Source organism: Phyllopteryx taeniolatus, chromosome 19, assembly GCF_024500385.1.
Source record: "Phyllopteryx taeniolatus isolate TA_2022b chromosome 19, UOR_Ptae_1.2, whole genome shotgun sequence".
In the NCBI taxonomy this organism is placed as follows: Eukaryota; Metazoa; Chordata; class Actinopteri; order Syngnathiformes; family Syngnathidae; genus Phyllopteryx; species Phyllopteryx taeniolatus.
Genome location: NC_084520.1, coordinates 4,133,625 through 5,287,057, shown reverse-complemented (window position 1 = coordinate 5,287,057; position 1,153,433 = coordinate 4,133,625). Strand labels below are relative to the sequence as shown.

Below are 1,153,433 nucleotides of genomic sequence, written 5' to 3'. Positions count from 1 at the left end.
TTCAATTCCTGGTTCAACCACCAGAGGTCGCCAAACCAAATTTAGATCATGAAGTATGAGTCGCCAGGTCAAGCATAAGTCTTCTTAATATCTTAATACTATTATACCCCCTATCATAGTAAACAAACATATACTGAAGTCAACCACTTATAACCATTTATTTGATTTTATATCCTTGAGATGATTTTGATGTTCTCTTTGATGTTATAACTCAGATGTTCTTATGGAAATCATTGATAAAAAGTACATCAAGCCTAGTAAGGCTGTTATACATTATTCCTACTTTTGTATTACTATGCTTTGGAACAGCTGTTATGCAAAGAACTGTAACCTGTGTCAGAGTGTCTCTCTCAGGCAACGCAGCACACGATGTACTACAAAGAAAGAACGTACCTGTTGAATGCATGAGAGAATTGTATTCACATGAATGTATATACATTTATTTGGACATTTAACATATACGCATGTATTGCAGATTGCTTAGAGATTGGCATGGTGTGATGACATGTATTGGTTGAGTTCAAGACATACGAAATGTGCTTGAATGTATTTACTGAGAACCTACAAGACATATGAAATGTGCTTGTAGTTGAATGTATTTACTAAGAAGCCTATTTGGGTGAGCAAATAAGAGGTCATGTCAGGATAACGCTGAAAATGAAAGTGAAAGATATTCCTACTCAGGTCACGTTAGGACACTCTGAAGTGGAAACAGGTGCTTCCCACTCAGGTCAAGCCAGGACACTCTGGAGTGGTAATAAAAATTAATAGCGAGGGGCGCGTGTCAGAATATGCAAACAAAAGGATTAGTTTTAGAAAAGGGAGTTTCTGAAAACCAGGTGCTTCCCACTCAGGTCAAGTCAGGACACTCTGGAGTGGTAATAAAAAGATAATAGCGAGGAGCGCGTGTGGTAATAAAAAAGTAATAGCGAGAAGCGCGTGTCAGAATATGGAAACAAAAAGATTAGTTTTAGAAAAGGGAATTTCTGAAAACCAGGTGCTTCCCACTCAGGTCAAGTCAGGACACTCTGGAGTGGTAATAAAAAGATAATAGCGAGGAGCGCGTGTGGTAATAAAAAAGTAATAGCGAGAAGCGCGTGTCAGAATATGGAAACAAAAAGATTAGTTTTAGAAAAGGGAATTTCTGAAAACCAGGTGCTTCCCACTCAGGTCAAGTCAGGACACTCTGGAGTGGTAATAAAAAGATAATAGCGAGGAGCGCGTCTGGTAATAAAAAAGTAATAGCGAGAAGCGCGTGTCAGAATATGTAAACAAAGGATTATTTTAGAAAAGGGAGTTTCTGAAAACCCAGGTTATAAAAGCCTCACACGCTGATAAACGGGGCTTCCTTATTCTGTCAGGGATAAGGGAGACAGATGCTTTTTTCCTCTAGCAATGATCAGGGACTGGCTGGCAGGAGGGATTCCAAAGGCTACTTGGATAGTACTTCATTGTGAATTTCCTCTTTAATTGGGTAAGACTAAAAGAATATTATAATAAGGTAACTAATAGAACCGCTATTGACATTGCTTGGATAGGGAAAAGGGCTAGTCAGCTGTCCAGGGATTCTTATATTCCAAATTATCTTATTATTAATTGGCATCACAGCTCCGTAGGACTTGATCACTCCTTAAGGCTCACTCAAAAGGTAATACTTGTTTTATGATTTATTACTTTTAAAATACTTCTACTTCTTTTCATTTTTTGTTATTATTATTATTGTTTATTTTATATTATAAACCCTTTCTGTCATATTATCATTTTAACCTTAAGTAATCACTGAAATAAATACCTTGCTTTAATTCTATTCTATCTTTGTCATTCTTATAATGAGAAGTTGTCTCATTTTTATCACTCAACCTCTTATAAGTGATTGAACGTCGACGATACCAATAACACCGGGTCGTAACACCATCCCAAAAGTAACTCATATATATCTCTTGGGCTTAATACAAAAACAAATCCGTACGGTCCTAACAAGGACTGTTAAATTATACTAAGTCTATAACAAGTGCAAACGATTTTTAAGAGATGAAGCTGCTGTAAAAATGGAGCACTCACAATATTACCCTTTCACTCAGTGCGGTTACTCATCAAGGGGTGATAAGTGAGGGGAGATCGGATTGGCTCCGTAAAACTAAAGGCAGTTAGCACACCTAGGCGAATTCATCTCGACACCGGCTTAACAGCTCCTCGTCTCCTTGCGCGTACGGTGTTGGTGCCGGTAAGGGAAAAGGGGGGAGCTTGACCCTTTAAACGGAGAGTCGGTCAGGACATTTCTCCCGATTAGTCCTGCGGATAAGCGAAATCTGACACTGGGAACCAGTGTAAAGACTTTAGAATTGGAGTAATATGCTCTGACCTCTTTGTTCTGGTCAGAACCCGAGCTGCAGCATTCTGAATGAGATGCAGCTGTTTTAATGCTCTTTTTGGGGAGTTTAGTCAGTAGACCATTACAATAGTCTAGTCTACTTGAGATTAAAGCATGGATGAGCTTCTCCTTGTCTGACAAATGCAAGCCTTCACTCTGGATATGTTCTACAGATGGTAAAAAGCAGTTTTAGTAATTGATTTTATAAGACCGTTGAAAGTCAGGTCGGAATTTATCAGAACACCAAGGTTTCGGACTTGGTCTTTGGTTTTTAAAGATAGTGACTCCAGGTATTTACTAACACCAATCTGCCTTTCTTTATTGCGAAAAACAATTATCTCAGTTTTGTTGTGGTTTCATTAAAGAAAATTTTGGCTCATCCAGTTATCTGTTTTAGACAGTAACATACCACCTCAATTGGACTGTTGTCATCTGGAGACAATGCTAGATATAACTGTGTGTCATCTGGATAGCTATCATAGTCAAAATTAAAGTTCTGACATTTCTGCCGGGCCAATTATACATGACTCGTGCACTCACTGTAGAGGTCTGGCCACTGCATTATTGCATATGTTGTTGACCGATACTGGCCACTAATGTGCTTGAGAAGTATCTGCACCGTTGGCACAATTGACATTGTCCCAGATTATCGCACTACTAGTCACTTTAAACTGCATACATTTCTTGAAGTCTCTGTGCCATTTGCACAATGTTCACTGCACCAGACTACTGTTCTATTATCCATCCATTTTCTGAGCCGCTTCTCCTCACTAGGGTCGCAGGCGTGCTGGAGCCTATCCCAGCTATCATCGGGCAGGAGGCGGGGTTCACCCTGAACTGGTTGCCAGCCAATCGCAGGGCACATACAAACAAACAATCATTCACACTCACATTCACACCTACGGGCAATTTAGAGTCTCCAATTAATGCATGTTTTTGGGATGTGGGAGGAAACCGGAGTGCACGGAGAAACCCACGCAGGCACGGGGAGAACATGCAAACTCCACACAGGCGGGGCCGGGGATTGAATCCCGGTCCTCAGAACTGTGAGGCTGATGCTCTAACCAGTCGTCCACCGTGCCGCCAGTTCTATTTTCCTTATTAAAAAACATTTTACACATTTTGTGTGTGTGTTTTTGGTGAAGGTTGGAATGGATTCATGGTGTTTCCATTAACTCCAGTGGGGCATTTCAGATACGAGTGTTTTGAATTACAGGCATGGTCTCCGAACGAACTCAAGTTGTACCTCAAGTCATCACTGCAAAAGTAAAAATATACAGACTGTACTTGAGTACAAAATTAACAAAAAAAAAAAAAACTTTGGTTATCTTAACCTCTGTTTTTTTTATGTTGCCCATTGTCATCCATAGAAGTGGAAAAAAGTAATCACCCTATTTTGACAAAGTAAAGAGTATAACATTTTCAAATTAGGAAGTAAAAGTAAAAAGTCAGAAAAAAAACACTCAAGTACATTTCCTTATGGTGGCCTGGAAGTGCAAAACAATATAACAAATTGTGAAACACTTCAACATTACAGAAAACACAAAAACAAAACAAAACACTTTAACATTTCAGAAAACACAAAAACACAAAAACAAAACACCATGATGACTCAGACTACCAGAAGGATTCCATCCATCCATCCATCCATTTTCTGAGCCGCTTCTCCTCACAAGGGTCGCGGGCATGCTGGAGCCTATCCCAACTATCATCGGGCAGGAGGTGGGGTACACCCTGAACTGGTCCCCAGCCAATCACAGGGAACATACAAATAAACAACCATTCACACTCACATTCACACCTACAGGCAATTTAGAGTAGTCAATTTACCCAGCCTGCATGTCTTTGGGATGTGCGAGCAAACCGCAGTGCCCGGAGAAAACCTACGCAGGTACGGGGAAAACGTGCAAACTCCACACAGGCGGGGCCGGGATTTAAACCCCTGTCCTCAGAACTGTGAGGTTGATGTGCTAACCAGATGTGCTATCGAGTCATCCATGGTGCTGCCACTGGTAGTCCAACTGGTGCTAATTGGTACCAATTAGCACCATCTGTCACCAGCTATAAAAGCTCCCCATGTCAGGTTTCTGCATAACTCTCACTGAAACAATGGCTGCTGTATGGGTCTTTGTTGTGCTGGTCCATGCTGTCTTCACAGACAAAGGTGATTATTATTATTATTATTATTATTATTTTATTTCGTTAAGATCTATACACTTTTTCTGGAACCGAGTTTGTGTTAAAATGACAATATTTGTCTTGAAATACTGAGATGAGTTTGTGTCTCTGCAGGCCTTTGTTTTCCAGGTGGAGCAAAACAAGCGGTGTCCAATGCTGTGCTGAAAAAAGGTATGCGATGTGAGAAGATTGATGAATTAAATGTTCGTAATGTTAACACTTTGTTCTTATTTGCCACAGCTGTGTCTCCTGATGATGTTTCACTTGAGAGAGTTGCTGAACTTCTTGACTCTTTGGATAATGTGTTGAAGCTACATACTCCAGGTGAGAAAATTGGGGTGACATGTTTTCTCGTTCCAGGTTTACTAACATTTTACTGAGCCAAGCCACACTTTAATTAAGTAGAGCTGGAATTAATGTTTGTCCCAAAGTATACACATTTACTTGGTGTGAAATTTGGGCTTAAGTGAAATTTGAAACTGCATTGTTGGTTACTTAAATAATTTTAAAATTCAGGATGGTACATTTTAAGTCCAGTTGACTTGCATGTACCTTAAGTGCAATAGTTAAAATTAATCTTTTTGAACTGCAGGTTTTCAAAGATAAAGTTAAAATTTAATAGTTTTTATGGATGTGTTCAAATATTGCTTATTTTAGTAGTATGCAATATTGTTAATTTGGGTGGGGGCGGGGGCTTCTGCCTTGTCTTTGGGCTACTGTTGTTGGTCATGTTTGTTAGAGCAGTTGATTTTTATTTTTTTCCTTTTGAGTTTGTACTTGATAAAGCTCAAGAAGCACTGCTTTAGAATGACCTGAATCAGTGTATGACTGTCAACTCTTAATTGTCCAACAATGCAGTAAGGAAAATTCAGTCACAATTGTTCTTAAATGAACTGTTTCTGCTTAAATCCGCACTGATTTGAAGTTCTTGTGGGCTGTAATGTTGACGTTCATCGGCTGACCGTACATGACAAAGCTGTTTTTGTCTAACATGAACAGGTGGCTGGTTACACAGGTAATTGTACAGTATGCATAGATTTATCAAAGATGGCGCAGTGGTCTGTTATAGCTATTCTAGTCCCCCTTTTCATAATTCAGTTCAATGGCAACTAATGTAACTATTTGTTGTCAAGCCCAACCTGCAAGCAAAGGGGTATTGAGAGACGAAGCGAGAAACAACCAGACGAGCAGCAAGGGCCACCAGAACGTCTCCTTCAGCCATGACCTGCAGAGCTACAACATGAGCAAGGGTCAGCATATTGACTTATTTCAAAAAGTCCAGCAGAGTGTCACCCAGAATGACAGAATGGACGATGACTCTACAGATGAGGGGTTGCTTGTGAATGTTTGATTTGTATGGCATGGAAGAGCTATGTTTTCTGTAATGCCTGTCTGATTAGAATTAAAATCCTTACATTCACCACTTTGACTGTTTTTGAAACCATTCAAGTTGTACACTCTAGTCAACCAGGTGCATCAATTTTAGAATATTGGCAGTAGAAAACTTTCAGTCAAGAGTGAAACTGTTTTGTTCAGTGGTCCTAAAACTTTGCAGCGTACCGGCATGAACTACACAGTAGGGGTAAGTGTTCATCAGTGGTGGGTAGAGTAGCCAAATATTGTACTCAACAGTACTATTTGACTCAAAGTAGTAATCCAAATATTTAAGTATTAAAGAACTTTTTTAAATTATTTTTAAATCAGAACATGCATGGGAGTCGACACACCCCTGCCACATGACCATTTTTAAGTGCCCAAAAATCAACCCATGCATTGGGCCCTACAGAAAGCCAAATATTGTACTGTTTGACTCAAAAAGTAGTCATCCAAATATTTAAGTATTTAATGAGAGAACCAAACTTGACACTTTTTTAAATGAGAGCATGAACATAAATTAATGAACTTTAATTTGGACTATCATAGCTATGCAGATGACACAGTTACAGTACATCAAGCAGTGTTTCTTGATGACTACGAATGAAACGGTGATAAGTTGCCAACAGAAGTGATGGAGTCCAGGTTAACTTTTTTTTCTTATCCCTTTTAGAGCATTTCCACTTTTCAATATTTCTTGCACTGTATGCTGTTTTAATTGTATTTTTTTACTCTTTGTTCTCAATGTTCATCAGTTTTTTTTTTTTTCATTTTTTAATCATGGTAAACATTCATTTACCTTGGGCTAAACAGACAGAGCTAGACAATACTTTTCTGAAATCATCAGTAAGAACTCCAATAAGACTGACTGCTGTGGTTGAGAAGCCCACAATCCCCTCGCCCGAATCAGAGCGCTCCAGAACTCCTAACAGTCGACAAATGCAATTAATTACCTTTTTTAGTGGAAAAAAAATACAATCAGGTAAAATATCAGCACAAATCAGCAAAATGATACTTTTTCAACTGTAATTCTAAATTTTGAGATTATAGTGTTAACTTTTTGTCATGGAAAAAAACATATCACCAACTGCCGATGTGCAGCACCTGGCGCCAAGATTTGAGCTTTTTGACTCCTTGCAGGTAAACCATGGATAAATCTAAGTAAAAAGAATTCTGAAGAAATTAAAATGTGGAATGCTACGTGCGACACAAACTATATTAAAAACAAACATCGCTCAAACCTCAGCTTATAATTGTGTGTAAAAGCTAAGGTGATGTTTCCAGCACTGACGCTGTACGCTGAGGTTCAGAAGCAAAAATAACTACTTGGTCAAATAAATATTAGTTGGCTATTGTTTTGCAAGTATATATTTTATGGGCGGCACGGGTGGAAATGGTTAACACATCTGCCTCACAGTTCTGAGGACCGGGATTCAAATCCTGGACCCGCCTGTGTGGAGTTTGCATGTTTTCCCCGTGCCTGCGTGGGTTTTCTCTGGACACTCCGGTTTCCTCCCATATCCCAAAAACATCCGTGGTTGGTTGATTGGACACTCTAAATTGCCCTTAGATGTGAATGTGAGTGTGAATGGTTGTTTGTTTATATGTGCCCTGTGATTGGCTGGCAACCAGTTCAGAGTGTAGCCCGCCTCTTGTCCGAAGATAGCTGGGATAAAGCAAAGCAAAGCAAATGTATCATGCCTAAGGTAACTCAATGTGCTTTACATGATTAAAAACAAAGAAAAAAAACAGCTTATAAACATTTAAAACAGAGGGAAAAAAATAAAATAAAAGTACAATTAAAACAGCGTATTGAAGGTGATTTAGAGTTTTACGGCGTAACTGGTCTGGGGGGTAAACAAGGGTGTTTATTGCAGTATAGCATATAATGTAAATCAGATAAGGGTGTGGGAGTGTGTTGCAAGAAGGCTCCCAGCAGGGTGCCGTCTGGAGCCAGCGGCAAATGGCCATCATTCTGCAGAGCAATGATGACGTCAGATGGGACCATGGACCAATCAGATGACCGCGATTCCATACTTCCTCTTTCAAACATTGTATAAGTCGGGGTCAAGAACAGATAGCTTTGCTCAGTCTGTGCTGTCTCTGCTGAGGCTAGGATAAGCATAGCTGCTGACCCAGAGCTCTGTAAAATGTATAGACTCCTCTGTCAGGAATAAATTGGTTGATTATTAACACGTTATTATAATTGTAGTTCTTCCACGAAAATGAACACGCATGGAACCTCGAGAGTAATAGGTGATTATAAAATTAAGGTTCCTTCAAATGGAAAAAGGAATGTAAGTTGTTTCACATAGTAGATGAGTTTCAGAAGTAAGAAAGAGAGGTTATTCTGAAAGGAAAAAAAGATGAAGGAAAAGTTGGATGCTGCAGGGTGGATAGAGAAAAGAGATTTGAATAAGAAAATAGAAGAGAATGAAAAATTGAGGAGAAAAATTCATGAGATTTGTCTGGTGTCCACTGCCATGGCAGCTGTTCGGCGGAAAACAAAAACAAAAAACAAAAAAAAAGAGCGACAAATTCCCCCACTAAATCCAATTGCGGACCTTCCCGAAAGCGGCCCCCAGTGACTTCCCTTTATCCGGCTTTGCCGGTCAAGGGAGCTGCTCAAATGACAGACCAATTGTAGAGGGGAAATAAAACTCCCATCAATTCCGCACGAGCCCGCATTCAAAAAGGTGGGTTCATATACCAAAAATTGTCTTTAAAAGATTTTGAGTTTTTACAGAAACGGCTGCCCGGACTGGCTGCTGGTGGTGAAATTTGGATCCAGGGGCTGAAAAAGTTGACGGACAGCATGAGCCTGGCGTGTGCTGACGTATGTTTGCGGTCACCCGTGACATCTTCCCGCTCTCCGAGCCGACGGTGACGAGGCACCCGGACTACAAACCTCATGGATCCCAGTTCTCACTTCGAAAAGTGCATAAGTATTTGGACTGATAAGACAAGGTCACATCCCTCCCATTTAGGAGGCAAATGTTATTTATAGAATTGCTTGACACCTTGCCAGCTGAAGTTAGGACTGAACTTATAAAAGACCCTGACCTCATGAAAGGGGGAGATAGCTACTTTACTGGTCATGTGTTTCACCATTTGAAACTTTTTGTCGACAGACAACACAAATCATCAGACGAGGTAAAGGACATGCAGGAACATCTTTTGAAGTTACAATTGGCCCAGGCCCGTAAATTGGCCATTGAAAAAAAAAAAAAAAAAGGAAGCAGAAAAGCAGATGTGGATGGCGCAGGGGTCAACGAGGGGACGAGGCGGGAGTCGTGACAGGGGATACACCAATGGGGGCAGGGGAAGCGCTCGCCGACCTCCACCGGACCAAGCGTGCTTCAATTGTGGTCAGTATGGACACTGGTAGCGTCAATGTAATGCAACAGAGACCTCCAGTGGGACCTGGAGAGGCCCCAACTCAAAGAGGAGGCTACAGAGCTTCACGCGGCAGAGGTGGACGCAGCCCGGCACCCTGGCAACAGCGCCCACAGCAGGCTCCACAGCAACAACAGCCATCTAGCCAGTACAACTGCAATGAGGACTGGTCCGAATGCCCAATGAGCCCAGAGCCAGGGGACGGAGGAATGGCAGAGCCTCTTATCCCTGCTAAGGGAAGACGACCACCTGAATGAGCTTTGCAGGAGTGCCCATGAGTCTGCCGATTACGACACCATTAAAGACTGAAATTGCTTGACAGACACATGAACATCAGTTTCTCCTGATAAAATGGGGGGTGGGGGGGGGCCTCCAGTGAATCTGATGAGCAGATATCTGCTTATCAAAACCAGGGCTACCATCCTTTGTAGCCCGGACGGACTGACGATACGGTTGCCCGATGGGACCGTGATGAACTGAGAGTGGAAAATTGTCCGCCGCATGGAACATGTTCTAACATCAAATTCCGGAAGGGACTGCTGACATATATTGGGCCCGACTTAAACCAGAAACAAAGGCAGGAGCCGGCGTCTACTCGGCCTTCCTGCGGTGGAAGCGACTCTCTTGCCTCCTACAGCCCTGCGATCGATCCCCTCCATCTCACACTGTACTAGGATAAAAATGACGATTACAGATTACAGAGAAGCCTTTGAGTCAATACAGGATGAAAACTGGATGCTCAATAGTACAGGTATTTACATAGGGAAGCAAGGTGTGGCAGCTGCCACCACCTTGACGCCAGAGCAGAGTGAGTGGTTTATGATGAGTTCGACATCTTTTCCACACATTTCACTTGCACTTGCACGAGGTCATAAAGCCTTGGAAATGGGACCCATGGTAGGAAAAGGCCATTTGGCAAATGATTGGCAACAAGGTCAAATACAATGTGTTGTACTCTCCTAGTACTGAATGTTTTTGTATTCAGGGTGCCACGGTAGACGGGGAATGTTGGAACATGTGACTTTGGCGCGATTCCATGGCAGATAGTTCTCGGACCATGAGGACGCCGCAAAGCTGTTAAAATTCGCTGCCGGACTCACTGTGGTCCGAGGTGACCAATACTGGCCACTTATGTGCTTGAGAAGTGTCTGAACCTTTGGCACAATTGACATTGTCCCAGATTATCACACAACTAGTCACTTTAAACTGCATAATTCAGCCCTATGGGGGGCACAAGCCAGTGCAAACTGTATGCCGGTCCCAAGCCCGGATAAATGCAGAGGGTTACGTCAGGATGAACATCCGGCTTAAAACTTTGGCAAACAAATATGAGCGGTCATCCAAAGAATTCCATACTGAATCGGTCGTGGCCCGGGTTAACAACTTTGCAAAAAGGATGCAAATGGCTGCAGTTATCACTTTTTTTCCAGAAGAGGCAGGAACATAGGGTGACCTACAAGAGCGGTGGTTCAAGCATGCAGGTGGATCACATCTTGTGCAGACGATATAGTCTGAAGGAGGTTACCGACTGTAAGGTAGTTGTAGGGGAGAGTGTGGCTTGACAGCACAGGATGGTGGTGTGTAAGATGACTATGGTGGTGGGGAGGAAGGTTAGGAAGACAAAGGCAGAGCAGAGAACCATGTGGTGGAAGCTGAGACAAGGACGAGTGTTGTGCAGCTTTTTCGGGAAGAGGTGAGACAGGCTCTCGGTGGACAGGAGGAGCTTCCAGAAGACTGGACCGCAGCATCCAAGGTGATCAGAGAGGCAGGCAGGAGAGTACTTGGTGTATCTTCTGGCAGTAAAGGAGTGAGGGAGACCTGGTGGTGGAACCTCACAGTACAGGAAATAATACAAGGAAAAAGGTTAGCTAAGAAGAAGTGGGACACTGAGAGGACCGAGGAGAGCCGAAAGGAATATATTGAGATGCGACATAGGGCAAAGGTAGAGGTGGCAAAGGCCAAACAAGAGGCATATGATGATATGCATGCCAGGTTATACACTAAAGAAGGAGAAAAGGATCTTTACAGGTTGGCCAGACAGAGGGATAGCGATGGGAAGGATGTGCAGCAGGTTAGGGTGATTAAGGATAGAGATGGAAATATGTTGACTGGTGCCAGTAGTGTGCTAGATAGATGGAAAGAATACTTCGAAGTGTTGATGAATGAGGGAAATGAGAAAGAAGGGACAGTAGAAGAGGCTAGTGTGGTGGACCAGGTAGTGGCAATGATCAGTAAGGGGGAAGTGAGAAAGGCCTTAAAGTGGATGAAAAATGGAAAGGCAGTTGGTCCTGATGACATTCCTGTGGAGGTATGGCAGCATCTAGGAGAGGTGGCTGGGGACTTTTTGACCAGCTTGTTCAATAGAATTCTAGCGCGTGAGAAGATGCCTGAGGAATAGAGGAAAAGTGTGCTGGTGCCCATTTTTAAGAACAAGGGTGATGTGCAGAGCTGTGGGAACTATAGAGGAATAAAGTTGATTAGCCGCACAATGAAGTTATGGGAAACAGTAGTGGAGGCTAAACTCAGGACAGAAGTGAGTATTTGCGAGCAACAGTATGGTTTCATGCCTAGAAAGAGTACCACAGATGCATTATTTGCCTTGAGGATGTTGATGGAAAAGTACAGAGAAGGTCAGAAGGAGCTACATTGTGTCTTTGTAGATCTAGAGAAAGCCTATGACAGAGTACCCACAGAGGAACTGTGGTACTGCATGCGGAGGTCTGGATTGGCAGAGAAATATGTTAGAATAATACACGACATGTACGAGGGCAGCAGAACAGCGGTGAGGTGTGCTGTAGGTGTGACAGACGAATTTAAGGTGGAGGTGGGACTGCATCAGGGATCAGCCCTGAGCCCCTTCCTGTTTGCAGTGGTGATGGATAGGCTGACAAACGAGGTTAGACTGTAATCCCCGTGGACCATGATGTTTGCAGATGACATTGTGATCTGCAGTGAAAGCAGGGAACAGGTGAAGGAACAGTTCGAAAGATGGAGGTATGCGCTGGAAAGCAGAGGAATGAAGATTAGCTGAGGTAAAACAGAATATATGTGCATGAATGAGATGGGTGGTGGGGGAAGAGTGAGGCTACAGGGAGAAGAGATAGCGAGGGTGGAGGACTTTAAATACTTGGGGTCAACCGTCCAGAGGAATGGTGAGTGTGGTCAGGAAGTGAAGAAACGGGTCCAAGCAGGTTGGAACGGGTGGAGGAAGGTGTCAGGTGTGTTACGTGACAGAAGAGTCTCTGCTAGGGTGAATGGCAAAGTTTATAAAACAGTGGTGAGGCCAGCCATGATGTACGGATTAGAGACCGTGGCACTGAAGAGACAACAGGAAGCAGAGCTGGAGGTGGCGGAAATGAAGATGTCGAGGTTCGCTCTCGGAGTGACCATGTTGGATAAAATTAGAAATGAGCTCATCAGAGGGACAGCCAAGGTTCGATGTTTTGGAGACAAAGTTAGAGAGAGCAGAATTCGATGGTTTGGACACGTCCAGAGGAGTAATAGTGAGTGTATTGGTAGAAGGATGATGAGGATGGAGCTGCCAGGCAAGAGAGCTAGAGGAAGACCAAAGACAAGGTTGATGGATGGTTGAGGGAAGACATGAGGGCAGTTGGTGTTCGAGAGGAGGATGCAGGAGATTGGCTTACATGGAAAAGGACGAGGCGCTGTGGCGACCCCTAAAGGGACAAGCTGAAAGGAAAAGAAGAAGAAGTCACTTTAAACTGCATACATTTCTTGAAGTCTCTGTGCCATTTGCACAATGTTCACTGCACCAAACTATTGTTCTATTAGTCATTTCAAAATGCTCTAATTGCTAGAGGACTGGGCATCATTTTGCACAATTGTCAAAAAAAATAAAAATAAAAATTGAACTGGCATTACCACATTACTGGAAACCTTTTATTGCTCAGTGACTGTGTTTTTATGTCTCAAAAGTATTCTCTGTCAATTGACTGCCTGTTGTCGTACTCCAACTACCGGAGACAAATTCCTTGTGTGTTTTTGACATACTTTGGAAATAAAGATGATTCTGATTCTATATGACTTAAAAATGTACAATATTATAGAGTGCTATTTTCCTTATTAAAAAACACATTATAAATTATTTTTGTGTGTTTTTAGTGTAGGTTGGAATGGATTCATGGTATTTCCATTAACTCCAGTGGGGAAAAAAATTATTTCAGAAACGAGTGTTTTGAATTACGGGCATGGTCACCGAACGAACTCAAGTTGTACCTCAAGTCACCACTGCAAATGTACAGACTTTGTACTTGAGTTCAAAATTAACACACAAAAAAAAACTGTGGTTATCTTAACCTCTCATTTTTTTTATGTTGCCCAATGTCATCCATAGAAGTTGAAAAAAGTTAAGTTTAAGTACAAAATAAAAAAAAAATTAAACAAAAACTGCGATTGACTTGACCTGTCTGCGTTTTATGTTTCCCATTGTCATCCATAGAAGTTGAAAAAAGTAATGACCCTATTTTGACTAAGTAAAGAGTATACCATTTTCAAATTAGGAAGTAAAGGTAAAAAGTCAGAATAAAAACACTCAAGTTCATTTGCTTTCGGTGGCCTGGAAGTGCAAAACAATATAACAAATTATGAAACACTTCAACATTTCAGAAACCAAAAACAAAACAAAACACTTTAACATTTCAGAAAACACAAAGACACCCTGAACTGGTCGCCAGCCAATCGCAGGGCACATACAAATAAACAACCATTCGCACCTACAGGCAATTTAGTGTAGTCAATTAACCTATCCTGCATGTCTTTGGGATGTGGGAGGAAACCAGCTTGCCCGGAGAAAACCCACACAGGTACGGGGCAAACATGCAAACCCCACACAGGCGGGGCCGGGATTTGAACCCCGGTCCTCAGAACTGAGAGCTTGATGTGCTAACCAGTCGTCCATGTTGCTGCCACTGGTAGTCCAACTGGTGCTAATTGGAGTCAATTGGAGTCAATTAGCACCAGCTGTGGTTGCTTGTCACCTGCTATAAAAGCTCGCCTGGTCAGTCTTCTGCACAACTGTCACTGAGACAATGGCTGCTGTATGGGTCTTTGTTGTGCTGGTCCTTGCTGTCTTCACAGACAATGGTGTTTTTCTTATTTTTTTTTTTTATTATTAAAGATTGGAGGAGCCTGTGTTTAAAATCTCCTATTACTCCCGTGGTTCCAAGCGTGCTCGTTTTCGTGAAAGAACTACGTTCACAACAATGTATAAAAACCAACCAATTTATTCCTGACAGAGAAGTCTATACATTTGCAGAGCTCTGGGTTCGTAACTACCCTATCTTATCCTTAGCAAATAAAGTAGTCGAACTAAAACTATCTGATTCTACCCCAGACTTATACACTGTTTCACACGGGCCAGTATGGAATCGCTGTCGTCTGATTGGTCCATGGTCTAATCTGACGTCATCGTTGTTCTGCAGAATGATGACCATCTGATCTGGTTCCAAATGTCGCCTCCTGACTCCGGCCCACATTCCTGCATTCAATGTTTATAGTGGCTCCCCGCAGATCTTTTTTCTTTGACATCTGTTTCAAATACCCCCTGATGGGGGGGGGGGGGGGTTTCCTGCAATAAAACTCCTACCCCCTTATCTGATTATACTGTAATACACATCCTCTTCCAAACTAGTTAGACCCTGAAACTCTATATTATATTATATTACATATAGAATTACATATTAGAATATAAAGCATTCTATATTCCCTTCAAGATAAAATAACACTTTTTCTGGAAATGAATTTGTGTTAAAATGACAATATTTGTCTTGAAATATTGAGATGAGTTTGTGTCTGCAGGCCTTTGTTTTACAGGTGGAGCTAAACAAGCGGTGTCCAAAGCTGTGTTTAAAAAAAGGTGTGCCAGGTGAGAACATTGATGAATTTAAATGTTTGTGATGTTAACACTTTGTTTTTATTTGATACAGATATGTCTCCTGATGATGTTTCACTTGAGAGAGTTGCTGAACTTCTTGACTCTTTGGATAATGTGTTGAAGCTACATAGGTCCAGTATTTTCATCAGTCTCCTGATCTTATCTTGAGTCCCCACGTAGCCAGCCTGAATGCATTTTAAATGGATCCATCCATTTTCTGTACCGCTTCTCCTCACGAAGGTCTGGGATGAGAAAAAAAAGTTTTTAACCTGGACTTACGAAAATTAACATTTAGTGCTGACGTCACTTCTGTTGGCAACTTATCACTGTTTCATTCGTAGTCACCTGGAAACACTGCTAGATGTACTGCAACTGTGTGTCATCTGCATAGCTATGATAGACAAAATTAAAGTTCTGAAGAATTTGACCCAAGGGTAGCATATACAGGCTCAACAGGAGGGGTTCAAGAACTGACCCTTGAGGGACACCATACGTGATTGCCATTCGAATAGTTTGAACACTTCCAATGCTTACAAAATAACTCCTTTCCTCCAGGAAAGGACCTGAACCATTGAAGGACTTCCATTTAGTCCTAACCACATTTCCAACCTGTTCAGCAGTATATTATGATCCACCGTATCAAAAGCCGCACTGAGATCCAACACGACCAGAATTGACACCTTTCCCGAGTCAGTATTCAACCTTATATCATTTAGCACTTTGAAAAGAGCAGATTCTGTGTTGTGATGAGTTCGGAAACCTGATTGAAATTTGTCAAAAAGTCAATTTAAGTGCAAGAAATTGCTGAGTTGATTAAAAATAACTTTCTCAACAATGTTGGCTATGAAAGGGAGATTTGAAATGGGTCTATAGCTTGCTAACATTAAAGCGTCCAGTGTTCTATTTTTTAGAAGAGGCTTAATGGCAGCTACTTTAAGAGCTTTAGGATAGGATCCAGCACGCCCACGACCCTAGTGAGAAGCGGTACGGACAATGGATGGATGGATATATATTTTACAATAAGTGAAATAGTCCTAATTCAAGGTGTGTTTGCATGCTTCATATACGAGAAAATTACAGAACGGGAATTTTGGTTTGCATTGTTGATTGCAGGTGGAGTTAATTTTTGTTTTGTTTTCTGTTTAAACTGTACTTCATGTTTGTGGGTTTGATACGCTTTACAAATAAAATCTGACGATGAACAGAGGTGGGTAGTAACGCGGTACGTTTGCTCCGTTACATTTACTCAACATTTTCGATGAACTGTCAGATTACTTTAAATGCACTGTACCTTTTGAGTATTTATGTGAAGCATTATCAATGCTTTTACTCCGTTACAATGATCGACATGCCGTTTGCTACTTTTATCCATTCATCCGTGTGGGTGTCTATTTTTAGATTCCATCTTTGACTTCCGCATAGGGTGGCCATTGCGCCAATCAAACGAAGTAATTTGACTCCAATTCACCACTCTGACAAGGCTGTCACATGATCACATACATAACCTTCACGAGCCAATCAAAATGACTCATTTTGGGAAAGGAAAAAAGGAGAAAAAAATAAACCCAAAAAACAGCTGTTTCATGCTTCGCTTAAATTGTGACTACCCAAACTTGGATATTTCAGCCAACTTCTGTGTGAAAACACCTTGCAGTGATTTGCAAATGTTTCTATTGTTTTGGTAGTGGATATGGCAACATTAGCACTGTCCCTATGGTGACGCAGACACGCAATCACCAAGTTCGGACCGCAAACAGCTTGTTCATTAAGTCATTCAAGTGAATAAAGCAAATCATATTTCTGGAGGGCCCAATACATGAGTTGGATTTTGGAGACTTAAAAATTGTCATGCGACAGGTGTGTTGACTCCCATATATTTATGTTAATGCTCTGATTTCACACGAGAAAAAAAAAAAAAAAAAAAAAAAAAAAAAAAAAACTTAGTGTTCATTTAATACTTAAATATTTGGATGACCACTTTTTGAGTACAATATTTGGCTCCTCTACCCACCGCTGATGAACACTTATCCCTACTGTTTAGTTCATGCCGGTACTTTGTGCAAAGTTTTAGGACCACTGAACAAAAAGTTTCACGCTTCACTGAAGGTTTTCTACTCCCAGTATTCTAAAATTGATGCACCTGGTTGTCTTGTATGCACAACTTGAATGATTTCAAAAACAGTCGAAGTGGTGAAGGTAATGATTTTAATTATAATCAGATAGGCGTTACAGAAAACAGAGCTCTTCCATGCCATACAAATCAAACATTCACAAGCAACCCCTCATCTGTCACGTTAGTCATAGTCATCGTCCAGTCTGTCATTCTGGGTGACACTCTGCTGGTCTTTTGGAAATAAGTCATTATGCTGACCCTTGCTCATGTTGTAGCTCTGCCGGTCATGGCTGAAGGAGACGTTCTGGTGGCCCTTGCTGCTCATGTAGCTCTTTTGGTCATTTCTCACATCGTGGCTTGCTTCGTCACTCATTACCCCTTTGCTTAGAGGTTGGGCTTGACAACAAATAGTCACATTAGTTGCCATTGAACTGAATTATGAAAAGGGGGACTAAAATAGTTATAACAGACCACTGCGCCATCTTTGTTAAATTGATGCATAATGTACAATTATCTGTGTAACCAGCCACCTGTTCATGTTAGACAAAAAACAGCTTTGTCATGTACTGTCAGCCTATTGTCAACATTACAGTCCACACGAACTTCAAACCAGTGCAGTTTTACACAGAAACAGTTCATTTAAGAACCATTGTGATTAAATTTTCCTTACTGGATTGTTGGGCAATAAAGATTTGACATTCATACACTGATTCAGGTCATTCTAAAGCAGTGGTTCTTGAACTTTACCAAGTACAAACTCAAAAACTGCTCTAACACAAGCATGACCAACAACAGTAGCGTAGTAGTCCAAAGACAAGGCAGAACTAACAATATTGCATATTACTAAAATACGCAATATTTGAACACAACCCCAAGAGGGGGAAAAACAGTTTATGAAATTTTAACTTCATCTTTGAAAACCTGCAGTTCAAAAAGATTAAATGCAACTATTGCACTTAAAGTACATGCAAGTCAACTGGACCTAAAATGTACCATCCTGAATTTTAAAATTAAGTCACCAACAATGTAGTTTTGAAGTTTTAACTCACTTATTAGGCCCAAATTTCACACCAAATAGGTGTATACATTGGGACAAGAATTAATTCCATCTATACTCAAGTAAAGTGTGGCTTGGCTCAGTAAAATGTTAGTAAATCTGGAGCTCGAAAACATGTCAACCCAATTTTCTCACCTCTCTTCAGCACATTATCCAGAGAGTCAAGAAGTTCAGCAACTCTCTCAAGTAAAACATCATCTGGAGCAAATAAAAACAAAGTGTTAACATCAGATTTAATTCATCAATGTTCTCACCTGGCATACCTTTTTTAAGCACAGCATTGGACACGGCTTGTTTAGCTCCACCTGGAAAACAAAGGCCTGCAGAGACACAAACTCATCTCAGTATTTTAAGACAAATAGTCATTTTAACACAAATTCACTTCCAGAAAAAGTATAAATATCTTAATAATAATATCATCTTAATAATAATGATGATGATGATAATAATAATAAAAAAAATCACTTTTGTCTGTGAAGACAGCATGGACCAGCACAGCAAAGAGCCATACAGCAGCCATTGTTTCAGTGACAGTTGTGCAGAAGACTGCACCAGGCGAGCTTTTATAGCAGGTGACAAGCAACCACACCTGGTGCTAATTGGCTCCAATTAGCACCAGTTTGACTACCAGTGGCGGCACCATGGACGACTGGTTAGCACATCTGGTTATCACATCAACCTCACAGTTCTGAGGACCGGGGTTGAAATCCCGGCCCCGCCGGTGTGGAGTTTGCATGTTTTCCCCGTACCTGCGTGGGTTTTCTCCGGGCACTCCGGTTTCCTCCCACATCCCAGACATGCAGGGTAGGTTAATTGACTACTCTCAATGGCCTGTCGGTGCGAATGTGAGTGTGAATGGTTGTGTGTTTGTATGTGCCCTGCGATTGGCTGACGACCAGTTCAGGGTGTACCGTGCCTTGTTTCATACTTGGTTTTTGTATTTCCTGAAATGTTAAAGGCGGGGCCGGGGATTGAACCCCGGTCCTCAGAACTGTGAGGCTGACGATCTAACCAGTCGGCCACCAAGTGTTTTTTTTTTTTTTTTTGTGTTTGTGTTTTCTGAAATGTTGAAGTGTTTCACAATTTGTGATATTGTTTTGCACTTCCAGGCCACAGTAAGTAAATGTACTTGAGTGTTTTTTTTTCTGACTTTTTACTTTTACTTCCTAATTTGAAAATGTTATACTCTTTACTTTGGCAAAATAGGGTCATTACTTTTTTCAACTTCTATGGATGACAATGGGAAATATAAAACGCAGACAGGTCAAGTCAACCGCAATTTATTTTTATGTTTTTAATTTTGTACCTCAACTTAACTTTTTTCAACTTCTATGGATGACAATGAGCAACCTGGAAAAAAAGAGAGGTTAAGATAACCACAGTTTTTTTTTGTTAATTTTGTACTCAAGTACAAAGACTGTACATTTTTACTTTTGCAGTGATGACTTGAGGTACAACTTGAGTTTGTTCGGTGACCATGCTCGTAATTCAAAACACTCGTATCTGAAATCCTTTTTTCCCCCACTGGAGTTAATGGAAATACCATGAAAAAACACACACACAAAATGTGTAATGTGTTTTTTTAATAAGGAAAATAGCACTCTATAAATTTTTAAGTCATATAGAATCAGAATCATCTTTATTTGCAAAGTATGTCAAAAACACACAAGGAATTTGTCTCCGGTAGTTGGAGCCGTACGACCACAGGCAGTCAATTGACAGAGAATACTTTTGCGACATAAAAACACAGTCACTGAGCAATAAAAGGTTACCAGTAATGAGGTAATGCCAATTCAATTTTTATTTTTTTTGACAACTGTGCAAAATGATGCCCAGTCCTCTAGCAATAAGAGCATTTTGAAATGACTAATAGAACAATAGTCTGGTGCAGTGAACATTGTGCAAATGGCACAGAGACTTCAAGAAATGTATGCAGTTTAAAGTGACTAGTAGTGCGATAATCTGGGACAATCTCAATTGTGCCAATGGTGCAGATACTTCTCAAGCACATGAGTGGCCAGTATTGGTCAGCAACATATGCAATAGTGCAGAGTGGCCATACTTCTACAGTGAGTGCACGAGTTATGTATAATTGGCCCGACAGAGATGTCAGAACTTTAATTTTGACTATCATAGCTGTCCAGATGACACACAGTTATATCTACCAGTGTCTCCAGATGACAACAGTTCAATTGAGGTGGTGTGTTACTGTATAAAACAGATAAGTAGCTGGATGAGCCAAAATTTTCTTCACTTAAACCACAACAAAACTGATGTAGCGTTTGGGATTGGTAAGAATTTTGCTTAAATTTGAAGGAAATGATGAGTTGGAAGCGGCGCCTGCGTCACTTCCGGGTTAGCGTAATTTTAAATTACAGCGTTATAAATCAAGATATTTGATAGATATGAGGGGCACCACGTCATATTTTTACAAGTTTAACTTGAGGCGAAATGACGACAAACCTTTATAATCAATCTCTTATCAGAAGGTGGCTACATTTTAGGAACTTTGAGTTCTAGACTTTCTACATTTCATTCTGATCCCAAACACACACATAATCAATGCAAGTGGTGAATTTTATGGAAAATAATAATAAAAAGGGGTTTCTACAGGATAAAACGCAGACAAAGACAAAACAAACAAGGTATGTACGAACATTGGCAAAGGAAGGGATTTGTGACGTGAGATGAGCAGAATCGGCGTGTAGTGAATGCATATAGCTGAGGACTCCTGGTCTCATTAATATATACCAAATATGCACTAATCCGTACTTTTAGTAGACCGCAATGTTGGACTTGCGTGTCTGGAAGACATTTGAGGCAGGCGAGTCAGGCTCCCGAATATTCAGCCGGCCCGGTCCACACCGGGAACAGGTGGATTCGACGGGGGAAGAGGGAAAAAAAAAAAGGGAGGAGAAGCAGGAGGCCAACGAGTTCTCAGGCAGGACATCTCTCGGGTGATATTCGGAGTTGGCGCATTGCGTCCTGCCTGGCCCGGTCGTCGGCGAGTTGGTCGGGCTGACCGGAGGAAGACTTCTCCACCAAGACTCCAAAAACTTCTCAACTCTTCAACTTCTCAGCTCCGGCCCCTTTTATGGCCGGAGCGGGTCAAAAAGGGGGGTTTTACCACCTTCGTGAACACCGAGGGGCTGGACTGCCTTTTAGCGTTATTTCTCCATTCAAGGGTTATTTTGTGGTTTAAAACCAGTGGAATAAAAATATTAATTATTGGATTTAAGATAACGAGACCATTTCCTCACCCTGCATTGGTCCACGCTCATCCTCTTTCATACCTGTAATGAATGTTTCAAATGTTGTGTGGTGTGAAGTACATTAGTATTTTCATGTGACATTTGTGGTGTGGGGTGAAACATTTCATCAGGTTCAGTTAACAACAGATTTGACGTTAGACATTCAAGTTTGTAACAATACAGTCACTAATGGCGTTCATGTAAAGTTCTGAAAATATTAACTCCCAGTCGAGTCACAGACTGTCTTATGAAGCCATGTCTTTAGTGTCGTTCTGTCGCCCGTGGGTGTCGCTGTTGCCTGTTCCAACTCCCAAGTGGCAGTAGTCAACAGGTTGGAGGTGCCTTTGTGGGTGCTATCCTTCGACTGGCGGGGAGTTAATTAACCTAGCGTCCGGGGGCGAACCCGGCATCCTTGGGTCTCCACTTTGAAGTGCCAGGCAGCCGTGATTCACTTTGCGTTGGCATGGCAAAGCAAATATCTGTGTCTTGTTGAAGATAGTTTATTGTGTTGATCCGTTTAGAGTCTGCGTGTGACTCTGGAGTTAACATCTACCTCAGCGGGGAGTGGCGGTATTGCGAGGCTGGGGTCTTTTGTGAGTGGTGTCGAAAGCGACATGGTGGATAGCGTTGCGAGACCACGTGGGTCCTGCGTAGCTGGTTTTGGTGGACGTCCAAATGTGTTTCAAATACACTTCCCGTGGTTTGAGGCGGCTGATCACTTTTTGGGTGTGCGTTCGACAGTTGGTGATAAGCAGCCCCGATTGGTCTTTCAGGGCGATCCCGGAGGTGGGCCCTGGCCAAATCATTTCAGGCTGTGCAGTGATGGGGAGCAGGTACAGTGCGAGTCTCAGCAGCAGCATCATTTTTCCCTGGCAACGACAGGAGAACAGGTAGGTGACGAGACTGGCATGGGTTGGTCTGGTGCTGAGACTCACTGGTTCCAAACCTTGAGATTGAACCTCCAAGGACTGCCAGTGTTAAGTCCAACCCCGGTGGGGAACTCGGTGGTTCCTCAATGGCAATCCTGGGACAGTGGTATCTCTTTATTTGATTACGATGAACCTACTTTAACAGCGTGCCTTCACGGCCTTGGGTCATTTTAATTTGGTACGCGACCGGAGAGCGTTTGTCCACAATCTCATAGGGTCCTGTCCAACGGGAAGGAAATTACGAGATATTGGGCAAAGGGTTTTCTGGTTAGTGTTGCCTGGTTGTGCAAACAGGTAGTACCACACCTTTTCCCCTATTTGGAGTTCGTCCTGTGAGGTTTTCTGGTCATAATACGCCTTCTGGCCTTCCGCACTTCTCCCCAGATGTCGCTGGTCAAAGTTTGGCCTTTAAATGACCGTGTAGGTCGGTCATGTATTGGTGAGTCGTATAGGCGGTGGCTATGTTGGCCTCACCAGGTTGGTATAGCAAGTGCAGAGGCAGTGTCATGCGCCTTCCGGTCATCATTTTGAAATGGGACACTCCTGTGGACTCGTGTGGGGTGGCCCTGATCGCTATCAATATTAACATGAGTTTCATGTCCCAGTCTCTGTGATTTGAGGTTACAAATTTTTTTAAGAGACTCACCACTGTGTGGTTAGCGCTCTCGATCTGCCCCGATGACATTGGGTGGTAGCTGATGTCCAACTGGGACCACAGTTCTTGTACCACCTCGCTGGTGATGTGGGTTCCCCTGTCTGAGTTGATCTGAGATGGCAACCCATATCTGGAGAATACGTAGCTCATCATTAGGTAGGCAGTAGTTTGTGCCATGTCGTTTGGTGCGGGCATGCATTCTATCCATTTGGTGAATGCGCATGTGACTGTGAGGAAGTATTTATTTCCTCGTGTGGACTTGACCATTGGTCCCACCCAGTCAATCTGTAGGTCAGACCACAGGAATGCAACTCTTCTTTGTTGGAGAGGTGCTCTGTGGTTGGGGTTCGTTGGGTGAAATTGGCAGCATACCAGGCAACCTTTGATGTAGGCTGCTACATCAGGTGTTGGTCTGTAGCCAGGTCAAGTCTGATGATGTCATCACCCTCAGTAGGTCCCACTGGAATGAGAGCAATGTGTCGCAAAGTAACAGTGAGCTGTACTCCACCAGAGCTAGGCAATGGGAAGAGGTCTAGTGGAAGGTGACCAATCACAGGGACCGTGAGATTGAAGTCGTGGAAGTCAGAGCAGATCAAGAGGCCAAGCCTAGTGGATCTGGGGATGTGAATGTCGTTCCTTGTGTGGTTGTGAATCAGCAGCACGGTTGTTCGGGAACCGTCTAGGAGGGGTGTGGCACACAGCGACAAACCCAAGTCATCAAAGTCCGGCGAAGGCTGAATGAACGCATGTGGACCAGTTACGGCTTGGTTAGCGCGCGCGACCAGTCGAATAGGGAAGTTGATAGTTGACGCTTTTACTATAACTTCGTCTTCGCTCAAAACTTCGCAAGCGTCGGGGATGGTTTGCCCCGACTTAAGGTTTAACAGTTGGACAACGCGGTTGGCGGTGCCGCCATTAGTGTGCGACCACAAAACATTGCTAATAGTGCCAACTTGAACGGCCAGTCGGACAAGTACATCCGCGGCAACATAAGCTTTATGCGGCAAATTGGGGAAGCAGTGAGTTAACGAGCGATGGTTCCATTGCAGGTTTAGGGCGCATATGCCCACTGAAGTGACAGCAGACGGTGGAACGGTGTTAACGGGAAAGCGAAATGTTTTCAGCGTTAACTGAAGGTCAGGATGCTTAAGTCGAATGTTGTCAAACTGCCCGAGAGATTGCCGATTTGTCAGCCCACAAGGCCAGGATGATGTCGTCTTTTGGGCAGTGATGCAACTTAATTCCACCAGCAACATTGGGGCCGTAGCGCTCTTCGTGCGGTGGTTGGACAAGATGGCAGAGAAACGTGTCAAGTTCTCTAAGTCGGTTCAGCGGTGGCGAGGTGGCTACAGGGGACTCGGTGATGCCGTCAATGGGGGTGTCGTTACTTGTAGTGCGGCCTGACAGGTCGCCATCCTCCGAGTGGTCCCACCCCAGGCACCGGCCTGAGGACAGTTCCCGAGTTGGTGGTGGTAATGCCTGTTCCACCTGCGCCCACAGCTGAAGATTTTTCTAATCCGTTAGTGGCTCGAACCGGCAGAGCAGGTCTTGGCCGATGAGCAGGGGCACGGTTTCAATTGGAGACACGTACACCGGGTGGACTTATGTCATGGGACCAATTCTCAAGTGGAGCATAGTTACGGTGTTTAGCTCGATATTAGTCACTGAAAATGGATGGATAGTTAGTGCGCAGCGTTGCAGTTGAAGGCCACGGCCACTGGCTTGTAGCAATGTCAGAAGTTGATTGAACACAGCATGTGACATAACAGTGATGTCTGCTGTGGGGTCAATCAGAGGTTCTTGGACAAGTTCATGCTCCAGCGTAACTGATAAATAGAACTTTCGGGATGTACCTTTAGAGGTTACTTCACCCAGAAGCTGTCGAAATGGCAGAACGTTATTTAGTAGAGTGATGTCACGCGAGTCAGGGGCCTCGCCTGGGTCTAGTTGGACGATTAGGACGGCACGAGAGAGGTTTAGGGATTGGTCGTCACAAAGTGGTCCGTTCAGGTTATAGCGTGGTGAGGTTGTCGAGGAGTCAGGCGGGGTCACGGGGGCACTTGGCCCGGGTCACGGGGGCACTTGACAGGTCATTTGGGGAACAACGGAGGCTACCTGGTTGACCTATTGCGTCCTCTGTGGCCCTTTTCGACTCAGCCACGCCTAGTCATAATGATGGGTCCCGCTTTTTGTCTTTGGACAGGCAAGGCTCTCGGTTAGACGAGTCAGATTTAGACTGGTCGTTACGTGTACCCTGTTTTAACATGTAAGTTTGGCGCGAATTAGAGCTGCGGTCATTCCATGATTTTGATTTGTCATTTAATTGGCGTTGTTGGTTACTAGGACCATTGCGGGCCGAGATTGGTTGTATGGGTTAAACGACTTCTTTTGATGGTCGGGTTCAACATTGCCAGAACGTGGTGTGTCAGTCACACGCGTGTTGTACGTAGCTCCCTCTACTTCCATCTGTGGTGGTGCGTTTGTAAAGAAGACAGCTGAGTCTTGTGCTTTAGAGGGAGGGTGTTGAAATTTTTGTCCTCCTCCATCTTCGGGCTCATTTAAATTTCCAAAGTACGCGTTACGGCCTCTGGGTCATAAAATTATTGAGACAATGCTTGGCAGAGAGCCGGGTAATCGGCCAGCACATGAGCCGGTTGTCGTTCAATCAAGCTGCTGACTTCTTGGCTCGATGTAACTTTGATAAGGTACAATCTGCCGTCCGTAGTAGCAGAAGGGAATCGTTTAAGATCAAATTTGAGGTCTCTAAGGTACGCGGCTTTGTCGTGTGACCTGTTGGACTTAGGTTCAAACCTCGGAATGTTGCACACCACTTTGTCTAAGTCTCTTAGAGTCATACCTGGAGCAGCGCTGGGTGGAGGGAGAGTCGGGGGTGAGTCGAAAAGGTGACCTGCGACTGGTGGGGGCTGCCACCCGTGAGGAGGCTGCACGGCGCCCCCTCAAGGTGGTTTCTGGCCCAAAGGTTGGAGCTGTTTTGTAGGGCTCTGGGACACTTTTGGTGAGGCAGGGCCCCACGCTGTCTGCAGCAGGGGGCGGTGCACTGGGAAAAACACCTGAAGGACTCCAAGATGGTGAGAAATAAGAGTCTTTGGTCTGATGAGACCAAGATAAAAATTGTTGGCCTTAATTCTAAGTAGCATGTGTGGAGAAAACCTGGCACTGCTCATCACCTGTTCAATACAGTCCCAACAGTGAAGCATGGTGGTGGCAGCATCATGCTGTGGGTGTGTTTTTGAGCTGCTGAGACAGGGAAACTGGTTGCAATTGAAGAAAAGATGAATGCGGCTAAGTACAGGGATATCCTGGAAGAAAACCTTCTCTGGAATGCGCAGAACCTCAGACTGGGCCAAAGGTTCACCTTCAAAAAAAAAACAATGACCCTAAGCACACAGCTAAAATACAGAAGGAGTGGCTTCAGAACAACTCTGTGTCTGTTTTCAAATGGCCCAGCCAGACACCTGACTTAAACCCAATTGAGCATCTCTGGAGAGACCTGAAAATGGCTGTCCACCAACGTTCATCATCCAACCTAACAGAACTGGAGAGGATCTGCAAGGAGGAATGGCAGAGGATCCCCAAATCCAGGTGTGAAAAACTTGTTCCATCATTCCCCAAAAGACTTATAGCTGTATTAGCTTAAAATGGTGCTTCTACTAAATACTTAGCAAAGGGTCTGAATACTTATGACTGTGTGATAGTTTTTCTTTTTTAATAAATCTGCAAAAATTTCAAAGATTGAGTTTTTTTTCTGTCACTATGGGGTGCTGTGTGTACATTAATGAGGAAAAAAATGAAAATTGATTTTAGCAAATGGCTGCAATATAACAAAGAGTGGAAAATTTAAGGTGGACGGAATACTTTCTGTACCCACTGTATACATCCATCCATTCATTTTCTGAGCCTCTTCTCCTCACTAGGGTCGCGGGCGTGCTGGAGCCTATCCCAGCTATCATCGGACAGGAGGTGGGGTACACCATGAACTGGTTGCCAGCCAATCGCAGGGCACATACAACCATCCACACTCACATTCACACCTACGGGCAATTTAGAGTCTTCAATTAACCTACCATGCATGTTTTTGGGATGTGGAAGGAAACCGGAGTGCCCGGAGAAAACCCACACAGGCACGGGGAGAACATGCAAACTCAACACAGGCAGGGACGGGGATGGAACCCCAGTCCTCAGAACTGTGAGGCAGAGGCTCTAACCAGTCGTCCACCGTGCCGCAAGTTGATGAACATTGTAATGTAATCTTTAGCAATTTTCACTTTAGATATTTAAGCACAACATTAGTGTTCAAACTGTAAATGTTAGCAGACTGCAAATTTTATAAGACCTCTGCCTGTTTTTATTATGAACACTAACCTAATACACTACTGTATATGAAGTTCCCATTACTGTAGTACTTGGAGAGCCAACTATATTTTGGGGTGCGACTTATTTGTAAAACTGATAGTTTCACTTTTGACTTCAACAATACTAAAAGATTTCCAAAATATTCCCATGTAGCTTGTAGGCTTGTCATCTTTATTATAATACACACTGGAATCAAAAAACAAGTGAAGGTAAAACATTTTAATTGTCAGACAGATGTTACATGAAACTGAGTTCAATGCCTTCAATCATACTGCAGCCATCAAGACAACCGTACACTTCAAACATTCACAGTGAACACACTATCTGTTGCGTCATCATCCATTCTGTCATTCTGCTGGTCATGGCTCAAGGAGTCGTTCTGGTGGCCCTAGAGGCTCATGTTGCCCTTCTTGTAACTAAAGGCATCGTTCTGGTCATCTGTGTCATCATGGTGGCTCTTGCTGCTCATGGCAGGAGGAGTAATTTTGATGGCCCTTGATGCTCATGTCATCATTGTGACTAAAGGAATCCTTCTGGTCGGCACGGTGGACGACTGGTTAGAGCGTCAGCCTCACAGTTCTGAGGACCTGGGTTCAATCCCCGGCCCCACCTGTGTGGAGTTTGCATGTTCTCCCCGTGCCTGCGTGGGTTTTCTCCGGGCACTCCGGTTTCCTCCCACATCCTAAAAACATGCATTAATTGAAGACTCTAAATTGCCTGTAGGTGTGACTGTGAGTGCGAATGGTTGTTTGTTTGTTTGTGCCCTGCGATTGGCTGGCAACCAGTTCAGGGTGTACCCCGCCTCCTGCCCGATGATAGCTGGGATAGGCTCCAGCATGCCCGCGACCCTTGTGAGGAGAAGCGGCTCAGAAAATGGATGGATGGATGGAAGGAATCCTTCTGGTAGTCTGAGTCATCATGGTGACCCTTGCTGCTCATGTAGCTCATCTGACCGTGGCTGACAGTCACTTTGGTGCCCGTTACTCACATTATTGCTTGAGTCACTCTTGGTTGTAGCTCACATTGCGGCGGGCTTTGTCATCTAGCGCCATTTCTTTGGTTGCCAGTTGTCCTTCATTCCCCCCAAACCCAAAAAAATAAAATAAAATCAAAAATGTGTTGCCATTCAAAAGTAATTGTATGACAAAATTAAGGGTACCTGCCATCTGCAAGCTATAGGCAGAACAATTAAATTCACTTCCACTTGATGGTAGAAGCCACAATAACATGTAATGTTACTTTTACTGCACTTTGTATAAAATTGTCAGAGCAGTTTTAATGCATGCTACTTTTAACTTGGCTTCACAAATTTGTTTTGGTTGAGAGACTTAGATGCTGCCACAATTGTTTCCCCAGGCCAATGTTACCACCAGCAACATATGACTGCATTTCAATCTAACAGAGCCAAGCAGTCACATGGCCACACATGGGGAATAATGGAAGAACATTAAATTGGATCAGACATTTTTTGTTGATTCATTAGGCACTCTACTGCTTATAAGGTGGAAGATAAAATACCTCACCAGGGAGGCGTCCGGCAGGCATCCGAATCAGATGCCCCAGCCACCTCATCTGGCTCCTCTCGTACTTGGAGGAGCAGCTGCTCTACTCTGAGATCCTCCCGGATGACCGAGCTTCTCACCCCATCTCTAAGGGAGAGCCCAGGCACCCTGCAGAGGAAACTAATTTCGGCCGCTTGTATGCGGGATCTTGTTCTTTCGGTCACGACCCACAGGTCGTAAACATAGGTGAGGATAGGAACATAGATCGACCAGTAAATTGAGAGCTTCGCCTTTCAGCTTAGCTCCTTCTTTACCACAACGGACCGATACAAAGTCCGCATCACTGCAGACGCACTGCCAGATGCACCAATCCGTCTGTCGATCTCCCGTTCCATTCTTCACAAGACCCCAAGATACTTGAACTCCTCCACTTGGGGCAGGATCTCATCCCCGACCCGGAGAGGGCACGCCACCCTTTTCTGACTGAGGACCATGGTCTCAGATTTGGAGGGGCTGATTCTCCTCTCAGCCGCTTCACACTGCTCCAGTGAGAATTGGAGATCACGGCTTGATGAATCCAATACAACCACATCATCTGCAAAAAAGAAGAGATGCAATACTGAGGCCAGCAAACCGGACCCCCTCTAAGACTTGGCTGTGGCTAGACATTCTGTCCATAAAAGTTATGAACAGAATCGGGGACAAAGGGCAGCCTTGGCGGAGTGCAACCCTCACCGGAACGAGTCCGACTTACTGCCGGAAATGCGGACCAAACTTTGACTCCGGTCGTACAGGGATCGAACAGCCTGTATCAGAGGGTTCGGTACCCCATACTCCCGAAGCACCCCCCCACAGGACCCCCGGAGGGACACGGTCAAACGCCTTCTCCAAGTCCACAAAACACATGTAGACTGGTTGGGCGAACTAGCATGCACCCTCGACGACCCTGCCAAGAGTGTAGAGCTGGTCCACTGTTGCACGGCCAGGACGAAAACCACACTGCTCCTCCTGAATCTGAGATTCGACTTCCCCACGGACCCTCCTCTCCAGCACCCCTGAATAGACCTTACCAGGGAGGCTGAGGAGTGTGATCCCCCTGTAGTTGGAACACACCCTCCAGTCCCCCTTCTGAAAAAGGGGGACCACCACCCAAGTCTGGCAACCCAGAGGCACTGTCCCTGATGTCCACACGATCTTGCAGAGGCGTGTCAACCAGGACAGCCCCACAACATCCAGAGCCTTTAGGAACTCTGGGCGAATCTCATCCACCCCCTGGGGCCTTGCCAACGAGGAGCTTTTTAAGCACCTCGGTGACCTCAACCCCAGAGATAGGAGAGCCTGCCTCAGAGAAGCCAGACTCTGCTTCCTCATGGGAAGGTGTGTCAGTGGAATTGAGGAGGTCTTCGAAGTATTCTTCCCACCGACATCCTGAGTCGAGGTCAGCAGCGCCCCATCCCCACTATACACAGTGTTGATGGTGCACTGCTTCCCCCTCCTGAGACGCCGGATGGTGGACCAGAATTTCCTCAAAGCCGTCCAGAAGTCTTTCTCCATGGCCTCACCGAACTCCTCCCAAACCCGAGTTTTTGCTTCAGTGACCACCAAAGCTGCATTCCGCTTGGCCATCAGCTGCCTCAGGAATCCCATAGGCCTAAAAGGCCCGATAGGACTCCTTCTTCAGCTTGACGGCATCCTTCACCATTGGTGTCCACCAACAGGTTCGGGGATTGCCGCCACGACAGGCACCGACCACCTTATGACCACAGTTTCGGTCGGCCGCTTCAGCAATGGAGGCGCAGAACATGGTCCACTCGGATTCGATGTCCCCCGCCTCCTCCGGAACATGAGCAAAGTTCTGTCGGAGGTGGGTGTTGAAACTCCTTCTGACAGGGGATTCTGTATCCCTCCCAAAAAAAAAATAAAAAAACATACAAGATTCCGATATGCGTCGTCGGGCCAAATCGTTGGTCATGGATTATGTCACACAATACGTTTTGTCGTTACCGACAAAATATGTCAGGGCTGATCTAGGAAATTGACTGCGATAGCCAATCAGGCCAATATCGGGGCTAACATCCTGATCCTGACTTCTGCCTCAGGCACTGTCAAATGACCATCTCACCAATAGTGATGTGACTACATTTCAACTCAAACTGAGCCAACTGTTCCATGGCCACACATCTATGTGACACCACAGAGAAGCAACTTTTTTCAAATGACTCATTTGCAGGAAGCATGACAGAGAGGTCATGAGACACACCAAAAAAAAGGCACATTCACATTCAATCTACATTCATTTTTAAAAAGAACAGCCTTGTCATCTGCCTAAAAAGAACAAGTTGTGCCGTTTTAAGTGTAAACAAAAAGGTTCATTTAAGACCATTGCAGCTGAATTTGTCTTACTGTTACATTGTTGGGCAATCTGAATTTGAAGTTTGCAATTTTTATTTTTAATTTTTGTTTTAAATGTCTTTGACATTAATGCTCCAATTTAAAAAATAACTCAACTAGTTAGTATTGACACACAAACTCATTTCAGGACACAAATATTGTTTTTAACAGTCAGTTACAGTAAAAGTAGTGATGGGCAAACGATACCAAGGCTTTGGCGTTTGTGTCAGTCTTCCTGAAGTGGAGTGATTCCAAACGCTGTTTAGGAGCTTGTATATTAACACCAGTGTCACGTGACAGATGACAGTCGAAGCTTCATTCTGTGCCAATGATAGGTTTGACAGATTAGAGTGGTTTGGCACCATACTAGCTATATATGATGCATCATTATGCTTCAAAATGGGGTTGTGAGGAGATAGAGATTTGGAGTGAGAGTAAAAACCTTAACCCACATTTAACCCTAATATAATTTGCATTTATTCTTTGGGTTAATCTGGAATGTTTTTGAGTATGGGGGAGAGAATCTGCATACTTTATTATACTGACGATATTTGGCGTGAATGAACAAAACACTTGAATGACCATACAAACCTATATTACCGTCATGGGAAACAGTGCCAGTGCTTCAGTCGTGCTCTTTAGAGGTTGCTATGGCTTCAGTTTTCCACATCACTGAAGTCTATAAATTGAGGTAGCTTGTGTATTAAATGCACTATATAAATTTGCTTTTACCATTCTGTCATTGTAGTGGAACTTCGACTTTTACTACCAGGACAAAAAGTCAATCCAACATTTTTTAAAAAAGTACACAATCCAGATAATGTTTTTATGTAATAAAAAAACTGGAATTTAAACTCTTTGATCTTTCCTAACCACACCCAATGTTTATTCTACAAAATGAGTTCACTTAAATTGAACCAAGTTTTCCCCAGTTACAATTTTGATACACCTGTACATTACATTTCTGCACAACACTTGAGCCAAAAAAACCAAAAAAGTATCAAGGTAAGAGTTTTATTAATTACATGAACATTTTGGAGCTCTTCAGTAACGCTGCAATGAAACCACCGCATACTTCAAACAACCTTCAACACACCATCTGTCGAATCATGGCCCAGTTGGTCGGGTAGTTTTTTGCTCAGATTGAGACAAGTCCATCTGGTGGCCATCGCCCATGTAGTCGTGGCTCATATCATTCTGGTGGTGAAAGGAGTCGTTCTGGTGGCCCTTGCTGCTCATGTAGTCATTCTTGTGACTAAAGGCATCGTTCTGGTAGCCCTTGCTGCTTATGTTGGGGCGCTGCTGGTCGTGGCTGAAGGAGTCATCCTGGTGGCCCTTTCTGCTCATGTTTTGGCTCCAGGCATTCTGGTCGTCATTGTAGCTGGAGTGACTCTTTGAGCTCACATTTTCCTGGTGCTGGCTGTTGCTCACGTTCTCATTTTCCAGTTGGCCTTCACACCACAAATATACTTGTACATTAGTTTCCATTCAAGAAAACTACAACTAGCATGATTGGCTGCTTTACAAAGTGTACAAGAGCAGTGACTTCCAACCACTGCCATCTTTGTTAAATCTCTCAAGCAGTGAAAGGCAGAATTAAAGCCAACATTACACAGCAGAAGATGCAACCAGTGTATCCACCAGTTGCCATTAATAGAAGTTGCTAGTAACTATTTACTGAATTAATCTACTCAACTTTTGGCACATAATTGTTAGTCGCTTTATTGCAATATTTTCATTTTATTTGATTCTTTGCCAAGAAGAAATGTTAACTTTTACTGTTTGATTATGTAGCCTACTTAATTACCCATTGCTTGGGCACATTTGTTTTTTGTTTGGAGATTTCTGCCTCTGGCACTGTCAAATGACTCCATCTCACCAAGTGACATTTGACTATTTCAAATCAAACTGAGCCAAGCTGCTACATGGCCACACAAAGTAGCAACATTTTCCAAAATGACACATGACAAAGGTCATGAGACTCAAAAAAAAATAAATCAGAACACCGCAGGTTTCACATTCAATCTACATTCATTTTATAAAACTATGAAAATGAGCCTTATCATCTGCCTAAAAGACCACTAAGTTGGGCCGCTTTAAGTTTAAACAAAAAAGTTAACATTACAGCTGATTTTGTCATTTTTAATAAGATTTAATTTGTTATATTTTTAGGCAATCTGGTCTATTTTTTAATGTCATGCTCCAATTTAAAAAAGAAAAAGAAATAACACTAGTTAGTACTTTAAGTTATCCCCCGAGTCTTGCTTTTTAACCATAATCTAAAGTAACAGTACTAGAGTAGTTTCTGCCCATAAAGAGGTTTGCATTTAACGGGCGCAGATTTCACAAACACAAAGATAATTCAGAATTACAGCGTGCACACACACACAGTGGGCTGCAGGGAGTTTTAAAAAAAAAAAAAAAAAAGACTCACCTTTAGCATGTAGTTTAAACAGATATTCTAAAGTGTGGAGAAGTTCAAAAGCCCCCTTAAGTGAAACATCATCAGGGGAGACACCTATAGCAAATGAAAAGTCTTAATATAAACAGACTTAAAACACTAATATTCTCAACTGACACACCTTTTGTAGGCCCAGCATTAGAGTCATCTTGTTCAGCACCAGCTGGAACACAAAAGCCTGCAGACACACAAACTCATTTCAGAACACAAATATTCTTGTTTTTAAACACAAAGTCAGTTACAGAAAAGGTTAATAACCACCTTTGCCCATTAGGCCAGCATGCAGCAGCACAACCACAAACAAAACAGCAGCCATCATGTCAGTGACACCTGTGAAATGAAAAGACCACAAAAGCTTTTATAGCAGGTGACGAGCGACCACAGCTGGTGCTAATTGGCTCTAATTGGCAACAGCTGTGCCACTCGTGCAACATAATTGCATTGAAAAAAAATTCAAAAAAGAAAATAAAAACTGCAAGAAAACTGGAAAAAGTTGAGTCTTTTTGATTGATTCATTGTCATCATGGCAGTGCAGTGATCACAGCGTCTGCCTCGCAGTCTCGAGGTTGGGTTCGTTTTAGGGCACATCTCTGTGTGGAGTTGCATGTTCTCAGCAAAATGGTTTTTCTCCAGTGGTGGGTTGTAAACAAAGGCACAAATATTTTCTTACTATACTTCGGTAGATTTTTCAGGTATTTGTACTTTACTGGCCTATTTGTTTTTCTGACAACCTTCTACTTTTACTCCTTACATTTGAAAACTTTGGATTTCTTAACTGTCAAAATATGGTCACTACTTTTTGGAACCTCTGATGATGAGGCAACTACAAAAAGTACATTGAGTGAAGCAAAGTCAACTGCATTTGAGGTTTTGATTGATTGAGATCTCATTGGGCCCAGTATTTCAAAACATTTAATTTGAATCAGATTGGTCTGGATAGGATTACATCTCAAAACAGAGTATTTCAAACCAGGATGTGTGCTATTTCAAACCAGGATATGTGATCTGATCGTGGTAAAATTGGGATATGCATATGATAATCCAGTTTTACCCAGACTCTTCATCAAATCCTGTTGGGTACTTTAAAATTTCAAGGTGGAGATGAGGATAGTTTTGATGCTAACGATCGTAATCATCCTGATCCTACTGGAAAGGTTGGCAAGAAAGGTGGCTAATGATACAACACACAATGCATATGGTGCACTAACACTGACTGTCAGGCTAGAAGGATAGCTACAGCTAAATTTCAATTTTGATCTCCTCCATTTCTGTTGTGTCATTTTAAGTGTAAACAAAAAGGTTAATTTAAGACCATTGCAGCTGAATTTGTCTTCATGTTATATTGTTGGGCAATCTGAATTTGAAGTTTGCAATTTTCTTTTTTTTTTTTTTTAAATGTCTTTGACATACATGCTCCAATTTAAAAATAACTCAACTTGTTAGTACTTTAGCCCCCCCCCCTTTAGTCTTGCTCAAAGTTATTTGGAGGACTACTTTTTAAACATAGTCTAAAGTAACTACGAGGAGTTTCTTCTCTCCTCTTCACCTCTGTTCATACAAAACAGCTTTGCATTTAACAGGCCCAAATTTCGCAAGTAAATAAATTGGCAAGTACATGGAGACAAGATAATTATGAATTCAGCGCACGCACACGGTGGGATGCAGTGAGATTTTTTTTATATACTCGTAAAATGTGCCTTTGCTTCAGTAAAGGTTGTGAAACACTGGACTAGAAAACTATTGTCCCCCCCAAATTTCTCTCCTTTAGCATGTAGCTTAAACAGATATTCCAAAGTCTGGAAAAGTTAAAAAGCCCCCTCAAGTGAAACATCATCAGGAGACAGACCTGTAGCAAATGAAACAAGGCTTAACATAAACAGAATTAATTCATCACAAAAGTTCTCAACTGGCAGACATTTTTCAGGCCCAGCACTGGATTCATCTTGTTCAGCACTCATTTCAGGACACAAATATTCTTGTCTTTAACACAAAGTCAGTTACAGAAAAAGTAGCGATGGGAAAACGATACCAAGGCTTTGGCCCTTGTGTCAGTCTTCCTGAAGCGCAGTGATTCCAAACGCTGTGTCTCAGCTTGTATATAAACACCAGTGTCACGTGACCGATGCCGTTCAAAGCTTCGAACGTCATCGTTGTTTCGCTTCGCGCTTCATTCCTTCAAAATGTTTAGAAGCTTTTCATTGGCTCATGGCGTTTCAACACATTCTGTGCCAATGATAGGTTTGACAGATTAGTGTGGTTTGGCACCATACTAGCTATATAAAATGTATCATTACGCTTCAAAATGGGGTTGTGAGGAGATAGAGATTTGGAGAGTGAGCGAAAAAAAACAAAACCTTAACCCACATTTAACCCTTAACATAATTTGCATTTATTCTTTGGGTTAATCTGGAATGTGTTTTAGAGTATGGGGGAGAGAATCTGCATATTTTATTGGACTGACGATATCATTTGGTATGAATGAACAAAACACTTGAATGACCATACAAACCTTTATTACAGTCATGGGAAACAGTGCCAGTGCTTCAGTCTTGCTCTTTAGAGGTTGCTACGGCTTCAGTTAATGTCACTAAATTCTATAAATCACAAAATAGCTTAGTTCTTGAATATAGAAAAAATGCTCACGGAAAATAAACACAGTACAGCTGAGATCAACAGACTCAGGTCAAATAGTGGAACAGTCCAAAGCAAACAGTGAAGCAGCATTTAGCTGTTATGTTGCACACAAATGGAATAATCATCCCCAAGTGGCAATGTTTTTAAGTTCAGGTTAAAAACTGATGCTTTTAGAGCATTTACACTTTTAAATATTTCTTGTACTGTACAGTTTTGTCCTCCCGCCACTTCGTTTTAAATGTTTATAAGCCAGGTCTTGTTTTTAAATGCTTATCTAAAACACATTGCGGCATCGTGTATGAAATGCACTATATAAATTAGCTTTTGTTTTGTTAGTGGTACTTTGAATTTGTAAAAAGTTGCAATCACTTGGATACAGAATTCACTCATTAGCTTCAACTATTCCAAGTTACATTAATTAATCCAGTGCCCTTTCAGATTTCTTGAACTACCTGGACAAAAGAACAATCCAGGTAACTTTATCAAAATAACAAACTGGAATTTAATCTCCTTGATCTTTCCTGACCACACCCAATGTTTATTCTACAAAATGAGTTCACTTAAATTGAGCCAAGTTTTCACCAGTTACAATTTTGATGCACCTGTAGATTACATTTCTGCACAACACTTGAGCCAAAAAACAAAACAAAGGTAAGAGTTTTATTAATTACATGAACATTTTGGAGCTCTTCAGTAACGCTGCAATGAAACCACCGCATACTTCAAACAACCTTCAAGACACCATCTGTCGAATCATGGCCCAGTTGGTCAGGTAGTTTTTTGCTCAGATACAGACAAGTCCATCTGGTGGCCATCGCCCATGTCGTCATGGCTCATGTCACTCATGTAGTCGTGGCTCATATCATTCTGGTGGTGAAAGGAGTCGTTCTGGTGGCCCTTGCTGCTCATGTAGTCATTCTTGTGACTAAAGGCATCGTTCTGGTAGCCCTTGCTGCTTATGTTGGGGCGCTGCTGGTCGTGGCTGAAGGAGTCATCCTGGTGGCCCTTTCTGCTCATGTTTTGGCTCCAGGCATTCTGGTCGTCATTGTAGCTGGAGTGACTCTTTGAGCTCACATTTTCCTGGTGCTGGCTGTTGCTCACGTTCTCATTTTCCAGTTGGCCTTCACACCACAAATATACTTGTACATTAGTTTCCATTCAAGAAAACTACAACTAGCATGATTGGCTGCTTTACAAAGTGTACAAGAGCAGTGACTTCCAACCACTGCCATCTTTGTTAAATCTCTCAAGCAGTGAAAGGCAGAATTAAAGCCAACATTACACAGCAGAAGATGCAACCAGTGTATCCACCAGTTGCCATTAATAGAAGTTGCTAGTAACTATTTACTGAATTAATCTACTCAACTTTTGGCACATAATTGTTAGTCGCTTTATTGCAATATTTTCATTTTATTTGATTCTTTGCCAAGAAGAAATGTTAACTTTTACTGTTTGATTATGTAGCCTACTTAATTACCCATTGCTTGGGCACATTTGTTTTTTGTTTGGAGATTTCTGCCTCTGGCACTGTCAAATGACTCCATCTCACCAAGTGACATTTGACTATTTCAAATCAAACTGAGCCAAGCTGCTACATGGCCACACAAAGTAGCAACATTTTCCAAAATGACACATGACAAAGGTCATGAGACTCAAAAAAAAATAAATCAGAACACCGCAGGTTTCACATTCAATCTACATTCATTTTATAAAACTATGAAAATGAGCCTTATCATCTGCCTAAAAGACCACTAAGTTGGGCCGCTTTAAGTTTAAACAAAAAAGTTAACATTACAGCTGATTTTGTCATTTTTAATAAGATTTAATTTGTTATATTTTTAGGCAATCTGGTCTATTTTTTAATGTCATGCTCCAATTTAAAAAAGAAAAATAAATAACACTAGTTAGTACTTTAAGTTATCCCCAGAGTCTTGCTTTTTAACCATAATCTAAAGTAACAGTACTAGAATAGTTTCTGCCCATAAAGAGGTTTGCATTTAACGGGCGCAGATTTCACAAACACAAAGATAATTCAGAATTACAGCGTGCACACACACACACACAGTGGGCTGCAGGGAGTTTAAAAAAAAAAAAAAAAAAAAGACTCACCTTTAGCATGTAGTTTAAACAGATATTCTAAAGTGTGGAGAAGTTCAAAAGCCCCCTTAAGTGAAACATCATCAGGGGAGACACCTATAGCAAATGAAAAGGCTTAATATAAACAGACTTAAAACACTAATATTCTCAACTGACACACCTTTTGTAGGCCCAGCATTAGAGTCATCTTGTTCAGCACCAGCTGGAACACAAAAGCCTGCAGACACACAAACTCATTTCAGAACACAAATATTCTTGTTTTTAAACACAAAGTCAGTTACAGAAAAGGTTAATAACCACCTTTGCCCATTAGGCCAGCATGCAGCAGCACAACCACAAACAAAACAGCAGCCATCATGTCAGTGACACCTGTGAAATGAAAAGACCACAAAAGCTTTTATAGCAGGTGACGAGCGACCACAGCTGGTGCTAATTGGCTCTAATTGGCAACAGCTGTGCCACTCGTGCAACATAATTGCATTGAAAAAAAATTCAAAAAAGAAAATTAAAAACTGCAAGAAAACTGGAAAAAGTCTTTTTGATTGATTCATTGTCATCATGGCAGTGCAGTGATCACAGCGTCTGCCTCGCAGTCTCGAGGTTGGGTTCGTTTTAGGGCACATCTCTGTGTGGAGTTGCATGTTCTCAGCAAAATGGTTTTTCTCCAGTGGTGGGTTGTAAACAAAGCACAAATATTTTCTTACTATACTTCGGTAGATTTTTCAGGTATTTGTACTTTACTGGCCTATTTGTTTTTCTGACAACCTTCTACTTTTACTCCTTACATTTGAAAACTTTGGATTTCTTAACTGTCAAAATATGGTCACTACTTTTTGGAACCTCTGATGATGAGGCAACTACAAAAAGTACATTGAGTGAAGCAAAGTCAACTGCATTTGAGGTTTTGATTGATTGAGATCTCATTGGGCCCAGTATTTCAAAACATTTAATTTGAATCAGATTGGTCTGGATAGGATTACATCTCAAAACAGAGTATTTCAAACCAGGATGTGTGCTATTTCAAACCAGGATATGTGATCTGATCGTGGTAAAATTGGGATATGCATATGGTAATCCAGTTTTACCCAGACTCTTCATCAAATCCTGTTGGGTACTTTAAAATTTCAAGGTGGAGATGAGGATAGTTTTGATGCTAACGATCGTAATCATCCTGATCCTACTGGAAAGGTTGGGAAGAAAGGTGGCTAATGATACAACACACAATGCATATGGTGCACTAACACTGACTGTCAGGCTAGAAGGATAGCTACAGCTACATTTCAATTTTGGTCTCCTCCATTTCTGTTGTGTCATTTTAAGTGTAAACAAAAAGGTTAATTTAAGACCATTGCAGCTGAATTTGTCTTCATGTTATATTGTTGGGCAATCTGAATTTGAAGTTTGCAATTTTCTTTTTTTTTTAAATGTCTTTGACATACATGCTCCAATTAAAAAATAACTCAACTTGTTAGTACTTTAGCCCCCACCTCCCCACCCCCTTTAGTCTTGCTCAAAGTTATTTGGAGGACTACTTTTTAAACATAGTCTAAAGTAACTACGAGGAGTTTCTTCTCTCCTCTTCACCTCTGTTCATACAGAACAGCTTTGCATTTAACAGGCCCAAATTTCGCAAGTAAATAAATTGGCAAGTACATGGAGACAAGATAATTATGAATTCAGCGCACGCACACGGTGGGATGCAGTGAGATTTTTTTTATATACTAGTAAAATGTGCCTTTGCTTCAGTAAAGGTTGTGAAACACTGGACTAGAAAACTATTGTCCCCCTCAAATTTCTCTCCTTTAGCATGTAGCTTAAACAGATATTCCAAAGTCTGGAAAAGTTAAAAAGCCCCCTCAAGTGAAACATCATCAGGAGACAGACCTGTAGCAAATGAAACAAGGCTTAACATAAACAGAATTAATTCATCAAAAAAGTTCTCAACTGGCAGACATTTTTCAGGCCCAGCACTGGATTCATCTTGTTCAGCACTCATTTCAGGACACAAATATTCTTGTCTTTAACACAAAGTCAGTTACAGAAAAAGTAGCGATGGGAAAACGATACCAAGGCTTTGGCCCTTGTGTCAGTCTTCCTGAAGCGCAGTGATTCCAAACGCTGTGTCTCAGCTTGTATATAAACACCAGTGTCACGTGACCGATGCCGTTCAAAGCTTCGAACGTCATCGTTGTTTCGCTTCGCGCTTCATTCCTTCAAAATGTTTAGAAGCTTTTCATTGGCTCATGGCGTTTCAACACATTCTGTGCCAATGATAGGTTTGACAGATTAGTGTGGTTTGGCACCATACTAGCTATATAAAATGTATCATTACGCTTCAAAATGGGGTTGTGAGGAGATAGAGATTTGGAGAGTGAGCGAAAAAAAAAAAACCTTAACCCACATTTAACCCTTAACATAATTTGCATTTATTCTTTGGGTTAATCTGGAATGTGTTTTAGAGTATGGGGGAGAGAATCTGCATATTTTATTGGACTGACGATATCATTTGGTATGAATGAACAAAACACTTGAATGACCATACAAACCTTTATTACAGTCATGGGAAACAGTGCCAGTGCTTCAGTCATGCTCTTTAGAGGTTGCTACGGCTTCAGTTGTTAATGTCACTGAATTCTATAAATCACAAAATGGTTAAGTTCTTTAATATAGGAAAGAAATGCTCATGGAAAATAAACCCAGTACGGCTCTGAGATCAACAGACTCAGGTCAAATAGTGGAACAGTCCAAAGCAAACATTGAAGCAGCATTTAGCCGTTGTTGCACACAAATGGAATAATCATCCCCAAGTGGCAATGTTTTTAAGTCCAGGTTAAAAACTGATGCTTTTAGAGCATTTACACTTAAATATTTCTTGTACTGTACAGTTTTGTCCTCCCGCCACTTTGTTTTAAATGTTTATAAGCCAGGTCTTGTTTTTAAATGCTTATGTAAAACACATTGCGGCATAGTGTATGAAATGCACTATATAAATTAGCTTTTACTGTTTTGTTAGTGGTACTTTGAATTTGTAAAAAGTTGCAATCACTTGGCTACAGAATTCACTCATTATCTTCAACTATTCCAAGTTACATTAATTAATCCAGTGCCCTTTCAGATTTCTTGAACTACCTGGACAAAAGAACAATCCAAGTCTTTAAATAAAGTACACAATCCAGGTACCTTTATCAAAATAACAAAAACTGGAATTTAATCTCCTTGATCTTTCCTGACCACACCCAATGTTCTACAAAATGAGTTCACTTAAATTGAGCCAAGTTTTCACCAGTTACAATTTTGATGCACCTGTAGATTACATTTCTGCACAACACTTGAGCCAAAAAACAAAACATAAAGGTAAGAGTTTTATTAATTATATGAACATTTTGGAGCTCTTCAGTAACGCTGCAATGAAACCGCCGCATACTTCAAACAACCTTCAAGACACCATCTGTCGAATCATGGCCCAGTTGGTCAGGTAGTTTTTTGCTCAGATACAGACAAGTCCATCTGGTGGCCATCGCCCATGTCGTCATGGCTCATGTCACTCATGTAGTCGTGGCTCATTCTGCTGGTGAAAGGAGTCGTTCTGGTGGCCCTTGCTGCTCATGTAGTCATTCTTGTGACTAAAGGCATCGTTCTGGTAGCCCTTGCTGCTTATGTTGGGGCGCTGCTGGTCGTGGCTGAAGGAGTCATCCTGGTGGCCCTTTCTGCTCATGTTTTGGCTCCAGGCATTCTGGTCGTCATTGTAGCTGGAGTGACTCTTTGAGCTCACATTTTCCTGGTGCTGGCTGTTGCTCACGTTCTCATTTTCCAGTTGGCCTTCACACCACAAATATACTTGTACATTAGTTTCCATTCAAGAAAACTACAACTAGCATGATGGCTGCTTTACAAAGTGTACAAGAGCAGTGACTTCCAACCACTGCCATCTTTGTTAAATCTCTCAAGCAGTGAAAGGCAGAATTAAAGCCAACATTACACAGCAGAAGATGCAACCAGTGTATCCACCAGTTGCCATTAATAGAAGTTGCTAGTAACTATTTACTGAATCTACTCAACTTTTGGCACATAATTGTAAGTCGCTTTATTGCAATATTTTCATTTTGTTTGATTCTTTGCCAAGAAGAAATGTTAACTTTTACTGTTTGATTATGTAGCCTACTTAATTACCCATTGCTTGGGCACATTTGTTTTTTGTTTGGAGATTTCTGCCTCTGGCACTGTCAAATGACTCCATCTCACCAAGTGACATTTGACTATTTCAAATCAAACTGAGCCAAGCTGCTACATAGCCACACAAAGTAGCAACATTTTCCAAAATGACATGACAAAGGTCATGAGACTCAAAAAAAAAATAAAATCAGAACACGGCAGGTTTCACATTCAATCTACATTCATTTTATAAAACTATGAAAATGAGCCTCATCATCTGCCTAAAAGACCACTAAATTGGGCCAATTTAAGTTTCAACAAAAAAGTTAACATTACAGCTGACTTTGTCATTAACAACAATTAGTTATTTTTAGGCAATCTGAATTTGATGTTTTGAATGGTCTATTTTTTAATGTCATGCTCCAATTTAAAAAAGAAAAATAAACAACACTAGTTAGTACTTTAAGTTATCCCCCAAGTCTTGCTTTTTAACCATAATCTAAAGTAACAGTACTAGAGTAGTTTCTGCCCATAAAGAGGTTTGCATTTAACGGGCGCAGATTTCACAAATACATAAAGATAATTCAGAATTACAGCGTGCACACACACACAGTGGGCTGCAGTGAGTTTTAAAAAATAAATAAAAATACTCACCTTTAGCATGTAGTTTAAACAGATATTCTAAAGTGTGGAGAAGTTCAAAAGCCCCCTTAAGTGAAACATCATCAGGGGAGACACCTATAGCAAATGAAAAGTCTTAATATAAACAGACTTAAAACACTAATATTCTCAACTGACACACCTTTTGTAGGCCCAGCATTAGAGTCATCTTGTTCAGCACCAGCTGGAACACAAAAGCCTGCAGACACACAAACTCATTTCAGAACACAAATATTCTTGTTTTTAAACACAAAGTCAGTTACAGAAAAGGTTAATAACCACCTTTGCCCATTAGGCCAGCATGCAGCAGCACAACCACAAACAAAACAGCAGCCATCATGTCAGTGACACCTGTGAAATGAAAAGACCACAAAAGCTTTTATAGCAGGTGACGAGCGACCACAGCTGGTGCTAATTGGCTCTAATTGGCAACAGCTGTGCCACTCGTGCAACATAATTGCATTGAAAAAAATGTCAAAAAAGAAAATAAAAACTGCAAGAAAACTGCAAAAAGTTGAGTCTTTTTGATTGATTCATTGTCATCATGGCAGTGCAGTGATCACAGCGTCTGCCTCGCAGTCTCGAGGTTGGGTTCGTTTTAGGGCACATCTCTGTGTGGAGTTGCATGTTCTCAGCAAAATGGTTTTTCTCCAGTGGTGGGTTGTAAACAAAAGGCACAAATATTTTCTTACTATACTTCGGTAGATTTTTCAGGTATTTGTACTTTACTGGCCTATTTGTTTTTCTGACAACCTTCTACTTTTACTCCTTACATTTGAAAACTTTGGATTTCTTAACTGTCAAAATATGGTTACTACTTTTTGGAACCTCTGATGATGAGGCAACTACAAAAAGTACATTGAGTGAAGCAAAGTCAACTGCATTTGAGGTTTTGATTGATTGAGATCTCATTGGGCCCAGTATTTCAAAACATTTAATTTGAATCAGATTGGTCTGGATAGGATTACATCTCAAAACAGAGTATTTCAAACCAGGATGTGTGCTATTTCAAACCAGGATATGTGATCTGATCGTGGTAAAATTGGGATATGCATATGGTAATCCAGTTTTACCCAGACTCTTCATCAAATCCTGTTGGGTACTTTAAAATTTCAAGGTGGAGATGAGGATAGTTTTGATGCTAACGATCGTAATCATCCTGATCCTACTGGAAAGGTTGGGAAGAAAGGTGGCTAATGATACAACACACAATGCATATGGTGCACTAACACTGACTGTCAGGCTAGAAGGATAGCTACAGCTACATTTCAATTTTGATCTCCTCCATTTCTGTTGTGTCATTTTAAGTGTAAACAAAAAGGTTAATTTAAGACCATTGCAGCTGAATTTGTCTTCATGTTATATTGTTGGGCAATCTGAATTTGAAGTTTGCAATTTTCTTTTTTTTTTTTTTAAATGTCTTTGACATACATGCTCCAATTTAAAAATAACTCAACTTGTTAGTACTTTAGCCCCCCCCCCACCCCCCCTTTAGTCTTGCTCAAAGTTATTTGGAGGACTACTTTTTAAACATAGTCTAAAGTAACTACGAGGAGTTTCTTCTCTCCTCTTCACCTCTGTTCATACAAAACAGCTTTGCATTTAACAGGCCCAGATTTCGCAAGTAAATAAATTGGCAACTACATGGAGACAAGATAATTATGAATTCAGCGGACGCACACGGTGGGATGCAGTGAGATTTTTTTTATATACTAGTAAAATGTGCCTTTGCTTCAGTAAAGGTTGTGAAACACTGGACTAGAAAACTATTGTCCCCCTCAAATTTCTCTCCTTTAGCATGTAGCTTAAACAGATATTCCAAAGTCTGGAAAAGTTAAAAAGCCCCCTCAAGTGAAACATCATCAGGAGACAGACCTGTAGCAAATGAAACAAGGCTTAACATAAACAGAATTAATTCATCAAAAAAGTTCTCAACTGGCAGACATTTTTCAGGCCCAGCACTGGATTCATCTTGTTCAGCACTCATTTCAGGACACAAATATTCTTGTCTTTAACACAAAGTCAGTTACAGAAAAAGTAGCGATGGGAAAACGATACCAAGGCTTTGGCCCTTGTGTCAGTCTTCCTGAAGCGCAGTGATTCCAAACGCTGTGTCTCAGCTTGTATATAAACATCAGTGTCACGTGACCGATGCCGTTCAAAGCTTCGAACGTCATCGTTGTTTCGCTTCGCGCTTCATTCCTTCAAAATGTTTAGCTTTTCATTGGCTCATGGCGTTTCAACACATTCTGTGCCAATGATAGGTTTGACAGATTAGTGTGGTTTGGCACCATACTAGCTATATAAGATGTATCATTACGCTTCAAAATGGGGTTGTGAGGAGATAGAGATTTGGTGGGTGAGAGGAAGAAAAAGAAAAACCTTAACCCACATTTAACCCTTAAATGTGGGTTAAACCCTTAATTTGCATTTATTCTTTGGGTTAATCTGGAATGTGTTTTAGAGTATGGGGGAGAGAATCTGCACATTTTATTGTACTGACGATATTTGGTATGAATGAACAAAACACTTGAATGACCATACAAACCTTTATTACAGTCATGGGAAACAGTGCCAGTGCTTCAGTCGTGCTCTTTAGAGGTTGCTACGGCTTCAGTTAATGTCACTAAATTCTATAAATCACAAAATAGCTTAGTTCTTGAATATAGAAAAAATGCTCACGGAAAATAAACAGTACGGCTGAGATCAACAGACTCAGGTCAAATAGTGGAACAGTCCAAAGCAAACAGTGAAGCAGCATTTAGCCGTTATGTTGCACACAAATGGAATAATCATCCCCAAGTGGCAATGTTTTTAAGTCCAGGTTAAAAACTGATGCTTTTAGAGCATCTACACTTAAATATTTCTTGTACTGTACAGTTTTGTCCTCCCACCACTTTGTTTTAAATGTTTATAAGCCAGGTCTTGTTTTTAAATGCTTATGTAAAACACATTGCGGCATCGTGTATGAAATGCACTATATAAATTAGCTTTTGTTTTGTTAGTGGTACTTTGAATTTGTAAAAAGTTGCAATCACTTGGCTACAGAATTCACTCATTATCTTCAACTATTCCAAGTTACATTAATTAATCCAGTGCCCTTTCAGATTTCTTGAACTACCTGGACAAAAGAACAATCCAGGTAACTTTATCAAAATAACAAAAACTGGAATTTAATCTCCTTGATCTTTCCTGACCACACCCAATGTTTATTCTACAAAATGAGTTCACTTAAATTGAGCCAAGTTTTCACCAGTTACAATTTTGATGCACCTGTAGATTACATTTCTGCACAACACTTGAGCCAAAAAACAAAACATAAAGGTAAGAGTTTTATTAATTACATGAACATTTTGGAGCTCTTCAGTAACGCTGCAATGAAACCACCGCATACTTCAAACAACCTTCAAGACACCATCTGTCGAATCATGGCCCAGTTGGTCAGGTAGTTTTTTGCTCAGATACAGACAAGTCCATCTGGTGGCCATCGCCCATGTCGTCATGGCTCATGTCACTCATATCATTCTGGTGGTGAAAGGAGTCGTTCTGGTAGCCCTTGCTGCTTATGTTGGGGCTCTGCTGGTCGCGGCTGAAGGAGTCATCCTGGTGGCCCTTTCTGCTCATGTTTTGGCTCCAGGCATTCTGGTCGTCATTGTAGCTGGAGTGACTCTTTGAGCTCACATTTTCCTGGTGCTGGCTGTTGCTCACGTTCTCATTTTCCAGTTGGCCTTCACACCACAAATATACTTGTACATTAGTTTCCATTCAAGAAAACTACAACTAGCATGATTGGCTGCTTTACAAAGTGTACAAGAGCAGTGACTTCCAACCACTGCCATCTTTGTTAAATCTCTCAAGCAGTGAAAGGCAGAATTAAAGCCAACATTACACAGCAGAAGATGCAACCAGTGTATCCACCAGTTGCCATTAATAGAAGTTGCTAGTAACTATTTACTGAATTAATCTACTCAACTTTTGGCACATAATTGTTAGTCGCTTTATTGCAATATTTTCATTTTATTTGATTCTTTGCCAAGAAGAAATGTTAACTTTTACTGTTTGATTATGTAGCCTACTTAATTACCCATTGCTTGGGCACATTTGTTTTTTGTTTGGAGATTTCTGCCTCTGGCACTGTCAAATGACTCCATCTCACCAAGTGACATTTGACTATTTCAAATCAAACTGAGCCAAGCTGCTACATGGCCACACAAAGTAGCAACATTTTCCAAAATGACACATGACAAAGGTCATGAGACTCAAAAAAAAAAAAAATCAGAACACCGCAGGTTTCACATTCAATCTACATTAATTTTATAAAACTATGAAAATGAACCTTATCATCTGCCTAAAAGACCACTAAGTTGGGCCGCTTTAAGTTTAAACAAAAAAGTTACCATTACAGCTGATTTTGTCATTTTTAATAAGATTTAATTTGTTATATTTTTAGGCAATCTGAATTTGATGTTTTGAATGGTCTATTTTTTAATGTCATGCTCCAATTTAAAAAAGAAAAATAAATAACATTAGTTAGTACTTTAAGTTATCCCCCGAGTCTTGCTTTTTAACCATAATCTAAAGTAACAGTACTAGAGTAGTTTCTGCCCATAAAGAGGTTTGCATTTAACGGGCGCAGATTTCACAAATACATAAAGATAATTCAGAATTACAGCGTGCACACACACACAGTGGGCTGCAGGGAGTTTTAAAAAATAAATAAAAATACTCACCTTTAGCATGTAGTTTAAACAGATATTCTAAAGTGTGGAGAAGTTCAAAAGCCCCCTTAAGTGAAACATCAGGGGAGACACCTATAGCAAATGAAAAGTCTTAATATAAACAGACTTAAAACACTAATCTCAAATGACACACCTTTTGTAGGCCCAGCATTAGAGTCATCTTGTTCAGCACCAGCTGGAACACAAAAGCCTGCAGACACACAAACTCATTTCAGAACACAAATATTCTTGTTTTTAAACACAAAGTCAGTTACAGAAAAGGTTAATAACCACCTTTGCCCATTAGGCCAGCATGCAGCAGCACAACCACAAAAAAACCAGCAGCCATCATGTCAGTGACACCTGTGAAATGAAAAGACCACAAAAGCTTTTATAGCAGGTGACGAGCGACCACAGCTGGTGCTAATTGGCTCTAATTGGCAACAGCTGTGCCACTCGTGCAACATAATTGCATTGAAAAAAATGTCAAAAAAGAAAATAAAAACTGCAAGAAAACTGCAAAAAGTTGAGTCTTTTTGATTGATTCATTGTCATCATGGCAGTGCAGTGATCACAGCGTCTGCCTCGCAGTCTCGAGGTTGGGTTCGTTTTAGGGCACATCTCTGTGTGGAGTTGCATGTTCTCAGCAAAATGGTTTTTCTCCAGTGGTGGGTTGCAAACAAAGGCACAAATATTTTCTTACTATACTTCGGTAGATTTTTCAGGTATTTGTACTTTACTGGCCTATTTGTTTTTCTGACAACCTTCTACTTTTACTCCTTACATTTGAAAACTTTGGATTTCTTAACTGTCAAAATATGGTCACTACTTTTTGGAACCTCTGATGATGAGGCAACTACAAAAAGTACATTGAGTGAAGCAAAGTCAACTGCATTTGAGGTTTTGATTGATTGAGATCTCATTGGGCCCAGTATTTCAAAACATTTAATTTGAATCAGATTGGTCTGGATAGGATTACATCTCAAAACAGAGTATTTCAAACCAGGATGTGTGCTATTTCAAACCAGTATATGTGATCTGATCGTGGTAAATTTGGGATATGCAGATGGTAATCCAGTTTTACCCAGACTCTTCATCAAATCCTGTTGGGTACTTTAAAATTTCAAGGTGGAGATGAGGATAGTTTTGATGCTAACGATCGTAATCATCCTGATCCTACTGGAAAGGTTGGCAAGAAAGGTGGCTAATGATACAACACACAATGCATATGGTGCACTAACACTGACTGTCAGGCTAGAAGGATAGCTACAGCTACATTTCAATTTTGGTCTCCTCCATTTCTGTTGTGTCATTTTAAGTGTAAACAAAAAGGTTAATTTAAGACCATTGCAGCTGAATTTGTCTTCATGTTATATTGTTGGGCAATCTGAATTTGAAGTTTGCAATTTTCTTTTTTTTTTTTTTTTTAAATGTCTTTGACATACATGCTCCAATTAAAAAATAACTCAACTTGTTAGTACTTTAGCCCCCCCCCCCCTTTAGTCTTGCTCAAAGTTATTTGGAGGACTACTTTTTAAACATAGTCTAAAGTAACTACGAGGAGTTTCTTCTCTCCTCTTCACCTCTGTTCATACAAAACAGCTTTGCATTTAACAGGCCCAGATTTCGCAAGTAAATAAATTGGCAACTACATGGAGACAAGATAATTATGAATTCAGCGGACGCACACGGTGGGATGCAGTGAGATTTTTTTTATATACTAGTAAAATGTGCCTTTGCTTCAGTAAAGGTTGTGAAACACTGGACTAGAAAACTATTGTCCCCCCCAAATTTCTCTCCTTTAAAATAAACCCAGTACAGCTCTGAGCTCTACAGACTCAGGTCAAACAGTGAAGCGGCATTTAGCTATTATGTTGCATGCAAATGGGATAAGTTGCCAACAGAAATAACATCACCCCCAAGTGGCAATGTTTTTAAGTACAGGTTAAAAACTCAGAGCATTTCCACTTTTAAATATTTCTTGTACTGTACACCGTTTTGTCCCCCCCTTTGTTTTAAATGTTTGTAAGCAGGTTTTTTTTTTTTTTTTTTTTTTTTTAAATGCTTAGCATGTAAGGGACATTGAGGTATTAAATTCACTTTTACTCTTTTGTCATTGTAGTGGTACTTTGAATTTTTAAGTGTAAAAAGTTAACACTGGGCTACAGAATTCACTAATTATCTTCAACTATTCCAAGTTACACAAATTAAGTTGAGTTTCTGTAAAATTGACCCAAGTACTCCCAAGTTACAATTTTGATACACCTGTGTATTACATTGCTGCACAGTACTTGAGCCAAAAAATACAAAGTATCAAGTTAAGAGTTTTATTGATTACATGAATATTTTGGAGCTCTTCAGTAATGCTGCAATGAAACAGTCGCATACTTCAAACAACCTTCAACACCATCTGTCAAATCATGGCCCAGTTGGTCGGGTAGTTTTTTGCTCAGACAGACAAGTCCATCTGGTGGCCATCGCCCATGTCATCATGGCTCATCTCACTCATGTAGTCGTTATGGTGGCCGTGGCTCATGTAGTCGTGGCTCACATTCTGGTGGTGAAAGGAGTCGTTCTGGTGCCCCTTGCTGCTCATGTAGTCATTCTTGTGACTAAAGTCATCGTTCTGGTAGCCCTTGCTGCTTATGTTGGGTCTCTGCTGGTCGCGGCTGAAGGAGTCATCCTGGTGGCCCTTTCTGCTCAGGTTTTGGCTCAAGGCATTCTGGAGGTAGTCATTGTAGCTGGAGTGACTCTTTGAGCTCACATTTTCCTGGCTGTTGGTCACGTTCTGATTTTCCAGTTGGCCTTCACCCCATAAATATAATTGTACATTAGTTTCCATTCAAGAAAACGTCACCAAGCATGATGGCTGCTTTACGTGTACTAGAGCAGTGACTTCCAACCACTGCCATCTTTGTTAAATCTCTAGAGCAGTGAAAGGCAGAATTAAAGCAAACTCACTACACAGCAGAAGATACAATAACCAGTGCATCCACCAGTTGCCATTAACAGAAGTTTAATTATAGTAACCATTTACTGAATTAATCGACTCAACTTTTGGTACATAATTGTCAGTCGCTTTATTGCAATACTTTCATTTTATTTGATTCTTTGCCAAGAAGAAATGTTAATTTTACTGTTTGATTATGTAGCCTACTTAATTATCCATTGCTTGGGCACATTTATTTTAGTTTGAACATTTCTGCCTCTGGCACTGTCAAATGACTCCATCGCACCAAGTGACTTGACCATTTCAAATCAAACTGAGCCAAGCTGCTAAATGGCCACACAAAGTAGCAACATTTTCCAAAATGACATTTACAGGACACATGACAAAGGTCATGAGACTCAAAAGTCAGAACACCCCAGGCTTCACATTCAATCTACATTCATTTTATAAAACTAGGAAAATTAGCCTTATTATCTGCCTAAAAGACCACTAAGTTTAAACAAAAAAAGTTAACATTGCAGCTGACTTTGTCATTTTTAATAAGATTTAATTAGTTATATTTTTAGGGAATTTGAAGGTGATGTTTTCAATAGCCTATTTTTTAATGTCTTTGAGATGCATGCGCCAATTTAAAAAAGAAAAAAATAACTCACTAGTTAGTACTTCAGGTTAGCCCCCCAGTCTTGCATTGGAGGTCTTTTTAACCGTAATCTAAAGTAACAGTACTCTTGAGTAGTTTCTGCCCATAAACAGGTTTGCATTTAACAAATACATAATGATTCAGAATTACAGCATGCACACAGTGGGCTGCATTTTTTTACTGTACGTTTGCTTCAGTAAAGGTTATGAAACAAGAACAAAAGTGATGCCGCCCACACAAAAAAAAAAAAAAAAAAAAAAAAAAAAAAAAAAAAACTCACCTTTAGCATGTACCTTAAACAGATATTCTAAAGTGTGAGAAGTTCAAAAGCCCCCTTAAGTGAAACATCATCAGGAGAGACACCTATAGCAAATGAAACAAGTCTTAATATAAACAGACTTAAATCAATAATATTCTCAACTGGCACACCTTTTGTAGGTCCAGCATTAGAGTCATTTTGTTCAGCACCAGCTGGAACACAAAAGCCTGCAGACACACCAAGTCATTTCAGAACACAAATATTCTTGTTTTTAAACACAAAGTCAGTTACAGAAAAGGTTATTAACCACCTTTGCCCATTAGGCCAGCATGCAGCAGCACAAGCACAAACCAACCAGCAGCCATCATGACAGTGACACCTGTGAAACGGACAGACCACAAACGCTTTTATAGCAGGTGACGAGTGACCGCAGCTGGTGCTAATTGGCTCTAATTGGTAACAGCTGTGTCACTAGTGCAACGTAACTGCATTGAAAAAATGTCACACAAAAAAAACTGGAAGAAAACTGGAAAAAGTTTAATCTTTTTGATTGATTCATTGTCATCACAGCAGCGCAGTGATCACAGCGTCTGCCTCGCAGTCTAGAGGTTGGGATCGTTTTAGGCCACATCTCTGTGTGGAGTTGCATGTTCTCCCCAATTTTCTTTTTTTAATGTCTTTGACATTCATGCTCCAATATAAAAATAACTCAACTATTTAGTACTTTACACCAGTGTCACGTGACCGATGACGTTCGACGCTTCGAATGTCATCGCTTTTTCGCTTCGCGCTTCATTCCTTCAAATTGTTTCGAAGCTTTTCATTGGCTAATGGCGTTTCAACACATTCTGTGCCAATGACAGGTTTGACAGATTAGTGTGGTTTGGAACCATACTAGCTATATAAGATACATCATTATGCTTCAAAATGGGGTTGTGAGGAGAAAAAAAAATCTTAACCCACATTTAAGCCTTAATATAATTTGCATGTATTTTTAGGGTTAATCTGGAATGTGTTTTAGAGTATGGGGGAGAGAATCTGCATATTTTATTGTCCTGACGATATTTGGTATGAATGAACAAAACACTTGAATGACCATACAAACTTTTATTGCCGTCATGGGAAACAGTGCCAGTGCTTCAGTCGTGCTCTTTAGAGGTTGCTACGGCTTCAGTTGTCACTGAAGTCTATAAATCACAAAATGGCTTAGGTCTTGAATATAGGAAAGAAATGCTCATGGAAAATAAACACAGTACGGCTCTGAGCTCAACAGACTCAGGTCAAACAGTGGAGCAGTCCAAAGCAAACAGTGAAGCAGCATTTATCCATTATGTTGCACACAAATGGAATAAGTTGCCAACAGAAGTGACATCATCCCCAAGTGCCAATGTTTTTAAGTCCAGGTTAAAAACTCGTGCTTTTTATAGCATTTTCACTTTTAAATATTTCTTGTACTGTACAGTTTTGTCCTCCTGCCCCTTTGTTTTAAATGTTTATAAGCCAGGTTTTGTTTTTAAATGCTTATGTAAAACACATTGCGGCATCTTGCGTATGAAATGCACAATATAAATTAGCTTTTGTTTTGTTAGTGGTACTTTTTAAGTGTAAAAAGTTACAATCACTTGGCTACAGAATTCACTAATTATCTTCAACTATTCCAAGTTACATTAATTCATTGCCCTTTCAGATTCCTTGAACTACCTGGACAAAAGATCAATCCAAGTTTTTTTTTTTTTAAAAGTACACAATCCAGAACTACAAAAACATTTTTTTTTTTTTAAACTGGACTTTAAAGTTCTTGATCTTTCCTACCACACCCAATGTTTATGCTACAAAATGAGTTCTTAAATTGAGCCAAGTTTTCCCCAGTTACAATTAGGATGCACCTGTACATTACATTTCTGCACAACACTTGAGCCAAAAAAACAAAACAAAAAGTATCAAGGTAGCAAGGTTTTATTACAATAAACATTTTGGAGCTCTTCAGTAACGCTGCAATGAAACAGTCACATACTTCTAACAACCTTCAACACACCATCTGTCGAGTCATGGCCCAGTTGGTCAGATAGTTCTTTTGCTCAGATTGAGACAAGTCCATCTGGTGGCCATCGCCCATGTCGGAATGGTTTCATGAATTAACCCAATTCAAATAAAGCCCATTTTGAAGTTCCTTGAAATACCAAGACAAACCAAGTGAATTGGACTTAAAGTACAGAGATTACCTTTTTTTTTTAATATAAATACCTGGAATATAACAAATTCCTTGATCTTTTCTCAACAAACCCAATTATTCTGCAAAAGAGTTCTTTCATTGAACCAAGTTCCCCCCCACATCCCCCAACATTACAATATTGATGTACCCATTAAATTTCTGCACAGCACTTTAGCAAAAAAGCATGTTAAACAAGTCTCAAGGTAAAGAGTTTTATTTAGTAAATACATGAACATTTTAGAGCACTTCTATGCCTTCAATAATGCAATGAAACCACATACAAATAACCTATACACCATCTGTCAAGTCATCATGGCCCATTCAGGTAGTTGGTCCCTCTAGTGGCCCTTACTGCTCATGTTATCATTCTTGTGAATAAAGTCATCGTTCTGGTAGTTCTTGCTGCTCATGTTGTGGCTAAAGGAGTCATCCTGGTGACCCTTGCTCATGTTTTGGCTCATCTGGTCGTGGCTCAAGGGATAGTCCTGGTGGCACCTTGTGCTCATGGCATCATTCTGGTAGTCTGAGTCATCCTGGTAGCCCTTGCTGCGGCTAAAGGAGTCATCCTGGTGACCCTTGCTCATGTTTTGGCTCATCTGGTCGTGGCTCAAGGGATAGGCCTGGTGGCACCTTGTGCTCATGGCATCATTCTGGTAGTCTGAGTCATCCTGGTAGCCCTTGCTGTGGCTAAAGGAGTCATCCTGGTGACCCTTGCTCATGTTTTGGCTCAAGGCATAGTCCTGGTGGCCCTTGCTGCTCATGTTATCATTCTTGTGACTATAGGCATCGTTCTGGTAGTTCTTGCTGCTCATGTTGTGGCTAAAGGAGTCATCCTGGTGACCCTTGCTCATGTTTTGGCTCATCTGGTCGTGGCTCAAGGCATAGTCCTGGTGGCCCTTGCTGCTAAGGTTGTGGCTAAAAGTGTCATCCTGGTGACCCTTGCTCAGGTTTTGGCTCATCTGATCGTGGCTCAAGGCATAGTCCTGGTGGCCCTTGCTGCTCATGTTATCATTCTTGTGACTAACGGCATCGTTCTGGTAGTCCGAGTCATCCTGGTAGCCCTTGCTGCTCATGTTGTGGCTAAAAGAGTCATCCTGGTGGCCCTTGCTGCTCATGTTTTTGCTCAAGGTATAGTCCTGGTGGCCATGACTCACCTTGTCACTCGAGTCACTCTTTTGGTTGTAGCTCATGTTTTCCTGCTGATGGCTGTTGCTCACATTGTGATCCACATTATGGTCATTTCTCATATCATGCTGGAGATTCTTCGTCACATTGTGAGGACTGCCCAACTTTGTTTGGAGCCCGTCGAGTTTGTCCAGTGAAACCTTTCCCACGCCAACAGCAATTTCCACTTCTTTTGCTGCCAGGAGACCTTCACCCCAAAAACAAAAATTTAAAGCATGACTGAAAATTGACTTCAAGTGATCAACTGCTGTGCCACAGCACCTGAGTGTTCCATGTAATAAATCTTACTCAAAAATGAACATTGGTTCAAATCAAATGCTCGTGATAGCGGCAGGCAGAATAAAATGCAGTTCCACTCAGTGGCACACAACCCGTGCATAAACCTGTTGCCATTCCTACAATGATAGCTTTGTTTAACTCAACAGGCCTCTATTTCACAGTAAATTGGGATAAGATTATTCAGTGGCTATACACACACTTGTGACATTTGTTTGGTGGTGTACAGTGATACACACACCCCAACTTGGTTCAATGAAAAAGGTCAAACACTGGGGTAGAGAACTGAAAGCAGCCCAAACTTACTCACCTTCTTTGGCATGTAGCACCAACACAGAATCCAAAGACTGGAGAAGTTCTAAAACACTCTTAAGTGAAAGATCTTCAGGAGACACATCTATACCAAATGGAAACAAAGTCTTAACATGTCAAACAGATTTAATCCACCAATGTTCTCACCTGGCATTTTCATCAGCTCAGTATCAGATTGAGCTTGTGTAGAGCCAGCTGGAAAAGAAAACCCTGCAGACACAAACTCATTTCAGGACACAAACCTTCTTTGAACAGAACTTCAGCTACAGTGGCTAAAAAAAAGTAATCATCACCTTCATCAATCAAGACAGCATGTGCCAGTACAACCACAAGCCAAAAGGTAGCCATTGCTTGAGGAACAGTTGTCAAAACAGTGAGACTTGATGAGTTTTTATAACAGGTTAGAAGTGACCACAGCTGGTGCTAATTGGCTCTAATTAGCACCAGTTGTACCACCTTTGCAACATAGCTACAAAATAAAATAAAATAAACTGTTAACCCCCATTGTCTTGGATCTAAATTTATGTTGAGCTCCTTCTGGTCATTGTATGTAACTTGTATTATTATTATTATTATTATTATTATTTACTGTCTAGGTTTTTTTAAAGACCTTGAATTTAAAGATTGTCACACCTTGGATTCTGCATTTGATAAAAACTGGAAGAAAACTGAATACAGTTGGAGTTTGCAGTTACTACCCTAGCTTACATGTGCTTTCTCAAGTGGTGCTAAAAAGTAACAAAGAAATTATACTTTGTAAATGTACTTAAGATTTTTTGGTTGTATATAATTTACTCGAGTATTCATTTCTCTGACAACTTTTAACTTTCACTCCCTACATTGACAAATGAGGGACATTATCATCATCATCGACAACGGGAAATATAAAAGTAAGACATTAACTCCATGGCTTTGTGATAATCCATCCATCCATTTTCTGAGCCGCTTCTCCTCACTTGGGTCGTGGGCGTGCTGGAGCCTATCCCAGCTATCATCGGGCAGGAGGCGGGGTACACCCTGAACTGGTTGCCAGCCAATCGTAGGGCACATACAAACAAACAACATTCGCACTCACATTCACACCTACGGGCAATTTAGAGTCCCCAATTAATGCATGTTTTTGGGATGTGGGAGGAAACCGGAGTGCCCGGAGAAAACCCACGCAGGCACGGGGAGAACATGCAAACTCCACACAGGCGGGACCGGGGATTGAACGCCGCTCCTCAGAACTGTGAGGCTGACGCTCTAACCAGTCGTCCACCGTGCCGCCCTTTGTGATAATTGTTATTAAAAATTGGTATTGTATATAATTGAGAATAAAAAAATATTATTGCTTTTCTACTTTAGTACATTTCAGAGTCTGTGCTTTTTACTTTTTTTTTGTCAGCTATATGTGGGATACAGTGACACGCGGTGAGGTTTCTGATTGGTGAGGCACTGACTACGTCACGTGACTGAAGCTCAACACAACACTGCCACATGCTGGATGTGCCACCGTACATACCAGACTCCACTGTGCACTTTTCATGGCTTTTCTGGTTGATAAGAAAGACCAAATGTCACACACTTTTCATTAAAAGTCACACTGCTCTCACTGGAGCAGTTCGCAGGCGAGTGTGAAGCGGCTGGAATGAGAATCAGCACCTCCAAATCTGAGACCATGGTCCTCAGTCGGAAAAGGGTGGCGTGACCTCTCTAGGTTGGGGATGAGATCCTGCCCCAATTGGAGGAGTTCAAGTATCTTGGGGTCTTGTTCACGAGTGAGGGAAGAATGGAACGGGAGATTGACAGGGGGATCGGTACAGCGTCTGCAGTGATGCAGACTTATCTGTTTAGACTTTACCGTTGTGGTAAAGAATGAGGTAGGCCGAAAGGCGAAGCTCTCAATTTACCGGTCGATCGACGTTTATACCCTCACCTATGGTCATGAGCTGTGGGTCGTGACCGAAAGAACAAGATCCTGGATACAAGCGGCCGAAATGAGTTTCCTCCGCAGGGTGTCCGGGCTCTCCCTTAGAGATAGGGTGAGAAGCTCGGTCATCCGGGAGGATCTCAGAGTAGAGCCGCTGCTCCTCCACATCGAGAGGAGCCAAATGAGGTGGCTGGGGAATCTGATTCGGTTGCCTCCCGGGTGAGGTTTTCCGGGCACATCCCACCGGAAGGAGACCCCGGGGACTACCCACGACACGCTGGACAGACTCCATCCTTCCACTGGCTTGGGAACACCTTGGGATCCCCCCCGGAAGAGCTGGATTTAGTGGGTGGGGAGAGGGAAGTCTGGGCATCCCTGCTAAAGCTACCGCAACCCCAGATAAACAGTTTTTATAAAAAAATAAAATAAAATAAAAATTTGATGCATGCAATACATTGTAATAAAACCACAGGCCTCTTGCACTATTATGTGATTGTACATTTAAAAAGGTGTAAAATATTACCACTGCGCTAAAGAAAGCATTCTGGTCAATAATCAATGGACAAGTTTCATGAATTAACCCAACTCAGATAAAAAAAACTAATTTGGAAGTTCCTTGAAATACCAAGACAAACCAATTAAATTGTACTTAAAGTACAATTGAGATTACTTTTTGGTTTTTTTAAATACCAGACCCTGGAATATAACAAACTCCTTTATCTTTTCTAAACAAACCCAATGCTTATTCTGCAAAAGAGTTTTCATTGAACCAAGTTTCCCCCCCCAACATTACAATTTTGATGTTCCCATTACATTTCTAGACAGCACTTGAACAAAAAAACAGTACAAGTTTCAAGGTAAAGGGTTTTATTTAGTAAATCCATGAACATTTTAGAGCGCTTCTATGCCTTTAATAATTCAATGAAACCACATACAACCTATACACAATCTGTCAAGTCATCATGGCCCATTCAGGTAGTTGGTCCCTCTTGTGGCTGGTGCTCATTTAGTCACCCTGGTGGCCCTTACTGCTCATGTAATCATTCTTGTAACTAAAGGCATCATTCTGGTAGTCTGAGTCATCCTGGTAGCCCTTGCTGCTTATGTTGTGGCTAAAGGCATCATCCTGGTGACCCTTGCTCATGTTTTGACTCATCTGGTCATGGCTCAAGGCATAGTCCTGGTGGCCCTTGCTGCTCATGTTATTCTTGTAACTAAAGGCATCGTTCTGGTAGTCCGAGTCATCTTGGTAGCCCTTGCTGCTCATTTTGTGGCTAAAGGAGTCATCCTGGTGACCCTTGCTCATGTATTGGCTCACCTGATCATGGCTCAAGGCATAGTCCTGTTGGCCCTTGCTCATGTTTTGGCTCGTCTGGTCGTGGCTCAAGGCATAGTCCTGGTGGCCCTTGGTGCTCATGTTATCATTCTTTTGACTTAAGGCATCGGTCTGGTCGTCTGAGTCATCCTGGTAGCCCTTGGTGCTCATGTTGTGGCTAAAGGCATCATCCTGGTGACCCTTGCTCATGTTTTGACTCATCTGGTCATGGCTCAAGGCATAGTCCTGGTGGCCCTTGCTGCTCATGTTATTCTTGTAACTAAAGGCATCGTTCTGGTAGTCCGAGTCATCTTGGTAGCCCTTGCTGCTCATTTTGTGGCTAAAGGAGTCATCCTGGTGACCCTTGCTCATGTATTGGCTCACCTGATCATGGCTCAAGGCATAGTCCTGTTGGCCCTTGCTCATGTTTTGGCTCGTCTGGTCGTGGCTCAAGGCATAGTCCTGGTGGCCCTTGGTGCTCATGTTATCATTCTTTTGACTTAAGGCATCGGTCTGGTCGTCTGAGTCATCCTGGTAGCCCTTGGTGCTCATGTTGTGGCTAAAGGCATCATCCTGGTGACCCTTGCTCATGTTTTGACTCATCTGGTCATGGCTCAAGGCATAGTCCTGGTGGCCCTTGCTGCTCATGTTATTCTTGTGACTAAAGGCATCGTTCTGGTAGTCCGAGTCATCCTGGTAGCCCTTGCTGCTCATTTTGTGGCTAAAGGAGTCATCCTGGTGACCCTTGCTCATGTTTTCACTCATGGCATAGTCCTGGTGGCCCTTGCTGCTCATGTTGTGGCTAAAAGAGTCATCCTGGTGACCCTTGCTCATGTTTTGGCTCAAGGCATAGTCCTGCTGCCCCTTGCTGCTCATGTTTTGGCTCAAGGTGTAGTCCTGGTGGCCATGACTCACCTTGTCACTCAAGTCACTCTTTTGGTTGTAGCTCACGTTTTCCTGCCAATGGCTGTTGCTCACGTTGTGATCCACATTATGGTCATTTCTCATATGCTGGAGGTTTTTCCTCACTTTGTGATGACTGCCCAACTTTGTTTGGAGCCCTTCGGGTTTGTCCAGTGAAACCTTTCCCACGCCAACAGCCGCAGCAATTTCAACGTCTTCTGCTGCCAGGAGACCTTCACCCCAAAAACACAAATTTAAAGCGTGACTGAAAACTGACTAGAAGTGATCAACTGCTGTGTCACAGCACCTGAGTGTTTCATTTAATACATTTTACTCAAAAATGAACATCTGTTCAAATCAAATGCTAGTGATAGCAGCAGGCAGAATAAAATGCAGTTCCACTCAGTGGCACAGAACCCGTGCATAAACCTGTTGCCATTCCTACAATGACAGCTTTGTTTAACTCAATAGGACTCCATTTCATACGAAATTGAGATAAGATTATTCAGTGTCTATACACACACACTTGTGACATTTGTTTGGTGGTGTACAGTGATACACACACACCCCAACTTGGTTCATTGAAAAAGGTCAAACACTGGGGTAGAGAACTGAAAGCAGCCCAAACTTACTCACCTTCTTTGGCATGTAGCACCAACACAGAATCCAAAGACTGGAGAAGTTCTAAAACACTCTTAAGTGAAAGATCTTCAGGAGACACATCTATACCAAATGGAAACAAAGTCTTAACATGTCAAACAGATTTAATCCACCAATGTTCTCACCTGGCATTTTCATCAGCTCAGTATCAGATTGAGCTTGTGTAGAGCCAGCTGGAAAAGAAAACCCTGCAGACACAAACTCATTTCAGGACACAAACCTTCTTTGAACAGAACTTCAGCTACAGTGGCTATACAAAAAAGTAATCATCACCTTCATCAATCAAGACAGCATGTGCCAGCACAACCACAAGCCAAAAGGTAGCCATTGTTTCAGGAACAGTGAGACTTGATGAGCTTTTATAACAGGTTAGAAGTGACCACAGCTGGTGCTAATTGGCTCTAATTAGCACCAGTTGTACCACCTTTCCAACATAGTTACAAAATAAAATAAAATAAACTGTCAACCCCCATTGTCTTGGATTTAAATTTATGTTGAGCTCCTTCTGGTCATTGTATGTAACATTTATTATTATTATTATTATTATTATTATTATAATTATTATTTACTGTCTAGGTTTTTTTAAAAGAAATTGAATTTAAAGATTGTCACACCTTGGATTCTGCATTTAATAAAAACTGGAAGAAAATTGAATACAGTTTGCAGTTACTCCCCCAGCTTACATGTGCTTTCTCAAGTGGTGCTTGACTTTGTAAATGTACTTAAGATTTTTTGGTTGTATGTAATTTCCTCGAGTATTCATTTCTCTGACAACTTTTAACTTTCACTCCCTACATTGACAAATGAGGGTCATTATCATCATCATCGACAACGGGAAATATAAATGTAAGACATTAACTGGGGACCATCAACGACGATGACGGAACAAACTTGGAAAAGCAGAATATTCCCCATCCATGCCTTTATGATAATTGTTATTAAAAATTGGTATTGTATATAATTGAGAATAACAATGTATAATTGCTTTTCTACTTAAGTACATTTCAGAGTCTGTGCTTTTTACTTTTGTATTTTTTTTTTGTCAGCTGTATGTGGGATACAGTGGAGTGCGGTGAGGTTCCTGATTGGTGAGGCATTGACTACGTCACGTGACTGATGCTCAACCCAATACTGCCACATGCTGGATGTGGCACCGTACATACCAGACTCCACTGCACTTTTAGTGGCTTTTCTGGTCGATAAGAAGACTAAATGTCACACACTTTCATTAAACATATTAGACAGTCTGTTAAACGTCAGTAAGTGCAGTACATGTGTGATAAAACGTATATTATTGGCGATGTAATGAGGAAACACCAATGCACTTGTGTGAAGCCACAGACCAACCATATCCCGCCTGAATGGATGTGTGCGTGGTTTCCTGAAGCATCATGCGAGCGATGACTCAACGTCACTCGTAACTGCGCTTGCTCTGCATTTGAACAGGAAATATGAAAATTCAGCTATTTTAATGATGAAATCATTGAAATTATTGGATTGAAAGAGAAAATAAATGTAAAGGACGGACCATATAACTGAAATGGAACAATTTAATGTAATCATGAGGTTGTTTTTGTTTTTTTACTATTCACATGCAGTGGAAATGTATGACCACCAGGGGGCAGTGCGGCTCTGCCTCACTTCTCTACCCTGACCGCACGTCAGTGGTGGGATAAAATATTCTCTTAAGTGATAAAAACACAAATGAGTATAGAGTATATTATTTTTTCCTCAGTGAACACAATCATTTTATTTTTGAATTGTAATGGTTACAATGGTTGAGTGGCTTATTACTTTATTTTTTTAAACAATATTTATGGGTGGAAAAAAAACTGGAAGGTAAAACAAATCATGAAAACAACATGTACAGTCATTAAACAGAGACAGTGATATGACATTGTTAGTTGTACCACAAAGATGCAGAGGCGTATTATATTAACCACGATTAAGGCATTTTTAAAAAATCTTATTCCTCATTTTATTCTCAAACACAACCCCAAAACACATAAAAAAAAGAGATAAGTGGTGTGACTATCAAACATTTCTCAGCATTTCAACATGTGCGTATGCTTGTCTTCTTTGTCAATTTGAAATATTTGACTCGACTGCTCATCAGTATATGCCATAGGTTTGCTCCTTTCCATCTCTGTATCTGTCCAGGTAGCGTAGGGGTTGTCCGTGGGGGTATTTCACTTGTGGTGGATGGTAAACTGGAAGACGGATAAATTCAAACACTGGCTCTCGCGTGTCTGCAGGTGAAGATATTCATCATTAGATATCAGTGTTAAGTAATGATACACTCACAAGACTTGTTTTGGATGCTGCGGTTTAGTGTTACTAACGGAGGGTGTTGTGAAAGGTGCTGGTGACAGACTCAGATTGAGACTGGAAGAATGTGAAGTGACTTCAACAATGTGAAGTTTACCAGTACCATTGGCTGTAAAGCAGCCCCACACCATTATGTTCCCACCTCTGAACTTCGCAGTTGGTATGGTGTTTTTAGGGTGATGCACATTGCCATTTCTCCTCCAAACGCGGTGTGCATTATGGCATCCAAACAGTTAAATTTTGCTCTCATCCGACTAGACTATATTCTCCCAGTATTTAACTGGCTTGTCCAAATGTTGTTCAGCAAACTTTAAACACGCTTTGACATGCTTTTTTTCAGCAATGGGGTCTTGCGCGGGGAGCGTGCATACACGCCAGGGCAGCGGAGTACATTACTCACGGTGTTCCTTGTGACAACAGTACCTACTAATTCCAGGTCTTGGTTGAAGCTCTCCACAGGTGGTCCTTGGCTCTTGGACAATTCTTCTGATTATTCTTTGCACTCTTCTGTCAGAAATCTTGCAAGGAGCATCTGATCGAGGCAAATTTATGGTGGTATGATCAGCTTTAAAAAGTTAAAGACAATATAATACAAATAAAATTTGCAAAAGTTAAAAAATGTAATATATGCATGAAACGAAACAGTAGAATACAGCTTGAAGCTATGCATACATCCCTTTTTAGACTTATTTCTAATTCTTTACTTTTCAAGTACAGTATATTTTAAATACAGTTCTGTTGTCCATCCATCCATCCATCCATTTTATGAGCCGCTTATACTCACAAGGGTCGCGGGAGTGCTGGAGGCTATCCCAGCTATCTTTGGGCAGGAGGCGGGGTACACCCTGAACTGTTGCGAGCCAATCGCAAGGCACACAAAAAACCATTCACACTCACATTCGCACCTACGGGCAATTTAGAGTCTTCAATCAATCTACCATGCATGTTTTTGAGATGTGGGAGAAAACCCACGCAGGCACGGGGAGAACATGCAAACTCCACACAGGCGAGGCCGGGATCTGAACCCCGGTCCTCAGAACTGTGATGCAGACGCTCTAACCAGTCGGACACCGTGCCCAGTTCTGTTGTATTGAACATAAGTACAGCACAGTATAAAACTGTTTGCTTTCAAACATGATTCATTATTAAAGTAGGCGGCACGGTGGGCCTACTGGTTAGAGCGTCAGCCTCACAGCTCTGAGGTGCGGGGTTCAATCCCCGTCCCCGCCTGTGTGGAGTTTGCATGTTCTCCCCGTGCCTGCGTGGGTTTTCTCCGGGCACTCCGGTTTCCTCCCACATCCCAAAAACATGCATTAATTGGAGACTCTAAATTGCCCGTAGGCATGACTGTGAGTGTGAATGGTTGTTTGTTTCTATGTGCCCTGCGATTGGCTGGCAACCAGTTCAGGGCGTACCCCGCCTCCTGCCCGATGACAGCTGGGATAGGCTCCAGCACGCCCGCGACCCTAGTGAGGAGAAGCGGCTCAGATAATGGATGGATGGATGGATTATTAAATTACACTTTTTTTTCTCTTCCTTTATTGATACCAAGATGGCGCCGACCAGTGTGGTCGCCTCGGTTACGCGCTCTCTTGTATTGTTTTTGTTTTTGTGTTTTTCGTCTTTGGAGACGTTACACAACTCACTTACACAAGGGGAGACTTGCTAACCATCAAGGAGGCTACTCCGGACTTTCTTTCACCAAACTTTCGGCTCAGTTTTTTCCCCGAGATACTCACCGGAGTGGCATCTGCGGTTTTTGGGCGCATGGAAACGGAGGCGACACCACAGAGGGAAGCGAGTAGGCATCCAAGTGAAACTCCGCAAGAGAGGATACAGATTGGCGTTCCTGTCGATCCACCTCGCGAATGTATGCTCCCTACCCAACAAAACTTCTTCTCCTGATAAAGACCAGTAAAGACTTCGGAAATTCCGCTGCCATGTGCTTTACGGAAACCTGGCTCTGCGACGCTGTACCCGATGGCGCCGTCATGCTTCCATATTCACCGAGCAGACCGCGTCAAGGAATCATCGGGGAAAACAAAAGGCGGCGGGATATGCTTCTATATCAACGAAAAATGGTGTACGGACGTCACGGAGCTCAGCACACACTGCAGCCCGCATTTGGAGTGGCTGTTTTTGAACTGTAAGCCATTGTACTCGCCGCGTGAGTTCGCATCATTCATCCTCGCTGGAGCGTACATCCCGCCTCAAGCTAACACGAACGCCGCACTGCTAACGCTTGCCGAACAAATCAATGAAATTGAAAAAAAACACCCAGACTCACCCCTCATTATTCTCGGGGACTTTAACAAAGCTAAACTCAACCACGAACTCCCCAAATACAAGCAGCACATCGACTGTCCTACCAGGGAAAATAACATTTTAGACCACTGCTATACTACGCTAAAAAACGCATACCGTGCTATACCTCGTGCCGCCCTGGGCTCGTCTAATCATTGCTTAATTCACTTAATACCGAGATACAGGCAAGAACTTAAATGCGCGAAGCCTACAGTGAAAACAGTGAAAAAGTGGCCCAATGAAGCAAAGATGGAACTTCAAAGCTGTTTAGACTGCACAGACTGGAGTGTCTTTGAAAATTCAGCTGGCAGCCTGGATGAAAAAACGAACACTGTCACATCCTATATCAGTTTCTGTGAAGAGGTTTGTGTACCAACAAAGTAATTTCGCACATTCAACAACAACAAGCCGTGGTTCACTACCAAACTTAAGCAGCTTCGCCAAGCTAAGGAGGTCGCATATCAGAGCTGGGACAGGGCCCTGTATAATCGAGCTAGAAACCAGCTGACTAAAGAAATTAACATTGCAAAGAGGATCTATGCAGCAAAGTTGGAAAATAAGTTTAGCGCAAACGACTCTAAATCAGTCTGGCATGCATTCCAATCGCTGACTAATTACAAGCGACGATTCCCCCAAGCTGAGAACAATAGCACACTAGCCAACGACTTGAATACTTTCTACTGCAGATTTGAAAAGGACACTTTCACACCCCACACCCCGCACCACCGACCACAATCACACCTCTGACTTTACCATCTACGAACAGGATGTGAGATTCATCTTCAAACAACAAAAGATTAACAAAGTGGCAGGCCCAGACCTTGTGTCCCCATCCTGCCTCAAAGTCTGTGCGGACCAGCTCGTGCCAGTCTTCACTCAGATCTCTGGAACTGTGCGAAGTACCATCCTGTTTCAAACGCTCCACCATCATTCCAGTCCCCAAGAAACCTACAATCTCGGGTCTAAATGACTACAGGCCTGTCGCCTTGACATCTGTGGTTATAAAGTCCTTTGAACGTCTCGTGCTGGACCACCTCAGGAGCGTCGCAGGTCCCCTACTGGACCCCTGCAGTTTGCCTACCGAGCGAACAGGTCTGCGGATGATGCAGTCAACATGGGACTGCACTTCATCCTAAAACACCTCGACAGTGCAGGGACCTACACGAAGATCCTGTTCGTGGACTTCAACTCAGCTTTCAACACCATCATCCCTGAACTCCTTTCATCCAAGCTTCTCCAGCTCAGCGTCTCACCTGCCATCTGCCAGTGGATTTACAGCTTCCTGACGGGCAGGACACAGCAGGTGAGGCTGGGAGAGACCACCTCATCCACACGCAGCATCAGCACTGGGGCGCCCCAAGGTTGTGTCCTCTCTCCGCTGCTCTTCTCTCTCTACACGAACGCCTGCACCTCAGCGCACCCGGCTGTCAAACTCCTGAAGTTTGCAGATAACACCACTGTCATCGGGCTCATCAAGGACGGTGACGAGTCTGCATATCGACAGGATGTGGAGCGGCTGGAGCTGTGGTGCGGCCGACACAACCTGGAGCTGAACACGCTCAAGACTGTAGAGATGATCGTGGACTTCAGGAGGCATCCTTCGCCACAGCTGCCCCTCACGTTGTCCAGCTGCCTTGTGTCAACGGTCGAGACCTACAAGTTCCTGGGAATTACAGTCTCTCAGGACCAACATCAACTCCGTCTTCAAAAAGGCCCAGCAGAGGATCTACTTCCTACGGCTTCCGTAAAAGCACGGCCTGCCACAGGAGCTGCTGAGGCAGTTCTACACAGCGGTCATCGAATCAGTCCTGTGTTCTTCCATCACAGTCTGGTTTGGTGCTGCTACAAAAAAGGACAAACTCCGACTGCAACAGACAATCAAAACTGCTGAAAGGATTGTCGGTACCCCCCTACCCACCCTTGAGGACTTGCACGCTGCCAGAACTAAGACAAGGGCATGCAAAATCCTCTCGGACCCTCCCCACCCCGGTCACCAGCTCTTCCAGCTCCTTCCCTCAGGTAGGTGCTACCGATCAATGCAAACTAGAACTAGTAGACATTCCAACAGCTTCTTCCCTCTTGCGATCAACTTCTTAAACACCTAACCTATAATTCAATTACAACATGCTGGCAATTTTTTGACTTGAGTTCGTTGTCACATTTCTGTGGGGCCAATTATATATTACTTGTGCACTCACTGTAGTAGTCTCGCCACGCTGCACTATTTGCATATCTGTTGTTGAACAATACTGGCCACTCATGCCAGAGTAGCATCTGCTCCATTTGCACACTGATTGAGGAGTATCTGCAACATTTGCACAATTGAGATTGTCCCAGATTATCGCACTACTCGTCACTTTAAACTGCATACACTCCTTGAAGTCTTGGCGCCCTTTGCACAATGGTCATTGCACCGGACTTGCAATATTAGTCTTTCGAACTGCTCTAAGTGATAGAGGACTCTGTATCTTTTGCACGATTGTCAAAAAAAATTAAAAAAAATAAAAATAAAAATGTACATTACCAGAAAACTAGCAACCCTTTATTGCTCAGTGACTGTTTTTTTTTTTTGTCAATGTCTTTATGTCACAAAAGTGTTCTCTGTCAATTGACTGTCTGTTGTCGTACTCGAGCGGCTCCAACTACCGGAGACAAATTCCTTGTGTGTTTCTTGGACATACTTGGCAAATAAAGATGATTCTGATTCTGAAATGCAGTGTTCATGTTAAAACTGTGCATAATTTTACAAAAGTAAAACCTCCTCCCTCAAAAACAACCTTGCTGTTCTCTTTCATAATGCTCTTCGTCAAGGTGCAATCTGCCAATCAGAAAATCCTTTAGAAAGGTTTTGCATTTTGGCCGTTAATGTACTTTTTAGGAATAAAACCTCTACATTTTTGAAGAATACTTAGGCCTACAATGCTATTGTTGGACATTTACGGCAGGACTTTATTGAGTTGGTACTTAGTGTGAAAAGTTTGAAGCAGGCACATCGTCAGTTGTGACATCATAAATGAATAATGACTCGCTCACAGACATATTTTAGGAACTAGGCAGATAACAGCTTGAAAATATTTTCTTGGGTGTTTATGTTGACATCTGATACGTGGGAAGGCACTCCATAGAATCAACTAATTGTAGACAAAAGAAAAAAATTTACATAATGTATCCACTTCAAGACCTGTGATTAGTAAAACCATGAATTTCCTGTCTCCTTCACTCCAGACAGGTGCTCCCTGACATGTGACCCCAGCACAGCCAATGGCAATTTGGTTTTGTCCCAAGAGAACCGCAGAGTGCAGCACCTGACTTCGGGTCTGCGTCCAGTGGTAGAACACGAATCCCGCTTTGATTAGACCTGGCAAGTGCTATGCAGCCAGGGCTTCAAACACAGCCAGCACTACTGGGAGATGGAGGTCTCCAAACCTTGGGCCTACGTGCTGCCTTTCCATATTTCAAATATATGGTTATCTGATGGACATCTGATTCGGATGTCTCCCAGACGCCTCCCTGGTGAGGTGTTCCGGTCACGTCCCACCGGGAGAAGACCTCGGGGACGACCCAGGACACGCTGGAGAGACGCCGTCCTTCGGCTGGTCTGGGAACGCCTTGGGATCCCCACTGGAAGAGCTGGATGAAGTGGGTGGGGAGAGGGAAGTCTCGGCGTCCCTGCTAAAGCTACTGCCCCCACGACCCGACCTCAGGCAAGTTTCATGAATTAACCCAACTCAAATAAAGCCCATTTTTAAGTTGCTTGAAATACCAAGACAAACCAATTAAATTGGACTTAAAGTACAATGGAGATTTTTTTTTATTTATATATATATATATATATAAATACCAGACCCTGGAATATAAGAAACTTCTCTTGTCTAAACAAACCCAATGCTTATTCTGCAAGAGTTCTTTAGTTGAACCAGTTTTCCCCCTCAACATTACAATTTTGATGTACATTTCTAGACAGCACTTGAGCAAAAAACAGTACAAGTTTCAAGGTAAAGAGTTTTATTTAGTAAATCCATGAACATTTTAGAGCGCTTCTGTGCCTTCAATAATGCAATGAAACCACATACATACAACCTATACACAATCTGTCAAGTCATCATGGCCCATTCAGGTAGTTGGTCCTTCTTGTGGCTGCTGCTCATTTAGTCACCCTGGTGGCCCTTACTGCTCATGTAATCACTCTTGTGACGAAAGGCATCGTTCTGGTAGTCTGAGTCATCCTGGTAGCCCTTGCTGCTAATGTTTTGGCTAAAGGAATCATCCTGGTGACCCTTGCTCATGTTTTGGCTCATCTGATCGCGGCTCAAGGCATAGTCCTGGTGGCCCTTGCTCATGTTTTGGCTCAAGGCATAGTCCTGGTGGCCCTTGCTGCTCATGTTATCATTCTTGTGACTAAAGGCATCATTCTGGTAGTCCGAGTCATCCTGGTAGCCCTTGGGAGTCATGTTTTGGCTCATATGGTCGTGGCTAAAGGAGTCATCCTGGTGTCCCTTGCTCATGTTTTGGCTCATCTGGTCACGGCTCAAGGCATAGTCCTGGTGGCCCTTGCTCATGTTTTGGCTCAAGGCATAGTCCTGGTGGCCCTTGCTGCTCATGTTATCATTCTTGTGACTAAAGGCATCATTCTGGTAGTCCGAGTCATCCTGGTAGCCCTTGGGAGTCATGTTTTGGCTCATATGGTCGTGGCTAAAGGAGTCATCCTGGTGTCCCTTGCTCATGTTTTGGCTCATCTGGTCGTGGCTCAAGGCATAGTCCTGGTGGCCCTTGCTCCTGCTGATGTTGTGGCTAAAAGAGTCATCCTGGTGACCCTTGCTCATGTTTTGGCTCATCTGATTGTGGCTCAAGGCATAGTCCTGGTGGCCGTTGCTGCTTATGTTATCATTCTTGTGACTAAAGGCATCGTTCTGGTAGTCTGAGTCATCCTGGTAGCCCTTGGGGGTCATGTGGTCATGGCTAAAAGAGTCATCCTGGTAGCCCTTGCTCATGTTTTGGCTCATCTGGTCGTGGCTCAAGGCATAGTCCTGGTGGCCCTTGCTGCTGATGTTGTGGCTAAAAGAGTCATCCTGGTGACCCTTGCTGCTCAGGTTTTGGCTCAAGGCGTAGTCTTGGTGGCCATGACTCACCTTGTCACTCGAGTCACTCTTTTGGTTGTAGCTCAAGTTTTCCTGCTGATGGCTGTTGCTCACATTGTGATCCACATTATGGTCATTTCTCATATCATGCTGGAGGTTTTTCCTCACATTGTGATGACTGCCCGACTTTGTTTTGAGCCCTTCAGGTTTGTCCAGTGAAACCTTTCCCACGCCAACAGCAATTTCCACTTCTTTTGCTGCCAGGAGACCTTCACCCCAAAAACAAAAATTTAAAGCATGACTGAAAATTGACTTCAAGTGATCAACTGCCACAGCACCCAAGTGTTCCATGTAATACATTTTACTCAAAAATGAACATCTGTTCAAATCAAATGCTAGTGATAGCGGCAGGCAGAATAAAATGCAGTTCCACTCAGTGGCACAAAACCCGTGCATAAACCTGTTGCCATTCCTACAATGACAGCTTTGTTTAACTCAACATGCCTCTATTTCATAGTAAATTGAGATAAGATAAGTGTATATACACTTGTGACATTTGTTTGGTGGTGTACAGTGATACACACACCCCAACTTGGTTCAATGAAAAAAGGTCAAACACTGGAGTCGAGAATTGAAATCAGCCCAAACTTTCTCACCTTCTTTGGCATGTAGCGCAAACACAGAATCCAAAGACTGGAGAAGTTCAAAAGCCCTCTTAAGTGAAACATCTTCAGGTGACACATCTGTACCAAATGAAAACATAGTCTTTACATGTCAAACAGATTCACCAATAATGTTCTCACCTAGCGTTTCCATCCACTCAGTATCAGACTCAGCTTGTGTAGTGCCAGCTTGAAGAGAAAACCCTGCAGACACAAACTCATTTGAGAGCACAAACCTTCCTTTAACAGAACTTCAGATACAGGGGGGGAGTAATCATTCACCTTCAGCAATCAAGACAGCAAACGCCAGCACAAGCCAAAAGGCAGCCATTGCTTCAGGAACAGTTGTCGAGCAGCTGGACTTGATTAGCTTTTATAAGAGGTGACTACAGCTGGTGCTAATAGGCTCTAATTAGCACCAGTTGCACCACCTTTGCAACATACCTACAAAAAATAAAACAACATTTCAGCCTCCATTGTCTTGGATTTAAATTTATGTTGGGCTCATTCTGGTTATTGTATGTAATTATTGTTATCCATCCATCCATTTTCTGAGCCGCTTCTCCTCACGAGGGTCGCGGGAGTGCTGGAGCCTATCCCAGTGATCTTCGGGCAGGAGGAGGGGTACACCCTGAACGGGTTGCCAGCCAATCGCAGGGCATACATAAACAAACATCCATTTGCACTCACATTCACACCTACGGGCAATTTAGTTGCCAATTAACCTACCACGCATGTTTTTGGGATGTGGGAGGAAACCGGAGTGCTCGGAGAAAACCCACGCAGGCACGGGTAGAACATGGAAACTCCACACAGGCGGGTTCGGGGATTGAACCCCAGTCCTCAGAACTGTGAGGCAGACGCTCTAACCATTATTGTTATTATTATTTTTTTTACTGTCTAGATTTTTTTTAAAGACCTTGAATTTAAGAAATTGTTACACCTTGGATTCTGCATTTGATAAAAATTGGTAGAAAACTGAATAAAGTTGGAGTTTGCAGTTTCTCCCCCTGCTGACATGGTTTCTCAGGTGGTGACAAAAAGTAACAAAGAAATTATACTTTGTAAGTGTACTTAAGATTTTTTCAGCTATATGTAATTTATTTCTCTGACGACGTTTTTTTTCTTTTCTTCCCTGTCCTGTTCAGCTGTTAGGTTACAGAATGGAAAATCTGTATCCCTTTTATGCCGGAACAGTTTTACTGTGTCACAGCGGAGTTTTTAAGCTTCCGCTTCGTTTTTTTTGTATTATAATTGAGGTTTATTGAGAATCAGACGTGATCAGTCGAACAGAACAAAGTTTCTAGAGGGGAGAGAGGAACAAAGACAAAAGGCAAAGCACTAATTGTAAACAGGATGAAAGAAGTAAATCATTACATTTTCTACAACAATGAAACATTAAATATGAGTGTGGCATGGGGCTGCCATGCTATACCCTGTGAGGGAAGGACAGGACAAGATAGAACAGGACAAGGACAGGAGAAGAAGTATCCAGGACAAGGGTCGTGAACCCGGCTGTGCAACTGAAGTGTGGTGGGATTAATTATGTAAATTATAAAAGGCTACAGGATGAGAGTATAAGTGAGGGGCTAAACAAGCGATTTGCATATTCATGAGTTATTTGTCGCAGTAAGTGCGTGACCCCACACCCAGTGAAAGAGTCTTAGGGGTGTGTGCCTGCGGTTACATGCAAGTGAATTGACACCGTTTTACATGCACAAAGACTGACAGAAGTGTCCTGTAATTGCTGTGGCCCCACCCAATCAATTGCAGGGCGGGATCAGGCCCACCTGAAAGCAGCCCGGTGGACGGGACACGTCCCACACCGAGGGACCCAGGGCGGTCCGCCGGCCCCACCGAGGCGCCTCGACAACTGGCCACCCACTGGGGGCCGCGGGTACCCAATGCCACCCCCACAGACAAGCCCCCGACCCACTGCCCCACACGCCCTGCCACCCCACCCAGGAGAGCCAGACGCCCCCCCCCAACCCGCAGGGCCCGCAATGCAACCAGTCCTCTGACAACTTTTAACTTTTACTCCCTACATTGACAAATGAGGTTCATTACATTTTTCAACCTCAACGGATGACAACGGGAAATATAAAAGTAAAACATTAACTGGGGAGCATCAACGACCATGATGCAACAAATTTGGAAATGCAGGATATTCCCCATCCATGGCTTTATTTATTTATTTAGTTCTTTATTTATTGTTATTACAAAAATGGGTATTGTACAACCCCAATTTCAATGAAGTTGGGACTTTGGGTTAAACATAAATAAAAACAGAATACAATGATTTGCAAATCATGTTCAACCTATATTTAATTGAATACACTACAAAGACAAGATATTTAATGTTCAAACTGATGAACTTTGTTGTTTTTAGAAAATAATCATTAACTTAGAATTGTATGTCTGCAACACGTTCCAAAAAAGCTGGGATAGGGTCATGTTTACCACTGTGTTACATCACCTTTTCTTTTAACAACATTCAATAAATGTTTGGGAACTGAGGACGCTAATTGTTGAAGCTTTGTCGGTGGAATTCTTTCCCATTCTTGCTTGATGTACAGCTTCAGCTGTTCAACGTATTTTACGTTTCATAATGCGCCACACATTTTCAATGGGAGACAGGTCTGGACAGGTGGCAGGTCAGTCCAGTACCCACACTCTTTTACTACGAAGCCACGCTGTTGTAACACGTGCAGAATGTGGTTTGGCATTGTCTTGCTGAAACAAGCAGGGGCGTCCATGAAAAAGACGTTGCTTGGATGGCAGTATATGTTTCTCCAAAACCTGTATGTACCTTTCAGCATTAATGGTGCCTTCACAGATGTGTTAGTTACCCATGCCTTTGGCACTAACAGAGCCCCATACCATCACAAATGCTGGCTTTTGAACTTTGCGTCCATAACAGTCCGGATGGTTCTTTTCCTCTGGCCCGGAGGACACGACGACCACAATTTCCAAAAACAATTTGAAATGTGGATTCGTCGGACCACAGAACACTTTTCCACTTTGCATTAAGTACATCTTAGATGAGCTCGGGCCCAGAGAAGCCGTTGGCATTTCTGGGTGTTGTTGATAAATTGCTTTTGCTTTGCATTGTAGAGTTTCAAGTTGCACTTACGGATGTCGCACCGAACTGTATTTACTGACATTGGTTTTCTGAAGTACTCCTGAGCCCATGTGGTGATATCCTTTACACATTGATGTCGGGTTTTGATGCAGTGCCGCCTGAGGGATCGAAGGTCACGGGCATTCAATGTTGGTTTTCGGCCTTGCCGCTTACATGCAGATTTCTCCAGATTCTCTGACCCTTTTGATGATATTATGGACCATAGATGATGAAATGGTGGAACGGTGGCCGACTGGTTAGAGCGTCAGCCTCACAGTTCTGAGGACCCGGGTTCAATCCCCGGCCCCGCCTGTGTGGAGTTTGCATGTTCTCCCCGTGCCTGCGTGGATTTTCTCTGGGCACTCCGGTTTCCTCCCACATCCCAAAAACATGCATTAATTGAAGACTCTAAATTGCCCGTAGGTGTGACTGTGAGTGCGAATGGTTGTTTGTTTGTTTGTGCCCTGCAATTGGCTGGCAACCAGTTCAGGGTGTACCCCGCCTCCTGCCCGATGATAGCTGGGATGGGCTCCAGCACGCCCTAAATTCCTTGCAATTGTACGTTGAGGAACATTGTCCTTCAACTGTTTCCTCATGCACTTATTCACAAAGAGGTGAACCTCGCCCCATCTCTGTTAATGATTATTTGGTAAAAACAACAAAGTTTATCAGTTTGAACATTAAATATCTTGTCTTTGTAGTGTATTCAATTAAATATAGGTTGAACTTGATTTGCAAATCATTGTATTCTGTGTTTATTTATGTTTAACACAACATCCCAACTTCATTGGAATTGGGGTTATATATAATTGATAAAACTTCATTATGGCTTTTCTACTTAAGTACATTTAAGTCTGTGCTTTTTACTTTGCTTAAGTACAGAAATGTAATCACGACTTCTTCATTCTTTTGTTTCCTGCTTTAAGTAGAGTGTGAGTGGGCTACCTGTGGTTTTTCTCAGGCCACTCCAGCTTCTTCCCACATTCTAAAAACATGTATGTTAGGTTAATTTAGGACGGTAATTTGTCCATAAGCGTGTTAGTGTGAATGGTTGTTTGTCTATGTGTGCCCCGTGATTGGCTGGCAACCAGTCCAGGGTGGACCTCACCTGTCGCTCAAAGCCAGCTGGGATAGGCTCCAGCTCTACTGTGACCCTGCAGACAAGCTCTGTAGAAAATTGGTAATCAATTTTACACAAATAAAATTGTAATCAAGGTTTTTCTTTTCCTGTTTTCATATGATTGTCAGCTATGTGTAGGATAAAATATACTCTTAAGTGATTCAAATATAAATGTTTTTTTTTTTCTGTGAAATTTTTTTTTTTTTTTTTTTATTGTCATGATTACAATTTGAACATCCAATTTTCCTTTGTAATCTGTGGGTTTTTGTTTCATTAGTGTGGTAGTTTTTGTAAAGTTCACTGAATTTGTTAGAAAATTATATTTTGTGTGCGCTCATTACAAATATTTGCAGTCTATGGACCACATTTGTAGGAATCTTGTACAATATGGCATAGGTAAGATTAATTGTGAAAGGAAACATTTTATTACCAATCAAATCCGCACTCATTTATTTTGTGGTTATGAATTTTTTCAATACACGTGGAAGCAGTATTCTTTTACAGGGTCAACGAATCTTTCGTTCTCCCATCTGAGCTACTTTGGAAAACAAGGAGTCATATTTCTGCAGCCAGTCTCCATATGAGTTTGAGTGGCTTATTGCTTTATTCTTTTTAAACATTTACGGGTGAAAAAAACAAAACTGAAAGGTAAAACTAATCATTAATACAAGATGTACAGTAATAAAACAGTGATAATGATGACATTGTTAGTTGTACCACAAAGATGCAGAGGCATATTATATTAACCATGATAAAGAAATTTTTATTAAAATCTTATTCCTCATTTTATTCTCAAACGGAACCCCAAAACACATAAAAAAGGAGATAAGTGGTGTGACCACCAGACATTTCTCAGCATTTCAACATGTACGTATGCTCATCAGTATATGCCATAGGTTTGCTCCTTTCCATCTCTGTATCTGTCCAGGTAGCGCAGGGGTTGTCCGTGGGGGTATTTCACTTGCGGTGGATGGTAAACTGGAGGACGGATGAATTCAAACACTGGCTCTCGCATGTCTGCAGGTGAAGATATCCATAATTAGACATCAGTGATAAGTAATGATACACTCACAAGACTTGTTTTGGATACTGCGGTTTAGTGTTACGAACTGAGGGTGTTGTCAAAGGTGCTGGTGACAGATTCATCCCATTGGCACTGGAAGAACGCCAGACCAGCTGGTGTCATGCTGTCCTGGTGTTTTCTGTAGAAATCCACTGTTTAGAATGTACGGTCTACCAGTGAATGACTACAAAAAAGAGGCAAAAATTGCTCTTGTGATTTGTTATGTATGGGAAAAAATGTCACTTCGTTGTGAGATCTCAATGTCCACCCACGTGATGGGAGGCAAAGGTCGTGCAGTTGCTCACCATGGCGACGGCCTCAAATCCTCCTGGAAGCGTATGGGCCCCTCCTGCTGGAAAAGGATGTAAATGTAGCGGTGGAAGCCCGTTCCTCTTGCAGGAAAAGGAGGCAGATAGTGACATAGTTCTTCTCCAGCCTGCACTGCTCCGCCTGGTATGTTCCCACTGTGGAAACACGAGTCAGTCATCGTCCCACGTTATCACGCATAGTTGCTGTCGAATCAAAAGCATGTACAGTGCGACGCCGCTACATTGCGGGTCTAATTACAAAAACATTCTGTGTTCCCCACACAATGACGAACAGATGCTATCACTGAAATAGTTGAAAACGTTTTAAATATTAATGCATACTGAGCTATTTGTTCAGATAAAACTTATTCCATGTTGGGAAATACACATTTCATGTTATAATATGCAATTCAGTCAAAATTACAGTGAATACTCGCCCAGTCACAGTTCACCATTTGCAAATTCAACTACTGTATTTCAGTCCCCCCGTCCCCTAAATTTATTAGCTTTTCTGAAGCTCAGTTTTCTTTTACGTAATATTTAGACTTTACGCCAATCTGATCTGCGTTATCGGTATCGGCCGATAATTAGCATTTTATGCTGATCGGCTTTCATGTCATAAGTCGCCGATCCGATCAATGACGTCATCGATCGGCTCCGCACAAGACATTTAACTCCGTGTCTTCGTCGCGTATGAATCCAAAAGCTAGTTTATTTTTAGCCTTGTCACGTGTCTTGTTGCGCAGTTCTGTAACTATCTGACGGCCCATAAAGTTTTTTCAATCTTGTCACTGAGAAACTATTTTGCGGTGTCTCAGAAAAACAACACGTAAGTTATTTGCAGTCTGTGCACAACTGAAGTAGGCTGTGGTGAATGTCATCTAAATGCTTCAGCACAAATTTGATTATGGTCTTGGTCTCAGAGTTCCTGTCTCAGGCAAGTCTTGGTCTTGGATAGTGTGTTCTTGACTACAACACTAAATATAGGCCTACCAACCCAACAAATTCCCAGTTATAAGATTTAACTCGAAATTATTTCCCTAAAGGTAATTTTAAACATCACCATCCCACACAATAGATTACATCAATGTTTTGCAAACTGGTGTATGGTTACCTCTACTGGTCCACAAAAGAATCACTGCCAAAATAGAGTTCTGTTATTTAACCTGTTAAAATCAATACATTTGAATTTAATCTTTAAAACATCTCTGTAAATATTTAGGTACAAGTTTCATTTAACTTTTGTGCAATACATTCTCCCCTCCTTGAGCCGTCACCTTATCGTGATGGAGGGGTTTGTGTGTCCCAATGATCCGAGGAGCTAAGTTGTCTGGGGCTTTATGCCGCTGGCAGGGTCACCCATGGCAAACAGGTCCTAGGTGAGGGACCAGACAAAGCACGGCTCAAAGACACCTTATGATGACGACAAACAATTGACTCAGGTTTCCCTTGCCCAGACGCGGGTCACCGGGGCCCCCCTCTGGAACCAGGCCTGGAGGTGGGGCTCGAAGGTGAGTGCCTGGTTGCCGGGCCTGCACCCACGGGGCTCGGCAGGGCACAGCCCAAAAGGGTAACGTGGGTCCCCCTTCCCATGAGCTCACCACCTGTGGGAGGGGCCTTTGGGGTCAGGTGCAGTGTGAGCTGGGCGGTGGACGGGGGCAGGATCCGATCCCCAGCTACAGATGCTGGCTCTCGGGATGTGGAATGTCACCTCTCTGGCAGGGAAGGAGACCGAGCTGGTGTGTGAGGTCGAGAAGTTCCAACTAGACTGGTTCCAACTAGTTGTACTCGACTCCACACACAGCTTGGGCTCTGGATCCAGGCCTCTCGAGAGGGGATGGACTTTCTTCCACTCTGGAGTTGTCCACGGTGAGAGGCGCCGAGCAGGTGTGGGTATACGTATTGCCCCCCGGCTCGGCGCCTGTACGTTGGGGTTCACCCCGGTGGACGAGAGGGTAGCCTCCCTCCGCCTTCGGTTGGGGGGACGGTTCCTGACTGTTGTTTGTGCCTATGCACCAAACAGCAGTTCAGAGAACCCACCCTTTTTGTCCTTGGAGGGGGTGCTGGAGAGCGCTCCCGCTGGCGACTCCATCGTTCTGCTGGGGGACTTCAATGCTCACGTGGGCAATGATAGGAAAGGCGTGATTGAGAGAAACGGCCCGCCCGATCAGAATCTGAGCGGTGTTCTGTTATTGGACTTCTGTGCTCATCACGGATTGTCCATAACGAACACCATGTTCAAGCATAAGGGTGTCCACACGTGCACTTGGCACCAGGACACTCTAGGTCGCAGTTCAATGATCGACTTTGTGGTCGTGTCATCGGACTTGCGGCCGCATGCCTTGGACACTCGGGTGAAGAGAGGGGCGGAGCTGTCAACTGATCACCACCTGGTGGTCTGCTGGGAACCTCTGGCAGAATCCCCTGTCAGAAGGAGTTTCAACTCCCACCTCCGACAGAACTTAGCTCATGTTCCGAGTGGACCATGTTCTGCGCCTCCATTGCTGAAGCGGCCGACCGGAGCTGTGGCCATAAGTTGGTCGGTGCCTGTCGTGGCGGCAATCCCCGAACCCGTTGGTGGACACCAATGGTGAGGGATGCCGTCAAGCTGAAGGAGGAGTCCTATCGGGCCTTTTTGGCATGTGGGACTCCTGAGGCAGCTGATGGGTACCGGCTGGCCAAGCGGAATGCAGCTTTGGTGGTCGCTGAAGCAAAAACTTGGGCATGGGAGGAGTTCGGTGAGGCCATGGAGAAAGACTTTCGGACAGCTTCGAGGAAATTCTGGTCCACCATCCGGCATCTCAGGAGGGGGAAGCAGTGCACCATCAACACTGTGTATAGTGGGGATGGGGTTCTGCTGACCTCGACTCGGGACGTTGTGAGCCGCTTGGCAGAATACTTCAAAGACCTCCTCAATTGCACTGACACGCCTTCCCACGAGGGAGCAGAGTCTGGGTTCTCTGAGGTGGTCTCTCCTATCTCTGGGGTTGAGGTCACCGAGGTTGTTAAAAAGCTCCTCGGTGGAAGAGCCCCGGGAGTGGATGAGATTTTCCCGGAGTTCCTAAAGGATTGTTGTAGGGCTGTCCTGGTTGACACGCCTCTGCAACTTCGCGTGAACATCAGGGACAGTGCCTCTGGATTGTCAGACTGGGGTGGTGGTCCGCCTTTTGGAGTTCACCCAACCAGTCTACATGTGTTTTGTGGACTTGGATAAGGTGTTCGACCGTTTCCCTCCGTGGGGGGTGCTTTGGGATTATGGGGTACCGAAGCCCCTGATACGGGCTGTTCGATCCTTGTACGACCAGAGTCAGAGTTTGGTCCGCATATCCGGCAGTAAGTCAGACTCGTTCCCAGTGAGGGTTGGACTCCGCCAAGGCTGCCCTTTGATTCTGTTCATAACTTTTATGGACAGAATTTCAAAGCGCAGCCAAGGCGTAGAGGGGATCCAGTTTGGTGGCCTCAGTATTGCATCTCTGCTTTTTGCAGATGATGTGGTTGTGTTGGCTTCATCAAGCCGTGACCTCCAGCTCTCACTGGAGCAGTTCGCAGGTGAGTGTGAAGCGGCTTGGATGAGAATCAGCACCTCCAAATCTGAGACCATGGTCCTCAGGCAGAAAAGGGTGGCGTGCCCTCTCTAGGTCGGGGTTGAGATCCCGCCCCAAGTGGAGGAGTTCAAGTATCTTGGGGTCTTGTTCACGAGTGAGGGAAGAATGGAACGGGAGATCGACAGGCGGATCGGTGCAGTGTCTGCAGTGACGCAGACTTTGTATCGATGCATTGCGGTAAAGAAGGAGCTAAGCCGAAAGGCGAAGCTCTTGATTTACCGGTCGATCGATGTTCCTACCCTCACCTATGGTCACGAGCTGTGGGTCATGACCGAAAGAAAAAGATCCAGGATACAAGCGGCCGAAATGAGTTTCCTCCGCAGGGTGTCCGGGCTCTCCCTTAGAGATAGGGTGAGAAGCTCGGACATCCGGGAGGATCTCAGAGTTGAGCCGCTGCTCCTCCACATTGAGAGGAGCCATATGAGGTGGCTGGGGCATCTGATTCGGATGTCTCCCAGACACCTCCCTGGTGAGTTGTTCCGGGCACGTCCCACCGGGAGGAGACCCCCGGGATGACCCAGGACACGCTGGAGAGACTCCGTCCTTCGGCTGGCCTGGGAACATCTGGGGATCCCCACTGGAAGAGCTGGATGAAGTGGGTGGGGAGAGGGAAGTCTTGGCATCCCTGCTAAAGCTACTGCCCCCACGACCCGACCTCAGACAAGTGGTAGAAAAAAGGATGGATGGATGAAATACATTCTAATTTAACCATTAAGTTTTGCAGTTCTCTGCATTCAAGAGCAGTGCCAATGTTCAAACTACATCACATTGTGGCTTCCGGTAAGGTTAAATGAACTTTTTTGAATAAAAACAAATTTTCTTCATGAGCACAGGCCTCTTACACGATATGATTGTACATTTAATTTTTAAGTGGTGTAAAATGTTACCACTGCGCGACAGAAATCATTGTGGTCAATAATCAAAGGACACTGCAAGTTTCATGAATTAACCCAACTCAGATAAAGCCCATTTTGAAGTTGCTTGAAATACCAACACAAACCATCAATTAAATTGGACTTAAAGTACAATGGAGATTCCTGTTTTGTTTTTGTTTGTTTTTTTTTAAATACCAGACCCTAGAATATCAGAAACTCCTTTAGCTTTTCTAAACAAACCCAATGCTTATTCTGCAAGAGTTCTTTAATTGAACCAGTTTTCCCCCTCAACATTACAATTTTGATGTACATTTCTAGACAGCACTTGAGCAAAAAACAGTACAAGTTTTAAGTTAAAGGGTTTTATTTAGTAAATCCATGAACATTTTAGAGCGCTTCCATGCCTTCAACAATGTAATGAAACCACATGCATACAACCTATACACAATCTGTCAAGTCATGGCCCATTCAGGTAGTTGGTCCCTCTTGTGGCTGGTGTTCATTTAGTCACCCTGGTGGCCCTTACTGCTCATGTAATCATTCTTGTGACGAAAGGCATCGTTCTGGTAGTCTGAGTCATCCTGGTATCCCTTGCTGCTCATGTTTTGGCTAAAGGAGTCATCCTGGTGACCCTTGCTCATGTTTTGGCTCATCTGATCGTGGCTGAAGGCATAGTCCTGGTGGCCCTTGCTCATGTTTTGGCTCAAGGCATAGTCCTGGTGGCCCTTGCTGCTCATGTTATCATTCTTGTGACTAAAGTCATCGTTCTGGTAGTCTGAGTCATCCTGGTAGCCCTTGGGGGTCATGTTTTGGCTCAAGGAGTCATCCTGGTTGCCCTTGCTGCTCATGTTGAGGCTAGAGTCATCCTGGTGACCCTTGCTCATATTTTGGCTCATCTGGTCGTGGCTCAAGGCATAGTCCTGGTGGCCCTTGCTCATGTTTTGGCTCAAGGCATAGTCCTGGTGGCCCTTGCTGCTCATGTTATCATTCTTGTGACTAAAGGCATCGTTCTGGTAGTCTGAGTCATCCTGGTAGCCCTTGGGGGTCATGTTTTGGCTCATATGGTCGTGGCTAAAGGAGTCATCCTGGTTGCCCTTGCTGCTCATGTTGAGGCTAGAGTCATCCTGGTGACCCTTGCTCATATTTTGGCTCATCTGGTCGTGGCTCAAGGCATAGTCCTGGTGGCCCTTGCTGCTCATGTTATCATTCTTGTGACTAAAGGCATCGTTCTGGTAGTCTGAGTCATCCTGGTAGCCCTTGGGGGTAATGTTTTGGCTCAAGGAGTCATCCTGGTAGCCCTTGCTCATGTTTTGGCTCATCTGGTCGTGGCTCAAGGCATAGTCCTGGTGGCCCTTGCTGCTGATGTTGTGGTTAAAAGAGTCATCCTGGTGACCCTTGCTGCTCATGTTTTGGCTCAAGGCGTAGTCTTGGTGGCCATAACTCACCTTGTCACTCTTTTGGTTGTAGCTCATGTTTTCCTGCTGATGACTGTTGCTCACATTGTGATCCACATTATGGTCATTTCTCATATCATGCTGGAGGTTTTTCCTCACATTGTGATGACTGCCCGACTTTGTTTGGAGCCCTTCGGGTTTGTCCAGTGAAACCTTTCCCACGCCAACAGCAATTTCCACTTCTTTTGCTGCCAGGAGACCTTCACCCCAAAAACAAAAATTTAAAGCATGACTGAAAAGTGACTTAAAGTGATCAACTGCTGTGCCACAGCACTAAAGTGTTCCATGTAATAAATTTTACTCAAAAACGAACATCTGTTCAAATCAAATGCTAGTGATAGCGGCAGGCAGAATAAAATGCAGTTCCACTCAGTGGCACACAAACCTGTTGCCATTCCTACAATGACAGCTTTGTTTAACTCAACAGGCCTCTATGTCATAGTAAATTGAGATAAGATAATTTAGTGTATATACACTTGTGACATTTGTTTGGTGGTGTACAATGATACACACACCTCAACTTGGTTTAATGAAAAAAGGTCAAACACTGGAGTCGAGAACTGAAATCAGCCCAAACTTTCTCACCTTCTTTGGCATGTAGTGCAAACACAGAATCCAAAGACTGGAGAAGTTCAAAAGCCCTCTTAAGTGAAACATCTTCAGGTGACACATCTGTACCAAATGAAAACAAAGTCTTTACATGTCAAACAGATTCACCAATAATGTTCCCACCTAGCGTTTTCATCCACTCAGTATCAGACTCAGCTTGTGTAGAGCCAGCTTGAAGAGAAAACCCTGCAGACACAAACTCATTTGAGAACACAAACCTTCTTTTAACAGAACTTCAGATACAGGGGTGGAGTAATCATCACCTTCAGCAATCAAGACAGCAAACGCCAGCACAAGCCAAAAGGCAGCCATTGCTTCAGGAACAGTTGTGGAGCACCTGGACTTGATGAGCTTTTATAAGAGGTGACTATAGGTGGTGCTAATTGGCTGTAATTAGCACTAGTTGCACCACCTTTGCAACATACCAACAAAAAATAAAACAAAATGTCAGCCTCCATTGTCTTGGATTTAAATTTATGTTGGGCTCATTCTGGCTATTGTATGTAATTATTGTTATCCATCCATCCATCCATCCATTTTCTGAGCCGCTTCTCCTCACTCGGGTCGCGGGAGTGCTGGAGCCTATCCCAGCTATCTTCGGGCAGGAGGCGGGGTACACCCTGAATGGGTTGCCAGCCAATCGCAGGCAACACATAAACAAAAATCCATTTGCACTCACATTCACACCTACGGGCAATTTAGTTGCCAATTAACCTACCACGCATGTTTTTGGGATGTGTCCATAACAGTCCGGATGGTTCTTTTCCTCTTTGGCCCAAAGGACACGACGACCACAATTTCCAAAAACAATTTGAAATGTGGATTCGTCGGACCACAGAACACTTTTCCACTTTGCATCAGTACATCTTAGATGAGCTCGGGCCCAGAGAAGCCGGTGGCATTTCTGGGTGTTGTTGATAAATTGCTTTTGCTTTGCATTGTAGAGTTTCAAGTTGCACTTATGGATGTCGTACCCAACTGTATTTACTGACACTGGTTTTCTGAAATACTCCTGAGCCCATGTGGTGATATCCTTTACACATTGATGTCGGATTTTGATGCAGTCCCACCTGAGGGATCGAAGGTCACGGGCCACGGGTCAATGTTGGTTTTCGGCCTTGCCGCTTACATGCAGTGATTTCTCCAGATTCTCTGACCCTTTTGATGATATTATGGACCACAGATGATAAAATGGTGGCACGGTGGCCGACTGGTTAGAGCGTCAGCCTCACAGTTCTGAGGACCCGGGTTCAATCCCCGGCCCCGCCTGTGTGGAGTTTGCATGTTCTCCCCGTGCCTGCGTGAGCTTTCTCCGGGCACTCCGGTTTCCTCTCACATCCCAAAAACATGCATTAATTGAAGACTCTAAATTGCCCTTAGGTGTGACTGTGAGTCTGAATGGTTGTTTGTTTGTTTGTGCACTGTGATTGGCTGGCAACCAGTTCAGGGTGTACTCCACCTCCTGCCCGATGATAGGCTTCAGCACACCCTAAATTCCTTGCAATTGTACGTTGAGGAACATTGTCCTTAAACTGTGAGACTATTTCCTCAAGCACTTGTTCACAAAGAGGTGAACCTCACTCCATCTCTGCTTGTGAATGACTGAGTCATTCAGGGAAGCTCCTTTTATACCCAATCATGGCACCCACCTGTTCCCAATTAGCCTGTTCACCTGTGGGATGTTCCAAACAGGTGTTTGATGAGCATTCCTCAACTTTCTCAGTCTTTTTTGCCACCTGTCCCAGCTTTTTCGGAACGTGTTGCAGCTATAAAATTCTAAGTTAATGATTATTTGCTAAAAACAATAAAGTTTATCAGTTTGAACATTAAATATCTTGTCTTTGTCGTGTATTCAATTAAATATAGGTTGAACTTGATTTGCAAATCGTTCTGTTTTTATTTATGTTTAACACAACATCCCAACTTCATTGGAATTGGGGTTATATATAATTGATAAAACTTCATTATGGCTTTTCTACTTAAGTACTTTTAAGTCTGTGCTTTTTTCTTTTTTTGTGTGCTCTAGAAAATAGGTAATCAATTTTACACAAAATTGTAATCAAGTTTTTTTTTTTCCTGTTTTCTTATGATTGTCAGCTATGTGTAGGATAAAATATACTCTAAAGTGATTTAAAAAAAAATTCTCATCGCAATGGTTACAATTTGAACATCCAATTTTCCTTTGTAATCTGTGGGTTTTTGTTTCATTAGTGTGGTAGTTTTTGCAACGTTCACTGAATTTGTTAGAAAATTCCATTTTGTGTGCTCAAAAATATCTTGTACAATATGTCATAGGTAAGATCAATTTTGAAAGGAAACTTTTTCTCAATCAAATCTGCACTCATTTTGTGGTTATGTGTTCAATACACATGGAAACAGTATTCTTTTACAGGGTCAACAAATCTTTGTGCTCCCATCTGAGCTACTCTGTAAAACAAGGAGTCATGTTTCTGCAGCATTTCCATGAGTTTGAGTGGCTTATTGCTTTAAACATTTACAGGTGAAAAAAAACATGAAAGGTAAAACAAGATGTACAGTAATTAAACTGACATTGTTAGTTGTACCACAAAGATGCAGAGGTATATTTACCATGACTATTAAAATCTTATTTTATTCTTAAACAGATCCCCAAAACCCACAAAAAAAGAGGTTATCCAGACATTTCAACATGTAAATAAGCACGTCTTTGGGAATTTGAAACTCCTCCTCCAAATTACATTAATCAAACTCAGAAAGCCCTTTGGAAGTTCCTTGAAATACCAAGACAAACGCTCAATTGTCTTGGACTAAGTACAAAACATTACTTTTCATTTTAAATACCAGACCCTGGAATGTAACAAATTCCTTGATCTTTTCTAACGTTTATTGTGCAAAAGTGTTCACTTTAAGTACCCCCCCTAATCCCAAGATTACAATTTTGATGCACCCATTACATTTCTGCACAGCATGAGCTTTTTTAAAAAAAAAAAAAAAGTACAAGTATCAAGGGAAAGCGTTTTATTGAGTAATTAATTACATGAACAGTTGAGCTCTTCAATGCCTTCACTAATGCAATGAAACCACCTACATCAAACAAACTTCACACCATCTGTCAAGTCATCAAGGCTCAGTCGGGTAGCTGTTGGTCCCACTAGTGGCTGTTGCTCATGTAGTCATGGCTCATGGAGTCATGCTGGTAGCCCTTGCTGCTCATCTGGTCGTGGCTCAAGGAATCATCCTGGTAGTCTGCATCATCCTGGTGGCTCTTGCTGCTCATGTTTTGGCTCAAGGCGTAGTCCTGGTGGCCATGACTCACCTTGTCACTTGAGTCACTCTTTTGGTTGTAGTGCATTTTTTCCTGTTGATGGCTGTTGCTCACGTTGTGATGCACATGGTCATTTCTCATATTGTAGCTTGCGTCGCTCAGGTCATGCTGGAGGTTTTTGCTCACATTGTGATGACTGCCCGATTTTGTTTGGAGCCCTTTGGGTTTGTGCAGTAAAACATTTCCCAGGCCAAGAGCTGCATCAATTTCCACTTCTTTCGCTGCCAGGTGACCTTCAACCAAAAAAAAATAATGACATTTCAAATAAATTTAAAGCATGACTGAAAATAGACTAAGGGATAATCAACTGCTGTGCCACAGCACTTCAGTGTTCATTTAATCATAATCAGAAAGTTTACTCCAAAATGAACAATCAAATGCTAGGGACAACAGCAGGCAGAATAAAACGCAGTTCCGCTCAGTGGCATACAACCTGTGCATAAACCTGTTGACATTCATACAATGACAACTTTGTTTAACTCAACAGGCCTCTATTTCATAGTAAATTGAGAGAAGATAATTCAGTGTATATCCACTTGTGACCTTTGTTTGGTGGTGTACAGTGATAGACACAACCAAACTTGGTTCATTGAAAAAGGTCAAACACTGGAGTAGAGAACTGAAAGCAGCCCAAACTTTCTCACCTTCTTTGGCATGTAGCGCCAACACAGAATCCAAAGACTGGAGAAGTTCAAAAGCACTCTTAAGTGAAACATCTTCAGGAGACACATCTGTACCAAATGAAAACAAAGTCTTAACATGTCAAACAGATTTAATTCACCAATAATGCTCTCACCTGGCATTTTCTTCAGCTCAGTATCAGACTCAGCTTGTGTAGAGCCAGCGGGAAAAGAAAACCCTGCAGACACAAACTCATTTCAGGACACAAACCTTCTTTTAACAGAACTTCAGATACAGGGGGGGGGGGGGGGTTATCATCACCTTCAGCAATCAAGACAGCAAGCGCCAGCACAACCAAAAGCCAAAAGGCAGCCATTGCTTCAGGACCAGTTGTCAAGCAGCTAGACTTGATGAGCTTTTATAAGAGGTGACCACAGCTAGTGCTAATTGGCTCTAATTAGCACCAGTTGTACCACCTGTGCAACATAGCGACAAAAAAATAAAACAAAATGTCAACCTCCATTGTCTTGGATTTAAATTTATGTTGGGCTCCTTCTGGTTATTGTATGTCATTATTATTATTATTTTTTTTTTTATTATTGTCTAGATTTTTTTTTAAAAGACTGAATTTCAGAAATTCTCACACCTTGGATTCTGCATTTGATAAAAATTGGTAGAAAACTGAATAAAGTTGGAGTTTGCAGTTACTCCCCCTGCTGACGTGGTTTCTCATGTGGTGACAAAAAGTAACAAAAAAATTATACTTTGGAAGTGTACTTAAGATTTTTCAGCTTTATATAATTTACTTCTCTGACAACTTTTTTTTCCTGTCCTGTTCGGCTGTTAGGTCAAGCAGAATGGAAAATCTGTAGCCCTTTTATGCTGGAACAGTTTTACTGGGTCACAGTGGTGTTTTAACAATGAAACATTAAATATGAGTGTGGCATGGGGCTGCCGTGCTACACCCTGTGACGGAAGGACAGGACAAGATAGAACAGGACAAGGACAGAAGAAGAAGCATGCAGGACAAGGGTCGTGAACCCGGCTGTACAACTGAAGTGTGGTGGGATTAATTATCCATCCATCCATTTTCTGAGCCGCTTCTCCTCACTAGGGTCGCGGGCATGCTGCAGCCTATCCCAGCTATCATCGGGCAGGAGGCGGGGTACACCCTGAACTGGTTGCCAGCCAATCGCAGGGCACATATAAACAAATAACCATTCACACTCACATTCACACCTACGGGCAATTTAGAGTCTCCAATTCATGCATGTTTTTGGGATGTGGGAGGAAACCGGAGCGCCCGGAGAAAACCCACGCAGGCACGGGGAGAACATGCAAACTCCACACAGGCGGGGTCAGGGATTGAACCCCGGACCTCAGAACTTTGAGGCAGACGCTCTAACCTGTCGAACACCGTGCCACCGGGATTAATTATGTAAATGATAAAAGTCTACAGGACGAGAGTATAAGTGAGGGGATGCACAAGCGATTTGCGATTTGTCGCAGAAAGTGCGTGACCCCACACCCAATGAAAGAGTCCTAGGGGTGTGTGCCTGCGGATACATGCAAGTGAATTGACACCGTTTTACATGCAGAAAGACTGACAGAAGTGTCCTGTAATTGCTGTGGCCCCACCCAATCAATTGAGGGGCGGGGTCAGGCCCAGGGGTCCAGCCAAAAGCAGCCCGGTGGACGGGACACGTCCCACACCGAGGGACCCAGGGCGCTTCGCCGGCCCCACCGAGGTGCCCCGACAACTGGCCACCCAGCGAGGGCCGCGGGGACCCAATGCCACCCCCCCCTGCAGCCAGTCCCCGTCCAACTCTGACAACTTTTATTCCCTATATTGACAAATGGGGTTCATTACTATTACATTTTTCAACCTCAACGGATGACAACGGGAAATATAAAAGTAAAACATTAACTGCAACACATTTGGAAATGTAGGATATTCCCCATCCATGGCTTTATTTATTTATTTAGTTATTTATTGTTATTTAAAAAATGGGTATTGTATCTATCCATTTTCTGACCCGCTTCTCCTCACTAGGGTCGCGGGCGTGCTGGAGCCGATCCCAGCTGTCATCGGGCAGGAGGCGGGGTACACCCTGAACTGGTTGCCAACCAATCACAGGACACATACAAACAAATAACCATTCGCACTCACATTCACACCTACGGGTAATTTAGAGTCTCCAATTCATGCATGTTTTTGGGATGTGGGAGGAAACCCGAGTGCCCGGAGAAAACCCACGCAGGCACGGGGAGAACATGCAAACTCCACTCAGAAGGGGCCGGGGATTGAACCCAGGTCCTCAGAACTGTGAGGCTGACGCTCTAACCAGTCGGCCGCCTGGGTATTGTATATAATTGATAAAAAGTCATTATGGCTTTTCTACTTAAGTACATTAAGTGCTTTTTACTTTGCTTAAGTACAGGAATGGAATCACGACTTCTTTTTTTTCCTGCTTTAAGTAGGGTGTGAGTAGGCTACCTCTGGTTTTTCATCCTTCTCATGAGGGAGCAGAGTCTGGGTTCTCTGAGGTGGGCTCTCCTATATCTGGGGTTGAGGTCACCGAGGTGGTTAAAAAGCTCCTCGGTGGAAGGGCCCCGGGAGTGGATGAGATTTTCCCGGAGTTCCTAAAGGCTTGTTGCTGCAACATCGCGTGAACATCAGGGACAGTGCCTCTGGATTGGCAGACTGGGGTGGTGGTCCCCCTTTTTAAGAAGGGGGACCAGAAGGTGTGTTCCAACTACAGGGGGATCACACTCCTCAGCCTATTCAGGGGTGCTGGAGAGGAGGGTCCATCGGGAGGTTGAATCTCAGATTCAGGAGGACCAGTGTGGTTTTCGTCCTGGCCGTGGAACAGTGGACCAGCTCTACACCCTCGGCAGGGTCCTCGAGGGTGCATGGGAGTTCACCCAACCAGTCTACATGTGTTTTGTGGACTTGGAGAAGGCGTTCGACCATTTCCCTCTGGGGGTCCTGTGGGGGGTGCTTCGGGAGTATGGGGTACCGAACCCCCTGTTACGGGCTGTTCGATCCTTGTATGACCGGAGTCAGAGTTTGGTCCGCATATCCGGCAGTAAGTCAGACTCGTTCCCAGTGAGGGTTGGACTCCGCCAAGGCTGCCCTTTGATCCTGTTCATAACTTTTATGGACAGAATTTCAAGGCGCAGCCGAGGCGTAGAGGGGATCCAGTTTGGTGGCCTCAGTATTGCATATCTGCTTTTTGCAGATGATGTGGTTGTGTTGGCTTCATCAAGCCGTGACCTCCAGCTCTCACTGGAGCAGTTCGCAGGTGAGTGTGAAGCGGCTTGGATGAGAATCAGCACCTCCGAATCTGAGACCATGGTCCTCAGTCGGAAAAGGGTGGCGTGCCCTCTCTAGGTCAGGGATGAGATCCTGCCCCAAGTGGAGGGGTTCAAGTATCTTGGGGTCTTGTTCACGAGTGAGGGAAGAATGGAACGGGAGATCAAAAGGCGGATCGGTGCAGCGTCTGCAGTGACGCAGACTTTGTATCGATGCGTTGGGGTAAAGAAGGAGCTAAGCCGAAAGGCGAAGCTCTTGATTTACCGGTCGATCGATGTTCCTACCCTCACCTATGGTCACGAGCTGTGGGTCATGACAGAAAGAAAAAGATCCAGGATACAAGCGGCCGAAATGAGTTTCCTCCGCAGGGTGTCCGGGCTCTCCCTTCGAGATAGGGTGAGAAGCTCAGTCATCCGGGAGGATCTCAGAGTAGAGCCGCTGCTCCTCCACATCCAGAGGAGCCAGATGAGGTGGCTGGGGCATCTGATTCGAATGTCTCCCAGACGCCTCCCTGGTGAGGTGTTCCGGGAGGAGACCCCGGGGACGACCCAGGACACGCTGGAGAGACTCCTTCCTTCGGCTGGCCTGGGAACGCCTTGGGATCCCCACTGGAAGAGCTGGATGAAGTGGGTGGGGAGAGGGAAGTCTTGGCATCCCTGCTAAAGCTACTGCCCCCACGACCCGACCTCAGACAAGTGGTAGAAAAAAGGATGGATGGATGAAATACATTCTAATTTAACCATTAAGTTTTGCAGTTCTCTGCATTCAAGAGCAGTGCCAATGTTCAAACTACATCACATTGTGGCTTCCGGTAAGGTTAAATGAACTTTTTTGAATAAAAACAAATTTTCTTCATGAGCACAGGCCTCTTACACGATATGATTGTACATTTAATTTTTAAGTGGTGTAAAATGTTACCACTGCGCGACAGAAATCATTGTGGTCAATAATCAAAGGACACTGCAAGTTTCATGAATTAACCCAACTCAGATAAAGCCCATTTTGAAGTTGCTTGAAATACCAACACAAACCATCAATTAAATTGGACTTAAAGTACAATGGAGATTCCTGTTTTTTTTTTTTTTTTTTTTTTTTTAAATACCAGACCCTAGAATATCAGAAACTCCTTTAGCTTTTCTAAACAAACCCAATGCTTATTCTGCAAGAGTTCTTTAATTGAACCAGCTTTCCCCCTCAACATTACAATTTTGATGTACATTTCTAGACAGCACTTGAGCAAAAAACAGTACAAGTTTTAAGTTAAAGGGTTTTATTTAGTAAATCCATGAACATTTTAGAGCGCTTCCATGCCTTCAATAATGCAATGAAACATACAACCTATACACAACCTGTCAAGTCATCATGGCCCATTCAGGTAGTTGGTCCCTCTTGTGGCTGATGCTCATTTATTCACCCTGGTGGCCCTTACTGCTCATGTAATCATTCTTGTGACTAAAGGCATCGTCCTGGTTGTCTGAGTCATCCTCGGAGACCTTGCTGCTCATGTTTTGGCCAAAGGAGTCATCCTGGTGACCCTTGCTCATGTTTTGGCTCATCTGGTCATGGCTCAAGGCATAGTCCTGGTGGCCCTTGCTCATGTTTTGGCTCATCTGATCGTGGCTCAAGGCATCGTCCTGGTGGCCCTTGCTGCTCATGTTATCATTCTTGTGACTAAAGGCATCGTTCTGGTAGTCTGAGTCATCCTGGTAGCCCTTGGGGGTCATGTTTTGGCTCAAGGAGTCATCCTGGTAGCCCTTGCTCATGTTTTGGCTCATCTGGTCATGGCTCAAGGCATAGTCCTGGTGGCCCTTGCTGCTGATGTTGTGGTTAAAAGAGTCATCCTGGTGACCCTTGCTGCTCATGTTTTGGCTCAAGGCGTAGTCTTGGTGGCCATAACTCACCTTGTCACTCTTTTGGTTGTAGCTCATGTTTTCCTGCTGATGACTGTTGCTCACATTGTGATCCACATTATGGTCATTTCTCATATCATGCTGGAGGTTTTTCCTCACATTGTGATGACTGCCCGACTTTGTTTGGAGCCCTTCGGGTTTGTCCAGTGAAACCTTTCCCACGCCAACAGCAATTTCCACTTCTTTTGCTGCCAGGAGACCTTCACCCCAAAAACAAAAATTTAAAGCATGACTGAAAAGTGACTTAAAGTGATCAACTGCTGTGCCACAGCACTAAAGTGTTCCATGTAATAAATTTTACTCAAAAACGAACATCTGCTCAAATCAAATGCTAGTGATAGCGGCAGGCAGAATAAAATGCAGTTCCACTCAGTGGCACACAAACCTGTTGCCATTCCTACAATGACAGCTTTGTTTAACTCAACAGGCCTCTATGTCATAGTAAATTGAGATAAGATAATTTAGTGTATATACACTTGTGACATTTGTTTGGTGGTGTACAATGATACACACACCTCAACTTGGTTTAATGAAAAAAGGTCAAACACTGGAGTCGAGAACTGAAATCAGCCCAAACTTTCTCACCTTCTTTGGCATGTAGTGCAAACACAGAATCCAAAGACTGGAGAAGTTCAAAAGCCCTCTTAAGTGAAACATCTTCAGGTGACACATCTGTACCAAATGAAAACATAGTCTTTACATGTCAAACAGATTCACCAATAATGTTCTCACCTAGCGTTTTCATCCACTCAGTATCAGACTCAGCTTGTGTAGAGTCAGCGGGAAAAGAAAACCCTACAGACACAAACTCATTTGAGAACACAAACCTTCTTTTAACAGAACTTCAGATACAGGGGTGGAGTAATCATCACCTTCAGCAATCAAGACAGCAAACGCCAGTACAAGCCAAAAGGCAGCCATTGCTTCAGGAACAGTTGTCAAGTAGTTGGACTTGATGAGCTTTTATAAGAGGTGACTACAGCTGGTGCTAATTGGCTCTAATTAGCACCAGTTGCACCACCTTTGCAACATACCTACAAAAATAAAACAAAATGTCAGCCTCCATTGTCTTGGATTTAAATTTATGTTGGGCTCACTCTGGCTATTGTATGTAATTATTGTTATCCATCCATCCATCCATTTTCTGAGCCGCTTCTCCTCACTTGGGTTGCGGGAGTGCTGGAGCCTATCCCAGCTATCTTCGGGCAGGAGGAGGGGTACACCCTGAATGGGTTGCCAGCCAATTGCAGGGCATACATAAACAAACATCCATTTGCACTCACATTCACACCTACGGTTACAATTAACCTATCACGCATGTTTTTGGGATGTGGGAGGAAACCGGAGTGCCTGGAGAAAACCCACGGAGGCACGGGTAGAACATGGAAACTCCACACAGGCGGGGTCGGGGATTGAACCCCAGTCCTCAGAACTGTGAGGCAGACGCTCTAACCATTATTGTTATTATCCATCCATCCATCCATCCATTTTCTGAGCCGCTTCTCCTCACTAGGGTCGCGGGCATGCTGGAGCCTATCTCAGCTGTCATCGGGCAGGAGGCGGGGTACACCCTGAACTGGTTGCCAGCCAATCGCAGGGCACATATAAACACATTACCATTCGCACTCACATTCACACCTATGGGCAATTTAGAGTCTCCAATTCATGCATGTTTTTGGGATGTGGGAGGAAACCGGAGCGCCCGGAGAAAACCCACGCAGGCACGGGGAGAACATGCAAACTCCACACAGGCGGGGCCGGGGATTGAACCCGGGTCCTCAGAACTGTGAGGCTGACGCTGTAACCAGTTGGCCGCCTGGGTATTGTATATAATTGATAAAAAATCATTATGGCTTTTCTACTTCAGTACATCAAGTGCTTTTTACTTTGCTTAAGTACAGGAATGGAATCACGACTTCTTTTTTTTCCCTGCTTTAAGTAGGGTGTGAGTCGGCTACCTCTGGTTTTCTCCAGTCACTCCAGCTTCTTCCAACATTCTAAAAACATGCGTTAGGTTAATTTAAGACGGTAATTTGTCCATCAGTGTGTTAGTGTGAATGGTTGGTTGTCTATGTGTGCCCCGTGATTGGCTGGCAACCAGTCCAGGGTGGACCTCACCTGTCGCTCTAAGCCAGCTGGGATAGGCTCCAGCTCTACTGTGACCCTGCGGACAAGCTCTGTAGAAAATAGGTAATCAATTTTGCACAAATAAAATTGTAATCAAGGTTTTTCTTTTCCTGTTTTCACATGATTGTCAGCTATGTGTAGGATAAAATATACTCTTAAGTGATTTAAACATGTTTTTTTCTGTGGAAATAATTTTTTTTTTTTAATTGTAATGATTACAATTTAAACATCCAATTTTCCTTTGTAATCTGTGGTTTTTGTTTCATTAGTGTGGTAGTTTTTGTAACGTTCACTGAATTTGTTAGAAAATTACAGTTTGTGTGCGCTCATTAAAAATATCATTTGCAGTCTATGGACCACATTTGTAGGAATCTTGTACAATATGGCATAGGTAAGATTAATTGTGAAAGGAAACATTTTTTTGCCAATCAAATTCACACTCATTTATTTTGTGGTTATGAATGTTTTCAATACACGTGGAAACAGTATTCTTTTACAGGGTCAACGAATCTTTTGTTCTCCCATCTGAGCTACTTTGGAAAACAAGGAGTCATATTTCTGCAGCCAGTCTCCATATGAGTTTGAGTGGCTTATTGCTTTATTCTTTTTAAACATTTACGGGTGAAAAAAACACAACTGAAAGGTAAAACTAATCATTAAAACAAGATGTACAGTAATTAAACAGTGACAGTGATGACATTGTTAGTTGTACCACAAAGATGCAGAGGCCTATTATATTAACCATGATAAAGGCATTTTTATTAAAATCTTATTCCTCATTTTATTCTCAAACGGAACCCCAAAACACATAAAAAAGGAGATAAGTGGTGTGACCACCAGACATTTCTCAGCATTTCAACATGTACGTATGCTCATCAGTATATGCCATAGGTTTGCTCCTTTCCATCTCTGTATCTGTCCAGGTAGCGCAGGGGTTGTCCGTGGGGGTATTTCACTTGCGGTGGATGGTAAACTGGAGGACGGATGAATTCAAACACTGGCTCTCGCATGTCTGCAGGTGAAGATATCCATAATTAGACATCAGTGATAAGTAATGATACACTCACAAGACTTGTTTTGGATGCTGCGGTTTAGGTTTAGTGTTACGAACTGAGGGTGTTGTCAAAGGTGCTGGTGACAGATTCATCCCATTGGCACTGGAAGAACGCCAGACCAGCTGGTGTCATGCTGTCCTGGTGTTTTCTGTAGAAATCCACTGTTTTGAATGTACGGTCTACCAGTGAATGACTACAAAAAAGAGGCAAACATTGCTATTGTTATTTGTTATGTATGGGAAAAAATGTCACTTCGTTGTGAGATCTCAATGTCCACCCACGTGATGGGAGGCAAAGGTCGTGCAGTTGCTCACCATGGCGACGGCCTCAAATCCTCCTGGAAGCGTATGGGCCCCTCCTGCTGGAAAAGGATGTAAATGTAGCGGTGGAAGCCCGTTCCTCTTGCAGGAAAAGGAGGCAGATAGTGACATAGTTCTTCTCCAGCCTGCACTGCTCCGCCTGGTATGTTCCCACTGTGGAAACACGAGTCAGTCATCGTCCCACGTTATCACGCATAGTTGCTGTCGAATCAAAAGCATGTACAGTGCGACGCCGCTACATTGCGGGTCTAATTACAAAAACATTCTGTGTTCCCCACACAATGACGAACAGATGCTATCACTGAAATAGTTGAAAACGTTTTAAATATTAATGCATACTGAGCTATTTGTTCAGATAAAACTTATTCCATGTTGGGAAATACACATTTCATGTTATAATATGCAATTCAGTCAAAATTACAGTGAATACTCGCCCAGTCACAATTCACCATTTGCAAATTCAACTACTGTATTTCAGTCCCCCCGTCCCCTCAATTTATTAGCTTTTCTGAAGCTCAGTTTTTTTTAACGTAATATTTAGACTTTACACCAATCTGATCTGCGTTATCGGTATCGGCCGATAATTAGCATTTTATGCTGATCGGCTTTCATGTCATAAGTCGCCGATCCGATCAATGACGTCATCGATCGGCTCCGCACAAGACATTTAACTCCGTGTCTTCGTCGCGTATGAATCCAAAAGCTAGTTTATTTTTAGCCTTGTCACGTGTCTTGTTGCGCAGTTCTGTAACTATCTGACGGCCCATAAAGTTTTTTCAATCTTGTCACTGAGAAACTATTTTGCGGTGTCTCAGAAAAACAACACGTAAGTTATTTGCAGTCTGTGCACAACTGAAGTACGTCGTGGGGAACGTCATCTAAATGCTTCAGCACAAATTTGATCGCGCACCTGAAGAATGTACACGAGGAGGAGCATGCCGCGTTCAAGCAACGCAGCGTGGGGGAGAGAAAAGTGTCAAACGGACACTCTGGACAACACCCGTCCATATAGCCGGGACAGTGAGAAAGTTAGAGTAACCATGTCATTAACAGTATTTATTTAAGTAATTCAATTGCAATAAAGTAATTTAATTACAGTAAGTAAGCACCCATTATTTCTGTAAATTGTAATGTTGATTTAACCTAAACTTATGTCAGTGGCCAATCCTTGAATGCCCCCTAGAGGTCATTGGTGTTTTAAATTTTGTCTAAAATGCTAGAGAATAATTTGAGCTGGGACGGGCGGCTCCAGCACGCCCGCAACCCTTGTGAGGATAAGCTGTCCAGAAAATGGATGGATACAGTATACAGTACACAAATATATACAATAAATGAACAAGTCATGTAAACAGACACATTGCTCCATCTTGTGATCGGATCGGTTATCGTTTTTTTTTACTTGCATATCGGTGATCGGCCCCAAAAATCCTGATCGTGTAAAGTCTAGTAATATTGTAAGATGATGTTTATTTATTTATTGGGGTGGTTGTGGTGGTAGTGGGGGGGTCAATACCTGTAGTCGGTCTTGGTACCTAATCGTCTGTGCAGGTTCACAGTCTTCAACCTGCATTGTAAATGACATTTGCAAACATCCATCCATCCATCCATTTACTGAGCCGCTTCTCCTCACTAGGGTCGCGGGCGTGCTGGAGCCTATCCCAGCTGTCATCGGGCAGGAGGCGGGGTACACCCTGAACTGGTTGCCAGCCAGTCGCAGGGCACATACAAACAAACAACCATTCGCACTCACATTCATACCTACGGGCAATTTAGAGTCTTCAATTAACCTACCATGCATGTTTTTGGGATGTGGGAGTGCCCGGAGAAATCCCACGCAGGCATGGGGAGAACATGCAAACTCCACACAGGTGGGGTCGGGGATTGAACCCCAGTCCTCAGAACTGTGAGGCAGACGCTCTAACCAGGCGCCCACCGTGCCGCCGATAAATAAGCAATCATTGATAAATAAAAGTAGCAAGCGACATTTAGATCATTGTAATGGAGTAAAAGTAGCGTTACTTCTTAACAGCAGAAGCGGCAGAAGTGTTTTTTTCTGGTCTCGTCAACTCCTGTGACAGGCGGAACCTCAAGCCAATGCGCTCCCATATTTTTCCGCCACGGAGTAATATTCACAATTACATCCGTGTGTGGATGGTGGATGTGTGGAATGGCTCTAGCTGCAAGTGTTCAAAGAGTACGAAACAGTCTATGATGACTCATCTAATCTATACGTGTCAAGTAAATGGCCTATTTTGAGTTCAAAACGGCGAATTCTGCCGAAAGGCAACTGATTTGCATGTATGCGATTTCTGATTACTGTGTTTTGGAGCAAGCCTTTCTGCAAGTATGCCCCATTTTTACATAACAGTGGGGCTAATATACTTAATAACTGCCCGCATGCCATGTTTCTACATCCATTACATGATCAGCTCAGCAGTTTTTAACTTTTCCACACTTCAACACTGAAGTATGCTTACACAAAAGCATTTGATGGTTGTAAAATGAAATCAAAATATCACTCAAATGACTTACACAAGCCAGTGCAGGTATTCAGCTTCATTATCGAGAAGATGCTCATCTGAAAAACACAAAAACATGTTTGATATGGAACAATAATAGTTCCATGTATTGGTAGACTGTAGCTGCATTATATTGAAACGTGCAGCCTGACCTGGTGAGGTGAGCAAGAGGGTCCAAAGCGAACCCTCATCGGCATTAAAGCTGACCACAGGAGCAGATGCCGCCTGGGTGAGAAAGTCAAACAAGTGGAAAGAAAATGTATTAAGGCCAAAGAAGACATTGCAAGAATCCATTTTTATACTGCTCATACTTCTGTCGGTGTCAGAGGATTCCCATAATGCACTTGACCACTCGTTCCCTGGCTATAGCAGATCCGTAGAGGTATTTGAGGCAGGAAATACGCCATAGGGAAAAGATCCCTGAAGACCCCATAGTGGTCTGCCAGTCTTCTTATATGAAAGGGACCACTGCTCTTCTCCCATATTTCCTGCACTCGATCCACAGATATCTTGACTGAGCGAGAAAAAGAGATCATTAAATTACAAACATTGTTCACAGTTGTCCATCCATTCATCTTCTATACCACTTATCCTCACGCAATACACTGGATAGCTCTATTCTGCTCCGTATGACACTAGCATTTAAAAGAGAGATTCTTCCATCCCATATTAAAAAGAATAAACACTTGTGTGATAAGAATATAAATGAGTTCATGAGGCCATTAAATTTACCAACATTGAGAAACTTAAAAAAAAAAAGAAAAAAAAAAAGGATGACAGTTGAATGAAAACATTGAAAACAAAACAAAATTGAATTGAAAACATTTCCTGTAAAGTTTACAGTTTGAAACAAACCATGCATGTTCCAATTAGTTATTTTGGTAGAATTAAAAAAATAAAGAAAGAAAGAAAAATCACAAGAAATTCAGTACCATCGTGATTGAACCTACATGTGCGCAAACGACTGGCCCTCTCCAGTTCGATATTATTCTTGTTCTCCTTCATCACCTGCCTCCTCTCCCTCAGTTCGTCGGTTCTAGAGTGTCGATACCGAGGTAGTCCGATATTCACCTGTGCTGCACCTGACAAAACACACAGGTCACAAAAATATGAAGGCTTAAGCAGGGGTACACACATACTGACTTTTAAAATCTTAACGATAATTGGACTAAATTTGAGCATTTTTCCCCCCCTTCCAATTCAAGTCAGCAAATGTATGACTGTCATTATGGCTCAAAACTAATTTCCTGACCAAATAATCTTGTCGCTCTCATCGTCACGATAACCAATTAGGTAGCGACTTGAATCTCGCACTGTTGCCGCACACCAATGGAGGAGCGACTGGTGGTGTTGAGTGTTTGTACATCTCCCAAGTCAGTTAAAATGTTAACTGTACTATCCCCCACTTTACAAGTGTAATATGGCGGCATCCTTTCTTGTTTCTCACCATGTTCCGGATCCTCTTTCTCCATATAGCCGTGATAGGTCTTCCACCAGACCAGCTTGTTCTTCGCGTCTTCAGCCTGTCTGAAGTAACGGTTGTAGCTGCGATATTTCTCTATTGTGTCAATGTTTTGAACATCAATGTCTTCATTCGGCATCGGGCCCAAGGGAGGTCTCCGTCGATAGAGGAACGCTGTTATGTGGAAACCCACAAATACTGTAGTTAGTTTCCTGTACACCTTGGAAAAGCAAGCTTTCTGAGATTACATTGCTCTTTCAACTATTGATTTGTGCACATTTGTATCGATTTATATGAGCTTTATCTAGAGCTCAGTGTAAATCAAGCTGAATTAAATGACTGTTTTTAATGGAGAAGCGTGAAAGGTTTCCACACTCCATTAAACAGCACTATTCAATCAAGACAAGCGTTGAAACTAAAACCCATAGTAGGTCACAGCTCATTCTTGTTTTGGCGTTAATTTCAATGACCATGAAACGACATTTCACTTAATAAACTACCGAAAATGGAATTATTTCACTTCTTGAATTTGACTAAAAGTCGGTTTTAAAATACCGGACGAGCGAATGTAACCGCAGGATTTGACTCCAAGCAGTATGCACACGCTGCACTACATAAGTGCACGCACCAAGAGGTATATTTTGAAAATAACATAACATTTAAAAAAACAGGCAAAAAACTGCCTAAGTGTCAGTATTTGTACCTGTTGTGACAAAAGTCCTTGCATTGTTGACCCTTAAATAAAAACAATTCCGAAGCACACCAGCAGACACTGTGCGCAGCGCCATCTTGGATGGCGCTACGGTGGCCGAGAAAAAATAAGTTCATGATCACTCGTTTTTAGTAGGTGTACACTGGAAGGACCACTTTCTAATACCGCATTTCGGCGCACACGATTATGACATTACATATACTACTACTACTACTACTAATAATAATAATAATAATAATAATAACAACAATAATATTACAATATGCGTGATCAATGCTAATGTAATATAAAATTAATAATAATGGTATGTAAAAGCAATTAAAATACATATACAGTACATAGAAAATCCGATTTTCAATTTTTCTCACAGTACTTGAGGGTATCATCTTGTCGTCACTAGGGAAGGATCAGGTGACGCTGCATCTTGACGCGGTGTGAATTTTGGTAATGATTTCGTTCGTTTATGTTAAACCCATTGAATGAATTAGAATATCCGCTTTTTACTACATTTCAGTATGGTTGTGTTGTTGTGAAGCGCCTCGGCTAAGGCTAAATGTAGCTTCTCATTCCACATTGCTACGTTAGTGTGTGTTTAGCTAACTGCGCGGCGCTTTATGAACTGCTTGCTGCCTGTGCTCTTTGTTGTCGAATCATAAGATAACAGAATGAGCGATTTTGGAAGTGGGATCTAGTATCCATGCTGCTTTTAATTGTTATGGTAATTTCCTGCCAAATGCACTACAGGTAAGATAACATTTACGACATCCTGACCAACCTTTTGTTTATTTTTGTCTCACACATTGTTTGTTTGTTGTTGTTTTCTTCCAGTGATGGATTCTCAGAGCTCAAACCTGACCTGTGTCATATGTCTAGAGCACTTTCAAATTCCTGTCACCATCCTGTGTGGGCACTCATTCTGTCACAAGTGCATCACTGCCCATTGGGACACAAAACTCATTTCTGGTATTGGACCTTATTGTCCCATCTGCAATGAGAAGTTTGCCACCAGGCCCATCCTCAAGCGTAATGTGTCCTTGTCGCTCCTGATCGAATCTGCGAACAGCAACACCGGCCCGTCCTGCAAAGACTGCGGCAGGGAGGAAGGTGGATCAATGCTTTGTGCTCATCATCATAAGCCTTTAGTTTATTACTGCAAGCGGGATAACATGTCAGTGTGCTGCGAGTGTGCCATCAGAGAGTGCAAGAACCACGACAAGGACTTGTTGGAGACAGAAAAGAAAAAACAAAAGGTACACACTTAACATTTTCCAGTCCACCCATGTGTCATAGTGCTGAACACAATTGTCTCACAGTTGAGTGTTTTTTCTTCCTCCCATGTTTCAAAATCATGCTATTATTACTATCCATCCATTTTCTATACTGCTCATCCTCATTAGGTTTGCAGTTAGCTGGAGCCTAACTTTGGGCGAGAGGCTGCGTAAACCCTGCACTGGTCGCCAGCCAATTGCAGGGCACATGTAGCCCAATAACCATTTGCACCTATGGACAGTTTAGCGTCTTTAATTACCCTAAAATGCATGTTTTTGCAAGGTGGGAGGAAACTGGAGTAACCCGAAGAAACAGGGAGCACGTGCAAAGTCCACACAGGAAGGCTGGAGCCGAGATTCGAACCTAAAAACTCTTGAGGCAGATACGCTAACCAGGTCACCGCGCGGCCCTAAAAACATGCATGTTCGGTTAACTGAAGACTCCAAATTGTCCATTGGTGTGACGGGTCTATGCAATCTGCAATCGGCTACCCACCTTTTCATCAAGTGAGATGGCAAATAAGTTATCCACTGGAGTGATTGTTACAATGTACCTAATGTATTGAGTAATCCAGTGCTTTCTGCGGCATTGCAGCAAAGGTTTTACTTACTATTACTCGTGCACTCACTGTAGTAGTCTCGCCACGCTGTACTATTTGCATATCTGTTGTTGTTGACCAATACTGGCCACTCATGCCAGAGTCGCATCTGCTCCACTTGCACACTGACTGAGGAGTATCTGCAACATTTGCACAATCAGCAATGTACCAGATTATCGCACTACTAGTCACTTTAAACTGCATACATTCCTTGAAGTCAAGGCGCCCTTTGCACAATGATCATTGCACCAGACTATTGCTATATTAGTCATTCAAACTGCTCTAAGTGCTAGAGGACTCTGCATCTTTTTGCACAATTGTCCACAAAAAAAAAATAAATATATATATATATATATATATTTGTACTGGCATTACCAGATAACTAGGAAACCTTTATTGCTCAGTGACTGTTTTTGTCAATGTCTTTATGTCTCAAATGTGTTCTCTGTCAATTGACTGTCTGTTGTCGTACTAGAGCGGCTCCAACTACCGGAGACAAATTCCTTGTGTGTTTTTTGGACATACTGGGCAAATAAAGATGATTCTGATTCTTTCTCGGCATTCACTCATTTCTGGGGGAATAAGTAGCTATGCACAAGAAATATTGTAACTCACTTTGTTGTGTTTTTTTTTGGCACAGCTTTTACTGGAGAAGAAGAATGAGGAGGTGGCGAAACTCAATGAAGAAACCAAGCAAAGTATTTACCACCTAACTGAAAATATCAGCCAAGCTAAGGTAATTACTTACTTTCTATCCTCAGTTTCTTCATAATAGCTCATCCTACATTTTAGTAGCATTACACATCATTTTAATTAGGCATATGGGGAAAAAAATGTGTCGATCACAAATGTTAGCAAAAATCATGATTAACTGCACAACTTGGGAATTTATAATTGGCATATTAAACCATCAATTTAATGCAAGGAATTTCACTTGAATGAATCATACAGTAAATATTAGGGGGAACCCGATTTAAAAAAAAAAAAACAACAACTCATTAATTAGAGGCTTGCTTTGTAATTAAATAGTCATTTTTATTGATTAGAAATGTTTGACACAAGAAACAATGTTTTTTGACTCGGATACATTTTGGAACTTAAAGGAGAAATGATTTTTTTTTTAACAATAGCACAGAGAGAGAGTGGAAACTTTGTAGTGGAGAAGTAGAGATGCAAACTTGATGCGAACTTCTCTCCTGTGAGGCAGATGTACTAACCACTATACCCACAGTGAAGCTTTATGTAATCCTATATCATTTTGTGGTTTGTGAACGTCCATAACATTCCATCATATTGGCAAAATCACAAGAAATGCGTCACTGTGAAAATACGTTTGGTACTCGTGTGAAGCTGTCAATCTTCAAAGCTCTATAAATGAAGCACATCAACTGGTCTTTTATAATGTTTGTGTTGTTTTTCAATAACCAGGAGACGATGCAGCAGACATCCAGTCGGGTCACAGCCAAGTTTTCCACCCTGTTAAAAGTACTGGCTGAGCGGCAGGAGGCCACCGAGCGCTTCATGGAGCAGCAGAAAGAGGCGGCCATCTCTGAGGCAACGGCGCGTCTCTCTGAGCTGGAGGAGAGCGCCAAGAAGCTGCGAGCGAGCCAGGATAAGATAGCAGCTCTTCACGACCTCTCAGATACAGACCTCATCAAGGTTTGGAATGGCCTCACTTTTCACTGCCATTTGTTGGGGTGCTTGAATGTCGCTTTACTGCGTTTTTTGGTCTCTTGTTCATCACAGGCAGAACTCTCTTAATTGATGTACCGCACTGTAGATTCATTCACTCCATAATGGCGTGCCACAGATGCAAAACTTCTGCACTCTTTGATCATATCTAAAAGTTTCACTTTTTCGCTGATTGGTCATCATCTTCTTCTTCCTCTTGGGCGCCCCGGAGGAAGCTTTCGGAGGGGCACAGCTATTAGGCGGCATTGTAAGGGCTTAACTAATCAAAAAAAGTTATCACGAACACAACACTAAGATACAGTATGCGAGACAGTCAACAGCGTGGACGAGACTGGCGAGACACAACAAGGGAAGATGCTGGGTGAGGCTAGCGATGATGCTCAGCTAATCAGCTCATGGGATAAATCCACTCGTGTTCTCATTAGTCGATGCCGTGCCGGGAACCAATCACGTGCCTTGTATGAGTGCCCGTGGTATGTACAGTACAGTACAGGCATGTATGTACAAAGCCTCTCAGTCAACTCATCTGTTTGTATGGCATGCATGGAAACCTTCTCTCTCGTGCATCAACATGAAACAACGCGTCTTTCCGCAATATGGCTGCTGATATGGCTGTATTTTTTCATTTTTTGATGAATTATTTTTTTTTTTATGAATATTTTGGAAAAACCCGCAAAGCACTGAAGCCACAAAACATGAAGCGCGAAGTGGCGAGGGAACACTGTCTATAGAAATTTGAAATGAGAAAATAACCAAGACTAATCACTTATTTTTCCTATTGGGAGAAATCATGGCGTTCTAATAGTGTGGGGTCCATTTTGAACATAACAACGACAAATATGGTCCCTGTTCTGATAAACAACACAAAAACGGGTTTGTTGTGCTCGACTCATCATATTTTGGACCATCTCAGCTGACTTCAGGTAATAAGCTGTGTACAACCTGAATTGGTCATCAGTTACACCGGTCCACAAATTTAGAGACTTCATTAAACCTGACATGAATGTTCTGACACTGGGGGAGTACCCTCGTAAGCACAAAGAAAACATGGAAACTCCACACAGAAAGCCGATCAAATCGGCATTCGTTGAGCATTAAATAACCTTTAGATTATCCATCCATCCATTTTCTGTACCGCTTTATCGTCACAAGGGTCGTGGGCGTGCTGGAGCCTATCCCAGCTATCTTTGGGCGAGAGGGGGGTACACCCTGAACTGGTCGCTAGCCAATCGCAGGGTACACATTCACACCTAAGGGCAATTTAGAGTCTTCAATCAATCTACCATGCATGTTTTTGGGATGTGGGAGGAAACCGGAGTGCCTGGAGGGGAGAACATGCAAACTCCACACAGGCGGGGCCGGGATTTGAACCCCGGTTCTCAGAACTGTGAGGCAGATGTGCTAACCAGTCGTCCAGCGTGCCGCCACCTTTAGACTAAATTGTCAATAATATTAATAGTGTTGAATGAGTTGCATTTCTGTTTTAAACGTCACATACTTGTAATGAAGTCATCAAACACCAAAGAATAAACTCTCTTTATATTCTTCTCTTCTGATAGGAATCAATGCTCATAGAAGTTCCACGCCTGAAGAAAATTCCCTCGGACTTGACGCCCCACCTGCAGGATCGATTAAGTGGCATCACAGAAGTCCTGACCCGAATATCCAAGCTGGTGGTTGAGGACCTCGAAAGAGCTGTCTGCACCGTTGTGGGTCAGGACATCGAAGGTAAGCCCCGAGTATTCGACCTCCCCCCTTCTTCTCTCCTCTGTCTTGTTGTCTGTGTGTTCTCATGGCTCTCGTCATTTTCCGCTAGGTTCTCCTCAGGAGAAGAGACCCATTCTGGCTGTGGTTCCCAGTTCAGCTGCTCCGTGCTACCCTGGCGGGAAGGAGGGCCTCAGTGCTTGTAAGTCTTTTCTTGAATTTCTACTTATGAGTGAAACAATTATTTTGTTAAATGCAGTGAAAATAATAAGAAGCATATCAACTCTAATACAATGGAAGCACAACAATGGGACATACCTGAGCCACGTATAATTCAGAATTCGGCCAAAGTTTTCGGGAAAATCCTTCTTTGAAGTCAAACTAACTCTGACTTTTACCCGCTTACCTCTTTACTTTAGCTTACCTCATGAGACGTCAGGTTAGCGAGCATCAATTGGATTAACCCTGTTTTGTTTTTTCTGGCCAGAAGTCACTTTATTGAGCAACCTTTACGGCCCCTCTAGCCACTATCTTTCAAAACAATGACTAGCAACAAACCTAGTAGCCTAGTTTTGTGGTATTATTCCAGACGTCTGGAGAGTATATCCTCCAGAGTAAAAGATCATACAATGCAAATAAAATTTGCAACAGTTAAAACATGCAATACATGCATAAAATGAAACATAGTAGAATGTAGCTTGTAGCTATGCATACATCCTGTTTAGGCTTATTTCTAATTATTTTACTTTTCAAGTACAGTAAATTTTTTAAGTACAATTCCGTTGTATTGAACAATAAAAAACTGTTTTGTTTTCAATCATTTATTTAAGTATGTTTTATTTAACTATTATAATTGATTCATTATTGAAATTTTTGGTTTGGTTTGGTTTTTCCTTTTTTGCCTTTATTTAAGCGCAGTGTTCAAACTGCAACATTTTACAATGGTTTGATAGCTGAAATGAAATAAAGCTGAAAAAAAAAAATAATCTTGTTGTTCTCTTTCATAACGCTATTTGTCAAAATCCGATCCGCCAATCAGAAAATCCTGCAGAAAGGTTTTGCATTTTGGCTCTTAATGTATTTTTTAGGCATAAAACCTCTGCCTCATTTTTGAAGAACACTTAGGCCTACTACGCTACTGTTGGCCATTAGGGTGGTACTTTATTGAGGTGGTACTTAGCTTAAAAAGTTTGAAGCAGGCACATCATCAGTTGTGACATCATAATTGAATGATGGCTCGCTCACAGACATTTTAGGACATAGGCAGATAACAGCTTGAAAATATTTTCTTGGTTGTTAATGTTGACATCTGATACGGGGGAAGGCACTCCATAGAATCAACTAATTGTAGACAATTTTTTTTAAATGTACATAATGTATCCCCTTCAAGACCTGTGATGAGTAAAACCATGAATTTCCTGTTTCCTTCGCTCCAGACAGTTGCTCCCTGACATTTGACCCCAGCACAGCCAATGGCAATTTGGTTTTGTCCCAAGAGAACCGGAGAGCGCAGCACCTGACTTCGGGTCTGCGGCCAGTGGAAGAACACGAATCCCGCTTTGATTACACCTGGCAGGTGCTATGCAGCCAGGGCTTCAAACAAGGCCAGCACTACTGGGAGATGGAGGTCTCCAAGCCTTGGGTCTATCTGGGGGTATGTGCTGCCTTTCCATATTTCATGGTGATCAGACATACATACATAAATGCCTATGATTTGAGATGGGGGCAGCATAGTAATGCACTGTTAAGCACATCTGCTTCACAGTTGAGAGGTCTTGGGTTTGAATCTCAGCCCTGGTTTGTATTTTCTCACTGTACTTGCGTGGGTACTCCAGCTTCCTCCGACATTCATCCAAAAATGGCAAAGTTAGTTTAATGAAGACTGAATTGTCCGATAGTGTGAATGGTTGTTGTTTTTTTTATGTGCCATGCAATTGGCTGGTGACCAGTCCAGGTATACCTTATATTTATTTTTTTTCTTTGTTTTCCAGTGTACCTACACTGATGGATTTTAGCGTGAAATAAAGGTTACAAATGTCAAAGTGGCCTTTGAAGCCTTCAGTTTTTCTGCATGTGCCCCGTGGGGAGGTGGGGATTAGAACACCTTTTACATAAAACCTTACCATTTATATTACGTTATTTAAGTAATGCTAACATGAGCAACCTAGCATTGTGACAAAAGTAATGGTGAGAACATGTGACCAGGCCACAGGCCAAATCCTTCTATTTGTCAAAAGTTGATGCAGTTCTTGGAGGTGTCTCCAAAGTTGTCGCCTCCATTGATTACAAAGGCCAAAAGGAGCACCTCCTCAATTGGGACACTCAGCATGTCCGGACGACAACTGGTTAGCTGAGCAGACATTCTTCTCCTGTCCTCCTCAGGTCACCTACAACACCATCCCCAGGAAAGAGAAGGGTCGGAAGTCCATACTGGGTATGAACGAACTGTCCTGGAGCTTGCAGCTGGACGAGAAGCAGCTCAACGCCTGGCACAACGGCCGCAAGGAGACCCTGGTCGGATCTTCTCAGCACGGCCGCATCGGCGTTCTGCTGGACTACGAGGCGGGAACGCTCACCTTCTACGGAGATGGACACGTCAGGCTGCATGCCTTCCACTGTGCCTTCACCCAGGAGCTCTTCCCTGCTTGCTGGATAGGAGAGGGTGTCAGCATCACACTATGCTCCACATGAGTGTGCAGAACCTCATCGTTCTGCTTTTTATTTAAACTGAGACATTTATTACAAATGTCTTAAATTGTAGACGAAAAACAGTGGGGGAATTGATTGATCAGTCAAAAATGTGTAAAAATACACTGCTATTTATAAAAATGATCAAATTTACATTTTATTGAGTAAAATAAGTACATTTTATCCCCAAGGAAAACACAAGTTAGTATCTGTTTGCATCTTGATTTTGGCCCACTCCTCTTTACAGAAGCTCTCTGAACTAAATCCTTCACTTGTTTGTCAGGTTTGAAAAGTGACGAGGTCACTCCATGACCTTAAAATTATAATTCTTGAGTTGATCTACTTCTTTGTTGCCCTGGCAGTATGTTTTAGATGCTGGAAGATCCATGAGTACGCCTCCATTTATTGGTCCCTCAATGCGGTGAAGTCGCCCTGTATGACAAGTTGAGAGGATGAGTATTTGTAATTGTTAATTGTGCAAAACTAGTGGCACATTAACACTAGCCTGTCCATCTGTGGGAATGTGAGAAATCTGGCTCAGTGTTAGGGTATCAAATACTCAATTCAATTTCTTGAGGCGTGTCCACATGAATTTTAACTTTTTTTTTTCTTCCAATTTAAGCGTAACTCCTTTTTAAACTTTTTAAAAAATATGCAAAGTAAGCGCTGTTACACACTCATTTGACTGCTTTTTTACTTTCAAGCCATCCGATGTGGAGATTCACAGGAACCCAAAATCACATTCCACTGTGTCACTTTTTACAAATTATTTTGTGTTTGCGGCAGTAATCCTTTGATTCACCTGTACATTCAGGGACATCTGGCTGTAATTGGTTTATGAAAGAAGCATTATGTAATGTATATACATCACTCCTTGTGAAGTGTAACATGACTTGGAATGTTTTTTTTTGTTTTTTTTTTCAGGCTTGCATCTTTAAATTGTCATTCGGTATTTGGTGAATTTACAGGTACATCTCAATAAATTAGATGTGTCGAAAACCTTAATTAGGTAGTTCAATTGAAAAAGTGAAACTCAAAGAGATACATGACAGATATTTCATGATTTATAAATAATTATATGTATAATTTTGATGATTATAGGTTACAGCAAACAAAACCCCAGAATTCACCATCTATAAAAACTATTATGTAACAATCAAGAAACAATGACAATAATTCTTAATTTAGAAATTAAGCAGGAATTTGCCTTCTGAAAAGTACTTTCCAAAGTGTTGAATGATTAACAATGACAATCTTTTATTTAGAAATTAGGCAGAAATTTGCATTTGAAAAGTATTTCCCCAAGTGTTTAATGACTATATAATAATAAATTAACTTCTCTACCATATTCTAATTTATTGAGATGCACCATTATATATATATGTGTGTGTGACAGAAGAGAACAGCACAGTGTGTGTGTGTGTGTGTGTGTGTGAGAGACAGAAGAGAACAGCACAGTATTCAAAGCTTTGGCCAAACTGAAGCACAACCATCCCTGCTATTGTGTTTCAGTCATGGGAGGACTTCTGTGCAGTTTGTAAATCAACATCCATCATGTGAGACAAAATTAAAAACAAATTTGTTTACACATGAAACAAGATCCTTTTAATAAATGCCTATTGGTTGCATTAGCCGTTGTTAATAAATATAAAGCTTCATCATACTTTCAGCCATGCCTGAGCAAGCAAGAGCCCCAGGCTCAGCGCCAAAAAAAAATATAATAACAACCGGCCACACCTATCATACAGTACATAGTTACTTTAGTAGGAAGTACAGGAGATCTCAAACAAAAGACTTAAAATCTGACTTGAGACTTTTCTATCATGGTTATGTCTAACATGCAGTGAGTCTACAGGCCTGTGTTTTGTCAACTGTCAAAAAACTGGTGACTTTTGCGCGACATAACACAATCCATTCTGTCTGTGTAAACTGCTCTGACCCACCTTTTACTGTCTGATCTTAATCCTGGATCAGGGACTCACTGCTGGACTCTAATCTATGCAGTCCTCTCATCCAGCGCAATGTGTCAAAGCAGACGGGATGCCTTGTACACCCTGCTAAGTGTGACAAGCTATATATTATCTCCAAAATATATACAGTGAAATGGTAGAAAAATAAATTACTTCATTTAGCTCACTGGATAGATTCACAGAGCAATGTGTAACATAAGCTCAAGTCATAGCTGAATGTTAGTTGTACTGTACAGTACAACATTACATAAATCACAGCAAAGCTAAATAAAGCATAGAGGGAATCTTGCAACACTCTCAAGACATTAATAATATGAAATAATACCCTCTCTCATTGATTGCTCTTTTGAGCCAGTATTAATTTAGTGAAAATTTCATCCAAAGGGTATGTGATGTCATGTTATGCATGTCGTGGAATGAGTAGTTGAGAATGTGTTTCAGAAGACAAAAAAAGAGGGAATGATAATAAATTACAATGGATGTCATGGTGGTCCATGTAGAAGAGGTTCACGGAGGGGAAGGAAATAAAGCAGGCCTACTGGTTCTTCTTGTCTTCTGGAGGAGAGTAGGGGGGAGGCTTGTCCTACACACACAGACAGACAGACACACAAAAATACATAATTACAAATACTGTATGAAGCAGGAGATCAGAGATACAGTGATATCCCAATTTTCTCATTAAAAGGGGTAATATTAGAGAAAAGTTACTTTTAAATTGCTAGTTAACATATAGTTGGGTATCTGGAGGGCCTATACTACCAAGTAAATCCTTTGTTTTCTGGACATTTCTGAGTATGTGTCTGAGCGAGCCATTCTGAATTTTGCTGAATTGTGATGTCACAATTAGACTAATTCATATAAGAACTTTGTTAAACTTCGTTTCTTTGCCCATGACATGACATGGACAAAGATCCAGAGCCACTTTCATAAGGTAAGCAGAGCTTCATTGTTTTCTTGAATGCACAGAATAGCATTAGCTAACAGCGTTAGCTTCTGATAAGCGGCACATACTCGTTTACTAGATGTTTTTGATGCAGTGGGGCTGGTGTGGTATTTATTTGTTCAGTGATGTGTCCTTGTGCCACACACAGTTGAGTAAGTGCTGGCTCCATGAGTAAACATGCTTGTATTGTCTTTATGAGAGTAAATATTACTAGGGACCAAATGATTACTCGGTCGGCTGATTTTATCAGCCTCTTTCAAACTAATCATAATCGGCCGGAGTTTTGCCGAAATATACTTACTTCCCCATGAAACAATAAACGCTGTTCAGCGTTAGTCTCACTCATAATTATGTCCTTGCCTCGTTTGTCCACTCGATGGAGCTCTGACTCCATTTAATGCAATAAGCATCTTTCCTAAAACAATGACGTGTTGTCCCAGTTATCGCATGGCCATCCGACAACTTGGCCATTATTTACAACAGCAATGGCGGAATACCAGGTTACAATTCCTGCTTGTCACTGTCAGCAACAAGTGGAAATGGACAAAAGTATATAACACGTTCTTAAATCCACTGCATATAACAGGAGAAAGTTTCAGTGTTTGCATGACTGTGAACACACATTTCTTCACGGGAAACTTTTTTTTAAACGAATGAGAAAAGGATTGGCTTCTTTTTCAGTTTAACTCTCTCTTTGTACATCATATATTTAAAATGCATGTTTTGACATCTGAGAAAGTCATCACTCCATGGCAAAGAAAAAACAATGGGTTAGAAGAAATGTGATATAACATGACAGGGCATCCTTCATAAATCCTGTTTCGCCAGTAACTGCATTCATTATGTTGCTTATATACTGTACAGTATACTTTTATAGCCCAAATCTAAACATAAATTCATCACTTAATGCATATTTGCATGTTTCTGTACCTGAAAAATCATCTGTTGTAAAGTTAACCAAATACTTAAGAATACAGTATTGTAAAACAGTCAAATGTTCTGCCTGTCATTCCTGTCTTTTTTGTTCATTGAAATGGGGAAAGATGATCTGAGATAAAGTGCTTTCCGTTAGGAGCATAAATTCATAAATTTAACTCTCTTAAGGCACTTCTGTATAATATACTCTAGTTCCTTAAAGAACTAACGGGGTCCCTATTTTTCCAACTCCAGAAAGTACCCAGCGATGCCTTGAGGTAAGGACGCCACTATTTGGGGAAATATGGAGTGCTCAAACATCAGCGAGGAGTTTCACTGTTATGAGAGATTTACCTCTGGCAGGTACACATGTGTAGGCGGCAGCGTGGAACAGTTAGCAGCACTGGCTGCTGCTTCAGCTGCTTTCGCCTCAGCTGGAAACAGAAGGAAAAAGTAGCACCAGTGAAATTGAATGCCACTTGGTGTACAGCACAGTAGTGCCAGGCACTCACCTGCAGCTGAAGAGGCGACTTCAGGGTCACGTGGGGGCTGCCTGGGCTGCTGACCCAGAGCAGATGAATACGGAGGTGGAGCCATGTAGGCTGCAGCGCTATCAAATGCTGGAGGGTTGGGGTAGAAGCCGTCTTCATGGTGTCGTAAATAGGTGGTTAGCGAGAAATCACTCAGATACTCCGTTTTTTTTCCTTTATTTTCTCAGAGAAGCTACCTACCTGGAGCAGGCGCGTTGGGGTAGCCGTAGCCAGGTGGGGGTCCGGCGGGATATGCCCCATTAGAAGGGGGAGGCGGGTAAGCATAGGCCCCGTTAGCCATGAAAGGGCATTCACCAAACCCTGGAGTGACAGGTTGACCTCTGGAAACTGAAGGACACAAAGCATGATCGAGGTCTATATTATGTCTTTTATTCTGGCTCGATTCCAGTTTTTAAATGTAAACAAGCCAAAAGGAAGAGTGTACACGCTATGGTTAGTATTTGGTCAAGTTGGCAGAAGAAAGGGAAAACACAGCATTTCCTCAACTAGTAGCCCCGCTCTAATAGAGGCCCTGTTTCAATGAATTGCCAGGTGAGTTGTTTATAAACAACAAGGTACAGTAAACCCTCGTTTATCGCTTTATCAGGGGTGAAGTTCAGGACTACCCTTCCAATAGGTGAAATCAAGGAAGTGGCGACCTTTCTTTTTTTTAAAATATATATTAAAGCAAGTCATTGATGGTGTAGTGGTACACTCGCCTGACTTTGGTGCAGGCAGCGTAGGTTCAGTTCCCACTCAGTGACGTTGTGAATGTGAGTGCGAATGGTTGTCCGTGTCTATATGTGCCCTGCGACTGACTGGCAACCAGTTCAGGGTGTAGTCCGCCTTTCGCCCGAAGTCAGCTGGGATAGGCTCCAGCGTCCCGCGACCCTAACCAGGATACGGGGTGTTGAAAATGGATGGATGGATATATTAAAGCTGGCGGCATGGTGGACGACTGGTTAGAGCGTCAGCCTCACAGTTCTGCGGACCGGGGTTCAATCCCCGGCCCCGCCTGTGTGGAGTTTGCATGTTCTCCCCGTGCCTGCATGGGTTTTCACCAGGCACTCCTGTTTCCTCCCACATCCCAAAAACATGAATGAATTGGAGACTCTAAAATTGCCCGTAGGTGTGAATGTGAGTGCGAATGATTGTTTGTTTCTATGTGCCCTGCGATTGGCTGGCAACCAGTTCAGGGTGTACCCCGCCTCCTGCCCGATGATAGCTGGGATAGGCTCCAGCACGCCCGCGACCCTAGTGAGAAGAAGCGGCTCAGAAAATGGATGGATGAATGGATATTAAAGCTGTATGAATCACCCCAGTCCCACACATATTAAATTTTTCCTTCTCTTTTATTAACCTCTACCACACTCTTCTCAACATTTCCTCCACTTTTCCTCTTTCTCTTAATCACTTTTCATACTCTTAAACATATATAATACTAACAATATATAAACTTCTATAAGGGTACTCACCATTGAAACTGAAGGTGATGCTGATTTTAAATGTACTTCGCAGCCAAGAAAAGGATTACAGCTATTACTCTTATATTATTTCATCCTTTTTTATGTATCGGAACGAACATTCATTTATGCCTTCATGGCTGCCGACAGCTGCAAACCTTTTTTTGTTCTCCCTTCCTTCAACAGGTCGAGAAGTTGCATCGGTTCAGCTAGTTAGCTGCTACCATCTTTCTCTGCCACTAACTGCGTACCTTTAGGAGGCACAGAACGTTTGGGCGACATCGCAGAACTTGAAACAAAGTATTCCAATGATACACGATTAGACGTTAGTCTATTTCTTTCACATTTATTGACAAAGTAAGGAAACGCCGTTATAATAGATGCCAAAATAAAGCAGTCACCTCTCCCGTCCCAGCACGAAGTGATGCGTTCAGTAATTTAATGATTTAGGCTGGAAAATGCTTATTTTCCCACACCAGTTAAAAAATATAAAGAAATCCCATGATGTCGAATTATCAGCAATATAAATATGATTTTGAAAATCTGCGATGCACTGAATCCACAATAGGTGAACTGGGATATAGCGAGAAATTACTGTACCTAATTTCTAATAAACACCTCACAATAGCAGGTAGGGTCCTCTTTTGAGTCCTCTTAAAAATGTTGTTACAATTAAACTTTGCATTCTCACCCTGAGTGGCAACCTGCAACATGTATTGTCCGAACTCAATGGCTCCACCTGCAGTAAAGACAAGCTTAAAGCTTGTGCTGCCTTCCCAGCTACCTAAACAGAAAGAACACCAACACAGAATGAATACAATAATCTTACAACTAATACAACATTTTGCCAGTCACTATAAAACTGACCTCCTGGTTCCGCACTGATGGTTCCCTTGATGTAATTTGCTCCCATTACAGGTTGTTTGACCTCACAACCCTTCATCAAATAGAAAGGCATCATAAAGGACCTGAGTGCATCTCGACCTTTGGCCACAAAGATCACCTGCAATAGAAGAGAGAAAATATTTCCATCAGTTCAACACTATTTAGGATCCACATTGAGTGAAAACCTCCACTGAATTTGTAAGTTTGCTCACTTACAGACATTAACAGTCTCAAATTATTATGGTTGTCAATTATTGTAATGGACATCAGTCAAAAATGCATACAAATCCAATGATGTTATAAAATCTTGTGCAATTCAGTGAGTGAAATACGTATTTTAACAAAACATAAGTTAGTACTTGGTGGAGAAGTCCTTGCTGGCAAGCAGAGCGTCGGGTGAGAGTTTCTTGCAGATGGTCACCCAAAGTCCTTAAATACTTCACTTTTCTTGGCTGCCGTTTGGAAATTCAAAGCTTTAGCTCACTCCACAGGTTCTTTATTGGCTTGAGGTCTGGGGACTTATTAGGCCACTCAGTAACCTAATATGATTCTTCGTGGGCCAATTCTTTGTTGCCCCGGCCAAAGTTGTAACCTCAACCCGTCTTCAATGTTTTTGCTGAGGAGAGGATGTTTCATTCAAGAATTTACAAAACATGGTTCTGTTCATTGGCCCCTGAATGCTCTAAAGTTGTCCCGTACCCTCATATTTTGACCTCCATGCTTGACAGTGGGGATAGTGTTCATTGGTCATGCTCACATTTTCATCCTCCAAACACAGCGGGTCGAGTTCTTGCCACATAGCTCAAATTTGGTTTTATCTCACTGCGGCACTCTGTCCCAAGCCTTCACCGAGTCATTTAGATGTTCACTGGCAAACTTACGGTGGGCCTGTTCATGTGCCTTATTGAGCCGCGGCACCTTGCGAACACTGCAAGATTTTAGCCCATTACGATGTAGTGTGTTACCAACTGTTGACTGAAGTCCCAATTGCCCTAAGAGAAAAGATCCTGCTGTGTACTTTGAGGGTGCTCCCTTATCTTTCGCATGACCATCCTGACGCCACTAAGCAAGATCTTGCGTGGAGCGCCAGACCGAGGACATTTGATGGTCATTTTGTGTCTTCCACTTTCTAATAATGGCGCCAATAGTTGTCCCCTTCTCACCAAGCCTTTTTATAATGTTTTTTCTTGGGGATAGGCGAGTACCAATACCAGCCTTATTACAAGGTATCGGGTACTGGGTGCAAACTGCCAAGACCAGCCACCGATACGTGAGGCAAAAAGAAATATCTGACATCTGACATCGAGTATGTCCTCACCAGTACTTGGCGCTACACTGCGGCAGTTTGACACATTGGTGAATCATCATGTGCATCAGAAAGAAAGAAAGAAAGAAAGGTCTTTGTTTACAGTTAATGTCATTGTGTTAATTGAATTTTATGTATCAAAAATACCAGTTGTATTGGTACTCTGTATCTGTGATTACTCAAGAGTGAATATTCGTACTGGTATTGGTCCAAAAAAATGTGGTATCAAACATCCCTTGGTAACCCATTCCAGCCTTGTGCGAGTCTCTAATTGTGTATATTTTGATAGCTGACTGAGCAAACTTACAAATTTATAGTTTCCCCCCACTGTAATTGATTAATTCAACATACAATGTTCACCGTGGAGGATATGGATAGTGGACTTTACACCAATCTGATCGGCTTGATCGGTATTGGCCGATAATTTGCACTTTATGATGATCGGCTTTAATGTCATAATTCGCCGATCCGATCAATGACGTCATGATCGGCTCCGCAAAAGACATTTACTCCACGTCGCCATCGTGTACAGTATATTTGAATCCAAAAGCTAGTTTATTTTTAGCCATGTCGCATGTCTTTTGACGTAGTACTATAAATATCTGACCGCCAATAAAGTTATTTTTAAAAAAACATGGCGGTGTGGGACAGACAACATGTAATGCCTGGATCAGACTACAAGACAAATTTGGTCTTTCACGATTGCACTGTCAGACTACTACAATAAAATTCCGATACCACCACATCCCATCTTTTATGATCATTGGGCTTTAGCTTGTCAAGTCAAACACGACCAAATACACTAGTTACCATTGCGACGGCATCGCGACGTGTGTATTATAAGAACAAAATGGGGAAAAATGTGTGGTGGTGGTCACCGGTGCTCGGGAGATTACGTTCATTTAAGGACGGCGTGAGCTATGTTCACATACTTTTAATACAATACGGCTCGAAAGCAGGCAACAAAACGTTATGTAGCCTAGCAAGCTAGTGCTAGCACTAACTGTTAACTACGTAAACATGCCGCCGTTATGTCGAATCATGCTCTAAAGTTTCGGTGTCTGTGAAGTAATTTTTTCAGTAATTACAACAAAGTTATTAAATTTCAGTAAGTTAGCACCCATTATTTCTGTCATGCTGTAATGTTGGTTTGACCTGACTGATTAGAATACATGACCTGACAAGAGCAGTGATTTCCAACCTTTATGGAGCAAAGGCACATATTTTACAATTGGAAAATCTCACAGCACACCAACAAACAAAAATGTCACAAAAAGTATATACACAGTAATTACTGTACGTACCTCATAACATCTAATAGAAGTGCATTTATTTGTTCTGTCTGTCACTATGCCTCACTGGCATAAATAGAGGAACAAAGATAAATTATTTCGTTAATGGATAATTTTTTGACCAGTTAAGTAACATTTAATAACTTCCCACAGGTCACTGATGGTGTAGTGGTACACTCGCCTGACTTTGGTGCGGGCAGCGTGGGTTCAGTTCCCACTCAGTGACGGTGTGAATGTGAGTGCGAATGGTCGTCCGTGTCTATATGTGCCCTGCGACTGACTGGCGACCAGTTCAGGGTGTAGTCTGCCTTTCGCCCGAAGTCAGCTGGGATAGGCTCCAGCGTCCCGCGACCCTAACCAGGATAAGCGGTGTTAAAAATGGATGGATGGATGAATTTCCCACAGCACACCTGAAGATCGCTCATGGTACATTAATGTGCCACGGCACACAGGTTGGGAATCACTGGACTAGAGAATACTTTTGAAGATTTGAAGATACTCAGTATACAGTAGACTATACAGTAAATGAACAAGTCATTTAAATAGACACATTGCTCCATCTTGTGATCGGATCGGTGATTGGTTATCGTTTTTTCTAAGTCGTTGATCGGTGAGCAGCCCCAAAAATCTTGATCATGTAAACCCTAATGGATACGATATGGATAAGTGAAACTCTTTAAAAGACCATGTGTAAAACAGTTTGACCACTGCTTTAAACACATTTAAATGTCTTAAAACACATTTTAAACATATTTGAACACGCAAAAAAAAAAACACTAACATAAAATGTATGGAAAACACTGTACGTATTGTAGTGTTAGGTGGGATGGCGTGTGACTTCAGCGAGTTTGCGTGGATGTGTGGGCGTGAACTGTTGCTGACAAAAGCTACCGCATGAGTGTTCTCATTGTTTTTATGATTGGTTGTTTTTTACAGTACATATGAAAAGTGTATAGGCGACTTGGGCTCTCCTTTCCCACGTGGGAGGGCATTACAGTAAGTACACTGTAATAATAGCACATTAAAAAAACGACAAGGGATTTTCACAAGCAACAGTGGATACATGTCACCCCAAAAAAATTTAAATTTGTGATGTAGTGGAAGGGTTGGTGGACGGGTGGGGGGGGCACTGTACATACACATTTCCTCTCACCCTGTACGGAGTCAGGTAGATGCTGCCTTTCTTGCTCCTTCTGAAGGCCTCGGGTAGACCCTCCGTGTCGACGAAGACCAGCTCCACGTTGTCATGGTTCATCAAAACGCTATGACATTAACCCCCGTGAGCACAGCATTATTATTACATCATTGAACTCATACGGAGTTTTATATGCTTTATGTGGCATTACAATTGAGTTAGACTTCTAAAACACAGGTTGGAATTCTGAATTAAAAATGAGATGATATAATAGGGATTGTTGTGCAATTGTCAGCTGACCAAACACTGCCCATCACTTTACTTTTGAGTTCTGTAAAAGGATTTGTTTTACAAGCTATCAGCTAACAGGTCATACTAATCTGATTCCAGAACTGTTAAGGAGCTACTCTGTTGGGTTCTAGAAAAATCGACATTGACTTTATTTGTGCTTTGAAGCCTGCTATTATATTCTGACCCGTTATCACGGGCGTCAATATGCCATTAAGAACTACGTTTGCCTGTCTTCTTCTTAGTCATTGTGGTATCTGTATAGCTAGTCACTAATTTGTTTCTAACGCTTCATTTTGGGTATACAAACAATATAAGCCTAAAAGTACGCTGTTGACGTAAATGGTGCTGTCATGGGAAAACCTAAGCTAGCCGACGCTAAAATGCGTCATTCCAGGTACTGTAGTTCCTTCGAAGACTATTTTACGTGCGTATAATGAAACCGAAGTGTCATTATGGTAATAAAACATGATAGTTAATTGTATTATGTTAGCGGTCTTCGCTTCGCCGTTATACACGCCGTGGCTACCTTTCACTGTTGTTGATAATGACTCCGCCGGACTCCGAATGGTTCTGGTTTAGAGTCATGTCGACCGGCCTCGTCCTCCTCCTCCTCCTCACTCTCCGACAGCAAAGCCCACCAACGGGTGCGTTCCTCCGTCGCAATATTTAGCACAATACAGGCCTGGGTGCAGCCTCGGTACGCTTAAAACTAATGAGAAGCACGATTTTAAAGGTGTTTGAGCTGCTAACTTCGGTGCTGCACCTGCGCGTACGGAAGTCGTCGGAAACGCCGACACGTGACGCCGTAAATACGTCACTTTTTATTTATTTTTTTATTTTATTTTATTATTATTATTATCGTTATTTTTACACGTACCACTGGGGGGGGGGGGACACTTTGCTCTCAAGTACCACCATCATGACCAACATTAAGATACAGTAGTGTAGTAGGCCTAAATGTTAATCATAAACGAGGCAGAGGTTCTAACGCTAAAAAAGTACATTTAATATTATTGTAAGCCGCCTGTACTGTAATTAGAGAACAACTAAATTTAAATAGGCATTCAACCAAAATATGTTTTTCAGGTGCTTCATTATCAAGGTTGTGCCAAACATGTCTAATGAAATGTAATCATAAAGACTGTACTGCTAAAGGTTGAGCTGGACAAATCCAATTCTATGACGGTTTATTACCTATTTATCTTGGTGGGGGGGGAATGGACCTCCTCTCCTCCAGGTTCCGTCAGTTCAGTATGTCTCCTGCCATACGCCAGTGGATTTACAGCTTCCTGACGGACAGGAGACAGCAAGTGAGGCTGTTGGGAAGCCACCTCATCCACTCGTACCATCAGCACCGGGGCCCCCCAAGGATGTGTCCTCTCTCCGCTGCTCTTCTCTCTCTACACAAACGACTGCACCACAACACACCCATCTGTCAAACTCCTGAAGTTTGCAGACGACACCACAGTCATCGGTCTCGTCAACAACGACATATAGGCCAACGACGAGTTTGCATTTGGACGGTAAGTGGAGCAAACACGCTCAAGACTGTAGCGATGATTGTGGACTTCAGTAAACATCCTTCGCCACAGTTGCCGTCACTTGGACTCACCCCACCCTGGTCACCACCTTTTGCAGCTCCAACCCTCAGGTAGGTGCTATCAAAAACAATGCACACTAAGAAAATCAACAGACATTCCAATAGCTTCTTACCCCTTGTTATGAAAACTTATTCACTGCCAGCCTTCCCAGTTAACATGGATATTTGACTTCTAAAGCCGTCAATGGCGCTGAATGTGCATTGCGCAAGACTCTCCACCAGTGGCAGTGAATGTGTTAACACATTCACTTACCTGTTTAATTTTATAGTGACACTTTGCCAATTTTGCACAAATGCACATGTAAAACATTGCATTATATGATTAACTACCAAGATGGCGCCTACCAGTGTGGTCGCCTCGGTAAAGCGCTCTCTAGTATTGTCTTTGTTTTTCGTCCGTCTTTGGAGACCTTACACGACTCACTTACACAAGGGGAGACCTGCTAACCATCAAGGAGTCTACTCTGGACTTTCTGTCACCAACTTTCGAATATCCGCTCAGTTTTTTCCCCGAGTTACTCACCGGAGCGGCACCGCGGTTTTCGGCGCATGGAGACGGAAGCGGCGCCACAGAGGGAAGCGAGCCGGCATTCAGGTGAAACTCCGCAAGAGAGGACACAGATTGGCGTTCCCGTCGATCCACCTCGCGAATGTACGTTCCCTACCCAACAAAATGGACGAGCTTCATCTTCTGTTAAAGACCAGTAAAGACTTCGGACGTTCCGCGGCCATGTGCTTCACGGAGACCTGGCTTTGCGACGCTGTACCCGATGGCGGCGTCATGCTTCCCGGCTTCCACATTCATCGAGCGGACCGCGACTTGGAATCATCGGGGAAAACAAAGGGCGGCGGGATATGCCTCTATATCAACGAAAAATGGTGTACGGACGTCACGGTGCTCAGCACACACTGCAGCCCGCATTTGGAGTCGCTATTCTTAAACTGTAAACCATTCTACTCGCCACGTGAGTTCGCATCATTCATACTGGCTGGAGTCTATATAACGCTTCAAGCTAACACGAACGCCGCATTGCTAACGCTTGCCGATCAAGTCAACGAAATTGAAAAAAAAACACCCCGACTCACCCCTCATTATTCTCGGGGACTTTAACAAAGCTAAACTCAACCACGAACTCCCTAAATACAAGCAGCACATCGACTGTCCTACCAGGGAAAATAATACTTTAGACCACTGCTACACTACGGTAAAAAACGCATACCGTGCTATACCTCGTGCAGCCCTGGGCTCGTCTGATCACTGCTTAATTCACTTAATACCGACGTACAGGCAAGAACTTAAATGTGCGAAGCCTACAGTGAAAACAGTCAAAAAGTGGACAAATGAAGCCAAGATGGAACTTCAAAGCTGTTTAGACTGCACAGACTGTAGTGTCTTTGAAAATTCAGCTGGCAGCCTGGATGAATATACGGACACTGTCACATCCTATATCAGTTTCTGTGAAGAGGTCTGAGTACCAACAAAATCATTTCGCACATTCAACAACAATAAGTCGTGGTTCACTGCTAAACTTAAGCAGCTTCGCCAAGCTAAGGAGGACGCATATCAGAGCGGGGACAGGGCCCTGTATAATCGAGCTAGAAACCAGCTGACCAAAGAAATTAACATTGCAAAGAGGATCTATACAGCAAAGTTGGAAAATAAGTTTAGCGCAAACGACTCTAAATCAGTCTGGCATGCATTCCAATCGCTGACTAATTACAAGCGACGATCCCCCCAAGCTGAGAACAATAGCACACTAGCCAACGACTTGAATACCTTCTACTGCAGATTTGAAAAGGACAGTTTCACACCACACACACACCCGGCCGCACCCGCGACCACAATCACACCTCTGACCTCTGCGTTAACCATCCATGAACAGGATGTGAGACGCATCTTCAAACAACAAAAGATTAACAAAGCGGCAGGCCCGGACCACGTGTCCCCATCCTGCCTCAAAGTCTGCGCGGACCAGCTCGCTCCAGTCTTCACTCAGATGTTCAACAGATCTCTGGAAATGTGCGAAGTTCCATCCTGTTTCAAACGCTCCACCATCATTCCAGTCCCCAAGAAACCTGCAATCTCGGGTCTGAATGACTACAGGCCTGTCGCTTTGACATCTGTGGTCATGAAGTCCTTTGAACGTCTCGTGCTGGACCACCTCAAGAGTGTCACAGGTCCCCTGCTGGACCCCCTGCAGTTTGCCTACCAAGCGAACAGATCTGCAGATGATGCAGTCAACATGGGACTGCACTTCATCCTAGAACACCTCGACAGTGCAGGGACCTACGCGAGGATCCTGTTCGTGGACTTCAGCTCAGCGTTCAACACCATCATCCCTGAACTCCTTTCATCCAAGCTTCTCCAGCTCAGCGTCTCACCTGCCATCTGCCAGTGGATTTACAGCTTTCTGACGGGCAGGACACAGCAGGTCAGGCTGGGGGAGGCCACCTCATCCACACGCAGCATCAGCACTGGGGCGCCCCAAGGTTGTGTCCTCTCTCCGCTGCTCTTCTCTCTCTACACGAACGACTGCACCTCAGCGAACCCGACTGTCAAACTCCTGAAGTTTGCAGATGACACCACTGTCATCGGCCTCATCAAGGACGGTGACTAGTCTGCATATCGACAGGAAGCGGAGCGGCTGGAGCTGTGGTGCGGCCGACACAACCTGGAGCTGAACACGCTCAAGACTGTAGAGATGATCGTGGACTTCAGGAGGCATCCTTCGCCACAGCTGCCCCTCACGTTGTCCAGCTGCCTTGTGTCAACCGTCGAGACCTTCAAGTTCCTGGGAATTACAATCTCCCAGGACCTGAAGTGGGTGACCAACATCAACTCCGTCCTCAAAAAGGCCCAGCAGAGGATGTACTTCCTGCGGCTTCTGAGAAAGCAGGGCCTCCCACCGGAGCTGCTGAGACAGTTCTACACAGCGGTCATCGAATCAGTCCTGTGTTCTTCCATCACAGTCTGGTTTGGTGCTGCTACAAAAAAGGACAAACTCCGACTGCAACGGACAATCAAAACTGCTGAAAGGATTGTCGGTACCCCCCTACCCACCCTTGAGGACTTGCACGCTGCCAGAACTAAGACAAGGGCGTGCAAAATCCTCTCGGACCCTCCTCACCCCGGTCACCAGCTCTTCCAGCTCCTTCCCTCAGGTAGGTGCTACCGATCAATGCAAACTAGAACTAGTAGACATTCCAACAGCTTCTTCCCTCTTGCAATCAACTTCTTAAAGAGCTAACTTATAATTCCATTACAACAAGCTGGCAATTTTTTGACTTGAGTTCGTTGTCACATTTCTGTGGGGCCAATTATGTATTACTCGTGCACTCGCTGTAGTTGTCTCGCCATGCTGCACTATTTGCATATACTGGCCACTCATGCCAGAGTAGCATCTGCTCCGTTTGCACACTGATTGAGGAGTATCTGTAACATTTGCACAACCATTGTCCCAGATTATCGCACTACTTGTCACTTTAAACCGCATACACTCCTTGAAGTGTCAGCGCCCTTTGCACAACGGTCATTGCACCGGACTATTGGGATATTAGTGATTCGAACTGCTCCAAGTGCTAGAGGACTCTGCATCTTTTTGCACAATTGTTTTTTGTCAATGTCTTTATGTCTCCAAAGTGTTCTGTAAATTGACTGTCTGTTGTACTAGAGCGGCTCCAACTACCGGAGACAAATTCCTTGTGTGTTTTGGACATACTTGGCAAATAAAGATGATTCTGATTCTGAAATAAAGATGATTCTGATTAATGGAAATTGTGTTTTGTGTATACTTTGTCAGCTAACTCCTACCTAAATACATAAGGGATTACATGCAGCAAAAATGAGAACTGGTAATGATAATAGTGTGTTTGTATTGAGTGGTAGAAGTTAAGACATGTGCCACATATCCTGGTTCAAGCCATGTACTTACACCATATAACTGGAAGGAAGCATATTGCTCTGTGCATGTAGACCGCACCACTCTGTCTGGAGGAGGGTGGTGGGGGGGGGGGGGATTGTGATGGAGTGGAACAAACCATTTTTGAGGGAATCAGGGGAGCTGTGTTTTTGCTGTAAAATATTACATTTGAACCAAGTACTGTATGGTTTTACACTTTTCTACGTTGTTTAAAAAGGACACACTGTAATGGGCTATAAACGCCTATGAGGAGGCTACTAGAGTGGCTACTAGAGTGGCCCCAACTACCGAAGACAAATTCCTTGTGTGTTTTTAATGTACTTGGCTAAGAAAAATGATTCTGGTAAAACTGTTTGTAGTAACGCTTAATGATTTTGTATATGCACTGTATATATAAAAAAGTATATATATATATATATATATATATATATATATATGTGTGTGTGTGTGTGTGTGTGTGTGTGTGTGTGTGTGTGCGGACTGTTTTATTTTTGCTGTAGAATACAGGAGAGTAGTGAACAAAAAGAGACAGATTCAGGTACAATTTAGGGTAGTATTTATATAGCCAAAAGTCACAGTCATCTGCGCTACCTCATTTTTGCAGGAAGTGGACTTCCTGTGTGACAGTTTCATCAAAGATTCTGCTCGTGCATTGTCACTTGTGCATGCAGGGCCCAGTGGCAGCTCATCAGACAGCAACATGTCAACTCAACGGGAGACCACCAGCTCTGAGGATCATCTACTCAAACCACCTGAACAAGTAAGGACTGTTATATACTTGGGTTGGTCAATAATGCATTAGGCAAAGTCAATGTTTATTCAGTGAACAGGGGCATAGTGATGCCTTTTTATTTCATCAAAGTTCAAAGGCTTTTTTAATCTCATTCATCAACAACAAAAGGTTATTTCTGTACTACAATGCAACACTAGAAAATATATACAAGTACAAAGAGGTGTCTGACCTGTGTGAAAGTGCTGTACAAAGTAAATATACCATTGTAAAAAAAAAGGTTTGACATAATTTGAAATATGAATATCTGGGTTTGTAACTACATATACTATGCCAACAGAATTAAATAAGCTTCTATTTATAATACTATAATTCCTTACAATTTTTAAAAATTCAAATGCAGATGCTTGCAATGGAGTGATGCTATTTTGAGCTGGCGGGACTATGAATCACTATTATTTTAGGATGTGAGCTTGGATCAGATGACACAGAACGGAACCTAAGCAGTTAAAAAAAAACTCTATTTCAATACAAAATAAAATACTAAAAAAGTATGCATTAATTTTCTATACTGCTTGTTCTCATCATCCTATCTCAACTTACTTTGGGTGAGAGGCGGAGTACACCCTGGACTGATGGCCAGACAATTGCAGGCCACATAGAGACAAACTACCATCACACTTACATTCACATTTATTGACAATTTAGAGTCTTAAATTACCCTAACACGCATGTTTTCGGAATGTGGGAGGAAGACAGAAAAAACCCACGCAAGTTTACAACATACAAACTCAACAAGGGAAGAACCTCAGAACTGTGAGGCAGACTTGCTACTGTAACCACAATCCCACTGTGCTGCCCAGAATTTGTATATTTGCTTTTTGTTTTGTTTTTCTAATGTAGAGCCAATTTCCATGTATTTTCCATATGTGACAGCCTAGGCCTCTTACACAACCACGTATATGACAACCAGGCACATCCACAAACATTTTTGGAGGCAGGTGCTCAAGGCAAAAAAAAGGGCACCCATTGCCAAAATTATTCATACAATTAAAAAAAAAAAAAAACAGTACTTTATGTTTGTATGTATTGTATGTATTCATTTCTGTTAACACAGTCAACACAGTCAATAATAAAACTATAAACAAAGGAGGTAAAGGGAAGCTACAGTAGATATCAAATGTTTACACACCCCTCTTCAGATGCCAGGTTTTGTGATCGATTTTGTACAAAAATGAGACCTAGGTAAATTATTCAAAAACCACGATTAGTTAACCTATAACCTGTACAAATCAATTGAAAGAAAAATACAATATTTTAGAGTGGGGAAGTAAAAATAAACAATTGAGATAACGTGGTTGCACAAGTGCACCTTCTTAGACGGGGTGTGTGGCTGTGTTCAGAATTAAGCAAACACATTGAAACTCATGTTAAATGGGAATCAACACATAACTGCCACCATTTAAAATGCCTCTGATTCACCCCAATGGAATCTCAGCTGTTCGGGTAGGCTTTTTCTGACATTTTTGTAGTCACATCTTACATCACAAGCCAAAATCTGCAGCATGAGAGGGGTCTTGTTGTTTAAAAGTATTGGTCAGAGGAAGGGTACAAAAAAAAATTCAAAAGCATCAATGTCATGTATCATATCATATCATTGTGTATAATTCTCTCAAGGACACAAATAAATGCCTGTCATATATATATATATAAAAAACCTATTTTTTTTTAATCTTGACGAATGAAGAAAAATATGGGCTGCAAAATAAAGGGCATGTTTTTCATCCAGGGCAAAGGGGCGGGTGCTTGAACACCACAGGGTGTATGTGTGCACATGCCTGATTTAACAACCATGTATGTATACATGCTGTGCTACTTTCGTGATTTGTTCATTTATACAAAAAAAAACACTTACTTTGGTATGTTTTTTTTTTTTATTGTAAGTGTAGTTTGTAGCGCTGAAGAATGGCACTAACTTGATATGACGAAGGTAACTTTTTCCACTGTTGGGGAATCACAAATGTGTCTCAGACGTATGACACTGACCCTCTCAAGTCCTTGTTAAGTTCGTGGGGGTGTTAAACGTTTGATCTCAGCATCACAAATCTCCACAATAAAGCTTTTTTTTTTTCTGACTGAAAAACTGTGATTGGCTGGCGACCAGTCCAGGGTATAGCCTGCCTCCCGCCCAAAATAAGATCCAGCTCCCCTGCAACCTTAATGAAGATGAGCGGTATAGGAAATGGATGACTGGATGGACTTGAAAAAGTGAGCCATGCCTTTAAGTCACCAAGACTAGACCTGACTAGAGCTTTAACAGGCAAACATAAATGGGACAACATCACACACTGTTTTAACTTTGCACGGAACCCTTTTCTCTCAGTTTTGTGATTAGATTAACACCACTCACGGAGCTGCACTGTTCATACTTCTTTAAATGCTTATTAAGACATTTGACTTAACTTTCTTTCTCTGGGTTGAATATTGTTACCCCGTTGTGGCCTCGCTTTCCATTTCATAATCTGCAATTATAGGAAGTTTGTAACAGATGCTATAATCAAAGGATCAAGGGTCTTCCTTGTTTTTTTGTATATGAACATATTTAAACATGAATGTAATAAGTATGATTTATAAATAAATTATTACTTCCTGCATATGAGTAATGCTATTTATATGAATTTTTCAGACACCTGGTTTACCAAGAGTCAAGCAGGTAAGCTGTGTTACAAAGTATTTGTTGTAATGGCATTGTGCAATTTAGCCAATTTGGCATTGCAGTGCGGTGTCTTATTGTTTTTTCCTTGCTAGTTCTCTCCGGGCCATGTGCGTAAACTGGGGCAGACAAGAAAGATCCGACACAGGAGGGTGAACGCACTTCAATGCTTACATTTTCTATATCTACTATTATCAGCAGCACCTCTGATGTGCTTGTTTCCTTTTAGGATTTTAAAGATGAGGAAAACCCCGACGAGAAAGCATGTCACTTCAAAGAGCTGGAGGTATACCATCACTCACCTAAATGTGCATTGTAATGGTTGGCACTTTACAATAACGTCTTCATTCGCTTCTATTTAAAGCTGAAACCTTTGTATAAGGAGCTGTTGTACACTATTGCACACAAGATGGGAACATCTGCATCAACTGAGGACTTTGCAGATCGCCAACTTCACCAGTACATCAAAGAGGTGATCACCTCCACTTCATATATGGCATTATTACACTACTCCCAAAAACTTGGGGATTTTCGGCTTTCAGTTGAAGTGTCCTGTTGAACCTAAAATGCATGATAACCTTTGCACATGAATCTAATAGAGATACAGAAGAGTCACAGAAGAAAGTGCTTGGAAATGTTTATGGTTTAAATTCCTCTCGAGAATTTGGCCGGTCTGATCCTTGTTAGAGAACAGCAAGTTTTGCACAAAGTACTGAAACACTGAACAGTTGGACACGTGCATCCAAAACTTTAGAGAAGGTCGAATTGAGTTAATTTGTAAAGGTTATAGTGCTTTTCAGGTTCATTCTGAAATTCCACCAGAAATCCAAATATCCCTAACTTTTTGTGAGTAGAGTATGTCGTACGGGGGTGGAAAAAAACAAAAACAAAACAACTTTTCTACCAGGCTCTCACAATGACAGAGTCTGAGCACAACTCTCTGATGGACAAAGTACAAAACGCAGAGGTGAGAAATCCCATAATATCTCAATTATTTGCGAACGATTACATTTTTAGCTATGGTACCATAAAGGAGAACGTCTTGAAGTTCAAGTTTCTAAACAGTTTGAACCTTACAGCCGCCTGTGTACTGCCTGATGGCCACTGTAAAGGAAGCCAAAGGAATCCTGGGAAAAGATGTTAGTGGTGAGTTTGCACAGCATCTTACATTCGTTTGTGGTGGAGAAATTAAAGGCACTTAAGCAAAGGTCAAAGCAAGGACAAACCATTCAGCCATCCGTACGTCACGCTAGTCCTCATTAGGGTCACGGGTGAGCGAGAGCCTACCTCAAATTAATGCATGACACATGTTTGGTGGGATGCCGACTTTTCCTTTAGGAGGGTATTTCAACTTCTGAATGATGTGACTGGCAAGAATTTCATCAATTCTTTGGCAAATAATCGTATTATGTATTATGATGGATTTGGCAAGATAATATCTGGGCTCCCATTAGAAATAGGTGCAGAGACACTCGCTTTCTTAATTATATTTTTCTAAATGTATGACGAACGGAGAGGTCAGATATGACCACTCATTGGATGTATGTTTAGGTAAAATTCAATCCATTAGTATTATAATTAGTAAAATAAATTGAAAAAACATTTATATTTACAAACCGTTTGGTCTGCAACTGATAAAGGACCAGTACTTAAAATACTAAAACATTTCACGGATTCACTAATAACAATTAAAGTGCTCTTGTGTCTCAGTTTTCCCACAGGTTAATTAATGTGTGGTATCACACTGCACAGTGAATTAATGTATAAAAATGTACTTTTAGGAATGTACATAAAGACAATAACGAAAACTTCTTGTTGGCCAGGTTTCAGTGACCCGTATTGCTTGCTGACCATACTGGAGGACGAAGAAGAGAGACGCACACGTCGATCCAGAGCCAAAGCCTCTAAATATGTGGTCAAGGACGCCGTGTCTGATGATGAGATTTATCAGACCGACGTCAAGCAGCAGACGCTCAACCCAATTTGGAACGAAACATTTATACTGTGCGTCTAAATGCATTGCTTATCATGATCAACTTGTTCTTGTGTAATCCTATTTTATCGTTCAGGGAGTTTGACGACATCGTGGGTGCCAGCTTCCACCTTGAGATGTGGTATTGAAAAAAATACATCCCTAGCTCCTCTTTGTCCACTTTAGAAAGTTCAAATCATGCTCATCTCATTGGGATCATTGTTGTGTAGGGATAAAGATGAGGAGGTGTCACTCACTCAGAAACTCGAGGAGTTCACAACCAACTTTTCTAGTTTAAGCAGGTAGGTATGCTACTTGAGTAATCACACCTGAACACTCAATGAAGGGCCAAAACTATTATTTTGCTATTTCAGAATTATTAAGGAGGTCAAAAAGGAGAAAGGGACCGATGACTTTTTGGGGAAAATAGTCATAAAACTGCAGGTAGTTAGTTAATGTTTTCCTTCCCGTTTTTGCAACTACACCGTCTTCTCTCTTCAAAAATACATTTCCATAATCTTATTTCAGGATCTTCACTGCACTGAGGACAACTGGTACATTTTGGAGCCAAGAACGGAGACGTACCCAGACCGTGGCCAGTGTCACCTGAACCTCAAGTTTATGCATAAAACGGTAACAATGCATCTTGGTATAGACTCAGAAAAGAAAAGAAAAAACGTGTTGCGCTGTACCCATTATAATCCCTTTGTGCCCTTGCATTTTGCATTTTACTGCTCAGGAACAATTGTGTACCTTTTTGGTCCTTGGAAGTCAATCTGTTGGAGTTATAATTAGTTCATTAATTGCTCTATAATCATATAAATGTAGATTATGTCCAAATTTCATTTATACCATAAATTAAAGTACATTATTCACATGCATAATTACAAGTCTACAAGTTATTTTAATTGACTTTGGTGCAGGCAGCGTGGGTTCAATTCTCACTCAGTCTGAATGGTTATCTGTAGCTACTGTATCTGTGCCCTGTGACTGACTGGCAACCAAAAAAGATACAGTAAATTCAGTAAAACTTCAGTAACTACATTGCCTCAAAGTAACATTATTAGTTACTGACAGTGATCCTGAGATGATTTTGAGAGACAATATATACTGTGTGACTGGCAGAGAGATGACACACTAAGTCCAGGTCGAAATGCTTACGTCAACTACTGTGGAATCTTGCAACAGTTTGTTCTGTCTTACATTTCCAAGCAAAAGGTAAAGTTCAGTTCTATTTTTAACAACAAATTCTCATACCAGTTCTTACCTATATATGTAGCTACTGTACATCTTTTTGAATTACTCTCAGAGTTCGACTCCATGGAAAGGGGAATTGTGTGGTGAGGCTCAGACTCTCCTGGAGCATTACGCCGCGCAGAATGACCTCTCATCTTTTCTACAAGACCTGGCGTAAGCAACGCTGTAACATTTTGATCGAGCCCGACCGATATGGATTGATTTTTAGGCCGATGCTGCTTCCGATATTTGGCAGAGTAAAATTCCGGTAACCGATGAATTGGCCGATTAATTAAAAAATATATATAATGAATAAAATAACTTATTTTTTGGTCCCTCAATAAAGATATGAATTACAGGCAGAGCATTTGACTGTTTTACAATACATTGTCCTTTAGTATTTGTTGAACTTTACAACAAAGTGACAAATTGGCAAAAAGTGGCTAAAAATCGTCATTTTTTTTTTTACGATTTCTTTATGTTTTCTCTGAATGGTTTCTCATTGTCTCATGTTCTAATGTGGTACTTTGGGGAAAAAAATCAGCAAAAGTTGGATCGATTTTTTGGCCAATTTTTTTTTTTAAGGGCTACTAATATCGGCTGATTAAACTGGCTAGCCGGTCGGGCCCTACATTATAATAAGGATGATTTTCACCCACAACACTACAGAATTACAGACGCATCCATCCATCCATCCATTTTCTTTACCGCTTCTCCTCACTAGGGTCGCGGGCTGCTGGAGCCTATTCCAGCAATCTTTGGGCGGGAGGCGGGGTACACTCTGAACCAGTCGTCAGCCAATCGCAGGGCACTTATAAACAAACAACCATTCGCACTCACATTCACACCTACGGGCAATTTAGAGTCTTCAATCAACCTACCACACATGTTTTTGGGATGTTGGAGGAAACCGGAGTGTCTGGAGAAAACCCACGCAGGCGCGGGGAGAACATGCAAACTCCACACAGGCGGGGCCGGGGATTGAACCCGGGTCCTCAGAACTGTGAGGCAGAAGTGCTAACCAGTCGTCCACCGTGCCAGCAAATTTGTCTTAAAATAACAACACTTAGTCGGCACCGACACACTAAAATGATGAAACGTGTATTTCAAGACAGGATATTGTAGTAACATTTAAAGAGAATCCTACATTTCTCCTTACAGTTACTCTCATTATTTTCGACATTTGGTTAAAGTTGTGTGTCTCCATGACAGTAAGTGGGTGGCTTACAGCAAACTGTGCCAAAGCATAGAGGTGGACTCCTCCTTGCTGTTACAACAGCTCACTTGTGTGGAGTACCACTGGCATCAACATGAGCTGCCACAACAACAGGTAGGAAAAGTGCTAAACAACTGTTCTTGCTCAATAAAAAAAAAAATAATAATAATAATAACATATATTTAGAAAAATATATACAATTAATTTATAATGACTTTATAATATTGAATTGGAAAATAGTTTTACAGCGATAAATAATTGATGTATTATTAACAGAAACAAGAACTTGGTGACTCTCTTCATGGTTTCCTGCATTACGGACTCCATCTCGTGTCAAAATACAGGGACGTCTTCCCTCCAACTCCAAGTGCTACTCCAAAATTACACACGTTGCTCAGGTACAAATTGTGATGAACCTCTTTGCATAATCAGAAATACATGCAATAAATGAAAGTTTGTCATGCCAGAATCTTAGTCCAGATCTGCAAGACGCAGGCGTTTCAGAAAATGAACCCGGCTGATTTTCAAGTGCATGATGAGGTGGCTGATGCAGTACAGGTCTGTACCAAAAAGAATGATGTAATGTACATGTAGAACATCGTTATTATGATTGGACTTTTCTCCCCCCTAACAGACAGGTACACAGGAGTGGTTTACCAACAAAAAAGGTTTGCACCAGCCGATGACCAAGGTGAACACACCACATTGTCTTAGTACGGTATTTGTCATTTAATTGCATTGTATTTTAAACAAGTGTATCCATCCTTGACCTGTGACCTTTGTGGAGTACAGCCGCCTGTATTAGTTGTTATAACCTAATTGCGGTTGCAGTTTGCAGCTATCTAAAGTAACCTAGTTCGTATCGTAGCTATTTGAAGTAACCTTTAACCTTTATACACTACTCGTCCAGTATAATGCAATCCACAACGCTCCACTCACCATTTTAAGCACGTTGTAAAATCACAGCACTCTCAATGTGTCAACCAAATTATGCTTATAAATAAATATATTCACACGGCTTTTGTATTAGATTTCAATAGATTGTGCTGCTGTGTGTGGCTGTGTTGTTGCACTTTACCATCACACAGGAGCCATCAGAGATCATTAGCGCCTTGTCCAGGTTGATTGAGGAAGTACGGGATGACATAAAACTCAACAAGGATGTGTGGAATAGAACATTTGTCAGGTAAGTAAAAATGATTTCGTTTATTAGATGCAAATAAATACATTTTAATAGTCCAATCATGTGTTTCTTTGGCACTTGTCTAGTGCAGTCCAAGTGGACGTGTTCACTGCAGTCTACGAGAAGCTGGACTCTCTGGTAAGTGGGACTGACAGCTGGTCGTTAACTTCATTTCATGTCACCAACGCTGACTGTTCTCTCCTCGTTTCCGTAGCTCGCGACAGAAGTGAGAGAAACCTTATCGCAAATGGAGGGTCACATCGATCAGGGTCTAGCAAACAGCCTTTTTCCTGTTTACCTGAGCCTGCAAGTCATCCGCAAAGACAAAGCCTTCTTGCAGAAAAGGTCAGAGAGACTATGGAATTGCTATTGTTCATGTCATTTCCTTTAATGAATACTATTTTTTTTACCCTGCATCAAGTTTAGCAGTGTGACTTTATTTCGCACGTCATGTCGTGTCATCAGCACGAGCGTCACAAATGGGACAAAAGGTGTGTTTGTATCAAAGGCCATTATCAGTGGACGAGTGGTTCGCGATTCTGAGGTTCAAGTACTGACCGATAAGCACTCACCTGTCACTATTTAAAGCGCCTCTAATTAACGACAAATAAAATTCAGATGTTCTTGTATGCCAGGGGTCGCAACAGAGAGCTATTTCTCGGGTAGCAATTCTGAAATAACAAATTTGCTTTAAGTACCTTTAATTAGTAAAATAAGTTATTTTGAATAATGATTGATATATGTCTAAAGACACTCATCATGTCAGTGATTTTCACACAATATTTATCAACAATGCTTTAACAAGGTGGAAAAAAGATAAAGATCAATATGCAACACTACATTTCTATAATCTCTACAAATGCTTACATTTTCAAATGATCCCTTCTACAATATTCCTAGAAAATGACAGTGTCCTATCACTTGTGAGGTGTTTTTAGAACAGGCCCGCAGGCTACTCATGAGGTCCTTGGCGGGGTGGTGACCCCTGTTGTAGGCTTTTCCTGACATTTATTTATTTTATTGTATTTTTTACTTCTTTTTGCTTTCAAGCCTGAAGGTTTTGTGCTAACGCTGACTGGTATTTGGACATTTTCATAATTCCCTCAACCAAACTCAGGCCCCAGTTCCAATTCAATTCAAGTGTACAGATTATAGGTCACATAAATGATGAAAAACAATTTTCTTCTACTGCAACTGTTACTATTTTGACAATCGGAGCATTTATTCACTATCCTTCTAGTGTGCTGGATAGTTTACAAGTTAATGTTCCATTTTAGGGGTTTACTAAAGCTGACCAACTTTCATGTGAGCTTCAGAGAGGCTCAGCCTTACTGGCTCAACCAGATGTTCAACACCACAATGGACAGAGTGGAGAGGGCCATAAAGGTCGACCAGGTAACCCTTGTGTTCCGTGTGCTTGTGTTTACACTGAGATCAGCATCAGGATACATTTCAAATATGAATCTCAGCTTCAGCCCCTGCACTCTGGTGCAGTGCCCATAAAACACAGCTCCTCAGCAGTGGACCTGGCGGCATGTATCCAGCCTGTGTGCGACCTGTGGGAGCAGATGTCCTGGCCTGACCCTGAGGAGGCGTTCATGCTCATGGTCAAAATCACAGAGGTGTCGTATACTTTTTCAAATATTTCTGATGCATTTAACATTGGTACAATACATTAAAAAGCAACACATTTCCTGCGAAGGGATTTGAAAGATTTTGCTCATTTTCAGCTCTTGTTCTTAGTTGGGGATGTATTGTGTATGTTTTCAAAATGTAAAACAACTCCCGGGTGTCTTGATCACATTTAGTGACACCCTTGAATGGTGGGCAGGTAGCCTAAATACCCAACTATTTATGTACAAGCAATTAAAAAGTACATTTTCCATAATTGGTCTCCTTTAATTTATCAGGATGCTCAAATCAGATACATTCCATTCCACCCCCCCCAAAAAACAGGACATTATTTCAAATTGACAGCGCAGAACATGCACAGACATAAATTGATTACTGATTTGGTCCGTAAGTCCGAAAGTCAGAAAAATGTTGATCATTGTTTTCCAAAGTAAAAACAGATGTTCGCAAATGTCTCATTTTGATTAAACACAAAGATAATCAGTGTGCTTTCATTGAGGACTACAGAAATCAGACAATATTTACTGTTGAGAGGCGGAAATATCTGAGGATTTGGACAATTTTCAGTTAAACAAGGCCTCGAAACAATTAATCAATTATCAAATGAGTTGTCGGTTAATTGAATACTTTTTGCACGTCTACATGAGTCACTAAAGTGCATTCCTTTTATTCCAGGAAACCCTCGTTTGATGGGAGGAAAACTCAAACAAGCAATATCATGCATTGCAAGCTATATTTGACCAGAATTCCTACTTTCACCGAGACTTTGTCATTTAAGAAAATACTTCATCTGAAGTAACGTTTTATGGCTGTAAATTAATGTCTTTATTTTATTAGACTGTACTTATATAAGAATAGAAGTAACGCACTAAACGTCTGGCCGTCTGTCGCTTTGGTTTTGAAGACTTTTTTTTTATGCCGTGTTTTCTTTTTGTGTGTGCAGGATGTGTGTAAGATTGTGGTGACCTATTGTCATAGTTTGAAGGACAGAGTCAGAATGCTCTCAAAGAACTGCGACCACGGAAGCGCCATTAACATGGTGAGCAATGTCTTCAAGAAAAGAAAAACCTCATGTGCTATACGTAGAACGGAAGTCTCAAATCTACTTCTTTCTTCTTCTCCAGCTGTGTGTTGTGGTGAACGACCTGGAATACCTACGCTCTGTCCTGGCACGGCTTCCCACACAGCTGAACTGGGCGGGGCTTCGGGAGCGCACTCAACACGTTATCGGGGAAAGTCAGTTCCACAACACGCTGCCGTTGCAGGTGCAGCAAGCTCAGGGAATTCTCAGACGAGAGATCCGCTCTGCTTTGGAAACGCTTAGCAGAAAGGTGTGCAATACGGGGGTTGCGTCAATATGTCATTTGTTCGTGCCCTTACTTAGTTTTTACACAATCAACCTGAATTTATTTAGGATGTTAGGTCAGCTACATAGGGCCACTGAGTAGTTTTTGGAGGATCGATGCCTTGCTCAAAAGAACCTCAACACTGTGGAGCAAGCAGACTAGCAGCAACAACTAGTCCTGATTTCTCTTTCTGGGTTGTGACAGGATTCAGGTCTTTGACTCTTTGGTCCCAAAACCAAATTCTTCTGGAAAGTCCGCTGGACTAGGAGGCAATGGATGGATGTTCCATTATATATTTTTTTACATTTATCATGTCGTAAAACATTCGCTTCTCTAGTTGGAGATTAATTCTTCTGTCAGAACCATTTTGAATATGTTTATTAATGTGCGTGTAGTGGAAGCCACAGTATACAATACAATAATGGCAAATTATTCAAAGCAGCTTTCAGTATTGTGCAGCGCATCAGTCAAATATACGAACACAATAATAAACATATTTTTGATTTCATAATCCATTCTCTATAGTGCTTGTCCTCATTTGGGTCACGGTTGAGCTGGGAGCCATTTGCAGAGCATATACAAACAACCATTCACACTTATATTCACACCTACTCTATGGACAATTTAGCGTCTTCAATTAACAAAAAACCTTCCTTGTTTTTGGAGTAATCCAAGATGCAAACTCCACTCAGAAAGTCCCAGCCGTGATTAAAATCCAGAATCTCAGACGTGAGGTGGTCAAGTTTAACCACTAAGCCAATGTGCTGCTGAAACTGAACATTATTTCTGTACATATTCTCTCTGCCTGTCTTTTCAGTTGAATACGGACATTGAGACTCATGTCAGAAGAATGTCAACCAGAAAGAGGATTCCCTCCAAATCCACAGAAGACGTAAGTACGAGGGGCAGTCAAAAAGTAATGGGCCCAATTTAATTCAACCTGCTAATAATTGTTTGTTTTTTTCTGAAGTTTTCAAGGTTTGTAGTTTAAATACTTTTTTGAAGGTTAAAAAACGTTTTTCAACCTTCCCTCTGGTAGAAACCTGTTGCACTCAGAAAATGGTTAAAAGCGTAGCCTATAAGTGCCCTTGTTCATGGATGGACAGTCGGTGACAAAAAAAAAAAAAAAAAGGGGAGATTACAATGCAACCTCGATTTGACGGACTAAAAAGGGGGAGGGGTCATCTGTTAAATCCGATTGGCCGTTAAACTGACGGACTTTTTGAGGCCTAAAAACACCAGTACAGAACAAAATTGTTTTCTACTTGTTTTTTCCATGGGCTAAAAACACCTACTACAGTACAGAATTATAGTTTTCTGCTTTTTTTTAATGGCCTGAAACACTCAGTACAGTACAAAATGATTGTAAATAAATTTAAAAAAAAAAAAAAGTATTAAAAGGTTTTAAAAGTTTTGAAGTTGAACCAAACTTACCTCACTGGTGCATTGGAGGGGTGATTTTGAGGTCCAACTGGGCACTAATTATTTGTCCGTTAAATCGAGGTACGGCTGTATATTGAAAAGTAGCGATGAAATCCCCACTTTTTGGGCTTTATTTCTATGTGTCTATTGTTTTTTTTATTGCATATATTTATAACTAAAGCTAGAGGGCAAGTGGCTTCTTACTTTTTGACTGCCCCTCGTCGATATGGCTTTGTTTACCACAATTGCATAAAATACCCTAATTGTTATATGTGCCTCTTCTGATTTAGGCTGCGACCCCTCTCATGCGCTATCTGGAAAAAGAGCTGCATTACATGAACGAAAACTTGGTTCAAGAGAATTTCAACAGGTGATGAAGAGCCTTCTGAGATTGTTGTTAGTGAATCGAACATGAAATTCATCTTGTTATCTCTCACATGCAGTCTCCTCACTCCTTTGTGGAACAACTCAGTGAAGATTCTCCACCAGATGGCCTCTGAGCATTCGCAGCAAGAGGGGCTCATTGTGTTCTGTCACAGGCTACTGTACACACTGCAGGTCAGTACCTACATTTAAAGCACAACATGGACTCAATTGCAATATCTTGTGCCTTTATCCAGATTATCACCAAGCTGTAATAAATGAAAAAGATCATTCAAACAAGAAAAACCATGGCTGTTGATTTAGCTTCTTGTGGTGTCAATTTCAGTGCCTGGAACAGTGTTTCCACGGCGAGGGTAATGGCCTTCCATTGAACGTACTCCACTCTGATGAGTACAAGGTGAGGTGATTTAACTGTAGACTGGGTGATGAAAACACAGTAAAAAAAAAAAAAAATCAAATATCACTTCTTTTGGCCGCAGACTCTCAACGCCTACCTGACTCATCACTCTCTGAGCAGTCGCCATCTTGTGGACAAGTTCCTGGAAGGGAAAATATGGGAGCAGGTGAGATGTCTGCATGCCTACATTTGAAGGGATATTGCGCACGTGTATTCATTCAAACTGCTACTTGTTTTTCTCTTGTATGCCGTAGAGAGTGGTTGCCGGTGAGAAATACGGCGCGGTCACCCTTCTCACCTCCTACAGGAGATCAGACCAAAGGCTCAGAGTTGAAGTGCTGAATGCAGTCAACCTCCTACCAATGGACTCCAATGGTGAAACTGAACAGAAAAGTCACAGCAACAAAAATTTAAAAAGTCAAGGCCATCATTAAATTTGTTGGTTTAGAAACTACCATACAGTATCCCTTATAATCTCAGTCTCTCTTTAGTCAAATAAAAATTGAAAACACACAAAGTGGCCAAGTGACAAATATTGAAAATGATCGAACCTTACATACACGTTGTCACTCACTATGCATACTTTATTTCCTGAAATAGTGGCCTATTAACACTTTTTCCCCGCATACAGTTTTCTACAACGTTGTCGCCATTTGCGGCTTTACCTAATTGGGGAATTATTTTGTATTTTTTTTAACTTCTGTTATTTGCAGAAAAACACATATTTTTTTTTTCTGCTCTTTGAAGGGAGCATGTGGCATTTTGGTGCCAAGGAACTATGTTGATGTGAATTAAGGAGCTTCATTTACAATAATGTGGTGTTTTGCTCCCATCTTATGGCATCTTGGTGCCAAGGAACAATTTTGAAGTAAGTTGAGGGGCTTCATTTAGACAAAGGTAGTGCTTTGCTGCCATCTTGGAACATCTATAAGTAATTATGAAGGTTTTAGACAGCTGTCAATTACTCACAAATCTTTGCTATTTACAACAGGGCTTGCTCTCTATCCCATGCAAATAGCGCTAGAACAACGCAGATGGCATCTGTAAATCTGAAATTTACAGTGGAGTTTAAAATACATTTTTAACAATTTAAAACGGTTCCCAAATGTCTTCAAAACATCTCAAGGGTCAAGAATAATAATTCACTTTCACACTATTTCTTGTCTCGCTGAATTTATCTCATTTTGAGGGGGCTCATGAAAGTTAGCCAGCGCTCATGCTGTGCCAATGGCGATTACAGATTTCTTTACCATGGCGAGTAGGGGTGAAGCTTGGGGTAGCTTCAAGTTGATCTAAAAAAGGCGACTCCAAACTGAGAAGCACGTGAACCCCCAATATGGATTTTATTTTCATTCGTGGAGTCAGCACTTTCTCACCAAAGCACCGAATTGAACTTGTCAGTTCGTGTGCGGATCTATGTATTGGTAGAATAAAATGAATAAAAAAATTGTTTTAATGAATTAATCTTACATTCATTGTTAATGCCTGAGTGTCCTTTTATTCACTTTCTTACAGTTAAGTTACTGCTGTTGAAAAACTCAGAGAAGAAAAGTGGTGGTGTTCGAAATTAGCATCCAACTTACATGCATTTCTGTGGCATCTGTTCTCTATCCCATGCATCCCACAGGTTTAAGTGATCCATATGTGCATTTGTGTTTGGAGCCTTACCACACCTTCCCTCTTGTAGAACCGTGTTGCACTCAGATAAAAAGCTGTGATCTTAATCCTCTGTTCGATGAGGCCTTTGAGTTGTAAGTTCTATGTATTTTTCACTCAAATTCTTTTTACAAGATCTCATACACGTACTGTATACCCTAACTCGCCACCTGTCTCCATTACATGACAGCCTAGTCGGACTGAATCAGTGCCAGGCTCCAGGGGCTTGCCTGGTAGTGACGGTTCTGGACCATGACACTTTGAGAACAGACGACTTTGAAGGTGAAGCCTTCCTGTCCCTCAAAGACATACCCGGAGTAGCAAGAGGAGGGGAAGAAAAAGACGGACTGAGCTTTCATCCAGATGCCCCTCCTGCCCAAATACGTCTCCCCCTGACACATCCAAAACCTAATGGTATGACTATTTAATTCAAAATAAGCTGACAGTTTCCCAACTGGAAACTTTTTGTCAATGATGTCTTCAGATGAAGAGTGGACAATGAGTAGCTTTGGAGCGGGTTTTTGACTATGAGAGCTCAGCTTCAGAGTCAGTGTCAGTGCTAGGGCACACATACTGCTGCTCTATAAATATTTGATAATAATTTTCTGGCGGCACGGTGGACGACTGGTTAGAGCGTCTGCCTCACAGTTCTGAGGACCGGGTTTGAATCCCCGGCCCCGCCTGTGTGGAGTTTGCATCTTCTCCCCGTGCCTGCGTGGGTTTTCTTCGGGCACTCCGGTTTCCTCCCACATCCCAAAAACATGCATGGTAGGTTAATTGACAACTCTAAAATTGCCCATAGGTGTGAATTTGAGTCCGAATGGTTGTTTGTCTGTATGTGCCCTGCGATTGGCTGGCAACGAGTTCAGGGTGTACCCCGCCTCCTGCCCGATGATAGCTGGGATAGGCTCCAGCACGCCCGCGACCCGAGTGAGGAGAAGCGGTTCAGAAAATGGATGGATGGATGAATTTTCTGTCAACAACTTATTCACTAATCCGCCTCTTGCACAAAATCATTAAAATGCACTGAAAAAAAAAATCATGAACATTGGTTGCACATGATTAAAATGTGTTAAACTGATATTATATATAAATTGGGATAGGTCAAAACCTTCTCCTCTCCAGCCCGAATGTATGAGCAATGTATATTATCACTGTATATTATTCTATTATTTTCAAGAAGAGGGGGAAAAATACATCAGCATATCCCCAATAACTTGGAAGACGGCTTATCTTAAAGGTAATGTTGGACCAAGTTCCTTTTCTTTGTAACAAAATGGGTGGAAAAAATACAAAAGTTAAACAATGATGGTGAGCAAAAGCATGGGCATAAACATAGTAGTCAACAAACACTTTTGACAATGGTTGCGTGTAAAAGAACATAGAATTGCTGTGGCAACCACTCATGGGACAAGCCGAAATTAGCGACAGTATTTAGATACCTGCAAAATCAACACACATTAACATCCCACGACCTTTTTTTGGATTTAACTTAAATCCGTGTCGGCAGCCTCATTGATTGGTATATTTATAATGTACTGTACTTTTGCTACTGCTAATAGTAACTGGCTAATTCCCAACATATTTATGACAATTAACAGTATGCATCTGACTTGGTTGCAACCTCTTTACATGCATGTGTGTGTGGATTCGCAGAAAACAAGATCCTTAAGTTGCTGGAGTCCAGGAAAGGCGAGCGGGAAATACAAGCCTTTGTGAAGAAAAGAAGACAAAGAGAGAAACAGTCCAAGGAGCAAAGTCAAGCACAAGGCGCACACTTTTTTTTTCATCCAAAAATATAGAATTTGCTTTAATGAACTAAATCCATTCATAATGAAACACTGGTATAGAATGACAGTCCACCTCCTGATGCTTTGTCTAATCAGTGCAATAAAGTTGGATGTCAATATACAGAACATATTATACTACAATGAAATGTCAACAATGACAAGCTCTCACAGCAAAAAAAAAATGGCAGGTATGAACAAACGTGTATAACAGAGATAAAGTGATTTAAAAGACTACACAAGTTAACTGAGTATATTTAGCTTGATTGTGTTCATATGCATTCCTCTTAGAGAAACCTGAGTGCTTTAACAGAGGCTGCCTGTTGTAGAGGTCATTCTAATTTTTCTTTTATTAAAGATTTTGTTTCTATTTAAAACGTTTCATGTTTCATTATTTTTGCTTTTTAAAAAAAAGTCTGAAAACAAATTCAATACAACATAGACAAGCGCTAACTCATATATTCGTTGATCCCCTTTGGCGGTAGCTATATACTGTACAATTTGTAAGGATGAGATGAAATTTGCCCTTAAGAGTTTATCTCACACTTAGACTGATTTGGTTAACATCTAAAAATGTACGAGTTGGCTTAGTCATCCATCCATCCATTCACACAGTTGGGTAATCATTCTAAAATGACATGATTTGTACAGAAATGATGTCTAAAATGTATAAAAGTCTATGCCATCCATGAGTTAGCATTTATGAAATTTGCTAGCAACTCCAAAAAAAGAAATGCAAATTACTTTTTTGGGGGGCTGAAATACAATAGTATATTTTTAAATCTCTACAGACAACTGATGGATTGACAGCACTGCAGATACAGTCACTTGATTAGGTACACGTGTACAATACAGTGCAATCCGGCTGTATTGTGAACTGTTAATCGTTGCTTGCACGATTCTGAGCAATTCTGCCAACTTCAACCTCTACAATATATTACCCTCTTTGCCAGTGCCAGTCAAGTGAACATTGTTTTCTATTTGTGTAGGATTGTTGATATAAGCCCATGTACTTAAAGTGGCCACATATGCTTTTGAAGCCAAGACTTTAAAACTGATTAAAATATGCGTATTGATGATAATCATCATACATCAAGACTACATACAGTTATGTGTAAAGAACAGTGTTGGTGGTCAAGAAGGATCGCTATTCAAATTTACTGGTTTTCCCATTGGTAATACTGGGAATATGATTCTTTGTAATTCCCCACACTAATGGCTAATTAACCATGAGTACAGTAACCCTCCATATTCACAGTTCAAAATTTGCAAATTTGCCTAGTTTCAGATTTTTGGGGAACCGGTTCTATATTATTCACTGAAAAACTCACCTGTTTGCTGTTTTTATGCTCAGGCCAGAGCCATGTCTAATATAGAAAAATTGCTTTGGCGCCATCTTAGTGCCAAGGAACTGTGAGGGGAGAAGCATCATTTAGTCATGTCATAGCCTTGTCTAATAGGGGGAAAAAAGTCTTGCTTCCATATGGTGGCATCTATAGGCAATTGCAAACCTTTTTCGGTAGACGTCAATAACTCACCGATTTTTGCTATTTATTGCAGGGCTCTTGTAACTATCGCAAGGGTTCACTGTACCCCATGAATTGGTTGTCTGTCAGGAATCATCTGTGCTTGCGTTGAGATAAAAGAGTGAAAAAACAAAAAAGAACCTCGACAGAGTCTGGAATGGTGTCAAAGATCCATCGCTGGTGGTAGTGGAATCAGGACTGAATGATGTGGTGTGTATGGTGGGTCAGCTGGGGTGGGCCCAGGGTTAGGAGAGCTGCTGCTGCTCCAGTGTTTGTTCAGGACAGAGAGGGCACTCTGCGGAGGTGGAGCAGCTCGCACAATGTAGTCCATGGCCACAGGGCAGGGAGACGGAGCCCTGCTCTCCACATGACACACAGCAATGCCTCTGCTTCTTGTACACCACCTTGGGACAACACACATACTCTTTAGCAAAGAATTTGACATAGATTCAAACAAATATCACATGATGCTGACCCTTATTTAGAAAACTAATACAAACTAAATTGCAAGGGAATGCTGAAGAGCTCATGCTGAACTAAAACACTGAATGGGTCAAGAAATGGGGAAGGAGGAGGAAACGCTGAAGTTTACATACACTATAAAAAGACACTGCCCCCCCCCCCCCTTTCTGTCTCACATTAAATCAGACTAAACTTTTCTTGTTTTTGGTAAATTAGGTTGGCCAAAATTATTTCTGTTTTCTAAATAGCAGAAAAATGAGACTCAGTATTACTAAGTGTCTTCAAAGTCAGAAGTTTACATACAGTAAGTTGACTATGCCTTTAAACAATTTGGGAAAACCCAGATGATGATGTTATTTTTTTGGAAGCTTTTCAAAAGCTTTTGGAAGTTTATTGACAACATTTGAGTAGAGACACACCTGTGGATGTATTTGACCTAGGCACACCTGAAACACACCAATTATTTGTGTAACATCATGGGAAAGTCACAACAAATAGGCAAGATATCAGGAAGAGAACTGTGGACTTGCACCAGTCTGGTTCATCCTTGGGTGCAATTTCCAAGTGCCACGTTTATCTGGTCAAACAATTATATGAAAGTAGAAACACCATGGGAATGTCCAGCCATCATGCCGCTGAGGAAGGAGATGGTTTACTATTATGAAAAGCTTGTGGAAGGATATCTAAAATGTTTGACCCAAGTCATACAGATTAAAGTCAATGGTACCAAATACTAATGAAATCTATGTAAACGTCTGACTTAGAAGAAAGTCATGAAAATTGTGTTTTTTTTTAAAACAAACAAAAGAAACCTCTCATTACTCTGGCAATTAGCAAATAGAAATCATTTTGGTAATCCTAATTGACCTAAACCAGGAAAAGTGAAGTCTGATTTAATGTCAGAAATGTGAGGGGGGGGGGGTTACATACACTATATAAAATGGTATATGTAAAATTCTGGTTATCTCGCTTAATTTGTGAATTTTATTATGAAAATTTGGGGAATGTGATAAATTGTTCCCAACAGCTCCTGAATAAACTGAATATTTTGAGGTTGGAATGGTTTGAACTGGTCAAGAAATGTGATGAGTGAGCGGAACAATTTGAGAAACACTGTTCTACGATAGCGGCACGGTGGACGACTGGTTAGAGCGTCAGCCTCACAGTTCTGAGGACCCGGGTTCAATCCCCGGCCCCGCCTGTGTGGAGTTTGCGTGTTCTCCCCGTGCCTGCGTGGGTTTTCTCCGGACACTCCGGTTTCCTCCCACATCCCAAAAACATGCATTAATTGGAGACTCTAAATTACCCGTAGGTGTGACTGTGAGTGCGAATGGTTGTTTGTTTCTATGTGCCCTGCGATTGGCTGGCAACCAGTGAAAGGTGTACCCCGCCTCCTGCCCGATGACAGCTGGGATAGGCTCCAGCACGCTCGCGACCCAAGTGAGGAGAAGCGGCTCAGAAAATGGATGGGATGGATGGATGTGTGTAGTGTGGCTGCAGGGTGTGTAAATGGTGAGGTAGGTATTACCTGTTCCACAGTGTGCAAGCAGCTGCAGAGTTGTGCCTGCAGACTGAGGACGGATTCTAAGGGAAGTCTGTGTAACATCTGGAGCTGGTGTAATGCTAAATGGGGGTTCTCTCCGCTCCTCAGGGTCTCCAGCGCCTCCTCCAAGATAGTGGATTGTCTCCGCGCCTTCTCCTCAGCCTGCCTGGTTCTCTCAGCCTCCACTGCAAACCGCCCCGCGTGGGCACGTGACTCCTCCGCATCTGCTTTCAGTGTGGCCCACGACTGCAAAACAGTATAGGTCAAAGGTAGGGTATTTGTTGTTTTAGTAATTCTGACAAAACGCAGCATGCCACACAACTAATCACCCATGAATGACCACTGAAATGAATGGAAATGCCATGAATCTGTTCCAGTCCCCCCTCCCCCCCCCCAAAAAAAAACATTTTTGTAATGTGCCTTTTAATTAGGAAAATAGTGCTGTATAATATTGTACTTTATGAAAGGATAGAGTAATAACATAATCAAATGAAAATCCAAAGAATTAAACAGTTTGTGCATTATGATTTAATGCTTCAATTTAATTCCTTGTGCTTCTCCTTCTGGTGTGCCCGCCGCCTTTGCCACAAACGAGTACACGACTACACTTAGTGACTCAGTAATGCAATCATGGTTGTTTTTTGCAGAGGATAAAGAATATATTCCTGTGAGTATTGTGATATTTTCTGTCTACATGTATTCCTCAGTTATTTGTGTTCTAATATGTGTTGTTAAAGGCTCGTAACAGTGCGACTATCAATGCAATCCTTTAGCCTGTCAATGGCATTTTCCATTATGTGTTAGCATTAAGCTAACGGGGGCATTCTCAAAGGAAAGTTGTTTGGTTGTTTTAAATACACATGTAATTCTTTTTGTTTTATGTTTAGTCTGTGACAGTAAACTTCAACTGGGAATGGCACTAAACAGCTTATTTTATTTTTTTAAATGTTCACTACTTGTCAAACTGCTGCTTATTGTGAAGTCAGTTGAGCTGAGTCAGTTGAGCTGAGTTCACTATACAGGGCTCCAATCTCAAAGTTTTGCTCCCAATTCAAAGCAAAAAAATTGTCCGAATGACAGCTCTTATCTAAAAAAAAAAAACCTCAAAAGTTGGGTCACTTGTATCTCAAGACACCACTCGTATCTCAAGACACCACTGTATCGATTTGTTTGGCTGTCTATAAATATGTACTGTACTTTTCAAGTGACATATCCGATATGACTGCATTTATACTGACGAAACAACACACACAAAACATGAAACAACTCCACAAGTGTCACTACCGCGGAGCGACACCATGGAAGTAAACGATAGCAAATCTAGCCTTGGAAGCCCTGTGACCTACCTGAGCTGTGTGTCTCCAGCTGTGTCCCCACTGCTTCAGGACCCTGTGAGCCTCCTCAAGCTCCTGTTTGAGCCTGGACGTCTCCGCACAGTGGCCTGAGGGCATCAGGGCTGGGGGTGTGCCGGGGGAGCCCTGGCCTGTGGGGAAGTGCTCCCAGATGTTATTGCTCATACCATTAAGACCTACAAAACAGATGAAATGCAGGCGTGCACATCACATCACTATCTCTCGCGTGAGCAGCGGGGTGAAATTCCACAAACCTAAGGAACTATGGGATGGTCCCAGGAAGGGGCTCTCGTGTTGGCCAGGCTGGGACAGCTGAGTGGAGAAGAATGGGGAGGCACGTGGTCTGATTGGGGGGGACGGCGAAGGAGAGCTAAAAGGAGCAGATGAGCTAAAGGATCCTGGGATGTTGACTGGGGCAGAGCTCTGAAGCCGGCTACCTCCTACAAAAAGCAAGGAAACAGGAGGGAGGTCATATTGTATTCAACCACATGATGCTTTATACTGTATTTCTTTTGTAGATGTTACACAATTACCGAGCCTAACTCCCACCCGAGGCAGACTTGAATTACTCTCCAAGCCTCTTTCCAATGCTGACACACCCAAATCATTCAGGTCAAGATCATCCAGCGCCGACTCTGCAACAAAGACAGCACCAAAGCAGCACAACGATGATTTTAAGGCCTTCATCTGCACACTAATTGACACACAGATCCATAAACAGGTACATCTTGACCTACCTACAACAGACTCCACTGTCTCACTGGTAGGGTAGAAGGGCAAGGCGTTGGCATTCATGCCTGATGCGATGCTGGTCCCCGGGAGTCCTCCTGGCGCAGGGCTGGGTGGGGTTGCGGCCAGACTGGAGGGGATGCTGGAGGACAGACTTAAAGGGCTGCCCACTGGCAGAAACACCAGCAGATCCTGAGGGAGATACAACGTCGTATTTGCAAAAAAATAAATGTATTTTTAATCTTACCTTTACGAAATGTGTGGAACCTTAAACGGGGCATATTATGGAAAATGCTTGAATACAAATGCAGTGGTACTTTGACTTACAAGTTTAATTTGTTCCGTGACCATGCTTGTAACTATTTGTAATGTATATTAGGGTGCGACCAATCTCGGCAGATATTGTCTCTTTTCAAATGAATTCTGCAGAAATTTTTTTTATACATGAACACATTACAACATAAGACAACGATAACGACATTCAAACATTCAAAATGAAAAAAAATAATAATAATCAAGAATCGGCAAACAAATCGTCCAAATTTTCTCTCAGTGGTGAAGTTAAATACGAAAGGATGAAAGTATTGTGAAACAGTCAAATGTTCTGCTATAATTCATATGATTATTGTTGTAAGCATTAAGGGACCAAAAAAAAAAGTTATTTCATGTCAATCGGCCGATTAATCAGTTATCTGAGTTTTACTATGCCAAATATCAGAATCTGTCTCCAAAAAATCCGTATCGGTCGGGCCCTGGTGTATATCAAATCAATTTTCCCCATTGAAACGAACTGAAAGTGGCATGGCACGAGTAGTTGACACCTCCGCCTCACAGCTGTGAGGTTGGAGGTTAAAATCCCGGTTGCAGCCTTCCTGTGTGGAGTTTGCATGTTCTCCCGTTGCGTGTATTAGCTTCCTCCCATATTTCAAAAACATGCATGTTAGGTTAACTGAAGACTATAAATTGTCCATAGGTGTGAATGCTTGTTTTTCTATATGTGCTCTGCAGTTGGCTGCCAACCAGTCCTGGGTGTACTTTGCCTCTCGCCCATACTCAGCTGGGCCTATAAGGGCAAGTGCAATAGAAAATGGAGGGCTAGAATTTTTCTATGGGATAAACTTTGAAATCTAAACATATTGAAAGTCAAGTTGTGTCACCAAATGGATTGCGGTCAGCCTTAGAGGTTCAACTGTGTGCGCCATATTGTAAACACAGAAGCAAGAAATTCTACCTGTTTACTGCTCTGTGCTGATGCCACTTCTCTGCTGCGCTGCTCTAAGGAAAAACTCCTTTGTTTAGCCTTGAAGAACAACAAAAATATGCCATCATTCCACTCAAACATGCCATGACACCCACTTTTTCATTAATCTCACCTGATCCTCTCTCTCAAATCCAGGCGCCCTGCCGTACCCTCCCTCTCCCACCCAAGGAGATAAAGGCTCAACTGCTCCCCTCATGTCCTCACACAGAGTTAGCACACTACCCAGCAGGCCTTGCTCAGGAACACGAGACCCGACAGGAGGCGAGAAGGGGTCAGCGACATGACCGGGCCCCTTATTGTGGCCACTTGTGTCTGCAGCCTCCTCTGCAGAGCCAGGATCTGGGGGACGGAGAAGTGGGGGGGATCTGGGCGAAGAGAATGACTCCTCGAAGACAAATGCTTCTGGAGTGTATTTAAAATGAAAAAGAGATTAGAATGATTTTTGGTACCACTGGGAGATGTGTGGTGGTGACTTACTTTCAACATGAGCAAAAGCACAAAAAGGTCCTCTAGGACAGCTGCCACACTGCTGCATGTCATTACACTTGGTGGACTTGTAAATCTGTGGCAACAAATCAACACCTCTTTCAAATGTTTGGATTTTCCCTGTAGGTAAGGTCTGATTTGTAGACGCACCTCTGGGTGGAACTGTTGCTCTGTTCTCGTGTGACAATACTGACATCCCTCTGCACACTCACATTTGCTCGGATCACCCCACTCCTCGCTCAGTTTTACAGCTGGACAAGGCAAAGCTCTGTGGGCGCAACAGCAAGCACAACCATTTTCACACTGCCAGCTGAGAAAAGTCATCTTTTGGCATTGTATTATAGCGCACCTGTATTTGTGCTTATGTGGGCTGCGCCGCCTATCTTTGCTGTTATGATAATATGGACAGGCGTAACCTTGACGACACAAGCGAGGCGGTTTCTTGCAGAGCTCTGTCTTGTAGTGAGATAACACATAGTTGTTATCTGAGGAGACACGAAATTGGTACAATGAGGCTGGCAGCTTGTGTGTCACATGAACACGCACGTGCGCGCGCACACACACACACACACACACACACAGGCATGGTGTTTTAAAACAAAGACCAGTATATATTCCCCATCTGAGTGTCAAAACAATCTTCATTCACAAATAACAGATATTACAAATCTGTCCACATGAGCTGTCATGGGCAATTCGAGCTAATCAAACCCTTAAAAAGTCCAAGCAAAATGCAGTCAGATATGTGTGTCCATACCGATATTGTTGTTACATGTACCTTGCCAACGTGGTTCCTCACTCAGAATCTTCTCAATGAGGGCTGTACTCGCTGCCTGGCCCGACTGTCCGTCTCCCCCAGCTCCTTCTAAGGGTCCAGAGCCACCTTGACACTCAATGACCTGCATTTCCCTGTGAAAAAATGCAACGTAAAACCCCAATATCTTACTGAGTATGATTACTAATCCTTTGAGGTAATTTTCCGCACCTCACATCATACACAGGGCTGCGCAAGTCATGTGACCCATGCGCAAAAGCACAATGGCAGCCGTTCTTGCTGCAGTGGCCTTTTGTATCCGTTTCATGAATGCACGAGCCCGTCTTATAGTAGCGGAGGTGATATCTTCGTTCCGTGTCCCCAGCTGTCCGATGTAGAAATGCACACCTGGAGGGCCCAAACAAATATCATTCAAAATGTGGCAAATATAATAACGGTACTTTAAAGTCAAAGAGCGAGAGTGACAGCAAGAGATAGAAAAATTACATTTAGGGTAAAACTGCTCATACTAACCCAGCTGATGAAGCATGCAACAACTAAGCTAACTGACATTGTATTGAACAAAATAGTGAACTTGTCACATTGTTATGTGAGATGGTGGATGAATTGAAAGGTAAAGTTGGAATAGTTCGGGTCACACCTCACACTAAAAAAGAGGTTCATTAGCATGTCTTTAACACAATGAAGTTTTCTTTTGCTCTTACATTCTTTTTTTTCCCCCTTTAATCACCATCGTTTCATTGTTCATCCATGTGCGAGAAGGCCGACATTCAGATGGTAATGTTGCGATGACAACACATCATCTAGTATCCTTCTTACAATTGTCCTCAATTTCTACAGTACTTCATATCCTGAATGGCTCACGGACGTATCAGCAGTATAGGTCACTTTTTGACAAAAGGTCCTTTTCAGAGGATACAAATGGTTAAGAAGAAAACAGAAGCAGATGTTTTGCTTTTTTTCCTATAAGGGCCTCCCCTTCAACAAATGTGATGCAATATTGCATTTTGAATCAATTCATGCCAAAAAATATCTAAAAAAAATATATATATATTCCTAGATGACGACAGTTGTCATCCCTTTTAGAAGTTTAAATGTTAATGCACGACTAAACTATACAGACATCTCGCAGTTTGTATGTAAGATGGGATGCACTGTAGTCCATCATTAACCTATGCAAACACAGTAGGGATGTCATATTTGCAGGGAATGTGTCGGAAAAACACTTTAAGGCCATGGAATACATATAAAACAATGAAATGAAAGACGAGCAGGCACCACATCCTAGTCACCACATTTTCCAGCTCCTACCCTCAGGTCGGCACTATTAAACAATGCATACTAAAGCCAGCAGACATTCCAATAGTTTCTTCCCTCTTTCCATCGTCTTAAAACAGTTGACTTATAATTCCAGTGACATTTTGCCAATTTTGCACATCTCTGTTGTGACATTATTGCTGCATTTATTGTAGCTTTGTTACTCTGTGTTATTTGCATAACTGATGTTGATCAGTATTACCATCCTACTGGCCACTTTTAGTGCTTGATGACTCTGCGCCATTTGCACACTTGTCTTATCAGAATTAGCGCACTAATAGACACTTTGAGTCGTTTGACAACTCTCTGCATCATTTGCAGAATTGTCATTGTATCAGCATTAGGACATTACTGGTACCCTTACATTGTTCAGTGAATCTCCGTACTTGTGTTTTAATGTCCTAAATGTATATTGTGTCATAGTGGCTTGTTTGCTGTAGTACTAGAGTGGCTGCAACTACCACAGACAAATTCCCTGTGTGTGTTTAACATACTTGGCCAATAAAGATGATTCTGATTCTGAAAAATGATATATAAGCCAGTAACTTAGGGTGCATTCCTGTGCCACGTGATGATGTATTCTTACCCCACTGTGCAAAACATTCATATTCCTACCCCCACTGTGCAAAACTTTCGTTCGTAACCTCAAAGTGTCGTATCCTGGGACCCCCTGTTTCCAGCCCGGCATTCTACATTATTTATGATGTTACATATAGTATTCTGGCACCTCAAATCACACTGTTTCCTATATTATGTGCGTTGAATCTGTGATAAATCCTTTCTTTCTCCAGTCAGGGATTATGAGACAAAATGTGTTTGTTTTCCCCCTTACTCATCTCCATCAGCACAGGTTCCCGTTCCCTCGTCGTATTTGGTACAGTAAACATCTGGACTGTAGTTGAATGTCCCGTCACGTTTGCGCATAGGCCTGCGGCGCCGCTGGTTCAAGAAGTGCCAGTGGAAACAGGAAAAAGGCCGGTGTTGTGTGCATTTATGCTGTACAAAGAGGGGACACTGCTCCGTTCTGAACTCCTTCAGATATCTGAGAGAGTGAAGCAAACGAGACAGAAATTCGTGGTTAGAAAACTATCATTCATTATCTTAACAGTACAGCTTTTTTCTCTCTCTCTGTCGCCTATTTTCATTTCTTGCCGTAATCTGCAACCTTACAACTTTATGTTGCGTTAAAGTCGAATCAATCATTTACTAACAAATTGTATCATTCAAGTTAACCGTTAATGATAATTATTTGTATACTTATTTTGTAGTCAAAAGAGTACCGTATATGGGAAGAATGTTCCCAAATTAGACCACCTTTTGTTTCGAATGCGAACCCGAGTGCACGTGAGTTTGTGTACATTTTACGTATCTTATCGGCTAATAGGCTAACATTACGTACGTGTAATGCTGAGGTTTTTCGGGCTGCACGTTCAACACGGTTGCGGGAGATGTCGAACCTCCCGCGGAAGAAGTCGACGAGGACGACGAATGACCCCCGGTTGTCGTCCCCGCTGAAGACAACGGGGGCACCTGGTGTGTTCTCGACATTTTAGCCCTCGCTAAAGTCCCAACAACAAGCTTGTTTTTAGCAAAAGAAGCTAGCTCGTCAAGTTAGCATAGAAATCCGCATTCTACAATGATGTGAGTTTGCGCGAGACTGGAGGAAGTAGTACAAATGCCGCGTTCATGTCATGTTGGGATTTTTGAGAACTACATACATTCCCGTGTCTTTCCCATGTCTTTGTTGCGGTGAACCAGAATAGTGTGTCCTGCAGTTAAAGCACAAGCACCTCATTATAATCAAACACGACATTTGAGTAAACACATGAACACAAAAATAAATTCAGTGTGTTGTAGAGCACTGTATTGATTTTTTCGCTGCTTCTTATTGGCTGTACCATGGCCGCGCTCTATAATGTACCAATGAGCGCAAAGTGTTTTTACAATATGACGTCACGCCAGACTATTAATACTTGGCCTCAAGCTTCCATCAAGCATTGATCGTTTTCCGCGGTGACCGTGACCTGCCACCTTACAGAACAACAGCAACGTCACAAAGGTAAATATTTTCATTTTGAGTCGTTTATCTTACGAATATGATTTCATTTCTTTGACAGTGCTGTGTAGGCTATTTGTGTCGCTGTGTTGTTAGACTGACGTACAGAGCGTTATGCTAGCCCTAACAAGGACAATGGGCTCGTTTCGACCGCGTTTTTAAACAAATACGATTACCTCACGTTCGTCTGCCTCGTGTTGCTGGTAAGCTTGGCGTTGTTAGAAATGTGCCACATATTCTGAAAACGGATGCGTGTGACGTTAATTACCGGTAAACTAAACCCGTATAAGATTATTCGCAATGTCGAGTGGGGGTGAAATGAGAGCGAAAATGGCGAAGACGACAAACTGACGCTGAATGGCGGCGGGAGACTACAACCGGCTCCTCTTATTAAAAAAAAAAAAGTGTCCAGATCTCAAATGGTCTACGATGTGACAACTGTGTCGAATGTACAATGATCTCTGTCGTATTTTAAGAGACTGCTAATGTGAGAAGTTGTATTTTAGTTGCGGTGTGCCTACGCTAAATCAGACACACAGTTGTTAGGCGGGAGGGGGATGGGTGCCTTGTTGTGGGCTAGGTTAACATGTTGACACGGCTTGTTCAGTTTCTACATCCCGTGGGCGTATACATATGAGTGTCTCTTAATAATGCGACTTCACTGTTCTCTTGTAGCTAATACGAGATGGCCCGTACCAAGCAGACTGCTCGTAAATCCACCGGAGGAAAGGCACCAAGGAAGCAGCTTGCGACCAAGGCAGCCAGAAAGAGTGCGCCCTCTACAGGAGGAGTGAAGAAGCCCCATCGCTACAGGTGGGTTTCAGACTATGGCCAAAAAAAAAACTATTTTGATCAATATTGTTATACAGAGAGCGATTCCGAAAATCATTCCAAATAATTATCCCATTCAGGAAGCGCCCCAATAGGAGCAGGAAGTATTGTTCGTTAACAAAAAAAAATGTATTGCACTATTTTTCAACAAAATGTGTAAAAATCTCAGTGTAACATGAAATGTAAACACAATGTATTTGAAGAATAATAAAAAAATCCAATAACCGAATGTACCAAGGGCTAACTGAATGTTGATGTAATGAAAGTTTTGTTGAACCTGGCCTGAATCAGAAAAAAGTCCAGACAATGGATGTTTATTGCTTTTGGGGCATGAGCTCCTCCTACCTTCCTCTCATCAGTTCACCAAGTAACTTTAGCCTTGTGCTCACTTGCTAATTTAGGCAGCTGAAGGAAGTCTTAACTATGCGTTCGCCCCCTTGTGGTTGGCTGACGACTGGTTGGCAAAGTGCAGCAGAGCTTGCATTTTAATTGTAAATATCGTAGATGATCAGGTGGTAATATTCTGATCCTGATTGAAATTTGATTTAATTGTGCAGCCCTACACATAATCCAGCGAGTCAGTCACCACAACATGCTTGATTGGTTTTCCTCAGGCCGGGCACTGTGGCTCTGAGGGAGATCCGTCGTTACCAGAAGTCCACTGAGTTGCTCATCCGCAAACTGCCCTTCCAGCGCCTGGTGAGAGAGATTGCTCAAGACTTCAAGACCGATCTCCGCTTCCAAAGTGCTGCTATTGGTGCTCTTCAGGTAAATAAACAAAACCCTGTGTATACTAAAAGTTGGGATTTATTCGGTGCTAATATGATGCCGTTTGACCCATTAGGAGGCCAGCGAAGCATATCTTGTGGGTTTGTTTGAGGACACCAATCTGTGCGCCATCCATGCCAAGCGTGTCACCATCATGCCCAAAGACATCCAGCTGGCCCGCAGGATAAGGGGAGAAAGGGCCTAAGTACCTCTTGACAGTCGCATGTCAAGATAAATATTTATCATAGTTATGATTTTTGTGGACTTTTTTTTTTTTTTATTTCTTGGGTATTCTTTTGAGTTAATGACTTTTGTATTGTATTTTAGACATCAGCCATTCCACATGCTAATGGGTAGTTGTGTAGGAATATTTGCTTGTTATGTGGATTGTTGTGACATTTAAGACATCACTGCCCCTCCGCCAAGTTTTTGTGGATAATGACCTCCATCCACGATGATAGTGTCTCATCATTGACCATTTCTGGAACAAAATGCAGCTTGCCCAACAAATGTCTCCACTACTGTTACAAGTCTTGGTGCAAGGAGCGAGCAGACCTTATTTTTCTGGACTGCTTTTTACATGTTTTCCAACATTGAACAAAATCCTGGCAGCTACATTTTAATAATTGAGAATTGTCACATCTTTCTATTAAAGTTCTTTATGAGTAGATGTCTTGTGTGGTTAACTGACGAAGCAATTTTGAGTTTTGACTGTTTATTTACACATGTACATGTCATACAGACCACTCTGTGTGCTTGAAACCAGTGGCTGCAAGAGAAAGTTTATGCATTTTAGCTTAAGTACTGTGTATGTAAACCAAGCAGGTATTGTTTTACCTGTACGACAAACGATCTCTTCACACTCCTTAATGCTAGCAGCTTTGAGCACCACACAGCTGAAGCGTGTTGTTGGGGTTTCTGGTGGTCTGTTTCTGAGAATGACATCACACTTGTATATAATCTGTTCGTGTTTAGAAGTTTGCTGGATACAATTAGGTAAATGAATCACATGTACACGTTAGGTAGCCCTGCAAAATCTGAAGCTATCAAAGCGCTGTACTGTGCAAACCATCAGGCACTTTCAAAGATACTCAGGTTATCAGGATTTCCTCAAATGAGAAAATTCTGGCAATTACTACCCACACTCCCTTGGTGGACCTCCACAATTACAGATCCAATATAGAGAAAAGTTTTGCAGAGCTATTTTTTTTTTTCTTCTTGCTGTTGTAAAGTCAGCTCTTGTTGGATCAGATTGTGCAAGTGTACCTCATGTGTACAATGATCTCAACCAGGGTGCCGTAGTAGTGTGGAGATGAGAAAGCATCCAATTTCACTTGTCTTAAAATATCTTAGTTCATCTATAAATCAGTGATTTACAGGGACAGGCACAACTATTATGCTTTTCCATTTGGTGGCAGAAGGTACACCCTGGTTTGGAGAAGTTTCATAGCATTCAAAAGTGGACAGTCCACGTCATACTTACACCACACAAAAGCCTAATATCGTGTAATCTGGTTTCGTGTATCTCCCAACACACGATATGTCTGGATAGTGATATTCACACAGCATCTAATGAAATTCAACATGATTTTAGTGATTTTGGGGGGGAAAAAAAAGTTCTCATTCCTTGCAATACATGCAGTGTGAATACCCACCAGTTTACTGCTGCTCTCTGTACACGTTAAGTGTGTTTCCTGCAAATCTAAAAGTACTTCCTGTGGGACAAAGGATAGCGGGTGTGTGTTTGTATTTAAATGGTTAGGAAGAACAGTTGTTAAGGGCCTCAAGCGGGGGAGTGGTGTGATCACCTTGCTCGGCAGGTTTTCCTGTAACACGTGTGAAATTGCGTGTTGCAACACCTCCTTGGTTCCAAACTAAAAACAGAACATACATCATTTGCCACAATTAGCCTTACATACCTTCACGATCATTTGCATAAAATAAAAAAAACATGATTTACCATTCCAATGTTTTTTGCCCCCAAGAACTGGACAATGTACACAATCCTGCCAAGGAGAGGCAGGAATGTGTTTATGTCACGTTTATTTAATGTACAGTACATGTTTTATCATTTAGTTCTTGCAACGACTTGCCTTCCCTCTTTGAGACACTGTGTCGGAGGAGAAGTTCTCTGGTCACTGGGAGCAGGGCCGACTTGCAGCCACGGATTCTCTATCCTCAAAGTCCGCAGCATTTGAATGAGAGGTCGATACACCGTCCCGTCGCGGGCCCGCCAGCGCACAACACGGATAGACAGTGGGCAGCCTTTCAGCCGTGACAGAACCACACCTGCCTACCAACGATAGGAACAAGTTCTGGTGTTTTTCAACATTGGTAAATTGGACTGTGAGACTCGCAACGTTGCTCTTCTGCGGTGCAGGTTTAATGATTAAGGGACTACCTCCTTTCCCTTAATAACTTTGAACTTTATTGGAACCCTGCCTCTCTGTACTCTGAGAAGAACTGGTTTGAGGAGATTGTTTTTGAAACACCCATTCATCTTATGTTTAACTTTCATGAAAAAGCTTTACTTCCACAATAATAAATTAATATGTGCGCAGTAGTTAGTCATCTAGAATTGGACACGTGGCATGTGTGAGGGCTTTTCTACCTGTCCGTTCTTGGAATTTCTCAGAGAGGTGCCATTGATCTCGTCAATGACGTCACCGCGGCAGATAAACTTGTCAACATGCGCCTGGCTGCCAGATATCAAGTCCAGAAGGAAGACGCGCCCACTGAGGTAGCTGACAAACCAATTGGGAGGTAATAAAACACTCTCTGACACATTTAAACAACAGATGCAATCAAAGGCGCTTAAATTAATCACACTAACCTCAGGACCATTCCCACCTGTCGACACGGCACCACTTCATATGTCTCGCACACCTGGCAAACAAATACAAAATCATTAGACTGTTTTGGAATTAAGGTTTAATGAAGAATGAAGTATTAGCGGTAGTATAGTTACCGGTAAAAGCCAGCTTTCATCCAAAAAACTGCAATTCTGTGGAGACACGTTTCTGTGAGGAAGCTGATTCGCAGCTTCATTAAAGTACTATACTGTGGTCAAGTAATAAAACAGCTCTGACCTCCATGTCAAGGTCGAACTCCATGTGAGAGAGAACCAGCAGCAGGGACATGAAAGGTTCTGGAAGCGGCAGACCGTGACGTGTGTTGACATTTGACAATTACCAGACCTATTTACGAAGCTTTGCTGATTGCCTTTTTTAAGAACGACAAATATTGACCTAAAAATTCTTCATTCCTGAGGATTGAGAACGCTGGGCTGTACCACTGAAGGGGGAAAAAAAGTGTATGTTAATAATACCATTGTTTGATTGACCAGGAAGAATGCATAGGGATATAGTAGTAGATGACCACATTGTGTCCCAATCACAAATAAAAATGTTAAATTTGAAACAACTGGGACTTCTTAACAGAAGTTAATGAAGTCAGACCTTAAAAAGTCACGTGAAAAAAAACATGGCTGATGATCAAGAGAAGCTGGTATTTGTTTTGTTTGTGAATAGATCAATTGTTTGTCAGCAGTCCTGACAAAATATTTGTGTAGTCTATTAGTGCATCGTTTTGGGTGCCGCCATTGTTGTGTGTCATCAGACTACTGCATTTAAATTTCCCCTAATTTTGTGAGTAGTAACTGAGTGGCATTCATTGTGGTTTTTTTTTTTCCTCTCCCAGGTACAATTTTCTGGACCACTTGGTGTTCTATATTATGTATATTGGACACAAAGGCAGAGTAAATCTAAATCCACTGTAGTCTGGTGGAATACAGCTATCGCTATGGATTAACAACAGAAAAGAAAGATTTCTGATTTTAATTTCTCGACAACTATTCAAAGAGAATGTATGTGACCTCCAAGACTCTGGGAGTGTGCAGGAGGTGAGTGACGAACTGTGGCAGCAACTTGCGGCTGAGAGCCAATCTGAGGAGGTAACGGCCTCGGCCCTGAGCTGAGAGCAGCTTTCTGCAAGCTTTAGTCTGTTCCACAGCCCACGCCACAGTACACAGCCTACAAAGACAATAGGAAATAGCAAGGATTTAATATGTTGTTTTTTTTTTTTTTTGTCCCTTTATGTTCCACTCCTTCTATCACAAAGGTTATACCTGTCACATGTATCTTGGCGGAGAAGCTGCTCAAAACATTGCCAGTAGTCTCGAGGAACCAGACTGAGGACCGGCTCTGGAAAGAAAGCGCACACACACATTACAGGAATTCTTAATATCTGCTTTAAAAATTCATGTGTAACTTAAACACTCTCAAAGAAATAACAATATGCTTGTTGTTGAATTAATAGTTCTTAAAAATAATAATAATAATCTAAATATTATTGTAAAGTGCATCCAGAAATTATTCACTGCACTTCACTTCATCTAGATTTGATATGTTACAACTTTATTCCAAAATGGAATATATTCACTTTTTTTAAATCACATTTTTTATCCATGTAAAATTTCCTAAAACACTTCATCATAAATAAGTCATAAATACAGCAGATATAAAAAGGTCTACACACCACTACTCAATTACCAGACCAAGATAAATCAATTTCAAAGTTTTCCCACAATATTGTGACCTATAAGTTGTATAACTTATTGATCGTTTTTAATGTCTTTGGGAGGTGAAGTAAAATTAAACAATTGAAATAATCTGGTTGCACAAATGCACAACACCTATTATAACTGGAATGTGGCCAATCACATTCAAACTCATGCTTAATTGAGTCAGCACACAACTGCCGCCATTTTAAATCCCTCTGATTAACCCCAAATACACTGCAGTTGTTCTAGCAGTCTTTTCCTGACATTTTGTTTGCTTTCTAGCAGAAGCATGAAGGTTTTCTGCTCACACTGACTTCTATTTCAAACTGTTCGTGTTTACTAAAGTCTTCAATTAATCTAAGAAACATGTTTTTTTTGGAATGTGGAAGGGAGGAGGAAGAGAAGCAACTGAGCTAACCACCAAAAATAGGCTCCAACTGGAAAGGTTGAAAGTCAATCGAAAATGATTATGTTTTTATAGGAAGAATGTTTGGTACAACTCTTGTACTGTTAGAGATAATCAGATAGTCAGGTGTACCTAATGTTGTGACTTGAGACAAACCCTGCCATCTCTACAGTTAATAATATAGTGATTTACTGACTAATATTAACGTAGCATTTAAAGTTCGAGATAGCACAGGAAAATTGTAGCAGCAAAAAAAATAAAAAATGTAAATTAAAAAAAAAAAAAAAAAAGGATACTAACGTTGGAGTCCTTTCCTGAGGAGCAGCTCAAGAAGCTGGCAGCAAGAAGTGACGTGAGGGTTGCTGTCCGTCACCGTCTGCCCATAATCACACTGCAGATTCAACAAGCACACTGGCAGGTACACACACGCGGGGGGAAGAAAAAAAAAAGACAACATAAGCACCCCAATGTTGTGCGAGAGCGAGTCGTCGTCACCTTTGAGGGCGCTGACAAGTGGATCTCTGGGTGCCATATTGACGAATCAGCTGTGATCGAAGCTTCACTTCCGCGAACCGAGCTTCCTCTCACCTCATTGACGCGAGCTCAAACGCCGTTTGAATACGCCGGTTGTTTCCAAATACGTTCCCCAAAATTGTGAATGACTGACTTTAGAATGGTCGCACCTCGAATTCCAAACTGTTCGTCCGCTGTGGTGGCATCTTGTATTCATCCAACGTGACGACCAGCGTGCTGCGTTCAAAGATTCTCTCTAAATGTACGCGTTTTAGAAAATAACAAAATAATAATAGAAGGTCGAAGGAAATATAACCATTTAGTGCTTATAATAATCCCTTCAAAGACCCGGCGATGTCTATCCATGTGTATAGTTAAATTATAGATATGTAAATAACAAGATGAACACAACACAAATCATTTGACGTTGATTTAATCTGCCCATGAAATGCGTCACTAAAGGCAACACCATTTCTGCTCTTATTTTATTACAGCTGCTAAGAATCCAAATTTGCGGCTGGGCTTGGAGAAGAAGAGAAAACAAAACAAACGAAAACCCCCATAAAATTCCCATTTAAAATAAATAAATGTTAAAAAAAATCGGCGGTTTGTAAAGCAATTGTGCCCCTTAGCGGTTACAATACCAACCTGCATCCCACCCTAAGCAACGCGAAGGATAAAGAGAAAGCGCTCAGCCGCTCCTGTCGCAGTCCAAGCACTCATCGAGTATCAAAAGGATGCGCTAAATCAGTCCCAAATTGGAGAACACACCACCGCGGGCACATTGCAAAGTTGTTACGAACGGATATTTCTCTCTCTCTCTCTCTCTCAAAGGTCAGTGTCTTCAAAATTCAAATATCCTGCATCCATTCACATTGTTGTTAATTCTAGCGACTATTGGACTAAATATCCCGCTGCTCGTGCACTGTTTATGTTCCTTACATTGTATCAATTTGTACATATAAAATACATTTGGACACCTCAGTATTGCATTACTGTATGGGGTGCCTATGAACCTACATATGAGCAATTGTGCATGTTGCCGTGACGTCGTTACTGCTATCGCTGATTTGTAAAGCAGAGATTGTTTGCATACAAAGTCACCAGTAGCCAACCTGCGGCCGTCCATCAACAACACACGAGTGCTAATCCTGGATTTCCTCTAATCTGTCAGATCCTCGCCTGCACAAAACTCCCCTGACACAAATAAACACTCATTTAATGACATTATTTTGTAATGTATATTGTATTTAGGATTTATTGCCTATATATTGTTTCTAATACATGGATTGTTTGTAAATATTATATGTATAATACCAATAATTTAATGATTCAAGGGATTCCTCTTGTTTGTTTATGTATTTAAAAATGTAAGTGCAGTAATACCCTATAATAATCTTGCTTTTAATGCACAAATTGCTTATAATTATGTATAATATACTATACTATTGATTGGATGTAAAATATTTTAATGGTTTAAACCAGTATAACTATTGATGTTATCTATCTATCTATCTATCTATCTATCTATCTATCTATCTATCTATCTATCTATCTATCTATCTATCTATCTATCTATCTACAATTTCAAGGCTATTCATACAATTAAGAAAAAAACTAGTGTATATTTAGCTCATGTATTTATTTCTGCTAACCCAGTCAATAATACAACTATTAACAAGGACAGTGACTATTCACAAAGGTCAGGTTTTTGTGATATACAAAAATTAAACCAAGATAAATCATTTAAAGCTTTTTTTTTCACTATTAGTTAACATATAACCTGTTCAACTCAGTAAAAAATATATATATTTTAGAGTGGGGAAGTAAAAATAAACAACAGATGTGTTCAAAATGGTGGTCAGCACACACCTGCCACTATTTAAAGTGCCTCTGATTGAACCCAAATTAATTAAGGTGGGAGCATATGTACAATTCTCCCAAAGACTCAAACAAATGCCCTTCAAATATCAAAAGACTTTGGGTAAAATTGATGCCAGAGAGGGTGATTTAATGATTATTATTATTTTTTAAATATTGATGAATGATGAAAAATGGGTTGCAGCAAATAGGGCACTTTTTTTTATCCAAGGCAAAATGACAGGTGCTTAAACAACACTTGAGGTGTATGTGTGCACACACCTATTTTTAGTACATTAAGTCTTGAAAGACACCCATTCAAAATCATAATCTTGACGAATCAGCATTTTCTGGCTCCGGTGTAATATTCATGGACAGTATTGGAAGAAATTTAAACCCCCTGAGTAGGGACTGCTGATTCGACAGCTCCCGCAACAGCAGCAACACTCGCTCCTGCATTCATTTTTTTTGTTTGCTTTTTTTTTTTTTTTGATGCCACCCACATGTTATAAAACCATGTTGCAATTTTTTGCTTTGCCCTGCACGTGCGTAGGATAGTGGGTGTCCTCTCCTGTCCTCTCTTCCTCGCCTCATATAACTGATAATGTGCTGAAAGTCCTGCAGTGCTCCACTCACACTCTCTTTCCTCTTATAAATTACATTGCATTGATTTGTGTGGGCGATGTGAGCCGAGTCAGCCTAGTCGCAGGGCGAGTGCCAGTCCCCTCAAGCTTTTTATGATCACTCCACAGGACCTGGACCTCCATTTTAAAGCTGCCAGCATGATGAAGGAATGCCTGCAGTTCCTCATTGAACCGGCCAAAAAGCTCAAGAGCCGATTGAAGGTGCGACGTGGAATTTGTGCTGAATCGGAGCGACAAGTCTTTCCAAAATCCGATTTAATCTGTTCTTTCTTGGCTCCAGCAGTCCCGCAAGCGAGTGAGGCTGGAAAAAAAAGAGCTGCTGGTGGAGAGTCAATTATTCATCATGGAGCTGGCCCGAGAACTCAGCAAAATTTGTCAGGTGACCTCCTCCCGCGTTTCCCAAGCGTACAACTTTGCATTTATAGTATCAATAAATTGCATTCCTAATTATGATTCAATGTTCTGCGCTGCTCTTTTAGAGGTCCACCATTCTCCAACATATATGGGCCGGTGAGGATGTATGGCCAGCCAGCTTGTGTCGGGACTTTATTGCGGAGTGGGCGACTGTGCTGGAGAAGAAAGTGCAGGTACAACTACATCTAACATATTCCACCAAGATACAGTAGATAGTGTCATAAAGTTGAGTATGGACAAAGCAACAAAAGAGGAAAAAACTACTTTCTGGTTTATGGAAAAATATGTTAGATTTTTGGATTAGAGCAACGGGAGTCTACCATTTTCATTTTATATGGGTGGAATAGTTCTGTTGTGAACCCCCCCCCAAAACATCCTCTATTTGCATTTTTGCCATATTTGGACCTAAATTCACTCGTTCTCTTCAGCATCATATACTGTACCATAACCACAAACCCATTTTTAACATCTTAATTGATTTTTTAAATGTGGGGAATCCTCACACATGAGGAAAAAAAAGTGTGTTTACTGCTGTTATGTGGGGTGTACTCGAGATGATCAACAAAGCACACCAAACACAAACAAACACACACACACACACACACACACGCACGGCAACACACACAGTCCATGGCTTGGCCACACTGGGGGTGGTTCGGAGTTGTGATCGTAAATACTGAAAGTTTAACATTTACAAATGTTTTCTGAGCAGATCGAGGAGGAAAAAAATCACTTTTAACACACCCAACACTGTTCAGGATAAACTTTGTCACAGGGAAATCAGGGTCAAATTAGGCTGTACGTTACATTGGGTTGTGGTCCAATAAACTTCACTGTGTGTCTTGTGTAGCCCACAGTCAGCCTGTCAGACTGCCAGTACCACAGGCCGGAGAAGATTGACTGGAGAGGTCACCTCCTTTGCATCCTGGAGGCAGTAGAGGAGTGCGATATGGGGCCTCACAAGAGGGTCATCATGGAGTGGACGCGGAAAATTAAAAGCAGGCCTCAGGTGAGAGTGGTGTTCACTTAGCGATTAAAGTGTGACCTAGTCTGATAAAGATGATTACTATAAACCCTGCCCTTGACAGTCGCCCTCATCATACAAGGCCGTCATCAGAAAGCCTTTAGTGAATGTTCCTATTGTATTCTCGTGTTGTAGCCCACCGTGTGGCCCGGTGAGCCGGTGCTCATGATGCTGGACGACTTGGAGTTTCAGTGGAAGAGGGGTCGTCTGCCCAACCTTCTCCCAGCTGTGGAGCTTGTTATGCTGGTTGTGCTGAACGCAGACAGCCCTGTCAAGGTCCGTGCTCTTTTTGTTGAGAACCTGAGAATTTGGTGCAGACTGGGTGCATATGCAGGCTATGTCCACATTGAAATAATAAAAAAAAAACTTTGTTTGTCAAAGTGCTCAAACAACAGGTGACTCTGTAAACGTTTAAACTGTGAGGCAATTTCAGTCAGTCACAAGCCTAACTAACTAACTAACTAACTAACTAACTAACTAACTAACTAACTAACTAACTAACTAACTAACTAACTAACTAACTAACTACCTGAGGTATGTGAGTACAAGTAACTAATGAACTAAGATACAAAGGTAATAACTATTTAAGGTACGACACTACAAAAATCCCTCCATCCATTTTCCATAACCGCTTATCCTCACGAGGGTTGCGGGCGTGCTGGAGCCTATCCCAGCTATCTTCGGGCGAGAGGTGGGGTACACCCTGAACTGGTCACCAGCCAATCACAGGGCACATATAAACAAACAACCTCTGTGACTCACATTCACACCTACGGGCAATTTAGAGTCCAGAGCACCCGGAGAAAACCAACACAGGCACGAGGAGAACATGCAATCTCCACACAGGCAAGGCCAGATTTGAACGTGGGTCCTCATAACTGTGAGGCAAATGTGCTAACCAGTCATCCATCGTGCCGCCACACTAGAGTGTACAAACAAAAAAGAAAAACAAACTAAGGTTGAAAGAACCTAACTAGCTCAGGTAAAAAGCTCTTCCATTGCGTGTGTTTATAGGAGGACATGACCAAGGAATGGCTGGTCAGAAAGCAGAGAAACCAGAACATGGGTGAGATGTCCTCTTATCAACTACAATACATCAATATCTATTTAAAAAGAAATGCATTGAAGCATGTTGGATTTTTTGGAAGATGGAGGAAATATCATGTTTTTTCCTTGCTTTGCAGATGCTGTCCACTACATACCCCATGGTGGTAAGCAGAAGTGATGGACTACTTTAAAACTAACTAACTAACTAACTAACTAACTAATATCAATTGGTGCTTACTAACTAACTCACTCACTAACTAACTAACGAACTAACTAACTAACTAACTAATGACTACCTGTTAGTACCAACTCACCAACTAACTAACTAACTTAAAAAGGCAGTAACTAACTTGCTAAGGTACACAGTTACTAACTTTCTGACTAAGGTATGAGGGTACAAAAATACCAAAAACTAACAGAAATAAAAAGGTACTAACATAACTGTTGAACAACAGTACAAAGGTAAGCCCAAACATCTAACTATGATGTCATACAAATGTGGCCTATTAACAAAGAACATTTTTCATAATGAAAATATTACAAACACAATTTGTATTTGAATGTACTCCAATGATTAATTGTCTTTAAAAAAAAAGAAAAATTAAGTGAGTGCCCAAAAGTCTTATGTTGCCATACTTAAAAATAAATATTTTTACTAGGTCATAACTTCATGATATTATTTGTCTTTCTTCTATACAGTGTGGAACTGGATCTTTGAGGCCTCAGGTGTGTAAGTCTTCTTGATCAGCAAGTCTCATGTCAGACTTGAGATTCTCTAATATTGAGTTCTGGTCATGTGCCACCACAGAGGACGTGTTGCTGGACCCAGACTCAGCCAACCCAGACCTGTTGATCTCCACTGATGAAAAGAGCATGCGATGCGGCCTGGAGCGCCGCGACGTCCCGTGTTGCAACGGCCGCTTCGACGGCTGGTGGTGCGCCGCGGGTCAGGAGGGCTTCGCCTCCGGACGCCACTACTGGGAAGTGGAAGTGGGCCAACGGGACTGGCGTCTGGGTGTGGCTAAGGCGTCTGCCGTGAGGCGAGGTTTCCGCTCTCTCAACACAGACACGGGCTACCTGACCCTGCGCCTGGAGAGGGGCAAGGATGTGAAGGCCTTGACGGTGCCCGCTACCTCGCTGCCTCGGAGCCTGGCGCCCAGGAAAGTGGGTGTGTACCTGGACTATGAGCAGGGCCAGTTGTCCTTCTATGACGTCGACAAGCGCTCCCACGTGTACACTTTTAATGAAAAGTTCACAGAGAAGCTCGTCCCCATATTCGGGACTGTGGAGGTGCTCAAGGACCTGGTGATCAGGCCAGCAGGGGTCAAACAACGGTGCCTTTGTCCTGGGCCATGCCTCTGGAACTGAACTACACAACATCACACAGCGTTTCTAGGAGGGGCAGTCAAAAAGTAACAAGCCCAATTTAATTCAACCTACTAATAATAGATTTTTACTGTCCAGAAATTTTCACGGTTTGTAGTTTAAATACTTGTTTGAAGGTTTAAATATTTGTTTATGCCTGTCCTCTCCATCCATCCATCCATTTTTTACCGCTTATCCGAGGTCGGGTCGCGGGGGTAGTAGCTTTTATCAGGGACGCCCAGACTTCCCTCTCCCCAGCCACTTCATCCAGCTCTTCCGCGGGGATCCCGAGGTGTTCCCAGGCCAGCCGAAGGACGTAGTCTCTCCAGCGTGTCCTGGGTCGTCCCCGGTGTCTCCTCCCGGTGGGACGTGCCCGGAACACCTCACCAGGGAAGCGTCTGGGAGGCATCCGAATCAGATGCCCCAGCCACCTCATCTGGCTCCTCTTGATGTGGAGGAGCAGCGGCTCTACTCTGAGATCCTCCCGGATGACCGAGCTTCTCACTCTATCTCTAAGGGAGAGCCCGGACACCCTGGGGAGGAAACTCATTTCGGCTACTTGTATCCGGGATCTTGTTCTTTCGGTCACGAACCACAGCTCGTGACCATAGGTGAGGGTAGGAACGTAGATCGACCGGTAAATCGAGAGCTTCGCCTTTCGGCTTAGCTCCTTCTTCACCACAACGGAATGATACAAAGTCACTGCAGATGCTGCACCGATCCGCCTGTCGATCTCCCGTTCCATTCTTCTCTCACTCGTGAACAAGACCCCAAGATACTTGAACTCCTCCACTTGGGGGAGGATCTCATCCCTGACCTGGAGAGGGCCCGCCACCCTTTTCCGACTGAGGACCATGGTCTCAGATTTGGAGGCGATGATTCTCATCCCAGCCGCTTCACACTCAGCTGCGAACTGCTCCAGTGAGAGTTGGAGATCACGGCCTGATGAAGCCAACAGAACCGCATCATCTGCAAAAAGCAGAGATGCAATACTGAGGCCACCAAGGCCACTGCGCCTTGAAATCCTGTCCATAAAAGTTATGAACAGAATCGGTGACAAACGGCAGCCGTGGCGGAGTCCAACCCTCACCGGAAACGAGTCCGACTTACTGCTGGATATGCGGACCAAACTCTCTCTCCGGTCGTACAGGGACCAAACAGCCCGTATCAGGGGGTTCGGTACCCCATACTCATAGGAGCTTTTTAACCACATCGGTGACCTCAACCCCAGAGATAGGAGAGCCCGCCTCAGAGAACCCAGACTCTGCTCCCTCATGGGAAGGCGTGTCGGTGGAATTGAGGAGGTCTTCGAAGTATTCTCCACACCGACTCACAACGTCCCGAGTCGAGGTCAGCAGCGCCCCATCCCCACTCTTGTTGTTATTTAAAAAAAAACAAAAAAACCTGCAAACAAGTATTTCAGCTCCAAACCGTGGAAATTTCTGAAAAAGATTTCAAATATTAGTAGGTTAAATTTAATTAGACTCATTACTTTTAGACTCCATCTCATATTATGGTATGAGAAAGTGGCTGGTCGTGTATTTGTTACCGGGGCCTTTAGTGCGGATTTAAGTAACTTAATCCACTTCTGAATATAAGCACTACCGCAGTTATAGATACCATCAAAAATGCAATACAGTGGAATGTCCAAGCCCTGCCGTGAATAGTGACGGTCTGCAAGTAATTGACGCCCCCCAATAAAGGTTTAGAATTGTCTAAGGATGCCACAAGATGGTGGCAAAGCACTGCGTTTGACTAAATGAAACTCCTCAACTCACTTCAACATAGTTTCTTGGCACCAAGGAGCCACAAGATTGTTTACAAATCACTATTTTTTGCTAAATTAAGCTCCTCGATTCACTTCATCATAGTTCTTTGGCACCAAAATGCCAAAAGTTGGTGGCTAACTTTTGTGTAAATGAAGCTCCCAATTCACATCAAAATACTTCCTTGGCATCGAGATGCCTCAAGATTGCACCAAAGTAATACTTTTATTGCTTTTTAATGAGCACAAAACCAGCAAATAGGTGAGTTTTCAGCAAATAACAGAGGATAAGTAAACAAACAAAAAAAATGATGCAAATAAATAGGTTAATTCACCCTCCTAAAAAAGGTTTATAATTGCCTGTAGCTGCCACATGATGATGACAAAGCACTACTTTTATCTAAATGAATCGCCTCATTTTACTTCAACACAGTTCCAGAGATGCCACAAAATGTGCCAAAGTAATACTTTTATTTTGCAGATAGGTGAGTTTTTCCCAATTGCAATTAATGGAGGATATGTTCCAAGAAAAAAAAAAAAAGATGAATTTGCTGAATAACTGAATGACTGAATAAATAGAATGTCGTCGCCTCACACAGAGGCTGAAATGTGATTGGACAAAAAAAAAAAAGATCCCAATTAACATCCACATGTACTGGAAGCAACCAAGAGAAATGCTACAAAATGAAGAGTATAGAGTGTTGGGAATATTTAGTACAATTTCATGGAACGAATGTTAGGTTGTAAATGTATGTCGGTGTTTAAACCAGCAGAGAAGACGCACCACTGGTATGAGCATATTTTAAGCATAACAAAATCCAATTCACTGGAACCACCAATTTCGAACACAATGCCACACTGGTTCACCTCCATAGGAAATAACGCAATGACAAATAATTAGTCTTTAACTGTTGCCATCATAAAACCTTAATTAACTTTACAGGAAATGTTTTATGTATAGGGGGTTCTCAGTTTATGAAAAAGTTCTATTCCTATGACGGTGACATTAAATGGGAAATTCTTCGACTTCTGTGGTTCCATTGTATCCAAAATGTATATAGAAACACCAATAGCATAGAACGAGCTTAATTCTCCACTGGGTTACATCATGGATCACAGAGTGAAATACAGTATTTGCCTAGTGTACAGTATGTTTTCAGCTTGATTGCTTTTTATACAGTTTAAATGTCTGACAGATTTGTCGTATTTGTAAAGGGCTTTTTTGCAGGGTGGATTTCTTTGTTTTGTTTTGTACATGGGGGTTGATAAAAACATGCTGACTAAAGGCAAAACACAAAAGTGTAATTGTGCTTTTCCCAAAGCTACTTTGGAAGAAAAAGGGCAAGCTAAAGCCGACAACTTGCATGTTCACAGAATTTCATGTAATAAGTTGAATTTTGCTTTGCTTGCTACTTTGCTGAATGTTTTTGCATCACTGCCAATGTTCCCCCCCCCCCCCCCCGAACACTACGTCAATAAATAACCGGAATACAAAAGATAATTTATATCTTTATTAAGTGCAATAGATCTGACATTAAGAAAATACATAGGCAAGTGCATCTCCGTAAAAGTGATACATGTAGATTTTTTTTTAAATCCATCCATTTATCTACGTTAGGTCTAACATATAAAATTTTGTTTTTTAAAAGCAAAAACATAGAATGAAGATGCAGTATAAGTTGACTATATTTGCGCACTAAAGCAAATACAATCTTTATGTCTTATATGCAATTCCTCCAATTGAACAGCTCTTAATCCATTAGCACAATGAGAATGCAGCAGTAGTATAAAGTAAAATTTATCATACATTGAGTATAAAACATCTTATAAAATGTGAAACCAAATACAATTTATGAAATAATTTGTAGATGTGATCAATGTAAATACAGCAGAAGTCCCACAAACTTGCTAAATTTGGCACGTTTGTCTGGATTACTATATTATTATATTGTTCCATTCTATGCACAACACTCCGTTAATGTGCCACAACATTCAAAATAAAACCACTCTAGGCAAATAATGAACCTTCTGAATAAAAGCATCCACAACAAACTTAATTAGTTATTGTGGCTTTCTAAATATGACAAAACAAAACAAAGTTAACAGACCAGGGTTGCAAGGGCGTTGTGTGTAGTGGATTAAACACAGTCAGATTACCTGCCTCCTTTAAATACACTGTGTGTGTGTATGGTTGTGTGTTACTACAAGTAAAGCTGTTTACGACAGAACTTTCGAACTTGAATGAATCATACAGAATAGAAGAGACGTCTCGCGGACCAAGTGGTGAAAGTTTGTAACAGACGCAATGAAATGGCCTTTTCGCCATCTTATTTTTACCATAACAGTGTAAATGTTTTTTTTTTTGTTTTTTTTGGTACCACAATCTCACACATACATCATTATGAATACATACTGTACATCAGGCACATATGAGCTCTCTGACTCTTTTTAAAAGAGAATCTGAAATATTTGGACCATTAGAATGCCAATCGATACAAAATGAAAATGTAAGCATGTTAATTTAGGAGTCGTAGAACATCTTTTTTGTGACGGTGGCCCCACCGACGACGCTCCTCTGGACCACTTCCTTGGTGATTTGGCGGGTCATCATGCCACTGGTTTCTGTGTGCTGCGTGGTCATCATCATTCCATCTGTTAGAGAAGAACAGTGAAAATGAAAGTCAAACATTTAAACATGTTGGGGGATCTGAACAGCTGAAAGGGTTCATGCAGGAGTGAACAAAATTAGAGTAAGATGCCACATAAATACAACATTAAAATCTGAGATTCTAATTGGAAATCAGAAATACGGTATAAATCTCAGAACATCTGTAATGGTACGTTTTTTTTTGTTTTTTTAAAATGTTTAATCTGGATCAGATCTGGATTAAATTTGGTTTGATGTGACAGTTTTTGACCGTGAAAACACAAATGAGTTAACAGAAAAAAAATTTAATTGGTTATTGTACAATAATATATATATATATATATATATATATATATATATATATATATATATATATCATACAATATATAACATTGTATGATATCTTCCGTTCCGCTTATCCTCACTAGGGTCGCGGGCGTGCTGGAGCCCATCCCAGCAATCTTCGGGCGAGAGGCGGGGTACACCCTGAACTGGTCGCCAGCCAATCGCAGGGCACTTATAAACAAACAACCAGTCACGCACACATTCACACCTAAGGCCAATTTAGAGTCCTCAATCAACCTACCATGCATGTTTTTGGGATGTGGGAGGAAACCGGAGTGCCCGGAGAAAACTCACGCAGGCACGGGGAGAACATGCAAACTCCACACAGGCGGGGCTGGGATTTGAATCCCGGACCTCAGAACTGTGAGGCAGATGTGCTAACCAGTCGTCCACCGTGCCGCCAATATATAACATATTTAGTCAAATCAATTATATATTACCTATTTTTTCAAAGTTCACATTCATAAAATCACACAGCAAAAACGTAAAATCTTGCCTAGTGAATTTATTTTATTTCTGGTGAAAAGATCTGTACTTATTTTAAGTTTTAGCTTTTTTTCTAAAAGTTAAGCAAGATGCAAAGACTTGTTTTAAGATACAACATCTTATTTTAAGAATCTTAATTCAATTCATACGAGCTGTATTGGCAGATTTCTTTTCATGTATTTCATGTACAAAATGCTATGTTTTTAATAGTTTTGTTTTGAGAAGATAATTTCTTATTAGTGCAATAATTGGGACAGCCTTAGAAAAATGTCTTCCTCAAATATACTCTCGAACCCGATTGATAGATTTATGCAAATGTGAAACAACACAGTCTGGATGAATGGGTGGATATTGTTACAGTGGTACATACTAAGAGTAAATTATAGCATACAGTAGAGGCCTACTGTAAGTCATATTTGAATAGTTTCTGAAAACAAGATGAAACATTTTCAGCAAGCACATTGTTTTGGTAACAGTAAGTTAAATATGACTTATGCTGGTTGCTATTAGGCTAATGGTATACATTTGCTTCCTAACAGCAATGGGTTACTATTCTGTTAAATCAGTGTACCATCTTAATGAACCATCGCTGAAGGTGTTACTTTAGGCTCAGATTAGAACAAAGTGCTGCTTTCATTTGTACCTGAGAAGTACGGGTCGTTGATCATGGTGTGTGAGATGTTGCTCATGGTGTTGACGTCAGTCGGCATGTTGAAAACTTCCCTCCTTGTCATGGATTGATTATTGAACTGAGACAAAGCCCCTGCAGATGAGAGGAAAAAAATTGCAGACATACCGTATGTATTGTAAATACTACGGTCAAAAGATGGCAGATATATTAAAGGGGCATATTATGGAAAATTGACTATTTTATTGTTTGTATACTAACAAAAACAAACAACGACGTCTTTGGAGTACTTCCCCGCCCTTCAAGTGTGAACTCAAACGACCAAGTCAATCTTTTGTAATCTGTCTGAAAATGCACCCATGAGTGTGCAAGTTCACTTTTCTGTGCAGTACCTCCATCCTGAGACTCGATGGTGATGATGCCCTCCCTCTCGGGGCCGAAGCCCTGAGTGGTCTGAGCCTGAACTTTGAACTTGTAGGGGATGTTCTCAGTCAGGTTCGGGACTGTGAGCCGGGTCTCCGCGCTGTCTCCGCTCACCTGGAAGGAACGTGTGTCACCTGGACGAAAGAAAAGCGAGAGACGTTAACTTCTGGTCGTGGAAAAAAAATACCAACATTGGCTGTTCGTCCCTCTCGTGCAGCCTTGTAGTGGTACTAATGTGTTTGTCTAAACTCTTTAGATATCTGAATGTTTTGTGTGCATTTACCGTAATTTCTCGTGTATAATGCACACCCATTTTCATAACCTCTAGATGGCGGCATGTATAATGCGCACTATTGATTTTTGACATTTTTTTTGGGGGGGGGGGAATGCACATTATACATGAGAAATTAAAATTGGGGAGAGCAGTCCAAGCATGAGCACTCTCCCAGGCTTCCAATGTCATCTGAGGAGCCCTACAAAAAACTTGACTGTAGCTTTAAGAGCAAATGAAGACTGTCGGAAAAGTAATGATATCCTCACCTCCTCCATGCAGTTGCTCGCACGTGACCACATAGCCTAGAATGTCTCCATTTGGCTTCCTAGGCTTCTCCCAGCTGAGCTGCAGAGAATCGGGGCTCAGAGCCGTGAAGACGAGGGGACCCGGCGCACTCGGGGTGCTCAGAGTGAACGGGGAGCCTGGAAGGAAAGGATCGAGAATGATAACAAGACTGTACATGTTAGGTACAAAACAGTGGCCGTTACTAAAGGTCATGACAGGAACCTGGCATGGGACTGAAGGGACTCTTGGGGTCGACGGCGGACTCGATGGTGATGACGCCCTCTCTCTCAGGACCCCAGCCCTCTTGGCTCTGAGCCTTCACCTTAAACAGGTACGAATGGTTTGGCAGGAGGTCCTGGATGAGCACAGAGTTGTCCGCCGGGTTGGTCACATTGATGCGCTTCACTTCACCTAAAAGAGAGCGACAACACAGTTAAGAAAATAAATGGAATGAAATCCATACCAGCATATCATAATCAACAATTAAACCTTCAAGCAGCAGCGATGAATGGGACTCCGCACCCACTTTTTCAACTCAACCCAACTACAGAAGCCCTCCCTCACCTCCATTAAGCGGCTGGTAGAGCACACAGTAACCCAGGATGTCTTTCTCGCAGTGGGGCTCCTGCCAGCTGACCTTCAGTGCAGTGGGACCCAGAGCTGAAAACACCAGTCGACTGGGGGTGTCAGGGACCCCTGGGTTGAGTCTTGCATCTGATGAGAGACGGGGTACACTATGAGATGGGATGTGCATTACGGACGTGTGATTAGGCGCGCATGCAAAATAGAATGAGAGCCAAGTAAACATTCTGCCCTTAGAAGATAACAATGTTCAGTTTGGACTGACTGTTTTCTCTGAGAAGAAATAGTTTCCCAGTAAGTTTTGTAAGTTCAGTAATAATGGAAGCTATTTCGAAAAAATATTTTTAATTCCAGAGGCAAGTCTGCATTAAGGGCAGGAGAGCAGTGTTCCATCAGATGGCACTGTAATCTTCCTTTACATATTTTATGTCAAACAAACCATAGTACCACCCACCCCCCCAAAAAATAACAAAAACAAAAAAATCAACATTTCTTTCTCCTGTCATTTCCAGCCACAACAAACAATTAAATTGAACTAAAATTGTGGCCAAGGTATGAATAATGTTGGTCTCAACTGGGAGTGTGTTTATTTACATAAAGCCAATCAACCATAATAACAAACATAATGTAACATTACAGTACAAATACCTTTCTGACAACATCAATCAAAACTGATCATTGGTTATCTCAGTAAAGGCAGGATTTTTCAAAAAGATCTGTTGGATCTCATCAGTTTGCAAGTGCAAGTGCCTCTTGTCGAGCCCAGTAAGTGTAGACTCCTTAATTGCCAACACACTAAGAGATCTGTGTTGATCCTTGAAGAGGAGAAAAGGGAATAAACGGCAGCCTTCATGCTTTGCATGCGCCATACTCACCCTGGAGCACCCTGTCCAGATTATACAGAGCTTCGTTGACCTCGGAAGACTGAGTCCTGGCCCTCTGACCCTGAGACAGGCTGTAGCTGAACTGGCTCTGAGAGGTACTCTGCGACCCACTGAAGCCGTACACACCTGATGGCACATTGAGCGGAGGAGGCGGAAAAGAAGAGGATGCAGGGGACATGAGAGGTTGAAGGAGGGTTGGAATGTAAATGGAAACAATGGAATGTTAAGACCAGGGGACAGAAAAAGAGAGAGCGATAGTCAGCATAGCTCCTGCAAAGACTGTTTATAAGCACCGACCAACAGCACCAAGCCTGTTACATGCATCCAATTCCAAGACATTGGCTCATGCACTTACACAGTTTTGCCAAGACAACTTTGTCTTCATTCTTCAGACAACGCATTTAAAGATCTACAGTATCAGTCACCCTGTACTTGGAATTCAACCGCTGCTAAAGTTACCTAGATCTGTAAACTTGCCCGACACATCTCCCATAACGATCGAGTCCCGAATGTTTTCTTCTGTGTAACCCCTCTCTGAGCGCTTCCTCATGATGACGTCCGATGTGTGCATTCCACCCACTCCACCCAGTCCACCTATTCCACCCATCATATCGGGTCTACGAGGGCTTCCTGTTGGAAGAGAGGAGAGTTACTACTGGATGAATACAGATCGTGTGTGCTTTAATCAAAAGTATCTATCTTACCAGACATGTAGTTGGTGGTTGTTTCTGTGGTAAATGAGCCGCCCCTGTAGTTAGAGTTCAAAGAGGACATCGGAGAGGACGATGTGGACAAGTTGCGTGTGACAGAACCGCCTGGGAATAGGAAATTCTGGTCCCACTTTCCGTTCATCATGTAATCTGTGAAACAGCAAGACAGGAGCCAGAGTTGTCAGCAGACAGATTGATTGAATGCCAGCTGATCGCCTTCTTCTGCATTCGGATAATGGAACATATTACTCTAAGTAATTCCTTAGCGGAAAGACTAGCAGTTAGCCAAGTTGTGCCGTTCAGTCATTGTAAAGCATTGTTATTGGGCCATCCACAGGCAATGGGTGTTATAAAATCATTTTACTTCACCAGAAAATACTGTAGTATCTTGAGAACTTCCCTTTATGTGCCCTAAAAGAGCTTTTATTCACAGGTCACAAAAGTATGCACACCCGCACAATCTTAGAAGATCTAATACAACATTGTAATTGTAACTTTACAAAGATAACGATGCTTAATTATGACTGACACTGTCAGAGAGGTATTCGTTGAGTAATATGTTGATTATTGTGGTTGTAATGTGCAGTAAATGTGTAAATGTGCAAAACCACAATACATAATACTGAGGTAATGTAATTTTGGCAACATGAGAGGGGGCTAAGCTATGATAATGCAGTTCTACGCCAATGCAAACTACAGCCACAATAGTAAATTAATTGTTCAAGTATATTTTTGTTTCTTTGTTTGGTATATTTTTTGATACATTTCTTGCATTTGATTACATTTTATAATTGATATTCAAATTCTGAGCTATTCCAAATTTTGTTTTTACATAAACGCTACACTGTGCATCCCATGAAGACGAACACCCTGTAAATACCAAAGGTGTACCTCCAAATTTATTGGAATACTGTATTGGTATTAAATTGAATACTGTAGTGTTTCACTACTTAATCATCAATGAATGGGTGGAAAACTCAATTCAGAGAAAGAAATGAAGCTAAGCTATTTAGAACTCAATAGTGACTATTTTTATCTAAGTGACCGAAAAACACATCTTGTGTCATGCGCATGGTGTGTATACGTAAATCTGAATCAGAATCTGAATGTCTACTTTTGTAAATGCTGGTGCTTTGTAGGTTGGCATGAAATGAACAGTTGCTGTTTTTTTGGAAGCATTAAAAACTCCCTTCCATTGAGAAACACATTAAGAGTAGGCAAGCTTCAAAGCAGTTCCATGAGATGTGGATTTAAAAACTGCTAGAAAAAGTGTCACTATGGAAAATGCCCTGTAACGAGGGTAATGGCGTTCTTTAAAATCCAGTCTCCATAACAACCAGCATTTATACACACCTGCAAGCTGCCCCAAGACTACTACCTTCCCACTGGGATGTGAGAGGACAGACAGAGGCAGGTGTTTGAAGAGGGGGTGGGGGTGGGGTGGGGGTAAGCCTGCCTCTGATCATCAACTGGAAGGCGGTGCAGTTGATGCAAGTGCTCCTCTCTCGGCATAAGCCAGGAGGATAGATAGGATAGGTGCCAACTTGAGGACAAAGGGACAAAGGCTGAAGCTTGTAGTAGAAGGACTACGCAAAATTTCAATATTAAGGGTAGAGGGACATTTGGCATGCCGGCTGCCTGTCTGCTTCTCTGATGGAGTGCTCTTCACCTGGCACGGGTGTTTGTGTGAAGCTGGGGTATGGGGCCTCATCTGTGCTCCTCTCTGTGTCTGTGCTGAGCCGACTGTTGGAGATGACTTCCACTCGCTTTTTCCACGACACCTTTCGGAGATCCAGGTTGGACCCGACCAACTTGACATATTTCCAGTCTTGCAAATTGAGGTCATGAGGGAAGGGGGAGAAGCAAGCAAGTGGAGAATGGTAGGCAAAAGTGGTCAATGGTTTGCTTAACAATGAATTTTGTTCAAACAGTCATAACTGACTGATGGGACAACATCATATACTGAATGGCCATTCCATGAGCATTGAGCCGTCACGGCCAGCAAGGCCTTCTCTGCTGGAAAAACTATCAGAAGCACGGACCTGCATGTACAAGCCAATTTCTAATATGTGTTCCATGAAAGTATTCGTGATTCACTTCAATTGCAGATAAGATGATGCATTGGAAAATTTGTAGAAAAGATGAATGGATGGGAAGAGAAGACTTGTTCAGTCCCTATTGTGACAGGGCTATGATACCACAGCACATCTTGTTTACTTGTATTGGGTCCTTATTGGGTTGATAGCCTACATTCCGAGGATGCTGTACTATTCATATAGCTCTTTCACTCACTTCTCATCTCACTATCATAGTGTGTTTCTATGGTAAATGGATTACACTTATATAGCACTTTAACTTACATCATCACAGTGCCCAGAGCGCTTTACAGATGCTCACACATTCACCTATTCACGCACACATTCATAAACCAATGGGTGGATCAATGTATCTATGGGCTGTTTGTGGTTTGGGGTCTAGCTACCCACCATCACCAGAGACGCTGGGTGTCTTGGACCCTGCGGGAGACTTCAGCACCTCATTGCTGTACATCAGATAGCTGTCATACTCATCTCCTGCCTCGGCATCCACAATTGGGACGTCTGGAATGATGGGAACTAGAACAGACAGAAGGGAGTCTACATTTAGCAAGTAAAAAAGGCTCAGGAACTGGTGCGTTGGATGGTGACTCACTGGACAGCGGTCTCGCAGGCTGTGACGCCAAGTTAATGGTAGCGTCTCTGTAAGGGCCCCACCCGACACTGTTCTTGGCACGGACCTTGTACTGATAGGTCTGCGCAGTCACAAGATTCTCAATTAAGAGCATTCGCTTCTTTGGGTTGTCTATCTTCACCTTCTTAGCTGCACCAACTTGCTCTATATACAAGAAGAGACAGAGATACAACATGATGACAAAGAAAATACAAACACACTAAAGTACATGGACAAAGGTACTGGGACATTGGGCCATTACACCTAAAAGAACTGAACATAGGAAAAAGGAGTCGCCCTCCTGTTAGCTTCTCCTATGTTTGTACTGTCTACAAACTTTGGAGTGTGATTATTTTTTGACCAGAAGACCATTTGTGAGGTTAAAACCTGCCTAAAATTCTGTTTACGCTCTTCTGATTCAGTCTGGTGGCACAGTGACCTAGTGGTACAAAAATTGGATGGATTCATTCTGATCAGGGTTCTGAAAATAGCCTATAGTATATACTATTGTCAAAACGACTTAGTGTATTTAAGGATTGGAATTCAAGGCAATCTAGGTCTACTTAGGCTTTCATTCATATCAGACTGACATTGTGTGCTTCAAGAAATACAGTGATTGCCTTACTCAGATCATCGTCGATAGGTGTGTAGATGACCTCGTAAGCAGTGATGTTACCATTAGTTTCTGCAGGCTCAGCCCAACTGACCTGAGTAACTGTTGGGCTGATGACATTGAAGGCAAGTCGGCCTGGTTCACCAGGCACTGCAGGAAAACAAAGCAAGAACATTTCTGAATTAAAACAGATACATAATATTAGAACTCAGCCTCTTCCAATGACTGTTGTTTTCCAATAACGCTGAACACCCAACAAATGAGGGAACGACTCATTTACCATCCTCCATAGTCTGACAGGCAACAATGTCTGTATCATTGCCATCTCCCAATGTGTTGTAGGCAGACACTCTCATCTCATAGTCACAGTAGGGATACAGGTTGGTCAGCTCAGCTTGAGGAGCCTTAACATCTAAGACCTGAGCATCTTTCTCTGGGTCGCCATAGATCCAATACTTGACCTAAAATACAAATGCAAACAGAAGATACAACCTTTGAGAATCACTCTCTATGCAATTGAAGAGATTAGAGCTAAACTTTATTTCATTCACCTTGTATCCCAGGGGGTTACCGGGTGGTGGGTCCCAGTTGAGGCGGATGCTTCTAGGTCCAGTTGCTTTGGCTCTAGGGTTTCCCGGAGCAAGAAGACGACCACCAAGCGATGTGTTTTTGGGAGTTACAAAGCCTTTCTGCTGCATCTGGGCCATCTCAGGTGACCTTGGAGCTACAGGAAGTGAAGGAAAATGAAGCTATTTAAACAATTTATCCTAACTTTGTAATGAAAAACTCCGTAAAACTAGACCACAACAAACCTCCTTCGACAACATTGACAATTGTAGTCTTCCTCTCTCCGACTGTGGCATTACTACTTGGCTCCAACAGTTCCAAATGGAAGGAGTCAGGCTGACCCAGGGCAGAGTGGGATCTTGGATCGATCACTATATTCTTCTCCGTCTCTCCAGGGTTAAACTTCAGAAGGCCGGAGAGGTCGAAGCGTTGGCCCTTCTTTGTGCGCCATTTCACTGTAGCGGGGCTGTCCTGGTTGCGAGTGCGTACCACAGGGATGGTGTAATTTGGGTCAGATGTAGTGAAGTTCTGGGTGCCTCTCTTGAACATCATGACGCCGGGGTCTGATTAATATTTAAACAAGGGAGGAGAGAATGAATGTGTCAGGATTTTACATTGGGCAGTGTTTCCCAACCTTTACTGAGCCAAGGCAAATATTTTACATTGCAAAAATCTCACAGTACATAAAACAAAACTGCCACAAAAAGTTAATTGTAATTCTGCCATATGGAACAGCATTTAATCATTTTACCTGGCACTATATGTTTCTGGCATAGATAGATGAACAAAGATACCTTATTTGCAGTAAATTAAGTAATAATTTTCAGACCAATCAGGTGATATTGGATAATTTCCCACGGCACAATTGATGATCTCTCACTAAGGTGCTGCGGCATAGTGGTTGGGAATCACTCGCTTTGGTGTAAATGTTTCTGGACAATCTATTCCTTCTTACCTGGTAGGTCAGCGATTGTGACAGTAGTTCTAGGGTAACGGCCAAGCTTGGCACCCTGTCGCGGGTTACTGAGGTCCATGACGAACTGTTTGACCTGTTTGTCATCCAGGAGGGCATCTTTCTCACCCAGCTCCAGCAGACGAACCGGAACAGTCTTCTGGGTCTCACCGGGACCGTAAGTGAGGTCTCCATCCACAGTCACGTAATCCTGAAATGACATCACACAACCTTTCTAGTGGAATGCGTATTGAACCACTACTCCAACAGCGTACTGCATTGGTACACTGTGGTCACCTTTTTATCCTTGGCTGTGAGATCTCGTGTACGATAGGAGACTTGTGTGCGTCCGTCCTCAATAATCTCTCTACTAATAGGAATATTGGCCACCCCGTCCTGTCTACTATAGGTGTAGGCTGGCTGGAGGAAGGAGAACACACTGGAAGCTTGGGAGATGAAGTAAATGACTCCATTAGTACAATCCGCATATTATACTGCATCATGACATCATTTTCATTATTTTAATTGACAGCTTTTCTGTTGAGTCACTGAAAGTCTCCTGACCATGTTCTTTGATGATGGTGATGTTCACTAAGCGTTTTCCAATTTGGGCAATGCCCAGCGGCACATCTGTGGCCTCCACCAGCAGCTGCTTCTTGTCATCATCTTCATCCTTGGCAAAGAGTGGCACATGTACATCCAGCGACTCCACACCTTCTTGGAATTCTATAGCTCCTGCAGCCTCTGTGGAGAAACAAGTTAATTAAACTAAAAATCATTGACAATGCAAGTTCAGATCATTAACACCAAGTGAACACCGTGTGAAGTACCAATATTGGTATTCCCCCCCGCCCCATGACTTTCCTAAAGTTCTCAAATATATTTACGACCAAATAGCTGTAAATGTGCACTTGTGAACCAGCTAAGACACAGCCAAAAAAAGCCAAGTCAATGAATATACGTACATGTTTAACATGGTCACAAATTCTTAGTGTAATAACATCATATCTTGACACACACATTGTGTGGATCCAACATGCAAGGTGTCCAGGGCAAACCACCAACGCTTACAATTATTATTAAAGTAGATAAGCCACAGTTACGCAAATCTCCATATTATAAACCCTTATACCATTTTAGAAATGTAATTTCAAGGTAGCATTACTAGCTAATGTAGCTTGAAATAGGGTATACAAAATTTCCATCACACCTCTGTCTGCAGCAACAGTGTAGTAGCCAGGCAACACTTTCAAGTCATGGAAGTGTCCAGATTGGACATTTCTCTCAGTCAGCTTGACAATATCAGGGTAGCTGCTGCGAGGTGCAGACAGGATGGCGTCCATGATGGTGTAGTCCTGCCTGGAGATCACAAGCGGGTCAGGCTTAGATAATTGTGTGCTTTGGGACCACAGAAATATACTGTATATCAGTATGGACGTTACCTTTTCCCTGCATTTCTCTGCGTTCTGCAACAAAAACGGACAAGCAGTTGATTAAAACAGACAGTGCAGAATATGCATGTAAACCGTACGCTCTGTGAAGTAACACCTTACCTAAATGAGGTCTTTTGCATTTTCTGGGCCCCGGGAATTTGCTTGTAGACCTCATTAAGCTGAATGAGAAGACCGCAGTGAGAGGTATGTACACTCATGGACCCCAAACGCACTAAAGACGCCGACTCACATTATCTGCTACTTCTTTACGAAGCTGCTCTGCATCTCTGGAGTCAGGACGAGACAAATTCTCGGAAAACCGCCTGTTAAGCCGCAGGGAGATTGGATACTGAACTGTTAAGGAGGAGAGATGGAATTAGACTATTCAGTCCCTCTTGAAGATACAGCATCTGTAAACATACAGTATGCACTCACTGATTTCTTTGGGGTTGGGCTTGATAAGAGCCTGGGGGTGGTTGGGACTTCGGTGTACATTATCTGTAACCTTCCAGCGAACCACATCGGTCCCTTTGAGAGGGCCTGTCCTCACCATAGGTGTGTCCAGGTGGTCTGAGGCGAGCAGAGAGTGGCGGAGAAGATACTCATCCTCCTTGAATCCAACCATGCGACCTGAAGGAACATGAAAAGACATCAATATGCACCTACGTGGGAGACGAGAGGATTTAGAAATCAATTCCTTGACATCATACCTTTCTTACAGCAAGGCAGCAGGGCAAGGCAGCTCTTTGGAGAGACACAATGAAAAAGTATTAGTTTCAGTGTAACTGTATGACAATGACAAAAGCTTTCTGTTCTATTCTAACTTAAAAATCCTGTGTTCCCTTGCTTCATCTCTGATTTTTAAGCAATCGTTTTTCTGGGTTTTTACAGCATAGAGGCAAGTCCAAATTTAGAGTTGCACGCCTTCAGTGTTGTGCCAAGCTTTGTGGCAACATGCTAGGCAGCACTGAGGTCTACGGGAAGAGATGCACATAATTGTGACCAAAAAGCAGAAAAGGTCCCCAACGGGAGTAGTCTTTGTTCCCACGGAGCAGAGAGAATACTTCAATGGCAATGGGGCGAAACCACCTATGTACAAATTGGGACAATTTAATATTTTTTCACAAATCGATAATTTTGGTCAAGCCCCACGTGCGTATGTTATTAGTACTAATCATTGACCAATATAAAGTGTTGAAAATGTGTTTTATTGTTGTGCCAACTTATCACAATCTGTATTCTATATAATTGATAGTAAACATATATTTTTACGCTTTACTTTTGGATGAAATCAATTTCAGAGTATATACATGTTTAACTTTTACATAAGTAAAGGAGTTGAATCAGTACCGTGTGAGTACTCTGTACACCTCTGTGTAAAAGTGAAGAATTAAGATTTAGGGTGAACTCAGGAGTCCTACCCAACCCTTGATCTATCATTAATGATTTGGGTCTGGCCCAGAACCTTTGTCCATACCGTCTATATTATTTTCTTACCTGGCAGCAGGTTTTGCAGCAGGCGCAGTATTTCCAGCAGCAGAGCAGCAAAAGTGCCAGCAGCAACAAGAGGAACAAGAGGAGGGGGAGCAGCCAGAGGAGACTGGCGGCGGGACAATCTGGAGACATGTCCAAAGAGTAGAAAATATCAGCGATAAGACAATTACAGTATACACAGCGGACAGTGCAAGTGACAAAAGTATCATTCCTCTAACAAAGCTTTATTACCATTATCACTATTTCAATGATGGGACAAAGCAGAACATTTTTAAAAGATCCCCTCGATCACAGGTGTCAAACTCATTTTTGCTCAAATCTGTACCCAAATTCCAAATTGTCATAATAATAAACAATAATGTTGTAGGTATTGCATTTTTCTGTTTCAAAACCCTTCTTTGAAAGTAACTTAAACAATACTTGAACAAACTATTATCCTTGTGTTCCTGATTTCAAAACTAGTTCTCCCTCAATTTGTTGTGTAAGGGTAATATGTTTTGGTGATGATTAAACATTTATATGGTTTCACTGTTCTAATGGCCCTCTGAAGGAAATCATAACTACAACGCAGCCCGAGACAGAAAAAGAGTTTGACACCCCTGCCCTCGATGAATTCTTACACATCAGCAAAAGAATAGTCGCTTTAGCCAAGGTAATGCTATCATTGCATTTTGATTTTTTTTTTTTTAGTGAAATAATTACCTTTCTTCTTGAGCACCTGGACCTCCAAGTCTTTAGATGTCGGAACTTTGGGGTTTTCCACCGTGTAGTGGTATGTGCAGTCATCATCTTCATCACGGAAACTGCACTTTTCAAGCACCTTGTCCGCTGAAAATACACACGTTGTAGTGTTTAGAACTACTGGCATGATTGCAAAATGTAATGGTAATCATGAACTTAACAAAGGTGGGAGTGTGTGTGGAAAACAATTATTTCCAGCACCTTCTTTGAGTTCGTCCACCATGATGACTCTGAAAGGACACTTATCACACTCCTCCTTGTCCTTCTTCTCTCCTGTCTTCCAAGCCTGACACTGAGCACAACTCCGTGTAGCCTCGCACACACCTAGTTGGGCCTGGGCAGACCAGAACTAGAGTTTAAAAACTACAAGCATGTATACATTTGTAAATATGACGAAAAAATTAAATAGAGTACAAATTCTGTTGGAGTTGACATTCACGTGTCTCTTTATGTTGAGAAGCAATTTATCATCTCACAAATGTCAAACAAATGTTGAATAGAATTATACTCACTGACCATAAATTAAGACGCACAAAGATAAAATGCTCCGTTTAGACTATCAGAGACATACTGTAAGACGTTAATAATATGCTTAATATAGCGGTTGGAATATGTAGTGCCTTAGAACTGAACTGCATCATAATGTGAGGTTGATGTATAATTTTATATCTAATGTAGCTTGGTGACTGTCAATGTCTAGTATGAGTACCACGGGTGGTACGCAAAAAATAAATAAAAATAATAATAATAATAATCACTGCCAAGGTACAGTTCAGTTGTATTTAAATTTTGATTTCAATACATTTGCATTTAATCTTAAAGAAATGCTCATTTTAAAACATTTATTCAGGTATAATTTTTTTTATAAAATAATGTGCAAGACATTTTAAATGAATTATTATATCATTTGGCCTGCGATTGGCTAGCGACCAGTTCAGGGTGTACCCCGCCTCTCGCTCGAATATAGCTGGGATAGGCTCCGGCACGCCCGCGACCCTAGTGAGGAGAAGCGGTGCAGAAAATGGATTGATGGATATAATTTCCGGAGAGTTTTTCTCAAGTTTTCTTTCCTATGTTTAAGTACAGTGCAAATATTGACCATGTTACAATAATATTGAATGTACCTTTTCGGAATACAACCTCTGTCTCGTTTATGATTAACACTTGGGCCTACTACACGACGATAATAATGTTAGGCATTATGGAAGTATTTGGAGAGCTATTTTGTTTTAGGTGGTACTTAAAAAAAGGACAATGTTTTAACGATGGAGACGAAAAGTTCACCAAAATGATACTTCATTCACATTCATATCTAATGTTGTGGCTGTTGACTATGCATCATTATTACACATGCATAATCATGTACAGTACGTTCCTGAGCCACAATGTAAATTGCTTTGCATAAAACCACACATACTGTACATTAAAAAAAATAAAAAATAAAAGAAAATACCTGGAAATTTGGCTCACATGTCGAAGAGGTTTCAATACCAGATGATGGACACTCACAGAGGCCGCAAACACATTTACCACGTCCATTGCACACACCCTAAAACAGGTACCAACAGTGAGATATCCATTTCAGACATGCGCGATGACATGATGAAAATAAAAAAAGACAATGGTTCTACTGACCCCATTGCTGTCCAGACAGGTCTGGTTGCTCTTGGGACACTCACAAGCATTTCCCTCCCAACCATCAGAACATACACAGCGACCCATAATGCAGGAGCCCTGGTCTGATTAGGTCAAAGAAGGAAATAATGATGATGCAAACTTGCCATTTAGCATAAAACCTGAAAACTGTATTTTGGTTCATTTCAAATGTTTTAAATGATCAGTTCAGGTGGCAAAGACTGCTGTACCATTGCAGAGGAAGCCTCCGAATCGCTGACACTGAGTTCTATCATACTGGCAGTAGGGCCCTTCAAACTGGTCAGGGTTGTAGCACACACAGGTTCCACACTCCAGGCAATCCCCGCGACCTGAACAAGGTTCTGTCGATCTTGGACCGATACACAGGCTGGTGTCGAGAGCTGAAGCACTAGCTGAACAGTTACAGAATGTACTCAACCTAAACCAAACACCAAGACAGAACAAAGACACATTGAGTAAGTAATTGTTCTTAATCGGGTCCAAAAAATAATTAATTAATGAAATGTATTTATGTGAATCTCACCAGCCATCATAGCACTGACACTTCCCACACACAAGGTCTCCATTGCCATGGCATCTAGGCGCATTAGGGATGGCAGCCTGGAGGACAAAGGACCAGAAGAGACAAGTCTTCATCTGAACCATTTGAGACCTCCTATAGGTTAATGTGCATCTACCTTCTCACAGTCACAAGTTGGACAATGCACTCTGGCATTAACATTCACGGCAGAGTTAAAGGTTGTAGGTTTAACTCTTATAACGCCCTCTTTTTCATCCACACCCATCTTACAGACTGGAGACTCGTCGATCATCCTCTGGGCTTTGAGTTTCATCTTGAATTTGCCCTGAAAGACACAAATCCAAGTGTTACAAAATTGTGCGTGCTTTTTTCCGGATTTGAGTTACTGACAGAAATGTGAAGATAAGTGACAGGCATACATCATATTCATATTCAACAGTATGACGTACATGGTATTCAAAAAATTGTTGATCATTTTGTTGTGTAATATCCTATATATACAGATATACAGGTACAATATTTATCATAGGATCTTAGTAGCAGTTGCAACTAGCTTTCACTTTAATAAATAGTTTTTCTTGGTGTACTGATCGGTGAAAAAAACCTTTTATTGCTATTCCAATATGTTGTGACTGAGAAAAACTGTATGACTTGACTTACTGTATGTCTTGCTTAACTCAAGTCATGACTTGACTTGAAAGTTGAAGGTTAAGATTTACATATGACTTGACTATGTACACTATGTGATTTACTCTGGTCTGTGTGGTGTGCAACACAAATCTACAGCAGCGTGTGTATGAGTTGGATTTCCTTTTGAGGGATTAATGAGTATTATAAAAAAGAAAATCCAGGTTTATAGGAGGTTTCTTAGTTGCTCGCTCAGCCACTTACAATTGCTCCAGGCTTGAAATCAAAGGCTCCATATTCTGCAACCTTCCCACTGGTGGACAGGAACTGTGCCTCAAAAGCTTTGGGTCTGTCCTCTGCACGAATGCTCATCTTGGAACGGATACTCTGAAGGAATACACACATGCACAAGTGACTTGTTTTGCTCACGAGTGACTGACTGGAGTTCTCCTGGGAGGCCAGGAGGAGAAGAAAGAAAAGATACACTTCCACTTTCACCCATTTCAGAAAAAGTAACTTTTTACCTCGAAGGCCATCTCCATGACTTGCAGGATGTTGGATGAATCCTCTTGCAGCAGGCCCACCTCAGCAATGGGGAAATACGTTTGGAGTTTCTGAACAAACACGTGCACATAACTAACTGACTGTAACACATCATTTATTGTGTATACGTACTGTATAATATAAGAAATATGTAAAGTAAAATAGCCACCAACCTTGTAGTATGTGTAGGAGTGGTTGGTGACAGCAAATACGGGAATAATGTTGTGTTTCCCGAGCAGACGGACCAGCGTGGGTATGGAGGGGTAATCTTGGTTGGTATCCTCTGTATATTTGCCTTCGCCGTCCAGGTGGCAGAGCTCGTCGTTGCGTGGCAGGATGCCCGACAGCACGTTGGCGCCGTCAGCCTCGTAGTGGAAGGCAGACTCAGTGGAGAAAACCAGCAGATGTGTGCTGTGTTCACGCCAACCGATCTTATCCTGGGTATGGGGGAAATCGAACAGAAGCAGACAATACGACGGTTAGAACAGAACTCATTACTGAGTCGAAGGAATTAAAATATGAGCAAAAAACATTGAGGACAGTTGTTTGAGCAGATTACCTTATGGCTGACACTTAAAAATACAAAACAAAATATTGGAATCACCGAGTTGTGCATTGTCTTTTCCAAGGTTACCAATGTGCACATGGCATACGAAGTGTGAGATTATTTGTTAAACAGAAAGTCGAAGAAATTCTAGATCTGCATGCGTGTTCTTACCCCGCAGACTGCAGCCTGCAGTATGGCATCAAAGCCTCCTTCAGGAGCGTCCAGATTGCCAGAGATTCTTTCCTTCTGAAGCTCACTGGTAAAGAAGTTCAAGTCACTGGTCAGCTTGATGACGTTTTCAAAGGAGAACGGAGGGTCACTGTTGGGCCATGGTTTAGAAAGTCTGAAGGAGATAGAAGGGAGCGACAAATAAGATGTACTGTCAATATACAGTAGAATACATGCACGGAATGTTCTTGAAGGTGCTACGACCACAGTATTTCTTACTTAGCGGGCCTCATGTCGGTTTGAGGCTCAATAACTTTGTCCACAAACTTTCCAAATCCAATGGTGTAGTCATCTGACAGCTTCTTCACCAGTGAAGCTATCGGAGAAAAACACTGTGTCACAGTATGAATAGAAACGGCAAGCATGGCAAAGCGATTGAGCCGCGATGCTTACCCAGCTCCTGGCCCATCCTCTTCAAGTTGTCCAAATCGTCTTCCATAGAGTTGGAGAAGTCCATAAGAATGTACAGATCCAGCGGGCCTTTGGTCGGAGCAAAGACTTCCACGTCGACCAACTTCTCCTCCCCTGGCAGAAAAGACATGCTCATCTGCTGCGGGGACACCTGCGACTGCGCCAAACGGACGTCGATCTGTTGTTTCTGCGCAGGGATGAAAAGCAAGTAGGATGGAAATTTAGAGGTTCCACCAATTCGGCTTACCATAAATGATAAAAGAGGACTTACTCTTTCAATCTTCATGCTGCTTTTTGCTGTGATAACAGCCGCAGCGCTGCAGCCATGAGCCATAATATTTTCATACAGGTCACAACGAGGTCCATTAAAGGTCTAAACAAGAAAGACAACTCATCAAAGCAACAGCGAGCAAGAATCGTTTTATCTGCTTCAATGATACCCCTGAAGTTGCACCTTTTTGACAGTGCTATATTTGTTAACCACTAATGACATGGCCAGAAGCTATGGAAGTTGAAAGTACTGATTGTACATACTAAACACAACTTAACTTATAACATCATGATTGAAAAAAAAAAAACAATATAATGTTTGGTTGTTTTAGTGAATTTTAAACCAGTATTGAATCATTTTGGATTTGTTTGTTTTTTGTTCCCCCCCCCCACACACACACACACACACATGTTCAATACAATTTAGATCAGGGCTCTTTAGATAAGTCAATGTTTTTGTTTTTAGCCAGTCTTGGGGTGTTTTCAGCTGTGTGTTTTGGGTCTCCAGAGCCATTGCCTGCGGCTTTCTCACACTAGGCAGGACATTTCGCTACAGAATGCCTTGATGGTCTTGAAATTTCCTTGTACCCTGCACAGAGTGCACAGACATCCTGTGCTGGATGAGGAAAAGCCAGAATATAACTGAGCTTCCTCCATGTTTGACAGTACAGTGTTCTATAAAGATAGAGTTGATGCAATGGTCATTATTCTCATCAAGCTTTGTGGATTTTCCGGTCTCATCAGTGTCGGGTTTTAAGTCAATTTAAGTAACCTTTGTGGGTTTTACATTTTTTTATGGAAGGGTAACAACACTTTTGTCTACATGTGTACATGCCTATTGGACAGGGGCTGATTATGTTCAGCTATCATCTATGGCTCGGAATAATGATCACCAAAAAGGGGAAAAAATGAATATTTGTCAGAATGCCAAATCACTAAAGTCTTGGCTAAATGTGAAGTCTGTTCTTTTATGTTCCCGTTTTGTGTTCTGACCTCATCAGGACAGTAGGCGCAGCCTTTCCCCGCCTGCAGGCAATCTGAGCACGTTTTGGACCTGGTGGCAAAGCAATAGTTTGCTGTGGAGGAAATTCAGGAGGGGAGATGGTCAAAACACAGAAAGTGAGAATAAAATGCACCAAACGTTCAATAGTTACACCCACACACACAGAGCATAAAGTCTGATTTCTTGTGAAAGGATTTCTTGTCATGCATCTCACCAGATTTGAGCAACTTGTACACAATAGACACTCATACGAGGAGAATTGTTTGACATAAAAGACTAAAAATCAGAATAAAAAACATGCACAAGAGGCTTGTGGAATAAACACAAGATAGGCACACAACAAAATAACATGAAAATATAAAAGTAATACATTCATCAGAAACAGCTACTAAAGTATTGTTTAGTTTTTTTTAATTCCACCTTTTATGGTGAAGTAGCACTGGGTTTGGAGGTGGGTGGAGTGACACCCATTTCTGTTGCATTTCTGTGAATTTTAAACTCTACAAAGGTCAGTGTGGGCTCAAAAAGGTCAACTACAACATGTAGCTAAAGGTCCCATACTTATATTGCTCTTTAGACCCCCATAGAGTGAGTCTCTAAAATGGACTTAGTATGAATTTAGTGTGAATTTAATTTTTAAAAAACGCCTTTTGTCATACAAGTGTCCAGAAAAGACCGCTTTGACAGCTACTTCTGTTTGACCCAGTGTTGTATCCACTTTCTCCATATTTGGCTAAGACCATCCCCTTTCCTCTGATTGGTTGCCGTGTAGAAGACCCACTTGTGAGAGCACACATATTTGTTATGTTGACAGTGCTGGCTCGGTGTGGAGAGGTAGGCGGTGAGCTTCGCTAGTGACTTAGATAAGCTTGAGAAATTCGAATGACCTGATTTTAGGGTTCTCGGAAGAAAAATCTCTGAAAATCAGGAATGCGTGTATGATTTTAATTCATATTTCACGTGTTTACTGATGCCCCCGAGAGACAATATTACATCCCTAATACCAGAAAAAGTCGATTTGGCAAAATCTGTGTCCTTTAAAAGGTTTGAGGGCCCCACTGCATAAAACAATTTGAGAATAATTTAGTAATTTATAGTGACAGAAGCGCGCAAAAGCCAGAAACAGCACTTTGGCTTTTTTGCACCTTGTCACGGAAGTCACACTGCATACTTTATTGTGTAAGCTTTTCTTTCATAAATAAAAAAAAAACAACATATGTTCAGTACAGGTAAAAATAATTCCAGGCCTCAAGATTTCTAACGCTATGCAGAGGCAACGAAGACATGCAAAAGTTGCTAAAGTGTACAAACTCAACAGACATAATAGGTGCGGTCATCTGTACCTTCAGTGTAAGAGCAGGTCATGAGAAAGAGCAGAAGCCCAAGGCCCACTGAGAGATGTAACGTCCATCTCCCCATCGCCTTCCTGCAACTGAAACACAAACACACACATAGTATAGTATACTAGAAAATATGTAATAGAAAACAAAACGGCTAAAACATGTTCAACAGAGCCTGAAAAGTGAGAAAGGTATCCCTTGACCCACCTGTGCTTTCCCTTGGTCAAGGCCGAGCAAAGGTAAATAGAACCAGATATACACTGGATCTCATTAATATGAGGATTGTGGTAAAGATACTGTATGAAGCACATTTTTTCACCAATAGTAACAAGCCAAGTGGATAATTTTCCAACTAACACGAGACTGGAAACAGTTTTTGTTAGGAACTACATTTAATCGATTATATAGTTCTCAATTTACCCCCCAGCGTTTTGCTCTTCATACCTGCATGTAGGCAGCTAAGTAATGACATGTTTCACGCTGATTCAGTTGGTGTGATATGTTCGACAGGAAGGGGGCAAATACAGGGTGGGGTGTGGAAATACCCCTGCATGCTTTGTTGAGTCCTCACTTCGTAAACACTGACTAAATATATGATGGGATCATGCTTGGAGAAGTGAACAAAGGACAGACAGAGTGTGGCCTGAAATCTCCATAGTCATCTACGTGCCTGGGCAGACATTCCACACCACTAATGACGTGAAATGAAAATTACAGAAAATAAATGAATAAACAAAAGAAAGGGTATTTGTGCAGAGATGATTTACAATTTCAAGGAAGAATTTCTCCTCGAGGTGAGAGAATGACTTGTCCAAGTTGAAAAACGTAGCCTGAAAACACATGGGAAAGGCACCTTAACACCTTCTTGTGAGTGTGAGCTGACCACAGGAGTGTATTGCGTGTGTGTAATGCAAGAAGTGTTGCAAGAGTAACCGTGTGTGTGTGTATATCACATAAATCACTGACCACAATAGGTCTGGGCAGACAAGCCAGCTTCTTTCCTACAAAACATAACCATCAATCACAGAAATATGTGATGAAAAAGCCCTTTTTAAACCAGGCAGGTTGTTTAGTCTGCTGGCTGTAAATTTATACATACAAATTAAAGCTTAGAAGTCATTAACCCACCTGTTAAGGTAAATGGTGTCAATAAGTACAGTATAATTAAATGAATTTTACGCCATCGTCCCCACAGACAAAAACAAGCCTACAGGGTGATCGCACTAACACAAGGGCGGGGTCTGACCCCACCATGACACATCACAAGCATGAGCGAAATCGTCTGAAAACACATGAAAAGATTAGCCTGAAGCTATTGCTGCGTGCCACCTGGGGAAAAAAAACAAAGCAATCTGACACTGCATGCAGGTATATGGGTTCCACAGTATAAACACTTGGCATTTTTTCATCTTTGTTTCACGTGTTCCAGTTTCTTTCACCTGTTTTGAACACAAAAGCGCATTGTTGTAGACTGGCTTGTCATTGGGGTGGTACTCAACCCCACAATTTTTAGGGAACATACCTTTTACATGTTTGGCTCTGGAAAAAGTACCTTGGAATTGAATTATCAGCTTCCAAAATCTACAAGCAGGTTCATAATTTGTCAGCAAACGGATCTTTAATTCATGTCTGTTTTGTTCTTTAACAAATTTGGCTTTGTGGGGGATCCACATTTTCTCGTTGTTCTTCTGAGCTGAAATTTTGGAAAACCCAGATTAGCTTTATGGGATGAATAAATGAAAAGTCTTCAACTTGTGCATGTTACACTGCCTTAAACTTTTTTTTTTTTTTTTTTATTTCAGTAAAGTTCAACTGTATTTCACTGTATGACTTCAAGCATTTGTAGGTATACCTTTAATTGAATTTATATAATATATAACTTATATAAATAAATTATATATATATATATAATTTTCCTATACTTAAGTGCAGTGCTAAATGTTCAAATTGCTCATAATGTTACAGTGGCTTAACATAATTATCAGTATACATTTTAGGAATAAAACTGGTAGATGGTGGAAAAAGTTTGACAATACCGAGTTTGACATCAGAGAAATTACAAAAGATATTCAATACTCAACGGTATGAACATAATATCAGCGATCATTAACCATGCATATGACATAAAGTTGCATAACACACACTTAACTGCCTGTTGGTCACACACAAATATACGTATAATCAGCAGGTGAAGTGCAGTGAAAACAATGTAAACTTGGGATAATTTAGGACTAAGAATGTAAAAAGATTTCAAAGCAAACAAACCTGTTCCTGATCCCACACCAGTCTGAGTTCAAAAGTTAAACAATAATTAAGGGGAAGAAAAAACAACACTAAATCCTGTTTGGCATCTGTGACCCAAGAGTTTGGAAAAAGTGTGTATCCACCTCCAGTGAAAAGTAAAATCTCCAAATGTATATATTAAAATAAAAAAAAAGATTCTTTCCAGAAAGTAAAAACTTGGAGTTCTTTGTTTCTGAACTTTTGCGTCTTCCCTCTTGTACAGTCCAGTCTGGTCAAATATTGACTGAATTGTCCATAAACTCAGAGTGGCAAGCGTGTGTGTGTGTGTGTGTGTGATAGCGAGATTCAGAGCAACTGACTGAATGTGACTTTGTATGCAGGGACTTGTTCCCTCCTTTAACTTCACACACACGCACACGCGATCCAGGTGAGTATAGCAATGACAGAGAGGGTTAACTCCCTTCCTGAACCTCTATCTCTTCCACACCCTGTTAGAAGTTAAAGGCTCCACACCTCTGCCACATTCCATCCCGAGAGTCATTACCTGTGTGGGCTTGAGCGTGGGGGCCAGACCCCTCCTTCCATGGCCTCCTCCCAAAATCTTGGGAGTGGCACATGGAGCAGAACTCTGCCTTCAGGCTACAGGAAACATTGTGTGAATGTTGTGTTCACACAAATGTGCCCTCATCGTGATGGCCATTCCTCTGTTCAAATATTTGAACGACATGCTCATAAACTGGACTTGTTGCACGTGCACAGCAGAGGTGCTGGCATGGCACAGAACGTGACATTCAATCCTCAAGTGGTCCACATTCACAAAGACGATTAAAAAGCTCTGTGTACGGGTTTTGCAAAGGGGAGAACAGGCGGAATAAGACTGTGGCAACCAGAAATAAGAGTTGAAGAGTTTAAACATCGTCTAACAACAGACAACAAGGAGAACAGTGAAGTTGATCAGCTGCACGTTAAATTGGACTAAATGTCCCTAAACTTGTTTGTACACTACTCAGTAAAAGCAATTACCCTTTAATATGATTTCATCTTGTACATGTCTGATCCGCACATAAAAGCTTATAAGCGTGTCTATAGCATCTACAATCCCAACCCCGATTCCAATGAAGTTGGGACGTTGTGTTCAACATCAATAAAAACAGAATACAATAATTTGCAAATCATGTTCAACCGATAATTAATTGAATACACTACAAAGACAAGATATTTAATGTTCAAACTGATCGTTTTTTTTTGTTTTTTTTAGCAAATAATCATTAACTTGGAATTTTATGGCTGCAACAGGTTCCAAAAAAGTTGGGACAGGTGGCAAAAAAGACTGAGAAAGTTGAGGAATGCTCATCAAACACCTGTTTGGAACATCCCACAGGTGAACCCGCTAATTGGGAACAGGTGGGTGCCATGATTGGGTATAAAAGGAGCTTCACAAGCAAAGATGGGGTGAGGTTCACCTCTTTGTGAACAAGTGTGTGAGAAAATCGTCGAACAGTTTAAGAACAATGTTCCTCAACATACAATTGCAAGGAATTTAGAGTTTTCATCATCTACGGTCCATAATATCACCAAAAGGTTCAGAGAACCTGGAGAAATCACTGCATGTAAGCGACAAGGCCGAAAACCAACATTGAATGCCCGTGACCTTCGATCCCTCAGGCGGCACTGCATCAAAAACCGACATCAATGTGTAAAGGATATCACCACATGGGCTCAGGAACACTTCAGAAAACCAATGTCAGTAAATACAGTTTGGCGCTACATCCGTAAGTGCAACTTGAAACTCTACTATGCAAAGCAAAAGCCATTTATCAACAAAACCCAGAAACGCCGCCGGCTTCTCTGGGTCTGAGCTCATCTAAGATGGACCGATGCAAAGTGCAAAAGTGTTCTGTGGTCCGACGAGTCCACATTTCAAATTGTTTTTGGAAATTGTGGAAATCGTGTCCTCCGGGCCAAAGAGGAAAAGAACCATCCGGACTGTTATGGACGCAAAGTTCAAAAGCCAGCATCTGTGATGGTATGGGGCTCTGTTAGTGCCAATGGCATGGGTAACTTACACATCTGTGAAGGCACCATTCATGCTGAAAGGTACATAGAGGTTTTGGAGAAACATAAGCTGCCATCCAAGCAACGCCTTTTTCATGGACGCCCCTGCTTATTTCACCAAAACAATGCCAAACCACATTCTGCACGTGTCACAACAGCGTCGCTTCGTAGTGAAAGAGTGCGGGTACTAGACTGGCCTGCCTGCAGTCCAGACCTGTCTCCCATTGAAAATGTGTGGCGCATTATTAAGCGTAAAATACAACGGAGACCCCAGACTGTTGAACAGGTGAAGCTGTACATCAAGCAAGAATGGGGAAAGAATTCCACGTACAAAGCTTCAACAATTAGTGTCCTCAGTTCCCAAACGTTTATTGAATGTTGTTAAAAGAAAAGGTGATGTAACACAGTGGTAAACATGACCCTGTCCCAGCTTTTTTGGAACGTGTTTCAGCCATACAATTCTAAGATAATGATTATTAGCTAAAAACAATAAAGTTTATCAGTTTGGACATTAAATATCTTGTCTTTGTAGTGTATTCAATTAAATATAGGTTGAACATGATTTGCAAATCATTGTATTCTGTTTTTATTTATGTTTAACACAACGTCCCAACTTCTTTGGAATTGGGGTTGCAGCTATATGGGACTCTCTTTCGCATCTGCACTATAAGCAGGGGCTAGGGCTTTGGGACCCCTGGAAACAATGCAAATATAATTTTCTAGAGGCCTGTCAGTCATAGGGCCTTCCAATTACCAGCATACTATTAATCCATTGAACAAACTTCTTTTTTTAAAGCTGTCAGCAGTATCCTGGTGAGTTCTTGCATCACTTTAGTGCAAAGGTATTCAGTTCAGGCGGTGTGACACACCTTCAAATTATGTGTATGAACAAACACCCAGAAGTGACACAGAAAGCAGTAATCCTTATTGGAGCAATTTGTTCTATTTATCACATTTTATTGAACCAAACTTAAGAGTTATCTGCAAAATGAAGCCATAGTGATGTGAATCATTTGTCGTCTCCTTCTGGCAATAAGCAACCGCTATTGTGAAACCAACTGCATCCATCACACCAAATTAGCGGTTCAACTCACGCGGTTCTTCATTTCTTTAGGACACGAATAGGTAAATATGCTTCTGACACTTGATATTAATGTGTATTCTGGGAGATTTGGACTCAGCTGGACAGTTGAAAGTAGCTACTCTTTATTTGCAACTGTTCCTTTATTGCATGTTGGATGACTCCTCACTTCACCTCCTGTATTTGCAAATACTATACAGTAAGGATGTGCCTGGAAATTGAAACAAGACATGAAAACACTCTATCTCTATATGCTGAGAAAATAGAGATCAATACATCGGTTTGGGACACTTTCCAGTATATACATACTCTACAAATCCACCAAGCTCAAATGAGCCTTTGTGGCCACTGAGCTGCAAACCAACAATGGGTGATGCATTCCAATATACGCTGTCTCTGACCAAGACCAGCACTTTCTTGTTTAAAACCCATCTGTCACGCAACGGAAATGAATCATCAGTGAGTGAGCAAGTTCGCGATTGCAAAATTACATATTTGTATAATTAAGATCACAGACTATTTCATTTTAATCACCTGAAAGGGAGTTCCACAAAAATGGTTGTGTTGTGTACACATTTACACTTGTTGGGAATGCATTGTTATGTGTTCTCACAAGAATTCAGTAGTCAACATTTGATGGTGCTCGAGTTGAAACACAAGATTCAAGGGGGAAAAGAAAAGAAGAAACAAAAATAAAATGAATCGCCGCATATTCTCCGAAACCTACCCAATGCGAACAAGACCTCGGTTTAGTAAGCATCAAAGGATGACTTGTGTTTTTGTGGCTTTTTACAACGCTAATTCCAAAAGACTGCGATCGGTTCTCTCTTGGTCAAAGTCAGCTGGGATAGGCTCCAGCTCACCCTCAACTCTAATGAAGATAAAATGTATAGAAAATTGATGGATGGATGGATGGATGGACGAATGTCCAGACTGCAAACGAATCACGCTTGCGCAAAGCCACTACTGGTTGTCGTCACCATGGCCATTTCGTGACAATGGCGGACCATTTCCCAGGATAGATGCCATATCGTGGGTGAAGAACTATGCGGGGATGGTTATTTGGTAACTTGGTCGAATTGTGACAACACAATTGTCAAAATTCAGAACTCATCAGTGGTCACTCATAATTTCAGAAATAGGCAGCTAAAAAAAACAAACAAAAAAAAAGATTTACTTGGTTGTTTTTTTTCCCACTTCATGGTTGGGCAGGCACTCCGGAGACATAGCTACTTGAATACTGTACGAGCAAATAAAGTCATTTTTCCATCATCCACGGCCTTTAAATGTTAACAATGGATGTTATGTGGGAGGGAGCAACACTTCAGCCCTATATTAGGGTTTCTTCGAATCTAATTATAAACTCTTCGTTTCTGACATTTATTTACAATTGATCAAGTTAATCACATTGAAAGATTGATGTCACATAAGACCATTTTTGGTCTTAAATCCCTCCAAAAGTAACTTTTGTCTTTGTGCAATCAGACATGAAAAGTGTTACAGTGTCATTTGAAAGGAAGTAAGGAATGTTTTCTGAAATGTGGGAAGTAGTGGGTTAAACACAGCTGAGGTGAAAGCAGCTTTTTCTTCTCCCCCTGCACATACCACAATGGCCAGCGTGAACAGTGGCATACAAAGTCCTGCCCCTAGCAACCAGATCGGGTTCACTACAAAAGCGAACTCCCTCTGGGGGAGTAACATTCTGCAGGGTGCTACTCATCTTCCTCCTCCTCCTCCTCCTGTTTTTTAACGGCTGACACTTTGGCAGTGATGCTGGTGAAACAGCACTTTCTCATTAAGGAGGAGCTAAAAGATATAAAATATGTGTAAAAGTCTCATTTTAAATTAAATGGATGTAGTAATCTTGAATGCAATCTCGAACTCAAACATTTGGTTGCTCTTGAATGAATTTTCAATAGCTCATCAGAATTCAAAAGAGATATATTATGCATTTTCACAATTTAAAATAGTTCCCAGCTGTCTTAACATGTCTGTGAGATGCATTCGTTAAAATCTCCCAAGGATAAAAAATTATACCACATTTAAAAAAAGCAAGTGCCAACTGGTAAGCGCACACATGCCCGTGTGAAGACGATAAAAGCATTTTTCTATTTTCACTCATGAAAGTAGCACTTCATCACCAAGCTGCCAAACTACACTTGTGCAGACACATCACCAAACCTCCCACCATGGCCGCATCATCACAGAACAATCAAGTATGTGCCGCTTATCAGAATCTTAACGCTGATAATGCTGTTCGCTACGCTAATCTGGGCTTCCAACACTGCAGCTCCGCTTCGCTTTTGGTTTTAACGTGGTAGTGTCTCCTTGTAGTCTAGCCATTGCTTGAAAATGTCAGATCTTTGCACCACCCAAGCTGCCAAATCACAGGTGAGAAAATGCTGTCGAAAGAATAAGATGAACTATTAGGTCACAATCCGGAGAAATTCACAACTTATTCAAACACCTTTTTGGAAATAGGCATATATATATATATATATATATATATATATATATATATATATATATATATATAAATATATATATATATATATATATAAAATACTTGGTTGTGTCATCTGTAACTGTATTGCTATTTGGAATGCTTGAGGAAGCAGGAGTAACTGGAAAACAGCCCAAAAGCCCAAGGTACGATTCGAACCTGAACCTCTGCTTAGATACTTTTTGACTCACTTTCATAGTACATCATGGATCCTATAGCAGGTAACAAGAAGTAACTTTAAAGAGACTGAGCCATTATTCATTGTCACAAAGTACAAGTTTACAGTAAATTGAACTGCTCACTATTCAACTATTCATTCATGTCATCTTTAGTAAGTACCATCTGAAAACATGTACAATGTGCCTTTACTTACAGTGAACAAGATGTTGTCCGGGTGAAGTGGAAACATGAAGATCCACAGGGCTGCTCGCTTCCAACAAGCTACTGGAAAACTACTGAACTAAAATTTCTTGTTGTTTTGCAGGAAGCAGTTATCTCTCCACTTGCACACTCTTGTCTGACTGAGCCTGGTCTGAGAACTCCTCGCCAATTTACATGACAAAAAACTGCCTGCTTTTGGATCAGTGAGTTCATTCAGGGATGAATACACTCCTCAACTCGTCCACCACAAAATGATTAAATTAGCTGCAGATATTTGGAATTCTGTAGTGACATTACCGTTCAAAACTCTATAAGATGTGTTTTAATCGTAGGCAGCACAGTGGTCTAGCGCAGTGTTTCCCAACCTTTATTCAGCCACGGCACATATTTACATTGGAAAAAAAATCTCATAGCATACCACCAAACAAAAATGTCACAACAAGGGGATATAGGACAAAAATATGCATTTGCTTGATTGAGATATGTGCCTTGCAATTGACTGGGGTTGTGACAGTCAGCAGAACTTCAGATTCTTTGAACCTTTTGATGATATTATGGACTGTAGATGATGAAAACCCTAAATTCCTTGCAATTGTACGTTGAGGAACATTGTTCTTAAACTGTTCGACGATTTTCTCACAGACTTGTTCACAAAGAGGAGAACCTCGCCCCATTTTTGCTTGTGAATGATACAGGGAAGCTCCTTTTATACCCAATCATGGCACCCACCTGTTCCCAATTAGCCTGTTCACCTGTGGGATGTTCCAAACAGGTGTTTGATGAGCATTCCTCAACTTTCTCAGTCTTTTTTGCCACCTGTCCCAACTTTTTTGGAACCTGTTGCAGCCATAAAATTCCAAGTTAATGATTATTTGCTAAAAAAAAACAAAAAAAAAACGATCAGTTTGAACATTAAATATCTTGTCTTTGTAGTGTATTCAATTAATTATCGGTTGAACATGATTTGCAAATCATTGTATTCTGTTTTTATTGATGTTGAACACAATCGGACACGCTTATAAGCTTTTATGTGCGGATCAGACATGTACAAGATGAAATCATATTAAAGGGTAACTTTGCTTTTACTGAGTAGTGAACAAACAAGTTTAGGGACATTTAGTCCAATTTACCGTGCAGCTGATCAACTTCAGAATACACTGTTCTCCTTGTTGTCTGTTGTTAGACGATGTTTAAACTCTTCAACTCTTATTTCTGGTTGCCACAGTCTTATTCCGCCTGCTCTCCCCTTTGCAAAACACGTACACAGAGCTTTTTAATCGTCTTTGTGAATGTGGACCACTTGAGGATTGAATGTCACGTTCTGTGCCATGCCAGCACCTCTGCTGTGCACGTGCAACAAGTCCAGTTATGAGCATGTCGTTCAAATATTTGAACAGAGGAATGGCCATCACGATGAGGGCACATTTGAAGAGGTTTCGTCAGGAGAAGTTACATATTTCTCTCAAAAATGCTGGAGAAGTTAATGTTTTTAAAATGAGCGCAACGTTCTTGAGGTCTTCCAATCTAGTTTCAAAATTCTGAATAGTACAGAATCAGTTTCTTCTGCGATTGGCTGGCAACCAGTTCAGGGTGTACCCCGCCTCCTGCCCGATGACAGCTGGGATAGGCTCCAGCACGCCCGCGACCCTAGTGAGGAGAGGCGGCTCAGAAAATGGATGGATGGATGGATAATTACATCTTTTTAGCCATAGACCGGCAACGGTGTTATCCTCGTGCTTTTAGATTTAATTGCTGCATTCGACACCATGGACCATGACATCATGATCTCCCAGTAGCAGTGGGTGGGCATCAGGGCCAAGGCGTTGGGAGTGGTGCAGGTCATACCTAGCAGAAAGGACCTTTTGTGTCAACCTTGGCAATTCAGTTTCCTCCTCAGTTGCCCTCATGTGGGGTCCCACAGGGCTCAGTTCGAGGTCCCCCTTTTCTTTTTTTATTTGCTCCTATTTGTCTGCTTAATCAGGAATCATGGAATGTCCTTCCACTTTTATGCAGACGACACCCAAACATGTGCCCCTAAAACTCCCCCCCCCCCCCCCTCCCATTGCTCAACTGTCTTCATGATATAAAAGCCTGTCTGGCTTTTTTGTACTTACAATAAAACAGAGCTGAAGATTTTTGCTGTCACCACTAAGAACGCCATGGTGGATCTTGGTTCCTTGGGCATGCTAACCAAGCCTACCATCTGTAATAAAAATGTCAAGATCGATGCTGACCTGAAATTTGACTCCCAGACACCAGACTTATGGCTGTGTGATATTTCACTTTTTCTTTCTTAATAAATCAGCAAAAATGTCAACAATTCAGTTTTTTTCCTGTCAATAAGGGGTGCTGTGTGTACATTAATGAGGAAAAAAATTAACTTAAAATGATTTTAGCATATGGCTAAAATACAAAAGTGAAAAATTTAAAGGGGTCTGAATACCTTCCGTAGACACTGTATTTCCCCATTTTTGTGTTTTATTTTGTGAACCTCTGTCTGTGTTATGTATTCATTGCCTTGTACAGCACTTTGGTGCAATGTGCATGCCTTTAAAGTGCATAACAAGTGCAGTTGGATGTTGACAGATGGACACATTAAAACTACATCAGTGCTAGGCTACAACCCTTGAGGTAGCCTATATGTACAAAAGGTATCCTTGGTGGATGGCTATTGAGCTATAAGGTTTCGAGCTTACGAACGGCAAAAAAATAATGTTTGCACAGGCACAAGAACACTTTGTCCCACACATTGAAGTATGCTCAGTTACCAATGTAGACCTACTTCCAGTTTTTCATTTGCTTTATGGCTTAGAAGTGTTTTTCCTGCAAATATTAACTGTGATTATGACTTGACTACTTGTGCATGTTAGCGTAGGTTTCATGATAGAATACAGCAAGTTACAATTCACGTAAATTCGAATTGCGTCATACAGGAATAAACTCCATTGTAAACCGAGGACGCTCTTTAAAAGGTATACTGTATGCCAAAAAGGTCTTAAAATGAAGAATTTATAGTAAACCTTACCTACCACAGCTCCATGTTTACCAGTGGAAGAGTGCAACGCAGAATGGGACACTGGATTTTTTTCCCCTTAAAGAACAGATTTTACATGTTTACACTTATATTGATAAAAAATTATGGAAATTATGTCCACCATCCCTTATTTGCTATCTAACAGTACAAAAGGTTGCATTATTAAGGGAATATTTGCTGGTAGTAATAATTTCAGGTGATATACACCTCAGGGGCCTCTTCTGAAGTACAGTACAGCGACTTCATTGAGCACAACACTACGAGTCAGAGGCGGTACACGCCACCTAGAATATATTTCCCCGGGGCTCTTCTACATACACTGACCAATTACAACATTATGACAACTTGTACCAACACGATGGAAAAATTCCACCTTTAAAAGTATTGATTTCACACTGTCAGGCAATACATTTAACAATATGTTTAAGGCTGGTGTGTCTGCAGTAGTGAAGAATTGCACTGCAACCTACAGAGCTGCAATATACATAGTATTGTGATAGTCATGGAGCAAAATGAGGTTAACTGAAAGACAGTGGGTACGGAAAGTTTTAAGAAGGTAAAGAAGCATCCAAAGATCACTGTGGCTGAGCTGCAGAGATGCAGTTGGGAGAATGTTCTAGAAAGTCAACCATGACTGCAGCCCTCCACCAGTCGGGGCTTTATGGCAATGGCCTGACGAAAGCCTCTCCTCAATGCAAGACACATGAAAAAAACACCTGAACGACTCCAAGATGGTGAAAAATTTAAGGGGGTCTGAATACTTTCCGTACCCACTGTATATACATTATCTAGAAGAACATTTTCTGATTCCACTGAGCAATATGTATTGAATAGTTATAAAGTTTGTTTAAATGACAAATCACAAGAGGAATTTCACTGAAAAGGCAATATCTGATTATTTATTTACTGTATCAGCAACACAGTATTTACAAATGTTAAAAAAATAAAAAATAAAATCATATGTCCTCAAAATGCCTTTTTGGAACAAGAGCCATAATGCTGCACCAGTAGCTTTCAATCATCTGCACAGGGACCGGTTTCACTGTTTGGCTTTCTTTACGATGGTGCCCACCGCAGAGATGACGGTGGTCTTGGTGCCGCTGGCTGTCGTCGTCACAGACACGACGGACGGCAGGGTGGCCGTGGTGGTGCTGATGAGCGTGGGCTGGGCCAGGGTCACTGGGATGGCAGAGTCCCACTTGCTCTTCCTCTTGTGAGAATCTGCTGAGACAAGTCAAAGTTGGAATATTTCGTTTTTAACAATTCATTAACTAAACAATTGTTATTTCAATGAGACGTGAGAATCTCCCTCTTGAATTTCCTATTTTTAGTAGAATACAGTAAAACTGGCCCTGCCAAGAATAGTGGAAAAACGTGACTAATTGACCACCTTGCAAAACATTTCCCCCCCCCCCCCAACTACCTACAGTGGGTACGGAAAGTTTTCAGACCCCCTTAAATTTTTTACTCTTTGTTATACTGCAGCAATTTGTTGAAATCATTTACGTTTTTTTCCTCATTAATGTACACACAGCACACCATATTGACAGAAAAAAAACTTAATTGTTGAAATTTTTGCTGATTTATTAAAAAAGAAAAACTGAAATATTACACAGCCATAAGTATTCAGAACCTTTGCTGCGTCACACATTTAACTCGGGTGCTGTCCATTTCTTCTGATCATCCTTAAAATGGTTCTACACATTCATTGGAGTCCAGTTGTATTTGTTTGATTATACTGATTGGACTTGATTAGGGAAGCCACACCCCTGTCTATATAAGACCTTACAGCTCACAGTACATGACAGAGCAAATGAGAATCATGAGGTCAAAAGGAACTGCCTGAAGAGTTCAGAGACAGAATTGTGGCAAGGAGCAGATCTGGCCAAGGTTACAAAAAAATCCTGCTGCACTTAAGATTCCTAAAAGCACAGTGGCCTCCATAATCCTGAAATGGAAGACGGTTGGGACGATCAGAACCCTCCCTAGAGCTGGTCGTCCGGCCAAACTGAGCAATTGGGGGAGAAGAGCCTTGGTGAGAGAGGTAAAGAAGAACCCAAAGATCACTGTGGCTGAGCTCCAGAGATGCAGTCGGTCGATGGGAGAAAGTTCTAGAAAGTCAACTATACCGCAGCCCTCCACCAGTCAGGGCTTTATGGCAGAGTGGCCCGACGGAAGCCTCTCTTCAGTGCAAGACAAATGAAAGCCTGCATGGAGTTTGCAAAAAAAAAAAAAAAACCACCACCACCTGAAGGACTCCAAGATGGTGAGAAATAAGAGTCTTTGGTCTGATGAGACCAAGATAAAAATTGCTGGCCTTAATTCTAAGTGGCATGTGTGGAGAAAACCAGGCACTGCCAATCACCTGTCCAATACAGTCCCAACAGTGAAGCATGGTGGTGGCAGCATCATGCTGTGGGGGTGTTTTTCAGCTGCAGGGACAGGGAGACTGGTTGCAATCGAAGGAAAGACGAATGCGGCCAAGTACAGGGATATCCTGGATGAAAACCTTCTCCAGAGTGCTCAGAACCTCAGACTGGGCTGAAGGGTCACCTTCAAAAAAGATAATGACCTTAAGCACACAGCTAAAATACTGAAGAACAACTCCGTGACTGTTTTTGAATGGCCCATCCAGAGCCCTGACTTAAACCCAATTGAGCATCTCTGGAAATACTTGAAAATGGCTGTCCACCAATGTTGACCATCCAACCTGATAGAACTGGAGAGGATCTGCAAGGAGGAATGACATAGGATCCCCAAATCCAGGTGTGAAAAACTGCATCATTCCCAAAAAGACTTATCGCTGTATTAGCTCAAAAGGACGCTTCTATTAAATACTGAGCAAAGGGTCTGAATATTAATGGCTGTGTGATATTTCAGTTTTTCCTTTTTAATAAATCTGCAAAAATTTCAATTCCGTTTTTAGCAAATGGCTGCAATATAAAAAAAGAGTGAAAATTTGAAGGTGGTCTGAATACTTGCCATACCCACTGTATGTTAATCGTTGAAACCTGGTGTGTCCCAATGGTCTCTTCCCAGGGCCGCATACAAAACAACTGAAGGATGATGGGCCACTTTGACATTCTTCGTAACCTTTAATTCATTTACAGTAACACATGCAAACCAATCAATCAGATAACTGACGCTTATTACAATTGCATTGAAATATATTTAAAAAATTAAAAACCACAAACACTCTTGAATAAAGCAGGGATAAACGGCCAATAAGTGATTTCGGGGTTGGCTACCTCCAGAAAACAAACAAACAACAGTAATAATTTTAATTAAAAAAAAGAAAATTCGAAAAAAATCTGCAAATAGGTGAATCTGCGGGTGCCGAATTGCGACTATGCGGGGGTCCACTGTAAATGTTATTTGCATTTATTTATTCATTAAAAAACAGTTAGGTGACAAAGCAAAGTCAAGGACTTTTCAGGATATTGGGGTGGCCAGTGGCCCTGTATTCGACTAGAATAGATCCGCCACTATACTGACCATCGGGAAATTCCACCTCCCTAAATTGACCAGTTTAACTGTTCAGATCAAGTACTTTGTTATATTAATGAAGAATTTTAGAAGATTTAAAATAATTTGAGATTCAAGGAAGAGAATGTAGTAGCTGCAATATAATTGTAATTTTGATTTTGAAATCAATTAATTTTTTTCTTGGGATTAAGTATATCTTTCTATAATTTCTTTGGTAGCAGTGTGTCCTTGGGAGTGTTTTTGTTCACACGAGACAGAAATATAGTGTAGTTCGCACCTTAAAAAAATGTGCATGACTGCAAGTTAGTGCATATTTACCTGTGGCTGTGTTGGTTGTGCTGCTGCTGTTTGTGGTTGAAGCTGATGTGTTGGATGGGTTGGTGCCCTTTTTCGTACCTGTGACAAACTCGATCTGCACAAAAGCACACCCAGCATTAGTACTAGGCTTTAAACGATCAGGATTTTTGGGGCCGATCACCGATCAGCGAGTTTAAAAAAACGATAACCGATCCGATCACAAGATGGAGGAATGTGTTTATTTAAATGACCTGTTCATTTACGGTTTATACTTGTGTACTTAATTACTCAAAAAAATATATTTACAATAAATGTATCTTTGTTCCTCTCTGCCAGTGAGGCATAGTGACAGGCAGAACAAATGAATGGTCTTCTATTAGATGGCAAGAAGTAAATACAGTAATTAATGTACCCACTTTTTTCGACATTTTTGATGGTTGGTGTGTCGTGAGATTTTTTAATTGTAAAATATGTTCCTTTGCTCCATAAAGGTTGGAAATCACTGCTCTAGTCAGATCGTGTATTCTAATCAGTCAGGTCAAACCAACATTACACGACAGAAATAATGGGTCCTAACTTACTGTAATTAAATTACTTTATTTTTAATTAAATTACCTCACCCACACCGAAACTTTAGAGCATGATTCGACAGAACGGCGGCATGTTTGCGTCCAACTGTTCGTGCTACCGCTAGCTTGCTAGGCTACATAACATTTTATTGCCTGATTGCGAGCCATATTGTATTAAAGGTATGTTAACATACCTCAAGCAAGCCTTAAATGAAAATCCTCTCCTGTCCTGAGCACCGGTGACCACCAACACACGTTTCCCCCCCTATTTTGTTTTTATAATACAGTCGACACACTCCACTCTTGCTGTCGAGTGTATCCGGTTACATTTGAGTTGACAAGATAAAGCCCAATGATCGTAAAAAACGGGATGCGGTGTTATCGGAATACAAGATTTTATTGCAGTAGCCTGACAGTGCAATCGAGCAAATTTGTCTAATTGCATTACGTGTTGCCTGTCTCCAACGTGTTGTCTGTTCCACACCGCCAACGTTTTTTTTTTTTTTTTTTTTTTTTTTTTTAAATGACTTCATTGGCCGTCAAATATTTACAGTACTACGTCAAAAGACACGGGACAAGGCTAAAAATAAGCTAGCTTTTGGATTCAAATATACTGTGCACGCGGCGATGCGGAATTAATGTCTTTTGCGGAGCCGATCAATGACGGCGAATTATGACATTAAAGCCGATCAGCATAAAATGCTAAATATCGGGGCCAATACCGATCAGCCCGATCAAAACGGTGTAAAGTCTAATTAGTACATTTGAATTCAATTGACTGGTCATGTTTGATTAGAACCACTGGAATATGAAGCCACTGATTACATGCAATTTATGGGGATCTTGCTTCAGGGCACAATCAGTATTTAACAAACACACTTCAAACTCTTATTTTAACCTGCATGCAACTGAGTACATTTCACAAGACAGAAGAACAGAGCAGCTCATGCAGGGTACTACATGTTCTTTCTAGTCCCCTTTCTGACTAATATGCAGCTGCTGGAATGATGTTGTTGGTACTGATGACAGCGGCATGTGTCAATGTTGCCTCTCCCTGTGCATACTTTATGAAATGCAATAATTAATTTTACAGGTAAAGGGGAAAAAATGTCTGAGCATGAGCAACAGTTAGGAGAGCATAGCATGGCAAAATGGTTTCTAAGCGTTTATGTGTAGACATAAAATAGTGTGTTAACTTGCTTTTAAGTCTAACCTTGGTCCGCTCCTTTTTGGCTTTCTCCAGCTTGTCCATCTCCACTTTTTGTGCTTTAGCTGAAAGAATGAGTTCATAAGAAATTCTTAAAATCATAAGGAGATGCTGAAAGAAAACCACCATACCGAGAGCTTCGTAGTACGAGTCCTCTGACCAGCCGTGAGGATCAAACATATCTTTTGGGTAGTTAGTGCCCAGTTCGTCTATACTGCAGAACTGAATGAGCTTCTCGTAAATACTAGAAAGAAAAAAAAAAAGGAAAAAAAGATCCCTGTAAGATTTTACTAAGAATAGACTATATAATTTATTTAAAGCAACTATAGTTCTGATCTACTGAAATCACACATAACACTTTTGTGTCTGAATATGTGTGAGCTAAGGTCCATACCTTGGATTTCTGAATTCTTTTTTCTTCTGAATGTGGCTGTTAGTGTCGAAATCTCCATGGAGCTTTCTTTCGTACAGCTTGTGGATCTTCTCCTGTTGCGACAACAACATTGAGAGGATGTGAATTGACAGGGTAGATGGGCATCCTGTCTACCAAAAACAAAAGCATCCACTAAACATACGGTCAGACCTGCGAAAAGCAAAGGTAATTGTTAATTGCTGTTCGACAAACAGGAGCCACTGTCAACTGGCCAATGTACAGAGTATCACGAATGATAAATCAGGCCTTCCATAAAAATGAAAACATGAAATAGCGGAATGCTGCTACAACATGAAGAGCGACAACTCCCTCCAGCTTTTCCTTCCATAGACCAGTTTCATAGACCTGTACTATTCTACACTGCATCCAAGGCTGCATGTTACAGATCGGATGTTATTTAATTCATCAAGTTCCTTTCAGGCAACATGGTCTGCCTTACAGTTGAGATGTTCTGGGTTTGAATCTCAAGTCCTCCTGTGTGGAGTTTACATATACTTTTATATAGTATGGATTTTTTCCTCCTTAAGTACTCTGACTTCTCCCACATTTGAAAAACATTCTTCTTAGGTTAATTGAAGACAAACTGTGTGTGAATGTAAATAGTTGTTTGTCAATATGGTCCCTGTGATTAACTGGCTACCAGTCCAGGGTGCACCCTACCTTTTGCCGAAAGTCGCCTGTGATCGGTTCCAGCACACATATGACCCTAAACAGGGTAAGTGGTAGAAAATGGACTGATGGATTTTAGTAGAGAAAATAAACTTTTATTTTCCTTCGTGAGCCTTGACCCAACCTGCACCTCCTCTAAGCCTGCCTCCAATTTGTGAGGTCTTGCAATTGCTTTTTTATTTTTATGATGGCTGTCCGAATGTCACAATTGTCTCTTTTCCAATGATTGTGTTAAACTCATCTCCAGTGGCGCGGTCGGTATTTTCATTTCAAAATAGTCCCACAGGAAACTTTGAAAAACAACGCACTAACCGCATGTCCGAAAAAGATTAAAAAAACAAACAAACAAACAAACAAAAAACAAATAACAATGGAGGAGGATACATTTCCTGGCCACCGCAAACACTCACTGCCAAGTGAGGCGGAAGTGGAAATTGCAAGCCAGAACAAAGCCACAAGTTCCAGCCCACTGCTTGTCATTCTAAGGAAAAAGCTGGGCTTGCCATTGGCCCAGAAATAGGTGGGGCAGGATGAGGATTGGCTGACTGCATAAGACAGTTCCGCCCTTAAAATTAACAGAGTTCACAATGGAAAGAAATATGCTGTAAAATTCTTGATCCTGGGGTATTTTGTCAAAATCATGCCACAAACATGTTATTAAGACAGCTATGAACTGTTAAAGAAAAAGCATAATATGCATCCTTGAGCGACTCTAAAAATACATGTCTAAAAATTCAGAAATACTTTTTGATTAGTAGAGTAGCCATTACAGAAAAGGAGTTGCACAATTTATCATACAGCCAAATTAGCTTGTGTCTTTCTCTCATTTTAGGTCTTTTGGCATTCTCCATCGAGGGGAAAAAGGCACAGCAAGTGAAAACAAGTCCAAAGCTTCTCCAGTCATCTTCACTGCAAGAAAACAATGTTGACAAAACTATCTGTCAAGCAACCAGGAAATAATTTGGTCGCAGATAGGAACCTCAGCATAAAATTCGAAAATTGTCAGAAAAAAACAATTATAAGTGTCACACATCTGTCGAGGATGAGGCATTTCCTAGTTTAATAGTGGCAACGCCATGGAAAAAAGTAGTCTGGTGTTTTTATTTATTTATTTATTTATTTTTAAATCTCATACAGTGCACATCTGAGATCCAGCTAAACTCAAGATCTCAAGATAGCCAGAAACCAAGAATTGTTTTCCAGACATGTTCAGGGCATGATTGGAGAAGATACCTGGGAAGTGTTCAGAGCAGATACATTCTTGCAGTTGTGAAATCGCAAAAAAAACAATCACACTAAGAGAACATGAATGCAGCCTTATGGTGGGCACAAGCCAGTGCAAACAGTAGGCCGGTCCCAAGCCCGGTTAAATGTAGAGGGTTGCGTCAGGAAGGGCATCCGGCTTAAAACTTTGCCAAACAAATATGAGCGTTCATCCAAAGAATTCCATACCGGATTGGTCGTGGCCCAGGTTAACAACGTCCGCCACCGGCGCCGTCAACCTGCAGGGCGCCGGTGGAAATTCAACTACTGTGGGTCGAAGAAGAAGAAGAAGAAGAAGAAGAGGTGGAAAGCGGCTTCTTTGGCAGAAAGAGAAGAGGAAAGCACAGAGCCTAGAACTGAATGTGGGGACTATGACAGGAAAATCTCGGCAGTTGGTTGACATGATGATTAGGAGAGGTTGATATATTGTGTGTCCAGGAGACCAGGTGGAAAGGCAGTAAGGTATAGGGGCAGGGTTTAAATTATTTTACCATGGTGTAGATGGGAAGAGAAATGGAGTCAGGGTTATTTTAAAAGAGTGGGCTAAGAATGTCTTGGAGGTGAAAAGAGTATCAGATCGAGTGATGAGGCTGAAACTTGAAATTGAGGGTGCTATGTATAATGTGATTAGTGGCTATGCCCCACAGGTAGGACGTGACCTAGAGGTGAAAGAGAAATTCTGGAAGGAGCTAGACGAAGTAGTCCTGAGCATCCCAGACAGAGAGAGAGTCGTAATTGGTGCAGATTGTAATGGTCATGTTGGTGAAGGAAATAGGGGTGATGACTTCGCAACAAGGATGCAAATGGCTGTTGTGAACACTTTTTTCCAGAAGAGGCAGGAACATAGGGTGACCTACAAGAGCGGAGGTAGAAGCACGCAGGTGGATTACATCTTGTGCAGACGATGTAATCTGAAGGAGGTTACCGACTGTAAGGTAGTGGTAGGGGAGAGTGTGACTAGACAGCATAGGATGGTGGTGTGCAAGAGGACTCTGGTGGTGGGGAGGAAGATGAGGAAGACAAAGGTAGAGCAGAGAACCATGTGGTGGAAGCTGAGACAGGACGAGTGTTGTGCGGCTTTTCGGGAAGAGGTGAGACAGGCTCTCGGTGGCCAGGAGGAGCTTCCAGAAGACTGGACCACTGCAGCCAAGGTGATCAGAGAGGCAGGCAGGAGAGTACTTGGTGTACCTTATGGCAGGAAAGGAGAGAAGGAGACTTGGTGGTGGAACCTCACAGCACAGGAAATCATACTAAGAAAAAGGTTAGCTCAGAAGAAGTGGGACACTGAGAGGACCGAGGAGAGGCGAAAGGAATACATTGAGATGTGACATAGGGCAAAGGTAGAGGTGGCAAAGGCCAAACATGAGGCATGTGATGACATGTATGCCAGGTTGGACACTAAAGAAGGAGAAAAGGATCTATACAGGTTGGCCAGACAGAAGAATAGAGATGGGAAGGATGTGCAGCAGGTTAGGGTGATTAAGGATAGAGATGGAAATATGTTGACTGGTGCCAATAGTGTGCTAGATAGATGGAAAGAATACTTCGAGGACTTGATGAATGAGGAAAATGAGAGAGAAGAGGCAATTGTGGTGGACCAGGAAGTGGCAATGATTAGTAAGGGGGAAGTTAGAAAGGCATTAAAGAGGATAAAAAATGGAAAGGCAATTGGTCCTGATGACATTCCTGTGGAGGTACGGAAGAATCTAGGAGAGGTGGCTGTGGAGTTTTTGACCAGCTTGTTCAATAGAATTTTAGCGCGTGAGAAGATGCCTGAAGAATGGAGGAAAAGTGTGCTGGTGCCCATTTTTAAGAACAAGGGTGATGTGCAGAGCTGTGGGAACTATTGAGGAATAAAGTTGAGGAGCCACACAATGAAGTTGTCGGAAAGAGTAGTGGAGGCTAGACTCAGGACAGAAGTGAGTATTTGCGAGCAACAGTATGGTTTCATGCCTAGAAAGAGTACCACAGATGCATTATTTGCCTTGAGGATGTTGATGGAAAAGTACAGAGGTCAGAAGGAGCTACATTGTGTCTTTGTAGATCTAGAGAAAGCCTATGCCAGAGTACCCAGAGAGGAACTGTGGTACTGCATGCGGAAGTCTGGAGTGGCAGAGAAGTATGTTAGAATAATGCAGGACATGTACGAGGGCAGCAGAACAGTGGTGAGGTGTGCTGTAGGTGTGACAGACGAATTTAAGGTGGAGGTGGGACTGCATCAGGGATCAGTCCTGAGCCACTTCCTGTTTGCAGTGGTGATGGATAGGCTGACAGATGAGGTTAGACTGGAATCCCCGTGGACCATGATGTTTGCAGATAACATTGTGATCTGTAGTGAAAGCAGGGAGCAGGTGGAGGAACAGTTAGAAAGTTGGAGGCATGTTCTGGAAAGCAGAGGAATAAAGATTAGCTGAAGTAAGACAGAATATATGTGCATGAATGAGAGGGGTGGTGGGGGAAGAGTGAGGCTACAGGAAGAAGAGATAGCAAGGGTGGAGGACTTTAAATACTTGGGGTCAACCGTCCAGAGCAATGGTGAGTGTGGTCAGGAAGTGAAGAAACGGGTCCAAGCAGGTTGGAACGGGTGGAGGAAGGTGTCAGGTGTGTTATGTGACAGAAGAGTCTCTGCTAGGATGAAGGGCAAAGTTTATAAAACAGTGGTGAGGCCAGCCATGATGTACGGATTAGAGACAGAGGAAGCAGAGCTGGAGGTGGCGGAAATGAAGATGTTGAGGTTCGCTCTCGGAGTGACCAGGTTGAATAATATTAGAAATGAGCTCATCAGAGGGACAGCCAAAATTCAATGTTTTGGAGACAAAGTTAGAGAGAGCAGACTTCGATGATTTGGACACGTCCAGAGGAGAAATAGTGAGTATATTGGTAGAAGGATGATGAGGATGGAGCTGCCAGGCAAGAGAGCTAGAGGAAGACCAAAGAGAAGGTTGATGGATGTCGTGAGGGAAGACATGAGGGCAGTTGGTGTTCGAGAGGAGGATGCAGGAGATAGGCTTACATGGAAAATGATGACGTGCTGTGGCGACCCCTAAAGGGACAAACCGAAAGGAAAAGAAGACGACACTAAGAGAAACATGTTAGTGACACTGAAGCACTTTTGGCTATGCGTGTCCTGAGGCCAGGGATACCCAGGCAAGACTGGTGAATGTGAATCATTAGTTCACTACTTAGGTGTGGGAATAGAAGCCTGGCGGGGATAAAGTTGAGCTGTTCACTTACTAAATCCGCCTTGTGTCCTGACCTGCCTCTGCGTCTTACAGAACAAATCTGATTGCAGTCTCTGAATTTATGTAGACACCAGAATTTCACCCGAGGCGAATGAAGGTGGCACAATTATTTACCTGACAAAGGCGACAGTGCTAACACACTGATGACTACTTAAATTGTAAGCCTGACTAATACTGGATTTAGCGCAAAAACTGCTATTTGAAAGGAAACAATTATGCTTTTATAAAGCTTCCTAAAGGTGTAGACGATGGCAGTATGCAATAAATTGCTTACTTGAACTTTGGTGTTGTATGACAACTGAGTGTAGTCAATGCTACTTCTATGATTGATCCTACAGACTGACGGTGGAAGTGATAGAGAGCTATAAATCCTGGATTCAGGAGGTTCATGGACATGTTTTTCAAGGCATTGCCAATTTTCTTTTAATGTCTGTCTTTTACTCGCCTTTCATGGAGCACGCCAATTTGGATGCTGCAGCCCCTCAAATTAGCATTCTTTCCTTGTCAGCTTCAGTGATATGAACACTGATGGGAGGTCAGTAGAGCAGTGCTTTCCAACCTTTATGGAGCCAAGGCACGTATTTTACAATTGAAAAATCTCACGGCACACCAACAAAGCAAAATGTCACAAAAAGTGGATACATTAATTACTGCATGTAGTTCCTGCAATCTAATAAAAAAACATTTATTTGTTCTGTCTGTCACTATGCCTCACTGGCATAAATAGATGAACAAAGATACATTATTCCTTGTAAATAAATAATTTTTTGAGCAATTATGTAAACTTGTATAATTTCCCACGGCACACCTGAAGAGCGCTCACGGCACAATAATGTGGCCCGGCACACTGGTAGAGAATAACTGCAGTAGAGGGAGTCAAGTAGAGTTTGGGCAGTGCTTGCAAAGTTTTTTTTTTTTTGTGTGTGTGTTTAAAATCACTTGCGTCTCAATTCTTCGCACCTTGGTTTTGTGTTTTTATTTTGTACTCCAAACTGTACCTTGCATAAGAGGCATGTATTGACTTCTGCCAAAGCAGCCAGAGCCAAGTATTCAGCTTTGAGCAGGACAATTTTATTACCTCCAACCTGTGAGGTGTGCACATAAAACATGAATACCGGCGAGAGTCTATTCGAGCAGGAGGATGAGCTCAGAATTACACAAGGCCTGATAACATCAACACCAGCCTCTACTCTGGTCTGATCGAAGACAATACCATGTCCTTGATGGCTATGTACTGTATATCAGAAGTTATATTATGTTTGATTAAAGAGAAGAGGGAAGCAATGAGAGCTTATTAATGATCACATAACTGGAGAGCAGTGGCTACCTGAAGTTGGCTGGAGCAGCGTCCCGGGGGCTCGGGTGGAATTCTGATCTCATCAGGTGACATGTTTCTCACCTTCTCTGAGAAGAGAGCTGTGGAGAAGAAAGAAAAATATGAGCCCTTTCAATTCTCCACTTTTGCAGTGTTGTTTTGCACGCCTTCCACTCAAAAGAAGGTTGAACTAACAAAGAAAATGCTATGCAAACTCAGGTAACTGTTTTAATTATTTGACTTAATACACAACTGCTGCAAAGTTTTAAAGATGAAGGGGTCAGAATGTTTGTAACAAGGTCATTCACTAAAGTCCTGTAGAATAAGTTGGTTTTGCAGGACATATTGGAGCTAAAAATGTACATCCCTGACAGGGAGTGGTTGCTGTTGGAGCTTGGAAAGACAAGGGAGGCGCCTTTTCTATCTCCATCATTTCCTCCTCTGAATAGAGGCCAGACGTTCCATCGTTTCACACCACCGCACAGACAAATAGCTGTTTCGCTCATTCAGGTGTCTGTCACACACTGAATGCGTGTTGCAAACTGTGTGTTACGTATGAGTGCAAAAGCAGGAGCTTTTCCCTGCATGTAAGACAAGTTCAAACTTGACTGGAGATTTGAGGATCATTTACCCAGTAGCTGACTTTTAGCTCAGCAAGCTGAAGACGTCTTCTTTTTAAAGCATACTCGGGAATGACCACCATCAATCTTAGCGCAATGAGTACTAGGATGTGACTTCCTTTGTAACATTTTGCTTGATCTTATCAACTACCAGTTGTCCTCTCCAGTTTGACATTTTAAAACATATTTGTAAAGATCCTCAGTTCTTTTTTGAAAACCAGTGCTTTTGGATTAAACAAGACAAAAAGGAAAGTGGGGCCCTCTCAGCCGAATTGAATCTTCTGTGTATAACATTTGTTTTTTGACTAATAGGAATAAAAACAGTTAATTTGGTATCTCACAGCCAATGGCAGAATTGTGTTTGTAATGCTAGTGTAGCAAATGTACTGTATACAACACCACTCCTGTGTCTCGCAATGTTGCATTACAGTGACGTCATCTTTCTGATATCACAAACTGAGAAAGTGGGGAAGTGCTATTTTCTCTTCTGCAGTCTGCAAAGAGAGATGACGGATTTCCACAAAACGTGACAGCAAAAAGTACGGGGCAAGAAAGAACCTCCAAAACATTGTGTATATGCATTCTACTGTTACATCAGGCCTAATTTTGGTATTTGTGAACAGCAACTTTCTGAGATAGCATATGCTAAAAATAAGCGCAAATAATATACAAATTAAGTTTTATTTTTAAACAAATATGTAAGAAACAGAAAGTCATGTGCTCAAGGTGTAGATATGGCCTTTAAAACCAAATGCATTCTACGATGCATTAATTCTTCTTTATAGAATGCGATAATACTGTAAACCTTTTTTTTAAATTTGCTTTTCACTGCATTGCATTCATTAAAGCACACAAGATGCGATAATACTGTAAACCTTTTTTTTAAATTTGCTTTTCACTGCATTGCATTCATTAAAGCACACAAAGAACCCCACTCGTTGTTGATAAAGTAAGGCAGAATGCCTGTTTTACTTATGTTTGGTCGTAAATATCAATGGTCACGACTGAGTTTTTTTGTTGGTGGTGTACCGTGCCAAAGCCTCTGTAGCCTGACGAATGCTTTCCAGCGCCTTTGCCGTTTACCCTGGTTTACTGCTCAAGCATGACTTCTGACTCACACGCATCAGTACAGACTTGCCACAGAGTTCTCCGTGCGTGTCAGCAGAGGAGCAACATCTCCCCTCGAAAGATACACCATTGCTGCTGTCGTGATGGTTAGAGCTCGGCCACTTTTAGGAAGAGAGGTGGGACAGGGCATTGCCTTTGCTTGGTGGATGCACAACTATACTATGCAATGTATGCAAGCTCGTACACATTTTCATGATGAGGAAATATGCAGCAGTTATGTTGAACCTTGTACACGGTCTTTTCAAGAAGAAACAGTAGCCCCTGACAATTTGGGCAAGTCCAATGGGTGGAGATAAACAATCTTGCATACACTGTCACATACAATTTAACATTGTAGCTGCAACAAGGGTTCACCACTGTGGGAGTCAGCTAATCCCAACCCGTCGAAACAAGATTAGCAAAATAATTTTGTAGTTCTATTCGACAAACTAACAAAAACAACTTTCAGAAGTGAGAATCAACCACAAATCTGTGTTTACGGAATAGCCGCACAATCAGGATTGATAGAGAACGACATTGCCAAGTGTGCCGACAGTAGATGATAATCAGTTTCACAACTGCCATCTGTTCTGCTGGAAACAGACAGAAAGTCAAAATCTGTGCCCTTCAGGTCTCTTTGGACAGTGGCACAATGCGTGTCCCTTCACAGAGTAGACAAAGAGTTGTCTTCAGCCTGCTGACAGGAGGCTCACTGTGACATTTACTGTCAGACAACACAGAGGAGCCAAGTGCTGCTTCTGGAATGCCAAGTGTCCAGTTATGAGTCACGCGCAGACCCCCGCATAACACTGATGGCAATAGAGTCGTCTTGAAAACAAAAACGCTGCATTTCCTCTTGTTGATAAACACAACGAGTCTGATAAGACAGTGAAGCGAATGGGCTTGTTGATTCATGGCACAAACGGAGACATTGAACTGCTTAGCCATTATTTTTCTGATTAGATTAGTCAGCTCTTGAGTCTTTCAGCCTACAGTTAAATGAATGGTGCAGTTAATGACACCCAAGCTTGAGGCCAGAATCAACAAATAGCTGAGTGGGAACGCTGTGTGCTCGATGAGCCGCGCATAAAACGCCGCTCCTTGTATCACTCATTTCCTGCCTATCTCTCTCTCTCTCACTCTCACACACACACACCTGCACGGGTCAGTGATTACTCACTTCGCATTGCCAACTCCTCTGTTAGACCTTCATGACCCATCTTTCAAACGGCAGACAAAGAGCCTTTTAGAAGTCATGTGAGTCCAGTTAGTGCTTCACACATTGACTGCACCCAAGTCACTGAAACGATTATGGGCTATTTATTCCCCCCCCCCGACAAATACCACCAATGTTGAATTTTGTATGTGTTGTTTTGAATTGCATTATTGGTTCTTAATATTTTTATACCAACAATGGGAATATTTGGAATAAATACAGAGGGGATCCTTGGTTTACGATGGCATTCTGTTCCTGTGCAAATGCAACTAATTTGTACTAAGATGGCTTGCACATCGCCTATGCTAATGCAGTAGTAAAGCCATCATACTGAAAAACAATTATAGGCCATAAATATAAGACAATCAAATGAAAACCAGACAAACCTTCTTGTGCATTCTTACGTTGCTGCGCTAACTAGCTATTCGTAACCTCGAAACATCCCGAACTGTTGTAAACTGAGGACCCCCTACACCTGTCTCGTGGCCCGGGGGCCAGATCCGGCCCGCCACATCATTTTATGTGGCCCGCAAAAGCAAATCAAAATTGCTCATTGTGTTCTGGTGTAATACCATTGAGATATTTGCAAGCATTTTTTTTGTTACCAATCCCGCTTTGAAAAGAAATGGAATAGTTGAAAAACATCTTTTTATAGGCTTCTGATTTCAAAACTGGTTATCAATGTGTTCCGTATACTGTGTGTAATTATAGTATATGAGGTAATCTTTCATTTATATGGGTTGTGTTGGAAAATTTGTCTGAAAAAGATTTGCCAAAACAGGATTCACAGTCGTAGTGGCCCTCCGAGGGAAGTCATAACGACGATGTGGCCCGTGACAAAAATGAGTTTTGACACCCATGCCCTACACAGTGCAACCTCTGCAGTCCAACCTCCCATTTGTTTATTTAGAAACTTATCCAACTGAAAGTAATACAATCAGAATTGATGAGTTCCATGGATAACTTGTTGCCATCATGTTTTAATTAACACTATCATTTAATTAACATTTTAACATGCTTTTCTTCCATAAGTGTAAAAAGAAGCTACCCATGTATATTTAAAAATACACTACTGTCGCATTGATGACACGTGACTAATGAATAGTCTATCTGAAAGAAAAAGAGGGAGGGTTGCTGTAAAAGAATCAACATCCTCCAATGTGCTTTTTAATATTCTTAACTCTCATGCAGGTGTAGAAAAGTTAACCCCTGTAAAATTGTGTGCTCAGGTGAGTCTTTTCCCCTAAAGACAAAACGCATCTCTGTTTCTGAGTCACTTTCTGTTCTTCTACTATTGATTCAGTCACTTACTCTTTGCCCTGGCTAAGAAAAAAAGAAAAAGCTGTTCTCACTGAGCTGAAGTTTCACAGGATATGTGATATATGTGTGATAATGACATTGTGTGACTTGTGAGGGGTATTTTAGGGGGATAAATGTGCAGGGGTGTTGTTGGCCTTTAGACCTCTCGCTGAAATGCTCACAATAATATATACACAAGTATACATTTGACCTTTCTCTAACTATACAGACGATGCAGATAAATTTGTTCTAGACCAAAACAATATTTTCATTTAACATTGAGTGCAAGATAAATGTTTTTGTGTGTTTACACTTACCAACAAGCTCGTTTGGGTCTTTTGCTTCTACTTCTGATACCTATACACAAAGAAAAAGGGAGACAAACCTTAAAGGCTATCTTAAATTACAGCAAATTACATGAGATTGTCAAAAACAACAAGACAGTTCTTTTAATTGAGCACAGAATAGAAACGAAGATTTTTTTGATTTTTTTTTAAATTAAATCCTAGGTTTGGCAAAAGGTGGGGTCTTTCCTAACCTCTAAAGTATGCCGCATGTTGTGCCAGCATTGACTGCGTAACAGGTTGAGCACAAAGGAACAGTACTGTTATTCACTGGCTCCATGTTATCACTTAGCAACTGCACGGGCACATCAAAGCATTGTCCTGACTCGGGCCAAATCACATGGCCTGACAGGAGGGTGGCAAATAGAAACGTGCAGGCACAGCAAACCTATGGGGATAATAAATTATGTGGCACCTGAGGTTTGACGCTGAAGAATCCTAGGATTTCTATTTCACTAACCCTAATCTGATATTTCTAGTCCTATTTTGTTAGGCTTCACAGGTGGCAGCAAACAGCAGAGCTGGTGTTCGTGTGTATTGAATACAGGGTTCAAACTGCTCTTGAGAGTAAAATTCTAACTCTTTCAAGGTACCGAATTAACAGTACTCAGAGCAAATAAAGTTTATACATTAACTTGGTTTGAATGAGCCGCTGACAACAAAACAAAACTATAAGGGTCGGAGTATTTTCATCTTTATTGCTATCAAAAGATGTTTGATTTATATGACAGAAAGTGTGGGCGAAACGACAAAACAGCAACGCATAAAATTAAAGCTGTTGTATGAGTGCCAGAACAACATGCCGTTTATAACTCAAGAATTGGTGTGGGTAAAATATTGATTAATCCATGCATCGCAATATTCCAACCCCCAATTCAATATAAATTCAGCAACTTTTTTTTTTTTTTTAGGCTCTACTTTTTCAGTTCATTTTTCTGATGTTTTATTGCTCAAAAATATTAGGTAACATCACAAATGTTCACATGGGCATAACAAAAAATATTTCAACATGGTCAACAGGTACTCTAATGATTAGTGTATTTCTACTTTTTAACCATCAAACCATTTAAATCAATATTGAACCGAATCGGAACCTACATAATCAAAATCTAATTGAATAGCAAACAAATCTAATCGAATTGTGAGGTCCTTAACAGTACAATGAATTGTCGTGTAGACCTCAATGCATCCTACAGGGCATTTATTTCAATGATATTGTTGGTCAGCTGTTGAATGTCTTTTGAAAGATGAATACATGAAGGATACATATCTTTAATAGAGTTTAAAAAATTTTTTTTTACCATATTGAGATTAACACGATTACAGTCTCACACTATTTGAATGTGATCCAAATAAGTGTGACCTCTTCAAGTGCATGAAATATGGCGACGAAATGATGGCTACGAAAAGTGGATGTTCAGTAAAAACAGAAAAGGGCTGAGACTGAAACTTACTTGGCCATTTGACATAACAGCTCTAAGGTCCAAGAGCTCTCGAAGTAGCAAATCCATAAATGAGCACACTCCAAAAGATGTAAAAAGTCACTGAGTTGGCATTTAGATTCAAAATTATCCGCAGAAAAACGTTGCTTGGTTTGTCAATGTGCAGATACAATTGTTTTTTCCTAACAAATTGATTTAATGCTGCAAAAATAAGGACTAACGTCAAATGTTTAGTTTGGAAAAAATAAAACATTTGAATTCATATGTATTCAACAACATGCAGGCCTAATCATCATCACGAAAATCCTCGTTTTCACTGAGAAATTGATTAAAAAAATTACTTTTCAAAAGAGGGTGTACTGCGCTATACACATATATTAAGCACTGCAAGAATTTTGGGCTGCTGCTCAACAGAATGTCAATAAATTAGATGTTTGGTTGTATGTTAGATTTTAAAACAAAAAGAACATCTGGGGGAAAGCAGTCAAATCTAAGAAGCCTCAAAAGTACTTATGAGTACAATATTTTGTTAGTTGCACTATGTTCGGCAGAATTGCAAAGTCATGACACAAAAAGTTTGTGATTTAGTTGTGGTTTATGATAAGCTATTTATTACAAGCTAATAAAATCCATTACTGGAATTGGTTGGTGACCATTCCAAAGAGTCCCTGGCTTCTGGCCCAAACTCAGCGGGGATAGGCTCCAGCTCACCTGCAACCCTAATGAGGACAAGCGCTACAGAAACTGGATGGATGGATAGCTCATGCTGTTAAAATGCAGAGATGTTGATCTCATGATTTCCTTAAGCAAGAAACAGACCAAACAATAGCATAATCGGGGTGGCAACATTTGGACCTCACCTATGCTTTGGGTATTACTTCGAAAAGTCAAGCAAATCAGCAAGCGATACTAAAGTATATACTAAAAACTACACACTGGACAATAGTGGGCATTTGCATAAAACAATAAAACATTACTTCAACCAATGACCAATAACTGTTTCCACATTTCCCATTTTTAAAAGACAAATCTGTCATTGCTTGTCAAAAATTACAAACGAGGATGAAAAGGTTTGCAGTTAACCAATAAACCACAATGGAAATTTTAAACGGTTAGCACTACCCTTTCAAATTTTTATATCACAGTACACTACAATATTTAGCCTATGACAGTAAACATTGTGCTCAGTTAGGACAATATTTGCAATAGCATCAGCACATAACAGGAGGAAGGAAGGTGTTACTAATGTGTTGTTTCCAACTTCCCACCATTACCAAAGATTTTGATGGCATATGGCATATGCATATAAACAGATTAGACTGTTGATTCGTCTTGACAACAGGAGGATACACAGGTTTATTGTACCTTCTGCTATCTAATGGAAACACTTTGAATTGTTCTGCCTTTCACTATAAGTCGCTCGCATAGACCAACAAAACAAAGATATATTTGTAATTACAACCCCAATTCCAATGAAGTTGGGACGTTGTGTTAAACATAAATAAAAACAGAATGCAATGATCTGCAAATCATGTTCAACCTATATTTAATTGAATACACTACAAAGACAAGATATTTAATGTTCAAACTGATAAACTATTGTTTTTAGCAAATAATCATTCACTTAGAATTTTATGGCTGCAACACATTCCAAAAAAGCTGGGACAGGTGGCAAAAAAGACTGAGAAAGTTGAAGAATGCTCATCCAACACCTGTTTGGAACATCCCACAGGTGAACAGGCTAATTGGGAACAGGTGGGCGCCATGATTGGGTATAAAAAGGAACTTCCCTGAATTGTTCAGTCATTCACAAGCAAATATGGGGCGAAGCTCACCTCTTTGTGAACAAGTGCGTGAGAAAATAGAAAACAGTTTAAGGACAAAGTTCCTCAACGTACAATTGCAAGGAATTTAGGGATTTCATCATCTACGGTCCATAGTATCATCAGGTTCAGAGAATCTGGAGAAATCACTGCATGTAAGGGGCAAGGCCGAAAACCAACATTGAATGCCCTTGACCTTCGATCCCTCAGGCGGCACTGCATCAAAAACCGACATCAATGTGCAAAGGACATCACCACATGGGCTCAGGAACACTTCAGTTCAACACTTCACTTCAATAAATACTAAATTTCAGACAAATTCCCACAGCACGCTGGTTGGGAATCACTGGAAGTGTATTGAAGTTGTGCTTTTAAAGTGCAATTGTTTATTTGCTGATGCGTCATAGCCTGTTAGATTATCCAGATAATTATAAAAGATATAAACAAACACCAGTTGTGCTACATGCAATGTTTATTTGTTCTGCTTTATTTGCTTATCACTCAATGTTCTTTATAGCAAAACTTGTATACAAGAATCATTCTTGAGAAGCTTGTCACGTGGCTTGTGGTGATGAATTTTTGTTTATATTTGTATTAGGGATACATTAGGGATTTTGGTCATAACAATTATGAACAGGATTTAGCTAAGTGGAGCACAAACACCTCTAAGTGTAATGAGAATAGCCAATTTAAGGCTTCGACAGCGTTTAAACAATGCTCCACTTCTGATGAAATCAACCGCAGTTATTGTTCGTGACCTTCTCCCTTACAGTAGTAAGTCGGAAGAGTAAATAGACCAACAATAATAGGGAAAATATGGTGACATGAGTGGCAAGTCTACAGTTTTAACTTATTAAATTTTTGGATCCTCATCTACAATTATATCCTACATTATGATTGATATTTTGACTTCCCTTCCAAGGGAATGCTGACTCACTTGTCAGCACACGCAATATCGAGAAATCTCATCATGGCACTCAGGGTTGCTGTAATGTAATCAAAGGATGGTTGCAGTCTTTCCTCATATTGTGGCCAAGGGCGTTATTTTACTCGTCTATTAGGGCTGAGTTTATTAGAGGGAGATCTTTATTTCTTCAAAGGCATTTTTCATAACATCAAAATTTTGCACAAATCTGCAAAACAACTTAATGTATATTGTAAAATAATATAGAGAGGTCCTTGGAGTACGATTTAGATCCAATTCAACAGCAACCATAGTCTATGCAGTGGGGCTGGGTGAATATGGAAAAAATAATAATCACAATTATTTTCATTGATATTTAAATCACAATTAACAAACACGATTATTCATTAGATTTCAAAACTTAATATTTATTTACCAAAACACAACCTTACTTATACCTTAAAAAGAACAATCAGAGAATAAATTAGTAACAAGTAAAACAATAATACGTTAAAAAAGCGATTAAAAAAAACAACCTGATGTTCATGCCTGGGCCTATTAGGAGTAGTGTGGTTCAGTGGACACATGGTGATAGACACAGATTAGGAGTAGAAGAGGGAAGAAGAGTAGAAGAGAGAAGAAGTCGAGATTGAATTTTATTAATATAATTTGCTTCTCAAAGATCAGGAAGAATTTATGTCTGTGAGTATTGTTACATCTGTCTGTTTGTGTTCCCACGGCGTTTGTGTGTCAATATACATTATTTGAAGGTAAATCACTCCCATGAGTGACTTTTAATGCTAATTTTTGTTAGCCCATCAATGTGTTTTTTCATTGGGTGCTAGCATTAAAGTGGCAATTTTCAGGAAAAAGGCTAAAATGAAATCTGTTTTAATTCAATATACAATGTGTTTAATTATTTTTGTTTTGTGTTTAGTTTTATAGTAAATTCCAACTGGAGTGTCAAATAAACAGCTTAAACCACACTCAAGGAGAGCAGAATAACATATGTCACATGCTGCTTTTACAACTTGCACACGCTGCCGTTCGGCAACAATAATAATTTTTCTTTGATTATAATGTTTTTATGATCGTGAGAAGCCAAAATTGAAATAGCGACTACAATATGATTACTCGCCCAGCCCTACAAAGCAGAACATTTTATTTAAACCGTATGTCACCTTTACTGATGCCACGTGTGTTGTGGTAATGATGTCGACCACAACACATCAGTCTATGTAAATGTCATAAATGACACCTTTTGGTACCAACTCAACCCACCCCAATCTGGCAAAAATCTAACTAATCAGGCTCACTCTTATCAAAGTCACATGTAAAAACAAGCACCGCAGCACAAACACACAGGGTGAGGCTGGCGCCCTCTAAGGATCAACGTCATCTGTCCACCTCGTTGCACATGTAAACACACGTGAAGATATAAGTAGCTCAAACGAGGGCCCCCGCAGCCGCCCCCACCCCGACTTACTTGAACAGCCATCAGGCATGAAAAGCCCTACAGCGCCATCTAGGGTGCAAGCATATTTATTCATCATGTCAAGTGATCACCACTTTTGGATTAGACATACAGTGGTATGAAAAAAACGTTTGCCCTTGAATCTGGCGTGATCTTTTTTTTTTTTTTTTAATTTGTCCTTTCCACAGCAGGTGGATGCTCAAATACCTCAACATCATCTGCGTCCCTTGCCTCGTCAGACTCGTCATTCGTCATTTCCTATGAAAACAAAAATGCAGGGTGTTAACACTTTAATGATCCAACGGGGAAAGAGAGCAGGAGGAAAACAGAGAACCACACAGAGAACCAGATCACACACATGCAGATATTCAAGAAGTGAAGGGATACCCAAACAGTGCACCACATCCTGAGAGCTGTGGGGGATGTGGCTTGCTCAAGGGCACATTGACAGTAGTCAGAAAGAAGACTAGGCAGACTCTCTCAAACGTATCGATATATAAACACATATATATGCCATTTTTTGTCCACATTGAACAAAACTCAAACTTTGACTCTCCGGGTCTAAGGCCCAAGTCCTTACAGATGAGTTACTGGCGCCCCAATATTTTAGAAAGCAGTAATTATTTGGGATAGGCTATACAATTGTTTAATTGATTTTTAAAAAGAGTTGACAACGTCGATTGTTGTTAAAAGCAACGTGAAGCAACTGAGGCAAAATGAAAAGCACTAAGTGGCTGCAAGAGGCACTGTTTGAAATAGTCTGTTGTCTATTGAACAAAAACAAAAAATTAGGTCAGCTAAGGAAAGTTGAGCTGCATACTTGCAGACTACCGGTATAGCAAAGCGTCAAGACACATTGTTATTCTGCTCAGGAAGGCATCTCTGCCATTTGTAGCCAAAAACCACTTGCATAAAATATGGGTACTCTCCAGTGAGAATAAAAATATTCACAACTGCAGGGTGACATGCTTTCGCACATGTAGACAGACAGAAAGACGTGTTGTGGCTTGAGCTGAATTTATTATTGGGTGAGGGGAGTTGAGACAGAGACAGAGGCAGAGGCAAAGTGAGAGAGAGAGAGGCAGAGAGAGAGACTCACTCACTTACATACAAAAGGCAATTACTGTCAAAATACCAGACCTTTGCAATAGTATTAATATCAATGTGGACTGAAAAACACAAACATATGCCAACGCAAGAGAACAGTTGATATTTGAGCAAAAATTTGAATTCTTGGAAACATTTGCTTCATTCTATAACAACTTTGCCCCACTCCAGAGGCCTCATCTACAAAGACTTGCGTGGACTTCCAACTGAAACATGGTGTACGCTCAAATCCAGAAAACGTAAGCACAAAAATATCCAGATGTATGAATCTGTGCATACGCATGAATCCAAGCACATTTCCTTCGTACATCCCAATCAACGTAGAATTGAGTTCCTCAATGATGTGGGGGTGCGCAAGAAAATCCTCTTTTGGCACGCTGTCATCCGGCGTTAACCACAAGTGAAAGAGGAGTGAATGGGGCAGCGTGTGTGCGGCTGTCAATGCTGTGGAGTCAGAACAGCGCACACATGCTACACAGGAGAGGACACGCAGTCGCAGTCAGGTGCTACATGTTCGGGGATTCGTCCACCGTCCCCGGTGTGTCTCGTGTCACACACACGGAGGATTGCGTCAGCGTCCCTCAATGAAAAGAGAATCGTTAGAATTTCCTTAATTTGAACATGTACATCGGTTGCACATGATTAAAATGTGTTAAAATGACATAATTTACCCCTCTTCTCCTAAAAAATATGTCATTTGAACAGATTTTAAACGTGCAACCGATGTACATGTTCAAATTAAATTCAAAGGATTCTTTTTTCAGTGCTGGCATCAATGATGTCACAGACGCAGAGGATTCGTCCATCGTTCCTGGCGTCTCCTCCGCCAACCCCAGCGTCTCAGACGCAATTACACTCCAACAACCGGCTGCTGCTGCCGGCCTGACTGGCCGTGTCCTCACCCGTGCTGTGCTGGAGTCACAAGAGGAGATTGTGAGGGCAATAGGCAACATAAATGATCGCCTTGATCAATGTATCGGCATCCTCACAAATATCAGTGATTCGTTTAATAAACTGGTTAACAAGTGTATTCCGAGTCCTTTTACATTGTTGAAATCAAATGTTGCCCGGCATTAATTGTTCATCAATGCGAATTGTTCATGTGTCTCTGATGTGCAGATTTATTATAACAGTATCCCAGCATCACCTCAGTGTCGCCAAAGCACCAACAGCTGCAGAAACGTGCGTACGCGAGTCATGAAGTTGGCCTGAGGTACCGCACATTACCAGTCATTTCACTCTTCATACATGTGAACTTTGCCGTGAAAAAGAACGTACGCCATGTTTTTGTGCGTACGCACCTTTTTTACATGAGGGCCCAGGCAAATCATATTTAAATGAACCCTCCACCTGAGATCCCAATCTCTGCATGATCAGGAAAAAAGGACAATGAGCAAGGTAATGAAGAAAAATATTTTTTCTGAATGTGAAGTTGCTCAATGAAGTGGAGGTGCGCAAGAAAATCATCTTTTGGCACGCTGTCCTCTGGCGTTAACAACTCGCGAAAGAGGAGTGATAGCGCGTGTGCGGCTGTCAATGCTGTGGAGTCAGAACAACGCACACACGGTTATGTAAAAAAGAAGTGGTCAAACATTAAGGTGGATTTGAAGCGAAGGACAGCTGCCCACTGCCAAAGTGTGGCCAAAACAGGCGGAGGGCCTCACCCCGTTCGAGGAGAGAGTCTTTGCAATCATGGATGACACGACTCTCTCAGGGTTGCTGGGAGCACGTGGCTGACTGATCACCCCACAAGGTTAATACCATGTATTTTTACAACTCAAAAATGTGTTCATACAGTAACCTACACTCAACCCTGGGAGATAAAGGTTCATGCGTAAATGTATGTATGGTATTTGTAATAAATCTTTTGAATTCAAATAGAAGCACATTAGCATATCAAAGAGGATATCAAAAACTGAGTCCTTTTTGATTACTCAATTTATTATTTTAATACACAGGAGAGGACACGCACACTGAAAGAAAAAAATTATTTTTTTTTATTTTTTTTTTTAGAAGAGGGGTAAATTATCTCATTTCAGCACATTTTAATCATGTGCAACCGATGTACATGTTCAAATTAAGTAAATTCAAATTATTTTCTTTTCTTTTTTTCAGTGCATGTGCTGCAGTCACAAGCAGCAATTGAGAGGGCAATAGGTGGCATAGATGATCACCTTGATCAATTAATAGCTGTCCTCACAAATTTCAGTGATTCATTAATCCAATGGTCAACAAGTGAATTCAGAGTCCTTGCTTCTTTTACATTGTTGAAATCAAATGTTGCCAGGCATGAATTGTTCATGTGTCTCTGATGTGCAGATTTATGATAACAGTTTTGCAGCATCACGTCGAAGTGTCGCCAAAGCACCAACAGCTGCAGAAACGTGCGTACGCCAGCCATAAAGTTGGCGTGAGGCACCGCACATTTCCACGCTCATTTCACTCTTGATACATCTGAACTTTGCCGTGAAAAAGAATGTACGCCACGTTTTTGTGCGTACGCACTTTTTGTACATGAGGCCCCTGGTCTTTTCAACAGCCTTCAATGTGATACCTACACACCTAATTAAAAGACAAGCCTGGATCAAGTGACCCAGGTGACCCAAAACTTTATTATTCTGCAGTCATTATGAGAAATATTCATTTTACCTTATTGCCAAAAAGTACTATTACAGAAACTGTGGTTAAACTAAGGGTTCAGAGCAAAAGTAAAAGCATGCAAAATGCAAAGACAAGTAGTAAATATCTGCAATAGATGTAATCTAACAGCCCAGTACTTCGTGACATATCAGATTTAAACAAGTAGCTGGTATATCGCTGCTGGGCAAAATATCGCTGGGGAGTTCCCCATTGTCCATTCGTTGTCTATACCATTCATTGTCGTTAGGGTCGCGGCTGGGCTGGAGCCTATCGCAGCTGACCTTGGGCGAGAGGTGGGATACACCCTGGACTGGCCGCCAGCCAATCACATGGCACATAAGCAAACAACCACTCACACTCACCTCTATAGAAAATTTGGAGTATTCAATGAACACATGTATGCGTGTTTTTTGTCACTGCGTGTTTTTGTCACGTGGGAGGAAGCCAGAGAAAATACGCGCAAGCATGGGGACAACAAGCAAACCACACACAGGAAGGTTGGAGCAGAGTCGAACCCAGAACCTCAAAGCTGTGAGGCAGTGCTACAGCAACACGTGTGTTTGGCAAGGAATGGTTTTGCATAATAATGGCTTGTTCATCTCATTGAAGACTAAAGGCTTGTTAAAAAGCATAAGATTTTAGCATTTTTATCTTTAGTGAGGTGAACGAATCACAGCCAGGTTAGGTATGGTGAATAAAATCCTCTCTGGATTTCCCAGGGAAGCCAGTTTGTCACATAATTAATTACAGATTTTTTGGCCCCTTCAAAAGTGGTATTTTAGTGAAATTTGTCAGGAAAATATCGAAATACTGTTAAAACCAATATGGCAGCCCTTTTTTTTGTGACATCACACAGACTTGCTGCATCAATTTGCCCAAAGGAATCATCAGCTGGCTCTATTTTGCAAGCAAGACAGTGAATTTAGAATTCAAATACTGACCAAGTTACTTTCTCGGCTGTCTTCATTTTCAGATTCCTTGTCGACGATGCCCTCAGTTCGATTGAGGTCATCCTCGTCGTAGCTGAACACAAGCCCTCCTGCGCCTCCATGTTCCTCCTCTAATGGACAAGAAGAGACACCATAAGAACATCAACAACATTGGAAGAGTAGCTATTAGGTTATGTTTGCCTTCTTTTGCCAAAGTGACCGGAAGAAACCTGTATTTAGCCTTTAAAATGGCGACGACCAATGGCACATACTGTATCTATAAAAACACTGTCTGTGTTCAGAATCATTCACTAAACCATACTACCTATAGTTAGTTTGTTGGTTTTTTTAAATATATAGTGGACTATATAATTCACTGATTCTTCCCTCACTCGTGAACAAGAACCCAAGATACTTTACCGGTCTATCTATGTTCGTACCATCACCTATGGTCACGAGCTGTGGGTCGTGACCGAAAGAACAAGATCCCGGATACAAGCGGGCGAACACCTCCGCAGGGTGTCCGGGCTCTCCTTTAGAGAGAGGGTGAGAAGCTCGGTCATCCGCGAGGATCTCAGAGTAGAGCCGCTGCTCCTCCACATCGAGAGGAGCCAGATGAGGTGGCTGGGGCATCTGATTCAAATGCCTCCCAGACGCCTCCCCGGTGAGGTGTTCCGGGCACGTCCCACTGGGAGGAGACCCCGGGGACGACCCAGGACACACTGGAGAGACCCCGTGACCCAACCTCGGAAAAGCGGTAGAAAATGGATGGATGGATGGAAGGATCGATGGATAATTCACTCTTCAGTCAAATTAATAATAGCTTTCGAACACTACCCAGATGCGAAATTAATTACGTCATGATTGTCGCACATTGTACCGACCGGAACAACGTCAACTGATTCACCTTAACCCTTGTGAGGCATTCGGGTCTGTAGGACCCGTTTTCATTTTTCATCTAAATAAAAATGATACAATAAATTTTTAAGTCAGACTCACTGGCCTTGGCTCATTTTCTGTAAAGAACACATATCAGACTACAATTTTAATGACCACTCGCTGTACTCCCTCTACACATTTCTATTACATACAGTAAGTAGTAAGATGTTCACCTCGAATGAACCTGGGGATAATACAAATTTGGAAACAGATGTTCTGTGTACCTGTGCTCGGTCCTCCTCCTGTCTAGACCTGTGTGCACGTAAGTGTTTATCCTCTTTGAGACTCCTCAGAGATGACAGACGAGCTCGACGGCAGAGAGACAAACTAGCTGCCACCAGGACAGTGTGGGACAAGTGGGTGCACCGCCTCCCCCTGCTGTACAACCCTGGGCCAAATATCACCATTGATGAGCAGGTGATGCCTTTTAGGTGCCGCTGTCCCATTAGGCTGTACAGATCATCTAAATCTGCAAAGTACGGTATAAAGATCTGGGGTGCCTGTGATGCCCCTTCCTCATATCCTTCAACTTACAAGTTGACACAGGGAAACCTGATGGAGGAGCCCCTGAGGAAAATCAAGGAATGACAGTTGTCCAGGACATGTCCCAGGAACTCAGTGAACACAACATCACATACGACAATTTTTTTTACCTCATACAAGATGAGACAGGAGCTCCTAAAGAGGAAGCTGACCATGGTGAGAGCTCCCACCTCAACTGTTGACTACAAAGAACAGGCCTGTCAAGTCTTCCAAGTTTTCGTACACGGCTGACACGTCCCTGGTATCCTATGTGAAAGGCAAAGAATATGGTAGTCATGAGTACACTGCAAAGGGATGGGACAATCTGTGCCCAGGAAAATCCCAAACCAGAAATTATCATGGATTATAATGCCACAAAAGGAGGGGTAGATAACATGGACAAACTGGTGACTGCCTACAGCTGCAAACGGTGGACCCTACGTTGGCCACTGGTGACATTCTTTTGACATATTGGACACCTCAACATACAACCCCTTTGTCATTTGGATGGCCTCAAACCCAGATTGGAACAGTGGACCCTACGTTGGCCACTGGTGATATTCTTTGACATATTGGACACCTCAACATACAACCCCTTTGTCATTTGGATGGCCTCAGTGGAACAGAGTTAAGCTCCAGAACAGACGCCTCTTTCTCGAGCAACTGGGAAAGGAATTCGTGAGACCTCAAACCGAGATAAGACATGTTCCCAGAACCTCTGCAGCCATTGTGAGGAGGAGGACAAATGCTGGTGACCTACCCACTCAACTTACAGATGTTGGTGCCCTATCCACTCAACCTACAGAACCACCATCTGCAGAGTCTGAAGTAAGTGTGTGATGCTGTTGCAGTATATGTCTGGTAAGTGTCCGGACCCAAAATGGATCGAAAAACACATTATACACGCATCAAGTGCAAGAAGTATAAATGTAACACACACACAGTAAAACCCTGCCCCTCATGTCTTGCATAAATTAGCGGCAAAAGGCTATGTGAGCAATGGGGCTGATGTGTTGCCTAGACTAATATTCTTACTGTATGTGTTCAGCTTGTGTTGTGCATATTTCTACGAAGTTCAATGAGATTAGTCAGTAGTTTCTAGGGTTGGGCATCGTTTGAATTTGAGCGATTCCAGTTCCGATTCCTTAGTTTGATTCCGGTTCCAAACAATTCTCGATTCCGATTCTTTTAGGGGGCTGGGTCAAAAAAGTTTGCATGGTTTAAATAAAGGTTGTCCAAATTATGAACATCCATTTTCTGAGCATCCCGCTGCATAGAACATTTGACTCGAGGTTCTGTATAACCAGTATCAATATCAAACCTATGAAAGGCAATGTGTGTGGAACACAATTGACTTAATATTCATTAATTAATGTTTCAGCGAAATAAATACACCATTGTTAAAATAGTTATTTTAACTGTTTTAACTATTTTATTGTATCGTTTCACTCACCCAGTTGACTGAGAGTTGACTTCACTGACAGCATTGTTAAAATGGTTATTTTTACAATGCAATCTGCGCCTGTATTCTGTTTCATCACCTCAAATGGTTTATATGTGCAAGTTTTAACTTTTAAGCTTGTAGCCTTTTATTTTGAAGGGTACGCACCAGAACACAGCATGGCACGAAAAGTAACTTCACACGGCACCGGTGATATGTTTTTGTTGGTTTTTGTTTTTTTTAATGGATGGAACCAAATGCTATATAACGCTGATTCCTTTCCCTACCCAGCGATGAGGCTCAAGGTTAGTGTTTTTGATACTTTGAGACAAGGTTTATGTGAATTTTGTCCCAATTCATTGTGATGTAAAGTTGCTACTGTGAAGTTTTAGCCCAATCATTGGGGCTTACGTTGGTTTAATGTTAAATATATTGTAGAAGTTATCATTTATTTGCTTAGCTTGCATTAGTATTATGGACGATTTTAGATGTCTCGCCTTCAAAAAGATGACTCAGCATCATCCGATGGAAGGGCGCCTGGACCAAGGACGTGATCGGATGTGGTCGGGGACGTGACAGGTGTTGGTCCAATGTTTTGTGTTGTGTCTTATTGCTTAGAACATTATGTCTGGGAAAAACCCTCCTATTTTTAAATATCCTTAGTGTGTTGTGTCTTGTAGCTTAGTACGTTATGTCTTGTAAACTTAGAAACCTCCCTATTTTCAAATAAATGCAGAAGCGACGGGAGAGATTGTTTAGAGCGTGTTGAGAGGCTGTGATCTGAACAATCTCCCATACGCCCTCCTCATGAGAAAACGAAACCAGTGTCCTCATTCCTTTTGTGTCTATTTTTTATAATGTTGGGTAAGATAAATCCAACATTTGAAGACTAAAATAAACGCTAAAAACCATCAGTGCAAAAGTGCAAGCAACCGTTTACCTTGTTAGCTGTCTAAATGTTGGCATAGATGTATTTTATTGTTTCACTCACCCACCTGACTGAGAGTTGACTTCACTGAAGCTCCGTGCGGTGTAAGCTGAGGCTCGGAGCTCGTCAGACGCTACACATCGGGAAAAACTTCTTTGCACAATATAATCTTATTCCAAGTGTTGCACTGAGGTGACTGGTGATTAATTTTAACAAAGTTAAGACACACTTTTGTTTGCTGCCGCTTCCGTTGGGCACAAGCATGTCATCGTGCCCGTTGTTCTTCATTGGTTTATGATTCTTCTTCGTTGCTTTTTGCCATTTCTTCGCAGCTGGAGGACGAGGCATCGAAACTGGGAACCGAAATTTCTAAATTTGAACGGTTCCAGGAGAACCGGAACATTAGTCCTGGTTCCAATCGGTTCTCAATTCTCAATGCCCAACCCTAGTAGTTACGAAAAACCAAGTTCAAAGAAATAAGTCATTAGTTATGAAAAACCTCGCTTTATTTGTAAATTTGTATTCCTAATATCTTGATTTTAATTATTATTTTTTGTTACATTTGAACAAATAAGTTATAAATATGATCTAACAAAGGATAAGGGAAACCATTAACCATATATACTGTTTATACTGCTTTTAATTGCGATGACATCAACATTTGTTGAGTATTTTAACAAAGGTATTTGATTCTGTGAACTTTGTAAAGCATTAAAAATCCCACAATGTAATGGATCCACCAGACCCACAAACACTGGCTGAAAAACAACAAGATGAAAGACTACACAAAAATATAAATATATAGTTAAAACAAAAAAATCATAATAAATGGTTGTTACAGAAAAAAATTGAAATGGCTGTGATGCTGTCGCAATGTGGAATGAGTATTGGTCAGTGATTGTCAAAGTGTGGGTCAAGTACCACTGGTAGTATCCGGGTAGTATAGTGGTACGTGAAATAATCACTGCAGGAGTACAGAAGTATGTAAGTACAGTTCAGTTGTATTTTAAACTAAAAAAATAAACTTTAAAAATTTAAAAATACCTTTGCATTTAATCTTTAAGAACTGTTTGTCTTAAAACATTTATTTAGGTACAAATTGTATTTAACCTTAGTATGCAATACATTTTTACTGAATCATTATTTAAATTCAGTTTTTTTTTTGGCTCCTGCGCACCAGTGACCTTAGTGAGGATAAGCGGTACCAAAAAATGCATGGATTGATATTTGGATGGATTGTTAATGTACAAACTGCAAAATGTTAAAGCGGCTTACAATAATATTATATACTTTTTAGGAGTAAAACGTCTCATTTTTTTTTAACACTTGTGCCAACCTAAGACCCCACTATTTTTTTCATGTTTTACTTCTTCTTTCTCCTTTTTGAATATGGGTCATTTAACTTTATCTTATTTTGTTTGATCATTTCTGTTTTGTTGTTCTTTTTATATCACCTTCACAAATGCTCAAAATGAAAATTTCAATCAATCAATGACAGTCATTATGGTGGTTCAGTACTGTACCTAGAGAGCTAAGATTTTTTTTTAATTTTTTTAGGTGGTACTTCGTGTGAAATGTTTGAGAACAACTGTTACAGGTTATCCATATGTAGTGCCTTCAATTATTGTATCCCACAATGCATCTTGAAAAATGTAGTGAACAACCTTTGGTCACTTGAAAAGCCATATATCCCATGATGCATTGTACCGATACAGGAAAAAAAAAAAAAAAAAACGCAGATGATCAATTATACAAATATTCATAGTGCTTTTTGTGTCAACCTTTTCAAAAGACTAAGTTGAAAACAATACAATGTTATTATAATTTATGTATTTGTTTGTTCAATATTTAATAAAGGTCCACAACTGACATTGATCCGGTACGGTGAATGTACGCAACAGCAATTAGTGATGGGCACGACAGTTCTTTTGAGTGTATTGAATCATTCGAATCAGTTCATTGAAAAGATTTCGTTCACCGAATCATTTAGTTATTTTTCACAAAAACATTCAAGTGTTTCCCTCATTCATTTAATGATCCATCCCTGAGGTTCACGGTCACTCAACACATTCACCGAAGGACTACGCGTTGTTGTTGTCATGTATTCTAAACTAGAAAAGGTGGGGCGATTATTAAAAAAAAAAACAAAAACAGAAAAACTTTGGCTAAATGATCACCTCCCTCTCTCTCTCTCTCTTTCTCTCTCAGCAAGCTCTCGAACACCCGGCTTCGGTTGTGACTCGTGAAAATGCGTGCAGCGGACCCAGCTGCACGCATTTCCGCGGCCCCTGACGTCCAGCTAGGCTCTCGCCAGCCGGCGTGACTTTACTGCATTCCACCGCCGCGGACAGCGTCGCTGACACCAGCTCCCGCCAGCCGGTCTTCCTGCTCACTCACCTTACTGTTATTGTCATCTGATAAGTGGAAAACAGCTTTGAGTGTCTTGAGAAGCGCTATAGAAGTTGAATGTGTTGTTGTTATTAATATTATGAAATAAAAAGCTTTAATAATCGCATTAGAGACACAGAGGGAATTATATGTGTACGTAAAAACATTTATTATTAATTTACATTTATTTTAAAAATGTGTGCTTGTAATCATGTGCTTGACTGACTCAACATCAGCCCTTAGCTTGAAGAAACGGCTGCTAGTGAAAGCTATCCCCGCGAGGACGTCAGGACTTGCGGTTAAAATCACTCATGAGAACACGTTCACTGCGTAGTACTTCACTCATCGTACTAGTACATCGCTCCTTAGCGGATCACAAATGAAGTTCCACGAACAAATCACTCGTGTCTAACGGATCGCGAACGATAAGTTCCACGAACGAATCACTCTTCAGTTCCTCAGTACACCAGCTCAATGAACGAATCACTCAGTTCACTTAAGTTCTTTTCCTGAACGAATCACTCTTCAGTTCCTCAGTACACCAGTTCACTGAACGAATCACTCAGTTCACTTAAATTCTTTTCCTGAACGAATCACTCTTCAGTTCTTCAATCCCTCAGTACACCAGTTCACTGAACGAATCACTCAGTTCACTTAAAACCCTCTCCTGAACGAATCTCTCCTCAGTTCTTCAGTACACCAATTCACTGAACGAATCACTCAGTTCACTTAAGGCCCCGTTTACACGGCGCTGCCTGACGCTGGCTGCTCATTGGTCATTCGCATAAGTGAGTAAAAACCCTGGCGAATCGCAAATCACATGGCAGTACGTCTAATGAAGTCCCGCCCCCGCCTTCACGCTGGCATGCTCATTGGTCATTCGCCGAAGATTAAGAAGTGACTGACAGAACGCTTCAGCAGTTCGGTTTCCGCTCCCAGCCGACTCGCTTCCCTGGCGGCGGGTAGCGGCCAAGATAAAAGAACGAAACAGTTCATAAACTGATTCGGTTCAGTTCGTTCACTAAAAATATTCGTTCTTCTGAACGAAACGTTCGCGAACGAAACAACACCAACAGCAATGACGAATTCAACCGCAAGCCCGAGTGGTCTTCGTTAACTATTTTATATTATTTTCTAACTATTATTGGACTGATGAGTGAACTATATAGTCCACATAATAACAAAATCTGTGCTGTGACAATGCAGTAGAAAATGAGTGAGTAATGATTCCGAACACAGCCATACACCACAACACCTTTTGAACTTCATTGGCGGCTAGCTAGTGCATGCTAATTTTAGCGACCACACGAGCGCTAGATGCACTGTCTTAGCCTTTTGTCTTAAATGAACACTTATCTACCTGTCTCTTCTGGTTCGGGGTCAGAGTAGTCGGGCTCTGAATCGTCTCCATAATCCGCCAAAGACGAAAGAAGTGCACTTTTTTTACCACTGGCCATTGCCTCGTCAATGCACTCTGTGAATGTCGCTTCTCAGCCCGGCGCAGACATAAAACGTCATTTGTATGATAGGACGGGAGTTCTTCTTTGTCTCCATCTGTATTGTTTTATGGCGGTTGGCAACAAATGTTTCGATACATTACCGCCATCTACTGTTTTGGAGTGTATTTCAGGTATGCCCATTACCACAATTAAAGTATATATAAAACAAAACTATCTATGCTGTAATAAAGATGATTATGATTCTGTATATGGGTGTTTATTTGATTACGGGCCTTTTTGTGTCCTTGATGTAAAATTTAAAGAAAAAATATATTTAAATAAATGCTTTTCAATAACCAGCAGTGGGTGTGCCTAATTATAAGTGTTGTCTAAAATTTCATGTTAATATTAGTATATTTAGAAATTTAGGATTTCCTGGATTTGAACCAGTCGGAGCCATCTCATCCGAAAATGTAATTCTAGAGTGACTCAACTCCATTTCAACGCCTATTTTATCATTCTGAATTTATGTATGGGTTTATTTTTATGTATGTTTTTATGTTCATTATTTTGTACTGATTTCACTGCTATTGTACAGTAATGGTGTTATCAAGATTGGAGATAGACACTTTACTGCAAGTTACATAGGGTATGTGCATTTTGCCAAGCAATAAACAGAAAGAAAAAAAAAACACCAATTGATATTGTTTTAATCAGTAGCAGATAGTCAGTTATCCTACAAATCTTACCCATTTGGGTGCTGATCCGAATAAAGGGGTTGATCAATGAATTGTTATAGTCCGCTTCCAACAGGGTCAAGTTGGCCAGTGACCAACCCGATCCAGCAGTTTCAATTGAAAAATGCTTACTGTGTGTGGTATTTGCACATTAATGCCATTTACAGGACTGGAGTGGAACAATATTGATGGCAAGTTCTAATTGTTCAATTAAACAAATCGGATGAACAACTATACATCCATTTTATAGGCTGCTTGTCCTCATTATTACAGGTGGGATGGAGCCTATGTATCTCAGTTGACGGGAAAGAGGCAGGGTACATCCTGGACTACTCGCCAACCAATAGCAGGACACAAAGAGACAAACAACAGTTCACACCTATATATGGACAATTTAGAGGTCTTCAATTAGTAAATTAACATGTATGTTTTTGAGATGAGGGAGGAAGCCACCTGCCTGGGTACCTGGAGAAAACTGGAAAAAGTCACGGGGAGAACAAACTGCAAACCCAACACAGGAAAGCCAAAGCCAGGATTCCAATCCTGAACCTCAGAACTATGATGTGCTGACCATGTTTTATTTCAAATTAATTGCAGTTTGGCAACTTCAATGTAATGTTGGGCCATATGATACATATGGACTGTAAAATTAAAATATTGCTAAACAGAAGTCAAATGTATTCTGTAGGAATTTGTAAAATTACATCTGTTTTGCAGGACTTCCATGAAAAAAAATCCTTGGTCCAGATTCCACCACAAATGTAATATGTCACTCATGTCTAGATGACTCCATATTTCAGCTTTCTCTGCTGCTGCACCTCCTTCATCCTCTTCTTCAGTGTGTCCTCTTGTGGGGCTGGGCTACAGCAACATCCGTACAGCAGAGCAAAGACAACCAGAGATAGTGCTCCCAGCACAAACACCACCACGACCACGAAACCCCCCAGCGCCCATGGCTCTTGATGCAGACGTACCAGGAACCACTCTATCCAGTCGTCGGGTTGCAGCTGCTCTTGCACACTGCGCAAAGTGATAAAGCTTTAGTTGAGAAAGAATCTGGATCTGTTGAGATTAGCACATACTGTAGTCGGAGAGCGTTAGTTCCCACTGATGATAAAATGTTGGCCGTAACAATGAAACATTTGAAAACCGTCATGTTTATAAAGTTGCTGATGCCGAAAACTATTGTCACCCAACACATTCCAGTTCAAAAACTCACCTCTCCACAGCCATGTCCCACTAAATGGTTCTCTCACAGCTCAGTGAGTTTGGACAAAGTGTGACCATAGCTTATGTCAATGGGGAGTTTAGAGCGCGACCCTCTTCATCCAGCAGCAGCTCCCCTAAAACTATTCGACTATAGACAAAATGTTACACTTTCCTGAATCAGCGTGTGAATAGAGAGCAAGTCGAGGCCTCCAGCGTTTCCAACACGCGCTGTTGTGTGAACATGGCGACGCAAAAGCAACAAAGGTTAATGTTTACTCAAAATATTGACTGGTAAAGTCAAAGGAGGAAGCTGATAATTAACCCCACCTATGACCGTGCAGTGTTTTACTGAATCTATGTTGATTATAACCAGCTAGTGGTTAGCAAGTCAGCCTCACAGTTCTGAGTTTCAGGGTTTGAATCTTGGCTTCGGCCTTCCTGTGTGGAGTCTGCATGTTCTCCTAATGGGTTTCTACAGGTATTCTGGCTTGCTCCCACATTAAAAAAAAAGTTAGGTTAATAATTGAAGGCTTTAAATTGCCTATAGAATGTGAGTGTGAATGGTTGTTTGTCAATATGTTCCCCGGGATTAGCTGATGACCCGTCCTTGGTATGCCCTGCCTTTTGCCCAGTCAGTGAGGCTCCACCTCCACCATGACATATGAGGACAAGTAAAAGATGGATGGATGGATGAATGGATAATACATTGAACATTTTGAATGTTTAAATTGTCCAGGTGCTTTTTAAAATCACATTTTGTAAACCCTAAATCCTGCATGTACAATGAGAAATCTAGAGACTTCTCTTAGTCTCAGCACTAAACCAGGAGAGGGCACTGGCGCTTTACTATGCGCCACATTACTGCGATTTATGCTTTAAAATAAATAAATAAAAATGTTTAAAACATCATTTTGTTACAAGTAACACCTTACAGTCAAACTTAATTTGACCAGCATTTGGGCAAACTGACATGATTCATGTGGCTTCTTTTGGTTTGAATAATGGCTTTATTAATAAGTAAATTTACTGTATGATCACTGTGGTTTTTATATAACCTTATGCAATGGCTTAAAAGTAAATTATAATTCACAACTCTCAAAACTGGAAAAAAAAAAAAAAAAGAATTACAGTGGAACCTCTAAAGTTGGTTCAGTTGAACGCTCCAGAGGTCTCAAATTTATTTAGGAAAAATTTGTTGTTCTTTTTCTTTTGATAAATCAGAACAAGCAAGGTCGAGAACAAGCCACGATCCAATCGACGATCGAGCTTCCGCTACATTACTTACTATTTTAAGATATAGGGCTTGCAGCTTTTTTTTGATGCAATAGATTTTCCAAACCTCAGAAGCACTGAGCTTAACAGGGACAAGTTGTGTTGAGTAGAGCAGGCTTGAATTGTAATCTTCTCCATGCAGGTTTATATACAGTAATCTGCAGCTAGTCCACTAGTTTGATCCCATAGCGAATACATGCCAATACTAAAAATATTAGCAATGTGTCTTTTTTTTGTGTGCATATCACTTCCAATGTACTCTTTACAGTCTTTTTGTGTGTCATTGTATGTCTGAATTGTTTCGTATTATAGAGGGCAGCCACAGCTGGAAAATTAGTGATAATAGAGAATAGGAAAATGACGCATGCAATAGTACAATCAAACTGTGATTTTCATCATAGTTTATTCATTAAAAAATAAAGGGAAAGCACTCATAGAGCCTTAAATACTGTAATAGATTTTGAATTTGTGACATCACACATAATGTGTTACTCGATACAATGCACATGTATAACACAGCAGTTTCTGTTAAATCAAAGGTGCATCACCACTTCAGCTATTAGTACTGTTATTTAATGAAGTATGTTTTTTGTATAACACATACAGTATTAAGTGTTATGAATTGGTTTAGTGGCCATTAATGGGCAATGTGATAACCATGCAGAGGGAGTGCTTAGTATTCAATGCAACATTTCTATGTTATGGTCTCCTTTCTTGAAGAAAAATAGTAACCATTTTGGAATGACTCGGGTACTCCTGCTTCCTCTTTTCACCAATGAATTATGACACACAATGTTTCATTGTTTTGGTCGGATTCATATGTATTCACTCTCCAAGTGGCTGTCTGCTGTCTGTGAACATAGTCCTGTATTCAAATGTTGGATTTGTGTCGATTATTTTTGCCGTGATGCATATCTGCTGGTAATCCCACCGAAACTCTGAAAACAAAGGCCTTCAGTATTATTTTCCCATGTCGTTAATGCTTCACTCATTTATTGTTCTTCTGTTCTTTTTTAATCTTCAAATGGGCTGTAGTGGTTCCACTCTGGAGGCCTGATATTTTCCCTCCACACAGCAGCAACATTGGAGGCAAGTAATTGTGAACATGGCAAGGAATGTGGCTGAAAAAAGAGAAAGGCCAGATTTTTCAGTGCAAAGGTAACAGAATTCAGTCACTTTTTTTTTTAAACTTGACTTACCGACAAAAAGGATGATCACACAGAAGGCTCCCAGTTCCAGTGGACCGGCTTGTGGCAGCCCTTCCAGCTTGCTCCACACATTCATTAAACCATACTTCTCAAGCTCCTTATTCACGTCCATGCTGATCCTTGGCTCCACAAAGGCGAAACACTCAAAAGGTCCGTTGGAAATGGGGTAGAGCTCACTTTGCTGGCAAAAGGTAAATATAGAAGAGAGTTTGATAGTTATTGGCTCTGAATGTAAAAAGTTATTTTCATCGACAACTCCACCCTTAACTACTAAGTCTACACAATAATTTTATTCTCCATCCCTGCAATTATCCTCACAGCCTGGGAATAATTTCACCCTTTTACCCTTTTGGTATAGAAACATGTTTTGCTGCTCCTGCTGTATGGTTACATTGCATAGCTCAGACGATATATATATATATATATATTTTTTTTTTTTTTCCTGTATTTTAGACACACAGCGTCCTCAGCCTAGGTGTTTGGTGTGTAACTATTAACAGGACAGTCTATTTCAAGCCTGGTATTTCAAGATGGATGCCTGTCATTATCATTGGAGCCGCAATGTAGTACCAAACTACCCCAAAGGCATATCCATAAGGAAATTACATTTCCCTGCATTCAGGTGCATTTCGAATGACGATTCATATAGTGCTGCTATTATGATTAACAGTTTGTATACTAACCTAAGATAGCAACCTGAGAAAGAGAAAGTGCCAGGGCCAATTGACACAAGTTGCCCTGTATTCAAGTGATATTTTTTATTTTAAATGAGAATTGATGGAATGCTAACAGAAGTTTTGATACTGTTCTGACACCGCACTTTATTAGATGTCCAGAGTAGTGGAGTGGTTACTAACTGCCTCACAATAGTGAGCTTAAGGGTTTCGATCTCGGCTCGGGCTTTCCTGTGTGAAATTTGCATGTTCTCCACATTCTAAAACATGCATGTTAGGGTAATTGAAGACAACTTAGACATAAAATGTCCAAAGGTGTGGATGTGAGTGTGAATAGGTGTGCTGCGATTGACTGGCAACCAGTCAGCTGGGATAGGCTCACCCTCATGAGGACAAGTGGTGCCGAAAATGGATAGATTGTGAAGGTGAATGAAATTATGTGTGTATTCTGTAATACATTAGTGAATTTCAGAGAAAGTTAGGTATAGAACTCAAATAGGAATCCATACTTTGTTTTAATTAGTATCGATTGTATCTATTGATCGACGACCGGGGAAATGTACAATCAATTAATTTATTGTTATTTTTTGGGTGTATTATTTTGCATATAATTTTAGATGACAGAACATACTCATGTTCTTTGGAATGCAAACAAGCCCAGCTCAAGAGTTGCCACTGTTTGCTTGCTCCTTTCACTCTATCCTTGCAAATGCCTGCAAATGTGTTATCTGGTTCTCGGTGTGGTGTTAAGTTGAATTTCCCCTGAGGAATAATAATCCATCCATCCATCCATCCATTTTCTACTGCTTATCCGAGGTCGGGTCGCGGGGGCAGTAGCTTTAGCAGGGATGCCCAGACTTCCCTCTCCCCAGCTACGTCATCCAACTCTTCCAGGGGGATCCCGAGGCGTTCCCAGGCCAGCCGAAGGATGTAGTTTCTCCAGCGTGTTACTGGGTCGTCCCCGGGGTCTCTTCCCGGTGGGACGTGCCCGAAACAGCTCACCGGGGAGGCGTCCGGGAGGCATCCGAATCAGATGCCCCAGCCACCTCATCTGGCTCCTCTCGATGTGGAGGAGCAGCGGCTCTACTCTGAGATCCTCCCGGATGACCGAGCTTCTCACCCTATCTCTAAGGGAGAGCCCGGACACCCTGCGGAGGAAACTCATTTCGGCCGCTTGTATCCGGGATCTTGTTCTTTCGGTCACGACCCACACCTCGTGACCATAGGTAAGGGTAGGAACGTAGATTGACCAGTAAATCGATAGCTTCGCCTTTCGGCTTAGCTCCTTCTTTACCACAACGGATCGATACAAAGTCCGCATCACTGCAGACGCTGCACCAATCCGCCTGTCAATCTCCCGTTCCATTCTTCTCTCACTCGTGAACAAGACCCCAAGATTCTTGAACTCCTCCACTTGGGGCAGGATCTCATCCCCGACCTGGAGAGGGGATGCCCCCCTTTTCCGACTGAGGACCATGGTCTCAGATTTGGAGGTGCTGATTCTCATCCCAGCCGCTTCACACTCGGCTGCGAACTGCTCCAGTGAGAATTGGAGGTCACGGCTTGATGACGCCAACAGAACCACATCGTATGCAAAAAGCAGAACTGGACTGTTGTTGCGATATCTCATAGATTTTTTTAAATGAATTTTTAAAATCTGTGGTTATGACAGTGAAATATGCCAATTTCAGGGGACTTTTATTTTGAAATGCCACATCAGATTTGGATGGGACCGCTTTTGTTGGAAACCAGGGGTGGTGTAGTGTCGCCCAGAACTGGAGTGGTGTTGCGATATCTTATAGATTTTTTTTAATTAATATTTTAAATTAGTGGTAGAAACAGTGAAATATGCCGGGTTGAGGGGACTTTTATTTTGAAATGCCACATCAAGATTTGGGTGAGACCTCTTTTGTTGGAGACCTGGGGTTGTGCAGTGTCCCCCAGAACTGGACCGGAGTTGCAATATCTCATAGATTTCTTTTAGCAGATTTTATCAGTCCTGGGTAATGACAGCAAAATATGCAGTTTTCTGAGACTTTTATTTTGAAATACAATATCAGATCTTCATCAAACCTTTTAGTGGATTCCTTGGTCTGTCTCACAGATCTGGACTTGTTTTACGATACCAAGGGGATTATTTTAGGGTGGCCTTGGCTCAGTAGGTAGAACAGGTTCGAATCCCTGCTACGACTGTCCGTCTACATGTCGAAGTGTCCTTGGGCAAGACACTGAACCCGAATTTGCTCCCAGTGGGCCTGGCAGTGCCTTGCATGGCAGCAGTCGCCCATTGATTTATGAATGTGTGTGTGAGAATGTGAGGCTTTGTAAAGTGCTTTGGGCAGTGTGATGGTGTAGATAAAGCGCTATATAAGTGCAGTCCTGTTACCATTTATTTTTCATAAGATATCAAATAAACTACATTTTTAATGCATCTCAAGATTCAAATTAACCTTGCTGGTGGCATTCCTTAACCGAAGAGCATTGACGTCGGTATTATTGGGAGGCTTTTATTTTGAAGGTGGCTTTCGCCGCGAGTTGGCGATTTATTACCGTAATGCCCAGTATGAACAAAATTAGGGGCGGCTGGCTTGATTGCTACTTTACGAGTGGAGGCTGGTTACACCAACACACCAAGTAGGACCAACCAATGAAAAATTGGTTATTGCGTCATACACATATGTATAAAGTGAGAAGCCAGCAGGGCCAGCGCACTGTAGCAGCCCGGCTAACCGACGTGACGACGGAGCGGCCATGTTGAAGAGGTCAAAGTTCCCATAAAAGGCAATGCATGGACATGGAAATTAAGGCGTAACTTGCTCAAATTTTTAGCCGGTTTTTACGAGATTTATTATTTATTTATTTTTTGTTGACGTCGAAACGTGTGCTATCAATACAGATTATGTTCAAAGTAAAAAAAATAAAATAAACTTATTTAATTCCTATGAAAGGTTATTTCCAATTTCCTTGTTGTGATTGTACAGCGTTGTTTGAAACCGTATGCAGCACAATGTTCTGGCATCCTTGTTTTTTTTTTGGTTTTGTTTTGTTTTCTTGCCGTCCACGTACATTGAATGCGCGGACGACTTTTGACCTCTCTCTCGCTTAGGCACGCCGTAAGCACGCAACTCAAAAAGGAGCGTGTTTCCTCTATCTATTAATATCTGTGGCAATACATTCTAACCTGGAATTCCGTTGGCTGCCCAAGGTGTCAATCAAACACTACTGCGACTATCTCCTTTACAGACTGATAAAAAAAAAATAATCATGCGACTATTTTCGACATTTAAAGTCTTATTACAAGAATAAAGTCCCATATTTTGGAAATTATTTTTAAAACCTATATTAAAGTATAAATTGACGAGATCCCCTACACGGATCCTCTCACCCTTCACTTGCGGTCGTAAAAATGCAACCTTATTGTCGTAATAATACGACTTCAGGCTTGTAATATTCCGACTACAATCTCGAAAACCTTTGATGTTCAAAATATACAATTTCCTGTAATCTTCAAAATAGCCTACTTTTTCTTTAAAAAGAAAAAGAAAAGTTTACTTTGCTAAATGACTTTTTTTTCTTCCTAAATCTCAAAAGTATACATCTTTTAATTTGAAGACATCCAACTTTTTAGACGAAACTACACATCCTTAATATTAAGGCAAAAATAAACAACTTTTAATCTTTTCAGTATGGCCCTAATACTCCTTCGCACTGCCTTAGAGTGCCAATCAATACAGAGTATTATTATTATCACCTGTTTTGGCAGTATTTATAGATAATGGATTCTTCTTGGCAATCTGTCCAGCTAGTTGGGGAAAATGTGAACCACCTGCTAAATTTCGTGAGAAGAATACATGAGCTCTGCACACTATGGACACATTTCTTAAGAGGCTGAATAGGAGATAAGTGTGCCACTTATTGTTAATTAAGGGGGGAAAACATTAGCTTTTTACATGCATATTGACATGTAAACAAAGCCCACTTTCACTATATAATACTTATGGATGCAAATGCATGGATGCAGTACATTTATGTTGATAAGCGGCAGGTTAGGAAGCTCATCCTTACCGGTACCTCTGCAGTAAACTGGTTCCAGTACTCCTAAATGTGGCGCATAAATGTAACCCTCAGTTTTGCAGACCTCCTCTTCAGCGCTTCACCTCCCCCCTCTTCTTTCTCTTTCCATTTGCTTATCAAATTAGCTTGCTTGAATTTAGTTGAAGATTTCTCCTGGATTTCTGCAGTTATTTATTTGAGTCTTTTGAGAAGGTCAGCAGCCTCTTTTCCCTGTATGATTGCATGATCTGTTCGTCCAGTGCTGTGTGTTTACTTTCTCGCACTTTTTGTGCCTCTTCTCTCCTCCTTCTTTCTCTCAAGCCTCACCCCCTTTTACCTCCTCCACTTCTTCTCAAAATGACTCTTTCACTGCTGCTCTCACTCCCCCTCACCGTCTGTGCTATGTGTACATCTGAGTGCTTATTCGCTGTTTTTTTCACCCCTCCCTTTTGGTTCCCAGAGACCAGCTGTGTCAGGGCCTCTTATTTTTGTCTTCAGTCGCTGCGGAGGCGAGGCTCCTTCCAAAACGAGCATTGGGTAGTATACTATATGTCTTTATGTCCATCTGGTGTCTTGACAGCTGATACCTGTATTTATTTAACATTTTCAGACTGAGAGTTTTTCTCATTTATTCTCATATTCATGAGAGTTGGTTAAAAAAAAGAAAAGAAAAAGAAACAATGATCCATTCATGTTGTCTACTCCTTGGGAAAGAGGCCTAAATGCCCAAAAAATACTGGATTATTTCAGCTAACCAAATGCTGGGTTATGTTCTTCCCATGATGTGTTGATTTTGGGTTAATATTGTGCTGGGTGGCGGCATGGTGGACGACTGGTTAGAGCGTCAGCCTCACAGTTCTGAGGACCCGGGTTCAATCCTGTGTGGAGTTTGCATGTTCTCCCCGTGCTTGCGTGGGTTTTCTCCGGGAACTCCGGTTTCCTCCCACATCCCAAAAACATGCATTAATTGAAGACTCAAAATTGCCCGTAGGTGTGACTGTGAGTGCGAATGCTTGTTTGTTTGTTTGTGCCCTGCGATTGGCTGGCAACCAGTTCAGGGTGTACCCCGCCTCCTGCCCGATGATAGCTGGGATAGGCTCCAGCACGCCCGCGACCCTAGTGAGGAGAAGCGGCTCAGAAAATGGATGGATGGATTGTTCTGGGTCAAATCTCTCAATCCAAGATGGGTTGTTTTATCTGCTCAACCGCTTGGTCTGGAAATGTTTTACCCATTATGGATTCATATTTTGACTTTATACCAGAACTTTTCATCCCATCTGACCACATGTCATCACATCACGCTCCCTGTCGGGCCTTTGCCACCTTTCACTTTACCGATATTTTTTTTCTGTCCGCCATATTGGAAAGTGAAGACGCTGGATGTTCTTGGCTTTCACGAAAACTCAAACAAGGTAAGAAGTTAAGGTTTTAAATGTTGATAATATATAAGGTGTGTTTTATGATACGTGGATATGTATGTTTTAAAGGTTGGACAACAAATTTAACTGATTGATGTAACTGAAACGAACTGAAAGATGTAACTGAAAGATGCACCAACACAACGTCAGCGTAACTCCGCATGCGAATCATTTCCACATCACGGAGCCTTTGCTGGGGTTGATGTCCGCCGGCGTTCGGCACCGAATAGCCCACACAGATGAAAAGAAATGGCTGACCTGTGTTCTGTGAGGGGTGATGCAAAACAGGCCTTCTTGTAAGACAAGTGTTTACTAATTTCCTTAAACCTTACCATGGTCGTGTGTCCCAGTGATCCAATGAAATAAGTTGTCGGGGGATTTATGCCCCTGCAAGGGTAACACAGGGCAAACAGGAGGGACCAGACAAAGAACACCCCTAAACCCCCTATGATAAATAAAACAATTGGAACACATTCTCTCACCCAGACACAGTTCACCGTAGCCCGTTCTTGAGGCAGGCATGGAGGTGGGGCTCTATGGCGAGTGTCTGGTGGCCACCCCTGCACCCATGGGGACTGGCAGGGCACCGCCAGAAGAGAGGTGTGGCAGTCGTAGATGGGGACCTCGGTGAGTCGATCCTCATCAAGCCGCGTTTTTCGAGTCTTCCTGAAGTGGTTCGCAGCCAAGTGTGAAGCGGTTGGAATGAGAATCAGCACCTCCAAATCTGAGGCTACGGTCCTCAGTCGGAAAAGGGTGAAGTGCCATCTTCGTGCGGGAATGAGATCTTGCTTCAAGTAGAAGTATCTTGGTGTCCTGTCCATGAATGAAGAATGAAGCAGGAGATCAACATAGATTGGTCATCATGATCATGATCATTACATCATGTTCCAAGCATTTATATTGCATGACATCTTCTTAGAGGACACCTGTGACCCAAGGCACTGAAACTCTAGATAAGTCAAATGATTCAGCTCTTTGTTTGTTGAGTTTTGTGATTATGATATAATATGATTTAAAAGACTATTCCGTAGTGCGTCAACAATTTAGAATACGGGCAGAGACGTCTCAACCTGTTTTCATGAAGGCCATATTTCAGCCTGCAATGTCTAAGCAAGCCATATACCTACTCGATACTGATTTTCCACACATCTTATATTCCCATAAGCCCATTCACAAAGTTTTACCTTTTAAAAAAAGAGGAAACCGATAGAAATATAATTTTAAAAAAACAGTTCATCAGAAAACTATTAGCGATGCTAACATGTACACACCTAATGTGAGCGCTTGTCCCGTTAGGGGTCGCCAAAGCGCGTCATCATTTTTCCATGTAAGTCTACCTACTGCATCCTCCTTTCTAACACCAACTGCCCTAATGTCTCCCCTATGAGTACAACTATCAACCTTCTCTTTGGTCTTCCTCTACTTCTCTTGCCTGGCAGCTCCGTCCTCCTCACCCTTCTACCAATATACTCATGCTCCCTCCTCTGGATGTATCCAAACCATCAAAGTCTGCTCTCTCTAACTTTGTCTCCAAAACACTTAATGTGAGAGCTTGACCATGCAAAATATTTGTTGCTCTGATCCTTTGTTGAAGTGTCCTATGTAATAGGAAAATTAATTTTGTTAGTCTGCTATTTTGGATAAGCAACAGCTGTGGAAATATGTGCAAGCAAGAGTGAGGAGGAAAAGGTGAGAGAGAGTGCACATGTGTGTTTACATCGAGAGTGAGGAGAACAATCTAGGGAGCAGGAACAGGTGGGAAGGAGGGAGGTGATGTGGATCTATGAACGTTTAAGTATCTTAAAAGTATTACTGCATGAAGAGATGAAATGCTGAAGGGGTTCCCACATGACAATAAACTCCGAGCCATCATACGTAAACTTCCCGAAGGCCCCTGACCACCAGCAGGATATTACAATATTAAATCACATTTATTTTCACCACCAAATGAGTGTTGATGCTTTTGTTAGTTTCATTTTATTTCTCCACAATTTACTTCATAGTCAATCGCTTTTGTTTCCAATCAATACATTTGCTGCATTACACAGTCAGCTTCTCTGAACTACTGTCACAGTATGAGTTATGTTGCAATTCAAAAACAAATACTCGGAATAGTTGAGTAATCTTTAAAAGTAAGTACTACAGTACTTTTGCTCGAGTCATATTTTGACATCAGTGACATTTGATTATGAGGTTCTTCACTTTGACTCTATAGCTGTACTATATTTACATGCCATCATTTTATTTTTTCAGAACACAATTTCCTCTCCTTGAGCCGACACTTTATCGTGGTGGAGGGGTTTGTGTGTCCCAATGATCCTAAGAGCTAAGTTGTCTGGGGCTTCACGCCCCTGGTAGGGTCACCCATGGCAAACAGGTCCTAGGTGAGGGACCAGACAAAGCACGGCTCCAAAAACCCTTATGAAGAACAAAATATAGGGATCTAGGTCTCCCTTGCCCAGACACGAGTCACCGGGGCCCCCCTCTGGAGCCAGGCCTGGAGGTGGGGCTCGCATGCTGGTGGCCGGGCCTACACCCATGGGGCCCGGCCGGGCACAGCCCGAAAGGGTAACGTGGGTCCCCCTTCCCATAGGCTCAACACCTGTGGGAGAGGCCATAGGGGTCGGGTGCAGTGTGAGCTGGGCTGTGGCCGAAGGCGAGGACCTTGGCGATCCGATCCCCAGCTACAGAAGCTGGCTCTAGGGACGTGGAATGTCACCTCTCTGGCAGGGAAGGAGCCCGAGCCTGTGTGTGAGGTTGAGAAGCTACGACTAGATATAGTCGGGCTTGACTACACACACGGCTTGGGCTCTGGTGCCAGTCCTCTCGAGAGGGGTTGGACTCTTTTCCACTCTGGAGTTGCCCACGGTGAGAGGCGGTATGGGTAAACTTATTGCTTCCCGCCTCGGCGCCTGTACGTTGGGGTTCACCCCGGTGGACGACAGGGTAGCCTCCCTCCCCCTTCGGGTGGGGGGATAGGTCCTGACTGTTGTTTGTGTCTGTGCACCAAACAGCAGTTCAGAGTACCCACCCTTTTTGGAGTCCTTGGAGGGGGTGCTGGAGAGCGCTCCCGCTGGGGACTCCATCATTCTGCAGGGGGACTTCAATGCTCACGTGGGCAATGACAGTGAGGCCTGGAAGGGCGTGATTGGGAGGAATGGCCCCCCCCGATCAGAACCCGAGTGGTGTTCTGTTATTGGACTTCTGTGCTCACCACGGATTGTCCATAACGAACAGCATGTTCAAGCATAAGGGTGCCCACACGTGCACTTGGCACCAGGATACCCTAGATCGCCGTTCAATGATCGACTTTGTGGTCGTGTCATCGGTGGGGGAAGATGCCAGTCCGACGTGGCAGGCCCAAACGTATTGTGAGGGTCTGCTGGGAACGTCTGGCAGAATCCCCTGTCAGAAGGAGTTTCAACTCCCACCATATTGTACTGAGCAGGCAGGACGGGCAGTACCAGCTTCTTATGCTTTCCTAAATTCCATTCCTGCTTCCATGGCTATAATCACACTTTTCCACTTTGTCATCAGTTTCATCCCTTCTTAGTCAAATTCTTGTGAGATTTGTTGATGTCACCACATGATGATGATGGTTCGGTTTTATCGTATAACTTTCAGAGGCATATGATTGCTGAAGATTTTAATGGAACTCTAAAGTGTACCACTAGCAATCGAATCCAACCATTGCATTCATAATACTGGAATTTAAATTGAAATCTCATTTTGACTGTATGTGATATGATGTGACATCATTGGGCACGTGTGATGGCAGCATGTCGGGAGGTGACGGCATAGGCAATCAATCAAATTTTGACTAAAAGTCTATATTCTATCTCTTCCCAGTCTACCACCCCCACATATGGTCAGTAGCTGTAGTCGTGACTAAAAGAACAAGATCACAAATACAAGCTGCCGAAATGAGTTTCTTTGGGCTGTCCCTTAGCGAGAGCGTGAGAAGCTCAGTCATCCCGGGCGTGCTCAGAGTAGATTTTAAGGTTATACATTTTGACACTAAATTAGAATATTTTTTCCATGCAATTGTATTATTTTATTTGCAACAGTCTATTCTCTTCATTTCACAGTGTATCTTTTGGTGACACTGCTTCCATTACTGTTCCTGTATGTGAATGTTCAATTCCCCGCCCCCCCACCCCACCTCCAATTTCAGCCTCTATGTGCTGCCATGTAAATCTAATCTGCCCAGGCCCTTCAGAATCTGGAGTACTGGCTAATGTTATTTAAACTCTATTAGCAACGGGACTGTATCTTTAGCCAATCAGATCTCAAATGTGTCCTTTGACGAGTCTGACGTCTATGGGGCCAGCCAACTGGAACCTTAATGACATCAGCATTTTTCCCTTCTCTGATTGGTTGGTCAGAGCAAAAATATGCCATCTTCGACTAGCAAAATAAACTAGCAAGCCGTCATCCTATCCCACATACTGCTGGGTCAATGTCCAGTACAGATTTTGTTACCATGACAACTAGGGGCGGCGCTAGGGGTGGCTGCACTTAGCGCCCCGAACCTGAACAAGCAATTGCAAAAGACGATGCACACATGAGCAACAACATAAATTCTATTATCCTTTGTGGAGCTACCATCAAGCCACCAAATTACACTTTGCTAATTCATGTGAGGACCTGCGGCAGTGGACACATCCCCAAACACAAATATGACACCCACACCTACTCGTGGAGAAACACTCACAAAGCGATCAAGTCGTGCCGCTTCTCAGAAGTTAATGCTTTTAGCTAATGTTAATCTGTTAATGCTTTTAGCTAATGTTAATCCCAGTGCAGTTCTGCTTACCTTTAGGCTTTGATGTAGTGTTTCACCACTTTGTGTCCAGACTGCAAATGAAGGGGGCTAGCGCGACACCACTACTGGCTAATTTAGCCGTACTACACTGGCTTCAATTACTGCAGAAGCACTTTTCAGTTGGCCAAATTCAACCAATATCAATATTCCAGGGGTTAGTTTATATGTTAAAGAACCTTTGCACTGATATCACAATGGATGCTCAGAGTAAAAACACCATTTGGTACATCTCTCATGGCTTTTTTTATTTGTACAACACATAACCTCAACACAAATTCTAATAACTGTTCAGACACCTGAGGTATGGTGAGATCAAACACAATAAGTTTTGTTTTAGCCATTTTAGAAGCAATTAAATGAGTGATTTTCTTGTTTTTTTTGTTTAGTTTTTTTCCCCCCCAAGTGCTTGTATCTTATATGAATCCCACCTATCTGTCCATTTTCTGTGGTGTTTATCCTCATTAGGGTGGTGGGTGAACACCCGAGACTGGTCCCCAGCCAATCGTAGTAATATCGATGCAATTTCCCCTAATGCAAGTATGTGATTACCTTTCCTCTAGTTTGCAGGAGCACAAATGTGGTGGTGAAAACTCGTGTTTTCTCCAGTGTTATATTGAGTCTTTGTGTACTTTTTTTTGTCCAAGAACCTCACAATTTCCCAACAACCCTGCAATCAGCCTTGCTTTCATATCACGTGGGAATTTGTGGAATAAAACTTCAAGCCATACTATATAGTAAAACATTGGGAAAGTACTTGTGTCCTTTCCAGCAGAAGAATTTTTATTATCTTTAAAAAAAACAAAAAAATGGGTTCCAGACTTTCTACAAAAGATGTAAAAAGGCCACACATTGTTGTGCACTAGCAGGATGGCTGATCTGTCTTAAAAAAAAATAAAAATTGGAAAGTTTTAAAAAACAAAACATTTCAGCTAATACATATAACTGTTTCAATTCAGTAGTACAGAAGAGCACCAGAGGGATCAAATGCTATATGCAGCGTTGAGTACATTTTCCTAACGGTAACCGATGCGTGCTGCCTAGTGGTTAAAATGATACGTCTGTTTTGAATCACATGCCCGAGCTGGAGCCTTTCTCCCCAGTAGGTCAAAAGAAGACACAGTTGCCAACATTGTCATCTGCCAACATCTGCAAATCATTTTCTGTGTGCATTCCAATTATAGTAAAAGTAAATACTACAGTTGACACGATTCATATCGCATTTTTATTCAGTGTCTTGAGATTTTGTGTTCTTAACATATCCCTGCAACCCCTCCACAGAGACATGTTGTTCAAAATCTCTATTTTCCCTCCTGATCAATTTGTGATCTCGTCATACCTCTTAGGTGACCCACCAATCAGTTCAAGTTTAAATGGCACACAAAAAAGGGTCAGTTACATACCAACTTGTGCATTGCACTTAATATACTATATATATAATATAATTCATGTATTATTGCCATAGCATATTGAAGTCGATACACACAGGAGATAAAGCAATGCTCATTGAGGTTTAGGTTAAATTGTTCAATTTTCTCAGGATATGTTAGAACATGTATTTGGACAATGAATAGCACACTAGTGTAAAACTACAGCTATACACAACATACAAAACAAAACGTTAAGAAAGCAAAACTCAGTAATAATCAGATAACTACATTCAAAAGTCAGGTGAAAACACAGGAAGAATATCACCCAAATTGAAAAGGGGTACACACATACTGATAATCAGGCCTAATCTGAGCATTTTTCCTCTTTTCTGATCAAAGTCAGCGAAGGCCTGATCCTGACCTGAGTGCTCAAAAAGCAGTCGAGATCATCAATGTAAAAACGGTTGCAATATTTACTACTACTGTAGTACTACTAACGTCCTGTGGTGCCATGCTGCCACTTACAGGTCGGTATTGGTACTACGATAGACTTTCGGTTTTGGGAGGGGAAGCGTGATCATCTCGGGTACACCAAACACCACAAGAACAGTAAGCACACACACGATAAGCGCGTACTCCGCTTTAGTATATACCGGTCCTCCATATGCATTGCACTTGTATTTAAGTGTGTATCCAACGCAACAGTAGATATAGCTACACAGCATACATAATAAAACAAACGAAGCAAAACGCAATATTCATAAGATAGTATATTGAAATAAAGGTGAAACGCTGAACTATATGACCCACATTTAGATGGTGCTGGAAAATAAAATTGTGTTTTGAAATAAAACAAATATAGTAATCACATAGTGTAAATATAATAAAATGTTTAAAATGTTGTTATCAGGAAACAATATTATTTTCTCATGAATATGATCTATGATTAATGATGATGATTTATATGATCTATGATTGATGATCAAATTTTAGACTGGCCTTAAATAATTAATATGATTAATTCTGCAAATTCATTAATGAGACTGGTCAAATTAAGGTTTGACTAGAAATTTGAGTTTTGCACAACATTATTCATTAAAAGATCATATTGTTTCTGTATAAACATGATTGTTTTAATCCAAATGTATAAAATCTAGCACTCCTGGTATGTAGTCTAAACTTTGGAAAATGGTTAGAAGTCGTTTGGGTTTTGCGAGACGCACCTGAAGGCATCATGGGCTGCAGCAACAAAAAAACAAAAACAAAAAAACAGTCAGCCTGTAAGAACACTGCCAGATTTAGATTCATACAGTATATTTTACGAGGTGCTATTTGTGTAATAAGCTTCTGACTATAGATCAGAAGATTCTAAGTTGACTCCAGACACTTATTTTCATGCTGTTTGGCTATATGTACACCTGTTTAGCACTTGTGGTCGTGAGTTATGCAGAAAGCCCCTCCTGTTTTGAACTGCAGGATTCTCCAAAACTTTATCTACTTGGTGATCGAAAAGTAATAGACCTCCCAAATAAGCATTCTCAACCAATACTTATAACTCTTGCTATTTCAAAAACAAACAAACAAACAAACAAAAACAATATTGTTAAACTGCAAAGCTATCAATATCAACCAATGGTTAACGATAGAATACATAACACAACAGAAACTCTGGCCTTCCTGTGTGAAGTTTGCAGGTTTTCTCCAGGTTTTCTGTAGGTACTGCTGCCTCCTCCACACAATCCAAAAACATGCACGATATAGTCTAAATTGCACTCTAAATTGCCAAAAGTATTTTCTCAACTGCCTTGATTCACATATGATTTTAAGTGATATTCCATTCTAAATCAATATGGTTTGATATGATGTTGGTCTACCCTTTGCAGCTGAACAGATTGTGCATCAGTACACAAATCAAGGTTCATAAAGACATGAATGGGAGAGTTTGATGTGGATGAGCTTGACTGGCCTCAACCCTATAGAACACTTTTGGATGAATTAGAGCGGAGACTGAGAGCCAGGCCTTCTCATCCAACGTCAGTGTGTAACCTCACAAATGCACATCTGGAAAAATGGTAATAAATTCCCGTATACACACTCCTAAACATTATGGAAAGCCATTCCAGAATATTTTAAACTGCAACCTTGCACTCACTCTCACTCACTCTGCAGAGTGAATACTTCTGGCAATATAGTGTACATAAACCCGCTAAAGCGTACTGTAGTCCAGTGGCGTCACTAGGTCTATTTTAGGCAGAACCCCCCCTAAAACCGATCTCCAGGCCACCTGAAAACATGTTTCATGATGATTATTATTATGTTAATTTTTCTGAGTGAGTGCTGGGGCAATCGCATTTGTTGATATGTCCCAAAGTTGCATGGAAGGCCCCCAACAGTTCAGGCTTATGTCCTTCTGCACGTGTTGTAGGAAATGGTGACGATAAACACAAGGACGAGGAACATAATCACAGAAGCCAAGCCTATCAGCGCCTCCATTTGAGTGTTGCTCTCAGCAGCTAAAAGGACAGGAAAGCATAATGTAAGTACAACAGCAGAAAGACATTTATGTAGAGAGAATAGAGAACACAACCTTTCGCCATGCTGATAAGATATGGCTTTACAGCTGCTATTTCAAGTAATACGCGCTGAGCTGATGACGAGTGCGGCGCTCCAGTGGATTGTGATTGCTTATCTTCGCTGTTCTGTTAAGAAGCACTACGTGATTTCAAATCTAGTCGAAGATTTCATGTTCCAAGTACACTGATGTCAAATCATACTAGATTTATTGTGCATAATGATACCCTTCATGTTACATTTAAACTTAAAAGGTAAAGTCATCTGTAAATGGATACCTATACATTTGCAAGAAATACATTTCAACATAAACTGGTAATAAAATGTGAGCTGACCTTCAAGCCACAGCAATAGACTGTTTCCTTAAACTAATACCACCCAAAGAAATACGTTTCCATGTTTTTATTGAGCATAACATCACAGTGTTGGCTGAAAATGGTGTGCGAAGCCTTTTTGTTGTCCGACCTTCAGGTGACAATAATAGGTGATATTTTTTCGACAGTCTTCATTTCAAAAATACATTTCGGACATGGTAAAATGATGTCTCTAAATACAAATGTCCATGCACAACTGAACGTCTTGAATGGCAATATCTAGTATAACTAAGAAATACTGTATAATAAGCACAGTATCGTCTTTAGGTTTGTCCCCATTGTTGTGTGGCATCAGAATAGCAGATCTCGGTGGCGTTCTCATACATTAATTTGTTTCAAGTAGCAACTTAACTTTCAAGTGGTGCTCCAAATGCAGTATTACTCATAACTTGCCATCATGGTCACTACCTGCATTCTCTTCGTGGAGCAACATGTGTTTGGTTTTGTCCAAGTGTCCATCGTTGCGCTCTGGTTTAATTCCGAGCAGATGGCACATTAGTGGGTACACGTTAACCAGATCAAAGGGATCGACAATCAGGTTTTTCTGGAAATCAGGCCCCACGGCACGGAAGAATGCCTTCATATCCATGGCTTCATTATCAAAGCCATGATCTCCTTTGTTGAATTGCAAAGGTAAAAACTAGAGGGACACAGAAATGCACAGTTTAATTAGAAATAGAATCATGTGCACCTTTACTTGAGCCAGTAAAGCTTAGTCAAGATAAAATCCGTCGTCTGGGAACAACAATGGTTTTGGACGACTTGTCAGGCATCTTACAAATTGTTAATGGCAGCAGTTGTTGTTGTGATTTTTGGCATGACCCATCAGGCGTCTCCACCGTGAGTCACTAGCATGATTTGTTTGGCACAGTTGTAATGCTGGATGCCCTTCCTGACACAAACCCACCCATTTTTTGTTTTTATCCCGGCTGGTGAAACGTAATCTAAAAGACAGAGAATTTTATTTTTGGCTTCAGCCAGCCCTAGTGAGGATAAGCGCTAAAGAAAATGGATGGATGGGTAGATGGTTGGTGTATTTGGACTGTTTAGTTATCAAAAGAATGTGGTTATGTTCATGTTCTTATGTTCATGTTCTTATTCATACAGGTTTCTTGTTTACCGATGCAATCGATTTAGGCCCTAAATCGACTGCATCGTTTTTTTTTAAGTGGCCCTAAATTTTAGGGCCACTTAAAAAAAACTCACTTTGGGCCCCTCCATGTTATTGCTGCAAATGAATTAGAATTTTATATTTCCTAAATCTCCTGTCAGTCATACATAGGCCCTTATTGTCGTGGCCCTTCGTGTCCACCTGACGCAACCATTCCCACTGCAAATCATGACAGGATTGGCATCAATCACCGGTAGTGGGAATGCAAGAATTGAAAGAAAGAATTGTGCACCCACAGTCAAGCATTACCACTGACGCAATTGTCTGTCAAACATATACATTTTTCCTCGTACTAATATTCTTGCGTTTGTTTTTGTTAAACTTATTAATGAAACATTAACTGATCCTGAAATCATGGACAGAAAATAAACAATTCAGTATCTGCTCCCAGCCCGAATGGGAAGTATTTGTATTGTAGTATATTTATTATGTGTTGTGTTGACTCAACCAGTTTCATAGTCATTAATAATTACATTCTGGGATAAAAGTACTACAAGTCAGTGCAGTGTAGATTTGTGAAGAGTAGAAAGTAGGAGCAGAAATATAAAAAAATAAAAGAACTAATCGAATGGCAGCCACTTGCGTCAGAGTGTGATTTCTAGCTTGTGATACAAATTTGTGATGTATGATTGGCTCAGAGTAGAGGATCCTCACATCCAACACGTTGAGAGTTGGTAAGTGAAGATTCACAAATAAAAGATGCTTATATATTCAAATGCACGTACACAGTGCTGTTTCTTACCCCACTTATTACATATCCAGGGTCAGACAAGAGGATGATGGGAAGAAGTCGTGGATGTGAGCTATAATGCAGTCTAGCCGGCACGTCCTCTTTTTTATACACATGAAGGTGAGGGTGGCCTCCCTTTAGAGCCTGGTAGACTGTCTCCAATTTACCTTCTTTGGGAAGCAACATTCCAGCAGCGCCATAGTCCAAAAGTTGGAACTGGATATCCCTGAAGCTAAAACCTGGGATTTTGGACAAGATGATCCTCTGAATGTGTTTATCTGGTAGTATTTTAGCCATCCCGTGGTCTGCGGTGATAATAATGTTGAGTCGGTCAGTGAGACCGTGGTCATGGATCTTGTCCCGGATGTAGCCGACAGTACGATCCACTTGCTCCACCATTTCCCGGAGTTCTGGGGAATCTGGTCCAAATTTGTGTCCAACCAAATCTGGTTCCCCAAAATACAAGGAGACAAAGTCCAGATCCTGTTTGTGGAACCACCCACCAATCACCTTGTCGATGTTCATCCTCCATTCTGTCTCGTTTCCGTGGTCATAGATAGGAGGCTCCACCTGCCTCACATTTACAGTTTCTCCTTTGTATGTTGCAGCTGTGCCAGGGAAATGCAGAGAGCCTGCTTTTAGTCCCTAAAAGAAAATGAAACTTAAGGACACAAAAAATATGTTTACATTTAAATATTTATTCATTAACAGTTATTCATTATGATAAGAAGGAAATATTGATTCTTAATTGGTGATGTCAAATGTGTGGGATCTTACATGCTTGGCTGTCGGATACAATAGGAACAACCCAGTTGTTCAGATATCTTACACACCCATATATATATATATATATATATATATATATATATATATATATATATATATATATATATACACAACCCCAATTCCAATGAAGTTGGGATGTTGTGTTAAGCATAAATAAAAACAGAATACAAACTGATAAACTTGATTGTTTTTAGCAAATGATCATTAACTTAGAATTTTATGGCTGCAACACGTTCCAAAAAAGCTGGGACAGGGTCATGTTTACCACTGTGTTACATCACCTTTTCTTTTAACAACATTCAATAAACGTTTGGGAACTGAGGACAGTAATTGTTGAAACTTTGTAGGTGGAATTATTTCCTATTCTTGCTTGATGTACAGCTTTAGCTGTTCAACAGTCCGGGGTCTCCGTTGTCTATTTCGCCACACATTTTCAATGGGAGACAGGTCTGGACTGCAGGCAGGCCAGTCTTGTACCCGCACTCTTGTACTACGAAGCCACGCTGTTGTAACACGTGCAGAATGTGGTTTGGCATTGTCTTGCTGAAATAAGCAGGGGCGTCCATCAAAAAGACATTGCTTGGATGGCACCATATGTTTCTCCAAACCTGTATGTACCTTTCAGCACGAACGGTGCCTTCACAGATGTGTAAGTTACCCATGCCATTGGCACTAACACAGCCCCATACCATCATAGATGCTGCCTTTTGAACGTTGCGTCCATAACAGTCCGGATGGTTCTTTTCCTCTTTGGCCCGGAGGACACGATGTCCACAATTTCCAAAAACAATTTGAAATGTGAACTCGTCGGACCACAGAACACTTTTCCACTTTGCATCAGTCCATTTTAGATGAGCTCGGGCCCAGAGAAGCCGGCGGCATTTCTGGGTGTTGTTGATAAATGGCTTTTGCTTTGCATAGTAGAGTTTCAAGTTGCACTTATGGATGTAGCGCCGAACTGTATTTACTGACATTGGTTTTCTGAAGTGTTCCTGAGCCCATGTGGTGATATCCTTCACACATTGATGTCGGGTTTTGATGCAGTGCCGCCTGAGGGATCGAAGGTCACAGGCATTCAATATTAGTTTTCGGCCTTGCCGCTTACATGCAGTGACTTCTCCAGATTCTCTGAACCTTTTGATGATATTATGGACCATAGACGATGAAATCCCTAAATTCCTTGCAATTGTATGTTGAGGAACATTGTCCTTAAACTGTTCGACTATTTTCTCACGCACTTGTTCACAAAGAGGTGAACCTCGCCCCATCTTTGCTTGTGAATGATTGAGCGATTCAGGGAAGCTCCTTTTATACCCAATCATGGCACCCACCTGTTCCCAATTAGCCTGTTCACCTATGGGATGTTCCAAACAGGTGTTTGATGAGCATTCCTCAACTTTTTCAGTCTTTTTTGCCACCTGTCCCAGCTTTTTTGGAACGTGTTGCAGCCATAAAATTCTAAGTTAATGATTATTTGCTGATTATAAGACAATTAAGTTTATCAGTTTGAACATTAAATATCTTGTCTTTGTAGTGTATTCAAATTAAATATAGGTTGAACATGATTTGCAAATCATTGTATTCTGTTTTTATTTATGTTTAACACATATCCAACTTCATTGGAATTGGGGTTGTGTACATATATATATATATTGTAGATGAATTAGGATAAGCGGTATGGAAAATGGATGAATTAAATTATAAATTAATATGACAATAAGAGAAAATGAAGGTTTATTTGCTCTGACAGACATTTTTCATGTCAGTAAAAGTACTGAGTACTGTTTTTGTTGTGCAGGTTTACACTACATTGATTTTTTTTAAACAACATTAATAGTTCTGAATGTCTATGCTCTATTTCAGATTTGGGTTTGCTCACAGGCTACATTTTATGGTTAGAGGTGTAAAAAACATGAAAACCATGGAGTTGTTTGTGGAAATCAAGCAATTGTTAAGCTAAAAAGAGGGAATATCAATCATAGCACTGCTTGAAGAGAGGAAGAGGAAAAGCACTTTTTTTTTTTTTACTGCGTGACAGACGTTGAACAGGTAGATCAAAGAGAACAGAAACATCTGATTACCAAAACATTTTGAGAGCTGTCAAAAAAAAGAGTGTCTAAACCAGCTGTTCGCGACATAAGCTGCAACCTTGAAAGGGCAGGAGTGAAGACATCAGTACTGTTTGCAGAAGACTTAATGAAAAAAAGTAAAGAGGCTGATCAGAAAGAGCAATTGGAAGGCAGGCCAGGCTGGAATTTTCCATCTAGTGGGAGTAAGAAGAAATCTTCAGGGTTGTGAACAAACAAAAAGATATCTGAATAAACCTGTCTCTGTGCTGTTATCCAGATAGGTAAGCTGCCATTGTCCCAGTAGGAATCAACAAACTGAGCTGCATGGTACTGCTTCTTCTCCTGAGTAGTTGTGTTGAACCAAATGTTGTGGATTACCCCATGATTCTCTACGTAATTTCCTGGGTAGGGAATGGGAAAGATACACACGAAGCATCATAATGAATGTTAATCCCTTGAGCCATCAATGAAATTTGACCACTTTTTATGTGCAAGGTCACAGCCAAAGCAAACCACAAAAAACATGCACTAAAATGTGTTCAACCACCACTGTAAATGATCTGCAACATTTACAAACTAGTAGTTTGCAAGGATGGCTGACTGGTTAGCACATCTTCCTAACAGTTCTGGGGTTCAAATCCCGGCCCCGCCTGTCTGGAGTTTGCATGTTCTCCCCGTGCCTGGGTGGGTTTTCTCCAGGCACTCCGTATTCCTCCCACATCCCAAAAACATGCGTGGTAGGTTGATTGAAGACTCGAAATTGCCCGTAAGTGTGAAAGTGAGTGCAAATGGTTGTTTGTTTCTATGTGCCCTGCGATTGGCTGGTGACCGGTTCAGGGTGTACCCCGCCTCCCGCCTGAAGATAGCTGAGATAGGCTGCAGCAGCCCGTGACCCTACTGAGGATAAGCGGTAAAGAAAATGGATGGATGGATGGATAGTTTGCAAGGAACTAACAAAACAAAATGAGTTTAAATAGCTCTAAATGTCATAATTCAGTCAATTTTATTGCAATTGGCCATATGTTGGAAGAAATGTAATCTTTCGTAATTTAGAGAGTTTTCCAGAGCATACTATAATATGGTCTAATGGATTATTATGAATAATACCAAAAAATGTCAGATGTTAGAATAGAAATACTACAAGAATGAATCATTAGGTAAAACCAATTAGCTTAATTGTAATGTTTCATTGTTGCTTATTCTTTCTGTGACCCTTACCAGTAAATGAAGTGAACTGCGTATTAAGAGTGCTATGTGGGAAATATGGACTTCCTTGTGACAAATTTGCATTCTTTTTAACCTAAAGAAATGAAAAACTGCTGAAGTACAATGTTATGAGTTAATCTAAAGTCATACTGTATACATAAAACTGTATCTATTGTTAAAAAAGAAATACCTGTAAGAAGTGAGAAGTGAGCAGGGCTTGTGATAGTGAGAAAAGGCGGTGTGACGTAAAGTGCCTTAACACCATCTTCAGCCATTTTATCCAGGTTGGGGGTTTCAATATCCCGGTCATAATCCCAGCGGAAGCCAATCGAAGGAGATGAGCAGCAGTTTGTTCCTCCTGGGAGACCCACTCAAGACAGACTGCTGCCCAGAAACAGAATCCCATGTTGGAGCAGGAGTGCAAGGTGGATAAAAAATGCAGCAAGAAACTAAGCAAAGCGACAGTTTTACTAATCGGTTTGACATTTTTATGCCGGAAATTCTCTGGTTGCGCAAATATTAAATCTCTCACTAAATCAACGATGTTTCACACGTGGATTCAATAAAGACTGGACTTTGTAATCTTAATGAAGGTATAGGAGGGCTGTTTTTGTGTACTTGATAAGGTTTATTGAGGTAGGACATTAGAAGATAAGTGGTATGCAACTCTCGCGAACAAGTCTAAGTTGGAGACATACCAATTATTCGTGACATTCCGGAAAGTGAACAAACAAATCTGCTGTGCATGCAAAAAAAAATTATTAAAAAAAAGGGAAATCAAGTACTTAAGTATCCGCTTTTCATTGAGACATTGCTCCGGAAAATACACGTAACTGATTATATGGTTAGAAAGCCATTTTGCTACTAAGATATGTTAGATATGAAGGTACAACGGTACAGTCGAGGAAGACAATGGTATCTATATGATCCCTCAAAAACTGGTTTGCGTGTTGTGTTCATCTTCATCAGCAGTGTACGTCTGTGAAAGAAGTGAAAACACAGTTGAGAGAGTGACTGTGGGGATGCTGTATTCTGGTTGTTAAATGTCAAGTCATTTGTCGCCATATTTTGTTTGAATTACATTACATATATACTGAATAGACATGAACAACATTTGTGCCCCTATCTGAATGAAAGAAAATCTCACAATGAGCACCAAAATAACTGGAAACTGACAAAATTAAGAAATAAAATGTTCTGAAAATTAAACAATGAAAACTGCGGTTTGTTTTATTTTTGTGATCCAACAGAATTATCTTAAAAAAACAAAGTAATGAAAATGTCCCGGACAGAAATGGCGGCACCTTTAACTTAATATGATATTGGACAACCTTTTGAGTGAATCATTGCAATCAAACGATTTCTGTAACTGAATTATAGCATACTGTATCATCAGGTATTTTTATCCCACTGTAAAGGCGGCTGTGGATTAGTTGGTGCAGCAACTCGTCCAGTAAAAGAAGGATCGGCGCTTTGAATCCCGGCTCCGACTGTCCGCTGTCAAAGATTTCTTGAGCAAGACACTGAACCCTAAATTGCTCCCGGTGGGCCTGGCAATGCCTTGCATGGCTCGCCCATTGCTGTGCGTGAATGGGTGAATGTGAGCCTCTGTAAAGCGTTTTGGGCACCTTAATGGTGTAGACAAAAAGTGCTACATACTGCAAGTGCACTCCATTTACTACTCATGAGCAAAGTGCTCCAACCGTCTCATGGTGTCCAACAGTGTATATGCCTATTCAGTATCAGGACTCTTCAAAGTAGTTTGATGTTTTGTTCTTTGCCATTCTTGTTTTTTTTTTTTTTTTAGTAGCTGTGTGTTTGTGTTTTTGTCCTTTTGGAAGAACTGAAAATGCAACACAGCAGCACATTTCACTGTTTGAACATAACTGAACCCGCTGTTTGTTTCACAGTAGGGACTATGTTCTTTCGTCGTACACACGGCACAGGTAAAATAGATTGAGATTGAGTTTGCAATATAGTGTCATCCATTTATTTAGGATAACAAGTTCCAGTTGGGGCTCTTGGGCAAATCTCCTAGTAGGAGTTTACTATGGACTTGGAATTCTCCCAAAATGGCTGCGTCAAACCCAGATGGCTGACTTCATGTTCAATTCAGACATTGACTGTTTTTGTGCTTCCTGTCATGAAACTGAGGTGAAACTGGTGTCGGGGCCGTAATTTTTCAAACTTTCTGCGAAGCTGTACTGAGTTAGTTTTAGGACGTCATGCTTGGGACCCCTAGAGTACATAAATAGTTACCAGGAAACACATATTAGCAAAGATTTATGAGTTTTTGAAGCCTCCGAAAAGACGATTCATTCCTCAGAAGAAGAAGAATTCCAAGAGGGCACAAAATCAAAAACAAATATTGGATTTCAGATGATTACGGTGTATATCACTCACCTCTTTTTTTGCTGAGTTCCTTTTATACAAGGTGTGGGAAGTAACGGCGACGAACACCAATGCCAGAAACCCAGCTACTGCTGATAAGCCAATGACAATTTGTGACCAAGTGGTCTGTTTTTGACCTGCAGGCAGACAAAAACAACTTTAAGGAGTTTATGAATCATTTTGAAAGTTCCAGATTAGCACACAGTAACACTCCTATCTAAACACACAGGCTTTTTGATAAGAGTTGAGCTGACAACATTTCAACCTCAGTGCCGCTATAATTTTATCAATGTGGAGATACGAGCATTCACAAATATTTTCCATTGTATTTTTCTTCCACTTATTTTAACCGTGCGTCGTCCGAGCACAATTACTAAACAGCTTCAAATCCATTCAACTGACCAGCGTCTTGCATGAAATAATGTGAGCTAAAGCACATCTGCTATTTCTTTGGCATTTTTGTGTTTTTTTGCGACACTTGTTCCTGCACTGGAAGTTAAAGTATGTGACGTCATCACCTTCAAAGCAGTAGACTCCAGAAGTGTCACAATGACAAATCCACATTTTCTCTTTTTACTTCGACTTTTAGTAGGAACTAAAACTTGATCATTGTTGCCTTGAACATGCAATTGAAGTAAGCATAGCAAGTTAAAAAAATATTTAATTAAATTTCTATTTTTTTTTTGCACAATGCTGCGCCTCACTGTACACCATGGGAGGGACACCTTCCACTGAATACTGACTGTATGTCGGATAACTTACTGTTTTTGTTTCCTCCCATGTTTTTCAGCATATGCTTGGTACTGTCTAGGTGTCCATCATTGACCTCTGGAACTATCTCCAGCAGATGACACATCAGTGGGTACACATTGACTGTTTCAAAGGGTCCAACCACCAGGTTTTGCTTGAAGTCAGGCCCAACTGCCCTAAAGAAAGGCTTCATGTCCAACACTTGATTGTCAAAGCCATGCTCTCCTTTGTACCACTGTACAGGAAACAGCTAGATTTTGGGGGAGGGAGGTGGAATTACAATCAATAAATACAAATGAATAAAACTGCACTATTAAGGGTAATACTCTAACATTGATATGTACACGGTATTTCGAAGCAGCATCCCCCCAAAAACATGGAACATTCAAAATGTAGTCGTATTATTGCAGAGGTATAATCAGGACTAATTATGTATGGCACTTTAATGTCTTAGAACAATATTTGCCATTCAAGAGTCATTGTTTGTTCTTCTGATATGGTGCATAGCAATCGTAAGATATAATTTTGAATGCAAATTCAGATGGCACTCAAAACGAAAATGACTCTCACCCCATTGATTACATATCCGGGGTCAGCAAAGAGGATGATGGGAAGAAGTCGAGGGTGGTTACTGTAGTGCAGCCTTTCGGGCATTTCCTCCTTCTTATACACATGAAGACGAGGGTGGCCGCTCTTCAGAGCTTGGTAGACCTTCTCCAGCTTCCCTTCTTTAGGAAGCAGCATTCCAGCAGGGCCATAATCCACAAGATGGAATTTGACATCCCTGAAACTGAAGCCTGGGATCTGTGACAGGATGATCTCCTGAACTTGTTCACCCCGAAAGACTGTCGTCATCCCGTGGTCAGCAGTGATGATGATGTTGAGTCGGTCCGTCAAACCGTGGTAATGGATCTCGTCCCGGATGTAGCCTACAGTTCGATCCACATGCTGGACCATCTCTCGGCGCTCTGGAGAATCTGGATCATATTTATGTCCGACCTTGTCTGGTTCCCCAAAGTACAAGGATACAAAGTCTTGTTGGTGGAACCACTCTCTAATCACCTTGTCGATGTCATGCCTCCATTCTGTCTCGTTTGAATAGTCATAGAAACGAGGTTCCACCTGTTTCACCTTCACAGTTTCTCCTTTGTAGGTGGCAGCGGTGCCAGGAAAATGTAGCAAACCTGCTTTTAGTCCCTAGAGGACAATAAAAGAAAAAAGGTTAGGGTCATGAAAAATAGAGTACAACATTTCATAGATTTGCGACATAAAAGTGAGAAACACATGAATACATTTTATATGGGTTATTCAAGAATTAGAGGACATTCTCACTTCAAATAATCCATACACAAAATACAGAAATGTGAATTTGTTGCGTAAATTAGACAGGAGTTGTCCTGAGACAAAATAAAAATAAAAATCCATCCATCCATTTTCTACCGCTTATTTGGGTCGGGTCGTGGGGGCAGTAGCTTTAGCAGGGACGCCCAGACTTCCTTCTCCCCAGCCACTTCATCCAGCTCTTCCGGGGGGATCCCGAGGCGTTCCCAGGCCAGCCGAAGGACGTAGTCTCTCCAGCGTGTCCTGGGTCGTCCCCGGGGTCTCCTCCCGGTGGGACGTGCCCGGAACACCTTACCAGGGAGGCGTCTGGGGGGCATCCGAATCAGATGCCCCAGCTACTTCATCTGGCTCCTCTCGATGCGGAGGAGCACCAACTCTACACTGAGATCCTCCCGGATGACCAAGCTTCTCACCCTATCTCTAAGGGAGAGCACGGACACCCTGCGGAGGAAACTCATTTCGGCCGCTTGTATCCGGGATCTTGTTCTTTCGGTTACGACCCACAACTCGTGACCATAGGTGAGGGTAGGAACGTAGATCGAACGGTACATTGAGAGCTTCGCCTTTCGGCTGAGCTCCTTCTTTACCACAACGGACCGATACAAAGTCCGCATCACTGCAGACGCTGCACCGATCTGTCTGTCGATCTCCCGTTCCATTCTTCCCTCACTCGTGAACAGGACCCCAAGATACTTGAACTCCTCCACTTGGGGCAGGATTTCATCCCCGACCCGTAGAGGGCACCCCACCCTTTTCCGACTGAGGACCATGGTCTCAGATTTGGAGGTGCTGATTCTCATCCCAGCTGCTTCACACTCGGCTGCGAAGTGCTCCAGTGAGAGTTGGAGGTCACGGCTTGTTAAAGCCAACAGAACCACATTATCTGCAAAAAGCAGAGATGCAATACTGAGGCCACCAAACCGGACCCCCTCTACGCCTCGGCTGCGCCTTGAAATTCTGAACAGAATCGGTGACAAAGGGCAGCCTTGGCGGAGTCCAACCCTCACCGGGAATGAGTCCGACTTACTGCCGGATATGCCGACCAAACTCTGACTCCGGTCGTACAGGGACCGAACAGCACGTATCAGGGGGTTCAGTACCCCATACTCCCGAAGCACCCTCAACAGGACTCCCCATGGGACACGGTCGAACGCCTTCTCCAAGTCCACAAAACTGTCATGTGTGTGTGTGTGTTCCGGGTTTTGTCTTCCCCCCTGTTTCACACACACCTGCTCCTGTGAGCATCTTCACCACCTGTGCCTCGTTCACCCTAATTACCCCTTGTATTTAACCTCGTGTCTCATTCCCTCTTGTTGCCAGTTCGTTGTACCTTGTCGTCACGTTCCAGCATTCCTTGTTTCCACGTCACAGACTCACAGTAAGAGTTGACCCTGTTCCGATTATCGACCTTGCCTCTTTGCCTCATGTTTTTGGATACTGTTGCCTTTCTTGGATTGCCTGCCTGTGTACCGACCTATGCCCGTCTATTAAACCTCTCTTTTTGGAAACTGTCCATTTGTTTTGGAGTCGTACATTTTTGGGTCTGTTCCGTTCATGACAAAAACACATGTAGACTGGTTGGACAAACTCCCATGCACCCTCAAGGACTCTGCCGAGGGTGTAGAGCTGGTCCACTGTTCCACGGCCAGGACGAAAACCACACTGCTCCTCCTGAATCTGAGATTCGACTTCCCGACGGACCCTCCTCTCCAGCACCCCTGAATAGACCTTACCAGGGAGGCTGAGGAGTGTGGTCCACCTGTAGTTGGAACACACCCTGCGGTCCCCTTTCTTAAAAAGGGGGACCACCACCCCAGTCGGCCAATCCAGAGGCACTGTCCCCAATGTCCACGCGATGTTGCAGAGGCGTGCCAACCAGGACAGCCCCACAACATCCAGAGCCTTTAGGAACTCCGGGCGAATCTCATCCACCCCCGGGGCCTTGCCACCGTGGAGCTTTTTAACTACCTCGGTGACCTCAAACCCAGAGATAAGAGAGCCCACCTCAGAGAACCCACACTCTGCTTCCTCCAGGGAAGGCGTGTCGGTGGAATTGAGGAGGTCTTCGAAGTATTCTCCCCACCGACTCACAATGTCCCGAGTCGAGGTCAGCAGCGCCCCATCCCCACTATACACAGTGTTGGTGGTGCACTGCTTTACCCTCCTGAGACGCCGGATGGTGGACCAGAATTTCTTCGAAGCCGTCCGTAAGTCTTTTTCCATAGCCTCACCAAACTCCTCCCATGCCCGAGTTTTTGCTTCAGCGACTACCGAAGCTGCATTCCGCTTGGCCAGCCGGTACCCATCAGCTGCCTCAGGAGTCCCACAGGCCAAAAAGGCCCGAGAGGACTCCTTCAGCTTGACGGCATCCCTTACCGTTGGTGTCCACCAACGGGTTCGGGGATTGCCGCCACGACAGGCACCGACCACCTTATGGCCATAGCTCCGGTCGGCCGCCTCAGCAATGGAGGCGCGGAACATGGTCCCCTCGGACTCGATGTCCCCTGCCTCCCCCGGAACATGAGCAAAGTTCTGTTGGAGGTGGGAGTTGAAACTCCTTCTGACAGGGGATTCTGCCCGACATTCCCTGCAGACCCTCACAATACGTTTGGGCCTGCGACGTCGGACCGGCATCTTCCCCCACCATCGGAGCCAATTCACCACCAGGTGGTGATCAGTTGACAGCTCCACCCCTCTCTTCACCCGAGTGTCCAAGACATGCGGCCGCAAGTCCGATGACACAACCACAAAGTCGATCATAGAACTGTGACCTAGGGTGTCCTGTGTGTGGACACCCTGATGCTTGAACATGGTGTTCGTTATGGACATTCCATAATGAGCACAGAAGTCCAATAACAGAACACCGCTCGGGTTCTGATCGGGGGGGCCGTTCCTCCTAATCATGCCCTTCCAGGTCTCACTGTCATTGCCCACATGAGCAGTGAAGTCCCCCAGCAGAACGATGGAGTCCCCAGCTCGGGCTCCTTCCCTAGAAAGGTGACATTCCACGTCCCCAGAGCCAGCTTCTGTAGCCGGGGATCGGATCGCCAAGGTCCCTGCCTTCAGCCACCGCCCAGCTCACACTGCACCCGACCTCTATGGCCCCTCCCAAAGGTGGTGAGCCCATGGGAAGGGGGACCCACGTTACCCTTTCGGGCTGTGCCCGGCTGGGCCCCATGGGTGCAGGCCCGGCCACCAGGCGCTCGCCTTCGAGCCCCACCACCAGAATAAAAATAAAAATGATTCCTAAAATTACTTTTTTAAAATCTTGTTCCTCTCTTATGATGACCAACTTACATATCAGATATAACAGATTTATAGATAGATATAACAGTTTTTATGTTTTCCTTGAAATTGTTGAAACATTTAGTTTTATCACAGACATTACACCTCTCGCACATGAGCGAAGAATTGTCACTTTTGAGTACCAATGTTGTAGACAAAATAGCAATTTGTTTTATTCCTCAGGAATGTGTAGGAATGTGTGCGACTAAGTTGCACTCAGTTGTGCGTGACAAAAAAATGAAACACGTACATGTCATCTCTTAGGTTCTATAGTTCTTCATGACGTGTTCAGTGTTGCGTACAGTACGTAGCGACTTTTAAGACCGCTCTAAGGACTGTTTTTCAAAGAAGCGACTACTGACAAATCATTGTTACTGGTAACAATGGAATCTCTGAGACTCCCTCCCAGCTGTAGTCAGAGAATGAAATGTTAACCCCTCCGCAAAGCCACCACTCTCTCTGTGTAGAAGTCCAACACCACATTAAAACATTTTGCCTAACTGAGTGTCAATGCACCTGTCTCTGTGCTGTTATCCAGATGGGAAGGCAGCCATTGTCCCAGTAGGAATCAACGAACTGTGTCATGTAGTACTCCTTCTTCTCCTGAGTAGTTGTGTTGAACCACATGTTGTGGATTAGGCCATGATTCTCGATATAACGCCCTGTCGAGAAAAAGAAAGATGCCAACTAAGATTGTACTTGCATACAAATGCAGCCTCCCTATCTTTTGTCAGTGGGGGGGAAACAAAGTGGTGTGGGCATACATTTTAACATGAACAATAAGATGATTAGAAGTCAATATTGACTGCAGCAAGCATGCTGAGTGTGCAGTATGTTTTTGGTCCTGCGCACTGTGCCACTGCTCCTAATTTGCCCCACTGTGGTACATTACAGAACATTATTCATTTAATACTTTTTATGCTTATACTTGTACTATACTACACTTGACTTTTCATGTACTGTTATACGCACTACAAACTACAAATGTGTTTCAAAATGGATATTTTATTTGACTGAAAACAAATATACAACATTTAACATGTTGTACTGACTGCTTCCTGTTTTTAATGGGTCAGCCATTTGCTTATTATTATTGTTAATGTTATTGCTTTTATTTTTAATTGTCCAGTGGGCAAACCTTTCTTGGCAAAGGTGTTTTTGATTCATGTGTGTTGTAATAAATTTGTATCTGTTGTGTTTGCCAACATTGATTTACATTTTTACTGCTAGTCAATGTTATGGCATTACTGTATATAGTGAGGAACACAATTTTGGATTTGGTTCTTCAAAATCTGAAAAGCTTTTGCAAACTCTGCCCTGTCCAGTATAAGTATGTGCATACTTACACGATATACCAAAAATGTGTCCTGTTACATTTTGAAACTGAAATTTATTTTACAGTATTAAACAGTGCCTTTACAGCTATTTAAAGAGGGTGTATACATTCTTGGTGCACCACGTTTGTGAGGAAATTCTGCAATGTTTTATTTTGTACTTTGACTGTCGTGTATTGAAAATCAATACGGTAATGCAAATGAAAATATATTTCATACATACCTGTAAGCAGGGTGAAGTGTGTGGGGCTGGTGATGGTGAGGAAGGGTGGTGTGACATACTCTGCTTTCACGCCATCTTTGGCCATTTTATCCAGATTAGGGGTGTCCACACCTCGGTCAGAATCCCAGCGGAAACCATCGAAAGAGATGAGTAGCAGCTTGTTCCTGCTTGATCCACCGAGGACAGACTGCAGCCCAGAAACAAAACCTCCTAACGGGGCTGCGGCAGAAGGAGTGCTGAGAATCAGTCCAAAGACAACCATGCAGAGCAAATGCATAATGATTTTAGGCCTGCACATTCTATGATGAAACCTGAAAAGTGAAAATCTCAGAGTGGCGGATCATTGATCCATCCCCTGCTTTTATTGTACACATTAAATATATGACACCTTTTACATGATTAGTGAATATAATTCAACCTCACAAAAATTGGCAAAAGAAGAGGCAGATGACATCAGACTAACCTGCATTTACAATCCCTAGAAGATGCATGTCATCTTATCTTATCAACTCATAAAGAGAGTTATTCCTGTATAACCCTGTGTTTTGAAGGTCCAGTATTTCAGTATATGGCAGAGAAGTAAAGCAATGAATCAAGGGTTATCACTGGCACAATCAAATTCTCTCTTGGCCTAAAGCAACATCTTCAATGTGAACAATAGAACAACATGGGGAGACCACTACACTGTTGTTATTATATGTTCTTCAAGTTTTGTACTGTGGAGCAGTTCAATCTATAATTTATTGCAAATATGCTAACTGTAGCACAATATTGGTTGGGGATTTGTATTTAATACCTCTCAAATTTGTTTGATACATTTGTGAAAGACTTCACTGTTGCACAGTAATACAATAGTAAGTCATCCATCCGGTCGGGCCTAATATGATGATGAAATTTTAAAATAACTCCAATTTGAGGACACTTATGAGGTGTTACTTCCAACTGTAAGAAATCTAACATGTACAGTATTAAATAATAATAATCATAGCAATCATAGTAATAATAATAATAATAATAATGGAAAGGTCATAAAAAATAATACATAATAAAATAAATAAATAATAAAATAAGAATATTTGTGTATTTTAACAATGTAAAGCAATTGGAGGGGATATACACTGGATGCGTGAGGTTCGTGGACATATTTAAAGTTGCCAGCGGTTTTCACTTGCTCACGCTGTATTTAGTAAGGGTACCCGCAAACGATCAATGCTCCAGTCACTGTGTCCTCTTCCGCATATAGAGACATTGGGCCGCATTTAAAGGGAATGAGAGGAGCCACTTCGATTGGACAGGATGGAAGTCGGCTGTGAACACGCCAACGCAGACGTCCCTCTTTTAAAAATGCCCTAATGTACTCCAGTCCAAGAAATTACCAACAACGGGTCTAACCCGCCTCCTGCGCAGCGCTGGATTTATGACAGTCAAGAAAGTAAAGCCCGCTATTTCGTATTTTACTGAAATCAGTCCATTTATTGATGGCCGGTCCTGTCTCATATAAGTGACTTAGCCCCCATACCAGCCTGAGCTTGGAGACCAGAAAGACTTCATCTTCCACATTGCTTGGTGCGCTGGATCATGACAGTTTCTTCTATCTGCGGTAGCAGAGCCCAGTCTGAGGAAGAAAAGAAAAAAACGAGCACCCATAAAGACAGTAAAAGCATTTACACTACACTGTGTCTATGTGGCACATGGATCAACCACAAATACCTTCCCTCTCTGCCACCGCCACAACATTAACAACTTCACCGAACAATCAAGTGCATCTTATCAGAAGCTAACATATCTAGCTAACACTAATCTGTGCATCCAACAATATTCAATGCTACTCTGTTAACCTTGCAACTTTGACATAGGACCCGTGGGGGATGTGTGATTCCTCTGCGTGATAGTATTTTAGACAGTGTAGTCCGACAGTTGGAGTCCTGCCATTGCTTGAAAGTGGCTCTGAATCTTGACCCAGACTAGCTGGTCATTGTAAATTAGCACCACTGTTACGTAACAGTGGAAGTGTAGAACAAGCTCACTCAGAGGGGGAGAAAAAATGATGGGAAGATAACAAAAGATTGAGATGGTTGTTTAATTTCGCACATGATGAGTGGATTATCAATCCAGAAATACAACTATTAACTATTAAACTAACTGACTAACTATTAAAAATTAAAGTTTACATCATATTTCCCAATGCACAACAAACAATAGGGTGTTTGAAAAAGCACAGTTAATCACAAAACATGAGTACCTGAAAAAGATGTGCTTTTCATGAATATAATCATTATTATGTACACGAATCCCTGAAGTCATAAGAACAATGATGACAAAACATTGTGTTTTCAGTGTAAACTATTGATTTTTTTAAATCACAGTGTTGCTGCCATTCTTTGTCGTACACATTGCAGAAGGATGTGCACTCACATACTAAAAAAACTGTAAAGCAGTTAAAAAAAATTTAAAAATCTCCCAAGCCAAATCAAATTCGCCTACAGTTTATTTTTATTTTTTTTATGGATCATAGACTGATCTGACTGCCATTGTTTCACAATGAGACTGACTCGTGTGTGACCACACAATTGACTCCATCCAAATCCAAATTCCCATTGAGAACACCATATAAAGATATTGAACCTTAAGCCAAATCAGTAAACAGACCAACAAAAAGGCGAGCCGAAATGAAAGAATTGAGGCAAATTAGAATGACAGTACCATAAATTACCAGCAGGTAGCACTATCATTCCATTGAAGCTATCGCTCGGGATGCCTCAGTGTTATGGATTTATTTTGATGTTGAGAATAAGATCATTATTAGATGACACATGACTGTCAATTTAGAGTAATATGCTTTAAAAAAAAAAAACATGCATAAAAGCCATGTAAAACTTCAGAAACAATAGCAGAACTATGAATGCATTTTCAATTTACATTATAAAGAGTTCCAAAAGATTAAATGCTAATGTATCGAACTTAACTTTAAGTTAAATTAACTTAACAATTAATCACAACGGAACTGTACTTTAGCAGTGATTATTTATTTTTTTTCATGTACCACTACAGGAAGCCCATGTACCACTAGTGGTACACTCTTTGAGAATTATTGCTCTATAAGGTTTAAGTCTGGAGATTGACTTTCTTAGTCAAAAACCTCCCACTTCTTGCCCCTGATGAAATTATACATTTTGCAAGGGTGTACTCGGATGCCCAAAGTCATCAAGGATAAGCTCCAGATCTCCCGTGTGACCCTAGTGAGGATTAACGGGATATGATTTGAACCACCACCGGTGAACACGGGATAAGTGGTATAAAAATGGACAGGTGGATGGCTAGTTGTTATAGTGACTTATACTGAGAGCTGTTTCTGATACTTTGGTTAATTTAGCTACATGAGCGCATCAAAATATTAAGAACGCTCATTATGATGCATCTTTTTAAAAGGTATAAATAATCAATGTTTGCAAGATTCCTTTGTCGTTGGTTACAATTAACCTGTTGAAAATCTAATAGTGGTGTAACTATTTTTTGTTTCAAAATAATATATATATATATTAGGACATTTTGCTGCCTTTTTTTCTTTTAAAATGAATGGAGCAACATGACCCTCAGATGTTTCCTCCCAAAAAGTGGATTATAACCATGGATCATTATTTTGAAATTAACTATATATTGTTCTTTACAAAATAATAAACTGCTTGAAAACATGATGAAATGTAAATACTGTACATCATAAAAATGTTTGTTGCATTAAGTGTGTACAGCATGTGAAAAACCATCATACAATAGCATGTTGACCTGATGACAAATGTGCACAATTTAGACAATATTGCTTTATATGAGAACAAAGATTCATTCATTCATCTTCCGTCCCGCTTCTCCTCACTAGGGTCGCGGGGGTGCCGGAGCCTATCCCAGCTATCTTCGGGTGAGAGGCGGGGTACACCCTGAACTGGTCGCCAGCCAATCGCAGGGCACATAGAAACAAACAACCATTCGCACTCACATTCACACCTACGGGCAATTTAGAGTATTCAATTAATCTACCCTGCATGTTTTTGGGATGTGGGAGGAATACCACCCAGGCGGGGCCGGGATTTGAACCCCAGTCCTCAGAACTGTGAGACAGACGTGCTAACCAGTCGGCCAACGCTGAGAAGAAAGATAACAAAGATATTTGTAAAAATATGTCATGTTTGATACTGCAGCAGAATGGCACATGACCAGAGAGAGCCAATCACAAGCATCGGCTTAAGAAGGACGAAGTGATAGGGGCAAAAAATCTGAGCTTTTGCAACTATTTTTCAAATATAACTAAAATTGTAATCATAGAAAATTCTAAAAGCAAGTGTAATTTAATTACACATTTTCTCCCAGTAATGTAATGGATTGCAATTACATACATTTTGTAATTAAATGACACAATCTAATTACACACATGTAATTAGTTGCTCCCCAGCACTGTAAATAATAGAGGTATAATTATATATAAAACTCTTGAATTGGATTTCATTAGCTTGCGCATCCTTCCATCCATCCACTTTCTATAGCTCTTGTCCTCATCAGGGCTTGGTTGGGAGCCTATCCCATCTGAACGTGGGTGTATGCCTCATTACGTCACGCTTCCTCTGCTGCACATCTATTGTAACAACCTCTCAAACATCCAAGCAGACAATCTGCTGCGATAAGCTGCATTGCTGCTCATTACGGAGAGTTTGTAATGTATGTGCAACAATGTGTGTTTGACATGCATTCCCCAAATCCACAGATTGTTATTTGAGTGAGAAGGCAAACCAGAGAAGTAATGAAGTGACATGTGCCGAGCATCTGTCATTCTTGATGGCCTTTAGCCCTGGAATGGCTCAGGTTTTTTTTTTTTTTTGAAGCAAACTGAAACATATGCTACTGGTACTTCTCCCACTTTGTAATCCATGAGCAGTTTCATTACCAGCAATTAAGAAGCATCTTGTTAGATGAGGAGACACAGTGAGAGTGAGAGGGAGGAGATGAGGAAGAAAATGACAGGAAAAGAGCGTGAGGGAAAAGTCATGGCAGCTGCTGTTGATTCCGCAGTCACACTGCAGCTTCAAAAGAGTCTTCAAAATTTAATTGTTTATGTTTGTGTCACACAAAGAGCCGCGTACACATGTCTTCAAACATGCGATTGAGTTTTTTAAGTGAGGAGAGAGCTATGTGTGAGCGTGCTTGTGATCACAGCACTGTCACCCTCGTCTGTGCGGCCGTGACAGTGATGTATTGGTAATTTAAAAAGTTGTTCTTTTCCGCAGACTGGTCTGCAGGCAGGTCAGCCAACCGCAGCCCATTCCCCCTTCAGCACTGAGAAAACTCATCTACATCTACCACCAGAATGCTTGCACATGCATGCATGTGCAAGCATGCACACACGCACTCCCGCACGCACACACACACCCACACATTCCTAATGCTGTACATCAAATTATTACAGACCTCATTCTTCCTTAAATATGCATATTTTAATCTTCCCTTTCACTGCATTGATTCGACTTTACGTTAGAAAAAGATGGACCCAAAACAATTGATTAGGATCATGGGTAGCTTTACATTCTCCAAATTGGTTGTACATATTTTGCATCTTTGCAAAATTACAGTCATTGATCTTTAGGACACATTTTCTAGAAGGCTACAGACGATCAGTAATTCCTGATACTGCCTGTAATGGATGTGCAATATTTTGTATGTTTAGAATTTTGCCTTGAAACTACAGTTATTTATGTATGGAAACAAAACACTTCCCGAAATCATTCATTGACTTTTACAAACAAATCTGACACTCTATAAATGGTGAAGGACACTCCGGCGAAATGCACTGTAATTAATTGCTGGAATTATCAAATTGTTATGTACCATATTTTTTTCATAGCATATAAAGAAATGAGTTAGGAGAACATCCTACGGTCTACTGTTAGCAACTCTTTCGCTCATAGTTACTGGAAAGAGAAGGCTAATTACCTGAAATATAATGACAGAATGTGGCCAAGATCATCAACTGATGAGCTGCTGCTCATTAGGGTGAATAAAAACTGCATATTTACTAGTTTAAATAAAATGAGCTGTCATATGGCCTCAAACCAAACACAAAAAGCTAGAACTGAAAACACCAATATCTATTAGTGGAGACAGGGTGATATAGAAACTCAACCATTATCTTTAATATATCACCAAATTAATGAGTGGTGGTTGGATAGACTGGGTATGCTGCAAGGAAGGACATGCCACAGAAAAGACATGCAGCTCGTTAAGAGGTCTATTCTGACACATTCTGAATCTTTGCAAACATGTAGTTGCATTAGAGACACGATAGTCTCAAAATATCCCCACAATTTAAAAAAAAAATAAAAATACTAAATATTCCTAATGTTAGGAAAATCCATGTGTTTACGTAGAGCAAGTCAAGTTTTAATGGTATATAGTCAGTCATGACTTTAATTATTGTCAATGTAATTTTCCTTTACTATTAATGTGTGCGGGCGGCACGGTGGACGACTGGTTAGAGCGTCAGCCTCGCAGTTCTGAGGAGCGGGGTTCAATCCCCGGCCCCGCCTGTGTGGAGTTTGCATGTTCTCCCCGTGCCTGTGTGGGTTTTCTCCGGGCACTCCGGTTTCCTCCCACATCCTAAAAAACATGCATGCTAGGTTAATTGACAACTCTAAATTGCCCGTAGGTGTGAATGTGACTGCGAATGGTTGTTTGTTTGTATGTGCCCTGCGATTGGCTGGCAACCAGTTCAGGGTGTACCCCGCCTCCTGTCCGATGATAGCTGGGATAGGCTCCAGTACGCCCGCGACCCTAGTGAGGAGAAGCGGCTCAGAAAATGGATGGATGGATGGATTAATGTGTGCTGTTTTGAATATATAATTGTGCGTGTTTGCGCAATTGGAGCTTTTTCTTGCACCCACACACACACACACATATACACACACACACACTCCTTGGCACGCCACTGGCTATTGGAGAACCTTGACTTCTGTCAAAGTTGGCCAGCCAAACCAGATTAATAAGGGTCCATATATGGTCTCAGTTCATTTATAAACAATGGCTGGCACACACACGTGCACACACAATGGGGAGGAGAGGATTGTGACATGTTGATATCCGTGCTGACATCGGTGAGCCTATGTGTATCAAATAATGAGCGCGAGATGCTGCGAGCGCAAGTGCAACTCTCCCATGACTGGCAAAGTCTGAGAGAACAGTACAGTGAAATCCTCCCGGCGACGGTGCTTGAACGAATAATAGGCTGCTTGACATGGATTGATTACAATCTATTGGCAAGCTTGATCAGAAGGGCTTTACAACCTCCCTCTGAACACAGTTATCCAGAAGGCTGTGGGAAAATCCAAGACTGGTAAGAACTAGAAGGCTTGGTTTTGTCAGTATGTTCACGTCCAGACAACAGAGATCGACACATACACTGAGGAGTGTTTTGGCAATTGTCTTAGATACTTATTCTCACAGCCAATATGCTATATTTTTCCAATGATCAAAGAGTGGAATCTGTTCAGTGATGCTGCCAAGTTATTCTAATTTCCTTTTCTTTCTTTTTTACATGGAAAAAATGTAAATTTGTTGATTCATTCCATTTCTAAATGTCATCGACACGTATGTTTAAAAAAAACAAAAGTTAAAAGTAGAACTAAATGAAACTAAAATAAAGTACCGTAAAAGTATCTTGATGGGAAGTTGTTTACAAAGCGATACTGTCACCTGTTTTATAGTTATTTCTGAATCTAATCTGAATTCAAAGAAATAACATTTTAATGTCTGTGACATGCTTTTGTTGAAATACCACACGAATCAAGAAATATATCTCACACTCATTTTTTTTGTAAAGCTGAAATAAGCCTGCTTCTGTCTCATGCAAGTGAACCACCCCATATACTGCTAGGCCAATGGCGATGTGGATTTTGTTACCAAGACAACCAGGGGCAGAGCAAGGGATGTCTGCTGCATGTTGAAACATGTATCTAAAAAAAAAAAAAAGACTGAACTGTGACACACGTGAGCCCCCACAAAGCATGGGTTTGGTCAGCACTTCCTGACCAAGCTGAATTACACGTCAGTTTAAGTGCAGAACCTTGTATGTGGAACATGCAGAAGACACACTGGCAAAAACAAATACCCCCCCCCCCCCCCCCCCCCCCCGCACACACACACACACACACACACACACACACACACCAATTTCACTTAACAAGTGGGGCTTCATTTACTACCAAACTATTTATTAACTCTACCAGGCAAATGCACAGACATTTTTGGGGGTATTTGCTCAAGCCAAAAAGGGCACCCATTGTCAAAATTATTTGTACAATTAAGTAAAAAGTAAAAAAAAAAAAAAACTTTTCTGTATAGATTTGTTATTTATTTCTGTTAACACAGCGGCACGGTGGTAGACTAGTTAGAGCGCCTGCCTCACAGTTCTGAGGTCCGGGATTCAATCCCCGGCCCCGCCTGTCTGGAGTTTGCATGTTCTCCCCGTGCCTGCGTGGGTTTTCTCCGGGCGCTCCCACATCCCAAAAACATGCATGGTAGGTTCATTGACAACTCTAAATTGCCCGTAGGTGTGAATGTAAGTGCGAATGTTGTTTGTTTGTATGTGCCCTGCGATTGGCTGGCAACCAGTGCAGGGTGTACCCCGCCTCCTGCCCGATGATAGCTGGGATGGGCTCCAGCACGCCCGCGACCCTAGTGAGGAGAAGCGGCTCAGAAAATGGACGGATGGATGAATGAAGAAAATATGTGCCGCACAGAAAGGACACTTTTTTACTGGTCCCTCCCAGATGTACCGTACCATCGCTGTATCTATGACTAACAGATGAGAGATGAGATTATTTTCAAGGTGGCTGAAGGAGAAATGAAACCTGAGACTTGAAGTGTAACCTTATTTCTAATTTTCATACAAGGAACAAAAATAAAGTGATCGATTTTATGTCTGTTTGTCTCTCTGTGGGAATATTAAAACCGCTGGTGAGGTTTCACACATTGTATTCTCTTCACTCTTTTTGATCCCATCTCTTGTACAGATACTTTGCTAAACATATTCTCCTTGACATGTTTAAAGCACTAGAACGCAGACATTTTATTTTCAGTTTGCAAAGTATAATTTATATTTAAACCCATTGTAGGTTGAAGCCAACGGATATGGAACTGGCAAATACATGGTTATGGTTCAGTAGATGATAAAGAAGCTGAATCAATGTACAGGTACAGTACATACAGATACCAGCAGTTTATGCATTCTGGGGCTCTTCTATCCCACACTCACATCACTAATAAAAAACTAATAAGAGATCATTAGCCATATGACTAGTGACCTACACTACCATTTTGGACCCACTTTCCAGTGCTTTTTATCTTCAACTGGAAAAGGTTACACTGCAGGGGGCCATTGTTGTTTGGGCTGTGGGGGTCAAAGTTACATGATTCCAACACTGGTGCTATTAAATGAGGAACTGTCCAAACTACCCAGATAGTGTATTTTTAATGTCCTGTACTACTGCATATTTTTAATGTTTTGTAAATGTCACGATCTGAGTTGGATTGGACCCAAGAGCAGACTGAGGTGGAGGGAGTAGATTAAGAATGTTTACTGCAAGTTAGCACAGGGTAAGGATATCCAAAACAGGATGTGGACCAAGGATTGAGCGGGAGCGGAAGCAGCTGGAGTGAGTGGCTTGTCGGCGAGGCTGGAGCAGGCAGAGAGGCACGGGAGGAATGCTGGAGATGGGAAAGAACACAATCGGGTAAGTCCATAAGTGGGTCATGGGAAAGTTACTGTCATACCACAAGAAACCTGGAAGTAAGAGAGTCGGCCGGTGAGTCACAGACAATTGTCAATTCTCAGGCGAAGGCTTGGTGGTCTTGACAGGCTTGAAATGCAGGTCATAATCAGAGCAACTTGAAGACAGGTGTGCGGCACAGGTGATGCTTATTGCTGGAAGAGAGAGAGGGGGAGAGGTCGCAAAGCACCACCCATGCCCCAAGGAGGAACTGCAGGACATGGGTCAGTACCCCACTCTCAACGGACGCCTCCAGGCATCCCACCAGGCTTCCCAGGGTGAGCGGCACAGAAGTCCCTTATAAGGGAGTCGTCCAAAATCAATTTGCACGAAATCCATGATCGTTCTTCAGGGCAATATCCCTCCCAGTCCACCAAAAATTTAAACCCTCTGCCCCGGGGCACCGTGAAGGCAGGATGGTCATCGATGACACTGGGGGTGGAGGAGCTACGGCCAGAGGGCTAAGAGTGAAGGTGGTCACCGGTTTAAGCAGGTACACGTGGAATGTTGGATGGATATTGAAGGATTGGGGAAATTTTAACTGAACCGAGGTGGGATTAATGAGTTTGGTCACAGTGAATGGACCAATGTAGCAAGCAGTGAGTTTACGGGATTCCGTTTGGAGCGGAAGGTCACGGGAGGAGAGCCAGACCATCTGACCCACATTGTATTCCGGAGTAGGAGATCGATGAAGATCCGCCGGCTGAGTTAACACATCCCTGATGTCCTTCCATACAGACTGGACCCGTCGAAGATGCTCCCTCACCGCGGGAACCGCCACTGTGTGTTCTTGATCTTTGAACAATGGCAGTTGGGAACCGTAACATGCCATAAAAGGAATCATACTTGTGGTGGAGCCGGTGAGGGAGTTGTGAGCATATTCCACTCATGGGAGGAAGGTGCACCATGAGGCAGGGTGCCAAACAGCAACGCAACCAAGAGCGGATTCCAGGTTATGATTTGCCCGCTCTGTCTGGCCATTGGTTTGGGGATGGTAGCCGGAAGAGACAGACTGGCCATTGCGCCCACTGCCTTGCAGAATTCCTTCCAGACCTGGGATGAGAACTGAGGAACCTGGTCGGATACTATGCCAATAGGGATTCCATTAAGTCTGAATACATGGAGGATAAGAAGGTTAACAGTCTCAAAGTCTGAAGGCAATTTGGGAAGAGGTACATAGTGTCCACACTTAGAGAACCGATCAATAATGGTGAGGATGACTGTGTTACCTTCAGATGGGGGTAGGCTGGTGACAAAATCCAGGGAGATGTGGGACCAAGGGCGCCTCGGGGTTGATGTGAAGCCTTACCTCGGAGACAGACGGAGCAGGCTAGGATAAACTAAGGTGTCTTTGACTTGGCTGGGCCACCAGAAGTGTTGCTGGATGAAGTGCATGGTGCGGGTGATGCCAGGTGAGCTTGGAGTTGTGGGCCCACTGAAGGACGTCAGAGTGTGCGGAATCGGGCACTAAAAGTCCGTTAGGAGGACTGGTTTTGGGTTCCGGGTGAATCCTCTGAGCCTCTTAAACCACCTGTTCAATTTTCCATGTGGCTACTCCAAGCACGTGGAGGGGAGGATGGGTTCTGGTTCAGTTGGGCTGGAGGAAGGTGCATACATCCGGGAGAGGGCATCAGGTTTGCCATTGCGTGAACCGGGGCAGAAGGAGAGGCAGAAATTGAACTGGCTAAGAAATAAAAACCAACGGGCTTGCTGGGGATTAATACGCTTGGCTGAACGGAGATAAGCCAGGTTCTTGTGGTCAGTCCATATGAAGGGTTTAACGGTCCCCTCCAACCAGCGCCTACACATGATGGCAAGCAGCTCACGGTTCCCGACATTATAGTTTTGCTCAGATGTGGACAGGCGATGGGAGAAAAAGGCATAAGGATGAAGTTTTTTGGGAGGCAGGGTCCCACTGGGAGAGGACGGCTGCTGCTCCAATGTCAGATGCATCAACCTCCACCACGAACTGGAGGGAGGGGTCAGGGTGTCGTAGGATGGGAGCACTGGTGAACAGTTCCTTGAGGAGTTTGAATGCTTGTGATGCAGCGGGGGTCTAGTGGAAAGGTGAGCTGATAGAGATGAGAGGTACGGCAACCTTGCTGTAGTCACGGATGAAACCTCGATAGAAATTGGCGAAACCAAGAAAACGTTGAAGCTCCTTGCGGGTGGAGGGCCAGTCGATGACTGCTTGAATCTTTGCTGGGTCGGGTTGCAACTGTCTCTTGGCGATGCTGTATCCCAAGAAGTGAATGGAGGTGAGGTGGAATTCACATTTCTCAGGTTTCATGAAAAGACAGTACTCAAGAAGGCGCTGGAGCACTTGACGGACATGCTGGCAGTGTTCTTCGAGGGAACGGGAGAAGATGAGTATATCATCAAGAGAGATCTCGGGGGAGATCGGTGGATGTTACTGGTGGCTGTGGTGTGGTGGAGGACGGGGTGGCCAAAAGGAGACAGTGGGAATGACAAATGACTCCAACCAGTGATAGACAGGTGGGTCCAATCTATGGCAGGGTTGTGTTGTTTGAGCCACGGGATGCCAAGGACAAGTGGTGTCTCCGGGGAAGCAATGACAAATAATTGTAAAGTGTTTCGCGGTGATTTCCAGAAATGAGCAGGTTGATTGGTACAGTTTGGTGGGTTACAGGGGAGATGAGTCGCCCGTCCAGAGCTTGACCTTCTTAGGAGACGGGAGGGGCTCAAGTGGAAGCTGGAGCTGACACGGCAAGCCCTCATGGATGAAGTTGTCATCGCCGCTCGAGTCAATGAGGGCAGAGACTGCTGTATTGTGAACTGGACCAAGAATGCATGTAGGAAGGGTCACATGAGAGGGCGAGCTTTGGGAAGTGTTGATTTGGCTCACCACGACGCTCTCAGGTCACGGTGAGCCCGGTCTTTTGACTTGAGAACGCAGGTGGCAATAAAGTGTCCAGGCTGCCTACAATAGATGTACACTTTCTGAGTTACACGGCGTTGTCGTTCCTGGGGGTCTAACCGGGTCCTACCTAATTGCATTGGCACCTCTGGTCCAGTGGGGGGTGAAGAGGAGGCTGCCAGAGGTTCCGTGTGCAGCGGAGTCATGCGAGGCGCAGCCCCCATGGGAGAAGTGGAACTACGGGTCGTAGTTCCCCGCTCACGAGCTCTCGCAGTTGTCAAGTTTTATCGCTAATGAAACTAAATTCTCGAGGGAGGTGGTCATCCCTGGTCGCGAGCTCATCTTTAAGTTGTTCTGATAACCCCTTGAAAAAAATTCCTCTTAGCACTGCGTCATCCCACCCACATTCACACGCGAGTATCCGGAAATCAATAGCTTAAGATGCCACGAAACTTGAACCTTGGGTGAGACCGAGGAGACGCCGAGTGGCTTCCTTACCCTGAATGGGGTGATTGAAAACCTTCTTGAGTTCGGACATAAATTAATCTAATGAGGTGAGTACCGGGGAGGAATTATGCCAAAGCGCTATGGCCCATTTGGCAGCTCTTCCACGCAGGAGGTTGATTATGTATGCAATTTTGGATCTGTCAGTCAGATAGCTCAGCGGTTGTAAGTCTAGCGTGCAGTTTAACAGAAATTGGCTACATGACCCAATGTTCCCTGAGTAAGGTTCGGGAGGGGGAACGTGAGGCTCTTTGTAAGGGAGGCGGGGTTGATCTTGTAAGGGAGGCTGCGGGCTCGGGAAGAATATTCACAGGTGGATTTCTGGAGTGGGTCTGGGAAGACAGGAGGGATACTTGTTGTGTGAGAGTGTTTAATGAGTCCATGATTTCGCAGAGGGCTTTGTCTTTTCTGCCAATATGGGCGGCCTGGTGGGCGAGTGCTTCCCTCAACACTTGTGTAGTCGCTGGGTCCGTCATGGCCTGAGAATTCTGTCATGATCTGATTGAACCCAAGAGCAGACTGAGGGAGTGGGGAGTCAATTAAGAATGGTTTATTGCAAGTTGGCAGTGGGTAAGGATATCCAAGACAGAATGTAGACTGGCAAGTCAAGGAGCGAGCATGGACTGGGAACGGGAGCAGGTGGAGTGGCTTGGCGGAGAGGCTGGAGCAGGTAGAGAGGCGAGGCAGGCACGGGAGGAACGCTGGAGACAGGAAAGAACACAATCGGGTAAGTAGAGTAGCAGGTCGTGGGAAAGTTACTGTCATACCGCAAGAAACCTGGAAGTACGAGAGTTGGCCAGTGAGTCACAGCCAATTGTCAATTCTCAGGCGAAGGCTTGCTGGGCTTGACAGGCTTTAAATGCAGGTCGTAATCAGAGCAGCTTGAAGACAGGTATGCGGCACAGGTGATGCTGATTGCTGGAAGAGAGAGTGGGGGGAGAGAGAGAAAGAGACAGGGAGCAAAGCGCCGCCCATGCACCAAGGAGGAGCTGCAGGGCATGGGTCATGACACTATACCGTACATTTTATTTACCACTGTGACCTCATTAGGATCACAGGAGAGATGGAGCCTATATCACCCAAGCATCATATATATATATATTTATATATATGGAGACGGGAAAGAACACAATCGGGTAAGTACAGTAGCGTATAAATTTATATATACCCTTATATTGAAATCATTAAATACACTGGCAACAAATTACAAAATGTCAGAATCAGAGTCTGAATCATCTTTATTTGCCAAGTATGTCCAAAAAACACACAAGAAATTTGTCTCTGGTAGTTGGAGCCGCCCAATGGTTAAGATCATCGCCTGCCACCGTGGGGGACCTAGGTTCAAAACCCTGACTGGACCATCTGCCAACATCCCCCGGACTCACGGCTGTGGTGTCCTTGAGCAAGACACTGATACCCTGAAATGCTCCCCGGGCGCTTCAGCTGTCCCCTGCTCCAGTGTGTTCCACTAACATGTGTATGTGTTCACTGTGATGGGTTAAATGCAGAGAACAAATTTCGTGTGCATGCATGCATGTTCATGACAATAAAAGATGATTCTTCTTCTTCTCTAGGATGACAACAGACAGTCAATTGACAGAGAACACTTTTGAGACATAAAGACATTGACAAAAAACAGTCACTGAGCAATAAAGGGTTGCTAGTTATCTGGTAATGCCGGTACATTATTATTATTTTTTTTTTGGGACAATTGTGCAAAAAGATGCAAAGTCCTCTAGCACTGAGAGCAGTTCGAAAGACTAATATTGCAATAGTACGGTGCAATGACCATTGTGCAAAAGGCGCCGAGACTTCAAGTGAGTAGTGCGATAATCTTGGACAATGTTGATTGGGAAAATATTGCAGATACTCCTCAATCAGTGTGCAATTGGAGCAGATGCTACTCTAACACGAGTGGCCAGTATTGGTCAACAACAGATATGCAAATAGTGCAGCGTGGCGAGACTACTACAGTGAGTGCACTAGTAATGTATAATGGCCCCACAGAAATGTGACAACAAACTCAAGTCAAAAAATTGCCAGCATGTTGTAATGGAATTGTAGGTTAGGTGTTTAAGAAGTTTATTGCAAGAGGGAAGAAGTTGTAGGAATGTCTGCTACTTCTAGTTTGCATTGATCGGTAGCGCCTACCTGAGGGAAGGAGCTGGAAGAGCCGATGACCGGGATGTAGAGGGTCCGAGAGGATTTTGCACGCTCTTGTCTTAGTTCTGGCAGCGTGCAAGTCCTCAAGGGTGGATAGGGGGTACCAACAATCCTTTCAGCAGTTTTGATTGTCCGTTGCAATCGGAGTTTGTCCTTTTTTGTAGCAGCACCAAACCACACTGTGATGGACGAACACAGGACTGATTCGATGACCGCTGTGTAGAACTGGCCCCCTTTTCAAATTCTTATATTTTTTCATTGTTTCCCCACTTTGATGCTCAAGACCATCAAACAAATGTAAACATCAAACAAATCTAACCCAAGTGAACTTAAAATGCTGTGTTTAAATAGTTCATTTATTAAGGAAAAGGAAACTATTCAACGTTGCCTGGCCCTGTGTGAAGAAATATTTACCCACCCCTTGTTAAATCGAATTAATTGTGGCTAATCACAATATTTTCTTAATTTTCACTGGTCACACCCAACCCTGCTTACCTCCAGATCTGTTCAATCAAGAAATCTCTTAAGCAGAATCTGTCCCGACAAAATCAAGCTCTAAAAAAGCTCCAACAAAATTACACAATCCAAAGAAATTCCAGAACAGTTGAGAAGAAAAAGTAATAGACATCTATCAGTCTAGAAAGGGCTACAAAAGACATTTCTAAAATTTAGGATTCCAGCGAACCTTAGGGAGAACCATTATCCTCACATGGAACAAACATGGAAACTTTCCCAGAAGTGGCCGGCCTACAAAGATTACCGCAAAAGAAAAGCTATGACTCATCCAGGAGACCACAAAGGAACTCAGGACAACTAAAGAACTGCAGGCCTCCCTTGCATCAGTTAAGGTCAGTGTTCATGACACATCAATAAGGAAGAGACTGGGAAAAAATGCATCCATGGCAGAGTTCCAAGGCGAAGACCACTACTGACCAGAAAGAACATAAAGGCTCTTCTATTTTTGCAAAAAAACATCTGAATGATTCCCATGACTTTTGGGGAGCATAATATATGGACTGATGAGATGAAATTTGAGCTTTTAGGAAGGTGTGTATCTTGTTACATTCTGGCATAAATGTAGCACAGTATTTCAGAAAAAGAATATCAGTCAAACATGGTGGTGGTAGTGTACACCTGTACCAAATACCTCTGCGTTGCAGTTTTTCTCAGTCATTTGCAGCGCAGAGAGGTCATTGTTAGTAATACAGATGTTGCCACTTTTTCATTCAGGTAAAAATAACATTTGTACTCTTCCATTTAAGAGTATATGCATGACAGCACTCTGTTTTGCTAGGCCAAAAAGTACAGCATGAGGTCTAGTTGCAATGGTGAACTCAATATTGACCTCGAGTGCCCTATAAGACATAATCAGGTTCATCTCTTCCTGGCAGCTGATAGGGTGCTGACATGTGTAATTCTCTCTGCCTCTGATCTCTCCCCCAGGACATGACCCAGCTAAAAAATATGAGTGCTCTACCTCAGCACATATTTTAGCATATGATTGACAGACAGTACCACTTGGCTGTGATACACAGTCATCCTACCTTCCGCAATTTATCATGGAAGGCTCGGGTTGAAAATTAATCTTGACCTAAATCTTAATTGATTGGGGTAGAATTTGACGGAAATTGTGTCAGACATTTTTATTTTGGACCTCACGCTTCATGGTAATATAGGACGTTCTTGGAAACTGATGATAATTTAATCAGACCAACACTATCATGCAGAAATAGAGTTTGTATTTTAGGTCATCAGTCTGATGTTTCAGCAGTTACGATTTACTGAAACAATGACCACACACAACATACATTTCAGAAAATATTCATATATTTTATTCATTCCAAATATATACACGTAATCAACTGCAGTAATCATAAGACCAAAATAAAACAAAAATAAAAACAGGAAATAAATTACAATTTGAAATATGCACAAACACACGCATGCATGTACGTGCGTACGCGCATGCACACACGTCACCACAGGCCAGCTCACAATGTCCTAAGCATTTGACATTTTCTGGCCGAGAAGAACATCACCGTACTGAAGCAACCTCCTTACCTACCCGACCTGGCTCCGTGTGCCCTCCTAGGACACAGGAAGCATGTATGAGTCTCAGCTATGCTCCAGCAGTGGAGGTTTGATGGAGTCAGGAGCACATCATGCACAGGCTGCACAAGAAACTTGATCCGCTGGGGTTCAGCACACCACAAATCAGACCAAGATATCCTGCGGTCCAGTGCCTGAACTCGACGTGTCCATGCTATTAGTTTCATTTTTACGAGGATGGTGGGGCGTTCAGCCTCCTCACTTGCTCTCACTTCCTCTTGGACCACCTAATGCCTTGTCCTTCCCCTGCTGCTGTTCATAGTTGGAAGGGTAGGTGGAATACTATAGGTCTGCCTTTTATGAGCCTATGATTCTGCTTTATCTACGGCACTTTAGACATTCCGCTTCCTCCCTGTCCTCACCTCAATTCCAACTCCTGGCACCTTGCAATCTGTGGACAGTTCCTCTCAAGCGCGGGTGACCATGAGCTCCTCCATCACACTGCTGAATGGGAGCGTAACTTTGTATTCCGTCCGTAGAGCGTTATGCTGCTTAAGGCTTCTCGGGAGTCCAATCCACCTGCGGAGGTATCAACTCATTTCTCTTTCTCGGCGCTCGAATGTGGACATAGAAATGTAGAACTTTATGGTGACATAATTCTTCTTGACGACAGCTCACAAGATGTGTGAAATGGTCTTGGACCACCGTTCCAGCAGCAAGCAGCACCTCACAGAAATCTATTTTGAAAACGTTTTTTAAACTCCATGTGTGCTTTCTTTGGGTGATAGCGATTTCCACACCACCTCCCATTTTACTTCCCTTGCCATTCCATTAATCAGCATTAGCAAACAGTGCAATTAGTTCTGAATGAAAGGAGATTAATTTTTCTGTCTAATTTCTGCATCGGATCCCATTGAGGCTGTACGTTTCACGCTGTGAACCACAAGCATGGCTAGAATCTCAATCTACCATTGTGAAAAGGGTCATATTTGAGCACAGACCTAATTTTCTGACTCAGTGCTTCAGCTTCCAGTGGTATAAATGAGGTGGGTGGTAGTGGTATACTGATGAAAGGTGGGACACAGACTATTTATGGGGGCTCACGTAATTTTGAGATGCTGTAACAAAGTGATCTGGTTAAATTTGTGCAGAACCTGTGATGTGAAGACACCGCATTAAATACCTATGTTATGACTTTGCTGAAATCGTAAGTAACTGTCAAAAGCTTATATAAAATCAACCAAAATTAAACATCCATCCATCCATTCATCCATCCATTTTCTGAGCCGCTTATCCTCCCAAGTGTCGCGGGAGTGCTGGAGCCTATCTCAGCCATCATCGGTGTACACCCTGAACTAGTTGCCAGCCAATCGCAGAGCACACATAAACAAACAACCATTCGCACTCACATTCACACCTACGGGCAATCTAGAGTCTTCAATTAACCTACCATGCATGTTTTTTTGGGATGTGGGAGGAAACCGGAGTGCCCGGAGAAAACCCACGCAGGCACGGGGAGAACATGCAAACTCCACAGAGGCAGGGCAGGGGATTGAACCCCGGTCCTCAGAACTGTGAGGCAGAAGCTCTAACCAGTCGTCCACCGTGCCGGCAGCACTTAAACAATGGTGAGTAAAGCTTTCGTTACTGTGACAGCGATTGAATGAGGCAAGTGGCGTATACTTGTGGAAGTTGAGCACTTATTGTGTAAATAGTAGGCACCTGTAAAGAAAATTAACACATTTTCAGCACCGCGGCAGCACTTCATTGCATGCACTTGTCAATTAGTGTGCAGATCCGTGCATGTGGGGCATGCATCGCCAAACACAAACACACAAAAAAAGAAAACAACCCCACCGCACAAACAAGTTTACTGGACAATTCATTACAGTAGATGCGGTCAGTCTGTGCGTCCAACAAGTCCATGCAGCTCTGGGTTTTTATGTGATTTCAGTATTCCAAGGTTGTGAGTTTGAATACTGGCACTGGCTTTCTTGTTTGCATGTTCTACCCATGCTTGGGTGGATTTTTTTTGTGGGTACTCTGGTTTCCTCCTACATTATAAAAACATGCATGCTAGGTTATTCGAAGCATGTCAATTGTCCTTGGGTCTGAATGTTTGTCTATATGTGCCCTGCGATCGGCTGGTGTGAAGTGCAGGGTGTAACCCGTCAGCTGGGATATGCAATGGATGGATGGATGGATGGATGGAGTTCTTTGAAAATGGGAATTAGTTATCTTAATCAGTCAAGTGTTTTTCTACTCCACATGACTTGTGGTTTGACTATACAGTCATTAGTTGTTTTTTTCAGACACTGTTCTTGTGATCCCTGGTTATTAATTATAAAATATTTTTATCATTCCGGCAGCACCACTGATTAGTCATGATCAGTGTGTGTACATGTTCACCATGACAGTCACCATCCGATGCGCATGTCTACCCAATCGGCAGAAGTTCTGCAGCTCCACTTATTAAGTTATACAGAGTTGTTGTTGTTGTTGTTTGGACAAACTATCATGAGTGAGGTTTTTCTTCAACAAAAAAACTCTTGTCTGTTTCAATTTTGGAGAAATTTTATTTTCAATTCTCCAGTTCTGTACCAGACACAAAGAGAGTACGAAAGAACAGTTTGTCTCTGAAATGACCTTTTATGAAAAGATAAAGAATAAAAATGCAACAACAACCTTTATCTTGTACGTCAACCAGCAGTAACTGCTCCTTGTATTTATTGTATCTGGAACCCACCGTTACTTACACACTCTGTGAATCATATTAGCCAGGATAGTTTTTTCAGGCCAATACATGGCCCAGAGCAGGGCATAAGGGACATATTTAATGGTGACACAGCTCATTAGATAACAGGGGTCAGACACCTTACCACCTCATCTTCGTAATGGACACTAGAGTGTTTACAGGGTAGGTGAGGGATCAGGGCTCTTGTTAAATTATGAAGGTAGTGTATAGCTGAAATATGATTCACCTTGAACGGTTGTTGGCATTTTGGGGAGGAAAGAGAGATTAGCATAGAGCACTTCAAGCATCTGCTGCCATAGAGCTCTCTCCTTGTCCCACTCTTGCTGTTCCCCTGATTGATGGCAGAGGCTGTGGGTGTTCAAAAAATCTTGACAAAAACTTTTGCTGACTTCAAGTCAGCTTGTCCACAGCTTAGATAAAAAACACAACCGCTGAACGTTGGTTCAATTAGTATCGTTCAACAGACCGACCGACCGATCGACCGAGCGAGAACATGCTGAATATTGGTCCCTTAATAACCATATTGACACTGTTATGTGTTTGTACCATGACAATATTTATTCACTCATTCATTCATTTTCCGTACCGCTTATCCTCACTAGGGTCGCGGGTGTGCTGGAGCCTATCCCAGCTATCTTTGGGGGAGAAGCGTGGTACACCCTGAAGTGGTCGCCAGCCAATCGCAGGGCACATATAAACAAAAAAACATACGCACTCACATTCACACCTACAGGCAATTCAGAGTTTTCAATTAACCTACCATGTATGGTTTTGGGATGTGGGAGGAAGCCGGAGAAAACCCACCCAGGCACGGGGAGAACATGCAAAATCCACACCGTATTTGAACCAGGGTCCTCAGAACTGTGAGGCAGATGCGCTAACCAGTCGACAACCGTGCTGAAAATATTTATGACAATGAAATTCTTTTCCACCAGATGGTATCAGCTCTGCATGGTGCCACTCCGCATGACTATTTTATCCTTCTGCTATTGATATTGATACCTTTTTTGTGGGGATGAAGGGGGTGAGGGTTTATCTACAGACTGTAATGGTGACAGGAAGAACCATGCCATCCTGTTGAGATAAACAGCCAAATAGAAGTAGTGACCAGACCACCTGGGATGAATTCAATCTTACTCTCTCTTTCCTCTGACCTGCAACAGAGCCCTAGTGTGAGGAAGAGAGCTGCGGCACAACTGAAGGGTTGCTCTCAACTGTGCTTTTAATTCTCCTCCTAAAAGAGAGAAAGTTGTTGGAGCAGGATTGAAGGATCCAGACCAGAACTGTCTGCCTGATTTGAAACACTGGAAGTCCAGATCACCAATACCAGTGAAATCTATTAAATACCCGAGTGGGTGGATTGCCAGACATTTTTGCAATTACAATAGCCTCATTTACAATGAGCAGCATTATTTAAATATTAATCTGAAAACCTGAACAAATATTTCAATGTGAATGACATTTTAATATCTTACACCTTGGTCACATTTTAAGGGGCCCGTTTACAGAAAGTGACTCTTTTTGGAGACTTTTTAGGATTCCCAATAGTGATTCTACATCAGTGCGTAGAACATAATAGTATCCTGCATTTCTTTGTTTCTACAAAACAGGACAACATTGCGTTATTTATTGTGATCATGATCAAAACAAGCAGGCTCCGACTGTTCTGGACCGATTCCGATTTTAGTAGAATAAAATTACGATAACCGATTAATCGGCTGATTAATTTAAAAAATATAAAATGAATGACATAACTTGGGTTTTGGTCTATTAATGCTTACACCAAATAGATTTGAATAACAGGCAGAACATTTGACTGTTTTACAACACTTTGTCCTTTATTATTTGTTTAACTTTACAACAGAAAGAAAAATCGACTGATTTCTTGCCGATTTAATAAAAAAAATATTTGTTTGAATGTCATTATCTTTTATCAGGTTGTAATGTGTTAAAATATAAAAAAAGAAATGAAATAAAACAAAATAAAAACAGAAAAATCAGCCGATTAAATCGGCCAGCCGATTAATTGGTGGGGGCCCTACTTTAAATGTACATTTCAGATAATAAAACATGATTCCTCACTTATTCAACAACATATATTGACATGTAGGCTAAAACTATGTATTGTTCTTGCTGCTTTCTACTGGAACACTTGCACCCTGTGCTCAGCTAACGGAGATTATCACTTTCCTGTCACCATCACCTGACATTGGTATGCATGGATGGCATGTGTATGTGGAGAGCAGGAAAGGTGACATTGCCCAACCATGCTTCTCCATTATCACCCTTTACTTCAGTTAGTGAGTATCAATAACCAGTTAAGACTTTTAGTAGAGATGAAAACAACATGATCTGGGAAAATATTGAATAATCAATAAAAGATAATGCTTTCTGATTACTCGGGTACGTGTGTTGAGAGTCTAAATGGGTGTAAGGCCTTGTAACCCCCCATCCCCTCCCTTTTGCTCTTGCGTCTCTCGCAAGGCAAAAATCCATACCCAGCATATACAATCTAGTTTCTCCCTGCCCTGCCAGTTTAAATAGCCCGCATTAAATTAAGTTGGTTAAAAGAGAAATCGATCTTTTCGTTGGACATCTTACTGCGAGGCCTTTGCACGACTGGGCTTGTAATCACTGTTGATCCTTGATAGAAATTAACCCACATAGAGTGGGGTAATGAGTGTATATAGTAATAGCTGTATGTAAAACAAAAGATAATAAAAGTAATATTTTGTTCTTCATCAGCAATCAAACAGCTCTTTAATATGCGTTAACGCTATGAATTGCTTCATATAATGCTTTCCGTTCCCCGACAGCAAATATGAGCAGATCGAATCAACTTATTCAGTTGGAATTCACTTTGCTCAACTGAAATTCAGTTGAATCCTCTTTGTTCATCATCTCGCTCACTCTTCTCACATGCTGGCAGACTCTCTCTCTCTCTCGCTCTCTCGCACCCTCCCTCTCTGCTCTTTTGCCTCGCCACCATCCTTTCAGACTCATTAACTCTCTACTCTATCTTTTCTCTCCAAACACTGAGTAGTACCACAGATCAATACAAGTTTGTGAAGTTATTCCCTCTTAAAGCACTGTTCTCTCCTTCCCTTACTACTTTCTTTTTAAACCAAAACACAGGAGGCAGAGAATTTTTTTATTATTTTTTTTTAGCTTTCTGCTATGACTCAAGAAATTCTGCTCGCGTTCATCTTTTCGACACAGAGTTATGCATTTGCCCATCTGACATTGGTGCAAACTGATAGTGTTTTTGTGCTACAATGATGTACAGTAATCCAAAGCAAATTAGTCACCAAAATCAATTATAACTAAGTAAGTAGTAAATTAAGAGGGCTGGCAGACTGCCAAGCTCCTCGATGGGCACAGTTGCTGGAACAAACGTGGAACCTCGAAAGTTCAATACAATCCTTTGACGTCAGATGTTTGACTTTTTAAAAAAAGTTACATTCAAATAACCGCTGATGACAGTAACGCATTACTCTAAAATCATGGCTTAAATCATTACTATTCATAGATTGTCATCAGGTTAAAGCTACTTTTTTAATATCATTGTGCATTACTACGTTGTGTAAAGGATGGACTTTAGCTCAGCAAAAGAAATAATTTACTTCAACTTAGGGAATTGCAAACAATTGCCAATAGCCTGCAGTAAAGAGTAACATGAAGCAAGTCAATAAAAAGGACACATCATTCACTGATGGTACGTGTTGTAAGTTTAGACCAACTTTCAGCCTTTGTTTTACTAACAAATAATACAAAAAGGAGTTGGACGAAACACTATTCTTAACCATTCGTAACCAAAAGGGACAGAAAAAACAACAACGATACATTATGGAATAAAGGGGAACAAAGGAGGTTTTCAAGTTGGAACTATTTTGAATTTGTGTATATTGCGTTTCATTGTACACTCTGTGCTGTAGACAAAGTGTTTTATAGCTTCGAAAATACAACTTCAATTTTGAAGAAACATTTGAAGTCGCACGCCGCTCAGGCAGGCTGCTACAGCGCGCTGACGTATTTAGTCTTCTCTTCATAGCTGTTGTCCCACCTGGTTGTGCAAAGCAGAGTGCTTTATATTTTATTTAAAAATATATTTATGTTAAGTGAAGTCTAGAAAGACTCATGAATACATATATACATATATATATATATATATATATATATAGAGAGAGAGAGAGAGAGAGAGAGAGAGAGAGAGAGAGAGAGAGAGAGAGAGAGAGAGAGAAACTAGTATTTAAGTTGAGTCAAAATGATGCTGGACGGGCTCACTGACTCGGACATTAATTAAAAAATAAGAATAATAATAAATAATTGAGAAGAGGGAGTATTTCAGTATATCAATAAGCAACAGAATAATAAAAAAAAATACAAAATAAGCAGAGGGAGTATTTCAAACTCCTCTGTTGCACAGCAAACTTTTTCTAGCACAAAGGCATACAGATCCACCATTCTACAAGGCCATGCAGCTGAACAGGGCAGGTTTAAAAATAATAATAATAATAATGATTTGGCCCCCTGGGTGCGAGTTTGACACCAGTGATTTAATCCACAACTAACTGCTCAGCTTCTTTATTTAAAAGAAGGGTGGCATACCTGTGTTAGGGTGGCATACCTGTAAATCTTGAACCTCAAAAACAGACACATTGTTTCAGCAACAATAATGCAGGATAGAGGAAATACAAAAATAGCATGTATAGAACATGCAACTGTTCCACCATTACGAGGTTGATGCAATAAATATATTAAAATAACACATATTGAAGCCATAATTCATTAATTTATTATAGAGTAATGATTATGATGTGTAATTGAACAGTATGCAGAAGTGTTTTTAACCTTTTACATAATATACTGCAATAACTGTCCCATGATAATGTTCTTGAGATACTTTTAAAAATATGGAAATTCAGACAAATTGTACTAGAAGTGAATTTCTATAGGTTGGCAGCTCTGCAGTCATGCCATAACAACAGGGGTGGAGCTTGGGGATTGCAATGAGACATGCGGCTTCTAGGAGTTTAAAACATGTCAGCTATTAATACAGTAAAAAGAGACATTTCAGTGGCGTCGGTCATATTCTTCACATCACTTTTCAGGAAACCAAAAAACACGGCATGTTTTCAAACATGGGTACTGACCGATAGTATACATTTGTGAAAAATATGAAATTGACAAAACTGGACATAGGTTTCTAATCGACAGTAACGATTTATTTTTTTTGCAAAACATATTTTTTCTTTAATTCAGATTTTTTAAATATTTTAATATGTAATCAGTCACTGATGGTGTAGTGGTACACTCGCCTGACTTTGGTGCAGGCAGCGTGGGTTCAGTTCCCACTCAGTGACGGTGTGAATGTGAGTGCGAATGGTCGTCCGTGTCTATATGTGCCCTGCGACTGACTGGCGACCAGTTCAGGGTGTAGTCCGCCTTTCGCCCGAAGTCAGCTGGGATCGGCTCCAGCGTGCCGCGACCCTAACCAGGATAAGCGGTGTTGAAATGGATGGATGGATATGTAATCAAATATTTTTTTGTTGCCAAAATGTTCTTCCACATCTTAGGAGGTCACTGGAACCATGCTCTTTCTTGTTCCTTACCTAGAACGAATTTGTATTTGGGTGACCCTACCTGGGCCAAAAAGCCCCTAACAATTTAGCGCCTAGGATCACAGGGACACACAAACCCCTCCACCACGATAACACGGCTGTCTGAAACTCTTTTCAAGCACCACAAATTGAAGTCTCTCAAATTACCTATAAATGTATCAATTCAATAAAACTGAGTGGCGTGAATGACCTTTTACTCATGTTCAGGATTACAAATTTCATGTCACCTTTTTCCTACTTTTAAATAACACATTGCTCCCAGCAGCAAAGAAGAAAATTGCATTTATTTGATAAAGCGCACACATTCACTGTGCTTTCATTTGGGAGCTATTGATGCCATGTCAGTTTGCGGGTATGCATTGTGAAGGTAACATTTGGAATCCGAAAAAAAAAGAATCTCAGCACGTAAAAAGTCCTAAGGGGATCAACAATGCAATTAGATTGTACTACAGATATTCCATCCTTGTCACTTCCAGTACCTGTTCAAACTCAGAGCTGGGAGATGATGATGATGATGATGATGGGCTAATTAGCAGTTATAAATGTTTAATTAAAATGTGGTTCTTTAGTAGAATAATCGTGAGAAGGTTTGGGGATTTCTCCACCTCCTCCATCTGACTTCTCAGGTAAATATGAGATTGTAATAGGCGAACACAAAGAGATCACTTTGACAGAAAGCAACTTGGGAAATGCGAGAAAGAGTTTCTGTCTGAACAAATCCCCACTCATGGTGGACAATTAGTGAAGATTTATAAAGCTATTCTCTTCATAAAACATTCATGCATAATTGACTTTAAAACTGAATCACATGACTGTGAGAGCACAAAACGAGGGCGTGAACCATCATAAGACTTTATACAAATGATTACTTTTAACGGGACATATAATAGTAAGTTGACTTTTTAATTGCTTGTATACAAATATTTGGGTCTGTGAAGTGCCTGCCCACCCATCAAGTGTGAAATTAAACAATCAAGTAAATATTTTGGTATCTGCCTATTTCTATTTAAATCTCGGGTCTGAATGACTACATCTAACATCTGTGGTCATGAAGTCCTATAAACGCCTCGTGCTGGACCCCCTCAAGAGCGTCGCAGGTCCCCTGTTGGACCACCTACAGTTTACCTCCCGAGCAAACAGGTCTGTGGATGACACAGTCAACATGGGACTTCACTTCATCCTAGAACACATCAACGGCGTGGGAACCTACGCAAGCATCCTGTTTGTGGACTTCAGCTCTGCGTTCAACACCATCATCCAAACTCTTCTCCTCCAAGCTTCTCCAGCTCCACACGCACCACCAGCACTGGGGAGCCCCAAGCATGTGTCCTCTCGCCGCTGTTCTTCTCACTCTACACGAACGACTGCACCTCAACGCATCCGGCTGTCAAACTCCTGAAGTTTGCAGACGACACCACAGTCATCGGCCTCATCAAAGTCGGTGACGAGTCTACATATCGACAGAAAGTGCTTTGGTGCGGCCAACAAAACCTGGAGCTGACCACACTCAAGACTGTAGATACGATTGTGGACTTCAGGAGGCATCTTTCGCCACAGCTGCTCCTCACGCTGTCCAACTGTCCTGTGTGAACCGTCGAGACCTTCAATTTCCTGGGAATTACAGTCTCTCAGGACCTGAAGTGGGAGACCAACATTCACTGTATCCTCAAAAAAGGCCCAGCAGAGGATGTACTTCTTGCGGCTTGTGAGGAAGCACGGCCTGCCACAGGAGCTGTTGAGGCAGTTCTACACAGCAGTCACTGAATCAGTCCTGTGTTCATCCATCACAGTCTGATTTGATGCTGCTACAAAAAAGGACAAACTCCGACTGCAACGGACAATCAAAACTGCTGAAAAAATTGGCGGTACCCCCCCTACCTACCCTTGAGAACTTGCACGCTGCCAGAATTAAGACAAGAGCATGCAAAAACCTCTTGGACCCTCCACATCCTGGTCACCACCACTTCTAGCTCCTTCCCGCATGTAGATGCTATTGAACAATGCAAACTAAAACGAGTAGACATTCCAACAGCTTCTACCCTCTTGCCATTAACTTCTTGACCAGTTAACTTACAATTTCATTGTAACATGCTGCCAATTTTGTCTTGAGATTGTAGTCACATCTCTACTACCAAGAGGGAAGAGGGATGAGGGAAGAAGAAGATGACAGAAAGAAGAGGAACAGTAATAACATGATGGTTCACATACTTTCCAACCCTTCTGCGCTATGAAACTACGGTAAACAAATATGCCGATGCTGTAATTTGTACAGAATTGGCGATGTGTGTAACAAATTATTTGCAGACTAACCAATAGTCTTTAAAGATAGATCATGCAAAATAACAATTGTAGAAGAACGTAGCAAAGTCAGAATATGTGTGTACTTGTGTACTACTACGTGTGTACCTTTACCAAGCAACAGTCTTGCAGAGTCCGACAATCAGATGAGTAAAAAAAAAATCAGCGCCTGTTGTGATGTATAAAATTGTTCTTGTACATTGACATTGATTTTAATCAAAACAATAAACCTTTTGCTGTTTTTATTCAAGGTTTCCTTCAACACCACAAAAAAAAGAAAAGTTACATTAACTGGGGCCTCTAAATTGGCGATGGGTGTAAATATAAATATGGTTCCAGGTGCCCTTTGATCCCAAATAGTCTCAGACAAGTATTAAAAAATGGATGCAATTTTCTGTCAAAACCAACGCTCTCGCTGCTGTCTCCACAAAGCTGATTGGTCCTGTCATTTTTTTTTTTTTTGGATCAGCCAGGTCTCTTTTTGAAATTTGGCAAGATGAATTTCCTAACTACAGACTTGTACTCTCACAGCTGCCACGCTATTTTTTTAAGGTGAATTCCGAGATAATGTCTATATCCATTTTTTTTTACTATTGATTTACATGTACATTTCAAGTTACACATATTGGTGTTTAATTCATGGAACAAATCACATGCACAGATGCCCACATTGCAAATAAATACTGTAACTACATACATATCAACACACTTCCTTCACAGCAGGTGTGTTTTGATGTCTTAATTTGTGTTGTTTGAGAACATGCAGGCGTGTAGATATCAAGCTTGCATTGACCGCCGTAGTCGAAATCGAAAAAAAAAAAAAAGCCTTAGGGGATTTTTATCCACTTATTGAAAGGGGCCAGATTCCGATCTGGGGAACTTTGATGTGGCGGCATGGTGGTCGACTGGTTAGAGCGTCTGCTTCACAGTTCTGAGGACCTGCGTTCAATCCCCGGCTCCGCCTGTGTGGAGTTTGCATGTTCTCCCCGTGCCTGCGTGGGTTTTCTCCTCCCACATTCCAAAAACATGCATGGTAGGTTAATTGACAACTCTAAATTGCCCGTAGGTGTGAACGTGTGTGTGAATGGTTGTTTGATTGTATGTGCCCTGCGATTGGCTGGCAACCAGTTCAGGGTGTACCCCGCCTCCTGCCCGATGATAGCTGGGATAGGCTCCAGCACGCCCGCGACCCTAGTGAGGAGTAGCGGCTCAGAAAATGGATGGATGGATGGATGGATGGAACTTTGATGTGTTTTTTTAATCGTTACACTGCCATGACACATATCCAAGCTGTGCCACTTGAGAGACAAAAATTGGAATTGCGTCACTCCTACAGTGCTATTCGAGCCTAAAATACAATTTCCAAGTCATAATTGATCCTAATGAATATAATTCAGCTTCACAGTTCCTAAAAAAATATTACAATATGACGCTCTTGGGAGCGGATTTCCTCATCTTGGCCGCTCTGTGTGCTGTTAACTGTTCTGAAAACAACAAGAGAGCTCATTGTTTTATACCAGGGGGACGAAGTGGCAGAGGAACCAGACAGACAGTGGCAGCTGGCCTAACTTTGAGGGCCAGTCTGCGTGAAACTGTGAAGGAAACAGGGACTATTAATATGTCATTTGACTTTGTCTTTGCTCTTGAACGATAAAAAAATAAGTGTCATTTAAACTTGATACATCACAAAGAATAGTGTTGTTGACAATCCTGCTAAATTTGAGTGATTAAAAAAATCACCAAGTATACAAAATAAGGCTTCAAAATCTCTGCTCTCAGATGCTGTGGGCGTATTCACTGAATGCGCTCGCACAAATGTCAATCAAATAGCACTAATATGTTCTGAAAATGGATGCTACTTCATCCAACATCTTTCAAATGCCTACACATACGATAACTACATAAAGCCTCAGGTGGCTGCAATATATCCCAAAGTGTCGATGCGGTGTGAGGCACTCTAAAGTGGCCAGTCAGGCTCCATCTCCCCATTCTTTTCTCCTAATCAGTCAATCAATAATTTTTTCTCCTTCTTTTCCCCTTCTAGCATCTTCACCCTTCTCACCGTGATGTGGGCACACTCAGAGCCGACAACAAGGCGCTTTAAAGCGGCCACGCCACCGCGGAGCCATGGTCCACCCGCTGACTGTCAAGCCTGACTACACCCCCCATTCTTTTCCCCTCATCACTATTCCACCACTATTTCTCTGCGTGACGTCTGCACACACGGCCGACAGCGAGGTACTCTAAAACGGGCATGTCAGCGGATTATCCGAAGGGAAGATGCATTGTCAGAGTGTCGGCACAACTACAGTAGCTATCCGACTGCAAGTCGCAATTGCGCCCGATACCCACAGATACGAAAGAAGGCGGTCTAGTTCTCAAATAGATGGGGAGGAGGTACTCTTGCCAGACTCCAAAGTGTGTCACTGCGCACCGTTTTAGCTATGTCCAGAAACTCAGGAAAACTGAAATGGTGAAAAATAGTTTAATATGACAAATTCAGTGAGAAATTAAAAGTTCTCAGTCTGCACGTTTTCAGCAAATACCTTCAAACATTTATTATATATTTAGAAACAAATCTCTGAATTCACCTCATTGGGCCTTCATGTGTTACAACTTATATATTTTAACAATTCAATAAACATGTTATACTCAAAACAAACTTGTTGCCAAAAACGGCCTGCTATCAACATACACAACATTAATATTTAGACCATAGTAAAGTTATTTCTATATGTAGAGATGAGAGTCCGCAGAAAACCCAAGCAGGCACGGGGAGAACGTGCAAACTCCACACAGGCGGGGTCGGGATTTGAACCCCGGTCCTCAGAACTGTGAGGCTGATGTGCTAACCAGTCATCTACTGTGCCGCCACATCATTACAATCGTGAAAAAAATATTTTATTTCATGTGAAATGGATATTAGGTACCGTGTCTTAACACGCACCAATCAGTTGTTTCCAAAGTCTATTCACGATGGATTCGACCGCTCAGTTTTCCCAGCACTCAAATTGGGGCATGGCTCTTTCAAGTCTTGGTCAAATGTCACACAATTATAAGTTGTAAGAAGGGAAGAAACACATTTAAACTATCGGTACATACAGCTAAAAGATTGTCAGAATCAGAATCAGAATCAGAATTTGTCTCCGGTAGTTGGAGCTGCTCTTGTACGACAACAGACAGTCAATTGACAGAGAACACTTTTGAGACATAAAGACATTGACAACATTTTTTTGGGTAGTATTAAAAACATCCTGAAATAACACTACAAATCTAACATTGGCCTATAACTATCCAAAACATTGAAAAGTAATTTCCCAGTCTTTCTTAGTTGTTTTTTAGATTTCTGCTACGTTCTTTCACATCCTGTGCATCTCATGGGGGCTAGCACCCCCATCCATAAAAACCTAGTGACTGCGCTGCTCAGTAATGTTAGTTTGCCTTTTCCACTAACACTTCCGATTCCATCCCTACAAACTACATTCTGCACTTGCGGTGCTCTCCATAATTTCTTTAGTGAAAACTATCAGAGCTACTGAAAGCCCAAAACCCTCTTTTGAATACGGCTGTGTCGACCGCTTTAACACGTGTTGCCAACAGCGTGCACAATCTGTTGGAGTGAGTGCACAACACACAATTTAGTGCCTGCTCTTTGGGCTCTTACTAAATCAGGCCCATAGTGTCTTAATGTAAATTTCTGTGTGTTGATTTTCATTGGCCAAGTTTGAAAGTGATTGTAATGATCAGTTTTATTTTGACACGGTCTCTGCGTGCAACATGTTTTTCTTTTATTACTAACACAGGACTGGTATTGCATTTACAGACAGAACTGCACATTTCAATTCTCTGTGCTTCTGGTTCTGATGTTTGATGTTTCAGATTATAATTATTACTATTTCAGTTTTGCACTGTCCTAATTTTCTAACATGACACAGCATGGACTTGCCATTTTAAATCAATAGTTATTTTTTTCTTAAAGAATATGGTTAGCCTCCATCAGGCAAAAAGATGGAGGAATAAGAGAAAGAAAGGACTAAGAAGAAGTAATAAATAAGGCAGACCGAATTAAAGCGAGACTGTGACAGAAAGAGGGATGAAGGTATCACCAAAGCACTTTAAACAGCTCTCAGCTTTTTCCCATTTTCACTAATAATAAATGGGGCTTCATTATTGAGTTGTGTATGCTGCAAGTTCCACCGCAACCCCCGTACCTACTTATCAAGATGCTATTCTCCTATTTGCTCATCCAGGAAAGAGAGAGAACCTGTTTGAAGAATGTGTACTTGTTTGTGTGGGGGTATGTACATATCTTGCCAGTGTGTGTATGTGTGTGTGTGTGTTCAAATGTATTGAATGTGTGTGTTTGTATGCCTACTTTGCCAAGGGAGATGTTTATCTATTTACAGCCACCCACAAAATCCCAAGACCCTTTACTGTGGGGGCTGAATGAGCTGGATGAGTGAGCAAGAAACACAGACTAACATATGTCAGTAATATTTCATTAGTATGATCTATTTGTCTTTTGTTCACCGTTAAAAATAAATAAATAAATCACAATCTTTTTGCATCCTTTAAAGTCCATGAACATTTCATAATTACCTGGCACTGGTGCAATCCCACTAGCCTTCATTATACAATTTTACAAATACATTATAACATTTTTAAATCAAACCCTGGTTCAGAAGGCACTTTTTAATCAGTGTGTTAACATAGTAGTAAAGGACACATTGGTCACGCATTACCGACGTACACCGATTAGGTCAGGGAGTAGCCCTTTGCCGCACATTGTCATTTCACTCTATAATTATTATAGTCATATTGATTAGATACATATGCCTCTTTATAGCACTGGCCCCTGCCCTATAATCACCTTTGCAGTCTGACTTTGGAATAGTCCCACACAGAATAGTCATAAATATTCATATACATATGTACAGTAAATTAGGACAGCATATGAACATTATTTTACTTATATGCAGTAGCAGTTCTGGATTGAATGGCAACCTGTGCGATGGCAATAGATGGTCGATCGTCAACGCTCACGGTCATTGTACATCATTACACTGCCAATACAATCGTCGACGGGGCAGAACCCCCCGCCCACACAGCCATACTTCGCACATGCCAATTACCGCCACTGGTTTTATGTTATGTCTTGTTTTCCAAGTGACCCATGCTCATGTTTTCATTAACCTTATTCCTTGTGTCTACCAATCCGCTCCCTCCAGCTACTCGTGTCTTGTCCAGGTGTGCCTCGTTGTCTTGTCAGTTTGCTTGTGTTTAGTTCCATGTTTTCTGTCAGTCTGTGTTGGATCATTGTCATTGTCAGTCACGGTTACCTGGTCATGTCTTGTTTCCTTTTGTGGTGAGTTTTTGTTTGTTTGTTTGTTACTTGAATCTTGTTATTAATATTTTTTTTATTATTCCATGTGCCTTAGTGTTTTTGAAAATGTATTCTTTTTTGCACTACCCACATGCCTCACTACTTCCCTACATTTGGGTCCACCACCTCTTGCCTCCAATGCCACGAAAAGCTCAATCGTGACAGTGTGACTGTTTACAAACCAAGTCTGACACAATCAAACGTTGCTGTCAGCTCGTGGTATTTTACAGGCATGGCTGAAAAGTATTGCACGGCTTTCATAAAGCTTAAGAAAATCCAAAAGACACTTTACAGCACGGTAATACACAGTACCGCGTCAGTTCCTTTTATTTATTCCTCTAATTGGCCCAGTGGAATCTATTATTTGGCCTTGTAAGCTTATCTTGAGGTCTAGAAATTGACACGCACCGTTCCCTATTTCTGACACTGTATGAACTGTATTGGGTAAACCTCCTCCTCCCACCGTGAATGAGAGCATCCCTACTGTAGTTTGCTCACTCAGCCCACACTGAACGCATCCTCACACTCCTGCCTCCACACATTGCTCAGCATCCTTCTCCTCCCTCTAATATCCCCTCCTCCTTCTCCTCCTCCTCCTCCTCCTCTACTGTATGTCCCGCTCTCTCACTCTCTCTCTCTGTCTCCATCTCAGTGTTGCTCAGAGCAGTTGCTCGGCAGAGCGGCATTACATTGCACAGTGTGCATTTGCCGTGGCGTGTATGTGTCCACAGCGGCGATTGTAGTTAACTCACAGAAAGAGACAGATAGTCCGATAGAAAGGCAGCGTGAACAGAAGCGAGAGAGATATTTGTAGAGGCAGGACTGAGCGGACTGAGAGAAAGCAACACTCCTGACCAGTGTAAGTACTCTACTGTGCGTCCATGCATTATTCTCCATTTACTCACTATTGAGGGAGCTGTTTACCAACTAAATGAGCTCCATACTTGAGAACAGTAGAAGTGCATAGGAAGCACGCAGCATCACTTTCAACTTGTTGGCTGGAGTTACTTCGGGTTGCTCCATTGGAAATCATTGGTTGTTCCTTGGGTTTCTTGCGTGGGGTTTGCTTTTAAGTGGGTTATGTGTAATTTATTCAAGGTTACTTGTCTTGCATCTCGTCACTGTACTTTAGTTTTTTGCACTCGTGTCCAGGGGTTAGTGTTCATTTTACTTTTATAATTTTCTTTAGTACTTTAGTAAAGTACTTTAGCTTGGTTCATATGAAACAAAAACGGAATCAATGCTGAACTCATCTTTTACGTACAAGATACGTGTATTCTAGTGTTTCCACTTTTCCACGGAGTGTAATTCATGTGAACGGTGAGAACTGAACTGAATTTTGCTTTTTCTTTCTTTTTCCTTTTTTCCATTTCCTTTTACACTGAATTATTCCATTCTCTAGAGATAACAAATTGCAGCGCTTAAGCATATTATGCCGCTTCGGAAATCAAGTAGAAAAGCTCCTGCTTGAAATGTTATCTAAATGCAGATGTTTTCAAAACATTAAACAGAGACAATACACCGACACCTGCACAACTAAAAGTGTGTTAGTTCCACAAATGTATGTGTGAATGTGTCAAGGAAAGGGCTTCCCTGAGGGATCACAGACATTTTATTTTGGCGGCACTGGGCTCCTTTGTTGGGATTTCCTCTCACACCAAAGATGTAGTGGAAGACACTTGCTGTGCCGACTTCAAAACAGGCTTGTCGGCATGGAGGCTGGAGCAAGTGGCAGAAGTGTTTCGTGGGGCCACATGCTGGGAGATACTTACCCTTTTGATTTAAGAGGCAATGTAACTTTTTCAGGGTGGAGGCAAAATCAGGTCCGGTGTGTTGGATTACTGCTGGGTACTGGCAAATAAATAGAAAATACGAGAAAATATTTTGCCACTTCATGTTAAGTGGATTAGCATTTGTGTGCATTCCTTAGACCTATTTTTAATTTTGATGATGCCTGGATAGTAGTGCTGACACAGAACTTTTCGTGTTGTTAACCATGTGAGACTTTATTTTCATAATTTGAATGACTGAATTCAGGTGTATGGTGGCGCTGGGTGAAGGTACAGAATTTGGTGTTGAAGCTAATTAATATGGTTTGGCATTGTGAGAGGGGCATTCAAGGTGACTCGATGGATGGTCTTGTTAGCGCCAGACTAACTTTTTTTTTTTTTTTTTTTTTACAAGGAGCATAGTGGCCCCTAACTTAAATTTTTAGGGGGACAAATAGAAAATTTAGGTTTGCACACAATAAATCGACTTTCTAAGTAAATAGTCACATTCCCTCTCATTTTGACTATATAAATGATAAATACCATAACAACAAATGTAGATACTGTGTGAAATGTGAAACTATTGGCAGTATTATTAGCTAATTTCATGTTCCCCGCATATTGTGGGTATCGACAACACAAAGTGAATTCCCCACTTGTCACAAAAACAGAATTTCTTGCCTTTTTTTGCCACGACCGTTTCCTCACCAAACGAGTCCAACTCATTATCAGGATTTGTCTCCCCTGGCACACTAAGTTCATTGGGGAGAAAATAAGAACTGATTATCCTCTAAAAGCGTTCATCCTTATTTGTGCATTCTTTCCAACAACTGATATGAAGTGTGGAGTAGATATTTGTCAGCAACATTTTCTAATAATAAAACAAAAAAATCTGCAACTTTATTGGTCGCACATGCGCGAGAAGATGAATAATTTACTCGCGCTGGAGCCCTGCCTTGGAAGAGGCCTGCCCCATCGTTCTCATTCTTGTCTAACGATGTATTCTATTACCCAGAGATAATGCAAAATAGCGACATTAGAGCTAACAAAAGATCCTCCATTAATGCGCCTTTTGCCTTTTACACAGAACCCATCGAATGTGGAATATTGATGCAATGGTGTGTACTTTCACATTGCTGCACACGCCAGAGTGAGACACTTAAGGCTGAGCGATGCGGCTGAACCCGAATGAACTCTTGCGCAGCGTGCGGGGTTCCGCAACTATTTGCTATTTTTTTTTTTTTCCAAAATATGAATCGCTGGTGTTGGGGTCGCAACGTTGCAGATTACATCCAATCAAAATGCACATAAGCTTTCACTCCCGCTAAAAACACTGTACATGTCCGGGTTTTAGGACAGCGAGACACAGAACGGCCGCCATACAAATGCAGTATGTAAAGTATACATATGCTGTGCTTTGTAACAACGCTTAACGATATTTATGATTTATAATGTACCTGTGGATGAAATAGTGAAGCTTGTGGCCAGAATGTACGTGAGCAGTATGTAACGCGCCGGGTTCAAGTTAATGGGCACGGGCAAACCTCTTTTAAAATATCCACACTCTTGCTTTTATTCTCACCCACATCTGCTCTCTTTAGCAACTGGCTTCTTCCTTAACTGTTGTTCTATCTTTTTATGGTTTAATAAAAGTGCATCATTAAAAGCTTGTATAACAGGCTCGCTGTTCAGTGCGTCCATATATCCAATCACTCAATGTGCGGGTGTGAATCGCCAACTGTCATTTTTTCACAATGGTCCGTTTGACAGCATCTCGCAATGTGCGGCAGGGCCTCGATGCATGACAACGTCAGTGCCACCATCTGGTGTGACATAAAATACGTGTTGGACGGCGTCATTGCTTTCCTCATTACAACCAGGGGAAGTGAGTGTGACGTGTGAAAATACACACCCTTGCATTCCTGAATTACTTTTACACAGCTGCCTTACCACCTCTGTCACAGTTAAGAAAACTTCTCCAAGGGCAGAATATTGCCAGAGGGTTTTGTCCCCTCTACCCCATTTGTTTTAGTGCTGTCTATATGAAACAGCAACCCACAAAAAAGCTGAAAAATTACCACTTTAACAGACTGAATTCCAGTGTTTTAAATGGCACCAAGACTCTGCGGCTTGGGTCCCTATCCCAGTCCTAACTGTCTAAGAGCCCCTGTCTGTCAGCTATAGCTTGAGCCCCCAACCACAGTATTCTTCACCCTTGTCTGAACAATTATAAACCCATAACTTAATTGTCACTATTTACAGAAAACGGAGGATTTTTTTAAGACGAACCTCTCATTCTTGGTTTCAAATGTAGATTTCACTTTAAAAGTTGATGTCACAAAGCATCACAAGAGTGTCCCTATAAATCAAACACCAACTCTTTAAATGTCCCCTTTTATCCATCCATCCATCCATTTTCTGAGCCGCTTCTCCTCACTAGGGTCGCGGGCGTGCTGGAGCCTATCCCAGCTGTCATCGGGCAGGAGGCGGGGTACACCCTGAACTGGTTGCCAGCCAATCGCAGGGCACATAGAAACAAACAACCATTCGCACTCACAGTCATGCCTAGGGGCAATTTAGAGTCTCCAATTAATGCATGTTTTTGGGATGTGGGAGGAAATCGGGGTGCCCGGAGAAAACCCACCCAGGCACGGGGAGAACATGCAAACTCCACACAGGCGGGGACGGGGATTGAACCCCGCACCTCAGAACTGTGAGGCTGACGCTCTAACCAGTCGGCCCACCGTGCCGACTCCCCTTTTATCAAAATCCTATTTTTTCTATACTGTTTTATGTATAACAGGTCAAAAAGAGCCAGTGACATGGTTTACGTTTGATATCTATTCAGTTTGCCGATTGAATGCAAAAGATGAAAACGGGCACCAAGCTTGCAAAAGATTTCCGCGTGTGACAGAAACATTTTACTGAGTCATTATCCAAGTACCTGCCCACTTTCTGGTTGCTACAGTCCCACTCATACTGGAAAAACTGTTTGACAATGCAGCTGTGTCATGTGCAAAGTCTTGCATCACCTGCCAAACTCAAAGGATTTGAGGAATAAATGGCTTCAATTTATTTTGGAAGAAATTCCTCATCATTGTGGAACCAGAATGGTGCTGTGTTCGGGCCCATTTTGTGGAGGCTTACTTTGTAAAATAAGTTTTCATACGCCGCTGGAAGTGCATTTCCGGGTTTGGAGTACTTGTGTGTGTGTGTGTGTGTGTGTGTGTGTGTGCGTGTGTCTATATATATATATGTGATGTTGAATCAGGTTGTGTCTATATATATGTGTGTGTGTCTGTGTGTATATATATATATATATATATATATATATATATATATATATATATATATATATACACACACATACACACACACAGTGGGGCAAAAACTTATTTAGTCAGCCACCAATTGTGCAAGTTCTTCCACTTAAAAAGATGAGAGGCCTGTAATTTTCATAATAGGTATGTATACCTCACCTATGAGAGACAAAATGAGAAAAACAAAATCCAGAAAATCACATTGTCTGATTTTTAAAGAATGTTATTTGGTCAATAACAACAAAAGTTAATCTCAATACTTTGTTATATACCCTTTGTTGGCAATGACAGAGGTCAAACGTTTTCTGTAAGTCTGCACTAGGTTATCACACACTGTTGCTGCTATTTTGGTCCATTCGTCCATGCAGATCTCCTCTAGAGCAGTGATCTTTTGGGGCTGTTGCTGTGCAACACAGACTTTCAATTCCATCCAAAGATGTTCTATGGGGTTGAGATCTGGAGACTGGCTAGGCCACTCCAGGACATTGAAATGCTTCTTACGAAGCCACTCCTCCGTTGCCCGGGTGATGTGTTTGGGATCATTGTTATGCTGAAAGACCCAGCCACGTTTCATCTTCATTGACCTTGCTGATGGAAGGAGTTTTTCACTCAAAATCTCACAATACATGGCCCCAGTCATTCTTTCCTTTCCACTTATTAGGTATCCTGGTCCCTTTACAGAAAAACAGCCCCAAAGCATGATGTTTCCACCCCTATGCTTCACAGTAGGTATGGTGTTCTTTGGATGCAATTCAGCCTTCTTTCTCCTCCAAATACGACAAGTTGAGTTTTTACCAAAAAGTTGTATTTTGGTTTCATCTGACCATATGACATTCTCCCAATCCTCTTCGAGATCATCCTAATGCTCTTTAGCAAACTTCAGATGGACCTGGACATGTACTGGCTTAAGCAGTGGGACACGTCTGCCACTGCAGGATTTGAGTCCCTGGCGGTGTAATGTGTTACTGATGGTAGCCTTTGTTACTTTGGTTCCAGCTCTCTGCAGGTCATTCACTAGGTCCCCATGTGGTTCTGGGATTTTTGCTGACCGTTTTTGTGATCATTATGACCCCACAGTGTGAGATCTTGTGTGGAGCCCCAGATCGAGGTAGATTATCAGTGGTCTTGTATGTCTTCCATTTTCTAATATGGCGAAATAAAGATGATTCTGATTCTGATTCTGATTCTAATTCTAATAATTGCTCCCACAGTTGATTTCTTCACACCAAGCTACTTACCTATTGCAGATTCAGTCTACCCAGCCTGGTGCAGGTCGACAACTTTGTTTCTGGTGTCCTTTGACAGCTCTTTGGTCTTGGCCATAGTGGACTTTGGAGTGTGACTGAGGTTGTGGACAGGTGTCTTGTATACTGATAACAAGTTCAAACAGGTGCCATTAATACAGGTAATAAGTGGAGGACAGAGTAGTCTCTTAAAGAAGAAGTTACAGGTCTGTGAGAGCCAGAAATGTTGCTTGTTTGTAGGTGACCAAATACTTGTTTTCCACCATAATTTGCTAATAAATTCTTTTAAAATCAGACAATGTGATTTTCTGGATTTTTTTTTTCTCATTTGGTCAGTGAGAGAACTTGCACAATTGGTGGCTGACTAAATACTTTTTCGCCTCACTGTATATATACAGTATTTATTGAATTCTGCTTCACTACGATAGTAAGACGTCATCGAATGAGTGAACCGCTGAGATATTGCCAACGGCCAATCGTCCAATTAGAGCGAAGCTGCTGTCCATATTTACATTGAGAAGATGAGCAATCCAATGAGAGCAAAGCTTATTTACATGTTGTACTTTATATTAATGAGAAATCTGGCCGCCTCAAATGCCAGGCAAAAGACCAACTAAAAAAGCTTGAAAAAGGATCATTTGGGCATTTTCACTCCAATTGTTTTGCAAACCTGATAAAAAGGACATCAAAAATTATTGTTTTGAAAATGGTGGAAAGGGACCTTTAACTAACAGTAATTTCCCTTAGTGAAGAATAAAGTAACATAGCATTTTATACTCCTCTTTAAATAGATGGTTGTAGTAAACCTCTGTATGAAAGTAAATGTACAGTGTCATAGTGAGGGTTGTGTGTAAGCTCGTGGGGATTGTCTTACATGCTGCAGTGACAGAATAGATATGCTTTTGTTCACACCTGAAGCTTAATCCCTTCTCTACGCAACAATGCAAGATGGATGGAGAACTATTTGAGAGCGAAGAGATATCAACATGTATGGAAAAGTGACAATTCCCTGTGACACCATATGCCATTGTGCGTTTTATGGACAAAGATGCACTAATGTACTCTCTCAGGAAGAACCAAGAACAGGATTTGCATGTGAACAAGGGCTTTATGGGATATGCAAGCTGCTAATACGCCTTCAGAAAGATTTAGTGGCAAACGTTTGAAGCTTTCAGAAACAGGTGTTCTCCAAATCATAGCAAACACATTTTTCTTAACAGCTCTTGCACTCTTTTTATCTTTGGTGTAGCTTTCATTGAGCAGTCGTTCAGGACTGGGAGATGGCAAGAAGAAACTGCAGATAGTTCAATGTCCTTGTGTGTTTAGGGTTTTTTGCCAAAGTGGTTTTACTCAAGTACAGAGTGGCCAAGTGTACGAGCTGTTCCCCTGATAAAGAGAACAGCAAGAACATGGTGGTGAAATGTCAGATAACATTTCAGTCCATTATTAAGTCCATTTACTCAGTGGACATGATTTATAGATTTATACAACTTAGATTTTTTGGGAAGCATGGTGGCATAATGCAGTGGCCCCAAAGCAGATACTGCTCTGATTTACTGTTGGTGAAGTCCATCAAGCTATACACATACTGTACATGGTACGTATGGAGATCTAGCGTCAGTTTGCCCCTTCCAAATACTACCAATACTCCGTTTTAACAATGTTAATAGGTGCTAAAATAAACGAATCTCTGATTAGCCTCGTCTTAAATTGACTTTTCACAGAACACCATTGAAATGCAGACTGGCCAATCACAACTCAGTACAGGACAGAGGTCAAGCACTTTCCTGGTGGTGCACCGCTGAATTTAGTGATACATCTGCGAAATTAAATGGTCCATGGTTTCATATCTATGCAATGCATTTTTATTTACATTGCGCCAAATCCCAACATAAGTTGCCTGAAGGAACAGAAGGTGATCAATGTATTTGCACTATTCAAAATAATAATGGTATGTTACCAACAAGTGGCGTGGCACCATATTATGAGCCCCCATACATCACCTTTAATGAGGGCCCCCGTCAAAAATACTTTGTGAACGGGTTGTTGTTTAATTCCAGAAATTATTAATTATTTGTCAATCTGGGAGGGGGGGGGGGGGGGGTATACACCCACCCCTTTTTGATACTCCTGTTGCCAACATCACCATCAACATGTCATATTTCCACACATACAAAAAAAAATAACTCATCTACAACCATACAGGTTGGCTTTTAAGAGGCATGCTGAGTGACAAAATGACACAGATCATTATGAAAAACACCATGCTTCATCAGCTACTCTTCAATTTCACGGTTTACATTTATCGTACAAGTTATTAACTTCACTAACATGGAAAACCTCACCCCATTAACTTTTCACCAGCCTGTATTTTATTGTAGCTGAATGAATGAATTTTTCATTTCATATTATATAGCAGCCCGTAGGAGGCAAATTGACTAACGACAACCCCACATATAGTAATTACAAAAAAATAAGAATTGACCAAAGTCAAAGAAATTCATGAACTCTCCTCCCTCCGCAGTCTGCTTTTCACCACCAAACTCCCAGCTTGGATTGACAAAGAGACCTAAATTATGTTCATTTTCAATGGCTGGCTTTTTCCTCTCAGCCTTATTTATGTCACCAGACTGCAGCCAGGACACACTCCTATAAATCTGTTTCTACTGCAGACCCCACACCTCTCACACCCACATTTAAGCCTTTCCTATCACCATCCATTTTAAGTTAGCCCTGTGTATTTATTGACTTTGCAGACTGTTCTCAGGCGCACTACAGAGCGATGTACACACTAACTACTTTTGGCCCATCTAAGCAACAAATCCCACCCCCACCCCCCTTTTTTTACTCTCACTCATGTATTGTACACATACACTTAGCTGAAATGTTTTCCTCTGTAGATGCAGCTGCTTGACAGAAATGTAGTACTCAACTGTAAAATATTTTGCCTTGGATGTGTGAAAGGCTCTTCTCCACCACTCCTCACCAAGAAAGGGGGATGTGGAACAGTGTGGCTTTGGGAAATCAAGCAGTCTGAATCATGACGTAAAGTAGGAGAAGAGCAGGAAACATTTCTAGCCCTCCATACAGTACAGTGGGAATCATAATTTTAAACTGTGTCCAACCAGGTAACATTTAAAGTTTTGACCATTTGTCAATTTAGAATGATAATTCTTAAAGACAACATATTATAGAAAATGGACATTAAATACTATTAACTGGGTCTCTGGAGTGTCCGCTCACCCATCAAGTGTGTTAACTAAGTATGTTGTTATCTGCCTATTTTTGAAAATGTGTCGTAGCACGCGTGCGCGTGAGTTTGCGTGTGTGTGTGTGTGTGTGTGTGTTTGCGTTTGGCCATGTGTCCACATGCACAGATCCACAGCTGTGATAGGGACGTTGCCTTGCTCAAGGGCATCTGGTCACCATTTTTACATTTTATGTCAACACTGTACTCGAACCTGTGATCCTTTGGCTCCAAAGCTCAAGTCCTTACAGATGAACTACTGCCACTCCATTGTTTTCTTCTCTTTACACGTGCTTACATTTTTTTTTCCCCGCATACTCTGGGCTCCACTGCCACAAACAGAAGCCACTTGCTTACCTCATTCAATTCCCTAGCACTGTCCCCAGTCATCATGGTAATGAAATCGGTGCTTTCCATTGGCCCAGCTTACAAAAGATCTTTTTCTGTGTCTTGTGAGAGGAAATATTCAAGGCCTTGGATGAATATGTGCACTGTGCTGGACCCTATCTGGCTTCATTACTCAAAATGCGTTTTAAAAACAACAATGACGTCATTTCACTACATCATTTATACAGTAGGGGAGCAGTGTGTGAAGCGAGCAGGAGAGAAGCTGGGGGAATGAGGAAGTATTTGCAAGTCTAAATTTGACATTGTATTTTTTTCTTTATTAGTTTAGATTCTTATTTTTGACACTACTATCAATCCATCCATCCATGTTCTGTAACACTGGGTGTGCTGGAACCTATTCCAGATGATTTCGGACGAGAGGCGGGGTCCACCCTGGACTGGTTGCCAGCCAATCACACGGCATATACTGTATATACAAACATACACTAACAACTTATATAATTCTTGAAACTTAAAGCTCACCTACATTTATCATCAGGATAAAACATTTTTTAGTAAAGCTTTCAATTTATATACAGTTTGTGTACGGTTTTAGCCACTCATTTAGAGACAAATGTCGACACCCAAAGCAGGTTGTACATGAAGAAGAGTATAATTGTTTTGTGCTGTACAAATACATAATGTTTTCCGATATTTTTGCCTGAGTCTTTTTGAAGGAGGCACTACTTTTGTCGTAGCAGGCAATATGTCTTGCTTCAAATTGTCAGGATTGCAAGACAGTGGAGGGAAAAAAGAGATTTTGCATTTTTGATATCATTGGCATGGGGTGGAAATTTTGCCTCTCCAAAAACGAGACTTTTCAGCAAACCAAAAATATGGTGAGCCATTAACATTGTATCATCAGAGAGAGCAAGGCATTCCCAGGCATTTTGAAAACTTTAGACTGGTCAATAATTTGTAAAGATAACAGACCCATGTGGGGACTGACCAATTAGTATTGATTTATGAAAAAATGTGGACATTTGCCCAACAGTGACAAAATACATTTATTTGTCTGTATTTCATTTATATACTTAGTCTATTAATCCGTCATTCTTTCAACATCTTGGCTTATTTCATTTTCTGTTGAATACTCCAGCATGTCTTCATCTTTGTCCTTCTCCTTCCATCACTATTTTTGCATAACTCTTCTTTTATGTCCTCTCACTCCATCATCCACATCCGCAAAACTTAATACCACCACCAACCCCCCAACCCTCTCCCTTCCCAACGGCCCCCCGCTACCCCTCGCCCACAGTTCCAGACTGATTTGCCTCGCTCGATGACGAGGCATTTGACAGGCCTGCTGCAGGAAGATAGCACGATTGAATGCAAGTCCCCAGGGTGGGAGGACGAGTGTAAAAAAAAAAAAAAAAAAAGGGTGAAGTGGTATTAGCTGGTGAAAAGGGGGTTGGCACCAAGAACCAGAGAGAAGATGGTGTGGGTGGGATTTTTAGGAAAGGGAGATCCAGGCATGGAGCTTAGGGTGAGCCAGGCAGACAGTGAGAGGAAGAAAGTGTGAGTTGAAAAGGTTAATACAGCTTGTCAGTTCCAAAAGATCAAGGACAATCATAAAGCATTGTTTTTTGTAATGATTATCACTGAAGTCATTATTTGTGATGAAGTGTTGCATAAGATTGCAAGAAACATCCAGAGATAAATTTTTCTGTGCCCCCTTTTTTTTTTTTTTTTTTAGTATTTAATATAGTGTACAGTCCAAAGGTATTTGGACAATTACAGAGTTTTAATGCTTTTCCCTTTTTACTATACCACAATGGTTCGAAATAAAATAATTAAGGTGTCATTCTTGTTCAATCATTTTGTCTGCTTATAAAAACAAATGTTGACCTGAAAACAACAGGAGGGCTCGTCTGAAGAATTAACATTCAACTTTTTTTTGGATACATTTTACTTTTAACTCTTCTCTCTTTGCCAGTGGGATGTGTCACTTCTCTTGTAGTTTGAAATGAGTGGACTCCATGCCTGTCAATCACGGCACATTGGTCCTGCTGGTAGTATGCTTTGGTGACAGGTTGGAACAAGGACATTTCACTTCTTAAATCCGTAGAGATGAAGAAACTCACCGAACCATTGCACACGCCAGCCGGAAATAAACTACAAGAAAGACTTTAACCCATCACATTGCCATTTCTTCTTTCTCCTCATTGTCCTTCTGTGTAGTTCTTCCACACGTGTAAATGTTTTACATTGTATGGTTTTATTTATTTCTTGACTGTCACTGTCATCCTTTATGCCTCCTTACCTTATTCTCCTTTTATTTTTCCTCCTCCCATCCATCAGCTTATTTCCAATCATCCCTGGTGCACCTGACAGCCAAGCAGGGGAAAGAGAAAGTCATGCGGACGGATATGTGTCTGCATGCATGTGTGTGTGAAGGGGAAGGGTCTTCATATTCTTGTAAAGGGCCTGGACGTTGACAGCTATGGGAAAGGACAGCTGATCCTTCTCATTGTGAGACAGAGGGAGGGGAAGAGTTGACAGGGCTAGATGGAAGAAAGACAAGAGAAGGAATAGGGAGTGTATGAGATACAACTGAGTGCTATTAAAAAGTCAATTCAATTTTACAATTTCAATCCACGTGTCCAGCTAAATTTTCCATGTTTCAGATATTTGAGCTGACACCAAGGTAAAGACGCCCAAATTGTTACAGATGAGATTCCATCCATCCATCCATTCTCTGAACAGTTTATCCTCACTAGGGTTGCCGGCAGATGAGATGCCATTGTTTTTAAAAAAAAATCGGTACCATTTTTAATGCAGTATTTTATTCAAATACAGTATTTAAGAAATTGAATAGAGATGAAGATGAGCAGACCTCTGATATTTTGCAACAACTGTATGAATAGTCACTTTCCCAAAGTCACCAAAGCTTTCTAGGAAAAAATTACCATAGTCTACGTTGTAGCATTTTAGAAAACAGAAAAACAACAACAACAAAACAGCAAAAAAACAGTAACACCAGCTGTGCATGTGCTATTATATGATATAATTCCTCTCGTACCCTAGAGAAATTTTACTTTGTAGATATGTGACAATTTAGTTCATCAAAATAATTCCATACCAGATCGGTCGTGGCCCGGGTTAACAACATCCGCCCCCGGCACCGTTAACCTGGAGGGCACAGGTGGAAATTCAGCTACTGTGGGTCGAAGACGAAGGAGAGGTGGAAAGCGGGTTCTTAGGCAGAAAGAGAAGAGAAAAGCACAGAGCCTAGAATTGAATGTGAGGACTATGAATATTGGGACTATGACAGGAAAATCTCTGGAGTTGGTTGACATGATGATAAGGAGAAAGGTTGATATATTGTGTGTCCAGGAGACCAGGTGGAAAGGAAGTAAGGCTAGAAGTTAAGGGGCAGGCTTTAAATTATTTTACCATGGTGTAGATCGAAAGAGAAATGGAGTAGGGGTTATTTTAAAGGAAGAGTTAGCTAAAAATGTCTTGGAGGTGAAAAGAGTATCAGATCGAGTGATGAGGCTGAAACTTGAAATTGAGGGTGTTATGTATAATGTGATTAGCGGCTATGCCTCACAGGCAGGATGTGACCAAGAGGTGAAAGAAAAATTCTGGAAGGAGCTAGACGAAGTAGTTCTGAGCATTCCAGACAGAGAGAGAGAGTCATGATTGGCCCAGATTGTAATGTGTCCATTGTTGGTGAAGGAAACAGGGTTGGTGAAGTAGTGATCAGGCATCCAGGAAAGGAACTTGGAGGAACAGATTGTGGTAGACTTTTCAAAAAGGTTGCAAATGGCTGTAGTGAACACTTTTTTTCCCAGAAGAGGCACGGACATAGGAACCTATCCTGACTTACAAGAGCGGCAGGAGAACCATGCAGGTAGATTACATTTTCTGCAGATGATGTAATCTGAAGGAGGTTACCGACTGTAAGGTAGTTGAGAGTGTGGCTAGCCAGCATAGTATGGTGGTGTGTAAGATGACTCTGGTGGTGGGGAGGAATATTAAGAAGACAAAGGCAGAGCAGTGAACCATGTGGTAGAAGCTGAGAAAGGAAGAGTGTTGTGCAGATTTACGGGAAGAGGTGAGACAGGCTCTCGGTGGCCAGGAGGAGCTTCCAGAAGACTGGACCACTGCAGCCAAGGTGATCAGAGTGACAGGCAGGAGAGTACTTGTAGTATCTTCTGGCAGGAAAGGAGAGAAGGAGACTTGGTGGTGGAACCTCACAGTACAGGAAATCATACAAGGAAAAAGGTTAGCTAAGAAGAAGTGGGACACTGAGAGGACCGAGGAAAGGCGAAAGGAATACATTGATATACGACGTAGGGCAAAGGTAGAAGTGGCGAAGGCCAAACAAGAGGCATACGTTGACATGTATGCCAGGTTGGACACTAAATAAGGAGAAAATGATCTATACATGTTGGCCAGAGGGATACAGATGGGAAGGATGTGAAGCAGGTTAGGGTGATTAAGGATAGAGATGGAACTGTGTTAACTGGTGCCAGTCGTGTCCTGGACAGATGGAAAGAATACGTTGAAGAGTTGATGAATGAGGAAAATGAGAGCAAAGGAAGAGTAGAAGAGGTAAGTGTGGTGGACCAGGAAGTGGCAATGCTTAGTTAGGGGGAAGTTAGAAAGGCATTAAAGAGGATGAAAAATGGAAATGGAATACATTGATATACGACGTAGGGCAAAGGTAGAAGTGGCGAAGGCCAAACAAGAGGCATACGTTGACATGTATGCCAGGTTGGACACTAAATAAGGAGAAAATGATCTATACATGTTGGCCAGAGGGATACAGATGGGAAGGATGTGAAGCAGGTTAGGGTGATTAAGGATAGAGATGGAACTGTGTTAACTGGTGCCAGTCGTGTGCTGGACAGATGGAAAGAATACGTTGAAGAGTTGATGAATGAGGAAAATGAGAGCGAAGGAAGAGTAGAAGAGGTAAGTGTGGTGGACCAGGAAGTGGCAATGCTTAGTTAGGGGGAAGATAGAAAGGCATTAAAGAGGATGAAAAATGGAAAGGCAGTTGGTCCTGATGACATTCCTGTGGAGTTATGGAAGCATCTTGGAGAGGTGGAACCTCACAGTACAGGAAATCATACAAGGAAAAAGGTTAGCTCACAGTACAGGAAATCATACAAGGAAAAAGGTTAGCTCAGAAAAAGTGGGACACTGAGAGGACCGAGGAGAGGCAAAAGGAATACATTGATATACGACATAGGGCAAAGGTAGAAGTAGCAAAGGCCAAACAAGAGGCATATGTTGACATGTATGCCAGGTTGGACACTAAGGAGAAAGGGATCTATACATGTTGGCCAGAGGGATACAGATGGGAAGGATGTGAAGCAGGTTAGGGTGATTAAGGATAGAGATGGAACTGTGTTAACTGGTGCCAGTCGTGTGCTGGACAGATGGAAAGAATACGTTGAAGAGTTGATGAATGAGGAAAATGAGAGCGAAGGAAGAGTAGAAGAGGTAAGTGTGGTGGACCAGGAAGTGGCAATGCTTAGTTAGGGGGAAGTTAGAAAGGCATTAAAGAGGATGAAAAATGGAAAGGCAGTTGGTCCTGATGACATTCCTGTGGAGGTATGGAAGCATCTTGGAGAGGTGGCTGTGGAGATTTTGACCAGCTTGTTCAACAGAATTCTAGCGTGTGAGACAATGCCTGAGGAATGGAGGAAAAGTGTTCTGGTGCCCATTTTTAAGAACAAGGTTGATGTGCAGAGCTGTGGGAACTATAGAGGAATAAAGTTGATGAGCCACACAATGAAGTTATGGGAAAGAGTAGTGGAGGCTAGACTCAGGACAGAAGTGAGTATTTGCGAGCAACAGTATGGTTTCATCCCTAGGAAGAGTACCACAGATGCATTATTTGCCTTGTGGATGTTGATGGAAAAGTACAGAGAAGGTCAGAAGGAGCTACATTGTGTCTCTGTGGTTCTAGAGAAAGCCTATGACAAAGTACCCAGAGAGGAACTGTGGTACTGCATGCGGAAGTCTGGAGTGGCAGACAAGTATGTTAGAATAATACAGGACATGTACGAGGGCAGCAGAACAGTTGTGAAGTGTGCTGTAGGTGTGACAGACGAATTTAAGGTGGAGGTGGGACTGCATCAGGGATCAGCCCTGAGCCCCTTCCTGTTTGCAGTGATGATGGATAGGCTGACAGATGAGGTTAGACTGGAATCCCCGTGGACCATGATGTTTGCAGATGACATTGTGATCTGCAGTGAAAGCAGGGAGCAATTAGCGGAACAGTTAGAAAGATGGAGGCATGCACTGGAAAGGAGAGAATGAAGATTAGTCGAAGTAAAACAGAATATATGTGCATGAATGAGACCGGTGGAGGAGGATGACTGAGGCTACAGGGAAAAGAGATAGCGAGGGTGGAGGACTTTAAATACTTGGGGTCAACAGTCCAGAGCAATGGTGAGTGTGGTAAAGAAGTGAAGAAACGTGTCCAAGCAGGTTGGAACGGGTGGAGGAAGGTGTCAGGTGTGTTATGTGACAGAAGAGTCTCTGCTAGGATGAAGGGCAAAGTTTATAAGACAGTGGTGAGGCCAGCCATGATGTACGGATTAGAGAGAGTGGAACTGAAGAGACAACAGGAAGCAGAGTTGGAGGGTGGCGGAAATGAAGATGTTGAGGTTCGCCCTAGGAGTGACTAGGTTGGATAAAATTAGAAATGAGCTCGTCAGCGGGACAGCCAAGGTTCGATATTTTGGAGACAAAGTTAGAAAGAGCAGACTTGGATGGTTTGGACACGTCCAGAGGAGAAATAGGGAGCATATTGGTAGAAGGGTGATGAGGATGAAGCTGCCAGACAAGCGAGCTAGTGGAAGACCGAAGAGAAGGTTGATGGATGTCGTGAGGGAAGACATGAGGGCAGTTGGTGTTAGAGAGGAGGATGCAGGAGATACGCTTACATGGAAAAGGATGACACGCTGTGGCGACCCCTAATGGGACAAGCCGGAAGGAAAAGAAGTATAAGAAGAAGAAGATATGTAACAATTTGCTTTGTTGAGTCTTTAAAATCCGATGTTCAGAACCAGAAGATCAGGGCTAATCAATATTGTTTTGGATAAGCTCCAAATTCTACATTGTACAATCCCAATTCCAATGAAGTTGGGACGTTGTGTTAAACATAAATAAAAACAGAATACAATGATTTGCAAATCATGTTCAACCTATATTTAATTGAATACACTACAAAGACAAAATATTTAATGTCCAAACTGATAAACTTTATTGTTTTTACAAATAATCAATAACTTGGAATTTTATGGCTGCAACACGTTCGAAAAAAGCTGGGACAGGGTCATGTTTACCACTTTGTTACATCACCTTTTCTTTTTACAACATTCAATAAACGTTTGGGAACTGAGGACACTAATTGTTGAAGCTTTGTAGGTGGAATTCTTTCCCATTCTTGCTTGATCTACAGCTTCAGCTGTTCAACAGTCAGGCTCTCCATTGTCGTATTTTACGCCACACATTTTCAATGGGAGACAGGTCTGGACTGCAGGCAGGCCAATCTAGTACCCGCACTCTTTTACTACGAAGCCACGCTGTTGTAAGACGTCCAGAATGTGGTTTGGCATTGTCTTGCTGAAATAAGCAGGGACATCCATGTAAAAGATGTTGCTTGTATGTACCTTTCAGCATTAATGGTCCCTTCACAGATGTGTACCGTATTTTCACGACCATAAGGCGCACCGTATTAAAAGGCGCAGTCTCAGTTACGGGGTCTATTTCTATATTTAACACATAAGGCACACCGTATTATTGGGCGCAGGCATGGTAAAACATACGCTAGCTTAAAACATACGGTAGCATGCATGCACGCTAAAACAATGTTTTTAAAAAGGCAGCGGGAGCAAAACTGAGTTTGGTTGTACTTTATTGAAGTATTTAACAACGTACTCACGTTATTTTTTGATCAATCCTCATCCACAAATCCATCAAAGTCCTCATGTTCTGTATCCAAAATGAACAGTTCTCCTTCAAACACGCCAGTTTCCCTCTCGTCATTGTCAGAGTCAGTCTCGTTGCCGTGCGGCTCCTCAGAAATGATGCCGGCTATTACGAAAGCTCGAACAACAGTGCAAGCAGACACGTTAGCCCAAGCATCCACAATCCTTTCACAAATTGTGGCGTAACTCGCCCGGCGCTGCCTCCTAGTCTTAGTAAAGCTGTGATTGCCATCTGTCATCCATCGCTCCCACGCCGCTCGCAACTTCACTTAGAACACCCTGTTTACACTGATGTCCAGCGGTTGGAGTTCATTAATCCATTGCTCAAGTTGGTCTTCCAACTCGGGCCACCTCGTCTTGTTTCCGCGGAAACTCAGCTTCGTCTTCTTGACTTGGAGAAACTCGTTTTCCTGCTTCCTCCACTTGCGAACCATGGATTCGTTGATCTTGAATTATATCGCGGCTGCTCGATTCCCATGTTCCTCCACGTAACTGATAGCTTGCAGTTTAAACTGTGCTTTGTAAGCGTGTCTCTTCGTAGGTGCAGTTTTCAATTGCGGTCAAGCTAGCCTCCACTCGTAAAATAGCAGTCAAGCCAGCTGCCCCTAATTTTGTTCATACTGGGCATTACGGTAATAGGTCGCCAACTCGCGGCAAAAGCCACCTTCAAAATAAAAGCTTCCCAATAATACGGACGTCAGTGCTCTTTGGTTAAGGAATGCAACCAGCAAAGTTAATTTGAATCTTGAGATACATTAAAAAAATTATCTACCATTTCAGAATTACAGATGGGAAATTTTCGGGAGGTCCCAAGTATTTGGACAAAATGACATGACTGTAAATATAAACGTAATTGTTGATATTTCACAAATTTCAGAGTTTCCACACTGGATGTGCTTAGCCAGGCCTTCACTGCAGTCATCATTTGCTGCTTGTTCGTTTTTGTCCATCGCAGATCCAAATCAGGTTACTGATTTATTGGATTGAGGTCAAGTGGCTGACTTGGACATTTCTTTGCCATCACAAGTTTATTTCAAATTCATTCTTTGTGAGAAAAGTGATGCGCAGCTTACGGTAACAACGACAATTCCCCCCCCAAAAAATCATCTTAACAGGGTTACATGATAGCAGCAAGGCTCCAAAGGATTTTTAAAGGAATTAATTTGGAATGTTTCTCTTTGCAGTACATTCAAACAGACAGCATTTGCCGTTCCATTACTGAACTCCTGTCACAAGCACTCAAGGCAAAGGATTTGTAGTATGTTGTTTTTGAGCTCCAGAACCCTGTTTTTCAAATAAGACTAATTAATATCTTCCCCTCAATCCGCCAAAGGTCTGCGGAAAGAAACCCAGGGGAAATGTCCCATACTTTATCTAAATGCTAATGTGGTCATACTATCAATAAAAAAAAGAATAAGCCCTTTTTTCCCCCTTTTTTCTTTTGGGATACATTATATGAATAACCTGCTATTGTATTAACATGACACAAGTTAAAATATATAGAGAAAAAGGGGTAAGACCAGATTTTTTTTTTAATTCTTCCTACTCCTTTTAAACATGTAAACTGTGTTGCACAACGACATGTAGTGATGTTCTTTTCTTTCCTTTTAAAGTTTCCCTTTACTTTCAGTTATAAATAAAATGCCGTGAAAGTGTTTGCCTCCCTCTCAAATTCTTAGATTTTTAGTTTACTTACGTTCCAGCTTTAAAATGATAATTTTATTTATTAAGGTAAAAAAAAAGCAACTACTCAACCCCAGTGGCCTAATGGATAAGGCATTGGCCTCCTAAGCCAGAGATTGTGGGTTCAAATCCCGTCTGGGGTGGTTTGTGATTTTGCAGTCACTTTGCCAGAGTATACATGGGTTTGTTTATGGGTTGTGCTGACCGACTACCTACTGCTCGAAAAAATAAATAAATAAATAAATAAACAGAACACCTAAATAACATATCCTCCTATTAATCAATGAATGAAACATTCCGGTTTAAAATCTTCAAGAACATGCAAAATCTTGGACCCTCCACATCCTGGTCAACACCTCTTCGAGCTCCTTCCCTCTTGTAGGCACAAACTAACATTAACTTAACTTAGTTAACTTCTTAGACAGTTAACTTACAATTCCATTGTAACATGCTGGCAATTTTGTCTTGAGATTGCTCTGACATCTCTGTCTGACCAATTATATATAATTTGTGCACTCACTGTAGTAGTCTTGCCACTCTGCACTATTTGCATATCTGTTGTTGACTAATACTGGCCACTCATGTGCTTGAGAAGTATCTGCACCATTTGCACAATTGACATTGTTCCAGATTATTGGACTGCGAGTGACTTTAAACTGCTTACATTTCTTGAAGTCTCTGGATCATTTGCACAATGGTCACTGTACGAGACTATTGCTCTGTTAGTAATTTCAAACTGCTCTAAATTGCTACTCTGCATCATTTGCACTATGGTGGTGATAGTTATATCTATTCTCTATTGTGCAAAGAGCGCGGCGCAGAGAGCGAGAGCGGCATGGCTGCAGTTTTAACTATAAAGAAAACAAAACGTCTTTGGAGTCTGGAACATGTTAATTTTGGTGCAAGTTTTTTTGTCAAGCTGCTCACCTATAGCAATGTATTTGGAACTAGGAAGCACACACTAATTCCTCGTGGTTCATGAAAGCGACTCGTCTATGATGAGTACTATACGTCAACAATGTCACCATGACCAAGTACAACGGCACACCAAGTTTGGATAAAATGTCAAACGGAAATTGAAAACATTTTCAAGTTTTTTAAAATATTTATTTACAATAACTTTAAAACAATAATTTTGTAGTGTACAATGTATAGGTGTATGGGTGCATAGGGGCTAAAAAAAAGTGCTTCAATGTAACGGGAAATCGGCTGTATTGGATGACCCCTAACCCTAGGACAAGGATGTATAAAAATTCAAATGTGTCATTTTCTTGTGCAGCAAAGTTTGTACCTCACTAACATCTGAACAGTAAGGCTATCATAGTGCTAACAAAGTGCTACAATGTATAAGGGAGTAACTCCCGCTAGAGTCAAGTGGCTAGACTCTAAGCGCAGGGGTAATCAACAAAACTTTTAAAAAGGTCCAAATCGAGAAATCTGTTCAGCAATGATGCCGGCATTTTCCTGCTTCCTCCACTTGCGAGCCATGGATTCGTTGATTTTGAATTCTCTCGCGGCTGCTCAATTCCCATGTTCCTCCTCGTAACTGATAGCTTACAGTTTAAACTGTGCTTCGTAAGCATGTCTCTTCGTAGGTGACATTTTCGGGGGTCCTTAGCCAAACCGATGTTGTTTTGCACAATGAACATACCGGCGCTATATACCTACTGGGGGCGTGCCTTTAGCGTCCTCTTTAACTCGCACCCTTCCCCCTTTAACGTCCGCATGCTGTCCTCAGTCACGTCTGCCTTTCCTCTATATAAGCAGCGTGTCGGCAGGAAATGCTCCCAGTCAGTCAAGCGGAGCGCTCATCAAAGTCACACAACATTTACAGATTTTGGAAGGTTATGTTTGTTCAAAACCTTTGTGTAAATAATGGTGTTTCTCCATCTTTAACCCAACTTCCACGGTGAGTCTCTTTCCCGCACCCCTGTTACATTTCTCCTCATCTCTGTCTGGGCTGGACACAGTCAGTGATTACCACCTGAGATCGGATTTGATTGGCTGAAGGCAGTGGCTAAACTCGCATGTGATTGGACAGTACGGTTTGCCACTACCGCAAAGCCTGGAATGCTGTGCCACTTAAAATAGAAGCGCCCTATATGTCTTGAATTATAACATTTCTTTTTATGGCTACGGTGCAGGTCCGAGCGGGGTTGCTTCTGGGTCTGGACACAGACCGTGGTCCGCCAGTTAGGGACCACTGCTCTAGTGTAACCATACATGCAAGAGTCTTCTTGCTTTGAATCAGAGTACATAACTTCCAGTGTGGTCCAGTATAGAGCTGCAAAAAGACCACAGAAAGCCCACAAAGCATAGGGTGACTTCCTCCTTTGATCCTCTCTGAATTGAGGTTTCGCAATTTCTTCTGAGGTCCTGATGTCCTACCCGCTTCTCTTGAGTACAGGGGCAGACCTATAGTCCACTATAAATCCCTCAAGATATAGTTTATTTATAAATGCATAAATACTTAAATAACATATTCTTTTCTAATTAAATCTACAAGAAGAGCTCCCTTCACATTGGAATTTGGCATACAAGAGGTTTTATAATACTAATAATAACTAGAGCTGCGACCAGCTATAATCGGGCCCTTGCACCGCGGCCATGTACTGGCAGTTTGAGGTCCTGGCAGGTTGGGATATTGGCACGATGAAGGGCCGCAAATTGCCCCCGGGCGGTAGGTTGGACACCACGCTGTAGGACATATAGAAAGTTATGGCCCATATTGAGTAAATGTGGGCCACACAAAAATGGAGTATGACCCCCAAATGGCCCCCAGGCCATAGGTTGACACCACTGCTGCAGGACAAGTGCAAAAGTATGACCAATGCAAATGTTGCAAAAAGGTCCGGCCGTACAAAATGGGAGGACAGGCTGCAAATGACCCCTGGGCCATAGGTTGAACACCACTGCTGTCAGAAGCGCAAAGCCGTGTAACAAGTTATATTGAGAAAATGGAGGCCATACAAAAATGGGGGATGGACCCCAAATGGCCCCCAGGCCATAGGTAGGACACCACTGCTGTTGGACAAGTGCAAAGCCTTTTCAAAGGTTATATTGAGTAAATGCGGGTGTTGAAAGAAGGTAATGAACTCTTAGGCCTACTACACTATTGTATGTATTGTCAGTAATGATGGTCAGACTTTTAACTACTGAGAATGTTACATTTAAAAGGCCGTAGATCATTTTCTGTTGAGTTTAGGACATAGGTTGTAATTACAATTTTGTTCGTGTGGGGGTGCTACACGCGTGTAGGAATCTTCGCAGGCGTAGTAGGTCCAACGTAGCGCAAGAGGTCTGTTTTCGGCGACCTCAGAAAATCTACGGTTGAAGAGCTGCCACCGGCATATAGTAAGTCGGGGGGAAAAAAGCTCATGATAACTTTTAATGTCCCAGGTGTTGAGATGGTACTGACCCAGTTTGAAGTTAATCGGATGAAATCTGTAGGACAAGTTCGCAAAGAAACAATAGAGACCTTGCAGGTCTACCTGCTCGGGCTGTAATAATAATAATAATAGGAAGAAGAAAAAGAAGAAGAAGAATATATTGTGTCAAAAGTCACACACTGATAAACGCATACGCAGGACGTGTGTATGAGTGTGGATTAGAAGAAGGCAAGCCATATTACCTTACCATTTGCTTTAAGGAATCTTTGGTCTCTTAATCCCCAAAACTAATCTAACAGGATTTAAGTCATGAAAAACAAATGTGTGCATAGCTTGTACAAAATATAAGATCATCGCAGTCCCTTTTAGCTGAATATGGGATGTAAGTGACCAGAAATTATTTTATGTAACAACAAAATGAGGAAGATTTGAAATTAAAGTTGAAAATATTATTGTTTTTATGATTGTTAATTATTGCTGATCGACTTTTCTCCAAGGAGACAAAAATGGACAAGAAACATTATACTGTACTAACATTGGCTGAGCAGGTGCTTGAATTTAATTTACATAATAAGTGGTAGATTAATAGAATTAACAGTGCTGCTATGATTGATCTTCTGTGCTTCGGGAGCTAATGGTGCAGGAGACAAGAATATGAAATGAAGACAGAAAAAAAACATTGATCATTATGGCGAGGATGATCATTCAAAACCTCATCAAAACACAGAGATTTGTCAGGAGATTCTCTTGAATGCAAAAATGATGGCCATCCAAATTGTGGTGATTTACCGACTTCTTGGTAAAATAACCCTTAGTCGATATCACACTAACATAGGCCAGGCACGATTGCACAAGCAGATTCACAGGGGCCCAAAATCAAAGTGAGTCAATGCAGTTGTTCCTACCTCAATGTAATGACCGTCAATTTCAAGAATAGAAATAAATAAAGTGTCAAAATAATCCACATGCCCATTATAGGCTTTGTCAAACTAGAGCATGTACGTGAATATTATAGACGTGTAATAAGTCATCGCAGATCCCACAGTTATTGATGATAACTGCTTCCTTGAATAACACTAATACACAGAACAACTGAAAATAAGACACAAATTCATGAAAGTTGCAGAAATAGAACCAGGAATGAATGCAACACAATGTGGGTGTGGGACAGCAGGAGACATAATACACTGTACGAATTGACCCAGTATGAATAACCCATTACAAGATTTCATGTTGGAACGTTTTAAGAGGGACTTTGTGACTCTGGATCACAATCGAAATTTTGCCATAGTGATGGCGCATGTATTCCAAATTTTCCCCCTAATTCATAGTTAAATTTAAACTAATGTGGAGACATTTTCCCCTGAGAATTGTCTTCTACTTTTGCTCCACTTTGCCCCCTAACCCACTGAGATCTATTGTAATATAATATAATATAATATAATATAATATAATATAATATAATATAATATAATATAATATATATATATATATATATATATATATATATATATAATATAATATAATATAATATAATATAATATAATATAATATAGCGGCACGGTGGCCGACTGGTTAGAGCGTCAGCCTCACAGTTCTGAGGACCCGGGTTCAATCCCCGGCCCCGCCTGTGTGGAGTTTGCATGTTCTCCCCGTGCCTGCGTGGGTTTTCTCCGGGCACTCCGGTTTCCTCCCACATCCCAAAAACATGCATTAATTGGAGACTCTAAATTGCCCGTAGGCATGACTGTGAGTGCGAATGGTTGTTTGTTTCTATGTGCCCTGCGATTGGCTGGCAACCAATTCAGGGTGTACCCCGCCTCCTGCCCGATGACAGCTGGGATAGGCTCCAGCACGCCCGCGACCCTAGTGAGGAGAAGCGGCTCAGAAAATGGATGGATGGATAATATAATATAATATAATATAAGTAGGAAAAATGAAGAAAAAACACCAAGCAAAAACTCTCTAACTTCCTTAGAATTTCACTTTTCAGAAAGGAATGATTGATTGTGTATATGTATACAGTATCTAAGATTATTATCTTAAATTAAATTACATATATTGTATATACACACACACAGCGGCTGAAATAAGTATTTAACACGTCACCATATTTCTCACTAAATATATTTCCAAAGGTGCTATTGACATGAAATTGTCATCAGATGTTGAGAACAACCCAAGTAATCCATACATATAAAGAAAGTAGAACAAATAAGATCAGAAATTAAGTTGTATAATAATGTGAAATGACACAGGGAAAAAGTATTGAACACATGAAGAAAGGGAGGTGCAAAAAGGCATGGAAAGCCAACACGACACCTAAAATCTATCAATAATCAAACAGCAATCCAGCCCCTTGTCAGTGCAAATGAATATCAGCTGGTTCAGTCCTAATTGAAGGCCTACAAAAAGGTTTCATTGGCAAGGTGTGAGTCAAGCCACATCTCATGATGGGTAAGAGCAGAGAGCTGTCACAAGACAATCTCAAAATAATTGTTGCAAAACATAACAATGGCAAATGGTTACAGGCGCATATCTAAGCTTCTGAACGTTCCAGGGAGCACGGTTGGGGCCATTATATGTAAGTGGAAAGGCAATCATACCACCATAAATTTGCCTCGATCAGGTGCTCCACGCAAGAAATATGACAGAGGAGTACAAAGAATAATCAGAAGAGTTGTCCAAGAGCCAAGGACCACCTATGGAGGCCTTCAAGAAGACCTGGAATTAGCAGGAAAAAAACAGTGAGTAATGTACTCCGCCGCCATGGCCTGCATGCACGCTAAACATGCAATACCCCATTACTGGAAAAAAAAGCATGTCAAAGCTCGTTTAAAATTTGCTGAACAGTTAAATACTGGAAGAACATAGCCTGGTCGGATGAGAGCAAAATTGAACACTTTCGATGCCATAATGCACACCACGTTTGGAGGAGAAATGGCACTGCACATCCCCCTAAAAACACAATACCAACAGTGAAGTTCGGAGGTGGGAACATGATGGTGTGGGGCTGCTTTTCAGCAAATCATACTGGTAAACTTCACATTATTGAAGGAAGGATGAATGTACCGAGACATTCTTGACAAAAGTCTACTGCCATCTACGAGGATGATGAAAATGAAACGAGGGTGGACATTTCAGCAGGATAATGATCCAAAACTTACTGCCAAGGAAATTCTCAATTGGTTTCAAAGAAAAAAAATACAGCTGTTAGAATGGCCCAGCCAATCACCTGACTTGAATCCAATCGAAAATCTATGAAAAGAATTGAAACTCAAGGTCCATTAAAGAAGCCCATGGAACCTTCAAGATTTGAAAACTGCTTGTGTGGAGGAATGGGCCAAAATCACACCAGAGCAATGCATGTGACTAGTTTTTCCATACAGGAAGCATCCTGAAGCTGTTATTGCAAACAAAGGCTTTTCTATAAAGTATTAAATAAATACCAGTTGCCTTGTTCAATACTTTTTCCCTGTGTCATTTCACATTATTACACACAACTTAATTTCTGATCTTATTTGTTCTACTTTCTTTGTATGTATGGATTACATGGGTTTTTCCCAACATATCAATAGCACCTTTGAAATTATATTTAATGAGAAAAATGGTTACATACATACAAAGAAAGTAGAACAAATAAGATCAGAAATTAAGTTGTGGATAATAAATACTTATGTCAGACCGAAAAATCTTTTATTTCCCTTTATCAGGTTTGCATGATCAATTGGGTTGGAAATGCCCAGGATGCCCTTTTGAGATGACAGAATTATTCATTCATATTCGTTATTGGATCTCTTATTTGAATATGTAAAACAGCTTTGCTGTAATTGGTAACCCTTATAGAAGACAAACAATTAAGCTAAACTGTGGACGACTGGTTAGCACATCTGTCTCACAGTTCTGGGGACCGGGGTTCAAATCCCGGCCCGGCTTGTGTGGAGTTTGCATGTTCTCCCCATGCCTGGGTGGTTTTTCTCCGGGCACGCCGGTTTCCTCCCACGTCCCAAGAACATGCACGGTAGGTTAATTGGAAACTCTAAATTGCCCGTAGGTATTAATGTGAGCGTGAATGATAGTTTGTTTCTATGTGCCCAGCGATTGGCTGGCAACTGGTTCAGGGTGTACCTCGCCTCTCGCCCGTAGATAGCTGGGATAGGCGCCAGCAGCCCGCGACCCTAGTGAGGATCAGCGGTGAGGAAAATGGATGAATGGATATATATATATATATATTATGTATATATGATGACACAACTCTCCAAGTTTTAAAGACAACTTCAATATCAACCCCCTGCTGTCCTCCCCAAAATATACAAAGTCATCCTCCATGAAATGTGTCAGACACAGCACAATTCTAGTCCCAAAATGTTGAGGAATTTCTCCCAAAATAAATAGAAGTCATTTATTCACCTGAGTTTTGCAGGTGATGCACACTAGCTACAAGGTTTAGTATTGGATAAGACGCAGGTGCGCTTTCATTCAGCCATTTTCAAAACTTGAGTTGAATGGGTCGGTGGGTACTAAACACAAACAAGTGGGCAGGTACTTGAGTAATAAGTACCGTGACAATGTAGAACTGAAACAGATTGGCTCATTTTCTGCCTTTTGCGTTTCATTGGTTATTGCATACAATCTACAAACCGCATATATGTCAAACTTAATACCAGGTCTCAGACTCATGACCTTTGTTATACATAAAACATCCATCCATCCATCCATTTCCTGAGCCGCTTCTCCTCATTAGGGTCGCGGGCGTGCTGGAGCCTATCCCAGCTGTCATCGGGCAGGAGGCGGGGTACACCCTGAACTGTTTGCCAGCCAATCGCAGGGCACATACAAACAAACAACCATTCGCACTCACAGTCACACCTACGGGCAATTTAGAGTGTCCAATTCATGCATGTTTTTGGGATGTGGGAGGAAACCGGAGTGCCCGGAGAAAACCCACGCAGGCACCGGGAGAACATGCAAACTCCATACAGGCGGGGCCGGGGATTGAACCCGGGTCCTCAGAACTGTGAGGCTGACACTCTAACCAGTCGTCCACCGTGCCGCCATATATAAAACAGTGGGGGGGGGGAAAAATAGATTTTGCTAGCGTAGGACATTTAAACATTCTAGAACTTAATCTATCTCAGTTTATAAAAAATATTGAAAAAAATGAAAACGGTTGCACAAAGCAGTAATTAAGGTGTGCTGTCTGTTCACTCCAAATGAAAGCAGTTGAGTGATTCATTCATGCCTTCTTCAGCAGATTCCAAAGCAAGATTAAATGTAATAGTCCCCACAAAAATTTAGACAGCAGGTATTAAACATTACTGGTGGATGTCAGAGCTAATTCTTAAATCCCCGTCTAAGTTTAGCATTTTCCATTTCTCGCGTAGCCAAGCAACATGCCTCTGACCTTCAAGTGAACCTAGAGATTGCTGAAATAATCTTTTTGCTGGCAGGATTTGTGTGTGGTTAAAGAACTAAATCATATGTGTGTGTATATATATATATATATATATATATATATGTATATATATATATTTTTTATTTATTTTATTTTATTTTATTTTTAAATCTTTAAATTAAGTCTACTGGGTAACAAAGCCTGGATTGCCTCTGGTCCATCTTTTAGTGAAAAGAGTTGTTAAAAGCAACCTTGACCTGATAGGGTCAAACTCTTTCACAGAGGCAAACATTTTTTTAAACGGTTATTTTGTAATGAGCACCTTTCACACGAAATATTGACTACTTCACTGAAAGGAAAATCACTTTTTTTACCCAGATGAGGTTTTGGCTTTTACCTCAGAAACTCAGTAAATGCATCAGCCCATCACTAAAAGCTATGTTTACGATACGTTGGTGGAGAACGTTTGCATGCACAGGGAGGCGAGTATAAGTTTGTGGACCTCTACTACAATAGGTGGCACTATTCCCCTTTCTCATATTTTAACATTGGCAATTTTTAGGTCGACCTACGAAATTGAATTTCAAGCAGGGATGTCCATATTACTGCTTGAGTGCCAGTTGTTGCCCGTCATCTGTTTTTAGCAGGGTATGTACTAAAATTGAAATTAACATAGTCTCTGTCATTTGCCTACATTGTGCTACTTACTTACTTCTTTCTGGCAAGGCAGGATATGGAGAGAAATACATTCCTTCACTTCCTTGTTTTCCACCAATCACACATCATTTGCTGTGTCTGTAGCGAGAGAGAGAGAGAGAAGAGAGAGAGAGAGAGAGAATGGAAAGTAATTTGCATTGCCTTGCAATTAGCCAATCGATAAATGGTAACTTGTGTTGGGCTTGATTTCCACTGGACACGTGAGGAGCCAGTGGTATTATAAACAGGCTTTATTCCCATCGTTGAGCACATTATCCTTCAGCTACTGAGGTGGGAGGAAAATGTCATGGCGTAGTACTTATGTTTCATGGAGTGTTGGCTTCATGATCAAATTTAGTGCCGTACAGTCTGTTTTAGATTATTGTGTAGGATCATATTTTGGACCCACGACATGGCAGACTGAAAAGAAGAGGGCGTCATCTATTGATATGACAATGTACATGTTGCATTAATATTGGGGTAAGCTGATTTTAGTTCAGATATGGTACACAAAAAACTAGTAAACATTTTTGATGGTAGTTTGATGTTTTTTTTCCAGCATGTGAATTAATAAAGCAATATAAATAATGCATATTCAATGTAATGTCATTTTTAAATGAGGTTTTCATTTCAAACAGTTTGGCAACAAAAAAAAATTGAGGAACCACTCGGGAGCTAAAACTGCCACCTCTTTTTACGAAGCAGAGTCTGAAGAACTGACTCTCGAAAAAGAGCCCAAATTCCCATCACTACAAGAAAGCACTAACAAAGTGCATGCAATAAAATGATATGGGGAGAATACTAAAAAAATATATTATTCTGTAGTCTAGCAAATATGCATAAAATATGCAGCTGTGTGCATTATGCAGAAGTACCCATCTGGGAGCCCTTGACCTTCATTGGCTCCCCGCCTTTCCTCCATGTGGCCTTGAATGGCAGTTGGACCTCAACGGGCTCAGACAACTCGTCCGACCCAACTCGACACCCAGCACCCAATTTTAGGGTCCTCTTCGCATGCTCACCTGACTTCACCTGGATTATTGTGACAGGAAACCGGTCAGAGGTGAGGTTTTGATTGCTGTCTGATGGTTGGTCGCATTTTGCTGGCGTCAGGCAGAATTCTCACATCTCCAAAAGCATCACTTTTCAGAAAACAAACCAAAAAAATGTTTGTTGAGCCATTAACGTTGCATCGTCATAGAGAGCAAGCCATTTTCAATACTTCAGATTGGTCTATAATTTGTCAAAATAACAGAGCCACGTGGTGACTGACCAACAGTATGAATTTGTGAAAAAATATGAAATTGACCAAATTTGGACATGACGGTTTCTGCCTGACGCCAGCGATATGCTTCCTTTGGGGATTATAATTGCATTCAACCTCTAGAAATAGTAGAACTATCAATGGTCAGTGGCACTTCAGAATCACATTACAATATCAATCAAATTTTATTTTCAATATATAGCACTTTTCATACATATTCATACTTTAGGATTGTAGTAGAATTAGCCAGACAGACATCTACTGTATAGGGTTGTTCGACTTTGGCCGTTTTGCACTCTCGAGTGTCAAGTTTTCCTTTGTACCTTCCAATGGTCCAATGTATTAGCTCATAATAACAATAAAGGGGCCAAGTGTTCATCTCTCATTAACCCCCAAGACTTCCGGTTCACCCTACTTTGTATCCCTTTTGGTATTTGGATGGCACTTGCGAAGTGAGAAAGTAATCTCAGTGACAGGTGACGGTAATTGCAGGTGTTTTAATGTCCTCCATTACATGCTGCCACAGGACGAGCACTAGCTTTTAATATCCTGGCTGGCAAGAGAGCATGACATGAAATTAAAGCTGAACTAGGGTCAGCTGTGTGAGATGAGATATAAGGACCCAATCAATTCCAGGCAGTTGACAGGATCTGGTTGAATTAACACTGAATTGAGGAAATCAGATCCTTAAGGAAATCAAATAGCTCTTTAACAGCCAAAAGGTGGGATGAACAAAAAAGTTCTCCATGCAGTCGTATGTTAATAACAATTCAAATATTACTGTATTCAGTAGAGTGCAGACCTCTGCCATGGTTGTACTGTGCTGTTACGCAAAGAAAACAAAAGTGTGAGCAGCCATTTATGCAATCAACAGCGTGAGGTAAAATCTAAAACATGTTCATTTTCAGTTCAAAAAAATCAACATGAACAACGAGCATTGGTAACATAAATCCGGTGGTATGTGGAGGGTGATGTCAAATGACGAGGACTGTAGCATTTATTAGGGCAGGTGGATGCTTCCATTGTGAGTCAAACAACAAAAAAGGAAAATACATTTGCTTACCGGTGGTTTGTTTTGCACACTATGTTTATTAGTAGGCTACATTTTGCGAAATAATGAATTAGTACTATATTAGTAATGAATGGAGTTTAAGCTTTCTGGAAACAGGTTGTGTAGATTTTCAATACAATACCAGAAGTAATTCATAAAACATAATAATAATATTTTTATCTTCAGATTGTAAACTTTGAAATCAATAGAATTCAGGGAAACTGCGAGGGTATTTGGTAACTGGTACTATCTACAGAGTTAAACTATTTAGAAAAAAGAAAAACTTTCAAGTTAGTAAAGAAGCTGAGCCTTGTGACGTATTCAAGTCTCATCCCCTGTGCTCAGAGCCTACATATGTTTGCTGCTTGGATTTTTAGCAATCAAAGTTGTGATTTTCTGGCTGTGCCCCCCCATGACGCCTACCCAGGAATCCTTCATATCTCCATGTGGAGCTGTGAAATCTATTTACAGCGTTTAGAGCAGCTACAGGTCCCCGACACGCTGCCTGAAGCCTCAGGGCTCACACAACCGTATTAATAGCCACACAGTGGAGATTTGGCATTTGGGTATTCTACATGACAAAGTGCCTTTGGTACCTGTTAGTTCCACCATGAAATGAAGAACAAAGTTGAAGTAAAATCCCTGCCAACAACATTCGGGATGAAAAAAAAAGCCTTGTTTCAACATTGTGTTTTGTTGTTGGGCAAATGCGTTTCTTATTAATTTATTTTTTTGGGGGGGGGGGGAGAAACAACCCCCTACTGGTTTGCTTCCACACCTTGTTCAACTACGTTAACAATTTTACCGTCTCTCCTGATGCTTTATCTTCAGTCTCACTACCCCTTTGGGTTAGAGCCTCTCTGGAGTATTGCAACTTTTCACTGCTTTTTGAGAGAATTTTCCCATGAGTAGTTTGCAAGGATGTTACCCTTATATTTTTGTAGGAATCCACATATTCACATGATAAAATATTTACAAACCCTGTCTCTATTAAACCATGTAAATGAATTATTATTATTATTGATTACTTAATTGTACTTGCTGGACATTTTGGACTTTGGACATCACATTGCACTTTGCTATTTTTTGGGCTTGCATATATGACACAAAGAATTACGTAGTTCACATGACAAATGCAGCCAGTGGCATGGCGTAGGAATGGTTAGCATGTCAGCCTCACGGGTGTTTTGGAAACATTATCCTGTCGGAATGCTGTAAATCTTATGAACATCTGATGAACGTAGAGAAGTTTGCAGTCTGCGAGCAGTGGGCCAAAATACCTGTCGGCAGGTGACTCACTGAGGGTTATAGAAATTATTTTGTTCCAGTGATTTCCTCCAAAAGCTTGTGCAACAATATATTACATTTAGTTTATTTTTTTGTCCAGGCCCGTTATATTAGTTTGTTATTTAAAACACCTTTTACCCTGACATTGTTTGGTAACTTCAGGCTAATTCCACTCTCATGTTAATCATCTTGCCTTTCTTTTAGATAGGCTTGCTGGTGTTAACTCACTTTACATTGTATGTTTATGAAAACATATTGTCACAATACATTGTCTTAAATTACTATGGAAAGTTTAACAATTTATCTCAACACGGATAACGAAGCTTGCTTAAGAATCCTTCGATGGGGTAGGTGGGGATTGAACCCCAGGGGCCATTCAGGTTGAGTGAAGACCACTCTGGGGAAAACAGCCACAGCAGCTCCCCGCCCCTCTTTAGGTAGGATCTGTATTTATTTACTTTAATCCAGAACAAAATCTGTATCTGAAATTTTACATTTTTAGCTATTAATAATGCAACTTTGTATGCAGGGCTTGAGAGTAACTCTTTTGGTCACCAACCACTGTGGCTACTTGTTTCCAAGATATACTAGCCACTCAGCATTTTAACCAGCCAGAATTTGTTATCATTTTAATATTTTTCCCAACTGAAATATGTTCTTCAATGGGGAGAAGGGTGCTCATAAAACTTTTTCCCGATCAAAAGGTAACCCGCAAATGTGGATAGTTGGAGTGGCGGTGCCACCCACCACTGATGAAATTTGGTGAGTTGGTGGGTGTTAATGTCAAGCCCTGCTTGTATGGCCTTGGGGTCTTGGCAGCAAATGTTTAAGACCTGACACTTTCAGGTCTTCACTCTCCTAAGGCTTGTGAGTTTTGCCTTCAGATAGACTGACAGAAGAGGTCTTGAGCTGACAGAATACAATAGAAAAACCTTGACTGTCATTACACAGTGTGCACCAACATTGACGAAAGGCTCTCTTAAGATCAGGACATTGAGTTTGCGTGGCAAAACAAAGAGTCACATTTCCTATTAATATCCAAGTAGTGCTTAAAACTCTGTTATTACACATCGCCGATTATCGCAACAGCAACAAAAAGGTGTTTGAGAGTTAGTGCATATTAAAATGTGTTATGGTTATTCAAAAGAAAATGTATTGGTTTCCAATACTGGTTTGTTCTGGTTCTGAAGGATCTGTAGTGCTGGCCAGAGAGCAACAGGTCTAACAGGTGGAAACCATCATATGAGCTGTCTTTGTTAATGTTTTTAGCGATACACGACAGCATTGTTTGTGTCCAAGCTGCCAGAAGACAGCATAATCTTTTCCAAGGTAATGCCTGGTAGTGTGCTCATGGGAGGAGGGCCGACAAAGCTTTGTTTGGGATTTTAATCTCTGTCACAGAGATGCTGCAAATCAAGCAAATCAAGCTTATCTCCAGATAAATGAAATGAGGGATCCCCAGTCAACACTGAGATTATGATACTTATTCTTTTGACACTTTTATCAGCTTAGCAAGTAAAGACTTTACCAGGAGGAGTGGTTTTATACAGAAAGCTATGCTAAAGTTATGTCTTCCCAACGTTCTCATCTTCCTTTGGTGTCATTGGGGAAGAAGAAGCAGAAATATGGAGTAAGTCTGCAGGGGAAGGCCACCAAATTAATAGTTTGCTTGTTTAGTGCTAAGTATTCCTCACTTTCCATCTTTTATTGAGCTACTCTGCTATTGTGTTCATACGACTGAAAAGCACTGTAATTCCTCAATTATTGAGGTCCAACTTGAAAAACCAGCTCTAAACTATGCTGGACTCCAGATAACTGAGAAATAGTACATACTGTATACCTTTTGAAGTTTGTGCCTCTCTACTCTAAATTGCCCATGTGTGAATGTATGTGAATGGTTGTGTATCTCCTGTTTATGTGCCCTGCGATTGAGGAGCAACCAGTCCAGGATGTATTGCGCCTTTCGCCCAACATCAGCTGGGATTGCGCCAGCTCACCCAGTGAAGACAAGCGCTATAGAACATGAATAGATATTGATGTATTTTTATGACTGTCAAAGAAAAATCTTTTTTTGTGCAGCTGTCCTGCTATTAAGTGTTCCAGCCTTAGCAAAGTACTCACCTCATACAGGTTTGAACATAAAATGGTCTCCCTCTCCTGCACATTCTGATTTGACTATAAGTATGATTACCAGCTGTGTCTCTTACATGAAATGCGGTAAGCACATTATCACAACTTTTTTTTTTCATGCCCCACTTGCGAGTAGCTCAGCTTGTTCTAATGCAATAACAAACCCAGTTACCATCTGGCCACATGCTAATGACCGCTGCAGGCCATTAGAGCAGCCTGTGATACAGTACAATACATACTGTACATACATTTGATTTGATACCAGTTTGTAATGGGTTATTTGTGACATTTTTTTAAATGGCTGATTCAAGTAAAGAAGAAATTTCAAATAGCTACATGAATTACTGATGTTGAAACCTATGAAACAACAGGGAAGAACCACTTTGCAACAGAGCTCTGTAAAAAAGCAGAAAGCTTATCCATCCATCCATTTTCTGTACCGTTTGTCCTCATTAGGGTCGCAGGCAAGCTGGAGCCTATCTCAGCTGAGTTTGCGCGAGAGTACATCCTGGACTCTGAGTAAACCTACCAGCTCTTAAAAAATCAAACATTCCTCTCCACCCATCTACAGGTAGCAGAAACACAGCCTGAAAAGCAAAACCAGTAGCCTTTGCCTCTCAGACACACAGATTCCGTTTGTTTAACGGTTAAGAATGCATATTTTTAGGATGCTGGACTTTTTTTCACGCTATAACATGCCGGCACACGATAGTTGATGATAACAGGTGCGCTTGTTGGAAGCCAATGTTTGAACGGGAAGCTTTGTCGCCTGTGTTTTTGATTATTAAGAAGTATTTTGAGTTTGAGAAACTTATGCATGCACGCACACGACATAACACAATCGAACAACCAATCACATGCATATGCACGCACCTAAACGCTGCAGAGTAGACCCGTGGAAGACAAAAAACTGAAGTCGTTTAAAAGTACGTCAAACTAACTTTTTATGTCTATGCGAGCGCATTGACATTGATTCTGATTGAATGCCAAATGTGGATATCGTTGGTATTATTAGTTGGAATGGAAAGGCTACAACAATGGATTAATGTACAAAGTATATCCAGAAAATGTTGAAGTAAATACAGTATTGGCCGACTGGTTAGAGCGTCAGCCTCACAGTTCTGAGGACCCGGGTTCAATCCCCGGCCCCGCCTGTGTGGAGTTTGCATGTTCTCCCCGTGCCTGCGTGGGTTTTCTCCGGGCACTCCGGTTTCCTCCCACATCCCAAAATCATGCATGAATTGGAGACTCTAAATTGCCCGTAGGCATGACTGTGAGTGTGAATGGTTGTTTGTTATCTGTGCCCTGTGATTGGCTGGCAACCAGTTCAGGGTGTACCCCGCCTCCTGCCCGATGACAGCTGGGATAGGCTCCAGCACGCCCGCGACCCTAGTGAGGAGAAGCGGCTCAGAAAATGGATGGATGGATGAATGGAGGTCAATCTAGAGATTTCAATTCCATGGAATTCTGTCCAGAACGTCCAGACTTGTATGCAGAAGACACAACTGTTTGGTAAAACGTGTTCAGTTTTGCCATTATATAAGTACTGTACTTAAAGTGACTGCTTATGTGAACAATATTATATATAACATAAAGTAGTGTATGTGTTTGCAGCAGTGTTTTGAAGGCTGTAGTTGGCCTCTCTTCCCCCAAAAAGCATTGCAAGCGAGAAAGAGAAAATAATACTGTTTGAGACAGAGCTGAGTCGCTGTCTGGATTCTTGCATTGTCACTTTGAACTAGTTTAGCATCTCCCTATGCAGCTCGGCGACTGAACAGGGGACTTTCATGAGTGCGTTTCGCACTCAATAATGGAAATATGAAAACAAAGCCATCTGAATTCTCTCGGTGTAGTGCACCACTTAACTGGGTGTCAGTGCTAAGTAATCTGGTGCTTATTGCGGTAAATGAGTGATGTTGCTGGAAAATCATATTACATAAATGGAGGAATACTTCAAAGTATGTGGTATGAAAGCAACACACTGCGGCAAACCCGTTCATTTAGGTTGTTAGGTTTCTGTCCTGGCAGGGCATCATGAGAACCCTTAGTTCTGTTAAAGTTGAAAGAAAATATAAAGTTATGACATGCCTGTCTTTATTCAGCATCTTGATATCACACTTGACTGGTAACTAACTATCTTACTGTTATAATCCCAAAGTGTTTACTAATATAGTTTTCACAAATTTGTAGACATTGAGTAGCAGCAGAACACAGCCCCTAAAATATTTCGCACACATGCCGTTGTTTCTTCACGCCCATGTTGCCTACACGCCTTCATGATGAAAAGCTTACCTTGTGCGTATGTGTGTTGTTTGTAGCAAGGTTAAACCTGACTGAGCACCCTTGAGCTCAGTGCCAGCTAAGATGCAGCAAGCTAATAACTTCAATTATCTCAGGACTCGCCTGCAGGCCACTGCTGATAGGTGGATGGTGTTGCTTTATCTGCGTGTTGTAGAGACTTGAGGCAAGGAGCTAAAGCCAAACATCTGGCATCAGAGGATACACATCTATGATCGCTTTTACTTTTTACAGCCACAAGCATACACTTGGATAGTCATATTGATTTCCTTACAGAATAAAGCTTCGATATTTCGGCATTTTGGCATTTGTTCATGGCTCTTGATATTCCTCACTCAAATTGGTTTTGTTAGTCATTACTGAATTAGTTGTTTCTAATACAGCAGATTACAGTCGAGGTGGAATCCACAAATGACTGCTATAATGAAATGTGAAACCGCATGAAAAAAAGGAAAACTTTTATTGACATTGCTGTGTATTTCTTAAGACCGAGCCTTTCAAACAGCAAAGATGGAATTTGTTTCTCAATTTGCATCACTAGAAAAAAAATAATAAAATACACACTGAAATCAGACTTCAAACCAGTGTGGCGCATAAAGTCATAAATACCTCAGCATATCAAGTTCCTTTCAGAATAATAGTGGACAAAAAGTGGATTCATTAGTTCCAGGCTCCAACTTCAGCCATCGTAACCTGTACAACAATGTCTCGAGGAACATTTGGACATACTTAGTGGAAGAAGAACCATGTTATAATAATAGGACATTTTTGACACTTTCACTGAAAAAGAATTTGATATTCCATGAGACTGTAGCTCTTCAGAGAGCAGCAATGTAAGCTTCAGTCCAATATCTGTATCTTCATAATATGCTTAGGTATGCAAGTGTGTCACTCCATTTTTAGAGGCACTTTGGAACATATTTAATATTCAGCCTTCAATAAATTTGAAGAGGGATAAAGTGTAAAACAATGCCTTAGGTTAGAAATTTGCATTAGTGGTAATGAAGCAAAAGGGGCAAACACTGTGTGCGAATGTGAAAAAGATTGTTTTGGGGGATAAAATACAAGCAAAACATGTAGTCGGGGGGACATTTTGGGAAAGAAAAATGTTAGATGTTTTGCTATTCTCTCTTGGCGACACAGCGACCAGTGTGTGCCAAAATTAAGGCTTTGTACTTAAAAAGCAGAGAACGATTTGAAGAGCAAGATAGAGAATGAAAACCAGCGAAGCAAAGTGTATGCATCAGAAAAGTGTAACAACATGAGGCAGCCGCCGAGGCACCCTAGAAAACCAATCCGCAGGGTTTTGAAGACGTGGAGGGGAAAAGGTGAAGGAGAACAAAGTTGGATGTGGAGGTGGAAGAGTGGCAGACGGGACATATCAGATGGAAAGAAAGATGGGATGGGAGAGGAAGAGGACTCAGAGGGGCACGCAGAGGACAGCAAATAGAGGTCGAAGACTCTTGCTTTCACTTTCATTTCCCCCTCTTTTGCTTCTAATCTCCTCACCTCCTCCTCCCATCATTGCCACTTCTCCTTGCATGAAATCTGTCTGCATATCCAAAGTCAGACCGCTGTACCATCAGCAGGAGCGGTAATAGAGGCGACCGCCATTCTAATGTTTAATTCATTGGTGTGGCGAGGACAACAGGAAACAAAGAAAAGGAGAAGAAGGGGGAGGAGAGATTACCATTTTTATTTTTTGATTTTTTTTTTTTTTTTTTTTTTTGTGGCTTTGTTTTGAGCCAAGAGTAGATAAAATGCTAGTGTAGGAGGAAAGGGAAAACAAAGAGGATACAAATACATAGAGAAACACCATACGTCATGGTAGAAAAACGAGTGGAACATGTGGTGATTATGGAGGTGTCTGCTGGGTGCCTCTTTGGAGTAATACTGACAGAAAGCTGTGTGTGTGTGTATGTGTGTGTGTGTGTACCCGCAAGCAATAGTCCTGACACTGCCCTGTCGCGCTCCTGTTAATCAGAGCCTGATTAAATATCCTTTTACAAGAGCAGGATTAGGCCAAGTCCTATTAGGCATGTGTGCATGTGGCTTGTTTCAGTCAGAAAGTAGCTATTGTCCCTTCCTTGCTCTCGGACTGAGGACACCTACATACGATGACGCTATTGTGTGGCATTTTCTGCAAATAAGCCAAGGTCACTAAAACAGAGGTTTTGTTTGTTTGTTTATTTTGAAAACGTTATAACAGCCCTCCATTTTCAATGCATGTCCTTACTGCACCCTGGACTGGCCTGTCAATCGCAGGGCACATTTGAACCAATAATCATTCCCACTCAGAGTCACACTTAGGCAGAGGTGGGTAGTAACGCGCTACATTTACTCCATTACATTTACTCAAGTAATATTTTTGATAAACTGTCCTTGTCAGAGTACTTTAAATGCAATGTAGTTTTTACTTTTGAGTATTTATGTGACGAAGTATCGATGTTTTTACTCCGTTACAATGATCGACATGGCGTTCGCTACTTTTATTTCCCCATTCATGCGTGCGCGCGTCTATTTTTAGACTCCATCTTAGACTTCCGCATAAGGTGCCGTTGCACCAATCAAACGTGAACACTAATGTCATTTGACTCCAATTCACCAATCAGACGACACAAGGCAGTCACATGACCGCGCACTTAACCTTCGCGAGCCAATCAAAATGACTAATTTTGGGAAACGAAAACAACCGCGCGAGTGTGTTTGCGCACAAAACACAACAGCTTTGTCATGCAGCTCTTAAATTGTGACGGCCCAAACTTGGATATTTCAGCCTTCTAACTTGAAAAAACACATTGCGGTAAGTTGTAGATGTTTCTATTGTTGTTTTGGCAGTGGATGTGGCAAAATTAGAATGCACGCACGCACGCACTCACACGCACGCACATGCGCGCACCCGCACACGCGCACACTGTTCAGTAAACAGCTTCTTAATTTTAGTGAATAAAGCAAATAATGTTTCTCTAGGGCCCATTGCACGTGTTGCTTGTTTTTGGGGAGTTAAAAATTGAAATGGTGGCAGGTTTGCGTCGACTCCCACATATTATTATTTTTTTATTTGATATGCATGCTATGATTTAAACAAAAAAAATTACAAATAGTTGTAGTTTTTTCATTGTGTACTTTGTTACTCTTAAGTAAATATTTGGATGACTACTTTTTACTTTTACTTGGGTTATATTATTCGAAAGTAACAGTACTCTTACATGAGTACAATATTTGGCTACTTTCGGCTCCTAGTCTTAGTAAAGCTACCTATTGATTTTGAGGTAGACATACTAACCACTAAACCACTCTTGATAATAATAATAAAAAAAGGTTAACGTACTTAAACTAAATTTAAATGGCAGATCCAAGTGTACAATTCTGATTTCATGCCTGTAGTTGATTTAAAAAAAAACACACATTTATCTATTTTATACTGTTGATGTAGACGTGTTCACATTCATGGAATGATGCCCAAAATAACACCACAAATGTTAACACTGGGCACTGACAACATGGTAGTAAACAATCAGACATTTAAAAAAATACCAATATTAAATACAATATCCTGCTTAGTGGACCAAGGCTGACCTGATTTACAGTACCTATTTTACTGCTGGTATTTTTAATGTTTTTGTTTTTTTTATGAGCAGACGCAGGTGTTTTAAACACTGTTCAGTATATTTCTATGTCAAGTTTGCATTGATTGGGTACTGTCTATCTGATCTGTTCGTTTCCGAGGCACTTGCATTGGTACATATCCAATACATATTTGGAAGATGCCTGTTTCACTCGCACGGTTTGCTTGGGACTGGCACTGGCCAAGAATCGAACCCACACTGGCTGCATGAAAGGCAGCATTGTGTACTACTTCACTAACAGATCAGGAATATGAGTCATATTCATATCATTTGATAATAATAGTAAAGACAATCAACTTATTAAAAAAAAAAAAAAAAAAGTTATTGACAATTTAAAATTTTAGGCATTCATAGTAAAGGCAATACTTACTGCCAAAGTAAATGGTGGTGGCCCACTGAAATCCATTTCTTGCGTAACAGTAAAGACATAAACAGCTTCATAATTGTGACCCCTAAGGACGAAACCGATTGGAAGTTGCACGGCCGTGTTTTTAGCTAGAGCCCGTAAAGCATTGACTATGTAGAAAAAGATCGATTTTCAGAGGTGATTCAAACACCAGAAAAATAAGATTACTTCCCAGTTGTCATTGATGTGAATTTCTTACCTTAATACCTAAAAAATGTTTATTGAAAGGGTAGAGTGAAATCTCCATAAGAAAAGTCCGACAGCGATGAGAAATTAACGACGCTAATCGGCCGCTGCCGTGTGCAAAACAAGGAAAACTACATCATGTCTGGTATCAACAGAAAGCTTGGGGTTCTCTCTCTATGCATCATTGGAAAGCATTTTTAATGCCTCTTTTCGGAAAATGTATATAGGTCAAAACACTGCCATGTGACTCCTGGTCTGCTTCATGCTGAAGGGTCACGTATATCGTGTAAGTTGCAAAATTTGCGCATCACCCTTCAAGCTCTGTGGGCTGCTTGCAAGTGCACAAATGATCCTAACTACTCATTAAAACATCCTTACACTCTTGTCTTTATACAATTGTAATAACGGTAAAGAGATGCAGACACTTTCACAAATTCATACATCATATCGCAGAAATAACCATTTTGCTGTCTGCTATTATTTGAATGCAAAATAGCTGCTTCATCCTAGCACTTCAGCTCACAGATCCCTCTGGCATACTGCAACAACATACTGAGGTTCTCTCCGGTGGCATTAACCGTAAAGACAGCTTGAGTGACAAAGGACTGTTTGTAAAAGAACTGCATAGAAGAAGGAACTCTGAAAACACTAAGATGCATTTGATAGTTTTCATGGAAAAGGCATATTAAGCAATAGGAGAAAATTTCTATATATTGTATCCAAAAATTTAATTACCATATGCAGAGAACGTTGAAAATCATCATCATCTTCATTTCGGACACCTAACAGTAAACAATTTTTTTTTTTTTCTGAAAAATTATGACCTTTTGAAGGATATCAACTGCCAATAAATAAAATAGTTATATCTGTAAAATTAATTGATATTCAATCAGAAATTCAGTGGGCAATGATAAAATTATATGAAAATGACCCATGTACGCTTTTTTTATTTGATCATTTTAAATATATTGTACAGTATTTAAATATTCACTAGCATGGAATTTCATTGCTGTTCATTTACATAGCTACTATTGTATGAGAAATATTTTTCTCCTTTCATTTGCACTTTTGCAATACATTTTTATTTGGGCTCTTTGACTTGTTCCTACGAATTGATAGCTTTTGTTCAGTTATTTCTTTGTAATGTAGAGACAAACAAACTAAAACATAACCCCTTCTGTATGTCAGTGAAAAGTATTATGCACCAGATGGTGCTAACAGCTGAAAGAAATCTGAGAGGGGTATCTCTTGAAAAATAGTCTGAATAAGAGGTGGCCATGAATGGCAAGATATTTCCAGTGCATCATGAAGGATAACACTTTTGTCATTGGCCTCTGGGTTCAGATGGTATTTCCTGGGTCAGGTCAGAGCTTTTCCTAAAGCATGAATTAATGTCATTAAGTGACAAGTTTCAGACTAAGTCAGCATTAAATCTAATTAACACAAAGTTGATGCGATGGACTAGATCAGCCCCGTATATGTCAGCCTAATTGTTAGTGGCACTGTTTCTGTGTGTATTGTGCTGAGCTGAGGGAAGTGAAATACAAAGTCCTAGTTACGGTTCGTTGCGGCAAGGACTGATGCAGAGGTTGTTAAGGAATATTTATTTATCCCATGAGGAATGGTAGAGTTGTATCCGTACAGGGTTACGAGATCAGGTACACAGGTGTGAGGTTCTGGCAGGCGAGAGGTGAGGTGAACAAGGCATGAGTACAGGCGAGGGTGCAGGAACTCTGCGAGGAATACAAGTTCAGATCAAGGCAAGAGTGCTCTAGTATGAGCTGGATGCGACCGAATATGACAATTTAAGTCTGCAGCGTGGTGGAGTTTTGGACTTACTTAAAAACTGCAGTCAAACATGACAATGACTGTTTCAGCTGGGTCTCTGCTCCAACACGCCTATCTCCAAACCGGCACACAGACACGCATACAGAAGGGAAGAGGTGGGGCTCAAGGAGGAGAGGCAGCAGATCTGACACTTGTTTTGGGCATAAATATAGCTGCTGCCTTGTGAGACTTTATGAGCTGCGTAGCACTTGCCTGTTTATCTGATCCATTATTGATTGAACTCAAATCAATGTAATTGAAATGGTCTTTTAGAAATTATATTTTTGTACTCATACATGTCTTATGTCTTGACATAAACGTTTTTTGCTCACCAGCCACTATGGCTTGCAGTTTCCCAGAGTTACGAGCCACTCAAGGGGTTATGCGCAACCAGCTTCCATATTCTCTTAAACTGCTCGAATCACTAGTAAACTAAACTAGTAAAGTTATTCTCCTTTCTCATTGTTTCCAGTCAGATAAGTGGGCTGTCTTCACATCGACTGAGTGTGTGGCCAAACACCACTTAAGGCCAACTCAATCGATGCACTTTGACAAATGTGTGGCTTTTCCTCCTTCAATTTTTCCCTTCAATAAACTTCTCTCTTTGTGCATTTTTGTACAGTTGTGTGGGTGCCTGGGTGTATTCGTGGTTTTCTAAAAGAGGACGAAAAAAAAGGACCAATTGGCATGTGCACACTATAGGATAAAAATATACACTTTACAAAACGAATTTATCAAAAATATTTTGAAGTCGAATCTCAGATTCAGGATGAGCAGTGTGGTTTTTTTCGTCCTGGCTGTGGAACAGTGGACCAGCTCTTCACCCTTGGCAGGATCCTCGAGGGTGCATGGGAGTTCACCCAACCAGTCTACATGTGTTTTGTAGACTTGGAGAAGGTGTTTGACCATGTCCCTTGGGGGGTCCTGTGGGGGGTGCTTCGGGAGTATGGGAGCCCGTATCAGGGGGATCGGTACGTTGGGTCCTTGTACGACCGGAGTCAGAGTTTGGTCCGCATATCATAAGTCGGACTCGTTTCCGGTGAGGGTTGGACTCCTCCGAGGCTGCCCTTTGTCACCGATTCTGTTCATAACCTTTATGGACAGAATTTCAAGGCCCAGCCGAGGCGCACAGGGGGTCTGGTTTGGTGGCCTCAGTATTGCATCTCTGCTTTTTGCAGATGATGTGGTTCTGTTGGCTTGATCAGGCCGTGATCTCTAACTCTCACTGAAGTGGTTCGCAGTAGAGTGTGAAGTGGCTGGGATGAGAATCAGCACCTCCAAATCTGAGACCATGGTCCTCAGTTGGAAAAGGGTGGCGTGCCCTCTCCAGGTCGGGGATGAGATCCTGCCCCAAGTGGAGGAGTTCAAGTATCTTGGGGTCTTGTTCGCGAGTGAGGGAAGAATGGAACGGGAGATCGACAGGCGGATTGGTGTAGCGTCTGCAGTGATGCGGACTTTGTATCGGCCGTTGTGGTGTAGAAGGAGCTAAGCCGAAAGGCGAAGCTCTCGATTTACCGGTCAATCTACGTTCCTATACTCACCTATGGTCACGAGCTGTGGGTCGTGACCGAAAGAACAGGATCCCGGATCCAAGCGTCCAAAATGAGTTTTCTCCGCAGGGTGTCTGGGCTCTCCCTTAGAGATAGGGTGAGAAGCTCGGTCATCCGGGAGGATCTCAGAGTAGAGCCGCTGCTCCTCCACATCGAGAGGAGCCAGATGAGGTGGCTGGGGCATCTGATTCGGATGCCTCCTGGACGCCTCCCCGGTGATGTGTTCCGGGCACGTCCCACCGGGAGGAGACCTCGGGGACGACCCAGGACACACTGGAGAGACTGTGTCTTTCGGCTGGCCTGGGAACGCCTTACTGCCAAATGCACTGACATTCAATAGCATATACTGTACCTCCGGCCGAAACAATAAGCTCAGAATCTTGAATGATGTAAATCCACCACTTCCAATTCCATTGGGGGACGAAAGGTGTTTCTAACCTTAATCTGAGACATCTTCCCTCCAGGGTGTCCCAGGTAGGTAGGGTGACCCAGGTAGGTAGGGTGACCTCAACCTAGTTGGGCTTGAATACCATGACCTCAGATTTTGAGGTGTTCATGCTCCTCCCAGACGTTTCACTTAATAATCAAACCGATGCCATCCATGCAGATAGGAAATACCCATCAGCCATGGTGCTGATGAATGGCCATCGGCAAAAAATACAACTCTTGAAAAGTTAGTGTGTAATAAAACGTAGAACAGACCTGAATGGCATTAACTATTTTTTACAAATGAAACACCTTGGCAGCAGAGCAGGTTTATACAAGGTAGTAATAAGTAGTCCAACTGATAAGTGGTTGATTAAATGTGTTGTAGGACATGGATACTGTAGCCATCACACATTTTGAATAAATGGGCCATGGGGGCTGAAATTAAGAGGAGGATGAGTCAAGATGCCAACAGTAAACTGAAAACGTTTATTCAACAGGCAAACTTGCTGCTGGTTCAGAAATTTAACCTCAAATTTAGTCTCAAATGAGAATAATAAAAAAAAAATACAACAAAGAGAAATTTGCATACACATGGGGAAATTGTTTCATTTCATGTTGGCTTTGTTATCTTTGTCTCATGGTAAATAAGAGAGGGGAAGGGGGGAGGCATTCCGAAAACTATTTGCCAACATGTCTGTTTTGCAAAAGACTTAATGTAGTGTGAAATTAAACCCCTCCTTAAAAAGCATCCTGTGCAGCAACAAAACGGCATGGTAGCCGCTTGTGACGTTCAGGCTCGTCCATCCAAAAATTAAAACTATCCATTTTGGATGGTTGGAAGGTGAAAAGTGATTGATAGCGTTTGCATTTTGAAAAGAAATAGTTCTGCTTTTAGTTTCTGTAGTTGTATATTGATTAGTTATGCATGCATTGTTTGATGATAGGACATTCCAGTGTAAGGAAAGTGCTCACATTGTCCTTGACACACTCACTGTGCGATTAACTCCACACATTTTCAGAAAGGTTCTTCATTTACAGAAATAGGAACAGGTTTGTTTGTAAATGTTACAATAAAACGTGAGTTGTTGTAACATTGCTGATGATAAAGTTTTTATTTTTTATTTTTTTTACACCGAGCAATGTAATATCAATTATATAGTTTTTTTTTTCTACATTTAGTTTGAAAGGAAAAATTTGTTTTCAGCATGGGAATGTTTTACCACAGCCTGGAGTCAGACTGTGAGGGAGAATAAAAAAACAAAACACTTAGATACACTTAGAACACAAAAACTTGCACTATTCAAGTTTTGGATTAAACACTCTTAAAAACGAGTGCAAAAACTTTGATTTCAGTTATGATCCAATTACAAATTAAATGATTTTTTTTCTCCAAACAAGTCGTGCAAAATTCTGTATGTTAGCCCTCAAAACATCATATATTCATATATTCCATCCATTATCTATGCTGTTTATAATATTCAATACAATATGTCTTGTGAGACTTTTTACACAATATAGCATTTAAAAATGCTTAAAATTGGAAAGCTGGAACTCTTTGTGCAAGGTGACTTTTTTCAAGCAATAATACTCTCCTTATCATGAAGGTTGAGCTTGAACACATTTTACTGGTCTTACATTTTACGACAACAGTGCTTAAGTTTTTTTTTTTTTTTTTTTAACTTGTATGATAGTAAAGATGGTTGAAATGTTATGAAAATATATTAAAAAAAAAAACCCTCAAATTACATTTTCAAATTTTTAAGAGTAGTTCTGTACCATAAATTGTTTTATCGAGGAATAATTGTAACTACTAATCTTTCTGGTTGATTTGTAATTACGATGTCTACATCCTCAAATTTCCTCCGAGCATCAATTCAAGAGAAAACTGGGAACAAATTTTTCTCACTCGTGATTTCATTCTTAGTTGTTAATATGTTTAGTAACTTTACCAAACTATACAGATCATTTTGATACACTCACTGCAACAAAAATACACCCACACTTAATTGAACAATTCTATAAATGAATTAGCAAAACCTTCCGAACCCCCCTCGTCTGTGTTCCTGAAATTCTGTTGGCAAGAGAAAATTGAGAAAGCTGCCTGTACTGTAAAATCCAGTAGCCCACTGAGCCAAAAACTTAATTCTACTCTCTCTATTTTTGATTGTGTGAGAGTGTCTACTTGTGCTTTGCTCCTACAGGTAGAAGAATTGGTCAACCCCCATGTAGGACACCTCTCAACAGGTCAACAAAATGAGTCTAGATTTGTTGTGACCTCTGGGTTATCAATGTCTCCATAGGGACCCTGCTTCCGTTACTCTGTGCTGGTGAACGGAGAGATGGCACCCAGCACTACTCCTTTAGCATCCTCTTCCTCAATCCGCCCTCGACTCTTTGCTTGCCTCTTACATGCACTGCAATCCCTTCTTCATCCCCTCTCTCCACATTTCCCCTCTCTGCTCCTCGCATTATATACACTCCACTCTAAGCTTCTTTCTGCTTCAAATCCAGCTCTCCACTTCTGATACCCATCTTCACACATGCGCACAAACTGACAGCAGTTGCACAGTGAGCGTTAATGTTAAAGTTCAGCTTCACGTGTCAAGTGGGTCAGAAGTGTGCGAATGTGTGTGTGTGTGTGTTTACATATGTTCCGGCATCCCGAGGGCGTTGGTTAGGTCAGAGGTCAGTCTGTGTATCATTTCACGAGTTGCAGTTGACCACTTCTTCTGTCACTCACCACTGGAGATGAATAAGTGGCCATTGTGACTGAGGGGGGAAAAAAATCATCTGCAGTCAGAGTCTGACTGGGATGTGTGTGTGTGTGTGTGTGTGTGTGTGTGTGTGTGTGTGTGTGTGTGTGTGTCTCGAGGTTAGTGTCTGGGAACAGCTCAGCTTGGCCTTGCGTCAATGCGACTTAAGTGCAGCCATGCATAACCATCTGACAGCTACTCCTCCTCCTCTAGTTCATCCTGCACTCCTCTACTCTCACTTGCCATCTACCCCTCTGTCACATCCCAGTTGCAAACCCACCGACGAGGACATCTACTACCATTATTTATTATTATTGTTATTTTTCGGGCTGTAACAAATGCACCTGTATTTGTGTGCGATCATTTTCTTTGTTAGTTAATGTTAAATTTGGACATAAGTATATTACTGCCTACTTCCCAACTCTGAATTTTAGAGTTAGGGAGCTTCATTCTTTTCAATTTTCAATCAGAGATGCATTTGTTGAAAATGTCTTAGTAAATGGAAGCAATAGTGTTTTCCAGCAATTTCTCCTACAGCTATTTGTTAATCCTAGAAGGGTAATTCTCAGCTCTTCCACAGTCAAAAGTTTGAGGACACTGGTGGACCGATGTTTGGTTTTCCAAACAATTTTTCAACAAAGGAAATATGATAAATGAAAAATAATTTGATCCAAGGTCAATTTGTTGTCAACATGAAACTTATTTGCTATTCAGGCATTTTAAATACCATTTTTAACATTCATAAAGTGTTATGGCTTTGTGGCGATGTTGGAAAAAAAAAAGTGGGGGACCACAGCGCAGGTAAGCAAGGGGGCAACGCAGGAGTGCAGGAGTCTCAAAAATTATTATTTTTTTTTTTCAAAGACAAAAAAAAAACGCTAACAAGAACCATGTAAAAATGTAAATATTAAATTCACAAAGTCACAGAAAATCAAGAATCCAAGTGACAAAGAAATACTAAGAAACAAAACACTTGCCACTACAGAATACATGACAAAATTAGGGATATATGATAAGAGCGCAACAATGGTCCGACAAAGACCGAACAAACCCAGGGAATTAAATACAAACGAATCGACGAGGCAAACCTGGACAAGACACAAGTGACTGGAGGGAGCTGATTGGTTGACACAAGGTAGAGCATGGACAAGAACAGTTGGAGATGGAAACCAAACGAGCAGACAAGACATGAACATGAAACAAACTAAATCTAATCAAAACCAGGTCAACAAAAACACGGATCATGACAAAAGGTGTTGCAGTTGTGCTCACTTTTTAAAAAGAAAAAAATCCCAATTGTCAAGTGGAAAGAAATAGTATCAAGATTGTATGAACTGTCCATCCATCCATTTTCTGAGCCGCTTCTCCTCACTAGGGTCGCGGGCGTGCTGGAGCCTATCCCAGCTGTCATCGGGCAGGAGGCGGGGTACACCCTAAACTGGTTGCCAGCCAATCGCAGGGCACATAGAAACTAACAACCATTCGCACTCACAGTCATGCCTACGGGCAATTTTGAGTCTCCAATTAATGCATGTTTTTGGGATGTGGGAGGAAACCGGAGTGCCCGGAGAAAACCCACGCAGGCACGGGGAGAACATGCAAACTCCACACAGGCGGGGACGGGGATTGAACCCCGCACCTCAGAACTGTGAGGCTGATGCTCTAACCAGTCGTCCACCGTGCCGCCGATTGTATGAACTGATTTTAGAAAAAGGAAACTATAGCTCTGAAACTAAGAAACTAAAGTACCCTCGGGTTCCGCTCCCTGTAAATATTAAAAATGCATTACACTGCCCGGAAATGTTAAAAAAAAAAAAATTAAAATCTGATCACTCGTAAAAAACATTTCTGTACTGGCTGTAATGGACAGTAGAGCTCCAGGACCTGAAGATCTTTAGAGTAACAAATCAGATTTTCCTGCAGTGTGAGCAAAAGCTACCCAGAAGTGCTGCTCAGAAGGGATGAATTAAGAGTGGCCTTGTGGTGAAGCCAAACATCTGTCTAGCATTGATAAGTAGTGCAAAATAACAATTACCATTTAGTCACCTTACTGGTGAGGGTTTACTGAAATATTGTTCAATGATATAACACAGTTCTTCAGGATAGTCCAAGTTAGGGTCTTGCCAGGTGTTGTTCGTCTTAGAACAAAGAGCAATTGACATTTCCAGAAAGACTGTCATTGTGAATGTCAGATGTCAAAAATTGGTCCCTGACAGTGATCTTCGTTGGCCAGGGGTGAAATAGCCATCGGGCAAATGCCCAGTGGGCTGGCAGTCCTCCGTGACCAATGCGATGATGCTGTTGATTCCCCCGCCCCACCCGTCTTCTTTTTTTTTTCTCTCTCTCCAAGAGACCGGCCCACAATTTAGACTATAATATAGACACTAAACTGAACCACTCAAGATATGGTAGGCAACGAAATCTGCCAAGCCCCTTCCCTTCAAGGGGTGTTCACTGTAGTGTATAATACAGAATTAAGGCATCTATTCGGCAAGGAGTATAATTCACCTGAAATCAAGACGGCATCTTCTTTTTTTGGCAGTATTATTAGCCAATTGCCAATTTCAAACTCAGGAGATCATCCTGTATGTCCATGTGCCCACATGGAAAACATTATTTAGTAAATTGCTGCTATGTTCAAGGTAGGTCAGCAGATACAGGAGGTGGCTGGCGCCAGATGTGCTACCGATGCCAGTGTCTGGTTGATTCTGTCAGCAGTAAATGATCCAGGAACAATAGTTGGATAGCATCTAATTCAGAGACAACCTGAGTTGGCGTAATCTTACATTTAAAAAAAAAAAGAAAAAAAAGGTATATTTGTTGTCTTGGTGCTGAGCGAGTGAGTTCTTTTACTTCCTTATTTTTATTTTAGTGGATTCGACAGTTTTAACAGTCCTTTATTAATCATATGGCTTTTGTCACCAGTAAATGCCATCTTTTATTTTAGAAAAGCGTGTCTTGCTCTGTCCATGCACCCCATGCTCTAGGTTTGTGCAATATTAAGGTTATTAGCACTACAATTATTCACCTTGAGATTTAAAAGTGCTTTAAAGCCTTGAGCGGCTTATAAATTATTCTGACATTTCTTTATCGTAGTTTCATAAACATCTGTGCAAGTAAATCGCTTTTTTTTCATACTGTGCGTGGAGTGGAATCTCAACGGCTGCCAATAAATTCTGTGATACCGAATAGGTGTGGACAATTTGTTCACATATTTTCAGTTTGGATTAATTATATTCAGAATGACCTGTTCCAAAGTTAAAACAGTTGCCATCATAAAATCTTTTATCTGTACAAGCAGTGGTTACATTTTAACATTCTTAACAGTAGCACAAGGGTAAGAGGAGAACGGCCGCTAATTGAATGCAGATTGTTACATATTCTGTAGCTGTATGTGCAACATATATGCACATAAAAAAAACTCTACCTTTTGATACCAATTGACAAATTACAGAAAGGCTAACTATTCGGTGGTTAAGTATATAACAGCGCCATTAGCTGATTTAGTAGTCTACCTAATCACTCACTCACTCCTTCTTGTCAAAGAAAAGTCAAAATACACTCAAAGATAATCACCAGGGTTAATATATAAAGGTTGTGACATTTCCTGAAAATTTTGGTCTGACTCCAAATTGTAAAAGCTAAAATGTCTTTGAAAATTGGTTTGACTATATAATGAAAACAGGTTTGTGTTGTTATCAGCACATTTGGTCCCTGAAGAGTCGCAGTTCTGAGTAAAAAAAAAATCACACCGAGAAAATTCCTTCCTGCTCGTCTCAAATAAACTTGTACCATTTGAGAAAATACTCAGAATATCTGTTGCACATTTTAATCTTCTCAAAACAAGCTCTTAGGATTTAGCTTTTTTTGTTATACATATGTTTGTGTCCCAATCATGAGTCAACAAGCATACTGTCAAGCACCAGTTGAAGATATAAATACAAGACAATTTGGGCATAGCCTTAATTTTCATGGAACCACAAAAAAGGGCTATAGTGGCTCTCTTTTTGAAAAGTGAGAGAATTTCAATGTGCTGGGCTTGTTTCCCTGCTGGCTGGTGAGGGGCTCTCACTTTCAATACGGCCCTCTCAAGCTGCACAACACAACAGTAGTTGAAATGGAAGCCAAATTCAAGTCGGCGGCATTCTTTTCATCCCCAAGCTAATTACCTGCAGAGTGGCCGTATGCTTATTAACATTCCCCTTTAAAAAGTTTATTCCAACCTTTAGAAGTCAATCAGAAAGCAAGTGAGCTCAAAGCAGCTAAAAATAACACCCATCTTTTGCCTTTTGGATGTAAAAACCATGGTAATATTCCACAGGGTTTAATGCAAAAGCATGGCAATGTGATAATCTGATGTAGAATTAGCTGGAATTATAAATTCACATATAAACAAGGCAAGGCTTAGATGTGATGATTAGGCTTTACACGATCAGGATTTTTGGGGCCGATCACCGATCAGCGAGTTTAAAAAAAAAACGATAACCGATCTCCAATCAAAAGATGGAGGAATATGTCTATTTAAATGACCTTTTCATTTGCTGTATATACTTGTGTACTTAATTGCAAAAAAATATTAACAATAATGTATCTTTGTTCCTCTATTTATGCCAGTGAGGCATAGTGACAGACAGAACAAATGAATGGTCTTCTATTAGATGGCAAGAAGTAAATACAGTAATTAATGTATCCACTTTTTGTGACTTTTTTGTTTGTTGGTGTGCCGTGAGATTTTTCAATTGTAAAATATGTTCTTTGGCTCCATAAAGGTTGGAAATCACTGCTCTAGTCAGATCGTGTATTCTAATCAGTCAGGTCAAACCAACATTACATGACAGAAATAATGGATGCTAACTTACTGTAATTAAATTACTTTATTTTTAATTAAATTACTTCACCCACACCGAAACTTTAGCGCATGATTCGACAGAACTGCGGCATGTTTACGTCCAAGCGTTCGTGCTACCGCTAGCTTGCAAGGCTACATAACATTTTATTGTCTGGTTGTGAGCCGTATCGTATTAAAAGTATGTGAACATACCTCAAGCAAGCACCTCAATATAGTTGTCGTTGCCACGGTAACGAGTGTATCCGGTCGCATTTGAGTTGACAAGATAAAGCCCAATGATTGTAAAAAACGGGATGTGGTGGTATCGGAATACAAGATTTATTGCAGTAGTCTGACAGTGCAATCGTGAAAGAGCAAATTTGTCTTGTAGTCTGATCCGGGCATTACATGTTGTCTGTCTCAGACGTGTTGTCTGTTCCACACCGCCAACGTTATTTTTTAAAATTTGTATTTATTAATTTATATTTTTTTAATAACTTCTTTGGCCGTCAGATATTTACAGTACTACGTCAAAAGACGCAACAAAAATAAACCAGCTTTTGGATTCAAATATACTGTGCACGCGGCGACGCGGAGTTAATGTCTTTTGTGGAGCCGTTCAATGACGTCATTGATCGGCTCGGCGAATTATGACATTAAAGCCGATCAGCCGATCAGCATAAAATGGTAAATATCGGCCGATACCGATCAGCTCGATCAAATCGGTGTAAAGTCTAGTGATGATGAGGTATTTAACTCTAATGAATACAGTAATTCCATAAACTTTCTCATTCATTCCTACGGCTTGGCAAGAGATGAGACCCTGCCTTCATCGCTGGGCATTGTAATTCTAACGTACTGTCGTCTCCAGACCTTTATCGAGACACATTTTGGCTTTTCTCACAAACACTTTTTCAGAGACAGCTGTGTAAGTTACATACTCTGTTTGCTTGATAAAATTATTCCTGCATAAAATGGCAAATGACATTTAAAGGAAATTCCTGTCCTTCTCCGTGAAGGCCACACACTAAACCTCATGACAAGATTTATTTATCCTAATGAAAAATGTCTCCTCAGGGGACCTTTGAGAATGACCCTCTATCTAACCTTACAAAATGTCCTGACAACAGTGTTAAACATCTTTTTCCGGCCTGTCTATAAAAGAGGAGCACAGAAACTGCATTTTTTTTAAATGAATGTTGTGTAATAGTCATATAGTACTTTGTACCACTGTTAAAATATGTCCCTTGAGTGGCTGCAGCAATTAGAATTAATTCCTTTATTTAATTGTTCCTATATTTTAATGACTGCAGGCAAAATGAGGTAATTTATTTCTTGCTTAGGATGAGAGCTGGTCCCTAGCCAAAGCTGCCAAGGGAGCGGTGGTTAATTGCAGTAGGTTGCCTTATCTTCTTGTAATAATGCCTGTCTCTTTGGAGTTTCTGGCTCCAAATGGTCAATCGATACAATCAGATGACAGACAAGGTAGAGATGTGGGACCCAGACCGGACTTTGAGTCTTTAGAAGTCATTGGCTTCTGACCAGCGATAGGAAGCACTCTTTAAATACAATATGAAAGCTTACTTTGGTTCGGCAGATGATCCTGTATTGCTTATGTGGCTTTAGGTCAATTGTGAGAGTAAGTTAAATTGTTTTTTTTCTTGGTAGTTTTGGACAGTGCATACAGGCTCGATATACAAACCAAAAAATGTCTTTCAGACCTAGAATGTAGTGGCGGATTTAAAATCCTGACACAGACTGGTGGCACGTAAGGAATCTTCCTATGGGCTGAAATATGTGCCAGCAGGAACTGAATTTGAATCATTAATATTTGAATAATTGCATTTACAAACTGAATTTTAAAAACAGAATTTGAATTTGTATTGTTTAATTTGAAGCACCCATCCATCCATCCATTTTCTTAGCCGCTTCTCCTCACTAGGGTCGCGGGCGTGCTGGAGCCTATCCCAGCTATCATCGGGCAGGAGGTGGGGTACACCCTGAACTGGTTGCCAGCCAATTGCAGGGCACATACAAACAAACAACCATTCGCACTCACATTCACACCTACGGGCAATTTAGAGTCTTCAATTAACCTACCATGCATGTTTTTGGGATGTGGGAGGAAACCGGAGTGCCCGGAGAAAACCCACGCAGGCACGGGGAGAACATGCAAACTCCACACAGGCGGGGCCGGGGATTGAACCCCGGTCATCAGAACTGTGAGGCAGAAACTCTAACCAGTCGACCACCGTGCCGCCTTGATTTGAAGCATTGCATTTAAAAACTGAATCTGAATAGTATAATTTGAATTTATTAGTTTGAAATTGAAGTCCAATAAACTTGAAAGTGAATGTAAGAATTTGTATCAGCAATGAAAATTCAAATGATATATTTTCACATTCAGTTTGATCATTTCAGATTCAGATCGACAAATTCAATTCCAAATGAGCTGTGACAGCAATCCGGGAACTGTCAGGAAAAGCAATCAGTCGGCGATACACAGATCTCTTCGGCCAATCAGCGCGTTCATTTTTTAATCACGTGACATAGGGACTCTCCGGAAACTCAGATCTTCTAACCAGCTACAGTATTTTAACCTTTATCATAGCTTTCCCCCTAGGTGTCAGTAAAGCATAAAGCATGGAGATCACATTATGACATTATGTTGGGAAAAAAACGGAAAGACAAATTAGTCACGTCGGTGTGATATGTCCCTTCCTATGTTCGAAAGGAAGCACCATTTTATCTCTTTCTGACCGTATGATGCATTCCACAAAGGTTAGGGAAAGCTGATAATTACACAAAATAACAGTTAATTTGAAATTAAATGTGTCGAACTGAATCTGAAATTATCAAACTGAACGTGAAAATATATAATTTGAATTTTCATTGGGGATAAAAAATTCTGACATTCACTTTCAAGTTTATTGGACTTCAGTTTCAAACTAATAAATTCAATTTCAAATTATACTATTCAGATTCACTTTTTAAATGCAATGTTTCAAATTAAACAATACACATTCAAATTCTGTTTTTAAAATTCAGTTTGTAAATGCAATTATTCAAGTGTAGAAATTCAAATTCAAATATAAATGATTCAAATTCAGTTCATGCTGGCACATATTTCAGCCCATATCTGAGCCCATGTGAGAAAATCCACAAGGTAGTTGATATACAGTAGACAGCGGTGAAAGGTTTGGTTAAGGGACTTATTATAACTGACGTAATGGCCGAAAGTGAATGAAACCATTTCAAAACTGACTACCAGGTGTCTGCATCTGTGTCTATGTGGAGTGCGGAAGAGTATGTTGTAGGCAAGTCACATATGCAGCATGAAAGATTTGCCAAATATAGTTCGAGACATTGACGTTGGAATATGGGTTGAGTTTAGGAATAGAGTCTATCAGAGTTGTAGATGGAATATTGGGAAAGCTAGGGGACAGCAGAGGCTGCGAATGTGGCTGAGTCACAGTTACAGCACAGTGCACTGGTGGGAGGAAGAGCTGGCCTGTGTAGTGGTGCAACATCTTGCTACAACATGGTGCAGAGGAAGGTCAAGAGGTCACTTATTCAGCAAGCGGTGTGGGCATCAGTAGAGGAGGAGTCAGCGGAATGGTTGGGATGTGGCAGAAGAGAGCGACTGACTGGCTTTCAGGGTCATGGAGCATGCAAGCCAACCGTGACAAGGTAGCGTCACAGGGCAGACGTGATAGACTAATAAACTTTATAGTTTATCGTTATACCCGACATATAAAATTAAGAAGAATCAAGTCTGTCAAGTCATCATTTCTAGTCCTGGGCCTTTCCTTTCCTTCGTCCCCTTATTTTTGTTTGGAATACTGTGTTTCCCCACCAGTTTGCTACTCGTGTGACTCAATCAGGCTTCACTAGTATGTAGAGTCAGTGGGAAATGATTACAGTGTAGAGGTCAATATAACGTTGCACAAGCAGGGGCGGTCACATTCTTCTGTCTGACTTGCCTTGGGTGGTCAATGGTGAATAGTGAATGTGTGCATACAGAGGTTTAGTGATGACTGAGTCACAATTTATCTCAATGACAGTGACAAAGTAGTGTGTGGAAAAAGGGAGGAGGAGGATCAATTGCAATGTGGCCTCCTAGTGATATGTAATACTCATTTGAGCCACCTGCCATTTTCTGGAACTTAAAAGTATTACAATAAATGTACTCCATTTTCTGGCAGTTAAAGGCGTTTTTTTTTAGTTTGTCTATTCTCCCTCTCAGTGAACGGAGAAGGAAGCTAACCTGATACTGGTTTCCCAATTATGGAAGTGGGTCACAGGGCTTGTGCTCGTGCTCGTCCACATTAGTTTTCGGAACATGCTGCGGTCTTCATTGACTAGGGTCGGGCATCGAGAACCGATTGGTACTATTGAGATTCAGTTTTTAAATGCAATGCTTCACGAGCGATTGGTACCAGGACTAACATTCCGGTTCTCCCGGAATCATTGAAATTAAAAAAATTCGGTTCCCAGTTTATTTAGTCTTCAAACCAATGTAAGAGCTGATGACAGACAAAAATTTAATATAAATGACCATACTTGAAAGAAAGAAGAAATAGTCGCATTACAAGCATAACATTGAGCTAAAACTTCACTAAAGGTCAAACTATCAACTTTACATCTCAGTGAATTGGGACAAAATTCACAAAAACGTCTCAAAGTATCACAAACACTACCCTTGTGTCTCATTGGTGTGTAGGTAAAGGAATCAACATTTTACAGAGGATTTGGTTTCATTCATTACGCTCTTTCATGCCTTCTCGTTTTACTTTAGTTTTGTTACCGGTGTCATGTGAAGTTATTTTTTGTGCCAAAATGTTGAGTTCCTATGCGTACCTACATGCTTAAAACAGGAAGTCAAGTTAAAACTTGCCTATGGGTCATTCCACAGATGTGGTGAAATCCATCCATCCATCCATTTTCTGAGCCGCTTCTCCTCACTAGGGTCGCGGGCGTGCTGGAGCCTATCCCAGCTGTCATCGGGCAGGAGGCGGGGTACACCCTGAACTGGTTGCCAGCCAATCGCAGGGCACATAGAAACAAACAACCATTCGCACTCACAGTCATGCCTACGGGCAATTTAGAGTTTCCAATTAATGGATGTTTTTGGGATGTGGGAGGAAACCGGAGTGCCCGGAGAAAACCCACGCAGGCACGGGGAGAACATGCAAACTCCACACAGGCGGGGACGGGGATTGAACCCCGCACCTCAGAACTGTGAGGCTGACGCTCTAACCAGTCGTCCACCGTGCCGCCTATGTGGTGAAATGTTACGAGCAATTATTAACGGCAAAACACATTAAAAGGCATCAAATATTAACACACAACAGTATTGTCAGTAATCGAGTATCAACATGTAGATATGAAATAATATCAAGAATTTTCCACCTCCAATTATTTTGCAATAAACCATGTCAAACGCATTTTTGTGGTTATTGACCAGCGCCGAAGTGGGACATTTTAGCAGTCACCAACGGAAATATGCACAGTGTGAAAAAATATTGGCAAAAAATCATGCAACCAATATCTGCTAAAAGGGTGCACGTACCACTCAACAGAAGTTAATGACATTCCACGGCAGGATTTGTTAGAGGCACTTATTAGAAATAGCCATCGTGCTCGTAACTTTGTCGGTCAAACCGCGTTACGAGCAAGCGGCTATTTGCAATTGATGCAATAATCTCCAAAAATAATCATAGAAGGATCAATCAATTGCTTCAGAAGGAGTAGGAGACAATATTGACTTACGTTTTTAAGTGTCGGTCATATTTTCGTTCGAGCAACTTGGACAAAATAACAAACGGTCGACTATTTTGCGACATCTATCACCCAAAACCATTTTCGGCTTACATATGACCAGCATACGGCAGCATTTGAGCTTGATGGGAACATGGAAGGGCCGGTAGAACCTGGTAAGTGTTTTCAAGAAAATGTTACAAGCTTCGATCTCAAACGGTCAAGTTACTAGCAATGATGAAAAGCGAGTTTGTGTAGAATTAGATGGTTTCTTGTTTGATTCGTTGAAGGAGAAATGATTGGTGAATTTCGACCGTTTCCTATCGCTAATGCGCAGGCTGTTTTCTGTGTCTCCTGACTGCACTGCTGACTCGCTGGTAATTTTGACGAGTCACAGCGGTGTTGAGGATGTGGTCATGATTACGCACATACTTTAATCCTTATTATTAAACTTGGATTCGGTTCCGATTATAAAGGCCTCCTGTCAAACGTTTTTAACTATCTTTGATCAAAACTTTTGATTCACTTTGTTCATAAAAATGTCAATGTGTGTGGTGCACTGTGGATTATTACTGGTGCTTGTAACATGACATGGGCACTGGCAAAGACCGCTGGTATCAAAATTACGCACAGGTCTAAATGGTGGTATTATCGTTTACTAACACTGACTTCTGTAGATACATTGTGTTCGGAACTATGCGTTAACGTTTTGAAATCATAGTATTGTTCAGGCAAGGACAGGACAGGTGGGTTTTGACCAGAACAAAGAGATCACAACATATTACTCCAGTTCTCAAGTCTCAATAGTGGCTCCCAGTCAACTATAGAATACATTTTGAAGTTCTGCTACTAGTCTATAAGTCACTAAATGGTTTAGGTCCCAAATACACTAAGAAATGCTCATGCAATATAAACCCAGTCGGTCACTGAGATCTACAGACCTGGGTCAGATAGTGGTGCACAGAATCCAAAGCAAACATGATGAAGCAGCATTGAGTTGTTATGCTGCAAATGGAATAAATTGCCAACAGAAATGAAGTCAGCCCCAAGTCTCAATGTTTTTAAATCCAGATTAAAAACTATTCTTTTTCTCATGCTTATGAGTGAGCATTTTAGAACATGTGTGTTTTTAATTGATCTTTCTTGCACTGTATGTTTTTTATTGATTTATTTTTTTTAAATTCATTTTTAGTCTCTTTTTAAATGCTTTTAAAATGTCTTACTTTTCTGGACTTTGTTTCTTAAATTTATTTTGCTCTTTGTTTTAAAATACTTTTAATCATGTAAAGCACATTGATTTACCTTGTGTATGAAATGCAATATGTAAATACATTTGCCTTCCCTTGCTTTTTAAGTATAAAAGGTGCTATATAAATAAAGGATTGAATTATTGATTGATTGAATTATAAATTTATAGCATTTGAAAACCTGACTGGTTTTTCGGAAAATATTGGCTAGTTGTGACTGGGTTAGTCTCTGAGTTAAGTGAAAAAAAACCCTTTTGATTATCTTCTATTCAGATGTACTGAAAACACGGACAAAAAAGCTCTAGATGAATTTGAAAGGTTGTTGTTTTTTTACATTGAGAACACAGAGACTGATTGATTGAAGATGAGTTTTTGGGACAAATATTCTCATTAATTGTAAAATTTGCAAAAACCACACTGCAAGATCCTACAACGAAGGCTAAGACGCTTAGCTATGGATTGACTGGACTTGTCGTCATTTAGGTTTAGTTGTACTACATCACCCTAGTCGTAAGACAGATGTCAGGATAATAAAAGCCACACTCATATCACTTAAGTTTAGTATCCCATTTACTGTGTTTTTAAATGAAAGCTTGCTTTTTAATTTGTATTTACTTCTCCTAATTCATATAGGTCCACAAACAAGGAGCGATCGTTCATGACAGTAACCCACCAAACGACTCCACCTGCTCACGTTTCCACAATCATCTCTCCTGCAGGTAATTGACTTCCAGTCAGATTTGCTTCACTTTTAACACTTCCATAGCTCCATTCTGAGGATGGAGAGAATGGTCCTTTGAAGTGGCTACCGGTTTGGTTATAAAAGCCCTTGGCATCCCTGCGCTGATTGAGAATCAGGTGGTGTCAGAGTCAAACTGGCAGGTGGAGGCTGGAGTTGCATCAGGATCTGCCTTTATCACTGGGCCCTCTTCAAAGAGAAGATAGGGTTTTGTGATAATGAGAGGGTAGCTTGAAGGAGTGGGGGAAAGAGGAGAGCTTGGGCTGTTGCAGAGCATTGTAATTGTGACAGGAGCAGCTGCCTTCCCTCCCGGGGTTCCGGGACTCTGCAGTGACACCATCCAGCAGACAGTAATTAATCGAACAATTCTCTCTGTCTAAGGTGATACAAAGGGGCTGAAGACAGAGTGAGGGGCAAAAAGGAGAGACAAGGAGAGAGACCAGACATACAATACTTGGCAATAAAAGACCCAGCGGACTGGCCAAAACGTGTTAGATTTTACCGCACAGTCATATAAAATTGCATAAGTGTCTGTACAGCATTTCAGATTTGGTATACCTTGTAAGGCTCAACTCGACTTTAAACGACAGCATTGTGAAGGTACATTGTAAATGTATGCATGAATACCGTATTGCATACATCACACTACACAAACATCACACTACTTGTCAATTAGGGAAAAGCAACAAAGCATCCCTGCGTCGTCAATCATTCAGTTCTAAAGCAATGACCTCTGTAAGCATCAGCATAAGATTCCACAAATAGATCAGGCTTTGGCCTACCTAGGTTAAAACTATTACATCTTTGTGTTTTGTGTCATTGCTCTACCTGATTCCTTTATTTGCAATTAAAATTTCAGCCCAGAATAGCTGTAGTAGTATATACAAGTATATGACTTGGCAGTCTTTAACTTGGCTTTAACTAAATTTCGAGGGGTAAACGTACAAATAAACATTAATATCCCTGCTCATTTAAATTGCTTGAGGTAGTTGAGATTAAAGGTTGTCTCATTAAATTTGTTTTGTGTGAGCAACTTTTATAAATTTTCTTACTGCTTTTACCGATCACTGAGAGGACTGTGTACTAAAAATATTATATGGGCAGTCAAAAAGTAATGACTAATTTAATTTAACCTACTAATAATTGTAACATTTGGATAAATGTTCAGTTTTTAGACACTTGTTTGGAAGTTTATTAAAAACAAAAAAAAGTTTAAGCCTGTCATCTCAGTCAGCAATTTTGGAAATGACATAATTGTTGGATGCTCGTCAGAAGCAGAGAGCTGTAATTGAATTTCTTGCTTTGAAAGGGCAACCACCACTAAACTTTTTCAAAAGGTTGCAAGATGTGTATGGGGAAGCTGCAAAAGGCTACAGCACAGTCAAAAAGTGGGTGTCCAGGCTCAAAGGCTAAGAACAAGAGCCTGCTTTGAGTGACCTCCATGATCTGCAAAGGAGCTCGTGAAATCATCAGTTCCTTTGGCTGGACAACCGGAACCCATCCCCCATACTCACCTGATCTGGCACTATCAAATTATAACTTTTTTTGGACCTTTTTAAAAGAAGTTAGGGGTCAGCACCTTTCTGATGACGAATAAGTTACGCAAGCTGTTAAAAAAAAAAAAAGCGCAACCTACTAAATTTTACAAGGCTGACATAGGTGAACAGTAGGTGTTGAGAAAAAGGGAGATTATATTGAAAACTAGTGATGAAATCTCCACGTTTTAGGCTTTATTTGTCTATTTTTATTTATTGCAACAAATCAAACTAGAGGAAAATTGGGCTCATTACTTTTTGACTGCCCCTCGAAGATGGTGAAACAAAAACTCATATTTAAGCAATATTGTTGCGGTAACAATAAAAGTGCAAGACTAAAATAAATATTCAGTTTACTGTTTTGGCCGGAGGATCTCCGTGCATGTAACTGGACGATTTTGCTATAGATGTTGGTGTAGTTAAGATATCATATAAGCGATAACCAAACCATACCCCATATTTATTTTATGGAGGCAGTAGCAGCACAGTCGAGAGCCTAGGGCCATCACATGTACCTCAGTATTTCAGGTGAGAGTGTAAATCACACAAGTCTGACATTCACTCTGAGTTACTCTTGGGAGCATACAGTAATGCTGTAATCCGCGCGTGTGTGTACAATCCTGGCCCCGGTCATGTGGGTGTATCTGCAGTGCTGGCCTTGTTAAGCGGCGAGCAATAATGGATGTCAACAGGGTGGCCTCTTCTTACCGTGTCAACATTAATCACCAGGCCTGGATTCCGCCATTCCTCACTGTTCCGCTTAACATTCATAACGCTATGCCAGAGTCAGATAGATCTGAGCCATAAACACACACGCACACACCATACACACATTCAAAAACAGACAGTTCGGCGGTTCTCTTAAGTTGGGTCTCATTGATGTTGTTCGTTTGAGGGTTAAATGTATTTGTAGTCCACCATGAGGGAAAACAAAAACAAAAACAACACAAAGTGTCTGCTTTTGAATACCATACAGTCGGTCCATTTTATTACTTCACCGTTACAGTATGTCTATAACAGTACTCAAATCTTGGGCCCAGTTTTATATTGAAATAATGGTTGAGCAGTGGGTGGCAGTATTTTGTTACAAACTGTTTGTTCTGTTGAACAACTTAACATTGATACATTGTCATCATCATTGTACATCATTCTTGGGCAAGTTACATATAAAATGTAAAATGCACTGTAATATGAGTTACAATTTACTGTTTATCTGAAAGTGGCTGCACTGTGGGTAGTGGTTAACATCACAAATCACAGTTGAGATTGTGGGTTTGAATCTTTGCTCATTCCGTTTGTGCTTGTGTTGGTTTTCTCTGGATACTCTGGCTTCCTCCCACATCCCAAAAACATTCATGTTAATGAAGACTAAATTGCCCACAAGTTTGAATCTAAATGTGAATGGTTGTAATGGGTAACTGTCATGAACGGAACAGAGGATAGGACCCAAAAATGCACGACTCCAAAACAAATTGACAGTTTCCAAAAAGAGAGGTTTAATAGACGGGCATAGGTCGGTACACAGGCAGGCAATCCAAGAGAGGCAACAGTATCCAAAAACATGAGGCAAAGAGACAAGGTCGATAATCGGAACAGGGTCAAGTCTTACTGTGAATCTATGACGTGGAAACAAGGAATGCTGGAACGCGACGACAAGGTACAACGAACTGGCAACGAGAGGAAATGAGACACGAGGTTATATACAAGGGGTAATTAGGGTGAACGAGGCACAGGTGATGAAGATGCTCACAGGAGCAGGTGTGTGTGAAACAGGGGGGAAGACAAAACCCGGAACACACACACACATATGACAGTACCCCCCCCCTTAACGGCCGGCCCCAGACGGCCCTGGGGCCCCTGGATGCGCAACGTGGAAGTCCCGAATGAGCGAATCATCCACGATAAACGCAGACGGTACCCAGGAACGCTCCTCAGGCCCATAGCCCTCCCAGTCCACCAGATATTGAAACCCCCTGCCCCTCCGACGAGATGACAACAGCCGCTTCACAGAGAAGACAGGGCCCCCATCCACAAACCGGGGGGGAGGAGGGGGCCTGGAAGGCGGGACCAGAGGGGACTCCCGGGCTGGCTTGAGTAGGCTGACGTGAAAAGTAGGGTGGACCCGCATAGACCTTGGGAGCCTCAGCTTCACGGTGACAGGGTTGATTATTTTTGTGATGGGGAAGGGCCCAACGAACCTGGGAGCGAGCTTCTTGGACTCCACCCGGAGTGGAATATGTTTGGTCGAAAGCCAAACTCGCTGACCCACTTTGTAGTTCGGGGCCGGTGTCCTCCGACGGTCAGCAGCGGCTTTGTAGGACCGTCCCTGGCGCAGCAGCATCTGGCGGGCTCGCTCCCAGGTCCTCCTGCAGCGTCTCACCAAGGTTAATGCCGCTGGAACTGTGGATTCTGGGGCTATGGCAGGAAACAGAGATGGTTGGTAACCATGCACAACGTGAAAAGGCGATAGACCAGTGGATGCAGAGGGGAGGGAATTGTGGGAGAATTCGACCCAAACCAGTTTCTGAGACCAGGATCGCGGCTCCTGTGAAGCGAGACATCGGAGCCCCGTCTCCAGGTCCTGGTTCAGCCTCTCGGTTTGGCCGTTGGTTTCAGGATGAAACCCGGATGACAGACTGACGGTAGCACCTATGAGTTTACAAAACTCCTTCCAAAATTGCGAAATGAATTGGGGACCCCTATCAGACACCACATTCTTGGGGAAACCATGGAACTTAAAAACCTGATTAATCATTAGCTCGGCAGTGTCTTTAGCTGAGGGGAGTTTTGGAAGTGCAATGAAGTGCGCCATCTTAGAGAACCTGTCAACAACTGTAAGAATGGTGGTATTGCCTTTAGAGGCCGGTAATCCTGTAACAAAGTCTACGGAAATGTCTGACCAAGGACGTTGTGGTATTGGCAGGGGTCGCAACTCCCCAGAAGGACGTTGATGAGAGGCCTTGTTAGCAGCACATACCTGGCAAGCATTGACGTAATCGCTAACATCCCTCCTAACATTAGGCCACCAAAAGCGCTGTTCGACCACCGATAGCGTCTTGGCAATGCCTGGGTGACATACCGTTCGGTTCGTGTGAGCCCAGTGGATGACTTTTCCCCTTAAGGTCGGAACCACATAAAGCCTGTTCTCGGGGCAATCTTCAGGGCTAGGAGTGTCTTTCAGAGCCCCTTCAACCGCAGTCTCAATGTCCCAAACAAAAGCGGAAATGAAGCATGACTTAGGCAAAATAGTCTTAGGGTCTGACAAAGAACTCTCCTCGGAGAAAATGCGTGACAAAGCATCTGGCTTACCATTTTTAGAACCCGGTCGGTATGATAACGTAAAATTAAATCTAGAGAAGAAAAGAGCCCATCTAGCCTGCCTCGCATTTAATCTTTTGGCAGTTTTAATATATTCAAGGTTCTTGTGATCTGTCCATACTAAAAACGGAGTATGTGCCCCCTCTAGCCAGTGCCTCCACTCCATCAAAGCCACCTTGACTGCCAACAGTTCACGGTCGCCAATGTCATAATTTTTTTCAGCTGGGGTCAATTTTTTGGAGAGAAACGCACAAGGATGTAACTTCTCATCCTTGAGAGACTTCTGGGAGAGCACTGCTCCTATTCCGGCATCAGACGCATCAACTTCTACCACAAACTGCTGTTTAAGATCTGGCAAAGTAAGGATGGGAGCGGAGGTAAAGCTCGACTTAAGTTTTTGAAAAGCTGCATGACAAAGCGGGTTCCATACAAAAGGTTTGTGTGGCGAGGTAAGATCATGCAAAGGAGAGGCTATAGAACTGAAATTCCTGATGAATTTCCTGTAGAAGTTTGCGAACCCTAAGAACCTTTGTACATCTTTGCGTGACGTGGGAGTAGGCCAATTAATAACGGCATTGACTTTGCAAGGGTCCATCTTGACTTCACCTTGAGCCAGGACGAAACCCAGAAAAGAAACGGACGCCTGGTGGAACTCACATTTCTCAGCCTTGACATAGAGTTGATTCTGCAGTAACTGCTGCAAAACAGAGCGGACATGAATAATGTGAGTCTCCTCATCCGGGGAGAATATCAGAATATCATCTAAATAAACAAAAACATAAACATTCAACATGTCGCGCAGGACATCGTTGACAAGGTTCTGGAAAACAGCTGGAGCGTTAGTAAGCCCAAAAGGCATTACCAAATATTCATAATGTCCTGTTGGTGTGTTGAATGCTGTTTTCCATTCATCCCCCTCCCTTATCCTGACTAGATGATATGCATTTCTTAAGTCCAGTTTTGTGAAAATCTTGGCTCCCTCCAGGAACTCAAAGGCGGTGGAGATGAGAGGAAGAGGGTACCTGTTTTTTACCGTGATCTCATTGAGACCCCGGTAATCGATACAGGGTCGCAGGGTCTTGTCTTTCTTGTCCACGAAGAAAAATCCTGCTCCCGCAGGGGATGAAGATTGGCGAATGATCCCGGCTGCCAGTGATTCTTCTACGTATTCCTTCATGGCCTTGTGTTCCGGCCCTGAAAGAGAGAACAACCTCCCTCGTGGGGGTGAGGTTCCAGGCAGCAAGTCAATAGCACAGTCATAAGGTCTGTGGGGTGGAAGGGATTTGGCCTTGGACTTGGAAAAAACATCTTTAATATCCTGATAACAGGTGGGCACTTGAGATAAATCAGGATCCGCAGATGGGGTCTGTGGAGTGTCCTTAGAAACATGACCCTGAACATCACGTGGCGGCTTGAAACAGTTCCGGGCGCAATTGCTGCCCCATGACATAACCTGCCCAGAGGACCAGTCAATGTGGGGGTTATGTAATTTCAACCATGGGTTCCCTAAGATAACGTCATGATTTATGGCGTCAAAAACATGAAAACTAATACGTTCCGAGTGAGAATCAGGGAATGTCAATGTGAGTGTTTGGGTGCGGTGAGTGATCTTGCCCATAAAACTGCCGTCTGCAGCATAGGTGTTGCGGTGGCGTTTTATTCCAAAGGTTCTAAGGTGCATACGTCTAACAAGGATGGAGTTGAGTAAGTTTGCATCAGAACCAGAGTCAATTAAAACAGGTGTATGAATTTCTTGATCAGGAGAGCATAGTGTCACTTTAGGAAGAACCCGTGTAGGGTCTTCCTTAATGAAATTCAGACTCACCTCTCCCGTGCCCTGGCTACCGGCACCGGCAACTTTGACGTGACAGTTGCTCACGGAATGACCCAACTGACCGCAGTTGGGTCATTCCGTGAGCACCGCCCTTCCCTCAGCCGGCGTTGACGTTCCTCAGGGGAGAGACGGAACCTGCCCAGTTGCATGGGCTCATCCGTGGTGACGCTAGCCAGTGGATTGAGACTGGCAGCAGGGAATCTGCCTTGGTTTGGCTTGTCACCGAGGCTCGTCCTCCAAGTGCGCGGTGATGCATCCCTCCGCCGATCTCCATCCAGCTCGCGATCCAAAAGCCTTCTGTCGATCTTGAGGGCGAGAGCGATGAGAGTGTCCAAGTCAGTTGGCAGGTCTAGCGGGACTAAATGATCCTTGACGGCGGGGGATAGTCCTTGAAAAAAGGCATCGAGTAGCGCCCGATTATTCCAATGAGTCTCAGCTGCTAGAATGCGAAACTCAATCGCGTAATCTGACACCCTGCGCTTGCCTTGTTGTAAGGTGACAAGGGAGCGAGCTGCCTCACGATCAGGAGTGGAAAATTGAAAAATTTGCTCCATAGTCTTGACGAAAAAAGCCCATGAATGACACGCGGCGGAATTGCGGCTCCATTCAGCAGTAGCCCACGCCTCCGCACGACCAGTCAGGTGGGAAATGACGAATGCGATCTTTGCCCGCTCGGTGGGGAAGGCGGCTGCCTGCAGTTCAAAGTGGAGTTCACACTGCGTGATGAACGGCTTAATGTTCCCAGATTCTCCAGAGAACCTCTCCAGTCGAGAGAGCTGTGGGCAGACAGCAGCAGCGGAGGTGGCAGGTGGCTGCATGGTGACTACTTCACACGGAAATTCCGTGGCAGTACTGGGTGTGGTGCCCACTGGTTCCTTCTCTTGAAAAAATTTCAAAAGAAGTTCAAACTGCGAGGCCACCTGCCTCATCATATTGTCCTGATTCCTTGACAGTCCCTCTAGATGAAGGTGGAGGGCGGCAATCTGCTCATCCTGCTTCGCGAGGCGTTGACCCTGCGCTTGAAGGGCTTTGCGCACCGGGTCTGAGTCTGCTGGGTCCATGTTCTGGCCAGTTCGTTCTGTCATGAACGGAACAGAGGATAGGACCCAAAAATGCACGACTCCAAAACAAATTGACAGTTTCCAAAAAGAGAGGTTTAATAGACGGGCATAGGTCGGTACACAGGCAGGCAATCCAAGAGAGGCAACAGTATCCAAAAACATGAGGCAAAGAGACAAGGTCGATAATCGGAACAGGGTCAAGTCTTACTGTGAATCTATGACGTGGAAACAAGGAATGCTGGAACGCGACGACAAGGTACAACGAACTGGCAACGAGAGGAAATGAGACACGAGGTTATATACAAGGGGTAATTAGGGTGAACGAGGCACAGGTGATGAAGATGCTCACAGGAGCAGGTGTGTGTGAAACAGGGGGGAAGACAAAACCCGGAACACACACACACATATGACAGTAACGGTTGCAAATGAGGATAAGGGGTTTATAAAATGGTTGGATGTCATTTCCAAGAAATTATATATCCATCTATTTTCTATGCTGCTTATTCTGTTCAGGCTTGCTTGACATTTTTGGAGATGATCAAAGAAATACTAGCAAAACTATGTGTTGCCTGTCTCTCAGTATCCCTCTCAATCATTTTCTCACCATGTGCATCGAGGCTTGCTGCACAGCTTGTGGAAAAGGCAGGGCGATAATGTCTCCAAGGATGGAGTTGATATGGTCTGTATGTAACCGTTTCACTTGCATACACACACCCACAGCCAATGCTTGTCTGCTTACCCGCTGGGGCGCACACAATTGAATGGCTTGTGTGTGTAAAGTGCTGTGACCTCCAAACCACTGGCCTTACAGTAGTGTCAACTTTTGACAGGCAATAGTGAAGTGCCCTATTTGTTTTGTTGAGATTGTAAGACCCACCAATTATAAATTTATCTCCTGAACAGAATAATTTTATATATATATATATATATATATATATATATATATATATATATATATATATACATATGTGTGTGTGTGTGTATAGAATACTGCAGCTGGCCATTTTGTATAATCAAGTGAATAAAGTATTTTACTATGAGACACTGTAAACTCATAAATACATTGTATTTTTTTTTAAACATTATAATTAGATAATGGCGACCAGTTTAGAGTGTACCCCACCTCTTGCCCAGAGTCAGCTGGGATACGCTGCAGCACGTCCGCAACCCTAGTGAGGATGAGCTTTATGGAAAATGGATTGATGGATGGATAAAGTTGCCATATTAGCATCAAGTCTGACTGCCACTTTGGAATGGAAAACCTGTGCTGTCTTAACCAAACCCATGTTATTGTTATAGTGGCTTTTTTTTAAATTTTTTTGCTGTCCACAGTGGCAGTACCTACCAAAGAAAAATATCTAGTGTGTTTTAACATGCTTGGCCAATAAAGGTGATTCTGATTCTAATAATAGTAATGTTTAAAAACAACTGACCACACCAAGATAATAATAACACTAATGTAATGAGTTGTCTGTCATGGGTATGGTGGGAGGTAAACTGTAAATTACATTTAAAGCAAGGTTCACCAACCTTTTTGAAACTTAGAGCTACTTTTTGGGTACTGATGAATGGGAAGGGCCACCAGTTTTATACACACTTGTGAAATAAATGTACGCAGATTACCTTTGTTATAATGAATACTTAATGATATTCATCGATGTGAAGACACTGATCAACTTGATTTCACACAAAAATATCAACAATGATTTAATGGGGTAGGAAACAGATGAATATCGATATGAAACACTTTCTATTAAAGTATGAATTCAATGCATATACGAACCACTTGTAAGTGTCAGCATTTGTGTTTCCATAACTTCATTTCCATCTCTGCAATCAGAACTTAATTCGTGTGTCCAAAGTAGACATCCGCTATGCGTGACTGTACTACAGATTATGGTTTAACCGGGTAGACATGCAAACTATATGGTGAGCCACGTAATATTGTTTTCTGACAGACAGGGCAGTGAGGCCAAAATCTTAGATTAATCATGCAACATGAGTGAATGTGTCAGTCTACAAAGATCAAATAACTTGAATGTAGAAAGGTGAAATATCAAGGAAGTACCAAAACATTTAGTCCTGCAAGCTTGCCTTTTTGTTTTTATCCCTTAACCTTTATAAACTATTAAATACTCGAAATATATTTTGGAGTTCAATGAATCATGAGGAAAATACAACCATGTAATTGATTTCATATTTTAATTATTCAAAAACATCTACAAACAGTCAGTCAGTCTAACATTGGTCGGGAAAACCCTGTATGAACCATATGAAGGAAACGTCAACATCCCGCAGAGTTTCAAGCAGTCAATTAACGATGACTTTTAGAATACTGTGAAGGCCAGAAAGCGGGAAAATGTGGACAACTCTTGCCAGAGATGAAACCATGACCTGTGTGAACAACTCACACATACTGACACCAGCTGCCTTTCAGGCGGTCAGAGAGCGAAGGTGACTAGAACAAAATGTGTTGTTGCAAACGTGATGATCAGCTCCCTGTGTCCGACCATCTGCAGTATGTAAGACTCAGCAGGAGGACGAGGAAATTAGGTCAGCTCAGCTTTTGAAGCTGGCAAGCTGCAGGCAGACGATGCACCATGCAGGGACTGGAAGCTCACATCAAAGACAATCAACCAAAATAGCCAAATATTATTACGACTGTGCGTGTGTGTGCGTGCGCATGCGCTCGCATTTGGGCATGCATATGCATGTTGCTTAGTCTGGCAATGTAGGAATTCCAACAAACATGAGTCAGTTTGTCCCCAATTTGCTGCTGATGTAATGTGTTAAACGGTTTTAAAATATAAAGACAGTTCAGACCTAGAGGCCTACGCTTTGGTTGAACAGATTTTAAATTGTATAATAATAATAATAATAATAATAATCTGGTAAATATGGGGGGAAAAAAAGTTTTTAAAAGTTTTACAAACACATCCCCATTGACACAGACGGACACAAAACTGTATTTGGTGATGGAGAAACAGTACACTTTTTACAATTTATTTATTACATTTACAGAGAGCGTTAAATATATTATGTTTACAATTGTCAAATGAAAATGGAGGTTCTCCTCTGCTTGAAATGACTGTAATTCATAAATAGTAAGTGGCATATTTTTGTGGTACCTCAAATAAGGCTGATCATCGTAGTTGTTGCGACTTTCAGCTTGTCCCATCAGAGGTCGCCACAGCAAGTCACTCACATATTTTGTTTGGCACAATTTTTGTCAGCTGCCCATCTTGAAACAACCCACCGTTGTTTTTTTTTTTTTTTTTTTTTTTTTTTTAAATCTGTGGTTGGAACCTGCTGTGGCTGGGTCTCGACTGGGTATCGAATCTGCGCTGTCTGCGTGAAAGGCAGCAGCATTTGCCACTACTCTGCCAATGCTAAATAAAGCATGTCCAAGCCATTGTGGTGGTGTATAAAGGCAAAAATCATTAAAAAAAATATATATAAGAACAACTCAGAAGTAACGCCAACACGAAGATGAGTCCAACCACTTTCAGGACTATGGTTCCAGAGTCCATAGAGGGGATCTCACCCCCCATACACACACCCCCCAACCCCCACTCCCGTGTAGTATGTTTGTATGTGTTATACTGCCTCCTGGTGGCCAAGGAGCACACATAGCATAATCTCAATGCCCATTGAATTATGCTGTAATGATACACAAATTGTTTCAGTTTTTACATTATGTCTTAGATCACTGTATTTTACAGTTTAAGACTGTAAAGTTCTATTTTTCTTACACCTTACATTTTTATTGGTGTGTTTTGGGATACCGGAAGAGATAAATGGCTTTTCTGTTCATTTCAATAATGAAAGATGATTTGATACAACTGTTTTGAGTTAAGAGTAGGGTTGGACATCGTTTGAATTTGAGCAATTCCGGAACTCAGCATTTTGGCACGAAAAGTAACTTCACACGACACCGGTGAATTTTGAAAATGAAAGTAATGGAACCAAATGCTATAAAACGTTGATTCCTTTACCTACCCACTTATAAGGCACAAGGTTAGTGTTTGTGATACTGTGAGACAACATTTTTGTGAATTTAGTCCCAATTCGTTGTGATGAAAAGATGCTAGTTTGACCTTTGGTGACGTTTTAGCTCAATGTTAAGCTTGTCATGAGACTGTTTCTTCTTTCTTTCCTTCCTTCCAGTATGGTAAAGTAATTTCTGTTTTCTTTTCGTGGCTGTCAACAGCTCTTATGTTGGTTTGAATACTAAAATAAATGCTAAAAGCCATCAGTGCAAGACTGCAACCCACCGTTTAACTTGTTAGCTGCCTCAATGTTGGCATAGACGTATTTTGTTTCACTCACCCAATTGACTTGACTGAAGCTTCGCACAGTGTCGGCCTCCTTATACTCCTGCGCTCGCGCGGCCGACAACGCCCGCATTGCATCACGTGACCGACGAATTGGCCTGCGCGGCCCCTCTGCGTAGCTTGACGTACACACGGCAAAAATTGTTGCTGTGCGTAGAACGCCGCATAGATCATCTCTCGTGATTGGTCTGTTTTAGTCACATGCTGTGATGACGTACTCAGCATGCCACTTGGTTCTACAAACCATCTACGCCGCCGCCTTCTCGATCGATTTTGCAGCATAATTCAACGTATCTTCTGGTCATCTAGGTCCATTTGTTCTAGCAGAGACAGTTCCACGGTCGCCATTGTTGTTGCTTTGTTCCTTGTTACTGAAAGGAAAGTAAAAACGGCTCCCGGAAATGGGCAAAAGGCAAAAGGAGGAAACTCCACCCTGTGGTGTCCTAGCCAATACCAGCTGTAGCGGCACCCCCGACTTGGAGGTGAACTGCAGTATATTTTCAAAACTGGGCGCGTGGGTTGCGCTCGAGTATAAACGCAAACTACGCGCGGGACAGCCGCAGTGATGTCAGGGTGGTCGTCGTCCACGCGAGTATAAAGAAGCCTTGAGGCTCAGAGCGGCAGGGAGCACGTCAGCGTTCTCCACATCGTGAAAGCCCCCTTTGCACAGGATAATCTTAATACAAGTGTTGCACTGAGGTGACTGGTCATTTATTTTAACATAGTTAACGCTTTTGTTCACCACTGCTGTTGGGCACAACCACGGCTTGGTGCGCGTTCTTCTTCGTTGGTTTTCGCCACTTTCTTATTTGGGGGTCGGCGGACTGTAGGCATCGAAACTGGGAACCAAATATTTTTTATTTGAACGATTCCGGGAGAAGCGGTTCTCGATGCCCAACCCTAGTTTAGAGTGTGGTCATGGAATGAATTAAACTAGTAAATCGATGCACCATTGTAATATAGAATGCTGGTGTAAAATGCAACACTTTATTCTCATGTTTCTCTACAATTATTCCATGCATGGTACTTGGGGAGTGCACACATAGCGATAATAAGGCCTAATTTGAGTGTCCTTGTCTGTGCAAGTGCTACGTCAGCAAATACCTGATTACTGTGGCTCAGAAAGATTATCCTGACCAATTATCTTCTGGTGTGGGGTGTGTTAAAAGTGATTATTTCTACACGTTCTGCTGTGAAAAAGGTCGGGGCCAACAATTGTAAATATTTAACGATTTGTTATATTTACAATCAAAAAGCATATATCTCATGTCATATCATAGCTCATATTATATATCTGTAGTCATTTGCGAGGTCCGACACCGTCAGCCAATTAGGAAGGGACCTGAAGCCCGCTCTGTTCTGGGACTCAAATAGAGGAGGTTGTGTTGAGGGTTTGTTTGTTTTCTCCCAAGACAGGCACTACAATACAAATGACAAGGAGCACAGTTTGCAACCACAATGAAATTACCAGATAAGCTATCACATAGCGTAGCTTAGTCTAGTTCATTTTCTATTACCACTCTTTCTTCTTTCCTTCATTTTACCAGCATAGATTGATGCCTTGTTGCACCATTCTGTGCCATGACAGGTCAGTCTGGTTTGCGAGAGGAGACTGGGGAATTGTCGGTGGAGATATTGTCATGTGTTTGGTGTACTGTTTTGGTTATCTTGAGTACACCACACACACACCGTAACAGCAGTAAGAACACACATACTGATTTTTCTCCCCCCCCTCGTTATGTTTTGGGTCCCACTTATTTAAAAAATCGGGTAAGGCTTGCCGCACACTGCGCGATGCGGTCGTACCCGATTGGACCCGACCATCACTGAAAATGACAGTTGGCAACCGCACAGTGAGCATCTGGGTATACATATGGACACCCAGCAAGCTTGTATGGGCCTTTAATGCTGCACATACTGGATTTTGTACTTTATCACATAAAAAAAAAACAACAAATAGATTAATAGTTGAAGAAGCGAGTTGCTAAAGAGAGAGGACATGGACAAGAATAAAAGTGAGTGTGTGGATATTTTAAGAGGCTTGCTCCCATTCACTTCAATGTACCCAGTGCGCTATGTACCGCTTGCATACATTTTGGTCACAAGCTTCGCTATTTTATCCACAGGAACATTACAAATTATTGTTATAAAAATGTAATTGTTACTTTGTATATTGTATTTGAATGATTTGGGGGCGGTACGGCGGCTGTTCTGTCCCCGTGCACCGGCGGTTAAAATTTTGAATTGTTGCAAAACCAGTAGCCGCTCATGAAAATTGGTGTGGAACCCCACACACTGCTTGAGAGTTCAGTTGAGTTTGGTCATATTGCTTGGACTACAGCCTTAAGATGTTAAAAAGTCGTTATGTGTGGACTGGGCTTTACGTTGTACAAGCACCAGCAAAATGGTGCCCTAGAGTAAGAATGTATTTTTTACTAAGGCATTTATTTCTAAACAAGACAATCTGAGCCATGAGGTGCAACAGTGGAATTACTTTGCTGGCCTCTGTCAAATTTACACCGACTATGATAATTTTTTTTGGGGGGGGGAGGGGATAGAAGCCTGATGTGATACTTCAAGTAAGCCCTTTTACATTAAACGTTTCATCTACCTGTTCTATATTCAGTATGTAAACCTCAGATTATTTCAAAATCTTCAACAATTCTTAGACATAACTATTCAAGAAGTTGCATTTCCACAAATACATGGTGCTGTCTATCTATGCTGATCTTTCGCCCTCTGATAAACGTGACAGCGAGGACAAGCTGTTTCTCCTGCTGAAATATATTCTAACAAGCCATGCCTGACAGGCTGGGTCCAGGCATAAATTGGACAAACTGTGCTTGTGTGCGAATGCGTGTGAGCAAGAGGGAGACAGCCTGGTTGTCTCCATAGAGCCAGCATGGTGTTCTGAATTGGCTTGAGAAGCTCCCTCCGGGAAGAACCCTTATAGGTTTTGTGCAACTAGACCTCTGTTCCTACCCTTCCATCTCTCCTCTCCTCTGTCCCCCAGCCACAGAGACCCCCTTCACCAATACACTGTGCTCCCTGCCTCAGAAGCTCACCCAGAGGAAGGGGAGGAGGAGATGCAGGGCTGGGCATTGCCTTTGAGCAGCATGGGAACGCCGACATCCACAGACTGGCCTCCTTTCATTTGGAACCATCTCGTGACTCTCCACCTTTTCTTCAACCCAGAATATTCTCTAGCTTACTGTCCGAACTATCCATGCAGCCAAAACAGAAAATAGACTGAGATTTGTATGGCACACTCAGATAAAGGAGTTACGTCACTACTTTTTTTTATTGGCCACAAGGGGATTATGTTTTAGTTGCCACCTTTCTTCTTGTTCCCGACTTGTTTTTAGATTTGGGGTGCATTTTGCCTCCCTCTATTTCCCTAGTTTAACTGTTTGTGTTTTTAGCTGCCGGTTGCCCGTTTCTGTACCATAATTATTGCTTTTTAGGTTGTCCTCTTTCAGATAAAAGAGGCTTAAGGCAAAGTGAAAAGCAAAGCCAGAAATAGAGATGTCAAAATGGCCATCTTCGGGAAAAACCTAGGAAAACTATAGTGAGATATATTGTAAAAAAGGGGCACCGGTATAGAAGCTGCACCCGCAAAATAATTGAAAACATACAAATATGAGAGGGGGGAAAAAATCTGTTACTGTAGGAAACAAATACAAGTAACAACACCCCAACTTCACTGATGGTGTAGTGGTACACTCGCCTGACTTTGGTGCAGGCAGCGTGGGTTCAGTTCCCACTCAGTGACGGTGTGAATGTGAGTGCGGATGGTTGTCCGTGTCTATATGTGCCCTGCGACTGACTGGCGACCAGTTCAGGGTGTAGTCCGCCTTTCGCCCGAAGTTAGCTGGGATAGGCTCCAGCGTCCCGCGACCCTAACCAGGATAAGCGGTGTTGAAATGAAATGAACACCCCAACTTGATTTGAGCCACAGCTTGACTGCATCGTAGGCTTTATGTCACATTTTCAGCATGATGATCCCCGTGCTTCAATGTGGATTCGATTTGAAAACATGAACAGTTAAGACTTTAATGTGGAACTCATCGAAAAATGCATCAACAGTAACAGTATGATTTTGGTGAGTCAAAGATAAGTGAAGGATTGACGAGAACATGACATTTGCAATTAAGTTGCATTGTTAAGCCATTGCTAAGAACTTTATGGTAATGTAACTTATAATGTAAAGTGTATTTGTTCCAGGTTCAAACTCTCCACGTGTTAAATAAAAACATATGTGACGTATTTGGAGACTACTGGTGACAGTTATGTATTTGTAGTTAGGTTTCTTCGAGAACAAAGACGGACTCCACGGGTCGCAAAAAGTCAGAAGCACCACCAATTTAGAAAACAAAGGATTCTTCCAGCAATGGTGAAAATGACATTTTGCTTGATACAGAAACAGCAAAAAAATTTAACATGTACTGCATCTCATATATGAGTAGAATAAATATAAAATAATAAGTTCAAATTGTGGTACAGCCATTAGCTCAATTGCATTGGTGCTCTACCCCTGGCAAGGTGAAATTTTGGAGATCTTTCTGCACTGCAAGGATAAGTCAGACCTTTAAAAGTTCATGACCTTAGTCTGTCACACAACTGCAAAAGTACAGAAACTGTGTTGGCAATTGTCACGGATGTTATTACGGTTCACTTGCCTGGCTTACTGTGCAGCACTGATAGGAATTTCAGCTCTTTTTGGTTCGGTGTGCTAAAAAGGGCCATATCTTATGGCTACCAAGTAGCTCCTCACATTTCTTTGTTGCTTATATTAATTTATTACCAAAATATGTGATTTTTGTTTTTTATTTTGGGGGGGGGGGGGTGTTTTCCTGCTTGGAAGTGCATCCATTGGACGAAGGGCTCGAGTGTGAATGGTTGTTTCTTTATATGTGCCCTGCGATTGGGTGGCGACCTGTTCAGGGTGTATCCCGGCTCTCGCCCAAAGATAGCTGGGATAGGCTCCAGTACGCCGGCGACCCTAGTGATGATGAACGGCATGGAAAATGAATGGACGAATGGATGGCATTAGTGTAGCTTCTCAATCCTTTGTCACCCACAACTTAAAATGGATACAAATCTTGCACAATCATTTTAGCCAATTTCTCAGCAACTGCATTCTGTTTTACTGGGGTTATAGTCATATCTTTAGGAAAAACTGGCTCAAATTCTAAAAATAATTTTTTTTTTACGGAATAGAAACCCTTTTTGAATATTAGCATTTTTTTCTATACAACAGCATGGTATACAGTATTTGGTATATGGTATTTCCAATACATTGTATATATTGAATACATTGTTTTTTTTGTCTGAGTTTGCTGTCACATTTCTGGTGGGCCAATTATATATTACTCGTGCACTCACTGTAGTAGTCTCGCCGCGCTGCACTATTTGCATATCTGTTGTTGACCAATACTGGCCACTCATGCCAGAGTAGCATCTGCTCCATTTGCACACTGATTGAGGAGTATCTGCAACATTTGCACAATCAGCATTGTCCCAGATTATCGCACTACTCGCTTGAAGTCTCGGCACCCTTTGCACAATGGTCATTGGACCGGACTATTGCTATATTAGTCATTCGAACTGCTCTAAGTGCTAGAGGACTTTACATCTTTTTGCACAATTGTCCAAAAATAAAAAATAAAAAATTGTATCGGCATTACCAGATAATTAGCAACCCTTTATTGGTCAGTGACTGTTTTTGTCAATGTCTTTATGTTTCAAAAGTGTTCTCTGTTAATTGACTGTTGTTGTACTAGAGCGGCTCCAATTACCGGAGACAAATTCCTTGTGTGTTTTTTGGACATACTTGGCAAATAAAGATGATTCAGATTCTGAAGGCCATTAAGTTTGCATGTCAACATCTGACTTGAACACACACACTTCCTGTAATGGCAGCTCTCGTGAGCACATCCCGATGATGTTTGCTGTTGTGGCAGCATTGTGGTGGCAAATCTGTTGTGTTTGGAGTCATTCATTTAATGATGACTGTTCACACAAAAGGTCAACATATATTCGACAAATAGCTGCTGATTTGCTGTCAGCAGCTCATGCAACGAATGGAATGATGGATCTTGTGCAGGATGTCGTGTTGGTTTGTTGCGATTGTTGACAACTTTAAAATGCTAAATAATGAATGCATACATACGCGTGTTGGTGGCATTCATCAGGGATTTTGGAATGTCAGCTTAGAAGTAACACAATTGTATGCTCTTTTTTACAGATTGTTTGCACGATTCTGTAGAACAGGCAATTTTAGATAAAGTAAAAAAATATAGGAACATTTTTGAATGAGCTAAATATTTTTACGGGGCCTGCCTGACTCCAAAAAAATCATATATAGGCATTAGATCGGCATGGGGCACTTGAACCTACAGCGTGAATCTAGCCTAAAACAGATTTACCTCATCTTTCTTTAGAAATCTATTCTTTCATTAATTTTCCTATCAAATTTACATATCAAAAGCATGTTTTCCTTCCAGTTTTTAGTCTATACTAGTGTATGATGCAATATTTTAGAAGTATTTTTGTATTTTTAAGTGTGCGTGTGTGTGCATACAAGGACCTAAAGCACACGTTCAGACATTTCACTCAGTGGCTTGAAACTGATTGGCCTGCCAAACCGTGACAATTACCACCAAGGCTTGGATAAGCTTTACTTTTCACTCTCCTGGCTATCATTCTATGCAGAAAGTAGTGGTGGGCAGGCAGATTGATACTTGACCCTGGTAATCTATTTCTAGAATAAAAAATATTTTGAGTAATCTGAGGAAGGGGGGATATATATTGTATGGCAAGCCAACACTGTTTAATATGAAACCGGTGGCAGACTCGTTCAGTACCTGTCAGCTGCTTCTGAATTCCCATTCTGCACCTTGACAGCCCCCTTATAAATGGTGTCCAGCGCTTGGGCCTGGCTCCAGATTGAGGCCCTGGTATCACTAGTGGGCGTGTGATATGGTTTCCAAGACGGCGCTTATCTGTGTGGACGTCTCTGTTACGTGCTGCATAGTATTGTCTATGTTTTTGTTTTTCCATAGTCTTTGGAGACATTACACGACTCACTTACACAAGGGAAGACTTACTAAACATCAGGGAGTCCACCCCGGACTTTCTTTCACCAACACCAACAGCTACTGCTAACACTCGCTGAACAAGTAAACGAAATTGAAAAAAACAACGCATAGACTCACCCCTCTTATTCTTGGGGACTTTAACAAAGCTAAGCTCAACCACGAACTCCCTAAATACATTCTGCCAATTTTTTGTCTTGAGTTTGTTGTCACAATTCTGTCGGGCCAATTATACATTACTCGTGCACTCCCTGTAGTAGTCTCGCCACGCTGCAATATTCACTTTCCTTTATTATTAGTCACAAGAATATAAACAAGACGGTTTAGGAGCTAGTGATGAGCGAATAAACCAGTTCAAATAAACACAAAAGGAAGAAATACTGGGATTTATGGAAAACTTTAATTATATGGATAATCTAGCAGAATACAATACACCATCAAATAGGTGAGTGCATTTTAAATGCATGCCTATGACCAGCACATTATCCTCGTGTGTGTGACGAAAATACATGGTGCTATCAGACATCTATGTGCGTGCTAACTGCAAACAAGTTAAGCCAAAGACGTGCCCGGGAAGTCAACTGTCTAATCTGTTTACATGCCACCTGTAGTTATAACACCATAATTAGTTTTGCGGGTTTTGGGAGCGTATCAATGACACCTCGCTTCATCCTGTTAGCTGCCGATGCTTTTCGCTACTACTAGTGCGCACACGCTGCATCACAGAATACAATGAAGAGATTAAGCCATTGTTAAAGAGAATAGGTTCATAGGTGATCAAGGTCACATGGCTTTCACATCACATACCAACTGCTCCAGAGTGCTTTTGAAGCTGTACATCAACCACCTTAAGCAGGAGCACTCAGAGCAGTTGATAAATTTAGTCTGCATCAGCGTTATTTGCTGCATTCACAAGAGCCCAACTGAACCATATCAAGGGGTTAAACGAACTAGAGTGTGATGGGGCTTGTGTGAAAATACGCTTCATCTGTCGTCTGTTTTTGGAATTTTAGAGCAAGCTGGAGTATCCACAGAAAAACCTATGCCAGTCCTGGGAGAACAGGCAAATTGAAGAACCGAGATCCGAAACCTGAACCACACAACTGTGAGGCAGACGCGCTAACTACTTGGTGGTGCCTGTGGTAGGACTCGCTGGAATAATTGTTATCATAATTCATTAGAGGCTTTGAATTTCAACTAATCAGATTTTAATCAAATACAACAATTTGACAGGATTTCTTTGGGGGGGGGGGGGGGGGGGGGGGTGTTATTTAACAAACTGAAAATGTAGCAATGTGTGCTAACAATATTCACAAGGCTCCTAGTTATGATTTCAAGTTGGCTGCATTCAAGCTTTTATGGACGCAAGTCACTGTTTTGATGACTTTATAAAAGCTAAAGCACTTGACTTGGACTTTGGAGTGCCAGAATCTGGACTTGACTTGAGACACAACGAATGGAATGGAATGGCGCTGTTATGATTGGAGAATTAGCCTGTCAATCAGGGAAACCCCTCACTAAGGATGCCTTTGTCATGTCTGGGTGCTGAGAGTTAGTTTTTGGGTGAGAAAAACTGTTTTTGTAAAACGGCGAAGTGCATAATGCAAAATGTGTTCAACGATAACGGAGAGCCAGGCTACAACTTTGAACTCTGTTCATAATCAGAAGCCTGCAGCGTTAACCCTCATGCCCCAGTGAAAATCAATGCCCACAGTATCTGATTGACTACACAATATTTTTTGTATTTGATTTATGTGCATATAAGCATGCATAATTAATGAAGGTTTTGAGCACACCATTATATTTGTCCTCAAGTAAAGAGCAAAAACTATTCTAATTCTGCTAGTTGTTTTGGCAAGGTAACTGTGAAGCTTTTTCTGTTCGACAGACTTTCTTTTTGAGTTTATAGCGGAATGCTCGATTTAATTACACACTTAACACAAAAACTCACTTGTGCACAGCTTGTTTATTTTTGCTCAGCCTGTAATAAAGACTTAAACTGTTTCATTTCCAGACTGAAACCATATGGCATCAACTTCATGTTCTATCTTCAAATTACATCGGATACAGTGTGTCTATATTTAAGGCTGGATTGACCCCACTGTTTGCAATCCATCCGCGTAAGCAAAATGTTTTCCTGTCATCTCCATCCTCACTGATATTAGTAAAACCAGGAGAAAAGTGCGGCTCGTCTTAGTTTGATATTGTCAGAGCATATGATGCTCGAGTGACGGTTACAGACACAAACTGTTGTTGCATTGATGGGCATCTTGATCTTAAAACTCTGGGGTGTAGTGTCTGCATTGGGAGAAAATGGACGCATTACTTTTTACAGAATATTTTGATTTACCTTTTTTAACTAAGATATAATTTAGTTTTAGTCATAATTTTGTCATCTACAACCCCAATTCCAATGAAGTTGGGACGTTGCGTTAAACATACGTGGAATGTGTTACAGCCATAAAATTCCAAGTTCATGATTATTTGCTAAAAACAATCAAGTTTATCAGTTTGACCATTAAATATCTTGTCTTTGTAGTATATGCAATTAAATATAGGTTGAACATGATTTGCAAATCATTGTATTTTGTTTTAATTTATGTTTAACACAACGTCCCTACTTCATTGGAATTGGGGTTGTAAATTGTTTGTTTGTCTAGTTTTACAAACGTAGTTGACTAAATGCCATAAGATTATAGTTGACAAAAAATACACTAGATTTAGTTGACTAAAATAAATAGTGTGTAAAAGATATATCAACTTTCCACTTTACTTTCTGAAAGTTCATCTAGGTCAGTGTGGTAAGTGTGGTACAAGTACCACCAGTGAAATGCGGGCTCCTTCTAATGTTATATGAAAGAATCACTGAATTAAATCTTCAAAATGCATAATGTTACTATCCATCCATCCATTTTTCATACCGCTTATCCTCACTCGGGTCACAGGTGTGCTGGAGCCTATCCCAGCTGACTCTGGGCGAGAGGCAGGGTACAGGGTACCTGAACTGCTCGCTAGCCAGTCGCAGGGCACACAAAGACAAACAACAATTCAAACTCACATTCACACCTCTGGGCAATTTAGAGTCTTCAATTAACCTACCATGCATGTTTTTTGAATGTGGGAGGAAACCGGTGTACCCGGAGAAAACCCATACATGCAAACTTCACACAGGTGAGGCTGGACTTGAACCTGGGTACTCATTCGTGAAATAAATTTCTATTGTATTTCACATGAATCATTTAAGTACAGGCGGGACGGTGGACGACTGGTTAGAGCGTCAGCCTCACAATTCTGAGGACCCGGGTTCAATCCCCGGCCCCGCCTGTGTGGAGTTTGCATGTTCTCCCCGTGCCTGTTTGGGTTTTCTCCGGGCACTCCGGTTTCCTCCCACATCCCAAAAACATGCATTAAGTGGAGACTCTAAATTGCCCGTAGGTGTGACTGTGAGTGCGAATGGTTGTTTGTTTGTATGTGCCCTGCGATTGGCTGGCAACTAGTTCAGGGTGTACCCCGCCTCCTGCCCGATGATAGCTGGGATAGGCTCCAGCACACCCGCGACCCTAGTGAGGAGAAGCGGCTCAGAAAATGGATGGATGGATAATAATAAAGAAAATGTGGTTCAAAAACAACCTTTAAAAACATATCATATTTTTAAAACCAAGTGTACATGTTGAAAGTCCTTTTCAGAGCACCTTAATATGAAAATGACGTACATGACAAAATTGCACTTACAGAAATTAATACAGTAAAATTAATTATAACAATTGCAAAAAATACAGCCACAAATTTCCATTATTTTGGCAATGATCTCTTCCTTTTAGAAAACTGCAACATCAGTATATAGTCTTCTTTTTGGAAATGAAGGATGCAGACAAGTGTCACAATAAGTTTTACAAGTCTATAATGACGCTATAAAAACAAACATTTCTTATGTGATAGACTGTCTAAATGCCGTTGGGAGTTGTTTGCACTGAGCTAGTTTTCTTTCTACAGTGCCTTCCGGAAAGTATTTCACTTTTTCCACATTTTGTTGTGGTACAACCTCATCCCAAAATGGAATAAATTCATTTTTATTCCTCAAAATTCTACACACAACACCCCATGACAACAATGTGATAAAGGTTTTTTGGAAATGTTTGTAAATGTATTAAAAATACAAAACTAAGACACATACCGTAAGTATTCACAGCCTTTGCTCAGTACTTTGTTGATGCACCTTTGACAGTAATTACAGCCTCAAGTATTTTTTAATATGATGCCGCAAACTTGGCACACCTATCTTTGGGCATTTTCCCCCATTCCTCTTTGCAGCACCTCTCAAGCTCCATCAGGTTGGATGGGGCGCGTCGGTACACAGTCATTTTCAGATCTCTCCAGAGATGTTCGATTGGATTCAAGTCTGGGGTCTGGCTGCGCCACTCAAGGACATCCACAGAGTTGTCCTGAAGCCACTCCTTCGTTGTCTTGGCTGTGTGCTTCGGGTCATTGTCCTGTTGGAAGGTAAACCTTCGCCCCAGTCTGATGTCCTCAGCGCTCTGTGGCATGTTGTCATCGAGGATGTCTCTGTACATTGCTGCATTCATCTTTTTCTCAATCCTGTCTAATCTCCCACTTCCCACAGCTGAAAAACATCGCCACAGCATGATTCTGCCACCACCATGCTTCACTGTAGGGATGGTGTTGGTCAGGTGATGAGCAGTGCCTGGTTTCCTCCAAAAATGATGCCTGGCATTTACGCCAAAGAGTTTAATCTTTGTCTCGTCAGACCAGAGCATTTTCGTTCTCATGGTCTGAGAGTTCTTCAGGTGCCTTTTGGAAAGCTCCAGGCTGGCTGCCATGCGCCTTTTACTCAGGAGTGGCTTCCGTCTGGCCACTGTACCATACAGGCCTTATTGGTGGAGCACTGCACAAATGATTGTCCTTCTGGGAGGTTCTCCTCTCTCCACAGAGGACCGCTGGAGCTCTGACAGAGTGACCATCTGGTTCATGGTCAGCTCCCTGACTAAGGCCCTTCGGCCCGATTGCTCAGTTTAGACGCGTGGCCACAGTCAACTCCAGAAGAGTCCTGGTGGGTCGGAATTTCTTCTATTTACAGATGATTTAGGCCACAGTGCTCATTGGAACATTCAAAGCACCAGAAATCTTTCTATACCCTTCCCCAGATTTGTGCCTCGAGAGAATCCTGTCTCAGAGGTCTACAGACAATTCCTTTGACTTCATGCTTGGTTTGTGCTCTGACATGCAGGTCACCTGTGGGACCCTATATAGACAGGTGTGTCCCTTTCCAAATCATCCAATTAACTGAATTTACCAATTAAGCTGTAGGAACCTCTCCGGGATGATCAGGGGAAACTCAATGCACCTGAACTCAATTTTGAGCTTTGTGGCAAAGGCTGTGAATACTTGTGCAGAAGTGATTTGTTATTTTTTTATTTCTAATAAATTTGCTGAAATGTTCACACAAAAAAATCACATCGTCATTATGGGGTGTTTTGTGTAGAAATTTGAGGGTAAAGGGAATGAGGCTGTAACAGAACAAAATGTGAAAAAAGTGGAGGGCTGTGAATACTTTCCGGATGCACTGTATCGGCGCTGATCAAATGAGTTTGACATTGCTCCAAAAGCATATCCCTAGCCATAACAGACGTAGTCCATAGCTTTACTGCACAGTTTGTTTTCGGAGTAGACGGGTGGCTAGAACGTGAAACACTTACACGATTTGTCCTCTACCAAATATAGTATGCTCTGTTGGGGAACTCTGTATGGCATAGAGAGTGAACTGACAGAGAACCAAAACAACGAGTGGAGTGGATCATGACAAATACATTTCTTTGTCTAGGCATATTCTCATTTTGTTAAACTTGGGGGGGATGCATACCAACTGAAATAATAAAATCTGGGACACTTAAAATCCCGGCTCGATGCTTATTGTAGGTCCCAAAAGCTGAAAATATATTTGCAAAAGAGGATACCTGCTACACATGAGGCTACCCCTTTGCTTGCAGTGACGGTCTGTAATCGCATTGTTTTTTGAAAGATTAGCGATGTTTGATGACTTTGATAAAATAGACTGAATGAATTCACATACTTTTGTATCTATCACAAAGATAGGCAGTGATATGTGATCAGAGTAACAAAGGTTCATATTACTTCATCAACATTATCAACACCACCACCATCATCATCATAACTGCCCCAAAATACTTTACTTTTATTATTATTTTTTTTTACAGTCACAGGCCTTGAGAGGATTATTACACGTTTTTATATTAAATGTGTAGATATGCGTCCATCTCGGCATCTATTTTAGACAGAGAGCAACTCTTAAGTTTCAAGTTAAATTGTAAAGATACTTTCTGCAATTCAGCTGTAGGTGTTGCAGAGGATCTTAGGCAAAATACCATTCCTCATGTTTTCGAAACATATTTCCTCAAATGGAGGGCTTCATTCTAATAGACACTGTTTCATTTAATCACCGACTCCACCTCTTGAAACATTTTGGCGCTTCTCCCCGAATAGATGATTCTCCTTTCCCTCTTTGTGGAAAAAAGGAGTGATATTTACATATTTCTATTTAGCTCTGTTCATAGACTTCATATTTTTTTCCAGGGATACATTGTTGTCCAGTTTGTTTATTTTCTAGCTTGGCTTTCTATAAATGTTTGGTTTATGAATCTTTAAGTTGTTTAATTAGCACAGATGCGCTTCTCACCCACAGACATGGAAAGTTATAATATTCAAAATTGTTTTTTGTGAATTATATGACAAGAAGTATGGATGCAGATACTCAATAATGTAAATTTAATCAATACATTTGTCATGACAAAGCAGAACAACATTTAAATTGCAGCTGAGACACTGCTTTATTCAATTGCTCATTACTTTTAGGAGAACTGCATTATTATTGGGAACTCAATCGTGCCTTGGGTTGCATATTAGATAATGTATGTGTATGAAGCTAATAGAAATGGAGTGCCTCAGGATATACTGTAGTGCTGGAGATTGGACAAAACTGTGAAAACAAGTAAACTCTCAACTAGATAGAAGCTGTGAGTTTAAATGTGGACAAGCTGACAGATTTGGGTGTTAAAAAGGGTCACAGATTCTGTTATACAATACTTTGTATCTTTTCATTCCTTTTGTTATCAACCTAGTCCAGCCTAATTTTTCCTACGTGTTTAGAAAAATACTGCACGCAGTTCACAAATATTCCCTTGTCTCGACCACGGGGGTTTTGGGGCATTGAAATAATACGTTCAATTTGTTTTTGGTTAGCATTTAGTGATGACTGCCCAGCTGCTAGAAGTTGTTAGGCGATAGTTTGGACCTCCAGGGGAAGATTCCGAGTTCCAAGCACTAAAGGGGATTTGTGATGATTATATGCCTGACCAGGTGCTCTTTTGTGTAAGGATGCAAGGCAGCAGAGCGGCCCTCAGATCCTGGTCACAGGCACAGTGGCATGCTGAAAGGATAATCTCTAGCAGTTTACCTTCTGTATTGGAACATGCGTGAGCTAGCCTTTACTTGTATCTTTCGGTATGGACTTATGGAAAGCAAAAATCAACATCATCCGTTCTCTCATTAATTCCACACGATCTACATTACCTACCGAAGACTTTTTGGCTCTTTTCTTTTCAAACAATGTGTGTGTTCTCTTGAGAGAATAGTTTTTTTTAATCAATCAAATAAACCACATAGGAGTCACTTCCCCTCCTCCGCCTGTTCAAGAGTGAGCAAGTTACCAGACTTCAATTTCTTCTCCCCCCATTAGACCGTTTACATTTTGTGTGTGTGTGTGTGTGTGTGTGTGTGCATGCGTGTGTGTGTGTGTGCACGCGTGACCACTAAACCTGACATGACTGGTATCTTAAACTTTGACTTGTTTTGGCTCACTGAACTGGACAAATACTAAAATTACATTGGTAGTGGTGTAAGCAGTGTTTTAAGTACTATGTTGGCTCAAATAACAACAGAAATTATTTGACTTGCCGCGGGCGCTGACAAACCATGTTGAGCTGGTCTGATCTGGTGGCACACTGACCGCTATGACCCTATGCAGTCGCTACTTGACTGCTACCACATCTGGAATGTTTCAAATAAGCTACGAGTTTATTTTGGAAAAAAAAAAAAAGTCTGGAACAACAGAAAAGGTTTCAGCCAATAGTGACATTCTTTTTCCAAACATTGTCATACATTCATTTGTATCACTTCTCCATCCCATCGTACTTGGGAGTTTAGCAAACTTAAACCACCACTGAATTGCTGGTACTGCATGTTACTGACACAGCCCTATTAGTCTTGCAGCTTTGAAGACTCACTCCACCTGTTGGGAGAACACACACCCATCTCCCTGACTTCACAATTCAAATGTATGCGCTTACCCTGTCTAAGAAAGTCTCCAGTCTCTGGCTTTTGGATGGAGCTAAACCTCTCTCTTCTCCAGGTGTCCTGGGTACATTCATAAATGGCCGACAGAAACCCAATGGCTCATTTCACACACATAAACACATTTGGCAGAAATAGATCGAAACGCATACAATAGCATCACTTTCCAGCCCAGCAGGAGGGATAGAAGCCAAACAGTGGTGGAATACTAAGTTCCCACTCTGCAAAATAGAAAGCGAGATGAGAGGGAGGATGTTAGGTGAGAAGGTGAACATTTATATTCATTCTCTTTAGTCAAAGCAGTTTGTTTGGTCACGACATATTTTTGTTTAGGTGGTAGCTTGCATATTTGGTCAAGTAATTACTATGATGTATTTTACATGGTTATCCTTTCTACAGGCGGCACGGTGGACGACTGGTTAGAGCGTCTGCCTCACAGTTCTGAGGACTAGGGTTCAATCCCCGGCCCCGCCTGTGTGGAGTTTGCATATTCTCCCCGTGGCTGCCTGGGTTTTCTCCGGGCACTCCGGTTTCCTCCCACATCCCAAAAACATGCATGGTAGGTTAATTGCCCGTAGGTGTGAATGTGAGTGCAAATGGTTGTTTGTTTGTATGTGCCCTGCGATTGGCTGGCAACCAGTTCAGGGTGTACCCCACCTCCTGCCCGATGATAGCTCGGATAGGCTCCGGCACGCCCGCGACCCTAGTTAGGAGAAGCGGCTCAGAAAATGGATGGATGGATCCCTTCTACAATAACTTTCCATCCAGCTATCCCAGCTATCATCGGCCAGGAGGCGGGGTACACCCTGAACTGGTTGCCAGCCAATCGCAGGACACATACAAACAAACAACCATTCGCACTCACATTCACACCTACGGGCAATTTAGAGTCTCCAATTCATGCATGTTTTTGGGATGTGGGAGGAAACCGGAGTGCCCGGAGAAAACCCACGCAGGCACGGGGAGAACATGCAAACTCCACACAGGCGGGGTCGGGGATTGAACCCTGGTCCTCAGAACTGTGAGGCTGACGCTCTAACCAGTCGACCACCGTGCCGCCACAATAACTTTCTGTAAACAAAAATATTGTTGCGTTCTGATATCTGGTTCTCCACCTTATGATGATTTTCACGTTTATTAAACATAATTTCCCTTCATATTCACTTAAAACCCACATTCCTCATCACTGAGGTTAGCAGGTGATGCAAAGTTTAACTTTTGCACAAGATACAGCAGAGTTTTTCCTGAGGTATTTTTCCTGACATGAGTGGGCATGTACCAACCACGAAGTGGGCAGGTACTTGGAGTGTCGTTTCTTGGTCACAACAATGGTGAATTCAAATCCACCCGTTTTGCAAGCGGTTTGGTGTTCAAAGGCAATTGCATTCAGTCGACAAACCGCATAGATGGCAAACTCCAAGTAGGTCACAGACTCATTTTGCATAAAACGGTGGCGGGGGGTGGATTTTGATGGAATGGGACCTTTAATGCATTGGACATTATTTGACTGCACACGTGTATCTACTGACCTGATTGTACTGTATATAAAGCGTCACAACTGTACATTGTAATTAACATCTGTATTAATCAGTTTACTCTGCAGCTTATAATGTAACTGCATCCTTGATGATTGGCGGAACACATCGGGAACAAAAGTAACAAAATATTATATTTATAATCAAGCTTCATCAAACCTGTTAGAATATAATTTTGCATCTGTATTTTCACATACAGCCCTGTAATTGGCTGGAAACCAGTCCAGGGTTTACACTGCCTCTCGTGCAAATTCCGCTGGGATTGGATCCAGCTCACCCTCGACCCTGGTGAGGATAAACGGTACAGAAAAAATGGATGGATGAATGGATTTTCATATACAGCACCTGTTGAGCATCTGCCTCAATCGTAGATACTCTTATGAGAACAGCATTCTTATTGTAAATCACTTCATGCACAGTAGAGGATGACACCCTATGGTTTTTGATTCACAGTCAGATTAGTATCATGATTAAAAAAAAAATGATTCTTGGGGAAAAAAATGAGTTTGGTTCAACATGACCTTACGTGAAACAAAATACACCAGAGATCAGGTTAATGGGGTCATATTTCGTTCTGCCCTTTTCTCGGCTGCCGCCTTCTCCAGAAAAATCAAACTGATGACAGCTTTATTAGTCTCAGGCAGATTTATTATGTGATGCAGGTGATTTTTTTTTTTTTTTTTTTTTTAAAAGGACAGGACTGCAATCACTCTTTTAAATTGTTGCATTGTATTTCCACGCTTCTCGCTCCCACCTCCAACCCTTCCTGTATTTTGATCATAAAGTATTTTTTTCTAAAAAAAGATGGATGGGAGGAATACATTCTTTTTTTCCCCCAGACCTCAAGAGTACTCCATCAAAATTATTATTTTTACCGAGTGTATTGAAATTACACTTGTTTTGACATACTTCCAACATTTTTGGGTTTTATGATAGCCCAAGTTGCATTTCACCAGGAATGGGCATAATAATCAATTACTGGACAGTGAACCCTGGCTGGTGCATCATTCATGAACTCGCCAGTTCTAAACTCACCTACTCACAAATTTTTATGTCGAACTAACAACTATTTGCTGAAAGACACCTGTTTGCGCCTGTTCACATATTTGTGTCCTTTTTCTGTAAGGCTCTAAGATGCCGCCCAAATGGCTAGCTCCGACTGAGGCGCCATGTTAGAAGAGTAGCCTGTGGGTGTGGGTGCAGTGAGGTGGGGGCGGGGAGTATGACGGAGTTTCCTGATGCGAAATTATTCGTCAAAGGGGAGATGCAGGCGTGGAAATTTAGAAATCACTATCTTCACTCACACGGTGACTGACTCACCGTCGCGCACGGCGCTGGTTTGAGGCCAAACCTGAGGCGAACAGCAAAAATTTGCGAGGGTTTAGTGTCGTGAATTGTTACAGATTTGGTCAAATGTATGAGGTTGTTTATTAAAACATGTTTTTTAATGTTTTCAGGCTAAATTGAGTGCACTACTCTGCTGCAATCAGCAGAAGCGCTGTTGATTCAGTCCTAGCTAGTTTGCACTCTACCTGATGTCAGCTAAAATGGAAGTGTAGTTCTTTCCGTCAGACAGCCAGGGGCACCCCAAATGGTCAAGGCCCCTTGACAAGTTTTTCTCCCTGTTCCATGCCCCTACAGGCCATCATAGACAATGTCAACCACTCTTTTCACCTCACCCAAGTGGGGCAGAGCAGCAGTCGCAGCGGGCAGCTCATCTCTGTATTCTCTCGGACTGAGAGCTTACGAGAGATCCTTTGTCCCAACAGCGATTAGACTGTCTAATGCCTCAGTTGAGGGCACTGGCTCAGACCTTGGGCCCATTTATCTACTTCTTTTTCTTATATGGTGTATTGCTATTTATGTATGTATGTATAAGTATTGCAACCTTTACAGACAAGGTAAACAATGACATCATGTTTGTTAAACTTTTAAGTTGAAATGTAGATTCCCTTTTTCTTGGTAGTTCATAGGAAAACAAGCGCAGGGATAGCTCAAGCACTAGCTCAGGACCGAGGTTGTTTTTCTGGGAAAGGGATATTATTGGTACAGTATTATTGTTTAAATATCCTTCACATACATAAAATGCAAAATGTACAGAAAATAACCAATTCTTGCTTTGGCTTTATTTGGAGACCAGCAGTAGAAATTAATGTGGTTCCATCACTAGACTACAGTACTACCGTACTATAGTATATGTACATCACTTTCAAAGATTCTTTGTAGTTTTTTGACAGTGCACAGGTGTGTGTCTCATTGGAACGTGACATTACCGGATGTTTAATGATTGTGAGATGAATTGCGTCAGGTTGAGCCCGCTTTGCCATGCGTGCCTTCAAAAGTTCACCTGCCAGGGCATTGATGAAAGGTAGAGGGAGCAGGCAGTGACGTGGGGTACAAAGAAGCTTCGGATGCGAGGTAAAAGGCATTGCAGAATAAGAAATTAGAATGAGAAGACAAGAAGGAGATGGGTAAGGTACAGCAAACTGATGTAAAAGTGGAGTACGTGTGCAAACATGTTGCCTGTGCAACTATGCATACAGTATATTCATTCAGTATGGTATTTCAATATTAATGTGTGTAATGAATAGAGATGTAGATGACAGCTCTGCATCAATTAGGTGGAAGAATGTGACAATGCTATGATAGCGCACGCACACACACACACACACACACACGTTATGGTAACTTAAGCCTCGTGGGATTCTAAACAGTCCCAGCCCAAACCTCCGTAACAGAAGCTGCATCCACATTGTGTGCCTCTACAATAAATTGTAAACACATTAAAAATTAAATTGCACCTACAGGCTTTGAAGCCATATGTGCATTTGAATTCAAAATCTACACACAACCCCTTGGTACCCCCCCCCAAAAAACCATAAAAATAGAAACTAGCATAGTCTAGCTACTTTTGGACCCAACTATAAATAATCTTCCATGTCAGTGGGTGGCAGTGGTGTGTTCATTATTTTTTTAGTTATTTGTGTGGGAGACAAGACAACAATTAAAATGAAATTTGCAATGTCGCAATTCGGCTTGTAGTTTCATTAAGAAACAAGTCAAACTAACGCAGTGACTACACCAAAACACTTTCGTATGATAACGGATGCAAATAAGGAGATACATCATTCAGTGGAGTGTACTGTCACTCAGAGGAACCAGAGTCATCAATATTGCATCAAAATATCAACCAAACATTATATACAGTATCAGCGTTACAAAAACAGCTCTGTAATCTATCATTTTTTTTCACAGTTTCCCCTATGCATCAAATTCAATAAATGCCTAAACTAAAACAATGTGTAACATCTTCTGTTGTAAACCACTACATAAACAGCTGTCATGTGCTGTTCTTGGCTACCCTAATTGTGTTAGCTGTGGAGACTCGAGAGTGAGTGTGCCGCATGTGCGAACAGTTCACAAAGCTCTTTTGACTGGAAATAGAGTGACAGCTTTTTTTCCATAGGCCCCTCAGAAAGTGCCTCTTGAGTGCTGCTTGTTTTAGTTTCAAGATAATGAGCGAGATAAACCTATGCCGATATATCCGTCTATCATACAGTATATTCAAGTATGCAACTAAGGTCGTTAAAAATACGTTTGTGAAAGAAACCTTTGCGTGTGCCTAAATATACATGATTTACAGTACCGGTACATCGTGAATTCATAAGTGTGTTGATAATCATAATACAATCTCTTCAAAATCCCCAACTCTCATTGGTCAAAACCAACATTTTCTAGTGAATACAGTAGCCCTTTTTTCCCCTTAACAATCAGACCAGCATTATCCATGCCTCCATTTTCTATGGTGCTTGTCCTCATGGCGTCGCAGGTTGGTCTGAACTTGTACAGTGGACCCCCTGAAATTCTTGGTTTGGCATTCGCAAATTCATTTGCAGATTTTGTTTGGAGCCTATCCCCCGTTTATTATTTATTTATGTGATCCCCACTTATTTTGCATTTTATTTTGTTAGTTTTTTGTTTTTTTGGTTTTTTTTTTCCCAAGCGTGTCAATTATTCACAGATCTTTGCTACAGTACGGTTGGGCTCGTTCCCTATCCCACTCGAAAAGTGGCGATCCACTGTATTGGCTGACTTTGGGTAGTAGGCGGGGTACTTCCTGGACAGGTCGCCAGTTAATCGGAGGGCACATAGACAAACAACCATTCACACTCCCGTTGACAGCTATGAACAATTATGAGTCTTGAAATAACATAAGCTAGTTTATTTTTAGCCTTGTCACGTGTCTTGTTGCGCAGTACTGTAACTATCTGACGGCCAATAAAGTTTTTTCAATCTTCTGGGTGAAAAAACACGTCGTCGGTGTGGGACTATTTTGCGGTGTCTCAGACAAACAACACAACAACAAGTTATTTGCAGTCTGTGCACAACTGGAGTACATCGTGGGGTACGTCATCTAAATGCTTCAACACAAATTTGATCGAGCACCTGAAGAATGTACACGAGGAGCAGGCCGCGTTCAAGCAACGCAGCGTGGGGGGGGAAAAAAAAAAAAGTGTCAAACGGACTCAAACTCTGGACTACACCCGTCCATATAGCCGGGACAGTGAGAAAGTTAGAGTAAGCATGTCATTGACAGTATTTATTAAAGTAATTTAATTGCAGTAAAGTAATTTAATTGCAGTAAATTAGCACCCATTATTTCTGTAAGTTGTAATGACCTAAATGTCAGTGGCCGATCCTTGAATGGTCATTGGTGTTTTAACTTTTGTCTAAAATGCTGGAGAATAATTTGAGCTGGGACGGGCGGCTCCAGCACGCCCGCAACCCTTGTGAGGATAAGCTGTACAGAAAATGGATGGATGGATACATTATACAGTACACAAGTATATACAATAAATGAACAAGTCATGTAAATAGACACATCTCCATCTTATCGTTTTTTTAAAACTTGCTTATCGGTGATAGGTGCCAAAAATCCTGATCGTGTAAAGCCTAAGCCTTATTAATACAAACATCACACCCCAGCAATTTACTGATTTCACTCATTAGCTTTCAATAACAGAAGTGTGTCAACAACGGCCACATTTTGAATGAGTTTCTCTCGTGTACACACATTCATGTCCCCGTTAACATTCTTTTTATGCCTTTTTACTCTGTGCAGTTTACACAGAGCAGCAAGGAATAATGGCTAATATGTACTGTATATGGCCTTCGGTATAATCGTGAACGTTGCGTTGATGTGCAATTTTACATTATTAGGTATTCATACTGTCTCTAAAAGAAAACCGAACGGGTGCATGGACGGCATAGGAGGAAGAGCGAAAGAAGTGCATGAAAGTCCGCATTCGCCAAATGAGCGGACATGATTCAATCGTGTGACTCAGTGGCAAGCAAAATAAACTCTACCACTGCATCCCGTTTTTTCCGATCACCGGGCTTCATCTTGTCAACTCAAATGCGACCGGATACACTCGTTATCATGTCAACGACAACAACGATGGATCGTGGCGTGTGTTTGTAAGAATAAAAGGGGGAAAAACGTGTGTTGGTGGTCACCAGACGTTCGTTTAAGGCGTGTTTTGAGGTATGTTCCCGTACTTTTCATACGATACGGCTGACAAGCAGGCAACAAAACATTATGTTGCCTCGCAAGCTAGTGGTAGTTGGACATAAACATGCCGCCGTTCTGTCGAATCATGCTCTAAGGTTTTGGTGTGGGTGAAGTAATTTAATTAAAAATAAAGTAATTTAATTACAGTAAGTTAGCACCCATTATTTCTGTCATGTTGTAATGTTGGTTTGACCTGACTGATTAGAATACCCGATCTGACTAGAGCAGTGATTTCCAACCATGATGGAGCCAAGGAACATATTTTACAATTGAAAAATCTCATGGCACATCAACAAAGAAAAATGTCACAAAAAGTGGATACATTAATCACTGTATTTACTTCCTGCCATCTAATAGAAGACCATTCATTTGTTCTGTCTGTCACTATGCCTCACTGGCATAAATAGAGGAACAAAGATACATAATTTTTTGTAAACAATTTTTTGAGCAATTAAGTACACAATTATATACTGTAAATGAACAGGTCATTTAAATAGATCCATCTTGTGATCAGTTATCGTTTTTTTTAAACTCGCTGATCGGTGATCCATCCATCCATTTTCTGAGCTGCTTCTCCTCACTCGGGTCGTGGGCATGCTGGAGCCTATCCCAGCTATCATCGGGCAGGAGGCGTGGAACACCCTAAACTGATTGCCAGCCAATCGCAGGGCACATACAAACAAACAACCATTCACACTCACATCCACACCTACGGGCAATTTAGAGTCTCCAATTCATGCATATATTTGGGATGTGGGAGGAAACCGGAGTGCCCGGAGAAAACCCACGCAGGCACGGGGAGAACATGCAAACTCCACACAGGCGGGGCCGGGATTTGAACCCTGATCCTCAGAACTGTGAGGCTGACGCTCTAACCAGTCGCCCAACGTGCCACCTGATCGGTGATCGGCCCCAAAAATCCTGATCGTGTAAAGCCTACTTTTAATGTCCCTTACACAAGTTTATAAAGTAAAGGTGAGTTGCCCCTAAATTGCCAAATGCACTTCCTTTTAAGTTAAGAGACGCCTCTTCAGTGGATATATATAAAAACAAAACAGTAAAAACACATTTGTTTCGGCAGGCAATCAGCTGAGACTAAATTGCTTAGTATGATTTATTTTTTCCATTTTTTTTTTTTTTTTTTTCCATCCATCCATCCATCCATCCAGCTACTGCCCCCGCTTATCCGAGGTCGGGTCGCGGGGGCAGTAGCTGTAGCAGGGACGCCCAGACTTCCCTCTCCCCAGCCACTTCATCCATCTCTTCCGGGGGGATCCCGAGGCGTTCCCAGGCCAGCTGAAGGATGTAGTATCTCCAGCGTGTCCTGGGTCGTCCCCGGGGTCTCCTCCCGGTGGGACATGCCCGGAACACCTCACCAGGGAGGCATCCGGGAGGCATCCAAATCAGATGCCCCAGCCACCTCATCTGGCTCCTCTCGATGTGGAGGAGCAGCGGCTCTACTCTGAGATCCTCCCAGATGACCGAGCTTTTCACCCTATCTCTAAAGGAGAGCCCGGACACCCTGCGGAGGAAACTCATTTCGGCCGCTTGTATCCGGGATCTTGTTCTTTCGGTCACGACCCACAGCTCGTGACCATAGGTGCGGGTAGGAACGTAGATTGACCGGTAAATCGAGAGCTTCGCCTTTCGGGTTAGCTCCTTCTCCACAACGGATCGATACAAAGTCCGCATCACTGCAGACGCTGCACAAAACACATGTAGACTGGTTGGGCGAAACCCCATGCACCCCCGAGGACCCTGCCAAGGGTGTAGAGCTGGTCCACTTTTCCACGGCCAGGACGAAAACCACACTGCTCCTCCTGAATCTGAGATTAAACTTCCCGACGGGCCCTCCTCTCCAGCACCCCTGAATAGACCTTACCAGTGAGGCTGAGGAGTGTGATGCCCCTGTAGTTGGAACACACCCTGCGGTCCCCTTTCTAAAAAAGGGCGACCACCACCCCAGTCTGCCAATCCAGAGGCACTGTCCCCGATGTCCACGTGATGTTGCAGAGGCGTGTCAACCACAATGTCCCGAGTCGAGGTCAGCAGCGCCCCATCCCCACTATACACAGTGTTGGTGGTGCACTGCTTTCCTTTCCTGAGACGCCAGATGGTGGACCAGAATTTCCTCGAAGCCGTTCGGAAGTCTTTCTCCATGGCTACACCGAACTCCTCCCATACCAGAGTCTTTGCTTCAGCGACCACCAAAGCTGCATTCCGCTTGGCCAGCCGGTACCCATCAGCTGCCTCAGGAGTCCCACAGGCCAAAAAGGCCCGATAGGACTCCTTGTTCAGCTTGACGGCATCCCTCACCGTTGGTGTCCACCAACGGGTTCGGGGATTGCCGCCACAACACCACAACGCCACCTTATGGCCACCACTCCGGTCGGCTGCCTCAGCAATGGAGGCGCGGAACATGGTCCCCTTGGACTCGATGTCCCCTGCCTCTCCCGGAACATGAGCAAAGTTCTGTCGGGGGTGGGAGTTGAAACTCCTTCTGACAGGAGATTCCGCCAGATGTTCCCAGCAGACTATAAGTAAACAAATATTTAGTTGATTTGATTTATTTTTCCTTGTTTTAACTGTAAAATGTTCCGATTCTGTATTCCAAATACGATATATATTAATGTATTTTAACTATGTGAAGCACTTTGTGAGTCTTCTCTGTCTAGAGTGCTTACATAAAATTTACTTACATACACTTTCTCCCTCAAGTGGGTTGTTTAGATTCAGACTTTATTTGTGTGAGGTTTCTTTACAGGTAGACTCGCAGTGCTGTATATGAGCAGTTCTTGCATAATTAATAATACAGCCAAGAAACTGCAACAAGGCCCCAGGTTGAACATTAACTCGCTGACTCCCTGAAACATACTGACACAGTTTTGCTGACACACTCTGTCCAATGTACAAACTCACACTATTATCATATTCCTAGCTACAACAGATGGTAGGGTGGGCTTCAGGTTCAAACGTGGCCCCCTGACACCTTAAACATCTATTACTAATGCAACATGCTAATTGCAATTAATCCATTTTATCACATGATACATTCACACATTGACATGCATTGTGTATATTATTTTTATAATATCCCGTTATCCTAAAATCAAAAAGTCCTATCTTTCCGCATCTAAAAGGAAATCCGTTGATGTATACTGCACAAAGAAAAGAGCAGTGTGGTGGAAGATTGTCATTATTTGTTTTCCACATGCCTGTAAGTGTCATGCATGTGTGTATCCATCCATCCATCCATCCATTTTCTGAGCCGCTTCTCCTCACTAGGGTCGCGGGCGTGCTGGAGCATATCCCAGCTGTCATCGAGCAGGAGGCAGGGTACACCCTGAACTGGTTGCCAGCCAATCGCAGGGCACATAGAAACAAACAACCATTCGCACTCACAGTCATGCCTACGGGCAATTTAGAGTCTCCAATTAATGCATGTTTTTGGGATGTGGGAGGAAACCGGGGTGCCCGGAGAAAACCCACGTAGGCACGGGGAGAACATGCAAACTCCACACAGGCGGGGACGGGGATTGAACCCGGGTCCTCAGAACTGTGAGGCTGACGCTCTAACCAGTCGTCCACCGTTCCGCCATGTATCCATTGTTAATTATTTTATTAAACAGAGCTGTAAATTAGATTGTTTTGTGCTTTGGGTTAATAAATTATTTAACACGATTGACATTGTGTTCTGACATATCATGGCGTTTGAATCAATAGCTTAATCTTCCTTCTCAGCCCACAATGGATAAGTCCGTCTATCCTGTTTGCCCTGCCCTCTTCCACTGCCGTGTTTGGTGTCTGAAATAGGTCAAGTTTGTTCTCCCCCTTCAAGGATATGCCTATACCACAGATGGATTCACAGACAATATATGATAAGGTGTTAACGTGGGAAACTATGGTTTAAATTGCCTTGTAAAAGGAACCTACCACTGCAAATTACAAATACAGTGATAAGCATGTTAAAATTATACTTCCCTGACAATGTCAGTCAGACCTGAGCGTTGTCATCTTTGTAAAGGCAGAATTTTTGATGCGGCTCATGTACTGGGTCTCATTAGATTGTGCAGGTGTACCACATGGAGTGTCCAATGAGTGGATACAAAATATTCTCTGGAGCCGTTTGTGCTTTGTCTCTCTCTTTGTGTCTGGTCTTTGAAAATGTCATTATAATTAACATGTACAGAGCTCTGCCCTTGGTCTAACTTTCCAGGTTTGAATCAGCATTTCACCTTAGCCAGAGTAAGGTATAAGACAGCATGGTAGAGAGCGAGCTGTCAAACTAAATGACTCACTGCATCACACTGCTAAATTAATAGTTTCCAGTTCTTTTTTTTTTTTTTTTTTTTTTTTTTAAACAAATTTCTGGTCTGTCTTACTCCTACACAGTAATTCTATTGACAATTATTTTTGTTTATTTTTCTTGTGTAAAACCACAAATTTGGAGGCCAAACCTCAGGTCTTAGATGATGTCACCGCCGCAATTTCCACATGGCAAATTCGGAAGGTGTGTTTCACCTTTGGCATTTAGTCACTAAATGTTCTTCCAATACATAACATTTTGTTAATTTTACATTATTTCAAAACAATTTTTACTGTTTTCCGACACTGTTAAAATGAGATGGGGGTCACCTGATCGAAATCCCTTCATCATTTGTCGTTCTAGTTAAGACTGTGGCATTTTTTGGTGGTTTTATTATCCATGGCTAACTTAAGACTATGGCTTTACAGTTAATAAAGGTTTCTTGATGTTGATGACTTAACCCTGGATTGTATTAACTGCATTAATGCCTATTGACTGTAATTGAGAACAAAAAGGAGGTTGATGATTTTAAGCTCAAATATTCAATCAAACAATGTTTGTGTGGTAGGGTTAGTATTACAAGGATATATATATATATATGCAACAGACATCAAGATCCCATAAAAGGCTCCACCTTGGATATGTTGCTTACCGCTGTAAAGTAGAGAAAGTTGCTGCTGAGTTGCATTGTCAAGCATCTCTTTGATAACAAAAGTGTCTAACACTGTTGTGCTGGATAGTTCCTGCTTAATGGTAAAGTAGCTGGTCTTTCTTTGCACATCCTAAAATTCATATTAACATTCACACACTGATGGTAGAGGATGCCATTCAAGGTAACTAACGAGCTCATTCACACAAGATATCGCAACATCAGGAGCAATTAACTGTGCGGCATCTAGCTCAAGGACACTTTGACTCAAGGTCTCTGGTGGAGCGAAGCAGCATCTTTATTTTACTCGACATTTGTCACCACATTATTCAACTTCAATATGGTGTCTCTATAACTCGAACCACTTTAGTTTCTCAACCTTCTCTTCGTATTTTTAAGTTGATTTGAACATATTTTAAATCACGTCTGTTGTTATTTGGTGTTTTTATTTTTAACCAGCTGAGATGCCCTGATGAGCTTCTAGACTTTAGTTAATGTAGTTAATGAATGAGAGAAACCTCCGCGTCACGAAAGCATGGAGGACCAAAAAAAAAAAAAAAGTTGCTGAAAAATGTCAATTTCTTCAACTTCCATAAACTAATTCAAATAGCAGCGCACCAAGATCGAAGAACAGCAGTATACTGCATCATGAAAAAGAATCTGCGATGAATGAAAAATGAAATCTTCTATTCATGCGTTTCTTCGGTCACATTTTTTTTCTGTGCGGTCGTTTCACACGTTGGCATATTAGGACCTGTAGATAAAATGATCCCTGATAAAAGACATACTGTAACTATAGGATTACTCACTGTCAGTTAACAATCGCCTCAGTACCCATCTCATCCTTGCCCCTGGCAGTCTCACACTACATGCCGCATACAACTCATTTATTTTCTTTGATACGGCCGAACAAGCTAATCGTGACGAGATTAGTTTACATTTGTTTGTATCTTTGCCATTGGCACAGAGTAAGCGCCAAAGGCAAATTCATGTAATGCTTTGAAACGCATTGGTGTGTCGTCAACTGATCTTGGGCATAAAATGGAAACTGCTTTGGCTACACACTGCTCTATGTGTATATTTAATATTCATTTTTCAATTAATCCCAATAATCGAAAAGCTTTATGTAAGTGTTAAGTATATGTGACACTACTAGGAATGGAAGGAATATCATATTACGTTTAATGACCTTGTAATCCTTATTGTTTGAAAACTATTTATATTTTCATTTGGGTGGTGGGGTTTTATTGGTGTTTGTTTATGTTATGTTTTAAAACTTCAAGTAGCCAGTTAGCAGACACAATACCGAATATCAACAATTATTTTTTTCCTGGTCACAATGACCACTTGCTGCAGAATTTGAATGAAAGAATTATTTGGGACCCACCTAACACAGTTAAAAAAAAAAAGGCATATCTATGTGATGTTATCAGACAAACAGACTACCTGCCTAGGAACTGAGCGAGCATTAGCAAAAATCAACCCTTTCACAACAGCAATGACCATACCAACAAAAACAAGAGAATTAAATACAATGCTTCTTTGGCAACTAATGTTTTACTCACCTTCAACAATTGTTTTGTACCGTTTCCTGACTGGCCTGCATCTCCACTGGCCTATATGTGCTCACATGTGCCATAACTTCACTGTCAATGCTGAATTACTGCAGCTTTCCTTACTTTGTTAATTTCGACTTCTCCTGTTTATTTTCATTGTACAAGGTGGCAATCATAGTCATGTGCAGGTGTGCGCCTGACCAATCGTGCCAAGCCCTTGACCAACTCTTATGAACGTGACAAAGGGGGGGAAATATACTGAATTCGAGTAGGGATCATACATATCGCATTAGCGAAAGGGACCAATAGAAAAAAGTATCAAGCGTTAATTTTCTTTTTTAAGCCACCGGGCTGTCTGATTAATTTAAGGGGGCCACTGCTGTGTAAATAGCCACCTAGTCAGTGGGTGTTTTGGGGCGCTAAAATTTGTAGCAATTTTTTCAGTCCAAAAAAATTACAGCAGGATTGAATGCACTATTATTGCTCCAGCATTTGGTGTTATGCTAATTGTGATATTGTGTGAATTCTTCAACCCCTCTCACAGCGCATATGTGAAAATGAAACAAATGAAGAGAAGCCATCTAATACAGTAGAAACCTAACCAAAGAGGATAGAGGGGATGTTCACTGATAGTTGCACCAAAATCTCAGATTTACTTACACCCTTGTAGTTTAGTAACCTTGGTTTTTTGGACTGAGGAAGAAACTAAGGACACTGTCTTTTAATTTCTACATACTTTTCTTTAATCCACCCTCCACCATGTTTTCCCCTTCACTGGGTTTCAGTCACAGAGCTGATTGACTTTGAGAGGGCAAGCCAGCACGGAGGGCTCGTTGAATGTCTCGGTGGAGAGCTGGGACACAGATTAGTTCCTTGTCTCTTGTTTTGGGTCCAAGAATTGAAACCCCCTTCATGCAGCCTGGGCTGTCTTTTAGAGCAGCCAGCAGCCTCATTTAGAACACTCAAACAGAGCTTCATGTGTCAACATTGGATCCATGCAGCTGTCAGGCAATTTGGAATCTGTGTGTCTGTTCATGCCCAATGGACCTCATTTACCATACCAACCAGGGAACAGCCGTACGTTACCTTGGATCATCGCTAAATTACAACTACAAGGACTAAAGATTGAGGGACACAACTCTACAAGTGTCAGTGCTAATTGGGAACGTGTCATATAATTATCATGTGATATATCATCGCTGCCAGTCGGGTCATGACAAGGATAGTCTTTCAATCCATGTGAGTTTATTTTTTTGAGTACGACTTCCTGTTTTATTGTCTTGAGATTTTTGTTTTTATAGGGGGCATATTTTGCCAAACCAACTTTTTCTAGTATTTGGGATGTAATAGTGTCTTTATGGTGCCTCAGTAAACATGTGAAATATGAATTAAAGTCGTCCACTCATTCCTAAGTTCTAGAAGTTTTTTTCTGCCGAAAGGACTGAAATCAGGTCATTAGAATTTTTCAACCTTATCTACGTCACTAGGGATGATCTCCGCCTTCCCTTTTTGCCCCTGAGCCCGACTCTTCTCATGGAGAAATCTCCATGAGAAGAGTCGGACATTCATGAGACACTGAGCCGTTGATTTCTCAAGGAAAACCAGGTGATGTCTGGTATCAACGGAAAACTTGGGGTTCTCTGCAGCCGCGGATTCAATTCAAATGTACTGTACGTCATTACACTTATGAACCAACAAGCGGCCGTAGTACAGTCCCACGTGATGTAAGCAAAACATTGTTTCTAGCCTAGCGCTGAAACACGACTTTCAATCTTTAAACAGACATATCCTCACCAAATTTTACCTGATTACCATAATCTATATACATTGGAAAACATTTAAAGAAAATGTATAAAGAATGTAAAAGATCAAAACACCGATTGGTTTTGTGCTGGAAGGTCAAATATGCCAAAATTTGGAGCCGGAGTATTGGAAGCACAGGGGGAACATACAAACTCAACTGGATAGCTAAAACAGGTAAAATGTTCCTATAGTACCGAGGCAACAAAATATAGATGAAAATAAATAAATATATAAAAAGCAGGACAGTGGAGTAGTAATTAGCACTTCTGTGATGGTATCTGTTAGGGGTGCACAATATTTTGTTTGAGCATCGTCATCGCGATGTACGTGTGCACAATAGTCACATCACAGGGTCTGCTGCGATGTTGGTGTTCTGGAGTATAGAGTGAATCAACTGAAATATTAAAAGTAACCAGCAGAGGGACCTGTTTGGACATGCTCATAGAAAGAATGTTTCTAGCACCAAGTTTTTCCTCATGTTTTTGAGATTGTAGGGTGAAAGCTGCAGGTACATATTGAGGAAAAAAAGAACAATAAACTAGTTTGTTTTCGGACTGGTGAACTTGGTTCAAAATGAAGGGTTAGGGTTAACCCAAAATGAACTATGAATGAGAAAAGGAACTTTCCCAACACTGATCCTGTATTATTTCACATGGCTATATATATATATATATATATATATTTTTTTTTTTACAATATCGTGCAGCCCTAGTATCTGTGCATATGTTTGTTGGCATACAGTTGTATGTCTGCTGGCAGCGTGTAGATGCTATGGCAACCTGACAGGAAAAGAGTATGTGTTTGTTCGAGCTAATTTGGCTTCAGCCAGCTTGACATTTTCACACAATATGATAAGGGACAGAGTAGATTGGCAGCCCAGCTGTCAATGTTTTATTAACTGGGAGCAGATAAAACCATTAATTCCTGTTAATTAATGAGCACTTGATCCCAGGGGGGAGGAGGTGAGGGCCAGGAGAAGCAGCAGCATCAGTTGGGACATTGACAAGGAGACGCCATTCATCACCATTAGACACACAAACACTGGTTCCTTCTGTCTTTCCCTTACACATAAATATCGAATTAATCCCTGGACTTGGTGATGTAATTATTGTGAGATGAAATTTCATATGGTAAATCCAGTTTAAAAGAAAAAAAAAAAGTCGATCAGTTTACTTGCGAACATACAATGAAGAGGCATTATGTTGAACCAATATCTATGATTTTTTTTCTCTTAAAATCTGTGTCCTTTCAACCAATACTTCCTACTGACAATAACGGACAACATTTAAAAGTTGACAGGATGTAACTTCCCAGGCCATAGTGTACAGAGGTGTCTCTAACCAAATTAAGACAAATTTTGTATTTGACTGGGTAATTTACCTGAAATAACACCTGACAAAAGTGTTTTTTCAGAAAATCAGATCATACCTACCTACTTACTTACAAACTACAGGCTGACATACGAGTGGATTTTGACTCCCGTTCCCTCCCACTCCCACAGAGATTAATGGGTCACACCATGTCTGCCTTAGTCACTGTAGCATTGAATTACTGGAATGATCAAAAAACAAAACATAGCTTTATTAACAAATGTATCGACATACGTGCTACATGTTAAATGGCACCTATGCACAGACACAAATGTATACAGACTAAAATCACTTTTAAAATTTTGCCACTTTTACTGGAAATAAAACAAGATAGGTCAGTGGAATATATCATCACTGCTGGGCGGAAACCTCCTATTCCAAATTTGATCAATTTAATATTTTTAAAAGAAGTTTACACGGAACTGACCCACCCATGGTTCTGTTATTTGTACAAACTATTAAACAATCTAGAGTGCTGAAAATTGCTTGCTCTCTTTTTTAGGTTTCCTGAAAAGTGATGGTTTTGGATGTGATGATTTTGCCCGATACAGCAATATTACTTGTGAATTCAGTTTTCATTATAAGACAACATAAATGACATATACGTTATGATGTACTGGCAGTTAGTGTAACTGTAGTGACTATGTCCCGGTTGTCATAGCATCCTCCCCGCCAACAACTTGATAAAGTGCATTCTTCCAAGCCCGCCCGCTGTGCAAGATGGCCACAGGGATGACTCATTTATCTCACCCGGACCTTAAACTACTTAACAGTTCCCCGACAAATCTGTGTTCCAATCATCAAAGACCCTTTTAATGTGCAGAACTGATAGCGACCAAAAGGTTGGTAGACCCTCGCTCCACTGGGAACATTGCTGGAAGGCGGAGGACACCCGCTGGTGGTTGAGAGTTACTGCAAACCTGTGGACTCTAATTTGAACTTTTTTTTTTTTTTTTAAACCGAAGATAAATGTATGTTTTCATATTTTATGAATTCTGCAGAAATATTCAAAATGTATGCCTTGGTGTCTGTGTCAGCTTTACAGTTCCAGCTGCGAGACTTTGAGAACGGTTTGTCTTGATTTAAAGCCAAACAGTATGAAATGTTGTATTGAACAATAAGCAGTTGATTTGCCAAGACTATTAAATTCATGCCGATGGGTATGGTCTTCTCCAGTTTCTCCGTCCCTTAGACACACGCCCTGGGTATTTAACCTTTGACTCCCGCCTCTTCTCCGTTCCTCCTGGCTAGCATCTCTCCAGCTACGGGGTGGCTTCAGCCAAGGCCCTCCCCCTTTTCCTTTGTCCTTCGTTGCCACCACGTGCGCGAGCGACCGCCAAAACAAGACGATGGCGCTTTCGATCGAAGAAGCCGGGCATGCGCCTCCGATCGTTTTTCCTAGCTTGATCGGTTGGCAGAGGCTCCAGCACACAATGCCCTACATCGGTACCTGTTACGCCCGCAGTTGAGAGCAAGAGTAGATCCCGCAACAAGGTAAATAGGGAGCAAAATTCTATGAAACCTAAGTTTTAAAGACAACAAAGTAGCAGTGATTGAACACATTTGCATTAAACTTACTGAGATTACTACTGATTTAGTGAAATCACTGGTTCAAGTGACGGCAGACTATCGAGTCAAGTCCAGATAAAAATGTGAGTTAAAAAAGAAAAATAATTCATATAAACAATGAAATACGGTAAAATTTTACCTGAAGATCCTTTCAAAAAACATCTTTAAGACAATGTTGACAGATATATACTGTATTGGTAAATAAGTACCATTCTTTCAGTTAGGGTTTTAGGGCTCACAGACAATCTGCATTTTGTATTATGTCACAGTACAAATTATATTTTGTTTGTTTTATCACCTCCGACAAGTGCATCGTAAGATGTTTTGTTTTCACCTGTCTTTTTATAATCAAAAACAACACTACACTAACAACACAACATTTTTTTTGTTTGTTTTTTGTTTTTAAATAAAACTTTAGAGAGGAGGGGAGCTTTGGCCGAGAACGAACACGCAGACGGAGAGCATACATACCCCATTCTAACTTTTGTCAGGCAACTTTCAGAAGTCAGAATATACCAGATTATTATTTGGGAAATATGCTGTCGCTCATATGAGCGGCAAAAGCACAAAGAGTATGAGCAAGATGGCCTGAGCGTGACAGAAACTAAAAGAGGCTTTTCAAGTGTGCATGAGTTGATAAGACTGCAATCCTGGAACTGGCGTCACGCAATACAGCTGTCCTTCCTTCAATGAAGCATCATTATCCTTGGTTAACCGAAAGAAACTGGGAGAGTTTTTTGTGACTTACTTTTTATTTTACTTTTTTAATGTTAACCGCCAATTTAATTTCTTTCATACTTGCTCAGCAATTGCACATATTTAGTCTTAATACCCACACGTATTGAAACTTTGGTCTTTTGTGCGTGTCATGGTATGTGTACAACTTGTATTTACTAATGTTTGCAATCTTTCTCTGTCAATATATATATATATATATATATATATATATATATATATATATATATATATATATCTGTCAGAGAAGGGTTTTAAATATCTTAACGCCAACTCTTTACTGTATTTTACATGATTTACAGCTGAATAGGACATTCGATAATGAATCTGGAATAAATGTCAATATTACAGTACCGTAATTTCTCGTGTATAATGCGCACCCATGTATAATACGCACCCCCAAAGTTGATCTCAAAATTCTGGAAAACCCTTCTACCTATGTATAATACATTTTTACCATGCATGATTTTGCTTCGACCCATATGATTAAAACGTGAAGTATTATCTGTACTTTGTTAGTTTTTTTCAAAGAATTATTCTGTGGTTCAGCACTTTATTTGAACACGTTATTTTGAAATTCACAGCCCTACTTTTATTTAGTAAATGAGAAGACACACGGTTGTGCTCATATGTTTGATTAACCCGGCAGAATTTATAAGATGGGTACAATTCTTGAAAGAAAACATGAAAAACCAGGAGAAACACGTTTAATTTTATTTTAATGGGATTCAAATTAAACGGTCAAGCATTTCAGAAAAGCATTATCGTTCAGCAAAACATAACCAAAAGAAATTAATGACGGTTGTTGGTCAGTCATCAGTCATATTTAAAAAAACAAAACAAAACAATATTTCACAAATTCTGCCAGGGCATGTAAATTTATGAGCACAACTGTACATAGATGCAGTCATATTGGAATGAAACCCCTGTCATATTGGAATGAAAGTGTAGGCTCCACCTTTGTATAACCACTAGGTGGCGGTGGCATTTTGTAATGAAAGTGTACAGCTTTTTCAGAACCACTCGATGGTGGCATACATTTATAAAATCTATCCATCCATTTTCAACACCGCTTATCCTGGTTAGGGTCGCGGGAGCCTATCCCAGCTGACTTCGGGCGAAAGGCGGACTACACCCTGAACTGGTCGCCAGTCAGTCGCAGGGCACATATAGACACGGACAACCATTCGCACTCACATTCACACCGTCACGGAGTGGGAACTGAACCCACTCTGCCTGGACCAAAGTCAGGCGAGTGTACCACTACACCATCAGTGACTCATTTATAAAATGTGAATGTTTTTTCCATTTGCCCCTATACCTATGTATAATGCGCACGACAATTTTTTTGGGGAAAAAAAAATCTGCATTATACACGAGAAATTACGGTATGTGGCAAATGCTACAATATTGGAATTACTTTAAAAATAGTGTGGACAAGCGTTAGGAAAAAATAGCAATTTCATGATGTAATATATCCTCTCTCACAGTACAGTATCAATACACCAGGATTGAGTATTGATGTTGCCAGTGTTTAATTAAATGCTTTCTCCTCCATACACACAGGCTAAATTGTTGGTGCCGTTGAATTTTAAAGAAAGAGAAACCCACAATGACCACTATAATAACTACAAATGTATTTGAAAATTCACTAATGAAAGTCATGCATTAAATTTTGTGTGGTCCAAATTAAATTAAAACAAAACAAAACAAAAAACAAAATAAAAACCTGGACAAAATGATGGTAACCATCACTTAATGTTCTGTTGCAGGTTTTCAGGCAATCAGTGCAATTCAATTTTTTCTGTAACTTTGTGAGACTTCTGAACCGATTATATTGTTTGGCCTTGTAAGCAAATTGGTCCAGCTGTCTCAGGTTTAAAGAGGGCTTTCTCCAGACTATGTTTCAGCTCCTTCCACATATATTTAATGGGATTTAGATTAAGGCTCATCGAACATCACTTCAGAAAGGTCTCATTTTTTGTTCTTAGCCATTATTTGGTGTGTTTTTTCCCTGTGTGTTAGGGGACGCATAACCTGTGGCTGAGACAAAGCTTTCTGAATTCTTTGATAGTCTTGAGATTTCATTGTACCCTGCATCGATTTAAGACACCATGTGCCGTATGCAGCCTTAGAACATAGGCGAACCCCCTCCATGTTTAAGTTGGTATAGTATTTGTGTGCTTCACTTTTTACATCTGAAAACATGACGATCTGATGTCTTGCCAAAAAGCTTCAGTTTTGTCTCAGCTGTCCAAAGGAGATTCTTCTGCTTTTTAAAATTAAAATTTTTCAACAGTTATTTCTGTGAACATTGTGGGTTTTCCTTTGTTAACAAAAAGGGTAAAAAAGACAACCAAAAATCTGATCAAATGTCTGAACTTTAATGAAACTGACGACGCACTGATGATTGATGCTGCTCTGATCCATTAAACACAATGTGTTTCATCTACACAGGCAATAATTTCATCCAATATTTGTCTTTCATCCCAGCTTACAAATGTCACTTGCCAAAAACTGTAAAGCTTGAGCCATTGCAGTCACGCCTGTAAACTGTCTTGACCTGATTAGTCCTGATCTCCCATTGAGGACATTGATCCCAATTGGCACTTGGCAAATCAGTTCAGTTTGTCATGTTGTTCTGACAATGTCATTGCCTTTTGGCATTTATTTGCATGTTGTTTTGTCTCTCTAAGTGAACTTAAAGTCTCTGACATAAATCATGTGGAGAGGCTTTGGATAGCAGATGTCACAGGAGCTCTTAGGGGATGACAGTGTATCAGCTTGAGTGTCATTTCAGATAGCGTCACACAATGTTATGTTGTTGGGGTAGCATTGATATGCCACTAGCACAGATGAGTAGAGAAAAGCCCTGCATTATGACGTGAAGATGTCGATGTTACCTTCCTCTAAAGCAGCTCCATTAGCTTCTGTGATTGTTTTAACACTGCCATTCAATAAGTCATTTTAAATAATAAAATGTGAGAAGCAATGCAAAGCTCTCAAGAGCTCTGGACAAAAAAAGGAACAATAATTCATGTACTCTACTTACCAGCTGGAGAAAGCAGGATGATGATGATGATTTTCAAGATTAAGCAGAGAAAAGTTTGAAAAATGAGAATACCATAACTAGACTGTATATCGCTGAGTCAAAAATGGAAAAGAAAAATGGCTATTAGGAATGTATTAATGGTGTTTTTAAGGCTTGCGAAGTGACGACATACAGTGGGTACGGAAAGTTTTCAGACCCCCCTAAATTTTTCACTCTTTGTTATATTCCAGCTATTTGTTAAAATCATTTAAGTTCTTTTTTTCCTCAATGTACACACAGCACCCCATATTGACAGAAAAAAAACGTAATTGTTGAAATCTTTGCTTATTTATTAAATAAGAAAAACTGAAATATCACACAGCCATAAGTATTCAGATCCTTTGCTGTGACACTCATATATTTAACTCGGGTGCTGTCCATTTCTTCTGATCAGATGGTTCTACACCTTCATTGGAGTCCAGCTGTGTTTAATTGTACTGATTTGACTTGATTAGGAAAGCCACACACCTGTCTATAGAAGACCTTACAGCTCACAGTGCATGTCAGAGCAAATGAGAATCATGAGGTCAAAGGAACTGCCTGAAGAGCTCAGGGACAGAATTGTGGCAAGGCACAGATTTGGCCAAGGTTACCAAAAAAATTCTGCTGCACTTAAGAGCTGTTCCTAAGAGCACAGTGGCCTCCATAATCCTGAAATGGAAGACGTTTGCGACGACCAGAACCCTTCCTAGAGCTGGGCGTCCAGCCAAACTGAGCAATTGGGGGAGAAGAGCCTTGGTGAGAGAGTTAAATGAAGAACCCAAAGATCACTGTGGCTGAGCTCCAGAGATGCAGTCGGGAGTTGGGAGAAAGTTCTAGAAAGTTAACCATCACTGCAGCCCTCCACCAGTCAGGGCTTTATGGCAGAGTGGCCCGACGGAAGCCTCTCCTCAGTGCAAGGCACATGAAAGCCCGAATGGAGTTTGCTAAAAAACACCTGAAGGACTCCAAGATGGCGAGAAATAAGATTCTCTGGTCTGATGAGACCAAGATAGAAATTGTTGGTGTTAATTCTAAGTGGCATGTGTGGAGAAAACCAGGCACTGCTCATCACCTGTCCAATACAGTCCCAACAGTGAAGCATGGTGGTGGCAGCATGGTGTTTTTTGTTTTTCAGAATCAGAATCAGAATCATCTTTATTTGCCAACTATGTCCAAAAAACACACAAGGAATTTGTCTCCGGGAGTTGGAGCCGCTCTAGTACGACAACAGACAGTCAATTGACAGAGAACACTTTTGAGACATAAAGACATTGACAAAAAACAGTCACTGAGCGGTAAAGGGTTGCTAGTTATCTGGTAATGCCGGTACATTTATTTATTTTTTGACAATTGTGCAAAAAGATGCAGAGTCCTCTTGTACTTAGAGCAGTTTGAAAGACTAATATTGCAATAGTCCGGTGCAATGACCATTGTGGAAAGGGCGCCGAGACTTCAAGCGAGTAGTGCGATAATCTGGGACAATGTTGATTGTGCAAATGTTGCAGATACTCCTCAATCAGTGTGCAAATGGAGCAGATGCTACTCTGGCATGAGTGGCCAGTATTGGTCAACAACAGATATGCAAATAGTGCAGCGTGGCAAGACTACTACAGTGAGTGCACGAGTAATGTATAATTGGCCCCACAGAAATGTGACAACAAACTCAAGTCAAAAAATTGCCAGCATGTTGTAATGGAATTGTAGGTTAGCTGTTTAAGAAGTTGATTGCAAGAGAGAAGAAGCTGTTGGAATGTCTGCTAGTTTTAGTTTGCATTGATCGGTAGCGCCTACCTGAGGGAAGGAGCTGGAAGAGCCGGTGAATGGGATGTAGAGGGTCCAAGAGGATTTTGCACGCTCTTGTCTTAGTTCTGGCAGCGTGCAAGTCCTCAAGGGTCGGTAGGGGAGTACCGATAATCCTTCCAGCAGTTTTGATTGTCCGTTGCAGTCGGAGTTTGTCCTTTTTTGTAGCAGCACCAAATCAGATTGTGATGGAAGCACACAGGACCGATTCGATGACCGCTGTGTAGAACTGCCCCAGCAGCTACTGTGGCAGGCCATGCTTTCTCAGAAGCCACAGGAAGTACATCCTCTGCTGGGCCTTTTTGAGGACGGAGTTGATGTTGGTCACTCACTTCAGGTCCGGAGAGACTGTAATTCCAAGGAAATTGAAGGTCTCGACGGTTGACACAAGGCAGCTGGACAACGTGAGGGGCAGCTGTGGCGAAGGATGCCTCCTGAAGTCCACGATCATCTCTACAGTCTTGAGTGTGTTCAGCTCCAGGTTTGTCTGCCGCACCGCAGCTCCAGCCGCTCCACTTCCTGTCGATATGCAGACTCGTCACCGTCCTTGATGAGGCCGATGACAGTGGTGTGATCTGCAAACTTCAGGAGTTTGACAGCCGGGTGCGCTGAGGTGCAGTCGTTCGTGTAGAGAGAGAAAAGCAGTGGAGAGAAGACACAACCTGAAGTCCAGGAACAGGATCCTCGCGTAGGTCCCTGCACTGTCGAGGTGTTCTAGGATGAAGTGCAGTCCCATGTTGACTGCATCATCCGCAGACCTGTTTGCTCGGTAGGCAAACTGCCGGGGGTTCGGCAGGGGGTTAATCTTTTGTTGTTTGAAGATGCGTCACACATCGTGTTTCCGGATGGTTAACGCAGAAGTCGGTGGAGTGATTGTGGTCGGTGGTGCAGCTGGGTGAAAAGTGTCCTTTTCAAATCTGCAGTAGAAGGTGTTCAAGTCGTTGGCTAGTGTGCTATTGTTCTCAGCTTGGGGGGATCGTTGCTTGTAATTTGTCTGCGATTGTAATGCATGCCAGACTGATTTAGAGTCGTTAGCCCTAAACTGTTTTTCCAACTTTGCTGCATAGTTCCTCTTTGTAATGTTAATTTCCTTAATCAGCTGGTTTCTAGCGCAATTATACAGGGCCCTGTCCCCGTTCTGAAATGTGTCCTCCTTGGCTTGGCGAAGCTGCTTAAGTTTGGCAGTGAACCACCGGTTGTTGTTGTTGAACGTGCGAAATGACTTTGTTGGTACACATACCTCTTCACAGAAACTGATATAGGATGTGACGGTGTCCGTATAGTCATCCAGGCTGCCAGCTGAATTTTCAAAGACACTCCAGTCTGTGCAGTCTAAACACCTTTGAAGTTCCATCTTTGCTTCATTGGTCCACTTTTTCACTGTTTTCACCATAAGCTTCGCGCATTTAAGTTCTTGCCTATATGTTGGTATTAAGTGAATTAAGCAGTGATCAGACGAGCCCAGGGCTGCACAAGGAATAGCACGGTATGCTTTTTTTAGCGTAGTATAGCAGTGGTCTAAAATGTTATTTTCCCTGGTAGGACAGTCGATGTGCTGTTTGTATTTAGGGAGTTTGTGGTTGAGTTTAACTTTGTTAAAGTCCCCGAGAATAATGAGGGGTGAGTCCGGGTGTTTTTTTTCAATTTCGTTCACTTGTTCGGCGAGCATTAGCAGTGCGGCATTCGTGTTAGCTTGAGGCGGAATATAGGCGCCAGCGAGAATGAATGATGCCAACTCACGTCCGTACACCATTTTTCGTTGATATAGAAGCATATCCTGCCGCGTTTTGTTTTCCCCGATAACTCCATGATGAGGTCTGCTCGGTGAAGATGAAAACCCGGAAGCATGACGGCGCCATCGGGTACAGCCTCACAAAGCCAAGTCTCCGTAAAGCACATGGCAGCGGAACGTCCGAAGTCTTTGCCGGTCATTATCAGAAGATGAAGCTCGTCCATTTTGTTGGGTAGGGAGTGTACATTTGCGAGGTAGATGGACGGAAACGCCAATCTGTATCCTCTCTTGCGGAGTTTCACCTGGATGCCGGCTCGCTTCCCTCTGTGGCGTTGCCTCTGTTTCCATGCGCTGAGGACCGCGGTCGCTGCTCCGGTGAGTGACTCCGGGAAAAAACTGAGCGGATTTGCGAAAGTTGGTGAAAGAAAGTCAGGTGTAGCCTCCTTTATGGTTAGCAAGTCTCCCCTTGTGTAAGTGAGTCGTGTAATGTCTCCAAAGATGAACAAAAAACACAAAAACAAAAACAATACTAGAAAGCGCGGAAACGAGGCGATCACACTGGTAGGCGCCATCTTGAAAAAAATAAAAAATAAAAAAAATGTCAATATGGGGTGCTGTGTGTACATTAATTTGGAAAAAAATAACTTTAATGATTTTAGCAAATGGCTGCAATATAAAAAAGGGTGAAAAATTTAATGGGGTCTGAATACTTTCCGTACGCACTGTACATGCTAGCATCCTCACTCTGCATTTTTCAAAATGAAGTCCTCTATCAGCCATTAATTTTTAAGGTCAATATCGTAAAATGAGTTTGAAATGTTGTGAGCACTGCAAACGAACTAGCACTAGAACTTGCAAGGAAACTTAGAAAAGTTGATTTGGTCCTGAATCAACTTTTCTGACTTTCCTTGCAATAGTTTGAACTGGTAGTTGCTGATGTTAACATGTTGCATTTTAATTTCAAAACTGTTCGTTGTAACAGTGATTAACACATCTGCCTCACAGTGTTATAATTCTATAGTTATTAAATCTCGTCTCTGAGCTTCCTGTGTGGAGTTTGCATGTTCTCCTCCGTGGTTGTGTGGGTTTTCTCTAGACTTTACACCGATCTGATCGACCTGATCGGTATCGGGCAGTAATTAGCATTTTATTCTGATCGGCTTTAATGTCATAATTCGCCAATCCGATCAATGACGTCATTGATCCGCTCCGCCAAAGACATTTACTCCGCGTCGCCATCGTGTACAGTATATTTAAATCCGAAAGCTCTTTTTCACCTTGTTGCGTGTCTTTTGACGTAGTACTGTAAATATCTGACCGCCAATAAAGTTATTTTTAAAAAAAAACATCGGCGGTGTAGGACAGACAACATTTAAGGCTTGCTTGAGGTATCGTACTTTTAATACGATACGGCTCGCAAACAGGCAACAAAACGTTATGTAGCCTAGCAAGCTAGTGCTAGCACTAACAGTTGTAAGCGAACATGCCGGCGTTCTCTGGAATCTTGCTCTAAGGTTTTGGTGCGTATGAAGTAATTTAAATACAATAAAGTAATTTAATTACAGTAAGTTAGCACCCATTATTTCTGTCATGTTGTAATGTTGGTTTGACCTGACTGATTAGAATACATGACCTGACTAGAGCAGTGATTTCCAACCTTTATGGAGCCAAGGAACATATTTTACAATAGAAAAATCTCACAGCACACCACCAAACAAAAATTTCACAAAAAGTGGATACATTAATTATTGTATGTACTTCCTGCCATCGAATAGAAGACCATTTATTTGTTCTTTGTCACTATGCCTCACTGGCATAAATAGATGAACAAAGATACATTATTGATTGTAAATATAATTTTTTGAGCAAGTACGTACACAAGTAAATATATTAAATGAAGAAGTCATTAAAATAGACACATTGCTCAATCTTGTGATCGGATCGGTTATCGTTTTTTTAAACTCGCTGATTGGTGATCGGCCTTAAAAATCCTGATCGTGTAAAACCTAGATTTCTCCCACATTCCAAGAACATGCATGTTACGTTTACTGTTGTCCTTAGGTGTGACTGTGAGCATCAACGTTTGTATGTATATCTTTGCCCGGCAACCACTCCAGGGTGTACCCTACCGCTCACCTTCAGTCAGCTGAGATAAGCATCGGCTCACCAGCAAGTCTCAGGCTGAGACTGTAATGAGGACAAGCATTATAGAAAATGGATGGATGGAGGTTGTTCCAGCTGTTAGCCGGATAACGATCGTTATTAGCATTTGTGTGTGGCTCTTTGTTCTCGGTTTAAAACTCGCTAACATTTTTATCTCGAAATATACAGAATTATATTCAGAGATTAACCTTTTGATGTTAACCCAAGGAAACACTGGTAGTTGTGCAGTGGATGAGTTGGTCTTACAACAGACAGACATGTGAGACTGCAAGACAGTATATTCAGTATTTCTCTCAGGGAAAGAACATGCCTCAGGTGTGAGGTGCGTCAGGCAAGCTAAAGCTCTCTTAACCCTGGTCTCTGAGGCATTACCACCCTCTAAATCCACCCACCGCCCCTCAGCAACCCTCCTAAAGCCTCACAGCCACCCGTCTTTTATTCCCTTGAGCAACAACATAGTTGTCTGCTCGGAACGGAGTTCAAGGTGGCGATAACAAGGCTTGTGTGGCATCATCTTGTAGGATCATGTTTGTTTTTTTTCTATGTCACTCTCCGTGCCTTTCTTTGCCACCTCGTCAGTGTGTGCACACACGCGCACAGACACACACACACGGCCCCAGTAAGCCTTCTAGGGCTCCACAGAGGGCTATCGGAGCCTAATTAATGGTGGCTGCAGTTATGTTTTATGATAGAACATAATCAGGCTCTAATTAGTTTGAAATGGGGCCCACAGGTCTGATTTATGACCAGTTAGGGTGATCGCTGGGGAGTGATTTAGGAGCTGACTTTTCCATCTTACACCTTCAAAATGTGAAATTTGTTGTTATTACAGCAGACTGTAACATATTATACTGTATACAGTATTTTGTGTTTTTATTTGTATTTATTTATATTTTACATGGGGTTATTTCTTCATAGTATTGTAAGTATTCATTTGCAATTCTGAGTCAACTGATTATGCTTACTGGTTAGTTCTTTTGAATAGGTGATCCTCAAAAGTTTGAAAAACGTGCTTGTCCCACTACTTAAAACTCGTACAATACAAATAAAATCATTTATCAAAAAATTACTTTCAATTTTGCATATTAAGATTTAATACTATCATTAAAATATCTGACATCCGTCAAAGTGTGTGTGTGTGTGTTGCCCTTTAAATTTTTGTATGAATTAGTTGAAGCAACTGAAGTGAAGGATCTCTCACAGTTATTACCTGCTCAGAATTGATTTTCTTTCCTACACGTTTCAATGGCAAATGTATTCGGATGGATACCACTATAGCAGGTTTAGAAACGCTGTGTCTTGGGTTTTTTATACTCCAATCATAAGCTTAATTAATTCAGGCATATTCAAGAGTAGGGTATTTATTAAAAGTGTACAATGTGATGCTGTTCAGTTTTATTCCATTTAATTAATAAAGCGGAAATTCACGGCAAGTTATTTTAAGGAACTTGGGTAATACAGGCGAGACAAAATGTCCCTCATATCGGTAGATATTTTGCCGTCTGCCTCGGCCGGTTGGGTTGAGACAGAGGATGTGGACAGATTGAGGGATGAGTAAACAATGCACATAACAAAAACTAAATAAATCATTGGACAAACAGTATGACATCAACAAAACCACCGTTAGTATGGCTTTATTGTCTGTAGCGCGAGTAACATAAATTACCTTTAACATAGATGGGGATAAGAAAACATTGCCCCAAAAAAATAGCTGTATGAACAGCAGCAATAATATGTAGAGGTATTTTTTACTTTTTCATTTGTCTGGAAATTCTGAACTTTTTTATTTCAATTTATCATCTTATCCTCTGCTAGTTTCTGCGGGACAGAAACTGCTCCGTGATTATCCTGTGGGTTCTCAAATCCAGATATCAAGCAGTGATGCCCACAGGACAAACAAAACAACAAAAACACATTGTGTAGCATGTGTGAACAGCGGGCATCCTGCACAGAAGCAGGACATTGTGTGTTTGATTTCAGAGGATGAAGGAAGTTTGACAGACCAACATAGACAAATTCTCATATTGTTTATTTTACAGCAAGTTTGTGACTTCACAACTCTTTTGCACTTATTTTGTGTTGGAATTGAATCAATGCTCTGACGTGACATAATTTACTGCCAACAAGCCAGACTTCAACAAGCCAGGTTTCTACAAAAATGTTTCATTCATTGCCGGCACTTTTGGGGGAAAAAAGAGCCCAAAAATTATTTTGTGTGATTGTGATTTGTTGTGATCGTAAGACGTGTGGAACCGTATGCAGCACAATGTGCAGGTATCCTTAATTTAGTTTCCATAAACACAGTCACTTTGGCCCCACTAGCTTAGCTACATTGAAAGTGACTTTACTTTGCCCCTCTAGCTTAGCGTTGCTGCAGGCACGCGGCTCAAATGCGGGTGTCGTATCTCCGATGTCAATGAGGCGCCTGCCTCGCTTACTTCCGGTTTCCGGTTTTTCGGCATTCTGCTTTTTACTTCACTTCATTGCTAACTTTAGGTTTTAAAAGTAACAAGCTCATTTTTAAAATGTAAGTAGTAGAAAGTACAGATATCTGTGTTTAAAAAATGGAAAAAGTAAAAAGTCTCCAAAAAATAAATACTGAAGTACAGATACCACAAAAATCTACTTATGTAGGTAGGAAGTACTTTGTTACTTCTCACCTCTGGAGGAGGTTCATGCAAATTATACAATTCGGATTTCCATACTTGTATTACAAAACTTTGCAGAGGCGTGGCACATGGGCTAAATATTTTAGTACATATCAGCTGATACAGGAATTTACTTTCACCATTTGAAAGCAGTCCCAAGATATTCACTAAGACGCCTTGGTGATTTATTTGTTACTTTGTTATGTCATATACCTCAAAATAATGTTTTCCTGTGAAACTCTTCTTAATCCATCACATAATAATTATTCTCTATCAATACATTTTTGAAACTGCCAGTCCATAGTCTAGAAATTGACTCACCCTGATTTCTTTTAGGAAGGAATACAATGACCTTAGGGTGTTGATCTGCGTAACCATAAGGTGCACTCAGAAAGGAGGAGAAAATCATTGCGGAAGTAAGCAGGATATGTATGTCGCCCAAGAAAAATGTGAGGAGTTATTATTATTTGATTAATCGTATGCACCGTGGAGTTTGTTTAAGCCGTCTGTCTAACAATGTCGGGCAAAATTGAACCTCTTGAAATTGGGGATCACTGAATTCTTGGTGTTCCAATAATGTTGCGTAATTGAATCGCAATCCGTCACAGAGACAGCTGTGAGGCACCAGACGCTCCGAGGCTTGCATTTAAGATTAATTAATGGACGGGTTCATTTCTCTAATTGCGTGTTCCCAGATAACGAGATTAGAGTTGAGACAATTATTTCTTTGCTCTTGAAATCCCATTTCTTTGCAAAGGGTATTTTTAACACCCTCTGCTACATTTCAAGGTCATCTTAGATTTGCAGAGGCTAGATTGCATTGACGACACTGATATGATTCAATTGTGTTAAGACTTAAGGTTTGATGTGGTTATATCATGTGACATCTCCTCCCATTATATTTTTATCAAATTGATTATAATGTTGCTTTCTCATGATCTGTTTCACACAGTTTTCTTGTGCTGGAACTCTTTTTGATGAAACCTTTTCAATACTTGCACATTCCTTGTTTTCCTCTATGATTGACTAGCAGTGGATTTACCGTTTTTTCACGACCATAGGGCGCACCGTATTAAAAGGCGCAGTCTCAGTTACGGGGTCTATTTCTGTATTTAACACATATATATAAGGCGCACCGTATTATTGGGCGCAGGCATGGTAAAACATACGGTAGCATGCATGCACGCTAAAACAGCAGCGGGAGCAAAACTGAGTTCGCTTGTACTTTCTTGAAGTATTTAACAATGTACTCACGTTATTTTTTGATCAATCCTCATCCACAAATCCATCAAAATCCTCATCTTATGTATCCGAAATGAACAGCTGGGCAAGTTCCCAATCAAACACGGCAAGTTTGAGTCAGTCTCGTTGTCGTACGAAAGTTCGAACAACAGTGCAAGCAGACACGTTAGCCCAAGCATCCACAATCCATTCACAAATTGTGGCGTAACTCGCCCGGCGCCGCCTCCTAGTCTTAGTAAAGATGTGTTCGCCATCTATCATCCATGGCTCCCACGCCGCTCACTTCACTTTGAATGCCCTGTTTACACGGATGTTCGTCAAACCTCCCGGAATGATGGCAAGTTATTGCACTCAATCGAATGGTGACTGTAGAGATGCTTCTCCCGCCTGTTCTTTGATCATTAATCCATTGCTCGAGTTGGTCTTCCATATTTCAGGCCACCTCGCCTTGTTTCCGCGTTTTGTTTTTCTTTTTTTTCCGCGGAAACTCGGCTTTGTCTTCTTGACTTGGCGAAGCTCGTTTTCCTGCTTCCTCCACTTGCGAGCCATGGATTCGTTGATCTTGAATTATCTCGCGGCTGCTCGATTCCCATGTTCCTCGGCGTAACTGGTAGCTTGCAGTTTAAACTGTGCTTCGTAAGCGTGTCTCTTCGTAGGTGACATTTTCGGGGGTCCTTAGCCAAACCGATGTTGTTTTGCACAATGCACACCCAGTCAGTCAAGCGGTAAAAAAACAAAAAACACCCCGGCTCTATATACCTACTGGGGCCGTGGCTTTAGCGTCCTACTTCACGCACCCTTCCCCTGTCCTCAGCCACGTCCGCTTTTCCTCTGTGTAAGCAGCGTGTCGGCAGGGAATGCAAAAAAAACCAAAAAACAAAAAAACACGTAGCGCTCATCACACAACAACATTTATAGATGTTGGAACTCGGCGCACACATAAGGTGCGCTGCATTATAAGGCGCCCCGTCCATTTTGGAGAAAATTTAAGACTTTAAAGTGCGCCTTATCGTCGTGAGAATACGGTAGTTGGTGTTCCATAAAAAACAAACCAAAAAAAAACAATATAAAACAATTAAACCTTATGTCGAATTCTAATTTTTTAAATGTAACACATTTACCTGTGGCCATACTCTTTGGATCTGTGCTCTCAATTTGAAATAAGTACTGTATACACATTCAGCATTTTTCCAAAATCGGTGTCATGTTTACCATATTTCTGAAGTGGTTTTGTTTCTCCTACATTGGCTTCTGCATGTGTACTGAACTTCTCTATAAAAGACTAGATTGCATACTTTGTTCTCAAGAATGGCTTAACATTACTTTAACCAATTTATACAAATAATACATTCTTTTAAAACCGTGTTCTAGAGTGTAATATTAAAGCACATATAATAATAATGTATGTTTTTTTAAATTTGTTTATTTGACATACTTATTGAAAAGTGATGGGGAAAAAGCAAGACGAGGTGTTGTCTTCATTGGGGACAGTTGAAAATGAAACTTTTTAATTGGCTTGTTACATACATGCAAATCAGTTGCCTTTCAGCAAAATTCTCTGTTTTGAACCCAAAATAGGCTATTTACATGAATCGCATAGTTCCGATGAGTTTTTCCTGTGTGTGTGTGTGGTGGTGGGGAGGGGGTCGCTGTCTTTATAGGCTATTTCGTACTCCTTGAACGCTGGCAGCTCGATCCCTCCCACACATCCACACACATGTAACTTCTGAATATTACTCCGCGGGGGACTAATATGCGAGCGCATTGGCCTGAAGTTCCGCCTATGCGCTCTGGACCTGCTTTGGATAAGTCACAGGAATTGACAAGACTAGAAAAAAACACTTCCGCCGCTTCTGCTGTTAATAAATAAAGGTACTTTTGCTCCGTTACAAAGATCTAAATGTCGCTCGCTACTTTATCAATTATTGCTTATTTATCAACTATTTAGTGCGCGAGACTACGACTTTGAGTTCCGCATCTGTTTAGTCCAAACCAGGTTAAGCGGTAGTGACGTTTGTCTTGTTGACCAATCAAAGAAAGTCACATGAACTCACAAAACATCTTCTATTGGTCTTCCCGGGCATATTAACACTTGATAAGCCAGCCCGGGTGATTGTCGTGCCTACGTGGCCACCATGTTGGGAAGGTCGTCGTTACCCTGAAAGCAACGGTGCGCTACTCGTTTACATTACGTTACAAAAACAACAGCTTTCATGTATTGTAGTATTTGTCTGGCACTCTCTGCCCAAACGTGGATATTTCAGACCATATATAACTTGAGAAACACCTTGCAGTAAATTGCAGATGTTGTAGTTTTGGCTGCGCATACACACACACACACAGTAATATCAGAATTTACACATTTTATGTTGTTATTTTTATTTTATTGATTATTATTTATTGGTTAAAAAAATCAGAAGACACTCACTATTTACTCAGTACTTGAGTAATTTTACTTTTTACTCTTAGTCAAGTAATTTTATGGAGGACTAGTTTTTACTTTTACTTGAGTCACATTATTGTCAAGTAAGAGTACTCTTACTTGACTTAGTACAATATTTGGGTACTCTACCCACCTCTGGAGCGGACATCCTCTATTGCTACTCTTACGTTTACGCAACATTTTTGCTCATCAGATCAGCCCGTGTCGTATTTGTTGCACTGGTCTTTTGTATTTTCGCGTTGAGGTGCTGCGGGTCGTGGCCCTGGTTGGGGTCCCAGTGGAACCGCGAAGCACACATATCGGCGACAAGCGCTGATCCACTAGTACATCTTGTATTCATTAGGAAAGCGGATACAATTATCTAATTAGTTTACGGATGTTATTGTTAAATGTATTAAGCGACGGAACGATGTTAGGGATTATGTCACAAGACGGAATGAACTAACTTCGAATTCAGAACTGACCAATAAAAACAGAAAAATGTTGTATTTAATATTTTCCTGGAGGATGCATTCAGGATTAGCCTTTGAAGTTAGTAATATTGAAACAGACAGTGATTTTAGTCAATTATTTTCCAGAATGAGAGCGATTAAAGAGGCGCATGCTATTCGTGTGGCTCAGCTTGAAGCAGGCATCAGGTGCAGGTGGCGATGGGCCTGGCTCAAGTTGGTGGCTCGAACAAAAAAGCAAAGAAATGAGGCAAATTTACTTAAATTTGTACCTCAATATGTACTTGAGAGGTGTAAATAAATGTTTTTCTGCGTAAAGAAAATGTATTTTGGCTTATTGTACTCTTCAGTCTTCCAGATTGCTTAATTTCTTAAAATCCAAAACATTCTCTGCGGGGAATGTTTTATTTATTTATTATTTTTTTTGGTCACCTTTTCCAAGCCTTTGGTGTTTGCATGTCTGTTGTTTGGACTTGAAAGCATTAGTTGCTTCGGAGTAGCCTTATGTTTAACATGAGGACAAGAATGAAAGAAAGCAACGGAACTGAAAAGGAACAATTTCAGATCGAATGGAGAGTGAGGAAGGCACAGAAAGAAGTCAGTTAAATCGGTTAAACGGGGAAGCAGCAATCAAACCAAGTTTAGACAACTGTGTTTAATTAATGTGTCTCATGGGGAGTGATTTCGGAGTGCTGTATGTCGGACTGCAGGTGAAATTTTTCGGGCCGCAGTGACACTGAAGTCTGCAGGTTTGCTTGTGGTGTTTTCATGTGTGTATGTGGCCTGGGGCTGATGAAGCCATTAGGGCTTGGTCTCACAGCCAATCAGTCACAATGACAACTCAATAGGGGAGCTGGATGACTTTTCTTCAAAAAGCAGTCAGTCCACCGAAACTACTCCAATAATCTGCACAATCAGTCAGTGAACAGACCTGAACTTCCAACCTCTAGATGACAAAACCCCACTCCAAATCTAATGTTTGCTCTTTCGAGTATAGTTGTTTTATGTTACCTGGATACATATGTCACGGAGAAAACACAAATATATTGTACTTGCCTGTCTCAGTATTTTTCTGTTTGTTGTTTTGTAAATTTAAAGTGAATCTTTCAAATTTGCAAACTCTGGGTTCTTCAACGCAGTATTTTTAAAACACAATTTCAGTTCTAATCACTTCCTCAGCTACAAAATTCAGACAATTATTTCACAATGACTTTATATAACAATTCACTGCTTTTTCAAATAGGAAAAGACACCACACGCTGAATGGTGGAATGGAAAGGCTGAATAGAAATTTGCCATAAGCTGTGGCACATTAGTCTCTTTACATTAAATTGCACGATCAGGCTGCAACAAAGTAATGATACTACATTGGTAACTTAGTAAAGAACTGGCAGAGCTGTTTAAAGAAAACATTTTATTTCTCTAAACCCATGGAGCAGTGATTGTTTTTGCTTCAGGAGGTAAAAATATATTTTCCATAGAGTACTACGTTATTGCCATCTCTTACCTCTTGATTTTGTCTGTCTGACCTACAGTATGTTATCTCCTGTGACAAAATGAATAGGTGGAATTTAAGAGCAGACAACAAATATATTGGCATGGTGATTAGTGGATGATCAGTTTTAATACATGACTGAGGTGAAATTTCAAAGTCAGAGCTAAAATGCTGCCAAATGAGCAAAAGATGACTCCATGACACTCATTTCTAGTTTTGTTGCAGTACTAGAGACAGTTTATTAGAGACTTAGAGACTACAGTATAGATCCCACCACCATCAATAACAGAGCTCGTCCGTGAAGGATAAACTCAGAGGTGGGATGGTGGAGTGTGAAACTCATTAGTGTCAATTTAACAACAAAAGTAATTATGACTTCTTCCATTTTCTAATCCATCCATCCATTTTCTGTACCGCTTTTCCTCACTAGGGTCGCGGGCGTGCTGGAGCCTATCCCAGTTATCTTCGGGCGAGAGGCGGAGTACACCCTGAACTGGTCGCCAGACAATCGCAGGGCATTTTCTAATCCATCACCCCTAAATTGTTTTAATCCTGGCACATGACGATATGCTCCCAGCCTATTTCTATTCTCCCACCTATTGACATCTCACATTGTTGTCTTTAAAATAATCTTACTGCCGGATTTACGTAAGGTTTGAATGTGCAAAAACGGGCGCAATCTTGATTGCTCTCGCAAATAAATGTGGAAGCTTATCTACTAACGAGACAGACCCAGCATCAGTGTTGTACCCGAACAAGTTCAATGAACGAAAGCTCAACTAGTTTATATTTTGTGTGAATCTGGACCGAATTTTAAAACGTTGGGAAAAAAATCCAGATCCAGGCATTCAGCGGGATGACAAATGTAAATAGCATGTTAGTTAGTTTACATGCAATTTAGCATCCGTTATTTGGGATCTCAGCAAAAGATCGCAATCTGATTCAATCACGTACAACACGACCAACAGTGTGCACAGTCTGTTGGACTGAACATGAAATTTAGCGACTACTCTTGTTCAATCCATGCATCGGTCTGTCTTCTTCTTCTTCTTCCCCCGCCAGTTTAATTTCTTTTCTTCGTTGCCAATCACCTCCCTCTATCCTACTTCCTTTTGCAAGTGAAAACCTTTCTAGTCACTTGCCTGTCCTATGATACCGGCATTAAATATTGCCACCCACACACCCTGCTAATTTAGTTATTTTTCCCAACTGTAAAAAGAAAACATCCCTTTTCTTCAATGCCTTGTTTACCTGTGGATTAGCACTGTTAACAAAGAGGAAAAACCAAAACAAAAACAGTGCTATTTCTATCAGTGTAACCATACAGTAGGAGTAGGACGTGGAGGAGGCTGGCAGTTGTGGGCAGCCAGAAGTACACTACAATGAGAACATTAGTAGGAGGGATTCTATTGTTTGTGCAGTCAAACCCTCCAGTTGGTCCGGTGGAGATAGCACCATGGGTAGAATGGTGGATTTGTCGCTATGTAAAGTAGATGGGAACAGAATGAGGGAGTTGGTGGTTATGGTCCTTCCTTCGCACTGTCTTGCACTCAAATTGTTACATGTTGTAATTCAATGCAATATACATTATAATTGACTTATCCTGTGGTCCATATTTAAAGTATTATCACCTTTTACCGTTTCCTCCTTTAAACTCTGTTCAGTTGTTTTTCAATCCCATAGTCTTGCTATCTTGGTTGTCTAACGGTATGTCTGTACAGACTGTGCAGCCATCATGATGGTGAGAGTTGGGTTTGAGAGCGTCAATGACCTGGTCTTTCATATACTGTATGTGGAACATACAAACGAAGTTTCTCAAGGGCCCACAGTCTAAAAACAATACAATACAAAAAAAAATGTAGAACAATAACAATAATACAATAGTTTTTCTCCATTACCACATACTTTGTTGTTTGAAGCAGTTATAGATAAAAGAAGAGCTCTGATGTCTGTTAAGAATTGCCTATATTAATTGTTTACAGGGTTTGTAATTTTTTTTAACAATAATTTTCTTCTTCTCCGAAACCTTCCCCTAATTTCAGTCGGAACACCGCAAATTAATGAGGTGAACGAAGCACCACCACTACAGTATGTCACTTTCTCTATGTACTGTGCTGTTTTTGTTGCTGTCCTGCGGCAGAACAATTGCCCCCCAGGGACAAATGAAATAAAAGTTGAGGGTTGAAGTTGAAAGAATTGCAAATCAGCAGTGATTTGCTGTACACGAACAGTGGGGGAAATAATTATTTGACCCCCTGTTGAATTTACATTTGCTCACTTAAAAAGAAATTAACAGTCTCTGATATTTAATGGTTGTTTGTTCATCATGGTAATAGTAAAACTTTTATCCATCCATCCATCCATCCATCCATTTTCTGAGCCGCTTCTCCTCACTAGGGTCGCGGGCGTGCTGGAGCCTATCCCAGCTGTCATCGGGCAGGAGGCGGGGTACACCCTGAACTGGTTGCCAGGCAATCGCAGGGCACAGAGAAACAAACAACCATTCGCACTCACAGTCATGCCAACGGGCAATTTAGAGTTGTCAATTGACCTACCATGCATGTTTTTGGGATGTGGGAAGAAACCGAAGTACCCACACAGGCACATAGTAAACTTTATTCCAACTATTTCTTTGAAAAGATGTGGGTGATTTGCAATGTAATTGATACATCTGTTATGCTTCTTGCATACTCTATGTTGCTGTACAATATACAGTACATTGCATTTGTTTCATCTTCTCATCCATCCTTCTCTCCTGCTTCATCAGTCTCACTCACGCCTCACTTTTGCTCTCATCTATTCACCATTTTGTTGCCGTTAGAACCACTGCAGCCGGAGTGCCCGGAGAAAACCCACGCAGGCACGGGGAGAACATGCAAACTCCACAGAGGCGGGGCCAGGGATTGAACCCGGGTCCTCAGAACTGTGAGGCTGATGCTCTAACCAGTCGGCCGCCGTAAAACCTTTATGTAAATGTTATTTAGAGAAATACTTATTGGATGCCCAAGCGAACAATAGGTTAGTACGGTACTCGTTGGAGAAACCCTTGTTGGCATGCACAGTGATGAGATGTTTCTTGTAGCTGGTCACCAGGAAAGATTTTTGTCCCACTCCTCTTTACAGAAACACCGCTTAGGAACTGGAAACATCAGCTCCCTCAGCAGGTTTCCTATTGTTTTGAGCTCTTGTGACTGACCACTTCATGTCCTTTATATGCGTCTTCTTGAGCTACTCATTTGTTGCCTCATTTGTTTTGGTCATTATCATGCTGGAAGACGCAACCATGACCCAACTTCAGTTTTCTTGTTGATGAAAAGAGGCTTTCATGCAATATTTTATGTTCATTGCCTCTTCAATATAGTGACGTTGCCCTGTATCCTTTGCAGAATAAAAACCAACATAGGTTTTATTCTCTGCAGTTTTGAATTTGCAAAACATATTTTCTTATTGTAATGATTTAAAAGATATTAAATGGGAGTACTTGTGTGTTTTTCCTGTCAAACACCAAATGGTAGTACAGCTGGAAAGATTTCTTTTGAAATGTTCTACCCCGTCTGCGGCCTGATGCATCTAATTGTCAACTATATTCCCTGTATGCACAGGCTACGGTCTCACACTTACATCCAGGAATAGAAGGGAACAACTACAATCTCCTTTTCTGTCCTGTTCTAATTTATGACAAACATGTATTTGTACACTGCTCTCCAGCATAATCTTGTCTGGGGACACATACTGTATCTCCTCTCCTCCATGTGGTTGGACTCAGGGAGTGTTCCCTCTGTCTTGTTTATCACTTTTCCATTTTTAACTTCCAGGTATGGCGGTGCAGTAAATCAGAGCAGGCCACACCTTGTCATTCTGTGATTACCTGCTGCAAAATAAAGTGACTGGGTGCCTGGCCAAGAAAATGGAAGCAGCTCACACACAGACAGGGACAGATGAGTGTGTGCATGCAGCCATTCTTTAAAACATGAATGATGGCAAACAGCATCTCAGCAATAACCGATTGTGTACGTGTGGAGCTGTGCAATACATTCACATGAAATGGAAAGATGATTATTCTCTCCACCTTGTAACCAAATCTGTTTCTGTGCACTACCTCCCACCTGTGTTGATACTAATCTCAGCTAAACTTGGCTCTCAAGCTGTGCTGATATCAGATGAACCTCTGTGGGTAATCCTTCAGCCTGAAACTAAAGAAACAACAAATCTGCTTCAATGCTATATTGCTAAAGCTTCCGCCTTATACTCCACAATCACAAAACAGAAATGGAAACGGGGTGAAGGAATCCTTCTTGCGCCATGTCCATATGCATGCATTGGAACCAACCTGCAGTATTAGTAGTGGTTTATTTGTATGAGAAAGGTCTGCCCACTCAAAACGGGCCCTAAAAAGAGGGTCTTATATTACTTTTTTAAATTTCTTTTTTTATTGCTGTTTTTCATTTCTTGATTCATATGGTACAAACTAACAACCTTCCTTTAGAGCAAAACTCTTTGTTGTTACCATATGAATAAATCTATCCGCCATCGTATTTTACACAGAAATCTTGCAAAATATCGGATTCAGAGCTGCAACAGAAGGCCCCGCAATAAGCTGCCATTGCCTTTTACACAGATCTCAGTTGTACCCTATTGCTTTAACTATGTGTGCTTTTATATATTGAGTCTGCATCCCAGAATCAGAAAATTAGATGTGAGATGTCAGTTTCAGCGTCTGGTGTGATGTATAAATATATGTGACTGTGTATTTATAGATGCAAAAGCATTTTATAAAGCATACTACAAAGAAAATACCATTGTACCTACTGTGACAAACAATATTTTTTGGGGGGCACTGTCAGGGCAGTTTAAAAAAGAAAAAAGCAAATTGGTAAATGCATGGTGTTTGGACTTCAAAACTGGTAGGAAAAAAATCACGTGACTGTAATTGGTGCATTTCTTGATGCTTATTGATTTAAAAAAAAAACAACATTTATTTATTTGCACGGCTGCCATCATTTGTTGGCGGCTTCCTTAGAGACTATGTGATGTCTCGCCAGAGTGAGTGAGATTCAAGAGCTGTTACTCAGTGACCGTGGGCACAGTGTGTGTACATATACAGTGGGTACGGAAAGTATTCGGACCACCTTTAATTTTTCACTCTGTTATATTGCAGCCAATTGCTAAAATCATTTCATTTATTTTTTTTCTCATTAATGTCCACACAGCACCCCACATTGACAAGAAAAAAAATGGAATTGTTGAAATTTTATTAAAAAAAGAAAAACTGATCACAGGCATAAGTATTCAGACCCTTTGCTGTAACATTCATTTACAGGAAGTCCTTGGTTTACGAACGAGTTCCGTTCCTAAGCCGGTGACGTAACCCGAATTTCCACGTAAGACGGATTTCACCGTTAAAGTCGAAATTTACGTCGAAATACTTCTGTTACGGCTATTTTCCCACGTGATTGTGACAGCAGGCTCAGTGTGTGTGGGCGTGTGCGTTGATGTGTGAGTGAGACGGGACTGTGAAGGAGGAAGGAGTGCGCGCAGGTGCGAGTGTGTACAGTGGCAAGTGTAGCGACGGCGACCGGGGAAGAGTAGCGATTAGCGGAGGACCCGTTGACGTTGAATGTGCAGAGGAGCTAATAAAGCCATTAAAGCAGCAAATCGGTGCTTCGTGCCTTTATTGTTGCCGCCACCCAGCTCAGCTGTGCAACGAGAGAAGGGAGTTAACCCCGAGGAGGACAACCTCGGCACTGGAGAAGGCGTCTCCCCTGCGTCTCCCGACCACGATCAGGTGACCGTAGCAGGAAAGGTTAACACTTCGTATAAAGAAACTAAAATACATTAAAATAAACAAAATAAGATGCTGTACTTACCATTACTGCTGAGAGTGTGAAAAAAGGAGGGCGAAAAAGGCAAAGATACTCCCGGCGCACAAACACAGACAAGCACTATGCACTAGCTAAGCAGAAACACTATGGTGCTGGGGACAAAATGGCGGACGAGGCACAGGCGTCGTAAAGTCGAAACGTCGTAGGTCGAGTACGTCGTAACTCGAGGACTTCCTGTATTTAACTCGGGTGCTGTCCATTTCTTCTGATCACCCTTGAGATGGTTCTACACCTTCATTGGAGTCCAGCTGTTTGATTATACTGATTGGACTTGATTAGGAAAGCCACACACCTGTCTATATAAGCTCTTACAGCTCACAGTGCATGTCAGAGCAGATGAGAATCATGAGGTCAAAGGAACTGCCTGAAGAGACAAAGACAGAATTGTGGCAAGGCACAGATCTGGCTAAGGTTACTAAAAAAATCCTGCTGCACTTAAGGTTCCTAAGAGCACACTGGGCTCCGTAATCCTTAAATGGAAGACGTTTGGGACGACCAGAACCCTTCCTAGAGCTGGCTGGCCGACCAAACTGAGCAATTGGAGGAGAAGAGCCTTGGTGAGAGAGGAAAAGAAGAACCCAAAGATCAATGTAGCTGAGCTCCAGAGATGCAGTGGGGAGATGGGAGAAAGTTCTAGAAAGTCAACCATCACTGCAGCCCTCCACCAGTCGGGCTTTATGGCAGAGTGGCCCGATGGAAGCATCAGTCCAAGACACATGTAAGCCCACATGGAGTTTGCTAAAAAACACCTGAAGGACTCCAAGATGCTGAGAAATAGGATTCTCTGGTCTGATGAGACCAGGATGGAACTTTTTGGCCTTAATTCTAAGCGGTATGTGTGGAGAAAACCAGGCACTGCTCATCACCTGTCCAATACAGTCCCAACCGTGAAGCATGGTGGTGGCAGCATCATGCTGTGGGGGTGTTTTTCCAGCTGCAGCGACAGGATGACTGGTTGCCATCAAAGGAAAGATGAATGCGGCCAAGTACAGGGATATCTTGGACAAAAACCTTCTCCAGAGTGCTCAGTGCAAATGGATGCAAAATAACAGAGTGAAAAAATTAGGGGAGTCTGAATACTTTCTGTACCCTCTGTACATGTACATGCTCGTGTGCATACATACAGTAAATAAGGATCGATATCGAACTGGAATTACATGGTCACTGTATTGATGTCTGTCACTGTCTTGAGTCCAGGTTGAAAACATGCCACACATTTCACATAAACTTGCAGATTTTGACATCTAGATCCAAATCATGCAAGCTGTCTGAGAGTGTGAGACTGCCATTTGTGCTATCAGTTTTGTTCCATAAAGGTTTAAAGGTCATTTTGACTCCTACTCAGAGAAATGTCCAGGAGCCTACACCCACTTGCATCATAGGGCTAAGTCAGTCTGTTTCTCATACCACTTGTGGAGAAACAAAAGCGAGGCTCATACAACACTTCCAGTGGAGAAAGCTCTAGTCTTTACTAGTGGGTTAGGGCGCCCCCTCTAGTTCCTGCTCCAAACCTCATGAATAGTTCACATGCAATAATATTGTACACATCAAACAGTTCAAGGTTTTATTGCAATGCTTCAATATTTAGGCAATATTTTTTGTCATCTTATTCTCTGCCAGTATACACAAATCATTAGATCTGCCAACCCTTGAGCAACCCAACATAGAACAGACCATGAGAAAAACATGGAGAACGCAAATCCAATCCAGCAACTTTCAGAGACTGACCTTGCGACTTGTTGATACTCATTGCAAAACAAATTGATATTGGAAACTGAAGCCTTCTGAATTGAACTGCTAAATCATTATAAAATGGTATTCGGGGTAGAAATACTGTCTCACCTTTAGAAGGACCTGTGATTATAATAGCTTCAAGCATGTTAGGCAACATCTATATACCTAAAACTCAGACTTAGTGTGTCCGTTTTCAGGGAGCTTTCTGGAGCGGGAACGTTTTCGTGCACGTTTTTGCGCGTTCTGACGAACGACGAATATGACAAATTATGTTGTAAAACAAATTGTAACCCTAACTCTACAACTTGTGATTTTGATGAGCGAATAGTTGGTTCCATGGTTAACTGCAGACAAGAGAAGCAAGGAAGTCATTGTCATTTAACAAAAAGGATATGTGGACCTTTATTTGTTAAATTATTTATTCTTATCTATTTATGTAGGTATTATAGCTTGTACTTCTAAATTGTATTTTCTATTTAGTTTTTGTATTTTTTATTTATTTTTTAAAAATGGATTTACCTTTGTCATTTTTTTATTTACTGTGACAGGCAGAGTAATTGAACAAAAAATTAAGTCACGGAAATTGGAATGTAGTAGAGAAGTACAAAAAACAGAAGTTAAACAAAGTCATCAACATAGATATATTAATTTCAAATTTGCAGCACTGCGTGGCCTTTGTGATTTTTCAACTACAGAAACTCCAAAATGCCTCAGTAAGCCCCTAATAACGTTCTTGCAACAGCCTCATTACCTTCCCAAAACACTCCCATGCAGCTCACATACACACTGTCAAACTCTGGTGCCCCCATCTCTGGTTAGCCACATAAATCTGACAGAATGGATTGTCTCAATACCGCAGGGAAAGTGGATCGGAACCGTGGTAAATAAATAACCAATGGCAAGGAAAGAAAATATTAATATCCATAAGAGTTCTGTCACGGTGGTGGTCTGCATGAATTCCCACAGTGTGTTATTCACAGGCAGGAAAAGGCTAGGAATGGGACCCGCGTCATTTGTTAATTTGGTTGGAGTAATATTTCAATAAATCATGCTGTGACAGTGAATGAGTGCATGTGTATGGGCTTCGCCCTCAGGGAATACAGAACACCATATAGCCTGGCTTTGGTTGCTGATGAGCTGCACATTCTTGAAGGTTGTACCTGATTTAGGACCCAATGTGGTTATCATAGCGATCTTAGTCTGCACTCTTTCATCCACATAGTCACAATTAGCTCCTCAAATCTCTGAATGTCAAACCGTTAACTTCAGCAGAGTAGTTCTTGACCTCTTTAGGGTCATACTCAGAAAAGTGTCCAGGTGGATCCAAGAATGGGCGGGCTGCACCACTGTTGGTGTATTTACAGCTGACTTCATTCACTGCCAATCAAAGTAGCTCGGTCCTCCGTTCATTCCCTTTGAATTTGGCGCATTGACAGTCTGGATGGAGACTGTGCGGAAGAGGACAATGTGCGATTGCAGCGATCTGTGCATGAGTGGAGAATGTTCACTTTCTGTCATTGGAGCATGTCCAATGACACACCCTCGCTTCGCCGAACCGCCCGGCCTGGCACAGAATAGGCTGCCAAATTGGCAAACATGTTCAGTGAGCCATGCACTTGCACGAAAATCAGGATATGCCACCATTTGCGCCCTGCCACAAATGCGCAGACTACAAAAATAGAGTCCTATGTGTATGAGGGCAGTCTCATTTGGACTTGACTTTGGTCACTTGGTCATAATGAAAGGTGAAAAAGTGCCGTATCATTGATGACCATTTACATCTGGATTTTTAAAATAGTAAATGGGCTTTCACTTGTATTTTGTACGAGGTACAACACAGTGAACAATACATTGGAGCCAACCACTAACAGGGAATAGGGACCGGGCCGCACTGCTAATAGCATAACATAATTGATGCCCGTTATAATTGCATTGGAATTTCTAGAATAAGCAAGGCTAAACCGCCAATAAACACACCAATACAGAATGATGGGCTCAGTAAGCTCCCAAACCAACCATTGGTCCCCTCGTTTCTGTGGATACTTCAACATTATTACTACAGGCATAAATATATTCCGTAACATATTATTAAAACATGATAACTATTCTTTTCCCCCGATAACAGCTATGGCTGTAATTGCGGTATACTCTGTTCATGTTTTGTACGATTTTGTATCGACAATGGCTGCATCTTTATTGAAACATACTGCTGTGGTTATGTACGCATAAACACCCACCCACGCACACACACGCACTCCCTGCTTTCACATCATGATATCGAAACTAATTCACTATTTATTTTAGTCCAAGCTTTATGGCCCATTCTTTTTTTCAGGGAAGAACTTTTATCGGTGACGTTTTTTAAGATGACAACCAACTGGATGTTCTGCTGAGGGTGGTGACTACTGTTTTCAGTTAGATGGTGCACCGCCACACAGGCATGAGCTTATACGAAACATATGGACTGGCCGTGCTGGACAAGATGATCAGGTGTTCTGGAAGTGGCTCGCGAGGTGATTGGGCTGTGACTTCTTTCTTTGGGGGTATGTGAAGAGTTTACACACTGCCCCTTTCTACAACCCTTGATGAGCTGAAACGTATCACTGAAGCAGTATGCTTGATCACTACTGATATGCTGCAGATAGTCTGGAAAGAGCTATACTTGCCTATCGATGTTTGCCCACTAACCAGAGGAGGCGCACACTCAGTCTTTGTAATGGAACCCGAAGCAACGCCAACTCTATGAAATCAACTGTAGCTGAATGAATATTGCAATAATGTTACGTTATAGCTGTTTATCAGTTTTTTTATTTTTTATTTATTTATTAATTTTTTGCCGAGGACCTGTGTTATAACATTCATATTTGCATTGCAGTTACAGTATGTACTGTATGTATGGCTTGTGTTTGGCATGAAGCATAACAAGACTACATTCTTTATGTTAAGCTGACAGATAATTTTGCCCCTCGACCTCGAGGTCCACTCACAGGCCCCTAATTCCCTCAGTTGATGAGAGAATACAACTAAATTTCACAGTCTGTAATGTCACAATTAGACCATATTTAAGTCTTTGCTTTTGCTGTAATTTAGATTTACAACTTCTGGTTTTAATGTGTTCATTTGTGTTGTTTGGGCAGACATTGTGTAATTATTGTGTAAGTCACCGATCAGCGTACAGTATTTCAATGATGTCAGGCTCACATTGACTGATAGATCTGGTCATTCATTTACACTGCGGTCACATTGCAAATAACTGATTCATATCATATTTTTATCTACATTTGATAGAAAATTTGGTTTTGCTTCTTTACACTGCCATGAGACATAACCAAACTGTGCCACTTTGGAGCAAAAATAAAAATAAATAAATAGTGTCACTTCAACTATGCAGTGTAACTTCAGCCCAAGAGGTGGCAGAGCAACTGTGACTGTCTCAGTAAATCTCCTTTGCATGAATCCATTATGAACTACAGATTTCTGGTCTGCTCTTCCTATGCAAAGTTACTGGACATTGGCAGTCAGTAGAACTGGCTGTCCTATTTATCTGTCCCAAAAATCATTAATGACACCTCATGTGCTGAAAACTATTAAAATGATCAACAAATGCAAGTTTTGTTTCATTTTGTTTATTTGTGCTGCTCAGCATTCATTAGTCCATACAATACACTTTCCTCCTGTTTTAATTATTGTGACCTAAAAGAGCACGATGCTGCATGGTTTGTTGTAACACGTTTTGGTATACTTTTCTGTCATTGCACATACGAATATAGCAAACTGAACCTAAAACCAAAAAACTACATGCAAAAAAGGCAGTTGGTTGCTGATTTTGTATACCTAAATACCTTTTGTTTACCTAAAAAAAAAAAAAAAAAAAAGTCTTAGCAATGGTTCATGATAATACTGATTACCGTGATAATTTTTGTCCCTCTAATAGTCATATTAAAGTTTCAGTTTTAATCCCAAGTTGCAACATGGTGCACTAATGGTAAATGAATGGCAGGATAAAATACAATCTAAAAGTGTTCATATACTATCAAACACACAAATGCTTATTATTAAATGTATATAGCCTTGACTATAATATATAATAATGATAAACAAGCCAAACAAAACTGCACTGTTGGAGGATGCCTCTCCAATTGTAGCTCTAAACTGGATTCAGTTTTTCTCTCCCTGGTTGTGGCCATCATCTCTCCTTTTTTTTATTTTTTTTTTTATTTTTTTTTTTATAACCTTCTTTTACTTTTATACCCGCAACTCCTCCACAGCACATATCACACTCTATCCAGTGCTTTTGATATGAGCACCATGACCTATACGCCCAACTATTGTCCTGTTTTTTATTTTTAACAAATTCTAGGGTGGACACACCCACATCACTACATTAATAGCACAAATGTTCTTGCATTAGGAGTGAATGTTGATACTAGGTAACCACCCTGTATGAAGCCTCCAAAGTTGTAAATATTTTATTGATGGTATTTTTATACCGGGTACTAACATTTTTCAAAATGCCACCCGCATCATTAAATCTAGTATTGGTCCATTTACAGACAATTTCACTTCCACACCCAGAAACTTAGGAGTCATCTTTGATTTGGATCTCACCTTCACAATCCATATCAATAAAGTTGTCCAGACATGTTTCTTTCACATACCATAGCGCCCCAAAAATCAATCAATCAATCAATAATTACTTTAAAAGCACGTATGGGCCGGACTCTGAGCTATATAACAGAGTTTCAGGGTTATAATGACCAAGATGGCGCCTACAAGTGTGGTCGCCTCGGTAGCGAGCTCTCTAGTATTGTTTTTGTTTTTGTGTTTCTCGTTCGTCTTTGGAGACATTACACGACTCACTTACACAAGGGGAGACTTGCTAACCATTAAGGTGGCTACTCCGGACTTTCTTTCACCAACTTTCGCAAATCCGCTCAGTTTTTTCCCCGAGTTACTTACCTGGGCGGCGTCTGCGGTTTTTGGCGCATGGAGGCGGAAACAGCGCCACAGAGGGAAGCGAGCCGGCATTCAGGTGAAACTCCGCAAGAGAGGACACAGATTGGCGTTCCCGTCGATCCACCTCGCGAATGTACATTCCCTACCCAACAAAATGGACGAGCTTCATCTTCTGTTAAAGACAAGTAAAGACTTCGGACGTTCCGCCGCCATGTGCTTTACGGAGACCTGGCTTTGCGACGCTGTACCCGATGGCGCCGTCATGCTTCCCAGCTTCGATATTCATCGAGCAGACCGCGACATGGAATCATCGGGGAAAACAAAGGGCGGCGGCATATGCTTCTATATCAACGGAAAATGGTGTACGGACGTCACGGAGCTCAGCACACACTGCAGCCCGCATTTGGAGTCGCTGTTTTTGATCGTAAGCCATTCTACTCGCTGCGTGAGTTCGCATCATTCATCCTGGCTGGCGTCTACATTCCGCCTCAAGCTAACACGAACGCCGCACTGCTAACGCTCGCCGAACAAGTCAACGAAATTGATAAAAAACACCCGGACTCACCCCTCATTATTCTCGGGGACTTTAACAAAGCTAAACTCAACCACGAACTCCCTAAATACAAGCAGCACATCGACTGTCCTACCAGGGAAAATAACACTTTAGACCACTGCTACACTACGCTAAAAAATAGTTTAGCGCTAACGACTCTAAATCAGTCTGGCATGCATTCCAATTGCTGACTAATTACAAGCGACGATCCCCCCAAGCTGAGAACAATAGCACACTAGCCAACGACTTGAATACCTTCTACTGCAGATTTGAAAAGGACACTTTCACACCCCACACCCACCCGGCCACACCCCCGACCACAATCACACCTCTGACTTCTGTGTTAACATCCATGAACAGAATGTGAGACGCATCTTCAAACAACAAAAGATTAACAAAGCGGAAGGCCCAGACCATGTGTCCCCATCCTGCCTCAAAGTCTGCACGGACGAGCTCGCTCCAGTCTTCATACAGATCTTCAATAGATCTCTGGAACTGTGCGAAGTACCATCCTGTTTCAAACGCTCCACCATCTTTCCAGTCCCCAAGAAACCTTCAATCTCGGGTCTAAATGACTACAGGCCCGTCGCCTTGACATTTGTGGTCATGAAGTCCTTTGAACGTCTCGTGCTGGACCACCTCAAGAGTGTCACAGGTCCCCTGCTGGACCCCCTGCAGTTTGCCTACCAAGCGAACAGGTCTGCGGATGATGCAGTCAACATGGGACTGCACTTAAATCCTAGAACACCTCGACAGTGCAGGGACCTACGGGAGGATCCTGTTCGTGGACTTCAGCTCAGCGTTCAACACCATCATCCCTGAACTCCTTTCATCCAAGCTTCTCCAGCTCAGCGTCTCACCTGCCATCTGCCAGTGGATTTACAGCTTTCTGACGGGCAGGACACAGCAGGTCAGGCTGAGGGAGGCCACCTCATCCACACGCAGCATCAGCACTGGGGCGCTCCAAGGTGGTGTCCTCTCTCCGCTGCTCTTCTCTCTCTACACGAACGACTGCAACTCAGCGCACCCGGCTGTCAAACTCCTGAAGTTTGCAGATGACACCACTGTCATCGGCCTCATCAAGGACGGTGACAAGTCTGCATATCGACAGGATGCGGAGCGGCTGGAGCTGTGGTGCGGCCGACACAACCTGTAGAGATGATCGTGGACTTCAGGAGGCATCCTTTGCCACAGCTGACCCTCACGTTGTTCAGCTACCTTGTGTCAACCGTTGAGACCTTCAAGTTCCTGGGAATTACAGTCTCTCAGGACCTGAAGTGGGCGACCAACATCAACTCCGTCCTCAAAAAGGCCCATTAGAGGATGTACTTCCTGCGGCTTCTGAGAAAGCACGGCCTGCCTCCGGAGCTGCTGAGGCAGTTCTACACAGCGGTCATCGAATCAGTCCTGTGTTCTTCCATTACAGTCTGGTTTGGTGCTGCTACAAAAAAGGACAAACTCCGACTGCAACGGACAATCAAAACTGCTGAAAGGATTGTCGGTACCCCCCCTACCCACCCTTGAGGACTTGCACGCTGCTAGAACTAAGGCAAGAGTGTGCAAAATCCTCTCGGACCCTCCGCATCCCGCATCTTCCAGCTCCTTCCCTCAGGTAGGCGCTACCGATAAATGCAAACTAGAACTAGCAGACATTCCAACAGCTTCTTTCCTCTTGCGATCAACTTCTTAAACACCTAACCTACAATTCCATTACAACATGTTGGCAATTTTTTGACTTGAGTTTGATGTCACATTTCTGTGGGGCCAATTATAGATTACTCGTGCACTCACCGTAGTTGTCTCGCCATGCTTCACTATTTGTATATCTGTTGTTGACCAATACTGGCCACTCATGCCGGAGTAGCATATGCTCCATTTGCACACTGATTGAGGAGTATCTGTAACATTTGCACAACCAACATTGTCCCAGATTATCGCACTACTCGTCACTTTAAACCGCATACACTCCTTGAAGTCTCGGCGCCCTTCGCACAATGGTCATTGCACCGGACTATTGCAATATTAGTCATTCAAACTGCTCTAAGTGCTAGAGGACTCTGCATCTTTTTGTACAATTGTCAAAAAAAAAAAAATGTACCGGCATTACCAGACAACTAGCAACCCTTTACTGCTCAGTGACTGTTTTTTTTTTTTTTTTGTCAATGTCTTTATGTCACAAAAGTGTTCTCTGTCAATTGACTGTCTGTTGTCGTACTGGAGCAGCTCCAACTACCGGAGACAAATTCCTTGTGTGTTTTTTGGACATAATTGGCAAATAAAGATGATTCTGAGTTTTTAACCACGTATGAGCGAGCTCGCGGTCTCAGATCCTTGGGTGAGGGCCTTTTGGTTGTTGCATCAAGGTGCCCTGATGAAAAATACCTTTAGTTCACCTTTAGTTTTAAGCCTTGACTTTGGAACAACCTGCCTGTGGAGCTCAGATGCGCAAAATCAGTGACATCTTTTAAATCACTTCTTAAAACGCAGTTTTACAGACTGGCTTTTATGTGATGGTGATAAATTAATATTAGGAAAAAACTGTATAAACGGTGTCTTCTCCCCCTTGTATTTATTGAGTTTAATATTATTATTAGTAGTAGTATTTTTAATTGGACCTCATTTCATGTTTTGGGCTTTGTGTGTTTTCAAATCTATCTCGTATTTACCCAATTATTTTTATCATCCCACATCAACCCTATTGGTCTCAGTTGAGTTCTTGCATTGCCTGGGGCTTCTGTATTGTTGTTATTGTTTTTATATGATCATGACGTTAGTAATGCGTTGTATTCGATCTGTTAAAGCACTTTGTAAAAGTGTTTTTAAAGGTGCTGTATAAATAGTTATTAACACAATTTAATCGTGGCATTTCTGATGATTGCATCTAGAGTAGCGATTCAACACAATAGTGAGATACAGAAGTGGCAGCAGCACCCTCAACATCTGCATATTGTAAAGTGACTAAATTTAACGTAAACATACTGCAGAGCAAATGCAGAAACCCGTAACTGGTGTGTGGCTGTTTTATGACTGCTAAAAGAAATGAAAGTGGAGGTTCAATTGCATAATGATTGAAAGGGTGATTATGTAAGAATGTGAATGTGCATGAAGAAGAGAAAAATAGAAGGTTGCAGCTGCAAGAACAGCTGTCACAGAAACAATGAAAAAAAATCTCATGCCTACAAACCTTCACTTTCCCACATTAAATATGAGTGTTGGTTGACCAGTGCTGGTTGACAAGTTTGCCCAATTAACGGTACAGTTTGTTTCAAACAAGTTATCAATTGATCAATCCATTCTCTTAACCGCTTATCCTCACTAGGTTTGGTATTAGTAGTTAAAGTTTATCCAGCCATCCGCTTATCCTCCCCCGGGCCGCGGGGGGGGCTGGAGCCTATCCCAGCTATCTTCGGGCGAGAGGCGGGGTACACCCTGAACTGGTCGCCAGCCAATCGCAGGGCACAAATAAACAAGCAACCATTTGCACTCACATTCACACCTACGGGAAATTTAGAGTCTTCAGTTAACCTACCATGCATGCAAAACCCACGAAGGCACGGGGAGAACATGCAAACTCCACACAGGCGGGGCCGGGATTTGAACCCTGGTCCTCAGAACTGTGAGGCAGATGTGCTAACCAGTGCCGCTCGTTAAAGTTTATGATAAATAAATATTAGGAAAAAATATACAAACAGTGTACAGTAGCTTGTCACTAGGTGATACCCTCTTATACTGTAGTCCGGAACAATATTCTGTAGCATGCAATATAATTCTCTCCCAAATAGTCTTTCACCAACTGACTGAAAAAATAAATACAATACAGTAGGGTTGTGAAATGAAATGTGGAAAATGTCTTCATACTGGTTATGTGTGTAAACAGTATTATAATTTAGTGTTGATAGAATCTTACTTTAAAAAGCGTATTTGAATTCATCTCTGTATGGTTTTATTCAGGATCTTTATTTACATACTGTATATACTTGCTGAAAAACTCACATTTGCTGTTTTTGTTACTTTTTGGTTATATATGACATGCTTTGGTGCCATCTTGTGGCATCTTGGTGCCAATCAACTATGTTGATATGATAAGAGGCGCTTCTATTATACAGACCAAAGCCTTGTCTACTGGAAAAGTGGTGCTTTGCCTGCATCTTGTGGCATATATTGGCAATTTCAAACATTTATAGTTGGGCATCAATGAGTCATGTATTTTCACTATTCATAGCATGGCTCGGTCCCCACGAATGGCGAGGGATTACCGGTACTCTACACATGCATCTTGTATCGTCCTCAGATTTATGTAATTTAACAGCATGTGGGACATGCTATCTCACAAGCCAATTATACTCATGAACTCTAGAAAATGTAGATTAACTGAAGTGTCCTGTTCATTGTGATATTCTCTTAATTTATGTACCCAAATGGATATTACGTTGACCTTACAGCAAATGGGAAGTTTGGAGGAGAGTCCATTAAACCTTTTCCCTGATCAGTTTGCTCATTAGCATTTAGAAATGCCTTCCTTTTGAATTATTTCCCGAAAGAAATAGTCCTGACTGCATGAAAGGAGTTTAAAAAAATTATAATCCTACCAGATTTTGCATTAGTTTGTAAATTTATCAGCAAACTACACAGCAGCTTGCTGACAGTCTTAAAGATGAACCTAATGATATGGTCATTGGTTGACAGTCCTTAGAGAACTAACTGAATGTAGTTTCCTATCAATGTACTTGGGGGGAATATATATATATATATATTATATATAATAAAAGCAATGCACTTCACTCGAAATGTATGTATAATATGCTGTATGTAACAGAACAGTGAAAACGTAAAGGTAAAAACATCTGTTGCAACACGCTCGTCAACCTTCAAAAAATATACAGTATCTCAGAAGAAATTGAACAATTGAATGAATAAACAAATTGCAATTTACAGTATGTGAAATCAGGCTCCAAAATGGTCAAGAATTGAGATATCCTTTCAGCTTCCAGACTCTGGGTGTGTCGCTGAATGCTCTGAAAACCCCACCCCTTGGAACTTTCAGTTGTCAATAAAATACATGCCTTCTCTCACGGAACACTCTCATTGCACACGCGCTCACCACTGCATCGTGAGACAACGTGTGTAGGGCCAGATGGCAGAGACACTGTAGCCTAAATGACACACAACACAATACACTTCAGGGAAGATGTTTTTTTTTTTTTTTTTTTTAGCTGTGGGCATAAGTTAATGGCTAACTGCATGCTATACTTGTAGAACTGGTTCAAGTTGTTATAAATAAGGAAATGGCAATTCCACCGAATGGCCGCTGCATGGAATAAGTCAGCTTGGCATTTATATAGTGGGGGTGGGATGACTCATGCTGTTTCAAGGTGACCTCAGCACGTCCCCGTTTTAGCTCCGGGCAAAAAAATCCGGCCAGCTGAGATGGTGAAAGCGTTTTAAGCTAGATCCCAATTATTCAGTACTATATTGTTCTCAGTCCTTGCATGTTTTCAACACTTATTTTCAAACTTATTTAATGTATTCAGAAACAAAACATGATTATACCTTTTGTGGGTCTTTAAGGAAGCAGTGCAATAGGGTAAAAATCTGTTTCCAGTTACTTTACTGGGCCGAGAGCCAACATGATCCAAGGCAAAATATAGTACGATAATAAATGATATAAATGTTCAGCATTCCACGCACAAGATCCCCAAATGATTCCAACAGAAACATTTGAGAACTCTAATGAAGTTTCCACTTTATTAGCAGTACAATCACAATGTACTTGCTCCAGTGTGCTTCCTCCCATCAAGGATCATAAAGACCAGCATGTAGCCAATTCACACCCACCTGCATGGATATGTGCAGTAGTTGCACTGGAACATAACAACAACACAAAAGCCGATAACAGTTGGAGTTTGTTCATTGTATATGGGATCTTGTGGTTTATGGTCTCTTTATTATTTATGTTTGCTTTGTACTCCATTTTCTAATTATTACTGTTCTTCTGATCCTCGGGTCATTGCATTTAACCCGACTTAAATTCCCAAAGACAAACAACCTTAAAGATAGGCACACACAAACTTAGACTAACTTTGTGGAAAAAAAGCTATGCTCAGAGTTGACGCTCCCAAAGGTATTTGTCTGTAGCATCTTGTGTACTTCTCTTAATTTGATTTGTTTTTCACATAGTGTGTGGGAAAGAAGTCAGTTACTAGGGAATACCGTTTTGCATATTATGCTAAACCATAGAGACACATGTAGTGCCCCCTCACAACACAATAATACATCTGCAGTCTCTGTTGATGGGAGCTTGGGTCTGTTTTGCTTACTGGTTAACTATTACAAAGGCTTCTCTGAATGGAGTCATACTCACCATACTCTTTTGGTGGATAACCCTTTCAAATGGAGTCATTCTTCATGAAGCTGGGATAATATCCACACAACTCCATGAAGGATTGAAAGGAAGGTAAATTTGTGGGTTGTTTTCATTCATACACCATTTTTTTGGAAGTCTCTTTCTGACATCACATGATCAACATGTTACTTTTGGTTGACAAAACTGAACTGAACAACCATAATCAAGCCTCTTCCAACCTGTGAACTTTATCAGACTATGTTCATGTTCCTTCACAGGATCTGCCAAACAATCAAAACATCCAAACATAGTATGACCTCCAACATGTTCACACCCTACTGCCTTTTCATAACACTTTGAAATGTGTGTGAGATGGAAATGCAAGGGAAGGCCCACCGGCAGACAAAGACCACTCCAGAGCTCCTGAAAAAGGGAGTCAGTGGCTATGTGTCAAGAGAAAGAACTCCACCTGGGCTTTAAAATGAGTTGATGGCACCGAGGGGGCAAACACAGGATGCATGGATTTACTGCTGAACCCTCTAAAGGAGTTGAGGGCCTAGCAGCGAAACATCGAGGAAGGGGGACACCCACTTGGTAATCCAAAGGATGCCATCCTTCACTTGACCATCCAAGTCTCATTTATACACTGTAGGATATTATCATCTAGTTATACACAACAGACCAGTACAGTGACCGCATCTCAGATGTACTCCAGGAATTAAAACACTATCCCCACACAACTGTACAATCACACGCAAGCTGGTGCACACCACAATTATTGCTGCAATATCCTTTTTCGCCAGAAAGCAGCTCTAGCCAGTTTTTGAATCCCAACTCACAGTTTGATGCAAGTCTGAGGAAAAACTTGACAGTCTGTAATGACAAAGACCTTGCCTAAAAAAAAAAAAAAAATTGCATCTCCTCCCAGGCACTCGATTCTAGTCTAGATATGGCGTCCACGAATTTCTAAGCTTGCTAGCTTCAACTCTTTTTCCACAACCAATCACAGCGCTAATTATATGTTGACGGCAGTTGTTTTGCCATTGAACACCATCATTTTTGGATGAAAATGTTTCTCAAGATCATTGACTACGGATTGCAGTTTAAATACACTGACAAGGATTTGAATTGTTGTTTATAGTGGTATCTAATGGTATTTTGATATATAGTACATCATTTCATATATAGTGCAGAAAAGGTAAATATGTTCCATCCATCCATCCATTTTCTGAGCCGCTTCTCCTCACTAGGGTCGCAGGCGTGCTGGAGCCTATCCCAGCTGTCATCGGGCAGGAGGCGGGATACACCCTGAACTGGTTGCCAGCCAATTGCAGGGCACATCGAAACAAACAACCATTCGCACTCACAGTCATGCCTACGGGCAATTTAGAGTCTCCAATTAATGCATGTTTTTGGGCTGAAAACCCACGCAGGCACGGGGAGAACATGCAAACTCCACACAGGCGGGGCCGGGGATAGAACCCGGGTCCTCAGAACTGTGAGGCTGACGCTCTAACCAGTCGTCCACCGTGCCGCCGGTAAATATGTTGAACAGTAGAAAGTATTGGAATATGCACTACCCTAAAAAATGTGGGAATATTTGGGTTTCAGGGTGATATTTCAGGATGAACTTGAATTGCATGATAACAGGTGAACTTAATTGACCTTCTTTACACTTTTCAATTGACGTGTCTCCAGTGTTTTAGTACTTTTACACAACTTGCTATTCTCTAAAAAAGAGCGCAACAAAATTTTCAACAGGTGTTTGTTCCCTGTATGCATTGGATGCAAGCATTCTTTTGTGAAACTTTTCACAGCATATTTCAGTTGTTGTTTGTATAGAGAGGTTTCTCCCTTCTCTGCATGGTCTTTAGGATTTTAGTCTGGAGATTGAGTAAAACATTAAAAAGTTCCATCCATCCATCCATTTTTCTATGCTGCTTATCCTGTTCAGGGTGGCGGGGTGCTAGAGCCTATCCCAGCTGACTTTATGCGAAAGGTGGGCTACACAATGGAGTGGTCGCCAGTCTAGGAACTGAACCCACGCTGCCTGCACTAAAATCATGCGAATGTACCGCAACACCATCAGTGACTAAAACTCTCCACTTCTTGTAAATTGTTTTTGCACTATTATATCTAGTTATTGTTGGATGCAATACACAGAAAGGACCAATTCATAAACATTCAGCCAAGGGAGGGAATAATCGCGCATTTGTGGTGTGCTCATTACTCAAAGGTACCTTGATGGTTCTCAGGCAGAGCTGCATCTCTGGTTAATAGTTATCACCATCATATCTATTTGGTAGATGAAGGAATAGATTGCTGGATAGCTGACAGTTGACGGCAGAGAGCAAGCAAACATGCAAATGATCAAATTAAAGACCAGCATGTGAGGCAGTGATTAGAATGCTTTACTTAGGATCAGGCAAGCCGAGACAGCTTGTTCTTTGTTCTCATCAGGTTGCTGGGCTTCAAGTGTGGGTAGAGTAGCCAAATATTGTACTCTTACTTGTGTACACTTTAATAATGTGACTCACGTAAAAGTAAAAAGTAGTCATCCAACTATTTACTTGAGTAAGCAAGTACCCAATAAAAAAAAACCTGCTCAAGTAAAGATCAATATGTGAGTAACTTTTTTTTTTTAAATCGGAGCATGAACATCAAATTTTATATATATATATATATATATATATATATATATATATTTATATATATATATTTATATATAGGAGTCGACGCACACCTGCCACCATTTAAATTTTTAACTGCCAAAAAAAAAACCACATGCATTGGGCCCTACAGAAACATTATTTGCTTTATTCACCTAAATGACTTCATGAAGAAGCTGTCTGCTGACCAGACTTAGTGATTGTGTGTGTGTGCATGTGGTCATTTTGCCACATCCACTGCCAAAACAACAGCAAAAACAACTCCAACTTACCTCAAGGTGTTTCTCAAGTTAGAAGTGGGCTGTAATATCCAAGTTTGGGCAGTTACAATTTAAGAGCTGCGTGACAAACCTGTTGTTTTTTTATGTCTGTAAAAACACTTGCGCTCCCCCCCCCCCCCAAATGAGTCATTTTTATTGGCTCCCGAATGCTACGTGCGCGGTCATGTGACTGCCTTGTGTCGTCTGATTGGTGAATTGGAGTCAAATGACATTAGTGTTCACGTTTGGTGGGTGCAACGGGCGTCCTATGCAGAAGTCGAAGATGGAGTCTTAAAATAGATGCGCACACGCATGAATGGATAAATAAAAGTAGCGAACGGCATGTCAATCATTGTAACAGAGTAAAAGTATCGATCCTTCTTCACATAAATACTCAAGTAAAAGTAAAAAGTACAGTGCATTTAAAGTACTCTGACAAGTACAGTTTATCGAAAATGTTACTTGAATAAATGTAACTGAGTAAATGTAGCGCGTTACTACCCACCTCTGGTCAAGAGTGTGTACAATTCAACTAAAACAAACACTAGAATGTATGGAGTACTACTGGAGAAGAGTATTCCCTCACTATATCATGGTTCACCTGTTGTGGATTCAGTGCATTGCAGAATTTTTTTTCATATTCATATTAGGCATAATTCACCATATAGAAGGATTTTCAGTGTATGCTGTAATTTTTTTGTGGAAAAAGTAATTCTTCCTAGCCTAAAACATGAAAACTGTAACAAAGAAGAACATTTCATTAAAACGCATGTTGCAAGGAATAAAATGTACATAGTGTCCAGTGCTACTGTACATTACTGTATGTTTAAGAGTTGAAAAGATGTTTAAGAGTAAAGAAAGTGCAGATAGAGTACGGTAGAGGTTAATACAGTAGGAGTGTGGGGAAGATTTGTAAAAGTCTGGGGAGGTTCATACAGCTTTCAAATATAAGTATTAAAAAGAAGTGTTCGCTTCTTCACAGATTTCACCTATTGCAGGGGTGGTGCGGAACCTCACCCCCGCGACAAATGAGGGATTCCTTTATAATTAAGATTTTGCCTTTGTTTTTTTTTCATAGGTTTTCTTTAAATGAAGACCCATTGATTTCTCCAGATCACTGACATCCTTCAGTAAGTAAATTTTACATTTTACAGTCACTCCATCTTCTTTGAATCATTGTACCCTTCACCACGTTACCCACTCATCACATTATGAATTACATTAAGCAACTGTACCACTGAGCTCTTGAACGTGACTCTTATGGCCTCATTATTATAATTGTGTAGACTTATGAATGGCAAAAAATCCATATCGAACCACAGATTATTTTTCCTACATTTTTTTCACTGCTCTTTGGGACCATAACTGGGCTTGGGGCATGATCTTTCACTGTGCTCTTGCAGCACTTTTACCTTAATCCCATGTTGAATCAGAGACTGTAAATGAAAGTGAAAGCTGGAAGTGGACCATGTGGAGGGTGGCTTGAACACTGTGTATTACCACTGAGGGATCAGCACCTAGCTGCAGTACTGCAGAAGTTAGAATAAGTCTTGTGTTCAGTGTTTTGTTTTCAGTGAACTGTATTTACATTTGCTTTGAATGAAATAACCTTGATATTAGATTAAGGATGCTCAGACACAAAGGGAGTCTGCTTTCATCATCATTAGTCAGATATCCCCGACATGTATTTTTGGTGTGTTTGCCTTTCAATGTAAAATTTTACTTGGAGTCAATAAATCACATTCTGATATAATAATGCACTCTCCATTGTATGTTAAGTGGTTAGTGAGGGGACAACATTAAAATGGACCTACTGTGTATATTCTAGAAGAATATTGAGGATAAGCGGTATGGAAAATGAATGAATTAATGTATCTGGCCTTGACAGCTCTCATTTCTTTTTCGAGAGCAATGTTTTTTTAAAAATCATCTTTTCATTCTCTGACTCACCTTGAAATGAATAGCCATTCTCATTAGCGGGAGTGGAACCGTGGGGTTGTATTGAACATAGCCGTAGGTCACAACTCAGAAAGAAACCAAACCCTATTAATTTCAGGTCTTTGAGCTGGTGCTGTGTAGGGAATTGAGCCACACTTAAAACGAGGCATTTCTCTGCATTTCAAAGAGTTCTTCTGGTGGGGTGTCTGCATAATGTATCGCACAAAAAAAGTCCTAACTCTTAAAATGTTTTGAGCAGCATGTGGTCTTTTATTTTTTCCAGCATGTGATACATTTTGTGGTTCACGGGCTGCTTCAATTTTGCTCATTACCATGATTTGCTCTTTTCGGCGCCTGTGGAGACTAATACAGTGATGTAGCATGGCTGTGTCCCGTGAATACGTGAATTTATAGTCTATTATATCCTAAACATGGTCTTTTTAAAGTACTATTCATGTTTTTTCATTAATGCTTGCGAACCACAAATAAAACATCAAGAATGGGAACAGAAACTATGCCATCAAGCAGTTGCTTTACTGCAATTTTAAAATACAAGATGGCAATATGAAAACACAACTTTGTTCCTTACTTTTGTCTGCTGGAATCACAACTTTTAAAATGACCATCATTGGGTTAAGTAAAGAAAAAAAAACCAACAACATTATTTTTTAAATATTGTCTATTTGGGTTAATGTTGGAAAATGGAAATGCGTTCATAGTAGTTTTTACTCTGGACTTTTTCTTTGTCCTGTCTCAGACTCAGACATCGGGGACTAGACATTCAATCTCAATACTTTTTAAGACTAAAAAAAGAAAGACCAGCACTGCTTCATCTCTGGCAGGGGTGTCAAACTCATTTTTGTCGCGGGCCACATTGTAGTTATGGCTTCCCTCGGAGGGCAGTTATGACTGTGAACCCATATAAAATATTGTCTCATATAATGGCATATACACAACAAATTGATGGATAACTAGTTTTAAAATCAGAAGCCAATAAAAAATATTCAACTATTATTACATTTATTTCAAAAAGGTGATTGGTAACATAAAATGCTTGCAATATCTCAACATTATACAAGTAAAGACACCAATTTTGGTATTTTCACAAGAAACATGAAGTCGACACACATGATTTGCTTTCGCGGGCCACATAAAATGATGTTGCGGGCCAGATCTGGCCCCCAGCGCACCAGTTTGACACCTGTGATCTATGGGATGTATGATGTTTTGGAATATACAGTCAAGTCGAGAAGTATCTGAGCTCTTTATGGTTTGCCTTTTACACACCCGTAATGAATTTGAAATTAAACAATCAAGATTTGTTTGAAGTTCACACTTTCAACTAATGAGAGCTGAAGAGACACCTTCCTAAATATAATTGCAGAGCATTTACAGCAAGATGTATACACAGTTGCATTTTTCAGTAAATAGTTACATTATGTAGTTTGTTGATAAATGTATAATGTATAAATTCCATGTGACTTGTACACTGAAAGTGCACTACTTTTGTTGGCCAAAAACTGACACATTGTGACGTCTGCACAATTAGGCGCTAAAGGAGAGTTTGAAGTAGAGGCATATTCTGATTGTGTATGTTTAATTCAGAGAATCAGTAACGTCGTGTTGTTCATCAGAGAAGATTATTGAGCCATCACAGAAGACATGCAAACCAAAGTTCATGACATTACCTCCACGAGTTTCACAGATGAGCTTGTGTGATTTTGAGCAGATTGCCTCTTTAGCTTTAGCCTTCTCATCACTCAAGTTTAATCTCTTCGTCAGTCCAAAAAAACCTTCTCCGAGAAATATTGAGGCTCGTTTTTGCACCTGTTTTCCTGGCAAATTCAAGCGTTGGCTTCCTCTTTTTCTTGTTAATATGTGGTCATCTTCTGATGTAGCATTTGCACTGTTTTATATGTTCAAGACACCACCCTCCCCCCCCTGCCGTCTGGAGGTAGTTGGTGATGTCATATAGCTGTTTTGGGGTCTCTTTTTTTCAAAGTCTGAATTGTCATCGTTTTTTTTCTTTGGTCAGCACATCTGTTACTTAGTACACCAGTGGTTTCTTCCTAAATGGTTGTACTAATGGTTGCAATTGCTCTGATGGTATGCACTGCAGTACTGTTAACTATTGTATGGTGTGAAAATTAATCTCGGAAACTGTAGTATTTTATCTGACGTAGTTACACAACAATGTGCATCAAGGTAGCTAGTGAGGGCTACAATGTGTATCTTTAAAACCTGAAGTATTGGTAAAACCTGTATCTGTCATTATTTACTGTTTTACTGTCTAAAACAACAAAGCTCTTGGTGGCTAACATTTTACAGTACTGTAAAGTGTGTGTATGTGTTTGTGCGGTCTCAGTAATGGGAGATTAAAATATACTCTAAAGCTGTACCTATCATATGGGTAAATTCTTCACTGGGAAGCAAAATATGGAAGTGAATGCACAGGATTAGTAGATGATAGATACACACAAAGATAATGCTGTTCTTTCGTTGTTCAGATTTATCCAGTTGAGGGGGCAGTGGAGTGAAATGAACTGCAATCTTTCATTAAAAGGCTTACACAAAGAAGTTTCTTGTCATAAAGATTTCAAAAGAAATATGACATACCAGCATTGCATGTATTTCTAATTTGCCGAAACATAAAATGTACTTCACTAGAATAGTGTGCAATCGTTGCAGCATGAAACAGAACCAAGTGGAACTAACAGACAGTTAACCTGTGACACAGAGACAATCAATCAGACACAGATTGAGACATCCATCCATCCATCCATTTTCTGAGCCGCGTATCCTCACAAGGGTCGCGGGAGTGCTGTAGCCTATCTCAGCTATCTTCGGGCAGGAGGCGGGGTACACCCTGAACCGGTTGCCAGCCAACCGCAGGGCACATAGAAACAAACAACCATTCGCACTCACATTCACACCTACGGGCAATTTAGAGTCTTCAATTAACCTCGCATGCATGTGTTTGGGATGTGGGAGGAAACCGGAATGCCCGGAGAAAACCCACCGTGCCGCCCAGATTGAGACAGAAAGTGATAAATCATCCAGGCAAGAAGTCACCAGTGTTGGGTGCATTATATGTTTGTGTGCGAGTGTATGTATGTGTGATGGCGTGTGTGTCTATAACAAGGCCAGATGTACTACCATGCATAACACCAATGTGGAACTCTTATTCGGTGGTCTGATTAAAAGGCAGACTCAAATTGACTTGTGGAGTTTTGAGAAAGATAATCAGAGACAGAAACTACTTCACCTATCTGCTATTTCACAGATTTCCCATTATTAAATGACAACCTGTGTGGTAGGTCTTCTATATGCTCCTCATGCTGCTGTAGACCTAGTTAACAATGTTGTTGCTCCTTGCTAGAAACATGGCGGGTTGATGGTATTTAAGGAGGACAGTCCTCAAGTTGCAGTGAGGAAAAATGTCCTGGTGCCGATAAACACAACACCTGCATGTGCAGTCAAAGTTTGCTTCTGATGTCATGCAGTCATCTGAACTGAGCCTGTGGGGAATATAATATAATATAAGGTAATGTAGTATAGTGTAATATACCATTTTTTTTTTTATACCCGTTGTCCTCATTAGGGTTGCGGTACACAAAATGGTTGGATGGACGGATGGATCTGGTTTTTAGGGGGCACTTACTATCTTCTTGTAAAAGGCTGTGTGTATACGGTATTGGCTGAGTCTACTCCGTCTCAGTTTGAAATCCTTTTGAAAGATTCTCATAGGGCAGCCGACCAAAGCCGTGCAGCCGGAACAGGGAGTGGCACTCAATTTTGCGGCTCCTTCAGCTGCTCTGTCGGAACATGAAATAACTCCTCTGATTCCATCATGAGCCACACAACTGCAAATAAATAACTCATAACCGCTCAGATTTCCCCGGGGGATCTTCTTCAGACTCGTCTATCAGTTGTATGCGTCTGTTAAAGCTACCTGAACAGGTTGAGCCGACGGCACCTGTGGGATTCACGCTGTTGTGAGACATTTGAAATCAAAGAAGGAGACTGATTGAGAATGGGAAATCTCTAGCTGTAGATTTTGGGATACGGAAGGTTCGGTTGTGTTCAGCACAAGCTCCACAGGGAGACAGAGAGGAGGAGACACTTGTAATAAATATATTGCCATAATATTTCAGTCGTTGGCTCATGCGGAGTTTGGAATACTGTACAGTATATCCAGTTTGTTCTTCAGACTGTGAACAGAATTGAAATATAGGGGTGGAAACCTGCCTAAGTAACTGACGTAACAGTATTCTATCCATAAGTTTTCTAATGCTCATCTTGTTTAGGGTCATGTGTGACCTGGAGCCTATCCCAGTTGTCCTGTGACCGAAGGCAGGGTACACCCTGGAATGATCACCAGTCAAAGCGGCTTTAAATGTGGTGCAATGACAATCTCAATGGAGACATTTCTGTGTGGAAGAGGACGATGTGGAGTCGCAGTGATCTTTGGAGTGAGCAGTGAGCATTGTCGCTGCTCTTGGCCGGGATGGCAACAGATAATGTAAGCGGGCTACCCTTATTAAATACAGTCAGCACTTGACTTTCTCAAAATAAAGTAACCATAATCGGCTCCTTTCCTGTGTTGTAACTGTTCCTCTTATTCAAAACAAAATGAACAGTGGAGAAGACAAATATTCAAAAAAAACAACATCAAATAAACTCATAACTGTCCAGTCAGGTGTGGAAGTATTTGGACAGTGACAGGGTTTTGATTGATTATGATATATATACACCACCACAATTTAATTAAAATGCACCAGACAATATGTGATTTGAGTTTAGACTTTTCATCCTTAATTTAATAGGTTTCACAAGACCTAACTCTATTGAAAATCACTAGTCTCAATATTTATTGCTGGTTAACTGATACTGTACTGTGAAAGATAACAAATAACAGGTGACATACAACAAAATGCACAAAAACAAAGGACACACTTCTTGACTTCAACAGATAACACTTACTGTAAATACAGCCGCACACACAGACACGCATAGGGGAGTTGCTTCAGGTGATTTAGAATCTATCATCCCAATGACAGAGGGCGCAGATACACACCTAGAACCTTTTACAATCACACCTACAAATAAAGTATGTGACGTCTCTATTATCCCCATGACTGCCACTCACATGTCCACTTTCAAAGCTTGCTAAAATAATACACCTCCCTCTCTCTTTCCTACTCCACATTTCCGTAAAGCCAACCCAATACACCCATTCGCCCCCCCCCCCCCCCCCCCCCCCCCCCCCCCCCCCCCACACCCAGTCTGATGTCCCCTGCCATCCTTCACATAGAATCCATTATCAGTCCAGTGTGGAGCCTGTGTGTGAGTGGGCACTGCCTGTGATATGATCCAGGCTGTACATCTCTGTAGGTCAGAATCGACACTCAGACAATGTCAGCCTGTTGCTCCTGATGGAAACCATCACTCTTTCACTACCTTCAGCAAAAATCAGTTCTCGGCTCGATGATTCATGGGTCCTTGTCTTGTGTACTGTTGGTCTCAATCAGTAAACACTTTGTAAAGTTTTAGATCTACTTTATGATTGTGTTCTTAACATTTACTTTATTGAAATACTTTTAATAGCTTATGAGAAATACATAACTTTTTCAGGCTTTGTACTTATCCTTATGTACAGGGGTGGATTATAATTTCCTCTGTTACATTCAAGTAACTATTTTGACACATTTTGTCAGAGTAGCTTTAACGCAACATACTTCTATTGTATTACGAAACAATTATTGTATGGATTACGAAAAGGAGAAGCTATGTCAAGCACTGTCATCTGTTTGCCTAAAAATGTCGGCATTTCAGCCTACAAGAACTCTACTTGGAGCTTGAAAAATGCCAAATGTAATGCTTTGTGGAAAGAAAATCAGCAGGTCAACACCAGCGCATGAATGCAAATTGCAGTTCATCTGAGCCTATTAGAGCTCTGTTCCTCGCTGTAGAAATGGTCGTGCACGTGCAAAAGGAGCAGGGGAAAAAACACAATCAGCAATATGCACAGCACTGAATATGAAATGTAAGATGGCAGAACGCTAATTGTTTTTTTTTTTGTTTTTTTTGCATAATGAAACAGATGTCAGTGTTGTTGATGAATGTGGCTGAATCCATTCCAAATCCATTATCAAATTACAAACATAATCATGTATTTAATATTGTTTGCCTGCTGACCCTATAGTGATGTTTCACGTGTACAAAGTTATGACCATTTCTTGTGGCTGAATTTGTGTTAGTTTATATTAAAAAAAAAAAAAAAAAGGTTTTAAAGTTGAGATATTGTATAATATCTTAGTTTGCATACTCCTATTTCATATTTTTGTCCATTTGACCTGAATGCACTATTTTAAAGAAAAATGAATGAATAAATCAGTCAAGTTACTCACAAATTAGTCAGTACTCAAGTAATTATTTTCACTTTATACTTAATGTGCCTCAAGTAATTATTTGGAAGACTACATTTTACTTGAATCATATTCTAAAGCAAAAGTGCTCTTGAGTACCATTTTTTGCTTCTCTACCCACCTCTGGTTGTGGATGCATAAGGATTATTTTTTTTTGAATAGCAAAGCTTTAATTTATCAGGGTTCATCTTGCAACATTTGTGAATGAACTGAAACATTGAATCAGGTGTAGCAGGTTTATTGTGCTTCAGGCAAAGTTTGTGAAAGTAATATCTTTGGGGAACATTACTTTTGTTATTTTAATTACATTTTACACTGCAAAGATTTGGAATATTAAAACAGTAATAGATCATGTAAAATATATATATGAATAAAGAACAAATTCTACATCGCTTTAAGGTTGGCGGGAGAAAAAGTGTGACATTTCAAACCAATGTTCCTCCATTCCGGCATTTACCATTTCCATCTTGTATGTCGGTGCTGTCTAAAAAGCCGCCCAAAGGCGGTGATAGTGTCGTTAATATAGAGCAGCAGGATGGCTGTGCAATAGAGACGAGAGTAAAATTGAATTCCTGTATCATCATCTTTATTCCAAAAAAATGTTTTTCCTTGGTCCATGTGCCACCCCTCCTCAGGGATTTTTTTTTCCAACCCAGTTTACTGGCCACTGTATGTTCTATTTACTACTTTATGGTGTCAATATTAGAGCAATGGAAATAGTCATTAATAATAATATTAATCATTAATGCTAGCTGGCCCATGAATTTAGCAGTTTCGTATACCATTAGTTGTTCTCAGTTGAGACATCAGCATTTGCTGTAAATATGGTTAAAAGTTTCGTGGTAGCATGTTTTTCCAATTCGCCCAGTATCAAGTCATTCTCTCATGGGTTGCGTGGGTTTTCTGCAGGTACTTTCCTTCCACACTTGAAAAATATGCTTCTTAGTAGTGAGTGTGAATGCTTTTTTTAATTTTTATTATTATTATTTTTGTCTGTATCTGCCCTATGGTTGACTCAGGGTGTGTACCCCACTTATTGCCCCAAAGTAAGATTGGCTGCAGCTCATTCACGACCCTAATGAGGATACAGAAAATGGTACAAATACAGAAAATGGATGGATGGAGGTACGTGTGGCTAGAAAGCAAAGCGCAAAGTCTCTGTCCCTGTGGAGTCAGTGAATGGGGCGCTGATCACTCTCCTTATTTTGCATGTTTCCTCTTCTTTGTACCCATTTGCTTCTTCAGTGACAATCGTGCCATGTTTTTGTAATTTGTACTAATACCAAAACTATACTTTTGTTTAGTATAATTAAGCTGTTTAGGGGGAAAACGGCACAGGAAGAGGCTTTTTGGCAGTGCTAAAAGCAAAATTGCAGGGTCAGAATTTCCTGCCTGCCACACACAGGGACCGAACAGCCCGTATCAGGGGGTTCGGTACCCCATACTCCCGAAGCACTCTCCACAGGACTCCCCGAGGGACACGGTCGAACGCCTTCTCCAAGTCCACAAAACACATGTAGACTGGTTGGGCGAACTCCCATGCACCCTCGAGGACCCTGCCGAGGGTGTAGAGCTGGTCCACTGTTCCACGGCCAGGACGAAAACCACACTGCTCCTCCTGAATCTGAGATTCGACTTCCCGACGGACCCTCCTCTCCAGCACCCCTGAATAGACCTTACCAGGGAGGCTGAGCAGTGTGATCCCCCTGTAGTTGGAACACACCCTCCGGTCCCCCTTCTTAAAAAGGGGGACCACCACCCCAGTCTGCCAATCCAGAGGCACTGTCCCCGATGTCCACGCGATGTTGCAGAGGCGTGTCAACCAGGACAGCCCCACAACATCCAGAGCCTTTAGGATCTCCGGGCGAATCTCATCCACCCCCGGGGCCCTGCCACCGAGGAGCTTTTTAACTACCTCGGTGACCTCAAACCCAGAGATAGGAGAGCCCGCCTCAGAGAACCCACACTCTGCTTCCCCATGGGAAGGCGTGTCGGTGGAATTGAGGAGGTCTTCGAAGTATTCTCCCCACCGACTCACAACGTCCCGAGTCGAGGTCAGCAGCGCCCCATCCCCACTATACACAGTGTTGGTGGTGCACTGCTTTCCTCTCCTGAGACGTCGGATGGTGGACCAGAATTTCCTCGAAGCCGTCCGGAAGTCTTTCTCCATGGCCTCACCGAACTCCTCCCATGCCCGGGTTTTTGCTTCAGCGACCACCAGAGCTGCATTCCGCTTGGCCAGCCGGTACCCATCAGCTGCCTCAGGAGTCCCACAGGCCAAAAAGGCCCGATAGGACTCCTTCTTCAGCTTGACGGCATCCCTCACCGTTGGTGTCCACCAACGGGTTCGGGGATTGCCGCCACGACAGGCACCGACCACCTTACGGCCACAGCTCCGGTCGCCCGCCTCAGCAATGGAGGCGCGGAACATGGTCCACTCGGACTCGATGTCCCCCGCCTCCCCCGGAACATGAGCAAAGTTCTGTCGGAGGTGGGAGTTGAAACTCCTTCTGACAGGGGATTCTGCCAGACGTTCCCAGCAGACCCTCACAATACGTTTGGGCCTGCCACGTCGGACCGGCATCTTCCCCCACCATCGGAGCCAACTCACCACCAGGTGGTGATCAGTTGACAGCTCCGCCCCTCTCTTCACCCGAGTGTCCAAGACATGCGGCCGCAAGTCCGATGACACGACCACAAAGTCGATCATCGAACTGCGACCTAGGGTGTCCTGGTGCCAAGTGCACGTGTGGACACCCTTATGCTTGAACATGGTGTTCGTTATGGACAATCCGTGACGAGCACAGAAGTCCAATAACAGAAGACCGCTCGGGTTCTGATCGGGGGGGCCGTTCCTCCCAATCACGCCCTTCCAGGTCTCACTGTCATTGCCCACGTGAGAATTGAAGTCCCCCAACAGAACAATGGAGTCCCCAGCGGGAGCGCTCTCCAGCACCCCCTCCAAGGACTCCAAAAAGGGTGGGTACTCTGAACTGCTGTTTGGTGCATAGGCACAAACAACAGTCAGGACCCGTCCCCCCACCCGAAGGCGGAGGGAGGCTACCCTCTCGTCCACCGGGGTGAACCCCAACGTACAGGCGCCGAGCCGGGGGGCAATAAGTATACCCACACCTGCTTGGCGCCTCTCACCATGGGCAACTCCAGAGTGGAAGAGAGTCCAACCCCTCTCGAGAGGACTGGTACCAGAGCCCAAGGTGTGTATGGAGGCGAGTCCGACTATATCGAGTCGGAACTTCTCGACCTCACACACCAGCTCGGGCTCTTTCCCTGCCAGAGAGGTGACATTCCACGTCCCTAGAGCCAGCTTCTGTAGCCGGGGATCAGATCGCCAAGGTCCCCGCCTTCGGCCACCGCCCAGCTCACACTGCACCCGACCCCTATGGCCCCTCCCACAGGTGGTGAGCCCATGGGAAGGGGGACCCACGTTACCCTTTCGGGCTGTGCCCGGCCGGGCCCCATGGGTGCAGGCCCGGCCACCAGGCGCTCGCCTTCGAGCCCCACACCAGGCCTGGCTCCAGTGGGGGGCCCCGGTGGCCTGCGTCCGGGCAAGGGAAAACGAAGTCCATTGTTTGTCGTCATCATTAGGGGTCTTTGAGCCGTGCTTTGTCTGGTCCCTCACCTAGGACCTGTTTGTCATGGGTGACCCTGCCAGGGGCATAAAGCCCCAGACAACTTAGCTCCCAGGATCACTGGGACACACAAACCCCTCCACCACGACAAGGTGACGGCTCAAGGAGGGGGTTGCGTGAAATGTGAAATTAAATTGACTGCTCAGATTAAATAAGTGTCACATTTTTCTCAGAAAAATAACATTTGTTGAGATGTAATGAATTAACTGTAATATACAGGGCTTAGAGTGACTCTTTTCCAAAGGCAAAACACTTGGGGCCTCATGTACAAAAGGTGCGTATGTACAAAAACGCGGCGTACGTTCTTTTTCACGGCAAAGTTCAGATGCATCAAGAGTGAAAAGAGCGTGGAAATGCGCGGTGCCTCACGCCAACTTCATGGCTGGCGTACGCACGTTTCTGCAGCTGTTGGTGCTTTGCCGACACTTAGGTGATGCTGGGAAACTGTTATCTTAAATTTGCACATCAGAGACAGATGAACAATTAGCACTGATGAACAATTCATGCCCGGCAACATTTGATTTCAACAATGTAAAAGAAGCAAGGACTCTGAATTCACTTGTTGACCAGTGTATTAATAAATCACTGACATTTGTGAGGACAGCTATTAATTGAGCAAGGTGGTCATTTATGCCGCCGATTGCCGTCTCAATCGCTTCTTGTGACTCCAGCGCATGCACTGAAAAAAAGGGTCATTTGAATTTACTTAATTTGAACATGTACATCGGTTGCACATGATTATAATGTGTTGAAATTACATAATTTACCCCTCTTCTCCTAAAAAAAGTAAGATTTTTTTTCAGTGTGCGTTTCCTCTCCTGTGTATTGAAATAATAAATTGAGTAATCAAAAAGGACTCAAAGTTTTTGATATCCTATTTGATATGCTGATGTGCTTCTATTTGAATTCAAAAGATTTATTACAAATACCATACATACATTTACGCATGAACCTTTATCTCCCAGGGTTGAGTGTAGGTTACTGTATGAACACATTTTTGAGTTGTAAAAATACATGGTATTAACCTTGTGGGGTGATCAGTCAGCCACGTGCTCCCAGCAACCCTGAGAGAGTCGTGTCATCCATGATTGCAACGACTCTCTCCTCGAACGGGGTGAGGCCCTCCGCCTGTTTTGGCCACACTTTGGCAGTGGGCAGCTGTCCTTCGCTTCGAATCCACCTTAATGTTTGACCACTTATTTTTTACGTTAGCGTGTGTGCGTTGTTCCGACTCCACAGCATTAACAGCCGCACATGTGCTGTCGCTCCTCTTTCGCAAGTTGTTAACGCCAGAGGACCGCGTGCCAAAAGAGGATTTTCTTGCGCACCTCCACTTCATTGAGCAACTTCACAATCAGAAAAATTATTTTTCTTCATTACCTTGCTCATTGTCCTTTTTTCCTGATCATGCAGAGATTGGGATCTCAGGTGCAGGGCTCATTTAAATATGATTTGCATATTTCAATATGGGCGTGGACAGGGAGAGGTCGGCTACTCCAACGTGCGCTCATTTCAACGTTGATTGGAATGTACGAAGGAAATGTGCTTGGATTCATGCGTACGCACAGATCCATACATCTGGATATTTTTGTGCGTACGTTTTCTGGATTTCAGCGTGCGCCATGTTTCAGTAGGAAATCCACGCAAGTCTTTGTACATGAGGCAAGAAAAGAAGTAGGACTTTTCCTGAGGAGTACTTTGGGGGTAACCTCAATAGAGGTAAGTAGGTGAAGGGAAATGAGCCAGAGCCTAAATAGGTGTGGAAAAAAACACTTCAAACATAGTGGCCTGTTGGTGTAAAAGCACATCCATCCATCCATTTTCTGAGCTGCTTTTCCTCACTAGGGTCGCGGGCGTGCTGGAGCCTATCAAAGCTATCATCGGGCAGGAGGCGGGGTACACCCTGAACTGTTTGCCAGCCAATCGCAGGGCACATACAAACAAAGAACTATTCGCACTCACATTCACACCTACAGGCAATTTAGAGTTGTCAATTAACCAACCATGCATGTTTTTGGGATGTGGGAAGAAACCAAAGTACCCACACAGGCACATAGTAAACTTTATTCCAACTATTTCTTTGAAAAGATGTGGGTGATTTGCAATGTAATTGATACATCTGTTATGCTTCTTGCATACTCTATGTAGCTGTACAATATACAGTACATTGCATTTGTTTCATCTTCTCATCCATCCTTTTCTCCTTCTTCATCAGTCTCACTCACTCCTCACTTTTGCTCTCATCTATTCACCATTTTGTTGCAGTTAGAACCACTGCAGCTAAATTTCTTTATGGTAATGAATCTGAGCCAGTAGTGCCAGTGTTGACGCTGCAGGATACATTTGAAAACACTTAACTCTTCCAGGGGAAGTATGGCATTCTGCACTCAGACTCGCTTTCCCCCCTGCCCCTGCCCAAGCCAATCATCTAAAAACACATTTGGGACATTGGTTGGCTTTAAGACAGACAAGAGGCTGCAAAGTGCTTGGAAATAAGTCTCAGCAATGATCTCATATTTCATAAAAGTGTAAGGTTGTAAAAAATCTCAACATGAAGTGATTCATATGCTCTCATGCCTGCTGGTTGATACTGTTTCTCATCACGGAGAACTGCAAATAGATTTGATGAAATTAATGGTTTGATTAATAGTTCCTTAAAAATACAGTTGCTGTAAGAAACTACATGATTTGTACAGCTTTTTGAGATTTATTGTTTAAAACCATGAGCGTACTCCAGAATTGATTATACATTATTGCTTGATGTGGGTGTGGGCAGCATGGGTTCAGTTCAGTGTGAATGTGCGTGTAAATGTTTGTCTGATTCTATATGTGGCCTGTGATTGACTGGTGACCAGTCCAGGATATACAGTAGTTCACCTTTTGCCTAAAGTCAGCTCCTTAAGCTATTACTTTTATAACCAATAACTCACCAACGACTGTGTGCTAATGAACATTATTGCTTGCCAACTCTGTTGACATGGTACAAATAACACATAAACAATTCACAGTACATTGTGGGCTAATGACTTCTCTAAAAGCTAATTGGATTCAGCCAAGCCAATTAATGTGAGGACATTGGAGATGCTTGTTAAAACTTCCATCCATCCATTTTCTACCGCTTATCCGAGGTCGGGTCGCGGGGGAAGTAGCTTTAGCAGGGACGCCCGACTTCCCTCTCCCCAGCCACTTCATCCAGCTCTTCCGGGAGGATCCCTAGGCCTTCCCAGGCCAGCCGAAATACAAAGTCTCTCCAGCGTGTCCCCGGGGTCTCCTCCCGGTGGGATGTGCCCGGAACACGTCACCAGGGAGGCGTCCGGGAGGCATCCGAAACAGATGCCCCAGCCACCTCATCTGGCTCCTCTTCATGTGGAGGAGCAACGGCTCTAGTCTGAGATCCTCCTGGATGACCGAGCTTCTCACCCTATCTCTAAGGGAGAGCCCGGACACCCTGCGGAGGAAACTCATTTCGGCCGCTTGTATCCGGGATCTTGTTCTTTCGGTCACGACCCATAGCTCGTGACCATAGGTGAGGGTAGGAACGTAGATCAACCAGTAAATTGAGAGCTTCGCCTTTCGGCTTAGGTCCTTCTTTACCACAACGGACCGATACAAAGTCTGCATCACTGCAGACACTGCACCGATCCGCCTGTCGCTCTCCCGTTCCATTCTTCCCTCAATCGTGAACAAGACCCCAAGATACTTGAACTCCTCCACTTGGGGCAGGATCTCATCCCCGACCGGGAAAGGGCACGCCACCATTTTGCGACTGAGGACCATGGTCTCAGATTTGGAGGTGCTGATTCTCATCCCAGCGGCTTCACACTCGGCTGCGAACTGCTCCAATGAGAGTTGGAGCTCATGGCTTGATGAAGCCAACAGAACCACATCATCTGCAAAAAGCAGAGATGCAATACTGAGGCCACCAAACCGGATCCCGTCTACGCCTCGGCTGCGCCTTGAAATTCTGTCCATAAAAGTTATGAACAGAATCAAAGGGCAGCCTTGACGGAGTCCAACCCTCACTGGGAACAAGTCTGACTTACTGCCGGATATGCTGATAACGTCTCAGCCATATTAAAATAATGCCACTTTTGAGTTTTCTATTCTGATGAAGCGTTCCCCGATGTAAATAATGCCTTGCACAAAAGCACTGTCAGAATACCTACAATTAAGAATTAATAACTTGCATGAAGCTGAAAAGGATCACAAAAGTATCTCCAATAGGGTTGGGCATCGAGAATCGAGAACCAATTGGAACCGGGACTAACGTTCCGGTTCTCCTGGAATCATTCAAATTAAAACAATTTGGTTCCCAGTTTCAATACCTAATCCACCACTCCCGAATAAGAAGTGGCAAAAACCAACGAAGAAGCGGCGAAAACCAACGAAGAAGAACCCACACAAAAACATGCTTGTGCCCAATGGCGGCGGAGGCAAACAAAAGTGTGTCTTAACTTTGTTAAAATTGATGACCAGTCACCTCAGTGCAACACTACAATAAAGATTATTTTGTGCAAAGGAGGCTTTCACGATGTGTAGTGTCTGACGCGCTCCGAGCCTCAGCCTACACCATGCGTAGCTTCAGTGAAGTCAACTCTGTCAATTGGGTGAGTGAAACAACAAAATATGTCTATGCCACCATTGAGACAGCTAACAAGGCAAACGGTTAGTTGCACTTTTGCACTGATGGCTTTTAGCGTTTATTTTAGTCTTCAAGCCAACGTAAGAGCCGATGACAGAAAAAAAAAGAGCTTAACATTGAGCTTAAACTTCACCGTATCAGCTTTAAATGACAATGAATTGGGACAAAATCCACATAAATGTCTCACATTATCATAAACACAAACCTTGTGCCTCATCGGTGGGTAAGGAAAGGAATCAGCGTTTTATAGCATTTGGTTCCATGCATTAATAAATAAAAATAAAAAGTGTGAAGTTATTTTTCGTGCCAAAATGCTGAGTTCTGGTGTGTACTTAAAACAACAAGTCAAGTTCAAACTTGCCCATGTAAACCATTTGACATGATAAAACGGTCCCAAATAACAATTTTAACAATGCTATATTTAACTTTAAGATGTAACATTCATCAATGAATATTAAGTCAATTGGGTTAGTTGCACACACATTCCCTTTTAGTTCATAGGTTTGATAGTGATACTGGCTATAAAGAACCCCGAGTCAAATGTTCATTTTAGTCTACGCTGCGGGCTGCTAAGAAAATGGATGTTCATAATTTGGACACCCTTTATTTAAACCATGCAAACTTTTTGACCCAGCCCCCTAAAAGAATCGGAATTGAGAATCGTTTGGAACCGGAATCGAAACAAAGAACCGGAATCGCTTAAATTAAAACGATGCCCAACCCTAATCTCAAAGCCTTGATGTTCATCAGTCCATGGTAAAACAGGTTGTGTTATGCTCAATGAGGTGAAGACTAATCCTGGAGTGTCTGCTAAAGACTTATACAAATCTCTGGCACATGCTATCATCTCTGCAAATAAATCTAAGATAAGAAGAAATAATGGATATCACTGGAGGACACCATGGAGGAAGCCACACACAATTTGTAAATGAGTGCCAAAATTATTGTGTGGACAAATGAAAGTTGAGTTGATTGGAGGGGAAAAAAGGGCATTGCACACATTTTATGACCGATTTATGCAGAAATCCATATAACTTATGTTGTATAGAACTAGAAGACGAACATATAAAATTCTATGTTTAAACTGAACATAACAGGTTTATTATTACAACAAATAAAATGTAATGAAAAAAGAAAAGAAAAATAACTACTGGATGTACAGTGGGTATGGAAAGTATTCAGACACCCTTAAATTTTTCACTCTTTGTTATATTGCAGCCATTTTCTAAAATCATTTAAGTTAATTTTTTCCTCATTAATGTACACACAGCACCCCATATTGACAGAAAAAGAACGGAATTGTTGAAATTTTTGCAGTTTTATTAAAAAAGAAAAACTGAAATATCACAAAGCCATAGGTTTTCAGACCCTTTGCTCAGTGTTTAGTAGAAGCCCCCTTTTGAGCTAATACAGCCATGAGTCTTTTTGGGAATGATGCAACATGTTTTTCACATCTGGATTTGGGGATCCTCGGCCATTTCTCCTTGCAGATCCTCTCCAGTTGTGTCGGGTTGGATGGTGGACGTTGGTGAACAGCCATTTTCAGGTCTCTCCAGAGATGCTCATTTGGGTTTAAGTCAGGGCTCTGACTGGGCCATTCACGAACAGTCACGGCATTGTTCTGAAGCCACTCCTTCAATATTTTAGCTGTGTGCTTAGGGTCATTATCTTGTTGGAAGGTGAACCTTTGGCCCTGTCTGAGGTCCTGAGCACTCTGGAGAAGGTTTTCGTCCAGGATATCCCTGTACTTGGCCGCATTCATCTCTCCTTCAATTGCAACCAGTCGTCCTGTCCATACAGGTGAAAAACACCCCCACAGCATGATGTTGCCACCACCATGCTTCACTGTTGGGACTGTATTGGACAGATGATGAGCAGTACGCCCCCCCCCCCCCCCCCCCCCACACACACACCACAATCTTTACCCCTCTCTAATTGCCAACTCCCTTTTACACAAAGCAAAATCAACAAAGCCATCCTGACACTGTCCAAATTTCAGCTTTGCTATACAGGGACCCAATTTAGGGTGTGAACTTGATTCATGCTTTTTCTGGCATTTCTAATTCAGGGACATGGGAATGGGGGGTTGATATAGACAAGGAATAGCAAGTGGAAGCGTGAGTGAGAAAAGATAAAGATAAAGTGTGAGAAAGGGGTTGATTAAGATTCACAAGAAAACACACTCCCAAAAAATGTACATTACCTTAAGCTGTAGCCTTTCCTCCAGAGAGAGAGGAAGTGAAAAAGATGGCGTGAGTAGAGCCTATAAACAATCCCTCCTCTTCAGGCTTAGAAGTTAAGCACAGTCAGGGAAAATGCCTCTTTTATGCTACAGTAACTTTCACACCATTTATATACAATTTCAGGTTATTGTACTAAATTATAGCAGTTTAGATGCTTTGGGAGTAAAACCCACTGAATTATTATAGTTTCTGAGTAAAAATTAATTGTGGATCATTGTGATCTGTGTTTATCGGACACAACAATAGTCTCCTACAGCATCAAGTATCATGATATTCTTCAATGTGTGTATGTATAATGTGTGGCTAATCGTATTGCTAGCTTAGTAAAGTACAACCGACAGCTGTAAATTTAAATTAAATAAATAAATTATAAATGCAGGGATTTACCATTGAATTTGATTAGGGTCGCTGGTGAGCTGGAGCCTACCCCAGTTGACTCTGGGTGAAATGCACGGTACACTTTCGACTGGTTGCTAGACAGTCACAGGGCACGCACAAACACTCATTCACACTTGCATGCAAACCGACTGAGTGCCGCCTGAGGGATCGAAGGTCACGGGCATTCAATGTTGGTTTTTGGCCTTGCCGCTTACATGCAGTGATTTCTCCAGATTCTCTGAACCTTTTGATGATATTATGGACCGTAGATGATGAAATCCCTAAATTCCTTCCTATTGTACATTGAGGAACATTGTCCTTAAACTGTTTGACTATTTTCTCACGCACTTGTTCACAAAGAGGTGAACCTCACCCCATCTTTGCTTGTGAATGACTGAGCAATTCAGGGAAGCTCCTTTTATACTCAATCATGGCACCCACCTGTTCCCAATTAGCGTGTTCACCTGTGGGATGTATTGAGCATTCCTCAACTTTCTCAGTCTTTTTTGCCACCTGTTCCCTGCTTTTTTGGAACGTGTTGCAGCCATAAAATTCTAAGTTAATGATTATTTCCTCAAAACAAAAAAGTTGATCAGTTTGAACATTAAATATCTTGTCTTTGAAGTGTATTAAATTAAATATAGGTTTAAAATGATTTGCAAATCATTGTATTCTGTGGCGGCACGGTGACCGACTGGTTAGAGCGTCAGCCTCACACTTCTGAGGACCCGGGTTCAATCCCTGGCCCCGCCTCTGTGGAGTTTGCATGTTCTCCCCGTGCCTGCGTGGGTTTTCTCCGGGCACTCCGGTTTCCTCCCACATCCCAAAAACATGCATTAATTGGAGACTCTAAATTGCCCGTAGGCATGACTGTGAGTGCGAATGGTTGTTTGTTTCTATGTGCCCTGCGATTGGCTGGCAACCAGTTCAGGGTGTACCCCGCCTCCTGCCCGATGACAGCTGGGATAGGCTCCAGCACGCCCGCGACCCTAGTGAGGAGAAGCTGCTCAGAAAATGGATGGATTGTATTCTGTTTTTATATATGTTTAACACAATGTCTGAACTTCATTAGAATTGGGGTTGTAGTCTTCGGTTAACCTAACATGTATGTTTTTGGGATGTGGGACAACAGGCTCAAAGAGAAAAGGCAGATGTAAAGGAGCCCGTCAGGAGTGTTTCTTCCACCAAACAGCCGAGCTCGACGATGCCGTTTATCATTTCAATCCTTTCAATCAGATATCCCTTGGCAGTGTTTATGCAAACAAAGGCAGCACATGGCGTTGTTTAATGAAATAATGTCTTGAAGATTGGCGTTGTGCACGATTAGCCTAATGGAAGCTCGTACTCACAGTCATCTTGCTCATTTCCTTGTTTCAATATGAGATAATTATCCCTGATTGCATGATAAGCATGTCGTTTGCTTTGAGCCAATGAAGCTCTCTCCTGCTTGGATTTTATCATCATAAAACCTGTATGCACCACTTTCAGTGGTGATGTAGTTTAGGGGGCAAATCCAATTGTACAACAGCAATAGATGCTGTTATGGTGAGCAGACAGTGGGATACTTATCTATCCATCCATCCATTTTCTGAGCCGCTTCTCCTCACTAGGGTCGCGGGCGTGCTGGAGCCTATCCCAGCTGTCATCGGGCAGGAGGCGGGGTACACCCTGAACTGGTTGCCAGCCAATCGCAGGGCACATAGAAACAAACAATCATTCACACTCACAGTCATGCCTACGGGCAATTTAGAGTCTCCAATTAATGCATGTTTTTTTTGGGATGTGGGAGGAAACCGGAGTGCCCAGAGAAAACCCACGCAGGCACGGGGAGAACATGCAAACTCCACACAGGCGGGGACGGGGATTGAACCCCGCACCTCAGAACTGTGAGGCTGACGCTCTAACCAGTCGGCCACCGTGCCGCCGATACTTATCTAATTATTTGATATTTGAAACAAAGTTGTCATTAAAATGCAAAATGAATGTGTACAAATGAAGTTCTCTAACACCTTATAGTCATGCCTCATAGTAAGAGCTGAACATTTTGGACTCTATTTTCGTGAATGACGTAAATCCTACGTGGCGGGCGGCGCAACTGTACGCCAGAGGCGGATAAGACCGGGGTTAGTTATTTCATAGACCAGCACAGGTCAGTGGATCTGATAGTGGGCAAGCCGTCTTCAGCTGCCACCAGTCAAAGCACCTTCTCTCGTTCCCTTTAAATGCGGCGCAACTGACAATCTCGACAGAGACTGTGTGTGGAAGAGGACGATGCGTAATCACTGCGATCTGTGTGTGAGTTCAGTGTTGTCACTGCTTTGGCCATGGTGTGGCAACAGGCAAATGTGAGTTGGTACCCTAATTAAATACAGAATGAGCTGGAGTTAACCACTGACGTCTTAAATATGTCCGTGTTGCTCAGTATCCGTCTGCCCGAAATTTACCAAAATTGCATTAGACCAGCAGCCTAACTTTCGACAGGATTTAGATTTTGTCTGAGCTAGCTTAAGTTTCGATTGATTTTCTGGCACCAAAGTGTCACTCAGCCATGCAATTCTCAAAGGACACTGGAACACCCAGCTTGCCGCAGACCGGTCAGCCACATTGGGAAACACACACAGTGAGCCTTGCGCTTTCACAAAAATCAGGATCCGTAGGCATTTGTGCCCCACTTCAGATGGAGTGTCTACGAAAATAGAGCCCTTTGGGTGACTTGAGGTTTTCTTTGATTAACAATCCCACCAATAGTTATTTAATTTATAAAAATTAGAACTATTAAAAATTCAATTAGTCTGATGTTGCTGATAAATGTTGTATATTGACAAAAATCTCTTTGACCAACAATTTGTTATTGTTTTATATATTTCATTTCAATTTCATTTACGATAAGCGGAAGAAAATGGATGGATGCTTTTGGTCAAAATAACGTTTTGGCTTTACTTTAGTACCCTTTAAGGCACCCCAGATGTATGCAGTCTGTAATCTCATCATTGCCACAGCACCTGCTTTGTTTCTCAGCAAATCTCCAATGAAAGATGAGAGGCTGCATGATATACCAAGACTGGACAAGAGCCCACATTACAATTCTGTTGTGATGGCATCATGAGGTGGTTGTGGTAGTTGGGTCACTTGCTTTCACCCCATGACACTGTCATATTGTTGTGACTGTATGTGATCATTGTGTTGTTGCAGCAGTGTTGTAAGCTCATAAAGCTTTGAAGCACTCTGCTGCAGGCCTGCTGAGATTAGAAGGTGGCTGTTTGGCGCTTGGCTCCATTATTCATTGGCTGTTCTGCATTTTGTTTTGGAGTGAAACAGACACTGACATCAAAGGTAGAATGGGAGAGGGGAGGAACACGGCCCACTGTCTCAAAAAAGAAATACATGTTGCATTTATGTATTTCATTATCTGGCCCAGTAGCAAGGAGAAGAAAAAGGCAAACTGAGAGAGTGATGGAGAAAGGGATGGGGAGGACTGGGGCTGATTCTGCTATCACAATGTTTACATTAAACCCCAATGGCTGAGAAGTCTGAGATGGATTAGAGCCACTAGAGGGAGGATGTGCATAATGCAGCCCTATGGGGGGCACAAGCCAGTGCAAACTGTAGGCCGGTCCAAAGCCAGGATAAATGCAGAGGGTTGCGTCAGGAAGGGCATCCGGCTTAAAACTTTGCCAAACAAATATGAGCGTTCATCCAAAGAATTCCATACCGGATCGGTCGTGGCCCGTGTTAACAACGTCCGCCACCAGCGCCGTCAACCTACAGGGCGCCGGTGGAAATTCAGCTACTGTGGGTTGAAGTCGAAGAAGAAGAAGAGGTGGAAAATGGGTTCTTCGGCAGATAGAGAAGAGGAAAGCACAGAGCCTAGAACTGAATGTGGGGACTTTGAAAATTGGGACTATGACAGGAAAATCTCGGGAGTTGGTTGACATGATGATTAGGAGAAAGGTTGATATATTGTGTGTCCAGGAAAGGCAGTAAGACTAGAAGTTTAGGGGCAGGGTTTAAATTATTTGACCATGGTGTAGATGGGAAGAGAAATGGAGTCGGGGTTATTTTAAAATAAGAGTTGGCTAAGAATGTCTTGGAGGTGAAAAGAGTATCAGATCGAGTGATGAGGCTGAAACTTAAAATTGAGGGTGTTATGTATAATGTGATTAGTGCCTATGCCCCACAGGTAGGATGTGACCTAGATGTGAAAGAGAAATTCTGGAAGGAGCTCGACGAAGTAGTTCTGAGCATCCCAGACAGAGAGAGAGTCGTGATTGGTGCAGATTGTAATGGACATGTTGGTGAAGGAAACAGGGGTGATAAAGAAGTGATGGGTAAGTACGGCATCCAGGAAAGGAACTTGGAGGGACAGATGGTGGTAGACTTTGCAAAAAGGATGCAAATGGCTGTAGTGAACACTTTTTTCCAGAAGAGGCAGGAACATAGGGTGACCTACAAGAGCGGAGGTGGAAGCACACAGGTGGATTACATCTTGTGCAGACGATGTAATCTGAAGGAGGTTACCGACTGTAAGGTAGTGGTAGGGGAGAGTGTGGCTAGACAGCATAGGATGGTCGTGTGTAAGATGACTGGTGGTGGGGAGGAAGATTAGCAAGACAATGGCAGAGGAGAGAACAATATGGTGGAAGCTGAGACGGGACGAGTATTGTGCAGCTTTTCGGGAAGAGGTGAGACAGGCTCTCAGTGGACAGGAGGAGCTTCCAGAAGACTGGACCACTGCAGCCAAGGTGATCAGAGAGGCAGGCAGGAGTGTACTTGGTGTATCTTCTGGCAGGAAAGGGGAGAAGGAGACTTGGTGGTGGAACCTCACAGTACACGAAATCATACAAGGAGAAAGGTTAGCTAAGAAAAAGTGGGACAATGAGAGGACCGAGGAGAGGCGAAAGGAATACATTGAGATGCGACATAGGGAAAAGGTAGAGGTGGCAAAGGCCAAACAAGAGGCATATGATGACATGTATGCCAAGTTGGACACTAAAGAAGGAGAAAAGGATCTATACAGGGAGGCCAGACAGGGATAGAGATGGGAAGGATGTGCAGCAGGTTAGGGTGATTAAGGATAGAGATGGAAATATGTTAACTGGTGGCAGTAGTGTGCTAGATAAATGGAAAGAATACTTCAAGGAGTTGATGAATGAGGGAAATGAGAGAGAAGGGAGAGTAGAAGAGTGGTAGACTAGGAAGTGGCAGTGATTAGTAAGGGGGAAGTTAGAAAGGCATTAAAGAGGATGAAAATGGAAAGGCAGTTGGTCCTGATGACATTCCTGTGGAGGTACGGAAGAATCTAGGAGAGGTGGCTGTGGAGTTTTTGACCAGCTTGTTCAATACAATTCTAGCGCGTGAGAAGATGCCTGAGGAATGGAGGAAAAGTGTGCTGGTGCCCATTTTTAAGAACAAGGGTGATGTGCAGAGCTGTGGGAACTATTGAGGAATAAAGTTGATGAGGCACACAATGAAGTTATGGGAAAGAGTAGTGGAGGCTAGACTCAGGACAGAAGTGAGTATTTGCGAGCAACAGTATGGTTTCATGCCTAGAAAGACTACCACAGATGCATTATTTGCCTTGAGGATGTTGATGGAAAAGTACAAAGAAGGTCAGAAGGAGCTACATTGTCTTTGTAGATCGAGAGAAAACCTATGACAGCGTATCCAGAGAGGGACTGTGGTACTACATGCAGAAGTATGGAGTGGCAGAGAAGTATGTTAGAATAATACAAGACATGTACGAGGGCAGCAGAGCAGTGGTGAGGTATGCTGTAGGTGTGACAGATGAATTTAAAGTGGAGGTGGGACTGCATCAGGGATCAGCCCTAAGGCCCTTCCTGTTTGCAGTCGTGATGGATAGGCTGACAGATGGGGTTAGACCATGATGTTTGCAGATGACATTGTGATCTGTAGTGAAAGCAGGGAGCAGGTGGAGGAACAGTTAGAAAGATGGAGGCAATCACTGGCAAGGAGAGGAATGAAGATTAGCCGAATTAAGACAGAATATATGTGCATGAATGAGAGGGTTTGGTGGGGGAAGAGTGAGGCTTCAGGGAGAAGAGATGGCAAGAGATGGATACTTGGGGTCAACCGTCCAGAGCAATGGTGAGTGTGGTCAGGAAGTGAAGAAACTGGTCCAAGCAGCTTGGAACGGGTGGAGGAAGGTTTCAGGTGTGTTATGTGACAGAAGAGTCTCTGCTAGGATGAAGGGCAAAGTTTATAAAACAGTGGTGAGGCCAGCCATGATGTACGGATTAGAGACGGTGGCACTGAAGAGACAACAGGAAGCAGAGCTGGAGATGGCGAAAATGAAGATGTTGAGGTTTGCTCTCGGAGTGACCAGGTTGGATAAAATTAGAAATGAGCTCATCAGAGGGACAGCCAAGGTTCGCTGTTTTGGAGAGGATGTGCATGTCTTTTTAGAAGCATAAATGTGGTTGCATAAATCTCGATTTTACCGCAACCTGGTTTATTGTGAAGGTACACCCCCATCTGCATATACAGTTGGTATCTCAAACAACTGTAATGAATCCACGTCTTCACTACTCAAGCCATGTGTTACGAGGACTGGGCCATCGAGGCACGGTGGACCCAAATGAAGAAATGGAGGCAAGGTGTTGCCGGACAAAAAAACTCCAAAGGTTTGTTCTTCCAAAAAGGAACAATTAATCAGGATGCACGCATAATTAGTAGAAAGAGAAAAACTAATCAAACGGCAATGAACCAAAACATAAATTGAAAAAGGAGAACCAAATACATTGAGACTAAGAACAGATAGATGAGCAGAACACAATGGCGGAATGAACTGATTGGATGACATGGGGAGATGTGGTGAAGATGTCAAAACAGACAAAGAGATCTAATCAGACAATTAGGATATTTCACACAATTTTCAGCAACACTTCACATTTTAATTTCTCAATAAATCGTGCATCAACCAAGAGAGAGCGTGGGAGAAAGAATTTTATAACATATATGGCATTTGATAATACCTTCATTATATTTTTGACATGGTATTGAAATGCCACATTCTTCAGTTTAGTTGACCCATTTTTCCTTATTGTCAATCAAGAAAAAATGTATCTAGTCGAATGCCCACCCCTTGTTCCATTTAAGCTCCTGGAGCCTCCCAAGGCATGACAATTTTTTTTAATAGCAGCCAAAGTTGTTTACCAGAGCTAAGGAAGTTATGCCTTATTGTTTATATCTTTTAACAGTATTTACCAACATATTATTCAACCCGTTTCCCCATAATATGGAAACCTCTAAATATTCTTTTCTAGGGACGAGTCAATCATCTGAACTTACAGTAGGAAGTAACCCTTTTGGACCTTGCAGTAATCATTGAAGGCAAATGTCAGAATGCTTGCCATAATTCATTCTCCCTCCTCATCTCCTTCTCCCAGTATTTGCTAGCACTAAATGGGTTGTTAGCAGTGTCTCTACATTCTATTGTGGTAATTAATACATGTCAGCTCTGTACAGACCAACTCCTCACTTCATTTGTCCCAGCACGCCTTTCAATTTAATCAAAACTGCAACACACCCGCATGATGAGGGTTTTCTCTGAGAAATTAATTTGCCAGCTGTTACTTACAATGATTAATAGAGGTTATTTTTCATTTATGTTTGTCCCTTTTTTCTCTAGCTGACCAGCCCATTTTGTAGCATTATATTTCTGTGAAACAAAATGCTTGCCTCTGATCTGCTGCACCAGTGTGTGGTTCCTCTCAGCTGGTAGCTGTTGGTATGAACCTGACTACAAGAATATTGAAGGGGAAGTAAACCCAAGATGTAAAAACTTTATATTATATATATATATATATATATATATTATTATATAATCTTTCACTGCTGTTGTTTACTTAAATATATGTAGTATATTTAAAATTATTTAAAACAGCCCTGCGATTGGCTGGCGACCGGTTCAGGGTGTAACCCGCACACCACCTAAAGACAGGTGGGGTTGGCTCCAGCAGCCCGCGATCTTAGTGAGGATAAGCGGTAAAGAAAATGCATGGATTGGTATTTAAAACACCACAGCTATACTCCTTACGGACGCCGGAATGTTCACGTCTTTTCACACTTGCAATACTGCGAAGTCGCGATAATATGACGTGTGTCAGCCATTTTCTGCCCACTTTATATATATTTTACGCTTATTAAATATTCAGCAACAACAAGCAACACATCGTTGCTGCCGGGCAGAAACCCAGCTAACTTGCCACTCGGCTATTCTCACATTGTTCAAGTTGGTATGCTACCTTAAATTATTCCTTATATATACAGCGGTAACTCACTGGCGTTAGTGGCTAGCAGCTAGTTGCTTACAAGGCGCCATTCACCCAAGACCGGTGTCGTCTTCAAATAAAGGCAGTTCCGTTAATAGACATAAATGAATCTGCACACTTGCCTTTAATGCTGACAGCCTGACACTTGCAATTCCTACTTGCCCATTTTTAACAATCCAGGCTTAAATATTGAAACTTTGAATTGTGAGACACTGCTGACACAGTTCACTTGGAGCGCTTTGTCACGATAGGTCTGCGGCAGAAGATGACTCGATTGATTAATTTTCTTTTTAATTGTTAGTCCACAAATGCAATAATAATCAGAGTAGCGTGTTTTGACTAATGCTAGCACATAGAACGTGTTCTTGCCATGGGGAAAAAAAACATATTTTGTGCTTTAAGGAGGTGTGCGACTATTAAGATAACTATCTGAATGTAAGAGAATCAAATACTGATGGGTTCTTTTCATGACCCCTCAAAATCTAGTCTCTTCGATATCCTTTTGATAGATTTAGTGGGTCAATGTCTGGTACAGGGGAGCAAGGTGTGTTTGTGGTGAACACCTGTCTCACAGTCAAGAGTTCCTGGGTTCGACTCTGGTTGGCTACTGACCAATCTAGGGTGTACCCCAGCTCTCGCCCAAAGTCAGTTGAGATACGCTCCAGCTTATTGATCACACAAATAAGGACAAGCACTAAAGAAAAAGAGATGGGTGGATAGTTTGGCGCACATTCCAATAGGATAGGCTCTAGGTAACACATGGCCCTGAATAGGATAAGCTATAGATGAATCGATGGATGTTCTAATTCGCCTTTTTCTATCGATTAACAAAAGTGGTATACTGTTGGAGCAGAGGATAAACTGATGGTGTAAGGGGAAGAAGAGGTCTTGACTAATGGTCTACTCAGGTGTCAGAAGGGAGTGTGATCTTTTGTCAATACTTGGTCCCCTGTTACTCGCTACAGTGGTACAAGCTTGAATAAATAGAGAGCGCCAGGACTGTTTACTGGTTAGGTTTAGTAGTTGTTTTCGTCTTACACCCTCTCGCCATCATTCCTTATCTGAAAGTGCTGAATAAAAGCAGCATTATGCTTTCTATTGACATTCATTGAGAGACACCTTCAGGGATTTTAAATTACTTTCGCTTTTATGTGGCGACCTTCGAAAGCCTCCCTCCCCATACTTCCTCCCGCTCACTTCATGAATACAGCAACAGAGTAGCAGAGGCAGTTTTAGCAATTCAGCTCTTATTTGCTTGTCCACAGTGGCTTTACCTGCACTATCTCGTAGCCCAGGGGAGGGATTTAAGTCCAGCGTGAGGGGAAAAATAGATATTTTTAAATAGAAATCAGCACATGGCCTCTTCATCTGAAGGTGTTTTTGTCTGTGTACAATCATGCTTCTTTGCACTGCAGATGATGATGCACTGTTCCCTCCTCTCCCATATGGTGGCATATAACAATTGGGTATCAAAAGACTGTGGGCAACCTAAAACACACAGGTGGTTCCGGTTCTGAAATTATTACATTTCTATCAAGCAAAGGTGTGTAGCGTATATTGGTTTTTGGATAACTAACTTGGAAAAAGAATATGTCGGAAAGTAAACGCCTGTAATTCGACGTACAACCCCAATTCCAATGAAGTTGGGATGTTGTGTTAAACATAAATAAAAAGATAATACAATGATTTGCAAATCATGTTCAACCTATATTTAATTGAATACACTACAAAGACAAGATATGTAATGTTCAAACTGATAAACTTTATTGTTTTTAGCAGATAATCATTAACTTAGAATTTTATGGCTGCAACACGTTCCTAAAAACCTGGGGCAGGGTCATGTTTACCACTGTGTTACATCACCTTTTCTTTTAACAACATTCAATAAATGTTTGGGAACTGCGGACACTAATTGTTGAAGCTTTGTAGGTGGAATTCTTTCCCATTCTTGCTTGATGTACAGCTTCAGCTGTTCAACAGTCCGGGGTCTCCGTTGTCGTATTTTACGCTTCACATGACGCCCACAATTTCCAAAAACAATTCAAAATGTGGACTCGTCGGACCACAGAACACTTTTCCACTTTGCATCAGTCCATCTTAGATGAGCTCGGGCCCATAGAAGCTGGCAGCGTTTCTGGCTGTTGTTGATAAATGGCTTTTGCTTTGCATACTAGAGTTTCAAGTTGCACTTACGGATATAGCGCCAAACTGTATTTACTGACATTGGTTTTCTAAAGTGTTCGTGAGCCCATGTGGTGATATCCTTTACACGTTGATGTCGGTTTTTGATGCAGTGCCACCTGAGGGATCGAAGGTCACGGGCATTCAATGTTGGTTTTCGGCCTCGCCGCTTACTTGCAGTGATTTCTCCAGATTCTCTGAACCTTTTGATATTATGGATATTATCCTTGCAATTGTACATTGAGGAATATTGTCCTTAAAGTGTTCGACTGTTTTTGGGGGGCGGCTGGCTCCTTCGTTGGGCCCTGTTGGTGGCTGGGGCCCCCATGGTCTCCGGGGGCGGTGGGGGTGATGGGGCGGGTTAGGGTGGGGTGCACTTGGTTGGGGGTAGGGGGGTAATGGGTGTGAGGGGCGGTGGTCCGGTTTCTGTGCCTCTCCCTTTAGGACTGGCCGAGGCGCTTCGGTTGGGGTGTGGACCTCCTTGGGCCCTGGGGGGGGGGTCGGTGGCGTCCTCCTTGTGGGGACCCCTGCTGGACAGACTCACTGGCTTGGTCCCTTATGGGTGGAAGGGGCCGGGCCCACCCTTCATCAATGTGCTGGCTCAGCAACTCCGTACACCAGTTGACCGACATGCATGTGATATGGTTTTCATTCACTAATAAGTTCGATAGACATGCCATAGCCTTTAATTGTTTGTTTTGGGACCACTAATAACAACACAGGTTCTACTAACATATCAACTCACAGGTTCTTACAGGTTTTTAGACACTAAAAAAGAATCCCACCGCACCACTGGTAAGTAGCACTGCCTTGCTCATTTCCCGCATCCTGTCCTGTCCTTTTCTGTCCTCTCTTAAATTTGTTCTCTTGGTTAGTTATTGCATGTCCTCACTGGGTGTACCCCCCCCATCCACAAATAAGAATACAATTTGACTGTTGTAAAGTTACTTGTGCTCAAATATCTATTGTTCTGCTGTGGTTCGCACCACTATTCCCCTTGTCCACTCTGTCCCTCTGTCTGTCCCCTAAAACCATTTTCTGTCTGGCTGCATTTTCAATAAACATCAGAATAATAATTTTAAAAAATTAATAAGCAGAGGGAGTATTTCAAACTCCCCTGTTGCACAGCAAAACTGTTCCAGCACAAAGGCACACAGATCCACCATTTTGCAAGGCCATGCAGGTGAACAGGACAGGTTAAAAAAAAATAATGTTGCCGGAAGTCGGATGACATTACCATAAAGTCCATCATCGATCAGTGGCCTTTATTCTGGCAAGGGAACATATATACACACTTCTGCTTGAACATGGTGTTTGTGATGGACAAGCCGTGATGAGCAGAGAAGTCCAATAACTAAACACAACTCGGTTCAGGTTGGGGTGCATTTCTACAATCACACCCATCTCGGTATCAGTCATTGCTGGAGCATTGAAGTCTCACAACAGAATGAGGTTGTCACCAGCGGAAGCGCTCTCCAGCACCCCCTCCGAGGATTACGCTGAGCTGCTGCTTGGCGCATAGGCACCCAACAACAGGACCTGCACCAGCCCAAGGCACGACTTCTGGTTGAAGTTTGAAAGTAAAGCGATATACTGATTGAGCTGTTCAATGTTATTCTCTCAGCATATGATCATTCACAAATAATAATACCTTTAATTTTATTAGCTCCTTTGAAGGGGCTCAAAGATCTTTGCAGATCAAAGATCTTTGGTGTGTTATGGCTGTGTTGAAGTATGGTAGCCTACCGTTTTTGTCTGTGTTTTACTGTGCCCATTCCTGCGTCAGTAACCAAGTACTGTACATCCGAATATTAAAAGAACAAATACAGAACTCGGATATTTGGTTCATTTCGACCGGTTATTTCTCAGGTCTCTTCCTGTGGCTATTGTTATGCAATGTTTAATTTGTCTGCACTTTTCTCCTCTACACACTGTGCACAGAGGCGCAATTATATGGGAGGAATAAGAAAAGACTCAATGATTTTACTATGAGTTTTAAAATGCATGATTTATTTGCATTAATTATAGTGAATATAGCTTTCTCCTACTGACTGGTTGTTATTAATTATAGTCAATATAGCTTTCTCCTACTGACTGGTTGTTAGGTGAAGAAGAAAAAAACAGTAAAAGGACTGGGAGGATATACAAGTAAAAATTAGTAAAGATTTGTATGCAAAGATCATATGATCAGAGAACAATACAAAAATAGAATGATACCAGAATATACAACGTTCATGAAGTAGTTTAAATCAATGTCACAAAATAAAATAATCGACACAATATAATTTTTTTCTTTATTATTTTTGTGTGCATGTGGAATTTATTTTTTTCATCTCACATTTATGTTAATTAAGTTGTATTGAGTAGACTGTAGTATAGAGTCTCCACCTTGAAGCAATGGATGCCACCAACATGGGTTGCAATATTCCAGCTTCTTTGCTCCCTTCACGAGCTGCTGAAGCATTGAAACAGGAGTCAATAGGACACACACATTTTGAAGTGCTATTTGCTTCAGCTGTCCTGTAATACAAAGATAAATAATGGCAACAAGGTTTGGTGCGTGACAGCTTTTTTTTTTTTTTTTTTTTTTTTTTTTTATTGTAATCACACCTAAAGTAAAATTTGGATTTGAACAATATTTGGTCATGATGAGTGGTGATATAGCGTATGCTCCCAACCAGGCACATGCACAGAATTGAATTAGCGCCATTCAAGGGGCTCAAATATCTTTGCAGTCTGTTTAGATCTCGCACTTTTACGATCATAACTTCCCTCAGGTCACTGATGGTGTAGTGGTACACTCACCTGACTTTGGTGCGGGCAAGCGTGGGTTCAGTTCCCACTCAGTGACGTGTGAATGTGACTGACTGGCGACCAGTTCAGGGTGTAGTCGGCCTTTCCCCCGAAGTCAGCTGGGTTAGGCTCCAGTGCTCTGCGACCCTAACCAGGATAAGCGTTGTTGAAAATGGAATGGAATGGAACTTTCCTCCGTTCCCTAGATTCAGACGCAAATGAATCAGTTAAGAGATTCCTGTTGTGGTGTGCCTGGGTTGAATGGAAAAAAGAAAAGCTTATTAGCTCGAGGCCACTGACAAAAATAGGACGTAAATAAGCATCTTACATTGACTGTTCCTCTTCACATTCTTCAGATGAAGATACTGCTTACTCATCACTGTCAGTTGATTGTCGAAGATTGTTTTGCTCTGAGAATAGGAGACCCTGCTCTGATCTGCACTGCTTAGCATGGAAGCCTTCTCACGTCTTTCACTGTCCGCCTACCTCTTTCTTCTTGTTTTCATTATTCTCACTGTCTTACTTTTTTTTCTGGAACAAATTGTGCCGATCCTTTCTTCATCTTAATATCTCGCTGACCTGTCCGCCTCTCTGATGTTTGGAAAGCAAGACAATTACCTCCTCCTCTTGGTCTGGAGTTTGACAGGGTTGAGACAGACTCCTCATTAACATCACCTTCCGTTAGTGTCTGCTTTGTGCTTTGTCAGAGCAGGTAAAACCTAACATAGTGAAGTGCCTTACAGTGTAACCATCTGTTGTTTTCACCACTAGAAATTGTAATTTCTTCAGAAATTGTGTGTGAATGCTGAGATTCTCGGTCACAACCTGAAATGCCACCAACTAAAATGAACGAAAGACAATACAATGGTCAATAAAGCACAAGCATATTCAATTCAAATTAGTGCAATTGAATTCTGTTTAAATTGAAACCTATGCAATCTTAGCTAGTTTATTACAGGATGCTGATCAATAGCGCTGATTAGTTTGAGGGGGAAAAAAGGAGATCAGAAATGAGAATAGAAATAATCAGTTTCCATAAAACAATCTTTAAACAGTCCCTTAACTTTCATGACAAATGATGAGGGTGTGAGTGAGTCAAGTCACATACGGATCCTTTCCAAAAAATTGGAATATCATGGAAAAGTTACTTATTTCCATAATTCCATTCAAAAAGTAAAAATTTCATAGATTATAGATTCAGGGCCCACAATTTAAACCATTTCAAGTATTTATTTGTTTTTTTTGTTTAATTTGGGCTTCTAGACCATCATTGATACCCTCCATAGGATGGGTAAGCCACAAAAGTTCATAGCTCAGCAGGCTGGCTGTTCACAGAGTGCTGTGTCCAAGCATATCAATGGAAAGTCTAGTGGAAGGACAACATTTTGCACGAGAAGATGCACCAGCAAAAGAGATGACTGTGGGCTTCAACAGATTATCAAACAGAGAAGATTCAAGAATCTAGCAGCGATCCAGAAAGTTAAAAAACCACCACATTCAGACGCTTCCGGGAGATGGAGTACAACTGTCGGTTCCTCGGGTCAAGCCACTTCTGAGCCAACATGGGAAGCGTTTCAACTGGGCCATGGAGAAGAAGGACTTGGACTGCTGGCCAGTGGTCCAAGGTCCTCTTTTCCGATGAAAGTAAAGTGTGCCTTTCATCATGAATCAAGGTCCAAGGGTATGGAGGAAGACTGGTGAAGAACAGAACCCAAGCTGCTTGAGGTCCTGTGTGAAATATCCACAGGCAGTCATGATTTGAGGTGCAATGCCCAGTGCAGGTGTTGATTTCTTAAATCCAAGGTCACCGCAACAATCTACCAGAATGTTTAAGAGGGCTTCACGATTCCTTCTGCTGAGGAACTGTACGGGGATGCAGATTTCATCTTCCAGCAGGACCTGGCCCTTGCCCAAACCGCCAGAAGCACCAAAACCTGGTTTGATGCCCATGCCATCACAGTGCTTGACAGGCCAGCCAACTCGCCGGATCTAAACCCCATTGAGAATTTATGGGGTATTATCAAGAGGACAATGAGGGGCACCAGACCCAAAAACAAAGAACTGACAGCAAACATCAAGGAAATCTGTGCTTCCATAACTCTCAGGCAATGCCACAGGCTGATTGCCTCAATGCCACGGCGCATCAAGACTGTGATTAAAGCAAAGGGATTCCCAACCAAATATTGAAGAGTAACATCATTTTCAAAATACCATATTTTGATTGATTTAACGTGACCCTAATTTCTTTCTTTTTTTCTACAAAAACTGACAAGTAAATGGTAATTTCTTCACAGTATTCAAATTTTTTTAATTCCTGATTTTGCGGGTTTTATGAGCTGGAAGCCCAAATTGTGAAAATATAAACAAATAAATACTTGAAATTGTTTACATTGTGGGCCCTAAATATATAATCTATGAATATTTAACTTTTTGAATGGAATTAGGGAAATAAATAAACATTTCTATGATATTCAAATTTTTTGGAAAGGGTCTCTATAACTGTTCTCATTTTCAACTGTCAGATTGATACATCCATCTGTTTTCTGTAATACTCGTCCTCGTGCACTCAGCTACATGGGATCGGTTCCAGTTCACCTGTGACCCTAAACAGGAACAGCAATATTGAAAATAGATGGATGGATATATTTTTGACACAAAATAGCATTCACTCCTCATGTGATCATCCACAATGTTAACCAAACAAAAACTGAAACACGTAAAACTGATTGTAAAAAAATAGATACTTTAATTGCCACATCAGTTTTCTTTATTTTCACATAGGACTTAGAAAAAAAGTATCTTTAAATTGAACCTACAGTGGGAAATGACAGAACTGTGACAATAACTGTTCATTTTACATCCTGATTCAGAACTAAAGGCCTATTACCTCAGTTCTTGCATTTGGCCCTGTTAAAGTTTGGTTAGGAAGATGGAAACTCTTGTGGGTGAGATAAAAGCAGCATCGTTTGAACAGGGCAATGAAAGACAATCACCAGACATATCCATTAAAGATAGTTACTGGGGTTAATTGAAGAGTGCACCAATACAAGTATATCAATACAACATTTCCCTGCAAGCAATTGTGGATGCAATCCACTCTGGAGGAGCTTGTTTTAATTGTTAATTGAAAACCTAAATATAGTCTTTACTCGGTCACATGTTTCAGATTAAAGCTGCCTTGACTAACTGTTTTTGTACTTGGGGCTAAATCTGGAAAGTTCCAATACTATTGCTGTAGAAACCCTACCACCTGGTGGTCAGGCCTGCTTACTGCAAATAGGTTGAACTTGGTGCACATTTGGCCACAAAAATAAAAATGTTGGTAATTGGGTGCAATGAGGGAGTATTTTTATACTTACCATACCATATCATACTTACCATACAATTTTAGTTTATTTTGTGATACCCTTTAGATTTTATTGTGTATTTAAAAAAAAATAATAATAAAAAAATTCATGGTATGTTGCTGTGATATACTTCTTGTCCTCATTAGGATTGTGGGTGAACTGGAGTCTTGAGGCTACACCATGGGCACATGTAGAGGAAAAAACAAAAACAAAAAAAACATGCTCACATTCACACCTAAAAGCAATTTAAAGTTTATAATGAACTGACAAGGATTTTAGGATGCGGGAGGGAGTGCCTGGCCAAAACCCATTCTGAGATTCAAACCCTAAACCCCAGAACTGCGAGGTACACCTGCTAACCACTAGAGCCTTGTCCAGCCTATTATTATTATTATTTCAATAATAAACTGGCTAAAATAATTCAGTTTCTTTTCATTATTTGTCATTATTACTCCTCTATTCTAATCATGTGCAGCAATTTTTGTGATTATTCCTATTATGGTGACTATGATGTTTATTTAATATGGTTTGACTTCATTGTCACTCTTCACGGACGGTTCGAATCATCAAGTCATCAAGTCTCACTTTAGGAGCCGTGTGTCAAAGCTGCCAGCAGATGGCAGTGTAAACATTCAGTACAGTTGGCTACTGTACTGCACGAAAGCAGAAAGAGAATACCCGCTCACAAGGACATCAATTAATTTCCCTTTCCCAACGTTAATTTTAAGTATCTTTATTTTAATTGCAGGTTCACACTTTTTGTGATATATTTATTTTATTTTATTATTTTATTTTTGTATTGGGGTCCGTAATGAATGTGTTAAGGTATGGTAGTCTACCGTATTTGTCTGTGTTTTACTGTGCGAATTCCTGTGTCAGTAAGAAACTACTGTACGTCCGCGAATATTAAAAGAACAAATACAGAACTCGGAGGAATGGGAACTAATATTTGGTTCATTTTGACCGGTTATTTCTCAGGAGGTCTCTTCCTGTGGCTAGTGTTATACAATGTTTAATTTGTCTGCACTTTTCTCCTCAGTGGACTGTGCACTGAGGCACTGTTATATGGGAGATTGTAATGTCCCAGTGAGTTTTAAAATGCATGATTTATTTCCATTATTAATTAGTCATTATAGCTTTCTCCTACTGACGGGTTCGGTGAAGAAGGAAAAAACGGTAAAAGGACTCGGAGGAAATACAAGTAAAAAGTAGATGTATGTAAAGATCATATGATCAGAGAACAATACAAAAATAAAATGATACAATAATATACAAGTTTCATAATAAAAAAAAAAAGTTGAACTCAACATCACGAAAAAAAAAATTGACACAAAAGAGCTTTTGCTCTAGATCATTTTGGTGTGTATGTGGAATTAGTTTTTTTTTGCTCTAACATTGACATTAAGTTGTATAGAGTAGACTGTAGTGTAGATTATACATCTTGAAGCAGTGGATGCCACAAACATGGATTTCCATATACCAGCTTCTTTGCTCCCTTCACGGGCTGCTGAAGAACTGAAACAGGAGTCAGTAGGACACACACATTTTGACGTGCTATTTGCTTGAGCTGTACTGTAATACAACGATAAATAATGGCAACAAGCTTTGGTGCATGATGACTTTTTTTTTTTTTTTTTTTTAAAGTATTGTAATCACTCCAAAAGTACAATTTGGATTTGAACAATATTTGGTCATGATGAGTGGTGATATATGCTCCCAACCAGACACATGGACAGACATTTTAGGAAGCAGATGCTCAGGCAAATAAAAGGGCAAACATCACCAAAGTTATTCATAAAATTAAGAAAAGACACAGTGGGATGTATTTAACTTACATATTCATTTTTGTTAACAGTCAACAATGATCAACCGAATGAACTCCAGTTCTCAAATGAATAATTGGGGGGGGGGGGGGTCATGAAAATTTAAACCTAATCTCAACTCTCCTAAACACCCCCAATCCTCACCCTTTTTTTGCATGTGTTTAGGAAAGATCAGACAATTAGCCACATAATAGTTTTTTGTTTTTTTTTAGCAGCGCTACAATGTTAAGTATTGTGGTTTGTACTAAACAATGGCAGGGATTGCACATTTTACATTCCATGTCTGCTTGATGCTGCGGGTCCGAGGAGACCAGCAGGCTGCAACGGGTCGGCCTGGCGGCTTACGCTCAACACTGGATGAGAGCTAAGTGGAGCAGGGTGGTGGTGGTGGTGGCAAGGCGGGGACTTGTGAGCGCCGCAGATCGCGTGAGCCACTGTTCTCATTAGAACTAAAATCAATGCCTGTCAGGTATCAAATCACTTTTGGAGGGAATTGATGGCATAGTGCAGGGATCTTCATTTCAAATTTGCAGAGGTCCGGTTGCACGGGATTTCCCAGGACAAAGGTCCAGAACTCAAAATGTTTCTATTTGTGTAACTGATCTGTCAAACGATATCAAAATTACAAATAATGTTCTATTTTACAAAACAAAACTAATATCTGTCTGTATATCTACCATAAATGAAACTGATTTGCTTCTACTAAAGGAGAATCATGCATGAACATTAATAACTGTATTCCTCAAAACACAGAAATACAAAGTGATTTTTAATCACACATCTAAAACCTTCAAACAGTTCCAATTTAAATACAAAAGATAACCAATAACTTAAATATCCAGTTAACTGGAACAAACACATCAGGCCTACATTTCAGTACAAATTGTATTATGATGATAGTAACTCAAAAAGAAAGGCTGGCAAACATTTTAAATAAAGCAGCACAGGCATCTCAGGCCTGAATTTGAAGAAACGCTGAACATACAAATAAGCCTAACTTTCAACTAAATTAGAACAGGTAGATGCACATTTCAAGTAAAAAAGGGATTTTGTTTACCTTCAGGAAATGTCTCAGCAGCTGCGCTGACATATTTACAACTGAAAGGTTAAATGCTCGTTTACGTTGCCCCAAAATCTACGCTATCCGTAGGCAACATTAATTTCAGCTTTGTTGGGTTGTCAGTCATGTAGGTTCTACTGTACTGGGCTCTCAATTCGGTCCTCTTGCGAGTTGTGGCCTCCAAGTTCCCACTTTTTATTAAAACCACTGTCTCATACATACGAGATACAACGGTTTTGAGCAGGCTTCCAGAAGAAGAGAAAAGTACTGGTTTTTCCATTCATTTTTAAAAACTCAACTTTCCGAACTTTGGAACAAGCCATGCTGCGTCTTCAATCCGGCAAATCTCTTCTGGTAAAAAAAAATGGTTTGATTGGCTCATTACGGTCACGTGATTGCAACAAGGGCTACCATAGTACTGAATATAATTATGTACACAGTCTTTGACAACAGCCTACGCGAGAAGAAAACGGCTGCGTGCCGATGCACATACTGCACTTTATTTAACAGCAATTAACTGTGGGTCCGCATAAGTCCTTAACTTGGTTCGGACCCGGAGCATAGAGGGTCATTTTTTATTTTTCCAGAAGAAACGATGTGATTTTTATCTAAGGTAAAATGGCAGATGTTGATCACCACTAGGGGGGTGATCTGTGCACATGCCTGCTCCCAACAATTCTGCACTTTTTGTCTTTATAAAGATGAGGGAAAAAAATCCCCTTGGTAGCCCCTCCTGTCAGAGGCAGAATCAAAGAATTAACCCTGCATGTGTGTTTTACCTCTTTGTTCAGCTTTTGTGAAAACTTCTTTGAAATGACAACAGTTTGAAGAGAAAATCAATATCCACAGGATCTTACCATGCAGTAAACTTAGTACTTGTAAGCACACAGTAAGTACTTTTGATCAGCATTACCAAGCATTTAAAGTGACAATATAGTCAGAGATGATCGGCGTTGGATGACTGAGCAGAAGGGTTAAAATAAACAATGTTATAAATGTGTTATGTGAGAAAGGTTTTTAACTACGTTAATTCTTAATTTAATTGAATACCTGTGCAAGTCTGGATTTACACCATGTGGTGACACAATTTCAACTTATTTGCGCTCGAGCGGCAAAATACGGATATGCGTCATGTAAGTGTGAAGAGGAAAAAAAAAATACAGCCGAAATTTCCTAAGATTAGAAGCAGGCCTTTTCCAAATGGGGATTAAAATATGCTACATATTGGATATCTGCCAGTGCGAGTGCAGGATAAACACACTGATCGGATAGGCTGGTTTTCCCCTGCATGGTGTAATTTCCACATTTTTTGCTGTCAAGTGGCACAGCAGGGCTCTGCGTCATAGCAGTGTAAAGAGAAAAAAAGCACATGGAATTGAATTTCTGTTTAAATGTGGATAAAAATGCGTTATGTATTGGAAAGGTGCCAGCGCAACTGCGTATTGGATATACGCCAATGCAAGTCATCAAATTACACAGAAATGGCTGATGTAATCGCACCCATGTCTGCCAAAAAACCCAAATTAACAAATTTAAAAAAACTCACTTTTAATCTAATCTACAGTGGAAGCATAAAATATCACAATGGTACATTGTAGATATGTTTTTCATAGGAAAAAGTGGAGTAATATGGAGGCTACACTCATTTAAATTCGATCGAGCACCTGAATAATGTAAGCAACACAGCGTGGAGTCAAACGGACTCGAACTCTGGACAACACCTGTCCATATAGCTGGGACAGTGAGAAAGTTAGAGTAAGCATGTCATTAAAAGTATTTATTAAAGTCATTTAATTGCAATGAAGTAATTCAATTACAGTAAGTTAGCACCCATTATTTCTTTCATGTAATGTTGATTTTACCTAAATTTATGCCAGTGGCCAATCTTTGAATGCCCCCTAGAGGTCATTGGTGTTTTAACTTTTGTCTAAAATGCTAGAGAATAATTTGAGCTGGGACAGACGGCTCCAGCACCACCGCAACCCTTGAGGGGCATAAGCTGTACATAAAATGGATGGATGGATGGATACAGTATACAGTACACAAGTATATACAGTAAATGAACAAGTCATGTAAATAGACAAATTGCTCCATCTTGTGATCGGTTATCGTTGTTTTAAAAATTCCTGATCGTGTAAAGCCTAGTGTAAACTGATTAATGCATCTTATTTTCCACCCCACATCAGTATCACTTTTGGAGGTTTGCTGATTCCAGTGAAATGCTGACACCAATATGTGGTCTGCTCCGGATTCAGGCCAGTGCAAAAACAAAAACTACAAAACATAGTACATTTTTAATGCCCCTAGCGTGTGCTAGGTGGGTTCTTGCAGCAGCACAGAAGTCCAGGCATCAGTTTTTATTTTAACCTCCAGGCAAATATGAAGACATACCCAGTGGGAGATATTTTGTTGCTCTCTGCGCTGCCTCACAGGCCTTGGTTCCATTTGACACTTAATTAAAGCCTTCATTAGTTCCCTGGGAAGTGCAGGTTGGTCCTCTTTTGCTTATTAGCCATTGTCTTTCCTTACACCTCTCATTATGTGATACTGCGTAATTGCACTGTGCCATGTATTATCTGTGGAAGAAGCCTGTTTGCACGCATGCAGAAGTCGAAGTCAGGCATTTCTCTTACTGTTCATATTACATTTCCTTGATTGACTATGGGAAAACTAATGATCGATTAATTGCTTGATAGTTATATTTTTTTACGTGATGGGAAAATCTCTTTCAGTGTTCTGACTTCTATTTCCAGTCATGTATCGTGTTATGTCATAACAGGTCTTAATGGATGTAGCCCATCCAGTGCTTCTGTTCTTGTTCAGTTTTTCTTAATGAACAATTAATTGAGTAAAGTGATTAATACGCCCATTGTTATTTTACAAGATGTACTATTGATGTGTGCCCCAAAGATTGTACAGGAAAAAACAATCAATTATATCTAGTTCTTGACTTAGTAGGAACCTTTTATGGACACTGCTGTTCCCTTTCTATGTTTTCGGCTTTTATTGTGTGTTGGTTCATTGCTGCAGATAAATAGAAACAATGGGGATGCCAGTACCGAACACCAGTCACTGTTTCAAGCAAAAACACGCATATTTAAGGTATAATAAAAGCATTTTAAGTCATGATTAGACAAGGGCGGAAAATAACTGCTTGTTAGACAGAGACAGGAAAAAAAAAACCTTTTCTTGCATGTATTTGTTTGCCGTAAGTTACCAACTACTGTTGTGTGAGCACAACTGCAGGGCCATGTGAGTGTCACCATGCTTATCATCTTCCCACATGTTCATAAAAATTCCCATTATTCCAGCACTTTTTTCAGCCTCCGGGGAGAACAATGGAGTGGGTTTCTCTATTGCAGGCCCTTAAATTAACCCAATGATGTATTTATGACCACCTTGTGTGACATTAACGTTTTGGGAGGGAAAATAATGGTGCATTCGGCTTTGGGGTAAAGGCCCCGTAAATCTGGCAGCGTACACTTAGCATGCTTTATTATGCTGGTTGTCAAGCCTCTCATCACCATCATCTTCGTCCAAGTGCACACACTTTGTCTTTTCCCTCCTCCACTTTAACACGTTCCCTGAACATTCTGCATACTGTGAAACCTTTAAAGACCCTGTAAAGCTAGTTCCTTTTTTTTTTTCTTCTTTTCTCTAGATTACATTAAATCGCCTAAAGGGACATATGGGGGGCGAGAAACGTTTTCATTCAATTGAGAAAGTTTCTCGTTAGAATGAGAAACTTCCTCATTCTAATGAGGAAATTAGAATGAGAAATGTCTACCTGTGAGCGGTAGCTTATTTACCTGCTAGCGGTAGCTTCCTGCGTTGGGGTAGCCGTACAGTAGCTTCCTGCGAATGATAGCTTATTTACAACTTGCTTCCACTGCATGTCAACTGAGAGAATGGCAGCAGTAGAGGACTTGCTCTCTTTCTTCAAAACAAGGAATATACATGGTAGTGTCATCGACCAACTAAAAGAAAAGGTGAGGATAAATGTAAACTTTCATCACATGAATATAGCAGTACAGGCTATAGAATAGCTAAGCCACATTTGCTAGCGTCTACCTTTCTTACTATTGCTTTTGATATAGTAGCCCCTTGCTAGCTGAAAATGCTTCTGACAGTTTTGACGTTTGCCTTTCTTCTTACAGATCGACATTAACGTCATACTGAATGTGTTATGACAGATGAGAAGTTAGGGCAGTATTTCGTAAGATATGGAGACCGACTTGCACTCAGGATTTTGTCGTCGGAGAACCGTGACAAACGAAAACCCCTGGAGGAACTGAGACTGAAGTACACACTCATGCAAAGTATCAGAGAAAGGTTAGGGAAAGAACGGAAAACTACTGCCGACAGAGGCACAGCACGCTGTGTTAGAAATAAAGGTGCCGTCAAAGTCACCCGGCGTGTTAAAATGGGATGGCTCCACTTTCAGAACAGCACGTATCACCAAATCAGAGCAAGAGGTGGAGGTGGAACACGGCATTTGTTGGTTGACAAATCAGTGACTGTGGCTGATCTGCTGGAGAAAGGCAAAGACTTTTTTCCAAATGGACATTTGCCCAAAGGACCAAGTGAAGACTTTGATGTATGTGATTATAGTCATAATTGTCTCGTGAAGTCACAGTGGGTCAGCTATACGAGCAGAGTAAACTAGCGATGCTGCGCAGCTACATAACCTCCAAAGCAAAAGTAATACCGCTATCTGATGTATCGTCGGACTTCGAGGCCACAAACGATCGGCCAATGAAGGTAATATATCTTCTTTTATGTGTGGTTTTAATACATATTAAAATCCTATGGATATCTTTTAAGTTTGAAATCTGGGGCAGGAGTTATAGGTTACAAGTGTTGTAGAATACCATGTTATGTCTTGGCATATTCCAGATTATTGAATAACAAATGCGATGGGGCTCTGAATGTGCATAACACCTGATCTGTATATTTGTATAGTAGAGCACAGAATGTTTGTTTATTTATTTATTTATTTATTCATTCATTTAATCCAATCCAGTTGATCCTGCAATGTAAACCAAGGCACACATAAGATTCCCAGTTGGAGATTGGCTGCCTGGTGGTGCTGCAGCCAGCTCTGGGCAACAAACAAAACTCTTCAGTACTGATGTTTTTGTGAAATCTATTCAGTACTCTTGAACAATAATATTGTAAGATTTATGCATTAATCTCACATGTATCAAATTTGGCTGAGTCACAGTATTTTGAAGGAATTTGTAGTAGATTGTTAGCGATGTCAAATACACAAGCATAAACAGTGCATGAAAGTTGCGCACTTCTGCTAATTAATTACAGTGCACTTCTACTATTTGCTGTGTTCATTAAAGGCCAATCAGTGTTTTTAAGTATGGAACGATGTTATTAAATATGGCATCAAAATGTGGTAGATTGTGGGTAGACCTGTGGTCTTATTCAATGTGTCTATAGTCATCTGCAGGTTTCTGTTGCACAATTTATTTAGATATGTCATCTTAATAAATTAGAATACATATCTTTGAATTTATTGAGATGTACCTACCTGTCCATTCACTGATGTCCTCAGTTGTTTTTGGGGATAAGTCCAATTTAATTGAAGCCTGCCAAAACATCTGCCAAATCAAGGGTTGTGGTTGAGTTGCAATTGCTCAAGATATGTAAACTCACATTCTGAACTCATTTGCACAACTTCTTTAGTATTCAGTATTCAGTATTTAGAAAAAAATGCTTTGAACAACTGGGCAGCATGACTATATAATCCTACAATTTGCTGATCTGCTAACGCCTTTCTTTATTACTGACAATGCAGAGACATTGCGGAGGCAATCTTGGAGACATCAGCACAGGAGGACTAGAAATGATCATCCAGTGGATCTCCTTTGAGCTCCTTTGATTTAGATCCAGCACCCAGTTGCTCAATGGAGGTAAACCATGGAATAGTCTGTAATATACTGAGTATGGAACATGTACGTATTGTAAGAATTCTTGCCAACATGTTTGAACAATACTTTTTAAAACTTAAACAAAAATTAATCGGTCAAATCTTTCAGTTTCCTCTAGTGACATTTAGGTTACATCTACATCACACAGCAAAGTAGAGCCCTTACGATGAAATGGGAGAAAAGAAAAAACTTTGTGTGTCTTTGGAATAAACTTTCAAAGTTTATTGCAACGTTTCCGTGGGAACGTAAAGTATTTTGCGAGAAAAAGGTTTATTTTTCCTTCCATTTCACCTTAAAGGATCTGTAAATAGCTGCTGTCATGATGGTGTAACCTCAAGGCCACTAGAGGAAACTCACATTTGATATTCTTTTAGCTATTTTTCATGTCATCAATAACAGTGAGGAGAACATATTAATCAAGTTCAGCATCTGAGATGACTGACACAGAAGTCCTGTATCCTCCTCCTCTTGATCTTGGACAATCAACAGCCATGCATGGATATGAGAGTGGCCATTTTATCACTTTGTCAAATGAAGATGCTGAACAGGGGTTAGGTGACATTTTGGATCCATCACTTGCCATAGAAGCATCTCCTGAGGATGATGTACACTTTGGAGCGATTACCAGCGATGATGATGTCCCAGACTCCACCCTTCCAGGAAATCCATATGAGTTAAACAATATGCAGATATACTTGTGTAGAATTAAGTTATAACAGTGCTAAAACAACAACAACAAAAATGTCATCTTAAAAAAAAAAAAAGTAAAGTAAAAAAAAAAAAAAAGTATTGGCCCCCTTCTCAAATTCATATATTTTTTCCAAGCTTCTCCACTTTAATCTTTAAGATCATCAAACAAATGTAAATATCAGACAAATATAACCCAAGTGAACTTAAAATGCTGATTTAAAATATTTATTATGGAGAAAATAAATAAATAAATAAATTATATATATATATATATATATATATATATATATATATATATATATATATATATATATATATTATTCAAAGTTACCTGGCCCTGTGTGGAAAAAGTAAACCTAATAACTGTTTGGGCCATCCTCAGCAGAAACAACTGAAATCAAGCATTTTCTATAACTGGCAATGAGTCTTTCACATCTCTCTGGAGATATTTTAGCCCACTCTTTCTTGCAGAATTGTCTTGATTCAGCAAAAAAAGTTTTTCAAGCCTGAACGGCCTTTTTAAGGTCATGCCAATGCATATCAATCAGATTCAAGACAGACTTTGACAAGGCCACTCCAAAACCATTTAGTTTTTTTTAAGCCATACAGAAGTTGAATTTCTAGTGTGTTTTAGATAGTTATCCTGCTGCAGAACCCAAGTGCCTTTTAGCTTGAGGTCACAAACTGATGGCTGAATATTCTCCTTCAGGATTTTCTGTTGAAGAGCAGAATTCATGGTTCCATAAATCACTGCAAGTTGTCCAAGTCCTGAAGGAGCGAGCCAGCCCAAGACCATGACACTTCCACCACCATGTCTGACTGTTGATATGTTCTTTTTCTGACATGCTTTGCAACATTTATGCCAGCTGTAACTAGGCACACACCTTCCAAAAAGTTCAACTTTCATCTCGTCAGTGCATATAATATTCTCTCAAAAGTCTTGATAATCATTCAGATGTTTATTTTTATTTTTTATTCCCCCCCCCCCCCCCCCCCAAAAAAAGTAAGGCGAGCCTTTGTTCTTTTTGGACAGCTGTGTTTTTCACCTTGGAACTCTGCCAAGGATGCCATTTTTGCGCAGTCTCTTCCTTATTGTTGTCATATACACTGACCTTAACTTAGGCAAGGGAGTCCTGCAGTTCTTTAGAAGTTGTGCTGAGTTCCTTTGTGACCTCCTGGATGAGTCATTGCTGTTCTCTTGGGGTAATCTTTGTAGGCCGGCCACTCCTGTGAAGGTTCACCACTGTTGTAAACTATGTAAAAATCTAAGAATTTGAGAAGGGGGCCAATATTTTTTTACGGCACTATAGATAGTGTTTGTCAGAGTTGTTGATTAATATTTTGTTCGCTATTGGATAAAGTGATCAGTATTTTTTTGCTGTTAATATCTTGCAGTACTCTACACCAAATGCTGGGCCTGTGCCATTAAGCAGTGCTGCAGCATCACCAAACCCCACTAAGGAACAGGTCCTTATACAATTAAGACGCATAAACATAGTTGATGAGGTTCTTACTGTCTTCATAGAACCAAAAGTAGTGAATGCTGAATTTAAAATGGAGTTCACAAATGAGAACGCAGTAGACAGTAATGGTGTATCTAGAGAGCCGTACTCTGCATTGGGGAACATTTCTTGGAACGGTGTGAGGGGGAAGATGAACGAGTCCCCAGACTAAGGCTAGACTATTCTCCAAAGAAATGGCAAGCTCTTGGAACAGTCTGGTTGAAAGGATACCGGGACCACAAAATCATACCAATCAGATTATCACCAGCTTTTATTCTTGCCTGTTGTCAACAACTGAGTTCAGTGGATAATGAACTCTTGATGTCATTTGCCAGATTTATTTCAGAGAATGAGCGAGCATCACTTGGAATAGGACTTCAAGGCAACATTGATGAAATTGTTAAGACCTTCTCGCCATCTTCTCAAGAATGGGCTCACACTGCCTGGCCTCTCAAGACAATGTGCGAGCTTCCACTCTAAAAATTGCACACAAAGCGCTTCTTCAAGAGCCGAAGTTCATATTGACAGTTTCCATTCCAGTATTGATAATTCTGTGCCAACACTGATAACCAAAGACAACATAATGGAGTTTTATGAATCCAAGAGGCCAAAAAACAAGAAAGTGGCCCAGATAAAGCCATCAATTGAACGCCTTAATCCACAAGAGCTGACTGCCCTTAACCACCTGCTACGGTATGTGAGAAGCATCGACCAGAGCGCTTCTGCACAGGATCTACTGAGATGTGCAAGGAAATGTGTGTGGTATAAGTTGCTGGCCTGTAGCACACACGTGAATCGGTTCTTGAGGTACCTTGCACCTACAGCTCTTACCCTGAGTTTCGTCAAGAGTTAGACAGTGTCCTCGCTGGTGACTGCTTTACAATGGATATTTTGCAACAAATGCAAGGGATGCATATCATATGAGGTTGTTCTGGCATTTACCCAAAACAAACACGTTTATTTGTTCATTTGTGTGTAACAACAGTTTTTGGTGTTGTTTTGATTTTTTCATTGTTAATTACGTGTGCTGTAGTATGCATCCAGCTCTTCTGGGGGGGATCCCGAGGCGTTCCCAGGCCAGCCGAAAGACATAGTCTCTCGGTCGTCCCCGGGGTCGTGGCTGGATAGAGGGAAGTCTGGGCGTCCCTGCTAAAGCCACTGCCCCCGCGACCCGACCTCGGATAAGCGGTAGAAAATGAATGTAGTATGCATCAACATAATTATTGACAATTTGCTCATGTTCAAAAGACAGTAAAAGCCTTTCAAAAAGTGTTTTTTTCAAGCACCATTTGCACATTTAGCTTGTTTTTTATTGCTCATTTTATGCAACTGTTCACTTGGTTCCAAAAGCAATTAGTTAAAAAAATACAGTAGGTATATTGATGAATGGCATGGTATCTTCTTCCATCTTAATGTCTAGTGCCATGGGTATTGTCCTATTGATGGGAACAAGCTGCGAAGGTGAAACCTCCTTCTCAAATGACTTTAAAAACCAGGAGAAGAAAAGAAAGTAAAAGAGACAGGAGTAGACATTGTCTACTGGGCCTGGATGGAACGTTTCAATTTGACAACTATAATTTCCAGAAATTCTGATGGATTCTACAAATCAAACTGTTGTTTTTCTTCACATCAATATCAATTTGTGTCAGGATATCAGATGGTTTTACTTCTTCAGCAGGGGATTTTCTGTTGCATTTATCTTGTGATCCCGTTATCATTTGTAATGTGCACTTTTGTTTCTGCTGAGCTCCGCTTTCATCTTGCACAACAGTTTAACCCGACATTTTAAGTGTGTGTGTGCATCTGAGCGTGTGTTTACGTGTCAGCCGATGGGATGGTTATGCCAGCAGTCATTTAACTGAAAGGTCAGGATTGCAATTATATCAAAGGGTTGCAAGGTTTTTGTGTGTGGTTCCCTTTGAGGCCTTCACTGTAAAAGAACTCTCATGACCAAGATTAATATGAAATATGGAAGATTTCTCTCAAACACACAAATGCACGAATCCACACACACGGTTTGATGACGCTTTAGTTCAACATTACTGTACTTAATTGAGGCAGACGTGCCAACCACTGGTCCTGTACTGCCCATTGCTATAGTGTTGTTTATTCCCTTCGACCTGTGCTTCCCAACCTTTACTGAGCCAAGACACCACCAAACATTTCACAGAGTATGAATACTGAAAATAATGATCTTGTTTCAATTTACTCACACATTTACTGTACTTACTCAGTGTGAACACAATGCTGTCATACTTGCACAAAGCCATGACTTATTGTGTTGTATGAATTCCTTTGAGAGTCGTGGAATTAATTTAGTTCTGACTTTGGATTAACTACGAGTACCTCTTAACACTCAAAAAAGGCATCTTTTTTCCCCCTACACACGTCAGTCATTGAGTCAACAGAATTGAGACTTGCAAAGGAATTGAAGCTTGGAATGGCTCAAAAATTAAAAAATGCAATGGGATGCAATTTAATTCTTTGTTAAATCCGTTGTCAAGTTTCATGCTGTTATGAGGATGATGTCATTTTATTTTCATAGTTGATATAGCTGTAAACATCCTACCTGTGGTGGAGCCTCCTGAGGGTTTACCAATCCTTTCTGGGCACCCCTGAAGCTCCCTTTGTTGTTGGTATTGTTTTCATGTTTTACTAATTTGGTTCTACAGAGGTGCCACTGCTGGGCATGTACATTTCCAAAGTGAGGGATTATATAGCTACTTCAAATATGCCAACAGTAAAGAAATAATGTTGTTTTTCAGCAATAATAGCCTTTCACAAGGGGTTCTATGGAAGAAAAATGTTACATTGGTGGAGGGAAATGAGGGAGCCAAGGGTACCAAGGCAATAACTTAAATATTTAATCATCTTGAAAACTAAAGAAAAATAACTTATTTTCACCAACAACAACAACAAGAAACCCACTGCTGACTTAATATTAACTTCTCGATTTGGGAGTTTGACCAATGAGTGCATGCTTTAACACCATCGAGTACGAGTGGATTTGAATTCCCTACTAACAGGTCCTAATATTGACATCGAAGACATTGAAGGAATAAAAATACATGATAATTGTGCTTTTTAATCCCCTATCATGAACTAGTATTACTAGAATTAAATAAATAGCATTTGCGGTAGTTCATTGCAATCATATTTAAGTCCTTTTCAACAGAAGGACTTAAATAACAAGAGTGAACTAAGTTGGCTGCTTGTTCTGGTGTTTCTCCCTCCCTCTATCATTTTCAGCACATTAACTATTGATAATCTGTGGAAACGCGTCACATTCAGAAATAAAATCGCTGTCTAAATGTATTCAGAGGCTGCTCATAAAACTGTAATTATACACATTACTTTGAATATGAAATGATGGCTGACAGTTATTGTCAACGGCTAATAAAAGCCATGAATCAGCTGTTGGGTGCAACCAATAGGCCAGCTCTCTCAGTAAGGCTTTTGCTGCTTGTTCACCTCTAAAGTCACCTAACATTGTTTCACAGTGGTTTAATCAGCATTTTCGACTGCTTAGAGTGTAGTAATGGGTCTACTTTTTAACAAGGCCATTTATTTTAATATTTGACCGCAGATCACACTGAATTTGCAAATCCTCATCAGCCTCACAGTTCAGAGGTTGGGGTTTCGAATCTGGTCTGCGGCCTTACTGTATGGAACACATGGATGTTCTCTCTGTGCTTGCGTGGGTTTTTCTGGGTACTCTGGTTTTGTCATACATTCCAAAAACATGCATGTTGTCATTAGGTGTCCGGGAGACATAGTCCTGGGTCGACCGCGTGGCCTCATCCCGGTGGGACGTGCCCGGAACACCTCGCTAGGGAGCCGTTGAGCAGGTGTCCTAATCCGATGACTAAACCACCTCTTCTGGCTCGTCTTGATGCTGAGAACTGGCAGCTCTCCTCTGAGCCAAGCTTCTCACCCTGTCTCTAAGGGAAAGCCCAGACGCTCTGTGGCGGAAACATTTGTGATCTTGTTCTTTCGGCCGTGACTCACAGCTTGTGACCATAGGAGAGTGTGGGAATGTAGATGTAGCAGTCAATCGAGATATTTGCCCATAGGCTCAGCTCTTTCTTCACTACGACAGAGTCTGCATCACTGCAGATGCTACACCAATCCGCCTATTGATCTCCTGCTCCATTCTTCCCTTTTGAGCAAGACCCCAAGAACTCCTCCACTTGGGCCAGCGTGTCATTCTTTTTATGTGGTAGTATAATTTAGATCTATTTTTTAAATTTACAGAATAGCCTTGCACTGTTGAATTTGGACTTATTTTTTGATTTACGTTTGTTTTTGTTTTTTTAAAGTTCATGTTGTAGTCCCTGAAGATTGATGGGCCTACATTGGATTCAAATATGTTTTTAAACACACAACAGTTATGGTCCTCGACCAAGCCCTTCAACCAAAAACCTCAAACATTTTGGATGAAATCTTATATACAATGGCAAGGAAACTAAAGTCAAAACAGTACATACATTTTTCAGCAGTTGTACCAACCATCAGTCAAATTTCTTTAACATTAAAGAGATATTTATGTGTTAATTTGGAGTTTGGTCTGTATTGAATCAGTTTTGTTCACTTAAGGTAAAGGTCTAGACATACAGTACTTTTCAAAATTTTCATTACGCATTGCACTTTGGCACAGCAGAAGCATTCTATTGATTCTGAATTATGAAATCCCAAATTAGGTGGTTGGGGTCTAATAATTAAACATTTAAGGTATGACTGCTCAATGTCAAAGAGAGATGTCCATTGATTTTGACTATCAGTCACGAAACCGCCAAGGCAGCTCAGGTCAAATATCATAGTCAGCACTATCCAGAGATGGGATCAAAGTCCCAAGTGATTTTGTCTTGGGCAAGTCAAATCAAGTCACAGTTTACCAAAAGTCGGGTCCTGTGATAAGTCCCAAGTCATCTTATTAATGCAGTCCTACCTGAAGCAGGCCTATTTGGTCTTCAGAGAAGACCGGTCATGTCAAATAATATCATTGACCATTTTAATCTGTATGCATGAATAACACTGTGCAAGATAATGTACTCCAATTCAACACCACTTCATATCACAACTTCAGTATTCATCATGTAGTTAATCTGTTAATCAATTACTATTATTATTATTATTATTATTATTTTTTTTTTTTTTAAACTTCAGCTTGTTTTTTCCCCCCCAAAATAAAAACGAGATGGAAAGACATTTTGCAGCGAGCAGCCTCACTTCACCTCAGATTGTGCAATCCCTTACTGATGAGGAAATGATTCTCAACCTAGTTAGCTAACCGGATACAGAAGGATTGTAATTAGCAGGTGGCTGTTTCTCTCTTTCTCCACCTCTAGACTATAATGTATTCATTTGTGCGTTAGATATGTTATACATTTAGTTTTGCTGATTGTGTAAAGCTGCAGATAAAAAGAAGAAGAGATGAAGCAGACTACTCTGCTGCACTGAAGGGGGCATATGAGAGTACACAGGTTTACGTCGGTGCTGTTCTTCTACACAGATTTTAAGGCGTAAAGTACACTTACTATGACAGAAGTGGTGCAAAAGCGCTGACCCGCGCATAGGGTAGGGTGTTATCTTCAAAATGTAGTTTTTATTCATTGATTAATTCATCTTTCATATCGCTATTCCTCACTAGAGTCGCTGGTGTGCTGGAGCCTATCCCAACTGACTCTGGGCGAGAGGCGGGGTACACCCTGAATTGGTCGCCAGCCAATCGCAGGGCACGTATAGACAAACAACGATTCGCACCTACGGGCAATTTAGAGTCTTCAATTAACCTACCATACGTGTTTTTGGGATGAGGGAGGAAACCAGAGTACCCGGAGAAAACCCATGCAGGTACTGGGAGAACATGCAAACTCCACACAGGCGAGGCCGGATTAGTCGGCCACCGTGCTGCCTTAGTTATTATTATTATTAATTTAGTTTTATAATACATATATTTTTTGGGACTTCTACTTAAATTTTCTTCATTTGAAAACCACACTCATTCCTTGAACCAATTTTAACTTCAATGTTCTTCATTTTAGAATCATATTTATCCATGTATTATTTTTTAACTTAAATGCCCCATTACAAGCATTTCTACTCTGTTGACTCAGTTGTTAGCGTTCCATTTCCAACCAATATTTAGGTGCAGTTTGAGAGTCCCTGATCTCTGCAACATACTGTACCAAGCTATCTTAGGGAACTACTGACTTGAAGAACAGACGAACAAATAATAATAATAATGTATTTACCAAGCAGAATGTGTCTTCAAATGATGAACAATATTCAATGTTGTAGTCCATCTTTCAATGCATTTTGCAATCCACTCATCGCCGTTTAACATAACACTAACATAACACACAAAGAAATAACTCGGTGCCCCGACGTTACGTGACGATGCGGTCTGATAAGAGAGGGTGTGCTTCTCTGTGGCGAGGAGGCTAATCCTCCAATCATGATAGTGCCATTGCCAGACTGACAGGCTAATCCTCCATTCATGACAGTGATATTCCCAGATGGACAGGCTAATCTCCCATTCATGACAGTGATATTCTCAGAATGATAGGATAATCCTCAATTCACGACAGTACCATTCCCAGTGTGCTCTCTCATACAGACATTAACTAACTTCATATTTCATTTTTAAAATGAACATATAAGGCGGCACGGTGGACGACTGGTTTGAGCGTCTGCCTCACAGTTCTGAGGACCCGGGTTCAATCCCCGGCCCCGCCTGTGTGGAGTTTGCATGTTCTCCCCGTGCCTGCGTGGGTTTTCTCCGGGCACTCCGGTTTCCTCCCACATCCCAAAAACATGCATGGTAGGTTAATTGACGACTCTAAATTGCCCGTAGGTGTGACTGTGAGAGGGAATGGTTGTTTGTTTGTATGTGCCCTGCGATTGGCTGGCAACCAGTTCAGGGTGTACCCCGCCTCCTGCCCGATGATAGCTGGGATAGTCTCTAGCACTCCCGCGACCCTAGTGAGGAGAAGCAGCTCAGAAAATGGATGGATGAACACATAAAATGAACAATATTTGAAGTCAAATCCTGAGTCTTTTACTCCCAAATCCAAGTCAAGTTTCAAGTTTTTTTTTTTTGTTTTTTTTTGTCAAGTCGTAAGTCATCAAAATATTTTGATGCCAAGTCGCAATAACTCGAGTCCCTGTCTTTGGCACTGTCCCAGATGTGTGTGAGATGAGATTAGTGTCCCACAATGGGGAAATTTGCATTGTTTCAGCAGCAACTGGATATAACAAATATAAATAGCATGCAAGAGAAGACATACACAATATACATTACATAAAATAGAAATCAAAACTATTGTCCATAAATTCAATCTACCAGCAATGTTATGTTTTTTTTACAAAATAGTGCTGGGTTTGAATTTGGACCGTTGAGATCTGATTAATCTGCTTTAATAGACTTTTGTTTTGTATTTTTGTTACCAGGTTGAAAACAGAATTGGCAAAGCCAATATAATCCATAGACACAGATATTTTTGATGATGGCACGTCAAAATCCCATATACTGTTACTTTGATTAAGGCTGCAACTGCATCCTCTAGTACAAGGTTGATGTAATAAAACATTAAAATGACAAATATTGAAGCGATAATTTATTAACCACTACGATTATGACTGTCCCACAGTAATGTTCTGGACAACATTTTGAAAATATGGAAATTCAAGACAAATTTGGACAAATTTTCCTGGAAGTAAATTTGTATAGGTTGGCAGCTCTGTAAACTGCTTGTGGCAAGCACACTTTGCTCGTTAACTAGCTGCTAACCTGCATGCAGTAAATTCAGGCTGGGCATAATACGTGCTTAGCTGCAGGTACATCCATTTGCCACGCTCTCAGGGCCAGTTAAATTAAACAAAACATGGCTGTTATGTGGATGCTTGCACTTCCAATTCCACCACTTCAAATTTAAATTTACAATTGCCAGTGTAAAACCATCCTAGTGGCTTAAAGTGCAAAACCCTAATTTAAATAGGGCACTCTCCACCATATTTATACCTGTTGCCAATGGACCCTACAGGTACATCTCAATAAATTAGAACATGGTAGAAAAGTCCATTTAATTCAGTACTCATACATTATAATGATTACATTAAACACTTGGGAAAATAGTTTACAGAGGGCAAATTCCTGCCTAATTTCTACATGAAAACGATTCTTGTATGTTATGTAATATTCTAGTTTCGAGAGATGATGAATTTTGGGTATTTGTTTAGTGTAAGCTATAATCGTCCGAATTATATGTATATGTTTTTTAAAAAATCAATAAATATTGCACTCTGTGTGTGTGTAGTGCATCTCTATCATATGAGTTTCACTTTTTGAATTGAAGCTTTTGACACTATTCTAATTTATTGAGCTGTACCTGTATCCATTCAACACTTCCACGTTTTTGCAAGGTGGCATGATAACTTCCGGTCAGCATGTTAACACATTGTGACAACATGAGAAAACGAGTTAAAACGCAAAACAGACTTGACACTGAACATAACGGCACACTACAATATTAACTGGAGGAGTTATCGCCTCTTCTTTGAGAAGAAAAAAACTTTTACTGCCATTTCGACATTGATACGTACAAACCCCAAACTAATGAATATACCTACGCCAGGTTATCATACGTTTAACGACGGAGACTATTTTTCAGTCAGATGGCGTCCAAGTAGCTTGGAACCTATTGATAGCGGAAAATGTAATGCCAAAAGATTATTTACAGTAGAAAGGTCAGATCCTTTCTACTGTAAATAATTTTGTTGTGCGTAAGGTCCAGTGTGTGCAATCTTAATAGATCACACGCAACGTACTCACCAACAGCGCACGTAATCTGTTAGAGTTAACGTGCAAATTAGCGTCTGCTATTTGGGATCTTCGTAAATCAGGCCCTTTCTGGTTAGTGGTCTTCTTTTAACAGTTTCTCTGCTTCTGATGCTTGAGCCTCTTAAGTGTAAGTGTGCATGTGATTCATCAATCTGCATGTACTGTACAGTGTCATTTGCCTCATGGCTGGCAGCCATTAGAGGCTATAGAATAAAGCTAGCTGGAGCTGGGAGGAGGTAATTGAAAATCAAAGGAGGACTTTGTTAATTTGATTAGGCAGCACTGGATTGTTCCCAATCAAATGAGATTTCATTATGACATACAATTGCATTGAACAAGAGTGAGGTTGGAGGGACTGTGGAGGAATGTTATTAGGTGAAAATGAGAAGAGTATAAATGTAATCGGAAGACTGAAGACGGCAAGATACTGTAGTGAGTGAGTTTGGATTAATAAGCACTGTGCATATTTAAAGAGATCGTAGAGGCTCCACCATAACAATATACACGCTTGTACTTTTACATCCTTTTACTTGTAATCGTTTAGCATTCATTTTGCATCATGCTAACCCATTTTGGATTGTCTGTCTTTGATGGAGAATATAATAATTGTAATGCTGTAAAACTGTAATTGTGTGCGCCAGTGAATCGGCGGCCTGTTTACAACCACTGTTACTTCTTTATTCATTCATTTTCTGTTCCGCTTATCCTCACTATGGTCGCGTGCGTGCTGGACCGTATCCCAGCTATCTTCGGTCGTCAGCCAATCGCAGGGCACATACAAACAAACAACCATTCGCACTCACATTCACATCTACGGACATTTTAAAGTCTTCAATTAACCTACCATACATGTTTTTGGGATGTGGGACGAAACCGGAGGAGCCGGAGAAAACACGCAGGCACGGGGAGAACATGCAAACTCCACACAGGCGGGGCCGGAATTTGAACCCGAGTCCTCAGAACTGTGAGCCATATGCGCTAACCAGTCGATCACCGTGCCGCCCAACTTTAACATTTTCCATTTAAATCAGTTATCCCTTCATGACGGTACAGGAGATGGTTATTTAAATGCATTTGATTAATCTAGGATGGAAAAACAATTATGAGCAATTTATTGAAAGATGTAAATGGAATGCTAGAATCCTTCTTTGACTGTTCTGAACTCCTTTTTGATGCCAGTGTCATACTGAGCTGAATAATGCTGCCCAGAGGAGTTGGCAGAGTGTGGCTGAAGGCCCCAGCTGATGTTCTTTTTTAGACAGCCATCTCCTTCAATCAACAACACTTCTGCTGGTTGCAGTCAAATCAGGAACTCCATTGCTTCAAGACACGATTATCAACAATCAGTAACAAACAATTGGATTTTGAATGATTAATCAACTCTTACCCCTATCCATAGTACAGGTAAAGTTTAACATTTTAAGCAGTATACAGTATAAGCGTGAATGAAAGTTAACCAAAGTTCATAGCAAGTTCTTGAAAAAATAATAGATACCCATATCTTTGATGGCATGTGACAAATATTTTGAACATTCAAAGAAAGGTAGGATTCAAGTCACCTACTGTATAGTGTACATGCAGCTGACTTTGTTGTGTACATTCCATTCTTCTTCTTATTTTCATTATTAATATTATCGACATATGCTTAAAACATAAAATCCATCTAGGGAGTTAATCTCTGAGAAACTCAATAGATGTACTATGGATTCAAGTTTTAGCACAACTTTGGAGAATATTTTTTTTTCTCCAAAATGTATTTCCTGGATTGCGTTTGACTTTTGAGGTTGGCCTGTACCTCAGAGACAGTTTTGATTTTGACAATTCAACTGTATTGCTCTGACATTTTGACACATTCTATTTTCTTTGATAAATGATCCTGTTAACCTAATTAAAACAAAGACCACGAAGGAAATTCAATTGAAAGGAAGCAAAGTATTGCTTCCACATTCCCTGTTTAAAAAAAAAAAAAAAATCAAAAACAAATCAACAACAATTAGGCATTTGTCAACAAGCTTGCTTAATTTTGAAAAGAAAAAAATTGTGACCCAGTGGTTTAAATTAAAGCCTTGCACAGACAGATTAAGCAAATTCGTATGCGTATTCTCAGTTAGAAAACAAGCAGTCCAATAAATATTGCAGGAATGCTAACAGTTGATGTCAAAATTGGGACTGATGCATTAATAAACTCATTATAGGACAGTGGAAGAAACAGAATGGGAAACAGCTGCACAGCCTCTGTAACCATTCTTAATGAATCTCTTCAAAGGATGTGGTATACAAATGCCGTAGATGTGACCAGGCGTATATTTCACAGGTAATATCGTGGTCCCAAATTTACTTTACTGCCCCTGCTTCGGCCACTCAGCCTTTTTCTGACACGTTGAAGGAACGCTGCCTTGCAGCTAAGTAAAAATAACCGTGTAATACAATCAGGAGTGCTGTCCTTTAGTTATGGTAATAGCTCTAATGGAAATTGTTGACTCTTGAATTATTCAGATTGTGCAAGGTTTTTCAGTTCAAATATAAACGGGCTATTGTTGTACTTTAACAATGATATGAACAATGGAAACTTATTAAACAAAGATCCATTTGGTCAATTAATTCTGAAAATACATTAAAAGAATTGAACCCGCTTGTCCTCCATTTTCAGCTGCTGTTGGTCACTGGCTTGCCCGTTTGTTGGCTTGGTGGGACCTTTTGCTGGATCCGTTCCCTTGCTCTCCAGGGGGAGGGTTGGGGGGGTGGTGGTGGTGGTGGGGTGCGCTGGGTGGTTGCTGGTCAGAAAGAAAATGTTTCATACTTATATGCTATATCAAAATATATATATATAAAAAACACCATATCAACCTAAATTTTATCAAAATGTCTTCCTTAAACCTCCAGGTTTTCTCTCACTCTATCTCTCTCTCTCTCTCCCCCCACTCCCTCTCTCTCCCTATCTATTTGAACCTGGAACTGGTTAAGCAGAGGGAAGATGGATACATTTAACAATATTATTGATAGACCAGCCAGGACAGTATTATTGTTACTAACCAACGTTGCCACATGCTAAACGTGACATGATAGCGCAAATATTATATATATCATATTTATTATTATATTTAATTTAGCACATACCGTAGAAAAATAATGCAGCCCTATGGGGGGCACAAGTCAGTGCAAACTGTAGGCCGGTCCCAAGCCCGGATAAATGCAGAGGGTTGCGTCAGGAAGGGCATCCGGCTTAAAACCTTGCCAAACAAATATGAGCGTTCATCCAAAGAATTCCATACCGGATCGGTCGTGGCCCGGGTTAACAACGTCCGCCACCGGCGCCGTCAACCTGCAGGGCGCTGTTGGAAATTCAGCTACTGTGGGTCGAAGTCGAAGTCAAAGAAGAAGAAGAAGAGGTGGAAAGCGGGTTCTTCGGCAGAAAGAGAAGAGGAAAACACAGAGCCTAGAACTGAATGTGGGGACTTTGAATGTTGGGACTATGACAGGAAAATCTTGGGAGTTGGTTGACATGATGATTAGGAGAAAGATATATTGTGTGTCCAGGAGACCAGGTGGAAAGGCAGTAAGGCTAGAAGTTTAGGGGCAGGGTTTAAATTATTTTACCATGGTGTAGATGGGAAGAGAAATGGAGTCGGGGTTATTTTAAAAGAAGAGTTGGCTAAGAATGTCTTGGAGGTGAAAAGAGTATCAGATCGAGTGATGAGGCTGATATTTGAAATTGAGGGTGTTATGTGTAATGTGATTAGTGGCTATGCCCCACAGGTAGGATGTGACCTAGAGGTGAAAGAGAAATTCTGGAAGGAGCTAGATGATGTAGTTCTGAGCATCCCAGACAGAGAGAGAGTCGTAATTGGTGTAGATTGTAATGGACATGTTGGTGAAGGTAATAGGGGTGATGAAGAAGTGAGGGGTAAGTACGGCATCCAGGAAAGGAACTTGGAGGGACAGATGGTGGTAGACTTTGCAACAAGGATGCAAATGGCTGTAGTGAACACTTTTTTCCAGAAGAGGCACGAACATAGGGTGACCTACAAGAGCGGAGGTAGAAGCACACAGGTGGATTACATCTTGTGCAGACGAAGTAATCTGAAGGAGGTTACCAACTGTAAGGTAGTGGTAGGGGAGAGTGTGGCTAGACAGCATAGGATGGTGGTGTGTAAGATGACTCTGGTGGTGGGGAGGAAAATTAGGAAGACAAAGGCAGAGAAGAGAACCATGTGGTGGAAGCTGAGACAGGACGAGTGTTGTGCAGCTTTTCGGGAAGAGGTGACACAGGCTCTCGGTGGACGGGAAGAGCTTCCAGAAGACTGGACCACTGCAGCCAAGGTGATCAGAGAAGCAGGCAGGAGAGTACTTGGTGTATCTTCTGGAAGGAAAGGAGAGAAGGAGACTTGGTGGTGGAACCTCACAGTACAGGAAATCATACAAGGAAAACGGTTAGCTAAGAAGAAGTGGGACACTGAGAGGACCGAGGAGAGGCGAAAGGAATACATTGAGATGCGACACAGGGCAAAGGTAGAGGTGGCAAAGGCAAAACATGAGGCATATGATGACATGTATGGCAGGTTGGACACTAAAGAAAGAGAAAAGGATCTATACAGGCTGGCCAGACAGAGGGATAGAGATGGGAAGGATGTGCAGCAGGTTAGGGTGATTAAGGATAGAGATGGAAATATGTTGACTGGTGCCAGCAGTGTGCTAGGTAGATGGAAAGAATACTTCGAGGAGTTGATGAATGAGGAAAATGATAGAGAAGGGAGAATAGAAGAGGCAAGTGTGGTGGACCAGGAAGTGGCAATGATTAGTAAGGGGGAAGTTAGAAAGGCATTAAAGAGAATGAAAAATGGAAAGGCAGTTGGTCCTGATGACATTCCTGTGGAGGTATGGAAGCATCTAGGAGAGGTGGCTGTGGAGTTTTTGACCAGCTTGTTCAATAGAATTCTAGTGCGTGAGAAGATGCCTGAGGAATGGAGGAAAAGTGTACTGGTGCCCATTTTTAAGAACAAAGGTGATGTGCAGAGCTGTGGCAACTATAGAGGAATAAAGTTGATGAGCCACACAATGAAGTTATGGGAAAGAGTAGTGGAGGCTAGACTCAGGACAGAAGTGAGTATTTGCGAGCAACAGTATGGTTTCATGCCTAGAAAGAGTACCACAGATGCATTATTTGCCTTGAGGATGTTGATGGAAAAGTACAGAGAAGGTCAGAAGGAGCTACATTGTGTCTTTGTAGATCTAGAGAAAGCCTATGACAGAGTACCCAGAGAGGAACTGTGGTACTGCATGGGGAAGTCTGGAGTGGCAGAGAAGTATGTTAGAATAATACAGGACATGTACGAGGGCAGCAGAACAGCGGAGAGGTGTGCTGTCGGTGTGACAGAAGAATTTAAGGTGGACGTGGGACTGCATCAGTGATCAGCCCTGAGCCCCTTCCTTTTTGCAGTGGTGATGGATAGGCTGACAGATGAGGTTAGACTGTGGACCATGATGTTTGCAGATGACATTGTGATCTGCAGTGAAAGCAGGGAGCAGCTGGAGGAACAGTTAGAAAGATGGAGGCATGCACTGGAAAGAAGAGGAATGAAGATTAGCCGAAGTAAAACAGAATATATGTGCATGAATGAGAGGGGTGGTGGGGGAAGAGTGAGGCTACAGGGAGAAGAGATGGCAAGGGTAGAGGACTTTAAATACTTGGGGTCAACCGTCCAGAGCAATGTTGAGTGTGGTCAGGAAGTGAAGAAACGGGTCCAAGCAGGTTGGAACGTGTGGAGGAAGGTGTCAGGTGTGTTATGTGACAGAAGAGTCTCTGCTAGGATGAAGGGCAAAGTTTATAAAACAGTGGTGAGGCCAGCCATGATGTATGGATTAGAGACAGTGGCACTGAAGAGAAAACAGGAAGCAGAGCTGGAGGTGGCGGAAATGAAGATGTTGAGGTTCGCTCTCGGAGTGACCAGGTTGGATAAAATTAGAAATGAGCTCATCAGAGGGACAGCCAAGGTTCGATGTTTTGGAGACAAAGTTAGAGAGAGCAGACTTCAATGGTTTGGACACATCCAGAGGAGAGAGAGTGAGTATATTGGTAGAAGGATGATGAGGATGGAGCTGCCAGGCAAGAGAGCTAGAGGAAGACCAAAGAGAAGGTTGATGGATGTCGTGAGGGAAGACATGATGGCAGTTGGTGTTCGAGAGGAGGATGCAGGAGATAGGCTCTCATGGGAAAGGATGACGCGCTGTGGCGACCCCTAACGGGACAAGCCGAAAGGAAAAGAAGATACCGTAGAAAAATAACCTCATTTGTTTGGAGACTTTTTTTTCTCATGTCATTGTTACGAAAACCATGCACCTTAAAAGACAGAGCAATGTGTTGGCTAAACTGTTTGTTGGATGTCTTCTTGAGTTCCACCGCGGTGCCATTGAGCAAGCAGCACCATCATTGTAACTCTCTCCATTAGCGTTTGTGTGAAAAAACTCACTAAATATTCTGTATAGTGTAATCAAGAGTGTCAAGGAACTTTCCTCTTTTTTTCTTATCCATAAAGCTGGGATCCACAGTTTATTTTTTTGGTTAAAAAAATCACCCTATCCAATACTAGAGATGACAAAATGCTAATTAAGCCTGTCAGCTCCATCTCGCTGTTTTTTCAGTAATTTATAGTTATATTTAGTGAATGCCTGATTCATTTCCTGCGCTGGCCCAGTAGGTGGCACACCAAAAATCATGTAGAAGGAAATGACGGCACAGAAATGAGGCCTCTTGCTGAGCAATGGGAGGAGCATAGTTGTAAAACGCTCACTAAAAATCCTAGTTTTCGTTTCTGTAGTATAAAAGTCATACAATAATTACTGTGAAAACAAAATAATACAAATTGCTGCAAATGAACATTTAACTCTTTTCGAGGAGACGTTGGCTTTCAGGAGCTGTGTGGGGGTGGTGACGTAGTCACGACCTAGCACTCCTTGTCCTTACTGATCTGTTTTTATTGCTTTTGTTGATCTCATTTATTTTCACTTGTGTGTAAGTTAGCTTGCTAGTGACCCAGCGATGTGCTTTTCGAGAACTTTTATCCACTTGATTATAACTTTGCGCGTTGTAACGCTGCTGCACCTGTCATGACGTGGAGAGATTCTCCCAGCCACCTGCCGCGACTTCCTGAATCTCCCTAGGGACGTTGATCGCCGGTGACATACAGTTGAGGTCTGGAAACATGACACAAAGTATAATTGAGGTGGGAAAATAGGAAGAGCAGCACAACAACAGGCAAGACTTGATCACATTTATTAAACCATATGAAGATAAAAAGTTGGAAGAAGCGGGTTGCTACAGAATCTGGACATGGGAGTGATATAGCATTTTAAAAGATGCTCGCCTATTTGAACGACCTGGCCGGGGACATTTTGGCCACAGGCTTTGCTTTGCAGGTACATTATAAATATAGTTAAGTAATATAAAATACCATAATGTTTACTTTCTAATGTACATTATTTGAATGGTTTAGGGGGAACCCAGAAATGTATGTGTGTCTCCACATTAACAGGTACTGTAACACCGCAGTGGTTAGAGAACATATTTGTATGCTGGATATTGAACTATTGACATTTTCTCTCGCCTGTTTTATTTACTTCACGGGTTTCAACAGCTCTATTATACACTAAGTTGGTGTGTATTCACCTAAGTTGGTGTATATTCACCCACGAGGGGTTGGGAGAGGTGGAGATGGGGACAGTTGGACTTGGCACAGCCTCTGTCATATCGAAGCGACGGACCACTTTGTTGTAATGCTGAATTCCAGCAGTAGGTTGCGCCACAAATCACACATTATAGCGTTAACATTTATTTGCCAGTTAACAATGCAGGTTTACATCTGACTATTTACATTTACGTGCCCTGCGGCTGACTGGCGACCAGTTCAGGGTGTACTTCGCCTTTCGCCCTAAGTCAGCTGGGATAGGCTCCAGCGCCCCGCGACCCTAACCAGGATAAGCGGTGTTGAAAATGGAGGGATGGATGGACGGATGGATATTTACATTTACCATAGTGACATCAATGCAAATTACATTTCACAACGGAAGAAAAATAGCTTTACTGGTTTACAAAATAAGCACAGGAAAAGTAAAAAAAAACAGAAAAGGAAGCTAATGTTGTGACAGTGCTTTGTATCAATGTCTCGAGACTTAAATCATTGTCAACTGAATCCCTGATGTCCTGCATTTCCAGCTACTACTTTGCCAGCTCCTGAATAGTGTTGCAAGCTCTGCACAAATTAATATGGCACGGTATTAAAGTTAGCAAACAAGAAAAGGGGGCACAAAGGCGGAGTTAAGCATTTTGCAGAGGATAAATTAATGGAAACATGAGCCTCGAAAGGATATCCATAAGCACAAATGATAAACTGTCTCTATCAAACCGCCATTGTACAGTCCCTTAGCTTTGTTTGTGATATTGGTTTGACTACTAAGTAACATGGGGAGGGACTTTAAGGATGGCTGAGGTTCAATAAGATTTTGGTCTAGAGAGGAAATCATTAATTTAATAGATGAAGAGAGAATTGTTTTATTGTTTTGATGTCTCTGAGACTAAGTTGTGACTGTTTCAATCTGAATGGCCACTTGCTAATAAAGCAGAGTTGGCACACAGCAGATGTTTTTACTTACAGGTACACTATCTATCCATCCAGTCATTAGTGCTAGAAAATGGAATATATCATTGGAAAACCCATGTTCCATCCATCCATCCATTCTCTACCGCTTATCCGGGTCGGGTCGCGGGGGCAGTAGCTTCAGCAGGGACGCCCAGACTACCCTCTCCCCAGGCACTTCATCCAGCTCTTCCGGGGGGATCCCGAGGCGTTCCCAGGCCAGCCGAAGGATGTAGTCTCTCCAGCGTGTCCTGGGTCGTCCCCGGGGTCTCCTCCCGGTGGGACATGCCCGGAACATCTCACCAGGGAGGCGTCCGGGAGGCATCCGAATCAGATGCCCCAGCCACCTCATCTGGCTCCTCTCAATGCGGAGGAGCAGCGGCTCTACTCTGAGATCCTCCCGGATGACCGAGCTTCTCACCCTATCTCTAAGGGAGAGCCCGGACACCCTGCGGAGGAAACTCATTTCGGCCGGGATCTTGTTCTTTCGGTCACGACCCACAGCTCATGACCATAGGTGAGGGTAGGAACGAAGATCGACCGGTAAATTGAGAGCTTCGCCTTTCGGCTTAGCTCTTTCTTTACCACAACGGACCGATACAAAGTCCGCATCACTGCAGACGCTGCACCGATCCGCCTGTCGATCTCCCGTTCCATTCTTCCCTCACTCATGAACAAGACCCCAAGATACTTGAATTCCTCCACTTGGGGCAGGATCTCATCCCCGACCTGGAGATGGCATGCCACCCTTTCCCGACTGAGGACCATGGTCTCAGATTTGGAGGTGCTGATTCTCATCCCAGCCACTTCACACTCGGCTGCGAACTGCTCCAATGAGAGTTGGAGGTCACGGCTTGATGAAGCCAACAGAACCACATCATCTGCAAAAAGCAGAGATGCAATACTGAGGCCACCAAACCGGAACCCCTCTACGCCTCGGCTGCGCCTAGAAATTCTGTCCATAAAAGTTATGAACAGAATCGGCGACAAAGGGCAGCCTTGGCGGAGTCCAACCCTCACCGGGAACGAGTCCGACTTACTGCCGGATATGCGGACCAAACTCTGACTCCGGTCGTACAGGGACCGAACAGCCCGTATCAGGGGGTTCGGTACCCCATACTCCCGAAGCACTCTCCACAGGACTCCCCGAGGGACACGGTCGAACGCCTTCTCCAAGTCCACAAAACACATGTAGACTGGTTGGGCGAACTCCCATGCACCCTCGAGGACCCTGCCGAGGGTGTAGAGCTGGTCCACTGTTCCACGGCCAGGACGAAAACCACACTGCTCCTCCTGAATCTGAGATTCGACTTCCCGACGGACCCTCCTCTCCAGCACCCCTGAATAGACCTTACCAGGGAGGCTGAGCAGTGTGATCCCCCTGTAGTTGGAACACACCCTCCGGTCCCCCTTCTTAAAAAGGGGGACCACCACCCCAGTCTGCCAATCCAGAGGCACTGTCCCCGATGTCCACGCGATGTTGCAGAGGCGTGTCAACCAGGACAGCCCCACAACATCCAGAGCCTTTAGGATCTCCGGGCGAATCTCATCCACCCCCGGGGCCCTGCCACCGAGGAGCTTTTTAACTACCTCGGTGACCTCAAACCCAGAGATAGGAGAGCCCGCCTCAGAGAACCCACACTCTGCTTCCCCATGGGAAGGCGTGTCGGTGGAATTGAGGAGGTCTTCGAAGTATTCTCCCCACCGACTCACAACGTCCCGAGTCGAGGTCAGCAGCGCCCCATCCCCACTATACACAGTGTTGGTGGTGCACTGCTTTCCTCTCCTGAGACGTCGGATGGTGGACCAGAATTTCCTCGAAGCCGTCCGGAAGTCTTTCTCCATGGCCTCACCGAACTCCTCCCATGCCCGGGTTTTTGCTTCAGCGACCACCAGAGCTGCATTCCGCTTGGCCAGCCGGTACCCATCAGCTGCCTCAGGAGTCCCACAGGCCAAAAAGGCCCGATAGGACTCCTTCTTCAGCTTGACGGCATCCCTCACCGTTGGTGTCCACCAACGGGTTCGGGGATTGCCGCCACGACAGGCACCGACCACCTTACGGCCACAGCTCCGGTCGCCCGCCTCAGCAATGGAGGCGCGGAACATGGTCCACTCGGACTCGATGTCCCCCGCCTCCCCCGGAACATGAGCAAAGTTCTGTCGGAGGTGGGAGTTGAAACTCCTTCTGACAGGGGATTCTGCCAGACGTTCCCAGCAGACCCTCACAATACGTTTGGGCCTGCCACGTCGGACCGGCATCTTCCCCCACCATCGGAGCCAACTCACCACCAGGTGGTGATCAGTTGACAGCTCCGCCCCTCTCTTCACCCGAGTGTCCAAGACATGCGGCCGCAAGTCCGATGACACGACCACAAAGTCGATCATCGAACTGCGACCTAGGGTGTCCTGGTGCCAAGTGCACGTGTGGACACCCTTATGCTTGAACATGGTGTTCGTTATGGACAATCCGTGACGAGCACAGAAGTCCAATAACAGAACACCGCTCGGGTTCTGATCGGGGGGAAAAAACCCATGTTATTATGATAATACTGGTTGGGCAATGAGTGCAATTGGGGGTTGAAGGGTACATCCATTCAGCGGTGAAAAGAACACTCAACGCCACAACATTTTTCAGTTTGTATGGAACTTAACTGTGAATTACCCATTGACTAATCACTGATTAGATGGTAGGTGTAAGAGACAATCTAACTCCAGTATATATCGTAAATTGTCTATAGGACAATCATTTTGGGTTTTGATTGATTCAATTGAGGTATTTGCTGGTTTGCAGTGATGTATGACTGCATTGGAAGAGATTTTGACATTTTGCTTCTTTGTTCTATTCTTCCTAAATAAAGCCCTATGGGGGGCACAAGCCACTGCAAACTGTAGGTCGGTCCCAAGCCCGGATAAATGCAGAGGGTTGCGTCAGGAAGGGCATCCGGCTTAAAACTTTGCCAAACAAATATGAGCGTTCATCCAAAGAATTCCATACTGGATCGGTCGTGGCCCAGGTTAACAATGTCCGCCACCGGCGGCGTCAACTTGCAGGGCGCCGTTGGAAATTCAGCTACTGTGGGTCGAAGTCGAAGAAGAAGAAGAGATGGAAAGCAGGTTCTTCGGCAGAAAGAGAAGAGGAAAGCACAGAGCCTAGAACTGAATGTGGGGACTTTTAATGTTGAGACTATGACAGGAAAATCTCGGGAGTTGGTTGACATGATGATTAGGAGAAAGGCTGATATATTGTGTGCCCAGGAGACCAGGTGGAAAGGCAGTGAGGCTAGAAGTTTTGGGTTTAAATTATTTTACCATGGTGTAGATGGGAAGAGAAATGGAGTCGGGGTTATTTTAACAGAAGAGTATTCTGGAAGGACCTAGATGAAGTAGTTCTGAGCATCCCAGACAGAGAGAGAGTCCTGATTGGTGAAGATTGTAATGGACATGTTGGTGAAGGAAATAGGGGTGATGAAGAAGTGATGGGTAAGCACGGCATCCAGGAAAGAAACCTGGAGGGACATATGGTGGTAGACTTTGCAAAAAGGATGCAAATGGCTGTAGTGAACACTTTTTTCCAGAAGAGGCAGGAACATAGGGTGTCCCACCAGAGCAGCAGTAGAAGCACGCAGGTGGATTACATCTTGTGCAGACGATGTAATCTGAAGGAGGTCACCAACTGTAAGGTTGTGGTAGGGGTGAGTGTGGCTAGACAGCATAGGATGGTGGTGTGTAAGATGACTCTGGTGGTGGGGAGGAAGATTAGGAAGACAAAGGTAGAGCAGAGAACCATGTGGTGGAAGCTGAGACAGGACGAGTGTTGTGCAGCTTTTCGGGAAGAGGTGCGACAGGGTCTCGGTGGACAGGAGGAGCTTCCAGAAGACTGGACCACTGCAGCCAAGGTGATCAGAGAGGCAGGCAGGATAGTACTTGGTGTATCTTCTGGCAGTAAAGGAGAGGAGGAGACTTGGTGATGGAACCTCACAGTACAGGAAATCATACAAGGAAAAAGGTTAGCTAAGAAGAAGTGGAACACAGAGAGGACCAAGGAGAGGCGAAAGGAATACATTGAGATGCGACATAGGGCAAAGATAGCGGTGGCAAAGGCCAAACAAGAGGCATATGATAACATGTATGCCAGGTTGGACACTAAAGAAGGAGAAAAGGATCTATACAGGTTGGCCAAAGAGAGGGATAGAGATGGGAAGAATGTGCAGCAGGTTAGGGTGATTAAGGATAGAGATGGAAATATGTTGACTGGTGCCAGCAGTGTGCTAGCTCGATGGAAAGAATACTTCGAGGAGTTGATGAATGAGGAAAATGAGAGACAAGGGAGAGTAGAAGAGGCAAGTGTGGTGGACCAGGAAGTGGCAATAATGATGAAGATGTTGAGGTTCGCTCTCGGAGTGACCAGGTTGGATAAAATTAGAAATGAGCTCATCAGGGGGACAGCCAAGGTTCCATGTTTTGGAGACAAAGTTAGAGCGAGCAGACTTCAATTGTTTGGACACGTCCAGAGGAGAAATAGTGGGTATATTGGTAGAAGGATGATGAGGATGGAGCTGCCAGGCAAGGGAGCTAGAGGAAGACCAAAGAGAAGGTTGATGGATTACGTGAGGGAAGACATGATGGGCAGTTGGTGTTCGAGAGGAGGATGCAGGAGATTACATGGAAAAGGATGAAACGCTGTGGCGACCCCTAAAGGGACAAGCCGAAAGGAAAAGAAGAAGCTCTTCTTCTTCTTCTTCTTTGAAAAAAAAAAAAGAAGAAGCTCTATTTTTCCTAAATTGGGCCACATTCAATTGTACAGATACACATGGAAAACCTAATGACCACCACCATCCCTCCACAAACCCTCACTTCCCCACATAAGTGCAAGCCTCCTTTTTTTTTAACTCACATTATGATCAGCTAACGCTACCCACAGCTGGTTCCTGTGCCCAAGTCTTTGTTATGCATGTTTTCTTTTTGTGTAAAGCTGCTCAGAGAGCGATTTATCACAACCCCACATTGTTTTGGCTGTGTGAATGAGGTTATATTTCATAATGGAATTCAGTAAGACAATGTTCTGGTGGTGCAGGTACTCCATAGATACATGCAGGTAAAGTTGGTTTATTTTTTTTTCCTGCTCATTTCAAACAGTATTTGCATAATTCACTCCTTATGTAGTTACTTTCTATACATGGAGTGGACATTTGCTATACCATATCTTCATTTAATGACGGGTGACGTGGATAACGGCTTTAATGCCTTCCAAATTTTGGAATGAATAAACCGAATGAAGTTAAACAGGTTTAGAATTTGTTAGCTGAAGTAATCATTATCTACGTAGAACAACACTTGTTCTTTTCTTCTTTTCACTTAATATCACATTTTTTTAAACATTGAACTTTAACTAAAGCCATGTTTTTACCAAACAGTAAAGCTCAGATAACGTAAACCCTGATCAGGTGTTTAACCACCACAGCGTGTGAAGACCAGCTGGTAATTGCTGCGTGAGCAATGTCAACGTACAAATACATAATACTACACCAGCAAGACACCATACAAACTAAATAAATTCAGCACAGTACAGTGAAATTCACACTAATTTGTGATAACCTTCAGGGGGACTACAGTTCTTCTCTAGTACTCCAAGTGAGTCCATACAGCTCTGGCTTTCAGCTCTAGTGATTTCTGCCCATTGCTTTGGTTATTTTGCTCACCTTTTCCCAAGCAAGACCATCACCACCATACTTGTAGTCTCTCACTCTTCTTCTCACACTCAACATCTTTTTAGCCTTGTGATTGCCTACTTGGTCTCTGGAGAGGGCACTTTTCTTTGGCTGTTGTCTGTGGACTTGGTTTGTTATCCCACAGGGCCCATTGTTAGACAGCCCGGGGTGGGTCAATGGGCCTTGCCGACCAGCTAAAACAATCAGTGTACACTCAATAGCTGAGCCATTAAGATGTGGAGTGGCAATAACAGGCCAACTCGAGATACTCCACTCCATCTAAAAGTAAGAAGTAGGAGGGGACAGACCCAAAGGACTGAAGACCTGTTAAAATCAATGGCCTCTTTTCGGGCTCAGGGTTCAGGGTTGAGGGGAAAAAAATACCATGGTGATTCATTCATTGGAAATCTTTCTCGATCATCAGTAATTGAGAACATAATTGTAAAAGCAAGGTACAAAGGATGTGCTTTAAACAATCAGAAGTTTTACACAACTTTCAGGCCAGGATGGTTTTACAGTTGCTGTGTTGTTTCAAGTTGTAAAGTGTTCAATTACTAGCAGCATTATGCTATGTGATATGACTTTCTCCAGTGCATCACCTTAAATATAGTGCTGTATTATATACACATCTGTAGTTGCCCAATATGCTTAAAAACTCAAGAGCCTTTGGGTGATTCCTTGGTTCTTTGACAAACTGTTGGGAACATGGGTAGAACAATTGTCTCCTATATATTACTGTATAATCCTGGCCAATCCTATGATGACCCCTACATTTGTGACACCTCTGAACCGAACTGTAAATGCTGCTCAGCAAAGCACAATCAGAAAATACAAACCATATATTTTCTGTTTTTGGTGCCTCAGCTTTTCAGTTTCATTATGTTCTAAACTATTTCAATTTGTCAATGTCAATTTTACATTTGGTCCAAATTGGACAATGGCCAGGCAGCACCGCTTCAGTAATTTTATGTGAGCTAGTCATTAGCATGCAGTATTTACACAATGTCATGTTAATATTTTTTTTTCTATGACTGATCATGCATGTAATAAAGGACAGGGATGCGATATGTTCATATAAGTAAGTGTGAGTAGGAAAAACATTACCTTTTTTGAGCTGTTCTTTGCCAGGTGCCTTATGACAACCTGTTTTTTCCAACTTGGCAGAGGTCTGCACTCTCCTGAGAACCATTCTTGTGTGGTTACTGTCAGTTCCTGATAATTATTTCATATTTGTAAATGTTGGTCCATCATCCGCTTAAAAGCCTGTATAGGCAAATGCAATCACACTCCCAGGAACAATACCTAAACACAGCTAATTTCACTAAAAACACATAATTTCAGCAGTGTGATAACACAATAGTGATTGTTAATGTGGTCATCTCTTCACCCAGATAGTAAAATTAGATCATAAAGCAACAAGGAATGGTTTCTTGATGCAGCGTTGTTTGCTTTCCTTGCATTTCTGTACACTAAGTATCCGTTTTATGGCCTCACACGCTGAGAACAATGTGGGGCACATGCATCTATATACCCAATGATGACTACAGGATGAAGGCTCTACCCAGGAGCAGCTGCCGCTTAAAAAAAACAACCAAAAAAAAAAACAACACTTTAGACATCTCTTGCCTTTGATAATGTCAGTCAAGTTCATACCTAAATCATAAACTACAACTACAGAACTTTCTAAAAAAACAATTTTTAAATATCCAAGTTAATCATTAGTCTTTGCACAAATAAAAAAAAAAAACACTTTTCCGCAGCCTGTTCTTGCCTGATTTATTGTGCTTTACTCCTCCTCACTGACAACAGCGGGGCCGCGTCACTTTAACGATATTCTGCCTTCTGAGGTAGTATCAATGTACAAATACCTAGCTTGGATAAGAGTGTAATGGGAGTGATGTTTCACACTTGACACTCACTTCTCTTAGCATTGTTGTTCTGGGGTCCCCCCTCTGTGGAAACAGGCTTGATGGTGAGCTCGAACATAGGACCCAGTTGGGCGTAAGAGACAATGTGAGTCCATCTTCCCGTGGAGAACACGCCCGCCGGGGACTCCCTTGTTCTACTGGGGGACTTCACTGCTCACATGGGCAAAGAGAGTGAGACCCAAATGTAGGAATGTCTGTCAGAGTCCCCTGTCTGAGTTTCAACTCGCACGTCTAGCAGAACTTTGACCACGTGGGAGGCAGGGCACATTGAGTCCGAATGGTCTGTGCCTCCATTGTTGAAGCGGGCAACCGGAGCTGTTGCCATAAGGTGGTCGGTGCATATCTTGGCAGTATATCCCAGAAACAGTCTGTGGACACCGACGGTGAGTCCTACGGCTGATGGTTAGCGGCAGGCCGAGTAGCGTTTGTGGATTTTAGCTGGATCACTAAGGATTTTTGTGAGGCCATGGAGGAAAAAAAACGTGAGCATCAAGGTAATTCTTGTCTACCATCCAACATCTCGGGGGGGCATTGGATCACCTGTACCATGCGGATGGGGCGCTGCTGACCTTGACTTGGGATGTTGTGGATCAGTGGAGAGAATACGTCAAAGTCATCCTCAATTCCACTGACACACATTCCAATGAGGAAGTAGAGTCTGGGGTTGAGGTCACCTCGCTGATGGGTTCCACCTGGAGTTCCGAAAAGGCTCTTGATGTTGTGGGATTCTCTGGTTTAACACGCCTCTGCAACATCACATGGACATCTGGGGCAGTGCGTCTGGATTAGTAGACCGGGGTGGTGGTCCTACTTTTGAAGACGGTGGACCGAAGGATGTGTTAAAACTACAGGGGAATCACAATCCTCAGGAAGTCTGAGCTTATCACGTGTGCAGCCCCATGACCCAACCCCAGATAAGTAGAAGTAGATGAATGGATGGATAGATGTTTACTTCTTTGAATGTAAACACAACCATATCAGATATGGGTCACTTGAAATGTGCATGTACACTGGGTACAGGCATTAAATCATCACGAATTTGGACCTGCAGTGTCAATCCAGTTAGTAAGTCCTGTTAGCACATTTATCCTACTTGGAGCATGTGGATTCTGTCAGGAATGGTAGCATCGTATTGCGCTAATCTACAATACAGCCTCTGCCTTTGTCCTCTGAATCCACTCTTCCACTCCAACTGATGTTGCTGATCCTCAGATACATATTAATCTAAACTGCACGCACACACTACTTGTCTTCACCTTTCTCACAGTTTTTACTACACTGGTCTCCCTCTACACAGATTTTTCTTCAGTTTCTTCCGACTGCCATCCCCTCCACCCCCCACACCTTTCTATGCATGAGTGCTATATCTTTTTCTCTCTTGGTAATGAATGGCTGCTCATTTATCTGAGTGTCAGCCGGAAGCCCTGAGGAGGTGTGTATCTCCCAAATCAATATCTCATTAGTTTAAGAAGCCCAGCCCTCTCTTTCTCTCCCCCGCCCAACATGCTTTGTCTTTCTTGTTCAATTTCTCTCCGATACCATTTCATCATAGACTCTTACACTTTTTATCCCTCTTTCCTTCTTTCTGTTTTCACATTTTGTTAGTATTTGAAAAACTAAAGATAGATACCCTTTGTGTAAGACTATTAGGACAATACTTAATTTCGTGTTCCCTCTGTCTCACTCTTTGGTAGATTAAGTATATGGATATGTTATTATAAGTATATAGTATTTATTTTAATAGACACCAAAATCTTGTGTGTGGCTAATTTAAAAGGAAAGACTTCACCATGCCGTCCTACGAGATATTAACATGGGGCCACCTGCATGCTAATTAGCCAATCATTCAATATAATTAAATTCATTGTAAATTCATAACAATTACTGGCTTTTACACGGTTTTCCCGTATGGTTACAAAAAAATGTATGGCCTAATCTTTTTATTTTTTTTAAATGACTCAAAATTATACACTAAAAGATGACCATCGAGCGCGCCACTGATTTGATTTAGTTTTGCAATATACTGTGCTTTTATACTTGGTTCACTCTTTGGTCAGCATTTGAAGGAAAAAAAAAAAATAATTCGATGATTACAAATTTTTGTGTTTGGTCAATAGGCCTACAACAGATACCATGCAAAGAGCTGGGGCTGACACTGATTATGAATCCTGGACAGATTGGGAGAGTGTTGCATGTTCTGTTGGGATAGACAATCATTCACATTCATAATGATGGAACAATCTATTGGTTATGTGTCCAAAACACCTAACTTATATGTTTTGGAGTCTGGGAGAAAGCCAGAAAACAGAGAAACCTTTTTCCAGAAGGAATCCCTAAATGTGGAAAACTCCAGCTCACTGAAACTTTTCTATTGGTGCTTGCTGTTGGCCTTTTTTATTAGTCAGAGCCATTTTCTCCTTGGAACAAGTTTAAATTAACTGACTTTGATGTGAAACAATAAAACCTCATTTTTGCTTATATTTTTAAACGTTTTGTGTGTGTCTGTGTGTGTGGGTGTGTGTGTTTAAATTAAAGTACCGGTTTTAAGACCCGCCAATCTGAATGCGTTGTGTGTAGCAGGAATGCATTATGACTCCAAAGCAAATCGGTGTGATTTGTCACTCAAAAGTAAGAAATACTCTTGAGGCCATGAATATAAATCTTTGTGCACTGAGGAATCAAGTACGGCAACGCTCGGAGGCATTCCGTAACTACCTGCAAACAAGACACATTTTTACCATCTCATGCTGCATAAACGGAACAATTCTTCAAACTTCTGGAAAAACATAATAGAATGGTTGTACATGAATTGGTGCAATGTTTTGTAACTAGCCAGCTTATTATCGAATAATACAGCCAGTTACAATAAGTACTGTTATCTGATATTAGGCATTAGATTAAATTAAACATTTATATATATTATGTTTTGGAGAACCAAAAAGCATTTTGTTTCTCCTTTTCCTCCAAAATACCAAACATTATTTCTTCCACTAACAAAACCAGGGTGTAACCTTATTCATTTTTTATCTTTTTACTTACCACATGCAATTATATCCTTTGTCTGCATTTTCCTGCACCACCTCTCTTTTGTTTCCTTCTCCAGTGTTTCTGTCCCATTAGTGTTGCAGGTACGAGCCCTAACTGTTCGTAAATGACGACAGCTACTTATGGCGACAAAAGACTTGAAAGGGCTAATAACGTGTTGATAGTACCTGAACTTCCTCCAGTTCACTGCAGACCAACAGTTAACAGAGAGTCACTGATTCTCAGCATTTCACCTTTTGTGTGGAAAAATATAATTTAAAACTGAAAACAGATTTTCTGGCCAGCTATCACATATACACACATCCAATACACAGTGGTCCCGCAAAGATCACTCACAATCTGTTCCATGATACAAGTCAAATTTTCGAAACAAAATTTCTCATAGTCCAAAAATGTAAAATCGAAAATCACCGTGCTCCAGATACAGGATACTGACCTTTCACTCTAATATCAGAATAGATGGAAGTAATTTACTTTTCAAATATCACCCATGTCTTAAACAAACATGAATATTATATGCACAAATGTATTAATTGAAATCATTATACAGTGGTAAAATGAAGTTTGAACGTAGGATGTTTATTGCCATGCCAGTAATATTATACATTCATAGTGGCTTATCACACAGAACTGAATCAATGTAAATTGAAAGAGCAAAAGCGGACAGAGGGACAGTAGGCAATAGAGATATCTTCACAGTAGCAGCAAACTTTGCTGTCCTGTGCAGAAACAGTAACATACGTTTCTCCTGGGAAACATGGGCTTTATATTTTATTTACAAGGAGCAAACAGTACTTTCTTCCTGTGTGTGTGTGTGTGTGTGCGCGTGCTTACTCATTTTTTTCTGTATTAACTACAGTTGCTATAGAACGTCCATGTTGTCAGTAGCTCAGTGTCATGCCCTGACCTGTTTTATTAGACATTTAGCCATTGATTTTCTGCACCATTTTAAATGTAATTATTTTCACATTTCACAATGGTCCATTAATATAGCCTATTATAGTTGGATTCATGAATAGAGGGGAGGTTGATTTGTAAAGATCCATTGAGGGAAGTAAAGTACTGTATCTATTTGTTTTTAGCTCCCAAAGGATGTGTTTATCAGTATTGTAATTTTGATGTATCAGAATTTCTGATTATTAAACTGCTTACAACATACAAGGCCTTCACAAAAAAACTGAAAATGTGGCTAGTTAACACCTATAGCTGCCAACACTAAAAGACAAGTATGTTATGTTGTCTTTTTGTTATGATCAAAAAAATTATGGTTTTATTCTCTCTTAATAGTATAGTTTGATCATGTATCCTGTATTATATTGTCTTGTAGATGTATTTTACTGCTTTTTTACATCATGGCCAGGGGACTACAGATGAAAACTAGCCTTCTGGCTAATTCTGGCTTTTTTAACCATGTGTACTTCATGTGTTTTATTAAATTGCATTGTCCCCTTTCAAAAATAAACTGAAACTGAAACTGATTATTCGGCCCGCCCCACACCGAGCGTCACGACCGAACGCGACTGAACTGTTGCACAGTGTGCGGGGATGCGCCGTCGCTGTCGTCATAGACTGTTTTGTACTCCTTGAACACTGGCAGCTACATCCATTCCACACATCCACCCTCTACACACAGATGTAATTGTGAATATTAGTCCGCACTGGACTAATATGCGTGCGCATTGACCTGAGGTTCCGCCTGTGCGCCCGGGACCTGCTTTGGATAAGTCACAGGAGTTGACGAGACCAGAAAAAACACTTCTGCTGTTAAGAAGTAACGGTACTCTGTTACAATTATCTAAATGTCACTTGCTATCTTATTTATCAATTATTATTTATCAACTATCTTGTGCGCGAGACTACGACTTTGACTTCAAAGTTTGTGCCAATCCAATTTAAGCGCTAGTGACGTCTAGTTCACCAATCAAATGACACAAAGTCACATGACTTCACACGTCTTCAATTGGGCTTCCCGGGCATAGGTATTAATGCTTCATAAGCCAGCTCGGCTGATCGTCATGCCTGCGTGGCCACCATGTTGGGAAGGTCATCGTTACCATGAAGGCAACGGCGCGCGACTCGTGGTTACATTTAGACGAACAAAAACAGCTTTCATGTACTGTAGTATTTGTCTGGCACTCTCTGCCCAAACGTGGATATGTATTTCCACTTATAACTTGAGAAAACACCTTGGACTAAATGGCAGATGTTGTAGTGTTGGTTGTGCATACACACATACATACACGCACGCACACACGCACACACAGTAATATCAGAAATTTGCACATTCACATTTTATTTTATTTTTATTTTCATGCTATGGTTAAAAAACCAACAGAAGATACTCACTATTTACCCAGTAGTTATTTCATTTTGTACTTTTTACTCCGACTCAAGTAACATTACTCTTACTTGAGTACAATATTTGGCTACTCGACCTACCTCTGGAGCGGACATCCTCTATTGCTACTCTTACGTTTAAACAAATGTTTTTTAAACAAAACATAACCATAAATAAATTAATGATGGGTTGTTGTTCAGTCATCAGTCGTATTCAAATAAATAAATCCATCCATTTTCTGAGCCGCTTCTCCTCACTAGGGTCGCGGGCGTGCTGGAGCCTATCCCAGCTATCATCGGGCAGGAGGCGGGGTACACCCTGAACTGGTTGCCAGCCAATCGGAGGGCAAATACAAACAAACAACATTCACACTCACATTCACACCTACGGGCAATTTAGAGTCCCCAATTAATGCATGTTTTGGGGATGTGGGAGGAAACCGGAGTGCCCGGAGAAAACCCACGCAGGCACGGGGAGAACATGCAAACTCCACACAGGCGGGACCAGGGATTGAACCCCGCTCCTCAGAAATGTGAGGCTGACGCGCTAACCAGTCGACCACCGTGCCGCCCAAATAAATAAATTAAAAAAAAAAAAACTTTTCACTAATTCTGCATGGGTATGTCAATTTATGAGCACAATTGTACATATATGCAGTCATATGTACCCCTGTCATATTGGAATGAAAGTGTAGTATACACCTTTTTCATAACCTCGAGGTGGCATACTAGAATGAAAGTGTACAACTTTTTCATAACCTCTAGGGGGCGGTAGCATAGTGGAATGAAAGTCTACAGCTTTTTCATGACGTCTAGATGGTGGCATACTTTTATAAAATGTGAAAGTCCTTTTAATGTTATCCTATACCTATGTATAATGCGCACTATTGACAATTTTCTGGGGTTAAAAATGTGCATTATACACGAGAAATTACGGTAATAAGGAGACTCGCCTATAATTATCTGATTAGTTTACAGATGTTAATGTTAAATGTATTACGCGACGGAACGATGTTGAGGATTATGTCACAACACAGAATGAATTAACTTAAAAAAATATTGAAAAATATATATAGAACAGAAAAATATTGTACTTAATATTTTCTTGGAGGATGCATTTGGGATTAGCCTTTGAAGTTGGTAATAGTGAAAAATTAAGTGAAACAGACAATGATTTTGGTCAATTCTATTCCAGAATGAGAGTGCTTAAAGAGGATGCTATTCATGTGGCACAGCTTGAAGCAGGTATCTGGTGCAGGTCGAGAGGCCTGGCTCAAGTTGGAGGCCAGAACAAAAAAGCAAAGAAATGAGGCTAATTTAATTTGAATCTTAAATTTGTACACCAACATGTACTTGTACGGTGTAAATGTTTTTCTGCGTGACAATCTTTTATTTTTATTTTGCGTTATTGTACTCTTCAGTCTTCCAAATTGCTTAATTGATGTTAAAATCCCCACAATCTTTTTTTTGTCACCTTTGTCATGCCTATATTTATATATATATATATATATATATATATATATATATATATATATATATATATATATATATATATATATATATAGTTTTCACCTTTGTTAACTATCCAAATACTTTATTCAAATCTAACTGAGCATCTAAGAGGTGTTTGAATGGATTGGTACAGAGTTTCGATGTTACTCTTTGGTAGGTAAACAAATAAGAGCTTTCAAACTCTTCTCACCTATTGCCATGCGCTATGGGGAATGACTGAAAAGAATGAGATTGCTGTAGCGGGAATTGTTTTTTACCAGCATGGCCATTCTGAGCTGCTACTCCCTGCCACTACTACAGTATTAAATGCCTCAGGGCAGTTGGGTGAAGAGTTCTGGAGAGAGCTCCATCAGTATAGGAGCAGTCTTCTAGTACAGGAATGGGTCCTTTGAGTTTCCAAGGCATACTATCTCTGGTAAAGTTGACTGTACATTGTGCATAAGTTTATTCGATCAGTTTCAGAAGTTGTCTTACTCCCTTTGAATTGGAAAAGATCATCAAGACTTTGCCATGCAGTGGCGAAAGAGGAGGCAGCTCGCCAACAAACTAATGTAGGTTGATCAATAAATGTCACTGTCAGATACAACAATTTTGCAGATTTGAATATTTATAAGTAACTTTCAGGACTCAGACTTTCTCCGCCTGTGCAAAGCCGCAGAACAGTACGAGTGGTCGGACTCGCTGTCTAAATCCCCAATCCCTATTTGCATTGACAGTAACAAATGACTAGTGAATCACAATCGAAACTTTACTCTATTTACTATTCCGAAATAAAGAAATGTCATTGTACAACAACTGAAAAATCCAATTTGATTATTTGAAAACTATCTATAGCCCCCTGGTTAAGTTCTGGTCACTTTTCTTTGGTTCGCAGAACACCAGAAATCATGCATGACACATTTTTCCCTTCAAAAAAAGCTGTTGCTAAAACACTTCTTTTTTATTCAAAATGGCTAACTTTAACCAGGATCCCTTGCCACATCGTGGCCGTGGTCTGTTTTGCACCCATGTAAATCCATGCTGGCTGGTAACATTTGCTTCAACTAAGCCAGCTAGTTAGCCTAGCTGCTAGTACCTGGCTACTGCCTGTCAATCATCTGCCATGATGTGTTGAATGAATTTTGCATACCTTTATCCAATTCATCTGCAACAGTCGCAGTCATGAACATCTGTGCAGTTCTTCGGGCCCGGCAAATCGGACGACTCGTTCCGCAGATATCGTCTCAGGGGAGATGGCTACGAGATTCTGTGATTTATGATAAGCTACTGTACAACTGTGCATATGTGCATGCACAGTACATCAAAACGGCAGCCGTAAAACAGAGGAAGTAAATGCGGTGGGCCAGCATCGTGTCATAGTGGTTTCTTTGATCCGTTTTCTTTCAAATACAAAAACTCTTGACTCCTTACTTATTTTTTTTCCGCATTCACGAATGAACTCAATTTAACGATGTATTCGTAGTACTAGCATGTACAACCTTTGACATGATGGGTGTTGCTACATCTACATTTGTGTATTTCTTGCGAACAGAATGGTGGACGAGTGTTTAGCATGTCAGCCTCACAGGTCTAAGATTTAGAGGTTTGAATCTTATGTCTAGACCTCCTGTGTGGAGTTTGTATGTTCTCATTCTGCTTGTATGGGTTTACTGAGTACTGAGCTTCCTCCCACATTCCAAAAACACCCATGATAGCTAAATTGAAAACTAAAATTGTCAATAGGTGTGAATGTGAGTCTAAATGGTGTTTGTCACTCAGTCAGCTCTGATTGGCTTCAGCTCACCTGCAACCCAGGATAAGGAGTATAGAAAATGGATGGATTTAATTTTTTTTTTTGTATTGACCATAGCACAAATGAAGCACATTGCTTTGTTTTTAGCATTGTGGAATTGAGACAGCTGGGACATACCGTAAATTCTCGTGTATAATGCATATTTTCTACCCCACAAAATTGTCACAAGTCAATAGTGCGCATTATACATGGGTATGGGAGAAAATGAAAAAGACTTCCACATTTTATCAATGTATGCCACCATCTAGAGCTTATGAAAAAGCTGTACACTTTCGTTCCACTATGCCACCGCCCCCTAGAGGTTATGAAATTTTTTTACACTTTCATTCTAGTATGCCACCTAGAGGTTATGAAAAAGGTGTAGACTACACTTTCATTCCAATATGACAAGGGTACACATGACTGGATGTATGGTACAATTGTGCTGATAAGTTTACGCACCCTGGGAGAATTTGTGAACTATAGTTTTTTAAAATTGTTATTATTATTTTTTTTGATTACGTCTGATGACTGAACAACATCCATCATTAATTTCTTTATGGTTATGTTTTGTTTAAAGATAATGCTTTTCTGAAATGCTTCACAGTTTAATTTGAATCTCATTAAAATAAAATCAATTGTTTCGCCTGGTCCTTCGTGTTTTATTAAAATAATTGTAGACATCTTACAAATCCTGCCTGGGTAATCAAACATATGAGCACAACTGTGTGTTTTCTCATTTACTAAATAAAAATAGGGCTGTAAATTTCAAAATACGAGCAAGTAAATAAAAATAAAGTATTGTGTGTTCAAATAAGGTGTTTAACTTCAGAATAACCCTTTGAAAAAACTAACAAAATACAGCTAATACTTCATGTTTTGAGCATCCATAGAAGCAAAATCATCCATCCATCCATTTTCTGAGCCGCTTCTCCTCATTAGGGTCGCGGGCGTGCTGGAGCCTATCCCAGCTGTCATCGGGCAGGAGGCGGGGTACACCCTGAACTGGTTGCCAGCCAATCGCAGGGCACATACAAACAAACAACCATTCGCACTCACAGTCACATCTACGGGCAATTTAGAGTCACCAATTAATGCATGTTTTTGGGATGTGGGAGGAAACCGGAGCGCCCGGAGAAAACCCACGCAGGCACGGGGAGAACATGCAAACTCCAAACAGGCGGGGCCAGGGATTGAACCCGGGTCCTCAGAACTATGAGGCTGACGCTCTAACCAGTCGGCCACCGTGCCGCCTGAAGCAAAATCACGCATTGTAAAAATGCATTATACATGGGTAGAAGGGTTTTCCAGAATTTTGAGGTCAACTTTGGGGGTGCGCATTATGCATTATACATGAGAAATTACGGTATTCTTCTGATTTTGATGGAGAAGTTAGTATAATATTTTCAATGTGCATTACCTTCTCCAACAAGAAGTGAAATGTATTATCGCTGTAAACTTACAGTATGAGCACCCAATGTAATTACTATATTTTGTGAACACCGAAATTGTTAGCTTTGACTAGAGAATTTACACATGCAGTACTGTGAGTTGGAATATAAAAACATAAACTCAGAAAAATGTCTTGCTCAGTAACTACAGATGTGTATGTAGCTCTGGCTTCCACCGAAATACTGAACAGGAAAAGTGGTAAGGAAAACAAGAGCCCTAAAGACGAGTGTGTTTGTTGGCACAAAATCATATATCAGAATTATTTAAAAGTACAACGTTGTGTTCCATGATTTTACCTCTGGCAAATATTGGTATCTTCGAGGATGCTCTTAACGCATTCAGTGCCATGGACTGCTTTAGAAGTTAAATATCCATGTTAACTGGGAGGGCTGGCGCTGAATGAGTTAAGAGACTATGCTTTTTAGTTTGTGTTCTCTTCAGCATTTTGTTATCTAAGATGTTCTAATCATGTTCTCTGTTATTAAGCAGTTTAGGGGATTTCCATAAAGTTGTTCATAAAAGTACCATATTTTCCGTACTATAAGTCGCTCCGGAATATAAGTCGCACCAGCCAAAAAATGCATAATAAAGAAGGAAAAAACCTATATAAGTCGCACTGGAGTATAATATATCCTTTCATCTTGAAAGGCAATTTAAAATAAAAATAGAATAGAGACCAACAAGCTGAATAGGTGTACGGTATGCTAACGTAACACATTCAGCTCACGTTACATGACACATAAACAACGAACTGAGAACGTGCCTGGTATGTTAACGTAACATTAACAGTTATTTAGATATCTATAGCATCAAGAACATGCTAACAAGTTTACCAAACCATCAGTGTCACTCCAAATCACTAAATCCAATGAAATCTTCATCCTCTGTGTCACTTCTAAACAACTCCGCCAACTCCGGAGCGGATGATGCGCGCTTCCTCTTCAACGTTGCTTTCGTCAGACTCATCGTAAGGTGCAGTTCCAATTCAAGCACCCATGTGCGAACTCGTTCCTCTAGCTGTGGCCACCTAGCTTTTCGCCCGCGATTAGCTTTTTTTGTTTTCTTCCTTTCAGTAAGAGTAACCTACGCTTTTCGCCAGTTTCTCGGTCACTCCAAACTTTCTGTCTGCTGCTCGATTACTGTTTTCGGCTGCATATTTCCCTACTTTCAGCTTGTAATCTGCAGAATATGATTTTATTTTCAATGCCATTTTTGTTCAGTCCTTCTCAGTTGTTTTTATAAGTTACTGCTAATGTTTAAATGATACATTTTCAGAGGTACAGAAGTAGCAGGTACAGATACACAGGTCTAGAGCGCCCTCTTGCGGTTGTCAGTGTGAAAATAACGTGAAATTATTATAATAATGTGTTAATAATTTTACATATAAGTCGCTCCGGAGTATAAATCGCACCCCCTGCCAAACTATGAAAAATACGGTATGTGACAATAACGTCCCTTATTTACACTGACCAGCCACAACATTATGCCCACTTGCACAATATAAGGTTATACTATAGCATCAAAATACAATACATGTCTTCTATGCTCAATACTCTTATCAAATTATTTGCCCTTACAAAGATGAGAATATTGAGTTTTGATTAACAGTGTGAGAGAGGTATTAATTTAACAATATATTTTTGTGATTGTCGTATTCAGTGAAGGAGAACTGTGCTGAATCATAATGTGAACTCTAATATTTTGCTTACCTCAATTAGTTACATGAGAGTAAAAAATATTAACTCTCAGTATGATGCAGTACTAGTTGTCTAGTAGTTGTCTTAAAAGGCAGAATATTTGTCATTTTTAATGTTTCGGTTGGTTGTCATGTTTTGTTTTTGTGCAAAAGTGGTCATTACGTAGTATAATCCAGGATTTTTTTTCTTTGAAAAATCGGAAGCTTCTTGGTATCTTGGTTTATGCACAGTACTTTGTTACATTCTGTTAAAAGTAATGTCTATGTATGGAACGACAAAGTTTGAAAATAAATGTTTGTAGTTTTTTGATCGACTTGTTCGGCATATTGAAATATAATAATATAACTTGTTGCTGAAAACATTTGACTACTTTCAGCAGCACGTTTGTGTCGTTTATTGTCCGTCCATCCATCCATCCATTTTCTACCGCTTATCCGAGGTCGGGTCGCGGGGGCAGTAGCTTTAGCAGGGACGCCCAGACTTCCCTCTCCCGAGCCACTTCATCCAGCTCTTCCTGGGGGATCTCGAGGCGTTCCCAGGCCAGCCGAAGGACGTAGTCTCTCCAGCGTGTCCTGGGTCGTCCCCAGGGTCTCCTTCCGGTGGGATGTGCCCGGAACACCTCACCAGGGAGGCGCCCGGGAGGCATCCGAACCAGATTCCCCAGCCACCTCATCTGGTCCATTATTGTCCGGCAGCGGGCAATTCAGAGCTGACACTCCTATATGTGCGGAGAAAATAATAATTGCAAATTACGGTCACCCTTTTACTTTTGAAACTAAACTTTTGCAGTAAAAATAGCATGCCAAAAGGAAAAATGGACACACTTTCAGACTTAATGCTCAGTGTTGTTTCGCTGTAGATTTAATGAAACCGACAGGCCAGCAGAGTGGTCACAGCAAATCCATGACAGTGACTCCAGTGTCATTTAAGAATCAATAAAGCAAAGGCAGCAGGATGAGTGCAGGAGTGTGAAAGTGTGCGTGTAGTGTTGTGTGTGGGGCCATTTGGTTTCTTTTTGCGATTGTCAGCAGAATGGGGTGTTTAATGCGAAAGGACCCACCTCTCCATCTCTGACATGCACACTCTCAAGCACAATGATGTCCTAAAACCACACAGACACACACGCAGTGGAAGTGCTCAGAGTCCTCCATGACCAGCTAATGGGTCATTTGTTCTCTCTTGCTTTGTGTCCATCTCACTTCACACATATCAACCCCAACACCCACTTCATCCGCATTTTGTACCTCCTGGTCCTCCAACTCAGTCACTATCCAAAACCATCAAGTTAAACGTATACCAATAATTAAACTATGGCATTCCAAAACATCACATACAGTACAAACAGCAAATATTTTTAAGTCTATGCAAAAGTCTAGCTTTGGTGTTTTCGTTACATGTTTCACACCAGTCATTTGACATAGTTAAACAATAAAACGTTGTTGCTCAAGTGATTATGCAGAAAGTTGATACCGACATGGAAAGGTCACCCTACTGACACATCATAATGAATCATCAACCTCAGATTATGACCCTCATAATGCAACCTTAAACTCAGATGATTTTCATGAGGTGAATGGTTAAGCAAGTTGACAAAAGTAAAAGAAATGGAAGATTTGAACCAGCAGCTGCTGGTCTCTTACTGTCACATTTAAGTTTGTCGGCATTCAGACATTCACTTGTTGAAATTATGACTTTTGTTGTGTAATTTAATGAGTCATTGCTATTTTTGTTTCTTTTCAGTGTGGCCGTACTACGCATCTGTCTAGTTGCAGTAATGCAATGTCAGTTCACGAAGTGATGACTTTTTCTTAATGTTCTTGGCCAGCATCCAGCATTTTTCACCGCTATTTCCTTGGTTGCTGTTCTGTGTGTAAGGTCCGACATAGCAACAGAGGTGAAACACTCTCAGTTTTAGTGGGCCGGTGTTGTTCACGGACATTTGTGTTGAAATAAATTGTTGACGTTGTAACACAAGTACTTACTTTAATGGGCCAAGCCGCAACAGCAATGTGAACTCTCACTTTGGTCACAGCAATGTCCCACTTAGGCGAGGTCTGTGTAAAAAAGGGACTGGCAGATAAATCCTGGCTCCACTGTTTCGCCTATGATGCTCCAATTAACCCGGAATGCAGTGTGAAAACTAGAGCCTGTGGGAGAGAGAGGGGTAACAGTGTGCCAGAGTAAACCCAACTTCCTTAATGGAACTAATTTGTTACACTTTTTATTATATTGTGTTTTATCGACATCGGACCATGATGTTGGTCCTAAAAAAAATAATAATTTGTGTTAACAGTACCTGCAGAGGGTGGTCAATCTGAGGCAGTGGCTCCTCATAATGATAAGGATAATTAATTCAGATATTGCTGGAATTCAAATTTAAGGAAACTTGACAGGTTTCTTTTTTTATTGGGCAGTTTGTTTCATGTGTATTACTCAACAATCATTTTTGCTTTATAGTCTGCAGTGTATAATTTTAGCCAGAGTTAGCTAAAGCTCAAATTTGAGGCACTTACAAAGTGCATTAATCCAGGTTTTGCTGAATTCATTTACCACAATTCTAATTGGGTAACAACCACAATGACTGTTGCACACACACACACACACACACACACAGTGTTAGCAGACAAAGAGGAGTGCATTTTTACACACACGCACACAAATATGCGCAGGCAACCATTAATTCCACCACTCGCCCATTAGTCTTGCATTGTTCCCCTCCACCACTGACACAAGCTGATAATGCTAGCTTAGGTTATTCTCAGATCAGCAGTTTTGACACTGACCGAGGTTGTATAGAATGTTTACGTAGCCTTTTTGAAAGTATAATTCTATGGAGGAAATTTCTATGGCTCCTCTAACTTATTTTGTTTTCAAGCAAATTCAGCTCCAGTTTATGATTGCAAGTAAAATTGACTAAATGCCTAATTAGAGTTAGGGCGTGTTTATATGCAATGCACAGTTATTAAAATTAAACAAATCTGGTAAGTGTCTTTTTTTTTGGTATTTACAAAGAGCAGTTTTTTTATTTTTTTTATTTAAAAGAGCTGTTAAATCTTAGCTGAGCTCCTACATTTTTCACATCCTAAACAAAATTAATGAAACTAATACATGAAATCACTGCTTCGGCAATAAGTAAGCATGCCATCTTGTGCCATGTGACGATGTACTGCTGCTGCTCAAACTAGTTCATTAACATTTCATTGGTCGTGCCTTCTATCTCCAATTTGTTGTTTTCATTTTACTCATGTACTACTGTCAGGTTATACCGACAGTTTTAACAAATATCAAATAGTGCTTTTTTGAAAAATGCAAACACTCCCTTTAAATAATGCAACTCTGTTGGAGACAGTAGCCAAACAGTAAAAACAAAACATACTGTAAAGCCCAGGCGGAACACGTGATATTCCTGTCCTCTCTTATTAGTAAAGTAGTTAGTTCGTAAATCATTTTCAAACTCTTCAGTTTCATTTCCAAATGTTTGTATTGTAAGGTACTTTTTTAAGGCCGTGGCCAGCCTTATAAACAGTCGAGAGGTTCTAGGTTCAATGATCAGCACAGGCCCTCCTGTGCAAAGTTTGCATGTTCTCTCCCATGTTGCATGAACTTTGGCTTTCTCCCACATTCTAAAAACATGCATGGAAGGTGGATTGAGTGACCAATGAGGACAAGCGGTGTAGAAAACGAATGGATGAAAAATGCTGTTGATGACGAAAACGACATACTTTTGCGAAGCTGTAAAACTTTGGGAAACCAAGGTTTAGTGGGTCATGTTTTCAACAAATGATTAAAATTAATATTTAGATTTTTTATATTTGAAGCCCCGTGCTCTGCTGTGATGTTTTCAGCAAACTAGTGAAGGACTAAAAGCGACTTCAGGGTGCACCAGTGGTTCATCCCACAGAGATGATTCCTCTGTCAAGGTTAGTTGTTTCAAAAGGCTGCCCTCCTATTGTGGACATTTATTGCTGGAGCTAAAAATGGACAAACAGTTGCAATGGAAACTGCGCCTTACTATGTTTTATGAAGCCAAGTGTCTTGATGCTGTTATTGTTCACTGTACCACTAACCCGTGAAATAGAGTTCGCCTTACCAGAGATGGCAGCTTACCGCTCACCCATTGTACCTTGAGGCATTCGGATGTTTACAAAAAGACAGAGGTGGAGTGAAATTCAAGAGAAATCCAATGTACACACACATGCACACATGTATACAGCATTGTCTTTGTTACATGTAGCCACAGTGGGACTCATTACATTTTCATGTAACATCATCTCATTCCATTCCCTGCCTCCCTTTTGTCACTCCAGGTGTTTACAGCAAATCTGATTCCTGAAATATTTCAAGGGTTAATTGTTTCTCATGCCAAGAGTTTCACGCTCACTCCTCATCCCTCTCCATCTTCACATCTGAACCTCTTCTCTCATTCACTTCCTCTCCATTTCACTTTCAATTACCTAACTGCCACCGCTAGGCATGTAAGAAGGGAGAATAAAACACATGCAACTAGGAAAACCCACACAGGGCCTCGTGTAAGATGCAAGAGGCGCTTCATCCATTTATGCATGCCTCATTTAAGTGTTCCTATTGTATGCATCCCCTAGGAGAATGTATGCAGATGAACTGGTGGTGGCAGCGGTTGTGGTATATGAGAGTTCATGCAAACACACACTCACAATGTCACACAAGGCGAGCACAAATTCCTATGTAGCCAACATTTTGCTGAGGCTATGGTCTTCCTCGTGTGCAGAGAGACATAAAGATCAGTGGCCATAACGCACAGCCAAGCATACTGGAGTATATGGCCACAATCAAGCGTTTATATGGACCTGGCACAATAAATGCTTGTGGGAACTGAAACCGCCATTCTGTGTACTGTGGGTCTTCAGAGAGTAAGCACAGTCAACCACAAAGTTAGATTAACATGAAACTACTTAAAATAAACCCAACGAAAAGACCCCAAAAGAGTGAATTGTACAAGTAATTGCATTTGAGTTCTCACCAATATCGATACAGGATGATGCAATTTCGTCTCGCACCACTTGTGATGAAAATGTCTTATTTCAAACAAGTATTGTTGAAAAACATAAAACAACAACTTTTCTTGAACAAGGCATACGATACGTTTTGCTCAAAAGTAACACATTTTAGGAACCAGCATGACACTACAATATCTAAAGTACTCACCATTGTGTTGCTTTTAAATGGAGGAGGCCAAGTTGAAGTGGTTGATGTAGATTTGTGCTTCTCAAATGTTTCACACAAAGTATCACCACCAAAAATACTTGGATCTCCAAGTACTACCAGAATGACCAACATTAAAATACAGTGGCATCATAGTCAGTGTTGTCAACAAGGAGGCAGTAAAAAAAAAATAAAAAACGTATATTTAATATTATTATAAGCCATTGTAACATAATACATAGTTTTAACATAAACAGTTCTTTTGTGTTGGCCGATATCCAGCTTTTGAAGGCCAGGCTCACCGCGGCTTGCACTGGCAGCGGACTCCTGTGTGGCCGTAGCCAAACTCGAACGACCACCAAATAACTCTGTTTTCTTGTGTGGGCACCACTTCCTCCAGGGATTTCTTTTTTTAATCCCTCAACTTCTCAGCACCACGTTTTTCGTTTTTTCTTGTCCATCTTAATTCTGATCCGGCTGACTCTGTATCTACAGGTTCTAGTACCGTTAGCTGAAGAGTGATTGGCAGGTGATAGTCAGCCACAACAGCCTGGGGAAATGGGTGGGACATAATGGGTGAGACATTGGCTGAGCCAATCAAATTACAGCCACGTGTGATTTGATTGGCTCAGCAGAGACAGTAGGCCGACAGCCATAGCACTAGACTTTTTGTTTGTTCGTTTTTTCCCCCCTTTCTGTTTTACTTGCTGCTTCGTTTTGTCTGCCAGTCTGCCCTTGGCCTCTGCTGCGGACTAATTTGGGACTCTGTTACTATTAAATTCACAAGATGTCATGTCCCTTCTCGGTTTGCGCTTCGAATGCAGTGACACTGACTATATACTGTGAGTATGTGAACGGTTGTCTCCATGTGCTCTGCAGCCAATCGGTGAAGTACAGACCCTGGTCAGCATGAACATTAAAAGATAGATGGATGGATTCGATAAAACTGTCACTAGTTAATGACTATGGGAAAACGAGGGATGAATACAGTAGATAATCCCTGATATATGTACAAAACGCCATTTTTAGAATTTAAAGTTGGCCTCACATTGAATGACACGGCCAAACGCGACTGAACTGGACAATCCGGGAAAAAAATACAGTTGGTCACTCACACCTGCAGACCAGGGCCCTCATTTATCAAAGAGTTCATTGGTATGACTGAAATTTAAGAATTGTGCACATACAAAAAAATCGGTACTTATCAAATGTGCATGTACCTGTCACACGCACACCAGTAGGTGTCTTAATAAATTCTACCTGTTCTAAACTGGCACACACGCACGTCAAGCCTCCTTTGCATTGTGAAATGAAAGAAGTGAAAATGTAACCAGGCTGTAATTTAACTTAATTGGTTACAGAAACAAACCGAAAAATGCTGTTTGGAACAATTATTGCAGCGTGTTACTAACAATAAGAAAAAAAATGACATGGACGGTGGGAGAATTTAACCGCTGCTGTTAATTCTATGGAATATACAGCTTGGTGGGAGTAGTGCCGCTTAAATCTGACGGAATCCAGACAGGTTTTGTATTTATTGACATTGATTTATGTATTTACCATCGATCAGGAAACAAGAGGTCAAATAAGATGGTGAGTAACAATAGTAGTAGTAGTAGTAGTGTCACTAAATGTTGTTAGGTTAAAAAAAGAAAAGTCAAACAGGAGTCTCATCAGTGGCCAGCATCAGCCAGCAGCATGTAGATATAGTATCTGAACATAAAAAGGCGCATTACTTGAAGTGAAGGGGTTTCCAATTAAATTAGATGAAATCTATGACATTAGTGCGGGTGGGGAAGTTGTGATCCCATCATTAAAAGCTGACATCCTCTGAGCTGAACGCTCATCAATACTGTAAAAGAAAAAACAGGCTCCATTGTCAACCATCCACCCTTAAGGAAGTTTCACTGGTCTTTATCCTCCTAATTACTAATCGAGAAGTAGTGCCCCAGCTGCACTATAACAACCATTTTTCCCCCTTAAAGCAAATTACTTTTCCTATTCATCGCAAACCAGCGGGATTTAGTGTATGACATGATTGATTTTTATATTGTAGTTTTACATCCTTGTTACCTTTTGTCTTAATACATTTTCTTAAATCAACACAACCTGATTATCATATTACTTTTAATTATCTTTGAATGCTTTTTGTATTTCTTGATGTTACTGTTTCTACCAAGATCCAATTTTTTTTCTCTTTGAATTACATGTTGTCAGTTATTCCTTTCTCTTTCGATTATGTGGCGATATGAGGCAAATCACTTCCCATGTTGCAACTCAGTGACCGTGTTTAACACGCCGATCTCCTATGTGCACTGACATTTGAGAGCTTCCATTAATATTTGCTACATGCGGTTTAGTAAAGTTTGTGCTGAGATACTTGCAGGCGCCACAACCATTTGTCTTGCCCTGCCAGAATATTTTGTCAGGCTGGAGTGCTCGGACACCTACTGGGGAAATGATGCAAACATGGCTTTGAGTTGATGGGAAGGATAGAAGGGGATGGAGAGTTAATTGGATTTTTGCTTTTTTTAATTTCGTTTTAAACACAATGTTAAGCCAACTGGACATAGTGTATCTAATGAAGATTTGTTCTTTGTTTGCCTGTGATGCATTGCATGTATACATTATCCATAATTGTGTTCTAAAATAATAAAACAGTTTCCCAAAATAACAGAAGAGTTCAATCACAAAAGCAGTCTCCACTTTTCATGAATTGATTGCAATTATTTTTATTTTTTTAATTTCTGGTTCCAGATTAAAGTGAAATAAACTTTTTTTTTAATTAGGATATTATAATTTGACATACATTAAGCAATTAAGAAGCTCTGCATGTGTTAAAACAGAATACAATGATTTGCAAATCATGTTCAACCTATATTTAATTGACTACACTACAAAGACAAGATATTTAATGTTCAAACTGATAAACTTTGTTGTTTTAGCAAATAATCATTAACTTGAAATTTTATGGCTGCAACACGTTCCAAAAAAGCTGGGACAGGGTCATGTTTACCACTGTGATACATCACCTTTTCTTTTAACAACATTCAATAAACGTTTGGGAACTGAGGATACTAATTGTTGAAGCTTTGTAGGTGGAATTCTTTCCCATTCTCGCTTGATGTACAGCTTCAGATGTTCAACAGTCTGGGATCTCCGTTGTCGTATTTTACGCTTCATAATGCGCCACGCATTTTCAATGGGAGACAGGTATGGACTGCAGCCAGGCCAGTCGAGTACCCACTCTTTTACTACGAAGCCACGCTGTTGTAACACGTGCAGAATGTGGTTTGGCATGGTCTTGCTGAAATAAGCAGGGGTGTCCATGAAAAAGATGTTGCTTGGATGGCAGCATATGTTTCTCCAAAACCTGTATGTACCTTTCAGGATTTATGGTGCCTTCACAGATGTGTAAGTTACCCATGCCATTGGCACTAACACAGCCCCATAACATCACAGATGCTGGCTTTTGAACTTTGCGTCCATAACAGTCCTGATGGTTCTTTTCCTCTTTGGCCCAGAGGACACGACGTCTACAATTTCCAAAAACAATTTGAAATGTGGGCTTGTCGGACCACACAACAGTTTTCCACTTTCCATCAGTCCATCTTAGATGAGCTCGGGTCCAGTGAAGACGGCGGCGTTTCTGGGTGTTGTTGATAAATGGCTTTTGCTTTGCATAGTAGAGTTTCAAGTTGCACTTACGGATGTAGCACCGAACTGTATTTACTGAAATTGGTTTTCTGAAGTGTTCCTGAGCCTATGTGGTGATATCATTTACACATTGATGTCGGTTTTTGACGCAGTGCCGCCTGAGGGATCGAAGGTCACGGGCATTCAATGTTGGTTTTCAGCGTTGCCGCTTACATGCAGTGATTTCTCCAGATTCTCTGAACCTTTTGATATTATTATGGGCCCGAGATGATGAAACCCCTAAATTCCTTGCTATTGTACGTTGAGGAACATTGTCCTTAAACTGTTTGACTATTTTCTCACGCACTTGTTCACAAAGAGTTGAACCTCGCCCCATCTTTGCTTGTGAATGACTGAGCAATTCAGGGAAGCTCCTTTTATACCCAATCATGGCACGCACCTGTTCCCAATTAGCCTGTTCACCTGTGAGATGTTCCAAACAGGTGTTTGATGAGCATTCCTCAACTGTCTCAGTCTTTTTTGCCACTTGTCCCAGCTTTTTTGGAACGTCTTGCAGCCATAAAATTCTACGTTAATGATTATTTGCTAAAAACAATAAAGTTTATCAGTTTGAACATTAAATATCTTGTCTTTGTAGTGTATTCAATTAAATATAGGTTGAACATGATATGCAAAACATTGTATTCTGTTTTTATTTATGTTTAACACAATGTCCCAACTTCATTGGCGTTGTATTTTACACTAATTTTCAAGCACAATGGAAGCTATAAAAGCTGTGAGTTGACAATAAATAATGGGCAAAGAAATGTTTGAGAAAGTACGTGACGTTCGTGATGACATGACAGTATGTATGAGCTTGTGATTGACCTAAATGGAGATGACGTTAGCTCCATCAAAATGTGTATTGCACTTGGAAGTTTCTGAAATTAAACCTTTTTTCCTAATGAGTTTTGCATTGTAGTTTTTTGTAGTTTTGCAGGGTTGGGAAATGCACCACTGAACAATGCCAAGATAGGCAGTATGCTAGGGGATTTGGCTCTATTTTTGTCTAAATGGCACATTACGGCTTTTGCGTTTGAACTCTTCAACATTTTTCAAATTTATTTATTATTCATTATTATCATCTCTTCTCGAAAAAGGCTTATCTTTTCATGAAAAGTTGAAATTTATTAAAAAGTAGGGATTGATGAATGAAAAGCTCTTCCAAAAGGGAATAAATGGCAAAATAACTTAAAATAATCATAATTTATTGCACGTTTTACAAACACTCCCTTTTGCACTTAGGCAGTACTTGGACTCAATTTTCAAATTCGGTCTCATCTTCCACTATCTCTTCAGCTCCTACTCACTGTGTGATAGGACACATGAGGCTGATGTAATTTGATTGGAAGTATTAAAGTTGATTTGATTAAACGTAGGTCAAATTACAGGCTGGTTAATGTAATCAGGCCCAGTCACCTGGCGGGCAGACCCTCGACGAGTCTCTCTCTCTTGCTCTCTCTCTCTCTCTCTCTCTCTCACACACACACACACACAATAATAAATAGACTTAACCCAATCATGTTCCTTGAGCGACTGCACAACTTGGCAGTTGCTCACGTACAGTGGGTACGGAAAGTTTTCAAACCCCCTTAAATTTTTCACTCTTTGTTATATTGCAGCCATTTGTTAAAATTATTTTTAAAAGTAATTTTTTTTTCCTCATTAATGTACAAACAGTACCCCACATTGACAGAAATGTTTTTTGTAAACTTGGCCAGATCTGTGCCTTGCCATAATTCTGTCTCTGAGCTCTTCAGGCACTTCCTTTGACCTCATGATTCTCATTTGCTCTGACATGCACTGTGAGCTGTAAGGTCTTATATAGACAGATGTGTGGCTTTCCTAATCAAGTCCAATCAGTATAATCAAACACAGCTGGACAGCTCGAGTTAAATATATGAGTGTCACAGCAAAGGGTTTGAATACTTATGGCTGTGTGATATTTCAGTTTTTCTTTTTTAATAAATCTGCAAACATGTCAACAATTCAATGTTTTTTTTCCTGTCGATATGAGGTGCTGTGTGTACATTAATGTGGAAAAGAATGAACTTAAAATGATTTTAGCCAATGGCTGCAATATAAAAAAGAGTGACAAATTTAAGGGGGTCTGAATACTTTCCGTACCCACTGTAAATAAGCGCAGTGACATCACTCGCTTCTACTCAGTGATGTCTGACATCATTCCATGTGGTCAGTTATAATGACTGCTGGTTTAATTTGATTTCAAACCTATGGCCCTAATCTAGTTATTTGTCCTCCCACTATTCATTAGAGACCATTGTAGCCACAACAGGTGTTGAGGTGCCTTTAATTACACAGATGACAGATGTGGCTCAGTGCAGACAATGGCAATTGTTGTAGATTTTAGATGTCAGACGATGCTAAGAAATGCGGGCAAACGGCTCCCTTTTTTGTTTTGTTTTCCCCATTTATTATCTGGCTTAAATTTGCCTGGACTACCATTAATCGTACTACTCTCGTCGCTCGCATTCGTATCCATTCCGAAGATTACATTTTGATTGTGTTTTTTTACACAAGTTGCTTAGATAATATTCAATTCATAAAGATTGTTTACACAAGCACTCACAGCCACGTTTACCCTCAGTTCTTTACATCCACTAAGTTAATTTGTCTGGATACACATAGATACATAAATAGAACATTAAACGGGGTAAAGAATAGACAATGACAGCTGCTGGAGTAATGCAAATGTTACCTTTTAGACTGAATGTGTGAATGGCCGAAAAAAAATCCCAAAACAATTCTAATCTTTACTGTTATGTTCTGTTAAATACTAGCATGGATTTGTGGTTAGTCAGGTGTTCAATCAATGTAAACACAGCGATGATGTGATATGGGTCACTTGAAAGTGGATTTGTAGATGTTTCATGTATTCAACCTCACATAGTTAGGTCTGCAAACCTTATTCATCAAGTGTCTGTTGCTGTTCAGTGGTGGCAAGGACCCTTCGAAATGTTCTGATTTATGTTTTCCAGATTCCACCATGGTGGCCAGAGGAAGGGGGTAAAAAAAATAAAAACATTTTAAGCAGACAGTCTCTCTGACAAATTCTTTACTCTTAAATACTGTCATCTTTTGTGTTCTTCCAGTTTCTTTACCACTCATTTACATTTTTTTATATTGTCTTGAGTTACTTCTAGTAATACTTCTACTGTCCACTTTTTTCCTAGTTTCATCTTCTCATGTATTTTTTGTTTTGTTTTGCAAGCTTTAAAAAATAGTTAAATTTTACTGTATTATTCCTGTCACTTTTTTATTAGTTTTTTTAAAATCTTTTAACATTTGGTGCTAGTTAAGATGAAAGAGAGAAGATTATCAATAAGCTTTTGACTGCTGGAACAAGGCTAGTTTTACACACAGGTAAACTGAAGGCAACACAAATCAAACTTTGAATTGTTTTACTCAAAACACTAATTCTCTCTATACTGGATATCTCAGTCTCTCTCTCTGTCTCTCGCTCTCTCTCTCTCTCTCTCTCTCTCTCGCCCTCTCTCCCTCCCTCCCTCCCTCCCTCCCTCCCTCCCTCCCTCCCTCCCTCCCTCCCTCACAATAAGAGCAACGCATTAGATTAATGCCAGCCATTTAAGAAATGATCACATTCACACAATTGCCGCCATCTTGTCCTCGCTATATACATTTTCAATCAGAATTGGCCTCGCCTCGCCATTACACCTAACTAATTACCATGGTACAGCAGCAGCAAGAGGTACCACATTCTGTTCTTCCTCTCTTTGTCTCAGCCAGTGGAACCAACAACATAAGAAATACATCTAGTAAAAACTGCTGTCTCCATTTTTTGGTATATTTTTTGGCTTGCACAATTCTAGTAACATTTTGTATAATTCTTTTTCATGCTCAATGGTCATCATGACATTCCACCTTTGCAGATATTACTGACCCACTGTGGAATTCACTACGCACTTGCCATCCACTAAAATAACTCAAATGAACGCGAACTAGAGCTCTACTGATCGAGGAGTTTCCTGATATTTACTTAGATTTTAGCGCTTCAGCCATTGCACATACTGTTGCATATTATCAGTAGATTTTGTGGATAGTTTCTTTGTCTTTTATTTAAAGCTCAATGATTACATCAGTTAGATCTTGCAAAACTAAACTGTGCAGGACGCAGTACATGTTCAGTCAAAAAACTGTGAACGCTCCTCGCTCTCTCTCGGTCTAAATGATGGCACCAAACTTTGACTCTCTCTGATAGTTAAACTGGTTCTCTCTTTCTCTTCTTGTGCTTGTCTTCAGGCTCTTCACTCCGACCAGTCGGCTGTACATGGAGACCCCCAGCTGGGCAGGTTGGTGTGTATGTTCATACCTCGACTTCTGTTGCACACGATCTTCCAAATCTTATCCCACCTCTAGTGGGTTTGTTGATGCATGCATCCAGACAGCCACTAGCTACCCAGGTGAATGTGTGTGTGCGCGTGTGTGTGCACAGCCAGCTGTCTTTTGAAGTGTGTGTATGCGCAGAGTGAGAATGTGCTGACTGCAGTGCTTTGGGTTCTGGGCATGCCCACTCTTAGGGGCTATAAATCCTGAGCGCAGTGCTCTGACTATGTCAGCAGTCCAGCCAATGAATGGATATTAAACGCCACAAAAAAAAGCCTCTTTAATTCTGCTGCTGCCTGTGCTGTTGGACATGTTCTCTCTCTCTCTCTCTCTCTCTCTCTCTCGCTCTCTCTCTCTCAATCTCTCGCTCTCATCCATCTATCCATTCACCTCTTTCTCTCGCCTAATGATGGAATGTCACTTTCTTTCCTGCCTTTTGGAGTGAAATGTGTTATTTCTCACCCGCAACACACTACTTCCACACACATAGTTTGATCATAAAATATTTATTATTATTTCAATTAGATTTGAGATTGTGAAGTGAGACCCGAGATGTAGGTGTGACCATCTGTTCTCGCGACACATCGATACAAATCTAATAGGAGAAGGAAAGATCAATCGCAACTAGCTTAGATCTGTGGAAATATACACAGTACATGCAGTTACTCTGCAGCACACCACTGTGGAAAATCTTTTTACTGTGCAGGAGGCTTTTTTTTTTTACCAGCATAGACAAGACACTGTACATGGCATGTTTCTAGCAAGCCTCAAACAATTTTATGACTATATTGCACTGTAATAAGTAAAACAACAAAAAGTTTGAAAATACATCTTTTACTTTACAGGGGAAAAAATATTTGTAGACTCACTCCACTCCTTCATTCGACTGGAAGCACTACATATTTCCGGAAAAGTCTGATAATCAACTTGAAAAAGAAGAGTGACAGGAATTCATAAAACACTTTTAGCACACACACGCGCATCCACACACACATCATCGTCCCTATCCATAATAGCAATTACAGCTCTGCCTGCTTTTGCCTCTATCGGTGTTCATCAACAGGCCTCCAGGCCCATCAAGGCTCTGACGCCCAATCACGCTGACATGGAACTAATTGAAAAGTAGTGCACTACTCAAAGTCAAGATCTTCATTAGAGAATTGCGGCTCCTTTGAAGATCCACAATGAGATGTGTTTTGATGATTATGGTGCAAGAGCTGTTTTGTGTCACAATGTGTTTGATGTGCATCATTGAATGGGAGCAATTCATTTACATCTATTTGTGTTATTTTGTTAATTTTCTGTGTGTGACAAGTGTGGTTTTATACCTGTTCCATATGAAAAGGGCCTTGAAAAAGTTTCTGTTGTGATTTGGTGCTATATAAATACTTTGAATTATTTGTTTTTCTCCCCAAAAGATTAAAGGGATGATGAAACAATAGCTGACCAACATCTCCCATAGATTGAGCAACAACACTCAGTTTAGGATTCTGCTTACTGGAAACACGCAGTCTGGTCATTCCTGTTATTCTTAATGTTAGTCACAGCTGGGTTCCTTAAACATTGTTTACATAGAAAACATTAAAAAACAAAACAAAACAAAAACATTGAAAAGAGTAATGACTAAACTACATAATAAAAAAGTCAATTGTTATGATTGTTTTGCCTAATATATTTTTTTTTTATATAAGAACAAAACATTAATATATACTTATTTCTTAATGTGTAACTTTTTTGATTGGAAAATGATAACCAGAGCAGCAAAGTTTCTTTCTGTCTCCTTCTGCCTCTGGGTGTGTTCTCACAAAACAGTGCTGCGGATTTTAGATTTTCCTTTCCCAGACATTACATTTTAGATGCAATTTCCTCTGTCAGAGTGGCCAGTCTATGGCTATAAATCAGGCGCTGTGGCTATTTGTATACATTTCCATTCTGTCTGCCCATTTTTTGCGCCACTAAACAGGAAAGCCTTAAAATACATATTGCATGAGCCATAATGTAGTTTTTGACAGTGCCACTTTTGGACCATTTCAAAGGTGCAAATCCATTATACTGGTTATGGTTACAAAAAGTACAAAATATTCTTATAAAGAGTTGTTAACTTTTCATTGAGTCACTTTATTTGGACGAGAGTATTTGAATATTTGAGAAAGAACACTGAGGGTTGACAACACTACGGTGGCCTGGAAGTGCAAAACAATATAACAAATTATGAAACACTTTTACATTTCAGAAAACAAATTAACAAAAGCCAAACACTTTTTTTATTGTTATTATTATATTATATTATTATTTTATTATTGTTATTATTATTATTATTATTATTATATTTGGGACGGACATCTCGTTACATCTGCATAGCCTACCCTTCCCGCGATGCAGGAGCCACAATCATGTTGAAGCGGGGCGGGTTTTGCTGCGAAAGGGTGTGGGATTTCTCAGAATGAAATGGGACAATTTTGCCAGGCCGAGCTTACCATACTTGAGGCAAAAAGGTGTACAAACATTGAGTGTTCCATTTGTTAGCCATAACTGTCATTACTTTTTATATTGCATGATAGTTATCATGTAAACGTTTCCCCACACTGTCAATTACTGTAACATTTTTAGGCAATCCTGTATCCCAAACGATCTTCCGCTTATAGCAAAATTCCCTCAATTAGGTTCTCAGTGAAAATTTAATTTTCTGCATATTACGTTGATTAAAACACTTTTAGCATGAGCTAAAATCCTCTGAATAGATAAAACAATTGATTTTGAGTAACCCCACTGTTTAGATTTGAGGAAAAGTGGTTGAAGATTAAATGATAGTTTGGATTAACTTGTTATTTTTAATGTGTTTTTCCCCTCAAAGTTTCACTGTTGATATCCAGTATCTGGTTAATTGCTTTTCTCTGGGCATTTGGGAATGGCTGTACTCAGTCTGAAGGGGTATTAAGATACTATATATATATATATATATATATTAGTGTTGCAACAATACATGTATCTGTATCAAATTGTTTGATATAGTGGTCACGGTTCGGTACGCACAATATCATTTTATATCAACCTCTGACGATGAAGAGCTGTGTTAAGATACTTTGCCTTACGCCTTATTGTTGAACGCAGATCCACTATGCTGCTCCTCCCGCCTTCATTCTGACCAAGGAAGGGTGCGTTCGTAAATTCCCCCTGACACCCAAAATATTAGCCCCGGAGCTCCAGTGAATGGAACTCTGAATGCTTCAGCATCCCAAGAGATTTTGGACAATCAAACAGTTTGGGGATTACCCCTTCCTGTTCCAACATGTCTGTGCACCGGTGCACAAAGCAAGGTCAATGAAAAAAACATGGATGAGAGAATTTGGTATGGATGAACTTGACTGGCCTGCAGAGTCCTGCCCTCAATTTGATAGAACACCTTTGGGTTGATTTCGAGTGGACGGTGAGACAGGCCTTCTCGTCCAACATCAGTGTGTGACCTCACAAATACACTTATGGAAGAATGGGCAAAATTTCCATGAACTCACTCCAAAATGTTGCTTAAAGCCTTCCCACAAATGTTGAAGTGGTTACAGGTGCGGAAGGTAGACCAACATCATGTTAAACCATATGAATTTAGAATGGGATATCACTTAAAATCATATGTGAGTTAAGGCAGGTGAGTGAATACTTTTGGCAATATATTTTAAATATATTCAAGCTTTTTTAACAGTGTTTGAAGAGTTTTAATCTGTTAATACTATGGTTGTCTCATTTTGGATGAAGGATTTTTTTTTCTCTAGCATTGTGTAAAATCAGACAGGTTAATGCTCACAACTCTCTACAACAGAGATTATAGTTGCCCTCAGAGGTTGAGGGACACTGCATTTACAGTAATTATTGATTTTAGGAATAATTAATGACTATTGTTGTGAAATTTATACTAAAATAATGTTTGTTAAATCAAACTTGCTTGGGTGTTGCATAGATGTATTTAAAAACTTGCATTTGTGTTCTTATAACATAATCACTGGTAAATGATCAGATTAAGATATTTTAAATATTATCCTTTACCATAAAAAGGCAAATCAGGCATTACATCAGAATGTAAATATATTATACTGCAGTATTGCAGTAATTTGCCAACACCACCATGTAGTTTGCCCACAAAATGGTTCCTGAAGATGTAGATTCAGAGACATGGTTACTTCTCGGATAAACAGTCTTGCTGATCAGCATGAAAAATGATACATCCATATTATACTGGGGAGGCATGATGGATGCCTGGTTAGCGCATCTGCCTCACAGTTCTGAGGACCCGGGTTCAAATCCGGCCCCGCCTGTGTGGAGTTTGCATGTTCTCCCCGTGCCTGCATGGAGTTTCTCTAGGTAATCCGGTTTCCTCCCACATCCCAAAAACATGCACAGTAGGTTAATTGGAGACCCTAAATTGCCCATAGGTGTGACTGTGAGTGCGAATGGTTGTTTGTTTATATGAGTCCTGCGATTGATTGGCAACCAGTTCAGGGTGTACCCCGCCTCTCGACCGCCGTTAGCTGGGATAGGCTCCAGCATACCCGCAACCCTGGTGAGGATAAGTGGTGTTGAAAATGGATAGATGGATAGATGGATGGATGTATTATACTGTAGATATACAGTATTCTTTCCTCCAATTCTGATTAAAGGAAATGTACCTCCCCAAAGTGTATTGTATTTTTCAGCAACTGACTTATATACGTTACTTGAATCTGTGGCTGTAAAAAGTTACAGTATAGCTTACTTCTACTACTGACAGCCACCCCTAAAATAAAACAAGTTGCAAAGCTTCCTCAAGCTTGTCATGTCTCAAAAACTTTCACAATGAAGTCTTTCCGTGTCCAAAGGTTAATTGAGACTGGTGTCGTTGCTCCAGCCAGATACTTAAGTTATCTTCTACACTTATGTAACTATTCTTACATATTTTCCGTCAGAGGCAGATGCTAAGATTATACAGGTTATTAAGATTATACAAAAGAGGTAAGGCAGACAGTCAGCACAATGACTATTGACTGATGTTTGATCCCTGAATGCACAAACTAACCCAACCTGTACCTATGACACTGATTGCTTGAGGCTGATTACTCTGTGTTGATTGCTTGATGCAGATTGCTGAAATTTGATGTCAGAGTCGTTTGTTAATGTTAGTAAAGCTGTGCTTGTTTCCTCCTCATTAAAAAGGCAAACTCGGCCTTAATGATGATAGTACAAAGCAGCCGGAGCGCCACCCTTACATTATTAACACAAATAAACACCATTTGGGGCCGTAGGGAAATGCAAATCACTGTGATTATTATTTAACTGACACATGCTCCCTCTTTCTGTTTTACACACGTGCATATGCATACATCTCAGATAGCTTCAGTTTAGTTATGTTATGTGTACGTACAAACCCCTAATGGCAAAAGAGTAAAAAGTAGACACTGGTTGTGCTCAGTGTGGATTTTATTGCCTTTTATTGTGAACACACAGCAACACAGACAGCTCGAGAGTTTAAATGTCTCCACTTCTCTTTATATTTGTTAAAGTGATGCCCAGTGCCTCGGAGCTGCTTTTAACACTTCCAGAAAGGCCATTACAATTAAAGCAGCACTGGCCAGAGCAAAGGGAAATGGAGACCGGTGTGATGAGAGTAAAAGAGGGATGTCAGCACAACGGGTAGCCAAGATGCTTTTAGCCCTTTCTTCAGGAGTAATGTCCAATTACTGCTGTGTTTGGGGTTCGCTGCCTCACATTGTCATCAGCACACACACATTAGGTTATGGCCCTCTGCAATGGGCTGATTGTCAGTTGCCATGTGTCACAATCAGCAAGCAGATCCCTGGGCCATCCAAAAGAGAGTTGCATTTCTCAATGAATATTCATTTTAATTTGCTGGTTGTAACAGCCTGTGCACCTCTTTGCGAGACAATGGATTTCAAACATTATACTGAATAAACCACAAACACTTACTCCAGTTGTTGGTCCAAGTTGTTTTGGATGTTTCCAGAAATGTTTTGTTTCTTTTTCCTGTTCAGTTGTATAAGCACTGATTCTGACCACCACGTGGTACCAGATATTAAACTTTCTGTCCTCTTGCAAATGTTTCCACCATCTGTAGATCCAGAATGCTAATGATAAAAAGAAAGCTAACAAGGCAACATGTTACCTTTCATCAGCTGTGCCTTGGTCTGTCATAAAAAATCCAAGAAACAGGTATGTTAAAACTCACCGGCTCCATCTGTGAATTTGTGTATGTTGTTAACCCACTTTTTGCAGGTGCAGTGAGGTGAAAAAGGGCTATAGATTAAGAAATCTAGTATCGTAACTTTGCTACAGCTGTGACAAGTTCACTATCTGGGCAAGCCACATTTCTACCAAACCAGATCCTCTTCCGATCGTCGTGTGACCGGTCGGTACCAGCAACTCATTCCTTCCTCCAACTTATACAGCAGGATCTCCTGTTTCAATACATAGCCTCACAGTATATTGAGAGCTAGGCTCTTTCATATAACATAAATGACTTCTGACCTCACAAATGCTCCTCAGAATGTATGTATCGCTGTCATCGCCACAGACACACTCAAAAATCTTAAGTCATCCCGAAAGAATGGATGCCATTACAGCTGGAAGGCAAGGACATATACTGTTGTCTATATTGTCCTCCACTTCCAGTACCCGAGGATTCCATGTCGCGGTCTGCCCTGTGAAGATGGAAGCCGGGAAGCGTGACGGTACAGCGTCGCAAAGCCAAGTCTCCGTAAACCACATGGCGGCGGAACGTCCGAAGTCTTTACTGGTTTTTATCAGAAGATGAAGCTCGTCCATTTTGTTGGGTAGGGAGCATATATTTGCGAGGTGGATCGACGGGAACGCCAATCTGTATCCTTTCTTGTGGAGCGTCACCTGGATACCGACTCGCTTCCCTCTGTGGCGTCGCCTCCACCTCCATGCGCCAAAGACCGCGGTCGCTCCTCCGGTGAATAACTTAGGGAAAAAAACTGAGCGGATTTGCGAAAGTTGGTGAAAGAATGTCCGGAGTAGCCTCCTTTATGCTTAGCAAGTCTCCCCTTGTGTAAGTGAGTCGTGTAATGTCTCCAAAGACGAACGAAAAATAAAAATAAAAAGAAATAAATATAATAATAATAAAACAACAATAACAACCTCAACAACAAAGAATACAACATTCAAAAGTTTACTTAAACACTTACGAAGATAGCCTTGTTATTGTCAAATGGCACCCTACCCAGGCAAAGGAATCAATCAGAATGAGAATCAGATCCAGAATCATCTTTATTTGCCAAGTATGTCCAAAAAAACCACACGGAATTTGTCTCCGGTAGTTGCAGCCGCTCTAGTACGACAACAGACAGTCAATTGACAGAGAACACTTTTGAGACATAAAGACATTGACAAAAAAAAAAGAAAAAGATCAAGAGTCTCGATTTAGCATTTTGAGAAAAGGTGACCAGCTATCTACGTATATGTAATTTATTTTTTCGTTCTGCTGATATTTTTTGTAACTCCATATATTCTATGATGAGATTTAGCCACTGATTGATGTTAATAGCTTGTTTCTTTTTGTAGTTTAATAGAATTGTTTTCTTAGCGGTAGCTAATGCGACAAGTAATGATTGTGAATATTTATTAGGGAGGTCGATTATGCTTAAGTCGCCAAGTATGCACAATCTTGGGGAAAGTGGAGTCCTGAAATTCAAAATGTAAGAGAGTTTTTGTGTAACCGAAGACCAAAAGCATTCAATTGGTGTGCATTCCCATATAGCATGAAAATAGGTGTCTGGGGTATGTTTGGTGCATTGCGCGCACATATTACATGGAGAGAAGCCCATTTTATGCATAGTGTACTGAGTAAAGTGTGTTGTTTGGAGCACTTTATATTGTATAAGATGTAGATTTATGTTTTTTGTCATTCAAAACGTATTGTTACAAATCTATATCCAGTAGCCATGATCAGTGGACATGGAAAGGTCTTCTTTCCATTTGGTGATTGGTAAGTGCATTGATTTAGTCCATGAAATGAATTTATAAAATTTTGAGAGATTTCGTTTATTTTGCGGGAGAAGCTTCACTATTTGCTTGACAAACTCCGGCAGTTCGAGGGTGCTCTGGAGTGTTGGTATTATTTTTTTTATTGCTGCTTTTAATTTATTGTATTGAAGAAAGTTTCTGCCTGTTATTGGATGTCCTAAAAACATTATTGTTAAATAGTTGTTGTAGGTGGTCAATTCCATGTTGAAAATGAAGGGGTATATTATTAATTTTGAAATCTGGATTATGCCAGATTGGGGAGAGCATACTGGGAGCTAATTGAGATCCTGTAGATTCTAAACTTTGCCACCAAACCGTTAAGGTGGATGCGATTATTGGGTTCTTGAAGCGTTTATGGCGTTTAAGACTTAAATAGAAGGCAATAGAGGAAATAAATGGGAGTTTTGGGAGTTCGATGTTGTTGTAGTCTATTTGTTCCAGTTCTAGCGAATAATCATACTCATTGTGGTGCAATCATTTGATGAGATATTGTAATTGGTTAGCTAAATAATTGTTTTTAAAGTTCGGAGCATTTAGGCCTCCCTCCTCTTTACCTTTCTGAAGAGTGGATAGACTAATTCTATTTTCCTTATTTTTTTTAAATAAAAATTTATTTCAGCAGAATCTAAGGTTTGAAACCATTTAAATGTCGGCTTAGATGGAATCATTGAAAATAAATAATTTGAGGAAAGGTTTTCATTTTTATTATAGCTATTCTTCCCACTAGTGATATAGGCAAGTTATTCCAGTCTTAAATCAGCTGAGATTTTTTCCAAAAGTGGTGTGTAATTTAGATTGGGTAGCTGTGTGAATTTTCACGAAATATTAATACCTAAATACTTAATGTTTCCTATAGGAATAGGGTAATCTGGGATTTGATCTGCATAAAGCCATGAGTTTGATGTTATTGGCAGTATTGTTGATTTTGTCCAGTTGATAGAGTAGTCTGATATTTGTGAAAATGTTTTAATGAGGTTGAAGACTGCCTGAAGAGCATACTTTGGTTCCTGTAAGCAAAGAATATCATCAGCATATAGATTGATTTTGTGTTCTGTCACTAGTGAGCAGATACCTTTAATATTAGCATTCTGACGTATAGCGGCGATGAATATTGCAAATAGCATTGGTGAGAGTGAACATCCTTGTCTGGTTCCTCTTTGTAATGTACAAGTTTGTGAACTAATCCTATTTGTGGTGACTGTCACTTTCGGCGAATTGTATAATGTCGCTATCCAATGTATAAATGAATCTCCAAAGCCAAATTTGCGAAATACTGCAAACAGGAAAGCCCAGTTAACTTTATCGAAAGCTTTCTCTGCGTCAAGTGACATGATGATTGCGTTTAGATTTTTACGCTGTGACATGCTTATTAAATTTAACAGACGTCTGAAATTATTTGTGGAAATTCTACCTTTAATGAAGCCTGTCTGGTCATAATGGCTTATTGACGGGAGTACCTTTTCAAGTCTCGCTGCGAGGGCTTTCGAGATAATCTTGATATCTACATTAATCAGTGATAAGGGCCAACAATTAGCCGGGAGAGTGGGGGCTTTACCTGACTTTAGTAATAACTTAATTGAAGTTGTGTTCATATGGCTACTAATTTGACCTTTATCGTTTATCTCCTTGACTGTTCTGAGAAATAGAGGCGCTAGTATTGGCCAGAAATGTTTAATGAATTCGACGGGGATTCCGTCCGGGCCAGGCGCTCATTTTTAATGCGTTATGTAATTCTGTGATAGTTAAAGGAACATCAAGGCTGTCTTTAATTTGTGTATTTAATTGAGGAATGTTTAGATTGTTAATAAAAGTTTCAATTTATTTTTGCTCTGGGTTGTTCAAAGATGCGTATAAGCTGCGATAATAATTGTAAAAAATGTCAATTATTTCTTGCGGTGACTGTGTACAGTTGCTGTTTGAATCTTGAAGGGCTGAAATCTTCTTTTCCTTTCGGCTTGTCCCTTTAGGGGTCTCCACAGCTCGTCATCCTTTTCCATGACTTTTCCTTATTGCGCTAAAGTTGGTTCGCAAGGAATTTTCCTGATTTATTACTGTACTCAAAGTTAGTGTATCTTAACTAATTGATGTTTTGCCTTTTGAAGTTGGTTTCTAAGCGTTTCTGTTGGATTAATTGCATATTCTTCTGTGAGGTGTTTAAATTTTCCTCAATTCCGTTTTCCAATTTTTGTTCTTGTTTTTTTTTTTAAATACGAAAAGTATGATATGATTCGACCCCTCAATACAGCTTTCCCGGTTTCCCACAACAGAGATAGGGATATGGTTGGTGAGTCAATTTCAAAAACTCATCCCATTCCTTCTTCACCAAAGAATCAAAATCCAGGTCCTTCATTAAGGACGTGTTGAAGCACCATGTTGGTGGGAGTTCCAAACTTGATTTAACTTTTAGATTGAGAGAAATTGGTGCATGGTCGCTGATGATGATTGGATGTATTTTGGGGGTAATTCTTTGAGCTGCCGAATTGTTTGAAAAAATCTATTCTTAAGAGCGGTGAACGGACGAGAAAAATGTGTATTTTCTTTTTGTACAGTTTTTCAGCCTCCATATGTCAGCAAGACCAAAGTCGTCCATATACTGCTCTAATATATTGGGGGATTGTGGCTGATTGCTATTTTTGAGATTGGAGGGATCTATTAGGGGATTTAGCGTAAGGTTAAAATCACCTCCCATGATAATTGTAGAATTGACTGACAAGTGTGAAAAGAGCATGTGAAAAAAGGCTGGATCATCTTTACTTGGAGCGAATAAATAGATGGACGATTGTGTAAAGCTTGTTAAATATTGTAGCCTGTATAATTATATATCGGACTGGATCTGCTACTGTACTATTTATTGTAAAAAGTAGTCTTTTATGGACTAGTATTGAGACTCCTCTTTGTCTACAGTTATAAAAGGCCGAGATAACCTGAGTGAAATTAGAGTCAATGAGGCATTTTTCTTCTGACTCAGTAAGGTGCGTTTCTTGTAATAGGAGGAGGTCTGTTTTAAATTTAGTGGTATAATCCATAATCTTAATTCTCTTTGCCTGCGATCCAATGCCATTTACATTCCATGACACAAAAGTTAAGTGTGACATATAATGGGAGCGTGTATCATAATTTTAAATATATTTGGTACTGCTGCTATATATAGATGCTATATTTAAGTACAGCAAAGTCAGGGTACACAGAACGGTAACGAAAAAACACTGAACATAATAAACAAACAGTGACAAGGGGATAATATGGTGTGTGATGGTGGTTTGTAGTGCGCAAGAAGAGTTTTGAGCAACTTCTGTGTTTAGTGTGTGTGGAAACAAGCAGAGCAGGAAAGCAGACAGATAGGAGTGAGGATTCATGCTGGTGGCATGCGCGATTCCGATTTTTTTGCTTTTTTTTTTTTTTTTTTGTCTAAGCAAAAGTGGAAAGATTGAAACAAAATACAGTACACATTTGACAATTCATAACGACAACAGATCAAAAGAAGTACTTATCTAGAAGAGCCAGGGCGTGACGTTGGTATTACGAAACAGTTGGCCGTCGACCTATAGTTTGACTACTGGCCTTGTTCGTTTGCCTTTGGTGATTCTTCAACAAAGGGTACAATATTTTACGGCTCTTGTTGATTTCCTTGGGGAACTGATCATTCGTTCCAAACTAAGTCCCTTTGAGCTCCCGACCTTTTGATTTTACAAAAACATTTTGACGAAAGTGTTCCAACTTTGAAATGATGGGACGTAGTCGGTTTCCTGGGCAAGGTAATCTTGTCTACTGTATCTTGCTGTATCTTGAGCGCGGACATCATAAACTTTTTACCCTGCACCTCTGGGTCTTCCAGAGCATTTTCTGGAATGCCCGAGAAAATTAGATTGTCGCGCATGCTTCTTGATTGAATGTCCAGCGTAGTTTCTTTCATGAGAAATTATATTCCAGTGTAAGAGTTTGTATTTTTGATGACGTTGACATCATGTTTGATCGGAGCGCAGTATTCTCTAATCTTAGCTCCTTGACCTGTTGTTATATGAATGCCAAGCTCTTTCTGAGTTTGCCGATCTCCTGGCAAAGCAACTCAAGTGTAATTGACAATTTCTTTCGACTTGCGAGGAGGACACTCATCTGTATCTCTGTCGAATCAAGTAAATCCTCAGTTGAAGTGGAAGAATCAGTTTTTTTCCTCTTCAGCGGCAGCTCAATGCGATGACTCGGATCCTCCATGACAGACGAGTTGGCATTGACGTAGCTGCGCGGAGGGCAAGTGTCTCTCTACTAGTTACCACTGCTTGTGAAGCTGGCAAAGGTAAAGAGAAAAGAACGAAGCGACCGTCCGCCATTGAAAAAGGAAAAAGACTTGTGAAAAGAGATATATTATCTTGTAATAGCTGCTTTTTCAAATCTATGTAAGGGGTGACGCCGTGTTTTTCGTCTTTGGAAATCACGCAATCTCTCACGTTGTCACAGCATGTCGATTGGGTCACTTTTAACAGTGAAGGAGTTTTACATCGCCACGGACGGAGAGGTGTTCCAATGGGTCAAGGATACAAACGCTAGTGTTGGGTCCAGCAAAACCAATGCATCGACTCATGTGCTGAGCTCATGTGATGAAACCCTGTGCCGGTGCCCGTATCACTTTAAGAACGTCACGTGACCGATGCAACCGCTTTATCGCTCCTACCTGTCACTGCAGGATGCCGTGCCAAACTGTGCTTATAAGGAAGTGCAGGTTTCAACGGGATGCATCTCTGCCAAAAGAATAACGTATCTTTTGAAGCACAATCATTTCCTTCAAGCTATTGTGATACAGAGCCCCAAAGAAAAAGGCTTTCTGCCACGTGGGACCATTTTGGTCTTATACCCCCCAATAGTATCAGCAAATAAGGTATTTGTGTTCATTTCCTTGTTTCACCTTGTTTTCACCTCTCAGTTTCTGTTTGGTCCATCAGAATTAAAATCCATTTCAAAGTAAGTAACATGGAAAAGAAGTCCCAAATACACCTAGAATAAACAGGTATACAGACATTTCCTCATGGTCTCTTTATTATCCATCCATTTTCTTTACCGCTTATCCTCACTAGGGTCGCGGGCTGCTTGCTGGAGCCTATCCCAGCTATTTTGGGGCCGGAGGCGGGATACACCCTGAACCGGGCGCCAGCCAATCGCAGGGCACATAAAAACAAACTACCATTCGCACTCACATTCACACCTACTGGCAATTTAGAGTCCTCAATCAACCTACCACGCATGTTTTTGGGATGTGGGAGGAAACCGGAGTGCCCGGAGAAAACCTGCAAACTCCACACAGCCAGGGCCAGGATTTGAACCACAGTCCCCAGAACTGTGAGGCAGATGTGCTAACCAGTTGTCCACCGTGCCAGCGTCTCTTTATTAATGTTTTTTTTAAATAAGGCTATTTCATTTTTTAACCTCAAGCTTCCAGGAAGCACGCGTTGGACCAGGTAGTGCTGAATTTCATTATTAGCAATCATGTTTTGAAAGGTTTATGTAGAAATTGTTTGGATATCGTTAATAAATTTTATTTATTTTATATTTAATGTGAATACTGTATATCTGAACCTCTTTTGGTGGTCTCTACAGTTTTTAGGCACACAAGATCCATCAGTGCTTTGTGTAACAGAGTTCTGTAAAGCTAGAAAAATTGCCTCAAAAAAGGAATCACCTGAATGCCAAAACCGTTTTTTTTTAAATAAACATATGAAAAACTATTTTCATAACTACATAAGCAACATCACACTCGCAATCCCAACACTTAGATTTTCACATTATGACGTTCACAATTTTTGACTGTATATTTAAAATTTACGATTAAAACAATATAACATACAATAACTTAAATAATATTGTATTGGTTGCCTGCAAGGATATTTAAGATCCACCAGGTTTCTGTATTGAGCAACACAGGATACATTACCGACACAGTATCAATACAGTTTTCCCAATGTGACGCAGTGCTTCACGAGGCCTCATCTACCAATCACTACCAAACACACACTAAAACTGTTTTTGGAATTTATGAAGCAGCTTCTGGAATGGGCTTCCCAAAGCCGAAATCTCATCCCTATTGCTTATTATGCTTTCCACTATGTCCCGTGTGGCCACGGCAGACCTGGTTCGAGCCACCATGGACAAAATGCAATGGTGGTGAGATGATGCAGGGGACGGGATGGGCAAATGGGACAGGCCATGATTGCTGTGGACGCCCGGCAAAATTTTGAAATTGTCAAAACATTTGCCACAGCAGTCACGGTGCGGATGAGACACCTCGTCGGCCGCAGTAAAACGGGTCACACACAACTAAACCTGACAGAATGTAATATGGTGTAACTCAAGTAGAAGGCGGTCCATAATGGAATTGAAAACATCGAACACTCACCGCCTACAACTCCTCTAAAGCTAACTTACTGATGGCGATGAAAAGCATTTAGTCGAGGTAAAACTAGATAAAAAAAACTGAATATTTATGGGGTGGGATGTATATGTTTGAACCTATATGTATAATTTAGACCTGTGTGGAATAGAGGAAATCCAAAATAATTAAAATTCTGTTCACCAAAATATTGCTTTTAAAAGTTATTGGAGCTATCTTATATTCCACGCTAGCAAAAAGGTTTTCAATTGAGTCATTAAAAGCCCCAAGTTTATGACATTCATACCCATGTACAGTAAACTTCTAGCCACAGCAGTACACATGCACATACAATGAACGCTTCTCACTTTATTGCGATGTCTTGCTGAGGCTGCTTGACAGTCTGTTCTTACCTGTTTAACAGCTGTACAAGTGCTGACTGCATAATCATTAACTGATGACACGCGTGCACACACACACACCAACAGACATACGCACACGCACACACTGAGTATTACTGTACGCTGGTGGAAATGTTCAACAGCTGCTGTCACATGCCCAGGTCAGAGTAGTCCACCTCATGCTTCCCCCCAAAATGTATTCTTCCCCGCATTCTCGCCTGTCTACCTCTCCTTGTGCTCTCTCACTCTCTCTGCTTTCTTTTTATGTCTCTCTCACTTTTTATACTCTCATTCATCATGTTGACAGCACCACAGCTACTTTTGTGAAATGGAGAAAAATGTTTTAGTCAGCATTTCTCTGTTTCTCCCTCCTCTCTCCCTCCCCCTTGGCCATCTACTCTAGATATATACGTGTATGTGTGTGTGTGTGTGTGTGTGTGTGTGTGCGCGTGTGTGCGCGTGCGTGCGTGCGCGTGCGTGCGTGTACGCGAGCAGACAGGAGTAATTCCTGCTCGATGGAAAGCACTTTACATATGACACCGGTATGCGATTCTGCTGCAGATGCAGAGTTGCCAATTTCTAGTGAAATGACCCACCATTTGGTGCTATAAACTTCAGAATTGCTCTTCACTTCCTCAACTTTTATATCACGCGGACCTGAGGAAGGCAGAATATAATAAAAGAAAATAGACAACGAAGACGCTGAAAATTTGTGAATAATAATAATGAGAATTTGTGGAGAATTTGCCTTGTACAACTATTTTAAAATTTGGCCTAAAAAAAAAAGTTGCTAAAATGCTAACAATTTGTATGCTAACATATAGTAACTGTAGATAGCATCCTGAGTACACAAAACAGAAAGGCAGATCAATAAGAATTTAACTTTGTGTTGTCTTAAGGCTTCTTTATACTCGCGCGGGGCACGCTGAGTACGTCATCACAGCATGTGACTAAAACGGAGCAATCACGAGAGATGATCTCTGCGGCGTTCGACGCACAGCAACAATTTTTGCTGTGTGCGAGTCAAGCTACGCAGAGGGGCCCGCACGGGCCAATTCGTCGGTCACGTGATGGAATGCGGGCGTTGTCGGCTGCGCGACTGCGGGAGTATAAAGAGGCCTTAAAAGCTTGCATAATGGCATTATGTGTCACAATGTGACACAAAGCAAGCACCAAACTCTCGATACACATAATAGCAACGGGAAATCAAGGGACAAAAGTTGGTGTCAGAAAGATGTCACAAACATGTTCGCAACACAGGGCTCCATTACAAGACTAAAAAAAGACTGTGCGCCACTGTAAGCTGTTTACTGCAATGTATGTCCGAACTGTGTCAACAAATGAGACGAGAAACGCGTCTTTCGGTTACCTTATGCCAGTGCAGCATGTCTGGGGAAAAAGGGACTCATGTTGTTGCTCGAGACGATGCCCCATTCATTTAAATAGAAGTATTTTTTTTTATTGTTGGGGTTTTGTTTAGGGGGGGGGGGGGGGGGGGGGGTTGAATTCATTGCCATGGTAACAGGAAAAATAAATCTAACTGTGGCTGAGACCCATCTTTTAATACCTCATTTGTGGGGTGTGTTGTCTGTGGGCTGGGGGGGGAACTGTCAGAAAATAAAGAATAATATATAATATATAGGCGGCACGGTGGCCGACTGGTTAGAGCGTCAGCCTCACAGTTCTGAGGTGCGGGGTTCAATCCCCGTCCCCGCCTGTGTGGAGTTTGCATGTTCTCCCCGTGCCTGCGTGGGTTTTCTCCGGGCACTCCGGTTTTCTCCCACATCCCAAAAACATGCATTGATTGGAGACTCTAAATTGCCCGTAGGCATGACTGTGAGTGCGAATGGTTGTTTGTTCGTATGTGCCCTGCGATTGGCTGGCAACCAGTTCAGGGTGTACCCCGCCTCCTGCCCGATGACAGCTGGGATAGGCTCCAGCACGCCCGCGACCCTAGTGAGGAGAAGCGGCTCAGAAAATGGATGGATGGATATAATATATAAAATACAATGAGACATTTTAAAATGTTTTAAATACTTTGCTCCTTTCTTTGATAGAAAACCTTTTCTTAGAAGTTATTTTCAGTTGAGCGAGTGCAAAAACAGAGACCAAACAGCAACAAGAGATGGTTTTAAATCGGTCAAGCATCGTGAACTATCAGCGTTTCTTGCACTACTAGTGTTACTACTACTCACGTTTTTTGAAGGTTGTAAATGTTTTTGTTATCGTGATTAATATAATTTGGAAGAAAAAAAAAATATGTGAAATGTTGCCCATCCTCTCGCCATATTGGCTGGACAGGTACGTCATGTCAAATATTGAAGAGGTGCATTTGAGGTTTAGAACTGTCTGGGGAAATTTAGCTTCAATGTTTATGTGATCATGAAGGTAGCTTTACTACTGAAAAGCGATTTGATGTGGAAAACAGCAATGTTATTAATACCACGCTGCTGAGAAATGTAGTTAAACCAGTAGCCGCTACTTGTGACGCTGCTAGTGGCCATGCTAGAATGTGTGTCGTTACTTATTTCTTGTTGTGTGTTGCAGTTTGCAGAGGAACTGCACTGCATGAAACTGGGGTTTTTCCTAATTTCTTCCACTTCTCACAGGTCAGTCGAGGTACCAAGATGAGTTGCGCTTGATTGTGTGAGACTTGGATTGGAAGACGAGACTGATTGTCGTGGAAAAATCATTAAGTGAGATGTGTGCTCAAATACACATGACATTTTAGTTGTGATTTGAGTACATCAGTTATTTAAAAATGATTCAACTGAGTTATGTGTATGTCTGTGAGAGCCAATTGTCCTTGGTCAGACTGCTTGTCTTCAGTCCAGTTGATAAAGCTTCGTTTGTTCATTAAAAATTGAAGAGGAACAAACATCTTAGTGGAAGGAAAACATTTGAAAGCGTGAGATAAGGCCTATCTGCGAAGTCCACCTTTCTGCCTGTGTATCAAAAGATCTAGAGAGGCAACATTTTTTGTTAGCCGATCGCAAAGAAGAGTTGTGGGATGGACAGTCTGTTCTCTATGGCCAACACTGCATTAAACAGCCCTATAGCATTTGGGCCAACAAGATGTGAGGCTACTACTTATGCCATTACTTTTTAAAATTGTAATAAATGTCAGGCTGGATCTTAACAATGTTAAGATGGTTCTGCCAACAGCTTTACTCTGCACCTGCACTGTGTGTTCAATGGGTTATACTATGTACTTATTGATGCGATTTGCTCTTCTTTCTTTATTTTTGCACGGTAATAACCTCAGAAGTTAACTATAATCTGTGCCAGTTCCAATTGATATGTCCAGGTTGTCGAACTGGTATATTAAGGTATGGCTTAACAAAATTTCAGCAAAATAATTCATTCAACTGCTGTTAATGTTAAACCTTTACATTTGATGTGTAACACTTTCAGCAAAATTTCCTTCTGAGATCTGTTCTTGTGTGGTATGACTGCAATGCTGCTTCATCTATGTATATTGGTATATACTGTATTTATTTTATGCACTTGTGATTGCATCAGCCACATGCAATAGTTGTGCCCCAATATTCAATAGGGAATCAGGGCTCTCCACTGGGCTTACACGTTCACTCTGTGCTAGCCAATGTGGAAAATATGCCACCACACTACTTCGTACTGCACGCATCAGCGGGTGGTTTCAACACAATTAAAGAACTGCTTAATAAATAATAGCTACCCTTTCTTTTTTCCCCCTGCCTCAACCATAATAAATCCATTACAATGGCAGACCATACAGTTTCTCCTGTTTTTACTCAATAATTGATGAAGACAAATTCCTCTAGGCACTAATTAGATCAACAGGAAATTAGTATTTATTGGAATACAGGCTTTCAGAAAAGGTCATGTTGAGTATTAGCTCAACATCTAGTGGTCCATGCAACACTCTTTCATGGTTATGCAAAAGGTTCTAATAGAAAGTCTATTGGCCAATACGGTCAAGGATGTTTGAGCAATGTGAGTAGATGGGGGCGGTGCGAGTAAAAGCCAAAGGGATGAGTTGGGTTATAGCTCGATTTACAGTCCCTCTTGGCAACTATTTCTCATTTAGACTAGCTTGAATCTACATCCAAATCACCAGAGTTAAGTCAGTAAGAGATGAGCAGATCAATCAGATGAAATAATAGTATGAAATGCCAGATATTTTTTACCTTAAGAAAATAAAACCCGTTAAATAAACCCTTTTCAATAGGTAGTGACTCTGGGTGGTGTTATCAATGAAATTTATGTATAACAAAAGAAAGCAGTGCACTATTATGTACGTGACCGTCATTGAAGTACTATATGAATACAGTCGTCCGTCGCCATATCGCGGTACACTTATTGCGGTTTCACTTTATTGCGACTTTTTAAATGGTATATTTAAATGGCTATACAGCGGCTGAAATAAGTATTTAACACGCCATAATTTTTCTCACTAAATATACTTCCAAATGTGCTATTGACCTGAAATTTTCACCTGATGTTGGGAACCACCCAAGTCATCCATACATACAAAGAAACTAGAAAAAATAAGCTCAGAAATTAAGTTGTGTGTAAAAATGTGAAATGACAGGGAAAACATATTGAACACATGAAGGGAGGTGCAAAAAGGCATGGAAAGCCAAGACAACACCTAAAATGTATGTATCAATAATCAACAGCAATTCGGCCCCTTGTCAATGCAAATGAATATCAGCTGGTTCAGTCCTAATTGATGGCCTACAAAAAGGTCTCATTGCCAAGGTGTGATTCAAGACACATCTCATAATTGGTAAGAGCAGAGAGTTGTCTCAAGACCATCACAAACTAATTGTTGCAAAACATAACAATGGCATTGGTTACAGGTGCATATCTAAGCTTCTGAATGTTCCAGTGCTCACTGGTTGGGGCCATAATATGTACTGTAAGTGGAAATCCAATCATACCACCATATTTTTGCCTCGATCAGGTGCTCGTCGCAAGCTTTGTGACAGAAGAGTGCAAATAATAATAATAATCAGAATAGTTGTCCAAGAGTCGAGGACCACCTGTGGAGATAGTGGACATTTCAGCAGGATAATGATCCAAAACATGCTGCCAAGGAAACTCTCAATTGGTTTAAAAATAAAATAAAATAAGAGAATGGCCCAGCCAATCACCGGACTTTAATCCAACCGAAATGTTATGGAAAGAACTGAAACCCAAGGTCCATAAAAGAAACCCATGGAATCTTCAAGATTTGAAGATTTGTGTGGAGGAATGGGCCAAAATCACACCAAAGCAATGCATGCAACTAGTTTCTCCATACAGGAGCCGTCTTGAAGCTGTCATTGCCAACAAAGGCTTTTGTACAAAGTGTACAAATACCAACTTTTTCCCTGTGTCATTTCACTTTATTACACACAACTTAATTTCTGATCTTATTTGTTCTTCTTTCTTTGTATGTATGGATTACTTGGGTTGTTCCCAACAGCTGGTGAAATTTTCAAGACAATAGCATCTTTGGAAATATATTTAGTGAGAAAAATTGTCACGTGTTAAATACTTATTAAAGCCGCTGTATGGAAGAATTGTTAATATATATCGCAACGTTTCGCAGGATTTTTTGATAATTTTTTCACATGTACCGTTACTGCACACGTAGCAATAAGTGCAAGCAAGGAGGAAAGAGTGCATAAATGACAGAGAATCTTCAAAATGTTTTATCGTTTCACACTTACGCAAGAAGATAAAGTGTGATGTATCTACTGCAAAGCTGTATTGTCTTACACAACTGTACGTCTATGGTAAAGTAAACGTCGTTATCTAATTTCATATTACCTACCACGGCTAGTTAGAACAAATTGTAATCCCTCCACAGGTTGTCAAGGATAGACACAGTCGCCAGTGCACTTTCAATCGCTTTATTGAACAAATGTAACACACAACATTCAGACACAAGCTGCCGAAAGCCACAACTTACGCTGAGTAACTCAACACACGGACTGGCAAACGGCTATCCTGAGCCAACAAGGCCAACTCTACACTATCATTCGCTGACTCTGATGTCACTCACCAGGTCAGGCAACGAGCGACAAACATTCAAAGTCACATATACTATAGTATAGGATGTGAGGCATAGAGAAGTGGACAAAAACAATACCTGTACCTCACGTGCATATTTTGCGTTGGTATTATATTGAAACGCAATATATTGAAAACGCAATATATTGAAAATATATATTAATAATGAGAGAGCGATAGTGTATGATGGATTTTCATCTATCGCAGGGGGTTCTGGACTATAACCCCTGTGATTAATGTGGGTCCAGTGTACAAGCCTTCCATGGTAAGCAAGAAGACGTTGAAAAGATGCATTTACATGTAATATACTAGGAAATATACATTCATACACAAAATTAACGAAACATGCAAAATAGACGTTTATTAGAGCAAGTAAAAAAATATATTTGAAATTTTACAGTGGAACCCCTACAGTTAAATGCGCTGTCATCCTATTCATAAAAAAATATCCATTTAATAATAATTGAAGTACACATATGTCAAGCGTTTAAATACGACACAATTCAGAGATTTTAGCACTTAAGCATATCTATATTCAAGAAGGTTAAATGAAGTAAAATCAATTTAAAAGTACTTGCCCATCTTTTATATCCAGTGTATGAAGGGCTGCAAAACAGTGTGTGCAAAAGATGAATAGGAGGGTGCAAACCAACAGCTTCCAAACTTTTGTTGCTGTTGTTTAAATTCATTGTGGAGCTGTTGTATTGGATGGTGTGCACTGGTATAGCTAAAAATGACTAGACTAAAAATGTGACGTTGCCATATACTGTATGTGGAGCAGCACATTTCAAAATACCGAATCGGGATGAGACAATCTCGGTGTGTGACCAGTCTTCAGATATGAAAATTGTGACATATTGTTATTCTCAATAGACATCTATGTTGTAGAGCGATAGAGAGAAATAAAGAATCTTGAACTGAATTAAAGTCGTAACCTCCCAGCTCCTGCTTCTCAATGTGATATAGTGAACATAAAACATGATGAAGCTGTGTGATAGGACAGGAGAGGCCAATGACTGAACAAGCATTTGATGGGCTTATTATTCTAACTTTGATTTATGGTAATTGACCTCAAAGTGGAGATGGTCATAATTAATGCTGAGTGGGGGGAAAGGAACAGCTCTCCTCACCATCTCGCTCACTCTCTCTCCTCTTCTAATAGAACAAGAGTAGCTAAAGCTAGAGAATAAATTTCCATTGTCATACTACTAGTACAAAGACTTTTTTTTGTTACCGTTTTTTTTAAGGGTTGTAAAATTTCACTTTCATTTCACATCACTTCATTACCATGCAAATTATCCAAACAATAAAACATATCACAAGCATATTCAACTCTATTTTATTTGGTATTTGGAGTAGACATATCATATGCATATTGTTTTATCAATGTTATCATAACACTAAATCTGAATCTCCATTTTCACTTCTATTGAATCACTTGGAAAATAGTTTACACATTTGGTACTTTTGTTGCTGGTACTATTGTGGTGTTGTCACTTTTGTAATATTCCATCACGTCCACTTAAAGCAGAGTGTTTTGTTCTGAACAAAATATTCTTCAGTATGATCTGGCTGCTACACTTAGGAAAGAGTAGGAATAGTGAAAAAGTAATTGCACTTCACAACTGTAGCAAAGAAACAATTGTCCCTTACTTCTTCATTATCATTTTCTGATAACCCAAATAATAGTCGGCCAAGTGTATATTTTCTTAGAGAGACAACTATACCACTAAAACCTGTCTGGTGTCTGTTGCAAATGTTGCATGTCTAATCAAGTACAGGATGTGGAGTAGAAAAATACTAAAACATTCCTTTCTGTATCCATGAGATGCAGTCAGGCTGGAACAGAAAAAAAAAAAGTTAGTTGCCTCAAAGTTGAAAGCGTAGACAAATGGAGCAAAGGTGTCTTCCTTACCCCCCATTGATCATTAAATTAGTTGAGGTGTGTCTCAATAAGTTCATCCATTTAATCAGTATATCACTGTAATGGAATGATAGAAGCACTTCACCCTCCATTCTCTTATTTCTAATAGCATGGTGGGTATCGCATTACACCCCCAGGTGGGCAGTGTGGTGATTCAGAGGAGGGCAAATGAAGAGTGTGACAAAGAGTGGTGGGACTGACAGATGAGTTGCAGAAGGCACGTGCGCTTTGGTCACCTCTGTGGCCTGCATGGAGTGATTAGATGTTGGGAAGAGAGAAAGAGACAATGAGAGTCGAATGAAATGCTGGATTGAATGTTCATGATGGATGTGCTCTGCGTTTTAGAGTAATCCCTCATTTATCCCTGGGGGTTATGTTCCAGAAAACCCCAATTACTGTAGTTTCTTGTGTATAATGTGCATTTTTTTCTTCCAAAAATATTCAAAAGTCAATAGGGCGCATTATACATAGGTATAGGGCAAATGGAATTTTTTTTTCACATTTTATAAATGTATGCTGCCATCTAGTGGTTATGAAAAAGCCATACACTTTCATTCCAAAATGCCACCGCCACTTAGTGGTTATAAAAAAGGTTTAGCCTACTCTTTCATTCCAATATGACAGGGCTACGCACGTATGACTGCATATATGTACAGTTACGCTCATAAGTTTACTTACCCTGGCAATATGCCTTACAGTGACTGTCTTGGCGTTATAGGCAGCGCAAAGCATCATGGTTCTTGCTGCTACTTCCCATAATACCTTGCGGTACTCTTTTTTATTTATTTTTTTAACTACAGGTTGTACAAAATCAAGCTAAACATTGCTCTTTACTTGAATTTATTCCATATTGTTGGCCCAACCAGTTCCATAATGTTCCATATTGTTATGAATGTGTGCATTAGCTTTTTTTTGTATGTCGGGCCAGGTTAGTATTTGTGAATTTATTTCATATTTCATGAAACTCTCACTGTGGCTTGTTTGTTAACCAGTGGCATGCCGGTCATGTTCACCACATTAGTAAACAACTTGGCAACTTACCAAATGTGATTGTTGAAATTGCTTAGTAAGGTTTCCTTTTTTTCTGCAAAGTAATATAACCTATTCGTCCTTCTGTAAGTCATTGCTACCACATTATAGTCAAATAGCCAGCAATACCAACTGAACAAAAGATGTGCAGGAGCGTTACTGCACGATACTGATAATAATGATTTAAAAAAAAAAAATATATATATATATATATATATATATATATATATTAGGTTTTACACGATCAGGATTTTGGGGGCCGATCACCGATCAGCAAGTTTAAAAAAAACGGATCACCGATCACAAGCTGGAGCAATGTGTCTATTTACATGACTTGTTCATTTATTGTATATACTTGTGTACTGTAGCCATCCATCCATCCATTTTCTGGACAGCTTATCCTCACAAGGGTTGCGGCAGCGTGCTGGAGCCGCCCGTCCCAGCTCAAATTATTCTCAAGCATTTTAGACAAAAGTTAAAACACCAATGACCTCTAGGGGGCATTCAAGGATTGGCCACTGACATAAGTTTAGGTTAAATCAACATTACACGACAGAAATAATGGGTGCTAACTTACTGTAATTAAATTACTTTATTGCAATTAAATTACTTTAATAAATACTGTTAATGACATGCTTAATCTAACTTTCTCACTGTGCCAGCTATACGGACGGGTGTTGTCCAGAGTTCGAGTCTCTTTGACTCCCCCCCACGCTGCGTTGCTTGAACGCGGCATGCTCCTCGTGTACATTCTTCAGGTGCTCGATCAAATTTGTTGTGTTGAAGCATTTAGATGACGTTCCCCACGACGTACTTCAGTTGTGCACAGACTGCAAATAACTTACGTGTTGTTTGTCTGAGACACTGCAAAATAGTCCCACACCGACGATGTGTTTTTTTCAACTGACAAATTGAAAACACTTTATTGGCAGTCAGATAGTTACAGTACTGCGCAAGAAGACACGGCACAATGCTAAAAATAAACTATCTTTTGGATTTTTGGAGTTAAATGTCTTGTGCGGCGCTGATCGATGACGTCATGGATCGGCTCGGCGAGTTATATGAAAGCCGGTCAGCATAAAATGCTAATTATCGTCCGATACTGATAACACCGATCAGATCGGCGTAAAGTCTAATATAAATCTAAATATATGCGATGCATTGAATCCGCAATAAGTGAAACACTGTATACCAAGAGATTACTGTACCTCATGTGTTGTTCTCTCCTCTTTTGAGCTTCTTCATCCTAGTTTTGAAAAGTGTTTTCATTCCTACTTTTTATTAGCTTTTTAATCACTGCCCATTATACACAACCATCAGTCTTCCACTCAACAAAATCGGAACCTTCTTCTCCTTTATTTCCCCTATCCCTATTTTAGTTGTATTTTATACTCCTCGCTCCCTCTGCGATGACTTTCAAGCCCTCTTTCCTATTATTTTCCTGACTTTCCTCCATTGTTTTATTGCGCTCACCTATGCATCCTCTCTCTCCTCATCCTATTTCCAACTCAAGACCACCACACGACCATCAAATTTATCTCTCTCTCCCTTCCTCGGTGTCAATGTCCTCCCAGAGTGGTGACAGTGTGACAGCTGTGCGCCGCTCTGTCCACACTCGGCCTTTGATCACTCTCCCAGTGCTCCATTGTGGCTAATGAGGAGAGCAGGAGGGCTCTGGGGTTTGCGTATACTGGAGCTTCCGCACTGCCCTCTGTATCTCCAGTGCTTCTCCATTCTTGTGTTCCCTCACCCCGTTCTCTCCCTCAGTGTCTTCCTTTCATCTTGGTGCCTGTCTGCGACTTGTCACTACCCTCACTTTTTGCCTTGTTTCACTGTCAACCACTGTGATTAAGTGAAGAAATTACAAGAACAACAATGAACAAGATTTGCAGCTCTAAGTTGTTTTGTATTCCTTGCATTTATAAAAAAAAAAAAAAAAAAAAAAAAAAAGGTTCCTTTTAAGTAAATATTGCTTGGATGACTTCTCTGAATGTAACCATTTAATCACATATTTAGCTCTTTCTAACCCGGATTACATTGTAATATTTCACCTACCGTTTAGCCTTCTCAGAATGGTAGGAAGCTGGAGTACCTGGAAACAACAACATGCAAACACGGGGAGAACATGCCACACAAAAAGGGCATAGATGAGTTTGTAAACATGATCCTTTTGACTGTGAGGCAAATGCACTGACAGGATGTTTCATGATTTAAACTGTGTGTGTGTGTGTGTGTGTGTGTGTGTGTGTGTGTGTGTGTGTGCGCGCACACGAAGCTCGGGTTACGAACTTAATTTGTTCCGTGATCCCGTTTGTAACCCGAAACGTTAGACTGAGGTAATTTTTCCTGTTGAAATGAATGGAAATGCAATTAATCTGTTCCAGCCCCAAAGTTAAATTGTACTTTTTTTGATAGTGTAGTTAATAATATAGTACTAAATAGAAATAAGTGAAACCACATTATTTGAAAGAAATAAAACACTAAATTAATATGGTAATAGTTTATTGCTCATTAACTTTAACTAAGGAGACAAAGAGGAGGAGGATTATAGCTACTCATAGAAGAGCGTTCTTCCATAAAAGGGGGATATTGTTCTAAGTCATTGGTTGATTGTGGCACAACAAACCAATCCAGGGAAAAGTTGATTTTTCTGTTCAGAAAAAAATTCTGTAAGTCGACATCACATCGTCATTTAAAATATGAATTGCTTTTTTGCCCAATTTGCTGCACATTTCTTCTGATCATTTTTTTATTGCCTCTCTCATGCGATCATCAGTGAGCACGTTCTCATTTTTGTCACTGCAACAAACAGCAAAAACAAAGATACAGTGCCTACCTTAGTTGCATTGCATGACGCACAGTCAATGACGGTTGCACAACGCACAAATATTTCTATTCCTTCATGAAATGTGCTTCCTGACACAATATTTAGCAGTTTACCTTTTTGTCTTTGGTACCATTCTGACTGTTTAGCCCTTTGATTACTTTTTCTTTTAAGAAAAAGAGCGCACCTCTTTCAGTCTCCATTCATGTTGAGGCAGAACCTCCGCCAGAACAGATTTCTGCCTGACACTGAGGAGGAGACAACTAGTTTTCACCTTACATCCAAGACTTATGCACAGTGAATGAAGAGTCAAGAAGCACAACATAGATACCTTCCGTTCTTCCATACCAAGATCATTCGCAAACCGAAACTAATACGTAACTAGAGGTAATTTTTCTATGAAAATTTTGTATATGGATGTAACAATCTCTCACAGTTTGTTTTTTTCACGGTATTAATCTTGCGGTATGATACATATAGCCTGAGAAAACTTATGGTTTGTAGGAAGGTTCAAAGTACAAGTAGAGCCAAGAAAGGAATATTTTTCTTGCTGGCCTCGTCCTTCTTGATAGGCTTTAATAGTTGCTGTATGTTTTCCCACAGGTTTTTGTGAAAAAGACATATTAAAATAATTTATTACCGTTTAGAAACAAACAAGTAACAATAAATACAATAATCATGGGGATCCTTGATAGTTTCTTTTCCTCCGCTTAGTGACGTTGTAAGATGATTTTTCTAAGCTGCCTGTATAATCTTATTATTTGAAATGTGGACATTTCATTTGGAGAGATTGAAGTGTGTCGGATGATTATTTTATTTTATTTTTTGCATTGATGTTGGTTGGATGATGGTTGTTGTTTTTGTACAGAGTGGACCTATTTTCTTATTTCATTTTTTGAGATTAATAAAATGGATTGGTGGACAAATATGTTGTGACGGGAGTCGGAATCATTATTCTATCTCAGTGTGATGTTCATTCACCCATGACTTTCGACTTGAGACATATACTCACAAGCGCACCACTAAAGAGTGGGATTGTTACAATGTGCTTCGCTGCATCGTCTCTTCGACGAGGCGGCAGCACGAGGAGAGCCAACTCATGCGGCTTTCTGGTGGCAGCTGCGGCGAGTCAAGATGCGGGCTGCACGAAGCGGAGTTTCACTGGCAGTCGATCCCGCGGCCTGTGGGTCTGCGTTTGCTGGGACAGAGGCCGGCGCGAACAAATCGACGCCTCTGGCAAACAATTGCAAAGCAACGCTCTGACAGATGTGCGAGTACACCGGAGCAAGTTGCAACACTTCTGTATTCCTCCCAACGGAGCCTTTCGGTCACATGAGCCAGTCAGCCAATCAGTGTATTTCTTGTGATGGTCACATCGGTTACGCTACTAATCGGGTTCTTTTACACTCATATATGTGTATGTGTGTGTGTGTGTGTGTATATATATATATATATATATATATATATATATATATATATATATATATATATATATATATATATATACACACACACACACACACACACACACACACACACACATTTTCTTTACCACTTATCCTCACAAGGGTCGCGGGAGTGCTGGAGCCTATCAACGGGCAGGAGGCGAGGTACACCCTGAACTGGTTGCCAGCCAATCGCATATATATATATATATATATATATATATATATATATATATATATATATATATATATATATATATATATATATGTATATGTATGTATGTGCCTGGGGTCTGGACTGCAGGCCAGTCTCGTACTACGAAGCCACGCTGTTGTAACTCGTGCAGAACCGGCGGCATTTCTGGGTGTTGTTGATAAAAGGCTTGTATGTGTGTGTGTCTGTATACATATATATCCATCCATCCTTCCATTTTCTGAGCCGCTTCTCCTCACTAGGGTCGCGGGCGTGCTGGAGCCTATCCCAGCTGTCATCGGGCAGGAGGCGGGGTACACCCTGAACTGGTTGCCAGCCAATCGCAGGGCACATACAAACAAACAACATTCGCACTCACATTCACACCTACGGGCAATTTAGAGTTGTCAATTAACCTAGCATGCATGTTTTTGGGATGTGGGAGGAAACCGGAGTGCCCGGAGAAAACCCACGCAGGCACGGGGAGAACATGCAAACTCCACACAGGCAGGGCCGGGATTTAAGTCCCAGTCCTCAGAACTGTGAGGCAGACACTCTAACCAGTCTTCCACTGTGCCACATATATATATATATATATATATATATATATATATATATATGTACATATGTGTATGTATGTATATGTATGTATATATGTATGTATATATGTGTATGTATATATGTGTATATATGTATATGTATATATATATATATATATATATATATATATATATATATATATATACTGTGTTTCCTCGCCACTTTGCCACAGTGCTTCGTGGGTTTTTCTAAAATATTCATTAAAAAAATAAAATAAGTACATAAATAAATACAGCCCTATCGGCAGCCATATTGGGGAAAGACGCATTGTTTCATGTTGATGCGCGAGAGAGAAGGTTTCCCTGCATGCCAAACAAAGAGATGAGTTGACTCAGAGGCTTTGTACATGACTGTACTGTATTGCACATGCCACGGGCACTCATACAAGGCGCGTGATTGGTTCCCGGCGCGACATCGACCAATGAGAACACGAGTGGATATATCCCGTGAGCTGACTGGCTGCGCTTCATCGCAGCCTCACCCAGCATCTTCCCTTGTTGTGTCTCGCCAGTCTCGTCCACGCTGTTGACTGTCTCGCATACTGTATCTTAGTGTTGTGTTTGCGATAACTTTTTTTGTTTAAGCACTAACTTTTTTTTATTAATTAAGCCCTTACAATGCCACCTAAGCGCTGTGCCCCTGCGAAAGCTTCCTCCGGGGCGCCCAAGAGGAAGAAGACGATGATGACCATCAGCGAAAAAGTTAAACTTTTAGATATGATCAAAGAGGGCAGAACTTATGCATCTGTGGCACGCCATTATGGCGTGAATGAATCTACAGTGTGGTACATCAAGAAAGAGGAAGAAAAACATCCGCATCTTATAATTAAAAATATAAATACATGTACTGTTGTAATCTTTGTCTCAAAATGTAAAGTATAAATACTGTTTACATATTTGAAACATTCTGTTACCCACATACACGAAAATTCCTCGCGGGGGGTTGGGGGGAAAAACGCGAAAAACGAGGGATCACTGTATATGTATATATGTATATGTATATATGTGTATGTATACATATATTTATATATGTATATGTTTATATGTACATATATATATGTATGTGTATGTATGTATATGTATACGTATATATATGCATGTATATTTATGTATATGTGTATATATATGTATATATGTATGTGTATGTATGTATGAATGTATGTATATGTATCTGTGTATATATATATATGTGTATGTATGTATATGTATATATATGTATATGTTTATGTATGTATATATGCCAAATTTACACTTAAACACCATCAATCTGTTGATTCAGTTAGCGGCATTTGCTTTTGATATTGAAACCATCTGCATCCACGGAAACCATAGAAAGCGACAGACTGAGCCCTTAACGGTTTTCAAATCCTGTCATTGTCTGTGTCTGCACTCTCTCTGCCTCTCCTCCTCCTTTGCCTCATTGTTTTCATTTTGAGTTATTTTTTTTTTCTTTCCACCACCCCTGATAAAACTCACTGCTCATCTTGCTCTCTTGCCTTTTTATGCCATTATCACTGGGCTGGAGAATTTTTTTCCTCCAGCTGTTCAAATGCAGGTATGGAAAAATGGAGGGGATAGCAAAGGATAGTGAACGAGATGGTGTTAATATTGATCTTGGTTAATTAGATTCCCATTGAAGTCCCATGGGGGATTGGGGCATTGCGGCTCTGTGTTTGAGTCCGGGCGTAGAAAAATCAAGGCCGAATTAGAAGGAATTCCATTTTAAATACCGGCTTGTTTGGACACAAAGCAAAGAAATCCAAGCTTTGCATATTTGATATATTCAACTCTGATCCTTCTCTCTGTTTAATTAGACTTCCTTTTGTCTTTGATGCTGTTCTTTTCCCCAGCTTGACAGCATTTATGTTCTGACTTCATTTGCATGTTCCACTGTTAGTGTGCGTACGTGCATCGGGAACTCGCTCTGTCTTATCATTGCCAGCGTGAGCAGTTGTGGTTAGGCGCTCCCATGAACATGTATGATTATCCAGAAACAAGTGTAACCTGAAGCATGTGGATTTTATGCAGACCCCACATTTGTGCTCCACATTGCCAAGTCTGGCAGACCTGGCCTTCTATTTTTCCTGAAATATTTGTCATGCTTCCCCATCTCAGTCTCACAGTGCCTGTCACAGCTGCCAGGCACTGAACACACATGCTTGATTTACAGAGACTGACAGCATTGCATTACTCTAACAGAATTAACAGGGTCTCATAATTAAAAATATTTGCGTCTGTCTACAGCACTATTATTATATTATTATAACCGAAAACTTTGTGAGTGTACCCAAGTGGTTTTAATCCATCACAATTTTACTACCTACTACTGTATTTACTGTATGATAGAACCTCCAAAGTCAAACGCAATCTGTTCTGTGAACCTAGTTGACTTGAAATTTGTTCTAATTTCAAAAACAGTGTTCATATGGATCAGTTATAATGGAAAAGTCCAATTGTTGCTATCATAAACCCATTAATGAATATAAATTTTGAGAAGAACTTAAGTTACAACTACGTTTTAATTTCCCTGATTATTTAGCAAAAGACCCCCAGCAAAAGACCCCATTATAGGGAAAATGTACGCATGATCAAATGTATTTCTCTGTCGATCTGGACCGAACCAAACTGTACCACTGATCGTAAACTGATTTGGTGGTTGGGTCGATCAACAGCTCTCTAAAACTTTGGGAAATGCACTGCAAAAACTCAATCTTTTTTTCAGGTCATAACTAATCTGATTACACTTAAAATTAGACTCATCACCTAAAAACTAACTTGTTTTTAGATCATCTTCACTTGTCATAAGTAGAGAATTTTGCCATTGTAAAAAAATAGATTAAAACACTTTACTCCACTTGACCTTTTTTTCTATTTATTTCAAGTAAAATTTAGCTTGAAACAAGTGAAAATTGTCTAAAAAGAACTTGCCTATTAGGTGATGAATCTTTTTTTAAGTGTACTCAGTCAAACAAGACAAATATTCTTGGTAAGATTTTGAGTCTTTCCAGTGTAATACTTCAGGTGTTGATATAGATTAGTTTAAAAAAAAAAAAAAGTACCAAAGAATCATTCTAATGATCTACTCTAGTTTTTATTTCACCTGACATTCTTCCCTATCTTAACCTTCATTGACGTCTTGTGTCCTCTCCTTTGAGGCATCACCGTGTTATCGAAGCCTTTAGAGTTAAGACTTGGGTTCACTGCTACAATCAAAAGTTGCTTGCTGTGGCCTAAGTCACCATGTGGTTCATTTGATTGAATGCGTGATTGATTAGGTGATTGATGACGCTTCCTTTCCGTCCTCTTCCTGCCCTGTCATTGTCCACCCTTTCTTGTTACCGCTCTTGGTTCCACTAGCTCACTTGTCCAGACAGTTGACACCCATCTTTCCATTTGCGCTTCAGAGCTGGTCTTACTGGCAGCACACCGGGACTCATCCATCCTTTAATTCACCATTCACACCCCCGCCTTAAGCCAAGACCACCCACCGTTAATTGAATCCTTTCAATATATTCCCCATTCCACGATGGGAAGGGTCAGTGGTTTCTGATGGCCTGAGCACAGTTAGCACATTTGTTTTGACTGTCCATCTTTGACATTGCAAAGTCTGAATAATTATCTATTACTGCATATAAAAATAAGTTTAATGAATATAAAATGAAGATGGTTCCATAACATTGTTAGCAAACAGGATTAGTTGGCTATAGCCATCTGTATGTGAAGTGTTGCCATCAAATAAATGAAGAAATTCAATAAATCCATCAATGTTTTTTTTTTGTTTTTTTTTTGTACTATGTAGCCTTGGGTAAACTTTAACCTATCCCAGCTGACTATGGGCCAGAGGGTATACCTCGAATTTGTTGCCAGACAATCGCAGGACACAGACAAACAACGATTCACAGTCACACTCACACTTACTCGACAGTTTAGTCTTCAATTAACCTAACAACTGTGTTCTTAAAATGTGGGAGGACTATCAACACTTCAAACTACACGTGACATCGTTTGCAGTGCATGCATCTTCTCATCTTGTTCGGTCATTAATATGAATACTAATCAGAATTCCATTTAATGGTTTTGGAAGCACAGTGGGCGAGTGGTTAGCCTTCCTGTGTGGACTGTTCATAATCTCATTTTGCTTGAATGGGTTTTCTCTACTCCAACTTCCTCTAACATTCCAAAAACATACAAATCTGGCCCATCACATTGTTTCACATGGCCCACGAAAGCAACTCATTTGCGTCAACTTCCTGGATTCTTGCTAAAATCTGTACCAAAACATCAAATCATTATGTAAAAAAAAAAACCCAAAAAACATTAGATCCTAATACATTTTTACAGGAACTTGATAGGGGTGAGTGGTTACTGTTAAGCCCTATCACCCCCATTAAGTGTTAAAGGTTAAAGGGCGCTAGAATGCTACGCCCTACCTCAGCAATATCTTATGTATTTCACAAGGACCAACTGCGCATGTCAAACATTTAATGATTCAATTGGAAAACGTTGTTGCACCCTAAACCGGAAGTGGCGTCTTAAAATGAGACAACCAAAAGATAAAACTAATCAATTTTACTCACTATTTCTCTTACTCCGAGTCTAAAAATACATATACATATTTGTGATATTTTCATTGTAATATTTAATTTTAATTTTAATTACTTCACTTTTGGCGGCACAGTGGACGACTGGTTAGAGCGTCTGCCTCACAGTTCTGAGGTCCGGGGTTCCATCCTCGACCCCGCCTGTGTGGAGTTTGCATGTTCTCCCCGTGCCTGCGTGGGTTTTCTCCGGGCACTCCGGTTTCCTCCCACATCCCAAAACATGCTTTGTAGGTTAATTGATGACTCTAAATTGCCCATAGGTGTGAATGTGAGTGCAAAGGGTTGTTTGTTTGTGTGTGCCCTGCAATTGGTTGGCAACCAGTTCAGGGTGTACCCCGCCTCCTGCCCGAAGATAGCTGGGATAGGCTCCAGCACGCCTGCGACCCTTGTGAGGATAAGCGGCTCAGAAAATGGATGGATTATTTCACTTTTATCCTTTTCAAGGTAACCCAACAGCAGTGGGGCAGCACCCTAATGCCCTCTATTGACGAGCCATCACTGAATACTATGAGGAGGTGATGAAACAATTATATGGTTTCACAGTCATAACAGCGCTCTGAGGGAAACCATACCAACAGTGTGGCCCACGATAAAAATGAGTTTCACTCCCCTGCCTTAACTTGTCCATAGGTGTGAATGCGAGCATGAATGCACATTTTTCTATGTGCGCCCTGCGATCAGTTGAGGGTGCCAAACCGCCTCTCAGCCAAAAGTCAGCTTGGTTAGGCTCTAGCTCACACACTGCCCTAAGTGAGCATAAGAGCTATAGAAAATGGACGGATGGGTTAAATCGTGGCAGGAGAAAGAATGACATGAGGGGCCACAGGTGGGTTTGAAATTGTTACTCCTCACCTCAACTGACAATATCGACCAAATAGTCAACACAGACAATGTTCAGCAGTCCTCTGCATGAACGTCACCAAGTATATTTTTATGTGACTTTTAGGGACGGAATCAATGATTTTTTTTTCTTGTTTCCCAGGTGCACCAAAGTACCTCATACTGTATTGTTGTACTTCTATGCTGTACATGAAATAGTTATTGTGAAATAATAATAATCATATTCATCATAGAGTACTTAAGTATTAAAACAATGCTTGCAAATGGGAGCCTTAAAACTTTAGAGCAAGGAGAGATGTGGAGGAAGTGAAATAAGGGAAATAGTTTTTTATTTATTTAAGAATGAAATTGATGTCATTAGAAATATCTATTTGTATTTCTTGGTTGTTTTAGGGTTTCTCTTTGGGCACGTCTGTCTGTCTCTATTTTATTATTATTGAGCTTTAACAGATTTATATGCACTGTGTGAGGTAATGTGCGTGTGCGCGCTTGCTCGTTTGTGTGCAGCAGACTTATTAAATCATCACACAACAAACCTACAGATCGCAGTTCACAGTGTGCTGCACTGCATCCACTAGCACCCTCATTTTAGGTTGAATTATGGAATATCAATGTGATTCATGTCAAACCTCTGATTTATGAGGCAAAGTTTGTAGTTATTGGTTTACATCTTCACAGCCAAAAGTTCAAAGTCAAAGCACCTTCGTTCAAGCTTTATTACGAATGCCAACAAATAGTTCTCATCTTTCTGGTCCTTTTTTTTCATTTTAAAAGACATTTTCTGCATTTTGTCTTCACGAAATTGCGGTTTGGTTCCATCTCTGATCGGCCAGATAGCCCTGGCATGGAAACAAACTGCCACAATGACAGCATCTATGGAAGCAAAAAGGCCTGGCTATTAGGCCCCTGTGAATGATAAATTGGAGTTTTGTAACCCAGAAGCGATGTGTTGGGTATATAGTACATGTCTTTAAAAATGTTGTTTGTTAGACCTCAAGTATGAAATGCAATGCTGTAACCAAACCCAACAAATATTTCCAGGAAGTGGCAGACGAAGTTGAATAAATGAAATGCACCTTGTCCAGATGTGCAACGCATATACAACCCCAATTCCAATGAAGTTGGGACATTGTGTTAAACATAAATAACAGAATACAATGATTTGCAAAGCATGTGTAACCTATATTTCATTGAATACACTACACAGACAAGATATTTAATGTTCAAACTGATAAACTTTATTGTTTTTAGCAAATAATCATTAACTTAGAATCTTACGGCTGCAACACGTTCCAAAAAAGCTGGGACAGGATCATGTTTACCACTGTGTTACATCACCTTTTCTTTTAAACAACATTCAATAAACGTTTGGGAACTGAGGACACTAATTGTTGAAGCTTTGTAGGTGAAGTTCTTTCCCATTCTTGCTTGATGTACAGCTTCAGCTGTTCAACAGTCCGTTGTCGTATTTTACGCTTCTTAATGCACCACACATTTTCAATGGGAGACAGGTCTGGACTGCAGGCAGGCCAGTCTAGTGCCCGCACTCTTTTACTACGAAGCCACGCTGTTGTAACACGTGCAAAATGTGGTTTGGCATTGTCTTGCTGAAATAAGCAGGGGCGTCCATGCAAAAGACGTTGCTTGGATGGCAGCATATGTTTCTCCAAAACCTATATGTACTTTTCAGCATTAATGGTGCCTTCACGTATGTGTAATTTACCCATGCCATTGGCACTAACACAGCCCATACCATCACAGATGCTGGCTTTTGAACTTTGCGTCCATAACAGTCCGGATGGTTCTTTTCCTCTTTGGCCCGGAGGACATGACGTCCCACAATTTCCAAAAACAATTTGAAATGTGGACTCGTCAGACCACAGAACACTTTTCCACTTTGCATCAGTCCATCTTGGATAAGCTCGGGCCCAGAGAAGCTGGCGTTGTTTCTGGGTGTTGTTGATAAATGGCTTTTGCTTTGCATAGTAGAGTTTCAATTTCCACTTACGGATGCAGCGCCGAACTCTATTTACTGACATTGGTTTTCTGAAGTGTTCCTGAGCCCATGTGATGATATCCTTTCACATTGGTGTTGGTTTTTGATGCAGTGCCGCCTGTGGGATCGAAGGTCACGGGAATTCAATGTTGGTTTTCGGCTTTGCCGCTTACATGTAGTGATTTCTCCAGATTCTCTGAACCTTTTAATGATATTATGGACCGTAGATGATGAAATCCCTAAATTCCTTGCAATTGTACCTTGTACATTGTCCTTAAACTGTTTGACTATTTCTCATGCACTAGTTCACAAAGGCGGCACGGTGGCCGACTGGTTAGAGCGTCAGCCTCACAGTTCTGAGGACCCAGGTTCAATCCCCGGCCCCGCCTGTGTGGAGTTAGCATGTTCTCCCCGTGCCTGCGTGGGTTTTCTCCGGGCACTCCGGTTTCCTCCCACATCCCAAAAACATGCATTAATTGGAGATTCTAAATTGCCCGTAGGCATGACTGTGAGTGCGAATGGTTGTTTGTTTCTATGTGCCCTGCGATTGGCTGGCAACCAGTTCAGGGTGTACCCCGCCTCCTGCCCGATGACAGCTGAGATAGGCTCCAGCACGCCCGCGACCCTAGTGAGGAGAAGCGGCTCAGAAAATGGATGGATGGATGGATAGTTCACAAAGAGGTGAACCTCGCCCCATCTTTGCTTGTGAATGACTGAGCAATTCAGGGAAGCTCCTTTTATACCCAATCATGGCACCCACCTGTTCCCAATTAGCCTGTTCACCAGTGGGATGTTCCAAACAGGTGTTTGATGAGCGTTCCTCAAATTTCTCAGTATTTTTGTCAACTGTCCCAGCTTTTTTGGAACGTGATGCAGCCATAAAATTCTAAGTTAATGATTATTTGCTAAAAAGAATAAAGTTTATCAGTTTGAACATTAAACATCTTGTCTTTGTAGTGTATTCAATTAAATATAGGTTGAACATGATTTGCAAATCATTGCATTTAACACAATGTCCCAACTTCATTGGAATTGGGGTTGTACATAAATGTAATGAACCAGAAGCAAACCACTGACTGGATACACACACCATACACTGCTTTACATACAACCCTGGGTATAGCACATGTACACACATTTACTCACCCTGTAAACACACAAACATGAACCCCTGGGGCAACCGGAGGAACATTGCTGAATTGGCTGTTTTTTGTGTGCTCCCAGGAGAAAAAGCCATTTTAGATGCTAAATTAAGAGGCCTGTTAATGGCCTCTCCCGCCTTACCATATTTTTATCGTCAATGGCCTTGAATGTATTGAAGGGTAAAGGTCGCCAGCAGCTTCAAGTACACAATAGCACTGGTGTGAATGCTTGACTCAAAGGGCACCTCATTTTCCTAACTGGACAGTGTGATTTACAGTGAATAAAATCTTTTATCAATTATAATAATGTGGGTTTTCGCCAACAAAACCACCACAATGTTCCAACTGATTAGTCACAGTAGTTTGAAAAAAAACAAATGTCGTGAAGAATTTGGTGGCAAAAAATTTGTGTGTGTGTGTATCTCTCTCTCTCTCTCTCTCTCTCTCTCTCTCTCTCTCTCTCTCTCTATATATATATATATATATATATATATACAATAGAAGTAAAAGCAATAACAACAAAAAATATTTCAACCCAAACCATATTTACTGATCAATTTACTTATCAACATAGGATCCCCCCTTCTATGTCAACTTAACTCTCTCATCCATTGAAATTGAAATTCTATATAATTAACAGTAATAACCTGTTTTTAAATTTGTATTTTGCACTGCAGAATCAGTTTTTTAACTTAAGTACAGGATTTGAATCAGTACTTATAATTTCACCAGTTTTTTTTTTTTTTTTTACACTATCTGCACTTGTACATTGTGTAAGTTTTACCACCTCTGCTAATGTCCACCCTCACAAATCTTCCCTTTAAAGATCCTCCACAGGTACACAATAGTGTTGAGATCAGGAGTTGTTCTCCCTTTAATACGCTTAGAAGATAAAGTTTCAAAGATATTTTTTTGCAGCTTGGAATCTATTTTATGCCATTTGAAGTGCTCAATGTTATTTATGTAAACAGAGTTCCCTTTATAGAAGTTGTTTTTTGAGTGTCAAATATTGTCCATGGATGTGATATCACCCACTTAGTGTAATTTTCACTCGTCATGGCGTTTGTTTGCCCTGTTTTTGTTGAATGATGATGCTGATAACAAGCTGTTTGTAAATGAACAGTACATGCCTAAGAGTTTATCTCAAGTAAAATGACGATTAAGGTGTCTTGCCCTTTGAATAGACAATCCTGTTGACCCAATTTAGAATCTCGATAAATCCTGGGCTGGCCACATTCATTGAGACACCAACCATTGATTTTCTCTCATCTGCTTGCCCTGCCTGCACACAGGATGAGGGAGGCAAGGCCAGGGAAGCCATCCAATCAAGTAATACATGGGCGTTTACAATATAGTAATAAAATAAAGAGCCATTTTTGGAGAGGAATTGCAATAGAAGCCTTTTAGGTAACTTATAATTTGTATATATGAAGATAATGAAAGAAGCACACTCTTCTTACTTAATCTACTTTGCAGGCATTAAGAAATAAACTTTGGCCATCTTTCCAAGTCTTTGTAACAAACATTTATGTAATTCTCTTTTATGTTCATCCGGCTAGTGAAAGAAAATTAGGGGCCTATTGGAATATGGTTTCCAGGCATGCACTTGCCTTCACACTCCACTTTGCCCTCAGGTTTATTACTGGTGACGGAAATAACACCCAGCATATTTCCTCTTTCATATGATTGGCTGGTAGTCTGTGACCAAAACAAGCACTGGTGACTCATATCCCTGTGTTTCTAAAGTCTGTTCAGGAAATTGCCTCACCCTATACATCTTTGCTCTTGACATTTCAGTACATCAATGACTGACTTGTTCGCTTTGCAATGACTCCTTACAAGGATTGAAGTTTTCTGCTTTGAAAGTACAATTTAGAAATTTTGCATCAGGAAGAGCAGCCGGTATCAAATCTGTGTCAAGCAAATCATGCGTGTGACTCGCTGTGGTGACCAGTGAGACAAGCCGCAAGTTGCTAAAACCCAATGCAACTGCCACAGGCCTCTATGATCTCGAAATAGTTTCTAAAGCATCTGTGAGTTAGTTCACTCTCACTTTTGGAAAAAAAAGAGAAGTTAAGGAGAAACTAGTCGCATGTATTTCCCTGGTATGATTTTGGCCCATTCCTCCACACAAGGAGTTCAAATCTTCAAGGTTCCGTGGGCTTCTTTTATGGCCCTTGAATTTCAGTTATTTCTATAGATTTTGAATTGGATTCAAGTCAGATGATTGGCTGGACCATTCTATCAGCTTTATTTTGTTTTCTTTGAAACCAATTGAGAGTTTCCTTGGCAGCATGTTTTGGATCATTATCCTGATGAAATGTCCACCCTCGTTTCATTTTCATCATCCTCGTAGATGACGATAGATTTGCCTATTCATCCTTCCTTCAATAGTGCCCTTTCTCCTCCAAACGTGGTGTGCATTATGGCATCCAAACAGTTACATTTTGCTCTCATCAGACCCGATTATATTCTCCCAGTATTTAACTGGCTTGACAACTCTTCTGATTATTCTTTGCACTCCTCTGTCAGAAATCTTGCGAGGAGCACCTGATCGAGGCGAATTTAGCGTGGTATGATTGGCTTGCCACTTACGTATTATGGCCCCAACTGTGCTCACCGGAACATTCAGAAGCTTAGATATGTGCCAGTAACCAAGGCCATCGTTATGTTTTGCAACAATTAGTTTGCGATGGTCTTGAGACAGCTCTCTGCTCTTACCCATCATGAGATGTCTTGACTCACACATTGGCAATGAGACCTTTTTGTAGGCCATCAATAAGGACTGAAAAATCTGATATTCATTTGCACTGACAAGGGGCTGGATTGCTGTTTGATTATTAATAGATTTTAGGTTTTGTCTTGGCCTTTCCATGCCTTTTTGCACCTCCCTTTCTTCATCTGTTCCAATACTTTTTCCCTGTGTCATTTCACATTACTACACACAACTTAATTTCTGAGGTTATTTGTTCTACTTACTTTGAATGTATGGTTTACTTGGGTTGTTCCAAACATCTGGTGACAATTTCATGTCAAAAGCACCTTTGGAAATATATTTAGTGAGAACAATTGTGACGTGTTAAATACTTATTTCAGCCACTGTATATGCCCTCTGGATAGATTTGTTTTGTTTCTGCTTTTGTATTTCTATTGTTAATGTTTCATGTATTTTCATTTAGCAATTTTTTGTATGCCGTGCAATGTTTTTTAATCATCCCTTTTATCATATTTACTTATAAGACACATTTTCTTTCCTACTTGCCCTGACCCACTTTTTTGTTCCTTGTTTGATGGTAGTGTTAACTGGCAGTGCTGACAGCTAGAGCAGTGTTGTTTGATTCTATCCCCCAAAAACAAAAATGCTGTATGTGGATGTGTTCCTGTGCCCGTATGTACATAGCTGATGAGAGGTACTAAATAAAAAAATATATAATCAATAAAATATAGAATACAATAAATTTGTCACACAATGGGGAAAATCTGGTCTTAGAGCAGCACTGTAGATGGTAGCAGCAAAAAGGAAATGCAAATCGTAGAGCAGTATAATCTAAATGGATTTGTGGCATTTTGAAAAGGCTCTTCATACACAAATAAAAATGACAAACAATACATAAATAAATACAGATGTCAACAGCAGCAAGAATAGACAGTAGTATTATATTGTAGCGAAAAACTACACATGCGTCATTACGTAGTCTGTATAGTGCATAAGCAGTTGAGAATTAAATGAATACGTTATACTATAAGGACTGCAGTACTATACATCCATCCATCCATTTTCTGAGCCGCTTCTCCTCACTAGGGTCGCGGGCGTGCTGGAGCCTATCCCAGCTGTCATCGGGCAGGAGGCGGGGTACACCCTGAACTGGTTGCAAGCCAATCGCAGGGCACATACAAACAAACAACCATTCGCACTCACAGTCACACCTACGGGCAATTTTAGAGTCTCCAATTAATGCATGTTTTTGGGATGTGGGAGGAAACCGGAGTGCCCGGAGAAAACCCATGCAGGCACGGGGAGAACATGCAAACTCCACACAGGCGGGGCTGGGGATGGAACCCGGGTCCTCAGAACTGTGAGGCAGACGCTCTAACCAGTCGGCCACCGTGCCGCCCAGTACTATGCAGTACATGAATAATATAATTTACATTAATAACATCCATTCATTTTCTTTACCGCTTATCCTCACTAGGGTCGCGGGCTGTTGGAGCCGATCCCAGCTATCTTCGGGCGGGGTACACCCTGAACCGGTCACCAGCCAATCGCAGGGCACATAGAAACAAACAACCATTCGCACTCACATTCACACCTACGGGCAGTTTAAAGTCCTCAATCAACCCACCGCACAATTTTTTGGGGATGTGGGAGGAAACCGGAGTGCCCGGAGAAAACCCAGGCACGGGGAGAACATGCAAAGTCCACACACGCTGGGCCGGGATTTGAACCCCGGTCCCCAGAACTGTGAGGCAGATGTGCTAACCAGTAGTCCATCGTGCCGGCCATTAATAACATAAAAATATGTAATAGTTTCTGTATGAAAAATTGTCATTTTCTGTGGTTGAAGAACAGTTTCAAATGTATGCGGTAGTCTTTAATCGCATAGCCATATGAAGGTTTTATTCATGATATATTTGTTATGCTGCCTTTTGTTAAACAGGTGCTCCACTATTAAAATGTGTCTGAGAGGTATTTTTAACCTTATCCCTAATCTTATAGCTTGTACATGCTCTCCCCTATCAATTTCAGATTCAAACCATTGTCACGTGAAATGGCTTTTCATGAACAAACGACAGTATCATCAATAATTGGTAAAATCAATAATCAGCATTTTGAGGATATTGAAGAGCGGCATTGAGTTAATGTTCATTATTTTGTTGATCTTCCTGCACGTACAAAGATAATACAAATTTGCTAAGCCTGTGGCCAACACCATAACCATGTAAAACACCACATTTGATTTAAAAACACCACATTTGGTCAGCCGAGAGTTCTTGCCTCAGTCTGTGTGTGTGAGAGTGTGCGTGCATCCTTACATGCATGCGCTTCACCTACTCACATTGAAGACAGCGGCCTCCATCAAATCTATCCCAGTGTGAGAGATGTCTCTTTCGAGACACAAACATGGATGGATGGAGGTGAGGCTTCGAAACCTGTTTAATATTTTAAGTCTACACTTCAAATCCCCACAGCCACAAGTCCCTGATGGTATCTGCGTGCAACCCTTATCGACAACAACTTTTTACAAGGCTGTCAAAAACACAGCAGACGTATTCCTGTAAATGGGATGGTTGTGTAGTTTCATGTAAAAAAATATATAATAGACACAAACACACACACCTTCATTATTCACGCCACAAACTCAATCAAACCCCCTCATTCCTTACTGAGTAGTTTGAGTGTTGTTTTTAGGCATCCATGTATCAATTGCCCTTCATGCAAAACACAATCTGTCTATCTGCTGTGATGGAGCAGGTTTTAGTAGACAGGCGCATCTCTGAGAAGAGACATGATCTTCGGATTTGCTCAGCTGTACGTCCTAGTTGCGGTCCCATTGATCAACGTGGTTCATCAGTTGAAACCACCAGAAGAAATGCAGTTTCTATTGATCAACATATCAGACAAGTTGGCACAATTGGATCTTAATAAGAAACACTTTTTCTTCATTAAACATTCCCGTACAACAAACAGTCACGGAATAAGATTTATGTTTTCAGAGCGAAAGCTGTGTAATGCCTGTGTAATTTGTGGTGAGTTTAAGAGTTTATTATTTCTCTACATGTCTCAAAAGTATTCTCTGTCAATTGTGGTCGTACTAGAGCAGCTCCAAATACCGGAGACAAATTCCTTGTGTCTTTTTGACATGCTTGGCAAATGAAGATGATTCTGATGTCTTTGGACTTTGTTGATTTGATTGGTATGGAGGCAGCAGGGTGAACAACTGGTTAGCACATCTGCCTCTCAGTTCTGAGGACTGAGGTTCAAATACCGGCCTTGCCTGTGTGGAGTTTGCATGTTCTCCTCGTGCCTGCGTGGGTTTTCTCCGGGCACTCCGGTTTCCTCCCACATCTCAAAAACATGCACGGTAGGTTGATTGAATACTCTAAATTGCCCTTAGGTATGAATATGAGTGTGAATGGTTGTTTGTTTATATGTGCCCTGCGATTGGCTGGCGGCCAGTTCAGGGTGTACCCCGCCTCTCGCCCGAATATAGCTGGGCTAGCCTCCAGCACGCCCGCAACCCTAGTGGGGACAAAGTGGTACAGACATTGGATGGATGGAATAGGATAGCTATCATAGGCATGTATTTACCAATACTGTATTATATTCCCTAAATTGTATCTGTATTATATAGTCGAGCATATATATAGTCACCAAATTCAACAGAGTGCACAGCAGAAAAGGAGTGGATACGGTGCGTAATAAAATTCTACTATCGGAGAACATAGAAAAGGTTTTTGTTTTTTTTCTCTGACATCATCCTAGAAGTTTTCATAGTTACATTCATTCATTCATTCATGTCATGAATGGAACAGAGGATAGGACCCAAAAATGCACGACTCCAAACCAAATGGACAGTTTCCAAAAAGAGAGGTTTAATAGACGGGCATAGGTCGGTACACAGGCAGGCAATCCAAGAAAGGCAACAGTATCCAAAAACATGAAGCAAAGAGGCGAGGTCGATAATCGGAACAGGGTCAAGTCTCACTGTGAGTCTGTGACGTGGAAACAAGGAATGCTGGAACGCGACGACAAGGTACAACGAACTGGCGACAAGAGGGAATGAGACACAAGGTTAAATACAAGGGGTAATTAGGGTGAACGAGGCACAGGTGGTGAAGATGCTCACAGGAGCAGGTGTGTGTGAAACAGGGGGAAGACAAAAACCGGAACACACACCCATGACAGTACCCCCCCCAGACAGCCCCGGGGCCCCTTTATGCGCAACGTGGAAGTCCTGAATGAGCAAGTCATCCATGATAAACGCAGACGCCACCCATGAACGTTCCTCAGGCCCGTAGCCCTCCCAGTCCACCAGATATTGAAACCCCCTCCCCCTCCGACGAGACGACAACAGCCGCTTCACAGAGAAGACAGGGCCCCCATCCACGAACCGGGGGGGATGGGGGGGCCTGGAAGGCGGGACCAGAGGGGACTCCCGGGCTGGCTTGAGTAGGCTGACGTGAAAAGCAGGGTGGACCCGCATCGACCTTGGGAGCCTAAGCTTCATGGTGACAGGGTTGATGATCTTTCTGATGGGGAAGGGCCCAATGAACCTGGGAGCGAACTTGGACTCCACCCATAGTGGAATATGTTTGGTCGAGAGCCAAACTCGCTGACCCACTTTGTAGTTCGGGGCCAGTGTCCTCCGACGGTCAGCAGCGGCTTTGTAGGACCGTCCCTGGCGCAGCAGCATCTGGCGGGCTCGCTCCCAGGTCCTCCTGCAGCATCTCACCAAGGTCAATGCCGCTGGAACTGTGGACTCTGGGTCTATGGCAGGAAACAGAAATGGTTGGTAACCATGCACAACGTGAAAAGGCGATAGACCAGTGGATGCAGAGGGGAGGGAATTGTGGGAGAATTCGACCCAAACCAGTTTCTGAGACCAGGATCGCGGCTCCTGTGAAGCGAGACAACGGAGCCCAGTCTCCAGGTCCTGGTTCAGCCTCTCGGTTTGGCCGTTGGTTTCAGGGTGAAACCCAGATGACAGACTGACGGTAGCACCGATGAGATTGCAAAACTCCTTCCAAAATTGCGAAATGAATTGGGGACCCCTATCAGACTCCACATTCTTGGGGAAACCATGGAATTTGAATACCAGTGGATGACTCTTCCCCTTAAGGTCGGAACCACATAAAGCCTGTTTTCAGGGCAATCTTCAGGGCTAAGAGTGTTTTTAAGAGCCCCTTTAACCGCAGTTTCAATGTCCCAAACAAAAGCGGAAATGAAACATGACTTGGGCAAAATAGTCTTAGGGTCGGACAAAGAATTCTCTTCGCAGAAAATACGTGACAAAGCATCTGGCTTACCATTTTTAGAACCAGGTCGGTAGGATAACATGAAATTAAATCTAGTGAAGAACAGAGCCCATCGAGCCTGCCTCGCATTTAAGCTTTTAGCAGATTTAATATACTCAAGGTTCTTGTGATCTGTCCATACTAAAAACGGAGTCTGTGCCCCCTCTAGCCAGTGCCTCCACTCCATCAAAGCCACCTTGACTGCCAGCAGTTCACGGTCACCAATGTCATAATTTTTCTCAGCTGGGGTCAGTTTTTTGGAGAGAAAAGCACAAGGATGTAATTTATCATCCTTGAGAGATTTCTGGAAGAGCACTGCTCCTATTGCGGTATCAGACGCATCGACTTCTACCACAAACTGCTGTTTGAGATCTGGCAAAGTAAGGATGGGAGTGGAGGTAAAGCTCGACTTAAGTTTTTGAAAAGCTGCCTGACAAAGCGGGTTCCATGCAAAAGGTCTGTGTGGCGAGGTAAGATCATCCAAAGGAGAGGCTATAGAACTGAAATTTCTGATGAATTTTCTGTAGAAGTTTGCGAACCCTAAGAACCTTTGTACATCTTTGCGTGACGTGGGAGTAGGCCAATTAATAACGGCATCGACTTTGCAAGGGTCCATTTTGACTTCACCTTGAGCCAGGACGAAACCCAGAAAAGAAACGGATGCCTTGTGGAACTCACATTTCTCAGCCTTGACATATAGTTGATTCTGCAGTAACCGCTGCAATACAGAGCGGACATGAATAATGTGAGTCTCCTCATCCGGGGAGAATATCAAAATGTCGTCCAAATAGACAAAAACATAAACATTTAACATGTCACGCAGGACATCGTTGACAAGGTTTTGGAAAACAGCTGGCACGTTAGTAAGTCCAAAAGGCATTACCAAATACTCATAATGTCCCATTGGTGTGTTGAATGCTGTTTTCCATTCATCCCCCTCCCTTATCCTGACTAGATGATACGCATTTCTTAAGTCCAGTTTGGTGAAAATCTTGGCTCCCTCCAGGAACTCAAAGGCAGTGGAGATGAGGGAAAGAGGGTACCTGTTTTTTACAGTTATCTCGTTGAGACCCCGGTAATCGATACAGGGTCGCAGGGTCTTGTCCTTTTTGTCCACAAAGAAAAATCCTGCTCCTGCAGGGGATGAAGATGGACGAATGATCCCGGCTGCCAGTGATTCTTCCACGTACTCCTTCATGGCCTTGTGTTCCGGCCCTGAAAGAGAGAACAACCTCCCTCGTGGGGGTGTGGTTCCAGGCAGCAAGTCAACAGCACAGTCATAAGGTCTGTGGGGTGGAAGGGATTTGGCCTTGGACTTGGAAAAAACATCTTTAATATTCTGGTAACAGGTGGGCACTTGAGATAAATCAGGATCCCCAGATGGGGTCTGTGGATTGTCCTTAGAAACATAGCCCTGAACATCACATGGCGGCTTGAAACAGTTCCGGGCGCAATTGCTGCCCCATGACATAACCTGCCCAGAGGACCAGTCAATGTGGGGGTTATGTAATTTCAACCACGGGTTCCCTAAGATAAGGCCATGATTCATGGCGTCAAAAACATGAAAACTAATGCGTTCCAAGTGAGAATCAGGAAATGTCAATGTGAGTCTTTGGGTGCGGTGAGTGATCTTTCCCATAAAACTGCCGTCTGCAGCATAGGTGTTGCGGTGGCGTTTTATTTGAAAGGTTCTAAGGTGCATACGTCTAACGAGGAGGGAGTTAAGTGAGTTAGCGTCAGAATCAGAGTCAATTAATACAGGTGTATGAATTTCTTGATCAGGAGAGCATAGTGTCACTTTAGGAAGAACCCGTGTAGGGTCTTCCTGAATGAAATTCAGACTCACCTCTCCCGTGCCCTTGCTACCGGCAACTTTGACGTGACAGTTGCTCACGGAATGACCCAACTGACCGCAGTAGAAGCACCGCCCTTCCCTCAGCCGGGAAGACAAAAACCGGAACACACACCCAAGACAATTCATCTTCCGTTCCGCTTATCCTCACTAATGTCGCGGGCGTGCTCGAGCATATCCCAGCTATCTTTGGGCGAGAGGCGGGGTACACCCTGAACTGGTCGCCAGCCAATCGCGATTACATTTGCATGGTATTCCCAGGCTTGAGTACCCCAGAAGAAAAAAAAAAAAGATAAATGGAATGAGATCCTGTCTTATCCGTACCTCATTTCAGTGACAGACGATGTTTCATTGATAACTGAAATCTGATTAGAATGCTGACACTTAAGCCAAATTTGTGTGCATAAGTGAATATAAAAAGTCTCCACATCTCTGTTCAATTGCTAGGTTTCCACCATTAATGTGACATATAACCTAAACAACTCCATTTAAAAGATAATCAAATCTTTGAGAAGTGAAGTAAAATGGAGTTAATATAGTTGCACAAGTGTGCACCCACTCTTGTATCTGGGGATTTGGCTGTTCAGAATTACCCAATCAAATTCAAACTCATGTTAAATGGGAGTCAGCACACATCTGCCAGCATTTAATGAGCCTCTGATTAACCACAAATAAAGTTCAGCTGTTCTAGTAGCCAGCAAAACCCTAATGCAGGGGTGGCCAACTAGTCAGAGACTAAGAGCCACTTTTTTTCCTGTGTTACTGCAAAGAGCCACATCATACACATGGGTACACATGAACATCATCTTTTAATCATCATTGCTTCTTTCACATCTATGCCACGGGTTCTGTCTTTTAATGGCACAATATCAAGGAGTTCTTCTTTGATCATACATTCATTTGACACAGACCGTCCAAATATTGCCAACTGAGGCTTGTCTTGTATGTCACAACTCTCATCCAATGCCACACTAAAATACTCACATGCTTGAAGGTCAGAGTGCAACTGTGATTCAACAGCTGTATTAATATCCGATATTCTGCGTTTAACACTGTGGCGGGACAGTTGAACGTCTGATACGCTCCGTTTTAGTTTGTCGTCTCCAGGAGCCAAGATTTCAAAGGCGTCAATGAGGCATTTTTTAATGAAGTCCCCTTCGTTGTATGGCTTTTTAGCCCGTGCTATGTTCCAAGCCAGCTGATATGATGCAAGCGTTACGGTCTCCGAGTGTTTTGTAAATTCTTTGAAAAACTGCACCTGCTTTTCTGCCTTGCTTTTCAAAGCGACCAACTTGTTCTTGCGAAGTTCAGTCCCTTTTGGAAATTCCTGTTCGATGTTAGGGTGGAGTGAGCTGAAGTGACGCTGAAGATTTGAAGCTTTGAAATGCGCTAATGCTGCGTGACATATAAGGCAGATCGGCTTGCCATTACGTTTAACAAAAAAATATAAACTCTCCCACTCTGGCAAAAACGTCCTGTGTTCTTCTTCATATTTTCGTTTGGCTGTGCTTTTTTTCCCTGCCATTTCAAGAGGTAACTTGACGGAAATTGTTTACAACACAAATGATGTCACACCAAAGATTCTCTCGTCGCTCGTTTGACGTCACTCAAACAGGCTTACATGGTCAGTGTGCCATCTAGCTGAAGGGGGAGTGAATGACAGCGCCAGCCAAGCATTTTTGACGCATGTCATGTGACAGCTCCTGAAGAGCCGCATGAAACTAGTTAAAGAGCCGCATGAGGCTCGCGAGCCGCGGGTTGGCCAGGCCAGCCCTAATAGAACATCTGAACTCTATTTTGGGCTAATAAGAGGCACTTTAATTGGTGTCAGATGTGTGCTGACTCCCATTTAACACATGTTTGTGTGAGTGGTTAATTCTGAACACAACCACATATAACAGGATCACTGTTACATTATCTCAGATGTTTTAAAAATTGAGTTTTGCGGGTCATACGTCACATTAATGGTGGAAAAATTAAATAATTTTGGTGTAATTGTTTTATATCACAAAAAAAAAAACCTGAACGGGGATGTGCAGACTTTTTATATCCACTGTACAGTACATCAGCAAGTTACAATGAGGGCCTCACTTCCCACAAACACACACTTGACAGTGTAGTACTGCTGAACATCATTTAGTCCTACGGATACAGGGTGAGGTACAGTATGTACAATCCATACTGTATATAGCATGCCACAGTACACGAAATGGATCCCTGTAGGTTTGAATGTTGATTGTGATAGTCTATACTTTATGTAATTTGTCATATGACTGCTTATAAATTTGCTTCACATATTTTCCTCATTGTAATAGCATTTACCATATCTGCTTTGTTTTCAGACATTAAGTTAATATTGAATACAATTAGGCGGCACGGTGGCCGACTGGTTAGAGCGTCAGCCTCACAGTTCTGAGGTGCGGGGTTCAATCCCCGTCCCCGCCTGTGTGGAGTTTGCATGTTCTCCCCGTGCCTGCGTGGGTTTTCTCCGGGCACTCCGGTTTCCTCCCACATCCCAAAAACATGCATGAATTGGAGACTCTAAATTGCCCGTAGGCATGACTGTGAGTGCGAATGGTTGTTTGTTCCTATGTGCCCTGCGATTGGCTGGCAACCAGTTCAGGGTGTACCCCGCCTCCTGCCCGATGACAGCTGGGATAGGCTCCAGCACCCCCGCGACCCTAGTGAGGAGAAGCGGCTCAGAAAATGGATGGATGGATGGATTGAATACAATTAAGGTTAGCATGTCGGTGTGGCCCTCAACAACACTTCCAGTGGCCCCTTGGGAAATTAAATGCCCACCTCTGTCCTAGAGGAAAGCTTGTTGTATTGCTTTACTTTGTGTAGACAAATTGCTGGAAAAATAGTCTTTGTCTTTCATTATCTTTATTTTCGGAGCGAAGCAAAATGATAACAAAACAGTTATAACCAAGTGCAACAATCACACTTTCTTGGATAGAAGTCACAAAATGTATGTTGTCTGTGTATACTGATTATGGCAAGGTGTGACGTGTTAAAGCAGTGTGTTTGAATTCAAGTTATATGCCCGTGTGAAGCAGATTAAGATTAGATTCTCCTAATTGATATGCTCATGTCGTCAAAGCAATCACTCTCAAAACTATGTGTTGGCATAACAACCAGCCACATGGGTATGTGGCCTTGTAAGTCTCGAGCCTGGGACACTGGATAGTTACTAATATGAAATCTTGTGAACATTGAAATGAATATCAATGCAATGAATACAATAATGAATTTAATAGAAATATAATATAATGAATAGAATAATAAATATACGGTAGTGTAGCGGGCACGCCACACAAATATGCCACCCTGCACCCCAGCCTGGCACTACCGCCGCTCCCCGCTGAGGTAGACAACTAACTCCGAGCGAGACGCAGCGTCACACGCATACGCTAAACCAATCAGCCACCATAAACTATCAAAAACAAGACACAGACATTTGCTTTGCCATGCTGACGCTAAGTGAATCACGGCTGCCTGGCGCTTCAAAGCTGAGACCCAAGTATGCCGAGTTCGCCCCCGGACGCTAAGTTAATTAACTCCCCGCCAGTCGAAGGATTGCACCAACAAAGGTGCTCCACTTGGGAGTTGGAACAGGCAACAGCGACACCCACAAACGGCGACGGAACGACACTACAGACATGGGTTCATAAGACAGTCTGTGACTCGACTGGGAGTTAATATTGTAAGAACTTTACATGAACGCCACAGGTGACCGTATTGCTGCAAACTTGAATGTCTAACGTCAAATCTGTTGTTAACTGAACCAGATGAAATGTTTCACCCCACACCACAAATGTCACAAGGAAAATAGTAATGTTCTCCACACCACACAACATTTGAAACATTCATTACAGGTATGAAAGAGGATGAGCGTGGAACAATGCAGGGTGAGGAAATGGTCTCGTTATCTTAAATCCAAGAATTAATATTTTATTCCACTGGTTTTAAACCACAAAATAATCCTAAAATGGAAAAATAACGCCACAAGGCAGTCCAGCCCCTCTGTGTTTGCAAAGGAGGTAGAAAGGGAGGAGTCATAAAAAGCCATAAAAGGGGCCGGAGCTGGGATCAGCTAAGAGGTTTTTGGAGTTTTTGGTGGAGAAGTTTTCCTTTGGTCTCACCCCGACCAACTTGCCGACGACCTGGCCAGGCAGGACGCCCACCTCACCCGAGGTGGCAAGGACACATTGGATGATCCACGGCTGCAGAGCCTCCTGCAAGCGCTCTGAGCTACCCTGCTTGGGGGCCCGAGCTCAGTCCGAGGGAACGGAGGCGGACGCAATGCGCCCGCTCCGAACGTCTTGCAAACAGACATCCGAGAGACGTCCTGCCTGGGAACTCGTTGGCCTCCTGCTTGTCTTCCTTTTTCCTTACCCCCTATCGTCGAATCCACGTGCGGACCGGGCCGGCTGAACACTTGGGAGCCTGACTCGCCTGCCTCTAACGTGTTCCAGACACGTAAATCCAACATTGCGATCTACTAAAAGTACAGATTAGTGCATATTTGGGTTTAGATTAACGACAACAGGAATACTCACGACACGCCCATTCTGCTAATCTCACGTCACAAATACCTTCCCTTGCCAATGTTCGTCTGTACCTCGTTTGTTTTGTGTTTGTCTGTGTCTTATCCTATAGAAACCCCTTTTTATTAATACATTTTCTATAAAATACACCACTTGCATCATTTTCTGTGACTGGGTTCGGAACAAAACCGCTGGAAAGGTGGAATACACCCAGAACTGGTTGCCAGCCAATCGCAGGGCATATAAACAAACAACCATTTACACCCACATTCACACCTACGGGCAACTTAAGAGTTTTTAGTCAACCTACCATCCATGTTTTTGGGAAATGGGAAGAAACCGGAATACCCGGAGAAAACCCACACAGGCACGGGGAGAACGTGAAAACTTCACACAGGTGAGGCCGGATTTGAACCGGCTCCTCAAAACTGTGAGGCAGACATACTAACCAGTCGACCAGCGTGCCGCCTCCATCCCATTTCTTTTTACAAAATTATTTTGTAAACTGGAAGTCAGCTTTATCGCACTAGGAATACTTCCAGGTTCAATTTCTCACTTACTCTAACCATACAAAAGTCTATAAGCTATTTTTACCAATCTAAGAGGTTGTGCACAACACAAGATGGCTGCAACGTGACCTGACGTGTCTCAAATGCGAGTCTGCCTTTCACTATTTTACGAGCTTTCTACTGTACGTGCTCTTTTTCCCCCCATTCATAACAATCTGAGCAGTAGTAATATTTATTCAGCCACTCTGGGAGAACAAGTCAATCAGTTAGAGCAGCTAATGAGGATAATGTGCATGAGAATGTCATTCGGGTGCAACAGCTTGAAAAAGACAACTCGAATTAAAGCCTGCGTGCTAATCTGCACTTTGTAGGAATACAAGAATCATCTGAAGACAAAGGTACAATCTGGTTCATGTATCATCATATTCCCCAGGTCTTATGTCAGAATACCACTGCAACACCACTGATTATTGAGCGAGTCAATCCCTCTCCTGTGATCAAAGTAACAATGACAGTCCCAGATCAGTGATTATCAAACACCTTAACTTCTGTGATAACGTTAAAATCCTTTATACTGCCAGAGAAAAAAGATGTTCATGGTGTCTCACATCTCCATTTATCCTGACTTAATTGCTGGAGGAAACGCCAAGATTTTGATCCTGTCAAAAGCAAGCTTTATCATCTCAACATTACTCTCTTTGTCACAGGTAAGAATAGAACCAAAACACAGTACACCAGACCACAGTTGTCATTGGTAATGACTTTCAGGGCTCTATTTTTATCGACTGTGCATTGTGTGTCAGAGCACAAATGGTGGCATATTTTCATTTTCATGGAAGTGTAATGCTGGTGTGTTTGCCAATTTGGCAGACTGGTCTGCAACAAGGTGGGTATACCGGCGCAATGAGAGCGTGTACTTTGACAGCCGCCTGGCTCTTGTGACAATTTGGTAGCTGAAAGTCGATCTGCTGAGACCACGTCCAACTTTTTGGGCAGCTGATCTAATGATATTTTGATTAATTAAATCAGGGCATAGGCATGGATTTTGATGTCCGCACAGATGTGTAGTCGATGAAAAACTTTTTTCATTACAAAATGGAAAAGTAGACACCGAACCCTCTGTACCATTGTAGAAAACAGTTACTTAATAACATTATTATTATCATATTTTTTTAAAACTTCCCACTGGCCGGCACGCAGCTATGAGAAGGGGGGGGGGGGTCACACAAATGATGTGGGTGGGTATAGATACATGAAGTCAATGGACATATTTAAGTTGCCCGGTGTTATCACCAGTTTATACTGTATTTAATCATGTTGCCACATCAGCCAAGAACAGTGACAATGCTCCAGTCACGCAAGGACTGCTCTTTCGCACAGATAGGTCTCCATGAGAGACTCGTTGCGCCACATTTAAAGGGAATGAGAGAAGCCGCTTTGATTCACATCGACTGAATTCAGCTGTGTTACCTCCCACAATGCCGCAGACCGTAAAATTATGAAAACCCAGTCTAATCAGCCTCTCTACAAAGTTGTGCCACATGCCATGCCTGATTTAAGGTGGTCATGGAAATAGAGCCCTTAATGTCCGATCTGACAGCGAAAAACAGGAAAGTAATAAGGCAGTTTTGATAAAAGTGCAGAACAACAGTCTGTGTAGACTTGGGAAGGGCTCTGGGGCCTGGACATGTAATGTTCCCCAGTCCACTGGTAGCACAACAGGAAAAGTCCCATTGCGACGTCATAGCAGCACAACACCAAACAGCCAGGGGGGCAAGTAAACAGAAAGCAGGAAGGGCCTAGGCAGAACTCGCAGTCGGGGACAGAAGCCTGAGATGATTACAAGGAAAATGAGGAGGTAGGGATGCTATCTGATTTGACCAAATAAAGCGGTGTGGTGGCAATGCAGTGTTTCGACATTTGGTTCAAGCATGCCGGTGACAGACTGGCTAGCACATTTCTCAGAACCCGGGTTCAAATCCGGCCTCGCCTGTGTGGAGTTTTCATTTTCTCCCCGTGCCTGCGTGGCTTTTCTCTGGGTACTCTGGTTTCCTCCCACATTCCAGAAACATGCATGGTAGGTTAATTGAAGACTCTGCTGCCTGTAGGTGTGAATGGTGCAAATGGTTGTTTTTCTGTGTGGAAAATGGATGGATGATTTTTTTTTTTATAGTGATACACGCACAGTGAGATGCTATAGCGTAGATACATAACAACTGTGAGTGATGCTGCGCCCTCCCTGCCTACAAAGGGTGCTGACCGGTAGACTTGCAGTCCGGAGTTTTTAGCCGAGCAGTAGCGCACTCAGCTCTCAATTTGTGAGGACGGTGGTGGCACATGCTTGATTCCATATATGGTTGCACCACGTGTGATGACCACCGTTACTCAGTTGTATACATGGATGGCTAGTTGGTTTTATCGCTGACAGATAGCAAAAACACATATTTGATGTTGCGACAATTGTGTCCCAGACACGACATGCACCAACAATTTTAGAAAAATAAAAGGTTATTAATCGCCCATTTGCCTCAAGATAAAGTTGCCAGTGACTAACAGTCAATATCCATGTTTCACAAGCATTTTACTTCCACCTTACCTGTCAAAAGGCCATGAGGTCAACCAACTCAAAAGAGTTAACACCATGGATGAAAAGTGCTATATAAATACATTTGGTTTTGATATAAAAAATTAAAACAATGCAGATTTACCTGCTGTATTATGAGATATCACATTATAGTAATAGTCACTTTGTAGCATTTATCTACTGAACACAATGACAATGATAGACAGGTCTTCATTGAACACGTAACAGTGTGACACATGACAGCCATGAAAGCTTTGAAAAGGAGTATGCAGGTTTAGCCAACAGATGAAGCTCTCTTTAAGTTTGTCAAATGCTTCGAAGCAGCAAATAATTTTAGGCAAATTGTCTCAAAGTCATTCATTGCTTCAGAAAACCTCGGTTTCTCCATCCCTGTTACGGGGCAGGCAGGCAGATGATGAAGATGATACTGGAGAGTCTTCCATGAGAGCTAAAGAACAATCTGGCAAAGAGTGAATGACCAGGAAAGGCTTAAATAGTGGCTGATTCCTTGTTTGGAGCACCTGTGCGCCTAGGTGAGTAGCGTGGCTAATGAGGTGGGCGTGGCTGAGTGAAACTCAACATTCGTGCTGCCGTTGTGATGAAGTTACAAGGTGTTGTGTGTACTCTTTATTTCATTCATGAGCTAATGATCCATGGTTTCAATCCACTTTTTTTGGAAAAAAACTGCTGATGCATTTGTTCACATTTAAGAAGAGTAATCTAAATGTACTCAAGGGTATTTATATTGCTTTGAAATAAATAATAAATAATTGAAATAGTTACACCACAGTCACTGATGGTGTAGTGGTGCACTCGCCTGACTTTGGTGCGGGCAGCGTGGGATCAGTTCCCACTCAGTGGCGGTGTGAATGTGAGTGTGAATGGTTGTCCGTGTCTATATGTGCCCTGTAACTGACTGGCGACCAGTTCAGGGTGTTGTCCGCCTTTCGCCCGAAGTCAGCTGGGATAGGCTCCAGCGCCCCGCGACCCTAACCAGGATAAGCGGTGTTGAAAATGGATGGATAGTTACACCACTGTTAATTTTTTTGGCAACTTGTAAATTAACCAACTACATTTCCAAAGTAATCTTCCCAACACTGGATGTTTCTAATGCCTCAAAAATTAGATAATACAGTTTAAGTACGTTTTTTCCCCCTAATAAAAAAATTATATAATTTACAATCCTAGGATGTGTACCAGTCTTTCCATATGTTAATTTATAGCGGAGATACTTATTAACTTGCAAGAAAAAATAAATTGGAGCCTCTTTACAAAATTTATGGGAAAGAAGCAAAAAGTCCTGAGACACAAAGTTTTTCAAAGTCCGCTGCATAATACTGCTTCATTGGCAAAAATCCCTTCCCCTCCTGCTCATATTTTTTCATTTTCTGCTTCTTTTTTCCTGCTCCTTCATTCTGCTCTTCACTTTATTTGTTACTCCTTAAACCCCTCCATCTCTATTCATCTGTCTTCCATCTATCTTTGTCCTGCAGCTACAATAGCAATGAGATATTTTGCATTAAGACCGTGACTGGCTGAGCGAAATGGGGCAGTGTGCAATTAGTTTTGCAAGTACTTATCTCATTAAAGTAAATGAATTATTGATTTAATGACACTCATGCTTTTAGCGGCAAGCAACTGCTATTATGAGTCACGCTGTTGTTTGAAAGGACATTGTCCATCTCAGCATGGGAAAATATTTCTCCTCATTTCAACTGTCTGCCTTTTCTGCTCTTGACTTTTTCTTCATCTATAACTTTAGATATTTCCTGGTAGTTGAGTGAAGAGCAAATACTGATTATCAGCACTTGGTGTTTGAGCAGAAATCAGTTCAGTTATGCATAAAAGTTGAACGTATTATCAGCACCAAATTACTTCATGTGTGGATCATGTCCGTAAACCCATTGTCAAAAAGGCCGACATTGTAAGCTGTCCAAGTTAGCAGTCAATCCTAAAAGGTTGAAGATGTAAAGGCCAAAAACACACATCACAATCAGAATGCAAGAATGCTAGAACTCGCAAGGTAAAAACTAAGAGACAAAAAGGCAGGTTATAGTAATAAGAAAAAGGTCAAGGAAATTAGGGAGGAGGAGGGTGAGCACAGCTGATGCCAGTAGGAAATTATTAGAGCAAATGAAACCGGACAGAGGAGGGTAGTGATAGGAATGAGTCATACCTGATTTCCACAACTGCAACTGCAACTGTAAATGGGAAAGGGCGGCACGGTGGCTGACTGGTTAGAGCGTCAGCCTCACAGTTCTGAGGACTGGGGTTCAATCCCCGGCCCCACCTGTGTGGAGTTTGCATGTTCTCCCCGTGCCTGCGTGGGTTTTCTCCGGGCACTCCGGTTTCCTCCCACATCGCAAAAATATGCATGAATTGGAGACTCTAAATTGCCCGTAGGTGTGAATGTGAGTGGAATGGTGGTTTGTTTGTATGTGCCCTGCGATTGGCTGGCAACCAGTTCAGGGTGTATTCCGCCTCCTGCCCGATGACAGCTGGGATAGGCTCCAGCATGCCCGCGACCCTAGTGAGGAGAAGCGGCTCAGAAAATGGATGGATAAATGGGAATGGATGTTGGTATACGGGTGCAAATATCTTGCCCACATTGCAAGATAGGGGATCTTCCACATTTTCCTCATTATTTTCAATGAATAATACATGAATGGAACCAATATTACAACATGTGCAGGAGATGCATACCTCTGTACAATTTAGTGCTGATCCAAATTGCCAGAGGTCTGAACTCTACTGAGTTCCATCCTCGTTTCACATGAAAACTTGTTTCAACGTTTTTCTTGTACATATCCAGCCTCTCTCTTTACACTTTACACTTAGCAAGTTCTCCTAAATTGTATTTAATTCTGTTTGACTCTATAAAGTAATTTGCAGGACTTATTTGAATGAAAACATATTCATAATTAATCAGAATCATAACAGTTTTTCTCTCTCTGTTGCCCATCTTCCTGCGAGCTGACTTTTTGAGGTGGTGCACTGTAAGGGTGAGTAACCATTGCTCTACTCTGTGCCCAAGAGAGTCAAATTGAGGGGTTGGTATTGAATCTCTCTTGCCTTAATCACACCACTAGGGTCACCTGTCAAACTTGACCTTTGAGCTGCTCTGCACCTCCCCTGCTTCCAGTCCAGAGATGAGTAGACTTGGGCATCGTTTGAATTCAAGCTATTCCGGTTCCGATTCCTCATTTCGATTCATGTTCCAAACAATACTCAATTACGATTCTTTTAGGGGGCTGGGTTAAAAAAAGTTTGCATTGTTTAAATAAGGGGTGTCCAAATTATGAACATCCATTTTCCTAGCCCACAGCATAGACTAAAATGAACATTTGACTCTGACTGGTTCTTTACCAGCAGTATCAATATCAAACATATGAACAAAACGGCAATGTGTGTGGAACTCGCCCAATTGACTTAATATTCATTGATTGTTTCAGCTAAAAGTTAAATATAGTATTGTTAAAATAGTTATTTGCAACTGGTTTATCACGTCAAATGCTTTATATGTGCAAGTTTTAACTTGACTTCCTGTTTTAAGCATGTAGCCTTTTATTTTGAAGGGTACGCACCAGAACTCAGCATTTTGGCACAAAAGTTACCTTCACTCGACACTGGTGAAAACAAAAGTAAAACAAGATGGCAATGAAAAAGAGTAATAAATGGAACCAAATGCTCTGTAAAACTTTGATTCCTTTACCTTCCCACCGATGAGGCACAAGGTTAGTGTTTGTTATACTGTGAGACATTTATGTGAATTTTGTCCCAATTCATTGTGATGAAAAAAAAAATATATGTATATATATATATATGTGTATATATATATATATATATATATTGAAAACTGGAAACCGAAATTTTAAAATTTGAATGTGAACCGGAATGTTAGTCCCCGTTCCAATCGGTTCTCGATTCTCGATGCCCAATCCTAGAAATGAGAATATTTAATTAGCACTTTGCCACATTCTCATGACACGTCATGATGCAAAAAAATTGTTGGGCCCTCTGAGAAGAAACGAGGGCATAAACGCAGATGTACAAATAATGATGCAAGTTGGGCCTTTCTAACAAATCTACACATCTACGGTGCCTCACAAAGGTAGACATGGGGGCAGCAGGTGGCCACACAGACACCAAGAAGCTGACTTAGAGCTTGTAAGTACCAGGGAAAACTAACTGCCAGATCTGCGCTTCCGGTCAAGCCAGTGCGACAGACAGCACCCTGCAGAGCAGATGACACGGGTTACCACATGCATTATTCTTACTCGCCACCTGTGGAGAATAGCTCCTACGCTTTGCCAGCTGATGGTGATTGTAAAAATGAGATGGCCATGAGCAATGTATGAGCTTCACCCTGCTGTCTACCACTTACATTTCACCCCTCCCTTCATCAGTGGAACCCCACCTCCCCTGGAATTCAAGGCCTTCCGACTTGCAATTAACCTCCCCAACAGGCATCCACACACATGCGCACACACTCACTCACACACACACACACAAAACCACATGCACGGTGATTAGCCAGTGCTAATGGCACTCTGCCACTCTCTAAATACTCTCATAATTCATGAAAGATTTTTTTGACCCTGTACTGGCTTACTCACTTGCCTACGAATGCACAAAAATGGGTGCAAAACTAAACAGTGTTGTAGTGTTTTTAATCTGACTAGAACTCCCTCGAACACGGAACAAACAAGGAGCCAACTATCATAGCAGCTATGCTCAAGTATATGGGAGATAGTATACATGTGTATCATACTGTACATTGTGAAGCTACTTGTGTTCGTGATGGTGGTGGTGATGGAATGTAATAATCTAAACTGTTTAAGCATCATAAGAATTGTCTTGAGTTTGTTCTCAAAAAGGTTTCATCTTTGAAATGTGGCTAATCTTGTTTTAGTTTCAGTCTCTTGTTAAAATGTGAATCCACCTTTTGTCAATGTTAATCAGAGGAACTGTGCTTGACTGTTGTGCTTGACCTGTCCACATGCATGAGGCGTTATTTGCCGTCTAATAAACATCTTTGGGATGCCATGCCTGTTTGGCAATAACTGTACTCAAGTAAAGTTAATGCTGGATGGTTACTGATGTGTTTCACTCGCCTTCAGTCCAGGGTGTATTCCGCTGGGATAAACTCCTGAACCCTGTGGATCTAAACATGTTAAGTAGTATTGAATGGTTAAAGTATAAACCTGGATGTCAGGAAACTGTATGTTGAGGTTTTACGTGATATACTGACTTTGTGCATGGCATCATGCACCATGACGAGGGTACATCTTTAGGGGATATGTGTGAAAGATAAAAACCGAAAGAAAAAACAATATGTAGTCCTTTAATGCTTCTTTGCTGGTTTGATGATCACTGGTTACACAGATTATACATGACAGGCTGACATCTCAGTTGTTCTATCCAATGTTATCATTTCAGAGTTCATGGCTCGGACGTGCCTCAGTATTGATCCCACACAAAAGGATCTGTTTAACATGTTGAATGTTTAACATTTCCAATTGTCAGCCAGGACTGACTGTTTACCAAGCAAGAGGTGGCAAAAGTACTCAAACACTGTACTTAAGTAGGAGTAGAGATATGTGTGGGAAAAAAAATATATACATAAGAGTAGAAAGTAGAAAAGTAGAATGCAGCCCTATGGGGGCACAAGCCAGTGCAAACTGCAGGCCGGTCCCAAGCCCGGATAAATGCAGAGGGTTGCGTCAGGAAGGGCATCCGTCTTAAAACTTTGCCAAACAAATATGAGCGTTCATCCAAAGAATTCCATACCGGATTGGTCATGGCCCGGGTTAACAACGTCAACCTGCAGGGCGCCGGTGGAAATTCAGCTACTGTGGGTCGAAGTCGAAGAAAAAGAAGAGGTGGAAAGCGGGTTCTTTGGCAGAAAGAGAAGAGGAAAGCACAGAGCCTAGAACTCAATGTGGGGACTTTGAATGTTTGGACTATGACAGGAAAATCTCGGCAGTTGGTTGACATGATGATTAGGAGAAAGGTTGATATATTGTGTGTCCAGGAGACCAGGTGGAAAGGCAGTAAGGCTAGATGTTTAGGTGCAGGGTTTAAATTATTTTACCATGGTGTAGATGGGAAGAGAAATGGAGTCTGGCTTATTTTAAAAGAAGAATTGGCTAAGAATGTCTTGGAGGTGAAAAGAGTATCAGATGGAGTGATGAGGCTCAAACTTAAAATTGAGGCTGTTATGTATAATGTGATTAGTGGCTATGTCCCACAGGTAGGTTGTGACCTAGAGGTGAAAGAGAAATTCTGGAAGGACCTAGACGAAGTAGTTCTGAGCATCCCAGACAGAGAGAGAGTCGTGATTGGTGCAGATTGTAATGGACATGTTGGTGAAGAAGAAGAAGTGATGGGTAAGTATGGCATCCAGGAAAGGAAATTGGATGGACAGATGGTGGGAGACTTTGCAAAAAGGATGCAAATGGCTGTAGTGAACACTTTTTTCCAGAAGAGGCAGGAACATAGGGTGACCTACAAGAGCGGAGGTAGAAGCACACAGGTGGATTACATCTTGTGCAGACGATGTAATCTGAGGGAAGTTACCGACTGAAAGGGAGTGGTATTGGAGAGTGTGTCTAGACAGCATAGGATGGTGGTGTGTAAGATGACTCTGGTGGTGGGGAGGAACATTAGGGAAACAAAGGCAGAGCAGAGAACCATGTGGTGGAAGCTGAGACAGGACGAATGTTGTGCAGCTTTTCGTGAAGAGGTGAGAGAGGCTCTGGGTGGACAGGAGGAGCTTCCAGAAGACTGGACCACTGCAGCCTAGCTGATCAGAGAGGCAGGCAAGAGAGTACTTGGTGTATCTTCTGGCAAGAAAGGAGAGAAGGAGACTTGGTGGTGGAACCTCACAGTACAGGAAATCATACAAGGAAAAAGGTTAGCTAAGATGAAGTGGGACACTGAGAGGACCGAGGTGAGGCGAAAGGAATACATTGAGATGTGACATAGGGCAAAGGTAGAGGTGGCAAAGGCCAAACAAGAGGCATGTGATGACATGTATGCTAGGTTGGACACTAAAGAAGGAGATAAGGATCTATACAGTTTGGCCAGACAGAGGGATAGAGATGGGAAGAATGTGCAGCAGTTTAGGGTGATTAAGAATAGAGATGGAGATAGAGAATATGTTGCCTGGTGCCAGTAGTGTGCTAGATAGATGGAAAGAATACTTCGAGGAGTTGATGAATGAGGAAAATGAGAGAGAAGGGAGAGTAGAAGAGGCAAGTGTGGTGGACCAGGAAGTGGCAATGATTAGTAAGGGGAAAGTTAGAAAGGCATTAAAGAGGATGAAAAATGGAAAGGCAGTTGGTCCTGATGACATTCCTGTGGAGGTATGGAAGCATCTAGGAGAGGTGGCTGTGGAGTTTTTGACCAGCTTGTTCAATACAATTCTAGCGCGTGAGAAGATGCCTGAGGAATGGAGGAAAAGTGTGCTGGTGCCCATTTTTAAGAACAAGGGTGATGTGCAGAGCTGTGAAAACTATAGACGAATAAAGTTGATGATCCACACAATGAAGTTATGGGAAAGAGTAGTGGAGGCTAGACTCAGGACAGAAGTGAGTATTTGCGAGCAACAGTATGGTTTCATGCCTAAAAAGAGTACCACAGATGCATTATTTGCATTGAGGGTGTTGATGCAAAAGTACAGAGAATATCACAAGGAGCTACATTGTGTCTTTGTAGATCTAGAAAAAGCCTATGACAGAGTACCCAGAGAGGAACTGTGGTACTGCATGCGGAGGTCTGGAGTGGCAGAGAAGTATGTTAGAATAGTACAGGACCTGTATGAGGGCAGCAGAACAGTGGTGAGGTGTGCTGTAGGTGTGACAGACGAATTTAAGGTGGAGGTGGGACTGCATCAGGGATCAGCCCTGAGCCCCTTCCTGTTTGTAGTGGTGATGGATAGGCTGACCAATGAGGTTAGACTGGAATCCCCGTGGACCATGATGTTTGCAGATGACATTGTGATCTGCAGTGAAAGCAGGGAGCAGGTGGAGGAACAGTTAGAAAGATGGAGGCATGCACTGGAAAGCAGAGGAATGAAGATTAGCTAAAGTATAACAGAATATATGTGCATGAATGAGAGGAATGAGAGGGGTGGTGGGGGAAGAGTGAGGCTACAGGGAGAAGGGATAGCAAGGGTGGAGGACTTTAAATACTTGGGGTCAACCGTCCAGAGCAATGGTGAGTGTGGTCAGGAAGTGAAGAAACGGGTCCAAGCAGGTTGGAACGGGTGGAGGAAGGTGTCAGGTGTGTTTTGTGACAGAAGAGTCTCTGCTAGGATGAAGGGCAAAGTTTATAAAACAGTGGTGAGGCCAGCTATGATGTACGGATTAGAGACAGTGGCACTGAAGAGACAACAGGAAGCAGAGCTGGAGGTGGCCGAAATGAAGCTGTTGAGGTTCGCTCTCGGCGTGACCAGGTTGGATAAAATTAGAAATGAGCTCATCAGAGGGACAGCCAAGGTTCGATGTTTTGGAGACAAAGTTAGAGAGAGCAGACTTGGATGGTTTGGACACGTCCAGAGGAGAGATAGGGAGCATATTGGTAGAAAGGTGATGAGGATGAAGCTGCCAGACAAGCGAGCTAGTGGAAGACCACATAAACAAACAACCATTCGCACTCACATTCACACCTACGGGCAATTTAGAGTTGTCAATTAACCTAGCATGCATGTTTTTGGGATGTGGGAGGAAACCGGAGTGCCCGTAGAAAACCCACGCAGGCACGGGGAGAACATGCAAACTCCACACAGGCGGGGCTGGGGATTGAACCCGGGTCCTCAGAACTGTGAGGCTGACGCTCTAACCAGTCATCCACCGTGCCGCAGGTAAAGTCCAGATACCTAAAAAAAAATAATAATAATAAAAAAATAAATAAATAATAATAAAATAAAAAATAAATAAATAAAAAAAATCAAAAAAATAAATCAACTGAAGTACATTACATGACACAACGAGATAATTTGTCAGGACTATTTTAACAGTCATCACATAGTGGTGACTGACTTTGGTTTTGGAGGTAATCTGGCTCCAAATCGGCCAGATTATATTTACCGTCAGTGTACTGGGCTTTTGAAGCGTACTCATCCTGAAAATGCAGGCCAATTTCTTAATTTGTAAAACCTCAGTTTCATTCGTCTTTAGAGGATTTATCAAATGAGGCAGGGTTTTGTCTATTTCTCAAAATAAAGACTGCAGTAGACGTCAGTATAAATAGTGGGTTTCACTGCTCCACGGTGATACAGTAGGTGGTATTACTCATGCTGGCAGACAAATGGTCCACAATGTATTAGTGTTGGGTTTCGATCAACTCCTGGTTACCCATGGCTGGTCAAATCAATTAGTCATTAATGCTGGCCTGCAGAGTAACCTCTTGGTCTGAACACATCTGCTTGAATGCAATCAAAGCAGACTCATGCATTTTCTGATTCTATGCATTTGTATGAACACCATTTTATTACCACCCCAGCAGAGAAGACAATAAAAAAAAGTTAGTTTTACTTATGGTGGGAGAAACTACAGACAACTGCCAGAGCAGAGGTGGCACATCTATTTCTTGTTGATTCATCTCTTCTGAGAATATCTTACCATAACGTACCCAATTTACTCTGTCTTGATTTCCCTGTGCGGCACGGTGGCCGACTGGTTAGAGCGTCAGCCTCACAGTTCTGAGGACCCGGGTTCAATCCCCGGCCCCGACTGTGTGGAGTTTGCATGTTCTCCCCGTGCCTGCGTGGGTTTTCTCCGGGCACTCCGGTTTCCTCCCACATCCCGAAAACATGCATTAATTGGAGACTCTAAATTGCCCGTAGGTGTGACTGTGAGTGTGAATTGTTGTTTGTTTCTCTGTGCCCTGCGATTGGCTGGCAACTAGTTCAGGGTGTACCCCGCCTCCTCCCCGATGACAGCTGGGATAGGCTCCAGCACGCCCGCGACCCTAGTGAGGAGAAGCGGCTCAGAAAATGGATGGATGGATGATTTCCCTGTGCTTATTCTTCCTGAATAATTGTAGTGTTTAGAACAGTTAGATGTTGTTGCTCATTTTCTATTCAGGATGAAATATCTTCCACATAAGTATGAGCAACTAAGTTAGATACCCCTCCAAAACAAATAAAAAATAATAATAATCCAACTGTGTGTCATGTGACTACTTTTTCCAGTGATTATCATCCGACTGGAGTGAGAAAAACGGTGGTGACCACGAATGCTAGTTGTACTAATAACCCTGAAATTATGGACCCTCCAAGCTCAATTAGGTCAGCCGATGCTCCATGGATTTTGGCTACCTGGTTGAGAACAGAGATTTTGATTATATTTATTAATAAAAATCAAATTGTGTATATAACCATGGGTCAGAAATCAAGATACGAATCAAATCGTAACTTAGTGTAACATTACATTCTCGCTTCATCTTTTAACGTATCCTAATGATTTAACTATAAATTCATTTTTACTTCCTAGTGAGGATAAACAATACAGAAAACAAATAGATGGACTCTTCAAACTAACTACATTTCAGTGAGTACTTTTTTTAACCTAAATACAGTAGTTGAATTTGTACTTCTACTTTTACTAGTCTTTTACACAAGTATCTATACTATGTCTGTACAGAGTCTGAGTATTTTAATTATTATGATCATCATTATTATTATTATTATTACAATTGCAAAGTGGAAGTTTTTTTTTAATTTTTTTTTTTTACAAAAAATGTTATATCCAAAATTATCCATACCCTTTCTCTTTACAGGCATGTCCAATGTTCTAAATTTAATGAAGACCTATGTAATTTCTTCACAATTTATATCAATTTCCATTTGTCTCATATACTGTACCATGTCTGTGAGAAGTTTTCTTTAAAACACTCAAAGATCAAGAGCCCATGAAAATGGTAAATGTGTCATTAACATTTCTAGCACAATTTGTTGTGATCTTTAGCATCATTTCCAGCTAAAAGATACCTGTTCAACTAAAAAAAAATCACTTTACCTCACATTTTGCCAGTGTAAAAATAATTATGGGCTTAACTGTGCCATATATTATGATGATTTTGTACACGTAAATTAGGCTGTAGCCTTCTTTTACGAATTTTCCGTTCCATATTTTTTTGTCTTCTCTAATAGTACAGCATACATTGACTCATCAACATCCACATACTGTAGCTGTTCATGAAATTTTGACCACTGTATTTTGAAATTCTTTTTTTGGGTAGAGAAGATACATTATTGAACATTTCACCATCGTCTGAAGAAAACTTTTTGTAAAGTGCACTATTAATTTGACTTTTTCCAAGTTCTCCTCTTCATTCTCCATTTCTAGTTACCACAACTATAATGCTACCATGTCCAATCTGTTTTTAAAAACTCAACCCCTCCACCTCTTCTCTTCTTGTTTGCCTTTCACATAATTTCACATGAATGTATGCAATGTTTTCTTTGCTTACCGAAAACCTTGCATCTGATCATTGGGCTCATTATTGGCCATCCGATGAAGACAGAACAAAAAACAGTAAATGGCTGAGAAGGTGAGGAAGCCTGTTATGACAGCATTGGGGAAATAGTTGTTGAGGATTAGGTCCTCAGTGAGTTTTTACAGCATCACGTAAATTGTTTTTTTTCCCCGTTTGCCTCTATTACTTTGTTGCACTAGTGCTGTAGCAGAAGGACGGTCAACAGAAAGTTACATTAATGGCAGGCCCGTCACTAGATGACTGTTTTAAGGAAAGGGACGGCTTAGACCCCAAGAGATGCACAGGATATGAGCGAACGTAGCACGTGAGCACAAATTCCACAAACAGCTAAATATAAGACTAATAGTTTTTCAGTGCGGCACGGTGGACGACTGGTTAGAGCGTCTGCCTCACAGTTCTGAGGTCTGGGGTTCAATCCCCAGCCCCGCCTGTGTGGAGTTTGCATGTTCTCCCCGTGCCTGCGTGGGTTTTCTCCGGGCACTCCGGTTTCCTCCCACATCCCAAAAACATGCATTAATTGGAGACTCTAAATTGCCCGTAGGCATGACTGTGAGTGCGAATGGTTGTTTGTTTCTATGTGCCCTGTGATTGGCTGGCAACCAGTTCAGGGTGTACCCCGCCTCCTGCCCGATGACAGCTGGGATAGGCTCCAGCACGCCCGCGACCCTAGTGAGGAGAAGTGGCTCAGAAAATGGATGGCTGGATGGATAGTTTTTCAGTGCGGCACGGTGGACGACTGGTTAGAGCGTCTGCCTCACAGTTCTGAGGTCTGGGGTTCAATCCCCAGCCCCACCTGTGAGGGCAATTTAGAGTTGTCAATTAACCTACCATGCATGTTTTTGGGATGTGGGAGGAAACCGGAGTACCCGGAGAAAACCCACGCAGGCACGGGGAGAACATGCAAACTCCACACAGGCGGGGCCGGGGATTGAACCCGGGTCCTCAGAACTGTGAGGCTGACGCTCTAACCAGTCGGCCACCGTGCTGCTGTTTACAGCATTATTATTATTATTAGTTCAATTATCATTTATCAATTAGAAATATCTATTTGTTCATCAATTGTAGCGACATATTGTGATGCAATGACAAACAGAACAATTAAATAGTCTTTACAGTGCCTAGAAAGTGCAAAACAGTATATCAACTTGTGAGACACTTTTAAACAACACACTAACAAAAGTTGAAACAGCTTTTTCAGTGTATAATTACTTGACCATATAAGAGCGACTGTATTACCAAGTTATTGTAGCTGTAGTACCTGGACTAATTTAATCATTGCTATGGTATCAAAGCAGACAGTGCTGCTTTAATTACATTGTGTTTAGTAAGTGACTTTGGCACAGCTGTATGTACTCATTGTTATAGTACCGCTAGTGTGGCCATATTTCTGCTCAGTCATCACTATTTGGCTATGCAGAGGCCAAAGAAGCAGCGGGAGGAAGCCTTCATTAATTTATCTCTCTGTTCCGTATTTAACAAGCGCTACATGTGCTGAGGAGGCACGCGCCCAACACAAAGGTTCGGCACAGTCATTAAACGTGCACAGGCATAGCAAGGCTAATCATTTGACCTTTGCTTTTCTTCTTCTCGGCATGGGCAATATCTGCAGAGGATAAGTCCATTTGTTGTTTCACGTGATTTATGATAGGTCCGTTAATGTAGCGAATACTAACGCAGTCCAACTGAGACATTGTGGAACAAATAGTTCCTCGGGTCCAAAATTAACTGTTATACTTTGTTGAACCCTGGCTTCTACAAAGTCACTGAATATGAATTAGCTTATTGCCATGTTTCTGTCACCAAAATTGAGATTCAGAAAACTGCAGATAGGAAGCTCAATACTTGCAACTTGCACGGACACACTCACCTATCATAAAACTGCAATCTACTCCAAAACTATTGGAACAGTGAGGCCGACGTAGACCGAAAATAGTCTGATTTGGCATTCTACAGCAAATATTAAGGAATTGCTCCATTGTTGCAACAGTTTTGTAGTGGAGTGTAATTTTAGAAGACGTGAGTATATCCATGCGATACAACATGCAGGTATTTATTTATTTATTTATTTTCCCCTCCATGTGTACAGTATGAAGGTTACAGGAGGTGTGATGGCTTTCACATTCATTTCTGATGGACAGTATCTGAAATCGTGGGTGACAGTGATCTTTTTTAAAGTTAAAGAAATCGAGTCATGGCACAAAATATGTGACAACTCTTGTCTGTTCAGCACAGATCAAGACACATTATTTGGGAATCAAATTACTTTGTTGTTAGCATTGAAAATCTTCGTTCACAGACAGCTAAATGCTGTCCTCTTTTTGTTTTGTAACCAAACATAACCGACTTTGAACCACAGTGTTGCAGTTAATGAAGGAGTAGGAATTTTCAAGCAATTTTAACATTACTCTAAGCAAACACAATCTGACTGTGATTGACTCTTTTAAAGTTAGATGTACACACTTGACTATTCTTGGGGGAACAAATTATTAAGATTTTGAGTGAGATGGCCATTCACAAGAAGTACAGAAGTCTGTTTATTCAAACTGTATTTAGTGAAGAATGGCCCATGCAATTTAGACGTTACCGGATGACACACATTTAACATAATGGCCAGTATCATGAGTTTGTTTTGACTCTTTCAAAGAAATTCTTTAGGATTTTTTTATACCACTTTATCAGATCCATCTTTCCTTTTTGCCATGTTCAACAATTCAGAAAGGATCTTCGTAGTAAAGTAGGCACTGACTGACAAAGTACCACCACAAACATAACAGCCCAAGTATATCTCATATGCACAGAAACGTAAATATGAGAATTTAAAATACAATTTTCAGAGCTGCTGTAGTGTTCTGGTCAATGTAAAAAGCTTTGATGATGAGCAGAAGAAGAAGAATCAACTTTTATTGTCATGAACATGCATGCATGGACACGAAATTTGTCCTCTGCATTTAACCCATCACAGTGAACACATACACATGTTAGTGGAACACACTGGAGCAGGGGGCAGCTGAGGCGCCCGGGGAGCATTTTGGGGTATCAGTGTGACCACAGCCATGAGTCCGGGGGATGTTGGCAGATGGTCCAGTCGGGGTCTTGAACCTAGGTCCCCCACCGTGGCAGGTGATGATCTTAACCATTGGGCCACGGCTCCCCACAAGTCTTGTAAATCCGGTTTTTAGGTCTGAAATGGACAACAGGAGCAGATTTTGTCTCCTGTTAAAGCCTTATGTGATTCTCCAAGATGTGTGATGTCTGGGGAGGGGGAGATTACAGAGCACACAGTCCAAAGGGCAGAGTTCAAACTTTGCAAAAGAAAAACTTCACATTGAGCAGGCGCAAACAAGCGGCATTACGTATATGCATATTTCACCCCTTTTTTAGTCAGAGAATAAAACATAAGTAAAACAACCTGCTGTCCATGAACGTGCAAGTGTGTCAGCAGCAACTGTTGATGCGCCAATACATTAAAAAATCATTTTGATGATCCTTTGTGTTTGCATTTTTGTTTATTTGTAAAGCACTCAGAATATAAATTTATAAACCAATATAAATAATGTAAATTAGATATTTATTTTTAAAGTACCGTAATTTCCCGTGTATAATGCGCACCCATGTATAATACGCACCCCCAAAGTTGACCTCAAAATTCTGGTAAACCCTTCTACCTGTGTATAATCCATTTTTACAATGCATGATTTTGCTTCTACCCATATGATCAAAACATGAAGTATTATCTGTATTTTGTTAGTTTTTTCAAATAATTATTCTGAAGTTAAGCACTTCATTTGAACAGGTTATTCTTTATTTCGTAAATGAGAAAACACACAGTTGTGCTCATATGTTTGATTACCCGGGAAGAATTTGTAAGATGGGTACAATTCTTTTCGGAAAACATGAAGGGCCAGGCGAAACACATTTAGTTTTATTTTAATAGGATTCAAATTAAACTGTCAAGCATTTCAGAAAACCATTATCCTCAAACAAAACATAACCATAAAGAAATTAATAATGGTTGTCGGTCAGTCATCAGTCATATGTACAAAAGCAATATTTCACAAATTCTGCCATGGTATGTAAACTTATGAGCACAACTGAACATATTATACAGTCATACGTACCCCTGTCATATTGGAATGAAAATGTAGGCTACACCTTTTTCATAGCCTCTAGGTGGTGCTGGCATATTAGAATGAAAGTGTACCCCTTTCTCATAACCTCTAGGTGGCGGTGGCATATCGAAATGAATGCATACCGGTTTTTCGTAACCTCTAGATGGCGGCATACATTTATAAAATGGGGAACTTTTTTTTTTTTCATTTTCCCTTATACCTATGTATAATGTGCACCATAGATTTTTTTACATTTTTTGCGCATTATACAAGATAAATTACGGTAGTAATTATTTTTATACATAATGTGGTGATAAATTAATTGAAGCAATAAAAGAATTGAGGAGCCACTTGTGAGCCGAAAGAAGTGACTCTCGAAAAAGAGACAAAATTCCCATCAATACTCAGCACTAAACTTTTAAAAGTCTCTGGATTGTGATTTTTCTCTCTTATGTCTCATTTTCTCAATTCCTATTTTTCATTGACGTTACAGTATGCTGATCTCCACAACTCCTATTTCTAACACCTCGCTTTCTGTGCGCTCATGCAAAATCTACCTATTTATCAACGAGGGGCTTGTGGGAGCACATCTACATATATTCTATATCCATTGTGTCTATGGGGACACGCAAAGGATATTGTCTTGATGTCACCAAGGACAAATTTAACAGGCTTCCTGGATACCTGAGTGGGAGTACCAGTGAGGGAATACAGCTCATCAGTCCAAATTCAGACTGTGTGCTGCCTAATAAATGAGTGCTTGTGTGCCTCCGCCTCGACCCCATTCACAGAGCATCCTCTTACTGTGACATTACCATTATTACTGATATTGAATAGATGTGTGCCCGACAACCTTAAACAGCAACAAGCACAGCTACAAAAGGAGACAAGTATAGAATATCATGGATTGAGGTGCGTGTCAGTAGTTTGGCTGATGAATTTTAACCCACATTCGGAGAAAAGAAAACAGTCTACATGAATTGATCTGTGTCATGAAAGAGTGTGAAAAAAAATCAAGTTAAAGGACTAGCTGTGATTAATATAACAAGGGAGACCTTAAGGTGAAACTAGATGAAACTTGCCCGGCTGTCTCTTTGCTGCCTTCTTATGCTTGCTGAAATACTCAGTTGTTTTTGTCTGAGGGATTTGTCAATGAAAAGAGGTGTTAAAAAGAAAAGAAAGTCAACTGGAATTAACTCGTAGTTGAGTGGAACAATTGAGTTTATGGAGTGATACGGCCTTCTGATCTCAGATTCAGACAGCTGCATGCACCACATCTGCTGTGCATTGGAGAATAAGCTTTATGGTCAACTGTCTCAAGCTAATACTATTACTTATAGGCACCCATAGATACAGTGGAACTTAGGTTGCGCATTCATAATTCTAACATTAAAAAATAAATAAATAAAATAAATACCCTGGCGGCACGGTGGACGACCGGTTAGAGCGTCTGCCTCACAGTTCTGAGGACCGGATCCCCGGCCCCGCCTGTGTGGAGTTTGCATGTTCTTCCCGTGCTTGCGTGGGTTTTCTCCGGGGACTCTGGTTTCCTCCCACATCCCCAAAACATGCATGGTAGTTTAATTGACAACTCTAAATTGCCCGTAGGTGTGAATGTGAGTGCGAATGGTTGTATGTGCCCTGCGATTGGCTGGCAACCAGTTCAGGGTGTACCCCGCCTCCTGGGATAGGCTCCAGCACCCCCGTGACACTAGTGAGGAGAAGCGGCTCAGAAAATGGATGGATGGATGGATGGATAAAATACCCTAAACCTTTGACCTTTGTCATGCATGAAATCATGGTTGGACCTCAGGTGAGCAAGTCAGAAGGATCAACTCCATTTCTGTTTTTCTTTCTCTTTGGGTTTTTTTGGCTTTCCTGTGATATTTATTCGAGCCACAAGGCAGACACTCACCCCACCAGGAAGGCAGACCCACTACCCAACCTCAGCTACTATGCAGAGTTGATTGTGTGTATGTTAGTTATGCGTGGGATAAGCTGTTGTTTGAGTGGCTTTCATTTCCGATCTGATTAGAGATACACGGATGGCGAGGTTGAGTCGAGCTGTAACTGAGTCATGTTATTAACTTAATTTTACATAGACAGAGTTAGCATTAGCCAGCTACCATGATCCCAGCACACCTCGACAGCTATGGGAGTCCCACAAATTTACCACCTCCATTTATCCTCCAACTCCTTTGTGTTTGGCACTGATAGTAGTGATTGTGTGGATGTAAAGATCTTCATGTCATTCAACAAGTTGACAAAATACATGATCTTTTAGCCATCACATTGAATAGGACAAAGAGGAGCGCAAACAGCAGGAGGCTCAGCTGTTGTGATTTATTTCTTTTTCCTTCTTTCATTCTTCTATTCCTACATGTGTCTGCATCTGTTTTTCTGCGTGAAATTCTCATGTGGCAACCACGTCTGGATTTCAGCGCATGCTGCAGACTGAGTGCTTGAGGCACTTGTCACAGCAGGGAATTCTACATAATTGATTTCAAAGTATTCAATATGTCTAGCTCAGGTGATTCTCTTTTTTTTATGCCTTCCCCCTTTTAACAGTGGGAATGCACATGCACACTTTCCCACCATACGCTTTTCTTTACAGACCGCAATAATTACAATGCCTACTTATGCCACAATAAATGACTAAGTCGCACAGCCTTTGTTTACTCATTTGTGACCGTCAGCCAGCTGTTGTCTTCTGCCCTGTACACCCCTACCCCACTTCCTGTTTCTCCCCACCTGCGGCAGCCATCTTGGGTGTCAATGGTACAACAAGCAAGAACAGCTGTTACAGTTTATAACAGGGCTTTTTTGGTGCCGCCAGACATTTAGCACTGACAAATGCACTGCATTGTGACAAATGCACTGCATTGTGCCACATATTGTGCTTGAGATGAATGTTGTACGATTTCTGCACAATACTCTCCCACTATGAAGTAATTCATCAGGAGGGCAATTTAAGTTTGGGTGGGTGCTTTTATCACACAAGCCAGGGGGAAGCAAGAAGAAAGCAACAGAGAACATTGTTTACCACAGTGTCCATTGCACCCACTGTGGGATATTTTTGCATTTATTTATAATTGTATTATGTAATGGGCAGACTATTATAACCCCCTGAAGGTTTTAATTTGTCAGAATATTCATATTGATTAGCTAAATTTGACATATTAAGAGAAACAGAAAAAAATGGTTACTGAAGTCGTAGAAACCACACAAACCCACATACACAGGCACCACTGTGTAGAAAACAGCATGTTGTCTGTCTGTTAATTGATGAAGTCAATTACACCATTTAACAGCTTTCCTTATTGGTGCACAGGAGCTCGGCAGGACATGGATCTAAGAGCCCAGTGGGCAAATGGGAAGCTCCCAGCTGTGGGCGTAATGGGAAAACAGCAGTCGTCTGATGGGGGAATTTTTCCTCATATGGTCGGGCCTAGACAGATAAATGGCTTCTTCTAAAGCAAATGTCCAACCAAATCCTTTCAAACCAAAGAAACCAGAGGATTCCTTTGCAAGAAAACAAGAAAAATAAATACACAGTCTTAAAAAGCCACGTTTAAAACCCAGAAATAATTTACCCTTGCTTGTTACCATTTAGTGCAATTTAAATACAATGCATTTGTTTGCTCTTTAAGACCATTTATGTTTAAGAACCTCCCTTCACACCAACATAGTGGGATAATATGAACATTTTACAACTCCAGTGGCTCATTTGCTGATTGGACTGCTGAGAGAAGTAAGAGGATGAATTCTGAGGCGTATAAGACTCTGTTTACATTCAACCAAATGCTACAATACTGGATGTAAAAAGACTCTCATGCAGGCATCATCTTTAGGTGGCTGAAGTGATGGCCTGACATTGAATTTGGGCTCCAAACTTCAGGCAGTCATTGACCACAACTGAGAAAATATAGCCATACATTTATCCATTTTCTATACCCCTTGTCCTCATGTGGGTCGTGGGTGATTAGGTGAGAGGTTGGGGTACACTATTCACTGATTGTCAGTTGATTACAAGGGAGATGTAGACGAACAAACCATTCTCATTAACACTCACACACGAAAAATGTACTCTTCAACTATCCTAACATGCATGTTTTTGGAATGTGGGAAGAAACCAGAGGTAACCCATGCACAATGTATTTATTACATTTATACATTTTTGACATCAGTGTTTGTGCAGCGTCTAATGTCTTGTTTGAGGCATGGCCAAAACGATTTTCTTTATAGTAGACACTTAAAACCTCTGCCAGCATGTTGTAGCTTAATTAGTTGGCTGCATTTGCCCATTTAAAAACACAGCAGTCACATTAGGATTTCTTTTGCCATAACCAACCTCTGAGTTTGCTTTGTTCAGACAACACAATTTCCTGCAACACATTATTAGCTTCACTACAGGTATGACAACATAACCCTGTGTAGTCGGGATTTGTGCTGGAAGCAGAACTCATGAGCAGACACTGGACGAGAGTCAGACAAATGTTTATTGTGGTCGTCCACAGGTACAGGGTTCCGACAGGCAAGAGGCGAGGTGAACAAAAGCAGGGGTACAGGTGAGGTTGCTGGTGCTGGGACTCCGAAAGGAATATAGAATACAGGTTCAGATCAAAGGCAAGAGTGCATTAAAATGAGCTGGATATGACTGACTCTATGACAAAGTAATCCCCACCGCACACAGAGTGCTGCCGCCGAAAGTGACTGAAGTCAACAGTTGCGAAAAGAAATAGTCGCAGATACTTCACCGCACACAGTGATTGAGCACCGCACATCTACCGCAACCCTATGTTTAAAACCAAGAAACTCATGTGCCTTTTTGATTGCCTGGTACATCTGTGACTGCGCGACAGTTTAGTCGGGTTTAGTCGAATGCACCGCTAGGTGTGCGGTGGGCCGAAGTCGAACTGGCGGCGTGGTGGAATTCAGGGCTAGCTTGAGACTGCAGTCGACGATGATGATGATTGTCAGCAGCTGAGTCCCTGCTCCAACCCTCCTGCACATAGACACATAGATGGAGGGGAAGAGGTAGGGCTCTGGGAGTAGAGGCAGCAGACATGACAAGGGATGTGGATCTCTGTCACTGAGGCCAATATGCAAAATCTCTGCACCGCCAGTTATATGATACATACTGTCCGTTTTATGATGTTTATCTAAATGTACCAAGTAGTAACTCCCTTTCTCTAAATGTAATTTATAATAGACTCTGCCGATTTCACATTGGTTGTCCTTTCACTAGTCATCATTGTATCATAATAGACTTCATATGCTTTCATAAGAAGCCAGGTGCATTGATTATTTTTTTTCATATCTGTATCGACTTAAATACCCTTTATATCTTAAACAGTTCTTGATTCCCTTTTCCATTCTTTATCATCTCAGGAATTGAGCACAGCTTCTATTTTTTGTTCCAGCCGTAGCTAAGTCCATTGCCCTTCAAGTTTAAAGCTCTCTATCATTGGAATAATTTACTTGCACATATCTGAGCCATATCCTCATTTCATTTATTTAAAAATGCAGTGTCTTCTTGTCTTTCAAATGACTGTACCTGTCAGATATAGCACCCCAATAGCACCCTTGCAGCTTCTAATATTTATAGTATTTGTCGATAATTCTGCCTGCTTGCTGCTGATCCAGTGACACGAGCATGAACATTACTTTACATTACTTGATGTAACCGTGGTTTGTCTGATTGATTTGTCTGTTTTTGTTGTTGTTATTTTTTGTTTTGTTGTTGTAGTATTGCTTTGTTTTGTTTGTTTGCCTTTTTTTCTTTGCTGTTGTCTTGTTTATTAAAACTGAGGACTCTCCTGTATGGGGTTTTATCCTGATGATTGACTTGGCCAAGCTCAAGAACCCCACTTCTTGCCCATTCGTTATTCTGCCAGTGTGTTTTGGGTTATTATCTAGCTGCATGGTGAATGATCTTCCAGTAAGTTTGGTTGCATGTTTCTTTGCATTGGCAGATAAAATGTACTGTATCTTTACACCAGAGTTTATTTTGCAGCTGTGGTCTCATGTCACGCTGACACCAGGCTTTTGTCTATTATCAGAGGTGAACTCTTATCACTCCTGTTTATTTGTCCTTGGCTTGGCTCCCTCTGAATTTTAAGATTCAGTACAGAATTTTAAAAATCCTCAATGGTCTGGCTCCTCCACACTTGTTGAATATTGTCTTTCCATTGTTCTGTCAGGCCACTGTGGTCTGTTGACTGCCTTTTTACTCACTGTCACTCACACGGGATTAAAAACCAAAGACGATAGAGCATTGCAGTCCATTGCTCCCAAATTGAGTAATGCCCTTCCAACATTTGAGATGAGACATTCTTCATCTGTGGACATTTTTAAAAATATTGTATTAAGTCAATCTTCTTTTCCTTTCGGCTTGTCCCGTTAGGGGTCGCCACAGCGCGTCATCCTTTTCCATGAGAGCCTATCTCCTGCATCCTCCTCTCGAACACCAACTGCCATCATGTCTTCCCTCACGACATCCATCAACCTTCTCTTTGGTCTTCCTCTAGCTCTCTTGCCTGGCAGCTCCATCCTCATCATCCTTCTACCAATATACTCACTCTCTCTCCTCTGGACGTGTCCAAACCATTGAAGTCTGCTCTCTCTAACTTTGTCTCCAAAACATCGAACCTTGGCTGTCCCTCTGATGAGCTCATTTCTAATTTTATCCAACCTGGTCACTCCGAGAGCGAACCTCAACATCTTCATTTCCGCCACCTCCAGCTCTGCTTCCTGTTTTCTCTTCAGTGCCACTGTCTCTAATCCATACATCATGGCTGGCCTCACCACTGTTTTATAAACTTTGCCCTTCATCCTAGCAGAGACTCTTCTGTCACATAACACACCTGACACCTTCCTCCACCCGTTCCAACCTGCTTGGACCCGTTTCTTCACTTCCTGACCACACTCACCATTGCTCTGGACGGTTGACCCCAAGTATTTAAAGTCCTCTACCCTTGCCATCTCTTCTCCCTGTAGCCTCATTCTTCCCCCACCACCCCTCTCATTCATGCACATATATTCTGTTTTACTTCGGCTAATCTTCATTCCTCTACTTTCCAGTGCATGCCTCCATCTTTCTAACTGTTCCTCCAGCTGCTCCCTGCTTTCACTGCAGATCACAATGTCATCTGCAAACATCATGGTCCACGGGGATTCCAGTCTCACCTCATCTGTCAGCCTATCCATCACCACTGCAAAAAGGAAGGGGCTCAGGGCTGATCCCTGATGCAGTCCCACGTCCACCTTAAATTCTTCTGTCACACCGACAGCACACCTCACCGCTGTTCTGCTGCCCTCGTACATGTCCTGTATTATTCTAACATACTTCTCTGCCACTCCAGACTTCCGCATGATGTTTATAAATTTGTACAGTATTTTAAACATGTGAAGTACTTTGTAAGTCTTATATTTGAAAGGTTCTATATAGATAAAATGTACTTTATCATTTACATCATCATTGAAAATTAGTGAGCCTGTCCCAAGAGAAGCATTTGCTGATCCATGTCATGACATTACCACCACTGAGTTTCCCAGATGAGCTTGTACTTTATAATAATGAGCAGATCTTTTCTTTCTCCAAACTTTATTTAGCCTTTCCATCACTGGTAAAGGTTACAGACAATCTTTGACCATTACTGAGTGGGAACTGAACCCACATTGCCTGCATGGAAGTCAGGCGAGTATCTCGTTACACTGTCAGTGACTGTAACAATCGATATTGAGACAAAATAAATTGAATTCTAAAAGTGCCTTCAGTGCCTAAAAATATTTCATATATAATTCTAGTTTACCATAATATTACGTTATTTATCATCAGCTTGGAGATTTTTCTTTACGTGTAAGTCAGTTACAACCCCGAGCCAAAGTAGTTGGGACATTGTGTTAAACATAAATAAAAACAGAATACAATGATTTGCAAATCATGTTCAACCTATATTTAATTGAATACACTACAAGATATTTAATGTTCAAACTGATCAACTTTGTTTTTAGCAACTAATCATTAACTTAGAATTTTATGGCTGCAACATGTTCCAATAAAGTTGGGAAAGGTGGCAAAAAAGATTGAGAAAGTTGAGGAATGCTCATCAAATACCTGTTTGGAACATCCCACAGGTGAACAGGCTAATTGGGAACAGGTGGGTGCCATGATTGGGTATAAAAGGAGCTTCCCTGAATTTCTCAGTCATTCACAAGCAAAGATGGGGCGAGGTTCACCTCTTTGTGAACAAGTGCGTGAGAAAATAGTCAAACAGTTTAAGGACAATGATCCCTCAGGCGGCACTGCATCAATGTGTAAAGGATATCACCACATGGGCTCAGGAACACTTTAGTAAACCAATGTCACAAAAGGCATTTATCAACAACAGCCAGAAACGTCACCGGCTTCTCTGGGCCCAAGCTCATCTAAGATGGACTGATGCAAAGTGGAAAAGTGTTCTGTGGTCCGACGAGTCCAAATTTCAAATTGTTTTTGGAAATTATGGACGGCGTGTCCTCTGGGCCAAAGAGAAAAAGAACCATCCGGACTGTTATGGACGCAAAGTTCAAAAGCCAGCATCTGTGACCGTGTGGGGCTGTGGTATGCCAAAGGCATGGGTAACTTACACATTTGTGAAGGCACCATTAATGCTGAAAGGTACATACAGGTTTTGGAGAAACATATGATGCCATCCAAGCAACATCTTATTTCAGCAAGACAATGCCAAACCACATAACCGCACGTGTTACAACAGCGTGGCTTTGTAGTAAAAGAGTGCGGGTACTAGACTGGCCTGCCTGCAGTCCAGACCTGTCTCCCATTGAAAACGTGTGGCACATTATGAGCGTAAAAGACGACAACGGAGACCCCAGACTGTTGAACAGCTGAAGCTGTACCTCAAGCAAGAATGGGAAAGAATTCCAACTACAAAGCTTCAACAATTAGTGTCGTCAGTTCCCAAACGTTTATTGAATGTTGTTAAAAGAAAAGGTGATGTAACACAGTGGTAAACATGACCCTGTCCCAGCTTTTTTTGAACGTGTTGCAGCCACAAAATTCCAAGTTAATGATTATTTGCTAAAGACAATAAACTTTATCAGTTTGACAATTAAATATCTTGTCTTTGTAGTGTATTCAATTAAATATAGGTCGAACATGATTTTGCAAATAATTGTATTCTGTTTTTATTTATGTTTAACACAACGTCCCAACTTCATTGGAATTGGGGTTGTAAAACCAGTTTAATATTTTCACAGGTGATGTTTTGAGATTAAGTCATCCCCGACCTAAACAAATGCGGTAATCAATATGTGAGCAGTACTGTACGATACCATGATTACATACTGTGCAACACAGGTCAGCAGTTATTCTTCAGTGCATTCTCTCTGCGCATTTCCCCTAAAAAAAAAAGTCTCTCCTTACTTCCAGCTTTCCCTTGCCTATTTCTCTCTGTGATGAGAGAGTGGTGATGGCATGTGCTAGGAGATGGAGACTGAGTTCCTAACCAGACCAGTTATGAGGCAGTAAGTCTACTATTGATTTGCTGTCCACATTGCTGCTTGGACTCCTTTGTTTTCCTGAGCACACACCGGCACACATACGGCGGAGAGCTCAGATGGTGCTGACCTTTCATCACCTTTCCCTCCTGTCGTTACATGAAGACGCACTAATGCAGTAGAAGGATTTTCTCCAATAAAGAACGGATTTTTTTGGTGGTAGTGATGGTGGTGGGAGGGGGGTTAAATTGACTTGCCCTAACACTTATATTAGTCCTTTTTGCTTCGTCAAAAATGTACTGTATGGGAGAGATGGCCATTACATTAACAAACAAAAAATGAAATTACACTTCCATGAAAGAATCTATTCATGCATTTGTGAGGTCATTATTCATGTCGGACCAGAGGACGTGGCTCAGAATCATTGTTCTAATTTGTTCTGAAGGATTTTGATTGATCAGGATGAAGCTTTGTATGGATTTGTCAAGGTTTTTTTTTTTCTTTTCATCATCATACTCATCCAGCCATGCCTATAGAAAGGATCTCCTCATCTGGGTCACATAAACATTAGTATATTGCAAACGTCAATCACAGAAATTAGCCTTTTTGACAGAGTTGTCTAAAATGTCTTGGGATAATGATTAATTAAAAGGGTTTAATTCAACTCTTGACCTATTCTACAACCCCAATTCCAATGAAGTTGGGATGTTGTGTTAAACATAAATAAAAACAGAATACAATGATTTGCAAATCATGTTCAACCTATATTTAATTGAATACACTCCAAAGACAATATATTGAATGTTCAAACTGATAAACTTTATTGTTTTTAGCAACTTAGAATTTACTTAGAATTTTATGGCTGCAACACGTTTCAAAAAAGCTGGGACAGTGTCATGTTTACCACTGTGTTACATCATCTTTTGTTTTAACAACATTCAATAAACGTTTGGGAACTGAGGACACTAATTGTTGAAGCTTTCTAGGTGGAATTCTTTCCCATTTTTGCTTGATGTACAGCTTCAGTTGTTCAACAGTCCGGGGTCTCCGTTGTCATATTTTACGCTTCATAATGTGCCACATATTTTCAATGGGAGACAGGTCTGGACTGCAGGCAGGCCAGTCTAGTACCCACACTCTTTTACTACGAAGCCACGCTGTTGTAACACGTGCAGAATGTGGTTTGGCATTGTCTTGCAGAAATAAGCAGGGGTGTCCATGAAAAAGATGATGTTTGGATGGCAGCATATGCTTCTCTAAAACCTGTATGTACCATTCAGCATTAATGGTGCCTTCACAGATGTGTAAGTTACCCATTCCATTGGCACTAACACAGCCCCATACCATCACAGATGCTGGCTGTTGAACTTTGCGTCCATAACAGTCCGGATGGTTCTTTTCCTCTTTGGCCCGGAGCACACGACATACACAATTTCCCAAAACAATTTGAAATGTGGACTCGTCGGACCACAGAACACTTTTCCACTTTGCTTCAGTCCATCTTAGAGGAGCTCGGGCCCAGACAAGCCGGCGGCGTTTCTGGTTGTTGTTGATAAATGGCTTTTGCTTTGCATAGTAGAGTTTCAAGTTGCACTTACGGATGTAGCGCCGAACTGTATTTAGTGACATTGGTTTTATGAAGTGTTCCTGAGCCAATGTGGTCATATGCTTTACACATTGATGTCAGTTTTTGATGCAGTGCCACCTGAGGGATCAAAGGTCACGGGCATTAAATGTTGGTTTTCGGCCTTGCCGCTTACATGGAGTGATTTCTCCAGGTTCTCTGAACCTTTTGATGATTTTATGGACCGTTGATGATGAAATCCCTAAATTCCTTGAAATTTGTTCGTTGAGGAACATTGTCCTTAAACTGTTCGACTATTTTCTCACGACTTGTTCACAAAGAGGTGAACCTCGCCCCATCTTTGCTTGTAAATGACTGAGCAATTCAGTGAAGCTCCTTTTATACCCAATCATGGCACCCACCTGTTCCCAATTAGCCTGTTCACCTGTGGGAAGTTCCAAACAGGTGTTTGATGAGCATTCCTCAACTTTCTCAGTCTTTTTTGCCACCTGTTGAACATTAAATATCTTGTCTTTGCAGTATATTCAATTAAATATAGGTTGAACATGATTTGCAAATCATTGTATTCTTTTTTTATTTGTTTAACACAACGTCCCAACTTCATTGGAATTGGGGTTGTAGATGGATGGCAGACAGCAGGTAAAAAATAAAAGAAAAAAAAATATTGTTCTCCCATCCAATGTTTGAACACCATTTGATTAGGAAGGAATGTGCTGGAAACGTGCATCAGTCTATCTAGCACCTGAGCAATTAACATTCAAATGACGTTACTACAAGCGTAAACATGACTTGAGGGCATTTAAAATGTATATTTTTGTCCAAAGAGGATAGCAATGGATAAAAACCCCACTGTGTGATTTGCAGAGTCGATCTTTTTTAATTTGCGTTTGCGTACAGTTCTTCCTCAGTTCGTGCTCAATGCAGAGATGCATCCATTTATTTTCAATATCCCTTATCCTCATTTGGGTCATGGGCGAGCCAACAGCCTTTTTCAGCTGACTTTGTGCAAGAGGCAGCGTCCACCCTGCAATGGTCGCCAGCAATACCCTTAAAAATACCACTGGTGTAATTAGTAATTATATTGTGTTCACATGTTCCAGCATTGTCTTCTATCCATGAGAAGAAGACAAAGAGTAATGCACTTTAATTTGGACGGCAATGTTTTTGTCTCAAGTGGCCATTTTGTACTGTACACACACACATTGCTGACAATAGCTGGTGCATTGCCCCATAGCTGTCATGGTCTCCTATGTTGACCAGTTAGTTGTCATGTAGTTCATTTAAATCAGGTTTAAGTGGTAGTTTTATGATGCAAATCAGAAGGTACGTACAGTATATGCACTGTATATATTATATTCAAAACCAGGACAATTTGTTCTCTAAATTGTGTCAGTAGTCTCCTGAATAGAATTGGCTTGCCAGTTGCTGAGGTCCATATGCATCCGTGTATGGTGCACTTTGAGGGTCAAAACATGTTTGACGAACCATTCCATTGGGATCTACAGGTTGAACTTGTGATGAGCTCAGTAATAGATCAACATGCAGCATTTCTCACTTTTCATGTTCTTAAAATAGTGTCAACTCATTTTCTTTTACAATAATTACCAAAGCAGTTTCGGTTTTAATAATGTACTAATTGCAAGGTGCTGTATGATTATTATTCTGGCTACAAACCACACGATTGCAAAGAAAACATTTCCCCCCGCAGAGATAGTTAAAATGTTTATCATTTGACTATATTAAATTTTATTCATGCAGTTGCAGTTGTTCCTTCTTGGTTTGTCCATTTTCAATGTTATTTTACTTAATTTGTGAGGTCATTAATAATGTGCTCTGAAATGCCATTTGCCGTCTTAATTTATGTTGGCATTTTTTTATACATCTGGTTGTTTGAGGAAAAAAGTGTCCCTTTTTTTAGAGAAAGGATAAAAAAGGTGATTGATAGGCTGCTTAGAGAAGAACAGGCAGGATTCAGGCATCAGGTTCATGCACAGACCACAGATTTTTTTTTTATTGGAATTCCCCACTTTATGTTGATTTCATGAACATGGAAAAAGCATTTGAAAGTGTTAACTTCATAACAATGTTGAAACTTCAACTACATGTAATCCCCTCCAAAATCATTACTCTATTTATAGTCAACCTGCAAACCTTCATAACGTGACAAATGAACCACAACAGAACCATCCATCTTACCCTCACTGGTCACCATTCAATCACAGGACACACAGAGACATTTTCGCTCACATTCACACCGTCACTGAGTTGCAACTGAACCTGCACAGCCCACACGGAGGTCAGTGCGATGTCCCACGTCCCACATCAGTGATCCCACAACAGATCCTTTCATTATATTTAATGGTGTCAGACAAGTATGAGTTTGCGCTTCTTCTTCTTGATAGCTGGACAGGATCATGTCGACAACAATAGTAGGATCCATAACAGGAATTAAGTGGTCTGTCAACCACCAACTCGATTACAATGATTTTGCAGACGATGTGGCACTTCTGTCTCGCCAACACGACAAAACAAAAACAAACAGAAGGGCAGAGGAAGCAGCAAAATTGGGATTACTGTAGCTGTAAACAAAAGAAAACAGTTCTGTGAATTCACAACTCAAATAGAACGGTGTCATGCTTGACGGACTGCATCTGAAAGACGTTGACCATTTCACATATTTGGAAAGTCTCATAAGAAAAAAACGTAGGAACATACCAGGACATACGGTGTAGGTGCCAAATTTGGGAAGGCAGCAGCATTAGGCCCAAGACTACTTTGGGAATTCACAGACTGCATCCTTAAGAGCAAAAATCTGCATTTTTAACCTAAAATTTGTCCTTTTTGATGCCTGTAAAACTTCAAAAATTCATTAACAGATGCCTGAGCCAAATCTTACATGTCAGATGTTTGACAAAATACCAATGAAAAACTAAAGTAAACCTGTGGAAACCTAAATCAAGAGACGAGAGGGATGGCTAGGACACAAACTTTGGACAAGTACCGCAAAGCAAGCACGTTTGGCACTAAGTGGAATCCTCAGGGAAAGAGAGGCCCAGGAAAAACAAAGAAAACTTGGGGAACCAACAACAATCTTGGTGAGTGATGTGGCGAAAACCCATTGATGACCTATAACCACCTGGGGTACATGGGCCGAAGAAGACTAACTTAATGACTATGAAAAATTGTGGGCCCCAGGGAGAGACCAGTTGGGAATCACTGGATTAAACAATTGATTCAGAAGTGTCTCTCAATCCCCTTTGTCCATATCGTGCCAAGCTTAAAATTGATTGGCTCAAAAATTAGAAGCAGGAATGGGATGCCAAGACATATTAAAACGACTAACAGAGTTGGCAGGGCTAGACAGAGGAGGGTGTCTGATGAGACCAGGTGAAACCAAATACACAACACTAGAGCACAATACTGACAAAGGTTTGAAAAATAAACAATTAAAATAATTTCAACATAAGGTAACAATAAAAGTTCCAACCCTGGCTTTTATTTATCTTATATTTGCAGCAAATACCAGCCCTTCGTCAGAACCAGGTTTTTGGAGGCAGCTTGATTTTTCCTCTTTTTCTGTCTTTATTGTGCCCTAAAATGTTCGGTAGCACTGTCCAGTTAGAAAGTGAGAACTAGCCCCCAAAACTCAGTGATGATGAATTGTAGATGCAGGCAAGGTGTGGATCTCGATTCTCAATTTGCATTCTCCATGAGAATGGTCCCATTGAAGGTTACATCAAGGAGTCGAGGAAGGAAAATTATTTTTAAAATTGTTTGAACATTGCTTCTCTACATAACGTGTATGCTCACCGGATAAGGCAGGGCTGCTCGACAATGGGCTCCACCCCTGGCAAACCACTAACAACCCACAGTGTATTCAATAATTTTGAGGTACTCTGTAATATGGCAGCATAAGAGCCACTTCAAAACTTGAGGTTTGAGAAAGTAGGAGTGTTGCAAGATAGAGAACATTACTAATTCCAACTGTATAATTTCACTTTCCTGGTCTGGGTTTAATAATATAATAGTCTCTTTCACACTACCTTTAAGGAAAATCAGAAATGTAACAATATCCACCTGTTTGTGTCCGACATGCCTCGCCGAAGTGGAATAGGTGCGCATTTACACAGCTGTTGCAGCTTGATACATTCAGATAATTAGATGAATGTCTGGGGGATGGCGGCGTTGAGGAGGAGTGAGATGCGGGAAATAGCCAGCTAAGACAGCCAATGTGAAAGTACTTCATGTCACCTGTTAAAACAGGAAACACCAGCTCGGCAAACAAATTTGTTGTTTCTCTGCCAGTTAGCAACTGTAAGTCATTTTCACTCTTCATCTTACAAGATACCTAGGATAAGAAACCCATCAAACCACATTAAAAGACCAATATTGTCAATGGACTTTGATAGCTAGATAGCTTCTAGGGAGGCCTCCATTCTTTTTGACAAATATTTTATATATATATCAAATACTAACCATTCTTGATTTAAGAGTTACTGTTTGTTTTGTGACTCTATGTAATTGAGGTAGATTACTGTGAGTCACTTTTGATTGACATGGCTCACGTGATACAATGTTTGTGGTGATTGCTGGTAGAATCTTCAAACGCCAAACACTTTCAGTATTAAAGATAAGATAATAATGAGCCTTCATTAGTCCCAGAGAGGGGAAACAATTATGATGCAGCACTAAGAGCCAATGTGGATTTCAGTATTTTCCTACCAGTATCTCAAGGTCTGAGGGGGAACTGTCAGTCAAACAAGCAATCTTTGGTCTTCTTGACGGCTATGCTACACCTTACCCAATAGCAGCGCTCAATGAGGTTGGATTAGGTTTTGAGCACGGTGAAGCTACTTTATGCAGCTAAAAGCATTGATGCACCTGCCTATTATACTGTATGTTCAAGGACTGAGTATGCAAGAACATAAGGTGTTCACTATTCAGGGAAGACTCACAAAATATTGACTTTTTCATCTCAAAGACGTACAATTTTCTTCGTAAGCGACAGTACAAGGGCCAATTGGATGACTGCTTGTAAGGATTTTTGCCAGTTGTGTCGCATGTTCTTGTTGTAATGGTCCTATTAACGAGGCTTTTTTTTTAATTTAGTCAGCCCAAATGGATTGTTGTACTTGGCAACAACTGGCAGAGGGCACTGTTGCTGACTAAAAAGCGATTACAGGTAAACATGAAAGGATGTTGCCACACCCCCGCTATCGCACAGTCGCTTGTGGTGCATTACTCCACCCGACACAAGAATAGCTGGAAAAATAATGTAGTCAACAACATTCTAAAGTCGTCTGTCCCACCTCTCAATTGCTAGCCTACATTCATGGGAGAAAGGGAATAGTTGATGGTTTCTCTGCATTGTCGCAATTGTCTATTGGCAGCTTTTTCATCTGCTCACGTTTCACCCCTGAGCTTGTTGGCATCCTCCTAAAGAAAGAAACAGAGAAATAAAGAAAGAAGAAAAATAATTAAGTTTTGGTATATTTAATTTGAACCATAAACAAAGCCAATAAGAGAGCATTTAATGTGAAATTCTTAAAAATTATACTTATCCTGTTCAGGGTCACGAGCTGTATCCCATGCTAACTGACTCTGGGCGAAAGGCAGACTACACCCTGGACTGGTCGCTAATCAATCACACGGTATATATAGAAACAGACAACCTTTCTCCATCAGGCAATTGAACCCACATTGCCTGTACAGGAGTCAGGTGAGTGTCTCGTCACACCATCAGTGAGTGGTAACTAAACCTACTTTGCATGCTCTGAAGTCAGGCGAATATACCACTACACCCTCAGTGACCAGAAAAAAATATACAAATAATATGAAGAAAGTCCCTCCTGGAGCTCAGTGGCGATGGCACTAAGATCCAGGCGGGACGAAGGGGCCTTGGTAAGGTATGTCTCAATTATGTTGTCTATATAACCTATATTGTTGATAATGTTCATGCATCCATCCATCCATTTTCTGAGCCGCTTCTCCTCACTAGGGTCGCGGGCGTGCTGGAGCCTAATCCCAGCTATCATTGGGCAGGAGGCGGGGTACGCCCCGAACTGGTTGCCAGCCAATCGCAGGGCACATAGAAACAAACAACCATTTGCACTCACATTCACACCTCCGGGCAATTTAGAGTTGCCAATTAACCTACTATGCATGTTTTTTGGGATGTGGGAGGAAACCGGAGTGCCCGGAGAAAACCCACGCAGGCACGGGGAGAACATGCAAACTCCAAACAGGCGGGGCCGGGGATTGAACCCGGGTCCTCAGAACTGTGAGGCAGACCCTCTAACCAGTCAATGTTTATACAGTATAATTCATTTTACAAAAATTACTGACCATATATGTATACTAATACAGTAACTTTTTCGTTTCAATTTAGTACAAACTGATTTGCAAGTAGTATGAGTGTAGGTTATTTTTATATAGGCCATCAGGAGTGTCCAAATGTTTTCCTTTGACATTCACCTTTTATTTAACATGCTAAAAACAATCGTTCAGTGTAGGGAAAACCAAAACAAAAGCAATCTGTACAAGGCTGACATTGATACGGAGCAGAAAGTAAAGCAAACTATCGTGATTCTGTGGCGCTTTTTGCTGAACGATGTGTGGTTGGTGGAAACAAGGAAGTGAGAGATGAGAATGAATTTCAGTTTTTTTTATCTTCTCCTTCCAGCATTGAAATTGATTAGTATAATGTACGTAAACGACAGCTGCTGTCTACTGTATATTGTTGATGTTAGTGCAGTGGTCCCTTGACTTACAAGTTTGATTTGATAACACTTATAACTCAAATCAAAAAAATTATCTTTCTCATTTAAAATGAATGCTGTTCCAGCCCCACAAAAAGCCCCAACAAAAATGTTTGTTGCAACATGTTTCTAATAAGAAAAGTGGAACACTACTGTACTTTATTTTAAAAAAAAAAACATACTGTAAGTAGCATAAGCATAAGTAATAACATTATTAAATAGAATCTCTCAGTAAGCTGCAGTTGTTTGTTTTTCTACACAGAGAATAAAGAATATAGTATGCCTGTGTGTATTGTTGTATTGTCTGTCCATGTGTTGCTGCATCGTTTGTGTACAAATATCCATTGCTTAAAGGGTTATACCGTAACTACCGCAATATTGATGCTATATTTGTTAGCCCATCTATGGCATTTTGCATTGTGTGTTAGGATTAATCAAGCAGACTTTAGTAAGTTATGTGGTGTGGTAAAACACAAAATTTTTAATTTTCTTTGTTCTATGTTTGAATTTCAACTGAGAATTGCAATAATCAATAACCTTTTCGAATACATTTTCACCATCTGTTGCTTGTTGTGAAGTTTGCTGCCCCCGTTTAGAGCTTGTAACTCAATTATTGCTCACAACTCAAGAACAAAATAAATAAATAAATGGTCCGACTGACGGTTTGTATCTGAAAAAAGCTCCTAAATTGGGTCACTATTCAGACAAGGTACTACTGTATAGATATGCCACGGGACACCAAAAAAAGGACGACGGGCCGCAAATGGTCCCAGGGCCGTAGTTTGGATACTGGGCTATATTGATCCATCCATCCATCCATTTTCTGAGCCGCTTCTCCTCACTAGGGTCGCGGGCGTGCTGGAGCCTATCCCAGCTGTCATCGGGCAGGAGGCGGGGTACACCCTGAACTGGTTGCCAGCCAATCGCAGGGCACATAGAAACTAACAACCATTCGCACTCACAGTCATGCCTACGGGCAATTTAGAGTCTCCAATTAATGCATGTTTTTGGGATGTGGGAGGAAACCGGAGTGCCCGGAGAAAACCCACGCAGGCACGGGGAGAACATGCAAACTCCACACAGGCGGGGACGGGGATTGAACCCCGCACCTCAGAACTGTGAGGCTGACGCTCTAACCAGTCGGCCACCGTGCCGCCCTGGGCTATATTGAAGGACTGAAATGTGTCAGTGTAAGTTGCCTGAAGAGTGTATTATCATAAAACACAGAGTAGTTTTGCTCTGGACAGACAGGGGACAACACAGTGACCAAGCAGTACAGTAGCATTAATGAAGTATAGATTACTTTTCTTTTCATTTGGAGCAGCAGCATAACAATAACCGATGCTGTATTCTCTGAATGCCAGCCAGAACCTAATTAGAGCAAATTACCAGCTGCTGCCATGTGTGATATGATGTATTCTGTCTGCAAGCCATTTCCAGTAATTAGACATATATCATGTCATCCAGTGAATCATTATTGCATAAAGGATACCCTGGTGGCTCTTTTTCCATTGGAGGGAGGAAAGGAATTGGGCACATCCACCTGGTCAAGTGTGCCTTGGCCAATCCTCTTCATCTAGACCAGACCAACTCAGAACAATAAAGGCCAGACTGTTGACTGTTATGGTCTGCTGACCCTGGAAGGGAGAAGTATTCCAGGTGCAGTGAACCATTGAAACTGGGAAATATCTTTCTATCTAACCAATGGTGAGAATGTAGGTGATAGACAATGGTAAATAGGAAATGATGTGAATAGAGACCAGATCAACCTACCATGTGAGATTAATTTGACTAAATTTAGGTTAGGTATTAGCTATGAGTGTATGTCGTTTGATATTTCCATCCATCCATTTTCTGTACCGCTTATCCTCATTAGGGTCGCGGGCGTGCTGGAGCCGATCACAGCTATCTTCGGGCGAGAGGCGGGGTACACCCTGAACTGGTCGTCAGCCAATCACAGTCATTTATATTTGATAGTTGAAAATTATTGTCACAGTGTTTAGTCATGTTTACTGTTGGATTGAGCAACTTTAAAATTAATACACAAGTTGCTTTTGCATCATTTTCTGGGGAGCATGACGATGATTATGGTGACAACACAACCCACTAGTGTAGTAGTGTACTTGGGGTTTATGGGATGGTTAAAGGATCAATTTATATATATATATTTTTTTTTTTTGTTAAAAATGGCAAAAAAAACAGGTTCCACTCACCTTTACCGTACCATGCGTGGGCTTGATTACACCTCCCCTCCTGACTTCCACTGTACACACACTATGCTGCATTCATATGGACCAGGAATCGGGGTGGCCGTGGATGAGTTGGTAGAGCATGCCGTCCAGTGACCGAAGGGTCGCCAGTTCGAGTCCCGGCTCAGCATGTCAAATTGTCCTTGGGCAACAGAGTGAACCCTAACTTACTCCTGGCAGCACCAGTTGTGAATGTGAGCCTTTGGAAAGCGCTTTTGGGCACTGTGATGGTGTAGCTAAAGCACTATATAAGTGCAGTCCATTTACCATTTTACCATTTGGAATTGTCTAGTGTGAGTGCATCAAGATATTTGGCACCCATGATGCCACAGAGAGCGTAATAGCCTTGGAGCTTTACACTATAGTCAAAATGTGCATTGTGTCAAACAATGGCTTCCCAAAGTCAACCTTGCAACTTCATTTGTAAAATCTAAGACTTACACATTGCCCGTGAACTTACTTGAACTAGTGATTTATTGTCCACATTTGAATTACCGTTATCAACATGAAATTATATCTATATATATATATATATATATATATTATATTTATCTGTTTAACTATGACACAGTGAGATATTCCTGACTGTACTTATTGATCTGATTTGTCTATTCTGGATGTAAAGAATATAAATGTGGTCTCTCAACTTCCTAATATTTCATTGTGTTGGTTTTTTCTTTCTTTTTTTTCCCCCCCCGCCACAGTAAATTTGTGAAATTACCTTAAGTGGATACGTGCAATTGTTTTCCTCAGATGGTGATTACAGTGAACGACACTCATTTGTACGAGATTTATCCTAAACTTAACCGCAATTTCCTAATCCTTTTTTTCTAGTTTCACCCCGATTCAGTTTTCACCTTGAACTTGAACGGCTATGCGTCCATAACCGGTGACGCAGTGTTTGCTAAGATTCATTCACACTCACACATTTACTTTATGGCATTTAAGTTAATTACATGAGCTCTTTTCATCTCCTAATACACACACACACACACAAAAAAACTGTCACTGCTCGACACCCATACACACAAGCGCATACACAAACGATCAGTCATGACGCGAGCCAGCTGGCACCCAGGGCAGCCCCACATCACCATTACCATAGGATTCCTCAATCACTGGGAGCGTCTGGTAATGGAGCAGTACTGGAGAAAGAGAAGAGAGTGCCTGTGTTTACATGAATGAGTGAGTGCAGGAATGTGGCCAGGGAAAGAAGGGAAGGCGAAACAGAATGTGCATGAAAGTCGAAGCCTGCTTTTATTTGCTGCAGTGTGGTTTTAAAGCCGAAGTGAGAATTGCAAGCTGCTCTTTCTTTACCCTGGAATCTCAAATTAAGCCCATTTGTAATACATTACTCTACTTTTGTCAATCCTCCTGCAGCTCTCTGCCCCTCTATCGTTCCTCGGTCGGTGCATCCTTCCAAGGTTGATTTTCTCCCTCTTTAAGACCAATGGGATGAACATTTCATGCATGAAATGACTAGTCTTGGCCCCTTGGTCCCTCTGCACTGCACAGTGAATACACTCATGCACACATACACACACAGAGTCTTAGACGACACACTTGGTGGATCCAGTCATGCACATACAGTACATCCTGGTGTTATGGATTTAATGATTTCCCCGGAGTAAGCATTAGACAGACTACATGTATGTATCGCCAACTACTTCAGCTACTACGGCTCCCTTGACCTTGTGTATTATTGCTCTCATTGGCAGCATGTAGTTGTGCTTGTGTGTCTATGTTTGCGTTGTTTTAGCTTCTAAATTGTGTGTATGGGGTACCTCATATCAGAGTGGATATGTTCAGTATTGATCTGTTTCATTGTTGCACCTCAGGGGACAGATGTGTAAACAAAGCACACAAAATTGAGCTTATGCGTTTACCCACAAATTAGCTTATTTTCCTAATGGTAGAATGCACTAAAAATGAGCGTCCCTCATGAATAATTAACACTATATATAAATGTTCATTTAGTAAAAGTCGAGATAATTATCATCATAATTGTTGTTAACTGTGGATGTTGCACATTAAGTAATGATTGTGCTTTAAGTGTTGGACTGCTGTGATCATTGGCCTCTCGCCTGTAATGCAGACATTTTTCCAGTTCATTTTGTTACTTGTTTCTTGTTTTCTTCTGATCACTATTCTAAATCAGAGACCAAAAATAGAAATGAGATGTATCCACTTAGAAGCTCTACTCCTTTAAAACTCGTAAAATTCTGTCTGACCAACATCCAAACTCCATCTTTTTTTTTTTTGTTTTTTTTTTAATCATACCGTTTATTCTGTTCAGGGTCGTTGGGAGGGGGAGAGCCTACCCCAGCTGAATTTGGGCAAAGGCGGACTACACCCCGGACTGGTTGCCAGTCAATCTCAAGGCGCATATCGAGACAGACAACCTCTCACACTCATGTCCGCACTGTCATTGGGTGGAGACTTGTATGTGGAAACACATGCTGCCTAAAGGGAAGTCAGGCAACTGACCCACTAGACCAGCAGTGGTAGGTGTGGTAATCTTTGACTCCAGATCCGCATTCGTTTTAAATTTGGTTATATTTTAGTGTCCACGTTTTTCAAATGTGACTACATTTGAAGGTAATGGTGATCTTTTAACCATCAATCCATCCGTCCATTTTCTTCCGCTTATCTGAGATTGGGTAGTGGCGGTTGCAGTTTAAGCAGGGACACCCAGACTTCCCTCTCCCCAGCCACTTTCTCCAGCTCTTCCGGGGGATCCTGAGGCGTTCCCAAGCCAGCCGAGAGACGTAGTCTCTCCGTGTCCTGGGTCGGCCCCGGGGCCGCCTTACGGTGGGACATGCCTGGAACACCTCACCAGGGAGGCGTCCCTAGCCACCTCATCTGGCTCCTCTCAATGTGGAGGAGCAGCAGCTCGACTCTGAGCCCTTCCCAGATGACCGAGCTTCTCACCCTATCTGAAAGGGAGAGCCCGGACACCCAGCCGTGGAAACTCATTTCAGCCCCTTATATACATGATCTTGTTCTTTCGGTCACGACCAGCTCGTGACCATAGGGGAGGGTAGAACGTAGATTGACCGGTAAACAGAGAGCTTTGCCTTTTCAGCTCAGCTCCCTCTTCACCTCGACAGACTAATACAGAGTCACTGCAGATGCTGCACCGATCCGCCTGTCGATCTCCTGCTTCATTCTTCTCTCACTCGTGAACAAGACCCCGAGATACTTGAACTCCTCCACTTGGGGCACGATCTCATCCCCGACCCAGAGAGGGCACGCCACCCTTTTCCAACTGAGAACTATGGCCTCATATTTGAAGGTGCTGATTTTCATCCAAGCTGCTTCACACTGCTGGGAAGCATTCCAGCATGAGTTGGAGATCACGGCTTGATGGAGCCATCAAGCACATAATCCGCAAAAAAGCAGCGACATGATACTGCCGTCACCAAACCGAGCCCTCTCAACACCCCAGCTGTGTCTAGAAAGTCTGTCCATAAAGGTGATGAACAGAATTGGTGATAAAGGGTAGCAACTCGCACTAGAAACGAATCCGACTTACTGCCGGAAATGCGGACCAAACTCTGACACTGGTCGTACAGGGCCCGAACAGCCTATATCAGGGAGTCTGGCACCCCCTTCAGGGCTCCCCGAGGGACATGGTCGAACGCCTTCTCCAAGTCCACAAAACACATGTAGACTGATTGGGCGAACTCCCATGCACCCTCGAGGATCCTGTTGAAGGTATAGAGCTGGTCCACTGTTCCACGGCCAGGACAAAAACCACACTGCACAACGTCCCAAGCTGAGGTCAGCAGTGCATATGGGACCTTTAAGATAAAAATGATGACCTACAGCCCTGATCTGCCGACGCTGTGAACTGATGTTAAAAAAAAAAAATCACATTAAACAGGTCAAATGAATATTTTAATTGGCTGTCATCTTGCAAATATATACTTTACATTAAGTGAAATAGTCCTTTTTTTTAGTCAGGGTGACAGCTGACTGCATGTTATACAAAAGTGGTCCCCAACAACCGGGCCATGGGCCATTTGGTATCAAACGAGTTTGTTTGTTTATTTATTTATTTGTTTATTTATTTATTTGTTTAAATCTTACAATGGGGAAGGTTCGTCGGAAACAGGAACAGGAAAGAGGAAGGGGTGGTTCTGTCAAACACCGTTATTCATTGGACTTTTTACTGTTTTCTTCTTGAAGTCACTGAAGGTGTAGTGGTACACTCGGCTGACTTTGGTGCAGGCAGCGTGGGTTCAGTTCCCATTCAGTGACAGTGTGAATGTGAGTGCAAATGGTTGTCCATGTCTGTATGTGCCCTGCGACTGATTGGGGACCAGTTCAGGGTGTAGTCCACCTTTCGCCCGAAGTAGGCTGGGATAGGCACCAGCGCCTCTGAATAGGATAAGCGGTGTTGAGAATGGATGGATGCATGTTTTCTGCTTTTCTCTTTTCTTTGTTGCCCTGTTTTGCCTCAGAGGACCGTCACAAAGCACTGTAGACCTGTCTTTTGCTGACAAAGAACGTTGGATCTTTTTGGACTGGTGTCATGCACTAGAGACCCATCTGTGCTGTTTGATGAGAGAGCAGTGAGTGAAGGCTACTAGAAGCTACGTGATCGTTGCTCTAGCTAGCAGCCAACTGATGTGCTTATCACTTAACTTGTTTTTACGCGTGGGTGTAAATCTGTTCAAGTTGTAAAATCCCCCTACTACTTTGTCATTAAAGATAGTGCAAGGAGTTTTTTGTAGGGTCCACTGCAACTATATTAACTGTTTCATAACTCGGGGTGCAGAGTGCGACAACAGCCACTCATCCGTCATCATCATCATCATAATTTTGGTATACCACTTGTCCCTTGAAGGATTGTGGAGAGAGTGGGCCTATCGTATTGGAGTTGAGATACACACCGGACAGATATACTGTAGGCCAAGTGTTAATGATTGCCTTTATGCTGGAGGATGGGAATGAAAATCACACCATACGTGTGCATAAACAGAATGATTTCACAATGACTGACTTCTTAACGAGCATGAAATGTAAACATGGATTTGCGGTTACATGCCTTTTTGTCATTCTTTTGTATGCATCTTACCCTAGGTGTCTATTGTGTCCAATCGCATACTGCGGAAAAACACTTGAACAACTCTGAAGATAGAAACAAATTGTTATCCTTGCATCATTGATGCATTGCAGACTCAATAAAACAATCTTATATCATGGATGGTATACATCCATCCATCCATCCATTTTCTGAGCCGCTTCTCCTCACTTGGGTCGCAGGCGTGCTGGAGCCTATCCCAGCTATCATCGGGCAGGAGGCGGGGTACACCCTGGACTGGTTGCCAGCCAATCACAGGGCACACAGAAACAAACAACCATTTGCACTCACATTCACACCTACGGGCAATTTAGACTTGTCAATTACCCTACCATGCATGCTTTTGGGATGTGGGAGAAAACCCACGCAGGCACGGGGAGAACATGCAAACTCCACACAGGCGGGGCCGGGGATTGAACCCCGCTCGTCAAAACTGTGAGGCAGAGGCTCTAACCAGTCGCCCACCGTGCCGTCGGATGGTATACATTATAAACTAAAATGGTGAAACACAGGACATGGTTTGGGAAAGAGCCCTTTATTCCATTGTGTGTCTTGCAACGCCCCCTCACTCTACTTATTTATGCTTTGACCTAAAAAAATTTCTCAGGTCTTAATTCTAACCCATATAGTTTTAGTTAACTTTATTGGCTCCCTGAAGGAGCTAGAATGGAGGAAACAGCAATGTATCCTTTTTGGAAGTTTTTCAGCTCCTTGCCAGTGACACAAATGGGTGTAGCCTAGCTGGATTGTAACTTCATACGCTCAGTTGGGCTTATTTTGTTGTTGACATGTCTTGCTTATTTTAGTTTAATTGCGAATGTTTGCTCAGTCTGACTTATCTGGAGCAGTATTTAATTCTGAAATGACTCTAGCATAAAAAAACAGCTGTCTGATATCTATGTCATCAGTTCTTACATTAGGTTTGATGTGCGTAAAAAAATGTGTAAGTGTAAACGTCTGACTTTGTGTGGACAAGGTAACACTGAATTTTACTTTTCTTATTATTCCGATATCTTTAGTAAAGCACTGTCATATGAAGTCATTTTCAGAGGTTTTCTCCGAAATAAGCCCAAATGTAGTTAAACCTGTATGTTAACTGTTGTCTGCCTAACATTCTGCTGTCCCCTCGACACATTACTCTGTCTGTTTTCCTACAAACGTCATTAATTACTGCAATATGGCGGATGAGAGGACTAATGTCTTAGTCATCATCTTAGATGATGACATTTTTTGACAAAAAGGCTTTATTTTTGGTCATTTATCAATTATCATTCTAAATGTATGAGAATTAAAAATATGTACAGTATCCTAAAGCATAATATTTATTGACCTTTTTCACATTCCGTGTAATATTTACAGCCCCAATTCCGATGAAGTTGGGATGTCGTGTTAAACATAAATAAAAACAGAATACAATGATTTGCAAATCATGTTCGACCTATATTTAATTGAATACACTATAAAGACAAGATATTTAATGTTCAAACTGATGAACTTTATTGATTTTAGGAAATAATCATTAACTTAGAATTAGTCATGTTTACCACTGTGTTACATCACCTTTTCTTTTAACAACATTCAATAAATGTTTGGGAACTGAGGACACTAATTGTTGAAGCTTTCTAGGTGGAATTCTTTCCCATTTTTGCTTGATGTACAGCTTCAGTTGTTCAACAGTCCGGGGTCTCCGTTGTCGTATTTTACGCTTCATAAAGCGGCACACATTTTCAATGGGAGACAGGTCTGGACTGCAGGCAGGCCAGTCTAGTACCCGCACTCTTTTACTACAAAGCCACGCTGTTGTAACACGTGCAGAATGTGGTTTGGCATAGTCTTGCTGAAATAAGCAGGGGCATCCATGCAAAAGACTAGCACAGCCCCATACCATCACAGATGCTGGCTTTTGAAATTTGCGTCCATAACAGTCCGGATGGTTCCTCTTAGGCCCGTAGGACACAACGTCCACAATTTCTAAAAACAATTTGAAATCACTTTGAATCACTTTGCATCAGTCCATCTTAGATGAGCTCGGGCCCAGAGAAGCCGGCGGCGTTTCTGGGTGTTGTTGATAAATGGCTTTTGCTTTGCATAGTAGAGTTTTAAGTTGCACTTACGGATGAAGCGCCGAACTGTATTTACTGACATTGGTTTTCTGAAATGTTCCTGATCCCATGTGGTGAAATCCTTCACACATTGATTTTGGTTTTTGATGCAGTGCCGCCTGAGGGATCGAAGTTCACGGGCATTCAATGTTGGTTTTCGGCCTTGTCTCTTACATGCAGTAATTTCTCCAGATTTTCTGAACCTTTTGATGATATTATGGACCGTAGATGATGAAATTCACAAAGAGATTAACCTCTTAAATATAGGTTGAACATGATTTGCAAATCATTGTATTCTGTTTTTATTTATGTTAAACACAACGTCCCAACTTCATTGGAATTGGGGTTGTACAATTTTTTTGTCTTTGTGAAAAACATGCTGTAAACGAGTTATGCAAGTTTAACCACTCTAGACATAAACATATGGGGCATTCCCTGGCCACCATACTATAATCAGTTCCTTTTTGCTTTGAGTTGGTACAATCTGATTTTGCCAATATTTGTACATTCTGAATAATTCAGGGGATTTTCTCCCAGTTGCAAAGCGCAGGGCCTTAAATCTCCATGTATAATTAAACATATTTATGCTAATCTAATTGTTTTACAGTTAGCAAGCTTTGTAGGGCTAAGTCCCAGGAATAAACAGGCAACACAAGGAGAAGCCAGAACAAGTACTAGCAGCCCCTCCCCAACCCACCGAGAATCTTCTCAAAGCAGCTGTTTACAGACACCAGGCTTTCCAGGCTGTGGAAAAAGTCCATTTTCAATTTCATGTAAGAACAGGCTTTGAATCACATACAACCTATACCGTGTTCACATGCAATTTAGGTTTTCATGAAAATTTAAGTTATTGACTTAAAACCACCGGATGAAAACAATGTCTGTTCTTTTGTAAAGAGGGCATAGTGGGATTGCCCCTAGCCTGTTGCTCCAAGGAAGCATTGTTAATTGAAAGGCCCTATACAGTGGGTATGGAAAGTTTTCAGATCCCCTTAAATTTTTCACTCTTTGTTATATTGCAGCCATTTGTTAAAATCATTTAAGTGCATTATTTTCCTCATTAATGTACACACAGCACACCATATTGACAGAAAAAAAAACTGAATTGAAATTTTTGCAAATTTATTTAAAAAAAAAAACCTGAACTATCACACAGCCATAAGTATTCAGACCCTTTGCTGTGACACTTATATTTAACTCAGGTGCTGTCCATTTCTTCTGATCATCCTTAAGATGGTTCTACACCTTCATTGGAGTCCAGCTGTGTTTGATTATACTAATTGGACTTGATTAGGAAAGCCACACCCCTGTCTATATAATACTTTACAGCTCACAGTGCATCTCAGAGCAAATGAGAATCATGAGATTAAAGGAACTGCCTGAAGAGCTCAGAAACATAATTGTGGCAAGGCACAGATCTGGCCAGGGTTACAAAAAAATTCTGCTGCACTTTACATTCCTAAGAGCACAGTGGCCTCCATAATCCTTAAATGGAAGACATGTGGGACGTCCGGAACCCTTCCTAGAGCTGGCCGTCCGGCCAAACTGAGCAATCAGGGGAGAAGAGCCTTGTTGAGAGAGGTAAAAAAGAACCCAAATAGCCTATGGCTGAGCTCCAGAGATGCAGTCAGGAGATGGGCAAAAGTTCTAGAAAGTCAACCATCACTGCAGCCCTCCACCAGTCGGGGCTTTATGGCAGAGTAGCTCGACGGAAGCCTCTTCTCACTGCAAGACACATGAAAGCCCGCATGGAGTTTGCTAAAAAAACAAACACCTGAAGGACTCCAAGATGGTGAGAAATGGTCTGATGAGACCAAGATAAAAAAAATTGTTGGCTTAATTCGAAGGGGTATGTGTGGAGAAAACCAGGCACTGCTCATCACCTGTCCAATACAGTCCCAACAGTGAAGCATGGTGGTGGCGGCATCATGCTGTGGGAGTGTCTTTCAGGTGCAGGCACAGGACGACTGGTTGCATTCAAAGGAACGATGAATGTGGCCAAGTAAAGGGATATCCTGGATGAAAACCTTGTCCACAGTGCTCAGAACCTCAGACTGGGCAGAAGGTTCACCTTAAAAAAAGACAATGACCCTAAGCACAAAACTAAAATAACGAAGGACTGGCTTCAGAACAACTCTGTGACTGTCCTTGAATGGCCCAGCCAGAGTCCTGACTTAAACCTAATTGAGCATCTCTGGAGAGACCTGAAAATGGCTGTCCACCAACATTCACCAACCAACCTGACAGAACCTGGAGAGGATCTGCAAGGAGGAACGGCAGAGGATCCCCAAATCCAGGTGTTGCATCATTCCCAAAAAGACTCATGGCTGTATTAGCTCAAAAGGGTGCTTCTACTAAATACTGAGCAAAGGGTCTGCATACTTATGGCTGTGTGATATTTCAGTTTTTCTTTTTTTTAATAAATCTGCAAAAATTTCAACGATTCAGTTTTTTTTCTGTCACTGTGGGGTGCTGTGTGTACATTAATGTGGAAAGAAATTAACTTAAATTATTTTAGAAAATGGCTGCAATATAAAAAAGAGTGAAAAATGTAAGGGGGTCTGAATACTTTCCGTACCCACTGTATATCCGTGGATTCTTGGTTGGCATGTGATCGTATATGATTTTGTATATTGTCAGGAAAATAATGGAAATAGAAATGGTCTGTTCCACGCTGGAATAGCTTGCCAAAAATCGTTGGCTTGTAAAATCGTTGTTGATAAAAACAGTCAAGCACTTTTTTTTTTTTTTTTTTTTTTTTTTACAAGAACGTTGATTGAATCCCAAATTAGGAAACCTCAAACTGTCTCAACATTTTACTATATTAGGTTGCTTCCCTTAATTCTATATCGTCCATTGATTGATTAATTTAATTGAACAGAACAACAGAGCATTCAAACAGAATATGCGCTCTACAATACTAAAAACACTCTAAAAATGTGAAGTTTTACTATATTAGAAAACCAGTCAGTATGTAGTTTGACCACCATTTGCCTCAAGCAGTGCAGCACCAATCCTTGGCATACACCTGATCAGGTTGTGAATTGTGACTTGTGGAATGTTGGTCCACTTCTCTTCAACGGCTGTGTGAAGTTGCTGGATTTTGGAAGGAATCGGAGCACACTGTCATATACGCCAATCCAGAGGATCCCAAACATGCGCAATGGGTAACATGGCCGGTTAGATGCTGCTCACGCAAGAACTGGGATGTTGTCAGCTTCACGGAATTGTGTACAGGTCCTTGCAACATGGGACCGTGCATTATCATGCTGCAACATGATGTTTGTGGATGAATTGCGCAACAATGGGCCTCAGGCGTAGGTGTAATTGACTACAGGGGACAGGGGGGACCGCCCCACTTTTGCAGATAGATGCTTTTGTCCCCTGCAGTTTTAACCTCCAGCACCCATTGCTGTTTTCAGAATCATAATCATCTTTATTCGCCAAGTATGTCAAAAACACACAAGGAATTTGTCTCCGGTAATTGGAGCAGCTCTATTACGACAATAGAGAGTATTTTAAACTCGTACGTGTCTGACTCTTGGTGCAAGATTGCAAAAATAGTAAATAATAAACACTGCAGAAACAGACATAAACTCTATTAACATTCACATTATTACAACTATTTATGGAACTAGTTTTTTAACTTTCATGAAATCATGAATTCATGAAATCTGACAGTGAGCTGCCATGTTTTAACGATGACACCATTGTTGATGTCATCATCATGGCGGCTTGCCCGCCAATCACAGCAGCATTGGCTTATAGGACTGAAAAAGACACTTGTCGCTTCGACATTTTAACCACAAATTAAAATTAGCCTTTCCCCCCGCCCGCCAAATGCAGTGTGCAGTGTGCAACGATGATAGTCTGTGAAATAACTGCCTATGACCGCTTTGTATTTAAAAGCCTCGAGGCCAGTGCTTTCCAAACATTTTACGTCGATAACACCTCAAAAATAAGTACGCAATTTTAAATACCACCATAATGACCAACAATAAAATACAGTAGCGTCATCGGCCCAAGTGTGCATTAACTATGAGGTGCAGGTTTTATTCCGAAAAAGTGTTCTTAATATGCACAGTTCGAGCATTAACACTGTGCTTAAATATAGAAGATAAAAAACTTGGACTTATTGATTCAAATCAAATGTATTAGACACAAAAGTGAAAAGAAAGTTAGAAAAACATTCATAAATGATTAAATACAAATATATTTTACTTAAACGTTAAATACAACAGAATTGTACTTAACAAAAGTACTAAACTGTATTTAAAATAATAATAATAATAATAATATAGTTGAAACCGCTATAAGAAGATGCAGTTTGAACTTTTAATTTGAATTCTTTCAGATACCACTAGAGGGAGCCTGCACCATACCACAGTTTACACATAATTTTTGTCCATGTGACCCTAATTGTACACTAAATATTGCATTTAAAATTGTAGACGCCCTCCATCATCGAATCGTTTCTGGATGCCCCGCACACACAGACATTTTGAAACCAAACTTACGCCAGTGGGCTCAGGATCTGGTCACATCCAATATTGTATCTGTTGGTACACATTCCAGCATATTATCCACCACAGTTGACAACTTTTCCACCAGCTGACATTTAAAGGTTTTGTCTACAAGGCCCACCGATTTTGGTTTCTATCTTCTTACAGATCATTTCATATTTCTCTCATTCAAAGTAAATTCTCCTTTCACTGTTGATCCAAATTCCTGAAATAGATTATATTGCAAGCTTGTGTGAATTGACTGAGATAGTTTTTGATATTGTGGAAGTTGGCATACAGGCTTCTGGTGTAAAAATTGATTATTGATATTTTGTTTACAGACTTAATCAGCGTGTTAATCAGTGTAATACCTGCAATTGGTGATGATGTTAAATAAATAATGCTGTTGTCAGTGCCTTTTGAGTGATTACCGTTGTGTTGAAAAGTGGTTAGTTCGACATTATCATATTCAGCAATCTTTTGAGTCAAATGACTGTGTTCAGATGTTGTAGGCATTGTGTTTGTTGTCATTCAGAGTTTGGCATATAGTTCCGATCTGGAGGTTATGAATCCCTTGGTGGTTTGCTGGGTCGTAATTACGTGATATCAATACTCTCACTTGCATCTCTCTGCACTGGCATCGGCTCTTTGCTCTTCCGCCTCACAGTGTCTGCGAAGTCCTCACTGATGTAGAACAGGGTGCCTTGATTTGGTGGTTTGTAGAATTGCAGATCTGCGATTTAACAACAATGGGCCTGCCTCCTCCAAGTTTTCCTGTGCGATGGGCATTCCATGTTCATTTCCTGCTTCAGCTGCAGCTTCTCTCCCAGGATCTTCTTTACTTTCTCGTCCGTCTGAGCCCTGATCTCTCCTGGTGACTCCGCTACTACAGCAATCACCAGATTGTTGTTCCTGAACTGTCCCTGCAGATACTATATTACATCTTGTCAGCCAGCAGAGTCTCACAGACCTAGAACACATCTGACTGGACTGAGCTAGATCGTTCGGCTTTTTTGGCATTATCAGTTTTTATATCATCCACATCTTTTTTTGTAGATTGCAGGCTTGATTTAATTTCTTTCAGCTCCTTCGCTAACAGATCCAGTCTTGAATTTGTCTTTTGCCCATCTCCCGAGTCTAGAATCACTTTCACAAAGCTTTTGAAGTTGTTCTGTTGTTGTTGAAGCACAGTCTTCAACATCTTCTCCTGCGAGAGTAACTCCTTATGAAATCCTCGTCGAGTTTCACCTCTGCCTTTTGCGCTTTTAGCAGCAGCTTTGGGGATGGATTCCCTTACTCACAGTTATCTACTGCTCACTATTTATCAGCTTGCTAGCTCTCGTTGTGTAGCAGGAAGAAGATGGACGGCTCCTTTCGAGCTGGGCCGACAGCAGGCTTTGACGGTCAAGTGTCTTAAAAGAAAGAGTAGGGTTGTCCATGTAGTGCGTTAGCATACGCTTACACAAGCAGTGCCACTTCCAATTCAAACAGCAGTCCTCTCCTGCTCTCCAACTCTTGCTCACCAGCTCTCGTTTTCACTCACATCCATTAATCCAGTTGATCATTTCGCCTCATTATGTTACACAAGTGTTTCATGCAGAATGATCACCTCTTTGTCACAACTATTACAGTATATTCTGTATAGAGCCTGATGGATATGGGATTTGAGAGGCAATATATCAGTCGATAACCGATGTATTGGTTATCTGCTTATTTCTTAGCCACCAATATAATGCTGTGGTTGTGGTGCTTTCGCTTGTGCCGCTTTAGCCTGTATGCATCATCATATGCCATTTTTGTATTTAGTTTTAGGTGTTGCCACAAATTTGCAGCATTCTTTGTTTTGCTGGTGCAGGAGCCCTGCCTAACTCGCGCACCGTAGATGTTACATCCAAAGTGTGTTGAGTGTTTTATGAAATGGCTCCACGACTTACTCTTACTCTCTGTCTGTGAAATGAAAATAGATACATTTAGTGCATTTTGGTAATTAGCATAGAATTTGATACTGTAGTTGACCATTTTAAAATACAAACAAGTGGCTGCATTTAGCTGAAAGTGATAATGCATAGAATGATGTGAGTTTTTGTTGAACTAATACATTGTATTTTTGAAAAACCTATTCACAAAAAAATCTTGGCAGTATTGCTCTTTACTTATTTACTCATTACTAGGTATTTGTGAGTAGCTCAAAAGTAAATGCTGAAGGAAAAAAGTCAACCAATATTTTTTAGGGGGGACTAAGCCACCCCAAACGTCAGAACCTAGCGACGCCTCTGCAGAACATTAAAACACTGCAATACACGCTATAAAACTTACATGGAAAAATAATACAATGCTCCTTGATGTCCACTAACATCATGTTTCCGCTAAGACATTATTCTCATAGCGCACTAAAGTGTAGTGCTATATTGTTTTGAAAAGTCGCAGCTTAACATGGAGTTAAAAAAAGTAAAACATGCAGTTTCTCTCGCTGCTTGTCTCATAGTCCTCTCCTCCGCTGCACCCGAAGGAGTGTGAGTAGGGAAGGTGGTGCTACACTTTGCTGGCCTGTGTGTTTGTGTGTGGATGGAGGAGCAAGGCACTCAGTCAGAGTGCAGCACAGACACACAGCAGCAGAGCAATACAATCTCCACACAGCAAACATGTTCTACTGTCCAATAATTGGCCCAATTAGTCGGCCTGCCAATTACTCCTTTATACGACTACAGTGGAACCTCGATAAAACAGACCCCAATATAAGGAATATCGGATAAAACGGTCCATTGGGACTGAACAATGTGTCCAAAAATAGTTTCAATTTGTCACTTAAAATGCCGTTGACAAATTCCATTTCCAGAATTGGCTGCTTTTGTTTACTGGTGGGCGGCACGGTGGTCGACTGGTTAGAGCGTCTGCCTCACGGTTCTGAGGAGCGGGGTTCAATCCCCGGCCCCGCCTGTGTGGAGTTTGCATGTTCTCCCCGTGCCTATGTGGGTTTTCTCCGGGCACTCCGGTTTCCTCCCACATCCCAAAAACATGCATGGTAAGTTGATTGACAACTCTAAATTGCCCGTAGGTGTGAATGTGAGTGCGAATGGTTGTTTGTTTGTTTTTGCCCTACGATTGTCTAGCAACCAGTTCAGGGTGTACCCCGGCTCCTGCCCGATGATAGCTGGGATAGGCTCCAGCACGCCCGCGACCCTAGTGAGGAGATGCGGCTCAGAAAATGGATGGATGGATGTTTACTGGTGCTGTGGCGCAATGTAGGCAGAGAATGGGACTGACGTATTTCTGGGTCACAGATATACAATATGGGTAGATCCTATTCGTAAAGACGTGCCTCTCGTGCCTATGCGGCGGTCATGTTGATTTTGGGGCATTGATATGGCCGCCATGTGATGATGGTTCTATCAGAATCAGAATCATCTTTATTTGCCAAGTATGCCCAAAAAACACACAAGGAATTTGTCTCCGGTAGTTGGAGCCGCTCTTGTACGACAAGAGACAGTCAATTGACAGAGAACACTTTTGAGACATAAAGACATTGAAAAAAACAGTCACTGAGCAATAAAGGGTTGCTAGTTATCTGGTAATGCCGGTACAATATATTTATTTATTATATATATTTTTTTTGACAATTGTGCAAAAAGATGCAGAGTCCTCCAGCACTTAGAGCAGTTTGAATGACTAATATAGCAATAGTCTGGTGCAATGACCAATGTGCAAAGGGCGCCGTGACTTCAAGGATTGAATGCAGTTTAAAGTGACTAGTAGCGCGATAATCTAGGTCAATGTTTATTGTGCAAATGTTGCAGTTACTCCTCAGTCAGTGTGCAAGTGGTGCAGATGCTACTCTGGCATGAGTGGCCAGGATTGGTCAACAACAACAGATATGCAAATAGTGCAGCATGGCAAGACTACTACTGGCACGACAGAAATATGACAACAAACTCATACAAAAAAAAATTGGCAGCATGTTGCAATGGAATTGTAGGTTAGCTGTTTAAGAAGTTTAGGGGGGTACCGACAATGTTTTCAGCAGTTTTGATTGTCAGTTGCAGTCGGAGTTTGTCCTTTTTTGTAGCAGCACCAAACCAGATTGTGATGGAAGAACACAGGACTGATTCGATGACTGCTGTGTAGAACTGCCTCAGCAGCTCCTGTGGCAGGCCGTGCTTCCTCAGAATCCGTAGGAAGTACATCCTTTGCTGGGCCTTTTTGAGGACGGATTTGATGTTGATCGCCCACTTCCGGTCCTAAGAGATTGTAATTCCCAGGAACTTGAAGGTCTCGACGGTTGACACAATGCAGCTGAACAGCGTGAGGGGCAGCTGTGTAGTGTTAACTCTGAGGAATACAAAACACAAGTCTCTGTAATCTTTGATCCAGTAACAGAGTTTTTTTATTTTTTATTATTTATTTTTTTTGTCAAGCCGTTCACCTTTGGCAATGAATTTGGAACTAGGAAGCACACTAATTCCTCACGGCTCATGAAAGTGACTCTCCTATGATAAGTACTGTACTTCAACAATGTCACCAGACCAAGCACACCGGCATGGTAAGTTTAGATAAAATATGAAACTTTCAAACATTTAAAAATGTATTATATTTTTATTTACAATAACTTTGTACTGTACTGGGCATTTTAAGGCCACAAAAAATGTTGTACTGTACAGTAATAAGGGTGCATATGACCTAAAAAATAAGCAAGTGCTTCAGAGTAACGGACAATCAGCTACATTGTTTGACACAACCCCCCACCTCCCCCCCACCCCACCTCTACTAGTACGTTATATCGAGGTTCCACTGAGTAAGTCAGAGTTTTGGTGTATACTAATATTTTATTTATGTTCACTTTTGTAGATTTTGATCTGTTTGTGGAGATAAACACTACTGCAGTATTTAACAAGTAGCCTGTGCCTCCATATACATGTTGTCTTATATCAAGTGTATGACTTACAGTATATCGAGTACTGCTGTCCATATAAAAACTATGCTCATACGACTTCATTCAACACTGAAACCGGAATCCTAACTTTTGCTACCACATCATCTAATGTTGTCATTGACTCTATATGCGTGTGTTCATTTACAATTAGGCCAGTCCTTCACATCTAAATTTTGAATATGGCTTCTTCACATTGTCAAGTTTTGAGGAGTTTCCTGTTTGTGAAATTGGCTGGATCTGCAATAGAGTGGTCCAACCCTGCCATCGGGCAACCTCTTCCCTGTACCTTTTTCCTCTGTGGACTTTGGCAAAGCTAATGTACTGTATTAAGCAGCATCTCACCCAGACTATCGGCATGGAGCCATGGTGGAAGGAGGTTGACTGCTCAAGGGCCATCACTGAGCCCAAGGCGGTTGGTCATGGATCAAAGCCCTGGCGGCCAGGCAGCCAAGCTGGTTAAACTGACAGGAATAGGCAGACACACCTAACCAGATCTCTCTGGTGGAGAGCCAAGGAAAAAGAGAGGAGGGTGGAAATAGACTAGGGACAATGTGGAACAGAGAAAAAGACTTTTTCGAACTAAAATCTGCGCAATCTGGTCGGATGCTTGATAAGTGCTTTATTGTATGACGCCATGAAATCTTGCAGTGTCATGAAACACATAGCATGGAAGTAAATGCATAACCAAATGGAATTCCATCCATCTATTTACTGAGCTACTTATCCTCAGAGTGAGAGTGGTCGTGGGGGTGCTGGAGCCTATCCCAGCTATCATCGGGCAGGAGGTGGGGGACACCCTGAACTGGTTGCCAGCCAATCGCAGGGCACACATAAACAAACAACCATTCGCACTCACATTAACACCTAGGGGCAATTTAGAGACTTCAATTACCATGCATGTTTTTTGGATGTGGGAGGAAACCAGAGTGCCCGGAGAAAACCCACACAGGCACGGGGAGAACACGCAAACTCCACACAGGCGGGGCCGGGGACTGAACCCCGGTCCTCAGAACTGTGAGACAGACGCTCTAACCAGTCGTCCACCGTGCCGCCCCCAAATGGAATAGATTGTTAAAAAGGCAAGGTGGGTGAACAAGATAGACAATCGATAATGTTCAATTCAAAGATTAAGTTCTGAGAGGAAATAACACAAAAATAGCACAAAAAAAAAAAGTTAAGAAGAATGCTGGATGGGAAAAAAAGGGTGCAGGTAGAGGTTTCACAAGATGAAAGACCAAGACACACAAGATGCAAGGCAAGAAAAGTGAAGGAGGAGGATCAAGGATGTAATGGTATCAAATATGTATCAAAAATGGAAAATAAGGAAAAACTATAGTAATGACGAGAGCACATGGGAGGGACAATGGATTGAAAAAATAATACCATAAAAGTGTAACAGATGAAAGGCAGAGATGGCAGAAGAATTGAAATGTTAAGCTCGGGAGAAAAGAAGTGCCAAGGTAGAAAAGTCCCAAGAAAAGCAAAGCAAGATAGCATCAAGGGAAGAAGCAAAAGTTTAATCGCAAAGAGCCAGGTGAGTTGAAGGCCTGAAGCTAAACTGTAGGAAAGTGAATCAAGGTCAGGAGATTGTACTGATGCTAAGTACTCTTTGAGAAAAATCTTCACACTTGTTCTTCTACAGTGGATGCAGCAGCTCTCCCACATAATGTAGCTGTTATTGTCTCTTGATGGCCTCAGGCCAGTGAAGGAAGATTCTTTCTCAGTCAAAGCAGAACAAGAGAGTGGACCAGGCTGTTGCAGGCCTTCTCACAATGTGGTCTGCAATGTGCATATTACAGACACATGGAGCTTTTATTTTAGATGTCTCTCAAAAGGTTTGGGAGAGCCACCGTTATCCGTTCTTGTGCTGAGAGGAGCAGTCGACCCATTATTTTGTTACAAAATTGCCTTTGCCATGCTTGTATAATATGAGAGGTAATGTTTTAAGAATATGAAGACCTTTGTTGGTGAATTGCCAGAAAATTAAAATGTGTAGGTTATTTTGTAATCGTTGAGATGTCTCGCCAAAGAAAAACAAGTTTTCCTTTAGCAAGAAAACCAAGACTATATTCTATATACTTATACTTTCATAACTCTTTCATAAGGCTCAAGGTGCTTTTATTGTCAATTCTTCTATATGCGTAACACATACAGAGGCTTGAAATTACGGTACTCAAGGGCCCGCGGTGCTACAAAAGACAATACAAATAACATCAATATAAAAAGCAAAATAAAACTATGGTATATACAGTATAAAAATTATTAATTGAATGTCGAAATATCAAAGATCAGGTGACGTGTGCAACATAGTCAAGGTCAGAGAAACAAGGCAAATAAGACATTAGATGACAAAACCCCAATGCTCCTAAAGTGGGGGTCGGGGCTCTGGCTCTTTACAGCTTGCGCAGGAAGTGTATATGTGTGTGTGTGTGTGTATATGTATATATATACATATATATATATATATATGTATATATATATGTTTATCCATCCATTTTCTGAGCCACTTCTCCTCACTAGGGTCGCGGGCGTGCTGGAGCCTATCCCAGCTATCATCGGGCAGGAGACGGGGTACACCCTGAACTGGTTGCCAGCCAATCGCAGGGCACATACAAACAAACAATCATTCGCACTCACAGTCACACCTCCGGGCAATTTAGAGTCTTCAATTAACCTATCATGCATGTCTTTGGGATGTGGGAGGAAACCTGAGTGCCCGGAGAAAACCCACGCAAGCACGGGAAGAACATGCAAACTCCACACAGGCGGGGCCGGGGATTGAACCCCGGTCCTCAGAACTGTGAGGCAGACGCTCTAACCAGTCGTCCACCGTGCCTCATTCAACATGGCCGTCACGTAGTCAGGAGCTCCTATGTTGGCTGGATCTAGTCATATTGTGTGTGTCTGACCTGGAAAGACATCAGTCCCTTTCTCTGCCTGCATTGCGCCACAGCGCCAATAAACAACAGCGGCCAATTCTGGAACTAACAGACTTTATCAATGGCAGTTTAAGGGACAAATGGAAACTATTTTTTGGACACATTGTTCAGGCCTGATGGTCCGTTTGATCCAATATCCGTTATATTGGGGTCAGTTATATTGAGGTTCCACTGTACTGTCTATATATATATATATTTAATGCAATCCATGAGTAATGCAATCATTCACATGTATTCCTGTACATGAACTGCAGCCTTCAATAACCAATTACTTTTTTTTTTTCTTTTTCTATTAGTGCAGCACATATTAAGTAAACATTCTGCACAGAGCGCTCCACTGGTGTGTATGCCAATTAAGAGCTGTTTTATTAGGCTGCTGTTCACAGCGTCCTGTGTGGGCGTGTGCAAGTGTGCATGCTTGTACCGGAGGGAAGGTTCGTGAGTGTAATTGAATCATACTACTTCATCCACATGGCTTGTCAAGGCCCTTTTATGATTTGAAGCTAATCCACGAGGGTGTTAAACATTGATTTAGTTCTGTATTGACAAGTTGCACTGGTGCAGAAAAGTAAATATTCGTCCAAACATAAACATAAACATAAACACAAAGCATGAGCAAAACTGAGTTTGGTTGTACTTTATTGAAGTATTTAACAATCTACTGACGTTATTTTTTGATCAATCCTCATCCACAAATCCTCATGTTCTGTATCCGAAATGAACAGCTGGCCAAGTTCTCCATCAAACACGCCAGGTTCCCTCTCGTACTCGTCGGAGTCAGTCTCGTTGCCGTGCAGCTCCTCAGAAACGATGCCGGCTTTTACAAAAGCTGGAACAACAGGGCAAGCAGATACCTTAGCCCAGGCATCCACAATCCATTCACCTTTTGTTGCATAACTCGCCCGGCGCTGCCTCCTAGTCTTAGTAAAGCTGTGTTCGCCATCTGTCATCCATCGCTCCCACACCGCTCGCAACTTCACTTTGAACACCCTGTTTACACCGATGTCCAGCGGTTGGAGTTCCTTCGTCAAGCCTCCCGGAATGATGGCAAGCTCCGAGTTATTGCACTCAAGTCGAATGGTGAATGTAGAGACGCTTCCCCCGGCTGTTCTTTGATCATTAATCCATTGCTCGAGTTGGTCTTCCAACTCGGGCCACCTCGCCTTGTTTCCGCGGAAACTCAGCTTCGTCTTCTTGACTTGGCAAAGCTCGGTTTTCCTGCTTCCTCCACTTGCGAGCCATGGATTCGTTGATCTTGAATTCTCTCGCGGCTGCTCGATTCCCATGTTCCTCCGCGTAACTGATAGTTTACAGTTTAAACTGTGCTTCGTAAGCGTGTCTCTTCGTAGGTGCCATTTTCGGGGGTCCTTTGCCAAACCGATGTTGTTTTGGACAATGCACATACCGGCGCTATATACCTACTGGGGGTGTTCCTTTAGCTTCCTCTGTCACGCGCACCCTTCCCCCTCTACGTCTTCATGCTGTCCTCAGTCACGTCCGTCTTTCCTCTATATAAGCAGCGTGTTTGCAGGAAATGCTCCCAGTCAGTCAAGCAGGGCGGAACTCGCTGCAGACATAAGGCGCCCCGTCCATTTTGGAGAAAATTTATGACTTTTATGTGCGCCTTATGGTCGTGAAAATACGGTAATAGTCACTCATGATGCAGTGGTACACTCACCTGACTTGTGCAGGCAGGGTGGATTCAGTTTGCACTCAGTGATGGTGTAAATGTCTCCGTGAAAGGTTGTTTTTCTCTACAGTACATGTACCCTAGGATTGATTCGTGTCCAGTCCAGGGTGTAGTCTGCCTTTAGCCAGAAGTCAGCTGGGATAGGCTCCAGCGCCCTGTAACCCTGAGCAGGATAAGGGTTATTGAAAATACATATCACCATCATTCATTCACACTTTTTATGGACTCTTTGGGTCCTTGCATTACACTGGGCCTCAAGACATGACTCTTTGACCTGTCATTCTTAGGTGTTGACGTTGGGGCATGATTTAAGCATTGCAAATAAATTACAATTTTGGTCGAACCAGCAAGCTTCAAGCTCATAATAACATGCAATTTCATGAGAACTTATTTGGTGGAGGTGATAAACGGTTCTTACTTGGGCATGCGACAATATTTCCTGTACGTCTGACAATCATTTTGAGTGGATCCAAAGAATTAACTGAGAGTTAATCAAAATCTCGACAGCAATGGAGCATCTTCACAAGGTTGCGGGTTCTGTGGATGTGCTTTGTAAATCTCTGCAGTACTGTGCTAAGATGCTGTCCTAATCATATTTGTCTCCAGATGACTGGCTGGTAATGGGGAACCACAGCAGCTCATCCGTAGGCTTTTATTGACCTTTACAATTTTCATCAGCAGTTATTAGTAACAGTGCTGACAAATCCACTGCTTGGCTTGATGGACTGTGAACCCTTTATTGGGATTTTTGATTTTTTGATGATGTGAATAACTTACGTTTTCCACTCTGTTTCTGCAACTACAAGCACAATAATAAAGTACATATTGCAAATGAGTATCTTTGTAAAGGCAGAATACTTGATATTTTTTGGATGGGTTTTAGATGGCGACGTGCAGACAAGGGGATTGCGGGGTTTGGGAGATTGGGTCCTGGGCAATCTTTTTCCCTTGATGCCCAAAGTTCCCTTTTTCCAGTGTTCTTTGTGTGCATGCGTGAGAGAGAGAAAGTGTGTCTGTGGCCTTTCAACAATAAAATAAAAAAAATATAATTTAGTTGCTCCCCTCGGTCACATAGGCCACGTTTACGAGCCCTGACTAATCCTGTAGCTCGGTGAATCGGCACTGCAGCTGCTAGAGAAGTTAGCAACTGACAGCACACCCTCTATCCAATCACACATTATGTGGAATATAATATTAAGAATGAAGTAAACAAAAAAATCTTAACTTTGTTCGGGATTAAGGCTCTTTAAATGGTGGCAGGCGTGTTCTGACTCCCATTCATGAATTTGAATGCGATTGCTAAATTATGAGTCACATCAGTCATAATAGGGTGTGGACAACAAACACATTAGTTGTCAGTTGATTATTTTTATTTCCCCTCTCAAAAATATGTTTTTTTTTCAATTGAGTTATACAGGATGTACATTAATGGGGGGAAATGTTTTCTTTTGGTCTCCTTTTTTTGTTTTTATATCACTAAACCTGGCAATATGACGGGGGTGTGTAGACTTTTTATATTCACTGTAGTAAATTTCCAAGCCACAGTTGACATGAGACATTTATAATCTGCGTGCACTTGCATATTCAACACAACATAATTGTCAGATTCATGTATTGAATTATTGTGCACTGAACCGCCATACAAATGAAATGAATGAATGATTAAATGTAATCATTTGACTCCATGGTTTACTATGCTTTTCTTAAGCAAAGCATTTTATCTGACATTGTAGGAAAGTAATATTAAATGTGACACCAGGTGAATGTGATTTGTGATGGATGTCATTGAAGATGACTCCTGGTGGTTTATGAAGGAGAGAAAGTATTTCATTTTTATTGTTAACGCCAACCTTTCAGTTGCATTACTGATGGATGTGCGTAATCCATAAAATTATTTTGACATCAGCACAAAGGACCGGCACGGTGGACGACTGACAAGCTCTGCCTCACAGTTCTGGGTAAAGGGGTTCAAATCCCGGCTCCGCCTGTGGAGTTTGCATGTTCTCCCTGTGCCTGGGTGGGTTTTCTCCGGGAACTCCGGTTTCCTCCCACATCCCAACAAAACAAGCGTGGTAGGTTGATTGAAGACTCTAAATTGACCGTAGGTGTGAATGTGAGTGAGGAATGGTTGTTTGTTTCTATGTGCCCTGCGATTGGCTGGTGACCAGTTCAGGGTGTACCCCGCCTCCCGCCCGAAAATAGCTGGGATAGGCTCCAGCAGCCTCCGCGACCCTAGTGAGGAGAAGCGGTAAAGAAAATGGTTTGATGGATCAGCACAAAGCTGTCGGTGAGAAACATGACTGTCTGAATCGAATGCTTCCAATCCCATCAGGATATGTTGCATGTTCTTTCTCACGCTCTTTGTACCACTCGTGATATTTTTTTGTCATCACGTTAAGAATAATACTTTTTAGCAAAATCTCCCTTTCCAGTTTTTGCTTCGACACATACACTCACAGTGGATTACATTTTGATTATAGTCCTTTGAGGAAAGAGAGTGATAAATACTGGGAAGTGAACTACTGCTGAGTTTGTGAATATAGGAGGATGACAGAGGGTCTAAATGTGTGTGAGAGCTTGTGCTTGCATGCAACTCATAACCTAAGCATCCAGATGAATTTGTATGCTAGAAATAATAGTTTTTTATGTTATTCTACTCTTGCAATCTTACTCCATTTATCTCTCTCACCTATCCCTTGATAGTGTCACAATACTATGTATGCATGTGGGTTGACGGTGTACTGATCTAAATCAGCTGGGATAATGCTATCCATTATGATTTGGGAGAAACAAACTTTCCACCATCAACAATATAAGTTATTGTTATGCTGTAAAAGTGTCCCAAATGGGCGGTTTTTATATTGACCAAAAGTAAAAATGCCAAAAGAAAAACTCAGAATTAGTATTGAAAAAAGGACCTGTGTTTTAACATTTATAAGTGTCATATTAAACGGCAACACAGCAGGGTAAAAAACAGTCTGGACAGAATGTGTATTCAGCATAGAAGAGACAAATTGTGCAGTTCCCTGAAGCGCGTTCCCCTCGTGGCAGTTTGGTTTGATGTGAATGCAGGAGGCAATATTTGCCTCTTGTTTGATTAGTTTAAATACCCCCCTCCCCCTTGGTTTTGTCTGTGTGTGACCTGTGTCATTGCATTATTTAATATCTGTGGTCCTGCAGTCTCTCGAGAAAGTCTCCTTGTCATCTGCTGATATGCTCTCCAGATTGTAAGAAGCATGGGAAGCATGAGAATTTTTTTGTAAACATTTACTGTCTGACGAACTACAATAATGTATGATCAAAGCAATAGGTCTAAATTATCTAATGTATTCATATGTGCAATTTGTGGACATACAGTTCTGATGGATATGTTGCCAAACAGGCCTTTAACAGAGATTGATTGGTTACGTTGACATTGGGTTTGATTGATATCGAGATTAACATGAATGCAAAAACAGATCTCATTTTGCTGATGATTCGTTATGTGGGGTCAACCAACATCCATTCTTTAAAAAAGACATATAAAACAATTATTAGGCGTCTAAATAGCATACTTGTCATGTTTTTTTGATTTGTTTTTTGTTTTACTTGCAGACCTTCTGTTTTGTTTTTGGGGGTGGCTGTCCTGTCTGATACAAGCAAGTGACTTGCTGATTTCCTTGCAATGCCAACCAGGGGTGGAGCTAAGCGATTGACGGAGAGAAGCAAGAAAGTTCTACATTATTTGCGGAAGTCTAGAATGTGTGTGTGTGTGTATTGGGGGGACTGTAAAGATATACTACCATTTTCACTAGTAGTTTATGTAGTTCATGACCAAGCTGCTGAATTGCATTGTCAAATAATGTGCAGATCTGTGCATGTTGACACATTGCCAGCACAACGTAGCTGCCAAGTCATGCACAACCAAATTTGGTGTGGCCCCGGTCATTGTTACTGTTACATAAAAATGGAGTGGACGTTCAGAAGAACTTGCTCACAGTCACGTTTTCAGGAATACATTTCAAGTATTCAAGTATATTTTACATTTCAAGATTCATGTGGTTGTTTAATTTCACACTTGATGGGTGGGCATGCACTCGAGAGACCAAACTGTCTGTAAATAAACAATTCATGTTGATTTTCCATAACATATCCCCTTTAAAACAACATTTCCCTGGAAAATAATGGAACTTGAATTAAGCGGTTACAGGGTCCAGGGAATTTCGTTTGTTTTAATGCTCACAATTCCTATTTCCTAGATTGCATAATAAAGGTAACAATTTATACCCAGTACATTATGATGGCAAAGGATTGTATTCATTTATTTATGTTGTATTTTTTTAATTGCAGAAACTAAACCAGGAAGTGGTCTGTGCAAACCAGGAAACATCACTGTGATTGGGAACGTGGTATACAGCGGGCTGTTCAACGAACACTTCTGGCATTTTGGGCTTCCCCTTGTCACCAGACTGGTTAGTTACCTTCATCAAGTTTTATCGTCCTGTATATCTTTTGTCTGGCAACTGCCGGCCTTCTTCGCTATACTTGATTGTCTTCTCCACACACACAATGGCGCACCCACTATTTTATACACTTACACAACATCTCTTATGCTGTCTTGGGTGACCAAATGGTGGAAAATGCATTCATGAGCAGTTTCAAATGTCTGAAAAGTTTCTTGTTTTACATGGCTTTTTTTTCCAGCCTCTTGCTGTGTTCCCAACGAACATTTACCTATGTTTGTGGCTATGCCTTCAAGACTGTTGTTGTTTTATCTGAGAATAATGGATGATGTCCTTTCAACACACTAATGCAATATTAGTGGTTTTTCAATTAACTTTGAATTAGACTGTAATCTCTTCCATGTCACTTGCTGATTGCAAGGCTGTTTTATTGAACTGCTGATAAACGTTACAGTTGATTGATATTGATGTTGTCTCCCCATACTGGGATACAGCAGAGGATATATGTTGGCTTGTTTGTGCAACGTAAAACATTAAGATGTCTCATTATTTCCTCTGATAGACATCTGACGGAGGTTTATGGGAAAACACTTGATGTCTTTTGTGTGTTTTAGAGTATTATATTGTATACCTTTCTGCTTGGAAATTTATTGCAAGTCAAAGCTTGCAAAGTAGGACTTTGAAATGTTAGTTAAAGAAATTTAGTGTTCATTTTTATCCCTGTGCATGTCTAAAATGAACCATCTGATATCATAAAAATGAATATTTACATTGGTCATATTTTATTTAGACTGCTGTATACTAATGCGGCTATTTCGTATCCCTAACAACATTGCTGATGTAGAGCGTCTTGGAGCTGGAGCTTCAAAGTTAACAGCAAGATTCTGAGCGTCTCATTTTGTTTACACAGCTCTCATTGCGTTGCAGAGATTTGGGGTGTATTACGCCAAAGCAGAGAGCAAGGTCATCATCTGCTCGCATCAGCTCTTTTAATGGTAATTTTGCTTCAAGACTGCTGTTATTGCTGATGATGATAATCATCATTACCATTATGAGCAGTTGGCTATTTGCTGCTTGGTTGTTTACACCATTAAAAAAATCAAAAATAAAAAAATCACTGGGGCATCATGCAGAATAATGGTTGTGTTATGCATTCAACTAATAAGTAAAATTGCTCACCTCAAAATTAGAAAGATCGTTCCACAGAAGACAAGCTGAAAGCTCTGCCTCTAATTTAAATTTTAGGAACACTCGGAACAAGTAGACCTGTATCTGGGAATTGCATTGTTTTATTGTTATTGTATGCTACTATAAGGTTTTTAAGATACAATGGCAGTTGACTATTAGCATTGATGTGTTTCAGTTAGTGTAACCCTTGCCGAGAATCTTCACAATTTAGTTTTTGCCACAACATTCTGAACATCTATTGAGTACTTAAGGAGTTTGTTTCAACAGCTTGACGAATTAGGTTTTTTGTTTTGTTTTTTTAGACAGGATTTTTTTTCTTCTTATTATGGTACGCCTACATTTAAGGCACCTTAGAACTCAAATGTTTGTCCCAAACCAAGCAATTTGCAGGAGCTTGATCACTGCAGTTGATATTGTTGTATGGTATCCAGTGATTGAAGCCTTAGCTTGATGGAGCCCCGTTGGCATGGTTCATGTTTACAAAAAAATAATCACACCGCCATCTATTAATACCATTTATCACTTGGGTCGTGGAGGGAAGGATGAGCCGGTGTCTGTTCTGATTTAGGAAGAAAGGATGGTGCACCCTGTATAGATCGCCAGTCAATCCAAAGGCTGAAAAAACATAAATCAATAAATAAAATCTGACAGACAAAACCCTTGGAAAGCACGGAGAAAGTGAGCTTGGGCCTATTGCAAACAGTTTTTAAGTTTGTGTGTGTGTGTGTTGTTGTTGTTGTAAATAAATCAATACAGTGTTATCAACCACATCAATTAATGAATCAAGTGTTTGAACAAAATTATTCTTATTCAAAAATATTTAAAATTGTTTTGCACACCATTCTAGTTAAACAGTGGAAGACGAGTAGACAAGCCCTTGCAACACGGCTTGAGCTGAATAGAAAATATGGAAGCCTTAGGTAAAATACTAAATGATTAAATGTTCTTTTGTAGAGACTTTTTTTTTGTTAAGTGCTTATACAGTATATCAACTACACTCCCTAGTGGTAACACAAATCTCATCAGGAGTTACCGATCCAAACTGATGGATGGGGAAACGTCTAAAAAGTGTTGAGGGACAACATTGGAGAAAGGAATAGATCAGGTTTTACAACTAAATTAGAAATAGCTCTGTTTTGAAATAACTTGCTGATCAAGATTTGGTGTTGTAATTTTGGTCTTGAATACAGAAAAATAAGAATTCTACTTTGAATCGGGCTTAAGAGATCATTTCTGGGGGAAAAAGGGGAGTAATGAGTTGTATAAATCAGTAGAGCTATACAATAGGCAAAACTGTTAAAGAGAAAATGCACAATGGATTCGGAAAAATTGGAAAGTGAGTGACACAAGTTTGCCAAAATGCCTATTGTCAAGTCACAAAGGTCCTTTAGACAGATTAGTCACAACTGGAGCTTTTTGGCAGTCCACATCAGTTCATCATGTTTACAGGCGCAAAATGAATCATATCAAGAAACAATGTGGCGGCTCGGTTACGATGAGAGAGCTACCTTGCTCTAATCCAGCACAGGGTATCTTGAACGTGTACAAGGTACAATAAAATTGCAAAACTATCAACACATTCTGGGGTGAATTGTGCTGGCTCGTGACAGAAAGCTTGGTTTCAGCCGCATTTTATGGATCCTGATTAAAAACACCCAAGAATGTTGAAGAACAAAACATTGGATTATTTTGAGGTGGCCTTTCTGCACACAGATGAAACACTTATTTTGTAGAACACTTTGCTACAGTGGCGGCACGGTAGACGACTGGTTTGAACGTCAGCCTCATAGTTCTGAGGACCCGGGTTCAATCCCCGGTCCCGCCTGTGTGGAGTTTGCATGTTCTCCCCGTGCCTGCGTGGGTTTTCTCCGGTCACTCCGGTTTCCTCCCACATCCCAAAAACATGCATTATTTGGAGACTCTAAATTGACCGTAGGTGTGAATGTGAGTGTGAATGGTTGTTTGTTTGTATGTGCCCTGCGATTGGCTGGCAACCAGTTCAGGGTGTACCCCGCCTCCTGCCCGAGGACAGCTGGGATAGGCTCCAGCACGCCCGCGACCCTAGTGAGGAGAAGCGGCTTGGAAAATGGATGGATGGACTTTGATGCAGTTGCCTCAAAAGATTGTTTACAAGTTGTTTTTGTGACACTTTTGGATTTTTGGTCTTTAACGGAAGGATACCAAACATGTTTTGCCAAGTTGTGTATCTAGGCAGGTAAAAATAACAGACAAAACAGTTTTTTTATTTTTATTTGTATAATTATTTTTATTATTTTTTTAAACTATGGTTGCCAAAAATTGCACACTGTGGGAGGAATAAAAAAAATATTGTTCCTGCCAGTCTCAAATTTCAAAATTGCTAATGATCAAGGAGCAGGTCAACAGTGTAGAAAATCACCTGCAGTAATTGGTGAAATGGCAAATTTAAGATGAGCAGTCAAGAGAGCATTAGACTGAGCAGAGGGCTGACTCAATATGCTTACTGCTGCACATCAGGGCCGCACTGTATCAGCCTTTGGATCAAGTCATTGTCTGTATGCCTGGTGCTGATGTCAGTACCTTTTTTCATTGGCAACAGTGTGATGGAGAATTGTATAACTATTTGTTTTACAACAATAGCATTCTTCTGACCTCACTTAAATAATCACATAAATCAGCAGTATAATGCATCTAGCAATATTGTTTGAACATGAATGTTGGACATTGAATACAATGTAATTTATTTAAAATTAACTTACTGGCTTTTTTTTGGGGTGGGGGGGGGGGACTACAAAATATTTTATTTTAATTTATTTATTTATTTTTGGAGGGGAGGGGGGCGCCGGCTAAGACACAAAAAATTGGGCCTAACCACATGCTGTACAACCAAATCATTTTGTGGGTTGAAGAAGATTTTAGGGGGGCTTCAGTCCCCTTAAAATAGGCGTAGCAATGCCACTGAGGCATGCAAAGTGTAATACTAATTCTTTATCCTTGGGGTATTTTGATATGTCACAAACATATTTTCAAGGCACCTCTCCTAACTTGAAGAATGGAATTTTGCTGGCGTTTTAAACGTAAAAAAGTTGTTTTTGTTTAAAGTGTCCGTCTTGTTGATGCTGTGTTATTGCAACAAAGTGGATGTGGCTGTTTTCTGTTGTTGGTTGAGATGTAAAATGTACATCATCCCACTAAACAGTGTTTCAAAAATTCCCCTTTTGCCAGTATTTACAGTTTGTGCAAGGGAGTATTTTAGGCAGTGAAGTAGTTAATGTGGCAGCTTGAATCAGTGGTTGTATTGACTGCAACAGTGATGTCGGGGTTGGTGGTCGGTGTTTGAGGGCCAAAGTTGCTGAGTCAGGCTCGTATTCAATACTCACCCACTCTCTCTCTTGCCTGCCTTTCTCACAGATTTGTATTGCAACTAACAGCTTTCACATGTAGATGCACTTGGTACTGCACATTGCATACATGCATTTGGAGAAATAAAATACAGACTAAATACAAGGAAATTTGCTAATAAATAACATCAGAAAAACTTTTGTGTATGACTTTAAGGAAATTCAATGATCTCACTACATTAAGCAGAACTGCCTAATATAGTATATTTATGTTTATAACTGTGTACAGGCACCAATAGATTATATCTGTCATTGTCATTAATTTGATCAAAAACACTGAAGAAAAAACTCTAATGTAGCAATTTTAGCATGTTAAAACAGCCAAGCTTAAAGTCCAATTTTCAAAATGTTATTGATGATGTAAAATTGTAGGCATTCATAGTAAAAGCAATTCTTATTGACAGAGCAAATGGTGGTGGCCCATTGAAATGGTCTTATTTTCATAAGGGTAAAGACAAAACTGCATAACGGCAAAGACATAAACAGCTTCATAAAATTCACGTGTTACACAATTTACGTTGCCCTTCAAACTCTTCGGATACAAGCGCATAAATGATCATAACTTCTCATTAAACCCATTACACTCTTGTCTTTATACGATCAAAATAACGATCACAATAATGGTAAAGACATGCAATAGCTTTGACACTTTCTCATTTTGCTGTCTGCTATTGTGTAAATGTGAAATGACTGCCTCATCCTTGCACTTCAGCTCACAGATCCCGCTGATGGATTGCAACAATATAATGAAGCTCTCCCCAGTATTCTGGTAGACTTCTTGAGTGACAAACAAGTACTGTTTCTGAAAGAATTCTTAAGACATTAAGATGCATTTGCTTTAGTTTGTTTTTGTTTTTGTTTGTTTTTATAGAAAAGGCATATTAAACAATTGGTGAAAAATCCTATATAATATATCCAAAAATGTAATTAACATCTTCAGAAAACATGTTGCAAATCATGAAAGTTCATTTCGGACAACTAGCGGTAAAGACATTTTGGCATTAAAAGTTTGAAAATATTACTTGAATATTTAATTTAATTTAATAGTTGCTATCTTAAAAACATAACCTTTGATGGATAACAACTGCCAATAATTCAAATACTCATATCAGTAACATTGATTTGTTTTCAAAAGGAAAATCAGCGGGCCGTGTATTTACCATTATTGATAAAATTAGAAGAAAATGATCCATCTGTCGACTGCCGTCTGTGGCATTATTTAGTAATATTGATGATAAAAAAAATACTTCCAGTACTTTTGCTTACTATCTTCCACCAGAAACCAAGTAGCTGTCTTTTGACATTTTAGTCTTTTGCCTTTTGACATCAATTTCCAACAAGTTATGTCCAGCCTGTAAACCAACCATGTTGTCTCTCTCCTCCCTCTCCCATCCCCTCATGTTCACGTTCTCCCCTCTGCATCTAGCCGCTCTCTGTCTCATCTCCTCTGCACTTGTTCTTCCCTGTTGCAAAATTCCGCGCTATCGCTCAGTGTGGTTAGCGCCGGCTTTTCCAAACCCCCAGTATCTCCCGCTGTCTTCACCTGGGAACACTACAGAAGAAAGTCTCAAACGCGCCTCCCTCGTAAAACACTGGTGCCGAACCGAAGCTGCTCTGGACGATAATAGGAAGCAGAGGGAGGAGGCAGGTAAAAAGAAAAAGTAGAGGGGAAAAAATTGATAGGAGAAGAGGTTGGAAAGTTGTGAAGACAAGATAGAAGAGAGGTAAAGCGGGGATACAGTAGCAACGCCTTAGAGCACTTTCCCCTTTTTTGCCTCTCTCCACATTGTTTTTTTTTCTCTTTCCTTCCCCCTTTGGCAAAGAAGAAGAGGCTGAGTTTTTAGTGAAGAGAAGCAGCTTGAGGTTTTCTGCAGCAACTCTGAGAGGCGAACACTGTCAGCGGGAACGGGAGACCGACTGTCTTCAGGGGCAGCGGGACACATAAAAGGGACTTTATAACTTGGCTACATATCCACAAACACAGGGGCAATTAACTGGTTGTCAGCAGACGGCGCTGCCAAAAATTATATCCCTGAGACGGGGGGAAAACGTGAAGGGACTGAGGAAGTAAGACTAAAACCGCAAGACAGGATAGACAAAGTTTGACCAAGAGAGAGAAACAGAAAATAAAAGAAGAGCCCTGGCCTCACCTCTTTCTTTGCAAGTCTTTCATCCTTCGGTCTTCCGTCCTCTCTCATCTGATATGATGATGTATTTCTGGGTAAGTACTGAGGCCTTGTGGCTGACACACACACACACATGAAATGCAACACTGTGGGCATGACTCTAATCACAGCTCTTTGTGCCTGGTTGATCAAAAATTGTGTGGTTATTGATCTTAATTTCTAGTTTGTCTTTAATTAAGAACTTGCAAACTCAGACAAGGTTGCATCTGCGCATCCTCATACTGACAATCCACCATTTGATTGACAACTTACACCATTATGGTATGTTTGCTATCACATACAAGTGCAGTTGTGTCAATTTGATTGCAGCTTAGATTTCACTGGATTGGATAGCTACATATTTAATTATAGCCAGTATCTTGTCTTAAAGAATAAAGAGAATGACATATGTAATATCACATTCTTAGCTAAAGAGATGGCCCTGAACCACCAGTTGTGAAGGAGCAGGTCAATGTCATCAGTTTCTCATAAATTCCTGCATACAATCTTCTTTCTCTTCGCATGATCTTTTTCTCTGGCTGAAGCTGGTCCTTCCTACGGAATAATTAACGTGGAAAGTCAAAAAATTTTAAAATAATCATCATAATACAAATACTATTTCTAGCTGACTAAAATGAGGCATACTAAGTGCTCCTGTGATATCCTGACATATTGTGTGTCAGTTTGGTCCAACTTTAAAGGCACAGCTTCACAGAATGTTCTCACAACAGTGCACTACACAGCACTTTTTTAATCTTTGTACTGCTTCCCTTTTTCAAATGGTAAAACAAAACATAAAGATGAAAACCAAAGGTCTTGTACAGTATATCTGCTGACTGCATATTGCACAATAAGTAACTGCAACTGACTGAAAAATGGAGACAAATCACACAGCTGCTAGTTATTTGCATGGATGGGTGCATTCAAATTATGTTGCATGATGTTACAGAGCCTATAATCCTCCTAAAGTCACTTTTGGCAAATGAATTGAATTTGCTTTTTTATTATTTAAACACATTGTTGCACTATAGTTATAAGAAGGAGGAGAAAAGTAATGACAAATGTGAGAGACTGACTGACAGGGGCTCTAAAAAGTATTTTTAATTGAGCATTTATCAGTTGAAGTGGTGGGGCGAAATCTATTTTACAAGGGTATCAAATCCCTGGCAGCGCCCCATGTGTTTCATGGTAAAGTGAAAGATTTTTTTTAATTGTAATTTTTTGGTATGACTGAATGAAATAAACATTTTATTTTCAGTGCAGCGTGTATATCTGCCATGTTTGCACTGAAAACGAAAAAAGATCTTATCAAAACAAGTAAACAAATTCTAAAAACAAGGCATTTTGTCCCTAAACTAAGTGTAACAAATCTGCCAAAATCGAACTAGTATGAATTGAAGATTGAAGATTCTTAAAAGGAGATCTTGTATCTTAAAACACATCATTTTGTCTTGTTTAAAATTTAGAGAAAAAGTCCAAACTGTCTTAAATTAAGTGCAGAGATAGTGAAATAAGATACATTAATTTCAAATTTTGCATTTTTGCAGTGTGTGTATTGGTATAACTTTTGCTGGAAAATTGTTATTATAATATTGTGTATTTAATATTTTGTATTTACAATCAAATGCTTGTGAGAAAACACTGAAAACTAGAAGGTGCAATTCCTGGAGAAATTGCGTGTGAATGCTGCAATGCTGATTGAAATCATGTGCTTGAACACGTGCTGAACACGTAGAAGTAGGAACGGTGCGAATCGGTTGAGAAATAAGGAAACTGTAGCTAAAAATGAAGAATGTGTCTTATTCTGGCTAAAATGCGGGTATTTTAGAATTGCACAGTGCAGAATGTGGGTAATGTGGGGAATGTGGAAAACATGTAGTAAGTGGAATGAAATATGGAAGCAGGGGGGAAGAAGGCAGAATAGAGTAGACTGGGGAAAGAATGTGGGTGTTTTAACAGTAAAATGTGGGTGGAAATGTGGAATGTGGGTAATATGGGAATGTGGGGAATACGGGAAGGTGTGTTGAAGAAGTTCTGAATGAGCTGAATGTTTTAAAAGTGAAAGAGAATGATGCGAAAGTATTTTGTTCAATGTGTCATTGGGAATGAATGGGAATTATTTGGGTGTAAAATGTGGAATTGTGGGTCATGTGAAAATGTTGCGGCTTAGATGAGTAATAGCACGAGTCACGTGAATTTTTCGAACATGTCGAAGTTGGAACGGAGTGAATCGGATGTAAAATGGCAAAGGAGAAGTCCGTCAAAAATAATAATAATAAAAATAAAGATACAAATAAAGGTAGAATAACATATATGTGAATGCTTGAGCAATATTTCTGCCAGACAGACAGTCATTTTTTGCCGGTTTAGATTGTCAATGTATATTATGGTATGCATGTGGTTGATATGGTTTATTCCCATGTGCATAAAGAAGCATTTTTGGTGCTACTATATTTTTCGTTGGGTATCAACACGTATCGTGTTGTTGCTAAATTGGGCAGTAATGTGAAAGATGTGTATTCACTATAAAAAAAAATAATAAGATTAGCTTTTATTACCTATTATGCAATAAACAGTAGTGCCACTGAGGGCTTTTTAAATGGTTTTGACATTCAGGTTACCAAGTAATTACGAACTGCTGTGAGTGTAAGGGCCACTTACGTCCTGCAGTGCAGCAAGCATAATATGACATGATCACTCAGGACTCCTTAATTGCCTTGGGCTCGCATGTAAAAACTCTTGCTTGATAATGGTATGAAACTGAAAACTATTATAATACAAAATATATAAAATATTAATAAAACATTGACCAAAACTTATATATTTTGCTGTAAAGACAAATTGGAAGGCGATTAAATGAATGTTATTTGCCTCAAACAGTGCAATGTCTTTCTGACTCATCCTGGATGGAAAGTTATCAGTTTTTGATTGAATACGTGCAAATACTTTGTTGATCTACAACCCCAATTCCAATGAAGTTGAGACGTTGTGTTAAACATAAATAAAAACAGAATACAATGATTAGCAAATCATGTTCAACCTATATTTAATTGAATACACTACAAAGACAAGATATTTAATGTTCAAACTGATAAACCTTATTATTTCTAGCAAATAATCATTAACTTAGAATTTTTTGGCTGCAACACGTTCCAAAAAAGCTGCGACAGACTGAGAAAGTTGAGGAATGCTCATCAAACACCTGTTTGGAACATCCTACAGGTGAACAGGCTAACTGGGAATCAGGTGGGTGCCATGATTGGGTATAAAAGGAGCTTCCCTGAATTGCTCTTTGAAAGCAAAGATGGGGCGAGGTTCACCTCTTTGTGAACAAGTCGTGAGAAAATAGTCGAACATTTTAAGGACAATGTTCCTCAATGTACAATTGGAAGGAATTTAAGGATTTCATTATCTTCGGTCCATAAATTCATCAAAAGGTTCAGAGAATCTGGAGAAATCACTGCATGTAAGCGGCAAGGCCGAAAACCAACATTGCATGCCCCTGACCTTCGATCCTTCAGGCGGCACTGCATCAAAAACTGACATCAATGTGTAAAGGATATCACCATACGGGCTCAGGAACACTTCAGAAAACCAATGTCAGTGAATACAGTTCGGCGCTACATCCGTAAGTGCAACTTATAACTCTACTATGAAAAGCAAAAGCCATTCATCAACAACACCCAGAAACGCCGCCGGCTTGTCTGGGCCCGAGCTCATCTAAGATGGACTGATAGAAAGAGGAAAAGTGTTCTGTGGTCCGACGAGTCCACATTTCAAATTGTTTTTGGAAATTGTGGACGTCGTATCCTCTACGCCAAAGAGGAAAAGAACCATCCGGACTGTTATGGAGCCAAAGTTCAAAAGCCAGCATCTGTGATGGTATGGGGCTCTGTTAGTGCCAATGGCATGGGTAACTTACACATCTGTGAATGCTGAACGGTACATTCAGGTTTTGGAGAAAGATATGCTGCCATCCAAGCAACATCTTTTTCATTGACGCCTCAGCTTATTTCAGCAAGACAATGCCAAACCACATTCTGCACGTGTTACAACAGCGTGGCTTCGTAGTAAAAGAGTGCAGGTACTAGACTGGCCTGCCTGCAGTCCAGACCCATCTCCAATTGAAAATGTGTGGCGCATTATTAAGGATAAAACACGACAACGGAGACCCCGGACTGTTGAACAGTTGAAGCTGTACATCAAGCAAGAATGGGACAGAATTCCAAAGCTTCAACAATTAGTGTCCTCAGTTCCCAAACGTTTATTGAATGTTGTTAAAAGAAAAGGTGATGTAACACAGTGGTAAACATGACCCTGTCCCAGCTTTTTTGGAACGTGTTGCAGCCATAAAATTCTAAGTTGATGATTTGATAAAAACAATAAAGTTTATCAGTTTGAACATTAAATATCTTGTCTTTGTAGTGTATTCAATTAAATATAGGTTGAAAATCATTTGCAAATCACTGTATTCTGTTTTTATTTTTGTTTAACACAACGTCCCAACCATTGGTATTGGGGTTGGAGATTGATGGGTTTACTAGGTAGTAAATTAATTGATTGTGAATGGTTTTATTGAAAGTTTGGTTTTATTTCAGTGAAGTCAATTGATGAAATGGATTTATGTTGTGTCTGATGAATAGCATCGTCAAGAAGAGAGTTTCTAATTTAAAGTTGTACATCAGTGTAAAAAGGAGTACAGTGAATATGTACTCTAAAATCAACCCTTCTTGAGGATAATATTTTACAAAAACCTTCAGGAATACCTCTTAAGCCATAAAAAATGGTGGCGTTTTAGCTGCTGTTATGTGTGAGATCCTGTAAAAAGTCACTTTCATGAGATATCAGTTTAGCAAGCATCAGACTGCTGCAGCTTTTTTTGATGACACATTCTAAAAGAATATGTTAATAGAATGTGAGGAGCGGAACAGTAAGGCACTCACATTTAAAGTCTCCTCACTATCTTGTCAGTGCTATGATTATTATTTGATATGGCAAAAATGTTTTCAACACAATACCGGTACGAGCGTCCTGAACCGACTTGTGTTCAACTTATAGGTTCAGTTATTCTGTCGTTTTCTTGGTATGTTGCCTACCAAAGTGATTGGCGCCCCATCAATTGTCTTCAAGTAAAAAAAAATAAAAAATTGACAATGTACAATGAATACATGACTCAGTTATCTTCAAACCCAAAGCAATGTCGAGGGTAAAACTGCATTCACACATCATGGATAGGACCTCAGTCTCAGCAATTAGCTTTTGGGGAAGGAAGCACTCTGTCTTTTTGTCTTTTCTTTTGTAAAACCTCAAAAGCTCAGCACAGGAAAGCGATATGTACATTCTTCATTCATTTTACTCAAGGCAGGATTAACCATTATTTTATTAGCAGGGTTATTAAATATCATATGGATTAGCAGATGCACACTGGTGTGGATGTGAGTTGGAGCAGTAGTCGTCATGGGAGTGTCGACATGATGTTCAGAGGATTTAGTTGGAATTGTGTAAAGGAGTTTTTATTGACGTGCACTGAAAAACACGTGGACCGACCATATGAAAAAGACCGATGTAGCGCACGCCTTCTGGAGGCATTCTGCATGTTTTTCCAAGGCTATCTGGAGTGGAGGGAGACCCAGCAAGTCAAGTGTTTGTGTTTCCAGTCGTTTGACTGCTGGAGCAAACCTTGAAGCTTTGGCTTATTGATTTAATGCTAGCTTTGCTTTGTGATTCAGTGTAGCCCTGAGCTGTTGGTTGCTTCCTAGCTTTGAGTATCAGGCCCAAAAACACCCTAAACTGTCAATTGTAACACTGAATGAAATATAGCATATATTTTGAAAATCCTGGGCTTCATTTTTTTCTAATCAGTCTGAAGCTGCTGAAGCGCAATGGTTCATGCACAAAAAGTGCCATTGCAAACCTGCCTCCTATTTCACCCATGCTATGCTGCATTTAACGAAGTGATGATAAAAGAACATCTGTTTCGCAGCACATTTTCCACACCAACACATCTGTGGCTTTCTATATCATTTCGTTAAAAGGGTATTATTTAAGAAGACAGGATGAGAGTTAATAACTAAAAGGTCAGTCATGAAAGCATTTTAAAACTGCGGTGAGTGAATACAAACTGAGAGAAACAAACAAAAATGGAGACTCATGTTGTGGTCGTTCCTCTCTAGCGTATGTTCACCATTATTAAAAGTGATTATGAGTCTGGATTTACACCAAACGGTTATAGTGACACAAGCATTGCTGTAAACTTAGCAACAAGATTTCAAAACAGTGAAAAGCGACAGATCCAGTGGTTTTTGACTCGCTCCCCCAGAAATAAATATTGGAAAACAATTGTCAACGGTGGACCGTGAAGTCATTTAGATGTTACCTTCATTTACATTAATGGGGAGAAGGGTCAGCTCAAACCAACTAAACAATATGTAATATTTAATACTTGTATTATGTATGCACTATTTTACACTTCTGTGTTGCCATAGCCGCTCTATTTGGGCATCTGTTCCTGCAGCTTGTTTCATGTGTTCCGTTAAAGAGAACTGTCATGTTAGAGACGCAATATGTCACTCAGGAATTATACTGGCAGCAATAACTAAATAAATATAGATTTACATTTATGATGTGAAAGCTTGTAATTCTCATGCTGTGCTCTTATAAAATGCTAAAAAAAAATGGACCATCTGCCTTCATTGTCCTGGAAAACTATTTGTATTCACTTATCTCTATTCTTTAATTGTCGTGTATGTTTACTGTTAAAGAACTCACACTCGTCCTGCAAGTTTTCCCTTCTCCAATTACATAAATATTGTGATATGGCATAGATTTTTTTTTTTTTTAAATATCAAAGCTTGTTACTGTAATATTGTTATCGTTGGCAAATAATCGCACCATTTATCGTTACTCTTCAATTCCCACCCAAAGTGATCACACCCTCTCCCTCCTCTGCCTTTGTGTTTCTTTCACAGTCCTTCTTTATCTTGTTGTGCTCCTTTTTTCTCCATTTCCTCCACTCTATCTCCCTCGGCCCGGTGTGCTGTACTGCAGTTAATGATGGGGAGTCTGTTGCTGGTGGCTGTCTTCAGATATGAAGCATGCAGGCCCCTTTGATACTGAGGCAGCAAGCAAGTGCAGTTGACATTAGCAATTCCTCTTCATCACTACTCCTTATTGACTCTCACCCCCTGCCGACCCTTCTCACTCAGACACAAACTACAAATACACACATCCATATACAGTATACAGCAGAAGAATGCAAATGCACAGAAGTGAGTTCGCCGGGTTTGTGTAAATGTCTACAAACGATCACGTGCGCAGCTAAATACACACTTATTCTACTTACACAATCGAAGGCATCATTTCAATGTGCTGCAATGAACACACATCCCAATGCACTGCTGAATTTGGAGCGATCCCTTTGTTATATCTCTGACAACTAACAGAGTGAAAGTACTTCCATCCATCCATTCAGAGACTCCCAAAAGGAACAAAGACCTCTCGTCTGAAGGATGTGAGGGTCATAATAGGGGCCGGAAGAAAAGAAACACAGCAAGTAGCCGGAACTAATGAACAGGTACATCAAGAGTGGTTGTGGAGGAAGGAAACTGAAAAAGCAAAGAAGGAAAAAGATTGTCTGAGGAAGCAAACTTCTTGAGGGCAGGTCAGGATCCAGGTGCTTACCGGGGACACGGATAGGGAAAAAGGTGATGACCGGGATGTTTTCCTTCCCCTCGTTTGTACCCGCGGGGTCATTAGCGTTAATAATTCATGCTGGACATGGAGGAATGGTCACTGCTCAAGAGGAGGGAGAGGAAAAATAAAAGAGCAGCAACGATGAGTATAGAAGAAAACTGCAGATGCTTCTCCCCTCCCCTCTCCTCTCCTCTCCTCAGTGTGCCTATGAGCTGATAAATAATTGAGTGTGCTGAGCAGGGGACTGCATGGATTAGAGGAGCAGAGGGAGCAGGAGGCCTGTTGGAGCCCAAGACAGTGAAATGAGTGCCTGCTCTTGAATAGAGATTACCTCCTTTCAACTCTTCTTCTTCTTGTACCAGTCTTGACCCCCTTCAGTGGTTCTGCCGTCAGGACAGAGGTAAGGTTCCCCAGATCTCAGGGTGTTTCTGATGAAACCCCACTCGATCCCAATTATGCGCACTTGACTTGAGCGTGTCTTAGACTCACTGAGTGAACAGCATTGAGTCCTAAGTTGAGTGTGTTCACACTTCGAATTTGGCTGTCAGAAATACAAAATGATACAGTGTGTGTTTACTTTGTCTTCGGACAGAAGCTTTCATATTGGCCCAAGAGTTGTCCAGTAAAAGTATGTGAATAACGTTGCCATCCGAGGAGACAGCATATCATCCCAGATTTCAGGAGGTTTTAGAGTACCATGGGTAATTTCTTTTTGTCTTCACCATCATGCACTTTTGTCTTTACTGGTATGCAAGAAGTGCATTTCAGTGGGCCACCACCATTTACTATGTCAAAAAGGATTGCCTTTACTGTGAATGCCTAAAATTTTAAATCATCAATAACGTTTTGAAAACAGGACTAGAATTTCTGAAAAGGAGAGGAGGAGGTGATTCTGACACCTTTGCGGAACTATAGTGAACATGGCTCCTTTGACACAACAGACCAGGTATATTTACTTGCATGACTACCTACCATTCTTTTGGACGAATTAAGCACTTATGTTACACATCAAGAATTCTAATTAGTTTTGTTGGTTTCCCTGTGCTCTCTGCTGTTATTTTAACACCATAGTCCCATTGACCAGAGATTGTCTTCAAGCAGCTCGGGCTGCATCTCATCAAGCTGAGCTGTCCCCTTGTTTGGTGGTCAGAGCTCAGATGATTACGTTCCCAATTTATCTAATGAACCACACAATCAAAGAAATTTACCCAGTTGGGGCTTAAACCGGACCTACTTTTCAATTGCGAACCCGTAAGGTGCTTTAATGTTTTATATTACATGTAACAATGTAACATTATGCATAGTTTGAGCATTAATACTGTGCTTAAATATATGGAAATGAAAATTTGTTAATATGAAATTATTAAATTATAGACAGATTGTTTTTGCATGTATTTTATGCACCATGTCTGTTTTCCATCGATTTCATATATTGCCTTGTTGGTTTCAGGGATGACACAAATCGGAGCAGCCAGGTGGTACTCGTTTAACTTTGGTCCAGCAAGTTTGCTGCTAATATGAGATACTGTAGAATGACCATGAAGAGAGTAAGACAAGAGTAGAGAGGGAAGCAGAAATATAACAAAGTTCATTTGTAAATATTTCAACACCACACCTATAACACCAACTGTCAGAAAGTGAGCAGAGTAAGGTTCCCCAGGCTGGAAGTTAGCAAATCAATAAATCTGCTTCCCCGTAACCTTTGTGTATTCAAAGCAAGTGTTTTTAGTTGCAGGACTGACTGTCAGTTGTCTGCTTTCGCGTCTCACCCCAGTGCATGTTGACATGCTCCGATTTATTAACAAGAATCAGCAGGCTGCAGTTATTTTATTTAGTTACAGTTGGCTTGGGCTTTTGGAGGAAAACTGGTTTTGCTCAGAGCTTTAGCCTCTACGAGTGCCACTTTCTTATTTGGATTAAACAAGGCAGTTAACATTTAATTGTTTGGAGAATTTAATTTAAAGTTTCATGTGATTTCCATATTGAAAACCAAATTTTTTTCTGACCTTGATAATTATGAAATACAATTCAGGCTAATTGGTAAATATTTATTTTTTGTCATCCTAACATGTCCATCCTACTCCATTTGTGTATTTTGAATTGCACTTGACCACATGTGGCGTCTGTAGCAATCGTCCACCTGGGTGCTTGTAATCCTTAGTCTCGCTATATCACAGCAGTTTCCACCAGGTGCTCAACTCTTTGCTGTGCATGCTTCTATTCACTGTGTGCTGTAATCTTCACAGCGATAAGGAGATTAAATGGTGAGCAAGAGAGGGGATTTCAAGGATTTCTCCTGTGAGTACAAAGGGATATCAGTGGGAGGGAGGGGGGGGGGGGGTATTACTCAAGGTTTTAACGGTGTACACTGAGAGTGAGGGAGCAGCAGCGAAATGGTAAGAGGGAGATGGGACTAAATGGAGAGTGTACTGGAGTAAAACAGAGCAAGACAGTCAGGTGTTATCACCAAGGACCATCATTTGAAGTGTTTACAGAGGAGCCACCGGGGAAAGGTCAGTGAGCCAATGTGTTCTTATCGCCTTGGCGGCAGTACACGATCACTGCAATGACAGGACTGAATGTTACCTGCTCTAAATTTCTGACCCAGATCACCGTTTAACTGCTTCAAGTGTGAGCTGATTGCTGACAGGCTAAAACAACACTACTTCCACTCCAGACTGAAGTAATACAGGGAGTGAAATATTTGGAACCTAAATTCCCAGCTATGAAGTCCAAGGATTCTGGAATTCTATTCTGTTTAACCAGTTACACTCGTATAAAATAGGTTTCCCAGTGTACATTATTTCCGACATTCTTTTATTAATGTCAACGTGTCGTTTCAACATACATTATTGTCCTGAGCGGCCATAACGGAGATGTGAGGAAGGTTAATCCAGCACGGCGATGTTCATCTAAGCCCGGAACTGTCGGATGCTCAAGGGCATTGTGTGTCATTCATGGTGAAGCAGTCACCAGGTGTCCCGCCAAAACTCTTGCCTCTTCTCACGCACTGAACAAAGCAAATACCACAGCATCTCTTTGTAGACGTGCTGTTTGATTTTGAAGCCCATATTGTAAGGGAAAACTTATAGTTTGTGGTTTGGGTTTGAAATATATATATACCAGTCGTGGAACTTTTCCGACACACTTCGTATAAGGCTTATTACCCTGTTAAGGATTGAGGAGAGAACTGAACCCATCCCGGTTTAGTTAGGATGAGGATTAGGTGACGAGATGGCCTGTTCGCCAGTCAATCACAGGGCAAATGGGGACTGCTCCTACATCAGCAATGTAAACCACTACCAACTGCCCTGTCTGACCAAAACATGAGCTGTTTAACTTGTATCCTTCTTCCCTCACCACTGCATTTGTACACAACTTATGTTACACAATCTTATTAACAGCCGTTCACTAACATTTACACTTATGTGACAGTTAACAATGTTGGTACCCTAAACATTGCCTGTACAGTCAATACTGGTTTTATGATGGTTTGACTCTGGAGTGGATCACTTCAATTATAATTGATCTCTGTGGAATCTTTATTTTCGTCAGTCAGTCAACAAGTGTCATAGACCAGATTGTGTTGGATGCTGGACGTTACACTCTATATTTTTCTCAATTTTTGCCTTGGTATGATCTTGTTTGCCCCAATGATTTAATTGAACGGCTTGTGTGAAGGCACTCAATAAACAGGCCAAAATGAACTTTCCAAAGTATATTGTTAGACGCAATGAACAGTCCAATTTGACGTTTACAATTTTTCTATTCAATCAGCATTATATCTGGATCTTTCAATGCAAGTTTTTCACTTCATTAGGTTTGGCGAAACAAAAGCCCCAAATTTACAGAGTACAAAATCTTTATACTTGGGGTGCTCCGATCAGTATTTTATGCTGCCGATTCTGATACGATCATCCATTAGTGACATCTGCCGATCACTGCCGATACCGTTCATATTGATAAGCTGTAAATCTTTCTATTTGTATATAGTGAGTGGTATAGGCTATATGATTCGACGTGTTTGTTTGGGTTTGCTTTGCAGGTGCTGTGCGCCTGCACATTGTGAAGCGGGGTGCTACACTAGGGCTGAGTGATTATGGGGAAAAACAATAATCATGATTATTTTGATTGATATTGAAATCACGATTAATCTTCTTCTTTTCCTTTCGGCTTGTCCCTTTAGGAGTCGCCACAGCCCGTCATCCTTTTCCATGTAAGCCTATCTCCTGCATCCTCCTCTCGAACACCACCTGCCCTCATGTCTTCCCTCACAACATCCATCAACCTTCTCTTTGGTCTTCCTCTAGCTCTCTTGCCTGGCAGCTCCATCCTCATCATCCTTCTACTAATATACTGACTCACTCTCCTCTGGATGTGTCCAAACTATCGAAGTCTGCGCTCTCTGTCTCCAAAACGTCTAACCTTGGCTGTCCCTCTGATGAGCTCATCTGTAATTTTATCCAACCTGGTCGCTCCTAGATAGAACCTCAACATCTTCATTTCCGCCACCTCTAGCTCTGCTTCGTCTCTTCAGTGCCATTGTCTCTAATCAGTACATCATGGCTGGGCTCACCTTCTTCTTTTCCTTTTGGCTTGTCCCTCTAGGGGTCGCCACAGCGCGTCATCCTTTTCCATGTCAGCCTATCTCCTGCATCCTCCTCTCGAACACCAACTGCCCTCATGTCTTCCCTCACAACATCAATCAACCTTCTCTTTGGTCTTCCTCTAGCTCTCTTGGCTGGCAGCTCCATCCTCATCATCCTTCTACCAATATACTCACTATTTCTCCTCTGGACGTCTCAAAACCATCGAAGTCTGCTCTCTCTAACTTTGTCTCCAAAACATCGAACCTTGGCTGTCCCTCTGATGAGCTAATTTCTAATTTTATCCAACCTCGTCACTCCGAGAGCGAACCTCAACAACTTCATTTCCGCCACCTCCAGCTCTGCTTCCTGTTGTCTCTTCAGTGCCACTGTCTCTAATCCATACATCATGGCTGGCCTCACCACTTTTTTATAAACTTTGCCCTTCATCCTAGCAGAGACTCCTCTGTCACATACCACACCTGACACCTTCCTCCACCCGTTCCAACCTGCTTGGACCCGTTTCTTCACTTCCTGATCACACTCACCATTGCTCTGGACGGTTGACGCCAAGTATTTAAAGTCCTCCACCCTTGCTAGCTCTTCTCCCGTAGCCTCACGCTTCCCCCATCACCCCTCCCATTCATGCACATATATTCTGTTTTACTTTGGCTAATCTTCATTCCTCTGCTTTCCAGTGCATGCCTCCATCTTTCTAACTGTTCCTCCACCTGCTCCCTGCTTTCACTGCAGATCACAACGTCATCTGCAAACATCACGGTCCACGGGGATTCCAGTCTAACCTCATCTGTCAGCCTATCAATCACCACTGCAAACAGGAAGGGGCTCAGGGCTGATCCCTGATGCAGTCCTACCTCCACCTTAAATTCATCTGTCACACCTACAGCACACCTCACCGCTGTTCTGCTGCCCTCGTACATGTCCTGTATTATTCTAACATACTTCTCTGTCACTCCAGACCTCCGCATGCAGTACCACAGTTCCTCTCTGGGTACTCTGTCATCAGCTTTCTCTAGATCTACAAAGATACAATGTAGCTCCTTCTAACCTTCTCTGTACTTTTCCATCAACATCCTCAAGGCAAATAATGCATCTTTGGTACTCTGTCTTGGCATACACACTTTTGTCCTGAGTCTAGCCTCCACTACTATTTCCCATAACTTCATTGTGTGGCTCATCAACTTTATTCCTCTATAGTTCCCACAGCTCTGCACATCACCCTTGTTCTTAAAAATGGGCACCAGCACACTTTTCCTCCATTCCTCAGGCATCTTCTCAGGCGCTAGAATTCTATTGAACAAGCTGGTCAAAAACTCCCCAGCCACCTCTCCTAGATGCTTCCATACCTCCACAGGAATGTCATCAGGACCAACTGCCTTTCCATTTGTTACCTTTCTAACTTCCCCCTTACTAATCATTGCCACTTCCTGGTCCACCACACTTGCCTCTCCTACTCTCCCTTCTCTCTCATTTACCTCATTCATCAACTCCTCGAAGTATTCTTTCCATCTATCTAGCACACTGCTGGCACCAGTCAACATATTTCCATCGCTATCCTTAATCACCCTACCTTGGTGCACATCCTTCCCATCTCTATCCCTCTGTCTGGCCAGCCTGTATCGATCATTTTCTCCTTCTTTAGTGTCCAACCTGCCATACATGTCATCATATGCCTCTTGTTTGGCCTTTGCCACCTCTACCTTTGCCCTGTGTCGCATCTCAATGTATTCATTTCGCCTCTCCTCGGTCCTCTCAGTGTCCAACTTCTTCTTAGCTAACCTTTTTCCTTGTATGATTTCCTGGACTGTGAGGCTCCACCACCAAGACTCCTTCTCTCCTTTCCTGCCAGAAGATACACACCAAGTACTCTCCTGCCTGCCTCTCTGATCACCTTGGCTGCAGTGGTCCAGTCTTCTGGAAGCTCCTCCTGTCCACCGAGAGCCTGTCTCACCTCTTCCCAAAAAGCTGCACAACACTTGTCCTGTCTCAGCTTCCACCACATGGTTCTCTGCTCTGCCTTTCTCTTCCTAATCTTCCTCTCCACCACCAGAGTCATGTTACACATAACCATCCTATGCTGTCTAGCCACACTCTCCCCTACCACAACCTTACAGTCGGTAGATCACATCGTCTGCACGAGATGTAATCCACCTGCGTGCTTCTACCTCCGCTCTTGTAGGTCACCCTATGTTCCTGCCTCTTCTGGAAAAAAGTGTTCACGACAGCCATTTGCATCCTTTTTGCAAAGTCTACCACCATCTGTCCCTCCAAGTTCCTTTCCTGAATGCCGTACTTACCCATCACTTCTTCATCACCCCTATTTCCTTCACCAACATGTCCAATACAATCTGCACCAATCACGACTCTCTCTCTGTCTGGGATGCTCAGAACTACTTCTAGCTCGTTCCAGAATTTCTCTTTCACCTCTAGGTCACATCCTACCTGTGGGGCATAGCCACTAATCACATTATACATAACACCCTCAATTTCAAGTTTCAGCCTCATCACTCGATCTGATACTCTCTTCACCTCCAAGACATCTTCCCATCTACACCATGGTAAAATAATTTAAACCCTGCCCCTAAACTTCTAGCCTTACTGCCTTTCCACCTGGTCTCCTGGACACACAATATATCAACCTTTCTCCTAATCATCATGTCAACCAACTCCCGAGATTTTCCTGTCATAGTCCCAACATTCAAAGTCCCCACATTCAGTGCTAGGCTCTGTGCTTTCCTCTTCTCTTTCTGCCGAAGAACCCGCTTTCCACCTCTTCTTCTTCTTCTTTGACTTCGACATCGACCCACAGTAGCTAAATTTCCAACGGCGCCCTGCAGGTTGACGGCGCCGGTGGCGGACGTTGTTAACCCGGACCACGACCCATCCGGTATGAAATTCTTTGGATGAACGCTCATATTTGTTTGGCAAAGTTTTAAGCCGGATGCCCTTCCTGACGCAACCGTCTGCATTTATCCGGGCTTGGGACCAACCTACAAGTTTGCACTGGCTTGTGCCCACCATAGGGCTGCATTATTGAAATCACGATTAATAAACATGATTATTCATTTATTTTACAACTTTGTAATTATTAAAAAAACTTTGTGTTAAACTTAAACTTTGTATTTATTTCACTACGAAACCTAACCTTTAAATATATTGTAACTTAATAGAACAACCAGAAAATAATTTTGTAACAAGTCAAATAATAATACTATTAAAGTAATAGAAATTTAAAAAATAAAGAAAAATAAATACTCACGGCTACAAATGTGCCAAGATTTTTAGCCATGACTGTATTGTCATATGTCTAGGGAAAAAAACTAATCCTCATTATTCTTGCATTTAACAAATAGATTTTTTTTTTCCTAATCCTATGTGACCTAAAACAGGAAAAGTTCAGTCTGATTTTATGTCACAGTCAGGAAAAAAAAAAAAAGTGTATTTTTATACTGTCAATGACTATCTGCTGTTCCTGCTGTGTGTGCTTTGGCCTCTTCGGGGCAGTGTGGTGCGGAGCTACTCCTTTACTGTGAGTTTAAAAAAAAGAGTAGAAGAAGAAAGTCACCTTATAACTTGTTTTTCACAGATTAGGAAGAATATATGCCCTATTAACTGTCTGAATGTGTAATGGTGTTTGTGTGTGAATATTCAATATTTGAAGGTAAATCCCTCCCGTGATCAAAAGCTAATATTAGCAAGCAAGTCAATAGGGTATTCCATTAACTGTTAGCATCAGCTTGTGATTTATAAATCAATGTCTTGTCTTTTGGTATAAAATGAGGGTAATTATTTTTGTGTGTGTTTAATTTTACAGTAAACTCCAACTGGGATGTCAATAAACATCTTAAAGCACACCCAAATTTGGATTAATTCCCCAGCCTTGCGCTGCACTGCACACATTCTCTGCAGGCTGAAAAGTACGAGCTAGGCCGATCGTTTTTTGTGATGGGCAATGAAAGGCATTGATAGACGAGCCCCAATCACGTTTTCCATCGAAATCGACCGATCATGATCGGTGCACTCGTACTTTATACCAGTTTCCGTGCACCTGTGCATGAGAGGGGGTGCAGCTTGCCCAAAAGAGGTAACGACAGCTATGACTAACATAGACGGGTACTCATAGCTTCGGTGCCATAAGTGTATTAAGTGTAATAGGTTCTAAATGCTACCACGTCATGGATACGAAACGATCAGCAAAACTTATTTTGACTATGTGTAGGTCTTCTGAGTCAAAGAATAAAATAATTTCGCTATACAAAGTTCATTATGTGTAAGATTGAGTAATTATTATTGATTAATGAAGCGCATGAATAATTAAATTGTCTCATGCAATGTTTGAATTGTGGTGAAAAACTTTAATATCTAGCAATCTTACAGAGAATAAAGATTTCAACCACATTAAGAAAGGAGGAGACGACGAGGGTGGAGGTCAGGTCATACTTTGTTCCAGCGGTTATTACTTCATGCATCATCACCACAGGAACAAAATGAAGAATGTGAACAACCTCCAAGGACATTTTTGCTGCATTTGTGACTGTATAATTGTGAATAGGCAACAGTCCTTCGGGCTTGTATCTCATTTTTGTTCTCTTCCATTTGGACCTCCACTTATCAAACTCAAGTTTAGAGGAAAATAATTATTTTTTTTAAATGTAGTAAATTATTTAATTGTTTTAATATACAATAATTAACATTTGTAGGATTTAGGATGAATTATTGCTATTTTTCACTATTTCCAAAATTGAAGTTTGCTCCTGATGCTTCGCATCAGCACTTTATTGTAGTAACAACAACACATCTACTTTTCCTCTGTTCAGATCAACTCCCTTGTGCGAAATGCTGTATGTTGAACTATATACATATTTTGATAAATGCAGTGTGAAGTGAAATTGAAGGAAATAAATCAACAATTTGATGAGTATTTGTGTCAAATCTATTGGATGCAATGCCTCTATATTCCTTGAACTCGGTTGGCCGGGTCATAACCGTTTTATGTGCTATCCTGAGGTCTTTAGAAATTATGTGATTGGCCACAAGGTAATCAGGTCAGACTTGATTGAACTCTGGAGGAGACGTCCAAATAAAATGACTCACGATTGATCTACTCATGAATGTAATGATGAAAATTATTTTATGTTTGACTCGGAGTGATTCTGATCATTAAGGCCAACTTTATCGTCTGGAGCAGAGTGACCTTATATCTCTCTCTCTCTCTCTCTCTCTTTCTGTCTTTCACTGTCTCACTACCTTCTGTTAACCATTTTATATTGTTGAAGATGGCAAAAACTTGAGTATTGTTAGAAAAATCCATACTCCATAATGTTGAATCACCAGTTTGTTCACATGGACAGGAATAACTTTCTCCGTGAGTCAGATAAAATATTGTATAAGTTTGGGGAGAATAAATATCTACAGGTGTGCCCCACCTTTACCCGTGATTTTGAACCATTCTGTGGTTGCAGAATTCATCAGAATTTCAGCTCAGATGTCAAAGTGTGTTTGAGATGTTTTCTCATATATATAATAAATCCCTTATAATATTGTAACTATAATTGGAAAACTTATGAATACAGTTGTTTTCTCCATATGCAGTACAGTATGACCTTGTCTGGGTTATAACCCAGGTTTTCATTAAATCCACAACAGCTAAGTGACTAATTTTTTAGTCACTACACGGAAGTCTAAATGGAACCACATTTCTGTCATGTGTTTATTAAACACCAAGGGCCTAATTCACTAAAATGCCAAATCGAGGGCACAAAATTGCGCCCTTAATCCAACACACTGCGCGCACTGTTATTGGGCGTGAAGCGCATGATACACTAAGACTGTGATTTCCCAGAAAGATCCCAAATAGCGGGCACTAAATTGCGTGTACACTAACAGATTATGTTTGCTGCTGGCAACATGTCATAGTGTGTCTGTGTAGAGTCTCTGTCACTCAGGTCATTGAAATCTGCAAAGGTTAAATCAAGGCAAATTGAGTTTTGTTTTGTTTTTTTCAGTCCAAAAGGGTTCTTAAGTTCTGAATTTTATGTGTGCAGTCTCCCTATTTTGCCTTTTGGATTAAAGGTGGAACATCTTCAACTTGTCTAGTTGCCTCTATTCAACCTTTACAGAATAGATGTGGTGAAGACCGTATTTCAAAGAGGTGCTGTAGGTTACTCTGATGCTTTTGACCATGGAAAATTTGGGAGAGCACTGCAAACACAAAATGAATTGGAAGTGATGGAAGTGGAAGTGCTATTGGAGAATGTAAACAATAAACAAATATTACTGAGTTACAGTAAATAAATCTATTGCACCAGAAACTGCCTTTAAGCCATGTTTTGTTTAATTTAACTCACCTTGAGCGCATGTGAATATGATGTATCTGCCACCTGAAAAGTTCATTGTCACAGTGCGCTGTAATGAGCCAGCTGCAAGGAGTTTGGTCACCAGTGATATCGTTTTGTGACTTGCTCCAAATAGGCCCTTTGGATCATTCAGAAACTCAAAACTTGCATTGCTGAATAGGCGATTTGTATAATTTTTGTTTCTGGCACTTCCAAAATGTTTACACGAGCATTAAAGATCTCCCCGCCGCTTCTCATTTTGCCTGTGCTATGCTGGCACCACTGTGTGTGCCGGTTTGTACCTGCCTTTCAGACACAGTATTTGAAGATGCCAAATCAGCAATCGCATTCCATCTCGATTTGGATCATTCACATTGGGCGTGATAATCTATTTGCATATTCTCCTCACAAAACGCGCAAAATGAATTGTGCGGCAATGTTGCCTGTTAGGCAGATGCAATCCTGGATGTGCTTGGTTAGTAGAACAGCTTTGACATCTGTTTGCATGAGCAAGCAAGTTTCTACCTGTTTTTGCATGTGCAACCCTGTAATAAATCAGGCCCTAAGACTTTTTTTCTGCTTAAGTGTTTTGAGGTTTAAAGGCAAAAGTAGTTTTCTTTTGTTATCAGCGCCCTTCTTACCGCAAATCACAATGACCCGTTTGGGACACATTTGGGTCCAAGGGGTGCATTTTCTATTTCCACACACACTGAATGACCAGAAAAGCTCATTAACAACTTGTTTTGCACCCACACACACAAGCACCTGTAAGGGGCAGTGCGGTGAATGGAATAACAGCCCTGTGACTTTAATGTTAAAGGATATTGGGCGATTTTAAAGGATCCATAGGCAGAGCAAGAAACTGTGGCAGGGCAAGAACAAGTGGTTAAATAATACTGTTCAGGAACACACACACTGGAAAACACACACTCAACCGTCCAATACAGTAACTGCACCGTTGCGCTCATAAATTACCTACTTTTTTTTTTTACAACTCCACATGCCCTGTATCCTTTTCTTTTAAAAATTCTCCCTTTACCTTTTTCCCTTCCTCCGCCCCTTCCCAATCATTGCCTTCTCGCTGAGTGTACTAGGTCAACCGGGGAATTGGTTGTTGTTGTTGTCATCTACAGCGTTCATATTTCTCACTTTGCTTCCATTCCCCGCCAGCTTGATAGTGTACACCATGTACACTGCCCTCCAAAAGTACTGGAACAGAGAGGACAATTATTTCATTTTTTTTTTCTCTATAGACTGAAAATATTTGGTTTTGACATTCAGAAACAAATTTGAGACTAATAGAGAGATCAACTGTTCAGCTTTTTGTTTCCAGTTATTTACACCTGGATCGAATACTCAAAATGGTAATGTGACAAAATGTTTTGGAGCAGATAGACTTCAAAAGCGATTAAAGTAACTAATATTTTGTTGTAAAACCTATTCTTGGAATAACATTATTAGACCTGTGACCCACTGCTATCACAAACCTTTGCATTTATTTGTTATGCTTTTCCAGGCTCTCTTTGTGTTGGTTTTTGCTCAGGCGGGTTACTCCCTTCAGCCTATTTCCTAGCAAGCAAAATGCATGCTCTCAAGGATTCAAGTCTGTAGATTGACTTGGTCAGACTAAAACACTGCACTTTTTTCCCCTAATGAACTTTTTTTGTTCTTTGTGTTTTGGGTCATTATCATAGCACATGAAGTTTTTCCTTATCAGTTTGGTTGCATCTTTCTTTTATGACACAATGTTTCAGTCAACTTCTGGGCTAATTTTCGCTGCTGTCATTATGTTGTTCATCAATGAAGATTCATGAAGGCATGAAATTATGTCCACTGAGTTTTACAGATGAGCTTGTAAATCATGAGCAGATCCTTTCTTTCTCAAAGCATTAGCCTTGCCTTCCCTTTGGTAATGGTAATCTTTTCTCAGTTCATAAAACTTCGTCCCAGAATTTTCAAAACTTGTCTCTGTACTTGTAGGTAAAATTTCTAACTAAACTTCTAAACTATTCTTATTGCAGTGATATCTGTACTTTTGTTCATGGCCTTCAATCATGGAGGTTCTTGCTGATGTCCCTAACAGTTGTTTTGGCATTGATTTCCTTGAACAAATATCAATAATATTAACCAAGAAATAAAATTTGGGGGTGCATGGATCACTTTCAACACTTTTAGATAGTTTTCTTGAATTACTACAGGTATGTGCCAATGCACCCCCATATATGGCATTGTATTGCACTGGCAAGGAAACTTGAGAGAGGACATCAAACCTGTGACTCAGACACAGCCAGCAGAATGCTGGACGCGGCAAAATTGCTGAAAACGAAGCATTGTGTGGTGCTATTTTACGCTACTCGATAAAGTTACAGCAAGGTGCCAAGTCTGTGACAAAACAGTTTTACATAGCAGCAACACAAGAAATTTGTTCAAACATCTGAAGACCACACATCCTTGGCAAAGTGATTTGAAAAAAAATACAAAAAACAACAGCACTGTTACCTTTCCCAGTGTCATGATAAAGACAATGCTTGTGTTGTGTCTGTTCATAAGCCTTAAAGATTATGATCACAATCTAATTTTAACACGACGCACTTCAGCTGAAGACTATAATTATATCCAGATGTTGATTACTTAAAGCAGACATTGGTTTTCATTTTTACTGAATATTTTGCTTAATTATGCAAGACATAAGTTTGAATATGCATGTTTTTCAGAAGTGTGTGTGGAAAAGGTACAGGTAAAAGCTTAACAGAGAGGATTTAAGTCATCTTGTTTTCCACGCCATAAAGATGAATATATTAGAGTAGAACATTTCTGGCTCAGAGCATTAAAAAGATGAGAAAATATGAGATATTTTATGAGATCATCTTTATATTATTTTTATTCATATGTTATTTGCTTTACTTTTGGTTTTATGATGCATTATAATATAATAAATTTGGTATAAATGGCCAGTATTTGTCATGTGACTTGCCTGTAATTGTAATACATCATATTTTAAATAAAAAATATCCAATAAGAAATGGTCACAAACCAAAAGTGTCACCAAGGTATCACTCATACCTACCGATTGGCTTTAGTTTTACTGTCATGATAATTACTGTATCGACTCATTGTTTGATCAATAAAAAGTATACCTGTATAAAAAGTATATGTGAATATAAAAATGTAAGTGCTGAAGTGTAGTTTTATGAAAGTGTATGTGTACATTGTGTACCTCACTTTCATTTATAGATGCTATACTTTGTGATTAGTGTTGTTGTATTGTCATTATAAAAACAAAAAAATATTTACAAACTATTTAAAAAAGTGGCGTTTACAGTGTATGATATGTCATGAGGGGGTTTCTGTATTTTCTAAGAGCAACACAACAAACAGGTGTTTCCCTTCAGCCCTATAGAACTGCAATATAGTAAATCATAATCACAAATGCCCCTGAAACAACAAATAAACAAAGAGCTTGTGGTAAAATGCCTGTAATGTTGACTAAACCTTCAACATTAAAGAAAAATGTTATCTTAGACCATAACCTTCATGGCAGAAAGGAGGATGAGAGGCCAAAAGGTTCTGGGCTCCCTCTGTAGTTTTGAACTACAATTTACTTTTAAGTCACTGCAGCAAAACTTGGGTTTGTTGACAAGTACACTTCGGTAAATTGTGTGTGTGAACGTGCTCTCATTCACACATTACCAACCAAGCCAACCCAATATCAACCACAACTTTAGTTTCTTGGGCTGCTTGCATCAAGGATTTTTTGTATTAATAGACTTTGGCAATGAGCTTTTTAAAGGTGGGGTTATATTTTTACAAAGCTGTTTGGCCATATTCCAAAAGTTGTTGTTTAGTGTTATAGTGTCGTTTCATAACCCCAATCAATTAAAAAAATTGTGTAATCCTTCCGTCAGCCATGTCATGGTTCGTATCCCAATGCTTCGTGTCTCTGTGACTCACGGCTATTTAACTCATTCTTTTTTTCAATGGAAAATTAGGTTGGTACTGTACCTGTATGTTCATTAACGATTGGTGTCATTTGTGCCACCGCTTCGACACATCTACAATGACACATAATTTCAATGAGTACATGTATACAAACATGTTTTGTCACTTGAAAAATTGTGGTGTTCCAGCAAGCTGTCAGTGAGTGCATGTGTCTGTTATGTGTGCGTTCGGGCTGCTTGGAGTAACATTCGTTAATAGCCTTTTTAGTGGTTTTCCGTTAGACTTGCACAGTCGGATTCTGGGAAGTGCTGAAGGGGAAAAAAGGGAGCAGCCAGAGAGAGAGAAGGAGAGTTAGAGAGATAGAAAATATCAGTTTTTGTTGCTGTTGTATACATCAGACCATGGATCCATCCAGCAGTAGCTTTTCCCTTGCACCGACTTTCTACAAATTCAGATTTGTGTTCGCTTTTTCCCCCCAGGACCTTAATTTTAGTCCTCAACTCTGCATTTGTCCAGGATCTAGTATAAGGTAAAAGGTCAAACCAATTGTCATCAGTTGCAAACAAAAAAAAACAAAAAAAACCCATGCTTCGGGTTGAAAATCTGTATTGATTTCATAGTGTCATTTATTTAGAACAAAATCATTTGAAAATCAGCAGAGTAATGAACTAGCAGCTGGTATTACCATGTTATTGACAGACCGCAACCTTAACACAACCTTTTTCGACCCCGCAGGAGGAGGTGATCCCATCCTCTACCAACACCTATTCTGATTTTTTGGACACCCAGAAGTATATATTCTCATTCTGCCAGGCTTTGGGATGATTTCCCATATTGTAGCCTATTATGCAGGGAAAAAAGAACCCTTTGGTTACATAGGAATGGTCTGGGCTATAATAGCAATTGGCCTTCTCGGGTTTATCGTATGGGCCCATCACATGTTTACCGTAGGGATAGATGTAGACACGCGGGCCTATTTCACTTCGGCCACCATAATTATTGCCATCCCAACTTTTAAGTCACTGCAGATACTTGTTAGCATTACTAACCGGTATTTGCACGTCCTATAACATCTCCTGATGAGACCATGGATGGTCAGAGCAGGGATCTCCTCCCAGGATTGGATTAGGGAATCAGTGAAATCCTGTCTGTGTTCCGACATAGTAGTGGTAAATGCAATGTTACATGGGGACCCAAGTCTGTGTGCAAGTCTGGGAATCAGACGGGCCAGTACAAAAGCATCACTGTATTCGTCATCTGAGAACTGCTGACACACTACGGCCATTCAAGTGTGCATGTCCACACATGTAAAGGAACCCGGAGCCCACTGCACCATATGGTCTGCCAATGGGTCTGTGGCTCTCAACCTGGCCTAACAGCAGTCGGGTGCCTCTGGCTCGCATGTAGAGCTGTATGCGGACCGCTGAGGATATGCCTACACAGACCATCACTGGCCCACCGCTTGGAAGTTGAGAAACAGCAGAACGTTCTCCACAGAATCTCCAGTATCTCTCGTCTGCCATGTGAGATCAGGATAAACCCACTCTAATCTGTGAAGCGAACACGACGCTATTTCTCATGTAGAATGTGCATTTTTTCCCCCAAAATAATCTAATGTCGATACAGCGTATTATACCTAGGTATAAGAAAATGAAAAAATCTTTCACATTTTATAAATGTATACCGGTACCTTGGGGTTGTGAAAAAGGTGTGCTTTAATTCCAATATGATATGTAATATCACAAATGTTTATATATATATAAAACAGTAAATGTTCACCGCCCACCCGAGAATAATGACCTCCTTTGCTCCATATTGACATAAAATCCCAAAATTTGGAGGATTTCTGATATTTTAAGATGGGGGACAAGGGCATAATTAGAGATGTCCACATAAATATTGTTCACGATCAGTTGCAGTTTTGTAACATTTAGCAACATTAAGCTTTTTTTTTTTGTCTTAAGTGTGGATTGTCCCGACACAAAGTTTAAAAAAATAAATAAATAAATAAGAAAATCTGAATTCTGCCAGCGGATGCTCACAGTCCATCCATCCATCCATTTTCTGAGCCGCTTCTCCTCACTAGGGTCGCGGGCGTGCTGGAGCCTATCCCAGCTGTCATCGGGCAGGAGGCGGGGTACACCATGAACTGGTTGCCAGCCAATCGCAGGGCACATAGAAACAAACCCCCATTTGCACTCACAGTCATGCCTACGGCAATTTAGAGTCTCCAATTAATGCATGTTTTTGGGATGTGGGAGGAAACCGGAGTGCCCGGAGAAAACCCACGCAGGCACGGGGAGAACATGCAAACTCCACACAGGCGGGGCCGGGGATTGAACCCGGGTCCTCAGAACTGTGAGGCTGACGCTCTAACCAGTCGGACACCGTGCCGCCATGCTCACAGTCCATAATATTTATTTGAAAACCCTAATAAAATACAGATAATACTTCATTTTGAGCCTGGATAGCAGCAAATTGATGGTGTGCATTATACATAGATGGAAGGGTTTTCCTGATTTTGTTACAGTCGATTTTACATTACATTATACTCAAACGTATTATACACAAGAAATTACGGAAATTATCATCTGATTTAGCAAGTTAGGAAATAAACGAATGTCAATATGCCACATATTAGTTCTCTGAATCTCTGAAAGTGTATTTGTACAACATTCCTAGGAAATCACATTGTCCCATCACTGGTGAGATATTTCCAGAACCAGGCCACGGGATACTGATGTTGTCCATGAGGGCTACCTGGTGGCTGTGGGCACCATGCCGGTGACCCAAAGTTTGTAGTATTCACTGCAAGTCACAGTCTCGCTTGGGTGTCGTACCCAAGTACAGTAGTGCAGTGTTATCCCTTTGTGTAACAGCAGCTTCTGTTTGATAAGAGCACTCAAGTGCAAGAAAGTGAAACATGGGATACTACACAATGTTTCATTTTCTCTTCTGCGTAGCTTGTTCAGGGTCATGAGTAAGCTGAACCCGCGGGGACCCTGGACTCATCAAAAATATCACAGAACAGACTTTTCAGGTTATTCCTTTGCTCAAAATAACTGTTGGAACTATTGCACTTTCCCAACTAAGCTAAAATCTTTCCCATTTTACCCCAAATTCAACTCAAATGTCTCCTGGGCAGCATTAGCTGGTTGGTAGCAGCACTGAATTCAGTCTAGACATATTGCTAAATCACAGTCAGCCTGTTCTGTAGACAATTAATCAGATAGCTGAAAACTAATACCATAAACTAATATGCCCTTAGACAGTCCAGAGCAGCATCGATTGTGCTGTCAGAATTATGCAAATGATGGTCTGTACTATAACTTTTTGAACAAATGATGTGAGACATCTGACAGCTTCATTTGACATTCCAGATGCCTGTTTCTCTGCTCTCGCGCACATTTCTGCATGTATGGGACTGTTGCAGCATCAAAATTTGCGAAGCAATTACAGTTGAATGAAGGTCTATTGGTCTCCCGTTTTTTTTCTTCCCCTTTTTACGCTTACTTAAATATTTAAAGAGCTTCTGAACTCTTTCGAGTGTGTAAGCGTAGGTCATGTCGACAGTTATTCAACCAGGTGTCAGTGGGAGTTCAACACATCAGACACCTTGCCCTGGCGAGCCAACCAGGGCTGATCAAAACTCAGCCTGAGTCAGCCTTCTTATCAACGGACATTGTCAAGCCCTCTTTGCAGCTATCAATGGCTGTCTTTTCTACTGTATGTTCCATGCTCAGAAGAATTTGCATATCATGGTTATACACCGCATGCCACACCTGTATGTTGTCATAACGCTTCATGGTCCGTTCCCCATCCCTATTCAACCCCAGCTGTCATGTCGTTATGACATAAGCTTTGTCACTCTTTTCCATTGGTGTTTTTTAGATGAGTGTTTGTTTTCCAGTTCACATCTCAACTCAGACCTGGGAGAGTTTTGGATTATTTAACTCAATATTTCATCACCTTTCTCGCTAAACTATGAACTCTTCACCAATGCTCTTAATAGGTATTGTAAAAATGTATGAAATTAAACAAATTGTTTTCACCAATCAGCACACTTCAATATGGTAAGTAGTTTTTTTTTTTTTTTTTTTGGGTACCCCAAAAAAAACAACTGGCTAATTTTCGCCACCCTTTCGATGAGAGGAGGTCAATTCCGGTAGTATGGTATGGTATTGGTTGTGTGGAGCAATGCACTGCTATGGATTCAAATAATAGCAAATTGACATTTCCACAGTTCCACCATCTTACTGTTACAAAGAGTAAACCAAAGTCAGTTTCAGTTTATTTTTGAAAGGGGACAATGCAATTTCATAAAACACATGAAGTACACATGGTTAAAAAAGCCAGAATTAGCCAGAAGGCTAGTTTTCATCTGTAGTCCCCTGGCCATGATGTCAAAAAGCAGTAAAATACATCTACAAGACAATATAATACAGGATACATAATCAAACTATACTATTAAGAGAGAATAAAGCCATAATTTTTTTGATCATAACAAAAAGACAACATAACATACTTGTCTTTTAGTGTTGGCAGCTATAGGTGTTAACTAGCCACATTTTCAGTTTTTTTGTGAAGGCCTTGTATGTTGTAAGCAGTTTAACCCCCTCAGGTACTGAATTCCACTCACCAGCGCTCCTCACTGACCAGGCTGACTTACTGAAAGTGCTCCTGCGCAGAGGAATGAGACAGTCACCTCTGACAGAGCCTCGAGTGACACGCTCAGAGCTGTTTCTTTGGCTGATGAACTCAGCCAGAGGAGCTGGGGCCAAATCATGCAGTACTTTATAAATCAAATTTAAATCTGCAAATATGTGAAGACGGTCCCAGTTTAAAAGACTGTATTTTTTTAAAATTGCACAGTGATGATAGTGCCTTGGTTTTTTATCCATCACTTTAATTACTTGTTTGTACAAAACTTCCAATGGTTTTTTTGCATTCTGACCAGCCTGGGACCAACTGGTTATGCAATAGTTAAAGTGACTAAGAATCATCGAATGCAGGTAAATTTTTGCAGCTTCAGTTGACATTTCATTCCGAATTGCACGAAAATTTGCGAGGTTTAATTTGATATTTTTACACAATTTGTCAATATGGGCTTTAAAGGAAAGCTGTGAATCTATTATTAACCCAAGATATTTGTATTGGCTGACAATTTGCATTTTTTCTCCATTAACAAGTATGTCGGGGTCCGGTGATACTCTATTTGTTTTAGTGAAATACATGCCTACAGTTTTAGAAACGTTTAGCTGTAGACAGCACTCCTGCAACCAAGTTGTGACACAGGACATTGTATTAGTGAGTTTAGCAGCAATAGTATCTTTGGAGCGACCATGAACAAAGAAAACTGTGTCGTCTGCATACATTACGCACTCTGCTTCAGAGCAAACAGTGGGCAAATCGTTGATATAAAGACTAAATAAAAGGGGGCCCAATATTGATCCCTGAGGGACTCCAGAGGTTAGCCTAAGAGACTCTGATCTGCAGTTGTTAACTGATACAGATTGTGTTCGGTCATGCAGATATGATTCAATCCAGCTCACAGCTTTGCGAGAGAAGTTAAATTTTGAGAGCTTGGTAAGAAGGTCCAAGAACACCGCCCCTACAACTCCACCCTTGTCGAGAGAAGATTTTATTTTCTCAATGAAGAGGCATGTAGCCATTTCAGTGGAATGCTTGGATCTGAAACCAAACTGCATGGCGTGGAGAGAGGGGGAGCTGCTGATTAAATAATGGACAATCTGCTCTGACACCCATTTTTCTGCAACTTTGGAAATGGCCGGAAGAATGCTTATAAGTCGGTAGTTATTCAGAGAAGTTGAGTCACCGGATTTAAAGACAGGGGTAACAATAGCAGATTTCCAGGCCTTTGGAAAGTGACCAGATGAAATTGAAAGATTAATGATTGAGGCAATAGGAGGAGCAAGAGTTGAACCTAGATCTTTGAGCATGCTCGTGTCCATTCCAAAAACATCCTTTGCCTTAGATGGTTTGAGTGAATGAATTAAATCGATAACTTTGGTCTCAGTAATATTTGTAATAGTAAAGAACTGCGTTGTAGACAATGCAGGGTATTCCTTCATTTGTTTTACTGCAAACTTAGAAGAGATTTCTGACACAGATTCAATGAAGTAGTTGTTAAAAGCATCAGCCATCAGTTGAGGTTCCGTCAGGATGTTTCCATTTAATTGAATTTGCATTAGTTTTGTTTTGTTATTTTGTGTAACACCCAATAGTTTTTTAATATAATTCCAGGTTATTTTTGAATTTCCCTTCGCACTATTCAGAGCAGTAATGAAAAAGTCAGCTTTAGATTTTCTTATTTCTTTCACTACCCTATTTCTCAGTGAGATAAAGTGCTGTCTATTGTATCCTGATTTGACCGACAACTTCAAGGAATGATCGCGTTCTTTCATCAGTTTCAGAATAAATGTGTTTAACCAAGGCAGGCCATTCTTTCTAGCTTTTAGTTTAATTATCCGTGTAAATTGTATAATAATTTCTTGTATTTTGTTGGCAAATTTAGAACAATCCTCATCTACATTTTTACCAGCGAGTAATACATCCCAGTTTACTTCTTGGATGGAATCTTGGAAATTTTGTTGTTCATGTTTTGGTATCCTATTGGATTCAGTGGTGGCCAAGGGTTTGAAGCGCTTTTTATTTAATTTTCTTGAAACCATTATAAGATTGTGATCAGACAATCCTGTGAGCATATTGTATGGCTTCAAGATCCTTTCTGGCCTATTAGTAAAGGCTAGATCAATCTGAGTTCGGGTGGAGTTTGTAATTCTCGTAGGGCCATTAATAACCTGAGTCATATCCATATCATCCATAACCCTTTTCAATTTTTTCCTAACTTTGTTAACTTCCCAATTAACATTTAGGTCACCCATTATTATCACCTCTTTTGCAAGATTGAGTTGTTTCAGTAACATTTCCAGCTTTTCATAGAAAGCGGCATTTGATGAGGGAGGCCTATAAATAACTACAAGAATAAAAGACATTTGCTGTGACAAAGAAACAGTTAGTCCAAGAAATTCTAATCCATTCTCATCTGTAACATGTATTTCATTACAATTAAAAGTGACCTTGGCATAAATCATAACACCTCCTCCCTTAGAACCCTGTCTGTCGTTTCTAAACATTTTATAACCAGGTACAGATAGTATTGCTGAGGGCGAAGATTCATGGAGCCATGTCTCAGATAGGCAGAGGAAGTCAATATTTGAGTCAGTGAGAAGGTGATTGACCTGATCACTTTTCGTTAAAATGCTTCGTATATTTAAGTGTGCACAAAGAATGCCTTTTGGTTTACGTGTTGAGTCCCATATTAATTTAGAGTTATTAACGGTTTGGAATGCCCTCCATTTCCGGTGCTTTAGTATTGCGGGGTTTGGCAGCCCCCTGTTTCTTTTATTGGCAATGTTTGCATATAGCTTTACGCTGCCAGCTTCCGCATCAGCCGTCGGTGGTGGTGGTGGTGGAGGCCCAGCCGTCGGTGGTGGTGGTGGTGGAGGCCCAGCCGTCGGTGGTGGTGGTGGTGGAGGCCCAGCCGTCGGTGGTGGTGGTGGTGGAGGCCCAGCCGTCGGTGGTGGTGGAGGCCCAGCCGTCGGTGGTGGTGGTGGAGGCCCAGCCGTCGGTGGTGGTGGTGGAGGCCCAGCCGTCGGTGGTGGTGGAGGAGGCCCAGCCGTCGGTGGTGGTGGTGGAGGCTCAGCCGTCGGTGGTGGTGGTGGAGGCCCAGCCGTCGTTGGTGGTGGTGGAGGCCCAGCCGTCGTTGGTGGTGGTGGAGGCCCAGCCGTCAGTGGTGGTGGAGGAGACCCAGCCGTCGGGGGTGGTGTAGGCCCAGCCGTCAGAGGTGGAGGCCCATTGGCACACATGATAACACTTGCCTGTGCGCGGCTGGGCTTAGTCTTCGACGGAGCCGGCAGATTCAGTCACTTCGTCCTTCGTGCGCCGCCGACGAGGAGCTCCCTCCGCCACGTTGTGACCAGCTAGCTGGCGGCACGTTAGCTCGGCGGCTAGCGAGGTTAGCCGAGTAGAAAGAGGAGGACGCGTTTCACACCGGCGGACTTCGCTGCCTCGCCAAAAGGTCCGCCGCGCCGGCCGGTTCCCTCACACCTGGGCAATGGGTTGTGCTCTGTGCGCGGCTGGGCTTAGTCTTCGACGGAGCCGGCAGATTCAGTCACTTCGTCCTTCGTGCGCCGCCGACGAGGAGCTCCCTCCGCCGCGTTGTGACCAGCTAGCTGGCGGCACGTTAGCTCGGCGACTAGCGAGGTTAGCCGAGTAGAAAGAGGAGGACGCGTTTCACACCGGCGGACTTCGCTGCCTCGCCAAAAGGTCCGCCGCGCCGGCCGGTTCCCTCACACCTGGGCGATGGGTTGTGCTCTTCGAAGAGGAAACCGACACTTCGAGTTCATCCAGACAGAAGCGCTGCAAGTTCCCGCGCGCAGGCTCAAACTCCCTTTATTTTGTCCCTTTATTTTGTGACAGCATGGTCTCTTCTATTGTTGGAGTTTGGCATGTTTGCTTGTCACAACAGCTAACACCTTTTTTACCTGGAAAATTAAATAATTTGGATTGAAATAATCTTGCCAGAATTCACGGAACCATTCTAGAGAGCTCGGCTCCCATTCGCTACCACGTAACTAAGACCACGGAAATTTCAGTGAGACAAGGGGAATGAAATGGGAACTGCACAAAATACACACTTTGGAAAATATTGTCAATTTTAAGAAATTTATATTTCTTGTTTCTGGATAATCATGTCAGCACTTTTTGTTTCATATATGTCTAATGGAAGGTTGGTGGGTTTTCACTCACATACTTTAGCCATTTTGCCAACACTTTCAGTGGTGGATTTCCAGAACCAAAATTTACTGTAATCACTTTTGTGGTGAGTGCAAGATGCAGATGTTGAATGGTGAGGTGACAAACCACAATGCCACTGTCCAATATGTCATCTGAAATTCTATTTGAACAACAAATACCATTGAAACTTTTTTTCAGCATGTCACCTAGCATTTTCCATCTCCAATTCATTTTGTTATTTTAATTAGCTAATCTCCACCTGGCAAATGCGATTAGAAATGTAGTCCGCTTCTGTTTTACTCTGCATCAAATAATGCATGTGACATCCATTCAGTAATGGGGTTTTAGTCAAAATAATGACCCAATTATACCTAGTTTCAAATTCATTTGACTTTTCACAAGAACTGGTTGCATTTCATCTCATATATAATTAGTGGAATTAATATCATCAACAGTAATTGCATTTCAAGACAGTTAGGAAAGTAATACCAGAGAGAGGAGGCTGCAGGGAAAATATGTGTAAATGAAAAAAAAAAAGGAATAATTACCATTATCTTTTTTCTTCACGACTATTGCTTGCTGGGTACCACATGCAGGTTAAAAAGGAAGTGATTGATTGTTATGATATATTAAGAAATTGAGACCAAATCAAATCTCAAATGGACTAATCAGATGACCTGCCATTTGTGGTTGACTATGTACCCTCTGAAATCGGAACAAACATAATTTTCTACCATTTGGATTGCTGTGATTTTAGATTAGTTCCCTGATCGCAGCTGCAGTTTACCTTGTTATCCAGTGTGTCTGCATTTGACGGAAACCTCACCTCTGTCCCTCACCACCTTTCTTGCTTTTCCCTTCTCCCAAATTGATAATGCCTACATAGAGTATGTCCAATCCCTCTCCTTTTAGCCCCTTGCTCTATTCATTTATTGTACCGTTAATATTGAAATCAATACCGTGAGTAAATTCTGTTGGAAAAGGAGAATTAAAGTTGAAAAGAAGTGAAAGAAAGCGGGCACAATGTGAGAGGGAATTGTGTTCGCTGGAATCCTTTAATCCAGGGGAATTAGCCATTTAATAGCAACTCACCATTTGCAGATTACAGGTTTTAGACTCCAGGGAGTTCACATACTCTGACATTTAAGTACTTATAAATAGGTCTGAGACACATTTGAGTTCCGCAATTACGGTAAGATGAAGTCAGGATGGTAATAATATACTAGCATTGCCAAATATTTCAGCAATATTTAGGCAAATACATAAACATAGTTGTAGAAGACAGAATAAAAATATGTTCTTGCTTCATACTGCAACATATAGACACACACACACACACACAGTGGTGCCTTTAGGTACAAGTTGAATTCATTGTGACCACGCTTGTAACTCAAAACATCTCTCAATCTCAAATAATCTTTTCACACTGAAATAAAATAAAATGCCATTAATCCATTCCGGCGAGGAAAATATAAGGACATAATTGAACAGAATTTAAAAGTATTAAACAGTTGTTGGCACACTGCATCAATTAAATGCGTCTTCTTTTGGTGTTCCGGCCCTGGCCACCTGGGGGCAGATGTACAGATCGAGATACTGTTCATTGAGGCCTTATTATGAATCCTTTAATACATTACGTGAAATTCTAGGGAGTCCTTGCCTTTTTTTTGCATGTGTCAAGCAGACCAGGAGGTCATCCAGGCTTTTAGCTCAAGTAGACTTGACTATTGTAATGGTCTTCTGACTGGACTCCTCAAAAAGAGCATTAAACAGCTGCAGCTCATTCAGAATGCTGCAGCTTGGGTTCTGACCAGAACAAAGATGCCAGAGCATATTACTCCAATTCTAAAGTCTTTACACTGGCGCCCAGTCAGTTTTAGAATAGATTTTAAAGTTCTGCTACTGGTCTATAAATCACTAAATAGTTTAGGTCCTGCATAAATGAAAGAAATGCTAATGGTTATAAACCCAGTAGGGCTCTGAGATCGACAAACTCAGGTCAAATAGTGGAGCACAGAGCAAGCAAACATGGTGAAGCAGCATTTAGCTATTATGCTGCACACAAATGGAATAAGTTGCCAACAGAAGTGACGTAAGCTCCAAGTGTGAATGTTTTTAAATCCAGGTTAAAAACTATTCTTTTTTCTCATGCTTTTTAGAGTATTTCCATTTTTAAATTATATTTCTTGCACTGTACACTGCAGTTTATTTTTTTTATTTTCTTCCCTGTTTTAAATGTTTATAAGCTTTTTGTTTCCTTTTTATATAAATGCTTTTAATCATGTAAAGCGCGGCACGGTGGTCGACTGGTTAGAGCGTCAGCCTCACAGTTCTGTGGACCCGGGTTCCATCCCCAGCCCCGCCTGTGTGGAATTTGCATGTTCTCCCCGTGCCTGCGTGGGTTTTCTCCGGGCACTCCGGTTTCCTCCCACATCCCAAAAACATGCATTAATTGGATACTCTAAATTGCCTGTAGGCATGACTGTGAGTGCGAATGGTTGTTTGTTTCTATGTGCCCTGCGACTGGCTGGCAACCAGTTCAGGGTGTACCCCGCCTCCTGCCCGATGACAGCTGGGATAGGCTCCAGCACGCCCGCGACCCTAGTGAGGAGAAGCGGCTCAGAAAATGGATGGATGGATGGATGGATGAATCATGTAAAGCACATTGAGTTACCTTGTGTATGAAATGCACTATATAAATAAATTTGCTTTGCTTTGCAGGGTGTGTCTTGCCTAAAAAGCAAGCGGGATTGATAATGTAATCAGTATGGCACTAATATTAGTTCTATGCAGAGGATAAAGACGGTATGACTGTGAGTCACTGTGAGTACTATATTGTTTGTCTACACGTTATTGCTGTTCAATCCGTTGCTTAAAGGGTTAAAACACTGCAACATAGATGCTAATTGGGATTAGCATTAAGCTATAAGGACCTTTCTTAAAGCAGTTATTTGGCTGTAAATGCACTGGTGTAATTATGTGTTTCCAAAAACATCCAGAATTAAATTCATTGCAAACTCAAAATTGTCCACAGGGATGAATGTTAGTTTGAATGTTTTTTTTGTCTCATGTGCCCTGTAACTGGCTGCAAACCAGTCCAGGATGTACCTTGTCTAAATTCAGCTGCGATAGATTCCAGCTCAACTGCGACCCTATAGAGCACAGGTGTCAAACTGGTGACCCGGGGGCCAGATCCGGCCCGCCACATCATTTTGTGTGGCCCGCGAGAGTGTGCATCGACTTTGTTGCTAAAATACCAAAATTGCAAATTGGCTTCACTTTTAAAAATATTGAGATTTTGCAAGCATTTTTTGTTAAATGAAATTGATTCATACTGTAGTTGAACAAACAGTTTTTACTGGCTTCTGATTTCAAAAGTAATTATCCATTAATTTGTGTATATGTAATAATATGAGGCAATCATTGCAGCCATAACGGCCCTCCGTGTGGAATCATAACTGCGATGGGGCCCGCGACAAAAATGAGTTTGACACCCTTGCTATAGAGGATAAGCGGTATAAAAAGAATGGATGGATGGAAGACTCACAACAGAAATATTGAAGGAAAAGTCCATGCATGTTCTTTCTGCATCTTTTATTGTTTTTTAAACCATGTACATCATACCTTTGCAGAAAGTATATAAAATCCTCTCACACACACAACACACACACACATGCACGCACACAGAGTAATTTTGCCAATGTCACAATTGCAGGCCAGGGGATCAAACAGCTATTATTGTCATGAACATGGTTAGGGCGACGGCGAGGAACGCAAGGCAAGAACATGGTGGACCCAATTGCAGGGAAGCAGGGAGGCAAGGCAGGAGTGCGGGAATCTCAAAATAATAATATTTAATCACAATGATAAAACAACTGGCGACTATGACAAAAACAACTGGCGACTATGACATGGCAAGACATGTGACAACGACAACTGGCAACTATGACATGGCAAAGACGTGACAATGACAACTGGCAACTATGACATGGCAAAGACGTGACAACGACAATGAACCGACGAGAAGTGAAAGAAACCAGGGAACTAAATACAAACAAATTGACGAGACAACGAGGAACACCTAGACTAGACTAGTGGCTAGAGAGAGCTGATTGGTCGACACAAAGTAGACGAGAACAGGTGGACACAACAACCTAATGAGCACACGACAAACATGGAACACAGGAAAACATTGAACAAAACTAAACACAACCCAAACCAAAACACAGACCATGACAATTATCTCCTCTGATTCTTATGATCATTTTTGTGGGAGATGACAGTTGTTATCCCAGACAGCGATAAGACTCATAGAGGAAATAGCAATGTGTGTTTTTAATAGCAGGATTGTTAGTCATTTACTCCTCTTTACATAATGAGATGCTATCGCTGCTGCATCCCTCAGCCGAATAAGGGTCTGAAGACATTGTTCCATCCCAATACTTTTTGACTAGGTGTGCTATTTGGATCAACAAGATTGTGTCCCTCTTTCTACTAACCATGACTAAATATTTCCCCTAAGCCGAAGAAAGACTAACTGGAACTGTTGAAGCTGTGGTTTGTTGTTTGAATATTTCCAAAGTGGATGATTTTCTTTTTATTCATCGCCTAGTCAGATAAAACAGACAAAAATGGCTTAAAATGGGAAAATTGATCGATGGAACACAAAGTTGCTTTCATAACATCACAAAGGAGTAAAGGAAAGGATAAAGAGTGAAGAATATGAAGCTACTGAATTTGAGCCGTATGGCGACAAAAATGAGCCGTTGTCACTAGTGGGAGAAGCACAAAAGCTGACAAGTGCCATTTTGCTAAAATAGCGGACTGCCTATTATGGCAACGTTTGAAGTTACATTTCCTAACCCTGCCAAACCAAACAACTCCTATGTAAAACCCGTCAAAAATGAAAGGTTTTATTTTAGAAACCGACAAGTGCCAAATGCATTTTACTGCAGCTCGCGTGATCTCCACTTAAGCCAAAAATGAGCCCACGAATATTTAGAGCGTAACTCTCAGGGCATTGAATGGGTCGCATTACGTACTCGTCATTTGTCGTCAAAATTTCTACACACATATCCTTAATATATTGCAATATAGCTTTGATTGCGTATAAAAGTGAGCATAAATATGATAATTTTCAACTGTTTTACCTATGGTTAATTGCATGAAACAGTCCAAAAGAGATGATGTCATGAAATGAATTGGTCAGATTGAAGTTAGTGATCAAGTCCACATATTCTATGAGGAAGGCTTTGCCGATGCTGGTCCCAATCAAGTGGGTCGATGGGATCATAAGGATAGCAGATAGCTGCAATAAAGACGTTTGTGGAGGAGTACCAACCATCCTGATTTGACCCCAGCTCTATTGTGTTGAAAAACCTGTACTTAACTAACCTGTCTTTACTTTTATTGTAATGTTATTTTATCTAGAGGAAATTTTTTTTTAGATCAGAGGTTGTTTGTTGACAGAGCCTGGTTCACAATGTCCATTATTCCCAAAGGTTTACGATAGTTAAGGGCTCTTTTTTTGTCAGTCTGTCATGTTCTACGAAATCCGCATTTCTCAGAACCTTCGTGCCACACACCCATTTAACATCAGTCAAAACAAATCAGTTTACAGCCATGTTTTATTTGTTCTATTTTATCCTGTCTCATTTGGCAGGTTAGTCAGGTAGTGTATGGGGGATTTGTATGGACAGTTTTGCTGTGGAACAGGAGAGTTTGATAAATTCCCTCTTTTGTAGTTTGTAGTGAGATGGTTGTCCATCCATCCATTTTCTGAGCCGCTTCTCCTCACTAGGGTCGCGGGCGTGCTGGAGCCTATCCCAGCTGTCATCGAGCAGGAGGCAGGGTACACCCTGAACTGGTTGCCAGCCAATCGCAGGGCACATACAAACAAACAACCATTCGCACTCACAGTCATGCCTACGGGCAATTTAGAGTCTCCAATTAATGCATGTTTTTGGGATGTGGGAGGAAACCAGAGTGCCCGGAGAAAACCCACGCAGGCACGGGGAGAACATGCAAACTCCACACAGGCGGGGACGGGGATTGAACCCCGCACCTCAGAACTGTGAGGCTGACGCTCTAACCAGTCGGCCACCGTGCCGCCTGAGATGGTTGTATTGAGATAAATAGTTTTTGGGGAAATGGTCTAAGAGGGGACAGGCAGAGACAAAAAGAGACAATGGGAATCAGTATTCCTTTACTGTATAAGTGTCTTAAGTCTGTGTAAGTTTAGAGTTGTGCAGTAAAATTGGGGGACAGGTGAAGCTGGTGGGAGTGAGCTGCAAAGGCTACAGGACACTGCTGACCTGCACCTTACCACAAGACTCCCCGGACCTGATCCATTCTGGCCCTCCCAAGCATGGATGTATGACTGTAGCACATTAAAAAAAAAGGAAGACAGGTGGGATGGGCCAGAGGGAGGCAGGAGGCCATGGCACATAGATATACCAAAGCCCAATTGACTTTGCATCATGTAAGGTCCACCCTTGCCTGACCCCCATAAAATGAGTGTGGGTAATGCATTAAAACTGGATGACAGGCAGGGCAGAAGAGCAGAGTAAGAGCAACTATTTGCACTGCAGCCTGGCCAGCCACTCACATCCCCATCACCAGCCCCCCTGAAAGGCAGACTGTATTGTGTCCAAAAATGCCTTGTGAGTGTACATATATGGATATGTGTGTGACACAATATAAGACGCTTGCCTCCCATGGGCCAGGCCCGTACAGCAAGACGACGATGGAGGAAAGGGGGTACGCCTCCTAGGGCACAGGGTCAGGGGAAGCAGATGGACCCATCCTCCCAATGCACCTGAGAACGAGTGCCTGGCACTAGCCCCAATGTACGCCTGGGCAGATGCAGTGCCACCTAACAGAGAGGCACATAGTCCTACAACAGGCCACAAAGCCAGCAGGTGTCACCAGGCAGGTGACAAATTTTCAGTTCAATTCTGCAGTTGGTAATGTCTCGCAGATATTTTCTCTTGGGATATGTGTTCCATGATACGATTTAGCCATTGGTTGCTGTTGAGAGCATGTTTATCGTTCTCTCTTTTCTTGGCAATAGCGTGACAACAAGCAGCCATTTTAGTCATGCAGACCTACAAAGCAAAACAGCTTTAATTGTATTGCTAAAAATGATTCACGCCTTTTTTTTTTTTAAAATTGAGTTAGCCATTTTGATTTTATCAAGGAAATAGTCATATTAAACATGTTTCGTGTAAAATAGTTCACTTGGGGAAAAATATGTGTAATCATACATTATTAGTAGTAGCAGCAGTAGACTGACTTTAGAAATCCCTGTTCTTAACTAATGTTAGAGACTGCTGCCATTATTTTGTATAACTGGGTTCACCAATCGGCAAGAAGTATTTTCCAAAGCAAGTTTATTTTCACCACATCGCCAGTGTACAACAGTCGCGCCTCCAGTCCCTTCGGACACTCGGGAAACATCGGCACACCACATCCGGTAGCCTGTAAAGTCAAGCCTTCAAAATAAAAGTATACCAATAAAATAACACTTCACACACCCAAAACACGAAGTCTCGTGGACCTCAGAAATAAAGAACCAAATGGAGCTGTGGGAAGCACAAGAATTCCGCCAAGTTTTGCCAGGGTCATTTTTTGTTTGTTTTGTTTGGGATTTTTCTGATAAAAAAAAAAAAAAAAAAAAGACAAGGCCACCATCATTTCCTCCTCGTGTGTCCTCATCGATGTTGTGTTGCGATGTTTTGTGTTCTTCGTTTTTGTTACATTTGATCACGCAAGTTTTTGGTCTTGGCGGAATAGATTCAAGATCGGTAGTAGAACAGAATCTCGTGTGTGGTGTTGTGTGTTGAGATTATTGTAGCACAGCACATACTTTACGGCTAAAACCATTAAATGCCGGACTTTTTCATCTTCATGTGTGCAGTCATGTGTAGCAGAAAAAAAATATTAAGATTTGAAAATGTGTGTACAAGGCCTTAGTCTAAAACACATTGAAGGAGCCTGACCCTTGGCTATTGGAGACAGATGAGAAGGGAAAAAAAAATAAGGTCAGAGGCTGGTTGCTGAGGTGACTGCATCAATGAAGGATTTCCCCACAGAAGCTTTAAATGTAAGATGATTCATATATGAGGACCTCGCACAAAACTCATGCCGTGTAGCAGGCCACCATGTTCCTTTCATGAGGTATACAGGCAGTGTTTGACTTTGTTTTAGATTTGTGATCCAGCAGACATAGACTAACTGATGTGACATCAACTTGGTTAAATGTTAAAATGGCCAGAGGTTTTGGAGATGGTTCAGCCCTTGTTCCAATGTGTGTGTGTGTGTGTGTGTGTGTGTGTGCGTGCGTGTGCATGTGTGTGTGTTACAATTCCTTGTTTCACAATCACTATTTGTCAATCCATACGGATAACTAAGCAGAATATTTATATAATATTGTTTCCTTTTAATATTTGAACTTTGAACTGTAGTCTAGTTGTGTTGCCTAATCGCCATTCTATATTTGATGCAGGGATACTGCTGCACCAATGTAAATGTTTACAATACACTTAAATCTACAATAATCTATGAGATATTTGGTTTGGTGTACAAACACCAATTCCAATTAACTTTGGACCTTGTCTATCCATCCATTTTCTGTACCGCTTTATCCTCACAAGGGTCGCGGACATGCTGGAGCCAATCCCAGCCATCTTCGGACGAGAGGCGGGGTACACCCTGAACTGGTCACCAGCCAATTGCAAGGCACATAGAAAAAAAACAACCATTGGCGCACACATTTACACCTACGGGCAATTTAGAGTCTTCAATCAACCTACCATGCATGTTTTTGGGATGTGGGAGGAAACCGGAGTGCCCGAAGAAAAACCCACGCAGTCATGGTCCCCAGAACTGTGAGGCAGATGTGCTAACCAGTCGGTCACCGTGCCGCCACTTTGGACTTGTGTAAAGCGTAAATAAAATCAGAATACAATGATTTGCAAATCCCATTCAACCTATATTCAATTGAATACACTATAAAGACAAGATAGTTCATGTTCAAACTGATAAACTTTTTTGTTGCAAATAGTTACTCATTTTGAATTTGATGTCTGCAACACATCACCAAGAAAACTGGGACAAAGGAATGTTTACCACTTTGTTAGTGTAGATCACCTTTCCTTTTCACAACACCCAAAAAGGGTTTGGGAACTGAGGCCATTAATTGTTCATGCAGGTGCCATTCTTCCCCATTCTTGCTTGATGTATAACTTCAGTTCCTCAACGGTCGTATTTTGCGCTTCATAAGGCGTCACATATTTTCAATGGGCGATAGGCAGGCCAGCCTAGTCCTCACACCCTTCTATTACGAAGCCATGCTGTTTTAAAACGTGCAGAATGTGTCTTTGCATTGTCTTGTTAAAATAAGCAGGGACATCCCTGAAAAAGCAGTTGCTTGGATGACAGCATATATTTCTTTGAAACCTGTATGTACCGTTCAACATGAATGGTGCCTTCACAGATGTGCACTCTACCTATGCCATGGGAACTAACACACCCCCATAACATCACAGATGCTGGCTTTTGAACTTTGTATACTGATAACAATCCAGAGGGTCCTTTTCTTCTTTGGGCCGCAGGACACGACCGTAGCTGATTTCCCCCAAAAATTTTAAATGTGGACTCATCAGACCAGAGCACATGAGTTCAGGCTCAGAGAAGATAGTGGCGTTTCTGGCTATTGTTGATCTATGGCTTTCACTTTGCATGATGTAGTTTTAACTAGCATTTGTAGATGTAGCGACCAACTGTTTTAACTGACAATGGTTTTCTGAAGTGTCCCTGAGCCCATGTGGTAATATCCTTTACAAAATTATGACGGTTTTTAATGCAGTGTCACCTGAGGGGTCAAATGTCACAGGCATTCAATGTTGGTTTCTGGCCTTGCCACTTACGGGCAGAGATTTCTCCATATTATGGATTATAGATTATGAAATCCCTAAATTCCTTGAATTGTATGTTGAGAAACATTTTGCTTCAAATGTTGGACTATTTGCTCACGCATTTGTTCACAATTTGGTTAACCTTGCCCCATCCTTCCTTCCTGAACAACTGAGCTTTTCGGGTATGCTCCTTTTATACCCAATCATGACACTCCTGGAATTGGAAACACCTTTTTCCAATTAACCTGTTCACCTGTGGAATGTTCCACACAGGTGTTGTTGAGCATTCCTCAACTTTCCCAGTCTTTTGTTGCTACTGTCCCAGCTTTTTTGGAATGTGTTGCAGGCTTCAAATTCAAAATGATAGAATATTTATCTATCCATTTTCCATACCACTTACCCTCACTAGGGTTGCGGACGTGCTGGAGCCCCTCTCATCTGACTCTGGGTGAGAGGCGAGGTACACCCTGAACTGGTCGCCAGCCAATTGCAGGACACATATGAATAAACAACCATTCGCACTCACATTCACATCTACAGACCAAGTCTTCAATCAACCTACCATGCATATTTTTGGAATGCGGGAAAAAAACCATAGTGCCCAGAGAAAATCCATGCAGGCACGGGGGAGAACATGCAAATTCCATACAGGAAGGCCAGATTTGAACCTGGGACCTCAGCACTGTAAAGTGAGTGCGCTAACCAGTCGTCCACCGTGCCACCCATATTAGAATATTTGCACACAAAAAAAACTAAGGTTCATCAGTTTGAACATTAAATATCGTGTTTGTAGTGTATTCAGTTGAACAAAGATTGAAAAGGATTGGCAAATCATTGTATTCTGTTTTTATTTACACAAGGTCCCAACTTCATTGGAATTGGGGTTTGAAGAACAACACAGACAAGCAATTACAGTCCTACTCAATCCAAGCTGGTCCCTTCATATTTAGCCAATGAATTCACGCAACCATACCAAAGGCACACTGCCTCTCTCAGCTAAAAATACATGCTCGTCGTTACTGGAGCAGCCTTCACTGCAGACTGGGAACTACGGGTGCAGAGGTGCTCCCTAAGGTGACATAGACATGATGTACACAACCATAATCTTTTGTAATAATAGTTTGTGTGGTGCTGTGCATCGCTGTTTTTGGAACAACCAGAGTATGCAATAGGGACCAGAGGCGATTGCAGGGGCTTCGCCGCCACTGAAATGTATCTCATTAAATATGTAATGCTAAAAATATTTTAAAGGGTTGCGGATCATATGAACGTTTTTTTTTCTAGATTAATTTAAACCCATTGAAGGTGTGTGTTTTAAAATATATATATATAAATAAATAAATAAAGGTGTACATTTACCAAGCAGGTTTTATACATAATTCCCAGGCGTTCAGTTTCACTGAGAGTCAATGGGCAGTAGTGGATGGACCAGATGCTGAGAGTCTGTATAATAATTAAAGCATCAGCGCAGTCACACTTTGCCCATCAGGTGTGCAATCAGAATCAGAATCATCTTTATTTGCCAAGTATGTCCAAAAAACACACAAGGAATTTGTCTCCTGTGATTGGAGCCGCTCTAGTACGACAACAGACAGTCAATTGACAGAGAACACTTTTGAGACATAACGATATTGACCAAAAACAGTCACTGAGCAATAAAGGGTTGCTAGTTATCTGGTAATGCCGGTACATTTCGTTAGGTTTGGTGTCCGTGGTTGCTGCAACATATTTTGCATTAAGGTGATGGTGTGCTTCGGTGATAAGCATATTCTTTGCACATACCCGTGCTCTTAGTTTGGGCAATTTGGAGTGCAGAAGTACGAAGGTCCCATACCATCAGTTTGTTTTTTAAATTTTCATCTTTCATGACTTTTCATGTTTTATATCCTTTTATCAGGTTTAAGATACTTTATAATGAGATAATTTAGGATGACAATGCCCAGGATACTTTTTTCAAGCTTTTCTAGTTGGTCTTTGATGCCTGGCAATTCAGACGGCTGGATTCTTCATTAATTTCCGATATGTGAATAAGCTTTACTCTGATTAGGTCGCTGTCATGTGTAATTTAGATATTGAAATCAGATTTGCTCTGTTTGGTCCTTGGCGATATCATGGCGTCTTGTGGCTTATGGCGGCTCATAGCAATTTTGCATTTGGATCCTTTTATGTGATGTCATACTATCATTGTCAAACAGAATTAACAAAGCATGGGATTGTTGACCCACTAATAGGGAACATGAGGTGAAAGGGGATGTGCGTGAAAAAAGAAAAAGGGGATATTTTAATGTTAGGCTCGTCATCCGGTCCCATTCAGTTTAAACATAACGCACGCCGTTTATCGCTCATGAACATTTTGGCGACCGCAAGCTTCGCTATTTCATCCAAATTCACATTATCTATCCATCAATTTCCATACCACTCATCCTCACTAGGGTCGTGGCGTGCTGGTGCCTATCTCAGCTAACTCTGGGTGAGAGGCGTGGTACACCCTGAACTGGTCGCCAGCCAATTGCAGGGCACATATAGACAAACAATCATTCACACTCACATTCACACCTATGGGCAATTTAGAGTCTTCAGTTAACCTACCATGCATGTTTTTGGAATGTGGGAGGAAACCGGAGTACCCGGAGAAAATCCACGTGGGCACGGGGAGAACATGCAAACTCCACACAGGAGAGGCCGCATTTGAACCCAGGTCCTCAGAACTGTGAGGCAGATGTGCTAACCAGTCAGTCACCATGCCACCCCCTGTCACATTATAAATTCTATTATGTTATGTTTTGTAGTAAACCACAAGATACAGTGGAACCTCGATAGAATGGACAAATAGTGGCAGGCAGTCGTCCAGTATAGCCGATTGTCCGTTACATTGAAGCACTTTTTTTTAAAACGGTCAGGACACTACAAAGTTATTGTCAATAAATATTTTAAAAAGTCCTAAAAAATTTTGAAAGTTTCACATTTTATCCAAACTTACCACGCCGGTGTGCTTGGTCATGGTGACATTGTTGACATACAGTACTCATCATAGGTGAGTCGCTTACATGAGCTGCGAGGAATTACTGTGCTTCCTAATTCCAAATCCATTGCCAAAGGTGAACGGCTTGACAAAGAAAATTATTACTGTACCAAAAATAGCATGTTCCAGACTTCAAAGACTTTTCTTTTGTATTCCTCAGAGTTAATCCCGCAGCCATGCCGCTCTCTCTCTCTCTCTGCATAGCGCTTTATACACAATAGACAATAGATATAACCATCATCACATGGCCACCACGTCAATGCCCCACATTCAACATGGCCGCCACCTAGGCACGGGAGGCACGTCATTTGGAATCAAAAGTCATATTATACATCTGTGACCCGGAAATATGTCAGTCCCATTCTCTGCCTGCATTGCACCACAGCACGAGTAAACAACAGTGGCCAATTCTGGAACTGACAGACTTTGACAAATGGAGACTATTTTTGCACGCATTGTTCAGTCTCGACGGTCCGTTTTAGCTAATATCCATTATATCGGTGTCCACTTTATCGAGGTTTCACTGTACTTATAGACTGTATTTGTATGGCCTGGCAGCAGCCAGCTGAGTTTCGCTCACTTAAAAGCCAGAAATGCTGTATTGTCGTTCAGCTGAGTTGAGTGGGTGGGTACCAACCATGAAGTGGGCAGGTACTTGAATCATTATTAATAATCTACATCACAAACACAGAAATCTGATCTGGTCATTTTGCGAGCATTATGCGGTTTATTGCCTTTGGAATTCAAACCAGACAAACCACATAGATGTCAAACTTAAACCAGGTCACAGACTCATTTTGACCAATGTTATGCGTAGAAAAAAAATTGGATTTTGATGGCATGGGATCTTGAGGTGCCTTATATGTTCAAATGTTTTTGGATTTATTAATGTATCGCAATTAATGTGCTAAACCACCAGCTCTATAATTTATATAATACTAATCACCGTTTTGGGTGAATAGTGTTCCTTTTGACTGGTAAATAGTTCAGATATATAAATCTTAAACAACCAATGAGAGAGTTTTTGATGGTTCAATCTTTGATTGCTGTAGCCTTTTTGTGTTGGTGGCTGTCTTGCAACAGTAAGGATTTTTTTTTTTTTTTGGGAGAGGGTAACTGGTGTTTAGTCCCCTAAAAGAAAGAATTGTCCATCAGACTGCAGATAAATCAACACACAGTATGTACAGGAAATGTACTAGTCACACTGGATAGATAATGAAGAGCAACTCAGCTGGGACTCTCACCCTCCCTCTTGTCGCCCCCTTTTCCTCTTTCTTATATCTGCTTATGTCCACTAATTTGGGTGTCTGCCCTCTGTTTTCTCACTTTTCTATCTTACCCCTTCCTTCTTTGGTAAATCCATCTGTTCTGTAATTTCCTCTGTAGAATTGCTTTGTTCCCCCAATCACCCCGCTCTCTTATTTACTGAGTGGAGAGCAGGAATGGAGGAGGTAATGATAGCATGACAAAAACGGTTTGTTGTTTCCATGCTTCTGCTCACTACTCTGTATTATCTCCCTCTGGTTCCCTCCTGGGCTTCTGTTTTCTCATTATTTCCCACTCGCACATCTTAGTTTTATCCATAACACTCACACAAAAGTATTGGAACAGTGAGATGACCTCCTTTATTTTTACTTTTGTTTGTTGGAATTTACATCTGGGCAAAAAAGAGTTGCAACATTGTTCTTTGATGAAAAATAGTCTCCTTTTATTGATAAAGAAAAGAAAATGTTTAAAAAAATATATTTTGTTTTGATGTCTGTTCAGTGTTACAAAACATCTTTGAGATGCTTGTTGCTGACGTAGCTAAAAACAGCCTGCCTGTGGGAAACGTAGTTTGCATCCACCTGCTTCATTTCCCAAGATGCTTCGGGCATCTGCTTCTATAAATCAGAAACAATCGTTCCACAGATATGCAAATGTTGCTGGTGGGACACTTAAATTCTCTAAGAGATATATTGCTGGCTCTTGCCGTGTGTGTGTGTGTGTGTGAGTGCGTGTGCGTGTGTGAGAGAGAGCGAGAGATCGCATGAATGTGAGAGTGAGGATATATTTGACAAATATAAAGTAATACAAGTGAAGACGAACAAAGGACGGAGTGATGAGTGTCTTGATGTCCATGGTCGCTTTCTTGGTTGGGCAGCCAATGATGGATGTTTCTTTAACAGATTTACTGAAAATGAAGCTTTCGCTGGAGAATGGTCACTGACAGGACCCTCGTCCGTGACTGCTCCCCTGCGTGGCGCGCAGGTGTCAGCAAGCACCGGATGAAATACTGCCATGTCAGCTCCTCTATTACGCCTCAGCGGAGAGGAAAGAAAAAAAAAAAAAAGCAAAACAAAGATGAGGTAGTCGGGATCTGTTCAGTATGGATAGTTAATCCTTTTTTTTTTTTCTTTCAGGCTAAACGAACTTGAATATCAAAAAGTGAAAGGACTGAAGGGGGCACCATTTCTTTTACTAGTGGCTGAACAGCTTTTTAAATCCTTAGAAGTGTGACCAACAGAGAGATTGTTGTAGTTTATTAGATCTAATTATATGCCTGTAGAAGACTTTATGCACAAAATGTATGTAAACAACAACCAAAAATCATGATTGAATATTATATTACATTGAGAATACCATCCATCCATCCATCCATTTTCTGAGCCGCTTCTCCTCACTAGGGTCGCGGGCATGCTGGAGCCTATCCCAGCTGTCATCGGGCAGGAGGCGGGGTACACCCTGAACTGGTTGCCAGCCAATCGCAGGGCACATCGAAACAAACAACCATTCACACTCACAGTCATGCCTACGGGCAATTTAGAGTCTCCAATTAATGCATGTTTTTGGGATGTGGGAGGAAACCGGAGTGCCCGGAGAAAACCCACGCAGGCACGGGGAGAACATGCAAACTCCACACAGGCGGGGACGGGGATTGAACCCCGCACCTCAGAACTGTGAGGCTGACGCTCTAACCAGTCGGCCACCGTGCCGCCTGCATTGAGAATACCCCACTAAATAATTCAAATGTCAACTTAGAATGTAGAAACAAAATGTTGTTACCAATGTACGTTACCAACGATAATCTCTCCAATAGTTAAGCAACTTAATTATTAAAAGGAAAGCAATCTTTAAATGCATCACATATTCCTATTTTAAAGGCAACAAAGAGCAGTGGAGAGAAATACACCCCCCTCCCCCCCCGCTGCCCACCAGAACTGCCACTGAATATAAAATGAAGATGTTGTTGTTCCATTTGGCAATATCTTCATACCTCACGATTATATAGTCGCTTTTTGACCTTTAAAAAGAAAATAATTGTTAAATTACAAAATTGCATTGCCAAAAAAAGCGAAATCTGTGATAAGTTGTAAATAAACCATCTCACCAACATAGGACAGCCCGTTCAAACTCTGCCAAATTGCGTAGACTTGAAAATGTAAATGCATCAACTTCTAATACTGAATCAAACGATTGACAACAGACACAATAGGAATCCCAAGTTAGGCATTTTTATCTGTCCTTGTTGAGGAACTGTCCTATTTGTGGGGAGGTGTGTGTGTGTGTGTGTGTGGTACCTGTCCATTCAAGCCTCTAAGAATTAGCAGTGTCACCTAAATGATCATAATGAGTCAATTTTACTGGGGAAATCTCTTCCACCTATTGTAATCACCACTGGACACACACACACATACACACTCACACCGGCTCACAAATATGCAGAGTGCTGCACTATGAGCAATCCTACGCTAATTACCTTCCAATTAGATTTACTATTGTTCCCTAATAACCTGACTGGAGCAGGCTAATCATATGTTTGAGTCATGCTCTAATGCAGTAAGGCTCAGTGTGGGGTCAAACTCAATTTGGTTTAGCGACATGGAAGAAAATGTTCTCTCATTTGGTTTACTGGTCCATGCTGAGCCAGACCATAGCAGCCGATAAAAGCTGTCACTCACTTGTGGCCCTCACCATAACGTGTCATTGGCTGGGTTTCCTTTCACATATCACTTTCTACACTATGTCACATCTTATTGCATTAAATCAAAATTCTGATTGGGGTGTGTGTGTGTGTGTGTGTGTGTGTGTGTCCTGTAATACTGTAGCCGTTGTATATGTCAGAATATCTCCTTTCATAAATCGTTTATTATTACCTTTATGAATTAGTCATGTACTGTAACATGCAAATTGAGGAGTTGCTGCATCCACAGTCAGACAGGTTACATAAGTTATAAGTACAGGTTAGGAAGATCCAACGCTAGGGCTATATCCAGGCTCACGGTGTGTATGTGAGAGGGGGATTTGCCTGATGCCAGACACACTAAGGGTTGCGACACTTCATCAGCTGGAATAAAGCATCCAGTCAGCATATGTTGGTGATATACTGTAGCACTCATAAGGGTTCTTACAAACGCGCACACACACATGCAGATGCCACTATTCACACAGAAACATGTAGTTACATGTATTACACAGTCACCATATTATATTTTTTTTAGATGAACACAGAGAATGTGTGGCGGAGGGGCCATCCATCAATCCTACGTACTACTTTGGTTTTAAATGTTAACGCTGCTCATAGGTGATGTATAAAGAAGTACCATAATTTCTCGTGTATAATGCGCACCCATGTATAATACGCACCCCTAAAGTTGACCTCAAAATTCTGGAAAACCCTTCTACCTATGTATAATGTATTTTTACAATGCATGATTTTTCTTCTACCCATATGATCAAAACAAAGTATTATCTGTATTTTGTTAGTTTTTTTTTCAAAGAATTATTCTGAAGTTAAGCACTTTATTTGAACACGTAATACTTTCTTTTTTATTAACTTGGCTCTTATTTTGGAATTCACAGCACTACGTTTATTTAGTAAATGGGGAAACACACAGTTGTGCTCATATGTTTGATTACCCAGGCAGAATTTGTAAGATTGGTACAATTTTTTACAGAATACATGAAGGGCCAGGTGAAACATTTAATTTTATTTTAATGGGATTCAAATTAATCGGTCAAGCATTTCAGAAAAGCATTATCAGTAAACAAAACATAACCATAAAGAAAATCATTAATTTCTTGTTGTTATTCAGTCATCAGTCAGATTTAAAAAAGAAATAAATAAATAAAATATTTCACAAATTCTGCCAGGGTATGTAAATTTATGAGGACAACTACATATATGCAGTCATACGTACCCCTGTGATATTGGAATGAAAGTGTAAGCTACACCTTTTTTATAACCACTAGGTGGCGGTGGCATTTTGGAATTAAAGTGTACAGCTTTTTCATAACCACTAGATGGGGTCATACATTTATAAAATGTGATAGTCTTTTTTCCATTTGCCCCTATACCTATGTATAATGCACACTATTGACTGACAAATTTTTGGGTGAAAAAATGTGCATTATACATGAGAAATTACGGTAATTTGCTGATGATTTGTATTCTTTGAATGAATGAAACGCAAAGCACTATATAACAAATCTGTGGCCCAGCAATGCTGGTACCTACACCGGCTGCTGATGCTGGCAAATAGCTGAGAGCGGAGATTGGAGCCCAGCTGCTTTCCGGGCTGATAGGCAGGCACTCAAGCAGGGTGTGGATGTCTGGGCGAGGGAGAGACTCCCTGGAGAGGGCCACGTTTAGCAGCAGATGCTGTTTTGCATTTTATTCAAGGCGTACTCAGGGTGGAGCCAAGACGTTCTGCAGACATTTGAAGGAGCCAATGAATTTACAGCATTTAGTCACGTTGCCTTGTTAGTGGCTTGGTTACATGTGTAAAAACGTATTGACAAAGTGAGGCATCAATAATACTAGTACTGATTTATGACTTCTTAAATATTCATCAAGCGCAGGAAGAAGAGGAGCATAAGCAAATTATACTCAAACATATGTCCATCTTAACAGTTTCGTCTATTATTTTAACATCTCTCTAGTTCACTTTTTCCCAAGTCAAACCAAGTAAATGTATTTTGAAAAAACAGCATCTCCTCTTCTCTTAATCTTTTTTAACATAAATACACAAAACACATTGTGCAAAGTGTATCTGTGCACCTCATTCCATAATAAAACTAAGTACATTAAAATGAAAAAATAAAATATGATAGAATATGAACAGACTAAGAAAGCACATGAAAAATCAGATTATGAGTCATTTTCATGTGATTTGATCAATAACGGTAAAGACCCTTCAAACAAATATATACATTTATCATGCCACCTTTGTTTTACATGGGTAATTGCCTCCTATGCTGAAACAACCGTACTTACATACTCAATTTCAAATTTTAGGCATTCATAGTAAAGGCAATCCTTATTGAGAGCACATTTTAAATAACCCCAGGTCATATTACAGTGCTTAATGATTTTACAGTCAAACAAGTCACACATAGTTGGTGTTTTGTGATTTGATTTTTTTAAATGTTTGTGATTTTGGGACCTGTGCTGTACTGAGTTTGATACTTTTATGAACATAAGACCAAATTAGAAAAAAGAAATACAAATCTATGTACAGTATTTTGGGCGGCTGTGCCTCAGTAGGTAGAGCGGGTCGTCCAGTGACCGAAGGGTAGCTGGTTCAAAGCCCGCCTACGACTGTCCTCATGTCGAAGTGTCCTTGGGCAAGAAACTGAACCCTAATTTGCCACCTTGCATGGCAGCAGTCGCCCACTGGTGTATGAACGTGCGTGTGAATGGGTGAATGTGAGGCTTTGTAAAGCACTTTTGGCACCGCGATAGTGTAGATAAAGCACTATATAAGTGCAGTCCATTTACCATTTATGGTTGATCTAAATGAAATAGTACTGCGATTGGCATCAGCTGCCAACTAGTCCAGGGTGCACCCCGGGCTCTTTTCCAAAGTCAGCTGAAAAAGGCTTCAGCTCACCCGTGTGCCGTGACCCTAATTAGGACAAGCTGTATCAGAAATTGAAGGATAGATTAAATAAAGTGGAGGACTACTTGTGGGGCAGATGCAAATGAGGATGGTTAGAAAAAAACAGGTTCTGTTGTTCCTTGATTTTGTAAGCGTGGTTCCACCTTGCAGAGGACAACCACCTCAGGGATGAAAGGAGGAGAATACCTAATGTCGTCACCCTGTCAAGTTTTTGGTCGCTTTCAACAATGCCTTTCTTTCTAAACACTGCCTCGCCTCTCACCCAACAGGGACTGGCCGCTGCTCTCAAAGTCACTTCTCCTGCCGAGCCAATCTGGCTCCAAAAAGACTTGTCTTGCTCTATCTCTCCCTCACGTAAAGCGGTTTTACAATCTACCAATTTTGACTTTACCTGCTCTTTGTGACCTTTTTGCTATAATAACGAGTTGCAAATTACAAACTCGCCCGAACCCTCACAGGGACCTTTAGTCTGTGAAGTCCCACCTCATTTTGCACTTCCAATAACAGGCAAATGGATCTGCTGAAAGACTGAAAACTATAAATATTTCAATACCATCAATCTGACTTTGATGGTGACTTTGAAGCCTCAATGTCACCAGCGTTTTAAGTTTACACTTGATTCAGGTAATACTGCAGGAAAACATTCATAAAAATTATATATAACAACACAAACATCTGGTTCCATGCCTCTTATGTTTGTATGTTTGTAGCAGCTGAGAAAGTTCATGATATCATATCAAATTATTAAAGATAAGAACAACGGCAGGGGTCATTTATTTACTTACGTTGGTTTACATAAAGGGGAGATGAGGGATGTTGTTATGCTGTACTTTCAATTTTAGCATGCCATAGGCTGACATCTGATGTGAAATATTGCATAAATAGCAATAAAATGTATTTGAGGTTACAAAGTCATTGATGACAGTTCATTGAACCAGCAGGTGACAGAAAGTCAAATGTGCATTAAATGTGCACCAGATAAAATGTTCATGTAAAACAATATGCTTGGACTGAATCAATGTAATGAATGCATGCCCTCCCAAATAACAAACAAATACGTGACACAAACATTACCTCCATGTCTGAAAATGTCTGAGTCATAATATAGTGATGACTTGATAGTATAATGTAATTTTAACGTTTGATTTTACCCATACATTCGAAATAGATGAGCATAATGGTTGTTACGTACCTTGTGTATTCATTCATCTTATGTTTGTGTATATAGATTATATAGTATGGAAACATGACACTATCTAATACTACTATATACAGTACATATACTTTACAGTATGATACATGTGAAACCCCTGTCATTGTACCATTTTGGACTTTGAACAAAATGTTCCTGATAAATCGACCAGTAACACAGAACACAGTGCTTGAATTCTACATAAATGAATATTATTATTATTAGTACTAGTAGTAATAAAGTATTAGTTATATGTAGTAGTTAGGTAGTTACATTCATATATAGTCATAATTATTTTGTAATGTCATCACAGAAGTGTACCAGTGATTAGTAAAAAGGCAAAGTGTGAAGATGACCGTAGAACCAGAAAGGGAATTTATTGTGAATTTGGAAAGGGGTACATAAGCTTCTTTCCTCACGACACACACAACATGTTCACGACAACATGAGTGCAACAATTATACAATTGTTTTAATCCTCCTGTAACCTTTTACTCTTGTGATCGATTTGACCCCAGAAATTTAAACATCCAGAAAGTGATTACAATTCAAATGAATGTCCAGCTTTGTTTTAGATACTTTGTTTGTTCGTTGATCATTAACTAAATAAGAACACAAACACTTATCCCCTTGTATATGCAGAATACATGATATGCGACTATCGTGAAATATGCAGATCACCTAAAAGTCTCACTGATTGACCTTAAATTGAACAGAGATCAAATTTTAGTGTTAAGTATACTTATGCATTTTTATTTTTATAGTGGTACTATCTGTGCTCCCAAAAACATTTACGATTAAAAAATGTTCTGTCATCAAGAATAGTAACAATTTGATCCCAGGGAGAAAAAAAAGGGATTTTACTCAAAAACAAAACATAATATTAATTAGAATATCAGAAAGGAAAAAATAACTATGAAAAAGTACATTTGTGGCTTGTATTAAGGATTGTTCTAGGTAATTCTAAGTGGTGTTTATGTGTCAGATATATTCCTCAGTGTAGCTTGTTTTAAAACACGGGATGTGTTGACATGTTGGCTACAAATATTGGCCAGCAGCCCAAAGGCTTGCTGTTATTTTGCCCTTTAACCTGTGCACACCTGCCAAAATGAGCAACCCAATGTAGGATTGCAAGAGGGTCATAGTCAAATCTTTCCAACTTTCCCCGTACACGTGCAACTCCTCTAAATTTGTTATCCAAGTATTTTAGTATGGCACGGGGGCCGACTGGTTAGCGCGTCAGCCTCACAGTTCTGAGGACCCGGGTTCAATCCCCGGCCCCGCCCGTGTGGAGTTTGCATGTTCTCCCCGTGCCTGCGTGGGTTTTCTCCGGGCACTCCGGTTTCCTCCCACATCCCAAAAACATGCATGAATTGGAGACTCTAAATTGCCCGTAGGCATGACTGTGAGTGCGAATGGTTGTTTGTTCCTATGTGCCCTGCGATTGGCTGGCAACCAGTTCAGGGTGTACCCCGCCTCCTGCCCGATGACAGCTGGGATAGGCTCCAGCATGCCCGCGACCCTTGTGAGGAGAAGCGGCTCAGAAAATGGATGGATGGATGTATTTTAGTATAATCTTTTTCGATTGATGGTGATTGGTGACAGCGTATCTGGAATCATTTTTGATGATATGAAATATGAAGAAAAAATACATCTCAATCATATCTTTAGAGGCATTAAACATTGAATGGGGTCAAATGATGTCACAATTGACTTACAAATGAAAAGTACAAACTTTGTGGGACTTGCACCGACAAGCTAATGTTGTCGAATGTGTCTATTTTTTCCAAGCATATTATTATTCCTGCAACTTGTGAGACACTTTATTTTGAAGTCACAAGAGAATTTCCGGAACCTGGAGAGTTAAGATCATTTGGCTTTCTCATGTTGTATTTTTATTGTTAGCAGGGTAAAAATGTAGGTTTTTTTCAGAGTAGTGTAGTGTTCAGATATTAGCGGTCTTTATTCACTGCAAGAACAGACTTGCATATTAACGGTGACACCTTCTCTTGATGTCAAGGATTTCTGTGTTATATTTACAAACTGGTGACACGATACCGCTACTCTTCTTCCAATGATTAGTTCAGCATTTTTTGCACACCCAGTGTTGAAAGTAAAATGTAAAATGCATACAAGGAAGGACGAAGCCGAGATTTGAACACCAAACCTCAGAAAACGCAGAGGTGCTAACCACAATTTGCAGACCTTATTGTTATGTTATTTTTTAGTGTGTGCCATGGGCTAGTAAAAAAAACAAGCTGTGGAACAATTTTTAGACATGCCTGTTTTAGGATGTTCTATTACTCGCGAGGCACTCACTGGGATCTTTCCAAAAACAGACGAGATCTGAGCTACTTTGCAATCATACTTTACTCAACATTTAGTTTGCATTTGTCAATGTTGTGGGTACGACTACACAAAAATGGCAGAATAACATTTCCTTTATTTCAAGGTAGCCACAAACGCTTATAATAAAGTATGGTCATCTGAAACGTAACGGGATATGGACACAGGAGCTGACTAAGCATTATGGCAGAAGGCACGCTAAATATGGTGATGCGTGGGCACTAACACACAATATTGGTTGGAAAATGCCAGCCTATGCATTTTATATACTGGCAATGATACTTAACTGTGGTGTGATTATAATAAAATACACCACATCATTTCAAGGATCCTTAGCGGGTGGTCTCAAATGAATATTATTAAGCACAGAAACAGTGCATAGCTAGAGGCATCTATAAAACAGTGCACATTGCTGTTTTATGAATTTTTTAAACAACACATACATCATTGTGACTAGCATGATAGTGGGCAGATTTAGTTACCATATGAACAAAGTCAAAGAAGCTTCGTCCCACTGTTGCCAATAATTATGTTATTATTCTTAATATCCAACTTTGACAAAATGCAATTTTTTTTACATTATTGTCATATCATTGTCTATCTGTCCGTTATCTCACTTTGAACCTTGTGAAAAAGTGGTTTGGATGATAATTATTAGATTGTCTGTCCTGAATGAGCTGCATCATTTGTTGATACATGTGACATAATGCTATTGTTAAGATGCCCAGTGGCGTAGTGGTTAGCATAACCGCCTCAGTTGAGAAGTTCTGGGTGCAAATTGCAGTTTTCTCCAGGTACTCCAGGTTGATCGCATATTCCAAAAACATGCACGGGAGGTTAACTGATCCTAATTGTCCATAAGTGTTGGTGTGTATGGTTGTTTATCTACCATATATGTCCCTTGCAATTGGCTATAAAAAACAGGAAAATGTTAGCGAGCCAGATGTAAATGCAACAAATAATAAAAGCATCATTACTACTATGCCTTTTTATTTATTTATTTAAAATAAATCATAAAGTGGAAAAAAATGGCCTGTAAATTTGACACACCATAGAGAAGAGTGTTGTTAACAAGCCTACCAAATTTTAATGAATTTAAAAAAAAATCACCAGGTGTATGAAATGAGGGTCTAAAAAGTGTGAAAAATAGAGACCTCATCCCAACTCTTGGACGCTGTGGACATGTTCGCTGCATGTGCTGAAAACCCGCCTCACGCATTTTCAAGCTGTCAATCAAATAGGTTCGTAGGCTGCAGTATGTGCTTAAATGTCTGTCGTCAGCTACAGGCTGAATGTGTGCCACTGTGTTTAATAAACAGTTAACCTTCTTTGAAATGCCTCTGTTATGTGGAGCCTCACACAAAAACACCAAGCGAGGTGTTGACATATTAGACAACCCCGCTGCCAGTCGAGAGAGCTCACTAGCTTGTTAGCGCATTAGCTAATTAGCTCACAGGCTAGCAAACATAATAAACAGTTAACTTTCCCTGAAGTGTCTCTGTTGTGTGGATCTACGTGCAGCGCATGGATCGAGGCTGTGGCATATTGGACGGCCCCTAATCCCGGTCCATGACGGTGGATCCGTCCTATTCGCCATCACCTTGCTCTGTGTGCTGCATACGGCATAACACTTCAGGGAAGGTGCAATTTTGGGGTTCTAGCCATAGCTTGATGGCAATTGCGCCGAATAGGCACTGATGGAATGCCGGCGCTTGTTACTGTTTGTATATAGTGGGGGAGGGCTGAGGGCTTATTTTTAGCCTCATCCAAAAAAAAAACAAAAAAAAATAGTTAAGTGCTATATCTCAACAATTCAGTGCGAAATTGTTTTGTATTTTTGTGTTTTCTTTACACACGTTTACAGCACTTCACTTACTGTAAGTAAGGTATTTAGAAACAAAACACGGAAATTACTTTACAGGCCCTTTAAGACAATTTGATTTTACTTTAATTAACCTAACATGTCTTTGGAATGTGGGTGGAAGCCATAGTGCCTGTGGAAAACTTACACAAGCACAGGAAAAACATGCAGAATCCACACAGGAAGCCTTGAGCTGATTTTCGAACCACAAACCTCAGACATACTAACCACTTTTGTTTGTTGGCAAGCTTCTTCAGACATTTTCATGCGCTCTTTTGGGGTCAACTTTGGAGGTTCCACTGTCAGAGTAAAAATCTTCCAACTTTTTCAGAATTGTGAAGTCAGAACTGTCAGTCAGTGCTCAGCTTCACAACTCTTATCATAGGGTGGGATTATTGATGGAGAGACCAATTTCTCAAATCAGTCATCAATTATTACTTGGAGCTTCGCCTATAGCCTCCTAACAAGAATGTGAATGGAAAGCTGTTCAATAGCATCACAAGTTTATAGATATAAGGCCAGACATACGGTGAATAATATAATGAAGAGTCAAGGGTCTGCTGCAAAAATGAAGAATCAGTTGTCAATTTCGTAATTTGCTAAAAAGTCATCCAGAAAGGGACACTGAACATTCATATATTTAAATTAGTTAATTGCAATGGAGATGTGATATGTACTGTATGTGTACATGTGTGTATGTACTGTACTATTTATGCTTTTTAAATAACAAAAAATCCAAGCAAATGTTTTAACACATACTGTACATTCATTGGGTATATCACCTAGTCCCTCCTCTAGCCTCCCACGAATGAAAAGATGCTATTTCCATGTATGTGTTTGTAATTTACAATACGTAAGCACAGCTGTATAAGTGCACTCTACTCAAACCCGACCGTCCCTACTGTGGCCATAATAAAATGTGTGCCTTTAGATTTTAACAGTAATGACTATTAAAGGGGAAAAATGCACTTTTTTCAGCAAATCATAAAACTGGGGCATGCCACATTAATTATTAAAGCATATTAAACCTTTGTAGATCCTTTAGGACTGTGCATACGCTTTATTTTTCCCGTTTTCCAGGTCAGTAAGCCATATATTCACCTGGTGGGACTTATTTGTGTGCGATGTGACTCCTGCTGGTTTTAGTAGAGGAGGTTTGCTTGGTGGCAGCCAGTTAAGCTGAAAGCAGAAACACTAAAACTACTACATGCAAATTAAAAAGCCGTCGGAAAGAAAGCAAATGAGTTGTACAGGATGTAGTATATGTGCATTTATAAACATTTTATTTATTACAAGTAGACTGTTAGTTTTTTTCTAAATTGAATGAGATATCATAATGGTTATTGTTTACCAGTGATTCACTGGTAACCAAATAATCCAGGGTCTGCCCCAACTCTGACCAAGTCAGCAGTAGCATCAGAAAATGCAGATGGGTGGATTGGATTTTCTATAGTTGATCTAGCAGTGTCTCCAGATGACGACAGTTCAATTGAAGTGTTGTGTCACTGTCTAAAACAGATAAGTAACTGGATGAGCCAAGATTTTCTTCAATTAAACCACAACAAAACTGAGATAATGTTTTTTTGCAATAAAGAAAAGAGGATTGCTGTTAGTACAACCCCAATTCCAATGAAGTTGAAACGTTGTGTTAAACATAAAAACAGAATACAATGATTTGCAAATCATGTTCGACCGATATTTAATTGAATACACTACAACGACATTTAAGATATTTAATGTTCAAACTGATAAACTTAAAATTAACTTAACTTTAAAAAACATGAACTTAGAATTTTATGGCTGCAATACGTTCCAAAAAAGCTGGGACAGCGTCATGTTTACCACTGTGTTACATCACCTTTTCTTTTAACAACATCCAATAAACGTTTGGGAGCTGAGGACACTAATTGTTGAAGCTTTGTAGGTGGAATTCTTTCCCATTCTTGCTTGATGTACAGCTTCAGCTGTTCAACAGTCCGGGGTCTCGGTTGTCGTATTTTAGGCTTCATAATGCGCCACACATTTTCAATGGGAGACAGGTCTGGACTGCAGGCAGGCCGGTCTAGTGTCCGCACTCTTTTACTACGAAGCCACGCTGTTGTTAACACGTGCAGAATGTGGTTTGGCATTGTCTTGCTGAAATAAGCAGACATTGTCTTGCTGAAATAAAAAGACGTTGCTTGGATGGCAGTATATGTTTCTCCAAAACCTGTATGTACCTTTCAGCATTAATGGTGCCTTCACAGATGTGTAAGTTACCCATACCATTGGCAATAACACAGCCCATACCATCGCAAATGCTGGCTTTTGAACTTTGCGTCCATAACAGTCTGGAGGGTTCTTTTCCTCTTTGGCCCAGAGGACATGACGTCCACAATTTCCAAAAATAATTTGAAATGTGGACTCGTCGGACCACAGAACACTTTTCCACTTTGCATCAGTCCATCTTAGATGAGCTTGGGCCCAGAGAAGCCGGCGGCGTTTCTGGGTGTTGTTGATAAATGCTTTTTACTTTGCATAGTCGAGTTTCAAGCTGCACTAATGGATGTAGCGCCGAACTGTATTTATTGACATTGGTTTTCTGAAGTGTTCCTGATCCCACGTGGTGATATCCTTTACACATTGATGTCGGTTTTTGATGCAGTGCCGCCTGAGGGATCGAAGGTCACGGGCATTCAATGTTGGTTTTCGGCCTTACCGCTTACATGCAGTGATTTCTCCAGATTCTCTCAACCTTTTGATGATATTATGGACCGTAGATGATGAAATCCCTAAATTCCTGAACGTTTCACATTCCTGACAGCTCCATCACCAACCATTAATGTTTTGGGTGCCATTTTTTTCTTCTTGTATGATTTTGTTTCATACCTTTCAGTGGTGGTGGGGATGAGCATTCTTGGCCAGGGTCTTGTAAAAGTCGCTCAAATCTATTTGTAAGTCTGTCAATATTTTGCCTTGACTCGCGTCCTCTTTTCTTGCCCTTCTCTGTAGCGACCGTCCACGGCCGCTTACTAAGGGTTCAAGAAGCATGCAACGCAGGCCAGACACATTCCTTGATAATCTCCCTTTTAGATGTTGTCTTTAGATGATCTTTGGGCTTTGCTCCCAGTAAATTCCAGAGAGAACTACTGGATGATCCATTTGCGTTTCCACAGTCCACATCCGTCCTCTTTGTTAAGCTAAGTGGCTGTCTGTTAGCACACTTCTGCTCACCATTTTGAGAGATCGGTAGAGTGGTTTCATTCCCCGACTGTCGATTTACATCCACTTCAAGACGGTAGCAGTCCGTGATAGTTCTCAGTGGAATAGAGAGGAATCTTGTTGATGGTCTCGTTGGCAATAGCAGGCCTGTGCTAATTAGCAGGCCACGCTCACGCGTCAAGGGGTATCAAAAACGAAATATTGGAATATGGAACCAACTGACTGCATCTTCAAAAAAAGTGCAGTCCCACAAATTTTAAAATATCCAGGAGTCAGTTCTTCCAATTTCCTTGGAAGAAGAAAAACAACCTTATCAGCAGGAAAAAATGCAAACAGAGGAAGAAGAATCGATACTTTTACTCTGTAACAATGATCGGCATGCTGCTCGCTACTTTTATTTATCTATTATTGCGTGCATCATCTATTTTTAGACCTCATCATTGACTTCCGCATAAGGCACCGTTGCCCCTATCCAACGTGATCACTAGTGTCAATTGACTTCAATTCACCAATCAGACGGCACAAGTCACGACTTCACACTCTCTCTCTCTCTCTCTCTCTCTCTCTCTCTCTCTCTCTCTCTCTCTCTCTCTCAATGTCACTCGCTCAAACAGACACACACACACACACTATCAATAAGTCTAGTCAGCAAACAGCTTCTTCATATTCATTCATTTAAGTGAATCAAGCAAATAATGTTTCTGTAGGGCCCATTGCATGTGTTGTTGGTTTTTGGGCAGTTAAAAATTGAAATGGTGGCAGGTGGGTGTGGACTTCCATATATTATCCAGCCATCCATTGTCTTCCGCTTATCCGAGGTCGGGTCGTGGGGGCAGCAGCCTCAGCAGGGAAGCCCAGACTTCCCTCTCCCCAGCCACTTTCTCTGGCTCTTCCGAGGCGTTCCCAGGCAAGCCGAGAGACGTAGTGTCTCCAGCGTATCCTGGGTCGTCCCCGGAGTCTCCTACCGGTGGGACGTGCCCGGAACATCTCACCAGGGAGGCATCTAGGAGGCATCCTAAACAGATGCCCAAGCCACCTCATCTTGCTCCTCTCAATGCGGAGGAGCAGCGGCTCTACTGAGCCCCTCTCGGATGACTGAGCTTGTCACCTTATCTCTGAGGGAGAGCCCGGCCACCCTGCAGAGGAAACTCATTTCGGCCGCTTGTATCCGGGATCTTGTTCTTTCGGTCACGACCCACAGCTCGTGACCATAGGTGAGGGTAGGAACGTAGATCGACCAGTAAATTGAGAGCTTCGCCTTTCGGCTTAGCTCCTTCTTCACAACAACAGACCGATACAAAGTCTGCATCACTGCAGACGCTGCACCAATCAGCCTGTCGATCTCCCGTTCCATTCTTCCGTCACTCGTGAACAAGACCCCAAGATACTTGAACTCCTCCACTTGGGGCAGGATCTCATCCCCGACCTGGAGAGGGCACTCCACCCTTTTCCGACTAAGGACCATGGTCTCAGATTTAGAGGTGCTGATTCTCATCCCAGCCGCTTCACCCTCGGCTGCGAACCGCTCCAGTGAGAGTTGGAGATCACGGCCTGATCAAGCCAACAGAACCACATCATCTGCAAAAAGCAGAGATGCAATACTGAGGCCACCAAACCCGACCCCCTCTACGCCTCGGCTGCGCCTATAAATTCTGTCCATTAAAGTTATGAACAGAATCGGTGACAAAGGGCAGCCTCGGCAGAGTCGAACCCTCACTGGAAACGAGTCCGACTGACTGCCGGCAATGCGTACCAAACTCTGACACCGGTCGTACAGGGACCGAACAGCCCGTATCAGGTGGTTTGGTACCCCATACTCCAGAAGCACCCCCCACGGGACTCCAAGAGGGACACGGTCGAACGCCTTCTCCAAGTCCACAAAACACATGTAGACCGGTTGGGCAAACTCCCATGCACCCTCGAGGACCCTGCCGAGGGTGTAGAGCTGGTCCACTGTTCCACGGCCAGGACGAAAACCAAAGATTATTTTTTTTTAAATGTTTTTTTTATGTTCAGGCTCTGATTTTTTCTTTTTTTTTTTTTTTTTTTTTTTAAATCAGAAGTTACAAGTTACACAAGTATTTTTTTCACTCAGTACTTTCTTACTCTTATGCAAGTAAATATTTGGAGGACTACTTTTTACTTGAGTCATATTATTCTAAAGTAACAGTGCTCTTACTTGAGTACAATATTTGGCTACTCTACCCACCTCTGAAGACTGCTACCGACTAGGTAGTGTCTTCACGGAACCTGCATATGGGTTAGCCGTCTTCTGGGAAAAACTTGAAGAAACGGACAACTGCCGAGAGTCTCAAAATGCTGCTATTTCCCGCCACGGAAGGCAAATAAGAAAGCAAACGAGTTTGTCTCTTTGACACAGTGGGTGATTGAACTACGGCAACAACAGGACATTTTCACGGCACTACTTCAGCAACAGCAGGAAAACTTGAAAAGTTTTGTCAAAATAATCATACACGCAACACAAAAAAACAGACTGGATGCACTTTCACTGGATATCCAGGAGCATGCTTACGTTCTCTAACAGTCAATAGTCTGAGTCCACTTGCAAGTCCAAGTGCAATTTATCAACAAGGGAAAGAAAACTTGCAAATAACGTGATTTATTTATTTGTAAATTAAACTCATTTTAAAAAGGCCATACTACAGCACGTGCCTTGTGGGTTTTACTGTACGTTGTGATGCATCTAATGTAAACTTAGTAGTATTATGCATTGCACTGATTGCTGTTCAAATTCTGTGGACTGTTATACAGTACCTATTTGATTGTGCATGCTTTTTAATCTGTTAATAAATGTTTTTATTTAAATCTCACACTTGATAAATTCCCCTGAATAAAACAATAAACCTAATAAACTAAACTATTAAAAACGAAACTAAAAAAAAGCTTTAAAAAATAATAATAAAGAAAGAAAATAATAAAAAGTAACACACCTGCTCTAAAAACTATCTATCCATCCATTTTCAACACTGCTTATCCTGGTTAGGGTCACGGGGCGCTGGAGCCTATCCCAGCTGACTTTGGGCGAAAGGCGGACTACACCCCGAACTGGTCGCCAGTCAGTCGCAGGGCACATATAGACACAGACAATCATTCGCACTCACATTCACACCGTCACTGAGTGGGAACTGAACCCATGCTGCCTGCACCAAAGTCAGGCGAGTGTACCACTACACCATCTGTGACCCTCTAATTAAAACTAATTGAATTTGAAAAATAAAAGTCAAAACGAAATTAAAAAGTAACCATAATGGAAAATCCAAACAATTATAACCCTAGTCTGGCGGAGTGGCAGAAAGTCGGTCAAAACTTGCCTGCTCAGGCCACGTTGACACCGTGTGCAGAATTATTAGGCAAGTAAGTATTTTGACCATATCATGACTTTTAGGCATATTCCCTGGGTCCAAGCTGGATAAACTTGAATGCTTAATGCATTTAAAGCATAGGATGACTTTTGTATTTGAGTAATGTGTGTGAGTGTCACCTTCAGAGATCAACACCATATAAAAAGGCTTCTTTTCTTTAGGTAACATGGGCCAAAAAAGAGACTTAACTGACTCTGAAAAGTCAAAAATTATCAGTTAGTCTGTCAGAGGGATGCAGCTTTCTTGAAATATCTAAGATATTGGGGTGTAATCACAGAAGCATCAAACGTTTTATGAAAAGTCAACAGGGTCACAAGAAATGTGTTGGAACAAAAAGACGCCCATTAACTGCTAAGAATTTAAGAATTAAGCGTGAAGCTACCAGGAACCCATTCTCTTCAAGTTATCTGTCATATTTCAGAACTGCAACCTACCTGGCATACCTTGAACCACAAGGTGTTCAGTTTTCAGAGACATGGCCAAGGTAAGAAAAGCTGAAAAAAGACCACCACCGAACGAGATACTTAAGATGAAGCTGGGCCAAGAAATATCTGAAGACAGATTTCTCAAAGGTTTTATGGACTGATGAAATGAGAGTGACTCTTGACGGGCCAGATGGATGGGCCTGTGGCTGGATCACTAACGGGCACAGAGTTCCACTTTGACTCAGATGCCAGCAAAGTGGAGGTGGGATACTGGTATTGGCTGGTATTGTTAAGGATGAGCTGGTTGAAATTTTTTTGGGTTGAAGATGGGGTCAAAATAAACTCCCAAACATACTGTCAGTTTTTAGAAGACACTCTTCAGGCAGTGGTATAGGAAGAAGTCTGCATCTTTCAAAAACACAGATTTTTATGCAGGACAATGCGCCATCACATGCATCCAAGTACTCCTCTGCGTGGCTGGCCAGTAAATGCTTGAAAGACATGGCCATGGCATGGTGCCCTTCCTCACCTGACCTGAACCCAATTGAGAACTTATGGGCAATTCTTAAACGGGAGATAAACATTAAAGGAAAACAGTACATCTCTCAGAAGAATGTCTCGGAGGCTGTGGTTTCTGTGCAAGGCTTATCACCCTTATTGAACAGAAGGGTGGCTATATTGGTCACTTTTTAATTTCTATCACTTTTTATTAGAAAGTTTTGTGTTTGTTAATAATTCTCACTTATCCATCCATCCATCTTCTTCCGCTTATCCGGGTCAGTAGCTTTAGCAAGAACGCCCAGACTTCCCTCTCCCCAGCCACTTCATCCAGCTCTTCTGGGGGGATCCTGAGGCACTTTGAGGCCAACTGGGAGACATAGTCTCTCCAGCGTGTCCTGGGTCGCCCCCGGGGTCTCCTCCCGGTGGGACATGCCCGGAATACCTCACCAGGGAGGTGGCTGGGGCATCTGATTCGGATGCCTCCCAGCATCTGGCTCCTCTCAATGTGGAGGAGTAGTGGCTCTACTCTGAGCTCCTCCCGGATGACCGAGCTTCTCCCCCTATCTCTAAAAGAGAGCCCCTAGTTTCACACATTGATATCTATCAGACATACTTTTTGAATTTATATCAAAGCCAATGTTGGATAGTTGACAGTAATGAATGATCAACAGTGTTGAAAGCCTTAGACAAGTCAATAAACAGAGCAGCAGAGTGTTTCTTTGGTCAAGTGCAGAAACTTTATAATCCGTAACCAGAGTGAGAGTTGACCATTATAATCGATTGCAGTAATTTAGATGAACATGACAATCTAGAGATAGGTCTGTACATATTAGGGTAATTAATTCTTCCTCCTTTATGCAGTGGAAGAACATGAGCAGTTTTACAAATCTTCCAGGAGACAAGGACAGATTAAAAATACAGTATATGATAGTGCCTCAGCAATTAAGGGGGGTATGTTTCTGATCAAGTTTCAGTACATCCTTGTTTTTAACTTTTTCACTTAGATTGCTATTTGCTGTCATCACATTTTGTACATGCTGTAAAAGGATGACATCTTGAACATACAAAACATAATGATAAGGTAAGAACAATCAAAAATGTTTTGGGGAACATTTTGTTTCCATACAAACCACGTATGTGTGTTGCTGGACAAATCCTCCCACTTGGAGCTCAGTTTCCACAGCATGCTTCAATTTATCGACTTCAAACTAGCATTTACAAACCCAGCTTGGTGTAATCTTTCTGCTTGAACTGCCTGCTAGAATGTTCTGTGGCCAACTGTTTATTGTCGTGGCATCAGAGTGCAGACCATTGAGTACGCAGTCCGCCTATCCTTCCTGCATTGTGCGTCCCTCTGGCAATAGGCTGCCGCTCCCCAATGAGCAGGGCTCAGCACAGGCCACACTCTTTGAATGGTGTTCCCGTTGTTAACTCTCAGCAATGAGAGTCGCATTGTTTGTTTGTTTGTCTGTTTGTATGGTAGTGAGCAGGCTACTTTCCACCATGGGCAAACTAGGACCTTTCCTAAATTGTTCAATGATGATGACATTGAGATTCAACTTTAAATGACCAAATCCATGAAATTTCACAAGACCACTTTGTCAATATGTACATACATAACATTGCACTGTTTTAATTCATGGTTTCACAGTACCCATTTTGATGTAGTACAACAGCAACCACTAAGACAGATACACGAGTACACAAAATATATATCATTTATATATGTGTGTGTGTGTGTGTGCACCACTTATTATAGACACTGTGGTCATTATAATACATTTCTAATGCTGTCTTCAGTATGTCCTCACATATACATATTTTATGATTTACATTTGGTACATTTTTTTTAATATAATTAATTTATTACTTAGCCCATTTATGCCAACAAGTTAATCGCAATGCTCCAAAAATTCTCTGATGACCTGAAATACACTTTAAATCCCCACATTATACATATATTGTAATATGAAAATCACATTAAATAATTCTACTGCTATATCTTAATGAAACTGTGATGATTTCCATATGAAAGCAAAGTCTCTGAACATGGGAACATACAGGATGACTGATACCTGCATTGCTCTTATTTTTCCCTCCGTCATTCGATTCCCTGTGTGGATCGTGCGGCTCCGCCCTCCCCTTCTCCCCCTCCTCCTCTCCTCAACAGAGGAGGTGCGTAAAAGACAGATGCTCTGTGAAACATAACCATTCCGCCTGTGTCGTAGTACACCAATCAACACACATAACATCAAATTATAGATAAACTATTGTTTGCTTTCACCAAGGTCCCACAGGTGGACAGAATGTTAGATGGAGGCGGGTGAGAGAGTGAGTGGGGGATGTGTATCCTACCACAGTATATCTCATTATTCAGCCATTAGCTCTTTTCTTTCTGGGGAAATGCCTCGCTTAAAGGAAAATATCCTCTACACCGCGGCGCTATAAATTAAATTAAGCCGTTGCATTAGCACTGTGATTTGTGTGAGTGTGTGTGTGTGTGCGTGTCTGTGTGGATTGTTATTGCTCCCATTCTTAATTATTTCATATGCCTTTATTTCAAGAGATGGGTATTAGGCTACATCATTGCAAGAATTGTTCAAGGAAAAGAAAGGAAGAAAACCGAAGCAATCCTTTTTTGACTGAACAAAGCCTATAAGCAGCTGGTGACAAAGCGCTCTCGTAGCATTGAGATCATGTTAATCCTGTCGTAACTAAATTGATTTACAGGGGGAATAATGTATTTAGGATCAAATGCATTGAGCATTTTATAGATTTTGTTTCCTTTTCAGCATACAAATGCATGTACAATATGGTTAGTTTTGAGGTAGCATAGCACTAATTCATTCTTTCTAGGGCTGCAACCACTGATTATTTTAATAATTGATTAATCTGTCTTCCCGGCACAGTGGCCGACTGGTTAGAGCGTCAGCCTCACAGTTCTGAGGACCCAGGTTCAATCCCCGGCCCCGCCTGTGTGGCGTTTGCATGTTCTCCCTGTGCCTGCATGGGTTTTCTCCGGGCACTCCGGTTTCCTCCCACATCCCAAAAACATGCATTAATTGGGGACTCTAAATTGCCCGTAGGTGTGAATGTGAGTGCGAATGTTGTTTGTTTGTATGTGCCCTGCGATTGGCTGGCAACCAGTTCAGGGTGTACCCCGCCTCCTGCCCGATGATAGCTGGGATAGGCTCCAGCACGCCCGCGACCCGAGTGAGGAGAAGCGGCTCAGAAAATGAATGGATGGATTAATCTGTCTTTATTTTGATTATTGATGAATTAATTAAAAACATTTAATGTCCAACTTTTTCAAAAACCGGAGACTATTTCAAATTGACAGTGCAGAAAATGCACAAACATAATTTTTTTTTCTTTTGGGGGGGGGGGGGGGGGGGGGTGGGCGGGAGGGAGGGAGAATTGATTATAATTCAGTTACTGGTTTGGTTCATAGCAACAGAAAATAGGCATAGGGGTGTTGATCATTGTATACCAAAACTTTGTAAATGTCTTATTTTGCTTAATCACAAAGATAATAGAGGACAACATAAATCAGAGAATATTTACTGTTGAGAGGCTGAAATTCCAAGGATTTAGCTGCTTTTTAACAATGTCTCTCAACCAAAGGTGTTAAACTCAATATTGTCTCAAAGCCAAATATAGTAAGTTTCCTTCTGAAGGAAGTTAAGACTGTGAAACCATATAAATGTATCAATGCCTAATAACAAATTGATGGATAACTTCTTTTGAAATGTAATAATCAACTAAAATAATTTGTTCAGCTATTGTTTTTTTTAAAAGGTTTGATAACAATAAATACTTACAATATCTCACCGTTATTCAAAGTCAAGAAAATGTGCATTTATAGTACAGAATTTAGCAAGAAACACAAAGTAGAATGGACATGATTTTCTTTAGTGGGCCACATAAAATGATGTGGCGGGCCGGATCTGGTCCCCGGGCCATGAGTTTGACACCTGTGCTCTTAAAGATTAATTGATTATCAAAATAGTTGTCGATAAATTACATCGAGTAGTTGTCAATTAATCGATTAATTGTTACACCTAATTCTTACAATTACATTTGGAAAAGAGTAGTTGGGAGGAGGAGCATAGTAATTGATAAATTGATCATTTCCAATTTGGTTGATTATGTGGAATTAATTGTTGATTAGGAGTGTCTTGAAGCAAAATGAAGTCCACGACTAGGTTGCAACCTCTAGCGATGCTGTTGATTCCGTCCCAACTACGAAGATTGTTTGTTTAAAAAAAAAAAAAAAAAACTACATGGTATCAGCCCTAAGAAGTTGTGCTACTCCACGCAGACCTCCACTATGTCAACTCCTTTCGTTATTATTGTCGTATCAAGCATTCTTCTGCTCGATACATTAAAGCGGGAGTCTAGATTTTTTCCGAGACAGATTATCATATCACATTGAAAATAAATACAGATTATAAAATGATCATTTATTTCCCCATGTACCTGCAAATCAAGGAAATGAAGTAGATGAGTTGGCCACTGTCCACCCTTAAACCGCTCAAGAATGGGTTAGTTGGTATAGATCATATGCTCTCAATTTTGATACGTTCTTTTAAGTGTATTAGTGTGTGTGAAAGAGAAAGCAAGACACACACTCTCTCCATCTCAACCCCCTCCAAACCCTCCCATACCCATCATCTTTTCTCCAATCTCCTTCCCTTAAGGACCTCCCAATCCTCATTTGCCCCGCCTCCCCCCTCTCCCTCCTCCCTTTTTCTGCTTCTCTGTGTTTCTCTTCTCTGTCTCAACCTCCCTCCCTTAACCATTTGCATGCCCCGGCTTCGCCGCCTCTTTCTCAAAGTAAACAGAGGAGAGAAGAATAGAAGCAGAAGCATCACTTTGCCTGCACTTCACATGAATCCCCCCACCCCACCCAACCCCCTCCGTCAAAACACTTTTACGCAGCGCTCTCCATCGCTTGTTTGGAGTTTCATCTGTGAGTGTGGGCATCCCTCGTCTACATCCGCTGAAGTAGTAAGTGTCTGCCTGCGCATCGCTTCGAAAGTACGAGGGAGGGGACAAGAAGTAGAGAGAGAGGTTGAGAGGTGAGAGGATAGACAGAGCGGTGCATCTGCTAAAAGAGGTGTAAAGAGAGTCTGTCTCTATGAGTAAGGTGTCCCGTCTTCACATGCTGTGCTCTATGGCAAACTCTGGCTGTGTTCTGCTGTCCGGGACCGGGATGTTACCCCATTCTCTGCAATGCCCCCCTGCCTTCCTCTATCTTCCCCAGGTAAGAAGCACCAATGAGCACTCACACCCACTTCTGATATGCATCCCTCATGTTCTCTTGTCCCTCTTCTGTTCATTTCAATTCTAGCATGACTGTATAATCGTACTGGATTCCTTTCATCCACTTTCATGCAACTTTTTCAACTTCTAAAATGTTGCGTCACAAACGTCTCACATCTAGCTAAATCTAAGTGTGGTTTTATTTCTGTTTGTTTTCGTTTGTTTGTTTTGATTCGATTTTCATTTGGTAATTCTCACAATTAAAACAAATACTACGCTAAATTCCCCAAAACATATATATATATATATATATATATATATAAAATTCAGGCAAATGCAGGAGTTAATACAAACGTTTTTTTAAATTTTATTTTATTTTATTATTATTTTTTTTATTTTGTGCTGATCCAAATTAGTGTTGTTCTCATTTTGGCAGTTGTTTTCATCCTGAGTTTCTACTTTCCTCGTATGTGTCTGCAGCTCGCTCTCAACTTCATATCAGTGTGTGTGATGTGTTTGTGAGAAATTGTGTGCGTGTGTGTCTGTGTGTGTGTGTGTGAGAGAGCATGTGGTGTGTGTGTTCAGTGGGCAGCAGGACAGTGACAGATGTCGGCTGTGAACTGAATTAGACAATAGAACCAAATGACTACTGGCGCACTTCTTGAAGTGGCCCCACTCAGATGGCTGTGTTTCTATTAACTGTGCCTCATTTCCTTAGTTATCACTCTGTGGGCTTCGCTTAGTTTGCCATACTGTAAAAGTATTCAATTGACTCTACATTGGTCAATTTCTGGGCCACAACGCAGCCTCTTAAGTGTGTGTGGATGTTTTTTTGTTTTTTGTTTTTACTGCTGGCACACGAGCACTAGTGGCAGGCATCCCCCCAATTTTTTTTTTCCTCCAGACAGTTTGTTATTGCAGGCATATAAAATATGATAAGACTGGAGAGAGATGCCATATAAAATATGATCGGGCCTGCAGTGAGCTAACCTGCCACGTCCAGCCTCCAAATAGCTGCCACACATCACCTTTACGGGACGGCCCAGAACCACCAGCCTGCTGGCAGCACACACATATGCACACAAAGCGGGTTAGATACGCACATAACTCACAGAACATGCACCAGCTGGGATGCGCACACACACACAACACACACACACACACGCACACACTCGAACTTAAACCCTCAGTTAGATGTGAGGACACAAGCACAATGCGTCCTCTGGGAAACAGTCTGTTAGTCCCTCACTGTGTGTTTTTATTTATTTGCTTATGGTTGATTCCTATTTGTTCACTGACTTTAAAAAATATATACTTTTTGTCCACTCTGGAATTGATTGAAGTTGTTATGGAATTTGCGCTATTAAAAAAAAAAGAAGAAAAAATGGGCTGCTGAGAAATTGTAATGGAGAATCTGGCTCAGTCTTGTTTATGGCAATAAAGCCATCAAAGTTTTCTCTCTGATTGTGACTTTTGACGTCAAAATTGAATGTATTTGAAGAATGCAATTCAGTATGTCTGTTTTACACCATGCGGTTTGCTGGCGACCGGTTCAGGGTGTACCCCGCCACCCGCCCGAAGATAGCTGGGATAGGCTCCAGCAGCCCGCTACGCTAGTGAGGATAAGCATTAAAGAAGATGGATGGATGTTTTACACTACTGCATCACTTTTGGATGCAAAATGTGTTTGTACCTTACATTTCGGGCTTTTTTTCCCCCGATGATTTCTAGTCATTCTGAATCCGTTACCTGTCATTTTATTCTGTGCAGGAGTGATATTTTAGAGCAGTTGTTCTCAAACCTTTTACACCTGAGTGTACCAAGTGCCACCGTAATGCCTAACATACAGTAGCCTTGTAGGCTCATGTGTTGATTAAAAGAAATGAGGCACTTTTTTCTCCTAATATATATATATATATATATATATATATATATATATAGTAATTCATGCAGAATTAGAACATTAATTCTGGGTTTATATACAGGACAATAACTACAATTAATGACTCAATAAAAATGTACTGCACATAAAAGTTAAATAAGAAATTGTACCTAAATAAATGAAAACAGTTAAAAACGGTAAATGCAAAGGTATTATACTTAAAAGTTAAATACAACTGAACTACCTTTCAAAAAATGTAGTGTACTGGTTTAAAAAAAAGTTTCAATCACTAACATTATGCACAGTATGAAGATTCAATGCAATGATACTTCGCTCACTTGTGGTACTCTTACCGCACTTTGAGAACCCATTTTTTTAGAGCATGAATAGTGATGGACACAACGAGGTGAGAGTTATACAGTATGACCCGCACATGCCAGGCAACAACTAATGTTTGCAATTAGAATTGATGGATGTTGGCCTTTTTTAATTGTCGTTTGAATGAATGTTCCTTGCAACTGCAGTAAGATACACGCATCGCTCCTGACTCAGTGTTGTGTGTATAAGTTTCTGAGCAGGATCCCACGCTTCATGTGCCCTCTCCTCATCTATCCATCCATTTGCAGACAACATGGATCACAGCTAAACATCCGTGCACTCTAAAACATTCATCTCCTCCCTGTCTGTGTATTGAATTTCCATTCTCCCTCTCTTCTTCAATCCTTCTTTGTATTGCGCTCCCGCTCTTTTCCCAAGGCGACGGCTTGGGGGGGGAAAAAAAAAAAAGTCCTCGTAAGTCAATACGATGTGCTAAATCTGCTTGTGCAAGCTCCCCTGCTCTCCCCAGGGAGGGAGGGAAGGAGGAGGAAGGAGTTGTTGAAGGGGGAATCTTTACCAAGGCGCACCTAATAGTTAAACACTTCCTTTCTGGTGGTCAGAACGCACAGAGTAATGTGGTGGAGTACAGCCCCGCCGCTCGCCGCACTCTTTGCTCTTTTGCGCTCATGTCTTGGTGGTCTTTGTTCTTGCTTTTCCGGCCTCGGCGTAGTGCTTGTATTGCTATACTACAGTATTTGATTGTTCTTTGTCTCATGTGGATATTATTTTCTAACAAATAAAACGTTTCACTTTGGTCGTGGAAACAATACGAAATCATTCCCAAGGCATTTTGTTTTCTCAACTTCATCAAGCTAGCGGTTTATTTTCTGTTCTTAATTATTGCAGAGAGATGGAGTTCAACATCACACTCGCATGAGGTTGCTTTACCTCAGAAATATTACCTAAGTTACGGTTATATAATTCAATGAGGGGTTTCAAATTACGGTGAGTACTATGGGTAGATCGTATATGAGGCATTAAACAAGAGGAACCCTGCAAAGTTCTGCGTAGTAGACAACGAGGAGAACACTTTTTTTTATTATCGACTGAAAAATTCTTGATTTGAATGCAAATGAATCAGTGGACTATTCAGTGGACCGGCCCTATTCTACTCTGTATGTGCATACACATGTATTGTTTTACTGTTTATTTTTAACACTGTAGAAAGTCATAGGATTTCAGAAAACTTGTAGCAAAAACATTTTTTTAATGTAGCTGAGAAATGAAATAAATATCTCCAGTAAATAGGCATATAGCAGAAAAGAAACATATGACGCAAATGGGAATTTCCAGCATATACTAAATGGTCAACATCAACATAACCATCAGTTTATCGAATTATGGGACACGCTTGGTTTCATTTACATTGCATTGTGGTGTTAAAGCTCTAGGTACTTTGTTATTGCTCAACATTACTTGACCATTTAATCCGAGCCTCCAATTTCAAAAGGCCCAATGTCTAATATCAACAGCATACATTGCTGCTGCTGTTTTATTGTTTCGCATTAGCCTTTATGCTTTCACATTAACATGTTAGCAGCTGTTTTTTGGGGGTTTGTTTTTCATACTCAGTAAAATGTGTTTGAACCGGGCCAGAGTCCTCCATCAGTGTCTTGAATAGTTCATGGACTATCCAACAAATGTTAACAAGTGACAAAAAAAAAATGATGCATGAAAAAATCAGTTACAATCACACAAAAATGATCATTTCGAACTACCTTCTAAGGGATAGTTTTTAACCACTAAAACTATATTTTTGTCAATTAGAAAGCAGTTAAATGATTAGGGTTAGGGCAAATTACTTTTGTATGTTACTACAACTTTTATGGGAGGTGTTTTTTTTTTTTTTTTTTTTTTTTTTAGCTAAACCTAAAATTATGTACATTTTTGATTCGACAGAGTGTGTTATTATAAAGAGGAAACATTCACCACAAATAGCAACAGACTAAAAAAAAAAAAAGAACTGGCTACAGATAATTATAAATAAACACATAAAACAAGTATTGAACCAAACAAAAAGCAAAGTTTGAAAGAGAGAGTGCACTTTCTTGTTAGATCATGACCTTTTAGAATTTTTGTTTCCCAAATTTTAGACCAAATTATTACTGTTTGTTTTATTGTTGTATTACAGTATTTTGAACAGGTTGTGCAGACTTTAATCTGTCTTCAATCTGCCTGTTAATGACTATCACAAGCCGCTAACTGTATACCATATGAGCAAGAAGTGTTTGTCTCCCTTTAGTCTGAAGACTTTGCATCTGAACGCATTCAAAACGTTTTTTTTTTTAAATTCACAAAATGTGCGGTCTTGTTTTAAAGTAGGCAACACAGAAATAGAATGCCCAGAATGCCCTTTTTCAAGTGATTCTAGTTGGTCTTTTCCACCTGACATTTGAGAGGGACGTATATCTCATGAATATCTGTTACGTAAACAAACTTTTCTCTGATGTTATAAGTGTTATTCTTCATTTAAATGTTGAAAACAGCTTTGCTCTGACTGGTCCTGCTCTGACGTGATATGACGGCATCTTTGTGGCTCGGGACAGCCGAGCGTTCGTTCGGATCTTTTGACGCGGGGTCTTACTATCATTGTCAAGCAGAATTCACCAAGCATTGGATTGTTGTTGGTGAGAATAAAAACAGAGGAGGATATTTTGATATTTTTTTACTTGAACATAACATTCGCACACATTCTGGCAACACTGATTGCGAGCCTCGCTATTTCATCCACAGTTACATTATGAATTATAAATATAGTTAAGTATTCTTGTAAAATACAATAAAATAATACCTTTTCGACTGTATTTGTATAGCTTGTTGGCAGCTGAGACCCACTCACTTAAAACCCGGAAATGCCGTGTTGCCATTTAGTTGAGTTGAGCGAGTGAGTACCAACCAGGAAGGTGGCAGGTAGGTCTTGAATCTTAGTTGTCAAAGCTACATCATAACAATGGCAATTTTAAATCCACCCTTTTTGCAAGCCTTATGCCGTTTATTGGCTTTTGCCTTCACTCAACAAACAGCATAGATGTCAGGCTTAACACCTTGCCACAGACTCATTTTGAAGTATGTTATGCATGAAACAGCAGAAAAAAATTGGATTTTGATGGCATGGGGCCTTTAACAACATTTTGCTTTACCATACAGTTGATGTGCACATGCAGCCATAAGATCTGGATTGATTAGATAAAAACTGGCCCTCCTCCCACGTTGGGGCATTTTCTTTGTCTGACCTGCCGGAATGTCTGGCTCCACTTCCGCCATCTACTTTCTTGTACTGACACAAGTTCGCTAAGCCTTGATAAGCTCACCTGCTCTCAGGCCAAGTTCATACCCCTCGTGCTTTACATCCCTCAAAGTTACTGCTGAATCCTTAATGTAATTTTTTTTTCCCACCATATACTAAACACACATCCGAATAGACTGTGTGCTGCCTCTCATTAGCTGTTCTCACCCGTGTGCCAATATATATAACACGAAGAATGTAATTGGCCTCGGCAGAGGTCTTTGTTTTTCTTTCCTCTTCAATCTTGTCTTCCATCCTCCTGAATTTTTTTCTTCATCTCTTTATTTCCATGCCCCTTTTGTCTTCTCCTCCCTTTCTTTTTATTCTATGATGTAGAATAGGAGAAACACATTAGACCTTGAAGTCACTGCCGTATAACAACTGATTATTTGGATGTGAGGGCAATAATTGTTCCCATATCTCTGTGTTGCTCTACAAATACATGGAGCAATGCAGTCACTTGTAATGTCTCTGATAAAGTGGCATAAAGCCACATTAGGTGTTTCATGTTTGTTCATGTGTTTGTTTGTTTATCTGGGTAAAGTAAAAGACCTTCAACAGATTGTCCTCAAAACCTTAAGGGTAGTGCATGTAGAAAGGAAGAATACATGAAATCTTCTTGAACATTCAATAAATGTTTTGGATTTTTTTTCACTCACTTTGTTAAGATTAAGTCTTTTTTTCCCTTTGAATTTCTTATTTCTTTGCTCCTATTGCAGCAGTCACACCTTACAATGCGGCCACATTAAAAGACAAAATTAGCAAAGAAGTGAATTTTAAATGAATGAAATATCGACATTATTTACAAAATCAGTTTGTGCATTAAACAATAATGTAAAACATCATCGCTACCCATTTGCTGAAACCTATGATTATTTGTTCATATTTATGAGTCTAATATCTAGTCTCCATCTGCAGGAGGTGGATAGCAATCATGGTGTACAATTTGATTCAAACTAGGATTTTGGACCTTTGTGGAGGTCAGCATTCCACTGTTATTAAAGGAAAAGTAAAAGCCAAAAAACACCAACCTCTTTTAGTATCTCTCTGCTTAGTTACAATGACAGCCTCCTTGAAATGATAGGCTGCAACTGGGATATTTGTGTGTCATAAATCCGCCATCGTTCCATTGGTGTTTACGGCCGCTCCGTAAGCATAGGGGAAAAAATGGCCAAGACAAAGCTCAGCCTCAATCCCCACATCTCGCATCTTGTCAGCATCCCAAACCATCTGTTGCACTTATGCACCCACCAAGGAAATTTAACTCCTCTCCAAACTAAAGTTGGAAGCTATTTACCTGGCATCACCTCACTTATTCCAAAGGAAAGGTTTTGTTCTTCATCGTTAAAACAAAGAACAATTTGAACCAAAGATAATGCCGATTTATGAGAATGTAGTGTATTTTTTTTCTAGTTCATAATATACTGTAGCAACAGTACATTGTGAGACACCTCCCTTCGTCATGCTTGTAAAGGGGTGGAATATTTGCGTAAACCTTTGCTTTAGGAGAATATACTGTACACCAATATTTATGAATTACCTGGTAAACTAGTGTAGTACAGTATATACAGTGGGTACCGAAAGTATTCAGACCCCCTTATATTGCAGCCATTTGCTCAAATCATTTAAGTTCATTTTTTTCACATTAATGTACACACAGCATCCCATATTGCCAGAAAAAAAACTGAATTTTTGAAATTTTTGCAGATTTATTAAAAAGGAAAAACTGAAATATCACACAGCCATAAGTATTCAGACCCTTTGCTCAGTATTTAGTAGAAGCACCCTTTTGAGCTAATACAGCCATGAGTCTTTTGGGGAATGATGCAACAAGTTTTTCACACCTGGATTTGGGGATCAACTGCCATTCCTCCTTGCAGATCCTCTCCAGTTCTGTCAGGTTGGATGGTGAACGTTGGTGGGCAGCCATTTTCAGGTCTTTCCAGAGATGCGCAATTGGGTTTAAGTCAGGGCTCTGGCTGGGCCATTCAAAAACAGCCACGGAGTTGTACTAAAGCCACTCCTTCGGTATTTTAGCTGTGTGCTTAGGGTTATTGTCTTTTTTGAAGGTGAACCTTCGGCCCAGTCTGAGGTTCTGAGCACTCTGGAGAAGGTTTTCGTCCAGGATATCCCTGTACTTGGCCGCATTCATCTTTTCTTCGATTGCAACCAGTCTCCCTGTCCCTGCAGCTGAAAAACACCCCCGCAGCATGATGCTGCCACCACCATGCTTCACTGTTGGGGCTGTATTGGACAGGTGATGAGCAGTGCCTGGTTTTCTCCACACATGCCACTTAGAATTAAGGCCGGCAATTTTTATCTTGGTATCATCAGACCAAAGACTCTTATTTCTCACCATCTTGGAGTCCTTCAGGTGTTTTTTTTTTTTTTTTTTTTTGAGCAAACTCCATGTCGGCTTTCATGTGTCTTGCACTTAGGAGAGCCTTCTGTCGAGCTACTCTGCCATAAAGCCCCGACTGGGTGAGGGCTGCAGTGATGGTTGACTTTCTAGAACTTTCTCCCACCTCCCGACTACAGCTCTGGAGCTCAGCCACAGTGATCTTTGGGTTCTTCTTTAGCTCTCTCACTAAGGCTCTTCTCCCCCTGCAATTGCTCAGTTTGGCCGGACGGGCAGCTCTAGGAAGGGTTCTGATCGTCCCAAACGTCTTCCATTTCAGGATTATGGAGGCCACTGTGCTCTTAGGAACCTTAAGTGCAGCAGAAATTGTTTTCTAACCTTGGTCTGTGCCTTGCCACAATTCTGTCTCTGAGCTCTTCAGGCAGTTCATTTGACCTCATGATTCTCATTTGCACTGACATGCACTGTGAGCTGTAAGGTCTTATATAGACAGGTGGGTTGCTTTCCTAATCAAGTTCAATCAGTATAATCAAACACAGCTGGACTCCAATGAAGGTGTAGAACCATCTCAAGGTTGATCAGAAGAAATGGACAGCACCCGAGTTAAATATGAGTATGACAGCAAAGGGTCTGAATACTTATGGCTGTGCGATATTTCAGTTTTTCTTTTTGAATAAATCAGCAAAAATTTCAACAATTCCGTTTGTTTTTTTCTGTCAATATGGGGTGCTGTGCGTACATTAATGAGGGAAAAAAATGAACTTAAATGATTTTAACAAATGGCTGCAATATATATAGTGAAAATTTAAGGGTTGTTCTGAAAACTTTCCGTACCCACTGTACAAGCAAATCTAAATGTTTTGCAATCCTGTATTTTGTAAGTTAGATTTGTGAATAGGATAGTAGTAGCAAAGAGTTCAGAATATTTCAGAAATGATCATTCCATGTGGTGGCGGCCCGGTCCGTATTCGGCACTGGTTGCTAAACTACTGCACAGGTGCATGTTTCCCTTTCCTCCTAGTGTGGACGTAAAGTAGTTAAAACGGAAAGCCCTGGCTTTGCTTATAACGAGGAGGAGGTGTGATGCAAACAAAGCATATTTGGCATTGCTATTTTTACTTTAAGCTAACATTTGTACTGTTAAAAATCCAAAATCTAACTTTTCTACCACTTTCAACCAACATGGTATTTTGAACGTGGTGGAGATTTCTATCCTTCGCTGCGCCACACCGCGGGCATTTGTATGTGTTCCAAGCCACTATGTTCTCCATTACTGAACAACTCCAAAATATTTCACTGTTATCACTTTGGAATCGCTTCGCCACCACCTCTCCTGTTATATACGCCGTCTGTCGTCACAGGCTGCTGCCATCCGAATTGAACATTTTTTCCATTTGGGCGTGTTTGCCGTAATGGAGCTGACGCGGCAGCACATACACAAGAATGTGTTGGTCGATGCACCACTGCACTCTGCTAAGTTCAGTGTGTAGCCTTTTTCACACTTCACTTGGTTTTTGTAGCGGGGTAGGACACAGGATGCCGCAGCTCAAGGATGTCCATATTTGGCACTTGTTCCTTAGCCGGTAGACAGTTTTTCTCAAAGCCACAACTTCACCAAAAGCTCTTGTGGTGTAAAATTACCATGCCATCGTCTCTTCTTTTGGATGCGCCTTCTGTCGTCACAGTGGCGCCACTTCCGAACTGGCGATTTTTCAATTCAAGCGACTCTGTGCACGTTGCCTGATGCGGCGTCAGCGCATACACAATGAATGGGGTGGTCAACAGAGCACTGCGTTCTGCCAAGTGCAGTGTGAAAATAACTTAAAAAGACTTTAAGAATGCACAGTGCAAGAAGGGGGTCTGGCCTTAATAACGTTGTAGGAAGTTGCGTTGCATGCTGTGTTCATGCAATTGAAGGATGCACAGCACAACTAGATTAGATTTGTTAACTATAACAATGTTGCCGTTTTTTTCAACTACATTTAAGTTCCTTGTTATAATCTAACATGATAATCAGCCATTTTTCTTCTTTAAAATTCCCACTAAATGTTTAGTTTTCTCACAATGTTTGTTTGTTAGCATGCATAACTACTGTTTCAATTTCCATAAAACTTCCTGTAGCGTTGAAGCAAGAGTCAAGAATGAGGCCATTACGTTTTGGTGCAAATCCAGAAAAAAATTGTGAAGAATTAACACTTTTATTAACATTACAAGATTTTACACACGTTTCTAAATTTCATGGTTAATGAATGAAATGGCAGGAAATGGCTATCCATGGAAATAAGTTATTTAGTCCTGAACCAAATGTTTTTTTTAGCCTTTGTGTAAGTCTATGCTCCACTAAATGTAAGTTGTAGCTGCACATATACAATATTTCTTAAACTTACATTAAAGTCTCTATGATCATTCTAATTTCTACCTCTTGTGTAAAGTTTTATTTTTGCTAGTATAATAACACATTTGTCCATTTTTAAATTGTTGAACTAAGTGGGGTCCCTGAAATTTTTACAGAGAAGAGAATTTATCTAAGAAAAGGTTAGAAAAATTGTTGTAGCCACTGGGACCAACAGGGAAAAATAAGAGTGATGAATAAAATTGAATCACACAGTTAGAACTTAAACGGAAAACAAGGAGGACCATAGAGACAGGAGAGATGTGAGAGGAGGAGGTCACAGTTTGAGACACCAAAGGTTTCAGGTATTGTGTCAGATAAAGGTCTCTGAACAGGTGGATAGCTTTGCAGTTAAAGGTTATCCAGACAAGCTATCTTGTTAGTGCAGCATCAAAATGACAGTATACAGTAGAGAGCAGGGTCATAAGGTCAGAGGTTGCAACCCCTAACGCAGCTGGGGAGAACCCTGCTGTCATTTGTTTAAGGTTACAGTTGTCGAGGAGTCCGAGGGTGTATTTTTTTTCTACTCCTTTTTTTTGGGGGGTTGTAGGTGGCATGTAATTACCCCCAGTATTTACCCCTGGATTCAACCAGCTGACTGACAGCACGTGAAGCAAAGGGACTGTTGGAGTGTTTGCCTGCGTGCATGCATGTGTGCGTGTGTGTGTAAAGCTACATTATTTTACGTATATAGCATATAAAAATCATTAGTCTATATTACGAAAGCATTTGAATAAATGTCTTTGGGCCATATTCGTCCTTGTGCACAAGTCAGAAAAGGCACGCAGCTGTGCGCTTCTGACTGCGCGCATTCTCCTGTCCACTCAAATCTGTCATTTACACACCCACAAGCAAGGTACGCATCCAGGGTGGAGTCGCCCTAAAATTTGGACATTCCCTGTCAAGTCTGGCGCACATTCTCTCGTGCACTCAAGCACCTTTTACTTCCGCACTTCAGAGGCTGTAGTAAGTGTAGCGCCCCATGAATGCAGATAAATGCCAGAGATGACGCCTACCCGTGTGGACGCCCCAGTTACGTACTTTCTAGTATTGTCTATGTTTTTGTGGTTTTCGTTCGTCTTTGGAGACATTACGCGACTCACTTACACAAGGGAAGACTTGCTAAACATCAGGGAGTCTACCCCGGACTTTCTTTCACCAACTTTCGCAAATCCGCTCAGTTTTCTCCCCGAGTTACTCCCCGGGGTAGCGACTGCGGTCTATGGCGCATGGAGGCGAAGGCGACGCCACAGAGGGAAGCGAGCCGGCATCCAAGTGAAGCGCCACAAGAGAGGATATAGACTGGCGTTCCCGTCGATCCACCTCGCGAATATATGCTCCCTACCCAACAAAATGGACGAGCTTCATCTTCTGATAAAGACCAGTAAAGACTTCGGACGTTCCGCCGCCCTGTGCTTTACGGAGACTTGGCTTTGTAGGCTGCCCCCGGTGGGGCCGTTATGCTTCCCGGCTTCCATCTTCACCGTGCAGACCGCGTCATGGAATTATCGGGGAAAACAAAAGGCGGCGGGATATGCTTCTATATCAATGAAAAATGGTGTACGGACATCACGGAGCTCAGCACACACAGCAGCCTGCATTTAAAGTCACTGTTTTTGAACTGTAAGCCATTCTACTTGCCGCGTGAGTTTGCATCTTTCATTCTCGCCGGTGTTTACATTATGCCTCAAGCTAACACGAACGCCGCACTGCTAATGCTCGCTGAACAAGTAAATGAACTTGGGAAAAAAAACACCCAGACTCACCACTCATTATTCTCGGGGACTTTAACGAAGCTTAACTCAACCACAAACTCCCTAAATACAAGCAGCACATCGACTGTCCTACCAGGGAAAATAACATTTTAGACCACTGCTATGCTATGCTAAATAACGCATATAGTGCAATACCTCGTGCAGATCTGGGCTCGTCTGAGCACTGCTTAAATCACTTCATACCAACATACAGGCAAGAACTTAAATATGCGAAGCCTACGGTGAAAAAGTGGACCAAAGAAGCAAAGATAGAACTTCAAAGCTGTCTAGACTGCACAGACTGGAGTGTCTTTGAAAATTCAGCTCGCAGCCTGGATGAATATACGGACACTGTCACATCGTATATCAGTTTCTGTGAAGAGGTGTGTCGACCAACAGTCATTTCGCACATTCAATAACAACAAACCGTGGTTCACTTCCAAACTTAAGCAACTTCACCAGGCTAAAGAAACCAGTTGACTAAAGAAATTAACATTGCAAAGAGAAACTATGCAGTAATGTTAGAAAAACAGTTTAGCACTAACGACTCTAAATCAGTCTGGCATGCATTAGAATCGCTAACCAATTACAAGCGACCAACCCCCCAAGCTGAGAACAATAAAAGACTAGCCGACAACTTGAACACTTTCTACTGCAGATTTGAAAAGGATACTTTCACACCCCACACCAACCCAGCCGCACCACCGACCACCATCACACCTCTGACTTCTGCGTTGAGCAGCCACGAACAGGATGTGAGACGCATCTTCAAACAAGAAAAGATTAACAAAGCGGCAGACCCAAACCTTGTGTGCCCATCCTGCCTCAAAGTCTGTGCGGACCAGCTCGCTCCAGTCTTCACACAGATCTTCAATTGGTCTCTGGAACTGTTCGAGGTACCATCCAGTTTCAAACGCGCCACCATCATCCCAGTCCCCCAGAAACCTGCAATCTCGGGTCTGAATGACTCCAGGCCTGTCGCCTTGACATCTGTGGTCATGAAGTCATTTGAACGCCTCATGCTGGACCACCTCAAGAGCGTCACAGGTCCCCTGCTGGACCCACTGCAGTTTGCCTACCGAAACAGGTCTGCGGATGATGGAGTCAACATGGGACTAGAACACCTCGACGGCAAGGGGACCTACGCGAGGATCCTGTTCGTGGACTTCAGCTCTGCCTTCAACACCATCATCCCCGAACTCCTCTCCTCCAAGCTTCTCCAGATCAGTGTCTCGCCTGCCATCTGCCAATGGATTTACAGCTTCCTGACGGGCAGGACACAGCAGGTGAGGCCACCGCATCTACACGCACGATCAGCACCAGGACGCCCCAAGGCTGTATCCTCTCTCCGCTGCTCTTCTCTCTCTCTACACGAACGATTGCACCTCAACGCACCTGGCTGTCAAAGTCCTGAAGTTTGCAGACGACACCACAATCATCGGCCTCAAAGACGGTGATGGAGCGGCTGGAGCTGTGGTGCGGCCGACACAACCTGGTGCTGAATATGCTCAAGACTGTAGAGATGATTGTGGACTTTAGGAAGCATCCTTCGCCACAGCTCCCCCTCACGCTGTCCAACTGCCCTGTGTCAACCATCGAGACCTTCAAGCTCCTGGGAATTACAGTCTTTTGGACCTGAAGTGGGAGTTCAACATCAATTCCATCCTCAAAAAGGCCCAGCAGAGGATGTACTTCCTGCGGCTTCTGAGGAAGCACGGCCTGCCACAGGAGCTGGTGAGGCATTTCTACACAGCGGTCATCGAATCAGTCCTGTGGTCTGGTTTGGTGCTGCTACAAAAAAGGAAAAACTCCGACTACAACGGACAATCAAAACTGCTGAAAAGCTTGTCGGTACCCGCCTACCCACCCTTGAGGACTTGCACGCTGCCAGAACTAAGACAAGAGCATGCAAAATCCTCTCGGACCCTCCACATCCCGGTCACCGGCTCTTCCAGCTCCTTCCCTCAGGTAGACGCTACCGAACAATGCAAACTAAAACTAGCAGACATTCCAACAGCTTCTTCCTCTTGCCATTAACTTCTTAAACAGCTAACTTACATTTCCATTACAACATGCTGCCAAATGTTTTGTCTTGAATTTGTTGTCGCATTTCTGTCAGGCCAATTATACACTACTCATGCACTCACTGTAGTAGTCTCGCCACGCTGCACTATTTGCATATCTGTTGTTGACCGATACTGCCCACTCATATGCCTGAGTAGAATCTGCACCACTTGCACAATCGACATTGTCCCAGATTATCGCACTACTAGTCACTTTAAACTGCATACATTTCTTGAAGTCTCGGCACCCTTTGCACAATGGTCATTGCACCGGACTCTTGCTCTATTAGTAATTCAAACTGCTCTAATTGCTGGAGGACTCTGCACCTTTTTGCACAATTGTCACACAAAAAAAAAAATTGTTCCGGCAATACCAGACTACTAGTAACCTTTTAATGCTCAGTGACTGTTTTTCTCAATGTCTTTATGTCTCAAAAGTATTCTGTCAATTGACTGTCTGTTGTCGTACTAGAGCGGCTCCAACTACCGGAGACACATTCCTTGTGTGTTTTTGACATACTTGGCAAAATAAAGATGATTCTGATTCTGATGTGAAACATATTGCGTTTTGATTAATTTAACTGCCGCCAACAGCCCAGTGACTGCTGACCCATGCTTACAGTGTGGGACACACTTGGCCTATAATGTTCACCTATGCTCAGTGACTGCCCAACGGCAGTAATGAGTCCCTACCAAAATACTCTGATGACTGAACGTCAACATATTATAATAACAGTTGGGGAAAAATATTGCCGCTAGTGGACTTTTTTTCACCTGCTTCACGCATGCTGCTCGCGGCCTGGAGTTGTTTGTTTGTTTTTTAAGCGCCGCTCACTTTTAGAACAACTACAGTCATCATAATGGCGCAATGATGAGTTATATTTTGAATCGTTTGTTTTTATTTGATTTATGTCGGTGGTCAAATACATTAAAGTGACAGCGGTCTGTCGTGCAAGAAAAGATGCAGGACAATTCTGATATGGAACGGCAGGCACACCCATTTTTCTATTGCTGGACATCCAAACATTATTCAGTCATAAGCACAGTCTTCTGATTAAATTTCTTTTATTGGATTTATTTCATACAGAGTAAAAACAAAAAGACAAGGTCTCCTTCAAAGTGTCGTGTGCTAGACAAAGTTCTGCGCATGTCTCACTGTCAACGACACATCCGCTATGGAAAGTATTTTCCTATTTAAAGTGTGCTATACTTGAATTTTTATAACATTCACAAGTCTCAGGAAAACACCACGCTTCATGATTTACAGCCAGCTTCAGATTTCAATGAGTCACGCATCTTAGGCAGTTGCGTACGGTGGGTGTGTCAGAAGTCTGGACAGGAAAATGTCCATAGCTGAAAGGTGTGCAAGACAGGCACGTTAAAAAAAGACTTACACTAACAGGAGAATATGGCCCTTATATGTATTACAGCTAACAAAAACGTGTTTTTTTTCGAGGTATTGTTTTCACCCTCATTTTGTTTGGTTTGTTTGTTATTCATTTGTGTTTATATTTTGGTGGGGATCTGGATAAATAGTGAATATATTTTCCCCTACATTTCATAATGTTCCTTAATTTTGATGTAAATTTCAGCCACAATGACAAAAAATATATGTGCGCAGAAAAGGGGTATTTTTGAAGGTGTAGAATTTGTTGCTTACTGTGGCTATTTAATGGGAAAGGACAGAAAACCATATTTACTCACCTAAATTCCACTCGAAATAAACATTGCACACCTTGCTAACTGGCAGAAAACAACATAATTTATCTTAGCTAATCAGTGAAGAGATGTAATAATAATGAAAATGTTACAACTACTGTAACTGTAATAAAAGAAAGGTTAAAAAGTTTGAATTTCCAAGTATTTAATCGAGTGCCCCAAGGGTTTCATTAATTAAGATTGTTCCTCCCTGGCAGTTTTTGCCCCACTTCTTTTCAATTACAGGAATAGGATGTTGAGTACCCAGGGAAATATTTGCTCTCGCACCCACACCTTTAGATGCATGACAGATTTATACACATGTTCAACCCTAATCAAGCATGTCCTTTTACCTCCCCCTCTCTTAATTATCACTAATTGTAGCCATTAACAGGGGACTAAGGGGTAAATTGAACAGTGAGTCCAACACAAATATTGATGTTAATTGACAGAGAGGTTTTAAAGGGGCGTTGTCCCAAAATACCTCCAATAGTTTCCCATTAACCCTCATTCACATAGATCTTTCACTCTTAGAAAATCAAAATGATGCTTATCCTGGTCTCAACACTGGCTGCTGCTTATGCTGCTGCTGCTGCTGCTGTAGTGTGTGGATGTGTGCCCAAAAGCCTAAACCATCCATCAATCCAACCATCCATTTTCCATACCACTTATCCTCATTAGGGACGAGGGTGTGCTGGAGCCTATCCCACATGACTTTGGCAAGAGGCGGGGTACACCCTAGACTGGTTGCCAATCAATCCCAGGGCACATGCTGTATAGACAAACAGCCATTCACACTCAGATTCAAACCTCAGGACAATTTAGTCTACAATTAAAGTAACATGCATGTTTTTGTAATGTGGGAGGAAATCAGAGTACCCGGGGAAATAAAACACTTTAGCAGTGGGAGAACATGCAAAGAAACCTACTTCATACTATTGGTTCACCAAACGAAATTCATAATTTAAGAGTCATATCTGGTCCAGAGTCAAATCATATCCACCCATTCCATTTGAGCCAAGAAATTCAAAGAATCATCTTCCTAATTATGATGCACTACCAAAGCACAGGAAGAACTAACACAGCCGTATGCTATCAAGCAACTGCCGTGTGCAAAGTTAAACTGAACACAAAGAATAGCAAAAACTCCAAGTATATTTACTATGCACACAATAAATGTCTATAATGATGTCTGAAAATTCCACATTTTACTCTGAATATGAACAATTTAGGAATAAGACTGTCACCTCGTAATAATCGCTCGAGTGTGTTGTGTAGTTAGTAATCACTGATAGTGTAGGCATCACGGGTTCAGTGAATGTAAGTGTGAATGGTTGTCTGACTCAGTGTGACCAATCCAGGTCACCTGGGATAGGCTCGAACAAGCAGTATAAAAAAAATGGATGGATGAATAGTAGAATGAATCATTTGTGTAAGCATCTATTTGTTACTTTAATGAATTATATTGATCATATTGAACTCAACAAGCATGTTGCATTTCTGTCTCTGCTTGTCATCTGGGTTTTCCTCTTTGCAAACAAATGGTATTCTTCTGTGGGGAGTTCACAGATGAAAAATATAGTCGCACAATTTGTTGCCGTTACACGTGACATGAATGATAATGAGTAGAGCTCCAAAGTTTGTGTGACTAAACTGAGCTGTTTCAGTTGTTGGGTGTGGCATGACATGTCAGTACAGTTTGGGATTGAAGACACCCAGTGGAAATGATGCATAGACCTAATACTCCTTGACTAATGTTGTATGGGTAGATGGGAGGCACAGACAATAACGCCTGTCCTGAGGCTTACCCGCAATTCCCTACTCTCTCTCTCTCTCTCTCTCTCTCTCTCTCTCTCTCTCTCTCTCTAGCTGGAGAGATTGATGGGAAAGCATTCTACCAAATCATATTTCTAAGACATACCAAAGTTGATGGTTTAGGGGAGAGGTTTGTCAAATTAGAGATTGAGAGACAGGATATAAGAAAGACACCCAGGGACAGAAAGCTAGCTTGGATACAAAAAGACAAGGATGAAGCAGCAAGAATGAACTCAGCGACCCTGCCTGTAAAAAAAATAAAATAAAATTGAACAAAAAAAAGAAAGAAGAGATGGTGGATGGACATTGCTGAAGAGAAACATGTTCGTTTGAAAGAAAATGGACATAAAACTTGACAAATGCAGTAACTTCTGAATGCTTGCCAAACAAGCATGATCCAGTATTTTACCATGATCCTGGAGCTTTTCTTTTATGACACATAAAGCTTGATATGGGGATTTATGTGCTTTGTAAAGCAATACCTCTTTTTATGACTTTCACAGTGGTATAAAATGTCAGACTACCTCTGGCAGTGATAGGAACACCACACTAACACACAAAAGTACACGAGTACAAAGGTTGATAATAATTGCAAATCAACAGAAACTTGCAGGGATGTTTTAAGGATGCAATTGTGGTGGGTAATGTTAGGTGTATTTCTTAGGTAGGTTTGGGTTGCTTCGTATAAAATACTAATGCATAACATATCTCCCATTACAGAATTCCTTCTCCCCAACCTCTACCTGAAACTCCATAGGGGTGTAATCTTTGACCTCTTCATAGCATGGATGATATACATCTCAACTGCTGGTCAGGGTATCTATTATGAATGAGAAGTACACCGTGGTGCTAGCATTTGTAATTGATGGGCTGGGCCCAAGGCGTGCCACACGCACACACACAGACATGCACACTGGGCTGTGAAGTAATGCGCTCAGTCATGTTTGTGGCTATAGCATAGCTGACATCGCCTGCACATTCAGCAGGGTGTGTTCTATTTGTGACTTGCCCACCAAAAAATAAAAAAGGGATTGGGAAAGAACCTGGAAGAGCGAGAAAAAGGAGAGGGGAGGACGACTGATGAAATGTGTTCGCTATAGATCATCTGTATAATATCATGGGCCTGCTTGTGGAGTAATTCACTGCTGAGAAGCAGCAGAGGCAATGCTTTGCCAGGCAAATCAGCTCATGTTATTAGTCCTCATACTTATTATGGTCAGGTTGCTATCTTGCGTACCAAGAGTTAGTATACGTACCAACTGTTACACCCTTAAAACTGCTGGGTTAACAATTAACCCAAAATGGGTAATTTGGGTAACCCAATGTGTTCCTAAAGTTGGACCACTCCAGCCACTTGTTCTATTTGACCAGCTGGGCTGGGTTATGGTTGTGACTCTTCGAGTTGAGTTGGGATATAGAATATAGTTTGGGTATACCCCAAAATGGGTTGAATGCAACTTTGCTGTAATGTGATATATGGTTTGATTGTTTAATTGGTGTGCTGCTTGAAAGCTCCCAGTAGGGTGCATGTGGAGGCCACGGGGAACATCTGTCGGCGACAAAGGATTCCCGTAAACTTTATGAGAAGCGAGACGTGTGGAGACAGCGTCTGGCACCAGCGGCAAACGGCCATCATTCTGCATAGCAACGACGACGTCAACGGACCCTGGACCAATCAAACGAAGACAATTCCACACTTCCTCTTTGAAACATTGTATAAGTCTGGGGCAGGAACAGATCTCTGCTAAGGTTAAGATAGGGGTAGCTGCGGACCCAGAGCTCTGAAATATGCATAGACTCCTCTGTCAGGAATAAATTGGTTGGCTTTTAACACGTCGTTATAATCGTAGTTCTTTCACCAAAACGAACACGCATCAAGCGTTAATAGGTGCTTTTAAAACACAGGTTCCTTTAGCTGCTAGGTTGAATGTGACTTTTCTGTTGGGTCGAATGTGGCTTTGCTGTTGGGTAAATCCAATGTGACCAAAAATGTGGTCTAAAATATAAGTAATTATAATAAATTGCAATTAAATGAAATTAATAATCAAATATTGTATTAATTTTAATTGAATTCGTCAATGCAATGAATTTGAATTTGATATACAGTAATATTATATACAGTAATGACACTCTTAGCAAGACAAAGCGCTTGACTCTTGGCTTATTGTTCAGATTAGTGGAACATTAAGAGAAAGTAGTGTCACGGCATGCATCGTAACTGTAGTTGTGCAAGCGGTGTAGCTTCCCTGCCAAAGAACCAGGCTTATATTGTCAAGGTCAGTGTAGAAGAAGAAGAATCACCTTTATTGTCAAGAACATGCATGGATGCACAAAAAAAATTGTTCTCTGCATTTTACCCATCACAGTGAACACACACACTTGTTAGTAGAACACACTGGAGCAGGGGGCAGGGTGTAGCTGAAGCACCTGGGGAGCAGTTTGGAGTATCAGTGTCTTGCTCCAGGACACCACAGCCGTGAGTCCGTGGGATGTTGGCAGATGGTCCGGTCTGGGTCTTGAACCTAGGTCCCCCACGGTGGCAAGCGATGATCTTAACCATTGGGCCACAGCTACAGGCTTCTCAATCCACTGCTATGACTACACATCACCAGTACTCCTATTCATTAATGAAAGGCAAAAAAAGAAAATATTTGAAAGCCTTTGAGAAGAAGCCTTGCAGTTTAAAGATTTGCATTATAGAGTTTCTGTGATTCTTCATCGTCTGATCTGAAAACATTCATACAAACACCATAACTGGGGTTGTTGGTAGAGGTATAGCCAAGCATAGTAGTGCACAATGTTTTTAAACACAACCTCAAGTTGGACCGATTGACTCTGAAACCAGTAGAAAAAAACATTGTACCACACATATAACATGTTATAGTTATTGTGAGAGACACAAAATAGTACGTGCTATGATAGAAGAATGGGGGAAAATAGAGGTCTCTCTTGTAAGCACTGGGTTAGCTGGAGGACAAAGAGAAAATGTCCTCATTCATTTTGATTCCCTCCATTGCATTAACCCCGTCAGTCTACCTTCATCCACTCGTTCTCAATTTAACCACTTCATGTAATCTGTTTCCTATGATGGGCAAATAGGTTGATTTAATCCTTGAATGCCTCCTTCAGTTCCAAGCCATGTGACCCTTGACCACATCTGTAACCCAGAGCCCAGTTTGTCTCTTCTCATGACCTTAGTAAGGTCATGAAATGTGACCTCTGGGCTGAAAAGAAGTCGTCAGGGTAGAACCATAAATGGCGGTGGCCATGGATAGAAATCAAATAAAGATGAGCAGCACTCTCGGAATTTCTTTGATTGAGGTGCTTTTTTTGTATGGTAATGGGGATATGCTTTATTTCTTAGCGTGGTATTTATTACATTTAGCAGATCTTGTTTTCTTGTCTGAGGTCCTATTTCTTGCTATAACCTAACCTTGTCAGCTAATATTTCAGACAATTTAGCATATTTGCGCTTTCTAAACGTTTCAATGAAAGCAGATGTTTTTTGTTTGTTTTTTTTTTGGGGGGGGGGGGGATTATTCAAATATGTAATCATTTTTGTTTGGTGTTAAATACAAACGAGTATAACATATCAAACGGGAAACCAATTTCACTTCGAGTCAAGTTTTGTTTCACCAGTGTCGAGCAAGGGAAATGGCCCAAAAATGGAGAAGTAAAAAATAAAACATGCCAGTGCATGTTCTGCCCTTTAAAATAAAATACAGTCACTGCAGATCTGGTAATTAGCTCCTGTGAGGACAAGGTTGAAGATGGTTGGATTTATAAGGTTATTGTAGGGTGTGAACATAAAAAACATATTGGTTAGTCTCTGGGGCGGCACGGTGGTCGACTGGTTAGAGCGTCTGCCTCACAGTTCGTCTGCCTCACAGTTCTGAGGACCGGGATTCAATCCCGTGTGGAGTTTGCATGTTCTCCCCGTGCCTGCGTGGGCTTTCTCCGGGCACTCCGGTTTCCTCCCACATCCCAAAAACATGCATGGTAGGTTGATTGAAATTGTAAATTGTAAAAAAAGGCTCAGACACTAGCCATGAATAAACATGCTTGGGTCTGCTCTCAGAACTTGAACTATAGCATGACGTACCCTGTACTACAGTCAATTGTATATAATTCACTTTACAGGACCTTCATCGCTGTGGATTTGAGATATCCTGCGGCAAATGTTTCACAAACTCTTTCCAATTCACACTGTATACTGCTGGGTCCGCTTTTATAATTGCACTTCATTTTTTTATACGCACCTGTATAAAAAAAAAATGTTTCCTTATTTTTATCCTATGCCTTCTAAAATGCTACAAAATAATCTTGAGTGGACATTGCGATCAGAAAAGTAAGTAAACAAAGCCAATGTCTTCTTTCATTCTGCCACTGAGCTATGATTTGATGCATACTGCAACCCGCTGACACTCTATAAAGAATGGAAAGTCTTATTAGACTTGAGAAATTCACCCCGTCCTTTGGACATACCGATGTGTGAAATGGATAGCATAAAGACAAATGTATTCCATACTAGACTTCAATATGAACTGAAGAGCATGACAATCTCATTAAAAGTAAGCAAAAAGACTGTTGTTTCTGCAATGACAGACAAACGCAATCATCTCAAGTGAATCAGTTGTTGTGACGAGGCAATGCACTGGATATAATAGATCCATTTATGTTGATGCACCTAATGTAGCTTGAGAGGTTTCATATGGAGAAATGCCTGTCAGAGAGAGATACACAGAAAGACAGAGAGAGAGAAAGAGACTAACTGGAGAAACCAAGTGAGATGACGTGCATATGCATGCGCAGCGGGAGAGAGAGATCAATGGAGAGATACCCAGTAGTTGAAAGAGCATGTCTCTCTATGCTGTAATTCACATGTATAATTTATCTGGCACAACATGGAACAGAAGCGCGAGCCAGAGTGCACTTCAGAGGAAAGATAACTTGTTCTTCTTCTTGCCAGGAGGATGGGGAGATGTGTGGAGGTAAAAAGAGGTGACAAAACCGTAGTGGGAATCACAAGAGAGATTTTATGGGGTAAAAGACTGTCTGAACACAAAGGCGAGGCAAAGCGGGAGAGTAAAACAAAGAAATATGGGATCGTTTGGATCTTAGCTTTTCCTCTAAGCAATTTGCAAATTATTGAATATGGTCTAAATTAGATACATTTAGTCAAAAAGAAGCTCTCACAGATGAAGATTTTTTTTTCAGAAAGAAGATTGGCTGGCGGCCAGTTCAGGGTGATAGCACACCCGTGACCCTAGTGAGGATCAGCGGTACAGAAAATGGACGGATGGATGGGAGATACACTTTGTCATAAGAGCAAAGCTCACAGTTTAAAACTGCATGCAGCCTTGCAAAACCACGAACTTATGTATAAGTTGCTTGATGGTCAATTTGTCTGCATCATAAAAAGGTTTATTAATTGTAAAAGCAATTAAAATAACATTTTAAAATTCTTAACCACCACTCAAGTGTAAAACCCAGTTAACTATGAATAGTAAGTGGTAAGTAGATAACTGTGATAGCAACTGGCTACACATGGTGAGGTGACACTGGTCTAATGGCTTTGAACGTGACTACTCCTCCATCACATACAGTAACTCCAGATGTAAATCATTGATGGTATAGTTCACTCACCTTCTGTGCAGGCAACATGGGTTCAGTTCCCACTCAGTGACGGTGCGAATCGTTGTCTATCTCTCTGTGTGCCTGCGGTTAATTAGTGACCAGTCTAGGGTGTATTCCACCTTTCAGCAGCTACCCTGAACAGGATAGGCAGTATAGAAAATGAATGGATGGAATATCTCATATATTTCAGGAATGTTCCCACTTCATTGTTGTCTTAATTCACAATTCACAGAGAGCAGGATGGGGAAACTCATACTTTGTTGTCTTTGTAGCAGAATCCCCAACCGCCACAGGGACTGGCAAACAAACGTGTTAAGGCAGAACTCATGGCCAGAGGCAGAAGCCTGGGCAAACAGCCACAGGAACAGCAAACTTGGTACGGCAGAACTCATGGTAGGGTGGATTCACGGGGTAGCGTTGCAGCGTCTTGCATGGACGGCTGTCAAACAATCTGACAATGAGTCATGAACGAAGCCTTAAGTAGGGGAATGTAGCTGACTGTGGCTGGCAGACTGTGATTGGCTGAGAGTTTGTGACGGCTGACTGTGGCACTCAGACTGTGATTGGCTTACAGATTGGCTGTCATGGTAGACTGTGATTGGCTGACAGACAATTTTTTGTCAAATACCAAACTGTATGATCTGAGGAGTGTTTGACTTTAGAGGTTCCACGATACGTTTTTCACTGGACAGCAATATGGACATCCCAAACCAAAATATAGTTGTTGCTATGAATGGATTTAGATCTGGGTTTGTTATACATGTTGCATCTTCCACTAAGTGGGTGATTTGTGGGCGGGGAAAATAACTGTGCACGAAAACAAACTTCCTTTTGAGGATGGAAGCACGTGATGAAGTGCGTGCTGAGAACATGGTGGATGATGCAGTCTGTTGATGTGGTCCACTGTGTACCGATTTGCTCAGCTGAAGTTGAACAAGATCTTAAAGAAAACTCATCAATTATGAATGTTTACAAGCTTTGAAGCGTTTACTTTCAACTTTGTTTCTCTTTTTGTCTCTGCTTAATGGGTCAGGGGTCTACATTTCGCAATTGAAAGGTTGCAAGTTTGATTTCCAATCCCCAAGTCTACTCTGAACCACCAACTGCTGCATCATCAGTTGCATGACCCTTTGACACAGTACCAGTTTTCATATAGCACTTAGTATTGGATCTCATCAGATTGTGCAAGTGGACGCAGTAATGTGGCTGGTGAGCATAAATGGATGGGGAGAGGGGCTTGCCTAGTCGTCTCATTTCACTTTAAACCAGAGGTTCCCCTTCCTAATCTCAAGATAGGGTGCAGTAGCATTTGCACACCCCATCTCTTGCATGCCCGTATGTGTGTGGTCTGGTTCTCTGTGTAGTGTGTAACAACAATATAGAGGAGAACTCAATTGAATTCCCCCCTCTAGGGACTCAAATTAGTGCACTATATTAACAACAACAAAAAAACAAAAAACCCATTACATATAGTTGCTACCTGAATAAATATTATAGTTTGGATTGGATGGCTTTACTGAAACTAAATACTGTACTTTGATTAAGAAAATGAGTGTGCATTTATCCTCTCTCTGGTCATTTATCACACGTGGATGGTTGTGTCTTGAGATGAATTAACGCTAATAAAAATGGATTCAACCAGTGAAATTAACACTAATAACAACACACACATATATGGGTCATTGTCATATCATTTTAACAATAACGGTAAAGACACTTGGAAAAAAAAAACAAGACAACTTCATAAAAATTGTGTGAGTTGTACAATGTACGTGTTTCACTTTAAACTTTGCGGATACAAGTGCATAAATGATCCTAACTACTCATTAAACCCATTACAACCTTGTCTTTATACAGGTACAATCTTAATAATGGTAAAGACATGCAATAATTCTGACACTTAGAAATTCATACATAGCACCATTTATTTTGCTGTCTCCTATTGTGTAAATGTAAAATGGTTGCCTAATCCTGGCACTAAAGCTCACAGATCCCACTGTTGTGTTGCAACATCATAATGGCAGAGACAGAATGTCAAAGAAGGACAATTTTTTTTAAAGAACCAAAAAAATGTAACTTTGAAGACACTAAGATGCATTTGCGTTATTTTTCATTGAAAATGCACATTAAGCAGTAGGGGAACCATCATATATATCCAAAAATGTAATTAGCATTTTTATAAAACATTGCAAATCGTGAAAGTTCATTTGGGACACATAACAGTAAATACATTTTAGCATTAAAGGTTTGCAAAATATTACTTTGGACTATGTTTTGTTCTTAGAAACAATTATTACAGTTTGAATGATAACAACTGCAAATAATTCAAGTACGCATATCAGTAAAATGAATGGAATTGAATTCAAAGGAAATTCAGTGGGATGTGTCGCGACCTTTATTGATCAAATTATATGAAAATGACCCATATACACGCACAAAATGGCACCACATTCCACTCTCCGGTGTGCTGATCCTATTTTTGCTATGGACCCACAGTTATGGGTTGTCTATGAAATCAATTCAATGAATATAATTTCATATCGCCTTAATTGCAACCCGGGAGATGCTGGGCACGGACCACCTACTGGTTGCCAAGCATAGCTGCAAATGTGTACAGCGAGAGCGTGTGCGAAAACAGCATTTTTACTTCAGTGCTTCAATATACAGTATGTGTCGTATCAAAGCAAGCATATTGCTTATTCTCTTTCACAGACTCGCATTATTATAACTGGTAAGAATGAAGTAATATCTGGAGGGTGGTGTAATTAGGGCCAATTCAATTGGACTCTGATACTTCATTATACAGCTGCCAACAACATCAGCAATTAATAGCCATATTTTCCCTCTTCATTTCGCTTTCATACCCATTAATGGTGTGGAATTAATGGAAATGGCTCTGAGTGGCCTCATTCACTGCTCGAGGCCAGCATTAGTGCTGCATGGTCTGTAAGAGTGTATGTGGATGTTGGAGCGCCTGTTTGTGAACTAATCCCCTGAAGCATCTTGATCACATTTTTATGATACAGAATGCCTTCCTACATAAAATGTGTTGCATTCCAGCATACAAACTGAAACATTCCAATGATGAGCTATCAAACTCATCAGCACAGGTTTGATGCATAGAAAACCTGCATAACAACTACTGTGTTACAGTGGTTTGTGTATTCCTTTATGAAATGGCGTTTGATTGACGCTTTCAGGGAGGTAGTCCTTGAATGATGTTTGTTTTTCTGGTTTTTTCCAGTGGTGTGGAGCAGTGTTTCCCAACCTTTATTGATCCAAGGCAGATATTTTACATGAAAATCACGAACAACGATGTTCCAAAAATATATACAGTATCCTGAAACAATGACAGTCTCATCTGATTGTAAATCAGTGTGTAGTATGTGCTTGTGGAAACAGAGGTTCATTGTACCTTCCGGCAACTCATGGAAAAGCAGTTAAATGTTCTGTCATTATCGTCTTGGGCAGAGATGAACAAAGATATATTATTTGTCGTAAATTAATCATATTTTTTGTCAAAATGAAATAGGATAATTTCTCGCAAGCACACCTGTTGATCTCATATCTCCCACAAGAATACGCAGCGGCAATGTGGTTGTAAGGTCGAGAGCTGTTTTTAAAAATGCCAATTTTGGAGGAAAATATCAAAAATCTAACTAATAAACAAACCAAACAGCGAGCCCATCTTGCAAACGTACCTTTATACAACTTTAACAGTGTGAATTAAAAGTAGCAACTAGTGTCATGGATTTTTGAATGCATCCGTCAGAATTGATATTTTGCTCCATAGCTGCAGTTTTATCGTAACTTCAAGGAGATGCAGGGTGGGAGTTGGTAAAAGTGCAGAGGTTAATGTGAAGACATTTGATTTGTTTGCCCAGCCAAGTCATTGTGGAAAAAGAAAAAGAAAAACCCATTGCAAAGTTGTAGAAGGTAATATCCCGAGGTAGCAGATGGCAGCAAAACGATGCATTTCCTGATGCAATATTTTAAAATACAGGCTTGCCTATATGCAGGGTTTGGCAGAATCAAAGAGTGAATTGCTTTTTGTAGCATTAAGTGACGACTTTACATTAGTAGGCACCCAAAAATGAAACCTGACTGTAAAGAATGCTGATTGTGCCAAGAGGAATGAAGAAGAGGAAAAAGAGAATGAACGAGACGGAGGTGAGCAGGAGACGAATGAGATGAAATGTGGGTGCTGATATTAGAGGAATGGCTCATACTGTCATACGACTTCTCACAAGCTTCCCGCCTCTCAGTGTGAGTGTGCTACTCCCCGTGGCCCACTGGTGACATGGCATTTAATAGACTCCATGCTGTGAAACAAACTACCTCAATTAATTCCTCCGACTCGGCCCTGGCCTTTCTCTCACTTCCACACCCTCGGGTATGTGTGAATGTGTGATTTAAGCCAGCTTTGTTTCCATCCTTTTGCCATCCCAACATGATCTACTTTTATCCATTAACCCATCGATTTCTCTTTGAAAAGATTTAGATGACTTTTTTTTTCTTTTTTTTTTTTTTAGTACAGGCTCTTTTACCTACATTAGCTGTCATGTTTAAGCAGTGTTTGGAGCTGTACAGTATGTAGAGTATGTCCTGGTGGCCGCTGCAGTGTTGTTTCACTATTGAGAATTATGGGAGTAATTGCTTCTTGGTCTCTGTCCGAAAAATATCAAAGAGCAGAAAGGGAGAACTTTCAGGCCGCACTCGTACAGTCTCTCAGAAGATATAGACATCATCCACAATGGCAATTTCTTTTTTGTAAATATAAGAGAACATTTAACCATTGCTTTTATCCCCATCAACAGATCTTCCATAACTGTTTAAGTGCAATTTTTAAGGAACATTTTGACATTATTAATGTCGATATATGTGTGAAAAATAAGGCCTTCACTGGTTGTTTTTTATTTATGTATTTATTTATTAATTTTTTTTGTATATAGTCTTGTCACATATGCCAGTTGTAAAGCTGGATAAATGCAGCATAAAAAGTAACAACTCATCATACACTTGGAAAAATAAGTTAAACACTATCAAAAATCACAATTATGCTCGGAAAGATTTAAGTTCTATGTTAACCAACCACACCACCCACCGCCAACCCCCCCCCCCCCCCCCCCCCCCCTGGAGTTTCTGGAGTTTAGATGTCACTGTCGTCATTTTGAGTTTCACAAAAGACATTATTTTTAGATCGTTTGGTATAATTTTACTCACAAACCATCTAAAGACTGAGGGCTCTATTTTCGTAGATGGCAGCTCTGTGGCAGCGCGCAAAAGCTCACTGCGTGTTTGCCAATTTGGCAGACTGCTCTGCTACAAGCTGGGTGTACCGGCGTAACGAGGCTATATCTTTTGACATGCGCCATTTGATGGCAGAAAGTCAGTCTGAACTTACACCTACACGTCTAACGCAGTTGGTAGACCGCTCCTCCAGTGCGATTTTGGTGAATTGGATCGGGGCAAGGGCAGACAGATTCTGAGGACTGCGGTCATTTGTGGTGGATGTCAGACATATTCCATTCATAAATATTTGAACAGCGGCAGCGCACACCACCCTTTTTTTTTAAATACGCCTTCAGCAAATGTCTGCCAAATTACGAAAACCTGGTGTAACACGCCTCCGCGCAGAGTTGCGCCGCGCGCCGCGCCTAATTAAAATTGGTCACAAATTTCGAGCCCTGAGACTCAAAGATGGAAGTTCACCTCCCAGTCCAGTTCACAGTCACCGTAAAAAGCTCTGACTGTGAGCATAAAGTGAAAATGTGAAACAGTGTGACACTTGCCAAATGCCACCCAACGAGAAGCAGACGTTATATCATCAGCCCGTCAGTCACTGACAGTTTAACTACTCGGAGCCACGTCTCTATATACTCCCTTTGCGTGGCTGATGTGTAGACTGCTGAAGCTGTAAATAAGGCAGGTCCAGTTGGGTTGACTGGTAGTATTTCTTCCCCTCTCTCCATGCAGTGATGGTTTCATTAAAGAGAAACTGCCTGCCAGGGCTAGCCTCCAGCTCGAAGGGCTAATCACGAGGCTGACCTTGGCTTGATCCTGGACTGTGGACCACTTGCCACACTTTGATATGCTGTGTATATTTGATATGATATGATAGTAACACGGGAATACAAATAGAGAAGGGCTTGGTTCATGCGTGAGCTGATCATAACTGGGTTAACACTTTGCATGAGTCTGGGGTCGAGGGTCATTTAATAGCAGGACAATAATACCAGTAGCAAAATAGCAAATATCAACCATAACGCCAATGCTAATGAAGAGGATGCAGAGAAGACCAACATTTCACATTGCGTGTCTGTCTTTGTCTTGAAACTTTGAACTATTTAAAAAAAAAAAAAATTGGTGACCTCAGATTTGTTTGGATTTTTCCCATTAGTAACTAACAAAAAACAATAAAACTTGAAAGAATCCATTCCAGGGTCAAACAGTCAGCATCATTAAACCCTTATTAACAGTACAGGCATTTTTTTTCCCTTCTTCATACAAGAGTAAAGAAACATTTAACATTGGTTAATAGATAGAAGTTAAAAGTTAAAAACAATAAAATGCATCTAGAAGCATATTTTTTGTCATGATGTGTATTTTTGTTTCGATTATTTTTCGTATTGTGTCATGTTTTGTCTTGTTTTCCTGTGTACCATGTTCATGTCTTTTCTTGCTCATTAGGTTCCGTTTCCACCTGTTCTCGTTAGCCCTGTTCTTTGTGCCTACTAATCAGCTCCTTTCAGCAACTCGTGTCTTGTCCAGGTGTGCCTTGTTGTCTCGTCTATTAGCTTGGATTTAGTTCCCTGGTTTCTTTCAGTCTGTGTCTGTTGATTGATTTTGCTGGGTTAGTCATATTAATCTAGTCATGTTGTGGTTCATTTTGTGTTTCTTTGTTACTTGAAACCTTGCTTTTCTGGACTTGGTGATTGTGTGTTTTTAATCTTTTACATAGCTTGTTGGCCTTTTTGTTTTTTAAATTAAATACCATTTCGAGACTCTTACAGTCCTGCCTTGCCTCCCTTCTTCCCTGCATTCGGGTCCTGCACCTTTTGCCTCAACACCACAAAAACCTGCAAACATTTCTCAATCAAATTTAGGTCCAATTATGACTAGGGCAGCTCACCTAAGTTACAGTAAATTGTATGTTTGTGCCAACTCAGAAACAACAACAAAATTGCCTGTCTTGCCTGAGTTTTTATGTAATAGTGTGAAATGGTTTGTTAGGGTTTTTTTTCTCCTAGTAGTAAACTAGCAATTAATTCAATTAATAATTTGGCCAAAAAATACAAACAGTAACAGTACTGCTTCACCAAGCTGTCCACCAGTATGCACTGCTAAAGAAGGTGACTAAGGGCTGACGGGGACACTATTTGCCTTATAACAAGCAAGTAAATAGTCAAAATGTTACTTTAATAATGAGCTTTTAAGTCATTCAATTTTTTCAAGAAGAGTAAGGAAGTAGTGTGGTTTGGAACTCTTCTCTCATCAAAATCCGAAAGTAATAGATGGAAGAGTGAATAAACTATCTCAGCTCTGTCAGAATTATTCATCAAAAATGTTCTTATCCTGATTAAATGAAATGCATTAAAGTTTATCATTTTACATCTAAGTGTCTTTATGTGTCACGTTGATTAGGAATGTGCTGTTGGAAAAGGTTATGTAAAGTTCTTAGGGTCTCAAAGGAAAAGTTCATAGAAATTGTGATAATCACCTCATTTTTGTTTCTTAATTTTTCACAAATAGCACAAGCAGCATGCATACTACATGGTGCTTTGCTGCTTTAGTATTGTAATGCACCTTTTATTAGTCATTCTTCTATATGTTTGTATAGTATAATTATTATTATTATTATTCATGCCTCGAACAACACTGGTAACTGCCCCTGGTGCTTAACAATGATGCCTTTTTAGCCGCGACATTGGCTTTGGCCTTGGTGCTAAAATACAACCCCAGTGCTTTCCCGGTCCATTATTATTATTATTATTATTATTGAAAATTAAAAAATGGCTGATTTTTGCAGATTTTTTTCTCTGCTGTATTCAAACAAATACTAAAGGACAAAGTATTGTATAACAGTCGAATGTCCTGCCTGTAATTCATATCTTTATCGTTGTAAGCGTTAAGGGACCAAATTTTAAAAAAAATGTAATTAATCGGCTGATTAATCGGTTATGGGAATTTTATTCTGTCAAATATAGGAAGCGGATAGCCTTAAAAAATCCATATCGGTCGGGCCCTAGTATTTAGTGTGACCTTCCCTTACACTACACTTTTTCACTCGGAAACATTCCTCAGACTATGCATGACGTTAACTATTATATGATACAGTGGTCCTCAAAGTGGTATGCGAAATAATCACTGCCCAAGTACAATTCAGTTGTATTCTACTTCTGAGTTGAATACATTTGATTTAAAGCTTGAAGAACTGTTTGTTTTTGAATATTTCTCTCAGTATTTTCTTTTAGGTAACCTTTTTTTGCAATACATTTAATAGAATGATAAGCGATATGGAAAATGGATGGATATTCAAGCAGTGTTAATGTTCAAACAACATAATATTACACTGGCTTACAAAAATAATAAATATAATTTTTTTTTAGGAATAAAACCGCTTTTGTGATGAACACTTAGACCTACTACACTACTATTTTAATGTTGGTCCTTATAGAGTGGTACTTGGAGAGTAGTAATATTTTTTGAGGTGGCACTTGGTGTAAAAATTTGGAAAACCACTGACCCAAAAAAAAATACATGCAATTAAAGAAAACAAATGACACAACAAAATTACCTACAGAAAATTGTATCACTATATTTTTTTATAGTTTTACTATGTCCAAAAAAAAAAAAGCTGCATTTAATATATCTTTTCCATTATGTTTATACATTTTGGGTTATTTTGGTTGTGATCAAATTTGGCTTAAAATGACTTAAAAAAAATAAATAAATAAAATTCGTCAAAATTACCTACCATTGGTAAGGATTAACTGTATAAAAATATAATTGTTTTCAACACACGCACACACACAAATGTATGTTGACAAATAGAGTTCAGGTCAAAGAGGAGCATGTGTAAGCACAGCACGCTAAAAGAGAGACACATGCACAGCAGCCTCAAATGAATTGGTTCACTTTTCCCTCTTCACCGTCTTTCTCCTACACTTGAAGTCAAGTGGCATTTCCATTTTAAAATTGCTTCCCAGTCCATTGTGAATAGAATCGAATTACACTGAAAAGCACTGATTGATTCTCTCAGAACACAATGGTTTTTATGGCGCAGACCTGCTGGCCCTCTTCTCTCTCCGCTACCTATTGAATTCAGTCAGTGTGCCCATTAGAGTGGTTTCACACTGGCTGAATGGGAGGAGTGTAAATATGTGCGTGTATGTGTGGAAGTAACTGTAAAACCACCCCACAGGCATTTTTTCGAGCATCTTATTTCGATAAAATGTTTAAGTATGTTTAAATGCTGACAGTGAATGTAGTCACATATATATTTTACATCTACATATATCATGTTTCTGTTTGATGTGCCCTACTTTCCCATGTATTTCCATATAGCTATAAATCAACTTCAACTTTTTCACTTGCACTAGATCCTGGGGCCTTGCTACTTTGTGGGATTTTCTGGAGCTTGTGTACACTATCACAAGTTCATCCACAAATATTTTATTTGAGTTGACCGGGAAAGCAGTGTTTTTTTGGTTGTTATTTTGCCAGCTGTATTCCGCACCAAGGGCAGAGCACATGTTGCTGTTAAAGAGGCAACAAGGGCAGGGTTTTTAAAAGGCATAAGAAATAATAATAATAATCATTGTTATTATTATTACTATCAATCCATCCACTTTGTTTACCGCTTATCCTATTATTATTATTATTATTGTTATATAAATGACAAGCCGTGAGTTTTTTCTTCATTTGTCTGTTGCAAGAGTAACAAAAAATGACGCGCTGCCTTACTTGTTAAGCTGTTAAAAAGCTACCCTAAAACCAAACTTCACTTGATTAGATTAGCTCCTTAAGAGCCTTGCTCAAGGAAGTCTGTTGGCCCGCATGAAATCCACTTGGGATAATGAATGTTTGATTTGTGACACCAGCGTCATACCACTTAGAAATGGTCGTGTTTTCTCTTTAAACACACTTATTTGCCCATTTATTGAACAAATTAGTCTAATCTAATTTACGCATTCATCTCTTCACCCATATATACAGTTTCCGTTTTACAGCAACATGCTCACTTATTTGTATGTCATGTTACGAGCACAACCGTCAAGGTTTTTTTCTTACAGACAAAATCCCAGCGATCTTATTACACACGCACACACACGCGCACACAGACGTGCACACACACAAACAGCATGTGACTTGCGGACTTGCTCATAAATGCATCCTGGTCATAGATGTGTAAGACTGTCAATCACACCAGTATTGAATTTTTTTTTAAAAAAAGGCTGCAAAACAAACCATACCATACTTCTCTAATCTCCACAGAGATCAGTCTTTCCTTTGCTTGTTCTCCTACCTCCTAATACACACAAACACAAACACACACATATACAGAAACACCATTCCCCTGGCTTCCAAATGTACTCTTTCCCCACTTTCATGTAGGTGGTGATCAATTTTACTGCAGATTTATAAGAAAATATAAATAAACAATCATACAGCTGTATAAAAGTGGCTTTGCTGACACCGAATGCATTGAAACATCCTGAAGGTTATTACCAGCAGGTCGGAGTGAAAACAAAAATGTGGTTCCATAATAAATGTTTGATGGCAAAAGTAGACGAGTGTAAGTAAAGTGTATATTGGAGGTGTATATGAAGGTGTGTGTCAAAGAGACATATTGAGAAAGGTTAAGGTTGGTTGATTTGTATCTTATTAAGATTGGTTCCTTTTTGTGCCTTTTCTGACAGATTTATGAACAAATAGCATCCATCCATCCATCCATCCATTTTCTGAGCCGCTTCTCCTCACTAGGGTCGCAGGCGTGCTGGAGCCTATCCCAGTTATCATTGGGCAGGAGGCGGGGTACACCCTGAACTGGTTGCCAGCCAATCACAGGGCACATACAAACAAACAACCATTCCCACTCACAGTCACACCTACGGGCAATTTATCCATCCATCCATTTTCTGAGCGGCTTCTCCTCACTAGGGTCGCGGGCGTGCTGGAGCCTATCCCAGCTGTCATCGGGCAGGAGGCGGGGTACACCCTGAACTGGTTGCCAGCCAATCGCAGGGCACATAGGAACAAACAACCATTCGCACTCACAGTCATGCCATACGGGCAATTTAGAGTCTCCAATTAATGCATGTTTTTGGGATGTGGGAGGAAACCGGAGTGCCCGGAGAAAACCCACGCAGACACGGGGAGAACATGCAAACTCCACACAGGCGGGGCTGGGAATTGAACCCCGGTCCTCAGAACTGTGAGGCTGACGCTCTAACCAGTCGGTCACCGTGCGATTAACATATTCACTGCCATTGACGGCTTTAGAAGTCAAATATCCATGTTAACTGGGAAGGCTGGCAGTGAATGAGTTAAATGAGCCTGATTGTCTGCGATTTTCTTACATTTAAAATGTGGGCACTGCTGCATATGAGAAGTCCTTCATATGCAGCAGTGCCTGCAATCTAGTCAGCCACCCACCAGGGCCTGAACGTATGGTTAAGACTAAGCTCCGGCACCACGCCCTGGGCCAACTTCAAAATAAAAATCTTAAATGGCATTGATGTCCAATGGAGTAATATATGAAGCTTTTATTTTGAAGTTGGCCCTCTCAGCACATTGGCGGAGAACTGGAATTTCACGGTAAGACTTACGGTAGTATTAACAATCGTAGTGGCTGCCTTGACTTCAACTTTTCGGCGGGCCTGACCACAATGAAAAAAAACCACTTTAAAGATTAATTTTGCTCTGAAAACTGTTACATATTTTTTGTTGAAAAGTAGCGGAATAAAACAAAAGTTTTTTTCACTAACATAAGGAATAATCGTGATTACAATATTGATCAAAATAATTGTGATTATTATTTGGGCCATAATCATGCAGCCCTAATATATACATTTAAATCTTTTTCAAGGTAAGTATGAGAAGGCTGGAATGTATGAATCATCTCACTTTGTTAATATACGGTTGTTCAAAAGTCCTAGGTCAGCAAGAGCCAGGGTCACAGTCATAATTTTTAAGTGGAGCGGGGGTACAAATTGGTCGAGTAAGCCAAGTTTTATAAGCAAATCATCATCATCATGCATGCAACTGTTACTCTCGCTAGCGGGAGTAAAAACACAAACAAAAAAAACAATGGCATTGAAGTACAACCCCAATTCCAATGAATGTGTTAAACAAATAAAAACAGAATACAATGATTTGCAAATCATGTTCAACCTATATTTAATTGAATACACTACAAAAACAAGATATTTAATGTTCAAACTGATAAACTTTGTTGTTTTTAGCAAATAATTGTGAACTTGGAATTTTATGGCTGCAACACGTTCCAAAAAAGGTGGGACAGGATCATGTTTACCACTGTGTTACATCACCTTTTCATTTAACAACATTCAATAAACGTTTGGGAACTGAGGATACTAATTGTTGAAGCTTTGTAGGTGGCATTCTTTCCCATTCTTGCTTGATGTACAACTTCAGCTGTTCAACAGTCCGGGTCTCCATTGTCGTATTTTTCACTTCATAATGCGCCACACATTTTCGGTGGGAGACAGGTCTGGACTGCAAGCAGGCCAGTCGAGTACCCGCACTCTTTTACTACGAAGCAACGCTGTTGTAACACATGCAGAATGTGGTTTGGCATTGTCTTGTTGAAATAAGCAGGGTCGTCCATGAAAAAGATGTTGCTTTGATGGCAGCATATGTTTCAGTTGCTTGTACCATTCAGCATTAATGGTGCCTTCACAGATGTGTAAGTTGCCCATGCCATTGGCACTAACACAGCCCCATACCATCACAGTTGCTGGCTTTTGAACTTTGCGCCCATAACAGTCCGGATGGTTCTTTCCCTCTTTGGCCCGGAGGACACGACGTCCACAACTTCCAAAAACAATTTGAAATTTGGACTCGTCGGATCACAGAACACTTTTCCACTTTGCATCAGTCCATCTTAGATGAGCTTCGGCCCAGAGAAGCAGACGGCATTTCTGGGTGTTGTTGATAAATGGCTTTTCCTTTGCATAGTAGAGTTTTAGGTTGCACTTACGGATGTAGCGCCAAACTGTATTTACTGACATTGATTTTCTGAAGTGTTCCTGAGCCCATGTGGTGATAACCTTTACACATTGATGTCGGTTTTTGACGCAGTGCCGATCGAAGGTCATGGGCATTCAATGTTGGTTTTCGGCCTTGCCGCTTACATGCAGTGATTTCTCCAGATTCTCTGAACCTTTTGATGATATTATGGACCGTAGATGATGAAATCCCTAAATTCCTTGTAATTGTATGTTGAGGAACATTGTCCTTAAACTGTTCGACTATTTTCTCACGCACTTGTTCACAAAGAGGTGAACCTCGCCCCATCTTTGCTTGTAAATGACTGAACAATTCGGGGAAGCTCCTTTCATACCCAATCATGGCACAATCATGGTTCCCAATCACCTGTGGGATGTTCCAAACAGGTGTTTGATGAGCATTCCTCAACTTTCTCAGTCTTTTATGCCACCTGTCCCAGCTTTTTTGAAACATGTCCGCTGACTTTTTTTTTTTCCATTTTATGTTTTTTTATTATTGATTGATTCATTGATTTTTTAGATGAGATGAGAAAAGCTTATTGCCATACCCCTGCTTATTCAAGATTACTAGTTATTTTTTTCTTCAGTGCATTATAATGGGCGTCAGTTATCTGTGGATTTTCGCCATTTGCGGTCGGGCCTGGTCCCAAGCCACCGCAAATTGCGGGGGTAGTCTTCGCATCCTGACTGTGATTCACACTATCGTTTTCCCACATGCAAAAAATGTGAGTGCTAATAGCCTTACTGACACTTTTTACCTTATGACACACAGTGTATTTAAATGCTCAGAACTTTTATCTAAAAGGGATGTGAATGATAATAATAATAATAATGACAATAATGATCAACTCACATTCCATTATCCCTCAACATTTACATTACCTATTCATCTGTCATTAATCGTCTACATTATCAACACTTTTACTCTACTTACATCGCTTCCTTGGAAAATTCCTGCATCCACTTTTTGCCTCTTTCAGGTTGATTTTGCTTAACATTTTTTCAGCACATGCCTGTCTGTCTTATCTGCTGTCTGGGATAGATCGTCTGCACGGTGACGGTTCATGATGATGGGGGCAGGGGACAGATTCGGTCCCTCCCCAACTATTCCCCTGCCACTTGCTTTCTTTTTATAATGTATCTTTTTTTTTCACGACAGTCAACATGATATAATTAATGACAAACATAAAGTGACTGAATAGGACACAGCAGGTTCACACATATGGATACAAAACCAATTTCCACAAAACTTTGTAGCGGAATGGTGAATTAAGTAATTACTATTATGTACTGAGTACATATTAGTACTCAATGTCTGTTATTCATCCTCCAAGGACGCTGTTATCTGACAAACATATGCACAAACAAACACCCAAATGCAAAGCTCTATGAATTGTTGTCACTTTTATGAATAGTTTAGCCTTAGTGGAGGTCTGTGCTCTACTTAGTGGCTTTCTAGTTGTAAATAATCATTATGGCGTTGCTAAAACAACAAATTTAAAACAAATTTGACGTAAGACTTTTGAACAGTACACTACATTTCAAGTAAAAAAAAAAAAATCTACATAAAATGTACCACTAAAGATAAAATACTGAAGATAAATCAAGTCATAAGTGTATTTTGGCCTTTTGAAAATATCAATTCAGCACCCCTAAAAATGAAAGAAAGACAGACTAAACCCTGGACTGACCGTCAGTCAATGACAGGACACATATAGAGACAGAAAACCATTCAACTATCTCGTGCCTCCAATTTGGTTTACAAGAAACCACCGCCACCGAGGGAAATCAACCAATCAGAAACAGAAGGCGTGACTTACGAGGTGTCACTCATTTATAACGCACTCAAGGGCACACTCATCACTGGCACTCCCTCGTGCTGACCTATCACCTTGTTCCCCTAGAAAAGCACCTTCAACGTATTGGAATGTTGCTATACCACTAAATATTATAGATTTGAAGTTTGGTTTTTGGTGAGGCCGCAGCTGTGTGCCGAAGATGAGGGTTCCCGTGAATGTGTAACAAATGACTGACACCTCGTAAGCCATGCCTTCTGTCTCTGATTGGTTGTTTTTTTGTTTTGGTACGGTGCTTATGTGTATCAAAATAGAAGCACAAGATGGGGCCAGAGACAGCTAATTTTTTTCAGATTATATTTATCATGTACAACTGTCAGGCACGGTGAGCGACTGGTTAGAGTGTCAGCCTCACAGTTCTGAGGACCGGGGTTCAATCCCCGGCCCCGCCTGTGTGGAGTTTGCATGTTCTCCCCGTGCCTGCGTGGGTTTTCTCCGGGCACTCCGGTTTCCTCCCACATCCCAAAAACATGCATGAATTGGAGAAACTGCTAAATCACTTGAGGAAAAGGGGTAAATGTTTGCAAGCAGCATATGGTGCTATTCAGTTAGGTTTCTGTGTGACAATGTAGTGCTGGGCGATATGGCCTAAATTTGATATCATAATTTTCTTGCCCCTAATGTTGATATTCGATATGACTCGATATTAATTGTATTAAAGTTTATAAATGTATAAAACTGGACCAGACCAAATTGATTTACATTATAAATCAGAAGGTTTATAACAATTATAAATATCACAAAGAAAAAAATTTACTTTTCCCTGCAAATATTTCAAAACAAAATGATCTCAAAATGAGTGATGTACGGAAACACTGGAAGAAATTATGCCAATTATTAGTAAAATTGCATTTTTGGCTATGACTGCAGTATGTATAGAAATACACTTCCAGAACAATTTGTCTGAATTGGCATATTTTTTTAAATTATGTCAAGAGCATTAATGCGGGTCCGTTATTGCAGTATATTATGTAATAACATAATCATAAATGATAATTCTGCAGACTGTTCAATTGTCCAACATAGTCATTACTCTACAGTTCTCATAGTTAACATATTATAGCTTCAAAATGTGTTATTTTAATGTATTTCTTAGGGTTTGGCTCTGTTGTAGGTGTTCATCACGTAACCATTAGGTGGCAGCAATGCTCTGAAACATACCCAGTCTGCCGGAAATCAAGAAGACACAAAGAAGAAAGGTGACCTCTTGTGGAATGAATACAATGCGATGATCTGTAAATAAAGCGAATAAAAAAAAGAACTATAACACTGTTTCTTGAGAATGCCACACTGTCCAGAACAGTTAGCTCAGACAACGACGGCCGGCCCACTGTCAAACAAATTGCGTGATCGGCGATCACTCATGCAACAGAGCTAGCTAGTAGCTGCTAATGCTAACGTAAACAATGCCCGTAAACAATTCTCTCTCGTTCGGGATGGACAAACTACTATCTTGTTACCGTCCCGCCCTGTTCACGGAGCGAACAGAAAAACACAAGCGCTTCAGCTGCCACCACGATTTTGTTTGCATTCACCGAGTCGCGGCTCTCTTTAACATGATACATGCATCGCACTCGATAACGTGCTTCATCTTCAAGTGATTTTACTCGGATTTGCCCGAATTCGAATGTATTTTTTTTCATACATGGTTTGCAGACTAAGACAAGCTAATACAAAGATAATAATTGCCTTATGATATCAAGAGTTTACTTCTGAGAAAAAGCTTTAATAATGTGTCTTTTGTGCATTTGAGTTTTTCATGTTTGATTGTGTGTGTGTGTGTGTGTGTGTGTGTGTGTGCACTGTGCATGTGTGTGTGTCATGCATGTCATGACAAGGAAAGAAAAAAGAAATGGTGCTTACTGGTGTAGTCGACGTCCACATAGATTAGTTTTGCTATTGGCGACTTTCTCTTGCCACGCCATTAATTCTCTCCATCTCTCAACCTCTCGGCCTTCTCAGCCACACAACATGGGTTAATGGTGTGAGGCCTGAAGTGTTTTAATTTGGCCCACCATAGAAATAAAGTCCATTTTCCACATCAAGGAGTTTACAGGCTGTTTTTTTTTGTTTGTTTGTTTGTTTTTGGATGGGGTGACAGAGGAAACTAACCAGGGTGGACCTTAGCAATGTGTGTGTCTGTGTCCTGGCCAATCGATATGTTAGGATGTGTGGATGTTGTTCATATATATATATATATGTATACACACACACATAGTATATAGTGCACAACTGTATAAAATACTTTACAATTATGTCAATTACACTTTAACTAGATTGCGACAAATTGTAGTGCAGACCTCCAAAATCGTTGAGAGTTATACTGTACCGCTGTCTAATTTTTTAAAGTCTCTCCAGTTTATATATTGTTTATGTTATTATGTTACTAGCCCAGGTCACGGGCAAGTTGGAGCGTAACCCAGTTGATTTTGGGCAAAAGTTGTACTACATCATAGACTGTCAATTCTAAAAAATAGTCAATTACAGTGCAGCCACTCAAAACTACAACCACACTAATGAATATATTGTTTAAATAATACCTCTCTGATCATTTTGATTGTCTTTTTAAAGCCAGTTCTTGTATTGGATGTCATTATATTATTCAAGTGATCATTATGTTGTTGCTTGTTGCTAGTGTGGCTAGGGCAGTAAATATCAGCCATTCCAGTTGGGTGTTATAAGAGTTTCCTCCAAGTTATTGAAGGTAAACCGTGTTTAAAGAATTAGAAAAGGGCAGGTGAGCTAGTTTTCTGAGTGTGTGGATGCTGTGGGGGAATAGGTGGAAGGTGATGAATTGGACATGAGGTAGTGTGGATGTCGGGAATTTTGTTAAGTAATAAGTGAAAAATGTTCACCACTGAATAATTGATCATCACCTTGCCCTTCATCCTCCACACACTCACTCCCTCGTTTGCACTCAAACATGTTGAAGTGTCACGTCTCTGTTTAGTAATGGAGGAAAGCCCCCTCAATCCTCTATCTCTACCACACACACACACACACACACACAATGTACATTTACATTATAGGCCCCAGTGAAGCTCATTAAGGTTTATGGTGAAGTCGAGGAGGTGGAGGAAGCAGAGGAGGAGGAATACACCTGTGTAGAAATGGGAGCGCTGCACTTTTATTGAGGTTGATCACTCACAAGTTTTATGTTGCTGTGATCCTGTTTAGACAAGAGTAGCTCAAAATGTGTTTTTGAAATACCAGTAATCTTTGATTTTTTGCATGTTTTCATTAAAGCTCATAAAAAAAAAGGCTAAAGTGTTTATCTTACATCTGTTTTATTCATCATGTCTCCCCACAACATCTCTTAAGTGCACAGCAGTTGCTTCTCCAGCCTTCTGCTTCTTTTCCTGAGTGATTCCTTTTCAACATTTTTGTTTTACATATTCCTGCCAAGGCGGCACGCGAGAGGTGCACCCCGCCTCTCGCCCGAATTTATCTGGGATAGGCTTCAGCACGCCCGCGACCTTAGTGAGGATAAGCGGTACACAAAATGGATGGATGGATGGATGGATGGATGGATATTCCTGCCATGCACTGGTGGTGGAGTTGTACACTTGCCTGACTTTGGGGCAGGTAGCATAGGTTCAATTTTCACTTCCACTAAGTTATGGTGTGGATCGTCGTGCGTCTCTATACAGTATAGATAGATGGATAGATGGATAGATAGATAGATAATTCTTATCAAATGCAGTGTAAACTTTAATTTTCAGGGTTTTTTTTCTTTTTTCTATCCGCTATATTTTGTTTTTGCCTTCTCTGTGAAGGAGCTTTTAATCTGCTTCTAATAAAATTGTCTTTCATTTGCTCCAGGTGCCATGTAGTTTCACAGCCTGGTGCCTTTATTTAATCTCTTATTCATGATAGTCATGTTCGCTAGCTCTACTTGACGTGTCCTCTCAGTCGCTGTCAATTTGCAGCAAAGAGCACATACGTACAGTAAATGATGAATGGTGCAGAGAAGGGAAAAGTAAACGGATATTAATGCAGCAGCTCACCATCATCCCTTCTATGTTTTCTTTATATTTAAGATTATTACTTTATTTTAAAGCAACATTTACTGTAGTTCCATCAAGTACTAAACCAATAGTTATACTTTACCTAATTAGACTAACGCTTGTTTGAATTTGACATAATTTTAGAGCAATTAATAGCTTTGCGGTCCACAAGCCAAGTCAGAAAAGAACCAAGTTAAAAGAAAATTCATCCAGAATGATCTTACACTCTGAATCTGTAGACCTAAATATAAAGTACTTGACTGAACTGTCACGCAGAGGTTTTTATGATGGCCACAGTTTGATTCTGGAAAAGGTTATTTCGACACAAAATCAACCAGTATCATGGAATGACTGCGATTACTGGCAAGCAGTTCAGGGTATACCCCGCCTCCTGCCCGAAGATGGCCTGCGACCCTAGTGAGGATAAGCGGAACGGAAGATGAATCAATGAATCAAGGAATGATGTGTTCATCTTCGACAACCAAAAAACAAGGAAACCAATAGCTCGACACCTTCTTGCTAAAGTTAACAAAATAGCCTGGACAATAGCAAAGGTGAATTCAAAATCATCAAATTTATATATGCAATAAAAAGAGAAAAACTATTCTTTTATAGCGGCATCTGGCATTACATGCTTTTGGTCAACAGGAGCAGATTGCTATACGTTGGCCCCTGTTGACCCTGCCACCTGGCAGTCCAGCTCCACAATAAATGGGCTCAGATGGCAATCACACCTACTTCAATGTTGTCACAAAGGTCCTCTGTTCATTTTTCTTTTAGGCCAAAGTAGATTTTCATGAGAGCGCTTTAAGGCAAAATTGACTGTTTCCACTTTTGAATCATTCATTCAAACATTGTAATATTTCTTCCCTTTTTTTCTTTTATTTGAAAAAGAAAACAATGTATCTGCTCTTTTATTGCAAATACAAAACCCCTTTTCACGCCCTATGCAATGTCTGCCAGCTTGGGTTATTGTTGTTATCAGTCATTCTCTAAAGATCGCCGCGATAACAGAGTCTCCACATCACCCCATGCCAATAGGATACGGTTAGTAGTGGCTTGGCAGTGGGGGACAACAGGGAAAATGGTTGTGTGGGGGGGGGAGTTTAACAAACCATAGTTTCCTCTTTCATGACTGTCTGTGACCTTTAAGGATATAAACATCTGACATGATGAATTGTGCGCTGGAGAGACTCCAATAAGAGGAGAGGCGTGCATGAGGAAAAGGTTTGTTTCTTATGAGAAATGTGTGTCTTACTGATATGCAGCCAATCCAAGTCTCACACTGTATAACGCATACACAACGGACACTGTATGGTCTGCACGATATAGCGTGAATGAAAATGGAAGGCATTGCTGTGCAGTCCGAATCTGCACACATCAGCACTCTTGAGCCAGTGATAGGCAGTTACACATTTCACCCTCCTGAACACACAACGGTAGCACAAACTGCACTCTATTAATGTATGACCATTTAGCCTCTTTAGGAGTGTGTTACGCGAGCATATCTGCATGTTTCTCATGTGTTAGCTTGTGTTTATCTGTGTCAAGAATTGCTGTGTGTATGCATAAAACAATTTGATTTGCTGCATTCAACTGTAATCCAACAACTGCGCGACAGGAAAACTACAGTCGACCTGTGCATACTCGCGGTTCGACAACCGCAGATTTTGTATTTTTTTTCAATTTTGTGGGGTTTTTTTAAAATATTTTCCAATTTGCTTTTCAGTTTTTCTTTTGTTTTTTGGGGTAACCAACTTCAATAATGGTTTATCCCCGCTTATTTAAGAATATTTTTTTGTTTTTTCAAAAATCCCAAAACGTTATTTTTCTTCAATGCAATTATAATGGGCGTCAATTATCCGCTAATTTTCGCTATTCGCGGTCCGGCCCCTCAGCCCCGCGAATTGCCGGGGTCCACTGTTTTGTCATACATTCTCGGTGTATTATAATGTTGTCTGTTACATATCTGCCTCTGATGTCTTCATTCAGATATGAAAAATCAATTATGGAAGGCACTGCGTTGCTTGCTTAATCCAATTTGCTCACAAGCAGTAAATGCTTAGGTGGATACTCATAATTCCATCTGCGGAATTAATGGCAAATGCCTTGAAAAAAGCTAAAGTAAATGGCTGAAAGCTGCTCAAAAGAAAAGCAGCAACTCCCCCCCCCCCGTACTACAGCCAAACTCCTCTGATAAGAATTGACTGAGTGTTAGGGAGTACGGATAGAAAACACCCTCTGCCTCTGGTCTTGTTCAGCACTCAGCCTGATAATAGTCTCTTGAAATCACAAAGGCTACAGAGGATGGTGGAGAGATTTTAAGTAGCGTTCAGAGACTAATCTCCACTCCGTGGGTGGGAGAGCACACAGATAAGAACAGTTAGACTGTTACAGAGCCGCGCATACCCCGGTGAAGCTAAATGCAGAGAGCTGACAAAATAAGAGGGAGCCTGAATACTAACAGTAACAATTCACAGTATTAATTGAAGATGCACAGACAAAGAAAAGGGCATGTTCCATAGAGATGGAAAATCCCTAGTAGTCACTACTACTACACACAATACAGTCTGTGTGTGTGTGCGCATGTTTGTCTGTGCACGTGTTGGTGGGGCATATGTAATTCAGCACTTTATAAACGCACACTTTGAAAATCAAAATGTCAACTGTCATTTTCAAAATGACACGTTTTAGAAAATGTTACTGGGTTAGGAGGGCATTACACCATTGTTAAAAAAATATATATATTTATATTCATTCATATTTTGTTGTTTTTGTCTTGGAATATCTGCTTAAAAATAATGTGTGCTAAAAAGCATCTCTTTCTTTGGCATAAGTGCCTTATTTCAGGCACTTATGTTTGAGTTTATTTAAATATAATTTCCAGTGATTCCAATATCAGGTGTCAGTATTTACCTAACACCTTAAAGAACCTGCAAAATACATGTAAACAACTATAGGCTGGTTCAGAAAGTTAATTACATTGGGAGTGGCAATGTGTAAATAATAGATATATGAACCGAAATTTGATAAAAAAATATTGAACTCTGCATATTGTTTAGCCGGGAATGACTGACGCTGATTATGCAATGGTACAAGTCACCTGACTTCAGTGCGGGCAGTGTGGGTTCAGTTCCCGCTCAGTCACGGTGTGAATGACTGTTTATCTCTCTGAGCCCAGCAATTGACTGACGACCAATTCAGGGTGTAGTTCGTCCTTTGCCTGAAGTCAGCTGAGATGGACTCCAACTCACCGCGAGCCCAAATAGGGTACGGTGTGGTACGGAAAATGGATGGATGGATGACTGACTAAATGCAGGTAATCTTGGTAATACGCCGGTGATTGCATATCAGACTTTTATCTACGTCTCGGTCCTGATTTGGATCTGATGATTCCCAATTCCCTGCGCTTTTTACTCTTTACCCTTTCATGACTCCTATCCAAATAGTGCCACATGGGAACACACAATCTGAAAATGTCTCCCTTGAAATATGTGTTTAAATGAAACGTGAAGTGGGGGGTTTGTACCTGACCATGAGGTCCGGAAAAAGTGATTTGTCCCTGCCAGTTAAATTCCAACAACATAAAATACATTTTTTTACATTATTGGCTTGGCTGGCTTCGTTAACTGGTTAAAAAATGCATACCTAGTGCTGTCTTTTTGTAATTATTACAGTGCTTTCAAAGTAAATCAGACTTAACAACAGCGGGAGACCAAGAGCACAACATGTTTCCTCTCAAGATGTAGAACAGATTTTTAAATTTTAATTAATGATTCATTGGGGTATCCAAACTATTTTTGACACTAAACAAATGTGAGATTCAGATAGAGAGCACGATGCATCAGAGCACACTCGTTGGGGACTCCCATCCCACAATCTTCGGCCTGAATACTCCATAACCACTTAACTGTGTAACCCTGAAATTGCCCTTTTTGGGACAAGGAAACAAGCTGTATTCGACACCTGCTGGCTCAAACATTTACATTATTCAAAGAACATTATGCAAGCTATTCAGCAGGTGGGACACCACCCCTACAACCTTGCCAAGTGGAATTCCTGAGTAGGCAAGCATCTTTAGACGCGTGGGTGTGTTGCTGAGGAAATATGTGCTTTGTCAGTGTGTGTTGGAATGTCTATGCTTCACATGCATGAAAGTACCCAAGGGCACTTTAGGGCACTCGGTACCCCATTAGTCAGGGCAGGTAGACAGGGACATGTCAGGAGAGGAGGAAAGGAACAAGATGACAGAAATAGAGGAGAGATGGATGGAGGCCAAAACTAGGTCCCCTGCTGCTAAGTTGCCAATTAAATATTTGAGATTTGATGTGTATCGTAAAGCAAACACACAGTGATCGAAAGGTTGAAGTTGGAAACTTGGAATTCTGTTTGTTTCACAGAGATAGATGAAGAAGAAAGTGAAGACTGGTTGGATGGAAGCAGCACACACGTGCACGCACACACACGCACACACAAACACTTGAATGTTTAAAATAATTACAGGCAGTTGACTGGGCGCTGAACAGAATGGAAGTGTCACTTTGGGAAATTGTATTTTTATTTACTGCGACGGGCCTCTGGCTGCGTTTTCCACTTTATATGGAAGTGCAGTGTGTGTGTGTGTGTGTGTGTGTGTGTGTGTGTGTGCGTGTGCATCAGTGTATGTTGTGTCCTCACTTGTACTGCATATGTGCATTCACTATTCAGTGTTCACGCTTCAAAATGGACAGCTTAATTTTCTCAACAAAACATGAAGTGACTTTTGGCTTGTCCCATCAGGGATCGCCATAGTGAGTCGCGTGCTACGCCGCATGCCCTTCCTGATGCAACCTACCTTTTTTTTTGTTTTTTAATTTTTTAATTTTTTTATATATTTTTTTTAAATTCGGAATTGGGACCAGCAGTGGCTGGCTATTGAGGCACTGAATGGGAATCGATTCTGCCCCATCTCCATTAAAGGCAAGCACGTACCAGTGCACTCAAAGCCACTGTGGTGTGCTATATCCAACACCAGTGTAGTATGTAGTAGATATTGTATATTACATTTGGCACAAATCTTTTGCTTATTTGAGATTTTGCAGAACATTATTCTTGGTAATTTTCTTTAGATCAGTTACAGTTTATTTGTCACTGGCAACTTCGTGAGGACCTTATATGATAAAATGATTGATTCTGCACTTAATATACAGTAATAACCGTTTGGCTTTTTTTTTTTTTTTTTACCTGATCCATGAAGAATCACGTTCAATTTCAGAAAACCTATCTAACCGTGTATTATTGCAGCTGACAGCTTATTTAGTTTTTTTAAGTTTGTGATTTTTTTTTTTTTTTTAGTAAAAATACTGTATACATCTACAAATGCTATATTTGAAACAATATGGTATGGCATGAGGCAATGGCAGGAAGCCAGCAAGAAAAAACTATACTGAAAATGAAAATATCCTCCAGAAGTATGCTATGGTATCGCATCATATGAGGATGAAAGTAACGTTTTATAAATAAAACTTGAGATATTTGAATCTATGCCTTATTAAGATTATTTGGATATAACCAACACACATTCCCACCCTTACAGAAAAGTCCGCTTACATTATGTGTATCAGCACACATTCATTTTAGTCATTACATTCTTTTATTGGACCAGGTTTAAGCCCTCTCATGCTTCTAATTACCTATATCCACGCAAAGCCTAAGCTGTGATGCATGGCCGTAGGTAATGACAAAAGTAAAACAAATTAAACAATTTATAAATTGATCCGTTTATTAGTCCCATGTTCCAATCCATCTCTCTTTGCACACAAATTGATAATTGATCAGCACATCCAATTGCCCTCAATGGACTTGCTTCATTAAACAGACATGGAGATTCAGGCTTTACTATTATTCATAATAGTATACACTTTTACACATAACATGTTCTCTTCTGTTATGATCTACATGACAGTTACCACATATAATTACACTTATTATTGTTATGATGATGATGAAGATGACGAAAACAAAGAATGCCATTTATTAGTGATAGACACCTCATCTTGCACAATATATATAAACAGAGATAATGGACAAATAAGGAAAGTTGTAGTACTAGTAATATAGTTTTGTATTGGGAAGTGACATTCACGTAAACTGAAGCTGATGCGAGGATGCACACCGTAAAAAATATCCTCTAGAATTTACCCAATAAATGGGACGTTTACAATTTGCAGCCACTTTAATTGGGTAGATTGAAACCACATATTTTGGGTGAAGAATACTTTAATTTAATTGTTATGAAATGCTGCGGCACGGTGGCCGACTGGTTAGAGCGTCAGCCTCACAGTTCTGAGGACCCGGGTTCAATCCCCGGCCCCGCCTGTGTGGAGTTTGCATGTTCTCCCCGTGCCTGCGTGGGTTTTCTCCGGGCACTCCGGTTTCCTCCCACATCCCAAAAACATGCATGAATTGGAGACTCTAAATTGCCCGTAGGCGTGACTGTGAGTGCGAATGGTTGTTTGTTCCTATGTGCCCTGCGATTGGCTGGCAACCAGTTCAGGGTGTACCCCGCCTCCTGCCCGATGACAGCTGGGATAGGCTCCAGCACGCCCGCGACCCTAGTGAGGAGAAGCGGCTCGGAAAATGGATGGATGGATGGATGTTATGAAATGCTTGTAAAACTTAGTTTACCACACATTTGTAATTACATTCTAACCTTTTTCTTTGTCCTTTGTTTGCTTTTGTGCTGATTCGCTAGCTAACGGCCAATCAGAGAGATCAATTGTCACTGACGGGCAATGCCATTTTGCATATTCAATCTGGAATCCACACATGAAAACTGCCAACCAACGACGGCTCATTCATTTACTGCTAAAAACAACAACAACAACAACAAAATGCATACACTCCCTGAGTACAGTTCCCCTTGCCACTCCACAAGCAATTCTGCCGCCCTTTTCACAACTATCCATCTATCCATCAATTTTCTAAACCGCTTATCCTCGCTCGGGGTGCGGGTGTACTGGAGCCTATCTCAGCTGACTTTAGGCGAGAGACGGCACACACAACTAATTACTCATTAATCGATCCCACAACTTCCGGGTTGGGACTCGGGAGATGACCACGCTACTACCTGAGCCATGCGCTGATGAGCCAATGGCACGTCAGCCAAACAGTGCGGCATGCACATGTCACGTGATGCATATTGTAGTACCAACGGCTTTTAGGTAGGATTTTACTCAATTTTTCTTGGTAACCCTTTTTTACTGTTTTCAAATAGGTAGAGTGGGTAAAAATGACCCTATATTTTAGGGTACCTTAACCATCTAAAATAATAATGTAAATTTTAGATGATTTTCGTGGATTATATTTACCACTCTCCAAAATCGATTTTTACAGTGCAGTACAATATGCGTATGGGGACTGTGACTGTAAATGGCAATGGCGTAGTAAAAACAATTTTTTTAATTCTCTGTCTTTGAAAGTTCTCTGTACATAGTGTTATGTACAATGATCATCCTTAAATATGATCTCAGAATGATTACAAAAAGTGAAAAGAAATGCTGGATTTGTCCCCAATACAGATAAAATAACAAAATTGCAGCCTTCATGGCAGAGGTACAAATAATAAGACTACAGCAGCCTTAAGCTAGGTGTAACCATTAACATCTTAAAATCTAATTATGGAACACAAACCCAAAAAAGAACCAAGCCCAAAAGAAGCAAAGCTCTTTCCACTGAAGGTCAACATTTGTCTTTGCTGAGCCAACAGTTTTTTTTTTTATATATATACTTGCCATTACTATTGCCATGCCCTCATGCCATTTATGAAAATGTGAATATACCCAAGTTTTTTTTTTTTTGTGCGCATATTCTCGCCAAGTGATAAAAAAAAAAAGCACTTCCTGGCTGGTGCTTTGATCCCAAGTGAGCAAGTTTGTGCCCTGTTTAAATGATGCTTTAGAAAAAAAAAATAATAATTCCTCTGTTAAATGCTTCACTCTGTGTGACACTGATGCATTTGAATTCTTACACAGATTTTTAATTTGGTAGAAGAAGTGGAATGTAGACCCTGTCAATTGCCGAGCTCTTTGTTTCTCTCAATCTTTATAACTCTCTGTCATGTCCCTCTCCTCTCATGACCTATCTCTCCTGTCTGGTCTTCTGTCTTGATCGCGCTCTGCCCCAGAGTGCAGTGATACAGGGTCCTTATGAATTATGCAGTGTTGTTATCACTCTGCTCTGGTTCCTTTTACAATAAAACAGTCTTAAAGCATCAAACATTCAACAGGGCTTCCTTCACTCTCCATTAAAGGGGAAGAGTTACTGGCCAAGTCACATTTCTGAGCTGATAATTAGCGACAAAACTACAATCAAGTTTTTGTCTTAGCAAAGCCCACTCTTTCAAGTGTTAAGTATTTGCATTCATTTACTACACTCACTCATAAGAAAATCACAAACACTGTTTAAAAAGTTAAGGGTAACATAAGACCAAAATATGTGTGTTGTTGCAGTAACTGTATGCAATTTGTGTTCTCGCACAACACAGGATAATTACCAATATTCATTCCATACTATTGCATTTGGATCACAGTGACCTGGACATTAAGGCTAACTTGATACAACAGATGGATAGCGTTTCTGAAGCCATCTGGAATCAGTAGAAACGGGTTGCAAATGAGCAGGCAACTTTCAAAGAACTTGGAAAATGATCAAATGGACATTTGTCTGTCACATCCATTACAACCCAATCAAACCAATAGAGCAATCAGACTAGCACCAACATAATCTAAAGTGGCACTAAAATAAATTGCATACTGCTGGCTTGACAAGGAGCCAGTGTCCGACTGAAATGTTGTCTCAATGGAATCAATTTTGCTACTATGATATCCAAACCAAAAACCTAGCCTATACTGTATCTCCTTAAAGTATGCCGATTGTTTCAATCATTCTCAAGAGTCTTGACTTGTAACATGGGCAAAATGGATTTGCTTAATTGGAAATTGTATTGTCACCGCTCTGCTTTGCAAATAAAACAAGAAAAGTGTGTAACCCTGAGTTGATCTTATGTCGTCAGAGATGTGTAATTGTACTTGAGATGAATGACATGAATGAATGAATGTAAATGAATTTTTGGATGAATTCCAAAATCGCAGCGCAAAATCTGACAGAACAAACAAACGACGTTATTACAACATCCTCGCAGCGGTCGCAGTTTCAAGTCCCAGACACATCTTTCCTCCCTCATTCCTATACGTATCAAATTAAATGACTTATTAGCTGCTCCCCCTCTTCAGGCTGCTTCGATTTCAGAAGACTGGATTTTTCCATTTGCTCTCTTTTCCAAATGTATCAGCACTGCTTCACTTGTTCAATATCAATACAGCCCCAGGTTCAAGGCACTCTCATTTGACCGAACTGGCCACTGTCTTAAGCCACTATTTAGCGCAATGGATTTCTGGCACCATTGCCGTAATCACACACACACACAGTAAAATACTGTACGAGTACATGTTAGTCCATGTGACAGGTCAGTTCATGATAACGCTCCGGAGGCGCACACACAAATAACTATTTCATCCGCAAGCAAACAAATCCCTAATCGTTTCAATTTGCCAGAGTGTGTGTGCAGGACATTGATCTGAACAGAATGAGGCCAGTCATTACAGAAATGAGATGGCTGGCTCAGAAAAAGCTGATGATATCGCATGGAGTCCCAAAGGGAAGCTGCAAACTGCTGGTAGTTATCTACTTGCTGTTATCTCTGATCGTGATACCCTTCTTGACTTGCAGTGGTTCTCTTTGTTTCACACAGAGGGCCAAGACTGACACTGTGTGTGGGGGAGGGGGGTTTTCTGCGGTGGGTGAGCACAGACTGCTGATTTAAGGAGGGTTTCCTCTATATTTTAACAAATACTGTAAGAACTTTTACTTCCTGTTCTGTTCGTTTGCCAATTACAGAAAATCTTTATTATAAGAGTGGGAGTGTGACAAACAAAATAATCACGATGTATCCTCATCACTTCCAGCAGTGATTCCCAACCAGGGTGCCATGGCACACTGATCTGCCGTGAAAAATCATCAAGGGTGCCGTGCCAAAGTATCCATTTTCACTTAATTTGTCAGAAAATGATTTATTAAATATAAATCTATAAGTGTGTTCATCTATCTATGCCAGTTCATGTACTGTAGTGACAGGCAAAACAATTAAATGTGTTGCCAGTAAATGACAGACTTTACGATAAACCTGCGTATGCTCCTGTTGCCATTCCTATCAAAGAAAGAGTCCTCTAATAAGTCTATCCATGCCACTATATCCACTATATATTGTGTTTAAGTAGATGTCACACTGAGTAAGTCCATTAGTGAGTAAATCTAGAAGAGATGATTATTTCAGGATTCATACTTTCATTTATTTATTTCTTGATTTATTTTGTGGTGTGCTGTGGGATTTTTCCATTAAATGGGTGCCTTGGCCCAATAAATGTTGGGAAACACTGACTTAACAGTACAGCATCACCAAGTATCAATGGCGTCACTATCCGATGAAAACCGAACAAGTGCGGATGAATGCTTTCATGAGGGTTTTGACTTTGAGGCTGGTGGATTTGTTTTGATTGATTTGATTCTTTTCTATGATTTTGATTGATTTGATTCTTTTCTATAATGCTTGTCCTCATTAGGGTGCGGGTGAGCTTGAGCCTGTCCCAGCTGACTTTGGGCCACCCTTGTTTGGTCGCCAGTCAATCACAGGTCTAATAATAATCATTTCTACCTTGAATTGTGAAGTTTGTGGGGGCACGTTCCCTTTTTGGGCAGACTTTAATATAAAATACACCTTTAAAACTGGTCCCACCCCTGTTTACACACATTTACACAACCACAGTAACCTCCATCAGGTGGGCACTGGCGATGTCTGCAACTTTGTGTCTGGTTCTGATTGACTCGGGCACACAAGCATATTTACATGTTTGTCATTGTTACATGGGTTAGTGAATATCATGTTGAAAGTCCTCGGGGGAATTGGAAAGCGGTGGACTTGCATCACACTGAATTCTAAACAGTCTTTCCACACCACCAGCCTCATCGCTCTACTCCTCCATGAACATGATTTGCCTCTCGCCCATTCACTCTCTCACTTTCTCTCTCGCCGGCTTTCTTGTTCTGAAGCGATCGTGACACACACACGCACATGCTTGCGCATACACACAAAGGTTTGCTTGTGGAGTGTCCCCGCTTGGCCGGTGAGGGACCGGGAGTGTCGTCCAATCTCTGTTCAGTCATGTGTTAAATTAGATTCCGTTGCCTCTCCGTCGGAGTTGTGTGGGAGACACACTCATACACAACTCACTCATTCACATATTAGGAGAGTAAAGTTGGTAACTTTATGCAAGCGCTGATTATGATTTTGATGGTGATGATCGTGATGCAGAAAAAGTGGTGTTTCAGTGAGTATTTACAAGTCAAACCAGGAAAAACATGAGCAATTTCACCATTGGATGTTTTATCCTCACTGCTTCTCTTTTAATAAAAGGCTATGATGTGTTTACTAATTACCGCTTTTACAACTGCTGTACACCGTGGGAATAATATGGGACTTCAGGATGTGGCTTTTTTGCTTCATAATATGTTCTGTAAAAGAATTATGTCTATATTCCTGATGTAATAACTATAATGTAATAATGATTTATAGATTGTGTGTGTGTGAATGTCGAAACTAAAGCAACACGGTAGCACTTTACCTGATATTGTATATATGGGATTTTTACACATGGAAAATGCACAGATCAATCGCATTGTGTTTCCTCCCAAGTGACACAACTAAGCCTTTCATTAATTTTCTACAGCGCTGATGTACAGGGTGACGAGTGAGCCGGAGCGTATTCCTATCTGACTTTGGCCGAGTTGAAGACAGATCAAAAAACGTGTACTCTCAAATTCACAATTCACACTGTCACTGAGTGGGGAACTTCACCCAATCTGCCTCCACAGAAGTCAAGCGAGCGAACCACTACGGCATCAGTGATCGAGGACTTAGCCAATCAAATCATGTCTTGTGAGTGGCAAATGTGAGTGTTTGAGGCAGGCAACAAATGTTGTTGGATTAATATGGAGTTGTCTTTTTTATATTAGTTTGACAGTCGGTGGCCACAACTGCTCGCTTTGGCAAAATGTTTGGCACTGTGTTTTAATGCACTCCCTGGAATGGACTTCTTTCTATTATAATTGCTTTTGTCTGACTTATACAATTCATATTGTGTAGGGTCATGGAGTTGTCAAGCTTAGCCAAGATAACTGAGGGGCAAGACTCAAAAACATTAGTTGCTAGTTATAATAACTCACAACTGATAAAAAGAAGTTGTCACCCAATTAAAACAAAGGTTTATCTTGTTAACAGCTAGATTGTAAAATATGGCTTTAAAGGAATAGAGCACCATTTGTCAAACCTTTATTCTTTAAAGGTGATGTTCAGTGTCAGCCCTTTTATGTCTCAGCATGCTGTCGAGACATGCAAGCTCACTTAAGTGAAAGTACCTAAGCCTCAATTACTTTTTGTCTACTGACAAACTGTCGACAGTATTTGGGTGTTACATCCTCCCTACCTTCATCACCCCCCCCCCCCCCCCCCTCGTTTTTTTTCTTTCTTTTTGGGCTCTCTGCAGTGCACATCAATATTCATCAACCCCTAAAGCGGCCAGTTTCTCAAGCTGCATACGGCAAAATACTGCAGTCTGTGCGATTGGCTGGTAACCAGTTCAGGGTGTACCTCGCCTCTCGCCCACAGTGAGCTGGGATAGGCTCCAGCATGCCCGCGACCGTAGTAAGAATAAGCAATACGGAGAATGGATAGATGGATGGATATATATATACACAGTGGAACCTCGATAAAACGGACCCCGATATAACGGATATCAGATAAAGCAGACCATGGAGACTGCACAGTGTGTCCAAAAATAGTTTCCATTTGTCACTTAGTCTGTTAGTTCCAGAATAGGCCACTTTTGTTTACTGGCGCTGTGGCGCAATGCAGGACTGGCATATTTCCGGGTCATAGCTGTACCGTGGCGGCCATGTTAGACATGGGCGTTAAACATGGCAGCCATGTCATGAATTGTTATATCTATTGTCTATTGTACATAGACAATGGCAGAAAGAGAGTGGCGTGACAGCAGTGTTAACTCTGAGGAATACAAAAAAACAAGTCTCTGGAGTCTGCAACATGCTATTTTTGGTACAGTAACAGTTTTTGTTTTTGTCAAACCGTTCGCTTTTGGCAACGGATTTGGAACTAGGACGTACACGAATTCCTCACAGCTCAACCTCGCCCCATCTTTGCTTGTGAATGACTGAACAATTCAGGGAAGCTCCTTTTATACGCAATCATGGCAGCCACCTGTTCCCAATTAGCCTGTTCACCTGTGGGATGTTCCAAACAGTTGTTTGATGAGCATTCCTCAACTTTCTCAGTTAATGATTATTTGCTAAAAACAATAAAGTTTATCATTTTGAACATTAAATATCTTGTCTTTGTAGTGTATTCAATTAAATATAGTTTGAACATGATTTGCAAATCATTGTATTCTGTCTTTATTCATGTTTAACAGAATGTCCCAACTTCATTGGAATTGGGGTTGTATATTGTTTTTGAAAATTGTAGGTAAAATTCTAATTAAGAGCAAAACCATTCTTCCACTTCAATAATGGGGCACCAGGGTGTTGTTGTTTCTTAACGTGTGAGCATTCCTCAACTTTCTCAGTCTTTTTTGCCACCTGTCCCAGCTTTTTTGAAACGTGTTGAAGCCATAAAATTCTAAGTTAATGATTATATATTTGCTAAAAACAATAAAGTTTATCAGTTTGAACATTAAATATATTGTCTTTGTAGTCTATTCAATTAAATATAGGTTGAACATGATTTGCAAATAATTGTATTCTGTTTTTATTTACGTTTAACACAACGTCCTAACTTCATTGGAATTGGGGTTGTATTTGGAGGTTGGGAACGGATTAAACTCATTTACATTATTTCCTATGGAAAAAAATGTTCCGGAGGTCGAACAAATCGGACTTCGAACACTTCACAAGAAATAATTATGTTAGAATTCCGAGGTTCCACGATATATATATATATATTATCAACATAAATTAAAAAGTTTACTTTAGATCCATCCATCCATTTTCTGAGCCGCTTCTCCTCACAAGGGTCGCGGGAGTGCTGAAGCCTATCCCAGCTGTCATCGGGCAGGAGGCGGGGTACACCCTGAACTGGTTGCCAGCCAATCGCAAGGCACATGTAAACAAACAACCATTCGCACTCACATTCACACCTGCGGGCAATTTAGAGTCTTCAATTAACCTACCATGCATGTTGTGGGGATGTGAGAGGAAACCGGAGTGCCCGGAGAAAACCCACGCAGGGACGGGGAGAACATGCAAACGCCACACAGGCGGGGCCGGGGATTGAACCCTGGTCCTCAGAACTGTGAGGCAGACGCTCTAACCAGTCGGTCACCGTCCCGCCAACTTTAGATGTGTGAACAAATTTTTTTCAACTATTGGAATTTTTTAAAAAAATCAATTAAACGAATGACAGCTTTGTTAAAATTGTGTTCAGTGTAAATAAAGCTCAAACCAACCAACTAAAGCACGAGAAGCTAAAACCTAAACATACTCTTCTGATGGAAGCGCTATCACATGATGAGCCACGGACAGCTTTTCATGCTTAACTTAACGTTTAAACTGGCATATCCTTGTGAGAGTACAACAGGTGACAATATATATTGAGTGTCAGCATGAAAGACCTTGATAAACTGTCTCTTGCATTCACTTTCCATGCAAAACATCTCAAGCCCATATGTGTTTTATTTATTCATTCATTCCTTCTCTCTTGACAATCTATCCCTTTTGGCAATGATGTCACTTGCAAGCCCTTGGCTAATGTTCCTTACTGGCTCTCAGGCCCAATCTTCATTAGTTTTCTCTGTCACCTAGGAACAATAATGCTGTAGTGTTCTGACTCGCAAAGTGTCGCACCAGCTGGATCACATGCACAATAGTCTGCGGGATCTCTGCATGCTTATGTGTGCTTTATTGCATCGAATATGGGTAACATTGTGGTACATTGCTTTCAGTCTTTTCAGAATCGGTAAAACTTTCTTATTCTGACTGTTTCAGTGTTTTACACCCTGCACACACTCATGTAGCTTGGGGCTAAATTCGAAGACGGTGAAGTGTGCTTGTGTGTGGAAGGCGATTGGGGGGTTTTGAAGCATCTCTACCCAGCAGAGTGCTTGTTTAATGGTTAGTAGGGGTGGAGAAGAAGCCCCAGGCTACTATGGAAAATAGCTGAAGAGAAGGTAATCAATATAAGATACCACAATCTCCCCCTGCTGGTTGACTTTGTATGTAAACTGTGTAATCACCCTGCAATCAATATTTTTTTTTCCTGTCTAATCATACCAAAAACACGTCTTTACTCGGTGTGTTCATGGACTGATGTAACAAAAGATACACAGCATTTCAAAAACAAACTACAAAATTTCCCTTTCAATTTGTGCCAGACGACGGAGCAGTACATCTAAAAAGAGATCATGCAGCCCTTCTTCGTTCAGTGCATGAGAAGAGGTGAGAGTTGTGGCAGGACAAATCTTGGCTGCTTTGCCATGACATCGCACATCCTCACAATGCTATAAGTAGCCGACAGTTCCTAGTCGAGAGGAACATTGTAGGGCTTGAGTAACCTCCCTACTCACCCGACCTGGCTTGGTGTGATTTCCCCCCCTTAGGGGGTCATCAACGGGACCCGTTTTCAAGACGTGGATGACAGCAAGACGGTCGTGAAAAGGGAACTGCGCAGCATCCATGAAGAATCTGTCCAAGAATGCTTGAAGGCGTGGCACAGAAAGACTGGGAAAGTGCATTAGACTCCAGGGGGATTACTTCAAAAATGAAAACTTCTCGTTTGGATCTTTTGTGACACCGGTCCTGGAACTCTTCTGACACAACTTGTATTTGCTTTTACCCTCTGTTCCTCAAAAAGCTGATGTTGGTCTCTGGGTCATTTAAGGTTGGAAACATAGTCAATGAGGTAATTCATAAATGCATTTTTTTTTTATTTATTCATATTATCAATCTGTGAAGTAGCAGTCAACTATTGGATTATGCTAACCGACATGTACCAAAAGTCAAGAAAGTGAAAGTACAAGGAAAATGAGAATTAATTCATTGAGAGCTGCAAAAATATTTAAGTGTGTCCCTTGTGTGTGGAAATTGTCATTGTGGTGAAAAATAGCATTGTTGACCATTACATACGTAAACATGCCTTTATTGGGCATTCAATGCAAATGTACCCTAGAAAACGATTGTATTACATGTACTGTACTGTACTTGTAACATATCGCCATCTACAGTATAAGACACTTAATATAATGAATGAGAAGTATGAGATCCAAGCATTCATCATTTAGCACTTATATCCTTTTCAGACTCAAACACAAGGACAATTATGAAGTAATTAATGAACATGTATTATTTTGAGATGAGAGAGGAAGCCATAGTACCCGGAGGAAACTCATACAAGCACGAGGAGAACATGCTAACTCCACACTGTAATATTAATTGCTGACTTCTGACAATCAGCGTTCTCAAGAACACATCACTGAGATATATGCAGGCACAAGCTAATTGGTGTATTTCAAAAGGAAACTTCTCGAAAAAAGAAAAACCTTGCTGATGCTCATGAACTTGAAAGATAAAGACAAGTAGGATTGCTCCAAAGAGTCAGTCATCTCAAGTTACCATTGGCAAGCAAATGAATAAATGGTGCAAGACATGAAGGACACTTTTGAAGACATTTTCTTTTTGTTTTCCTCCTTTGCATATGATTAAACACAACAAACAGCAATAAAAAATTGTCGTATTTGAACGGCAGAAGAATTATCCATGGCTATAGAGGTACGTATTTTATGAGCATGTTTCAATTGAAAAGCTAATTGGCCTTGCCTGCCTCAGTAAAACTGCATTGTATATGCAGTCTGTACTGTATGTACACTGTGTGTGTGGGTGTGTGTGTGTACTGCAGTGTTTCTTAAAAGCTTTTGGGGATCTGAGATTTGTTGATCCCACATCGCTACACTGTATAATTATAACAATGAAATGCAGTCTAATAAGTGCGGCACGTTGGACGACTGGTTAGCACATCCGCCTCACAGTTCTGAGGACCCGGGTTCAAATCCGGCCTCGCCTGTGTGGAGTTTGCATGTTCTCCTCGTGTCTGCATGGGTTTTCTCTGGGTACTCCGATTTCCTCCCACATCCCAAAAACATGCATGGTACATTAATTGAGGACTCTAAATTGTCCGTAGGTATGAATGTCAGTGCGAATGGTTGTTTGTTTTTAAATGTGCCCTGTGATTGGCTGGCGACCAGTTCAGGGTGTACCCCGCCTCTCGCCCAAAGATAGCTGGGATAGGCTCCAGCACGCCCACGACCCTAGTGAGGAGAAGCGGTGTAGACAATGGACGGATGGACAATATAATAATTATTTCCCCTACTGTCAGTCAGCTCCTCTTTAACATGTATGCTCCATCGGGTTTGCAGGGTTCGGACACTGACTTGACAAGTCCAAAATCTTCCACTTCTATCCCCTGATGAACTTCTTTGTTGTTTTGGCGGTGTGTTTTGTCATTCATTTGCTGCATAATGAAGGATTTCTCAATTAGTTTGGGTGCATATTTCTATAAATTGGCAGACAAAATGTTTTTGTCGACTTCTGAGTTAATTTTGCTGCTGCCATCTTGTGTTATATCAATGAAGATTAATGAGCCTGGTTCAGAAGAAGCCATGCAAGCCCAAGCCATAACATTACCTCCACTATGTTTCACAGATTAGCCTTTCCATCACTTTTGAAAAGGTTAATCTTGGTCCCTTTAGTCCATAAAACTTTGCCTTGGCTTGCTTTTGAATTTTTTATTTTTGCAAATTCCAGCCTAGTCTCCCTAATGAGTGGTTTGCATCTTCTAGTGCATATATATGTACTTTTTTTCATGTTCATGACATTCAATCTCGCCCTCTGGAGGTTGTTGTTGACATCACTAACAAGAGTTTCATGGTCTGATGTTTCTGTCTTCAATGGCTGTTGTTTTCTGTGGTCGACATTCGACATCTGTTACTGAGTACTCGTAGTCTCTTCTTCAGGACATTTCAAATAGTTGTACAGCATTGTCTCTGGAAAATGTTTGTGCAATATCTCTGATTATTTTTTCTATCTGCATTGTTTTCCACCCATAGACAGCTGTCTGGATATGACACCTGTAACTAGTATAAATGTAGTCTTCACAGGCAAAACCCAAATCTGAAAATGAGCATAGACATTCAGTACAAACCGAGCTGACAAACCAGGGAAACAAAGCACACCTGCTATCAAATGTTCCAATACTTTTGCATGCATGAAAATTGTGTGGGTTCAAAAAGATGCTATCGTCTAAGTTGTTTATTAGATCCAGGTCTAAATACTGTGCTTGAAAATAGGAAATGAAATGTTGAGCTCTTTACCTTTTAATGTCAAACCCAAAAGGATATTATATTTTGTGCATTCTATTTTCTACAAAACATACATTTTTGTTGAACAAATTAAATAACTACATATTGTTGAAGCTGAGCCGTAGTCTCTAAATCAAAATGCAGTGGGCTTAACAGCTACCAGCTCAAACAGCCACTGAGTGATCTTGACTCTAAGTGCTCTGTGGCTTCCTCCCCACAGCCAAAAACATGAATGTTAGATTAACTGAAGACCCCAATTTGGGCATAGTTCTGAGTGTGAACGGTTGTCTGTCTCTATTTGCTAGCCTCGTGTCCAGGGTGTACCCCACCAATCGCCCTAAATCAGCTGTAATAGACTCTAGTCTCCCAGGGACTGCACAGGATAAGTGGTATAGAAAATGGATGAATGGATGGAAGATTGAAAAGTGTCACATTCTGAATATTGTTGCACAAGTCAGTGTCTCCAGGCTGTTATGGTGGACGTATATACAAAAAGCAAACAGTTCCGATGTCTCCTTACCAATATAATAGTGTCTTTTTGTGTGTTTTTTTTTTAGCTCTTTCTGAAATACCGTAGCTGAAATTGTCAGCCATTTAGACAAAAAAAGGACAAAAAGAGTATCATTGTCATTATGTCACTGCGGCAAATCATTAGTCTCATTGAAAATACGTTGGACACCAATATGTATAATGTAGCCCAAGTCCAACTGAATGTTGTTGTCATCATTAGACTTTACACCGATTGTATCGGCCTGATCGGTATCGTCCAATAATTAGCATTTTATGCTGATCGGCTTTAATATCATAATTCGCCGATCTGATCAATGGCGTCATGGATCGGCTACGCAAAAGACATTTACTTGCGTTGCCATCGTGCACAGTATATTTGAATCCAAAAGCTAGTTTATTTTAGCCTTCTCGTGTGTCTTTTGACGTAGTACTGTAAATATCTGACGGCCAATGAAATTATTAAAAAAAAAAAAAACATGTCGATTGTGTGGGACAGACAACACGTAATGTCCGGATCAGACTACAAGACACATTTGCTCTTTCACGATGGCACTGTCAGACTACTGCAATAAAATCTTGTATTCCGATACCACCGCCTCCCATTTCTTACGATCATTGGGCTTTATCTTGTCAACTCAAATGCGACCGGATACACTCGTTACCGTGGCAACAAGCGTGGATCGCGTGGACTATATTAGAATGACAAAATGGGGGAAAATGTGTGTGTGTGCTCACCGGTGCTCAGGACATGACATACGTTTAAGGCTTGCTTGAGGTATGTTCACATACTTTTAATACAATACGGCTCGCAAGCAGGCAACAAAATGTTATGTAGCCTAGCAAGCTACTGCTAGCACTGACGGTTGGACGTAAACATGCCGCCGTTCTGTCGAATGATGCTCTAAAGTTTCGGTGTGGGTGAAGTAATTTAATTCCAATAAAGTAATTTAATTACAGTACGTTAGCAGCCATTATTTCTGTCATGTTGTAATGTTGGTTTGACCTGACTGATTGGAATACACGATCTGACAAGAGCAGTGATTTCCAACCTTTATGGAGCCAATAACATATTTTACAATTGAAAAATCTCACGGCACACCAACAAACAAAAATGTCACAAAAAGTGGATACATTAATGACTGTATTTACTTCCTGCAATCTAATAGAAGACCATTCATTTGTTCTGTCTGTCACTATGCCTCACTGGCATAAATAGATGAACAAAGATACATTGTTTATTGTAAATAAATTTTTTTGAGCAATTAAGTATATACATTAAATTAACAGGTCATTTAAATAGAGACATTCCTCCATCTTGTGATCGGATCGGTTATCGTTTTTTTAAACTCGCTGATCGGTGATCGACCCTAAAAATCCTGATCGTGTAAAGCCTAGTCATCATACAATATGCAATCGTGAAAGCTTCTTACAAAAAATACGTTGAACTTTGCCAAAAAAAAAAAAAGCTACAAAAAGTAAAGAACACACACACACACCAGGTTAGTTTGCTGATGCTGACTGAGGTTTCACTGCACAGTATATTGTTGGAAGCTTACATAACTTCACCCAACTTATTAATATATGACCCTCCTTTTTAAATTGCGAGCATGGCAATGGCTCAGACTGAACGGATAGAATAAATACACAGCATACAAATTCTGTGTCAGAATAGCATGAAAGTGCTATCTGAAATGTACCTCCACGCTTTGTTTAGTCGTTTCTGTTTTCATCCATGGTTGCTTGAACTGACATAAGCTTGACTGAAATATTGCTTTCTTATCAGCCACGCATGGGTGTACACGTGTGGAGGAAATCGACAGACACACATATACGACATGCATGTCTCTAATGTGGCGCTGAAGTCCAACCAGACACGGGGCGCAGCGCTCTACTGAGCCGAGGAGAAATCAAGTCGATGAGGAAAAAGGATGGGAAAAGGGGCTTGATGATGTGAAGAGATAGATAGAAGGATGGATGGAGGGAATGAGGGAGAAGGGTGGATTGCATGATGGAGCTGATAGGAGAAATCATTTACCAGCACAATTTGTTGACAAGGATCTTGGAATGTCTCAATGTGTCAACGTCTCAGTCACTTTGATGGATGATGGAAGTTCAGCATGTCTAACACACACTCTCTCTCCCTCACCCTGCTTCTTTTCCTACTGCGTCTTTTCTGCCTCAATGCCAGCCGAGCAAAACCGCCTCCCACATATTGAGTGAATCAGTTTGCGTGTGCATGCACAAGGATCAATGCTTTTCACTTTAAACCATAATCAGAACTTTACAAATCCAGCTAGCTATTTACAAATACTATATGGAGGATTTTCATATAATTTGATTAATAACTGTAAAGCCACGCTTAAAGTCCTGCTTTCAAAAGGTTTTTAATGATTTAAAATTTGAGGCATTCAAGGCAAAGGTAATCCTTATTGACAGCCAATGGCGGTGGCACATTGAAGTACACTTATTTTTATAACGGTCAAGACAAAAGTGCATAACAGTAAAGACATAAACAGCTTGATAAAAATCGTGAGTTGCACTAATTTATGTGTTGCCCTTCAAACTCTGCAGATACAAATGCATAAATGATCCTGACTACTCATTAATCCCATTACACTCTTGTTTTTATGCGATCGGAATAACAGGAAAGACGTGTAATGGTTCCGGCACTTTCACAAATTCATGCATACGCATTCATATCTCGGAAATAACACCATTTATTTTGCTGTCTGCTAGTGTGTGAATGAAAAACGGCTGCCTCATCCTGGCACTTCAGCTCACAGATCCTTCTGCTGTATTGCGACAACATAATGATGCTCTCTCCAGTGGCATTAATGCCACTGGAGAGAAAAGAACGACCATTTGTAAAAGAAACACAAAAAATGATCTCTGAAGACATTAAGATGCCTTTGTGTTAGTTTTCATGCAAAAGGCATAAGGAGAAAAATCCTTTATAACCATAAATGTAGTTAACATCCTCAGAAAACGTTGCAAATAATGAAACTTCCCTTCAAATGCTTAACGGTAAAGACATTTTAGCATTAAATGTTCGGAAGATATTACTTTAGAATATTATTTTTTTGTTTGAAGCAATTATGACCTTTTGATAGATAACAAATGCCAATAATTCAAATATTCATATCGGTGATATTAATTGATTTTGAAAAAGGAAATTCAGTGGACCATGTCTTTACCATTGTTGATCAAATAATATTAAAATGATCCATATAATGTGCATATTTATTTTTCAACTTCCAAAAACTACTGTGCCTTGAGATATGAGTCACCCGACGTACAGGGGCAACCCGTTTACAGGGGCAACCCGTTTACATACAGCCCACTGTATGTAATTCCTACATACAGTCTCAATTACCTGGGGGCAATTTGTACTGCCCCCAGGTAGCCAAGGCGCACACAGCCAGCATGAGCAGGACAATGTGCATTCAAGGAAAAAGTGTGACAAAAACTGTTAAATTCTTTTTAATTGTATTTAATTAGGCGGCACGGTGGACGACTGGTTAGAGCGTCAGCCTGACAGTTCTGAGGACCCGGGTTCAATCCCCGGCCCCGCCTGTGTGGAGTTGGCATGTTCTCCCCGTGCCTGCGTGGGTTTTCTCCGGGTACTCCGGTTTCCTCCCACATCCCAAAAACATGCATTAATTGGAGACTCTAAATTGCCCGTAGGTGTGACTGTGAGTGCGAATGGTTGTTTGTTTGTATGTGCCCTGCGATTGGCTGGCAACCAGTTCAGGGTGTACCCCGCCTCCTGCCCGATGACAGCTGGGATAGGCTCCAGCACGCCCGCGACCCTAGTGAGGAGAAGCGGCTCAGAAATTGGATGGATGGATGAAACTTGCCAGCCAGTCACAGGTCACATAGACAAACAACAATTCATACTCACAGTCACGATTTCAATTAACCTGCATATGTTTTGAATGTGGGCAGGAGCAGGAGGATCCACAAAAGCACAGGGGAGATTCAAACCCAGAATCTCTGTCATGCAAATGTGCTAAGAACTACTTAAGTTAAAGAATGGGTACCACTTTCCAATGACAGTATCCTTATATACTTTATTCACAAAGATAAATGTACTTTATTAATCAAGTGAGATAAATTAAGGAATGCATCCTGTAGTCATACATTATTTATATACTGTTTATGAAGACATTTGAATAAATCTTAAACTATCCAAGCAGTTGCTTATGACAGAACAGGTTAACAGATGTGGTGGCTCACCATTTGGCAAGTTCACAATGATTGCATACAGTAATTTAGTTCTATACTGATAACGGTCTGAAAATTTCTAATTCGTAAAAGGGTCTAATTGGAAAGTATAAGAAATATCATTACTCTGCTCCTACCGTTTATTACTAATAACTGTAACATATGTGAGCAAAATATGGGCTCTATTGGGTAAGCACGCTGTACCTCACACCATTATTTTTAAAGACACCTTTCTTAGGTCTTTACAAAGTATGAAAATACAAGTTAATAACCAACAATTAATTAGGGTTCCCCAAATGAGTTAGTGGTTTTGTTAGTCTTTACAACCCATAAACAAGAAAATACCACAACGGCCTTTGTGGTTGAAAAAGGAATCATGTATGTCGGTGTGTGTGTCTCCATTAACAATCAAGTGGGGCCATATTTTAGCTGCAGGTCAGATGATGTAAGGTAAGAAAGCCCATTGATAGAGTTCCTTGTTTGAGTTAGGTTGACTTGCCTCAGGGCACAACTCCAATCCTGTATTGACTGCATCGAGATTAGCAAGGGAAGGGAAATCTGAGCAAAGACTGATGAAAGGGAACAAAATGGAGAAGTAGCGATATCCTGTAAATTCTAAGAGGAGCTCGAACTTTTTCTAGGTATGAATATTAAATATTTTCTAAGATCAAGGTCAATGCATAGTTATTGTATTTTGCTGTCTAGAACTGAAGACACTTGTCAAATACAACGTTAGATCACCTCAACAATAGTTACATCAAGACCCAAAGATAAAGATTTTATTATTTTAACATTTTTATTTTAATAGGCTATGCTTTTGCTATCGTTCACTTATTTTGACACATTCAGTGGCCAATATTAGCATTTGGCATTACTTTTATTTAGTAATCTCAAATGTTATCTGTTTTACACATTTGAATAATTTAACATTAAATTTACTTTTATCATTTCTTTTTTCATTGCTTACAGACTTGCTTAACTTATGTATTCTTTTAGTGCTAATGCTTCCTCATGTGCCAATGGTGTGCCTTTATAAATTACAGTACTTTAGCGAGGTGTGGTTATTTTTAATTCCATTTAAATAAACTATAATATATCATAAGTTATTGATGAAAAATAGTGCAAAAGATATATTGTAAAGTCGAACTGACAATGGAGATAGATGTTTTGTGAACTTTTCTTGTCGGTGAGTTAATTATTATGATTTAAATGGAAAAGGCTATAGGCTATGTTAAATATAACTGTAATTGGTTGAAATTGTATTATTCATGCGCAACCAGTTCGGGGTGTACCCCGCCTCATGCCCGATGATAGCTGGGAAAGGCTCCAGCGCTCCCGTGACCCTTGTGAGGATAAGCGGTTCAGATAATGGTTGGAAGGAAAACAACAGTTGCGGAAACCTTTCCAGGCATAACAAAAGAGTCGGCGCTAGAAGATGCCAGGTGCGGTCTGCTGTATGGGATCACTTTGCATTACAATCACGGCAATAAAAATGTGAACAAAACTGCGTTCCACTATTAGTAATTAGAGTCAAAATTATGAGTCGCTACGTGTGAATATAATTTTCACACTACTGCACGTTTATAGAAGTGTCACCATTAAAATGTCAACTGTTGTGTCAACTCTTTGATAAAGATATGTTTTTAAAATTGAGACCACAACATATGAAACAACCTTTAATGTAATGACAATTGTCAATTGTCCAGAGTCAGTGTTTCTAAATAAATTAACAACCCAACTAACCGACCGAGTGATTTAATTAAAGTAGAGGACAAAGGAGGAATGCAGATTTAGTTCACATTAGTATTTTTTGAAGGATGGCATTATTTTTGTCATGTATATTTCCCTCATGAATCGCTTTCATTCTCCATTAGCCCAATAGATGCACATCTAATTATATTTGACCAAACAGAAAACAGTCTTGGCTTTTGCTTAATGGTATTCTCTTAGGAACCGTAGGAGTTACAAGGCTGTCACCAAAAGGTACACAGCATAGTTTGTGCAGAAATAAAGTTCAGTTAAATTGATTTTGAAATACAACTTTCAGTGCAATAAATTCAATCAATCATAATCTCAGTTGTTGTTCATTTAACTTTGATAAGGTGTGAATACTTTTTCTAGCGCTATGATTTGTGAAAAAAACATTTTATTACCACTCCAATATATGTTGCGACTGGAGCAAGATTGCATGACTTGACTTGTGACATGCTTAAACCAAGTAATGACTCGACTTGCTTGAAATTTAATGGCAACTCGACTTGACTTGCTTGATTATTCTTTTTTATTTTTTTAAATCCCCCCCCCCCCCCCCCCCCCCCCACCACCCCCTATAGTGACTTAGGACTTGCTTGAGACTTGGCTATGACTTGAGACTTGCACATATGTGACTTACTTCCACCTCTGCTAAGCAGTACATTACAGATAATTGATGGGCACTTGCACCTAAATCTACCACATTCATGTCGTGTCCCATTTGATTATCGGAATTTTGCCTCTGTCTCGCTGCTGGCCAGTTGTTTTTTGTTCTTCATTTGTATGAGCCGAAAGTAAACCCTAATTTGACCATAATGCTCCTCTGCCTGCTGACTGAATGGTGACTCTCAGCCAGGTCCAACAATTCAACAGTCCGTGAGCCATTGGCAAACTGCTTTGTTATGCTCGATGCCATCAATCTCTATGCATGAGAATGGCCAACTTCAATACTGCTATTGATTGTGGAAACCTTTGAAATGGCTAAGGTCAAAGCTTCATCCTTCCTCAAAAAGTTGCTGAGATTGATTATTACATTTTTAAGCCATATTCCATTAAGGTTTGAAGCAGTGCGGAAGAATGTTGGCTTGCTCATATGTCAGCTGGATTCATCATCATTGGCTGGAGGAAATTATTATCCGGCAGGCATGTAAATTAGAAGGAGAGCCTGGACAGGGGTGAAAGAGCATGATATTCATGATAGACAGAATAAGATGTTACATTACAAAAGCAAGTGAGGAATAAGACTATAAAGTGGACAAGAACCAAAACCTGTCCTAGGAACATTTCAACCTTCAGCCTTTTAACATCAAAAATGTATTGAACCTTCATCATTTCTCATAAAATGTGGTTTCTCCTGCATTCCAGTTTAACTACATTTCCTTTCTTACTATGTGTTATTATAGTACATTTCTTTGCAAATTGTTGTACAGTATCAAATATCAAGTCTCAGTTCCATTAATAAAAAAACAATAGGGAAGCATTGTTGTTACTAGTTGTTTTCTTTGTAAAGTTGTTTAGACTTGTATAGTACAACTTTCAAATATCAAGTTTCAGTTACATTAATAAAAGAATAGAGAAGAGTGGTTATATCAGATTTCTATTCCCAATTTACCTGCTGCAAAAGACTGAAATCTATACCTTTGATAGCAAGTAACTATTGCAGCCAGCCAGTCAATGGATAGCTAGTTAGCGGCTAGTGTTGGTAGCTCGCGCTTGCAGTCAATCACGGCCTTCAACCTAATCTAAATCTAATCTAAAGTATGCTCACTCGCCCCCAAAACTACCTCGTTAGTCAACTCCTGGCTCAAAATTGCATCATCCAGCTTGCGTGGCACTGAAATAATCTGCAATGTGGGATACTTGTTATTCATTACATTAGCGTAGATTTAAGTCTTCTTCTTCGATCATACTTTAGTGGTTTGCAAACAATTTTTTGGTGGTCCAGAGTGTTTTGAGCTAATTTAGTGCTGGCTGAACTGCAGCACACTTTTTGGAAATTTTGAGTAGCATTCCAACTTAACAAATATTTTAGTTTTCAAATTACGGGACACCACAGTAATTTGGACAGCATAAACCAGTGAGCTATGCCAAACGCTTTTAGTTTGTTCAAAATTCATTCCTCCTTTCTCTTGATATTGGCAGGGTAACCAAGAGGCCCCAGCTCCCCCTGAAGCAATGGCTCAACCCTTTCCACCGGCGCAGTACCCTCCCCCACCACAGAATGGGATGCCCGCTGAGTATGCCACACCCCACACTCACCCACCAACTGACTTCACGGGACCAAATACGATTGCCGAACACGCCCTGACGCTGTACACGCCGACACACGCACAGAGCGAACAGCCCGTGAATGACAGCAACGTTCCTGCACTCACAGCCAACACAGTAACGGTGAGTCAACACTGTAAATGCCTCCAAATTACAAACTGGTGTGATCCTCTTCAAGTTTGTTACATTTGTCAAATTGTCATTCATGATTTTTGATTCATGAGATTAGTGCCTCACAGTGTTTAGGTTTGGTTTTCCAGCCATGATGTGTGGAGTTGGCATGTCCTCCCCATGCTTGTGTGAGTTTTCTCACAGTACTTCAGCCTCCTCCAATGTTCCAAAACATGCTTTGTTAGGTTTACTGAAGACTCTAAATTGTCCATTGTGTGAATGGTTATTTCTCAATATGTGCCCTGTGATTTCCTGGTGAACAGTCCAGGGTGTACCCCGCCTCTCGGCCAAAAGTCAGCTGGGATAGGCTCCAACTGACCCGCGATACTAATGATGAGGACAATTGGTATAGAAAATGGATGGATGTTTTTGTAAATGTGGGGATTTATACAATCAGACACTGTATCTTGTGCCCACTACTGGGTATGATGTGTTTTAATAGTCTGGTGCAACATACTGCAACTAAAATTGAGTGAGTGAATTACTCTCCATTCCAATGAAGTCAAAAGTTTGATTTACAAATAAACGTCTTTCTGAACAATTGACTTGAGTTCCAATGTCCACAATGTAGATCAAAATAGTACATGAAAAGTCAGGTTTGGAAAGAGCTGTACAAACTGTTTGGAAAATGCCTCACACTTGCAGGGCAAGCAGATCAGCAAGTAAAACAAAGTCCAATATTTCCAGCTTAAGGGTTGCGTGAAAACATCCATTCCATCATGAAAAGCCTTGACTTTCTCTCTATGCTTTCTTCTTAATAAAATATGTTGTAAGGTATCAATAGAACCGAAGCTTTGGCAGTATGCACACTAATGTCTTATGGGGCCGCAGTTGTTTACAGGACTGCAACATTGCTTTCGGCACATCCAAAGTACACCTGTAGCTTTCAGCTCGGTCTCCTCAAAGAATACCAATTGGTCAGTCTGACACCTGTATCCTGGAAGACCTTGCAAACTGAGATATACAGTTGGAGCTATATGTGACTTTGAGTGCTTTAAATGTTTGCTCTAAGTCAGCAACTTTCAAATGTACTTCTTGTGATATGTGCAATGTCAGCAAGCAATCCTTGACCCAAATGGTTTGTTTTTCTTTCAGTTTTGCTTGCTTAAAGATGGTTTCTCAGGGGAAGCTGTGTGGAGAGAATGTTCTCCTCACCACAGTTACAAGGTAGACTATTGCTTGATTTGAATGCAATTTTTACAATCAAAAGATTTCATTCATGTGCGGGGTGCTGCTCACCTTTGAAGCCAGCCAGGTTTTAAGATAATTGATACGGCGAGTTCAGCTCCAATGCTTTTGTAGTGGTGGGTGGTACACTGTGAAGCCTACAGGGGCTCAATGAAGCCTTTCTTGTTGACTCTAGGACTGTCTTTCTGAAGTCTCTCTGAAAGCAAGCTTCTCACAACATAAAACATAAAACTTAAAATGTCAAAAGTACTGTACCCTGCGGGATCCTCCAGAATCTGGGATAATGCATCAAGAAAGAAAGTAAATGACACCCAGAAGATATGCCGAAGAAAATATTTTATTATTTTCAGCTTTTGGACTGAAACATGTAACAAAGTATGAAACGTTTGCACACATATGGTTTCCTTTTTACTACTTTTACATATGAATGATCAAACACCGATTTCCAAAGACACACATTCATAACCAAGCATGTCCATTCTGCACCACCACTCATCGAAAGTGACTAAGAACTGTCATAGCTGTTGGTAGTAGTGCATGCTGTGAAGGCACTGGAATACATGCAGCAGAGCTGCAAAGTGTTTGGAGAACCCCAAACTGTCTAACCGCAGGGGCATTTAACTTTAGATGTTTCACTGTCTCAAGACACTAGACTAGTGAAAATTGTAACACACTCTCTTATTTGTTTTTGCACTATTGTGCTGAGTCACAGTGTGATCATTACCTCTTTCTTTAGTTCACTGATGCCCTGCTAAGCTCGCATTCACTCTTACCTGCTCATTGGAAACACTGTAAATACACAGCTGGCATCTAATTGGCTTTATAGTCAGGTGGAGTTGTTTAAGGCAGTTTGGGATCCGTAGGGGATATTGTGTGTGCATGCATATGACCGTGTGTGGAATTCTAAGGCTTAAGTTCATAGAAAAGCTTTGCTTCTATCTAAATTACCCATCCCCACCCCAACGTACACACACTCACACACTCATAAGCACAATATTCAACTCAGAGGCACCGTTTCCCCGGTGACAGCGAAGGAAGTTTGGTCTGCTTGTGTATGATAATGTTAATGTAATTATTGCCTCATCCTCCCTGGTTGCTCAGGCACTATGGATGGTGGAGGCAGCTGAACACCACCAAAGAGCAACAAGAGAAAACAGATAGATTTGAGCTCTATGACGCTGGTCGAGCAAAGTTATAAGCTTAAAACTGATCAGCTCCATGCTGAGTTCATTGAATAATACTTCCAGGCTTCATCAGCTAACACACAAACATGCACACACAGATACATTCCATTTGAATAGGGATCAACAAGCGAAAGCTTGCTTTCTATGTAGGGATTTGTGCCGCACTGACTCCTTTGAATGTGATTTTTTTTTTTTTCCTAAACACCATATTATAGTGCATGTAATATTAATAACAGCAATGTTATGCGTTTGTGAAGAATCTTTCTGGCTTTTTGTGCATAAACACCCTGGGAATTAAAAACATTCACGTTAAAGAAAAGTCAAACACGATTAGTTGTCCAGGCTTTTTGCAGTTTAAGATTGTTTCTGTTGTGTTCATTATGATGATGTACAGGTAAATTAAGCATACTGTATGTATGCTCCCATTGCCATGAACCATTTTTTTTTGGGGGGGGGGGGGGGGGGGGATTAATTAGTATATGTTATGAGGTCAATAAAAATTCCCAGGGTGTAAATTTATGCAACTCACTGATCTAAAGAATTCAGAGTTTTAGACTTCAATAAGCAGAGGTTATCCTAGGTAAATGATGTGCCTCAAGGTAGCAATGTTCATTTTGTTTGTTTTTCTCCCCAGGTCATGCTACATACTTCTCCTAGTTTATTAGTCTTTGATTAATTAGATTAATTGTAATTGAAAATGTTTTGTCTACCACCGAAAGCTATCAAGATATATATATATATACTAAAAACTGGGAAGTTGGCCATTGGCGCTTATTATGTCGTTCAAAATTAACAAACATGGCTAACAAAATGCAATAGCTAGTAGTACAGGTTTGACAAAATGACCCGTAAAATGTTCCCATTTTAATGTTGTATTTTTTGGAACGTACAGTCAGTTAAAACTATAAAAGGTGATCAACTTACCTGATGACCCGGTGAGAACGGTGACATCACCGTTGGGTCGTATATGACAAAAAGTGTTCCGGCTTTACTGTTGTGTGACATCACACTCTTTCAACAGGTTAGACGATGTTTCCCTCTTACTTTCTTTCTCTCTATGTATCTCATTCTCTCTCATTCCTTCACATAAATGCACACTTTATGGACAGCACGTCTGTCCATAGTTGAACCCAGTGTCTTCACTTAACTGGTATTTAGTCTGAAACGTGCCCACAAAGTAGGCAGTCAGGAGGAGATCCACACAGCTGATTATTGCTGCATTAAAGCTCCTTGCCTGTTCAGCTTTTGCGTCTCTGTATGTGTGCACTTACATATGTGTGTATGTATGTGTGTGTCGGTGTGGGTGTGTGAGAGAGTGATGTAATGCCATTATCCTCACTTCCCTGTCTTTCCATTTTTACATTCTCTCTTCAGTCAGCACTTACCCCATGTCTTCCATCTCTGAATACTTCCTCTATAGCCAATCATCATGTGCTAATTCTCTCTCTCCATTCTTTTGCTTTTTCTGTCTCCCACTCCATCGTTCTCTCTTCCCCATCTCGCTGTCTCCTGCTACAAATGCTGCTACCTTCAGCACTTCTCGCTCATTGATTGGAGTCCAGATAAGCTGACATCATCTCTCCATCTCAGGGTTTTGCCCTTATTCTTTCGCTCTTCCTTTTCCCCTCATCCTCATGTTGGTTGAATTAATTTGCTTCCTCACAGCAAACATTTTGAAACGAGCCGAGGCGGAAGCAACAAACGATAAATGCATGAGTGCCAACCCATCTTTTGGTTCGCTCTTAATTTTGAATTGAGTGCAACAGAATCATTTGTGGGAAAGTAAAAATCATGGAACCTTAGTGACATCAATTCCTGCTAATCAGCACGAAAACAGTATCACTAATCATTTGTTCCAATGCCAAAAATAAACGTGATTACCCTTACATTGCAGGAGAATTTATTAATTTTGCTTAATTGAATTCATATTACGAGAATTTTCTATTGTTAAGTTTTGACATATTTGTGTTTTTAATGCAAATATTTTTGATTATGTCATTGCTGTTGCCCTCTGCTGTTTTTGGGAGATCAATCAATTGACTGCAGTGTGTTTGGTATTACGATACACGTCAATAATTCTGATATCTATATTTTGATGTTTAGATTTTGGTGTTTAAATTGATTCCATCCAGCATTCATACCGGTTCAGCCCTCTTGTTAAAAGTCAACTTCATTAAATATAAGTTGCAGGGAAACATTCAAACACTTCCATTATTGAAACAGGATTCCCACAATCCAATCCAACAGATTGAAGAAGAATTTTTTTTTTAAATGTGTTTCTCTTTGTAACGAGAAAGTTTCTCGTTACAATGAGAAACTTTCGCATTACAATGAGAAACGTCTACCTGTCTGTCTACCTGTGAGTGGTATCTTATTTATACACACACACACACACACACACACACGCACACGCACTAGAAAATATGACTAAGCTATTCTATAGCCTATACTGCTATATTCACGTGATGAAAGTTTACATTTATACTCACCTTGTCTTCTTTTAGTTGGTCGATGACACTATCAGGTATATTCCTTGTTTTGAGGAAAGAGAGCAAGTCCTCTTTTGTTCCCATTCACTCAGCTGACATGCACTGGAAGTTGTAAATAAGCTACTGTACGGCTACCCGAAAGCAGGAAGCTACCGCTAGCAGGTAAATAAGCTAGCACTCACAGGTAGACGTTTCTCATTCAAATGAGAAACTTTCTCGTTCTAATGAGAAACTACCTCGTTCGAATGAGAAACAAGTTTATATTTTCCCCCCTCCCCCCATGTCCCTTTAGGGGCTCCGTACTTAAGTGCTATACATTTCTTAAAATGAAATGAAAAATTATGGGAAATGAAAGCGTTAAACTTAATAAAAATCCAATAAAACGCAGCAGAGAGTAGGAAATAAACACAAGACTGAGAACTCATATATGGCTAAGGAACCCTTGAGGAGAACAAGTGGGTTTTAAGGAATTTGCCAATCTGTGTTGGTCTAATGTGAGGCTTAAAAGCAGAATGGAAGACCTCAAGGATATGATTTAAAAATGAGTGCAAATGCTCAAAATCTTTTAGAAATGAAAGGGGGTTTAAATCTTAGTCTAAAGTTATTAAAATTAGTGTCCAGGTACCGCTTGCTTGTTTGTTTGTTTGTTATCTGCATGGGCTGTATAACAGCTTGTTTAAAACATGTGAACACACCAGTAGCAAAGCTGCTATAAATTACAGCACTGGTTGTTTTTGCTTTGCTTTGCAAAGATCCAGATCAAGATCAGCAATTGACTATCGATTAAACTGACAAAAAACAGCAGAGGAGGGGACAAAGATGGATTGATTGTGAGAGGGATGTGAGATTTGGACTTGAATGGCGGGAATCTCTTTCTCCAACATATTTAAGAAACGCTTCTCAGGTTAAAACAGAATGATAAGAATTACTGAGCTCTGGTGTGAGATGTGGTTACAATAATAGGTCAACACTAGGCTTTACACGATCAGGATTTTTGGGGCCGATCACCGATCAGCAACTTTAAAAAAAACGATAACCGATCACCGATCCGATCACAAGATGGAACAATGTGTCTATTTACACGACACATTGACATGTCTATACTTGTGTACTATATGACTTGTTCATTTATTGTATATACTTGTGTACTGTATACTAAGTACTGTATCTTCAAATTTATCCTCTAGTATTTTAGACAAAAGTTAAAACATCAATGACCTCTAGGGGGCATTCAAGGATTGGCCACTGACATAAGTTTAGTTCAAATCAACATTACAACATGACAGAAATAATGGGTGTTAACTTACTTTAATTAAATTACTTTAACAAATACTGTTATTGAAATGCTTACTCTAATTTTCTCACCGTCACGGCTACATGGACGGGTGTTGTCCAGAGTTTGCGTCGGTTTGGCTTTTCGTTTTGATTTTTTCCCACGCTCCGTTGCTTGAACGCAGCATACTCCTCCTCGTGTACTATCTTAGGGTGCCCGATCAAATTTGTTTTGTTAAAGCAATGAAATGACGATCCCCACGGCGTACTTCAGTTGTGCACAGACTGCAAATAACTTAGTTGTTGTTTGTCTGAGACACTGCAAAATAGTCCCACACCGATGACGTGTTTTTTCACCGACAAGCTTGAAAAAACGTTATTGGCCATCAGATAGTTACAGTACGGCACCACAAGACACGTGACAAGGCTAAAATTAAACTAGCTTTTTGATTCATACTCCACGAAGACGCGGAGTTAAATGTCTTGTGCGTAGCCGATCGATGACGTCATTGAACGGATCGGCGAATTATGACATGAAAGCCGATCAGCCTAAAATGCTAATTATCGGCCGATACCGATCACACCGATCAGATCCGTCTAGTCAACACACCTTAATACTGATGTAGAAAGTTGGTCCTTTGTCTCCTATGTTCTAATAGCTATGCACTGTTATGTACCAATTTGTAAATCCTTCCAGTGAGCTGCTCAATCTTCGAGATATGGGTTCCTACCAGTGTTTGGCCATACTATACCTCACTTTCACATTCTCTCATCATACCATCAAGTTGTTCACTTCACTGAACTGGATTAAATTATCTCACACACTGTACTGGATGGTTACCTGTCCCACTCAGAGAGCAGGATAGCATGTGTTTCACAATGTGTTTCCTGTCAATGTCACTGAGGATGGATAGCATTTACCTCAAGCATAGGAAATGAAAACACCCATTTCCAGTGAACTGTGCTGTATATACATCCACCATAGAGCTACAGTACAAATGTCATGGCAAAATTAAACAAATCCACAGTATAATGAACCAGAGGTGGGATCAAGTCATTGCTTTGCAAGTCACAAGTCTCAAGTCTTTGCTCTCAAGTCCAGAGTCAAGTCTTACAACTTGGGTTTCGAATATTTATGAGTCATTTTACCAACAAAATAAAAATATATTTTAATATATTTATATTTAAATAATATGCCCGTAGGTATGAATGTGAGTGTGAATGGTTGTTTGTTTATATGTGCTCTGCGATTGACCAGTTCGGGGTGTACCCCACCTCTCGCCCGGAGATAGCTGGGATAGGGTCCAGCACGGAGGATAAGCGGAACGGAAGATGAATGAATGAATGAATAATATGCATATCTTACGGTCGCTGATGGTGTAGTGGTACACTCGCCTGACTTTGCTGTGGGCAGCGTGGGTTCAGTTCCCACTCAGTGACGGTGTAAATGTGAGTGCAAATGGTTGTCCATCTCTATATGTGCCCAGTGACTGACTGGCGACCTGTTCACGGTGTAGTCCGCTTTTCGCCCGAAGTCAGCTGGGATAGCCTCCAGTGCGCCGCGACCCTAACCAGGATAAGCAGTGCTGAAAATGGATGGATGCATATCTTATATACTGTTTTTAATATATTTTAAAATCCATATTTAATGAATTTGGTAAAACAAGTGCATTCAACCTTTATAAGTTTTCTTATAAAGGTTCAATGCACTTGGGTGCTGATCAAAATTGGAAATTGCAATTTCAAAACCAATTGTCAAGATGGGGGGGGGCTTAGTTTATTGCCCCTTCAAAACCGATTGATAGTAGGTTTTCAGTTATTCTATGAAAATGCTATGCTATTACTTTTTCTCACTTTATTTCAGAAGTGACATTAAACAGATCTGTCACAAATAATAACTTGCATTCAGTAGTGCAGCAATTAGTAATCGCGTATTCTACTGACAATTCTTTTTGAATAATTAAGTATAAGGATAAAATATATTTTTGCTTGGTTAAAGAGCAAATACGAATACACAAGAGAAAATGAGACATTCACTTAATAATTAATGAACAATTGGTTTCCTCTTTTAGATAATCAACAGTATTTTTCTTAAATTCACATTATGAATATAGCAGGAAATTCCATTTTATTGTCTATAAACATTTCTAGTGAGGCAATATCAAACACAAATATAAATATATTTCAGTTTAAACCTAGCATTTCTTGTGAGTATCAAAAACATAAGGCATTAATTAAAACAAAAAAAGAGGAACACAAGTTTGTCATCTTGTTATGAAGGTACAATTGTATCCAATTGGGGTATCTCAGTCAGACCACTAGGGGGCTCTATGTAAAAAATATCAAAAAGAGGCAAAGAAAAGGACACGAATAATGTAGTTTCATGTTGAATAGATGCTAGCTGTGTGCTGATCGATAAATGTAAGTAAAGTGAATGAAAAAAGAAATGCAGTACAAGACTGATTCTTGAGGACACAACAATGACAAAACCGGACTGTAATGTACAGGAAGCCCAGTGTAACTATTTGCGTGATCATTCACAAAGATAGCTGCTAATGCTAACGAAAACAAGTATGCGTGACGTCAGCCGCACAATTCCCACAATGCAATGTGGATTTTTATTTATTTTTTGTTAATTAACTTCCTTATTGTTTTATTGACTGTCCTTGCCGTTTCTGCATATGTTAACAGTAGTTCTTGGAATATATAGTGTATACCTAATTTAGCTGATACATTTATTGTTGATTTATGCTGGACTGCTTATTTATTTATTTATTTTATGAAACCATTACTAGGTAGTGTGTGAAAGAATGACCTCTCGTAAACTGTTAAAATATAATAAAAAGTCCTAACTTCACATGGGTAATGATGGTGTGGGACGCTTAGGCCTAATAAGCGGTCATAAAGACCTTTGGAATTTTGTGGTCACTTTTTCCTGTAGTAAAACAGTAACTTGCACATATAGCTATAGCTTGTAAGAGTGCTTTGGTCAAAACAGCAAGTCTTTCAAGTCAATGAGTTCAAGTCCAAGTGAAGTCACGAGTCATTGCTGTTCAAGTCCAAGTCGAGTTGGAAATATTTTAACATATTGGGAAGTTGAGTCTAAAGTCATCAAATTCATGACTCGAGTCTAAGTCATGTGACTTGAATCCACACCTCTGTAATGAACCACTACTAATTGGGGTTATACAGTTAGGACCTTGTGTTTCAGCGATAATTTTTACATTTGAAAACATACCATGGAATTTTTTTGTAACCACCACATAGAATCTTAAATCAATAATTTCCCGTAGCTGGCAGGCTGAATGAACGCACTGCATGTCCTCACTTCTGTGCCTGGCTTTGTGAAGTGGTTTCTGATGGACTGATATTGATTTTGGCATAGAATGGGCAACCATTTTCAGACAAATAGAGGCTGTTTGCAGTATATCACTGGAATAGTCACACCAGTGCATGCTATGCCACTTGCTGCTTGGAATTAGAAAATTAGGATAGAGTTTGTACCAGGCCTTTTGCAGATTCAGATTTTATTGCCAACATTAACTGACCTTTGGCATTCTTTGTGCTTCTTTGCAGCAGGTAGATGACGTTGCACAGACGGAGGGTTCCCAGCATCTTCATCTGCAGCCAAATGACTCATCAGAGAAACAACAGCCCAAAAGATTACACGTCTCCAACATACCTTTCCGTTTCCGGGACCCTGACCTCCGGCAAATGTTTGGGGTAAGATGGGCTACCATGGTTGCATGATTCTTCTGTAGTTTACTTACAACATCCTGTCTGAGGTTCTTGGTGTTACAAATGAAGAATATCAAAAAGGCAATAAAAATAAAAAGACAATTTACATTCATGTGTTTTTATTTGGGACGGTCGAATTAAAGGCAAATTCAGGGTGTGATAGTAAAGCAAGGCAGAAACAAGGAGAGCTGTTTCAACTTGAATCCACTCAGTTAAGTTTAAGGGATAGCGGCATTAAGAATTATCCATTCCTCCCTTTATTTTCTATACCGCTTGTCCCCATTAGGGTCGCAGGTAACTGGACCCTCTACCATATGACTCAGCTGAGTATACCCTGAACTGGTCGCCAGTCAATTGCAGGGCACATATCGGCAAACAACCAATCACACTCACATTCATACCTATGAACAATTTCATTTCAGTCTTCAGTTAATCTAAGAACTGTATTTTGCAGATGTGGGAGGAGACCAGAGTTTTATTTCATGTAAAATATGATTTGTGCTCTCTCCATTACAGTAACTTAGATCAGATGGTATGGTTTTGACAAATTAATACACAAAGTACTATATAGCCATACTGTTTTTTTTCCTCCAGAAGAAATACAATCTCTGTTTAGAAATGTCTGCTAGACACAAAAACAGCAATGCAAGAAAATGCTTCAGCTGCTTGCCACTTTAAAAAGAGGCTACAATGAAATAATAACCATCTTTGAGCAGGACTGCAATGTTGTTGAGTTAGATTGATTTGTAGGTTTCCTCAGTTCTCAGCATTATTAGTACTTTGACTTACTTTCATTTGTTCTGTGACCAAGCTCAATTAAACCGTCGATCAATCTGTTTCTAAAGCAATAAACAAAATTACTGTATGTTAGGACAACCCGAAAGTAACAACAAGAACTGTGCACCTGAGCTGTATGCCTTTAAGGGTTGTAGCCTAAGTGAGCGATGTCAGGAATATGGTTGGTTAATGTCTGTGTGAGCACTGGAAGTGAGTTTGCCGATTGCAGCTGCTTGCAAGTGTTCTTTTGTCTTTGTGTGTTTGACTGTTTGTACCATTCAATAAACAGCTCGAGTGATGGCGTATCTGAGGCTTGCTCCTCATTAAAATGGGGCACTCCTAAGTCAAGGTACCACTGTATTTTGGGAGTGGCAAAAGCAATCATCCATTATATAGTTTACTTCCCAGTATTCTGTGTGTCAATTAAAACAAAACTCAAAAGTAAAACAAAAACGCTAACATACAGTATAAAGAATGTGAGTTGTGTCCCTTGAACTAGTTTGGAAGCCTCTCGTCCTAAAACTAAATAATTCACATCCTTACTTTTGCATGCCCCTTAACCCAAATTAGGCTAGGTTTATTAATGTTTTATCTTGCATGTCTGTCCTTAAGTGGTCCTCTGAAAGTCAAAGTGTTAGGTAGTTAGCCTTTTGTATGCTCCACTTATCGTTACATATGCAAAAGAAGCATTTTATGATGACTTACAGTATTAGAGGAAGTACAGATTGGAGTGATGAATGTATTTTCAGATCATTTGATGATATGAATCATTGTGTCTCGCCAACTTGTCATGACTTTTTCCAGCACCAAAGCTGTTTGAGCTCAGATGGATTTGAACCTCTCAAAATTGTAAACACTCTTGAGATTATGCAATTCTGGCCAATAATTTTGGGGGGTAATATGCACAAAACCATTTTCAAAATGTTCTTTCTCAAAGACTGCCATACAGCATATATAAGAACTCATCTTTCCTTAAACGTCCTCTTAACGTTTTTTAAACTTGGGTAACAATTGTCACAGTTCTCAATAGCCATTAGTGATTTATCATTTTTACCTTTTGCTGAAAGCAGTGGTTATACTTGTACAGTGAACAATATTAACTATTTAAAACATTACCATAAAGGATGAATGATCACCACAGTGATACATTTTAGTGAATCTCGGACTTATTTTCAGTCAACATGGGTTGCATGAGCAATTATGGTCAGCTAGCTTGTTTTGGTTTTATATTCACTAGAATACGCTATTTCAAAGACCAGATATCACTGAGGGGCATATTTTCCTGTGTGCTTAAGTCAGAAAAGTCCTGCAGCTCTGCTTTTCTCTGGCTGCGCAGACTCTCACATGGACGTAAGTATGTCATGTACGCACCATCGTGCCAGCCTACGCACTCTGGTTGGAGGAACCCTGGAATGTGGGCGTCGTATTCTGCCATTGACTGAAGCACCTTTCTTTCTCTGCACTCTGTTGGGTGTAGTAAGTACAGCGCCCCGTGAAGGTGAAACATCATCTGCCACTTGAAGTTTGGAGGCTGTTGCAATATACGGCATCCTACGTGAAAGAGACTCCTGGAAAGCTATCAAACTTATTCAAACTGCCACTGTCAAATTTTTGTCCTCTTTTTTTACCACCACCATTTACTTAAGTTATTTATTATACAAGTAAATTTGTATGACAACTGGATGGCCACATAAATACTCCTTCATGTGGGGACGGCAGCACAAGCTCGCCAAATGATTGTCAATCGGCATTCCTGGCAATGTTCACAATTTTACACGAGTTAAAGGCAGTACACGGTCAGGCCATCCAGGTCAGCACGTCAGGCAATTGAACCTTGCCCTTACTGTATGTTGGTCATGAAAGCTCACATGATACGATGTGGCATTTTTTATTGGCCGGTACATTTGCAGTCTTGTAACGCCATTTACCGGTGGTTCAAGTTTGGAGACGTAGCAAAACTAGTGGCTGACCGTCGGCCACTCACGAAAACTAGTTGCCAAACCCCACGCACTGCGTGACAATTCACTCTGTTTTGGCCACATAGCTTGGTGTGTGGTATTAATACATATACTATGTGTGTGCTCACGACTTTTATGTGGCAGTCTGAATATAGCATGCCAAGTGTTTACCACTGTTTTCTGCATTCATACAACACAAACACGCATATTATTGTACCAACCAAAAGCAGCACGAGTATGAAAATTTAATGGGAGGTCAGAGTTATGCGTTTCCTACTCCCACACTCACCTTCCTGTTACACAAATGGACTGAAACATCTGCTCCTTGGGTTCCACAAGCACTTCCCAGGCCTCTGAGCTCTTGACGTTAGGAGATGTCACGGAAACGGAAGGGCCCGTCAGAAGAGACACAATTAATGGGATTCTTCACTGAGGTTAAAAGGGAGTTTATCCTCATTAGATGTATACAGGGTGACAGCACCAGCTAGGGGTACTGGAGTGAGTGTCTGTATGCATTTGGATTTGTGTATACTTGAGCAGTGCTGGGACTCTATATATTTTCTCCCAGCAGTTTCCAGTCACTTAGTGGATTCTCCAAGGCACTGAACACTGCACTACAATCAACCAGTGATGGCATCACTGGGAGAAAGCAACAGCAGAATGGTAAAGGAGAATAAAGAGAGACAGACAGTCTCAGCCACTCCTGTTGAGCACAGCATCACGAGCACTCAGGAATGGGAGGGATTTGAATGACTGGTCAAATCTGTGCCAGGAGGCATTTTCCTTTAAAAAAACAAAACATTTTCAATGGGAGACAGGTCTGAACTGCAGGCAGGCCAGTCTAGTACCCGCACTCTTTTACTACGAAGCCACGCTGTTGTAACACGTGCAGAATGTGGTTTGGCATTGTCTTGCTGAAATAATCAGGGGCGTCCATGAAAAAGACGTTGCTTGGATGGCAGCATATGTTTCTCCAAAACCTGTATGTACCTTTCAGCATTAATGGTGCCTTCACAGATGTGTAAGTTACCCATGCCATTGGCACTAACACAGCCCCATACCATCACAAATGCTGGCTTTTGAACTTTGCGTCCATAACAGTCCGGATGGTTCTTTTCCTCTTTGTCCCGGAGGACACGACGTCCACAATTTCCAAAAACAATTTGAAATGTGGACTCGTCGGACCACAGAACACTTTTCCACTTTGCATCAGTCCATCTTAGATGAGCTCGGGCCCAGAGAAGCCAGCGGCGTTTCTGGGTCTTCTTGATAAATGGCTTTTGCTTTGCATGGTAGAGTTTTAAGTTGCACTTACGTATGTAGCGCCGAACTGTATTTACTGACATTGGTTTTCTGAAGTGTTCCTGAGCCCATGTGATGATATCCTTTTCACATTGATGTCGGTTTTTGATGCAGTGCCGCCTGAGGGATCGAAGGTCACGGGCATTCAATGGTGGTTTTCGGCCTTGCCGCTTACATGCAGTGATTTCTCAAGATTCTCTGAACCTTTTGATGATAGTATGGAACGTAGATGATGAAATCCCTAAATTCCCTGTAATTGTACGTTGAGGAACATTGTCCTGTTCGACTGTTTTCTCACGCACTTGTTCACAAAGAGGTGAACCTCACCCCATCTTTGCTTGTGAATGACTGAGCAATTCAGCGAAGCTCCATTTATACCCAATCATGGCACCCACCTCTTCCCGATTAACCTGTTCACCTGTGGGATGTTCCAAACAGTTGTTTGATGAGCATTCCTCAACTTTCTCAGTTAATGATTATTTGCTAAAAACAATATTGTTTATCAGTTTGAACATTAAATATCTTGTCTTTGTAGTGTATTCAATTAAATATAGGTTGAACATGATTTGCAAATCATTGTATTCTGTTTTTATTTATGTTTAACAGAATGTCCCAACTTCATTAGAATTTGAGTTGTATATTGTTTTTGAAAATTGTAGGTACAATTCTAATTAAGAGCAAAACCATTCTTGGGTCCACTTCAATAATGGGGCGTTGTTGTTTCTTAACCTGTCTCCTTCTGACAGATGTGTTCAATGTGGCATGGTTTTCATAGTTTCCTTGAGTACTATTTTCAAGTGTGAAACCAATCCACCACCCCAACCTGAGGCAAGTCAAGCTGAGCCAAGACCAGTCAGAACTGTGCAGTGGAAAAGCGAAATTGAATTGTCCCTGAATGTGTTATTTTTCCTGAGTTGAATGCAGAAGCAATTACTGTAAAATGTGTCTGGCTTTACCCCTCACTAGCATAGATTTCAGAAGAACTGGAGAACTTCCTTTCACTTAAATTGGTATGTGTTGAGCAGCAGACACAAATCTATTACAGTTCCACTAAACTACCACCGCAATGCAAACAAAGGCAATAACTGGGTATTACACCAAATGGAATTCTGAGTCATCTCAGCCAAAGTTGTAATGGAAAAGCATTATGAGAACATTAAACTAAGCCATAGAAAAAAGTTCAATCAAAGACGAATCCCAAGACCTTTGTGTATCATGAACAATAAACATAACCTCCAAAAAGCAGTAAAACTCAGAAACATGTAAATAGTCATTATTTTCCAACAAAGGTAGAGACAGCATCAAGAGAAATAGAACCATACTTATAGCCAAGCACGAGCTTAGTTCATAATTAGATAAAGACGATTGGGAGGCTATTATGGGGTCAGGGATGAGAATCTTAATGGCAGACTGATTATTGGCATGAATAGCTTCACTCCATTAATTCCATTTTCTTAAGCTCTTTCTGCTTGGGATCTCCACAATACAACATAGTTTTTGTATTTTGATTTCCACGTCACTTTTTTCACCACGCCATCATGGGGCATTTCTTTACTTGGAATATAATTATAGTAATATTGCTTGGGCGGCACGGTACCCGACTAGTTAGCACATCTGCCTCACAGTTTTGAGGACCGTGGTCTAAATCCCGGCCCCGCCTGTGTGGAGTTTGCATGTTCTATCCGTGCCTGCGTGAACTTTCTCCGGGCGCACTGCGGTTTCCTCCCACATCCCAAAAACATGCGAGGTAGGTTGATTGAAGACTCTAAATTGCCCGTAGGTCTGAATGTGACTGCGAATGGTTGTTTGTTTATATGTGCCTTGCAATTGGCTGGCGACCAGTTCCGGGTGTAACCCGCCTCTCGCCCGAAGATAGCTGGGATAGGCTATAGCACGCCCGTGACCCTTGTGAGGATAAAGCGGTACAGACAGTGGATGGATAATATTGCTTGGAAGCAAAAAGTATGTACCCGCGCTTGGCTGCTGTTCATTTAGCCTTACAACAGGGTGAAACCTGACAAGTTGAGATGCAGGACTGCTGTCCCTTGAGTATTGGCAGTGTTTAATTAATAAACAGGCACTTAGTGAGCCAACCGCAAGAGGGTCCTTACTGTCAAACTCCCAGAGGTAGGGGTCCTAAATGAATCATTAGACACTCAACACACATTCACTGCCTATATAACGTGTGTGTGTGCGTGTGTGTGTGTATATGTGTGTGCGTACGCACGCACATGCACAAGGGTTGGTACAGTGGTAATAGAGTTTTAATGACACCTGCACCTGCCTAATCACCTGTTCAGGAGCCTTCTAGCATGCCAGGTAACCCAGCATTCTCAGCACGGGAATTCTTTTTAATGTGTCCTGTTCAAAGCTCCCCTCTCATTTGCCTTTCCAATTATTCCACAAGGCTCCATTCTCGCCTTTTCTCCATCGGAGGCAGCGAGGTGTAATTATAATCCAAAATTGGCTAATTTACATCAACATATCATTGAAGTCATGCAAAATAACTTTTGCAATGACTGGAGAGGTTAACGCCTCTGCAATGAGGGGTGCAAACAGTACATTTGAGATTATTCAGACAATCAGTGTGTTTAGACAAGTAAGGGTTAGTCATAAATATTATTGCTTTATGTATCATCACGTCAGGGCAGGTGAATCTTTATGAGCATCAATAACTTGTTGCAGACATTAATTTACAATATTCAGTTGTACTGACATCAAGGTGGAATTTCTGCAGTAAAAAAAGACCTACTACAAAGTAATACTACACAATAGGGATTATAGAGGCTAGTCGACTAATCAACTTGACGTTTAGAGTGTCATGTCGACCTGTCTCTGATCACGCTTTTGGCTCGAGGAGGAGGCAGAGCCGCTTGCAGGAACAGATAAGTGCGCTGAATGAAACAAGTCTGTCACCTTAATTGATTTAAATTGTCTTCTATTTTAGAATGCTCAGCTTCGGTAAGAAATAATAAAGATGAAAACCTTTTGGTCCACGCTATCAAAGAGGAAGGAGAACGGAATTACTCCACCGACGCAAAGAGGTCCATGTGGACCAGCTCTACACCCTCGGCAAGGCCCTCGAGGGTGCATGGGAGTTCGCCCAACCAGTTTACATGTGTTTTGTGGAGTTGGAGAAGGCGTTTAACTGTGTCCCTCGGGGAGTCTTGTGGGGGGTGCTTCGGGAGTATACACCCTGATACGGGCTGTTCGGTACCTGTACGACCCGAGTCAGAGTTTGGTCCGCATATCCGGCAGTAAGTCGGTCTCGTTCCCGGTGAGGGTTGGACTCCACCAAGGCTGCCCTTTGTCACCGATTCTGTTCATAACTTATGGACAGAATTTCAAGACGCAGCCGAGGAGTAGAGGGAGTCCAGTTTGGTGGCCTCAGTATTGCATCACTGCTTTTTGCAGATGATTTGGTTCTGTTGGCTTCATCAAGCCGTGATCTCCAACTCTCACTGGAGCAGTTCGCAGCCGAGTGTGAAGGATGAGAATCAGCACCTCCAAATCTGAGACCATGGTCCTCAGAGAAAAGGGTGGCGTGGGATGAGATCCTGCCCCAAGTGGAGGAGTTCAAGTATCTTGCGGTCTTGTTCACGAGTGAGGGAAGAATGGATCGGGAGATCGATAGGCGGATCAGTGCAGCGTCTGCAGTGATGCGGACTTTGTATCGGTCCGTTGTGGTAAAGAAGGAGCTACGCCGAAAGGCGAAGCTCTCAATTTACCGGTCGATCTATGTTCCTACACTCACCTATGTTCACGAGCTGTGGGTCGTAACTGAAAGAACAAGATCCCGGATACAAACGGCGGAACTGAGTTTCCTCTGCAGGGTGTCCAGGCTCTCCCTTAGAGATAGGATGAAAAGCTCGGTCATCTGGGAGGATCTCAGAGTAGAGCCGCTGCTCCTCCACATTGAGAGGAGCTAGATGAAGTGGCTGGGGAGAGGGAAGTCTGGGCGTCCCTGCTAAAGATACTCTCCCCGTGACCCGACCTCGGATAAGCGGTAGAAAATGGATGGATGGATGGACAACGTCCCAATTTCATTGGAATTGGGGTTGTAATTCTTTTGAGCTGTAGTGTACATTTAATATTTGGTTTAACCCCTGTTTGGGAAATAATACTAAACTATGATGTTAAATTTGGTTAGCTGGAGTTTGTGATGTTTCTTTCACTTGCCTTACGTTTAAGCAGAATCTACAGTTTTACTGATCAGGAAACTAGGATGGTGATTCCAAGACTGTTCTAATAGCCTTTCAGGTGCCATATTATATCACTGTTTTCTAACTGATGGTTCATGTTGGCGACAATTTCCAAGGTAGTCCTTTGTCATTCTGTTCTCATTGATATTGAACAATACAGCTGCTCCAGCAAAACAGCCCAGCAGCTACCACACCTCACAGTTTGTACTGGTGATTGTGGCCAAAAGCACAATCGTTTCTTGTCAGACCGTAAAACTTTCCTTTAGAAGACTTTGCAAACTCTAGCAAAGCTCGAAAGTATTTGTGTTGGAGCAGTAACTTCTCAGTTCATGGTGATGTGAAACTATCCTGACTGTAAACTGTGACGCTGATGTTGCATCAGCTTTCAGGCTGATGTTGCATCAGCTTTCAGTTCTTGGTTATTTCTGACCGACCAGTGTCATAAAAGCTTGGAACCTAGCGCCTTAGGGGGAAAGCCAGCCCAACTCAAAACTCATTGCCTGAGCCCTGACAAATAAGGCAGGTTGGAGTCAGGAAGGGCATTCATCTCTAAAACCTATGCAAAAACGTATATAGAAATGAGCGTTTCAAAAAAGAAATTCTAAAGAATTGGACAAAAAAAAGTGCCCTGAAAAGTGAAGGACTATTTGGAGAAGGCTTGTCCAAAACAGCACTCCAAACCGGGAAAAGCTGGGATGAAGAAGAAGTGTCATAAACGCTTTGATTTTATTTTGGAATTCCGACAAAGGGTTTACACCTTTTACAGCTGCAGTTGTTGTTAGTTCTAGAAATAAAGTTGTGTTGTTTATATTGTATGGTAAGTATATACAGTATGTAACAAAAAGCTCCAACTATGCACTATGCACAACTGTTATTCTTGAAAGCACAGTATTGCCATGACATTTATACCAATGTAAATATTTGTAAAATAATTGATCCATTTTCTATACTGCTTCATATTTTGTTTTCTATGATGTGGCCCAATTCAGATATTCCTAGAGGTAAATGTCCTCATTAGGTGAGCTGGAATTTTTTTCCACATGACTTTGGGTGAAGGGCGGGGTAAACCTTGGAATGCTCGCCAATCGCAGAGCACATAGTAGAGTCGAACAACCACTCATACCTACATTCACACCTCTGGACAATTTAGTCTTCAGTAACTTACCATGCATGTTTTTTTTAAATGTGAGTGAAAGCTGGAGTAACCAGAGAGGTAGAGAATACAGGGAGAATATGCAACAATACCAAAGGCGACATTCTAACCCTCAACTTCAGAACTGTGAGGCAGCCGTGCTAACCATTTAGCCCCACCTTGCTGCGTATGTAAAATCAGTGACCACAATTATATAAAACCGCAGTTTGAGCACAAAGTCACATTAGCGGTATTCTCGAACGGTACATCTGTGGCCGTTCTACCCTTTCTATATACAATGGCAACAATAGAACATAAATATATACAAGAGAAAGTAAGTAAAATGACGACAACTAATATTTGAATCTAATGGAAGATATATGATTTTCAAAATAGAACAAAAGGTCGTACTAAAAACTGAAGACAGCTTTAGGATCCAGATAAATCCCTTCTAATTGTGTTGCAGTGCTTCAGTAACTCCATCTGGCACACGCATCTAAGCAACAATGACTTGAGGACATTGATGGAGAAGTATAGCTCAATGCAGCATTGCACTTCTAAATGTGGGTGACATATATAAATTACAATTGGGAAACCTGCTGTTAAGCTGACAAACTAAATGTGATATTCACTCAAGTGTCATAGGCTTCTGTCTAGATTATCTATCAAATATCAGGCATTACTTTGTTGAATAAAAATAAAAGTACTTGATGTGAGTATTTTTCCCACTTCCATCAATATCTCTATCACTAGTCCCTTTTTTGTGTGTTTCTGGAAGATATTTACAAGCTCATGAGAAAAACCAAAAAAAAAGCATAATTTTGCGACTTACCAGCACTCTCATTATTTCAAGATGATAAACTAATGTGATAGCTTTAAAATGCGATTAAAGCAACTTTGAAGAAGACACTTTTCTAATTGATACTCTCCTGACACTTGACAGGCTGCTGACGGAGAGAAATTGGGAGTCATCATGGTATGACCGCAATCTGAGAGAATGCATTGAACTTCACTTTGAACGTCTGATTGACAGATTTGATGATTGACGGATCTCACACGCAAATCTCGGCATCGCCACATTAAAGATCACTGCAGCTAATTACGCCAAACTTTGATGCCATCATGCACTAGCACACCCTTGGAGTCTTCATCCTATTGCATATCAGCCATTGCATATTAGCTAAAATTACTTGTAGATGTTGGATACCTGATTTTATCCACATAGGCCAATTTGATCAATAACGGTAAGGACACACCACACACACACACACACACACACACACACACACACACACACATATATATATATATATATATATATATATATATAAACATCCAATTTAGCGTTTTTTTAAATTCTGCCTTAGTTTTGTCTCCCATGCTGAAACAGTCACGCTTTAAGTCCTATTTTCCAAACGTTATTAAAATTGTAGCCATTCATAGTAAAGGCAGTCCTTATTGACAGAGCCAATGGTGGTGTTCCATTGAAATACACTTGTTTTCATAACATCCATCCATCCATCCATTTTCTGAGCCGCTTCTCCTCACTCGGGTCGCGGGCGTGCTGGAGCCTATCCCAGCTGTCATCGGGCAGGAGGCGGGGTACACCCTGAACTGGTTGCCAGCCAATCGCAGTGCACATCGAAACAAACAACCATTCACACTCACAGTCATGCCTATGGGCAATTTAGAGTCTCCAATTAATGCATGTTTTTGGGATGTGGGAGGAAACCGGAGTGCCCGGAGAAAACCCACGCAGGCACGGGGAGAACATGCAAACTCCACACAGGCGGGGCCGGGGATTGAACCCGGGTCCTCAGAACTGTGAGACTGACGCTCTAACCAGTCGGCCACCGTGCCGCTGTTTTCATAACAGTAAAGACAAAAGTGAATAATGGTAAAGACATAAACAACAAAATTGTGTGATTTGCACAAATTACGTGTTGCCTTTCAAACTGCAGATACAAACGCATAAATAATCCTAACATTTTACTGTTTTAATGATAACAGCTGCCAATAATTCAAAAACTCATCTCAGTAGAATCAATTGATTTTCAAAAGGAAATTCAGTAGGGTATATCTTTACTGTTATTGATCAAATTATATGAAGATGACACATAATCGAGGCCTGATTCATGCTGAGCATATCTGTTTACACCTTTACACTGTCATTAGGCATATCTGAACTCAGCCATAAAAAGATTCTTTTCATGAGGATGCAGTAGTCTTTTTATACAAAAAGAAATGCTCTGTCATAAAGACAAAACTAACTGCCTAATATAACTGCTTTGCAAAAGTAGAAAAATAACTGTTTTCATAGTGAAATTTAGCTTTAGGCACAGTGTGGCCACCCAACAGATCCATTGACAATTTCTTGTGATTTCCTACTTTTTTCTTTTCTTTATTTTTTTTGCAAGAACATATAGCGTAACCCCAAATGCTTTCTAAACTGTTGAAATGTGTGGCAGCTTTCTATTTTACACTAAATTACCCAACATGAATCACCAAGGTTGTGCAGCACATGTCCACACTCCAAATGCAACCTTCCACTGGGAGGAAGTTAAGTTCAGAATGTGTGAGCAGAGAGAAACCAGTGCTAGCTGAACAAAATTGCTTGTTCAGTGGTCTGTAGATAGGCCTCTCACAGGGGTTAGTTCCAGACAAATATCAGTGTGTTTTTGTCTGATCTGTGACACACACATACGCAACACTATATTTGATCGAATGATTCCAAAGATTGTTCTATTTAACTCTAAGAATACATTTGATCCGAACGTGTCCATATGGAATCAAATGTCCATATGACTTCAAATTAAATAATACATTGATTTTCTGTACATAAATGTTGCATGTGAAATTGTTGGTAGATAGCTTTAATTTTTAGGGCTGGCGCTGTGACCTTGCCTTTGCTCTGTGGTCTGCACCATCTTTATTTATTTATTGAAATAAACTGTGATTCAAGGTCTAGTTATGCAGAATGCAAGGCTGCGTATTACCATATTTTCTGGCAAGGTTAGTGCTCAACATGAACTCATGAGTGTAGTTCCAAGACATCATCAAACTCAGATCTCCAAACAATTACCACTACATTTCAGTAAACTGAGACAGGGTAGGGCAACCATTGACCTGTTGATGTATACTGTACACTACGGAAGAGAAATTTATGGTTTTATTTGTTTTTATTAGGATGAGTTATAGTCTACTCTGGCATTACAGAGGGCCTTTCTGAAGATACTGTATAGGACTCTCATTCCATAATAAGCAATGTTCTAACAGACAAGTACAACGCCATTTCCTTTCTAATTTTTGTGATCTTTGGGTTTTGGGGAATTGAAGCTGATATCTTTTTTTCCCTTTTTGTGTCAATAGCCGCCTTTAATTTTGCAACATTCATATCTGATTGGCATCTAATAGAAATCATTTTGCCAGTGAAAGTGTAGTCCATGAGTAACATGATTAGGAAGTGGACGAATTTTGTAGAAATCTTGATGTAGATGCATTTAGGATAACTTTCATATTATCACCAAGTTGTATTGCTGGAATGAATTAGTGTTGAATTAGTAATGTAAAAGTGAATTATAGGGTATTGTATGTCACTCTGCTGTGACAATATTATTGAATGTGGTTAAACCTTAGTATTTCCAATAACACCCCTCAGAGAGGCCTCAGGCACTTGGAGCGGTCTGTAGACCAGTTTTCATTTTGACGGCAAATTTTGATTTTGTTTTGAAAAGATTTTGACAAAAATGTGATACTCCCTCTAATGGTTCTTAAATGTCCCATATTCTGCCTTTTTAGACTTCCATAGAGTGACTCTCCAACACGGACTTAATATATAAGTGTCCATTTCATTTAAAAAAAAGCCTTGGATTTGTTATACGGGTGTCCAGACAAGGCCCCTCTGACAGCTACTTCTGTTTGACCCAGTTTTGTATCCGCTTTGTCCATATTTGGCTAAGACCGACCCCTTTCCTCTGATTGGTTGCCTCTGTGTAGAAGACCCATTTGTGAGAGCACACGTATTTGTTAAGTTGACAGCGGTGGCTCGGGGGCGGAAAGGGAAGGCAGAGATCTTCGCTAGTGACATCGATAAGCTCAAAATTCGAATGACCTTCTTTCAGGCCTCTCGGCAGAAAAACATCTGGAACTCAGGAATTCGCAGACGATAATTAATTCATATTTCATGTTTACTTAGGCACCAGAGAGACAATATTACCCAAATACCAGAAAATATTACCTCTCTAAAAAAATCTCTGGCAGACATTACCGTCTTGTTTTTATTCATTGTTGAAAATGTCAATACATATCGTTTTCAGCTTCGTCTTCGGAAATGCATAAAAGTAGTTTTGTCAGAAAAAATATCATTGCCTATTACTATGATGAAAAATTATTTGTCAACAAAATTTACACAGCTGTGAACAGCTGGTCAGCTTTATAACCATAATCAGACATTGTTGCTTTCCTATTATTTCCAAAATAAAACAAGATGTGGTTACTAACCCTTACATCGGTTAAAGAACAAAAAAGATACACAGGGTGTCCTCAGTTTACGTCGGTACAGACTGACGTTTCGAGGCTACGGACAACTCAAATGAACTATTCACATGGCACAAAATTCAAATTCATCCTGTCTGACTCTAATACTGCATTAGCGTTGGTTAGTGATAGTACAATGCGTTACAACTTATGTGCATATTTGTAATTCGGGTTACGTCACCCGTCGAAGAATTGGAACTTCATCCCTGAATACAGTGTATTCACTGATATTGCATAGCTGTTCTGGCATATTTATTGTTAACGTCTATTATTAATAAACATAAGTTGCCTAATATGTATGATTTAGAGTTATGAAATAATTACTATGTAATTACAATTAGGAATGCGTTCAATGAGGACAAGAACATACAGGATGATTCCAACAGAAACGGTTTTCTCCTAAGTGAAAATTTAAAATACTCTTAGTCTAATTGTGTTTTATCTAAAGCGGAAAAGAAGCATAAGATGATGGGGATCATTAAGCTCAGTGGTGTGTGCCAATACATTGCACAGCTATAGCATCTGCCTTAGTAATGTTCATTAACAGCATATAGCCTTTCGCGCCAATACACACACATGCACATATAAAGCCATCTTTATCACCCCAACAGAGCAAACACAGCATTAAATGGCATTGAGCTTAAATGGGTGTTTTAATAATCTAATTGTCAGGTCAAGAGGAGTTTGATCATTTAGAGGACTGAATACTTGCATACTCGACCATTTAATGAAGAAAAGTTTCAAGAAAAAAAACTGTGCAGCATTTTGGGGATTTCATTTTGTATTCTGTGTGGGAGATTACTGCCAACATTCTAATGATCCCTTCCTGTGTTCCCTCCTTTTCCTCCCCTTCTTGTCTTCAACAGCAATTTGGCAAGATTTTAGACGTGGAGATTATCTTTAACGAGCGAGGCTCCAAGGTACGTAAACATAGCGTTGTACAATATACTGTATATTTTTTGTATTTCTTCTCACTTTAGTCAGTATGCCCTGTCTGCATTTTCTCTCACACAACCCCTCCGCTGTCTTCACAACTCTCTTTCACTCTGTGTAAGGGTAATTACGAAGTTATCAGTTCCAATTGCCTCCAGGCAGCTCTTACACGTTCCCCGCCTGCCATACATTGAGACCTCTGCTCAACTGCCTCCTCTTATCTTAGTGCTGACATCAGGCTGCTCACAGTATGCAAACACACACTGTCTTGCCTAGTTAACTTCCCGACCTATAGCAGCAGGAGATAAACGCAAATTGTCGGAGGCGCAAAGATGGAGCCTATCAAATAAACAAATTCAGCCTCACCAGCTGTCAATGTCGTGGGACATGTGGGAGTCTGACAAAGGTATTTGGTTGGCCAAGAATACAGCGAAGGCCATTGGCCAACAATTTACTACAGATTTCTGGATATGCTTTTGACTGTTATGAGGTTTGATAATTACAAAATATATTGTGTCATATAAGCAGTAGTGGAGTATTTATGTAATGTAAATGAATATTTATTATATGTGAGCAGTTTTATGCAATGTTTATTCTCAAGTCAAAAATAGAATAGCAAAAATATTTCAAAATGTAGATTTTTTTCTTTAAATGAACAGTTATCTAATTAAGCAGGAAAAAATAATTTGTATTTTTTTCTTTTTCCTGTTTGCAGTTCCCTTAACATGTACACATCCTGTCAAAATAAGGCCTCTTGAGCTTGTAAAACAATAGGAATGCGTTGTGGCTTGTAGTGTCACAAGACTTCTGATTGGTTGAGATTCTCATAAAGCACAACTGCTCAACCTGTACTGCTTGAGGGTGTGCTCACGCTTTTGTCTAGTTCTGCTGGGTCCAATAGTTTCTATAAATGTATTTTCAATGGGGAATGAAAAGACAGAACTGAGAATAAAAACTGTCACACATAAAGTGATGGTGTTGATGTTTATTTTCATATAGTAGTTGTGTGTAATGTCCTGTTTTCCCAACTTCCTAGCCTCCAGTTCCAAGTCATTTTCTAACCTCCAGGCTTCTCACCTCTGCTTTGTCTTTTTCCTCTTATTTTATTTTTTCCTCACTTCCGTCCTTCATCCTTTTTTTTTTTTTTTTACCTCACTTCCTGGCAACTGCAGGGCTTTGGGTTTGTAACATTTGAAACAACTACAGATGCTGATCGCGCACGGGAGAAACTAAATGGTACAATCGTAGAGGGACGCAAAATAGAGGTGCCTGTCTTTTTTCCTCTCTGTTTTTGCCTTCTGCCCCCACCCCTCTTCTACCTCCCTTTCTTGTATCCTCCTCCTCCCACCCCTGACTCTGTCTTTCCTTTTTCCTTCTGCCTGAAGTTTCCTGCAATACCTTCCCTCTCTTCCATTCATCTCGTGTCTTCCACCTGCCTGCTGCACCTTGAACGCTGCATGCTGAAGCCTGATCTGACCTGTAAGTGTTTGTGACAAAGACAGAGAAAGATAAAGAACGATTCAGCGACATTTGAGTGTTTTCCCGTGTTTTGACACAAACAATAAATACTACTTTGCTCATGACGGATTGCGGCATGTGTGTTTGTGTGTGCATGCGCACGGAATAACATCAGTTTGTTTTGGGGGAAGTTAAAAATAAAGCAATCTACTTTCAATCAACAAAGCGTGGTTAGATATCAGACAATGGGCCTTTTAACTTTTGTGTCTTTTGTGTACAATTTAAATCAAAAGATTTGAGTTGTTTTTTTAACTTTTTGCTCTGTACAGCCGTGAAAACAGTGGTAAAGTGTAATAACTAATTTACTGTTAAATAGGAGCATTTGTTAACTGACAAAGACATGGTTGGAAGATTTAAAAAAAAGACAACCCAGTGAAACCAAAATACACACCTGTGATATAACATGATGACCACTATAAAGCAAGGGATCCATGACAGACATGATTTTTTTCCCACTTATCATTCTGTTATTTTGAAGTACATCCATCCATCCATTCTCAACACTGCTTATCCTGTTCAGGGTCGCAGGGCGCTGGAGCCTATCCCAGCTGACTTCGGGCGAAAGGCGGACTACCCTGAACTGGTCGCCAGTCAGTCACAGGGCACATATAGACACAGAAAACCATTCGGACTCACATTCACACAGTCACTGAGTGGGAACTAAACCCACGCTGCCTGCACCAAAGTCACGCGAGTGTACCACTACACCATCAGTGACTATTTTGAAGTACAATCAAAATAAATCGTTTCTATAAATGCGATCAAAATCATGATATGCTTTTTTCAGGAAAATTTAGGAGGAAAAATTACTTTAAGTTCTGTTTCGTCAATTTACAATTTATTTATATGAATAGAAGGAGTTTTATTGTGCTGTTTTACTTGTAGGAGTAATTTCGATAGTGTCTCATTTCCTGTTCCTGGTTGCCATTCGAAAAGCTGAGTAGCGTGGCTGGCATATGCAAATTTTTGAATTGGCCTAAAGGCAAAAATGAATAACCATTCATGCACTTCAAAGCAGTTTAAACTCTCATCTTTTTGGGATTTGGAGTTGTTTTTTTACTACACTATGTGCAAGCGCTAAATTACGTGTTCACTTTAACAGATCACGGAGACTGCCGTATTTAAAAGACGGTTTTGCACTTATAGCACTCATGGTTTTAACCATGTAAAATTTGGGAGAGCACTGCAAGCACAAATTGAATTTTGAAGTGACAGGAATGGAAGTGTTATTGGAAGAGGCAAACAAGCATATTACTGAGTTCGGCCTGGTACACACATATGGATTTTTCACATCTTAAAGGATTTTTTTTATCTGCTACAGACCCCAGACGAAGATACAAAATCAGGGATTTAACAGTTTTGGTCGTATTTTGTGTGGTGTTCTCGGATAATCTAGACACAGAACACCACACACATAAAGATTCTCTTCCACCACCAAACTAGAAACAAGTCCTCTGAGGCAGAAATATTGAACAAATCCACTCTTAACACACCTCGGACAAAATTGTGACAAAAACAGCCCGATTGTCTTTGTGTGCGTACCAGGCCTCACAGGAACGAAATCTATCGCTTCGATAATGTTGAGGAAGCCAGCATCGATCATAAAAGCTGTGTTTTGTTGGATTTAACTCGTCCCAAGTGCATGGGAATTGGATGCATGTGCTCATTCTTTGTAACTTGTTTAAAACTTCAGACAGCAAACCTGAAAAATTGCTCCGGGAGAGGCCCATCCATTTTCAACACCGCTTATCCTGGTTAGGGTCGCGGGAGCCTATCCCAGCTGACTTCAGGCGAAAGGCGGACTACACCCTGAACTGGTCGCCAGTCAGTCACAGGGCACATATAGACACGGACAACCATTCATACTCACATTCACACCGTCACTGAGTGGGAACTCAACCCACGCTGCCTGCACCAAAGTCAGGCGAGTGTACCGCTACACCGCTCCGGGAGAGGCCAGCACCAATTGTCGTATCGCACTACAGTGACCCTCATGCAAGGAATTTTGTCATAGGTGATATGGCATGGCTCTTCCTTGTGACTGGCTCCAAGTCAGCCCTGAGATCTTACAGAAGCTCCAAAATTGCTTTGCTGAATAGATGTCGTGATAATTATTGTTTGTGGCATTTCAACAGTGTTTCCACGAGCAGAAACGAGCCGTTCTTCACCTCTCATTTTGCCAATGCTCGTCTTCACTACATTACCCGCAGTCATCGTTACGCACAGCAGTTTCCCTTTACACCTGCCTTTCAGATGTGGTATTTAAAGATGCAATATCAGCCACCACAATTCGTTTTAGGTTTGATAAATCGCATTGCGCTTTCTCAATTAATCTGTTGCATCTATTCCTCACAATATTTTGCCTGTTCAGATAGAAATGTAGAAATGCAATAAAATGAACTGCGCCATCATTTTTCCTGTTGGGTAGACGCGTTCCTGGGTGCTGCCGGTTTGAAAATCAGCTTCCACCATCCATTTTCCGTGAGCAATTAATTAATTAACTCGTGGATTTTTACAGGGCTTGATCCCTATCCCCCACTATTTGCAGGGTAACGCTGTATAGGTATATATTTTTTTATTTATTTGTATTTTTGTTAGACTGACTGATCTTGGATCGAATTGAAATAACTTGAAATTTGTATGTTTTTAAAATTACTCTTTTAAAACTGTGATCCCTGCAAGATTCTGAAGATTGGTGATTACATTTTCTAACCAGTCATTTCAATTTTTTTTATGCATTGTCTATCTATGTGCAAATGTTAGGTTTTGTTTTTTTCTTTTTATATGAAAGAATGTATACAAAAATCTAACTGTTGACTTGACTGCATGTAGCCTGACTTGTATTATGCAGCATGGAGAGTGGTTATGATGGGGTACATACTGTACTGTATATCCAGCTTTGCCTAATACTAAACTCTGCCTGCCTGCTGACAGGTCAATAACGCCACAGCAAGAGTAATGACCAACAAAAAAGTGGCAAACCCTTACGCAAACGGTAAGATGTCACCTTTATTTGTATGTCTGTATGCTCATTTGTTCTTTCAATTAGTGCCAGGTGTTGTTTAGTGGTTGCAAACACACAGCAACAGACCTTTTGGTTATTCATCAAAAGGTAGGGAAACCCAAGTCTACCAAGTAAATTCACTTTTGTAATGGAAAGGAAACAAAAGCTGAACATGCATCATCCTTTGACTTTAGCTGAATGAAATGCATATTTATCAGAGAGAATGCGAAATCCATATTTGTCTTAGAGAATGTAGTTTGAAATATCACATAAATAGCAAAGTGCAGGCATAAGTTAATGGCAATAGAAAGACGAGAAAGAAAAACTGGAGCTAGAAGGGTAAACGAATACAGCAGACTGGCACTCAGTGGTGTCGAGACCTCTGCCTCTGTCAGTGCAAAATATCAAGCTAATAATAATAATAATAATAATGGAGCTTTTGTTTGTTTATCCAGCTGTTTGTTAGTTTGCAGAATACTTTTCGATTCATGGCAGATGACAATTTTACTTCTTTTTTTTTCTATTTATGGATGCTGTGGACGTTCCATAAATGGCATAGTGACTAAAACCACAAAAATGTATCTGTACCTTTATCTTCATCATCCTTTTGGATAGTCATAATGAGCAAACCAATGAGTTGAATTGATTGTTGATTAATCACATCTTTAAGCTGTTGATTTATCGTGCCTTAAAGCAATCGAAGCAACATGGATTCCACTTGGGGCTCAGGTGGTAAAGTGATTGTCTGAACCCAAGTTCCCTTGTGACCATGTCGAAGCATTTTTGAGCAAGACACTGAACCCCCATTTGCTCCTGCTGCTATGTCATCAGTGTATGAATGAGTTTTTACTTTCCTATCATAACTCCAAGTATTGAATATTTCACCATGACGTCACACGCACTTCCGGGTGGCAAAAGCCCAACTTAACTTCAATGGTACCACTAGTACACAAACCCTTTTGTCATTTGACCAAGGCAGAGCGATGGAAAAAAACAGAGTAGCTGGCTTCAATCATGATGTTGGTCTCCTTCTTTACCCCCGTAATTTGAATGTGGGAAGTGTCAGGTGAAAAGAAGATAGTCATGTGAGGTAAACTGCTTTGACGGGGGAGACGGAATGCTGGCCATAATTTGCGTACATTTCAACAGCTAAATTGATTCAAATGTAGATGTGGTAGAAATCCAGCCAGACTGTTCAATCTGTTGTTCGGATTAATGGCAGATGTGATCTTTTGACACTCATGTGTATACACAGGCCAGGTTAGCCATTATGTTTTGTTAAATTACTCAAAGACGCATCCAATGTTCGCTTCACAGTCTGTTTCACCGCTTTTCTTAGTACAACTATTTATGATATCCACACAATTTATCCTCCTCACCGACAGGTTCCCCTGGATTATTTAGATTGTTGCTTTTCTGCCACCTGGAAGTATCCTGGTGCCTACTGTTCACAAACATTATGCAATTGACTGTACTGCATATTGCGTGACGAGGTGAATGATGTGTGGGTGTGAAAGTGTTTTGAGTGCCGTGAGCACTCTGTAATAGTAATTATAAATGTAATCCTCAAAATGGATGGATGGAAATTCAGGTAACATAGCCCCACAATGAGGAAGTAATATAATACAACAATAATAATTTGACTTTATAACGGTAAAGACACACCTCACTAATTTCCTTTTGAAAAGCCATTAATTTTACTTATCTATGTATTTAAATTATTGTCAGTCGTTATTATTTAGAAAGTATTAATTGTTGCTTCAAAAAAAAAATTCTAAGAAAAAACATTTATTTTTCACACTTTTAATGCCAAAATGTCTTTACCGTTATGTGTTCCAAATGAAGTTTGTTTCCTGAAGATGCTAATTACATTTTTGGATATACAGAATTTTTCTCCCATTGCGTAATATATCTTTTCCATGAAAACTAACACGAATGCATCTTAGTGTCTTCAGTGTTCCTTTTTGGGGGGGTTCTTTTTCTATTGATCCTTCTTCGCCACTTAAGCTGTCTTTACCGTTAATGCCACTGGAGAAAGCCTCATTATGTTGTTGCAATAGACCAGAGGGATCTGTGAGCTGAAGTGCCAGGATGAGGGCACCAGACTCTGTCGCCCGAAAATCCAATCGATTTCTTATATCGCTTATTCTCATTAGGTTTGTAGGTGAGTTGGAGAAAATCACAGGGCACATACAGACTAACAACCATTCATACTTACACTTCTGGACTATTTAGTCATGAACCTAACATGCATGTTTTTTGAATGCGGAAGGAAGCTTGAGTACCTGGAGAAAACCCACACAAGCATGTGAAAAACATGCAAAACTCCACACAAGAAACCATGAGCCTAGATAGGAACCGCAAATCATCCGAACAAATCCTGTTTCGTCCACAATACTCACTGTGTGTGTGTGTGTGTGTGTGTGTGTGTGTGTTTGTGTGTGTGTGTGTGCGTGTTTGTGCGTGCCTGTTTGTTCATTGCAGGCTGGAAGTTGAATCCAGTGGTTGGAGCAGTGTATGGTCCTGAATTTTATGCAGGTAAGAAAAAGCTCAAATAAGCAACTTTATTTAACAGCATAAAGAATGTATTTTTTTATATCCTGTATGTACATTTACCTGTGTTGCATGAAGGACATGTCTGACTATATGCACTGGACTGATGGTATAATGCAATGACTGAATTCCATAGAGGTGCCTGTGTGGCTGCACCGAGTTATTTGTGTAAGTGCAGTTTTAAATAGCGGCTTGGTTTCATGTGATGCGACTGTTCGCTCACCATAAATGTACTCCTTTTTGCTCATTAGTTGAAATCTGTTCATTTCTAGACAAGTTTACAGCACCCCTCTAAATAACTGTTCTGACAGAGAGAGGCCATCCATCTTTTTATTTCTCCCCCACTCCCTCCCTTCTCCCCACTTTTCTGCCCCTGTCCCAGTAGATGTACACTAATCTACTGTATCCCTTATTCCACCAACCCAAACAAGCAACAGAGCATGAAGAGATGACCTCCTCCCAATACAAACAGGGTAATCTTTCATTTAGTCCCCAAATTCCACACATGGCAAGCACATCACAGAACAAATTATTCTAGTATAAGTGCAATGTATACTGTATAAAGTAAGTAATGTAACATACATAAATGAGAAAAAGCAAGAGCATGTGGTGAATGCAGGCTTGGCGCACAGAAATATTCCAAGACATCATACTTTTCATTTTAAATGACTGTACTTAGATTAGCGGCACGGTGACCGACTGGTTAGAGCGTCAGCCTCACAGTTCTGAGGACCCGGGTTCAATCCCTGGCCCCGCCTGTGTGGAGTTTGCATGTTCTCCCCGTGCCTGCGTGGGTTTTCTCCGGGCAATCCGGTTGCCTCCCACATCCCAAAAACATGCAGTAATTGGAGACTCTAAATTACCTGTAGGCATCACTGTGAGTGCGAATGGTTGTTTGTTTCTATGTGCCCTGCGATTGGCTGGCAACCAGTTCAGGGTGTACCCCGCCTCCTGCCCGATGATAGCTGGGATAGGCTCCAGCACGCCCGCGACCCTAGTGAGGAGAAGCGGCTCAGAAAATGGATGGATGGATGGATATTTAGATTAAATATTTTAAATTTAAAAATACATTGTTTTGAAAAATTGTCATGCAATATTTCATTGAAAATTGTAAATACATTTGGATGTTAAAAGTTAATGTTACAAGATATCAGATATCACAAAATATTTTTGTTATTTTTTTAATATCACATTAATACTATTAACTTTTTGCTTTATTACAGATAACACCAAGCTGAGTTTTAGATATTGTTTTCTTTAAATGTTTAAATGCTTAGCATATGTTGACCGACATCGCATTAAATTGTTTTTAGAATGCTTGATAAGCAAATGGAAGTACCGTAGCCACCCTCTTCCATTTATTGTTTTTATTTATTTTTTGTGGCCCTCAAGGGGGGAAAAACATTTTTTATAGTCCTGAACTACCGTGTCAGGTTAAAGATTTAAAGATCAAGTCATACAATTAAAAACTTGTCCAAAAGGAAAATATACTTTAAGGTGGCACAAGTTACACAATACTCTGGAAGTAGTGAGATTCCTTCATTGTTGGAAATTGTGTTTTGTTAAATATACGTTTTATTGTGGTTAACTTTTTCAAGTAAATAAAACAATTGTGTGTAAGGCCCCTCAGCGACACAAATCACCTTTGCATCATATCTTTGTTATTAAAGTGAAACCCTGATTTTCGTTTCACACTTAGATGACAGTTAAGGATGGTAAAATGTTCCTGTAAAAAAAATTGTCCAGTTTAAAAAGGTCTTGGGCACCGGAAAACATTATTACTTATATTTGTTTTCCCTATTGAAATATTTGTTTCAAAATCTGAAAAGATCCAAAGTAGACCAGAGTCCTGGAACAGATTGTGTTTGACTTTCGAGGTTACACTGTGTATATACTAGAAGCAGTCTAATGTGAGAATGTTATGTGGCTCTTGACTTGGCTCTCATTGCATTTTATGGCGCTGAAACTTGACTTTTTCTGCTCTGGTAAAATAGAAGTGGCCTTGAAGTGGTGGCAGTGGCTGGCGCGGGGGTGTGTTAAAATTGAAACGGTCTCTAAATGGAGTGTTCTTTGGATTCATGTGTCCGACTCATACACATTCGCAGTCTGGCTTGCTAATTTATAGGATGCTAATGTGCCAAGTGGTCTTAAATGCACCACTAAAGTTTGCCAACCCTAAATGACACCGTATGCTTCCTTCCCTCTCAGGACAAGAGCAAAATGAATAGACAGAATTTTCGAAGGGATGTCAACATAGTAGAAAAAGAGAAACCCAGTCACGCCCCTGTCTGTCTGCCCTCTTCAGTTTTCTTTTTTATACCTCCTTCCAGTCATCAATCAAACCCACCAAGCCTTTTATGCCGATATTATCAGCCAATATGAGTTAACTGGAGATGGATTTGTATCTATATTTACAACTGCCAGTAAATGACAATTAATAAGGGAAGAGGCTGAAGATAAATCTTTCAACCATGTTGTGAGCTTAGTCAATGTATTCCAAAGTTTCTCTGTGCTTATCACAGTTGTTATAGGCTGACTTCAGCAGTTCACGTCATGATGAACGTCGTCGACCGTACACAGTTTATACAGAGTTAAATAAATCTCAGTTGAAATACATTACATCAGCTGCATAACTAATTCTACACATGCAAATGAGATTTCATGTCAATCATACCTGCCGCTTGTGTCGTCAGAATGTGTAATTGCCTCATGCGGAGTTACACTTAGTATTGGTACACACAAGGTATACATAATACAAATATATAATATCTGGACAAAAGTCTCAGGGAGCATCTTTTAATGAATCAGATATTTTCCAAAGGCTATTTGCCATTCGGTCAAGACTGCATCCCATGGCGCGAAACAAGGTTCATAGTGAATGATTTTGGTGTCAAAGAACCTAACTGCCCTGCACACACCTATTGAGACTTCAAGACTAAAAAATATAAACAATATAATAAGACACACTTCAAAATCTCTCCACCCAGAACAGTGGAATCCATTCACTTCTGACACAGTTTCTGTAATAATGAAGTGTCTCAATACTTTTGTCCATATACAGTAATATATACAGTAATAATGCCTGGATCAGACTACAATGTTTTAGTCCCTTTATTGAACTGATTTGATATTATGTCTGGATTTTTAAATCGGGCTGACATATTCTGTCAGGATCGACAAAACTTCTTGAAATATGACATAATCCACAATCAACGATTTGGCCGTACGATACCAAAATGAAATGTCAAGCATGTTTTATTTTTGGGATATCTTTCATGTAGCGTGACATATCAATGAGAACACTCCAACATAGCACCTTGACATTGACCAATAGGATTGTGTCTCACAATGACGCTTAACCTCCATTGGTCGCCGTTGTCAACATCTATTTGCACGCACAAACCAAAGTTTAGCGAAACTTTATAGCATGACTAGACAGGGACGCCGGCATAATGGTTACGTACAAACATTCGTGCTTGCATGAGCTAGCTATCTAGCTAGCTACATGTTGCCTGCTTGTTAGCGGAATTAAAAGTAAGTGAATATTACCTCAAGCTCTCCTTGGAGAAATAGACCAAATCAAACCGTCCTCTCTGGAGCACACAGGGACAATACCACACAATTGTATTCTTCTTTTCCTTTTTTGTATTTTTTTTTTTTGTATTTTTATTAATTTTTTTTTTTACACAAAACATTCCCATAATCAAAACTAGCGCCTCTTTTTTTCTGCCGATTGTTCTTGTTGCCACCATGGAAATGGTTATATCCCGTAGCATTGACACATTTTCAGGTCCTGCCTTCTCTGATATCTTAATTTGACAAGATTAGTCCAATGATCATAAAAAAAAAAAAAAAAACGGGATACGGAATACATCTCGTAGTGTTGACACTGTTCTGACCCAGACACTGAGAAGTATCCTTTCATCACTGGAAGCCAACTTTGTATATATAATAACTGCTGGGTAAAGATTGATTCTACCTGTGTTACTTTATTTGCATTGCACCTTCATCATTGTGCAAATCGTTGCATGATATATCATATAAGCACATTGAAAACCTTTCAGGTTTGTGTTATATAAATGAAGCCTACTTTCCATTTGCCTAATTAGAATTGTAGGGTTGCACTTTGAAAACTTGTTTTATAATTGAAGTGTACGGCTCCCAAGGAATGACATGATCATTACATGCTGGCTGTGTTTGAGAAAGTAATGCTTTAATGTTAAAAAAAAAAAAAGAAAAAGGCAAAGAAAAAAATTGCGGTAGAGGGAGGCACAGTCTGGGTATTCCGACTAGTTTTACTTTATGATGAGAATTAAACTTAAAAATTATCCACATGGAAGTGAAAGTACGTGGAATCAGGACGTCTTCTGGAATAATGATGACTTCATTTAATCTAGTTTGGGGCTGGAGGAAAGCAGGATGTAAAGCAGGATGTAAGGACGATTAATCACTCTTTATCAGACGGCTTTTCCCAGCACCCATCAGCTGAATCGGCCTCCATAAATCCTGGCCAGCTGACAGTGCACTCCATCTCCATTGCTAGGCTTGGCTACAGGTTTATTGTGCGCAAATCCCATTCAGACGAATGACAGATGACCTCCACAGCATACATGTGGTATTAAGTTTTACACACATAACCCAAAACAACCACACACCAATTATATACTAACGTGTGAATTTGTATTAATAAATATCGATTTTAAAAATGTCTCTGGTTATGTTCTTTATTCAGTTCTATCGCATTAGAATTCAGATAATGACTAATTATCTTTTTTTATCTTTTCACTTTACTCTTTTTTTTAACAAGTTATAGTATTGATCGTTATAGAAGTTATGAATGGAACTTCAAATGCATATGGATGTACAGTATGTTTGAGAAGGAAAATATTGTACACTACATAGGCAAAAGGACGATAAAGGAAATTTAAAGCTAATTGATTCACTGTCTTATAGATTTTAGTTTGATGTGTGTTAGTGTTTGACAGTTGCTTGTCACTGCGGCTCTCCAGAACACAACAAATAGATTGAAATGCAAAATTAATAACATGACAAGGAAAGCCTCTCAAGGCTTTTAACACATGCTGTAAAATGTGCAAATGGGAACGCAAACATTATGGATTTTATGTTGTTGTATCATCATTGGTCCAGAGCCAGCCAGCAGTCACCGTCACCTCTATGATTCAATCTGGAGTGATGTCATTTTACTGGTAAATACAGTACATTCGCTGAAAAGAGAATGTTTGGTGTTTGACGTTTTGTCTTTCTGACTGTTTCCAGCGTTAACCCAAAAATCTTTTTAACAAATTACATCTTTGTGAGTGATCACAAGGCATTAAGTAAGTGTTGACTGATAAAATGTTAAGAGCGCAGTCGGTGTATCATCACAGACAAAGTGGGAAGTAATCTCCAAAGCCACATCAAGCTCTACAGTTCAGTTTGGTTCACTTCCATACAGTAAACAATTTTATTGTATCCCCTTGTAAGATATGTGCAAATATTAATATAACTGATCTGTATCATACCGCAAATTGCAAGCGAAAATTACCTGAAGGGTGCAGCTTGACTTACAATATTTCTAATCTTGAAGCAATCTTATCTCATTCTGAACTACAAATGTTAATTCATGCTTTTGTCTCTATGGTCTGCTGACTGACATTTTACTAAGTGTCCCTCACTAGACCTGAAACTAAGCGTGACAGAGCCTTGCAGTGTGTTGTTCACAAATTGTGAAATGCACTTCCGTTTGAACAAAGAGCTGCCACTTCTGTAGACATTTTTAAAAAGCAGTTTAAAACACGTTTAGCAGGCGTTCCGGTAAGTCTTGATTGTTTTGATTTGTTCTTGTTGTTGTTTGTGGTTCTGTATTTTAACCATGTGAAGCACTTTGTACGTCCTTTCTGTGAGAAGTGCTAAATACTGTAACTCAAATGTACAGACTGACTGACAGTCTGACTCACTCACTTTTTGCAGTTCAGTGTAGTGGTCTACCTGACAATTAGAACCAAAGAGGCCTTAATTATAACAAAGAGGCAATTAAGGGTTGTAACAACAGTTTTTGTTTTTTGTTGAATTACTTCCGCAAAGTAAGTAAACCACAATTTACATTTCAAAACGATAGTCCTCCACCTTTTGCTCCTATTATATACAAACAATAATCCATTTTCCGACCTACAGTCCACTAAAGAATGCAATTCACCCAATATATTTGGCACACTGGGATAAAACAGATAAAGATAAACACCAAAACATAGAGCCAACTCCAGAACATACATTATGGTCTACATTTTAATATACAGTATTGGCGTAGTCTGAAAACATGCCTGTTGTTTGTTCCCAATTCATATGTATATGGTCGTTTTCTGCATTTCTTTTTATGGGCCTGTTGGATGTCATGCAAGAGCTCTGCCATGATTTATGGGTTATTACAGCACCACTGTAGAATGCACAAGCCATAGCTCATAGTCATATTACATTCAGATATGTCAAACCGCCACCATCAACACATGTATTCACACCCATGCATCAGCACACAAACACTCGCTAGCACATACACACAGAGTAGAATTAATATAAAGATGGCCCATATTAAGAGAGCAGGGTAAAGAAGGTGGAGGGAGGAAATTGATCTTTAGCGCCAACAGAGTGTTTGCTGGCTGCGTGACATATTAATGCTGTTGTCAGACTCGTTAGGATAAGGCCAAGGCAGAAACAGCAGATTGTAGTGGTTCTCCATCACTCTACTCAGAGAGTAAGAGACAGATGGATGAAGGGGGGGGGGAGAGAGAGAGAGAATTCTGTATACGACCACATGCGCTGAAGCAGGTTGCATTGTTCTAGTATGCGAGGAAGAAGCTGTAGGCCTGATTGCTTTTAACCAGAGCATCTCTCGTCTGTAACGTCACAAGATATGACAACATCCATAAATAGTTTTACAATTGTAATATCAATAATAGAAGTGTTTTAATGCATCATTATGACCTGTCTTGACTGGCAAACAGTCTAAGGGTGTACGCAGCCTCTCGCTGGGATAAGCTCCAACTCACCCATGAGCATGTACATGGATGGATGGTGCCATTTTCATTCAGCCACCGCGTGCTACAGTTTCTAAGCTAAAATACACTTTGACCATATCTACATACTGTAACATGAGTTCTGTATTTTTAAAACCAAATATTTTGTCCACATGCAAACTGTGTTAGCGGTCACCGGTAAGCAGGTGTTATTGTACCACCTGTTCAAAAGTACTTCAAAAGTCTTCAACATGATCTCAAACCATAGGTTAGACAACTGAAACTTGGACCAGTTGTGTTACAACATGTCAAGGACTACAGGCAGGCTATCATAACATTATCAAAATAGCTTTCACAAAGTTCCAACCTGCAAATCTAAAAGGTTCCGTGACCCTGTTTGTAACCCGAGATGTTCGTAAACTGAGGTAATGTTTCCCATTGAAATGAATAGAAATGCAATTAATCTGTTTCAGCCCCAAAACTAAGTTATACTTACCTTTTTATTACTGTATGCTAAAAACAAACATAGTATAATAAAGAAATAAGTAAAAACATACTATTATAAAGAAATATGACACAAAATAAACTGTTTATTGCTCATTAATTTAGGAGGTGAGAAAGGGGAGCAGGACTACAGCTCCTCATTAAAGAAGAGTCTTCTTCCATTATAACGCAGGGAAATTCTTATGAAGGTGTTTTTGTTGATGTTTTTCTGGTGTTGATGTCCCTGGCACTGTCCCAAGTTTTAAACGAAAGGATGGGAACATACATCACACTTGGGACATGTTCAAATAAGACCTGGCTATTATGCGGTTCCTGGCTTTTTTTTTTTTTTTTTTTTTAATTGATCAAAGAGGCTCTGTGAGCCGGTAGCCTGTTACAGTAGCTCTGTTAACATTCTCTTTAATTTGTAATAACCCCCCCCCCCCCCCCCACCCCCTCTCCGTGTTTTACCATGGATTTGTATTCTTATTTTGTTGTGCTAAACCGGTCGCACTTTTACAGCAATTTAGCCGTAATATTTATTGATTGAGAATAGCAGCGCCAGCAGACTTTTTTTCACAGTTTGTTTACAATGCTCACCTGCAACATCGCCGAGCTACTCTGATTCAAACATTGAGTCGGCGTCCCGTCTGTGTGCTTCCCGGAGGAGATATAGAGGGACTCACTGAGGGAAGAGAGCCGGCGCCTAAGCGAGGGAGAGGATCGAGAAGCACAGGAGATTTTTACACCGTTCCTTCCGTTGATCATTATGGGGACCGTGAAGTTACTCGCCAACAAATCGGACAAACTAACAACTGTAGTGAAGAGCTAGTGGGCTAACGGGGAGTGTAGCCTTTTGTCTTCCATGGAGACATGGCTGCTTCCCCCAGCATTCACGTGGTTTATCCGTCACTTCTTTGTGCCCTGGTATTTCGTGGCTGTCATTGCTGCCTGGGTAGCACCTGTCACCCACTCGTCTGAGGGACTTCATCTCTTGTGTGGGGTAAACCTCTGGCACCTGATGACGCTGCCTCGATCTTATGTTTGTTTTATGTTCGATTGTATTTATGTACAGCACTTTGATTCAGCTTCAGGTTTTTTTTAAGTCCTCTATAAATAGAGTTGAGTTCATTTTGCGCCAGCAGTGCTCTCTCAAATGTTCCATGTTGGAAACCTTCAGTGCTACCCAACGCTTTTGCCAACAGCGCACGCAATCTGTTAGAGCAGTCTTTCTCAAAGTGTGGTTGGTATGAGACCTCCCCCTGGTGGTACGTGAAACAATCATCAAATTAAAACTTTGAAATCTGCTCCATGTTAAATCCAGTATAGTACATTTAAGTACAATTCAGTTGTATTCAACATTACATTTGCATTTATTCTTTTAGATCTGTTTGTTTTAAAACATTTATTTAGGTACACATTTTATTAACGTTTTATGTGCAATACATTTTAAATTGAATCATATTTAAAGTATTATTTTTTTTTTTTTCCTATATTTAACCACAGTGTTAATGTTCAAACTGTCTATAATAGTACTGGTGCTTACAATAATATTAACTATACCTTTTAGGAAAAAAACCTCCACCTAGTTTTTGATAAACACATGGGCTACTGTATCTAAATGTTGAACAATGTTTTGGTACTTGAAGAGCCAAGTATTTTTTGAGGCAGTACTTGGTGTAAAAGGTTTGAGAACCACTGTTTAAGAGTGAGTGAACATGCAATTTAGCCCCTGCTGTTTTGGATCTTAGTAAATCTGGTCAGTTTGTATTTTCACCCTGTTTGAACATTGTTGATTTAAAAAAATTGGTGCAACAAATTAAACAACATTGTATTTGTCTGTGCTTTTGTAATTTGTTTCAGTAACAGGGTTTCCATACCCCACCGCAGGAGCAGCAGTGGCCTATAGAGGGGCCCATTTGAGAGGGAGGGGCCGGGCTGTCTATAACACGTTTCGTGCTGCACCACCTCCTCCACCCATACCAGCCTACGGAGCGTGAGTGACATGCATACGTTCACGTGGTGAATAAATGTAATTCAAAAGTATTCAAACGTACAAACACACACACAGAGACACACACACACACACACACATCTAAACCACACACTTGCAGTAATGGGAGAATGGTGAGTGGAAAACAAAAAGGCCACTTTCTAATAGAGCGGAAAATTGCTCTTTGATTCCAGAATGGCCAAATTTGTCTCTTTTTTTTCTAATGTGTCACTCTTTATTCAGCTGTGAATGAACTGCTATGACCTGCCCTGCACACTCCAATGGGCCCACCTCAGTCAGAGCGAGACCTAGTCATGGTGTGTGTGCATGCGTGCGTGCGTGCGTACGGTAGGGAGGGGCAATTTGGAGAGGTTGCTGGTACCGTGCAGCGAAACCATGTTGAAATGATAGGACAAGTCATTTATAATTGAAAACCGTCATCATTTTGTGTGGTGTTGTGTCAAATGTATATACTGTATATAGATACATAGATACATCTGTCTTCCACAATGTCGGTTACAGATATTACTTACTTACCATTTTAAACAATCTGCAATTGTTCCAAAAAAAGTAAATTACAGCTTTTTTAATTAAAGACAAAATCCCTATTTTTGTTAGCAGTGTGGTCTACCAGGATGGATTTTATGGGGCGGAAATATATGTAAGTATATATGTACTTTTTATGAATTATTATTATCTTAAATAAACAAAAATGTCTAAAAATATCTGAAGTATTGAATTAAATGACTGAAGTCGTTTGTTTTATTGTATTCATAAATTTGTAATGTTTTAATGACTTTTTTTTTTCTTTGTTCAGGGCGGATATGCAGCTTACAGATATGCCCAGCCAGCTGCTACTGCTGCAGCTGCATACAGTGACAGGTATGTTAGGCTACGTTTTTCCTGTATGGTCCTGCAGATTTCTGCATTCTGAATCGTTTGCATTCAAATCTTAATCAAAATATCATTGCACCATCACAATCTAAAGGCATGTAATGAGATCAGAAACAGTGTTTACTTCATGACCAGTTTCTCTTGAAACTGTCATTTACATTTACATTTATTGAGAAGTTATATAAAACCAAAACACTTTTACAACTGGGTACTTGATAACCCTTTAATCACAAAAAATATAGTTTTGTCACAGAAATCTCTTCATTAAAGAAAAAGCAACAACCTATGATTTTGTTGGAACATGTCAGGACTCATATGTGAGGTTTGTATTTCAAAATGTAGGTCCTGAACAAAAAAACAAAAAAAAATTGGTTGAGGAGAAGTATTAATCTTAACTGTCCCATTAGGACCCATTGATCCCAAGAAATTGATTTGACCATTAGCTTAAAGTAAAAAAGAATTACTATTATATGTCAAATCCAACAAGTTGTAACAAGTTACAAAAGTAAGACCGGTAGAGTAACTTATTGCCTTTTACCAGGCTTGGGCAAGCTACTTGGAAAGTGGATGTTATTCTACATTAAATGAAACATCACTACATTGAACCATAGAAATGTAGCAAGCTAAACCATAATAAAGCCAGACTAATAAAATGACAATCAAAACTATAATAAAACAACAAAAGTAGCTAAACTACATCAAGGCAATTTGTTTTAATTTTACATCCAACCAACTTACAGTAATAACCAATATAACCTGCAAAAATAATACAGTATATCTGAGTAACATAACCCAAAGTTGTTGTATGCTTTTCAGATACATCTGTCTTGTTATTTTTATTTTCCTCTTCAAATTCCCTTTACACGCGCACAATTTTATTCCAGGGTATTTTTGCCAAAAACATCTTAATAGCTCGTGCTATGTTCGCAGTTGATGTTTGCTGGCTGACTTGTGGTGACTAGCTTAGGTGGCGAGTGTTGCGTTAACTTTGGGAAATACCTCAATTATGTCCTTAAATTTGTGTTCGGCATCTTGGATGTTGACAGGAGCATGCTTTTTGGGGTTGTACCGTAAATATCGGCATGTGGAAATGCTCAGTGAGAACTCGAGAAGTAACAAGGATTTGTTAAGGTATGACCATGGGGATTCACTAAATGTACACATCTCTGCCCCCTCCTCTGCCATTTTCTACAGTTGCGAGCTTTCCATCACGCTCTGCTTTCAGAAAACTCTCAGGCATCTTTTTATACACCATCTAGGGTCCATAGGTCAAACGAAAGAGCTGCATTTAAGATTGAGAAGTATCTGGGGAAATGTTTCTTTCTGGACACTAACACGTAACAACCACACTACTGAGACGTAGTTAAACTAGTAACGCTGCTACTGCCCAACATTGCTTTTTACTGTACTTTCTACTGACCACTAACAAATTAATAATATTGCATTTTTTACTAAACCCGCCAATAGTGTTGTCTGGTTCCAGTGAAGTCTATTATTTTTTTTTAATCTTAATTCAACAAAAGAATGATTACGCTTAGCGTCAGGGTGCAGGTTTTGAGTTGATTATCAGGAAAGGAATATAAAACATACTAAGACTTTTACTCTAATAAAATAGCTTCGATATCTGTGAAAACGTATACCAACAGAGAGTTGTTTTCGTGTGTGTGTGTGTGTGTGTGTGTGTGTGTGTGTGTGCATGTGTGGGTATAAGGCATCCTCTGTGAGCTATCCTTGAGAGACAGCGCATGTCAGGCCAGATAAGGAATGTTCACAGTAGGAGGCTGTAGGCCTCTGATAATGTAAGACACAATAGAGGTGAGAAGTGAGTGGTGGTCTCCAAAGACTTATAAAGAAAGCGAAGGTGAAGTATACCGCAGGTGAGAGGGCAGATCTCCCTCCACAGAACTAATTTAGTTTCCTTTCATTTTCTCCACTTACATAATTCCTCTTTGTCATTCCCAGTTTGTTTATTCTCCATGACGGTTGTGTATCGCCTCTCTCCCTTCTCTTGTATTCTATTTTCACACTCTTGATTTAGAGGGAAGTCTTAGCACTGACGTGGAATTGAGAGGAGATGGGTCCAAACCAAACTAAACTGCAACTCTTTACATTTGAGACTGGGCCTCAAATTATTGTTGTCCATCTTCCATCATTTAAGTAGCAACCGCGCAGAAACTTTACCAACAGCCCATTCAGATAAGTAAATAAAGAAACATGGTCATATACTTTACACAAAATAATGACCTACAAGCTTCAGTTTCAAATGTATCAAAGAAAAAAATATTGTTAAGGGATATATAAAACATTAAAGATTGTCTCAATGACAAATATATAGCTTTACAACAGCAGCAGTACAGATTTAAACCTTTGAGTCTGTTGTTTTGTTTGCAGGATTATAGCGCAATACATACAATATGCCATACAATGTTATTATCAGTTGGCTTTCCAAAATATGAAATTTCAACTCGAGGTCTATTTGTATATAAATATCTTCCCATAAGATATACAGTATCAGAAAAATAACTCATCTGTTTTAGGGTGAAGTTGTTGCCATTTATTAAGTGTATAACCATTTTCTTACCTAAACCTTTAACATTCTTAAGAGTCATAAAGAGTGTAAAAAGTCAAGCACTACTAATAGTAGAATGCAAAAAATAAAACTGTTTTATCTTCAATTATTAAGGCATAATGCAAAGGTGGGTGATTTCAACATTCATATTGATTTAAAGAACTGTACCCAGTGAATTCCGCTCACTACTGGAAAATTTCAATATCATATGGCATGTTACTGTAATGGCACCACCCACACCAAAGGTCACACATTGGATCTGGTCTGTTCTGTCGACATCACTCTTCCCAGCTGTATTACCTAGACCTGGCTGTTACCCAGTTCACTAATTTACTCTTTTTTCCAGAAATGTTCACGTTTTTAGTTTAAATACTTGTTTGAAGGTGTATTTAAAAAAATGTTTAAGCCTGTCCTCTTCCTGTCAGCCATTCTGGAAATGATGTCATAGTTGGATGCCCATCAGAAGCAGAGACCTGTGATTAAATTTCTTGCTTTGGAAGGATAACCACCACTAAACATTTTTAAAATGTTGCAAAATGTGTATGGGGAAGCTGCAGTAGACTACAGAGCAATCAAAAAGTGGGTGTCCTGGATCAAAGGCAAAGAACAAGAGCCAACTTTGAGTGACCTCCGTGACAAGGAAAGGAACTCGCAAAGTCATCAGTTCCTTTGGCTGGACAACCATGACCCAACCCCCATACTCACCAGATCCGGCATCATCAGATTAGCACCTTTTTGGACCTTCAAAAGAAGGAGTTAGGGATCAACACTTCTCTGATGTTGAACAAGTTAAACAAGCTGTTTAAAAAAAAGAGAGTTTAAAAGAGAAAAGAGTAATTGTGAGCAACAGTATGGTTTTATGTCTAGAAACAGTACCCCAGAAGCATTGCCTTGAGAGTGTGATGGAGAAGTACAGACATGGTCAGAAGGGGCTACATTGTGTCTTTGTAGATCTAGAGAAAGCCTATGACAGAGTACCCAGAGAGGAACTGTGGTACTGCATGCAGAAGTCTGGAGTGGCAGAGAAGTATGTTAGAATAATACAGGACATGTACGAGGGCAGCAGAACAGTGGTGAGGTGTGCTGTTGGTGTGACAGATGAATTTAAGGTGGAGGTGGGACTGCATCAGGGATCAGCCCTGAGCCCCTTCCTGTTTGCAGTGGTGATGGATAGGCTGACAGATGAGGTTAGACTGGAATCCCCGTGGACCATGATGTTTGCAGATGACATTGTGATCTGCAGTGAAAGCAGGGAGCAGGTGGAGGAACAGTTAGAAGGATGGAGGCATGCACTGGAAAGTAGAGGAATGAAGATTAGCCGAAGTAAAACAGAATATATGTGCATGAATGAGAGGGGTGGTGGGGGAAGAGTGAGGCGACAGGGAGAAGAGATCGAAGAAGGTGAAGGACTTTAAATACTTGGGCTCAACCGTCCAGAGCAATGGTGAGTGTTGTCAGGAAGTGAAGAAACGGGTCCAAGCAGGTTGGAACGGGTGGAGGAAGGTGTCAGGTGTGTTATGTGACAGAAGAGTCTCTGCTAGGATGAAGGGCAAAGTTTATAAAACAGTGGTGAGGCCAGCCATGATCTACGGATTAGAGACAGTGGCACTGAAGAGACAACAGGAAGTAGAGTTGGAGGTGGCGGAAATGAAGATGTTGCGGTTCGCTCTCGGAGTGACCAGGTTGGATAAAATTAGAAATGAGCTCATCAGAGGGACAGCCAAGGTTCGATGTTTTGGAGACAAAGTTAGAGAGAGCAGACTTCGATGGTTTGGACACGTCCAGAGGAGAGAGAGTGAGTAAATTGGTAGAAGGATGATGAAGATGGAGCTGCCAGGCAAGAAAGCTAGAGGAAGACCAAAGAGAAGGTTGATGGATGTCGTGAGGGAAGACATGATGGCAGTTGGTATTCGAGAGGAGGATGCAGGAGATAGGCTTACATGGAAAAGGATGACATGCTGTGGCGACCCCTAACGGGACAAGCCGAAAAGAAAAGAAGAAGATATTGCCTTTACATTGCAATAAATAAAGCTCAAGGAAAATTGGGTTGATTACTTATTGAATGACCCTCATGCGTGTGTGTATGTATGTATGTATGTATATAATATGATATCACATGTAATATAGGCGACACCACAATCAGTGGATTACTGCTGATGAGAGAATGCTTCCTTTGATTTATGAGCAGATTTATTTATAGACATTACATATTTGGCGACATTCACACTATTTCATCAGAAGGTGAACATTGATTCGATGTGTGAGTTATGACTTTGACAAAGACAGTTCAGAAATGGTTTTAAGCATTTTTCATAGGGGTTATCAAAAACTCATTTTAATTCCTTATTGATTAAAATAACCGTTATTTGCAAACACTGTCCCCACGTCCTCCCCTTTATATTTCCTCGTCTTTTTGTCTGGAGGTCTCTCACTTAAAAACAGTTTAACAAAACCTAGTTTACCCCCGCATCCGCTTATCTTTGTCCTCCAGACATACGTTTTGCTTCCTTTTTAAATTTAGCAAACAAACGAGAGGGAAAAGGAGGCAAAGAGGAATCCAAATAAAGCAGTCTAGTGGCATCAGAGAAAGGGGGATGGAATAAGAAAAGAGATGGGCTTTGGGGTTGAGGATTAGTTCCAAGCCAGTGCTGGTGAATAGACTGGAAATAAATCTCAGGAGACAGACGAAGAGGAATACTTGGAGTTGGCAACTCGGGGGAACCTACAGAAGGTGAAGAAGAAGTAGCCACCACAAAAATGAACTGCTCTCTCTAAACTTGTCCTTCTTTTTGACGTGGGAATCCCAAAGTAAGTCACAATACAGTATTATTACAATATTTTTTAACACTGATAACGATAATATCATCATACAGTGGTTGTGGGAGGGGGGGTACATTATTCATAACAAAATGTAACTGAGGAAGGCAAAACCTTGCACATTAAGCAGCAGAAAAAATAACTTTGATCTCCTAATGTTTCCATAATAATAGTGTGATCAAATGCTGATGTGACCAATTAATGTCTTTTTTAGTAGCTCGACAAAACAGATGCATCATTTTCTTTAAAAAAAAAAAAAAAAAAAACATCACAAAGACAGTTATTAGACAGATTTAGTACCTGATATGTAAATCTGTCAATATTTTCACTGCACTGTATGTTGTTCTTGTACAGGAATATGCAAATACAAAAATTGCCAATAAAACAAGTCTCCCATATGGAGAATGTTTCTCTCAGCATTTAATGATCGAAAGCAGCAAAGTAAGATAAAGACATGTCTATGCACTGCTCATGAGTTGAAGCAATGCCTTCATATTTTACTTTGAAGTGAAAGAAATTTACTAGTTTAATGGTGACTTTATCCACCCGATTTTCCGAACCAGTTCAACAATAATTTGGGGATTTATTATCAGCTCAAAACTGTAGGTTCATTATTAAAGTTTGTTGACATCTGGTTTATTAAAACAAAGAAACTTTGAAGGACTCTATTGCTGAACAGTGAACAGCTAGGAATGAAACGTGTTCTTTGGCCATTTTAAATATGCTGTGTTGCATATGTACATGGAGATTAATACCTACACTCATCCTTCAGTGTAAAAACTGATTTTAACTGATATATCACATCCATATTTTTCCCACCCATATTTTCAAACTCCTTTCTGAAAGATTTTTAATTTGTCTTTTTTCTCTCTATCCCAACTACTCTTACCACAACATATATTTTTTGAATTTATCGAGACAAATATTTTTTTTTACTTTTTTAAGTTGCAGGCATTCTTTCAAACTGGCTTTTTCCACATGAATTAAGGATCACCACAATCCCATAGATTTACAATATACTATACAGTACATAAGGGGCCATTGAGTCCAATTCCATCCCTTTGGCCGTTCGTTAGTGTAAGCGAGAGGGGTAAATGATTAGACTGTAGCTCTCTCCTTTGCACCACACTTAAAATCGACGAGCCATAATGCCACTTATCCCCTGCTTGTTTTCGATAGCAGATTCTCCCGATCCATTGTCTATCCCTAACTAATCAAAGTTAACATCCAAACGTTTACATTTTGTGGTTAGGCGTGGAGGAAGAAGAAAACAATTCACGTTCTCCCAGATGATAAAGTTACCGCTTTGATTTGTGCCAGATTAAAGATCCCGTGTAGTTTTATGTTTGGCAAACAAGTCAAGATGTCAGATTGTACTGCCTCCTTAACAAAACACTCATCAAGCCCATAGTTTCCAGCAGGTGGTATGTTCACAGTGTGGGGAATCTAAATGTATTCCTTGTATTAAAGATGATTTGTTTAGCATTTAAATCAGGCTACCCACTATAGTTAGTTTTATGACCAAGCGTGGCAATATAGCAAATGTTCCAGGTTTCACTCAGAGTTTATTTAGGTTATTTGAATGTCAATGCTGCCAATCTCAGCTGACTTTGGACAAGAGACGGTATTCACCCTGGACTGATTGCGAGTCAGTCACCTGGCACATTCCAACAAACAACCATTCAAATTCACACCTTTGGGCAGTTTGTCTCCAATTAACAAAATTTGCATGATTTTGGAATGTGGAAGGAAATGGGAGTACGTCAGAAAACCTGAGCAGCACAGGGAGAACATGCAAAACGTAATATAATTAAATATCCATGAAAGAGATTATTTCAGTCTGAGTAGTTCTTTCAGCAACAAACACAAACATTAGTACAATCACATTAAGCCTCACATACTGATGATGTGGCCGTGCCAATACATTTAGTATTTCATTTTTTGTGGAACATACTAATGTGTAACTTCATAAGATCCGAAACGGTCATCAGTGTAACGCATATAAACATGAATGCCCATAATATTACCACTGTTTCCTCGCACAATTACAAATTTATCCACCCACACATTCATTTTCTTCCACTTATCCGAAGTCAGGTCACGGGGGCAGCAGTTTTAACTCTCCCCAGCCACTTTATTCAGCTCTTCCAGAGGAATACCGAGAATTTTCCTGGCCACCTGGGAGACATAGTCTCTCTAGCGTGTCCTGGGTACTCATCAGGGCCTCCTTCTGGCGGGACGTGCCTGGAACACCTCTATAGAGAGGCATCTAGGAAGCATCATAACCATATGCCCGACCCACCTCATCTGGCTCCTCTCCATGTGGTGGAGCAGCGGCTCTACTCTGAGCCCCTCCCGGATGGCCGATATTCACACCCTATCGCTAAGGGAGAGCCCAGGCTCCCTGCAGAGGAAACTGAATTCAACCGCTTGTATTTGTGATCTTGTTTTTTCGGTCACAACCAGTGGGTCGGGTCCCAAAAGAACAAGATAGGTGAGGGTGAGAACCTAGCTCGACCATTAATCTAGAGTGTCACCTTTCGGCTCAGCTTCTTCTTTACCTCGGTAATACTGCAGATGCTGCACCAATCCACTTGTCGATCTCACATTCCATTCTTCCCGCACTCGTGAAGAATATCCCAAGATATTTGAACTCCTCCACCTTGGCCAGGATCTCATCCCTAACATGGAGCAGGCACTCCACTCTTTTCCGACTGAGAACCATGGCCTCAGATTTGGAGGCGCTGATTCTTATCCCATCCATGTCACACTTTGCTACAAACTGCTTCAGCGAGAGTTGAAGATCGCGGCACGATGAAGCCAACAGAAACACATCATCTGCATGAAGCACATACATAATACTGAGGCCACCAACGCCTTAAAGGTTATGAACAGAATTGGTGACAAAGGACACTTTTGCCGGAGTTCAACCTTCACTGGAAATGAATTAGGCTTACAACCGGCAATGCGGACCAAACAATAACGCGAGTTGTACAGGGACAGAACAGCCCATATTAAGGGGTCCGGTACTCCATTCTCCCAGGAACAACTCCCACAGGACTTCCTGTAGGACACAGTCAAACTCCTTCTCCAAGTCCAGAATTTATTCAAAGCCATACAGAAGTTGTCCTCCATGACCTCACTAAGTCCTCCCACTTCTAAGTTTTTGCCTCAGCATTCACAAAAGCTGCATTCTCCTTGGCCTGCCGGTACCCATCATCTACTGTACCTCCCACAGGCCAAAAAACACTCCGTCTTCAGCTTTTGACGGTATTCCTCACTGGAAGTGTACACCAACGGGTTCGGGGATTGCCGTGACGACAGGCACTGACCACTGTATGGCCACAGCTGCGGTCGGCAACCTCAACAATGACATGGAACACAGCCAGCTCGGACTCAATGTCCCCACCTCCATCAAGTCGAAACTCTTTCGGGAAGGGGATTCCCAGCCGACCCAAACAAACGATCATTGGAGGGGATATAGCTCCTTCTGTATTTTACAAGGGTACCCACTAACGTTCAATGCTCCAGTCAATGTTCAATGCTCGCATGGAGAGATGTCTCCATGCGAGACAATTGTGCCGCTTTTAAAAGGAATGAAGTCGCTTCAATTGGACATGATTGTCGTCGGCTGATGATGCCCACACCAGCGCAGATGTCCCACTTTTAAATTAACTGGAGGTATGCCTCTCACGAAATTACCAAAACCAGGTCTTGCCTGCCTTCTCGCAGTGTTACACCAAGCGCAGTGCTAGATTTGCGCTAGTGACGAAAATAAGAGCGCATACTTTATTTTCATAGTATTTTTTATTCATTTTCAGTGGCCCTAATATTCAATATGTAACCAAATGATACCTGAAATGACAACCAACAAAATGTATAATAATAATAATAAATGAATAACATACATAAAGGTGGCCTTCAATGTGGTTATTTTATATGGAGTGTCACTTTGCCTCACACCTAAACTTTTATCCATCCATCCATTTTTTTGTACCGCTTATCCTCACTAGGGTTGCTGGATCCTATCCCGGCTATCTTCAGGTGAGAGGCGAGGTAGACCCTGAACTGGTCGTCAGCCAATCGTAGGGCACATAGAAACAAACAACCAATCGTTCTCACATTCACACCCGCGGGCAATTTAGAGTCTTCAATCAACATACCACGCATGTTTTGGGGATGTGGGAGGAAACCGGAGTACCCGTAAAAAACCCACGCAGGCACGGGGAGAACATGCAAACACCACACAGGCCGGGCCAGGATTTGAATCCCAGTCCCCAGAACTGTGAGGCAAATGTGCTAACCAGTCAACCACTGTGCCGCCCCTAATCTTTTATTTTAAAAAACATTTTAATTAAATTACCACAAAGTAATTGGCATGCAGCAAACCGGAGCCAATATTCCACCATAGGAATACCTGATGCTCTGGGCCAAGAATAATAATCCTGCCATATGGAGGTGGTTCTGTGTACTTTAAGGGAATATATACCTGTATGTGACAAGACAAGGACAGATATCAAAGACAGAAAGATTCTTGAGCTCAAATTTTCCCCTGCGTACCTTTGGGAGATGATCTAGGTTTCTGTTGTAGTAGCCAAATCAAGGGAAGTGGGTGCAAAGATGAACAAAAAGCAACTGTTTACATTGCCTGTTTTCTCTTTTACAGTTATGGCAGAGTCTATGCAACAGCAGACCCATATCACCATACGATCGGTCCTGCAGCCACATATACCGTGGGCACTATGGTGAGTCTGTTTCATTTTTCTTGGTCTGGCTGTCTGAATATTATGCTTGTATGATGTATTATTAAGCATCGAGTTATATTGTTGTTTTAAATAACACATGACATTCCAACTGAATACTGTATATGGATGTTTAAGTGTATTGGAGCCCATAGTGGTGTATAATACAAAACAATAATACAGTAGAGTAATATTCGGATGCCCTTGATTAATCATCAAGGAACATAACATAAGCCCTTAGGTTGCTCTTTGTGACCAAGTTTTAATGTTGAATGTGAATCATTGCCACTTCAGTAAATGAAAAAGGGAAGCTGCTCTATTCTCCAACTCCCCAATCGCATATATTGGCCTGAAGCTTTTTTGCTTGAAATTTTGCTGAGATTGGGAATTCCTCCACACGATCATTTTGCAAGGGGAGTCAAACGTTAATGTTTGTTTTTAGCTAGCTTTGCAGCTAACATCAAAGATGAAAATAATTTTTTGATTAAAGCTATAAAGAATATCTCTGAAGATGGAGTAAAACCACAAGTACTACTTTTTATTTTTCCTTTTTCTACATGGGTCTAGGTAAAGCCTTTTTCCAGTGTGTTACAGCCATCTACTTGATGCATATGCTGTGAGATTAAAAGACGAAATAGAAGAAGGAAACATAGGACAATCAAACTTGGATACATTTTAACCTTAACAAGATTTTTGCATATAAATACATATAATTATCATAATTATATATCTTTAGATATTTTTATCTGTTAAACTGCCTTAGTAGTATAATATACTTGCATTTTCTTTTATATAATAATATAACTTTTCCCATATTATCTTTATTTGGTCATTGGCTTGAAGACATCAAAGGGTCTCCACTCTCATTGTGAGGTGTGTAGCATCCATATTTCGACTCAAATTGAAGTCACGAAATGATTCCTTGCCCTAATTTAGGTACCTTTCTTGGTACCCATAATGACTGCAGCATAGCTGCCGCTTGATGCAGCATTTTGGGTTCCACGAGAAAACCCTATGCAGATTATTGCTGCAGTGCTGACGTGTGTGGTGATGGCAATCACAAACCCGCCACACCTCCCCCATGCATCCCCCATGCACACCTCCCTTCCTCCCCTATAGTGCAGCTGCTAGCTAAAAGCCTTCATTAATTACAACCATTATTTCCTCTTCATTTACTTAATTAAAACAGTGGCCTGTGTTTCCCTCCTTATTACTTTAAACTTTCTTCTCTTTTTTTCTTCAAATCACTCCTCCCTTTTGCCCCATACTGATTTTAAGTAGATCAAAACATATTATGCTGTATTATAGTATCTTTAAACTTAACTCAGCCTCCCATACACTGAAAACAATAAACACTAAATAACTTTTAAAAATTGAAGTAATCCGTCACAGTTATTTTAGCTTTGATCAAATAAAAATGCTTAATTTCGTGTATCGTGAAAGTTTTTATTTCGTGTAAACCATATTTGAATGTTGATTACCAGTCTTAGCCAAATGGTTAGCTCTTGCTAACTTAGCTTAGAGTAGTTTAAAAAGACAGCGAGTTTCATTGCTCATACATATGCACACACTAATGCAAACTTCACACAAGACAAGGGCATTTAGTGTTGTTGTTTAACGTTTTATGGCGTCTTTCTGCTTTATCTGAGCGAAATATATACGTTTAAGCAGCAGTTCCTCCCGTTCCCAGTAGGCTAGCTACCTGGCCTGCACACTCCAGACAATAGTGCGTCGGATTCGAGGGCTGAATATTACGTCAAGTTAAGCACAGATAACATGTTTATAAATATAAATGACATTAAACTAACAATAACCTTATCAAAGTTTAATAAAGTTTATTTTTGTTTTGGTTTTTTTACCAATGTCAACGCTGCTCCTTCCATTCAAGGCATGCGCAGATCACATTTAGTTTGAGAAAATCCTTTGGACAAAATGAAATATTTCAGTTGGGTGTACCGCTGTAAATTTAAGTTACAGTAAAGTAAATAAAATACGGTACATGAAACCATAAATATAAATGATAACGTTCACTTAAAACGAGAAAACTAATATTTTTCAACAATTTGAAAAAAAGAAATACATTTTCACAAATGACAGCTTTGGTATACTTTTTTTCAGTGTAGTCATTGAAAACGTTCAAATAAAAATTTTAATCATAAGCTAGAAAATAATGATACAATTATGGATCAATTGATCAAGGTAAGATTTTGTTGGTAATGCTGATAAGGAATTAGTTAATTCTTGACCCAAATAGTACATAAAGGAAAAGCAGGTAATTGACACTTTTATTCTAGCTTACATTACTTTAAAATGTAAAAAACCTTATTTTTAAGTCTTATGAATATCGTGATTTGGGTTGAGCATTTTATTGACAATGGGTAATTTCCTTGATTGACTAAGGGTCAAAGTAACAATCAATCAATCAATTTATTGTTATTTTTAAATATTATTCTTATGGGCCTGGAAGAATCTCTCTGTGATTGTTGTGAACTCCTGTTTCGAAGCCAGTGTTTGGTGTTGCATTTAGCTGCTTGGAAGAGTTGTCTTGTGGAAGTAGCTCGACGTCTCTGAGTAATTGTACTTTAGAAGTGCCAACCAGTTGAGACTGAATCAAGAGTGCCTCTGCTCATTGCTACCAACCATGTAATTCAGGGAGCAACAGCTCGTATAACAAACACATTTAGTTAGAATACCTTCATAATGGATTTGTATTTATAAATTTTTTGGGAAGTACAGGTCGAGTTTAATTGACTGCTTTAATAAAAAAAAAAATCAAAATTAAATCATATACATAGAAATTGACATCAAGAAGTGACAACATAATTAGTACAGATTCAATATTTTACCACACATAGTCGACCAAGAAGGAAGATAATATTAAAGAATAACATTTAAAAAATAGAATAAATTTTTCCAATGAACAATATACCCACCAACTTTATAAGGATGCTTTTCAGGAAGAAAAAGAAGGAGTGATTTGTTTGTACAAAAGAGAGAAGTTAACTTATAGTAATATAAAAATACAAATACAGGTTCTACCATTCTGCATTGGATACTGATTGGAGCTTTTTTTTTTTCTTTTCATCTTTGATGTTGCAGGCTAGCCTTTACAGAGGAGGGTGCAGTCGCTTCACTCCCTACTAGAAAGGAGGGAGTCACGCCCACCCCCCTTTCCTTCCCCAGCAAAAAATAAACACATAAAAAGTAACAGCAAACAAAATCTCTAAACTATCCCTTTCATAGGAAGAAACATACAATGCTTCCAAGTGGCAAATAGAATCATTCTCAAATTACTTCTACTATTATGGTTATGTATGTATGATGTATAAATGCATTGATGTACAGTAAGTAATGCATTTAATTTGGAAACCTATTCCTCACTTGTGGGGTTGAGGATAGAGGGGTAGTTGTCAACATGGCAAATCTTTAATTCCAATATTTCTGTGTGTTCTCTCCAAGTTGGTCTTTAACTCAGCTCCTTTGGGATGGCTTAATGCAGTGGTTTTAATTCCACACAATTCCCCAACTTTATTGTTTCGATTAATCATTTTCCTCATATACATTGAAAGTGGCAGCAATCAGCAAATTCCAGTTTGAGCAACGAACTTACAGATGGGATTTATTACATAAATGGAATAACCATTCGGCCCAAAGAGAGCTGGCTTCATTGTAAGAGAGCCAATAACCGGAGCTGACTTAATGGAACTTACAACTGTTAAGCCCGAATAAGGTGAAACTGCAACAAAATGCTCAGCATTAAGTGATGCATAACGGGAGGCAGGCTGAGCATGAGGACAGACTGATCTATTACTGACTCTGAATGCAGCAGGAAGTGATGTATGGTGGGGGTGTGGAGAAAGAGCTATGGCAGCCATTGCAAAATGGGCGGCAGTGCGTTCGAGCCAATTGATTGTTGGCTTGATGCCAGAGGCAGGAGGTATCCCATTACTTCTGAATTGCTTTACAGGGGGAAAAACACATTATTTTCCCTCGATTCGTACCGTTTCCTGTCTTTTCACATCATGCACATTCTAAGCAATCACGGCACGTGAGAAATATTACTCACATGTAATGAACAAATGGAAGAGTATTTTTTGGACATCGGATATGATTTACAAAAAATAAATAAAAAATCTTTATGTTAAAGTTGCATCAATCACCCAGGAGTTATTAATTTCAACTTGCTTGACCAGAGTCTGCAAAGATCACAGGTTTAAATGTTTTGGGATTCTTGGGCATTTTTAAATGCAGCAAACAAGTCTTGGAATTGGCATTTGGTGAGCTAGTAGCCTTCTGATGAATGTCAAGCCATCACTGACATATTGATTATCAGTTTCGCAGGGAGGAGGGGCCAAACATAGTGGGACCCAATCAGCTGCACTGTAGATATTGCCAATAAACTTCAAACAATTCCTAAGATTGATGAATAAAAAATCTACCATAAATACATCATAATTCACAAATCAGTCTACTAATAAATATTCCATCAAATACTGTACGCAAACTTACTTTTTTGCAGCATGATTTCTCCAAATACGTTCACTTTTACAACAGAAGCCGCTCACTAGTTGTCATGAATGTAGCAACTTGCTGAGAATAAAATTAAAGTCAATATCTAAAAACAAAGCTTAGTTATTCTTTCATATCTAAGAAATATATTGAAATAGGCTGAAGAACATATTGTTGGTGTATGATGTGGCAAAAGACTGATTAGTTACACTTAGACATCAATGCAATCCACATACAGTACGAGGATGGATAAAATAGTTCATGACACTGACCAAATTATTGTGACTTCGGCACTTTGTTGGACTTATTTGGCTTAAAGTGTGTTATCCAGAAATATGCCTACAGTCACATGGTCGCAGCAGGCACCAATTCACACAAACACGTATACACAAAAAAAACGCACACATATAGGAGCTCCCTCACCAGTAAATAGCATCTGTGCCGGCTGTGTCTGATGGGATCGTAAAGACAGGAGTCAGTAGCGCAGGAAGAGAAGGGAGTGTGAAGAGCAGCAGTAACCGAGGCAATATACGCCGCAGATTAGAGATAAGAGAGTTCAGTCAATAGGCACTGATCTCATTTGAAGATATACCAGACGGACTAGACTCACACAAGCACGCACAAATTCACACTTGCGCCCCGAGCTGTCACTGTTGGTCGTCTTTTCTGTTGTTCCCTCGCTGTTTTCAAAAATATGGATTGAACAAAACCTCTGTTCGCTTATTTACCTTTGCGCAAACTAAATATGTGGCTTGACTCTAAGAAGCAGCATGTCTTAACATACACGCATGTGTTCAGCCGGCCAACATCCTCTTAATAGTTTTATCTTTGTTGGAGGACTTTCATGGAGGACATTCGGTGATGAAGTTGCAGATTGAAAACATACATTGCATCGATACGTAGAAGTGCCAGACAGATAGCAAGTGTTAGCATTAGCATTATTATGGGATGCATTTGTCTTTACCACAATGTTTACGACTATCACTAATAATAATAACACAAATAACAATCACTACTCCGCTACATTTATACTATTGAGGAAAGTAGGGGGAAATTTATATATATGTTCCCGTGCCTGGGTGGGGTTTTCTCCGGGCACTCCGGTTTCCTCCCACATCCCAAAAACATTGCGTGGTAGTTTGATTGAAGACTCTAAATTGCCCGTAGGTGTGAATGTGAGTGCAAATGGTTGTTTGTTTCTATGTGCCCGGCTGGCGACCGGTTCAGGGTGTACCCCGCCTCCTGCCCGAAGATAGGCTGGGATAGGCTCCAGCAGCCCGCGACCCTAGAGAGGATAAGTGGTAAAGAAAATGGATGGATGGATGGATGTTTATTTGACTGCATTGTGATAGAGGAGAATTTTCTGCAGTGAGCACACTGACAGGTATGAAGCAGTAGATAAACAAATCCAAAAGTCAGGGATATCTGCCCACTAACAGCAAGGTTACAAGACATTTTGTCCCTAAAATTATTGAAAACAAATCTGCCATTGAAACTAAAATGACTTGACTTGAGACGATTCTTAAAATAATATAGTGTATCTTAAAACAAGTCTTTTTGTCTTGCTAAAAAATGTGGAAAAAAATTCAAAACTTTCTTAAAATAAGTACAGTAAGTTGGTTTCACTAGAAATAAGACAAACAAATTACAAGATAAGATGTTGCATTTTTGCAGTGTGTGGCAAAATTCCAAAGAAAGGAATTAAGTACAATAATACTGCTTAATGCGTTCCATAGAAATTACCAGGAAACCATGTAAGTATGACATAATTCATTGTCACATTGTCCCTTAGTGTTCATGATATTGCCAGCTTTGTTACAGAATAAATAGACATTAAAAAACATTAATATCAAAAGCATATCATTAATCAACCTGCTAACACGAATTTGAAGAAATTGAGATGCTTTTAAATCATGTTAACACATTCAGCATTTTTTAATGCATTCAGAATAATAGCAGTACAGTATATAGTTGGGAATATATCCATCATTTTTTATACATATATTGTATATATATTTATATTACATTTACAAGTTACCATATAGTGTATCAGAAATTCTGCATTGGGCAGCAGTCATTACCGAGCTTCTTTATGATTGTAAATCAGCAAAAAAACAAAAAAGTTAAATGACAACAGCTGTGCAATGAGTTAGTTTTATTGGTATTAAAAATGAGTGACCACAGACAAGCAAAGGGTTGCCACACTCAAGTACAAGCATTAAGCATCTGGCAACACAAGTAAACAAATCGAATATGCGCCCAAAGTGTGCTTATAAAGCAAGACTAATGCCTACAAAACAACTCCGAACTGTGAAATACTTCTACTGGGAAAAGACCAGAAATCATGTAGCTGACATAAGATGTGCGAAGCCTTGGCACAAATCATAGTGCATCATTCCTATATTGTTAGTGATAGCAACACAAGAGCGAAAGGAAAATGAAGACCTGACTGTTAAAAATGATTATTACTACTTGTATTATTTTGATATAGGCATATATTACTCATTATGGATGAAATGGATTGTCCTTATAATGTGTGATTATACTTGATAGATGCATATAAATATTTTAGTTTATATTTTCTCGACTGGGCCAGCATGGTGGAGGTTAAGACATCTGCCTCACAGTCGAGAGGTTTTGTGTTTGAATCCCGGTTCGGGATTTGTGTTTTCTCCGGGTAGTGCATCTTCCTCCTCCATTGTAAAAACATTGGCTGGCAACCAGTCCAGGATGTAACCTGCCTCTTACACAAAGTCAGCTGGCTCCAGCTCTCTATTGATTTACAATCCGTCCATGTATCCAAACCTATGGACAATTTAGAATCTTCACTAACCTAACATACATGTCTTTGTGATGTGGAAGGGAAAATGGAGTGCCTGTAGAAAAGGATGTCATGCTAACCGCTGTGCCAGTACATCAGAGAACTTGATCTGCAACAAATACCATGCTTTCCAAATATACTTATTTCTGTGATAAAGAAAACTTAAATATGTGTCATGTGCAAACCATCCCAAACATTAAGCAATGTTTGCAATGCTCAAAATGTGCCTGGGTTGTTCCACCATTACCACCAAATACCAATAAATATAAATGAAAGATGACTTTATTTTAAAAAATAAAGACACTGTCTAATCTTAACGTTGCATATTTTCGTTGTAATTATATGAATGTGTGTTGGGGTGGGTTGATACAACAGTGACAATTATTCTAGTGTAATATAAACACAATAACCTGTCTATGGTTAGCACCGATGAGTACACACTCTCCCACTCCATGTACAGTGTCTACATGAGATTCTTTCTATATGGCAAAATGCATTGTCAGTGATCTTGCCATCATATTTCATCCATGACTATTCCATGCACTTTACACTACAACCAATTGACAAATGTTATTTAATTTCAATTTCTTGTATTTGGTATTTTGTTTCAACTTTCATTGTGTATCATCTAATTATGTGTCATAGCCATTACTAATTAACTATTAAAAATGATATTGTCATTGATGTGTACTAAAGAAAGTTTAAAAAAGACAGCTAAAGTATCCTTTTATATATATATATATAATATCAATAGTAAGAGGAAAGACAATGGAAACCTTTTATATTACAAGAAATATATGTTTAAGTGTTTCATTTCATTTGAATGTCTTTCTATATACAGTATAAACAGTCAAATTAATGTGTGAAGTGTTTTGATAAACCATTGGCCTACTACTGTCTTTGTTATTGTCTGTCTTCTCACCCACAGACTACTTTCATTAAGAAATTGAGCACACAAAAAAAACATTTCTGGATTTTTTTAAAAAGGATTCTTCTGTCTCCATCCAGCCATCCGTTATGTATAACTCCTGTCCTGTTCAACTCAACCCAGCTGATTTAGGGCAAAACAGCCTGGTCGCTATAGGCAATTGTGAAAACTGTGCATTGATCCCATACTAGCGGCATGAAAATCAGCAAAGTCAACCTCTACACTTTCAATGCTCCATATTCCTGTCAAAATAATCACATCTCCATCCCAGTTTCCTCTGAGGTAATAATAAATGTAGAGGCAACATTCTTCTGCCAGTGACTTGTTTGTCTTGTCACTTGTTGCTCGACTGAATTTGTGGAGCACAAATCTTTGTGCCTAAAAGCCAGTGAAACATTTGTTGCATGCCATTCAACCAAATTTCCAGGGAAGATTTAGCTCTGGAGTCCTCTTTTTGGGGTGAGGAGGTCTTGATGCCATCATAACACAGGTTACAAGTTAAAAAGGAAAATGTGATGATTACTATAACATATGAAACTGAGTTATTGTAATGTAACAATAGCGCTCAGTGCAATATGGCTAATGTGACAATAATTGGCATAAATAATAAAAGAAGAAAAAAACAATCATGTCCCACATTCATCACTGCGTTGCACATCACGTTGCCCCAAAACCTTAATTTCACCATGACTGCATACCTGCTTTCGTGTGATTCATCTAATGCTGCAAATATTGGCACTTATTCCATAGTTCTGGACCTAAAAACGATGTCGGCAGAAAAAAAATACCCTTCAAAATAGACCGAGTAGTCATTTTAGGGTTGTTTTCTGATGACATATTTGATTTTCAGGCAGATTTGGGCCCGCTCAGATTTAGGTCAAAAACTGCGTGACTGACACATCAGCCTGCTGACGTCGGCGACAGAAATCGATATTGCTGATTTGTCCCCACTTTGTTATTTTTATGCAATATCAAAAAGGAGCAGTTTTGCTAATCAACTTCATTTCAGGAGCAACTTTCGAATGCAAATTTTGACTTCCAAAGCTTGCAAATGAATCCGCTTATTTCCAGCCTTGAATATTTACCAATTTTAAGTGGTAAAAAGAACAAATCTATAAACGCTCCTGAATGCTCAAAATGTCTGAGAAGTGTTGTAAAACTACCTATTTCCTCATCTGGGGAACCCGTGCGACGCAATTGTTGCCTATATTGAAAGTCTGGATGTTTTTTTTTTTTTTAGACAATAACGAGACAAAACTGAGGTTACAGATATTACAGTAGGCTTGTTTTGTTAAAATCGATGAGTCACTAAGGTCAGTGCATGCAGATTCATTTCTGCCTAATACACGGGTTTATTGCATCGCTCATGGCGCTAAGAAAAAGAAAAAGAGTTTGGGAATATGACGTAACAGGTGTTTGCTTTTGTGAAGTTAAAAGGCTTTTTGGACGCTCAGTGACGGTGTGTGACCGCAGACTTGATGAGCACGGCTAGTGCCGTCATTGTGTTTATTGTGTTTATTTTTAATTTTGATAGCATAATAAATTTGGGATTTTTTTTTATCATATTAAATTAGTGATTTAACATAATTTTGGGGTGCTATTGTGTTGATGTGTGCAACGGTATATGATAACAATTCAAGGTATAATACCAACTTAAACAAAACGGTGTTTTGAAACTCTAGCAAGATGTAATTGTTTTGTTTTGTTTTCATTTTGGAGGTGTGAGATTCCGACAGACAGTGATGATATATAAAATATGAGTAAATAGTGCCGCTTTATGGTATAGCACATTCCTTTGGCCACACTGGCTATGCAGCGAAATGGTCTCCAGCTCTGTCGCTGACGTCACACAAAGACATGGGGGCATATCGATTTTGGTGAAGTAAAAGGGGTGTTCCCAGGACAAATACTGGTAGTTATTTACGGATTGCTCCAAAACAGATTGAGATTATTGGGAATGACTGCCAGTTTCATTTTGTTGAGCAAAAAGTACATTAAGAGAACTTGTTCGTGAAATATATTCCAGCCATACGCTATAGGTCTTTTAACTAACAAAACCTATTCTAAACTAAAATCGAATAAATATTAACCAAAAAAAAACAAAAAAACATTGTTTTTAGTCCAATTATCTCCTCATGGATAAATCAAATGTGTACTCAGTGTTTGTTGCATCTTTGTGGTCTATTTCAAGAACCTCCATGTGATGTGTGTAGTCTTGTGTCCCCTGTAGGATTGAGGGGGGGGGGACAAAAGACTTCTGAATCAAGCAGAAAGGATCCACATGGGAGCCAATTTAAAAGGCCACATATTTTCATGAAACCATACTAAGACTCACAGCAGTTTTCAAACAAAAGTAAAGTTCAAGTACAACTGAACTGTATCAAGAAACTTCAGAGCACTTGTCAAACAGGTTTTAAATTTGTGCTCGCCATGCTTTCAGATTATGGGTTAATTATATTATATATTATGAAAAGATAACCAAACAAATTGTATGCTCAAGCCTTATCATTGTATTCTTTTTTGTATATTACCTATGACTGTCATGGGTGTGTGTTCCGGTTCTTGTTTTCCCCGTCTCGTACACACCTTCACCACCTGTGCCTCATTCACCCTAATTACCCCTTGCATTTAACCTCGTGTCTCATTCTTTCTAGTCGCCAGTTCGTTGTACCTCGTCGCGTTCCAGCATTCCTTGTTTCCACGTCACAGACTAGACCATGTTCTGATTATCGACCTCGCCTTTTTGCCTCACATTTTTGGATACTGTTGCCTTTTTTGGATTGCCTGCCCGTATATTAAACCTCTCTTTTTGAAACTGTCCATTTGTTTTGGAGTCGTGTAGTTTTGGGTCCTATCCTATGTTCCGTTCATGACGGAACGAACTGGCCATAACATGGACCCAGCAGACTCAGACCCGTTGCGCAAAGCCCTTCAAGCACAGAGTCAACGCCTCTCGAAGCAGGATAAGCAGCTTGCTGCCCTCCACCTTCATCTAGAGGGACTTTCAGAGCATCAGGACACTATGATGAGACAGGTGGCCTCACAGTTTGAAGTTCTTATGAAAATGATTCAAAAGAAGGAACCAGTTGGCACAAAACCCGATACCGCCACGGTACCAAAGTTTCCATGTGAAGCAGTTACCATGCAGCCACTTGCCACCTCCGCTGCTGTCTGCCCACAGCTTTCTTGACCGGAGAGGTTCTCTGGAGATTCTGGGAACATTATGCCATTCATCACTCAGTGCGAACTCCACTTTGAGCTGCAGGCAGGTGCCTTCCCCACTGAGCGGGCAAAAATCGCTTTTGTCATTTCCCACCTGACTGGTCGTGTGGAGGCGTGGGCTACTACTGAATGGAGCCGAAATTCCGCCGGATGTCATTCGTGGGCTTTGTTCGTAAAGACGATGGAGCAAATTTTTCAGTTTTCCACACCAGATCGTGAGGCAGCTCGCTCCCTTGTCACCTTACATCAAGGCAAACGCAGGGTGTCAGATTACGCGATTGAGTTTCACATTCTAGCAGATGAGAGTCAGTGGAATAATAGGGCACTGTTCGATCCATTTTTTCAAGGACTATAACCCCCCGTCAAGGATCATTTGGTCCCGCTAGACGGAGTTCGGCGGAGGGCTGCATCACCACGCACTTGGAGGACGAGCCTCGGTGACCAGCCAAACCAAGGCAGATCTATCCACTAGCTAGGGTCACCACGGATGAACCCATGCAACTGGGCAGGTTCCATCTCTCCCCTGAGGAACCTCAACGCCAGCTGAGGGAAGGGCATTGCTTCTACTGTGGGCAGTTGGGTCATTCCGTGAGCAACTGTCACGTCAAGGTTGCCGGTGCCGGTAGCAAGGACACAGGAGCGGTGAGTTTAAATTTCATTAAGGAATACCCTACCTGAGTTCTTCCTAAAGTGACACTATGCTCTCCTGATCAAGAAATTCATACACCTGTATTAATTGACTCTGGTTCTGACGCAAACTTACTCAACTCCCTCCTCGTTAGACAGATGCACCTTAGAACCTTTCAAATAAAATGGCACCGCAACACCTATGCTGCAGATGGCAGTTTTATGGGCAAGATCACTCACTGCACCCAAACACATTGACATTTCCTGATTCTCACTTGGAACGCTTTAGTTTTCATGTTTTTGATGCCATGAATCATGACCTTATTTTAGGGAACCCATGGTTGAAATTACATAACCCCCACATTGACTGGTCCTCTGGGCATGTTATGTCATGGGGCAGCAATTGCGCCCAGAACTGTTTCAAGCCTCCATGTGATGTTCAGGGCTATGTTTCAAATGACAATCCACAGACCCCATCTGGGGATCCTGACTTATCTCAAGTGCCCACCTGTTACCAGGACATTAAAGACGTTTTTTCCAAGTCCAAGGCCAAATCCCTTCTGCCCCACAGACCGTATGACTGTGCAGTTGACTTGCTGCCTGGAACCACACCTCCACGAGGGAGGTTGTTCTCTCTTTCAGGGCCGGAACACAAGGCTATGAAGGAGTATGTGGATGAATCACTGGCAGCCGGGATTATTCGCTAATCTTCATCCCCTGCGGGAGCCGGATTTTTCTTTGTGGACAAGAAGGACAAGACTCTGCGACCCTGTATCGATTATCGGGGTCTCAACGACATAACTCTGAAAAACAGGTACCCTCTTCCTCTCATCTCCACCGGCTTTGAGTTCCTGGAAGGAGCCAAGGTTTTCACCAAACTAGACTTAAGAAATGCATATAATCTAGTCAGGGTAAGGGAGGGGGATGAATGGAAAACAGAATTCAACACACCAACGGGACATTACAAGTATTTGGTGATGCCTTTTGGACTAACTAACGCTCCAGCTGTGTTCCAGAACTTTGTCAATGATGTCCTGCGTGACATGTTGAATGTGTACGTTTTTGTATATTTGCATGATATTTTGATATTCTCCCCAGATGAGGAGACTCACATCATTCATGTCCGCTCTGTGTTGCAGCAGTTACTGCAGAATTAACTATATGTCAAGGCTGAGAAATGTGAGTTCCACAAGGCGTCCGTTTCTTTTCTGGGGTTTGGGGCTCCAGGTGAAATCAAAATGGACCCTTGTAAAGTTGATGCCGTGACTAATTGGCCCATGTCACGCAAAGACGTAAAAAGGTTCTTAGGGTTCGCTAATTTCTACAGAAAGTTCATTAGAAATTTCAGTTCTATAGCCTCGCCTTTGCATGATCTTACTTCGCCACACAGACCTTTCGTATGGAACTCGCTTTGTCAGGCAGCTTTTCAGAAACTTAAGTTGAGCTTTACCTCCGCTCCCATCCTCACTTTGGCAGATTTCAAACAGCAGTTTGTGGTAGAAGTCGATGCGTCTGATGGAGCAGTGCTCTCCCAGAAATGTCTCAAGGATGGTAAATTACATCCTTGTGCTTATCTCTCCAAAAAACTGACCCCAGCCGAGAGAAATTATGACATTGGAGACCATGAACTGCTGGCAGTCAAGGTGGCTTTGGTGGAATGGAGGCACTGGCTAGAGGGTTCACATACTCCGTTTTTAGTATGGACAGATCACAAGAACCTGGAATATCTTAAGTCTGCTAAGAGATTAAATGCGAGGCAGGCTAGATGGGCTCTGCTTTTCACTACACGTTATCCTACCGACCTGGTTCTAAAAATGGTAAGCCAGATGCTTTATCGCGCAGAGAATTCTTTGTCCGACTCTAAAACCATTTTGCCCAAGTCATGTTTCATTTCTGCTTTTGTTTGGGACATTGAGACTGCGGTAAAAGAGGCCCTGAAAAACACTCTTAGCCCTGAAAATTGCCCTGAAAACAGCCTTTATGTGGTTCCGACCTTAAAGGGAAGTGTCATCCACTGGGCTCACACTAACTAGACTGTATGTCACCGAGGCATTGCCAAGACTCAATCTGTGGTCGAACAGCGCTTTTGGTGCCCCAATGTTAGAAGGGATGTTACCAATTATGTCAATGCTTGCCAGGTATGTGCTGCTAACAAGTCCTCTCGTAAACGTCCTTCTGGGGAGTTGCGATCCCTGCCAATACCACAACCTCCTTGGTCAGAAATCTCCGTAGGCTTTGTGACGGGATTACCGGCCTCGAAAGGAAATACCACCATTTTCACAGTCGTGGACAGGTTCTCTAAAATGGAACACTTCCTTGCACTCCCGAAACTCCCCGCAGCTAAAGACACTGCCGAGTTAATGATACCCCAGGTATTCAAGTTCCATGGTTTCCCCAAGAATGTGGTATCCGATAGGGGTCCCCAATTCATTTCGCAATTTTGGAAGGAGTTTTGCAATCTCATAGGTGCTGCCGTAAGTCTGTCCTCTGGGTTTCACCCTGAAGCCAACGGACAAACCGAGAGGCTGAACCAGGACCTGGAGACTGGGCTCCAATGTCTCGCTTCACAGGAGCCACGATCCTGGTCTCAGAAACTGGTTTGGGTCGAGTTTTCTCACAATTCCCTCCCCTCTGCATCCACTGGTCTATCGCCTTTTCACGTTGTGCAGGGTTACCAATCATCTCTATTTCCTGCCATAGCACCAGAGTCCACAGTTCCAGCGGCATTGACCTTGGTGAGACGCTGCAGGAGGACCTAGGAGCGAGCCCGCTAGATGCTGCTACGCCAGGGACGGTCCTACAAAACCACTGCTGACCGTCGGAGGACACCGGCCCCGAACTACAAAGTCGGTCAGCGAGTTTGGCTCTCTATCAAACATATTCCATTCCGGGTGGAGTCCATCAAGCTCGCTGCCAGGTTCGTTGGGCCCTTCCCCATCACAAAGATCATCACCCCTGTCACCATGAAGCTTAGGCTCCCAAGGTCGATGCGGGTCCACCCTGCTTTTCACGCCAGCCTGCTCAAGCCCGCCCGGGAATCCCCTCTGGTCCCGCCTTCCAGGCCCCCACCTCCCCCCACAATTCGTGGATGGGGGCCCTGTCTTCACTGTGAGGTGACTGTTGTCGTCTCGTCGGAGGGGGAGGGGGTTTCATTATCTGGTGGACTGGGAGGGCTACGGGCCTGCGGAACGTTCATGGGTGCCGTCTGCGTTTATCATGGATGACTCGTTCATTTGGGACTTCCACGTTGCGCATCCAGGCGCTCCGGGCCCGGCCGTTAAGTGGGGGGTACTATCATGGGTGTGTGTTCCGGTTGTTGTTTTCCCGCTGTCTCGTACACACCTGCCCCTGAGAGCATCTTCACCACTTGTGCCTCATTCACCCTAATTACCCCTTGCATTTAACCTCGTGTCTCATTCTTTCTAGTCGCCAGTTCGTTGTTCCTTGTCGTCGCGTTCCAGCATGCCTTGTTTCCACGTCACAGACTCACAGTAAGACTAGACCCTGTTCCGATTATCGACCTCGCCTTTTTGCCTCACATTTTTGGATACTGTTGCCTTTTATGGATTGCCTTCCTGCCTTTTTGAAACTGTCCATTTGTTTTGGAGTCGTGCATTTTTGGGTCCTATCCTCTTTTCCGTTCATGACAATGACGTGGTATTGAGTCACATGAGTCTCCGTAAAGCAAACAATTATATCATGTTTTACTGTGTGAATAACAATGTACGATGTCTTTAAAGAGACACCTGTCACATTCTCTCATCTGTTATTTCAAGGAAGTTGATGGCCCACCCACTCTCTGAGCTCATTTCAGGTGTGCACTCTTGTCTTGTGGAACTTGATTGATGAGCCGAGCTCCATCGCTCACCTCAAAGGCTCTTTGTCCCTTTTTTTTTTTTTATGTGGACTTTATTTGAAGAAGTTTCACCATTAGATGCAGGCAGGTGAAGACGAGCACACAGGAAGTTGGTAGGTTTGGGAGGGGAGCACACAAGCTTCTCAAGCCATTAATTTTTGCGCAGTGATTTTTAATTATTTCACATCTCATACTCAAGCATCCTTGATCACCTTTCGCGGGTGTGTACGTGATCCCTAGCATCAATTTTGGAGATCACACAACCTCCAAATCCTCCAGCCTTCCCCTCAGCCCCTGCTGCTCGATGCTTCCGTGCCATCCTCTGAGGCTTCTTCTCTGCAGCATCACTGAGTATGAAACAAATCTCGGAGGGTGTGAGCCTGCTAAGCTGAGACGAGAGGAGGCAGTTATCAGCTGTGATTGGTGACACACTGGCACAGCTCCACAGGTCCTGTCTCGCACGGTCTCCCGTAGGAGGGGGCAGGACCAAGCAACTACAAAGTTCTGCTGAATTTACAAGCAGCCTCTTTTGAAGAGCCAACTTCGCCCAACATGTACTTTATATTTCACACTCACGTCCGTCTCTGTTTTATAACAGGGCAAATGACAGGAATGTCTTGTACTATATTACGTCCAACTGATGCGCCACTGAAGTAGATTTAAATAGTCACTTTGTTACAGTGTAACATGCAAGAAATTATTATACAGTTTTGTATCTAATTAGTCATTACGAGCTAGGGCTGCAAAGTTCTGGGGATTTTCAATGTTGGGAATATTTGGGAATTTAAAGTATGCAACATAAATAAATGTAAATTTGTCTGTAAAAGGAACTTAAATAACCATTTGCTCTGTTTAATATTAGCTAATGAGAGATACAGTTAATCCTTAAATAATTTTTGCCTCGCCCAATATTGAGTTAACGTGAATTTTATTTGGTGAATAGGTATATTTTTGCAGTAAGACATAGGTCTCTGGCATAAATCCATTCCTACGAGGAGGCAGGTTAGACTCGGTGTTGGTAATTTTGTTAACCGACATAGCCCAGCACATTTAAAAGTGGACCGTCTGCGCTGGTGTGGCGTCATCACAGCCGACTTCAATCTTGTCCAATCGAAGGGGCTCCTCTCATTCCTTTTAAATGCAGCTCATCTATCTCACACAGAAGAGTGCGTCACACAGAAGAGTGCGTTACAGAAGCATTGAACATTAGCTGGTGAACTTAAATATGTCCGTGGTCCTCATGTATCTATATCCCCACACCCTCCAATAGCTGTGTGCCAGCCATTACATGGTACGATTTAAAAAATACAAACTGTAATAATCCATCCATCCATTTTCTGAGCCGCTTCTCCTCACTAGGGTCGCGGGCGTGCTGGAGCCTATCCCAGCTATCATCAGGCAGGAGGCGGGGTACACCCTGAACTGGTTGCCAGCCAATCGCAGGGCACATAGAAACAAACAACCATTTGCACTCACATTCACACCTACAGGCAATTTAGAGTTGTCAATTAACCTACCATGCATGTTTTTGGGATGTGGGAGGAAACCGGAGTGCCCGGAGAAAACCCACGCAGGCACAGGTAGAACATGCAAAGTCCACACAGGCGGGACCGGGGATTGAACCCGGGTCCTCAGAACTGTGAGGCAGACGCTCTAACCATTCGTCCGCCGTGCCACCAAACTGTAACAATGATGATGATAATAATAATGTGCAAAAAATCGTGTTAGACCACCTGTGCCAAAACTTAGACCTGGTCCTAGTAGGCGTAGGTTTAGACATATCTCCAAGGGCACACCATCGCTGCGCTAATACGCCCAGCTTGGCCCAGACGGGCCATGTGCTTGCACGAAAATTAACATACGCCAGTTTTTGCATCCTGTCGCAGTTGCACCGTCTGCAAAAATAGAGCCCTTCATATTCAGAAATACTACGTTTTTGACAAATTTTTCTATGTCCGAAATGCTACATAACCTTCCGCAATAAAGGCACAACCATCCATCTATTTGTCCTTATTAGGGTTGGGGTTTAGAAGGAGCCTATGCCAGCTGTTATTTTTTTGTTTTGTTTTTTTGGTTTGGTATTTTGCTGCGAGAGGCAGGGTGTACCCTGGACTGGTCGCCAGCCAATTGCAGAGGCATGAGGGCATATCCAATGGTCTAACTTCATGGTTGATTAGACTGTTGTGGATTATAGTTGTGATACCATACCATCATCCTTTGGAATGTCCTTTTAGAGTAATTGCATTTCTTCAAAGTGGGGGAGATTAATACATTTCAAAAGGTCAAGAACACGACATCTTGGTCTTTTTCTACTTTGACCTTCAGCTAAAATATAACCAATCATCCATCCATCCGTTTTCTGATCCGCTTCTCCTCACTAGGGTCACGGGCGTGCTGGAGCCTATCGCAGCTATCATCGGGCAGGAGGCGGGGTACACCGTGAACTGGTTCAATAAACAAAGATCCCCTATAAATTTGGTCAGGCTATGACTATACTTTTGGGGTAAATTGTTTATATTTAATCTATACATTAACAGCATTTTAAAGTTAACACGTGAAAAAATAAACTAGTATTAACAAATCTATGAATAAAAAATACTATACTACTACTACTATACTATATATACTTGTCATTTTATATAAAGTTTGAAAAAAACTACACCAAATTTCCAGGTCAATCTCATTAATTACCATTACTATGAATAATGTCTCTCTGAATACTGTATTTCCAAAAGTCTTTAACCCTGGTCCATGAGATTTTTAATGTTATTCGATTTTTAAACATGAAAGACACTACATATGGCAATAATTTTTCTTTTTTTTTTAAACAGTCACTCATAATGAGCATGTGTAACATTTAGAATTGTCTGCAGCCCCAAATGTTTTTGTAAAATACCGGGTAGAAAAAAAAAAACACACCTCACACCACAGGATAATCGGTCGGTCAGGATTGTTTGAGAGCCATCCTGTCATCGGCCCGTTGGTGTTTTTCATCAGAAGGGAGGAACCATTAGACCCATTAGCTTTATGTGCACAAAACTGTCAAAACACTACTTGACCCTTGTAGTTACTCTGGCATTTTGAGCATTTAATTATATGACAGCTTGTGGCATGGAATTTTGAAATTTTGTGAAATTTTAAAATTCCGTTATATTTTCCTCTTACGTCTTTTATTTTCCATTTGACGCATTTTGCACCATCTGGACAGACACCTTCTTGGCCAAAAAGGTACATGCACAAAACAAAGCTGTTAAACAACATTCATCAATATTTTTCCTGCTTTTTTTTTTTTCATAAATCACCTTAACACCTTACTCCAACTTACTCCAAACTCCCAAATATTACTTTTTTTATTCATTTATTTTTATAGAGGATTTTATCCCTTTAAATGCCAGTTTTTTGTTTTTTTTTTAAACAAATGATATTATTTCCAGATCATTTCTATATAATAAATAGAAGGGTGATAGGGCTTTGGTGGGGATTAGTTTTGAATATGTCAAGGATTAAGCAACGAACTTGATTTGACTGCGTTTGCATTTTTTTGTCATTCCAAATACTCCCTCTCGACCAGGTGTCAAACTGGTGGCCCGGGGGCCAGATCCGGCCCGCCAAGTCATTTTACATGGCCCGCGAGAGTGTGCATCGACTTTGTTTCTTGCTAAATTACCAAAATTGCAAATTGGCTTCACTTTTTAAAATATTGAGATATTGCAAGCTTTTTTTGTTACCAAACCCCCTTTTAAAATAAAATGGATTCATGTAGTTGAACAAACAGTTTTCACTGGCTTCTGATTTCAAAAGTAATTATCCACTACAGGAAGTCCTCGAGTTACGACGTACTCGACCTACGACGTTTCGACTTTACGACGCCTGTGCCTCGTCCGCCATTTTGTCCCCAGCACCATAGTGTTTCTGCTTAGCTAGTGCATAGTGCTTGTCTGTGTTTGTGCGCCGGGAGTATCTTTGCTTTTTTCGCCCTCCTTTTTTCACACTCTCAGCAGTAATAGTAAGTACAGCATCTTACTTGTTTATTTTAATGTATTTTAGTTTCTTTATACGAAGTGTTAACCTTTCCTGCTACGGTCACCTGATCGTGGTCGGGAGACGCAGGGGAGACGCCTTCTCCAGTGCCGAGGTTGTCCTCCTCGGGGTTAACTCCCTTCTCTCATTGCACAGCTGAGCTGGGTGGCGGCAACAATAAAGGCACGAAGCACCGATTTGCTGCTTTAATGGCTTTAGTAGCTCCTGTGCACATTCAACGTCAACGGGTCCTCCGCTAATCGCTACTCTTCCCCGGTCGCCGTGGCTACACTTGCCACTGTACACACTCGCACTTGCGTGCACGCCTTCCTCCTTCACAGTCCCGTCTCACTCACACATCGACGCACACGCCCACACACACTGAGCTTGCTGTCACAATCACGTGGGACAATACTCGTAACAGAAGTATTTCGACGGTGAAATCCGTCTTACGCGGAAATTCGGGTTACATCGCCAGCGTAGGAATGGAACTCGTTCGTAAATCGAGGTCTTCCTGTAATTTGTGTATATGTAATAATACGAGGCATAACGGTCCTCCGAGTGGAACCATAACTGCGATGTGGCCCTTGACAAAAATGAGTATGACACGCCTGCTCTAGACACTTTTGCAGCCAAAAATGCCGAATTGACTGCCATTAAAAACACATATTTTTCTGACATTACAGCATGCATTCTTTAATGTCAGCATTTGCATTTAGAAGAAAATTAGTGACAGTTGACATTTTTAGTGTTTTCTACCAGATTCAACCATTTGTATGCCTACATTTGGAAATATCAACAACAACAAAAGAGAACATATGAAACATGAATATGTGCTTTGTTTATGAGATATATTCGTGTGCTCGGAAGAAAAAGATAAATTGATTGACAGAGGGTGCTTCTGTGTGTACGCGGGCGAATTCTGTTTAGTTAAGGTAAGCAGACCAGTAGGCCCTACAGCATGTGACCTGCTGCTCTCTACAAATGCACCTGTTACACTTGGTGCAGGTGTTCGAGAGGCCTTTTTTTAGACCTGTGCACAACCAGCACACACCTGCTCGAGCTGGTGGCAGCAGTGGCAACGGCTGAGTCAGTAGCTTCTGCGAGGATAGCAACAGTGGTCTATAACACCACTCACCAAGACAGGGTACTGTATGCCAGCCATCAAATCTGAGGCTGTCATCCCTCATTTGAAATCGTCTGTGGGATACGGTGTCCCTGAAGAATTGTGTACAACTGCGGTCATTCCTTAGGCTGTGGGTAGATTCTCTTCCCCCCCCCCCCCGTTAGTGTGTTCTCCTATGCACATATAAATGACTCTGGTCTTATTTTTTGCTCCAGGTCTTTCCCCTTCTCTGCTCACTAATGAAGTGACACGTCTGCCAAGTTCCATGTTTATCTTTGGCTTTGAAAGCAGCCAGGTGCATAAACACATGGACAGTTATTTTAGTTTTAGAGTAGAGTAAAGGCAGGAGGCAATCTGTTTACTCCAGGGCCTTTACAAAGACACGTGAAAACATCTCTCAAAAGATGCTCTTTTTTCACTCATAAAATGATCACTCAGTGCTTACACATTCACACATGCTGACACTCACACACACACACACACACATACCCTGGTAGTCACACGGCTCCATGATATCACTGGCTAAAATAGAAGAATTCCATGACCCTGGCAACTATGGGAAAATGGTTGAATCAGGTGGACAACACAAACTGTCCAATATCTGACATGGGGCGAGTGTGATTTAGGACCCAAATGTAGCACACCAGGTAAGTTGGAAAGGGTTTTAATAATCAATTTGAGATCAGCTGTGCCAGGTCAAATCAGCAGTACAGTTCAGTTCAGGGGAGTCACACTTCACTGTCGAGCGGTTCAGACTTTAAAGATTGGCCAAAGTGATGAAAGACTTCGCAATCCACGGCTAGCAAGTCAGGAAATCCTCAGGTTTCACTGTTGTTTTAATCCAGGATTCACAGAGAACAGAATGAGGAACTCACAGTCCGAGCAGAATTCTCAACAGTCATGGGGACAGGAACAGGCAAACGTCAAAAGGCAGAACACTCACTGGGTCATGTTGTACAGTTCTGGTTATATTTTCGTCAGAACACTCACTGGGTCATGTTGTAGAGTCTTGCTTTAAATTTCGTCCAACACTCTTAACACCAATTGCATTATCAAATGCTCTGACTGACTCTGGCCAGTAGCACGTGATTGGCTGATGGATTGGTTGTGTAGTAGAACTTGATTGGCTGACGTGACAGAAGAAATGGCACACTGTGACAAATCACTATTAATACGGTGGAACCTCGACAGCACGGACTGTCCTGAAAACGCTCCAGACACTTATTTTCATGCTCGTTGGCATTGTCCACCTGTACAGTGCCTCTGGTTACTAGCTGCACAGAAACTCTCCTCAGTTTTGAACTGTAGGATTCCAATTTCTCCTAATCTTTGTCTATTAGGTGATTTAAAAGGTATAGATCTTCCAAATGAACATGCTCAACCAATACTTGTAATTCTAGCAATCACTAAAAAAACAATATTGTTAAACTGGAAAGATAAACAAGCTATCAACATTAACCAATGGCAAAAGCTGTAGGGTGGGGAGTGGCTGCCCCCCTTTTCTCTGTGGACTTCCAGCCGGTCGGGCCCGCAGGAGTCTTCCCTCTTACTTCACACACACTGCACATCTTTATTACTCACACTGTACATATTTTCCACATTGGGCACAGTCACAACTCATTCAGGGCTCCCTAGGGGACTGGCACGAGGCATGATGAGACGGATGCCGGGCCGGATAATGGCACATCTGTGTTTGTCTCCAGTCTGGTCGCATCAGTTCTCAGCCCTGCCGGTCCTCCAGTTTTAATGCATCATACACCCGTCACTGAAGGGAGGGGGGGGGGAGGACACTCAGCCAGGTATTCCAGCACTCCGGCCTGCTCTCTGGCCCGCCATGCCTTTCCCCCGTGGATTTTTAATGCACCACATACATTCGTGCATCCTTTGGGGAGCTGCTTGGCCTGGGTGGAGGTGACGGTTGCGGGTTATCATTGCACCGTGAACATCTTGCTTCACCCCCACCAGTCTTCCCAATTTTAATGCATGACACCCCACCACACACGATCATGGTACAGGGATAATGGTTGCCAGTCGGGGACCAAGTAACCATCGTAATATTGCGGGTGGTGGGATTTCTCTTGGCTTGACTCCTGGGGCCTACGACCCAACCACCACCACCATCCCCCACCCCCCCTTTGGTTGTCGGGCCGCGGGGAGAAGGGGGTCCTCGCCTTCCTCTCCCCTCTCTTGGCGCCCTCGGCCGTCATTGTTTGTGATGGGCACTTAATATGGGCTCGCTTTTGGCGGGCTGTGACCTTTTTCAGGTGGCAGCTGGCTCCTGCGTCTGGCCTTGTTGGTGGCTGGGGCCCCCATGCTCTCCGGGGGTGAAGGGGGCAGTGCTGGGTGGGGGGTGATTGGGCGTTGTGGTCCGGTACCCGTGGTCCGGTACCCGTGCCAAAAGGTACCGTCCGGTACCTTTTGGAACTGGAACTTCTCGGTTGTGCTAGCGGACCGCCCTGGGTCCTGGGCAGTGGGTGGCGTCCCCGGGCCCCTCCACGTTGCGGGTGGAGGGGCCCGGGCCTATACCCTTCCTCAATGTGCCGGCTCAGGAACTCCGTACACCAGATGGTGTTGGTTATTGGTTAGTTGTTGCATCCCCACATCCACAAATAACAACACGATTTGAGTGTTGTAACATTACTTGTGGTCAAATATCTATACTGTCTAACTATTGTTCTGCTGTGGTTCCCACCCCTATTCCCCTTGTCCGTTCTGTCCCTCTGTCTGTCCCCTAAAAGCCTTTTTCTGTCCGGCTACATTTTCAATAAACACCAGAATAATTAAAAAATTTAAAAATAAGCAGAGATAGTATTTCAACTCCCCTGCTGCACAGCAAAACTGTTACAGCAGAAAAGGCATACAAATCCACCATTCTGCATGACCATGCAGTTGAACAGGACAGATTTAACAAAAAAAAACAAAAAAAAGAATGGACTAACAGGGGCGGGGGTTCGTCCGATATAGCCAGTTGTCTGTTACACTGAAGCACTTTTTTTAGGCCATATGCACCTATATTACTGTATAGTACAAAATTATTGTTTTGTCGTTTTTTTTCCTCGCCTAAAATGCACAGTCCAGCACAATGTTACTGTAAATACATATTTAAAAAAAGCATGAAAATGTTTGAAAGTTTAAAATTGTTTCCAAACTTACCATGCCAGTGTACTTGGTCATGGTGGCAGTGTTGAGGTACATTACTCATCATAGGCGAGTCGCTTTCATGATCCACGAGGAATTAGTCTGCTTCGTAGCTCCAAAGGAGAACGGCTTGACAAAAAATTACTGTATCAAAAATAGCATGTTCCAGACTCCAGAGACTTGTTTTGTATTCCTCGGAATTAACACTGCTCCCATGCCACTCCCTCTCTCTCGCTCTGCGCTAACCATCATGACACGTCAATGCCCCACATTCAACATGGCCGCCACATAGGCACAGGAGGCACGTCTTTTGAAATTGGATCGAGTCATATTGTATTTCTGTGACCTGGAAATACGTCAGTCCCATTCTCTGCCTTCATTGCACCACAGCGTGGCCAATTCTGGAAGTAACATACTTTGTCAACGTCAGTTCAGGTGACAAATGGAAGCTATTTTTGGTCACGTTTGTTTTATTGGGGTCCGTTTTATCAAGGTTCCAGTGTACTTCTAAATGAAAAACTGTTTTATACTGTTATTGCTGATAGATTAAAAAATTTGCTAGTAATCGCTGACCTATGACAAGACTAGTCACCACCAAAGCCCTATCACCCTACTATTTATTATAGCGAACAAAAAATCGCTTTTGGTGCTTTATTAAAATGCATACTAATTATCGGTACTGTGATTGAAATAATAAAACTAGGATTAAAATCCTTTAAAAAATCAATTCAAATCCAAAATAAAACAAAACAATGTTTGGTAGTTTTGAGCAAGTATGAAGTTTTTTAAGTGATTTATAGAAAAAAAGTAATAATAATAATAATAAACAAACAGCAATTTGTTTGGATGTGCAGTTTTGCAACAAAGGTGTCCAAATAGTAGTAAATTTGATGAGGTCACAAGGCTTAATACATTATTTAATCAATGTATATTTTTGTTTCCCTGAATCATAATTCTTCTGCATAACCTTTCATGGGAAAAGTTATATTTGGCCCTTTCTTTGCTTGTTCCAGTATGACTGTGAAATAGTGCACAAACAAGGTCCATAAAGAAATGCTAGGATGAGTTTCATTTGTCAAGTTCATACAGAGCCCTGACTTCAACCACATCAACCAGTTTTCGAATGACTTAAAATGGAGCCACACCCCTTCGTCCAACATCAGTGTGTCTTCTGGATGAATGGACAAAAATTGCCATGGACACACCGAAGACTCTTTATTCTGCAGAAGGGGACAACCTACAGATTTTCTTCTCTAAATCTTCCATGGTTGTTTAATGACTGTTTTGTGACCACAGGACAAACAAAAAAAAAACATACAATATTTTGTATCTGCAATATATTGGCATCAATGTATTTAATCGTACTTGTTTTCTCTCTTTTAGTAAATAAAACTCTAAAGTGATGGGTACAGATGGACATCAAAAACTGAGGAAAAAAATGTGAAAGCAGAGGGACATCATGAAAGACCAACAAAAACAAAGTGTTCCAGAGCCGTCCTATTGAGAAGGAAAACGACTTGAAGTAAAGCAAGGATGGACCGGAGATGATTGTAGGCCTACTCTGAGGCCACGGCCTGAACCATTGAGCCTATGTAGTCTATTACGGGGCCGGGAGCCAGCTGGCTCTGACCCCTGTAGAAAAAAAAAAGAAAAAAAAAAGCCTTGATGAGGGGAACAGACCAATTCGACAGGTCGCCATAAAACATTTTATTTTTGTAAATTTTTTTATGTTTATGATTTACTAAAGGAACAAAGACTAATGTACGTATTATGAATATGTATGTATGTGTATATCTACACTATATATATATATATATATATATATATATATATATATATATATATATATATATATAGGGGTAACACAATAGGTATGTTTAAAAAAGATGTGTGTGTCCTTACAATTTAGGGGGGGTGATGTGATCTTCAGCCCCTGATGTCTTCTGATTGGGTCGTAGCTGGTCGAGCAGAAAAAAGATAAGGAGCCAGTTTCGTCTTCTTACAGCTGTAGTTGTTGCTTTTTCTGGCATGTCTTGTAATGTCAAAAAAAAAAAAAAAAAAAAAAGAGTGCCACTGCACTAGTCTGGACAAATGGAAATAAGAAGAGAGAATGGGGACATTTTATGATGACGTCAAGGTTTGTCCAGGTCATGTCTGCTGGAGGGCCACCATCATTACAACCAAACATGTTAGTGTTGTGTAGTGGTCGAGGTGGCTGTGCTGTGTAGTAAACTGCTTTTATATATTGTTTTGGGTTTGGGTGGGTGGGCCAGACAGTTCACAAAATAGACAGGCATGGGAGGTGCTTTGAAGCATTGTACGGATAGTGGAAGGGAAGGTGGAGGATAACAAAAAAAGCCAGAGACAGTTCGGTACAGAAGTATTTGGACAATGACCGAGTTTTTTTAATTTTGTTTTTAAAGATCCATCACGATAGATTTGGAATAAAATACAAGATGTGATTTAAATGTAGATTTTTAGATGCGATTTAACTATGCTACTAATTGAAGAGGTTGCATAAAAGTATTGAATTTACCAATTATGAATTGCATCAGTTTTATTCAGATTGCCTCCATTTACATGGGCTCAATAGTATTTAGACAATTGACATAATTGTAAATATAACAATAATTTTTAAAACAATCATTTGACTGCCTAAAGTCTGGATGTGTAAAATGGTCGTAATTGGTGAATGCTAGATTTTTGTGAACCCGCCTGAATTACAAAATTAAAACATCAATTACATCTCAGTCATTTTATTTCAAATCCATTGTGGTGGTGTACAAAGGCAAGACCCTAAAAATAATTTTAAAGAAAACTGTCCAAATACCTATGAACCTACCTGTATAAAGATGAAAAAGGGAGTCAAGAAAAACAAAGTTTTATGAAGAGTCTCTTTAATCCTTTCTATTTATATGGATCTCTCTTTAGTGACATCCTTCTATATTTAAACATTGTACTAATTACATGCTGTCGGGCATGGTTGAAGAGTCAATTGTAGCCATTTACTAATGTTGTATTTATTGTATTACCGGTAAGAAGACAAAAACATTTATATATGAATATAGATATATCTGTGATCTGCAGCTATTTGAGAATAAGTTTGCCTTTGGTTTTCAACTTCCATGCAGGATTTAATGCACTGTCAATGTATGATGAGGTTTCTACTTGTGTGATGTTTTATTCTGTTGACATTCATTTTTTCTTTTCAGTTCAGCTACTGAATGTAATTCAAAAACCTTTGGAACTTTTTAGGTAGGTGTTGTTGTTTTATATATATACAGTATATATATTTAAAGATACAGTGCTCTGTAAATTATATAAATGTGTAAATGATATAGCAAAATGTTTCTGAAAATATGCTGGACTTCTACTGACCCGGACTGACTGTATTACCACGGCTAATCTGAAAAAAGGGAGAAAGCTAGAATGAAAATTGGAGGAGGGGAGCATCCAAACGGACCACCAGCACCCTGCAGCCAGTGGGAGAGACAGAAATGTTTAATCGTTGCAGGATCAGTTGGAATTTTTCTTTGCCTGACTTTTCAAAGTTGATGAGAACGAGGAGATTGGGAGCAGATTGTCCCATGTGAATAATACAGAGGGAGAGATGAAAAGGACTTTTTTTGAAATACAGATTTTTTTTCTTCAGCTTCCTTGAGTTCTAGTGCTATTAAGGTGCTATGGTTTGGTGTGTGCAGGATGGGGGAACAGAGAGAAGTTGGGCTTTTCTGAGGAAAAGAGGGTGGACAAAATATTGAGCTTTCATACCTTTGTAGTGTTTATTGTGTGTGTAAAAGTTTTCAAATGTATACCAACTCAAGGAATTACAGTATCCCAAACAGTGGCTTATTAGTATTTGAACAAATCAAAATGCCAGCATACAATTTTTATTTTCAGTTAAAATGTATTTTTTTCATGATCAACTTTTCATTTTGCAAGTTAATCAACAGACAACAGCATCGTCAAGTACAGTCCCTTCCAAAAGTATTGGAACGGCAAGGTCAATTCCTTTGTTTTTGTTTTATACTGAAGACATTTGGGTTGAACATGAGACAGGTTCAGAATTCCAGCTTTCATTTCATGGTATTTACATGTAGATGTGATTAACAACTCAGGGCAGAGCACCTTTTGTTTGAATCCACCCACCTTTCAAGTGAGCAAAAGTATTGGAACAGACATGATTAAATTCACTTAAAGTGAATAGCATTTCATATTTGGTGGCATAACCCTTGTTTGCAGTTACTGCATCAAGCCTGCAACCCATTGACTTCACCAGAATGTTGCATTCTTCATCTGAAATGCTTTTCCAGGCCTTTATTGCAGCCTCTTTCAGTTCTTGTTTGTTTCTGGGAGTTTCTCCCTTGAGGTTCCTCTTCAGGAGGTAAAATGCATGCTCAATTGGGTTAAGGCATGGTGATTGACTTGGCCAGTCTAAGACCTTCCACTTTTTCACCCTGAAGTCTTTTGTTGGGTTGGTAGTGTGTTTTGGGTCATTGCCTTGTTGCATGATGAAGCTTCTCCCGATTAGTTTGGATGCATTGTTCTATAAACTGCCAGACAAATTGGTTTTCTAGACTTCCGAATTCCTTCTGCTGCTGCCATCATGAGTTACATCATCAATAAAAACGAGTGAGCCCATTCCAGAAGCAGCCATGCAAGCCCAAGCCATAGACATTACCTCCACCATGCTTCACAGATGAGCTTGTATGTTTTGGATCATCAGCAGATCCTTTCTATCTTCATACGTTGGCCTTTCCATCACTTTGGTAGAGGTTAATCTTGGTCTCATCAGTCCAGAAAACTTTGTTCCAAACCTTTTGTGGCTCATCTCTGTACTTCTTTGTAAAATCCAATCTGGCCTTCCGATTCTTTTTGCTGATGAGTGGTTTGCATCTTGTGGTATGGCCTCTATATTTCTTCTCTCAAAGTATTCTTCGAACAGTGAATTGTGATACCTTCACCCCAGCCCTGTGGAGGTTAGCAAACTATTTAGTCTGGAAATTTAAAGAAAGCTACATGTAAACTAATTGGGAGAAGCATCATCATGCAACAAGACGATGACCCAAACCACACTGCCAACACAACAAAGGACTTCATCGGGGGGGAAAAGTGGAAGGTCTTCGACTGGCCAAGCCAATCACTGGACCTTAACCAAATAGAGCATGCATTTTACCTCCTGAAGAGGAGACTGAATGGAGAGACCCCCAGAACCAAACAAGAACTGAAATAGGCTACAATAAAGGCCAAGAAAAGCATTTCAAATGAACAATGCAACAGTCTGGTGAAATCAATGGGTCGCAGGCTTGATACAGTTATTGCAAGTAAGGGTTATGCCACCAAATATTAAATGTTATTCACTTTAAGTTAATTTAAAAATGTCTGTTCCAATACTTTTGCTGACTTGAAAAGTAGGTGGCTTCAAGCAAAAGATGCTCTGTCCTGAGTTGTTTAACACATCTAGATGTGAATACCATGAAATTAAAGCTGGAATTCTGAACTTTTGTCACATATTCCTCTTTTGATCTGAAACCCAAATGTCTTCGGTATACAACAAAAACAAAGGAATTGACATTGCCGTTCCAATACTTTTGGAGGGGACTGTATTTACACCACCTAATTCTTGGCTTTTTGACTCTCTGGAGCCAACATACTTCATGCTCGGTCTTTTGTAAAAGGGGCAGAAGGGAGCAATGGTAACCAACGCTGTAAGTTCATAGGAGTGTATTTATTTCCTTCTAGTTTTTACTTCTGAGCTGTGTCAGCTGGAATACCGTGCGGCAATAGATGAATGGTACTCACTTTGTTGTTTTGACCGCTAGTTTATAGGACAATGCCGTTCTGGAGATAGAAAAGGGCAGCTTTTAAAACTCATGCGAGATTTTCATCTGTACAGCACGCTGAAATTTTTAAACAAACACAAAGAAACAAAAAAATGTTAGTAGATCATTCTTAAATCAATTCACCATCAGTTGACAGAGACCTACACCAACATTTAAATCAGCACCAAATGGTACATTTCAATAGATACTTACCTCCAAATGCCTGCATTATTCATTGAGAAACCAAGACTGGTATAAATTCTGGATATATTCTTTCTCTTTATGATTAAAGTGAACAGAACTTTCATCACCAAAAACAAAAACAAGCTCCTTGGCATAAGTATTGGCAGCTGTTAGTGCAGCTCATTATTTACTAATAAATATTAATATTTTTTAGTTTTACGGTGATTTATTCAAAACTTATTTTCAGGTTGGGTATTGATAATAATCGACGGAGGCTTATTGGCCTCCGTCGATGCCTTCACATTGGTGAAGCTATTATAGCTATTATATGAAAAGCTATTAAATGGCTATTCAAGCTATTTAATCTGACTTTAATAGCACTTTGATTCAATTGTCTTTGCATTATTTTGTCCACCCTCTGCAAAGAGCGCTGTGCATTGATGAATGTAGCAGCATCTGGGTGTAGTTTTTTCAATGAAATTTCAGGAATCTCTGACAGGAGGAGGGAATTCTTGCCACCAAATGACACTGAACGCTCCACCCTCTTTTCTTTCTCTTCCACTGTACAATGTACTCTGTGTTCCACTCGAACAGATTTTGCCACTGTTTGAAAAAGGATCTAGAGATAAGATACCTTCCGTGCAGCGGCATTCGTATCTTCAAAGTGCACATGACACATAAAGGACAGTTGGGTCATACAGTGCAACGTGTTCTCTGGTCGGAAGCCTTTTTAAAGACTGACACAAAATGTGTGTGTGTGTGTGTGTGGGTGCATCAAGTGGATTATCTTCGATGAAAGGCTTACCCACCATCATCCCGTAGCGGTCCACCGCTAAGCACTTTAAACTGAGATAACACACCGGCGGTTGGATCTGGAAAACAGAGACGGAACACAAAAGACACGAAGAGAAGAGGAAAACTGGACTCAAGACTTAACAGAAAACAAAACGAGAACAAACTGAAAGCAACAAACGATGTCAATCTAAGGAGAGATCTAGGTTTACTCTGATCTTTGCCTTGTTCTTCTTAATCTTATTTAGGGTTGGGCATCGTTTGAATTTGAGCGATTCCGATTCCGGTTCCTCATTTAGATTCCGATTCTTTTAGGGGGCTGGGTCAAAAAAGTTTACATGGTTTAAATAAAGGGTGTCCAATTTATGAATATCCATTTTCTTAGCAGCCCGCAGCATAGACTAAAATGAACATTTGACTCGAGGTTCTTTATTAACCAGTATTAATATCAAACCTATGAACTAAAAGGCAATCTGTCTGGAACTAACCCAATTGACTTAATATTCATTAATTAATGTTTTAGCTAAAACTTAAACATAGCATTGTAAAAATTGTTATTTAGGACTGTTTTATCAGCTCAAAATTTTAACTTGACTTCCTGTTTTAAGCTTGTAGCCTTTTATTTTGAAGGGTACACACCGGAACCCCGCATTTTGGCACGAAAGGTAATTTCGCACGGCACTGGTGATTTATTTTTGTTTTTCTTGATTGTATTTTATTTCTTTTTTTAATGGATGGAACCAAATGCTATAAAACACTGATTCCTTTCCCTACCCACCAATAAGGCACAAGGTTAGTGTTTGTGATACTGTGAGACATTTTTGTGAATTTTGTCCCAGTTCATAGTGATGTAAAGTTGCTACGGTGAAGTTTTAGCTCAATGTTAAGCTTTTTTTTTCTTAACGTTGGTTTGAAGACTAAAATAAACACGAACATTTATCAGTGCAAAAGTGCAAGCAACCGTTTACCTTGTGAGCTGTAGAGCTGTATATTTTATTGTTTCACTCACCCATTTGACAGAGCGTTGACTTCACTGAAGCTCCGCGCAGTGTAGGCTGAGGCTCGGAGTGCATCAGACGCTACATATCGTGAAAGCCTCCTTTGCACAATATAATCTTATTCCAAGTGTTGCACTGAGGCGACTGGTCATTCATTTGAACAAAGTCAAGACATACTTTTGTCAGCCACCATCGCCGTTGGGCACATGCGCGTTCTTCGTTGGTTTGCGCCACTTCTTCGTGCTTGGAGGACTAGGCATCAAAACTGGGCACCGAAATGTTTACATTTGAACGGTTCTGGGAGAACCGGAACGTTAGTTGCGGTTCCAATCGGTTCTCGATTCTCGATGCCCAACCCTAATCTTAATCTTCTCTTCTTTCTGTTATTGGTTTAAGACTTTCATCCTGTTTACATACTAGCCCAATGCTCTATATCCATTGCTGATTGGATAAGTTTTGAAAGAAAAAAAAAAGAAGCGGCTCACATTCAAGCATTCACGGCATATTTCTGTCATTCTGAGAGGACCCTACAAGCTAGAATGTTCTGTGTCATTACCTTGAAGATCTCCATCCCTGACCTCATTTTACCTTTTACCTTTACCTTCCATCTGTTTACCAAACTACATACCAGATGGTAAATCCTTGAGCTTCCTAACCAATGTCTGCAAGATGTTCCTTCCCCATGTCCCTATTTCGTGTATACCTCAGATGTAAGACCTAAAGGAGCTATCAAGTGTCCAGGCAACCAGACCTTGCTAAGCGCCGCTTGCCCCCCAGCTACACCCTGACTACAATCCATATGCCAAAACCACACCTACCTCCCCTGGTAACTCACTGACCTCCACATCTAAGACCACAGTATACTTTGTTTTTTAAAAACATATTACCAAGGTAGTCAAAAAGTAATGAACCCAATTTGATTTAACCTGCTACTAATAAAAAATAAAAAAAAAATCTGAAATGTTCAGTTTGGAGTTTTAATACTTCCTTGAGGGTTTATTTTAAAAAAAATGTAAAAAGAAAAAAAGAAAAAAAAGAAAAAGCCTTCATGACAGCCATTCTGCAATTGTTGCAGAGAGTTGAGATTGAATTTCTAGCTTTGGAAGGGGAGCCACAACTAAACATTTTCAAAAGGTTGACAAAATTATATGGGGTTAGAGTTATGTAATCCCTGATGAAATATGATGGTGATGTCATCAATGGTGACTCCACGATCTTCTCTGATCATCCGAGGTGGGTAGAGTAGCCAAATATTGTACTCAAGTAAGAGTACTGTTACTTTAGAATAATATGACTCAAGTAAAAGTAAAAATTAGTCATCCAAATATTTACTAATAGTTAGAAAGTACTCAATGAAAAAACTACCCAAGTAAAGAGTCATTTGTGAGTAACTTCTGATTTTTTTTTATTATTATTATTATTTAATTTTTTTAAATCAGAGCATGAACGTCAAATTAAAAAAAATAATATATGGGAGTCGACACACACCTGCCACCATTTAAAATGTTCACTCCCAAAAACACATGCATTGGGCCCTACAGAAACATTTTGTTTTATTCACTTCAATGACTTCATGACGAAACTGTTTGCTGACCAGACTTAGTGATTGTGTGGGTGTGTGTGTGCTAATTTTGCCACATCCACTGCCAAAACATCAGCAAAAACATCTGTAACTTACCGCAAGGTGTTTTCTCAATTTAGAAGTGGGCTGAAATATCCAGGTTTGGGCAGTCACAATTTAAGAGCTGCATGGCAAAGATGTTGGTTTTTTTGGTCTGTAAACACACTCACGCGGCTGTTTTTTTTCCTCCCAAAATAAGTCATTTTGATTGGCTTGCTAAGGCTACGTGCGCAGTCTTGTAACTGCCTTGTGTCATCTGATTGGTGAGTTGGAGTCAAATGACATTAGTGATCCCATTTGATTGGCGCAGCGGCCGCCCTTTGCGTAAGTCGAAGATGGAGTCTAAAAATACACACTAACACGCATGAATGGAGAAATAAAAGTAGCAAACGGCATGTCGATCATTGTTACGGTGTAAAAGTATTGATACTTCTTCGCATAAACACTCAAGTAAAAGTAAAAAGTACGGTGCATTTAAAGTACTCAAGTCGAGTTTATTGAAAATGTTACTTGAGTAAATGTAACGGAGTAAATGTAGCATGTTACTACCCACCTGTGCTGATCAGTGCCTCGACCCTAGCACTATTCCCAGGATTAACCGCTGAAATTGCCTGCCGCTCACTTGCTTGTCACGAGAACACTGTATTTTAATCACTAGATTTATAGGGGAGCATTTTTTTCTTTCCCGCGTCACGTAAGTAATTCAGAATAAAACTATCAAGGTGTGCTCATATTTTAAGCGATGTTTCTGTTTGAGGCTTTTTAGTATACTGTGGCCTTTACACCTACAACACTCCTCAAACCCCACTAGATGTCCTGTCCTATGCAGATCCCCAAAGCACAAAGGTTTGCGTGGTAGAAAGAAAAAAAACACATCTAATTTCCTTCCATGCTGTTGTATTTGTCCATTTGTTTGGGGTCTTTTTTTATGTATATGAGGCTTCAATGTGCTTTTGTATTATGTGCAGATCTTCCTTTTCTGCCTTTGTATCAATGTATACTAGAACAACAAACTCTTGACTTCACTCAAGTTTTTTTTTTCTTTCTCCACCTAGGACTGTAATGAAGGGATAATCTGTCCATTTACTCAACTCTTAAATTCCAAAATGTAATTGTTAAAATGTGTCCCAACAAATCGCCACTTAGTATGTTGCAAGAAAAGTCCTATTAGTGAAGCGTGAGAGAGCAGTTTGTTGTGGTTATTCATTTGGAATCCCATAGTTAGATACAGACTTCACTCAAAAGTCAAATATTGGTTCAAACGCTGCTATATTTTTTAATGAAATTCCTCTGAGCTCCACAAATGATGATTAAAAAATATATAGTAATAATAATAATAATAACAGTATTTCTATAGCACTTTTCAAAACAAGTTACAAAGTGCTGCACTGTACAGTCCACAATAAAACAATGACAATTATAAGAAAGTAATTTTATTCATCTTAATAATGAAATAATAAACTTTGACCAAACCTTATCAACTACCTAAACAAGGGTTGAAAATTTAAATTATGTATGAATGAATCCTATTCATTTTTGTATTTCATTATTTTGAAAGTATTGACACTGAGAATATTCTTTAATGAGGAGATATTTAAGTAGGAGACTATAAGGGCTATTCAAAGCCTGCAGCCAAGTCACACATGATCTTCACTACAGTCCTCCGTGTATGTACAGTTACTCCATAAGTATTGGGACACACATTTTGTGCATCATCACAATGGATGTGAAGTAAAACATAAAAAGCAGATTTAACTCAGCCTCAATGTAATATTGAACTTCTTGGTTTTCAATATAATTAGGATTCAAAACCATTAGTAGTCATTCCTTGTCAGTAAGTCAAAAGGTTTGAGACAGATGTTTAAACACAGTACTGCTTTAAGCAAACTGAAGTTGATTCTATGTGTTTGGAATTTTAATAATTATAATTAAAGGGGATACTCCATATATGATGCTTCACTAGGGTTAATAGTAAAGGAGGTTGAGTTTGGTTGGGGGGGGGGAAACATTCAGGCCATTCTTACTGAAGACAATAATGAGTAAAGAAATTCAATTTGTGTTTGTCCCAATAAGTATGGATTTAGGTTTTTTTCCCCCTCTCTCTCTCTCTCTCTCTCTCACTCTCTCTCTCGCTCTCGCTCTCTCTCGCTCTCTCTCTCTCTCTGTAAACTCCCAATGTGCTCCAAACTAATAATACTATTTATTATGATATTGGTGCATTATTATCACAAAGATTATTATAGTTATTCCAACCATAATTCTTATTAATAAACATTTCTTTATTCAATAAATTGATCCTTTTTTATTCTGATTCTGATTCTGAAGTGTTAAGTGGTGAGGTGTTCCGGGCACGTCCCACCAGGAGGAGGGGATGACCCAGAACAGGTACTGTAGGAGACACTATGTCATCCGGCTGGCCTGAGCACGCCTCGAGATCGCCGCTGAAGAGCTGGACGAAGTGGCCGGAGAGAGGGAAGTTTGGGCTTCCCAGATTAAGCTGCTGCCCCCGCAACCTGGAAGCGGATGAAAATGGATGGATAGTTGAAATAGAAGATTCATTGTGAAGATGATACAGCAACATGCACCATACAAAAAAAAAAAGGGAACCCATAATCACACCCAAGTTATTCACCCTTCCTGAATATCAAAGGCAAATGACAATTCCAATTTGTTTTGCAGCATACAGAGCAGAGTGGGGAAATGCATGGAATTGGATGTCCTCAGATCTGAATCAGGCCTCTTCTAAATGTGGATAAAAATCCCATACGTATCATATCTACAGTAGCAATGCCACTGCAGCCTAAAAGGACAGATCAGATGTACATACACACACATGCACCCGTCTGCCAAAATGGCACAGATAAACCCATTTTAAAAAAAACACCAGCTGTAAATCTAAACTACAGAAGATGCAAACACCATTAAATATGGTCTAACTATGCTACATTAGAGATGTCTTAAATATAGAATAAGGAAATTAATTGGCAACAGCAGCTAGTGGAGCAATGCGGAAGTTAGCCTGATTTTAACCAATTGGGAAGAAACAGCCCAGGCCAACTAAACGATATGTAATATTTAATATTTGTATCATTTATTTATCATTGTTACTTACCATGTTGCCGCTTCCTGGTGTTGACACTATAGTCATGTACAATGTATTTTAGGTATCTGTGCATGCAGGTTGTTTAATTTGTCCAGTAAATACAAAGACAGTCATACCAGATATTTGTCACTTAAAATGTACATTCAATGAAATTGTATTTAACTCATTCCCTGCCAGTCCTCCATGTCAACATGGATAGTTGAATTCAAAAGCCGTCAATGGCATAGTGCCATCACAACAGAAGTTGTCTTGGGCCAATTTACACATGGAGCACTAGGTGACGGAGGCAGACCCAGTGTGGGGCGGCCTTCTGCCTCCACCGGTTGGGTTAGAAAGTAGAAAAGGAGAGAGAGAGAGATAGACAAAGAAGGATAGAGCACAACAGAGTAAACGAGAGGTTAGTGTCAGAGGGAAATCAGAACAGAGAGACAAAAAAAATAAATCCAGTACTGCAACTGTTTGGCAGTTCAACTAGGAAACGCACTAAGGTGGAAAACAACCAATAGATCAGCGAGGAGAAAATGGATGTCCATAATACAGTGGGTGATGGTACATGAAACCTGGAACAATAGGTGCAGAAGTGTGCAACAATTGCAAAACATAGCTGTACATCAACGTCCCACACTTGGGACATTAAGACACAAAAGTAAGACAAAACTGACAGAAAATGTCTTACCTGTTTATCAGCGTCCGACACCCAGTGCGCCGTTCAATGCAAGCTCCAGCATCAATCAACGTCCAACACTCAGGACAGTAAAACATCCATCCATCCATCCATCCTTTTTCTGAGCCGCTTCTCCTCACTAGGGTCGCGGGCGTGCTGGAGCCTATCCCAGCTGTCATCGGGCAGGAGGCGGGGTACACCCTGAACTGGTTGCCAGCCAATCGCAGGGCACATACGAACAAACAACCAGTCGCACTCACAGTCACACCTACGGGCAATTTTAGAGTCTCCAATTAATGCATGTTTTTGGGATGTGGGAGGAAACCGGAGTGCCCGGAGAAAACCCACACAGGCACGGGGAGAACATGCAAACTCCACACAGGCGGGGCCGGGGATTGAACCCCGCACCTCAGAACTGTGAGGCTGACGCTCTAACCAGTCTAACCATCCACTGTGGCGCCCGACAGTAAAACACATAAGACAAAATGACTGTAAATAGACAGTCCCCCAAAAAATTGGATATTGGCATTAAATTGAAAATGGGCACATGGACCTGTGCGGTAAATCCAGACAAACATTTGTGAATCTATTTCCCAATGTTATGCAAGGACTGACAAGAGTCAGGTAGCAAGACGCCACACTTCTTTCTTTCTGGCTGATTCATGCCTAGTTTTGCATTTTTTTCTACTGCCCTCCACATGAATGGTAGCATAATGGTTAGGGTACCACAGAGGTCACTGAGGTAGTGCAACTCAGGATACAGCATTCTGTTGCATCATGGCCAGAGTTGTCTCCTAGCACAGTGTCCAAAACTAAAAAACTAGATGCCTTTACCAAAAGAAAGGTGGGGGCAACATCAAGGCAACGGAATCAGCAGGGACACTATCCGCTCCTTTGTGCAAGGAGGAAACGGAGGCACACTGCCCAAGCAAAATTGACCTGCAGTAGGCTACTTGATGCAGGTCTGTCCGAAAAAGACAAGGAACATTCAGCCAGCTGCATGACCAGTTTAGCGGTGGGTCAGTGATGGTCTGAATGCATATCTTTGGAGTGTTAGCCAGATGTACCCTGCTGTTAGGTACCAAGATGAGCTCCTCAGATCCTTTGTCAGACCATATGCTGGTACATTGAGCCCTGGGTTTCTTGGGTTCCTTCTGTAGCATGGCAGTGCTGCTCAGCTCATTCAGCTGGAGTGTGTCATCAGTTCAAGGCATTGCTCTAAATCCAGTCGAGCACCTCTGGGACATCACATGTCGAAGAATCGTCAAATGGCGGACCGCGGTCCGAGTCCGGACCGAATCAACAACCTAAATCAAGATAATGTGCCATCACGCAGCATTATTTTCTCCCACAGGCTGCTGTCACAGACTGTGCACGAGCTTCATGCAGTACCATGGTAAATTGTGTTGTGATCACGTGACCAGAATGAGCCAATCAAATCATTTGTTTACCAGAACAGATTTGCAGGATTTTCAGGGGAAGACACTGCTTGTTTCAAAGTTTGGAAAATTGACTCAGAAAACTGTTTTTAAGAATGAATGGAGAGACCAGTGCGACTTTTCCATCTCTCAAGAAACCGGCTCAAAACCGTTGTGTCTCATTTGTCGCTCATATGCTTCGTGGCTATAATAGAAAACAGGAACTCGGATTAAAATAGTTTAATTTATGGTACAGGCAGACATAAGTTTTTTTCATGGAAAACAACGTATTTGCAAAACCACAAATGTTGGGAAGAGAATATGTGCTTATAGGGCCATTTCAATATTGTTTGTCAGGTTGACTGCATGGCAGCACTGTGGTTGACTAGTTAGCACATCAGCCTCACAGTTCAGAGGTAGGTTCAAATCCTGGCGCTGGCCTTCCTGTGTGGAGTTTGCCAGTTCTCCCCGTGCTTTAATGGGTTTTCTTTGGGTACTCTGGTTTCCTCCCACATTTATAAACATGCATGGTAGGTTAATTGAAAACACAAAATTGACCGTCTGTGTGGACGTGAGTGTGAGTGGTGGTCGACTGGTTCAGGGTGTAACCCGCCTCTCACCTGAAGTCAGCTGGGATAGACTTCAACACACCCACGGCCCTAGTAAGGATTAGTCGTACAGAAAATGGATCAATGGCTATGCAAATCGAAACCAATTGATGTCCAGATCTTTGCCCTGAGAAATCAATTGCAGCCCCCTCTGAATTTTATCTGAAGATCCCTGAGCTGAGGGATGCCCTGATCCATGTATGGTTGGAGATCTCCCAGAGACTGTGTCATCAGGATCATGCCCAGGCATTTTACGAGGTGTGTCCAGGCATGTGATGGCCATTCACGTTACTCTTCCACTTTATGAGTTCTCTTTGAAAATCCACCGAAGTTTGATCAGCGTATGACCTATTTTTTTCATTTTGACTTTGAGTATCCTTCTCAGTCCAGTGTGAATATTTCATTCATCGGGATGTTTGATTTAAATGGGACATTTTCTTTTTTGCTTGGATACACATAGTTGGGTTTCTGGTGTTACTGCCCACCCATCATATATGAAATTGAATTAATTGTCAAGTGTTTGATGAGATTTCACAAACCTCCGCTTCAGCAAGTTAAAATGTTGTTACTGTCTTTACGGGTGATCACTTTTTTCACACACTGGGCTCTTGTTTCCTTAAGTAGAAGCCACCAGCCAGCCTTAACACACACCAAGAGCATCGCCAGACCCCTTTTACTGGGGCTTTTGTTACCTGCCTATTTCTGTGAGCAAGTAGTTTTGCACCATTAATAATTTATTGCCACAACGTGAGCAACGTGGAAGAGGAGATGGCCAAACGCCAGTCAGAATGCACGCACCCGCCTGGAGAGATCCAGCCCACTGGTTGTCATTCAACAAAAGCCGAGCTCTCCATTCCCTCAGTAGAATATGGAGTGGGGGCTGGCTCACTGCACAATATGCCAGGCCCCTAAAACGGCACAGAGTGCTGCCCTTTACCGACTGCCGTGTCACCGACTCCACTTCAAATCTCTACATTTGTTCTGGTTCCTTTTCACCGTTACTCTATACGACTGACATGAAGCACACAAACTGCACTGCGTCGTCACCTCAAAGTATCAATCCCCCACGATATACTTCATCATCACTTTATATACAGTAGCGTATGGGTATGATGATTAAAAAATCTCTACACTTACCATGGTACAGGACTAATTGTGTTTGTTGTATTGACACCTTTCTTTGTTCTATCTTAGGGTTAAGTGGTATTAATTGGCAGGAAAAAACTGTTATGAGGACCTCATGGCTGCTCTTAACAATTTTATGTTTCGTAAACGCAATTCACCTGAGGGGGGGTCAAAAAGCACTGACACCAGATTTAGAACCAAGTAGCATTCTTTATTAACTTTATCTCCTAGCCAAGTTGTCCTGCCTGCCTGATATAAATTTTATCACAGCAAGCCAGCCCAATTTATCTAACTGTAAATCTCCTGCACCAGGACATCCCATATATTGAGCTAAATTGGTTTAGCCCATACTGTGACCTCCCTTGTCTAATAAATTGATTGCTACTATGCTCTGGAATGGTCAGAAAACGGGTGTGTACTATCCTTGCACATAGAGTGGAACCTCAAAAGTGTAATGCTTCTAAAGTCGTATAATTTGGAAGTCAGTGAAAATCGTCTTAAAAAATGTACCGCAGAATTCAAAAGCAGAGGTCAAAAAAGACGTTATGTTTGGAGGTGTTGGCCGCTCATTACCTGGCCAACACCATCGTTAGAGTGAAGAACGGTACTGGCAGAATCATGCGGGGGGGATATTTTTTAAAGATGAATGCAGCAATATACAGAGACATCCTGGATTAAAATCTGCTCCAGCGCGCTCTCGACCTCAGACAGGTCATATTTGAGCAGGACAACGACCCTAAGCACACAGCCAAGATAAAGTATCAAAGGAGTGGATTCAGGACAACGCTGTGAATGTCCATAAGTGGCCCAGCCAAAGCCCAGATTTCCATCCAATTCATCGTCTCTTGAGAGATCTTGAAAATGACTGCGTTGACTCTCCCCATCCAATCTGATGGAGTTTAAGAGTTACTGCAAAGAATGGGCGAAACTGCCCAAAGATACAGTAGCTGTGCTAAGCTTGTGGTACCATGGTCAAAAAGACTTCAGGCTGAATACTTTCTGGATGGGTGACCCTTGAATGTGCTCAGTTAAAACAGTCACATTCAAGCAGAACATGTAAAACTTTCAGCCACAAAAGCATGCCCAGAAATAACTGATGCGTAAAGATTGATGCACCTACTAACACATTTAATTATGATTTCATGTTCATGCAATCAGTGATAGTCCACGACCGCATGTCAAGAAGCAAAAGAGCGTGTTGAAGGAAACACGATATGTTCTCAGTTGTAATGATGGTGTTATCTACAGAACGCACACACACACACACACTGACAATAGCTGACGTCGCTTTTGCATACAGTGGATACGGAAAGTATTCAGACCCCCTTAAATGTTTCACTCTTTTTTTATATTGCAGCCATTTGCTAAAATCATTTAAGTAAATTTTTGTCCACATTAATGTACACACATAGAGCGTCTGCCTCACAGTTCTGAGGAGCATGGTTCAATCCCCGGCCCCGCCTGTGTGGAGTTTGCATGTTCTCCCCGTGCTTGTGTGGGTTTTCTCCGGGCACTCCGGTTTCCTCCCACATCCCAAAAACATGCATGAATTGGACACTCTGAATTGCCCGTAGGTGTGACTGTGAGTGCGAATGGTTGTTTGTTTGTATGTGCCCTGCGATTGGCTGGCAACCAGTTCAGGGTGTACCCCGCCTCCTGCCCGATGATAGCTGGGATAGGCTCCAGCACGCCCGCGACCCTAGTGAGGAGAAGCGGCTCAGAAAATGGATGGATGGATGGATTAATGTACACACAGTACCCCATATTGACAGGAAAAAAAAACGGAATTGTTGAAATTTTTGCAGATTTATTAAAAAAGAAAAACTGAAATATCACACAGGCATAGGTCTTCTGACCCTTTGCTCAGTATTTAGCAGAAGCACCCTTTTGTGCTAATACAGCCATGAGTCTTTTTGGGAATGAAGTTTTTCACACCTGGTTTTGGGAATCATCTGCCATTCCTCCTTGCAGATCTTCTCCAGTTCTGTCAGGTTGGATGGTGAACGTTGGTGGTCAGCAATTTCCAGGTCTTTCCAGAGATGCTCAATTGGGCCATTCAAAAACATTCACGGAGTTGTTCTGAAGCCACTCCTTCGGTATTTTAGCTGTGTGCTTAGGGTCATTGTCTTTTTTGAAGGTGAACCTTTTCTTGAAGGTGAACCTGCTCAGAACCAGTCTGAGGTTCTGAGCACTCTGCAGAAGGCTTTCATCCAGGATATCCCTGTACTTGGCCGCATTCATCTTTCCTTCAATTGCAATTTTTTTTTCGGTCAATATCAGGTGGTGTGTGTACATTCATGAGGAAAAAATGAACTTAAATGATTTTTAAAAATGGCTGGAATATAACAGAGTGAAAATTTTAAGGGGGTCTCAAAACTTTCCGTACCTACTGTAGACACTAATAAAGCCAAGAACCACCATCCACGGTGTACTGTTCTTCTGTTTCTGATGATTACACAAGGAACATCGCATGTTTAAACATCAAGCCTATCGTCTCATATCACATTACCGAAGTAAAAGATGAAGACGTTGATGGGTGGCTGAGGTGGAGTAGCCCAAAGCATTAATACTACTCAGTGGTGCGGTAAATTAATTTTGGATTGCTTCTCTGGATTTGAACAAAATTGTTGTGTTGAGAGAAAAAAAAAGAGAATAAGGTTTTTAATTACCCAGGGTAATTCATTCCACAAAAAAAATCCCAGCTAAATTGGTCGCTTCCGACGCAGAGTTCTGTCAGCCACCTCGTGTGTTTTCTGATTAAGACATGTCACATGCACACATAGGCAGTCCACCATCATTCATGTATGCCTCACCACTACCAAATTATTTTATGTTTCAGTCTTTTGGGGGAAGCAAATAGACAACGGTAATATTGAATGTAAACCACTTTTCAATCCATCAATTTTACAATTTGCTAATCCAACACAAAAAGTACAAAGAAAATATGTCTTGCAAATTACATCAGACCTATTTGCTCTATAATTTATTCATAATTGAATAGCAATAACTGCTGAATGTGTTCTTTAGTGAAGTTCAGGCAATTAGAGTCGGTATTACTGACAATTACAGATGACTTCTCCTGACATACTACGATTTGCTGTCACTCCAGGTTCAGGTGATTCAACTTGGTCTGTGTACCCTCAGCTAACAATCTCAATCGATGTGAATCATATTTTAAATAGATCACACTGTAGCAGGAATAAAAATGGCAATGAAAGAGAGCTCGTTATGAGTTACTTGAAAAATAGAATCACAACATGTTCATGAAAGGCAGTGGTGGTGATAGCACACAATCTTGTGTGCGCATCTTTTGGGTGCCATGTTAAGACACGCTTCCACCAGCAGTCAAGTTCTGTTTGGTTAAGCTTGTCAAAACAACATCCATCCATCCATCCATTACCTGAGCCGCTTGTCCTCACAAGGGTCGCGGGAGCGCTGGAGCCTATCCCAGCTGTCAACAGGCAGGAGGCGGGGTACACCCTGAACTGGTTGCCAGCCAATCGCAGGGCACATACAAACAAACAACCATTCGCACTCACGTTCACCCCTACGGGCAATTTAGAGTTGTCAATTAACCTAGCATGCATGTTTTTGGGATGTGGGAGGAAACCGGAGTGCCCGGAGAAAACCCACGCAGGCACGGGGAGAACATACAAACTCCACACAGGCGGGGCCGGGGATTGAAATACGGTCCTCAGAACTGTGAGGCAGACGCCCTAACCGTCGTACACCGTGCCGCCGTCTAAACAACATGTAACCTGTTAATTAATGAAACAAAGAAGATAAAGGCAACATGGAGCTATGTTGCATGCTAATATTATCATGAAACAAGTACATAATGCAAAACATACATTTTTCACCTTCTTTAACCACCATCCTTTTGAAATGTCAGCGTTTTTTTTCATGCTGTTAAATCCCACTGTAAAAGTGAAACTGACAAATCTCTGTCCACCAATCGGTGAACAGCAGTGTGTTTAGCTCCGCCCTACACAAGTTAACTGTACTGGATTGGCACACCAACAAACTGGGACAACCCTGTTGCATTATTTAGGGACCCTAACTACATTGATCGAATAGTTTTTACAAAATATGATCCACAATCGAAAGTTATTATGTCCACAGACTGGTTCATCCGGCAGCTATTCGTCAACGGTGGGTGGGTTGGTGACTGACGGAAGGTTATCGCCGACGGGGAATTTGGGTGTGAGTGCAGACAGTTTCATGATCAAAAGGTAATCATCAACGGGTGGTAGGACGAGAATAGTATGTCCTGCTCAGAAGCCCCCAAAAAATAAACTCTGGACTCTCATAAAAAGTATGACTTTATTCTTTACATCTGCATTCTCATAACTTTGACAATTTTTCATTTTATTTAACTTTTTTCTTTTCAGTTTGAATAGTGGACAGAAAAGGTAAGAACATTTAGTTTTTGCGTTCTCAGTTGAAACTGCATTCCATCTCAAAGCAGCCGCCCAATATTAATTGATTTGATCATTATTTTAAACATTTGCCAACCTCTGCAGGACAGCATACATTTGGATTTGCATCCCTTAAGTCACACATTGAGTGGGCTTTAGCTTGAGATAATTGCCTTTGTGTGTTTGGGTGTATGCTTGAACTATACTGGGCGGGTTTTTATATCAGAGGGACTCAGGGCTGAATTCACCAGTGTGTGAATGTCTTTGTGAGAAGTTAATCGCTTATGGTGGGTTGGGATAGCTCCGCGCCCTTGACATGTGTTTGACAAGAGCTCAATGTGTAAATCCATTAATTACCGCCACCGCTTCTGCTGCTGCTGGAGTTGGAACCCTGGAACTGCTAAAAGCAGCACTGGGAATAGTGAGGGCATGGTTCGGTTTACTAGAGCAGTTTGGGTTGATGACCGGTGAGTATACGAAATTGAAAGGATAGCACCTTGGCAGATGGCGGCCCCTCGGCAGCCCAAATGAAAGGCAGAAAATGGGACCAGGTGTTTTAAAGCGACTCAACACTTTGTCTTTGTCTGAAACTCTGACACATAGATATCTCCGAGTTTTGGAGTTATATGCTAGTCATTGGGTTCCTCAGAGGAAAGACCCTCAGAGAAAGACAAATGAATTCCTCCATATTAGACCTTATTGTTCTGGGCCCCACCGATGCAAAGCACTAAGTGTGTGCGTGTGTGATTGTGGAGTTTGACTTGATGATGTTCTACATTAAGCTCCGATGGAGTAAATATGAGGTGTGTCAGAAAAGTTCCTTGACTCATGTCACAAAAGATACATTGCAAACCCAAACTACAAACTATGAGTTTTCCCCTTTATTGTGGGCCAGATGATCAATCAGCACGTCTACAAAGAGATCCTGCGGCTGTTGCTTCGTTCAGTGCGAGAGAAAAAGTGAAAGTTGTGGCAGGACAACTCGTGGTTGCTTCACCACAACAACACGTGCGCTCACAATGCCCTGAGCATCTGACATTTCCTGGCCGAAAAGAACATCGCTGTGCTGGAGCAACCTCGCGACTCGGCTGACCTGGCTCAGTGTGATTTTTTATTTTTTTTTTCAACTTTCCAAAGCTTAAGGGGGTCATCAAGGGGACTCAATTTGAAGACGTAGACGACCATCAAGATGGTTGTGACGACGGAGCTTCGGAGGATCCCGGAAGAATCCCTTCAGGGGTGCGTGAAGGCATGGCAGAAAATGCTGGAAAAGTGCATTGGACTCCAGGCAGAATACAGTATGTCAAAGCGAAGAACTACTTTGGAGTTTGGATTAGAAATACATTATCTCGACTTTCTAGTGAGTTGAGTATAAAAAGAAGATCAGGTCTGTGATACAACTTCTGTTGTGTCTAATTTTTCATTGGCCCTCACAGACAAGCATCGCCACTGTAATTTGTCAACAAAAGTAGAATGCAAGTATTTTTTTGTTAGTTATTATATTCTTCTGCGATTGGCTGGCAACCAGTTCAGGGTGTACCCCGCCTCCTGCCCGATGACAGCTGGAATAGGCTCCAGCACGCCCGCGACCCTAGTGAGGAGAAGCGGCTCAGAAAATGGATGATGGATGGATGGATATTATATTCTTGTGTGGCAGCACGGTGCACCTGGTTAGAGCGTCAGCCTCACAGTTCTGAGGACCTGGGTTCAATCCCCGGCCCCGCCTGTGTGGAGTTTGCATGTTCTCCCCGCGCCTGCGTGGGTTTTCTCCGGGCACTCCGGTTTCCTCCCACATCCCAAAAACATGCATTAATTGGAGACTCTAAATTGTGTGACTGTGAGTGTGAATGGTTGTTTGTTTCTCTGTGCCCTGCGATTGGCTGGCAACCAGTTCAGGGTGTACCCCGCCTCCTGCCCGATGATAGCTGGGATAGGCTCCAGCACGCCCGCAACCCTAGTGAGGAGAAGCGGCTCAGAAAATGGATGGATGGATATTCTTGTGTCGCAATGGTTATATTAAATCGCTAATGGCCAGAAGTGCCTGACCAGATGTCTCACACTAATTATAAATGATATACATTTTGTAAGATTTGACAGTAGCCTTGACAATGGTTGTTGTGTGGCCATGACACCCATGATCATCATTCTATGCTGCTTAGAGACACATTTAAAACTACGAGTCAGTCTGTGCTAGTAGAGGCACTATAAACACACAGTATCATTCAGCAGCGCAAGCCAGTAGAGTTTAACCTTCAAAGGTCAACATAAAGGTTGTAAAATGTAAAACATGCCCAATATTTGGGGGGAAAATACTGTATTACTCTTAATTCATATAGACCCTGGAGTTCGAAATGTCATTGTGCTTTATGTCATGCGATACGTCAGCATATTTTTAGAGACCTTTGATAATCATGTGGGACTTCATCATATCTCATGAACACATTTTCTACCAGTACTACAGTACAGCTTCCCTGTCGGCTTTTTTCATTGACAGACAGGTCCGTTTGACAGATGATTTGTTTTGCCGAACAGAGTTTGATGCTACCAACAAAGGTTTGACATGATGGAGTGCTTGGTTTGTTCAGACCAGCTCACACCAGGGAGTAAACTAATATACTGGAATTTGTTGCCAACACATGGCAAGACTATCCTCGAAAGGTTCTAAACTATAATGCCAACGCTATAATGTTCTGTTCTTTTTCAATGAATTATACATTTTATAACTTTGAAGAGCAAATAAAATTATGGGAAGTGGGATGATATCTCATTGGCTTAAACACTATCATGCATTTACTGTCTGTGCTGTTGTTAGAGTACTAATAAACACATTTTCTGTAGGGGGTTGAAAAAGAGAATAATTACACAGTGGGGATGCATAAAGGAGTGTTGACACCACTTATAGCCTATTTCAGTGTGTATTTTATGTGTTTAGACAACAAAATGAGCTTTTATTTTAGGTGAAAGCCAGATGTTGATGTCCTTTTGGACTATTCACTTCCCTACTGCCTTCCTGTGCCTGTATACTTCATTAATTAAAAACAATCATTTTTCTCCTCTATTGCCCATCCTCCCTGCTGTCCCCTTTTGTAATTAAATGTTCAAAAATACTACCCCTGCGTGTGTTTGTCTGTGTGACGTGCATAAAAGCAAAGAAAGAGACCTGCTGAGTACAGTTTCATTATGCAGCAGATGCTTCTGTGTTCTGCGTTGTTGAGGCCACAAACCCGGATTTAATGAGAAAATAATTAGCTAAACTCAAAATCCTTAGCAGTGAAGCAAATTGGGTAAAAATTGGTAGGGTAGTGAGAAAATTATGCTGTCAGGCTCCCAGAATCAGAACACATTATTCAAAATCAATGTATTTTTTGTTTTATTTTTGTCTCTTGTTAGGGGCTGGTGATTTATAGCAATAAAAACTGTTGCAGTTTTCCCTCATACTATTTCGGTGTGCCCTCCAAGGTCACAATCCACCATTGTGAGACTCCGGTCAACCTCTGATTTGTTGCTGCTGTTAACTGCTGTTTATTGAAACTTACAGACAAATTGTGTACTCATTCTTAACTTTGATGATGAGTCACCGACATATGGCGAATAAGGAAGTGGAGAAGGAGGAGTGCTGAAGGTCTGTCACCTCTGATTTAGCAATCTTAACTTTAATTTTAGTCCAAATTTTTTTTAAAGATATTGATGACAACATGCAGAGGGACATTACTGCCTGTATTGAGGATCAGTCACTTGACATAAAAACTAAACGTAGGTGATTTTCCAGTTCTTCTTCCATCCATCCATCCATTTTCTGAGCCACTTCTCCTCACTAGGGTCGCGGGCGTGCTGGAGCCTATCCCAGCTGTCATCGGGCAGGAGGCGGGGTACACCCTGAACTGGTTGCCAGCCAATCGCAGGGCACATACAAACAAACAACCAGTCACACTCACAGTCACACCTACGGGCAATTTAGAGTCTCCAATTCATGCATGTTTTTGGGATGTGGGAGGAAACCGGAGTGCCCGGAGAAAACCCACGCAGGCACGGGGAGAACATGCAAACTCCACACAGGCGGGGCCGGGGATTGAACCCGGGTCCTCAGAACTGTGAGGCTGACGCTCTAACTAGTCGTCCACCGTGCCGCAGTTCTTCTTCTTATATTATTAAATATATTATTATTAAAGGAGTCCCACTTCCCAAAGTCTCACAAGACATATTGGAAGCTCTGGAGACTTTATCATTTTCAAGTCTTGAAAGATATGCTGAGGTTTCACAAGAAATGATGCACAGCAGGTTAACATCTACAGTTCTTTTTTTACTTTAGAAGCTCTATGTCTAAAGTATTCCAACAATATGTATCGTTTACTTTCACAATAAACTGGAAAGACAAAAAAATACAGCATTCCTCGACTATATCGCAATTAATTGTTCGTGCTTTCACTATATTGCGTTTTCTTAGGCGATAAATGCCTGGGTTAAGTCAAAATACAGCCTTATTGTCCATCATCAGCACAAAATCAATTTCAGTATCTAAGGTGGGATTTGGTTTATACACAATAAGTACAACCCCAATTCCAATGAAGTTGGGACGTTGTGTTAAACATAAATAAAAACAGAATACAATGATTTGCAAATCATGTTCAACCTATATTTACTGTCATGGGTGTGTGTTCTGGTTGTTGTCTTGCCCAGGTCTCGTACACACCTGCTCCTGACAGCATCTTCACCACCTGTGCCCTGTTCACCCTAATTACCTCTCGCATATAACCTTGTGTCTCATTCTTTCTAGTCGCCAGTTTGTTGTACCTTGTCGTCGCGTTCCAGCATTCCTTGTTTCCATGTCACTGACTCACAGTAAGCCTAGACCCTGTTCCAATTATCGACCTTGCCTTTTTGCCTCACGTTTTTGGATACTGTTGCCTTTTCGGATTGCCTGCCTGTGTACCGACCTCTGCCCGTATATTAAACCTCTCTTTTTTTAAACTGTCCATTTGTAGTGGAGTCATGCATTTTTGGGTCCTATCCTCTCTTCTGTTCATGACATAAGTATTCAGACCCTTTGCTCAGTATTTAGTAGAAGCACCCCTTTGAGCTAATACTGCCAGGAGTCTTTTGGGGAAAGATGCAACAAGTTTTTCACACCTGGATTTGGGGATCCTCTGCCATTCCTCCTTGCTGATCCTCTCCAGTTCTTTCAGGTTGGATGGTGAACGTCGGTGGCCATTTTCAGGTCTTTCCAGAGATGCTCTATTGGGTTTAAGTCAGGGCTCTGGCTCGGCCATTCAAGAACAGTCACAAAGTTATTCTGAAGCCGCTCCTTTGTTATTTTAGCTGTGTGCTTAGGGTCATTGTCTTGTTGGAAGGTGAACCTTTGACCCAGTCTGATGTTCTTAGCACTCTGGAGAAGGTTTTTGTCGAGGATATCCGTGTACTTGGCCGTATTCATCTTTCCTTCGATTACAACCAGTCGTCCTGTCCCTGTTGCTGAAAAACACACCCACAGCATAATGCTGCCACCACCATGCTTCACTGTTGGGACAAGTGATGAGCAGTGCCTGGTTTTCTCCACACATATCGCTTATAATTAAGGCCAAAAAGTTCTACCTTGGGCTCATCAGACCAGAGAATTATTATTTCTCACCATCTTGGAATCCTTCAGGTGTTTTTTTAGCAAACTTTCATGTGTCTTGCACTGAGGAGAGGCTTCCGTCGGACCACTCTGGCATAAAGCCCCACCTAGTGGAGGGCTGCAGTGATGGTTGAATTTCTAGAACTTTCTCCCATCTCTGGAGCTCAGCCACAGTGATCTTTGGGTTCTTCTTTATCTCTCTTACCAAGGCTCTTCGCTCCCGATTGCTCAGTTTGGCCGGACGGCCAGCTGTAGAAAGGGTTCTGGTCGTCCCAAACGATTATGGAGGGCACTGTGCTCTTAGGAACCTTAAGTGCAGCATAAATGTTTGTGTAACCTTGACCAGATCTGTGCCTTGCCACAATTCTGTTTCTGAGCTCTTCAGGCAGTTCTTTTGACCTCATGATTCTTATTTGCTCTGACATGCACTGTGAGCTGTAAGGTCTTATATACACAGGTGTGTGGCTTTTCCTAAGTCCAATCAGTATAATCAAACTCAGCTGGACTCCAATGAAGGTGTAGAACCATCTCAAGGATGAGCTGAAGAAATGGACAGCGCCCGAGTTAAATATATGAGTGTCACAGCAAAGGGTCTGAATACTTATGGCTGTGTGATATTTCAGTTTTTCTTTCTTAATAAATCTGCAAAGATTTCAACAATTGCATTTTTTTTCTGTGATTTTGGGGTGCTGTGCATACATTAATGAGGAAAAAAATGAACTTAAATGATATGAGCAAATGCCTGCAATATAAGAAAGAGTGAACATTTTAAGGGGGTCTGAATACTTTCCATACCCACCGTACATTAAAAAAAATTACAAAAAAATCAGTTTCTGAGTCTGAAAAATTACATCACAGAACTGAAAATAAGTGAAGACTGTAACGCAGTTTAACACATCACGGGATTTCCTGGAAATCTCTCGATGCTATGCATATACTGTATGTACACAACATAGATGTGTCTTTTTTCAACCCTTCTCACTCCAGTTTGTTCCATTTCGCTCAAAATAGCAATTCCCTTCGAAATTAAGCGTGAATGCTGACAAATGTTACTGTCAAACCAAAACGCCAAGAAAAGAAATTAATTGAGCACTACAATGTAGGTTAATATGTAAGAGCATATCAACGTAATCCCCAGATAGCATGCAAGTGAGAGCTCAGAGCTAACTTTTTTTTTTTTACCTTTTTTTTTCATCCACCATGTCCTCTTAGCTGGCTTTGTAGTAACAGACCAGTTCGGTTTAGAAATCAGAGCCACAATCCAGCACAAATCCTGCAAATTAATGCACCCGATTTAATGAATGCTTGGGTAAAAAAACAAATATGTCTGTTGATTTTTTTTCAGTTTCGATTCTACAATATATACAACCCCAATTCCAATGAAGTTGGGACGTTGTGTTAAACATAAATAAAAACAGAATACATTGATTTGCAAATCATGTTCAACCTATATTTAATTGAATACACTACAAAGACAAGATATTTAATGTTCAAACTGATAAACTTGATTGTTTTTAGCAAATAATCCTTAACTTAGAATTTTATGGCTGCAACACGTTCCAAAAAAGCTGGAACAGGGTCATGTTTACCACTGTGTTACATCACCTTTTCTTTTAACAACATTCAATAAATGTTTGGGAACTGAGGATACTAATTGTTGAAGCTTTGTTGGTGGAATTCTTTCCCATTGTTGATTGATGTACAGCTTCAGCTGTTCAACAGTCCGGGGTCTCCATTGTCATATTTTACGCTTCATAATGCGCCACACATTTTCAATGGGAGACAAGTCTGGACTGCAGGCAGGCCAGTCTAGTGCCCGCACTCTTTTACTACGAAGCCACGTAACGTGCAGAATGTGGTTTGGCATTGTCTTGCTGAAATAAGCAGGGGCGTCCATGAAAAAAATGTTGCTTGGGCGGCAGCATATGTTTCTCCAAAACCTGTATGTACCTTTCAGCATGAATGGTGCCTTCACAGATGTGTAAGTTACGCAATGCCATTGGCACTGACACAGTCCCATACCATCACAGATGCTGGCTTTTGAACTTTGCGTCCATAGAGTTTCAAGTTGCACTTACAGATGTAGCGCCGAACTTTATTTACTGACATTGGTTTTCTGAAGTGTTTCTGAGCCCATGTGGTGATATCCTTTACACATTGATGTCGGTTTTTGATGCAGTGCCGGCTGAGGGATCGAAGGTCACTGGCATTCAATGTTGGTTTTCAGCCTTGCCGTTTACATGCAGTGATTTCTCCAGATTATCTGAACCTTTTGATGATATTATGGACCGTAGATGATGAAATCCCTAAATTCCTTGCAATTTTACGTTGAGGAACATTGTCCTTAAACTGTTCGACTGTTTTCTCACGCACTTGTTCACAAAGAGGTGAACCTCGCCCCATCTTTGCTTGTGAATGATTGAGCAATTCAGGGAAGCTCCTTTTATACCCAATCATGGCATCCACCTGTTCCCAATTAGCCTGTTCACTTGTTGGATGTTCCAAAAAGGTGTTTGATGAGCATTCCTCAGCTTTCTCTGTCTTTTTTGCCACCTGTCCCAGCTTTTTTGGAACATGTTGCAGCCATAAAATTCTAAGTTAATGATTATTTGCTAAAAACCATAAAGTTTATCAGTTTGAACATTAAATATCATCTTTGTAGTGTATTCAATTAAATACAGGTTGAACATGATTTGCAAATCATCGTATTCTGTTTTTATTTATGTTTAACACAACATCCCAACTTCATTGGAATTAGGGTTGTATATACACTGCCATGAAGTATTTGCTTCTTCTCAATTTCTGATTTATGTATTTATCACACACAAATGTTTTGATCATCAAGCCAACCAACCCAAGTAAATACAAAATGCAGTTTCTAAAATGATTTTTGTTGTTGTTGTTGTTTTTATTATTATTATTATTATTAAGGAAAATACAAATCTGTCAGGTTTTGCATGAACAAAGCAATTAATTTTACATCAGAAATGATCAGGAACATATCAACAAGTCCAGCTCTGAATGGCTAAGAAAAAAAGGTTTTGGACTTGCCAAATCAAACTTCGGACTTAAATCAATTGAGATTCTGTGGTGTGACCTTAACGGGGCCGTTCGTTCATGCTTAAAACCCTCTAATATGACCTAGGCAATACAAATGTTAAAAGAAAAGTGAGCCAAAATTCCTCCACAGCAATGTGAAAGACTCATCTCTAAAACCTTGATTTCAGATATTGCTGCCAAGTTTGGCACAACCAGTTTAGGGGCAATTAACAAGAATCATCATCATCATTATCATCAAAATCCTAATAATAATAATGGTGTTTATACTTGCGTGTAATTGTTTGAACAGATGAACGCGGCACCTTTAGGCATCTGGAAATTGCACCCAAGGATGAACCAGACTTGTCTAAGTCCAGAGTTCTATTCCTGAAATCCTAATTAACATAAAACAGGAAAAACTTTGTCCGATTTCATGTCAGACAGTGAGAAAAAAAGGGTGTCTTTTTATATAACATACTGCGTGTAAACATGTTTCAACTGTATTAATCAGTTAAAGGGGAGTTTTTTAAAAACTTCGTCATTTCTAGTCATACGTGAAGGAAATGATCTGTGAAAAAAAATTTGCCCTCTCGTGCCTCTAATTTTAAATGCAAGAAACAACCTGAGGGGAAAAAACAGCAAACAGAGAAAGAAGGCGTGACTGAAAATCACCACCACACACCTCACAGGGATACTCATAGCGGGCACACACCTGTTTGTGCACAACAAATGATTGACACCTTATCAGTCATAGCTCCCGTCTCTGATAGGTTGTTATTCAATGGGCACGGTAGTCAGGTCATACTAGTTAGTTGTAACAAACGTGTTTTTTTATTGCAAACTCTCCTTTTATCATTCTGTCCATCCAGCTACTTTCTACCACTTATTCTGCTGACGGTCACAGGTGAGCTGCAGCTATCCATGCAAGAAGCTTATTGTTCTTGTTCATTATCAATACACCCACAAATCACCAATTTTGCAGGTCTGGAACACGGACTGCATGGATCTTGAATGGACTGAAGTTGCACAGACAAGTGTGCCCTCGAGGGGCTGTGAGCAAAACAGAAGATGACATCACAGCATTGCAGTAATATTTTCCGACGGGAACCTGTGTGAGAAATTACATCTGAGCTACAGCAGACCAGTTGCTCATCAATTATCTGTGCCAAATCAACAAACTCTTTCTCTTCCTTTGCTTCAAGAGTTAACAGCGGAATCGTTATGCAAACAACTTTCACTTTTTAAACTCTATTTACAACAAGCATAAGAAATGAAATTAGGCAAATTAGCAACATGTAACAGTCGACATCAGGCGAAAGGTTGACTACACCCTGGACTGGTTGTAAGTCAATTACAAAGCACATAGAGACAAACATTCACACACATTCACACCCTTACTGAGTGTCAACTGCACCCACATTGCCTGCAAGGAAGTTACACAACAGTAATACAAGTCGTAATTTCACCAACCAAAATAAATGCACATTCAACAGAATAATTACAACAAAATTCTAAAGATAGGAAAGGGCTTATTTAGTTCTCTTAAAGGTCCTATATTTTGGCTATTTAGACCTCTATAGAAAGGCTCTCTAACACTGACTGACTAAAAGTGTCAATTCCATTTAAAACAAAAACACCTTGGTTTTGTGTCCACTACTTCTGCTACTTCTGTTTGAGCCAGTTTTGTATCCGTTTTGTCCATATTTGGCTAAGACTGACTCTTTTCCTCTGATTGGTTGCCTCTGTGTAGAGACCCCTGTGTGAGCGCACACGTCTTTGTTATGTTGACAGCGCTGGCTCGGGAGCGGAGAGGTAGGCGGAGATCCCCGCTCGTGACATAGGCTGAAGAAATTTTAATGACCTGGGGGTGGAACCTCCAGGTACACCCTGAACTGGTTGCCAGCCAATCGCAGGGCACATACAAACAAACAACCATTCGCACTCACAGTCACACCTATGGGCAATCTAGAGTCTCCAATTAATGCATGTTTTTGGGATGTGGGAGGAAACCGGAGTGCCCGGAGAAAACCCATGCAGGCACAGGGAGAACATGCAAACTCCACACAGGCGGGCCCGGGGATTAAACCCCGGTCCTCAGAACTGTGAGGCTGACGCTCTAACCAGTCGTCCACCGTGCCGCCTCATTATATTCATATCATTAAATTCATTAGATTTAGAATACAGTAGGTGGGTTAGCAGATGCGCGCAGGCAGTGTATTTAACGAAAGGGGCTGTCTGCGCCGGTGGACGTTAACACAGCCGACTTTATTTGCCGCCAATCAAAGCGGCTTGTTTCATTCATTCCCTTTAAGTGAGGGGCAATGACGGTCTCACATGCATAGTGACAGCGATGCATGTGCATCACTGGAGGATTGTCACTTGGCTGGTGTGGCAACTGGCAATGTGATTAAATATAGTATGAGCTGAAAAATGCATCCAAACTAATCGGGAGAAGCTTCATCATCAAACAAGCCAATGACCCAAAACACACTGCCAACATAAAAAAGGACTTCATCATGGGGGAAAAGTGGAAGGTCTTTGATTGGGCAAGTCAATCACCGGACCTTAACCAAGTAGAGCATGCATTTTACCTCCTGAAGAGGTGACTGAAGGGAGAAGCCCCCAGAAACAAACAGGAACTGAAAGAGCTGCAGTAAAGGCCTGGAAAAGTATTTCAAATGAAGAATGCAACTATCTGGTGAAGTCAATGGGTTGCACGATTGATGCAGTTATTGCAAGTAAGGGTTATGCCACCAAATATTAAATGTTATTCACTTTAAGTTAATTTAATCATCTCTGTTCTGATATTTTTCCGACGCCCGCACACTGTCACAGTGGTACCTAAAAAGGCTGCTGATTACAATTCGCAACAGGTGCGTCGCCGATGTCAATCCCAACCAACGCTCACCCAGACACTGCAACAAAAGAAAAACAATTGAAGAACAGAGCCATGACAGTATACCCCCCCAAAGGACGCCCCCTGGCGGACCACCCGTTTTTTGCGGGTGGATAGAGTGGAATATCCAGAGCAGGGACGGATCGAAGATCCAAGAGCGGGGAATCCAGGAAAGCTCCTCACTGCCATAACCCTCCCAGTCGGCCAAATACTGCACACCCCTGCCCCTTCTCCTGGAATCCAAGATTCCCCCACCGTGTACACTGGCTCACCATTGACCACCCACAGAGGAGGAGGAGGTACCGCCGAAGGACACAGAGGGCTGGAGGAAGCTGGTTTGTGCAAGGAGACATGGAATACAGGGTGTACTTTGATGGAGGGAGGGAGCCTAAGTTTCACTGCCATTGGGTTAACAACAGAGTCAGTGACAAAAGGACCAATATACAGAGGACCCAGCTTCTTAGAACCCCCAGCCAGATGCAAATCTCGTGTGGACAACCAGACCTTCTGACCAGGACGATAGGGAGGAGCTGAGATCTGACGACGATCAGCCAACTGCCAGTTGCGAGCCGCAGTACGGGATAAAGCCGCCTTCGCATCCCGCCACACCCGATGGACCCTCCGGAGATGGATCTGAACATGGAACGACCACCTCCCTATCCTGATAAGCGAACAACGGCGGCTGACGACCGTACGCCGTCATGAACGGCGATCGTCCGGTGGAAGAGCAAACGAGGGTATTATGTGCATATTCTACCCAAGACAGGTGAGAAGACCACAAGGAGGGCTGCTGATGGCAAACACAGTGAAGAGCAGCCTCCACATCTTGATTCACCCTATCAGCCTGATCGTTGGTCTGTGGGTGGAAACCGGACAAACGACTTGAGGAAGCCCTGAGCACCTTGCAGAACAACCTCCAGACCCGAGAGACGAATTGCGGCCCCCGTTAGACACCAGATCAGCAGGAATCCCAAGAACCTGGAAGACATGGTTGATAAGGAGATGGCAACTTTGGCAGAGCAACAAAATGGACAATCTTGGAGAATCTTTCAACCACGCTTAGGATGACATGTTCCTTCTGGAAAGTAGAAGGCCTGTGATAAAGTCCAAGGCGATGTGGGACCAGGGGCAGGAAGAGCTGGGCAGCGGACGAAGAAGACCCGCTGGAGGACAATGGGACATCTTGCTACGGGCACACACCGCGCATGCTGAAACAAATTTCTTAATGTCCTTGCAGATCCCAAAAATAGACTCTAGACAAACGGTCCAAAAAAACAATTTTAATTCAGCAAAAGGAGCACGCAATGGCGAAAAGTACAAAACCAAAGAGACAAGTGCAACCAGAGAGTATCAAAAACGAACAACACAGGTGGACACGACAAAAGGTCCGTGTGGTAAAAAAAAATAAACTAGTCGTTAAGTAAACTAGGATGAGACAGAGCTCAAACGTCGGCAGCGAACATGGGACAAAAACGAGTGACTATTCCGACGCTCGCACACTGTCATGGTGGCACCTAAAAAGGCTGCTGATTACAATTCGCGACAGGTGCGTCACCGATGTCAACACCCACCATCGCTCACACAGACACTGCAACACAAGTGAAAAACAGAGCCATGACATTTTCCACAAGTTTTCCAAACACTCAGCTTTCAGTGACCTACAAATGCAGTGTGTATGTGGACCAAGGCAAAAATACATCCTCATATAGAACACATCGAAAACTATCATTTGTATTAAAATACCAGTGTCTGTGTGGACCTGGCCTTTTAACTTGCTCTCTTTGGTGCATCTGTTGTAATAAGCTGATGTAGTCTACATTGTGTGTGTGTGTATGTATGCTGTGTGTGTGTGTCAGCAGAAAAAAAAAAAAAAAAAAAAACATAGATACAGGGCTATCCAGGATAAATATTTGCAGACAGAAATGAGGTGGATGGGCCAGGCCAACCACTAGAATATTAACTACTGACAGAGACAGCGGCTGCCAGTCTCAGCTTTCTCCAACATCAACTTTCTTCTACCTTTGTCTTTGCTCCTTTAGACGAGAGCACCTTTCCTTATGTTCCTTCAGTCTTTCTTTGGCCACTCATTCTTTTCCTGAGTTTCCATCAAGTCTTAGACCCATTTCTCCATATCTCTCGCCCCATCCTTCCCATTAATCTTAATGTTCGTCTTGGAGAGAAGCAACTTTTAATCATTTCTGCATTTTTTTTCGTCATTATTATTTTTTTCCCCAAGAGATACAACCACCGGATTGAGTCAGAGATGAGAAGGGGTAGAAATATACAGAATGTATTAATGTTTCATATAACCCAGGCATAGAAAAAATACCTGATGATTATTTCATATTGTGATCTCTTTGTTTTTTCTTTTTCTTTCACTTTTAGGTGTCTGATGTCAAGGAATTGGTCAACAGTAATTGTCACACTGACAGCTGCCATCAGAGAGAGGGCTCCTGTCAAGGCAGATGTGATTTTGCACACACACATGCACACAAAACACAAAGGAAAGCCTCAGGTCGAGTCTAGTTTTGCCACCTTGCCACTTGTTACATACTGGCAGTGAGTGGTGCCATCTGAAACTAATTCAGCTCATTATGTTCACTGAAAAGATTTGTTCTTTTGAACGAAACGTTCGCGAACGAAACAACACTATATCAGGAGTCCTACTTAAAATACGGGTTTATCGCAACAGTTAACTCTCACACACCAAGTCCGCTCTGATACAGATAGAGTCGTAGGTTGCTGCTCGACACAGGCAGAACTACTTTTACAGAGTTAAAAGTCTACTCTCATTGAGGAGCTACGGAACTGCAGTGTGGTCTGACTGCCTACAATAACTCCGACCCCCACTCCTGCATCGTGCCCACAGTGGACGCACCACGATCGGCGAAAGAGGAAGCAGAAGCGAGGCAAGCGTGTGTGTGTGTGTGTGTGTGTGTGTATGTATATACATCCATCCATCCATTTTCTGAGCCGCTTATCCTCACAAGGGTCACGGGAGTGCTGTGGAGCCTATCCCAGCTTTCAAGCACAGTTTAAACTGCAAGCTATCAGTTATGCGGAGGAACATGGGAATTGAGCAGCTGCGAGAGAATTCAAGATCAACGAATCCATGGTTCGCAAGTGGAGGAAGCAGGAAAAGGAGCTTCGCCAAGTCAAGAAGATGAAGCTGAGTTTCCGCGGAAACAAGGCGAGGTGGCCCGAGTTGGAAGACCAACTCGAGCAATGGATTAATGAGCAAAGAACAGCCGGGAGAAGCGTCTCAAGTCACCATTCGACCTAGTGCAATAACTCGGGGCTTGCCATCATTCCGGGAGGCTTGATGAACCGCTGGACATCCGTGTAAACAGGGCGTTCAAAGTGAAGTTGCGAGCGGCGTGGGAGCCATGGATGACAGATGGCGAACACATCTTTACTAAGACTAGGAGGCAGCGCCGGGCGAGTTCCGCCACAATTTGTGAATGGATTGTGGATGCTTGGGCTAACATGTCTGCTTGCACTGTTGTTCGAGCTTTCGCACGGCAACGAGACTGACTCGAACCTGCCGTTTGATTGAGAACTTGCCCAGCTGTTCATTTCAGATACAGAAGATGAGGACTTTGTGGATGAGGATTGATCAAAAAATAACACTGTTAAATACTTCAATAAAGTACAACCGAACTCAGTTTTGCTCCCGCTGTCTTTTTAAAAACATTGTTTTAGCGTGCATGCAAACCGTATGTTTTAAGCTAGCGTATGATTTAACATGCCTGCACCCACTAATACGGCACGCCCTATGGTCGTGAAAATGGTGTATATATATATATATATATATATACACATATAGTGCTTTGTGGACCTAGAGATGGTATTTGACTGTCCCTTGTCCTGTGTGTGTGAGAGTTGGGGGATCCAGGAACATGGGTAATTTGCTTGTGCAAACGTTTGTCTTTGTTGAAAAAAGAATAAAAATACACCAACTGGAATTACCACTGTTGTTGGTTTCTTTGAGAATGATCAGAAGTGTTTTAAGGCTATTTATTACATATGGAAGCGGCGGCACGGTGGCCGACTGGTTAGAGCGTCAGCCTCACAGTTCTGAGGACCCGGGTTCAATCCCCGGCCCCGCCTGTGTGGAGTTTGCATGTTCTCCCCGTACCTGCGTGGGTTTTCCCCGGGCACTCCGGTTTAGTCCCACATCTCAAAAACATGCATGAATTGGAGACTCTAAATTGCCCGTAGGCATGACTGTGACTGTGAGTGGGAATGGTTGTTTGTTTGTATGTGCCCTGCGATTGGGTGGCAACCAGTTCAGGGTGTACCCCGCCTCCTGCCCGATGACAGCTGGGATAGGCTCCAGCACGCCCGCGACCCTAGTGAGGAGAAGCGGCTCAGAAAATGGATGGATGGATGGACATATGGAAGCGTATTGCATTGGATAAAAAAAAAAAAAAACTCCTGTTTTTCTGAGTAATTTTTTTGAGGGCTTTGTTTTTCTGACTATTTTTTTCTGTTTTTCTGACTAATTTTTTTCCCACCTGTTTTTTTCTGTTTTTCGGACAAATTTTTTTCCATCTGTTTTTCTGACTATTTTTTTCTGTTTTTCTGACTAATTTATTTCCACCTGTTTTTCTGACAATTTTTTTTCTGAGTTATCGGGACACATCAAACTCACGCGAGAACCTGCGAACTGCAAGTGACTCTTTGCGGACTCACTAATGGCGGATTACTGCTCGCATACCTTCAACCTGCCCATACACGTTTACCTTACCGGTTCAATTAAGGGGCCTGCGTAATGTCGACAAACTAATAACAATACCATCTATGTGACTCAAAGACAGGAGTATCGCCCAGTGTCTTAAACCCATATCAAAATAAAACTTGATCAAACTGAATAAGCCGGTCATGTTGCTTACTACGGATTCCGCAAAGAGTCACTTGCAGTTTGCAGGTTCTCGCGTGAGTTCGATGGCTCCCGACAACTCAGAAAAAAATTAGTCCGAAAAACAGAAAAAAAAATAATCAGAAAAACAGATGGAAAAAAATTTGTCAGAAAAACAGAAAACAACAGGTGGGAAAAAAATTAGTCAGAAAAACAGAAAAAAATAGTCAGAAAAACAAAGCCCTCAAAATAATTACTCAGAAAAACAGGATTTTTTTTTTTATCCAAGTGAATGCAATACGCTTCCGTAATTACACGATTAATATAAATAATAAATAAAGGTCAGTTCTTTGGAGAGTGACAGCACCTGCTTTTGCCATTCACTCTTTAAAATCACAGCTTTGTTATTGAATATATGTAAATAGTGTATTTTTTTTTTCTTGGAATATGTATTGTCATAATTTCACATATTTACACATTTTCTCGTACATTTACTGTGTTTTTCTTCTCAGACCAATTTATCTCAAGTCTGACTCTTGAAAATCCCAACAAAGAAGCAGCATTGTTGTGGCTGCAGGAGCGCTCAGCATTGCTGACACAGCCACCACTGCCCCATCATTGATTGGCAAGAGTGGAGGATCACAGGGCTTAATCTGCTGAAGCAGGGCACATACTCAATGCATCACATCTGTGGGGGTGTCATATTTGATTCCTCGGTCATGTCTGGTGATTGTGTTCAATACAGCTCTGGGAGTAACAGCGTGAAAACTGAACAGCATAACTAACGGCAATACTTTTTTCAGTAGTAAGTAATGTAATTTATCACTGTTTCAAACATAATAACGCAATTACCGTTACTGCCAAAGATTAAAAAGAAGAAAAATAATTTTCAGCTCATGAACCTGTTTTCTTCAGATCATCGACAGTAGATCTCTAAACTGAGAGGCTAAGATTTTTTTTTTCTTTTTTACTATTCTGCCTCATAAGTGATGATGATTGTGTAAGGCAGCGTACATTTTCATTGTAAGCCAATCAGAGGCAGAGTTCAGCGCGTTTTGTTTACACACAAATGGATGCAAGCAAGCATAGTTGCACACACAGCAACAAATGTGAGTAAACAATCAACAACAGGATTGGCAAACCCGGTACGACCTGAAGCAGCCTTCTTGAAGCGGAGGAATAGCCATTACTTTTCCGTAAAGGACCTACTTTTTACGTTAAATGCACAGTATACTCTGGACAAAAGAGGATCTCCATGTCAGATCAAGAAATTCTAACCTAATGAAACATCTTTCAACTGCAAATGCCTTCATGAAATTAATGGCCATGAATGATTGTTTTTCCAGTCACACAGATTTTCTTTCTCAGACCGAGCTTTTACAAACTGCTAGGCAGGTATGTTCTGGAGGACATGCTGCCATTCCTGACAGTTGAGTCCGACTCATTCAAAGCACTAGTTGCGTGAATCAGAGTTTGTGTACTTACAGTATGCCATTCAAACAGAAAAGTAGAGATGATCAAACATTATGAAATTTTAATTAATTTGATGTTGTGGCCAGTTGAGGTGCAGTAAGTATCAAAAGTTTTAAAATGTCTATTGTTCCTTAATTGATCCACTTCGTAAAAACGGTAATTATAGTATCTACAATAATACATAACATGCACAAATGGAATAAGTTTACAACAGAAATGACATCGGCCCCAAGTGTCAATGTTTTTAAGTCCAGTTTAAAAACTCTTCTTTTTTTCCCTCATGCTTACAATTGAGCATTTTAGAGCATTTCCTTTTTTTAAATGATCTTTCTTACACTGTACGATTTTCGTCATTTTTGTAAGCTGTCTTTTATTTTATGTACTTTGTTTTTAAATGTCTTTTTGCTCTTTGTTTTTTAAATGCTTTTAATCATGTAAAGCACATTGAGTTACCTTTTGCTGTATAAATAAATTTGCCTTGCCTTTATTGGTGGCTAATCTCACTTCATTCCACAGCAACATTCAAATAGTTTATATTTGTGGACACTATTTATTTATGTTAGTAATTTAACGTAGTAAGCATCCTTTTCATTATAATATTCAGATTTATCATCAATAATTTGACATGCACATTAATTTTAAGTTCTGTTTAAATGTAGGTGGGGTCCAAATTCATTGAGCTTTTAAAATGTACTGCACACGAAAGTAATGCTCTCGTTGCTTTCCCTAGTAACTGATTAAAGAAGTAGCATGTAACTGATTACTTTTTCAAAGTAACATTTCCATTAGTATTCAACACCCACACAATAAATATTGGCTATTGCAAAGAATGATCAGGACTGTAAGCAATTATACTACTTTTAGCGTGTAATTGATTTTCTGTCCTTCAATATGTTGCACTTTGTATGACGAAAGATCAAGAGAGTAAGCAATGATACTTCTTTCAGGGTGTTACTGACCTTCAGTATGTATTGTTGCGCTTTTTGCTCACTGGCATTGACAATGTAAAGATGCGTCTCTATTCGAATTCACTCTGACCGAAAAGTATTAATTTAAATACATGTTTTTGGTATTGCAGGTTGCATAGGGTTTGCAAAATTCTATTTTGAATGGGAATTCCAGGTCTTGTTGAAAACATGAGGGAGAAGGAGGTAGTATTCAATCTTTAATACCTAATAAACCATCATGAACCAAGACTATTTATGTTTCTATATACCAAGGTACACAATGTGCTATGAAATATTAATGTCTCATTGCACTGGTGTCCCGTATAGGCTGATTATTTAGAGCAGGCCTCCCATCGGCATATGCTAATAAATAGACAATGCTGGCATGTCTGTAGCAGCCCATTCAATGTGCTCACTGAATTAAAAATTGATATTGCTCTTGGCCCTCACATATAGACACACATATCCAATGCCTTTATAGCTGAATTTCCTGAGTACCCACAAGCCGCTTGGGAATGGGGTGACTGGCTCTCTGAGCTGAAGCAAAAGAGAAGGATGACAAATGCTGTTATTTGGAAAATTAATGGCAAAAAACATGACCCTAAAACAGCTTTGGCTTTGTGACTGTCATGGTCATATATGGTTAAGGGCTGCCTGAACCGTTTTTTTTTTTGTTTTGTTTTTTTTTACCCCTTCCAACCAGGTAAAATCAGCCGGGAGGCAAATGCAGTCACTAGATAATTTTTCATCCATCCATTTTGCATTCATCTTCCGTTCTGCTTATCCTCACTAGGGTCGCGGGCGTGTTGGAGCCTATCCCAGCTATCTTTGGGCGAGAGGCGGGGTACGACCTGAACTGGTCGCCAACCAATCGCAGGGCACATAGAAAACAACCAACCATTTGCACTCACGTTCACACCTACGGGGAATTTAGAGTCTTCAATCAACCTACCACATATGTTTTTGGGATGTGGGAGGAAACCGGAGTGCCAGGAGAAAACCCACGCAGAAACGGGGAGAACATGCAAACTCCACACAGGCGAGGCCGGGATTTGAACCCAGGTCCTCAGAACTGTGAGGCAGATGTGCTAACCAGTCGCCTACCGTGCCACCCTAGATCATTTTAAAGAATAAAATTGTGAGTAACAACCGCAGCGTTTGAGTTTTCTTCAGTTTGTGTTGATATGTTTTTTTAGACGTTCCCTGTATGGTTACCAAAGGCCTTAAAAGAGTTTTTCTTAAGTAACGTTATAATAATTTTGAATGAATAAATTACTTTATATGAGGATCATCCGACATATGACAGTTCGCTGTAAAGTACCAAATACCAAAGATGTCTGATACGTCTTATTAACAAACATGTCTAAAATTGCATGAAGTTATAGTAACATTTCATTAACTAACATGACTAAAATTGCATCAAGCTATTGTAACAATATTGTGATACACTGACATTGTGAACAATACTTTGTTTGCGTTGTAAAGTATACCCACCAATTAGGTGGTCAATGAGAGGCTGTACAATTGCTAATTCATGCAGCGTGTATATATGACACAACTGCTAACTGGAACACATTAATCTTGCCAATGGACGTTACAAATAGCATTACTGAAGCTATTACAATAGCTGAATGTTCATATGGTATCTTGCCTTAATACAGGCGATCAGGGCCATTCAATTAATTCATAAATATTGCAAAAATCTATACAACCCTCAGCACAGCCTTGTTTCAGCGTCATATTAAACAGTCAAGCCTGCCATCATGTGGTGTAAAGGTGTCATGGATTCAAGGCACATTTTCCACAGTGTCAGTTTGAGGTAGAACTTCATGCAGGGTTATGGTTTCCCCCAAAAAGGCCGGTAGGATGGTAAAAATCATGTAAATATATCATCATCTCAGCATACTATTAGATCTACTTATACGCCCCTGCAGTTCAATGTTATTATATTATTTATTCAACAACAAATTGAATTTGAAATCAGAATTGATGGAAAATAGTGACAACAATTATGAATACTTTTGTTTATTATATGTTAAGAGGGTAATTATTCGGGGGAAATGCTTGTAATTTCTGTAAAAAGTAGGGGGAAATTTCCATTTTTGGAGATAGATTACCTGCCAAAATGAAAAGAACAAATCCATTTAGCAAGAAACATGAGGTAGACACAGTTGATTTGCTTTAGTGTGCCAGAGGAAATGCTGTAGCAGGCTGGCTCTGGCCTTGAGTTTGACACGTGCTTTAAAGGAATGCATTTTACAACTACACTCCAAGAGACTAACCATTGAAAAATATTGACGATAAATAGGCGTCAATTTGACCAAAGAAGATATCAATGCAATTGTAAATCTTGTTCATTCTACGGTTTTGCTTTGTCAAAACTGTGTATACTTGCATTCTTACAAAACTGAAATGGATGGGAGAAATATCATGAAACAAGTGCAACGTAATGCACTGTTTTATAGTGTTGTTGGTAGACTTTTCGCATTTACAGTATTGTCCGATTATTCAAAACAAATGGAGTATGGAGTCTCTCCATAGATAATAATAATAATAATAACTTTATTTATATATCACTTTTCAAAAACAAGTTATAAAGTGCTTAACAATAAAACAGATATACAACACGGGCAATAACACAGTAAAGATAAGAGTTAGAAATATTAACAGTTAAGAAATGCCAAACGATGAAAGTGAGTCTTCAGAAGAGATTTAAAAGAGGACATTGAGTTTGCTGCCTGAGATCCTCAAGCAGGGAGTCCCACAGTTGAGGGGCCTGGTCACCCTTAGTGACCATATGAGTTATTGTACTTGAAGATCTCAGGCAGCGATTAGCCTTACAGGGAGTAAGCAGATCACAGATATAAGCCGCAGCCTGACCATTAAAAACTTTAAGAAAAAGAAGTAAATTCTTAAAATCAATTCTAAAACTCACAGGTTACTAGTGAAGGGCAGCAAGAACTGGTGAGATGTAGTCTCTTCTTCTGTTAAAAACCTGGCAGCAGCATTTTGGACTAACTGCAGTCTTTAGCTATTGCGTTTGGTGATGCCAGAGTAAAATGCATTGCAGTAGTCAAGTCTGGATGTGATAAAGGCATGAGTAATCTTTTCAAAGTCAGCAAAGGAAAGGAATGATTTTATCTTGACAAGTTTTCTGATGTGTGACAAACACGACTGTAGAACTTTGGTTATCTGGGTGTCAAATGATAAGTTAGAGTAAAAAATGAAACCCAAGTTCCGGTCCTCATTGCAAATACTGTATTTGAAGAGAGGATACCTAGACCAGAGGAGAGGTTATTGATACTACTAGTGACGTGGCCGGGAGAGTTAATCATGATCACTTCTGAGTTGGAGTCGTTAAGTTGTAAGAATTGTTTTTTTATCCACTGATTGACATCAGCCAAACAAGATATAATATGTGACAAGTAGGTGCAACCAGATTTTAATGGGACATATAATTGTGTATCATCTGCATAACAATGAAACTTGATGTTATGTTTGCGGATGATTTACCAAAGAGTTAACATGTAAATGGTGAATAAAAGGGGGCCCATGATCGACCTCTGGGGGACCCTACATAGAAACGGAACCCTGAAGGAGGAGGTGCCACCGATCATGACCGAGAAGGACATATTTGACAGATACGATATCAAGCAGTCCAGAATCACATCACTGATGCCAACAAATTTTTCAGACGGTTGAGCAAGACATCATGGTCCACAGTGTCAAATACTGAGCTGAGGTCAAGGAGTATTAAAATAAAAGACTGGCCTGTGTCAGCTGCAAGCAGCAAAACATTAGAGACCTTGTCCGAAGCAGTCTCAGTGCTCTGTAGCGAGTGGAAACCAGAGTGAAATTTCTCAAACAACTGATTATTGCTCATAAAAGAGATTAAGTGGTAAGACGCCATTTTTTTTCTACAATTTTAGATAAAAATGGGAGTTTGGAGATGGGTCTAAAATTATTTAAATCTGAAGATTGATGGAAAACTTAAAGAAAGGGAGTTTATAATGGTACTTCAGTTGTTTGTGATACCATTAAATATATAGTACATCATACAGTTTGGTATTCAACAATATATTTTTCATTTTTAATAAGAAAGGCATATGGATAGAAAGCGTTCCCTTACAATAACAGAGTTTTGTACATTTATACATGTATAAATGTTTTGGACAACAATGTATTATAAACATATAGAACACTTACTGGTCATTATTTAGTTACAGTATTATATTCATTACTGGTGATGCAAAACTTCCCAGTCAGTTTGGACTGACATTGTCAAAGAGTTATAAATCTTTGAATGTCTTTATTATTGTGATTGTTGATTATAGTGCTGTATATGAAACAGCTCTCATACTGGCTCAAATTCGAGAAAGTGTTGTTTTATTTCTTCATTTTAGCACACTTGTGTTTGTTTATCTTACTTGATGTAATTGTATATATTTATGTTATTTGCCTTATTTAGCTCTGTGTAAAGCATATTGAATTACATCCTTGTATGAAATTGACTATATACTGTAAATAAATCTGCCGAAAAAATAAGAGTTAATTGTCACCCTATTGCCTCCACCAAGGAAGTTATTATAGAAACAGTTTATTTGTTTGTTATTATTCAACTTTGAGAGCTAATGGGACATGGACCAAAGAATAAATTATTAAACAGGGAGGAACGATGAGGGATAACTTACTGGCAACGCAACAGTGTTTCCAGTATGTTACTGTAAATTCAAGTTTAAAGTAACTTACTGGCAACTCCGTTGCCAGTAATTTACTGTAAAACCCTCTGAAATATCTAACAATGCACAACTTGCAAAGCTTGCCATTCATTAAAAGGTTTTTGTCTAAATCACAAAACATTTTCTGGCACTTGACTATTGGACTAATATTTACACTGATTTTAATTGTTGATTTGCATGTTAGTTGGGCTACACCATAATCTTCTGTTATGCCTCGCTCTGTACAGTGCATATGTGAACAGTATGTTATGAAGCACATGTACCAAAAGTAAAGCTATTAAAATTTCATTATATGAATTGACCCAATGTAACAAAGTATTGTAATATGTTTCAGTTCAGTTTAGTCTCAAGTTTATTTGTATAAGCATCCCAGCCTTTGTTTAGTCCAACAAACCAAAAAAAATTATATTTTGGTTCATAAGGTCATCTGCAGAAGCCAAAATGTGTACCAAATAGAGGTTGACTGACTGCATCGAACATATCAACCTTCATCCATCCATCCATTTTCTGAGCCGCTTCTCCTCACTAGGGTCGCGGGCGTGCTGGAGCCTATCCCAGCTGTCATCGGGCAGGAGGCGGGGTACACCCTGAACTGGTTGCCAGCCAATCGCAGGGCACATAGAAACAAACAACCATTCGCACTCACAATCATGCCTACGGGCAATTTAGAGTCCCCAATCAATGCATGTTTTTGGGATGTGGGAGGAAACCGGAGTGCCCGGAGAAAACCCACGCAGGCACGGGGAGAACATGCAAACTCCACACAGGTGGGGCCGGGGATTGAACCCGGGTCCTCAGAACTGTGAGGCTGACGCTCTAACCAGTCACCGTGCCACATATCAACCTATTTACTGTAAAGTTTAAGTTAAAACAGATATACTTATGTACCACCACTGCATATATATAAAAATTCTAGAGCAATAATGATGATCAACTGAACAAGTTCCAAACCAATTTTCTAGTAATATTATACCATTGAACCATTGCCATTAATACTATATTACCATTAAAACTAGGCCATTGTGCAATCTACAGCTCATCTTTGTGTTTAATCAGATGCCCGTTGAATATTATGTAAATGTCAATTTCGTCACTGAAGATGGCATTCTCACGTTCTCCTTTGTAGAGTCTGACCCAGACCTGGTCACCGCTTTCAAGTTCCAACATCAGACTTTGGCTTTGCATGATGGAGCGATCACTGGGTTGCGCGTAGAGGACCACAACCTCCTTTTCATTGTGCATCACGTGAAGGTAAGTCTCCTTTTGGTTCCATGTGTGCACATTCAGACTGAAGTAGTAGATCCCCGGCACATAGCAATAAAACTTACCTGAAAACATGTTGAAGTGTCCATAAAGATTTACTATCTCTGTGTCAAATGTCAGTGTCTGGTAATAGTGGTTGGAGTGGATACCCTTCTTGCGGGCCACAGAGAAGGCTGCAAAGGAGGACTTGCAGGGCTCCCCTGGAACACCCATGCGACCTTTGCTTCCTTTCGTGCCACTAGAACCTGGTGGGCCCATTTGACCTGTTCTGCCTGGTTTACCATAAGCTCCCCTTTCACCAACCTCACCTTTCTCACCTATAGGAGAGGAAAAAGAGAGATAAACAGTAACTCTGTGTGCAGCAATCTTTTTATTATTATGATTATGTTGTGACTTTATTTGTGTCCATATGTCATGAACGGAACAGAGGATAGGACCCAAAAATGCACGACTCCAAAACAAATTGACAGTTTCCAAAAAGAGAGGTTTAATAGACGGGCATAGGTCGGTACACAGGCAGGCAATCCAAGAGAGGCAACAGTATCCAAAAACATGAGGCAAAGAGACAAGGTCGATAATCGGAACAGGGTCAGGTCTTACTGTGAATCTATGACGTGGAAACAAGGAATGCTGGAACGCGACGACAAGGTACAACGAACTGGCAACGAGAGGAAATGAGACACGAGGTTATATACAAGGGGTAATTAGGGTGAACGAGGCACAGGTGATGAAGATGCTCACAGGAGCAGGTGTGTGTGAAACAGGGGGGGAAGACAAAACCCGGAACACACACACATATGACAGTACCCCCCCCCCCCCCCCCCCCCCCCCCCCTTAACGGCCGGCCCCAGACGGCCCTGGGGCCCCTGGATGCGCAACGTGGAAGTCCCGAATGAGCGAATCATCCACGATAAACGCAGACGGTACCCAGGAACGCTCCTCAGGCCCATAGCCCTCCCAGTCCACCAGATATTGAAACCCCCTGCCCCTCCGACGAGATGACAACAGCCGCTTCACAGAGAAGACAGGGCCCCCATCCACAAACCGGGGGGGAGGAGGGGGCCTGGAAGGCGGGACCAGAGGGGACTCCCGGGCTGGCTTGAGTAGGCTGACGTGAAAAGTAGGGTGGACCCGCATAGACCTTGGGAGCCTCAGCTTCACGGTGACAGGGTTGATGATTTTTGTGATGGGGAAGGGCCCAACGAACCTGGGAGCGAGCTTCTTGGACTCCACCCGGAGTGGAATATGTTTGGTCGAAAGCCAAACTCGCTGACCCACTTTGTAGTCCGGGGCCGGTGTCCTCCGACGGTCAGCAGCGGCTTTGTAGGACCGTCCCTGGCGCAGCAGCATCTGGCGGGCTCGCTCCCAGGTCCTCCTGCAGCGTCTCACCAAGGTTAATGCCGCTGGAACTGTGGATTCTGGGGCTATGGCAGGAAACAGAGATGGTTGGTAACCATGCACAACGTGAAAAGGCGATAGACCAGTGGATGCAGAGGGGAGGGAATTGTGGGAGAATTCGACCCAAACCAGTTTCTGAGACCAGGATCGCGGCTCCTGTGAAGAGAGACATCGGAGCACCCGTCTCCAGGTCCTGGTTCAGCCTCTCTGTTTGGCCGTTGGTTTCAGGATGAAACCCGGATGACAGACTGACGGTAGCACCCATGAGTTTACAAAACTCCTTCCAAAATTGCGAAATGAATTGGGGACCCCTATCAGACACCACATTCTTGGAGAAACCATGGAACTTAAAAACCTGATTAATCATTAGCTCGGCAGTGTCTTTAGCTGAGGGGAGTTTTGGAAGTGCAATGAAGTGCACCATCTTAGAGAACCTGTCAACAACTGTAAGAATGGTGGTATTGCCTTTAGAGGCCGGTAATCCTGTAACAAAGTCTACGGAAATGTCTGACCAAGGACGTTGTGGTATTGGCAGGGGTCGCAACTCCCCAGAAGGACGTTGATGAGAGGCCTTGTTAGCAGCACATACCTGGCAAGCATTGACGTAATCGCTAACATCCCTCCTAACATTAGGCCACCAAAAGCGCTGTTCGACCACTGATAGCATCTTGGCAATGCCTGGGTGACATACCGTTCGGTTCGTGTGAGCCCAGTGGATGACTTTTCCCCTTAAGGTCGGAACCACATAAAGCCTGTTCTCAGGGCAATCTTCAGGGCTAGGAGTGTCTTTCAGAGCCCCTTCAACCGCAGTCTCAATGTCCCAAACAAAAGCGGAAATGAAGCATGACTTAAGCAAAATAGTCTTAGGGTCGGACAAAGAACTCTCCTTGGAGAAAATGCGTGACAAAGCATCTGGCTTACCATTTTTAGAACCCAGTCGGTATGATAACGTAAAATTAAATCTAGAGAAGAAAAGAGCCCATCTAGCCTGCCTCGCATTTAATCTTTTGGCAGTTTTAATATATTCAAGGTTCTTGTGATCTGTCCATACTAAAAACAGAGTATGTGCCCCCTCTAGCCAGTCCCTCCACTCCATCAAAGCCACCTTGACTGCCAACAGTTCACGGTCGCCAATGTCATAATTTTTTTCAGCTGGGGTCAATTTTTTGGAGAGAAACGCACAAGGATGTAACTTCTCATCCTTGAGAGACTTCTGGGAGAGCACTGCTCCTATTCCGGCATCAGACGCATCGACTTCTACCACAAACTGCTGTTTGAGATCTGGCAAAGTAAGGATGGGAGCGGAGGTAAAGCTCGACTTAAGTTTTTGAAAAGCTGCATGACAAAGCGGGTTCCATACAAAAGGTTTGTGTGGCGAGGTAAGATCATGCAAAGGAGAGGCTATAGAACTGAAATTCCTGATGAATTTCCTGTAGAAGTTTGCGAACCCTAAGAACCTTTGTACATATTTGCGTGACGTGGGAGTAGGCCAATTAATAACGGCATCGACTTTGCAAGGGTCCATCTTGACTTCACCTTGAGCCAGGACGAAACCCAGAAAAGAAACGGACGCCTGGTGGAACTCACATTTCTCAGCCTTGACAGAGTTGATTCTGCAGTAACTGCTGCAAAACAGAGCGGACATGAATAATGTGAGTCTCCTCATCCGGGGAGAATATCAGAATATCATCTAAATAAACAAAAACATAAACATTCAACATGTCGCGCAGGACATCGTTGACAAGGTTCTGGAAAACAGCTGGAGCGTTAGTAAGCCCAAAAGGCATTACCAAATATTCATAATGTCCCGTTGGTGTGTTAAATGCTGTTTTCCATTCATCCCCCTCCCTTATCCTGACTAGATGATATGCATTTCTTAAATCCAGTTTTGTGAAAATCTTGGCTCCCTCCAGGAACTCAAAGGCGGTGGAGATGAGAGGAAGAGGGTACCTGTTTTTTACCGTGATCTCATTGAGACCCCGGTAATCGATACAGGGTCGCAGGGTCTTGTCTTTCTTGTCCACGAAGAAAAATCCTGCTCCCGCAGGGGATGAAGATGGGCGAATGATCCCGGCTGCCAGTGATTCTTCTACGTATTCCTTCATGGCCTTGTGTTCCGGCCCTGAAAGAGAGAACAACCTCCCTCGTGGGGGTGTGGTTCCAGGCAGCAAGTCAATAGCACAGTCATAAGGTCTGTGGGGTGGAAGGGATTTGGCCTTGGACTTGGAAAAAACATCTTTAATATCCTGATAACAGGTGGGCACTTGAGATAAATCAGGATCCGCAGATGGGGTCTGTGGATTGTCCTTAGAAACATGACCCTGAACATCACATGGCGGCTTGAAACAGTTCCGGGCGCAATTGCTGCCCCATGACATAACCTGCCCAGAGGACCAGTCAATGTGGGGGTTATGTAATTTCAACCATGGGTTCCCTAAGATAACGTCATGATTCATGGCGTCAAAAACATGAAAACTAATACGTTCCGAGTGAGAATCAGGGAATGTCAATGTGAGTGTTTGGGTGCGGTGAGTGATCTTGCCCATAAAACTGCCGTCTGCAGCATAGGTGTTGGTGCCGTTTTATTCCAAAGGTTCTAAGGTGCATACGTCTAACAAGGATGGAGTTGAGTAAGTTTGCATCAGAACCAGAGTCAATTAAAACAGGTGTATGAATTTCTTGATCAGGAGAGCATAGTGTCACTTTAGGAAGAACCCGTGTAGGGTCTTCCTTAATGAAATTCAGACTCACCTCTCCCGTGCCCTGGCTACCGGCACCGGCAACTTTGACGTGACAGTTGCTCACGGAATGACCCAACTGACCGCAGTAGAAGCACCGCCCTTCCCTCAGCCGGCGTTGACGTTCCTCAGAGGAGAGAAGGAACCTGCCCCGTTGCATGGGCTCATCCGTGGTGACGCTAGCCAGTGGATTGAGACTGGCAGCAGGGAATCTGCCTTGGTTTGGCTTGTCACCGAGGCTCGTCCTCCAAGTGCGCGGTGAAGCATCCCTCCGCCGATCTCCATCCAGCTCGCGATCCAAAAGCCTTCTGTCGATCTTGAGGGCGTTGGCAGGTCTAGCGGGACTAAATGATCCTTGACGGCGGGGGATAGTCCTTGAAAAAAGGCATCGAGTAGCGCCCGATTATTCCAATGAGTCTCTGCTGCTAGAATGCGAAACTCAATCGCGTAATCTGACACCCTGCGCTTGCCTTGTTGTAAGGTGACAAGGGAGCGAGCTGCCTCACAATCAGGAGTGGAAAATTGAAAAATTTGCTCCATAGTCTTGACGAAAAAAGCCCATGAATGACACGCGGCGGAATTGCGGCTCCATTCAGCAGTAGCCCACGCCTCCGCACGACCAGTCAGGTGGGAAATGACGAATGCGATCTTTGCCCGCTCGGTGGGGAAGGCGGCTGCCTGCAGTTCAAAGTGGAGTTCGCACTGCGTGATGAACGGCTTAATGTTCCCAGATTCTCCAGAGAACCTCTCCGGTCGAGAGAGCTGTGGGCAGACAGCAGCGGAGGTGGCAGGTGGCTGCATGGTGACTACTTCACACGGAAATACCGTGGCAGTACTGGGTGTGGTGCCAACTGGTTCCTTCTCTTGAAAAAATTTCAAAAGAAGTTCAAACTGCGAGGCCACCTGTCTCATCATATTGTCCTGATTCCTTGACAGTCCCTCTAGATGAAGGTGGAGGGCGGCAATCTGCTCATCCTGCTTCGCGAGGCGTTGACCCTGCGCTTGAAGGGCCTTGCGCACCGGGTCTGAGTCTGCTGGGTCCATGTTCTGGCCAGTTCGTTCTGTCATGAACGGAACAGAGGATAGGACCCAAAAATGCACGACTCCAAAACAAATGGACAGTTTCCAAAAAGAGAGGTTTAATAGACGGGCATAGGTCGGTACACAGGCAGGCAATCCAAGAGAGGCAACAGTATCCAAAAACATGAGGCAAAGAGACAAGGTCGATAATCGGAACAGGGTCAGGTCTTACTGTGAATCTATGACGTGGAAACAAGGAATGCTGGAACGCGACGACAAGGTACAACGAACTGGCAACGAGAGGAAATGAGACACGAGGTTATATACAAGGGGTAATTAGGGTGAACGAGGCACAGGTGATGAAGATGCTCACAGGAGCAGGTGTGTGTGAAACAGGGGGGGAAGACAAAACCCGGAACACACACACATATGACACCATATGCTAAACTGCTTACTTTTTCACAGCATTATTACAAACTCAAAGAATTTACAAACCGCAAATCTAAGGGAAAACGTAGTTGCAGGAAATTATTGCCCTGTTAAATGATTGTAGTTCAGCAACCATTGGAAACTGGTTTTATGTCATCTTTATAACTACAGTATGCTTATAATATTGGTGAGCAGAACCTGCCGTCAACTCGCGCATTTAGAATGCACCTCCCGTATTCACATTGTATTAAATATGAGTGATGCCACAGAATGAAGAAGATAAATGCCCTACAATATCACTTTGCCAAGTGCAGATTATGCACTTGCAGATTATGGCTTGAATACTGTATTTTTACTGTATAAAGCATATTTAAAGTATATTTTCACTAAACCGAGATGGATTGATGCATTCAGATCAAAACTGGGTGGCTAAGTCAGTCATTCAACAATGAATTATGATGACTTCAATGTAAATATATTCTATTTGTGAATAACTGCAAGCTACAGTATTTGACGGTTATTGTGAGATTCCACAAATCATCAAGAATAGATTAATTTCTATCATCATCCTCATGGCTCGTGCTATTTTCAACAGAAACAGATTTCTATCACTCATCCCTGGACCGTTGGACCGGTGCGACACGTGATACACTGAGAAACTTTTGTATCTAAGAATAAAAGTGAGTCTGAATATGAACTGTGAGTATCACCTATAATAACTGTAACTGTAAAAAATTCTATACACACAGTGAATGTTGTAACTTTGTAATGTTGAGAATTGCACTTAATTTGTGGGTTTATTCATATTCTACTGAGAAGGTTCTTGAATAATATATGTGAAAGAAGTATTTTGATTAGCTATACTATTTCTCATTGGCTTTCTTACATTAGCTAGAATAAGTGAATCATTCGACTGGATCACAAAAATGATGCACTGCCTGATTTTCCCAAGTTAGTTTTCAGTAAAATCTTTATTTGTTATGACTTCTATCATTTCAAGTTATTTCTGTTTTATCATGGAGTTTTCTATCTTTCGTTCTTTTCTTTGGGTATCAACAATTTTCACATCTGTATTACACAGACAAACCGTTCTCCATCACTGAGGAGGTACTGAAGCTACACTGCCTGCACAGAAGTTAGGCGAGTGAACCACTACACCATCGGCGACTCATTATTCAAAACATCAATATTATAATTCTCCTCATAGCGCAGGCCTCTATTAATATCAGATTTAGCCTAGAGGCTAAAGAAGAAGGCTATTTTGTTTTTATAAAATAACAAATATTAAGGTTAGGTCAAAAAACCTAAATCAAGAGAAGGCTTGTCTCTAAGGCTTGAACACAGAAAGACTTGTAACTGATTCCAATGCAATCCAAAGAAATTATAATAATCACAAAATTGTAGTTATTTGGGGAATATTTATAAGGTGTTATAAGTAAATTGTCAAACATTATGCTTTTGTATACCTTTTCATTGCAAACCTGAATCATATGAAACAGCTTCTCTTCTTTACCCAAATTATTTTGGGGAGAATAATTTGCCCATTATGAAGTCCATCCATCCATCCATTTTCTGAGCCGCTTATCCTCACAAGGGTCGCGGGCGTGCTGGAGCCTATTCCAACTATCTTCGGGCAGGAGGCGGGCTATACCCTGAACTGGTTGCTAGCCAATCGCAGGGCCCACATAAACAAACAACCATTCGCACTCACATTCACACCTAAGGGCAATTTAGAGTCTTCAATCAACCTACCATCCATGTTTTTGGAATGTGGGAGGAAACCGGAGTGCCCGGAGAAAACCCGCGCAGGCACGAGGAGACCATGCGAACTCCATACAGGCGGGGCCGGGATTTGAACCCCGGTCCTCAGAACTGTGAGGCAGACGCTCTAACCAGTCTTCCACCGTGCTTCATTATGAAGTCATCATTATTAATTTCAAGAGCAAGGAAGTATGAATTTAATTGTTTGGGGGAAAAAAATCCTCTTGTCAAATAAACCTACATATTGCATACATACCACATGGACTAATATACATGTTTTCTGTATATATTAAAGAGTGATGAGCTCTTAAAGTCCATCCATCCATCCATTTTCTGAGCCGCTTCTCCTCACTAGGGTCGCGGGCGTGCTGGAACCTATCCAAGCTGTCATCGGGCAGGAGGCGGGGTACACCCTGAACTGGTTGCCAGCCAATCGCAGCCAATCGCAGGGCACATACAAACAAACAACCATTCGCACTCACAGTTACACCTATGGGCAATTTAGAGTCTCCAATTAATGCATGTTTTTGGGATGTGGGAGGAAACCGGAGTGCCCGGAGAAAACCCACGCAGGCACGGGGAGAACATGCAAACTCCACACAGGCGGGCCCGGATTTGAACCCGGGTCCTCAGAACTGTGAGGCAGACGCTCTAACCAGACGCCCACCGTGCTTCATTATGAAGTCATCATTATTAATTTCAAGAGCAAGGAAGTATGAATTTAATTGTTTGGGGAAAAAAAATCCTCTTGTCAAATAAACCTACATATTGCATACATACCACATGGACTAATATACATGTTTTCTGTATATATTAAAGAGTGATTAGCTCTTAAATCAAGCAAAATACTCAGTATAGTTTTGATTCTTGGAGACAATCTAGTGTCCTCTCTGCAAAATTGATGTGGGTACCCACTCACAAAGACTTGTCATATGTATTGAGTTGTGTTTATGTGCATATATGAATACTTCAGATAACTGTAGTAAGATGTGTTTTCATTGTGATCCTACCTTTCAATAAGGTAATGTTGATCTGAGGTACAATCCGGTACTGTGGGTAGTCCTGGCTGGCATACTCTCCTGGGTCACAGCACCGGCGACACTCTGTACTCCTTCATACAACAATCAGACCAGTTATCTAACGAGGCATATTCCAATTGTTTTCTTATAACAAACGTCCATCAAAAGAGAAGTATTTAATACAGGGGAAAATCTAAGCTCAAACTCAATGGTCAACCTCTGATATGTTCATATTTTACATTTGCATTTTTTTCCCCACAACTAAAATAATAGAAATAGAAAGAATCCATTATAGGTCAAAATGCCACCACCATAAAACACATTTGTGCACTGTTAATAGTAAAATGTAACAGTAAAACACTTTTGCACTTGATGCTGGGCTCTTATTTCTTTGAACATGGGTTCACTTTCACCTAACTTTTTGTGTAAATTCATTTTTTCATCTCACCTTCTCACGCTCCTTACACCCTTTATTAAAATAGTTTATTTTACTGTGTTGCAAAAAAAAAAAAAAAGGCACAAAAGGTCAAAGTAAAAGAAATTCAAGCAGTTAATCCTTTGATGCTCACTGTATCGAAGTCTTGTGAGGCACGCTGAGGTCTCTCGCTAATGCATGACGTCGGAGACAACAACAGTAGTTTAAACTCATGTGCGAACATAGAGGCTGGTCAAATTCTGAATTTTAGAACCTCTCGGTGGTCAACTTTAGAAGTTCTACTGTACCCGCCATACCGGAGCTGAGTATTACTGATGGTTGAAATGCCCTTGGTCTTAAATTGTTTGGAAAATAAGTATTTAAATCTCTGTTACAAACAGAACGTAGTGTGTGTTAGTTAGGCTAGATGTACACCTGGCATCACGATAGTAGTCCTGCTCCGCGTGGTCCCTCCTGATCTCTGGATCTTTCATCCCATGTTGAATTTTTCGGTAGGAAATGACTGGACAATGCCATGTGAGCATAAACATCCAAACAATGGAAAGTGTCATCTGCAATATACAAGGCAAAACAATTGCTTATGAGGGAAAACAAGGAAAGAAAAAAAGTTTTGGAAAGTTTAGACCAACTGGTTTGGTTCTGCAGTTTGTGCATTTTTCAAACCATGTGAGCAGTCTGCAGTTTTATCCTAACCCAACCTATGAGATCTGGCCTGACGATGATAGAAGCTAAAATATCATACTCACCGTGATAGATGTTAGCCGTTAATCTACTCCCCTCCAAAAGTGTTGGAGGAATGAGATAAGTGGATAAACACTTTTAATATGATGCATATTCAATTGTGGAGGCATACCTAATGAAATGCTTGGTGCTGATACATGCTCAGACAAGTTACCACTTTTGTATGGCATGAACCTGAAAACTGGGAAGACAATAAATTCTTGTGAAATTGGAGAGAATTCTGGGTCACTCCATAGTAGACATCTAAGTAAACTGGTGTTTATGTTTTATGTATTGGGCTATCTCAGACTCCAGAACATGAGCACAATGGTGTTTACTTCAATTGCTTCACTTCACTTACACTTGTTTGTTGCAGTATCAAAAAGATATTTCCAAGAAGCAAAATCTTACTTTTGTTGCCATCACACGTTATTTTCCTCTCAGAATGGAAAAAGGTATTTATTTTCCTTGAGTTCCTGTCCCACTCTTCGACAGGCAAAGTTCCTTTTTTGTTTTGCGTATCTTTTTCCTGAGATAATTCTTTGCTCTTTAAACACAGAGCATAGACAGTGTGTGCCAGTAAGGTCTGCCCGTAGAAACAAACTCAAAGGGGAGGAGGAACAGTGCATACATGGGGCGAACTGAGAAAGCAAAGCTTCATGGTTGTAAGGAGAGGGAGGAGGAGTTTTGAGAGCTGAAATCCAAAGGGGAAATTGCAAATGCGGAGAAGAAAGTGGAAAGAACTCATAATTTAACAAAAGAAAGTGAAAGAGGCAACAAATGGATTGGGTCCATTTGCTCCTCTGCTTTAACTGCATCCTTTAAAACAAGTAAATGATATTTTCTCTCAAACGTGCAAATATTTAAATGTACCTGTATATATAGAAATACACAACACACATTATGATTCAACATTTAGGGATTGAATTAGAGCAGTTTTTTTTTTTTTTTTTTTTTTTTAATTCTTTATTTTTATTTTAATTTTTTTAATATATTTTTTTAGAGTAGCTCCATTCTTAGAGGTTCGAAAGTATTTGGTCAGAGTGCCATAATTCTAAATGAACCATGTTCTGGAATCTGATTTTTGGATCATGAAACCAATGACTATCAGAAAGGTGAAAAGAGAAGAAATATGGAGGACGAAAGGATCAGCTCATCCAAATAATACTACACCATGTACCAAACAAACCCAAACAAAAAATTGTGTTTAATTCTTAAATGGTGAATGCTATATTTTTGTGAAACCTTTTAAATTGGAGCAGAAAAGTTAAACTTATCACTGTTTAATTTCAAATCATTTGTGTGTGGGGTTTTTGGTTTTTTTTTTTTTTATATATCGGTAACTCCCTCAAAATGTGTATTGATTATAATGTCAGTGTGTCCAACTGATTGGAATTATTCACGAGATTCACCTCAAGGTATTCAAAAGTACATTGCCAATATTGTACGGGTCTGACATTTACAGTATATTACAGCATTATGCATGTGAACACTGAACAGGGATTACATAGCCATATTAAATAGGTGATTTTTTATTTTTTATTTTTTTTATCTTTACATTTTTTTCTCATTTAAAGTTACACGTAGTAACAGCAACATTGTCAAAACTCTTTGTTCAGACTGGAGTGAAAATCCTGCAATGAGCATGATATGCTGTAGTATGCCTGGTTACCAGTAGGTGGTAATAGCACTGTGTAGAATAGCAAACACAATGCTCATGTTCACTGTACTATTATTAAAACAAAGGAATAATTATTAAAACAAATTAATAGTGATTCAGAAGTAGTATATGAACTTGTCTGAAGAGTTTTGACAAATGAAAAGGCCACTTTCATTGAAATAAATAGTGGTTCACTAATTTACATTGCATGTAAGGTTTACAGTGGCCCTGGAGTACAAAACACAACAGCAAATAACTAAACACAACAACAAATAAGTTAATACAACAGCAAATAACTAATCATAACAACAAATAGCTAACCATAACAGCAAATTTTAAAAAAAATGAACGCTAATAACTAATCACAACAAAAAAATAACAATATATTTAACAACCTAGCTGGAATCAAAACTACGTCACCAACTAGACTTGGATGAGAATATTTTAATTTGGTATCGGTCAATTACTTGAACAAACAGATACTAGGCGCTGACAGTGGCACAAACGGGCTTAACAAGATAGGCTAGGTTTACATAAGAGCTACACACAAAGGAGATTTTCAAGAGTATTTTACCAGGTGCATCTATATTTCATTTCATTTTTAGAGTAACTTCGGCACCTTACAAGAGAACCTCGAGGATGAGGATCCTCTTGTCATTTGTTTGAAATTAAATCTCATCATGATGACTTTACATTTCATTGTGACAGCTTTATCAGAATCAGAATCAGAATCAGAATCATCTTTATTTGCCAAGTATGTCCAAAACACACAAGGAATTTGTCTCCGGTAGTTGGAGCCGCTCTAGTACAACAGACAGTCAATTTACAGAACACTTTGGAGACAGAAAGACATTGACAAAAAACAACAACAAACAACAATTGTGCAAAAAGATGCAGAGTCCTCAGTTCGAATGGCTAATATCGCAATAGTCCGGTGCAATGACCATTGTGCAAAGGGCACTGAGACTTCAAGGAGTGTATGTGGTTTAAAGTGACGAGTACTGCGATAATCTGGGACAATGGTTGTGCAAATGTTACAGATACTCCTCAATCAGTGTGCAAATGGAGCAGATGCTACTCTGGCATGAGTGGCCACTATATGCAAATAGTGCAGCACGGCGAGACAACTACAGTGAGTGCACGAGTAATACATAATACAGAAATGTGACAACAAACTCAAGTCAAAAAATTGCCAGCTTGTTGTAATGGAATTGTAAGTTAGCTGTTCAAGAAGTTGATTGCAAGAGGGAAGAAGCTGTTGGAATGTCTACTAGTTCTAGTTTGCATTGATCGGTAGCGCCTACCTGAGGGAAGGAGCTGGAAGAGCTGGTGACCAGGGTGGGGAGGGTCCGAGAGGATTTTGCACGCCCTTGTCTTAGTTCTGGCAGCGTGCAAGTCCTCAAGGGTGGGTAGGGGGGTACCGACAATCCTTTCAGCAGTTTTGATTGTCCGTTGCAGTCGGAGTTTGTCCTTTTTTGTAGCAGCACCAAACCAGACTGTGATGGAAGAACACAGGACTGATTCGATGACCGCTGTGTAGAACTGTCTCAGCAGCTCCGGTGGCAGGCCATGCTTTCTCAGAAGCCGCAGGAAGTACATCCTCTGCTGGGCCTTTTTGAGGACGGAGTTGATGTTGGTCGCCCACTTCGATTATTTAGATCTCGTCATGACGACTTTAAATTATGTCTCTTTTTTTCTCTCTCACTAGGTCACTCGATTACGCCATCGTAGTTAAGTGTAGTTCAGTTGTATTTAACATTTAAGTACAACACATTTGCATTTAATCTTTTAGAATAGTTTGGTTTAATCTTGGTAAATATATATATATATATTATTGAACTTTATATGCAGTATATTTTAATTGATCGGAGTACATTTTAATTGAAATATTATTTAAATACAGTTTTTCATATATTTAAGTGCAGTGTTAAACACCTAAGGACAATTTAGTCTTTGGTTACACTACCATGCATGTTTTTGGAACATGGGAGGAAACCAGAGTAAACCCACACATGCACAGGGAAAACATGCAAACTCCACACAGGAGAGCTGGAGCATGGATTTGAACCCACGACCTCTGAACTGTGAGGTGGCTGTACTGACCATTCGTCTACCGTCCTACCTAAACGCAAGCATACATTTAAATAACAAAAAAATAATAATAATTTCACTAGCATCATGGTTGGGGGGGGGCATGTTTAAGAAGGTACAATATATCTCCCCACAAGTTTACATTATTAGTCTTGTCATATTGCATGTATTTCATTGTTTGGGGGCTGGGGAAAGTCACAACCTGTTCAAGCTTCCTGGGCCTCATTTCATTGCTAGATGACAGGGCCCTAGACCAACCTACATGCAAAAACCACTACATGCAATAAATATATCAGAACATGCAGACTGTTTTGACTTGTGGGGTTTGAATATAAAAAAAAAAAGTGTACAGTTACAGTAATGCAAAACTACACAAAGAAAAATCGATTTGCATTACTTGAAAATCATCTGATTTGTTTCTTTGCATTGAAGATTTACTTTGAACAGGCTTTTTGACTAGGATCTGTATTCCTTGTGTTGAATTATTCTTAGATTAACTCTTATCAGGTTGCGTTAAACCTTTAATCCTACGGGATGTAAACGCAGTATGTACACGACAAGCAGAACGTTGGAGTACACGTGCCAGCCAGTTACCCAATCTGTGGAACAACAACTTGGCCATGTGAGCGGCCTGTATCATTATGCTGATTGGCCCTCTTGCAACCAATGAAAAAAGATCACCAGCAGCTGACGCACAGACAGCCAATCAGAAAACAGCAACCGAAGGCTGTGTCGACAGACCAACATGGGCGTGTTCGTCGCCGATATTTTGCCCATGCAAGGCAGGGCGTTTCCTCAAGAGGTTTATCTGCTTCAGTTCTAAAGGAAATTCGTCTTTGACCACCATGTTGATTAACAATAAGTGAGCCTTGCAGTCTTGCTTTTGATATAAATTAAAATATACCATGCCAAGCATTCACTTTCTCTTTTTCTACATAAAATCATTTAAGTAAACATTATAAAGCCTTTTATACGTTTTCGGGATGTTGTTTATGGTATCAATTAATGTAATGTAGAGTGACCTAATTGGTAAGTAACGAATATAATGGCCGGCACACATTTGGGAAATTTACATATCTGTCGGTGGTTGCTAGGGGAAGTGACGTCACTGACCAACCCGCTTTCACGACGAAGGAAAAAAAACTAGCCTTACGATTCGGGTGAGCTGAAAGAGTACTGCTGAGAGGTTTAAATCCATCCTAATCCTCTCGTTTTTTTGATTAAAATGACATTTCAAAGATTTAGAACATAAACTACGCTCTTTGTACTATCGATTGATACCAAAATTATAAGTCTTCGTTTCTCGGACAAAGAAAAAAGGGATGGTGAATTTTGGATTGTTCAGAAGAGACCGATTCTGGGAAAGAAGAATTGAGAATTAGTAGATTGTCAAACACTTAAGGAAAGTGGTAAAATAGACAATAGGTGGAAACCTAAGTGTATTTAAGACAAGGAAACGTTGAATTTAGCCAGCGACAAAATGGAACTTCGAGTGGGGAACCGATACAGACTAGGCAGAAAAATCGGAAGTGGATCGTTCGGTGACATCTATTTAGGTAAGTAAAATGTACTTAAAATGTTTGTGTTTTCAACTTACTTGTTAATGTTCGTGATTTTGCAGTGACCCTTTTGACAACGTATTACTGGCAGTAGTTTAAAGAGCCATCGTTATTATCTCTGGTCTTAACCTTTGTGTTGAGATCAGCCACTAATTTGGCTAGCATCCGATACAGTTTTCCATCTGTTTAACTGAAACAGTATGTCTATAAGCTGATGTTATTGACTGGTGTTAGGAAACATGGAGCCTGAGTTGAATTGTCGAGTTACTGCTATAACCGTGGAGCAAATTCGGGAATGCTATTTGGTTAGCCTGTTTCATTCGAATATACTACGTAAAATGAACAGGATTGGCAATGAAACCTACTTTGGGGTTGTGCTCACTCAAGGTGAGCGGAGAAGACCCACCCAAAAGTTCCTGTTGTTTACCCGTTGCTACAAGCTTCTCGTTTTCAATCGAGTCGGTCGAGAAACAGTTGGCCGTAGTTACACAATACAACCCCCTCGCCCGTCACCACAGGGAAGGCCACAGTCTCATATTTCTCGTTGTGCTGCTGGAAATCATAGCGATTACGTTCGTTTACTCGTATTTCTAAGGACGGATATTCACATTTTAATGAAATGCGTTCTACCGACACAATCGTTTTGTATCGTGGCTTTAATCAGATGAGTTGTTTCACCCAGTGAGCAAATTATCTGTCCCCACTGCAGTTTTCATTGGACTGAGAGGCCTGTGTTCAATGTTTGCACATCACTAAATTGTCACATTTTAAATACATTTGATCAATCATTATCCCTGAAATGATGAGCAATGTACAAGCAACTGTTTGTTAATCTGAATTTCTACTTTAGCAAATTCAATTCTTCATTTTGAACTTTGAGTTGGCTGGAAATTACATGGCAGACCACAGGGGATTAACATAACATAACATAATATAACATAATACATCACCGTGGAGATCGCAGACTTTTGCATTGATTACTCATCATGCAACCCTTAAAAAGACTGCACTGCCCGTACTAATGGGTTGGACACTGACTGTTGCAGGTTTACATATTACCCAAACCAATGGGCCACATGAAGTCTATTGTAATTCAGCATTTGACATTTGTTTTGACACTTTGTAATTGGACAAAGTCCATTCAATTGTTTGATGGGGAAAACGTTTGCAAAGAGAGAGTATATTATATATGCAGTGGGAAATCCAAAGTTGAAGACAATGCATGATTCCGTGGCACTAGTTGTTTCATATTTCAAAACAATGCATCTCATCGTAATTAGTGGAATTGTTCCAGGATCAAACTAGCCATCATAAAACCTGTAATGGTACATGCAATGTTCAAGTGGAATTTTAATGTTTACTGTAATACAGAAGTACAGATATGTATGTTATTTTTACATTGTCATCTGCTTTGTAAAATGTATTTTTTTTAAATATAATTGTGCAGCTCATATTGTACCGAGAAGCTTGACACTTTACTCTGTGACAAATAAGTTCTGTTTCTGGTTCAATTGTTGTCATTACACTTCTCCTTTGTGCCGTTATATGGTGTCATCGCAAAATGCCAAAGAAAAGTGGAAAAAGCACTAGGGGCGTTAATACTTTAGATGCTCTGTTTTTTTTCTGCTTTACTTTTTTTGGCACATTTTTCCAATAACATTTTGGACAAACTCCAGATTGTATAACTTTTGAGGTCGTTCGACTTTAGAGGATTTACTGTAAGACATAAATAGATAAACTCAAAATGGTACCCTCCAGAAACTCAGTTATTTTACTCTTGGGGTGTAACCTTTAGTACAGAGCATTGAAAATGTAATCCAACATCAGCCGGTTATCTGTTCCCACTCATTGATTATGCTTTGGCGTGTGTGTGTGTGTGTGTGTGTGTGTGTGTGTGTGTGTGTGTGTGTGTGTGTGTGTGTGTGTGTGTGTGTATATATATATATATATATATATATATATACACACACACACGTGTAAGTACAGTATCTTTGAACAGACTTGCATAGCAGTGAGAGGTCAGTAATGACATCACTGCAGTTGTCCTTTTTCCATATTTTTTTAGGTACTTGTACAAATGAATCATGCTGAAACCTTTATTATAAAAGCAGGCCAGTGTAATTACATACCGAGTATCTAGCTTGTGACAATCCAGTATTTATTTAACTTGTATTTAGATAAACCTAACTACATGTATGTAGCATTTGCTTGTGCAAATGGTAAACCATTCTTTAATCATAAGAATTCAAATGCAGAGCTCCTGAATTTAAAATATATTGATGGGATGCTGCTCTATTTTGTTAAATGCTTTGAATTCCGTGTGTGGGTGTGAATTTTTAGGCACGGATATTTCTGTGGGTGAAGAGGTTGCCATTAAGTTGGAATGCGTGAAGACCAAGCACCCCCAGCTCCACATCGAAAGCAAGATCTACAAAATGATGCAAGGAGGAGGTAAAATAATAGAATCCTCTCTTTTCTGCCTAAACAGTAAACCCCTGCCTCGTCGTGGTTCGCTATTCATAACTTCTCCTTTATGCTTTTTTTTCTCTCCGTTGAATCTATCCTCAGCTAGTCGCTGACAAACTCAACTTTTGGCATGTTTGTGTGATTTTATTGCAACACGCAAAGATGCCACAAGGTGGTGCTAGAGCCATGTCTCATAGGAATGTAGTAATTTGAGTCAAGGAAGTTTTGTTCAAGTGATAGTTCTCAACTGATAGAATAAGATCTTTTGTATTTTGGTGAGGAGCTACGTTTAGCCTGGGTGTTAAGTGGAGGTTAGTGTTCACCATGTCTGCATGTACACATTTTATCGAAAGCCAAATCATCTGTAAGCCATTTAATTTTAAAGGGACACTGTGCAGGAATTACTCCTATCTAGCGTTGAAATTGTGTATAGCATCCAAACATACTGCAGTCTAGACCCTCAGTTTTTCAAACACGTATTGCAACAACAGTATCCATTGTATATCAAAAAACCTCAAAGAACAGCAACACTGTCCAACAAAACTTAATGAAAAAAGTTGGCTTTAGGCTAATTTAGGCAGTGTTGACTTATCGAGGAGTAAGCCGGCAACTTCAGTTTCAAGATGGCAGACTGTCATGGCGCGCCCCTATTGGGTTACCACTTTTATGTATAAATAAATCTAAAATTCTTCGTTAAAGAGAATGTATCAGATTTTTAGCGGTGGTCATAATAAACCAATGATATCACAGATAAAGGCAGACATCGATTTTTGGCCAGTAAACAACTGAAAATGTTACACACTGTCCCTTTAAGGGTAATGTTATAAGTTGAGTTTGAAATTAGTGTTTTGGGATCCTAGTTTGTAAGGTATTCACAATTTAAACTGTTAATATAGGCAATATAAATATTTTGGGGGTTTGTTAATTACGCATGTTTTTACTGTCGTGCCTTTTCCACACATTGTTTCCACCTTTCTCCTTTTGCACTTTTCCATGCAATGTCGAACTAGCAAGCATTCAGGCTTCCAGTTGCTCCATGTCTCATAGTTTTACACATTTCTGGACTGTCAGGATTTATTCCAAATTCTTCTACCAAACAAAATGCTACATGAACAATATAAGATAGAATTTGACTGACAAATGGCTTTGATTCTTGACTGGTCAATGGAGCGAAATTTTAAATTAACATAGTGTTATTAATGTTATCTTTATGTATTATTTTTTGGTATGGTAGCATTTTATTGTTAGCCATCAATATATGTTGAACATACAGAAGGCCGAAATTATTTTTTCAAGCGCTGACATTCCCTTCATCAGAAACCGTGCTGCTGCAAGCCTGCAGCCAAGAGGGCGCAAATGTCAAGCACTGACCTATTCTCCTTTAATGAATGTACCGTTGCCGCTGTAAACAGTTCACCACTGGTTCACACGAGGGACAACAAACACCAAAAATAAAAAATAAACTGACAAAAAAAAAAAACAGCCGAGCTCTTAAAGATGGATGCCTACCTACTTCAGCGTGCCATCTTTAAAAAAGTTTTTTTTTTAAAATGACTGTCCGTGGCCCATTTGTCTACTGGTATGTCCATGAGCTACAAGTTTTAACGGGTATATTCCTTTTTGATTAAATTACGTTACTTTTATGTACAGTGGAACCACTGTTCACTGTTCATAATTCCTAGACTCCTTTTCCCAACCGACACAATTTTGCCTTGAATATTAAGGGAAATGGACTTAACCCATTCCTGCCTCAGAACCAAGTCTGTTCTGCACCTCTGACGCAGATGCCCAACAAGGAGTGGATGGTGGGGCTTACAGACGGCGGAAGTTCCACTGAATTTAAAATGTTGATGTTTCGATTTAACTTCCTGTTTTAATTAATCTGTGTCCTTTCTTGTGCTTGTAGTGGGTATTCCAACTATAAAATGGTGTGGAGCAGAAGGTGACTACAATGTAATGGTGATGGAGCTGCTGGGACCCAGCCTGGAGGATCTCTTCAACTTTTGCTCCCGCAAGTTTAGCCTCAAGACTGTCCTGCTCCTTGCCGACCAGATGGTGAGATGACTGACATGTCTTCCACTGTACCGTTTTCTCCCTTTTCCCCCAAGGGCTACATTGTCTTGGCCACATTCAGTATTAGGATATAGTCTTCATCATTTTTGGTTCAACCTTGATGTATTAAAGATAGCATATCAAAATCCGCAATAGTGGTCAGTAGTTTGGTTCGGTTAGTATAGATTTGTAATTGACTTTGTACACTAATTCACACTGATACCAACAAATACAAAATTGTATCGATGGAAAATGACATCCTTTACCCATGCCAATATGTTCTTCTTAAACCAATATACCAAGCAAATATACAAACTGAAAATTTTAATTTTACAGAGAAAACATGTCATCAATTGTAACTGGTACAACACTTGGTACAGTACAGAAGCGAAATTCTTGAGTGGCTGTAAAGGGCATTCTAAAGTTGTTTTCCACGATTACACACACAGCATGTACAACCCCAATTCCATTGAAGTTGGGACGTTGTGTTAAACGTAAATAAAACAGAATACAATGATTTGCAAATCACGTTCAACCTATATTTAATTGAATACACTACAAAGACAAGATATTTAATGTTCAAAATGATAAACTTTGTTTTTTTTAGCAAATAATTATTAACTTAGAATTTTATGGCTGCAGCATGTTCCAAAAAAGCTGGGACAGGTGGCAAAAAAGACTGAGAAAGTTGAGGAATGCTCATCAAACACCTGTTTGGAACATCCTACAGGTGAACAGGCTAATTGGGAACAGGTGGGTACCATGATTGGGTATAAAGGAGCTTCCCTAAATTGCTCAGTCATTCACAAGCAAAGATGGGGCGAGGTTCACCTCTTTGTGAACAAGTGCGTGAGAAAATAGTCGAACAGTTTCAGGACAATGTTCCTCAACGTACAATAGCAAGGAATTTAGGGGTTTCATCATCCACAATCCATAATATCATCAAAAGGTTCAGAGAATCTGGAGAAATCACTGCATGTAAGCGACAAGGCTGAAGACCAACACTGAATGCCAGTGACCTTCGATCCCTCAGCCGGCACTGCATAAAAAACTGACATCAATGTGTTAAGGATATCACCACATGGGCTCAGGAACACTTCAGAAAACCAATGTCAGTGAATACAGTTCGGCGCTACATCCGTAAGTGCAACTTGAAACTCTACTATGCAAAGCAAAAGCCATTTATCAACAACACCCAGAAACGGCGCCGGCTTCTCTGGGCCCGAGCTCATCTAAGATGGACTGCTGCAAAGTGGAAAAGTGTTCTGTGGTCCGACGAGTCCACATTTCAAATTGTTTTTGGAAATTGTGGACGTCGTGTCCTCCGGGCCAAAGAGGAAAAGAACCATCCGGACTGTTATAGAGGCAAAGTTCAAAAGCCAGCATCTGTGATGGTATGGGGCTGCATTAGTGCCAATGGCATGTGTAACTTACACATCTGTGAAGGCACCATTTATGCTGAAAGGTACATACAGGTTTTGGAGAAACATGCTGCCATCCAAGTAATGGCTTTTTCATGGACACCCCTGCTTATTTCAGCAAGACAATGCCAAACCACATTTTGCACGTGTTACAACAGTGTGGCTTCGTAGTAAAAGAGTGCGGGTACTAGACTGGCCTGGCTGCAGTCCAGACCTGTCTCCCATTGAAAATGTGTGGCGCCTTATGAAGTGTAAAATACGACAATGGAGACCCGGACTGTTGAACAGCTGAAGCTGTATATCAAGCAAGAATAGGAAAGAATTACACCTACAAAGCTTCAACAATTAGTGTCCTCAGTTCCCAAACGTTTATTGAATGTTGTTAAAAGAAAAGGTGATGTAACACAATGGTAAATATGACCCTGTCCCAGCTTTTTCGGAACGTGTTGCAGCCATAAAATTCTAAAATAATTATTTGCTAAAATCAAAGTTTTATCAGTTTGAACATTAAATAGCTTGTCTTTGTCATGTATTCAATTAAATATAGGTTGAACATGATTTGCAAATCATTGTATTCTGTTTTTGTTTATGTTTAACACAACGTCCCAACTTCATTGGAATCGGGGTTGTATTTTTCATCGCAATTCCATCTGTTTGATTAGTTGGTCACTGCTTCAATGCAAAATGATCTATCATGATCAGCAATCAAATTTATAAAGGGCCCGTGCATCATTAGTCATGGAAACTGTGTCATTTTTTTGCATAATCAGATTGATTGGGTGATAAACTAACCTATCAACCAGCATATGGGTGTTCAATGTATAACCTCTTGCTTCATATTTTTCACACTTTGCCCAGTTAATCACATGCTTCTCATAGCTATGTTGAAACTCTTAATGACACTATTATATCTTAAATGTTAAACATCTTACACTGTGCTAGGAGTGAGCAATATTACAGGCCAATCTATACAAAGACGCTTAAATGACAGGTTCTGTACGCATTTGTTCAACGACAGAGATTGTTTGTGCTCTTACTTTTTACCTAGGTGTGCCTCCCAATTTCAGCGCAGTCTTCTGTGGAGCGTGCTTGAACAAGTTTTGTTGAAATAACTTTGGTATTGCATAATCCCACTTGACAGCATTTACATCTGTAAAACTGAATGTAATGTCAAAGCCAGTTTTTAATGTTAAACTCATTGTTTCTAGCTTTTTATTCCAAATCTGCATTGTGTAGACTGCAACTGCCAAGTCACCTGATTTTTCAGTAACTCCATTTAACTTGTTGATGGATGCTCTGTAATAATCCATTCAGCACAGCACCACCTATATTGCTGAGGAGCCTATTGTTGCGATGGCAAGTGTTGTACAATGTAGGAAAACTGACAGTAGTTTGCCTTCATAATTTTTTTTGTTCCTTGGCCAGCACTGACTAATTTTGACAAAATGTTGATATAATCTTGTTTTTTCTCCTCCACAGATTAGTCGCATTGAGTACATTCACTCCAAGAACTTCATCCACAGAGATGTGAAGCCAGATAACTTTCTGATGGGGCTGGGCAAAAAGGGCAACTTGGTGTATATTATTGACTTTGGCCTGGCTAAGAAATATCGTGACGCCCGCACTCACCAGCACATCCCCTACCGCGAGAACAAAAACCTGACTGGAACTGCACGATACGCCTCAATCAACACCCATCTGGGGATTGGTACATACTCACACAGATGGAAAAATCTTGTTTTGATGTGAACGTGCTTGTGCTTGTCTGAAAAGGAGTTGGAAGTTTTCACCTATTTATTTAATTTTTTATTTGTTTTTTGCGTCTTCCACAGAGCAGTCAAGGCGTGACGATCTGGAGTCCTTGGGCTATGTCCTTATGTATTTTAATTTGGGCTCCCTCCCTTGGCAAGGCCTGAAGGCTGCCACCAAGAGGCAAAAGTATGAACGCATTAGTGAGAAGAAAATGTCCACCCCCATTGAGGTTCTATGCAAGGGATACCCATGTGAGTAAAGTTCTTGTACACTTTTAACAACTGGGAGAGTTTTCAAAATTGTAATAAATTTTAGCTTGGAGGTCTCAGCTGACATTAATTTTTGTTTCTCTGTCACAGCTGAATTTGCAACCTACCTGAATTTTTGCCGTTCCCTGCGCTTTGACGACAAACCAGACTACTCATACCTACGGCAGCTTTTCCGGAACCTTTTTCACAGACAGGGATTCTCTTATGACTATGTGTTCGACTGGAATATGCTCAAGTTTGTGAGTATTACATCATCAACTTTATTGCATTAAGTTTTGGATACTTTCTTTGACCTGTGTGCCAAACATGTCAGTGCTATATTTAAACAACATCCAAAAGAATTACTAATTCTGGTGAGGTCATGGCCTTGATTTGTACCGGTTTTGTTGGTGTCATTGTACTGATGATCATTGTTCTCAACAGGGAGCTAACCGTGCAGCAGAAGAGGCAGAGAGAGAGCGCCGTGACCGGGAAGACAGGCTAAGACATGGCAGGAACCCAGCAACCAGAGGAGTACCTGCTGCATCGGGGCGACCTCGGGGAGCCCAAGATGGAGCCCCAGCCACCCCACTAACACCCACTTCACATACAGGTTTGTAACTGTTCACTTGGTAACTATAGCCTCTTTTACAATTGCCATCGAAGCTGTTTTTGATGTACTGGTTGGGATCGCAGCGGTTGGAATTTAAACCAGGAAGTTACCCGTTTCCAAAGCAGTATCAGAGGTGTGGGCATAGGGTGGAACACCACCATCTGCAATGTAGGAGTTTCAGACTAGCATGTTGTGCTTGGTTACATCTACACTACTTGTTTACTGTTACTTGCAAGTTAAGTTCTCCTCCACCCATCTCCCTCTAATTTCCAGCTTCTCCACGTCAAGCATCTGGCATGGAGCGTGAGCGAAAAGTCAGCATGAGACTGCACCGCGGTGCCCCTGTCAACGTCTCCTCTTCAGATCTTACTGGCCGGCAAGACACCTCTCGCATGTCCACCTCACAGGTACAAGACGCTTGAGTTTATTTCCGCTCATTGTAATTTCAAGCACATATATTGTGGGAGTCCCATTTTTTTATGCTGACTCTCCCACATTTTCGGATAGACTAAGGAAGAACATTGTCATCTTTGTTTGCGAACTAACCATAAAGCAAGCAATGGGTGCCTGCTCGCTGTGAATACTGGCACGGGTCAGAGCTTTGTGTGCTGCAGATCACCGTGGATCACCACTGGCTGAAAAATTCTTAAAAGAAAAAATGCATGTCATGCAAGTGAATTAATTACAAGTCTCTAAATTCTGTCTGCTGCTGTAATGGTGTTGAGATAAACGTCATGAAATGCTAATCAAGTGCTAGGTCAGAAAACATGGCAGAAACTTCCCAAGGCCTATAAACTCAGTTCCCGACACCTTCTTGTACAGCACATCGACCTTGTATTTGAAGTGCTGCTCTTTTATTCTGGTTCACCAGTAGTGCAGTCGTTACGTGACAAGGTTTCTGACTTGACGTATTGGGCCTTGTCTCTCCCTTCCCCCAACCTCAGAATAGCATTCCCTACGAACATCACGCCAAGTAGACGCTCGCCACATACTTGTATGACCGTGGCAACACTGGGTGAGTTGCACACCCCCGTAAGCACCAGGAATGCATTTATCCAACTTCCAGTTCTACACTGTACTGCCTCAGAATAAATGATGCTCCTGTTTCCAGCAGTTTTTTTGTTAGGTTTTTTTTTTATTTTATTTTATAAATAGTTAGTGGTAGTTAAAAGCTGGAGTCAGATACACAATTAATCCCAAGGGAATTACATTTTTTTAATCAGTGCTGAATAAAACCGTACTACATAAATCAAGAGCCTGGCCTCCAGTGTCAATGAGGCAGCCAGTAAATGTGTGTCTTAAAGACCTGTTGGATCAGAAGTCGGAAGGTTGCAGTCCCGAGAACTGGTCTGGATAATGCATCACAGTGTGCACCATAGTCCAAGAATGTAACTCCCCCTCCACATTGCCTACTCAGATCAGAAAGAATACCTTTTAAACAGCTTTGTCTTTGTGGCTTGTTGCTTGCACCATTGGTTTGAAGCCACATACATCAATGGCACGCACTCACTGGCCCAAAACGAACTCCTACCCCTTGACACAACCCTTCCCCAGTGTGGCTTGGTGCAGTTGTGGGTTTCTGTTATTGTTTTTACCTGCCAAAATCTGCGTCCCTGCATATCCTCTGTGATTTTCTCCCCTTAACACTTGCACGAGATTGAGCTACTTGTTTTGCATCTTAGCTTGAATCGTCCTCATAGCTCTGGCAGAAAGCACGCCATCCAGTTGTTCAGACATGGAGTGCTCTGTGTTTTAAAGGGAAGAATGAATGTTTCAGTTCATAAGCTAGTTCATAAGCTATATATTCACCAAAATGACAACCTGAACCGAGCATTAACACGCACAGTGTGTTGAGTAATGACTGGATGGCTGCAAACATTCCTACTGGCTGTGAACTAATTTTCCATGATGGCAACCTTTTACTTGTATTATGTGAAAGGGTTTTTTTTTGTTTTTTAATAAACTTTGAGCTGCACAAAAAAATTACTTTGTATTTTTTAGTTGAATCCCAGTGCACTATAGTGGAAAACATTGACAGAAAACCAGTACAGAGGGTCGTTGGTTGACATGAAGTCTTGTTCCTACAACTTTGATGTGACCACAAAGTTGCAACACAACGTGTAGTCTCCATCCCTAACCTTTACACAGTCATAAAGTCATAATTAATTCCTTAAAGTCCCTTTTAAAGTGAAAATAAAAGTCATAAATTTACCACACGACATAGAAGTGTTGTTAACAAGGCAAATCACGACTAGACATTTTCAAAAGGTTGGAAAATGTGTATGGGGAAGCTGCTGTAGGCTACAGCACAGTTAAAAAGTGGGTGTCCAGGATCAAAGGCAAACAAGAGCCTGCTTTGATTGCTCGACCATAGGCTACTGTGCTGTAGCCCATTTCAACTACCCAATACACGTTTTGCGACCTTTAGAAAAATGTTCACTGGTAGTTCCCCTTCCAAAGCAAGAAATTCAATCACAGGTAGTGTCTCATTCCTCTGCGCAGGAGCACTTTCAGTAAGTCAGCCTGGTCAGTGAGGAGCGCTGGTGAGTGGAATTCAGTACCTGAGGAGCTTAAACTGCTTACAACATACAAGGCCTTCACAAAAAAACTGAAAAAGTGGCTAGTTAACACCTATAGCTGCCAACACTAAAATACAAGTATGTTATGAGCAAAACATTTTTGGTTTTATTCTCTCTTAATAGTATAGTTTGATTATGTATCCTGTATTATATTGTCTTGTAGATATATTTTACTGCTTTTTTACATCATGGCCATGGGACTACAGATGAAAACTAGCCTTCTGGCTAATTCTGGCTTTTTTAACCATGTGTACTTCATGTGTTTTATGAAATTGCATTGTCCCCTTTCAAAAATAAACTGATAAACTAAACTAATATAGTACACTCTTAAGTCCGTTTACATCATTGCTCTCGCATAGTTAACAACGTACCAGATGAACTCCAGCTCTTGGAATTTCTGTAATATTTCATAAATAAATATAAAGATAACATTGTTTTAGCTCAGTGTATTTTACAAAATGAATACAAGCACAGAGCTTAAATGTCCGTCCATGTGATGTGTTAGTCTACCTATGTTAAAGGTTAACTCTTTTTCTTATTCTGAAAATCTGAAAATGAAACTTTGGGGCGATGCACAATGGGATACATTTGCTTTTCTAGTAAATATAATAATATGATGGCACTATTTGGACCACTACACATTCAAACAGCACTACAAAATGGCAAACTCTCTATAAAGGGCACAATATAATGGATCAGAAGTGATTTTGGCCACGGTCTTCCTTCTTGACTCTCATACTGACGTTCCATCTTCCCATCTCTTGTTTCCGCTAGATGGTGTCAAGCGCACTGCCTGCTGGTCTCCATCCTCTAGCTCCTCGATGAGCCAGTCTCAAGTAGCCTTGCAGTCCAGTCCACGCCCACTGAGACACAAACAGACACTAATAGTACTACGGCCACTCTGAATTACTACTGCAACAGCTACCATGGGAAGCCACCTCACTTCAACCAGCTAACTGGAAGTGCTTTCTTACTGACTGCTCTCAGTACCGTCACCTTATATTGTTAACTCTTTCCCCTTAGCCACCCCCAGCCCCTTTTGTTGTTGTTGTCTCAGTCTGAGTGTTGGACTTCAGGACTGTTTTCTGTCCACTTTTGCAGGAGATATCCGGACAAGCTGCACTGCCCCTCCCCAATCAGGTCACACGTTTTTTCTAAGCATGTCTAAAGACAATGATTGTGTCCAGGGCAAACATGGCAACTTGCTAGTCCTTTCATTGATAATCTACAAACTGTCTTTGAGTCCAACTACAGACTCAATTGATGGTTCGCTCAATGTTTCTACTGTATTATCATGCTAATCAATAAAATGTCTCATTTTTTTGTAGTAGTAGTAGTAGTTTAAGGGTGTGTATAGATAAATACACACATGCACACATACGGTGAATGTACCAAACATGCTTTGGTATTTCAGACGCAGGAGGCTTATTGTATTCTCCTTTTCGTTAAAATGCATAATCATTTCTTGTCCACAGTGCAGTGTTCAGTGGGCCCTGTTCCCTTTCTTAGTGTTGTACCAAACAACTGCACTTTATGAAGGGTGGCAAGAGCTTCATTTGACACTTTTGACCAGACTTCTATTCACTGTGTACAGATAAAACATTTTGCGCCATCTTATTTGTATTGTTTTAAAGCTGTGAAATACTTGCAATGTAGATGTGTAAATATCTTTGTCTTTGATTTCCTTCCTTCCGAGTTAGGGATGAGTCTCGGCGTTCTTTTGAAGCTTTGGTTTAGGAGAGGCCAGCTGCAGCAAGGTTAGGCAGCCCTGAGTGTAGTGTCTACTTGTCGGTGTGTGTCCTGTCACCCCACCCCTGCACTCCCCTCCCTTTTTGTCACAGCAGTGCTAGTCACAGGCACTGTACTGAATGTGGCCCACTCTTTTTCATACACTTGGCTGTTAGGGGTACTGTTGTGAGTATGAGAGTTGATTTTCCCCTGTGCCCCTTGAGCAATGCAAGCCTCTAAAATTTCCACTATTTGAAATGACACATTGTAAAGAACAAAGTTTCATCTTTTTTGCAGGCTTTCCCAGCAGCATTACCCCCCCCCCCTCTCATTTTGGATACAAATGTCCCGGACACCTGGCTGTGAGTCACCATGTCAGTTGAAATAATGCCGTCATTGTTTCTGCTGGCCGCCCTCTAATTTTTGATTTTGACATGTTTTCGGTCAGCAAATTGAAGAAAATAAGTAACCGGGCCAGCAACATTTGTTCTGACATTTATATTTGCCACTGTATTTGTGTACTTAAATTGTAAATAAATAACTCCTTGTAACCTCTTGTGCGTTGACTGTCTGTAATGTCCTTTTTGAAGGAATGTTGGGGTGCTGTACAAGCTTTAAATTGAGGGATTTGCACATCCAAGCTTTTTAAACTAATGTGTATAATGGGATACTGCTGTCTTTTAAATTATCTAAATAGTTCTACTAAGGAAGAACAAAGTAAAGCAGAGAAATGTCAACTTCCACTGTAGACAAGAACTAAAAACAATGCAGCTTTTAAACTATAATGTGCATAATGGGATACTGCTGTCTTTTAAATTATCTAAATAGTTCTACTAAGGTAGAACAAAGTAAAGCAGAGAAATGTCAACTTCCACTGTAGACAAGAACTAAAAACAATGCAACAAAGATACACATCTACATTTATTTTTCAATAGAATATAGTGCAAGAAGCATGTGGTGTCACATTGCCTTAGCCAAAATAGTGAAATGTGCAATGTAAGTTGGGTTCACACTAGTGTTTGACATTTTTATAGAAAGCAGACATCACAACATCTATTGACCCTGACACAACACGGCATCACACCAGTCTTGCATCACAAAGAACAAATAAAGTTGACACAAATCAAGTTTTCTTCACTGGTGAAATGAAAAAGGCAAATGCATAAAGCAGCATCAAGTATTAAAAAACATAAGGGACAAAAAAACAATGTTGCAGCATAGACAATAGAGCTACAATAGCGAGCTTTTCTGGGAGAATGTCTTAAATTTGACCATCGACGGTGTTGTGATCTAAAAGGGAAAAAAAATTTGATATAAAAGTGGATCTCAGGACTTGGCAGTAAATGAAACCAGTCATGGTCACTGGTAGAATGGCGTGAGTGGTTCTTTAGTTGTTTTTAGCATAATCCCGGAAAGAAGATTCAATGTTTACACTCTTGTGTATTTTACTCACACCAATACAGAATAACCATTGATTTGTTTTTTAGGCTTATTGCTGAGTGCTTTTTATAATATATTGAACTAAACAAGCTTGGCAAGATATTCCAAAGTGGTCTGCAGTCCAGTTGTACACCACTGCAAAGTACAACCCAAATAACACGCTCAAAGTGGTTACTATCTAAACCTGCATACAACCACTTAACCACACCTTTAAGATGACGTATGAGCAAACTCATTTTCTGATTCAGGCTATGAGATGCTAAAAGGATTTTATTTGGGGCGGGGGGACGCCCTTGGTCGAGCTCATGAAATGTTCATGAGGTGGCAGGAGCAGAGTCTAAACTAAAGAATTGAGAGGAAGTATCTGAATTCACAAGTACAGTACAGTATTGAGGTAAAAGCCATTTACTTCCCTAGCTTTCTTCCTTTTACGCAATACTGCATATCAACCAATCAGTATGACAGTGATCGTACTTCGTGCTTTTATGTTTGTCCTCATGATACTGATAGTGTCTTTTCTTACAGCTTTATAATGATGAGCCTTCAGTATTCTCTTCTCCACCATCCTTCTGCGCATTATCCCCCCCTCCATGCAAATCGCGAGCTTTGCCATTGTATTTTCCCCTTTCCTCTTCTTCCCGCTTCTCCCCATCTGGGCCCTCTGTCTCATTGTGGAGGCTCTCCATCTCTGCAGTCGTCACAGCCATTTCCAGTTTAGCCTCCGGATCTTCCTGTTTTCTTGTGATGCACAGGAAGTTACCCAGGGCGATCACAATGGCTGACAATGTGACCTCGCAGCCCGCCAACAAGAAGACGTACATGTACTGATGAGTGGCATCCAAGAGGCGACCTGGCGGAGAGGACATGAGCCACTATCATTTAGGTAAAATACACCCATGACTTACAACATACTTGCGTCCCATTTTTTTTCATTGTGTGGTTGAAATGCTTACTTTCTATATTAAATGTTTTTACGCTTACGCTTTGACATTCACAAAATGTTAGCCACTCAAGATTTGGTTTTCCCATCATATTTCTTCACCTCCGTCCTTCCCATTTTAGCATGATAAGCAAGCAGCCTTTTCATAACCCTGACTCCATTGTATCAAGAATGTTCTAAATCCTATGAAAAATTATGGACCGTTGTGCATTTCACATCTTTTTATGAGTACCTTACCAACTCAAGTGACGCATTCAGATTTGAGTGTTCTTACCTGCTCCAGGAGGGCCCACTAATACAGCTATGGCTTCCATCAGCAGCACAAGGCCAATGGCACTGGAAAACTTGTCTGTCCCCACAATAGCCATTAGAACCTCAAACTGTAAGGCTCCCACCATGCCATATGACATGCCAAAGAAGATACAGAAGACCACCAGACCTCCATAGGTGTTTGCCTGAATTCCAAGACAAGAAGGATGCTTTCAAAGATGACTGCTGTGCGTTAAATATAGCTCAATAGCCTTTATCCTTACCCGTGAGCCAATGAGATCAGTGACTCCGTTGAAGATCATAGCAAAACTGAACAGGTAGACGCACCTTGGCCGTACCCACTTAAGGCCTGCAATGATTCCACACAGAGGACGGGCAAACATATCTACGAATCCCAAAATTGTGAGCAGCAGGGCTGAAGTAGTGTCCTCGTAGCCGAGTCCTTTAGCATAGTTGACCACGAACACAGGTGGCACAAACAAGCCCAGCACCATAATCGAGGCCGCAACAGTATAGATGACAAATCCTCTGTCCTTAAACACACTGAAGTCTAGCAGTTTCTTTTTTGGCTTGGACTGTTTCTCCTCTGTAGCTGTAAGATGACCATCCTCAAACTCTTGAAGTTTCTTTGGCGGCAAGAGGGGCCTCATTAGGGCACCACAGGCGCAGCAGTTGAGCAGAATTCCCCCCAGTATGAGGAAACCACCTCTCCAGCCGTACTGGTACTGAAGAATTTGTCCCAGGGGGGAGAGACAACACAGTGCCACAGGGCTGCCCGCAGCTGCCAGGCCGTTGGCCAAAGGTCGCTTCTCACTGAAGTACCGATTGAGCATTATCAGCGATGGCTGGAAATTCAATGCCAGGCCCAGACCTGGAGAGATAAGAGGGCAGCGTTACAGAAATAACTGAGAACCATGTGACTCCCACGTGATAGGCCAATACAAAGACAAAATGACATCAGATAGAGATTTCTCATTTAAGTATTTGATTATTTGTTGGGGATGAGAATCACAATCGATTGCACAACTACTCCCATACCTCGGTTGCAACCCTACACACTGAGTGAGGCATTAGAGTGAGTTAACGCAAGCTAGCCAAGTTAGCCCATTATGTTCCATCTGCTGGACAGTCGGACTGCCTTCATGTTGACATGAACTCATTTTTCGCAACAAGAATAAGTAAGCTGCAGGTTCTTTATTTTCTTTCATGTGGCATGCACAGTATTGTATGTTTAAAGTGAAGCCGTTTAGTTGACTATTGTTCTATCTGCAATTCTGTTTTGCCGTTCAGTTAACATTTGCTGAACAATTCGGGCTCCTGTATTGTGATTCAAGCAACACTAATCTTTACTCTAGTACCTCTAGTACAAAACTAGGTTTGATTTAGTGGGAAATTATACAGAAAGTTAAGCAGTGTGAAACATCCATCCATCCATTTTCATTACCGCTTATCGTCACTAGGGTCGGAGGCTGCTGGAGCCTATCCCAGCTATCCTCGGGCGGGAGGCGGGGTACACCCTGAACCGGTCGCCAGCCAATCGCAGGGCACATAGAAACAAACAACCATTCGCACTCACATTCACACCTACGGGCAATTTAGAGTCTTCAATCGACCTACCACGCATGTTTTTGGCATGTGGGAGGAAACTGGAATGCCCTGAGAAAACCCACCCAGGCGCGGGCAGAACATGCAAACTCCACACAGGCCGGGACGGGATTTGAAGTGTGAAACAGACACCAACAATAACAGTAACACACAGTGGCGCACGCCACAAATGAGCAATCCACTAAAATGGCAGAAATACTACGAGCCATTGCAGTAAATAAATGCATTCTTTTGCCCATCATTTCAAAGCAGCTGGGACACCCAAGTAACCACAAAATAAATGTTTTCATTAAATAGAGTGCATTTATTATCTGTGAAATCCTACCAAATTCTAGGTCAAACAATATATATTTATATAAAATGATGAACAAATTTGTATGACTAGCACTCAATGTAAGATTTATGCCACAGCTGCCTAAATTAACAGCACTGCCAATTACCCAAATCATTCTTATATCTCTGATCAGATGTAGTAGCTCTTTAAATGACGTTATATATTTTATGATTATTTACATGGGCCCCCCCTTTTAACAAACTGTTTTAAGACAACTACAATTCACCAATTTCTCCACTAGGTAGCGCAACTACACTCTGTTTGATTCTACTTGCAAATTAGAATTCCAGAAAACGTGCAGTACAATTACATTGTGGTCATCTACAACTATGCATCTTTAGTTTATAAATTGTTTGTTCTGATTTTGTTTTCTGAGCCGCTTTGAGTATTCAGTCAATTCGACACCATATTCATTCAGTGAGTTGGGGGGGCTAAACGTTACAAGTTGTATGGATGCACCCCACAGCACAACAGTAAACATATTTGTAAAGTAATACATATTTATGTTTAGCAACAGTAATTATTATTAGCTGGTGGAGGAAGATGCTGGTCGGAGTTCCTAAAGGCTCTGGATGTTGTGGGGCTGTCCTGGTTGACACACCTCTGCAACATCGCGTGGACATCGGGGACAGTGCCTCTGGATTGGCAGACTGGGGTGGTGGTCCCCCGTTTTAAGAACGGGGACCGGAGGGTGTGTTGCAACTACAGGGTGATCACACTCCTCAGCCTCCCTGGTAAGGTCTATTCAGGGGTGCTGGAGAGGAGGGTCCGTCGGGAAGTTGAAACTCAGATTCAGGAGGAGCATGTGAGTTCGCCCAACCAGTCTACATGTGTTTTGTGGACTTGGCGAAGGCGTTCGACCGTGTCCCTCGGGGAGTCCTGTGGAGGGTGCTGCGGGAGTATGGGGTACCGAACCCCCTGGTACGGACTGTTCGGTCCCTGTACGACCGGAGTCAGAGTTTGGTCCGCATATCCAGCAGTAAATCGGACTCGTTCCCGGTGAGGGTTGGACTCCGCCAAGGCTGCCCTTTGTCACCGATTCTGTTCATAACTTTTATGGACAGAATTTCTAGGCGCAGCCGAGGCGTAGAGGGGGTCCGGTTTGGTGGCCTCAGTATTGCATCTCTGCTTTTTGTTCTGTTGGCTTCACCAAGCCGTGATCTCTAACTCTCACTGGACCGGTTCGCAGCCGAGTGTGAAGCGGCTGGGATGAGAATCAGCACCTCCAAATCTGAGACCATGGTCCTCAGTCGGATAAGGGTGGCGTGCCCTCTCCAGATCGGGGATGAGATCCTGCCCCAAGTGGAGGAGTTCAAGTATCTTGGGGTCTTGTTCACGAGTGAGGGAAGAATGGAACGGGAGATCGACAGGCGGATCGGTGGAGCGTCTGCAGTGATGCGGACTTTGTATAGGTCCGTTGTGGTAAAGAAGGAGCTAAGGCGAAGCTCTCAATTTATTGGTCGATCTACGTTCCTACCCTTGTTCCTGGCCACGAGCTGTGGGTCGTGACCGAAAGAACAAGATCCCGGATACAAGCGGCCAAAATGAGTTTCCTCCGCAGGGTGTCCGGGCTCTCCCTTAGAGATAGGGTGAGAAGCTCGGTCATCCGGGGGGATCTCAGAGTAGAGTCGCTGCTCCTCCACATTGAGAGGAGCCAGATGAGGTGGCTGGGGCATCTGATTCGGATGCCTCCCGGACGCCTCCCTGGTGAGGTGTTCCGGGCATGTCCCACGGGGAGGAGACCCCGGGGACGACCCAGGACACGCTGGAGAGACTACATCCTTCGGCTGGCCTGAAAACGCCTCGGGATCCCCCCCGGAAGAGCTGGATGAAGTGGCTGGGGAGAAGGAAGTATGGGCGTCCCTGCTAAAGCTACTGCCCCCGCGACCCAACCTCGGATAAGCGGTAGAAAATGGATGGATGGATGGATTATTATTAGCTGTTTGATAGCAGATGATTCATCCCGGTCTAATCTTGGTTGTCATTATGTTGCGTGGTCTAGGGGACTAGTGGGTGTTTCCTGGAACTTTACCTGTAATAACACCAATGCAAAAGTAAATGTGCATGATGCTGGTTGCAAAGGAAGCCAGAACCATTCCCATCGAAGCGAACAGTCCTCCTACCATCATCACCGGTCGACAGCCAAACCTGTTCACCAACACACTACACAGAGGACCTAGGGGTACACACAGTGAGGACACGATTATTATTGCACTATTATATTTCTGTGTAGCTCTGTGACACAAGTGCCTACCTGTGCCATAGAGCATGGCAAGCAATATGGATGATATCCAGGCAGTGTCACTGTAACCAACACCAAACTCTCTTATTAACTCCTTGAAGAAGACACTGACAGCCTTGGGGAAGGCGTAGGAGAACCCAGTGATCACAAAACAGCCGACCAACACCGCCCAGCCCCAGCCGCCATCTGGTGCCTTCACACCAGTAGGTCCATCGTCCACCACTGCACCCCCCATGCCGTTCTTAGGTTGATGTGTTTGTTCTCAGAATCTGCAAAAAACACATTATTCCTTTCAACCACCATATGTGTCCAGAAAAGTTTTCTTTGTCCCAGTTAGAATGAGTTTTTCTCATTTACAGTGGTCATCGTGTATATACTTGGAGGTTAGAGGCATTGGGGTGTGTGGGGAAGTGTAAGAGAACACTAAATGAAGCGAATATGGGAACACGGCGTCCTCTGTGGGTGATAAACTGTTGACAGCTTGTCAAGCCTACTAAAGCTTTCTCCTTAGCCACTGGATTCTCGTCACTATACACTATATTTTTATTTTGTTTCGGGTATGATTCAGACAGATGTGAGGCCATAAGCATTTGTCAGCTTACGCTTATTTGTAATTTTTGTAAGCATATCATTCCATTGCCAATGGCTCTCCAACTGACATTAGAGCAGCTTTGTCCAATAGCTGCCTGTCAAGAAGTTTTCAGTCCCTAACTGCAGTTTAGCACCAGTTTTAAAGCTTTATGGCTGTAACAAAGCCTCATTGCATAGTACAATTTATGCTATCAATGGTAAGTTTCTCAAAACAAGGAGCTGTTCCTGAAAAACGACACACCAGAAGGCCTGTCACTACCACCAATGAGAGAAACACTTAGAGCAGGCGTTTGTGCAAAGCCAGGGAAAGACTGAAAGTTGATCCGGAACACTCGACCGACTCATAACATTGAATCATAATACAGTTGATTTTGACTCTTTTTCACATTGGAAGAAATAGAAATAATTTGTTACAGAGTGAAACTGTTGCCGCCATAAAACTTAAAATGTCTTCAAGGTATATTTTAACATTCTTAGACAAGTTTAAAAAAATATTTTGAACATTTTAATGGCGATTGATGATGAATGCCAAAGATTTATGATGTGTAGTGAGTAACTCACTCACTTTGTAACACTCACTCACTATGTAACAACTGACACACAAATGTAAAATACTTCCATCTATCCATTCTTTGTAAAGCTTATCCTCACTAAGGCAAGTTACATACTTTGAATGATAAAACGTAAACACAATAAAACATTTTTTATTACCGTAACTTGAATAACAAGTGATAATGTGTATGGTGATACTGGAGTCTTCTCATATTGTTGTGCAAAAAAAAAAAAAAACAAGCCAAAGAAAGAAAGAAACAAACAAACAAAAAGCAGGCAATAATACTTCAATGCTAACTGAACAGAAGTCTTGTGAGGTAAGCTGAGTTCTCACGTGACGTCACAGCAGATGGCGATTCGAAATCCGAAGCGTTGAGTGACTTTTAGACGTGTATTTTTGTCTATTACCTGCCATCTGGTTAATATTCCCTCTCCAAGTTAAGCTCCACCATGACCTATTCAGTCTTACTGTCAATCTTGTGAAATGTGTGACAGGATATTTCGTCATTGTATTGTGAAACTTGTTGCCGCAATTTCTTAATAGTGAGACTAACTAAAACGTGAAAGCTGCAAGTTCATTTGGGCTACTCTCCTGGTGACTTGGATGACCATATAGTGGGACTAAAGTAAAACAAGTAAGAGAAAAAGTTGGTTTCATTTAAGATGCTGCCTTCCTACCAGAGGCACGGCGTCAGTGACCCCAGCCTGACTCCACCATTCTGTCCAGAGCCAAAGAAATATCAGCACCATTACTAATTTAAGACCCTCCGGGCCGCCGCAATCCGTTGGACACACACCCGTGCACGCACACACAGCAGCTGTCAAATGGAACATTTCTCATCTCTAACAGTCAGATGAAAGGTCTCAAGATATCAACATGCTTTGTGTATGTGTGCGATGCCGTTACAGAGTAACCTTCTAAAGTGTCTATGCAACTAGCCACCTATCTACCTATCTATATAGCTATCCATCTGTATCATAGGTGTCAAACTGAAGGCCCCATTGTCTTCCGCTTATCCGAGGTCGGGTCGCGGGGGCAGCAGCCTCAGCAGGGAAGCCCAGACTTCCCTCTCCCCAGCCACTTCCTCTAGCTCTTCCGAGGGGATCCCGAGGCGTTCCCAGACAAGCCGAGAGACGTAGGCTCGGCTTGGCTCCTTCTTTACCACAACAGAACGATACAAAGTCCGCATCACTGCAGACGCTGCATCGATCCGCCTGTCGATCTCCCGTTCCATTCTTCCCTCACTCGTGAACAACAACTGCAAAAAGCAGAGATGCAATTCTGAGGCCAACAAACCGGACCCCCTCTACGGCTCGGCTGCGCCTAGAAATTCTGTCCATAAAAGTTATGAACAGAATCGGTGACAAAGGGCAGCCTGGGCGGAGTCCAACCCTCACCGGAAACGAGTCAGACTTACAGCCGGCAGTGGGGGCCAAACTCTGACTCCGGTCGTACAGGGACCGAACAGCCCGTATCAGGTGGTTCGGTACCCCGTACTCCCGAAGCACCCCCCACAGGACTCCACAAGGGACACGGTCGAATGCCTTCTCCAAGTCCACAAAACACATGTAGACTGGTTGGGCGAACACCCATGCATCCTCGAGGACTCTGCCGAGGGTGAAGAGCTGGTCCACTGTTCCACGGCCAGGACGAAAACCACACTGCTCCTCCTGAATCTGAGATTCAACTTCCCGACGGACCCTCCTCTCCAGCACCCCTGAATAGACCTTACCAGGGAGGCTGAGGAGTGTGATCCCCCTGTAGTTGGAACACACCCTTTGGTCCCCCTTCTTCAAAAGGGGGACCACCACCCCAGTCTCCCAATCCAGAGGCACTGTCCCCGATGTCCATGCGATGTTTCAGAGGCGTGTCAACCAGGACAGCCCCACAACATCCAGAGCCTTTAGGAACTCCGGGAGAATCTCATCCACCCCCGGGGCCTTGCCACCGAGGAGCTTTTTAACCAGGAGGTCTTCGAAGTATTCTCCCCACCGGCTCACAACATCCCGAGTCGAGGTCAGCAGCGCCCCATCCCCACTATACACAGTGTTGATAGTGCACTGCTTCCCCCTCCTGAGACGCCGGATGGTGGACCAGAATTTCCTCGAAGCTGCCCGGAAGTAGTTCTCCATGGCCTCAACAAACTCCTCCCATTCCCGGGTTTTTGCCTCAGCGACCACCAAAGCCGCATTCCGCTTGGCCAGCCGGTACCCATCAGCTGCCTCAGGAGTCCCACAGGCCAAAAAGGCCCGATAGGACTCCTTCCTCAGCTTGATGGCATCCCTCACCGCTGGTGTCCACCAAGGGGTTCGGGGATTGCCACCACTACCTTACGGCCACAGCTCCGGTCGGCCGCCTCTGCAATAGAGGCGCGGAAGATGGTCTACTCGGACTCGATGTCCCCTGCCTCCCCCGGAACGTGAGCAAAGTTGTGCCAGAAGTGGGAGTTGAAACTCCTTCTGACAGGGGATTCTACCAGACGTTCCCAGCAGACCCCCGCAATATGTTTGCTTCCCCCACCATCGGAGCCAACTCACCACCAGGTGGTGATCACTTGACAGCTCCGCCTCTCTCTTCACCCGAGTGTCCAAGACATGCAACCGCCCGCCTTCAAGCCCCACCTCCAGGCCTGGCTCCAGAGGGGGGCCCCGGTGACCCGTGTCCGGGCAAGGGAAACCTAGATCCATATATTTTGTTCTTCATAAGGGTTTTTGGAGCCATGGTTTGTCTGGTCCCTCAACTAGGACCTGTTTGCCATGGGTGACCCTACCAGGGGTGTAAAGCTCCAGACAATTTAGCTCCTAGGATCATTGGGACACACAAACCCCTCCACCACGATAAAGTGATGGCTCAAGGAGAGGCCTTTTTAACATACATTGTAAAAAATAGCTGTATACCATAATCATATATTTGAGTGAGACAATTTTCTGTGACTTCTGATTTCAAATTTAATTTGTTTTGAACAATTAAACACTTGGATTATTTTTTTTATTCTGAAATTATATCTTGTTATTTGGAAAGAACCAAATGTTTTTACATTTACATTGTATTTAGCATCATTTCAAGCTGTCCCTGGTCCATTCTAAAGTGACATGACTCAATCAGACATATGTATGGTTTTTCTCAGTTTGTGAGTGATAGGCTACCATAACTATGTTTGCCAGACCTGATCTATCGATCCATCTACTCAACCATTAACCATCTAACCATCCATTTATGAATCTTTCATCGTAAATATTGTTGTGACTAAAGACATTCAGAGGGTGCTAATTGGGTCTCTAGGCAACACTTGCCCTGTCAATAGCAACCCTAGCTACGCCACTGATGAAGCACCGGGCTCGATCGGGGCTCCTCCGTTTTATCATGCGTTCATGAAAATAAACATCAAATGTTTTTTTTGTTTTGCTTTTGTTTTTGATGAATGGCTGGAGCTGTATCCAATTCGTCCGTGTTTACAATAGTAGTAACTATTTTGGGAAACCGGCTGCGTCTTACGTGTGTCGGAGAGTGTGACGTCACACGGATGCTGCCGGGCAAAGCCGGTTGGCGGACGTGAGGACCGCGGCGTCTCTCTTCAAAGGATCTTTTCAACTCTAAATCCTTGGGTATTGCAGATTTCACCATTGTTGTGATAATCTCACGTTATACAGAGCGCCTGACGGCCTTTTAAATACGACAATATATTTTTATGTTGACACATTGTGGACTACAAATCTAATGTAATTATGACCATCAGCAGTAGGCTACGCGATTAGAATCCGTTGTGACAAATATATGATATTCTAAACACACGTTTGCCTTCCTTTCCCAAATTTTATCACCCCGTTCTTTTATAATTAAAAAAAAACACACACCTGTTGCTTCTACCGTAAATAATAGCGCTGTTGCTGTCGGCAAATGAAATAAACCATATATAGTAAAATAGTCGGGTGATAAAGCACAAAGAATCACACAGTACCTGCGGGGAGATGCTGTCGACCGCAGAGCCGCTTCAGACCATGTGAACTTGCTGTCGTCACTGGTTTTATAAACGGCGGTGCGCTGATGGGACAAACCCAATGGGACGCACGAGTCACAGTTACGTCACTCGAAAAGGTCCCCACGCATATTTACATTGATACCGCGATCGGCATGCATTTTACAGATTCTCATTGTTCCTCAGTTTTTACATATCATTACTAGTTCCCAACGACCCTGAACAAATATAGGCAGGATGGAAGTATATTATACATTTTATGTATAAAAATAGATTTTATTTATTTATTTAGAATTCAATATACTTTTGACGCAGCTTTCAACGTGGTTTATCGTCTAATTTGTTCTTGGGTAATTAAAACAAATCGATCTAGGAACCAGTTATTACTGTGTCTGTGTCGCTGGGGAAGACATTAACAGACTCTTGGTTGCCATGGAAACCTTGAACCCACCTCAAGGGAACGGAAGTATTGAAGTTAGCGATTATGGTTGGAATACAAGCACGTTCAGTTGAGACTTCACATAAAGAGTACAGTAATTTGGAAATCAATTCAAAGCCAGAATTGATTTGGACAATAAACTAAAAGGTTTAGAGCAACAATAAAGATTGCTAATAAGACAAATCATTGTGTGGTAGAATCTAGGAACCATTTATCGTTATGTCTTTGTAACCAGGGAAGAATTGACATACGTGCGTTTACCATGGAAACCACTTGACACCCCCCTCGCAAAGGTAGCTAGCAAGCTAGTCTGTAATAAATGTCCACTTTCGTCGTGTCGTCGACCACGCGTTGAATAGTTCTTTGTAAATTTGTGTCATTGACATGTAAGATAGATTCTCTTAAACAGCGGGGACTTTTACGATCAACTGGTTAGGACAGTTTTATCGACACCCACCGAGGACACAGTGGCAGCTATATGGTGGGCTAACGCAATACTTGATTTTTATTTCCCTGTTAGTTTAGTTTTCGTAACGTAAACATACATATTAATTGTGATAGATGATTGATTGAAATAAAAGGCAGTCGACTTCACATTAGCGTATCTATAGTGAGTGCTAAAAATTTACTTGTTTTTTTTTTTTATTTGAAATGCAATGCACAAAAACACAAAGAAATATAGTTTTGAGAATACTAACAATATCTGAACTCCTCTCAGCTTTGCTTATCTCTGTCTCGTAAAAGGAGTACAGTAATAATGTTAATTCGCTTCCAGTCAGTAAGATATTCAGTAGCAACTTGGCTTTAATATTATCACATGCACATGACACAACAACTAACTTCTCTCATTCCAATTCAAGTAGAGGACAGTGGTACTGGACAGTCTGACCACCTAAATTGTTTACTAGCGAGAGAAAGCATCAGCTAACAACATGAACACTGACCTACGATAAAATGCAGCAAACATGAGTCGAGGAGAGGTGTCAGAGACTGGCTGAAGCAAACCATTTTTCAGGCAATGGGTGGGAGCTGTATTTTTATATTACATTTCAACCAAGTGCTGTATATATTTTACACTTTTCTACGTCGTTTAAAAAGGCAGTACAGTTTCCAAAAATCTTGATTGCTCAAATGTTAGGGGTGCTGAAATTCATTATAGAGTTGCTTCAGCACCCCAAAAAATGGGCCAGCAGCGCCAATGTTTGTCTGGTATATCAGAGCATATTGTACAGTGTACACATATTGGACAGTGTACACCAATTGTCAATCCACACTCGATTTTAGTTTTGAAATCAAAGACAGCATTGAAAAACAATGTAAAGCACTCCAACAAAAACAGTGAAAGCAGCTCAATAAAATTTGTTGTGCTGTGTGTCCATCCATTTTCTGAGCCGCTTCTCCTTACTAGGGTCGCGGGCGTGCTAGAGCCTATCCCAGCTATCATCGGGCAGGAGGCGGGGAACAGCCTGAACTGGTTGCCAGCCAATTGCAGGGCATGTGCTGTGTGTATTTTTGATTATTTTATTCATACCGCCGAATGTATACAAGCACATCTGATGTATTTTTAATTGGTAAAATGTGACGTATAACACCCACTGTTGTGTTTTGGACTGTGTGTTCCAGTTCCAGAATGCAGGCAGGTGGAGACCCCCTGGACAGTGGACTGGGAGACCTGGAGGCCCTGGTGGCCAATAAAGAGAGGGAGTGGAAGGAGCTTCATGCGAAAAGGATTCATGTGTTGGAGGATTCTTTTAAAAAGGCCAAGGAGGAGTGTTCTTCTCTCAGGTATACTCTTCAATCTCATATTGAAATCACAGAGATTACCTTCTTTCCTTCAATGTTAATAGCGTTTTTTAGAATTCATTTATAAAAATGGAAATGCTGTAGAAGGTCTGATTTGTCAAAGTCCTCAACAAAAAAAGTATGATGGCATGACTGATAATAGTGATTAAGAGAGAATATTCCTTAAGCACACATTTGCCAAGGCCAATCATTCCTAATTAGAATCAGCACCAAATTGTACATCCTCATAGATTCATAGACACAGACCTCCAGTATGCATCTAAGTTTTGTCATCAAGCATTATATCCTAAAACAAGCAATAATAATACAAATTTATATAGCACTTTTCCAAACTTGCAGGGTTACAGGAAGTTTTGTGGAAGTATTTGATGTCGTTGTAATTCTAATTGGGCGTGGTAATAGAAATCTTTGTCACATTTATAGAAACCTTAACCTCTGAAATGTTGTGGACCTAAGCTACCATTCTTTCTTTCATTAGGTTTATCATTAGATTATCAAAACAACCTCCACATTGCTGTCAAAAATGTCTTTAGCAATGTCTTTTTTTGATTGGTTGCTATTTTGAGATTTTTTTGTAATTCAATTGACAAAAGTTTTCATGCATATGAAATGGCTGTTTGCATTATATAAAAAGATTACTATCATGTAAAAAGTAAAACGTATCAATGGCTTACAATACAGTTATACAGTAGTTTGAACATTTGAACTCTTAACGTGTTAAGTCATGTTACAAAGGAGCATATTTCCCCACCCAGCTGCTACTGTATTGAATCATACACACAGAATTGCTTTTATTTGCAATGGTTTTGAAATATGTCTCCAAGATATCTGCCTCCAGCTCCATACAATGGAAGTTTGTGGATTATCAAAAATAACCAGGACATTGGATGTGGAAAGACATACAGTGGGTACGGAAGGTTTTCAGACCCCTTAAATTTTTCACTCTTTGTTATATTGCAGCCATTTTTTAAAAAATCATTTAAGTAAATTTTTTTCCCTCAATGTACACAAAGCGCCCCATATTGACAGAAAAAAAACTTAATTGTTGAAATTTTCACTGATTTATTAAAAAAGAAAAACTGAAATATCACACAGCCATAAGTATTCAGACCCTTTGCTGTGACACTCATATTTTTAACTCGGGTGCTGTCCATTTGTTCTGATCATCCTTAAAATGGTTCTACACCTTCATTGGAGTCCAGCTGTGTTTGATTATACTGATTGGACTTGATTAGAAAAGCCACACTCCTATCTATATAAGACCTTACAGCTCACAGTGCATGTCAGAGGAAATGAGAATCATGAGGTCAAAGGAACTGCCTGAAGAGCTCAGAGACAGAATTGTGCCAAGGCACAGATCTGGCCAAGGTTACAAAAAAATCCTGCAGCACTTATGGTTCCTAAGAGCACAGTGGCCTCCATAATCCTGAAATGGAAGACGTTTCGGACAATCAGAACCCTTCCTAGAGCTGGCTGGCCGACCAAACTGCGCAATCGGGGGAGAAATTACAGTCTCTCAGGACCTGAAGTGGGTGACCAACATCAACTCCGTCCTCAAAAAGGCCCAGCAGAGGATGTACTTCCTGCGGCTTCTGAGAACGCACGGCCTGCCACAGGAGCTGCTGAGGCAGTTCGACACAGCGGTCATCGAATCAGTCCTGTGTTCTTCCATCACAGTCTGGTTTGGTGCGGCTACAAAAAAGGACAAAGTCCGACTGCAACGGACAATCAAAAGTGCTGAAAGGATCCTCGGTACCCCCCTACCCACCCTTGAGGACTTGCACGCTTCCAGAACTAAGACAAGAGCGTGCAAAATCCTCTCGGACCCTCCACATCCCGGTCACCGGCTCTTCCAGCTCCTTCCCTCAGGTAGGCGCTACCAATCAATACAAACTTGAACTAGCAGAGATTCCAACAGCTTCTTCCCTCTTGCAATCAACTTCTTAAACACCTAACCTACACTCCCATTACAACATGCTGGCAATTTTTTGTCTTGAGTTTGTTGTCACATTTCTGTGGGGCCATTATACATTACTCGTGCACTCACTGTAGTAGTCTCGCCATGCTTCACTATTTGCATATCTGTTGTTGACCAATAGTGGCCACTCATGCCAGAGTAGCATCTGCTCCATTTGCACACTGACTGAGGAGTATCTGCAACATTTGCACAATCAACATTGTCCCAGATTATCGCACTACTTGCTTGAAGTCTCGGCGCCCTTTGCACAATAGTCATTGCACCGGACTATTGCAATATTCGTCTTTCGAACTGCTCTAAGTGTTAGAGGACTCTGCATGTTTTTGCACAATTGTCAAAAAAAAAAAAATTATCGGCATTACCAGACAACTAGCAACCCTTTATTGCTCAGTGACTGTTTTTTGTCAATGTCTTTATTTCTCAAAAATGTTCTCTGTCAAATTCTTTTGTGTTTTTTGGACATACTTGGCAAATAAAGATGATTCTAATTCTGATTCTGAAGAGCCTTGGTGAGACAGGTAAAGAAGAACCCAAAGATCACTGTGGCTGAGCTCCAGAGATGCAGTTGGGAGATGGGAGAAAGTTCAACCATCACTGCAGCCCTCCACCAGTCGCGGCTTTATGGCAGAGTGGCCCGACGGAAGCCTCTCCTCAGTGCAAGACACATGAAAACCCGCATGGATTTTGCTAAAAAAACACCTGAAGTACTCCAAGATGGTGAGAAATAAGATTCTCTGGTCTGATGAGACCGAGATAGAAATTGTTGGCCTTAATTCTAAGTGGCATGTGTGGAGAAAACCAGGCACTGCTCATCACCTATCCAATACAGTCCCAACAGTGAAGCATGGTGGTGGCAGCATCATGCTTTGGGTTTGTTTTTCAGCTGCAGGGACAGGACGACCGGTTGCAATCGAAGGAAAGATGAAGGCGGCCAAGTACAGGGATATCCTGGATGAAAACCTCCAGAGTGCTCAGAACCTCAGACTGGACCGAAGGTTCACCTTCAAAAAAAGACAATGACCCTAAGCACACAGCTAAAATACCGAAGGAGTGGCTTCAGCACAACTCCGTGACTGTTTTTGAATGGCCCAGCCAGAGCCCCGACTTAAACCCAATTGAGCATCTCTGGAAAGACCTGAAAATGGCTGCCCACCAACGTTCACCATCCAACCTGACAGAACTGGAGCGGATCTGCAAGAGGATCCCCAAATGCAGGTGTGAAAAACTTGTTGCATCATTCCCAAAAAGACTCATGGCTGTATTAGCTCAAAAGGGTGCTTCTACTAAATACTGAGTAAAGGGTCTGAATACTTACGGCTGTGTGATATTTCAGTTTTTCTTTTTTAATAAATCAGCAAAAATTTCAACAATTCAGTTTTTTTTATTGTCAATATGGGGTGCTGTGTGTATATTAATGAGGAAAAAATGAACTTAAATGTTTTTAGCATCCATCCATCCATTTTCTGAGCCGCTTCTCCTCACTAGGGTCGCGGGCGTGCTGGAGCCTATCCCAGCTGTCATCGGGGAGGAGGCGGGGTACACCCTGAACTGGTTGCCAGCCAATCACAGGGCACATACAAACAAACGACCATTCGCACTCACATTCGCACCTACGGGCAATTTAGAGTCTCCAATTAATGCATGTTTTTGGGATGTGGGAAGAAACCAGACTGCCCGGAGAAAACCCACGCAGGCACGGGGAGAACATGCAAACTCCACACAGGCGGGGCCGGGGATTGAACCCGGGTCCTCAGAACTGTGAGGCTGACGCTCTAACCAGTCGTACACCGTGCCGCCGCTGTTTTTAGCAGATGGCTAAAATATAAAAAAGAGTGACAAATTTAAGGGGTCTGAATACTTTCCGTACCCACTGTATCACTGTTAAAAATTTCCTTTTTCAATGCTACAAAGACTACAAATTTAATTGCAGCCACCTCCATTGTTTGTTCTACTAACAATACCACGATATAATTTTTGCATGATTACAGAAAAACACTTCTTTAGGGTGGGACAAGGGAATAACTTATTTCTTTGTTTACTTTTATTAACACTGAGATCAGTTTGTAGTTTGGACTTTTTCAGCAGTCCTCACACAGCCAAGTGAGACCGCTCCACAAACCCTTTTTTTGTTATTTTGTCGTACATCATGCAATCTAGCTGTGGTGAGTGGCTAGCACATATGCCTCACAGTTCTGAGTGGTTCGATTCCTGGCTCCTGTGTGGAGTTTGCTTGTCCTCCCTTCCTTGCGTGGGTTTTCTCCGGGTACAGCGGCTTCCTCCGAAATTCTCCAAATGTGCTTCTTAGGTTAATTGAAGACTAAATTGGGGTGAATTTGAGTGTGAATGGTTGTTGGTGGTTTACCGCACTTCTCGCCTGAAGTCAGCTGGGATAGGCTCCAGCTCCCTCACGACCCTTGTGAGGTTAAGCGGTGTATAGAAAAAAGAATGGATGGACACCATGAAATCTCTTGAGTTTCTCACACGATGCTGTATGTAGGATAACCTTATCAATTGTTTATTGGTACTGTGTTTCCTGAGACATCAGTACAAGAAGCTGAAAGAGGACTTCCAGTACAATCTGTCCATCCTGGATGAACGAGAGAAAGAGCTGCAGCGATATGATGTCATCACTTCCAGGGCTGTGAATGCAGAGCAGAACAGGTAGAACAATAACTCCTTTGGTCCATGTTTATCACAGCTACATTTTGCGTGACATTCCTTTAACAATATTATAATAAAATCAACATCTAAAGCTGCATCGGAAATCTAGCTTTTATAATATTAAGTTTTTCTTGGCTGAGGTGGATTAAACAATATCTTTCAAATACCTTAATTGTGTGTTTTAGCGGTTAACCACTTCCTGTAGTATATCATTAAGGGCAATTACCTCTGCAATAACACCTCACTCGCTTTTGAAAGCAAATTGTTTCACAGATGAGGTGGTAGTTTATTAATGTTGTCATACCACAAGATTAAAGACTAACCATTGGTCTTGAACTAATGTACCAGGATACAGATTGTTATGTTGCGATATGGAAACATTTAGATACAAGAAGGAAACTGTGATAGGGGTTAAAAGGAAGAGATATAAAACCTAGGTAACATTTTTATTTTTCCACTGCAGTTCTTCTATAGTGTTTGGATAACACATTTCTTAGTTTGGGAAATGTACTCCAAAATAAAACAATCTAAAGGTTGAGCAATGATGGAATTCAGCCAAAATTTCCTTTCAAAGCATATGGCTCAAAAGTCAAAGAAAACATGGAGTTCAAACCATCATCATGTGTGATGATACTAACACAGAAGGGTACCACTGATGGCAAAGCAGATACATATGATTGATGATGATCATGGAATTAGAAATTTAACTTGTTTTGGTGTAACAAAGGGTCTGGTTGCTCAGTAAAATGTTTTACCAAGCAGATGTTAACATGATGGCTAATAGCATGTAAATGACGATAGAAGCGCTTCGCTGTTGCGTCTTCAATACAAATTCGTTGTCGTCAAAGGCTTAGTGGTTTTTCTCTATTTCAGTTTTATTTTACTCTTGTTAACGTCTCTATTTAGCCTGGAACTCATTCCTTGACTGTACATAATTTTCTGCTGGAAAAGTTATTTTGAAATGTTAACAACTTGGAAGCCACCCAGCATCTCAGAAAGGGTTAGTGTTTGACTTTCAGGGTCTTTGTTCATTTGACGATTTCATATTGTGTCGATGAAATACGGCAGTGTGTGTTGTGCATTATATTACAGTATATACTAGCAAAGGAACAGTGACGACAGGAATGGTCCGAGCAGACAGTTCTTAACTACAACCCCAATTCCAATGAAGTTGGGACGTTGTTTTAAACATAAATAAAAACAGAATACAATGATTTGCAAATCATGTTCAACCTATATTTAATTGAATATACTACAAAGACAATATATTTAATGTTCAAACTGATAAACTTTATTGCTTTTAGCAAATAATCATTCATTTAGAATTTTATGGCTGCAACACGTTCCAAAACAGCTGGGACAGGTGGAAAAAAAGACTGAGAAAGTTGAGGAATACTCATCAAACACCTGTTTGGAACATCCCAACGGTGAACAGGCTAATTGGGAACAGGTGGGTGCCATGATTGGGTATAAAAGGAGCTTCCCTTAATTGCTCAGTCCTTCACAAGCAAAGATGGGGCGAGGTTCACCTCTTTGGGAACAAGTGCGTGAGAAAATAGTCGAACCGTTTAAGGACAATGTTCCTCAACGTACACTTGCAAGGAATTTAGGGATTTCATCATTTACGGTCCATAATATCATCAAAAGGTTCAGAGAATCTGGAGAAATCACTGCATGTAAGCGGCAAGGCCGAAAACCAACATTGAATGCCCGTGACCTTCAATCCCTCAGGCGGCACTGCATCAAAAACCGACATCAATGTGTAAAGGATATCACCACATGGGCTCAGGAACACGTCAGAAAACCAATGTCAGTAAATACAGTTCAGCGCTACATCCGTAAGTGCAACTTGAAACTCTACTATGCAACGCAAAAGCCATTTATCAACAGCACCCAGAAACGCCGCCGGCTTCTCTGGGCCCGAGCTCATCTAAGATGGACTGCTGCAAAGTGGAAAAGTGTTCTGTGGTCCGAGGAGTCCACATTTCAAATTGTTTTTGGAAATTGTGGACGTCGTGTCCTCCGGGCCAAAGAGGAAAAGAACCATCCGGACTGTTATAGAGGCAAAGTTCAAAAGCCAGCATCTGTGATGGTATGGGGCTGCATTAGTGCCAATGGCATGTGTAACTTACACATCTGTGAAGGCACCATTAATGCTGAAAGGTACATACAGGTTTTGGAGAAACATGCTGCCATCCAAGCAATGGGTTTTTCATGGACACCCCTGCTTATTTCAGCAAGACAATGCCAAACCACATTTTGCACGTGTTAACAACAGCGTGCCTTTGTAGTAAAAGAGTGCGGGTACCAGACTGGCCTGCCTGCAGTCCAGACTTGTCTCCCATCCAAAATGTGTGGCGCATTACGAAGCGTAAAATATGACAACGGAGACACCGGACTGTTGAACACCTAAGGCTGTACATCAAGCAAGAATGGGGAAATAATTCAAACGTTTATTGAATGTTGTTAAAAGAAAAGGTGATGTAACACAGTGGTAAACATGACCCAGTCCCAGCTTTTTTGGAACGTGTTGCAGCCATAAAATTCTAAGTTAATGATTATTTGCTAAAAACATTAAAGTTTATCGGTTTGAACATTAAATATCTTGTCTTTGTAGTGTATTTAATTAAATATAGGTTGACATGATTTGCAAATCATTGTATTCTGTTTTTATTTATGTTTAACACAACGTCCCAACTTCATTGGAATTGGAATTCAGAAAAACTGCTGTCATTTACAGACAGGAGGAGCTGAGCCGCCTCCGTATCCAGGTTGCTGTGCTTGAGGAGAAGCAAGCCAAAGATGCCGAGGCAAGACAGGAGGAGCAACGTATCAGCGAGAACAAAGCTGCTCAACAAAGGCTGCAACTGGACGAGCTCAGACAGTGAGTCTGGAGGAGGAAAAACATTTAAAGACATCCTTGTGAAATAAGTGAATAAAGATTCTGATTCTAATTCTGATAGCAGCATTCAGCAATACGTCACATTACATTATAACACATTTTTAGATTTGAACATTTGCCTATACAGGGTGTTTCAAAAGTCACTAATGGTTTTGTATTGTTCATTGAAAATTTAATTGAAACAAAGTGGATGAAATTCACAGGTAAAACCTACATTAACTGAGAATATTTGTGGTTTGATTTCGAATGTTCATCCATAAGTCAGTGGTACACCTCAAAGTGTGCACCACCTTTTTTGTAGCAATCAAGCCACCGTTTCACGCATGCCTGACCAACATCTGACAACATTTTGGGAGTCACTGAAGCACATGCATTTCTCATGTGTTCTTCAAGTGTTGTGAAATCCTAAGGCCTTGTTCATTAGTCTTTCGACTTGATGTAACGTCAAAATGAAAAAAAATAACATGGTGTGAGATCAGGTGAATGGAGAGCCCATTCCACGGGAGCGCGGCAAACAATCTGCTGATCCGGGAACTGCTCATCCAGGAACGTACGAACCTCACGCGAATAATGTGCCATCTTGTTGGAAAATGACTTGCTGCATGTTAGCTACAGCTGACAGTTTGGGGGCACAGAGTACGACGTAGGCCTCAGGATCTGCCAACGCATGAGAAATGCATGTGCTTCAGTGACTCCTGAAATGTTGTCAGATGTTGGTCAGGCATGTGTGAAAATGGTGGTTTGATTGCTACAAAAAAGGTGGTGCACATGTCATGGCGTACCACTGACTTAGGGATGAACATTCCAAAACAAATATAGTACCACAAATCCATCCATCCATCCATCCATCCATCAATTTTCTGAGCCGCTTCTCCTCACTCGGGTCGCGGGCGTGCTGGAGCCTATCCCAGCTATCATCGGGCAGGAGGCGGGGTACACCCTGAACTGGTTGCCAGCCAATCGCAGGGCACATACAAACAAACAACATTTGCACTCACATTCACACCTACGGGCAATTTAGAGTCCCCAATTAATGCATGTTTTTGGGATGTGGGAGGAAACCAGAGTGCCCGGAGAAAACCCACGCAGGCACGGGGAGAACATGCAAACTCCACACAGGCGGGGCCGGGGATTGAACCCCCCTCCTCAGAACTGTGAGGCTGACGCTCTAACGAGTCTTTCACCGTGCCGCCGCTGTTTTCAACAGATGGCTAAAATATAAAGTCGTCCACCGTGCCGCCAGTACCACAAATCTTCTTAGTTAATATACGTTTTATCGTGTGAATTTCATCCACTTTGTTTCAATTTAATTTTCAATAAACGATACAAAACCATGAGTGACTTTTGAAACACCCCAAATAAATTACTGATGTTTGCTTAATGCCCAAATGTTTTTGTTTTGTTTTGTTTTGGGGGGCAATATTTCATTACTTTCTTCAATGTCAGACATTTACATACAGTAAGAACACTGCCTTTAAACAATTTGTCAAAACGCAATGATGATGTGTCTTTGGAAGCTTCTGTTCAGTTTATTCAGAATCAGAATCATCTTTATTTGCCAAGTATGTCCAAAACACACAAGGAATTTGTCTCCGGTAGTTGGAGCCGCTCTAGTACAACAGACAGTCAATTTACAGAACACTTTGGAGACATAAAGACATTGACAAAAAACAGTTGTGCAAAAAGATGCAGAGTCCTCTAGCACTTAGAGTAGTTCGAATGACTAATATCGCAATAGTCCGGTGCAATGACCGTTGTGCAAACGGCGCTGAGACATCAAGGAGTGTATGCGGTTTAAAGTGACGAGTAGTGCGATAATCTGGGACAATGTTGGTTGTGCAAATGTTACAGATACTCCTCAATCAGTGTGCAAATGGAGCAGATGCTACTCTGGCATGAGTGGCCAGTATATGCAAATAGTGCAGCACGGTATTTTGCTGGTATTTTGACCCATTCCTCCATGCAGAGCTCCTCAAGAGCAGTGATGTTTTGGGGCTGTCGCTGGGCAACACAGACGTTGAACTCTCTCCAAAGATTTTCTATGGGGTTGAGCTCTGGAGACTGGCTAGGCCACTCCAGGACCTTGAAATGCTTCTTAGGAAGCCACTCCTTCATTGCCCAGGCGGTGTTTTTGGGATCATTGTCATGCTGAAAAACCCAGCCATATTTCATCTTCAATGCCCTTGCTGATGGAAGGAGGCTTTCACTCAAAATCTCATGATACATGGCCCAATTCATTCTTTCCTTTCCACGGATCAGTCGTCCTGGTCCCTTTGCAGAAAAACAGCCCCAAAGCATGATGTTTTCATCCCCATGCTTCACAGAAGGTATGGTGTTCTTTAGATTCAACTCAGCATTCTTTCTCCTTCAAACACGACAAGTTGAGTTTTTATCAAAATGTTCTATTTTGGTTTCATCTGACCATATGACATTCTCCCAATCCTCTTCTGTATCATCCAAATGCTCTCTAGCAAACTTCAGATGGGCCTGGACATGTACTGGCTTAAGCAGGGGGACACTTCTGGCACTGCAGGATTTGAGTCCCTGGCGGCGTAGTGTGTTACTGATGGCAACGTTTGTTACTTTGGTCCCAGCTCTCTGCAGGTCATTCACTAGGTCCCCCCGTGTGGTTCTGGGATTTTTGCTCACCGTTCTTGTGATCCTTTTGAACCCATGGGGTGCGATCTTGCGTGGAGCCCCAGATCAAGGGAGATTATCAGTGGTCTTGTATGTCTTCCATTTTCTAATAATTGCTCCCACACTTGATTTCTTCACACCAAGCTGCTTACCTATTGCAGATTCAGTCTTCCCAGCTTGGTCCAGGTCTACAATTTTGTATCTGGTGTCCATTGACAGCTCTTTGGTCTTGGCCAAAGTGGAGTTTGGAGTGTGCCGTGTGACTGTTTGAAGTTATGGAAAGGTGTCTTTTATACTGATGAGTTCAAACGGGTGCCATTAATACAGGTAACGAGTGGAGGACAGAGGAGCCTGTTAAAGAAGTTACAGGTATGTCAGAGCCAGAAATCTTGCTTGTTTATAGGTGACCAAATACTTATTTTCCACCATAATTTCCTAATACATTCTTTAAAAATCAGACAATGTGATTTACTGGATTTTTAAAAAAAAATTGTTTTTATTTTGTCTCTCATAGGTGAGGCATTCCGATGATGAAAATTACAGGCCTCTCTCATCTTTTTAAGTGGGAGAACTTGCACAATTGTTGGCTGACTAAATAATTTTCTGCCCCACTGTATAAACAAACAACCATTCACACCTATGTGCAATTTAGAGTCTTCAATTAACCTACCATGCATGTTTTTGGGATGTGGGAGGAACCCCACGCAGGCACGGGGAGAACATCCTATCTCCACACGGGGAGGCCGTATTTGAACCAGAGTCCTCAGCACTGTGAGGCAGATGTGCTAACCACCGGTCACCGTGTCGCCTGGCCGTGTTATCTCTGGTTAAAAAAAGTTGTTTTATACACCAACAGCAACTGTTGGACTACTTACATCTCATCATCACTTTAATATTATGATTTACTTTCTCAGGCACACTGTCTCCTGTATGTGATTGAGTAAACATAATCAAATCATTCATCAAATCATACAATTTTTATTTCCAGCACCTCTGTATTTGTGTGTTTTTGTGTGGCTGGATGAAAGCTCTATGACAGGTACAATTCAAAAGCAAATGGAAGCGAACGAGCGTATGAAGTTGGAGGTGCAGCACAGGGTACATGAGATGGAAGTAGAGTTCATGCGCCAGAAACAGGTAAAAACACAATTAGAGTTTCATTTAACTACTTTACAGCTTTTTTTCATTTATGCTCTTCAAATGTATTTGAATCTGGATGTCTTAATTTGCTGTACCATAATCTTAGTCTTTTCAGTGGCGTGGTTACATTATCTTGACCTCTACAAGTAAAACTCGAATCATACAATGTGACCAACAATGTGGACACAACTCTTCCTCATGTTAAAGCCACAATGTACAAGACTGAAATAACTACCAAACCTTCAGAAATAATCCATTGGCTTCTTTATGTATACTATATGTTTAAGTGCATAGATGTGTGTGTTGCAGTGTATCGCTCAGACTTGATCCCAGTTGTGAGTATTGTCGGGTTTCGTACGCTCATGTTCGCATTTATGAGTCAAAGGATTCTGGTGTTAACCTGACACTCATCAAAATATGATTTACAATCATCCTCACCATATTAACTGTAGCCAATAAAAATAAGTTGTAAGAAGTAGTAGGAATAATGAATATGATAATAATAATAATAACTACATTTTAAAACTTCCAAAACTAACCCACTTTATTGAATTACCGTAATTTCTCGTGTATAATGCACATTTTTTTACCCCCCAAAACTTGTCAAAAGTCAATAGTGCGCATTATACATAGGTGTAGGAGAAATTAAACTTTCCCATTTTATAAATGTATGCCGCCATCTAGAGGTTATGAAAAAGCTGTACACTTTCATTCCACTATGCCACCGCCCCCCAAGGTTATGAAAAAGGTGTACACTTTCATTCTAGTATGACAGGGGTACATATGACTGCATATATGTACAATTGTGGTCATAAGTTTACATACCCAGGCAGAATTTGTGACGTTTTTTTATTTATTTTTATTTATTTTTTATTTATTTTTTTAAATACGACTGATGACTGAACAACAACCATCGTTAATTTCTTTATGGTTATGTTTTGTTTAATGATAATGCTTTTCTGAAATGCTTGACAGTTTAATTTGAATCCCATTAAAATAAAATTTAATGTGTTTCGCCTGGTCGTTCATGTTTTCTTAAAAGAATTGTACACATCTTACAAATTCTGCCTGGATAATCAAACATTTGAGCACAACTGTGTGTCTTCTCATTTGCTAAATAAAAGTATGGCTGGGAATTTCAAAAAAAGAGCAAGTAAATAAAAAGAAAGTATTATGTGATCAAATATAGTGCTTAACTTCAGAATAATTATTTGAAAAAACTAACAAAATACAGATAATACTTCGTTTTGATCATATGGGTAGAAGCAAAACCATGCATTGTAAAAATGCATAGGTAGAATGGTTTTCCAGAATTTTGAGGTCAACTTTGAGGGTGCGCATTATAAACAAGAAATTACGGTATTATCTAAACACGTGATATGAGAATTTCCATAGTCAATTTAAATGAAATTTTATTGAATTCAGATCGCTCTCTCTCTCTCTCTCTCTCACTCTCTCTCTCTCTCTCTCTCTCTCTCTCACCCTCTTTCTCAGGAGTTGACAGCAACTTGGGACAAAGAGCACAGACAACAAGAACATGAGTTCAATTTAAAACTTGATGAAATGCATGCAGTGCTGCTGTCCAGTGATCTCAAGGTCTAGAAAGGTTGAACATATCTTGACAAAGAATGTTGTCACCACCCTTTGTTGACATGTTTGTGTATTTCTGCTTTTTCAGATTAAGCTGCTGTCTAAAGAGTGTGAAGTCCAGAGCCAGGCTCGAATGCAAGCAACACAGGCACTCAAAGCATCTGAGGAGCTTTGTAAGCAATTACAAACCCAGCTACAGCGTAAGGCTGATTTAAAAAATGAAGCCACTGCTGTCAAGGAGGTCAGGTATTGCACTTTGTTGCATGTTTTTTTAATGGGCCTTTTGATATGAACAATTAATGGGGGTCGAGGTTCCTCCATAATTTATTACCGCATGGGCAATAAAAATATTGTCATAAATACCATTTCCTTGGAAACTTGGTTTAAGAGGTGATACAGTGTCAAGCTAGGGAAGTACAGTACTACAAATGGAGGAAGGCACTACATACTTTTTGAAATTTGTAGTTAAATTGCTAATTTGTATGAAATACAAATATTGGCAAAACAATATCACAAGCTATTTTTACCCCAGCATTTGGTTGATCTTGTGGCCCAACTTCCCCCTAATAAGATCACCACTGAGTCTTCGACATATATCTTTTTTGTTTTCACTGTCATGTCTCAGGATAAAGGAACTTGAGGACAAGTTGAAATGGATGGAGAACAAACTGAAAAAGCAGAAAGATGACCACAATAAGAAGTGAGTCATCACGAGCTGAGACACTAGTTCATTTGTCCCAACCAGGAAGGAAAAGGTCTTTGCTAAAATATTTTTAAATATTCCACTTTTACGAAAATGATAACATTCAGTGTTGTTAGACTCTCATGTCACCAATAGTGGTCTTAAAAGACGTATGACCCTAATGCCACTCCCATTACAGACTGTTGAAATATTTGTATGTATAAAATGATGTTTGTCCATGCCTGTCAAGACATGAGGACATGGCCCAGGTTCTGAAAGAGAAGGATGATCAGCTGGAGTCTCAGTGTCAGGCCCACAAAGAGCAGTTAAAGAGAGCAGAAAAACACAACATCAAACTGCAGGATGAGATGGCGATCCAGTCTGCGAAAGCTCGCTTAGCACAAAAAGACATGGAGATGGTCTTGGAGGAGAAAGATGATACAATAAAGAGGTGAGACACATGTATATTTGTGTTGCTATACTAGCAGCTACTATTCAGTGTTATTTTTTTATCTTCAAAAGAAATGAATTTTACATTGAAAAAAAAATGGATGAAGCAAGGTTACAGAGCTGTGAGAAAGTATTGGTCCCCTTCTCAAATTCTTATATTTTTTGCATAGTTTCCCCTCTTTAATGTTTAAGATCATCAAACAAATGTAAATATCAGAGACTATTCAAAGTTTCCTCGCCGTGTGAAAAAGGAGTAATGGCCCCCTAACCTAATAACTGGCTGGGCCATCCTCAGCAGCAACAACTGAAATCAGACATTTTCTTTCACTGGCAATGAGTCTTTCACATCTCTGTGGAGATATTTTGGTTCACTCTTCCTTGCAGAATTGTTTAAATTCAGCAAAAACAGAGGCTTTTCAAGCATGAACGGCCTTTTTAAGGTCATGCCATTACAATTGGATTCAAGTCTGGACTTTGACTATGCCACTCCAAAACCTTCATTTTGTTTTTCTAAGCCATTCAGAAGTTGACTTGCTGGTGTGTTTTAGATCGCTATCCTGCTACAGAACCAAGTGGGCTTCAGCTTGGGGACATTAACTGATGGCTGAACATTCACCTTTAGGAGCAGAATTCATGTTTCCATCAATCACAGCAAATTGGCCAGGTCCTGAAGGAGAAAAGCAGCCCAAGACCATCACACTTCCACCACCATGTTTGGCTGTTGGTGTTTTTTTTTTTTTTCCTGAAATGCTGTGCTACATTCACACCAGATGTAACAAGACACACACCTTCCAAAAAGCTCAACTTTTATCTGGTCAGTCCATATAATAGTTTCTCAAAGTCTTGGGAACCATTCAATTTTTTTGCAAAAGTAAGACGAGCCTTTATGTTCTTTTTGGTCAGCAGTGGTTTTCACCTTGGAACGCTGCCATGGATGCCATTTTTGCCCAGTCTCTTCCTTATTTTTGTGTCATGAATACTGACCTTAACTGAGGCAAGGGAGGTCTGCAGTTGTTTAGAAGTTGTCCTGAGTTCTTTTTATGGCCTCTCGGATGAGCCATTGCTGTTCTCTTGGGGTAATCATTGTAGGCCAGCCACCACTGTTCCATGTTTTCTTCATGTGGGGATAATGGCTCTCTCTATGGTTTGCTGAAATCTTAAAGCATTGAAATGGCTTTTGTAATCCTTTCCAGACTGAAAGATGTCAATTACTTTATTTGTCGACAGTTCTGAAATTTCTTTGGATTGTGTCATTTTTTTGCAGCTTTTTTAGATCTTTTGTCTGACTTGATTTTGGGACAGATTCTGTTTAAGTGATTTCTTGATTAAACAGCTCTGGAGGTAATTTGGCTTTGGGTTTGATCAGTGAAAATGAACCAAACATTGGGATTAGCCACAATTAATTCATGATTTAACAATGGGGGTAATTACTTTTTCACCCAGGGCCAGGTTATTGATTTCCCCCCCTTAATAAATGGAATCACCATTTAAAAACAGCATTTTAAGTTCTCTTGGGTTATGTCTGTCTGATATTTAAATTTGTTTGATTATCTTAAACATTAAAGTAGGGAAACTGCAAAAATCTAAGAATTTGAGAAGGGGGGCCAATACTTTTTCAGGTCACTGTCGTTGTTTGGTTATTTAATATTCTAGTTGAAAAACAACGATCATGATCATATATTTTGTTGAACCTCTAAGTTAATTGATAACACCTGATTGAAGATAGGCGGCACGGTGGCCGACTGGTTAGAGCGTCAGCCTCACAGTTCTGAGGAGCGGGGTTCAATCCCCGTCCCCGCCTGTGTGGAGTTTGCATGTTCTCCCCGTGCCTGCGTGGGTTTTCTCCGGGCACTCCGGTTTCCTCCCACATCCCAAAAACATGCATTAATTGGAGACTCTAAATTGCCCGTAGGCATGACTGTGAGTGCGAATGGTTGTTTGTTTCTATGTGCCCTGCGATTGGCTGGCAACCAGTTCAGGGTGTACCCCGCCTCCTGCCCGATGACAGCTGGGATAGGCTCCAGCACGCCCGCGACCCGAGTGAGGAGAAGCGGCTCAGAAAATGGATGGATGGATGGATGATTGAAGATAACCCAAATTTAGTAGTATTGTACAATACAAAATAAGTACTCTGATATGTTCTAGTGGGGAGCTGTCTGCAGCTCACCTCGGGTCTCGCTCATACAGCCTGTGTGCCCTTTATTGGCTAGGTTTTACACTTAGCGCTAATATAGCAACCTAAATTTGAAGTGCAACGAAATGTCAAACCAACATAGATTGTAGCAGTTCCTTGTTTCACACCTGCAGCATGTAGCTCAGCCAACAATAAACTCGTTTGATTTTAGTCAATTCACATCCAGTTTTGATTACAAAATTAGTGTTGCACAAAGACAGGAAGCAGACTTTCCCCCAAAGGATTTGGATCATCAAAAGTTGAATGAGACAGAGATCAACATTATAGCTTTTACTTCCAGGTATTTACACTTGGCACTTGGATCCGATACAACACTTAAAAAAATAGCATTATTTGTCACTGAAACATCACATTTTTAGGTCAGCAAAATAATTGGAACTTGAACTGGAATCGATTATAAAGCGAGAGATATTTTGTTGCGCATCCTTTCCTTGCAATAACTTTTTTTTCTTTTTGCTTGCAATAACTGCATTAAGCCTGTACCACTGACATCACTGAACTTGCATTCGTCTTTTGTTATGCTTTTCTAGGCTTCACCACAGCCTCTTTCAGTTTTTGCTTGTTTTGGGAGTTTACTCCTCTGGGTCGCCTCATGAGCAGCTAAAATCCATGTGCTCTAGGGTTTAAGTCTGGAAATTGACTTGGTCAGTCTAAAACCTTCCATTTCTTGCTCCAGATGGATTCGTTTGTTGGTTAGTCAGTGTGTTTTGAGTAATTATCTTGCTTCCTCATGAAGGGTCATACAATCAGTTTGATTTTAACTTTTCTTTAACTTGGCAAAATGTTTCTGTAGACTTCTGAGTTTTTTTTTTTTGCTACTGCCATAATGTGTTACATCATCAATGAAGATTTAGGAACCAAGAGTGCTGATGAGCTTTTATGTTTGGGATCATGAGCAGAGTTCTTTCTTTTCCGATGTTTTAGCATTTCCATCACTAGGATACAGTTTAATCTTTGTCTAATCAAGCCAAAAAACTTTGAAAATGTTCATGTTCATCTCTACCTTTTTAGCCAATTCCAGCCTGGCCTTTCTATTCTTCTTACTTATGAGTGATTTTCATCTTCTGGTGTAGCCTCTGTACTTTTTGTTTTTCCACCCTGACAGCTCTCTGGTTGCCTGGCAACAAATCACACCTGACAGTCACACGCTCAAATACTTTTGGTGATTTGAATAACGGGTGCATTCAAACAAACGGGTGCTCTCTTCGAAGTTGTATATTGGATCTAGATTTAAATGCATAAAAATAAAAGCGGAATATTGATAACTTGTCATGTTCATTTATCAATGTCCGATTCAAATGTTTTTAGTCACAGCAAAATAAAGGAAATTGCCTCACTCTTCCAGTAATTTTGGAGAGAAGTGTATAGTGCTGCACAAAGGTAAACACTGAAATACTGTGTGTAATTTTATGTGCATGTATTCCAAAGGCTTCGTACCGAAATGACTAGAGGCCAGACTGTCTTGGAGAGACACATGAGTCAGGCTTCTAACGAGATGGTCGCCAAGAACACAGAGTTCATCACCTTACAGAACAGTAATGACAAACTCCGGGCTGAGTTGGAGAGGAGAAGGGAGGAGATTAACAGGTGAGAGGATGCTCTACATGAGTGCACCCCAACAGATTTTGTAAGAAAACCTCTTCTATGCCATAGTCTACTCTACAGTCATACAAAATACTCCATGTCAGTGTGCACACAGAAAAATTTTGTTTGTCCAACAAATGTATTTGTAATCGTAAAATGTGGCAAAAATGTGTACACAACAATTAGTCTAGCAAAGCTAAATTTTACACTAAAGAAATTGTAATTCACTAGAATTTAACCACAGGGGAGTTTTAACAATAATCTGAAAATTGTTCTTATATGTTCCCTGATAATTGGATCTAAAACTTACTTTTCGAAGGGGTTGTTTTGCATACTATAGTTTTTACCTATGAACTTTGTTGTTGTCATATTTAAATGACCATTTGTGTGTTGTCAGGTATAAACAGGATGTGAGTGCCGGTTTGAAGAGAGAGGCGGCATTAGAACAGGCACGAGTCCAGTTGGAGTTGGAGTGGCAGAGGCGCTGTGATACCATCAAGGCAAAACACTACCTGGATAATGAGCAGCTTATACAAGATTTGACACTGGCCAGAGATCAGGTCAGTCATAAAAGAGCCCTTAAAATCTATTTTCTTCTTATGTGTCAATCAGTGGTATTTTCAAGTGCAAACCAGGTGAGAGGTTATGTTTTGATCACATCACACAATAAGCCATAGTGTGCATGTGAATATCAGCTGAAATGTTTGAAAACTATTTACAGGGAAAAAAAATAAAAATAAATAAAAATTAAAAAAAAAAAATTAAAAATAAATAATTAAAAAAATAAAAAAATAAAACTTTTTCAGTTTCACGTGTGCACATTAACACATTCACGGCTTTAGAAGTCAAATATCCATGTTAACTGGGAAGGCTGGCAGTGAATGAGTTAAGGTTTGCGTGCACTAGCGGTATTTCCACAATGCGCACTGTAAAAAAAATTCCAAAATAGTAGCTGATGTATGCATGCGCAGCACAGTATTGCTTGTTGTGTGCTGTGATGTCATGTCTCACCTCACCTGGCATGCGAACGCCTATTACGTGCACACGGTTTCACATGCAAAACTAAGATTTAACTAAGATGTCCTTTTCGGGGCTCTATAAAACATTAGAATTACATTTACTGTATAGCACGATAACCTAAAAGTGGATTGTTCTAGTGTCATTCCTATCCTTCTGACTGCTCTTAGCAGGCCTCTTTGCATGGTATCTGGAGATTGCTGATATGCTATATTGAATAAGCAACTTGTAGTCCTGAATTCATATCTTCCAATGTCACATGGAATTTCTTGGAAAAGTTAAGTTTCCTCTTATCTGCAGTACAAGTTTCTCTTGGCTGATCATCCACAAATATTTTAAAGCATTATGTTATCCAGAGTTATCATAGCTTCTCTAGTGATTTTAGTATTTTTTTTTATCTTCATCAGGCAAAGGCAGATCTTAGTGAGAAAGAAAAACAGTTGCATGACTTGACTGTCTTGTGTGCGTCTGTTGTGAGTGACAAAGCAGTGCAGGTAAGAAAGCTTGTACCTTTTCCTTTGATAACTAACAAAAAACAATTGATTTTTTTTTTAACAATTTAACAATTTATTGATTACAAAATTAGACTTTGAATCCCCTCATCTCTACACACCCATACTGTATGCCACATGGATATTGTATTTTGTTGGCAGCTGATGCCCTTCAGTTCATGTACTGTGTATTCAAGCCCAAACTGTTTTCGGCAATGGCCTTTTCTTTGAGCATCCTGTAAGGTATAATGGCCTTTCAGTTTGACTCCTTGCCTCTCCAAACTGGCAGCTGTTATAAACTGTTGGCATCAAGGGTCAAACAACACCATATCAAATAACACTTAAAGGCTAAGTGGCTGCAATAAAAACCATGACATAATTGTTGAATACTTTTATTCTGGCTACAGGGACCTTGAGCAGGTACCTTTTTGTGACATTAGCAAAGTCAAATAAATATTCAACAAACTTTTATTGATGCATAATCCATGTATAAGAGAAAACAGACAACACCGATTACTTGTAAAATTGCTAACCATTTATTGTATTGTAAAATGTCTCAACAGGCTAACATGTCTATGAAGTTTTTTTTGTTTTGTTTTTTCCCCCCAGTTTTACCATAAATAATACTAGTGATACTGCCAAGTGGAACAAAACAAGAATCATTTATATGTATTGGTTGGACTGGGGAATAACCGGATATATACAATTAAATGCTACAGTAAATGACAAGACCCCACAGTCAGTCATCTCAAAGATTTATGATGCATAAGGAGTGAATCCTACTTTTCAAATAATTAGATATTGGTACTGGTTATTGGAAGGATGCCTTTTTGTTTCCTGGACATCGGGTTGTATCCCTCAAGCTTGTCAAAATAATAATAACCTAGTGATTTTAAAGGTTATCTTATGCAAAATGTCTGTGATAGCTTGGGTCAAATGTTAGTGTTGCTGGCTCTGCCAAAATACTACTAATGTGCTTTGTTCGCGCAAAAAAAAAAAAAAACTCTTGAGTTTGGATAATATATGATAAAAGATACTTGTTACTGTAGCTGGGGTCATAGGTGTGGTTAAGGTATTGGTTAAGGTATATTGTGTTGACATACTGTGCTGGATGTTGTAAAGCTTGTTTTTCCTAAAACAAGGATTCCAATAATAGCCCCGCTGTCCTCATCAGTTTACTGTATATACTGCATGAAATACTGACAGGGTCTCCCACCAAAATCAGATGTGAGGGCATCACAAGAGATAAGTTCCCTGGTTGAGCAGAACAGCTTTTTGCGAGCTGTGGTTTCCCAGATGAGAAAGGATATGGAGGATCTTGGTGATATCCTACCACATCCACAGACCAAGCTTCAAGATGCCTCTCCCAAGGCAGTTAAAACCCCTGAAGCGCCCGCAGCTACCTTCACAACTGACCCTCTTGCCAAGCATCCTGACGTCTCTGCCAACACCATCCCTGCATATTTGTCAGGTCTCTCACAGAAACATAATTGATGATTTTAAAATGTCACCCAGAAGTTCAAGTCACCATTGCAAACATTAATCACACAATGTACTCTGGCAAACGATGCTAACCTTTCGTTGCTTTGTTTCAGACTACACTAAGGCTCTGAAGCAGGAGGTGGGCCTGTTGAACGCTCGATGCAGACACCTTGAGGAGCAGCTAGAAGGTTCTTTAAGGCTCCCAAGCCTAGTTCCTGCCACAGGAACAACAAAAGAGTCCCAGGCTCACACATATCTAGATAAACCACATCCACATGACCAAGGTAGTTTTCAGTTCAATATTATTGACTAAAAGCACTTTTCATATAGAACAGGATCATGCTTTTAACTACAATGTTCTGAAGGTTGCACAATTTGGAAACAGAGTTTATTGTTCAACAAACTATGCCTTTAAGGTTGTACAGAAACTTGGAGGTCGAACCATCTTCATGTGTGGCATCTAGTGAAACGTCTTGTGATTCTTCAGATCAGCCACCAATACGTCACATTTTCGGTTCTAAACTCCTCATCATATAACCCCCCTCACTGCTACGACTCTGTGGTGGCATCACAAAAAAAGCCCCCAAAGAAAAAGCAAAACACCTTTGTGGTGTAATCCTTCACAAGCTTACTTAGCGACAAAGGCGGCCGATGAATGTCTGTCCTGGCTAAAATCATTAACAGTGGTTATCATACTTTTACATTTGTAAGACTCTTAAGAATGTTAAAATATGCCTTTAAACATTGACTGTGGATTATTTGTTTTCAAATATGAACAAATCGTAAGTGGAACCTGCATCAATGGATTGATTGTGTTCAACCTTTAAGGTTTCACTTTGTCAACAAGTAAGTTGTCTATATTTTTTAGAATTCTTGTTCCACAAACAAAACATTCTGTTCCCGTCTGTTCTCATACTTTATGTATTTGGGTGATTAAACCTGCAGCCTTGCAGTTGAGCACGTATTTCTGAGCCGTGCTTCCCGAAGCTATTTAAGCAGATAAATGTCAAAAATAAGTTGATCAACTTAGTGGAAATGAAAAAAATGCAACCAAAGGTACAGGTTGAAGTGTAAAAGAAACCAACAAATAAAAATGGGAGGTAGATCCATATTCACCAAGTGAATCTGGCAAATATTAGTTATATGATCGTTTAGTGATTTTGTACTGTAAATAGCAAAAGATCCCTTTGCTACCTCTAAATCCCATTTACACTCTTGTACGGGCACACATATTGTAGTCACATAGACTTGTGAACATATACATATGAAGGCATGTCAAAATGAGGGGGCTGCACACACAAAGGTACACCCTTAGCAGTAGATGGTTCTGTGTGTTCTTTGACAGTGGATAAGGAGCCAACTGTTATAGCTCAACCAACTGCTCTCCGTATAGTTTTGGTTTGCCTTTATTAGTCTTTTTTGGGCTAACCGAGGCAGGTTTTGGTCTCTATCCGATTCCATGCAGCCAAGACTTTTCACACTGTGCCATTCGCCTTTTTTAATGTATCTTGGTTTGTTTAAGTTTTCCTATTATGGTTTTGATTTTCAGATTTGTGTCCGGAGAAACATGCTGACTCCACTGCTTTGAGGAGTCAAGTGGTGAGAGGGCAACATGCAGAGCCACATGCCAACAACATAAGGGATCGGGTATTGGACAGATTAACTATTATTTAAAGTGATCTTATCTGTATTCAACTGTGATCAAAAGTAGCCTCCCGAACCAATGATTTGTTTGCAGTCACCTAGTTACTGCCCAAGAGTTTATGCTTAATTTGGCATACTGATTGTATGTTTATTACAGGATGACACTACTTAAAGGAGTTTCACAAAACAAAGTATTGTAATAGTTAATTATTCTGTGAAATTGAACTTTAAAAAAAAAAAAATGTTGATAATGCATTGATTCAATTTCTCAGTTAATGCTTGAATCTTAATGGCCAAATATAAGGGTAATTTTCATATAATTCTATCAAAGGGTCAAAGTCAAAAATTGAAAATAGCAATTTTTCTATGCTGCCATAGTTTTATATGCAGGGCAAATGTCTCCCATGCGGAAACAGCCACGCTTAGAGTCCTATTTATATCAGAAATAACACCATTTACTATCCCCTCCAAAAGTATTGGAACGGCAAGGTCAATTCCTTAGTTTTTTTTGTATACTGAAGACATTTCTCTCTCTCTTCCAGTGCAGACGCTTTTTTGCTCGCTCCGCTTGCTTCGTTTCAATTTTTTCTTGCAGATAAGCTTGTTTTTCTTCTAAAAAAAATAGAAGCAGCAACTCCTGGATATTTTTAAACCTGTGGGACTGTACTTTTTTTTGTAGATACAGTCAGTTGTTGCCATATTCCAGTATTTTCTTATACCCTCTCACCATTACGTCGGCGTGGCCTGCTAATTATCACAAGCCTGCTATTAGCAACAATACCAGCAATCAAGATGCCTCCCTTTTCCACTGAGGACTATCATGGACTGCTGCAGAAGATTTACAATCCTGGAAACGAAAATCCACCATCTTGACACCATCTTGTGTATGTGGATGTAAATGGACAGTCGGGGAATTAAACCACTTTACCGATGTTTCAAAATGGTGAGCAGAAGTGTGGCTACAGACAGCCACTTAGCTCAAGAAAGAGGACGGATGTGGACTGTGGAAACAGTAATGGGCCATCCAGCAGTTCTCCCTGGAATTCACTGGGAGCAAACCCCAAAGATATGGGACAACATCTAAAAGGGAGGACACAACACCAGCAGATTACCAAGGAATCCAGCTGGCCTGCGTTGTGGGCTGCTTCTATCCCCGAGTGAAGCGGTCGCTACAGCAAAGGGCAAGAAAAAAAGGACGCAAGTCAATGCAAAACATTGACATCAGACTTACAAATAGATTTGAGACACTTTTACAAGACCCTGGCCAAGAATGCTCATCCCCCACCACCACTGAAAGGTATGAAACTACAACCCCAATTCCAATGAAGTTGGGACGTTGTGTTAAACATAAATAAAAACAGAATACAATGATTTGCAAATCATGTTCAACCTATATTTAATTGAATACACTACAAAGACAAGATATTTAATGTTCAAACTGATACACTTTATTGTTTTTAGCAAATAATCATTAACTTAGAATTTTATGGCTGCAACACGTTCCAAAAAAGCTGGGACAGGGTCATGTTTACCACTGTGTTACATCACCTTTTCTTTCAACAACATTCAATAAACGTTTGGGAACTGAGGACACTAATTGTTGAAGCTTTGTAGGTGGAATTCTTTCCCATTCTTGCTTGATGTAGAGGTTCAGCTATTCAACAGTCCGGAGTCTCTATTGTCATATTTTAGGCTTCATAATGGGCCACACATTTTCAATGGGTGACAGGTCTGGACTGCAGGTAGGTCAGCCTAGTACACGCACTCTTTTACTACGAAGCCACGCTGTTGTAACACGTGCAAAATGTGGTTTGGCATTGTCTTGCTGAAATAAGCAGGGGCGTCCCTGAAAAAGGCGTTGAAGGCGAGGAACATTGTCCTGAAACTGTTCGACTATTTTCTCACGCACTTGTTCACAAAAAAAGTGAACCTTGCCCCATCTTTGCTTGTGAATGACTGAGCAATTCAGGGAAGGTCCTTTTATACCCAATCATGGCACCCACCTGTTCCCAATTAGCCTGTTCACCTGTGGGATGTTCCAAACAGGTGTTTGATGAGCATTCCTCAACTTTCTCAGTCTTTTTTGCCACCTGTCCCAGCTTTTTTCGAACGTGTTGCAGCCATAAAATTAATGATTATTTTCTAAAAACAATAGTTTATCAGTTTGAACATTAAATATATTGTCTTTGTAGTGTATTCAATTAAATATAGGTTGAACATGATTTAGAAATCATTGTATTCTGTTTGGCGGCACGGTGGCCGACTGGTTGAGCGTCACCTTAAAAGTTCTGAGGACCCGGGTTCAATCCCTGGCCCCGCCTGTGTGGAGTTTGCATGTTCTCCCCGTGCCTGCGTGGGTTTTCTCCGGGCACTCCAGTTTCCTCCCACATCCCAAAAACATGCATTAATTGGAGATTCTAAATTGCCCGTAGGCATGACTGTGAGTGCGAATGGTTGTTTGTTTCTATGTGCCCTGCGATTGGCTGGCAACCGGTTCAGGGTGTACCCCGCCTCCTGCCCGATGACAGCTGGGATAGGCTCCAGCACGCCCGCGACCCTAGTGAGGAGAAGGATGGATGGATGGATGTATTCTGTTTTTATTTATGTTTAACACAACGTCCCAACTTCATTGGAATTGGGGTTGTAAATCATACAAGAAAAAAAATGACTCCCCAAACGTTAATAGTTGGTGATGGAGCTGTCAAGGATGTGAAATGTTTTGCAGTGAGAAGAACACCAAAGTACTGTGTCTGATATCTAAAAAAAAAAAAATCCTGGAGATCACTAATCAGCACCCAACTGTAAAATCTGTCATTCTACACACAGGGGCCCTGGATGTTCTCAAGCAGCAATCAGAGGTACTGAAGCGATATTTCATTGATCTCCTCACAAAAGTGCAATATTTGGATGCTGAGGTTTTTATAAGTGGACCTCTCCCACTTGTACAATTTGGAGATGAGCGTTTCTCTAGGCTCAGTCAATTAAATAAGTGGCTCAAAGAAGTGTGTACTGCACTATCCGTGCGTTTCATTGACAATTTCTACGTTTTTTGGGAGCGGAGACATCTTTATAAGGCAGACGGTTTCTGTCTAAATAGACAAAGGGTTAGGTTATTGGCTGCCAAGATTTTTTACTGTGTACGTCATTCAGCGGCTCGAAAAAAAAACACTGGCCTTGTTGACACGGCTGAAAGACCAAAAGATGCAGTTGTTCCCAAATAATCAGAGGAACAGGAGATAAGGCGACACGAGGCGCAGACGGATTCATCAGCGTCATCCAAACAATCGGAGGAGAGAATGACAAATGAGATGAGCCAGCATGTTGAATCTCCCACACCCCTCCCTGCCCCATTGGAGCCAAGCCCCATGCAAACCTCACTCTCTACTAGCCTAAATTCTCTGCACGGTGCGACAGACAGGATGAGGACTATTGTCAATATTGGAATCTAACGCACACTACGTCAAGATCTTTCTCCCATCCCCCCTCGCCTGAAACCACCATCCACTAAGATGCGAAGGGCCCCTCCTCCACCCATGAAGAACCTTATCTGCGAATCTGACTGATATCTGCGGGGTCTTTTCCAGAATAAGTCAGACCCCTATGGAGATCAGGCATTTTTTCTCCCTGTAATTACAAGGGACAGAAAGTTGATAAAAGCAGTATGGCACTAAAAAAGTAGAACTACAAACTTAGTGAGGATAAAATGTGAATCTATGAAACCATTGTCTCCAGTTATCGCTGCGAGACTAGCTCTTTTCAATATCAGGTCACTGGGTAATAAATCAATGTTGATTAATGACATCATTACAACCTATGATCTGGACTTTTTGTTACTAAATGAAACGTGGTTCACGGAATGTAGCTGTAATACCATTTTAAATGAGGCAACACCAGGAAATTTTAATTTTATGAACAAGTGTCGAATGGGGAAAAAAGGCGGTGGTGTTGCTGTTATTTTTAAGTCATTATTTCAGTGTGACCAAATTATACTGGGTGATTTTAGCTCTTTTGAATATCTCAGTTTTTAGTAAAAGGTGACCCAAAGGTTATTGTTTTAATAATTTATAGGCCTCCAAGATACAATAGAAAATTCATGGAGGATTTTTCAGAACTGCTGTCAGTTATTTGTAGTGACTACAACTTTTTTGTCATAATTGGGAGACTTTAACATTCATGTTGACAATAACATGGAAATAAAATCGAAAGAACTCTTTGCTATACACGACACGTTTGACCTCTCAACAGATTAAGGGTCCAACGCACACTCAAGGTCACATCTTAGACCTGGTCATCTCTAAGGATGTTGAAAGTCTATCAATTGACATTAAGGATATGGCTATTTCTGACCATTTTTGTGTATTCTTTGAATAACAGATTCTTCCAAAAGTTCAGAAAACCTCTGTCTATTAAGAAAAGGTACATAAATGAGAGTACCGCCACTAAGTTTATGGAGACCATTGCTATGCCACAAACTGTGAATGGTGATACAGTTGATGAACTTTGGGATAATTTCACCTGTAAAATCTCAAATGTCATGAATGTTGTCGCTCCTATTAAAACTAAGACAATCTTGAGGCGACCAAGAACCCTGTGGAGGAGCACAATAATGGTAAAGACCTCTCAATCAAAGTGGAGGAAAGCAGAAAGTAAGTGTAAAAAAAACAAACTCCAAATTGACTATGACCTCTACAGACAAAGTCTTTGTAATTTTCACCAAGAGTTAGTCAAGGCTAGACAGCAACACTTTTCTGAAATCATCAGTAAGAACTTCAACAATACCAGCACTCTGTTTGCTGTGGTTAAACTCACAACCCCCCGAATCAGATAGCTCCAGAACTCCTAACAGCAGATAAATGCAATGAATTTGCTTGTTATTTTAGTGAAAAAATACAATCCATCAGGTTAAATATTAGCACAAATCAGCAAAATGATACTACATCTGAAGTCACCCAGGAAAAACTCTATTACCATGTCAGAATTTGATACAGTTGACCAAAAAACTGTAGAGAAAACAGTTCAGCAGCTGAAAGCATCAACAAGCTGTCTTGACTCAATACCATCTGACTTTTTCAAATCTATTGCGAAGTCGGGCGGCGACTGGTTAGAGCGTCAGCCTCACAGTTGTGAGGACCTGGGTTCAATCCCCGGCCCCGCCTGTGTGGAGTTTGCATGTTCTCCCTGTGCCTGTGTGGGTTTTCTCCGGGCACTCCGGTTTCCTCCCACATCCCAAAAACATGCATTAATTGGAGACTCTAAATTGCCCATAGTTGTGACTGTGAGTGCGAATGGTTGTTTGTTTGTATGTGCCCTGCCATTGGCTGGCAACCAGTTCAGGGTGTGCCCGATGACAGCTGGGATAGGCTCCAGCACGCCCGCGACCCAAAGTGAGGAGAAACGGCTCAGAAAATGGATGGATGGATGGATATTGCGAAGTCTGTACAAGCTGATTTGCAGCAAATAATCAATTGCTCACTTCAGTCAGGCGAGATTCCTAAAGCTCAAAGTAGTTGCCATTAAGCCTCTGCTAAAAAATAGAACGCCGGACGCTTCCATGTTAGCAAGCTATAGACCCATCGCAAATCTCCCTTTCATAGCCAAGATTATGGAGAAAGTTATTTTTAATCAACTCAGCAATATATTGAACTTAAATGGAATTTTTGACAAATTTCAATCAGGTTTCCGAACTCATCACTGTACAGAATCTGCTCTTTTGTTGGACCTCAGTACGGCTTTTGATACGGTAGATCATAATATACTGTTGAACAGGTTGAAAACGTGGGTAGGACTAAATGAAACAGTCCTTAAATGGTTCAGGTCCTATGTGGAGGAAAGTAGGTATTTTGTAACCATTGGAAATGTTCAATCTCATCGAATGGCAATGACCTAGGGCGTCCCTCAAGGTTCAGTTTTTGGACCTCTCCTGTTCAGCCTGTAAATGCGTTCCTTGGGTCAAATTCTCCAGAACTTTAATTTTGACTTTCATAGCTATGCAGATGACACACAGTTATAGCTAGCAGTGTCTCCAGATGACTACAGTTCAATTGAGGTGTTGTGTCACTGTCAAAAATAACTGGTTGAGCCAAAATTTTCTTCAGTTAAACCACAACAAAACTGAGATAATTGTTTTTGGCAATAAAGAAAAGAGGATTGCTGTTAGTAAATACCTAGAGACCAGAACAAAGAGGTCAGAGCATATTACTCCAATTCTAAATTCTTTACACTGGTTTCCAGTCAGCTTTAGAATTGATTTCAAAGTTCTGCGACTGGTCTGTCAAACACTAAACGGTTTAGGTCCTGAATACATGGAATAAATGCTAATGGTATATAAACCCAGTAGGGCTCTGAGATCGACAGACTCAGGTCAAATAGTGGAGCACAGAGTCCAAAGTATATGGTGAAGCAGCATTTAGCTATTATGCTGCACACAAATGGAATAAGTTGCCAACAGTAGTGACGTCAGCCCCAAGTGTGCATGTTTTTAAGTCCAGGTTAAAAACGCTTATTTTTTCCAATGCTTTTTAGAGCATTTCCACTTTTAAAATCTATTTCTTGAAACTGTACGCTGTTGTAATTTAATTTTATTTTTTTTCTCTTTGTTTTAAATGTTTATGATGTTTTTTTTCTTTGTTTTTAAATGCTTTTAATCATGCAAAGCACATTGAGTTACCTTTCGTATGAAATGCGTTATACAAATAAATTTGCTTTGCTTCTTAGAAACAATTGACTTTTTGGTGGATAACAAATGCCAATAATTCAAATACTCATATCAGTAAAATTAATTGATTTTCAAAAGGTAATTCAGAGGGCCATCCTCTCTTTACCGTTATTTATAAATTATGTGAAAATGACCCATATATGCATGGAAGATGGTTTACTATTTGGTGCTAATCAAAATCCGGATTGTTTGACTTGAGCACATATGTTGGCCAATGGCGTAACGAGGGTGTGGAGATTCATCCAATCACAATCAACATGATGAGAGATAGCGTGATTAGGAGGCGGTGCCAGCTGATGACGTTGACGGCAAGGCTGGTGTGACTTCCTGAGGTTTCAAGTTTATTTTATAGTAATTTCACCTCCTGTCCTTTCAGAGTCCTGTGGTGCAGCAGGTTCGAGATGAGAACTTTTCACTGTGGCAGCAGCAGCTGAACTCCGCTCTCATGGCTGGTGCTGCATCTGGTAATGTTCAGGGTGTAAAAAGGAACATTGTGCTGGCACACGCCAGGCTGGAACAGGCGGCGGCGTATATCGCCCGTCTGAGCAGAGAGAAGCAACAGCTCATCCAGATGGGCAACTGCCTTCGTGCCTGCATCAACACCCCTGGATTAAAGGGTACAGTAAGACATGCATTTAACATGTGGCGTTTGTTATCATAATAGTTATGCCAGCTCCATAACAATGTGTATGCTGAGCAACCAAAATCAAATGCAAATCTTCACTTACTGGTAGTCCAATTTTGTGTGCCTTACAGAGGCAATTGAGCAAAAGAGAGATTCCTCCACAGGAGAACAAGGACATCAACATGATCGTCTTTCTGCTCTAGAACAGCTGCAGTATCGACTCACAACACAGGTACATTCTGTAATTTATAGTTTAAGAGCTATATTACTTGGTTTGCCGGCTCCATATAATCCTTCATTTTGAAATTGATGTTCTTCCAAGGATGTTCCCTTTCATTTTGATGTTAAAAAGCTTGTAATTCTTTAAAAGCAAATTCAGACTGTAGTCTCAAGAAAAACACAGAATCAATGCATTTGCTCCTTCAGTCTTTAGCTCGGATTCCAGTATCCAAATTAAAGATGTGTTCTGAAATCAAGACTTCATCATAAAGAAGGATAGAAGATCTTAATTTGCTAATTCTGTAACCCACTGCCCACTATTTCCCAAACTTTTCATGAAACAAATGTGAAATTTGGTTCCTTCCCATACCCAAACCTAGGAAAAGCATCCTGAATTGTCGTAACATTGAAATATACATATCGGCCCAATAAAAACTCACACAGAACCTGTTGTCGGTGCCAACCCTAGGTTTTGAAAAGGCTGCTTTGGCCTATCATCATGCTGTTGTAGCTGGAATAATATGACTAGATGACATCAGTACTCCTTGTGACAAGTAGACTTTACGCCGATCTGATCGGTGTGATTGGTATCGGCCGATAATTAGCATTTTATGATGATCGGCTTTCATGTCATAATCCTCCGATCCGATCAATGATGTCATCGACATTTAACTCCACGTCACCGTTGCCTATGAATCCAAATTTGATCGGGCACCTGAAGAATGTACACAAGGAGCATGCCGCGTTCAAGCAACGCAGTGTGAAAAAAAAAAAAAAAAAAAAAAAGCCAAACGGACGCAAACTCTGGACAACACCCGTCCATACGCCCGCGACCCCAGTGAGGCTAAACGGTACAGAAATTGGATTGATGGATACAGTACTCAGTATACAGTACACAAGTATATACAATAAATGAACAAGTCATGTAAATGGACACATTGCTCCATCTTGTGAGCGGATCGGTTATTGTTTTTTTAAACTTGCTGATCGGTGATCGGCCCAAAAAAATCCTGATCGTGTAAAGCCGAGTGACAAGTAACGTTTAAAGGACACAATGGTTCCATTCAAAGAGCTTACATTTAATACATGCAGGCAACTACTGATTCAACTAATACTGTATAGTAATATGACTTGGTGCCACCCCCCTGTGCAGGATGAGCATGAAATAAAATGAATGGATTGGCGAAATTGAAGAGGGCTTGAGAACGGAGCTGATTTGATTTTTCTACCACCAGAGGGCGAAACTAGCTCACTCATGTATGTGCAATTGTGCATGTCTCCAGGAGCTTCAGTATGCTGTGAGGCAGATGGCTTGCACTGTTGCTGAACATGCCACTTCATCTGACAGCATAGGGCCTCCCATAAAAGGAGACAGCGACCTTTGTTCCGACAGGCACAAAACCACTGATGAGTCTGGGGTAATCATGTACAAAATTTCAAATACATTTTTTTATTTCACTGCTGGATACAGTGCAACCACTGAGGTCGAACACAAATCCGACTCGGACTTGTTCAGATGGAAAACTAAATTTCCGTGGCTACTCACGGAACCTTTATTAGGTGGTCAGACAATTTGTAAGTAACATATTTAAGTTTGACCATACAAGTGTAAACGTGCAATAAATTTGATAGTAAATGAAGACATAAAAAGTAGACTTCACACCGATCTGATCGGCCTGATCGGTATCAGCATATAATTAGCATTTCATGATGATCGGCTTTCATGTCATAATTCACCGATCCAAACAATGATGTCATTGATTGGCTCCGCAAGACATTTACTCTGCGTCGCCATCGTGTACAGTATATTTGACTCCAAAAGATAGTTTATTTTAACCCGTGTCTTTTGCCGTAGTACTGTAAATATCTGACAGCCAATAAAATTATTTACAAAAAAAAAAACATGGCGGCGGTGTGGGACAGACAACACATAATGCCTGGATCAGACTACAAGACAAATTTGGTCTTTCACTATTGCAATGTCTGACAACTGCAATAAAATGTTGTATTCCGATACCACCGCATCCCATCTTTTATGATCACTGGCCCTACTCTTAATCTCAACTCAAATACGACCAGTTAAACCTGTGAGTGACCTCGGCCACGACAACAACAATCAATCGCGTCGTGTGGATTATAAGAACAAAATGGGGGGAAAACATGTGCTGGTGGTCACCGGTGCTCGGGAGAGGACTTTATGCTCAGTATGTATGCTCCATCTTGTGATCGGTTATCGTTTTTTTATTTAAACCAGCTGATCGGTGCCAAACATCCTGATCGTGGAAAGCCTAATAAATGTCTTTGTCTTCACTGGAAGGTTTCCCTTGACAAACGACCCCCCCATGCCCCCAAATGAGATGTTGCATCTCATGGTCTCATCTCATCCCAGAATTTTGAATAAATGACAAAGGCTTCATGTTACTGATGGCCTTACACATTAAATGCCACGTGCAACATTATTTCATGCAAGTATAACATTTGTGATAATGTATTTATTTTTAATAAATAAAATAGAAATTGAAGAAAAAACAAAGTAATCAAAAACCAAATACGTCTTTAATTTGACCTTGTATCCTTTTCCTCAGGCCTTTAAAATGTCGGGCAAAACTCCTACGATCAACCAGCTACGGAACTCTTTGGAGGTGAAGAAACAGCCCAGCTCTGAAGATTCTCAGCAGTCATTAAAGGAGATTTGGGAAATATTGGACCTTGGACTGAGTTCATCCATTTACTCAGAAGGTAATGTTATCAGTCAGATTTAAATACGCTTTATGAATGTATATCTTAAACTTATGTCCATGGAAATTGCGTGGCCTTCTCTTGATGTTAATACCGTATATTATTGTTACATGAAGCCCACAAAAGGTTTTTTTTTTCTTGTAAAAAGACCTCCTGCCCAGGATAAACATACTTTGGGTCATTCTATTTAAGACTATTTAGTGACACTATTGTACACACAAGCTGTGTCACCTAATGTGGGTGAAACTTCTTCTGTTAAGTATTTCTTAAACAGCTTAATCAGAGCACGGCAACATTTACCTCTGGTCAAATAGTGTGCCACAGATCCGAAACTGAGGTCAATTTAGATAAAGTAGTATAAAATACAGGCGATCGATAAAATTACACTTGGCCTTTACTGTGTGTGCATTACTGAGCCACTTCTGTCATACCGCCAACTTCTAAATTAGTGTTGATATATGTAAAGAAATGAGACATGCTTCATGCAGAAAGTTGTATATACTGTATGTGTAAAGGGAACACTTGCACAAATAACATGAAATATTGGTCTCTAGAAAAACGATGCTCGGTTTTGATTATCACTATCATTTAACGTTTTTATGTATATTTTATACTGTATATAAAGTATATTTGTTATTTAGTGGTTGTATTTTGCAGCCGTGTAAAATCACATACAATTATTTTGTGAGGTATTTTTAACATTTTATTTAAAGAACTTTATTTACTTACAAAAAAGGTGCACTGTTTGTATTGTACTAGTCGTAGTATTTTTCTTAATAGACGATTGGGAAAAGTAACCATTAATACTGTTTTTTTTTTAAAGAATGACGTTAATTTTAGATACTACAATACGTTGATTATAATTATTGATAAAGAAAATAAAAAGTAAACAAACACTACTTACTAAATGCATCAAAAACAGCAACAATATAGATAACTATTTCAAGAATTATTTTTACAAAATTAGATTTACCATTTAAACATTGCTGTCTAATGAAAGAAAATGGAATGTAAAACCAGTGAATTCGGTGGAAATACAGTCAAGCCTGAGACTCAACTAAAACCTCTGCATATTAAACATACATAGATGCCACATAAACATTGATAAAGTGCCTCCAGCTTACTGGTTCTTCTTGAGAAGTATGGGTTCATGTCAGTATGAATGCAAACGAGTGAAAGTCAGTCCAGCTAAAAGAAACACAGTTAAGAAGATGCCCAGATACTGATATGCTTACTTTGACAGCCTACGTGATAACCCGGGTAAACTCACTCTGAACATCAGTGTGTAGAGCTGCAAGGGAGGAATGGAGAATCCCTCCCTGAATGTTCTGAACTCTTGTTTCTATGCCAGTGTTGCATTAATCAGATTAATGGGTGGACTCCAGAGGAGTTGCCATAGCATGCATGTAGCTCAACTTCTCATAGCTGACGTCATGTTTTTGATCTTCAGACCGCAACTATTTGAGACTATAAAATAGTGCCTTTGCTGGTTGCACCTAAATACTGCACTTCATAGACCTTTTTCACCATGACGCCACACGCACTTTAGGTTGGCAAGTGACAAAGAGATCTCCGACGGCTCCACTCTTAGATGTCATTTGACAAGGGCACAGCAATTGAGGAAATGGTAAATGCCTTGAATGATAATTTTAGCCTTCTCTCCCGCCGTAGTTTGAATGTGTCAGTCAAAAAGCATTGTTACGTGACGTAAATTCCTTCAAAGCGACATGGAACGCCAACCATAATTTATATTTTAAAAGGTACCGGTTAAGTTGAAAAGTTCAAAAATAGACGGTAGAAATTCAGAAAAAGTTAACATGGTAATTAAAATACACCATGTCTGTATCAAGGTGAAAGTGATCTGTGCAGGAGCAGGCCAACTAAGTCGGGCACCGCTGGGGTGATGGTGACCGGTACCAGTGCTCCCATCCACAGTCGTTCCCCAGCCAATTTCCAGCAGAAGAAGAACCCCTCCGAAGCACCATCGAACCCTCCTAAGAACTGCCAGCATGGAGCCCCAGGCAAAATTGTCAAGATCAGGAACTATAATGCTAAAGACTGACGCGCATACAAGGCAGTCATCAATATGACCATTGAGTGATCAGTAAATTATTTCCAGATTTGGTGAGTAAGTGAACAAGCTCATCATGATCAGAGCTACTTGGAGTTGGAAAGATTCAAATGAATAATGGAAATATGAGTTATCCAGTTACAATATGCACTTTTATACTGTTAGTAACTCAAATGTAATCTGTATTTTTAGTGGCCCCTTGAGAAAAACTGTATATTTTTTGAGTGTATTAAAATTGCACTGTTTGATTTTTATAAAGTTATTTGGACCCTCTGCATTACATAATTTCCACCGGAGCTGATTTCTTCTACCAGATATTTTTAGAACCATTAAAATAAAAGCAACATGTCATGCACGGAATTACGGAAGCGTATTGCTGCCACAAAAAAAAAAAAAAAAAAAAAAAAAAGGTTCACTATCACGTTATAACAAGTTTCACGTTATGACATGTTTCACATTATAACATGATAAATGTCATGTTATACTGTGATACGTTTCACATTATAATGTGATACATATCACGTTAAAACATAAGTTTCACATTATAACGTGAACAAGTTGGCCTCGCAGAGGACGTCAACTTGTTGCGACCCTGTGGTCACTCACATCCTTCCAAGGTGGAGTTGACTGACTGAAATGTCTGTCATTGGGTGACATTTTTTAATGAAAGGTACAGAATTTTGCTGGAAATCTTGTTACCACTCACTCTCATGATAAAAGAAAAGAGGGTCCTTTAAAACTTTAATTTGATAGCATAAACAATATTTATAGTGTAAGTACCACTGAAGTGGGCCTGTCACTGAGTTAACAATGCAATACATTTGGCGGGGGGGGAATACCTTGTGTGGTGTGGGAAGTATAAAGTATGACTATGATTTAATGCTACAATTTGTTATTGTATGTTTTGTTTTATAAGAGATAAGGACCTGGGACACCTGGAAACCCTGATATACATGTATACTGCAAAATCAGATGTGTTCATATGATTTTTGTCTTTAGTATGGAACCAAATGTAACGAAAAAAAAATAATAATTCACTTGGTGACAAGACGATATAGAATCAGTAGCTCATAATAACTGATTTATGTTAGAAGCTCCCAAGAGATCTAGGTTGTTAGTTTTTGGTCTGTGCTTATCAGTGTGGGTCAGTAGGAGTTTCCTCCAAACATCATGCGAGCTGAACTCATGAACGACAGTAACCTCAGGAAGTCACACCAGCCTGGCCGTCAACGTCATCAGCTGGCACCGCCTCCTAATCACGCTATCGCTCATCATTGTGATTGGATGAATCTCCACACCCTCGTTACGCCATTGGCCAACATATGTGTCAAATCAATAGGTGCGCGTCAAACACGTGGGCAGTTGTTGATTCGTCACAGGTAGGTAAACTCAAGTTCAATGTCAATTTACGTAAAAGTAAACCTGGTTTTATTTGTGGCTTGTCTGAACGTGACCGGTTAATGTAGACCGACAGCTACTAGAGGGCAAAACGAGAGGTGAAACCTAAACAGATGTTTGTTTCATGTTTTAGGCGTAAACTGGTTAAATGTAGGCAAAACACATTGAAGAAAATGAGTACAAGTTATATTCACCACGTGGTTGACTAAAGCAGCGAATGCCAGCATCCAGTTATCAAAAGCGTTATGAACTGAAAATTGCCTTGAAAGTTAAAAGGCATACCCACCACAAGGCTGATTTGGCATGAGGAGACAGTGACTCGGCAAGGTCGGTTTGAACTCTACTAACCCTCCCGTTTCCCCCCTTTTTTCCCCTGCGTCTGACTACAATGGGCGTTGAACGAATTACTCGCCGCTGGCTGGATCCGAGAGCCCGGCCTCTTTTCTCATTGGACTGCTGAGCCAGACCAAGCCGTCAGCCCATGTGGCGTGGCCGGACACAATGTGAGACATTTAAATTCACCAGAGGGAAGAAGAGAAAACAGTCAAGTACGGATGCCGCTTTCACCTCGTTGATAGTCGACACAGTACCCCCTCCCACTCTGGACCGCCTAACGGAATAAACTAGGGACCGCATGCCCAGTCAGAAGCGCCTTTAGCATCCCAGCCAAGCGCTTGTTGCTCGCTACTTTAGAGGAAGAAACACACGACACAGGTAAGCAGGCTAACTGTTTCCAGCTAGCGGGTCATAGCGAGACTTACTGTATGTTTGGATTTTTAAAGTGGTCGGGTCAGTGTTAGACAACGAACAATAACGGCCGATGTACCTAGCCTTGTGATGAGGGGAAGAGAGTGATGTCGACACGTCATATGAATTCAACATTATTGTACGCACAAGTTGTGGCCTTGTGTGTCATGAATGCATATATTATGTAATGGATGTGTTCGCCCAAAAAAAAAGGGAAAAGAGTCTTCATATCATTCTGTTTTTCCTCTGCTGATCTGGGTTACTTTGGACTTAATGGCTGCTGGGTGGAACTGGGTGAACCAAATGAAGTCCATAGAAGTAACACAAGAGTAAAAGATTTTCCCAAGCAGGCTGAGGAATTTGTGTGTGCCAAAAGTAGGCGGTTGGGAAATAAAAGAGCCTGACTGGCACATTGGTCAGCTTGGCTTTCCAAAAGGCTGTACAAATTGATTGGACGCCATTGCTGACCTGTCAAACAAAAACAATCTTGAAAAGAGTAGAGTTTAAAAAAAATAAAAATGCAAAATTCTGCACTAACTGGTAATGTAGTGTAATATTATACATGCATACAGTTATAGCAATTTAAGATTAGACAATCTTAACGAGTTTCCAAACTACTTTTTTTTCCAGACCATTTGAATGAACGCAATCTCATAAGTTTGAACAAAGACCTTTCTTTCTTTCTGATGCTCATAATGATTTCCCGATGTGCAAAACCACCACAGTGTAGCGCCAACTACTAGTGAGGACAATTTACACGATGTCAGATTATTATATATTTTTTTTTTGCCTTAAGTATTGGTGGGTGGTATCGGTAGTCTTCACAAGTACCTGATAACTCGAAATAGGGCCAGTATTAGCCTGATGCGATACCTAGTATCGATACTCGCCCATCTCTAATTCTTCACATATGGAGCAAGGTGTAGGAAGAATGCCTTTAAGTGGCCATTACAGGGTGGCAAAGAGCATCTTATAATTAATTAAAGCAGTGTTTCCAAACCTTTATTGAGTCATGGTACCCATTTTACAGGAGAAAAATTCACAGCACACCACTAAACAACAATATCACAAAGTATCAACACTGAAATACTTATCTCATTGTAATTTACTTACTAAGTGTCAAATCTGGGCATGCTTAATTGAACACAAAGCTGATATATTCGCAGGAAGCCATGACCATGACTCATTCTGTTGTATGAATGGCAATGGGTGTATAATAACTCTATTGTATCTTCTGCCGTAATCGAAGAGCATTTTGTTATGCCTCTAACTGCATCACTGACATAGATGGATGAACAGATATATTTGTAATTGGTAAATAATAATTAAGTGAACTTGAACAAGTGATGGTGTTTTAAGGCACACCAGTGTTAAACGGCACCCTGGTTGGGAATCACAGATGGAAAGAATGTTTGTTCTCTTCACTTGGAGGAAGAGGATATGTGTTTACGCAAACAGGCATTGACAAGTCAAAACTTGTTCTGCTGCTGCTTGGTGAGCTAATCCTTCAAATATCCTCGATCATTTCATCGAGACAACCTGAGTCCTATAGCGTGACATCTCAAATGTGACATGGAAAGCACAATTCGACATTCTGTTGTAACTGAAGTCCTATGACAGTAGTTATCGTCACATGACAAAGTATTACATCTACATTAAAGAGCTATCTTTGTATACTTATATTACATTGACTTTCATCTATTCACTTAGTCAAGGTTGTTAACTAGAGAGTACACCTATCACTAAGCAATCAAGTAAAGAGACGGTATTCCAAATCTATGAGTAAAGTCAAAAGCCTATGACAGTAATCATTGCCAGATGACTGTATGATAACGTCTACATTAAAGAGCTATCTTTATTCAGTATACTTGTATACACAGACTTTCAACATGTATTCACTTAGTTGTTTTTATTAGTACAGCTAACATGAAGCAATCGAGTAAAGAAGCCATATCATAAATCTATGGGAAAGTCCAGGGGGTACCTTAAAGTCCAAAGTCTTTGGAATTGGACTACTTTTCAAGAAACATGCCTCTAATATCCCCTAAACTGCTGGCAGCTCCGGTATGTGTTATCTAAGGATTTACTGTGTGATTTAATTTTTCTGAGGCTATTTTGCATATTCAAAAAGAAACACCAGCCTCCAGAGTGTGTTAAGAGAAATCGCAGGTGTTACTTTAGGTTGAGAGTTGAGACTGAAAGCATACACATTTGGCACTTGTTTAACAGTAGCAAAGCAAATTTATTTATATAGCAGTAACTCAATGTGCTTTACACAATTAAAAGCATTTACAAACAAAGAAAAAAAACGGCTTATTAACATTTAAAACGGAGGGGAAAAACATAAAAATACAATTAAAACAGCGAACAGTGCAAGAAATATTTAAAAGTGGAAATGCTCGAAAAAGCATGGGGGGGGGGGGGGGGGGGGGAGGGGATAGTTTTTAACCTGGACTTAAAAACATGCACACTTGGGGCTGATATCACTTCTGTTGGAAAATAATTCCATTTGTGTGCAGCATAATGGCTAAATGCTGCTGCACCATGTTTGCTTTGGACTCTGCTCCACTATTTGACCCGAGTCTGTCAGAGCCCTACTGGATTTATATTCCATTACCATTTATTTCATGTATTCAGGACCTAAACAGTTTAGTGATTTATAGACCAATAGCAGAACTTTAAAATATATTCTAAAGCTGACTGGAAGCCAGTGTAAAGACTTTAGAATTGGGGTAATTGCTCTGACCTCTTTGTTCTAGTCAGAACCCGAGCTGCAGGATTCTGAATGAGCTGCAGCTGTTTAATGCTCTAACTTATTTTTACACTTGAAATGTTAAAAACATGCATAAGACGCATCTTCAGCATGAATCACATTAGCATGATTTCTTTATTCAATTAAAAATATATAGTTTTTGTATTTACTTATTATATAGACAATATAAACTTTTAACAATTAAGAGAGGTAAAATGTTACTGAAAGAGTTTAGAGGTGACCGTTTCATCCTGCAAGGCATTATTCATTCATTTTCCATACCGGTTATCCTCACTAGGGTCATGGGCGTGCTGGAGCCTATCTCAGCTGACTCTGGGCGAGAGGCGGGGTACACCCTGAACTGGTCGCCAGCCAATCGCAGGGCACATATAAACAAACAAACAAACAAACAAACAACCATTTGCGCTAACATTCACACGTACGGGCAATTTAGAGTCTTCAAATATCCTACCATGCATGTTTTGGGGATGTGGGAGGAAACCGGAGTACCCGGACAAAACCCACACAGGCGAGGCTGGATTTGAACCCAGGTCCTCAGAACTGTGAGGCAGACATGCTAACCAGTCACCCACCGTGCCGCCAGCATTATTTATATACAAATTATTTTCTTTCAGTCCTTTGAATCTGGTTATGGGACTTTTTCTACCTTTTTCTTGAAGAAAACATAACTCTGTTTGTCTAGCAATATGCTTGTTACAGTATGTGATAAAGGAGTGATAATAGAATACATTGAATTCCTTCGTGTAGTTATTCATGGTTCTAATCAGACCCGGCAAAATGCAGTAGATGATAGAACACATCGGAGACTTGGTTTGATCAATCTGCTATGTCATGGCCAGGCCGGTGTTCGCATGTGATCCAGGCAGGGTAAGGCTGTCTGGAAGTGAAGCTGTCGTTTTAATCCTATTGACAGTGCATCCTGGAACCCAAATCCCTTCAGGAAAGGTTAATGGCAACTGTGCCATCCAAACACACTTATATTAGGACCATTAGGGCTGATTTTTTTTTTAAACATTGTTCTTTCCTGTTGAAATCCACGGATTTATTGATTTTTATTTTTTTAAGCGTTCATTAAATTAAAATCCGTTAAATCTGAGCACAGTGGCTTAATGACTAAAATTCAGAGGAGCTCATTGGCTGTCGAGAGCACCTGCTGACACAGAAAGGCATGGCCCAGAAAGGAGGAACAAAGAGCAAGACAGACACGCACACATTACATCATTGATTTGTACACTAGTCTACGCTGACTACATTGTCTGCTGAAATTGCTCGTTTATGCGTGTTTGGTAGGAGCCCTAATTTCCGAACCTGCTAGTCAAAGCCAACATGATTACATGTGCTTTGGTACAAAACCATCTTCTTCACTGTGAATGAATACATTGTATGCTTTGTCTTTTGCAGTGATTTAAAAAAAAAAAAAAAAAAAAAGCAGCCATTATTCAATAAATCTCCTTTCTGCTCAGGTTGTATTTTGTAAAGTGGTAAGATATTAAATTTACTGGCTGTACTATGTTCACTAAACTGAAATATAAAACCCATGAGCATATCCTGTCTTGTGTTTTTGGGTGTAAGGTATTTTTTCTGACAGCTACAGAAGCTGGCTCTGTGTCTGTGAACTGTCACATCTGTGGCAGGGAAGGAGCCTGAACTTGAGGCAGAGAGGTTCCGACTAGATATATTCGGGCTCCACACACAGCCTGGGCTCTGGTACCAGTTCTCAGGAGAGCAGTTGGACTTTCTTCCGCTCTGGAGTTGCCCCTGGTGGGAAGCGCCAAGTAGGCTTGGCGTCAGTATGTTGGTGTTCACCCCAGTGGACAAAAGAGTCGACTGACTATTGTTTGTGCCTGTACACCAAACAGCAGTTCAGATTAACCACCCTTTTTTGAGACCATGGAGGGGGGTGCTAGACTCTCTTGTTCTGCGAGGGGATTTCAGTGCTCACGTGGGAAATGACAGTGAAACATGGAAGGGTTTGATTCGGAGGAACAATTTCCCCCGATCGACCCAAGTGGTGTTATATTATTGGACTCCCTGCACCCTGAGGTGAGGTTTTCCAGACAGGCTTCACAAGGAGGAGGCCTGTGGGAAGACCTCATATGCGCTGGAGTGACTGTGTCTCTCTACTGGCCTGGGAACAACTCGCGATTCCCCTGAAAGTGGCAGTGGAGAAAGAAGTCTGGGCTTCCATGCTTAGGCTGTTGCTGCTCCCATGACCTGACCCCGGTTAAGCGGAAGATGGATGGATGGATTGATGGATGAATGACATCTGACCAATTTCCCTCTTTTTGTTCACAGAAATACAGCATGGATGACATAGTCATTGCAGGTATATCGGGCCGGTTACCTGAGTCAAACAACCTGGAGGAATTTTGGGAGAACCTCATCAATGGAGTGGACATGGTGACAGAGGACGATCGCAGGTGGACACCAGGTGAGTACGTACAAGGATATTTGTATGGTTGGGGGGGGGGGGGGGGGGGGCAAAATAAACTAGTTGGCCCATGTGGTACTTCAATAAAGTTGCAGAAATCAAATTCCATCAACCGCTAAGAAACAAGACTATCAAGCTGTACTTTTTACAGTATTGCTTATCCACGTAAGAGGACACGGTGTTGTTTTACAGGACTCCCAACTCCTTATCAGCCTTTGAGTGATCTATTTTGCTCTTAACTGATATGTAGGGAGGAAGCTGTATTGGTGTTCAGTATTTTTAGAATTAACTTTGTGTCAGTAAGGACCATAGTATGCATGTAGAATGTTAAAACAATGATCTAGGGTTCTACTTTATTTCACTCCAAACATAATAAAGGTTTGTTTACATTATTGGTCACACAAAAAAGGTGGATCAGTTTCCAATCTTTTCACTGTTATATATGGGCCATGTTGTAATTATTTGTTCTATTGAGGATTTTATTGCACTAATTTGGCAGTGAAAACCTTAGATTATACGCACTGTGTACATAGGTTTGGTGATTTGTTGCTGAAATTTGTATTTTCAACTACAGTCTAGCCACTAATCCATTTTTTTTTCTTTATAAATAAGGAAGTGAGCAGGTGAACCTTCGAGCACCTGTGTATTGTATGAAGGTGCTTTTCTGTCTATAGAAGTATTTGAACTATTCAGGGGTGAATTACACATTTGCTCATTGTTAAATCACGGTGCTGCTGGGCTTCCATTCACATGTGTATTTAGTTGAAAGATTTTAATCTTGGCCTTTTTAAAGTTATTTACATGGTTTTTGTAAATACTGTGTTCTAGTTATTCACCTTCATTTGAGTCTTGTAAGACTGAAGAATTATTAAGGAGCATGTTGTTCTTTATGTATTTTTTTATAACTTCTGCATGCCATTTTCTTGTTTTGTTTAATCAGGAATCGAGCCGGTCTAATCAGTGTAATATATATCAGTCATTCTTTCCAGTTTCAATTGGCAATGGAAAATGTTTTTAATCCAAAACAAAAAAGAATATATTTTTAATATGTAAATTTTAGGCTTTGATCAAAAATGCAAAATAGAAAAACGAGCTACAGGACTCAATTCGATTTTAATTGGTCAGGTTTACGTGACACAGAAGTTTGGCAACAAGCATCACTAAAGATACGTTAGCTTCTTTGCCGCCACAATCAGTCACGACCATAAGCCATCATTTGATCTGTCAGCCATGTTTTAACATGGATAATTATTTAGTGGAAAAAAGACATTTTTTTTTGTTTTGTTTTTTTTTGTTTTGTTTTTTAGGAGGAAGGTATGACAAATGCTTTCACCTTTGTTTGTTTGTCCGATCGCATTGTTTTTAACTCATTTGTATCCACAAGTAGCACCCCATGTAGTCTTGGAGTTAAGCACTTCAATAATACTGATGATTTCACTTATTTCAACCATTTTGGAATGATATGCAAGGAACTGTCTCTGCAGTACAGTATGATACACACAGACTGAGCAGAAGGAAAACAATCACGGAGAGGTTCTGACTGCAACAAAAACATGAAGGAATGAAGCCTATTTCAATAGCGTTTCAAATACGTTTGTCCTTGATATAATATGGCTTATAGCTCGTATGATTGATTGTAGTCATGGTCCTTAATGCAACACTGTTGTAGTGCATACTATGTTTGTTTTGGTTAGGTCTTGTTTACTCTTGTTCATGTATCGGTCCGAGCTGATCTGCTGTACAACAGTAAATGGTTGCCACAGTATTGAACCTTAAAGATCATATTAATGTATTGTAATTATTTTGCCATTTAGAATTTTTATCCCCAGTTTCCTCCTTAAATATTGTGTAAAACAGATGTCAATTTATATCAGTTTGACAGTAATGGTCAAAATCCAGTACGAAGAATCTTAACACTCTTGAGTTGGTTTTTAACTGCTACTCGCCATCTTTCCTTGGTTGTATTCCAGGCCTCTACGGACTCCCAAAGAGGAACGGTAAACTGAAAGACATCAGCCATTTTGATGCTGCATTCTTTGGAGTCCATCCTAAACAAGCAAACACCATGGACCCTCAGCTCCGTCTCATGCTGGAGGTCGCTTACGAGGCTATCGTAGATGGAGGTAAGAACCTTGCTCAATGAAATGTATAGAGTGTGGTAGCAAAATGTATGATTGTATAGGTTTGCTGGAATGTATAATCAGATTTAAATCACAATAACTCGATATTGCTGCTGTAAACCTGATAATCACCTTAATGTGTTTTGATGCAGGACTGAACCCCACCACTCTGCGTGGCAGTAAGACAGGCGTCTACATTGGAGTGAGTGGTTCAGAAGCTGGCGAGGCATTGAGCAGAGATCCAGAGGAGCTTCTTGGTTACAGCATGACTGGCTGCCAGCGTGCCATGTTGGCCAACAGACTTTCCTACTTCTTTGACTTCAACGGTACACTCGCAGAGCCTGATGCACAAAATTGTATTATTTTAATGCTCATCTGTACATATTCTGGTTTCTTTCATGCCATTATTTATCAATGATTATCTGAGTCTCAGATCACTTGATAGATGATTATCCCTACAAGTGTACAAATTTTTACACTACAGTTTGTGTTGTCACACTTCAGATGCTTTGCATTGAGGTCTGGGGCTGCTGAGCACAGTGTTGCCGCCAATATTTTAGCTTTGAGAGTTCTTGTTCCGCCCAAGCATAAAACCTGCTTTCTCAGCACTATTCCTCTTAAGTGTGTTTTTACACTACCATCCAAACGAACAGTTATTGGTCAGCATTTTTATACACGTGAGCATTTCAAATGAAGTGAGACCACTCTGAAACAAGTCAAATTAAGCTCACCTTGCTTTCTTGCCAATATATTGACTGAGCCCCTCAAAAGAGCCACTTGTTTTGGGATAAAAACTTCTGTTCCAATATTCTCAAAACTCAACTGTATTTATAGATGGAGCACTTTAAAAAACAAAACAAAAACACAGCTGTACACAAAGTGCTGTACATTAGTTAAAACTCAAGCATAAAAGAAACATTAAACATAGGACAATGAATAGCAGTGTTAAAAACAACAAAACACGCAAACAGTTCAGGGTCTCATGCTGATTTAAAAGCCAAAGGTTAAAAATGGGTTTCAAGAAGAGATTTAAAAATGGACAGTGAAGGGGATTGCATAATGTTAAGAGGGGGCGTTATTCCAAAGCGATGGACCGGCAGCAGAAAGAGCTCTATCCCCTCTGAGTCTGAGGTTAGTCCTCGGAACATCTAGGAGCGTGTGGGCAGCTGACCTGAGTGTAGGGGTGGAACAGCTCAGAGAGGTAAGGTGGGGCGTGAGACCATTTAATGATTTCAAAAGGTATAAAACAATCTTAAAAAGGACTCCAAATGCACAGGAAGGGAGTAAAGGAAGGCCAGAATTGGAGTTACGTGTTCTCCCTCTTACGTGCTCCAGTTGGGAGGCAGCAGCAGCATTTTGAGCCAACTGGAGAAAATAAAGTGCATGACATCAATGCAGCCAAGATGTAATGAAGACATGGATTGCTCAATTACTCAACATGTATATTTACTTAAAATTATATAAAAATACACTTCCACAGTGCCGTAAGTAGTAACTTTAAAACAGACTCGAATGTAGGCTCATGGATGGCTGTCTAAATATCTTGCAAACCAGAAGTTTACATGCATCATCCTATGTCCCCCTTCCAGGGAACCCACACCATAAACATTTGAATACATTTATAGTATAACATGCTTTCTAGTTGGACGTCCACTTAAACACTTGCGTCTTTTGGCTTAATTTCTCTCGTTTTGTCCTACTGCAGGCCCCAGCACGGCCATAGACACAGCCTGTTCCTCCAGCTTGCTGGCTTTAGAAAATGCCTTCCAAGCCATCCGCCTGGGCCACTGTGACGCTGCCTTGGTTGGAGGAGTCAACCTGCTACTCAAGCCAAACACCTCGGTGCAGTTCATGAAATTAGGCATGCTAAGTCCTGACGGGACCTGCAAGTCTTTTGATTCCTCAGGTAAAAACATTTAGGGTACGTGTTAAATGTGCATTCTATGTGATGGTACCTATTTTTTCTTATCATTCTGTTGTCAAGGTAATGGATACTGTCGCTCTGAGGCAGCAGTGGCGGTGTTGCTGACCAAGCGGTCGGCAGCTAGGAGAGTTTATGCCACTGTGTTGAATGCGGGCAACAACACAGATGGATACAAAGAACAGGGTGAGGAGAGGTACACAAGTCACTGCATACCACGAGCAGCATGTTCGGTTGAATGATTGAGTAACTTCTCCCAAAGGATGAAATGATGGAAATTAGGTCAGTGCCTCTTAGATTTTTTTGTAATCTTCATTGTTCGTTGGATATAGCGGCATGGCAAAGTAGTGGCATGTCTGTCTCATGATTAGGGTTCAGATATCGGTTGGAACATCTGAGATTGCAGGTTTTCCCCATTACTTCCTACCATATCCCTAAAACACACAATATTGGCTTAATAAAAGACTGCAAATTGCCCAACAGTGTGAGTGTAAATGGTTGTTTCATTTGTCTAAATGTGCCGTGTGATTGACTAGCCACCAGTCGAGGATGTACCCTGCATCTCGCCCAAAGTTAGCTGGGATAGATATTTTTCAGGGTACTTTTATGTGAAGATAATTTTCTCACTGATTCCCATGTGTCCTGTAGGAGTAACATTTCCTTCAGGTGAGATGCAGCGGACTCTGGTGCATTCTCTCTATCAAGAGGCAAAGATCACACCCGAGCAGGTCGAGTACGTTGAAGCCCATGGAACTGGAACAAAGGTAAGTGCACATGACTTAGTTTAAAATAGATTTTTAAAAGGACAACAGTCTAAATCTCAAAATGTGTTTTTGTTGTTTTTAATAAACAAAACCTCAACCTAAAGTAACTTGTAACAAATTTATAGTTGGGTCTGTCCTCAAGTGGGATGTCTATGCTCTCTACATGCAGGTCGGTGACCCACAGGAAGTTAATGGTATTGTCAGTGTGTTCTGCCAGTCAAATCGAGAGCCACTGCTTATTGGGTCCACAAAGTCCAACATGGGCCATCCAGAACCAGCATCTGGGCTGGCTGCCATGGCAAAGGTATAGGAGGTGGTCTGTGTTTTGTTTGGTTGTTAAAATCAATACAATATTAATTTTGATTTAGAAATTTACATATTTTGCTCCAGGGTTTCTGCCATAGTTTATGTTGTAAAAAAAGTAACACAGAATAGTGTAAGTATCAAAATGACAAGACTTGGACATGTATTGTCTTTGCAGCAAAGAGGTCAGAAAAAAGTATCATGCAGTCCTCTGACCATGAGCAAGCGTCAAGGAAAATGTCATACTATTCCTAAACATTCGTGTTCATTGCATCCTATTTAACTACCTGTGAAGACTCTCCAAGGGTGTCCTTATATATTAGCAGTTGGGCCTCATGCTCTAGGAACTCACTACCTAATCGAATCTAAAATTAATCTTGTTACCTGCTCATCAGCAAAGACGTTATATTCTTAATTTATGTACATGGGAGTGGAACACAAAGCATATTAAATGGGTGTAGACTTAACGATCACGCAAAGGTCACACAGAACACATGAACCAAATGCAGAAAGACCAAGTTGAATGTAAAAGGTAAATAACATTGTATAATGTTGTAATGAACATGCAAACAGTATTCATCACATTGAATACTACGAAGAACATTTTCCATTAGTTTTGAATTTACTTTTAATACACTAAGGTCGACATTGCCAACCTTGATATGGTTAACCAATAAATACATTATCAAAAGTTAACGAATCAAAATAACGCATACAGTGAGTGGTACATCGGTATTATAGACCACTAAGTTGCAATGACAGAGATGCTGTTTCCTTTGTAACAAATTATTTTCAAACTAAATCATTAATATATTGCCGCTTTACTCATTTGTTCACACCTTAGCAAGTCATCACAACAAAAATCTAAAAATAATAATAATGGTGTAGGCCCCTGAACAATTTAATGTTCCACAATGTATTGAATTTATTTTTTATCCCATGTTTTAGGTGTTGCTCTCTCTGGAGAAAGGAGTGTGGGCCCCAAACCTTCACTTCAACACTCCTAACACTGACATTCCTGCCCTCACTGATGGTCGTGTTCAAGTTGTTGACCGGCCTATCCCTGTACGTGGTGGCATCATAGGCATTAACTCCTTTGGATTTGGGGGCTCAAATGTCCACGTGATCCTTCGCCCCAATGAAAGGAGTGCTCGGACACAGGCTGACATTACCACACCAACCAGGACGGTCCCTCGGGTGCTTCAAGTTTGTGGCCGTACAGAGGCTGCTGTGAACTCACTGCTCCAAAAGGCAAAGGAAAACAGTGTTGATGACAGCTTTCTGTCTTTGCTCAATGGAGTGTCTGGAAGTCCCACTGCTGCTATGCCCTATCGAGGCTACACACTGATTGGCTCTCAGACTGCCACCACTGAGGTACAGCAGGTGCAGGCCACTCCCAGGCCCCTCTGGTACATATGCTCAGGTGAGACAATTAAGGGACACCAGAAGTACCAAACCTAATATTTCCATCATCAACAATCTGAAATATTATTAGGGGCAGTCAAGAGGTAATGATCCCAATTTAACTTAACCTACTAAAAATTATTTATTTTTTTTAATTTTCACAGTTTGTAGTCTAAATACTTGTTTGAAGGGTTACTTCAAAATATTTTGTGTAAGCCTGTCCTCTTCCTCTCAGCCATTTTGGAAACGACATTGTTGGATGGCCGTCAGAAGCAGAGAGCTGCCATTGAATTTCTAACTTTAGAAGGGGAACCACCACTAAAAACGCTTTCAAAAGGTTGAAAAACGTGAATGGGGAAACAGCACAGTAAAAAATGTGGATGTCCAGGATCAAAGGCAAAGAATAAGAGCCTGCTGTGAGTGACCTACGTGACAAGCAAAAGAGCTCGTGAAGTCATCGGTTTGGCCATAACCCATCCCCCATACTCGGCCGATCAGTTTATCACCTTCTCAGACCTTAAAAAAAAAAAAAAAAAAAGAGGAGTTGGAGGTCAGCACTTCTCTGATGATGAGTAAGTTAACCAAGCTGTTTAAAAAAAAAAAAAAAAAAAAAGTGCAGCCTACTGAATTTGCTCTTATTCATCGATGGACAGTCGATGTTGACAAAAAGGGAGAGATTGAAAAGTAGCGATGAAATGCCCACTTTTTGGGCTTTATTTCTATGTGTATATTGCCTTTCTATTGCAATGGATAAAGCTGGAGGGAAATTTGGCTTATTACTTTTTGACTGACTCATATTTACCTCTGGATCGACGCCAATAAATAGCACTATTGTATTGTGTGGTATCACAGGTATGGGGACACAGTGGGCAGGCATGGGCCGCAGCCTCATGCAGCTACCAGACTTCAGAAAATCTATAATGCGGTCAGACATGGCCCTGAAGGAAACTGGTCTGGTCGTGTCCCGCCTTCTCATGGAGGCTGATGTGGCTACATTTGAAGACACAGTTCATGCCTTTGTTGGTCTCGCCGCCATACAGGTAGAGAAGCAATTATGTTTTGGTTGTGAGGAAAAATATCCTGTCTCATAAGTCAAGGAAGATGAATATTACTTTAAAGTATCTATAAAAAAAAAAAAAAACTAAACCTTTGCTACAGCTGCATTATATAGGGAATTTTATATTCCCAATTTCGAATGTTGTAACAAAAAAACAGTCAACAAGTAGCGTAGGGAGGTTGTGCCAGCACCGCAATGTTTTTCCCGGCCAGGAACTGTTGAAAGCTCGAGGCATTGCGAGCAAGTGCGTTGTCATGGTGAAGCAGCCATGAGCGGTCCTGCCACAACCCTTGTCTCCTCTCGTTCACCGAACGAAACAAACGCAGCAGGATTTGCGTGTCGACATGCTGGTTAATTATCTGGCCCAAATTGAAGAGAACAACTTGTCGCTTGTAGTTAGGATTTGAAATATCTTTTTTGACAACGGTCCTGTAACCTTTCTGACATCTCGTACTACAGGTAGATTTATGACTTAATTTATCTCACACTCTCCTTTTACTTATCCCAATGACCATCATAGATGAGACTATGAATTGTTGTCGATGAAACGTAGGATATGCAGCTATTTTATTTTTGTATTAACGTTTTTAAAAATGAATAACAGACTCAAATAATAGATTTTTAACGGTTGTGTTCTTTGCCTCACCTGGTTGCAGATAGCTCAGATAGACCTGCTCACTAAGTTGGGTCTACAACCTGACGGTATTGTGGGCCACTCGGTGGGCGAGCTGGCGTGCGGCTATGCTGACGGCTCCCTCAGCCAGGAGGAGGCCATTCTGGCTGCATACTGGAGAGGACGTTGCATCAAAGAGGCTGATCTTCCTCCTGGGGGCATGGCAGCAGTGGGTGAGATAAAGCACTCATCATCACTCATCTGTTATGAGATAAACTCACATTTATTGGCATAGCACTGCATTTGCTGTTTTTCCTAATACATATAGACTATATAGTTTAATATAGTATATATCGTTTATAGTTAAATCTATATATAATCTCTACATTTATATTGAGCTCCCTCTCACATCCCAAAAACATGCATTGTAGGTCAATTGAAGACTATTGCCCATAGGTGTAAGTTTGAGTGTCAATGATTGTTTGTTAATTTGTGCCCTGCAATTGGCTGATGACCAGGGCTGTTCAGGGTGTACCCTGTCTCTCGCCCTAAGTCAGCTGGGCTAGACTCGTTCACCTGTGACCTTAATTTGGACAGCCACTGTAGAAAATGGATGGATGATTTTGGTGCTTGTTTCAGGATTGAGCTGGGAGGAGTGTATTGCTCAGTGTCCCAAGGGTGTCGTCCCAGCCTGCCACAATGCTGAGGACACAGTTACCATCTCTGGTCCTCAGGTCAAACATCTTTTCACACAATTCTATATAGTGACAAAAAGTAATAACTGAAAGTTGTCTCTGGCTGTCAAGCATAGTTTGAACATTGTCATCTAGATTTAACTAGTTATTTTGAAATGGTTTGGATAAACTGATGTGGTTATTCATCAGGAGGCTGTCAGCAAGTTTGTGTCTGAGCTCAAAGAGCAGGGAGTGTTTGCAAAAGAGGTGCGCAGTGCTGGTGTGGCTTTCCACTCTTACTACATGGCATCAATCGCTCCAACCCTCTTAGCTGCCCTAAAGAAGGTATACAGACATGCTCTGTCAATGTTTTCCAACATTATTTTGTGACTAAGATTGAAAACATGCTGAAGTACTGTACTATTTTGATACTGATATATAGGTACTTGATTAAGTGGTAATAATTGTCTTGGTTATAGGTCATTAAGAATCCAAGCCTTCGTTCATCCCGTTGGGTGAGCACCAGCATTCCTCAGTCGGAATGGGATTCTCCTCTGGCTCTGTACAGTTCGGCAGACTATCACGTCAACAACCTCGTGAGCCCGGTTCTGTTCCAAGAGGGCCTCAGCCTGGTGCCTGACAATGCTGTTGTGTTGGAGATAGCACCTCACGCTCTTCTTCAGGTGTGCACAACAGATGGGGTTTAATTTATTCGTTTTTTAAAAAATTGGATTAAGAGGACAGATTGGTTGACGTTGAAACATTGTGTTTTGAACTTAAGCATTTTATTTCACGCAAATTAAACTAAATGCTAATCTACAATGTCCAATGATTAGTGATGAATTGATCTCAAATACTGTGATTCATTATACAATATAATCATCATAGAGGTTTTATTGCATAGTTGTTTAACTACGAACTGTTGTGTGCATGTACAGTATGTGTAGTGTTGTATATTTATCTATGCTCATCAGACTGATTAAATTTTATTTAACAGTTTTGAAACAGATTTGAAAAAGGTTCAGTAATAACTGACTACAGATTTTAATAAAATACTGCGTTCTCTTCATGTCATCTCGCCTAGGCGATCCTGAAGCGTAGCCTGAAGCAAACATGTACTTCACTTGCCCTCATGAAGAGAGGTCACCCCAATAACCTGGATTTCTTTCTCTCAAACATTGGCAAACTTTACATAAATGGGTCGGTATACGTCTCACTCTGCCTGCATTCAATGACAATGGCTCCTTTGGAAGTACATTCTGATAACTATTACAATTCTTTGTGCACCTTTTTAGCATCAACTTGGATGGTAACAGTCTGTGTTCAGAAGTTGAATACCCTGTACCAGTTGGCACCCCTATGATTTCCCCCATGGTGCAGTGGGACCATTCTCAGACCTGGGACGTCCCCAAGACCGAGGATTTTGCCTCGGGCTCTGGATCAAATTCAGCCATTGTCTACAACATCAGTATGTACACCTGCTTTGCTTTTGTTTTATTCAGGACAATGCGTAATCTTTGCACTGACCTATTATATTTGTTTGGTTTCCAACTCTAACCGACAGACATAAATCCGGAGTCTCCGGATTATTATCTGACTGGACACTGCATCGATGGGCGTGTCCTTTACCCAGCGACAGGATACTTGGTTCTGGCCTGGCGTACCTTCGTGAGAAGCCTGGGACTTGTCATGGACACCACTCCTGTGACATTTGATGACGTCACCATCCACAGGGCCACCATTCTGCCAAAGATTGGTGAGCAGTCAAAGGTTGCTGTTGTGGCAGATGAGATAATTTAGCAGTGTTTCCACACCGTGGCGCCAATGGAAAAAAAAATGTGGATTGATTTTGCAAAACGAGATAAGCTACATATTGAAATGCCATGCTATTCATTGTGTACAGATGCGATTAACTTTAAACAGAATAAGGAAATTAAAAAGGCAAAAATGTGTTTGTAAATGATTTTATTTTAATTTTTTCCCCCAGAATAAGCAAAATGGATTTATCGCATTTTGGAAAAGATCGATCATGTCCACCTGTAAAACAGTCAGTGTTGTTGATGTTTCACATCTTTGTTCTTTATAGGTCTTGTCCAGTTGGAAGTGCGTTTCATGCCTGCCACTAACAAGTTTGAAGTTTCAGAAAATGGAAACCTGGCTGTCAGTGGTAGGTAATTTTTAGATTTAATTATAATTTCCAATGATGTTACAACCACCACAGAGAGCATAGTCAACTTGTAAGGTTAAGTAAACGTTATTGATTGCACATAGCTACCAGGTACGTAATCTATTGTATTTTGCAAATTAAGACTTCTATAACGAACCTTCACATTTTGTAAGGTTTTGTAAATGTTTGTCCTTGGTGTAATTTTGATCAAAATGTGGAAGTATGTTCCAACAAGTATTGTCATTTTCAGGAAAAGTCAGCATTCTGGAGGATGCAGCCCTAGATTCATTCCATAGTCAGTTGAGCCAGGAGGCTCCCAAAGACAACAAGGACTCCAAACTGAAACTTCTGGCACATGATATATACAAGGAACTGCGACTTCGCGGCTATGATTATAGCAATACCTTCCAAGGAATCTTGGAATCTAACAATGCTGGTACGTTGTTGAGTACAGTGTTTTTTTGGGTTGTATTGCATGCATCACATAGATTTGCCTCTATGTAGTGATGTAGCCAAGGAAGTAACCAATACATTTTGGAGCAGATCCAGATAACAGATCCAGGAGTTTTCATTTATTCATCATTAATGTTGAACTGTCACAGATAACGGTAGACAATACTGCAACCTACAGCAAAAGGTCTGCGGTCTGTTGTCAGTGGCGAATGGTGATCCTATCTTGAATGGTGCCCTGTGCAAGCCCCTCTCAAGCACACCACCTCCTCCCCCATATACAGAGATCTTTGAACAACGACAATGTCATAATTCCTTCATTTATTAGCAAACTCCTTAAAGGTCCCATATTTTGGCTATTTCGACCTCCATAGAGTGACTCTCTAACATGGGCTTACTATAAAAGTGTCAATTACATTGGAAAAAACACCTTTGTTTTGTCATATGAGTGTCCAGAAAAGACTCCTCTGACCACTACTTCTGTTTGTCTGAGTTTTGTATCCGCTTTATTCATATTTGGCTAATACTGCCCCTTTTCCTCTGATTGGTTGCCTCCGTGTAGAAGACCCACTTGTGAAAGCACACGTGTTTGTTGACAGCGCTGGCTCGGGAGTGGAGAGGTAGACTGAGCTCTTCGCTAGTGGCATAGATAAGCTCAAGAAATTCGAATTACCTGATTTCAGCCCTCTTGGCAGAAAAGCGTGTGTAATTCAGGAATGCGTGTACGATTTTATTTTTTTTATTTTTTTTATTTTTTTTAATTCAGATTTCACGAACCATAGTGCATAGTGCACCATACTGAGGCACCATAGAGAAAATATTAGATCAGAAATGCCACCCTGTGTGGCTGCACATATTGCACATACAAGAAACCGCCACTAGTTATTGTAGTGATAGTCTAGTAATTAAATACGATATGGCAAACTTGATTGTTGTCAAACTGCAGCATTTCTTATTTTGGGTCCAGATGTGGTATTCATTTTTGGTCTAAATTAAATTCAATGGTAGAGTCATTTAGGCTCTTGATGGTGATGAATTATTAAGATTGTCTTTACACAGACAAAATATTGCATTACCATGTAATATGTTATTATAACACAACTTTACGGCATTGATATCTTGCCACTGTTAACTGTGTGCTGTTTGTCAACTCCACTGTTGTAAATTTTCTTTCTCCAGGTGACAATGGGAAGTTGCAGTGGATGGGAAACTGGGTTACCTTTCTGGATACTATGCTGCAGATAATTGTTGTTGGGCTTTCTGGCCGTAGTCTTCGGTTGCCAACCAGGATTCGCTCAGTATGTATTGATCCCACTATTCATCTGGAAAAGGTCTGCGAGTATGCTGATGGAAAACTAGGTATGTGTTACTCTCTCACTTTGTAATTCATACGGTTCATGCCATATTGGCATCCAAATCAAGCCAAGGATTTGCCTTATCAGACATTTCTATCAAAAATATTCCAATAGCTGTGGTAGTCCACGTCAACCGCTGCCTTGACAAAATAACTGCCGGTGGAGTACAGATCAGTGGTCTACATGCAACTGTGGCAGCACGTCGACAGCAGCAGCAGAACCCACCCACCCTGGAGGAGTTCCTGTTTGTTCACTATGTGGAAACTGAGTGCCTGGCAGCCAATGAGAAGCTTGTTGAGCAGCTGAGGCATTGCAAAGGTACTTATTATATCCCATTTAGTTTTATATATATATATATATGATATAATTTTTTAAATCTTGCATTTTGTGATTTTCTTTTTTTTTTTTTTTTGCATCCCATTGTGATAGTTTTCACAAGTCTGCAATATGATACTTATTAATTCTCTGGCCAAATAATAGTTATATTCAAATGTTATTGGTTAAATGGGTGTTTTTATAATTCTGAGTAATTATCAAGCTGTAAAAAACACAATGAACATGGCAAATATATGTCACTAATGACACCTTTAAACCTTTTGCAACTGTCTTGTCAGTTCCTATATCTACATTCATTAAAAAATAATTTTGACAATATTTGGTCAGGGTATGAGCAGTTTTAGGCTTAACTTTCTAAACAAAATTTTCATGACAGACTATTGATTTTATAGACTGAATTTGACACATGAATTAACCACGTGTCTAGGATAATGTCCTACAAACAAATGTTCATGGTCCTTTTTGGCCTATTGTCTCCATCTAGGATTAATCCACAAACTGCAGCAAAAGTTGGCTCCTCATGGTATGAAGCTCTGCATCCCAGGCCTACAGGGGGTGCCTGAAAGCTCATGCCCCAGCGCCAAATCCTCAGAGCCTGGCTTGATGCGGTTACTCAACATGCTCTGTGACCTGGAGCTGAATGGGAACCTTAGTTCAGAGCTGGAGCAGACAGTGAAAAAGGAGAGAGCATGTCTGCTACAAGACAGCCTGTTGAGGGGCCTTTTGGATGGCCCAGCTCTCAGGCACTGTGTGGACACAGCCATGGAAAACAGCATCCCTGGCAAGATCAAAGTCTTAGAAGTAAGAGAGGGAATTTGTCAAATGCAATATTATGTAATGCCTCTTCAGTCAATTAATATTTGTATTTATTTTTACTATGTTCCTTTGCCAGGCACTATCCAGTGATGGTCAGCTCTTCCCCCGTGTAATAGAACTCCTCAATATCCAGCCCATGTTGCGTGTGGACTATGTTGCCACAGCAGCCAATGAGGATCTTCTGGCTCCCAACCAGACCACCCTGGAGGAGCTTGCAGTCACTACAGCTCAGTGGGACCCTCTTTTGGGCCCAGCCCCTGGAGGTGCAGTAGGAGCGGCTGATCTGGTGGTGTGTAACCATGCCTGGGGCCCTCTAAGGGTAGACCCTCATTTGCTGGTGGCAAATCTAGCTTCTGGAGCCAGACAAGGGGGATTTGTTCTCCTCCACACATTGCTAAAAGGGGAGACTCTTGGGGAAACAGTAAGCTTCCTCTCCAGAGTCAATGACAACAACAGTAAGCAAGGACTGCTCACACAGGTCAGTGAAGAGGATACACAAATCCCCTTAAAGCTACATGTGTGTGCATTCTGTCAGTTACGTGTAAAATAAATATAAACTGAAGGCTTGATTAAATGCTTTACTAGTGCTATAATGATTGCGCTCTCATTTGTATGTACGTACATAGTGTGCAAAAGCATTTACATTAGGGCGCATTAACTCCTTCAACTAGTATTTGTGCTGCACTGCTTATTAATCCAGTCAGCAAATGCCTTGTAAAAGTAATGACACAACAGCAGCTTTTTACTGTGACATTGACACTTGTATGCAATTTCATTTTTCCTCAAATGCACTGAAAGATACACCGTACTTTATGTATCCCATCATGGTGTGGACATACTTTGAATGATAAAGGAATAACGTGCTGTCACCCTTCTCGGCAGGCTGAGTGGGAGAGAGTGTTTACTGAGGCTTCACTCAGCCTGGTGGCTATCAGGAAGTCTTTTTATGGCTCAGTGCTCTTTCTCTGTCACTGTTGGGCTCCTGCCAAACAACCAGTTGTCCTTGCTGTTGATAGTGCTGACTACAAGTGGGTGGAAACACTCAAGGTAAGTTCTGGAGCTGCCTCTGTGATTTTGTCATGTCTACCAGTACACAGTATATCAGATTGTCGAACATCAATGTCCCGCTTTCCCTGAATGTTTCTTTGTTGCTCTTAAACAGGCAACACTTGCTGAGCCCTCCGATTCTCCAGTGTGGTTGACTGCCTCCCAAGCCCACTGTGGCATTGTGGGAATGGTCAACTGTCTCCGGCAGGAACCAGCTGGCCTCCGAATACGGTACGGCACAGCCTTACCACTATATATGTCCATGCACAGCAGCCTGAATCTATGTAAAGAAGTCACCATTCATGATTGTATCCTAAACCGCATATACTGTAGCTAGTCGTTTACATGATAAAGGGTATATATTTATTGCATCTATGTAGCATTAATCATTCGTTATTTAATATAGAATTAATAAGGAGTTCATTGGAGAGCCGGATGTCACCAGCCAACTTCTAGTCTGCCACTTAATTCAATATTTTGCTGAATAAGTTAGACTATCATGAGTTGCTACAGAACACTCATTGGTTAAATGCCCTTCCTGGTTGTCCCCATGGCAATCAGTCTTTTGGGTACGCTTGAAAAGGGTCATGACCTCCCGCTACATATTTAATACATTTTTCCAAATGTGTTTGGGAAATTTTATGACCGATCAATGAAACCAAGCTTGAACTTTTTAGCCTTAATTCCGAAAGGTATGTATGACGCCAACACAAAACTGTTCATCACCAAAAGAACACTATACCTACAGTGAAGCATGGTGGTGGCAGAATCATGCGCTGGGTGGGGCTTTGTTGTTGTTGTTTTTTTTTTCTTTAGATGGAACAGGGGCATTAGACAAGGTGGAAGGAATTATGAACAGTTCTAAATAGCAGTCAGTGTTTGCACAAAACCTTCATGCGTCTGCTAGAAAGCAAAACAAATGTTAGGGAAAACCTACAAGAACAACTGAGCATTATTTAGGGTATTTTCAATGATGGCAGGCGTGCTGACTCCCATTTAGAATGTACATGAATTTAAATGTGATTGGTTAATTCTGAATGCATCCATGTCCCAGTTAAACTTCTGCAAGCACATTGTTTTTTGGTTGTTTTTTTTTTTTCCCTCAGATTTTGTATTTTTTTTTTAATTGGCCTGTAGCGGTTGTAGACCACATTAATGGTGAAAAAAAAGTCTGAAAAGATTAAGCTTTGTCTCATTTTTAGCATCCCAAAAACCTGGCCAAGGCCTTTTATTAATTCTCATGTTTCATGTTTCCCAGATGTGCATTTGTGTCAAATCTAAACGCCTCATCAGAAGTGCCGACGCTCCAGGTTGACGATCCATCCATGCAGGTGGTGCTCAAGGGGGACCTTGTCATGAATGTTTTCAGAGACGGGTGCTGGGGTGTCTTCAGACACCAACAAAAAACTCTTGGTATGAAATGCGCATGCACTAATTCTCATTCGATCCTGACTGTTAAGGTGACTGTTCAAAGCTCGTATAATGTAAAGTTAACGACTGTTTTTTTAATGTGTGTGTAAAGGAGTTCATGATGAAAAATCTCTTCAAAATGTTCATCAGTTAGACATAAGTTGGCTAACACAAACTACTTTGTGTTTTTGTCTTTTGTAGCTCGAAATGAAGAATTGACGGAGCATGCCTATGTCAATGTATTGACTCGAGGAGACCTATCATCACTGAGATGGATTGCCACGCCTCTCCACCATTTTGAACAAAGCAAGCCCAATGTGCAGCTGTGTCGCGTCTATTACAGCTCACTCAACTTCAGAGATATAATGCTCGCCACGGGCAAGCTGCCACCGGATGCGATTCCAGGTAAAGTTTCTGTGGAACACTGTATATAGTATCTTGCTCTTGTTTCTGATACCAGTAGTATAGAAGGGCAATTATTGCTTTTTACCAAAGATTTATACTATAAATTCCCCACTGTGTAGGAGACCTTGCACTGCAGCAGTGCATGCTGGGTATGGAGTTTTCTGGTCGTGATCCTAACGGTCGACGTGTGATGGGACTTTTGCCCGCTAAAGGCTTGGCGACATGCGTGGATGCTGATAAAAGATTCCTCTGGGATGTCCCCTCCAGCTGGTTAGTGTCACATTTAGTGTGTGCAAATTCACATAAAAGAAAACAGCTAACAGTGTAGAGGCTTTTTTACGGTTCTTTTGTAGCCATGTCCACACAGTTTAGGATCTATATGATTACCGTATTACACAATGAAAAAATATGCAATCTATTTATGATCATAATGACAATATAAATCCAGTATATGAATAAGAACATTAAATCAATTTAGTATTTTTTTTGGGGGTGTCCAGCATGTCTGTCACAATCAATACATAAACAGAATCGAAGAGCGAAGGGCTTGTCATAAGTGTCTTACTACCCACTGAAATGGAGTTGAGTTTTCGAAAGAGATGTTCTGCTACCATTCACTCTCTTGACATGCAGGACTCTGGAGAAGGCTGCCTCAGTGCCAGTGGTCTATGCCACAGCCTACTACTCTCTAGTGGTTCGCGGCAGGCTGCGCCCTGGAGAGAGTGTTCTCATCCACTCAGGGTCAGGGGGTGTTGGGCAGGCCGCCATTGCCATTGCCCTCAGCAAGAATTGCAAAGTCTTCACAACAGTTGGTAAGTTGGTTATTGTTGAATGTGAAATATACAGTTACATTTAAAATCGATTTCCAAATAAAACTCTGCTTTTTAATGTGAAAGTTGGAATTCCCTAGACAAATAATACAAAATATTTTTTTGAAGGCACAATGAATATGCTTATTTACAGTATGTCTAAGAACAAAGCTTTCCCCTTGCTCTCACATTTGTAGGCTCAGCGGAGAAACGGGCTTATCTGCAGCAGAGGTTCCCCCAGCTCTTGACAGAGTCCTTCGCTAATTCCAGAGATACGTCGTTTGAACGCCACATCCTTCTGCACACTCAGGGCAAAGGTTTGTGCCATCTGTCTTTAATCACAAATGCTCTGGGATAGTGGCGCAGATGCAACTGCAATGTGGAAAGCAACTTGTCTTGGTGTTCAAATAGTTTTATCCATATAATGATGTATGTGGCATACTTGCTATACTGTGCAATGTATATGATGTTTCAGGTGTGAATGTGGTGCTGAACTCTCTGGCTGAGGAGAAGCTTCAAGCTAGTGTTCGCTGTCTTGCGCGACATGGACGATTCCTGGAGATTGGCAAATACGACCTTTCCAACAACTCTCCTCTTGGTCAGTAGGACACCAAATAGCAACTAGGCCTTACCATCAATAAACGCACATGACTCACTGGTTTTGGTTCATCAATGTTCATTCCTCCAGGTATGGCTCTGTTCTTGAAGAATGTGGCATTCCATGGTATCTTGCTAGATGCTCTCTTTGAAGAAGGCAATCATGAGTGGGAGGATGTGTCGCAGTTGCTTGTGGAGGGCATTGCAGGTGGTGTAGTCCAGCCTCTAAAGACCACAGTGTTCGAGAGGGACCAAGTAGAGGAGGCATTTAGATACATGGCCCAAGGCAAACATATTGGCAAGGTCCTTCTGCAGGTCAGTCACACCACTGACCATCAAATTTGCATTTTACAATGTTTTATAGTTCACTGAAAATCAACAATTCAAATTGGTTATTATTGAAATGAACATAATCCATTGAAGAAGTACTTGGATTACGACAGATTCATCCTTTGACTGTTTGTTGTGTCACACAGGTGTGTCATGAGGAGACAGAAACATCAGTCCTTACTGCTTCCCCTTTAACTATCCCAGCCCTGCGTCGGACCTACTGCCTCGCCTCACACTCTTATGTCATCACTGGGGGACTTGGGGGCTTTGGCCTCGAGCTGGCTCAGTGGCTGACTGAAAAAGGAGCCCGCAAACTGGTGCTAACTTCCAGATCTGGGATCAGGAATGGTAAGGGATAATAAGAGGAGACTTATGATGTGTAATAGCAGCCTCCAAGTCGTACTTAAAACCTGACCACGAGATACAGCCAGTATAATTTTTCTATTTTGACCGTTGCTAGGTTACCAGGCAAAGCGCGTGAGTGAATGGCAAAGTCAGAATGTGGAGGTATTGGTGTCGACCAGTGACGTCAGCACGCTTGAGGGAGCGGAAAAGCTCATTGCTGAGGCCTGCGATCTGGGTCCAGTGGGTGGGGTCTTCCACCTTGCCATGGTAACATACTCTTCAGTCCTGATGTGAAACAGTGTTGTTTGTTGTTGTTTAGATGTATTAGAATTTTATGAGGCTGCATGCATGCCCTTTTTCATCAATGGACTGTCAATGTTGAGAAAAAGGGAAAGTAGCAATTGAAATCCCCACTTTTAGGGCTTTATTTCAATGAGAATTTTTCCTTGATATTGCAATAAATAAAACTAGAGGAAAATTGGGCTCATTACTTGACTGTCCCTCGTATATTAGTTATAGTCCTTATTGTTATGTTTGCAGGTGTTGAAAGATGGCATGTTGGAGAATCTGACTCCTCAGCAGTTCCTTGATGTTAACAAACCTAAATACGATGGCACCATAAACCTAGACAAGTGAGACACGGGTCCCTTCTTTTGAACAGTAGATAAGATGTAAGCAGTCGATTCGAAGGAATGTTACTGACACACTTTCACTCCCTCTTCAGAGTCACAAGAACATGCTGTCCAGAACTGGCTTACTTTGTTGCGTTCTCCTCGGTCAGCTGTGGCCGCGGCAATGCTGGCCAAAGTAATTACGGCTATGCAAACTCAGCCATGGAGCGTGTGTGTGAGAAACGGTGTCACGATGGCCTTCCTGGACTCGCAGTCCAATGGGGGGCCATAGGGGATGTGGGTGTGGTGCTGGAGACTATGGGTGGCAATGACGCTGTGATTGGTGGCACCCTACCGCAGAGGATCGCCTCATGCCTGGACGTGCTCGACCACTTCCTGTGCCAGCGGAGCCCGGTGATGTCAAGCTTTGTACTGGCGGAGCGGACCTTTGTAAAGAATGAGGCAGGAAACAAGAAGGACTTGGTGGACGCTGTTGCTCACATTCTGGGTAATTTTCTGATATTCATTTTTTGGGGGCCATTCAGTATGTGGAAATAAAGTGTTGATACTTTTGTGGCATCATGTCGTTTTAGTTTTTGCTGCTTTAATAAATGTGTTCTGACCATACTCACTGATCTTGTACCTCCAACTTAGGTGTGCGGGATGTCAACAGCCTGAACACTGATGCCTCATTGGCTGACTTGGGCCTCGACTCGTTGATGGGTGTGGAGGTTCGCCAGACTCTTGAGCGTGACTATGACATCGTTATGGCAATGAGAGAGATTCGGCAGCTTACCATCAACAAGCTGCGTGAACTGTCCAATAAGAAACCAGAGGGATCAAATGGTATCATTACAAATAATAGATATTGCATATTACTGTTCTTTGTAGAATAAAGTAGAATTTTTATTTTTAAATTTCTCCATGCAGTGAAAAAGGACGTCATCCGCACCTTGTCAGAGTCTAATCTAACAGAGCTACTAGTCAACCCAGACGGCCCCACGCTGACGTCACTCAACGATGTGCAGAGCCAGGAGAGTCCGCTGTTCCTCGTCCATCCAATTGAGGGCTCGATTGCTGCTTTCAAGACACTTGCCTCCAAGCTTAGTGTGCCTTGCTATGGCTTACAGTGCACCAAAGGTACTGTCGACGATGCATCTTAAACCAACACCAGGAGTGAAACTTAACTTCTTGCTATGTAGTTACGGGATAGGGCCCGAGCCCTGCTACGAATAGCCGAAATCTGCAAGTAATTGACACCCGCCCAAAATAATTTGTAATTGCCTATACATGACACAGGATTGTGGCAGAGCACTATTTTTAGATTAGACAAGACTATGGCCTGAGCACAAAAACAGTGAATGAGTTTTTTTCAGCAAATAATGGTTGACTGGTTCCCCTTAAAAAAAAAATCTGTGAGTAGGCAAAGTTGCGAATGCCGAACCACCAATATGTGAGGGTTCTCTGTATTCAGAGGCAAATAAGCAATTGTCATTTTACTGGCGTAGACTCCCCTTTTACCATGTTTGTTGTATGGTTAAACTGACAAAAAAGATGTGTATCACGTTCATCTCTTCCGTCCCCAGCGGCTCCTCTGGACAGCATCCAATCTCTGGCCGCGTACTATGTTGATTGCATTAGACATGTTCAGCCAGATGGGTTGTACCGAATCGCCGGCTACTCGTTTGGCGCCTGCGTGGCGTTTGAAATGTGCACACAGCTGCAGAACCAGAAACAGCCCGTGGAGAATCTTTTCTTGTTTGATGGGTCACACTCGTATGTGGCAGCCTATACACAGGTTAGACATGCAAATACACTCACACAATCCTCAATATGATCCAGTTCTGGCCAAAATTTCAGATTTACTTTCTTTAGGATCGCTCAGAAATCAGTGCTTAGCATAAATGAGGACACCGCCTTTAAAAATACAGAATGCTTTTCATCAATTTCTCAGTGAACACAACAATTTTTTTATTTGTTTTTATTTTGATGGTGCTTGATTGATTCTAAAAAGAAACTCGAGGTTTAAGCAATGTACATTTCAAGGGCAGTCAGAAATACTGTCAACTTTCCCATAGTTTGTATTTTGAACAGAGTATTTGGTTTTCAGAGCTACAGGGCCAAGCTGACACCAGACAAAGAATCTGAGGCTGAAACTGAAGCCTTGTGCGCCTTCATCCAGCAGTTCACGGACACAGAGTACAGCAAGGTAAACAACTTGTGGCATGTAAATAAACACCACAACAACCTATACAACAGCGGTTCCCGACCACCAATCAGTGTGTGGCTGGGCCAGGCTGAAAACCCCTTCCCCTTCTGTTGAAATTTTGCACCTGCCTAATTTATAAGAAATAAGACAATTCATTTAATTTTAAAATCTTACAAAGCCATCAAACTGAACAATGTGGCCTGGATATATTTGGTTCGAAAAATATGCATGTTGTTTTGTCATCATCATGACATCTCCCTCGCTTGCTCACCAGCTTCTGGACACTCTTCTCCCGCTACCGGACTTGGAGGCTCGCGTAAGCGCAGCCGTGGATCTCATCACATCAATCCACAAGAATATCAGCCGGGAATTGCTGAACTTCGCGGCCACCACCTTTTACAGCAAGTTGAAGGCAGCCGACAGTTACGTCCCCGCTACCAAATACAACGGCAACGTGTTGCTACTGCGCGCCAAAACTAGCAGCGAATACGGACAAACACTGGGAGCCGACTACAAGCTCAGCGAGGTAGGTTGTATAATTTTGAGCACAAAAAACAAATCTTGGACTTGTGTGAATGCTTACACTATTGTGCGTCTAAAAAAAAAAAAAAAAAAAAAAAAAAAAAAAGTCTCTTCCTTAGCAATCGAAGTATATCTAGAAGTTGTTTGTAAATTCTGATTTATTTATTTTTTTCTCTTCCCCCTGTAAAGGCATTACTTACTCCTAAATAATTTTTGAGACGTTTTTTGCTCAGCTAGCACTCGACACGTGTACTCTGTTTTTTTTTTTTTTTTTTCTTTTTTCTTCCAGGTATGTGACGGCAAGGTGTCAGTCCACGTCATTGAGGGTGACCACCACACGTGTTTGGAAGGAGAGGGAGTGGACTCTATCAGCAGCATCATTCACAGCTCACTGGCTGAGCCAAGAGTCACGGCAAGGGAGGGTTAAAACAGATTCCACATGCGTATTGCAGTTCCACAACATTCCTCACCCATATATTTGTCAGGATATGTATGTTTAGCTTTGTTTTATGTAGGGAGTACCCTAAGTAAGTCTTGCACACTGCACGTTTACATTTTGTCCCATTTGTCTATTGACCATCGTCTAAAATGTTCCTCATCTAATATCTTTAACATGTCATTCAATTGAAAGAAATTCAGTCCCTCTTCGAACTTTATGAAACTGCTGTCGTAACCTGTTGGGGAAAAGATGGGTGCTGTGAACAGATGAACCGAAATGTCCTTGATTTCATTTTAAGGAATTTCTACAGTGGACGTTAACTATACAAATGTCAGATAAGTCATCATTTTAAATGTATTTTTTAGGTAACATTTTTATCCACTTATTTTCCACATAATACAGGGTATTATGGCGCTAATCACATACATTAACAGAATTGCATAAAAAGCCGCACTAAACTGTTTGCTCCATTTGTCAGTATTCTCATAAATGTGGGCATTTTTTTTTTTTTTGTCAAATCTGTATTCTCATCCAAGATGGTGTTGAATTTGACAATAAGGTAATTTGTTACAGAGCTCACCCCAAATCATAATGAAGTAAGACCACAAGTTGTTGGAAAACAGATGTGATCTTAAGAGGTGAAAAGGGGTCAGTTCAGCCAACTTTTTATTTCTGGCACACACACAAATAATCTGAATAATGCAGGACAGGAGGACCTTTGTGGTAGTGTTACTGTTAAAGGGGAAAAATAATTATGATCTTAGAGTTGTTCTGTATATCCCTCTTATAAGTAGGTATTTAAGTTCTGTATGATGATAACACCTGTTTTATGTTGATGTTAATGGCCCCTGATGAGTTTGAGGGGGTCCACTGTGTAGTGGGAGCTCTGCTGTCTGTGTTGTCTTACTTTTAACCATATCAGGTTCATTACCTCCAGCAGGCAGTTTGGTCCCCCGCAAGCAACAGCTAACATTATCTCTGAGACCTGTGATCTGGTCAGTGAAGGGTTGGGTATCAAAAGATGGAGAAACATGCATTTATAGTACAATGTCTTGAGATGTATTGTTGCAGCTAATAAAAGCCTCTCACTGAATATTTCATGGCAGTGTGATTTTTCTGGAAATAAAAGTGTGACATGATTAGAGTGGTGTGAAAGTGTTTGCCCCCCCCCCCCCCATTCCTGATTTTTTTTTTACATGTTTGTCACACTTAAATGTTTCCCATCATCAAACGCATTTAGATATTAGTCAAAGACAACACAAGTAAATACAAAATGCAGTTTTTAAATAAAGGTGGTGGTTAAGGGAGAAAATCTAAACCTACACAGCCCTGTGTGAAAAAGTGATTGCCCCCTAAACCTAATAACTGGTTGGGCCACCCTTGGCGGCAACAACTGCAATAAAGAGTTTGCAATGAGTCTCGCAGCGCTGTGGAGGAATTTTGGCCCACTCATCTTTGCAGAGTTGTAATTCAGCCAGCCTGCTCAGCAGTGGTTTTTGTCTTGGAACTCTGCCATGCAGGCCTTTGGTTTAAAAAAAAAAAAAAAAAAAAAAAAAGTCTCATGGTGGCGTCATGAACACTGACCTTAACTTAGGCAAGTAAGGCCAGTATTTCTTTGGATGTTGTTGTTGTGGGGTCTTTTATGACCTCTTTGATGAGTCGTTGCTGCGGAAAATGGCTCTCACTGTGGTTCGCTGGAGTCCTAAAGCTTTATAAATGGCTTTATAACCTGATAGATCTGTTTCTTTTCTTTCTTTTCCGTACTTTAGATCTCACCATGATGTCTAGCTTTTGAGGATCTTGGTCTACTTCCCTTTATCAGGCAGCTCTTATTTAAGTGATTTCTTGATTGAGAACAGGTGTGGCAGTATCAGGCCTGGGTGTGTCTAGAGTAATTGAAATCAAGTATGATAAACCACAGTTTTAAAGGGGTGCAAATCACTTTTTCACACAAGGCCATGTAGTTTGGGATTTTTTGTTGTCCCTTAATGTTTTTTATTATTAAGGGGGGAAAAAATGCATTTTGTGTTTACTTGTGTTGTCTTCGACTAATATTTAAATTTGTTTAATGATGGGAAACACTTGTGACAAACATGCAAAAAAAATGTTTGCCCCTTCCTGAATTCTTTTTCACACCGCTATGTTCGTATGTAAAATGATTGTTGTAGGAAACATTACTGAGGTCTAAATGACTACAGGTCTGTCGCCTTGACATCTGTGGTCATGAAGTCCTTTGAACGTCTCGTGCTGGACCACCTCAAGAGCGTCACAGGTCCCCTGCTGGACCCCCAGCAGTTTGCCTACCGAGCGAACAGGTCTGCGGATGATGCAGTCAACATGGGACTGCACTTCATCCTAGAACACCTCGACAGTGCAGGGACCAACGCGAGGATCCTGTTCGTGGACTTCAGCTCAGCATTCAACACCATCATCCCTGAACTCCTTTCATCCAAGCTTCTCCAGCTCAGCGTCTCACCTGCCATCTGCCAGTGGATTTACAGCTTCCTGATGGGCAGGTGAGGCTGGGGGAGGCCACCTCATCCACACGCAGCATCAGCACTGGGGCGCCCCAAGCTTGTGTCCTCTCTCCGCTGCTCTTCTCTCTCTACACCCGGTTGTGAAACTCCTGAAGTTTGCAGATGACACCACTGTCATCGGCCTCATCAAGGACCATGATAAGTCTGCATATCGACAGGAAGTGGAGCAGCTGGAGCTGTGGTTGCGGCCGACACAACCTGGAGCTGAACACGCTCAAGACTGTCGAGATGATCGTGGACTTCAGGAGGCATCCTTCGCCACAGCTGCCCCTCACGTTGTCCAGCTGCCTTGTGTCAACCGTCGAGACCTTCAAGTTCCTGAGAATGACAGTCTCTCAGGACCTGAAGTGGGTGACCAACATCAACTCCGTCCTAAAAAAGGACCAGCAGAGGATATACTTCCTGCGGCTTCTGAGGAAGCACGGCCTGCCACAGGAGCTGCTGAGGCAGTTCTACACAGCGGTCATTGAATCAGTCCTGTGTTCTTCCATCACAGTCTGGTTTGGTGCTGCTACAAAAAAGGACAAACTCCGACTGCAACGGACAATCAAAACTGCTGAAAGGATTGTCGGTACCCCCCTACCCACCCTTGAGGACTTGCACGCTGCCAGAACTAAGACAAGAGCATGCAAAATCCTCTCGGACCCTCCACATCCCGGTCACCGGTCTTCCAGCTCCTTCCCTCAGGTAGGCGCTACCGATCAATACAAACTTAAACTAGCAGACATTCCAACAGCTTCTTCCCTCTTGCAATCAACTTCTTAAACACCTAACCTACACTTCCATTACAACATGCTGGCAATTTTTTGACTTGCGTTTGTTGTCACATTTCTGTGCAATTATACATTACTCATGCACTCACTGTAATAGTCTCCCCACGCTGCACTATTTGCATATCTGTTGTTGACCAATACTGGCCACTCGTGCCAGGGTAGCATCTGCTCCATTTGTACACTGATTGAGGAGTATCTACAACATTTGCACAATCAACATTGTCCCAGATTATCGCACTACTCGCTTGAAGTCTCGGCGCCCTTTGCACAATGGTCATTGCACCGGACTATTGCAATATTAGTCTTTCGAACTGCTCTAAGTGCTAGAGGACTCTGCATCTTTTTCCACAATTGTCAAAAAACAAAATAAAATGTACCGGCATTACCAGATAACTAGCAACCCTTTATTGCTCAGTGACTATTTTTTGTCAATGTCTTTCTGTCTCCAAAGTGTTCTGTAAAAAGTGTTCTGTAAATTGACTGTCTGTTGTCGTACTAGAGCGACTCCAACTACCGGAGACAAATTCCTTGTGTGTTTTTTGGACATACTTGGCAAATAAAGATGATTCTGATTCTGAGTGCTGCAATTTCAATAATTACATAAACAATGACTGGTCGCATACTGTTGCCTACTTTATTAATCCTGGGAGGGAAAATAAGGCCCCACCAATTGTATAATGTAAAAAAATATATATTATTGCAAACAAGAACAGCCAAGAAATCACACAGGCCTATATGTAAGTATTTACATTGGAATTTAACTCTGCTGCATCCTGTTTCCACTAATCATCCTTGCAATGTTTCTACAGGTGAATTGGAGTCCACTAGAGGTATATTTAGTTGATTTGACATGATTTGGAAAGGCATACGTCTGTCTATACATATAACGTCCCACAGTTGACAGTGCATATCCAAGCACAAACCAAGCATGTTGTCGAAGGAATTGTCACTTTTATTTTTACTTAAGTAAAATGAGTTGAATTGGTACTTTGAATTCTTTTGCCAAATTTGTTTAAAACCACAAACCTTTTTTTATTTTAACCAGGTTGGTCCCACTGAGATTAAAAACCTCTTTTCCCAGAAAGATCTCGCCAAGTTACAGGCATACAAAGAGAGACAAAATACAATTTACAAAACACATTTTGGATTTAATCAGCTATGAGTCAGATCTAGAAAACTATTGTTCAAGCAGCTGAGTTAAAGCATCATAAACTGCTTCCATGTCTTTAGATTTAAAAACATTTTAAGGACACCAGATTTCAGGCTGAGGGTGCAGAGTATCCATAAGCCTTTCTCCCAGTTTCTGTCCAAGGGTTTGGAACCAGTTGCCAAAGCAGGCCATCCAACCTGAGAGTACGATTTACAATGGTGAGATAGACAGCTGAGCTTTACAATTTGTAATGACCTCTGAGTATTCTGTATTTAGTATGCAGAAAGGGGAATTTGTTTCCTGCATGTAGTATATTGTTTGAGACTTTCGACAATTACAAACGAAAGTTATTTGGGAAAATGTACGAGTCTTGAAGCTTTCTGTAACGTGTGTGTGTGTTGTTTTTTTTGTCATGGTTTGTGTTATTATCCACAGGTGAGAGTGGAGCCATCGACGTGACCCGGACATGTTTAGCGGTTACACCGGAAGTGTATACACGCAGAAATATTTGTGTTTTCCTTGTGGGCAGGGACCTCACTGTGGATTTTAACACTGGGCGAAGTTGTGGGATTTAGGCGGCTTTTTTTCTTCTTCTTCCACCACGCCCTCGGGTTTGTTTGTTACTCTGCGGATTATTTTTTTTGCCAAATCCCGTCGTGTGGATTTACGATTGGTTGCTTTTTTTTTTTTTTTTTTTACTCGTTTATCCTCTTTTCGCTTGAATTTTAACATGTCGCCGCTCTCTCCTGTCGAGTGAGTTCTCTTTTTCCTGACGGTGTCTGTGGTCAAGTGTCCAGTTGCTCACTGAGAGTTATTTTCCCCATTATGTGTCATCTACAGCTGAGGACATTGATTTTTGTGGCCTGGGTGCTGGGTTACGTCGTCTTTCTGCACTCCTTCAGGATGATATGGACGGCTAAGTACGCGCGAGGTCCACTGACACGCTCACTTTTAGTGAACATGGTGAGCGAAGGGGAAGGAACAGCGATGGAGACACAGGAGGTAGAAATTATTCTCACCACTGCCACGACAATAGTATGGCTTGCCAATTGCAATTTGATATAAAACTGAAAAGACATCGCTCATTTACCGCCGTTCTCAATAGCTTGCATTTGATTGTCTATGGTTTTGAAAGGTTTTTCAGTCTGTTTCTGTCATAAAAATTCTTATTGGCTGCACGATTTTATATTTGGATGGTTCCTTTTTGGATATGTCTTGCAATCTGGAGTTGAGACCATCCTAGTCCAGTTATGCCATTTAATTTTTTTTAATTTTTTTTTATTTTTTAGCTGCAAAATACTGAAGCATCTATGGTTTCAAAGCACTCACAGTTTGAACTTACATGTTACCGTCGTCTTCCTCGTTTTGTTTCGTTCCAAGTGGTACAAATGCTCCCCTGATCTGCTTGGGGAGTCTCTGCGACCTCTGTTTGTTCAGAGTCATCTGGATTCAGGCACCAAGGCTTTCCTCAAGCAAAGCATTGAGAAGTCTAACTGGTTGTTCACACAACTCTATCACTCTTTTGTATCAAATGTCCTTACCCCTCTGGTGTCACGCACCTCCATCAATGGGTGAGTCCAGAAGAACACAACTGTCTCATTTTTTTCACATGTAGCACACTTTTCTACTCGCGTACTCTCCTGCTTAGGTTTCTGGGTCGTGGATCCATGTTTGTGTTTTCCGTGGAGCAATTCCAGAAACTTCTCAAGGTCGGACCAGACTGGAAGGCAGAGACACTTCTGGACCTTGGAGCCGGTGACGGTGCTGTCACAGAAATTATGAGGGGCCATTTCAAAGAGATCTATGCTACTGAGGTCTCGCCACCCATGAAATGGCATCTCCAAAGGAGGAATTTCAAGTAAGGATTTGGAGGTTTCTTCCTCTTTTTTTTTTTTAGCAATGTGACAAGTGATCGCCATCTTTGTGGAGTTTTGTGAAAAAGAAATCATGGAATGAGCACTTCATACACCTCTAAAATCCTCCATAACCAATAAATTGGTAAAGTAACACCTGTCTCTGTTTGCGCTTTATCCACAGATTGATGGGGATCGACGAGTGGCAGCAGAGTGGCCTCCAGTATGATGTGATCAGTTGTCTCAATCTGCTGGACCGCTGCGAGGATCCCCTACATCTCCTACGGGACATCCAGCGATCGCTCGTTCCCCACACGGGACGGCTCATTCTGGCTGCTGTTCTTCCCTTCCAACCCTACGTAGAAGTTGGTCAGTTTAAAAGACACACATTCTACAACATTACAGTACAGATTTTGAGAACTTCTTTGGAACACTTTCTGTTTTTCCTGCAGCCTTTTGAGACTGTAAACTCGTTGGAGGATCATTTTTGCATTTTCTGCTGGATTGTTGCGTAATAATGAAATTCTATGTTCTTTTTTTTTTTCTTTAAGGGCAATCTATTTTATGCCCATCACTAATTAAAAAATTTGACCCCCCCCCCTCCCCACACACACACCAACTTTGTGTAATTTCTTGATAGGTGGAAGATGGCTGCGTCCCCAAGAACACCTAAAAGTACAAGGGAAGACGTGGGAGGAGCAAGTAACTAATCTGTCACATGACGTCTTCCGAAAATCGGGATTTGAGGTAGAGACTGTGACCCGCTTGCCATATCTCTGTGAAGGGGACATGTACAATGATTACTACGTTCTCGATGATGCAGTTTTTGTTCTTAAGGCCTCAAATGTGACTGAAGAGTCCAGTCAATGAAGAATGAACTCTGAAAGTGTGTGTTGGAAGCCAAGGACTGAATGGATTTTTTTTCTTAGCAAAAAAAACAAAAACAAAAAAAAAAAGGTGGGAAGCTCAGGTTTTATGTTTACCAAACATTCTGTGTGACAGTGATACCTCATCATTTTAAAAAAAAATTCCACTATTCCCTTACCCCAAAGAGGATGTACTGTATAGGGATGGTAAGAGCTACATATCGCTATACTGCATTAAATATTTTTGCGTGCAAAGTATTAAGTCAGTAGGTTCTCTTTCCACGTCAATGTAAAAAAATCATATCTAAATTATTTATGTACCTGATTAAAATGACTGATTCATTGATTTTATACCGTATTTACATGCTAGTGACAGATTAAGGTTCCCTAAAACGAGACCATAAAAACTTTTTTTTTTTTTAACAAAAAACAGTTAAAGAATGCATCAATATTTACTGTAAATCTGTTGCTATGTAGTAAAAAATAACTGAATATGTATAGGTGTAAAGATAAAACCAAGTTGGAATTAAACTTCATTCCATTATTGATTGCTTCTTTCCCTTTATAATCTAAAATGAATCCACAAAATACCATTTATTTGATCAGCTTTTAAAAATTGTGATATTGTACCCGTTTATCATTTGTTTTTGCTGTTTATAAAGTTGGTGTGTGCCTACCACATGAACACAAGCAAGATTAAGAAGTTCCCATCTTTTGTATTTGTTATATATACACAGTATAAAGTATCTCACAAAAGTGAGTACACCCCACACATTTTTGTAAATACTTTATCTTTTACGAGAACAACACTTAAGAAATAACACTTTACTACAATGTCGTCAGTGAATAGATGCACAACCTGTATAACGGTGTAGATTTACTGTTCCTTCCAAAAAAATTAACACAACAAGCTGAGTTTTTGCCAAAAAGTTATATTTTTTTTATTCATCTGACCATATGACATTCTCCCAATCCTCCTCTGGATCATCCAAATGATCTCTAGCAAACTTCAGACGGGCCTGGACATGTACTGGCTTAAGCAGGGGGGACATGTCTGGCACTGCAGGATTTGAGTCTCTGGTGGCGTACTGATGGTAGCCTTTGTTACTTTGGAGCCAGTTCTCTGCAGGTGATTCACTAGGTCCCCCCGTGCAGTTCTGGGATTTTTACTCACCGTTCTTGTGATCGTTTTGACTCCACGGGGTGAGTGAGATCTTGCGTGGAGCCCCAGATCGAGGGAGATTATCAGTGGTCTTGTATGTCTTCCATTTTCGAATAATTGTTCCCGCAGTTGATTTCTTTACATCAAGCTGCTTACCTATTGTAGATTCAGTCTTCCCAGCCTCTTAAAGAAGTTACAGGTCTGTGAGAGCCAGAAATCCTTTTTGTTTGTCAGTAACCAAATTCTTATTTTCCACCATAATTTGCTAATTATTTAAAAATCAGACTATGAATTATTATTATTTTTGTTTTTGTTTTTTTGTTTTCTTGTCTCTCATAGCTGAGGTATACCTATGATGACAATTTCAGGCCTCTCTCAGCTTTTTAAGTGGGAGAACTTGCACAATTGGGGGCTGACTAAATACTTTTTTGCCCCACTGTAAACTTTTTTGGATCAGCTTGTGTCAACTGAGTGAGGAGCACAAAAGACAAGTGTCTCTTGCCTACAGTCAAGCAAGATGGTCGGAGTGTCATGGTCTGGGGCTACATGAGTCCTGCTGGCACCGGGGAGCTACAGTTCATTGAGACAACCATCAATACCAACATTGTATGTACTGTGACATGTTGAAGCAGCATGATTTCCCTCCCTTTTTAAAACTGGGCTACTGGGGCAGTATTTCTATAACATTTCTAAGACGACCACTGCCTTGCTAAAGAAGCCGAGAGTGGACTGGTCAATCATGTCTCCAGACCTGAACCCTTTTGAGCAGCTGTAGGGCATCTTCAAACAGAAGGTGGATGTTGACAGAGTGGTACGAGGCAGCAGTGGTAGTATCGCATCCGACTATTTCCAGGATAAACTGTGAATATATTGCTATAAATGACATGCATGTGTTCAGTTATTTAGGAGCTAACTTAGCGACTTGACTACTTCACATTGTAGCAGAGTGTTTCTTCAGTTTTGTACCATGAACAATACAATAAAATATTTACAGAAATGTGAGGTGTGTACTCATTTTTGTGATACTGTACGTGTTGTTGCAAAATCCTGACATGACACATATTTGTATTGAAAGATTGCAGTCAGCTCCTACAAGCCTATGGTTATCTTTTGCAAATGAGAGCTGTCTTGGTCCATAATTGAAATAAAATAATAGACTTGTCAAACGTTTGTTGCAATGGACGTGTACTTTTCTTCCCTTGCCTCCACGCCAAATGAAAATAAAATCCGAGTTTCTCTTTGAAATCAAACGCAACGCAGTGTGAGCATAAAGTATGATAATTAAGTATGCTCCTCCTCTAATTGGTTGAGCCGGAAGCGGATCCCATGTCCTATTGGCTATTGCAGTCCTGGTCACGGCCCCGAGCCACGTCGCCCATTGCTCGCCATTTTCCCCAATCTTAGCAAGCTACACTCGCTTTTATCTTCTTGTTTCCCCCCCCAAAGCTATAAGGCCACACATTTTTTTCGTCACCAGAGTCGCTTTTAGCTCATCGTAGAGTCTTCATTTCATTCCCGTCTGCTGGAGCTCTCTGCAACATGAATATCTTCAGGCTCACCGGCGACCTGTCCCACCTAGCAGCCATCATCATTCTGCTGCTCAAAATATGGAAAACCCGGTCTTGTGCCGGTAAGTGGCCACATATCTTCACCAGCAGCCTTCAACATTTCATTTCCTACCGATAATAAATGTCACGTGACGTCACACTATACGATTATGTATCTGGAGTGGGATCAGAGTAGCTGCTTGTCAGCTAGTTGTAGCTAGCTTTGTTAGCGCTGTGGGCCTCACACTTCGGATGTCATAACTAAGTTGAGCTCAAAACAATTACCGGTGTTGTTGTGTCCCCACCCCCCCAACCGGTTGCATGTGTATGTCATTTTAAAGAAAGCTGAATTCGATACATGTTAGGGATTTGGTTGTCTCTTCTCTGTCTCTAACTGACGTGGCATCTAATAGCGCTTTCAAAGAGACAATATTGCATCCCAAATAATAGAAAGTTGGTGTGGCAAAATCCTGGACCTTTCATAGAGTTGTCGGCTTTTACTGCAACACAGATCTTAAAGAAGCATTCAAACGCATATTAGTTTTGCGTCCCTGTTGTTTCAGCAAGCACCTCAAGACGAGCAGTCAAACATACGGTTTGAGCAAACTTTAGTCTAAAATGAATGCATTACAAACATGTATGGGCTACAGCATTAGGTACACCACCACAATATAATGAGATCCAGTACAAGGTTTGCATCATATTTTTTTTTGTTCATTAGAAAGATAATTTTTACACTATCTTGGGGGTCTTAAGTTTATCATAATGTTAAACTATTGTGGTAGTTTGAGGCATTGCAGCCGGAAACTTAACAGCAGGAGTGTCCAAACCTCTTCCTCAGAAAACTCTTTCGGATGCAGGGGCCACGTTCAAATACTTCACCTTTAATTTATTAAACATGGTAAAAAGCAATCTACCAAGCAATTTTTATATTGTTTATAAATTATAGTTTAAAAGAAAAACTACTCAATCACAGTTTTCTGATAAGGCATGTTTTTTAAATAATTTTTTTAAGATCATTAATTGCATTTGGACAAGGAGCAGAAAGTGGAGGAAACCATTTTTGCTTATCTTCATTCACTGTAATGAAGAGAACTCTCGTTACTATTTTAGCTGTAAATAGTGTGTATGTATATTTTTAGCATCTTAATAGCCTGAGTCGTTTTTAAGTTACTGTCACAATATCAATTAAAAAAAAAAAAAAAAAAAAGATAACAGGTTCTCAGTCATGTAGGTCAGTAATCAGCACAGGTTGAATCAAGGCAACTCAACTACTTGTTGAATATGTTTTCTAAAAAAAAAAAAATATTTCCAAAAATGTTAAATCAATAACCTTGGCAATTATGCTGACAATATCTAGAAATATCTGGACACGCTCTGTATAAGAGATTGAAAAAATGGAATGTGGGCCATAAGTGGCCCTTTGGCCATAGTTTGGACACCGATGGACTACAGCATACCGAGTTATGTTTTTAACGTTTTTAAATAGCTAAATGAGTTAACCATCTTATCAGTTTGACACATCATTGCAAACTTGATAGTCAATTTTGAGTGTAAAAAACTAAAAATGAAAGCCATTTAATACATCATCATCTAATGAACTATCTTGCGTGTTTTGTTTCCTGTTGCTGACTATTGCACAGATCCAAAGTTCTCATGACACCACTTATTTTCGGGCATGGTGCTGCTTTGTAACATTGCAATTCAGATGGACAAATCATTGAATATAGTGCCTCCATTCTATACTTGTTGCAAACGCTATACTTGCCCACATTAGCGTGTCAACATAGTAGCCTACATAAATGGGAAAATTGCTCATAATTACTGCATAGAGTGTAGTTACTGTTCAGTATTTTAGATGGAAAAAATGTTTGGTGTCTCTTCTCAGGAATTTCCGGAAAGAGTCAGGTCCTGTTTGCGTTGGTGTTCACCACTCGCTACTTGGACCTGCTCACATCCTTCATCTCCCTCTACAACACAACCATGAAGGTGAGACGCATTGTTCATCCTAATGTATTTGTCCTGTATACCGGTTTTCCTCTCAGCATTTCAACACATAGTATTAAGGCCCTGCTGGTACGGCAAAGTTGACACACCTTTGTTGACTCGCGGTTGCTTGACTAGATGTGGGTAAATACGTATAACGTCTCTTCTTGGTTGAACACAGCAGAAGGAGTGAATGCTTCCCATTGTCTTCCAGATCGTCTACATCGGATGTGCATATGCCACCGTGTACCTGATCTACCTGAAGTTCAAAGCGACTTATGATGGAAACCATGATACGTTCCGAGTGGAGTTTCTCGTCGTCCCTGTCGGTGGCCTTGCATTTCTGGTTAATCACGACTTCTCTCCCTTGGAGGTCAGACATTCACCATGTTTGCATGCCCCTCCTTGATGAGAATACCAGAGTTCAGAAACATTTTTACCTCAGCATTGTGACAAACTGTCAGCACTATTTACACAGTTGCATCAGGCACATTGTCCTGCTGTAGTAGTTGGGCCGTGGTACAATATGGAGACTGTTAAGGCAAAAATCGTGGAGAAATATCCCTAGAAAATCAAACAAAATGTGGAGTTCCAACTGTCGTCATGCATGACATTGTGTGTGACATCAGCAAATCTTGCGATAAATTGGCTCATTGTGCATCTTTATGATTAACTCCCCAGTGTGTTTTACTTTATTTTGTCTGTAACTCCAACACAGAAGAGTGTCAATGATAGCAAAGGCAAAATTTAAGGGTCCCGTATTTTTGCATTTACAGTCGTGTGAAAGTGTTTGGCCCCTTCGCGATTTTTATTTATTTATTGCATCTTAGTCACAGTTAAATGTTTCCCATCATCAAACAAATTTAAATGTTAGTCAAGGACAACACAAGTAAACACAAAAGGCATTTGTTTAATGAAGGTTTTTATTATTAAGGGAGAAAAAAAATCCAAACTTACATAGCCCTGTGTGGAAAAAGTGATTGCCCCCGAACCCTAATAACTGGTTGGGCCAACCTTAGCAGCAACAACTGCAATCAAGCGTTTGCGATAACTTGCAATCAGTCTTTTACAGTACTTTGGAGGAAATTTGGCCAACTCATCTTTGCCGAATTTCTGTAATTCAGCCATATTGGAGGGCTTTCGAGCATGAACTGCCCTTTTAAGGTCATGCCACAGCATCTCAATAGGATTCAGGTCAGGACTTTGACGAGGCCACTCCAAAGTCTTCATTTTGGTTTTCTTCAGCCATTCAGAGGTGCACTTGCTGGTGTGTTTTGGATCATTGTCCTGCTGCAGAACCAAAGTTTGTTTTAGCTTGAGGTCAGGATTTTTTGGTAGACAGCAGAATTCATGGTTCCATTTATCACAGCATGTCCATCCAGGTCCTGAAGAATCAGAACAGCCCCAGACCATCACACTAACACCACCATATTTTACTGTTGATATGATGTTCTTTTTCTGAAATGCGGTTACGTTTACGCCCGATGTAATGGGACACACACATTCCAAAACGTTCAACTTTTGTCTCGTCAGACCACAGATTATTTTCTCAAAAGTCTTGGGGAACGTCTTTTGGCAAAATTGAGATGAGCCTTGATGTTCTTTTTGCTCAGCAATGGTTTTCTTTTTGGAACTCTGCCATTCAGGTCTTTTTTTCCTCGTCTCGTTCTTATGGTGGAGTCGCTGCACTCTTGGGGTAATTTTGATCGGCTGGACATTCCTGAGAAGGTTCACCACTGTTCTCTGTTTTTGCCATTTGTGGATAATGGCTCTCACTGTGTTTCGCTGGAGTCCCAAAGCTTTAGAAATAGCTTTATAACCTTTTCCACACTGATAGATCTCAATTACTTTCTTTCTCATTTGTTCCTGAAATTTTTTTAGATCTCTGTATGATGTCTAGCATCTGAGAATCTTTTGGTCTACTTTATTTTGACAGGCAGGTCCTAGTTAAGTGATTTCTTGATTGAGAACACGTGTGGCAGTATCAGGCTTGGGTGTGGCTAGAGAAATTGAACTCTGCTAAGATAAACCACAGTTATGTTTTAACTGGGAGGGTAATCACTTTTTCACACAGGGCCATGTAGGTTTGGATTTATTTTTCTCCCTTAATAATGAAAACCTTCATTTAAAAACTGCCTTTTGTGTTTACTTGTGTTGTCTTTGACAAATAATTAAATTTGTTTGATGATGGTGTGAAACATTTAAGTGTGACAAACATGCAAACAAATAACAAATCGGAAGGGGTCAAACACTTTTTCACACCACTGTAGACCTCCATAAAGTGACTCTCTAACATGGTCTTGGTGTAAAAGTGTCAAGTTCATTTAAAAAAAAAAAAAAAAAAAACACCTTGGTTTTGTCATACGAGAGTCCAGAGAAGGCCCCTCTGACAGCTATAGTGGTCTACATCCCAAATACTAGAGAAAGTTGGTTTGGCAAAAATCTGTCTCCTTTAATAACAATAGAACTCGAAATGGAACTTACTGTGTTATAGTAAAGGGCTTGGATTCTCAGTACAATATGAGCAATACAATTCCTTAAAAGGGAACTAAATCCCCAAATTTGGGGGGACAAGAATACGTTATGTTCGCCAACTAGTCTAGATGCAGTATTCTGATTAATATTGTCTTTGTGGAATAAGAATTAAAACAGAGTAATTCATCAATTTTCATGCATCTCAGGGAGCCGCCATGTTGGGCAATATCGCCCTCTGCTGTCGACCGAAATGAACATTACAACTACCCTCGCGCGTCATGTCAGCTATATGCTGAATGTCACTTGACCAAACCCTGAATACAGTTTAGCGGACTCCCTGTGTATGCTGCGGTAACTAGCATAACTACGGATTGATGACGTGATGGTTTGAACAAATGTTGGTTCTGCTCCAGATCCTGTGGACTTTCTCTATCTACTTGGAGTCTGTGGCCATCCTGCCACAGCTCTTCATGATCAGCAAGACGGGAGAGGCCGAGACCATCACCACCCACTACTTGTTCTTTTTGGGACTCTACAGAGCTCTGTACCTTATGAACTGGATATGGCGGTTCTACTTTGAGGGATTCTTCGACATGATTGCCATCGTTGCAGGGGTGGTGCAAACCATCCTCTACTGCGACTTTTTCTACTTGTATGTAACGAAAGGTAAGTCTTCTGCCTTTTCAGATCCGTCATTAGATATGCCGTACTGACAGTTGGACCTTGGACACGTTTACTACATTTTATTTATTTAACCAGGTAAGGCAGTTGAGAACGGGTTCTCATTTATAATGCTGACCTGACTGCAGACAGCAGAGGAAAACAAGGCAAAATAAAAGCAAATACAAAAAAGTACAAGCTGTACTATGTGGACTACACAACATATAAACAAAAAATGTAACTTGTACTTGATTACAGTGTTCTTGATAAATACATTAGATAACATTTACCTCAAAGAACACGTACACTCTTTTAGCATTTAAATGTCAACGTCAACAGAGCATACAGTTAACTGTCTTGTGTGTTCTGCTTTCCCATGCAGTATTTATGAAAGAAACTTTCTCTGAGAATATTTTGTGATAAGTCCCCCAAAATTGTAGAAATGTTTCAGGTGCAGTAATCTTTTGATAACATTACAATACAGTGAGTCAGTGAGTATACTCACTTGGAAGGGTTTTAACTACCTTTTTAACCTGCACTGCATATTAGACTTTACACCGATTTTATTGGCCTGATTGGTATCGGCCGATAATTAGCATTTTATGCTGATCGGCTTTAATGTCATAATTCGCCGATCCAATCAATGACGTCATTGATCGGCTGCGCAAAAGACACTTACTCCGCGTTTCCATCGTGCACAGTATATTTGAATCCAAAAGCTAGTTTATTTTTAGCCCTGTCGCGTGTCTTTTGACGTAGTACTGTAAATATCTGACGGCCGATAAAGTTATTTAAAAAAAAAAAAAAAAAAAAAAAAAAAACATGTTGGCGGTGTGGGACAGACAACACGTCTGAGACAGACAACACGTAATGCCTGGATCAGACCACAAGACAAATTTGCTCTTTCGTGATTGCACTATGTCAGACTACTGCAATAAAGTCTTGTATTCCGATATCACCACATCCCGTTTTTCACGATCATTGGGCTTTATCTTGTCAAATCAAATGCGACCGGATAGACTCGTTACTGTGGCGACGACAAGAAGAGTGGATCGCGCCGACTGCATTAGGACAAAATGGGGGAAAATGTGTGTTGGTGGTCACCGGTGCTCAGGACAGGAGAGGACGTTCGTTTAAGGCTTGCTTGAGGTATATTCATTCACTTTTAGTACAATACAGCTGCAAGCAGGCAACATGCTGCCGTTCTGTCAAATCATGCTCTAAAGTTTCGGTGTGGGTGAAGTAATTTAATTACAATAAAGTAATTTAATTACAGTAAGTTAGCACCCATTATTTCTGTCATGTTGTAATGTTGGTTTGACCTGACTGATTAGAATACACGATCTGACTAGAGTCGTGATTTCCAACCTTTATGGAGCAAAGGCACATATTTTACAATTGAAAAATCTCACGGCACACCAACAAACAATGTGACAAAAAGTGGATACATTAATTCCTGTATGTACTTCCTGCCATCTAATAGAAGACCATTCATTTGTTCTGTCTGTCACTATGCCTCACTGGCGTAAATAGATGAACAAAGATACATTATTTATTGTACATATAATTTTTTGAGGAATTAAGTACACAAGTATATACAATAAATGAACAGGTTATTTAAATAGACACATTGCTCCATCTTGTGATCGGATCGGTGATCGGTTATCGTTTTTTTTTTTAATTCGCTGATCGGCCCCAAAAATCCTGTGTAAAGCCTACTGCATATGTACTTTTTAGGAATAAAACCTTGTTCTTTTTATTAACATTTTTGTCTACTCCGCTGCTGGTTTTTTAATGTTGGTCATGGTGGTGGTACCAAGTTAGAGAACCACTATTGTAAGTTGTTGGCTGGGTTATGTTTTCAATACTTGACACACACACACACACACACACAAATGTCCATGTGAAGTTGTGCATTGTGAGGGATTAACATTGGGGCTAAAACTGACTTTGATGGAAGGCATTGAGAATGTGTGGGTCTTCTGTGTTCTTTTTGTGTTACATTTTTTTTCTCCTCTCATTGTAGTTCTCAAAGGAAAGAAGCTCAGTTTGCCTGCCTAAGTGCCTGCCACAGAGGAGCGTATTGGCAGACTGAAAGAGGGGGACTGCCTGGGAGGAGGGGATGCAGTGGACACCTCCGACCTCTCCCCCTCCACCACCACTCCTTGCTCTTCCCCTCCCGCCAGAGTAAGATGCCTGAGACAGAAAAAAGTAGGAGTGGCTGTCTGCATTGTCTTCTGACCATCTTCAGAACATCTGCAGAAGCTAGTCCATGCTTGTTGGGTATCTGTTTGACGCATCTTGCATTAATTCTTTTTATTACTTTGTATAAAGGAAGGGGGGAAAAAAGTGGGAAACATTTTCTACATTAAAAAAAAAAATTCTGGAAATATGTAAGAGATTTTTTTGCATTTACAAATTCATTTGGCCTTGTATGATATTGAAATGGCTATGGTGGGATATTATTCACTGTTTGAGATTGTATGTACATTCTAAATAAATGCACATTGCTTTTCCTTCACTTTTATGTTGGAAGGAAGGTAATACATCCTCCAAACTTAATGTTAATTGTATTCTTCAGTTTTAGCGGTAAAAAGAATTTTTTTATTTTGTTTCCCCATGATGTGATTTTTATATTTACAGTAACAAAATTTGCTGGGGAAAAGAGCATGATTGGAGTTTAGGAGTCTGTTATTATTGAAATGCTTTCACAGTTGATCAGTATAGGTTATTATGTGCTCTGTTATGCCACATTGTTGCATAGATTGCTTAACAAAGATATGCTACACAGTATCTTAAAAATCACAGTGAGCACTTCTAAACGTAAATGGCTTTCTCAAGACATCAAATTCACTACTCTGAATTTTCTTAGTTGCGAGATACTTTACTGTGAGAAAATGCAGATTTATATTTTTGTTGGGTGCAGATATTTATGTTCATCTTATGATACTCGTTTGTAATGAACAAGAGTCAGAAGTGTCCCACTGTTGTGTATAATTCCAACTTTTAGAGCACTCTTCTGCTCTGTACTTGGCTTTGATTTTACAGGTGGTCATGCAAACAATTGAAAACTTCCTTGAAATTATCAGAGCATTTTCCACGTTGCCAGTGCCAGCACAAATAAAGACTATGAAATCGCTTGTCTTGTGGAAGTTACTATTACAAAGAGAACTGCTTAATAGTTGCTTTCATTCAGTTTGCAATTATCAACAGGGTATACGAGCAAGCAACTTCCACATTCGGCAAAATAGGTCAAGGCACCCACAGTGATTCCATCAAAATGTCAAGAGCTACGAAAGATGATAATAGCCCTTGTTTATCCTTTGTTCGTGTTTACATATATTTGTATAAATAATCTATATACATGTATTTAACTTTTGTCCGAAGACGCCAGCCATAAAGAACATTTTAGCAAGTTCGGCGAATCGGCTTCGAACCAACATGACCGTCAACCTGTAGTTATGGTCGCCATCGCAGTATACACAGGAAGTTCGCTACAGTCTGTTTTCCCCGGTTTTTGGTCACGTAACGTTCCGCATATGGCGCATTATTATATAGTGTCCATTCCGTAAAAAAAGTTTGATAATTAGTAGTTACAAACATATTTCTTGTACATACATTAACGACAAAGTAATTTTTACTGCCGGGAGTAATGACGTAAACTACTTGTGTGTTATTTTCACATCTGCACATGGGCAATTGCGACGTACTTGTCACGTGATCGTTTCCGCCTGTCATTTAGTCTTAAGATTAATAAATAGTGATATGAAATGACCCTGTGTACAATAATGATGTTAGTAAGCAATTTTATACTTTACCAATGATATGCTTTTGTTCCTGAAATGTGCTGAAGTGGATTTGTGAGCGGCGGAACCTTTGCTTACAGTGTGAGAATGCAAGCCGGACACAATATCGTCGGACGAATGAACGTCGTCAATAGAACGTTGAGTAGCTAGTTTCATGGTTTTGGGATTCGTTTATACTGTACAGTAAGTACAGAAGTATTTTAGCTAACGGTAACAATATGCTTTGAAATACTGACATATTTTAAATAACTGACGTGTGGAGTTGAAGGAAGAAGCTACTTTTTTTGGGGGGGGGGGGGGTGACATTTACGGACTGAACTCGAAGGGACAAAATGAATACAGGTACATTTCATTTAAAAAACTATCAGTGCACATGCGTTACTTTACATACAATTAGTGTATGGTATTCTGATGCAATTGGAAATGTTTAATGTACTTATACTTAATTTAGGTGTGCAACTTCCTGTCTCTGCTTTGCGCCTCCTGGTGTCACCAATTCAACTCGTCTCTGCAGCAATCTGGCAGACCATAGAGCAACGAGTTGTGGATGATTATGGAATGCTCGAGGATTTTGTTTCCATGGTTACAGAGCTTGTTCCAGAGCTGCTTACCAATAGTCAGCGGACGCAACTCATCCTGGGCCTCAGAGCACAGGTACTGTCACAGTAGTATTGTACTAGTAACATTATAATTATATTCATACACGTAATTCAATTCTTTAATGATTTTAGCAAATCCTGGAGTTATGTCAGTTGGAAGAAAAGGCTAATTTCAATGTTATGGAGCAACACCTGGACAGGATGAACATCCTTGTTAAGGTATTCATATGCAATTGAGATGAGTTTGAAGTTCATATGACTTCATTGCACGAGTCTCCTTATTTCTGCTGCTCATGAGGTTTCACAATGTTTCATAGACCTCTTCTGCAAATGACCATGATGATCGATGCTCAACTTTTGTGGATTTTGTGAAACATTTGCTGAACAATCCTGCTGAGAGGAAAAACTTTTTTCTTGTAAGTGTCAATGCTGTAAAATGGACAGATTTGGGGCGATACATGTCATAATGAGGATCTGCTGCCTTGGATTTTATTTCTGAACAAAAGAGAGTTTTCAGTAATATCCATCCATTTTCCGTACCGCTTATCCTCACTAGGTTTGGGGGCATGCTGGAAGCTATCCCAGCCATCTCTGGTTGAGAGGCGGAGTACAACCTGAACTGGTCACCAGCCAATTGCAGGTTTATAATTAACATTTTAATGGATACAATTTGTAAGTGGCGAACATTTTGACACAGAGCTGAAGATGACAGTATGTTATTGTCTAATAGTTGGGTGACAAATCAACCCATTGAAACAGTCAAAATGGGCAGATATTATTTAGAGCTTCAGCTGCAAGAAAAAATATGGGAAACCTTTGGACTTAAGTGTTCTCTGCCATATTGCTTTTCATCGTTCTCACCCCTGCTATTTCATGGAAGTTTAAGCCATTTATTATGTTTATTTTTATTTTTATTTTTTTTAACAGTATGGGAAAGAGCCACAGTCACGATATACTGTTTGGCCATTTTTTTAATGCAGGGGGAACATTAAAACACAAACAATGAGCACACGCATGCAGGAGCTGCTGTTGGCCACAGCTCAAGCCTCGACACTCACAAACAGACTTGCCGACGTCAAATGCAACCCCACGATGCCCTGCCTCTTAAAAGGCACATTCATCTATCTTACACCCACACACTACAATACATACAATATTTTTCTACAAAGTGTTTTTGAAAGTGTGTTTTTATACTTCTAATTGTGTTTAAAAGATGCGGGAGGTGTAAAACTATTGGGGAAGAAAGTTTTTGTATGGTATTGCAGATTTTCACCTGTTTGCTGGTAGGTCTGGAACGAATCTATGGGCTGAAATATCTGCCACTGGGAACTGAATTTGAATCATTTATATTTGAATTAGAATCGCTAAACTTTAATAATTGTTTTAAAAAACTGAATTTGAATAACATAATTTTATATTTTTTTGTTTAATTTGAAACATTGCATTTAAAAAGTGAATCTGAATGCCATAATTTGAAACTATTTTAATTTTTAATTTGAAATTGGGCGGCACGGTAGGCGACTGGTTAGAGCGTCTGCCTCACAGTTCTCAGGACCGGGGTTCAATCCCCGGCCCCGCCTGTGTGGAGTTTGCATGTTCTCCCCGTGCCTGCATGGGTTATCTCCGGGCACTCCGGTTTCCTCCCACATCCCAAAGACATGCATGGTAGGTTAATTGAAGTCTCTAAATTGCCTGTAGGTGTGAATGTGAGTGCGGATGGTTGTTTGTTTGTATGTGCCCTGCGATTGGCTGGCAACCAGTTCAGGGTGTAGCCCGCCTCCTGCCCGATGATAGCTGGGATAGGCTCCAGCACTCCGCGACCCTTGTGAGGATAAGCGGCTCAGAAAATGGATGGATGGATGGAATTTGAAATTGAATTTATTAGTTTGGAAACTTCAATAAACTTGAAAATGAATGTAAGATTGTGTCCGTAATGAAAATGCAAATGATATATTTTCACATTGTTTGATCATTTCAGATTCGGTTCGACATAATCAATTTCAAATTAGCTGTGACAGACATTCGGGTCCTTTAGAAATAGCAATCGATCGGAAATACACAGATCTTCTCTCCGGACAAACAGTGCTTTTGTTTTTGAGCATGTCACATAAGGCCTCTCTGGAAAGTCAAATCTTATAAGTAGCTACAGTATTTTAAACTTCATACCACCTTTCCTTAACTTTTGGGGAATGCAACATATGGTCAGAAAGAGATTAAAAAAAGGTGCTTCCTTTCGAACATAGGAAAGGACAGTGTACTGTAGGAACATATCACACCGAATTGACTACATCGGTATGTTCAGGTTTATTTTTTTATTTATAATTTTTTTTTAAATTTCCAACATAACGTCATCCAGGCATTGAACTCCATACCCTGGGCTTTACTGACACAGTGGGGTAGAAACAGCACACAGCACATATCGATACAGACAGCACTGTTTCAAATGAATTTAGGGGGTTTATATGAATGAGCCCTGTCCATTTTTGGGATATTTTTTTAACTTTGATATTTTCCACCACCGGCAAATAAGTTGAAGTCAAAGGTTAGAGGGCAGAAATTTGGGCACACAGTTTTGAACAAGTTAAGCTTTTAAAGTCAGCTGGGATAGGCTCCAGCGCCCCGTGACCCTAACCAGGATAAGCGGTGTTGAAAATGGATGGATGGATGGATAGTTCCTGAACAGAACCGATATTTGGCCGAAACCTGATTTATTACTGAACAAGGGCGTTCGTGAACCGAGGTTCCACTGTACTTTTTGTAACCCTTTCCAGCAACCTTGTAAGTTAATAATTCTTAATAGTGCAATAAGCAGTAAGCAGTACGGAAAATGGTTGGATGAAGGTCTCGTGAGAGCTCATTTGTACATGGCATGGTTCACATCAGGCAATGCTTCTTTAGAATACAAAACTCAAATCTCGTGTGTGTGTTTTTTTTTTTTGTAGGGCAGCTTTAACTAATGCCACCAATCTCTTTATATTGATCAAACTTAAGTTAGGTGACTCCGATTAGCTCTGTGAGAAGTCATTAACTTAGGGGTTCACATACCTTTTCAGCCCTGCAATGTTTAGATGGCGGGTCCAATAGTTTACTGGTATTAGTTTAAGCATACTTTGTTTGTCTATTGTTGCGACAAAGATCAGATCACATTTTATGATCACTTTCTGCAGAAATCCAGGAAATTCAAAGGCTTCACTACTTTTTGTTACAACTGTATGTATTTTGTTGTGATCAGAATTCTCATACGACATTTGCAATTTCACTCAGAGAATGTAAATCTAATAACAGTATTTGCAAAACATTAGCATCTTTGTTTTTCTGTTAAATTCCTAGGGACTAAACATGTTATGTTTCTTGTCTTGAGAATGTTTTTCCCAAGGAGTTTGGCCCATCATATAACAAGGCTCTTCAGTGCCTGATGGAGCTCTTTCTGTCTAGACTTCAGGCATTTCTTCCTGGGAAAACCTTCCAACAGGTACGTACAAGACAATGTAAATATATTACAAAGACATTGGTTATACTGTACTCGCAAACACATTTATTTTCATTTAGGTTGCCTCCACTTGTGGTGAGGTGTCCTCTGTTCTGGGAGACTGCTTGAAGTCCATATGTAGCTGTGATGAGCTTAGAACTCTGTTTCAGTATCACAAGAACAACAGCCAACTAGGACACAGTGGGAAGTCTTTTTCAATTATTTAAAACTGTAAATAAAAAATAAAAAAACATAATTAGACCTTTTGTTTTTCAAATTTTGCAATCTGATTTGCCAATTGATTGGCTTCTCCCACCTACTGTTTAAGTTACCATATTTGGTTTCTTGTCTTTGTAAAGGGCTATAATGTACATCTTAGACTTAGTAAACCAGGTATTTTGTGTAGTCATTGGATGGTGAACTACTATTTGAGTAAGTAATTAATTAAGCACCAAACCTTTTGTCACTTTACAGATATTTCCTCGGATGGCGCCTACATCATGTCTGCTCTCAAGTGTGCTGCAGTAAAAGATCATTGCTTGCAGGAGACCTATGCCTGCAAATCTTCTCCACATAGAGAATCTAAAAGAACCAAAAGGGATCAGCTCAGGATAGAGATTGATGAAGCTCATGAAACGGTAGAATGTGATTCAGACGAAATCACCAACAGTAAAGAAAATGTTAAAAGTCAAATTAATGATGTCTCTTGTCCTCAAATGGATAGCTGTGTTCAAGGGAAACCACTTGCGGGGTCATTGCAGTTTCGACCTGTGCGTCTGAACCGAGGACTAAAGATGAAAATGATTTTGGTGGAAGAGAAAAAAGGACTTGATTGTAAAGAGGATCTCCCTATTCACAAAGCTGTTTCCAGTCAAATAAAAGCATCTGTGATGAGACCTTCTGATTACTCTGACAATGAGGACAATGGAAGCGAATATTCCTCCTGGTCTTTCTATTCAGATGAGGACTCTCAGAGTAATCAAAGTTCATGGTCTGACTACTCTGGTGACGATGTATCCGATGTGACTCCTGTCATTTCATCTCCCAACTTCTTAAATGAGGTCACAAATGAAGACAAATCTTCAGCAGCTACCAGCACAAAGCGCATCGCCAGCCAAAACAAAGTTCCTCAAAAAAAGTCTTGTCAAGTCAAGTGCTTCATCTGCAATGAGCAAGTGAGCATCAATCTGCAAACTCACATAAGAACTCACTTCCCAGACGGTCAGTATACCTGCCTACAATGCAATACCAGGTTTAAACTATTCTCATCTCTGAAGACGCATTTAGTAAGAAAATGTTACGACTATGCTCAGCACCCGGTAGATCTTAGGCCGGGCCATGATCTTTATAAATGTGACCGTTGCGAGAAGGCCTTCAGGTACAACCAGTCACTGGAAGCCCACAAACGGACCCACAACGAACTCTACTGCAGCGTGTGCAGGAAAGTCTTAAAAGATGCAACTACATTAGAAAGGCATAAGGCCTCCCACACTGGGTTTCAGTGTACTCGATGTGAAGAGTCCTTCACTCTTTTTAAGCCCTTGCGCAGGCATTATCAACATTTCCACAAAATTAGCAGACCCTTTAAATGTAATAACTGCCCCAAAACATTCTCCAGGCTTGAGTATTTAATCAGACACGAATGGAGGGACACTGGTCATCTGCCGTTCCAGTGCAATGTGTGTGCTTTAAGATTTAGAGGTGACTACGATCTTATGTCGCATCAAAGGGTTCACACAAAGGAAAAACCCTATCTCTGTGGAGAGTGTGGGAAAACCTTCTCCCAGAAGCCCAATCTGCTGCGGCACCAGCGTTTCCTCCACAGTGAGTCAAAAAACGAAAAGAAATACTTCTGCACTGAGTGTGAGACATCCTTTAAAGAGAAAGGAGCTCTGATACAGCACCAGAGGCGGAAACACCTCAAGGAACTGATACGCCATCTGTGCCCAGACTGCGGGAAGACGCTCTCTGCATCAAACATCGCAAGACATAGGTTGATCCACACAGGAGAGAGACCTTTAAAATGCACAGCTCCTGATTGTAACAAGTCTTTCTTGTCAGCTACTGAGAGGAAGAAGCACGTTCTCATGCACCACTCCACTGAACGACCGTTCAAATGTGATACATGCGGAAAGGGCTTTGTCACAATTGGGTTACTTAATGAGCATTCTAAGAATCATTCAGGCAAGAAGCTGTTTGTATGCGACATCTGCATCAAGGCTTTCCCAAAACGCTACAGCATGATTAGGCACAAGAAGCTTGTGCATACGTCTACAAGTTGAAGGTGCCATATTTTACCAAATGTTTCTATGTAATATTGGCTCTATGGTGCCTCAGTAGACATGTGAAAGATGAATTGAAATCATCCACGTATTTCTGAGTTTCAGACGTTTTTCTCCCGAGAGGCCTGAAATCAGGTCATACGAATTTCTCGAGCTTATCTACATCACTAGCCAAGATCTCCGCCTATCTCTCCGCTTCCGAGCCAGCGCTGTCAACATAACAAACACGTATGCTCTCAACAAGTGGGTCTTCTACACGGAGGCAACCAATCAGAAGAAAGGGGGCAGTCTTATCCAAATATGGACAAAGTGGATCCAAAATAGAAGTAGCTGTCCGAGGGGCCTTTTTTTGGACACTCATATGACAAAATCAAGGTGTTTTTTTTTTTTTTTAAATAAAATTGACACTTTTAAATTAAGTCCATGTTAGAGAGGTACTCTATGGAGGTCTAAATAGCCAAAATATTGTGACCTTTAAGATATGATGTTACCCAAACTAATACAGGGACTCCTTGGTTTATTAACTGACTCTATGCATGCAGCACGTCCGTATTTGGGGTTAAGGAGGCATGCTACCTTACAATCACCAGGCAAACACATACTGAAAACAATGAGAACTAACTATTTAAACCACAGGTGTCAAACTGGTGGCCCGGGGGCCAGATCTGGCCCGCCACATCATTTTATGTGGCCCGCGAGCGCGTGCATCGACTTTGTTTCTTGCTAAAATACCATATTCCAAATTGGCTTCACACAGATTTTTTTTTACCAACCCCACTTTTAAAATAAAAATTTTTTTTTACTGGCTTTTGATTTCAAAAATAATTATCCATTAATTTGTGTGTATGTAATAATATGAGGCAATCATACACTCATATGGGGTTGCAGCCATAACGGCCCTCCGAGTGGAACCATAACTCCGATGTGGCCCGGGACAAAAATGAGTTTGACACCCATGATTATTCAAAGCATACTCGCTGTCAACTGGGATTACGTAAAGTTACAGTGAATGACGTACTACAGTCTACCTGAGACTGACTAATAAGACAGTATAGTATTTAATTTCTTAACATTTAAATGTATGAAAAAAAACACTGGAAAACTTGTCGAAAATACTGTACATCTTAGTGTGTTTGTGTAAGACTGATGTTATGGACCAAACTGAATCATAAATCAATTTGTGCATTTTCTGCACTGTAAATATGAAATAATGTCCTGTTTTTGAATAAAGGGATGGACATTTTGAAACTTGGCCTTGCGCACCAGTGGAGATTTCAGCATGACAACAACCCACAGCACATCACAAAAGTAGTGACGAAATGGTTAGCGGAGAAAAACTAACATTTTGCTGTGGCCCAGCCAGAGTCCTGACGTGAATCCAATTGAGAATGTGCGGAGGGAGCTGAAGATCAGGCTGATGGCTTGCAGACCCTCCAACCCGAAAGAGTTGGAGTTCATTGCTAACCATGAATGGGCAAAAATAGCAGTGTAGACGTGCAAAAAGTATTACAATTATATATCACTTATTTGTTGATGAAATGTTTTCGTCAGTCAGTGACCTTTTCAAATGAAATGATCCATTTCACAACATGCCAAGGAGGTTACAGAGGACAGAAAAAAAAGACATGAAACAGATTATATAAGTATGTTGTAAAGTTTATAATGTGATTTTACAGCTTTTTGGTTCATACAATTCGATATGGATGGGAAATAGTTTTCATATATATATATATAAAGCTCAAAGGAGTTTGGTTTCTTATGTGTAAATTTAAATCTATGAATGTATAATTTTGATAATAAAGTTAAATAAAATTGTGAGCGGGCGGTCATCATATTCAATAATACCACATTTTTCCAAAGCAAGGAGTAGCGGGGTTAAATATGATCAACTGCTTTGTGTATGGACAAGACCACAATAAATGGACCAATGTTTGTTTCTTCAGTTGGTATCTATCTTTCTTAAAGCTTTGCAGGTATTAACTGGTCGGATAAAATCTGTCATTTTATAAGAAATCTCTTTCATTTTGTTTGTGATGAAAAAGTTATGTGGCAGGAACCCAACCTTTTCCCAATTGATATTTCCTACAAAGGTAGACCAGTATGAAAATGCAGGAGGTGTGTCCAAATGTTCTTGCTGGTAGAAATGACGAATTACTCTGTTGTTGCCTGTAAAGCATGCATCTCCAATAAAGGTTTCAGTTTGAAGTTTGACTATTAGGTTATCAGAATCATCTTTATTTGCCAATTATGTCCAAAAAACACACAAGGAATTTGTCTCCGGTAGTTGGAGTCAATTTACAGAACACTTTTTACAGAACACTTTGGAGACAGAAAGACATTGACAAAAAAAAAACTGGGGAACCACAGTGATTAAGAAATTCAGTATATGTACAAACTATCCATTTTGGTTAAATAATTGACTAACTGGATGTCAACGTCAAACCAGCGTTGCAGAAAGATTGACTTATGCTTATAGAGTACGTCTATTGTTCCATATGATGAATCAATGAGGAGTAAAGTTTTGTTTGTACATTAAGTTTCCAGGATAGTAAGTAGCATTTGCTTATAAAGTAAATACAGTTTAAGGGAATTGTTTTTAATTAAAAGTGCAAAATAAACATCTGGGGGATGCAGTTCCATTCAGATGCTGGACATTGGAGGAATTGCCTAACCCATTTGATTTTGAGAGTGTAATTTAGAGCTGAAAAGTCCCCCCCCCAAAAAAAATCAGGCCACCGGCACAATTTTTCATGACGTCCTAAAAAAATGCATTTCCGGGACTAGCCGTTGACGAAAGGTCGTTAACGAATGTTCGTTAACGAATAAAAACGAGACGGAAATGGCTGCCAAAGACGAGATCCAATCAGAACTAACTTTGTTTGAAGAGGCGGGAGGTGTTGACAAGCCATCCAATCAGAATGGCGTGCTAAGGAAGTTACGTAACCATTTTGAGCTTGAAAATCAGCGGCAGGAAGCGCGAACATTTACAGTCAGTCAGGCATCCTGGAATTGACTCACAGGTGAGGATTTTAGGTCATTGAAAGTACGACTTTTTGCAATTAAGGGTTATTCGGGTTATGTAAATCTGGTTAGTCCGGTGACTCTCCCGCCCTTTGCTTTGAACGAAGGCTTGATTTGATTAATCACTTTTTTTGGGGGTGGGTGGTTAAACATGCACGTTAGGTTGTGTGTGGTTGATGATCACAGTTCACGCGGAAAGCTTATTATTTTGTAGCGTTGCCTTCGCATGGACGAAGGAACCAGGACGAGCAGCGAACTATCAACAAATGCTTACTGTCGGCTGTAATAACGCCAAAACATAATTAAATTGGTCATGCATTTTCCACTACCGACTCAGTCTACGTTGTCTCCCATGTAAACACTCCCTCCCTCCTATGTCTATGTTGCTTTCATGGCTTCCCAGACAATTGGAATTTACAGAACCACTGAACAATCTGTATAACACAACTGCAGGATTGCTACAAGTTAAAAAATAAATAACATTTTTATGTTATTTATTTATTCCCTGCCCGCCCCCCGTTTTAAGATTTGTGTTGCACTCAAAGTGTTAAAGTAAGTTTGTACCCCCTCATGAGTAAATCAATGTTTGGTCCAAATATCAAGGTAGATCCATGTCTTTGTGTAAATTGCATATAACTATCCTATAAATGGGCAGTAATTAGTCATATGTTATATATTGTTGCTGTCAGGTGGAATCCTGCCACATCCAAAATGACAACTTTTAAGGGGGGGAGGGTGGGGGAAACAAAATGACTGGAGACACTGCATAGGACAAAGGAATGTGCTATACTATAAAGGGGCAGTATTAACTCAGATTTTATATCGTAGCTGTCGGCTGGAATCTCATCACCTCCGAAGTGAGAATTTTAGGAGGAAAAAAAAAATTATACTATATCAAGGTTGTCAAACTAATTTTTTTCATGGAGCACATTGTTGGGACAGTTTCCCCCAGAGGGCTGTTATGAAACCCAAACCATATTAATGTTTCATTGCCTCATTGTAATTTTCAGTGGTGGCTGGTCAATTGAGGGCGCTCGGGCGCCGTCCCTCTGCTGCTGAGTTACCTTGAAAAGGACAGAAGTGAAATAATGAAAATAAAATATTATGGAAATATGACAAATTATAGGCATCTATTTTTTTAGACAAGTAGGATAAATAGCATATTGTCAATGATAAATAAAATTGATTCATTTTATCTCTGGTAGGTTGTCTCATTTTAGGACGCAATGTCTGGTTTAGGGCGCCTCACTGTTTTCCCATTGACTTTGTCATCCATAGGAAATCTTTTCAAATGTCTTCGAGGCATTTGTGGTGCAATCAATGCAAAATTGAGCTGACATGGAAATGAATCTGCAATAATCCATGTGGGATGACGTTGCCGTCTTCCTCAAGGAGGCATTGCAACACTTTTTAATAAAACAAAACAAAAAAACAAGCCTTCCCACTTTTCACTCATTGTTGTCTTTAAAAAAAAAAAACATCCAGACTTTGAATATAGGCAAAACCTATACTGCAGAATACATAGACGTTCAATGATGAAATGTCATCGGCTTCTGCAGGCTGGGTGTCCAAAATGTAAGGGGGTCAAAATCTGTCTGAAAAGCAAACATTTAATTGGAAAACAAGCCTACAATTACTACTTTGTTTTTTTTTTTTCTCCTGCAGACACAATTTCAAGTATAGAACTATGAAAAAAGTGTAATAAGGGTCTCACCAATCACTAGTTCCTTTTAATCTGTGTGCGGTGGTTCCTTGCTCAGATTTTCCAACTGGTCCTCCCTGAGTGGTTGCCCTCAACCTACCAATCTGTGCTAAGCAAGGAGGCCTGATCTCTGATTTGATCCCGGGGACACCACCAGCTGCACTCGTGAGCCACCCCATTTTGTGTGTGTGTGTAGGTGTGTGTGTTTATTTATTTTCTTTTTTTGAATTTTTTTTGTTACTATATAAAAATACTTTGTTTACCTTTAGTGTGAAATAAGTGACTTCTTTTGCCTTTAAGGCAGGCTGGCTGTGGTTTCATGTGAGCGGTCAGTCCTTATACCGCTACATGGTATCCTGCTGTCTTTGTATTGAACTGCAGACTAGTTAAGTCTTTTTGTAGTGGTTTTGCTGTGCCCTTGTTCCTTGTGTTGGCCTGTGGCATTTCTCGGCCACGAGTGGATTTATTTTCTTTGCAAACTGGCTCAAAGACGGACTTAATCTATACTCTTTTCGGTGTAGAAATTAGATAGGATCAATGCGTTTGACTATACTGTACTACATTGTTTAGTAGTTTTGTATGTTACTGCTGTCTGTAATGAAATGACCTCCTGTTTTCACCTTCGACTTTTCTTTCAATGTTAGTCCCTTTCTCCTTTGCAAAGCATCCGAAAGGCTCATAAAAGTCTGTTTCATGACAGGTGCGTTGTAGTCTTAACGGCCTGTTCTTATTGTAGAGGGGATTCCAATGGCTGAGGGGTGCATGCCAGGTACAGGTGACAACAGCTCTTCCACGGATAAGGTGTTGAAAGATCATATTCTCAGTGAGTATGCTAATCAAAATCAATCTTTTATAATTTGTCAATTTTTATTTTTTTTTTGGGGGGGGGGTACAGAAAATGGATGGATGGATAAGATTTCTACATGCTAAAATAATCCAGGAACCATTGTCAAAGATGATGGGGAAGGGCACCACCTTTCTGTTAAAACTAAACTATGGAAATAAGTGTTGGGGAGTATCTAATGAGATGTTATGTACTTACAATTCATGTAATTGTTATCCATTACTGTGTTTGCAGTTGCTTTTGGAAATTTCGCTGATTACAATTTTAGTTGCATTTGGAAAAATAACCGCAAAAGCGCTCTTCCACCAAAAGCCGAAGCTTGTGATTGGCCCTCTCTCGTTATTCTGCTGTAGTCTCAAACGTGTCATATTTTTCCAAATATGAACTTGAATCGCCACTTTGTGGCGTAATCTATTAGTTTGTCTGAGATTTTGCAAAAGTTAACTCGGTTACACTTTTGAACACACAAGAACGTTGGCTTGAACAGTTTAATTTTCGTCATTTTGCATTCACTTATTTGGTGTGTCTAAATTGTGCACATTTGTTGTTAGGTCAACATTGTATCATGGTTTCCATATGCTGTACATACCATATGTATAATGCAACATTTTTTTATTACGCCATGTGTTTATATTCCAGGTTTTCTCAGTTTATTTGTGTAAAGAACAAATGTGGTTAATTCCTAAATGATCTCTAGTTTTGATCCACTTTTTAAAGAGGAACTATCCAAGGGTCCTGTTGATGCAGTCATTCAGTATTAAGAAAATTATTTATACTATTACATTTTCAACAGGGTAATTTGTAATTGTAACAACTGCATTTCCAAATTAATCTTCCCAACACTAAATGTTAATACTGTATGTGGATAACTGCATTTTTTATTTTTTTCCCCTCAGGTGAGACGGCATTTAATCAACGTATGGATCGTTTAAAAGAGCCATTCTGTCCGTCTAGTCCAGACACCTATGCTAGCCCAGCAAAGCCACGTGTGCGAGCCCTTTCCAACGTTGTGTCTGGCATTCAGCAGAAACTGCAAGGTGACGCGACACCGAGCTCTCAGCAGTTTTCTCGCATTCGTCAGGTTGGTTCAGTGGCCGTATGACTGTCTGAAAGCATTAGTTCAGTATTATTGTCAACAAAAAGGAGTCACTATTTTCTTCCCACCTCTGAGTGTTCGTGTGTTTGAATAGGTGTCTTGACTTGGTGTATCTTTTTAGAAAGTGTAGTATTTTATGTTTTTGTCCACGACTACAAAGGAGCGGGAACAGGAGTTGAACCAGTTGCCCTTCCAACCAATTAGTGAAAATGCCTGGCTAAAGAGGAGCAGCTCTGATCCTTTATTATTTCAGGTAGGATTTCCTTGTGATTATTTGTCAGATGACAGTACCGCATCAATTACAGACAAGCCACACACTATAACCACTTGCACAAAATAACAGCCAATGCGACAGTTGTATCAAATAAAGGAAATTTAGTTTTGATTGAGGTTTTAGCGATTTGTTCATTATTATGGTTGAAACCTGCAGTGGGGTGGAACTGTACTGACTCATACTGAGGGTTGTTTCCGAAATGCACTGTCAGCAGGGTCCGACTTTGAAGCCTTTTTTGAGTTGGGCCGCCCTGAGCCAAGTGGTGCTGTATGTTCTTGAGAGAGAGAGAGAGAGAGATATATTAACCACAAAGCCCACTGTTAGAGAATGAAAGGTTTTGCATTTGATCAAAATGAAGCGGCCTTTAAAAACAAAAAAAGTATTTACATATGCATAGACTAATTACATTTTCCAAATGCATGTTTTTTTTATTTTTTTTATTCTGCTATATGACCATTGGACTGAGGTACAGTATGCCAAAAGTGAGAATGGCTCACATTTCTTTATTTTCACGGGACAATGCTGAATAATTGACACCTTGCAACAATGTAAAAAAAAAAAAAAAAAGTAGTCAGCGTACAGCTTATATAAGTGTACTCAACTACCCTCAATAAATGTAACTGTGATTTATTTATTTTACACTGAGTGGACCATTTTCAGCCAGTTTTATACGACCTCCTAACCCTTATTAAAGGGAAGGACCCCTGGCCTCTCATCCCCCTCTTCTGGTGTTCCAAGATCCAAGAGAGTGGTACAGTGGCCTCCCATGCAGCAGTGGCATGTGAGTGTGTAGCAGTCAAAATTTTTGCCAGTTTTATTTTGAGAACAAATTTAATTTAAGTGCACCTGTGGACGTTTGGGATTGTAATGGACCCTACCTGCATTCTTCACCTGGTTTATACAGTGATTCAAACACTTCACCTTGGTCTTTTTTTTTTTTTATTTTTTTATTTAAACCAAAAAAAACAAAGCTGGATGGCGTATGTATACTTGACACGATTACAAATGGAGTGTTTTAAAAATTGTATTTATTTAATTTTATTTTTAAATGCATCTGTGGCCTAGTTTTGGTGAATTGGGCTGTTAATGGGAACTGTTTTTTGGTTGTAAGTTTGTCTGGATTTTTCTGAGGGTTTATATTCTGGTGTCTTACTGTACTTGTAGTCGATATTTGACATCACAACTGGTCTATTCCCACTTGGAATGTGGTATATACGCAACTTAAATATGTTGCTAGTAAGGCTGACACAAGCATTATCCCCGGCAGGTCGATGACAACGGACGGATGAACAATGGCAGCTACATCGAAGCTGATGCATCAGGAGCACGGAATGGATCGTTAACAGGTTAAAGATTTTATATTTTAATTTTAAATGTGTTGATGCTTTTCGTAGACAAATTTGACGGACAATTTAATTGAGGTAGCAACGTACTGTATATCACGCCCCACCCAATATTTTCTACGGGAAAAAAGCCTGCTCTAATATAATCGGTAATTCTTTGCTCACTGAATTTATGGTTAAAACATGTATTTTCACATTGATTTTTCTATATGCGGTTTTATGCAGTATACACCAGATAATTTTTGTTTGTTTGTGGCATTTCGCAAATTACTGTGGTGCCTTGAAATACAGGTGACCTGACTTACTGTTTTTTCGAGATGCAATATGAGTAGTTTGGCAGATAATCAGTAAATATTCATTCATTCATCTTCTGTTACGCTCATCCTCACTAGGGTCGCGGGGGTGCTGGAGGCTATCCCAGCTATCATAGGGCGAAAGGCGGGGTACACCCTGAACTGGTTGCCAGCCAGCCTGGCCTGGCCTCTGTTGCTTTTCCATTACAACAGGCACCAATCAAAAATGAGAGTGTTTGGAGCGAGGTCAAGAAGGAGGTGACACGCTCGTTTCTTGTCGCGCCTTTCATCTAGCTGTATTTCGCGTTCTGCCAATGTGAACAAAAATGCTCGCGCCTCGTTGGTCGACCATAGAACAAAACCTGCTTTAAGCCTGCCGCGCACTGTGCGACGTGGTCGAACCCGACTGGACCGGACCATCGTGTAGAGTTGCTGACGCACATCAGCGATTCACAAGTGGATGCCCGGCGAGCCTGTATAGGCATTTGATGCTGTGTATTCAGTATCTTGTACTTTATCACATTCCTTGAACCACAAAAAAAAGAGATTCATAGTTAAGGAAGAACCGATTGCTAAAGAGAGAGGGTGTTGGTGAGAATAAAAATGTGTGGATATTTGATAGGAGGCTCGCTGGTTCTATTCATTTGAACGTACCCAGCGTGTATGTACGTGTTTGTACATTCTGGTCACAAGCTTCGCTTTTTCATCCACAGGTACATTACGAATATAGTTAAGTATTGATAAAACAATATTTTTTTCCTTTATATACCATTTACAGTGTATGGCTTAAAGCGGCTCGCTAAACCTGGAAATGTTTTCCCTGTGAGGGGAAAGCCTATTTGCAGTGATGTTAAGATGGCGATTCAAATTTTGAATCGCGACAAAACCGATCGGCCACTCTGGAAAACAGTCACCTAGTCACTCACACTGCACAACGGTATAGTCTGGTTCGGCAGCGGCGCTCTGTGTGCGGCACCCTTGATGTGATGCCATGATTGTGAAAGTGACAAGTCCCCACGCTTACCCCCCCAAAAAAAAACCTCATAAATCTCCCGGCCAATCAGATGACAGTTACGTCACGGCCCTCATCGGCCTGCCTTTTAGAACCAGGTTGGAGGAGGTTCTGAAAAGGGGTGCTGTTGCTCGGCCTTGAAAAAGTGTAATGGAGAAGCGGAGCCAGGCTGGTTGGGGTAGAACTGATACGATGGAGAAGGCATGTGTGGTATTGTTACCTTTTTAAGCAACAGCTGTCTGAACGCAAACAGTACAGCAATACTCACAGGCATATATTCTCTTGCCTCTGCAAAGAATGACTAATATTACTGCTGTACTGAGGAGCTGAGTCTCTAGTAGATTATCTTTGCATGGCTATTATACTGACCCCAGGTGGCCAAGGAATGCGCATCAGAATGAGCAGCACGATGTGCACTGAAGGAGAGTGTCATTTAAGTGTTTAATTCTATTTATTACTGTATGTTTGTATAAATCATTACAGAGTGCTGATTTTCTCACTAAAAAGTGCACACAATGTTTTCTTTGGGCGGCTGATAAGATAATGGCACTTCCATTCATTTCAATGGGGAAAGATTAGAGATGTTTTTAGTTACGAATATGGTCAAGGAATGAATTAAACTCTTATATAAAGCCATCACTGTAATTTGGATACAAATAATTTTTTTCTTCATCCAACTACAGTTTGTTCTCCTGGGGACCATGCAACATCCGTTGGGTCTGAGGCCAACATTGAAGGGCAGCTGCAATTTGAAAGGAAGGAGAAAAATACTGCTCAATGTGACAATGATGGAGAACAAAGACTGGAGAAGCCAGATGATCAGCCAGGTCACGTTTTCATCAGAGTACCTGGGGATGAAGATCAGAACAAGTCAGAGCTGTCTGCATGTGAAGAGCAGAACCATCTAGAATCAAGTCGTGTTGAGGAGTCCAATATCGCATACAGGAATATTTCCAATGTAACAGAACCGAGAGGCCGGGCTGAAGAAAACCTCAAGGATTGTGAATCATCTTATGGTGATGAAACCATGGAGCTCTCAACAGAGGAGGAGTTGAGGTTGTGGCGATATCCTACTTGTCAAGGTCCAGAATTTGGCATGTCTGAAAACCAGGTGGAAAGTGTGTGTGATAACAAAGATCACAGGTCATGTGAACCACCCGAAGAGAATAAACCTCTAGTAAGCAGCGTTGCACAGCATAGTGGGCCCACTCGGATCCAGGAAGGTGAACATCGGATGGCCAATGTATTTGTTGAGATACACAAAGATGTGACGCCAAGAAGAAAACGGAGGCGCTGTGAGTCAGAAAGCTGCACGAGAGACCAAGGATCAGAGCAATGTTGTTTGCCTTCATTGAAGAATGATGAGGGAGTGGAAGAGTCTTGTAAAAAAGTTAAAGTAGAAACTAGCGCAGAAAATATTACCAACAACAATGAATCAGAACTGGGCCCTGATGAAGGTGATGGATATCGGCAGCTAGAGGTAAATGACACCCCTCTCTCGAAGAACGTCACCCCGTTGTCAAAGAACCTTGAAGAAATTAAGCAAAGGGCATTAGATGGCTGCCAGAGTATGGTAGACCGTGGTCGGCCAGAAGAAACCTACACGGCAGAGGGAGGCGCACACTCAATAAACCCGGAGCTTGACATGATCAGTGCCTCAAGTTCCTCTGGGGCCTCCATGGAGTTGAGAGGAGAGACAAGTGTGGCAGGTGAAATGAAGGGGAGAATGCAGGGGGGCAACAAGTGGGCTGCTGGACACAGAGGTGCTAGACATGGGTATACTTGACTCGTAGCAGTTTAGGGAACTGCATATGCTGATGTTGTAAATATAATCAAGGTTGTACAGTATGTATTAGAGCTGCACAATATACTGCATCGTCACTGCAATGTACCTGTGCGCAATAGTTGCGTTGCAGTGCCTTGCCTTCAAAGTAGTCCGATTTCCAGTGTGTCTTTTGACAGATACTGTTGCGAGCAATTCTCTAAATAAGAGGCAAAACATTCAAGCTGTTTGCCACTCCCAGTTGTAGTTTCCTGTAAAACGGAGTTAAAACCAAAAAAATGTAACTACAAACATCAGTTACCTCAATGCGAACAGAGTAAAGTGAAAAGCAGTAGAGACACTAACGGACATTAACACCAATGTTGCTGTAATTATAAACTTTCAAACAACACAAACTGTGTAGCCCAGAGTGTTGTTTACTTCTAATCCGCTAACTATTAATGACACTGTAAACAATTACATTACATGTCTGCGTGCATCGCTCTTCAGAATGAAAGGAATGCATCTCGACAGATTACATTGGGGGGGAGTGGGGTCGGGCTACGGCTATACTGAAGTGACAAACTTAAAATGTACACGTGTCGCGTTGCACTTAAATATAAAAGCCATATGTTAAAACCAATAGCTAAAATAACCCATCGATGAAAAACAAATGACCAGTGTTGGGAATGTGCTAATGGCTATACATACCACAGTATAAATAGGCATGGAATGATTGAATGCACACCATATTGTGCAGCCCTTGTATGTATCTGGATTTGCAACCAGTTGTGTGTGGTTGCACAGGGGAATGAAATGTATGTGGGGCTTGCAGAATGAAACTTTTAATCCTTAAGAAGCTGATGGGGTTTTTTTTTTTATTTTTTATTTTTTTTTGAAACTACACTCAGAATCTGTGTTTATTTCCCCACTTTCTCAGATGTTGAGGTAAGCTCTCTTGATGAGACCAACACTGCTGAAATAATTGACCAGATGTTTGAAGAAGTGCTGGAGTATGCCGAAAGAAAGGACGAAAAGCAATACAATGAAGAGGACACAGAGGACCAGGATAGTGGCATCAGCAATTGCTGTGGAGAGAAAGAAAGGGTGAATAGTGAGTTAGAGAGTGAGAAAAGTAGAGAATATTTGGATGCCAACGAAAAAGAGTGTGAGAAGTTTGAAAGCAATGGGGATGAACTATTGACTTTCCCTCCTGATGGTATCCTCTCTCCACTCAGCAAGTTTGTAGAGGCTGTGGTAACCCCGCTGGTAAGTTGAGGAGTTTAATCAAAGGGTTCCTATTTCTACATATTTGATCGCCCACACTACAGCGCTTAGCACTTTGTCAAAAACCTGATGAATTCCCAAATGCAGCTGATAACAAAACATGTCCAGCATGTTGAGGATGTGATGAATGCTTTTTATATTCACCATTGGGTAGAAACGAAAGAGACAAGCAAGTGGCATGGATGCTTGTCCTGAATCTCTGGTCCTGACCCCAAAAGAGACCCCTCGCTTTCCTGTTGAAACTGCTCCACTCTACAGGTAAGCACTTTTTTTAAAATCTTGAAAGTGGCAACTACTGCCTGTGCCTTCTCCATTTAAGACCAACCCCCCCCAGTGAACCCACCAGCTAAAGAAAAAAGACACAATGTCACAAGACATTATCTCATTGGACTTTGCATTTGGAGCAGGTCTAGATCTTTTTCTATACACATGAACACCACAAGGGCTAAATTTCAGCTCACCAAGGCCATGATAACAACCCAAGAAAAAAAATGACTAAAACAACCAGAGATAAGGTTCACTGATGCTGCATTTAGCTTGATATTTCATTCTGATGTAGCCCATATTCAATGAAAGCTCCATCGCACAATGTGAACATGCGATGCAGTAATGCTTGCTTTCCCTTTTTATAAGCTACAAAAATCATACACTGTAGCACAGGCTTAAGGAAGAAAGCTTTAAGAGAATCGAGACTGTGGGGTGGTTGTCTGCCTTGACCGCTTAGATGGAGGGCAGAGAGGCTGAAACAGGTTAGAGTTATGGGGGTGGAATGAGATAACAGTAATTGTATTACCAATAATCATCTTAAGGTGATGAACAATAATGATGGTGGTACAGTTATATATAATGTATTTGTGCGGGAGTCTGTCTGTGAGTTACGGTGCAAGAAAGTTTATGGTGTCATTTTAACATTCCTTACTGCCACCATTTTGTTCTGTGATTTGACAGTATTGATGCCTACCGCACACAAAGGCAGAGTAAGGTGCTGGCCACTCAGTGTGTCACCCCTGGCATTCAGAGAGGAGTACCTGAAAAGCCCCACCCTCAATCATCTACCAGCATCAAGGAGAAAATATTGGTGTGCAGTCATAAGTAACAGTTGGACAATTGATATCAAAATATAAAGTTACTCCGTTTTACTTCTGGTTGAAATTTAGACAAACTTGCACAGTATTCAATTTGGATGTTGTCCTGTTTGTCCAGGCACTAAATGAAGAAGCAGCCAAGCTGCAGACTGTCATCAAACAAACCTTGCAGGCATTAAGTTGCTGTACTGATGTCGAGCATGGACGTGGTTCACTTGAGGAGGCTGAGGCTGAAAAGCTGCTACTTGTGTCCTGTATGTACATGAACATTTCACTTGCCTTGGTCACCGAAAAGAATTCGTCATGGTTTACACATCTTTTGTGCTCAGTATCACTCTTACAAATAGTTGATAGTCTACACACTTGTTTTAATTGTTTTTTTTGTCATACAAGAAAAAAAGATAGACCAAGAAATCATTTCAGGATGTTTTTTTTTTACCATTGTTCCCTATAACCTGTATAGCACAATTTATTATAATAGAGAGGGGGGAATTAAAAATTAACAGATGTTTGCAGAGGTGTGTAAACCCATTGTATTACTGGGGCTCTGACTCTTCAGAAGGAACCCATTGCATTCAAACTCATGTTAGATGAGAGTTGGCACACAACTGTCACTATTTAAAGTGCCTCTGGTTAACCCCAAATAAAGTTGTGTTCTCGTAGTTTTCTTGACATTGTTTTAAGTTAGTTTTCTAACAGAGAACTGAAGGTTTTGAGCAAACACTTGACTGGTATTTGGAGCTGTACATTATTCGCCACTCCCCTGACTAAAGCCCAAGTTCCAGCTGAAGAAAAACAAAGACCCACAGCATGATTCTGCCACCACCATGCTTCACTGAAGGTATGGTGTTCTTTGGTGACGGATTTATGGCATAAAGCTTTAACCTTGGTTTCATTGGACCATCGCACATTTCCCCATGTTTGGGAGATTTCAAGTATATTTTTTGCAAAACTGAGCCAGGTTCGGATGTTTTTCGTTGTAAGATAATGCTTCTTTGTCTTGCCACCCTTACCCGATATCCCAGACATATGAAGACTGCGGGAGACTGTTGTCACACATACTAAACAGCCAGTACCTGCCAGAAATTTCTGCAACTCCTTCAATTTTGCTGTCAGCCTCTTGCCATACCATCCCTAATTGTCTTACCTTTCCATGAATTTTGGAGGGACCTTCAGTACTTAGTTAATGGCACAACAGTGACATTGCTACTTTCTCCACTGGATGATGCTATCGGTCTTCCATGGTAAAGTGTATTTGATGCATTGGAAACCCTCTTGTACCCTTTACCAGACTGATACCCTTGAAAAATGAGATGCCTCTGATGCTGTGGAAGCACTCTGCGGACAGCTCCTTGTGTTGTAAGATGTAACTACAAAACATGTCAGGAGAAGCATAGAACGGCTGTACTTTATTTGGGGTTGATCAGAGGCACTGGCAGATGTGTGCTGACTCATTTTACATGATTTTGAATGTGATTGGTTAATTCGGAACGCGGCCACATCCCCAGTTATGACGGTGTGTACACTTATGCAATCACATTCTCAGGTTTATTTAAACTTCTCCGGAATGATTTTTGATTGTGTTGTACAGGTCACATTAAAAGACTCTAATGCTGTGAGTGATGGCACTTATGTCATAGTTTTAGATTTAAACTGCAGGAACCCCCCCCCCCCCCCCCCCAAAATAGACTAATAATTTTAAGCTAGTTTTCTGATGAAGTATTTAATTTTCAGGCAGGTTTTGGTGAGCCCCACATTGAGCTCGAAACCTGCGTGAGCCTGCTGATGTCAGCGACAGAAGACGAGGACATTTTCTTATTAAACTAGAACGTTTTCTGCGGTCTCGTCGCCTATATTGAAAGTCTTTTAGACTGAGAGAAAATAGTGAGGTTAGATGCATTTGATTAGGTTTGTTTTGTTAAAATCGTTCGCTGTAATGCTTCATTGCAGAAGGAAGGCATCTGCCTATACACACTGGTTTTGTCGCTGACCTCGCTCAAAGACAAGGTGGTGTCTCGATTTTGGTGATGTAAAAAGGGTGTTCCCAGGGCAATTAGCCAATTGCTCCAAAATGGATTATGATTGGAAATGACTGCCAGTTTCATTTTCTTGAGCAAAAAATACCGAGAACTTAAAAGTATTATTATAGGCCAACTGGATGCTATAGGTCCTTTTTAAGGGTGGGGAAAAAAGGTTTGAAATGATTGTTGGTCTAATTTCTGCCCCCCCCAATCACTAAACCTGGTATTTGAACAGGTGTGTGTATACTTTTTATAGCCACTGTTTAAACAAAGCGTTCTACCTAACAAGTAGTATATATCTGTATGTGTTTTTGTTTAGGTGAGAAGTGCTCAGCATTGCAAGCAGAGGTGGTCAGGCTCAGGGAGGAGAAGAGTTCAGATTCTAAAGGCGAGGGGACTGATATGCAGCAGGCCTGCAGAGGAACTGTTAGCATCACAAATATACAACTGCCTCTCAAGTTGGAATACGTTTGTTCCTCACACAACAGCTCAGGTATTTTTGTGTATTCAGTGACCGTGCAGCTATCTTGAGTGGCTGCAAAGGTGTAATACTTATTGTATTGATTTGATCAATTAACAACCATGGGAACAGGTAGTTTTACTTTCATCGATTATTTTTTTTGTGAATGAACACATTCAGGTCGGCCAAGTTACTATTTCTTCATCCTGATCCGTTACGGTCCCTGCAACATCGTTTCTACGCCACTGGCGACAGCAGCAGATGCTCAGAATGGAGACACCATTTCTTTCTCCACTTCTGTAACCCTGTAAGCTGTTACATCAACAGTTTTTGCAGCCATTTCTTGTAACCATTATTCAAACTCTCTTTGAAAATAAACATCTCCTGTCATTTGACATTTCAGGAAGGATATTCGCTCAACCTTTGAAATTGATGTTGAAGTTTACAGCCTGGTGAGACGAGGCCTTATCAACTCCAAAGCAGAAAGTCATATGATCTATATAAGAAAAGTGAACAGTTAGAATTGGCAATACAATTAGTTTTGATAAGATTCTGTTTCTCGTCATTCGCTCCTCCTTCCTTTCCTTTCGGCTTGTCCCATTGGGGGTTGCCTCAGTGTGTCATCCTTTTCCATCTACGCCTACCTTCTTCATTCTGCTCCCTCACACCAACTGCCCTCATGTCTATCACCCTTTTCTTGGTCTTCCTCGAGCTCTCTTGCGTTGGGAGCTCAGTCTTCATCATCCTTCTACCAATATCCTCACTCTCTCGCCTCTTCTGGATGTGTCCAAGCTATCGAAATCTGCTCTGTCTCCAAAGCATCTGACCTTGGCTGTCCCTTTGAGCTCATTTGTAAACATAACCAAACTGGTCTTTTTGGCACTTATTTTGGTTTTATACTTTTTTTTTTTTTTTTTCTTCTGAATAGTGTAGCTAAATAAAAGCATCAATACCAGCTGTAGCTGTGTTTTCACTGTAAGACCTAATACAACACTGTTTAATATGCTTGTTTTATGCTCTCCAGTCTCCAACTTCAGGGACTAACAGTGGTATCGACCATTCCATCACCAGGTCAAGGGTCTGTGACATTTTTTTAATTATTATTATGCCTGCTTATACTTAAAACATTTTCATCCTTCCTACATGCTCTACATTTGCAGGTAACTCCAAAAAAGCTTCTGAATACCTTAACAGTGAGTGCTGTATTTTGCATAAAATTTAAAGCGTTTCTATGCGTTAATTTAGTCAACTTGTTTTCTATTATAGCACCGAACCAGCAACAATCTCGCATGTAAGTTGACCCATCTATTTGTTTTGGTTTGATTGAGGTATTCCAGAACACTGCTTTTTCTAGTGATAATGTCCTGCCTTTTTTTTTTATTCCCTTCTCTGCCATCAGCCCCTGCTTTTCCAACCCTATGCACTCGCCGCTCTAGTAACTTTTGTCTGGTGGGGTCCCACAAGATCACATTGGCCTCTCTGGGACACAACAAGTTCCTGTTAGATAAGGTAATAGTTTGGGTAGGGCCCAGAAAACATCAATGTGTTTATTTAAATGGCTCATGAGCGATTGACAGCTGGTTTGCTACAAACGATCTTAGTAAAACAACTTTTGTAAGTTAAAAAAAAAGTTGTCTTTACATCAGTTACTCTACACACCTTTTTTTGCACGCCACTCACAGACTTGACTGCATGTTGCTATTTCCACCACTTATGTTTTCCTTCAAGGGTGGGGGTCACTGGTGATGTAACCCGTCTGTCACTCCTTGTCTCCCTTCCCCTTTTCTGTCTTTCCTTTATGCTTCCCATGCTCAGATGAAACTCGAAGGCAAAATTAGGAGGCTCCTGGGAGATGAATTTCAGGAAAAGGTCTGCACAACACTGCTAAGGATGTCACACTCACAATGTTTTTTTTTTTTTTTTTGTTAAGCTCCTGATCTACCCAAACTGTACTTAATGTGGAAGATGCATATCAGACGATGTAGGTTTACAGTGACATAAATAGGTTAACATCCTTGAGGATTACATTCAATCCAGATGATTGATTATTACATTATATAAAATATATTTAAAAAAATACAAAATCTGTAATCATTTGAAGTTTTGCCTCTTGAAGTAGTTCAAATGCAGTATAGAAAAATTATTAGGATATTGGCCCAACATTACTGTTTGATTTTACAGAGTGCTCTGAGGGGGAAAAAGCCTTTTAGGTTAAATTTATGTATTTATTTTTTTAAGTTTGCTGACGCACAGATAATTTTGTAAATGTGCCTATTGGAATTTGAAAGCATTAAAGAGCGAAAATTTAATAATTTATTGTCACTGTCAGACAGCTTTCAATGAAATGCAATTTAGCAGCTCTAAGGCACACAGACTAATTGCACACGTCGAAAGCTGAAAATCTAACATGGGAAAACTAACTGAAAAAATAATAAAGTAAAAGTTAAATGGAGTGAATTTGAGCATTTACAGTTTGTGCATTTCAAAATGTACAGTAATTACAGTGTAACTGCAAATGTGAATGCAGAAGAGCTGACGCTGTACTGAAATGCTGTGGAATTAGATGTTGAAATGTAAAATCAAATGTGAGACTTGTTCAATGGTTTGGATCGGTCAAGAAAAATGGAAGGAGGTAAATATGTAAAGTAGCTCTTAATTTGGGAATTTGATTGTGAAACTGTTGGAATTTGGAGAATGTGATTAAATAGTTCCATATGTCCTGAATAAGCTGAATGGTTTGATCCAGTTGAGAAATGTAGGATGAGGTCAGTATGTAAAATATCTCTTAATTTGAGTTATGTGGAAAATACGGGCATTTAGTGAATGTGCTTAACTGTTCAGTAGATGTTCTGCAAGGGCTGAACAGTTGGATTAGTGTGGAAGGAATTTGATTGTGGGACTTTTAGGAATGTGATTAAAATGGTCTGTAAACGTCCTGCATGAGGTGAGCATTTTGAAATTGTAATGATTTGAATCTGTTGAAATGTCGGGAGGTAAAAATGTAAAACGTCTGCATTGACTTGGAGAGATGTGGGAATTTTGGGGAATGTGAAAAATTGATCCCATGATGTCCTAAATGATGGTTTGAATCTGTTGAAATATGGACAGATGCGTAAATGGAAACTATCCATTCATTTCAACAGAAAAATGGATGTGGAACTAAATACATCCCAAGTTGTCCTCAATAAGGTGATTATGGAGTAGGATGGTGAATATTGACAGAATGTTGATTTATTTTTATGTGGAATAGCATTCCAAAATTGTGTTCTGCAGATTGCTCTTCAACAGTTACACAATAAAGATTGAATTGACAGAAAACACAAGACAAGTCTTTTCTCTCTGTGCTCTAAATCCGACATCTTCTCCCCCACCTGCAGGTGCCTTTTCTTTCTCCTCTAGAGGGCCACATCTACCTGCAACTGGACAGCGAGAGTCACTCCTGTGTGCGAAACCAAGGTTTTCTGGTCAGTGTGGCTATTTGACTCACCCGTAGCTCCCACCATGACAGGACTGAATTGAGGGATAGATAGATAGATAATAGTTGTCAAAGGTGGCGTGTGAGTGGTTCTATATGCACACATTAAATGCCAGGTTTTGTGATTGGGACAACAAGACCAAGAATAATTGTTGTCTCTGTTATTGCTCAATCCTAAGACAATGTTTGAAGTTATCAGCGGATATGGGGCGTGGCATCGTCGATATTTTATTCTGGATGGGTGTACCATGCTCTACTGGAATCATCCCAATGACAAAGAATCCAAGGTTTGAATAGTCAAGTTGTTGTAGTTGAAATTGATCAATCAAAGCCTGTGGGCACTTTGAAAATCTTTTCATAAATAAACACAGGCAGCAGAGGGTGTCATCTCCCTGTCCAGCTCCCCCAATCAGTGTGTCAGAGCGGTCAACAGGGACTCGTGTGCTCGACCTTACACCTTTGAGCTGGTGAGCAACGTCCTACAGCAAGATGACAACAATGGAGCCTTTGCTAAGTGAGTTTTAATTTTGATAGTTTCGTTTTTTATTGTTTATAAGAACAAAATATATTTTCGTGAGTTGGTAATGTTCAGGAGGATTCATATTCAAAACTATGTATATTAAATGAGAAGTTTTCTCTGAAGTGGCATATCAACAATCAAATGTGTCCGCATTTATTCATCACGAGATCAGTTTGTGTGTAGCAGTTCCTCGTGGTAAGCATCATAAATCTTTGGCACTTTCAAAAGTCCTATGTACTGCTCTGTTAAAGAATAAGGTCCTGTTTTTCAAGCAAGACCTTTTGAGTTTTGAGATGCGGCGTTCAAGTGATTAATTGAGGCATGACATCTTTTAGAGTGGGGGACACAAGCTGAGGAAATTAATGTAGACATGCCTCTTGTTTTGCTCAAGAATGATACCTTATGTTCCTTGCAGAGTTATCTGCGGTAATGCATTGTTTTCATGTGACAGCTGATGGAAACGCATACTGTATATCACTCACTCGAATTAATGCGATTGTAGCATAATGGATATTAACGAATTATGTACAGTGTATTAAAGTACAGTAATCCCTCGCTGTATCACGGTTCTCATATTGCTGTTTTTTGTAATAGGTCAGTGTAGTGCAGTGACTCAACTGTACATCTGATACAGCTGGCTTTATTGGGTATATGATTTTAATGTGGCAGGTGCAGCAATGACTGACATAAGGTCAATGGGGCTCTTGTTCTTTGCATTAAAAAGAAACCTTACAGAGTAATCTCAACTCATGCATTTGAGAAGTCACAAAATTGCATGAGGATACAAAGAATATGACCGGAAAGTCAGTGTTTTATTAAATAAATTTCACAAATACCAACCTTAGCCTGACTAATAGCTAACTCACACACACACACACTATCGACAGGAACAATTGCAAGTAAAGAGAAACCTTTAGCTTGATTTTCTACAACTACAGTACTGTAGTTAAAAACATCACCGCAGTGAATTCTGGGTCCCATCATGTGTTTAGCTGAAGGCTAACTTCGATGACCTGCTCCATACAGTAGTCCTCTGATTACTGCTGTAAACATTTTGATGCTCTTGTTTCCCTTTCAGATGTTGGTTTTCAGCTGACACCAAACAGGAGAAGTTGAACTGGATAGAGAAACTCAGTCAAGCCCTTTTGGACTTCCATACATGGAACCGATCATCAGAAATCCATACAGAAATGCAGCAGTCCAACAACTCAAGTGGGAACCTGAGGGAGAGCATTCTATAACTACTTTGCTATATGAGCACATGTGAAGAGCTCTGAATGTGCGTTTGCACCTGACACTACAGTGCACAACTGCATTTTAGTGGTGAGCTGTAAATTGTGATTAAAACAATAAATAGTGACGTCTTTGGAGATTTTTCACAAGCCCAATTATTTTTGGGTTCACTTTTATTTAAGTGACATGTTTTACAAAGGATTTGGGTTTTTTTTTTGGGGGGGGGGGGTTTGCTGTTTTTTTTTTGGGGGGGGGTGAGTAAAAAAAAAAAAACCTTTTTAAATTCCATGTCAAACTTCTGAAAGCCATATTACAGTGGATATAGTCTACACAAATGCAAGCTTTTTTTTTTTGATGGGAAAATAAAAGAGACTAAATATTTTCAAAACTTTTTCTATCTTTGATGTGATCTATAACGTGTACATCTCACTTCTGGGTAAATAGGCACACCCTCTAATTCATAACTGTTTGCCACACCTTTGGCTTTTATGACAGCACTCAGTCTTTGAGTACACAGGTCTGCAAAAAAAAAAAAAATTCTCCGAAAGGAAAACAATCTTAAGTTTTGCATTAGAGAAGTAACCTAATTTGTAAGTAAAATACCTAACCTTTGCTCAAGGAGATATTACAGCGAAGCTGGAAGTACAAGCAACACACTAAAACCAATTGTTTGCAAGAGATCGCAGCAAAACGTTTTTTTTAGGGTGAGTTCAGTTTCTCAATGTAAAAAATGTGTGAATCAAAGTTTGAATTCACAAATTTTATTTTTTTTAATTTTTTTTTTAACATGACTGACACAGTCATGCACCACACATCACATACAAAAGAACTACATGGCACTTAAATGCATAATATGAAAATTCAGTTTTCAAACTGCTAGCAGTAGTTTAATGTAGCCTCATTCACTTTCCGCCCCTGTTGTTGTTTATAATATAAAGGTCTGGGATGTCCCCCACAAAAACAATGGTATTGTGTGACAAATGCTTTAATTTCCGTTTGCAGAAGCCCTTAAAATTGTTTCTTTGGAATGTTACTACTTCAACACTTTTTGTACAATTCTATGCTTCCAACATTCTGGCTTAGGAAAGACCCTTCTTATCCAACATGATTGTGCCCGAGTGCACATAAAACAAGCTCCAAAGCATCTTGACCCCATCAAATACCTTTTGGATGAACGTGCAAACTCGAGAAGAGTTTTATAAGGTTACTACTACTGTGATATCTGCAAAAGAAAAAACTTTTCATTTTTGTCTTCCTGGTGTTAGTCAAAATACTAAGTACTGCCCATGTGATGTATTTATGATTGATAATACATAGCCAATTTTTTGATTGCTCAACAGCAACCACCAGAAAATAATTGTCCTTACACTCAATGTAAATCTAGCAGAAGCCTTTTTTTAAAAACAAATTTTGGCCAGTGATTCTTAATTATTCCTAGGCGGCACAGTGATGACTGGTTAGCACATTTGCCTCACAGTTTGAGGATCCGGGTTCAAATCCGGCCTCGCCTGTTTGCATGTTTTCCCTGTGCCTGTGTGAGTTTCCTCTGGTTCCTCCTCCCAGTTTCCTCCCACATCCCAAGAACATGCATGGTAGGTTATTTGAAGACTGAATTGCCCGTAGGTGTGAATGTGAGGGCGAATAGTTGTTTGTTTATATGTGCCCTGCGATTGACTGGCCACCAGTTCAGGAGGTACCCCGCCTTGGAGTCAGATGGGATAGGCAGTATGCCCGCGACCCCAGTGAGGATGAGCAGTACAGAAGATGGATGAATAATTTCTGCTACTCTTGAATTGATTCGAGGAGAAAGAAAGATGAAAAAGAAAAACAATGTTGAAGATGTCGCTTGACTGTCAACTAAATTGACACTATAGCTAGGTTACATCAGGATTTTAAACACCAGTGAGGTAGGGGCTAAAGTTTAGCCCAGTTTAGACTCTAAACTGACTGCTGAACAAATTGACTGTTGAATAAATATTGTCATAAGGGAGTTTCTTAGCCAAACACCTTGTGGCCTTGGAACTTTGAAATCTACACTATATTTTTAGTACGACATGGTATTTAGACTCACCAGGTAAGGTGAACTATGTACAGTGCTCTAATTTATTTATCGGATACATACAGTAAAAATCATTCTTACCCAGGCCAAACTTTTTAGTATTTTATTTAGCTAGAAATCGGCCTTATTATCTTTAGAATATCACAATACAGTATGTAATGTAATGTCGTACATAAATACATTCTGTGGAACATCAGTCTATATTGTCAATGTTAATCTTCAAAATGTGTAAATATTTGACAGCAAAAATTTGTATGAGAAGTGGAACTAATAATCCAAAGTGTAGTTCACCGGAATGTTATTCCGGGCGGACCGCAAAGGCAGCCTTTGACGCACAAAGATCCATTTCCTACGGGGTTTTTGGATGTCTGCTGTTTAAAAAACATCTTGGAGAAAGATTGTCGACCTACACATGCACATTCCCCCCCACCGTGGTGTAATGTGAATATATTAGGATGGACGAAGGTTCCTCCGAGAAGCCCGGTGAGTAAAAACTGGGTGGATTAGTTGAAGTTAGGCCGCGACGCAGTCGGCGCGCGGGAATAGCATTGCTAACTCACGTCGAGTTGGAGTTAGTTGCGAAGATTAATTTTGTTGACGTGCGGAAACCATTTGCTTTACAGTACTTCGATTACTTGCGGCTAACTTTAGTCCTGGTTTGCTACTAAATACTGTTAATTATTGTTATTCTGGATTTGTATTTTCTCTCCTGCTTTAGCAATCACAAAATAGGATTAGCACTGAATTTAGACTGGGTCCAAGTGTTTACGTCGTCCTTATTATTTAGTAGTGGTATTAATTGCAGTAAAACGAGCATTTCATCAGATATTTTTTTTTTTTACAGTTTTAATGGTCCAGTTAATTTGATCTTGAGCTGTACTTTGTTAGTAAGGAGCGGTTAGTGTGTTTGGGTTCGTCCTAGTGCGGTCCTTTCGATTCAAGATGGTATTACCGTATCAAGATAGGCAACCATTTAGATTTCCATATACAGTAGAAGTTGAAATGTTTTAGATAGATATTACAATCTAATCTAAGCAAGAGGAGAAGGAGACAGATCCAAGGTTTTGCCTGTTAGGCCTGAAAAACTAAACAACAATAATAAAAGTATAGTCCAATTTGCCACAGTAGTCGCCGTACAACTTGTGCTAAATAAATTATTGTCATGATAGTATATTAAATACACGTGATAATTAATTAGCATGCGAATAAACTGTTAGTATTGTATGTATGCACGATATTGTACATTCAATAATATTGACTGTACATGTGGAATGTATAAAGTATCCACTGTCCGGAGTATTTTCCGCACACCCAGTGGGGAATTGTTATACAAGTCAATACACAATGGTATGTATATAAGATGACAATTTATGATTAAAAACACATAGCACAATTGAATCTTTCACTTTTTTTCTCTAATTACTTGAACCCATTTCCTCTCAAATATATCTGCAGTGTTTTTTTTTTTCTTGAATGTTCCATAATTTAGTAGGACATTCTCTCCACATTCAGGTCCATCTCTCCCCTTCCCCGCTCTGCGCCTTCTGGTTCCACCAATTCGCCTGGTCTCTGCAGCCATCTGGCAGACGATAGAGCACAAGATTGTATTGGATTATGGACTGCTTGAAGAGTTTGTGTTTATGGTTACTGAAATTGTTCCTCAACTCCTTTCAACCAGGCAACGCGCGGAACTAATTTTGGGTCTGCGTGCACGGGTAAGAAAAATGTCTATATAATGCCTCGTCATCCGTTGAATTTTGTGTTGTAAAGAAAAGTGTGCGTTACACTGTACAGCAGTGGTTCTCAAACATTTTACACCAAGTGCCACCTGAAAAACTACTTAACTTTCCAAGTACCACCATAATGACTAGTGATGCACTGAAATGAAAATTCTTGACCGAAACCAAAATTGAGGAACCCAAGGCCGAAATCCAGAAATTATCAATCAATTAGACCTGATTTGTAAGCGCTTTTCATACAAAAAAGAAACACAAGGGGCTTTACATTGATTAAAATATAAAAATACATCAAACCTGCCAATTATTAATTATAAAACTATGTTAATTATTACTAAAACTACATTTATGGGTATGATTGCAGAGCTGCTAATCAATAGAAATTCACTTTCAGAAAGATGTGTCTGCGTTTCCATCCATTTTCAATATTTTTAAAATTATTTTTAGCATTATTGCGGGACAGTTATTGTAGTTTATTATGTAATAGGATAAAAGAGAAATTCTGCACACTGTTCAATTTCACAACATAATCATTACTCGATAATTGTATTCATTAATAAATTATGGCTACAATATTTTAATGTATTTATTGTGTCCACCTTGTAGTAGCGGACACATTTGCAGCCCAATGTCTTCTCTTGCATACTATTTTTGTATTTCCTGGATACACTATTGCTGCTGAAATTAAAAAACATCCCCATTGAGGGACTAATAAATGTTACCTTATAAAGATTTATGAATTCATGCACTTTTAAATTTATAGGCCCATTTTCTCAAATGATGTAGCGATATTGACGTGCTAATTCAATTCCGGTTTCTGGGTCCCTGTGTGGCTGTCTATTATTGTGTATATCAGTATTTTCCTCTATAGAAACATTAATTTGCCTACTGTTTTACTCTTCAAAGTTTGCTCATCTCCACGATAATGCCGTTCCAACCAGACCAATGTGACAGGTGTACTGTACCACCCAATCACTTATTTTGGTGTTTTGCAACTTTGTCATGATAACTTAGCAAATACTAGTGTCTCCGTCTGTCTCCCGTCTTATCCTCCGCCCGTCCTTCGTGATAATAATACTTGTCTAAAAGTGTAGTTTATTCGCTGTCATGGGGGCGATGATTAGTGACTTATAATGCGCTGACAACGGACATGAGGCGCACTTTCACGTCCGCAACTCGGGATCGTATTTAGCCACGTTAGCTGTAGCTCGTAGGTAGCTGGGACAGTGCAAAATAGCATGCAAAAAGCATTCCACCTTAGTACCCAAACAGCAGAAAGCAGCCAGGCTGGGCGACAATAGGGTAGCTCTAGTTTGGGCTAGTAGCTGCTAGCATGATGACGGAAAAGCCATGCGGTTCCCATAATTCAACATGCAAATTAGAATTATTATAGTAAAAAAGGCATTCATCTTTGTTGTTAAAAAGTGTTTATATTACTTGTAATTCGTTGAATGTGTGTGTTTAACATTCATGCTTATTTCACATTTGTAGTTCATTTAGGGCACTGGCATGTTACTATCAAACCGTGACTTTAGATTGTGTGTAATATAGTGACCTCACAGTCAATTCAACTGTGTATTCAGCAAAGCTCTAAAGGACATTGCTTGTTAATAGTAAATGATTATTTACTATGAGGTGTATAGACTCACGCTCCGGCCATTAACTTGTTCACTGGCAGCCGTTTCCTGAGCAGGGAACCCCGAAGACTGCAAAGCATTTTCGAGCAATTTCACTGATTTTCCAAGCCCCACAGAATATTATGTACTATGACGATGTAAACTCCACCAATTGAAAGATCAGACTCTCTTCTTTCATCAGAAAAAAAGTTTTTTTCTCTAGCTTATACCGTTCTTTAGTAATCAGCAGTCAAATATAGGCTACTTTCAGCCAAATTTGTTTCTGGAAGAAAAACACTGAGAAAACAGCCTGTTTGTGAAAGGAGACACATTAAGCAGAACAATGACTTTGACACCAATATTTTTTTTCTTTAGTGAAACATAAAACAACACTAAGAAAGTACTTTTGACTGAAAAATAATTTATTTACAAGTATAACTATGTACAGAATTTACATTAGACAAAAATGCATGAACAAATGGGCCTCCCACACTTGCACTTTTTTCCTCCAAATTCTCCTCGACCGTTTGCTCAATAGTCCAGGTTTTTATTACCTTCCGCATAAAATTTTGCAGTTTTATCCACATTTTATTTTATTCTTCTGTTGGCATTGAATGGGATCTTGTGTGGTTGTCATTCTCCTTGAAACCAGTCACTACTTCTGCTTGAAGCAGAACCTGTGCAGTTTAGAAATATAACAATTACTATAAAAATAAATTTTTGAAATTGCTGTCGTGGGACGTGGAGAAAAAAAGCTTTTAGTTCCATTTTCTTGTCTGCACTGCGTACTGGAATGGGAGTCGAACGTCTGCTGGATGCATAACCTGTAAGTTTTAAAAAATACATACGATGACGAGAGAATACTTTTTATTGATGACGTGTTTTGCAAGGGTAAAAGAAAAACATAAATTTTCTTCTTCGCAATCCTAAAAGACGCTCGACTTGTGGGTGTTGAATTCCTGCAAGATGGACGAAATGGACCCGACTGGACCGGACCATTGCATTAAAATAAGAGTTGCTGACGCACAATGTACGATCGTGTACATGGACACTTTGTAAAGCGCTTTGGGCACTGTGATGATGTAGGTCAGGGGTGCCCAAACATTTTTTACCCCAAGATCTACTTTTCAAGCAGCCAACCTCCCGCAATCTACCTTTTTTCTGGAGAGGTGTGGGCTGCGACCATGTCTCCGGTTTGAGAGTGCAGAGGGTTACCACTGAGCTAAAATTCTGGGCCGGCGACGCAGCTCAGCACCAATGTATGTTGATGTACTTTGCATCACCGCATAAGCCTATCTTGCACAACACAACATAATTTTTTGTCATTACCTGAGTTTACGCCGATGACTAGCACTGAAGTGAAGTCCGGACAGTAGCTGCTGACAGCCAGCCTCAAGCACACATCCCAATGTTTATCAGTTAGGGTGGAACGGTACTTGGATTTAATGATATTCATGTGGGGAAAGGCTGACTCACACAAATAAGTGGAGCCGAATAATGCAGTCAAAAAGTGAGCACATTTCCGCATGTTGGGGTACTTTAGCTCTGTGAGTAAGTTCCAAAACTGTCCATGAGCTCTGGACTTCAGCTCAATATCTGCTTGTAGTGTCAAACTCTCATCGTCCACGCCAGAAGAGTTCAGGTGAAAAACTCTTGCAATTTTTGATGGGAGTGAATCAACCTCAGCATCTTCCCGAAAAGGATAGCACCTGAATGTAGCAACTGCCTCAAGCAAAGAAAAGTCTTGAAAGCGTTTGTCAAGCTCTGACAGACAATTGTCAATCAGCTCTGTAAAGCGTGCATTGTCAGGTTGCACACAGGCCTTCCCTTACATCTCCAGCTCTGACGCCAGGTTCTGAAAGTTTGCCAAATAATGATGCTGCAGTTTTGTGCAGAGATGTTGCATCTTTTATTTTAAAGCATTAACTGAGGTGATCATATTGATCACGGTTTTGTCTTTTCCCTGCAGCTCTAGATTAAGGTCATTCAACATGTTTGTCAGATCGGTTAAAAATGCCAAGTCTAACAGCCACTGACCGCCATTTAGTTGCTTGTATTCTACATGTCCAGCTACACGGGAAAAACTCCGGACAGCTCTCGAAATCTTTGCAGGAATTTCCCTCGACTAAGCCACCTCACGTCAGTGTGTAGCAACAACAAGAGTGGTCGCACTCACCCATCTCCAGATGTGCACGGAATAACCGTCTTTGAAGAGTGCTGGCTCGAATAGAACAGGCGATCTTCATTGCCATGTCCATGATCTCTTTCATGTTGAGCATTTTCGCGCATAATGCTTGTTGGTGGATTATGCAATGGTAATTCAGGAAGTCTGGGAAAGCATCGTCCTGCCTGCACTTGGCAATAAATCCATTCACGCGACCAACCATTGTGGGTGCTCCATCCATGGTGATAGACAGCAATTTGTACACCGGGAGCTGGGTTTTCTCTAAAGTTTTTGAACAACTGAATTATGTACTCTCATCGCGTCTGTTCTTTCATGGGTAGTACTGTTAATAGCTCCTCTTTTGCAGTGATATCACTAAACACCATACAAATGAAAATGCACTTCTGTGCTGTGTCACTCACGTCCGTAGATGTCCTTCCACATTTGCTGAGTTAAATCCTCAGCCATGGCTTCACAGTGCCGTGTAACTGTACTTCTTGACAGCTGGAGAGCTTTGCTCGAAGATAATATTTCTGCCTTATTTTTAAAGTCCCGGAACAATGCGTCAGCTGCTTCAACGATTGCCTCTTTTACCATCTCTCCTTCTGGGAAGGACTTCTTGTTCTTAACGATGATGTGACTCACCCGGAACGATGCTTCGGTGGCGGCTTTCGCTGTTGAAGTATGTTGTGTGAAAAATAACTGCTGTCCGGACAACTGGGATTTTAGTTCCTTCACCTTTCTCTTTCTCAGCTCGCTTTTTGGCGGGAAGTAAGTGTCGTATTTTCCATGCACAGTCCTAAAATGCCGCTCCACATTTCCCTTCTTTGGTAATGCGATGGCAGACTGGAAAATGAGGCATACGCATTCCGAAAATGCCATCGTGAAAAAATACTTCTCCTCCCATTCCGTATGAAAGTGGTAAGTTTTTGTCCTCTTACTTGGTCCAGCTCCCCCACTAATTTTTATACCCTTTCTTAACTTTAAGAGAAAACAGCGAGAGATAGAAATGGGAGATAACTCACTGACTAGCTTGTTAGTTTTGACACACTTAGTGCTGTAGTTTGCGCATCTGCAGTTACCTTTTAGCGCCGTTGTTTGCACATGTGCGTGACCTAAGTGTCAGAAAAATTCAGATGTCATCGATTATATATCAATCAAGCGACGGGATGGATGATAGGCTGTCTTTTTTTAAAAATGTTTTTACATTTAAAAAAAAAAAAACAATTTTTTGCGTCAATGTTGGGACTGTATTGGACAGGTGATGAGCAGTGCCTGGTTTTCTCCACACATACCCCTTAGAATTAAGGCCAACGATTTCTATCTTAGTCTCATCAGACCAGCGAATCTTATTTCTCAGCATCTTGGAGTCCTTCAGGTGTTGTTTAGCAAACTCCATGCATGCTTTCATGTGTTTTGCACTGAGGAGAGGCTTCCGTTGGGCCACTCTGCCACAAAGCCCCGACTGGTGGAGGGCTACAGTGATGGTTGACTTTCTAGAACTTTCTCCCATCTCCTGACTGCATCTCTGGAGCTCAGCCACAGTGATCTTTAGGTTCTTCTTTACCTCTCTCACCAAGGCTCTTCTCCCCCGATTGCTCAGTTTGGCCGGACGGCCAGCTCTAGGAAGGGTTCTAGTCCTCCCAAACGTCTTCCATTTAAGGATTATGTAGGCCACTGTGCTCTTAGGAACATTAAGTGCAGCAGAATTGTTTTTGTTTTTTGGCCAGATCTGTGCTTTGCCACAATTCTGTCTCTGAGCTCTTCAGGCAGTTCCTTTGACCTCATGATTCTCATTTCTCCCGGTATTCCTGTTTCCTTCCACATTTCCAAAAACACACGTTAGGTTAACTAAATTGTTCATGTTAATTTTGTGAACATGAGTCTCAGTGGTTGTTTGTCTAAATGTCCTGTGCAATTGACTTGCGAGTGGCGATCAGTTAAAGGTATACCCTGCCTCAGGTATACCCTAATGAAGACAAGTAGTCTTGAAAATGGATTGACAATGCCAATAATAACTGACTGTAATTTTGTGTATATTTTCATGAGGAATTTCCGTGGCCTTTGTCGACTATGTAATTTTCATCTCTGTTCCCAACTGGGTAGCCAAAATGCTCCCATACCGGTGACCTAAATGAGCTTGGAGAGTGGGCACTTTCATGGTTATTAGTCGTAGTACCCCTGCTTTTTTTTTCCTGTCCTTCGCTATTCTCACTTAGTTTAACTAGCATTAGTGGTAGCCACAGTTTGCCTCACTCCGGTCAGATCGCATTTTATGTTTGAATTAACGTAGCGGACTTTCGTTTAACAATATTATATGGTTTGATTGCACATTTAGGTGCTTAAATATACTGTACAATGATTCATTTTATTTTTTTACAACAGATCATACAGTAAATGTGTTGTGGATTAGACTTTTGTCCTCTATAGCTGCTTCAGGTGCTGTCCCTCCGCTTGCCGTTCTATTATTGTGTGGGGACCCAGAGGCTGAATAAGTTGTTACAGACCAGCGGTCTCATCCGGTCGAGGTTCTTACCATTTCCATATACTGTAGCCTTTTTTGCCGAACTTTGCGGAAGTACCCGTACTAAAAATGTGACGTTTCATTTTTGAGGACGAGGTATCTGTGCGTGCGTGCGTATATGTATATATATACACACACACACACACACAAGTACACTTGTTGCACCTATATAAATACACTTAACATGTTAATACCGCAGCAGAGTCGTGGCATTCAAGTTCTATTATTGTATGATTTTCTCCTTCTGACTGCAGCTCATCTTGGAGCTTTGCCGCTCTGAGGAAACTGCTAACATCCAGACCATTCAGCCGCACCTTGACCGTATGCAAAGCCTGCAATCACTGTGGAAAGTAGAGGTGAGTGATGGGGTAAACCTTTTGGAAACTTTCGTTTGTTTATAATGGACCAAAATGTCTGACATAATTTGTCTAAGATGGTGTCAGATTTCCATGACATTTTTCTATTGTAGTGTGGGTAAGAAGCTAAGTCAAACTGAGCTCTGTCCGGTTCCTTCTACATTGTGGCATAAAAAAATCGATTGATCAATTTGAAATTGTGTTCCACTGATACGTGTGCCCCAACTGGATTACATACACTAGATTTATAGTGATCCATCCGTTGCAAAAAATAATAAATTGTGCAAAACGTGTCTTATGACATTTATTGTCAGAAACAGAATTTAGAAGAGCCCAGTCCTCATTTAGTGCATTTATCCAATTTTTTTAAGACTGTATTTTACATTTACAAGTGAACCCTCATTTGTTGTGGGCGATGCATTCCAGACCAAACCGCAATAAGTGAAAATCTGCGATGTAAGGAGACCAATTAAAAAACAATTTTTGAAAATAATTTCCCTTCTGCACACATTCAAACTTATTAAAACACTTTTTCCTCAGCACCTGTTCTCACTCTCTTGCTTGCACAGTTCTCCAAATAAGAGGCACAGCTTGCTTGCGTGAAGCTATTTGTCACTTCAGGTTGAAGTTTACTGAAAAACTGAAGCATAAAACACAAGAGAATTAAACTGTATATTTTAACACCAAAATGGTTAACCAAATCATATAATTGTGTCTAAAGAAAGTACGGTAGCTTCATACTAACATAATGCAAAATCGCCTATGAAAATTAATACAGATGTTACAGCATTTATACACTCTTAAGCAACTGCTAGTTTACTCACAGGCACATATTCCCTATGCTCTGTGATAACAATATTAAAACAGCAAAACTTCGTGCTGTGTCGCAATGTCCTCTTCTTGCTCTTAATGATGCTGCATCACTTACAATAAACCTTAGCGGAGCCCGGCATGTTGCGGCTTAATATAGTACTACACTGAAGGCATGCAATTCTAAATTCGGACTTGCCTGTTTACTGCAAGAACACATTAATGATCACTGAAGAATCCGCAATATAGCGGGGGTCCAGATAATATCACTGCCAACTTTTACCCAATATCTGGTCAACGTGCATCGGCAGCGACAACAGAGAAGTTGAGATTTGAGCTGACGACATTAATGGTACCTGATTGTTTTGTGAAGACACTGATTTGTCCATAGGTTTGAATGTGAGTGTGAATGTTTCTTTTGTCTATTTGTACCCTGTGATTGGTTGGGAAAAGTAGTGTTTACAGTCCACTAGCTGTTTTAAGAGAGATCAGATGTTTTGCTTGTCTACGTGCCCACTCATTGATTTAGTCATATTCAACCACTGAAACCGATTTTATAGACTTGATTCGCTCTGACCTTTGTCTGTTTTGACCTCTTGTTTTACAGACTGGTAATGAAGCACCAGACATTTCAGAATCTCATTTTATGACCCTCGCAAGAAATTTGCTGAGAAATTCTGAGGAGAGAAAAAACTTTTTTCAAGTAAGTCTTTTTTTTTCCCCCCACCTTAGTGGCACAAAATTGTGTTTTTTCAGGTAAAAAAATATGTTGATTAATGCCCTGCTAGTTTGTCTTTATTTCATATTCCTCTACAATGATAATTTCCTAGACTAAGGATTAAAGAGAGGTTATGATGCACAGCCATCTAAACAATACAATCTTGTTAAAACTAAAGAGCAGCAAGATATTTTAAATTAATCATGCCTCATGCTTGTTTTACCATTGTATGAGAATGTTCCCTTTACTTGGCAATCCCAAAAGCATGTGTGAATTGTTTGTGTGCAGGACATTTTTCCTGGAGACTTTGGTCCCACATATGACAAAGCAATCCAGACATTGATGTGGCTTTTTCTGTCCAGGCTCGAAAAGCTTATTCCAAGCCAGTCTCTCCAACAGGTAGGTTACATCCCGTCTCGTTAAACTTACTGTACGCCGGGGTTTCGCCAAACTTGTTTTTAGCTTGAAAGCAAAATTACAAATCTGGTTCCTCCCATATAAGGAAATATACAATTTATTGCCAGAACATTGACATATACTGTACGTAAACTAATGATAAAGAACAAGGAAAACGTAAATTTCCCACAACAAACGCAAATAAAATATATCTGCCTGTTTGATGACCAATGAAGTAGCATAAAGCTACTCTGGTAGCTTAATCTGGTGACCCAATAAAAATTGACATGCAACCCATTTTGGGTCCTGATCCCCCACCCAGGTTTATGAAACCGTGCTGTATGCTGTGTTCCAGAATGTGCACATTAGTGTCGCAGTTAGCCATCATTGGCTTTTAAATTGCAAACACACAAGTTACCATTTTTCTTTTCTTTGTCAGATTGCATCTTTGCTAAGTGATTCCTCTTCAGTTCTGAGACAGTGTATGGAGTCTTTTACTGCGTCTCAGGGGCTCAGAATTGTGTTGGACACGCACAAAGACCTCACCCAGTTGGAGCATGTTGGTAAGCATATAATACCTGGATCAGACCACAAGACAAATTTGGTCTTTCCCGATTGCACTATGTCAGACTACTGCCATCAAATCTTGCCATTTCTCGGGCAGACAGTGGGAACATTTATTCTGTTAGCGCCGTATCCCGTCTTTTACGATCATCTTGTCAAATCAAACACTGCCTGAGAGGTGGAAGCAGAAACTGTGTCACCAGTCAACGTGACCAGATACTCGTTACCATGGCAACGACGATAACAATGCGCCACCCTAATGTATTTCTGTGTGTGAGTGAGTGTTGGGGGACAAAATGAGAAAAAAACGTGTTTGGGACAAAATGAGGAATAACGTGTGGTGTTCGTCACTGGTGCTCGGGAGAGAACGTTCAAGGATTGCTTGAGGTATGTTCGCTTACTTTTAATCGGATATGGCCCGCAAGCAGGCAATAAAACGTTATGTAGCCTAGCAAGTGAGTGCTAGCACATACGGTTGTATGTAGACATGTTGGTGGTCCGTTGAATCATGCTCTAAAGCATTGGTGTCAAACTCAAGGCCCGGGGGCCAGATGCGGCCCGCCACATAATTATATGTGGCCGGCGAAAGCAAATCATGCTCGTCAACTTTTGTGATTTTTGCTAAAATCTGTACCCAAATTCCAAATTGTCATAGTAATAAATCAATAATGTTGAGATATTGAATTGTTCTGTTACAAACCCTTCTTCTACAGTAACTTAAACAATACTTGGACAAACTATTATCCTTGTCTTCTGATTTCAAAAAAAGCTAATCGGGCCAATATCGGGCCTAAAGTCCTGTAGTCCGATCAAGACATAAGTGTAACATTTTAATCACTGCGATTGACGGCAGTTGAATTCAATTATCCACGTTAACATGGAGGGCTGGCAGTGAATGAGTTCTACCACTTCACTGAATGCTTTCAAAAAGCCTGTGATGTTAATGTAATACTTCAAAAAATTATTGTAGTACCAATATTAATGCAGTGGTACCTTGACTGACGAGTGACCATACTTAGATTTTTTTTAGATGAGCCATCGCTTGGCTGATTATTATTTTTTCATTTGCGTTGATATCAGTGCCACATAGTGGCAGTAAACTCCAATCAATTCACAATGTTGAGCATTTTGGCATATTGTGACACACACTTCAAAAAAGAGGCTTCAAGCTTTTTATTGCCAATCCCAGTTAAAGTTTTCTGTCAAACTAAACATAAAACAAAGAATTAGATGGTCTGTATTTAAACCGAAACACATAACGCCCTTAAAATCAGCTGTTTTAATGCTTAAAACTTGAAATGCAAACCTCGATGAACAGAAACGGTTCAGCCACAGACAGGCTATATACAGTGCATCTGGAAAGTATTCACAGGGGTTCACTTTTTCCACATTTTGTTATGTTACAGCCTCATCCCAAAATGGAATTAAAACAAAATTTCCCCTCAAAAGTGTACACACAACAACCCATAATGACAACATGGGGAAAGTTTTTTTTTTTTTTTTTCAAAAATGTATTAAAAATAAAAAACTAAGACATCACATGTACATAAATATACACGGCCTTTGCTCAATACTTTGTTGATGCACCTTTGCCAGTAATTACAGCCTCAACTCTTTTTGAATATGATGCCACAGGCTTGGCACATCTACCTTTGGGCAGTTTTGCCCAAAGCTCTTTGCAGCACCTCTCAAGCGTCATCAGATTGGATGGGGAGCGTCGGGGGACAGTCATTTTCAGATCTCTCCAGAGATGTTTGATTGGATTCAAGTCTGGGCTCTGGCTGGGCCACCCAAGAACATCCTCAGAGTTGTCCTGAAGCCACTCCTTCCTTGTCTTGGCTGTGTGCTTAGGGTCGTTGTCCTGTTGGAAGGTAAACCTTCGCCCCAGTCTGAGGTCCTGAGCGGTCTGGGGCAGGTTTTTATCTAGGATGTCGCTGTACATTGCTGTATTCCTCTTTTCCTCAACCCTGATGAGTCTCTGTTTCCTACCGCTGAAAAACATCCCCACAGCATGATGCCGCCACCACCATGCTTCACTGTAGGGATGGTATTGGTCAGGTGATGAGCGGTGCCTGGTTTCCTCAAAACATGACTCCTCGCATTCATGCCAAAGAGTTCAATCTTTGTCTCATCAGACCAGAGAATTTTCTTTCTCATGGCCTGAGTCCTTCAGGTGCCTTTCGGCAAACTCCAGGAGTGGCTTCTGTCTGGCCACTCTACCATACAGGCCTGATTGGTGGAGGGCTGCAGAGATGTTTGTCCTTCTGGAAGGTTCTCCTCTCTTCACAGAGGACCACTGGAGGTCCGACAGAGTGACCATCGGGTTCTTGGTCACCTGCCTGACTAAGGCCCTTCTCCTCCGATTGCCCAGTTTAGACAGGTGGCCAGCTCTAGAAAGAGTCCTGGTGGGTTGGAATTTCTTGCATTTACTGATGATGGAGGCCACTGTGCTCATTGGAACCTTCAAAGCAGCAGAAATGATTCTGTATCCTTCCCCAGATTTGTCCCTCGAGACAATCCTGTCTTTCTTGCCTGTCTTTGAATTTGTTAGTGCATGTCGGAGCACAAAACAATCAACTGTTAGACCTTATATAGACAGGTGTGTGCCTTTCCAAATCATGTCCAATCAACTGAATTTACCACAGGTGGACTCCAGTTAATCTGTAGGAACCTCTCAAGGATGATCAGTGGAAACATGGTGCACATGAGCTCAATTTTGAGCTTTGTGGCAAAGGCTGTGAATACTTACTTACAGTGGGGCAAAACAGTATTTAGTCAGCCACCAATTGTGTAAGTTCTCCCACTTAAAAAGATGAGAGAGGCCTTTTTCACTCAAAATCTCACGATACAAGGCCCCATTCATTCTTTCCTTTACACGGATCAGTCATCCTGGTCCCTTTGCAGAAAAAGTGCCAGTTGGTGGCTGACTAAATACTTATTTGCCGCACTGTACATGTAATTTCTTAGTTTTTATTTTTAATAAATTTGCAAACATTTCTCAACAAATTTCTAAACAAACTTCACATCATTATGGGGTGTTTTGTGTAGAATTTTGAGGAAACAAATGTATTCCATTATGGAATGAGACTGTAACATAACAAAATGTGAACAAAGTGAAGCGCTGTGAATATTTTCCGGATGCACTGTATTAATACTCACAGGCATGTATTCCTTATCTGAAGAAAGAAAAAAAAAAAACTACATTTCTGCAGCTTAAGGAGTCAGTTGTGGAACCTTTTTTTCTGTGTGTCGGTTTGTCTGTATTGTATTCCTTCCTGGTGCCCGAGACGCACACACCAGAATGAGTACAGTGTGAGGCCTGAACGTTTTTTTGCTATTCATTTCAATTAGGAAAGGTGATTTGAGAAATTAATATTTTGAGTTACGAGCATAGTCACGGAGCAAATTTACCTCGTAAATCAAGGCACCACTATATTCCAGGAATCCACATAACCACACTTCAATGGTTATATCGTGGCAGTCAGAATGCAAAACACTGATAATTTGGGAACTGGTGGTGAATTGTAGGTTATAATCCCATAAAACAAAAAAACACAAGAAATTGGAACCTCTGAAGTTAATTTATTTTTCAAAAAATATATATTCTCGGTGTAAATTCTATTTATGTGGGTTGTGAGTTAATGGTAATGGGAAAATAAGTCCAGAGAAAAGACTCGTGTAGAACTTAAGACTTTTTAAAAATATATATCTTTAAGGATTAGTTTACCCAGTATTAACCAAAAGAAAATGTATGAATTCCCACTCAACGGCAAGCATTTAGGCTTATGATGCTTCAAGTATTTACTTCTTGTTAGCGTACAGGCGCCAATGTGGATGATTAGGATGATTGTTAATTCTATCCTTCTCTTATTTCTAGACTCTTGTGAGGTTGATAGTGGCATCTTATCCGCACTATGTTTTCCTCCTGCGGAAAGAGATGTAATCATCAATCAGCAAGCAGGAACAGACCCAGAGACTGGTGTGGTTTATACAGACTGTACAGAGATGGAGGTCGAGTCAGTCAACAAAATGCCATTTTCAGAAGCAAACGTGCAAAAACCATGGGTGGGAATTGGCCACGAAGAGAAGCCAGACGTTGTTACAAAGGCCGTTCCAGAAAGTACAGGTGCCGATGATTGTGAAATGGAAGACCACCATGACAACCTATCCGAAACTCTGATCATTGGGGAGGATGGCAAGGTGACGGTGCTTGATAGCTTAGTAAAGACTCCTAATAGACGTGGGAGAAAAAAGAAGCGTCTTGATGATGAAGATTTTCAAATGCCAGCAAGTGCAAGGGATCCAGACTGTGATTTGCTGAAAAGACCAGTGCGAAAGAATCGCGGACTCAAGATGAAACGGCTCCTGTCACAGTGGAGGAAATCTGGAAGGACACCAGCCACCAGCAGTAGCAACAGTAGTCCAAAAAGCTTTTCGAGCTCTCTTGTGTCACCCAAAGGCAATGACTTGGACGAGAGAACGTGCAACGTGTGTGGCAAGGTGGTTAGCCATGCCAAATTCTTGGAACGCCACATGAGTCAACACACGGAAGAGCTGACTTACTCATGTGCAGTGTGTCAAAGAAGTTACAAGAACTTCCGCTTCTTACAGCAACATAAATGCCAAAGTGTGACGAAAGAGACCGACGCCCAGAAAGAGAACACAGAGACTGCGGGAGAAGAGGATGATAAGTCATCCATCCTTATTTGTGAGCCAGACAATGAAGCCCTGCCTGCAGACAACACTGCAGACGACCCTGATTACACACCCGGTGAAGAAAAGAGGTCTTCCAAAGAATTGGGACAGAAAAGCCCAGAGGATGCTAAAAATATCCTTGATGGTCCATTCTATTGTCCCCACTGCAGTGTGGAGTTCAAGTGCAAGCAGACGTTTAGGTTTCATTTAAGAAACATCTGTTACAACGAGCAACAGGTAGATCCGGATCAACCCGAAGATGTTAGGCATTGTTTCCGGTGCAATGAATGCGACAAGGCCTTCAAGTACAAATCAACCTTGGATTCCCACAAACAAACGCACAACCCACTGTACTGCGAGGTTTGCATGAAACTGGTGCGTGACTCTGAAGCGTTGGCCATGCATAAAGAGTCACACACGCCGTTTCAGTGCAACCAGTGTGAGGATAACTTCCCTGTGTTTAAGGCACTGCATAAGCACTACATAGATGTCCATAATCCCACAGAGCCTTTCACATGCACCCACTGCCAGACAACATTTGCCAGTTTGAAGCGTTTCATCAGACACGAGTGGAAACACACTGGCTACCAGCCATTCCAGTGCCCCCACTGCTCGAAAAGATTCCGATCCTACTCAGACCTTGTTGAGCACCAGAAGAAACACACTAAGGCTTATCCGTTCCTTTGCTGGGAATGTGGCAAGAAATTCCGACACGGTGTCACGCTGACGAGGCATGTTGAGCGTGTGCATCAGTCTGGCGAACTTGTCAGTGATAAAGCTTTACCAACGTTTGCCTGTGGTCAGTGCGGGAAAAGCTTCACCTCAAGGAGGTGCCTCCTGAAACATGATAACTTCCATCACAAAGGCATGCGCTTCCCCTGTGAGCATTGTGGAAAGGGTTTCTTCGGTAAAGATGCACTAGTGAGGCATACTTTGATCCACACGGGTGAAAGGCCTTTCAAATGTGATGACTGCGACAAGTCTTTCCGATCCTCTGCAGAACTTAAAATCCATCGCAGATACCATACCGGGGAAAGGCCGTTTAAGTGTGAAATCTGTGAAAAGGGTTTTGTCCAGTCCTGTTTTCTCACGCTACACATGCGAACCCATACTGGAGAGAGGCCGTATGTTTGCACTGTCTGTAGCAAAGCGTTTTCCAGTTTACACGGCCTAAAAAGACATCGCAGGCTTGTCCATGCATAGTTAACACAAACATGGATTCGACCTTATTATAACAAGACATGATTTTGGGAGACTGTTGCTCAAAACGCGTTGCTTATGAATACTTGAGGCACAGAGACAAAAGTGGTGTTTGGGGGGATTAGAATTAGGGTTAACAGGAAGTAGTTCAATTGTGCTTCCTGTGTTTGTCACAGCGTGGACTGTATAAAGAATTTATGAAAGTGTAAAATGCTTCAATAATGTAACTGTATTTTTTACAGAAATGTTTGCTGTAGTTCTACATAAGGTTAGTATGTACAAATGATAAGACATTTTCTTTGGGAATAAATTCATTTTTCTTCAACACCTCTATTTGTATTGGTTATTGACTTTGATATTGAATTTTGACATAAAGTATTTACACTAAACACCATGTTAGTCTTTCTCAAAAGAGATATTTCCCAAATAGTATGTGTATATATAAGAGTACAGCAAAACATGTTTAGCATAACATTCAACAAACTTAATGAATATGAGAAAAGCTTAAGTACTTGTGTACATTGTGTGTAATCTCATGTTGCAGCACTGAAAGAACTATGTTGACCGCACACAGGAAGGTTTTTAGAATAGTAAATGGGTACAACTTATTTGCACAATATTCCTTTGTATTGCCAATTTTGTTTTTATGTTCTAAAATAATTACAAACGATGTATGTGACATTACATTTGTTTGATTACAGTATCAACTTGATTACCATTGTGAAATGTGCATGAACAAATTTACCTTTTGCCTCAGTAAACATTTCCAATATGTTGGACATTCGGACACATCACATTCACCGCTCCTGCATTCCTTGACAGATCCGCAAGCGCCTCCCTCAGTTTCTACATTTGACCAATCACGGACGATAAATGTTAGACAGGAGGATGTGCGAGTGAAGAAAAGCTGGTCTGATGTGGGTAGAGTAGCCAAATATTGTACTCATGTAAGAGTACTTTTACTTTAGAATAATATTACTCAAGTAAAAGTAAAAAGTAGCGATCAAAATATTTACTTGAGTAAGAAAGTACTCAATGAAAAAACTACTTAAGAGTAACTTGTGAGTAACTTGATTTTTTTATTTTATTATTATTATTTTTTTTAAATCAGAGCATGAACATCAAATAAAATAATATATGAGAGTAGGCAGACACCTGCCACCATTTCAACGTTTAACTGCCCAAAAACCAACAGCACATACATTGGGCCCTACAGAAACTTGATTTGCTTAAATGATTTCTGTTTGCTGAACAGACTTAGTGATCGTGTGTGCGTGCAACACCATAGGGATAGTGCTAATGTTGCCATATCCACTGCCAAAACAACAATAGAAACATCTGCAACTTACCGCAAGCGGCATGTCGATCATTGTAACGGAGTAAAAGTAACGATCCTTCCTCACATAAATACTCAAAGGTAAAAAGTACGGGGTTTTAAAGTACTCTTGACAAGTACAGTTTATGGAAAATGTTACTTGAGTAAATGTAGCGCGTTACTACCCACCTCTGGAGGTGGCTATAATCAAATGTCAACACAACCTTGCTGGACAGACAGGGGCTCCCCTGAATCCTCAGGGCACCTGGACAGCTGTCCACTTTTTGCCCCCTGGCTACTACTATTACAGATTGACAGAAAGTGGTCAAAATAGAAGTACTGTTTAAATTCCTATAGTTTGGAAAAAAGATCAGTCTGAAATATACTGACCCATTTTTTTGTATTTAAACTATTCTGATAACTGATAAAAAAGATTTTGTATATTTTAGAGCAGTGGGTAGTCGTTCAGCACAACCAATGAACAAATTCGTATAGGCAGGCAAAGTGACTGCAAAATCATGAAACACCCCAGATGGGACTCGAACCCACAATCCCTGGCTTAGGAGGCCAGTGCCTTATCCATTAGCCCACTGGGGCTGTCGACCACTGATCATATTAGATTTTTTTTTTTTTTTTTTTTTTATCCCCCAGCCAACTAGCAAGTGCACCGCCTCACAGTGGCACTTTAGCTTCACGTTAGCTTTTCTCACGAAATGCAACTCTTAGTAGTTACTCTTTGTCCCAAGTGTTTTCAAAGTTGTTGGATTATTGAACTTTATTTATTCATTGTCGGGAACACAAGCAGTTCCATGCACTAATAATTTGTTTCGCAACAATTTCATATAACATTTATAATAAAAATACAGCCAACGGAATCTCACACAGGAACCAGCGTCTGTTTTATCCTTCCTTCCTTCCTTCCTTCTACATTCAGCCAACTCTGGAGGAATGACGACGTTAGCCAGCTAGCAATCCGAGCAGTACTTGTGTGATTATTATTATCGGTAACACAATTTGGAATTTGGTTGCTTGCGTGAAACAATGAATTCACTGCTGTCTAATCCGCAAGGGAACGGGCTCCTTTATGCTGGATTTAACCAGGACCATGGTAAGAAAATGTCACGCTGGCATGATTTTTCCTCTTTGCCCAATAATGAATACAGAGAGCGCCATGGATGGTAAGCTAACATTGCTAACGCACTGTCTTCTTTGCAAATAATGGACATTAGATGCAAAGGACTGCAACTAATTTTGTTATCTTGTAAATATCGAGCATGACGGCAGTTGTTACTGTCGCTTGAGGAACTTTTAACGTCAAACACGAAATGTTGTATTGTTAGCCGATGCTAGCTGACGCTTGCTACTGCTTACATTGTTATTGTGGTTTCATTCCACAGTCATACAACTGCAAATATTTGAGTCAATATATGTTATGTGACATATATGAGGTATTTAAATAAGGTATTAACAAATTACCGTACGTATAAATCAGTCAGTTAGCCAAGCACCATCACCTTTGGAGTACCAAATGTGTCTTCTAACGGGCTTACCATTAGCATCATCAAATTTTACTGTACTGTTATGTTATGATTTATTGTTCGTTATATTTTATTATTACACATCCATATTGTGCAAAATATTCCGAACTAAGTGACTATCACACACACACACACACACAGTATGGCTACCGTAGCTTTGGGGCTAATTATCATTACGTTTATAGTGGTTTAGTTGCCTTAGCTACAGTAAATAAGGTAGTCCAGTCTTTCTCAAACTTTTTACTCCAAGTATCACCACAAAAAATGCTTAGCTCTCCCCGCACCTCCATAATGACTAACACTAAAATACAGTCATGTACTAGGCTTAAGAATTCATCAACCTGAGGCAAAGGTAAACTGTACATAAATGTTTCAATTACATGTGTAGCACATGAAAGTGATATAAAAATTGCACTTAGAATTGTTTAAAACAAACAGTTCTTTAAAATTAAGTGGAAATGTATTGTGCTGTACTTAAAAGAAGGCTTTACACGATCAGGATTTTTGGGGCCGATCAGCAAGTTTAAAAAAACGATAACCGATCACAAGATGGAGCAATTTCTCCATTTACATGACTTGTACATTTATTGTATATACTTGTGTACTGTATGACTTGTTCTTTTATTGTATATACCTGTGTACTCTATACTGAGTACTGTATCCATCCATCCATCCATTTTCTGTACCGCTTATCCTCACTTGGGTCGCGGGTGTGCTGGATCCCATTCCAGCTCAAAATTATTCTCTAGTATTTTAGACAAAAGTGAAAATATCAATGACCTCTAGGGGGCATTCAAAGATTGGCCACTGGCATAAGTTTAGGTCAAATCTACATTACAACATGACAGAAATAATGGGTGCTAACTGACTTTAATTGAATTACTTTATTTTGCAATTAGATTACTTTAATAAATACTGTTAATGACATACATACTCTTAACTTTCTATCTGTCCTGGCCGACTATATGGACGGGTGTTGTCCAGAGTTTGTGTCCGTTTGGCTCCCCCCCACGCTGTGTTACTTGAACGCGGTATGTTCCTCCTTGTGTACATTCCTCAGGTGCCCAATCAAATTTGCTGTTGAAGCATTGAGATGACGTTCCCATACTTCAGTTGTACACAGACTGAAAATAAGTTACGTGTTGTTTCTCTGTGACACAGCAAAATAGTCCCACACCCACAAAGTTTTTTCACTGACAAGATTGAAAAAAACTTTATTGGCCATCTGATAGTTACAGTATTGCGTCACAAGACACGTGACAAAGCTAAACATAAACTAGCTTTTGGATTCATACGCGACGGCGACGCGGAGTTAAATGTCTTTTGCGGAGACGATCGATGACGTCATTGATCGGATCGGCGAATTATGACATGAATGCCGATCAGCATAAAATGCTAATTATCGGCCGATACCGATCACACCGATCAGATCGCCGTAAAGTCTACTTAAACGTTAAATACAACTCAACTGTACTTACATTTATAATTGAAAAGCAAAAAATGTTGAAAAGGAAAAAACAAACTGGCTGAATACATATCCTCATTTTAATCTGCATGATTGTAAATGTTAATTTTTATTTTCATTTAATTGAGTGTTTCTATCACTACCACTAGAGAGCCCGCATACCAAAAGTGGTACTCGTACCACACTTTGAGAATCACTGAGGTAGTCTATTCTAGTAAATAGGCCTAATGCTCTGTAAAAGGTTCAATACGCCAGTCGTTCTGAGATTTGTAGATGCCTATCAGGCTGGTGGTGGTAGTCTGAGAAGTCTGCTACGATGACAACTGTTGATCCATTAATCGTTATCTTTGACTCCTGATCCCTTTCTGATAAATGTGTGCCTCTGCAGGGTGCTTTGCCTGTGGAATGGAGAATGGATTTCGGGTTTACAACACAGATCCTCTTAAAGAGAAGGAGAAGCAAGGTAAAAATGCTTGAAAATATTTCACAGTCCAAATTTGTAGAACAGAAAAATCTCTTGTTCACCATTTTCTAGCGTGGGGTGTATGCCTATATACAGTAGGAAAAAACTGATGAAAGTTCAGAGATTAAGATTAAATTTTTTCTTACTGATGATGGTATTTTTTCATTGCTATCTTAATGCATGTGTACATGTGCTTGTAAAATCACATTTTACGTTTTTCCCCCATTAAATTCTGATGTCTTAAAAATGACCACTAAAAATACTAATTTTCTGCGAATATTTAAAATTGTATTTATTTTTTTCTGGTAGAATTTCAACCTTACTTCAAACTTATTAAAACACTTTAGGATACAAGAATGATAAAAACAATTTTTAAATCTATTTTCCTGTAATATTACGACTTAATCCTCATAAAATTTCAGAAACTTTTTGCATAATGTATTTATTGTAAAATTACAACTTTTTACCTTAATTGTCTTAATCACGACTATGTTTCTAATCAAAATTGTACAAGTTTATTTTCCTAGTACTATTGTTATGTTTTCTTTTAGCCCCCAACTGTTTAACATATTAGAGTAAGCTACATTTACATACCAAATTAATCAGGGTTTTCGTCCTTCTGTCAATCCATCAACAGTGGGTACGGAAAGTTTTCAGACCCCCTTAAAATTTTCCACTTTTTGTTATATTGCAGACATTTGTTAAAATCATTTAAGTTAATTTTTTCCTCATTAATGTACACATATCACCCCATATTGACAGAAAAAAATGTAATTGTTGAAATTTTTGCTGATTTATTAAAAAATAAAAACTGAAATATCACACAGCCATAATTATTCAGACCATTTGCTGTGACACTCATATATTTAACTCAGGTGCTGTCCATTTCTTCTGATCGTCCTTAAAATGGTTCTACACCTTCATTGTAGTCCAGCTGTGTTTGATTATACTGATTGGATTTGATTAGGAAAGTCACACCCCTGTCTATATAAGACCTTACAGCTCACACTGCATGTCAGAGCAAATGAGAATCATGAGGTCAAAGGAACTGCCTGAAGAGCTCAGAGACAGAATTGTGGCAAGGAGCAGATCTGGCCAAGGTTACAGAAAAAATTCTGCTGCACTTAAGGTTCCTAAGAGCACAGTGGCCTCCATAATCGTGACGTGTGGGACGATCAGAACCCTTCCGAGAGCTGGCCGTCCGGCCAAACTGAGCAATTGGGGTAGAAGAGCCTTGGTGAGAGACGTAAAGAAGAACCCAAAGATCACTGTGGCTGAGCTCCAGAGATGGAGTCGGGAGATGGGAGAAAGTTCTAGAAAGTCAAACATCACTGCAGGCCTCCACCAGTCGGGACTTTATGACAGAGTGGCCCGACGGAAGCCTTTCCTCAGTGCAAGACACATGAAAGTCCGCATGGAGTTTGCTAAAAAGCACCTGAAGGAATAAGATTCTGGTCTGATGGCACCAAGATAGGAATTGTTGGCCTTAATCCTAAGTGGCATGTGTGGAGAAAACCAGGCACTGCTCATCACCTGTCCAATACAGTCCCAACAGTGACAGTGGTGGTGGCAGCATCATGCTGTGGGTGTGTTTTTGAGCTGCAGGGACAGGCAGACTGGTTGCAATCGAAGGAAAGATGAATGCAGCCAAGTACAGGGATATCCTGGACGAAAACCTTCTCCAGAGTGCTCAGAACCTCAGACTGGGCCGAAGGTTCACCTTCAAAAAAGACAATAACCCTAAACACACAGCTAAAATACCGAAGGCGTGGCTTCAGAACAACTCCGTGACGGTTTTTGCATGGCCCAGCCACAGCCCTGACTTAAACCCAATCGAGCATCTCTGGAAAGACCTGAAAATGGCTGCCCACCAACGTTCACCATTCAACCTGACAGAACTGGAGAGGACCTGCAAGGAGGAATGGCAGAGGATCCCCAAATCCAGGTGTGAAAAACTTGTTGCATCAATCCCAAAAAGACTCATGGCTGTATTAGCTCAAAAGGGTGCTTCTACGAAATACTGAGCAAAGGGTCTGAATACTTATGGCTGTGTGATATTTCAGTTTTTCTTTTTTTTATAAATCTGCCAAATTTCTACAGTTCCATTTTTTTCTGTCAATATGGGGTGCTGTGTCAACATTAATGTGGGAAAAATTAACTTAATTTATTTTAGCAAATGGCTGCAATATAAAAAGAGAGTGAAAAATATAAGGGGTCTGAATACTTTCTGTACCCACTGTATCTTGGAGGAGGAAACCAGTCTGAATCAAATAATGATGCAAAATGTCGAACTAGTAGGTGTAGTTCAATCAGTAAATGATTAATTCACAGATTAAGAGGTGCTGTATGTGTTTTTAATAAATATAATTGTTTGCAGTACAATTGTGGTTCATGTTCAGAGTACCATATTTATTCTAAGGACTTACAGACTGGTTCAAATGAGGTTAATTCTGTGGATGCCTTTCCAGTGTGTTGGCACATAATCAGTTGGGAGAAAAAAGAGGAACTGTCACCTTAAGTTAGGCAAAATGTATTACTCAGCAGCTTGACCCTTTCCAATGTTAGTTGTCAAAGTAAAAATTTGCTGTAGGCTCTGAGTTTTTATGCCGGCAACTGAGGCCTGTGCGTCTGTGTGTGGGGGGGGGGGCATATAATTATTCTTCATTGTGTTCTGAGGCAAAGGCAGATACATAAGCAGTACTGCTCAGAGGCTAAAATAATTTTTATCTACAGGCATTTTTTTAGAAGGGGTTAGGGGTTTATTTATTTACTGTTTTACTTTTTAAAAAAAAAACTTATTTCCATACTGGTGTTAAAATTCATAGAGCACTTGAGGTTTATAATAACAAGCATTTCTTTACACCTTCAGAGTTTTTGGAGGGTGGGGTCGGCCATGTGGAGATGCTCTTCAGGTGTAACTATCTTGCTCTTGTGGGTGGAGGAAAGAAACCTAAGTACCCAACCAATAAAGGTATGCTTTTGATGCACAATAGGACCTTCTAGTATGGGAAGATGTAGTCTATCCTGTGGGTTCATGTTTTTTTTAAATGCTGATGCCTTTATCTTTGGTTGACTTTACTCCAGTAATGATCTGGGATGACCTGAAGAAAAAGACAGTCATTGAGATTGAGTTCTCCACAGAGGTCAAAGCAGTGAAACTTCGGCGTGACAGGTACCACCCGCCACTCCTCCCTCCCCCAAAAACAACAATCAGTCAAATTAATCAAATAATCAATCAATGTGCAGAAGTTGTAATTGTTTCCCCCTTTGTGGTCAGAATTGTGGTGGTCCTGGACTCCATGATCAAAGTGTTCACCTTTACCCATAACCCCCATCAGCTGCATGTTTTTGAGACCTGCTACAACCCCAAAGGTCAGTCCCTGCACTTTCACGGTTGCTTTCACACCAGAAGTGTAGTCTTATTTGAACCTGAACTACAGCTGTTCCAATGGTTTGTATAGGCCAGACTCAGAAGATGGTAAATGTGCTATTAACAGTCAGAAGACGGTATATCTATAGAACACTGTGTAATAAAATATAAGAACAATAAATTGTATAGTCAGACTTTGATTTGATGATATAGTGTTTAGTATGTGGGCATATAGTTAACACAGCTCATTTCGTTTTTATTGGGTTATCCATATTAGTGTCTACATTTAGTCATGTGCGACCTCTGAAGTTGTGTTTTTCCAGCAATTTTTCAGTAGAATTACAAACTGTACAACCTTAGAGCATTCCAATAGTTAGTACAATGAGTGAATCCACATAACATCCACCCTCACTCCTCCTCTTTCTTCAGGTCTGTGTGTGCTGTGTCCCAACAGCAACAACTCCCTTCTGGCCTTCCCTGGGACTCACTCGGGCCATGTTCAGATTGTGGACCTGGCAAACACAGAGAAGCCCCCCGTGGACATCCCTGCCCACGAGGGGGCGCTGTGCTGCATCGCCCTGAACCTGCAAGGGACCAGAATAGCAACTGCATCAGAGAAAGTAGGCCAATACGCCAAATGACCAAAATGTCATTTCGGAACTATTTATTTATGATTGTCGCCATGTGAAATTCGACTAAATGTGTGTTGTATGTCCACAGGGGACACTGATCAGAATTTTTGACACGTCGGCAGGTCAGCTCATACAGGAGCTGAGACGAGGCTCTCAGACAGCCAACATTTACTGGTGAGACTGGGACAAGCATGGACAGTTGTGCTCATAAGTTTACATACCCTGGCAGAATTTATGATTTCTTGGCCATTTTTCAGAGAATATGAGTGATAACACAACATTTTTTCTTTCGTTATTACACTGGGGAACAATTTGAAAAAAAAGAAAGTTCTGATGAGTTTGATTTTTATGCTGATTAAATCAAAAATTGGCATGCTGATTCCAAAATTGCAGTCAGTTTTTTTCTAGCACCAAGTTTTTTTCTCCACAGCTTACCCTCCAGATAAGCAAAATTCCACTGATTAGCTGTAGTAAGACTTGCCAGCTGATTACAATTGGACTCATCTAGAGCTACATGGCAACTTGTTTGTGCAGTCACAATTGAGACAGTGCGGTGAGAGGTGTGTGCTGCTCCCAATAGGTCAGTACTATCAATATCTGGAAACAGAAAGCTAGCACAGTAGGAATTAAGAGGATTTGTGCCATATCCTTTGTAAAACATAATAGTGTTAAATAAACATTGCAAAAACTTTCATTGTATGTCAATATTTGAAAGAAAATTATAAAGCAAGCACATATCTGTTAAGTACAGCATTATTCATATTTTTTAAGAAAACTGGGATCTATAGTTAAAAAACTTGACGCGATAGAGAAAAACTGAGATCAGTTTTGGATTCGGCTCCCAAAAAATTGTTAAAAACAGCTGTCAGACCTAACTCAATAAAAATTGTGTTCTCCAGTGTTATCAAACAACTGTGTTTCCCCCTTTTAAATCATAATGACAAGAGAAACTACACAAATGATCCTGATCAAAAGTTTACATTCACTTGAGATTTGGGCCTGATAACGTACACACAAGTTGACACAAATTGATTTGAATGGCTACTAAAGGTAACCATCCACACCAGTGATCTGTCTGCTTGTAATCACTGTGTGTATAAAGGTTCAGTGAGTTTCTGGGCCCCTGACAGACCCTTGCACTGACATCTCTGGATTCTGAGTCATGGGGAAAGCAAAAGAATTGTCAAAAGATCTGCGGGAAAAGGTAATTGAGCTGTATAAAACAGGAAAAGGATATAAGAAGATATCAAAGGAACTGAGAATGCCAATCACCAGTGTTCAAACTCTAATTAAGAAGTGGAAAATTAGAGATTCTGTTGAAACCAAACCACAATCAGGTCGACCACGAAAACTTTTCTGCCACAATGTCCAGGAAAATTGTTCGAGATGCAAAGAAAAACCCACAGATGACTTCAGCTGAAATACAGGACTCTCTGAAAAAAGTGGTGTGGATGTTTCAAGATGCACAATAAGGAGGCACTTGACGAAAAATGGGCTGCATGGTCGAGTCGCCAGAAGAAAGCCATTACTATGCCAGTGCCACAAAAAAAAAAATAATAATGCTTACAATATGCCAAACAGCACAGAGACAAGCCTCAAAACTTCTGGCACAAAATTATTTGGAGTGATGAGACAAAAAAATATAAATTTTTGGCCACAACTATAAACGTTACATTTGGAGAGGAGTCAACAATGCCAATGATGAAAGGTACACCATTCCTACTGTGAAACATGCAGGTGGATCGCTGATGTTTTGGGAATCTGGGAGCTACAAAGGCATGAGAAACTTGGTCAAAATTGATGGCAAGATGAATGCAGCATGTTATCAAAAAATACTAGAGGAAAATTTGCACTCATTAGCCCGGAAGCTCTGTGTACTTGGATATTCCAACCTGATAATGATCCAAAACACAAACCCAAGTCGATCTGTCATTGGCTACGGCAGAATAAAGTGAAGGTTCTGGAGTGGCCATCTCAGTCTCCTGACCTCAATATCGTTGAGCCACTCTGGGGAGATCTCAAGCGTGCAGTTCATACAAGACAGCCCAAGAATTGACAGGAACTGGAGGCCTTTTTTTCAAGAAGAATGGGCAGCTTTACCGTCAGAGGAAATAAAGAGCCTCATCCACAACTACCACAAAAGACTCCAAGCTGTCATTGATGTTAAAGGAGGCAATACACAGTATTAAAAACTGGGGTATGTAAACTTTTGCTCAAGGTCATTTGTGTAGTATCTGTTGTCATTATGATTTAGAAAGAGTAAAGTAGAGTGTTTGATAATACATGGCTTCACCCAAGCACTAACCATGAATGAAAGCAAAGTTTTTTGTGTTATCATTCATATTCTCTGAAAAATGGCCAAGAAACCATACACTCTGCCAGGGTATGTAAACGTATGAGCACAACAGTAAATAATGACAAACGGCGGATATTTTCAATGGCATTTTATGTGCTTCATGGTAGTGTTTTGAGATTTGGAGGTCTTGATGTGACATCACATAAGACCTGTAACTGTTTACAATTACATGTTTGTCTACATAGCATTGCAATGAAAGTTTGCTTGATCTAACATCGGAGTTAATCATGAATTTTTTCGCAGTTTATAATCCCTTCTCAAAAATGACCCAGTTTTAAGCGCTAGTCCACGCACATTGTAAAGAAAGTTGTGAGAATGATTCACTCTTGTAGTTTACTGTGAGTTTCAGTGGTTGATTTCCTGCTACCACTGTCTCATTTTCAGATAAAGTTAGCATTTAGCAAGGTCATTTCATATATTATTTTCTGGGGGGAAAAAAATAAACAAATACATATGTATGTACAGTTTATTTATTTATTTTTTTTAAAATGTAAAAGTCTCCTAATGACCTGTTGAAAATAATCATTTTACTCCATGTACTTCATGAGGTGTACTTGGAGTGCATAGTTATTCCAGTACTACTGTTATGTCCCCACTGAATAAATCCAATCCAAGTGGATAAAACCTCGCCTTCAGTTATTCTTGCACGAAGGCATGATGGCTTATAAGAAACTAAGAAATGTAATGTGTGTATGAGAAGTGATTGCTTTTTTCTTTTTTTAAATATATATATACACATTAATAGAGTCTTTAGAGAGTATACTATTTTGGATTTCAACATGTATTCAACAATAAAGTCCAATCTTTTCCATATTCGTGTTTACAGCAGAATGGTCACGGTTAATCTGTTCTTCCTACTTTTGATCTATCCTTTTTATAGCATTAATTTCAACCAGGATGCATCCCTCATTTGTGTGTCGAGTGACCATGGCACCGTACACATCTTTGCGGCCGAAGACGCAAAGAGGAATAGGCAATCGAGGTTTGTTCATTTGCAGTGTTCTTTATTAGTGACCAGGAAATGCTGACCTATGATTATATTTTTAACTTTTACTTTTTTTCTGGTCAATAATTATCAAATTGATCCTCTATTTTATTCAAACAGTTGGTGACGTTTCCTTTTATTGCCCAGGTTTTGTTGTGGCAGAGCAGTTAACGGCTATCACATTGCCCAGTTAGCCAATATTTATCTAATTTATAATACAATTTTAAAATCCAAATGATTCTCTCCATAATAATCACAAATTGTTAGCATACCAAGATGATGAACATGCTAATGGTGGTGTGTTTTGCATCAGCATTTTAGTACTGTAATTCTTGTTTGCGACAAAATATTATTTTGGAAGGTTAACTAACACACACCAATCTTGTTGTAATTAAGTTAAATACAAAAATGACAATCAGTGGTGTGTGCTAGATATTTTTAACACTCTGAATCTGGGTTGTGTGCCATTCTCTCTCCAGCTTGGCCTCAGCCAGCTTTCTTCCCAAATACTTCAGCTCCATGTGGAGCTTTTCCAAGTTCCAGTTGCCCTCGAGCTCCCCGTGTTTGTGTGCCTTTGGAACGGAGCCTAACGCTGTCATAGGTGAGAGCACTTGAACGCCCTTGCCGGTCCTTGTTTGAAAGTGTGAGCGAAAACTGGTGTCAAAATTGAAAAGGAAAACCAACTGCCATCCACATACTGTACAGTGGCTACGGAAAGTATTCAGACCCCCTTTAAATTTTTCACTCCGTTATATTGCAGGCGGCACGGTGGATGACTGGTTAGCACATTGCCTCATAGTCCAACCCCGGTCCAGCCTGTGTGGAGTTTGCATGTTCTCCCCGTGCCCGCGTGGGTTTTCTCCGGGTACTCCGGTTTACTCCCACATCCCAAAAAACATGCATGGTTGGTTAATTGAAGACTCTTAATTGCCTATAGGTGTGAATGGTTGTTTGTTTCATTGTACCTTGCGATTGGCTGGCATCCAGTTCAGGGTGTACCCCGCCTCTCGCCCGAAGATAACTGGGATAGGCTCCAGCACGCCCGCGACTCTACTGAGGAGAAGCGGTACAGAAAATGGATGGATGGATGGCTGGATGGATGTTATATTGCAGACATTTGCTAAAATATTTTAAGTTCTATTTTTTTCCCTCATTAATGTACACACAGCACACCATATTGATAGAAACAAAACAGAATTGTTGAAATTGGAGAAAAACTGAAATCACACAGCCATAAGTATTCAGACCCTTCGCTGTGACACTCATATATTTAACTCAGGTGCTGTCCATTTCTTCTGATCACCTTTGAGATGGTTCTACACCTTCCTTGGAGTCCAGCTGTGTTTGATTATACTGCTTGGACTTGATTAGGAAAGCCACACACCTGTCTACATAAGACCTTACAGTGCTCAGTGCATGTCAGAGCAAATGAGAATCAAGAGGTCAAAGGAACTTCCTGAAGAGCTCAGTGGCAAAGCACAGATCTGGTCAAGGTTACAAAAATAATTATGCTGTTCCTAAGAGCACAGTGGTCTCCATAATCCTTAAATGGAAGACGTTTGGGATGACCAGAACCCTTGGTAGAGCTGGCCATCTAGCCAAACTGAACAATCGGGGGAGAAGAGCCTTGGTGGGAGAGGTAAAAAAAGAACCCAAAGATCACTGTGGCTGAGCTCCAGAGATGCAGTCGGGAGATGGGAGAACGTTCTAGAAAGTCAACCTTCACCGCAGCCCTCCACCAGTCGGAGCTTTATGGCAGAGTGGCCCACGGAAGCCTCTCCTCAGTGCAAGACGCATGAAAGCCCGCATGGAGTTTGCTAAGAAAACACCTGAAGGACTCAAAGATGGTGAGAAACAAGATTCTCTGGTCTGATGAGACCAGGATAGAACTGTTTGGCCTTAATTCTAAGCGGTTATGTATGGAGAAAACCAGGCATTGCTCATCACATGTCCAATACAGTCCCAACAGTGATGACTGGTTGCAATCAAAGGAAAGATGAATGCGGCCAAGTACAGGGATATCCTGGACGAAAACCTTCTCCAGAGTGCTCAGAACGTCAGACTGTGCCGAAGGTTCACCTTAAAAAAAGACAGACCCTGACCACACAGCTAAAATAACAAAGGAGTGGCTTCAAAACAACTCCGTTACTGTTCTTGAATGGCCCAGCCAGAGCCCTGACTTAAACCCAATTGAGCATCTCCGGAGCGACCTGAAAATGGCTGTCCACCAACGTTCACCATCCAACCTGACAGAACTGAAGAGGATCTGCAAGGAGGAATGGCAGATGATCCCCAAATCCAGGTGTGAAAAACTTTTTGCATCATTCCCAAAAAGACTCATGGCTGTATTAGCTCAAAAAGGTGCTTTTACTAAATACTGAGCAAAGGGTCTGAATACTTATGGCTGTGATATTTCATTTTTCTTTTTTTTTTTTATAAATCTGCAAAAATTTCAACAATTGCGTTTTTTCCCCTGTCAATATGGTGTGCTGTGTGTACATTAATGAGGAATAAAACAAAAAATTATTTTTAGCAAATGGCTGTAATATAACAGTATATAATTAGCTAAATGCCAGAATAATGAGCAAAAGATTTTTTTTGGACAATTTTTCATGACTTTCTTCAAAGTCAGAAGTTTACATACATTTCCTTATTATTAGGTATGATTGCCTTTAAAGACTTGGGTCAAATGTTTTGGATATCCTTCCACAAGCTTCTCACAATAGTTAGCAAGATTCCTCATGACATAACTGATGTCTAACTGAGCTAAGTTTGTAGACCACTTTGTTCTTACATGCCCTTAAATTTTCAATAGGATTGCGATCAGGGCTTTGCAATGGCCACTTTTTAACCAGTTTGGCAGTATGCTTCGGGTCATTGGTCATTTGGAAGACCCATTTGCGCCCACGCTTTAACTTCCTGGCTGATGTCTTGAAAGGGTACTTCAGTAATTCCAAATAATGTTCTTTATTTTGTGAAGTGCACCAGTGCCTCCTTGAGAAAAACAAGCCCACAACAGGATGCTGCCACCCCCATATTTCACAGTTGAGATGGTGTTCTCAGGCTTGCAAACTCCCTCTTTTTCTCTCCAAATCTAACAATGCACCAAACAGTTAATTTTAGTTTCATCTGGCTACGGGACAAAGGAAAATAATTGTAAAACCTTTTCCATTATTGTGACTCAGAAACATGTACAACACAATTGGGGGGATAAAATATATAAGAGAGAAAGTAAAAATAAGCAACCAATATAATGTGGTTGCACAGGTGTGCACACATTTTATAAATGGGGATGTGGCTGCGTTGAGAATTAACCAGTCACATTCTAGCTCAAATTAAATGGGAGTGAGCACATACCTGCCACCATATGATTAACCCCAAATAAAGTTCAGGTGAGTAAGCTTTTCCTGACCTTTATGCAGTCACCCTTACAGCACAAGCAATATTTGTGCGCACAATATAATGTGAATGCTTCTCAGCATTGAATTAACGAAGTGCACATGTGCAAGAGTTAAGCCCATCTTTCCCCACCCTGTTGTGTCTCGTAGCTATTTGTGCTGATGGCAGCTACTACAAGTTCCTGTACAACCAGAAAGGGGAGTGTTCCAGAGACGTCTACGCCCAGTTCCTGGAGATGACAGATGACAAAATATGACCTTTCAACGCCCTTCAGGAGGCACCTTTTTTTTTCCTTCTTATCTGGAAAGGACAAGTGGTCCCTCTGCTGCACTTCTCTTGAATGACTGCTGAAAGTCTCTGGATTGTCAGGGCGATGTGGATGCTGACCCTTGAACAAAATGCGAGGGAGAAAGATGAAAAAAAAAAAGCGAGGAGATGTTTTGGACAACAGTCCTTTCTTAAGATGTCTTCCGATGACTTTCCAGTGGATGGATATTTTACAAGTCGCATAGATAATTCTGATTGAGGAATTTTTGTCGACTCACACCACCTAAGTTAATTCTAGGGAGTGCCTCTGAGTGGAGTGAGAACCTGCGAACACGTCGTGACACATGACATGGCTAGACAAATGTACCACCGCGTGTGTGTGTGTGAGTGTGTGTGTGCACGCGCGCATGTTGTCCAAGCAGGGTCACAAAGAGCAACCAAGCATACATACAGTTGGGGAGTTCATACTTTAATATTGTATACTTCACTCTCTGAACACAAGACTGAATATTATTTGCATACCATTGTGCGGAATGAAGTCAAATTATATTTGCCTCAAGCTTTTTTCCCCCCCCCTCATTGTGCAATGTATTTGTTTTATTTTGGCGGTAGAAGTCTTGCTATAGCTAAGTCATTTTATAACGTATCAATGTATCGTGGCTTTTTGTTAAGAGGTAATGTAGTCAATAATGCAAAAAAATGATGCTACCAAAAAACAGTCAATTAACCTGGACTACAACCTTGAAATGGGGGAAGAAGAAAAAAACTGCCCCCCCCCCCCCCCCCCCCTTTTCTTTTCAACATATAACTGAGCATGTTCATGATTGATGGAGTGGTCATGGTCATCTAAAATTTAGATTTTTCTTCTGCAAATTTGAGTTAAGCATGTCTGGAAGTACAGGAGTCAAACCCATCTTATGTCCGACGTAAAGAAAAGAGGCGGGAAAATTACTTAAGCCAACTATGGGTTGTTCCATGTATCATTCCCCTCAACTGTCACAGGACACCTTGTTATGTAATATCACTATACTGTACTTATAACCTGCTTCTTTCTGCTCTCCGCCATGTACATACATTCTGCTAATGCAAATCAAGGAGTTGTCTTTGTGACACCATCAGTGTGAATTACTTAAACTGGCCTAATTAGCAGAAAGCTGTACTTTAACAACAGTTTTGTATTGTATACATTTCTATCAGTTCTGAGGACCGGGGTTCAAATCCCGGCCCCGCCTGTGTGGAGTTTGCGTGTTCTCCCCGTGCCTGCGTGGGTTTTCTCCGGGCACTCTGGTTTCCTCCCACTTCCCAAAAACAGACATAGTAGGTTAATTGAAGACTCTAAATTGCTCGTAGGTGTGAAGGTGAGTGTGAATGGCTGTTTGTGTCCTGCGATTGGCTGGCGACCAGTTCAGGGTGCACCCCGCCTCCTGCCCGCAGATAGCCGGGATAGGCTCCAGCACTCCCGCGAGCCTTGTGAAGATAAGCGGCTCAGAAAATGGATGGATGGATGTTTCCATCAGGTCCATAAGAGCATTTACACCGCAACATTTCACTTGTGTTCACCAGATTGTATAGTTGCACTGTGTTACACCTCTCAGATCACTGAACATTGAAGGGATGCTGCACAAAAGTGATAACTGATAAGTATATGGCATTAAGTTTGATTGTAAAAAAACAAAACAAAATCTGCATTTAACATTTGTTAATTAAATATAACCGCAGCTTTTACACTTAGTTTGATGTCCTCTTGTTCGTGCTGTGATATATTAGGCTATAAATCTGATGGTTTTATCTCTTCTCTGTTTCCCGGTAGTATGAGTCAGCACATACTGTAAAATTCAACAATAATTTGAGCCTTACCTACAAAACAACGAACGAGTAGTGACAGTAAGCACTATATAGTTTTAGTAAAGCCATTGTCACCACCCTGTACCTGACATTTCCACGACCTAAATTGCAGTGCACCTCGAAACAACGAACTAAATTGAACATTATATAATTGAAAAATGCCCTTTAATAACCTGGGGAAAAATTCACAACGCTTTACTTTTTACCACATTGTTAGTCATATAAATTATTTTTCTCAAAATTCCACATACATCCCATGATAACATTAATTATTTTTTTTTCTCAATGTTGCAAATGTATTAAAACATTTGAATAAGCAAGCTCTCGGGGTCTGGGAAGAGTTCTGGTGGTTCTGAATTTCTTCCATTTACAGATGACTGAGGCACTGTACCCGTCCCCTGAACTGTGGGTTGCTGGTAAATTTCTATACAAAATTTTCACATTGACAATGACAACCGGATTATGTGCTCAAAAGTGGATCCATTTGCAGTGGCTCAAAAATCAATTACATTTCTCAACAGTAGGGGGAGCCCGAGAGCCGATAAAGCGCCATTGAATGCAAGACTGGACCGCACCTACCATGCTTATTTTTGTAGTCAAAAACACGCATGTATTTATACGTTGACCTTCAGTTGAAATTTCATTTCATAGACCCCAAAAAAATTGTCAGATTTCGTTAATGCAGATTAGCCAAGCAGATATTTTTTTTACTCAAAGAAATACAAACTAAGAGGCAGTGTTTTAAATAAATTCATATATATAATATATATATATATTTATATTTTAAAAAAGCATTTACCCACTGAAGCAGAACAAACACCTATCACTTGTCTTTCCTTGTGTAACAGAATACAATATGATTCGACATGTTTAGATAACAGAAGAATAGCATTGAGTAGAGACTGCCCCAACCGCAACACAAAAAGGTAAAAAAAAAAAAAAAACGAGGAAAAACTGAGCTAAAATGATTTTAAAAAAAATACACAACTAAAAGAGATGGAAGTGCAGCGCTGGGCAGACAAAGCATAGATTCAGTCTAAACGTTCTTCAGTTCCATATTCAGATAACCAGTACGTTATATCTCTAGATGTGTTAACATGCAAGCTCAATGAAGCATATGGTCAAATACGCATGGGAATATACTTTTTTTTTTTAATCATCTTATTGGACATTTGTAAAATGTGAAAAAGATCTGTCCATGTACAGTGGTGGAAAAACAAAATATCATTTGCATGAATGAGCAATAGAGAATCCATTCTATTAGATAGTGTCTTCTTTAGGAAAAAAAAGGAAAAAAAAGACTACATTCATTTCACTGAACAAAGTTCACATACAAAACAAAATAAAGCAAAATATCAGGTGATATTTTAAATGTTCATCAAGACCCCACTTACGGTTTTTCTATCTGAATTCATCACTCGTCCTTGGAGAAATGAAGAGATCCAAGGACACATTTGCACAATGGAATACTGCATATAGATCTACTCACAACTGGGTCAGGGAGGCTAGCTGCCGAAGATGGGAATGTCCACACGCACATGCGCTTCCCTTGGTGGGTGATTTTCGCTTGGTTGCATGTAGGATTGCGCCACGCACCGAGTGCTGAGAATCCAAACAGGGTGAGGCTGTTGGCGCATTTCAGTCCCAATAAGTCAGCTGGAATTTGGGATTCTCATTTCCTGTGCTTCAAGAGGGGGTTCCCCGCTCAAAAGACGACAATGCTTGGATTTTTAATTCCACGCGGAAGGGGAAGGATGAGATTGGAACATTCTCTTTTGCTGTAGTAATCTTTTCTCTTTTTGGCACTTTGCCGTAGATGACAACCAGTAAAGGTGAAGAGGTCAAAGTGTGGACGGCGTGAGGCTCAATGTGGGCGAGGGCAGGGCTCAGGATGCATATGGGGGGTGGTGGTGTTGGGAGGGGGCTACTGGTTGCCCACTGCTTCACATACCTCAGCTTCTCCGGCACCATCAGCGGAGCCATTGTTGTTATTGCCATTCGCAGCCACCGCCTCTCCCTCGTTGCCATCCTGCATCTTTGCCCTCTTGGACACGGGTGCCTCCTGAACCTCACCATTCTGCCTCTTGGTGGGCAGGGACGCAGACGCCGAAGCGTGCGTGGCCAGAAGGTGGAGAGGGTTTGCAACAGCTGCTTAAGAGGGAATTTATCCATAAAAAAAAAAGGACAGCCATTAATTAGGAATGATAAATTGTGCTAACATTTGTATTATATATACATACATATATATATATATATATATACATACATATATATTTTATAATTATTGGTAATACCAGAGGTGGGGGACTTACTCAGATTTTCCTAAATAGTCAACACAAATGTCAGTCAGCATAATTTTAAAATCATCATCCATTAGAGTAGAATTCATTGTTGTTGCGCAAACAAAAGACAAAATGCCCTGTTCCAAATTATTATGCATGACAATTTCAAGACATTTGACAGGTTTTGAAAGAACTGAAAATAGTCATATGTTGAATTTGCAGCGTTAGGAGGTCATTTACTGAAATCAAAAGCTATTTCAATCAAAAATGTCTTAACAGGTCAAGTTACATTTTAACATAAGACCCCTTTTTTGACAGCGGCTTCACAATTCTTACACCCATTGAACAGACAAAACAGTTCTTTTTGTTCAATGGAGGAAAGTGATCAGTCAGAAACTGCATACTTCTGAGTGGTTTCACAACTCCAAAGCAGTGATTCTCAGCTGTGGGTTGGTAGCGGACAGATAGTAAAACATTACATACGTTTGTATTCTGATTTTTATTTTATTTATTTATTTATTTTTTTACAGTACAGAGGTGTACCAAGTTCCTACATTAGGTAAGCGATGGAAAGGAAGGAAATGTTACTCACTTGTGCTCTAGTCACTAGTTTACTCAAACAAATAGTGTAGCTCAGCCTCTGGCTACTGGGCGTCATAGCTAGCAATATGCTTTTCACAGTATGTCAAACTCATTTGAAACAGCGTTTAAAAATACAACATAGTGTACATGTTTTCAGAGGCTATTTTTAAACAAACAAAAATGCTTTTTTTGTTCCCAACATCAATAAAAGTAGGTCGCGACTTTGCAACAATAGAAAAATGCAGGTCCCATGGTGACATCAGTTGAGAACCACTGCCCTAAATTCTCTTCCCAAAACATGAAATCCGGCACCACCTTGCTGATTTCACAGCCTTGTTGGGACATGGTGGCCATCCAACTATCCATTACTACATCTGTCTATAGAGTCTGGACCATCCGGGGTTACATCAGCAGACAATCTCATGCTGCAAGTAATCCTCCTGCTTCATGGCTGCTATGGGCATAAAATGAGAGAAACTCGTTGTGCCCCTTATCCTCCCCTGACCTCAACCCTGTTGAGAACCTCTGGCGCATCTTCAAGCAAAGAAATCACATCTAAACAGTAGCTCTTGAAAGCCCCCCAAAAAATTCAAGCAGAAACTCTAAAAATACAAGCTCATGGATGATAGAATTGTGTAGGTACTATCAAATAAGGGTTCTCATGTTAAACTGTAATTTGAGCTATTGAGATGTTTTTCTTTGAACTATCTTATGATTTCAGTAAATATGGCCTCCAAATGCTTCAGTTTCGACTCATGACTTTTTTCCAGCTCTTTAAAACCTATAAAATGGCTTAAAACCACGTTGTGCATAATAATCTGGAACAGTGCGTTTTGTTTTTTATTTTTCCAAAAAACAGGTTTGTTCAAAAACATTCCAATTATGCTCTAACGGTTGGTAACTTGAAAACTATGCTGATTGTCATTTGCCTTTTAGGAGAATCAGAGAAAAATACATTTGCATTATAATTTGGAACGCAGCATAGAATGTACTGCATACAATAGATAGACAATAAGAAAGACAATAGTGTACTCCTATGAGTGTCTCTATTTTTAACTTTTGACAAAAGGTAATGGAGAGGAACACAACAGTTAAGCAACCCAGTATATAAATAATTATTATATGATTTAATTATTATAGTAATAGGCTACTCTTGCAGGCTTACTTAACTAACGCTAGAATGCAATATACTCAAGCTTACATTAATGCCTGGTCTGGCAGGCTGCTGTTAGAATTCATAAAGTTGGCCAACAGCATGTTGACCAGAAGTCTTACCCTTGTAACAATAAAATACTGTTTGTGGCAATTATTGCTTGCTAGTTCTGACTGCCTCTCGTAAGGTGGATGGTAACCTTGGCCTTGTGGCATATATCAACAAAACTTAACTGCCATCGCCAGTGGTGCAACTGTGTTATTTTACTTTTTATTTTGAAGGTTAGACTTTACTGGCTGAAGGATGCGTTACGCCGATGTTTCCCGAGTGTTAGCTCTAGAAATAAAGTTGAGCCATTAAAAAAAAAAAAAGTGAACTATGCCTTGCTGTCTGTTGAACCTTTTCTACAGAACCTGACTAGAATCAGCCATGCACATTTCTTCTGCCTTTTGCATTGGTACAAATAATTACAGTACTTCGTTCAGAGGTGGGGGCGAACAGGGGTCTCCAGACTTCGTGTTACAGGGCGCCCCCTAAGAGAACCGCCACCTGGAAACCCACCAGTATGTTATGATGGTGAGTGCAGCGGCCACCTCATGAAGCGTCCTTATTAGAAGTATTGCGGAGGGAGCACAGAGGATTGTTACAATTGGATTTGAGGATTATGGTTTTGATCAAATTTGGATAAAAGAATGGCAACATGCAATATTTGCAACTCAAAGAGACACCACAAATACGACATCTTACTTCATCCCTCACTACAAAACCCACAAGAAAATACAGAGTCTGGCTTGGGAACATTAAAAACTATGCGATTGTAACCGTGTTAGTCCAGGTGACTAACAAAATACATCTTGTGTTGACGCTACATACTGAGTGCCATGTAGCTAACGTGCATTATTTTTTTCCCCGTTAAGTGCTTGAGTTGACAAAAAGTCTGTTCAAAGCTTGAATATAGCAAACTTGAATTTACGAACCCGAGCAATTGGAGTAAGTAGTGTCGGCTTAAAATGCAGCTTGAAATCATCAATGGCAGTAATCTGTTGGTGTATGCATTATATCTAGCAGTGTCTCCAGATGACTACAGTTCAATTGAGGTGTTGCGTCACTGTCTAAAACAGATAAATGACTGGATGAGCCCAACCTTTCTTCAATTAAACCACAACAAAACAGATAATTGTTTTTGGCAATAAAGAGGAATGCTGTTAGGAAATAACTGGAATCACTCTTTAAAAACCAAATTCGAAACCTTGGTGGACTGATAGATTCCGACCTGACTTTCAATAGTCATATCAAATTAATTACAAAAACTGCCTTCTACCATCTGAAGAACATATCCAGAGTGAAGGCTTGCATGTGCCAAGCAGACCAGGAGAAGCTCATCTATGTAGACTTGACTATTGTAATGGTCTTCTGACTGGACTCCCCCAAAAGAGCCTTAAGCAGCTGCGGCTCATTCAGAATGCTGCAGCTTAGGAACTGACCAGAACAAAGAGGTCAGAACATATTACTCAAATTCTAAAGTCTCTAAACTGGCTCCTAGTCAGTTTTAGAATACACTTTAGTTCTGCTACTGGCCTATAAATCATTTAATGGTTTAGGTCCTGAATACATGAAAGGAAAGCTTTTAAATGATATTTTTTGTACTGTATGCTGTTTTGTATTTTTCTTTTTTTCTTTGTTTTAAATGTTTATATATTTTTTTGTTTTTAAATGCTTTTAAATCATGTAAAACACATTGAGTTACCTTGTGTATGAAATGCGCGATATAAATAAATTTGCTTTGCTTTGCTATGTAGTAACCTGATGGAAAATAAACATCCATCCATTTTCTTCCGCTTATCCAAGGTAAGATCGCGGGGGCAGTAGCTTTAGCAGGGAAGCCCAGACTTTCCTCTCCCCAGCCACTTCTTCCAGCTCTTCCGAGGGGATCCCGAGGTGTTCCCAGACAAACCGAGAGACGTAGTCTCTCCACCGTGTCCTGGAGCATCCCCGGGGTCTCTTCCCAGTGGGACGACGGATCGATACAAAGTCCGCATCACTGCAGACGCTGCACTGATCTGCCTGTCGATCTCCCATTCCATTCTTCCCTCACTCGTGAACAAGACCCCAATATATTTGAACTCCTCCACTTGGGGCAGGATCTCATCCCCGACCTGCACAGGGCACTCCACCCTTTTCCGACTGAGGTCTCAGATTTGGAGGTGCTAATTTTCATTCCAGCCGCTTCACGCACAGCTGCGAACCGCTCCAGTAAGAGTTGGAGATCACGGCTTGATGAAGCCAACAGAACCACATCTGCAAAAAGCAGAGATGCAATACTGAGGACAACAAACCACACCTGCTCGGCGCTTCTCACCGACGGCAACTTTAGAGTGGAAGAGAGTCCAACCCCTCTCAAGAGGACTGGAACCAGAGCCCAAAGCGTGTGTGGACGCGAGCTTTACTATATCTAGTCGGAAGTTCTCGACCTTATCCACCAGCTCGGGCTCCTTCCCTGCCAGAGAGTTGACGTTTCACGTCGCTAGAGCCAGCTTTTGTAGCCGGGGATCGGATCGCCAAGGTCCCCGCCTCCGGCCACCGCCCAGCTCACATTGCACCTGGCCCATCCCACAGGTGGAGAGCCCATGGGAAGGGGGAGCCATGTTACCCTTTCGGGTTGTGCCCGGCCAGGCCCCATTGGTGCAGGCGCTCCCCTTCGAGCACCACCTCCAGGCCTGGCTACAGAGGGGGGCCCCGGTGACCCTTGTCCAGGCAAGGGAAGATATCCTCCTGAATTCTTTAACATGATAGAGGTTTTTGGAGTTGTGCTTTGTCTGGTCCTTAACCTAGGACCTGTTTACCATGGGTGACCCTGCCAGGGGCATAAAGCCCCAGACAACTTAGCTCCTAGGATCATTGGGACACACAAACCCCTCCACCACAATAAGGTGATGGCTCAAGGAGGGGGAAAAATAAAGATTTTCAATTAAATTTTGCTGTTAATAATGGGACACATCTATTCTTCAACCAAATTCTAACTGAATTGTAAAACATTACATTAAATATTTTTGATTAAAAAGATAATGCTTCATAAACAAAGCTTCTAAATCGGTATATAAGTATGTTAGTATAGCTGTTTTTACAGTGTCTGCCATTGGCCATCAAAGCCAGCTTTTTCCAAGTATTGTTGCCAGGTCACTGGGTGAAAATGGAAATGGGTCGTTGAAATCAACTGACAAATTTGTGGGCTTTCTTGAGCCCTGACAGAGGTGGTAAGCCATCTGTGTGGAGTTGATAGCAGGAAACCAGAACCAGGTTGTGAAGTTTACCATCTGAGACTCGCTGCTATGACCCTCTGTGTTAATAGCAAATGTCGCTTAACAAGTGCAAAAGGCCTTTTCTATCTAATTTATGAAAGACTCCCCCCTCCCCAATAGACTACACTGCTTAAGCGGGGTACATGCATGCCGTTAAATCGGGGCAAATTTGAGCTCCAATCTGTTGCCGGACACAAATGGAGGTAAAGATAGAGTTGGATGCTAGTATAACGCGCCTACCAAGTAACAGTTGTGTGCGCATGTGGGAGGGTCACCTGTGCCAGCAGAACTGATGGGGACCAGGTGAGTGCCATTCTGTGTGATGGCCTTTATGGGAAGCTGGTGCTGGCCGAGCGGAGCCTGTTGCATTATGGTTACTGTAGTCAGCGGAGCAGCCTGAGAGCTCTGGATGATGCGACCGACTCCGCCTATGGACGAGGTCGTGATTGATGGGAGTGGCTCCACTTTCACTATTCACAAAAGAAACATCAGCAGGAGCAGCAGCAGCCTCGCACACAAAAGGGACAGAGTTAAGCAAGTGGGCAAACCTTTAATATCTTGGTGCTCTCCCCCTCCATTCTGCTGAGAGTCTGGCTTCAGCATAGCAGCGGGCTGTGGGCCGACAGTTGTCATGGTGACGGTCGGGATCTGGTGGACAACGTGCACTGTCTGCATGACGGGCGCTGGGCTAACGGTCGTCGTCACAATGGCTGGTGTCGCCACGGCGTAGGTCACAGGCTTCATGGTCGTCTGAGGCATCTGCCGTTGCACGGCAATCAATACGGGCTGGTTCGTAAGTGAAGAACCTGTTGGCGTACAACGGTTGTCGAGTGATGTCATATATACGCTATCACAACTGATTTTGTGGGGTTTGGGTTGAATCTATTGAGATAATTTACTGATAGATTACACTTATAGTAGGGATGGGCGAGTACCAATACCAGGTATCAGTATCAGGCTTTTATGTATCAGGTACTTGTGAAGGCTGCCGACACAGCCACCCATACTTAAGGCAAAAAATAAATCTGACATCGAGTGAGTCTGCCCTCTGCTGTTGACCGAAACAACTTTCACATGTCATAACTGCTCTTGTCCTTGCGTTGCAAATGTGACATGACCAAACCCAGAAATGAGGTAGCAGACTTCACGTGTATGCTGCGATAACTAGCAGAACTCCGGGTTGATTACTTGAACCTTTGAACCAAAAATTTTGTTCAAACCATCAAGTAATCAACTTGTAGTTCTGCTAGTTATCGCAGCATACACGTGAAGTCTGCTACCTCATTTCTGGGTTTGGTCATGTGAAGTTCACAACAGTTGTGTCGTTAATTTCAATCGGCAGAAAAACATGGCGGCCCCCTGAGCTGGATGAAAATGTATGAATTTATCTGTTTAATTCTAAATTCCACAAACGCAATAAATCAGAATACTGTGTTTAGACTAATGGAGGCACATACAATGTATTCTTGCAAAAAGAAATTTAGGGTTCAATTCACTTTTAAGGCTGTTACATTAGATCCCATGAGATTATGCAGGTGTATCTAATCTAATAACTCAAGAGTTTGTTTGTTTTAGTTACTTATTTTACCAGTGGAGTTCTGTGCAAAGCGAGCCTCTTGGATGACAGCAAGTTTGGGCTGGACGGTGGCAGTTGGGGTAGGGGCTGGTGCCGTTGTTGGCTCAGATTCCATGGGCACTGGGGACCCCTCTCTGGAAAGGCTATCTGGGGTCTGCACGCCACTGGAGTGAGCTGACAGTGCCCCTGTGTGATTGGGAGAAGCAGGCGCGCTCCTGGAAAAGTGGACATTGTAATACTTTTCAATTCATGAACGCGGTCAAGCAAACCATTGCAATATTCTAATGCTAAGAACAAGGAAGTACCTCGAAGAGAGGGGTCCTACAGGGGTCCTGAAGCAAGGCACTCCCCTGGGCCTACGTTTCCTGAAGGCTTGTTCTATGAGTTTGCCTTCAGAAGCAGGGTCGATCCTCCAGAACGAACCTTTCCCAGGTTCCTCCTGAGAGCGTGCTACTTTGATGAAGTACCGGTTCAGGGATAGGTTGTGGCGAATAGAATTCTAGACACATAGAGCCACACACAAATTAATGAATAGTTCCATTAATGTGATAATAAATTAGTCTGTAAAAGGATCCTGGTCAACAGGCTTCTAATTATGGCGGATTGTACACAGCAGCAAGTACTGTGTTTTTATTCAAATGTTCAATACAAGTTACACATCCCATTTATTTACAGTACAGTGGAGCTTCTGAAGTCAAACATCCCTGAAGTATTTTATTTTTACTTCCATTTTTTTGAAAGTCAGTACCGCAGAACAAATACTTTTCGACCTTGGAGGTTTCACTGCATACTGTGTACTTTGGGGGGTGCCTTGCGCAACGACATCTTAACAGTAGTCAGGAAGCAGACTACCATCTCTCCAACAACTTGTTTATTTTTTGTTTGTTCCTGCAGCGGGACCCGAACCCTGACCCTCCAGTTCAAAAGCCCAAGTCCTTCCAAGTAATATACTGCCGTTCCAAATTAAAAACAGACATGCAAACACCAAAGGCATGAAAAAGGTGACAAAAAAACAAAAACAAAACATTGTAAGGGGGTCTAGGAGGGGATCCACCGGGCCCCCGTGGAGATTTTTTTTAAACAAATTAAGCAATTTGGAAGACTCTGAAGAGTACAATAAGGCAAAATAAACGCATTTTCTTCATGCAGAAAAACATTTATTTACACCGCTCCAGTACATGTTGATTACAAATTTAACTTTAAAATTAAATTTGCCTAATTTCTTTCCTTTTTTGTTTAGGCCTCCAACTTGAGCCAGGCCCATCTCCACCTCCACCTGATGCAAGCTGTGCCACATGAATAGCATCCTCCTCTTTAAGCACTCATTCTGGAAAAGAATTGACTAAAATCATTGTCTGTTTCACTTCATTTTTCACTATTACTAACTTCAAAGGCTAATCCCAAATGAATACTCCAGGAAAATACAGAGGACAATATTTTTCTGTTTTTATTGGCCATTTCTGAATTTTAAGTTAGTTCATTCTGTGTTGTGACATAATCCCTAACATCGTTCAATACATTTACTAAACTAATTAGATAATTATAGGCGCGTTTCCTAATTAATACAAAATGTACTAGCGGATCAACTCGTCGCCGATGTTACGTGTGGTTCGCGGTTCCGCTGGGACTGCAACCGGGGCCACGACCCGCAGAACCTCAACGTGAAAATACAAAAGACCAGTGCAACAAAAACGACACGGGCTGATCTGATGAGCAAAAATGTTGCTTAAACGTAAGAGTAGCAATTGAGGCTGTCCGCTCCAGAGGTGGGTAGAGTAGCCAAATATTGTACTCAAAGTAAGAGTACTGTTACTTGACAATAATGTGACTCGACTCAAGTAAAAGTAAAAAGTAGTCCTCCAAAAAATTATTTAAGAGTAAAAAGTACACTGTGAAATAATTAGTACTTAGGAAATAGTGAGTAAGTTCTGATTTTTTTTAACCACAGCATGAACATCAATAAAAAAAATAAATAATTTAAAATGCAAACAGCGCCAAATGCGGAAGTCAAAGTCGTAGTCTTGCGCACGAAATAGTTGATGAATAAGCAATAACTGATAAATAAAAGTAGCGAACAACATTTAGATCATTGTAACGGAGTAAAAGTACCATTACTTCTTAATAACAGAAGCAGCAGAAGTGTTTTTTCTAGTCTCGTCAACTCCTGTGATTTATCCAAAGCAGGTCCCGAGCGCACAGGCAGAACCTCAGGCCAATGCACTAGCATCTTAGTCCGCCGCGGAGTAATATTAACAATTACATGGGTGGGTGGATGGTGGATGTGTGGAATGGATCGAGCTGCCAGTGTTCAAGGAGTACGAAACAGCCTATGACGTCAGCAACGGCGGCAGCTACGACTTTGACATCCCTCCAAAAATCATGTTGAGAAAGAGAAGGGTAAACAAACTAAAATCCCAGTTGTCCGCACAGCAGGCCTTCTCACAGCTTAAGACAATAAGGAAGGTAGACACCAAAGCATCCTTCGTTCTGGGTAACTCACTAAACTAAATCATTAAACAAGAAATCTTTCCAACACAGAGACAAAAGATGATGAAAAGAGGCTTTCGTTGAACCGCCTGACTTGTTGTTCAAGACTTTAAAAAACAACAGCAGCAATACGGGTTCATGCAGTTAAGCAAGGTACAGTAACTTCTAATTGTAAATATAAAGAACACTCAACTGATTCATAAATAAAATTTTTGCCTTTTTAATAGTAGGTAGATCATTTTGAAAGTTGGTCACAAGCTGAAAAAGTGTGGTCACCCCTGCTGTAATTCAATTTGTGAGAAGCTGAATGACAAACAAAACATTACCAATAAAGTGAGTATGACACTGACCTGCCAGCCTTTATCAGCTGTTCTGTAGTAGGGATAATTCTTTGTGATGTGGGTGTATATTCCATTCAGTGTCAGTTGTTTATCTGGGGCCATGGTGATGGCTTGGACTATCAGTTGTGCGTATGAATACGGTGGTTTGGAGTCCCCCTGTCGAGAAAAACATGAGGTGTGAGAAAAAAAACTAAACAGAGCATTTTGCAAGCTGAAAACAAAAAATGTTCATACACACACACACAAACACACACACACACAGAAAAGTTCAATCGAGTCCTGTATTCCAAAGTCTACCCAAAAGGAGTGTTGGGCAATTTTTAGACTTCAATGAGTAATCAGGGACGTTCTGAGCACATTAAAGGTTTTCTGAAGTGTACAGCCTTTATTGTACCGAATAAAAATTCTCAGAACCGGTGGACTCATGCATCCACCACCACTACTACACACCTTTGGGCTGTCTTCACCCGATGCCTCCTTGTCATTTTCTGACTGAGAGTTATCCGCTATAAGGTCGGAGGGGAGAACCCGGCCGCTCCTATAGCTGGACAGTCCCGCCCCCCTTGGACTTGATGGGCAGGAGTTTGCAGCACTATGAAATTGGTCAAAATGTTAGCTTATGTTTTTCTGGTAGAGCAACTGAGTCACTAAAACAATACAACCGCCACTCTGACTCACCTTAATGTGCCCGTAGGTGAAGGCAGTGGGCTCATAAGGTGGGCAATATTGTCCGGAATGTTGATGGTAAGTGGGGAAATTTGAGGTTGTACGGACTTGACCGGTGATTCGGGCACGTTCCTCTGCTCCTTTTTCTCACTTAAAAGTGCAGTGAATGTGATTTTTATGCTTGTGCTGGGGAATCGGAAGCAACATCTAAAAACACACACACACACACAAAAAAAATTACATGCATACCACTGAAATTAGGGATACTCGATACCATTTTTAAATTAACAAAATGACAATTGTGAACAAAGACCTCTTTCTTTCTGACACACATGATGATTCACCGATGTATCAAACCGTAGCAGGGTAGTGCCAACTACTGGAGAGAAGGACTGACTCGATGTCGGAACTTTTTGTCTTAAAAGTATCAGTTGTTGGTATCGGCTGCCTTTACGAAGAACCTATACCTTAAATAAGGCCAATATTGGTACCTGGTATCGGTTCTCACCCATCCCTACTTGAAATGAATATACCTACTACTAGAAGACGACGATATAATATGTTTTTAATGTATTCCTAAAAATCAAGTTACACTTTAGGTCACCGACTGTGCTGTTCCCCTTGGAATAGAGCGTATATGTCAAACACAGGCACCAGGGTCAAAATTTGGCCCATGATGTAATTATATGTGGCCCGCAAGACCATATTAAATGTGTATTAGAGATGGCTCGCCAGTGTATAGCACATACGCCACTAATATTACAAATCCCAGAATGCTTTGCTAGTGTTTTGGCCCATCAGCCTAGACAAGAGCGCCCCTTCCCTTTCTGTTGCAGTCGTTACCAACTATGCTACCAGTCTCCTCCAGCAAATTTACACTTTCCCTTCCCAAAAATGGCCAAACGAAAGATGGAAAACAGTTAACTTCCAAGACAAGTGGGAGGCAGATCTGTTCACTAAAGTAAAAGACAGACCTGTTTGTCGTGTGCAGAGCAACTTGGCTGGAACAAAGAATATAACAATTGAATTCATGTTTTTTTTTTTAATGCCCTTTATCAACTCCTAGGCAGGGAATGTTAATAGTTTGAGGTTTGTATTTTAATTGAAGAACATTCTTATTTTTTGGGTTGTTTTGTTTCTGGCCTTTGAAAAAAGATTTACATCAAAGCGAAAGGTAGTTGGAGATAGATAAATAGAAGCTAGCGAGACAGAATAATTTTGAAGATAGCGAGACAGAATAATTCATGTTATCCATTTAAATACAAGACAACAAACAAATACCACTGATGTCTTTTATCGCAAATTTGATTTCTCATGTTTATAATATTAAAGTTTGTTTATTCCAGATTCAGTGTTTAAGCCAAATTTAAGTTTGTTGTCAATGATAAACTTTAACGCTACATTTCTGCAGAAAAGGGAAACATGTACATCGCAGTGATTTTTCATTAAATATTGAGTTTGGCCCGCGACGTAGTCACACTTTTTATTTTTGGCCCACCGTGAATTTGAGTTTGACACCCCTGGAATAGAGTAATTGGAATATAACACAAGGTAAATTGTGAGTTTGCACAGTCTACCGACTGTTTTGAGCTACAACAACACCAGACTAAGGCGTGGAAACACACTGAGGCAAAGTTTGACCGTCATATCAAATTAGCTACAGTAATTATCTTAATTGCCTACTGGCCCAGCCTATTAGACACCAACGAGCCACTGTTATAATTAAAATAGCATTTGCTTCAAGAATAAAGCAAAACTAAATCGCCATTTTGTGAGTTTACGCATTGTTGCCTGTCATACATGAATGTTATGGCAACACGCCAATGTAGCTTACTTAGCTTGCTCATGTGGCTAGCATGTAGCTTGGGTGATTGCCCATACAAAACGCAGCCACTTTAACCAAAATTCGAAATTAATCTAGGTCTATTAACCGTTTCACTTAGATTCGAGGACGTGTGAATTTTATTACACCGTGCTCTTCAATTCGGCATACAACAAACAAACCAATTAAATGAAAAAAATATCATAGTTATGTAAAACTGTCCCCTAAACAAAACGAGATGAGGGTAAATGAACGTGAGCGTACTAGTTGTTAGGTGGTGTGGTTTTTTTTGGTGAAAATATACAGGCCGAATAATGCAGATTTAAATAAATGAAATGAAATGCAGCTTTGGAAGAGTTATTTGATTGGTGACAGGTACAAACATAATTCCACTGGCATATCTGGCATGAAGGTTTGGCGTGACGTTATCGCCATACGCGTTCCTAGACACAGCACGTGCAAACACCGCTGCCGGACAACAAAAACAACAACACGGGACAACGTAACGTGTTAACATGTCGTAGGTTCAAGCGCGCTAATTCAATCATCTTACATTCGTGGAAGCTGCAGAGGTGGAGCCCCTCTTCTCTGGAACACCCCATCCACAAACACCCCATTTTTTCCAAGGCATCGGAGGTAGAATTCCCCCATGCCCGTACCATCTTCGCTCGCCGTGAAAATCTCAAGGTGCCGCCTAGAAATGAAGCTGGAGTGTCCCATGCTGACGTCCACGGAGCCCTGCGATGAGTTCCGGCCAATGGTCACCGACCTTTTCTTCATCAAATACTCGAATTCTCGGCCCTCCAGCCGGGCTACTGCCGACCCCGACATCCCGCTTACCACCGCCATCTTCTGAGGTATCTGGTGGGTATTTGGAGTTGTGTTTGAAGCAAAAACGTCTTGGTAGCTCTGCTAAAGTGAAGAAGTGACTTGAGTTTGGGGGGGGAAGAATGGGCCCAATTTTACAACGTTCAGATAGCAAGGAACGTGCCAGACCGGGGTTACGGCGGCTCCGACCCACGGCCGTGAAGGAGAGAAAAAAAAGAAGCTCTTGTCCAATCAAAATGGAACAAACGGGCGGAAGTGCACTGACGGACGTATTATTCAACCAATGAAATGCGAGTTTGGATGTCGGCATAGTCGTAATGTTTACCAATTGCAACAATAATAAAAATAGCAGAGGCAACATGTGGTAGGTTGCGCTGCAGACTGACACGCAGATGAATGGAACTGTGGAAGACTCGGCACTGCGCCCTGACGGAAGGGATTGTATATGGATTCAAGTCTTCGTGTTTCTTGTTTGTGTGGGTTTTGCATTAAAATCATCACCGGTCGGTCCCAAGACGACGACTGCGGAAGGGTTGGAGTCAGGAAGAGCAACCTATGCCAAAAACATCATCCCATAGGGAAAAGATGGGAAGAACTCTGTCAATATCTCATGTCATAATATAAATAAATGATATACTGTACACGTATTTAATTTTGTCTGTAGACGCCAGCCTTAAAGAAACCAAAAACAATAAAAGAAAAAAGAAAAACTCATTTATTTTCATGCCCAGTTGTACTGTGGAGTCATTAGCACATTCCTAACACTATTCATTTGTTTTTAATCAATGTTATTTTACACCTGACTTTAACATATGCATTAGTATTTCTATATTTGAGTCCAATAGTTTAAACAAAGCATGTTGTGTGCACCTAAAGTTTGTCCCTTCAAAAATGTTGCTCTCCCCCCTCCCCCCTAGTGTAATCTGTTGGACATATATTTGTTTGTTACATTCTAAAGAGAGATACAATAAATGCAGGCATGTAATTGTTTCCTGTATTCTCATTAATAGGTATAATCCCCCAAAATAAATATATAACACTCTGGGCTGCTCTGTGTGTAACATCTGTGCTAATCTTATTAGGATGTCCAACCAGGTCCTTCTGTTGGTCACTTATTAATATTACAGTTAGTTGACTGCATATCAATACACCAACATTGCGCAAGACCCTGCGATGTGACGATTTCGCACACGTGCATTGCGATGAAGATGCTCAAACGATATATTGTGCAGCTCTACGCATACTGTTGCTCACAAATTTCCAGTTGTTGTCTGAGCCTGGCCTCGACAACTCTTTCCCAACATTTTTATTGTATGACTCATCAATGAAATTTCTCTGTAGTTGCTACAAATCTGCACCTTTACCATGTCTTTATTGTATCACAAAAGCTAGTTTGAAAGTTATATACATGAAATAATAGTTATTGGGAAAAATGGCTTGCTGAACAGTGGCTGGATTTAGATTTCTGATTAGAATTCCCTTTTTCAGGCGAGATCAATTGGGTTATGTGCCTTTGCATTTCAGCACAACTCGGAAACTGGACTGACATCTCTCCAAATGTCTCCTGCCCCAAAGCTAAGTCCATTTTAGAGCTACATTTCATTTCAAGTAATAATTTGCCTAATGCCTGGCTTTTAAAATCAATAAATGTAAAATTAGGTACAAATACAATGCAGTACTTCATTACTGTACTGAATGGAAGAGGGAAACTATTTTGTGTGCATTTTTTTTCTGTACCACGTTATCAAAATGTACTGCATTGTACTATTTGATTGTAAAAAAAAATATATATTTTTTTACTTTTGTACAAGTACATTTCAGTCTTTTTTGTACTTAAGTAAAAGAGCTGCCTGTGTTATTTATTATTATTATTATTATTATTATTATTAAATCATTATCCTTTATTTATCCAGGAATGATCCCATTGAGATCTTCCGAGGGAGCAGAAGACTCCGGTTCCCCCTCTGAACTCCTACCGGGAATTCCTTGCTGTTGTTTAGTTTCCATGCAAATTGTAGTCCACTGCGTAACCACCGGTATACCGTCAACGTCTGTGTGTGATTGTGCTTGCGTGTGACTGTGCGCGAGTGCGTGGAGGAGGTTGCTTGCAGTACACGAGTTGACAGTTTGGTAATGCAGTGATATCGATGCTGGGTGTGTGCGCATAATTCCGGAAGCCGCGTTGCGTGGTGGAAAACACTGCAACCGTTATCACACGTGTTTACTGTCAATGACGTCATCAGGGTCGCCCCGAGTTACATTCAAGACGAACGGAGCGTTTGCGAAGGTTGAGAATTAAATGTACAGTTCTGTACATTATTCACAACGAATATCAATAGATGGACGTAATACAGCAAGAAAGATACTTTTCATCAAATAAAACTATAGCTACATTAGGTTGTATTATTATTATTATTATTATTATTATTATCCACCCATTTCCCGAACTGCTTATCCTCACTATTGTTATTATTATTATTAGTTATTATCATTATTATTATTATTGTTGTTTTTGTTGTCGTCATCATCAAATAGCACACGCCGAGACATTTTCGAGTACCATATAACCATGGCTGAAGTGAAACGTTTGGCAAAGCTGCCCCCTGCTGGCCTTTCAGGAACATGCAATGGCATCTGTTTGCCAACATTTTTACTTTATTGCATTTTTAAGCATTTCCGTGTTTTTTTTTTTTTTTTATGGGTTTAAACTATCGTTCTTCTGATATAATGTCCCAACCCTGTTTCTGCAAAGTGTCCCGATAACAAGGGACCATAAAACAGAGACTATATAGATAATAGACTACAGTACTTAATGGACTTGTATCTAAAACCGGAAGCAAAAGTATATTAACCCTTTGGAATGACCTGGATTTTTGCATAAACTGGTCATAAAATGTGAACTGATCTTCAGCTAAGTCACAACTGCTTAAAATGATACCACGCAAATAATATGTTTTCATTGAACACATCATATAAACATTTAAAGTGCATGTTGGATAAAGTATGTGAAGCTTGAGGCCACCGGTGTCAAACTCAAGGCCCCTGTGCCTTGCCTAACCATCAGTTTGAACAATGTCTTTGAATCCAATTGAGTATATGTTGAAAAGGATTTGCACATCATTGTATTCTGTTTTTAATTTACATTTTACACAACATCCCAGCTTCATTGGAATTGATTTTTGTAAATGTATATATTTTGTATATTTCTACTGTATATATAGTATAGCCATTTTCAGGCAAATTAAATTAAATTGGATAATTTCCCAAGGCACTCCTGATGACAGGAATAGTGAATACTGTTGAGGTATGGATTAGTGTTAACGTCCCCAAAGGTAATTGGACTCACCAAACTCTGAAACATTTGCCTCCTAAATCATTTTGGTACATCTCAATTCATCTAGGAACTCTTGGGAGGGTTTGACTCTTAAAAAGTGAAATTAGCACCTTACTATAGACAGATTTCAAGAAGTCAAACCCTCCCAAGGGCACTTAGATGAAACGAGATGATTTATGAGATATATCTGATGAATCTAATTACCTTTGGGGACATTAACTTTAATCCATATATAATTTGTTAACCTGCTCTTGTAGACTCATTCCTTTAAGGCATAATATTTGTTTTGGTTATGCATTGTACAGTATACTGTTTTCAGTTTGTATTTGAATGTTGAAATAACAAAACGAACAAAAACAAAATCATACTCCAGTTCAGTAATGATGTTAAACTTTACTGTCAATCAACAATGTGACAATTTGCAAAATGAAATTCACCGTTTTTACAACCACTGTTAGCATGTCTAGCTCACAATATAGTTACAAACCTTGGCTCAGGCCCCTCCGTGTGGAGTTTGCATGTTCTCGCCGTGCTTAGGTGTGTTTTCTCCAGCAACACCTGCTTCCTTCCACATTAAAAAAACATGCTTGGTAGCTTAAATGAATTTTTGTTCAGTGATACTTTTCAAACAGCATTATACAGGGCATTAATAATCAACGTTACATGAAAAAAGCATTCATCACTGATACACAAATCGTTTGAATACTCTACAGTACTTACTGTAAGTACTGCACTCATACATGTTGCGATTGACTTGATTTCAAAAACATTTTTTTTTTTTTTTTTTAACCGTTTATCACTAATCTCTTCTTTTCCAGTCAAATCATAAGAAAATAGCAATGCAGCCTGCAGCAATGTACTAACGTATCACCTAGAATTCAATCATTGTGCTCATTGTCACTACGGTGTCAAGTCAAACAGTGTCATGTTCAGTTGACCCAGAAGGGTGTGTGTTTGTCTGTGCCTTGAATGTGGTCGTGACAGAAGGCTGGAATGACACATGAGGTGTGAGGAGGAAATTTAAACCCATAGAGACCGCCTGACAGCGAGTTTGTGACACCTCAGACACCCGTATTGATTTATCCTTGTGCTCTTGAACATTATTAATTAATAACAGCCGACAGAATTCCAAACTGTCGCCATTCTGTGAGGCTTCGTGAACTACATTTTTTGAGTGTGCAAGTATGTAGGGCAAAAAAGTCAAAAAAAACTTTATGACTGTTGCGTAGCTTTTGTAACCGTTTGCCATGTAGCGAAAGTGGTTGTGGCTAGTATTGTTTACTTTTAAACTGAAAGATTGTTTCAGTTTAAATATAAGCCACACTGTCAACAGGGTGCGTCCACTTCAGAATGAAAAGCAGCTATCCCACATATGTCACGTAAAGATTACACTGCAGTGTGGCGCTCAACAAAATGTATTTCAAAAAAAATCTAAACTTTGGACTTTTCTTTTCTGCCTTTGTGATCATTGATAGCATTTGTCTCCTTACAGACATCAATTCTTGTCAAATGAGAGCACTCCCTGCCCCAGTAACAAATGTATCCAGTTTGACTAGTTTCTATTGAATGGGCTGTGCGACCATTACTGAAATTTCACAACATAAAAATCCCCATAGAGACAACAGTGAGCAGGAAATCAATATAAACAGAGTCAACTGCATTAACTGTTAAAGTGCATAAGTCTAACGAGATTTAAGAGCCTCAGGAAAAATGATGGTAAATTAATGTACCCTTTAAAAAAATAATATTTCACATGATCATCATGACAAGGCAGTTTGAGGTGTTCCCTCGGCAATAGAAATCAAGTCATGTTTAAGGCGGTTTTTAATTTGAAGATCATCTTAGGTTTCGGTTGATCAAGTAACCTGAAAAAAGTGTTTTTCATCTGCACAGTAGCTTCTCCATTGGGACCTCCAGGTTTCAGAGATACCTGAAAATCCAGACCACCACTGGGCTGATGAATAGGATGAGGGGTCTGGAGAAGACGAGAAAATCCCAGAAACTGTAGGAACCGAAGACATCCACAAGGAAGAGGATAAGGACAGTCGCGTTGAGGAAGACAGCCGCAAGAAAAAAAAAAAAAACAGCGGACAGCAGCCAAGATAGGGGATGAATCCATTCTAAAGAAGTGGAATATGCTTTGGACATAAACACATTTTGTAGCTGACCTTTACAATCATGGAAATAGTTTGAATTGAAAAACTCGAGCAAATGCTTGCTCCCTTCTCAGTACCACCTGCAAGACTGAACTGATGGAAACATCTTTTCTACAGCTCCATCTGAACACTGACAGTTTTTTTGCTTGCTTAATGACGAATAGATTGGCCTCCGTAGATGCTCATTTTCATAAACATTCATTCCTGTATCATCTCCGTGATACATTAATTTGTGAAATGATCCATCCTCAAACGCACTTTAAAAAAAAGTAACATTATTACAAAAGCTGAGTTGACTATGTATTGCCAAAATGCACTTTGTATTAGGTGAATCTACAGCAAAAGGTAAGACCCAGACAAGGGAGACTATAGAAAACTGGTCCTTCAACAACGTATTGGAATCAAGAATCAAGCACAAACAAATACAACTACTATGTTCAAATGCTGGTCAACTTTATTCCTTGAAAAATATATATTTTTTAAAATCAGCACATAAAAAATATTTACATATGAAAGATGTTCTTCTGTGTGCAGCCCTTCTACCTTGAATTGGGCTTGTCCCTGATTAAGAAATCTTTAAAAAAGAATACATTTAAAAAAGTGACGCTATTTTTTTTTCTTTATCTCAAGGTTTTCAGTCTTTAGAAAGTTTTTGAAAAGCAGCACCCATTCATCGTTCATGGGAATCCGACCTGTGAAGGAAAAGAGAGGTATTGTCAATGAAATTGCATGGTGCTAGTAGTGCTCCGTACATTTTATATTTAATAGCTTGTATTAAGAAATTACTACCCGACAAGTAAGACAGTTATCACAGCAAAAAAAATAAACAAAACATAACTAGCGTCACATAATTTGTGAACGTTAGTTGAATAATGACATCATTGAGTACATGGCAAAAAATCTTTCTGACTCGCTCAGATCACCATGTGTCTTGCCTAAGCTCGTCAAAGAGGAGACTTTTTGTTCTGCCGACAGATGCGACCACATTGTTGGTTTATTGCACTGTGCAACTGTCTGTCCACATACAGTATAAACGTGAGGTAAATAAAAGGCCAAGGGGGTAACAGAACAGGTGAGTCAATAACATTTTTCAAGCCTAATAGATTTAAAGAATTTAACAATGCATGTGAGGTTCTAGCTCCTGCAAGGCATCCTGGTCTCTGTTTCTGCAGTCCAAGAGTTATATATATATATATTAAAAAAAAAAAAGAAAAAAGCTTATGATCATCTATTGTCGCAGCTATAATTGGGTGTAGGGTCTCCTGCAGGTTGAATCATGGGAAAAAGGCGAGATTGTGACCCCATGTTTGTGACTTTAATAAATATTTTTTCTTCAGTAAAAGTATTTGACGCCGGCACGTTGGACGACTGGTTAGCACTTGTGCCTAGCAGTTCTGAGGACCCGAGTTCAAATCTGTGCTCGCCTGTGTGGAGTTTGCATGTTCTCCCCGTGCCTGCGTGGGTTTTCTCTGGGTACTCCTGTTTCCTCCCACATCCCAAAAACATGCATGGGAGGTTAATTGAAAAACTCTAAATTACCCGTACAGTAGGTGTGAATGTGAGTGCAAATAATTATTTGTTTTCTATGTGCCCTGCGATTGGCTGGCGACCAGTTCAGGGTGTACCCTGCCTCTCGCCCAGAGTCAGCTGAGATAGGCTCCAGCACGTCCGCAACCCTAGTGAGGAAAAAGTGGTATGGAAAATGGATGGATAGATAAAACTATTTGAGTGAAAAACCTATTTCAACATTGGTAAATTGTTTCCTAGCAGGTCATAAATCATGCTCACAGACATGCAACTTTTAACTCAGCTTCAATGTGAACACATGGAGTCATTCAACTTTCCGATTAATAATGAATTCATCTTCCTTCAGTCAAGCTCTACACAAAAATTCTTCACAGTGAACACCCGAGTGAAGGAGCAAAGCGCAGAAATTTCATAAATACTGCATGACATTGCCTTATCTTTTTGACAAAAAAAAAAAAAAAAGCATTTATGTGAAGAAACACATTGGCATTCAGGGTGCAATGTTTGTTCTTCTGACTGCACCATTTCCCACAGTACATATCTCATGATCATAAGAACTTGGCTAAGGCCCATTCAAATTTACTAACTGGAACTAGTGTGTGGTGTGAATGTGCATAAGGCATACATATGAGAGAAAAGACCTTATGTATCTTCTTTCCTGTTTCCCTACCATCCACTTCCATCCTGTGGATCAATAAAAACCGCCGAGCTCCATTGAACTGCAATTGTGCCTTTTGGGACAAAGGCTGTCTGACTTTCTACCTGATTACAAGTTGGCTAAAATAAAACAAAACAGTGAAGGTGAGCAGAACCAGTCCGGCTCATTACTAATTATTTTTTAAAAGAGGCTTCTGTGGATCTTTGCATGCAGGCAGATGCAAGAAAATATGAATATCATTAGATTATAGTGGGTAGCGTGGCTCAAGTGGTAGAGGCGTCATCTCCCAACTCGAAGGCTGTCGGTTTGATCCTGAACGGTTGTGACCATGTTGAAGAATCTTTGAGCAAGATACTGAGCCCCCAGTTGCTCCTGATGCTGCGTCGCCTGTAGCTGAATGTGGAGACAGGTGTTAAAGTGCTTGGAGTACTTTAACGTAGAAAAGCGCTACAAAAGTGAAAGCCCATTTACAATATAATCATGAGATAAGTGAACTGGTCAGGTCCCAAAAGTACTGCCATAACAAGGATGGGAGATAGTCCCCTCCTCCACCTGTTTAAGAGCCCCTGTTTGTCATGGTCGAAATAACCTAAAAGGAAGTAATGCCACAAACAACAGTGTGGTTTGCTACATATTCAGGGAAGGAATTATTTGTTGTGCTCAGTTTCTGTAGCACTAGAGTGGAAGCATGAGAATAATGTGGCCCTACAAAAAACACAAAAACTTGACCTGCCCTAGATGGTTGTTATGTCACGGTCAATGAGAACAAGCAAGGATGTAGGGTATATCAGCCAAAGGGTAAATCAGCAAGGGTGACCGACACTCAGAGCGTAACATCAGAAATAGGCTCACACTAGCTATTGCGGGATTGTGGCTCTCGCTCAACTCTAAATACATGATGAAACACCGAATTCATCCTTTGGAGAGCTTCCACTGTCACATGCTGCGTACCAGGCACATGCACATATAGCCACTAGATGGTGCTCAACCACATGCCCTTTTACCATGAACCCAAAAAGTGGCCTTTTTGTAGCAGCAAATTTTTACTTCACTTGTCAATATGAAAACAAACAAACCCCCTAGTCATCAATTTTACCCAACGTGTTTTGAAATCTGATGGCCATTTATTTGACTCTTTGAGGGAATTGTTCATATGCTCCCCCTTCCATCAAAATCCAACATTTTCCACTGTTTTATGAATAACATAGGTTAAAATAAGTCTGTCACCTGGTTTACGTTTGATATCTATTAGTTTGTCAATTGAATGCAATAGCCTTTGAACACCAAAACGTCTTGGAAACGACAGGATTTGATATATAATTTCGCCAATTAATATTCAAGTTTTTGTTTGAACCCACCCACTTTTCAAGTGAGCAAAAGTATTGGAACATTTGACTGACGGGTGTTTCTAGTTGCTCAGGTTTTGCCTTTTAGATTTATTGCTTAAATATTAGATAGTGCTTGTTATTGGCTTTGGGTTTCACCTGTGAAGACTGCATTTGCTGTTAAGCAAACATGAAGACCAACGAGCTGCCTATGGGAGAAAAGCAAAGCATTTTGACGCAGAGAGAAGAGGGAAAAGCGATCATAGCTATTGAATAAACAGTGTGCATAGCCAATACAACAATTTGGAATGTCCTGAAAAAGCAAGAAACTACTGGTGTACTGAGCAACAGACATCGAACAGGTTGGCCAAGGGTATCAACAGCAGTTGAGCTGTGAAGAAACACCCAAAGACAACAGTCAGTGACATCATTCCCAACCTCCACAGGGCAGGGGTCAAGGTATCACAATCCACTGTTCGAAAAAGACTTCGAGGGAAGAAATATACAGGGCGTACCACAAGATGCAAACCACTCATCAGCAAAAAGAATCAGAAGGCCAGATTGGATTTTGCAAAGAAGTACAGAGATGAGCCACAAAGGTTTTGGAACAAAGTTTTCTGGACTGATGAGACCAAGATTAACCTCTACCAAAGTGATGGAAAGGCCAAAGTTTGGAGAAAGAAAGGATCTGCTTATGATCCAAAACACACAAGCTCATCTGTGAAGCATGGTGGAGGTAATGCCATGGCTTGGGCTTGAATGGCTGCGTCTGGAACAGGCTCACATAGTTTTTATTGATGATGTAACTCATGATGGTAGCAGCAGAATGAATTCTGGAGTCTACGAAACCATTTTTTCTGGCAATTTACAGGAAAATGCATCCAAACTCATCGGGAGAAGCTTCATCATGCAACAAGACAATGACACAAAACACATTGCCAACACAACAAAGGACTTCATCAATGGAAAAAAGTGGAAGGTCTGAGACTGGCCAAGTCAATCACCAGACCTTAACCCAATTGAGCATGCATTTTACCTCCTGAAGAGGAGACTGAAGGGAGAAACCCTCAGAAACAAACAAGAACTGAAAGAGGCTGCAGTAAAGGCCTGGAAAAATAATTTCAAATGAAGAATGCAACAGTCTGGAGAAGTCAATGGGTCGCAGGCTTGATGCAGTTTTTGCAAGTAAGGGTTATACCACCAAATATTAAATGTTATTCACTTTAAGTTGATTTAATAATGTCTGTACACTGTATACTTTTGCTCACTTGAAAAGTGGGTGGGTTCAAACAAAAGGTTCTCTGCCCTGAGTTAACACATCTAGATGTAAATACCATGAAATAAAAGCTACAATTTTGAACTTTCACATATTCACCTTTTGATCTGAAACCCAAATGTCTTGATTGACAATTGACCTTGCCCTTCAAATACCTTTGGAGGGGACTGTACAACTATTTACAATGCGAGGTTGACGAGACTTTGAAAAAAAAAATATGGCGCATAAATGCACCCCTTAAAAATGAATTCACGATGATCATGACAAGGCAGTATGTGCTGTTCCATATGCATTAGAAGTCAAGTCATGTTTAATGCTGCTTTTAATGTGAAAATCAGCTTTGGTTTCACTCTCTTGTTCAGGTAAACTGAAAAAGTGCTCCTCCATTGGCACCTCCAGGTTTCCCAGATACCAGAAGATCCAGAACACCAGGCTGATGAAAAGGAGGAAGGGTCTGGAGAAGAAGAGAAAAATCCCTGAAACTGAAGGGAGTGAACACACCCACAAGGAAGAGGATGAAACCTGCTGCATTGAGGAAGACGGCCACGAGGAAAAACAGCACACAGGTGCCAAGATAAGGAGTGTGATCCATTCTAAACATATGGATTATGCGAAAGTTAAGGTAAAATGATGTCAATTTTCCCAGAGAGCATGGACTTCACTGCGAGTGCCATTTACTCACTGACAACAAAGTGAGCCGTTTCATGATTATGAGTTGTCAGAAGCAGATGTCCGCATGATGAAAGACTTCAATTGGTGGCAGCAAACAACTAATGGCAAACACAACCACAGGGGAGTGATAAAAAGGTGTAAACCAGGTCAATATGCACAATATTTATAACTCGCAGTTAAAATTTATTGTTGGCTCCATAGGTTGACACTTTAGTAGGTCATACTGTTTTTAAAGGCACGCCTGAACTTTTGCAAAAAAAAAACAAAACACAACCTGTCAATGGTACCAGGAGACAAAGTAGGTTTAAAGGATCCAATTTCAGTAATGACGGTAAACAAAAACGATGTTTGGGGATGCAGTGGAAGAAGAGATCGTGAGGTGAACTCTTAATATAACTTGCGTTTCTGTTGTTTGAACATTTTCACAGCGGTCATTTGAACACAGTAAAACAGTGAATAGTATGGAAAATACAGGCTTTAGCAAAGACATTTAGGGTTCCATTCCATTTAAATTTAAGACAGGCAGGTTCCTGCAACGTTACACTGCTATGCAATTATTATTATTATATATATATTTTTTAACTTTAATTCAATGAAAAGTTTTTGCCTTTGTCATACATAGTCTTAGGAATGCTTCTGATTTCACCGCATGGCATTATATACAGTACAAAAGTGAATAAACAAGACATGTTTTTTACTTTTTAAAGTTTTAACTGTTTAATTCAACAATTGCCCAAGTCTTTATTATTTGGTCACCTACCTAAAACTATAGTGTTATTTGCCACATTTTGTGATTTATTGCCATAGGAGTAGACCATAGCAATACATTGAGGAATTATTTTTCCTCAATGTAAAAAAACTTTTTCTGCAATAAATTAATAAATAAAAGCATAAATGTTTCGTGGAATTTGGCTCTTGTAGACTCAATATATTATTATGTACAGACGAAGGAGTGGTCATGTACTCTTTATTCTAAAAAATATATTAAGAAACAATTATATACACAGGTAAACATTAAAAGGGGCTCCTTGAGAGTTAATTGAATTTACTGCCTCAGCAATTTTAAAAGGACTTTTGAAGGATAAACGTTATTAAAGACTTAAAATTGTGTTTGGGCAAAACTTCATATTTACAACGCGAGTAAGTCCTCTTTTTCAGTAGTTGGTGCCACACTGTGGTGGTTTGACACATCGGTGAATCTTCATGGGCGTCAGAAAAAAAAGAAGGTCTTTGTTCACACGTATCTGTCATTGTGTTAATTGAAATTTTATGTATCAAAAGTAGGAGTGGTATGGTATCTGTACTCGGTATCGGTGAGTACTCGCCACTGGTATCGGTTTGAAAATAAGTGGTATCGAACATGCCTGGTTTTAGCCCTCCGACAGACTTTAAACACATTATTAAAACACTTTTCTAATTCACTGTAAATGTATTTGAATGCACACGCACAAAAAAAACAAATGGCAAAACAAATTTGCGAATTGAAGCGTCGATGCATGTGCCTTTAAGAGGCGGGGCGTGTGAGACTGGGTGAGAGCTGTGGCTAACAGCAGCTCCTTCGGTGAGTGTGCGTTGTTTATGCATTTTACTGTTGTCCCAGCGTTCAGTGAAGGACAGTAAGTAATCCCATATTAAACGATCGCGGAACGACGAACCGCGATATGTTAACCTTTACACACACCTTCTCCAGGCAGAGAGACTTCTCCGATTTGTTCTCCACAGCGTGCACATTCACATCCGAGTTCTTCAGTACACCCAACTCCACGTTTTTGCCGTCTGGGTTGCACTCAGTCCCCCCATCAAATCCCTTGTTGTCGTGACCTGCTGTCAATTGCCAAGTAATCCGAGTGGGAACGTCACGAGGCGCGGTTCCGTTCATCTCTTTGCCAACGTTCTTGTTCTCCAGAGACTTTATGGCACTTCTGGAGAACCTCTCAGACAGTTTCCTCACCCTTTGCGTAAAACTTATGTCCAGGGAACTTCTCCTGTGTTCCGCGGATTGGACGTTGCCGGTGTACCACAACACCCACCACACCAAACTGAAGAAAATGACAAGCGCGCCCGTGTAGATGAGAAAATCTCCGTAGAAGCGGCCGTCCACGTTGAGCTTGCCAAAAATCCCCACCAGAATTACAACCAGACCGACAGCATCAAAAATGATGGCGAGGAAGAACACCGCCGCGCACTTGCCCACGCAGCTGGCAGCCATAGCGGCGGAGGGCCAGACGCCGGCCCGTGTAACGGATCTCAACTCTTGAACTTGTTTTTCAGGAGGCACATGTCGCCGATTTCACACCTGCTCTGTGTTCAGTTCACCTGCGAGCAAGTCCCACCTTTTTTTTTTTTTGCTTTTTCTTACGTCACTCAAAGCACTGGGCTCAGACACCTTGATGTGCTGTGTTCAGGGACATTGTGTGAAAGACAATACTCAGAAATGAGCATACATACATGTTTTTTTTTCTAATACTGTATTTTATTGATCTTATTTACCTACACCTGCATAAGAGTAGTAGTTGAGAGTATATGACAAACCTCCTCTCACAAAAACTAATACTATACTTTATTACTGTACTTTGTAGTAAGTAGAAGAACATTT

The 1,153,433-nt window shown here is 41.1% G+C and overlaps 32 protein-coding genes, 4 long non-coding RNA genes and 2 other non-coding genes across 107 annotated transcripts; 16 read left to right on the top strand and 22 right to left on the bottom strand.

Moving 5' to 3' along the window:
- Positions 1-50,519: 50,519 nt before the first annotated feature.
- Positions 50,520-52,464, bottom strand: LOC133469349 (uncharacterized). The gene is made up of 4 exons (XR_009785682.1): positions 52,366-52,464; positions 52,226-52,282; positions 52,077-52,159; positions 50,520-51,011 (listed from the first exon to the last, which is right to left on the bottom strand). It is a non-coding gene; the product is annotated as an uncharacterized LOC133469349 (long non-coding RNA).
- A 2,001-nt stretch (positions 52,465-54,465) lies between these two features.
- On the bottom strand, positions 54,466-56,452 carry LOC133469658 (filaggrin-like). The gene is made up of 4 exons (XM_061756957.1): positions 56,334-56,452; positions 56,188-56,250; positions 56,039-56,125; positions 54,466-55,639 (listed from the first exon to the last, which is right to left on the bottom strand). Exons 1-4 carry the CDS (start codon positions 56,386-56,388, stop codon positions 54,606-54,608), a joined length of 1,239 nt encoding a protein of 412 aa, XP_061612941.1. The 5' UTR covers positions 56,389-56,452; the 3' UTR covers positions 54,466-54,605.
- A 2,350-nt stretch (positions 56,453-58,802) lies between these two features.
- Positions 58,803-61,177, bottom strand: LOC133469657 (probable serine/threonine-protein kinase clkA). Of its 2 annotated transcripts, XM_061756955.1 has the most exons (4): positions 61,104-61,177; positions 60,956-61,018; positions 60,807-60,893; positions 58,803-60,403 (listed from the first exon to the last, which is right to left on the bottom strand). In XM_061756955.1, the coding sequence occupies exons 1-4, from the start codon at positions 61,156-61,158 to the stop codon at positions 58,959-58,961; spliced, it is 1,650 nt and encodes a 549-aa protein (XP_061612939.1). In that variant the 5' UTR covers positions 61,159-61,177; the 3' UTR covers positions 58,803-58,958. The 2 variants fall into 2 exon arrangements, with proteins under 2 accessions (XP_061612939.1, XP_061612940.1); XM_061756956.1 differs by lacking the exon at positions 60,807-60,893.
- Positions 61,178-69,450: 8,273 nt separating this feature from the next.
- Positions 69,451-71,764, bottom strand: LOC133469656 (filaggrin-like). 2 transcript variants are annotated; one of them, XM_061756953.1, is made up of 4 exons: positions 71,485-71,758; positions 71,344-71,406; positions 71,197-71,283; positions 69,451-70,809 (listed from the first exon to the last, which is right to left on the bottom strand). In XM_061756953.1, the coding sequence occupies exons 1-4, from the start codon at positions 71,531-71,533 to the stop codon at positions 69,611-69,613; spliced, it is 1,398 nt and encodes a 465-aa protein (XP_061612937.1). In that variant the 5' UTR covers positions 71,534-71,758; the 3' UTR covers positions 69,451-69,610. The 2 variants fall into 2 exon arrangements, with proteins under 2 accessions (XP_061612937.1, XP_061612938.1); XM_061756954.1 differs by lacking the exon at positions 71,197-71,283 and having other exon boundaries at positions 71,485-71,764.
- Positions 71,765-75,964: 4,200 nt separating this feature from the next.
- Positions 75,965-76,968, bottom strand: LOC133469324 (uncharacterized). Its single transcript, XR_009785674.1, has 3 exons — positions 76,812-76,968; positions 76,554-76,690; positions 75,965-76,460 (listed from the first exon to the last, which is right to left on the bottom strand). It is a non-coding gene; the product is annotated as an uncharacterized LOC133469324 (long non-coding RNA).
- A 4,672-nt stretch (positions 76,969-81,640) lies between these two features.
- On the bottom strand, positions 81,641-83,773 carry LOC133469579 (filaggrin-like). 3 transcript variants are annotated; one of them, XM_061756814.1, is made up of 4 exons: positions 83,621-83,773; positions 83,481-83,543; positions 83,334-83,420; positions 81,641-82,948 (listed from the first exon to the last, which is right to left on the bottom strand). In XM_061756814.1, the coding sequence occupies exons 1-4, from the start codon at positions 83,667-83,669 to the stop codon at positions 81,798-81,800; spliced, it is 1,350 nt and encodes a 449-aa protein (XP_061612798.1). In that variant the 5' UTR covers positions 83,670-83,773; the 3' UTR covers positions 81,641-81,797. The 3 variants fall into 3 exon arrangements, with proteins under 3 accessions (XP_061612798.1, XP_061612800.1, XP_061612799.1); XM_061756816.1 differs by lacking the exon at positions 83,334-83,420; XM_061756815.1 differs by lacking the exon at positions 83,481-83,543 and having other exon boundaries at positions 83,576-83,707.
- A 2,566-nt stretch (positions 83,774-86,339) lies between these two features.
- On the bottom strand, positions 86,340-87,733 carry LOC133469581 (uncharacterized). The gene is made up of 4 exons (XM_061756820.1): positions 87,604-87,733; positions 87,458-87,520; positions 87,306-87,392; positions 86,340-86,894 (listed from the first exon to the last, which is right to left on the bottom strand). The coding sequence occupies exons 1-4, from the start codon at positions 87,656-87,658 to the stop codon at positions 86,488-86,490; spliced, it is 612 nt and encodes a 203-aa protein (XP_061612804.1). The 5' UTR covers positions 87,659-87,733; the 3' UTR covers positions 86,340-86,487.
- A 4,131-nt stretch (positions 87,734-91,864) lies between these two features.
- LOC133469580 (filaggrin-like) lies at positions 91,865-93,536 on the bottom strand. Of its 3 annotated transcripts, XM_061756817.1 has the most exons (4): positions 93,381-93,535; positions 93,241-93,303; positions 93,094-93,180; positions 91,870-92,708 (listed from the first exon to the last, which is right to left on the bottom strand). In XM_061756817.1, exons 1-4 carry the CDS (start codon positions 93,427-93,429, stop codon positions 92,005-92,007), a joined length of 903 nt encoding a protein of 300 aa, XP_061612801.1. In that variant the 5' UTR covers positions 93,430-93,535; the 3' UTR covers positions 91,870-92,004. The 3 variants fall into 3 exon arrangements, with proteins under 3 accessions (XP_061612803.1, XP_061612802.1, XP_061612801.1); XM_061756819.1 differs by lacking the exon at positions 93,094-93,180 and having other exon boundaries at positions 91,865-92,708; positions 93,381-93,536; XM_061756818.1 differs by lacking the exon at positions 93,241-93,303 and having other exon boundaries at positions 91,868-92,708; positions 93,336-93,469.
- A 1,527-nt stretch (positions 93,537-95,063) lies between these two features.
- Positions 95,064-100,825, bottom strand: mrpl38 (mitochondrial ribosomal protein L38). 2 transcript variants are annotated; one of them, XM_061756812.1, is made up of 9 exons: positions 100,695-100,825; positions 99,977-100,165; positions 99,462-99,611; positions 98,841-99,043; positions 98,682-98,754; positions 98,543-98,588; positions 96,005-96,163; positions 95,747-95,883; positions 95,064-95,647 (listed from the first exon to the last, which is right to left on the bottom strand). In XM_061756812.1, the coding sequence occupies exons 1-9, from the start codon at positions 100,777-100,779 to the stop codon at positions 95,511-95,513; spliced, it is 1,179 nt and encodes a 392-aa protein (XP_061612796.1). In that variant the 5' UTR covers positions 100,780-100,825; the 3' UTR covers positions 95,064-95,510. The 2 variants fall into 2 exon arrangements, with proteins under 2 accessions (XP_061612796.1, XP_061612797.1); XM_061756813.1 differs by having other exon boundaries at positions 99,480-99,611.
- Positions 100,826-101,082: 257 nt separating this feature from the next.
- trim65 (tripartite motif containing 65) lies at positions 101,083-110,240 on the top strand. Of its 2 annotated transcripts, none has more exons than XM_061755702.1 (8): positions 101,083-101,147; positions 101,532-101,953; positions 103,211-103,306; positions 103,999-104,229; positions 105,822-105,990; positions 106,079-106,168; positions 107,403-107,620; positions 108,349-110,240. In XM_061755702.1, the coding sequence occupies exons 2-8, from the start codon at positions 101,534-101,536 to the stop codon at positions 108,655-108,657; spliced, it is 1,533 nt and encodes a 510-aa protein (XP_061611686.1). In that variant the 5' UTR covers positions 101,083-101,147; positions 101,532-101,533; the 3' UTR covers positions 108,658-110,240. The 2 variants fall into 2 exon arrangements, with proteins under 2 accessions (XP_061611686.1, XP_061611684.1); XM_061755700.1 differs by having other exon boundaries at positions 101,096-101,447.
- On the bottom strand, positions 108,799-120,181 carry wbp2 (WW domain binding protein 2). 2 transcript variants are annotated; one of them, XR_009785615.1, is made up of 9 exons: positions 119,911-120,181; positions 119,112-119,220; positions 115,343-115,478; positions 115,167-115,259; positions 113,214-113,360; positions 112,995-113,126; positions 112,837-112,916; positions 111,099-111,207; positions 108,799-109,086 (listed from the first exon to the last, which is right to left on the bottom strand). XR_009785615.1 is itself a non-coding variant. In XM_061755711.1 (8 exons), exons 1-8 carry the CDS (start codon positions 119,967-119,969, stop codon positions 111,160-111,162), a joined length of 804 nt encoding a protein of 267 aa, XP_061611695.1. In that variant the 5' UTR covers positions 119,970-120,181; the 3' UTR covers positions 110,398-111,159. The 2 variants fall into 2 exon arrangements, 1 of the variants encoding a protein (XP_061611695.1); XM_061755711.1 differs by lacking the exon at positions 108,799-109,086 and having other exon boundaries at positions 110,398-111,207.
- Positions 120,182-120,596: 415 nt separating this feature from the next.
- Positions 120,597-142,948, top strand: unc13d (unc-13 homolog D (C. elegans)). 6 transcript variants are annotated; one of them, XM_061755694.1, is made up of 36 exons: positions 120,597-120,907; positions 120,977-121,035; positions 125,509-125,664; positions 128,321-128,347; positions 128,443-128,499; positions 128,577-128,633; positions 128,712-128,819; positions 129,255-129,314; positions 129,427-129,493; positions 130,171-130,351; positions 130,417-130,461; positions 130,550-130,621; positions 130,694-130,763; positions 130,848-130,952; positions 131,445-131,537; positions 131,629-131,729; positions 132,768-132,885; positions 133,048-133,169; positions 133,239-133,329; positions 133,406-133,462; positions 133,860-133,957; positions 134,046-134,092; positions 134,169-134,299; positions 135,271-135,349; positions 135,449-135,576; positions 136,530-136,625; positions 136,711-136,917; positions 137,750-137,824; positions 138,645-138,724; positions 138,798-138,912; positions 139,064-139,135; positions 139,218-139,301; positions 139,390-139,510; positions 140,763-140,886; positions 140,982-141,205; positions 142,448-142,948. In XM_061755694.1, the coding sequence occupies exons 3-36, from the start codon at positions 125,605-125,607 to the stop codon at positions 142,591-142,593; spliced, it is 3,318 nt and encodes a 1,105-aa protein (XP_061611678.1). In that variant the 5' UTR covers positions 120,597-120,907; positions 120,977-121,035; positions 125,509-125,604; the 3' UTR covers positions 142,594-142,948. The 6 variants fall into 6 exon arrangements, with proteins under 6 accessions (XP_061611678.1, XP_061611677.1, XP_061611675.1 ...); XM_061755693.1 differs by having other exon boundaries at positions 134,041-134,092; positions 135,430-135,576; XM_061755691.1 differs by having other exon boundaries at positions 120,598-120,907; positions 135,232-135,349.
- unk (unk zinc finger) lies at positions 142,904-154,435 on the bottom strand. Of its 4 annotated transcripts, none has more exons than XM_061755699.1 (15): positions 154,262-154,435; positions 152,862-153,071; positions 150,923-151,099; positions 150,716-150,846; positions 150,287-150,422; positions 150,088-150,205; positions 149,929-150,013; positions 149,564-149,853; positions 149,422-149,490; positions 148,199-148,382; positions 147,995-148,096; positions 147,716-147,901; positions 147,456-147,637; positions 146,095-146,355; positions 142,904-144,508 (listed from the first exon to the last, which is right to left on the bottom strand). In XM_061755699.1, exons 1-15 carry the CDS (start codon positions 154,318-154,320, stop codon positions 144,350-144,352), a joined length of 2,349 nt encoding a protein of 782 aa, XP_061611683.1. In that variant the 5' UTR covers positions 154,321-154,435; the 3' UTR covers positions 142,904-144,349. The 4 variants fall into 4 exon arrangements, with proteins under 4 accessions (XP_061611683.1, XP_061611682.1, XP_061611681.1 ...); XM_061755698.1 differs by lacking the exon at positions 154,262-154,435 and adding an exon at positions 153,748-153,842; XM_061755697.1 differs by lacking the exon at positions 154,262-154,435 and adding an exon at positions 153,429-153,703 and having other exon boundaries at positions 147,456-147,592.
- On the top strand, positions 153,939-156,354 carry LOC133469096 (histone H3.3A). The gene is made up of 4 exons (XM_061755712.1): positions 153,939-154,088; positions 154,761-154,898; positions 155,531-155,684; positions 155,761-156,354. The coding sequence occupies exons 2-4, from the start codon at positions 154,771-154,773 to the stop codon at positions 155,887-155,889; spliced, it is 411 nt and encodes a 136-aa protein (XP_061611696.1). The 5' UTR covers positions 153,939-154,088; positions 154,761-154,770; the 3' UTR covers positions 155,890-156,354.
- Positions 156,355-156,382: 28 nt separating this feature from the next.
- Positions 156,383-161,448, bottom strand: si:ch211-250n8.1 (uncharacterized). 3 transcript variants are annotated; one of them, XM_061755704.1, is made up of 16 exons: positions 161,147-161,448; positions 160,952-161,062; positions 159,811-159,886; positions 159,559-159,715; positions 158,933-158,978; positions 158,774-158,832; positions 158,653-158,688; positions 158,518-158,570; positions 158,296-158,428; positions 157,778-157,977; positions 157,645-157,690; positions 157,493-157,558; positions 157,340-157,399; positions 157,168-157,253; positions 156,522-156,616; positions 156,383-156,453 (listed from the first exon to the last, which is right to left on the bottom strand). In XM_061755704.1, the coding sequence occupies exons 1-16, from the start codon at positions 161,181-161,183 to the stop codon at positions 156,419-156,421; spliced, it is 1,296 nt and encodes a 431-aa protein (XP_061611688.1). In that variant the 5' UTR covers positions 161,184-161,448; the 3' UTR covers positions 156,383-156,418. The 3 variants fall into 3 exon arrangements, with proteins under 3 accessions (XP_061611688.1, XP_061611687.1, XP_061611689.1); XM_061755703.1 differs by having other exon boundaries at positions 157,340-157,558; XM_061755705.1 differs by lacking the exons at positions 157,168-157,253; positions 157,340-157,399.
- A 286-nt stretch (positions 161,449-161,734) lies between these two features.
- On the top strand, positions 161,735-170,542 carry zgc:194990 (uncharacterized protein LOC568410 homolog). Of its 4 annotated transcripts, none has more exons than XM_061755709.1 (10): positions 161,735-161,998; positions 163,777-163,869; positions 163,952-164,047; positions 164,148-164,255; positions 164,933-165,091; positions 165,242-165,382; positions 166,121-166,172; positions 166,291-166,317; positions 166,853-166,879; positions 166,962-170,542. In XM_061755709.1, the coding sequence occupies exons 2-10, from the start codon at positions 163,807-163,809 to the stop codon at positions 167,519-167,521; spliced, it is 1,233 nt and encodes a 410-aa protein (XP_061611693.1). In that variant the 5' UTR covers positions 161,735-161,998; positions 163,777-163,806; the 3' UTR covers positions 167,522-170,542. The 4 variants fall into 4 exon arrangements, with proteins under 4 accessions (XP_061611693.1, XP_061611692.1, XP_061611691.1 ...); XM_061755708.1 differs by having other exon boundaries at positions 163,949-164,047; XM_061755707.1 differs by lacking the exon at positions 161,735-161,998 and having other exon boundaries at positions 163,600-163,869.
- Positions 170,543-170,779: 237 nt separating this feature from the next.
- itgb4 (integrin, beta 4) lies at positions 170,780-200,598 on the bottom strand. 7 transcript variants are annotated; one of them, XM_061755683.1, is made up of 42 exons: positions 200,458-200,598; positions 192,205-192,293; positions 190,852-190,934; positions 189,860-189,961; positions 189,571-189,775; positions 189,397-189,493; positions 189,121-189,292; positions 188,576-188,839; positions 188,384-188,473; positions 188,124-188,246; positions 187,390-187,557; positions 187,236-187,312; positions 186,922-187,130; positions 186,692-186,795; positions 186,510-186,605; positions 185,258-185,390; positions 185,018-185,143; positions 184,319-184,437; positions 183,532-183,565; positions 183,257-183,451; positions 183,072-183,175; positions 182,942-183,000; positions 182,831-182,854; positions 182,599-182,747; positions 181,953-182,132; positions 181,686-181,834; positions 181,392-181,599; positions 180,682-180,999; positions 180,421-180,593; positions 180,150-180,330; positions 179,882-180,019; positions 179,239-179,421; positions 179,034-179,162; positions 176,542-176,697; positions 176,297-176,467; positions 175,829-175,963; positions 174,936-175,085; positions 174,594-174,782; positions 174,353-174,508; positions 173,782-173,946; positions 173,405-173,524; positions 170,780-171,935 (listed from the first exon to the last, which is right to left on the bottom strand). In XM_061755683.1, the coding sequence occupies exons 2-42, from the start codon at positions 192,278-192,280 to the stop codon at positions 171,805-171,807; spliced, it is 5,841 nt and encodes a 1,946-aa protein (XP_061611667.1). In that variant the 5' UTR covers positions 192,281-192,293; positions 200,458-200,598; the 3' UTR covers positions 170,780-171,804. The 7 variants fall into 7 exon arrangements, with proteins under 7 accessions (XP_061611667.1, XP_061611665.1, XP_061611666.1 ...); XM_061755681.1 differs by lacking the exon at positions 200,458-200,598 and adding an exon at positions 194,990-195,045; XM_061755682.1 differs by lacking the exon at positions 200,458-200,598 and adding an exon at positions 194,467-194,911.
- Positions 200,599-204,376: 3,778 nt separating this feature from the next.
- On the bottom strand, positions 204,377-238,621 carry sap30bp (SAP30 binding protein). Its single transcript, XM_061755710.1, is given in 11 exon segments — positions 204,377-204,720; positions 207,304-207,397; positions 209,065-209,123; positions 209,190-209,302; positions 209,453-209,544; positions 215,993-216,081; positions 220,540-220,579; positions 226,417-226,467; positions 230,898-231,016; positions 238,464-238,578; positions 238,580-238,621. Coding segments are annotated over 11 exon segments (996 nt in total). The 3' UTR covers positions 204,377-204,538.
- A 9,422-nt stretch (positions 238,622-248,043) lies between these two features.
- On the top strand, positions 248,044-267,499 carry LOC133469374 (uncharacterized). 3 transcript variants are annotated; one of them, XR_009785691.1, is made up of 4 exons: positions 248,044-248,232; positions 249,064-249,107; positions 257,731-257,841; positions 267,394-267,499. It is a non-coding gene; the product is annotated as an uncharacterized LOC133469374 (long non-coding RNA). The 3 variants fall into 3 exon arrangements; XR_009785689.1 differs by having other exon boundaries at positions 248,044-249,107; XR_009785690.1 differs by lacking the exon at positions 267,394-267,499 and adding an exon at positions 264,497-264,701 and having other exon boundaries at positions 248,044-249,107.
- On the bottom strand, positions 253,595-264,701 carry LOC133469373 (ectonucleotide pyrophosphatase/phosphodiesterase family member 7-like). Its single transcript, XM_061756332.1, is given in 6 exon segments — positions 253,595-257,818; positions 258,659-258,890; positions 260,164-260,796; positions 263,262-263,407; positions 264,403-264,538; positions 264,540-264,701. Coding segments are annotated over 6 exon segments (1,419 nt in total). The 5' UTR covers positions 264,699-264,701; the 3' UTR covers positions 253,595-257,705.
- On the bottom strand, positions 265,059-274,446 carry LOC133469372 (ectonucleotide pyrophosphatase/phosphodiesterase family member 7-like). Its single transcript, XM_061756331.1, has 6 exons — positions 273,537-274,446; positions 272,496-272,641; positions 267,924-268,550; positions 267,366-267,603; positions 266,616-266,740; positions 265,059-265,191 (listed from the first exon to the last, which is right to left on the bottom strand). Exons 1-6 carry the CDS (start codon positions 273,832-273,834, stop codon positions 265,144-265,146), a joined length of 1,482 nt encoding a protein of 493 aa, XP_061612315.1. The 5' UTR covers positions 273,835-274,446; the 3' UTR covers positions 265,059-265,143.
- Positions 274,447-291,179: 16,733 nt separating this feature from the next.
- Positions 291,180-877,017, top strand: rbfox3a (RNA binding fox-1 homolog 3a). Of its 7 annotated transcripts, none has more exons than XM_061755993.1 (18): positions 291,180-291,266; positions 303,655-303,848; positions 367,357-367,442; positions 454,642-454,693; positions 550,552-550,601; positions 666,854-666,975; positions 812,609-812,857; positions 814,001-814,072; positions 822,615-822,761; positions 837,550-837,603; positions 838,789-838,881; positions 842,069-842,129; positions 844,623-844,676; positions 854,048-854,180; positions 854,799-854,838; positions 854,995-855,059; positions 865,124-865,202; positions 876,112-877,017. In XM_061755993.1, the coding sequence occupies exons 5-18, from the start codon at positions 550,580-550,582 to the stop codon at positions 876,169-876,171; spliced, it is 1,251 nt and encodes a 416-aa protein (XP_061611977.1). In that variant the 5' UTR covers positions 291,180-291,266; positions 303,655-303,848; positions 367,357-367,442; positions 454,642-454,693; positions 550,552-550,579; the 3' UTR covers positions 876,172-877,017. The 7 variants fall into 7 exon arrangements, with proteins under 7 accessions (XP_061611977.1, XP_061611976.1, XP_061611975.1 ...); XM_061755992.1 differs by lacking the exons at positions 291,180-291,266; positions 303,655-303,848 and adding exons at positions 307,680-307,852; positions 387,655-387,783 and having other exon boundaries at positions 854,796-854,838; XM_061755991.1 differs by lacking the exons at positions 291,180-291,266; positions 303,655-303,848 and adding an exon at positions 307,680-307,852 and having other exon boundaries at positions 854,796-854,838.
- Positions 326,669-326,741, top strand: trnar-ccu (transfer RNA arginine (anticodon CCU)). The gene has a single exon. It is a non-coding gene; the product is annotated as a tRNA-Arg (tRNA).
- On the bottom strand, positions 762,990-766,769 carry LOC133469720 (uncharacterized). Its single transcript, XR_009785770.1, has 2 exons — positions 766,359-766,769; positions 762,990-763,329 (listed from the first exon to the last, which is right to left on the bottom strand). It is a non-coding gene; the product is annotated as an uncharacterized LOC133469720 (long non-coding RNA).
- Positions 877,018-933,104: 56,087 nt separating the features above from the next.
- c1qtnf1 (C1q and TNF related 1) lies at positions 933,105-945,164 on the bottom strand. Of its 6 annotated transcripts, XM_061755216.1 has the most exons (5): positions 944,963-945,164; positions 944,246-944,382; positions 943,387-943,487; positions 935,180-935,347; positions 933,105-935,095 (listed from the first exon to the last, which is right to left on the bottom strand). In XM_061755216.1, the coding sequence occupies exons 1-5, from the start codon at positions 944,972-944,974 to the stop codon at positions 934,797-934,799; spliced, it is 717 nt and encodes a 238-aa protein (XP_061611200.1). In that variant the 5' UTR covers positions 944,975-945,164; the 3' UTR covers positions 933,105-934,796. The 6 variants fall into 6 exon arrangements, with proteins under 6 accessions (XP_061611200.1, XP_061611199.1, XP_061611195.1 ...); XM_061755215.1 differs by having other exon boundaries at positions 933,105-935,347; XM_061755213.1 differs by lacking the exons at positions 933,105-935,095; positions 935,180-935,347 and adding an exon at positions 935,369-936,454 and having other exon boundaries at positions 944,913-945,164.
- Positions 945,165-949,137: 3,973 nt separating this feature from the next.
- On the top strand, positions 949,138-963,271 carry csnk1db (casein kinase 1, delta b). 3 transcript variants are annotated; one of them, XM_061755208.1, is made up of 10 exons: positions 949,138-949,858; positions 952,202-952,312; positions 954,234-954,382; positions 957,280-957,508; positions 957,633-957,803; positions 957,912-958,060; positions 958,245-958,413; positions 958,687-958,820; positions 959,363-959,428; positions 961,767-963,271. In XM_061755208.1, exons 1-9 carry the CDS (start codon positions 949,783-949,785, stop codon positions 959,411-959,413), a joined length of 1,239 nt encoding a protein of 412 aa, XP_061611192.1. In that variant the 5' UTR covers positions 949,138-949,782; the 3' UTR covers positions 959,414-959,428; positions 961,767-963,271. The 3 variants fall into 3 exon arrangements, with proteins under 3 accessions (XP_061611192.1, XP_061611194.1, XP_061611191.1); XM_061755210.1 differs by having other exon boundaries at positions 949,139-949,858; positions 959,358-959,428; XM_061755207.1 differs by lacking the exon at positions 959,363-959,428 and having other exon boundaries at positions 949,142-949,858.
- Positions 963,272-963,623: 352 nt separating this feature from the next.
- On the bottom strand, positions 963,624-974,739 carry slc16a3b (solute carrier family 16 member 3b). The gene is made up of 6 exons (XM_061755206.1): positions 974,654-974,739; positions 969,564-969,820; positions 969,342-969,485; positions 965,634-966,241; positions 965,375-965,555; positions 963,624-965,010 (listed from the first exon to the last, which is right to left on the bottom strand). Exons 2-6 carry the CDS (start codon positions 969,784-969,786, stop codon positions 964,688-964,690), a joined length of 1,479 nt encoding a protein of 492 aa, XP_061611190.1. The 5' UTR covers positions 969,787-969,820; positions 974,654-974,739; the 3' UTR covers positions 963,624-964,687.
- A 518-nt stretch (positions 974,740-975,257) lies between these two features.
- On the top strand, positions 975,258-1,011,982 carry ccdc57 (coiled-coil domain containing 57). 16 transcript variants are annotated; one of them, XM_061757041.1, is made up of 22 exons: positions 975,365-975,403; positions 976,519-976,612; positions 976,734-976,895; positions 977,738-977,821; positions 981,430-981,552; positions 984,293-984,436; positions 988,120-988,228; positions 989,726-989,827; positions 989,910-990,067; positions 990,447-990,521; positions 990,754-990,954; positions 994,576-994,734; positions 995,129-995,291; positions 996,156-996,242; positions 997,446-997,710; positions 997,835-998,005; positions 999,271-999,368; positions 1,006,457-1,006,697; positions 1,006,837-1,006,937; positions 1,008,208-1,008,342; positions 1,009,510-1,009,663; positions 1,011,514-1,011,982. In XM_061757041.1, exons 3-22 carry the CDS (start codon positions 976,741-976,743, stop codon positions 1,011,723-1,011,725), a joined length of 2,937 nt encoding a protein of 978 aa, XP_061613025.1. In that variant the 5' UTR covers positions 975,365-975,403; positions 976,519-976,612; positions 976,734-976,740; the 3' UTR covers positions 1,011,726-1,011,982. The 16 variants fall into 16 exon arrangements, 15 of the variants coding, with proteins under 15 accessions (XP_061613026.1, XP_061613025.1, XP_061613031.1 ...); XM_061757044.1 differs by lacking the exon at positions 975,365-975,403 and adding an exon at positions 975,422-975,591; XM_061757042.1 differs by lacking the exon at positions 976,519-976,612 and having other exon boundaries at positions 975,258-975,403.
- Positions 1,011,983-1,013,066: 1,084 nt separating this feature from the next.
- Positions 1,013,067-1,042,880, top strand: fasn (fatty acid synthase). 2 transcript variants are annotated; one of them, XM_061757036.1, is made up of 42 exons: positions 1,013,067-1,013,113; positions 1,018,948-1,019,083; positions 1,021,054-1,021,206; positions 1,021,356-1,021,529; positions 1,022,909-1,023,109; positions 1,023,188-1,023,310; positions 1,023,773-1,023,888; positions 1,024,058-1,024,192; positions 1,025,140-1,025,614; positions 1,026,448-1,026,635; positions 1,027,309-1,027,498; positions 1,027,905-1,027,999; positions 1,028,150-1,028,284; positions 1,028,419-1,028,622; positions 1,029,024-1,029,139; positions 1,029,235-1,029,407; positions 1,029,504-1,029,695; positions 1,030,026-1,030,106; positions 1,030,357-1,030,542; positions 1,031,736-1,031,915; positions 1,032,026-1,032,229; positions 1,032,732-1,033,048; positions 1,033,140-1,033,541; positions 1,033,946-1,034,110; positions 1,034,226-1,034,341; positions 1,035,369-1,035,523; positions 1,035,722-1,035,925; positions 1,036,045-1,036,195; positions 1,036,559-1,036,737; positions 1,036,932-1,037,051; positions 1,037,210-1,037,332; positions 1,037,423-1,037,646; positions 1,037,808-1,038,009; positions 1,038,122-1,038,273; positions 1,038,547-1,038,638; positions 1,038,731-1,039,125; positions 1,039,272-1,039,463; positions 1,039,548-1,039,757; positions 1,040,204-1,040,415; positions 1,040,728-1,040,826; positions 1,041,101-1,041,352; positions 1,041,638-1,042,880. In XM_061757036.1, exons 2-42 carry the CDS (start codon positions 1,018,957-1,018,959, stop codon positions 1,041,773-1,041,775), a joined length of 7,548 nt encoding a protein of 2,515 aa, XP_061613020.1. In that variant the 5' UTR covers positions 1,013,067-1,013,113; positions 1,018,948-1,018,956; the 3' UTR covers positions 1,041,776-1,042,880. The 2 variants fall into 2 exon arrangements, with proteins under 2 accessions (XP_061613020.1, XP_061613021.1); XM_061757037.1 differs by lacking the exon at positions 1,013,067-1,013,113 and adding an exon at positions 1,013,120-1,013,846.
- A 3,567-nt stretch (positions 1,042,881-1,046,447) lies between these two features.
- mettl9 (methyltransferase 9, His-X-His N1-histidine) lies at positions 1,046,448-1,051,127 on the top strand. 3 transcript variants are annotated; one of them, XM_061755645.1, is made up of 6 exons: positions 1,046,448-1,046,465; positions 1,047,088-1,047,249; positions 1,047,628-1,047,818; positions 1,047,896-1,048,105; positions 1,048,285-1,048,469; positions 1,048,741-1,051,127. In XM_061755645.1, exons 1-6 carry the CDS (start codon positions 1,046,463-1,046,465, stop codon positions 1,048,968-1,048,970), a joined length of 981 nt encoding a protein of 326 aa, XP_061611629.1. In that variant the 5' UTR covers positions 1,046,448-1,046,462; the 3' UTR covers positions 1,048,971-1,051,127. The 3 variants fall into 3 exon arrangements, with proteins under 3 accessions (XP_061611629.1, XP_061611631.1, XP_061611628.1); XM_061755647.1 differs by lacking the exon at positions 1,046,448-1,046,465 and adding an exon at positions 1,046,722-1,047,000; XM_061755644.1 differs by lacking the exon at positions 1,046,448-1,046,465 and having other exon boundaries at positions 1,047,073-1,047,249.
- A 330-nt stretch (positions 1,051,128-1,051,457) lies between these two features.
- On the top strand, positions 1,051,458-1,059,936 carry LOC133469066 (ER lumen protein-retaining receptor 2). Its single transcript, XM_061755648.1, has 5 exons — positions 1,051,458-1,051,758; positions 1,053,564-1,053,664; positions 1,053,876-1,054,034; positions 1,056,550-1,056,802; positions 1,058,823-1,059,936. The coding sequence occupies exons 1-5, from the start codon at positions 1,051,668-1,051,670 to the stop codon at positions 1,058,855-1,058,857; spliced, it is 639 nt and encodes a 212-aa protein (XP_061611632.1). The 5' UTR covers positions 1,051,458-1,051,667; the 3' UTR covers positions 1,058,858-1,059,936.
- A 604-nt stretch (positions 1,059,937-1,060,540) lies between these two features.
- Positions 1,060,541-1,069,171, top strand: LOC133469064 (zinc finger protein 454-like). Of its 4 annotated transcripts, XM_061755643.1 has the most exons (9): positions 1,060,541-1,060,944; positions 1,061,054-1,061,256; positions 1,061,334-1,061,420; positions 1,061,519-1,061,617; positions 1,061,758-1,061,841; positions 1,064,563-1,064,673; positions 1,064,751-1,064,874; positions 1,065,145-1,065,308; positions 1,065,395-1,065,564. In XM_061755643.1, the coding sequence occupies exons 1-9, from the start codon at positions 1,060,935-1,060,937 to the stop codon at positions 1,065,500-1,065,502; spliced, it is 990 nt and encodes a 329-aa protein (XP_061611627.1). In that variant the 5' UTR covers positions 1,060,541-1,060,934; the 3' UTR covers positions 1,065,503-1,065,564. The 4 variants fall into 4 exon arrangements, with proteins under 4 accessions (XP_061611627.1, XP_061611625.1, XP_061611624.1 ...); XM_061755641.1 differs by having other exon boundaries at positions 1,060,548-1,060,944; positions 1,061,117-1,061,256; positions 1,065,145-1,069,171; XM_061755640.1 differs by having other exon boundaries at positions 1,060,550-1,060,944; positions 1,065,145-1,069,171.
- Positions 1,069,172-1,069,852: 681 nt separating this feature from the next.
- Positions 1,069,853-1,088,515, top strand: anln2 (anillin, actin binding protein 2). Of its 4 annotated transcripts, none has more exons than XM_061756575.1 (24): positions 1,069,853-1,069,972; positions 1,071,734-1,071,840; positions 1,072,412-1,072,498; positions 1,073,416-1,073,600; positions 1,073,776-1,073,868; positions 1,074,584-1,074,670; positions 1,075,157-1,075,235; positions 1,077,221-1,078,246; positions 1,079,240-1,079,568; positions 1,079,741-1,079,844; positions 1,080,535-1,080,664; positions 1,080,790-1,080,925; positions 1,083,012-1,083,185; positions 1,083,333-1,083,459; positions 1,083,556-1,083,604; positions 1,084,177-1,084,230; positions 1,084,313-1,084,345; positions 1,084,419-1,084,443; positions 1,084,552-1,084,661; positions 1,084,968-1,085,021; positions 1,086,530-1,086,616; positions 1,086,807-1,086,914; positions 1,086,999-1,087,141; positions 1,088,226-1,088,515. In XM_061756575.1, exons 3-24 carry the CDS (start codon positions 1,072,423-1,072,425, stop codon positions 1,088,386-1,088,388), a joined length of 3,372 nt encoding a protein of 1,123 aa, XP_061612559.1. In that variant the 5' UTR covers positions 1,069,853-1,069,972; positions 1,071,734-1,071,840; positions 1,072,412-1,072,422; the 3' UTR covers positions 1,088,389-1,088,515. The 4 variants fall into 4 exon arrangements, with proteins under 4 accessions (XP_061612559.1, XP_061612560.1, XP_061612563.1 ...); XM_061756576.1 differs by having other exon boundaries at positions 1,071,734-1,071,871; XM_061756579.1 differs by lacking the exon at positions 1,074,584-1,074,670.
- Positions 1,088,516-1,090,735: 2,220 nt separating this feature from the next.
- On the top strand, positions 1,090,736-1,107,545 carry LOC133469323 (zinc finger protein 665-like). The gene is made up of 7 exons (XM_061756223.1): positions 1,090,736-1,090,922; positions 1,091,952-1,092,154; positions 1,098,734-1,098,835; positions 1,100,253-1,100,348; positions 1,100,652-1,100,762; positions 1,101,199-1,101,322; positions 1,105,201-1,107,545. Exons 1-7 carry the CDS (start codon positions 1,090,895-1,090,897, stop codon positions 1,107,219-1,107,221), a joined length of 2,685 nt encoding a protein of 894 aa, XP_061612207.1. The 5' UTR covers positions 1,090,736-1,090,894; the 3' UTR covers positions 1,107,222-1,107,545.
- A 1,512-nt stretch (positions 1,107,546-1,109,057) lies between these two features.
- Positions 1,109,058-1,109,130, bottom strand: trnar-ccu (transfer RNA arginine (anticodon CCU)). Its single transcript has one exon. It is a non-coding gene; the product is annotated as a tRNA-Arg (tRNA).
- A 276-nt stretch (positions 1,109,131-1,109,406) lies between these two features.
- wdr45b (WD repeat domain 45B) lies at positions 1,109,407-1,124,733 on the top strand. 2 transcript variants are annotated; one of them, XM_061755966.1, is made up of 10 exons: positions 1,109,407-1,109,641; positions 1,111,925-1,111,999; positions 1,114,869-1,114,970; positions 1,115,084-1,115,171; positions 1,115,277-1,115,371; positions 1,115,799-1,115,989; positions 1,116,090-1,116,175; positions 1,119,238-1,119,339; positions 1,119,822-1,119,943; positions 1,122,891-1,124,733. In XM_061755966.1, exons 1-10 carry the CDS (start codon positions 1,109,575-1,109,577, stop codon positions 1,122,995-1,122,997), a joined length of 1,035 nt encoding a protein of 344 aa, XP_061611950.1. In that variant the 5' UTR covers positions 1,109,407-1,109,574; the 3' UTR covers positions 1,122,998-1,124,733. The 2 variants fall into 2 exon arrangements, with proteins under 2 accessions (XP_061611950.1, XP_061611949.1); XM_061755965.1 differs by lacking the exon at positions 1,109,407-1,109,641 and adding an exon at positions 1,109,644-1,109,711.
- Positions 1,124,734-1,125,991: 1,258 nt separating this feature from the next.
- foxk2a (forkhead box K2a) lies at positions 1,125,992-1,140,091 on the bottom strand. Of its 2 annotated transcripts, none has more exons than XM_061755963.1 (9): positions 1,139,615-1,140,091; positions 1,137,252-1,137,446; positions 1,137,024-1,137,165; positions 1,136,583-1,136,729; positions 1,134,051-1,134,244; positions 1,133,758-1,133,960; positions 1,132,718-1,132,975; positions 1,132,445-1,132,639; positions 1,125,992-1,127,004 (listed from the first exon to the last, which is right to left on the bottom strand). In XM_061755963.1, exons 1-9 carry the CDS (start codon positions 1,139,908-1,139,910, stop codon positions 1,126,778-1,126,780), a joined length of 1,857 nt encoding a protein of 618 aa, XP_061611947.1. In that variant the 5' UTR covers positions 1,139,911-1,140,091; the 3' UTR covers positions 1,125,992-1,126,777. The 2 variants fall into 2 exon arrangements, with proteins under 2 accessions (XP_061611947.1, XP_061611948.1); XM_061755964.1 differs by having other exon boundaries at positions 1,125,992-1,127,001.
- A 5,724-nt stretch (positions 1,140,092-1,145,815) lies between these two features.
- Positions 1,145,816-1,153,183, bottom strand: LOC133469649 (transmembrane protein 238-like). The gene is made up of 2 exons (XM_061756945.1): positions 1,152,519-1,153,183; positions 1,145,816-1,146,071 (listed from the first exon to the last, which is right to left on the bottom strand). Exons 1-2 carry the CDS (start codon positions 1,153,044-1,153,046, stop codon positions 1,146,057-1,146,059), a joined length of 543 nt encoding a protein of 180 aa, XP_061612929.1. The 5' UTR covers positions 1,153,047-1,153,183; the 3' UTR covers positions 1,145,816-1,146,056.
- Between the last annotated feature and the right edge of the window lie 250 nt (positions 1,153,184-1,153,433).

Coding starts and splice junctions, on each gene's coding strand:
- LOC133469658 (XM_061756957.1), bottom strand. CDS start 56,388: ATGGCTACCTTTTGGCTTGTGGTTGTACTGGCACATGCTGTCTTGATT. Junction 56,251..56,333: donor TGCTGTCTTGATTGATGAAG/GTGATGATTACT, acceptor TTGTGTCTGCAG/GGTTTTCTTTTCCAGCTGGC. Junction 55,640..56,038: donor GGTGCTACATGCCAAAGAAG/GTGAGTAAGTTT, acceptor TTTGGGGTGAAG/GTCTCCTGGCAGCAAAAGAA.
- LOC133469657 (XM_061756955.1), bottom strand. CDS start 61,158: ATGGCTACCTTTTGGCTTGTGGTTGTGCTGGCACATGCTGTCTTGATT. Junction 60,894..60,955: donor TGAGCTGATGAAAATGCCAG/GTGAGAACATTG, acceptor CATTTGGTATAG/ATGTGTCTCCTGAAGATCTT. Junction 60,404..60,806: donor GGTGCTACATGCCAAAGAAG/GTGAGTAAGTTT, acceptor TTTGGGGTGAAG/GTCTCCTGGCAGCAGAAGAC.
- LOC133469656 (XM_061756953.1), bottom strand. CDS start 71,533: ATGGCTGCCTTTTGGCTTGTGCTGGCGTTTGCTGTCTTGATTGCTGAA. Junction 71,407..71,484: donor TGCTGTCTTGATTGCTGAAG/GTGAATGATTAC, acceptor TTGTGTCTGCAG/GGTTTTCTCTTCAAGCTGGC. Junction 70,810..71,196: donor TGCGCTACATGCCAAAGAAG/GTGAGAAAGTTT, acceptor TTTGGGGTGAAG/GTCTCCTGGCAGCAAAAGAA.
- LOC133469579 (XM_061756814.1), bottom strand. CDS start 83,669: ATGGCTGCCTTTTGGCTTGTGCTGGCGTTTGCTGTCTTGATTGCTGAA. Junction 83,421..83,480: donor TGAGTGGATGAAAACGCTAG/GTGGGAACATTA, acceptor CATTTGGTACAG/ATGTGTCACCTGAAGATGTT. Junction 82,949..83,333: donor TGCACTACATGCCAAAGAAG/GTGAGAAAGTTT, acceptor TTTGGGGTGAAG/GTCTCCTGGCAGCAAAAGAA.
- LOC133469581 (XM_061756820.1), bottom strand. CDS start 87,658: ATGGCTGCCTTTTGGCTTTTGGTTGTGCTGGCGCTTGCTGTCTTGATT. Junction 87,521..87,603: donor TGCTGTCTTGATTGCTGAAG/GTGATGATAACC, acceptor TTGTGTCTGCAG/GGTTTTCTTTTCCCGCTGGC. Junction 87,393..87,457: donor TGAGCTGAAGAAAATGCCAG/GTGAGAGCATTA, acceptor CATTTGGTACAG/ATGTGTCTCCTGAAGATGTT.
- LOC133469580 (XM_061756817.1), bottom strand. CDS start 93,429: ATGGCTGCCTTTTGGCTTGTACTGGCGTTTGCTGTCTTGATTGCTGAA. Junction 93,181..93,240: donor TGAGTGGATGAAAACGCTAG/GTGAGAACATTA, acceptor CATTTGGTACAG/ATGTGTCACCTGAAGATGTT. Junction 92,709..93,093: donor TGCACTACATGCCAAAGAAG/GTGAGAAAGTTT, acceptor TTTGGGGTGAAG/GTCTCCTGGCAGCAAAAGAA.
- mrpl38 (XM_061756812.1), bottom strand. CDS start 100,779: ATGGCGCTGCGCACAGTGTCTGCTGGTGTGCTTCGGAATTGTTTTTAT. Junction 96,164..98,542: donor GAATACCTGCACTGGCTTGT/GTAAGTCATTTG, acceptor GTGTTTCCACAG/TGGGAACATACCAGGCGGAG. Junction 95,648..95,746: donor CACCTTTGACAACACCCTCA/GTTCGTAACACT, acceptor CTTCACCTGCAG/ACATGCGAGAGCCAGTGTTT.
- trim65 (XM_061755702.1), top strand. CDS start 101,534: ATGGATTCTCAGAGCTCAAACCTGACCTGTGTCATATGTCTAGAGCAC. Junction 105,991..106,078: donor TGTGGGTCAGGACATCGAAG/GTAAGCCCCGAG, acceptor ATTTTCCGCTAG/GTTCTCCTCAGGAGAAGAGA. Junction 106,169..107,402: donor GAAGGAGGGCCTCAGTGCTT/GTAAGTCTTTTC, acceptor CCTTCGCTCCAG/ACAGTTGCTCCCTGACATTT.
- wbp2 (XM_061755711.1), bottom strand. CDS start 119,969: ATGACTCTAAACCAGAACCATTCGGAGTCCGGCGGAGTCATTATCAAC. Junction 115,260..115,342: donor CATCAGTGCGGAACCAGGAG/GTCAGTTTTATA, acceptor CTTTCTGTTTAG/GTAGCTGGGAAGGCAGCACA. Junction 113,127..113,213: donor CCCCAACGCGCCTGCTCCAG/GTAGGTAGCTTC, acceptor GACACCATGAAG/ACGGCTTCTACCCCAACCCT.
- unc13d (XM_061755688.1), top strand. CDS start 125,605: ATGTCAACTCAACGGGAGACCACCAGCTCTGAGGATCATCTACTCAAA. Junction 129,494..130,170: donor CCTGGGAAAAGATGTTAGTG/GTGAGTTTGCAC, acceptor CTTGTTGGCCAG/GTTTCAGTGACCCGTATTGC. Junction 133,330..133,405: donor AGGTGGCTGATGCAGTACAG/GTCTGTACCAAA, acceptor CCCCCCTAACAG/ACAGGTACACAGGAGTGGTT.
- unk (XM_061755695.1), bottom strand. CDS start 153,577: ATGTCGAGAACACACCAGGTGCCCCCGTTGTCTTCAGCGGGGACGACA. Junction 150,423..150,715: donor TGAGGAACCACGTTGGCAAG/GTACATGTAACA, acceptor GTGTCTCCTCAG/ATAACAACTATGTGTTATCT. Junction 149,854..149,928: donor TGCTTTTGCTCATGTTGAAA/GTAAGTCACCAC, acceptor AATACACTCCAG/AAGCATTTGTCTTCGAGGAG.
- LOC133469096 (XM_061755712.1), top strand. CDS start 154,771: ATGGCCCGTACCAAGCAGACTGCTCGTAAATCCACCGGAGGAAAGGCA. Junction 154,899..155,530: donor AAGAAGCCCCATCGCTACAG/GTGGGTTTCAGA, acceptor GGTTTTCCTCAG/GCCGGGCACTGTGGCTCTGA. Junction 155,685..155,760: donor CTGCTATTGGTGCTCTTCAG/GTAAATAAACAA, acceptor TTGACCCATTAG/GAGGCCAGCGAAGCATATCT.
- si:ch211-250n8.1 (XM_061755703.1), bottom strand. CDS start 161,183: ATGGCACCCAGAGATCCACTTGTCAGCGCCCTCAAAG. Junction 159,887..160,951: donor CCTCAGGAAAGGACTCCAAC/GTTAGTATCCTT, acceptor CTTTCTTTCCAG/AGCCGGTCCTCAGTCTGGTT. Junction 158,689..158,773: donor AGTTCGACCTTGACATGGAG/GTCAGAGCTGTT, acceptor GTGTCTCCACAG/AATTGCAGTTTTTTGGATGA.
- zgc:194990 (XM_061755706.1), top strand. CDS start 163,762: ATGATCACTCCACAGGACCTGGACCTCCATTTTAAAGCTGCCAGCATG. Junction 164,256..164,932: donor TGCTGGAGAAGAAAGTGCAG/GTACAACTACAT, acceptor TGTCTTGTGTAG/CCCACAGTCAGCCTGTCAGA. Junction 166,880..166,961: donor CTGGATCTTTGAGGCCTCAG/GTGTGTAAGTCT, acceptor GTGCCACCACAG/AGGACGTGTTGCTGGACCCA.
- itgb4 (XM_061755681.1), bottom strand. CDS start 195,030: ATGGAAGGAGGGGTCTGGCCCCCACGCTCAAGCCCACACAG. Junction 189,494..189,570: donor GAGGATGGGCCAGGAGCTGG/GTAAGCATCGCG, acceptor TTTCTCCGATAG/CTTCACTGGTGAAGAAGCTG. Junction 183,001..183,071: donor GTAAAGAAGTAGCAGATAAT/GTGAGTCGGCGT, acceptor CTTCTCATTCAG/CTTAATGAGGTCTACAAGCA.
- LOC133469372 (XM_061756331.1), bottom strand. CDS start 273,834: ATGTGCAGGCCTAAAATCATTATGCATTTGCTCTGCATGGTTGTCTTT. Junction 272,642..273,536: donor ACACTTCACCCTGCTTACAG/GTATGTATGAAA, acceptor TTTTCTCGACAG/GGCGTTATATCGAGAATCAT. Junction 268,551..272,495: donor GGATAACAGCACAGAGACAG/GTGCATTGACAC, acceptor ATTGTCCTCTAG/GGACTAAAAGCAGGTTTGCT.
- rbfox3a (XM_061755991.1), top strand. CDS start 550,580: ATGGAGACCCCCAGCTGGGCAG. Junction 550,602..666,853: donor GGAGACCCCCAGCTGGGCAG/GTTGGTGTGTAT, acceptor TTTTAATTGCAG/AAACTAAACCAGGAAGTGGT. Junction 666,976..812,608: donor TTCCCCTTGTCACCAGACTG/GTTAGTTACCTT, acceptor TGATATTGGCAG/GGTAACCAAGAGGCCCCAGC.
- c1qtnf1 (XM_061755211.1), bottom strand. CDS start 938,974: ATGGGCAAGATCACTCACCGCACCCAAACACTCACATTGACATTCCCT. Junction 938,054..938,378: donor GAGATCACGGTAAAAAACAG/GTACCCTCTTCC, acceptor TCTGTTTTGCAG/CAGTTACTGCAGAATCAACT. Junction 936,455..938,015: donor CTCTGTCAAGGCTGAGAAAT/GTGAGTTCCACC, acceptor TTCCTGCCATAG/CCCCAGAATCCACAGTTCCA.
- csnk1db (XM_061755208.1), top strand. CDS start 949,783: ATGGAACTTCGAGTGGGGAACCGATACAGACTAGGCAGAAAAATCGGA. Junction 957,804..957,911: donor TCTATGCAAGGGATACCCAT/GTGAGTAAAGTT, acceptor TCTCTGTCACAG/CTGAATTTGCAACCTACCTG. Junction 958,061..958,244: donor ACTGGAATATGCTCAAGTTT/GTGAGTATTACA, acceptor TGTTCTCAACAG/GGAGCTAACCGTGCAGCAGA.
- slc16a3b (XM_061755206.1), bottom strand. CDS start 969,786: ATGGGGGGTGCAGTGGTGGACGATGGACCTACTGGTGTGAAGGCACCA. Junction 969,486..969,563: donor TGCCATGCTCTATGGCACAG/GTAGGCACTTGT, acceptor GTGTACCCCTAG/GTCCTCTGTGTAGTGTGTTG. Junction 966,242..969,341: donor TTGCATTGGTGTTATTACAG/GTAAAGTTCCAG, acceptor TTATCTCTCCAG/GTCTGGGCCTGGCATTGAAT.
- ccdc57 (XM_061757040.1), top strand. CDS start 979,844: ATGAAAACCTCCAGAGTGCTCAGAACCTCAGACTGGACCGAAGGTTCA. Junction 980,107..981,429: donor AAGAGGATCCCCAAATGCAG/GTGTGAAAAACT, acceptor GTGTTTCCTGAG/ACATCAGTACAAGAAGCTGA. Junction 994,735..995,128: donor AGAAGGGAGGAGATTAACAG/GTGAGAGGATGC, acceptor GTGTGTTGTCAG/GTATAAACAGGATGTGAGTG.
- fasn (XM_061757036.1), top strand. CDS start 1,018,957: ATGGATGACATAGTCATTGCAGGTATATCGGGCCGGTTACCTGAGTCA. Junction 1,019,084..1,021,053: donor CGATCGCAGGTGGACACCAG/GTGAGTACGTAC, acceptor GTTGTATTCCAG/GCCTCTACGGACTCCCAAAG. Junction 1,031,916..1,032,025: donor GTATGCTGATGGAAAACTAG/GTATGTGTTACT, acceptor ATATTCCAATAG/CTGTGGTAGTCCACGTCAAC.
- mettl9 (XM_061755644.1), top strand. CDS start 1,047,073: ATGTGTCATCTACAGCTGAGGACATTGATTTTTGTGGCCTGGGTGCTG. Junction 1,047,819..1,047,895: donor TCACGCACCTCCATCAATGG/GTGAGTCCAGAA, acceptor TCTCCTGCTTAG/GTTTCTGGGTCGTGGATCCA. Junction 1,048,106..1,048,284: donor CTCCAAAGGAGGAATTTCAA/GTAAGGATTTGG, acceptor CTTTATCCACAG/ATTGATGGGGATCGACGAGT.
- LOC133469066 (XM_061755648.1), top strand. CDS start 1,051,668: ATGAATATCTTCAGGCTCACCGGCGACCTGTCCCACCTAGCAGCCATC. Junction 1,051,759..1,053,563: donor GAAAACCCGGTCTTGTGCCG/GTAAGTGGCCAC, acceptor GTCTCTTCTCAG/GAATTTCCGGAAAGAGTCAG. Junction 1,056,803..1,058,822: donor CTACTTGTATGTAACGAAAG/GTAAGTCTTCTG, acceptor CTCTCATTGTAG/TTCTCAAAGGAAAGAAGCTC.
- LOC133469064 (XM_061755640.1), top strand. Junction 1,061,618..1,061,757: donor AGAGGAAAAACTTTTTTCTT/GTAAGTGTCAAT, acceptor TATCCTCACTAG/GTTTGGGGGCATGCTGGAAG. Junction 1,061,842..1,064,562: donor TGGTCACCAGCCAATTGCAG/GTTTATAATTAA, acceptor TCTTGTCTTGAG/AATGTTTTTCCCAAGGAGTT.
- anln2 (XM_061756575.1), top strand. CDS start 1,072,423: ATGGCTGAGGGGTGCATGCCAGGTACAGGTGACAACAGCTCTTCCACG. Junction 1,079,845..1,080,534: donor GAAACTGCTCCACTCTACAG/GTAAGCACTTTT, acceptor GTGATTTGACAG/TATTGATGCCTACCGCACAC. Junction 1,083,460..1,083,555: donor TTCTCCACTTCTGTAACCCT/GTAAGCTGTTAC, acceptor TTGACATTTCAG/GAAGGATATTCGCTCAACCT.
- LOC133469323 (XM_061756223.1), top strand. CDS start 1,090,895: ATGGACGAAGGTTCCTCCGAGAAGCCCG. Junction 1,090,923..1,091,951: donor AGGTTCCTCCGAGAAGCCCG/GTGAGTAAAAAC, acceptor CTCCACATTCAG/GTCCATCTCTCCCCTTCCCC. Junction 1,101,323..1,105,200: donor CACCCAGTTGGAGCATGTTG/GTAAGCATATAA, acceptor TCTTATTTCTAG/ACTCTTGTGAGGTTGATAGT.
- wdr45b (XM_061755966.1), top strand. CDS start 1,109,575: ATGAATTCACTGCTGTCTAATCCGCAAGGGAACGGGCTCCTTTATGCT. Junction 1,114,971..1,115,083: donor TAAGTACCCAACCAATAAAG/GTATGCTTTTGA, acceptor ACTTTACTCCAG/TAATGATCTGGGATGACCTG. Junction 1,115,990..1,116,089: donor TAGCAACTGCATCAGAGAAA/GTAGGCCAATAC, acceptor GTATGTCCACAG/GGGACACTGATCAGAATTTT.
- foxk2a (XM_061755963.1), bottom strand. CDS start 1,139,910: ATGGCGGTGGTAAGCGGGATGTCGGGGTCGGCAGTAGCCCGGCTGGAG. Junction 1,137,447..1,139,614: donor CCTCTGCAGCTTCCACGAAT/GTAAGATGATTG, acceptor GTGTGTTTTTAG/ATGTTGCTTCCGATTCCCCA. Junction 1,132,976..1,133,757: donor CTTTGCACAGAACTCCACTG/GTAAAATAAGTA, acceptor GTACGCCAACAG/GTTCTTCACTTACGAACCAG.
- LOC133469649 (XM_061756945.1), bottom strand. CDS start 1,153,046: ATGGCTGCCAGCTGCGTGGGCAAGTGCGCGGCGGTGTTCTTCCTCGCC.